At 43.8% G+C, this 1,153,433-nt stretch overlaps 9 protein-coding genes and 1 long non-coding RNA gene across 15 annotated transcripts; 2 read left to right on the top strand and 8 right to left on the bottom strand.

Annotated features, from left to right (window-relative positions):
- Nucleotides 1–48,384: 48,384 nt before the first annotated feature.
- On the bottom strand, nt 48,385–175,543 carry PTN (pleiotrophin). The gene is made up of 5 exons (XM_090043317.1): nt 175,252–175,543; nt 91,112–91,221; nt 86,066–86,239; nt 84,252–84,413; nt 48,385–55,680 (listed from the first exon to the last, which is right to left on the bottom strand). Exons 1-5 carry the CDS (start codon nt 175,482–175,484, stop codon nt 55,628–55,630), a joined length of 732 nt encoding a protein of 243 aa, XP_089899443.1. The 5' UTR covers nt 175,485–175,543; the 3' UTR covers nt 48,385–55,627.
- A 19,266-nt stretch (nt 175,544–194,809) lies between these two features.
- DGKI (diacylglycerol kinase iota) lies at nt 194,810–521,437 on the bottom strand. Its single transcript, XM_090043316.1, is given in 35 exon segments — nt 194,810–207,568; nt 207,571–207,589; nt 212,311–212,410; nt 215,556–215,592; nt 222,658–222,778; nt 225,070–225,107; nt 249,485–249,510; nt 275,896–276,021; nt 276,408–276,535; nt 278,557–278,597; nt 280,129–280,198; nt 288,373–288,417; nt 290,837–290,916; nt 306,378–306,478; nt 324,847–325,046; nt 331,035–331,146; nt 332,389–332,462; nt 332,808–332,870; nt 333,844–333,899; nt 339,982–340,060; nt 341,297–341,434; nt 343,090–343,203; nt 348,126–348,186; nt 356,939–357,021; nt 358,695–358,790; nt 362,139–362,213; nt 362,515–362,610; nt 366,534–366,650; nt 367,283–367,354; nt 375,551–375,616; nt 380,799–380,855; nt 387,044–387,118; nt 390,479–390,574; nt 401,922–402,030; nt 521,079–521,437. Coding segments are annotated over 35 exon segments (3,225 nt in total). The 3' UTR covers nt 194,810–207,473.
- Nucleotides 521,438–532,674: 11,237 nt separating this feature from the next.
- Nucleotides 532,675–650,311, bottom strand: CREB3L2 (cAMP responsive element binding protein 3 like 2). Its single transcript, XM_090043315.1, has 12 exons — nt 649,900–650,311; nt 587,370–587,586; nt 567,668–567,828; nt 565,650–565,737; nt 563,696–563,874; nt 562,932–563,078; nt 562,016–562,074; nt 560,584–560,652; nt 544,045–544,144; nt 543,137–543,263; nt 541,688–541,922; nt 532,675–540,495 (listed from the first exon to the last, which is right to left on the bottom strand). Exons 1-12 carry the CDS (start codon nt 649,999–650,001, stop codon nt 540,420–540,422), a joined length of 1,560 nt encoding a protein of 519 aa, XP_089899441.1. The 5' UTR covers nt 650,002–650,311; the 3' UTR covers nt 532,675–540,419.
- Nucleotides 650,312–653,446: 3,135 nt separating this feature from the next.
- Nucleotides 653,447–678,428, bottom strand: SSBP1 (single stranded DNA binding protein 1). Of its 2 annotated transcripts, XM_090043313.1 has the most exons (7): nt 678,207–678,428; nt 672,286–672,349; nt 669,243–669,383; nt 668,081–668,168; nt 667,761–667,849; nt 656,782–656,817; nt 653,447–654,989 (listed from the first exon to the last, which is right to left on the bottom strand). In XM_090043313.1, the coding sequence occupies exons 1-7, from the start codon at nt 678,228–678,230 to the stop codon at nt 654,820–654,822; spliced, it is 612 nt and encodes a 203-aa protein (XP_089899439.1). In that variant the 5' UTR covers nt 678,231–678,428; the 3' UTR covers nt 653,447–654,819. The 2 variants fall into 2 exon arrangements, with proteins under 2 accessions (XP_089899439.1, XP_089899440.1); XM_090043314.1 differs by lacking the exons at nt 653,447–654,989; nt 656,782–656,817 and adding an exon at nt 665,675–665,853 and having other exon boundaries at nt 678,207–678,421.
- Nucleotides 678,429–680,859: 2,431 nt separating this feature from the next.
- LOC149866310 (uncharacterized) lies at nt 680,860–694,334 on the top strand. Its single transcript, XR_016441848.1, has 4 exons — nt 680,860–681,033; nt 681,515–681,632; nt 686,798–686,878; nt 693,756–694,334. It is a non-coding gene; the product is annotated as an uncharacterized LOC149866310 (long non-coding RNA).
- Nucleotides 683,608–707,174, bottom strand: WEE2 (WEE2 oocyte meiosis inhibiting kinase). The gene is made up of 11 exons (XM_090043312.1): nt 703,149–707,174; nt 699,229–699,428; nt 698,290–698,341; nt 694,330–694,502; nt 693,163–693,284; nt 691,709–691,855; nt 689,686–689,790; nt 689,206–689,291; nt 685,035–685,205; nt 684,793–684,935; nt 683,608–683,767 (listed from the first exon to the last, which is right to left on the bottom strand). The coding sequence occupies exons 1-11, from the start codon at nt 703,503–703,505 to the stop codon at nt 683,608–683,610; spliced, it is 1,716 nt and encodes a 571-aa protein (XP_089899438.1). The 5' UTR covers nt 703,506–707,174.
- Nucleotides 707,175–711,356: 4,182 nt separating this feature from the next.
- DENND11 (DENN domain containing 11) lies at nt 711,357–731,507 on the top strand. Of its 2 annotated transcripts, XR_016441847.1 has the most exons (10): nt 711,357–711,598; nt 720,186–720,285; nt 720,846–721,004; nt 721,770–721,923; nt 722,258–722,396; nt 723,004–723,135; nt 723,396–723,546; nt 724,044–724,112; nt 725,327–725,578; nt 729,575–731,507. XR_016441847.1 is itself a non-coding variant. In XM_090043309.1 (9 exons), the coding sequence occupies exons 1-9, from the start codon at nt 711,397–711,399 to the stop codon at nt 725,520–725,522; spliced, it is 1,302 nt and encodes a 433-aa protein (XP_089899435.1). In that variant the 5' UTR covers nt 711,357–711,396; the 3' UTR covers nt 725,523–731,507. The 2 variants fall into 2 exon arrangements, 1 of the variants encoding a protein (XP_089899435.1); XM_090043309.1 differs by having other exon boundaries at nt 725,327–731,507.
- Nucleotides 731,508–733,637: 2,130 nt separating this feature from the next.
- Nucleotides 733,638–773,838, bottom strand: AGK (acylglycerol kinase). Of its 4 annotated transcripts, XM_090043305.1 has the most exons (17): nt 773,752–773,838; nt 773,461–773,637; nt 761,820–761,859; nt 756,915–756,994; nt 755,652–755,727; nt 754,218–754,310; nt 752,058–752,090; nt 750,008–750,102; nt 747,090–747,152; nt 746,752–746,821; nt 745,842–745,918; nt 744,814–744,871; nt 742,836–742,983; nt 741,992–742,089; nt 739,964–740,034; nt 735,580–735,664; nt 733,638–733,946 (listed from the first exon to the last, which is right to left on the bottom strand). In XM_090043305.1, exons 2-17 carry the CDS (start codon nt 773,568–773,570, stop codon nt 733,809–733,811), a joined length of 1,335 nt encoding a protein of 444 aa, XP_089899431.1. In that variant the 5' UTR covers nt 773,571–773,637; nt 773,752–773,838; the 3' UTR covers nt 733,638–733,808. The 4 variants fall into 4 exon arrangements, with proteins under 4 accessions (XP_089899431.1, XP_089899432.1, XP_089899433.1 ...); XM_090043306.1 differs by lacking the exon at nt 747,090–747,152; XM_090043307.1 differs by lacking the exons at nt 761,820–761,859; nt 773,752–773,838 and having other exon boundaries at nt 773,461–773,597.
- Nucleotides 773,839–797,606: 23,768 nt separating this feature from the next.
- Nucleotides 797,607–1,151,053, bottom strand: TMEM178B (transmembrane protein 178B). The gene is made up of 5 exons (XM_090043310.1): nt 1,150,898–1,151,053; nt 1,149,037–1,150,606; nt 1,027,628–1,027,741; nt 834,662–834,799; nt 797,607–807,025 (listed from the first exon to the last, which is right to left on the bottom strand). The coding sequence occupies exons 2-5, from the start codon at nt 1,149,416–1,149,418 to the stop codon at nt 806,775–806,777; spliced, it is 885 nt and encodes a 294-aa protein (XP_089899436.1). The 5' UTR covers nt 1,149,419–1,150,606; nt 1,150,898–1,151,053; the 3' UTR covers nt 797,607–806,774.
- LOC149866306 (uncharacterized) lies at nt 1,120,245–1,120,997 on the bottom strand. The gene has a single exon (XM_090046285.1). It carries the CDS (start codon nt 1,120,995–1,120,997, stop codon nt 1,120,245–1,120,247), a length of 753 nt encoding a protein of 250 aa, XP_089902411.1.
- Nucleotides 1,151,054–1,153,433: the final 2,380 nt, after the last annotated feature.

Genomic DNA, 1,153,433 nt, shown 5'->3' with positions numbered 1-1,153,433 from the left:
AGGCACCCTAAGGGGCAGAATGGAGCATGGTCATTAAGCCTGCGGAGGTCTCATGGACATCCCCTGGGACTCTGACATGCTACACTAGTCCACATAGTGTACTGTACTGAAAACACATCAAAGTTTGAAATATTTAATTTAATATTTAGTAGATGGCAACCCAAAGTGTCTGACCCCAGATACAATCTCCAAATCTGTATTTTGTCAATATTGTAATGGAGAAGGGGGAAAACAATATCTTCCTGCAGTTCAGGTCATCTTCATTACATCTAGGTGATCTCTGGATATACCAATCACTATGAGTTCTCAGCCCTCTAATGCAAAAAGTTATCACCTCTGATGGGCCATCTACCTACTAATGTACCAATGTCTATCTACCTCCTACTTCATGAGGTTAATGTATGGTGACATTGTTTATCCATTGTATCAGTACTCAGAGGCAAAAAAAATATTATTCAATCCAGGCATCAGTAGAATAATCCAGTCCTGTGTAATGTTATGCCTATGTGATGTTAAAACCAATTTGGGTCCATTAGTTTCCATGAGCAGACAAATAAAACAAGTCCACTGACTTGATGAGAGAAAAGTTCAGTCTGGACTACTGCAGAAGGTGGTAGCCAGACCAGGTTTCCCTGCTCTGCTGCTATCAAATTCACCTTAATACATGAACAAGTCTAACATGTACGCTTGAATGTGCATTAATTCTAAAATCACCCTGACTTGTCCATAAAATCTATTATACATAGACGAGTTTCAGTGCCTTCAGTGACCCCTCACTGAGGCTTTAATAATCATACAATTAAATTCAACATAAAACTTTGAGTAAAAATTGAAAATCATCCTTACTTTCAGGCTTACTATAAAGCTTGGGGTCACAAAAAATGTTGTGTTCATTGTCTATGCCTGAAGCAAGTGACATTACGTACTGTCTGGAGCTTGAGACCACGATTTTCAATTAACCTTAAGTGGGAAACTGTTTAATATCAATTGTTATTAAATGGTTACATTTACCACTGAATAAATGCTAAATGGCACAGATAAACTTTTCCATTAAGGAGGTTGATATTAAGTGTGGAATCAATGGTAGTATGCATTATTAAGTCTCAGGACTCTCTTACTGAAGGATACTTGATAAAACAGTGGTTACCCTCCAGTTCACAATTCTATCCAATATCCATTATAATATTCACTGTAAAATGCAGTCCCATGAATTTTCCTGTGTATTAGCCTTATACTTCATACTAGCACTGAAAGGAACATCAAATCTTCTAGTCTTGGGTACACAGTTTCTTTCTTTGAATCTAAACATGGGTCTGAACTGTATCTTTAGCTGTTTGTCATTGTTAATACAACAAGGGCTGAAATTAATGAACTTTTGTCACCTTTGTGGTAGCTCCTGGTTTGAACTGGAAAAAAACAAAGGAGTTAATTCAGTTATGTTGCCCAGCTAAGAACAAAACAATGCCAAAAGGTTTCTACTGGTTTTATGGATAAAGAATCAACTTCATTAGAAATTGCCCATTTTAAACACAAGGGTTCTCTCTCTCAAACCAATGGAAGCTTTTAAAATTAAAGAAACTTTTTAAGAGTGACCACTGCATTCATCCAAATTTGGTCATGTCAGGATGTATCTATCTGTTGGAAATTCATCATCAATACTCAGTCTGGGGTAGTTCTTAAGACCTGAGTCTCAAGTCCTCAAATGAAGACCATCCAAAAGAATGGTTTCTCAAGTGAAGCTGGAATTCAAGAGTGTGTATAAAAGAGAAGCGGGTTCCTAGTACTCCGATGGAAATCTAAAGCCACTCCGATAGGCTGTGGCTTGAAATCTCAAATATCACTTGTAGGAGGATGCATGTTTTTTTAGGATTAGTGTTACTCAGCAAAGTCAGCTGTGCCCCTCATCCTGGCTTTGAAATTCATATATCTCCACAACAGGGAAGCAAGTCCTCATAGACTTTGGATCATTTAAATCAGGGTGCAAATATACAGATGTGAAGATGAAGTTTTCCATTTTCCCTATCACTGAAATATATCTGATTGCTTAAAATGTATTTTTCAGTGACAGTTCAGTAGCCTTGATTTTTGTGTTCTTATATACACAAGTTGCTTGGGTGCAACATTGAGCCTTTACTGAATTGCCTTTGGAGGAACAAAAAATGTCATTATAAGAATTTTTTGTACAAAACAGCCTGTCCTGTGTTTGTGAAGTGGCAGAATGCTAGAAAACTAGTGCGACAGTTTGATAGGTTTCCATGGAAACTGCTAGACTTGAATGCATGGGTGCACAAGCAAGCTTGCCAGGTGCCTGATATTGGTTTGGAGGAGGGAAAAATTACATTTCCATGACAGTTACAGATTAGCTGAGCAAGTAGCTTTCCAAAGGGCTGTACTTGCAAAAATAGATAAGCACAGTCCAGAATAAAAATGTTTGTTCTTTCTATGGCAAGCTGGGTAATTTGATCTCCCCTTGAAAATGACCAGGTTGTGGTTTCTGCCTACTGACTGTTTCACCCAAGATACCAGGGTCTTCTGCCGAGATGTCATTTTCTGAAAAAACCTCATAACACAGAAGGTACGATGAATAAACCAAAATGGAAATAGGAGAGTTATTGCCCAAAAGAGAATGGCACAAGCATCTTGGACATGAGTAAGATGTTTAATAGAAGGAATTACAAGTAGGGCTCGTTGTCAGGTCCTTTACTTTCAGGCTCACTGAACTGGTTCCGTGGATTATTTTTAAGGCTCCAAACATAGTCAAATTTTCAGGTGGCATATATCAGCCTTACTTCATTGAAGACAACACAGTTATGCCAATATCTGACTGCCAGGTCAGACACAGTTTTGAAACAAGGCACAGAAGGGTGGGAAGGGGAGGGAATGGGATTACAATATATTCCCCCCAGTGGCCACATCCACACATGGTTTGGACGTTTGGTTCCCCAGGGACATCTAGCATCGCTGCACCTTGCACCATCGCTAGGGCTAGGGACAGAAGTTCCACATAAACTGATTTAAGTGATCAGAAACTGATTTAAACCTGTAACAGAACAGAAGCTCAGTGCACATAAACCAGTTTCAAAATAACTAAAACTGGTATAAGATAAACCTGGTTGAATGTAGTATCAGACTTAACTAATTTGGGTGAAACTGGTTTATGAAAATTCTGTCCCAGACCCCTTCCTGGTGGAAGTTAAAGCACAGTCCCCCAGCATCGTAGCATGCTTTTCAGCCCTGGGATAAGCTATGCTGTCTGCTCCAGAGAGCAGGGCTAGCCCCATCCCTCCGCTCCTGAGCTGGAGCAGTGAGAGTTGGCTGACAAGGGGGTGGGGGAGCAAGCCTGGCTAGGGATGCAGCCTAGTCTATGATGGGGTGGGGGGAACTGTCCCCCCAGGCAAGCCCTGGCTGGAGGAGTTAAACACCACTTCCCCCACTCAAACTTCCTGCTGGCTGCAACTGTGGACTACAAATACCAGATGCACCCAGAAGCAGGAAGAGGAAGTGATGAGCAACCCTGCAGAGTCCAGCTGCAGTAATTCTGAATTGCAAATTCCAGAGACCTTAGGGGCAGCAGGAAGAGGAAGGAAACACACAGCTAGAGAGCCATGCTCTAGCACCCCCCAGCTTCTAGTGCCCCCCAGCCAGGAGCAAATTGAGCCTGGGTGGAGCAGTTTAGGCCATGGACACTCCTGACCTGCTCTGGATCACTGCTGCAGTCAGAGGGAGTGCCAGACTCCAGCCACAGCTGCTGCAGCCAGGCACAACCACCTGGCCACCAGCCCTGAGCTGTAAAAGGATGCCCTGTGCTGTGTTCTGTGGCCACATGCTTCTCTGGCTCCAAGCAGTTTGCAGCCTACTAGCATGGCCTCCAGGATGCCGTCCTGACAGCCTGTGCCCAGTATGTCATGGATGCTTTATGCCCTCCCCCTGACAGCATCAACAAGGGCACTGTGCCCACAAGGCACTTACTCCTCCACCCCTTGCAGTAGGGCACCTGGGTGGCTGCCCAGAGACCCCAGACCCCCAGTGTAACCCCAAGAACACACACACTGCAAGAAGCCCCATCCTTTATTTCCCTCCTTCCCCAACAAAAGACCCTCTTCTTCCCTCCTGCTCCAACACGCACACTCCTTCCTTTCCTCCCAACAACAGAAACCCCACAAACCCGGCACAAAGCACCAATAAAACATCCTCTTTCCTGTGAAATGATTTACCAAAGATTCCTGTGGAATCTTTTTCCAAGTGTCAAGGGGTAACAGTAGGGAGAAGGCACCTATGGTGTGGAGCCTAGAAGAAAGCACCCAGCACCCTGGCTTCTGCCAAGACCACCTCAGGTCCAGATACCATAGCAAATACAGTGGGTTGGGGGCTGGCCCAGGGGACAGGGTGGGCACTTTCAGCCTGCTTAACCCACTTCCCCTCCTCCACAGGGCCATGACCAGCAGAGCCTACATGGGGAGCTGGCCTCATGGAGGAGGGGTGAGTGGTAGATGGTGGGCAAGCAGTGGGGCCCAGCCACCAAGAGGGCAGGATCTGGAGGGGAGCTGGGGGCCCTGACTGCTGCAGGTAGTGTTGAATCTTCTCCCATGCCCACTGAGAAGCCTGAGGCAGGCCTGTGGGTGGCTTCCCAGGGCCACCTGGAGCTGGGACTGTGGCAGGGCCTGGACACTGGGCAGCACAAAAGAGACCACCAGAGCCAGGACCATGTTGAGGACATGCCAGTCATCCTCAGTGGCCTCCACTGCCTGGTACACCATGGCATGCTGCTCCTCCTAGGTTTCCACCTGACTCTGCAGGAGGGCAAGGTATGCCCAGTCCATCTGACAGATCTCTCAATGCTATGCCTGAGTCTCCTTCAGCCACTCTTCAGAGATGGCAAACAGCCATTCTACTATACTGCAGTTGCTCGGGGATGTAGGGGGGCAGTCAGGAAGGCCAAGGCAGAGATGGAACTGGGACTAGCTTCCCAGATTAAGGACAATAAGAAGTACTTCTTTAAATACGTAGGGGGTAAAAAGAAGGTTCCGGGTAATGTGGGGCCCCTGCAGGACATGTTAGGAAATCTGGTCATCACACCAGACAACAAAGCCAACATATTTAATGATTTCTTTGCCTCCATCTTCCTAAGCAGGGACCAGAACAGCTGCCACCCCCCACGCTGGGCCCCCCTCAGGCCCCAGGGGAGACACACCTAGGCCAAGGGCTAGTGAGGAACTAGTTAGGGAGCTTCTGGAGGGACTGGACATATTCAAGTCAGCCAGTCCAGATGATCTCCACCCTAGAGTACTAAAGGAATTGGCTGAGGTCATTGAAGGACCCCTGGCACGGCTTTACGAGCACTCATGGTGCTCTGGCATGGTGCCAGAGGACTAGAAAAGGGCAAACGTGGTTCCCATCTTCAAAAAGGGGAGGAAGGAGGACCCAGGAAACTATAGGCCAGTTAGTCTTATTTCGATCCTAGGCAAGCTGTTCGAGAAAATTATGCTGGCACACATCCATGAGGGGCCAGCAGGGGATTTCATGCTTAGGGGCAACCAACACAGGTTCGTCAGTGGCAGGTCCTGTCAGACCAACCTGGTGGCCTTCTATGACCAGATCACCAAATCATTAGATGCAGGGGTAGCAGTGGACATAGTCTTCCTGGACTTCCGGAAGGCCTTCAACACTGTCTCTCACCCTGTTCTCATTAAGAAACTGGGGGGCTGTGGTGTCAGCACCCACACAGTCAATTGGGTCACCAACTGGCTGGTGGGCCACATCCAGAGTGGTAGTGGATGGGTCATTTTCAGCCTGGAGGGATGTGGGCAGTGGGGTTCTGCAGGGCTCGGTCCTCGGGCCCGCACTGTTCAATATCTTCACCAGTGACTTGGACGAGGGGGTAAAAAGCATCCTGCTCAAATTTGCTGATGACACTAAGATGTTGGGGGATGTGGGCATGCTAGTAGGGAGCAATAGGCTACAATCAGACCTAGACAGGTTACAAGGGTGGGTGGATGAGAATTGGACAGGATTCAACACTGACAAGTGCAAAGTGATGCACCTTGAGAGGAACAACCAGCACCATACCTACAGGCTGGGGAACTCTCTTCTTGTCAGTAGAGACGCAGAAAAGGATCTTGGAGTCATCATTGACTCCAAGATGAACATGGGCCGGCAGTGTGGGGTTGCAGTCAAGAAGGCCAACTGTACCTTGTCATGCATCCACAGATGCATCTCAAGCAGGTCCAAGGAGGTGATCTTCCCCCTCTATGTGGCACTGATCAGGCCGCAGCTGGAGTACTGCATCCAGTTCTGGGCGCCGCACTTCAGGAGGGATGTGGACAACATGGAGAGGGTCCAGAGGAGGGCCACTTATACGATCAGGGGGCAACAGGGCAGGCCTTATGAGGAGAGGCTACAGGACCTGAACCTGTTCAGCCTCCACGAGAGAAGGCTGAGGGGGGGATGTAGTGGCCTGTTACAAACTAGTCAGGGGGGATCAGCAGGCACTGGGGAAGTTCCTGTTCCCCCAAGCACTGCCAGGAGTGACCAGGAATAACGGTCACAAGCTAGTAGAGAGTAGATTTAAGCTAGATATCAGGAGGCGCTACTTCACCGCCAGGGCAGCTAGGTTCTGGAACCAACTTCCAAGAGAAGTGGTGCAGGCTCCTACCCTGGGGGTGTTTAAGAGGAGGTTAGATGAACACCTTGCTGGGGTCATTTGACCCCAGTAATCTTTCCTGCCATGGCAGGGGGTCGAACTAGATGATCTACTCAGGTCCCTTCCGACCCTAGACACTATGAAACTATGAGAGGTGTCTGGTTCTGGCTCTAGTACTAACAGAAACGGGACATGCAAAGCATGCCTGCAGAGGGTGGCAGTGTCCTTTGGGCCCCATCTCTGCTGGTGGCAGGTGAGTCTCCCCTGCATCCAGGAGCTGATTCTACGGAGCAAGGACAAAGTTTCTTTGTGAGGGTTTACAACATTTCAGAGATAGCATGCACTATACAAAGAGGCTGTGCACTGCCCACCCTTACTTCGGGGACTGTGTGCGCGCAGGTGCCCAGGGACCACGTTAAGTTGTCCAGGTAGGCCTGTCCACAGGCGGCTGCTGGCTGAGCCTTCCATCCCTGCTTCCACAGTGGAGACAGGCAGGCTGCTTGTTGCTTGCTACAGGCAGCCTGCCTTCCATGTGCCCAATCCAGAGTGGGCCATTACTGGGCCCTGCTGGCAGCTCTTGTGGCAGCTCAGTAGCAACTCCCTCCCTTCTCCTCCCTACATCCCTGTGTGGAACCCTTGACTCAAGGTGTGTAGCCTGGGAGTGGACAAGTGAGCTGGTGTGGGGGGAAGGTAGCCACAACACCCTCTTCCCCCCCAGCACTCTACCCTGTGTGGGGCTTACCAAATGACTGTGGCAGGCATTCCTGATGGACCAACAATGCCCCTGGCCACAGAGATGAGGTCCAGCATGGCATGTGGCTGCCAAGACACTGGCGCCTTCCAATGATGAGCTGGAGCTGATGTGTGCAGGGGCCATTCTCACTCTGTCCTCAATATCAGTGACCCATTGCTGGAGTCAGGTGGTGGCTTGGGCTGCCTGAGCTGCTGGGTGAGGCTGAGGGTAGGGATCATGCTGGGACCTTGTGTGGGAGCCCTGAGAGGCCCTCTCCCAGAGAGTCCTCCTGGTCAGCAGCCCATGGCTCAGGCTCCAGCAGCCCACCCATGCTGCAAAACACGTCAGGGTCTGTGAGGACCAGGATGTGGTCCAGCCTATGAAGGAAGGGCATGGATCTGTGGGAAGCCCTGGACTGCCTGTTGTGGTCCTAGACAAGGACTCACCACACCCTCAGGGCCTTGGTCTTGACCTGGCACTGCTGGCTAGACCACTGGTGTCTATACTTCTTTATCTGCCAGGCCATGTCCTCATTGACATATGCATTGGCCCTCATTGCCTAGCTAACTGCCACTGGATCTTGATGTGCCCCCCCCCCCACCCCACCCCCTCTCCACCATCTCTTCATGGCTCCAGTTGGGCCCCCATCCCTGTGTGTTAGTGGGTGTGGGGCCTGACATACTTTCAGCTGGCAGGGGCTTCAGTGGCATAGTCCTGGGGTTCATGTGGTGGTGTTGGGCAACAGGTGCCCACAATAGTGGGGCACAGTACCTGGGCTGGCAAGGGCCTCAGTGGCACAGCCCTGGGTTCTTGGGGCAGCTCTGGATTGGCAGGGAGCATCCAGTTTAGCCCTGGGCTCTGAAGGGTCAGGGACAAGCTGGCCTAGGCTCTCTGGAAGCAGCTCCAGGCTGGCAGGGAGCATGGGGAGTTAGGCCTGGGATCTGGATGCCTCCACCAGGCATCTGGTTCTGCCACTAAGCTTCTGCAGCTAGCTGCCACATCATGTGGCTCATCAGCAGGCAGGAGTCTGGCCCCCTGCTGGCTTAGCTGACCAAGTGCAAATTGTGCCCATGTCACTATCCCTATGTGCATTTAATTGTAGTTATTTACTATAACATAGGATAGTACTTGTATCTGACAGGACTATCCTATGCCAGAGTAAATTAGTTTACCGTGCCCTAATAGTGCCATATGTGTAGATGGTGATGCTTTACTGTGAAACAAATTACTCTACTAAACAATAAAGCATATGTGTAGACATGCCTAGTGGACATGTCTACACAGGCGTTAATGTGCAGTAGTTACTGCACATTTAGTTTAGTACTTTTAATAACAAATAGTAATTAAATGCAGAGTAACTGGCACTACTGTGCAGTAGCACCAGTGCATGCATTTTGGGTACCACTAATGCACAGTAGTAGACTAGACATAAAAAAAAAGTTCTTTACAGTGCTAGTGTCCAGGGTCTGGAACAGATTCCTCCCCAAAAGTGGTACAAGCACTTACTCTGGACTCTTTCAAAAAACATGTGGATGCTTTTCTTGCTGGGGTCACTTGATCCCAGCTGACTTCCTGTCTATGGCAGGGAGGCTGAACTTGATGATCTCACAAGGTCCCTTCCAACCCTTAATGTCTATGAAATCTTTGAAATTCCACTGCACATTAGTGCATTAGTATGAGTTTTGCCCACTGCACTAATTTGCAGTAGAAGTAGCCGACTGCACTCAAAGCATCTTGTGTAGACACACACAGTGTGTGATAATCACTGTTATCTATATTAACATAGTGAGAAAAGTAGATATTTAAGCAAGCCGTGTCACAGTCAAATCAATAAGAAAAGGTATGAATGACTCAGGGGACTGGTAATTGAATACTGAGACTTTTTTTCCTAGATTACCAATATAAACCTATTAAGGGTCAATGTTATCAAAAGTGTTTGCAATCTGGTTAATTGCATAGGGATTACCCCTACTTGTAGGTTAATTAATTACTTTTTCTCTTCTGTAGAATGCTGCAGATTATAGGGTGGGCCCATTTAGATTTGCCATGTAAACTATAGAAACATAGCATCATAGAGAAGTAGGGCTGGGAGGGACCTCCATAGGTCTTGTAATCCAACCTCCTGCCTTAGACAGGATCACCCTATTCAAACCATCCTATGCAAATCCATAACCTATGCTCTTAGTAAAACTAAAGTCAACCCTGACACAAGCACAAGGCATAATACCCTAGCCTGCCACAGCTAAGTCATGGGTACCACAGGTCCTTGGGAAAATGTGATGGACCTGAAGTCCAATGAAGCAAATCTATTGGGTTTTGGATTAGGATTTATACTACTCAAATGAGGAAGAATTAGGCATACTTGCAGGAAATAAAAACTATAGAAGGGGCCCCAGAGCACTGGTAATGTATGTGAGGTTCTTTTTCTGGACTTTTCATTCCAGGAGAAAGATAGTTAAGACACCAAATCCTGAAAGATTACTCATGCAGGATATGATGGATTTGTGTTTGTCTGTGTTTGTGTTTGTATTTCTATTGCACACCAGAACCTCTATTTTGTTTTTTGATGTCATTTTGGTTGCAAAACGGATCTGTATACTCCGTATTGTTCTTGGGCATCCAGAAAGTGTCAGGAGAAATTCTGACACTTGTCAGAAGGCTAATAATAGTTTATTAAACATCCATGCTCTTCTTTCATAAGCATATTTGCAAAAGACAGGAAACTGGGAAGGATTGTGAACACACTGGAGGATGGGAACTCATTTCAAAAGGATCTCAACAGATTGGAAAGATGGGCTGGAGATAACAGGGTGAAGTTCAATGCTAACAAATGCAAGGTGCTACACCTTGGAAAGAAGAATAAAAAATACAAATACAAAATGCGTGACAGCTGGCTGAATGGCAGCACTACAGAGAAGGATCAGGGAGGCTTAGTAAATCACAGACTCAGTATGTATCTGCAGCATAATGCACCCACATAAAAAGTGAATACAATTTAGGTGTGCAACAATAAAAGCATTGGGTACAACACACAGGATCAGATAGTGCCTCTCTGCTCATCATTGCTTAGGCCTCATCTACACCATTGTGTTCAGTTTTGGACTCCACAATTTTAAAAGGATGTGGAGAAGTTATAGAGAGTCCAGAGGTGGGCAACAAAGATGGGGTTCTAGAAAAGGTGGAAAGTACTGGGGGTTTTGAACTTGAGCCTTGGGGCCTAAGAGCAGTTTGACCATGAGGTCTTACTTCTGTGAAGGGATGGCATATAGGAAGTATGTGACCAGGTATGTTCAGGAAGGCCCAAATGACAAGATGATAGCCAGACTAAGACAAGTTTATAAGCACATAGGCCTATGCTGGTGACATTCAAACATGGCATCCTGAGGAGTTTCCAGTAGGGAAAGCTGTACCAGGAGCATGATGGAGAAAATCACTGAGCAAAATGTATGCTAGTTTCATTTGGGCAGACTTATCATGAGTGACTAAGGAAGTGGAAGATCTGTGGCCCCTGACCCAATCCAGCCAGATCTACCTTCCCTATCCACTTCACAAGCATGAATTTCCAGATTTGTGTAGGAACTACAAGTATTCCTCACTTAACATCATCCCAGTTAACGTTGTTTCATTATGTCACTGATCTATTAGAAAACATACTTGTTTAAAGTGGCACAGTGTTCAGTTACAATGTTGCTTGGCCACCGCCTGCTAGTAGGTAACTACTTCGACATAACTGGATTCACTTGACATTGTTTTGCTTCAAGTCTCATTTTTCAAGAATGTAACTAAGATATTAAGGAAGGAGTAGCTGTACCATGGAGCCTGAAACAAAGAGAAACATGCGTTAAAGGTTTCTCATTCCCAAGGGAAGTTGGAGATCCATGTCCACTAATAACTTTTTCCCATTATCCCTTGCCACTATCAATCTATTCAAATAGTTAAGTTTCAGGACACAAAGATAATTTAACGTGTTGTCTGCTTTATTGCATGAAGACAGACAAGAGTCTAAATATATTGATTACTGAATGGTCATCATACAAGTACAATTTTTGACCAGTCAAATTATTCAATGAAGAGAAACAGCAGATCAGGTGAGCAACCACATTTTATGGTTATTTATGCACAAAATTAAGATTCCACCCCGAAAAGTTGAAAGAAGGGAGCTAATGTGGATTATTCATTCCACATAAATCCAAAGACTAACACTAGTCAATAAAAAGAAACATTTAGATATATCCCATAAGAACATCTATAAGTATGCACATCCATCAGTATATATCATCACATATTAAACCACGTCTCTACCTGCAAATGTGTATCTGAATAATAAAAAGTTGCTATTTAAATAACTATTGCATTTCATATGCATATACATAATCATGAATGCATATGCATTCCAGAGTAATGTAACAAGACTCTCAGAAGTGATCCAACTCCCCACTCCACCCCAGAATTAATGAAAATACTTCCATACACATCAGCAGGGATCCTGGTTTTCTCTATTTAAAAATCACAAATTCTCCAATTAAAAATAAAAACATAAATTCCCTGATTACAAAACTCCAAATCCATATGTTTCCACAATTACAATGAAACACCACTATATATATGGATATGTTCTCGTATCCCCCATGAATAACAAAATCCACGAAGAAGGCACTGTGTTCATGAATGCAGTGCCCCCAGCAGCTGGAGGGTGGGGCACGGCTACGGCAGCGACAGTGGGAGCACGGTGGTGGAAGCACAGCGGTGTCACTGGGAGCCCGGCAGCAGCAAGCGCAGAGCTCCTGAGGAGCTCCTGTAAGTGTATAAAGCATATTTAAAATGCAGGTTCAGCATTCGCGAATATTTGAAACTGCGAATGCTGAACCCGTGAATAGCGAGGGTTTCCTGTATCGGTACTGGTTAAACACAATGTTTTATTGACATATTTACCATTTTAAAGCAATTTGGAAGCCTACCAGTGCCTCAATCACTATAATAAAAATAAATTCTAAATACCAATTGATCTTGGGTTTTTTATCATGGAAAATCAAAGCTCTTCCTGCCCCTTTTGCTCACCAGGATGCAGGTCCAGCTGCAGCTGTTCTCCCTCCCCACCCCAACCCATTACTTTGTGGTGCTGAGCAGCCCTTCATATGCTGGTGCCCTACCCATACTATTGCCCCTCAGTCATGACTCACAGACCCCTGGCCTTGCTAACGCTCCTCACTCCCCACCCACAGACCCCTAAGCCCTGCTGTTGCCCCTCAATCCCCACCCACAGCTCCCCCCCCATCTCTGCCCCCGCTCCCCACCCATAGCCAGAGGAGGCCCCCAGCTGCCAGGGCTATGTAGCCAGGGACCTGAGTCTGCAGTTCCTTGCCCCCACCCCCACTCCAGCAGTGCTTGAGCCCCAGCTGTTGCCCATGGTGGCTGCTGTGGCTGGAGCAGAGCATAGAGCCCAGCTCCTCCTCCCCCACAGACAGCATGGTAGGAACAGAGCCCATGGGGAGGGCAGATGCAAGCTGCCCACTGTGGGCTTAGGGCCTTCTGCCCCTGCTGCTCTCCCCTCTGGGGCCTCCATGGCCCAGTGGGCAAGACCCACTGCAGGGAAGGGAAGCTTGGTGCTGCTGCTGGGAGCCCAACACCACCTTGGCATGGTGCTCCCTGCTCACCAAGCAGCAGCAGGGGCACAACTCCATGCTACCATCCCTGCTGCTGCCCCGCTGGCAGGGGGCACCCTGCCATAATGGCATGGGGCTCCTGGTGGCAGCACTGAGCTTCCCTTCCTCTCTCTGCCCTGTTACACCACATCTGACCCACCAGGCTGTGGACACCCCTGGGGTGAGGGCAGTAGGACAGGGAGCCCCAAGCCTGCAGCCACAAGCCCACATCTGCCTCTACCCCATGCACAAATCTGGGGGGCACATGCCCCCTATTCCCTGCTGGAAGTGTGTGCAGTGGTGAGGAGCCAGCCCCCTGGATGAACTCCCTGCAGCTCCTTCCCACTCCCCAGCCAGGCCCTGCAGCCACACATTCCCACCTTGGTCCTAGACCCTAGGCCCCATGCACCACCCCAACTGGGCATTGCCCCCAGGGCCAGCCCTGCCCAACTCCCTCCCTCCCTCACTATGGGGGCCTCAATCCCAGCCCCCCAGGCTTACCTGTGGGGAGCTGTCCTCATGCTGCCTGCCTGTCATATGCATGTGGGCACGTGCACATGCATATGGCATCCTCTGCCTGATTGCCCTCTTCCCACTCCCCCCAGCCCCTTGCAAGCTGTAATTCTGCTAGCCTGCAAGGGGAAACCTGCCGTTCCTTGCATTTTTTTCTTTAGAGAAGAAAATCTGCATTTTTCTCCTTAAAAAAAGAAAATCCACATTTTTCTCCTTAAAATGAGAAATCCATCTTTTTCATGTTTTTCTATGACAAACTGAAAACCCATATCCCTGCACATCAGGCTCATGGGTCATGCATTTTCAGCATTTTGCTCATGGTTAAATGTGTGAGTCCTAGTCAGAATAGATTTTGGAAATGTATCTCTTAAAGAAGAGGGTTGCCTTTTTGGTTTAGACTTTAATTTAGGGAGCAGCCTTGAGTTTTACTAAGGAGCGACTGGTGAGCTGCACAATGTTGTTATTGCAGGTGGTACCTTCTCCAGCAGGCTGAGAATGGAACAATTTGTGGCAAACTTACCATTTCAGCCCAGCTTGAACGGGCTTGGAAAATCTTCATTTTGACTGGTGGAGCCCATCCACCAATCAGGAAAGGGCTGGGCAGGGCTGACCCTTGAGGAGGGGGTTGCAAAGAGCCTCCCAGACCTGATTGAAGCCAGCGTTCTGCAGGTCCAGCAAGCCTTCAGAGGCGGAGACTCCAGAGTGAATAAAAGGCACTGTGTGCCTAGCACACGGCAGATGTGTTGAGGGACAGAGAAGCTGGCAGGGCTAAGAAAAGCTGGGGAGAGCTACCCAGTGGGTGGAAGCAGTAGCCCAGAAAAGCCCCAGAAGACTCCCTTGGTAGGACTAGAGCAATGAACAGCTTTGGTTACTGCCTCAGTCAGTGCACAGCATGGTACACAGGGCAGATCCTGGGAACTGTGGGAGGCAGTTCAGGTCCCTGGACACTTGATGCACATAGCGGTGCATGGGGCTACCAAACCCTGGGGAGCTGCACATGGTGGCTTGGGTCTGTTACCCTTGGTGTGCAGCTGAGGACCTCAGTGCACACAACAGTAAACAGCCACCAGACCCTGCTACCCTCAGTGTGTGGCTGAGGACTCAGTGCACGTGGCAGTGCATGGCATCGCAAACCCTGGGAGCAGTGCCAGGCAGCTTGGTTTTACAACTCCTCCCCAGCATGAGTCTGGGCACCCAGGAGGTGCCAGTGCAGTATAACATAGGTCCAGTGGGGCCTGGGTTTCAGGACCTACAAGAGGTGGCCTGAGCCCCAACAGAGGACAGAAGGCAGGGCCCTGGGTGGCCCTGATGACGCACCCACGGCTCCAGGAGCCCCTCCCCATCTGCTCCCTGGATTCGTGAGTAACCAGGAAACAGGTCCCGACAGGGGAGGAACCCTGAGAGGACAGTCAGAGGGATCAGGGGCTGAGGAGGTACTCGCACCCTCCCTTTGCTGCACCTAGGAGTGGTGCAAGGGTTTGGCACCCTAGGGGGGCACCCTAGGGGATCACCCAGTGGTTTCGGCCACATGAGTACCTGGAAATGGGGACTGGCACCTCATATTTTGTAAACAGTCATTTATATATTGTTATCCTTTAACGTGACCTGGGTTATGTCATCTATTTGAGGTTTACCTATATCTACTTGTTGTTATTGTTCTTGCCTGAACTTGGCTGTCAATAGTTCATCTGCCTCCATTGTACTTACCTGTTGCAGATAGCTGCTTACCTGCAGGGGGACACATGCCCTTTGAGGAGGTGGACTTTTGGGGCCTCTGATTGTAAAGCATAACGGGATTTGGTGATTTAGATATTGTATATATTTACCATTACTCTCTTATAAGTCTGTAAATATTGTTACCTGTATACTAATAAACCTATAAATAGTTAAACTGGTGGGTCCTGGGCTGACTCTATAGAGAATAGAGGACATTGGTCTGCAAAACAGACCCCTCTCGCAGCACTCCTGCCTGGCCACCTATCCCCTCCATTGAAGGGGTAGAGCATATACTAGGGTGCACCTGGGTTGCAAATTTAACCATTTCAGAAAAGGCAAAAATGCTTGTTTTGTACACAGGTCCATTGCACTATGTGGTACTTTGCCACTCTTTCCTTTTACTGATTCACAGCATCAGGATAAAATGATGAGACAAAAAGAACCTCATATAAATGTATTGAATAGAACGGCAGAATGAGTTGGCTCTGGAGAATCCTGCATGTTCAAGCAATTTTGTCTTTCTCTTTTTCCTGATGCTAATTCTGTCTGGTTTCCAATTTATAATATATCATTGATATGGAGATTAAAGAATGTTTGGAGATCAAACAAAAAGTCAAAGTACTTGAACTCTTTTATTCTTCCTTGCCTGCACCAAGTCTTTACTTGTAAAGTAAAGCTAGTTACCTTTACACTACACAAATAAAACTAGTGCCTGAAACCAAAGATGAAAATAGGTTTGACTATTATTATTGTAGCCATAAGAAACTAATGGATCCCTCAACCTGTGTCTGGATTCATAATATGCATACGTTTGCACAGTTAAAACTGTGGTTCAAAATATGATCCTTCTCACCTGCAAAAAGCAGTTCTTTCAAATGGGCAAAATAAGGGAACAAGCAGTGATGCCCTGAAAACACTTAGCAGCACCTGCATGCAATGTTTGTGAAAGAGTTAGCAAATGACGGGTGCAAGATCCTACTGACATAGAGATAAGCTAATTCACATATATTGAGCTGGTCAGTGACATCTTGTACTTCTTTCCAGTCAAAGCCTATTAGGTATTAAAAACATACTAGTATGTCATATTTCATAATTTGGGTAAACCAAAGGGGGGTTTTTTGTCTATAAGTGGGTAAAGACACCACAGCTGTAATGCAAAAATGTGTCAGAAAAATGCGTGAGAGACAATCACAAAAACAAGAAGAGCAAAACAAAACGTTATGGGGAAAATGCATGGAACTATCTATGGGGTATTTCCAAATAACAAAGCCATATAATGACATGCTTTGATAGATATGTGTCATTCAAACATCAATTACAGGACAGTATTGTGACCCATAGCTCTTCAGTGGACTTTATAAGAGGGTTCTTATAATAAAAGCTTGTCTTTGGCACAACAAGCTAAGAGCATGAAGAAGCATTAAAGATTTTAGTGTGTCTGAAAACTTTTCTTGACTTTTAGTTCTTCCTGGCCTAATTGTGCAAGAGACTGTGGATGCATTCCCTGGAGTATTTATTGCTTCTACAGATATTTTGTGGATTCTTGCTGGAAAGCACTATACCCACTAGGACAGTGAAGCAGCATGCCTTCAATGGACCTTTCACCTGGAAGATGGAGACACCACTTGGCTAAATTAAAAGCTGGAGATAGTATACAGATAAGGAATAAAAGTACATTTAATTTACTGGATATTATTTTTCAGAGCAAGGCGGTGTCTGAGATGGAGCACCTAGTAAGAGCCAGCTTAGTCTTATGCTAAGACCAAGGTTCAAAAAACATTCAGTACATTCTGAAATTCTTTTTAAAACAGGGATGGAGTTATGCAAATGTTTAATATTAAGAACATGCTTAAAGTCTGGCACATACTTCAGTGCTTTTGAACTGGGGCCAAGGGCAGTAGGAGAAGCTAGAGGTTTTCCCAAAAACTTGACACCATACAAAACAAGATTCTGGAAAACGGTTTCTCCTGGTGTGACTGAGAACCACAGTAAAGGCTCCAGTGCAGATTTCAAGAACACCTTAAAACTATGGGCTGATAAATGCATGCAGGAATGCAACAAGCTTCTTTGAGAGTTGCATTCTGCTTCCCTTACGCTAACCTCCAAGTGGAGTAATTGATATTAATTAGTGCTGACGAATTAGTATTGACTGGAGTGTTATTCTACAGCGTTTCTGAAGCTCTTACAAGAAAAATGCAAGAGCCCAGCCAAGATTCCACATTGTTTAACAACTAGCCATAGGATGCCACAGTCTGTCAACCACAAACGTCTGCTGAATAGCTTTGGCCACTGGAGCATAGAGTACTTAAGACTGGCATAAGATAAAGGGAGAAAAGGAAATATTCAGAAAGACATTATGAGAGGACAGCCAAAATAAATGGATGTAAACCACAGGCAAACACACAAAGCCTGTTGTTCTGTGCCATTTTGGTTTGTTATATCACTTAGATCCTACTAAGGTAGGTCCCATCAGCAGGGTTTCTGACTACCTCACAATCAGTGAACTTTTTCTTCTTAGTTAACAATGCCTCTTTGATCTGATCCAGAGCTGGAGACTGGAACCAGGAATCTCAGATCTCAGCCTCATGCTTTTAATTACAACATCAGGCTTCACAAAATGAATCACAGTTTTTCCACTTATAAAATATTTCCACTGGATGATGCTGAGTTGGTAAAGAAGTCATGTGATATAGTATGTAATGGCATGACAGACATCCTGAGTTTGCACACAGAGGGAGGAGAAAGTAAAATCTCTGTGGTGCTTATGCATTCATTAATGCTTCACTGAGTTCAGGGAAGGAGATGTAGCATGCCTTGATGCTTTTTTGTTTTACCATTCAGCTAAAATAGAAAGCTACCTTCATATTGTTTAGTCCAGGGATTGACAACCTTTTGCTGGCATGGGTCACACTTTGTGACCCTCTGTAGACCTGAAATCTCTGCTCCAGTCCCCCAGAAAGGTCAGCTGCTCACCTTTACCCTCATCTTTGATCCCCAACCCCCCTGCAGTGAGGGTAAACACATACATGGCAGAGCAGAAGGCTCTGCAGTGGGGGAAAGTGTTGTGAAGCTCCATGCCACTAGTTCCCCATGTCAGATCACATCATAGCAGGCCAGATTGGACTTCTTGATGGGCTGGATCTGGCCCACGGTTATAAGTTGCTGACCCCTTGTTTCCTGCACTGTCCTGAAAACCCAGCAGGGAAAAAAGTTTGTCACACCAACCTTATGTTGCATTGGACAAAGAAAGAGTTTCGATTTGAAGGAGGAAAGTAGGAAGAGCTATTTTTCCTCCATTTTACTTGAACACACCCTCATCACATCAGGGTAGCACTCCAGAAGGCAAGTTTGATGTTCAATACCACTCCAGAAGCTGCCCGGAGAATAGACACAGCAAGCGAAAGGAGCATTCAAGAACCATAAGAGGAATCACGGCCATTAAATTTATCCTGAGACTGGGGGGGAAAGCGGGAATAGAAACCAAACTCCTTCATTATTTCACTAGGAGAAAGGAAAAAATTATGGGCCAGGTCCACAAGAGCTGCCAATCCAGAGAAACACAGAAAAGACTAGCCCTATGTGTATATAGGATTTGCGTTCCATGATAGCTCTGTGCTAATTCAGCAACTACCCACTCTCAGCCGCTGCCAGGGTGGCCGCCTTTAGAATAATAATAGCAAAGTTTTACCAGGAAGAGACACTTATTGATCCTGCTTTGAGCAAGCAGTACCGCCTGGGGATGCATAACTTTTGTAGCCTTATCTCTCTGGGGCTATTGAGGTAATGATGTCCACTTCTCTGGCCTCACCACTTCCCACTTACTCCCTTTCTGCTCCATCCTCTGCTTTGCTCTTTTGTGGAATTAAACCAGGGCCTCCTTTACCACAGGTGAGTGCCCTAACCACTAGCCAATTGAGTTGCCCTTGTTCTGTGGTTCAGTTAAAATGGATTTGTGCAGAGCTGAACACCTCCAACAGAAGATGCTTAAAGGCTGAATTTGTAGCCAAATGATCAGGAAACTCAACTGGGATGCAGAAGATGCATATTCAAATCCCAGCTTTGAATCAAACACAGCAAAAAATCTGAACCAGGAGTTCCTGAGTATGACGTGACCGGGCCATGTGGCTATGGTATACTATGGGAGCAATGACTTCCTTTTCTTTCAGAGTTGCTCATAAAACAGAATTGTTGTTTTCAAAAGCCTGAACTTCAGATGCATTTCACCGTTTAGGGTGGCTCCAGCAACAAGCACCTTTCATCTGCACTACCAGGGACCATTCCTTTGAATGGGTCCATTTTTGTCCCAGAGATCCTCTGAAAAGCAATCAGTGGAGACTACTTGTGTAACTAAGTCTTCACCATTATGACTAAGCACTATAGACCATTGTTTGCATCTGGATCCACATTTCAGGACTGAAAGAACAAGGCATCTTGTAAATCATGACTGAAGTGCATTAACAAAGCATTTGCTTGAACTGTGCACATCTCCAGCTAATGCTATCAGGAATGGCTCTTCCTTCTCTTTATTTGTGTTTTGTTTTCAGTCAGCAATTTGTGTTAAGTATTTCTGAGCTCACTCCATGCCATCCTGTGGGACATATTACCTTACATGTAAAGGTTTACCGGTATGTCCTCGCGGGTAAGCACGCTGCAGAGGTCACTCTAAAAAAGATTGCTATGAGATACTGACAGAGCAGAAAGGAATTGAAATGGTAATAGGGACAGCCATGATCCCTTATCCTCTGGCCATGAAGCAGTGTACTGCAGCTTGTTTATTGAGTTACAGATTATCAGCAAAGTGCTGCCATTATGTCCAAGGAATGCTTTTTTACAATAAAAAAGCCAAGCAACCATAATTGCTATCATTATAACAGTATAGCCTGGCTTCCTCTGGATTACACATCCTGTACAGCAGAGCAATGTCTCTTATTATGATCCAGAGCTCACTGAAGTTAATGGGAGTCTTCCTACTGACATCAATGGGTTTTAGATTAGAACCTAGACAAATAGGAGTAAAGACTCAAAACGGTTCACAGTGAGTAAGATGTGCAAAAATACCATTCTTCATTGCACATACACTACATTTTTCAGAGCTAGAAGCCTAAAATTAAGCTTCTAAACAAAAAATGGCTTTAATATCGGGTTGGTTAACCACAGGGCTTGGAGTGTTTATCCGTAATGACAACACTCAATGATACACCGTAAACATTAGCTCTGTACTGCCAAAGGAATAGGCTAGATTAGCATTTCTAGCTTCTGTGAATCAATGTTGAGGGGTTCAGGTGGAAAGAGAAGGAGTTTTACAAAACAAATAGCCTGCTTGGAAATTGCTGTAGTTCCAGCATGCTCAACTATGGGAAAGAGATAGGAGCAAGGCTACTAAAGAAAGCACTCAGCACATCTGAGCTGCCTCAAAACTCGGATTAGCTAGGAAATGGACAGGCTGTTGACTTCTTTCCCCCCATAGTTTCCTGGTTCTTCTCCAGTTCTCATTCTTTTGGTGAAAGCAAACACCATTTGAAAACGGACTGTGTAGGTTTCAGGAAAGGTAGTCTGGCCTCAAAGACAAATCCAGTCCAAGCAGAGCCCAAGCTTATGGCCAGAGGACATAAGTGCCTAGTGTATGTGATTTCTATGAGACGGTACTGCATGCAAATGAAGAGCTGCCCAATAGGCAGGAGTTGCCTTATTCAGGAACTAAGGAGATAAGGTTGGAGGAGTGGTGGAGACTGTACCTGATGGAAGTAGAGTTCCTTTGCAGGATATGAAATGATCCTGGATTTCTCTACATGCTTGGAAAGTGCTAGGATGCATCTGTTCATTGAAATGGGTCGTGGGTTTTCCAAAAGACATTAAGATCTTGGCACAACCTAGGAGAGGAAGGGGGACTCTCACCACTGGATCCACCTGGACAGGCCCACATTTTTTGGAGACCCCCTGATCCATCAGAAAATCGAAATTGTGGTTAATTGCGGTATAAACTCACTGAACTTAGTCGGAGCTGGGCTGCACGCACGTGGGCTGCGCTGTGGGGGGTGCAGGGTGGGGGCAGCACATGCTGGGGATTCCTGGGTTCCCTCCCCGGGGCCAGGGCAGGAGCAGAGCTGGGAAGTCCTCCCCCGCTCAGGTAGGAACAGGCTCCCTGCCTGCATCGAGCCCTTTAAACATGGCGCAGGTGGCAGGGGGTAAGCAGGGCACGGCCCCTTGGCTGCGGGGCCCCCTGAGGCCACAGGTTCCACAGTATAGGACAGGCTGGCCCTGCAGCTGGAATTGACAGACCCAGATGCAAGTCCCATCCCCAGTACCTCGCCTGGAAAGGTGGCCACTATGAATGAGAGCTTTTTTCAGTTTCAAAATCAATTGCTGCTCACAGTAATGGAAAGGAGAGGATACAATGGGGCTGCAGAGTGAGTGTGAATCTCTTCGCATTATATCTTGTGTACATGTCATTTAGAACAAGCTTCCCCTTATAACAAGAGAAAGTATTTCAGTTTAAGGGGAAATAAGCTGAAAATGTGATGGCATAAAAGGTTGTTTTATAAATGCCTCGCTTACTATCAGGCATCTGCCACACCCTCTGGTAGAGAATGGAGTGAAATACTCCTTTTCTCTCTTAGTAAACCACCACTTTACACTGCCCAGCAACAAGTAGAAGCAGCACAACTTTCCAGCCCAGGGTAGGGGGTCAGACTCGATGGTCTAATAGGTCCCTTCTGACCCTAAAATCTATGAAATCTATTAAACTTGCAGGAAGAAAATATCCTTAAACCAACTATTCATGTTATTCTGTAGTAGCTGAATCCTGCAACTGATTGGGAGCTGTAGCCCCAAGTAGAAAGCACTGCCTTAGTTCAGCCTTGAGGTGACACAAGCATTAATCACTGTGACAAGATCCAGATCTGCCACTGCAAGAAGACTTACGATTTATTAAGCTGTCCACCACCAGGACCAGGTCTACTTAGACAGGCTTTGTTTCCCGCACAGCCATAACAAAAGCCTTCATAAACTCCTTGCTTCAACAGGCCAGATTGCCCTCATCTCAGCTTTGTACACCCCAATTTCCTTGGTACACAGATAACAGGAAGAAGGAATATAGTGGCAATGTGAAGAGAAGAGCATTACCATGTCTAACAAGGCCACTGACCAAGTAACCTACTTACTTCAGCCTACTCTATTTTCAAAGGTAGACCTCTAACTTTGCCTCAATGTGAAAGATGCACTTTGGATGACAAATCACAACAGGCTACAGTGTGAGTACAGTCCAAACAATGCCTTGGCAATACCTAGTGTCATTGTGAAAACAAGGACTTCGGTTTCACAGGATGTAAACCCGGCAACTTTCTTTAAAATGACACAAACTCATTTTTATTTCTGTTTTTCTAAGCCTTTGTCCTGATTTTATACCCTTTTGAAGTGGGCTGCCACTTACCCCACTTTCTGCTGTCCCTCCCTTTCCTCCACATTTCACAGAGGTCCCAAGATACCACAGATTAAAGAAGAGACCCTAACGTTGCATTCACCCAGCTCCCTCACACTGGCCCATTCTTGAAGCATCTGTTAAATCTCAGTAGTTAAACCCTGTCATGCCACAACAGAGCTTTGCGTAGCTCCGTTTGAAAGAAACCAGATGGGGTGAGAGAGAAAGGAATTCTTTCCAACTCTTCTCTTGTGACAGGTTGATGGTTTTATATGGAAAAAAGATGAGAACACAATGATTTGTTTAAGAAACCAAAGTAATAATTGCACAGAATCAAAGAAAAACAGATTACACCAACCAAACTTAATGACACCATAACTGAGAGAAAGTCAGTCGCCCTTGGCAAGTCTCAGTACAGCATCTTGGGACTGTGCTAAAGACTCTTAAGTTAGAAATTGTATACCTCTTTCAGTTAGGTGGTAGCATGCCAGGCATACCACGGGGTCCTGAAGCAGAATCATGGATGTCTTAGATGTTAGGACCTTTAGGATCTAACGATTGTCAGCTTCACGGAGAGTGTAAATGTCCTGTAATGAAGCTTCACATCTAACCCAAGATAAAATCTTAAGACGCATTTTGTGACAATCGTGTGCCTGTTGAGGCATCTTCTAGTGAGGGCTCTTTTATCCTGTGGTTTCTGTCATGTGGCCTCATGTAGAGCTTCCTGAGGACACTTATGGCCCTTCTGCCTCCCCACAACCTCCCTTGTCATCAACTCTTAGTCATAGGAAATGTTTGTCAGCAGCTCGCCAGAGGCTGTCATAGGTCCGATTGTGGGTGCTAAGCTGCTTCTCTTTTAGCACACCCACTCAAGGAGGTGAGATAAGATCGGCTGGAGGACACTTCCACAGCTACCCCCAGGCTGGTCCACAACTTTCTGTCTCTCAAGGGGCTTATCTGTAGCTCACTGCTGCCTAGTCTGTGCCCTGCATCTGATTCTCTTCGTGTCCTAGATCCCCAAATTCTAATTTTGCAACATTTTTATTGGGCATGAGAGACAATATTTTTTGGAATATGTCCTTTTTCCGATCAGATCTTTTTCTGTTTTTTCTCCTTGATTCTCTGCACCTTGGTTTCTGCCCACTCTACTTAAACTGCAGTCACAGAAGTCCACTAAGATGTCCCCCATGCCATGCCCAAAGGCATCTTTCCCTTCTTCAACATCACCTACTTGTCTCTTGTGTTTAATACCTTCCAGATGAGTTCCCTCTCCTCCCTTAAGTTTTGCAGCTCTGTACTTAAATTATCGTTTTCCTGCTCTCAGACCTCTGGCAGTAGCTCCCTTGATGCTTTCTCCTGTCCCACTCTCCCTATTTCTTTTACCCCTTTCCTAATAGTTATCACTATATAGAGACATAGTCGAGAGTGATCTGTCTCCACAGTTGTATTAGCACAGCATGCTGCCAGGACTAACACACCTACTCAGGGTCTCAGGAAGGCCAACTTGAGCCTCACATTAAGAATTGGAGGAAAGGCTTCCTGAAACAACTTTGTCTGTAGTATTGGTGCATATTAAAGTATTGTTTTTATGGTGAAAACAAAATACTACAACCTGAGCCAAATTCTCTACTGGGGAAGTAGCACTGAAGTGAGCCCATAACTAACATTTTCGGCTGACTTCATTTCGCTTTGGGAACATAAATCTCTGTTTCATGAATGTTGTTTAAATCCCTAGCTTTAGAGTTGCATTTGAAGAGAGACAGAGAGAGAGACAGAAGGTAGAAAAGTACTAAAGTGGTATCTGCAGTTTTTGCTGCCCCTACACACTGCCAATCACAGTAGCAAAACAGTCAGAATGACAGTCCCTTTAATAGAAAGGGATAGCAAAACAATAAGAAACAGTCTAGCTCTGTCAAACTGCCATGTTTAGGAAGTCTGCTGTTAACAGGTCTCTGAAAGGGGCTAGTTAAAACAGTGACTGCAGGGCAGGTCTGTCTCCTGATAAAAGAAACAGGTGAATAGAGTTTTCTTGTAATCTGAGATACTGGATATTCCATTTTTCACTATTCAATCGCTTCGTTTTCTTACGGAAAACAGGGGATGGACGATAAGGAGGTAGAGATCAAGGTAGAGATTGGATGAGAAACTCTTTCATCCATTTCTTTTTCCTTTGGCCAGTTTTCTATGGCTTATTTTATCTTGTGAGATACAATAAGATGACTGACATCTCCTGTAGACTAAAGGGAATGGAAGCAGCAAGTTATCATCGTCAACGTCAACTTTGACATCACACAGCTTAGCTTCTCTGGTCAGCTCAAGGTTGGAGGCCTTGTTTCTGACCAATGGGCAAACAGTACTAAGCAAAAAATTTTAACCTGGCTCTATTTCCACCTAGCACAGTTATTGCTTTTTCTTCTTGGGGCAGCAATAGTCTCTTCATACACACTTTGGAAAGGAGAGCTTCCACAATCTAAATAAATGGATAGGTACATAGTACTTATATTATACATTTATCATTTTAAATGCTTTTAAGGCCTAATCAAAAGCTTCCATCCTTTGCCTCCCCAGGTGCAGTACTACTGAAGCTTTCCTCACAGCTTTACCATTTATATGGTTGTGTTGTTACAATTTTATGCCTGTCTGCTTCAATTCAGAGATGCTCCATTCTAGCACTTTCCTGCCTGCATTCCTTAAGCTAAAACGTTGTCATACCTCTCAAACCCAACCCTCATTCCTGACCACTTCTGGTTCCCTAGTTGCTGGGTTTTTGGTTGTAGCCATGTTGGTCTAAAGCCATAGGTAGGTGAGGTTCTTTGAGTAAACGTGATGTCTTTTATTAGGCCAACTGAGCAGTTGGGAAAAAGTTCTTATCGAACTTTCGGGCACAGTCACCCTTCTTCAGCTGAGACTTCCTGTGTCTGAAGAAGGGTGACTGTGCCTGAAAGCCTGCTAAGAACCTTCTTCCAACCGCTCAGTTGGTTTAATAAAAGATATCACATCTACCCAAAGAACCTCACCTGCTCTGGTTCCCTAGCACTTTTATAGAAATTGCCTTCTTGGGAGTGGTTCCCCAAACAATTCCCTAACATATAACAACAGATATGATCCTATAAAAGCATCGGTTTATATCTTAAGCTTCATTTTTATCTCTTCTAGCTTCATCTCTCAGCTTCACCTTTATATCTTATAGCTTGAACTCCCTGTACCTTTTAAGCACTCCCACTGTCCCTGTAGGTCAGTGCCAGAATACTGCCCAATTGCATTTGCCTGCACATTCATTCTGCTTTTGTCTCAAAATAGGGTTGCTCTGGCCCCTGCTGATTCTCCTTGGCTGAGTGTGAAAGGACTGAAAAAATAATCCAAATATCCTTCCATCCCTCAGCCAACCCTCTGTCCCGTCTAGACGATGTTCGGTAATGCCCCACCAAAAACTCAGTAAAGCTCTTTCCTAAGCTGCTAAAAGAGCAAACTTCCAAAGCACCAACAAGAGAAGCATACTAGAAAACTGCTCAGCTGCATATGTATTCTGTACACTATTCTCAAAGATTCTTCACTGAACAACAGATTCAATCCTTCTCCTAACCTCCTCCTCCTAATGTCAGCTCCTTCCAGCTATTATCGATTGATGGTGTCGGATTGACCTTTCATGTATTTATTTATCTATTTGTTATTTTTGGTTCCTCTGAAAATGCATTGACCACAAATGAAACAACTGGCACCTGGCTTGTATCAGTGGGTTTCTGACTCTGGCACTGAACACAGATAAAGGACGAGTCAGAGCGCCTCAGGAGATTTGACAGTCCTTCCCCAAGGCATTTTTAGCCTCTGTCTAGGCACAGTTTTCAAACTGTGTTAACACTTCAGAGAACCATGTTAAGTACAGTTCTTGCTGGGAAGATGCTGCTGACACAGTCTGAAAACTGCATTTGATGAAGAGTAACCATGTTACAACATGTATAAACCAGTCTCTAAAGCTTCAAGAGCTAGCCAACATCTGGTTTTCCAAATGGGTAAAGCAAAAGCTGCAAGGAAAATCTGTGTGAAAGCACTGTGGTGATAGGATCCCAGTATCTATAACAAAAGCAAACAATTGCAATAGACTCAAGGAATCAGACCTAGTGCCTCAAATATCACTAACAAAGCTCCTATGTGTAACAACCATATACACACTTGGGTTGCATATGAGGGGGTGTTGGGTTGCATAATGTGTGTGCGTGCGTGCGTGTGTGTGTGTGTGTGTGTGTGTGTGTAGGCACCAGCAAGGTGTCCCCTGTTGTTCTAGCCATGTGCTCAGCACATGGCAAGCTGAGGCCTGTATCTGGGCAAAATATGTAAAACCCTCCAGCCTCATTAGCCAAAGGAAGCAGAGGATTCTTCAGACAGATTGGTTTGGGTGAAAGACGGGAGTGTGGCACTCCCTGACTGGACCAGACCAGGGTGATGTCATGCAGGGGACTATAAAGTGAGCTAGGCTGGTTTGTGGGGGAGGAGAACTTGCTAGGAGCTGCTAAAGAGTGAAGTCTTCTCCAAGGGAGAAGGAATTTGCAGATAACAAAAAGGGAAGCTAAAGTAGAGGAGAGAGAGGAAGAATTGTCCCAGTGTCTGGGAATTCCTCTCTCCTCCTTTTCTCCCCCACCCCCTTTTTTTTTTTTGAGGTTTTTAAGGGATTAATACTGAGGAACAGAGTACTGGTTCCTTGGGTTGGCTGGCCAGGAATTAGGCCTGCCAGTTTTAAAACAGGGTTAAAGCCTGCGAGTTTCTGATCCTGCCAGCTTTGGGCCAATGTTGAGGTTTGCAACTTTCTGTTCCCAGTGGAGCTGTGGACCCAAACATCATGCAGCCCAGGTCTAAAGGGTAAGCCTGGCTTTTCCCCTTTGTTTCTTTTGATAGTCCTTTGCTCCAGTCAGGCCAAGTGGTTGGGCCATCTGTAGCCATTAATCAACCTGGCTGCTTTTGGAGTTTGTCCTGCAGTTTTGTTTCAGCAGGCCATATAGCTCAGAAGTTCGGGGTACGTGCATGCTAGCTGGAGCTGCAGTCACTCCCCTCACAGCCTCTCCATGGAAGCAGATTGGCACTCTACCACTTCTCCAGGAGCAACTGAGTCCCTTCCAACGCCAAAGGACCCACACTCTCAAGCAGCTCCCTGCAGCACACTGAACCCAAGAAGTGCTTCATAGGGAGAGTCCAGTGTGGATCCCTCTCTCCAGCCCATTGCTGAAGGGCAGGTATAGGGGTACAGGCCCCCAGAACTACCTGTTGGGGAGCCCCAAGTCCCAGACTGCCTGGGTATGGGTAAAGCCCCCACAAAAGGATGTCACCTGTAGACTTTGCTTTGTAGCTAATAGTATTTTAAAATGATATTTAATGTTTTCTTTTGTTTTGTTTTATTTTCTGTAATACATTTGGGTGTTTGTGTTTACATTGCTTGTGAGCAGGGGAGGGAGACTTGTTTATACAGGATGCCCCAGCAAATTTAGTGTTCCTGGATTTCTGGGTGGGAGCTTAAGCCACTGGTGTAATTTATGAGATACCCCAAAATGTGAGCCTGGCCTTTTTTTTTCCAACTGGTACCCAGCAGAAGGGTTACATATGTATCTTCGCTTTCAAAGCCTGTGGGAAACAAAAGCTAGGAGTACTGCAGAAGCCCTTGGTCTTTAGAGAGGGGTGTATGGGCATAGGGATAGTAACATGAAGAGGCAACTTGTGAGGGGTAGGGTGTGGAGGAGAGTCTGAATGGATAAGGTTGAAACCCATGGAGGGGTAAAACAGCCTTCAGTAACATCCAGAATAACAGCCTAGAGTTCTTTACTCTTAAATTAACAACCTCCCATCCCCAACTATCAGATTATCCCAGTTCCTCAACCCACTACAAAATTCAGAAAGGAAAGGAAAGGAAAGAAAACCCCAAACAAGTAAACAGAATTAGGATCTTTCTATAGATGAAAATAGCTGTTCTGAAATAGCTCCCCATGTGGACACAATAGTCTAGAATAAAAGTCACCTTTATTCCAGAATACTAATGGGTCATCAAAGTAATCTAAAGCAAAGTAATTTATTTCAGAGTTCAGTGTTTGCACAGGGATCTATTCTGGCCTCCTTTTGGAACAAGTTTATTCCCCAACAGCTACTGTAGTCAACACACTGTCCAATAGAATATGCTTCACATAATAGAAAGGACAGATCAGAAGTGGTATTTACTATACAAAACGTATTCTAATGAGAGCTGGATTTTCATAGAGGGGCTGATCCAGCCTATTGTCTCTTCTTTCCCTCCACTGGAACCTCTCAGATCAGAAAATGTTTCCTGGAAACCCTTTCTCAGCTTGGCTGCCAGCCTTGTAATTGATTCTACCACCTCATTAACTAATCCATTTCCAAATTAAATATGGACTGAATTCAGCGGGCACATAGCAAGAAAGGGTGAAGGGGCTAGTGTAATGGAAATGTAATTGTTTTTGATGTGATATATTTTCAGCAAAAGATCCATGTTAATTAGTATTCCAGGAGGGCTTGGCAGTGATGCTGGCTTATGGAGAGATTTTATTTTTAAGTCTGCAGTGTAAACTACAGGATTCACTGGGATCAGTGCAGGGGGAAAAAAGATGTCAGCATCCTGGTTTGATGAAGCATTTGTGACAGATGTGTTCTTCCTTCAGCAGAGTGAGCGAAGTTGGGCAAAGTTGTCCCAAGTTCTGAGGTTTTCCTAATAGAGTCAGATAGGTCTGGGTATTTTTTTCCCCTGACACTGCTTAGGATCTCATTTGATTTTCAATAAAGAATACAAATAATGCCAGAAGCAAAAAATAGTTCTGGGAGACACATTTCCACAAGAATTTGTATGATGTTAAAAGCCGATAGGTGACTGGACCATGAGGTTGGGCCTATGTATTGATGAAAGATGGAATGGAAGACACTGAGAATATGGGCAGTACAGCCAGCAATATCTCCAAAAATACTCAGGGAAAGCAGCCCAACTTCCTTGTCAGTGCATTTTTGGTGCCTGCCACTTTAAGGGCTGGAAGGAGGCAGCCAACAGGTGCTTGATTAAGGTGGCCATTTTCAAACTTAGGCAAGCCAGCCAAGCTACTGCTCTTGGAACATCTTGGAGGTAAGGGCAGGAGATATGTGGATGGCTGGAGGCTCGTGATCCTGATCCTGGGCATGACCTGAAACTGCATCCTGTCAAGGAAGGGTGGCCTGGCAGGGTTGTCTGTGGTAGGACAGCCCCCAAGCAATGCTAGGCCAGTTACCTCCATGGTGAAAGGTGGGTAGGGGGTGCCTTAACCCTAGCCCCCACTCTTCAGTGGTAATCATCAGTCTGTGAGAGAGTGGCCTTACTGAAAGGGCAAAGAGATGGGCCGGGCATTCCTAGAGAGAAGCACCTGAGTCCTGTAGGGGTGTAGGACCCTAGAGGCCTCACTGTGGGGGTAGTGTTGTGCTGGAGGCCCACACAGAGTAGGGTGCATGGTGACACTTGAAGGGCTGTGCATTTGGGGGTATAGAGTAGGGTCTGCATGAGTGTGCTTGAAGGACTACACCGGGGGTGTGTAGAGTAGGGTCGCTCAGGCAGCTTGAAGGACTGCACAAGGGCTAACCCTCACAAGATTGAGATAGGAAGGATTTTGCCCAGTGGGGGGCTAGGGGCAGAGTTGTCCCAGTGTTTGGCACAAGGACAGGGCCACAGAGAGTAGGGGAGCTTGAGTAAACTGAAGGTGCTGCATGTGCTGTGTCAGACAGTGAGTAGCAAAGCCTGAAGACCCAAGGGTGTCACTCAAAGGAGCAGGGCATAAAGAGTGGCTCAGTGATGGGCAGAGTACAAGAGGCCCCTGTGACTGGGGAGTGGAGTGAGTGTGAGTGTGTAAGAGGCCCAACAGTGGAATGAGTTTGGCATTGCTCCTTGGTTTCAGGCTGGGACAATCTGGATGCCATCTGTGAAGCATGGGCCGTAATGTAGGAGAAGTTCAGAGCCGTGGATAGCACCCCCTCGCGTTGGGGTAGTGAACGGGCAGCCTCCCACTTAATATATCATGGTAACATTCAAGTCGTGGCAGGTGAGGCAGGGCAGGCTGCCTGAGGCAGGTGGGCAGGCTAACTTGAGATCTAGCCCTAGGAAGGCCAACTGTCTCATTCCTCAAAATGGAAGAGCCCTTTAACATGAGTTTTGTGCTACTGGACAGTGCCAAGATGCCTGAAAACTGAAACTTCTTAATTATTTATACAGCATGAAAAGCAACAGTGCACTTCACTGGGCATGTCTAAACAAGATGTTTATTGCAGAGCAGACTAGCTCCACGGTAAACATTGTACATCTACATGTGAGCCCCTATTAGGCTGGAGTAAACTAATTAATTCCCGCAGCAGGACAGTACTTGTATTACAAGTTTTACTTGCATTTACTTACTTTTACTCCACAGCAGTGCGCATATAGCCTTAGCTGGCTGGGGTACAAGGGTGCTTCAGTGCGGGGGCTGCCTGTTGACTAGCCCCACACTGAAGTACCCTTGCACCCCAACCAGCCCCTTCACAGCATGCTGAGCTGGGTCGGAAGAGCCCCAGGCTGGTAGGCTCACCCCCCGAACCTCCTGCCAACTGGGTCTGCTCCAACCCGGCTCAACGTGCTGCGGTCCCAGATGCACATTGGAATTAATGTATTGCTTTAAATTAACTGCATATGTAGACACTCCCACTGATGATGTGTCTGCATCCTATTCTAGATGGAGCACCGTGGGCAGTATGACAAGGCAGTTTAATTACCAGGCTTCCCCAACTAAAAGTTTGGCAAATCCCAATCTCCGTACACAGTTGTGGAGCAGGAATTTGTGGGTGAGTACACATCCGTAAGCAGAGGTGGCTGAGTAGTGGAAATCGTATTCACAAGAAACTTACCCAACACTTGACAGAATAAATTAATTGAATACTTTATTCCTTGAACATTATCTGATAAAATCAAAAATATTGGCTAATTAATGAAAAAAATATGACATGTATAAATTATTTAGTAACAAGTGCCAAAAGTTGTGACTTCTTCCTAGAGTTTTAATTCAGAGCAAGTAGACTAAGGCCAGCTCATTTCACCATCAGCTGCCAAAATGGCTTTTTGCCAAAGTGTCATCAGCCTCAGCTTGATACAATATTTAAATCCTTATAGAAGAGAGAGCCTGCATCCCCTCCTGCCACTCAGTTTCTCCCTTCTACACTCCAGAGGACTATATTCTCCTCGGCAGAATGCAGAGGAAGCAGAAAAATTGTATTGTTTGCTCACAGTCTCAGTACATTCTCGACCTTGTCAGCAATAGTTGATTCATTTTCTGAACATACTCTTCTGCTTCCTAAAGCAGCAGGGCCTTAAAGTATAAACACACTCCAGAAATATAAAAGTAAATTCCAAAGGCAGAAACAACCTCACTGATTAGATTCAGGACTAGGCAGAACTGTTAACTGTACAAGGGTGCTCACCTTCCACTGATGTTTTCCAGTCCACTACAAGTAAAACAAAACATTTCACAACAGGTTTTCATCTGAGAGCATGCCACTTCAATCCTCCTGACTCAGGCAAAGCTCCTATTAACCTCAATAACAATTTAGACAGAATGAGTGAAGAATGAGTCCAAATAAATAATAAATCTTAGTTAATCTAGTACAAATTATGCTCCACATAACATTCATTCAGACTTTTAATGCATTCATCTTAACTGTGCCCACACGTGTTTTTTGTGTCCGCATTCCAAAAATATTCTAGCAAATGGGTTTTCTGGCAAAAATAAAAGTGGGAAAAATACATTTTAATTGCATCATCAACTGATAATATTTGCACCAGCAAACTATTCGAAGGGACTTATAGAACCAGTTGGGTAACAACTTATCACATGACCTTCAGGTTGTACACAATAAAAACTCATCAACACGGGTCAGGTTTCAAATAGCTACTTTTAGGGTGGTGTTCAAACTCAATCGCCAGACTAAAAATTCTTCAACCAGAATGTTTTTAACAGAAAACTGAATTGCAAATACATTTGAGAGAACTGAGAGTCACTGTATGAATAGAAAAATGCAAAAATTTGCCAAAAAAAGATCAACTGAGAAATACGTGCCCATGTTTTTATAAATAATACATACTGAAATCAAAGAGTCAACCCGTTAAGCTTTTTTTTCTAAGTGATATATAGAAACTACCAATTACAGGCTTGGAAAGTGTGGAAGGATCACTTGATTTAGCATATCAGCCTCAAGATCCCATTCTTTCCCCTGCTGGTAGGTTCTTTAGATGGTGATTTAAAGGCATTGTAGGCAAAATGCAGGTGAGTTGGAAAAGCTCTTAGTTGCATCAGATGAAGGAGCATCATGCAGCTGTTTATGAAAAGGAGCTGAAGGCTAGAAGGGAAACAGCTTTTGAAAGCATATGATTTCCTAATAAATGGACAGACAAAAGTATTCTGGGTGTCTCACCAAGAAATGCGGAGCTATGTTCCATATTCTCTTTGATATGACAGTCTGGCTTGTTTTCCTCTTATACAGAAGAACGTGGAATTGCAAAGTTTATTTTGTCTCTCTTTCCTATACTGGAGACATCTGCAACCCATTCTCTATTAAACACTTCTGTATTTGGGCAGGGGCACGCCTGATTTTACAGGCTCTGTTTTGTTAGGCCACCTGGCAGAACATGAAAACGAATCTTTCATCTGGCAAACATAATCTTCTTCCTTTCTGCCAAGAGTCCACGAAGTGGCACTTTACCCAGATGGCATAGAGTTAATATGTGTAGAGAAGGCATCCTGGCTAAATCTCTGCAAAAAGTCTTCCTAAAGACGGTGTCTAAGCCAGGGATTGGCAACTTACAGCCTGCTGGCCAGATCCAGCCAGCAGAGCTGGAGGGACTCCAGCAGCTTTCTGGCAGTGCTGTGGCTGGGCAGCAGTGAGCATCAGCTGTACCATAGCTGGGCTGCAGGGAGGAGAAGCTGTGACAGTAGCCATATTTTAGTGCTGGCCCACCTCAGACTTCATCTGGATCAATCCCGTTGCCAGCCAGGAAGCATTGCTGACACTTGCATTGTTGGTCTAAGCTGCTTTTGTAGTTCTTCTCTGACTACACTGCCATGTGGAACTCAGGCCGGGGGGTACTGCATGCCCTAGCCATAATACCCAGCAGTAAGAAAATAGCAGCTTCTTAAACATTAACTGTAAGATCCTGTCATGCTGGGTCATAGGTGGTCAGGTCTAGAGGGAGTGTACTGAGTCTGAGTGCATGGAAGCTAGGAAGCCAGAAACCAGGAGATCCATCTAAGGAATCTGAGCATGAGATCCACAGGGTCCTGCAGAGAGCGAAGTCAGGAGGCTAGCCAGGTCAGGCATCCAGAAAATCAGAATCCGGTCAGGTATCTAAAGGGTCAGGCAAAACTTGGGGTACATTGGAGAGCCAGGTTGGGTATCCAGAGATAGCGCACCCTGCTTTACAGGACACTGTCTCTCTCCTAGGATTGCCAGGAGTCTACTGGAATTGGCATCGATCTCCTGGTGACTATTGAAAGGTGTCCGGGAGATTGATATCATGATCAGGTTGAACACTACTATTAATGACATTACATCATATTGAGAAAAAAAATCTTGAGTCAGAGTTGGCAACCCTACTCTCTCCACTGTCAAATCTCCAAGAATAGTGCCATTACATTCAGTGCCATTAATTAAGATAAATAGCAGGGCATATGGTACATTTGACATTAAAGAGTCATTAGATAAAATGAATAAAGAAGAGCCAGGAACAGGGTGGAAAGTGTTCACAGACCTGTTTGCCTATCACTGGGTGGTTAGGGTGCTTTTCTGGGATAGAGTAGCTGGGGGTTGAAAACCCTGGGGGTTGAGCAGGGCTTAGAACCTGCTCTTTCATGTTCTGGGCAGGCAAATCATTAGCCCTTCCTTTTGAGAGTGAAAGTAGAGAGTGTGACTCAGTGAGATGACCTGCCACTTCACAATGCAGTAGGCCCTGGATTGTAAACTGGACCCTTGCTTTCAGCTGGACAGAAATTGATATATGGGGGGCGGTGCACGCACATGCATCCTCCTCCTTCCCTCTTTTGAGAAGTACGTGTCTGTCTGTCTGTCTGTCTGCATACTTATCTGGCTAGCAGGTGACATATTAAGCATGCTCAGTAGCTGTGTAGCCCCTTAGACATCCACACTTCATGCAAGCACTGAAAATGCCATTTATGCAGCTGGAAAACTGCCATTTGGGTGAGCGAAGGGTAATAGAATTCAGCCCTACATGCTGAGTGAGTGAAATGGAATTTAGCCCTATGCATTAAGCAGACACCTCACTGTATGTATAGCCAAGGCCATGCATTTATCATGCCCTCATATACCCTTTGCTTGCAATTAAATACAAAGTTTGTTTTCTTTCCTACTGCTGCCTCTGTTAACAAGTCTATCAATTCCTGCACATAGCAGCCCATAGAGTTAGAATGTGGCAAAGAGAAAGCATACAGGAGCTATGATAAAAACTGTTTTGTAAGTGGCTGGATTACAACTGGGTCTGTGTCTCATCACTGCTACTCACCCTCTTATCAGCAACACTTCCTAAATAAGCAGGTGTTCAGACTTACCAATATGGGAATATATAGAGTGGTATAATTTACTTCTCTGAAATGTGTACCCATGGCTTTAACTGCTCTGTAAAACTCAGGGTCATTATAAACCCTACTACATACCACAAGCTAGAACTTGGAAGTCCCAGTTCTAGCAGTAGTCGACATAGTCTGTCATTGTAGAAGATTGTGGACTTCTCTTCCTAACTTCTTCTGAAGATGATAGAGAGAATGAGAGTTTCTAAACCAAGCAACCCTATGCCACCCTAAAGAGGTGGGCAGTGAACTGGCCCTCACAGAGTGCAACCCAGGAGACATTCTTCTTCACAGAAGCTCTTCCAGCTTCCTTCCCCTTGGTTCAGCACAGCCATTGCTTCACATTCCTGGGAGAAAAGTTCAAGATGTCCTCAGAAGAGCTGAGGCCAGAATAGGAGGAGGGAAGAGATAAGACTCTTGAACTCCCTTCTGCATTTGTGTGAAACAGCAGCTGTGACAGGACATGCCTCTTTCCAGTGTTGTGGATATATGACACTAAAGCCCTGTCCTCTTTGCCAGGTTTATTCTTTGAGATCAGCCCTGAGAAGCTGTTGAGAAGACTGATGCAGCACTGCTCAGCACCAGGTGACTGAGTCCCAGAAAAAGCAAACCAAAGAGGATGCTACTGAGAGAGAACAGAGATAGCTTGGAAACATTTCCATAGCTGTAACAGTCAGTTCAGAGATTTGGGGCTTGATCCTGGAGATTTGAAATGGAGATCTTAACCACTTGGAACCAGGAGATTTTAGCACAAAATTTGTAGAGTGCTTCTGAATCCTTTGACTCAAAGTGAACTACATACACGTGAGATATTATCACAGTACCTACCAATCCTTCCACTGCACATCCTAGCCCCTCATTTGCTTTTATATTGGTGTAGGCTAGCTCTTGTCATGCCAATGTCTTTCCTCTATGTCCATATCTGATACTGAAATGACGGGAACCCTAAGCCAAACGCCTGGCATATGGGAGCTTCTACCAGGCAAAACCTTGTATTTAGAGTAATCCTCTGTGCTTTCAATGCCATGAAGGAGGAGTGAATGCTAGAAGAAGACCCGTGGCTGCAGCACCAGGAAAGATTAGGAAAATACAGCTAGGCCCACAAATTAGACCTGATGGGTAGGCTTGTGCCTTTTGGTGCTTCCTAAGTGTCACTGAATTTACATGTAATTCTGTCTTTTCTGGGTCTGGACACTTTCTGCCTTCAAAAAGTATCAGTCCCAAGTTCTGCTGTACCTGAAAGCAGTGGCTGTGCTTTCAGTTGCATTTATTTCAAGGGAGCTTTAAAGTGAAGGTAAAAAAATGCAGGCTTGGCAATCTAGGTGGCTGAAATCTTCATTTACATGATAGCTATCACCTAAATAGCTGCTGCGCAAGCATAACTTTTGTTTACTAGCAACTAAACCCAGCTAAATCAGGGTCTGCTAAACCCTCAGAAGCATTGGGTGTTGACTGCAACAGTCTGGGATCCCAGTTTTGCTGGGATTTAAACATGGCGATTCTTGGGTAGAGGGTCTGGCTTCTCTGCTAAGGTCAGACTGACTGCCCTATTTGGGGCCACTAAGGAATTTTACCCCATGGTCAGTTTAGTATGGACTGTGGGGAGTTTTCCTTCCTCTGTAAGGGGGCACATGAAAAAAGGGTGGGGGGTGTAGCCCTCTTGGATCTCTTGAACATATTTTAACCCTTGCAACAGCAGGATGTTGGCTGCTGTGGTCCCCCTGCTTTATTTGTGGTAGGTCAGGTTGTTAAATCTTATGGCTGTTTCTGGGTAGACTGTATAGTTTTACTAATAGGTTAGACGAGTGGTGCTCAACCACTGGCCTGGAGGCCAGATTGATCCCTTGGAGCCATAACATCTGGCCTGCGAATCTCCACATGGGTCAGGAAATTTAGCAGCAGGGGAGGGGTGGCAGGATTAATTGCCATGTGGCTGGATCAGGCCCAGCCTAAGCCATTGTCGTACAGCTGGACCAGAGCTAAGCTGGCCTCTGCCACCCCTGCTGCATGACCAAATCAGGTCTGGGACCCTCTCCCCACTCCAACCCACAGGCAGACCTGGGACCACCTATCTGGCCTGCAGGGCAAAAAGTTTAGGCACCACTGGGTGAGACCAGTAGGTTTAGATAAGGATGATCCTGCCTCAGGCAGGGAGTTGTACTTGTTGACCTCTGGAGGTCCCTTCCAGCCTTACTTTTCTGTGCGTTAAGGGCCTAAGGTCAAGAACCTTTAAAAACACAACATGGCAAACTCTTACCAAAATTAGAAACACCTTTGTGGGATTGTGCCTAAGTCTCCCAGGTAGAGCATCAGACCCATATTTTCCTATGAATCAGGCACAGCGCAGGTTTTTTAAGTACTGAGTAGTGAGCCATGCAAGCTAACTTTTCCAGCCCACCTTAGTAATGTATCTCAGCTCTGACCTAGAAGGAACACCTCCAAAAAAAGCTAGGCTGCTCTGTGAAGACTGCCTGAGAACTGGTCAATTAGTGACAATGGTGTGTGGAGTTCCTGAGATGTGACTGTTTAGGAACTGAACTGAGAATATCCTTCCAGTATTTGGTGCTTCAGAGGCACCAAAGTGAATTGATGGAACACAGTGGGATATGTGATTAAGGAACTCCAGCTGGTGTGGGGGTGGGGGACAGAAGGCATAGTGGGGACCAAAGGAATGGGAACAACTGGGCTCCATGCAGGTGTGATTTGCAAAAGGTGCTGAATAGCTGGGCAGGCTAGGGAACTCAGGAGTTTTGCACATTCAGAAAACCATCTGATAGCCATTACTTCATTTCTTACACCTAACTTCTTTTGTTCATATGAAAGAAACTAATTTTGAATGGATGGTTTCAATTCTCTGACGCAAATTACCACTCCTGCTATCACCAAATCTCATCTATTTCACAAATCTCTGCTGGTGAAGCTTTTTGTTGCCTGATACAAACTTCTAACCAGACAGAGCCCTTCTGAGCAGCCAGGAAAAATTACAGAGGGCTTTACAGATGCTAGAATTAGAGCATCCATAGGAAGTCTTGTAGAAATGCAAAACATGAAAGGGCAAAGCTTAAGGAACAGGAAATCATATAAGCAAACTGCAGCTTCATCCCATAACAGCAAAGGAAACCTGTGCTTGAGATGAGAGATCCTTTGCTGGTGTAAACAGACATAGCTCAGATTGACTTAGATACAGCAGAGGATTGTCACTGGCTGAGGAACCCATCTAAGATTTTGATAGAGCAGGGAAAGAATTATGGAAAACAAAAGTCCCTGGTATAAATTTCAGAAGCAATGAAAGAAGTGTTAAAGTTAGAAATCCCTTCATACACATATAAACAGATATGACATTTACCTGAAAAGTTAAAACCCAATTATTTTCATTAACTTTTGTGGCAATCAAGAGTGTGATCGACAGGCCATAGTACCTAATGGGAGAATGGCACAACCTCAAAGCACAGTTCTCATGTGTGATGAGGCTGAATCAATGATGTATTGCACATCTGATAACTCACAAATTAGTAAAGGTGCATTTCCAAGGTAACTGTACTCTGGGTAAGGAAATGACAAGTAAAAATCAATAATAATAATACAAAAATCAAAATTGCTAATAGGCTGCTTATGCACTACAGCTCACACAGCATTGCTTGGACAGACTGGCCTCTGTGCTAGTTTTCTTGCATAACAGAATGGAGATGACATGTTTTGATGCACAGATTGTTTCTCTCTTTTCTCTGAGGTGGTTGAAAGTGCAAAAGGCCTTGCAGAACTGGCATGTGGGATGTCCCCCAAGAAATCTCTGGAGCTGTGCAAAGTGTGTATATCTGGTGTCTTCATGACTCCATTTAGGTTCTTGGCTTCTGTGGTGCTCCCAGGCTTTGTTCAGGTCTCTACTGCTAAGAAGACAAATCATCCAGACATGGTGAAAAAATCAAATGGAAATGAAGAATGGGGTAGGACATGGAGATTCTGATTTCTATACACACCAGTATCCCAATGCACACTAACAACAGACACAGCAAGAGGCATTGTACCAATACAAATCAAGAAGATGAAGCCTGACCCACAACTGTCAGGCTGTGGCCTTAAATTCATGTGATGGCCTGCCCGGTATAGGTGCCCATTCCAGTTTGCCACTATGCAGCAGAAGACTTTGGGCAGGGGAGTGCCACAGATGCCAATTATTATTGTAAATCTACCCTTACACAATTTCTCTCTCCCCACCCCACCCCCGATGTCTTGTATACCACTGGTGAGTAGTTTGCTGTTCTGTAATGTAGGAAAGCAGGAGTTCAAATCCTCTCAAGGGAAGGTGGACCTGAAACCTGAGTTGCCCTCTGATGGGTAGGTGCCTTAACAGGCAAAAGATAGGCAGTGCCACGTTGGTTTCAGTTGGGTATCAAACAGCTGCTCATTGGTCAACTGCAGTTTTAGGTAGTTAGGCAGCATTTCTGTGTGTCAGCAGCAAAGCTGAATCAAAGGAGAGTGCAAATGGATTCAGACCCTCTTAGGAAGTAGTTAATTGTTGCCAAGGATGTGCAGCAGGAACACACTTAGGCTATGAACAGACATGGCATTTATAAAGCTTTAAGTGACTTTAAAGTGCTATAGAAATGCACAGACAAATGATGCAAATAATTCCCAGAGAACAATAAACTCAGACTATTAAAAGTGATGCTGGATAAAACTGAGTTAACTGTAGCTCTTTACAGTTAAATACCTCAAATCATGTTTTTCTTCCCCACCAAAGCGTAATAGAGAGCTGGACAGCCCCCCAGCATTCCACAATGCATTGCTTATCACCAATCCACCCCCTGCCACAACCTCCCCAAAGTGGCCTCTTTGTAAGATCCTCCCAGATCTACTGCTTTGGGGTCAAACATCCAGCAACACATGACCTATACTTCTAAAGTGAGGCTTGCTACCAGCGAACTTGGCCAGTCCACTTCTGACACCAGTATCCACATCATTGTTGTGGACACATTCAATACCAAGAAACCTAAGGTGGAGTACCTCCAATTCATTGATAAAGATGTTAAAGAGAACAGATCCAATGACGGAGCCTTGGGGGACCCCACTGGTCACAGAGCACCATGATGATTCACTTCCATTGACTACCACTCTCTGGGTCCAACCTCTGAGCCAGTTCCCCAGCTATCGGACTGTGATGTAGCCAAGGCCACAGTTGGCCAATTTTTCCATGAGAAGATCATGGGACACCAGTTTCATTGATTAATCTGGCTTTTTCAAAGTCCAGATATATGATGTCAATCTCTTCTCCTTTGTCCAGGTGATTTGTCATAGAAGGAGATGAGATTGGTCAGGCAAGACCTACCCGCAGCAAGCTCATGCTGGCTGTCCTTCATGATGTTGCCATCAGCCAGTTTGTCAAGTATGGTCTCTTTGATAATTTTTCCCAGAATCTTTCTGGGAACTGAGGCCAAGCTGATTGGTCTGTAGTTCCCCAGATCTACTTTCTTCTCTTTCTTGAAGATGGGCACCATGTTGGCCTTTTTCCAATCTCCAGGTACTTCACCTGACCAACAGGAGTTTTCACATATCTTTGCCAGTGGCTGAGCTATGACTCCTGCCATCTCCTTAAGTACTCTGGGGTGCAATCTGTCAGGACCAGCTAACTTGAAAGTGTCCAGCCTCTCAAGGTGTTCCTTTACAAGGTCTACACTGATGCTGGGTGATTCTGGTTATTATATTACATAATTCAGGTTATTATATGAGGTGAAGAAAAATGTTATTGGATGACCTGGATGCTTAAGCACTGCCCAAGTATCACTTGAGTGTCCTAGATGTTAAGTAGAATTTTAGCCACAATGCACAAACACATGTCAGTTCGTGCAGGACTGAAGCCTAGGTTCTTTGTATTACATCATGAATCAAAGGCACTCTATCTGTTAAGACAGTATGTTTCATATACTGAAGCTAGCCACACCCCTTCCCAGGTCAGAACAAACCCATGTAAGAATACCAGCCTCAGAGTACACTAGAGGGATTCCTTACCTACCTCCCCCATATCTGTCTCCTATCTGTTAGTGATACCCTGGTGAGGGTACCAGTTGTGACTGAGTTCAGGCCCTCTACACATAAAAGCATGAGCCTCTCTTATACTGAGCTAAGGTCAAGGTCCAATGGGAGTAGAGGACCCAAACTTCTATGGGTACTCCTACACTGAGCCCTCAGTGTGACTTAAAAAATAAAAGAAATAACATCACTGTATAACCCTCATGAATCCTCCATTCACCCAGGAAATCATATGGGGCACATCTACACGTGCAACGAATGCAACTGAATATACTCTGGTTCAATTTGAGTTAGAGTAAGCTAATCCCAGCATCACCATCTACATGTGTGTTTAAGCACAGTAATTTACTGCACTGCCAAATACCACTTGTATCTAACAGGACTATCTGGCAGTGCAGAAAATTAATCTACTGCACCCTAATTGCTGGATATGTATAGATGGTGATGCTTTACTGGGCATCAAATTAGTCTGCTGTGCAGTAAAGTGTCTCATGTAGATGCTCCCATGAACCCTTATGCATCAACCTGATGCATAAGATTATTGTGGCCACACTATCCATGAAGCGAAGCCAGACCAGGTTCCCCTGCACCTCATTTGCACATAATTTTTTGGAGTATACCAGGACTTGTGACAAGAACATATGGTTCCAGTAAAGAGTGGGGGCTATTTAGCACACAGTGTGGAGGCATATCTGGAATGCACACAAATGCTGAGCTGATGTGTACAAATGGTGGGTCCTGGTACAAAAAAAGGATAAGAACCATTGCTCTAGCTAAAGGGCTTTTCATCCTAGCTGGGTATCAATGACCAGTTTTACGGGACAGGCTTTTTACTTTATTCTCTCCTCATAGCAGGCACAGTTCCACACTGGGGGGGTTTCACCCAATCAGAGTGCCCAAAGAAACTTTGTCTCAGCATATGTACAAGACAGCTAAATTAACATATTGTTATGCCGCTAGTAGGATGGAACCTCATTGCAGCTAGTAGGCATAACCATTGCCCTTTATTTAGGATTAATGGACGAAAAAGGCAAGGTACTTCAAGGAATAAAGAGACTGTATTATGAGTGGTGACTCCTATTGCTTCAGAGGCTTGAAAGAATCTAAGGACAATCTCAACCATGTGACCCAAAGGTTTGCTCTAGGGACTGAAACAGCAAACATGAAGGGTGATACACTGATCAGTGGAGCTGTCATAGAAAGTTAGGGTTGAAAAGACCTCAGGAGATCATCAAGTCCAACCCCCTGTTCAAAGCAGGACCATCCACAGCTATATCATCCCAGCAAAGTCTTTGTCTAGCCAGGTCTCAAACACTTCCAAGGATGGAGATTCCACAACCTTTCAGAATAACCTGTGCCAGTGCTTTGCTACCCTCCTCATGAAAAAGTGTTTCCTAACATCTAACCTAAACTTCCCTTGCTGAAACTTGATACAATTGCTCTTTGTTCTGTCATCTGCCACCACTGAGAACAGTCCAGCTTCATGCTTTTTGGAAACCCCTTCAGGTAGTTGAGGGCTGCTATTGAATCTCCTCTCAGTCTTCTCTTCTCCAGCTTGCTCAGCCTCTCCTCAAAAGTCATGTGCCCCAGCCCCCAAATCATTGTGTTGCCCTCTACTGGCCTCTCTCCAGCTTCTCTACATCCTTTCTGTAATGTGGGGCTCAAAACTGAATACAGTGCTCCAGATGAGGCCTCACAAGTGGAGAATATAGGGGAATAATATCTTCCCTTGATCTTCTGGCAACCCTTCATTTTTGTTGCCTTCCACTGGACTCTTTCCAATTTGTCCATACCCTTTCTGTAGTGGAGGGCCCAAACTGGACACAGTACTGAAGAGAGGGGAATAATCACTTCCCTTCATCTGCTGGCAACACTCCTACCAATGCAGCCCAGTACGCTGTTAGCCTTCTTCATAACAAGGGAACAATTATGGCTCATATTCAGCTTATTGTCCACTGTGACCCCCAGGTACTTTTCTGCAGAGCTGTTGCTTAGCCAGTTAATCCCCAGCCGGTACTGGTACATGGGATTCTTTCATCCTAAGTGCAGGATTTTGCACTTGTCCTTGTTGAACATCATGAGATTTCTTTTGGTCCAATCCTCTAATTTGTCTAAGTCTCTCTGAATCCTAGCCCTATGCTCCAGTATATCTACTCTCCACAACTTGGTGTCATCTGCAAACTTGCTGAGGGTCCACTCCATCCCATCTTAGTTTCATCGTTGGTAGGGTCGGAAGGGACCTGAGCAGATCATCAAGTCCAATCCCCTGCTATGGGCAGAAAAGGATGCTGAGCTCAAACGACCCGAGACAGGTGATTATCTAGCCTCTTTTTGAAGACCCCTATGGTATGAGCCAGCACTACTTCACTTGGTAGTTGGTTCCAGCTCCTGACTGTGAAGTAGTGCCTCCTGATATCTAGCCTGAATCTACTCTTAGTCAACTTATGGTTGTTATTCCTTGTTACTCCCAGTAGTGCTTGGGAGAACGCTGGTCCTTCTTGGCCATTTTGTTGACAGCCACCAGGTCCCCTCTCAGCCTTCTCCTGTGGAGGCTGAACAGATTCAGGTTCCGTAGCCTCTGTTCATATGGCCTGCCTTGCTGGCCCCTGATCATGCAAGTGGCCCTCCTCTGGACCCTCTTGATCTTCCAAGTTGTTAATGAAGATATTGAACAAAACTGGCCTCAGGACCAACTCTTGGGGCACTCCACTTAAGGCCACCTGCCAACTAGACATGAAGCCATTGATTAATACCCATTGAGCCCAATGATCATTCTGATCATCCAGGGCCTTTCCCAACTGCCATGAGTTTTCAAAGATGATGATAGCCAGTGACTCTGCAATCATATCAGCCAACTCCCTCAGCACCATCAGGTGCATCCCATCCAGCCCCATGGACTTATACATATCCAATTTTCTGAAACAGTTCCCTAACCTGTTCTTTTGCCAGTGCTGGCTGTTCACCTCTTCCAAAAACTCTGCTGCCAGGTGCTGTAGTCTGGGAGCTGACCTTGCCTGTGAAGGCCAAGGTAAAAAAGGCACTATTTCAGGCTTTTCCAAATCTGTTCCTAGGTTGCTTCCCCCATTCAGTAAGGGACCCACACTTTACCTTTCTCTTGTTGCTGACATACTTTTACCTTTTATATGGTCACCTTTTACATCCCTTGCTAACTACAGCTACAACTGCGCTTTGGCCATCCTGATTTCCTCCCTGGATTCCCCAGCAATACTTTTGGACTCCTCCCTAGTTGTTTGTCCAAGTTTCCATTTCTTGTATGCTTCCTTTTTGTGTTTTAGCTCACTGAAGAGTTCCCTGCTAAGCCAAGCTGGGCTTCCTGCACATTGGAATGGTTCATTCCTCAGTAAGGTTTTTTTTAAAGTACGGCCAGCTCTCCTGGACTTCTCTCCTCCTCACACTGGCTTCCTCAGGGAATCCTTTCCATCAATTCCCTGAGGGAGTCTAAGTCTGCTTTTCTAAAATCCAGGGTCCTTACTCTGCTGCTCTCCTTCCTTCCTTTCCTCAGGATCCTGAATTCAGTCATCTCATGGTCACTGCTGCCCAAGTTTCCATCTACTTCTATATTCCCCACCAATTCTTCCCTGAGCAACAAGAAAAACACAGTGCCTAATTGGCCACTCCAGCACCTGCACCAGGATGTTGCCCCCAACACTCCAAAAACTTCCTAGATTGCCTGTGCACTGCTGTATTGCCCTCCCAGAAGATGTCAGGGTGACTGAAGTCCCCTATGAGAACCAGGGCCTGTTATCAGGAGATTTCTGCTAGCTGTTTGAAGAAAGCCTCATCCACCTCATCATCCTGGTCTGGTGGTTTTTAGTAGACCCCCCACCATGACATCACCCTTGTTGCTCTCCTCCCTGACCCGAACCCAGAGACTTTCCACAAGCCTATCTCCAGTTTCATATTGGAACTCTGAACAATTATAAAATAGGGCTGTACAAAATTTTGCCCGGCGTTTCATTTCGAAGCTGCTTTGATGCATTTCAAGCTTGAAACTCTGAAAGCGAAACGAAACAAAAGCCTTTGAAACAGCTTCAAAACAAAACAAGGACTTACTGGCTTCAGCACCAGTCCCAGCCGGCAGCAGCCAGCTTATCTTATCCAGCAGGCAGATCAGGGGGCACACACCCTCAGGAGGACTCCGGCACAACCCCCACAGCCCTCCCAGGGATGTGGGCAAGCCCCTGATCTGCCTGCCTGCTGCATTTTACGATTCCCTATTATATCCTATGGGCCAAACAGTGAAACAGTTTCGATGAAACAAAATGTAACAGTGATTTCAAAATTAAACAAAACTTGAAACGAAACACTGTTCCGTCAAAATGGAAGTCAAAGCGGGACGATGATGTTTCGCACAACCTTATTATACAGCACTTTACATAAAGTGCAATTCCTCCTCCTCTTGTCTCCTCCCTGTCCATCCTGTGTCTGTACCTCTCTGTGTGAGGAAGAAACAAAGTCTGTATTGAAAATATAATTGATCTAGAAATTGAGCATTTTTCATTTACTAATAGATGGTTCGATTTCAACTGCTTATACAAAAACTATCCAAAGTTCAGAATGTGCAAAGAATCTGCTCTTAATTTTTCAATCAGTTTTAGTTATGTATGTATCTGTGCTTTCCTCATAAACTTATGGCCGGTATCTGATCATTTTTTCATATATTCATATACTTCAGGAACATTGTGATTATTTAAGGTCTCTCTCTCTCTCTCTCTCTCTCTCTCTCTCTCTCTCTCTCTCTATATATATATATATATATATATATATATATCTTACTATTTTTGTGCTAGCTATATATTCAGTAATTTGGACTTTTCTATTAACTTTGCTAATAGCAGTTTTATTTGTTCTGTGTTTTGCAGATGTAGCATCTATTCTTTTATCCACAAATATTGTGGATATGGTCTTTAAATAGAGCACAGAATTTGGCACTGTCAGAATTCTGCTTCAGTTTGTCCATTATCCTGCCTCTGGCTCCTGGTTTCCAAAGGTCATCCTTTCCTTCCCTTAGAAACTGGTCCATTTTGCAATGTTACAATAGGGAAGGTCAGGGAGTGAGTTCATTTCTGCTCTCAGTAGCAATCAGTTGTTGCCCTGAAACATCAGCTTAGGTAACCCCTTGTAGAGTGAATGTATGTGTGAGAATATGTGAAAGAGTGAAAAAGATTTCATTCTGTTCCACACAACGGGGAAGATGAATTGCTCTAGTCTCCCAGTTAGAAAAAAATGACTTAATCTCAAACTTGAGCACTTTACCATACTTCAGTCCTCCATTTGTTGGCCAAGTGACATAAATGGAACTTTTCAAGCACATAAATGGAACTGGGACCATGTTTGGTTTGAGGATGCAGCTGAGATGCCTTTAGGCACATGAACCATATAACCAACTGGTGTGTGTATATTACAAGTCCTTCTCTGTGCCAATCTGCAGAACCCACAAGCTTTCTTATAGCCTTGGCTCTTTACCTCAAACTGTCCCAGTTCAGACTTTTAGCTCTGGACATACCCCAGTTCAGTTCTCCATGTTAGCCACAAGGTAGTCTTTACACACAGATTCTCTTTACCTTAGCCTGTATGAGACCAAATTTTATAACTGATCAGCAATAAAACCAATCACCTACCATCTTTGACTAAATTTATCATTGACTTCTGGTCTCAATTGCTACTGGATAGTATTAATATATTGATTTCGCTACGAGAGTAGAAAGCAGTATCTGGAGATGCATAGCAAAGCATTATAAAGCATGTAAAAGGTACAGTGCCCATTATATATATGTATCAAGACCTCCATATGCTAATCTAGCAACATAAAGAAGTCTCTAAGAGACAGAAAAGTGGTCCACAGACAATATCTTCTAGACAGAAGGGCACCCCACTACTGTGGAAGTGGCATAAACGTTCTTCCCCAGGCCAGTTCCTGGCTCAGTTGGCATGTTGAATACACAGAAGGCTTGTGACTGCAGTACCCTGCTAAGAGGGATATGGAAAGATAAGCATGAATTAGAGGAGTCTCAAGACTACTGGCACCTACACACAAGGTCAGATAGTTCCTAAACATTCCCAGAATACAACAAACACAAAAGTAGCTTAAGGCACTGAAAACACCTCACTGCTCCCCATCTTACAGTATAAATATTAACCAGGTGGATTATGGTAAAGAAATTCAGGCTGCATAAATAAATAAGGGTTGGTAGCTGGTTTTCTTTGCCAGTGGTCAGCTTTGGCTTGCCAACGCCATTAATAATTTGAGGAATGAACTGGCAGTTTTCATAGAAGTAATCTATTTTCTTCCAAACAATTCTAGAAGCTAATTTTCCTAGTGCTATAGCCAATATGGATTATCTCTGGTCCTGTCATGTAAGAGTTGTTCTGAAATATTCTGTTTATTAGTTATTTTTAGAGAAAATGGGAAAACAAAACACCAAGGAAAAGGGATCAGGTAAAGGGAAAGAGGATAGAGAGAAAAGGAAAAAGGGAGGAAGAGACAGGCAATCATCACATTCATACCTCTTCTTTGTTCTTCAATGGAAATAATAATCTCTGATCTGTTCTTTGATGCCCAGTTGTTTCCCCTTACTACTAGCACCACTGTATTTAAGGGATTGGACATAGCATAGCAAGGTCTGAGGGGACTTTATTCCTGGGATGAATAAATGCATGATAGTCTCATTTGAGAAAATGGAAAATATGATTCCAGAACTCCTCTCCAACAATGTACCTTTGTGATAGCATTATAGAGGATTATGTGAATGTACTAATGTAGCATGTCATCTTTATGGCAGTGGGGCAGGGTGGCATTTTTAAAAAGATGGACTTTATTCCAGAAGCCCATGACTACAAAGAAGCTGCCACTTTCTACTAGGGCTCTGGCTTAATGGTCCGTTTTGTTGGTGTAAATAAAAACTGCTTCTGAGTTGATACAAAACCAGGTCATTATGCATGCAACACCCATGTCTGACATAAAACTGATACCACAAACAACGACTCCTAAGAACCTTTGGAGTTCTTTCAGGAGATTTTTAAGAGTCCCCTATTGTTCCAAAAACCAGATGATGACAACACACCACTGTGTATTAGTTTATTTAACTTCTTTATCTCCACTAAGAGCAAGTAAATTATGTTGATACAATTGGTAACCATATACATTCTCTAGGACCTCCCAGAGTCCTGGATAGCTAAGGGAAACATTAAGGGCTGTTACAGGATTAATGCTTTCATTCTATAATGTGTATATATGGCTTTCATACAAACTTTAAAAAAAAACCAAAAAGGTAACACACAGCTAGCTTACAAAATCAATATACAAACCAAAAAATGAGGAAAGAAAATGAAAACAACCCATAATAACCCATGTAAAGACATCATATAGAGCTGTAAGTTTTAATAGATATATACAGAATTAGAAATTCAATGAGCACAATATTCAGCCTTTATTTGATATTTCAACTTTTATTCCTTACTGTGTTTTTAACACCAAAATTACACGTATAGAGAAGTTTTTCTATTATTTTATTTGCAGCAACTTAAATCCTTTTCTCCCCCAGGTGTGTGTGTTAAAACTCTAGTGAATCAATTCCTCTCCTATGATGTTTGCAGTAAAGACTAAGGAGGCCACTGTAGTTTCCCCTTTACTTGGTGGTGGTAGAACATTATTCTGATGCAGAGATTTTAGCCATTGCTTTGAAATATGTTTTGAATTCTCTCAACTGCCCACATCCCCCACCCCCCAAAAAGTGATGGGCATGATTCTTCACTGTCATGTATCCTGGGAAATCACTGCACCTACTTTGCATGGGTGTAATTAACAATACAAGAAAAAAAGACCTTTTATTTTTCCTAAAATGCTGCTACAATATTTTTTTTGGAGAGGCACATTGAGCCATGCATCCATTTTTTGCTGTTATGTGCTTACTTAGTCATATTGTCAATAGCCGATTTCTAGCTCTAAGCAGCAACACTAGGTTGCTTGTTCTGCTTAAGACCTCTCAATGTCCAAGACAATCTCTGGAGGCCAAAGCCATTCCTTTCAAACAATAAAAGTCTAAATGAACCACATAATTGCAATATTGGAAGTGCAATGACCCACTGGGGGAAGCTAGATGGTATCCAGTTACTAGGCAGATTATGATGAGGGATTTTAGGACAAGTAATTAATTAGGAAGATAGCTATGGGTATGAAGCCTGGCACAGGCTGTAAATTCTCCAGCTTTCCTCATGGAATTGGATGCAGGAGCCTTCTCTACGCAAGTCTGAACCTTGAAGAACCTTTTGAAGCGTCTTCAGAAAATTTTATCTTGGGTCATCATCAAAGATGGAAAATAAGCAATTGCATTTGAAAACGGGGACTTCTTTACCAACTGTTTAATGAGAGAATCGTGAGCATACTCATACCATAGGCAGCTCGTTCAGCCTTCAAGGAGCCGTGGGCTGGAAGAATTGTGTATGCAGATCTGTTCTTCACTTGATGGAGCTCCACAGTCAAATGTAGAACAGAAAGCCAGTGCTAAAGAGCCAGTTCAACCCTCCAAAGAGGGGAAATAGTGAAGAATATACTAGGGCATTTCAGCTTTTCTCTGGAACAAATAGATTGTCAAATGTGTTTGGGGTTAGAATGAAAGAGACAGAGGACAAAGCTGAAGGTTTTGGAATATGCATGGAAGGAAGGTAGTAGTAGAAGGATGAGAGCTTTGGGATTACTCACAGTCACCCTGGCATTACAAACAGGATCCCAAGCTTTCAGCTAGTAGAAGCAAGAGGTCCAGATCATTTCCAAATCCAAATTTAAAAGTACATGAATGACTAATGATTTATTTTGCTCTCCCCTGATTGGCTCAGTTCTCTGTCTGGGTCTAAAGGTCTACCCTTCCCCCCACACCACCCACTCACACTTTAACTTGACTGCTTGCGATGCAGTCTTCTCTACTGATTTCCCAGCTTAATCTGTTTTTGAGGATGTTTTTGATCACACTGTAAGCTCTAATTTTTCTTTGTATTGAATATGTTTTCAGTCCACTAGGAAGCCACCAATTAGAGAAACCCTTTGATTAGAAAGACTAACAGAAGCCCATCTTCCCACAGAATTTGGAAACCCACCTTCTCTTTTTTTAGTGTCATTATTTTTCAACTTAATGTTGTACATATCTTATTAAATGGATATGAAAATCAACCTGATCACAAGATCCCACAATTCTTTGTCTCTCAGGAAGAAACAGGGAGCAAGGTTTAGTTGTGGGCATCCGTTCCTGGTACTGGGAGGAGTAGGTTGCTCACGCAGGTCACACATGAATCTCTCTTACCACCAGCATCTTGCATGTTCAGCATGAGAACCCCCATCCTGACCTTCAGAACATTCTCCCAACTTTGGGAGAAAAAGCCTCAGTAATGCATTCAAAACCCTGGGAGGAATTTCTTGGCCAGATCAAAGAGTAAGTCTGAAACACTGATGGAACTTGGAGAGAAATATCCTCCTTTAGACAGGACTACTCCAGATTTATAGGAGACCACCCCTTGGTGGGCTCTGGAAGGACTGAGAGATTTCTGATACCCCTAGCCCCGACCCTCCTTCTCCTCCCTGTATGGTTCTGGGACGTTTGGAACATTTCTGTTTTCTGTTGAAACCTTATCAATATTCACTAAAACCAAACCTTGGCAGGTTTACATAACTGATGTAGTTGCAGAGCGATTCCAGCAGCACCTCAGAAAATACAAACCATGTTATATCATACTCACACATGCCATGCTAAGAACAAAGGAGCATGCTGTTTCCTCCTCAGAGCTTGTAGCCTAATAGAAACCACAGAGGAATCTAAGAGATTGTCAAAGAATTCTCCTAAGCAATAGGAGGATAGATAGATCCACTATGTTCGCCCCCAGTAACTCCCAGATAAACAGCCTGGTTTTCACCACTGCATTACTTGGCTTTTAGAGGGCTGTTTTCACATGGAAAATATTTGTTCTCCCCTGGGTTCATTACCAATTAATGCACCATTGTTTTATTCAAATTGTCCATGACCTGAGGCTAAATGATGAAGGAAAAAATTTCCATCAAGTTGAAAAAAAAAATAGATTAGCATTTCTCTTATTAGTCTTAACCACTTGAATTCTTAAAGCTGAGGAAATGATCATACTACAGCTCCCATCTTTTTATATTCCCTATTAATGTCCAGATCACGGTGAGGAGGAGTGAGGGAGGCTTCCATGTTGTCTGCAGTCCAAATTTGCTTAGTTTCCATATTGGCACCATTGAAACAAAGCATGGAAGCAAAAGTTTCACCCAATTGCCACCTTCCCTGCTCTCTGGAAAGAAAGATATGTGATGGGAGAAATGAACAGAAGGAGCTTGAATAAGGTGCTTCTGAGTTAGCACCCAGCAATTCTTGACCAGGGCCCTCTGAAGCTGTTCCCTGATTAATGATTTATATTGTTCTCAAAATGAAAATAGTGTCCTCCCCTGAAAAAGAAACAGCACCAACAGGAGTGGCACTATAAAAGCAGAAGATGCTGATTGGTGGTGAGACAATGCAAAGTTCAAACAGGAACTCCCTTTCAGCACAGGGTACTTCTATCAAGAGAAATGTCAAACTTGACAGTGGCCTAACCTATTTGAGTCCCTACCATAATATGGGCTTCCCTGAAGTTTTGGGGAGGTGATTCAACACATTAGAGACATAGAGCACAGCTGCCAAAAACCAAAAGGTTTCAGAGTCTAAATTGAAGAATATAAATCCTGGTGTGGGACTCTCACCTAGTAACAGATAATTCTAGCTTATTTCATTAAACTGATTAAAATATGGCTTAATCCCTAAGTGGGATACATTGATTGTTTCAGTAAATTCGGTGCTAGTATGCCAATTTATTCTTGATTTAAACATATTGTGTGTGTGTGTGTGTGTGTGTGTGTGTGTGTGTGTGTGTGTGTGTGTGTGTGTGTGTGTGTGTGTGTGTGTGTAGGAAAGAATCTTTCCTTCTCCTAAAATTATATATATATATATATATATATATACACACACATATATATAATTTTAGGAGAAGGAAAGACATACTTTCCCTCCTTAGCTGGAAGGTAACCATTGTGGAAGCCTCTGTAAGACAATGGGAGATTATAGGATAAAGAAATGAATGGGTAGGATCTGCCAAATGACTCCAGGCAGATGGAGAGAGGATGGATGGAGAGTGAACATGTATTCAGAAACTTTTCTCTGGTTTTGCAATTTAACTTCACTAGAAAAACAGCTGGACCAGTTTTCTAGGTCAGCTCACACCCAGGTGCCTTTTTTTACAGATGACCTGGCTGTTCTGTTTCTTTTGAAAGGTGAGTTGTAACTGTCTTCTCTGGTTTGGCATAATTAGTATGTCTCTTCTCTAACATCATCCAGGCCTCCCTGTGGAATTCTTCTGGCTGATTTGCTAGATATTTTCTTCCCTTTTGTGAAGTACAAAATATTTACTTTGGTTATTGATACCAGTACCGGTATGTATCTGATCTTCTATGGCTGGTGGCACACTGGAAACATTTTCATCGCCCCACATCTTTATTTCCTCCACACCAAGGGATTTTCTGCACTGTTGTCCTGGAGCCGTAAGGATATTTTCATTTTTCCTCTTTAAACTCTGTTGAGGCCCTGCATCACTGCCATCATCCTCTTGATAATGAGGACTCAGTGGGTTTCCTGTAGACCCTGTTAAGATTCTTTTAATCAGCCTGATGGGTTGCTGATCATGTCATGAGGTGACAAGTGAGCACTCCCCAAGGGGCTAAACACATGGTTCTCTTTTCAGTTCTACCTGGTAGAAACAAGGAGCTATGACTATAAAAATCAGCGTACCTGCAGGAACAATCAGGCTGGCTGTCTTTGCTGCATTCTTGACTCTTGAAGCTACCTTGACCACTGGAAACCAAATTTAAAAGCTGTACCAGCTAAATTAGTTCAGTATGTAGACATGACTTTGGCGAGTGAAAAGCTCCTATTCTCCTGTAACCATGTTCTCTCTCAGCAACTGAATCCCCCACTGCTTGTATATCAAACAGTTTCTAACTGTAGGACATGAGGAAGAGCTCCAGAGACATACCGAAGCAGTTCTCAAATTCTGCTCTAAGGCATAGCCAAAAACATCCTCTCTCAGGATATGCCTACAATGCAGTCAATGCACGACTACAGCTCAGATAGCTGCAGCTATTTAGTTGACGCCAGAGGCGTAGCCAAAGGTGGGCCAATTTGCATCTAGGCCCACCAGTCACAGCCTCAGGGTGTGTCAAGTTTAATTAAATATATTAATAGGCTTTTATTTTTGCTCATCTGCTCTAAAGTTGGCCAACCTAAATATCCATTTCAAGCTCAGGTAACAATAACAGTGTAGGCAGAGCACATGGAACTCAGCATGAATTACAGGCAAAATGTCCCCAACGCCAGGCATATACCTGGTTGATAGTCCAGGCAAATATTGGGCTGTTATGGCATTACTGCTCTCAGTACCCAACCTAGTTGATATAAAATGAATTCAAATATGTCCATGTGAATTATACTTGCATATTGACTGCAATGTAGACATAACTTTAGTATAAGCATGAGGAAGGTCTGTCCCGGAGTTTGTTTGGGGTAGGGAGGCATGTGGGTGGTTAGCAAAGGAAAAAATCCTCACTATTTCTGCAAGCTTTGTGAATATAATTCATGTTGTTTGCTTATGCTATGTCTGATGCAGCACCACGGAAATGAGTGGACTTTGGCAGGTTCCCCAACTCTTATGAGATTAGCAGCCTGTTGACCATAGAAATTACGTAGTCCCTCCCTTCTTCTTTTAGTCTGTGATTTTCAAAGCAGAATTCAATGGGATTTGGCCACTGAACTTCCTTTAGCTCCTTTGAAAATGTCAGTCTAAAAGCTGCCGTGTGCGAAAACCAATCCTCTTCCCAATCCACCACATGGTGAGATCTTCAAGGAGCCAGCTGGAGAGCAAATTGGCTCATAAAAAATGGGTCTTTCCCCTGATCTCACAATCATTTTGAATAATGGTCAAAAAGTAAGAAAGAGGACTCCCCTCCCTTCAGAAGCACCTGTTGAAATTGCAGGCAATCAAATTGTTTCCATATAATTTTTCCCCACAACATATTTTTTTGGCTGAACTATTCCAATTTATGGATGAAAACAGAAAACTGTCTTGGTTTTCATTCCCACCTTCCTCTCTCTGTAATGGGAAATGAAAGAGAATAAAAAATTGATTTTGTTTTTATATCTAGCACCTCTCAAATGTTGTTTAATTTTGTGTCAAAACATCAAATAGTCCATGACATTTTTTTACTTTCATTTCTTTAGCTATTTTCTGCTGTAAATACTTTTTTTTTTTTTACCAGTTCTAAGTAAAATCAATAGGAGGTCTTCCATTGACATCAGTGGGAGCTGAGTCAGGCAAAAACAATAATGGAGGTTAAATGTGTAAGGAAAAAAAAGGCTGTTTTCACTGCTGGAAAAAAAACCCAGAATTTCGGGGGGGGGGGGTTGTTAGGATATTTAGATAGAGAAGAAAACATTTTTCTCCATCACCTTGAATTTAATATGAAAACAAAAAGAGAGTTCTGCTGTCATTCTTCTATGAAAAATACTTTCTCATCTTCGGGGTAGGGGAGGAAAATTCAGGACTTTGCTAACCCCACCTTTTTTCTATCAGAGAAAGGAAAATTGCCAGCAGCAGAGACAATGAGATTTTAACCTAGAAATGGTGGCCTTTCACCTGAAGATTGACCAGAAAAAAAAATTCTTACCTGCAAATATCCAAAAATCCCTACCCAGCTGATTATTCACAGAGTTCTCTAGCCATAACAAGAATTTAAAAGATAGAAGGAAAAAGAAAGAAAAATTTGTTTGTTTCTGATCCAAGGCCACAATCCTAAAACATTGCAGCTTTCAGGCAAACACCATTACAACAAAGTTCCATTGACTACAGTTAGGCTCTGTATGCTCAAGCCTTAGCCCATGTGGACTAATTCATAGGATCAAGACCTAATATAAAACTTGAGAAAAAAAATTATTTAAAACCCTCTACATTGTTCAATATAAAATAGAAATACTTTTCTAAAGGAAGTTACAGTTCTTTATTTCAGGCCTCTAAAAACATTGTTAGGGTTATATGTTAAAAATACTAAAGTAAAATAAAAGGAAAAAAAGATTTCTTTGTGTGTGTATTTGTTTGTTTCCTTCTATTGTACCATTAAGCTATAAATAATTTTAGGATAAAATGCCTAGGTGTAAATGAAACTGTTAACTGATCGTGGCTGCTGATGTCCCTTTCTCATGCTGACCAGCTTGGCTTCTATTAATCCAGCATCTTCTCCTGTTTCTTGCCTTCCTTTTTCTTCTTCTTGGGTTCTGTCAAGATGACAACAACAAAATTAGCATCTAAATTCAGCTCAGTAAAACAGTTAGTGCAGAAGCATTTCCCCCTGTGTTCTTGTACACATAAGAGTTATTTTTCTGTCCAGGTTTTTAGGTGGGGGAGAAAGGAGAAATGTATCAAGGGCTAAAGAGGATGTAAAGGGGAGTATCCCTCCAGTTCAGAACTTTTCTAATCTGATCCCCCAGTTCTGTTTGGCATGCGAGGCATTGTCTCAGGGACTTGCTTAGAAAATAAGAAAACAGGAGGCAGCTCCTGGAGTAACCAGGTCATGGCTCAGTGGAGAGCAGGAGGCAAGCTTTGCTCATGGTCACATACACATCCCTCATTTCCTTTCTATTTTACATTATCATTGGTCAGAAAGCTGAATGTGAAAATGACTCTTAAGGAATTATTTCCCTTTTCCAGAAGGTGGAAAGAAAGCCCTCTAGCTTTTCTGACTCTTACTCTGCCAGTATTCCCCCTTTTGGTTCAGGACCAGCATTTAAAATCCAATCAAACCTCAGTAACAGATTCCATGCATCCATTTTTGGTTCAAATCATTATTTTCCAAGGTTTTGTGGGCAAAATCCATGGAGTGTGGGCTGGATATGGCTTATGTTGGGTGAGTAAGGAAATAAGCAGGGCACTGCGAAACAGCACCGTTTCGTTCCAACTTGCATTTTGACGTTTTGATAGAGCAGTGTTTTGTTTTGCATTTTGTTTCAATTTGAAACTGTTGTTCCATTTCGTTTCATCAAAACATTTTCACTGTTTCAATGTTTCGCCCATAAGCTATAATGGGGAAGCTCGAAACAGCCTATAACTTTGTCATTTCTGGCCTGATTTGGATGAAACTTGCAGGAATGGTAGCCCCTTCTGTGGGCATGAAACCGGCCAGATTCAAGAAGATAGGTGGAGGGGATTCGGGGAAACTGCACCCCAAGGTCTTGAAAGCAAAACTTGTGTCACTTGTATGTGTTAAGCCACAGCGGGGTCAAAACAGCAGATGTGTTAACCCCTGCTGAGGCCACAAAGACTGACAGCTTTCAAGGAGACAGGTACAGGGGCTTCTGGGTTTTGGAGCTCTGCACCTCTGGCTGCTGACAGGCAAAGCTCGTGACATGAGTGAGTGACACTGTGCATGTGTTAAGGTGCACCCTCACTCAACTGACACCAAGGCAGAAACCAGGGCAGTTCAAACAATGCTGCCCTTTATGCAGTTTTTCCATCCCATCCACCGGGGCACTGGGATTAGAAGGGACCTCAGGAAAGGATGACAGTCACTGGTCAGCTACACAGTCAATAATGAGAGCACTCCTTCCCCCTCCCTCTCCTTACTTTAGTTTCTATTTCCCTGCAGGCAAGCCCAGCTTGAGCTTTGAAACTCAGAGAATAATCGAGCTGCATCCTCTTTGGAACCCGCCTTTAGGTAGTTGAAGGCTGCTATCAAATCCCCTCTCAGTCTTCTCTTCTCTAGACTAAATAAGCCCATCTCACTCAGCCTCTCCTCAGAAGTCATGTGCCCCAGGCCTCAAACCATTTTGGTAGCCCTCTGCTGGACTCTCTCCAGTTTGTCCACATCCTTTCTGTAATGGGGGGCTCAAAACTGAACACAGTACTCCAGATGTGGCCTCACCAGTGCAGAATAGAGGGGAATACTCACTTCCCTAAGGGAATAAACTATATTCACATAAGGCATGTATACACCAGCATAGCAACATCCACACTAGGGGCTATACTGAAGTGATGGGAATCACACATGTAACAGAAGATTAACCCATTATTCTAAGCTGTGTGTGCAGAGCGGGCCTTAGGCTAATTTGAAAACCTAATCTCCATGTGCATAATACTAATACTTAGGAATCTAACTTTAAGGCATGGAGGTTTAGAAAATGTTGATCTGTGCATTCTCAAACTCCCATGGTTACCACTATGCCTGTTCATAGCCACTGTGCACCTCTTCATATTGGAGGTATACCATAGACAGAAGCATCTCTACTATTACTGAGTTAGGAAGTTGCTTTGAATTTTATTTTTATTCCTGTCTTCCCACTATTCAATCTGCAGCTATGCATCTGTGTAACTCATATTTTCAACCTCCCTCTCCCTACTGGTTCCACATAAGAAAGCAGAATGTATTATGCAATACCAAGTGTGTTTGTACAGCCACAGACATCCACATCATCCCATCTTCCTCTGTCTTGCCATTGTTCCCTAGCTATGACACTGATACAATGCAAGGGTTACAAGCCAAGACCCTTTATCAGAAAGCCCTGCCTCATTTAGAATATAATGGCCAGTTATCTGAAATCTCTGCAGTCTCTTTTCCCTGCATCTGTTGAGTAAATAGCCAAAGGAAAGTGTAGGAAAGATCCATTAGGCACACTATATTTGATAATCCACTTTTTCATGTTCTTATCCTCTATATCAGGGGTTGATAACATTTTTGAGCCATAGCCTGGACTTTGAAGATGTTGGCATGCTAGGGGACAGACAGCAGGGGAGCCCAAGGAGCCCAATTCTTGTTGTGGCAGCAAAGTCCCAACCCCTTCCACACTGTGCGCTTTGAGGTACGCATTCAGCAGCTGCTGCCATGGAGCCTGGGCTGCTAGCAGCAGGAAATGGGCAGGCTTCAAAGAGCTGCACTGGGGTCTGGAGCCTGATCTTGGATCTGTGGCCAGTGGCAGCTGCACACACACCTCAGGACACATGGCAAGGAAGGGGCCTGGGTCTCTGCAATCCCAGCCCTTTTCCCCGAGGCACATGAGTGGCCCCCACTGGCCACAGAGCCAAGGCTGGGCTCTGGACCCTGAAGCACCAGTTGTAGCCTCCCAGCTTCCTGCCACATCCGGCCTAGGGTCTGGGCAGCTGATGCCTGCCATGGAGCCCAGGCTGCTTGCAGCAGGGTTAGCAGCCTCCCTGCCACCTGCTCTGAGCAGCCCAGACTCTGACCAGCGGCAGCTGCCCAGAGCATGAGCCAGTTGTGGCATGCCAAGCACAATGGACTCACATTCCATGCTTTGGCATACATGCCAGGGGCTCCTGACCCCTGCTATACATGGACATCTATCTGGGATTCACTAACATTGGCAAAGATTGTATGCAAGACCTGCACTTCAGCACATTATGTCGGGCAGTTATTTCCTAGCCAACCTTTTCAAAAATGGCCTCAGCCTGCCTTCAGTATTTACAGTAGTTTGTCAAGCAGTATCCAGTGCCAGTGGACCTGTGGGATGGAAGAGTCACCATGCTGCCGATTCTGATGCAGCCAGATCTTTCTCTTGGTAGGCACTGGCTCAGAAGACCAGGAAGGCAGTACTGCAAATGCCAGCTGCCCTGGCCAGAATACCTCCAGCTCTTCAAGCACCCTGTGCAAACAGCTCTTTTGTCGTCTTTGTTTTAAATTAATGCAGTGTTTGCAAAAAGTAAGTCACAGACCCCTGCATCAGCCATGCTCTGGCTATAGGCAATGTGTCTGTATCTGATGTGTCAGTTATAGTATCAGGAGCTCTTATGAAGAAATGCTATGAACAAATGAAATCCAGGTGGCTACTAAATCACATTATTCTAAGAAGAACTTCTTAATGGCACCATTCACTTCATGTATCAAAAGTATTTATCATTAAAAGTACCAGTATAAGAGTCACCATTGCTGTTAAGGTGTGTGTGATCCTCTAGTGGTGGGGGAAGGACAGGGGTAGATCCTTGCCAGACAATGTTCTCTATTTCTCAAGGAACTACTATTCTGGCTAGGACACAAATGCCCCAGATTCACATTCTTCCCCTATACCCCACCACACACCACTACACTGGAGGTCCAGAGGAAGGTGGTATACACAATTAGTTTATGCCACTTTTGTACCAAGTGGGGATGTCATCTTATCCAGAAAATCCTTAGCTGCCCAGTTAAGGGTGCTTTTCACTCCCTTTGCATCACTGAGGGTGCATCTACACATGCAGTTAAGGCAAAGCAATAAACTTTGGGCAGTTTGCACCAGAGTGAACTGCTCCCAGGCACAGCACCCTGAGCCAGGGTGGAGCAGGCCCAGGCTGGCACGGAGCCCAGGGGTTCGGCCCCAGGCTCCGGATGGCAGTGTCAGGCAGTGGAGGGGCTGGCTGGGGCATATGAGTGCAGAACATGCGTTGAGAACTATGTGGCTAGGTGGCAGGCAAGGATCTAGCCTCCTGCTGCCTGGGTTAATCAGGTGCAATTTTCACCCAAGGTCCCCATCTACACAAGTGGTTGATTGTAGTTATTTCACAGTCCCCATCTACAGAAGTGTTTAATTGTAGTTATTTACTTTACTGTAGGGCAGTACTATCCTAGAGTGGAGTTAATTAGTTTACTGTGCCCTAATATTGGTGCATGTGTAGACTGATGCTTTACCGTGGAGCTGACCAGTCAACTCCATAATAAAGCGCATGTGTGGATGCATTCTGTAGGAGCAATATGTAACCATTTTGGATATAGAGTAGGTTGGATATAGCCTCCAAATATTTTAAGAAATCCAGCCGAATTGTCACCAACCATTCTACTGTGTGTATATTTGAAACACACACACCCCAGCACCCGCTATTATGAGAATATGTGGTAATACCCTCATCCAGCTGGAAGCCACAAAACTATGCCATGACACCTGTCCATCTGCAGTACATATGCAGAGGCACATCACAGAATACCTGGTAATACACACCAGTAATCAAGTGCTTCACAACAAAATAGCCACCTGCTGGTATTCAAAGCATTTTCACTAGAACAAGACAGGTTAAAAAACATCAAAGTCTATTCCCTTTCATGCTTATATGGATTTGATTCTGCAACTGTTAACCAGATGAATAAAACCCTACTAATATGAGCAGCCCTAGGCAGGAGAAATATTTGCTTGAGTATGGGTTTCAAGATCAGGGAACATCTCTGAAGAAAAAAAAAAAGAAACCAGTTGGTCCTGAACCTGTTAAAAAATAGCCAGAAAGTTCCCATTGATTTCAAACAAAATTCCCATTGATTTCAATGCCTCTAAAGTCAGGACTTTATCTAGAAACTGCCATCATTTAGTGGCGGCATACTTTTATGCAATTTTGCATAATGGCACTCTTTAACTAGCCACCTTTATTCTATAACCCCTCTTTTACTGTGCAAGCAGGGAAGGAAAGTAATTATGTCACATAGAGGCTGCATACTATTTGAAGCCACCCTCAATTTAAAGGCACAAAAGGAGAATAATTACATTTTAATAGAAGCCAAGCTTTGTAAGCCAAGATACACAGGTATTTATTTTCACTCACTGGGGAGGAGCTGATAGTTCACCCATGGCTTTACAAAACTCTGGCACTTAAGTCGAGCAGCATCCCAAAAAGCAATAAAAAATAATTTGAAATAGAAAAAGCTGTACTGGTGGAGTATTACAGCAGATAATATCAATGCTTGCATCAGGAGCTTGGAATGATTGTTCTCAGAGCAACTAAGGAACTCAGCCCCATTTTGTACAGAGAAGCCCAGTTTTTCAAATGAGTTCTGGACCCACAATTGGGGTAGATTTTCTTAAGCTCTTTGCTGCCACCAACATATGTAGTTGAATTTTCAAAAGAGATCATATGCTGGGTTTAGAAATTTTTTTGCAAATGTGACCAGAAGTATCATTACTGGAAGCCACAGAGTGCTGGGCATGTTTGAGTGCTCAAGTGACCTCCTAGAGTCATTAAAGGGAATGGCTAAACTGTCATTGACTTGAGTTAGGCCAGAATTTCCCCCTTGGCCTTTAGGCATCAAACAGAAGGTAAGCTCTTTTAAAAATCTGACTCCAAAGGGACCGCTGCCAGTTTCCTATGAAATCAAAGACTGAACATCCCATTTTTCCAATTAATTTCCATGAGAAGCTAGTCCAATGCACTCTTTATATATGGCACTAGAAAATTGCCCATCAAGAATGATGGCCGGCGGGGCAGGGATGATGAAGCGCTGCCACCACTCTGCATCCAGCCACATGCCACCCCTCCACCCCACTCCACGTCCAGCCCCATGCCAGCCCTCCCCCCCGGGAGGCGGCAGTGGCAGTGCAGGATGGTGGGTGGTGATGCTCCATCCCTGCCCACCTCTCCCATCATTCTTGACAGGTATTTTTGATGCAGCATTGGTTGGAGCCACACCCTCCAAGAGCATTATGGACAGACAGACAAACACACAAATAGATGGACTAAACCCTGTGTGTGTGTATATACACACACACATACACACATATATATACACACACACACACACACATATTTTTTATATATATATATATATATACACATATACATATACACACACACACACACACACACACACACATATATTCCTTCTTACTTCTTGAGTAATGGGATCTTTTCATGGTCAACCATTTTCACAACCCCTAAACTTCAAAGCTTCCCCAAGACAAGTAGTACAGCTTAGAAAGAAAAATTATAATTGGACAGTGATTATGGACAAGCTGAAAGTAAACTCTAATTGGAGGAGAATTCCTCCTTACGTAAGGCCCCATTGCTGCGCTGGTCATCAACAGAGTAGACTCCTCAGCATTACAGCACAGAGCTCTACTGCTAGAATAAAAGGAACAACTGTAGCAATAGAAAGCCATTTTCCAGTAGATCTGTGAGAGGGATGTGACATGCCCTTTGCCAGTATTTTACATTTGATTACATCTCCTGTGTTATAACTGTGCTGTTTAACACCCTCCTCTATATATAGAGATGTTCATCATTCCCCTTATCCCACTTTACTGTACTCTCTTAGGAGCTTGGCACCCTTCCAGTTCCCATAAAGCCGGAAGCGTACAGCTCCTGTAACTAGGCAACTAAGGATTGCCCAGATAAGCTGACACCCCATCTGTAACAAAGGTCACATACCTGTTTGTGTATGCCACCTTCCTGTGGACCTCCAGTGTAGTGGTGTTTAAAACAGCTTTATCCAGTAAAAGAACTTTACCCAGCTGTTAAACTGTGATCAGGGTTTGCCAAACACTAAAGCAGTATCTGACAAAGGCATGAAGCCGCAGCTGATGGTATAGGGAAGGCATCATTTAAGCCACTAAAGAGTTCATGAATCTTTTAATAGAATTTTACAGAGCTACAACCAGCAGACACCCCCTGAAAGTTCACTGAGGGAGGAGGGAAGGCTGCAATATGGGAACCTTTGGCAAAGATTTCCTTAACTAAGGCTGAACAAGAAACTTTTGTTTGAAAATGCAGATTTATTCAAACCAAACCTTCTCATGGGAAATGGTCAGTTTGGACAGATTCCTTCCTTGAAAACATTTTTGAAAAAAAAATTTTAAAGCATTGGGGGGGAAAATAGTTTTCCATCTCAAAATGGTTTATTGTTTAGACATTTATGTTATTTTTGTTTTACTTCTAAAAATGTAATTAAAATGTTCAAAACCAAAACAAAATTGTTCAAAAATTATAAACAGGAAAGGCTTTGAAGGACTCCAAGCTAAACTGTTTCTCAGATTTTAAATTCCCAAACTGCTTCTGAGATTAAGTTTTTGCCCCAGTTCAGCACAAGAAAGCAACTGCTCTTGCAAGATGAGAAAACCATTCCCTGTTCATCTCTAGTCTTAGCATGTCTTCAACTTGTGGTCCATTTACACTATATATCCATTTGTCTTAAGTTTTTATACTGCCACCAATCACCATAGTTTTTGATTGCTTTCTGTATAAAAGCAATAACAACTGTGAAATCACTCCCATAATCATTACATAGATTGCCCTGACTTTTCAGAATTTAAATACTGAACTGTATGATGCAGTACTGCACAGTTAATTCATGACATTTCTGATTTCAAAATGCGATAGCAAGGGAAAGAAAAAGATATATTCAATGTTATTCGCACATCCAAGTACATGTAGTAGTGTGTTTTTTTACCTAGGCATTTGTTCATTTTCAAATCAAACTGCATTCAACCTCAGAGGGTACAGGCTCTGAGGACAGTATACCTTATGCAAAAGGGAACTTTTTAATCTGTAGCCTGGGAGACGGGGAGGCAATGCAAAGGCCAGGAGATCTGCTAGTCCCTTGTCATACTGCCTTATATACAGTGCAGGAATTAGCATTTAGGAGGGGAGATTCTACTGAGACCTATCATCAGAAAGGATCCAAGTAATCAGATGACAGTCTAGCTGGGCATCTTTGCTTACAGTTGTGATAGATGGAATTCCAGCAACCTACTCTATCACAGATGCATAGACGGCTGGTTCTCCACCTGCATATGTGATTTAAGAACTCTGTGAAAATCAAGTATCATGCCTAAGTAGTGTGCCATTTTCAAAGTATAACTTGCCATATTTCTAAACCAGTGCCTTTCAAACTGATGTACGCACACTCTGTAAGCACTTAGCAAACTTGTAAAGGTAAGCAATAGAAAAGAATGGGAAAGCTGAACAACAATAATGTAAATACAGAAAAAAAGGAGGAGGGAGGGAATGAAGAACCTTATGCCTTAGGCTATTGGAGGTGGTTCGGTGTGATTGTTTTAACAAAATGTAACATTTTAACTACCTATAACATACAGTCATTGGATTACATACCAGTACAATGCACATAAGGGTATGCAAACCAAAAACGTTTGAGAACTATTGGCTAGTCTGAACCAAATGTCATAATGGTACCTCTGTTCATTAAAGTGTTTAACCACCAGGGTCCTGATTCAGCAAAGTATTTAAGTATGTACCAGACTTCAACCATATCCAAGTCCCATTGAAGTCACTCGGAGCCTACCCACTTAACCCAAACTCACTAATGTCAATGGAAGTCCTTCCACTGATTTCTTTTGGTCATGTACTACATACCCAGCCAGAATGCAATAAATTAAATAAATATTTTGAACTGTTGAAAATGATCTTTTCAAACTTGGAAACTATTTGATAAACAAGGCTTACTGGCAGTAACTCTTCAAAATGGATATGTTTTAAGCTGAAATTGTCCTTTTTGGCATCTTCCCTGCCTATTTAGTTTGTAGTTCATTGGGGCACAGGTTTTCTACTATTCTGTGTAGTGCCTACCAAAACAGGGACCCAGCTGTGGCTGGGCCTCAGGCACTACTGAAATAAATATGCTTAGTGATGATTTAAATCTAAGGATTTTTCCCCACAAAAACTGTTCACCCAGTACCACCAAAATTGAGTGATAGCCTAGGGTTCTGATTAAAGAAACCTAAGTTATATGATTTGGAACAATTTGTTTCTGATTTTGAAAAAATAACCTGAATGTTTCTCTCTTTAAAGCTGGAATCAAGCTTGAATTGAAACTTGGAGGAACTCAAAAGTACAATTTTTTTTTTCTAAATGTGTGTGCATTTCCATGTGTCCAACATTCAAAAAGCTGAGTTAAAATCTGGGAAATCATGAGATTCATGATAATGAATTTGGAGCTCCATTTTTTGTTGTTGTAAAGCTTTTAGGATCATACTTGGATCATGTTGGGCACATCTACACGTTCATTAATATGCCTTTGCTACTGTGCATTGTTTGGTAGCACTAATGCACAGTAGCAAAGGCAAACTTTTTTTTGTGATGCTTAATGCACAGTACACTAATTCTACTGTACAGTAGCACAGTTTTTGCCATGACACACTAATGCACAATAGAACAGTCCACTGTGCATTAAGACATATTGTGTAGACACACCCACTGTCAGGATTTTCCTGCAAACACAAAGGCTAAAAACTTCTGTTTCTTTCAAAACAAAAGCTGAGATTCTCATATCACTTGACTCCAAGAGGTGTGGCTTTTAAGAAAATACCAAGTACTGTGACACTAATAATGTAATCCTTAGTCCTCCCAACGGGGCATGCAAGAAAACACTCTGTGGCTGGTGAGCAGGAAAAGTGGGGAGAATAGTGATTAGAATAATGCTAAATTCCCACCCAAAAATGATCTGGCTATAGAAGGTACTACATGCAGAACTAGTTAACATTAATAGAACCGGTGCATGCATGGACCAAGGGAGACATATGCTGGTGTCAGGTTTTTAGTCTGCACTCACACATTCAAGGAATACTGGTCAACAAAAGAAGAGCATTGGTCTAAAATAGCATAAAGCAGGATAGATTTTCCCCTTATAACATATACCTGTGTGTTTACATACATAGTAAGATAGCCAAATCATTTGATATGTAAACTGCTTCCATATATTACTCAAGATTAGTGAGCAGTTATGTAATAGGAAATTATTTGTTAACTGGAACCAGAAGAGAGGAGACAGAGTGTGTGTGTGTGTGTTGGGGGGGGGGTGCATGTGGGTGTGTGTCTAGGCACACATGCACGTGTACAGAACTGGCCTTAGGGATAGGCAATGTGGGTGACCGCCCAGCGTGTTGTTGTCAGGGGCATGCCACATGCACACACACACACACAGACACACACATGCACACAAACATACACATATACACACATACATGCACACACACAGCAACACCCAGACCCACAAAATCAGCAACACTGCTGCAGACAGAAGCAGGCAGGTAGGGGCACGGGGTGCAGTCCAGCATGGAGGTGGAACCACCCACACTGCCCAGCCCGACCCCCGTCTCCAGGAGGAGCCAGGCTGGGTACTGCAGGTAGCTCCTCCCTGCCAGACTACACCCCAAACCCCTGCCTTCAGCAAATCTGCTGACTTGGGGTTCTGACTTGCAGGGGTGCCAAAATACAAGTTTGTCCAGGGTGCTATTTTCGCTAAGGCGGGCCTTGCATGTCTATTTGTGTGTGCATATGTTTGTGCATGCATGATGTGCCTGCCTACAGATTTTATCTATGTTGTGAGCTAATGACACAGGTTCAGCTATTTTTTACTAGAGCTCCATACTCTGTTGAGCTGCCTGGAAGACTTACGTGACAAGCTTACAGAGAAGAAAAGACAGCAAGGAGAATGGAAAGGGAAAGGAAAGGAAAGAAGAAAGACAGAAAGGAAAGATCAAGGAAGTAAGTAAAGAAGAGAAAAAGGAGAGAAGATGGGGAAGAGAGCTCACTGTCTCTGCTTGGAATGGTAATGAGTGTAAACATTTGCTGATGGCAAATCTTTTGTCACAATAAGTCCCACAGCTTCAGGCATTTTCACTGCTGAAGGGTACTGATGAATGCCAAGCAGGCTGGATATGCTGCTAAAACAAAAGGCCTATGCAGTTTTGGGCTGCATCAATAGAAGTATTAGGTGCAGGACACAGAAGGTGAAAGTGTCTCTCTACTGGGCACTGGTTAGGCCTCATCTGAAGTACTGTGTGCAGTTCTGAGCTCCTCATTTAATAAAGGACATGGAGGAGTTAGATACGGTTTAGAGGTGAGCAACAAGGATGATCAAGGGCTTGGAAGGCAAGTCATATGAGGAGAGGCTAAAGGAGCTATGCATGTTCAGCTTGCAGAAAAGACACTTAAGAGCGGACATGATAGCATTTGTCAAATACTTGAAGGGCTGCCATAAAGAAGAGGGAAAGTACCTTTTCTCTCTTGCTGCACAAAAGAGAATGCGGACCAATGGTCTGAAGTTGCAGCAAAGTAAATTCAGATTGGATATCCAGAAAAAAATGTTCACTGTTAGAATAATGAGGCAGAGGAACAGATTGCATAGGGAAGTTGTGGACTCTCCATTACTGATGGCGCTCAACAAGAGGTTGGACAGACAATGGTTGGGGATGATCTAGGCGTATGTTTTACCATGGGTATTTTCCAAGCTTCTGGACTTTGCTAGCTGCTACCACCCCCATAAACTCTCCCTTTTTTCTGCTATATGTGTCAGGGTGTTTTTAAGCCTGATACTACCAGAGGCATCAGTTGTTGACTACAGCTAAAGCTGGAGACTTCAACTAGGGTGTACCAATTCCCCTGCTAGGAGCAAAGTCAGAGATTCCTAGCCAGAGGGTCTTGCCCTCTGCTCAGGGTCAAACTGATCACCATATTAGGGGTCAGGAAGGAATTTTACCCCATGGTCACACTGGTATGGATTGGGGGGGGGGGGGTTTGCCTTCCTTTCTGGCAGAGGGCATGGCCCTCTAGCCAGGACCTCTTGAGTGTATATTGTCAACATTTTATAGAAGAGGGGCTGTGACAGGGGACAACTCTTGGGGCCAGATCTCATGCCAGCCCACCCACCTGTCTCTAGGGCAATCTGCCCAGTCTTTTCTGCCACGACTTTGCTGCTCCATAAACTGTTGGTATAACATAGGAGACTGCCCATTAATGCCCCGATGCCAGGGGGCTCTGTCTGCAGCTCTGACCTTCCCTACACCATAGCCCACGCCTTGCAGATGGCATCATAGTTCTTAATGTCTCCAGCCCCCACTGGGCCCCATAATCCTCCATTCTGGACCCCAACTGGAACCCTCCAATCAGACAGCCTACTCCACCCTCATTCTAGGCTACCTAGCTCCCTGTACTCTTCCCCCTCTCGGGTGTGGCCTCCCAGGTTCTTTGGCCACATGGACCCTGGTCTCACCTCCAAGGCCAGTCACAACCCCAGGCCCTCAGCTCTGGGTGTCCCTTGTGGTGGGCCCCTGGTCCCTTTGACCCTTCTGGTCCTGGCCCCAGGATTGACCAGTCAAGGGTACCTCAAGTCAGGCTTCTTGAGCATCTAGCCCACTCTCTCGCAAGGTCCACCTTCTCAGCCCTACTATGGGGTTACCCACCCAGTTGTGGGAGCTAGGGTTATTAAAGTGACCCAACCCACCTTTCAGCAGGGTGGTAATTGGCCTGGCATGTCATGGGGGCTCCAGTGCCAGTAGGAGCCCCACTGAGCCACCCATCCCCAGCAGGGTACAGTTTTAGGTCATACCCAGGACCAAGAGCCTCCTAGCCATCCCCAAAAGCTCTTGCACTCACCTCCTAGTTATTCCCACTGCAGCTCAGCTAGACAATGTTTCTCCCTCCCCTGGCAACAGCAGACTGCAGCCTTTATATATAAGGGTCTCAAAATGGCCACTGCAATCAGGCACATGCCTGACCCACCCCTTAAAGTGGCAGGCACCAACAGTGCCCTGCCACAGGGACATAGGCTGCCATGGTTGCCCTGCTTTACCCATGGCAAGTTAGGGTGTTAGAACTATTTTGTGTCAGGGTTGAGTGTAATCTTACGTAGAATTTAGATTATGGTTGTAACGGATGGTCTGGATAGGGATGCAAACACAAAGGTTTAAAATGGTCTTGGAGAACCTAACCAGAATTTAGGCCTCTGTTCCAGAAAAAGTTCTAATATGGCACTACTCTGCAAGCCACAAACTTCAATAGGTGCCAAAGTTACATAGCATATCCATTTTAGACTGCAAAGGTACCTAACTTTGAGAGACCTGAGAGACACAAGAGAAGGCCAAAAGCTGATCTTATGGCTACCTATAAATTCATCAGGGGAGGGCAGCATAGAATAGGAGATGCTCTATTTACTAGGGCACCCCCTGGAGTAACTAGGAACAATGGCCACAAATTGACAGAGAGCAGATATAGGTTGGAAATTAAAAAGAACTTCTTCACAGTATGGGTTGCCAGAATCTGGAATGGGCTTCCACGGGAGGTGGTGTTCTCTCCTATCTTAAGAGTCTTCAAGAGGAGACTGGACCAGCACCTGGCTGGGGTCAACTGACCCCAGTGATCTTTCCTGCCCAGGGCAGGGGGTTGGACTCGATGACTTACTGAAGTCCCTTCTGACCCTAACATCTATGAATCTATAAACTTTTGCACATGCACAGAAACATTCCAGTTGCAACTAAACTTTACCTAGATGCCTAAATTTTGCCATCTGGGTGACTATAATGATATTTCAGTTATTTGCCCCAACATGGGGATTTCTCAAAAGGGACCACTATAGACATAAGTGATGCCCCCCCTGAGAGCGAGCACTCAGCATAGGTGAGGGGGAGAGGGGGCAGGCGGAGCGCTAGTGCCACCCCCCCAACCCCAAGAAGTGCCACTGGCACTTCTTGGCATGCTGCTGGAACTTCTGGGCTTGGCGTCCCCCATTCTGCTCCCTCCCACTGCGGCCAGCTGCAGACGGTCCCTGCTTGGCCCGCCCTCGCTACCAACACCCGCATCACTACCCGCAGGCGGTTGCAGTGCCCCCCAGCCTCAAGAGGAATGTGTTGCTTATGCCTACAGAGGAGATAACAGTCAGAGATCCCAGATGCATAAGCCACCAACAAATGCCCCAAAACTTTACCAGCTGAGGGATGCACTGGATATTTGCCAGCAGCTCAAGAAAAGCCTAGACTGAAGCTGATTTCACAGGGAGGACAGGGGAAAGCAGGACTCACAGGGAGGACAGGAGAAACAGAGGGAAACTGGAGAGCTGATGTTAGGGTGTGCTGCGATGTTATGGTCTGCAGTGTTGTTTGAGAAGTCAGTGCTCTGACCACCCCTTCCCTCCCTCCTGCCCCCTTCCTGGAATGGAGCAAAGAAAGAGCTCTCAGGGGGAAGAGTTGTACAGATTGCTAGGGAAGCCAGAGACAAAGCAGACCCAGAGTCTCAAAGCCTCAGGCTTGCCCCTCTAGAAGCTAAGCCCAGGACTGACTGAAGCAGGCACCTACAAGAAAGAAACCAGGCAAGGTTTTATGGGGAGTCCCAAGGCAGAACTTCCCCTGAGAGGTGGGATGGGGAGCTGTGACCTACAGTGTGTAGCACAATGAGGGTGTTTTTCAAGTTGAGGCCACTAGGCACTGCTGTAATAATAATACTATTGCTGCTACTGCTAAATAACAGGTCCTGCAGTTAACCTGGACCCATACACTGATGTGGGCTCTGAGGGTGCATCCACATCTCTTCCCTGGTACTCTCTGCCTACCCACTCTTGCTCACATACCCCAAACCTAGAAATGAGGCATTTTAACCATGCTGAGGCTGCTCCCTCACTGTGGTTCTCAAGATTTCTTGCTTCCAGTGTGCCTAAGGGTCCCTTGCAAGCCAGTAGCAGGTGGCAGGGCATGCCTGAGATTGGCATTCCCTGGAAACACCAGAGAAGTGGTTTAGACAGATCTTAAATGCTGCCGTTTCTAATGTTAGCACAATACCTACATGGTTGCAATGAAAAGAGATGGGCTATGAGGACTGGAACAGTTTTTTTGAGGAGAGGTTTGGAAGAGAATACCCACAATTTTGCTTTCCCTTTTTTACTTTCACAGCTGCTTGCTTAATGTGAAAAAATACTTCATTTTTATATCTATCTAATTAGTTTGAACAGCATCCTATTATTTTGCTTTCTATAATACTAATTATTATGCTAGCCACATGTGTGCACAACTAATGAGTTACATTAAAGACTGGAAACCCTGGAATTTACAGAAGAAGATTCAGCCAGCACTGTGGGGCCAAATCATGTGACTTTCACATCTTCAAATTGAAAAAAAAAACCCAAACTCGAAGTTCTTAATACTCATAGGTTGCTTTTACCCTTTGGAAGCAGGGACAAAATATTTCTTCTTCTTTTTTTAAATGGGAGGGATGGAGGAGAGCACAATACAAAGCAGAAGGCCCCTACTTAACATAGCAAATCACCCATTCTGCCAGCAGGGTCAGTCAAGTTATCTACTGTATCAATATAGCAGTCAGTCCATTTGAACAGTAAGTAGCCGTATATAACTAGGGACCTACTTAATTTACGGTTTTCATAGAAACTGTGAAAACCAGCAATATCCATGATCACTGGGAAATATTCCATTGGCCACGATTTCCCACAAAATTAACCCCATCCCCAAAACCTGCCCCCCACCCAGAATATAATTTATATAATACATTGTTTTAGAATTTCCCAACCCTTACCATGATATTTAGAAAACATGGCAATCCCTGCAGCCACTCTCACATGCTTGAGACTTACTGTCTGCGAAAATGGTGGGGCCGCTCCATCAATGCACAGCAATGGCAGAGCCTCTCCACCAATCAGCAACAATAGCAGGGCCTCCCCATCAATCAGCAATGAGGGGCAGGGCCACTGGGAAATGCCTGAAAAATTGGCCCTTAATACCATGACCAAGCTGGAAAATTGGCTTTGTATAGGGACCTACTTAACTACGAGTTAAGTAGGTCCCTATATATAAGACTAGTGAGCCATTCAAACAACATCCTAGGTAGCTTCTTCCATCAACCAGCAGCCAACAGGTTCTTATGGCAACACATGATTATTAATACATCCTGTCTGTAGGCAAGTATCTAGTCCAATAGGTAACAAGCACCTGGTATATTCTACTGCTCTCAGTTTGATAGCAAAGCAGGGAAGCAGGGAACTCCTCTGACTACAAGTATATTTGCTAAACAACAAGCATCCAGATATGTATTTTGGCATCTTCTGAAAGCAGATATAAAACCAAACAATCTTTTTAAGTCAACTTAGATAACCCACCCCAAAATGAAAGATTGCAGCACAAGCAGAGAAGCACCATATTCAATCTGAAAAACCACTGGGTTGTTCTGACAAGGGACTGGAAAAGAAAGGATACAACAGCTAGCTGTATACAGCATAGATCTAAAAGTCAGCTGTTCTTCACTCTCTTCCTGGATCAGCCACTGATTGTGTTTGTGACGTTGTAAAAGTCATTTAGTCTTTCCCTAGCTTTGTTAGCACTGATCTTGAATGTAGGGACAACAACACTTCTCTATCATACAGGCATACTATAGGGATTAGTTAACTGTTGTCTGTAAAGAATCTTAGATAAAAGACACTATATCATGTACAGTATTATTATTAATACTATACTAACCTCCATGTAAAATGTTCCAATTACATTATGTTAGTAATTATACAAAGTAGGATAACTGTATTTCCTCTAGGATAGGAGTACACAAATTTTGGCAGAAACAGATAATTGCATTGATAACGTGCCAGCCACCCAATGGCTGCATCTAAGCTGCTTTACTGGAGCAGTTGACAGCCACTTTCCCCTGCAGTATGGCAGGACCAAAGGCCCCAGCATCCAATTGTGTATCTTGATCTGAGCAACTGTTTTGAATATTGGATGCTGGGATTTTTAATCTTCATAAGGCCACGCTCCTGAATCAAAGCCAAGAACTGCAGGCTCCATATACACATTGCTGCATATGGACCAGGAGCTACAATTGTTCACCCATGCTGTTAGGATTGACATGAATAAGACTGAGCTAATTCAGATCAGATACACAAAATATTAATATAGAAGGCAGACAGGAAATAACTTTTGCACTCTCTCTTATCAAAGAAAAATAATAGTCAGGTTAGAAAGACAGATGAATAGATTGCAGAAGGAGCAGATAACAGATACACTGAAGATTCAATTCCAAGTTATTTTAATCAGAAGAACACACTGTTAAACATCTGAGAAACAGAGAGAGACAGATGGGAAGACAACGAGAGTGAGAAAGGCAGGAAGACAAGAGGGGAGAGAGAGAGAGACCCACTGAGGCAACCAATCTCAGTAAAAATAAATTCTTCCCCTCTGAGCAATAAAGCAAAATGTTTCCTGAATCCTGACAATACCCCGTTCTTTTACTTTCTGGATGGCTGAAACCTGAACAATCATCAATCAAGTTTGGGCGGCCGTGAAGTAGGGCAGATGGAGTTTGTCAGCAGTGTTTTCTGCTCATTGGTGCAAGTTGGCCATTAGAGCAGCTGCTCAGCAGAGGTGCCTGATTCTTTTACATCTGTCACCATGGTTTAGGAAGACCTTGAACATCACTGACATGTCAGATACTGATTAGAATATGTGACTGTGCATGCTTGAGGAGCTTCAGTTGTTTCAACTGGGATTCCATAAAAAAAAGTGGCTTTTATCGCTCCCCGGTTATGGAGATATGTTTTCTCATAACCTTATTTGTGTAGGAGATACACAAACCATGGTATCTCTCTGTCGCATTTCCAGAGCTAACAATCTTCCATTCAAAAGGCACCATCTTCTGGGATACACTGAGATCATCATACTTTGACATGCCAGTCCAAGGCATTATTAACAGGTGTGGTAGACCCCAAACAAATTTCCAGAGAAAAGTATCTGTCAGAAAGTAAGATGGTTTCTGCTCCAGTGTTGGGTTTCCCTCTCTCCAAAAGTCACCACAAAAGAGTTTCTCTGAGAACCCTTTATTTCCAAGCAGTGAATACTGGGGTGGCTGAATGCCCCAGAATATGGCTAATACTTATACCTGGCTGATAAGTAAAACCAGCCAAAGAAAGTGGATCAACTACCAGCAAGGAGGAAATATAGATCTAAATTGTCCATGCTCTAAATTTTTATCTGAACTAGGAGATCCCATCATCAGACAGTGATAGTGTTTGAAGACTATTTCAAGGTCTTTCCAGAGCTACTGATTAGGGATAAATAAAAAAAGTACAAGGAAAGTAAATCCCAGGGCATCAGCTTCCCAAGCAGGCTTTGATTCCTGAAATTAATGAGTAGCTCTATCAGTTTTACTTAGCAGATATTTTGTTGGCATTCATATGGGTTCCTAGAAAACCTAAATTTATCTCCCCTAGGAAAGCAGCAAAAGGAAAACTTGCAACATTTTTTTCTCCATCTCTTTAAGTGACCTATTCCTCCTTGCAAGACACACAGAGTGATCTTGCAGAATAATCATCTTCTAAAAGGGTCAAACTTAAGTTACCAGTGGGGAGGCACAAGTTTTTATCCTAGAATCAGCATTGTTTTAAAAAAATGAGCTGGAAAAGGGATGAACAGTAAGGTGGCAACATTTGCAGATGACACATCATTACTTATGGTAGCCAAGACCAGAGAAGATAATGAGGGGTAATTTCAGTGTTGACAAATGCAAAGTATTGCATATTTGGGGTGCATCCAAATTAGCGTGGTCACACAGCATGTGGCTCTGCAAACATGTTTGCAGCACCACATACCACACAGTCTGGTGTTCTCCATGCTGCAAGGGCATGCTGCCCAAGCATGCACTGCGCTGGGTATTTTTTCTGTGGGTTTTTTTACCCCTGAATATCCAGGGATCAAAAAAAACCATGGAAAAAAAATCCAGAGCAACACATGCTCAGCCAGCAGGCACTGCTGAAAAGTGGTGCCAGGCTGCCTGGAGCCGCGCTCTGCTGCCAGCCAGGTGTCACGCAGCAGAATCGGGAGGCAGCACCAGGAGGCCCCCAGGACTCCAGGTAAGGAGCACCTGAGGCAACTTGCCGCACGCCAAAGTACACATGGCATGGGTGTTCCCCGGAGACAAGTGGCAGGGCGCAAGGTGCACCACCACTACTTGTCCCAGGGAACCAAACATCCACACACGTCTGGATGTGACCTAGAAGGAATAATTTAGTTTCTGTATACCTTATTAAATGCCAAATTAACAGCACTTACTCAGAAAAAAACAGGGCATCCTCACAGATAGCTCAGTGAAGATCTATGCAGTGTGCAGCAGTGTCCAAAAAAAGCAAAAGGGGGAATAGATATTATTCTAGGGGGTGCGCAAAATACATCCAGTGTGCCGGATCCAGCCTGCCAAGTTATTCCATCTGGCCCATAGAATATGGTGGGTCCCTGGGCCCTGCCCAGCCTGGCATGAGGAGCAGCCCAAAGTATTTGGTGCCAGCCCCACTGCCCCAGGTGCAGAGGTAACACCCGGCACAGAGCACAGCCTGTCCTATCTCCACGCGCAGTTAGGAATGCCAAAAGCTGTTGTCCGTGAGACTGAGCAGTGTGGCACCAAGGTGGGGGCAGTGTGGTAGACAAACTCAGCTTCACAGCAGCCCCTGTGGCAACAGTTTGCTCTGCCCTCACTTCCAGCTGCTGCCACCAGTGTCTTTGCCACAGTTGGACTCAGCCCTGCTGCCCTGCACCCACCACTGGAGGCACTGGACAGAGCAGGGCATGCTTGGCCAGGAGAATGGGCTGGGACCACGGGCAGACAGAAAGCAGCATCCAGGAGCAGGACAGGCAGGTGAGTCCAGGGCTGAGGCTAGGCCCAGGATTGCAGGGTGGTGAGAGCACAGGGCTGGTGCTTGGGGCAGAGTCATGATCCACTCATAGTTTCATAGTTTCTAGGGTCAGAAGGGACCTGAACAGATCATCTAGTCCGACCCCCTGCCATGGCAGGAAGGAGTACTGGGGTCAAATGACCCCAGCAAGGTGTACATCTAGCCTCCTCTTAATGACCCCCAGCGTAGCAGCCAGCACCACTTCTCTTGGAAGTTGGTTCCAGATCCTAGATGCCCTGACCATGAAGTAGCACCTCCTGATATCCAGCCTAAATCTACCCTCTGCCAGCTTGTGACCATTATTCCTGGTCATTCCCGCTCAGGGGAACGGTGACTCCCCCAATGCCCGCTCATCCCCCCTGACTAATTTATAACAGGTCACTATATCCCCCCTCAGCCTTGTCTTGTGGAGGCTGAACAGGTTCAGGTCCCGTAGCCTCTCCTCATAGGGCCTGCCCTGCTGCCCCCGATCATGCGAGTGGCCCTTCTCTGGATCCTCTCCATGTTGTCCACATCCCTCTTGAAGTGCAGCACCCAGAACTGGACACAGTACTCCAGCTGTGGCCTGACCAGTGCCGCATAGAAGGGGAGTATCACCTCCTTGGACCTGCTTGAGATGCATCTGTGGATGACAAGGTACGGCTGGGCTTCCTGACTGCATCCCCACACTGCCGGCCCATGTTCATCTTGGAGTCAGTGATGACACCAAGGTCCTTTTCTGCCTCTGCACTGACAAGAAGGGAGTTCCCCAGCCTGTAGGTATGGTGCTGGTTGTTCCACCCCATGTGCATCACTTTGCACTTCTTGTCGGTGTTGAATCCCATCCTATTTTCATCCACCCACCCTTGTAACCTGTCTAGGTCCAATTGCAGCCTAATCCTCCCTTCTAGCATGCCCACATCCCCGCACATCTTAGTGTCATCAGCAAATTTGAACAGGGTGCTTTTTACCCCCTCGTCCAAGTCACTGATGAACATGTTGAACAGTGAGGGTCTGAGGACTGAGCCCTGGGGGGCCCTAATGCCCACATCCCTTCAGGTAGAAAGTGACCCATCCACCACCACTCTCTGGGTGCAGCCCTCCAGGCAGTTGGTGACCCAACTGACTGTGTGGGTGTCGACACCACAGTCCCCCAGTTTCTTAATGAGAAAGGCATGAGAGACAGTGTCAAAGGCCTTCCGAAAGTCCAGGAAGACTATGTCCACTGCTACCCCTGCATCTAAGGATTTGGTGACCTGGTCATAGAAGGCCACCAGGTTGGTCTGACAGGACCTGCCACTAATGAATCCGTGTTGGTTGCCCCTAAGCATAATCTCCCCTGCTGGCCTCTCGTGGACATGTGCCAGGATACTTTTCTCAAAAAGCTTGCCCAGGATTGAGGTAAGACTAACTGGCCTATAGTTTCCCGGGTCCTCCTTCTTCCTCTTTTTGAAGATGGGAACCACATTGGCCCTCTTCCAGTCCTCTGGCACCACTCCAGAGCACCACAAGTGCTTGTAAAGCCGTGCCAGGGGTCCTGCAATGACCTCAGCCAATTCCCTCAGTACTCTAGGGTGGAGATCATCCAGACCAGCTGATTTGAATACATCCAGTCCCTCCAGAAGTTCCCTGGCTAGTTTCTCACTAATCCTTGGCCTAGGTGCGCCTCCCTTGGGATCCAAGTGGGGTCCAGAGAGGGGGTAAACTCCATGCAAGTCCCTACGACAGTCACTGGTTCCCATTGCAGTGATGTGTGGGGAAAGGATCATCCACCTGTCTGTGGTGGACACAGGGCAGACAGGATCAACTGGCATCTCCCCGCACTTCTTCCCCCTCTCTCCTCTCTCCCTGCTGCTGTGCCAGCCAGTGTAAACAGCCATGGTAGGCAGCTGAGGCCAGGTCAACACCCCAACCCCCTTCCTCCCCTCCACAGCTCACCACATCTCCTTAAGTGGCCCTCCTGTCCAAATACTTGCCCATTGCTGCATTATTCCCTGTGCCACTGATTATTATAATGTTAATTTTACGTATGATATGGCACTCAACCTAAAATACTCTGTTCAGTTCAGGTCAATACACATCAATTATAGCAAAAAATTTAGGCAAGTGTAACAAGTTATATTAGTCATGATAAAATCTCATATGAAGAAAGGCTGATAAGACAGTGACTGTTTAGTTTAGGGAAGAGATAAAATGGGACAACTAAACTTACACAAAATGAGTGATTGTATAAAGTAGAATGGGGACTTCTATTCACCTTGTCTTGTGACAGTAAAATGAAAGGAAATCCAGTGTAATGGAGAAGCTACAAATCCAAGTTAAATGAAGAGAAAAGGGCTTTTTTCCAGTGAAAACTGAATTGAATTGGGAAATCCATGGAAAGAGACATGAAACCAGTTTTGGCTGCAACACAATTGCATATTTTAGTGAAATACTTTTTGTTGTAAAGTTCCTAACCAAGCTATAACCAGTAAATATTAAAAATGCAAAAAGTACACAAGCGTTTGGGATGAATTATAAATCCTCAAGCTTTAAAGCCAAGTTTTCGGAATGGATAAGAGAAGAATCTTCTGATGGGGCAGTTTATCCTAGATGCTCTGTATTTGTGTTGTGCAGATTTTCGTGCACTTTTCTCTGACACATTTGGCATTGGCCACTGTCAGAGACAAGTATTGGAAAAAGACTACCTGCTCCAAGATAGAACCGATATTACTGTCTCTATTGATATGGTTGCTTGATATTGGCTTAATTTGAAATTGAGCCCAAATTATTATCTGCCTACTTGTCTGTCTGCTTTTAAAAGGCATAGTATTCTGCACTCAATTTCCAGCAATCAATTATCATTTGCTTAGTTTGTTTCCTTCCTCCAGCAGTTGGAAATGTAATCAGAGCTTTCTCTCCTGCTGCTAGACAACAGTGATGCTGCTCTTGAAATATATACCAATCAGAAGCATAACAATAGGTGAAAAGATTAATCTGATCCTCATGATGAGAACATCTCAGATACCAGATTGCCACTACATTAGCTGCTGTCGTTGATCACTGGAAAAGCCACATCCAACCTATGATTCTGCTGTTCACCAGCACTTAGGTCTACATGTTAGTGCAAAGTTTCCCCAGGCACCATACTGCCCCAGAACCAATTTGTTATTTACAGACAACACATCTGTGGTCTCTTCTCCAAAAGCCTTAGGTCACTCCTATGAGCTCTGGGTGAGAAAAGTAAACAATCCTTGAAAGCTGAATCTGTCCACAATCTATTCAAAGCAGGGTGTATCTACACAAGACCTTTTACTGTGCAGGAACATAGTTAAGTATGCAGTAAGCATGTGAACCTACACATGCACATGCTTACTGTGCAATACACTTCGCTACAAATGAGTAAATTTGCAAGGTATTGCATTGTAAATCTGTGAGGTACTGCACAGTAACACATGTGTAGATGCCAACCAACCAGGAGCAAATTTACTCCCAGTCAGCCCTGCCAATAGGGGGCCAGTCTCACAAGAGCCCCAGGGCCCTGCAGCTGGGAACCTCTCCTGCCCCAGGGCTGGGCTGGCTCTATGCCAGCCAGAACCCCAGGCCCTTAATAGCCTGCAGGCATTTAGAGCTCTGGGGTACATGTACAGGAAGCCTGGGGCAACTGCTGGCAGTTTCTGCTCCCCCCTGCACAGGGCACAGGCCACCTGTGGCAGCCTGCATGTACCCCAGCACCACTGCTTGGCACTGCAGTGCTGCATGGCTGCACCATCCAGGCTTGCTAGCACCCAGGCCCAACTGCAGGCAACTCCTGGAAACTGGGGCCAGCTCCAGCTGCCTGCAGCCAACCCACAGCCTGCACGTGCTGTGGGGCATCACCTCACCATGCAGCTGTTAGTCCTGTGCTGTGCCCCTGAGCTAGGTGCTACAGGCAACTGCCCATGCCCAGCAGCACAGGGACAGCCATACGGAGGCCCAGAGAGCCGGTGTGGGAGGCCCAATGGCATCATCACCCAAGCCACACACCGCCACCTGGTTGCAAAACTGGTTCCAGGGGAGACTGGAGACCTCATGGTGCTGTGGGGCAAGGCAGAGGCAGAGTGGCAGTTCGGGCGGTGTGGGTGCTCCAATGTGCACATGTATGAGGGACCATCAGGTTGGATGTGGGAGCACGGGTACAGCCAGCCAGCACAGCAGTGCCGCATGAAGGTCAAGGCCTTGGAGGCACAGTGGGTGACGATCACCAACTACTACTGTCATTTGGGGGGTGCCCACAAGTCTATGCCTTTTATGCAGCAGCTGACTGACATCCTCATGCCCCAGGACCCAAGCCACAGACATGCTGTGTACTCCAGCATGGGTTTCCTGCCCAAGCCCCTGCTCTGGCTTGGCACCCATGGAGATGTGTCACTGGGTGAAGGGCCCGCAGGCCACCCACAGCCTGTGCCACTGAGCTCCCTGTCCCCAGCCTCCACCAGCAGCTCGGGGAGCCCAGGTCAGCATTTACCCCAACAGCTACACAACTTCAGCACTAGCCACAAGAAGCAGCCAGCCGTGTCACCACCAGCTGCCAGCAGCACCAGCTCCTCCCCGAGGTGGTAAGCCCTGCCCAGGCACCCACAAGCCATGCCACACTGCCCAACAAGTCTGCCAGGAGCTGCATGCTGTCACTAACCAGGACTAATCAATGCCACTGGGCACACTAGTCCCACCCACATGGCTAAGCCCTGCAGTGCAGGGAGGGCCCTTCTCACCCCAGCCCCAGCTCTCAGCCCCAGCCCCTGCCTGCGCTTCCCACCTGGCTGCGCTCCTCTGGTCCCCAGGCTTCCTCCCACAGCATGCAGGGAGGCAGAAGACAGTGCAAAACTACTGAGCAGCCCATGCCTCCACAGCTGGTTGGGTACGGGTCTTTCACATGCCAAAGAATGCATTAATGCCAGTGGTGATGTCCCCCTCAGCTGCAGAGGGCAGGGATGTGTAGCATAACCACAGGTAGCCCTACAGGTGGCAGCGGAGGTTGTGGGGCCACACGGGCTTGCCCACCACAATCAAAGCTCAGAGTCCTTTGCCAGGTGTGCTTGGGGCACCATAGCCATCAGCAGCAGGGCATAGTGGGTTGGGCACCCCTCAGTCCACACAAACAGTAATTTGCGATGCACCCAGGACACACACAGCAGGGGCATGCTTGGGGTGCAGAGCAGCCACGGGAGGGAGGGGGTGCTGGATCCGGGATGCCTCTCTGGAGAGGCCCCCTGTGGGAAGGGCAGGGGTGAAGGCAACTCCACATCCCAGTCATTCCATAGCCCCACTGCCCCGAAGCTCAGGTGCTTGGCAGCAGGGCAGCAGCTTTGGCACCACGCCCACAAGGAGCCAGGGTGAGTGGAGGGACTAGGTCCAGGTGGAGGGTCTGGTGAAGGCAGTGCTGGATCGCCATCCAAGCCTAGATGGGGGCCTGCTGCTAGGCGTGCCTGCGAGGGGGCAGATGGGGCTATGGTCAGAGCAGTGGGCAGCACAAAAGCATGCTGTCCCAGTCCACTGGCTGCTGAAGAGGGAGTTGCCCACGCTGGAGGGCAGCTATCATCACCCCTGGGCAAGCTATAGCATGCACACTGGCAGGGAGGGACAGCCAGAGGCAAGGGTGCTGGCCACCTGTCCCCAGGCTCCATCCCTATGCGCCCCCACCCCATGGCTGCCCACCCCAGGAGGGAACACACACAGGCCATGTTGTATACAGTTTGCACAGAGAAGAGTGTGTTATATTGTTGGTGGGTGGTGGAGGGGCTCTGTTGTTGGGGAGGGAAAGAGGATGGCTCTGGTGTTGGGGAAGGAGGTGGGAGGAGGGTCTGTTTGTTGTGAGGACAATAAAGTGTTTTCGTGAGAGCTGACTGTGGTGAACATAGAGCTGGGGGTGGATGGTAGGACAGGGTGGTAGGACAGAGGTCCATGGGCAGCTGTCCAGGCAGGCTACAGCAGGGAGTGCAGGAGGAGGTGGTCATCCAGTGCCCCTCACACCTGGTGCCCTGGCCCCCGCTGGCAGGTATGTGACTTGCCCAAGGCCTTGGTGGTGGGGGCCCACTGGGGCCAGCAGAAACCTAGGGTGCTGGTCATCGCTGCCAGGGGCAGGGACTGGAGCAGCCATAGCTCAGGGAGGCAGAAGCTGCAACGAGAGAGCTGCGGTATGCTTGTCCCGGCCTCTGCATGCTGCTCCTGGCCAGGCGCTGCTGGCAGGCGTGGCCGGAGCCTCGAGCTCCCTCTGGTGGTGACAGGGGCCCACTGCAGGGCCACAGGCAGCAGAATCAGTTTGCTACTAGGAACAGCAAATCTTCTCCCACATCCCTGCACATATAGACGCCTCCCCAGGAACGTTTACTTTCAAGTAAACTGCTCCTGGATCAAATGCATATGTAGACTCACCTGCAATTAAGCAAAAGGCCTATGCTGTCCTCCCCCCCATGAGGAATTAAGTAAGTCTCCACTGTAGCTGAAGACAAGGCTGCATCTGGACTTAATTAGGCACTGACATATGACTGAAAATCTCATTATGAAGAATGCATTGACTCTAGTATCCAGCATGTCATCAGCTCAGACTTCTGACTTGGTAAGTTGAAGGAGGTTCTGTCTAGATTCTGTGCACCCCTGTAATGCATTCTAATTTCTCACCCAAACTCCTGGGGAGTGGGGTGGTGTGACCACTAAGGATCATGGTTGACAGCCCAGAGACTGCAAGTCTGAGACCACAGCAGCAGCACTCACAATGTCGCCTGTCAGATTCCAATGAATCTTCAAATTCTGCTAAATACCTTGTCATGAGGACATGAAAAAAGAAAGCCCCTAACTCTTCCCTTCTCTTGCAATTCATTTTACAGGCATGCACACAAGAGAGTTCTCCTCACAAATCTACTACTAGCAAGATTTCTGGAGAATGGTCAACTATAGATTATAAAATGGAGAAGTTCCCTGTTGAAAAGAAATCACACAGATCACACACATGGGAGCACAGAAGTGCTGCACAAGAAGATGCCATAAAGATCTCCAATGCAAATTTACTAGTTACTAAGCATTTACTGGTCACAAGCTTAAAAACTGTTTTTTCCCCTCTTCTAGCTGTATCCTTCCCACAAACTTCCTACACCACTCTGCTCATCTCACTGCCCCTTCTGAGAGTCACTAGTAGGAAATAGTGACAAAGTACAGGAACAACAGGGCAGCAGCCAAGTGGAGGCAGGCGTGGCAGAGGCCTCCTGGTGATGCACAGTGTAACTGAATACAATAAAAGTTTCTCAAATACCATTATGGTCTGAAAGAAAAAGAAACAAAACAAAGCAAAAATAACACCAGCTTGATGGGTTGGCATCCTATATGTATTCCTTTACCATAATGACTTTTTGGCTTCACCTAACCTCAGTACAAATTCCAGAATCAGAACTCACGTACTAATTCTGTGGATGCTGTACAAGGGAGACTAGTTCCAACTATACTTACTGGAAAGCTGCAGGTCCCCAGCTAGGGATGTATATGCAGGTGCATACACACATGCTCACACACGCACACTGCCTAAAAACCAAGCAGGCATGTTTCATCTTATACATAAGGAGAAAACCAACTGCAAGTATTCCATGGACTATAAGTGAACCATTGACCACACTCCATGGGAAACTTGTCACTTTAATTGTATATAATATTTTTTACATTTATTCAAGGAAAAGAAACAATGACAACCCTGGTATGTACTTAGCCTCAGCTGGTTTTCGGGATCTGATCCAGGAGCTATACTGCTTATGGTCTTTATGAAGGACAGAAAGCATGTTGTCTAAGATGCTGTGGTACATCAAGAGCCATACAGCCTACATTCTATACAAAGGACACAAAACGTATTGTCTGAGATGCAGTGGTACATCAAAGAGTACTATAAATTACCCTGTGTTCACAGCACCTGCTGCTACTGCTGAGAAGTTCATTAAAAAGCCTGACTGGTTAGAAAGAAAAGAAGTTTGTCCAGTATTGACCAGTCTGTGACATTTTGAAACTGAGATGCATTGGTTAGGTATATGGTTGTCTGTGTACTGGGAATTGCATTGTCGATTGCGGTTAAAAATGACACACAGAGTCCCTTCCTCCTCCCAACCATCCTTTCCCCAAATGGTTCTCTTAAATTTTTGACTAGGTGATCCAAAGGATCCACAATATTAATGAACTCTACAGTGTCGTTCTAGACATAGGATATCAGGAAAAGTCATCTCTTCCTAAAGCTTTACTTGAGAGCATAGTCCTACTTAAGGGAAACAAGATTCTTTTTAACAAGTAATTATTAAGAAGTAAATAAAAATGAAGATATAAATATTTGTATTGTTACAATCATTGCTTACTGCTACTGGTTTGCTCCTATCAGCAGGGGGTTTTTTTTCCCTTGGTTGCTTTCTCTTGATGTGATGTGGTTGGCTGCAGCTCTCTGGGCATGGGAACTGTAGCTAACTTTTTAAATTTTTGTGACACCATGAAACCATTAACAACCATTAGCAGTACCTGTTGAAAGGGACTCGGCCTGAGGCCCTTTAATTTTTATCCTACTTCCTGTCTAGCAGGTCTCTAGCCTGCATGGTTCAGAGACATTGACTCCACAAGTAAGTTTCTATTAAACCTCTTAGGACATAAGTAATAACTGAATATAAATAGGCAGTGCCATTGGCAGCAAATGGGTTTTACCTTGAGGCTTGGGTTTGGTAAGTTTCCCACAGGGCTTTGAGATTGTAACAGTCTTCTGGCATTCAGCATTGTGAAGGGCTCTCTTTAGGTTCCCAGTTCGAGTCTTCAAAGCAGTATTCAAGTCGCATTCACCCCAGGCCTGGAACTGGTACTTACACTCTGCTGCAAAGAGTGAATGAGGACACAGCATCAAAGAATGACTGAACATGAGGAAAAAAGTGTTACCTATGTCTAGCCTCTGATAGGTATGACCAATACCTACAGCAGTTTAATCAAACAACCAAAAAAAAGAGAGATCAGGAAATATTAAAGGGATGTATTTTACGGAATAATTGTGTAATGACCTAAGTTACAAAAGAGGTGACCAGACAGCCAAGGGACTTCAAGCTAATTTAGAAAAGGACTTTGGACCCCCCATATGAGTAGTGAGAACTACTGATGATTTATAATTAATCTGACCAGTCCCCAGGGTTAAGTACAGACATTTGGGGCATTAGGGGGAAGTTGCCTGATAGCAGGTAAATCAGGACGGGGAGGCTAGCCGGGGGGTTGGGGATCCAGCAGGCTGGACAGGATGAGAGGTCCACTGGGGGATGGGTGGGGAGGCATGGTCTGCAGGTGGGGTAGGGGGAGCAGGTACGATTCACAGGTAGGGTTGGAGGGGAAATGCAACCCATAAGGCGTGGAGGGACAGGTGCAACCCACAGGTGGGGTGGGGGAGCAGGCATGACCTGACCCATGAGTGGGGTGGTATGAGAAAGAGGGGCCCTGTGGGTGGGGAAGGGGATCAGGATATGTATATCCAGGTTTATCTTAACCTGGATTCTGCATTTTTTGACCAGTTTATGTGCATGTCAATTCTGTATAGTTACAGGTTTAGGCTGATTGTTGGTCACTGAGGCCGGGTCTGTAAGTGTAAGGTGGGCACCAGGACAAGCTAAATTTAAATTGGGTGGCCATTTTGAACCCAATTTAATGTCCCCAAATGTCTGTACTTAGCCCATATGTTCATATGTCTATCTGAAATGGAATGACAAATACCTCTTGAGTTTGTAAAACAAGGCCCAAAAAAACTATATGTACCAAGTATAGCACTATAGACCTGAAACATCCAGAACCTCTGCACTTATGGCACTGCAGAATTTACTGTAATGCCATGGTCAAGTCACATCACATAAATTGCATAATAAAGAATAGTTGAGTCCACAGGGACAGTCTTGGTTAGCTTAGCTTATCTTCAGCCTTAGTCCTATAGTCTCTATTCATTCCTAGCTGAAGAAGCTGCACATTTTAGACCCTGCCCCAGTGAAGAAGCTGCAACATTATGTAAGCAGATTATGGATACAGGCTCTAGACTGTTATAGTTGTTAGGCTGACATGAATGAGGCTGCCTGGTGAACTTTTTGCCACTAGATTCCCTTTGCCCTGATTATGCTGCTTTATGATATCATAAATCAGGATTGAAAGAAATCCCCCCTTATGAAATCTGCCTTCTCCTGCAGAGCACAGCTTGATGCAGCACTTCCTGCCTTTATGGTAATTAGAACTGCTCAGGAACACCCCCTCCCCCCCAAAAAGTCTGTAAGATCTCCAGGTTGTAAGAGAGCCATTTATCTTTACAAAGGAAAAGAAAGTTTTCATTCTTTTTTTTTCAATCAGCTTTCATTGTAATGAATGTGAAGCACTCCAGGCAAAAAAAAAGCATTTGCACAGGCCCCCTGCCAAAGCTGAATTCACATGAGAGGGTCCTTTCACCCTACTCAAGTTAGAAATGAAGTGAGCTGCTCAGGACATCAGGACATGGTAAAACTTACCTCCAAACTGCTTCTTCCAATTGCAGGGGATCTTACACTTTTGGGTCTTCGTAGTCTGTTTGCATTCAGCTCCAGTACGAGTGCCCTCACGGGTCCCCAGGCCACAGTCTCCACTGGTGGGCACACATGCGCTCCACTGCCACTCTCCACAGTCAGACTTCTTAGCTTTCCTCTCTGGATGGAGCCAAAGACACAAACCAAAATAGGTGGATGAACCAGTGCCCAACCAAAATTTAAAAAGAACCTTTCCATGTGTAGCAGCACACAACAGTCACAACTGTTAAATCAGACTTGCCTTAAAGAGATTAAACATGAAGCTCTCCTCACAAAGCTCTGAAGAGTCCTGGGGGACGAACCTTCTATGAGGCTGACATAGTTCTGACCACAAATCAAGGGGGAATCAAAGGGTGTCCCCCAGACCTAGACAACCAGCAGGTGTGATACTATGAAGGACCTGTCTAAACTGCCTCTGTGCCGCTGAGATGCACACCCCAATCACTCATTCCCAGTCAGCACATGCCAAACCCTAAAAATGAAGCAACGTAATCATATTAAAGCTGTCCAGAGCATGTACCAAAAACACATACCTGATACAGAGCATGGCACTAAGACACATGCTCAGGTGTGCTCCAAGCTGGACACACTGCCTCAGTTTTAGGATCTGGCACATGGGCAGAAGAATGGAATACAAGAGGTGTGTCTTTAGGCAGCATTCCTGGACCTGGCACAGAGGCAATGCACACAACCCTTTGTCAATCTGAAGCTGCCTTTTTCTTCAGAAAAGAGAACAGTCTGGGAGCCATCTGGGACTGGCGGATGTACTTTGTGCCTAAGTACACCCACAAAGGATGGCCTTCTGTTCCTTGTCGGCAACTGATGGAGTATCAATGTTGTTATTAGACATTATACACCACATGGTCAGAAGCTTGTGCTTTAATGGAATTTTTCAAGAAGGATTTGAGTGACTCAGGGAGATTGGTAGTGGGATACAACCATTATACCTCATGTCTGAAGACACCCTGGCCCCAAACTTCGGAGGCAAAAAAATCTAACAAGGTAGCCATGGAAAGTCATTCATATTCTGAATTTAAATCTGAGTTTGGTCAATCACTGATGACTGCACTGCTTCTAAAATGCCCTGAACCCAATCCAAACATCTCTAAAAACATTGGTTTTCTATAGTGTACACAGAAACACACAAAGAAGCTGGACTTCATTTCAAGTCATGTGATTCAGATAAGGGAAATTAACACTACTGACCATCTCAAGGCATTCAAATAAAAATTATGAAGCAGGTTCCTGAAATATCATGAACTGTTTTAAATACTATATACAGGGCATGTCTACGCTAACTGTGCAACAGCCTGATACTGTGCAGTAGCATCACGTGGCAAGAAGCATGTTGCGACGCTACTACACAGCAGTATTAGGCTACTGTGCAGCAGCGTCACTTAAAAGATGTGCACCAGCGCTACTGCACCGTAAGTCTCGTTACTGTGCATTTATTTAGTATTTGCTTATAAAAGTACTAAATAAATGTGCAGTAACCACTGAGTAGTAGCACCTCATGTAGATATACCAAGAGAGTCCTTTTTTATTGCCTTTTGGTTTTTCAGGTTGGCAGGCACAAGGGATTTACAAGAAAAATTACAAATATTGTGAAACTCATGATAAAAATCAGAGGAGTTATCAACATTGAGCTTGACATCCATGTCTAAGTTTTCCAGTTCACGCTTGCTTCAATTTAAAGTAATGTCTAGATTCATCACCACTAGCTGTCTGTTTGTAAGCACGCTATATGAATTAAAGACTTAGTCCAATACCTTATGGAATTCCACAACACATAAAAGGGATCTTTGTTGGTAGCACTTCAAAGAGGGAAGGTGACTAGTAGGCCTGTGTGAAGCAGCTAGTATTCGCTTCAGATTCGGATTTGGCCAGTTCGGGGGACAGTGATTTGATTTGGTGATTCAAATCACTGTCCTGAATCAATTTGGCCATCACAAATCTGTTTTGGAGATTTGGCCACCGCCGAATCAGCCAAATCTCTGAATCAAATAGTCCCTATCCCCCACCTGCTCTCCCAGTCCCGTCAATGGCTGCCCTGCCCAGCCCCAGCATCCCAGCGCTTTAAAAAAATAAAATAAAAAAAGCCCCGCACTCACCGGCTGTTGCCAGGCAAGGGGTGCAATCCCCACTGCCCTGTGCTGTGGGGGGGGGGCTCTACCACAATTCCCCAGAAGCCCTGAAGGCTGCTGCAGTGGGGTGGGGATGGGGGTTGTTGGGTTTTTTTAAAGCGCTGGGATGCTGGGGCCAGGAGAGCAGGCAGGGGTCAGCGGGCACTCAGGGGTGTTGGAGGAGCAGGCAGGGGATGGCCTGGTGGGGGGTCCCCCCATGGTCCTCCCCCTCCTCCTCCAGCCCCCCACTTACTGGCATGGAGCTTGGGTCCAGCTCCCTTACTGGCATGGAGCGGAAACTACCTGAATCACCGAATCTTTCTCCAAATCTTTTCCAAATCTTGAGGCTTCGAATCAATATGTACCCTTATACTGGTCTCCCAATTCGATTTGGATTCAGAGATTTGGCCAGCGAATTGGGCCAAATCTCCTCCAAATCGAATCACCACCAGAAGCTTCACACAGCCCTAGTGACTAAGTCCCGTTCTCCCATTGGAAGGAATGAGGAGTGCAAGTCAAGCAAGTTCATTGCCAAGGTTCTTCGAGGAAAGTTGCATTCTTCTTGCCATGCTCTACCCATTTTGTGATAAACAGTGAACTCAGGCTCCAGGGCTGTCAAGCTGGCAGCTTTCACAGAAACTAATTTCTGTGTATCTATTTTATATAAACTAGCATGTCAGTGCAATAAATCCCCATTTTCCACGTCAAAAAGTTAATGACTGCCCTTAATTTCACAACAAATCAAAAAGGTCTTGATATTATATACTAGGAAATAGTATGTTGTACACAGCCTTCAAAGTACCTTCATTCTAAAGCAGGGGCACAAAAAATACAGTCCAGGGGCAGAGTGTGTGTGCGCAAGCAGAGGCTCTGTGTGTGTGTGTGTGTGTGTGTGTGTGTGTGTGTGTGTAGGCAGGGGCAGTGTGTGTGGGTGTGTTCATAGGGTGAGTCCCACATGAACACCCCACCATACACATGCACCCACACCCCTCTCACACTGCCATACAAACAGACCCCCACACTCACACCCCCTCTAACACCCTATTCACACTCCCCCCACACACAGTTCCCCCACAATCCCCACACCTACCCTCCCCCACATACCCACACACCCACAGACCCCCACAAACCTATACACACTCTCCACAATATACAAGAGCAAGACTTAATTTTAAGCTATTTTGCAATCACCTCTGTGTACACTACACAAACACATGTAAATCAGGATAAAAATATTTTCTGAAATCAAATTAATGAGTTCTGTAGATGTTTGCTTATTAGAATATAATTTGGTATTTTTCTAGTTCCAAGATGGCAAAACCCCTTGCTGAAAGGAGTACTTCTGGGGGAAGGGGAGGGACTTCTGTTGGCAAAAGTCAGGGGTTGGGGGTAGGACTTCCAATCACAAGATGGCTACCAGGGGGCGAGGCACCTGTCAAAGGGTGGGGCTACCCATGCAGCCCTCAACAGTTTGCCAAAACTCAGTAAGTACCCCCCCCAAATAATTACCCACCACTGTTCTAAAGCCATTGGGTGTTTATAGACATGCTCCAGGCAGTTGGGGGGGAGGCGCTTTAATTAGCAAACCACGCTAATTAAAAGTGCCCAAGTGTCATGTGTATCAGCATCCCCATGCTGAAAAATGGTGGTAGGCTGCTTTGAACTAAAGCTCATTGAAGGAGCTTTAGTTTAAAGTGCCCCATCACCATTTTGCAGCATGTGGACGCTGATACATGTGATGCTGGAGGCTGCTGGAGCGTGTTAATTTCTGCGCTCCAGTAGATTAATCAAGTCTGCTCCAACATGTTGGATTTACAGCATGTTAGAGCAGCCTCACTGCATAGCTATAGGAGCCCACTATGTTTGGCTTTCCTATCCTGGGAGCCACACGCAACTTGCACATTGTATCTGACCAACAACATCCCAACAATTCCAGTCCTATTTCAAGGTCCAGACCACTTACAGTTCTGCTATTTCTCCTGAGTCTTTTCCTGCAGTAATGTCTGCTGCTAATTTTAGCCCTTGGCCCTTACATAGTTCTGCATCTGCAATACTACTATCACTCCAGTGTGTTTCCTTCTCATAGAGCACTAATCATCTCACTATCTCAGATTCAACCTGAATACCTGCTTTCCAAATACTGTATTTTCACATATGCACCTGAAATACACCTTAAGTCTTGATCTGCAGAATTCCTTGCCATGCTTTTCTTAGCCACCCATATGCTTCTACCAATGTAACCGTGATGTCTATTACCCCCTTGTATTAATGTCTTATGACTCCTTCCTAAGCACAAGCTGTCAGTTGTGTCATTGTACAGGTTTGCACACTGGATGTCCTTAGGGGCTAAATGGTGAAAGTTTTGAAGCAGGGAAAATGTCAAGATAAAGCAGGTGGCATATTCAAAAATCATTTCCAAGTGAATCCATTTTAGATTCTCCTTCTCCCTTCTCTATCTTTATATGTAAGAAATTAATAACGCAGGAAATTTTCCTAGTAATAACCAGCACAAATATTTTTTCTGCCCTTCACTGTCATAGATGTACCTCTCACATGGGTTTTGCGTCAGCCTGAGTTGGACTTACAAGACCCAGAGGAATGTCACATCTGTCCAATGGACAGAAAAAGCAGCTGGTGTTCATGGTGACTCCCTCTTCATTTCATGCATTAGTTTTCTTCCAATTAATTGAGGGCAGCAGGGAGGAAACCCAACCATCCCATGGGTAAATTACAATGCAAAATGCTGATGAATACAATATCAAACACACCTAAGGCCAGATCTACAAAAGTATTTAAATACTAAGCTCCTTCTAGGGTGCTTAAACACCCACTGATAGTAAAAGAGACTCCTAAAGATTTCAGATCTTACCTGGTTTCTCTTTTTTGCCAGCCTCAGTAGTACTCACGGCTACTAGAACAAAAATGAATGCCAAGAGGGCAGCTGTGACCATTCGACGTTGTTGTTGTTGCTGCTGCATTCTGGAAAATAGAGAAAAAGAAGTATGATCAGGCTTTCAGGATTAGACTGCTTGGGAAAAGAACCCTAATTAAACAAAGTAAAAGCACAGGGCACGATCTAATGGGACTGTTATGGAAATGCAGTGAGATCAGACAATAGGAACAAAAACAGAGAGAACATAAGATTTGACTTGGCAGAGCAATTATAGAAGATCGGGGTTTAAAAACTTCTTTCCCAATGAAGTAACTCATTGATCATTTTCATCCTAATCCACTGCAATCCTGATGTTGCACTTTTGTTCTGCCATAGATAGGATAGTTATTGTACCATTACTGCACACTCGGCAGAAACTTGGGAGAGACTGCAGTCTACTGATTAAAGTATGGCACTCGAAGTCAAAATGCCTGCCTTCTGTTTTCAGGTCTGTCTGTGACTCATCATGCAAGACTGAGCAAATCACATACCACGTCTTGGTTTACTCATTGGTAGAAAGTGGGCAATGTTACTTATCTATATAACCAGGATTAAAGCTGGTGTTAAGTTTAATAGATAGTTGCAAGTGCTCCTTTAGAAACATGTTATATAGACAAAAAATAAAATCAACTAGGTCATCACTGACCTTACATCATTAAAGCGCCCTCTTCAGACACTTTCCCTTCCTCTCAAATTTGCTAAGATTCTTGGTGAACATACAACATTTTAAACACAGCACAATCAAAGAAGATCTACACCCTCAGGTAGTGACTATCACTAGGCATGCTCAGTGATGCATATAACTGATGAACCCATGATCTGAGTGTAGGCCCCATAATTCAAATACAGGAGAAGTAAAAACACATTTGCTCAGCGATTAAATGACAGTTGCTGGCCTGGAAAATGAAGCACCATAGAGCCTGTTTGTAGGTCTGATCTTCCAAATGCAAAATTTCCATGAAACTTTCCTGGGTAAGAGATATTTTATCTGGCCTGCCTCTACTTTGTGCTGCTGCAATTTAGGCATTTGCTACCTGTGAATTTGAAAAGTTCCAGCCACAAAGACAGAAATAAAATGCAACTGAGTTTATAATACAAAGATGCTAAAGAAAATCTGAGCTAATTTTTGCTAAACCAACCCAGCAATCTAGAGAAAAAGTAATTCTTACCATGAACAAAGACTGAAAAGTATCTGCAATTTTATTTGGCACTTAAGAGTGTCCCCTGCTGATACTTTCTTGGGAAAAAAACTCCATAACTGCTACTGACATGGACAACAGGAGGGAAATCCCAACATCAGAAACTATAAAACATCAAGGTTTAATATTGCCAGTGAAGCTAGACAAAACATTTGAATTGTTACCTGTTTAAATAATGTTAACTTGGAGACTATAAGTAGGGACCTATCTAAATCATTGTTGTGTGGATTTCACAGAAACTGGATGGGGCTGCCCACAAAATCCATGAAAAATAAAATAAAAATAGGTTTTTATTAAGTCTTCTCCTCCCTAGTGGGCCTCACATCCCACCCAAAGGAGGAAGACACCAGCTGGCTGGGCAGCACAAAGGGGGAAACAGACAAGGGTGGGGCCACCATAAAATGCCCATGAAATGGGCTCTTTTTGCGGAGAGAAAGCCAAGAAAATGACTTTGTCTCATCGCAAGTTAAGTAGGTCCCTAACTGTAAGATCTGGGATTGACATGTGCTTAGTTTACCTCAATAGAAAATTCAAGTTCCTATCATCAGAAGTACCTTCAGGGTTGTCAGGGGGCCTCTGGACTCATGGGACACATCTCCGCAAGCTGGAACATGCATTTCCCCAGGCACAAATAGCAGCAGCACTGCTACTGCACTGCTACTATGTGCTGCTGCTACTCGTCCCACGGGAATGCCCATACATGTGTGCTCTGGCACATAGCACGTTACCCCAGGTGGGATAAGGGAGGCTGGCCCCAGCAGCCTTACCTGGGGTCCTGGGGGCCTTTGGGGGCTGCAGCTGAGGCTACCTGGCAGCAGGGAGCCTGGCCAGCAGCCTGAGATGTTTTGAGCGACTCATGCTGCTATCACATGTGCCGCCCCACTTTTTTTAGGTGCGGGCTTTTTTGACACCGGGATTTCCTGGTGTCAAAAAAAAAAAAATGCCACACTGCTGAACACCTGCATGTGCAGCCTGCACCATTGCAGACAGGTCTGCAGCACCACATACTGCACATTCCTGCTCATCTGCACATGCACATGAAGAAGAAAACTCCCACCCAGGATGAGGGTGTTTTCTAAAATGTCTCCGTTCTGCATGTCACACAGTTTCTGGAGGCAAAACACCTGCCTTTCTAGCCAGGTTGTATTCTGATCTTGTTCATCATAACTAGACACCATCCTATCCTCTATCCCCTTGCACACCATCCTACCTGACAGTCTCACCACTGTTTTTGTGGTAGCCTTCTCTTTTGTACTTCCTGTCCTCTGGAACAGGCTCCCTCTCATGTATCACCTCACCTCAGTGAATTTTCATCCCATCTCAAAATATCACTTCAAAGCTGTTTTCGGTCTTGCAAATCAACTTATTTCCTCTCTCTACTATTAACTATATCTGGCAGAAAAGACCGAACTGCTCTAATAGGTGATCATGGGAATCATCTCAGCACTGGTGCATCCTTAAGTAGCACAGAGATGAATATGCCACTTAGGATGACCAATCAGGTACACCTGAATCCAATTCAGTGATCACTGGTTGCCACAATGGCTCTGTCGGATATTAACAACTGGTGCAAGCTTATACCTCGGGGCTTAATTGGGACAAAGTAAAACCAGAATATGGAAGCTTCGAAATGACTTAAAGCTACTTTCTGAATAGCTTTTAACTCCCTGTCAAAGTGGGGCCAAGTGTTCCTCAGCTGCAGCTGAGGATTGGGGCAAGTGTCTCTGAAAAGTTTGGAATACAATGTGCACAAAAATGCTATAAAACAGTTCTATCATATTGAGTACAAAGCAGGTCCAAATGCAAATCTTATTTTCCCAAGTACCAGGTCAGGGTAAAATGCATATGTCTGGAGTATGAAATGCTTCCAAACTTCTGTGAGCTGAAATCCTATGGACACTTGATCCAGAATTTACAGCTGGCACCGACTGCCAACACAAAACTGTAGCAGCACTGTAGGTTTACCAAGCTGTCTAAAGCAATGCCTAAGCCATAGTGTATGCCTCTCTCTATAGCAAAATCAGGTCATCTAGTAACTGCAGGGGTGGATCCACATGCAAGGGAAGGGAGGTTGCATTGGTACAGTTGTATGCCCCCTCCCTCCATTGATTCCTGTTCTACCCAAAATTTAAAACCAACTTCAGCAGTATTTCTATTCAGGCAGCAGTGAGGGAGTCCATTGATTTCATGATTCATTAAAACCTGCCTGATTCTTCCTAAACCCTTAATTCCACAGGTGTTAATGATTCTTTTTTTTTAATGGTCTTGATGTTCCACTGCTCAAGCAAACCTTTCTTGTGTAATTCTGCTGTCTGTTAGCTAGCTATCCCACCCTGATAACGTAGCTCCTATTCCACAGCCTCACAGACTATTGTTAACTCACTCCAATAAAGTTATATTTATTTTTGCATTAATCTTAAACTGACTAATACAGCCTTAGGCCCCCAGCATATTAGTAAAGTTTCTACTTTCTTTTCACCTGGAGAATAAGTGTGTTGTGTTATATGTGATGATGTAGCTCACCATCTGCACCCCATTTTCCAAATCCTAAATCTACTCATGCATACCTGAGGTGTTTTTTTACTGAAATGCAACAAACAAAGCTATGTCCTACAATCCAAAATGCTTTTCATTGCCTCTCACAAATATCAACTTCAGCTACAATTTACAGAAATGCCTTTGTATTCCATAGACTGGCAAGGGCAGGGGCTACCAGCAGACTGCAGACATTGTGCTACACTCTGGCACAGAAGTTTCTCAAGAAGGTAGGAAAATACAGAACAGACAGCAGTCATTGAAGTCAAAAGCACATGGCCTAATTCCTGCAGTTTTCCTTGTAAATATTTAATTTTTTTACCAAAAATAATAAACAAGCAAATAAAGGGACATAGAGGGGGGTTTTTGAAAATGGCACAATTCATTTATAATTCCTTCATTTTTCAAAAACTTCCCGTTTTGCAAATCTTTTGCCTTTTTCACTTCACACCATTCTAAAAACGTTTCCAATAAAGTCTTGGATTAAAATTATTGTCAAAAATGGTATTAATTCAAAATGAAATGAAATTTAAAAATTAGTCTGCTTCAAGTCTTGCAATAGGGAACAACTTCAATATTTTGGATTTTTTCCACAAGTCTTTTATTATCTTTTAATTTCTACGAACTTGAGGAAATAGGGTTAAGTGGCCAAACACTAAAGCTCTTACAAAGTTGATGCAAGGGTTGATACAAGGGCAGTTTCAGCACCACCTAAATGACTGGCAATGTCATGCACAATCCATGGGCAAAAAGGGAAAGCTGAAGATAAAAGGGAAGGAACTGAAAGACTTTGGAAAAGGGCAGTTTTAAGAAGGAAAAAAGCAGCAGTGAACGCACGAAAGAAACAGATAAAAGAGAATAGATAGAATAGTTTAAAGTGTGAGTTAGACTGAGATTGATAAAGACATAAAAGGAAAAAAGTCACAGCACTGCTAAAATGAAGAAGAAATTAAATAAAAATGAGAAGAGAGAGAAACAGTAAATGAAAGTAAAACAGAGAGAGAACACAGGGAAAATATGAAATGGACAGCAAGATTAAATGCAGCTATGGTGAAGTGCACTAGAGCAAGTGGCTTCTCCCAAAGAAGATGAGGTACAGGAATTATTGCAATCTAACGGGTCATTTCATTATCGATTTTCTCTCTGGTGGGGAGAGAAAAATAAAAGGAAAATAAAAAAGTGGGAGGCAATGAGACAATAGATCTAATCTCATGAGTTCATTTCTATGACAGATACTAGGAAGAGAACCTCCCAGGCAGAAACTGTACCATGTCAGTAGTTCCTAAAGGACCTTCTGGGTGCAGCTCAGTCTAACTCACCTCCTTTATCATCTTGCAATAGTCCCCAGCCCAGTCTTCCACTTTCTTCACCATATCACTCTTTCCCCCTGTGTGGGGCACAGCCTAGAGCACTGCAGGGAAGAGCACTTCAGAGGAATCTAAAATTCCCTGCAGTGCTCCATGTCAAAGAATCAGGTTACTTGGAGGGAAGATTTGCAGCTTTGTGTCAGACAAAGTCAGCTTGGGCTAAGTAAAAGTAAGGATATCTTGTGGAGGGATGGTTTACTCTGAAAAGACAAAGCCAAATAGATGGACACAAGAGCTTTTAAAGTCCATACGAGATATGAAAGGACTGAAGGAGAAACCTTGGGAAGCATGGAGGTATGTTGCTTGGCCCAAAATGGAACAAAGGGACCCCATTATTTCTGCCAGAAGATGCTCTTCTCATTTACAGGGCCAGACACAGTTTCTCTTCCCTCTCCTGTGATGTGGCAGGCAGCCATTGGTTGTCAAGGGGAGGTGCTGAGCAACAGCATCTAGCACGGATCTACTTCTGCTCAGAGCTGGCAGCAGAGATGTCTCTGCAGCTTCAGGGAAGGTGGTGTGAGGCAGATGCCTTAACACCTGGGCTGAGTCAAATACTTTGGCTTAAAAGTCACAGGGTGCAGCTAAAACAGCACACATACAATCAAAAATCACATTTCATAATGTGGTCATCAACAAAGACCACAAAGCAGAGCCTTGAGGCCAGCAAGTTGGATATAAAATTGAGCAAGGAAGTGGAGAGCTATGTGAAAAGGGGAGCATATTAAAAATGATTCAAATGAAAAAAAAATAAAGAGAACATTTCCTTAAACAATTCCCAATTAACATGCCCAATCTGGCTTCAATCATGTAAATAAACCAGAGTAATTAGTTTAGTTGTGGATAACAGTTCTTCTCGCCTATGATATTTGCATAACTGATTGCATGTTTGTCTTCAGCATCAAGCTGAGGCAGGCATACATGCAGTAGATATTTTCATACTTCTAGTTCCCTGGACATAATTAATAGTTTGAGTTGATAAGAGAGACCCAAGGGTGCTGATATTCTGCCATTAAATGCACAGCATAATTTAGGTTGACATAAAACTCAGAACTACAGCTGGTCAAAATATTTGACAGAAAAGTTTTCCATTGGAACACACTGGATTTTGATTTTTTGCTGTGTTTTTTTTAAGGAGCAAAGTGTTTTGTGTCAGCTTCAACAACATTCAACAACAACAAAAAGAAAAGAAAAAACCCCTTTCAATATAGTTCGTTTTGATAAGATCTAACTGATGCAAAACAAAACATTTCAACAAAACATTGACCAGTATCTCCCTATCAGGAGTGGTAATACATTATGCATGTTGTCATACGCCCCTTTTTATTTTATATTAGCCAGACTCCCTTAAAGATATATTCCATGATGCAATGCCACCTGACCAAGCTGCATGTGGGCCCACTTTCTGGGGCCTCCTTTTTGACTGGATATATATTCCAGTTTACCGCTAGGGCAAATCTTAGTTAAAATGTTTTATTTTGAACAGTGTGAGGGCTTGAGCACATCTTGAGAAATGTAGTCTTTGCCCATACCCCTCTACCAGAAAGAGACCTTAATCTCTGCAGTGATATATTTTTATTCTAAGCATTTACCTAACCACCCTGCACTTCTCCCTTATATATACATGTCCTCACTGTCTCTCTCTCACCCACACTTCTCTTTCCAAAGTGCAGAACAGGATGCTATGGACTCAATGATAGTTAAGAAACCATTTAACTGTACATCTAAATAGACAGATGCAGGTTAAAGCTTCTAAAAACAAGGAAAGGTTTTGGGTTTCTCAGTATCCAACTTGAGAGATTGTAAAAGAGCTTCATGTTCATGAAGTTTTGAACCTATGTCACTGGCAAATCAGGCCTCCTTAGTGAAAGAGGTTCAGTGGGAAGGCAGGATCTGCACTTACAGAAGTACTCTAGTACTGCACTGGCCCACCAGCATACAAAAGAAAGTTTTCTGCAATACTTACCTACACAGTGCTTGATTCCAGCCAAAGCTATCACTTACTCATTTGTCCACCCAACTGTTCTTCTCAATCTTATCACAAAAATACACCCCTCAATAAACAAACCTGAGCTTAAAAAATACTTTACTAAGAAAACACATGCCTTTGTCAAAATTAAAATGTCATTTGTTAATTTTCCAGACTAGAAGTATTTGGGGGAAAATTCCAAAAAACCTTAGCCAGAAGATTAAAGACTTTGTTCTGTCACTTTAAGAGTAGCATACTTTTCCTCCAGTCTGTAGTAAGCACAGAATAGGACCAGAGGCAAATATTGTTCTGTACAATGTCATTGTATAGATAGCCAGATTTCTATCACTGGCTTTCAAAATCCCTTCGAGGATATATTGTGTGATCCCCTTTGATCAATTCTCTTCTCTTGCACAGATGTGCTCACGCACTCACACACACTCCCATCTCTATCTACTTGGTTGGTGATGGTTGGAGTGACTCTTCGTGGTGGCTATCAAGTGATGATTAATGCTGACCTCTGCACCTGTCACCTTATATTAGCCTTCTCCTCCTACAAGCCCAGCTGGGGCTCTCCAAAACCAAAGCTGCATTTCAGTTCAATCTATTGTGTTTCTGGCTTCTTGGTTTAATAGCCTCTTTAATCCTTTTAGAGGAAGTTTGCTCCTGTTTCTTACCCTGACCAAATTGCTCACAGTTGCTGTAAATATAAATATTTAATAATCCATGTTGGGGTAGGGAGGAGTTTTATTTGTAAAGGGTGTCAAAGCAAGCAAGTAGTAATAGTTCTGACTTCTCTGTTTCCACAAAACCAGGAAATTCAATGGCAAAAACACAGAAGACCTGCTCTTTAATTCTCCATATATGACTGACGAAGTCAGAACCACTGTGTCAAATTCACTTCCCTTGTACCTCAGCTATTATCACTACCACCCTCCCTGTTAGCCCATTTGCCACAAAAGCACTTTCCTTCAACTTCTTAGGAATGAGACAGGTTCCCTACTCCAGAACTGCTAAATTTCCCATATCTCTTTCAAATCCCTACTTTATACTCCCTTTTGCTGAGACACCAACAGAACTCAGCCTGGTGGTAATGGCTAGGCAGATAACAAGCTATATGTACACAACTATTCTCCAAGAGAATATATTCACATTATGTTTATTTTCTATTCCTCCTCTTCAAGGTTGATCCATTGGTTTGTTTCACCTGCCTGCTCTTTCTCAAGATTAGCTGAGATTGTTAGGGCATGGATGCTTTTTTTCACTTCATGCTCATACAAGCCTTATCACAACAGTACCCAGATCCCAAAGCCAGACCCAGAATAATAAAAATCATTAATAAGCACCGTAATAACTGGGAGATAAATTAAGTCTTGGCATTGGCTTCAGCTGGAATTGTGCTTTATTCTTCCAGAGTTGAATTCAACCATCAAATGCAGGTACTAATGTAGGGGGGACCACAGTTCCCTTGCTCTACTGAAAGAAGAGAAACAGAGATCCCTTTCTTCCTTGCTGATGCAGAGACGACTCCCCTTTTTGTTCCAATTCACTTTAACTAGCCCTGCTAGTTAAATGATCATCAGTTAGATGATCTTAGAGTGGTTGTTATAACTTCCAACTGCTGATACTGTCAAAAAATAGCGTATTTCTATATTATATAAACAGTCCCAAGAACAATTGCTTCATTATGATGCACTGACACTGATTTAAGCAGCCCTCTCAGACAGAACATTTTTTGTAGCATAAACTGTTGCCCTGTAGGACCAGATGCCTCCTCATTCTCATTCAGCATTCATTTCTGCTCGCTTTCCGCACCAAAGGGAATCTCTCTTAACGGGGTGACATTGGGCAACTCACTGCACCATTTCATGCTTCAGTTCTTCCATTTCTGAAATGGGGGGGGAAGGGGGGATAATGATACTTGTCTCCTTGGTAAAGTGCTGTGAGATCTAGTGATGAAAAGCAATATTTAAGTGGTAAGTATGACTGTTAGTTATAGCAGTATTCCACACTAACCACTGAGCAGTTACCCACTGGTAGTCATTTTTAAGAGATGCTCTCCTGAGCTGAATTTAAATGATTAACATTGAAGTAAATGGGACCCCAATCCTGCCGTTTACTTTATTCACAAGGGGCGTCTTTACATGTGCTCGGGGGGGCACTTTAATTGGATCAGCTCTCAGGAGCCACTTTAATTAAAGCACCCACAGCATCTTGTGTATTCAGCACCCTGTGCTTCAAAATGGCACTGCAGGTGCCTTAACTAAAGCTCGTTTAACAAGCTTTAATTAAAGTACCCCCACTGCCATTTTGAAGCACAGAGATGCTGAATAGGGGTGACACAGAGACTGCAGGAGTGTGCTAATGTATATGTGTCCATGAATGTCTGTACCTATCAGGGACCCACAGTTAGGGCACGGGTGTCTGATTGCCCACAGACAACTGCAGGATCAAGGTAATACTCTGCCGTACAATACTAGTCCCACAACGCTGTCAGGTCATCTCAGCGAAGTTATACATATATATAAAAAAAAATAACAGGTTCCTGCTGTTTTGTTAGCCTGTCTCCCCTTTTATACTTCAATATCTATTAACTACTTGAATTTGCTATATATGAACTGCCTGTCAGTTCCAGATATTCTTTCCCTTAGAGTCTGAGAAATACTTCATGGTGCTAAAAAATATGGCCCTTTTCTTTTCTTGTCTTACTCATTAAATCTCCCAAGCTCCTTCCTTCCCACCCCCTCACTTGGCTCTCCAGGATATTCAATGTAGTCAGAAAGCTATTTAAGCTGAAAGAATGTGAACTTTCACCTATGCCCTCTATTAATCTTTGTGAAGGCATGTCAGCCCTGCCTATTTTTTTCCTGGAAATTGCCTCCATGCTTCAAATAAAATATCTCAGGGCACTGGCATGACCTATGTAGAAATGAAACAGAAAAAAAATTTAATTCAACCACAAATAAAAGTAGTGTGCAAATGAGCCTTCTTTCTATGGGACTGTAATGTCTTGCTCAGGTTTGTTTTTAAATCACTTTTCTGTAAGAGGAATTAGTGAACAAGGGACAGAACTTGTGTAGGAGGCTCTGTCCCCACTTGCCAATCAGACAACAAAGTCACACTACAATACATGTTCTGTCTGCCATGATGCTAACTGGACCATAGGTACCACGTGACGGCAAAAAAATGTGATGAACAACTAAGGACTTCCCACACATGTGGTCCATTAAGAGATCCTTGAGAAGTAGCAGCAACAAGGAACTGAGAGACTTTCTACCATTTACCTGTAGCTAATTGATGGATCTCTTACATTACATCAGAAGTTGTTCCACAAGAGGGTCCAACAGACTTCTATTTGATCTCCTGTAGCAGGGGGCTTGGTGCTCCTGCTACTTTAAGAGAAGGCAGACTGTATGAGAAGCAGCCTTCTGATGTAGCAGGGGACAGTTAGGAACCACATGACATAAAGGGGCTGGGCTAGGAGGATAGAAGCTGAGCAAGCAGTCTTAGCCCTGACAGCTGTGGAGAGAAGAGCACCTGAGCAGCGGGGCTGCAGCAAGACTCCTGCTTAATACAATTAACACCTGAGCAGGAGTAAGCAAGACCCTGTGAGGGGGCAAGAACCCAGGCCAGGGACCCGTAGCTTCCGAGGGGTGAGAACAAGCAGGGCCGGGAAGCCCATAGCCAAGGAGATCTCAACTGGCCTAGAAGTAGGGCTAGGGCCCAGGAATAGTGGGCCAAAGGTTAAGGAAGGGTCATAGCCAGCAACTGCTGGGGCCAAGGAGCCCAAGGATCTCAAATGACCTAGGAGCAGGCCCACAGCCCAGAGAGAGGGGTTAAAGGCTGAGAAGAGCCACAGCTGGAGACTGAGAGGGGCAGGGACACACAGCCCAGAGAAGGGTTGAGACAGGGCCAGGAGCCCAGTTCCACCAAGAGGTGGAAACAGGGTCAGGGATTCAGCGTTACATGCAAGAATAGCTGAGATGGGCAAAGGGCTTGGGAGTGGATGGAAGGAGACAGAGACCTGGGCCCAGGAGAGGCAGAGGATGCAAGCCTGACCTAGTGAGTGATCAGGCTTGGGTGATAAGGTGATATAAGGGGAGATGAAGAGGCCACATAATTAGTCCTTAACGCAATAAGCGGTGACATCTGGATTCATGAGTGGGAAATCTTGCCTGGGGAGACCTGGGTCAGCCTCCCTTCTTATAAAGACATAATTACAGCAAAGCATGGTAGGAAAGTTGAAGGGGAGAAGGGGAGATGGCCCCCAAAAAAACAGAGGTGACAGGAGCTAAGAGGGTTCCAGGGGCTTCATGGCCACCCCTGAGAAGGACTTGATTACATTTCCATTTGTTTTATCTTTGCTCATGCTGACCAGGCATTGAGGTTAGACCTCACTATGCATGCATGGTACAGCTAATTTGGGAGAGAGGGAAATCTGGTGGTCACACCAGACAACAAAGCTAACCTCTTTAACAATTTCTTTGCCTCCATCTTTTTGAGCAGGGACCAGGGCATCTCCCCCACTGGGATCCCTGACGGACCCAGGGTCTGCACTGGCCCAGGGTCAGTGAGGACCTAATCAGGGAACTTCTGGTGGGACTAGATATGTTCAAATCATCAGGTCATGACGATCTCCACCCCAGAGTGCTGAGGGAATTAGCAGAGATTGCAGGACCCCTGGCACCTCATGTCCTGGCCAGATGTAACTTGACTCTGATTACAGCCATAGTGTTGGTAGCTACAGAATTGCTTGTATTATTCTTTTCTGTCATCACTGTGTATCAATAAATTTGCCTATTATCAAATGGAAAGGTAGTGGTCGATCTGAGGGTTTTGGGTCCCCGCCGAAACAAGGCATCCAGTGCCAACAATCCCCTGTGGCAGGTTTTCAATGTGAAGAGTCCCATATGAGATCACTGTAACCCAGTCAGCAGCCTGAGGCTTCCCTCTGCTCATCTCTGTCTAGTATAATTAAGAGGAATGGGCTCTAGCTTCCATCCATGGTCCCCAGACTAACCTGGGGCTGTAACTTGGGCATTGCTCATCATCAGGTTTGTCAAATCTACACTCGCTAGTACTCAGCTAAATTCAGCTCTGGATATAGTACCCTGCCAGGTAAAGGAAGAGGTCCCTCATCAGTTAGTTTTATTAAGTTTCACCCACCGCTTTAACCATACTCTGGCATGTGTGTCTCATTGCTTCTAAGTCCACACCAATACCCTTTGCTGCCAGAGCTCAAAACCACGCTGCCAGCTCTAAGGCAGAATGCAGGGGACTCCAGAACATTTCTGGACCATCTATAGATCTAGCTGGAAAGATATCTGTGTTGTAATTACCCAAGATTGCTTCTTGTTTTATTATATGTAACTATTCATATTAAAGTAGTACTTACAGACTCTAAGTAAGATCACAGCCTCCCTGTGTGAAACAGCACAGAGAAGAGAACAGATGGTCCTTATCCTAAAGAGCTTATATTCTGAAGTGAAGAGTTAGAAGTATTATTTTCCCTGGTTTACAGCTGGGAAACTGAGGCACAACATAATAAGCGAATTGCCCAAGATCACACTGGAAGTACATAGCAGTCAAGAACTAAAACCAGACCTCTTCACTACTAGTCCTTCACTAGTCCAGAGACTATCCTATACAGGAAGTTCCATTTTTAAATAATGATCTACCAGGAGGAAAGCCATCTTAACAATTAGCTTCAGATCTATCATTTCTATTCCTAGTATTCATCTCACTTTTCCTGAACTTTGCACCTGCCTACAGGGAGGAAAATGTCAAAGCATGTAACAGTCACGTGGGCTTTCTGCAAGCATTGGTGTCATAGTTCCCAAACTGTTTGTAGTGGTGGCACCACCTCCAATTGGAAAACACTTTTGGCAGGCTTGTGACCCCAGATACCAGTATAAATTGAAGTGCTGTCCAGCTTTTGATCCCATTTATGACTGTTGTGACACCAGTTGACCTCAAGACCCCTAATTTCAGAACTGTTGCATCATTAAGTGAAAAATCTATGGCACATTTTATTCTGGAAGTCACATTCGATGACCATGTTAGCCCTTTTGACTTAAATCTATTGTTCTATATTGTTGAACTCCATAAAATCATACTGACTCTCTCAGTTCCAGAAGTAATATCACTGATCACTAGACATCCTGCTGGAGAATGTCACTGAAATTGCTGTAGCTAGAGCAATAAATGCAAGTGTCCATAACCAAGAGACATGTGTGTGTCTGGTATAGAAGTGCCACACTACAAGAAACTGCATAATGGCTTCCCTTCAGCCACACCACTGTTTAACAAATCTGCCATTTCCTTGTATCAGTTTCATTTATCCACAAACTCTAAGAATAAGTGTTTGTATTTTCATCATCCACTATTTTTTCTCTTATTGTCCCATCTGCTGAAACACTGTTGGAAGAAACTGAAAGAAAGAAAGAGAAGAAAATCCACATCCCTCACTAACTCAAATAACCTCTGGACTTTAATGTTCACCATCTCTTCCTGCTCTAATTATCTTTCCAAGTGTAATAAAAAACTCATCTTCCCTAACCCCAGAAGATTTCTCCCCACCCTTTTGGGTTCCTTGATCCTTGTATAAATAGACATTATTTTTAGATGGAATCTCTTAATGAGTCAATCTGCACCTTATGACTACCTGAGGTCAGAGTTCTCCCTTGATGCGTAAACAGCTTAATAATTAAACACGCATTCACTCATTCATTCTCTGTCTCCTATAGCACAATGAAGACTCACTAGAACATCCAAAGAAAAGTGAATACCCTTTGTGAGCCAGGCATATTCAACAAAGGACACATCTCAAGCTATCTCATTTTAAAAGTAGGGAGGGAAATAAACATCAACAGCTAACAAAGAGCAATGCAAATTCTGTAATGTAAAAACTGACATATTTGTTAAATTTAGGGCAGACCAAAACTTTGTAACAATTGTTAGAATGCTGTGGAATTTGTTTATATATTGTAATTTCCAGGGGGTTTGTGAAATTTTTATAAGTTTAATAAATTTTAAAAGGTTTTTATATTTTAATATTTATAAAATTTTTATATTTATGAAAAGATTTTTATATGCAGCAGGGCTAGATCCTGAATCCATCCTGAATCCAATAGCAAAAATCCCATTGACCTTAACAAAGCCAAGATTTTAACTGATGCTTCATGTTGATTTTTCAACAGTGAATGCAGCTTCCTATATTTGCCAAAAGTAAATGAGAAATATTAACCAACACAGGCCAGTTTGCATTTGCTGAAAGACACTTCCATGTAAAATGCCAAGCTAACAAGTTGAGGCAAAACAATGCAAGTGTTGTTCTTCTGGAGGCCCAATTTGAAACCCCTTTTAAAAAGCATGAATTTCCATACAAGTACCTAGCACTTCCTCAAAATCAGACTGTTCAAAAGCTTGGCACACAATTATTAAGATGTCTAATAAATTGCTTTAACATCTTGGAAGACAAAGCTGAAGAAATCATCACCAAGAGCGGTGGCTGGAAGTGTTCAGCTGGAATGGCAGTAGGTGTAAAGAATCCTTAGAAGTCCGGTATGGACAATTAAAAACTAACATTCATTAGATTTTTTTTTTTTAATTGTGAAGTTAGAATATTTTTCAAGTAAGTTATTTGGACTATTCCACTTAGACACCTTTGTCCTCAGGCTTAGAAAAAAAAAATCCTACTTCCACAGCACTTTCAGTTCCTGCCTTTCCAAGAGACTGAAACAGTCCCAAATGTTCTTGCTCTCCACAGGGCACTTAAACTTTTTGAGCTAGTCTTTCCACAGTGTAACAGAACCACAACCATTTCTGTAAATTGCACCATATCCACCTGTTGTTAGAATCAGGCATGCCCTGGATGGAGGGCATGCCTATGAGTATCCTCTATCTAAAGATACTCCATTGACAAAAAGCAGCTTTAGAGAAAGCTGTACATTCTAGTGAGAACAATTTAGAGGTACAGAAGCTTTAGACCTACAAGCTCTTAACATTCTCCGGTGTTTTGGGTTGCATTCCCAAATTAAAACATTTAAGGGCCAAAGCCTCAGCTGATGAAGTTCTACTGACAATGGAGATACACAGATTTCTACCTGCTGGAAACCTGGCCTATAGTCCTCAATCTGTAATTCTTTCACTGCTCTGGAGCTGTCACATCCTCCCGCTCTTCCACTATTACGTGTAGAAATTCAGTACTGTACTCCCTATTTGAAGAAAAAAAACTGGCAAAGAAAGAATGTGTGCTCTTGGCAGAGGTCTACCCTGGGATTATGCCAGCAAGCAATCATTTTCTGGTTGCCACAAGCATTCCATTATTTCAGCTGGGCCATTCAAGCCACTTCAGTTCAGGCTCTGTCAGTGTTTCCTTAATAAACCCCTATTATTTGGGGCTTAGACCTCAGCCATTAGAATTCCTGCTCAGCTGACTTGATATTCAAAAGCCAGCCCAAATGTTCTAAAAAAATTCACACATGTATGTTGTTGCAGAGTAACAATGGTAGCTTGTTGGCTCTGAGTTATATTTGCACTTTTAAAGAACTAAAAAAGAAAAGTTCAATATTTTAGGTTTGTTTTATAAACAACACACAGAAACTTTGGTTATTGTGGAAAAGAATTATAAGGGCGGTGTTTGGAGTGCGTGTTTCTACATGAGCCTCTGTGTGTGTACAGCGCAGACAGCTTTCATCTCGTCATGCTTTAAAAAAAAATTGCAGGCTTTTGGGGGCAGGTTCACACACACACACACACACACACACATTCACACTTTCTGCACAGACAGAACCAAGATGGCTGGCATGAATCATTATAATTCCATTGACTTCATACCTGTAACGTATTATCTGGATCCAATATCTAAGTACAAAACCTTCCATAATACTGAAGTATCATGATGAGCAGACCTGGCTTTAGAATATGTGGTGTCCTACACACAAGTCTGTTACTATAAAGCATGGCTTAGCCAGTCTATCAAAAATAAGAGTAGGCCCATACTACAGTATTACATTTTGGTTTAAAAAAAAAGCCCCCAACTACAAACACTGAAGATTTATCCCCCTTCCACTCAGCAGCTTTTCACTACCTATGCAGATAAAGTTTAAGTTCCAACAGTTCTGGCTGCCTCTGTTGTCCCTAGACTTGATTCTCCCCTCCAATATATTGCATACAGACAGCTGTGCAATGCAAAGTTGGCATAAATAGGTTAGTAATCCTTAGAACCAGCGAACTGCTTCCACTCTGCTCCTCTACAGCAATTCTTCCCTGGTGCAAATTTAAATTCGATTGACTTTATACTGCTGACAGAGGCCACCAGTGTAAACTCCAAACAGAACTTTGCTAACCTGAGAAGGGCAGCAGTGAAAAAATGAGCTGTTCTCTACTTATTGTCTATCCCCTTATTAACTTTCCTGAGGTAAACATGACGTAAATGGCTCGTTTAAACTAAAGTACTGGGGAAACCATAAGGCCCCCATTCCATAACCACATCCAGTAATTTCATGCTCTACCCTTGCCCATTTGGTGATGCCCAGTGGTGCGACTTGTCCTTTTCCATGCTTTCTTTCCTTTTACTGTCTTGGTTTAGGATTACTGCCTGGAATGAAGACCATGAAAAATGTTTGCCGTCCATAATAAAGAGGACTGACTTCATAGAGCATGTTAGCTGGGTGAAACATGAGTTCTACCAAGGACTTGTGAAAAAAGAGATAGTGGAGTTGCAGAGCGAAAGTGGCTAGAGCAAAGCAGATTATTTCCCATTTGCCACTGGATGTCAGATGGTCCCACTGCAGGCAGTATTACAGTATTCTAGCACTACACTGATATAGTTTAAAGGAAACTATAGAGACAAAATTTGCTCTGTAAGAAATATTTAGTATTCACCTAAGGACTGGTGCATATTTTTCTTCGCAAAAAGCCAGCTGAAACCCTTTTACTCTTGAGCTATTCTCCAAATTCCCTAACCAGCAATGACAAGAGCAGCAGGCCAGGGACTTCATTACCACCCTTGAACTGCAGCTAAAATTACAAGGGAATGAGCAAAAGAAAGATGAGATGTGGCTGCAAGGCCTCTTCCACTGACTCCTTTCATTACCCAAAAAGAACCTTTGTCTGTTTTAAAAATTACTGGCAAAATCAGGAGAGTGTAATTTAATTCATTATATCAGAATTACCCATGAAACTGAGGCTGAGATGCCAGAAGATAAAACCTGTCAGATATGCCCCTGGGTTTTTAGTTGCTTAAACAAAATCGGGCCATCAGATTTTGAAGTCTCCACACTGGGCAAGATGCCATTCACGAGAGTAGATGTTAGGGCATGAATTGCTTGCATCTGTAAATGGTTGCTTCCCCTTACTGTACACACAAATCTTCCACTGCAGGTATTAGCATACAATTTTATAGGCAAAAACCTTGAGAAACATCACAGACATTCCTGCAATGCACAATTTGTGTAGAATGTGAATCGAATTAAAAGATTTACCGTGAGTTTATGTATTTCTCCTACTTAATCTGATGATTTTGCTGTCTGTTTTGTAAATATTACAAGCAAAAAATATTTAAAAATCCTTTCTAAAACTACACTAACTAAAACGCCCATCTGACAATGATAAAAAGAAAAAAGAAAAGAGAGACAGCTGAGAGATTTATGACTTCTGATAAATTCACTGGAAAGCTACAACTCTGCTCTGCGCTACATACAAAATTTTACATGTGGTTCAAAGAGACAGTAGACAGGTCAGCTGATCATTGTCAGCCGCATGTCTACCACCAATTTCTGAGGTTTCCCCGTACGAATCACAACTGTATAGTGAAATTCCAAACACAGGGCCAATGTAACCCACCACGAATTAAATATGCAGTTACTCCTTAGGACAGTAGATTGCTTAAAGATTGATGTGATATTCTAATTAGTGGTATCTGTAAAGGTGCAGTACTGCATTGCCCCCTGCTGGAATGTGAGCAGCCTACCATGCAAGAGTTCCCTCTGGCCATGCTGTAAGGCATGAATTTTAAAAATCACTGTACTGATCTTATAAATGGCATGTGTTAGCGCAATATAGAAAGAAAATAAAGGGGGATAAAAACAAGTAAATTAACACACACAACTTAACCCTTATATGTTCATAGGACTAGCATTTGTCTGCACAGAACTCCGAGTATTTAACCATTGGAAAGATAACAAACAAAGGCTACTTAGTCTAAAATGTTTTTCACCTTCAGCAGATTGAATTTTATTAGTAGATATTAAGAATCATGAACCAAAAAGACGACAAAGCCAGAAGGGAAATACCGAGTGTCCAAACGAGGGGCTAACATAAGAGGGATGGGGGTGAGGAGGGGAACGCAACTAGGTTACCGGAAATACAATGTTAGCCAGCTAAGCCCAGGATCTAAACACTGTATAAAACCAGCCCAAGTTCAGATTCAATAAACACCACTGGAGAGAAAGACTTGAGTTTCTCAAGCCAAAGTCTTACATCTGAATACCATTTCAGTCAAAGCAGAAGAGTGGTTTCAGTTCCTGGGACTTCATCAGTTCATCAGTAGATGCATGTATATTGTTAAATAACTCTTTATCAGCTTGTGCCATTGGAAGAGACTATCCATGGGAAGCAGTTTTCCTTTGGCTCCGGCAGTAAAGAACTCCTCCTAATGATACTTCCAACCTCTAGAAAGGGAATATAGAAACTACTGTATGACATACTTGAGGAGGGATGTGTCACTAATGATAGATCCAAAGGAAAAGGGAAAGAACAAGTTGCTTTTACTGCTCTTGCTGACACTGAGGCATAGGAAATCAAAATATTTTCCCTCAAACTGCCACCCCCTTGGTTGCCCGGGATTAGTTGATTCTAAGCACATCAGCATGTAAAATAACACACATTTAATTTTCATACTTCGGCTGTTTGTGTGTTGCTAGTTATGTAAAATAAATGACAGTGGGGCACTTTGTATCTTGCACAAAGTGGGACAACAGCCTGAGAATCAGGATGTCTGATAATTCAGTCTAATACAGAAAACTTGGCAAGCTTAGAGAATCCCGCTTGAGAAAGAAAATCCTTGTTTTTTCTATTAATCTTTGATTCACATTACGGCCCAGTCCATTATCTATAACCCCAAATTACATGATCTTTTTTTGCCTTTTTATATTACTAATCCCACCGTTTTCCTTTCCATCAGTACATCCTACTCCCATAATTCACCCTCACATTAACACACATACCAAGTTACACTGCCCTTTCCCATTCACATGCATGCATTCTCTCTTCACATGAAGTAGTCCGTAAGAGTACATACCTTTTCATTAATTTTAGACTTCAATTTTTTCTACGTATATATCCATCCCATACTCACCACTGTGGAAGCACAATCTTCTCAATGTTATTAATTCAAATTTCAACTTCTCTGCTTTCCCCCTTTCTCCCTGGATGGGAATTTCTGTACTGTTCTCTCTAAAGCTCTCACCCTCTATTCTGCTTCTTACTGCAAGATATTCTGTGATTCTTGGAGGAGGCTGTGTTCTAAAAATAAATGCCATGATTTGTTTTCACTTATGTTTGATCTAATTAAATTTTGTCATCGTGCCAAACAACAGTGTAATTTCCAAAATGTCAAAGTAGGGTTTCTTCTTTTCCTTTTCCTTCCTTTTCTTCAAATAAACAAACCAAGAGCAATAGCTTGGTATTAATAAGAAAATGATTAGTATAACCCAAGTGCCATTAAAATAACTACAAATTAAAGAGGTCTGAAACACAGAATTGCTTAATCTCAGGTTAAAAAAAAACTGAAGAAGTGAGATGACAAAAAACAGGCAGTTTTCAAACCTTGTTGCGCAGGCAGATGTCTTATTACAACATACTTTGTTTCAACACTCTGCAAAACATTTTGCTTTCAGCAACAAGGAACTTTTTTTTTGGCAGAATTGTTTCCATCAAACTCTTATAGCCTCTCCTGAGTAAAAACTGTTTTATCCCACAATGCAAGGATGCCCTAGTCCAGGGGTAGCCAGTCTGTGGCACAGGCAGCTTGTGTGTGGCACACAGCAGACTGGAGAGAGAGTAGACAGCACTGTGCCAATTAAGGCCAGGAGCAGAAAGCAGAGCAGCAGATCAGACCAGAAACACCAGATATAATGTTTACTCAATGCCACTGGGTCCCAGGGATGGGGTGCTCACTCAGACCTCCATACCTTTGGGGTTCTGTCCTCGAATCAGCAGTCAGCAAAAACCGGAGGGGTGGTAACCAGCTTTATCTTTATTAGGAACAGGATTCACCAACTCACATGCTCACAGCTTGCAGGGACAGCAACAACCTACCACCACAAACCACACTCACAGGGCATCAGGGGGGCAGACTGGGCCGTCCCACTGTTGGCCCCTTAAAGGTACATTCCATATACCACATCCCCCTTCTTTACTCTGGGAGCTCCCTCTTAAATAGTTGGATGTTCATCAGGTGCTACTTTAACTCAGAACAGTTCAGGATCGTGGAGCCAGAGGTTGCTAGCACTTGCCTCACCAGTGGAGTCTAGCCTTTACTGTTATCCCATTATATAGTCCTTGTACTCCACAGACAATCTCACCACACGTCCACCTTAGTTTGCATGGTGTCATCAGGTTCCTCTGGGGGTACTGGTGGATTCTCTGCAATGTGATGAAACTCTTGTTCATGGTGGTCTGCTTCTTCTTCTGTAGTTTGTTTTGCTGCCATCTCTTGAGGTACATCAACATGTTCTGCTGGTACTGACGAATAATCCTTCCTTTTAAGTGTTCCTCCTGTAGACATTACTGCTGGGACGGGTTTACCACACAGGAGTGCATTTCGTCCCTTTTTTGCCATGAGAGACACTGGTGTCCAACCTGTACTTATTTGCATCCTTACTTTCTCCCCCTCTCATAGAGGTGGCAAGAACGCAGCCGTGCAGTCACAGTGCTTCTTTTGGCACTTTTGAAGGTTCTGCAACTTGTGGGAGGCATTCGATGGTAGTCTAGGAGTTAGCACCACCACTGTAGCAGGGGGGGTACTGCGCAAAAGTCTCCCCATCAGAAGCTGCACTGGAGCATACTCAAGACTGGTAATGGGCGTGTTCCTCAGATCAAGTAAAGCCAGATATAGATCAGAGCCATCCTGCAAAGTCTTCTTAAGCATTGATTTGATGTTCTGAACTGTGCATTCAGCCTGACCACTGGATTGTGGGTAACCTGGGCTAGAATAGGTGATGGTTATGCTCCAGTCAGTCGCAAATTATTTCCTCATGTGACTTGCAAATGGCACATGATTGCAGACAATTTCTTTAGGTATGCCATGGTGAGCAAACACAGACATCATTTTGGCGATTACCATGACACTTGTCTTATCTGGCAGGTGAAAAACTTCAGGGTACATGGAGTAATAGTCAACTATAATCAAATAAGATTGTTCCCATAGGTCAAAAATGTCCACTGCCAGTTTTAGCCAACGCAAGTCTGGGACCTCATGTGAAATCATGGGCTCTTTTTTAATTACTGGGTAGGAGCTCTTGACAAGGTGCACAATTCGCAATCCATTGCTCAATGTGGGCATTCATTTTAGACAGATACATGATTTGTCAAGCTCGTGCTTTTGACCTTTGTATGCCTTGATGAGGCAAGTGAAACAATGTCAACATCTTGGTCCTCGCGCCACTTGGAATGATTATTTTCAGCCCAATCATAAGCAAATCATCCTGAATCTGGATTTGGTCTCTGAGAAACCAGTAGGGCTTAAGTTCAGGTTTAACTTGTTTTTGCCTTCTCGGCCTACCATTACGATGCTGCACTCTAAGGGCTTGTAGGTCCTTGTCAGACTTCGTGTACTCCTGTAACTGCTGAAGTAACCAGTTACTCAGTGGCTTTGTTTCCATCAGACTGTGAATCACCTTTTCTAAGTGGAAAAACTCATGTTCAGGAGGAGGAGTAAGCATTGTGGCTCTAGAAAGTGTCAGCCACTAACATATCTTTGCCTTTGGTATAGTGAATCTGGATGTCATAATTTTGGAGTTATAACAGCATCCTCTGTAGCCATGCCTGAGCCTTTCCTATGGGCTTTGCAAAAATCGCTTCCAGGGGTTTGTGGTCTGACTGGACCCATACTTGGGTGGCATACACATATTGGTGGAACTTCGTCGTGACAAAGACAATTGCCAGAAGTTTTTTTTCTATCTGCACATAATTTCTCTCGGATTGTGTTATAGCCCTCAAAGTATATGCAATTGGTTGATTCTGCTGAAACAGACACGATCCAAAGCTGTCTTTGGATGTGTTGGCTTGGATTTCCAGCTGCTCTGCTGGGTTGAAGTATCTGAACACAAGTATCATGTGATGGTTTGCTTGAGCTTATCCAGGGCTGGCTGATGCTCAGGTCCCCATTGTCAGATAACATCATTCCTGAGAAGCACTCTCAGCAGGGCCATCAGCCTTGACTCATGTGGAATGAACTGAGCCAAGTACTGAATGGTTCTGAGGAGTCTCTGGAGGTCTTTTTTGTCTGTTGGAGGGGAAATCCTGTTAATGGCTTCTACTTTGTTATCATCTGGTTTGACACCATCTTTTGAGAAGATATGGCCCATATACTGTCAACTAAAAACTGTATTTTGCCCTCATTAAACTTTACTCCTTTCAGGCGTGTTCTCTCCAGGATTTGTTTCAGGATAGTGTCATGCTCCTTTTTGGTAGCCGTTGCAATAAGCATGTCACCCATGATTATGTGGATTCCTGGAATGTCACCAAAGTAATCATAATTCTTGTTGGAATACTTCACTAGCCAACTTACCACCAAAGGGAAGGTGATTGAAGTGGTACCATCCCCATGGGGTGTTAAAGGTATACAGCTCTACCAATTTCTTGTCCAATTTGACTTGCCAGTAGCCGTCCTTTTCATCAAGAATGGTGAACAGCTTTTCACCTGGCAAGCTCTTCTGCACATCTTCTACAGTGGGAATCTAAATGCTGCCTCAGCACTGCCTTTTTGAGGTCTCATGGGTCTAGACAAAGTCGTAGCAAACCGTTCTTCTTTTGTGTGATCACAAGGGCTTAGCCACCTTCGTAATGACTCCCATAGCTTCCAGGGTTTCGAGGGCAGGCTTCAACTTGCCTAAGGTTGCATAGGGAATCTTTCTACACCCATGCACAACTGGTGGTACTGCTAGGTCAACAAAAATGTGGAAGGTACCAGGAAATTGGCCCAAACCTTCAAAAACATCCAGGTAGTTTGAGAAGGTCCGTTTTGCCTGCAAGTGCTGTCAGAGCCATTCCATGGACTCATCTGATAAGGTCTAAGGTGATGCACACCACCCTACCAACTATCGGTGGGTCACAATTGTCTATTGTATAAAAAGTTAAATCACATTCATTAGCACCAGATTTGCAGTGTGTAATGATTGCACCTTGTGGTTTGATGCATGCACCACCAAATGCAACCAATGTAACATGAGCTGGATGGAGTCTTGCGTACTTTGCCTTGCAAAGCCTTTGCTACATCTGCTGAAATAGCCTTGCTTCTGCTCCAGTATCTAACTAAAATCAACTGGCAAGTCAGCAATCATGATTATGCTAGACCAGGCATTCTGGCTGTCAAAGGTCTGTGAATACTGTCTTGCAGACACTGTGCCAATATATAGGCTACTGACTCCTTTTGCAGACTTTGGAGCTTCTCCCTTTGAGATGCACATTTTTCCAAAGTGGTTCATTTCAGAGCATTTGTAACAAGTTTTTCCAAAAGCTGGGCAGGACAGAGGCTTGTGTGTGTTTCCACACCTTTTGTAGGCTCTGCCTTTGTTAGCTTGATTGCAGTCCTGTGGAACAAACTTCATTGATGCCTTGCTTTGCTTTTGCAAAGTGCTGTGGCAGTTTTACTGTTACTCAGTTGCATGCAAGCTTGCTTTTGCAGAAATAACTCAGGCCCAAGCACTTGTGAGTGCCTTTGCTCTGCAGATATCCACAGCCTGTGCTAGGGTGAGGGAGAGATTTTCCAGAAGCTTTTCTTTGAGTCTGCAGTCAGCTATGCTGAAGCATGGGCAACCGGTGCCTCCTGAGTCTGGCAGGGCACAAGATGGCTGATGGGGCTGGGGGGTGTCCCCCAGCAGCCAATCACCGAGCCAGCAGCGAAACTGGAAGTACACTTCCTGGAACCAGAGCTTCCAGGGGGGTAAATGGCCAACCTCAGGGGGTGCACGAGCACCCATATGCCCCTCCTACGCATCGCCAATATGCTGAAGACAATTTTGTCCCTCAACATAACATCCTCAGCACGTCCAAATTCACAACTCTGTGCTCTGCTTCTGAGTTCTGTAACAAAATCATATGCCTCCAACCTCATTTTATCTAAGTTGCCAGAACTGATACCTTTCAAAGACAGGGTTTTTTCTGGGTGAGCAGTAGCTCTTGAATGCTGCAACCACCTCTGTAAGGGTTTTGTTACTAGGGTCTGCAAACACCGCTTGCATGTTATTGTAAATTTCTCGGGCTTTATCCTGAATGCAATGAAGCATGACTGCAATTTTATAATTGCCTCTTCCTCAGCCTTTTTGACTGCAAGGTATAATCAAAGCTTTTGTTCCCATCTCCTCCAGTTCTCCCCAAGATTTCCAATAAAGGACAATGATAGTGGAGGTTGGGAATGGTCTATTTTTTTTTCTCTTGTGACTGGTGACTCCTCCAAGAGACAGGTCACTTCTGACACCATATAACGTTTACTCGATGCCATTGGGTCCCAGGGATGGGGTGCTCATTCAGACCTCCATACCTTTGGGGTTCTGTCCAAATCAGCAGTCAGCAAAGACCAGAGGGGTGGTAACCAGCTTTATCTTTATTAGGAACAGGATTCACCAACTCACATGCTCAGAGCTTGCAGGGACAACAACAACCCACCACCACAAACCACACTCACAGAGCATCAGCGGGGCAGACTGGGCCATCCCACGATTGGCCCCTTAAAGGTACATTTCATATACTGCACCAGACAGGAAGGAGGAAGCAGAGGAGCAAATCAGGCTCAGAGGAGCAAATCAGAAAGCTGAGCAGAAAAAAGGGATCAGAGTGGCATTCAGGGATGGTATGGAGCCAATTTTTGGTACACCTGTCAAATAAGTTGGCTCCCACTGCTCTAATCCAAACCCCTGCAGTAATAATTTGTAGCTCCCTATCACCACGTTTTCAAACATGTTTCCTAAAATTAGGCTCCTAAAGCCATATTTAGGCACCTGAACACACTTATTTAGGATTCTTACTAGTTTTGGAAAATGTTGAAATCTTGAGTACGTTGTTAACTAATCCTCTTTATCCCCAATCGAGTACATAGCTTTTGACAGCATAACAGTCAATGGTTCCATCTTTGAGCCATTTCACATCCAATGTTTTCAATCAGTCATTGCATTTCAACACCTTGTTGAATGCCATGTTTTACGAATCAATGCTCCTGTTTTGTTCTCTCATCTTATTGGATATTGCTGTTATCTATGTTCTCTGGAGTCTGAATCTGCTTAGGATCCCACACCTTCCAGGGTCCATGGCTACAGCATAGCTAACCAGGCTGCCTACCCTGGAACCAGGACTACATTCCCATTCTGAGACAATTCTGAATTGAAATAAGATGAAGGTTTGAAGGACTCAATTAAATGGAATTGCCTTTCTTTACACAGCTGTCTTTACAACCTGAAATCAGAGTACACCTTTATGCCATCCCACCCAATTGATACAGAAACCCAGAGCTCTTCAACAATGCCTCAGTACTGAGATTTTACACCAATCCAAACGCAGGCTAGGGTCTGAGAGGCACAGCCACCCCCTTGAGTTTGATTATCTACTGCATTATACACATCCATGTAGCAGATCTGCACCCAGAAACCTGTCTATAACATCACTCCCAACTATATAACTGGTCCAGTAAAATATATTCCAAAAAAAAATCCTCGTCACCCAGGCATTTTACATAGATATGTTTGAGTACACATAATATAGAGTAGTGGGAACAGAGATCCTTAAAGTACTATCACCCTGTTGTGATGATGGTAAAACAATGGAAAAGTTTGAGATTTCTTCAGAATTTGGTAAGGGTTAGTGTCTTCAGCAGTCACTATGGCCAATGATCTTTAAGATGATCTTCCAAACTTGAGATTTATGAAGCTATTTAGATGTTCACATTTCCCCTTAGCCTTCACCACAGCCGCACTTGAATGTCTGAGACACAAGGGGCAGAAATGCACCTCAGGTGGACTGCACTGGTTTGAAGAAACAATAATCTATTAAAACACTGATGTAATAAAGAAACAGAGCAATGAAAGGACTTCTTTCTTACCACATTCTTCTTTAACCCTTGATTTCATGTATAAGTTCATAAATTATGCTGCAATTTATTTTAGATTATAGATTCTTTGTTCATGATTTAAACTGGAAAGTATCTTCTAACAGATGTTTTCATCTTAACTGGAAAGATAAATCATATGTGGCCACTTAAATTTCTGCATCTCCTAGCTTTTCATTTGAAATTGCACTTCCGAGATTTCATGTCACTTAGTTGATGTGAAAACTATAGGAGAAACTAAGAACTTAGACATCGAAGTGGCCACAAACGAAACGGTGACTAATGTCATATAATGCCAGGTGGCAGCATCAGAAGCTAATGCAGAAAGAAGAACAGCTGCCAAACTGCTGGCTTAAAATTTTCCTTTCTTCTCCCAGGGAATAAGTACCCAAATGGATACATACAGTATTTGTGTCATATACAGATGTGCACAAGATCAGTTTTCAGTAGGGACCAGACAGCAGAAACTGTCAGAGGCCAGTGTAAGGGCAGAAGAATTCTGGCAACTGCCTTCCACCTTCTCCTACATCAAATGTCACAAACTGGGAACAAAAATGCCTTTATTCTCTTGATAGAGATGCCATATAACTGGATTTGGAAATTATTGCCAGCAAGCAGGTAGGAAACAGCTAATCTGGATTTCATATGTCTCCGTGGTAAGCATAGGTATTTAAGCCCTTCCTTGAAGCCTTTTTCTTCCTGAGCCAGCCTTTTCACACCTGTCACCGATACTGCCTATAGCCTTGAGGGTCCCAATTTGAATTTCAGCTACAGTTATGTGCAAAATATATCGCAATGCAAGTACAAAGTAGTAAAATTCCCTAATATGTCACACCCACCCAACTGTTATTTATCACCAGTGGGCCAATACACTATTTTTAAAGTAAACTAATTTCTGAGCTGATACACATTGGACACCTTTTAAGACACTTACATGCTTCGAGATATTTGGAGTCCGTTCTACTGAAAGGGCAAGGCTAACGGATCTCTCACCATCTTAAAAATATTTTCTCCTCACTGAATACCATCTTATATCAGCTGCTCCTTAGGACTGATTAAACTGAAACAAACTCCATCCAAAGCTTTGCGGGGTGATAGTCCCTGTCAACCTCAGTAGAAGTCAGAATTACTCAGCATCTCAATAGAATTGGAAGCAAATCTTTTACTTCTGTGCACTATATTGTACATTTACGTATTTATTTTTGTATGGCTTCACATGGAATCTGGGCTCTACAAGCCAGTTAGAAAATAGTGTAATGTACTGTGATGTTGAAATGTCATGTACTGTAATGCTGTAACATAAATTACAATGCCCAGAAGCCTCCAGGGGAATGGAGGAACAAACTGCAAAATGCACTACAACTCCCAGAAGGTGGCAGAAGGAGCAATATCAGAACACAGGTCACCACAGAAGAGAGAGACAGGTGCATGGCCAGAGAGTTGGAAGGAGCAGCAGAGCTAGGACTGCGAGCTGCAGCACCGGAGTTCAGATGTAGAGGCTGGGAAGATGGTGATTAAGCATTTTATGGGACCAGAGACTGGTTTGGAACTGTATGGAGTTGTGAGAAGGTTTAAGGTTCTCAGGTATAAATATATCACAGTGTTAGTGTTTTCTACCAGTTACCTGTTCTTTACAATGTCACTGTTTACTTCCTGTTAGCCAGATCCAAAGTGTTTCTACCTTAATGTTAATATTTATTTACCTGTGTCTGTCCCCCTCACCTTAGCCCATTGGCTTGTGACTCTAATCCCCAGCATCCCCTATATAAAGTGGGAACTTTCCTTGCCAGCTCCATGTGCCAGTACTTGGGGTTGTAGGGTTTAGTACAAGTGGTGGGAGACATGGGATAAGTGGTCACAGGCCATAAGGCACAGAGCCAACTGCTGCAGCTCACAGTCCTAGCTCTGCTGCTCCTTCTGACTCTCTGGTCATGCATCTCTGTCTCTGCTTCACAACTGGTGCAGACACTGGTCCTTTCACTTCCTCCTGCCCCCTACCACCTTCTTGGAGTTGCAGTGCACACTGCAGTTCCTTCCTCCAGTCCCCTAGAGGCCTCCAGGCATTGTAGTTCACGTTACACCGTTACAGTACATGACATCAAACATCACAATAATTTACCTCAGGTAGAGTTTTTCTTTTAATCAGGGAAGAGAGAGGAACCACAGACTCAATTAAGTTTGCTAGGAACTTCACTGTACGGATTTAACTACAACGTACAAAGCAGGGCTCGATATACAAAGAGACTTATGTGCTTGCTTGTCACATTAGGTTCGTAAGACTGAAATATAAATCCTCAAAACATCTGCTCAGCTGCTTCCCAATCCTTGAGACAGCTCAGTTTTCAACATTAAGGTTCTGTAACTGCCCAAGGACGGTTAATGGGCTAGCATGGAAGTGCTTCAGTCTCAATAGTGCTGAACTCATATACTGTATCAGTGCCTCTTAGGATTCACAAACTAGTCATTTCTCCACCTTTCAGCCCATGGGGCTAAAATAGATATTCCCATACCGTTTTAGTTCCTGTTCCTTGGTTAAGGTACCTGCATCCATAAATATTTAACACCATATAATGAAACATTTACTGGAATATGGACTACAATTGCACCCTAGTGAATGTCCTAATCACTAAACTATAGACACATATGCACTCTTTCTCTGGCTTAATGCCTACTTTATTAGCCCATGTACAACAGAACAGCCTCTGTTGAAGGGAATAATGATGCCCCTTCTGCACAACACCACTTAGTCTTATGGTAAGGCACTCTCTAGTAAGACAAAAGATGGGGTTATGATCTCTTGTAGGCAGAGAAGGGAATTAAACCCAGATCTCTTATAGCCTGGGTAAGTCTTCTGGGTGAATATCCACTGTGCTATAGGGTAAAAATGTATTGATGGCACAGTATCATTTCTCCACCATGTTTTAAAAGAAAGGATGTATCCCTGCAAATCCAAAGTAGAAGGAGCCCAGAGTAAGATGCCCAAGTCCCAGAGAAGCACAACATTTAACACACATCCCTATTCTCACTGTTTTCTATAGTCTAGTTTAGGCAACTTTCCACTAATTGTGCTGGCTTTTCTGGTTCCCTGTCTTACATAGCTAACATTCCTTATGCATTTTAGAGGGAGCCTAATCCAGGGTTACGGATTCTGTGATGGTGAGCAGAAACCTAAAAATTTGGCTCTGCCGTGCTGAGGATTGCAGCAGATGAGAGCCTTTGTAAAGATGTCCCTGGATACTACAGTGAGGCATGCTTGGACCTCAGATAGAGGACCCCATCCAAAGGCAATTGACATTAATGTGGTTTGGAAAGACCCAAATAAATCAGTTTCCTCTTGTTTAGTTGTTCACAGTTGTCTGGTTTTTCATGACAGGTGGACTGTTGGTTTGTTTTCTATGTCATTTTGAGAAAAAAATTATAGCATGTGTTTGTGGGTGGGAATCTCACCCAGAAAGAATGACATGCATTATAAAAAGATACAACACAAGAAAAACAAAGAGTGATGAACATATCTAGTTAAAAGACACAGCAAGGAAATTCAATATTACATGTCTGAAGGAATTTACTGACACAAATAACCTGTACTACAGCCTTGCTCAGAAGAGCTGGGCTTCATATCATAGACAGGCAAACTGATGCACTGAAAAAGGTGAAGGATTTCCTAAAGGGCAAAGGAAATCCCAATGGTAGAGTCAAAATTTGTGCTCAGGAGTGAACCTTCCAGTTCACTGGCCTGGATACTGCAGTCTCTGAGAAGATAACCACCCTGCACTCTACTCAGAGCCTGAACCCAACCTACTTGAAGTTCTCAATTATTTCGGTTCACTTTTTTCCTGAACCCGTTAGATTGTATTTTTGTGGTTTTATGCAGTTCTTCATTCCAAAGACAGGAATTTGTCAAATACACAAAGTGGTACAAGGAGAGGGAGGGGAAAACAAATTTTATTTTATCTAAGCCATTCATCTATCTGTCCTTTATAGTTCACCTCCTCTTCTCCTATATTAAAAAGGAGAGAGTTATATCTCCAAGACCAATAAAGCTGGATGTCTCATTCTTAGGTTAGGAAATGAGAGGAGGAGAGTGCACATGCTTTCCTGCAACTAATTAGCCCTGACTGCTAATCATACCAACCAAAGCTGATGAGCAAATTAAAACGTCGGTGGAGCAGTTAGCCGGCTGCCTTCCCCCAAGTTCCAGGGCAGCAGAACGGGTTAGTATTATGCTCTCATCTGTGAATCAATATGATGGAGGGAGATCCCTGCTATAATCCTGCTAGTATCCAGGGTCCAACCTGAGTGCCAAATGATAAGTTTACTGTTGGGACAGGCAGGAATCAAAGAAGGTTCCTGCTCCATCTGCTTGCTACTTTGTTCCAACAGCCTTGCATTTTAAAGGTCATGGCAACATTTTGAACTCTGAGTCATCCCTCTAATCCTTCCTCAGGGGAGCAAAATGAATGAGTAGGTGTTTTCTGAGTCAGCACTTTTTAAAAAAGAGTCCACATTTAGACAAGTTTTAAAAGAGTCTACAGCCAGCTCACAAATGAACGAACTAGACTACTAGAGAATAGACTGGGGCTTTAGATTCAGAGCTGTTAGACTCCCCCATCAACTAATCCTTTTATAAATACTGTACACATTTTTTTTAAATACCACCTTAAAAGATACACTCCAGAAACCAAGATCCCAAGATCTACAGGCATTAACTGAGCCTCTAAAGCCTATGACAAAGTAAGTTCTATACTCTGCATGTTACAGACAGGAAGCTCAGAGAAGCCATGGGCCAGTCTGTGCCCAATGGCACTGCACTATAAGGAAGGTTCACGGAGCCTTCTTTCCCTTGCACTTTGAGTTCAGTGGGTTGATGTGGTACAGTCATGATCCCTGTGTAGCAGCACATGAATCCACTCATGTTCCCCATCTGTGAGGATGAGGGCCAGGCCAAAGTGTGCAGAGATTTCCTCATCTGTGTCTATTTGTATTATTGGAGTACCAATATAACCCAAGCAACATAACAATACTATCTTAGGTACTGAGGAATCATGGCAGAGGTGATATCTTTTATTAGACTAACTAGATATTTGCAAAAAAATTTCACACATACATTGAGAGAGACAGTCCCTGACCCCAAAGAACTTACAAAACTAAACAGACAGGAATGGCAAAAATAGGAAGAAGGAAGTACTAAGCCCATTTAATGATGAGGAAGTAAAATACAGGTGCTCTTATTCTGCCTGAGTGCACATGGAACAAAACCTCACCATAATATGTAAAAATAGAGAAGTAGTCAGCCATGTTAGTGTGAAGTCAGACAGAAGGTAAGTTAGAGGAACATATTATATAGCAACTGAACCAGAGATGCTTAAGCTTTCTGATGAAGACAGCTGTTGCTCACAAAAGCTTATGCATCTCTGATTCAGTTATTCTATAAAGGTGCACCTCTACCTTGTCTTCAGTGTGTAAAAAAGTTGAATGAAGATTGGGAGAGGGTATCACCTCATCATAAGCTCCGATATTTTTCTATTCTACAGTTTAAATTTGGTTTTATCTAGTTATTCACCATTTATGAGGCACAGCAAGATCTAGACTACTATACAGAAACAGGACAAGTGTAAAGACAAGCTGGTTTCTATACCAAGAAGGACCATGACACAAAAATTAGAGATGCACTGATATATTGGTCCATATTGGATCAGCACCAATAAAAGGAAAATTGACATTATCAGCAATTGGCATTTTTAGGCCAGTGTACCCAATAATGTCACCAATAAATGCCACATGCATGTGTGTAGCTGCAGCATGCATGTGGTCAGGAATGGAGCCCGGCAGCTTGAAGAGCAGTGTCTGGCCAGTAAGTCTGTGTGTGGGAAAGGGGCATGGGGAGGGAAGGGGTATGGGGGAGGCAAATCAAGGCCACCACCGTGAGGGAGGGAGTGGAGCAGCGCAGGTACTGCCCAGCCAGGGTAGGGCAGAGCCCCAGGCAGCTCATCCAGGAGCTAAGGGGGGCAGTTCCCCACCACTGTGTGCACCCCTGAGGCAGGTATGTGCCCCCCAGATTTGTGTGGGGTGAGGGAGGGCTGCCCACTGTGGGCTCAGGACCAGGGGCTGCGCTAGTCTCTTCCCGGCAGGGAGGTTGAGCCAGGGCTCTGCTTAGGGAAGCTGGGGGAAGGGTGGGCACATGGTTAATTTTGGAGTGGCCTCCCTCCCAGCGCTGCTGACACCTGCCCCTGCCTGCTCTGAGCACAACCCCAGCCCAACCCCCCCCATCAGGAAGAGGCCAGCATGACCGCTGGCCCCAAGCCCACAGTGGGCAGCCTGCCCTCACCCCATGCACAAATCCGGGGGGCACATGCCCCCTATGCCTCCCCTGGAGATGCACGCAGCAGCAGGGAGCCACCCCCTTCCTTCCTTCCCCTAGGATGAGCTGCCCATGGCTCTGTCCTGCACCCTGCCCTGGCTGGGCAGGACCTGTCCCTTCACCAGCCCCAGCCCCCTCCCTCCCTCACCATGGGGGCCTCAGTCTTCCCCCCACATACTCCTTCTCTCCCCACACCCCTTCTTCCCCACAGACTTACCATCTGGACGCTGCTCTCCCAGCTGCCAGACTGCGTATTCCTATCAGATCGGTATTGGCCAATATGGCTGGTTAATAATTGAACATTGGTATTGGCCAAAAAAATCATTATCAGTGCATCTCTAACAAAAATAGTAGTCAAAGAAGAAAAGTTTTCTCCAAGGAAAGAGCTGGTGCATAAAGTGGTACAGCCAGTAGTCCAGCTATCTCTACCTGCCTTGGAAAAACACCAGGATAAGGGTGGATGTTCAAGAACCTCAGAACTTGATTATTAGGTATTGTGTCATGACAAGTTAGAATTTAGCACTTTGAGGAAGGAAAGGAAGAAAAACAATAAACTGGCCTTCCCCTTCACATTCTTGTCCCAGCACTAGATGACTATAGACTCAGCAGGTTGAAACTTATTAAGGAGCACAGCAGGGGTGGGCAATTACTTTGGGCAGAGGGCCCCTTACTGAGTTTTAGCAAGCTGTCAAGGGCCACATAGGTAGCCCCGTCCCTTGACAGGTGCCCCAACCCTGGTTGCCATCCTGAGACTGGAAGTCCCACTCCCTAACCCCCGACCTTTGCCACCTGAAGTCCCTCTGCTTGCCCCAAGAAGTACGCCTTTCAGCAAGGGGTTTGCCCTCTCAGAACCAGAAGAATACCAAATTATATTCTAAAAATCAAATATCTACAACATTCATTAATTTGATTTCAAAAAATATTTTTATCCTGACTTACATGCATTTGTGTAGTGAACACAGACGTGACCACACAATAGCTTAAAATAAATTCTTATTCCTCATACTATGGGGGTGGTGGGGAAAAGGTTTGTGGGGGCTGTGGGTATGTGGGGTATGGGGGGATGTGAGTGTGTGTGGAGGGACTTGTGGGGGTGGATAGGTGTGGAGTGTGCATATGGGGTGAGGGAGCATGTGGGTGGGTGGCTGTGGTTATGTGGGGTGTGGGTGGGCATGGGGTTGGTGGGGAGTGGTGCATGGGGGGAAGGCACCCCCCATGGGGTGTGTGAAGAGTATGGGTGTGGGGGTCTGTGTGGAAGCCCATTGTGGGGGGGGGGGTACATGTGTACGGATTGGCTGTGTGTGTGGAACTCATCCTATGAACATGCACACACACACACTCACTCTCTCTCTCTCTCTCCCCCCCCCTTCCCTCATTGCTCTCTGTGTCTCTCTCCTCCTGTCCCTCATTGCACAGAAACACACATACACATGCACACACCCACCCGCTCCCACTCCTGGCCCCAGGTTACCAGAGCATCCCTGCACTCCTGAAGTCCAGCGATGCAGCCCGGAGCCATGTGGTGCTGAAGCAGGCATACAGAAAAGCAGTTACAGTGGGGAGAAGCAAAGGCTTTCAGTTGGGGAGGCAGGACTGAGAGGGGGTTTGGGGGCTGGGGCCGGGCTGGCCTTGCTCCTGAGTCCTGTTGGCTTCCCCTTGGTCCTACTGCCCCTGGCTCCTGTCATCTTTGACAAGCAGCCAGGAGCAGATTAATATTAATTTTCTAAACTTTTTAGGTGGCCTGCAGGCCAGACAGAATGGCCAGGCAGGCCGGATCTTGCCCACAGGCCATATTTTGCCTGCCCCTACTGTGCAGAGAAAGTCCTGTAAGATTTCATAGTAATGAAACAAGTAAGATTCAGCAGGGGATGGTCTTTAAAACTCTATGGAATTTAATAAAAATGATTGTATTTATGTTTGTTTTTTTAAATGGCTTCTAAAATTCTAGAGCACATATTTAATTTTCTGTTTAAAATAGTCTCAAAATAAATGAGGACGGTGATTATATTTCATTAAATTATACACATTTTCATTGAAGAAACTATCAGTGAACTCCTCCTGCTGAGAAGACATGCTTCTAGAACTGAAGGACTTGAAATTAACATAAAAACATATGAAGTGCCATATTGGGTCAGACCACTGGCCCACCTAGCCCCATATCCTGTCTCTGCACATGGCAGGAATGGATGCTTTAGAGGGAGAGCATTGAACTGGGTATATCTGTTCATTATCCTCCCTGACATCCATCATCATTAGTTTAGAGATGGCAAAGGATACATATGGTGGTTGTGTTGAATAGTTATTAATAGATCTATCATCCATGAATGTGTCTAGTCCCTTTTTAAACCTGACTATGATATCAGTCTCTTGTGGCAAGGAGTTCCATAAGTTAACTATGTACTGTATAAATGTACTTTCTCTTGTTAGCTTTAGACCCATCTCCTATTAATTTCAATGGGTGCCCCCTAGTTGTAGTATTCTGGAACTTGGCAAATAACAGTTCTCTGTTAACTTTGTCTACACCCTTCATTATTTTAGAGACCTCTATAATATCCCTCCTTAGCCTTCTCCTTTCCAAACTAAACAGTTCTAGCTTTACTTAGTATCTCCTGGTCTGGCACCTGGTCCTACTCCACACTCCCCATCATTTTGGTTGCCCTTCTCTGAAGCTTTTCTACTTCTCCTATATCCTTTTGGAAATCCAGAGACCAGAACTGCACATAAAATTTGTATAGTGGCACTCTTAATCATGCCCAACATTTTATTGGCTTTTTTGTTGTTGTTGCACACTGAGTTGATGTCTTTAGAGGTCTACAATGACTCCAATGTCTATTTCCTGAGTCATAAAAGCTAGTGCAGAACCCAGCGTTGTGTATGTCTAATTGAGGTTATTTCCCTTTGTGCACTACCTTACACTTGTCAACAATGAAGTTCATCTGACATTTCTTGCCCATTCACTTAGCTTGGTGAGATCTTTTTGCAGTTCCTCTCCATCATCTTGGGATTTGACTACCTAGAAAAATGTAGTATCATCTGCAAACTTGGAGATTTCACTGTGTACCCACATAGTTCACCATTGTATTGGAGTAGTGCTTTGAGTAGGACTCTGAGCACAGGAAGGAGACAAGTGTCATCTACCTCCATTCTGTACCTTCTCTATCCTGGGCCACACCGGGGCCACTTCTGTTCCCTTCTCAACTTACAGCAGCCTCAGGGCTGCCTTAAGTTTATGCCCAGTTGGCTATGGCCTCAATGTTTTGTTTCAGTAGCTAAGCGTAGCTAGAGTATGGCTATGCTCCATTCAAACCTCTATGCTTCAAGGTCAGCCCTCAGCATTCCTTTTGTATCCTTCCAGATCTGGGACTTAGTGAGCACATCTACACATACAAATAATGCAGGATCAGTTTACTCTAGACTTGGGAACAGATTTGCTGCTCATGGAGGAAATCTGCTCCTACCCCCACCAGCCCTGCACCAGCCCCCTGCAGCAGTCAGGGGGAGCTCTAGCCTCCTCCTGACTTCTGGGGGCTGGGACAATGTCCCCCTTGCCCTGGCAGCAGGGAGCTCCAAGCCCCCACTCTATGATTCTGGGGCTGGGGCTGGGGCTGGGGCTGGGGCTGGGAGATGAGGTTCTCCTTATCTCCCAGCCAAGGCCCCACAACCATAGGGCTCAGGCTGGGAGACAAGAATCTCCCAGCTCCTGCTCTCCGACTGGGAAGCAGGGGCTGGGAGCTCCCTGGTGCTGGGGCAGGAGGGCGCAGTCCCCTCCCGGGATCCGGTGGTGGAGCCCACCCCAGCAGCAGGCAGCTTCCAGAAGCAGGGAGCAACCTCCTGTCCCCTGCTGCCTGCCTGACTGGGAGCATATTTTCTCCTAGTCAGCTGTCTACACATGCGCTACTGTGCAGTAAGTACTTGAGAGTAAGTTTGCTACTCGTATTTACAGATAGCAAATTTATTTGCGATCAGAGCAAATTACTGCACAGTAAATATCTGCACATGTAGATAGTGACACTTACTGTGCAGTAATTTGCTCTAATCTCAAGTAAAGTATTTTGTGTAGACATGCCCAGTTATGTAAAGAACAACTGTCTCTCTTTGGAATGGCACTCTGGGCAGCAGGTGAATCTACTGCTGTGGTTCTCAGTGCACCAATGGGAGGATATGTGAAAATCTTCCCTCCCACACATCTTCTCATGGGAGCATCCTCCTGATTAGTCATTTCTGTTTAAGGCATACATTCCCAGAAAATATCCAGGGGGCAACAGATCAGTGTTTTGTTCCTGTCTCAGGGAAGCATTCATGTAGGTTCAGAGGCTGCTGAATGATTTAACAAAGGAAGTTTTACGTCAAAGGAGTGGGATTTCCAGCACCTACTTCTAGATCTGTGACGCAAATTGTCCTGTCCCATTCCCTCCTTTATCTATTAAAGGATTTCCCTTCCAGACACAAGCCCGGTTTTTAAACAGCTTTCTGCTAAAACAAGCTCTGATGATTAAGCTAACTACCTCACAAGGCTCAGGGATTATATCTCCTTATTTCCCGACCTAGAAATAACCTAGAGAAAAAACCAGGCCTGCCCCCAACAAAAACAACATCAACAGGAGATTAGAAAAACCATGTTTAAAAAGATTAGCAAAAATTCAGGCACTTGCCTAATATCAGTCCTTGCCTGGAACACTGTCACTAATTGCGCTGGCAACATCTGGGTGACTGATTTAGGCACTGACAAAATATTCCATGTGCTTAGTAACTCTGGAAGTCAGTGTGATTCTACAGAGCATGAGACCATCTCTTGGGCTTCCAGTGGCTTTGCTAACCATTCTCTACACCTATCCAATGTGCTAGACCTATATCCTTACACGTAGAAGCTTCAAAAAGACAATTCCAGCTGGACGGTTTTCCATTGTTGTTTTAAAGACTGTCCCAAATGCAGTAAGCCACTGGAAGTCAGTCAGATTAGCAATAGTAGTTTATTTACAGCTTTTGCTAAAATGATACAGTAAAATTCACAAAAAAATTACAGAATGTATAATAATAAAACAACACGATATGTACTTATTGGTAAAAGCATACAATAAAATTACTCATTCTGCTATGTAATACATAATATAATTTTATTATTAACTCCACTGTATCATTTTAGTGAACGCTGCAAATAAATTACTACTACCACTGAATTATCATTTGGCTTTTAACCATTTTCCATTACCTTAAAACTGTGAAACGTGGCAATTGATTTGAGATCCCACCTGAAAGCAGTTGAATGGTTTCACTATACTGACCCAAAAAATTCTGGAAGGAAGGGAAATTACCACTGTCACAGGTTAAATGTATTAAACAATTTATTTGAATCAGCACAAGTATCTGTAAAATGGGAGGCACCCTCAAAGACACCCTGATTGTAGAATACTGTATTATAGGTAACTCCACCTTTCTAGTAATGTACAGTTAGGGAGCCTGCACTTTCTAATTGCCATTACCCTTGTTCACCAAAGTAGCATATACTTAATGTCTGTCTGTGTGACCAAGATTTTGAAGGATTTTTTTCTAGTTATCTCAGGTGGGGATTTGATCTAATTTGAATTAATCCCTCGGACTGGCATTTGCATCATCACTGTCATATTTGTGCCTTACAGGGACCAGTGATCCACAGACAGTCATACCCCTCATTTGTCTCCTAGAATCCTGTTTTGTTGCATGTGTTTCTGGACTGCTATAACTAGTATTAGTACAACATGATTTGTTTCATAGATGTGAAATCATGAGATGGTTATTACGGATGCACCTACTGCCACTAAAATAATTTATCTCACTTTGTTTTCAACTTCCAGCACTATTACTTATTTCATATGCACCTCAGTGTGGACCTTAGTGCCTCACTTTGTTCCACGTTTGTTTCTAAGGAAGTTATAAGAAATACAAGCTAGTCAGCCTCCCTGAAATGGGATCAAGGGCACAAGCAGATGGGATTGTGCAGCCTACCTAGCATTGTTAGGTCTGGACAAGCAGAGGGATGAGCTGTCACAGATTTTCAGCAAAACCATATGGACATGTGGAAAATCCTATTTGCTCATTGCTTATCCCCCAGGTCTTACCCTCAGTCTCCAATGTCAGAAAATGAATTAAAGATAGAGAAAAAGAAGATCAGATGGCAGAACAGGAAAGGAAGAGGTTGGAGGGGAAGGGTTTAGATATCAAGGAGGAGAAGGCATTCCCTGGACACATAAAATTGAGTAGTCTACATGACCCGTGGAACATATTCTGAAACTGGACGTTTGGTTTTCACAGGTAATCTGTGTCACTCAAGGCTTTAAGAAATTACTGTACAGAGGGTGAGAAGGAGTGGATCCCTGTTTCATTGGGAACCCTATACCTTCCATATTAATCACCCACTGGCCTATTCCTATACAGCCTTCTCCTTCAACAGACTCTGTCTTCTAAAATATATATAGGTAGTGTTGTAGAAGTCTTAAGACTTCTAGCTAAAGTAAGTCACACATTTTCCAGTGGAAGAATTTTCCATTGGAAAATGTTGATCCAACAGAATCTAAGAGTGACACTGGAACATGCTGATCCCATCTAGATTTTTATAGAAACCAGGAAGGCCACTGTAACAAGAAGCCCCTTCTTGCCAGCACCCCCCCATTTTGTGCATTTTTTTTTTCTTCTGAGTATTGGCAGAGACCTAGCACACTCATTGCATGAGTGTGGCAAGGCTCAGAGCAAGCCAGAAAGCTGATGGGGCTTTCTGCAGGGGAAACCTAGAAACTACATCAATTAAGCTCAGTGTCACTAAAGAAAACAAAGGAACTAATATAGCCACTTCAAAAATTGTATATATATCCTAGTGCTAACCTAACTCACTTACTGTCCCCAGCCTTTGATCCTCACTACCTTACAGTGCATTTTTATATTTCATCTGTCTCATCTTTACCATGGCATTTTGTATAGGAATGTACTCCCTGTAGAATGAAGTTATACCCTGGACCATTGTTAAAAACTGCATCGAAATTATCATTGTAAAGTGATAAGATCAGCTATATTGGGCTGGTCCCTTGTGTGAATGTGAGTGTATGATGATCAGTAGGTAATTAAGTGACAATAGCCTAGCCAGAGGAATGTACCATTACAAAACTCTATAAGCCATTTTAGGCTAATCAAGCCAAGGAACTCATTCCTGGGACTGAGCATCCACCCTATTGACTATTCCTGCAACCCTTAACAATACCATTGTTAATTAATCAAAATCACAAACTGACCCCCAAAACTGCATTACTGACAGGCAAGACCTCTGTGACTAACAGCCGTCAGGCACTACTCAAGACCCACATAGGACAGCAACCTCCAGATTGGGCAGCCAAAATGATGCTGGGGGATCACACAACTCTGCCAGAAAGATATAAAAAAGGCAGTGAAGCGTGACCCTCAGGGGCGCCCTCCCATCCAGCACCTGACCTACTGCGACAGAATGACAAGAAGGCGACCCCCTTCTGGAGAATACATTGTCTTGAAAGAAGCTGACCATTGGCAGCAGACTCCAGGGCCTCAGACAGGTAAATATACTGACACCAATGCTCCCACAATCATTACAGCAGTTACTATACACTATACTACATGGGTTTGAATGACATGGGTTTGAATGAGTGAGTGTATGTGTGTATGTGTTAAGGTGACCAGTACCACTCATAACCCAAGTTTGCATTTATGATTTTACTGGTAACTTCACATCCCGTACAATAAATTAAAATTTATTATGATCTACGAGTTGGTCCTTTGTAGCCAACATCATTACACCTGTTGGATAACCAGCCAGCTAGCTTAAATGTCTTAATGGGCTCCTAGACTCCTTGACAACCCAGCTTTACCGTTGGAAAACTCCCCAGTAACTGGTTTCCTTAAGGCTGGCTCTCTAAGAGCTGCCTAATCTGGTAGAGGGACTGCCCAGGCCTCTGGCTCCCATGCCCAGGAAAACCAAACCATTCCCATAACAAAAACATTTCAGTATTTTTCAAACAAAGTATTGTGGAAATTTAGTTTGGGTACTGGCAGGGCAGAGGTAGTTGGGGGAGCAGATTTTCAATCTGGAATGAAAATATTGCTGAAAACATTTTTTCCCCGGGAACTGAAATTCCTTTCCCAAACAGCTTTCATAGCAGGACATCAGTAGCTTTGATACGGGCATCATTTATTTTGTGCCAGACAGTGTAATGAAATCAGGATATTCAAACAGTTCTAGGCTTTGAACTTTTGGAGACTTAAAATGCTCACAAACATTATGGCATCTGCCCAAGAAGCTTAACCAACGACACAGCAAGGACTACTAGAAACAGGAAACTTCTTGGTCAGGAGGAGTATCAAAATAAACCACAACACAACCCACTGATACCACTGAAGCACCAGCTCTGCCCTGACTCATACCACAAAGACAATATTATTCATTTCTGCTGGGTACCTGCACTACTGAAGATGAATATCAACAATATTGCATTGTGCTGTCTTCCAACAAACTTGGCCCCACAGAACTCTACAGCAAAATTTTCAGATGTTAGGCTCTCACTGTTAACAAACAATAAGGCAAGGTAAAAAAGAAAGATAAATTTAAAAAAGAGGGTCACCCCCCAAATCTCAACCCCCAACCTCCTGCAACATCCTGTATCCTAATAACTAGTGTTTTGCTGGGGTGTGGCAGAAATTGCAGTTTGGTTCCTATTCCTGTCCTCATAAAGGCAAATCCAAATAACTATAACTATAAGAAGAACCAGTAGACAGACTTTACTGACCTCAGTGGGCTTTGGATATGAGCTTTATTCTCTACTTGCTAAGAAAACAAAAGTCTTCTCCACAAAATGCAGTCACAGGTGCTGGTAGCGGGGATGTTCAAGAAGAGATTTTGACCAGACATATGTTATCTAGCCACCTTTGCTGGACTCACAGGGCTGATAATGAGGATGGGGAGAATGGAGAGTTTCAGGGAACCAAGAGAGGCATAGAAAAAGGCTCCCACAAATCCCTATCCATTCAAGAAAAATATAAAGCCCTCAGAAGGTCCTACATGTCCCATACCAATAACATTTCATTCTCTTCTTCAAAATGTAATGGACATTCCCAGAAATGGGATAAAATCCAGAAACATTTATGTGAAAAAATACTCCCACCTAACAAATGTTAGTGGTTTCAGGTAAAACACAACCCACATCTGCATCTTCCCTAGTTTGGCCAGTACAGACTCAGACCTTCTATTTCACAAGTTCTCCTCTACCCCAAGTTTGTTCACAGCTGCTTTTTCATGGGAGCCGCTAGAGTGATAAGTGTGATTATTATCACTGCTAGATTTCAGAATTCTGAATCTTGAGAGAGAAAGTAAAGGAAGAAATTGCATTACTAATACTTTACCCAAGCAACCCTACTATAGGCTCCAAATGGGAGGATGGCAGTGGCTATCAGATAACAAACAGATTAATGCAGAAGGCAACTTTATGATTGCCACTGGTAGTAATCTATATTGTTTGTTACAGAGAGTCAGCATTCAAAGTGGGGGAATAGTAAAGAAAAGAAAAAATTCACTAAGGGCAATTCTGAATAGAGAGAAGGGAAAAATGGGAAAGCAGAACTACACCTGAAAAAGAAACACACAGACAGAAAAACAGAAGAAATCATTGTAGCCCAGAATGTATCAAACCTTCACATTACCTTTTTCCCCTGTCCTTTTATCTTTATTATTCTGCATTTCTTCTATTTCAAGTAAAAAGGAAAGCATAGAACAGTGGCTAAACTATGAAATTCTGCCCTAAGAAGATTTCAAACTCCATAGGGGAAGCATGTCACCAAATGAAAACAAAGAGCAGGAACCAAATCTCCTTCATAAGAAAGGAGTGGGCCTAGTCAGACCAGAAAAAAAATTAAAAGTACTGCTATGGATATAGTTTATGGCCCTCACACATACTGCTATGAACCTTATGGAGCTGATTTTCAGAGCTGTTGAACCTTCACAATTCCATCTGAAATCAACTGTTCAGCACCAACAAATATCTAAGTTTCTAATGAGCCCTAAGGCAAAATTATACACCCCCAGCACAGCCAATCCCACACTAATTCCAATGTGTTGGCTATTTTAGATTTGGTTGTTGAGCTCACACTTAACAAGAGGACTGTTATTCCACTCCTCAGACTGGAGATAAAGAAAAGCACTGCAACCAATGATAACAGCAAGGGACCACGTGCTGTTTCATGTGCCATGTACTAGTCAACAACATGAAATAGCTTCATGCTTCTAGAATAGGGGTGGGTAAAATACAGCCCACAGGCTACATTTGCCATGCCAGGCCATTCTATCCAGCCCATGGGATCCCTAAAAAATTTAGAAAATTAATATTTATTTGCTCTTGGCTGCCTATCAGAGATGACAGGAAACAGGTGCAGTAGGACCCAAGGAAAGCCAGCAGGACTCACCAGCAAGGCCAGCCTAGCCACGCCCCACCCCTGGCCCCCAGTCCCCTTCCACTCCCACACCAGAAGTCACTGCCTGTCTCGGCTTTCACTGCCTTCCTGCATGACAGCTGGCCACTCCAGCACCGCGTGGCCACCGCATGCATCAGCGGACCACAGGAGCACAAGGACCACGTGGGTACCTCTGGGCCAGGAGCAGAAGGAGGTGTGTGTGTGTGTGTGTGTGTGTGTGTGTGTGTATGTGTCTCCATGTGTACATGTGTGCACATGCTTGTTTCTGCAATGAGGGAGGGAGAGAGAGAGACAGAGAGAGCAATGAGGGAGAGAGACTGTATGTGTGTGTGTGTATGCGCACACACGTGCACACAGTGAAGGAGGGAAAGAGAGTGTGAGCATGTATATGTGTTCATAGGGCAAGTCCCACATGTACACCCCACCATACACATGCACCCATACTGCCTTTCACTGCCATACATGCAGCCCCCCACACCCCCTCACACACCCCAGCCACCCTCCCCATCACACACATCTCCCACAAACTCCATACCACCCACACCCCACATACACACACCCACATGCTCCCTCACCCCACACCCACCCCACACACACATACCCACCCCCCACAGACACACCAACACCCTCCCCCACACTCCACATACACACACAAACCTATACCCATGCCCCCCCAATATACAAGAATGAGAATTTTAAACTGTTATGCAGTCACCTATATGCACACTACACAAACACATGTAAATCAGGACAAAAATATTTTTTGAAAGCAAATTAATGAATGTTGTAGATGTTCAATTTTTAGAATATAATATGATATATTTCTGGTTCCGAGTTGCCCAAACCCCTTGTTGAAAGGAGTACTTCTGGGGGCAAGGGGAGGGACTTCTGGTGGCAAAGATCAGGGATTAGGGGGTAGGACCCCTGGCCACAAGATGGCAACCAGGGGGCAGGGCACCTATCAAGGGACAGGGCTACCAATGCAGCCCTCAACAACTTACCAAAACATGGTAAGTGGTCATCCACCCGAAAAAATTGCCTGCTCCTGTTCTGGAACAAAGTCACCTAGTAGACTTGGCTTTTTCTAACAGTCCCTTGCATCCTATCAAGCATCAAATTCCATTCATTGTATCAGTCCAGTACAACAAAATTCATACAATTCAAAACCAAATGGGAATTTGTGCACAGTGTGCTTTGACCTGGGTACCCACAAAGCAAGAGGATTCCTTTCCAAAGCAAGTAAAGATTGCCATTGGTTTCAAGACTAAGATAAAACACTGTGGCCATGTCTACGTGTGCCTCCACAGAGCTGTCGTTACTGCGCCATCATTTCATACTTCCTTTGGGAAGTACAAAATGACAGCACAGTAACAGCCTGTACTGCACCTTGCTGGCCGTGCACAGTTATTTTTAGCCCCTACATTGCCGTACCAACATCCTATACCAAGGGAACATATTGCTACAGTGATCTAATGGTGGCGTCGCAGTTTTTGTCCACAGATGCTACATCGTCAAAGTGTGTTCCTACGGTGACGTAGTGTCATGTGTAGATGCACCCAGAGTTGCCACAACATGTTCTCCCAGACATTAGACAGGAACTCAGCACAAGTGCTGATGGGTCAGACCAAGCTTCTGCCACCCATGAAGGCTAGCCATCTGCAACCCAGTGGAGGAACAACTTGTGAAACAGAAAAAGAGGAAAGGGCACCCCAAGCTAAGCAGGCAGCCTTCCATAACAAAAAAGCCACAAGCTGGTGAGACTACTGTACATAGGTGAACTGGTCCAAGTCACATAACAGTCACATAAGGCAACAGCAAAAGGGTGAAGCCCAAGGTCCTGTGCAACATGGATTATGAAGGCAGCTATAGATGCTGGACAGCAGTTGAGACAAAAGTCAAAGGCACCTGTGGAATAGTGGCATCTAAACATACCAGACAAAAGCCAGGCATGGGAAGAACCTCAGCCCTCAACTGAACTAATACTGAAAGTGTGAAGTGAGCAAGAAAAGAGGAAGTAAATATCCTCACCAAGAGCAACAACACACAAAAAAAGTGTAGACCAGTTTTAAGACTGACACACTTAAAAGAATGTGAATGTGTTGGAGTGTGATCAAATCTATGGTTTGCTCAGCCTTGCTATCCAGAATTGAGCGATTCTCTTATGGTGTCAATCACTGTAAACTCCAGGTGATTATACCTTCAGTTTTGCAGTTTTCTTATCAACAGTACATATTTGCCCATAGATCTCCTAATGGTTTTATTGTATATTGCTAGCATATGGTCACATAAGCAATAGCATGGCTTTATACAGGGCAGATGAAAAGCTGACAGCCTTCTTCTGCAGCGTGTGTACAAAAAGAAGCTTTGGATTTGCTATAGTCACATTGCAGATAACCACCTTCTTAACCGGAGAATCTACAATCTCAAAGCACTGTTGATTTTTCCCCTTTCTGCCTTCCATGCTGCTTTCTACTGCATAGAAACATCAGCCATGTTCCTGCATATACACTGGACCATGACATTTGTGTTCTCTGTCAGTCTGCCTCTATCCTGCTTCCAGGGTTGCCTTAAGCTTGAGCACCGGGTATACCACTAATTTTCCAGTGGAACAGTTTTCAGTGATTATTGCTTTTATCCTTTTCTTAGCCCATTCAGCTATCTGTGTATGCACCAGAGGCACTTCTCAAAGAGCAGATCTGTTTCTCTCAATGTTCTCTTCTATAATCTAGAATCACAGTCACATATACCACAAAGGATTTTTTCCCTGATTAGGAAATCTTTAAGGACTCTGCAATTACTTATCAATGCTGAAACTGTCCCATCTGTAAACTAGGTATCTAGTTCCTCTCCTGTTTTTTGGTTTCAGGTGTTCCTGACAATTATATCTCATTCACTTTTCATTTCTTGCTCTAGTCAGTAAAAAAAGTTTGACATCCACTTTCTCATCTTTATTTCCCACGACCAATCCCATATACAAACTAAGTTCTTCCTGCCACTGGTTCTATCTTTGTGCAAGGGCTTCTGTCTGGAAAGTCAACACTTCTGAACTGTTGGGATTTTTTTAATCAAACTGAACTAGTTTTTTATCAAAAGAATTCTACAGAAGGTGCTGCCATGTATCTACCATTCTAGCTGTGTGCATGTAGCTTCAGCTCCAGGTCCCTCCTCCAGGCTTTCCCTTCCTTCCCTCCAGGCTTTCCCTCCCTCCAAGTTCCATGAAATTTTTTATATGAACAAGGACCACTAAATATTTGATCACCTTTCAAAGAAGGAGCAGCTGCAGGAGATGGATTCTCATATATTATAAAGCAGTGGCTGTTGAATCTCCAATGAATGGTGTGATTTTTCAACAGGCACCTAAAGTCTTTGAAAATGTGAAACGCCTTCATTTTTTTTAGTGTTTTGCAAAATCACCCTGAAACTCTTGGCTTCTCTCTTTATATCTAAAACATGTTTTGTTCCTAATCAGGCTATAAGTAGCATGAGAAAGTGGTTTTCCTCTGTTCTTTCAACATTTCTAGACCCAGCCCAATCTGGAGGCAGACCCAAATATGAAGAAAGAAAGACGGTCATCAAATGTTATAGAATCTCAACTAAAAGTTTGGTTTAATCTCTCTGGACCAGAGTATGTTTATATAATGCCAAGATCTACAAGGTGCCAATCTCACTTGGTCCCCCCAGGCATTACCATGAAACAAAACAGACTGGGATTTCTGTTCCCTTCTACATTGCCTCCAGTTCCTTGGGAAGAGGGGGAGAGGGAGCCGGTTCTGTTTGTTAATAAAGAAGATAAAAAATTGTTCAGTGAAGGCAAAGGGGAATCCTCTCTCCCCTACACGCTCCATCCAAATGCAGACACAAAGCAGAGCTTCACCAAAGCACAGTCTATGGTCACACAAATGAATTACTCCTATATTAAGTCACCAAATGTAATCCTGACAGAGACTCCAAGCACTCAGATTCCTCTTTCTCTGTGATCTTTCTCTCCTTCTCCTCCTCCTTCTCTCTTTGCTTTGATTACTGTGACAGCCAAGTTCTTGGAGAGTTACTCCAGGTTACAATGTGTCACCTTTAATGGAATTCAAAGCTTTAATTCAGAAAGTGGCCACTCTTGACCTCTGACCTCACTGCCACCCACTCTGCCACCCCCCTTCTTTCTCCATCTCCATGGAAATGAATAGCAGAGTGAAAAAATGGGAGCAGGAGAAGTCTAAAGCTTTTCACAGAGCCCCCGAGAGAAAGATGAATGAAACTCATTCATCACAGAGCGAGAGACCCAGAGAGCAATGCTGACTGAAAAGCAAGCCAGAGGAGAGAGCAAGAGAGAAAGAGAGATAGAAAAGGTTACTTCATGCAGGAAGTTATGTGATTTGAAAAAGAAAAGCACAGGAGGTATGAAGGAACATAGCCCATTTCAAAAACTTGGGGTTTCTACAAAGAAGATGCTATTCAGGGGGCAAGTTATTTCCTCAGCCCCTTCCCCTATTAAGAACTTTATTTTTGGTAAGCAGGAAATAAAGAAAGTTTGCATTAAGCATCTCTCTTGCCCCCCTCATAAACAAACACATACACATACTTATTAGGCACCAAGGACGTACAACTCATTTAAAAGAAGAAATAGAATAAATGTTTAAAAAAGAGGGCATGGATCACAGTTCTGAAACTCTTCTGGTTATAACCTAAGAGTTTATAGTTATTTTTCCATTCACCCACATCCCCTTTATCTGTGTCACCTGCTTAATTTGTCTGACCTTCTGGTAAAAGGGCAGTTGTGTCGCGGACTCACTATACATCAAGCATATTAAGAGGTCTCCCTCCCCACTTTCAGAAGTAGTGGTGATATTATAATGTACATCTCCAGTCTCCCTATTCTTCTCACCCTCATTGCAGGGGGTTGGCACAATGGGCATGGTATCCTCACTTGAGCTAATCCTCAACATTAAAAGAAGTGAAAAAAATTCTTATTGAGATGAATGTGAAAGTGGCATGTTGGCAGCCTGGACTATTGTGAATGCAAATATATACTTGATTTGCATTAAAAATGTTTAGGTGGGATTCATCTTCACAGAAGACACTGACCCTTTAAACAGAGGCAAGTGGCAATGAGAGAGACTGGTTACTCAACAGTGGCAAAAGAGTTTGCTTGTTGGCATCACCCAACATGCAGATAATCAAATGTAGAGGAGTTGGGAGAAAGGAGGAGAAAGCAGGCTGAAGTGGGAAGTGGTTCCCAAATGCTAACTTCCTCAAAGGCCACAGCTAGTTAAGGTATCACATAAAGGAAAAAAAATTACAGTAGGAAATTTTTGAGGGGAACACATTTCCCAAAATGGACTTTGCAGTCCTAAACTTCACTTTAAAAGTTCACCAAGAGTTGGGTAAAAACCAACAGTAGTGGCAATGTACCTACAGAAGCTTACAGAGATCAGGTTGTAAAGACTTAGTTAAGAACCATGCTGACCACAAAAATCCTTCTTGAGACTAGTCTTCCTGACCAAAAATTGACGGTGAATTTCTCTTCTTAGCAGAGGACCAGCACAAGGTCAGTGTGTCACTTAGAACAGGGCTCAGGTAGGCGTTAAGTAGGGCTTAAAGCTAGGAATGGCCCTCTGCACAGAGTGCACTCCAACATCCCTCATGAGCTGTTCTTCATTCCCAAACACAGTCAAGGAAGAATTCTCTCCGATTTGCCTAGTTCTCAGCTTGATTGCAAGTAGAACACATGCACACGCAGGGCGAAGTAGCATCACTCAAGAGACAAAGCTTAGTAACAGCTAACTCTGTGAACAAGCCAGCGACTCAGTTCTGGGAGTTAGAAGTTGTCACAAAAAATGAGAACCTGTCATTAAAGTCTTTGGAGAAGAAGAAAAGAATTGGGAAAACCCAAGCTTCTCCAATGAAAAAAGACACCCAAAAATCAAGCTCACTGGAAAAAAAAAAAGACAAGAATATTCTATACAATATTTTGACCCCCCCCAAACATCTTTTGTGCTCAGATTCTAAGTAGAGATTATTTGTATTTTTAACCTATATTCTCTTAGTTCTTCTCTCCTCATGAATGCTTGCCATTAAGCTGCCCTGGAAACACCTGTGCCCTTTTGGAGAAATTAGGCAGAACACCTCTTCAAAATACCAAATGGCAACTGCAAAATATTGTAGGGATGGCAGGTGTCATCTTCTAAATGAAGCCTTATTACATAGCATTCAATAGAGACTCATTAAATAAAGATGGTTTGTCAAGGATATTTAGCTTTAAACACTTGCAAAGTTTGTAATAAATTGTTTAGAGTAGAATAATTTAGAGTAGAATATGTGTGGAATATTTTAACCATAGTGACCTTAACAATGTCATATGTAATATATATGGTATCTATATAATCATAATATATAATTATATATGACATTGTTAAGGTCACTATGGTTTAATTATTCCACACATAAAAAGCAACCCTGTACTTCAAGCCTGAATTATTTATTTTAGATTAAAAACAAAATCATTAAGAGAGATTATCCTCTGAGTATTTCTCCTTTCTGAATTATCCTGAGTATTTTTCCTCTTTCAGTCTTGGATGCTCAGACCTGACCTGACTGCATACTTCCATAAAGATTTTCCCTTTTTGGTCCTCATTTAATCCAAACTATGACCCCATCTTGAAAAGTCCAGATCAGGTCCACACTCTAGTTCTGCTCCTCCTAAATGAGAATGTTATTTTCTCCATTTCACTCCGAAGCTTGGGAACTATTCAGCGTCCCAGTAGGCATGCAGTCTGTCTATTAGGCTAGGGACAGACATTCAAAAAGCCTGAGCCTGAATTGATTCTTTGCAGGTTAATCTAACCTGACTAGGCTGGATTGGTTTGTAACTGGACAGAGCCTGAATTGATTCAATCTTTGCAGGTTAATCTAACCTGGCTAGGCTGGATCGGTTTGTAACTGGACAGACATTCTCTCTGGACTGAAGAAATTCAGGCACATGCCTCCAGTGGCTCAGACTAGAAGTCAGGAAGCGCTAGAAGAGATCTCCCTTCCCTTCTTCAGTGCTGAGCTGAGGGGGGCATGGCCAGACCATGGCAAGATGCTCTGATTAGGGAGGGGTGTAAACCTCCACCCTGCCTGCACCATTCCAGGCTTTTCCATGCTGTCTGCCCAGGAGCAAGGAGCAAGGAGTGTTACCAGACCCCAGCCCTCTGCTAGCACTCTGAGGCAAGGGGTGGTGTGCAGTGTGTGCATCTGTTGATGATACAGAGCATTTCAGTCTCCCTCTCCCTGCTTCTTTATACTGTCTGCAGCAAACTGACAGACAAGCAAGCCAGCAAGGGGCTGATAACAGTGCTTATCACCTCATCACCTCTCCATTTAGTCAAACTCTTCTTAAACAGTTTAACAGCTGACCTGTTGATTAGCTCCAAAAAGCCCTAAGTGGTCATTGTTCTGCCTGCCTGTCCCAGTGAAATTGGAGACATTCACACACAGACACCTCTTCACATTAGGTAGCATACCACATACCTAGGGTCCATGTGGCTAGGGTCTGTGCTGTGGAAGGAGGGAGTGGGGGATTTCTGCTTAAGCAGTGAGCAGTGAGGGTAGGGCAGGGGGAAGCCAGACAGGCCCTGCCATACCTGCAGTCTCTGCCACAGCTCCAGCCAGGGAGTAGAGGGGAGGAGCCAGCCCTGATGTGGAACAGAAAGCCCCACTCAGCCCAGAGAACATGCTGGGATGCTGAGGGAGTCTGGTTTATCTTAAACCAGGCAGGGGTCTGGGACAGACATTGAATAAACTGCTTTGATGCAAATCAGTTAAGTCTGATGCTACATTCAACCAGATCTATCTCAAACTGGTTTCAGCCATTTTCAAACTGGTTTATGTGCATTGAACATCTGTTCTGTTCAGGTTTAAACCAGTTTCTGATCACTTAAACCAGTTTATGTGTGACGTCTGTCCCTAGCTTTAGACATTAAAATATTGGCCGTGACCCACATTATCCAATCATAAGGTTGCTACTGTGGTTTCCTTTCTGATTTTCTGATGCCTAATAAGGAAGAGGGAAGAATATTAAGAAAAAAATATTGTGCCCCCAGTCAGATATAATCTATATGAAAGAGGCCCCAGATTTATACAAGTGCTGCTGCAAGTCAAGTATCTATAAACTAGACACGTGGCACATGGCTTTCTTACCCACCATCTGTTGAACAAAAGCACAAGAACCTAGCCACTAATCCTCTATGCCCTTGGGTTTGAGGTTCTAGCCCAATTCTGGCAATTTGAAATTCAGCTGGCACCTTTAATGCTGCTTTCCTTGCCCACCCCAAGACCTTGTCTATAGATTTTAGTCATTCAGCGATCTGGAGATTAATACCTGCTGTTATTTATGCAATAACCTCCCTTTGCATTAGATTTTTAGGAGCCATGCAATGCAATGTTGGCTTCTCAACTAAAAAGATACTTCAGACTAACAATATTTCCTTGTCTTACTCACAGAACCTGTCTAGAGTAGGTCTTAATTCTTTGTACCACCTAATAGGAGTTTCTTAGTTAATAGCAATATAATGATATATGGCCTAATCAGAAATCAGAACACTCCTTTTCTTAACTTAGAAGACTTATTTTGGCATTCTACAGCTAGGTCTCCAGACTAAATATTCAGCACTTCTCAGTTTCTAGGAATAACTACAGTACATGGCATACCTACACAACTATATATCCTTTGGTGTAAATGATGGTATTGATACAATTATTACAAAAATCGAAGAGATTGCAATGAATCTCTGATGGTCATTGAGAAGACAGAAAATACAGCTGCAGAACATACAGTTGGTTAAAATTGAGTTTCGAATCTGTTCTCAACTACAGAGAACTAGCCAGAGGTGCCAAGTACATGGGGAACTGAGAGCCCAGGTCCCCCTCAGGAGGAGGACTGTCACCCAAAATGTGTAAAACTTTCCATATGTCCATCAACTTAGCAAAAATAAAAGTCAACACTTATGGAACTAGCCCACTTTAAAACAAGCCATACAGGGTCATAAAGACTACAACTTCTCCTTTTTACCCCTATTATGCCTTACCCCAAAACATGCAGAAGAAAATCTGGGAAGTGTACTTTGTGAACAACTCTGCATGCTCAGCAAAACCCAAGAAAGAAGAGCAAAGCCGATGTTTTCCCTGATTGTACAATGCACACTGTCAAACTACCCATATTGTATCTGTAACTACCAGGCACAGTGAAAGAATAGAATTTTTCATTACACTTCTTACTTATTGTACAAGGGACTTAAATATACATATGTTTTCAACAACATAAAGATTTATAATTATTAGCCCGCACTACTATTAACGCTTACTATTCTTCATCTTCACTGGTCTCATTTAGATTTTACCCAAGCAAGCTCCTACTGAGTAGTGAATTATACCAAGTACCACTAAAAAATTCCAGCTCTGTTAGATAATGAAGTAATTCTTCACTGAGTTTTGCATTCTTTTAGAATTACCTCTGACAAGTCAGTGTTAACATTTAATGTCCCTCACTGCCTCATGACTCTACATATAAAACTTCCTGACTGTGCAAGGAGCATACCTGCAGTTCTCAAGTAGATCGCTGTATGCTTCTTCTAACTGTCATTGTGCCCAGTTCAAACAACCATCCGTGCTTAGTAGGTGGACACCATTACATACTATTATTGGTACAACTATTACACTAGCATGGTCCCAACCAAGATCAAGGTGCTGACAGCACACATAATACAATCCCTCCCCTTAAGAGGCTAGAGCTAGTCTGCATAGGGTTACTTGGGAAAGATCATCCTAATTAATGAATATAAAGTGAACTAATTAAACTGTATTAAATCCCCAAGTGGACATTCTTCTTCAGAACCAAGAAGGCCTGAATTTGGTTCAGTTCAACTCACTGCCATAACTCAGGGAAAACATCATAATGGAAAGGCAAATCTTTCCTAATGATTTCATGATTTCAATGAATTAGTGTAGGTTCATAGAGAGGCATCTTCACTGTGAGCCCAGAGGATGATGGATATGGGGGCATTAGCAGAGCCACTGGAGGTGGAGCTCCTGACAAGGAGATTGGAAAAGGGGGACAAGGGCCAGAGTCACAGAAAGAAAGGAAGGAGTGAGTCCAGCATGAGAAGAGAGAGAAGATGGGGAAGAAAAGGTCAGAGAAGGTGAGGCAAAGGTTGAAGGCTCAATATAGAAGTGGTAGCCAAAGTCAGAGTGTATGAAGTTAAAACAGAAGTGAAAATAAAAAAAGGAGGCAAAGTAAGAGTGAACAATTCATAGACAGTAGGGTTTACATGATGTATAAACGTAAGATTGACACAACAATGAGGGGATACACAGGACATAACTGTGTTGCTCTGTGTTCTTTTTCAAGACAGTTGAAGTAAAATGGTTATGCTAAAAAGTTAGTTCATAAGTCTGATTTTAAAATGTGGTTAACCATTTTCACTTAAAAATGGGTGCCTAATTTCTAATCTGAATTGGTCTGATTTGAGCTTTCAACCACTGGTTCTTATCAGATTAAAGGGGGCTTCAGTAGTGTTTTCTCCTTGTGGACGTATTACAGGCCAATCCAGTCACCTCTTAGTCTTAGTTTTGGTATTCTAAACAGTTTGGAGGCTCTTTAAGATCATCACAATAAGGCTTTGAATCATTCTTGTGGCTCTTTTGTATCCTCTTTCAAACTCCTGACCATTCTTAAATTGCGGACACCCAGTCCACACATAGTAATCTAGTATTGGTCTCACCAGTGCTATATATTCACCTTTCTACTCTTAGACATACATTTTAAACACCCACGGATCCCATTAACCCTTTTGACTACACTGTCCCACTGGGAGCAGATAGGTGTTTGATCACTATGACCCCTAGCTTTTTTTCAGCGTACCTATTTTTTAGAACACATTCCCCTACTCTAAGTACAGTCTGGAGCCTTGTTCCTCTGTATTTCCCTTTGCAAATGGTTAAACAGGTTCAGTGAGCAGCTCACAAGGAGGATGTAAATTACTTCAGGAGAAGGATAGCCTTGGGCTTAAACCACCAGCCTAGGGCATTGTTAATCTTGGTTCATTCAAGACTTCCTGTAACCTTGGGTAAATCTCTTTGTGCTTCACTTCCCATTTCCCAGACAGGGAAAGTAGTGTTCAGAGCACTGTGTAGATAAATACATTAAAGACTGTGAGGCTCTTGCATACTACATTGATGCGGGTCATTGAAACAGATAGATCAAACAATCTATTCATTCTGTTAAACAGTAATAAGCATTTATTTGGAACCAATTTCTTTTGAGGGCAGAGTAAATGCAACACATTTTTAAAGTAAATTAAACAACCCTAAAGTCATCAGTGATTGCAGACCTGCAGCTTTACATAATAGGTGAGAGAGATCATCCAAGTCTCTTCAAAGACTTACTTAGACACTCACTTTCTCTTCATCTCTCTGCACTCTCCCCAGGTTTCATTTCTGGCATTATGATGAAAAAGATGCATGCTACAACTTTATAACTGACTTGAAAACTTTTGAATTATTAATACTAATGGGCAATCCCATTCACGCATATTTCATAGGCTCCATTATTTTCTCATTAAAATAAGTTCAAGATTTCTCTCCTGATGTTTTTCAGCTTTCCTGTCATCATCTATGAAACCATTCAGGGTTGTACTACAATTTTTAAAACCATGTCTGTGCCACAGGTGAGAATGGGAGGAAGCAGAAGTGCACTCTATGCGCTCTATCAGGTGTTACTGCTGAAAACATCCTGCCCCCCAGAGAAAATAAGTGAAATACATGTAAATAGGGGCACTAAAAGGACGGAGCTGGGAAAGTGAGGCAAACATTACACTTTTGAATGTGAAGCATATATGTTGATCCTGTTCCAAGTTTGCCCATGGAGATAACCTGAAACCACTGAACTCACAGGCTTTAGTTCCCTGGGAGGACCAGAATGTGCTGCACCTGGCATTCCAGTATTGTTTTGTCTCAAGGCTTTGGCATACATTACAGATGTTTATGTCTGTACAGATGCATGCACAAGTGACAATTTCCTGCATATACTGAAAGAGTAATGACCATACCTCTCATCATGCTTTCTCCTACACATCTAACATCACTGGCTTCACTAAAAACTCGCCTCCATTTTATCTTAAACAACAAAAACACCACAGTACGGTCTAGCCCTGGCACATAAATAAAGGCATGAGTATGCGGGGGCTTCCTGCACCTTCCTTCCCCCTTCTGCAACCTCTCCTGTATTGAGAGGCAGAACCTGGTTCTTAAAAATCAAATGCTCTTAACTCCGAAGCTGTTCCCAAGCTGGCAATATTTGGTGTTTTCCTTAAAGCCGCAGCTTTTGGAAAGATTTTCTCATGAGAATCTCTGCTTTTATCTTTTTGAAACAAGATCACTTTCCAGCCCTCGGGCTTGTAGAAAAAAACTTGAAATGTGACCAAAGTGCACCGAAGTTCTGTAAAATAAAGCCCAGTAAAAAGACCCCATAATTATTTTTTTTAAGCCAGTGATTTTAAGCCAGTATCCTGATTGGGATGGGGACTGACTCACAATTTTTCAATGATCTGGGGTTGGCAGCACTGTATTAAATGGGTATAATTGCACTGAATTAGTGCTAAAAGGTTTAGTACGGGAAAAATCCTTTTCCACAACAGTGATCTAAAGTGGGCTTTTATGTATATACAAACCCACAAGGGCCAAGCTGCTGCCTGCTGAGACTGGCTTTAGAGCCAAGGGGTTGATCTCACTTCACCAGCCCCTGCTTAAAGAAAAAAGACTGCAGTTGTGAATTGCTGTAAAGCAGCATTCACATGATTGATGGATTTTTTCTCCTCAGTTGTTTCAAAGATCCATTTTGCTTTCTGTTGTTATGGTGTGAATTAACCCCCCTATAGCCTTTGGCTCAATCCTGTAGTATCCATCCAAAGGCAAAGAGCTGATACATCACTTATCTCATGCAGCTCCGTGTCTGGGAACATTAAGAGAAAAGATGGGCCTTTTAATGCACAGGCTTCTGGGGAACACTAAGTGCTAACTCCTTCAGATGGATTGCTACTTTTTTCCTGCCATCTGATCTGCTACCCTGCTCTCATCTGTGTCTTGTCTTTTTGATTTCCATAGAGGCACAATGCTACTCCACCACCCCATCCTTGCATACCAGCAAAGTACCAAAAGAATGTGCAGGATACATTTATTGTATCCAACACCTTTACACCGTTTTGCTGCCAGCAAAAGATTTTCATTTTTTTCTTTCTTTTTTTGACAAACAAAGGTAGAAAGAAGGTTTTTGTGTAGAACTGACAGACTTATAAAGAATCCAGACACTCAAGATAAGAAAAAGTGCATCACAAACCTAAGAGTTAGGTATTGCAATCAGTCCAGACAGGCTGGTTAAGAGCATACAGAGAAAAGGTCTGGGAGTGGACCCATCACAGTGACTTTTTAAAGGCTACATGTGCCATTCAAATCTTGTATGCTGAAAAGGCATGCAGGGTCAGGCTCTGGTGGAACCACACAGTTATACCCAGTGGCACAGCTGGGCAGCTCTGCACCCAAGGCAGTGCCAGCCACCACCATAACAATCACAACAGTACGATTAGATGCCTCTGCAGTTGTGACTATTTTTGTACTCTTCCACTACTCTCCCAGTCACTTCCCCTCACTTCTGCTACTGTTTATACCTATTGACAAAGTGGTCCTGAACATTTAAGAACCTGATTATTCTTGAGAACACCAGATTAAATGCCTGTCTGCTAGCACAGCAGGAGTAAATCAAGCCTTAGCATTTTAAACCAAGGTTCGTGTTGCCCCACTTTCTGTTCTGATTAAGACATTTCCTCACAAGGACTGAATCGTTTTCCCTTTAAAGTGTGAATATGTTGCTTATTTTATAAATAAATAAATAAATAAGCTAAGCAAAGTTTACTGTGGGCAAATGAAGTGTAATCTTCCCACACACAGTTCTGCCAATGCATCCCAAACCTCCCCTGCAACATCCTTTATGGTCCAGCCCTGGCCTTCCACACAGCTCAGCCAATAAAACCACTTACAAATTACAATGCTGCTGTGTGCCATCCCTGTCCAACACTTCAGATCACCAGTGCACTACTACCACCCGGTTCATTGCTGAGCTCCCTCATACAGCACTGCCAATGTTTCTTAACTATGACTTGCAACACCCGCAAGTCTATCCCCTCACAGCACCTCACTCCTAACTTGTAGCACCACCAAATCTGGCCTTGAACTAACAAAATAAGGTACTCAGAGGCACAGGTGATTTTGCAGCAGTCTTTAGTTGGGGAACACATCATCTCTGTCCTGTAGTTCAACTGGGTGGGCATTCTACAAAACCAGCATATACTCAGAACAAGATGTAATTTTTTTTCTCCCCATAGTCCTTCCCTGGACACTAATCTCTTCCACATACATGCAGACATCAGGGCCACCAGTTATAACAAACATGTAAACTCTAGGACTTTGCATCAGAATTCTACATCAGATATACTGGGGGCACATCTACACAGGCAAAAGCTCCATGGTGGGTTTACTCTAGAGTAATCCCACCCCGGGCAGGCATCTACACATGCAGTGAAGCAGGAGCAGATTTGCTGCTGCTTCTGCCCCCAACGGTCCCGCATTGGTCCCCTGCAGCCCCAGAGGGAGCACTATGCTTCCCGTGGGTGCTAGCCCAGAGGCTGGCAGGGAGCACAGGGCTAGCACCCAGCTGCCTGCTGCTGGGGCAGGCTCTGCCATCAGAGCCCAGGCAGGGACAATGTCCCTCTTCCAGCAGCATAGAGGTCCCGGCCCTGGCTCCACAATCAGCTTCGTAATCGGGGAAAAGGAGCTGAGAGATCCAGGTCTTCCTAAATTGCTCATGGGCAATAGAAGTAAAGCTTTTGTCTTTTCCATGGGCTGGCCATTAGCAGCCAATGCAACTATATATATTTTAGCTACTACATTACACTCTTCCTTGAAGGTACAACTAGTCAAACTAGGATGTCCCATGGGAGTCCACTAGACAAGTTAGGCTATTTACCAAGCTCATTAGATTCCCATCTAAAACTAGTTCCAACGGAAATGCATTAGTGTATTAACACTCCACATGGGAGTCTAAGGACTTAAAATCAAAATTTCAGGGAATCTTTCTTTTATGCCAGGGGTGTCCAACTCACCTGGTCCCCCAGCCATATTTGGACTGCAAGGTTCCTCATAGGCTGGATACAGCCCAGGGTATGGATGCAACTACTGTGATCACTGCAGCAGCAGCAGTAGAAGAGTGGGCCTGGTGGCTATGACAATGAGTCTAGAGGCAACAGCAGTAGGTCCAGAAGTGGAAAGGAGTTCAAGAGAGGCAAGAGATCTGCAGGTGGCTGGAAGGGTGTTGCAAGGGTGATTTTTGAAGTAGGTCTGGGTCAGGGGTCTTGGACTGGCGGCTCAGCGCCAATGGCCAGCGAGGTAAAAGGGCCACATATTCTGCAACAGGCCACACCCCACAACTTTCAGTGGCCCATGGGTAGCCCAGTGGGGTGGACGGAGCGGCAATGTTGGCCAGATCCAGCACACAGGCTGCATTTTGGACACCCTGTCCTAAGCCATCATGTTTACTTTGTCACTATAACATGATTATCTAAACCAACCCACAAATATCGGAAAATCTGGATCTGAAATGTAAACCAAACTGTGCTCAAGCTCTTCTCTTAATTGGTATGTGTGATCATTGCAGAGCACTTAAGTGCCCTGCTCCTTTTAAAGAGGGGAAACTGCTAGGGAAGAGCCTTACCAGTGAGTGAGGAGCCCCAGCTGCTGGTTGCCAGAGTTAGCTGGTGACCCACACCTGCCAGCGGTCAGCTGACCGGAAGGGGCAGGGCCTGGCTCACATTTAAACCCCAGGGCTGAGGCCAGGCTGGTAGTTCCCTGCTGGCAGCCAAGGGAGAAGTAGCTCTGCTGGAGCAAGCAAAGGGGAGAAGCCTGACTGCACGAGCAGCTCCTGATTGCTATTGTGGGATGGAGAATTCCCTGGTAGGAACTGAATGATGTTTTACCCAGGCGGCTTAGTTTTTTTGTTATAGCCCAGGGGCTGGTGTTTGCTGTTTAGAACCAGAGGTTTGGGTGAGGCTATCAGGGGTTGGAGGAGGCCTCAAAGGGGACACACAGCTCCAGAGAGGGGGGCGGTGAGAAGCTCCAAAGGCAGGGCAGCATTGAAGAGCACCCAGGGAGGCGCTGTGTGATACAGGGCTACGGAGGGCCCGAGCGCCCAGGGAGGACAAGGGGGCTAGAGTAGAATACGGCCCAGACCAAACGATGTGAGTACCATCTGCGAGGCTTGGGCTGCAGTGTAGTGGAGGAAAAGGAGCCACAGATAGTGCCCCCTTTGCATTGGGGCAGAAAAAATGGGCAGCCTCCTGCTTAATTAACATCTTCTAATTAATTACTCAATTAACAATAAGGCATGGCAGGAAAAGGTGGGCGGTTGGCCCATAACCAGTAGGCAGGGTCACCAGTAAATGGACCCCGAAGAGACGCACCTGTCATGGTGATGCTCAATGTTCTTAGCATGAGGCAGCTAATTTGAAGACATGGCAGCCAGCAGTTGGTACTGTGACTGTTACACCTCTTTTAGCTACAACACCTGTGAGGAGTCTTGTGCCTGTCCTGTCAGTGTCCTGGGCAAAGCACCACTCAGAACTTGAAATCCCAGAATCACAGAAATGTAGGGCTGAAAGAGATCACCTAATCCAACTCCCTGCACTGAGGCAGATTCTAATATACCGAGATGAATATCTGATGAGAATCAGGTAACCCAGTGATTCTCAACCCGGGTGCCATGGCATTCTTTTCAAAAGTCCTGCACAGTATTAGCAGTTAGATGTGCAAATGCCTACACATGATTCACAAGAAAACTCAAAGATTTCAAAACATTCCTGACCCGTTGTGGTCTTTCTGGGGGCATCAACACAAGACACTAGAGCACAGTAGCAACGTGCTACAGCCCCCTAGCATTCATAGGCAAAAACTGCGATGCTGTTGCCATAACATCCCACGCCCTCATTATAGTGCACTGCTATGGTGATGGAGCAGCCAAAAAAAAAAAACGTGCACAGCCAGCAAGGCACAGTGCAAGATGTTACTGTACCGTCTTTTAATGATGGCACAGTAACAAAGGCTCCATACGGCCATGTGTAGACACATCCTCTAAGTGGTAACAGAAGAACTGCTCTATTATTTTTCCATAGTCAAAAAACAAGTGAAAGCTAAGACCTGGCATTTTCTGAGGGTTCCCTTGAGTCTATCCAGGACTGAAATGCTGATTTCTTCTTGTTCCTTCCCGAGTGAATATATGTGGCCACCATCCACTTGATAAACAATCTTCTATATAAGCAAGGACTGTTACTATGTCTCCCCTCGGTCTTCTCTTTTCAAGACTAAAAGAAAATTCGTTTTGTATGCTTTCTAAACATCTTATTCTGGAACCTGTCCAATTTGTCTACACCTTCAAGTGCAGTGTCAAAAATGGAATGCCATATTCCAGCCAAAACCTCACCACCGGAATGAAATAATTACCTGTCCTGTCTTATATGACACTCCTGTTAATACTTTCCAAGTGAGATTCTGGGGTTTTACAACCATTTCACATTAGTAATGCATGTAGTTTGTGGTCCACTGTAGCCCCTGGTGAGTTTTCTGTCATACTGGCCAATTATAACACAATTTGTACTTGTGCATTTGGTATCGCCTTTCTAAATGTGACACTCTGCACTTGTGTTTATTGAATTTTGAACACTGTCTCAAATTGTCAGGATCAATTTAAATTCTGATCCGGTTCTCCAAAGTTCTTGCAACCTTCCCAACTCTGTCATCCACAAATTGTGTAAGGGTGCTCTTTATTCCATCATCCGAATCATAAAATGAAATACTGAACAGGATCCTACAGGGTCTGACACACAATTATATTCAGCTTTCAAGTCAAAATCTGAGACCCACAGCATAAATGAAAACATAATGAATTCCATATGAGCTGGGGGAGAGGAGGGTAGTAGTACATTGGAACAGGCTGACATTCTTAGTGTTCTACAATATTAGAGCCTGATCACTGATTAATTTTCTTTGACATAGCTTTGGCATTAGATCAGTAGCCTTTCATAGCCACATTGTATAAAGTATAAGCTTGAAGCTAAACCTAGTCCTCACCCAAGTCAGCGGAAAGATGCCAATAGACTTTGCTAGGCATTGGATCTGACTCTTGGTTTCCAACAGTCTCATAGTAAAAAGAGTTAGTTTATGGAGACTACAGGAAAAGCAAGTTGACTCCTGCTTCTCTTGCAGTTTAATCCAACCACTGAAGCCAGAAAAGGACAGCAATTGAGACAGTGTCATGGTATCACATGGAGGACCAGGCCAATTTGGAAAATCAAATGATTTAAATATCCAGTGATTTTGCTGAGTTGAATAAAAATGTCTGTGTATGATAGTTTTTCCTTCTGGTCAAACTTTGAGCACAATTTATTTACTTACAGCATTTCTTTAACCATATATGCTTTCTTCATCTGCCACCTTTAGAGATGTGTGTAGACAGGGTTATACACCTGCATTTCCTAATGATCATGCACTAACTGCATCAAAAATACTTCTACTACTGCTACTACTTTATTAGCTGTAGTACAGAAAGAGCTGTAATACACTTAGAGTCACATCATGAAAAGTAGCACTAAATCCATGTGACCATTCATTGCATCCTACCTAACACCACTTTAGCTGGTCAAGAATAGCAACAAGGTCCTTCTTAAGTCCAGGACAATCCAGTTAAATGGCTTATATGGAAAATGCTGATAGACTTAAAGGAACAGAGCACACTAACCTGTGTGCGCTGCTTTGTTGGAAAGTAAAGAAAGGGAAGTTGTCTGCAACCAGCTCAGCACCAATTTATTTTGTTTCTTCTCCTCTGCTTTTAAATGTAAGTGTATTTGTTCTCAAATTTCTGTCCTTTAAAAGTCATTGAATGTAAGAGATGGCTCAAGTGACCTTTGAGATTAGTAAAACATAGCAATACATTTTTTTTCTCCCACAAGCACAAATACTTCCTGGTGACTTAAGCACCATGATTCTCTTTTCCTGATCAATCAGGCTTCTCTTCCTTCTCCTGGTACTCATTTGTATGAGTTGATTTGATTGTGCTAAGTCACATGAGAAAAACATATGTGCAGAACTGTGTTGACCCTCAGATGGATTCTGAGAACTAAGAAAGGTTTGAAGAACTAGTCCCACCAAAATGAAATATTCACAGTATAGGATTATCTGAATTTTGAATATCAAATTCAGTAACAAAATACAGAAACTATATAAATGTCTAAACAGTACAGATAAGACATATCAAGCAAATGATTAAAATGTGTAAAATGCACCTTTATCTAAAGGCATAACAATCTTATCACTACCTGAGAGCATTTTAATCTAAAATTGCTAAATCCTGAAGTCTTTAAAAGCCTCTAACAGGTGGACAGCACATTAAGGAAAGGACATTCTTACCTAGGTTTAAAAAACTGAAGTTACAAAATAGCACTAACCAGGTACACTTGCAAATGGGCAATTCAGCAAGAATCGTAATTCAAGACTGAGGAGCAAAAATTCCAAAGTGGACCCAGTTTTTACATTCTGCTACTTGGCTAAAATATTTAAAAGCTTACTAAATAAGGTTAAAAATATTTAAAAGTGTTCCTAATAGGCACTACTCCAGTTAAATATTAATTTGGCTAGTCTTATTCCCTATACATAAGCATTACCTTGTCTAAAATTAGCCTTGTCTTTCAAACCACTAAACGTACATGCAACCTTTACCCTAGCTTTTTTTTCAATCCATCTTTCCTGAGTTTTCTAAAACTGTTCACACCTTGTGACATTTTCTCACCTGAGCATTTATTTTGCCTGTTCTATTGGTCACACTACAGTCAAACAAATACAAGCACTTCTGTACTATCCTACCTTTAAACAGCTTAAGGCCTATTATAGTCTACAACTGGGAGTCCCTTCAGAGCTGCCAGGTATAGGTCAAGGACTGTGTTTTTTCTATTGTATGTGAGAACATGAGGTAAGAGGCTGCCAATCAACTCCTACAGTACAGCACAAAACTAAGTGAATGTATTCTCCACCACCTGCTAAGAACCAAATGTGGAAATTAGGGTGAGAACTGGAATTCCAAAATGAAGGCAGGAACATTTTGTTTATGCAGAAAACTGAGAATGCCCTGGAATTCAGTGATTCTGAAGTTTCTGTGTTTCTGAAGTAAAGGAGCATTGATTTTGCATTTAATGTGGGTAACTGGGACTGAAATCTGAAACATTTCGCAAGTAGGCATGTGATTAACAGAAGTTTGCATTAAAAAAAAATTAGGAGAGTTCTCACTGAGGTGCTGAGAAAGTAACCAAACACAAATTCGGTTTGGGTGCAGTTTGAGCTTGGACAGGCAAACAGAGGTTTGGCCAGAGTCAGAGTACCCAGTCAGCTGCACATTCCAGGCCATTCATCTAATTACAGGGTAGCAATTTCCCTACATATATATTAGGGGTGTGCAAAATCGAGGACAGTGATTCAATTTGTTGATTCGGATCGCTGTTCCCAATTTGATTCGGCCAAATGTGAATCTGAATTCGGCTATAGACACAGCTTTAAATGTTTTTTCTACATACCTTGAGGCACCAGCATGACTCGGGAACAGTGAGATGCTGGGGCATATGAAGCATACCACAGGAGCATGGGGTGCCCCCCGCGTGCTCAGTGGTGAACCCAGAAGTGGACCAGAAGTACTTCTGGTCCACTTTCAAGTCCGCCGAGGCGCGCATTGGCGGACCCTCCCCCCACATCCCCCTGGCTCAGCAATCAGATTCACATTTGGACCCCGGGTGCCCCCCCAGACCCAGGAGGCACTAGTCACCATGCTGCGGGGGGCACAGGGGGCCCCCCAGCGCGTTCCCTGGTGGACACGGAAGTGAACTGGAAGTACTTCTGGTTTATTTCTGGGTCTGCTGCTGAGCATGCTGGTACACCCCCCGCCACCTCCCTACACACTCCTGTGGGACGCTCCATCCACCCCACCATCACAGCATTCACGAGCCACCTGGTACCCTGAGGTATGTAGAAAAAATATTTAAAGCTGTGTCTATGTCTGAATCTCCGAATCTTTCCAAATCACTTCAAGGGTTCTGATTCAGTTCAGAGAGATTAAAGGGTCTCCTGATTTGATTTGGATTTGGAGATTCAGCCACCGAATTGGGCCGAATCTCTGCCAAATCGAATCTAGGACCAAAGCTTCGCACAGCCCTAAAATGTATATATGTGCACTTAATTGCAAATAACATAAGGCCCTTAGAGACCATGAGTAGCCTCTTGGGGCACAATTTTCTAAAACTTTAAAGAGAGGGAGAGAGAAGGACAGCTACAGTTACAGCCTGATCCAAAGCCCGTTGAAAATCTTTGAGTCAATGAGGGTCAAACTTTTTGGCCAGCATACACACAGGTTAGCCCTGCTCCCTCCCCCAAGTGCCCCTCTGATCCCCTTCCTCTGCCCAATCTGCTGCTCTGCTTTCTGCTCCCTACTCTGCACTCCCTGCTCTATCTGCTGCCGTGCTGCCTGTCCCCTCCCTGACCTGCTGCATGCCACATACAGGCTGCAATCAGACATTCCCCTTCAGCCATCATGAATATTTTTATAGCAGCACAAAACTGAAGCAAACAGCTGTCCCTGCCCCATGTTGCACCCCAAAAGCCCCAAAATGGTGGCACTATGATGGGAAGTCAGAGCTGTGCAGGCAAGAAATGTTATTAACCCTTCACATGCAACTGCTCACAGCATGTTCTAATTTTAATGCCACTTAACATTCCACAGATTTAGTATGGTCACATGTAACCTCACCCTAACAATACCAGAGTTAAGTCTTTCTAACCAAAAGTCCTGAGCTGTCAGACCTATTCTGAGGATGGGTAGAATCTATGGGTGCATCCAGATGAGCCTGCACATGCTTCTTGCAGCATCTCAAACCCCTTTGAGACACTGCAAGAGGCACATGCAGTAATGAGAAAATGTTTCCCACACTGTAAGTTTGCAATGCTGGGGCAAAATTAGACCCCTGGATATCCAGGGATCAAAAAAACCCGCACAGAAAAAAAGCAGGGCAGGCAACCAGAGACTAGGTCCCCCATAGAGACATTCTGGCTGCCAGAGCATGTCTATGGTTAGCCCTTACCCTGGTGCTGAAGGACGCTGCCTGCCCTGATGGGGGGAGCTGCAGAAGCCAGCAGGGGATGGGGCCAGGCGGCGCAGCAATCCAAGGGTCTGGGAGAGCAAGCAGGGGTGGGACAAGGCATGTGGGCCCTACGGGGGGGGGGAGCCCCTGTGGGGGGGGTGTAGCAGGGCACTGTTTGTGCCTGCCACTTTAAGGGCCTGGAGCTAGAAGCTGCCCAGTGCCTGATAAGGGCAGCCATTTTGAACCTAGGACTGCCCATATAAACGGGGCAATTTTGCTGTTGGAGGCCAGACAACAACATCACCTGCTTGCAGGGCTGCTGCTATCATCTGGTGGTAAGGGAAGAGATGTAGGGGATGGCCAGGAGGCTCCTGGTCCTGGGCATGACCTAAAACTGCACCCTGCCGGGAGTGGGTGGCCTGGTGGGGCTCCCAGTGGTGCGGGAGCCCCCAGGAAATATCAGGCCAGTTACCACCCTGGTGAAAGGTGGTCAGGGTGCCTTAACCCCTAGCCCTCACAACTGGGTGTGTTCTCCACTTTGTAGGGTCTGGAAGGTGGACCCCCAGAGAGAGAGAGTGGGGCCACAGACTTGCACCTATCTGGACTTCCCCTGATGTCAATGCTGAGGCCAGGGCCTGGCCCTCAGCACTATGAGGAACGCTGTAAGGTCCGTCTTGTGAAGGGTGCTTGCCCAGGCGGTCTTGTCTACTATTACATTGAGGGGGTCCTTGTCCAACCGATCATAAATGGCTGCTTGAATGAACGTGTCCCCACTCAATTGGCATATAACTCCTCCCAGTCTACCCATTTTGGTTCTCTTGCATGTTGGACTTGGGATAATTCCCAATGATCCAATGCCTTTATTGCAAAGCCTATCAACTGATAGGCATGATGCGGGCATGCAAGACCCCTCCTCGGGACAGCCTGGCCAGCTGTGTCCAAGGAGCGGGAACCATGTTCCATGCCACAGGAAAATCACAAGTCTCTCTGAACTTAGTAAGAAAGTACATCCATAGTCCCCCTCCGGAGTAAGGGACCTCAGGGCCCTTGCTCCGGTGGAGGAAGTTTTTGCCCAGTGGCAGACAGGTAGAAAACCAGGGAAGACCGCATTACTGGAAGGCGCCATCTCTTTGTTGTGGGATTTGGGGGATGTCTTTTTGCCCGTAGAGTCAGAAGAGGGGCAAGAGGTGAAGCAATTCAGGGAGCTATGCTGCCCAGGATGAAGGTGGATTAGGCCGCCGGAATGAAGGGATCTTAGAGGGGTCCTGATCAGAGAAGTCTGGGGCCCAGCATGGGACTGGTGACTGTTGAGGACATCTGGATGCCATCTATGCAGCTCAGGCTGTGGTGTAGGGGGGGAAACGGAGCTGCAGATAGTCCCCCCTGGCATCAGGGCAAGAAATGGGCAGCCTCCCACTTATTAAGATCAATTAAACTATTAACAACAAGGCATGGTGGATGAGAAGGCAGGCGGTTAGCTCAGAAACAGGTGGCCAGGCCACTGGGAAGTTGGCCACGAGAAGCCCCCATTACAGAGGGCCATGGCCTCTGTGGGGGCCGTGGCCCCTGGGAGGAGGGGAGGGCATAGCCCCTGTGGTGGGGCCATAACCCCTGCGGGGGGCAGCAAAATATGTATTCATGAAACATGTATTTAGAGTTCACTTTATTATTATGGCAGAGACACTGGTAGTCTTTTCCAAATTGCTTTAACACTGTAGATATATCAATAAAACATTGTCCAACTGATTGCTGTCTCTGTCTTACTCTCTTTCTCTTTATAGTGGTCTTTTGTAGAGGAACATGGATTTGCAGATATTTTATAGAGTGACTTTGGGATTTTTCAGTTTTCCAATAGGGAACACCAGAATACCTGCTAGGGAGGCCAGTGGCAGGACCCTGCCTACTCAGAGCTGGCACCTTGGACCCAGCTGGCTGTGGCTGACCTCCTGGCCAGTTGGGGCCAGGTGGACATGCTTTAACAGTTCAGAGCAGGCCACCACACCAGAACACCTTCCAGGCAATAGCTGCCCAGATGGCCGGGCAGGGGGCACACATAGCAGTAATGCCACACAGAGGCCAAGTCTGCAGCCACAGCCCACTGGCAGCTGGCCCAGAGGGTCTGGCAGGTACACAGCACCCACTGCCTGACTGCTGCAGTGGTAAAGGGTGCAGGGAACTCTCAGGGTTGCTTCAGCAGTCCAGCTGGCACAAGCAGTAGTGTCCCCAGGTACCAATTGTCTGGGCCCCAGAAGCTCCTGAGAGTGAATAGCCCTGAATCTACTTGCCAGGGCAGCTTTTTATACTGCTGGGGACAGCGCAGATGCTGGCCCCAGGCTCTAGCTCCCCCTGGCTGCAGACCCGGGAGGAGCCAGGCAGGGTTATTTTGCCCCAAGAGTCACAATTTGCTCCACAACAAAGTGCACATCTGAGCTCTGAAGCTTGTACTGCTTTCTATCATGTGTTTGCATGTGTGGACATGCCCTATGACTCTAAACCAAGCCAAAAACGACACATGCAAAAGTCTTAGAGATACAAGGGACAGTTATGTCTTGTTAGAACACCGAAGTGGGACATGTTTTTACTAAATAATTCCTTAACACCATAACCAATTTTAGAGGCTGCTGGTTGGGAAGCTCACAGTAGGAAAGACTACTGTTTAGCTAGTCCTGAGTGATAGAAAATGAAGCAACTCAGTTCTTAAGTGAAGCTGAACTGAGTGTGATTTTTCAAAGGATTCTAAAGTTAAGTGTTTCCCTCTCAAAGAATAACAACAGCATTTAGGCAGACAAGGTTTATTTAACTTTATTTTATTTTACTTAACACCACTGGGCTCCTTTGAAATTCCCACTCCTAAGTAATAGGTGGTGTTCTGTTTACAGGTCATTGAGGCTGGGCTCCACTGTTGCTTTAATCTTGGCATGAGAGAAGGAAGAGTTATTATCAGCACCATACTCCAGCCTTCTTTACCCCTCTCAGGTAGCTGCTGCTAACCACTGGATAGGAGTTGGGTGGGCTTCCGGGCTATGCAAGCAATTGGAAACAATGGGTGCATCTACACATGCAATAGGTGCATCTACCCCAACTCAATAAACTCCAATGCAATTTGCACCAGAGTCATCTGCTCCCAGGCATAGCAATTATATGTGTTCCCCAGATGGCAGCAATTTGAGCCAGGGTGGAGCAGCCCCAGGCTGGCAGGAGGCCCAGGGAGTCAGCCCCAGGCTCCAGATGGTGGCGCTGAGCAGTGGAGAGGCTGGCTGGGGCACAGGAGTGCTATAGTGCAGAGCTAGCCGGCAGGCAGCCCTCATACAGTAGCACCCTTGTCACCATTTACACCATTTACCAGCCAACCCCAGTCACCATTTACACATGTGTTGTGGCGGCATAAATTACTCCACTATGGGATACTAGTCCTGGATAATGCTATCCTATGGTAGAGTTGATTTACTGTGCCCTAATATGGGCACATGTGTAGATGGTGACACTTTACTGCAGAACTAATAAGACAACATACGTGTAGATGCACCCAATGAACGCATCCCAACAAGCATACACATACAATTTGTGGCACCTCAAAATAGTCTGAGATGCTGCAAACCATATGTGGTGCATGTGCACTCATTCACCATGCTGCTAAATAGCAGTGTGGTAAGTTTTCTTGACACCAGGAGATCCCGATGTTAAAAAAAACAAAAAACAAAAAAACAAACACCACTGAAAAATATAGTTCAGATCACATGACAGCAGCATGTGCTACCAGAAAGGGAGCTTGGCCAGCCAGGGCCACACTCTGAGTGACTGACTTGGCACCACTGCTGTCCCAGGAGGCCCCCAAGCCCCTCAGTATGGTTGCTGGAGCCAGCACAGGTGCTGGCTCCAGCCTCCCCTAGCTGACCCAGGTCACTTTGCTACATGCTGGAGCATGTATGCATGGGCATACCCAGGGACAAATAACAATGGTGCAAATATGTACCGCTGCTATTTATTGCATGGGAAACGCACTGTTCCCCTGCACATGTGCATTCATTGGGATGTGCCTAATGAGTGGAAACCCACCACCTTACCTGGGATCAAAACTGGGTCCTTTCAGGGTATAGCCAAGCACCCTACTGACTGAACTATGCAGCTCTCCCAAGTAATTAAGGTAAACTTAGTTATATAGTATTAATGAAGTAATTACTAAGTCTTGTACCACAAAATATGAAAAGGTATTTGGTTTGGGGGTGATTTTTCAAGAGATTATGTGAAAGAAGCCTGAAAAGTTCACTAGGAAATAAAAATCCCCAGAATTAACAATAGAGATTTTTAAGAATGTTCTTTGTACAGTCACTGACTCTACATATCCCAAACCAAGGAAAGGAGGGTGTTAAAACAGAGAATAAGAATGTATTCAGACCAAAAAAAATCCTAAAAAATAAAATGGAAATCTAGCCCTAGTGATACTAATAGAAAGGAACAACTTTGGCAGGTGAGAAGTAAAATGGAGATTAAGAGTGCTGGGAGCAAATTTGAAAAATGAAGAGGCAAATATGGAGTGACAAGTAATAAGGAATTCTTTAAGTACATCAGAAATAGGAAGCCCTGAAAGAGAGTTGGTGGGTCTAGCAGACTACTGTGATACAAAGGGAGCAAATCAGAAAAGATAAAGAGATTGCACAGAAGTTAAATGATTTCTTTACTTCAGTCTTCAGTTCAGAGCACAAGGAGAAATACATACCCTACAGTTATACAGGTAGAGGAGGTGAGGCTGCCCTGTCAGACAAAGTTATCCAAAAAGAGGCGAGGGAAAAACTTGAGAAATTAAACTGCGATACAACAGCGAACTGCATTCCAATACTGCAGGGAAATACTGAGAAGTTATTAAAAGGCAGTTACAAAGTATCTAGATTGGCAAAGAAGCCACACAAACTAGAACAGCATAAAACATCATGGTTTCTACAGAGATAAATCATGCCTCTCCAACACAAAAGAATCCTTTAGAAGAGTTATCCTAAAGAAAAACAGATTGGTGAGTTTTGATTTTCAAAAGGTTTTGGAAAACTTATCTGATTAGAGACTACAAAGGAAATTTGGGAGCCATAAAATAACAGGTAGAGTCCTGTCATGGTTTTCAAATCAGTTAAAAATTAAAAGGTACAAAAAGAAACCACTTCTTAGCACAGAAAAAGATTACAATATAAAATGGGAACCCAAAGATCAGTACTAGGTCCAGCATTGCTCAATAGTTTTATTAAGAATCTAAAATAGGAAATGAAGAGTAAGATGCCCAAAAATGTGTAATACTGGAGCAACTATGGAACTCCCCCCAAAAAACTAAAATAACTAGGTAACTGAATGCCCACAACAGACCATTATGAAATAATCTACCTATATGGAAGTGCCTTTCTAATCCTAATAAAAATACAGCTGCTACAATATTAAGGTGTAATAAAGAAAACAAAATATGGAAGTTATAATAAGTATAGCTCTCTAACTTACATATGTGTAAGGAACCTACTAAATAGGCATGATCTTGAGCACAAGCTTAAAATTAAACATATGCTGAAGTGTCAGGCTGAACTGGAACTTAAAGAAAGCTTGTAGAAAACACTAAAAATGAGAGGCATTGGGGGGCTGCAAATTTAGGAGGAGAGATCCAACTGAAAGTTAGATCTGGAAGTAATATATGTATGCACACATCATATCAGAGAGGATAGAAGGAAGCTAGCCTGCAAATTACAGGAGCTCAAACTCATTTTTGAGGTCACCTGCTCATTCTTCCTCTTTTGCTTCTCCATTAGTGCTCTAAACATTCATATGACTCAGTATGAAATTTAGATGGACAGCAGGAAACATGAACTTCATATGGCTACTGTTAACACCCATGAGAATGGTGAGTCTGACAAAATGTTTTTCTAATTAATTAGACTACTCAATTATTGACAAGCTCTAATTCCTTTATACTGCGCTCCCATTCTCCTATATAGGCCAGGGTCTCTGGCTGGACTGGCAGCATGAAGTCACTCAGATAAAATGCTTAAGCGTATTGCTATATAACTGCATCCAGGTAGAGACGTGAGCCAATAAAGGAGGCAATAGAAGCATGAAGCATCCAAACTACAATTCCAATTAGAAGAAATACTGGGTTTAGCAAACCAAAGTATTTCAGGCTGGTTGAGCTGCTTTTGTAACATTATGCTCTGGCAGGGATGGAAGCAGAGTCGTTCCATTATTTTGCTCTAATTTTTTTAAATTTAATGTTGCTTGTTGGGGAAGGGAAAAATTTATGAATTTTAAGGGATAGCCAAAGACCCTCTGTACGTGATGGGGGTATGGGCTTTGGAGGGTCATTAGGGAATCTTCTCTGGACATAAGACAGGAGAGTGGGAGGTAACTTTGAGCACCAAGATGTGAATGGGGCTTTGGAAGCATAGTTGGGGCTGCTTTCCTGGGTAACAGGCAGGGTAGCAGAGTGGCACGGGTGGGATAGTGTTTTAAAGTGCTATGGTGTGCTGGGGAGTCTATTGTTTCTAGCGAGTTGTTTGTCTATTACTGTAAGATGCTGTGAGCCTTTCTGGATAGGGAGCAATGTAAATCTATACAATAAAAAACTGACAAAATAATTCAGCTTCATTTTTCCTGATGGAAAACCAAATCTTTTGGCAAGTGTTTTTTGGAAAACCTGAATAGTCAATCAAAAATATAAATAGAAACTGTCTGACCACTCCCAACAGAAAATACTGCTTGCTTAATAAAATCCAACATAGGATTAGACCTGTTTATGTAGAAACTATCAGTGTGAAGAAGAGATTGGCTTGCCATTTTCAAGTTACTCTTTGCAACTGAGAATTATACAGGAAAATGGGACATTGTGTTACAAATCATGTTTCTCCAGTTTATTGATAATTTAAACAATCTCTGAGCAAAATAGAAGATAGACATGTAATGTATGTACACCTAAAACACACACACACACACGCACACTTTTCCCTCAAAAAACTCTTCACTAACCCTACACCCTACAATTAACATACAAAAATCAGTTGTTTCCAATTATAGGAATACTTTCCACAGTGTGTAATCATAAATAATTTAAACTAAATTATAGTACATGTCAATTAACTGAACAAAGTACATTCTGTAGTGTATTATATTTATATTTTTATTCTTTTACTTGTATGCTAATTTTCTAATTCCAGTAATTCTCAATAGCTCTCTCTGTCAGTGCAAATGACTGTAAATCTGCTTACCTATGTATGGCAAGAGAGTTTAAAAAAAAAATCATCAGAACCATTTTTCATGCAATTCTACCATAAAACAAACAGGCATATCAGTAATTACTATCAGTCCAAATGGACAAAGATCAAAGGGAATAATAAAACTTCAAAAATACCTAAAATAACTTTTCTATACTGTGGTAGGTGATCTCATCAAAAGAGGAAAGGTATTCACACTTTTCCTCCAGATTCACCCCCATTTTTTTCTCATGTCAAAATGTTCACCACCTCTGCAGTCAGTTTAAAAATGAAAAAAAAAAACCATTTACAGGATGTTTCCATTTCAACCAGATGTACAAAATATGTTTAAATTTAAACTCCAATACTCTGGCCCCTTTCAGAGGTAAAAGCAAAGTTTGGAACACTAGAAGGCTGAGAATCCTCACCTCTGCCTATTTCTGGAACAAGAGATTCTGGTTTTACACCTGTAAGACTATAGGCCTTGTTACATATTAATTTTAGGTGACCCCTGGAGCTCTTAACCCCTGGATTGTCCACACACTAGCACGTGGACCTAGTTTTAAGCACTGTTTAGGTGGCTTAAGAATAATTCATATCATCTATGTTATCCAACCTGTGTTACACCAACATGTAGCCATTCTAGGCTACACGTTAGTATAAATGCCCCACCCACCCTGCCTCTCCCGCTGCCCCAGATCAGGCCCACTTCCCACCGCCTCCCTCCCCCACCTTCAACAGCCCTAATCAGACCTGCTGCCTCCTGCCCCCACAGTTCAGGCTTGCTCTCCCCACCCCCCAGACCTCTGCTCATGCTCCCGCACCATCCCCCAGCTTACTTTTGGCTGCCAACACTGTACGTGGGTGGAGAAGGGAGGGGAGGAAAAGGGAACTCACTGACCCCTGCCACCCCTTCTCTCTGGGCTGGGCTCAACCCAGAGAAGAGAAGCACCCCAGCAGCAGCCAAAAGTAAGCCCAGGGGTATCAGAGAGCCCTGGGGCCAGGAAGATCCCCAAAAAACAGGAGGGGGGCCCTGGGGGCAGGGGAAGAACAGGGGAAGCCCCATGGGGCAGGAAGCAGGGGGGAAGTCTGAATAGGATCGGGGGGCAGGGGATTCTTACCGTTCAGTCCTCAAGGCCCCTGTTGGTTTGACTGTGTGACTGCTCCAAACTCAAGCTAACACTAACATCAGTCAACATTTGATCAGCTCAAAGTGCAACATGTAACAAGGCCCTGTGAAATATCAGTCTTGACCATGACATTTAAGGAATAGAAAAGCTGCAACTGACTCATGCTGAGCCCTCAACAGGTATAATCCCAGAATGGAAGGTGACACAAGGTTTATATTCAGAGGCAGAGAAAACCATTTCTCTTGCTATCTGATTTTGTTTTTAAATAAATGGGCAGCTGTTTGAAGCTGCCTGGGGAGTTGAAATGCTTGAATGCATCCTAGGGAAGATGGTAAGTGAAGCCAAGATCCACAATGAATTCACTGCTCCAAAACCTCAAGCCTTATCACGGGGATTTCTCCTACACAACTTTATTTGGAGAAGGAAAGTGGAAATGGATATAGAAACTTGCTACACTCACACAGATTTTGAATCAGATCAGTTGTGCTTAGAAAATCTTACCATGTAAACTGCCAATCCAGCAAAGACTTTAGACACAGGCTAAAGGTTTATACATGATGGACATGTCTACATGTGCATTTACACCAGCTTAAATTTATTGTGAAGTAATTTACTGTGCAGTAAACAGGAATAAGCTGGCATTTACACATGCAGACAACCTGGAACTAAATTTAGTCCCAGGACAGAGCAGCCTGTCATGTGCCCCTACAGCCACCAGGGGGAGCTCCATCCTCTGGCCACATAACTGCCAGCACTTGGGACTAACTTTAGTCCCAAACTGAAGCCAGGAGAGATGACCAGCCAGGAGCCCTGGGATTGGGCTCAGGCTGGCCCCCTAGTGGCTGGGCAGGAGACCCCTTGGGTTACTAGGGAGTAGCATGGCTACACATGCATTACTGCACAGTAACTAATTAGGCATAAATCAATGCCTAATTGGTATCAAATTTACACTCAAGTCGGCATAAGTCACCATATTTCCTGTGCAGTACAGGCATGCACACGTAGATGCATGCCCATACTGTGCAGTAATTTCAATTACTGTGCAGTAAATGTGCATGTGTAGACACACCCTCTGATTAGTCCCATTTATTTCAAAGTTATGGCAATGCATAGGAAATGCATAGACTTGGGCCTATGTTTGTGAAGGAGAAGTCTTTCCTAAATACCCTCTATCCACACACCCCTACAACCATACAAACACATATCCAAGATATACTAGTCCAAAATTCAGATGAATGCCAGAAGGTACACAGAAAGGGAGTAGAATCCCCCTACCACCTATTCCCTCCCTGCCCCTATGTGCATGTATGCACACACACACACGCATGCACTTCCCCAGCTGGATATTCTTTGGGCACAGGGAAACTCTTCATCAAGTATAGATGGAGAACAACTACCTCCCTTGCCACTCCCTTCTCTGAGCTTCACTCTCTTTCAGGTGCTCAATAAATCCCCAGCTGGCCCCTTTTGTTACATATTAAATATTGTAAATATTTAATTGTTAAATATTGTTACCAATGGAAATGTTAAAGACAACCCCCTGGCTCCTCTGGATTCTGTGGAGCTCTGGCCAATGTAAAATTGGCCACAGAACCATGGATTATAACTAGGTCCATAGTCAGGCTTTCCTTCTCTGCTGCCTAAAGGGCCTAAAATAGAGACTGCAGTGTAAAAGGTATGCTGTCCCAGACAGAAAGGGATACCTTACAAACCATGTGGGGGGGGAAATCACTGATCTGCCAAATTATCATTTTACTTAAACATCTGTTATAAAGATTAGCAAAAGCAAATCTGACAATATGCAAGGCAGGCAAGAAATCTGGGGCAAAGGACCAAGTCTTCAAAAATAGCATTGAACAAGTGTGATACAGATGGATCTAGGATTTGGGATGCCTGTAAGGTTACTGAAAATCTTTCTGTTGGCAGGGAAAGGAAAAATCAGTAGAATTTTTTTCACCCGTTGCTCCCCATTGTATGCTCAGCTGCACCAGGCCAGGCTGCTAATAGAAGCAAAAGACTCTCACACAAACAAAAACATCATTGTGACCTCTGGGAACAGAGCAATCCAAATAAACAAGCCAGTCAGGTGGCACAAGCCAGTGGGAGGCAATCAGAACATCTCAGGGGGCTTTCACACAGCACCAAAAGGGAAGCTGAGTCACTAAGGTGGCAAATGGAGCTTTTTACCTCAAAAAAGCAAAGGCTAACCCTTGCTGGGTAGCCAAAGCAAGGGGATCACATTATTTGTATTTATTCTTGGTGGAAGACAGTTTCTGGATAAGTATTGTTTATGGTTTTAACTGAAGAGACAGAGAAATTCCATTCTGCTAGCAAGATGGATGTCAATAAGAATGGAAGCTCGTTCTCCGATTTGAACCAGGTTCTAGTATCCTTAATCTTACTAAATAGCACAACAATCCACTAGTAATCCCACTGACTTTAAAGGAGTGATGGAAAAAGAGTAAGGCAAGGCTGCTAAAATGATAGCTACAATTTGTTACGAACCTATGTAACTTAATTTTGAATAATTTATCAACCAATGTCAATAAAACAAAGAATATATTCTGTCAAAATTATAGGCTGAATCCTACAGTGTTTACTCACTAAACACTGTAGTATAAGCTTTGCCCCGAAGTAAGGACTTGAATATTCAGTTCCAACCCAGTGAAAAGAGGGAAATAATTCTAATAGAGTTGGTAGCAATCTTGACACATGAGCAGAAACCATCGCCCCTGGCAAGACATGGGGCTCATACCCAGCACAGACTGTGCAGTGCCATAATACTGTAAGGAAAGTATCATGTTGTTAAGAAGTCCCATTCTTCTGATGAGATATTATTCCCAAATTTCTTCATATGTCACTCTCTGAAAGAGACTGAAGGATAATCCCAATGTGTGTTTAATGAACACTGTGTAATGGACATAATTCCTCCTTTCAAAAGACCAGAAAGACTGTCTAGGGAGGATAGCATGGGGCAGTTCATACACCTGGCCTGTATCCAAGTATTTTGTATGTTGTGAAACTAAAAAATGTCACTTATCACTCTGCCTGCTTTATTTACACACTGGAACGTTTTCCTCATCCTTCAGCTACTTTTTGTTAACTATAAGCTATAGCTTTCAGGGACAAGGACTGCATCCTCGTGTATATGTAGACAGCACCTAGCATATTTTGGGTGCTTCAGTAATGGAAACACTCATGTCCTATGATGTGAGACAACTAATGCTGAGTACAGGCAGTCCTTGGAGGACTTAGGACACAATTGGTTCCTGAAAAACATGTCTTAAGTCAAAATGTGGCAACTCGGAACCGATTTTCTCATAAGAAACAATGTTATAAATGGGGGATTGATTCCTGAACCAAGGTCCGATACCCTATTTTCACCCAAAATACCCCAGAATGGTGTACTTGATCAATTATAGAGGAGCAATATAGATACATTCACGTATTTATATTGTAAATACCAATCATATTGATTTGGAAGGACTTCTTTGAGGTGACTTTGCTGGACTTTTTGAAGGGTTCTTGGCTGGAGTCTTCTCAGGAGTCTTGGCTGCAGGTTTTTCTGGAGTCTTGTCTGCTTTCTTAAAGAAAGTGTCCAAGGTAGTTTAGACATAAAGTTGAAACAGGGTGTCAATTTATAAATGTTGTAAGGGCGAAACATTGTAACTCGAAACATTGTAAGTTGAGGACAGCCTGTATACAGTCATTCCTATATTTTCACTGCAGTACCTACATATGTTGTATAGCATTTTTGGATGCCTGAAGTACGATAGGTATAAAACCAAAACTGTTGTCATAACTGTATAATCAAAGCTGAGTATCATTTAAACATCCGTCAAAAGACCATCTCAAACAGTCATGTGAATTAATGCCAGTGTGCATGTAACACCAAAATAAAACCAAAGCATAAGACAAGATGGTTCAGTATAAACAGTATAATAGTTGTTCCCTGATTGAAACTGAAGCTCTGGTATAGGGCTTTGCTAAATAGGAATGGATTGCTTAATTAGGGCTCCAACCCCTACAATTCTCCAGACATGATTTCTGAAGCCCCTGTAATCCTGAAGCAAATAATATTACTGTAACTCTACACTTTTCCCAGACTATCACTGGTGTTGCTGATAACAGCAAAACTTAAACTGTTTTCTCACAGGACATCAACACACCAGTCTCTTCTTTGCTGAGCAAATGGATTTCCCCGCAAACTGAATCACTCAGAATTATTACATTATCCATCAACCAAAATGAAATAGCAGCTCTACTCACCTCCTAGAGCTATATGATTCAAAACTAGATTCCACTAGAACAGGGTAACAAAGAAGGGATGAGGCCAAAGAGACATCCTGTATCCAGAATCACTTTTACACAGAACTTTGGTATCACCAGCGAAGTACAAATGTGTTGCCTCCCTCCTCCCACAATAGCACATGGCATATCATGATTTGTGTAGAGTCACTTAATTCTGGTTAAGAAAAATTACCCTTGCCATATAACAGCATGTCACATCAATGTACTGAACAACTTTTACTTTGGGACATAAGTCTCCTCAACATTGCAGGTAACAAAATAGGGGAATCTTTTACAGTACTGAAAAGGCTGCTGAAACCTACTAATGAACTTGACAATACAGAAAGACCTTTGCTGGCAATTTGAAGTAAGCAGTACATGGTAAGCAAGATTGACACCAATTGCTAGCTCTTAACTTCATTAAATAGGTCATTCTCATAAAGATATTGTGATTGAAGACATTTTTTCCCCAGGAGATGTCAATCTCAGCTAATAGAAGGTCAAATCCTTGCAGATCACATCAAAAGATATGTAGTTTCCTTAATCTTAAAATCTCCTTTACCCTAATCATGCTACTGACCTCAAGATACTAATTACAAGAGATCCAACCCCAACAGTAACTTAACACATTGAATTCTGTAAATACTATTATACAGGCCAGCCATTATACAGCAGCTTGGAAACTGTTTAGATGTAATTTTCCTAGATATCTGAATTTCTCTTCCTTCATTATTTATTACTAGTAAACCCATTAATACTTGGATGCCTATATAAAATCTGAATCTCATTTGCTAAAAGTTTATCTGTTTCTGTTACAGTACTTGCTTATCATCATCTAAAGTCACCCTTTCTAATTTCATAAATTCACAAACTCCACTAAAGGTATGAAACTGCAAAGAATCAAACTGAGACAAGTGACGATCAGCAACTGAAACCTTGTTGCTGACAGACACAGGAGCCGGACACTGGTTATAATGGAAAATACTTTCTCAGTCTTGATGTTCTAGAATGTCGTGTTATTTACTGCATTTGAAAAGAAATGAAACATTTCTTGGAGTAGACTAGCCTCAATTTAATATTACCACTACATTGAATAAAATGCAAGCAACTTATTCTGTGTACATAAAGTTGATTCAAAGTACCAGTTCCACTATCCTATGGCTAGCAAATTTCACCACCAAGGAGTAAATGTCCTTAGTTGAATATCCCAGGGTACCTTCCACCTTCAAGTCAATATGACTAAGGATATGAGCGCAAACATTGCAATGCTAGCAGTACTCCTTGCTTAGGAGCTCCCCCCCAATAATTAATGGCACTGTGAAAAGTGTTCCTTGTATCAGAAGATTTCACCACCACCACACTTCTAAAAGTTTGTTGTACTACTTCCAGAGTTGCAACAAAATTATTGTTAAAGTAGGTTATTTTACTAAAAGACAAGCATCTGCATTCTAATGGCCATAGCTTATCTTAATTTTTTCCCTATTTTTATTAGAGAGCTTCTTCTGAACAAAGCTTTTTATAGAAAGACTCCAACTGATGTCAGACTTCCACACTTTAACTCTGCTCACACCTATTTTGTAATGCACACTCAGCTACTTCAACCAAACCAGCTCTAAGAATTCTATGCATTTAGACAGACACAATGGATAACCTTTTAAACACACTTAAGTGACAAGGGAGCCACTACAGCTTAGGTGTTTTCAAAAACTCCATTATGGCCAGCTGGTTCTAAACCACTCAGGCTAACTAAAACTTGGCTATTTTGCTCATTTCAAAAACATAAATTCCATGAGCCATGCCTGAAGTTTATTATTGCTGTTGATTCCTTATGTAGCCAATTCTATCAGCCAAAGTTTAACAACTACTAATAATATCAGGATATGGATATAAATTAGTAATACAGATCCTAAATGGCTTTGACAGTTTTACTAAGTATATATAGCAACACAGAATGATATTCCTGTCAGACATCAATATGTAGACACAAGACTGAGGGCACCATGGAAACTCAGGGATATTGACTGGGTAGAAAATGAAGCTGAAATTTATGCTTAAGGCTGCTACAGATGCCAAGAATGGAGAATGACCTCCAGCAGTAAATTTGCTGCATAGGCTCCCTATGAACAAGGCAGTCCAAGAAGGATAAATCAGGGACAAGCATACCAGAAATATAGTTAGACTGAATGCAAGACACCCCAAACATATGAGGAACACTCTGTGTGTGCATTACACTGACCTAGTTTGTTCAAAGACAGCATTTTGAATGGTTTGTTATGGAGAAGCTTGAAATAAACAGATTTCCTCAGTTAAAGTCCTAAAATGTTTTTGATGCACTAATCCGCAGATGGTCATACATGCCGAAGTGAGACTTACAGTGTTATTCATGGACCTATTCCCATGGAAAACACCACATCTTATTAGGAAGAGAGGCAAGGGAGGTGGCTTGAGAAGAAAAGCCACCTCCTTGAGCAAAGCCAGCTTAATCCACAGTGCCCAAATTGTAAATTGTGCTTCTTTTTGTAAATCATATCCCCATTAAGGCATGGAAGAAATTCTCTAAAATTTAATAGCACATGTCAGATTAGGACACTCTGAGAGCTCTTGTATGAAAGCAGTTCTTCCACCTACCTGTGTAAAGTCTCCATCATACCATGGTAGAAAGCAGGCTGCTAGAAGTCATGCAATGCATCTCATGTCAACCAAGGAACAATATCCAAACTAGTAATAGGCACTCCCCTGTTGGCACCATTTGCCACAGTGGAAAAATGTCCATAAGGACACATCGACATAGCTAGACCATGGCCAGCACAGCTATCAGAGGTGTGGTGAGCCACGATCAATAAATGACACAGCTGTGCAGGCAGATGCCCCTAGAAAAGGGGCAGTTTCCATACTTGCAAAACTTTACTGAGTAGAGCTTATATCATTTTACTGCTGCAGGAATACTGCTATATTGTACTGTTGTGAATGGAGGTATAACACCAGCAGCGGTGTGCTTTGTAGCACTAGAGTAAAGCCATCCATGAGAAAAACAAGGGTCTCTGCCAGCACAGTTACAAGAGTTACAAATCGCACCCCTGACATACAGAACTATGCTTGCAGAAGTCTGTAGCATTTATTTCTTTTAGCCAGACCAGGTTTACAAACAAAAGCAGCATCTGTATGTGTATGTATGTGCTTTCATATGCACTTAAGTAAAATACCTAAAAAAACAAAAACAAGTCTCTAACTACTATGAACTATGAAATTCTCTGGCTCACGTGTGTACACACCCATGCTAAAGAAAGCAGCAAATTTCCTTCCCACCTTTCTATCCAAAAGCCCACTCCAAAGCCCACTAAAGTCCATAGACATTCTTCTGAGTAAAAGCTGCCTCAGTCCCCGGATACAATGTTTAGTTCAGATTCACTCCAGAGAGACATAATTTTTCTACTCTTCCCTCTCACACATAGAGATACACATAGACATAGGGATAGTGACTAAATTCCACAGTGCCGCCTTCTTTCACTTCCACCAAACTTCTCTCTATTGCAACAGCAAACAACTTCTTATGCCATAAACATACATGATCTCTTTCATGTGGGGGGACTTCTTTTGGACAATTTCTCTTGATGGGTATTTCAATTTTACACTGTTCACTTTTGCCACTTTTTTTGGCCTGTTTAAAATAAACCCCAAGTAAAATTCCCACTGCACATGTGCTCTAATGCACCATTCAAGAGATCCATTAAATATTGAGTCCCCTTACAGTAATCCCCACATTTGAATAAATTTGCAAAGCTTGACTTTTGGGGGAGGGCACATGTCTGGTGTGTAACAGGCCTGTAACAATGCCAAACCAAAGCTCTAGTGGAATAAAAGGAAAGGCAGCATGTGTCAGAGCTGATGACCTCTGGATAATATGTTCTTCCACCTGGACCATTTGATTCAGACTAATGGAGTCTAGTTAGAATAGCCTCATCTGCCCAGCACTGCCAGATACTCACTCAGGAAAAGGTATTATATACAGTGCAACAGTTCTACAGAGTTTATAAACAAGGCCCAACAGACATGGTGGCAGGCTTAATCCCTGATGGGATTCCAGCTTTAAGATGTTCCATTAATGATGTGTTTATTAGCAACGCATTCATTCATCTTTGAAACACAACCCTTTGTGATGTCCAAAACAGAAGAGGGTGACATCAGGTAGACAGTAAGCAACAGGCGCAGGAGGACTCTCCAAAAAATAAAAAGTTCCCCATTGCATGTAAGTAGCCCAATTTTGAAAGGAAAAAAGGGGGGATGGGGGCAAGAGGGAATCCAGCTATGAAATCGTGAACTAGCTGCAAGATGATCTCTAAATCAATGGAAGAAGTTATACTCTCACTCGGGCAACAATACTGTTACCCTGTTTTCGCAGCAAGAAAATTAAGAGCAGAATTTAGCAGTGTCTTCCCAGCCTTTCTTCAAGACATAACAAAGATTCTAATAAAAGGAATGACAACAGCTCAAAAAAGCAATAAAGCAACCATTGTTAGAGTTAGTTTTTTGAGCAGCAGCAAAGCAAGGGCCAAATGCGACTCTAGGCGGAGGATGTTCCATGCCACGAAAATCAGAGTGAAAGGGCTTATCCAAGGGTACGGTTTGCCCCTGTTTCTCTGGGGATCAAAGTTATGGTATTTCTGGCACAGTACAAGTCTCTAGCTAGCTACCCACTGTGAAAGGGGGGGAAGGGGGGGTTATAACTGCTGCCCTTCTGTCCTCTGGAGCACCCCTTATGCGCAGAATAGATGAGGCCAAAATCCCACCTGTGTTTCCCCAGCCCGTGAAGTCACCGCTTCTCCCCCTGGAGCTTTTTAAGATTTCCACGTAAGGATCTGTCCTTGTTCCAAGCAAGGCTGTAGCCAGTGGCTGTTTCAGTAAATCCACCCTGAGCTGAGACCATGGATCTCTTCCATTATCCTATGAGTCCTCAAACTACTCCTCAGGACCCCTTTCTGGAGCAGGGCCAGGGAGGGAGGAGGAGGCATGGGGATGTCCCAGCACCCCTTCTCCCTTACAGGCGAAGGGGGGCCAGACTCCCACTGGAGCCAGCTCTGCTTCCCTTTGGCCTCTGGGGGCTTCTTCAGGGTGCCCCCTCCAGGGGAGGGGGGGAGGGAGGGGCAGGACATTTATTCAGGAAGCTCCCTCCAAAGGGAGGGCTGGGTGTGCAATGTGCATGTGTGTGTGTGTGCATGTGTGTATATGTGTTTCTCTGTGGAGCTCCTTCCCAGAGGAGAGCTGTGTGTGCATGTGTGTGTGTACGCGTGTGTCTGTTTCTTCATGGAGCTCCCTCCCGGGGCGGGGTGGGGATCTGTGTGTGCACATGTGTGGATGTGGATGTGTGTGCATATGTGCATCCATGTGTGTTTCTCCATGGAGCTCTCTCCCAAGGGGGGGAGTGGGGCTCTGTGTGTGTGTATGCATATGTGTGTTTCTTAAGGGAGCTCCCTCCAAAGTGAGGGCTGTGTGTGTGTGTGCGTGTTCCTCTATGGAGCTCCTTCCCAAATGTGTGTGTGTTTCTTCACAGAGCTCCCTCCCAAGGGGGGGGTCTGCTTGTGCATGTGTGTGTGTATGCATATGTGTGCGTGCGTGTGTTTCTTCAGGGAGCGCCCTCCAAAGTGAGGGCTGTGTGTATGTGTGTTCCTCTATGGAGCTCCTTCCCAAATGTGCGTGTGTTTCTTCACGGAGCTCCCTCCCAAGGGGGGCTGTGTGTGCATGTGTGTGCGTGTTTCTTCAGGGGGCTCTCTCCCAAGGCGTGGGGCGGGGGGGACATGGAGCAGGAGAAGCAAAGTTTGCGCGGGGAAGCGACCCTCGCGCTGCCATGGGGAGGGCGTCGAAGCAAGGCAGCGCCTTCCCTGCCTGCTGTTCAGTGCCCTGAGGAGAGCCCTGCCCCTGCCCCTGCCCCTGCCCCTGCCCGTGCCCGGCGGGGAGCCCCGCGCTGTGCCCGGGCCGGGGCGCTCGGACTTACTTGGAGAGGCGGGTGCCCCCGTGCGCCTCGAGCCGCGGCGGGTGAGGGAGGCGAGCGCCGGGTGCCGGGGCCGGGGCCGCTCCCGCTCGGCGCGCCGGGTCCTGCCGGGCTCCGCAGCGCAGCGCAGCGCAGCGCTCTGCTCGGGGCGGGGGAGCCGGATCCGCGCCGCCACTCGCCCGAGCGCAGACTGCGGGAGGAGGCAGGCGGGGAGAGCCGCGGCACTTCTCACTCATGTGATCCGACGGGGGAGCTTATGAAAAGCGGGTCACTCAAGGGGCAGGCTCTCCCACCAGGGCTGAAGGAAGGGGAAGGGGAGAGGGGCTGGAGGAGGGCTTCGGGCGCTGCTGGTATCCCGCCCCTGCCACTTCAGCTGCGGGCTCTGGGGACGGAGCAGGCTCTGTCCAAAACCAAAAAAAAATCCTCCCCGGAGGGTGTTTTGTGTCTAAGGACACAGGCACGGTTCTTTGGGCAGATGTGATCTCTGTTATTAGACCAGCTGAATAGCTGGAAAGATTGTTCTCTGCAAGCTTTGGGAGACAAACACCATTCTTCAGTCACGGGGAGACCCTGCTGGTGTTTTCGTGCTCTCTGTTTAGTTGGGCTAAGAGAAGAGATCCCATTGACCCAAAGAGCCTTGTCCCCTCTCTCAGGGTGACATTTCTCCCCTCTCTCAGGGTAACATTTCTCCCCTCAGCCTTGCTAGGCAGAGCTCCAGGGTCAGCACTGCAAAGTGCCTAGGGTGGCCATCATAGAGGATGCTCTGGTTGTCCTCTGTCCTCTATTGATACGGAACCGGAGGCCTTTATGTTCTCGATTTTTCTCTTGAAGAGAAGAATAGAGGACATAAAGGCGTGGGGTTTCATGTAGGTAGAGGACAGAGTAGCGGAAAACCAGATTGTCCTCTGTGATGGCCACTCTAAAAGTGCACCGTTGGCCCCCATGTTAGGAAGTCCCTGGGAGCAAAGTGAACATTTGAAGCCCCATTCAGTTCCCACCCCCTTGCAATATACACACAGAGATGAACTTAAAAGGCTAACATCTGTCCTCTGATACCAGCACAGAGATGAACTTAAAATTAAGACTTGACATCTCTCCTCTCATACCAGCACAGCGTGTAGGGGGTTTGCACCATGGCCAAAGTGGACACCCACTCCTTTCAGATGTTTCAAAGGCAAATACTTACCAGCCCTGTTTGGCATCAGGGGCTTGATTCAAAGCCCTTGCATGTAGAAGGGAACGTTTACATTAATTTCCCTGGCTTTGAGTCCAGCTCTATCTGAATCTCCTGACTATGCAAAAGAGAGCTGGAAGTGTGTGTGTGGCGGGGAGAAAAAGATGTCAGATGCTTTTAATTTCCAGTTAGGCTGACAATAATATTAAACCAACTTTTATCATGCAATTTCAACACATCTAATTCCATTTCTTGCTGGAATTACATCAAGGCTTGCATTTTAGAGGCTAGCTCTTCCAACTTTTAGTTTCATTACATCTGCTGAATAAGAATGTTCCACAGTCCACAATTTAATTGAAAATGTAGTGGACTCTTTCCAAAACCTGGGCATATTCTATCATTCCTAAATTCTCGTGTGAGTCTATTTTCTTGCTTTTAAAGGCACATACCATTTGGATTGCAGCTTGTCTTTTTGGGGCCCAAACTAATCGTCCCTATTCCAAGTTAGTGCAGAAATCCAGTTCAGGTTCTCCTCCTGTTTCCAGAGGAATGAGCTAAGAAGTCCTTTGTCTGGCAAAAGTGTATATTGCATCATCTAACACCTTCCACCTGTGACAATGAAAGGCACTGTACAGTAAATCCCAGATTGGATAATTGCACCCACCTGGATTCTTTCTGAGTTAGGAAAATCACTCCCTTCCACCCACACCTTGGTTTCTTCCTTTCATCATACAGATGTATATTTATTTCTGTCACAAATCATTACTGTCTTGAAGGGTTTGCACCATGGGGATATTTAATGAAAATGATGTCATTTAAGACAACAACTTTGACTTTTCAATACCAAACAGACGACTGGTTCAGACAGAACATTTCTCTTTTGCCACTGAGCTAAGGGAGGATGGCGAGAGAGGCCAGAACGGCAAAGAAAAATCCACTTCTTTACGGTGTCACAACAATTCTCAGCGCTGTACAACAAGACAGATACCCGCTGGTTTGCACCACCATGGAACGTGCAAATGAGAGCCAGGCCTCATAGCAGAAGGGCACTGTCCAGACACACTCCCTGGACCAAATCGCCAACGCCAAAGTGAACTGTCACCAAAACCATGAGCTTGGGATGGAAATTGAGGTTTGAGCAGTATGGAAAGGCAAGGAAAGAACGTAACTGACTGACTTCATAACTACCTGGGGGCAGAAAGCAAAAATGACTCTTAAAGCCACTCTAAAATCCTCTTCTCTGTTAAAAATCTTGACATTTTGTAGAAATAAGGAAAAAAAACCTTGTTTTTTTAACCAAAAAAAGGAAAACCACTGAAACTTCCCGCCAAAAGCAAAAACTTTGCAAAATAAATCATTTTCTCAGAAAAGCAATTTTCCATCAAAGTATGGTTTCAGTGGAAATTTTTTGACTGGCCCTGTTGATACTTTCTTCAGCAGTCTCTGGTTCCTGTTCCTTCATAGCTCAGAGATTAATTGCTAGAGACAAAATATATTCATTGAACCAAATCCTAGTCCTGCGTAATGTGATTTAATTTACAATTTGTTGGGCTGACATCTCAACTCTTCAGCAGACAAATCGGCTAGGTGCAGACATTCAAAAAGCCTGATGTGGCATCCATCTCAGTAACACGATTTTCTGTAAGCGGCGTAGTTTAGATCAGTAGCGAACAAAACACACAGTCGCCTTTTAGTGTGAGGGAAGCGGGGCAAATGACCAATGTATGTGTGCCAAACTTCTATTCTGTTACATCTATAGACCAGTTGCCAATCACTGGTAATGATCAGAAAAATGCAATGTCTGTATCTGGCCATTAGGATGTAAATGAACTCTGATGAAAATTGAATAAATGTACTGAATTACATTTTTATTGCTAGGGTTAATAATTATCATGATTATTGTCATTGTTATATTGATGATGATACAACAATTTTGGGGTTGCATTAATCATATTATTTCCTACACAGTTCAGCCTCAAACTCCACCTGAGCTCAGAGCTGCAGTACACTAGTATCATACAAATATCAAAGACATGCCCTTCCCCAAATTGCTAAGGTGTCTGGTACCTTTGGGCACTTTTGCATGTACTCCAGGGGTGGGTCAGGGAGGTCACTTTAATTAGAGCAGCTTGGAGAGCCGTTTTAATTAAAGCACCTGTAGCACCTCATGTATCAGCATCCCTGTGCTTCAAAATGGCAGAGGGAGCGCTTTAACTAAAGCTCATCCAACAAGCTTTTGTTAAAGTGCCCCCACCACCGTTTTGACGCATGGGGACACTGATACATGAGATATGGAGGCTGGCTGGAGCACGCTAATTAGCATGCCCCAGCAACTCGATTAATCCAGTCTGCTCCAACTGCTGTAATTACAGTGCATCAGAGTAGCCTCTTTGCACATCTACAGGCACCCTCTGACATTAACAGAGATACAACAAGTGACTCTCCAGGCTGAGTCAAAGGGGTCATTCTCTCTTAAGGGAAAACCAGTGCTGCTCCTTCTGCCAGAGAGACCATGGCCAATGTGCTAAACAGCATTAAAGGTGCCCATCCATGAAGATTTGCTTCTTGTTATCTCACTCATCCCACCTTAGACTTGAACCCAGATCTCCCATGTGGTAGGCAGGAACACTGCCACACAGCCACCACTGAAGAAAAGGTAAAGATATTGCCACACCACCATCCATGAAGAAAAAGCTGCACAGCATGGGGAAAATGGTGATATGGAAGCTACAGTGTAGCCAGATGACATTAGATGCTGCTTGTCGATTTTGTCACATTCCACTCCACCCATTTTGTCCTTTGTTTTTCTCTGAACGTCACTGAAATATTTCCCATATCTGGATAGTCTTATTGGAGGACAGAGAGGTGAAACGAAGTAAAATTGTTAAATCTCTGGAATACGTGAAAGATGGCAAAATCCAAGCTGAAAGATAAACCTAAGTTGTTGACTAAGGTCCTGGGTATAACCATAACTGCATCGTACTGGAGGGCTTCGTGTCAACATAGCATGGCAGGGCACCCCCTGACTGGCCATGCTTGCCACTTAAGTGATGGGCAGGGGGCCGGCGGGAGCACCAGTGTCCCCCCTGCAAGTGCTGGCCAGGGAGTGGAGCACTGTTGCACTCCCAGAAGCGACCGCAGTCACTCCCAGAAGCGGCCACAGCTAGATTTACCTAAAAATCTTGTTTGTAGGCTCTGGGGGGAAAAAAAGAAATGTCTCCTCACTAGATTTAAAACCCTTGCCCTGAGGGTTGTTTGTAGCTGCATAATTTAGGCTGGTCAAGAAACAGACTGGAAAAAAATGAGTTGGCAATTACAGGGGATGAACTCTCTAACTATAAATTAATTCTTCACTGCTTGACATAGTCCACAAGGGGAGAAAAGGGCTGATGAAGCTTGCTCCCTTTAGAAAGGAAAAGAGGTAAGATCAAGGGCACAAGTTCCTAAGATCTAGATGGTTGATGCAAAATGCTAACATGCTAACCATACACTCTAATTGAATCTTCAGTATTTCCAACAGCTATTGCTCAAACAGTTTCTTTGGAAGGGCAAGATTTTCTAGAAGTATTCAGCACCAGGAATCTTGATTGTGGCTAAAAAAACCAGAAGCACTTTTTATAAAAAACAGAAGCACCAGCCCCTAACAACTATGAAACTAAGAAACTTCCTGTGAAAAATAAGAAGCACTTTCCTATTGCACTTCATCTCAATGATAATTATGCTCTGAAAGGTGTTGAGCACTTTTAAAATCCCTTTAACTTCTGATGGAGTTATAGGTACTCAGGACCTCTGGGCTGGGATTTTCAAATGAACCTGAGAAGTTAATCACTCACATCTGGTTTACTTCCAGTGGGAGCTGGTCACCTCCTTAGACTCCTTTGTAAGGTTTAGCCTTAAAACAGAACAGTCTGAAATTGAGACAATATCTTGTGCATTTTCTCCCCGTAAGTGTTTCAGTGTTTTGTTCCCGTCACTTAGGAGAAAGATGCTGCGCTTTCCAAAACGCAAACAAAAGTGCACACACCAGTTAATAGGTCAGCTTGGGTTGAACTTACTTTGCTTGTTTCAGATATACTGTAAATATCAATTTCATTCTCTCACCCTTGCCAGCTCTTAGCTGCAGCAACTGCCAGGAAGATGTAACATGATTCCGGGAAAGCAGAACAAGAACACGAGAACAATTTAAAGATTTTTTTCACCTTTTGCTCCATTGTTGTTCCCTGAGCTATTGAGCTGCCAAAGCCTAACACTGAGTGCCCACAGATGCCTGCCCCTCCACTAAGATCAGATTTCCATTAGTGATACTGAATTATTTAGTAAATGTATTGAACACTGAGATCAGCTGCTTCTGAGCTGTGTTCCTTCTCACACCACCTTCCCCATCAAGCCTGCACAGTCGCTGGCATATCATCACAGAAAATTATCAGCCCCATAATTATAGTAGAAAAAAATCTATGGTGTTTAAAAATAATAATTCACATCTTGCACTGTAGCTTTAAAGTGAACTACTCATTAAAAGGTTTTGCAGGCATATTGGGGAAGAATGCAAACCTGGAAACTGTAACTCATAACATTTTTTTTAACACACCCAAAATTGAATTAGGAGCATCATGGAATATTAAAAAACACACAGACACACACAAAGTTCATGTTCACAAAGGCTTTATACGTAGGTGTGCGTGTATGTAACTTTACACGTTACAGTTATACTGATTCTATTTTCTTCAGCAGGACTAAGCACATGCGATAAGTTGCTTACACACATACATGTTCAGAGACCCGAATCCGTAAAAGCTACACATAATTACAGGGCTTTCTTAAACCGCAGGCATTTTAAAGTGTGTTTCTGTTGTTATTTGTGCCTGTATATATTCTTTTTCTGGTGATGAAAGGGTGACTGATGGTAGTGATTGATAATGGAAATGGAAATTTGAGTTACCCGCTCTTCGAAATTTTTTCATGAAGATCATTTTACTACTGAAAAAGAGTTACTGCAGAACAATTTTTGCTAGGGAAAAATGTCAGCTGTTGCGAAAAGTTTTGGTTTCTCCCACAGGACATGTCAAAACAAAACATTTCTTTTCAAATCCACATTTAAAAATTAAATTAAAGTTTTCTTTTCATTTTTACTTTCAAAATGGGGTTCTGCTCAGCTTTTTGTTTAGGGAAGAAAAATAAAAACAAAGTAGAATTATTATGTGGAAAGTTTGACTCAAAACCACAGATATTGTTCCATTTTGACCTAAAATATCAGTTTTAAAAAACAAAAAAAAGACACATTAAGTCAACACAGAATAAACATTGTCAGTTAGATTTGCTTTGAAATGTACGGCAGGAGAAATGGTGTGGGGGAGTTTAAATGATGATTTCTCAGTCAAAATTTCTGCAGGAAAAAAATTAAATTTCACACCTGGCTCTGCAATCCACTTAAGAGATGCGACATTAGCAGCAGGAGTATCAGCTTTTTTATGCCTCCATGATATTGCACCCCCTTGAGTATGACAAGGAGGACCCCACTTAAAAGGTAGGAAGGGTAGTTGATATGGTCCTGTGCTGAGATTCTCAACCAGTGTCAACTATGGTAATGGATATTTCTCTACTGGAAAACACCCAATTTAACACTTTGTTAAATTATAACAAAGTTTGGTCACTGTCAGTATGAACTGGATTTGAAATATTGATCTAGGGATGTAACACTCTCTATGTCTTCACTAATCACATAAACCACAAATTAGTGTGCAATACTAAAAAGAAATGTCATTAATAATACAACAACCATAACCAAGTTGTGATATAGAGGTTGCATCATGACTATGTTTAGTGTTAATGAAGATTAAATCACGGAGAAAGAATATTCACATTTCTTAAAGAGACTACTATTTTAATATTCTCCCAATACAAAGTAGGACACAAATAATGTAGCTTTTCATTGAATACATTATAAAATAACTATTTTTCTAGTTGTCACCTAAATTCTCTTATTTTAAAAAAATCTGGTTTTATTGAAATTTGTGATGGCCCCAATTAAATCACTGCTAAATTGAAAAACAAATTTCAAGAGCTTTGAGAGTTTCTGCTGTTGTGCAGACAAACTGAGATGTTTTCCTTCAGTCCTAGTGCAGAATATGAAGCTGAACCTCCCATTGTGAAGTACTAGTAAAATCACAAGAATAGAGCTACAGAAAGAGCGAAGCACTGGCAAGCAATTCTACAAAGTATTCGTAAGTGTCATTGCCACAAGAAAGAGTGTAGTGGTGTGCTTTGACCCCACTCCTACCTGTATTTACTCAGTTACAGTACTTCAACTATTCTTCAAGTCTCAATGGCCCAGACTGGAAACAATGAATAAATCATTCAGCATGACAGCTTAGCATTTCAATAAGCCTGCAAGCACATATATACACTCTTAACCATCATGAGTAGTTCATTAGGACTACTCATGGTAACATGTGCATTAGTGTTTCCTGGAGTGAGGCCAAAAGTTGCAGAGGTAACAAAAAACCATTCATAAAGTAGAATGTGAAGAATGCTTGAGAGTTGGAGTGGAAGATAGAAACGGTTGTCCAGTGTATGTATGGGTGCACAAAGAGAAAGAGGAATAAAATCTGGGGTTGCACTGAAGCTAAGTAACATATCTATGCCATTAGCCATTGCAAAAACAGCTGGTGCAAAATGGGGGGATTCTGGAGATACTATGAGACATAAACTGACAGTTCAAAATTGACAGCAGAAAGTCAGAAATGAAAAAATATAATGTCATATCAGCTACAAGCATAATAGTACCTCTTTGAGATAAGCTTCTGTGAAAGGAAGTTGACTTCAACATCAGCTTTTCCATACTCAGCTAGTATAGCAAAATAGGGCATCAGCACACCCACACTCAGTCTGTGCATCATAAAAGTGTATGCACATATTCACATAAAGCCCTTTATCATCCATAGAACATTTACTGCCATATAGGTAGCAGGAATATCATAGGAAGACAGGAAAGATACCACTTCATGCTAAATGAAGGACTGCCAACTTTCATAATTTTTTCATGGCTATTCTAATAGGAGCTTGTTTCTAAAGCCCCAGGTTTTTGAGTCTCACGATTCCATACCAATCTCAGGTTTCCTTTAAAATAATGTTTCCAGCCCTCCTGATTTCAGCTAAAAGCTTGAAAATGTGAAGTCTAAAAAGGTCAAAACCCTGAAATTAAAAAGGACCCAATATGCATGTGTGTAAGATTTTAAAGATATTTTCATGATATTTTAGCTCATGTTTCTGAATACTTGTGGTTGTTAATATAGTAAATACAGATCTAAAATAGTGACCATGATTTCTTACTTCCTTGCATTTCCTTCCCTCCCTCTTTTTCTTCCTTCCTTTCACCATAGTCTTCCCTTTGGTTCATCCTCCTCCACATTTACTTATCTGGTCTGATTTCCTCTCCCTTTACACTAGTGTAAGTGAAGAGAAACTCCACTGAACTCAACTGAATTCTATCAATGGACAAATGAAGGTAAGAGGAGAGTCAGACCTACCATCTTCCCAACCAGTAGGAATATAGGTTCTGATCCTCTATCTGGGTCAGCATAGTTGGGTCTCCCTCTCAGCATGGAGCACAGTGACCAGTGGAGATCAGCAAATATTAATCTCATGCTGAAGAAACTCTCTCTTGTGGCACTGATGCACCTGATGACTAGTGCTTTGTCCTTTGTTTAAGTAAGATTATTGAGATGGGGCAAAGAGGTGATCTGATCAAATTACCTGGGCCATTTTGTTCTTGAGTTGGACTGGCATATGGCACAAAGCAGCTCTGATCTTGTTGACCGATTATTCTCATCTGGTGAAGAATTTGAATCAGGTTTCCATGTTGAGACATTTGATCTATTAGCAACTTTCGACTCTTTTTTGAGCAGGGATTGTTTCCAATGTGTATGCAATGCTAACAGAAACGGAAGCCAGTTTTAACCAGCTGCTAGGCCCTAGCATAATGTTATTGTTAATAATTAATTCCCTTATTGATGAGTTAGTATTGATGGGTTTGCAGATATTGAGAGGAATAAGTAAAATTGTACTTTTGGAGCAATGTTCCTATTGTTGCAAGTTACTTTTAAACAGCCTTCAATTGTACAATAATTTATCCATATTTCTATTTAAAACTATAGAATTATTTTCACCCCTTCAGGCTATTCCCTTTCCAGTTATTCTGGATAAACAGTAAGATATTGCACAGCAGACCCTAACAAATAGGCAGATTGAGCCACCTTTCTCCCCACACCCTAACATGCACAGCAGACTACTTCTCTCTAGCTGAATGATGTACATACAGGTCCTATTAGAACAGCATAAATAATAAATACATTTAAATTACACCATTGTTGAGCAAAAGTTGACAGCAAAAGCAACACAAGATTTGTGCTGGAGATGGCTGTAAGCTGGCTGGAGGCAATGTGATATTTAATAAAATGTTCATACTATTAATACAATGTGCGTATTTATTTTTCCTCCATGGTTCTTTTTCAGGATGTAGGAAATAGGAGGCTTGCTGATCTTGTTAACAAGGCATTTGGGTGGGACAATGACACAGCTTTGCTGTATTGGTTATCTAAAGCATATGCATAAACAAAAGTTATCGATGAACTGTCTTGGCATTTGTTATTCCTTCAGCTGCTTTGAATGCGGTATGATGAGCACTTTTGATAAATGGATAGGGTGTCTTATTTCACTCTAGTGTCTGCTGGGTGTCTTATAAAATTCTCTCTTAAAATATCTTAAAATGAAACTCCTAGAGAAGCACAAAGTGTTGGTGGAATAGAAAAATACTCATGGGTCCAAACCCCAACATATTCTTAAGAGATATTCTAAACACCAAGGATGTGCTGGAAATGTATAAACATTTGTGAAGTTCATTTTTTTAATCTTTTAAATCATTATAGATCTCACTGAGATGGGACAAGTCTATCCATTATACACCTGCAACATTTGGGATCAGGATTTTTGGGGAAGAATTTATTGTTTAACGCTCTGAGAGCCTCAAGGAGCCTAAGTAAACAAATAAAAAGAAACTTTGTGCTGCCTGTTTTCACAGTATAATTTTTCAGAGAAAGAAAGGAAACAAATAGGGATATAGCGAACACCATTTAGGAAAGAAGAAAAACAAATAAAACAGAGGAGACAGAGCAACCCATAAGGAGAAAATGAGAAAAGGAATGAAAAGATATTCATAAAGAGAAAACGAGAAAGGCTATGACAGTCTTCTCTTCAATATTACGAACATCAAGTACGTATCTGGCCTCTGATTTCCAAAAGTGACTAATGATTTTGGGTGTCCATCCAACTCAAGACACTTTGAAGAGAGCACCCAGCCTCTCAATATTAGACCTGCTTTTATAGGGCCTCGGGTTAGGTACCCCAAAACTGATGCCACCTCGTTACTAGTCACTTTTGAAAACTTTGGTCATTATGTCCTATATATTTCACTGTATATTTCTGGGACCCATCCTTTAACTCAGTTTAGCTGCTGTGCTGCCAGTGAAAGATAATGATTGACGAGTGCTGTTGCTGAGACTCATGTCACATTGCTAAACTGACTGGTGGCATGTATTGCTGGAGTCACCAGCAATAGGTTAGGGAGAAGAAGGATTGCTGGTCTGCCTGAGAACTGTGCCTCGCTCTTTCAGAACAAACACTCTCCCTCCTCTCCAATGAAGTATCACTTTCATGATGAACATAACATTGCTCTGGAGCAGATCTTTTTTTTAAATGTCGTGCACATTTCACATGGAGAATAAATGTTGTTGTTGTTTTTGGCCTTTATCTTCTGTTGTTTGAACCCATGGGGTAAGCAACTTGGCAGTGTCCTGCGCACTAATACAGTACTCCAGTCCCTGGAGCAGTCTCTAACACTTCCAGCGCTCTGTGCACTTTACAGGGGCCATGAGAAGAAAAGAAAAGGAAACATTTGTAGCTATTTTGTGTTAGGGACCAGATTCGCCTTTTGCCTGATGTAGATGTGGATCAGTAGAAAGAATGTTACAGTGCTCCAGGCAGTGTCCTCCTCCTCCTGGTTCCCATCTAAAAGCAAAAGCCCAATAACTTAGAGAAGGGCAAATCTGTTTCCCATTTTCTTTGAGATAGCAGAGCTGAGACTTTTCACTTGGATACAGATAGTACAACTCACAAAGTCATGAAACAACCCCCAGTGCAGCAGGGACTGAGGAAAAAAGTAAGAGGCTGGGCAAGAACCTCGGTGCAGTAAAATTTATCAGGTGAGGTATCCAAAAGGCAGAGAAAGGGTTTGGGACTGAGCATCCAGTATTATGCAGCTTTGAGCAACTGAGGCAAACTCCTGGCCAGCTGCCTGTAATGTGAGTATGCTAACTCAGCTACTGCACAGGACAGGGAAGTGAGGTCTCATCAGTTAATGTTTGTACACCTTAACATCCTCTACCAAAACGGGTATAGATTTGTAGTTGCTTTATTATATTTTCATGCCCAAGAGCATCCTTTACACAACTCATAATGAGAAAAGATTTTGATTAAAGCAAAATACTAGAATATATGAACTCTCTGCTCAGTTCTTCCTTCTGACACAGACTTTCCTATCTGACTTTGGGCAAGTCATGTAAACCTCACTGTTTTTCAGTTTCCCACCAGTTAATGGGGAAGATACTTTATCTATTTAACTGTCAAGTCTGTAGTAAGTCTTTCCTACTCCTTTTTCATGTTGTACCTAGTTCAGTTGGGCCTCAGTCTCAGCTGGGACTTGTAGTGCTAATGTAATACAAACAGTCATCAATAATATTTAATTGTCTGTTTTAGTAGGAACACGCCTTTGTGGCAAAAGTTCAAAATGATATATACCCAACTGGGCTCCAAAGCTCCTAATACAGCTCTAACATAGAACTGGTATGCTGCAAGTTATTAATGACTACCATCGGGTAAATCTTTGATTCAAACACACCAACAGACCTGGTTAATTTGATGCATCTACTGACCACCTTTCTTCTAGAATAAATAGAAAGCAATTAAGTTCCCTCCCATGCAGAGCAGCAGGGAACAATAAAAACTACTGCTCAAGTCAGCTGGATACATGGTGATATTTTAACAAAACCTAACTCTGTTAGGTTAACAGAGGTTTTCTTACTGCAAGTGCTGAGACTAAGGGCCAGATCCTATTCTGCGTGTTAAGAATCTAATTACCCAAGTATGTGATAGCATTCTAGCCTGCTTGAGACACTTGGGGGAAAAAACCCAGTACATTAATAGTACGCTTTTATCTTACCCTTAACGTCACAGAAAATAGTGCAGGGGAAGAGGATCAAACCACGTTTTGAGGTAACATTTTTAAGGACTCAAAAAAAAATTGGAATAGGAGCATAATTTGATACCCAAGTATCACTTACATGCCTAAGAAGTGCAATAGGATTTGGCCCTAGGTTTTTGTGTTTTCTCTGAAATGTCAGATTTCAAAATTGTGAGCAAGAAAACTGCTTTCTGTTGCTGAGGTCTATTGCATTCAGGAACTTCGCATATGTATTATCTATAAGAAAATGGGATTTCACCAAAGAATACACCTGACTTTCATCATCAGTTTGTCCTTTTAATGAAACAATCTTCCAATGTTTCAAACACTGGATGACTGACAGAGCAAGAAGGGAATAGCACTCTTCAGTGCAGGAGAAAAAACAGCTGTTCCCCACTCAAGCAGCCAAGCCAGCAATCAGCTGCCCATGTTTGCTTGTACTGTTGCTTTCAGTTAATTAAGAAAAACAAAAAAAAGTTGGAACAGTGGAATATTTCATACCAATTAGGGAAGTTGAGAAGCAGGAAGGGATCTGTACAATGAGTCCTAAGGTTACTCAGTGTGCCTGTTTAAGGCAGAAAAGCAGCCCTGAGACAATTACAGCTAAACTCCTGAGCCTTAAGCAGCAAGTGATCTATCACATGTAAAAGTCTGATCAACCCAACAGACAGGTAGCAGGAAAGCAGTTGGTGGTGGCCAATAGCTCAGACATCTCTCCCACATCATTTAAAAACACCAACTAAAACCAAGATTTTCAAGTGTGACTTCTGATTTTTAGGTACCCTGGGGAGGAGATGTAACACCTGAAAGAGGACTGATTTTCAGAGCGTTCTAAATACTGACATTTGGTAAAGACTAAAGTCATTGTCTACCAATTGTTAAACACTGTTATTAGGCTAGTGCGGTTATTTTAAAAACTAAAAGACTGACAAACAGAAAATTACAATAGTACATGTCAAAAACATCCTAAATAGCTGAAGAAATGAGTTTACCAGCTTAAATTCTGATGCATACATTTCAGAAATGTGACTGAATTTCAAAACACAAATGCACACACTCAGACAATACAAAGGCAAAAGCTTCCTATTTACATTGTTTCAAAATAATGGCTATTTCCCTTTACAAGTTTAACCATAAGCTTTCCCTTAGCATAGCTAGGGGGTGGAAAACTGGGGCTACCAAGCTCAGGTACCTATTTTGAATCACAGTTCCCACCACCATCACTCCAGTAGTCACCACCATATGTTTTGTTAAACCTCTGAAGCTCACTATTACTCTATGATTAAATCATGATTTCATGTGGGAATAAATCTTAATGTGCAGTTCTTTGCTACATCACTGGCAAGAGTGCAACTGGGAGTGATGGAAGGAACTAAATTGAGCTGGGCAACCTCTATCATCTGGAAAGGCCACTGAGAACTCTAGTAACTGTGCCAAGGAAAAAAACATGTTAGAGTTACTCAATGGCCACACTGTCTTTATTCTGGTACTATCTCATTCACTCAGACACCACTGATTGTGTCTGCCCTTCCAACTTATACTTAGTATGATAAGGCAGAACAGTGAGGCAATGAAAGAGAGTGAATGTCCAGAATAATAATGATCTCTACACATCCGTATAATGTCTTTCATCCAAAAAGATCCCCAAATGCCTTACAGACTATCTGAGACCATTTCATCCCTCAGTGAAATGCAGACCCTTCTGAGTGTAATTATATATAAATGAAGTGGATCAAATTGAAATTCTCTGTTTTCACCAACAAAGAAATTGACCTAGTATGTATATATATGAAGAGACGTATGTACACGCATTACATATTGTATGCCCATCTGTCCAGAGAATACGGGTATATGAAAAATCCTAGGATTAGATCTAGTCCCATGAGAAAAAATATAGCACCTCTTCTCTCATTGCCTATTTTTATCAGCAAATACATCATCAAATGCTGGGTAACCCCCATAGTCTGTGCCACACAGTGAACAATTTGACTCAAAATAAACTAAAGCGGGGACACCAGATGGAAGAGCCAAAGCACTGCCTTAGAAGTATATTTTTGGTTTCATTTTTGTCATTGGATAGCTTTTTTTTCATCCTCCTGTCACCCTCAAAAACCAAATTCTACTTGGCTGTGTACTGCCATCTATGCTTAGCAGGCCAGAAACCTCAACCTGAACTGATTATTCCCTCCACTTTGTGAAAGGCCATCTTGCAGCACTCCAGAAATTGCTTCTAGCTTCTACATTTAGGGTTTACAAAAATAAATATCCTTCCCTCTCCTGGGATTAGACAGAACTGCTCAGCAGCCTACTGCCTGTTTGAATTTCATGTAATATGCCTGCCCAAGTGATGAATACACAATGGGTTGAGTTGTCATCACAAACTCCCATTTCTCCCATGACTGATCTCTACTGGCTCTATGATTAAACAGCAGGCTGAGTGTGAACATCAATCATTAGGGATTTTTGTTTTGGTTTTTTTTTGGTTTTCTACCTGGTTCCCACAGAGCCCACTTAATGTCAGTGGATGGATCCTATATGTTCAGTTTCAGCAGAAGTGTTTCATGTCCCTTGCATGTGACCTTTAGTCTCTTACCTGCCCAGGCTTTGATTGTCACTGTGCAAAGTTTGAGATTCCTCATTCTTGAGGTTAGAAATGTATCCTTTGATCTTTGGTTTCCTGTAAGCATTATCCAGTAGAAGCCACTCAGATGACACACCTGCTTAACAAGACCATTTATCAGTGAACAGATTCTCTGCATTGACTTGCATCTGTTAAATAACAGTTAACTAGGATGGTTTTAGGCAGCTTGGCATGCCTTGCCTAGATTCTGTTTCCACGTGCTAAATGCTTCCTGGATGACATTTGTGATCTGTCACATACAGACTCTGAATGGAATTTCTCATGTGGTGTAATATGAATAACTACCATTTAAGACACAATGGTACTTTAAATGTGCTATACACTTTTCCACTATAGTCCTTTCTCCATTGAGTTTACAATCTAAACTGATAGACAGATGAAGCAGGTAAAGAGATTGTTTGTTGAGCAGGGAGTGTTACCAATGCTTATTATTTTATCATGATTGTCACAATATATGGAGTTCTTAATTACTGTATTCACACGGGCACACACAAATCTCCACTTTCTTTTTGCAGACCTGAATTAGGATCATAATCAAAATCTTGAACATTTTAAAACACCAATATTCATCCAAGAAATTCCAGATGTGGTCCCTTGAAACATTTTATTTCAAGAATTTTGTTTCAATAAAAAATTACCTTTTAGTATAGATTATCCAAAGTTCAATGGGAATTTTTTTTTGAGAATTTCAAAATGAGACACTTGAAAAATTTGAAACTATTTATTTTTCAAGCATGTTTTGAATTATGAGATTCTCTGCACAACAGGTCATATGAAGTCCTAAAAATTCAGCTTGTACTTGTCTTCATTTAATATTTCAGTTAATCAGCTCTGAAGAGACCAATTGCAGAACTGTCAGCAATAGTTTCCTTAACAATAGAGCTCTTTCAATCAAGATTAAATGTTATGGTTAGCTATAGGCTTGATGTTTCATTCCATATGTAATTATACTAGTGTAAAGTTGTCGTATATCCTTATCATTCTGACTTGATAGTGTTCTACACCCATTACACACTGAGGTAAGGAACTACACCTGTCTTTTAAGACAGAATGTACTTTAAAAGTGACAATTTACAAGGATATCAGTATGTAAGAGAGAGATAGACTCAGTCAAAAACCTGCTGTGTCTCCAGTCTCTACCAGAGCTCCAGCCAGGCAGCAGAGGGGAGGGGCCAATCCTGCTGTGGAGCAGAAAGCCCTGCCCAGCCCAGAGAGAATGCTGGGATGCTGGGGGTGTCTGGTTTATCTTAAACCAACAAGGGGTCTGGGACAGATATTGCATAAACTGGTTTGAGCCAAATCAGTTAAGTCTGCTACTACATTCAACCAGGTTCATCTCAAAGCAGTTTCAGCCATTTTCAAACTGGTTTATTTGCAGTGAACATCTGTTCTGTTACAGGTTTAAACCAGTTTCTGATCATTTAAACTGGTTTATGTGTAATGTCTGTCCCTAGCCAAGATCAACTGTTGGTTTGAACAAACAGATGCATAACTAGACCCTGCAGGTATAGGATTACTTCCAATATTGGTCTATTTTTAGACATAACCTTCACCGTGTCCCTGCTAAGCATCACTAGTTAGTTTAAAAGATCCTGCGTGAAAAGGAACCAGAGTTTAACTACAGGGAAATGCTAAAGTCACTCTGCTGCAGGGATAGTGCAAACTGCTTTTTACAAAGTAAATGACCCTTGACAGGACTGATTTTCTCTACTTAAGGTGGATTTCCCCAGCTTCAGTTATGTTAGGAAAGACTTTCTTTATTGAATAAACAGCTTGGACATGTTGCATTTCAGGTGTGTGAGAGGAATGACTGAAATAGAATCTAAGATAGTTATTCCCAACTAGAGTGCCATGGCACCTTGCAGTGCTTAGGGATCCTTTAAAGGGGGGCATGGGATGCCTCACAGTGGGCACATCTACATGTGAAAATAATCTACTCAAAACTACTCAAAAGTAAACTTTCTTGGGCACGTGTCTACACGTGCAGGGTTACAGGAGCAGATTTACTGCTCCTAGCAGCAGACTGGTTCCACTCCCTGCAGTCCTCCACTGGGCCCCAGCAGCAGCCAGGGGGAGCTCTAGGTTCCCCCTGGGTGGTAGCCCAGGGGATGGTAGAGAGCACAGGGCCAGAAGACAGCTGTCTCCTGGTGGGGGCTAGGACATTGCTCCCTGGAGCTGCCTGCTGTCAGGGCTGTCTGCTGCCCTAGGAGCTGCCTGCTACTCAGGTGGGCTCCACTCAATGTTCCCCTGTCCTGCCAGCAAGGAACTCCTAGCTCCCACTCCATAATCTCCCAGCCTGAGCTCCACAGCCACGGGGCCATCACTGGGAGATGCTTACCTCTCAGCGCCAGCTCCGCGATCACAGGGTCAGGATTCTTATCTCCCAGCACCATCTTCATAGTCACAGGGGCAGACTGGGAGATTCTTATTGCACAGTCCACTCTGTAGTCACAGGGCCCAGGCTGCGAAATATTTATCTCCCAGCCTGAGATCTGCAGTCACAGGGCTGGTGCTGGGAGATTCTTCCCAAGAAGTGGGATATAGATGTCCCAAGAATCTCCCAGCACCAGCCCTGTGACCATGAGAGATTCTTCTCTCCCAGCACTAGCCCCATAAGTGTGGAGCAGCCACTGGGAGAGAAAAATCTCCCAGGCCAGGCCCTGTGACTGCAAAGCTGGTGCTGGGAGATAAGAATCTTCCAGTCTGATACCGTGATTGCTTGGACTGGGAGACATTGTCCCCACCTGGGTTCCGGTGGCAGAGCCCGCCCTAGCAGCAAGCAGCTCCCAGGGGCAAGGAGCAATCTCCCACATCCTGCTACCCAGCTGACCAGGAGTATATGTGCTCCTGGTCAGGTGTCTACATGTACACTACAGCACAGTAAGTAATCGCAAGTAAATTTGCTACTTGCATTTGCAGATAGCAAATTTACTTGCAATTAGAGCCAATTACTGTGCAGGAAGCATCTGCACGTGCAAACAGTGATACTGCACAGTAATTATCTCTAATCTCTAGTAAAGCATCTCATGTAGATCACCATCCAGTGTCATAGAATCATAGAGAAGTACATCTGGAAGGGACCTCCATAGTCATCTAGCCCAACTCCCTGCCTGAGGCACAATCATCTCTATCCATTCTTAGGTGTATACACATGATGCAAAAGATAAATTCAACAAATTTAAAAGAAGAAACCAGTGTTAGAACCATTCTAACCCATTGTAGGCTTTTTGAGCTTTTTGCAACAGGAAAATCATGTTATTTTTCTGTAACCAAAAATTAGTAAAAGCTAAGACCCAGTATTTTCCAAGGTTCTAACGAGTCTAATGAGGGGTGCCTTGAGTCTCACAAGGGGTGCTTTGAGTCTAAAAAGTTTGAGAACCAATGATCTAAGAAGTGATTTCCTCATTTGGAAAGTCACATTTACAGCCCCTGTGAGGGGAGCAAAAATAACTTTGCACTTTCCCACTTTGTGGAGAACAGAACAGTGCTCTCATGAGATGTTTACACTGCAGGCCCTGCCCTTAGCAAAATGGGCAACTAAGGAACAGGATGCACCTCAACATGGTTCCTAATGGCAGTTCCATTAAGAGAGAAGAGACTGGTGAGATCTGATAGAGCTTAGAATGAAACAGAGTGGGTAGGCATGGGGGAGAACAAGAGAAACTTAATGCCTGTGGCTTAACAGATATAGAGATTTCTGACAAAACCATGAAGGAGAGCTGCCCAGCATAGGAAAGGAAACAGCAACCGCATCTACAAAAGATGCTTACTGTGCAGTAGCTCATTACTACTGTGCAGTAGCATCACCGGGCATGAACCGTGACACGACACTACTGCACAGTAGCAACAAGCTATTGTGCAGTAGGAACGAATTACTGTGCAGTAGGGATGAGCTACTGCACAGTAAGCATCACTAAGCAGCTGTGCCGGGACACTACTGTGTAGTAATGCCAGTTACTGCACAGTCATTTAGTATTTGGTTATGCAAGTACGAAATGACTGCACAGTAACAACTGCATAGTGGGCGGCTCGCGTAGATGCACCCAGTGGCTATGACATGAAATGCTTTAATGTGAACTCTTGGTTGGAAACAAAGAAAATAATTGTGCCCCTGCTCCCCTTTGGTCACAAACCAAAAAAGGATTGCATTGGGAAACTAAGCTAAATTTGGAAAATGGGGATGAATCACAGCCATAAGGCATTTTAGCAACTGTTCTCTGAAAGGACGGACGAGATATGGAGTGATCATTTATGCCATTGTTTCAGAAGCTCCTCAACCCTCTTAGACCTCTCTCCAATGGTCTGGGAGTCAAGCTGAATGCTGTGATGCTTTGTGATATGTGCTAATAAAGGGCTAAGATGATATCAAGGCTGAGCACCAACCTCTTACACCACCATGGTCTCCCCTGATGAGGAACAGAAAAAAAACTGGGCCCAACTGAGACATGAGCTTCTTCACTTTTATTCTGTACATTTCCACACAAGTCACAATACAGAAAAAGTGTCCAAAAGTAACAATAACCGGTTAGTCCAGTGTTTACAGGTTTTTCCAATTCCCCAGTTAACTCCAATTTTAAAATCTCTGTTTAGCAACACAGTGATCAAGAGACCTTGTATAAATAGGAAATGCAAGAAAATTAGGGAAGAAAATACTTTCTCACTTTGTTACAAAAAAACCTCCCCTCCCTATTCCCCACCCCCCTTCAAATTCCACTGTGGATTACCTGGACACTGATTCTCTATTAAGTACAGCTTCATCTCATTGTGGCTGCCGCTTTCCTTGGATTCTGTCTGCCAGCTGGCAGCCTCATGATACACACTTTTGGGGCATTATACAGCAGGGTCAGAAAGCATAAAAGAGCCCTTTGTGGTGTTATTTCAACTCCTGGAATAGATGTGGATTTGGATAACAGGATAACTACAGATACTGGAACTCTGGATGCCCATGAAATGTTGGCTAAAGATGGATATTTATGACTTGGTTTTATTGTTTTATACAGAACATTAAAATATTAGAACATAATGTTCCAGATTCTGACCTCCATCACACTAGCATTAGTCTGGAGAACATCACTGATTTCTATGGAGTTACAAAGATCAAAATTTTGTCTACTCCCTTTAATTTATCACAGTTCCCAGAGAAGGTGCTAAAAAAATGCCCACTATCTTGCTTACTGGAAATCTCAGCCCTTTCACTGTGACTGCCACCTGACAATCGCCTGGTCTTCTGATAAAACCCAAATGTATTCTCACAATACTCAGTCTTCTTGTCTCTCTCTCAAAGACAGATAATAATCTACTTTTCCTTAATTGCTTTCCTCATTCTTGCTCACATTTGATCATTTGCTAGGTAGCAAGAGTGAAGCTATTGAAAAGGCAGAAGAATCAGTCGCTCTCCCCATCTGAGTAGGTGGTTGAGAAGGAATCCCTTTCTTCCTTTTCCACAAATGCTCTCAGGTAGGTTGCAGATAAATGGTACAATTACTATGAAGTACCTTATCTTGGATTTTAATCCATACCAGCTTTATTCCATAGTAAGGAACATACACACAAGCAGCTCTACCAAGTAGCTACCCATAATAGATACCATTACAAAAATGGACCAGTAGGTGGCAGGGGAGCCAATCTGCATTGAGTAAATGGCTTCCTGGGGATGACATGGACTTGGAGAGCAGGCAAAACACTTACCTACTAGCTTACCCACGTGGTAAAGTTACTGCATGTTGTGGAAGGAGTAACCTTACCTTTTATCCAAGTGACTCACTATATAGTGGCCCTGTGCATCATATGTCCACTCCCTTACTATGCACAAGGGTCAATTTATCATGTAATAAAGGTGTTGTGTATTTGCACCTTGCTTAACAAAAAGGCATATCTACACTGCAGATTGCAGGGCAGCTCATAGATACCCAACCTTCTTTTAAACAAGCTGTCTTAAGTATTAAAGTCCAACCATGCATGGAGCTCTGTATAGGTTACAGTAGCAGCCTAGGCATAGCAGAATTGAATTCAGCCTCAAGGCACAGGGTAAAATTAGTCTTCATAACTAGACTACTTCCAATATGTGAGTTAGTTCAGGTATCTCTACCCAGCCATGCAGACACGTAAAAATTGTATCAATAGGCTCTGGACGGTGCAACATACAGTACTTCCTGGCTGTTGGAAGGGATGATGTCTCCTTTGCTGATGGGAAACTGTCTGTGTCCAATAAACTCTTAACACTAAGGAACACTAGTGTCCTAAATTTGGGCCAAGCATATGGTATCAATCCAGCCTGTGCGGGGAAGGGGAGCCCCTGAATGCCTTACTTCATTGGGAGCTTGACCTGAGTTCACAGTTTTCGTAAGAGCTTAAACACTGAAATCAAAATGCAAATCTGCTGCTTAGGAACTTGTCATCTTCCATCACTATTCTCTACATCCATTTGACCAAAAGAAAAGGAAAACAAAGAAGCAGGATGCTAAATGGGCCCATCTGTACAAGGCACAAGGAAGACCTATAATAATGACTAATACATAGCACTTAAAAAGTGCTTCTCATCCAGAGATCTCAAAGCACTTACCTAAGGTGGGTAAGCACTATTAACTCCTTTTTACAGCTGGAGAAACTGAGGCACAGAGAGGCAGCCAAATGACTTGCCCAACAATGAACTGCAAGTAATGACATGGATGGGAATAAAAACTAGCTCCTCTGAGTTCCAGTTCATTGGACCACAGTGCCTCTCTATACAGGCATGTTGGCTGTGTCTACATGAGTGGCAGACTGTGCAGTTGTTACTGCATACTTCTTATGCAAGTATTAAATGACTGTGCAGTTACCAGTGTTACTGCGCACTTGTGCAGTACCGTCACTGCAGGTTTTTTCCAACACTACTGCAGAGCAGCATCGAGCTTGTGTAGTGTCTTGTGTAGATGCACCTGCTGATTACTGTGTCCTGTAAGTAAATCCTTAAAACTGTGGAAAAACTGTTGTAAAAAGATGGATATTTAGACCTATAAATTTCTATGAGACACAGAAACACAATTAACATGATGATCAATTCCTATATAAATTCTATGATTTTTCTAATAAAATAATGGCCAAATCCAGAAGTCCTTGTTCAGTCACACTCCCATTAAGCTATTTAGGACAGTCTCAGAAAATGCCATGAGTTCTACTGTATTCTTATTGGTATATAATAGCAGTTTGATAACTATTTAGATAGGTATTATGCCCATACAAAATAATAAGTGGTTATAATGTAATATTTTAAATTTGATGCAAAGCAGCAAATTCACAGCAGCTCCAAAGCTGTGCAGCAGCAAAGCATCAAAACACCCTCCACAAAAAAAAATACTGTGTAGTTTGCAGCACAAATTTTTAGACATTGATTAAAAGCGGGTAAAGAAATGCCACAGATGGCTAGAAACTTTACACGGGAGGCCAGACCCCAGTCCCCAACACTCATCTGCTGCTAAGCTGCATGGAGATTTCCCGTTGTTCAGTCAGGAAAAGTATTACAACCAAGTCCCTCAGATGACCAATCTTTCATGTAGTCTTCCAAAAGCAACCTGCTTCAGGAATGACTGAAATGTTGTTCACAGTAATTGATGTAGGCTGGAGAATCTCATGACAACACTCCAACTCAGGGCAAGATACCAAATGTGGGTCCCTCTATGTGGCTGAGTTTCAGCTTCCTAACCATTTTGAGCCATACTACACAGACAAAGATGCTGAAACACTGTATTTCAGGGACCAATATTTCCAAGCTACAACCTCCTTTTGGAAGATATTTTATTCCCTGGCCCTTTGATTTGTAAGAGCAGGTAGAGGAATGCAACATGCTCAGTTTGGCAAAAGATGCCAATTGGGCATCAGTCCCTGCAAGGAACAATCTATTGCTGACAAATTAACAAGTTATGTACAAGCCTTCTCAGCCAGAAGATGTTCCCCTGTCACTAGGCAAACTAGAGGGAAAATGCAAGGATTTTGGAAGATCTGAACAAGGAGGACAAGATCTAAAGGTTTATTTGTAGCCATAGCTGGTACATCAGGCCCTGAAGAATATGTCACATTTCTCTACAGCCTGCATACACAACATGGATATATCTGCAGTCCTGTGAGGTACTGATGTAACTCAGACTGATAAAAATAAGTAAAACAAACTTTAATCCAAGGCGAGAGCATACAGCACCTTGCAGAAAATAATTAGCATCTGGCTCAGACTCTTACTCCTTTATCCTGCAAAATGTGGAATGAGCTAAATGTCAGATGAATGATCAGGAAACCTTCTAAGGTGGCAAACAGATTGACAAAAGACTGTTAGCCCAGCCCAGAGCTGCTGCCACAGAAATCTGTCATGTCATATACATACATCTTGTCCATTTCTCTGTGATAGTAGAAGTGCCTTCATGTCGATAAGCTAGGAAAGAAGTGACAACAGAAGAAGACACTTGGCCTGACCAACTGCTTCTCACCAGAAACCTCTCTGGCTGCTAACTTTGTAGATGTAGATGGTGCCTCCTGCAAACACTTTGAAGAGCAAAGTGATGATTTTGTCTGATAAAAAAATCATTTAGTGCAATAAGGCTGAATCAGTGGAAAGTGTCAGTCAAGGGAAAAGCAGTATTTAATTGTTAATGTTTTCATGCAAATCCCCAGTTAAATGCTGGAAATGTTGTATCTGAAACTACGAGTGCAAAACACCCTCTGAGATTATGCTTGTCTTCATCAAATACCATAGTCTGGACAGACAGTGGAAAGCCCTTCTGATTCATTGTACTCTACTATATGCTGCCCCATAAGACTGTTAGCCCAGCCCAGAGCTGCTACCACAGAAATCTGTTGCGTCATATACATACACGCTGGTTGGACCATTTCTAATACTGGCTAGAGGGGTAACAGTGGCCATGTCTGAGTGTGACTACACACAGTCAGGAGAGGTCTTTTCGGAAAAAAAAGGAAGTGAAAAGTAGCCAGAGGAAGGAAAAACAGCCAATGTGGGAAGGGCTGGATGAGAAGGCATCAGATGCAGTTAATATAAGAGAGAGAGGGAGAGGAAATGGAGACAGGATGGTGAGCAAAGGAAGGAAATATAAGGAGCAACCTTAAAGATTTTAAATTAAGGTCATGGGAAAAAAATTCTGTTCCCTGCCTGTCCTTACTGCTAGCCTGAGAGTTTTGATGTGTAGTCCCGGACTGCTTTGCACTTAATAAATTCTTCCATGAGATGAGGAAGGCTGAAAGGAAGGACTACAACATGACTAAACAAATGAAAGTTGCACATATCAATCTTTCCTATTATTAAAAAATACAACTCTGATCACAAAAACATATTCTTAGTGGCCTACGACTAAAGCAGCACTTTGTTTCAGGGTGGCACAACACTGTTTTTCATTTGGAGAAAATCCTTGTTAGTGGGTGTGAGAGGAATTGCCAGCATTCACCATTGCCCCATCATCAGCCTGTCTTTATTACCTCCAAGGCTCTCACGCATTTAAAGCAGAGGATCTCATGCAGATTGGACTGGAGGGGCATAGACAGCTACAGGTTTGCACAAGGAGTCTAAAATTTAGGCTTCATTTATAAAGAAAACAAGCACTGAGCATTTTATAAAAAGTGAACAAATATAGTCATGGTATATGAATCTATTCATTAAAGTGATATTCAATAGCTGATTGTTATTTTAAAACTGCCTTCCTCAAGGGAAAAAAACGGTTTTCTGTGCCCCAGACTTGAATCCATCTGTAGAGTATCCTTATATATTCTGCATGTTAGCTTTTTCTCTGCTCTTCTAGCCTTTTATCCTTCCACACTACCTAATATCCCAGAGCTCCATGAGGAAAAAAAATCTAGAAAAATGAAACTGTCAATTAGTGTCTAATTAGTTAGGTAAGAGCTCATTGCAAAAGCATCCTGTTTTTCTCATTCCCCGTAACTCACCTATTTCCTATACATTAGACAGGAATAAGAACTGCATTAACTCTGCCCAACAGCACTTCCCAGTTGAAGGCTCTAGAAAAAAAAAAAAATCATTAAGGTTATTAAGGCTGGGGAAACCAGGAGGCCATTTTGCTCATTAAAGTAACACATATGGTAAGGAATTACTTGTTACACATTTTCATGTATTAACAATGAAATAACTGCTGTAGACTTGTCATAGGAGAATACTGGAATTTGGTTGCACATGCACTGAACAATATCCCCAAGTAGCTTCATGGATTGGGATTAATTGGTGAATAATGTATTCTCAATGTAACAGTCAAGGAATCTACATAATTACATACTTTGTGCCATATTACTAATAGGAAAGGTGCTAGTATCTTGTGTTTTTTAACTTGTAATTTCTACATACTGTACATACGAAAGCTGTAGATCTTGAAACCTGGTAACCTGTACTTTCAGAATTGTTACAGAGCTCCCAGTTCAGTTTCCATTTTTAAAGCATGTTAATAAAAAAAATTGAGACTGAATGCTATAAAAATACTTTGGTATGGTACTTTCTAGTTTTCAGTTATTTTGTCTTCACTACATCTGTTTTTATTAAAGAATCCCTAGCCTTCAGATCTTCAAACTCTTCTGCATTTGGGAGATGCCTGAACATTATTCAATAAAGTGCTAAGTGTTGAAACTTTGATGATTTATTGATGTGCATACATTCAAACTAAGAACACTTTTGTTAAAAAAGATTACCTCCAAATGTGTATCTGAATGGGCACCTTCTAAACTAGCTCCTTATCTCACACTCAGTAATTGGACATACATGCCCTTTAGCAGAAAGAAACTTCTTTATGTTCAGTTAGAAAATAAGAAACGGCATTGAAGGCAGGAACATGTCACCTTATTTTAAAAAAAAAAGGCGGGGAACAAGATGCAACCTGATCACTTAGTACAGTAAGGCTATTCAGCACTGAGCCTGCCTAATCAAAAAAGTGCTGGATCACGGAAATCAAAGGCAGTGGACTTTTGTGGCATAATCAGTATTGAGGGATCATTCTTCTTTCTTCCATCCTATATAGGGTTCATTGAATCCCTTATCCATCAGGAAGAGAATTGGTCTGTTGCCCGCGCTGCACAGGGCAGATGACTGTTCTTAGCAGGTCCTATCGCAAGCACCTGGTATAGAGAGCAGTCCAAAGAAGAGAAGGGAGTCCTTTTAGCTCAAGCACCTAGAAAGATTCCCACAATGACAAGGTACTGGGAGAAGACTAGGGGCAACCTGTTACATAAGCCATGTTGTATAAATGGTAAACTAAGCTTGCCAGGCATCGGTGCCTTCACATATATAACACGGTCCTGCACTGGCAGACTTGTAAACCAACAGCAGTGTAGCTGCACCCACATGCACTGCAAGTAGGCTAATTAGCACGGAGGCAGGCTTCATAGCACTGTCATTCAGCAGTGCTAATTAGCTACCCAAAGCATCATACAGATGTGGTTGTAATGTATCTGGTTATGTGGCAGCTCTGCAGGGAGTAGTGTGGTGCACTTGAAGGTGCTGCTACTGGGCACAGCAACCATAGTGTGGAAACATGCCCTATGCTGCTGTTCTTCTCATGTGACTGCGGTAGTATAGCCCAACACAAGCTAGCTTGTAAATGGAGTGCAACATGGGCTACCTGCCCAAATATCAGACCTGCCTGTCAGGTGGATTTTGCAGAGCATGCTGAGCTCAAGGACTTCTGTGGTTAGATTGTTACAGGTAGCCATGCTGGCCTGGTTATGTCTACAGTAGTGGCTCCAGTATCAACTGATACCAGAGCAGAGCGACGGATGGGCAACCAGGGCATGAGTCTCAGGTGCCAATTTAAAGGGGTGCAATAATGGGACTGTCACAACTGCTTGCCTGGCCACTGCCGGTGCTGTTTCCTGGGGCGCAGAACCTTCTTATGCCTCTGGTATCAATTTATGCTTACCAAACAATCTAGCTGTTATAAAATGCCCCAGGAACAATGGGAGGGCACAAAAATAGCTTAAAGTTACCTTTGAGGCCCTTCTCCCCACCCAGCTGTGTGTTCTATGTGGCACTCCCAGAGATAAATCCCAGAATCTCACAAATCTTTTCCATTTAAAAATTGTTTTAATTGAAACTAGCATATAACTTTCAGCACGAGTGGCCCTCCATTCATATCAGCATAGGCTGGTGAGGAGCACCTCCAGATTTTAAACATTTACTGAAGAAATAATTGCCTAATTTGTTGCTCTGAAATCAAAACATAAAGACACGTAGCATTTGGAACCCTGTAAAACTGTTTGCTCTGCTGCTTTGGCGGCAGCCAGCAAGGCACAAGTTTACTAACAAGCTGTTCCCAGAACTGCTGCAGTGTCAAAGACACTCATGGATGATGCTTTTGACAAGCAAGGAAGGCAGTAAACAACCTATTGCCATTTTGGCTTGTGTTCCACGAGAAAAAGAGGGTAAACACATCGCTTGACTAACAGAAAAGGTCAAGCACAATGGAGAAAGAAATGGGTTGTTTTTTTCTGAGTGCTAGGGGAACTCTTACAGTAGTAAGCAAAATCTTAAACACCCTATTTATAAATTATTCATTATCTTACTTTATTCTGAAATGTGGGTGATGGGGAAGAAGACACAAAATGGGGAAAGCAAAAATTATAAATCAGCACAAGGAACTATTTTATCAGTGCGGTATATAGATGTATGAACAGGACAGCTAGATAGAATTCCTCAGAGCATGTTCAAGGCATCCAAATATCCAGCCTGCCTACACATCTGTTGAGTGTCATTACATGTGCAAAGCCCCCAGGAGCTTAAGGCTACCAATTTACCTTGTCCATTTAATACTCTTTCCCTGGAGCCAGATCTTCTCAATGTGAATTGGATGCAATGAACAAATCAACACACAAGTGCACCTCAAATGAAGCATCTGGGGCTGGCTGGAAGGAAAACAGCAGCTGGCAACACACCATATAGGTGATACCCATTTTGTTAATGATGCTCATTACAATGCACATCGCTGTCATAACAAAGGTGGAGAGAGAAGAAAGCAAAAGGGGCAGTTAGAAAACGCAGAACAAGCCTGCCAGGGCTATATAAACACACTGCCACAAAACTGTGTGCCCACTTGTTCATCCAGCACAGCACCAGTCACATAAACACAACTGAAGATCAATGGCAACAAAAGATTTTGTTCTATTTTCTTTAGGTATGTATTGCTCTAGAGACATCCCCTGTGTAATACAGGACACCACACAAACAGTTTAAAACCCAAGTTATAAGGCTTCCCATGAATACTGAATGATTCCCAATTGCTGTACTTTTCACACTGAAGATAGTAGGGTGATGGGTGCCAATGTAGGTAGACAGATCTCAAACTGTAGCATGGCCTAAAACAAAGACTAGCCTTCACAAAGTTGTTACGAGGGGCTTGTAGTGCTATTTTGACTGGGTATCAGTGATGCCATACTCACAGCTAATATGCCTAGTAATGGAGAGGCTCAAGGGGTCATTTAATTTTCATTTCATAACCCACTCCAATAATTGCCTTGAAATCTTCTCCCTGTCATGGCCTAATACATGACATGGTCAATCATTTGGCTTCATGTCTCATCATGCTGCCTCAGGTGTGCTATAATTATCTAGGAATATACAGCCTTGTCACGCTTTATCAAACAGTGTGCACAAATATAAATAAATTTAACAATGACATATGAAATAACAGGTGTTGCTAATGTTGTTAAATAACAAAATGAAGTTTAATAATATATTAACATTACAAATATTTCCTTCCCTCAGATTAACTTTAAAATTGGACAGTCCAGGTATCACAATGGGGCAATCCAGGACCTGCTAGAGTTTACTTAGAGAGATGTCCTGTGAAGACAAATTTGAAGGGCTAACAATATTCTAGCAGTCCAGCAACTCCAGTGACTGAGTGTTCCTAAGTGCTTCATCATTCAAACCTAACAGCTTTGTTAAACACACACACACACACACACACACACTTGCAGTACAGATATTTTAATAAATTCAAGTGGTTTAAATTGAATTAAATTTAAGTGAGGTCCCAGCCCCACACTAGAATCTGGACACTGCCCAATGTAGTCACTACAATGCCATGCTAAAACAGGCACCAGGTACTTAGATGTTCTATACAAAGGATGTAGTAAACTTATGTCCAGCCTTCCTGCTCCTGATAGCTACCTAGCCTCAGGAAACCCATGGCACTTTGAAAGGAGTAAGGAATAATCCCTTATGTCCACATCCAATGCTCATTCTTTCACTAAGCCAAGTTCTCCTATTGCAGGCTGTGCCTCAGCCTTGCCAGAATAATGTGCACAGTTAATACATTGCCAGTATCTAACACAGTGCTTGTAAAGCGCTTCAGGACACCTTGAATATTAAGAGGCACTATGTTCAGCCAATTTCTGTTCCATCTCCAGTCTGGGGTTTTGTTTTCATCATACTGTAACTGCCTCCGACTGAGCACTTATTGTGAAAAACTTTCCAGAGGCACAATAGTCTTATTCTAGTTACAGCATCATTTTCCAGCTGCAGGAGGAAAAGGGAAGGCTGTATTCTCATTGGTGATGCAATTCCTTTAAGCTGCATGAATGGCGCAAAGACGATGTATTCTACCCACTCCTGCCAAGGCAAGAATACCCCCAGCAGAGGGAAATTCGTAGCTGAGGTAAACCTGGCAAAGCCTGCTGCTATGCCAGCCGGTTCCTCAGGTATAAAAGGAATATGATGGGAGGAAAGGAAAGACAGGGACAGAGAGGAATGAAGCTCCACTCTGCTAGGGCAATTCACAGATGGCACATGGTTCCCTATAGACTGCAGACACCTGTCATAAATTAGAGCTGGCCTTAGGTTGCTCCAATTGATGTCAGGGCTCGAGATTCAGGCAGCTTACTGACTCACTTACTGACTGCTCCCGACTAGCTGCATCTAGGCACAGGACAGAAGCTCCCCGAGGATATACATCCAACTTCATCACTTTGTTGCCTACTGAACACAAAAAAAGATATAACTGATACTAGCACTTTCTGAATGTGACTGTATGAAGCATTAGTGTCTCCTTTCCCCAAGGCTGGGAAGCAATGCCAACACTACACATATACTTTATTCTTCTTTCTGCTTTCAATGCTAAACTCTGTTCTGGAAGGCACACACCAGCCCTCCCTGGAAACTTGTGCCCAATTACCAAGGGAACAATTTGGCCTTAACCACATATTTTTAAATTAAAAGATAAAATGAAGAGAAAATAAAACAAAATGCATTTCATGTTACCATTGGTCTGTAGATTACTTATATGGTATCAATAGTTTTCTTTCAGAGGAAGAAATGCTGAAAAATACCTTGCAAGCATTGAATAAAGATTTGAAAACCAGAACAATGAAAGAGCTTATTCTTTAATTCCCCCTCCTCTGCCATAAGAATCACTTGTGTTTAAAAATAAATAAATAAAAGGATGGAAAGGAAGAGTTAGGGAAATTGCATCAACTTCATCTCCACAATTGCTACTAAAGGAAGAACAACTTATTTGAAAAAGGACCCAAGTTGTTTTCCTGGGTTCTGAACTGCACATAAATCCTGCTTAGCACCAACCATCAGGCCCCTACAGCATATGAAGAGACACAGAAACAATTTTCCAAAAATAACAGTGCTGAAATTATGACAGCATTGGGCCTTGACACTTCTCATGAGAGACAATCTGTTTAAGTGGAAGTGGAAGCCCTAATGGTTCTGATACCAACACTGCATTGGTGATGAAAAACTTAATGCAAACATCTTGTGTATAAAGGTGTCAGCGGGTAGAGGAGGGTCTCCTTTTCAGTGGTGCTGGTCTCTCGGGCAGGAAAGAAAGTGGCAAAGTAAGAATACCAAGAATGGCCTCAGAGCAGCTAAGCAGTGTCTGTTTCTAACCCTACAGTGAGCAGTGAGAGGCTTATGATTGCCAATTGTCTTATTTTGAACAGAATAAGCTCTCTTCCTCTTCTCTTCTCTTTTCTTTTCTGTATTATTTTAAAGCTTTTTTTCCAAGTCCTTCTAAGCATTTACTAGTCTTCACTTCCAGACAGATGTTTTTCTCATAGTGTTGTGTTATTTGTAAAATGTCTAATGTGGTGTCCATCTTCTTGTTAACATCAGCAACCCTTGATTGGGTACCTGAATGCTTCAGATTTGGTTTCCATGACTGGCAGTAAATCAAAGGGGAATGACTAGTAAGTCAATCAACCTTTACTCCATCATACCACCTGGCACTCTCCCGACTTTAAAGCTCATCTGGATAGAAGCCAAAAATGGCTAGTCGTAGGCAGGCTTCTGACTGGGGCAAAATCAATCGTTCATTAACTTCAAAATGGCAATATAGGACCTCTTACTGGTCTGTCCCAAGGGAACACAGTTTGTCGTACAAGCAACCCCCTTCCACTCACCTGGAATTACAAGAAAACACCTTAAATGAGGAAGTGAGCTTTTGCCAGTGCAGTAAATCTGCCTGACCCCAGCACCCCACAGAACAAGGCAGTAGAGAGAGGTCTTTCCAAAAGAGAGGAAATGCCCTAGCAATTAAGTGTTCAGACTGCAATTTCTGAGGGGACAGTACGGAAAGCACTCAGCAGGTTTGACGGTCATTTCCCCTCCCCCAGCCTACAGGCATCCAGAGCTCCTCAAACTCTTTGCTATTAACCTGACCGTTTAGGAAGAATTTATACAGAGATAAGAGATACTATTTAACTGACGAAAAATGAAGAGGTAGGGTGAAAGGAACGTAAGGTACTGGAGGGATGGAAGAGGGGGTTGGCTGAGTATTTTCAGGTCCAAGTTAGTTTTTCCTCCCTTTTTTTTTCTTCCTTTTTTTAAAATAAAGTGTACAGATGAACAAGGGAGAAGTTCATGCTACTTGCTGGAAGCAGTAAAGGTAAATTTCCGTGGCCTATGGATTCCACAGACCTTTGAGTGTCTTGCCTCATCCTTCATGGGCTATCATACGGGAACATAACAATTCCATGGCAAGACTCAGTAGCCCTTAGAAACTGGTGGCATGTCCTCAGACATTTTGCATGAGAGTGAGACACGGTGATCCCATCAGCTTCTTTCCTCATATGATGCCCGAGCGCCTAAGGTGCGGCCTTGTTATTTCCTTGGTTTGTCTCCTTCCTGTTCACAGGCATCAGACAGCTGTCTCCAGGTCCTCATGGGAAACCATCTGGTAGTTCTGACGACTCTCCAGGTAGGCAGCCAAATCTGGGTCCCCAGCTTGCTGAGCCTGTCTCGAGGCGTCTTACCCTACGTTGAAGGGACAGAGAGAGAAAACAGTAAACATGTTTTTAGAAGACAAGATAAATTTGTGACCCAAAGCAAGTACCACTGGAAGTACAAAAAGATAATCACAAAAGCAGACAAGTCAAGAACCAACTCAGCCGGAGTCAGGCTGAGATTCTCCATGAGAACCAACTCGCTCTATTTCATGCATTTGGTTCACAGAACTGGCCAACTACAGTTAATACCTTCCTGCCTATCTTCTGTGGAACCATCACAGTTATAAATAAATATTTCAGCTTTATAAAGAAATGCCATTCACTGCTTGACAAATGGTATCCACACACTAAAACAGATTTAACACAATTCCCATCCACTCACTGAAGTCTCTACTGGGGAACACTGTACCATACTGTAGCTGAGACATGAAGTGAGACCCTCAAAGACCACTTCTACAAAGGATGTGAAGGGAGAGACAGAGACCTGTTGGGCTGCCGCAGCTGTTAATCAAACTTTCACGCATCTTACTGCTGCCAAGGAATTTAATACACAGAATTTAACTTATTTTAAGAGTGCTATAACAGGAATCAAGAATTTGGATCCTGAGCCACTGAAAATGCTTTAATACTACACAAATAAACATGGGTATTTCTTGTATCTCTTGAGTGATAAAGATCAGATATGTGTCAGTAACCCCTTGTTTGCATTCAACCCCTTGTTTGCAGTCTAGTGAACCAAAGACTGCAGCGCTGGTGTCATCAGAAAGGCTTTGGCTTCCATGACCACAGCCCGCTCTTTGGCAAGAGAGGCAGCGAGCTGCTGGGAAGAGATGGCCTCCACCTCTCTCCCCTGGGGAGGAGGCTCTTCTCAGCCAGACTGGCTGACCTGCTCCACTGGGCTTTAGACTAAGCCCACCGGGGGACGGGGGGACTACTGCCACTGCTGGCCCACTGAGCAACCCTTGCAAAGCCAGCAGGCCAAGGCACTTAAGGGAGCCCACCCCTGCCCCAGTCCTGGTACAATCTGTGGGCAAGACAAGAGCCCCCAAGGGGACACTTGCCTGCCTGTATGCAAATGCCAGGAGCTTGGGGAATAAGCAAATAATTATGATGTCATAGGGATAACGGAGACCTGGTGGGACTCTACCCATGACTAGACCACTGTACAGGAGAGATCAAGTGGATAAAAAGGGTGGGGGTGTAGCTCTCTATGTTAAGGAAAGCAATGCGTCCCTGCAAGCTAATGTTGGTGACCAGGGTGGGCAACTGGAGACCCTCTGGGTTAAAATCAATGGGGAACACAGCACAGGGGACACAACAGTTGGAGTGTACTACAGACCTCCCACCCAAAGTCAAGAGCTTGACCAGGAGTTCACCAGGGAATTGGCTGAGGCCACATGCTTCAGGTCCATGGTTGTCAGTGGGGTCCCCCAAGGCTGTGTCCTTGGACCCATATTGTTTAACATCTTCATTAATGATGTGGACATTGAAGTCAGAAGCAGACTGGCCAAGTTCACCGATGACACCAAACTTGGGGGCAAAGCATCCACACCTGAAGACAGGAGGGCTATCCAGGCTGACCTAGACAGGCTCAGCAGATGGGCAGACGAGAACCCAATGGCATTTAACACTGAAAAATGCAAGGTTCTCCACCTTGGGAGGAAAAACCTGCAGCATCCTTATAGGCTTAGCAGTGCTACACCAGCTAGCACTACAGAAGAAAGAGGCTTGGGGGTCATCATTGACCACAAGATGAACATAAGCCTGCAATGCAATGCTGACGCTAGTAAAGCAACCAAAACACTGCCTCGCATCCATAGATGCTTCTCAAGCAAATCCCAGGACGTCCTTCTCCCCCTTGTACTCGGCCTTGGTGAAACCGCAGCTGGAGTACCGCATCTAGTTTTGAGCTCCACAATTCAAAAAGGATGTGGAGAAGCTTGAGAGAGTCCAGGGAAGAGCCACGCACATGATCAGAGATCAGGAAAACAGACCTTAAGATGACAGGCTGAGAGCCATGGGGCTCTTTAGCCTGGAAAAGCGCAGGCTCAAGGGTGATCTGATGGTCACCTATAAGTTTATCAGGGGTGACCACCAGTTTCTGGGGGAATGCTTGTTCACCAGAGCGCCTCAAGGGATAACGAGGTCGAACGGTCATAAACTCCTGCAAGACCGTTTCAGGCTGGACATCAGGAAGAATTTCTTTACTGTCCGAGCCCCCAAGGTCTGGAACAGCCTGCCATCGGAGGTGGTTCAAGCACCTACATTGAACACTTTCAAGAGTAAATTGGATGCTTATCTTGCTGGGATCCTATGACCCCAGCTGACTTCCTGCCCTTCAGGCAGGGGGCTGGACTCAATGATCTTCTGAGGTCCCTTCCAGCCCTAACGTCTATGAAATCTAGTTTTTCCTGAAAGTTATAGTCTGCCTCCTGATGTCAACAGTGGTGCCACCCAAAAGGATGTGATCCTTCATTGGAAAACAGGATAATTCTGCATTGCATTGTCACAGAGGCACTCAGGTGCCTTGTTCCTAAGAAGGGAGAAGGGCAGCTGCCAATCTCCAGGGCAGCTCAGGTGCCAGTTGCTGGGGCAACCATGCTGGTCATGTGACCAGAAGGGGGCAGGGCCGGGCCTTTATAAACAGCCAGTCTGAAGCCTAGCTAGCAGTTCCCTTCTGGCAGCCTGAGGTGCAGGAGCTCTGCAGCAGAGCAGAGCAGAGCAGAGCAGAGCAGAGCAGAGCAGAGCAGAGCAGAGCAGAGCAGAACTGATTGTTGCAGCCTGACCACCCAAGCAGCTACAGCATGGTGAGGGTGGAGAGGACCCTGACTGGGAGGCCTTTGTGAGACAGCCAGGTGGGCTTAGGTCTTATGTTTTATAGCCAGGAGGCTTATTGTTGTGTTTCAGCCATTTGGCTTATGGTTCTGTTTAGCTGCTGTTACACCGGAAGACTGGGTGAGGCTGTAGGGGTGCGAGGAAGCCTCACGGGAGCTCCCCAGTAATCTGGGGGTTCCTGGTGCCCAGTGGGGCACAGTGAGTGGTGCCAGGTGGGCACAGCTGTTCGCGCCGGTGGTGCGTGGTGTTGAGGGGTATTGACCCCAGCCCTGTGGGGCGGGTGTACTGAGAGAAGCCCCAGGAGGGGGAGAGTGCACAGAGAGGAGCTCCACGAGCGGGTGAGGGTACTAAGAGAGGCCCCAGGAGTGGGCAGGGCACATTATTGATAGAAGCCCCAGTTGGGTATTGACTGAAAAGGGTCCCAGAGGGGCTCCACAGTGGTGGGACTCTGAAGGGCCAAAGGAGCCAGGTAAGGCTTAGGCCACCTGAGCCCCATTGGGAATTGATAGAAACCCCAGCAGGAGTGTGGACTGGAAAGGGTCCCAGAGGGGCTCCACAGTAGTGGGGACCCCGAAGGGTCAAAGCGGCCAGGTAGGGCTCAAGCTGCCTGAGCCCAACTGGCAAGAGTACGGACAGTAAGCCCGAGATGGCTAATAGATATAGGGGTGCGGGTTGCGTGACGAGCCCGGGGGGTGCTAGGCAGGGTGCGGAAAAAGAAAAGGACCTGGTAACGTCCGGAAAAGCAGCGAGGCTTGGGGCATGCTAAAGGGGAGGTAGGAGGCACGCATAGCCTATAGGGCTGGGGGTGCACCAGGTCACCCCATACGGAACAGGGAATAGTACAAGCATAGGACAGTGTCCAGGGCGATAAGTGGCAGCCTCCCTTATAGAACCATATACCAACAAGATGTGGTGGGCGAGAAAAGAGGGTACTGGATTGCCCTAACTGGACACGGCAGGGGGTGCTAGTGGGATCACAGCCGCTCCTACGCCCCACTCTGTGACATGCATAACATAATAATAATAATAATAATAGTTTAGAAAAAAAAAACCAACAACTGTGTGTAGCTATCGAGTACAAAAGCTCAATTTCCAGCTTGATTCTTCATGCCTTTTGATCATATTTCTCAGCCACGGCCCATAGATTATCCAGCTTCTTTCCAAGAGTGCAGCTCATATAGCATCATTGTCCACATTACCTCTACAGCTAGCCAACTAAGGTTGCAAAAACACTTGATAATCAATGTAATGTGACAGTGGCATCTTCCTAACCAACTCTCTTTCCATGTTCCTGTTTATGCCTGTTTTTAGAAACCTGAAGATCTTCCGTCAGTCAGTCTGCTCTACCTATTAAATATTCTTAGTATCTAATTTTTGCTGGAAAGTTTTCCTCAAGCTCAGATTGTTCTGTTAGCTTCATCCAATTTTTAATTTACACTAAGTGGGCACTTGGGGAGGCTGAGGTCAGCTTTGCATTAATAAGCAGGGGAAAGCAGGGACAAAGAAAAGTTTTGCTACCCCACAAAACAAGTCAGCCACAACCACCAAACTTCATATAGTCACCATCAAATCAGAAATCAAGAATCCCAACAGGTGGTCTCTACATCCAGGTCTTTCTTTCAACAACAAAGATTGTTGATGCTGTTTTGCCATGGAGATGCCTCACTGATATTCAGCTGCTGAATAGCTTCAGGCTAGGCTATCACTATGGTGAAGATGACCCAGGTTGGGGATTTAACTGGAGGCTCTTGCAGTTATTTATATCAATACATTTTTCTAAATAAAATGCCTTTTTCTAAAAAGAAATGCTCCCAGCACACACAGAGAGCCTCAATCATACACGCAGCAGGGACGGATGCTGATTGGTCTCGCTTGTCTGAAGTGCTTTATAATTGGTTCACTTGATTGCATTACCTTGGAATCTGTCTTTCTCAGAGACGCTCCCGCATCCACCAAGAGTTGGCAGATGGCACGATGGCGCTGGCAGGCCGCTTTGTGCAATGCTGTCTCACCCCTACACCAAAGCAGAGGAAAGCAGCAGTAAGGAACCTTTCACCAATTATAATTTAAGAAACACGGTAGGAGGACAACACTTTTTTTGTGGGATTCTCTTCTTTTATCTTTGTTGCTGACATGTGCACATGCTCTCAGTCAGTGTGCATGCCTTCTGGCTCAGCCAGTTCTCACATGATGAATAAATGGGGAACTGAGGTCTTCTGGATGGTACGGAAGAGAAAAAGAGTCGCTACCTTCTGTGGTCTTAACAAAGGCTGAATGTCACATTCTCATCCAGCCTCCTCCAGCTCTACTGCTTACTGCAAAAGCAAGATATCTGCCTTTTTTAGTTTTACTGCACAGTATATAGTGAGGGCTTTTTTTCCTATTGTTTCTACCGAAACTAAACAATATGCTATTTTGTCTTTTGGAAGCAGGATGGGCGATGGACACATGTAAGGTCAGAAAAATCCTGCAAACCCAAAACAGCTCTTTCACTGTACTGTTACCCAAAAACTCTGGCTCCAGCCCTACTCTATCTGACCTATAGCAGGGATGAAGTATTCTAGGTCTCTGCTGCTGGAGATCTGGGTTCAGGTTTAAAGCTTTACTCATGTAAGTTTTTACTGGAGAGTCCTGATTTTGTTATGGCTACCTGGTATGCTAAAACAGGGCCTCACAGGATGCTGAGGAAGTTTCACTATACCCCTGAGGATGAAGCACTTTTATTGGGATCTGCCTAGGAAGAGAAGTGCTTTGGATAGGTGAAGGGAGCCCTTTATGCAGTAATATAATGATGGGTGGGTGAACAGAGGATAGTCTTGTGCACTGCCTAAAGCTGAGGCCACTAGAATGAAGCTGGGGGCGGGGCAGGAACTTCACCCTCCTGGTACCCCATCTCCCTATACCCTACACTGTCCCTGCAGAAGCTCTGGCTCTGGCAGCTGGGAGGTGTGCGGTGGAGGAACAGCAGCTGGTGGTTTGCTGCTGCTGCTGGGAGAGATGACACCCCCTTTTTCACTGGTGAGAACTGGTGCATTTTTAACATCAGTAGAAAAAACCCAGGGGTGACATTTCCCCTGGCCACTGCTCCTGCATTGCCACCACTGCTCTTGCCCTCCCTGCTGTCAGAACCAGAGCCAGAAAGGTGCGAGATGTGGGATGGGAGTCTGGGGGTGTGAGATTCACATTACCACCCAGAGCAGAATACTTGCCAGCTACACCTCTGCCTTAACATCAGCATCAAACTGGGGATGCCATTATGCATCTCTTATAAACACAGACAGCAAGAGCTAAGCTGCAGTAGCACAGCACTGGCTTTGCAGGCATGCAAAGGAACTTCAGGCTTGGCATAGGTGGAAGGGCAAGCTGAAATATTAATGGGCATCAGGGTGACAAAATCTCCTCTGGCTCTGATTCAGCTTTGGATACCAACTAATTTCCAAATGAGGAGCACAGGACAAAATCATGCCTTTGCTGGTCATGTGGCCTGGGCAATGACATGGGGAAAACTACGTGTACAGCTTTTTCAGGAGCAGCTGGTAGATGATTCAAACCTTGTCACAGGGAAGTCCTGAGAAATCGCTGAACTTGTGTTTTTCTTGTAATGGAATTGTTGAGCCATTTCATGAAAGAACCATGAAAGGTGCATCAACCCTTCTAACCCCTGCCTTTCTCTAGCCCTTCTGAAGATGCTCCCTGCAACATATGTAGATCCTTTGGAAATGGGGAAAGAGTTAGTAGCATTGGTCTTTGCCTGGTAGAGGGGCCCCTTTTAATTGGGATACTTCTCAGGAAGAAATATGTGTACCCAAACCCTCTTTGTGGCAGTTTAGTATAGCTGGCACAAAAGGGTTGTACAACAGCTATAAACTGAGTTGGCTTTACCCTGTTCTAGAGAGAGTCTTCTCTAATTTGTGTCATATTCTGCCAGCTGCAATCATCTGGGGCAGCCAAAGTAGCAGCCCTTGGATGAATCTGGACGGCACTGATGACCAAGTTTTAACAGCAAGAAGTTCACTCTTGGCCTTAGAATTTATGGCTCAATGATCTCCTAGGCTAGGGACAGACATTACACATAAACCAGTTTACATGATCAGAAACTGATTTAAGCTTGTAACAGAACAGATGTTTAGTGCACATAAACCAGTTTAAAAATGGCCGAAACCAACTGAGGTAAACTGTGTTGAATGTAGTATCAGACTCAACTGATTTGGGTCAAACCAGTTTGTTCAATGTCTGCCTCAGACCCCTTTCTGGTTTAAGTTAGACCAGACACCCCCAGCATCCTCTCTTGGCTGGGTGGGGCTCTCTGCTCAGCAAAGGTCTCTCAGCATAAGCATGCTCTCTCAGCAAAGCTGGCTCCACCCCCCTGCTTCCTGGCTGCAGCTTCAGCAGAGACTTGCAGGCTGCTCCCCCACTCCTCAGCACTCCCTGCTAAGCAGGAATTCCCCCTCCCCTCTGCCTTTCTGAGAGGTATCTGTATATTAGCTAGCAGACCACATGCTGGCTACAGTCTATGCTGTGACAAAGGCAGAATCAACAGATAGCTGGTAATGTCCCTCTGATTTCTTAATCGGGTGATAAATACTGAGTTAGGGGGCAAGAAACACTGTTATCAATTCCCTGCTGTGCTAATCAGAGTCCTGTAGTATTGTGGAAGGCTCAGTACTGTGGAAGGGAAGGGAGGGCTGCTCTAGTGCCCCCCAGCTTCTAGCCTGAGCCACTACAGACATGTGCCTGCATTCCTGGAATGAAAAGGGAATGTCTATCCACCTCCAAATTGGTTCAAGCTTTGCAGGGTAGACTAACTTGCAAAGATTGAATCAATTCAGGCTTGGGCTTTTTGAATGTCTATCCCTAGCCCTAGAGCCCAGAGTCAGTAAATATCAGGATAAAGTGAAAAATTCACCTGTTTTCTACAAGAAAACTTAGGTGGATTAGGAGAAGATACAGTAGGGTTATACTGAGTGTTCAGAGGAGGCCTGGTGTTCATGTGGTTGTTTTTTGTTTTGTTTTTTTTAAATACCTGACATTTTTGTGCATTTATTATTTGAACTTTTGTATTGCATCAAGAGAAATCTCCTAGGCATAAACTAGAATAAATCACTGGATTAAAATAAACAAACAGGAACAAAAGGAAGTAATCACTGGGCAGTACTTACGTTTCACTATCTGTCATATCCAGCAATTCAGAGGGACCTGAGAAAGAGAGTCAAGCAAGTCAAATGGCATTGTTTATGTTCTGTGACTGAAGATGGTTGACTCTCAGAATCACAGTTCTGCTGTAAAGGCTCAAGGGAGGCTAATTAAATACTGTATGGGGAAGTCAAGATCATATTTGTTTGCCCTAAAGTATCTGTAGTAATAAAACTCAACTGCACAACCATGGTTGACTTGTAAGCACATGGAAGCAGTAATTTCCCCAAAGTATATTTGGATTGAAAATGCATTAAATTATTTTCCTGCTCTTTACCTTGGTCAATAAAGTGGTTCATGAGTATAGCACATGGAAAATGTAGTACTTAGAGTTTATCAAGTTGCAAGTATTGTTAGTACAATTATGTGAGAGGCAAGAATTTCTTAGGGTGGTATCTTTTCTTGGATCAGCTATGTAGCTGGGATAGAATTTACCCTTCATGCCCACTCCTGGGATAGAGTTAGACCCTATCCTAACTACACAGTTGATCCAGTAAAAGATATCACTTTAAGAAATCCCTGTCTCTTGCATAATTTCTGGACCATCACAGCTACAACATTGGTTGTACATTACCATAACATATTAGTACAATAAGGAAGTTGAAATTAGGCAAATTCTGCCCTGACTGACAGGCTTGCACCATTTCATTAAACTGTATCACAAGTGGTATAAATCAAAGCAAATGTTTTTTTACAGAACGTTTATATACTGATGTGCAAATCTTGTATCCTAGCAGTTAATAACTATTGGAACAAGATAAGAACAACAACAAAAAAGAGGGGGGTGGAGGAAAAAGATAGCCTGCTTAACTGAATGTTCTTTTGTCCTTGATTTCCACAGTCAAATATTTACTGCAGCAAGTGCCATTATTTGAATTACAGTTCAGGCCATTTCAGAGAGAAAAAAATGGGAGGTAGATGGAAGAGTTCTATACCAGGAAAAAAAATTCTCTCTAGTGCAACTGTACCACCAAACACTGTGAGTTTGGTCAGCAGTGGATATGGTGAACTTTTCTTTGAGGTTTCACATCCTGTATGTACTCTCTAAACTTTACTTTGACTTTCATATTGGACAGCCTTAAAACATTTAGAGAAATCCACACCTCAAACCACCAAGTTTCACACTCTATACAGAACCTTTCTTTTCCTTCTTTTGCTCTTTTCCCATGGGTGTGATTAGAGGGATGAGGACACTGCTCAGGTGATTGCATACTCAAGCAAGCAACTGACATGCTTACAGAGGTCTACCTAGCCCTGCCCTTGAACTGCAGGTAGCTCACTAAACTCCATTCTTACTTTTATGAGAGGAATGTGGTCAGAAAATTAACCCTTCCACCCTTCTATACTAAAAATCTTTAAGGAACCCTGCTGCCTGCCTATTCTTCTCAAATCCAAACAGGCCCTCTGGGTGCCAGTGGGGATGAGGTATCATCAATCTACCAGCAATACTAACTCTTTGTACATATATGGAACTTTACATTTTCCTGGTTCCATGCAAATGCTAATCATGTTGTCAAACAATGCCATTACAGTTGACTCGGGACCAACATCAAGATATTTTGCATTCTGTCCTCCTCACTTAGAAGGATATAACCAAGGGCCTATGAGCATGGAGGAAGTTAGGAAATGTGAAAATTTTTGAGGCCCTGCAAGGGAAGGAGAGCAAGAAACATAAATGTTGGTATTCCATTAGCAACACACAACCAAGGAAAATGAAACCCTGGAGTCTGTCAGCTGAAGAATTCTCCTTTGAGGCAAATACATTCTTCCAGAGCAGGTGCTTTTCCATTCCTTGCTATTCCCTTCAGTCTGCTTCATTGCCAGGGCCCACAGAATAACTTGCAATGTGCTAGGAAACAGAAACCTCCGTTCTTCTAAATGCATACTTATTTTGGCCATGGAGAGGACCTTGACTGGATGGAGAGTACAAGGGAAACAGAGTGACTGGACTTAGGGTGAAAAGTGCCCAGCTGAGTATAGTAGGTGTAAGATGGAAAACTGGGCTAGGGCAGTGGGAAAGGAGAGGAGAATGGACAGAAGAATGGTTTGGAATAGCAAGGGAATCAAGTTGGAGACATCAAGGATTGGGCCTCGTTAACAGGGAAACCAAGGAGAAAAGAAACAGAGATGAAACCAGGGTGGAGAGGGAAGGCCTAACTTGCAAGGAGCTGAGAAGGCATTATCAAAATGAGGTCCAAAAAGAGGGAAAGGGGAATTAGAAGGAGGGCCTGAGAGCTCTGGGCACAAGGGTGGGGGGGGCTCTGTGGAGTATTACACTGAACTAAGACTTTTATCCAAATACCCCAACTGCATCCCAGACAAGTTTGAGGGGTCAGAAACTGGAGGGCATGCCATTAGCAGAATAACATAGTGCTGGGGCTTGTTGCATTCTTTTGTATTTATAGCTGACATTGGAAGCACCAAGGCATGCATATTCCTAAGCTGCAGTCTTTTTCACTTTCAGTTGTGCTTCTCTCAAACCATCTCACGCCCGCCTTCTAATTCCCCTTTCCCTCTTTTTGGACCTCATTTTTACATCAGTCTCCCTGGCGCTGCCAGCCGACCATTCCAAATCCCCTTCTGGCGCAGGACAAAAGCTGCACAGATGTGGGAAAGGCTGGCACTGGGAAAGCTAACAGCACTGTCATCCTGCCCCAGTGGGGAGCCGGCTGTTTTACTCCGGGACAAGAGACGAAGAAAGAAAAGGGGGCCAAGGCGCAGAGAGAGAGAGAGGACAAAATAACCCAATAGAAATCCGGAAGGGAAATGCATGAGTGAGATTTCTATCAAGAAAAACAGCAGGGGGCAAAATAAAAACAAAAGTAGAAATGTGTGGGGAGGTGAAAGAATAAGAAAAAAAAAAGTCTCAGGAAAAGAAAGAGGAGTAGGACGGGGGGGAAGCTCGCTTGAAAGGAGCTGAAAAGCACGAACCACTGGGGGGAAGCCCAGCTGGGATCACGCTCTGTCCTTAATGTCTCTGAGAGTCACTCTGTGTGGAATTGTTAACTTTTTTCTCCTACTCCTCTTTCAGCTCACCAAGCCTACTTTCTGATTCTCAGGAGGCAAAGCAGCCTGAGCCTTGGGGAAGGGAGGGAGAAAGGGAAGGAGAGAGATGTTTAAAAGCAGACAGCTGCCTTTTAACTGAGCTGAGCTCATTGCAACATAAAAGAGAAACTAAATGACAGCATTTCAGAGGCATTTCCAAAATATACGGCACCATTCAGGCTGAAAGTCCTCAATGTGTGCTGCATACTCTACCCCCTCCAACCCAGACTGTTACACTTACTCAATTACCCAGGAGGCCCATAAACCTCAGTCAAATATACTCTTTGACCCTGCTTCATTAAACTGGGGAAGAGAAAGCCGATTTTCTTTAAAAAGTAATATTTGAAGCTGTCAGCCTCCATGGCTGTTTAGTTCACCTTGCCTGGGCAAAACCTTGGCATTATCACCAATATTTGGAAGACAAAATATAATGTTTGGAGGATTTATTTCCTAGCCTTAAAATAAGGAGTATATTTGAAAGATGCATGTATGCAACATTAGAGAACTCCTCAGACCCCCTCACACATGCATATACTGTACACTTAAATGTCATTCCCTGTAGAGATCATATAACAAGGACTTGCCCAAGGTCTCCATCATGATTTAAGGGAGGGATCCCCTCTGAGAACAGGCCCTGTGTATTTCCATGTTTATAGCATCTTAATAATTTCGTATTGGATTTGCTCAATGAACACAAAAAAAGGGGGAAATTCTTCTCAGGCAGCTTCACACTGGGATAAGAAAGCCAAACCGTTATCTGCTTGGCTTATGTCTTTTCAGCATCCCTGGCTATAAAAACCGCAGACCAAATGCTTTGTTTAGACTTCTGCAACCTCACCATCCTTCAGTTTTGCCTTTACAAGATGCATACAACCCCTGGGCCTTTGGTAACTGAGGACAATATTTAGCCCTAGAGCTGGAACTTGACTAAAGTCAGTATGCTGAACCAGAATCCAGCTCACACCGCCAGACCCGAGTTCCTTTTTTCAGTGCTACCAATAGCAAAATTGTGTCTTGATTAGCAGCATAATCTGGTCTGACTCTGCATTCACACAAGGAGCAGATCTACTGAATAGGAAGGATCCAGTCTGTGTCATTTTTCAGTGTAGAACTTTGCCTTAATCATGCTGAGGCAAAAAAGCTGCTGAGACTTGGGATCAGAGAAATGCTGAAGACTGGGGTACTGCTCAGCATACATAGTCTGGCAATCTGTTAGCTCAGCCTGATGGCAAAAGGAAGTTAGCAGATATCTAGAAGTGACTTCCCACTGTTCTGCCAAAAGAGTTATTGGGTCCTTTACCTCCTGGATTTGTACTGAAGAAGAGAGAAAATATCCTACTCTGCTTTATGAAAAGGGGAAGAAAAAGGCAATGCATACTTTCACCTCTCTCTAGGGGCAAAAAATTCAGAACTGCCACATAAGGACTCATAGTCAAGTTTGATTCCAAGTACCAATGATGATGCAGGAGGTTACTTTTCCATCCAAACTGGTTAAGCCTTCCCAGCTTGCATAAACCTTGATTATCTACACAAGGACTTCTTCATTCTCTTAAGGTGGATTTATTAGTGTATTATAACAAACTAACTATGCTGATGGGGTGTCTTTTGGCATAACTACACATAGCTCCTAAAGGATGTGGGTCTTCCTGCCTGGGAATTCTGGGAACAAATTAAAGGAGGGCACTTGTGGGAAAGAGGGAAACTTATTTGTTACAGCAACCTTAGCAGCCATCCCAGAGCTGATCTCATAACAATAAAGAGCAGTGATTCTGATATTGAGTTTATTTCTGCATTGGCATTCAAGTTTAATACTAGCCCCCTAATAGGTACACTGCGTGCAAAATCTTTGCATGACTAACCACTGCTTTTTCTAATCCAAGAGGGCCTCTTTATCTTTAAAACCTGAAGTATTTCAAATCAAGCTCAGGACCCTTGGGTGCCTTAAGCTCTGTGAAGGATAGTTACTACATTAGTGCATCATCTTCCTTCCTCCCCAGACCTTTGTAAATCTGAGATGGGACTTCCCATTTCAGTACCACATTTTATTCCACCTACTAGTTCAGCATTACAGAGCTGAAAGATGTACTTAAGTTATTTTTACATTCAAAACATTTTCCTACATGTGTTAAGGATAGATTTTCAACACAGTGCCCTGGAAAGTATTTTGCCATGTGACTCCCATGAATGCCGACTACATCCAAACACTCACAGGCAGGTGGGCAGACCAAAGGGGCGTATGACTGGGCAGGGTGTGAGGCAGTAGCAAGGATGAAAGTCACTCTTATTAATTCCCCACATGATCAAGAAAGAGTGGTAGCTTGATTTGAGAAGCTTGATTTATAAGTGAAATCTGAAAGTGTCAGATAAGGCCACACTGGTGCTTTAGGGGTGGGCAACGTGGGCAATTGCCCAGGGTGCCATGATTGGGGAGATGCCACACACACACACACACACACACACACACACACACACACACACACGCAGCCTACGCTCACAATGGAGCTCTCCCCCCACCCCACGACACCCCACTCCTGGCCGATCCCCACCCCAGGCAGGAGGAGTGGTGCTCAGCCCCACCTGCCTCCAGCTGCTGCTCAGGAGGAACTGGACAGGGCAGTGCAGATGGCAGCAGTGGTGCCCAACCAACTTCCTGCCTGGCAAACCATGCCATTCTGCACCCCCACCAGACTGTACCCCACACCCCTGCCTGCCAGCCTGTGCCTGCAGCAGCAGTACTGACTTGGGGGTGCAGTACTAGAGAGGTGCCAGGGGAGGGGAGCGCCAAGATACAAGTTCACCAAGGGCACCATTTTCCCTAAAACCAGTTCTGGATCCAAAGCCCTAATTAATATGCTTGGTGCTCTGAATGTTGATAAAGTGCCAGAGCCAGATAACATTTGAAAGTACTATAGAAAAGGAAGGAACACTGATAAAACTTCAGCAACTTGACTTGCAGAGAGTGTAGAATTTCTTCTTATTAATGTTTGGTGGCAATTGAAAAGCAGAGAGAAGACCTCTACTTGTGCATTCTTAAAATCCCATTCAGCTGTCCAGAGAATTAACGGCCTAGAAAAGTGGCAAAGTGTTCTTGCCATGTGGTGAAAAACTGGATTGTTATTCACATAACTTTATGTTTCGTCTTTGTTTAACCTGGCCATACCTTCTCATGTGCTCTCTACTTGCTGAAGAAGGTTTCATGGGTTTCCTGTTCATGTCCCTACTATGTTGAATTATTTTATTTCTGGAGTCTAACTATGCTGTAATTCCAGTATCTACATGTATTCTGAGGGTGTCTGAGGGAAATACGGGGGAAGGTAGACAGGAGTAGTAAAAGACAGGCCACACTGGAAAAACCTAGCCAGGGTCATGGTGGATTCCCCATCTCTGTAAACCTTTTCATTGAAGTTGGATGTTTTCTGATAGAGCAGGTCATGTTTAAACAGGAATTAATTCAGGGTACTCCTGTGACTTGTTTTGCAAGAGGTCAGCCTATCCCACCATGATGGTCCTGGCTTTATAATATTCAAATCTATTAAAATAATTGGTCTAATCTAAAGCTGTCCTCTTATACTCTTCATTCTTTGGGCTTGTCTATTCTACCTCCACAGCTATCCTGAGATCACCACTGAGACACAAGCCCTGTACAGCTCGCTCGCTCACTCGCTCACTCACTGAAATAACATTGTGTGGCTGATAGTAATGAGGTATGCCCAAGGACGCTCTCAGGATCTCAGTCTCAGGTACACTACCAAAAGAAGACCTGAGCATGCCTGGCATTGTTCTAACAGTACCCACAAGATAATTTTTCAGCATGTATGTAGATCAGGTGGGGTCATTTCTCAGCAGTGATTTTGGGGTTGCCACCAAGACAGTAGAGGTAACTCTTAACTCCAGGTTTGACACTTCTTTCATACATCTAATCTCTACTTATACATTGCAGGAGGCCATAGTGATGAAGAATAAGCTTGCTTCTTAGTGCTCAGTATGCCAAGTGACTGCCCATTATTTGCAAAAATTGCTCACCGTGCTCCAAGATGTATTTCACAATCTCACTGTTCCCAGTTTTGGCAGCATGGTGAAGCAAGGAACAGTGGTCAGGTCCCTGGATTAACAGGTTAGCTCCTTTTTTACAGCATTCAATGAACTGTAATATAAATTCATGGGAAAAGGACAAGGTAATTGTATGACAGCATGCACAGGTAAAGAAATATCACGTAAATTAACCATTAAATTTGCTAGCGGGTGATTAAAAAAGCAGCAGGAGTTGTTAACTAAAAGTTGTAGGAATTTATACTGCAGAGCAAAGTCTTCTGACCTAAAACAAAAGCAATGAGTGAACAAGGGCAAATGACATTTTTGAAGTGCTGGCTCACTGCTGAGATCTGTCAATGAATTCTTGCTTTTAGGTGGGAATTACGGAAAAATAATTCTTTTGAAACAGTTCCACTTAATATAAAAATCAGGTTTTCAATTAAATTTTCCTCACAAGTATTATCTTCCAGCAGTGAATTCTGACTTTTAAAAAATTCTGAATTTACAAACCCCCAAAGTTTCCAGACCAAATCAAAACATTTTTATACAAAAAATCCAGAGTGTTCCAAGGGAATTGTAGTCCGAGTACCTAGTAACTCCATTAACCTACAACAGGCAGACTCCCAGTCAGATGACATCTAACATGACGTACTGTGGTCATGGGACCCCTGTGATCCACCAAAGCAACTTGGCAAGAACAATGTATGCCATGGGCACTGCATGTTAGCCAGGGGGACTGGGAGTTCATTGCACGATCCACATGAGTGTGTTTCTGGTTAAAGTATGTGGGATGGATCACTGTGTTTTCATAACTACATACATATTACAGTGCTGATGCTAGGGTCTGTTCATGGATTTTGTGAATAGCCTGTGTACGGATTTTGTGTTGTCCGAGTTGCTACAAAAATAATAGATCCTTTTATCTTCATGAATATTTTCAAAAACAGGGACAATCTGAGCATCAACGAGGCCATTAATAAATACACACTGTATACACTTGCAGCTGACATCACAGGAAGAATGTTTTAAAATCCAGTTCTCTCCTCCACCCAACTCAGTCTCTAATTCCTGCCCTTTGGGTAACCGGAGTAGCTGAGATCAGATAGGATATCTCCTCCTTTTTTATTCATATACTTGCTGGTACCTCCCACTATCTTGGACCTCCTAAGGAAATGATCCAGTTTGGGAGGGCAGTAAAAGAGAGCGGCTTATTTTAAAATGTGCTGGAGGTCCTGGCAGCTTGCAATGCACAGTGTGTGACAGTGCCAGAACTGAAATAGGACAACAGGGCATGATTATGTCATGACACAAAGTCATAATGCATCTGAGAAGAGAAAATAAGTTCTCCACTCAAAATAAAGTCAAAGGTGGTCTGAACACTGTGAGAGTGCCGTAAGGAATGGGGAAAAACTATGCTTCAAAATTCAGAACAGGATGCAATACCAAGGAGGGAGATATTTTCTGCATGGTGGTTACCATGAATCCTAACTGCTGCTCCTGCCATGGGGTAATGGAGGCAGAGGTGTTGAAGTATATGTCTGAAGGCAAAGGACTGGAGTAATAGAGCTGTCACTTTTACAAATGGCTTCACAAAAGCTTTTTCTTAGTTAACAGGGCAATCATTAATCACAATCACAATACTCACCCCAAATCAGGGGTACATTTGTGAGCACCTAGTGAAAAACAGGGACTACAATTGTCAGAAGAGGCACTGTATACTTATATAGGAGTGAGACACTTTTCTTCTGCTCCTGCTTCTGGTCTGCCCTCCAGAGAGAATTAGCAGTAGTTGGCACTGAAAGCTAAGCCAGGATTTCTTGGGTTTCAAGCTGTACTAAATGGACTAGAGCTTGGCTCATAATCAATACTCAGATTGAAGTGCAGTGCAAAGAGGAGCAGAAACTAATGAACTGTTGGAACTGCCATCCATCATAACATGAGATGCAAAACCAAATTCCTTTCTGCCTGCATTTAGGGTTCTCTAGGTAGAAGTTAAAAATCTCTGTATATTCTTTGTAAAGAAACAGAGACAACTTTAGTGTCCTGGCCAATGTTCTCATATCAGTAAAACAGGATTTGTTGTGCACGTCTGTGTTGAAACGGCTGTCTTGCTTAGTTGCTACATTTGCCAACATACTCACTTCACCATTAGTAACTACCCAAATGGTATGAAAGGCTTATGAAAGATATGGTATAACACTAGATCTTATTCACTTGAATGTCACACCTCACCTGGCTGATGTTCCTTTAATGTGCAAGGTTTCCGGGAAGGACTGTATAATGGCATTTGGCTATTTATCCTTACAGCACTTAACTGTGCTCTGAGGGGGAGTAAAGTATAAATTAACAGTGAAGACTTGCAAATTGCTGTGAAGAAACAGACATTCAGCCTGCTGTACTTACCTTCAGAAGATCACCGGCTATTACTGCCTGTAAAAGTGCTGCCCAAGACAAAACAGAAAGCCAGCATCAGAACTAAGGCCATCAGTACAATTGGTAGTTACAGGAGCTTCACAGGTAGGTAGTCAGCATGGCAGTATTAAGTACATGTGACACAATACCCCTGCCCATGAAACTAGAATTAAAGAATGAGAGTTGTGCTCCAGTAAACATTAGAGAGTGAGGGAAAGAGGGGGAAGCGGTATAACAGCACATTTGTACACATTGGGCAGCAGTGGTACACCGGGTAGTGGTGGCTGGTGGAGGTGGTAGCATGGCTAGATGAGAACTGCAATGGCTGCTTTTTTGCACTCCCTTCCTCCACTCCAGCTGGGGACCTGGGGCTGGTGTCCTTCCCCCTCCCCAAGACTGTGATATCACAACCCCTATAAAAAGTTTAGACCAAATCATTTGCAAAATGTCCAAGTTTGTTTGCCTCCATTTTTGACCGCTCACCTTGACATATACATTTCAACATTGGCTGAACCTTGTTCAAACAAGGCTCAATGGTAAAAGCTTTCATGGGCTTCAGTACATACAGAGACAGGTCCATACTGAGCCTTTTTGGAAATCTCAGGCTAATATGAGAGGTCAATATATATAGATTCCAAACAGAGCTGTGGATACCTTTGACCGTTGAGGAGAGCATTACCAAACACACAGGCTACTTGACAGCAAAACCTTTACTGGGGTCCTCTCAGTCTTTATACTGATAGGCAATCAGTAGGGATAAGCCCCAAATTCTACAGTAGTGGGTAGCAGAAGATTCAGAAATAAAGGGCAAAATAACAATTAATATTATTACTGATATTGCAGAAGCACCTGGATATCTCACTTGGGATCAGGGTCCCCATTCTGGCAGACACGATGAACACATAATAAGAAAGCCCTTGCCCTTTTCATATTTGCAATCTAAATAGACGACAGAGACCAGAAACAGAAGCAGACATCCAAAATGCCTAAAACCACACGCTGTAGGAAGTGGAAACGTTGGAAATTGAACCCAATCTTTTGACTCTTAGCCCACTGACCCCTCTACTAAACCACATTGCTTCCATTCCCAATTCTATTACAAAAACACCTACAGGGGAACAGTCCAAGATGAATCACTGGATATCGACTGCAGCCAAAGCTGAGGATTGTGACTAGAGTATCCAAATGTCCTGTAGCTCAAAGGCTCCTGACTAGAGGATCTTGCTTCTCCATTCAAAGTGAGATCAAATGTTATATTTGGGGTCAGGAAGGAATTTTACCCCATAATTAGATTGGTAGAAACTGTGGGGGGTTTCAACCTCCTCTGTAGTGGCAGGCATGGCCCCCTCTTCCTTGGGTCTCTCAAGTGTGTTTTTACAACCTTGCAGCAGCAGGACATTGGCTGCTGCATTCCCCCTGCTTTTCCTGTGGCAGGTTAGGGTGTTATGTGTTGTGGTGTAGGTTAGACCAGCAATTCTCAACTGGGGGTCCGCAGCCCCCTGTGGGCCCACGAGCAGGTCAGGAGGTCTGCTCAGTTGTTGTGGCACAGGTGAACCATGGAGTTTTTGTTGCATGCTGCGGAGGCTTCAGGAAGAAAAACGTTGAGACACCCTGGGTTACGCAAAGGATTTGTATAGGATGGTTTGGATAGGGATGATCCTGCCCCAGGCAGGAGTTAGACTACATGACTTCTGAAGGTCCCTTCCAGTCCTGCTTTTCTATGATTCTATGATCCTAGACAGGTCTTGCATAAATATTCTTTCCTTGGCATCTACTTTGTGCCACTGAGAGACAAGATATCAGACTAAAGCAAGGGTGTCAGACATACGGACGCTGGGCCACATCTAGCCTATGCAGCTAATCCCTTGAACCTGCTGGGATGCTGGTGGGCCAGGGAATTTAGGGTCAGGGCTAGCAGAGCCCCTGTGGAAATGGCCACTGGTGGCAGGGGTGAAATTGAAGGCTATGCTGACACAGCCCCACTCGTCCCCTGACTACTTGACCCACTGCTGTCTCTGCTGCATGCCTCACTACCACCATAAGGGTTACCTGCCCCATCCCTAGCACTGCCCCCATCACTACCAACTGGTCCCACAGATCCATCCCACAAGAAATGGTGTGATCCAGATTCTGCCCAGGGCACAGGGTGAATTAAACCTGTGATCTCTCTCAGTATGGCATTTCTTAAGCTGTTATGCTTTTTGAGCCTCCAAAACTCTACATGTTTTCCTCAACACTGGATAATTCACAGCACAGTTTCAGCATACTCTCTGGACAATGAAAAAAAACACAAGTAATCGTCTGAGAAATAATGAGTTACGGCTCTGTGGCAGGGCGGCCCCTAGGGGTGCCGTGACCTCCCCTAGTGCCCTTCCCTACCGTGCCAACCTAGGCCTTGAATGCACCCTCTATCTCGCCCGCCACATCTTTGATCTTAGTATAGGTTCAATTAGGGAGGCTGCCTTCCTGCCCTTCTTGGCACAGGGCCGGTCTTACTATACCAGGACTTTGGTTCTAGTCCCTGTGCTGGTCCTCTCCCGGGGCCAACTCAATACATGCGCCCCCTCCTGGGGCGGCTCTCTGACTGCCCCTTCTCGCCCAGCTCAGACTTCTCTATGGGCTTACGCCCCACTCAGGGCTTTGTAACTTCCAGGCAGCGCCCCGCTCAGGCCTGCCTCCCCTATGTTCCGCGGCCGCTCGCGTACTGGCCTATTCCGCACTCCCCGCGGTTTCTATGCCCGCACTCGGGCCTGTGGTCACGCCACTTGCGCTCCCCGCCCACACTCGGGCCTGTCTATGCCCGACTCGGGCCTACGCCCCACTGGGGCTCTTCCCAATTGGGACTTCCAATTGGGGCCTGTCCCGGTAATGCCCACACTGGGCTGGGGTCGGGACACCCCCACTGCTTAGACCCACCTTCCTGGGCCCACGCCTCTACTGGACTCTCCTGAAGTCGCCCCAATGGGCTGGGGTCGGGACAACCCCACAACGCAGCACCCTCCATGGTGCCAGGAACTCCCCCTCCTTACTGGGGAGCTCCTGCTGAGGCCTCCTCCACCCCTACAGCCTCCCCCGGTCCTCTGGTGTAATAATCACAACTCCACAAAACTATAAGCCAGCCGGCTATAATGCATCACAAGCCCCCCGAGCTTATAATACCAACTCTGCTCTATGCTGGCTGTCTCTCATACCTCCGTCAGGGTTCTCTCTACCCCTGCATCATTGCAGCCGGTCAGAGTGGTCAGGCAGCAACCATTGACTCAGGCTGCTCAGCTCACCCGCCGAGCCCCTGCCCCTGCCCCTGCCCCTGCCCCTGCCCCTGCCCCTGCCCCTGCCCCTGCCCCTGCCCCTGCCCCTGCCCCTGCCCCTGCCCCTGCCCCTGCCCCTGCCCCTGCCCCTGCCCGAGGGAACTGTGTCTGGCCTCAGCCTTCCCTTCCTTATGAAAGCCAAGCCCCGCCCCCTGGCAGTCAGCTGATCTAATCAGCTCCCATAACCACTGGCACCTGCTGCCTTAATAAATGGCAGCTAAGCCATTTTCTATCTTCAGTAGCAGGCACCCTAGTGCCCTGCTACAGGCTCCTAACTCAAGACAACACTTCAGCACACCCTTAAGTCCATCCCTTTTTAGGACAACTGTTGAACATGGGTTTCATTTCAGGTTTATGTGTAAAGTTCAGTGTGGGCATAAAGAAAGAACAAGACAAAACAATACTGTAGCATTTTTTTTGGCAAACACAGTACTGGAAACTCCATGGTGAGAATTCCATAAGGAGCTCATTACTTCTCCAGGATAACATCACAAATGAGTTAATCGCTGCAGGAGAGGAAGGGGAGGGAGGGGGAAAAACCAACAAATGTTTCTTTCTTTTAAAGCACCTGGAAAGTTATGTGGTATGCTAGATGTGGATTTCTACAGTCTAACTAATGTCATTCCTGTGTAGGCAGTTTGGGAACCTTTGTCCTCTTCATCCCCTGGTTGTGTAGCAATGGGAAACGCAAGACTTTGCCCATTCAAGTTCTGAATCAGGAAACCAGTACTAATATTAACTGCAGTACATAAGTCAGCTTCAGAGTACTGTAAATCAACTGGCAGCTAAACTGATAGAGATACAGTTTTCCTAAGTAAGGAAGGAGAAAAAAAATTAACGGTGAAGCCATAACTAGAAAAATTTGGGGATCACGGTTCAATTTTCATGAATACTGATTTAAGTCTACAGTTTCTCTGCAGCCTTCAGTGGATTCATTTTATTTGAACAGAACAGAATTTGGTCCTCAGTGGGCATGTCTACATGTTCATTAATGCACTTTTGCTAATGCACATTAGTATCTCCATTGTGAGGTACTAGAACAGGATGCATTAGCTTATTTTAATAAGCACTAGTGAAAGTGCAGTTTTTTGTGATGTTTTAATGTATATTAAAATAGGCTACTTCCCATTAAAGCACACATGTAAATATGCCCTGCTTATCATTTATTTAACATACATGTTTTGCCTTTGTGTGCAAAGCTGTCCTTTAGGTTAGTGGAATCTTCTGCTAGACTTACATAAGAATAATCTGCCCTCCCTAACAAATTAGACATCAAATGAGTGGTGATAGCAATTCTAAACTAACTTACCCTTATTATTGCAACATGCTGTTGCCCTGAAGTGACTTTGTAGAGCAAGACATTTTTTCCATTCAAACCAAGGTGACTACCTGTGGTTATGGCTCAGAAAACATGAGGGGCAGAGCTGAAAAACTCTGATTTTTTTTAGAAAAGTGACAAGTCATTCTCCTATTTCTCTCAATAACTAGATGCTGGGCTACCGGCTATTCCTTTATTGTGATGGGCAGTTAAGTATAAATTGGCTTTAAGTCACATTTCTTTTCTATGAGAGGCCTTGAACCAGCAAAGTATTTAGACAGGTGCTTAACTTTAACTGAAATCAAAGTATGCAAGACAACTTGCATACTTAAAGATAAGCAGTTGCTTAAGTGCTTTGCTAGATTGAAGTGTTCCTGTTGAATATTTTAATTTTTAAAAAAACAAAACACAACACAACAACAGCAACAATGACTGCCATAGCAAGCAGGATGAACTAAGAGAATTCAGCACTGTGAATCACAGTGCCGGGAAGTTTAGAAGATATTGAAATATGTAAAGGTAGTCAGCCCCTTGGGAAAGGGCACATGTCTACATACTACTTAGTACATCAGTGAAGAGGAAGAGTAGCAGGAGGCAGACAAATTCAAGCACTTTTACAGTAAATGTTAAAAACAAACGAATGAATTATATCAGTGAGAGCAAGTAGAAGGAGAAATTCACATGCACTGATAGGTTAACGGAGTTAAAAACTTAAAAGTTAAAACAACTGTACTTGTTCTGAGCAAAACATGCCTCACTACTGTAATATAGAACATGAATTATACAACTGTTTTATTATACTATACATTAACTTTGGACCTTAAAGATGTCCCCAAAATTTACTTGATTTAATAAACATTAAAATCAAGTCATCATGTTACCTTTTTTCCTAAGATGAGTGTTTGAGATGAGTAACAGAAATGTATTACTTTTGTATTTGATCATTTTACTGCCCTTGAAATGTGCCATCTTAAAAGCATTGGAGACTGAAGTCCTCTGTCCAGATAACCAGAAAGCACATAGTCTGCAACAGTAATAGGTTCCCTAGGTTGCCTTCTCAATGGACCCCAACTCTCTTCATTATTAGTATCTGGTAGTTCTATACCTCTGTTGAAACTGTCAGGAAATGTATCAGTTAGCTCTAGGGACACTTACTATTAAATGGGTAGCCACCAGTTCTCGTCCTATGTTAGATCATCAGTAACAGAAGCTAACAGGTATTAGTCACTGCTGAGTTGGGCAAAATTTAACCACGGCCTTAGGTAATCTGCAGTGACTCTTTATTTCATTCTACATACAGAGAATAAAACAACACATAGAATCATAGAAAATTAGGCTTGAAAGGGACCTCAGGAGGTCATTGAGTCCAACCCCTTGTTCAAAGCAGGACCATCCCCAATTAGACAATTCTAGCCAAGGCCAGGACCTAAAAACCTCTAAGGATAGAGATTCCACAACCTCTCTGGGTAACCTGTTCCAGTGCTCTACTACTCTCCTAGTGAAAATTTTTTTTCCTAGTATCTAACCTAAACTTCCCTTGCTGCAACTTGAGACTGCTGCTCCTTGTTCTGTCATCTGCCAGCACTGAGTCCAGTTCCATCCTCTTTGGAACCCCTCTTCAGGTAGATGAAGGCTGCTATTAAATCCCCTCTGTCTTCTCTTCACCAGACTACATAAGCCCAGCTCCATCAGCCTCTCCTCAGAAGTCATGAGCCCCAACCCCTAACTATTTTTGCTGCCCTCTGCAATTTGTCTACATCCGTTCTGTAGTGGGGGGCACAAAACTGAACACAGTATTCCAGATGTGGCCTCACCAGTGCCAAATAGAAGAGAATAATCACTTCCCATGATCTGCTGGCAATGGTGCCATTAGCCTTCTTCACAACAAGGGCATGCTGTTGGCTCATATTCAGCTTACTGTCCTCTGTAACCCCCAGGTCCTTTTCTGCAGAGCTGCTTTTTAGCCCATCAGTCCCCAACCTGTACCAATGCATGGGACTGTTCTATCCCAAGTGCAGGACTTTGCACTTGTCTTTACTGAATTTCATGATATTTCTTTTGGTCCACTCCTCCAATTTGTCTAGGTCTCTCGGAATCCTAGCCCTCCCCTCCAGCATATCTACTACTCCCCCCAGGTGCTATCACCTGCAAACCTCCTGAGGGTCCACTTGCTGCCAGCTGGACATTGAGCCATTGATTACTATGTTTTGAAGCTGATGCCCCAGCCCAGTTTTCTATCAAAGTTGCAGTCCATTCATCCAACCCTTACTTCCTTAGCTTGCTTGCACACCAGTCATGAAATATATACGTCACCAATGGATAATCTTGTGAGAATAAATAAGCAGCTAAACAACACAAGGCTGTAAATTTGATTGAATTCTAGCAACTTCAAAAACCTCCACAGCTTGCCTAACTGGAAATGCTCACCCACACACATACTGCCTAAGACATCTCCTCTGTTACACTGTGACGTGTGTTTGGATTTTATTATTATTACAACTACATTAGCTTCCAATGTTTCTAGCCAAATAACTGGTTCTATTTCAAATCCTAGAATGGCCATTTTAGTATTAATATTATATTGTAGCTACAACAATCACATTACCCAACTGCAAAATGAGGTCATTTTCTCTCAGTCTCATATGCTGCTCTGCAATCAAGTTGGTAACACCAGAATGTTACACTGGTGATTGGCCATAACACTTTATAAAAATAACTAACTTCTTTTACTTTGATATATTTTAAGGCTGACTAGATGTCAGGAGAGAGACAAGCCTGCTCAAGTAAGAGACATATAGTCTCCAAGGAGGAAAAATCCAGAATAGAGATTTCCACTTCTCTCCTCTAGTCTAAAGGGATTGTTAGTTAAGATGCTCATAGAACCATATTAACATTCACTGATCAGAAAGACAGCTGACAAATATATCAAATACATTTGTAGCACTATAATTTGGTCACTAAAACATTTTTCAAAAACTCCCTATAGCCAAGGTTATTTTTCCTTTTTAACAGACATCTACCTAATATAAAATTTAAAAATAGTTCTGACAAGAGACCCATTTTGTAGTGGAGTAGCCACCACATAGTGCTACTGAGTCTCATGTCTCCTTGCTTGCTCTCCTTCCAGCCCCATCTATTCTCCAATGGGTCATTTCAACAGAAAAAGTGGAGAGTGCCCCTCACCACCCTAACCTATAGCCTGGTGGTGTGGGCACTCTTCTAGCCTGTGGGAGATCTGGATTCCAATTCTCTTTGGAGCACTACCACCACCACCAGGTATGTCGCACACTAACTGGATACATCTGTAGCCAAGCTGACTCACTTCTGAACATTCACAGTAGTCTAAATGTAGTTGCCATGGGATTTTTTCTGGTCAACACGTAGGTGGCCAATTACTTGAAGTGTCCATATGGTTTTAGAGTTGCTGGAATGAAGTCACTTTGGACCCCTTTTTGTGTTTAGACCCTTAAATTCCACCTACATTCTGTTTAAGCGGCTACAAGACCTATTTGGATATGATCTTCAGTGACTACAATTGGTTAGGACAACTAGTGTAAATGAAGCGGGGTGACTAGGGCACCAGTCACAGCAAAATAACATCAGCTGCACTGATGACCTGGCTGCTGCCTCTCTGCCAACAGTACAATCACTGATGTTGCCACATACACCACTGCTGCTCTGGACACTCAAACACCCAGTTACACCTCTGGTTATGACTTTCTTTCAGCCTTTCAGTCTAAGGCTATGTAACAACATTCAGTTTCTCCTAGAAGAGTCACTGATTTCCCAAGAGAAATCATGAGTGTATAGATGTCCAGTATTTTTCTCCCAGAGCATAAAATGGCTGTTTCAGGAGAAAAATAACCTGGGAACTACCAGGGTTAAATCACTCCTGGGAGAGTTTCTCCTGGGAGCTTGAAATGTCTGCAAAACGTACCCTTCTGAGAGAAGCCATAGTATAGTTCTCCAGAATCCTAAGGCACTTTACTCCCACCCCCACTTCTACTCCCAGGAAGACACTTTATCACTCACTAGACTCTACTCCTCCAGCTAAGCAGGGTGCAAAACATGCCCCTTCACAATCCCCACATTGTGCAGCGGGGAGATACAGGCTGACTCTGAGCCATCTGGGTAAGCCAGTCAGGGCTGCCTTGTGCACTGCTGCCATCTCTTGCCAGGAAGACTGTGGGAGCCTTCAGAGCATGCTGGGAGGTGTGCACAGTGGCCCTATGTGTGTGCAGCCTCTGTACTGGAAGTGTCTGCTCTTCAGGGTTTCAGCATTCAAATGTGTGTTCAGGCATCTCCAGGTAAATTTTTCTATCAGGAAAACAAACCTAGGTGAGTATTCCAGATCATATGATTGTCTGCATACAGCCTAAAAAACAGTAATCTCCAACAGCACAGTGGCTTCTATCACTCTGCTGTAGCACCAAGGGCCAGATCTACAACACTACTTAGATGTTAAAATGCAGTTCAGGTATAATTTAGAACCTACTCTGGTTCCTGCAGATCCCACCATAAGTGTTCTTGCAAGTTTCACAGTCAAACAGCTACTTGCCCCAACCTTGCTTCGCTTATAAGATGTGACAGGACTATAGCAAAGGCTGACATACTTGAATTTCTTGGTAGTTATTAAACCTGGCTGATCATTAACTTTCCAAAAAATTCCAACCTTGAGCTCATTATGACTGTTGTAGACAGTGTGAAATTCATAAAACTGGATATTTAAAGTAATTACTGTTTTATATTTTACAAAGTTAAAAGCTGAACTGAATGGTAGTAGGGATGTGATGGTGGTTTTCTTTTTTTACAGAGCTAAAGTCTACCTAGTCATTAAGGAGCAATGTGACAATAAAAATAAAAAAGAAAAGTAGTCCTCATTCTTAACTTCCCATTACTTTTATATTACAGCAAATAATAATGATTCTTCTTTTGACTAGTCAGAATGTGAAACTTGCATATGTATGTGGAATCTGCACAGGGCTATCATTTGGAAATATATGGTTTGCTCTGAAAGTACAGTCATTTAAAATGTAACAGCATTGTACATTCAGTAGCCAAAAGGATCCAGATAAGATCAAAGGTGAATATAAAAAAGTGACACAATACAATGTGACAATACTTTTCAGCAATATGTAGAATTGTCTTTTTTATAATTGGGGTATTTTACAAAAAAATCTATGATAAATTATAGAAAAAATGAAAACAAATGCAGATTTTGAATTGTGACAGAACTTAAAAAGTAACTGTCTTTATTTTTATCAGTAATAATTGTTAATTATGGGAACCACAGATTACAATAAAAAGCAAAAGGAAGATACAAGTTGATTTTTTCAGAACTCTAAATAGGACTTTGCAGTAGAAGCCACATCAAATGAATCATGTCCATCTTTTTCACACTCATGTATGGAAGTAAATTTAAACTCAGAACATATCAGCTTCCTCAAGAACTGTTAAATGTAATTAAGTGCCTTCCAACAGTGGCCCACACTTCTGAAAGACAGAACATGGAAACATAAGCCACAATACTCAGAAATTCATGCCCTAATATGTTAATGGTTGCCCTTAATCAGGCATTTGATCTACAGAAAATCAAAAACCTTGTCATTAAAGTTGATGAGTATGCTAATCACCTTTGTTGGGCTAAAAGAAGGAGCAATTAAATGACCTAAAGAAAGGTATTTTGTGACTAAAAGCTTGTCCAACATCTCCTCCAACTATACAGTTGCTCCAATAAAAGGTACCACAAAAAAGCCCTTACTCTCCCAAACCATCAGAATAATTCTTTAACCATCACAGCTATATCAATATTCCTATCCTGTGGGTGTGTATACACATTCATTAATTAAGTTTAGTACTTGCTTAATGAAGTACTAACTAAATGTGTAGTAACTACAGTTAATGAGTTTATCACAGTCTAACCTAATGCTTTAAGAATTGACATAACACTCAGTTAATTAATAGCAGAAAAGCTTGCTTTCATAACTACCAACAAGCTATAAAACTAAACGACAGGAAAACAAACAACTTTTTCCTTATATTCAATAAACAAGCTATTACTGTCCTTGTATTATTTTAGCTGCAAGAGATTTTTACCCAAGCAGGCAGAAAGCAGTTCTTATCTTTACAGCTTTCACAGAGCATGGGTCCTTCACTCTGGGCTGAGTACAGGATGACTTTAGATCTACCACGGACTGCACACTTTGCTGGCTTTTGTCTTGCTTTTTATACTGTTTTAATTGTATAGCTTCAAAGCATTCCTTCTTGATAGTTGGTTAATCAAAGTCGGAACAAAGCAGGCAAGGATGGAATTAACATACAGTGAAAGCCGCCTTAACTGGCACCTTACAAGCCGGCACGCACTATTAACCGGCATGCTGGCTTCTAAGGTAAAAGTGAAACCACCACCATGGCACTTTCAGTTTCTCCAAGCCCCCATGGCCCAGGGCAAAGCAGCCTGCACTGCCAAGCCCTCACGGTCAGGGGCATAGCAAGCCACACAGGGCCCGCCTCCGTACCCCTTGGGGACCGCACATTGCCAATGATGAACATTTAGAGATTGACTACCTATTTTGAGAAATATGCCTTAATTAATTAATGCAAATATGAGGTACTGAAGATCAAATGCCACTGGGGGCAACAGGTATGAGGTAGGTTAGATGTAGTCAGGTAGACTGATTTAGCATAATAAATATTTAGACATTTGTAAAACTTTAGACAGATATTGGATATTTGCTTTGTGAAATATGCCTTAATAAAAGGGGGAAAGTGTTAACCGGGATATATTTACAATCGTGTTTTCATGGCTCCTGGTCTCTTACAGGCTTCAATTTGAAGTGGATATTTTAGTTCATTTCCTTTAGTGATATTTAGCTCAATTCAGATGTATATGTAGTCTTCTCCCTAGGCCACTTGGCTTTCTGGCTTGATCTCCAAGTCTTGTTACATATGTGTTATGAGTATGTCAGGTCTCTGCCAATAATTTTAACCATTACTTTTATTTTTTAGGCTTGGGTGTGATAGAAGGTTAAGGACTTAAAATCTTATGGCATGGGTCTGGTATTGGCTACCACAAGCTCTACTTTCTTGATGCTTAACGGGCTGCAGCCATTAGTACAGTTTTTCTTCGTGGCAGACTTGTTACCACAACCCAGTCTTGCGCCATCCACTGTCTTGCATTTTTATGCAACAGGCACTGTCCAAGCTTTCACAGCCATCAATTGCCCATGAATAAAGATGTGCACACACAAAAACAGCCCTTTTCATGGGTAAGTCCTGTAAAACACAATGTAAGGGATTTGGGGAATCTGTCTATGCAGACCTTAATATATGTTTGATACCGGAGAGACTCTGAATACAACTGCGTCCAAATACAAACACCATTTTGAAAAGGCTTGTTTGTATTTTCAGCTGAGCTCTCTGTTGCCTCTGTATTGAGGTAACACTCACAGAAAAGTGACAGGAGGAACCCTTGGTCCTGGAAGAGGGCTACTAAAAGATGATCATCATTAAACTTTTTCAAAAGTTTAAACTTAGATGATCATCCATTCAAATCAAGCACTTTGAACCAAGAGATGGTTATCTCCCGAGTCAAACCAATTTTTCAGTCTAAACTCCAAGACGGCAGTGGCAGAGTATCTGGTGGGGACATCAATTACCCAATTAAGCTTACGAGAGGGTCATCCAACAAGGATGTCTGGATTTTATACAACAGTAGGCAACCACCTTCTTACCAAAAAGTAAAAGAGGCCACAGAGACTCCATGTGTAACTGCAATAGAAAAGAAAATAGAACGATCTTTTGTAGCAATTGGCTCTCTTTAACTACCTGCCTAACTAAGGAAGTAAGAAATAGGGGTGTGCAAAGTGGGCCTTAGTCGAGTCGGATTCAGATTTGGCCCAAATCAGGGACAGTGATTTGAGTTCTTGATTCAGATCACTAACCCTATTTGATTCTGCTGAATCCAAAAATTCGATGCTGGTTCGGAAAAATCAGCAATTCAGACATAGACATAACTTTAAGTGTTCTTTCTACATACCTCAAGGTACCAGGCACAGCTCATGAACACTGTGATGCTGGGCAGATGGAGCATCCCACAGGAGTGCATGGGGGCCCTCCACATGCTCAGCTGCGAACCTGGAAGTGCACCGGAAGTACTTCCCATCCACTTACAGGTGTGCCAGGGATCACACCGGGGGGAGGGGGGCCCTGCACCCCACAGCTTGGCAATTGGCCATGGGGGGGATCCCAGGTGTTCCCCCAGACCCAGGAGACATGAGTTGCTGACCGGGGGGGTGCAGGGGGTCCCCCCATGTGCTCCCTGGTGGACCTGGAAGTGGACCAGAAGTGCTTCTGGTTCACTTCCAGGTCTGCTGCCGAGTGTGCTGGGGACCCCCTCTTGCTCCTATGGACACTCCATGCGCCCCAGTATCACAGCATTCACGAGCCGCCTGCTACCTAGAGGTATGTAGAAAAAACATTTAAAGCTGTCTGTGTCTGAATCGCCAAATCTTTTCAAATCTCTCCAATTTGATTCAGAGAAATTAAAGGGTCCTCTGATTCAATTCGGATTTGGAGATCCAGTCACCAAATCGGGCCGAATGTTTGCCAAATCGAATCAGTGACTGAAGCTTTGTACAGCTCTAGTAGGACACTGGCTACAGAGGAGAAAGATTCTATGATCTGGAGGAAAAGCCGTGTGCAAGAGGGTGGATCCTGCACTCTCTGAAGCATTCAAACCTGAGGCTAAATAAGCTAGTTGTCAAGGACACAGAGAGGGACGCACCCTACTCAGATCAGAAGAAGCTTTAAAGGCACACTGGCAGGACCCAGATACAACTTCTCAGTGAGAGTCCAGCAAAGGGAATTATACCAGGTCTGTAAAGCAGCATTTCTAATTAATGGCACAAGCAAAGGGACACCTGTGTACAAGGGTATTTCAAAAAGTAATGGCAATTTTGAAATAAAACCACTGTGTGTGCAACAATCATTTTACTCAGCCACATCACGTCTCCACATAGTCTTAAATGATGGGTCCATTTGACAATACCATCACTGTTCCCCACCGCTGTGTTGATTCCCATTCATTGCACACAAAATGTTTTCCTTTTTTTCCCCCCCACATTGCCATTACTTTCTGAAACACCCTTGTACATTCTGCTTGCGCAATTTATGGAACCACTTTTGAAAAATGTTTGCTGTATGACTAAGAACTTTCTTAATATTACTTCCTATTTGCGTTGCACAGACTAGCGGAAAGTTCACATCAGCATTCACAGTCTCCCTTTACATTCTCAATCACCATTTTCTCAAGCAATTTGAGGCAGAGACCCAATGCAGGTTTGTATGGAATGTCTACCTAATTAGAAACAGAACTTCTAAACTATGAAAAGCATTGGTATTGCAATGTTATTGCATTGGTATTGCATTGGTAATGTTAAAGCATTGGTATTGCAGTTATATATCTGTATCAGAAAACCTTTTACAAAAGAAAGTAAAAAGTTACTCCATGGAGCAGAGAGGTACATCACCAGACATTTGCTAAAAAACAAGAATCCAAATCCTATTTACACTAAAATTCCTTCACTCTTCTCTGGCCATGTAAAGAAAGCTTTAAGTTAGTATAGATTACTGTGCTCATTTGAACCCCATTTACGTGATCATAGTAGTTGAACGGTGCTATGGTCTAAATAAGAATCTGCCCAGGAACATTCCTACAAAGTATGGTTTGGGCTGAGATAAAAGAATAGGGATGATTAAGGCATGGAAACTTTGACTGGCTAATAGTGCAAAGATGCTTTCCTTTCCTGCGTGAGACAATGCCAACCAGCTTGGCAAAGGAATGGATATTAAGAGGAAAGGACAGTCTATATACATGGTCTGAGGAACAAAGAACAGTTGCAGATCAACAAAGTACCATCTTTCTGACATCTTCAGTCTTCTAGAAGGATATATTTTTAAAAAAAGCCAAGACAGAAACAATTAATGTCACTTTCAAGAGTGATGAAGTGGAGGAAAGTGTCGCTGATCAAGCAAAAAACATAGACAAAATTTTGGCTGGCTAATCCAGGCACTTTATCAGCATGGCATTATTTTGGCAGGGGGGAAACTACTTGAAGAATAATTAAATACAAATGTATTTTTTATTTAAAAAAGTTCGAAAGCAGAGAAAAATCAAGGCTGAGACTGCCCCTCCCCTCCTTCCCCCCCGCTTTACTCATATCAGTGGAGAGTTATTCACATAAGCAGTCAAATAAACTCAGATGCCGCTCTCCTCTCCAACAGTGATCTGTTACTGTATGTGTGACCCTGGTGTGCTTTGGGTCTGCCTGTCAATACTCATCTAAGTAACTGCTTGTCAACAAAGTCAGGGGTTCACAGGGAGACTAAATAATCTAAAAGCCAATTCAAGCATTTATTTGTAGCAAGACTGAAGATTTTTTTTTTGCACTGCCACTGTTAGCTGAAAGTGTTACAAAAAGATAAACCCTTTTTGGGTGTTAGCAACTTTGAATCACTACTGATTTGTTATAATAAACTTTTTCTTATTTTAGCAATGCATACGATTTTCTGCTTTGTACCTGAGTGGATGAGGGAGATATAGAAAGAACACAATTTAGAGTAATCACCCTTATTTTTCACTCAGAGGGCCCCAAATTCAACCAATCTGTTTGGGTCGTTGGTCATTCTACACTGCAAAATACAATGCTGAATAGTGAGCTGCTCCAGTACTAGAAGCAGTATAGCCATTGCACTTCACTGGGAGCAGCAGAATATATTAGCCTTGTTTGAGAGCTGTGCTGCTCTTGATATTCAAGCTAGCTCATTCAGGCAGCAAACTCAGGTATCACTACGTGACACTGTACAGGCATACTGTTAGATACTGCGGTGATAGACACTTTGGAAATACAGAACAGTTCGATTCCTGAGCCAACTGCAGGAGATCCCAATGAGAGGCACTCCTTGCACTACAGGTAGTGTTCTCTGCGCCAACCCCAGACTTGCTGAGCTGAGACAAAAGAAAAAAAAAATCTCAAAACTGAACTCTGATACCTAGGAAGCAGGTGATTCAGCTGACTGCGGACGTACTTTCAAAACAGTATCTGAGTGCTTTCTTCCTTAAGTGGTTAATTAATCAAAATAAATACCTGCAGTCAGGAGCCTCTCCTGCTGTGCTGTCTTTGATTTGTTGAGAGAAAGCATTCCGAGACATCTCAATTTGTTGCCATGTGAATGGTTGTGACGTCACCCTGAAGTATACAGCCTCTCAGCTGGAGCTGTGCGAAACCATCGATCGCTCTTTTCAGAGTATTTGGCATACAAATCAGGACTTTTCTTCCTTTTTTTTTTCCTTTCCCTTTCTGCCAGTTCTACCAGTACCAAGAGGCGTGGATTAGTTGTTTAATTCTCTACTCAGATCTCAGTTCAGTATGACCAGATATTTAAGGGTGAAGAATAATGTCTGTTGGCACACTAGGGTCTATTGGCACATAGACTTGGGGGTCCCCAGGACTACAGGGAAAAGAGAGGACTCTGGCAGCCTGTGGCCTGCAGGAATGAAGCCTAGGTTTGGGCTGGCATATTTAGGACATGAGGATGGACCTTACACTTTCTGTCCTAAATTCCTGCAAACTGCCTCTCACGGGCTGAGTCCTTTTTCCTTTGATACTGGTGTCACTGAAGAATGCACAGTGAATGCCAAGCTCAAGGGAGGAAACCATCATCCTTGTCCTCAGCAGAGCGTATTATCTCGATAATCCCTCACACAACCTGGGGAAGGAGACAAAGAAACTCTCAGGACCTGCTCTATCCTGAGTGAAGCCAGAGGAGGGCATTGAGGAACTTGTAGGTAGTAGGCCCTTTCCATGACAGCATGTCCACAAGGGTCATGGAATTTTTTGTAGATCCCCCTGACATATAGTGCAATAGGATGCAAAACCAGTTGACAGGACACTCTTTCTCCAACCCAATCCCAAGGCTTGAGGGGAAGTCCCCTACCCTAGGCTGAATCAATTTGTTGCTATGAAATGCAGTTATTTTGACAGGGGCAATTCAAATTCTTTCCCCCACCATACACATGCACCAAAGCAACAAATATACTAAGAGCTACAAATTAATCCAGATCCCCAGAAAAGTAAGCTCTCAATTCAAAGAGACGCTATGTGCAATTCAATTCTACTTCAGCCCTTTGCCTTTTTTAGTGCTATATCTATCACTTCCCTCCTCCAGTTTCTATTTGCAGACTCCTTTCATTATTGCATGGCTTCCTACTTTTCAGCTCCCCTGCTCTTTAAGCACCACCTCCTCCAGGCCTGAGGGAACCTTACCCCTACTCACCATGTAGGCACTACCGAGAACACGCTGAGCCCAGCCACTTCCCAGGTCCCCATGAGAGGGGAGAACTGCAGGGATATTTAGCGTATGTTTAGCATGCCATAAGGTTCTTCAGTACCCCTGAGGACTCCCACAGAGTCCTGTGGCCCTGTTGTCTTCCTCCACATGGTATTGTTTATAGCCTACAATACATCCTTGGTCACTCTTCAGTAGTACTACCATCTGCTGGAGTACCTCCTGTTGTCTTCCACAGGCATTTGGGAAAGCCTGGGTAAGAAGGTAGGTCTTGCAGCTCTTTTGAAATGTATTCAGGAATTCAACTAGATATTTTAATTGCAAGGCTGTTTCTTAAAACACCCTCTGCTCCTAACATGAAGCAGTACTCAGTAAGTCTGTATAAAGCAGCCTGAAAATACTGCAGAAGTCGCCAGACTGAGAAATGCTTGCAATTATCACAAAACAGGTATGAAAGATTTTTGTACGACTCTAGGCATGTCTACACATTGCCCCCCCCATGATGTAGCAATGTGCTATGTCACAGTACAGCATCCCATGGCTACATAGCAGTCATGCAGGTCTACACGTGACTGCCAGCTACGTTGCCATTGACGCAAAATCTAATTGTGCGCTGTGTGCATAGTGCAGTAAACACCCATATAGCGCATCATAGCAACTTCACTGTACGGCGATGTGCAGACATACCCTCCATGTACTTCTCAGAGGAGAAAATCAGTCTCTACCTTTACCCTTTGTAATTTATTATTAGACTGTATTAAAAAGACAGGCTCCCAGCTTCCACTTTTTAATCTGTTCTTCTTTTCTTAATGAATTTACCATTTATGTCTTATTCCCTCATGGACACAGAACCTATTCCCAGTGAGAGAGGTTGAGTTTAATTGTAGCAGAGTTCTCTGGTAATGACATCAGTGCATCAGAGAATGTGTTGCCATGTGTAGTAAAACAAAACAATGCAAAACAAATTTTCAAGGGCTTGTCAAACAACAACAGAGACAACTGAATAAAGTGATAATTACTGGCAACTTGTCAGCTCTAGGTCAGACCTTGACCCAGGTGAATAGTGACCGAACACTGTAATTAATTCATAGGTACCTACATAGGATTAAATGGAGTGTAGGTACTTAAGTCCCTCAAAGTGATCCAGGTGAACTCTACTCCACCAGTCACTAAGCCATTTGTGCACCAGCTGCATCCTAGACACAGAGATTTGGGCTTCTGAGGATAGTCAGAAGTGATCCACATCAAGCACCAAGATAAATGACAACTGCCAAAGTTCTCCTGCACTCTGGACTGGAACTAGGAAGTGTCTAAAGTCCCTCACAGTCCCCAGTCTATTGGGCATCGACAGACTGAAGTAAACAACATTGAAACTCAGTACAAAACATGGCACCAAAGTTCACTCTTGCAGTACTGATGGACACGTTTTGCCCAGTAGCCTAGTGGGCTTGTCCAGCAAGTGGGACACCTGCTCAAAGTCAGGATTGAGACTTTTGACAAAGATTTCCCAGGAGAGTGCCCTAACCATCAGGCAGGCTACATGCTCCATCCCTTCTGTTGAAGTTTGGTCAATGGACAGCCGAGATTACAGGAGTCCAGAGCCAGAAGAACTGCATGCAAGAGGGAGCCTAAATCTGTAGCTTAGTGGTAGGGGCACTCCCTGGAGAGGGTGGAATCTTAGGTTCTGGTCTTTTCAGCCAGGTTTATTTCTGTTTAAACTGATGATTGTGTGAGGTAAACAGTCCTTGGAGCAGGGTCCGGAGCATAGGATGCTTCCTTCCTACGAGAATGCACTCTAGACCGTTGTACTCTTGCTGCCCAAAAGGTAATGTTTCAACAGGAAAGGTGGCGGGCAGCCCAGCCCAGTCAAGCCCATAGCCTGGCTGTAAGGGCATTCTGCCAGGTTGGAAAAGATTTGAATCCTCTTGGATTAAGGGCCTACAAGCCAGGTCTTCTATTTCTTGGACAACTATCCTAGTCAGCTGGCGATTGTGCTATAAGTGGGCCTTTCCGATGTTTCTAAGTGAGAATAAGTATGGATGTTGTGCTTTGTATTGAATTCAATGGATCTGGTGTGCTTTGGGTATCCTAGTTAGGTAGGCCCTGGATCTCTGCATTGCAAGATGATGAAGGTGCTAAATGTGCAATCCTGTGTCAGGCCCCCTAGTAGTAGCCAAGTTTCAGATACGCTCATGAGCCTAGTATTTTCCACTGGTTACCTCTAGGCACCCTTTTCACAGCACCTTGGCACTGGAACAGCCTTTGGAAACAGCCAGTTTTCCACTGACTATTAACCTGTCAATTTGGATCACCCTTATAGGCCATCATTTCTATGTATTTTAAGCCTAAATGGAGGCACTTATGAAAATTATATGAATCTGGCCTCATAGCCCTAATGCAGCAAGGCACTTAAGTGTGTTCCTAACCTTAAGTTCTAGAGTAGTGCTACTGAAGTTAATGACACTATTCATGTGTTTTAATATAAGTACCCTGATTCAGGGCATGCAGACTGTTAAATAAATGCAGTACGCTTCTATTTCTTTTGCCTGTGCTGCACCTGTTCTATGGTTGAAGGGTAACATTTATTCTCTGGTCTCTTTCATTCAGCCTAATATTCACTTAACAGTTTAAGTATCAGATTCTAACAGACTTAGTATTAGATATAAATTCAGAGTAGAAATGTCACAGGAAATTCCATGCCCAAATGGCAGTGTCATTTGGGAGTTCCCCAGTTCCTTCTTTGCGATATATACAAGGTCCTTTTGCTGTCCTGTTATTTTTGAGTAGCTGGCACTGACCAGGCTCTGAGGATCACAAGAATTTTGTTTTTACTGGCTTTTAAAATTACAGTCTCTTTGTCATTTTTTAACCCAGAAGACAAAGTCACTGTTAAAACCTGCACTTCTTAAAATTCTATAGTGGTGATACAGCCCCTTGCAAGATCTTAAGAAAGTTTTTTTCCTGTGAACCACTGTTCCCTTTCTGAGGCAATCTAAAGGGGCCTTTGTTATAGCTGATGAAGGTGCCTTTAACACGTGTCCACAACAAGAAGCATTATGTACTCTAACAATTGTTCATTGGATATACAGTCCTAGACAGATCGAGCTTTATCCCCATCTCACCCGTTCTGAAGACAGCATGATGCATTGTCATGGCAGGGATTAATAAAAGTACTGCTCTCATTAAATGCTAGATAGTGGGAGCACTTCTATTAATATTGTAGACACAAAAACTGCTGCTGCAACAAATGCTAGAAGTGTTTTTTTGGGTAATGAGGATCAAGGAAGAGGAGGAGGATACTCATGTATTATAGGCTTGAGTATGATTATGCAAGAGAATAGAATAGAAAGTATGACGAAGCGAAAGGAAGAGTAAAGGTGAGATGGTCTGGCAATAGAAAGAAAACTGACAGACAAGGTCTGAGATAGAAAAGGGAGATAATGAAGAGAGAAAGGAGGAGTATGAATTAGAAAGTGGAGAGAAAAGAAATCAGACACAAGATGGGAAGTAAAAAGAAAGATGCATCCCACAACAGACAGCTTCTTTCAGGTACCACCAATCAATAGTGCTATTTGAAAGTTACTCCAGAGGCACTAGAAAGTGGCCATGTGTTAGGGAAGGGCATATTCACCTAAAATGGAGGAATTGACACATGGCCCTTACTTCTTCATGTGGACCCACATTCCATGTCATTGGTGGGACATGATTCCACACAGGCCACTGACAGATGTTCATTTAAAGGCACAGTGAGTTCTGATCCCAAATCCCACCAGTCATGCCTCCTTCCATGCCACACATGCATGGCAAGATGCACAATAACTGTGCCCACCCTGCCAGTGCAGGAGTGCTCAGAATCATGATCCCAGGCTCCCCTTGCACCAGCAAACTGAAAACCAGGTGCCTAAAAATTAGCTGATTGTTGGCCGGCTCTGTGACCACATGAGACTCAAAACAGACCCAGTGTGGTCCCCAGAGCCAGTCAAAGATTAACTGATAGTTAGCTAGATCAGGACAACACTGGGCCTCCAACTAGCCAGGGTGTGGTCCCCACCTGGCCAACACTTAGTTGGCTCCAGGACCACACAGGGGTTTGAACATGCCCTAGTGCAGTCACTGCCAGCTGACAATCAGCTGACCATTGGCTGGATCAGATTGGAGCCCCAGGGCTGTCCAGGATCTAGATGACAATCAGCTGACTGTCAACCAACGGGGACTGCTCCGAGGCCTGTTGGAGACCCTGGTGTGGTCCTAATCCTGCCACATGTTCAAATTAAAGCATGATTGAAACCAGTCACAAAAATACCACACTCTTCTGTGTAATATTTTTGTAGATGATTTCCCTTTTAGTAGCACCATAAACTGCCTGAACATGTGGTTGGGTTACTATTTAAGACACGATAAACAGACTAATCAAGTCATAGGTGTAACATCTGCTAGAGGCCATAGACACATTTCTGAAATTGGTCCTGCTCCAGCATGTACATCAAAACAGTGCTGGCTTATTATATAATGAAACATTAAAGCATAGCTGAGACACATTTAAACCCACTGAGTGGACACATGGCTATAGCTGGTGCTAATTATTATTAAGAAAAAAGAACATAAGAACTAAGGACTGGAAGGAAGAGTCACATAGTCAAATCCTGGAATCCCCACACTAGTGAAAATATACCACTAGGTATCTTAGTTAAGATCATAAATGCTATCAAGTGCAGAGTTCAGGACTAAACTTTTTCCTTGGTCCCTCCATAGTCAGTATATTTGGATAAGGCATCTGAGAGCAGCGAGTAATTTCAGATATTGCTGTACAGTAATATATATGCACAGAGAATGGACTAACAGCACTCGTTCTAAATGTTATAACTTTCATGATGCTCCATCACTTCTGTTATGCTACTTGAAATCTTCCAGTATTGGACCCATTTTTCATGGACTCTGGAATAGATATGGAGGTCTCTCTAGAATATGGAACCTCTCCTCTGGAGATGCATCAAAACAATTCTGTTGCCCTTCATAGAGGACTGTAATAGTTAGATATACTTCATCATTTTGAGATGACAAATACAAATAAATATTCCATTACCATTAAAAAGAACCTTGTAACATTCATGGTATGATAGGCAATTGCTAACTGGTTAGGAGTGTCTGGACCTATACTCCATATCGAATGCAATTTTTTTATTTTTGGAGTGTTTACGGATATTAATCAATATGAAGAGTTGGTCCCTGATGGCAGGCACAAATGGAACATGAGAAGATTTTTTGAGAAAAAAACAATAAAAGCAATGAAGGAGATAGGAATGAGATATGGCACCAGAAAATACTGGAGATTAAAGTTCAAAAGCTCCATAAAGAGATAGACTATGCACTGATGGACTAGTAAAATAAATGCAAGGAAAACCTATAAAAAGGTGCAATCAATCACTGATGAGCATATTCACTGACAAGGAGCTTGAGATCTGGTCCCAGATCGCCATATTAAAATGTAATGTTTTTTAAGGGTAGGAAATAGGAAAGAATGATGTTAGATTTTCAAAAGGCTCCAGTGATGCTTATCAACCACCTGGGACTGGGGGGGAAAGAAAAGGATGTACTTTCTCCAGTTGGAAATATCTAGTCACATCAATGACTATTTAATGTTTTTACACTAAACTTTAAATTTGAAAGTCACTTTATTGGTCATTCTACGGACAAAAATGCTCAGCTTGGAGCAAGGGCAAAGCTACTGGAGAATGTTCTGTCTGGACTGACAGCTTTCTGGCAATCCACTTCCATCTTATCTTCCAATACCTCTTGTTATCCCACAGACCTCTTGTTATCCCACAGGGTACTTAATGTCTCTTATTTCTAATCTGTATAATTCCATACCATAAACATCTTGGACCTTCCTACAGTTTTCTTCTATGCACTGCAGTATTGACTTGTAACATTTTTAAATATCCCAGCCCTGGACCTTTCCTCAGTAGTGATTTAAACTTGGACTGCCCTCTGGCAAACGTGTAGTTGTCTTGAAAATCACGCATACTGGAAGACAGCTTCATCTGTGACTTAGGATAACCTTCTGAACTCCAAAAGTAATCAAGCAGTATTTACAGAAAACATATAGCCAGCATAGTAAAAAGAACCAGAAAAAATGTCCTTTGCTTGAATATGGTATTTAACACATGGAATTATATGATGATTTGGGGACAGACAGATGTAATGCCATGCATGTAGCACAGAAAACGTCAACTCCACTAGGACGCCATAAAAATATGTATAAAGAATGATTGCTGGTGGCTCTTTAAACAGAGGAATCTATCTCCATGTTGGTTTAATAGAACTATAAATGCAGACACAGAGGGCCCAATTTTATTTATATCATGGACCCTTTAAAAGATTTTTCACTGGTAATTTATTTCCGCTCCAAGGCCCTTTTACACTGTCAGTGATATTCAAAGGAGCATGGATGTACTGAAGAATTAGTCCTTGGTCAGTTAAACATTGTAGTTCTTAAAACAGCATAAGCTCAAACCCAGTAGTTTTTGCTGACTAAAATTATATCTCCACAAACTATCAATAAATTTCATTCCTGATGCATAACACCTCTTTCTGCTCTGTTCTGAGTCTCTACACTGGTTTTTCTCCATACATTTCACTCTTGATATTCATCATACCTTGATTTCCACTCCTAAGTTCACACTCTCTATATACCTTGGTTCTAACCTCCCTTTTCTTCCACTCCTTGGGCATTTTTATATAGGCTCTGGAAAACGTCACCAGGTGCTTTAATTGGCAAGCTGCACTAATTAAAAGCACTCATGCCACGTGCATCAGTGTCCCCGCATGCCCCTGCACTGAAAAAATGATGGCGGGGTGCTTTAAACTAAAGCTCATCGAATACTCATCTCCTGCTATTTAAACTCTGTAGTTTTAGTATAAGGAAGCCACCCACTGTACTACATTACACTGGCATTTTAAGAGTACAGATGTACAAAACAGATTTCAGGCTAACCTGAGTTCAAGCTTTGGAAGCAAACAGCAAATGCATTAAAATTCACTTCACCTTCTCGTCCAAACTTCCTGTGTCCTAATGGTCACAACAGCTTAGCATCTCCTCTCCCAACTAACACAAACTCTTTGGAGCTTGTGCATTCCTTCCCAGTGGTTATAAAGTTCATGAATCATGTTGCAAACACTCATCCTCCTTCAAGTTTAGTTGAGTATGAATCATTTTAGAAAACCATCCAAACACAGATAGAGCTTTGGCTACATTGAACAAAACTCAACAGGCATGTGCTTGAAGTCAAAGAAGAACAATATATGACTAATATCAAAGTGATATCTTTGCAAGGTTGTTTTTCTCTGCCATGGGGATTTTCAAGCACAGCTTCTTAGCTTATCCTCTGTTTCATTTTTAATCCTTCATTAATATCAATAAAACAGAGCTTACCTTGATCTTCTGAAGACACTGGCGACCTGGAATAGAACAACAAATTTCAATCATTTTTTGTCTGTGATGAAAAGGCAGGGTTCAATGTCACCACAGGGAGGAACACTACGGAGAAGCAGAGACTCAGCTCTCTCAGCAGGAATGACTGTAAGGTAGTTGACATGAAGGGAGCTCATAGCTAGTCCAGGACCAGGTCTTCTCAGTCACAACAGCTTTTATGGAACAGCTTCAAAGTGCTGACTACAAGGCAGCTTTTAACCTCTCCAGACCCTACTAAGAGTTTCTGTAGGAACTGGAGCAGTGGTACTTGATGTGGAGAAAGCGTGCATACACTACATTCTCAGTTGTCCTTTCTGGGAATATTTGGCCATTTGAGAGAAAGTGTTTATCCTCTTCCCCCAGAAAATACTGTAGGAAATCCTCAAGGAATCTTTGCTGTGCGGAGAGTTCCCAAATAGAGTTGTTAAAGAACCCGATAAAAGAGAAATGGTTTTGAAGACTTTGCAGACATTATAGCCCCATACAGAATGGAAAATCACTAGCCATAAATCATAGAAACTGTTTGAATTTCCACTTAAGCATTGTATAATGCTGTTAAATAGCATCAATGTATAGTTCTGGGGAATTATAGGAAAGACAGCACCAGCCAATTAGATGTTTGGTAATAGTCTAAGAATGAGGGGCTACAAAGAGGGATCAACCAGTCAGGTCTTCAGCTGATGTACTACAGGATGCCCCACCTGAGTCCAAGGCTATACCTGCTAATGACTGAACCCTGTATAACCAGGACCAAACCTCATAAAAAATAAACATTCATTAATTCACATTGCTACAGTTCTTCTTCTCCTTCTGGTATACTAACATGAGCTAGGTTGCCTAGAGTTACCCACTAGGGTTGGTCATTTAGCCTACACTAGGTCATGCACTAGTGTGATTCACACTGTGGCCTGAGCATTTTTCATGAGATGATTTTAAAGTAAATGTAAAGTCTTCCTACCATGGCAACAGCAGAGATAGCTGCTACCACAGCAAGACTCATGTTTTCCTTCCAACATAATTTAATTTTACATGGGTGTACAAATATGTCAGATCAGAAAAGATTAAACAAATGGTAGTATGGAAAGCAAGAAGATCAACATTGGAATCATATCAGTAGGACAGGGAAACAGAAAACATGAGAGGAGCAAAGGGAGAGAGCCTGGGAGTGCATTTGGGAGAGTTATAAGAGAGGAGAAAGGGGTTAAAATTCTGCATATAAGGGAATAAAGTTGCTGAGGGAGGAGTCATGATCTCATTCCACAACAGAGGTCTGAGGATGAAGGCTTAGGACTATAGACCATTAGAAGCAGATATGCAAATACTTTTGATGCAGACAGGAAACAGGGAGAGGAAAGAAGGAAAACTCCCTAACGAGGCATGAAAATGTTTTTTACTTAAAAGGGAAATAGAGATTGACAAGGAAAAAAGGAAGGAGTTTGAGAAAATGAACCTCGTGAAAAGAAAAAAAATGTGACTGCCTAATTAAGATTCTGACCATGCCACTAGCCAAAAGGTCTGTACTATCAGAATTAATTAGCCTGCCACTACTGTTAGCCCCTTTGATTGTTTCTAACCATTTTAGGCATGACCCTTGCTGTGCTGCCAAAATAGACCAGGTATGTCCTAGTATTCCAATGTTATCCTGGATCATGGCAGGGTGCTAGGATAATTCAGAGGGTTAGCATCTGAAGGGTTCCATCTCACAGCACTACCTAGTAATATTTCTTTTCACAGGGTGTTGCCTTCCACCCTGTGAAAACATGCAGAAAGGAGCAAAACTCAGCAAATAGTATTTTATACAAGGTTAAGTGGTGTGAGATGACAGAGATCATGAGGTGCGATTCCACTGTCCCTTTCAAAGGATCTAGCCAAACAAAATATTTAAACATAGGACCATCCCAGAATTCTCAGCTCTCACATTTTAATACTGTCCCCAATCACTAAAGAAGTGGTTTTGCCCACTCCAGGAAATTTATTCCTTTGCCTCTTACTCGGGCAATTTTGTCACCTTCCACATCCTTATGCAGAGCAGTTATACAAATAGCATACTCTGTCCTAGCATTCAACTTTGTTACACCTGGAAAAATCAATGCTGTTCTCTTTGAAAACATCTTCAAAGTAAAAATAAACAAGGGAGAGAGGATGCATTTGTACATATGCACTTTGGATTTATTGTTTTTTCTAAAGTAACAGTTATGTGTGACTTTAGAAAGTGCTTTGAGATCTGTGGATGAAAATAAAATCAATATATCTAAGGTACAGGTATTATAATTACTACCTGTAGTAGTAATAGCAGTATATATTTTCATTTTATTAGATGTCGAGGGCTCGTGCTATGTGTGCATGAAAGTAAATGGGGGACTTTTGGCAGTCTTCACAGTTTAAGAGAGGGTTTTCAAAAACTCAGCAGTGACCTAACTGTGTTGCCACTGAAAGTAATGGAAAACTTTCCAGGGACTTTAATGAAAGCAGAGTTAGGCCCAAACCAAACTGTTGAAATCTCTGCCAGAAATTGATTTGACCAAGCTGTGCTCATTGCAGGGCTGGGGCATCAGGGTTGGGGAAGATGGCCACAAGCTTGAAAGCTGCTCTAAATTATTATGCCCTGCAGCCACAAAAGGCTATTCTGGAAACAGGGAATCAATTGAATGCAGCCATTTTGAACCTCTTACATTGACAAGTTTTAATATAAGAAATATTATAGCAGTGCTTTGTCACCAAACATTTTTTCCATTTCGGGAGAATTCTTAACTGCCTAGATCCCCTGAGTAAATACAGTATCTACTCAAATATAAGATGTGGGATTTTTCCCCAGTCAGCATGCGGGGGAAAGCTCCTTGTCTTACATTTGTATACAAGGACATTTCGTTAAATAATACACTCTCTATCATTAAAGTACTGCCAAAAGCAGCATGTACTCAGTGAATGAAAACCAACTATGAAGTTGACTAAATGCAGCCATCACTGAGCATGACTATAAAACACATGGCCCCATATTAGGCAAAAATACTGATGGGAAACTTTTTTTTTTTGGCCCTTAAAAAAATGGGCAGATGCTTCCTCCACAGGGAACTAGCCCTAGGCCCAGAAGTACTGCAATACCAGGCACTGACACCCTCCCTGTGGTGCCCAAAATGCCAAAAGGCTAAGATGTTTACAAAAACCTTGCCCCTCCGCTTAGTGTGGCTCTTAAAAATGGGTAGGCATTCCCTCCACAGGGAACTGGCACCAGGCTTAGAGGTACTGCAATACCAGGCTGGCACTAAGAGGGCAAGAACTAGCCCTAACACCCCGCCCCGACTGTTAGCATCCAAAATACTTGGTCCTAGTCAAAAGGCTGAGATGCTGATGGCAACCGACCAGAAGGATAGGTTAGTATAGTCCATCCGAATAAGATGGCCCAAGTAGTGCCCATTGTGCTCAGCCCCCATCAGCTCCAACACTTTTTAAAGTCATAGAGAGCCACTACGTTCAATACCTTTTTAATTCCTCTTCATTCCCATTGCTGAGCTGTGTCTTTTTTCCCAGTTCCAATGATTCCTGTTTTTTCACCTTCCTTAAATGTCTAGCAAACATCACCAAATGGGGCCTTAAACAGTGCACCCAGAATCCTTCCATCACCCCCTCTCTGCCTATCACATATGATTAGTGTAGCCCCACCATCCATGAGGTGGAGCTGGATCAGGCTGCCCTGTGCCTCATCTACATATAAATCTTTGGAGAATCCCAGGACTTTTGACAAAAAAACAGCCCCAGTCTAGAGTAGGTGGCTAATTAGCACATGGATCCTTTGTGGGGGGGCGGTATCTGGAGAACACAGGCATACTGAGCAGTGCTGAGCTGTACGGTCACCATGGCGTGAAATGCTGTTGACTCTGCTGGAACCCAGCCCAATGAACTATATAGTAAATCATTAGCCTTTTGTCTTTGGAACAATATGCATAGTTTGTACCATATATAAGTAGGTACAAAGTGGTGCTTAAAAGTGTGTTTATGGAGTACCTGTGCTGAAATTTGAAGCAGTTTCAAAAAAAAAAGTACAGTGCATCAATTATGGATAAAATAAGTCAATGGGTACCCATAGTCATTTGCCTAAATACAAATTACTACAGGCATGTCTATTGCAAAGTCAATGTTTCCAAATTTGTCCTTCACTTCCATGTGTTCAGAGAGGGTAAGGTCATACAATAATAAGTTGGGGGGGAGGAAAGAGGCTGCAGGAGGAGTAAGTGGGGGGGGGGTGCAGAGGACAACAGGGCCACCTGACCCACCCAGACTTATTTTGCCTGCTGTAACAGTGGGAAGGGGACAAATTCAAGGCAAACCTCCAATAATTAGATGCTATACCTGGAAAATTATAACAAATGTTTAAAATTTCCCTATGTATAATCTAATTACTGGGAGGTCATCTTATATTCAAGTAAATAAGGTAGTCAATTCTCACCACCCAACTCATGCTAACTGCTGCAGGTAGTATTCTTTGTTGGGTTAACTTTCATAAAGAATCAAACTACAATTCACAGAGCCTGAGTACTTTAAAAAGAAGGAAAACAGAGGAATAGAACTGAGCACAAAATTTTGACAGTATTATATTTTGCCAGAATATGGGCTTCTGAAATCAGGTGAAACAAGGTCAATTTCATCAGAACTTCATTCTGAGAGTACAAAAAGCAGGACAAATGTTTAAGACAATGTTAAAATCTCCCATTCTGATAAACCCAGAATAAAATGTTGCTCATCTGGATTTTTTTAAAACATTGTAAAATAGGTCAAATAAAAAGGTCAGGCTGATCCCTAGAAACATCCTGAACCCCTTCTGAAACCTAGGTGCTGGGTTTTTTAGTCCTGCATATCTTTCTTGGCCACAAGCACGTTCGGTCTTGTCTTCACTCTGCTGCTGCAGATCCCATTCCAGCAAGCTGAGCCCTACTGTAATACAAGCGCATTTTGCATACATGTTTAATTCTGCATTCCCTAGTAGGATCAGTTTCACAGCAGCATACTGGACGATAATAAAAAGAGATCCAAATAATAATTATAAGTCCCGTGAGTCACCATAACACTTGCCTACAAGACATTAAACAGTATATATGCCATGGCAAGAGCTATGTATGCCTGCTTAAAGTACAGCATCACACTGCAGAGTTAGGCTATGATCCAATGTTCACTGGAGTCTTCCCAGCTGACTCCTGTGGGATTTGGATCAGGCCCTAATAGAAAACTAATCTCCATTCAAACCAGGGCACCTTCAACATCCTACAGACCTTCTACAATCAACCGAATACTTACAGCTATTTCCAAATGTGCTTTTCAATCTGCAGGCTCTAGGTTTATTCAGGGGAGAGGAGGGGAGAGTTATTTGTAAGGAGGGAATGCGTGGGGGTGTTGCCATTTAGAGTTTAGTCTGCTGAGGCTTGAGAATCAAGAGAAATCCAACCAGGCTCCTGAAGGCAAACTCTAACAAAATGGGTACATTATTCATGAAGACAAAGCCCCTAGAGAAACAAACACCAAGCTGATGTAAAGCAGCTATTTTAATCAATAAACCTGTAACTGAAACCGTCTGCACCAGGACTATTTAAAACAAGCCATTTACAATTTAAGGGCTGAATAACAATCTGTGTGCAGTGATTCTACTAGGATTTTTTTTTAATCATTTTCTCCTTTTTCCCTGCTGAAGCAATGTAATGCTGTAACTTTCCTCATTCAGTCTAACAATTCTACCAGCAACTGGAGAGAAAGAAAAAACATTAGATTAAAACTGTTCCCTTATATTTTATTTTTCTGTATCTTCAGAAGAGCATATGGCTTTCCTTCTTTTAATTAATTCACTTATACCCCTGCTGAAATCAAACAGAAATTTTAACATATTCCAAATTTTAAAAATGTAAGCTCCCTTCATCCACAACCAGCACAGAATCACCTCTGAGTTGATGGAGGCCAGGACTGAAGTCTATGCGAGTCCCCTGCAGTGAGCACTCCAGTAGTATACCAAATGGCACCTCCTGCTAGAAGAAAGTTGGACGAGGGAAACTGCATGCTCCCTATGTCTTGCAGCATCTCCTCCTGGGAGAAGCTGGATGTGAACTAGACATAATGCTGCGTGTCTGTCATCATTTCTCTAATAGCACCTGATAAGAAATAGAAATTGTAAACTTCATTACAAACAGCACCCTTGAACTTCATCCAGTCTCTACAACACCCCCTGCTGGGAGAACGTGACAGTCTTTTGGAGCTCTTTCCACCTCCCAGAAACCACTCAGCCCTGCTTTCTTTCCTTCTTTCCTTTAATATATTTACTGGTGCCTACAATAACAGCAACACTGCCTAACACACAGCAAATAATGAAAAACACTGACCACCAAAGCTCCACAAATCAAACAAAATCCCATTCAAATTATTAATCACATGGCAGACACACATTCAGGGATTTCCTCTCCACCTGTACAAACAATTCAGCTCCATTTTACTTTTTATTAAAGGTAGGGGTCTGAACTTTTCTGGCATTTGTCTTCCTCCCTTTTGTCTCAGTTTGCATCGGCACCTACAGCCATTGTAAGAAACTGTATAGAGACAAAGCAACATGCAAGAGTCCAGCCTAGTTAAAATGTGTCATGAAAATAAGGGCAGCCTCCAGAATACTTCTTCCTATATTTCTTGTGCCCCTCATATAATTTCCTGTCTTTTCTGCTGCTCTCTCATTTTTTTTTCAAAAACAACCTCTTTCACTTTGTTTTATTTTTGTGCCCACCATAAAATGTACTGAATGCTTAGCAGGGTGGGAGAGAAGCGGGCAGAACAAATTACCTATACTTGAAGCTTGACTGCCACCTAGACATATTTTGAAAGAACTGTAATCAAACACGCTAGAAAAAAATTGTCACAGAGCAAGGGAGAAGATGAAAAGTCAAGAGATTTTTGACATGGCTTTAAAAAAAATGCTAAAAAAGATACCATATTTCAAAAGAAATATTTCCCCTGCCTTGAAAATTATTTCTAAAGCCCCCATATGTTCCACTGTGACCAGGAGGGGAAGGATACCTCTGATTCCTTTATGACCCCGTTCATTCCTTTGCAATACTTAAGAACTTTCAAAATGACTAGAATGATCAATACAGATCGAATGTGAAGAGGATGCTTCGCATCCTCCTCCCTCTTACCCTCCTCCCTATCCCAATCAAGACCAGTGTACCTAAAGGTGTGAAACAAGAGAAGTAATTAGTAGTGTCTTAATCTGCCTGTCTTAATCTGAAGACAGGCAGAAAATGGCAGGGTAGCACCTTGGAGACTAATCCATTCAGAAAAGTTTAAGATCTCATGGAGAACAGACTACTTCATCAGATGCTACGATGAAGTAGCATATTCATAGCATCTGATGAAACAGGCTGTCACCTGTGAAAGTTTATGCCTCTCTAAAACCAGGACTAGAATCCTGCTGGCTATAATGTGGTGGAGTATTCATTCTCTCTCTCTCTCTCTCTCTCTCTCTCTCACACACACACACACACACACACACACACACACACACACACACACACACACACACACACACACACACACACACACACACACACACACACACACACACTCTTGTATTATTTGGTGAAAAACTACCGCCAAAAAGTTGAGCCAGCATTAATGTAGGGCCAATATTTGCCCCGGTTCAGAGGTACAATGAACACCCAAAAGACAAGTCTCTCAACTTTACATAAACTACCTGAACCTCTTGGGACTAGAAAATGAGACTGAAAAACTCATATAACACCTTTCCTTCAAAAAATAGATGCCTTCCTTGATTTTCCACCTTCCACTCAGGAAATGAAAGTGTCAAAGTGCCAGGACAGAGGCTGTTTCTGTATTTTCAACCTGTCTCAGCTAAAATTAGAAAGCACAGAACTCTAAAGCATGAAAAAGATAGGGAAAGTTAACTAAATGTTTTCTTTTGTGGGGGTTACATGCATTCCACTCAAGAGAAGTAACCACTTTGCATAGTGGCATAGTAGCTAGGACAGTTATCTGTTCACCCAACCTCGCGCCACTATGAGCTAACAATAATATTGTTGAATGCCATCTATCATTTTTTGAATGGACCCTTTAAAAGATTTTTTACTGGTAATCTGTTTCCACTCCAAGGGCCTTTTATGCTGTCAGTGATATTCAAAGGAGCATGGATGTACTGACAAATTAGTCCACAGTCAGTTACACATCGCGGTTCTTAAAACAGCATAAGCCAGAACCCAGTAGTTTTTGCCAACTAAAATGCAGTCAGAACAGTCTATAGGTGTGTGTATGCTGCTGTAGATTTATAGTTTATTAGGTTCCTAAGTTTCTTTATTAGGTTCCTTTGATTTAAGAAAAAAGGCTTTGCCAGGCAGCTTGTTATTTAATGAGAGCTCATTAGTGGTCTCATCTCCAGATAGAAGGTAGGTTCTTATGGTAAAGACACTGCATGGATCAGTGATTCTCAACCGGGAGCCATGGCTCCCTGGGGTTCCCTGAGATTCTTTCAAGAGTCCTGTCGAGTGCTACACAATGTTAGTCCTGTTAGGTATGCAAACATGATTCACAAAATGAACCAAGAGATTTCAAATAGGAATCCATAGGGTTAAAAGCAGTCTATCTTATTGCGGTCTTTCTGAGTTTTTTGCAACAGAACTGCTCCACTGTTTTGCTGTAGGGACAAACTTAATGAAAACTATGAGCGGCATTTTCCAAGGGATGCCTTGAGTCTAACCAGAGGATACCCTGAATCTAACCAGGGGTGCCCCGAGTCTAAAATGGTTGAAAAACCCTGATATAGCCAAAAGCCTGTAATCAGTCTTGCCCATTCCTGTATATGGTGTTAAGCGAAGACCTCAGACCTTGTTCAGCTTGGTTAAACTCTTTTTTTTTTTTTTTTAGCTAGCTGAAACTGCAAGGCTCATTTCCTTCACAGCTTTTAAAAATGTGCATTGTTATGTTTAAGTGGATTGGAAGCTCTGGGCATTGGAAGATAAGAGTCTCATTCACCTTATATTTCTACTGGAGCTTGAAGAGAAAAGGACTAATGACAGCCTGCACCAAGCCCAAGAAGACTGAGCATTTCTATTTATCTTGTCATCCTATACCCCCTAACTAAATCCAGCTAGCTTTCTCCTTGCTAGCTGCAATGTCATCAGGAGGGGCTGGAGTGCTATCTCCACCCCAGGAAGAAAAAGAAAACCATGTTCAGCAGTAGCATTGCCACCCCCAGAATCTCCCTGCCTTTCCCCAGCCTTGTGCAGTTTGCCACCTGCCGGAGGCCTGCAGGGAAGTAATAACCCCTGAAAGACAAATGATCAAAGATCATTTTCTCTTAGCCAACCAAAGAGAAAGATATTACACTAAAAACTAACTTCCCCCATTTGTTCTCTTGTTTTCACAGCTATAGAGACATTTTATTCTCTGCCACAAACTCACCTCCTTCACTCTTAGGGAAACAGCCTGGAAGGCAGACAGGCAAAAAGTGGAGGGGAGAGAAAGAGAATCTGTTTTAGCTTGGCCTTGGCAATTAGCCAAAGATAAGGAGGAACGTTTATGGCTGTTGTGGCATGTAGCTTGAGATGAATCTATGCAAATACCTTAGATCTGTTGATACCTGTTCTATTTTTAACACAAATTTCAACTAAAACTTACTCACCACTTAAAAAAAGCCTAATTTTCTCTCCCTTATCTGCAGGCAATATTTGGAGGGTGCTTTATAACAAGACTACAGCATACTGTTTCATCCCTAGACCAGTCCCTAGTCAAACCATGTATTTGTTGGATTCTTTGAAATCAGCCTCAAGAAAAACTTGGGATTTGGGATTTGGAAATTTAAAATTTCCTTTTGGAGAGAAGGATGCCAGTCAACAGCAAGACCTCTCTAAAGAAGCCCATCTGTAGTTACAGGGTGTGTTCTTGTGTGTCACCCTCTGCTAAAACTATTTTCCAGCAAGATGCATTTTCTGAACCACATATCAAGTATTTAGATGCTAGAAAAGTATTAAGAACCTTAATTTCCAGGATCTGAAGGGGCAAGGGGATGAGCTGAGGGAGGAGTGGGGAAGCTGCGTAAACTAAATCTCCTTCCCCATCCACTCTCAGGAGCACCAGTTTGGCTGATTATTCACTTTCAAGGTAGGATAGGAGGAGATATTACATTTCACATCATGCAGAATTTAGTGTATTTTCATCAGATACTGAAGACAGGAACACAAACAGTCTTATCAGATCCTGCTGCTTTCACTCCAAACCCGTCCCGAAATGACAGAGGACATTGTTCTTGGGGGGGGGGGGGGGGGTGGCGGTAAAACATTACTGACAGAGTATTCATTTATGCAGATTGACTGTGCCCATGTGAATCAAACACATATTTTAATTACTTTTTAAACTGCATTTAACAGCAGGCATCCTTGGTGGCACAAAACTATTTTAAAGCTTGGTGACACATGAAAAGGGCCCATCAAAATGATGTCATCAGGTTCCATAGGCATTGTCTCCAAATGATTTAAGTGGACATTTTACTCTGTTGATAAGCCAAAAAATAATTTCAGTCCCAATTAGATAACTCAAAATTCTAGTATTGTACTTATAGATGGGATCAAAGTCTCAGTGAATAATTTAGGTGATCCTTACTGCTCGTTTTCATTGGTATAGTCACTTGTAGAGGGAAAGGGTCAGTGAAAGCTGCTGCAAAAAAAGTTTTCATAACCTCTTGCCTTAAAGTTCTTAGAAGGCCTTGTTCATACTCAGTAACAAGCCGCCCTATATATATATCAACTTTATTGTTCCCACAGTCTCTGCCTGAATTAATTGCCATAATTGGATTTCCTCTTTTCTCAGTTCTATATCACAAGTGACCTGAAGGTTAACACCAAGCTTTTTGTGAATCTAGGGCCTGCTCCAAAACAGTAGCAGGATGTCTGGCTTAACTCTGAGCCTTCTGAACTCCAACTGACTATTCATCAACCGTTTTCCTCAAGGAAATGAGGGTAGGATGATGGAAATAGACCAGAATCACACCCTGTAGATACCCACACAGTCAAAATCATTATGTTTCCAGCCAATGCTAGTAGGGGTTTCACAGCTGGAAGAGCCAAATCACCAAGTTTCTATACTGATTTTGAGAAAAGCAAAAACACATTTAAAATAAAGCTGTAGAGCTAACTTTAATTCAACATGTGCTTGGCTTCTACTCCTTCCCAACAGCCTGCCCAGTCCCTGTTGACTATAGTTTTTCCCTTCAAAATGGCATTTCTTTTTCGTCTCAGTTAGTCACACGAGGTGTTGTTACTATGCTCTGGACTCCCTTTGAATGGTCACAGCAGGAAGTAAAGGCAATGGTGTACTGTACAATTTAAAGGCATCTGCTGTGAATTTGACATGCAGAGGAACGGACAGAAACAGACACACCCTTTTGGAGAAAACCATTTATTTTAGCAAGGTTTTTGATATGGTCTCCCACAACATTTTCACAGGCAAGCTAAGGAAGTATGGGCTGGATGAATGGATAGTAAGGTAGATAAAAAACTGTCTGGAGCATCAGGCTCAAGGAATAGTAATCAATGGCTTCATGTCTAGTTGGCAGCTGGAATCAAGTGGAGTGCCCCAGGGGTTGATCCTGGGGCTGGTTTTGTTCAACGTCTTCATCAACGACTTGGAAGATGGCATAGAGTGCAGGGCTAGGATTCAGAGTGACCTAGATAAATTGGAGAATTGGGCCAAAAGAAATCTGAAGAGGTTCAACAAGGACAAATGCAAAGCCTATACTTAGGACAGAACAATCCCATGCACCAGTACAAGCTGGGAGCCAACTGGCTGGGCACCAGCTCTGCAGAAAAGAACCTGGGGGTTACAGTGGACAATAAACTGAATATGAGCAAGCAGTGTGCCCTTGTTGCCAAGAAGCCTAACACTATACGGAGCTACATTGGTAGGTGTGTGGCTAGTAGGTCAAGGGAAGTGATTCTTCCCCTCTATTTAGCACTGGTGAGACCACATCTGGAGTACTGTGTTCAGTTTTGGGCACCATGCTACAGAAAGGATGTGGACAAATTGCAGAGCCCAGTGCAGAGCAACAAAAATGGCAAGGGGACTGGGAGACATGACTTATAAGGAAAGACTGAGGGAAATGGGTTGATTTAGTCTACAGGAGTCTGAGAGGGGACTTCATAGCATCCTTCAACTGCCTGAAGGGGGGTTCCAAAGAGGATGAAGCTAGACTGTTCTCAGTGGTGGCAGATGACAGAACAAGGAGCAACAGTCAAGTTCCAGCAAGGGCAGTTTAGGTTAGCTATTAGGAAGAATTTTCTCACTAGGATGGTAGTAAAACACTGGAACAGGTTACCCAGAGAGGCGGTGAAAGCTCCAACCTTAGAGATTTTCAAAACCCAGCTAGACAAAGCTTTGTCTGGGATGATGCAGTTGGGGGTGGTCCTGCTTTGAGCAGGGTGGTGAACTAGATAACCTCCTGATGTCCCTTCCAACCCTAACTTTCTATGATTCTATGAAAGTGGAAAGGAACAAAGGAGACAGAAATGTCAAGGCAGTATAATGATGACTGAAGACTGGCCTTTGATGGAAGAGACCACCAGTCTAAGCATATTTCTTATTTTGGCTCTTTTAATATAGCATATTGAGACAGAGATACACCCTTTATCTGAAGCCTAAAACTGACCTTCCAGTTGCTTCTAGTTGTACCAGAAGCAAAAGAAATTTTTTCTAAGGAAAATTTTACAAAAAATGGACTGGCCTCTCTCTTGTCTCGCTGTTGTTATTAGAGACTTCTCTGTCTCTGGGAAGCTACTCTAGCAGCAGCCATTTTCTCTATGAAATTCCTGTAGACCTACAGGCTGCAGCTTTCTGAAATAACAACAGCAAGACAAGAGAGAGCCCAGTAACCTTTTTCTTTTTTTCTGGAATCAAACTGGGAATAAAATGAATTTCCCTGGGAAGCAGATCTTTTCCACAAGGACATATTTTTCCAGTGCTACAGTCTGAAGATAGCCCTTATGTTCAATACTCTTCTGCAAAACAAAACTAAAACAAATCTTCCCTCTTCTTATCAAAGAGATTCTGGCTACTATGAGCTGGTTTTGATGTTAGAAATGGAGGTATCTTTATAAAAAGTTATTTTATACCATTTTATCTAGCCAAGGATTCAAGTTTCCTTTAAAGCTTTGCTATTATTTGTCAGTCTATAAAGCAATTCTTCTTTAATCAAATTCAGTGAAACTTTTGAAAATCCCTGATGTAGCTCCAAGATCTTCTCTAATTTCTGTTGCTGCATCAATCATAAAATTGTACAAGAAAAATAAGGGTGATCAGAAATTCCTTTTTCAGAGAAGTAGGAGACCCAACTCCAAGATGGAGACCTAAGAGAACCAAATCTAGGGACAGGCTTTCAAAAAGCCTGAATTGATTCAATCTTTGCAGGTTAGTTTAACCTGGCTAAGCTAAATCAGTTTTGTAACTAGACAGACATCCCAAAAATGCAGGCACATGCCTGCAGTGGCTCAAATGACAAGCTGGGGGGAGGGGGGAGGCTAGAGAGGCCCTCCCTTCCTTCTACAGCATGGACCTGAAGGGGGCATGGCCAGGCTCAAGCAGGACACTGTGATTAGCCCAGCCAGGAATTGATAACAGTGTTTATCTATCTCAATTAAGAAAAAAACAGAGGGACATTACCAGCTATTTGTTGATTCTGCCTGTTGATTCAGCACAGACCGTAGACAGCATGTGGTCTGCTAGCTAATATACAGACACCTCCTCAGCAAGCAGAGGGGAGTGGGGAATTCCTGCTTAGCAGGGAGTGGTGAGGGGAGGGGGGGAAGTAGCCCACAGTCTTTGGAGCTCCAGCCAGGGAGCAGACAGGAGGGGCCAGCCCTGCTGTGGAGCAGAGAGCCTCACCTAGCCCAGAGAGCATGCTAGGATGCTGGGGGAGTCTGATTTAGCTTAAACCAGCAAGGAGTCTGGGACAGACATTGCATAAACCAGCTTGACCCAGATCAGTTAAGTCTGATACTACATTGAGCCAGGTCTATCATCTCAAATAGTTTCAGCCATTTTCAAACTGGTTTATGCACAATGAACATCTGTTCTGTTACAAGTTCAAACCAGTTTCTGATCACTTAAACTGATTTATGTGTAATGTCGTCTTTGTGTCCAGTGGAGAATAGGTGTCTGTTTCAAAACATTCAAATTTCAGTAAACTGGATGTAGTAGTGATCTTCAAGCACATGCAGAGGAAAACCTTCCACAGAACTTAAGCATGGAATATTTTAGTGAAGGAGAATAGTATGATTTTTACTGCTGTCTGAAGAGTATGTCATGTTAGGGACTTTAAACAATGACATTTAAGACTCCAAAACACCAGTTTTCCCTTGTCACATAAAAGAAAATCTCTGTTACTGTAATTTATTTGTACTGCAATTGCACTTGGAGTCTCCAGCCCAATTGTGATAAGCACTGAACCAGCACTCACAATAAAAATAAATTGCCTAGTAGGTGTCACTTGCAGTTAATAACTGGAAGCTTTTCCAGGGTTCTGGCCACTAGTGAGTAAAACTATTACAGGGGCCTCCATCATCTAGAAAGTCTCACAAAAAGGGAGTGAGAGAAGATGTGCAGCAACAATTTAAAGGACAGATTTCCCAGTAGTGGATAAATTTTAATTTCTATCTATAATTAAGATATTGCCACACCAGCCTCCTGTCAGCCTTCTGCTCCTGCTGAAATTAATGGGAGTTCTGCCAATGACGGTAAGGCTAAACGCAGACATCTGTGGAGTGGGTTAGGAGGGCATTACATTGCATTAGAAATGGCCACTTGATCTAAGGTATTTCGGGATGAGGAGAATTGGGGGGGGCAGGCAGGATCTGCAGGAGTGACTGGGGAGATGGCAGGGCAGGCAGCATCTGTGATAGGATGGGGGGAAGGCAGGATCTGCAGGAGCGATGATGTAGGGGCAGGCAGGATCTGTGGGGAGATGAGGCAGCAGATGTGATTCATGGGAGTGATGGCGGGGCAGATGTCATCTCTGGGGGGATCAGAGATGATCCACAGGAGGGATCAGAGGAATTGAGGGGGCAGGCACAATCTACAGGGGGTTGCTGGGCTTCAGGAGGATTTGGTGGGATCAGGGGTGCTCACAGAGTCCATAGGGGGGCTTTGGGAGATCCAAGGGCTGTTTTTAGCCCCCCAACTTCTCACCCAACAAAACCTATACCCCCCAATCTCTTACTCCACCTATACCCCCCAATCTCTTACCCCCTTGGCTCCTGGCAGCGGTGAACGCTGATAAAACCAGCAGCACTTGTAGTTGCTTACCGGATGGAGGTTGAGGAGGGGATTAGCAAGGGGCAGGATAGCTAAAAATAGCTCAATGCCAGGAAAGGAGTAGGAAAAGCACAGCCCTGGGGCTAGAGCCAATGGCAGGGCTTTCCCAGCCCTGGGGCTGTGCAGGTAACTATACAGAATTTTGAGGGACTGGTCTAACCTAGATCAATTCAGTTTGAGTGTACATCGATCCAGTTTTGTCTTAGACTAGGTTCCACCATTTTTCATGGTCTGTGTGTGCAGAACTTCTGTACAGTTCCAACTTTAGATTGATTTCCAATCACTGAGACCAGGTCTAAGTGTAAAGTCCACACTGGAGCAAACTAAATTAGATTAGATGGCCATTTTTAACACAATTTAACCTCCCCCTAAACCCCCTGAATCTCTGCACTTAGCCTTTGAGAGGCAGAATTAGACTCTTCCCTCATTCTCAGGGATCTTGTTGTCTAGCCAAGTAATTTTTTATCCATTTGAAATCTTTCAGTTAATATTTTTTCCGATATTTTCCTTGATTCTTTCTCTTTTCCTCTCTCTCTCTCTGAATTTCTCTCTGCCATTATCCATTCCTTCGGTGTCCCCTCTTCCCATCTTTGAGCCCCCAACTTTCTGTTCACTTTCAGTTTTCTGTCCCTTTCCCTGCTCATCTTGGAAAAGGTGCTAGAATGCAGGTGAGCCCTGTTGATGCTCTACAGCAAGCTAATGACAGTAGCTCCTTAGAAGCTTATTTTAAAACAGTAAAAAATGATATGGTGGAAAGAAATGAAAGGCCAATAGATGTAAAAGAGAAAAAGAAGTGGAAAGAAAGAGAAATTCCATCTCATCATGCTCATGTGTGTAATGTGTCTAATGACATCAGACAAGACAGAGTATAAGTAGGTGACATGCTAAATTTGATGCATCACCCTCTAAGTAAGATTTCATTGAAAACCATGACTGTAGTCTAATGCATATCTATGACCTAAAGCAAGCCTGGAAATTCTGTTTCTAAGCATGTGTAAATGGCTTAGATAAAATAAGAATACTCCACTCTATCTCTCAAATTTGCAGCCAAAGCTTTAATTGAATGGGCACCAGATTTTTCAATAGGTAATAATGAAATTTTTACAATAGACTGAGCATATTTGAAAACTAGCTTTGTCAGGTTTCCAGCTCTGCTTTTAGAATGTAAAACATCTAGTGAAACATTTGAATTTTTAAATGCTCAGCTGAAGCAACCCTCAAAGGCTCACTCATCACTAAAAACTCCCCCATGGAATTTTCAAATTGCACATCACCTTTTCATATTTTCAGAAACATATAACTCTAAGAGCTTTTCTCTTTCATTCCATACTCGAGCTCATATCCTTGATACGACTTTCTCTCACCTTGTACTACACACAATTTTCTTTTAAAAACCCTTGTAACATCTGTACTATCACACTGATTTCCTCAGCAACTATCCAATTCCTTCGGCTGCAATAAAGCACTTGACCTTCAGCCTCACTTTTCTTCCCACTCAGGAATTGAGTTATAATTGCTTCAAAGTAGTGGCTGGATGGTATTACTAGCTAATTAATGTCCACTTAGTATAAAGTGTTGTTGCTGTCTTAGAGCCCCTGTAGGCATTTTTCTTCTTCTCAGTAACAGGACCAGATGGTGTTCTGGCCCACCTTCCCCACCCTTCACAAGCCAAACGCTGTAGTTAGATAACACATCTCACAGCTCTGGACACATTCTGACATAACAGCTGGACAGATGCTATAGAAATTACTACGTCTCTCTCCACGTGAATGGAGATGAAGGAGTTTGCTGAGGACATTCTTTCATTTAGTGTATAACCAACCTCTCTCATGTATTCATTACAGCTTGCCTCCTTTTGGTGCTGTCTCTTCTTTCCTTTCTACATCAGCTAACCCTCTAGCCAGAAGGCTTAAGTGCTCTGTCAGTATTATTCCCAGACAATGGACTTCCTAGGAAGCACTGATCGTCACTATGGTTCACTGCCAGAGACCGAATGTATGCCTTCTGCATTCCACGTATTATCTTAGAATCACAGGATCATAGAAAATTAGGGTTGGAAGGGACCTCAGGAGGTCATCTAGTCCAACCCCATGCTCAAAGCAGGGCCATCCCCAACAAGATCATTACAGCCAGAGCTTAGTTAAGTTGGGCCTTAAAGAGCTCCAAGGATGGAGATTCCACGAACTCTCTAGGTAACCTGTTCCAGCGCTTCACCACCCTCCTAGTGAGAAAGTTTTTCCCAATATCTAACCTAAACTTCCCTTGCTGCAACTTGAGACCATTGCTCCTTGTTCTGACACCACAGAGACAGCCTAGCTCCATCCTCTTTCGAACCACCCTTTAGGTAGTTAAAGGCTGCTTTCAAATCCCCTCTTAGTCTTCTCTTCTCCAAACTAAAAGAACCCAGTTCCCCCAGCCTCTCCTCATAACACATGTGCCCCAGCTCCTGAACCATTTTCACTGCTCTCTGCTATACTCCCTCCAACTTGTCCATAGTACTCTCTCCAACTTTTTATAGGGGGGCCCCAAAACTGGACACAGTACTCCAGATGTGGCCTTACCAGTGCTGAATAGAAAAGAATAATTACTTCCCTTGATCCGCTGGCAACACTCCTACCAATGCAGCCCAGTATGCTTTTAGCCTTTGTAGCTAAAACTGATGACTCATCTAGTTTACTGTAACCCCCAGGTCCTTTTCTGCAGAGCTGCTGCTTAGCCAGTCACTCCACAGGCTGTAGCAGTGCATGGGATTCTTCCATCCTAAGTGCAGGACTTTGCACTTGTACTTGTTGAATCTTATGAAATTTCTTTTGGCCCAATCCTCCAATTTGTCTAGGTCACTCTGAATCTTATCCCTACCCTCCAGTGCATCCAGTATACCCCCCAGCTTGGTGTCATCTGCAAACTTGCTGAGGGTTACAATCCATCCCATCTTCCATTGAACAAAACTTGCCCCAGGACCAACACCGGGGGCACTCCACTTGATACCAGCTGCCGGCTAGACATTGAGCCTTTGATTACTACTGAGCCCAACAATCCATCCACCTTACAGTCCATTCATCCGGCCCATACTTCCTCAGCTTGCTAGCAAGAATGTGGGAGATGGTATCAAAAGCCTAGCTAAAGTCAAAGTATAATATGAACACTGCTTTCCCTGCATCCACAGAGCCAGTCATCTCATCATAGAAGGCAATTAGGCTGGTCAAGCATGACTTGCCCTTGGTGAATCATGTTAACTATTCCTAATCATCTTCTTATCCTCCAAGTGCTTAGAAATAGATTCCTTGAGGCCCTGCTCCCTGATTTTTTTGCAGACTTAGGTAAGGCTGATTGGTCTGTAGTTCCCTGGATCCTTTTTCTTCCCTTTTTAAATTGCCTTTTTCCAATCATCCAGGACCTCTCTGTCACAAGTTTTCAAAGATAATCCTCAGTGCCCCTGCAATCACATCAGCCAACGCCCTCAGCAGCCTTGGATGCATTGTATCTGGCCCCCACGGACTTGTACATGTTCAGCTTTTCTAAACAGTTATTGACTTGTTCTTTCACCACTGAGGGCTGCTGACCACCTCCCCAAACTGTACTGCCCAGTGCAGCAGTCTGGGAGCTTACTTTGCCTGTGAAGACCAAGGTAAAAAAAGGCATTGAGTACTTCAGACTTTTCCCCATCATCTGTCACTAGATTGCCTCTCCCATTCAGTAATGGATCCACATTTTCCTTGACCTTCCTCTTGTTGCTAACACTTGTAGAAAGTCTTCTTGTTACCCTTCACATCTCTTGCTCGCTGCAACTGCAATTGCACTTTGGCCTTTCTGACTTCATCCCTGAATGCCCAAGCAATATTCTTATACTCCTCCCTAGTTATCTGTCCAACCTCCAACTTCTTGTAAGCTACCTTTTTGTGTTTAAGTTCACTGAAGGGTTCTCTGCTAAGCCAGGCTGGTTACTTGCCACATTTGCTGTTCTTCCTGCACATCAGAATGGTTTGTTCCTGTGCCCTTAATAAGGTTTCTTTAAAATTCAACTATCATTTCTGGACTCCTTTCCCCCCCAAGACTGGCCTCTAAGGAGATTCTGCCCATCAGTTCCCTGAGGAAGTCAAAGTCTGCTTTTCTGAAGTCCAGTGTCTATACTCTGCTGCTCTCCATCCTTCTTTTGTCAGGATCCTGAACTCAGTCATCTCATGGTCACTGCTGCCCAACTTGCCATCCACTTCTACATCCCCCACCAATTCTTCCCTGTTTGTTAGCAGCAAGTCAAAAAGAACATGGCCCCTAGTTGGTCTCTCCAACACTTGCACCAGGAAGTCCTCATCCACCACATCCTCCTGGTCTGGTGGTCTATAGCAGCAACCCATCATGACATCACCCTTGGTGCCCTCCCCTCTAATCTTAATGCAAATACCCTCAACAGGTCTATCTCCAGTTTCATACTGGAGCTTTGAGCAGTCACATGGCTCTTTTACATACAGCACAATTCCTCTGCCTCTTCTCCCCTGCCTGTCCTTCCTGAACAGTTTATACCCATCCATGTCAGTGCTGCAATCATGGGACCTCCCACCAAGTGTCTGTTATTCTAATCACATCACAGTTCTGTGACTGTGCAAGGACTCATGGGCAACTGGCGTGTCCCAACTCTAGGGGGTTACCAGCGACCGATCACTGGCTGGGATTGGGGGGGTGAGGGTTTGGTCCCCCAGCGGCACTCCCCAGCTGGCGAGGGCCAATCTCAGGAGGGGCACCTGCCCACCCCCTGTGTTCCCCCCTATGTGTCACCTATGCAAAGACTTCCAGTTCTTCCTGCTTGTTTCCCAGGCTCCATGCATTCATGTACAGACACCTGAGGTAACTAGCTGACTGCCCTACTTTGTCAGAAAGAATGAGCCCCTTCCTGCTTCTGCTTCTTCCAGGTCCCCTGCTTTCCCATTTACCTCAGGGCTTTGTTCTCCATCCCCCAGCAAACCTAATTTAAAGCCCTCCTCCCTAGGTTAGCAAGCCAGTCTGCAAAGATGTTCTTCCCTCTCTTCATCAGGTGGATCTAGACTCTTCTCAGCAATCTTTTTTCTTGGAACAGCATCCCACGGTCAAAGAAGCTGAATCCCTGCAGCCAACACCACCCATGCAGCCATGCATTGACCTTCAGGTTGCATCTGCTCCTGCCAGGGCCCTTCCCCTTCACTGGAAGGATTGAGAAGAATGACCTGTGCCCCTGTCCCCTTTACCATTGGACACAGAGCCCTATATTTACTCTTGATCTGGTCAGTGTCACCCCTGACAGTATCACTGATGCCCATATGGATGAGCAACATGGGTTAGTAGTCAGAGGGCTGGATGAGTCTCAGTAGTCCTTCTGTGACATCTCAGATCCAGGTTCCAGGCAAGCAGCAGACTTCCCAGGACAACAAGTCAGGCTAGCAGATGGATCCCTCCATCCACTACAGAAGGGAGTCTCCAACTACCACCACCTGTCGCTTCTTCTTTGTGGCAGTGATCTTGATTCTCCCCACCTTGGAGATTCCTGGCCTGGCCTCTTCCACCAGTGGAATACACTCCTCCTCCTCTGTTGCTAGTGCTCCATATCTGTTCTTCAGGCAAACCACTGTACACTGGGATGGTGACTTCTTCTTGCTGCCAGAAAATACACACTTTCAGCTTTCATCTTCCACCTTTGTGGGAGTCCATGCCCTCTTCCTTTTCTAGCACCACCTTCGGCAGTTCTTCCTCCATGGTCCTAGAGGTTTCCTCCAGCATGGAATCAATGAAGTCCTCATTGTGGAGGATGCTTCAGGGCCTTGCTACCACCTCCTATAGCAATCTTGCCTTCTCCCACGGGACACCACCAGAAGGCACCACTCACATTGCAGGCTGACGTGGGAAGGAATTTGCAAGCTGCAGTCTGCACATCACCAAACCAGGACATGGGTGGAATCCTCAGCAGTGTGGGGTCCTGCCTGGACAGACACCTCACAGGTGGAAGCAGAGGAAGACCTGGAAGTGGCAGTAGCTCTGGTATTGCAACATCCTCCAGCCATGCCTCTGGGTCTTCTAATCTCCTGCCTCTCACTTCATGCTCCTCTGTCCAAGCAGACCTTCCCTAGCAAACTCCTGTGTAGCTGGCCCATTTGCTGTTCCTTCATCTGAAGGGTTCCCTTTTCCCTGCAACGTCTTTCCTCTCAGCAAGCTTACAGTAAAGGAACATAAAAGAGTTTCCAAGTGAACTCCCCCTCATTCTGGACTCTCCTTAAACAAGGGACTTAAGTCTTGGTCTAGCTGCTGAGTTTCACTGCTAAAATAAAACTATGTAGTTCATCAGTTCTAATTACATATCAGAGAATCTTGCTTAGCTTCTCCCTTTTCACTGCTTCCCTGGTCGCCTGGACTGCCTCCTTATATACCTCGCCTGGGCCTGGACTGGGTAGGCCACTTTGTTAGGGCCCTCTGTCACACCCAGTGAGCAATGAATCAGCAAGCAGCAAGCAGCTGCTCAGAACACACACCCAAGCACACAAACCTGTCAAACAGCCTTCAGCAAGCCAAGCACACAGGCAACCCTGGTTCAGTTACCTTCCCAGAACAGGATTTGGTGCATGGTGCCTCTTCCCTTTCCTCCTCTTGCTCCCAGCAAACTACCAAAGTATCTTCATGAATGAGGAAAAGCAGAACCCTTAAACAAATGTCCTGAGAACCAGCTGTTTGAATGAATTAATCCTAAGGATATTGGAGTTAAGAGGATAGGGAGAAAGTGACACAGTTTTGGTGCATGCTCTTCCACATCTGTCCAACAAGTTGCATTTGACCAGAAGAGAAGGGCTTGCATTAGTCAGACTACCTGTATGTTTTTAGTGAAGCACCTAATTACATGTTTTGCTGGACTGGACTAGCATGTATAAGTAGAGCTAGTACAAGCACTTCTCTCCTAACCAAATCTCTTCACAGGTGCTGTGGATGCATTTCACACATCAGTCCTATGTTCCTATTAAACTAAAACATGGTTCAGTTCCTGGTCACTGCACTAAGATTAGATAACCAGCCTTTCCAATCTCTCCCTGTGTGGGACACACAGCTCTTCCATCTCAAGGGACAAGCAGAAAGGGTGGGGGGGGAAGGCAAGGAACTTGAAATATCATTAATCAGATGCCACCTGAAAATTAACCAAAAGAAAGCTCACTTAATTAAAAACAAAAGGGTAATTAATTTTCTCCCACAAAAGACCGCTACTATTGAAATCAAATTTCCTGTTACCTCAAGGGCTTAAAAGTAGGATCAGTGCCAAACAACCTAATTATTTTCAAATTGTTCTCCCTGTATCAACTTCTTTTACTTTTATCCTGACTGGAGTAATTTAAAGCATATCCTTTTTTACATGTATGGCTGGTCTTTTCAACTATCCCCCTCTTTTCAAATAGTAAGACTCCACTTTCAAGAGAAGCATAGACTTATGCCACAGATGCTCTGAGGTGCCTGCAGCCATACTCCTTCCAGCTGTGATCTAACCCCCTGTCATGATCTAAGATAGGTCAGGCCAAGTCAGTACTTGAAAAAGGTATGACCTCCAAGGAAAATCCAGAGTATTGCAGAAATAGTGATTCAGCTGATGGCTCTCCTCCCTCAGAGTGAGGACCAAAGTCATGCCCTTGTGTGATATTAAGGGATATTAGGCTTATAGCTGGAGGTGTCATGCTGTATTTCAGATGAGGTCTAAACCATGGCCCTGATCACTCATATCTACTGAAATCTCTGCTGGAACACTGAAATAAATAGGTATCCCCTGTATCTAGTCAGTTTTCTTCTTTGTGTTATTGTATTCTGACTTACTAAAATCCTCCACATAAGTTATATTTGGAAAAAAGTTATCTGAATGAGTGAACCCTGTGTAAGAGTTTGTATGCTGCCTTCAGAGCCCACAGTAGAAAAGGTGTTTTAGAACTACCTTTTCTATAATATTCATATAAAAGGTGTTTTGTAAATATATTATAAAAATAAAACTAGATTGAAATAACATTAGGGATGAAAAGTCAAGAACATAAAAGCTAAGAAACACCGGAATTAAGATGGTCTGTAAAAGCCTGATTTGGCTCCCTCATGTGTATGCATTATAATTTGGTTTTTAATTACATGGCCACTCCTATTTTTTTCCACAGGACCCCTGCATCAATGAATACATGGGTAGTTTTCATTATTACTTTTTATCATTCACATTTAGTGTATGCCCCCAGGTCTTATTTCTTGTATACCATTACAACCCTGAACTGAATATAAAATTGATTTCCTCCTAGGCACTTGTGCAATGTTCTTTTGGCAGTACCTGAGTGCTTCTCTAACATTTATGAATTTATCATCACAAGCTCCTGTGAAGTGAGGTGGTATTTATTATCATCTCCACTTTATAAACAGGGCTAAAACACGGGGAGATTAAGACCAAATTTGTCAAAAATGAATCCTTTAATTTTATGTGCATAACTTGAGATACTTAAGGCCAGATTTTGCAAAGTGTTTAATACTTTTACCGCATTTAATATGTTGAAAACAGAACACTATGTTGCAACTGGGGGTGCTCAGTCCTTCTGGAAATCAGGCTGCACATGTCTTTTTGGGCATCCAGAAAAAAAAGATATGCCACGGACAGCCATTTGCAAGGCTTGCTTTCAATGTCTTGCCCACCCTCCCACAGGAACTAATGCCAGAGCATGCCTATCTGAATGAAAGAGTGGCATGCTGAAAAAAGTCGCATAAGATGATGTAACTCCAGGTTCTAGAGTCGAGCGCACTCTTGGGGTTAAAGACCCTTCTCGTCCTGCTCCTATCCATGCCCCCAGTTCCTTCTTCCCCTTTCATTCTGTTCCATTTCCTTCTTCCTGTCCCGGCTTCTTCTCCACTTTTTAGATGCTTGGCATCTCTCGTTTCTGCATCTGTTGCTTGCTTCCTGCTCCCTTTCTATCTGCATGCATATACTCCAGAATTCCCTGTGTTTGTACACATCACACCCATTATCTCCTGTCCCCCAGTTCCTCTGCTGCCTGCCCACCTCCATGTTCCTTACCACACCCACTTCAACCCCTCCCCACACACTGGCTTTTCATTCTACTGTGGTTGTTTCCCTCCTCTTTGCTACCCATAAGTGCCAATAACAGGAAATCCTACTAAATTAGTCTCCCTTCTCTTAGTCCCCATGCTTGGCACAGTAAGATCCCCAGTGCCACAAGAAGCAATAACTATAGAAAAGTCCTGCTCAGCCCCTGCAGCCCTGTATTGCAACATGCTCCATATAGACAGAACTTTGGAGATATCTGTTGCCAGAATAAGAAGTCTTAACTAAGTACATATTTACTGATATTTGTCAAAAAGTTATTATTTGGTCAAATTCAGGATGATATTGACAGAGACAACAAGAAGCACATCTCTGGGACCCAGGTGAGACCTCTAGCAAATTTCAAACCTCCAAAGACTTCTTCCAAAACACTGTGAGGTCTAGAGTTTCTTAATGAAACAAACGTATCAATGCAATAACATGCACAAAATGACAATTTTCTCCTAATTTCACTCTCAGAAACAACTACAGTTTTAGCTGAAACTTTCCAAATACATAAGTACACAAAATGGAAGCAAGAGGCAGATGCCTGGCATGGAAAAATATGAATCCAAATAACTGAAGTTATAAGCAACTGAAAATGCAGCTGTACAATGGAACAGATCAGGTAACCTTATCTATAGGGACTAATGCTTGATAAACGCCATGATTCCACCCATGTAAATATTTCCAATCACATTTAATTAATATAATTCATCACAGCAACCAAAACTTTTTCCACATCTAGCCATCCTTACTCCACTCCCGTGGGATTACTACCCATCATTTTTATTTCTTCCTGTTCACATGTTCTGATTTCAAAGCCCTCCATCCTTGTCACAGGAAAGCTACACACACTCTTAAGCTGATCAGGCTTCCTCTTCAATATTCACAGTCACAGTGGTGGATGTAGAGGAGCAAAATATCAAGACCCTGAACTTAACCAAAATCTTCCTATGACATATGGCAAAGTACTAACCAACAGGCACCCAGCCATCCCTTTCCATATTTATACTTATAGTTATGAGTGATTTAAGGGACTTAAATCCCATGCTGTGACTTTTATATCTAGTTGTTCCCTTCCTAGGCATAACTGACTTTTGGGCTTCATAAAAGCCCTGGCCCTGGGAGCACTGATTCAGGGGAAATATAAAAGAGGACTGACACACATCAATATAAGCCACTTGCTAGAGCAAAAAAGATGACATTTTTAATTGAATTCAGAATTCAGCCATACACTACACATTTCTGTTTTAGTGGCTGATAAGTGGCTAAATTCTTTTGTTGGCTTTGAAAAGCTCATCAGAAAGAAACAGGTAGTTGAGCACCACTTGTGTACCAAGAAGTGAGGAATCAAAATTCCCCACATGTAGCCACATGATGTATTTATATAAAATGAGTCAATGAAGTGTGGGTTTTAACTTGAAGGATGATTTCACTAATTCTCCCCCAAATTATTAAGTTGTCCCTGAGCATAGTGGCATGATGTTGGTAGAGAGGAATGTGTTGCATTGTGGGAGCAAAAAATTATTTAACAAGGCCTGCCTGAAGATACTTTGGGACAGCTAAGGAGCTACCTGTCAAATGTATTTTGCCAATGCTAGAAAAAACAAGGTTCTTGATATGTAGCTGGTTCTGAAAACCAGCCCACTCCAAATTTCCTCCAGCTGGGCATCCAGAATTTGAGGTACACAAAAAAATAAGTTGCTTTAGGAATCTGAGTCTATCATTTTAATAGTAAAGAGGAAAGAAATCTGGGGAAGAAAGGAAAATAACAGATGGAGGAGGATGAAGCAGAAGGGAGCAGAAGGAGGGAGGGGGAGAGAGAGGGAGAGAGAAAGAGAGAGAGAGATTGAGGGAATCCATTTATTTTATCGTATCAATGTAACCTATCACATTTTAGAGTTGCTAAAAATGCCAGTGGTGGCAGTGACAGTGCAGCATCAAGCAGAGAAACGCAGAGGGCTCTTACTGCAGCATGTGTGTCTGGCTGGCGTCCTTTTGTTTTTCAGGTACCTCGTAGTGCGGAGAAATCTTGCCCAGGCCACTGTCACTCAGCATCCGCTTTCGAACTGCTGGGTTCCACCGATCTGATATTCTAAGAAAACAAGGAGAAAGAAAAAACAAATTCTCTCCTCAGAGATCACCTTTCACAGTCAAGTACATCCATTCATTCTCAGCACTTCTCTTGCTTACGCAGTGAGCGGGATTAGCCCAGGAGTTTTTGATCCAGCCATTGGAAAAAAGGAAACAGACACCCTTTACAATTTCTGGGGTCTGCAGGCCACTTCAGGATTGCAGGAAACAATATGTGAACCTATGCATTAGAGAAAGAGTTCTTTTTTTGAGCATTATATCTGTTTACCCAGGTCTTTACTTTAATAGCTGCTTTTCTCCAACCTATCTGCAGAGCGTAAGAATGGAGACGCCACTCTGGAAAAGCTGAAAAAAACCAAAACCCCGCCTGGGAAAGGAAGTGCTCACCCAGAGGCCTGTTCCACTACCAGATCGGGCATTCCTGGCGGTGTCCCCACCTGCTGCGATACCACCAGCTCAGGGTCCAGGATAAAAATCTCGTCCTGCGAAATTTCCGTCACAAAGTGCAAATGTTCCTGTTAGAATGGAATAAACCATGAATAATAAGTCATCACTGTCATCCCCCTGTCAAGAAGCCAGGCTGGCAGAAAGCTAAGCAAAAGTTGCCCTGTCCTGCAGGTTACCCACTTGAGTCCCCTGGGGTATGCATGTGTGGGTGAGTGGATGAGGGTGTGTGGATATAAACTTCACCTCACATTCGAAGTGAGTGAAATCCTAACAGTCAATGGCAAATATCAGATTCACTTCCCTGGGGCCAGGATTTTGTCCTAAGTGAGCTGCAAGTATCAAGTCTATAACAAAACTCAAAAGGCCAGTTACACCTCTCTCTAGTGCCTCAATTGGTCTTTATTTAATGTTTTGCCAGCAGCTGAGTGACATCTCCCAGAGAATAACTGAAATATCCACAAAGACAGCTAAGGCTTGCATATGTGGCTGAATCACTGCTGTCAAGGATCAGGTCTGCAGCCCACACCTGCAGGCTAGAAATGACCTTAGTACAGGGGAGTATTTCAGAGCCTGGTGCTGTTGTTGCTGCTGCTGTTTTACATTTCCATGATCTCTCCTCTTCTTCTCCATGCCCTACTTTTACCTCATGCCCTCCTTCTGCCTTTTCCTGCAATTCCCCTGAGACACAGAGGAAGGCTCAGATATTTTGTTACCCTTTCCCTTTCTAGAATTACCAAGGTAAGGGGTGAGGGAGTCCACCTACAGTCCTGTCTTGGTGAACCATCATGAATCCTGACCTTCCATCCCATGGAGACAGGGACATAGGGGGATCAAGGACATGGGGGGGAAATCATCAGCTTTACAGATAATAATCACGGCTGTGCATAAAACTCAGCAGTACCATATTCCTAGGGGGGCGAGCCAACAGTTTATTTGCTTTGATATGTTTGGGCTCATTTTCCTCACCTTGCCTATGAGGATGAATTTTAAATTCTCCAAAGACTAAAGTAGCACCTCATCAGTGCTAACACCTGCTTTTGTGTCAAAACAGTGTCTTGTGTACAGACATCCCTTTCAGGAAATATGTAGGGAATTAAACCAAGATCTCAGCATCTGGAAGCAAGAGTTTTAACTGCCTAGACTTGACAACAACTCCCCTGGATTGGGGAGACAGGAAGAGGCTGATAGGTCTATTTTAGGTGTCCATGGTCCCCCAGGAAGCCACTCCTCCCCACCACAGCACTGCACATGCAAGCAGCCCTCATTTCAGTGACCTAGCTGTGGGCTGCACCACCCCGATCCTTGGGGCACAGGTAAACAGCAAAAGCTGGAGGGAGAGAAGTGGAGCCTGGAGCCCTATGTGCCTTTGCAACAAGAACTGCAAGGAAAGTGGCAGTTGCATGGGAGCATGGGAGCTCCACTTTAACCCCTCTTGGATCACATGTGGCCCACAAGCTACCAGTTGGACAGCCCTGGTTTATTTTAAATGGTCCAGAAAGGGACAAAGATGAAGACGGCTGGCATATTACAGTTACATTTTGCATGTTGGTACAAAACCATCAAGTAGCCCATTGTGATTAAAAACTAAATCCAAAAACAACCGCATGAGGTACAATTCTAAATAAGCCTTTCAATAAATATTATATGATTATCTGTCCCAAAGCCTTAGACTAGTGGAATATTAGTTTTCTTGTGAGCATTTTATACAGCTGTAACCACAATCTGCAATTTGTAACTTCATATAATTTCCACAAACATCCAATGTCATAGGCAGAGGATTTCAGGTGAGTTACGAACAGCAGGAGAGATAGACTCTTAAAGATTCTGCTTTCATGCATATGTCCTTAGTAATAGAGGATAAGAAAAAGGAATATGGAAAACTGTGATTTATATATCAGCTTATTTGTAGACAGAAGTATAGAACATCAGCTGGAATAAATTTTCAGTGGAGCTGTCTCAGTCTAAGAAGGTGGCCCAGAATATTTTTCAGTTTTCTGCAAGGTATTGGTAAAACTTTAGGACACACAGGAACAATGTGGCATAACTTTAAAAAAAGATCTACAGAAACAATAACTGGATGGAGACTTACCTGAGATCTGTCAATGCGGTAAAAACGATCAGCAGAAGTTGCTGCAAGAAAAGAAAAATTACTGAGATGGGTTAAAAAAAGGACTGAGCAGAACAGAATGCACAAAGGTAAACTAAGGTTTGGCCACCCCTAGCGTTAAACAACCGTGGCTTCACTGGAGCCAGGTCAGCTTGTACAAGGACTGAATTTGGTTCATCATGTACGTGCTCCTGTCTTCATAGAAAGGCATTGCAAAGGCAGAGCTTAACCAACCATGGCATTAAAATTCAAACACAAATATACATCATAATTACAGAGGAATAAATCTGAGGGCCATTGTCAAGTTTATTAATAGTGTCCAAGTCTTATACAGCAATTTTCATCAGTATACCTCAAAGCATTTTACAAAGGAGGTAGGTAACCCTTACCTCTGTAGTTAGTAGTGCCTGACAAATCCTGCTAAACACATGTTCATTTTGACAAAACCCATATTCCCCCGTCCTTCACCCTGCCATAACCGTTTTCCACTAATGGTCTAGAAATTATATTATTGCCAGGAATGTTCATAGAAACAGTAAATTACAAGTATATAACGTAAAAGCATGGTAGGAAAAGTTCAGATTAAGTGGCAGCCACACCACAAACCCGATACATAGAGTTCCATTCTTCTAACCAGACTAAAGAGATACCATATGGTTTACACGCCCATTCAAATCAGCTCAAAATCTGAGTATCTAATACTCGTGACAAAATGCCTGTGAAGCAACTGTAGTTCAAATCGCTGACTAATTATTAATACTTCCTAAATTAATAATAAATTCAAGAAAATTACAATCTATTCACAACCCGAGGAGAACAAGAAGGTAAAATCACCATGTAAATAGTCTAATCACTTGCCTAGTTGTTTAGCAACTTAAATCATTATAACTGGAAGCATTTTACAGTTGTTTTTCACTGAATGTGATGTCTGTTTAACCCCTATACACAGTTTGGACCATTATATTACTGAGTGGGCGTGTCTACACGTTCATTAATGCACCTTAGTTACTGTGCATTTAGTTTAGTACCTCTAATAAGAAGTACTAACTGAATGCGCAGTAACTAGAGTTACTGAACAGCAGAATGAGCAGTTTTTTTAGTGTCATTTACTGCGTTTTAGCCTAATAATACTGTGCAGTAGGCTATTAGCATGATTAATAACCACTATACTACCGCGCAGTGTTATTGGTCTAATGTACAGTAAACATCTCGTGTAGAGGCGCCCAGTAACTAGCTTCATAATTGGATTTTTTTTGCAGTAGCACAGTCGAAAAAGATGAAAACCAAATCAAAACAAACAAATCCAAAAACCCAGACCCACCTTTGGTTGCACTTTCATTTAGGAAAGAAAACAAAAGAGGAATTATCATTAAGGAGAGAACTTATTCATGTAAGACAAAAAGCATACTGCCATAATCTGGCACTTCTTTCTAAAATGGGACTGTCCAGTTTAGCTGCTAATCCTAGTCTCTGGAAGATGTGGCAGACCTAAGGTAAAATGGTAACAAGAGGCTCTTGTATGTGAATGAAATAGATACGCATAGCAAACCTTACCATCTAGGAAGCACCATCTAGGAGAGAGCTTCTGAACAGAAATTACTCTTGTGAAGGAACTTTCCTGATCCTGGGTAAGGAAGGGAAATAATGTTTTTAAAAACTTTCCTTGGTCTAAAACTGGATTATTTACAATCCTGACTTTGCTTGAAAAGTAAAATTTAAATGAACTTATCCAACCGGATCTATTCTCTGGGATCATGACCCATCACCATAAGCTGCAGTAGTGAATGTGATATTATCAATCCCCATCACATTCTCTGCTTTTGGCTCAGCAGTCTCCAAAGCCCCAGATAGCTGACTCAGTTACTCATTATTTCACACAAGAATTCCTCATTTATGGAGATGTAGCATGGTGAATATTGTAATGGAAGGAAGATGTCTAAAGACACATACTCAGAACAAATATGTAAATAGTAAGTAATGTATCCTGATCACCGAGCTGGCATGTTGTTTTCGTGTCACCTTCCCTTCACGAATCTTAATTTTCTTAGATTGTATGCTCATTAGAGTAGAGACAGTTTCTGCCACTTTGGAAAACATCAACACATTGCAGGAGCCACTAGCATACGAACAAAAAATAGCCTTGCATTCACTGATATGATCAACTCCCTGTCTGAAAGGGACACTCTTTAGGAGCCGGCCAATGTACTGTAACAGTGGTCTTGGTTTTCCAGCTGTGCTCTACTGAACCCTGGGGTTCCTCAATAGATCATCAGGGGCTCTGCAAAGACACTGGAAGGTAATGGCTGTATGGGCTGGGAGGTGCTGTGCCACCACTGCTGGGCCAGGTTGTCTGGCTACTTATCAGCTCACATGGCCCGTGGTGCCAGAGGTAGCAGTTCCTTGGCAGAAGTTATATGAAATTGTTTGTTCTTTGGCTTTAGCAAGTTTGAAAACCACTGCATTTTTTACAATAGGTCAAAGGAAAACTACGACAGAGAAATATCAGCCTCCCAATCCCTGCCTGAGAAAAGTCTCCCTGCAGGGCTGTCATTCTTGCTTGCTCTATACCAGGGATAAGGAATGTCCAGCACACGGGTCGGATCCAGCTGGCAGTGGATTCCATTTCCCAGCCGCCCCTGCCTCCATGGCTTGTGCTGGACTCCATGGACACCCGAGCCTCAGCCACGCCAGCAGCACACACAGCAGAGCAGAGCAGGGGGCTGTCCTGGAGCTGCTGGGATCTTGTGGCAGGGCAACTTGCTCTGGAGCCAGGGCAGAGCTGCAATCTGTAGCCTGCACACTCTGGGCAGGGGCACGGATGCGGGAGATCGTGGCTCTGCCCCAGCTCCAGACAGGCTGTCACTGCTGCAAGGAGCCAGCTGGGAAATGGAGTCCCCAGCTGACCAGCAGTCCGAAGGTTCCCCATCCCTGCTCTATACAGTGCAGAAAGGATGTCCAAATTTAAACTCTAATCCACTCTATGGCAGTATGTTGCCCTGCCATTAGATCATTAGCCATCTTCCTGCTCCTGCTGATGGGACAGCTGGATTGAACAATTTACCAACAAAGAAGAGAACACAGTGGGATCGCCCACAAGTAAATACCCAGAATTCTGTAGATTCATGGCCAAAGTTTACTTCCTGAGCAGCAAAGGACAGGATATGAGCACATTTGCAGTGCAAATGGATAACAGACTACGGTGGAGATGTGATAGGTTGTAGGGGTTAAAGATGATTACAACAATAATGGGAAAGGAAGTTGTTTTGAGAGACTATTGCTTTGTATGTAACTAGTATTTTTGTTTACTTGGGTTTGGGGGGGTGTTCAGGTTCTTCTTTGTGAGGCAAGGGCAGAAAGGTTGTGGTGTCTCTATCTCTGGAAGTTTTTAAATGCATAGTAAGCAATTATTTGCTTGGGAAGTTCCTGTCTTTAAGGCTAGGGACAGACATTACACATAAACCGGTTTAAGTGATCAAAAACTGGTTTAAACCTGTAACAGAACAGATGTTCAGTGCACACTAACCAGTTTGAAAATGGCTGAAACCAGTTTGAGATAAACCTCATTGAATGTAGTATCAAACTTAACTCATTTGGGTCAAACCAGCTTATGCAATGTCTGTCCCAGACCCCTAGCTGGTTTAAGCTAAACCACACACTCCCAGCATCCTGGCAGGCTCTGTGGACTGGACAGGGCTCTCTGCTCCACAGAAGGACTGGCCCCTCCCCTCTGCTCCCTGGCTGCAGCTCTGGCAAAGACTGAAGGCTGCTCCCCACACACCCCCTCACCACTCCCTGCTAAGCAGGAATTCCCCCCTCCCCTCTGCTTGTGGAGAGGTGTCTGTATATTAGCTAGCAGACCACATGCTAGTATCCTGCCAGAGCCGAGCCATGCCCCCTCAGCTCAGCCCAGTGAAAGGGAAGGGAGGGCTGCTTTAGTGCCCAATGGCTTCTACCCTGAGCCACTGCAGGCAAGCGCCTACATTTCTGGGATGTCTGTGTGTCACGGAGTGGGAACCTACGGGCAGCCATGTACTCGCTAGCACCCCCCTGCCGTGTCAATTAGGCAATCCAGCACCCTCAACTCGCCCGCCACGTCTTTGATCTTAGGTTCAGTGTTGGAGGCTGCCTACTTGCACCTATGACACCGCGCTGGTATTACCTCCATTCCAAATGGGGTGCTCTCACCCCAGCCTTATGGGCAGCGCGTGCCTCCGACCTCCCCTTATAGCACGCCCCAAGCCTTGCCGCTCCTCCTGGACGTTGTCTGGTCCTGCGCCCTACTGGCGCCCCCTGGGCTGGCCTACAACCAGCGCGCTTTCTCTGGCGTCTCTGGGCTTTACCCGTAACCAGCACCCCTTCTCTGGCGCCCCTGGGCCTAACCCACAATCTGCATCCCTTCTCTGGCGCCCCCCCCCCCCCCGGGCTTGGCCCCCTTACCTGGATTAACTCTCTATATCAACTGGGCTCAGGCAGCCTAAGCCCTACCTGGCCCCTTCTGAGTCCTGTCAATGGTGACCGCCTGATTGGGCTCAGGTGGCCTAAGCCTTACCTGGCCCCTGCTGACTCCTGCCAATGATGGTTGTCCAACTAAGTGTGTTTCAGTAGGCTCAGGCGGCCGGAGCCCCTTCAGAGTTCTGTCAATGATGACCCTGACATCAAGTGTGTCCTGTAAGGCTCAGGGGGCCAGAGTCTTACCTGGCCCCTCTGGTCCCTAGGTCTCCCCTTCTGGTACGGGGACCCTCCAGACCACTCTTTAGCCTGCACCTGACTCGGGTGCCTGTCAATGAAACCTGCCGCCCGCCTTGGGGTGGATTGATCTAATACGTGGCCCACCTAGGGCCTCTGCCGCGCCTCCCGCGCCCGTTGCCCCCCTGTGGGGCCTTTGCCACACCTCCCACACCCGTTGCCTTCCTGCGGGGCCTTTGCCGTGCCTCTCGCGCCCGTTGCCCCCTGTGGGGCCTTTGCCGTGCCTCTCGCGCCCGTTGCCCCCTGTGGGGCCTTTGCCATGCCTCCGGCGCCCGTTGCCCTCTCTGGGGCCCTTTGCCACGCTCCCCGCGGCTGGGGCTACAATTCCCCACACACCGAGTGCCCCTCCGGCACTCGTCTCAATGTGCCCACTGTGGCACTGCCCTCCGCGCCCCTGCTGGGCACCAGGAACTCCCCAAACCCCTGGGGGGCTCCTGTGAGGCCTCCTCACACCCCTACAGCCTCACCCGGTCCTCCGGTGTAACCATAAGTAAACCAAAGGGTCAGCCAGCCGGCCCAGCCCTGCCCCCTTCCGGTCACCTGACCGGCTGGTTGCCACAGCAACCTGTAGCTGCGCTGCTCTGCTGATTGACAACTCTCCTCTTATCCTTTAAGTCACAGGGCACCTCAGTGCCCCTGTGACACTGTGCAATTACAAACTGGTTTAGCCTAACTAGGTTAGACTAACCTGCAAAGATTGAATCAATTCAGGCTCAGGCTTTTTGAACGTCTGTCCCTAGCCTAACAGGGAGTTAGATGAGATAATGACACCAAGTCACTTCCAGACCTGTTTTTCTATTATTTTTTTCCTCTTAAAGAGCCATCACCAGGGTGAACTGAAAAAAGGCGGATCTCCAGAGGGATTTTATAGGATTACACTTTTTAAATTCAGAAGACACATTACAAATATCTAATCCAGGCATAGGCAAGATACAGAAAATTATGGAGAAAGAAGAGAATCCAGGGCACAAATTACATTTCAGCTCTTTGTTGCACTGGGTTGCAGAGGTAGGAGATTTGGCATTCTCAAGAATTTTTTGGTTGGTTTATTTATCCCTAAATGAAGTTGTAATTTTAGCCAGGTACCAAGTAAATGAAAATTTCAATTGATCAGAAACTGTGTTCTGGATCCGATGTTAATATGTATTGTGTTGCTCATCCACTTATCTAATGATATCAGATATCTTCACAATTATTTGAGACCAAATGAGATTATACCAGTATACACGCATGCCTATTCTTGGCTTCTCTGGTATTCCTAGTCAGCAGAATACCTGCACCGTCTAGTTTTGCAATCATCTGTTACTATTTATTATTATTATTTAGTGTTTTGATGGACTGCATAGTTCATTTCCCAGCCAGGTGGATATGTATCAGCCTAGCATGAGGCTGCTCCAAGTTGTTAGCAACTTCCTTGGTATCGTGCCAGGTTTTGCAGGATTCATCTTATTAACTCTGCCTCTGGGCTTGTTTCTAGCCATCTATCATTGGTTTCCCTTCCTGACCATACAGGATGGAAAAGCAAAGGCTGCTCCAGATACCTTACACAATGCCTCAGCATACCTGGAGACTTGCCAGTTTGCTAGGGTCCCTTATCTGAGTTGGCTGTGCAGTTTTAGCTAGTTTTCTGACATAAAGTCACTACCAATCCTCCACCCCCCAAAATAAAATTACCTCTCCATTTCGAAACTTACACATATTTTGGTTGAGCTATAAAGCCTACATTCATTTATTGCTAAGGTTTACCTGTCCTTTCCTTGATTTGTCTCTGGGTACTACAGAGTTGCTTCCTTGCATCCACTGCCCTGTGTCTGCATGCAACATTATGCCTAAGTCCTTGAAGAGACATAAGGAATAGGACAGTGGAAAATCCCACAGTACTGTCTGCTTATGTTATGGTTAATGGGCTCACTTAGTGGTCAGAGAATCAGGTTTGAAATTGCAGAACTAGGCAAATTCAATAGAATGTGAGATCCCCTCCCCTCCCTGCATCAGCCCTCATCTTTTTAAGTTCCTCCCAAATGTTTAAAACTGGAAATGAGAGTCGAAATGTATTTCCATTTCCACAGACAGGATCAAGACCTTGCTTAGTTGATAGGTCTTATCTATATGTAAGTCTGTGTGCTGTGGGTGAGTCAAGAACTGGTTGAGGGAAAACTATAGCCTACAGAAGCGTGTGTGTGTGTGTGTGTGTGTGTGTGTGCGCGCGCGCGCGCATGTGAATGACTGTGCACATGTGTGTGCTTATGCAAACATACAATTATTTACATTATATACCCTGCAATTTGAGGATGGGGTGGGGGTAAAGGATGTGATAAAAGAAGCAGAAGAGGAAAAAAAGAAAGTTTCCTAGGCTATGGTTATATCAGAGGAAGAAGGAATGACAGCAGACATGGGGAAAGGACCTGCCAGAAGATGCAGTGGAAGAAACAACATTGCTAAGCACAAACTCAAAGTATAAATTATATGGGCTTCCTCCGTGACTTCACTGGACACAGACCAAGTCAGTAACTAAAGCAGACTGGACAGGTATCATTCACATAAGAATGAATTGATGTGCATTAGTCATGTTTGAGGAGAAAACACTACAAAAAAGAAGAAGAAATATAGCATCATTTTTTAAATTTGAAGCTGGCCTCATTGATATCATTCCTGCTGACTCTCCCCGTTTCAGACAGTACAGAAAACCCAGGAGAGGAATACAACTGTTTATAGGATCCAAAAGTACCTCCGACATCTTATTAGTGTGATCTGAAGATGATTCTATCAAATGAAGCACTTCACTCTTGCTACTATTCTGGTTTCTCTCCCTTTCCATAATTTATACTGGGTTGTCAACAAAATATGTAACACCCTCCAACCTCCACAAATTAACCAAGCAAGAGAATTTGTAACAAGAACCCATAGAGAGTATATAATCATTTGAAGATATTGTGAGTAAACAAATAGAGAAAACAAAACACAGAGGTAGTGCATTCAAAATAAAATATCATAAAGTATTGATAGAGTGTTAGAAGTGTCATGCTGACTCGTACTCACCGAGACAGTTAAGCAATTCATTTATAAACTGCAAACTACATGGGAAAGAAATGGGGGTGGGAATAGTTGCTGATACTTCACATTTGAGTCCTCTATTTTGCCTTTCCACATCCATATCCACAAAGTACAGCATTTTCTCTCCATCAGTTACCTTTGTGTGAAGAAGCCATTTTGGTTTATTCTGGTTAAGTACTTTTTTTTTTTTTAAATAGGGGTGCAGGAGCAGAGCAGTTAGCACTATTCTATAGGTGTGGTGTACCATGACTCTAATGTTACAACAGAGACTGCCCCATGTCAATTAATTCAGTTGTAAATGGCACCTGGTCAGTTGGTAACAGTCAAAGCCAAATTAATATGATGCTCGCAGTGTGTTGTATGTTGCTTAAGCATATTTTTTCTTTCCTGTTTTATAATAAAGCTGAATTAAAACTCCCTATTTTACTGGCCAATTCACTAAGCACTAATATTGCCACAAAGCCTGGAAGACAACTGATAGAAATGTCAACAGTCAGTTGTTCAAAGTGGAAAGGGAAAAGGAAAACCAACATACATATTGCTTAAATATTGTCAAAAGTGTGTGTGTGTGTGTGTGTGTGCGCGCACGCGATTGCAACTATACCAGTCTCCATTGCCAATGACTAATTTAGGAGTCAATAAACTTAATGGCAAGTGAGTAATCTAGAGGCATTTTCTATAAAGAACCCTGCATCAAATTTAAAAGTAATACAATGGATACCAATATAAACATTTCCTAATTTCCTAATGAAAAAACAAATCAAATATCCTGAGCCATGAACAAGGTAATATAGTTAAGAAATGCATACTGCAGACCTAATTTTCAAACGGACATCGAAACTGTGAATGCAGTTGAGAAGTAGGTCTCCTGGTGTTTGGTTGTATATGCAAAAGACATTTGTTCACCCAGTATAAACAACCCACCTAAAAAAACCTGCATCCCCAGATGTTAATTTAAAGATGGTTTACGTACTTATTCTAATCTGCATTCCATAGTTGCTGGAGGCTTTCTTTGTAACTAATAGATTGCATTGTTTCAATTCCCAATTACAAGATATGTTGTATTATTCCATTTCTCAGAAAAAAGTGAAAGTATCTATTCAGTTTTTTGCCATGTATCCCACAGAACAAACTCTTCAAACTACTTTGGGTTCAGCCAGAAGTGACAATTTTTGCCCAATCTGACCACAGGAAGTGGTCTATAGCCATAACCAAACACAAGTGCACAGCTGCTTCAAAAATGGCCAGTCAGATGCAAATCCGAACCCTGAGATGAGGGGTCAGATGAAGACTTTTCAAAACAGAGCATCTTCTATAGCTTGCATCTGCCTGTCTCCCAGCCTGTTGCTGTTTTCACAATGGGAGGGGGGAAAGGGAAGCAGAGGGAGTTCAGTCTGGGTTTTTTCAGTCCCAGCCAGATGGGTGTATTGGAGCGCCCTGAGGTGAGGGGAGGCTCCAATTCACCCACCCTACCCTCCAGTACTGGCTGGGAAACCTCTTGAATGAGCTCCTTATGCTCCCGTTCCCCCCATCCCGTTCTGAAACAGGAACTGGCTGGGAAAGAGGAGGGAGCGTTGCTAGAAGAAACTGACTGCAGGCTCCCAGCCTACTGCTAGATTCCCCTCCTCCTTGGAACCAAGAGTGAATACTTCCTACAAAGCATTCTCATTCACAGCATGGAGCTGTACTTCTGTCTGCACCCATTGAGAAAAAGTGCAGTGATGCTATAAATACTATTTACATCATGCTGCCATGCGATATCAAAATAATTTGAAGAAGGTTCCATAGGCAATCCTATGGGTCTGCCCTAATGAGAGAAGAAGGAACACTCAATGTTTAGAACGATCAGTAAAGCTAATATAAGATCTACCCTTTGTCTACTGTTTAGTTTCAAATGCAGAAAACGTATACAAATATGATTCAACCTCCTGCTGAGTCTCCTCCTATACAAATGAAAAGTGGGACGTAGATGAGATGGAGGTCTTATCCATATTTTACCTGGTAATGAACTCTCTGCGTAGTAGAAGATACTGACTGTAGGTCCTAATAAGAGAATAAAAGAAATGGAAATGACAATTAGGCCATAAAAGAAACTTATACTAATTAAGAACTGAGTAGATACCACAAACAATTTTAAAAATACTAATTTGCATTTTAAGTATAAGTTGTGATTATGTTTGCATTCCTTCTGCGCTCACTTCTGACCAGTATTCTATTAAAAAAAAAAGTATTGGCACCAGCACTCATTTTATTCATAGAATATTAATTGAGTACTGAAGAACACTGGAAAGCACATTTTAATTTAGAAACACCTAGCCCAGAAATCTGATTGTAAGAAATTATATGAACTATCATATATTTACCCCAAAAGGGGACCATGACACACATGACCCAAACCAGTCTGAATTGAGAATAATCAAGAACTACATGGAAACAAATTAAAGCCTAAAAATTATTAGCAGATAGTCTTTTGCAAATGCTTTTCAATACTGAGGAAAGGAAGTTACAAATTATTCACAGTGAATTCTCCCAGGTTTAAAACAACACAATCTCAAAAAAGATGCAGAGCCTAACGCATTTTTGGAGGCTCTTTCATTTTAATAGGAATCTGTCAAATGGCCTAGGCCGAAAGTGTGACCTACCAAAAAGCAGAAGATGTCACTTGCCCTAATACCATCATGGACAAGAATAAGAGGACCCAAGGCCACCTACATCTCCTTGTGAGGCTTGCCCAGACAGCAATACTACTGTGTTAATATGGCTCCCCTGCCCTGCGCTGCATGGGGGGCTCTTCCATGAGCCCCCAAAAACCCCAAGGCTGATTCAGGAGCCTGTGAGTCAAGCAGAAGGGGTGGGGGAGTTGTTTTTTTTCTTAAAGGGCCAGAGCTAAGGTAGGCAGAGCAGCCATGCAGGGGCTGGAATAGCAGGCGGGGGTTGGAAGGCTTGTGCCAGAGCCCGTCATTCAGCATGGGGCAGTGGAGGTCAGCAGGGATTGCCCCCCCTGCCTGGCAACACCCAGTGAATGGGGGCTTATTTTTTTTAAAGGACCGGGAGCTGGGGTGGACAGGGCAGCCTCGTGGGCTGGGGGCAGGCAGGAGATGGGGCCTGGCAGGGGTCCCCCTGTGGTCCCCTCCCCCCCTCCAGCCCCTCTTCCCCCCACCCCGTACTTCTCAGCTCACAGTCTGGGTCCAGCTCCCTGCTGTAGTTGGCGGGCACCGCCCAAATCACTGAAGTCCCCACATATTTTCCGAATCGATTCAGACCTTTTAATTGGTCCTCTGATTCAATTCAGATTCAGAGATTCGGCTGGCGAATCGGGCCGAATCTCCTCCAAATTGAATCAGCACCCGACGCTTTGCACAACCATAGTATGCAGAAGCTTTACATTTAAATTGCCCTAAATGTAACCTAAATGCCTGAATGTGCAAGTTTTGACAGTGTTTGTACCCGAAAGCTTGCATAAAAGATTTGTTTTCCAACTATTTGAGTTGGTCTGATAAGAGATATCAGATTTACCCGAAGAACCTTGTCTGCCAAGTTTTCACAGGGCTTAAGTTGTCCGAAAAATGACACACCTGACATAAAGGTAGCTCTTGTCAGATGAGAACTAACTTTACACTGGCAATGGGGTTAACCCAGCATAATCAACACTTGTAGCCATTCCCAGCACATCCCCCGGGTTGGGAAAACCCAGCCACTCTCCACAGACCTAGGGCTGTGCTGCTTTTACTTCCCACCTGACCAGGCTTCTCTTTACCCATACCTTTCTTCCCCATACCCTTCTGCCAACTAGCTCCACAGCGTTCGGGCAGTTTATATTATTGTAAGTGTTGCTCACTGGAACTTTGGATACTCTATCCTCCAGACCGTCATGCCTCCTAAATTCTTAGGAGACAATTTGTCAAGAGAGGAAATAAAGCACTTCTTTAACTGCCCAAATAGTCACTCAGAATCAGCTCAACCTTCTGGAAGCACCTAGTTCATATTTGGAATTGTCACCAGTTTATCACAGATGCTGTTGACAGAGCAACTTGCATGTTAATATTATTATCATCTCTGCTGCATAACCAATTCTGTTCTAACATCGTGATATTTATCCTTACATGAACAACCTAGGTTTTCCTAATCATTTATTTGAATTAGAAACCAACACTATTTTGAAACAATTCCTGTGAAGTCCTGCTCTCCTAAGCAAATTTCAGTATTGATAAACACAGTTCACATATACCAGTTTTTTTATATTGCTTTTGATCCAGCACTCCTTTTCATTTTCTACCCTAAAAATGTTGGATAGTGCTGGATACCCTTACTTAAAGGCCTTAAAATGATTAAGGGCCTTAAGATTATTTTGCTTCAGCAGTAGGCACTCCTTATATGCTGTGGTTGTAGCTAGTAATCATCTAAGCTTCAAAAAGGTATGATGCAAGTCAATGAATAAAAATCAAAATAAGCCACAACTCACCTCTTGCAGACGGTCAATATACATACGACAAGTCTCCAAGTCACAATCTCCTCGTACAACTACAATTCCCAGAGGAATGGCTGCAGGGTCAAAAAAATTAAACTTTAAAGAAATCTACAACTCTCTGTCATTCTTTTCTCGTTTTGTTTTTTTATAGGTGTTTTGCTGTCAATTTTGCACTTTTGTATTTTTCAACTTGTCTGTGCTTAGCATGCTGCTAATACTTAAGAAGCTAATATGGCTCTTCTACTTTATACTCTTCTTTGTCTTTCATCACCATCAATTACATTAACACAACCAAAGAATAGTACCTCAACAAAAAAATCTTGATGGTATTTTTCTAATGCATTTCAATAAAGAAGTGATGTTTCTTTTTTAAAGTACTGTTATGGCAGTTTTTAAACAATTTCAAGTTAATGAAAAATAAAAGATCTGAGAATCTTAAGGACCATCTACTTTATAACCTAATTTTTCTTCCATTAGTTGTGTTTGTTGTTGTTGCTTGTTTGCTTATTTTTTAATGGTAGATCTGTTTTGGAGTTAGGTACATCAATAACAAGTCATAGGTGATCACTAGCCTGAACATACTTGTTTATTAACGGAAGGCTACCACTGATATGGATTTTATAGTTCTATATTAAGCTAATTTAGGACAATTACAACTGAAACAATATTGGAGGAAACAGTCACATAAACACAAGCAACCGGGCTTGACTACATTCTTCCAAAATTGATATTAAGCATTCACAGGCCACCTTCCACCAAATTATAACCAGAGCTGGAATAAAATACTCTGTCAAAACTTTTCTTACAAAGAAATCTTTTCCATAAACAGAAGTTTCCACCAAAATAATCAATTCTCACTTTTTCTTGAATAAGCAAAAAAGAGAAAGAACCTAAAAAATGTTTTCCCTGAACTGCTTTTCAGGAGGCACTACTTTTAACAGCAGAAGAACATTTCAGACTCTACAACCTTTTGTTCCTAGACCCTTACAATGGAAGGATACTGTGAAGGGTGGTTGATCTTACTTTAATAAGATCTCATTAAACAGGCAGAAGCAGCAAGACCTGTGTAGCCTGAATTCTGGAAAACAGAGCCATTTCAAAGTCTTCTCCCTTCTTGGAAAGACCTTAACCTAATAGCATAAAAGTAACTAAAGACCCAGCTAGGAAGCAGCAGGAAAGAGATTAATATAGTCACAAGAAATATTCCAGGAAAGGATAAGACCCATTATCTCCAGAAACAAGCTAGTTAACTGGACAATGAGGAGCTGTGTAAAATTACTGACAGTGCCAAGATAAATAGAAAGACTAACTGTGCTGCAACTGCTCTTGTAATTCAAAATGATTTGGTTAAAAGGGCCCCTGGGATGTTTGCCTATTGAGAAGTTCTTCATTCTGATAAGTGAAGGGACAGGTAATGACAAGAGAACAAGAAGGAAGGGGGTGGGGGAGAGAAGGAATGTCTTTATGGTTCCCCTGACCCACAGAGGCTAGAAGAATGAAGAAGTTTAGAGAAATGTAATGGTTTCAGATAAGGCAGGAGGACTTCTTCAGTAATCAAGCCCTGCAGTGGCCCTAGCAGCCAACCCAGTAAGCAACAGTGGTATTAACACCATATTCATAATAACATTTTATTATGTTTAGAAGCCTAGGAAGAAAGGTTGGATGGTCTCTCGAAGCCAGGAAGAGAGAGGGTGACTGAGAAAAGAAAAAAAGGAGAGATGGGAGAAAAACAGACAAGACCAACAGAGAAGACAGAGAAAATTATTTATCCTTTCTAGAATAATGCCATAAAGCATGTTTTCAAATTCTGATGCCTGAGACCTTTCATTACAAAGAAGAGCTGAAGGCAGGCGAGGGTAGCACCTTAGGGCCCTGCCATAAGTTCAAACTAAAGCTGAATGGAAACCAGTGATAAAGCTGTCACACACTTTCAAGCACTAACTACGTAGCTGGTTGGCTCTTCTTATAGCTGGATGGACATTTTATGGCATGGTAATTACTTTGCATGTGTGGCCAGTCTGAATATATTGCGCAATTAACCAGTTAATTGTGCAATATATGTAAGGCATGGCAGCAGCCTTAGAAACTAATTTGTTCAAAAATGCACAATTGTATGTAGATAACAATCTACTTCATTAGACACTATAAAGAAGAGCTGGTGAGGACAGCCTATAACTGTGCTGAAGGTTAGGTGCATTTTATTTGTTCAAGTGCTCTAGATACAGACTAATTTAGTTTAATCCACAATTATTGGAGACCTGCAAGCACTTAAATGTATTTAATGGCAACCCAGTTTCAGGTCTGTAGATCCCACTATGCAGACCTGCTAAAATGATAGCCTGTAACCTTTTACAGCATAACCAGCAAACCACAAAAGACAATGCTGAGTCCAACAGCAGCTGGGCAGTTGTGTATATCAGTGATCCATACAATTTTACCATATTTTTTATTTTTTGTCTATGCAACTATTCTCTTGACTAAGAAAACTATGTGTCTAAAGGGGACTGTAACAGGGTGGTCTGTTTCTTTAAGAGGAAGCAGTCAGCCTTATTGAGAGAACCCAGCAGAGCATTTGGAGAGACAGGGAGTATCTTGCTAGGAACTTTAAAAAGCTCCTAAAAGGGTAAGCAAGAGAGGAAGGAGGAAGCTGTGGCCATAACTTCCCTTGCTATAAGAAAGGAGCCACGCTAGGACCAGAGCCAAAGGGCTCCTTGTCAAATGTGTAGGAGACGGGAAAAGGGCTTTTTGTTTTGCTTGTTCATTTGTTGGATTGTTTGTTGCCTAAAGATGGAACTACTTGACAGGACTGTCTGAGCAGCTCTGCATGAAGCAAAAGCCCACCTGCAGAAGCCAGAAGGCTAGGTAACCCGCTCACAGGGACCAATAGCTTGACTTACTGAAGCAATGCAGGTAACAAAAGATTGACGTCATTATCTATCACAGCTCCTGATAACTGTGCAGGGAGGAACTTGCAAACATATGGAATTTTACGTAAGTCCACAGATCCATCAGAGATGAAAAAGTTAGTAGGCAACAGATAATTTAACTATGACATTCCCAAAAAAGGAGCATTTGCATTAAGGAAGAGCATACTGTGCTTTTCAAACTGCAGAAAGAACACACATTATGTCCCGTATATCCATTTTCACAGAATATTAATAAAAGAATTTTACAAAAATTCTAGTTTACCTAGTTGCAAGGATGAGAGCAATACTTATACCAGACTGGTGTATGGATCCTATGCTAAAGTAACCAATCATCAGAATTGTAATTGCTTTAAATACAGGTAGGAATAAGTGTATACAGCAACTTGCATGCAAGAATGTCAAAATGTTTTGCCACTGGTTGGTGCAGCAGATGCCATTAATGAAAATGTTTACTAGCCAGTTCTGAGAAGTAGTGCTGTAGTTATTACCTGTTCTAAATATTGCCTGCGATATCTGAGCCCACATCTACATGATGACTCAGGAAGTTTAAAGTGAATCAACTGAAGGTATTAACTCAATATATATACAACCCATTGGGTGTATAATCTTATTCAAGAGTAAAAAAGGCCTCAAACTTTCCAGGAAGAACCTGCATAGACCATCTCTGAAAACATTAATTTGTACCATTTGGTAATTAATGGCCACTCTGTACCAATTTTACAGATGGATGAACTGGAGCAAAGGAGGAAAAAACACTGTAGTTTAGAATTTTGCTAAAAGCAATGGATAAAATTAGTAATAGAAGACTGGCAGAAAGATCCTTTGAAGGGAAATTAAAACAAGCACAGATATCCTAAATATTATAAAGTGAAAAGACCATTAGAACAGCTCACATGAGTGACAACTGATGTCATAACTAGGGCAGCTTAGAACTGTTCACCAACCATGACAAATTAAAACTTTTCTAAACTTCACCTTCCCCCCAGCCCAGTCATTTTCTATCAACTTCCCTCACAGGAAATATACAGGTCCAATGTCTGTCAGTACTGAATGACCCCATCAAGACACCTTTTGGTGAAGCAAACTGGATATAGAGAAGGGGAGACTGACATTCAGGCATATTAGAGTAGAGCTGTAAGCCAGGCAGCATGCTCTGGATGGTCTCCACCCTGCATTTGATTGCTGTAACAGGTTTGTATTATCCCTTGTAGTAAGGTAGCTTGGCTCTGGACTAGTTCTTCCAAGTCTTTGATCCTCCCTAACTGTATTTAGCTTAGGTTTGATCTGGTAATCTGGTTCTCTGTGGTCTATCATTTGGGCATCTGGCCCTTCTCCATTCTTTGCTGATTACAGCTACTGTACAGTTACGAGTCATGCTCAGTACAGGACAGAGGTCACTTAGGAAAGGTGTCAGCCACAGACACCACAAAAACTATCCAGCTGTACCCATGTGCCTAGTGCACAGTTTGATTAGTCTAAACTGCATCACCCCACAGGTGGTTCTTTTTTTTTTGATGCCACCAAAATTATATAGGTGGCATCTATGCCTAAATTCCACTCAGTGCAGAAGAGAGAATGAGGTGGAGGGGGGAAGGGGAAGAATTAAGAAACTGGCTTCCAGATCCCTGATCCTCATGGCCCTTGTGCCAATCAGAATTAGATTTGCTGGCCTATCTAGCTTGGGCAATGATATAGGCCAGTGTAGGCATGGCAGAACAGAGCTTCTATACCAACTCACTGACAATCCTATACTGGGAATGCACTGTGGCCGCAGAAAAAACAAGAATATTACAAAAACATAGGAAAAGTACATAGATTAAGTAAATAAGACAGGCAGACTAAGGATCGCCAATATTCTATATCCCAGACTATTTCTGATAAATCTCTTTGCTCATAATCATACAAATTTAAATCAAGTTTTAGCACGAGGGTGGATGGAGGCCACATCAGTCTGGCTGCTGCCATGCACAAGACTGTATAATGCAAATATACCTTGAAAGCTAGCTGCTACAGTTATCAGTGATTTCCAAAGTCTGCATACAATTAGATATGGGATTTACAAATAAATGAGGACACTCCCACCTACCAACCATCCATTATGTTGAATCCCTAAAGCTAGTGAAATGTTTAATATTGCCAAGGATACAAATGGAAAGGACTAAAACCCTTGCACATTACCACCAAGAAAAGATAAAATTAAATTAACTTTCCCATTTGTTGTTGCTAAGGGATTCAATTTGTGATCCAAACAACCCAATTAGCCCACTAAAATCCTGAACAAAACAGCTTCAAGATAGACTATTAAGGTAGGTGTGAAGTCCTCAAAAGTATTCCACTTCCTACCTACCTCAAGGAATTACAGAGATTATGTTATGTGTTTGGCTGTAAATGTTTAATGCAGTGAATAAAGGATCTTATGTGCTGAGGATGTTCAAAAGATGTAATTTTCCTGAGGGGTTTCCACAGACATTAGAAACCTGAAGGGCCAAGTCATCACAGTAAATTCCCTTGAATCCTGAGCCGGGATTGTAAAATACAAAACATTTTTATTAAAGGGATCAGCTGTTAAAGTGTGGTTGTGGTCCACACACTGAGTACATATAAATGACACATCCATACCTGACTGCCTCCACAGATCATTTCTGCTTATTTTACTAACAAGAATAACATTTTTTCCCTTACTGCTATCAGCATCAGCATTTCCCATATTAGCTCAATATGGGAAAGAGCTTAGTCTTCCTGACTTAGATATCATTGACAAACTGACATCACTGAGGAATTTCTACCTATAAAAACCTTATTATTGGTTAGGAAGCAAGACACAGAAAGGACAATTTTTCACATACCAGACTGAGTTTTCAGGGCACATGGTTAAAACTGAGTGCATCTGAAAAAGAAATCACCTACAGCCTGTGAGCTGAATCTGGCCCCAACAAGTGATTTTATCTGGCATGCAAAAGCAAAACATCAATTGCAAATGCAGCAGGGGCAATCAGCAGTGGGGAAAGCCACCCCATTAATTCATTTATGAATATGGTTTGCTGCCCCTAAAAGGTTGCTGGCCTCTGATCTGCAGAATAAAAATGGAAACATTTATAAATACAAATATGGAATCTACTTGCACGAGGCCAGCTAAAAAAACCACTACAAAGTAGTTTTTGACTGGCCTTCTACAGGTAGATAAAAAGATAGGTACTAAAAGAGCCCCAACTATGCCCTTATGGGTTAAGCACAAATATTCTGTAAGGTTTCATAGTTTCTAGGGTCGGAAGGGACCTGAATAGATCATCTAGTCCGACCCCCTGCCATGGCAGGAAAGAGTACTGGGGTCAAACAACCCCAGCAAGGCGTTCATCCAACCTCCTCTTAAAGACCCCCAGGGTAGGGGCCAGCACCACTTTGCTTGGAAGTTGGTTCCAGATCCTAGCCGCCCTGACCATGAAGTAGCGCCTCCTGATATCTAGCCTAAATCCAACCTCTGCCAGCTTGTTACTGTTATTCATATTTACTCCTGGTAGTACTTGGGGGAACAGGGACTACTCCAGTGCCTGCTGATCCCCTCTGACTAGTTTGTAACAGGCCACTAGATCCCCCCTCAGCCTTCTCTTGTGGAGGCTAGACAGGTTTAGGTCCCGTAGCCTCTCCCCGTAGGGCCTGCCCTGCTGCCCCCTGATCATGCAAGTGGCCCTCCTCTGGACCCTCTCGATGTTGTCCACATCCCTCGTGAAGTGTGGCACCCAGAGCTGGATGCAGTACTCCAGCTGCGGCCTGACCGTGCTGCATAGAGGGGGAGGATCGCCTCCTTGGACCTGCTTGAGATGCATCTATGGATGCATGACAAGGTACAGTTGGCCTAACTGACTGCATCCCCACACGGCCAGCCCATGTTCATCTTGGAGTCAATGATGACTCCAAGATCCTTTTCCACCTCTGTACTGACAAGAAGGGAGTTCCCCAGCCTATAGGTATGTTGTTCCTCCCCAGGTGCACCACTTTGCACTTGTCGGTGTTGAATCCCATCCTATTCTCATCCGCCCACCCCTGTAACCTGTCTAGGTCTGATTGCAGCCTATTGCTCCCTTCTAGCGTGCCCACATCCCCCACATCTTAGTGTCATCAGCAAATTTGAGCAGGGTGCTTTTTACCCCCTTGTCCAAGTCACTGATGAAGATGTTGAACAGTGCGGGCCCGAGGACCGGGCCCTGGGGGACCCCACTGTCCACATCCCTCCAGGTCAAAAATGACCCATCCACCACCACTCTCCGGGTGCAGCCCTCCAGCCAGTTGGCGACCCAATTGACTGTGTGGGTGTCAATACCACAGCCCCCCAGTTTCTTAATGAGAACAGGGTGAGAGACAGTGTCAAAGGTTAAATCACTGCCAGGAGCTCTAGCCACCTCAAAAGGGGCAGACAGGTGGCAATGGGTCACAACCTTCCTCTGTTCTTCCCTCCAACCTATCCTGTACTAGCTTGATGCAGAGAGGTGCCTCCTTCTATTTTCTCCCAGGTGACCAGAGCTCCCAGCTGGAATCTTGGCTGCCATATCTTTGGGATCATGTAGCATAAGAGCCTCCTTCCAGACAATGTTTCAAGCTTTAAACATGAAAATAGCTGTAAGAGTAACTATATTAAAGGGAGAGGGGCAGGGGAAGACTTACTGTCTATCCATATTTTGGAAGAAAGGTGGAACTGGATGGCTGAGTATATTAGACATAGGGTACAGAGCCTTTTGCCTTTAGCTCACAGGCTCAATGTTTATTTGCTGCTCAGAGGTCTATGTGAAATAAGTCAGCAGCTTTAGTCAATTCCAGCCACAACACAGAGTAAAAAACCCATCATAATGTTTCTTTGTTGACAGCCTCAGACTGAAGTCACTCTTGAGGGCAGATACTTGAGAACTTTGTTTTCACTATCCCGACATTTGCTTGCACTAAAAATGGAAAATCCATCCTGCTTACTTCTTGCACTTTATAAATGTAAAGTTGCTAAGCATTCTTCCCCATCCATGGGAATTTACAGTCTATTCCAACCTTCCCTTTGCTAAAATGGTACCAAGTTCCCTTTCTCTTACTCTGCAAAGAATCCCCCTAATCTAGTTATTATACATAGTGGCAGTGGCTTCCAGTTAGGGCTGCTTGACCCTTCCTGTTATAAGACCCTGTTTTCAGCTGCTTACATAGCTTTGTCAAATTTTAAATGCCCAGGTTGACATTGTCTATCAGGCTAGAGAAAAATGAGAGCCAAAGCATTTTAGCTATTTCTAGGAACATGACTAGTGAAAAAGCCATCATTTAGCAGATGCCAAAAAATACTTGCACCTATGTCTTTAAGAAGTTGCCACTCTCCCATGCTTCTTGAAATTAAGTAAACATAATTTAGTGTCAAGGATCTGCCTTTTGCCATCTCTATGAAAATCAGCTTAAATATACTGAAGCTATAAACCTGAGAACAATCACAGTTCATATTTGTTCTGTAATGACCTGATAGAGCTTTCTGATCTAGGCGTAAGATTACAATGCCTAAAACAAGAGAACAGTCAGCTAGGGCATTACACATGACAGATTCTATAACAATCACTGAACAGTTCCTACCCCTAGTGACCTTACCCACGTCTGTGCTTCCATGGTGGCAAATCTAAGATGGTGATACTGTGGGGAACCAGAAAAGGCTGTAGATTGCCTAGTGACCGATTGTTTCTTTAAATTTTCCTTGTATATGCCCACAGTGACAAGATTTTCCTATCCACAACAGAAGGGAAAAGAAAGATTATGATGGTCTTAAACCTAAAATGGCTTTAGTAGTTAAAAAATATTTATGCCATAAGCAATTAGGTGGCAAAAATTCACTTTATGACTAATTCAGCCACTTCCACCACACCACTCTGGATCAGATTCTGATGCAACTGCAGGCAAGTTAAACAGTATGCAGAAGATATTCAAGAATATAGAGAGAATTCAACTGTCCCCATCATGCTAACCTACTGAGTTTGATCTTGTCCAACAAGGTATAATCATCACATCGCTCAAAAATATCAGAAGCAGGTTACTGGAATGTCAACTAGTAGGTGTAAAAAGGGGGTTAATGGGAGAGACGGCACTAAAGCTATGGAAAGACCTTATAAACACATGGATATAAGCAGACACCATTCTCAAGAGAACAGAACCCTCATATGCTGGGAAGTATGGATTCTTCCTTACTGAAGGAATAAAGAGCTTTCCCCATATTATCAATTATCATCACAGTGACAATACCAGAGAAGAGGTGGAAGAAAGTCTGAAAGAGAAAAAAAGAAGGTAGAGGAAAAAAGGAAAAAATTTTCAGACAAAAAGTAGAGCATAACAGAAAAAGAATCAGGTGAAAATGGTTGTGCCTTTCAGAGGACAAAATGACATCCTTTAATTGTTCAGAAGGCTTTCAAAATGAGGTGTCTACCTCCAACAGAGTGAAGATTAATCTTCACTGAACAGTTTGTATGACGAGTTGTTAGAGGAGGAAAAAAAATTCAATTTTAGATGAAGCAGCTGATAGAATCAAATCAGTATTTCAAGCAAACAAGAAGAATGAAATTTATTTACTCTGAGTCAGGGTGATCCAGATTATTACTCTGATGTCAGAGCTTTCAAATCTCTATTATGGAGATATGTCACAGGCAAAAATCTTAATAGCTTCCCTGCAGGAACACTGCAGTGATAATAAAATGGGTTATTATTAACCGAAAGCCTTTTTTTTTGCTTCTAGTTTGGATAACTTTTGGGGGAGGGGAAAAGGAAGGAGAAGAGACAATAAGGGAAAGGTAGGAGTTTTAAGCCATTGGAGGGAACAGGAGTTAAGGACAGTAAGGGAGGCATTTTGGACCCAAAACATGCATATTTAATCTGCTAAACACTGGACAAATATATAGACTAAGAATCATGAGAATAAAGCATTAGATATCCGTGCTGTTGAAAGTCATAGGGCTACTTTGGAGGTCTGACATGATATGGAGAATTGGGTCTTTCAAAAAATTAGTCTCTCCAGCTTAGCTTTAATATAACAACAGTCTCTGTATCTGGCAGCAAAGAGAAAGTATTGTACTTTTCTGGAAGATAGGTATTATCTATATTTATATTTTAAAAGCAGCCTTGGAAAGTTTTACCCATCCACTTGCATAGAATGAGTGATATTTTTCTTTTGACAGGTGAGAAATACACCACGCATTTTTTCATGTTGGTAAAAGGAGGTGAGCACATTTTCTTTTTCTTTGGACTAGTAACTTTTAATGACAATGTAGTGTAATGTGTTCAGTGATGAAGACTGTGTGAAAAGATGAAACAATTATACCAATTTAAGGAGGAGGAGGTAAGAACTTGCCCTTTTGCAACAGAATCCAGTGTAGTTATTTTATGTGTCCATTCTTAGCCCATAGTGAGTGTAGCTGCACCACAATAATTTACCTATTAATTACTGCAGTTTCATTTCAGTTGCTGGAGGACTGGAGCAGACAGCAAAAACTACCATACCACAACTACTTTCATGCACTTCTGAAGAACAAGTTGCCTTTCCTCCACCTTCAAAGCAGTCTAATCATTAATCTGCCCATGTCATAGTACCAGCTAGGATCCAACATTTACCAAAAACCATGTAAGGTATATCCAATAACCCACATCAGGAATTAAGTAATACTAGTTTTAGCAGCTGTGTTTCAGTTTCATTCCTTACAACACCCTGTGTTGTGCACACTTCTGGTATAACTATGCAGTTTGTTGTTCTTCTGATTGCAAACCTCCATAAGCAATGTGTGCTGAGCTAAGATGTCACACAATAACCAGAAAAATATTTCACAACATTGATAACTCTGCATTGACTATCAGCTTATCTTCAGTCCCATTCAAGCTGTGTACTATAAAACTACAGGTAAAATACAGCAGGGGTGTTTTGTACAAAGGTACAAAATGGCTGCCCACACTGCACATCTGTAAAAAAAACATATACATGCATGTGCTCAGATGAACCTACAACACTACAACTTAAAAGATCATGTAAGATATTCCTTTGGAATAGAACTTTTGTAAGAGAAACATCGTCGGGAACTAAGGGAAATTGTTGTTGGTTCCGGAAACACCCTCATAGTTTGGTTTCTAGTCACTTTAAAAAGCCCTTTCCTTCCCATGCACCATCCTGGCAGTTGAGATCAGTTAGATGCCTTCTCACCAACTGTAGCAGGCTGGCTGGAAGAAGATTACAGCAGACCGTACATCTCAGGCTGTAGCACTCTGCAGGCTGGCATGGGCTACAGCCCAGCTGCAGGCTGCAGGCCCTGATTGCAGGCTGCCTAGGAGGTCTGAACCAGTTGTAGAGGATAATTAGCTGACCCACAGGAAGCTAAAAGGCTCCTAGAGAGGAAGCTGGGGAAGAAAGAACCAAAGACAGACAGACAGTGTCAGAGGGAGGAGGCAGGCTAGTGGCAGCAGAATTGAGCCAGGCTATTTCCCAGGGTCTGGTAAGAGACCCAGGGCTGCAAGGCTGGAGTCAGCATCCCTGAGAAACCATGCAAGGCAACTCACTCAGGAGAGAAGGAGGACTGGACTGCAGTGTTGAGGGAGCAGCAAAATCTTAGGGGCCTGAAAAGAGATCTCAGGACTGTGAGGTATCCTCTATGGAGTACTGTGTGTGACTGAGCACTGATTGATGTAGACTTCCTGGGGGACAAGTGTTCTCAGAAAATAGACTATTTGAGTGAAGCAAATCCCTAGATCCACTACACCAACACTCAAGCTTCTATAAGCTAAATGTAAAAAATGCCAATAGGATGCAATTAACTTTTGGTCCAATAAGATACAAGTTTTATAACCTTCAAGGCAGGCTATGATTGTCTTTTATAGTCCATTAGATATTAATACTGTCATTTTTTCATGTTTTTTCTGATTATTTTTATATTATCAAACTATTTATGAGACAGAATAGTTTTCCCATTTCAGATTTGAAATTTTAGATGTAAAAAATTTTGCCATTTTGAATTAAACTGAAACTGCGACATTTCAAATACTTCACAAGAAACTAAAACAGAAAGAGGGAAACGGAGAGAAACCCCAGCCCAAAATAACCAATGTTCTATGGTTGCAAATATGGGCAAACCCAGGTTCAAATTTCAGTGGGAACCCAGCAAGAGCCAATACTTAAACCTACAGGTTGGGGACCAACTGGCTAAGCAGCAGCTCTGCAGAAAAAGACCTGAGGGTTACAGTGGACAAGAAGCTGAATATGAGCCAACAGTGTGCCCCTGTTGCAAAGAAGGGCAATGGCATACTGGGCTGCATTAGTTGGAGCATTGCCAGCAGATCAAAAGAAGTAATTCTTCCCCTCTATTAGGCACTGGTGAGGCCAAATCTGGACTACTGTGTCCAGTTTTGGGTCACCCACTACAGAAAGGATATAAACAAATTGGAGGGAGTCCAGAGAAGGGCAATAAAAATGGTTAATGGGCTAGGTCACGTGACTTCTAAGGAACAGTTGAAGGAACTGGGTTTATTTAGTCTGGAAAAGAGAAGACTGAAGGGGGATTTAATAGCAACCTTCAATTAACTAAAAGGTGGTTCCAAAGAAGATGGAGCTAAACTTTTCTTAGTGGTGGCTGGCTGATAACAGAACAAGGAACTGTTGCAGCAAGGGAAGTTTAGGTTAGATATCAGGAAACAGTCTCTCAAAAGGAGGGTAGTAAAGCACTAGAGCAGGTTACCTAGAGAGATCGTGGAATCTCTGGAGATTTTTAAAGACCCAGCTAGACAAAGCCTTAGCTGGGATGATATAGATGGACATGGTCCTGCTTTGAGCAGGTGGTTGTATTAAATGACCTTCTGAGGTTCTTTCCAACCCAAATTTTCTATATCTCAGGTGAGTGCTCTGACCAGTGAACTCATCTGAGGTGGCTGGGTCTCTTTTTCTCTCTCTCATTTTGAGCAAGGTTTACATACTTGTTCCAATAAATCATACGGATGAGAAAAAAATTGTCAACCTTTTCCCAACTTCTCAATTCTGTTAGGAGGTTAAAATTTTATTCTGTTAAAACTCCTTCATAGTCATGGTGTCCAGACTGTGGAATAAGCTCCTTCCAGTGGTGGCACAGTCACCTACCCTAGAAATCTTCAAAAGAAGACTGGCCAGTCACCTCGCTGGGGTCACCTGACCCCAGTTGTCTTTTCATGCCTAGTGCAGGGGGACTGGACCCGACGATCTACAAGGTCCCTTTCCAGCCCCTAACAGTCTATGAATCTATGAGGTTGGCCATGTAAAAGATTGGAGTAAGGGAGGTCTCCTGATCAGCTAGCAGCAACCATTTTAACTATTCAAATCACAACATATTATTTTTAGGATGGGAACCATATGAAGACAAATCCAGCCAATGGCCAGATTCATACAGAAATTGGGTGTGTCTACATGAGATTCTAACTGTGCAATATCCAGATAAAACTGCACAATAGTGGTAAGAGTGCTAATACACTACTGTACAGTATTATTAGGCTACTACACAGTAGTGTCACTAAAAAGGTGTTCGCCAGCGCTACTGCACAGTAAGTAACTCCAGTTACTGCACATTTATTTAGTACTTGATTATACAAGTACTAAATAAATGCACTATAACCACTGTGCAGTAGCTTCTCATGTAGATACACCCACTGAGTAGGTATCCACCATCAGGCATCCACCATATTGATCATTATACCATTACTTTATTCATTAGGTATGTAATCTGCCATTTCCTACAGGGACATAAATACATACTTGAAGTAGTAGTTACAATATTGCATTTTGTAAGTAGTTGTATCTATTAGTTTAGTCTATTAGTTGTCTCTAATAGTTTAAAAAGTCTCTTTTAGAAGCTTTTAAGGGTTTTTAAAAAGTATTGACAACTGTTATGTTTCTCAGGTGATACAAAGTTGCTAGTTTCTCTGGCATAGGTGAATACATACATGCAATCTGAATTTTAAGTATATGGTACATCAAGCTTACACCTGAAATTTAAGAGAAACTTCTCTTCCATAAACTACAGTACTCAGCTTGCTATAATTTTCATAAATCCATCAAATGAAGGCTCTAATTATTTTTATTACGGATGAAATCTAGTAGTAGGAACTTACAAGAGGTTGTCAGACCTTATATTAAAATTCAGACTATCTCAACTCTATTGTTGGGAGGTGCAACAGTGAACAGGGGAAATAGAGAGGAATGAGGGTCGGGGAAGAAACTGAAACAGTATTACCATCTTTCAACAATAAGATAAGCAAACCAATTAAATGGATTGCCATCCGGTAATTACCAGGGAGTCCTGTATTATAGAATAAGCTGCTGCTTTGTTACACAACAAACAGTCGTGCTTGTAATGTAATATGAATAATGAGCCAGATGTATGAACAAGACTCTATTAAACTGTTATAGCAAGCAGCCGTGTTCCACATTGATTAATGGCTCCATGTGTCATCAAAGAAAGGGACTTCATTTTTAAACATGTGGATCATTGTTGTCATTGTTGCCAATGCAAGGGGCTCACCTGCTTTTGACTTAAACCCTATATGTGGCAATTAAATCATTACATGAAAAAACAAAACATTGATTAGTCTTCTGTATGGTGCACTGAGGCTTGTTAAAGAATAAGGGATTGGTGTAGGGATATATGCCTGCTAAGACCAATATTCCTGTTCTATGGACATTTTGTATGCCAGCCAATGCAACCCTTCAGAGTGACAGGATGAACTTAAGTGCCAATGCCTGATCTGAAATCTCATGTCAGTTATAGAAACTTAGCATAGATAAATGACTATAGTCCAAAATAGCCATCAGAAAGACACTGATAAAAAACTATAAGTTATGTAAGCATCATTACTCTAAGGTTAATGTATGAGAGAGAACATTTTTTGTGGTATTTTTTATTGGACCAACTGTGTAGTTGGGGGAGTTTTTGGACAAGCTTTAGGCATCAAGTGCCCTTCCTCAAGTCTACAAGCAAGGCAGAGGCAGGCTGAGCTAAATAATAGAATAAAGACTCCATGTAAATGCAAACAGTTTGATTTAGAGGGATGGAGAAGGGCTGTGAATTAGAAGTGAAGTAGTATTATCAGGAGCCATTATAAGATAAAAGAATTGCAGTGGAATAGGCAATCTAGTTAGTGAAAGGATAAAACTATTAAAAAAGAGAGAGGATAGTTATTACCTAAGAAGTGCAGGGAGATTAGTATTTGTTAGATTGTAATGAGCCATACAGTCACTACCTGTATTAAGTCCAGATTTTTTAAAAGAAGTCTTTTCTTAGCTCAGTATCCATGCATGCTTCTTAGACTTAGGGAACAGCATTTGATGTCTGAAGCTCAACCAACAGCTCTCCCAACTACACTGGTGATCCAATAAAAAAACTCCACAAAAAATCCTTGCTTCTTATACATTTCCTGGACCATCAGAAATACAACACTCCAACCATACTCTGAGGTTATGGTAATTTACAAAGTTTATGCCTAATCAAGGACATGTGTGTATATTCCAGGCATGATAAAAGCTTGATCCTGGCACTTTTGTCAATATGAGATCTATAAAAATTTATCTGGAAAAAGCAAAGCCCATTCAGCCACTTCTGACTTACATGCTTCCCGGAGTTTTTCCTTGTCATAATGCAGCCCCTCATAATCTTGTAAACTAATTCTGTTCACTCTGATCCGCAGGCGATCTGGGATGGAATGGGGACTGCAAGAAAAGAAGAGAGACTGGTCAGAGAAGAGTTCAGCACCAGAGTGAAAAAGGAAAAGGGTGTGGAAAGGTTTGTCTTTTCTGCAGATGGAGACAGAAAAAACAGAAACCTCAGTGAAAGCTCCACTAGCTCTCATGCACATCCCTGCCATCCCATTGAAGGCAGCAAAGGTACAAATAAGGGCAGAACTCCATCTTGAAATTCTTTCTGATTATGTATAATACACATAGGCCCAAAGACCAGAAGCACTCATGTAGCACCTGTTGCAGCTCAGGGTTATAGATTGCAAAGAACCAGACTTGCAAAGTTCTTTGGTGCCTAGATATACTGACAGGTGCCTAGTGAGATTTTAATTGGTTTTAGGTGGCTACTGTGTCCTGGCACTTTGAAAATGTGAGTAAGTGCCTAGCTTAATGTCTAGACACCCATCCTTAAGAACCTTGAGGCATTTCTACATGTGCTCCGGAGGGAGGGGAGAAAGCATTTGAATTAGAGTGGCTCCAAGAGCATCTCTAATTAAAATGCCAGAATGTCTCATGTATCAACACACTTAAAAATGGCAACGAGGGTTCTTGCACTAAAGTTTGTTTGCCAAGCTTTATTTCAAGCCTCTGCCACCATTTTTAAGCACAGGGACACTGATACACGAGACACGGGAGACTGCTGGAGCGCAGTAATTGCCATGCTCCAGCAGACTCAATTCATCGAGTCTGCGCTGACTTGCTGTAATTATAGCATGTCAGAGCAGCCTCCATGCTAGTGTACAGGCACCCTTATTTTGGACTCATGCTTGCCTTCATTTGACACCGACCTGGTTTTTTACCTTATAATTGAAACGACAATTTTAGTAATAACTAATAGCATCCCGCCTTACTTATGTTTTCCAAAGATTTTTTTGCTATCATATCTAGGAGAGTCTCAGAGTATCTGTACCGGAAGAAGAGAATTTAAGTGTCTTGCCCAAGGGGAGATCATTAAATGCACAGTAAAGAATAGGTTCCCACTTTCATGCTTTAACACCCTCTCTACACTTCACCCAAGCCAGTAACAGTAGTCTGTCAATGCCACTAGCAGCATCTAGGCACGTTGATTTTAAACATTAAAATGAAATCTGCTGATAGAATCATGTCTCTTTCTACAATTGTATCTGGCTCATTAAGTTGCTGGTCGGTTCTTTTACTTTTTACTGCATCTGATCTACAGGAGTTGTGCTGTCGGTTTGAAAACTGCTCAACACAAGCTAAGCTTCGGATATATAAACTTTTTCCAGGCATGCTATTACTCTTTTGCTTGCAAATGCTGATGACCTAATAAAACACATCAACTCTGACCAGTAAATCCATTGAGATTCGCTACAATTTGCAAGCACTTCTGACTGAGTTTGTCACACACTTTTGGTCTGTTGGTACAAACAGTTCTGTTACCTCTGGACAGATGAAAAGAGGGAGATTGAAAATAAAGTCCCTGTTAAAGCAGCACCTCAGGCATAAGTTGTCTTTGCTTGAGAAGCGTAAAAGAATAATGAATTCAGGGTGCCTCTGTAACTGGAGAATAAGACAACACACTGGAAAGAGCTTTATTGAAGGAACTCCTGTTCTACACAAGAGCTTCTTTAGCAATAATAAAAACAACCCTAAAATACATGAAGTATAACTTATAAGGAATCATAAATGGTTAACAGCAGGAGCTGGAGTGATGCTTTTTAACATCCAAGCTACTGTTGTTTCTTCTCCGGTGCTGACTGACAGGCGCTATGGTGTCCAGGTGCCCTAAGATGTTAAGAAGTTGTCCATGTGCAAGGTAAGCTGTCATGGTTTCTTTGACAGACAGCTGTGCTAGTAACTTCCAGCACAGCTTCAGGGTAAATCCTCCTAGCTTAACTGGCATTATGACATCCCATATAACCAGTTCTCTCCACCTGCAATTCTTACATCTAGGCAGAGCAACTTGGAGAAAGATCTAGAGATGGAGAGAATGTGGGAAGGGGGAGAAGGGTACAGATGAAACAAATATGTCATTAGATTTAGTCCTTTTATTTCCAGAGAAATTCTGTCAGAAAGATGGCTGGCTGAGAAACGAAGAGGGCAGTTTGAGGAGCTGTGTTCCCTTCCAAGTCATATAAAATGCAGGTTTCCAAATCGAAAAATTGCTGGGGATTTTATTTTTAGCAAGCATAAGATAAGAAAATATTTAAGGCGGAGAATATAAGAATTTAATTGCATGCTCTTTGTCTGAGGGAAGGAAAAAACTATTGCAGTGAATTTATTAGAGTTTGTAAAAAAAAAAAAAATGACAGATTGACAGCACTGAAAAGTGAAGTCTTTTATGAACAGGTTCAGTATGAGAAGAGGAAGTGCTGCCTTCCCCATAGTGTTCAGCCAACATGCTTTAGCACTAAACTAAGAGACACTGCTATGATTATAAAGGTCATTTGGTCTCCTAGCCTACAGGTTTTCAATCTGGTGATTGTGTATGCAGGATTTCAGTTGTTCTTTCTTTCCTTACAGCAAATAATGGGGAGATTAGTAGTCTCGCAGAACTTCTTCCTACTCTAACCCTGGACCACACTTTGGAAACAGTTGAGTACCATCACTCTCCTTATGACATCCTCCTTATAACATGCCATCCTCTTTATATTCACAACGACTCCAGGTATGAAAGCAGTACGTGTGATATGGACACATGTTCACCAGACACTGGATTGAAACAACAGATTCACCTGAAAAAGCTTGGTATTGGTCTTCATTATGTGACAATCTGGCAACTGGGGTCATATGGCTACTTCTCTTGGCATGTACACAATCCATGTAACTGAGTCCTCACAAACGTTCTTGTGATACTTTGAAGATAGCCTTTTGATTTAAATAAGAACTGAGGCCCAGAGGGATTGTAAGCACGTTTTCCATGTGCAAGACTATACAGAGATACCCAAGCTAGCCCTGCGTGAGCTAGCTCCTGAACCAGAAGAAGCACAGCTGTGTTGACAGAGGCCTGTGCCTAGGCTAATTAGGGCTCTCCAAGATTATCATCAGCATCTCCAGAAATTATTTAAAAACTTCATTTGAGAAAGGCATCAGTTCAATAGTAGAGGCAGTTTTCTGTTTAATTCACAAATGGCTTAAAAACATTAACGAAATACTATCAATTCCTACTAAATAAACAGCATAAAGACTTTTTCAGAAGGAAAACTGTAACAAGAACAACACAGGTGTAGACCAACTAACCTGAATGAAATCATCATTAGGAAAGTAAAATATTGTTGGATTCTCGTTAAAATTGTGATTTCCAAGTATACAATTTACAACTGTAAAATTGTAATTCCCACTACAAATTTTTAATCAGTCAGAAAACAAACAGCTTCTTAAAACTTACAACAACAACAAAATAGCACTTTCCATCTCTTCCCACCAATACATGCATCACATCACCAATATCAACTAGCTGTATAGAGGGTATCAGAATTCATAGCACACTAGAGAAACTCTATTTATAAAGTACAGTCATTTCAATTCCCAACACCTCCTTAAGGAAGCTTGCTTATTAGAGAAAAGTCCCACCGTTTTTAGCATATCCATGCTAAAATCTAAAGTATTACATTCCTGGAATTCTAGATATGTGAACTAACATGTCTGCTAAAGAGCCTAGATTTACAAAATGGAGGGATACTGTATTTTCAATGTTTATCTTCTTTTATTCAGTCACTTTCTGCCCATTCTCTCTATTTTAGTTCATGAAGCCAAAACACATGTGCATATTTTGGGTCATGATAAGAACCTGGCATATTTCTATCCAGCAGTAAGTCACATTCAGCATTTGATAAAGCTGTGACCTAAGCACTGTCCTTTAGTCATCCAGTGGTTGGCGAGATGATGCCAGTTGCTCTGCATGAAGCACAGCTGTTTTACCTCTGCTTTATGTTTCTGCCTCCAGTCACCCAGCAAGGAGAGAATGGGAGAGGTCAGTCCAGCTCCTGATCTTAGAGTCCCCACATGGCAATCAACACACTTCTGCTATGACACCAGGTTGATTCAACTGGAAAAAAACTTTTAATTAGACATGCCCTAATTCCCATTCCAATTATTTATATATCCTGTGAACCGTTTCTTATTCTTCATGTCTGCATAAAGACAGTGGAAGAAAGGGGGACAAAAAAAAACCCTACAGAATTCAGTGACATTTTTGACAGATCTTTCAGAATACAGCCCACATCAAGCCATGCAAATATAGAATATTTTTAACATGATTCAGCTAAAAAATATCCCCTTCCTGCCACCCTCCCAAATATTAAACTTAAGAAAGCACAAAACTCCTCTGGGGCATGTTTGCAGTGACAGATTAATGAATTACCTATCTCCTAAAGAAGAAATAAACATGCAAAACTAATTAAATGTCCCTGCGTTTAGAACAATTGAGAGGGAAAACAGCAACCAAAGGAGAAAAGGAAATTAACCTGGCTGCTGAGATCTCATTGGCAGAGCCTAGAAATGATGTATTAAAAGTATGTTTGTTTCTGACAGCTTTTATCTATTTAAATTACAGGAACTACAGTAAAGAGAACAGAACTTTCAAGCTGGAGCCTCATCTTTGACAGTGGACAATGCTAGATGCTCCAGAAATTTGTTAAAAAAAATATAGCTAATGATCTTGCTAAGCTACTTACATAAATTGTATCCTGCAGAAGTGAGTTGCTCTGCATAAACATTTCTCTCATTTTGTGGACATTAGTCAATACATGGAGCCAATCAACCTATCCTTCGTGCACAACTGGGGAATTTGTATTATCTTTTCCAGATCTCTCATCCTGCAGCTGATTCAGCGCCCCCCACAACAAAACATTTTAACCTATCGACATGACGTAGAGTAACTTCAGAGCTGCCCTAAGTTGTACTTATTGTCTTCAAGGGAACTTTCCAGAAGCTAAGGAGGAAAGCGCAGCAGTTGTCTGTCTGGCCATAACAGTGCCACATGTTTTATATTCTACACTAGTATTCATAGCCTTTTGCATTTCAACAATGGCACAAAGAAGCTGAGAATCTCACACATTCTTTTAATCCCTTTCAAGCACCAGTATTATAAAAACCTCAGCTAGGACCGGACATCCGAATTGTGCCTATGCCCTTGTTAATCCAAGAAGAGTAATACTGTAGACCAACATCCTCTAAAAAGTGAGTAGTGACCATTTTTCATACAACTGTACTTTCGTCTGAAGAGCAGAGGCTCATTCAGGTACAACCAAAGAAAACAAACAAAGAAAATAGACAGGTTTTGTGCATCTCAGTAAGCAGCTGGAGCAAGGACCTATTTGGACTAAAGAGTGTATTATGTCAGACATGACATTTGCACGATATGGGATCTTACTTCTTTCAGTAAAGCAAAGTAGCATTAAGTACTAGGGCTATGCAAAGCTTTGGGTGCTAATTCAATTTGGAGGAGTTTTGGCCTGATTCAACAGCCAAATCTCCAAATCCAAATCGAATCAGGGGACCAATATCAAAGTCTGAATTGATTCAGAAAGGATTTAGAGAGCTTTGGTGATTCAGGCAGTCCCCACTGACTGCCGCAGGGAGCTGGACCCAGGCTTCATGCTGGTAAGTAGGGGGCGGGGGGCTGGAGGAGAAGGGAGGGGACCATGGGGGGACAATTGCCAGGCCCCATCCCCTGCCTGCTCCCCCAGCACCCTGAGTGCCCCCCGACCCCCACCCACTCTCCCAGCCCCCCCATGGCTGCCCTGAATTACTGAATCGAATCACTGTCCCCTGAATCAGCCGAATCCAAAGAGAATACTACCCGCTTCGCGCAGGCCTATTAAGGACACATGTAAAGCACAATCTCATCTGTATTAAGCCCGTTAGACTTCCTTTCATTCCACTTCCTTCAACATGTGCTTAACTATTTACTAAATAAGGGATGGACTACATTCATTTAAAAACATTCATAAGTATTTGACTGAGTCCAGGCCTTAGTTCTTGTTCCTCCCTCATAACTGCACACCTCATGAAAGTTGTCCATTAACCCACTGCAAAACTCACTTCAGCAGTAGCCCACCTAAATATCTACAGACTGACTGAACAGAGAAAAATGAATCCATATCTCAAATTCTTATAATTCATTATAGGAGGAAAAAAACCCAACCTCTTTAATCCTTAATTTTACTTTGGGCTACTGAACTATTTTCTCAAACCCACCCTTCTACTACTGCCTTATTTTAAACTTGACCCTCCTGCTTTTGGGCTGTTTTCTTCTTGAGTTAGGGTATATATGCAACAGTGTGAAATGGTTTGTTCTGTCTGTGCAAACCATACAAATTGATACAAATCAATTAATTTGGATATTCAGATTTCTGATTCTCTTCCACACCTTTGCTGCCCAAAAAGACAAAACTGCTGCAGTCATTACTCAACACTAGTGGACTCCTCATCTTTTAGTAATAAGACACTATCTGTTACATTTTTTCTATACAAAACTTTGTAGTAAATACTCATAGCATGTCCACAGTGCTCTCTTCATGTAAGGAAAGGTTGTAGATCTTTTAATAATATTTGCATCTCTAAACCCAGTCACAAGCAAGTCAATACTTGTTTTTCAAGTTTATTTTTCAGATGAATTGCTTTGCACCAACTGCACAGATTAGATATAATATCAGGTATGCATACTGATCATTAGGACTGCGCTTCCCACTCAAAGATCTAAGCATTCACCCCATTTTAAAAAAAGACTTCACTACAAATGCAAAGGTTCAACTCTATCCATGAATCGTTAATAAAAATTCCAGGAAGACTGCATCCAAATTAAAGATTCAAAACACCCTACTGCCCATAAATCAAAAGCCAGAACCACAGGCTTTGCTCTCCAAAATTCCTGCCCACAAACTCTACTGCAGGAAACCTGAAGGCTTTCTAATGCAGCCTCTATCACTGAGGCTCCACAGATCTCTTCCATTTTATTGTACTAAATAGAACACAGACACTTTAAACGTTACCCAACAGAAGAGGAACATCTGAATCTCAGTGCAATCACAGCCCAAATTTTCCTAACACCTCTTGGGGTTCTTTCTTCAGTTTATCAGGCAGATTAATTGACAGTCACAGTGAAGCTGCATGTTTAATCTATTTTTACAGATTTTAAGATACAGTATAGCTTTGACTTACAAATTAGTTTGGCTCCCATGTGTCTTAGAGACTGTCATTCTCTTTCTGCTTTATCTTAACTGTAGAGATTAGTGGGGATGTTCACAGTATAATAGTTCCCAGATCCAGATGTCATTCTCAATAGGTAGGTTTCAACTCTGAAAAACACTCCCCTTTCCTTCATTCCCAGGTTTATTAATGTTTGGGGTATGCAGCAATGCTTCACCCAAGCTTCTTCCAGATGCTGGCTTTAAGAGCAGCATGCGATTCTGAGAAGCAGGAGAGATATTTCATTTCTGTTAGCTAACATTCTTTAATAAAGCTTAGGGAATAACATACAGCACTAAGGCTGTACTGAGAATCTTTTATGTAGCTGTGAAATAGCAATGAACAGCTTGCAATTTTCTGAAAGGTATTTGTGCTTTTCAAAATGATTCAGTTAAAACCTTTCCCATATAATTCTTCATTTGCTGACCATTTTCAGTTTCTTACACATCCTCAATATTCAGTTAGTTTTTATTCAGTATACAGGTCACACAGCATTGCTTGTGTCTCAAAATCAGATAGCATAATCCACAGAATCAAGTTTGTTATGCAGACTAAGACCAAGGACACACGTTACATATAAATCAGTACAAGTGATCGGAAACTGGTCTATACCCATAATCGAACAGAAGTCCAGTGCACATAGACTCGTGTAAAAAAGGTGGAACCCAGTCTAAGATAGACTTGGATTGATGTGATATCAGACTTAATCTATTTAGGTTAGACTGGTCTATCAAACTTCTGTACCAGATCCCCTACTGAGTCAGGTCGCTGTCCATCAGCATCCCAGGCTGCTTTGCAGCCCCCAGCTAACTTGCCCTCGCAGGGAGATGCACTGGGACTCAGCTCATGCTTGGCTTCTCTGGCTGAGAGTCTAGCCAGCCCCACCCTTGGGCTGTCACAGAGCTCGGTCAGCACAGAGTCTCGCCCCAGCCCCACATCCTGCTTCCAGCCAGATGCAGGCCACAAGCAGACAGGGGACAGGAGGCAGGGGAGACTGGGGACTTCTTTTGCATGGACCCAGCTCACATTCTCCCAGACCTGAGCCAGCATAATCTCTCCCCAGCCCCTCCTCCTGCCCTTAGCCCACACTCAACTGCAGCTAGACAGAGAGGGTGGGGGAGAAGGACATTTCTGCTACATGAAGCAGAAGCCAATCAGAGGCGGCAGGGCCTCTGGGCTGCTCTCGGCAGTGGTGAGCCTGCTGGGAGGCATCCAGAAGTGCCCCCAACCGGCTGGTCTCAGCCAGTGCAGGCAACCCGCGTGCCCCACTCCTTGCTCCAAAGGGCAAAAGTGTGTTTTGTTCACTTCCAAAGTGACCTAGGGTGCTTAGCATAAAGCACATAACTTAGATCACCTCCACCTTGGGCTTTTTGAATGTCTGGACCTGGCCTAAGATTTGCAACTGAACTTCTGAAATTCCTTATTCCTTAACATTTACTTCAGGTTCACTTTTTCTACAGTGCTTCCTATTTGTAAGGTTGTCCAGCAGAACATTCACAAAACAGGAGGACAAAAGCAGTACCACCATGAAGCACACCGCATTTCTTATTTGACTGAATATTCACAAAAACATTTTTAAAGCCAACACATATGATAGGTTGGCTGTTTGTATTGTAAATGTGCATTAAGGTTAGCAACAAGGCCCATCCTCATAAAGGAAATTAATAATAACTACATAACATTATATGTGTATGTGTTCTTATCACACAATTCTCTGCATTTTCAAACAGAGGATAGTTTCTTGAATAATTTAATTACAGTACAGCCATTTACAACACTAGAGTTATTGACAATCAAAATATTGGCAGGAAGGGTCTTTTTCTTTCCTGATGCAGCAGTGGCCAGCAAAGTAGTTTTCATTTTGGGGAGCAATTTTCCTGTTTGTACAAGTCAAAACAAAAAATGCTTTACAGAAAGGTTGATGGACTATATTTATTTATTTATTGGTAAAACCTAGTTATGAGTCTAATTTTATGAAAGAGACACCAATACCTCATCTCCAAAGCTCCTGGCAATGTTACTTAACCATCAGAAGATAAACTACTATAATACCTTTTCTAGACAGAAATATTTTCCAAGGCTAAGGCACAGGTGCAGCAGTATTTTTCTAGCTCCCTAACAATTATTTGGAAGCTGTGCTAGGAACTAATTAGCGAACAGACAGTGAAATGAACAGAAACATTCTGGATACATATTTGAATATGTGGTGGACTTACCAAATTGGCCTGGCTCAAACAGGTTTGGAAAATCTTCATTTTGATTGGTGCAGCCCATCCACCAATCAGGTAAGGGCTGGGTGGGGCTGGCCCCTCCACTTACCCAGACGGGGTGCGCAAAGAGGCTCCTGGACCTGATTGAAGCCTGCATGCTGCAGGTCCGGCAAGCCTTCAGAGGTGGAGCCTCCAGAGTGAATAAAAGGACCAGTGTGCCCAGCACATAGCAGATGCATCAGGGAACAAAGAAGCAGGCAGGACTAAGAAAAGCAAGGGAGAGCTGCCTAGTGGGCGGAAGCATAGCCCAGAAGAGCCCTGGAAGACCCCCTTGGTGGGACCGGAGCAGCAAGCGGCTTTGACTACAGCCCCAGCAGTGCACAGAGCAATGCACGGGGCAGACCCTGGGAGCTGTGGGAGGCAGCTTGGGTTCCCAGACACCCGACACATGTGGCAGTGCACGGAGCCACCAGACCCTGGGAGCTGCACATGGTGGCTCAGGTCTGCTACCCTTGGCGTATGGCCATGGACTCAGTGCACACGGCAGCGCACAGCATGCCAAACCCTGGGAGCAGCACCAGGCTGCTTGGGTTTGCAACCCCTCCACTGGTGTGCAGCCAGATACCCAGGAGGCACAAGCGGGGTATGGTAGAAGTCCAGCAGTCCAGGATTTGGGGCCTGCACAAGGTGGCCCGAGTTCCAACAGAAAGCAGAAGGCAAGGCCTGGATGTCAAGACCCGCACAAGGCAGCCCAAGCCCCAAGAGAGGACAGAAGGCAGGGCCCTGGGTGGCCCCGACAAGGCGCCCACAGCTCCAGGAGCTCCTCCTGGCCTGCTCCCCAGATCCATGAGTACCCGGGGAATGGGTCCCCACAGGGAAAGCAGCCCTGAAAGGGGGTCCTGACGGATCAGTGACCAGGTGGACACTCCTCCCCCTAGAAGGGTGCCAGGGTTTGGCACCCAAGGGGAACGCCCAGTAGTCTTGGCCATGTGGGTACCTGGAGGGGTAAAGACTTGTGCCTATTTTGTAAATAGTTATATATATAAAGATAGATAGATAGATAGATAGATAGATACATATATTGTTATCCTCCAATGTGACCTGGGTTATGTCAGTAAGTTGAGGTTTATCTGTATCTAATTGTTGTTATTGTTCTTGCCTGAACTTACCTGTTGATATCTGTGTTTATCTGCCTAGCTATACTTTGTTGTTGTTGTTGTAAATATTTACCAATACTTTTTTATAAAGCTGTGAATATCCATATCAGTTGTATATTAACAGCTATCTTTTTAAGGTTCCCTGTAATCATTAATAAATTTGTATATAGTTAAGCTATTCCTGGTCCTGACTCTATAGGGAACAGAGGGAACTGGCCAGTATTTTACACATCCCTCTCACAGCACTTCTGCCTAGCTACCTATCTCTTCGATTTGCAAAGGGGAGCATACAGTTGGGTGCACCCGAGTTACAAATACAAAAAAATAGCTACATTTGGGACTTGCTTTCTTAAGAAGTTCCAAAGGTCATGGCCATTTTCCCTCTACTTATGGAGGAATGAATATGGCTCTTTCCAGGATCCAGTCAATGCTCCAAGCATTACTTGAAAAGGAAGGAGGCATGTGAGAGATGCTTTCTCCCTTCCTCAGGGGAGAGATGAGGAAAACATACTAGCTCCCAAACACTCCAAGCTTCTGCTAACCTGGAGGTAGTAATTAAATCCAGGAGCCAAAGACTGTATTTGTGTTTAAGATTTTACATCCATCTTGTATAACAAAAAAGAGAGGCTGTATATATAAAAGTGACTCCTGTTCTAGGTATTTGTCATTGCTGAACCTTCTAAGCCAAAAACTGGATGATCTTGTTACATTCATTCCAGGTCAATGAGTATAGTAGAAGACAGGGATGGGGAAAAAATAAGGAAAGCAAACAAAAGAGGGGAGGGGAAAAAATAAAAAGGAAAAGGGAACGGGAAAGGGAACCAAAAAGCTGAGTACTCACATAGTGAAGGAGTCAGGGGGAGCTGAGACCCTTCTCAGATCAGCAGAGTGCACTTTATGGATACTATACGCAGCAGGAAATGAGTAGCCAGGACAGAGCCAGCACAACAGCGTGGACAGACAAGGAAGAAGAAGTCAGGAGAGAGACAGAGAAAGAGACAGAGAGAAAGACATACAACATTTAAACAGAAACAAAAGGAATGCATCACACAAAAATTGAATGAAAAGAAAACATGTAGTGCTCCAAAGCCACACTAAAAAAAGACAACAGCAACAGAAAATATGCACATATGACAAATGACAATATTCACTGCTAAGTGGCAGAAAGGGAGCTAATGATAGGCAAGATATATAGCTATTATAAGTCCTTGCTCTGCATCCTCCCCAGTGCCCCTCGGATCCTTTCCCTTCCCAATTTGCTGCTCTGCTTTCAGCTCCCTGCCCTATCTGTGCCTTTGCTTTCTGCTGCTTGCCCTGTGCTCCATTCCCAATCTGTTGCTCTGCTTTTGATTCCTGCCCCATTTGCTGCTGCACTGCCTGCCCCTGCACAATCTGCCATATGCCACACACACAGGCTACCCATGCCACTTGTGGCACATATGCAACAAAGGTTGGCCACCCCTCCTTATAGAAACTAGCACTTTATGTATGGTAAGTCCCAAAGTTGGCTTCTTTAGTTGTACTCAAAAGGGTCTCTGCATGTCTCAAGTATCCTCATGGAATGCTGCTATATTTAAGCTCTGGAGTTTATCTTCCCCTCCAGAATAACAGGACATTCTTCTTTAACCCTAAAAGAAAGTTAAACTCAAGTCTCCTTTAGGGTACATATAGCACATTAACTAAAAAAAATACTAAGCAGCATTTTAAATTATGGATTTTGGTTACCAAGTGACTCTGTGCAAATTGAGTCTTGGTCTTCTTATTCCTTCTCAGTGACTTCCACATAGATTTTGCTTATAAATCAAACCAGATTGCATGTGAAGCTTGATCGCTGAAAACCAAGCTATGTTCTTTTTCTTTCTTACATTACCAGCATCAATAATAGCAATTCTAGCACTATAGCTGGTAAAATCTCTTTAAAAAGGGAAGCAGAAGGTAGACTATAGCTCACTTGTCCACAGCAAACGAGCCTGATAAGCTGCTACAATAAAATCTTGCTTTTGCCATTGAACTTAACATCATGACTCAAAAGACAAATGGAAAACAGATGCAAAGAGTAAACTAATTTACTACTTCTCTGCCCTTTGACTGTCTTTTTTCAGCCTCAAAGTGGTGCGTAAGCTATGTCAAGTGACACTGGAGAATCACTGCACTTAGAGGTTGCATCTACTTTGCATGTCTGTACCAATTCCTTGTTATACCTCTCCATTTGAGATAGGCATGGTGCCTCCTTTTACGTTTGGAAAGCACTTCCCAGAAACAAACTGGAAAAAAACAGTCAAGCACAGACATTTGGTTCCCTGGGGACAACTAGCAGCAGGACACCTTGTGCCTCTGCTAGTTGTCCGCAGAGAACACCTGTGCTGTGCACCCTCTGGCGCATGGCAGGTTACCTCAGGTGGGGTAAGGGAGGCTGGAGCCAGCAATTGTGCTGACCCCAGCAGCCTTACCTGCAGTCCTGGGGGCCAGGGAAGCTCCAGCCAGCCAGGCTCCGGTTCTGGGCAATACATGCTGCCTCCATATGCACCACCCCGCTGATTTTCTGCATGGGTTTTTTGGACCCCAGGATCTCCAGGGTTCAAAAAAAACCAAAAAAACAACCCACGTTGCAAGGTAGCAGCATGGGAAACACCTGAATGCAGACAGGTCTGCGGCACCACATACTGCACAGCCACACTTGTTTGGACAACCTTGAGTGCAACCGCTGAATATTGAATTTACAGACTAAGCTCAAATTGAGAATGTATTTGTAAAACCCACTGAGGAGAAAAAATGTTGTACTAACAGTCTTTCAACTTCTAAATGAATTTGGTTTGATAGTGTTCATAATATTTTCTCCTTTTTGCTTTGCCATGTTTATAACAAAGAGATTAATTGACAGGAATCTTTTCAGAAGCAGCAATTTTTAAGAACTACTGTAGAATATTTAAAAAAAGAATACTTCAAATAACCAAAAGCATTCAAACTATAAACCTGATTCTCAGAGAACTGAAACATAACATACGTGCCTAATCAAAACAGCTCAGATATCAGTGGGAAGTATTCATCAACTAACTACTGATAAACAATGAACAGCCCAAGGATTATTTACAGAAATTATACCAGGAATAATCTCATAAAAAGAATGCATTTGAGAAAAATCACAATCTGTCCTCTAATAATTCACAGACTGAGGGGGTTGGAAGTCACCGAATACATGATTTTACCCAGCTCAGGTAAAATGCAACATATGTGACCCTGTCTTATCGTCTAACAGCTACAGGCCTGGATGCAGCTGTTTGTGCCATCAAGGAGGAAAGTGTTCTCCTTTAAGTGTTGCCGTAGTATGGGTAGGTTTGAATCCCAGATTTAGATTTCCCTCAAGTCATATTCCTCCTTTACCCTCCTCTTAAGGATTTAATACAATTTACTCTCAAAAAAGTCCAAAACTATTCAACATTGTCTACTTTCCCTGTCTTGGGATGAGATGGATGAAACAACAGAGGAAAGAAGGATGCCCTTAGGCCATGTCTACATTGCCTCCCTGCTGAGCCCAGGACTACCACCACTGAGGTTATAAGCTGTACTCTTTCCATGCCCAAGGCTGGCAATTAGGCTTAGAGTGGTTCTGAGAATGCACCATAGTGCTAGTCTCAAGCTCTGCCAAGACAAGAGAGCCTGAGAGCAGCCCTAGCATGTGCATACAGGATTTCTCTGAGCTGTCTGCACTCCTGAATTGTCAAGCTTGAATATGGGCACAGCAGAAACAAGGGGGCAGTATTTATTTCCTTGGATATTATGACAATGAACACAGTTTAGAAGCATCATACATTTACCTAATTTAATGGTAATATTTTTAAAAAGCAACTGAATGACTCGGGATCCTGAGTCTCACTGGCAGTCACTGGATAGGCTCCTAAATTGCTTTGGTGATTCTGAAATTGTAGTTAACATGAGCTATAAAACAGAGAAAGGTGTATGCAGGGACTGAGAGCTATTCCATTTTTTAAAATCTGCAGAGAAGCTCAGCTTGGAAGCCTAAGACTCATCATTTGCTCAACATGAAAAAATTGAGAAAAGCAACAACAGAGTTATAGGACTCTTAACATCCACTGTCATCTAGGGCAACTCCAATCCTATGCCAGGAGATAAGTGGGCTTGGTAAGCTAGACCAAATGAGCCAGCCCATGCTGCACTGCAATACAGTCAACCAGGGAGCCCAGTTCAGATGAAAAAATGGAGCCCAAACTACGGATCAAAGAATACAAAGGCCTAGAAAAATTCAATTACATTTTTTTATAAACTGATTGCATCAACATGCAAGGTTTCTTTTTCGATAAAATGAAATATTCCAATGTGGACAGAAAAATTAACTTTTAATTACAGTTTATTTTTAATATGCAAGTGCAATGTTTGCAAACTATGAATGTTAAATTCATTTTCAAATACAATTTTTATATTATTTTAATTTTTAAAAATAAAATAAAAACTTATTTTCTGTCCAAAACTCATCTTGAGGCAAAATTCCTGACCAGTTCTAATATTTACCACATGTGGCATCCATATACATACAGCAGACATCCACTAAGCTAAAGTCTGCACTACATCCCCCATGTGACAGGCTCTGAAAACAGACTTCCTCTTTCTAGCTTCTAAGATACTCTGAGTAAATGAAAAAAAATATTTTAAAACAATAGGTTCAACATGTATTAGCATACTTTTGTCTCTCATCCAATCCTTCTTAACCTTGAGGAACTGAAATGTAGTCAACTCCAGGGATTTAGGAGGGGAAAAAGAGTCCCTCTCCCCATATTAAAGTAATTTAGGAGAACTGTTTAGAGCAGAGGTGGGCCATTATTTGGACTGAGGGCCACTTAAGGAGTTCTAGTGAGCAGTTGCAGACCAGGGGGCACTGGGAAGATGCTATTTCATCTAGCCGACACACTGGCAACTGCAAGGAGGAGGGAGGGCTGTGCCCCGAGCCACTCTGCTCCGCTGCAGGTGGGACCAGGGCAGGCTGGGCCACACAGCGTGCAGACTCCTCCGCCCTGCCTCCCCCCAACCCCTGCTGCATCTTTCCCCACAACCCAGCTTCCTGTGCTGTAGCAGTGCAGTCCTGGCACTGTGGACATGGGCCACTAGGATCACATGGGACATGATGCAATGCAGCGCGCTGAGCAGCAATCCTACCTGCCAACCTGCCTGCTATGATGAGCTGCTGCCGCCACCATGCCACACCAGGAAAGTCAGAAGTGACTTCCCCAGGCCAAGAACCGATCCCTCCACTCCCCTGCCCCACCATAGCCAGCAAGGACTACCAGTGTTACAGTGGCAGAGGTTCATCATTGAGAGAAGGACAATGGACTAGCAGGACAGCTACTTGGCGCATTGCACTGCACCCTGTCCTGTGCAGGCCTGGCTGCTGGCAGCCACAATGCCAGGATGGCACAGCTGCAGCACCAAAAGGAAGTTGGGCAGGAAGGGGTGGATAAGGGGGTGAAGGAGTCTGTGCACTGTGTGGCCTGGCCTGGCCCCAGCTGCAGCAGAGTGGAGTGGGATGCAGCTCTCTCCACTCAGACTCCCAACGGTGATCAACTGGCAGGCCACATATGACCTGCACACCATTTTTTGCCCACCCCTGGTTTAGAGGTTTTAAAGGGAAATGGTTTCATTCAGGAAGATGGGCAGCTCTGAAAATTAGACCAGAAGCTTGAGAAATTTTAGTAGTCCTCACTCCCACCAGTGTGCACAGCTAAAAAAAAATAGAAACACAGACTCCACTCCTTTAGAACATACTGCATATTTTACTTTAGTGCACAGAGGAGGTTGATGTACAACTGATCTGTAATAGCCAGTGTCCATTCCAGTTTAGTGTTTTAGAATAATTTAGAAGAATAATTAGATAATTTCTCTAGCAAATTTACTTCGCAATAAAGTATATACCTGAAAGGGCCTCCCATTTGGGGCTAATCAAAAGTTTTCCATCTAAACTATTTTTCAAAGAAAAATTGGGTTTTCAACAAAGCAAAAATATTTTTAAAACTATCCTCTGTCCTGGCAATTTTTTTACTTTTTGTTTAAAACATCATGAAAGACCCAAAACATCAGCTTCCAGAACTTTTTATTTCTAAAAAGAAATTAAAATGTTCCATAAAAAATACATATTTTCACCAGCTCTAGTGGCTGTTTTTTCTGGGTTCTGCCTTCATCAGGGTACGTGTTCTATCATAACAGATATATTTCCTTAGAACTGCACAGATATGTTCCTCTCCACTGCTTTAAAAGGTCAGCAGCCAGGGAGATGATATACTTACTATACCAGGAAACCCCTGAAATACTGCAAAAACTAGAACTCCAAAATTACACACCATGAGAAGACAGAAACACATTAAAAAGACTTCTTTTTTTTTAATTAAATTAAATCTTTTTACTTATGCCACCAGCTCAGGGGCTTTCTCCTCATCACCCAGTAACAAAATAAAATTACTATGAAGCAATTCAGAAATAATCTATGTGAGATTATTTTTTCACTACATCTGCAGAAAACTTAAGACCATATCTCCAATAATTGCAGGATGACAGTACCAGATTCATACAGTAATCCCACAGGGTGGATGTCTTATAGTTCTAAGGGAGAAAAAGCCATCTCAATTTATCAGTTGTGGAGCATCCTAAGAAATTCTGGTGAGATGTCTTTATATAGCACAGATATCAGGTTAAGAAATTTATGTAAGGATATAGAAAAAAACTTGGTGTCAGTGATAGTATGTTGCAAAAAAATCTCAGAATAGACAAGCCTTAAATGCAGTCGTGCCTCTTCATACTAGTTTAGTTCATACAGCTATTATACCCAGAAACCCAAGTGGCATTCCATCTTTCCCTTCACTTTTAAACACACACACACACACACACACTTGCAGCGATTCAGGACTGGGATTAAAGTCCTTAACAGACCACCAGTATAAAAGAATCAAGACTTCACAGATGAATCTCTCAGCCAAGCCAAAGGCACCTGAAGAATTCAAGCTCTGAGCCAAGTGCTATTTGACACCATAGACTCCAATTCAATTAAATTCTCCAGCCTTCAGAGGGTCTTAATACTGTATACCATTACTATGACAAAAGCCACTCTGTTCCCTGAAACCACAGTTTAAATTCAGATCTTGTGGCCAGGTTTGATCAGGCTAATCACTACATTAAATACCTGGGGTGATTTCTTCTCACTGCAACAACTTCCCTTCTGGTTGGAAACAATGGCTCATGATTGAACTTTTTTAGTTGTCTGCCTGCATTTTAATTGACACAGCAGTTGGACCAAAATGGAAGTCACTGCTCACAGGGCGACAGCTCTGTCAGCATCTGGAGCATAGCTGGGCTCTCTATCTTTCAGTATGTCTAGGTCTAAGTCTGTATCCTCAGCAAACCTGTAACTTATTTATCAGATAATGGACTGGCAAATCAGTGAAGGGTCTCAATGGGGAATCGAAAAGTTATGTTATATTAAAAAAATCAGATAATGGAGAAGTAGAAGGTGCCGGTTGCAAATATAGCAGTACTTCTATGAGCATTAGTATGAGTCACACCGCTGAGTGCACTCAGACCTCACTAAATAGAAAAACAAAAAGCACAACACATCTGTCCAAAAGCAAAACAAAGGAAATTCTGCAACTTAAAGCACAAGAGATATCTGGTAAATACTTATAAGGGTGGAGAAGTGGAACAGTCTCGGGTTTCTGGACCTTTCTCCAAAACCTCTGCTAATGCTGTCCATGCAGACTTTCTATTTGTATTTTCTGCCCTGTCAGAGCCTCTTTATGTTAGGACATGCACATGCCCAACTCACTCATTGAGTAAAGGCATGGATGTCCTCCTCTTGCTCTTCTGCACCATGTTGGCCTGGTTCCGCAGGGAGATCCGAATGAGAGAGGGAGCCAATCGACATGGCTCCCCATCCACTTGCATGGGGATAGACTTGTATGTTAGCAGTGTCACCTCCCGGCACTGATGCAACCTTTCTCCATGACCACCCACCTGAAGAGCAGCCTACAGAACAAAAGCAAGGGAAAAAAGAAAGAAAATTTTAGCATGTTGATTTAGGGCAGCCAGTTGAGATGGCTAGCAATTCCCAAATCCATAATTTTACCCAACACTCTATATTCTGTACCCCAGAGATCAGCAATGTTTGCCAGCACAGAGCTGGAATGACTAATTTTGGGTCTGAGTTGGGTGGGCACTAGAACCAGGCCACCTCACCTGCTTCTTTCTACCCAGCTCTGGCATGGAGCAGAGAACCCCATGTGCCAGACTGCAGTACAGTGCATAGAAAGTTCCCCCTCTGCCAAAGCCCTGGAAGACTAAGTGCAACATGGCACAGGCAGAGTCCCCTGCTGCTGAATGCCACTGAAGCCACAGCGCTGAAGGCACAGCCACAGTCTCTGTGGGACATAGGCTGCCAACCCCTGCACTACCCTATTTGCATCTGAGAACCATTGTGATACAGCCTGTTCTGTTGTATGGAGACTTACATTCACCTGACTACAGTCTGAAAGAAATAACCTCCATTAATTTGGAAGATAGAATGCAACCCCCACCACACACAAACTAATTAGGGCCATAGCCATTACAAAGTTATATTTCAGTTATATTTCAGGCCTGCTTGAAATATAACACCTGATTCAGCAGAGTGGGATTACAAGTAAGAGACATGGGTATACACGATGTGTGAAGGTATTATCCAAAGAAGCTCTAGAGGGTGGTCCGGTAGTTACATTCAATGAAAATGGACAAAATGGGGCTTGACATGCTACAATTAAGTCACAGAAAGTCAGTCAGTGGGCAGAGGGCAGATGAAGCAATTAAAGGTACGTGATAAATTTGTGAATCAAATGGTTAAATGGGTCTGAAATTTATCATGACCTCCACACAGCTTATATGCATTATAGAAACACCCGCGTAACTGCAGACAGAAGGAGACTATCTATATGCATTTTTGTATTTTTCTACATATTTTTTAAATGATTATTCCCACTTATATTGCAGAAATGCCTAGACGTACCAGATAAGCACCACAGCTCCATTTGATTTTTAGAAGAACCACTAATTGTAGGGGAGTAATCCTCTCTTTAATCAAAGCACTATTGTCTTTAATATGAATTACCCAAATCTGAAATACCTATCCTGACAGTTTACACAACAACTCTGGAACTGGACTAGACATGTTGAAAAGAGCAAACAGAACAACCCTGTTCAGTAATTGATGCTGGAAAGCAATTAATACCAGGTTCAAGAACTGTTCTGAAAAAATGAAACAAGGGAAGAGGACATGACAGCAAAAGAATTACACTGTTCTGTATTAACTGTGCCCCTCGGAGGTACTCATTGAACCAAAAATCTGCCCATAAGTCAACTGAAACAACAGAAACACTACATGTTATTTAAAGCACTTGGTTTTCATCTAGATCAAATTCGAGACTAAGGGTGGACAATTATTTGGGCCTAAGGGCCACATAGGGTGTTTTGATGAGTTGTCACAGTCTGGGTCAGCACTCTGCGCCTCCCCCCCTCCCCCCCTCCCCCCCAATCTTCTGGCAACAACTCACCAAAACTCACTATGGGCTTTGGGTGGGTGGGGAGCAGTGTTCAGGAGCAGGACTGGCATGATCTGCATCCTTCATGCCTTGCCTGGGGGAAGGGGGCTGCCTGGAAGCCAGCTGGGAGGGAGGCGGAGGTGGGGGGCACATGCAGCAGAGCTTGCCTGGTTGGCAGCTGTCCCTGCCCAGGGTAGCCAGTGCCATGCTGCCACCCACACCCACTGACCTCAGCCAAGCACACGGTTTCTGGCACGGCTGTTCCTAGTGTGGCTGCAGCCAGCCGGGCTCACGTTCTCACGAGGCAAGGGCAGGACAGCAACACAGCACCTGCAGCCACACTGGGAACAGGCCCACCAAAAGCTGCACCCACTCTGCCCACACGGCACAACGAGCAGCCACCTCTGGGTGAGCAGAGTGGGTGGAAGGCAGCTGGGAGCTAGAGCCAGAGCTCCACACGCTGGGCAGGAGCCACCTGGCTGCCCACCCAGAGTGGCTCGGCAGTAGCAGGAGCAGCAGCCACAGCTAGAGGCAAGGCAAGCAGAACAGCCCTGCCAGCCCCAGCGCTGACCAGCACACAGCTTCTGGTGGAGCTCTTCCCAACGCAGCTGCAGCTGGCCAGGTACTGTTGGGCTCCCCTTGCCTCCAGTGGCTGCTCCTCCTCCCACTCCTGCCCCTGCTGTGCCACTCTGGGAAGGCAGTGGGGAAAGCTTCAGCCCAGCTGTTCCCACTGCAGGTGAGGGGAGAAGAGCATCCAGCCGGCAGCAACCACACTGGGAACACCCCCCCAGAAGCTGCGTACTGGCCAGGGCTGGGGCCGGTGGAAGTGCAGTGCAGGCTGCCCTGCTGGGAGCAGGTGGGGCTTAACCCCAGGTAGAGCACCGCAGGGGCAGCTGTGGGCCAGATCCAGCCAGTTGGCAGGCCACATTTGGCCTGCGGGCTGTATTTTGCCCACCCCTGTTCTAGACTAAGTTGTCCCAATTTAGCATTTTTCTTACTTTAAGAAACAAATAAAGCCAGATTCCCAAACCCATCTTCTTACTCCTACCCTCATGCACAAACCAACTATTACACCTCACACTGGAAGTAAAGAACCAGTGAAGACGAAAGGGATATCTGTACACACGAGACAGAAAGTGTCACTGAGAATTTATTCATGATTTCTGCAGGCCCCTCAAAGCTTGTTTTTTTTAATAAAGATATAATGATTTTAAATAAAAACATGTTAATAAAAATGTGACCACTTTCTTGTAAAAATATCTTGTACCTCTTAAAGATGCAAATATCCATATCGATGTAACGATAACTATAAGAGTTACATAAACAGATGTCAGGAAGGCCATTCACAATTGTTTTTTTCTGGGAAGCTTAATTCTGCCCCATTAAGTACAGTGTATTTATGCCATGGATTTTAAAATGATAAACAACACCATATTTCTTAACATTCATATACTTTTATGAAGATTTTTCTTTCAAAGCACTTTAAAAATAGGGCACGCAGACAAAAAAGTATATCATGGCTCATCAAGCTGGCTCCTAGTAAAAGTCTGTGGCTAAGCTGGCTCTTCAAAATCACAATTAAAGGTACAACCTTAACTCTGCCTTCAGTTGCCTTTAGGATGTAATAATGGACCATATTTTCTTGAATAAGTTACACATTTTTTTTTCTGGAAAGGCAGGCTGAAGGAAAAAAGATCTTTCCTTGAAAATACTGCTAAGTAGCAGTAAGCAACTAAATAGCAGCTTCTACAGTGGGGAAAAGAGAAAGTATGCAAGCCAGAAGCTAGGAAGCCCCAGTTCAGCACTACAGTGTTATTTTCACTTTCCCTGGCAGAGGCAGACATTTTTATTACTATATTTCCTCACTTACATAGCATACCTCAATTTCTAGCAACTAACTTTTGGGAAAAGGTGCATGTTGTATGTGAGAAAATATGGTACTTAGGGCCCTCATTCTGAAGAGTGACTTGAGCTGAAATGCCTCAAGAGAGGATGGCAAAGGCAGCTAGGCAGCACCACTGCAATCCTTTGGACAGCAAAGATAATCTCTGGGGTAGTTCATTTTATAGCTGCCTGTAGTACCTCTATATGGTATATTACCAATGGTGTAACTAGGGCAGGGTGAATGGGACACCTTTCCCCACTACTGACTTGGGATTGGGGGGAGGGCGGGGGCGAGAAAGTGGCTGCTACCTGCAACATCATGATTGTAATTGTGATCATGACTGTGCAGCAACCAGAAGTCACTTTTGTCCCTATATCTCAGGAGCCCAGATGCATCCTTATGCTGCGGTATGTTACATTTTAAATAGTATAGCTCTGTGCATTCGAACCCCACTTCCTCCTTCCTCCTCACGGCCAGCACACATTTCACCAAGAGCCCCGAGGAAGGAGTGCTGAAGGCCTATTCCATCAGACCCATTGCACTAGAGAAATTCATGTCAGACCTATTCTCCAAAACATCATTTCCCACTAGCCTTACAGCCTTCATATGATGATTCCACCAATATACAAAGGCTGTACAAGGATCCCCAATCAGGACCATCACGTATGTCTATCAGCACCCTGCCAAACATTCAAATTAAAGCTGGATATAAAAAAACAGCTATATACTTGTTACATATTTTCAAGCACTAACTTTGTAGCTGATTGGCTCTTTTGACAGTTGGACAGACATTTTTATGGCATGATAATTACTTTGCACATGTGGCTGGTCTAAATTTACTGCATGATTAACCAGTTAATTGCATGATAATTACTTTGTACATGTGGCTGGGCTTACTTTGTACATGTGGCCAGTCCAAATTTATTGCACAATTCACCAGTTAATTATGTAATATATGCAATGTGTGACAGAGACCTCAGTAAAATCAGCTGTTCTTATTTTAGAATTAAGATTTATTTGAGTATAATTTTGAAGAACTAGTTGTCTGATTATGTGTTATCACTGAAAGGCACTTTGTCATGGAACTGGGGTGTATCTACACAAGAAATGAATGTGTAACTGGAGTGGGGATAGCCATTCCCTCATGTTATTCATGCAAGCTAGATTAAAACTAATAGTACTGGTGAAAACTATGACATGGACTGCAAGTACAGACTGTACAAACCCATCAGAAACTCTGGATGCATCCCATACTGCTAGCCCATGCTACTGCATCTGCGCAACTAGCTAGATTAAAACTAGGTTGGTGGGATTAAATAGGTTGGTGGGAATACCATCCTATGCTACAAATCAGTTTCATTTCCTCTGTAAATATACCCTATGGAGCTGGAGAACATGCTTGTGCACAATGATATTTGGATGTTAAACCATTTGGACTAAGATTGTCGTAGAAAATAACACTGCTTTAACAAATGAATTTCCTGTTTCTAGAGAGAACAAAAGAAAAGCAATGATTACAGCAGTACTTTTTTCTCAAAATTTAAAAAATTCTGGTTCTCACACCATCTTGAATTGGGTAGATAAAAAAGTATTATTCGTATTTATTTCTCATGCTACCTGGAAATAATTGTCAGGGAGGAATTGGAATTGGAATATGCCCCTATCTTAGACCTAGCAGTCAGAATCGTGGGCAATGACTTTCCATTACATCACATTCTTTGGTATTATTTCTCTAACACTACCTTATAGTGTTCAGAGTTTTAAACGGTAGTGCATATACACAAATAATCACACAGAATTAAGGTTGCTGCTCTGCAGTTCACAACCCTTGTGTCTTTATAAGTTGGATACTTAATGATTATGTTATAATGTATGCATTAATGTACTGCACTTACATGGATTTTTATACATAAATGCAACACAAAATAATCCAGCTTCACTGGCTTTATGCATGGCTTCTGAAAGCACAACAGACTTGCAGAGCAAAGAATGAGTCATGAGAATACAAGGTAAAACATATCTAAATCATACTTTTTATCATTTATAATATACAATATGTCAGAAAAGTGTATATACTCATGTGTTTCGTTTTATTGTTTGCCACTATAATGAGTGGCTGGGTGTCAGTAGTGAGCATTTTGAACACTTAGAGTAGTACACATTGCAAGTTATGCTTCTTGCCTTCTAAGGAAACAAGAATCAGCACTATCAATCAATATGTCTCTGTATTCCTGACAATTAAAATGTTTATACATTTTTTTGAAGCACCCTGTATGGGCACTGACTAAACAACGCAACCCCTCTACAGTAACAAAATGCTTTGATCATTCTGATTTGGGAGGATTTTGAAATGCCATTACATACATTCAAAATAACTAGTTTTTATTCTGTAGGTACCTGTTTGTAAAACAAAAGGAAATTTTTTTCCATGAGTAAATCACACTCTGGGGAAACATGGATCTCTTACTAATAGCAAGGACATTTGTATATGCGGCTTTGCACATCCTGATCTTGTTCACAGAGTTATCTAAGTCCCCTAAATTGTGCAGAAATACTCACCAGAGAGGCCATTGTAAATCCAATGACCTCAATGTAACCATCATCATGGCGCTGAGGTTCAAAGTCTCTGTGATCACTGGGGTTTCCCCAAGGCATCGTGCCTGCACAATACCTGCAGAAAGGGGTTTATAAAATAAGTCCTGTGAATATATTGAGCATCTGCCTGCATCTCAGAAAGCATAAGTGTTGACCTATTCTTTATCTTCCAATGGAAACACCCAGATACCCACTTATATGCTTTTAATCTCCAGTTTGGACCATCCAGGAATGAGGACTGTAATTACAGGAAGGACTGGATAGGGGACATCTCCCCCAACTTTCTGGTAGTGGAAGCACCATTGAATTTATCCATCAGAATTTCTATCAGGTTGCTGAGGGAGTATGCGGAGACAAAACATGAGGGATAGTAACTTTGTGCAACAGTATGTTGTACTGACTGCTCTTTCCCTGCTTCCTCTGCTTTCTGCAGATCAGCTGTCGAGATGAATTTTTAGCTTGAGCCTTCTGACCGTATAAGGCCTTCTGTGCCTCTCCTTAGCAGGCCAGGGGCTTCAACTAAGACTCTTGCCTGCAGGACTTTGTTTCCTATCTAATTCCTGACCCAGAAAATCTGAGAACAGAAAGGATGCAAAATCTATTAAGTATGGGAGAAGAAGGAAGATGAGCCAAATGTGAGGAAACCTAAAAAACAGCTGCTGCATTTTCTTCCATCTTCCTATCCTTAGGGGGTAGCTATATATGGGACCTTGAATAAACAAGGGCAGGAAGAACTTCAGAGAAGAAGTTGCAAAGAGGGCACCAGTGAAGAAAAAGAACATGAGGACTCTGCAGCAAAAGAATGCTTGGAAGTGAACAGGGAGAAAAAGGACTGTTGTACTGGATTTTAACAATACAACAATATATCTTACTAACTGTGACAACTTCCAGAATGACAAGAAACACTTTTTTTTTTAACGAGTTTGGAGCTGTCTGTCTGGAAAACACTGATTTTCTTCCTCTGCCCTGTGATGTTTCAAATAAAACATCAGAAAAGACAATTCCATGTCTTTGTTTCCTTGTTTTTGTTTCCAGTGAACAACTCCGGAAAGTGTGCCAGTTACTTAATTGCTTCTATCACCCCTAAAATGTGAGGCACTCAGAATATATGAATTTCTTATACAGTGGTCTTAACATGGGCCTGAGACTTGGTGCCCACTGCTTCTGGCGGTTCAGGATTTAACAGTGTCATAAATACGTAGGTCTTCCACTTCTCAGGTAGATAACACAGTGGCATCCCATTTCATACCATTTCACATCTATCCAAACCAGGCACACATTGTTCCTTTTCACCTCCAAAAAGAAAGATGGAGCTTACCTGGGTATGTTTAAAAACACTATACATTGGAACTTCAGCTCCTGAATCTTTGGGGTCAGGTCTGTTCCATCACACTGCAAAAACCAAAGCAAGAGAACAGAGAAGAGCTTTTGACCAGCACCTCAGACATAATATAAACTGCCTTTAAAACATTTATTAATAGCCTGTACAAGTGACACGTATACAGTGACCCATCTGTGTATAATATAGAGATCACCATGCATTGTCCTTGAGCTAGGAAAGGGTGCGTTTTACATGGCAATTTTCTTGCATGTAACTATGAAAATGGATTGCAGGTACCATGACTGAAACAGAAAAAAGCATAATCAGCGGTCCAGTGTGGTAAGGTATATGTTTGCACAGAAAGCACCATACCTGTCTCACAGTACAGAAGGGATATCTTAATTATCTCTACTTACCACAACTTTAACATGTTTGGATAAATCTCTGGAGCTTCTCTGCAGAAAGTCTGAAAAGGCTGCCTGCAACATATAGGAAGAGGGGGAAAATCATATCAGACTTCTGTATTTAAACAATCTGGGACGTCTTTCCTATACTATCCTCACTTTTCAGCCTTCTCAATACTTTGCTACCACATACCAAGCTGATGTAAATTCTATTCTTGTCTGCTTTAGCAGTGTTTTAGACAACTCTCTTCTGCTAACATGCAGTCAGCACTATTTCAAATTCTGAAGTCCTTTGAAACACTAGGCAGGACTGATTATTTTGTTTTGCAGCTTCCAAAGTGCTGCACTGTGAAAAACCAGCCTCTACATGGAAGGGTTTAACCATGACACATCAATGTGCTTCTAAAATTAAATGCAAATTCTTGCTTTTTTGTTTGTTTTGATGTTAAAGCAGCTGATCATGCAAGGACTTTTGTGATGCACTATCCAGCCAACATCTTCCTTTCTTAACTCCACTTCAAAATAAATCTGAACACTTGTCCATTTTCCTTCTGGATAAAAATGGTTGGCATTTTCAATATGAAAATGAGGTGCTCCAAATAGCAGCGCTCTGTCATTCTTTCCCTCCAGCTTCAAATCCAGGCCTGCTCATCAAGGGATAAAGGTACAGGCAATGATTTTTTTCTCTATGCATTACTAATTCCACCAGTAAATTCAGCAGCAAAGTACTGCTCACAGATCTGAGTGTTTTGTTGAGATGTCTGCCAGTCTGCAACAGTGGGTGCAGGAGATTATCAGTCTTGTATCCAAGGCCTGCAGCACTCATCTGAAATGTTAGGCATTATGGGGCAATACTGCTTCACACACTTCCAGATGTGTGTGTTATTGCCAGGAGCAGTAACTGCTTACTTCTAATGGTTACAGGAAGAATGGCCATTACCCTCAAGGGTGAAAGACAGAGACAGAGACAGAGAAAGGAATCTGAATAGTAAATAATTTAAACAAACATCATCCTGTAAAATGTTGACACTGTTAAATCCCAACTCACCCCAGCATAAAACATTTTATTTCGAAAGCGACTGTTGAATTTCTCTGGATTTGCTTCTGTACAAAGAGAAAAAGGCAAGCTTAATGTCGTCAACTGAGAGAGCAAATTGCATTGCATCAACAGACTGCCCTAGAAGCATCACCCTAAAAGAAATTTACCACATCTCTTGGAAGGTCACATCATCTGTCTAGTGATACTACAAGGAAGCTCTTGAAAGATTCCTGTATATGTACCCTGAATAGATCAGTTTGCATTCTTAGAAATCTTGTGAAATATAGTTCAGCATATACAACAATACTGAACGGTCTGTAGATTTTAAGGTCAGGAGGACCGTTATAGATTCATGGATTCATAGATTTGTAGTTGCTAGGGTCAGAAGGGACCTCAATGGATCATTGAGTTGGACCCCTGGCCTGGGCAAGAAAGAGTCCTGGGGTCAGATGACCCCAGCCAGATGTCTATCCAGCCTTGTCTTAAAGAACTCCCAAGGTAGGGGAGAGCACCACCTCCCTTGGAAGCCTATTCCAAATTTTGGCCACCCTTACCATGAAGAAGTTTTTCCTGATATCTAGCCTAAATCTGCTCTCTGTCACTTTGTGACCATTGTTCCTTGTTACCCCAAGGGGCGCCCTGGTGAACAGAGCATCTCCAATCCCTTGCTGCATCCTCCTAATGAATTTGCAGGTGGCCACAAGATCACCTCTCAGCCTTCTCTTGCAGAGGCTAAGGAGATCCAGGTCCCTCAGTCTCTCCTCATAGAGCTTGTCCTGTAAGCCCCTAACCATATGAGTGGCCCTCCTCTGGACCCTCTCAAGTCTATCAACATCCTTCTTGAAGTGCAGCACCCAAAACTGGACGCAGTATTTCAACTGTGGTCTGATCAATGCCGCATAGACGGGAAGTATCACCTCCTTGGGTCTATCTTTCGTGCATCTGCTGCTACATGATAAAGTGCAGTTAGCTTTGCTGATGATTTGGTCACACTGACGACTCACGTTCATCTTGGAGTCCACTATGACTCCAAGATCCCTCTCCGCTTCTGTGCTGCTGAGAGGGTCACTTCCCACCGGTAGATGTGCTGGATATTTTTGCGCCCTAGGTAGAGCACTCCGCACTTGTCCTTGTTGTACTGCATCCTATCGTGTATTGCCCACCTTTCTAACCTGTCCAGGTCTGCCCGCAATCATTCCCTACCCTCTGGAATGAGCACTTCACCCCACAATTTAGTATTGTCTGCAAACTTGACAAAGTACACTTCACACCCACATCCAAATCACTGATGAAAATACTGAAAAGTATTGAAGAGTACAGGTCCACGGACTGAACCCTGAGGGACCCCAATAGGCACATCCTTCCAGGTCAATATTAACCTGTCTACTACCACTCTCTGGGTGCAACCGCTAAGCTGATTTGCCACCCACTGGACCGTGTAAACATTTATGTCACATTCTCTTAATTGATTTATGAGAATGGGATGAGGTACTATATCGAAGGCCTTGCTGAAATCCAAGAAAATGACATTCACCTCTACTCCTGCATCTAAGCATTTTGTGACCCTGTCATAAAACAAAACCAGATTGGTCAGGCATGATCTACCTGCTATGAATCCATGCTGGTTTCCCTGCTGCATTATTTTTCCCGCTGGACTCCCACAAACATGATCCTTCAAAATCTTTTCAAAGACCTTTCCAAGGATGGAGGTGAGACTGACTGGCCTATAATTACTCAGATCCTCCTTCTTGCCCTTCTTGAAAATAAGGACCACATTGGCCCTTTTCCACACCTTTGGGACCTGACCCAAGTGCCACGAGCGCTCAAACCACCGTGCCAGTGGTTCTGCTATGACACCAGCCAATTCCTTCAGTACTCTCGGATGCAGCTCATCCAGGCCTGCTGACTTGAACACATTAGGTCCATCCAAGTGATAATTAGGGACCTACTTAAACAATGATGAAGCAAAGGGTTTTTCCACAGCCTGCTCACAGCATGCAGAGCTGATTTCACAGGCATTTTGCAGCAGCCCTGCCCCTCAGCACTGATTGGCAAAGATAGACTGGGAGGCAGGAGGGACAAGGGGGCAGCTGCCATCTTGATGGCTGCCTCTCCATCCGGCACCTTCCCCTCCCAGCAGTGAGGACCACTGGCTCCCACTGGGGAGCCTGCATTTATTTATTTTTTGTTCTTATTGATTTTGCAGATAATCACAGATTTCATGGTTTCTTCAAAATCTGAGAAACTGCATAATAAGTAGGTCCCTAATTATGATCATCTACTCTGAATTCCTGTAACTTGTCCTAGAATCAAGTCTGGCTTCCTTTGGACCACGCATCACAGAATTTCACTCACTGATACCTGCATTGGCCTTAGTCACTTGTGGTTAAGCTAAAGTATATGTGTAAAGAGATACATTTTGATTTAAGAATCAAAAACATGGAGAAAACATCATGTTTTGTGTCTATCTCTTACCAGTAGTTAATTGCTCTTACAGCAAAAAATGTTAGTTTTTTTTCCGGTTTGAAATTTGACTTCATCTGCCAACTGCTAAAACTCATTTTGCTTTTGTCTACTAGATTAAAGGGCCCTCGACTATCGGATATCTTCTCCCTGAGTAGGTACTTATAAACTGTGATTAAATCTCCTCTTAACCTTCTATCTGATAAGCTAAATGAATCTCCTTTAATCTCCCACTGAAAGTCATGCTATGCAAGTCATATATCATTCCTCCTCTCAAAACCGTCTCTAATTTTTCAGCATCCAGAACTAGTCACAAGATGAAAGCAGTGGTTTCACCAAGGCCATGTACAGAACTGGTATGATCTCTGTACTCTGCATGATGATTTCCTGTCAATACATTCAAGGATCATACTAGCATCATACTGGGACCTCCTATTCAGTCCGTCAACTATAATAAGTCTGAATCACTGCTTTCCAGAATACAATTCTGTCTTGTAAGCACAACCTATATTCTTTGTCCTATTCTATGACCTGTATTTGGCTGTATTAAAATGTATAATGTTTGAATATCCCCATCTTACTAAATCATCTTGCACATGTTCATTTAGTGGCACAATGGGATCTAATCCCTGATCCCAACAGTCACACTTCCTGCCATGCCATACATGAATAGCAGAAAGTGTGGTTCTGGGATCAGATCCCAAACACACAATTACTACTTGTCGGTGCAGGGGAGCCCGAGATTATGATTATAATCCTGCATCAGCAAGTTAGGCCTGGGCCAACAAACCAGCCCTGGTGCAGTCTGGGACTAGGGCTATCAACCAGCTGACTGTCAGGGCCAAAGCTAACAATCAGCTGCTTGTTGGCCCCAGTCCTAGCTGAAGCTGACTTTCAGCTGATTATTAGCCCCAGCCCAGACAGCCCTGGATCTAGTTTGAGGCCTATGGCTGGCCATCTCTGGGCTGACAGTCAGCTAACTGTCAAAACCCTACACCTGGCAGCCAAAGGGCTCCCCCTGCTTGGGGCTTTAAACCCCACCAAAAGCCTTTGATCCCCCCATACCTGGCAGCCCAGCCAAAGCTGCTAGGCATGGGGTTTGAAGTCTCCAGCAAAGGAAGCCTTTCAGCTTCCCCTACAGCCTCAGGCTGAGGCCAATAATCAGCCTGAACAGGGCTAGGATGTCATTAGGGCCAGTTCCAAAGCAGTCCCAGGCCCTGAACCAACAATCAGCTAATTGTCAACTCCAGTCACATGCTAAATTTAAGGTGCCATTCAAGGCAGCCATAAAAACCTTCTACAATATATGTGGAACATTTTTATGGCTGGTTTGCCATTTTATGGAGCCTTAAATCAGGTGCACATGAAGCACCCTTGCCTTCTGTGTTGTGATTTAACAAATTTATTGCAGCATATTTGTAACATACAGAGGGGGTCTAAGTTTTTGTTTGCTCTGTTATAAATGAACATTGAATGCTGTGCTCAACCATACCAGTTAACTTAGGGCAGCATCCTTGCAAATTGCTGGGGGGAGTTGTATGTACAAATGTCATCTTTATTTGCCTACACAAATGACAGTTCTCCCTGCAAAAGACCACAGTGTCCCTAGCTCTGAGACAGTGGCTGAAAGAATAGGGATAAGGGGCTCCATCCTGCCATAGCTCTATTAGAATTGCCTGGACTGAAATCCTAGGTATAAGGGGGAAGGCAGGGACTGCAGAACCTAGGCACCCCATTTCTCAAGTAACTAAGTGGACAGAGATGAGACCGTATCTCACTGTAGCCCAGGACAGAGCTAGCCAGACACAAGGACAAAGAGTGAGGCAGTATCCCTGGAGGAATCACTCCAAATAGAAATGAGTTGAGGTATTTCTTCCTAGAGCTAAATGGGAATAAGGGAGGAATTGTGACCTTGAGGCAGAGCTCCTCCCCAGCACTCTTCCTAGAGCAGCACAGCTACATTTCACCCTATATTCAGGGCTGAACCTAATGGTTCATTCTAGCCTTATATGAATGCCTGGCCACATAAGTGGAGAAGTTGCCATTGAAAAGCCAACATTCAACAAGAGTAACATTTGAGACAACTCACTACCTATTCCAACAAAATGGAAACACTAAGCTAACTTAGGAAGGAATCTAAACCCTTGTAATATGACATCCTAAATAGGTTAGGAGAGTTCAAGTAAATCTGTTTGACCAAGTTATTTGCTTTTTGATATTTTTTATACTATTACAATAGCTCCACGTGTAGAGCACCATGTGCATATTCAACTTATTGGACCACATTCTGCTTTGGTAAAACCAGTGAACTTCAGCACAATTACTTTGGATTGATACATACAGCAAATGTGACCAGTATTGAAGCCATTTTCTTATTTCTAAAACTAACATAATAAAGACATACATACACTCAGAAAGATGCATACACACTGATGGTACCAAAACCAAAAGTTGAAGCCCTTCTCCCTTTTAAGAAACAAGATTCATCTTGTATATTTTAGCATTCAGGGAAATAAGGAAGTAACCATACAAAGTCTGAAATTGCAGAGTCTGGTGCTAGGCAAGCTTCTGCAGCCATACATAGCCACCCACACACACACAGCTTGCTCTGCCAAAATATTCTCTCTCCCATGTAAATTTTTAAAGCAATGGCATATCTGAAATAATGTTCATTCTTTATAGGGCTCTACAATTTCGTTGAGTAATGCCTCCACTAAGCGAGAAAGCAGCCATGAAACTTGTCTATGCTCCATATTCATGGTCACATTAGGAATGTATGCTAGTGCACATTCATAAAAAAAAATGCACACTGCTGTCATCATTTCATTCCTGTGCCCTTCTGTAACCCTTCATTATCATTCCTAAAGCTAGCAGCAGTCTTAAGCATTATAAAATATGCATTAACTCATTTCATCATGCATCCAGCTCTTTATTTAGCACAGTATTAGGGTCCCACCTATCTTTTCTATTTTTAAGTGGTGTTGTGATAATGTAAAAAATGAGGACAAGTGATAATGCCATTCAAAAAAATCATACAGCTAAATCACCCAAATGCTGAATAAGGAAACGTGAACAACAGGTCCGATGATATAAACATGCTCACCTCAGTCATTCCCACAGGCTACTGAACATCAGACCAATGCTTGATTGTTTAACCAAATTAGGAATTTCATGAAAATCTATGGTATGATACGATCTTCAGCAGTATCAAAGACAAATAAAATGCTATAACAGACCAAAAGCTAAAAATCCGGGTGTGTGGGTTATTATAAAGACTCATTCATATTCTTAGGATCAGAGTATACCTATGTTTAAATCAACCGAATTATATTACATCATCATCTTTCATAAGTATCTGTCCAGTTCTTTTGCGGACATGACTATATTGCTCCCTACCTCCCCACACAGTGTATATTCTTTTTTTTCCTCTTTTGTGCTGTTTCCTTATTTTCATCCAAATGCCCTAGTTCTGGATCAACGTAAGCTTCTCCTAACATTTACATTTTTCCTCAATGTTTCATTCATGGCCTGAAGACTCCCAAGATCTCTCCTTTTAACCCCTTTTTTCTGCAATGAATATCAATCTTTCTAGCTATTATGACAATCACTGAAACCATTCCTACTACTTCACCATTTATCTGTCCCCATGCTCCCAGGGTTAAGTGTATTAAAAGTTCCTCTCACCTCGAGATTCATGGAACTCCAGCGTGACATGTGCATCAAATCCAAGGCTGAAGTAATTATTGAATACACTGAGTGGAAGCTGCAATCAAAGACCAAAAATAAGACAAATGAAACATCTGAATGCAGTATAAAAGGAAGACCAAGTATTCCACACATGGAATTCTATATCTAGCAAGAATTGAAAAACTATAGAAGGAGAGAAGAGAAGGGAGAAAGGAGGGGAAGTTTATACATGGATTTGTTGTGAGGGCTGGAGTGGAAACAGCTTCCTGAAAATGATCAAATGCAAAAATGAAAGCACCCAAATATATCTACTTTGCTTTATGGTTACATAAAAAAAGACATCACAGGGTTCCTTATTTATTCTTTCAGAGATTTCCCATAAAGCTGCTCCACTTAACATTTCAAAACAAAGGTTTTCCTAACTGCCGGCACTACAAGCTCAGCAGGGCACACAAAAACCAAGCTGTACTCTTTCTGCCTTATACATCACCAGCAACAATAAAGATTCTGGACTCAAAACTCTGCTGTAACTCTGTTGATGATAGATAAAGCAAAATAGAGCACATCTGCTCTTTTCACAAATATACTGCTTCTGCTCAGCTGACAAGAGGAAAACACTGAAACTCAGTAAGAAAACCAGAACGTACAACTCAGAAGAGGCTGAAGGGATGTGTATAGTCAGGACCAAGGGGGCATTTTTACTTTTCTGATGATCACTCCACTTCAATGTAACTGCAGATTAAAACATATCAAAATGGGAGAAAACAACTGTGGCAAGGATTTGTCTCATCTTCTGACTCAACAAACTAAACGTGGGAGGGCCAATGATATAAATTGAGCCCACAGAAGAAAAGGGAACACAGCCCTAAAACACAAAGACCAACAACTGAAACATAACAGCTTGCTGAGATGAGATGCACAGGTGGTATTCACAAGCAGCAGGCCAAGGAACACAGTCATACTGTATAGCTTTACATTTAATTTTGGACTGAATCTCAGGGCTAGTCCTCTTCTTGTTGTGATTAAAAGACAAGGAGAAGCAATGGCCTTGCAAATGAAACACCAGAGATTTTTGCTGGCTCTGTTCCTGGCAATAATCCTCAAAAACTGAGAATTATGAAGGACTGTTAATGGGCAGCATGCTGCAAGTTTCATGAACTTCAATATCCTTAAAGTAGCTGGAAATGAGAGTAGAAAGGGAAAAGGTATTTATTGACATACACTTTCCTGACGCTAACAGATCCCAGTTTGCATGCTTATGATTCTCTCTCTCTCTCTTTCTCTCTCTCTCTGCTGAAGGGGCAGCTCTAACCTTTCGTGCCCCATCCTCAAGTTCATCCTGGGGCAAATCAGGATTTCGTTCCACCTGGAGGTTCCAGCGGTCCAGTTGGACAATGGTGCCATCTTCCACATGACAGAGAATCTTTGAGACTGGCTCATCCGTGTAACCCTAGAAGCAGAACAAGGGTCACCAAGGGACTAGGAATGGGCATCCAGAATAAATCATGGTAATTACCTTTCCCAGACACCAGTGACGTTGGCAGGCCAGACTTGTGTGAAGGGAGAGAATCTACATGAAAGTTAATCCAAGCCGGCCTGAAATTTTCATAAACATGGTCTGCTGTTTATGAAGCCAGTGGCAAAGCCAGCAAACTACTGTTATGAGTTCCAGTCTAACAGGTACAGCAAGGCCAAAGGAGCATAAGAGAGAAACAGTGGATATCCCTAACATTGTATGTCCTGCTTTCTTCTGCAGTTCCCCAGTCCTACTGACCCCATCTGGCAAGGTTTAAATCTTTCTGCACAACTACAAAATACATGAAGATCTGGAGACTTCATAAGTCTTTTATCCTGACTAAAGCAGCTCTACATGCCTTAAGAGAGAAGTATTTTTACTGTATGAAAACAGAAGGTAAATGTCCCATGTCAATGTTAATTTTAAAAGATCTGTTCTATTACAGTGTTAATTGTAATAGAACTGTTCTACGTTGTGCTGTATAAAGGAAGCTTCAAGAGAGCTTCCATTTCCTTAATTATATGTGCAAGTCACTTTGTGATTGACCAGGTAAAAAGGATTCAAATCTTGGTCCTATTAATCCCCTCTTTTTACAAGAAATTCTACATCTTAAAAAAAAGACATTAAGGCACTATAGAAATTTAAAACATGAACAGTAACACAACTGATCTGCATATTTACAATGAAATAACACAGCAATTTCAATGGAAGCAGTTGTAATGAAGTGGTAACAAGCATTACCTCCAAGGCCACTCTCCTGGTACCTATGCAGTTTAATTTATGCTACAAATACTTTTTGCAATCCAGTAGACTCATTGCAATTTGACTTCAAAGTTAGACAAAACTGTCTTAAAACAAATGTATTTAGCATTTGTGTTCTACTAGTGCCTGGAAGTCCAAGCCACAGGGATCAGGTTTACATTGCACTAGACACTGTACACTGTAAAAATATATTAATGGCTCCACAGAGTTTCTGAGAATCATGCCAGGTTTCATCACTTATTTTAAATATAGTCCTCATTTTGGGACAGAACCTTCAGGGCACAGTTCAAGTTTTATATAAACCCTCTCTCTCTGCAGAGATGTAGGGACAATTTGATGATCGCAGGTCCAAACTGGATCACAACTCATTGTTTCACCAGAGCCAACTATTCAGTTTTCAGGCTTGACTGAGGCCAAGCAAGACTCTAAGTCCAAAACAACATCCAGCAAAGGTAAGGTTGAGCAAAATCCATGCAACTTCTGAAATGGTACACAGCTTTTTTGCAGGATAAGTGCTCAGGTATGCAATAATTATCTGAGTAGATGTACTTTGAATCTCATTTCATCACATACTATAGACAAAACCAGAAGTGCTAGAATTGAGCTCCCACATTAATCTGAACTTGAAGTGTCTTTGCTTGAACCTGGAAAAATTCTATGCATGGCATGAGTGTAAACGCAATTCGATGTTTATGCTTATCTGAAATGCACCTTAGATGCATCTCTTCCTCCACACTCCCATTGCAGCCACAAGAAAGGCCACCTTAATAAAGAACTAATACAGATAGCTATCAAGTTTGGATAAGAGTGTCAGGGTCAGTGCTTACCCCACCCCAACTGAGGGTGCGAGCAAGGTCATTCCCTGTACCAAGCGGAAGGACAGCAACAGGAGGCTGAGGGTTGAGCTGCAACTCATCTAGGATGGAGAGAATCCAGCCTACCTGCAAAACAGAGAAAAAGAAAGACAAATAAGTGAAATGAGCAGGAATTAAATAGTAAGAGAGAAAGAAATAGAGAAATGGAATTTATACCCATTGTGTGGATGTGAGATCAACAGAAGATGCAAAAAATGAGCATATCTGAGCTCATTTCACCTTATACTTGTATAACTTTTATTTCACATTGTAGAGCCTTATGGGAGGCAGAGTAATCTAAGACCAGGTTTTTAAAGGTACTTAGGTCCTAAGAACGCAAATAGGTTCCTAGCAGGATTTTCAAAAGTGCCTAAGGGCTAAGCTCACATTGGGTTCTAGGTGGAATTTAGCTACCTAACTCCCAAAAACCTATTCAAATTGGTCCTATGCCAGTAGTGACAAAATAGATTCAGTGCGTTAAATCACAAGGCAAGTTCTCTAACTGGTTACACTAAGGCTTCTGCATAGAATCAGAAGTGAGCCAACTGGAGTGCGTGGGTGCCATCTATGCTCCACTGTGATATATAGTGATGCTTAAGAGGCACCAAAACTCTGTACAAAACCCCACCAGAGAGGCCTCATTTATTAGGTCTACTCAGAGGGTATTCCTAACAGGCAGTGAATTTAGCTAAAAATGCCAGTGACAGAGGTGCCCACCTCTTGTTTAGCAGGTAGGTCACTCACCCAGGAAATGGCAGGTATAGGCCTGTGTTACATAGGACCTCCTTATTTTGAGGGGACCTGAGCTCACAATTCCCTTTTCTTAAGAGTTCTTATATAATAATCTGGATGGGGGTGTTCTTACCCCTCCTGATGTGTCCCTGGGCAACCACGAGTACCAGTGTCATAACACCAAAATAACAAGCAAGAAAGATCATGGTTTTGTGGCCTCGTGGTTACAGTGTCAGCCTAAAAAGGTGCAGTCTTGCTTTCTTGGTCTATCCTGCCAGGGCTGTTTCAATTTTTTAAACAATGACTGCCTAATATAAAATACATAGAGTTCATCACCACCTCCACATGCCTTCAGGCTTCCTAGACAACTAAGCTTTATCAAGCTGAATTGCCCTCTTGGGACAAGATATTTGAGTTTTAGGTGTTCCAGAACTTAAGCGTAGGTGGCTACAGAACCAGTTTGCATCTGGCCCTAGATGTTAAGAGATTGAGACCTTGTGGATAAATCACAGCCCCACTGAAATCATTAGTGGGAAATCATTCCCCTCTCTGGTTCTAGCCACTACTTTGCCCTAGACTTACTATAAGCAACCAGAAAGGTCACCATCCTGGATGTCAGTTTCCCCATTTCTAAAAAGCAGATTCTAATATTAACTAAATTTGGAAATTGCTTTGAAATGTTACATAAACAAATGCAAATGGTAAACCTTGTTATTTAATTTGACCCTGTTTCTATATATCAACAACAGTGTGTGGGTCAAAGAGGGAAGAGTCCATCATTTTTTTGTGAACTGAATACTGGTGACAGCCCTGGAAATCAGAACCTTCCATTTATCCTCAGTAATAGCAGAACAGTTACTGTGTTCTGTTTCATTTCAATAATGTAAAGTAATATTTGGTCTCACTGAATATTCACTAAGTCCATCTGAGCAAGATTCTTCATTTCTAAATATAATGGCTTTGGGAACTAGATATTAATGTGGTCAGTCTTAATAGCAGCTAAAATAATTGTCTAGTGTTCTTCATACTAATGAGAAGATGCTGCCCCCTATTGCATGCACGGTGAAACAAAAGGGAAAATAAGGTTTGATGAAAGCCAATGGACCTTCACTAATTTTGATATTAAAATTCATTGGATCTCAATGATCTCCTATTAGCTTCAGCTCCCTTGGATGATTGAGTGCATCTGCTTTCTTCAACAGATTGGAAGGTTATCTATTTTCACTGCTGCAGCTATATCCTCTGCTGAAAGGGTGTCCTGTTGGTTCTTGAAGGAATGCTCCCCGCTGAATGCCCTTTTGCATCATATAACAACAGAACCCTAATCGATTCTTTATTTTCTTCTCTATTAATATTGATATTCACCAAGGCTGGGATCCCAAAAAGGCCAGACATCCAACTCTTTAGAAATGGAAGGAGAGTTGGGTACTGTAGCAGGGGACTGGGTACTGTAGCAGGGAACACCTACCCCTGCTACTGAGAGGAAACAGGAGCAGGATTACAGTAAGCAAACTGTATAGGGGCATAGGGAAGTATATGAAACTGCAACTGTATAGGGTAGTGCAGCTTATAGGGGAAAAGGCTACAAAGTGCAGCCACTCCAGTGCTGCAAGACAGAGCTAGCAGAGCAAGTATAGCTAGCAGGGAGCCTAGCTGAAAGGGCAGCAGGGCTAAATTTGGAAAGAGCCACAGGGCTCAGCCTGCAGGAAAGGAGCAGGTGAGGCTGCTGATTGGACATAATTAGCAGCACCTTACCAGAAGGGCTAGTGACCAGAAGTGGAGGAGAAAGATGCCATATAGGCCTGAACATGGGGCTAGAGGCTTAGACTGGCCCTGACCCTGCAAGAGGAAGGAGTTCTGTTGGCCTCAGAGAGTTAAATGGGTCTTGTGTTATGTAGCTGTCTTTAGAGTTGTGTTAACTAGAGGGCCCAGTCGTGGCTATGGGAGAGGTTTGAAGGCCACACAGCAGGGTGCTAAGGGGCACTCTGTGTTAAGCAGACTGTATAGGGCAGGGACACAGTGAGACTGGGGCCAGGGAGCCAAAGCCTGAGACAGTGGGTCAGGGCTGAGGGCTCCAGCAAAAGAAAAGGGATCAAGGCCAGAAGAAAGCTGAGGCTTGGACAAAGTGATTAGTGACAGAGGGGCAGAGAGTGTGGACCGGGCTGGGAAGTCCCATGAAAAATAATGACAGTGACATCTGCAAGGCATGGGTATGGCTATGAGGGCAGCTGGAGGCCATGTTTAACACCCCTAAGGTGAGAGTGTGCCTGAGGACACATGTGGATCCAGGAGGAACACACTCAGGGACTTTGGGGAACAGCCTCCCAATGTGAAATACAAATTCCATCAAAGTATGGCAGGCCAGGACAGTGATGAAGATACCCTGAAGGGTCAAGGAAAACAGGTAATTTGGCCACTAAGGGGGCATTATGGTCACCTTTGGGGACTGCTCTAGTCATAAGTACGGAATTCCCATAGGTACCTTAGAAAATCCTTTCCTAAACCCCTGCAGGCATCTCAGGCTAGAATTAAAACCCGGTGATAGGATGTCTCAAATGGGGAGCTGAGTTTTCAGAATGGGACCTACACCTATATGAAATCTTAGTGGGATTGTACCTGATCCCAGGTAACTGTCTCTAAAGGGGAGGTACGATGTCAAACACTGGTGTTAGGAAGGACCAGAACATGGGCAGTGAGTCCAAAAGGAGTTTGCCAGAATAGGAGTTACTCTAGAGTGCTGAGATCAAGCCAGGCATCAATCCAAGGTATCAAGCCAGGGGTCGTGACAAAATCAAAGTCAAGGCAAGCTGATGGTTGTACCGAAAAGTCCAGGCCAGAGACAGGACCACTCAGCGACAGGCATGACAGGAACTGGGAAATCCAGGACAGAAACAGGCAAACAGGGTTGTTGGAGCAGAGAAGGCTGCAGGTACTAAGCAAGGATCCAAGGAAGGAGTGAGTGTGAGCTCAGGATAGGCAAGGATCAAGGCAAAGGTTAGGCTAGACAAGGTTCAGGTGAGAGCTAGGGTGGAACAAGTAGGCAAGCAGGTTAGCAGGGACCCAGGAAGGTCAGGAGATGTTGTCTAGCCTCAGCTTATAAGGACTGTGTGGGCAAGGCCCTCTTCCTGAAGACCTTGAGATGACCCAGCCAGTGCCCTGATTCCATCCAGCTGGGGGTTCTGGATCAGTCCCAGTTGGATCTAGATTCGTTCCATCTGTCTTGGGGACAAAGCATATGCAATAATGTTGGAAAAAGCCAGTTCTGAAGAAGAAAGAACCTGTGTGCTCTCACAAATAAAGACCACTGCTTAGCTTCCAAATACCTGTTTGTTTCAGGTTGTTATAAGGCTGCCTCAGTACAACAACTGGGCACCTCAGAAACTGAATGAATTTAATTCCACCATACCTGTGAGTGGTACAAAAGCACTAATATCAATATGTTTCAGCTGGGCCATGCAGTGACTAAGCAACATTTATTTTTTTAAGTAACTAGGCACTGAAAGATGCAAGTAGGTACCTTTCAGGATTTTCAACTGCTCCTAGGCACTTCACTCCTATTGGTTCTGAGTAAGGTGCATGGACACTTTGTGAAAATTCAAGCAGCTGTCATCTGCAACTTAAAATACTTTAGCCCACTAAACACTGGATCCTAGATGACTTCCAAGGATGCACAGGAAGTCAGTAGCAGAGCAGGAAATTATGCCTGGGTTTTCCAAGTCCCAGGGTAATACTCTTACCACTGGATCATATTTCCTTTTATTGTAAACATCTCAAAACATTTTACACATGAACCAGGGGAAAGCAAGGGGCAGAGGAGCCCATAACACCTGACTATGGTAACAGAGGACAACAATAGCAGAGGTGGAATAGAGACCAGGTCTCCGGTCTCCCAGTAACACACCTGACCTACTGCATCTTCAGCACTTGAATACAAATAATAATCAAAAAGGTGATCTAACACTGAGAAGAGCCTGTAAAGCTGAATACGTTTTAACTGTAAACAGATTTTAAAGAAGAGTGTTCTCTTATGCTCTGTATCACATGCTCGTGCATAAAAAGTCCAAAATTTGACTTATTTTATGAAGTTGAAACACTTTAACTGCTAGTTTTTTCTTCAAATAGACACTGAACAGAGATCTTCCTGGAAGGGGTTTTTTGTCCATCTTTGCTGAATTTGTGGAGAAAATTGCTGAGTTTGACATGACATGCACCCCTTTCTAAAACTGTCATAAAAGAAGCATAAAAATACAAGCCCCATTTCGGTGCAGAAGACCTACCGTTCCATCTCCACCACAGGCCAGGATTCGCAGGTTTGGCACTTTTCTGTACAGTTCAAGCCTGGCAGAGGAAAATGGAGGGAAGACCAAGAAAGGATGTGAGCAATTGACAGTATCTTGATTGACAATAAAGTGACTGACAACAAGCAAAATAATGGAAGGATTTTTTATAGAACATAAAAAAATTACAGAATAAAAATATAGTCACTTCACCGTGGCTACAAACAGACATCACATTTGTTTCCAAGATAAAACTTTTTATCCTGGGACAAAGTGTGATTGTTCAGGTGTCCATCTGTTTTCTTGGGACAAATCCTAAAAAAGTTCTCAGGTTCACAGAAAAGCACTAACAGTTTATCCTAAGACATTGAAAAGTGCATCTGAATGTCTGTCCTAGGACTTCATCATTGAATCAATGACAGAAAAGTGGCAGTGCATTCAGACTCTCACTAAACCCACACCAACCCCAAGACATTTCTGTTCTGTGACAAGCCAGCACAGCTTGTCCAGAAACAAATAAAATGCCTGTCCCTAGCCTATGCAATAGTCAGTATCAAAATTAGGTGGTGTCTGAGAAGAAAAACCTGTGCATGTCACAAAGTGCTCTACATTTGGAATGACCATTAGTCTCTGTAAGGAGTAGTTTAGGCCTGGAACAGAAAGGAAGTTGTAAAAATCGAGCAAGTTGCACTAGCAGAAAAGTTCAGATGATGCTTGTACTCTGCCTGCCTGCAATAGTTTTGATTCATCCAGTGCCCTTAGTCATTTGCTTACACTGGGGGTGTCAAACATACAACCTACTGGGCTATTGGAGGATACCAGAAGTTGGACCCTTTGGCTCTGTTGAGCATGGCCATCAGCAGCGAGATTGTCTCTCTCCACCAAACCCCACACTCCTGCTGTCTCCACCCCTGCCGTACCCTGAGACTCTGCCGCTGTCATGGTGGCCACAGCAGCAGCCCTCGTGCCCCAGGGTTGGATCCAGCCCACAAGAAGCTCTGTGGGTCCAGATTGGGCCCACAGCCCTAGGTGAGTTTGACACCCCTGACTTACATACATACTCAAACTCACTAGTAAAATCACTCCCACACCTGATCTTCTAGCAAGGCAGATCACAGAAAAGACAATGGCAAGAGGTTCAGTTAGCTGTCCTAGAGCACCCTCTGGTGGTATTGAAAAATGCTAGAGAGTGAATGAGAGCCTTGTGCTGCTTGCATGGAAGCTTTCCCATCAGGTAGTCCTTCACCTCTTAAGAACGTCACGCTCCATAATTCATTTCTCACAAAATTCACATTTGTTCCACTTGCTTTGAGAGGAAGCAGCTTATTTTCCCTAAAGCAATAATGGCTTTCAACTGGGTGACCACAGTAAATAGTATACTACCAGTGACTAAGCAATACAGTTAGGCCTCTTTTCCTGACCAATTGCTTGATTCAACAGTAATTTTCCATACATAGTCATGAAACTTTGTTCTCTGAGGGGAAAAATAAGCTTACCGCTGTTGGCAGTGACTGTGAAAAATCAAAAATCTTTCAGGAAGCAAACAAGCCCTCCCTCCCCTCCCGCCAGTTGCCAGGCTTCATTCACTAGTATTGACTTACTGTTTTAAAGCTACCATAATTCTGAAAGGAATCGCTCTTCAGCTCTAAAGACAGGAAAGTCTTGATCTCTTTTCTATTGTAAAACAAGCAAACTTGGAATTTTAAAACACATCCACAAGTTGAGAACATAAACACTCATTTCTGGGCCAAAAGGAACTCCAGGGTTATAGCAGAAGCATTTCTGCCTTTAGGCATTTCTCCCACCTGTTTTCCTAACACTCCTAATATACTTCCTCAAGATAATTTCTCCCCCTCTCGCTTTTGAAATGCACCGATGGTTTGTGTGTGGAGCTGGGCACCACCCAGAACTACATTCTGTCCTGTGTTTAACATGTGAGTCTCCCTGATTGGACTTGAGGTCAGTCACAGGACTGCTGATCTTTGGGTCACCAGCAGGACTAGAGGGAGTTGCTGAGGAAGTGGGGGAGAAGTATGGGTTTCCTGGAAACAAGGAAAAACAGAGATGGAAAGAAAAACCAAGATAAACAAATATAATATTTTTTCTCATTTCATATAATCTCCCTTGCTGGAACTAGGCCACTATCCATTTTGAAGCATTTAAATTGTCATGATGGTGTTGTCTACACTAGCAATTTGCTTTGCCAAGTATCATTTGCTCCTCCTTAAAGGCACCATACATACAAACAAAAGAGCACTCTGAGGAGTTTACAGAGGAATTAAATACCAGGCAGATCATATTTTATCAGGAAATATGATTTCAGCATGAACTGTTTTACTGACAGTGCAGGTACAGACATCTTGAAACAGTTCAGCTAGTCCTGCAACTGTCTGTAGGGTACTGAAGGCCTTACATAATCTCTCATAATGCAATGTTTCCAGAAGCATTACAACTGACATGGCTTAAGACACTGCTAAAGTTGGCAGGAGACTCATCTGCAGGGTTTCTAAATTCATTTAGCATATCTAATAGGGTGTACTAAACCAAGGAAAGCCAAGGCATGCCACAAGGAAAACCCTGCCCCCTCCCTGAGTGCCACTCTGATCCCACTCCCCTGCTGAACAGGCTGCTCTGCTTTCTTCTCCCTGCTTTATGCTTCCTGCCAATCTGCTGCTCTGTTTTCAGCTTACTGTTTTATCTGCTGCTGAGTTCTCTCCTCAATCTGCCTCATGCCACTCTCAGAGGCTGCCCATGCCACAGGTTGGCCAGCCCTGCACTAAACCATTTGTGCTTAAACCTTGTCCAACATTTTACTTGTTGTAGGGTAAAAAGGCCTGTCAACGTTCATCATATTTCTTCATTCTTGGCTATTCCGTTTTCATGAATCCACCCTGTATGAGAACCAAGCTATATATACTTCCAATTGCCCAAGATTTGGAAGCATAACAACAAATACTTTTTCATCCTCTCTCTTACACTGCACAAGTCTCTTGAACTCAGAAAAGGAGAATTTTACAAATAGACAAGTAACAAAAATTCCCACCTGGCAGCAGACAGAGGGAAATCAGACTTTTTTCGTAACAGTGAAAAGGAAAAATATATCCTCTTGTAATCCTATGCTCATGCAAAAAAGGAAGGAGTTGCTTACATGACTGTGTTCCATGGAATTAAATCAATTACTAGATGCAGAGATGTGGCTACAAGCAATTGCCACTTATGAAGTGAGAGAGGCACCATCATTCTGTTGGAGTTTTTAAGTATTAGAAAGGTCAATCAGCATGTGATATGTGACTTGGGAAGTCAATAAACACTTGGGCAAAGTGTACTGCTCTGTTAGGTTCCTCAAATGGCTATAAGAATTCAAATGCCCTTTCTACATGTTAGGAAATCATTGTTTGACTTTTTTACTCTGAGCTGGATTATTTCCAAACTGTCTACATCCTTCTTGAAGCTCAGGGCCCAAAACTGGACACGATACTCCAGGTGAGGCTTTAACGGTGTTGAATAGAGCAGAAGAATCACTTCCCTTGATTTGCAAGTGATACTCCTGGTGATACAACCCAGTATTCTGTTTGCTTTGCTTTGCTTTGCTTTGCAGCAAAAACATACTGTTGGCTCGTATTCAGCTTATGGCCCACTGTAACCCCAGCTCCTTTTCTGCAGTACTACAGCCTAACTACTCATTCCCCAGTCTGTATATATGTAGACAATTATTCTGTCCCAAGTGCAGGAACTTTCACTTGTCCTTGGTGAATTTCATCTGACTTATTATGGACCATTTTTCCAGTCAATTGGGGTCATTCTGGAACCTAGCTCTACTCTCCAGAGTATCTGGAACTCCACCCAACTTGGTCATCTGCAAATTGGCAGGTGTTCTCTTTGAGGCTGGTGGATCTCCTCCAGCAGGCTTTAAATTCGGCTCATTGCGGGAAGGGGAAGACAAGGGCAGAGGAGGCCTTGGACTGCTAAACCAAGCAGCACCCACAAGTACAGCCCAGCCTAGACCAAAGAGCAGAACATATACCCAAGTAAGCAACAAGAGCCAGGGCAATGCTGGGATTAGGAGGCCAGTGCATACATCCTCAGGAGGCCTCAAATGCCTCTACACAAATGCTCATAGTATGGGAAACAAGCAGGAGGAACTGCTAGCTGACTCCTGCTAGCTGACACCAACCCAGACATAGCGGGGCTCACAGAAACGTGGTGGGACCCAACACACAACTGGGCAGTGAATATCAAGGGCTACAGGCTGTACAGGAGGGACAGGACAGGGAAGAAAGGCGGGGATGTGGCACTCTACATTAAGGAGGAATACACATCCTCATCAGGTAACACAGAGCCAGAAGAGGGGGCACACTGAAGTGCTCTGGGTTAGAATACAAGGCAGTGGAGGGGAAAGAGACTTAACAGTGGGGGTCTACTACAGACCACCCAACCAAGGGGAAGAGCTAGACTGGGAATTCTTAAGTCAGCTCATGAAGGTAGTTAGGGCAAAGTACGTGGTCATCATGGGTGACCTGAACTTTCCAGACATCAGCTGGGAAGAGCAGTCACCCAGGTCTGATCGCTCACATAGGTTCCCAGCCAATATGCAGGACATCCATCTAACCCAGGAGGGGCACAGCCCCAACAGGGGAAATGACTTGTTGGACCTGGTGCTGGCCACGGGTGACAACCTGGTGAGGGGGCTGCAGGTGCTCAACCACCTGGGTGACAGCGATCATCACCTGCTGGAATTCACCATCCAGCACAGCGCAGCATCCCTATATTTCAGGAGGGCGGACTTCAATGAGCTAAGAAGAACAGTTGGGGAGGCACTGAGGTCCCGGAGGGGAGGGGAGTCAGGTGTCCAAGAAGAGTGGTCGCTCCTTAAGGAGACGATCCTCCAAGCCCAAAGGGAGGTAATCCCAACACGGATCAAGGGGGAAGGAGGGTGCAAAAGCCCCCATGGCTCACCAAAAACATGCAAAAATGTCTCCTAGCTAAAAGGGAGGCGTACACCCAAGGGAAGGGAGGGGCCATCACCAGGGAGGACTATAATGCAGTTGCTCGGGGATGCAGGGGGGCGGTCAGGAAGCCCAAGGCAGAGATGGAACGGGGACTAGCTTCCCAGATCAAGGACAACAAGAAGTCCTTTTTTAAATACATAGGGGGCAAAAAGAAGGTATCGGGTAACATGGGGCCCCTGCAAGACACACTAGGAAATCTGGTTGTCACACCAGATGACAAAGCTAACCTATTTAATGACTTCTTTGCCTCCATTTTCCTGAGCAGAGACCGAATCAGCCCTCCCACTGGGACACCCTCAGGCCCCAGGGGAGGTGCACCTAGGCCAAGGGTCAGTGAGGATCTAATCAGGGAACTTCTGGAGGGACTGAATGTATTTAAATCAGCTGGTCTGGACGATCTCCACCCCAGAGTGCTGAGGGAATTAGCTGAGGTCATTGCAGGACCCCTGGCACGGCTTTACGAGCACTCGTGGTGCTCTGGTGTGGTGACAGAGGACTGAAAGGGAGCCAAAGTGCTTCCCATCTCCAAAAAGGGGAGGAAGGAGGACCCGGGAAACTATAGGCCAGTTAGTCTTACCTCGATCCTGGGTAAGCTTTTTTGAGAGAATTATCCTGGCACATGTCCGCGAGGGGCCAGCAGGGGAGATTATGCTTAGGGGAAACCAACACGGATTCATCAGAGGCAGGTCCTGTCAGACCAACCTGGTGGCCTTCTATGACCAGGTCATCAAATCCTTAGATGCAGGGGTAGCAGAGGACATATTCTTTCTGGACTTTTGGAAGGCCTTCGACACTGTCTGTCACCCCATTCTCATAAAGAAACTGGGGGACTGTGATGTCGACACCTACACAGTCAATTGGGTCGCCAACTGGCTGGAGAGCCACAATCACAGAGTGGTGGTGGATGGGTCTTATTTGACCTGGAGGGATGTGGGCAGTGGGGTCCCCCAGGGCTCGCTCCTCGGGCCCGCACTGTTCAACATCTTCATCAGTGACTTGGACAAGGGGGTAAAAAGCAACCTGTTCAAATTTGCTGATGACACTAAGATGTGGGGGGATGTGGGCACACTAGAAGGCTGCAATCAGACCTAGACAGGTTACAGGGGTGGGCGGATGAGAATAGGATGGGATTCAACGCCGACAAGTACAAGGTGATGCACCTGAGGAGGAAGAAACAGAAGCATACCTACAGGCTGGCGAACTCCCTTCTCATCAGTGTAGAGGCAGAAAAGGAACTTGGAGTCATCACTGATGCCAAGATGAACATGGGCCGGCAGTGTGGGGATGCAGTCAGGAAGGCCAACCTCACCTTGTCATGCATCCACAGATGCATCTCAAGCAGGTCCAAGGAGGTGATCTTCCCCCTCTATGCGGCCCTGGTCAGGCCGCAGCTGGAGTACTGCATCCAGTTCTGGGTGCCGCAGTTCAGGAGGGATGTGGACAACATGGAGAGGGTCCAGAGAAGGGCCACTCGCATGATCAGGGGGCAGCAGGGCAGGCCCTACGAGGAGAGGCTATGGGACCTGAACCTGTTCAGCCTCCAGAAGAGAAGGCTGAGGGGGGATCTAGCAGCCGGTTACAAACTAGTCAGAGGGGACCAGCAGGCACTGGGGGAGTCCCTGTTCCCCCGAGCACCACCAGGAGTGACTAGAAATAATGGTCACAAGCTGGCAGAGGGTAGATTCAAATTAGATATCAGGAGGTGCTACTTCACAGTCAGGACGGCTAGGATCTGGAACCAACTTCCAAGCGAAGTGGTGCTGGCTCCTACTCTGGGGGTCTTTAAGACAAGGCTAGACAAACACCTTGCTGGGGTCATTTGACCCCAATACTCTTTCCTCCCATGGCAGGGGGTCGGACTTGATGATCTGCTCAGGTCCCTTCCGACCCTACAAACTACGAAACTATGAGTCTCCCAGAAAATAATAGTCACTTTCCAACAACAGAATCCACAGTTTGTTTAGTGATGTGTCCATACTGTCAGGATCCAAAGGCACAACCTTTAGTGAATACAAGTCCCAACATGCCATTGATTCAGCTGAACTCCACTCAGCTGTACAGAGGTTATTCAGTAGCAAGATGAAACAGTACAAGTTATAATCTCTGCATGTCCTTATCACAGATGAAGAAGGCTGTAGAGCATATGGTACAACTCAGATGCATTTAACCCTCAATTTAAAGTCAATAAGGCTTAAAATCAAACATGAACTTAGCTTCTTCACTGAATAAAATCATAGAAAAATGATGCAATCTATTCTAGTATTTAACAACCCTCATAGATAGAATGTTCTTCCTAATATCTAACCTAAAAACACTGTGTTGCAATCTCAGCCCTTTTTTTTGTCCTGTCTACTATGAACTCAGAGAACAATTTGTAACCATTGTCTCTTTAACAGTCATTTGTGTACTTGAAGGCTGTTATCAATCCCCCTTAGTTTTCTCATCTCCAGAGTAAATAACCCCAGTTCTTCCAACCCTTTCTCATATATCATGTTTTCTAGGGCTTTGAACACCTTTGTTGCTCTATGCTGTGCTCTTTCCAATTTGTCCACATCTTTCTTGAAGTGTGGTGCCCAAAACTGAACACAGAACTCCAGATAAGGCCCTGCTAATGCTGAATAGAGTAGAAGAATCACTTACTGTGACATGAATGGGACGTTCCTGTTAATATGTCCCAAGATACTATTATGGTTTTTGTTTCGTTAATACTACGCACAAAACTGTTGGCTCAGATCCAGCTTTCTGGTCACTATAACCCCCTGTTCTTTTTGCAGTACTGAAGCCAACCTAGTGGGCATGTCTACATGTGCATTTATGCTGGCTTAAGTTTACTGCACAGTAAATGGGAATAGGCCAGTGTCTACCTGTGCAGATGACCTGGGAGTAAATTTAGTCAGAGCAGCCTGCCATGTTCCCCTGTGGCTACCGGGGAGAGCTCCCACCACATGCTGGCCAGTCCTTGGGACTAACTTTAGTCCCAAGTTGAAGCCAGAGCTGGCTGCCAGCATTTGGGACTAACTTTAGTCCCATATTGAAGTCAGGAGAGGCAGCCAGCCAGTAGCCCTGGGAGGCCCACTAGGTTATTATGCAGGTATCAGATTTAGGCTCAAGTTGGAGTAAGTCACCATATTTACTGCGCAGTGCGGGCATACTGAATTTGACTCCTGTGCAGTAAATGTACATGTATAGATAAGCCCAGTGATTTGCCAGGTTGTATTATTTGGGAGCACTTTGCACTTGTTTTTACTGAATTTCATCCAATTTTTTTCAGATCATTTCTTCAATTTATAAAGGTCATTTTCAATCCTAATCATATCCTCCAAAGTGCCTGTCACATCACCTAGCTAGGTGTCATATGCAACTTTATTAAGTGTACACTAAACTCCACCCTCCATATCATTAATGAAAATGTTGAACAGTACTAGCCCCTGGACAGTCCCCCGAGCAATCCCACTGGATACTTCCTTCCAACTTGACATCAAGCCATCAATGACTGTTCTTTGAGTATAAATACTCAACAAGTTATGTGCCTACCTTGCAAGAGTGTCATCCAGACTGCATTTTCATAGCTTCCTCTGACAAGGTTGTGGAGGACAGTGTACAAAGCCTGCTAAAGTCAAGGTATATCACATCCACCACTCATAAGCACAAATCAGGACCTTGGACAGCGGAGAGCTCTTTCCAAATCTTGACCTATCTATCCTCTCCATTACTGTCAGAGAACCCCATCCAACCTATCAATTTGCCCATATACTTCATATAAGCAAAGACAATGTTGAAAATGTTAAATACATCAGCACTTACGCATCCCTTGGCCCTTCCTGAGAGAGATCAAAGACCTGGCGTGGATTCAAGTACCACATAAACATTTGGAGAACTTTGGTGCCCTGTGAAGAGAGGAAATGGAGGGAAAACATAAGAAAGAATGACCTGGCTACAGTATTATAAGTAAGTGTACTTACTAAAATTAAGTAAATTCTTAGAGTGCCTTTCATTCATTTGTAGCTTAGTAAACATAAACAAACTAAAAGATGCCTGTTTTGGGAAGACTAAACACAAAGCAAGTGTTATGATTGATATTTGCTATATGAAACAGTCCTGGAAGCTATCACCTCACTTGTGTATGTATAAATGAAGACCTACTGAATTTGAAACACATGTGTTATATAAAATCCATAAAACACATGCTATGCATCAGGGGTATCAAATCTGTTTGGCTCTCCAGGCTCCTTGTGGGCTGGATCTGTACCCATCCGTAGTGGCAAGGTGAGCATCTGTAGTGGTGGTTGCCTGAACTGCTCCATTGGCTCAGGCAGCCACAGGGGTTAAAACCACCATCACTCGCCAGCCCTCCACCACGAAAATAAGTCCCCAGGGGATTACAAGTGGGTTGGTGTTCCTGCTGCCGTGCTGGTAGAATTTATTCCTTTTGGAGCCCCTCATCCAGTTCTCATAACACAAAACAATACCCCTTTGTCCAAACAAACTAGTAAACCAGACTTTACCCTTTCTTCCGGTGGTAGAAGAGGACCCTTTAGCTCTGGCCCTTCTTAGACACAAGCTTCATTGGGTTTCAATCTAATCCATGCCCACAAACTGCTCCTTTCTCCAGCTTGAGCTCCTTGCTGTTCCTTCTCTTGGGCTTTCATCTGCCAGCTAATCACCTACAGCTGGGCTTCAACCCCAGTGCTGTCTTCCTCCCACAAAGGGCCAGATGCCCTGTTACAGGGATCCATACTAAAGATTTTGGCAACAGATTGAATAAGGGCACTGGTTAAATGAACCCCCACTGGGGATCCATACTCATGATTTCACTGGGGTTGACCCACATTAGTGTTATCTCAGGGAGTCACGGTGGTTGCCACTACTGCCCCATGCCCAGCTGCTGGAACCCAGCTATTCTGACAGAAAACCCATAGGCCAGATAACACAGGTCCACATGCAGAGCCTTTATGCTGTATTTTTGACAACCCTGCTGTTGATGAGAAGGCATTCAATGGACTTCAGATAGACACAGAGGTGACCAATCTAATATGGATTGGATCTGAAAATCTTACCCATAGGAATTCTAAGAAAGAAGCAGGCTAGAGTCCATATAAACCTGCTTCTTGCTTTAGCTAAACTTGCATTCAGTATACAACTTGATAATGAAGTAAAATGCTTAAACAGCAACATTATACTCTGCAACAACTGCTGAAAGCGAAGTTTCTTACATACTGAAAATACAAAACCAGCTGGATGTGGTTAGGGTGGTAAAGAAACTAACCATTTCTCAGGATAGAAAGGATGACTGAAGATTTCTTTGGAGGCCCCCTTTGCTATAGAAAGGTGGAGGTCTCCTAAAATACTCCTATCATTCTAGTTTCCTTACAAAAAATAAAAAACTAGAAGGAAGATTATCTTGAAAAATCAAAGTTTCCTTTTATGTGGAAAGGTTCCAGTTATCTGCTGCAGGAGTCCGTGGTCCAGGTCATATGCAACTCTTCCTTTCTCTGACCCCACTGAAATCCATTGATAGATTGTTCTTTAACGGTCATTAGGATTCAATTGATGTCCTTACCTGATTCCCTCCACTTTTTGGATTCACAAACACCAACAGCGGTTTCATGAGCGGGGAAGAGATAGGTTTTATCACAAAAGGTCGGCCTTTGTTTTCCTACAAAAACAGCAGTGAAAAAGTGCATTAACTAGAGCTATACAGAAGAATGCTAAAATCTCTACCAAAAAGTCCCACAAAGGATTTTAAATGTGAATTTAGTGGTTATGAAAGCTGCAAAGTTAATAACCTTGAAAAGTGTAGTCCTCTATATAGATCTGTGAACAGCTACATTCCATCATTGTGCCTCAATCCCAGAGGCAACCCCCTGGGCCAGATAACACAGGTCCACATGCCAATTCTGGTCCATGTGCTGTATTTTTGACAATCCTGCTGTAGATAACAAGGCATTGAATAAACTTTAGATAGGCACAGAGGTGACCAATCTAATATGGATTGGATCTGAAAAATCCATGTTTAGATTTTTCTACCAAATGCAGATACTTAATATATCTTATGTAAAGACAGTTCACCCCTCCAGCTGAAGCAGTGTTTGGAATTTATACTGACATCACTAACAGGAGAGAGAAACTGTTGAGCTGGGCACAATTTTGGGGGCAAAACTGAATTTTTAATTATAAATTGCCATTTGGGTCGACCAAAATAATTCATGAAATTACATTAGTTTTTGTTTTGTTTTTTTAACTGGTATGGCCAAAAAATTCAAAAAAAAATTAAAAGTTGAATGTTTTGACTTTTCTAAAATGAAACATTTTGCTTTTTCACTTCAAGGTGACATTTCATTTGGAAACTTACCTCAGTTTGACAATTTTTTAGTAAAAAACCATATAAAGTGTTTGTAACAAGTGGACATTCCAGAGCCAATCTCAAATGTAGGCCAGCCCACTTGTCTTAGGGCTAACCACTTTCCCACCTCTCCTGCCATGCCTTGATGTTAATAATTACAAGGATGTTACTCAGGCGGGAGGCTGCCAATTTTTCTGCCCTGATGATAAGGGCATATATATCTATGACTCCGGCCTCCCCTTATTTTATCCCATGCCTGGCAGATGTTTCATGGCCTAACTCCCAGCCCAAGCTTGCTCGGCCTAGCACCCGGCCTCCAGCTTGTGTAGCCTGACACCCAGCCTTCAGTCTAGCGGCACACACCTGGCCTTCACATACTTGCCCTCACACCTGGCCTATCTGTTTCTACTACACACTCAAGGGCCCCAGTCCCCGCTCCAGGCTCCAAACCCCATCTCTGGACCTACAAGCCCCATCCCCAGGCTCCAAGCCCCGTCCTTGGCCTTCAAGCCCCTCTCTGAGCCCCAGGCCCCCTCACATTGGGCTCCAAGCCCCTCTCTACAGGACTAGGGCTTCAAGCCCCATCCCCCTGGAGCCTACCTCCTGGCTTCCTAATGTGGACTCAGACTCCACTGTAAGCCTGGGCACTGCCACAGGTCCCCGCTCCTGGCCTGGGCCCTGCCTCAGTACTCACAGTAAACCTGGTTTCCCCCTGAGATGACCAACTATCCACCAGAGATGTGGGGCTGGGGTTAGAAGGTGCCCTATACTTGCCTTTCACCATGGAGGTAACTGGCCTGGCATTTCTGGGGGACTGTCCCACCACAGACAGTCCCACCAAGATACTCATCCCCAGCAAGGTGAAGTTTCTGGTCATGCCCAGGACCATAGGGTCTCCTCCTTCCCTATAGGCCCCAGCCCTTACCTCTGAGTTGTACCGAGCAGCAGCTCAGCTTGTGGTGTCTGTCTGGCTGCTCGCAGCAAACTGCTGCTCTGTTGTTCAGGGCCCAGTCCTTATATAACAGCATTGCCTGATTGGGATAACAGCCAGCTACAGGCTGTTATCCTAAAATTAATTTTCAGATTCTTTTTATTTTACTTAAAACATTTTCATTTTTGGTCAATCAAAAACACTTTTTTTTAAGTTTTCAGTTAGGCCAGTGAACCAACAAAATCAATTATTTATTCAGCTCTAGTAATAAGTGTCAGTTGTAATAGTACTTTTTAAAAAGATACAGACAGCTGTTCATTAGGACCTAGACTAAGACAAACTACTTGTTTCACAAAGGCCAAGAGACAACCAGACAATGTCAGCTTTAGCCCCCATTTGGTGGCCTTTGAGGAAAAAATGTGTCTCAATTAATTAGTGAATAATAAAAACAAGTAATTTCCTGAAGTTTAGATTGGAATTTAGGAAATGTTTTCAAGATAGTTTATCTATACTATGCTCTTAGCTCACATGGTTTCTTTGCCAATTTTAATTTTTCAGTAAATGTAGAATGGTGAGGACTGCCATACTGATAGTCATCTAGAATAAGGTGTTTACCTAAAAAATGCTGGCAGAGGCAAAAACAATACAAGCTTCATCTCAGACAGTACATGCATGCACATTAGGGGTGTGCAAAGCGGACCCTATTCAATTTGGATTCGGCCCAAATCAGGGACAGTAATTCAAGTCGTTGATTGGGATCACTGTCCCTGATTTGATTCAGCTGGATCCAAATCAAAAGATTCAAAGCTGATTCAAAGAATCAGCAATTCAGACATAGACTCAGCTTGAAATTTTTTTTCTACATACCTCGAGGTACTAGCGTAGTTTGTGAACGCTGCAATGCTGGGGCGGATGGAATGTCCCACAGGAGTGTGGGGGGCCCTCCACGTGCTCCCCGGCAAACCCGGAAATGGACCAGAAGTACTTCCAGTCCACTTCCAGGTCTGCCAGGGAGTGCGCTAGGGGGCTCCCCTGTATGCCCGGCTCAGTGATCAGCCACGGGGGGACCCTGGCTGCCTCCCCCAAACCCAAGAAGTACCAATCACCAAGCCAGGAGGGCATGGGGGGGGCCCCCGCATGCTCCCTGATGGACCCAAAGAGGACCGGAAGCGCGCTGAGGAGCCTCCAGTTCAGTGGGACGCTCCATGTGCCCCAGCATCTCAGCCACCTGCTACCTAGAGGTATGTAGAAAAAACATGTAAAGCTGTGTCTATGTCCAAATCGCCGAATCTTTCCAAATCTCTCCAAATTGATTTTGAGGGTTCTGATTTGATTCAGAGAGATTAAAGGGTCCTCTGGTTCTATTCGGATTCAAAAATTCAGCCACTGAATAGGGTCAAATCTTCGCCAAATCGAGTCAGGGACCAAAGCTTCGCACAGCCCTTATGCACATATGTATGCACACACATTCACACACACACAGAGAAAAATAATGTTCATTAATTCTGAATGAGACAGTTGTTCAGCCTCCATCACCAGGAAGTCTTTGTCCTTCCAGTGAAGCATCCAAGGGTGCCTAATTGCAGAAATGGCAACTTCTATGGCAACTTGCTCTCTCTCAACTGGAGGCCATGCTAGGATCTACAGAAAGCCACTGGATTTTTACAGACAATCTAGAGATTAAAGTATCAATTTATTCTACCTTTCAAGTGTTCCTTATTAAAGCTCACCTCATTGCCTCTTTTGCTAGCTTTTCTTTTAAAAGATGTTCTCTTCTTCCGTCGGGTCGAAGTCTTTAATGAATTCTACATAAACAGAAAAAAACCCAAGAATACATCACAAATAAAACAAAAATTTAAAAATCCACAGAAGCAGCCTCCTTTTAGAAGCTCTTCCATGCATCATCCATTTGGAGAATGATACAGTATCTGGCACATGCTTGAAGTTTAGATCACATGCGTTTCATGCTTTACACTTCCACACCACCGTTTATGGAGAAAGCCACACACGGAGACCAGACTGGTGCTTTGGAACTGGAAACTTTCCCACGCCGTGGGGAGAAAAATCAGATGCTCCCACAGACTCACATAACACCACATGTTGTACCTGCCAACCCTCCCAATAGGGGTAGGAGACGCCCGTTTTCCCTCCGGGGCTCCAGTCTCCCGCCCAATCAGGCTCGTCTCCTGGTATGGAGACCACCTGCATAAAAATGTAATAAAAATATGATAACATGAGCTATTTTCCATTGAAAAAAAACAAGTTTTAGCTCTGGTGACCATTGACTTAGTATAGCACATGCCACCATTGCATAAAACTAGTATAATAATCTAACAGGGAACCTCCTCTGGATTCTTAATATTTAAGAGCCACCTTAGTTCAGGAAAAAAATTACACACAATATTTTGGTACTTTATGTAGGACCTAAAAAAAAATACCCTACATCATCAATGGCAGTGAGCTGAAAAGGAAAAAAATGCTATTCTCCAGAAGGGTGCTAACTTTACTGATACTATTTTATCACAAAGGCATGCTGATATGAAAAGGACTGGTCAAACTGAAGGGTTTTTTTGTTTTGTTTTTTTTTACTGCTGCAGTTGCTGAAATAAAATCCTCCCCTTCTCCCCCCTGCCCATAACCCCTCTCCATTTACATATTACCAAGTTCAGGTGGGTCAGAAATGTTATGAAAATCAACACACTCACTGTATTTCAACTCTTAATTTAGCCAAAGCCAGGCAATAAAGGGTGCAGAAAACTCACAGAATATTCATTAATCTTTTCTAAACTCAAAAAGGAAACAAAATGCATTCAGTGTTGTCCTCAGTCTTTATTTTATCCAAAAAGGTCTCTAGATTCCTACCAAGCAAAGGTTCATAGACTCAGAGACCTGCAAGTCTGTACAGTTCAGCTAATAAACAGTACCTGCTGTTTTTTATTCAACCTTGATCTTCAACCAACAGCATCATTGCTTTAAACAGGACATCTATTGGATTTGGCTAGGAACAGTGTTTGACACATCAGTGTCAATATGTGAAACAGAAAAGTTAGGAATTCTAGTGAATCTCAGTAATGTGGAAAACTCATAATCTCGGAGAAAGTTATCTAACTCAAACTGTCTAAAGCTCAGATTAAGTAGCCCATTTTCTGTTCCTTTTGCCATAAGAAGGAGTCTTGCTCCATATGTCCTTGCTTTGGTACATAAGAAATGCTCCAGAAGGCATGCTACACTACAAGAACTGCACTGACTTGGATGGATCGATGGATTATACAAAGTGCATGGTCTTTTTCATCTCTGCCTATGTAATTAGACTGAAAGAGAATATGAACATTAAATTAATGTAATGGAGCAAGCCAATGCTCTCGTGCCCTAACTACAGTAATTCCTGTAGAGGTTCTTAGACTTGTTCTTCAGATACTGTCTGTTGTTAAAGGGTGCTGGAACAGAGCATTTGTCTGAGCAGAGCATTTCAGGGCATCTGAGTTCTTTTCCATGATCCATCACTGGGCTGCTGGGTGTCCTTGGGCAAGACACTAAACTTCTCTGTGCCTCAGTTACCCCTCTATAAAATGGAGATACTTACACACAGAAATGTAATAAGAAATGTCAGCGCCCTGAGCAGACATACTGGTGACTGCTGCAAAGTAAGGCAGTCGATTGGGGGATAGTTAAAATATAATGGAATTTTTTGTCACTGCCCACACAGGCAAGACTATTTGGGACAATGATGCTACACTTCAGTGTTTAAGTATGCCAATTCTTGTCATGTTGATAGAGCCAATAAGTTTGCAGAAACAGTAGCAATACAACAGGTGAGAGGCAGAGAAGCTGACTATACACATCCAGACCTTCATTTCAAATATATTCAAGAAAAGCAGCTGTGGGTGGACCACCAACATCCATTAAGAAGTTATGCATACTGTCTTGTCCATGAAAGGCTTCCTTCCCAACAGGAAGTGTGTGGGGATTTTTGAGGAAATAATGCTAGATAGTGAAACTGTCTTTACAACAAATAATTACTTTAAGGAAAGAGGACTATGTAAATCCTGGATCACTTCTAGAAGAGGAAAAATCTTCTTTATGGATGTCATTTTTCCCTTCTTCAAAAAGGAGAAACACAGAACAGAAAAATAAAGTCAATTTTAGAGGTGTTCCAAATAAACTTAGATAGATCTATTGAAAAGTCATTTGTGCATGATGTGGGGGAGATGCGTGTTTGATTTTCTGAGGCAGATCCAGTAAAATCCCTTTCAATCCTTTCATCTACGCTATCCAGGTTTAATATTCAGAGGCTCTTTCTTAGTAGCCATAGCTTCAATAGTTTCAATGAAAGCTACAAGTGCACAGCATCAATGAAAGTCAAACTCTGTGATCTTCATGCCTTTCAAAAACCATAATCAGATACAAATAGTAGTCTAACTCCACTTGCCACCATCAGCAATGAAGTGAAAGTAGAGAAGAGAAAGTAGCCCAAGGATATACAGCAGTCTTCGTTTGAATGTTTCCAAAGAAAGGAAAAACAGATTTACTCACCTGTATCATAAGCCCTCCCCCAGCACCAAAGTCTAGTCACAACAGTTACAATTACATTGTCTCCTGATCCTCAGAGGAGGCTGGCTCAAAGAGCATCACCCAGACCCCACTCACTGCCAGCTCTTCTCCAGCACAAACACCAAGACTCAATTAGTAGTTTTTAACAATTTTCAATGCATCAAATATTAGAAAAGGACACTAGTATCTGTGCAACTGGGACAGGAATACATTTGAACTCCAGGAAGCCAGACACAGTATTATATAGTTTCCAGCATTGTGCAGTGGCACTGAATGTTGGTTGAGAGGCTACAAAAGACATTTACATGATGAACACCACACAACAGATGTTTTGACAATTTTCTAATTACGTAAGTGGGTCATTACATGTAGGTCTATCACCTGTCTCACAACTATCCAAACCATTCTGAATTTCCTTCATCCTGAAAAAAAAGACACTTGTCAACAGTAAAAATTCACTGCAGAACATTTATCAGGTCATCTGGGTCAAACTGTCCTTAACTGCATCACTAAGACGGTGCAGGAGTGAAAGGGGGAGTTTATACTGTATTCAAGTTTAGTACTTCAACAGTAGTGACCCACTATGCATGGAAACAGCATTGAAAAAACACTTTAGTAGCAGTAAAAACAAAGAAAAAGGAGACATCAAGGTAAAGGTGGCTACAGAAACTCATTTAACTTGCTTGGGGAAAAACAACAAAAGGAATAATAGCATCACTAGAATCCCGTTAAAATGGGTAAGAAATCCAGTTCAGGACTTGCCTATGGCCATTAGTAAGCAGGGATGGGCAAATCATTTATAACTAAAATGTTGCTATCAAATTTATTCTGCCAAGTCTGGGAAACACTGAAACATTTTTCTCTTATTTTTCAGATCATAGGAAATAAAAAAAATGTTTCAGTCAAATCTGGACTGAAACCAAATTTTAAGAAATATGAAATTTCCTAGAAACCAGAAATTCTCCTTTTTGGACAGCTCCACTTCGGAAATCTTTTCCCTCTGGTGCACCAAGCACTGTCTCATCTTGTCAAAACTATACTCAATTCTGGTTAAACCTTAAAATCTACTGCCTGCAAGCAGCAGGACAAGTAAAGATAACAGTGGCATTCAGCAAGCATTCGGGTGAATAAAATGTGATGATTCAAACACCCATGGAAATCAAATCCAAGAAACATGAAGACAGCAAAGGCTAATTATTTGTTTCAATGCAAAATTGAATGCTTGTGAAAGTACTGTTCAGTGTTTGCACAGCTTTATTTAATGAAATATGCTTCAGTGCCTAAAACACAGAAGATTCTTCCATTCTACTGAACTTATGTAGGAAGAATAACCTTGAACTGGATTGCTTAGTGCCAAAATAACATTAATCACTAATTGTCTCAAAGAGGAAAATGAAGGACCCCCACTAGGGGAGTCCATGGAAGAGCAGGATGTAAGTTGATAAGATGTAGCTGGGTAGGAAGGCCAAGGTCAGGTCAGACAAACATGCTTTGGTGGAGGACAATCAGGAGCTAAGCCAGGCTTGCCCCAGGTTGCCATACAGCATCAGAAACAGACTTCCGCATGCAGTTACCTGAGGTTTCTTCACCTTAATGATCCAAGTGGGAGGCACAATGACAGCAGCATGAGCCCCGAGGGAACACGGCTCCTCAATGTGGTGTAACATGAAACAGGTGACTTTGTTGTGAAACTATAGTAAGGGAGAGCAGAGCCATTAATGAGATGGATGCAATGCAAGAAAAGGAGGACAGACAGAAAAGTAAAGGGGACAGGAGAAAAGAGGGAGATGCATGAGACAGTGAGGAACATACCCACCATCAGCTCCATCTCCACCATCAGTTTTCTACACCAAGGGCTTTTTAGGAATATTTAACAAATGGCCACCTTTGTTTTTCAACCTTCCCCAAACATGCTCCATACCCCAAACATGCCCCTAATGATAACATTAAGACAAAATCCCAAATGGGCAAAATCATATAGCATGGAAACTCCTGTGTCAAGAGCAGCAGTGGTTTGCCTCTCATATTACTTTTGCAGAAATCTCTCTCTTGTCAACCCACAAACAACTTTTTGTTCTATTCCAAAGAAGGAAACCACACTTAGCTCCCCTTGGCCAGAAGAATAGGCTATCCAGGTGGAATGTCCTTGAGGAAAAGGAACAGAAAGGGTTAAAACGAGCCCCTCCAGGGCTCTCCCCCATAATAAATTGGAATCCCAAGCAAAGGATACTAATGAGACAAATGAAGTCCAACAAAATGAGCCCAAATGGCTAAAATCCACCACAGCTATTTACACTTCTCCCACTAAGTATTGACCACTTACCGCCTGCTTGCACCAGGAACAGCTGATGGCCACAATCTCTTTACTATGAAAGGAGAATTTTTGCTGAAACCCCTGGAAGAGCAGGAAAAGACAGGACAAGAAAGCTGTCATTGCTTTCCACAATGTTTGCATGCTTATGATCATGCAAGAAAATTCAACAACTTTGGTTTTTGCCATATGTCTGAGTTGTGCCAGCGCAGTCAAATACAATGAATAGACCATGGATTCTGTAAGCCCCAGGAATAGACAACAGTGCACTGAATGTCCAGATGCATGTTACTCCTATTAATACAACAGTAAGGTTAACAGCAAGGTTAAATCACACTCTTATTATAAAGTTCCCTATTAGCAAGGAATGAGACGTGTCAGTCCAGAGTTTCAGATTTTTGTTTTATACCAATATTGGCCTCCCCTTTAAATTTCCCAAAACTATCAAATCAACCATAAAATCAGTATATTCTTGGTGGGCCAAGGCAAAATCACTGCAAAATAGTAGAAGTTAGATTGAAAAAAAGATTCTTAAATTGGGACACCATTATAACAAAGGTTTTGAATATACAGTATGGCCAAAATATATTCTTAGAGCTATATTTAACTTTGTAGTCAAAAGGGAGGAAAAAGGAAGAAACATTTATGAAATACAAATCCATCTGACAGACTCTAATGGACCTAAGTGAAATTAGAACATTCCATGCCACAGGAAATTTGGACATTTGAACATTTGGGCTTGAATGAAAACTTAAATTAAACCATATTTCACAGGATTTTTTTTTTAAAAATGGAGAGAAAAAAAATCTATCAAAATATTTAGACATTCCCAAAATCAAAATGTTTACTACAAGTTTGTTGAAAATGACCAAAAACACTGTTTTCAAGGCATTTCAACATTAAAATGCATTTTTCTATTTTGACATATTGCCTCATGGAGTTGTAATTCAAGAACCAGATGCTCCCATTTGCAATTCCCCTAACTTCGTAATCAGCCTACATCTCCCATAATGCACCTTACAGAGCATGGTCAATGGGAATCCACACTGCATTGGAGAGAACTAAAGGGGCAAGAGAGCAAACTATAGCTCCCATAAGGAAAAGTACTGATAGTGAAATGCAGTTTAAACAGAATCTTTTAGATCAATCCAATATTAATATTCAAATCAAACAGACCCAAAACAAATTTTTCATACATTTTCAGGAAAAAAAAATTTCTCCATGGAAATGTTCCAAGTTATGGGAACTGCATTTTCCACTGGAAGATCATTCTGACAGAAAACTCCCACCCAACTCTAGATTTTAACCTCTAAAGTGACCGCTAAATCATCTAGTGTCACTTCATATAAAACAAAGGTCATAGAGCCCCATCTAGTTACCTGTTTATTTAACCCAATAACTGGTGAGTTTTTTAAAGTACTTTCCTTTCCAGGAAAGTATCCACTTATGATTTGAAAGTTTCAATAAGTAGAGAATCTACCATATCCTTTGGTCATTTGTTTGAATGGTTATTCACACTCACTATTAAGCATTTGTACCTTATTTTTCATTTGAATGTGCCTGGCTTCAATTTTCAGGCATAGTATGCCTCATACCTAAATGCCACATGAATATGCCATATTTGACTGATTAAATTCAGTCCCCTCAGACTCTGTGACCTGAATCCCCTGTCCCTGTCCCTCCCCTTCAATATTCTGCCCTTTCTAATTTGCTGATGTCCAGGATCAATGGCCTCCCTTCTCCTTTAGAGACAAGCCTTCATCGTCATGATGAGCTCAGCCCACTAACCTCAGCAGTGAAACAGACCCATTAATTCCAAAAGCTCAGGTAGTCCACCTGTCTCTTGTCTAAGTCAAACCATTGAAAGTGGGCACAAAAAACCTCACCAAACCCAGGCTCAGATTTATAATACATAAAACAAGTGTTGGGGAGTACAATGTTTGCAACTGAGGTCTGATTAGTAAAGGGTTTCTTCTTCTCTTTAATGAGCCTCTTAAACAAAGAACACACATTGCACCTGTCTCCAAGCCAGACTTAGCCCTGAAAAGAAATGTCTTAAAATTGGGGCATACACATATCACCCTTCCAGTCAAGGCTTAGTGAGTTGCCGAATACACTGCCACTTTTCATGCATTCATTCAAGTGGTGTAACCCCTCAACGACTGTTCAGACATACTTCACATGTCCTGACGCAAACTATTAGCACTTTTTAATCCCAAGATCCTTTTTACAGTTTGTCCCAGGACAACAGATGTGGACATCTAAACACTGTACCTTATTCCAGAAAAAATGTTCTCTCTCAGGATAAACTTGACATATGCTTGTAGCCTTAAAGAGTGCTGACAGACGTGGGGGAAACAAAGCAATACAAAACAGGGCTTTACCAGAAGAAAAATTGCATAAGTTTACCCGGCTCCCCAGCATTTGTATAGCTCACATGCTTCCATGGGCTTTTTGACCCTTTTATCCAAAAATCCCCACTGAAGCATGAGAGCTATACAGACACTGGGGAGCCAGGTCAAAATGACACGATCCCTCTTCTGGGCATGCATGGTGCTTGGTGCGGGGGCATGCCAAGCTGAAAGTAAAATGCTGTTTTATTTTTTATTCCACATCTGTAAGCAGCCAAGATATCTTATAAATTTCATCCAGAAACTATATATATAAAAAAATTTCGGGTGGAGGGGGACAGAGTGAGGGAGACCAGCCTACTTTGACTTCTCAGGGTGATTTGAGAAATCCCCATCTCCCAAAACTGCAGCTAGCAAAAAAACAAGACCTGGTACATATGTTCTGCAATACATCAGCAGTATATTTTAAACATATGGACTGAGCAGCTTGCCTGTTTCTGGAAGGACCATTTTTCATGTCTTAAGTTATTTGGCTTTTAGAGAGTCATCAGTGAGAATGATAGAGCAATAAAAAATAAAATAATGATAAAAAGCAGTAAAATAGCTTTTTCTTTCTCAAACTACTTTAAAATGTGAGTTAATCTCTCCTCACAATTCAGCTCTGAGGTATGCTGGTACCAGGTAGAAACTTAAGTTAAGGAAACTGATACTAGTAAGATAACTTGCTCAAAAACAGAGTGGGCGTCAACGTAAACACTGGGATTAAAATACCTGTGCTCTGATTCCTGTGCTCAACCAGCAGGAAACCACCCACTCTCTTCATCCTCTTTCCACCCCTCACAATAGGAAAGAACATTCAAATTCAGCTTCCCTTTGTTTTTCCTGTGTTGGGTTGGACCTCTCTCTCTGGCAGAAGAGGAAGAGTTTTCCACCCCTAGAATGCCTGTTACACCATTTGAGGAATAATGAAATGCAACATTAACTTCATATTTGAAAGGATGTTGTTCCATTAGTGTTTGATTTACTGTCCGCCCCCCCAGCCATTAGTGTCTAATTCCAGTGCAGTACATAAAACTGTATGTTCCACATTGCTCTTGTGAAAGTAAACATCTGTGTGTGCTGGAGGAAATATATTTGGAAGTAGAGAGCACCTGGATCCTCAGACAGCATAGGGGAAGACGTTCTGGCCAAATCATCTGATTCAGTCAGTTTAAGATCATAAAATTATAGAAAATTAGGATTGGAAGGGACCTCAGGAGGTCATGTAGTCCAACCCCTTGTTCAAAGCAAAACCATCCCCCACCTAGATCATCCCAGCCAAGGCTTTGTCTAGCTGGGTCTTAAAAGCCTCCAAGGATAGGATAGAGATTCTATAATCGCTCTGGGTAACCTGTTCCAGTGTTTTATTACCCATCTTGTGGGAACATTTTTCTGAATATCTAACCTAAACTTCCATGGCTACAACTTGAGACCTTTGCTCCTTGTTCTGTCATCTCCCACCACTGACAACAGTCTAGCTCCATCCTCTTTGGAACCCCCCTTCAGGTGCACTTAAAGATTGCAATTAAATCCTCCCCTCCAGTCTTCTCTTCTGCAGACTAAAAGTAAGCCCAGTTCCCTCACCCTCCCCTCATAAGTCATGTGCCCCAACTCCCTAACCATTTTTGTTGCTCTCCACTGGATTCTCTCCAAGTTGTCCATATCCTTTCTGTAGTGAGGGGCCAAAATCTGGCAACAGTACTCCAGATGTGGCCTCACCAGTGCTGAACAGAGAAGAGTAATCACTTCCCTCAATCTACGGGCAACCTTCCTACTAATGCAGGCCACTACGCCATTAATCTTCTTTGCAACAAGTGCACACTGTTGGCTCATATTCATCTTATTGTCCACTGCAACCCCAGGTCCTTTTCTGCAGAGCTTCTGCTTAGCCAGTTGTTCCCAGTCTAGACCAGTCTAGGATTTTTCTGTCCTAAGTGCAGGATTTTGCACTTGTCCTCATTAAATCTCATGAGATTTCTTTTTTGGAGGAATCCTCCAATTTTTGAGGTCTCTCTAAACCCTAGCCATACTACATGTCTACTACTCCCCACAGTTTGGTGTCATCCACAAACTTGCTGAGGGTGCACTCCATCCTATCTTCCAGATTGCTGATGAAGATATTGAACAAAACCAGCCCCAGGACCAACACCTGGGGCACACCACTTGATACCAGCTGCCAACTAGACATCAAGCCATTGACACTACCCTCTGAGCCCAATGATCCAGCCAGATTTCTATCCACCTTACAGACCATTCATTCAGACCGTACTTCCTTAGCTTGCTTGGAGGAATGTTGTGGGAGACCAAATCAAAAGCCTTGCCAAAGTCAAGATATATCATGTCCACTGCTCTCCCCACATACACAGATCCAGTCATCTCATAAAAGGCTGTCAGGCTGATGACTTGCCCTTGGTGAATCCATGCCGACTGTTCTTAATCACCTTCTCCTCCAAGTGCTTAGAAATAGATTCCTTGAGGACATGCTCCATGATTTTTCCAGGGCCTGAGGTGATGCTGACCAGTCTGTAATTCCCCAGATCCTCCTCCTTCCCTTTCTTAAAGATGGGTACTATACATATCTTTTTCCAATCATCCAGGACCTCTCCCAATCACCATGAGTTTTCAAAGACAATGGCCAGCAGCTCTACAGTAATATCAGCCAACTCCCTCAGCACGCTCAGGTGCATGGCTTCAAGCTCCGTGGACTTGTATACATCCAGTTTTTCTAAATGGTCCCTAACCTGTTCCTTCACCACTGTCAGCTGCTCACCTCCTCCCCACACTGTGCTGTCAAGTGCAGTAGTCTGGGAGCTGACCTTGCCTGTGAAGACTGAGGTAAAAAAAGCCATCAAGTATTTCAGCCTTTTCTGCATCACCTGTCACTAGGTGACACCCTCATGCTTTCCTGATCTTCTTCTTGTTGATGATACAGACATATGCACACATGCACATACACATACACATATGCAGTATACAGTGCACAGCACTCAAAGTCATACTGAGTAGGCTCATGTTGTCTCCATGAGCCTATTTATCTTCATGAAAATGTAATTATTTTACTTCAGTTAGGGAAGTAATTCACAATCTATCACTATATAAGTTGTCTTTGTAAAGCTCTTTGGGCTCTACCAATGAAAACCCAGTATGAGAACAAGGTAATATTTATTATTATATTATTAAGCCCTGGATGTAGTTTTGTTTTAAATCCAGTATGACTTGCACCAAATTCTCCAAAGCTGTCTTTCTTTTTGGCCAAGCATATGATAGGTAGAGCTTTCTAATTCTTGATCACTGTTGGAATACAGCAGGGGAGGTGTGCACCAAACACTGATGATTGATAGACCACTTAAACATCTGATAGTTATGGTTAATGTGGTCACAACCCAATTCCTGACAATCAAACTTCTCACAACAACAAAGTACTACAAAACTGGCATCAACTAAGACCTTAGAATAGTAATACTATTAAAGAGACCTATAAAACTGAATGACAAATATTGCTAAAAATTTGAGGCACAATAGCAGAGCAATAAGGGGGGAAATGATACTGCACTCTTCTTTATTTGTTAAAAAATGTCAGCAACTGCCTCGTTTTAAGACAATAACAAATTCAATTAATTCTCTTACATGGAAAAAAAAAAGTACTGCCCCTCATTTATCCCATCTTCTGGACAAATGGGATCTACCACAGAAGATGGACAGAGAAATCTATTTGTTTCACTGATGCCATTCACCTTCCATCTACTGAGGAGGCTTTGGCAAACTTCTCAGCTTCCTGTACAGCCAGTACACAAAGGAACTGTAGGCCATTGGTTAATCACCTCCAAATTCTGCTCCTACACAAACCTATAGTGTGGGATTTTTCACGTAAAACCGCAGAGAAAAGCTCATGTTTTGCTATCCTGCATCAAACCGCCCATCTATCTACTCCAATAATCCACACCTCAGCCACGGCCAATATTGTTTAGAAGGAGGAAAACAAAAAAAAAAGCTAACATGCCAAGCTAAGGATATAAAGGAAAATGAATTGCTGTCTACAGGCTTATGACTGAAAATATGACATATGATGATTATCCTTAATCTTTGCTTGCATTACTGTGAGTGTTATTAATGTTCATTAAAATATTTAGCTATCCAATTTGAGCCCAAGATTTGACTGATGACCTCCTATTACAAATGAGACCCACAGAATGATTAGATACTCCGTGAAAAATACGTATTTTATTGCTCTAAATTTACTACCATTTCATTTCAATGATAGCCTCCTTTTTCTTACATGACAGGGGAATTAATTTAAGGCAGAAGCTCAAAAAGAAGGAAAATGGACCACAAGGTAGAATATATCTGGCTGGAGAGGAGTTTACTTTGGCATTGAAATAAAGTATTACAAAGGAAAATCCCTTTTTATTTTCTTCTTTCTAGTTTCTGGGTAGAGAGGTCTGCTAGAATATACCCATAGAAGTGCTGACTATTTATTGTCCACAAGGAGAGTAGCTACCTCCTTTGACTTTCACCCCAGGGAGTCATCTCCAGCGTGTTTCAGAGCAAACTGGTCAGGTTAGTAATAAGAGTATATCATGTGCTGGTTCTACTACATGTATTACCACAATATGCAGTGACTGTTCAACTTGCCTAATGAACTCCTTTGACACCAGTAGTAAAGATACAGCACAGCTCCCAGAAAGGCAGAGGCACAAGAAAACATGGCTCCAATGTCATCATGTGTCATGCCAGCTTAAGAATCCTGCACACACATGCCTCACTGCTCGTGATCACACACCGTGAATGAAATACTGCATCCTGTTGTCACTAGTGCTTTAGAATGATATGGAGTCAAACTGATACAGGTCTCTTCTTCTAATGCAATAGAGAATGTGTCAAGACATGGGTTCTGTCCTGGCCGTGTACAATGACTGAAGCTGCAGAAGCTGAGGGTAAGAGGGAACTAGAAGTACAACTTAGTGCGGAAGGAAAAAAAGTTTACTAGGGTGTAAATTGGGCCATATAGACCACTCATGGGTCCACAGAGATGCAGCTCTGCCATAAGCAAATTGGATGCTTATCTTGCTGGGATCCTGACCCCAGCTGACTTCTTGCCCTTTGGGCAGGGGACTGGCCTCAGTGATTTTCCGAGGTCCCTTCCAGCCCTAATGTCTATGAAATCTTGCAATCCCCCTACAGCAGCACAGCATGCTTTGATGGTACCTGTGCCATGACCTTAATTTCAATACCACTAATAAGCTTGGAATGACTGCAGTACAAGAAGAATAACTCCAACCCTCAGTTCAGACTCAGGCTAAAGGCTGTCCCAAGTCACCCCAAATAAACAGTTGGTCATTCAGGCTGGAGAGGCAAAGGTGACCGGGTGCGAGGATAGCTACATCATTTCCTTGTGTGCCACTGTCTATAGAAACTGGTGTGCCTTAACCACAGTAGCTTTGAATTTTTTATCATTATTATTGTTGTTGCTATTATTTTAACAGGCTTGGAGATTTGAACTTATGGGTAGAAAAGTTCTGTGTAATTAAAGTTTTCTTTGACCTTTTCTATTACCAGTGGAAATGGGCTTTCACTGTCTTGTGCAGTAGAGGATACACTGAACAGCCCAAAGCAGCCAACACAGCGAGAATCTGGAAACAGCACAATAGCCTTTTACTTTCAGAGACCTGGGTTTAGGTCGCCAGTGCAACAGATTTACTGTCACCATTCTGTTTCCCGTTTGTACGCACCGAAAAAGTATTGCACTATTCCACGTGATTCCCTTTCTCTGCCCAAGAGAGACCCAGAACTAGAACAGAACAGAATAATTAAATGGCTGGGTGGAGCTCTATTAATCTGAAAGTGCCTAGAAATCTCGTCACAAGTTTTATGATCTGTATATACTTCTTACCTTTCCACATTGTTTACATTTTCCCTCCTGCCTTCGCCTGTGCACCCAGTGATGTCGGACAAAGTTCTTCAGGAGGAGGACAGAGAAAATACATTAATAAATGATAGTGTCTAACAGTTACCCAGCACTTCCCGTACAAAGTCATTTACAGAACTGTGCATAAGAATCACTTCAGTCACAACTGAAATGTGGTTGCTCATGAAGCAAAATTTGGCAGTTGTTTAGCACTGATATGAGAAACAAAGAGAAATACAAAACCCCATATATAACTGAAATTTCAGGAAAAATGTAGGTACAGTGCATATATTCATTACCCATTTTGGAATATGGCCAAAAGAACCCTTCTGCTACTTTTCTACAAAAGGAATAGAGCAGATCACAGCACAGACAATTAAAAAACAAGAAGAGAGAGAAATGAGTTTACAACAATCTGTTTACCCATGACACAAGGCCTGATTCTCGTCTCCAGTAAAGTCAAGAAGAGATTCACCACTGAGTTCAGTAGGAGCAGGTTTAGTCTCATGAGGCAAAAACATGAGTTGAGAGGAAGCAAGAAACTCCTTACTCCTCTGCACAGGCTACCCACATCATGGGCTTCAGTAAAGAGAAAAAAGGAGCAGTATCTGGTATTCCACTGCAGATATGAGAAGAAGTCAGAGCTCTCACTTTGTCCCCTCAAAACACCAGCCAGCACAGCTGAACAGATATAGAAAGGAAGTGGCCTGCATCTTCTGACGACTGGTCATATATTATTTTCCCCTGGAGAAAAGGGAGAGACTAGAACAGGTTGGTAGCCAAGTCACCAGGTCCACTCACGGGGCTTCAAAACTATGTGTGGTACACTGCTGTGAACTGAGAGTGAAGCTTCAGTCAAGTCCACGCTTTATATCCTTACCTTGCAACCATGAAGAAATCCACCTCCTAAATCTGATCCCACCCTCTGCAGACTCATTATCCAAAGGGTTTATCAATAAGGCTAGGAAATTATGATCAAAGTAAGTAGGGCTGGAAGGAACATCACAAGGTCCCCTCCTCAAGGCAAAATTCACTAAACCATTCCAGCCAAGGTCTGTTCAAAGTGCTCTTGAAAATTTCCAAGGATGGAGATTCCACAACTTTTCTAGGTAGCCTGATCCGAGCTTGACCACACTCTCATAGTAAGAACGCATCTCCTAGTCTCCAAACTCAATTTCTCTGCCTAAAGCTTAGAACCACTACTCCCAGTCCTGTCCCCTACTACCACAGAGAAGCTTATCTCCATCCTCTCTGTAAATACCTACCCTTCAGGTATTTGAAGACAGTTAAGAAATCACACACACACACACCCCTCAGTCTTCTCTTCTCCAGATTCAATACCCCTAGTTCTTTCAGCCTCTCCTCATAAAACTTGCTTCCCAGGCTTCTACTTATTTTGTTACTCTCCGCTGGACTTTTTCCAAACTGTCCACATTCCTCTTGAAGCGTGAGGCCCAAAACTGGACACACTACTCACTAGTGCTGAATAGAGCAGAAGAATTACTTTCCTTGATTTGTAAGTGACACTCCTGCTGATACAACCCACCACATTGTTGGACTCATTTGCAACAAGCACAGACAATCAGGTAACCCTCAGGTCTTTCTCTGCAGTACTGCACCCTACTCACTCATTCCCCAACCTGTATTTGTACATGCTATTTTTGTGGCCCAAGTGCAGGACTTTGCACTTGTCCTTTTTTAATTTCGTCTTGTTGACCACAGATCATTTGTCCAGTCAATCCAAGTCATTCTGAATCCTAGCCCTAGCCTCCAGAGTGTCTGTAACTCCATCCAACTTAGTATCATCCACAAATCCACAGAGTGTTCCCTCTAGAAACAGGAAATTCATTTGTCAAAGCAGTGTTATCTTCTAGGCCAATCTCAATTTAAATGCCTTAACATCTAAACATCACTGTGCCTAAGCATGTTCACCAACCCCTTAGGGTGCATCTACAGAGCAAATGAGACTGATTGTAGCATGAGTCGGCATTCCTCACCTTATGTTTACGCCAACTAGTAGTCCAAATGCAATAGCATGGACTGGCAAACATACGATACATCCAGAGTTTCTGATGGGTTTGTACAGTTTGCACTGAAGTCCATGTCATAGTTTTCACCAGTACTGTTGACTTTAATCTAGTTAACACAAGTAACTTGTGAGAATCATAGAATCTTAAGAAATTAGGGCTGGAAGAGACCTCAGGAGGTCATCTAGTCCACCCCCTGATCAAAGCAGGACCAGCCCCGACTAGATCATCCCAGCCAAAGCTTTTTCTAGCCAGGTCTTAAAAACTTCCAACAATGGAGATTCCATAGTCTATTCCAATGCTTTACTACCTTCCCCATGAGAAAGTATTTCCTAATATCTAATCGAAACTTTCCTTGCTGCAGTATAGCTCTTTGTTCTGTTATCAGCCACCACTGAGAACAGTCTAGCTCCATCTTCTTCAGAACCACCCTTCAGGTAACTGAAGTTTGGTATTAAATCACCCTTCAGTCTTCTCTTCTCTAAACTAAGCCCAATTCCCTCAGCCTCTCCTCAGAAGTCATATGCTCCAGTCCTCTCACCATTTCCATTGCCCTCTGGTGGATTCTCTCTCCATCTGTCCTTTCTCTAGTGGGGGGGCCCAAAACTGGACACACTGCTCCAGCTGTGGCCTCACCAGTGCCAGATGCAGGGAAATAATCACTTCCCTTGATCTGCAGGCACACTGTTTGCTCATATTCAAGGGTGACCACCAAGATCTGGGGGAACGTTTGTTCACCAGAGTGCCCCAAGGGATGACGAGGTCGAACGGTCACAAACTCCTGCAAGACCATTTCAGGCTGGACATCAGGAAGAATTTCTTTACTGTCCGAGCCCCCAAGGTCTGGAACAGTCTGCCAGTGGAGGTGGTTCAAGCACCTACATTGAACATCTTCAAGAGCAAATTGGATGCTTATCTTGCTGGGATCCTATGACCCCAGCTGACTTCCTGCCCTTTGGGCAGGGGGCTGGACTCGATGATCTCCCGAGGTCCCTTCCAGCCCTAATGTCTATGAAATCTATGAAATCAACTTATTGTCCATTGTAACCTCCATGTTCATTTTCTACAGAGCTGCTGCTTAGCCAGTCAGTCCACATAATCCAAATCATTAATGAAGACATTAAAGAATATGAGGCCCCTGAAAAATGCTACCTGAAACTACCTTTTTCTAGCCAGACAGTGAGCCATTGATGACTTGTTGAGCACAATTATCCTACCAATTATGAATCCACCTCACAGTACTTTTGTCTAGGCTGTATTTCTTTATCTTTTTAATGAGAATGTCATGGAAGACAGTGTTAAAAGTCTTGATAAAGTGAAGGTATATGACATCCACTGTTCTCTCCCATCCACAGAACCTGTCACCTTAACATAGAAAGAAATCAGATTGGTCAAGCATGCTCTTGATAAATCCATGCTGGCTCTCCTGAACACCTTCTTCTCCTCTACGTGCTTCACAACAGATTCCCTGAGGACCTGCTTTATGATTTTTCCAGAAACTGAGATCTGGCAGATTAATTGATAATTCCCCAGATATGCCTTCCTCCCTTTCTTAAAGATGGTACTATATTTGCCCTTTTCTAATCATCCAGGACATCACTGACCTCCAAGAATTTTTAAAGGGAATAGCCAGTGGCTCTGAAATTACTTCAGCCAATTTCCACAGTACCCCAGAGTGACTCCCATACAGCCCTGCTGAGCTGAAAGCATCCAGCTTCTCTAATGGTAAAAACAGACACTGGTTGTCCAGGGTTTTGACCTACATCAAAACAGGCAGGGAGGGAGTCTTTTATACATGCAGGGCCCGTTCTCCCTCTCCCCCACCGTTTCCAGCCCAGGCCCGTTCCCCCCCACCACTGTGCTCCAGGTCTAGTGCCGCTCCCCACCACTCCTGCGATCTGGGTACACCGCCACTCCCCCCACCCCCATGCTCCAGGTCCACCCAGCCCACGTTCACCTGCCTCCCCTCCCCACTCCCGTCCTTCCCTCCCACCTGTTGGCAGGGCCCAGTGGCAGCAGGGCGCTGTCATCATGCCCCACCCCCCGCCAACTTTTGTGGGGGGGGCTAGTGGTGGCAGTGGCGCATTCCCCGCCATCATCGTGGGCACGGATGGAGTCCTACATTCGGCCCCACCTCCACGTCTTGTCTGGTCAGTAGAGAATGGGCCCGCTCCCCACACCCTTGCCCCCACCACTTTGGGGCTGAGCCCAATCCCCCCCCACTTTGGGGCTGTTGTCGGGGCACTACCACTGTGCCCCTCCTTCCCCTTCCATGCTCCTCCGTGCCTCCCCATCCCTGCCAGCTCTTCTCCAGGCCCAGCAGCTCCACGTCCCCCCGCATCCAGCCCCACCCCCACTTCTCGTCCTCGGTATCACTTGAAAGGAGCGGGGCAGAGTGGCAAGGCCAGCAGTGCTGGTCTCACCTCCCCCATGCTCCAAACAGTCCTTGCTGCCCCTTCACTGTCACAACGGCACTCCATCGCACCATCTCCTGTCGAACGCTTGTAGAGCACTCTGGCTGTTTCAGTCAGCCACTCAGACTGCGAACAAAGCATTGTGGGCAGACAGACAGACTAAAGCTTTTATAATATTAGAATGTCAACAACTCTATTTGCTTTACTGCATTGGCTTATTTTCCTTGTAAAATGCATTCTTTACTTCTTATGTCATTAATATTTATGTAAGAGCATACAGTATACATAATGTGCCATATTAACATCACACCTGGCATTTTCACTTTCATTTCTTGCTGGCTTATAGTTTTCAACTCTGAAGAGTAGTGAAAGTCTTAAATACTGAGAATGCATTTGAAAAATGAGACCCAAAAGAATATGTTAAAGGAAAGAAGTAATGGAGGGAAATAGAGAAAATAGAAAACAGAAGGATTCGTTTAAAGGTAAGACATAAGGAAGGATAAAAGAATATTTAAAAAGAAAAGTAAAGGAATGGGAATTTAAAAAAAAAATATGGATGAATGCATGAGGAAAGAGGAACAAAAGGAGAAATGGATCCTGTTGATATAACTAATGCAGATGTTTGCCTAGGATTCATTTTAAATTCATTGTGAAGAACAGAATGTGTCCCAAAGGGGACTTGCCCTCTTCCAAAGGCTCCATTGAATCTAAAAGCACCATTTCATCTCCAGACATAGATGCATTAGGTGCACAAATCATTAGGAAAGCAATCATTTGTCACAATCTACTTACTTCTCTTGGAGATCTGGAGCCCCCCTCACGGAAAGTTGGTTTGCAGTGGAAATTTATCTGCCATTTAAATGAAAAACAAATGGTCACAGAGAATCCTTTTAATTGTGTGGAGGCACAAGTAGGACTCAGAACCAGCTGTAAATGTTGACAACAAACACAATGATAAAAGGAAAGAGAATGATTTCATTACAAGTAATTAGGTTCAGGCTTCTAAAATTCCTATTAAAACCAAAGAAAAAAACATCTTTGAGCCCAGCAAAATTACTTTGCCTCTGCCAACACAGCCTGTAGTCTGCCTCCCCGCATTACTAAAGTCTCCTCTTCCCTATGTTGTGGCTCTCTGTTCAGTAACTCCTCTTAACCTGTCTTCCCTTCCCTAAAGAAGACAGTGTTGCATCAGTTTAACCTTGCTTTTAGCGCTGACAAATGATTAAAAAAATTAATCTCAATTAATTGTGAGATTTAAAAAAAGTCGCAATTAATCGCCAATATAACTGCACAGTTAAAAAATAGCACTCCCGTCCACCCAACAACCCAGAGCTTCTGTGCCCTGTGGCTCCTCCCCACCACCACCAACAGCACACAGCCCCAGCCCCAGCCCCAGCCCCAACCTCAGCCCACCCCACACCCGCTCCAGACTCCCACCAGCCAGAGCAGACGAGCCGCTCGGAACCCACGCACACAGCCCTAACCCTAGCTCACCCCATGCCGGCTCCAGACTCACCTACCCATGTGGAGCTCACCCACCCCATGCTCCTCAGTGCAGGGGAAAAGTGGCCCGTCCCCCTCACCTCTGCCAAGCCCTTCTTGCTGCAGCCTCCCAGAGCCCACACCTGGGCTGCCCTGTGGTACCTCTGCACTGCCACCACAGCCCTGCTGGGCAGTGACAGTGCCAAAGAGAAGCCTCAAGGCAGCATGAGACAAGCTCCAGGTGGCTGCAGCAAGAAGAACCCAGCAGCAGCGACAGCTTTTTCCCCGCACTGAGCAACAGCTTCTGCCCAGCCACCACTGACCCTATTTTGCCCACCCCTGGTCAAAATGTGTGTGATTAACGCTCATTAAAAAAATTAATACATTAATTTGTTTTTGCGTCAATCGCACCCATTAACTGCAATTAATTGGCAGTCCTACTTGCTTTGTATTAGGGAGAAAGTAGGGCAGAGCAGCACCATAGAGACTAGCTAGTTTAGAGAGACAAGATGTTTTGGCTAACTACCTGTATCTACTCATAGGCTGCACTAAGAGGGATACCTTGGCCATCAGAGAGGTCTTAAGCTGGTGTTTTTAAAATCAGTGGGAGCTGGGCATCGATGCCTTTTGAAAGGTCCTCCATGCCTTTTGAAAATCTAGTCTTTCCTCCTCCTTAAATGAAATCTTGGATTCCACAGAAGGTATTCTCATTTCTATGAGAAGTGCTGTATCTCATCCTGAATGAGTAGGTAAGTAGTGTTTTCCACCCCTGAATTAGACCACTCTACTTTTCCTGCCTGCCTTCATCTCCTAGCCAGCAGAGCAGAACCTATAATGGGATGAGTTCTGCTCCTTGTCTCTGAGAACAGGTAAGGGTAGAAGCTGGCCAATAAGAGCCTTCAGAAAACTTAAAATGTTATTAGAAAACTAAGAAGAAAGACAGAGATAGGCAAGGAGGGAAGCAACTAGAGGCAGGGGTGCCACGGAAAGAGAAGAAACGAAAGGTTGTGAGAAAAATAGGAGGATATGGGGTGCAGAAACGGTAAAGGGATAGGAGAATGAGGAGACAGAACAAAAGGGAAAGGGTAATGCAGGAGTAAAAGAATAAAAGTATTTTCTACTTTTATTGGCCTTTAGTGTAGAATACTGAAATATACTGTTCAGCTGTCCCTCATTATGAAGGCAGCGAGGCTGCATCTAAAAATAAAGGCATCACAGTCCATCTCCATCACAAATAAACTAGCTGTGCCTTTCCTTTTTAGTGTTGTAAAATAACAGCATTAGAAACAACAGATCAGGAAACAGAGTTACTGGAAATAACTCTTATGTAAAAATAAATTAAACCCACAGTCCTATTGGCTTTCCTTTAATGCAGTTCAGCTGCAGCTTTTATTCTTTGTTTCACTATGGAATCTTGGTAGGCTGCAAAAGCCACCCAAGCCCTATTTATTTCAGCTACAATACACCCTAGGAACAGGGTCAAACACAAAGTCAATGCACCACTCATGTGCCAGGAAACAGGACTGAAGTCAAGATTAAGAGATATGTGGACCTTGTGATAGCCCTCTGCTGAGATGTGAATGTCACACGCTATCACCCAGCATTAACAATCCAAAATTTGATGCGGTCAGCTTCTAAGTGCAGTCGCCACTTGTTTGGACACCACCAGTAGGTGGAAAACTGGGGAGTCATTGTTGCTGTTGGTAAAATTACTCAGTCATCATTTTTCTTGCTTTAACTTTGGCTATAGCAACCTGAATGTGGTAAAGCTAATTTCACTGGGGCAGAGGCAGAGAGAAGGGTGGGTAGAAGAAAGGAGCCTCAAACAATTTGTAAGTGATGATTACTGGGACATTTGGCAAAACAAATCCAAATTGTGGAGGGTAAATGAAAAGTTCTTCCTAAATGACTGCCTCTGCCTTCCTTTAATGAACTAACTACTTCTGGGCAGACAGCCAGTGTAATGGGGATCATAGTCCACAGACCCATTCTTTTCCCATTCATTATAGTCAGTCCATGATTTTCCCACATGCATTCCACTGCACAAAATTATTCCTAAATTAACATATAGTCCTAAGATTGTAAGTTATCTTATAGTCAAATAAATATATATTCAGCAGATGAAGATGCATTGATAAAGGACTTCATTATAGGATCAATATTTTTATGGGATATATTGGGAGTTGTAGACAGATCTCTGGGGAACTGTAAGCAGGCTGAACGCCAACAAGTTTAAACTATTTACCAGGGCAAGAGATCTTTATATTGCCACTTGTACCTCAAAGGACTACATTCCTAAAGTTTTGAAAAAGAAAGGACAGGCTATTTGTAGCAGTAGTTCTTGTGCTCTTTTTACTAGTTACTTGTTATCAGTTGAGTTCTGTTGTTTTACTTGTGGGCTTCTGTGAGTGGCAAATACGTGGTGGGGTAGGTAACAGGGCATGTTCTGTCTCCCACTGGGAAGGGAAGCAGACAGGATAACCATGATATAGGTACAAGCCTAGAACCTGGGAAACTCAAGTTAAATTCTCTGCCACTGACATGCTACGTGACCTTAATTAAGTCACTTATGGTTTTATTACATATTACCTTTAAGATGCGTTACAGGCTCTTAAAACAGGAGTGCCCACACATTAGGGCAGGAAAATATGAGTTAGGTGCCCTCTGAGTATCTTAGATATAGTCCTCTTCCAGCAAGGGCAGAGAACTAGCTCATCTAATGCAGTTTGTTTGCAGACATGTTACACAGCTCCACAGGCCCAATACAAGTTGGAAGTAATCCTTCAACATCCCAGGAGTAACCACTCCCAGCTATTCCCAAATGAACACTTTCTTCCCCCCATGTGACAGCAAGGGCAGCTAGGGGGGACCTAAAATTAAGAATTCCACCCCCCTGCTCCCATTCCCCACCCTGCCCTCAGGGCCCTCTGTCCTCCCCTGAACCTTGCAACTCACCTTCACCCCCTTTGTTCCCTAGCTCCCCACTCAGCTGTGGCTGCTGGCAGTATCCTGGGGCAGCAGGCAAAGGAAAAGACCCCTACCTACCCACCCACCCACCAATGCCACTGCTGATCTCCAGGTGGAGCCCAACACAGAGAGCAGGAACAGCAGTGGGCAGGCAAGTGGGTTCCCCTTCCTCACCTATTCCACCAGGACAGTGCTGGCAGCCAAATGTCAATGGGGAGCTGTGGGAGAGGGTAGGCAGGGTCTGACCTGGGGAGGCAGAGAACAGTTGATGAGATCCTGGCCAGCAGGGGGTGGTGGGCCCAATCTGGACCAGTGGCAGGCCTGAACCAACGTAGAAGATAGGTAATGCAGACCTGATCCAGGCCAGCAGGGGGCAACAGGGATCCAGTCTGGGGAGGCAGGGGGCTGGCAGGCCTGATGTAGGCCCAGTGCAAACTACTGGGGGCTGATGGGGTCCCAATCGGAGCTGCAAGCTCATTCCTGTGACTACGCTGCCCCAGAGATCAGGTGACCCATGCAGGCAGAGTCAACTTGGCAGTTCTCCCCCCTGCTTCTGTTTGCCAGACCTCTAAGGGCAGGTCAGATCAGTGCACATTACAGTGGGTATTAACCCTTATGCTAAGTACAGATAATCCAAAAGCCTGAGGCTGAAATGATTCAATCTTCACAGGTTAATCTAAACTGTGTAGACTGAACCAAGAAGCAAGTGAACAGACATTCACTTTTGATTCCAAAAATGCAGCCACATGCTTGTGGTGGCTCAGGCCAGAAGCTGGGGAGTGCTAGAGCTCACCTCCAGCCTTTCAACCACTGCAGATGGGAAGGGAGGGAAGCTGGGACAGCAGCCCTCTGAGGGTTTTCTGCCATCCCTATACGAGGTGAGGTGGGGGGAGGGGGCATGGCCAGGCCCTGGCCAGCCAGCTGAGTATGGAGGGTGGGGGGGAGCAGCCCCTTGCAGGCTTTTCCCTTACTCCCTGCTCAAGCAGAGGTGGGGGATGTGGGCAGGCCCCTGTCCCGGCCAGCACTCAGAGGGGGGAGGTGGGTTTAAACCCCTCCCTTGCCCGCACAGTTCCCCAACTGGGGTCTGCCTGGCAGAGGCAGAGTAGCCCCTGACAGGCTTTTCCCTACTCTATGCTTGAGCAGAGAGAGGCATGCATGGCCAGACCTCAGGTGGGAGAAAGATGTTTAAACCCCCTCCCCTGCCCACATGAGACCCCAGCAGGGTCTTTCTGGGATCCCATGTGGGCAGAGAAATAGGTTTAAAACCCCCTTATCTCCCTTCCCCCTCAGCATGCCAGCCTGGCCCAGGGTCTGGCCATGCCCCCGGCTCTCTACATGAACAGAGAAAAGCCTGTCAAGGGTTGCTTCACCCCCACCAGACAGACCCTGACTGGGGTCCAGTGTGGGTGGGGAGGGAGGTTTAAACCTCCCTCCCCACCTCTGCCTCAGTGAGCTGACCAGGGCCAGTGCCTGGCTACACCCCCACCCTCTGCTTGATCAGGGAGCAGGGAAAAGCCTGCAAGGGGCTGCTTCCCCCCCCCCCCCCACCAGGCAGATCCCTCCTGGGGTCCAGAGCCAGGTTCTCTCCACCCCTGCCCCAACCTGCTTCCCAGCCAGCCAGAGCAGTGATAGTACTCCAGCTTGGGAGCAGAGGGGTAGGGCCAACCCTGCTCCACTGGAGCAGACAGCACAACCCAGGGCTGCAAAGCATCATGGGATGCTGGGGGACTGTGAGTTAACTTGAACCGGTAAGGGATTTGGAACAGAAGTTCCATAAACCAGTTTGGCCTAAATCAGTTCAGTCTGACACTACATCCAACCAGGTTTACCTTAAACCAGTTTCAGCCATTTTGAAAGTAGTTTAAGCGCATGGAACTTCTGTTGTATTACAGATTTGAACCAGTTTCTGATCACTTAAACCTGTTTATGTGTAACGTCTATCCCTAGCCTTAATGTGCAACTGCTCACAGCACATACTAACTCTAATGCCAACTAACATTCCTTAAAGTTAACACATGCTAATTGTAATGTATAACTACCCCTTAGTGTTTCTCTTTGGTGCCCATGCCTGTCATATGATCTATCAAATGACTTGCAAGCTGCATTTCCTCTAACACTTTGCAGTGTTGGGGTTTTGGGGGGTTTTTAAAGGCTTCTGAAGAAAGTATTCAGAACTCGTGGTAGAGGTGATATCTTTTATTAAACCAACTAAATAGTTGCAAAAAACATCTTTATTTGCAAGCCTTCGGGCTCATGCACCCTTCCTCAGGCCATGGAGAATGCACAGATTGTAATATTTCTCCCAGGTAGAAATGAAACTTCATGTTGCACAGGAGACTAGAAAGATGTTATAGGTTTCCCTGGGTGGAAATGTTCATGTTGTGCAAATTAGGCTCAAATAAAAGTTGGAGCAGTCTGAAGAAAAGCATTTTAAAAATTCCAATCAATTCCATCTATCGTCTGAGGAAATCATACTAATATATTCAAAACACCAGGAATTTGGGTTCAAAGGGTTTTCAGGCAAAAGCTTGGTAATGGATTAATTTTGGAGTCTGTGCTCAATATACCAGTAGGTGGCACTTTCTTACCTTTTCTAACTGTTCCATGCATGCATTGTGGACCACAATCTTACAGGCAGCACACTTCCTTCGGAGAGCCGATTTCTGCAACAGGAAAGAAAAGCATGAGTGTGTACAGGTAGGTGTTATTCACAGGAGGTACAATATTAATCACAGGCTGGGCAAATTACTCTTTCCTCTTTCATATACAATGGGTTTTCTGGTATTTCCTGATAATCTGATTGATCTGTATATTGAAAAATGACTTGATGTTGAATGGTAAACAGGAAATGGTAGTAATACAGAGGGGGACACATTGCTCTGGCCTGTGGACTAGAAAAAGAGAACTAAGGCTATTTCTAGGCAGTAAATCAAATTATTGGTGACATTTTGATCATAGGCCTTTCTCAACAGGGACACCCTGTAAAGTGCAACCATAGTGAAGGAAGAGGGAAGCAGACAGAAAAAACCAAATGATTCAAGTCAAACAAGGAAGAGAACTTCCCACCTTCTCATCACACACAATGCTGAATTTGATAAGCTTGACCAATGCCCTGGGGTATGGAAAAAAATCTTATGAAATTTTCAAGAAAATAACCTTTTTACCAAATGTTTTTAAATCAACCAAACAGGACTTTATAGTGGGGGGCAAAATTTTCTATTAAATTCTATAGCCTGGTTTTCTTGTATAAAGCCTTTCAGAATAATTTGTCATGTATCCTATATATCATAGTGCAATAAAAGTCAACAGAATGTGCCCTTTTACCACAACATGTTTTTTTCTTCTTCTCACCCATATTTTATCTAACAAGTTGCACACGCGTCATTTTAACAAAAGCTTTGCTTACAGACTGACTCAATATGTAAAATTATTGCAAACATACAGTAAGTTAAGGCTGAATTGGCTCAGATTTTCACATTAATTTTAATTAAAGTTGTTCAGGTCTCTAATTAAAGTTTCCTCTATACTTTTCCCCAGGTCCAGATGGTAAAGAGACCACTGCTATATGCTAGCACAATGCTGATAAACTTAACACTTTGGTCAACTCCCACAGTTCTATTGAAAAATCTTTCTATTTCTGGTGTTGTTCTTAAATCCCTTGTTGACAGATTCATAATATTGTATAAGCACTTCAGCTTTCACTTTTTTAATAAAAAAATAAATGTCCAGCCTTCCTGTTTGCTATAAAAAGTTTGGGCATATAAAGCAAATATACCCAAAAGACAAACTAAAACAAACTCCCCCAAAAATAAATCTCCACACACTTGCTTTTGCTGTTGTTTTTTAATCTCACAAGCCAGGATTTTGACTTCATGACTGGAGGAGGTTGGAATACCAATTCCAATCAATAGTATTGAAGGACTATTGGCTACATCATTCTTCCAGTCTTTCCCATCTCTTCCAACTTATACAAAGTATCAGCTCCCTATTTCAAAAAGGGTGACTTCATATCTAGCTATGACCTAACTTCTATGAAAATTTCTATACTGCTTTTCCAAGAATGCAAGTATAACTTAATTATTTCTTGCCACTTTTCCATTAAAAATACCTGATTGAAGAACATTTAATATGTATAAGGAGACTAGTTCCACCACAGAAAGAAAAGCAGTCTGTGTTTAATTGATCAATTTAATCCAAGAGAGTCAAAAAGGTGGCCCATAGGCTAGAACCAGCTTGCAGAGCACCATCATCTAGCACTTGGTGCTGCCTATGGGTCTCAAGTTGACCTACATGCCACCTGAGGCACACACCAGACCAGCCCTGAGTGCAGGACCCAGCACACAAGCCGCACACAGCACCCTGGTTTGACACCCTTGATTTATGCAAAACATGATTAGAAGTAACAGATTCTAAACTCCATTTACAATTCTTTTTGCCTATACCTGAAACTTGCACACATTACCCTATGTTATACTAGCAGATACTCCTCCCCTTCTCTTCCAGAGGGAGCTAATACACTAAACCTTAAAACAGAAAAGAATCTCAGCCAGGTCGAGAAAAGGCCAGGCAATTAAGAACTGAGAAGTATTTTAAATACAAATCCACATCTCTGGGCCTGTTGGCTGCATCCAGATATAACATCCACAAAGATTTCATAAAAGAAACTGAAGTCAGTGGATCAATATCACTCCTTTGAGTCCAGCTGTATGTCAGGTCAATCCCTTTGATTTCAGTGGAGATACCCAGGGATGGATCCAGATGGGGTGCAGTCACATCCCACTTTCCACAATGTAGTTTGGCAGCTACAATTTCCCATAGACCCAGAAGCCTGGATTCCCTGTGTACTCTGGATCATGGGAGCAGCAACCAGGGACTTTAAGTCCTAGGAACAGCAAGGAATCCCACTATCTCAGCACCCCCTCCCTTTCCATCTCTGTTCAGTAGCACTTTCCCTCTCTCCTCTCTACTTAGGCCTCTGGTTGCAGGAAGGAGAGATCTGCCTGCTGCTGTCTCTGTCCCAGACTGACCAGAGAGCAGGGGAATCCCAGAGACACTCCTGCTCTGCTCCAGCCAGGGCTTCAGAGAGCAGCTGTGTAGGAAGCCCCACCTAAAGAGCCAGGGCTGCAGGGAACAGCTACATGGACAGCCGGGCTCTACTAGGGACAGCAGCAGCAGGGGCAGCAGGTGGGTTCCCTCTCCCTGATGGTCCCCCCAGGTGTTCCCTGACAGTTTGGAAGCAGCCAAGAGAATCAACTTGCCACCACCACTGTCCCTGGATCCCTGGCTGAAGCAGGACAGGCAAGGCTGGGACAGGTGCCTCTGAGTGGTCCTCCCCTTCCTGCGCCCAGAGGGATAAGTAGAGAGGAAGAGGGGGGAATGGGAGGGCAGGGGAGGAGGTGTTACTAAGTAGGCTGGAAAGGGAAGGGTTACCAACAGCAGTGGGGATTCTTTCCAGCTTCAGGGACTTAAATAAAGATGCAGGCTGCTGCTCCTATGGTGGGGTCTCCATGCCCTAGTGCAGAGGGAGAAGAAGCTGGGAATTGGGGTGCAGCCTACCCTGCACTGCTGGTTACTGCTTCTGCACTGCCCTTTCAAAATCTTGGATCTGCCTATGGAGATACCCCATTGTAAAAGTGGGGTCACACAACTGACTTACAACATGCAGCAGATTTATAAAGCCCTATGCTATCTCTGACAGCTAAAACTTTAAAGAGCTTTTACTGACTCTTTGTGAAGGCCACTTCTATTGTAATTAGTGGGAGTTTGTTTGAATAAAGACCCAGTAAATAATCACAGGTCTGGCCTAAGTTTTGTATACTATTAGTGAATTTATTTGACCAAAAAAGAAAAAAAACAGGGAGAAGGGATAAATTAGGGCTGTATAAACAGCTGATTTTCTATTTTATTTTGGTTCAGCCCACAACTCAGATCTGAGCCTTATTTTGGGAGGGATGGAGGAAGGTGGAAAAAGAGACGTGCGTAGGGGGGTCTGCCATATAGAAATCTGATACTGTATCACTCACCGCGAATTTGACTTGGCAGCTGTCCTCCCCCAGGTAACACAGGTCCCCAGAAACATTGGTCTCCAGCCACAGATGTTCTCCATTCACTGCGTTTTCCTAAGAAGAAACGTTAAATTGGTCTGTGGAGCAGTTTATGCACCTGTCAGATTGTTCCACTGCAGAAAACTATCACGCAACAGTGTGTCATGACTGGCTTCCTGTTAATAAGAAAACCAAGATCAGGACTGTTTTGACTGAGCAGTACAGAAGACTCCACATCGAACATCTTCCCACAGTAGTTTAGATCATACAATCAATTCCTCTCTTTCATGAGTATGAAATTTACAAACAATATTTAAAATAAAATAATCAAAAGACAAGATCACTAAACTCTTAGCTGATGTAAGTGTAGGGAGATGAGACTCTGAGGGACAGAAAGGCCTAGATAGGTAGAAATAATTAAACAAGCTTGCCCAAAAATGCTTTTGACATAAGCCGCAAAAGCAACAAATGGGCAAAAGGAATCAGGACCTTCATTGCCCCTAAAAACTAAGCTGGTATATTCATGGTTAACTGGGTGATTCAGAGAGAACACATCTGAATCATCCAAAACACTTTGGGAAGCATGTGGGCTCCCCTTGAAAATCCGTATGTACTGATAAAGCTTGACCCTTGTTACTGACAAAATCTCAGCCCCAGAAGATGTGGTTTCAGATTGATTACAGTTTCCATCCTACTGTAAGGTTGGCTTAATAGCAAGAATCATAAAATTACCATACCATATTTAAGCAAAGCGAATAAATAGAAATCTTGCTCAGCCCAAATTAGAGCATGATGGAAAATGCATCGACAGTCTCTGACATTCGGTTCCCACATTGCAAAGTCACAAATGATGATGATTTCCAACCAGATGGCTTTTGACAGCAGGATGCTTAGAAATAGCCATTTTGGTTAAAATCATTTATTTTAAATACCCTTGACAGTTTTAATGTGATGAAATACGGGGTTTTTTCTCTCACCGTGAAGATTTTTCAGGTACAGCTTTTTTAAAAGAGAAATGTAGCAGACAGGGTTTTTTTTATTTCTCCAATACAAATGCATTCACAATAACTAGATCAATATTAATTTGCATTTAAAGAATGTAAGCATCTATCAGTAGTGTGGGGTTGATTTACAGTAAGACAGTAGGTCAAAATCCTGAAAGGAAAGTGCAAGAAAAGGGTAGTATTTTATGGTGATAGGTCCACATGTCCATATTTAGCTGCATAACTATAAACTAAACAGCTTACAAAAGTCAGAAAACTTTTGGATAACATTACATCCAATATCATCCCTAACAGAGCACTGAAATGCGAGTCAAGAAATTTAGATTCTATTTCACTGTCACAACATGCTTTATGACTTTGGATAAGTAATTTCACTTTTCTAAGCCTCTCTTTCCTTTTCTACCTTTTTTCTACTTTATCCATGTAAAATATGAACTTATTAGAGCAGGAACTGTCTTGATCTATATCAAGGGTTGTCAAACCCTGGCACGTGTGCCAGAGCATAGTAAGCAAAGGCATTTTCCTTGGTACATGCAACTCAGGGTGGATGGCAGGGAAGGGGTTGGGGTTACACTGCTACAACATGGATCAAGCCCCTCGCAGCTTCCCCACCATCTGCCGGGAGGAACACGTGCACCCATGGCCAGCAACAAGCTGGGCTAGAGCTCTGCAGACATCAGTGTAGTAACTTATGGCCTCCTCACCACCTCCTAGAATCAGCCGGGCTTCTGGTATTCTAATGAAGGTGATTATCTCTCCATCCTGCAATGCCTGAAATTCAATTCCCTGCCCAGTTTATGGGGAACTAAATGAAACAATGAGACAACAGAACAAGTGATATTTCCACACTGGATAAGTAGAAATTTGTCAAAAACAGTATTCTAATAAGACACTTTCTTTGCTAAAGTAACTAATGGCAAACAACAAATCATGGTTCATATGATGACCTAGATTATAAATCTAAATCATGTAGATTATAAAAGCATGTGCTTTGGGAGAATAAGTTTAGCAAGCCAGGCAAGAAAGCACACAGCTCCTGGGACATCATTTTTAATCAGGAATCAGAAGTCCATAAAAAGAAGCAAAATAGATTAAAACCTTTTTTCATTCGCATTGTTTCCCCATGACTTTCTATTCAAGGTTTCTAAAGAGAAAGTGGCCTATTTCCATAACCCAGTTAAGACCAATTGAGATTTTGTTCTTTGTTGTTCCTGAATGGGTCAGAGATTCATACGGCCTGAATTTATAATAGAAGTATAAATTTAAAAACTGGACTTTTTTGCATTTTATAGATCATATTATACCAAAATACAAATTGGGTGGTCATAATGACACTTTCTGACATTAAAATTTGGTTCCCTTGTGTCTTGTGGGGTCATTTAAATCTTAGCAAAATAGATATATCATGTTACCATTCTGACCTGGAAGCATTTATACCCACTCTGGTACTCACTTTCCACTGGGGTAACTGACTTCACAACAGAGTTGGTCAAAGCTCTTGAAGTTCTACCAAATATTTCAACATTCCACATTTTCCTTTAATCCTGAATCAGAACAAAATGTTGAAATTTCCTGTGAAACAAAATTTCCAAAAATAACTGAAACTTGATTGAAACTGTCTTATTGAACCATTGTCTTTCAATAAAGTCAAAAAGTATCATGTTGACTTTTATACTATACAACACAACATAAACTGTAGTAAAATATAATACAAAAGTCGGCAGGGTAAAGTGAACAAAAGTGCTTTGACTTTATTCAAACAAAATGTTTCAATCCCATCTTTTCATAAATTTGGACAAGAACTGTTCCTGGAACACGTTCTGATTTCAACAGATCAGCATCCCTGCCTAAAAATTTGCAGCTGGGCCTTTTCCATAAGATTCAGGACAATGAAAACAAAATCAGACCCATAGATTTTAAAATTAAAACGTACAAATATGTTTATCTATCCCAACCTTCTGCATAACATAGACCACAAAGGACAGCAGAGTCCAAATTACTATATTTCTACACACAGATATTTTTATCCTGAAGATTGATTCAAGCAGACTCTTAATTAATAATTTGTCTTGTTTGAGTTGTTTTGTATTCACTGATTTTGGCTGGCTTGGTTCACATAAGAACAAAATAAATGCCATAGTGGGTCAGACCACATGTAACCCAGTATCTGGTCTCTCACAGTGGTACAGAGTGCATGCTAATGGAAAGAGTTTGTAAGCTGGCCATATCCATGTCAATCTGTCCTGTCCCTCTTCCCCAACAACGTCCAACATTCAAAGTTTAGCATACATATCTTCACTCTGAATGGATAACACATGGGAATAAGGCAGGAATAAATTCTATTTACAATTTGGGAAAAGGCAAAAACCTCCTGCTTAACATTTTGTTGCTTGGTGTTTACGCGTCATTGTGCAAAGAAAGCTGGAGCTCTGCTTTGTCCATAGTAGGTATATGGAATTTGTATCTGTATGGATCTTTTTTACTTATCCTGTAAATGGAGAGAAAATCCCCGCCCTTCCCCACAGTGTAGCAGAGGTAGCTACTATTGTTGTAACAGATACCTGCTGCTCCAGTTCCTCAGGTGAGGAGGACCTTCCACTTGTTTGTTCTTGTTTTGTACTACCTTCATAGAAAGCAAGGTTCTTTTTAGCATGCAGATTGTTTTTTGCATATGGGAAAACACATATGCATGCTGTGCTCCAAGCTGAAGGCAAACAGATTCATAGAGCAGAGTTTATGGGCAATATCATAATTATATGCATTTGGCCATAACCACTGTTCACATTTTTCAGCTTGCTAAATTTGGTTTGTGCCTTAAGAAGTACCCCAAAATGCTGAAGGAAACAAAGCAGGCTTACTGTTTTCCTAAAGTCCTTTGGCTACTTCCACAAGCTGCAGCCAGAATGGTTTCAAAGGCAATGCAAACTAGCCTGTGTTATTTAATCTGTGGCATCAAGGAGCCGTGGATATTCAGCCAATCAGATCATCCACCTGGCTGAACATTCAGTTCAAAGTGAGATATAACATGGCCTGTAACCATGAGAATGAAACTTTCCCATCGGGGTGTGAACTTTCATAGTATTATAAAAGGATTTCTAAATAAGTCATTTAAAGGGGGGGGGGAATGTTCAAATATATGAGGTAGATAAATTAAGCCAATTATCAAATCAGCCCTATCATGACATCATGAAATAAACATACAGAAATTATTTGTGCACATCTCAATTTATAATTCTAGATTAAATTAAATCCATTTTTTAAAATCTATTTTTTTTTCCATTTTTCCTTTTTTATAGTGTCAATACCTGGCAGAGATAAAGTTGTTTGGGTGCACTGGCTGCTCCTTTTCATCTTGCCATAGTTAACTCTTACCTTTGGCTTCTTCTAGTTGAGGGGCAGTTACAAAGCCCCTGCAATACTGTTACCCTTAAACTGCTGATATGTATTCTCAGCCTTATCTCCATTTCCGCAGTTTTTGTTTGGGAATTTACATTAGAAAACAAACAAAAACCATTTACAAACGTCACATGTGATTAAAAAAGAAACCCAAAGCTGCGTTACCATATTAAATATTTAATAATTTGAAGATACGTTGTATCCACCTTAAACAATTATTTTAATTTTAACTTTCAGGGCCAGATCCATCAAGATGCTGTGGCTGCTTCCCTTCACTACAGAGCTATTCAACACAGCCACAGCTGGGAAGGTTGAATTTCCCTGTCCTTTGTCACACATATCAGTCTGCATACACATATACAATCATAAAATAATAGAAAATGAGGGCTGCAAGGGACCTCAGGAGGTCATGTAGTCCAACCCCCTGCTCAAAGCAGGACCAGCCCCAACTAAATCATCCCAGTCAAGTCTTTGTCTAGCCGGGTCTTAAAAGCCTCCAAGGATGGAGATTCCACCACCTGTCCAAGTAACCTGTTCCAGTGCTTTTATTACCCTCCTCATGGGAAAGTTTTTCCTAATATCTAAACTAAACTTCCCTCACTGTAACTTCCTTGTTTTGTCATTTGCCACCACTGAGAACAGTCTAGCTCCATCCTCTTTGGAACCCCCTTCAGATAGATGAAGACGGCTATTAACCGCCCCCACCCTCCAGCCTTCTCTTCTTCACACTAAAGTCCAGTTCCATCAGCTTCTCCTAGTAAGTCATGTGCCCCAACCCCCTAACCATTTTCAATGCTCTCTCTCAGACTCTCTCCAATTTGTCTACCTCCTTTCTGTAGTGAGGAGCCCAAAACTGGACACACTATTCCAGAGGTGGGCTCACCAGTGCCTAATACAGGGAAATATCTCTTCCTTCGATAGGTTGGCAACCCTCCTACTAATGCAGACCAGTACGCCATAGGTTTTCTTTGCAACAATGGCACACTGTTGGCTTATATCCAGTTTAAACTGGAACCCCCATGTCCTTTTCTGCACAGCTGCTGCTTTACCAGTCAGTCCCCAGCCTATTCTGGTGCACGGGATTATTTCATCTTTAAGTGCAGGACTTTGCACTTGTCCTTACTGGATCTCATGAAATTACTTTTGATCCAACCCTCCAATTTGTTGAGGTCTCTCTGAATCCTAGCTATATCTTCCTGCATACCTGCTAATTCCTCCAGCCTGGTGTAATCTGCAAACGTGCTGAGGGTGCACTCTATGCCATCTTCCCGGTTGTTGAAGATATTAAACACAACTGGCCCCAGGACTGACCCCTGGGGCACTCCACTTGATGTCTAGTGGGCATCCAGTATCAAGTCATTGATTAAAACCCTTTGAGTCCTATGATCCAGCCTGTTTTCTATCCATTTTACAGTCCATTCATCTAACCTGTACTTCCTTAGCCTGCTTGAAGAATGTTGTGGGACAGCATGTCAAAAGCCTTGCTAAAGTCAAGGTATATCACATCCACTGCTCTCCCCACATCCACAGAGCCAGTTACGTTAAAGAAGACGATCAGTTTGATCAGACATGATTTGCCATTGGTGACTCCATGCTGACTATTCCTAATCACCTTCTCCGCTTTCCTTTCTTGTGTCCTTGTGCGATACAGTATTTAAAATTTGTAGATTCATTAGAATCTGACAGGGCTGTGCCATTAGCACTTCCATTATGGCCTTGAACTTGCAACCTCTGGGCAGTTAACAAAATGCCTTAGCGCCCATGCCACCCCAGGCATCCTCCATGTGCTCACTAATGGATTCCTGGGGGACCTACTCCATAACTTTTCCAAGGACTGAGGTGAGGCTGACTGGTCTCTAGTTCCCCAGATCCTCCTTCTTCCTGCTATGAGTTTTCAAACATAACAGCCAGTGGCTCTGCAATCACATCAGCCATCTCCCTTAGCACCCTCAGGTGCATCATGTCTGGTCCCATGGACTTGTCCACATCCAGCCTTTCTAAATAGTCCCTAACCTGTTCTTTCACCATTGTTGGCTGCTCACCTCCTCCCCAAACTGTGCTGCCAGTGCTATAGTCTGGAAGCTGACCTAGCCTGTGAAGACTGAGATAAAAACAGCATTGGGTACTTAAAAGTTTAAAAGTATATCTTTAAGTGGAAGCTGCATAATAACATTCTTCAACATGGATGAGTGAAGCCAAGATGGTAACTTCCCTATACTGCCAAAGGCTATTGTCTTAACCTAAGGCATTTTAGTTTCACTCCATTTGGAAGCAACAGAGGGTAACAGCCATTTAAAAGGGGGAAGGGGAGTATGTTTGTTAAGCTACAGTAGCCTCATTCCCTTTGAGAATGAGAGATCACAACCATCTTGAAAAAAATCTCTCTTCAAGGAATTCTCTCAGAAAAAAAAACATTGCTGAAGGAGAAGCAACAAATATGATCATTAATCATAAAAATATTCCTTCAGACCGTTTCTGTGTAAAATGTCAGTGATTTTTAACTGTATGGAAAATTTAGGGAGTCACTACTATTTGTTGCAATAACTACTAAAGAGTAGGCTGGTTTAAATGGGCAATGGAACATACATACCCAAGGGCTCTCCTTCCTTATGTGAACATCTGATGATGTATGCCTTCGCATACTTAGTTCCCAATTACAAGACTTAGTCTTGCAGAAAGTTTAATGGGAAGAGACATAATTTGGTGTACAAATTAGGATATGAAATGATAATTTAGAAGGCAGGGCATTCATATGGAAAAGAAATGCATTCATCAGGACCAGTGTTGCAATTAGCGAATGCCAGTGGGATTCGAGTTTATATATGACATTTTAAATCTGTCTTGTATATATCGCATACCACATACCTCTGATCCCAGAAATTAGCCATCCAAAACTGAGGAACATGTTTTAAGAGAGGAACCTGATATCTATGTTGGAATGGAGGTATAGGAGCACTGGAATGGCTGCCACATCTTCCTCCATCCCAGACACATGGAGGAGGGCAGTCCCATGTTCAGCATCAATCACCCTATCTTTACTGCTTAGCCAAAAACTAGAGGTTTAACCTCATCACAGCCACTGCCAAATTGGCAGCAACTGTGACAGGGTTAAACATCTAGCTTTTGACTGAGTAGGAAGGGAAGAGCGAGCAATGCCGATAAGCAGACCCTGCCCCTGCTCCATGCAGTCAGAATTTAGCCATGACTCTAGAGAAATCTTTTTTTCTTCATTCTGCCTTCCCAAAAGAAGGTACATGTCTTACTTGGGAGGCATCTTGTATATAAGAAAATACAATAATCCTGCCAAACCATATTATAATGAGGGCATGGGGTGAAAACAAAATCATAGGAGTATTTTATCATCCTCTGTTAAATTTGATGTTTTTTAGAGTAATATCGGTATAAATCTATTATTTGTCCAGTAGTTCCTATAGGGTTAATTGCTGTTCAGCTATACAGGACTTTTCCATAAATATGTACATCATGCAGCAGAGGATTAAAACAACAACTGTCCATTCACCTAAGAGTCCAAACCTGAATTTTGATACTTATTTCAAAGGATGCAAGCTTCAGCCTGCATGTTCATAGGTTCCTCAAAGGCCCTTTTAAAGCTGTGTTTTTCAACCCATGGGTTGTAACCCAAAAGTGGGTCACAAGAAGGTTTGAAAGGGTTGTGAGCAAGTCCCAGAAAAATTCAGGAAAACATGAGTTTCCCTCTTCCAGAGCCTGTAAACAGTTGCTTGGAGCGATTGGAAGCAGCAGGTGCACATGCATGTGCACACACACGGCTGGTATGCAGCCAGGAAGGGTCATGGGAGCAGCCCCAGCAGCTAGATGCAAGTGAATGTATGGGGAGTGGAGGCTGGAGGTCCAGGGCTTGGGTGTCTAGGGGTGTGTGAGTGTGGAGGGGATGGGTATGCGAGGTGGGGACATGTGCCTGCCAGCACTGGGGGAAGATGGCTGGGTGCCAAGGCTGCATCAAGGCTGGGGGGCAGGAGGGAAGGGAGTGGGAGAGAGCTAGGTGGCTGAGCCAGTGGCACCAAGACAGATGCCCATACTCGCAGGGGCAGGGCAATCCGGAGACACTGCTTGGGGGGGCAGGAGGGGCTGTGACCAGGTTGCCTAGCGTAGCATGGGAACCCCAGCCCAGGGCAGGGGATGGTACCACAGGCCTCTCCTCCTCCTCCCTCTAGCCAATGCCAGGGCTGGACTCACTCCACTGCCGTCCACATGAGCTGGAGCCACTGCAACCACTGTACTCCAACCTCAGCGGGATAGGGGGTCTCCTCCAGCAGTGCTGGGGGGAGGCAGGGGACTGCGGGTTGGGAGTGATGGGCACCAGCATGGCATGGAGGGGCAAAGGACTGTGAGTCGGGAGTGAGGGGCACCAGCAGGGCCAGGTGTCTGTGGCTTGGGACTAAGGGTCAATAGCAGAGACAGGGAGCTATGGGTCAGGAGTGAGTGGTACCAGCAGGGCTGGGGGCTGAGCGTTGGAACTGCCATCAACGTTTACAAATGGATCCTGGTACAAAAACGGTTGAGAACCACTGTTTTAAAGGATGTGCGTCATACAGCTATAGAGCTATGTGAATATCCCTTCAAACAATATATATTTCAGAGACATGCGCTGTATACTATTATGTGCAATTTGTATTACTGTAGTACTTAGGAGCCCTAGTTATAGACCACACAAGCACCAAATAGAAAGATGACCCCTGCTTCTAAAATAAAAGTGAGACAACAAATGGATGCAGACAGAGAGCAGCATGAAACCATAAGACAATGTTGGCCAGCGTGATCAATAGAGGTATCAGTGCACCAGGAGCTACTGACTAGTTTTTTGGAAGCATCAAAAAAGGGAGAGTTTTAAGAAAGGATCAAGGAAGAATAATGAAGTGGGTTTACAGTTTATGGGTAGTTTCTCCCATGTCTTAGGGGCAGCATGATAAGAAGCACAAAGGCACTTATTGAAACATTTAATAACTGGACAATGGTAGCTGGTATCATAGGTGGTAATGATGCATAAGCTTTTGGGAGAATGCACACAGGACATCTTTGGGGTTGCTTTTATAACACAGGATGCCTTTCCCATGGGGGTGCAAAATGACACAGCTCAAGTTGGAGGGAGCAAGGCAGGCAATAGGACCTGATTACCACCACTGCTTTCCCCCACCACACAGCTGTGGTGCAGTGAAAGCCCCCTTCCACCAGAGTCCATGCCATTCAACTGCGGCACAGCATGGACAGAGCTCCCTCTCCACCAGAGCCCCTGGTGGTAGACTGCAGTGCAGTGCAGGGAGAATCCCCACCACCACCAAAAGCCACCAAAGCCATAGCTCCAGGCTGCATCCAAAGCCTCCACAAGTTGGATCTGGCCCACAGGCCATAAGTTGCCAACCCCTATCCTATAGTACAAAATCTCTTGCCTCAGAAAATTAGAGACAAGCCAAAGGGTGACAAAAGGCATAAAAGTTTAAAAAATGTGACTGTGTGAGACCAATGAAGCTAAGAATTTTTACACACGTGAGGAAAGAAAGGAAACCTCTACCACCACCTGGCACTTTATCAGTGTATCTGACAGGGAGTAAGTAAAATTTTCCCCATTTTTCAAAATAGGAAAACGGAGGGACATTCAGGTGAAGCAACTCACCTGACCTCATCCAGGAAGCCGATGGCAGAGCTTAAAATAGAACTCAGGATTCCTGAGTCCCAAGTAGTACTACTTCTAATATGACAACCGCAAATATCCCGCGTGGCGTTAATAATAATGAAGAACATGGACAGGGGATTATTTTCAGGTATCACCATGGACACATAAGGAAAGAAACATTTATTCTACCAGTTTAAGCAATACTTTTTGGCCACGATATCAGTTAGATACTGCAATATGTGACACAGAAGGTCTCTGAATTACCCTCAAGAGAAATACTAAAGGAAAGTTTGGCCAAAACTGATGGGGCTGCTGTAGACATTGTTAATACTGTCTTGTGGTAATGAAGGCAGAGAGACTAGTTGCAAAAATGTCCTTTCCAAGCATGACACAAATTAATCCAAATAACCTTTCAAAAATATTCTGCATGTAACACCTGCCTACAGCTATGAGTTCCACTGGCATACTTTCACAGGGGGTTATATGAGCAGTCATCTGAGCAGGTGTGTGTTGTACAATGCTATGTTTCAAGAGTGAAGCTATGATTTAAACTACAATTCAGGAAGACACTGACGTTTGTCCGTGTCTAATAAATTATCTGAGCAGTCCCACTGACATCAACAGGACAGGATTTGGGATTAAAGAAAAGTGGGTGTTTAAGCCCCTTCCTGATTAGGTTCTAAAGGTTTCCTGAAGAACAAGATCTAAGTGTTTGTAAATCCAATACCTTTGGATTTTCCTTTGGCTCTCTAAAACTCTGGGGCAATTCAACTTTCTAACACTCTTCTCTATGCTCACCTACAGATTTTAAGGTCAGAGGGGACCGGTGAGATCATCTAATTTAATCATTAGCCTCAGCAGTTGTGGCTGGGACAGAGAACACCATTGAGAAAGCCATCCAGTCTTGATATATAGATTATCTCTACCTAAAGCAAAAAAACAGGTTCCAAAGGAAAGAAAAATCTCTCACACACACAACACACACCTTGTTGTCTGTGTGAGGGCTTGATCCTATCAGATGCTGAGCACTTGAGCAAGCAGCCCATAAAGGATATAGCTACATGCTTAACTTTAAACACATGCAGTCCTGCTGATTAAAGGGACTATTCACATGCTTATGCACTCTGCTGGAACAAGGTTTGACTTCTCAGCACATCATAATGACCAGACCTAACGTAGCCAACATCAGCCCTCTTACTGCACCTAATTTATCCACATTCTGAAGACACCTCAAGACCCATCAATGAGCCATAGTAGAGATCACCCTTGAATTGAGAGATTGCTGATGACGATCCACACACAAATAAATGAAGGGTGAGAGCACTGGCAGAAGATACTGTTCAAATAAATTGCCATATAAACAAACACCTACAGTCCATTCTAGTGCTGTTCGTGGCTCCTTCACGGGCCCATTGGAGACTGCGATGTTGAGGGAATGCACAGGGGCCAAGTGCTGGAGGCCTGACCTGGAGATTGCTTTCCTGCAAGGTGAAAAGAAAAAACAACAAACAAAGATAGATTTTTTTTTCTAGAAATCTGAAGAAGCATCACGTCTACATTTCAGTTTGGCTGAACTAGTGGTAGAAGTTATTTCGTACTGCTGAGAACAGGGAGAGCCCATGAGGAGTCAGAAAGCGCATAAAGAGGATGCAAAAGCAGCTTAGTAAAGGAACAAGACAAAACCGATAGCCAAAAATGTTCTTATGCAAAGCAGTTACCCCTGCCGCCCCACACCCCAAACCCCCAAACTAGCCGGCAAAAATCCACTGGGCCAAGCTTAGCATAGATTTTAAACAGAAATCCCTCTTCTTTGGTATCAGGACTACTTGGCTCACTGAATATAAAATTACTTTTCTGAAAGGGATGAAGAGAGATCTTCAGAAAAGGAACACAATACCCTGTGGTTTTTATTCAGACAACTGAGAGTGGAAAGCGTCTTCCACCTCACCAGCAAAATACCCAACATAGAAAACTGACACTGTTATGGTTAGGAAAATATCATACACTGCCTTTTTGATGAATTACTCCAAGGAGACATTCCTGTCTCTTTCCCCATTACTTCATCTCCACCTCTTTGGGCTCTGTGTTGCAGAAATCCTCAAACTTAGAAGGATGTGACTCCCTGCAAATGCCATAGATGCCAGCTAAAGCATTAGTCAGAAGTACTCCCAGGCCCCAAGTTCTGTGTACCCTTACACCAGATGCTCCCCACATCCTCTCAGCTCACCATGCAAGGTCAGCCTTAAATTCTGCCCCCTCCATTGACAGTTCACAAGCCGCTGCTATAACACTAGGCAGCCCTTGGACTGTAGGCTTATCAAAATTATTGCACTGCACACATCAGGACAGCATGGTCTCCTAGCAATAACTTAAAACATTTGATAGGCTCTTTCTTCAGCTAGACTGGTCAGAGCAGCAGGTGTAAGTATGTTGAGAAGAGTTCTCCGTTTGTAAGCCCACCACACACATCCTCCACAAAATGCGAAGACAAACTGTTTGTGTAATATTCATTTTTGTAATAACATTCCCACAGTATAATGGATATTTATAGGGTCATCTAATCAGACAACTATCCCACGGCAACTTACAATAAAGGTCAACAGAGCCAACAAAGACAATCCCGATCAGCCATCTGTTAAACAAATCTCGTCACTCTACTATAAACATACGCTGCAGTGTGGGACTGATCCCATTCCACCTAGTTGGCATTTAAATGGCACGTAGGCATCTAAGCATCTAAGTGCAACGCTTTTCCCCCCCTGTTTGAGTCCCTAAAAAGCCATTAATGCCTCTCCCCTTTGTTAGCCTTATGAAACAAGTCACAAAAAGCTTCAAAGACCCATCCACCTTTTGCAATAATGGTTTTTAAAGCAGCATAGGATAGGACTGCACCTAGAAGTCTTATATGTGGCATAGGATCAGGTCGATATGCCCATAGCAGATGAGCTCAGATGTCTTAGGACTCTGCATGCATGTCCTAGGAGTCAGATGGGGTGTATAAAAATACGATAAACGTTCCCTCCTCCACCCTCAATACGATGCCCTGCTCTTGTAGTAATATGTTATTTAACAAACACTCTGTCCATTCATAATACCCTTTTATGATCCAGGCCCCCTTTCTCCACCAAAGCATGCATTACTAATAGATTGGGAGTAAGGGAATTTTTACAAACAATTTACTTTTGACTAAATCCCTTTCGGAATTGGTGGGAACCTGAGCTAGTACAATCTATCCATGTAGCTGGGCTTTTGGTTGTAGCCATGTTGTAGGCATTTATAATACACATAATATTCATGTCATGGTCAACAGACCTTAGTCTTCATAGTCTTCACCAAGATTACACAAAGGCCTTCAAAGAGGTATAATTTACACAAATGCCAAACTGCAGAAAGGCAGAATTAAAAATGCAAGAATTGTTATACAGAAAGCAGTTTCCAGTATATGGCCAGTGTTTTTCTGCACCTCTTTTTGCTTATTAGTGCTTGGGCATTTGCTTAAGAATACTGGCCCAGTCTTAGCTCTTTGTGCTGCACAGCCACTGGTCTAGCTTTCCGATACCACAATCTCTTTTAGTGAAATGGATTCAGTGCAATAATTTCTGCCCTCTCTCCCTAAGGGCAACAGCTACAAGTCAGTGGCTGTTGGATTCTGCAGATATAGTGACAGAAGAGCATTTCTACTCCGGATATAAATCCAGTTGGAAAAAGAATGAAAAAATTGTTCGCAGTTAATTGTTTGAGAAAAAATGCTGAAATCTGCAGCCATCCTAATTCACAGAATATAACTGCTTAAACTAGGGGCATAAAACTCTGCTGAGCTCCCTGGGCTAGATGTGAAACATGGGTCTCCTCATGGATCAGACTTGCACCCACCTCTGACAGTGGGGCAAGCAGCATCAGAGAATCATGGGAGTTAATTCAGTCATTGTTCATCTGTCACCATGAAAACATGTCACCAATGAGGTTCCATACCCTTATTTTGGTGGCAGGTGCCATCCCCACTGAATTAGGAGTTTGCTATCCCATGGGTTTGATGACAGTTTTGCAGGCTGTTTCTCTGATGCATCTGGTTTAAACCATAGAACTGGGTTGAATAATGAAAACAAATTACATAACCCTACTTGCTGAATTTAAACATATTAGGCATTTACACATGTGCAGGGAGGCTGCTCCAACACATTGTAAATCCAGATCAGATTAAACTGAGTCTGCTGGAGCATGGAAATTAACACACTCCAAAAGCCTCCAGCATCACGTATATCAGTGTTCCTGCCTTGAAAATGGAAGCATGGTGCTTTGAACTAAAGCTTGTCAAATAAGGTTTAGTCCACAGTGCCCCACTGCCATTTTTTCAGCACAGGGACGCTGATACATGTGATGCTCGAGTGCTTTTAATTATCATGGCTCAGTGATTAAATCACCCCCCTCCCCCCCGGAGCACGTCTACAAACGTTCATCAATACTCACTATTAATACCATTGGCAATGATATATTTGACCAGCTCTGGGGATAAGGTCTCCAGCTGGACACCAAATTCAGTAGAGACTTAAAAGGTAAACGTCTTTAATGAATAGCTATAGACTTCCCAATGTCCGCCCCGACCACAAATTCAAGCCAGAATTAGACATATGCAAGCCTTCTGTAGTGAAATCTGAGACTTGGCCTGTCATGTGGGGACAGTCATGTGCAAACATCTTCCTTTTTCCTACACCTACAGCATACAGGTTTATAGTTTGACTGCAAAGCATACAAAACACAGATGATGATGTTCGGATTTGTTTGAAAACAAAACCTTAAAATGATCTCAGGTGTTGCAAGCCAGCAGGTACTATAACAAACAGAACTGTCTGACAAATCCCAGGACAAGCGAAAATACTGAGTCTTGTACAGCCTCTTGCCAAGATTGTTCAGATGAGGAAAGCAACAGAGTACCAGAAAACACTGCTCTTCACAGAGAAGATCTATGTTACATAGCCCCAAGCCAAAAAGGGAGAAAAACAAAGTCTACATGAGAGATAATCAATTGGCCTTCTAATTTAAGTAAAAATAAGGGCCATCCTGGAAAAAAAAGGATCTGTGAAAACGTGCAAGACTGATGAAGTAAGAGGTGCCCTGTAAGCAGGTAAATTACTCTGAACAACAGATTAAGGTAACTATGACTTTTCTGATAGAAAGGTAAGATGAATTACTTTCTATTATTGTTCCCAACAATCTACAATATTTCCTTCTTTCCTGAGAATGACAGCCACAGACTCTCCATCGAGTTGTACCCACAAAGCAAAAGTAATAAGTAATCATGTTATGAAAAAAATAATAGGATAATTTATCTGTGTTTAGCTGAAAATGTCTTTTTTTGAATAATGGAGCAACAGATCCATTACAATGACTAATTCAGCCTGCTTGCAGCATGGGGGCAGAACCAGACCTGTCAATCACATGGAGTAGAGGAATGTCCCCCCCCTGAAGTTTTGGTCTGTGATTTGTAGCATGATAAATCATGAGCAATATTTCGCTAATTACTTTTCAGTTTTAGTCACTAGTAAGTTGTATTAGACTGTATTCTGATGCACCTTTAAAACAACCTGTGAGAATGTACGTACATAAAGAACTACATATACCACCTGGAAAAGCAGTTTGATACTAATTCCATGGTTTATGTCATTAAGGAAATCCTGTAACAGAACAGTTAACCAATATGTGAAACTAAGAGAATTCTGATATCCAAGTTTAATAACTGCATTTTTTTAAACAGCATTACATTTTCTTCTTCATTTCACTGAGAAGTCAGGCGAGACTCAACCTACTTATTAGATCAAAGGATACATATTTGATAAGGGGGGATTTGAATTTATATCCCAGTCCTTGGTTTCACTGAGCCTCTTCCCTCCACCCCAGGCATATAAAAAATCCTCAGATGAGCTGTTTAAAGTGCAGATATGTGCCTGAATCCCCAAGAACCACAAAAAAGCAATTAGGCAATGGTATTCACCTCATTAACTTGTTCCCTTGGTGTTAAAAAACACCTATTTGGAAAAGAAAGGCTATTTTAGTAGTGCACATATTTAACAGACTGTACTAGTATTTTGCTTGTCACTTGCATTTAACTTACAATCAATCAATCTGGACCAGTATGCAAATTTGTATTACCTTAACAAGCAAAATATACCCATATGGCAATGGGCTTAATGATTAAAAAATGCAGACATTGACTCTCAGTTCTATCCTAGTTATCCTAGGAAAACCATAAGCGCCTGCAGTATGAGGCTACATATCAGCAAAGATGAGGCCACATATCAACAAAACCCAGCAGAACAGTGATTTTCAACCATTGTGTCCAGCACCTTAGGGTGCCACAAGATGCCTTTTAGGGCACCACAGTGCCCAATACCTGTGCAAGGAGGTACATGCAGTAGCTCCTCCTCTCCCCCAGCATCCCGCAAACAAGTGGCACCCACAGTTGCTCCCTGTCCCCCAATACTCCAAGCAGTACACTCTGCCATAGGCAGGAAAGCAGATGTGGGACATCAAGGCATGCTTTCAACCCAGCTTGCCCTTGCCCCTCCCCCCCCAACACCTCCCACACTCCCGGAGCCAACAGGAGGGAGCATGGGAGGCACGTATCTCTGGTTGCCACTGTGTGGGTCACAGAAAAAATAGCTGCAGTGATGGTGCCCACACTTGCCCCCTAAGCCTAAGCCACACTGGGGAGGAAGGAAATACAGTACCTGTGTCCTAGTGTTCTCGGGGTTCGGAGATTCTCCTATGAATAGTTCTAGGTCCCAGAGCAGTGAGCCTGAACCAGAGTGGGGTGAAAGGAGATAAGCACTGTAATAAATAGTTTCTGAAATGGGGTGCTGCTAAATTCAGAGAAGTTACAGAGAGGTTCCTGGATTCTGAAAAGGTTGAAAACCATGGTTATAAAACCACTGTGTATCCACTTCGGGGTTTATTCATGCAATTTGATGCTTCTGAAAGTCGTGGATAAATAACACTGGCTAAACTCTAGCATCATTAAGCTTTCCCCACAGAGCACTGCCGAATGATGCGCAGTTCTGCTCCCTGCAGTTCTAACTTTGGATTCTGCACATGTACTCTTTGCTTTGTGCCTGACTAGACAATGACAATTCCATTTTGTGGCACCTTGGAAGGTTTAAAATTTTGCACAAAAGTAAACACAAACCTTCCAATCGTTTTCACAAATGCTTCTAATCGTGTACTGTTGCCAGCTTTGGCTGTTTTCAAGGAGCCTAGGACAAGCTACAGAAGTGTAGCTAAGCAGAAGGCCCCAAAGCCTGGTTCTGAGTGATGGTAGCATGAACGTTTTCAGATGCAACAACTAACTTGGTCAGCAAAGTAAAGGAAGTCATCCATACGTCTAACTAACCAAGGAATGAGATACAATTAAACAAAACACAAGGCCTGAAAGAAGGCCATACATTAAATAATTCAAATGCACTGTATCATAGCTTTATCTTAAAATATTAGTAATAATAATTGATGTAACCAAATGTATTAGTTATTTTGCTATAATAGATATAAGTTTGTTAAGATGTTTGTAAAAACAAAGCAACCTTTTCAGAGAAGACCATCAACTATGGTAAAGAAGAAACAGTCCAGTGTTGAAAAGCATTCCACAATGGGGAAGGAAAGGAGATATGAAACCCTCTCTTTTATTTTTCCAAGAATACAAATCCCAACTAACTGACATCTTTCAAGTCCACCAGAGATGTGGTTCAGTCCAGTTCTAAAAGTTGCAGTGAAACAAAAAATTTAAATTAAACCAATGAGAGATGAGATCATTTGTTAGAATATTAGAACCAGCCATCTATAAATATTGGGTGTAGCCTGGAGGGAAATTTGGAGAACTCAGCAAATTCAAGAAGATCTGCTGCCAACCTTAGTGCCACCCTCCTCCCACCTCTAGAGTCTCCCCAGCTGGTGTAGGTAAGAATCTATGTTGGGCTGTCACAGGGAGCCAGACAGGTGTTTGTTTTTGTATTCTGAAGTGCCACCAAACAAAAGATTGGGCTGTAGACCTGTTTCTGCCTCTTATCAGCAGCCCACCCACAAGGTTACCTGTAATCCACTGTGTCACTGTTTGCATATCAGTGTTTTGGGCATGGGCCTGAGATGTTCATATCCCTGCTTGGGCTGATTCAGAGCAGAGACCTTTATTTCATCGCTTGCCAAATCAAGCAGGGCAGGGTCTTTAAGCCTGGGTCTTCTCTCCTACCCAGGACCCTATCCAGCTATAATTTGTCTTCTGCCCTTCTTCCAAATGCCCCCCACCCCCAATACAAAGACCTTCCAATAAAAGTTACGTGGAAATTAATGCATCTCAGTAAAACATTTCAGCTCTGTTCTCATTTTGAGAATCTCTGTTACAACCCTGTCTTTCTCTTGGGGAGACAATGATAATCAGGCAGTTAGTGTCCACTAGAGACTAACCTGGAGACATTGAAGCAAAATTTCCACTTCTGATCTAATTAAGGATTGAAAGCAGGAACTCCAAAGGGGAAAGGGTTACTGTAGTACACCAGGTACCTGAATACCTGGGTTCTGCTAACAGTCTCCAAATCTTTGGGTACATACAGGCATTCAGGGAGGTTAGATTGCATCAAAATAACCACCAGATCTCACATTGTTTGCTCAGTTGCAGAGTTTACGCTTAGATCCCTAGCTCAGTCGATATAAGTATGAACTGTACAAACTGTACAGAAGTTAAGGACAATTAGACTGGTGCAAAAACGGCTGACCCAATCTAAGTTCAGCGTACCTCCAAGGTAGTCTAATTTAGATTGGGTCCAGCAAAACCAATCTAACTGAACTTCTATACAATTCCCAGCCCAGCCCCGAGACTGGAAAAGCCTAGCCACTGGCCCCGGCCCTGGGGCTACAATTTCCCAACCTACCCCCGGCACCAGGCTATTTTTAACCCCCACCTCCAGTCCCTCACCACCACCAAACACTAAGAAAATACCTAGATTTTTACTGTTATCTCTGTGAACAAAATAATAAATTTGTTGTGATGAAAGTGACATAGAGATACTCAGAGGCAAAATGTAAGGCAATGATAGGAATGTGAAAGGCACATGCACAGAATTAGATCCAACATCCAGGTTTACAGAGTGTCAAAAAACAGTGTGCTGTGCCCTGTAATGGGGCAGAACAGAGAGTCTAACAGACAGCAGAGACCTTTATAATATGAAGAAACCCGCTGAACAATATGGAGATGCCATTTTTCTTCTTCCTGCAGATGAATGGATGCCTTTGAAAAGGTCTGCAAATCTCTCCCAAGAAAGGTTTTTGGTTTTTTTACTCCTTACTACCCAAAGAGCAGAGATAATAAGCTGCAGACCATCCTTACCAGCCCTTTCATACCAAGATGCTATTTTATACAAAACAGATAAACAAAAGAGGTAGCCTCTTGTAGGATCATAAGGAGCACTCATTCCCTTTTCCTATCATCCTTGCATCATGAATGCACATGATACCTCAGTCTGTTTGATTAAGGAAAAGGTTAGGTGGGTTAGGTGCTACACAATTTAAATCCCGATACTTACACAGTACAGGTTAATTCTACAAATGAAAATACTAGTCAGGGATATTTCAAACATACTCTTGACTTCAAGCTTTATGTTCATAGAACAGCACTCTGGGTCTCTTCCAGTCAATCTGAAGCAACTGATTGCATCTCATACCACGCACACTTAAAGTTCCAATCCTTCTAGTATTTATTACCTAAAAAGTGATTTATGGACTCGATGACATCCTAATTTCTTGGTACCTGTGTTCCCTCTTCTATAAAAAGTTCATCCTCTCTAAAATCAGTAAAGACACCTGCCTTCTTTCACTCAAGTCCTCATGAGGGTGCTCTGACACTAAGTATCCAGAAAAATTCTCTTGGTTTGATCATTACTCTTGTCTATCTGGAAACTGAAAGCAGTTTATGTAGGGAGAAAGAATTTCCCAAATGGAATCAAAGAAACTCTGCGTTGGCAAAGAACGATTAGATCTAAAGAATCAGATAGTTAATCAAAAACTAAACTATAAGGTAAGGTTGGAGGAAGTTAAATCTCAGGACACTGGAATTGCGAGCTCTGTTTGCTAAACTCAAGGTTTGTAAATACAATTTAAAAACTGAATTGTTCCACCCCACCCAATTAGCTAACCATTCTTTTTCTCTTGATTTATTTATCCTGGTTTTATTATGAATGGGTTTATATGATGTGATAGCAGAGGACTGGATTCTGGGTCCTACCATCCCTAATTATGTTGCTGTTCCTGGGGAAATATGCATTAATTTGCTTTCCCTTCTCTGCACAGTAAAGACAATTCTTTGAAAGATCCCAGCATGACAGATATCACAACATTATTATTGTTATATTTTCAGATCTGGGCCAGATGCCATTATTCAGTGGGGCTGCAGATATCAGGTCACCCCAAACTAACTGTAGAGTTACCTCTGTGTTTTCAATTCCAGGGGCATAACTAGTGATTTTCATGCCCTTGGCAGAAATGCCAAAAAGGTAGAGAGGGTCCTAAGCTCCAGGAGGTCTTACCCAACCTTGACTGCTGCTACTGTAGCTTGGGCACCCTGCCCCAATTCCCAACTAATGCCTGTGGTTGGTGCTCTGTTTGCCCACTCCCTCATTACAGTATTGTTGAATTCGTATTAAAGAGGTTAACAAAAAGAGCCTAATAAGATGAAAAAAAAGTTAAGCTATTTTGACATACTATTACTGCTGCAGAGAATTAGGCAAAAGCAAAAAAATAGACATTTTCTAGCTTTCAGATTTCAAGGTCATAAACAGAAGACTGCAAGAGATAACCTCAGTCACTGAGTCATTATCTCAGGCAACTACATTGCATATTCACCTTTATCGAGACACATTTTAATACTAATTTAGTTACTTGTCCACACTCCTCCTGCCAGAAGGCTGTTCCAGAACTTAATTTCCTCTGATGTCTAGAAACTTTCAACTTTTCAATCTAAATGTATTAATTAATTAATTATGCTTTCTTCATTAACTTATCACACCAAGGTTGTGTACAGACATTCAAATGACATGGAAGAATTCTTCTGAGTTTCTTCTTCTGATAGAAAAACATACCCAGAGACCCCTGAACAGATATTTGAATGTTGAGCCCCTGAGGGATAGATAGCATACAGTACCGGTACTGCCAAGGGGCCCTGCACACACATCTTAGCATTTTCTGTAGGCTCCCTCAGTCTGCCCAGTAACAGATGGCAGCAGTGAACAGGGCATCCTTGGTTGACTGACCCAGACTGCTCAGAGCCAGCCTCTGTCCCCTAGCAGCACAATGAGGGATTGATAAGGAAGCGTGTTCTGCTTCCTGCTATGCTGGATTAGTCCTGAGTGAGTCCAGCTGCAGCTGCTTTGTGTCTCTGAGCAGTGCCAGCCCTTGCTGTTCTCCTCCTTGTGCCTGTACCCAGGCCCCAGTGATCCCCATGCCCTTCCTAGGAAGCCCTGGACTGGTCATCAGGAACTAGACTGGGCTGGATAAGCAGAGGAAGGCATAAGGATACTCTGGCAGGGTGCCAGAGCATCTCCTTGGAGGACCCAGCCTCCAGTTGCTTCACTGGTTTTCAGCAGGTTGTTTTTTATATACCAGGATTTCCCAGTATCAAATTTAGAGTCCACACTACAAATATGCCACAACAGGCATGTGCTCACTCATCTGGACGGACCCCAATGTTTTTCATTTGATCTTATCAAGGCTACTAGCTAGCTGCAAGCCTTGAACTGGGTCAAAACAAAAAACTTTCATGTGAGTGGAGTTAAGGAGAGACTGAAGAGATGGTTGCTGAGTTTCTAAAGTGTCTAGAATCTATATAGTGATTGTGATCATGAAATATAGTCATTGCTGGCCAGAGTAAACAATGACAAACATGGGAATTCTGCATATAGGCCAACTGAAACATGTTCTGCAACTTGTTCAAACTAGTCTGGAAAGAGAAGCAGGTCAGAGTGCTAAAGTATTTTCCCAACACCATATCTGACCCAAGAATTCAGGCACAGAATATTTTCAGGATCCTGTATCTGAAACTCCTGCCATTTCAGATGTAGATAGAAAACTGTTTACAGCAAATTGTAAATGAAGATAGTAAGCATATGATTATTTGATTTATTTGTATCATCTGCTAAAGAGAAGATATTGCAAGTATGGCAGAAGACCAGCTTGTCTTAGCAGGGAACTCTTTAGTAAATTAAATCACAAAAAGGAAGCTTATAAGAAGGGGAAACTTTGACAACTAACTAGGAAAGACTATAAGAGCATTGCTTGGGCTTGCAGGGATGAAATCAGGAAGGCCAAGAGGTAATTGGAGTTGCACCTAGCAAGGGATGTGAACGGTAACAAGAAGGGTTTCTACAAGTATGCTGGTAGCTTTGAGGAGAATCAGGGAAAATGTGGGTCCTTTACTGAATGCAGGAGGCAACATTGTGACAGAGGATACAGAAAAAGCTGAAGTGCTCAATTCCTTTTTTGCCTCAAGCTTCACAGGCAAGGTCAGCTCCAAGACTACCGCACCAAGCAGCACAGTTTCAGGGGGAGGTGAGCAGCCCTCAGTGGTGAAAGAACAGAAAAGCTGGACGTGTACAAGTCCAAAGAGCCAGATGGGATGTACCTGAGGGTGCTGAGGAAGTTGGCTGAAGTGATTGCAGAGCCATTGGCCATCATCTTTGAAAGCTCATGGCACTCAGGAGAGGTCCCAGATGATTGGAAAACAGTAAACATAGTGCCCATATTTAAGAAAGGGGAAACGGAGGATCCAGGGAACTACAGACCAGTCAGCCTCACCTTAGTCCCTGAAAAAATCATGGAGCAGATCCTCAAGGAATCCATTTCTAAGCCTTTGGAAAGAAGGTCATTAGGAACAGTCAGCATGGAATCATGTCTGACCAACCTGATTACCTTCTATGGTGAGATGACTGGCTCTGTGGATTCAGGGAGACTGATGTGGTGTACCTTGATTTTTAGCAAGCTTTTTGATACTACATTCTCCCAGGTAAGCTAAGGAAGTATAAGCTGGATGAAAGGACTGTAAGGCGGACAGAAAACTGCCTGGAACATCAGGTTCAAAGAGTAGCAATCAATGGCTTGATGTCCAGTTGGCAGCCAGTATCAAGTAGAGTGCCCCAGGGGTCAATCCCGGGGCCAGTTTTGTTCAATGTCTTCATCAATGACTTGGAAGATGGCATAGAGTGCACCATCAAGTTTGCAGATGACATCAAGCTGCAGGGAGTAGTAGATATGCTGTAGGGTACGGCTAGGATTCAGAGTGACCTAGACAAATTGGAGGATTGAGCCAACAAGAATCTCATGAGGTTCAACAAGGACAAGTGCAAAGTCCTGGATTGAGGACAGAACAATCCCATACACCAGTACGGGCTAGGGGGTGACTGACTGGGCAGCAGCTCTGCAGAAAAGGACCTGGGGCTTCCAGTGGACAATAAGCTGAGTATGAACCAGCAATATGCCCTTATTGCCAAGAATGCTAACAGCCAGTGGCGATGCATAAAGGGTACATGGGGGTGCCCGTGCACCCCCTGAAAGTGCTGATGCACCTCCTCACAGTGCCTGCTTAGGCAGCAGGCAGGTTGGGCAGGAGGGAGCACTGGTGCCCCCCTCTGAGAGCACTGGCTGGGAAGTGCGGGCACCAGGAGAAGTGCCACTGGCACTTCTGGGTGAGTCCCTGGCCCTTCCGGGCACACCACTGGCACTTCCGGGCAGTGTTCCCTCTTAGATCCAGCTGACTGGTCGCCGTGGGGGCAAGTGCCCTTCCTGACTCAGGAGGCACCAGTCACGCATACTAACAGCATACTGGGCTGCACTGGTATGTTACCAGTAGGCCAAGGGAAGTGAGGGAACTTAATAGAAGCCTTCGACTACCTAAAGTGGGGTTCCAAAGAGGATGGAGCTACGCTGTTTTCAGTGGTGGCAGATGATAGAACAAGGAGCAATGGTCTCAAGTTGTGGCAAGGGAAGTTTAGGTTAGATATTAAGAAGAATTTTCTCACTTGGAGGGTAATAAAACACTGGAACAGGTTACCCAGAGAGGTGGTGGAATCTCCATCCTTAGAGGTTTTCAAAACTCAGCCAGACAAAGCTTTGGCTGGGATGATCTAGTTGGGGATGGTCCTGCTTTGAGCAGGGGTTTGGACAAGATGACCTCCTGAGGTTCCTTCTAACCCTAACTTCCTATGTTTCTATGATTTAAATGATACAAATGAAATGACATCCTTTCTTGCATGGATGCATACTACTCAGCCTACATGAAGAACATAGAAAAAGTATTTTTTCAGGAGAATATTTTTTAAATGGAAGAGACTGCTTTTTTCCCAGAAGCTGCTTGGTAGCATAAAATGTACTTTTGATTTTGAGACCTAACATCCAGAGAAATGAAATAGTCAGCAATTTAGGAACCAAAAAAATAGAAATGAAATAAATGACAAGAGATTTTTTTTGTCTTGACACTATAACTGGAGATGTTTTCCTGCCTGTCTTTAAAATGTCAGCATTCTGATATTGCTTTTTTATTTTATTCTAACTTTAAACAGCGAGACTAGCAGGCCAGATCTTCAGTTGGCATCTGTCATTTTATACCAGCTGAAATATTGTTATGATTTAAGAATGATACGACTACATACAAACTGTGCAATGGAGTAATTTGGATTTTCTTCTTTTCTGCTAATCCAAAGTGTTTTGTTTTTTTTTTATACTGGGCACAATTTAGACTACAAATGTGGAAATTTCATTACAGTTTTCACATGCATCTCTAATTGCTTCTCTATATTCTCTAATTTCTCTCTTCCTTTAAAGAAAATTGGGCATTTGTTCTAGCCTATTCATTTATACGTTTTCAGTTTACTAAAAATAGAAGGCCAACAGAAACTAACTACAAGTAAAACAGACCCCTTCTCTTTTTGAACACAGAAACAAGAATAGAAAAAGGTAACAATTAGTTTCCCTATGCAGCACAGAAATACTTTAAGATATTTTTCTTAAACAAAGTCATGAGAAAGTCTTAACTGCTATTCTGGTATAAGCATAACCATAAAACAGATGGTAACAAAATAACTGTACAAGACACAAGCTCTTTTCTTGGTTGCTCAAGATGCTTTTAAATAGGGGTGTCAAAGATAAGGCTTGTGGGCTGGATCTGGCCCACAGAACCACATCATCCAGCCTCCAATGATAGCCCCCAGGGCACCAGTCTAGGACCACCCCCACTGGCATGCTGGATGCAGACCCCTGGTGCCTGATCCAACCTGTCTGGGACTGTGCCGTACATAATACCTCCTCTGGCCAGTTCAGGACACAAGCAGAACACAGCACGCACTCCAGCTGGCCTAGGGTGGGCCCAGCATACAGTATGGGTCCTGGAGTAGGCAGTGCATAAGGCACAGTCCCAGACCAGCCAGAACAGGTGCTAAATCTGACATGTGGGGGGTACATTTTCTGTATCTCCTGCATGCCAGATTTGCATGCCTCATGTCGTGATTCAGCCAGATCAGAGCACATGGTGGTGCAGGCCTGGACCAGCTGAAGCAAGTGCCATGGATGCTGCACCTGTCATGCAGAGGTGGAAGAAGTCCACGGATCCAACCCATAAGGCCAGTCCTGTACCATTTATCCAGCCTGTGGATGCATCTGTAAAAGGAAACTCTAGCCCTGGTACTAGGAAACAGAGCAGCCCCTTTAAGAGTCTTTAGAGCACAGCCTGCCAGCACAGCAGTGGTTAAAGGATAGCCCTACAGACCAGTCAGCTGACTGGGGCTGTCACATGACTGGGTGAGAGCTCAGGCCAGAGCTATATAAACTCTGGACTGAGCTAGCCACATGGCCCAGCCCAGGCTGTGGCAGAGGGTGGACTCCTGAAGGTTCCGGGAAGCTGTGAAGCAGCACTGCAAGTGACAGCACCAAACAGAGGGACCCAGAGACATGAAGCCAAGGATAAGAAGGCTAAATACTCCTATTATTTTTTTTCTTTGTTATAACCCAGAGGCTTAGTATTTATGTTGCAGTTTAAACCAGCAGTTTGCAGCTGAGGCTGTAGGGGAGGTGGAGGCCTCATTAGCACCCACAGGGGTACAGCTATAGGGGCCAGAGAGCCTGGTGCCACAGGAGTGCAGCTATGGACCAGGGGCCCATATTGATTGAAGCTAGTGCCTCAAAGCCAGGCCCAGTGCAGTTGGTCTGATTCTGAACAGCTTGGCTATATAAAAGAGGCAAAAGCTGCGTTGACTGAGAGCCCAGAGTGAGCAGATGATGCAAATAACACCTGTGAGGCACGGGGCATGATAAGGGAAGGCTGGAGTCATGCAAATAGCCCTTCAGACAGAAGCTCATCACCTCCAGGTATTGGAGAGTAAAGACCAGATCTGAGAAGCCCTGGGGCAGCCTCTCTTTGAAGAATCCAAAGCAACAACAAGTCATGGCAGGTGAGCTAAGGGAAATCTGTTCCCAGAAGAAAGTTCAAAGTAAAGTAGGACTTAGGGGTGTCTCCAGGTGTTCTCAAATGCTCTGGCAATGGCACCCTGTTACAGGGTCACAGACAACATGAGCCAGATGAGCTGGATATTCTAAAACAGGAGTGGTCAAACTCAAGGCATGTCTCAGAATCACAAAATCTTAACAATATTCCAGGACAAGATTTCAAACAAGGGGTCGTAACAGGACACAAACCTTATTAAAAAGAAAATATACTTTACTGAGGCAAACATTCTCTTTCTTTGTGTCTTCGCTGCTAGTACAGACATGTAAATTCTAAACAATCATTATTAAGGAAGAAAGAAAGCATAGATAAATTAACAAACTGATAGCCTATATTGTTCCTGACCAGTTTGTATACAAAAGACCTAATGAAGAATGCTTTGCATTTGGAAGCTTATCTACGTAGTTGGTCCAATAAAAGATATCACCCTAAGAAATCCTTGCCTATCACATAATTTCTGGACCACCACAGGTACAGCATCACTCTTAAACTATATAAAAGCCAACATTTACTTCACAACACGATAATACTTGAAAAAAGGCCAAGAGGTACAGAGTCCTGGCTACCAATCATGATTCCTAAACAGGCCTCACTGAGTTCAAACCCTGCAAGTCTTCCCTCCTGAAGCTGAAACTAGTACAAACACAGGCAGAAAATAGTCTATTTAAACATCTGGTATCAGGCATAACAAGAACGAAGGGGGGTTAACATAAATTACCACGACATATATATGTTTTTGGTTAAAATTTAGGTTGTCCTAGTTTATCCAGGACTACAATACTAGATTGGGGTCAGTTGGCAGCCTCTAAATCTCTCCAAGTCTACCTTGCCCTTTCTGGCCTGCATCCCCTACCACGGAACCGGGCCATTCTGCTGGGTGGTGGTCGGAGGCTGGTGTCCTATTTTACCTCTGGTTAGCTTCATGCAGCCACATTAATTCATCAGCTTTGATTCTTTCATTGTTTTAAGTTCAGCTTCATTCCTTTGTACATTTCTATTACCTCATCTTTTTGAACTGTTCATAACTCATTTTTCTAGCCTGTCTTTCCAAACAATTTGAGAGATCTGCTTTTATTCTAAAGCAAAGCAGTTTAGCTCCTTGCAAAATTTTTCACTCCTCTCTACTCTTCTCTTCTCACTCACTACCACAAATGCATTACAATCCCAAGTAGAGAGTCACAGGGTTGCATTAATCCAAAGGCACTTAAGATATAAGACTCTGCAGTCCAACTATCCTACACCTCAATACCAGTACTGAGATTTTCCAACCTTTGCCCATCATTTATGCATGCTCCCCTAGAGTCACTCCCCACCCCATCATTACTCAATTTATCATTTAATTCTTCAAAGACATGTAACAGGTAAAGTAAGGAATATAGGCTTTGCCCAGGATCCTTGTAAACATAAATTTAACTCTTATCTTAACCACCAGAGAGTCACAAATCCATGCACACACATCTAAATGTAATCCAACCTTCCATATCATCAAGAGTCCTTGAATTTAGCCAGTGTCTTTAAGGGAAATGCAAAGCCTTTCCAACCCCAAGGTCCTCTGATGGAATCTTTCTGGTGAACAGACAGGATTCTGTGCCTAGAGGGTCTGTCACTTCTAAAAGTAGTCTCTGACACTTCCTGCTTCTCTTCACCCAGGCATTTCCATACCCATATAAAATTATTACAGAGTCACTGAAAGCCAAGGGGTAGCAACCCCATTGTTGGAGAAAGCTAGCTAATGTGCCAATGTTGATGAATTGCCAGATATGGGGTGTGGGTACCCCACTTGGTAACACCCATATCATTTATGTCTGTTTTGTTCACTACTGATGTAATTTACACCACAATTCAGAGCAGACAGATAATCAGGTACACAGTTATCCAGGGTAGTTCCTACAGTAAGCACTCTTACCTTGCCAACAGGTCTTGACGATGGATTGAGTAAATGGTTACCCCAAAATAACTGTGGACTCAGAACATCTACAGCTGTTTAACCTACAACAGTATATTTTTACAGCTGTATTTTTCATGGGGTAACTCTATACTAGCTTCTGGTCAATTACATCAGTCTAAAGTTCCACATGATCTATCTGCTCCTTTTTTACGTGAGCATATACATGTTAGCATCCAGGTGCACAGTGTGTTTCAGATGCAAAATGTAAGTTTTATTCCAAGTGGAAGGTTACAAACAAATATTATTCATAAAAGGAAAAAAAGTGAATTAGCTGTATTCCCCAAACTCTCATAATAAAGCTCCTGTGCTTAAAGCAAATTAAAAAGTATACTTGAGGAGGGAGGAAAGAGGACATACTGCAGGAAGTATAAAACAAGCAAACAAATTGGAAACCATGTGAATGATCCTTCCGTAAAGCTTTATGCTCTTTTAGTGCCTCATTCAAAACTTAAATTCAACTAAAAGTTTCCCATTTATCTTAACAGGACTTGCATAAGGCCACAGAGAATTAGGGCCAAATCCTAAGCCCCTTATGGAAGGAAACCCTCTTTGAAGTTCATAGGAGTTTCCCAGGCTGAGAATTGAAGGATTTGGTCATCAAAGAATCATTCAGAATAGACCCCTTCACCCTACTCTGATAGCTCAGAAATAACCAAAGTAATTACGCCTGATGTGAATTTTCTCCATGGATTCATGTACAGTTAAAGAAACAGTTTAAACTAAATGTATTACTTCTTTCTTCCATTATTTGCACTCCAGTCACGAGCAACAAGATCTCTTGAGTGCCTTTTCCTTTGCTGTTTTTTTCCTCTGTTGATCTTGAGGGGAAAAAAACACGGCTAACTCCCAAAACTTACAATATATCTCAAGGAGAAATACAGAAAGGCACACAGGCAGTGAGGAATTAACACTAAAATAAACTGTATGTTTACAAAATGTAAATGCTTGTTCCTTTTGCCCCGAATACAAATGAGTCCTCTAACAAAAATACTTGTGTTCTAAATCCACATCTCCTTGAGAACTTAAATTTTCTGTTTAGCCAGCTAAAACCCAATGTTCTATCCCACCCTAACACATTGCCCCAAGGAAGTACTTTTCATGTCAGATTAAAAAGAAAACAGGATGTAATATAATGTTACAAGTCTTGTTGGCATTGTATAGCGAACCCGCCGCCTTCAGCTACCAGCTGCCACTAATATGGTACAGTGCTGAAGGTCTAAGGTGCTATCAATCAAAAGACAGTGTACTTTACTCTCTTCTAACCCTGAAAGACAGTTGTCATGGAGATGTGAATAGGTCTATTCTGAGTCGTTGATTAAGAGAGCTTCCAGGACAACACCAAGACCAAAAAGTGCCAACATAACATGGATTAGAACAGTGATCATCCTGGCACAAAAGCAAGCTTGGGTCTTCAGAGCTCATTACCAGCCCTTCCAGATACGGTTAAGAGACACTGTCAACTCTATTTTTTTAATAATTGACTATTTTCTAATATGTCCATTTTTTATAACATGCTCTAAAAGTACCACATATTAATTTGTTTTCTTGCTTAAAATTGCATTCATTCATGTCTATAAATATTTCATTTCTTCCTCTTTGTTGACCAACAGATTATATACACACAAAGTACTGTCAAAGTGTCAACAAATGGGTGAAGGGAAATATTTTTTCCCTCTAACCTTTTCTTGGTTACAAAAACCTCGCTGTATGTATATTAGATACAACATTTTCAGAAAAACATGGCTTTCATACTGAGCAAGTCTCTTTAGAACCAAAAAACCTCCCATTGCTGTACACTGGTATAACTCTCTTGTCTTCAGTGTTGCTTTACCTCTTGTAGATCTAGATCTGATTCTCTAAGGTGCAAGAACTTTCAGCCTTAAAGGGAACCATCTTTGCATTGGAGAAAACCATATGTATTTATTCATTATTATTATTAAAGAATATTTTCCAGTTTGTTTGGTTTCTTCTCATTTAAATTCAACGACCAACAAAAAGTGAAAATTGACAACAATTGAGATTGAAGCCTTCCATTTACAGAACAGGCACAACTCAGACAAATTAAAGATGTATTAATGTTAATATGTGAAACATATTTAGAACCAGGTCTCTCCTCCAGACTCAGAACCAGTAGCACCTTTCTCCTCAACTGGCCTTATTACAAGTTGCCCTGCTAAAAAGAAGAATAAGGTATTATTCAACAGAACTAAGACTATCAGAATCTTTCCCTTGGTTATTTTTACACAGATGCATTTAAAACAGGGCTGTGTAACTGGTGGCTCATGAGTGGTAAAGTTGCAGCCCCTAGGCTGCTGCCCAACCACTGCTCCTCCCCATCATTCCTGCTACAACTGCAGCTGGAGACTTCAGGCTCTGATTTTGGCTGTGTTACCTATACCACCCCAGGGGACAGAGTAGTGTAGCATGGTGTAACTAAGGGAGCTGAGGGCCATGGAGGCACACAGTGGAGCAGTACTGGTGGAAGCACATGGTGTAGCAAGTTGGAAGGGTGGGTGCAATGGGTGGAAGGCATGGTGGCACAGTGCAGTGGCAGAAGAACCCATGGCACACCCTGACACAGCCTGAGGGCCTCTGGCCCCTGGTAGTGCAGCCCCCAACCCCTTCGAAGTTGGACAACCCTGATTTAAAAGACAAACCCCAACACTTACTCAAATAGAAACTATATGGAATGATGCATATGTCCTGCATGCACAAAATAACAGCAAAATTAGTACTGCTATAGCAACAATAAAAAAGTTGTATCAAATGGCTACTGCAGATTTGAGAGTTGGAAGGTACCCTGCAAGGCTGTCCTAAGAGAGACCACTTCACAGATGTAACACAAAAGTTGTGAAATCTGATACTCCTTAGCATGGAAATCTAAACCGCTCAAGAACATTAAAAGCAGTACCACTGCAATCAGTTGTGAAACACTTGCATCAGAGCTCTACAAAGGTCAATAAAATTAAGCCAGATTACACTAGTTGAAAAAGTGACACACAACATATGAAGTACAATATACAAAACTGTCAACAAAGCAATATGCAGGCACTCTAGGGTTCTGACGCCTCAAAACCTGCTGTCATTCTTATGATTACCGAGATCCGAGAGAGAGAGTGAGCAAGCAAGTAAAATATGGCAAGAAAGAGACTATGCACTAGGCCTGTGCAAAGCAGCTAGTATTCGCTTCAGAATCGGCTGATTCAGGGCACAGTGATTCGATTCAGTGACTAGAATCAACATCCCAAATCAATTTGGCCCAATCCAATTTGGAGATTCAGCAGCTGCCAAATCAGTCCCATCCACTCTCCCAGCCCCATCAATGGCTGCCCAGCCCGGCCCCAGCTCCCAGCTCTTTAAAAAAAAACAAAAAACCTAGAACTCACCGGCTGCTGCCAGGCAGGGGGCGATCCCCACTGCCCCCCTCTGTGTAGGGGACGCTGCCATAAGACTCCTGACCTCACTCACCGGCTCCTGCCAGGCAGGGGGCAATCCCCACTACCCCATGCTGCAGGAAGGACTCTGCCATGAGCCCCATAAGCCCCAAGCCTGTTGCAGCAGCCGGTGAGTTCAGAGCTTTCTTTTCTTCCACAGATTTCATAGACATTAGGGCTGGAAGGGACCTCAGAAGATCATATAGTCCTCTTTTTTTTTTTTTTAACAGCTGGGAGCTGGGGAGGGTGCAGCAGCCGTGGGGGGGACTGAGAGAGTGGCTCATGGCAGAGCCTCCCATGAAGCATGGGGTAGTGGGGGGCAGTGGGGATCACCCCCCCACACACCTGGAAGCAGCAGGTGAGGCGGGGCTTTTTTTTAAAGAGCCAGGACCTGGGGTCGGGTGGGACAGCCATGGGGGGTGGGCCGGGAGAGTGGGCACTCAGGAGGACTGGGGGAGCAGGCAGGGGTCCCCCCCATGGTTGCCTCCCCTCTCCTTCACCCCCTAATTACCAGCACAGAGTCTGGGTCCAGTTCCCTGCTGCACCAAGTGGGGGCTGCCCGAATCTCCAAAGCTCTCCAAAGCTTTTCCGGATGGATTTGGAGAGCTTTGAATCAATTTGGACCTTTTAATTGGTGTCCTGATTCAATTCAGATTCAGAGATTCGGCCATCGAATCAGGCTAAATCTCCCCTAAATTAAATCAGCACCCAAAGCTTCGCACAGCCCTACTATGCACAATAAAGACTGTAGGAACGTCTACACATTCATTAATGCACTTTTGCTAGTGCACCTTAAATTTAGTATCTCCAGGCATTTATATGCATATTTTTTTGTCCCGCAACACACTGGAGATCTGCCGCTTTGGTGCAAACTTGATTAATCTAGTCTGCTTCGCACTCAAGCTAATGCAAAGTGCACTGTGCAGCATGCAATTGTATAAGCAGGAAAATGTGTGTTAGTGCACAGAAAATGGCGGCAGTGTGCTTTTAAACTAATGCACCTTCTACGTGTTTTAGTTCAAAAGTGCACCACCGCCATCTTCTCAGCACTGACGTGCATATCACTGCTTATACAACTGCAAGCGTCACAGAGGTACTTACATATGTAAAAATGCCTTTATTGTGAGGTACTAGAAAAAGTGCAATGGCCTATTTTAATCCACATTAGCAAAAGCTCACTTTTTTGTGATGCTTTAATGCACATTAAAATAGGCTAATAAGCATTAAAGCACACATATAGATGCACCCAGTATGTATCAAAAAACTCTTACAGAAAAATCATTTCTGCTTTTTCTTGTATTGAAATATACTTATTAGTATAACACTTCCCCTTTAATTTGCACACAGAGTCTATCAGTCAACTATTAGCTATATAACAAGAAGGTTTATGGCATGAAGACTTTTACAATAGTTTGATGAACCACAGATTGCAATTTTTGGTACTAAAAAAAGAAAATGACCAAGTGTGGTGCTGCACGTCTGGCTCTTTCCAAACAGAAAGGAAGTGTATGCAAGCATCTATGTGATGATTGAGTAAGAGGCATCATCAATTCTTCCAAATTTTGCAACACATTACCTATTAAAAGCTAATACAACCACAAGAATCATCTTTATTAGGATCCCTATCAGAGCAGTTGCCATGACAATTCTGCAGCCACTGCCACTTCACAACAGTAGTGTTAATACTTACAAGCCATAAAGAGATATTAAAAGGTTAAGGAAAGTTTCTACTGAGAAAAAGCCACTGGGGAGGTAATTATAACTCCTTGTTAATACCTTTGCCATTACCAGCAGGTAACATCTGTAAACTGAATACGACAGTAAAGCTCTTAAATGCATGCAATACACAAGAATGAGGACGACACAGTACCCTTTTATCTAGTAGAGCACAAGAATGAGAATCATGTTAGAAATAATTTGATTAAAATGCCACTTGCACCACAAAGGTTTCATGAGTGATTTGTGTCCTCCTGTAGGACTGTCTACAAGAGGTTTTAATGTGCCTATGCCTTTATAATGTGAACAGGCCTGAAACAGCCCTATGAAAAAAAAGATCAGATCTTCAGATGGTATAACTGGCAAAAATACCTTCACTTTATTAAAGTACCATCAATCTATAACAATTTTATAAAGGTTGGTGGCCCCCCTCCGTCCCCCAACACACACACACACACACACACACACACACACAAACAAATAAAAGCTTGCATCTTAACTGGTGACTAATAATCTCAACTTTTTGAAAAATCACATCTGTCAAGTACCAAATTAATTTTAAGCACTTGTTGAGAATCGTAACTTACCAAAAAAATCAAGCTGTCATTAAAATCAGGGCAGAGGTTAAAATCTATTCTCCATGAAAGGCAAGGAGGTCGTGACATACTATAAAGCAAGCAGCAGAAAGGGCAGAACAGCAGAAGAGACACACACATACATTCTTGCACCCTATTATCTTTATCTACAGCAGTATACAAACTCATTTAGAGAAACTTCCATTGTGTGGATATTCTTATTTCAGTTTAATGGCGTCTGATTGTGATATGGGTTCAATTTGTTCCTGATTACGGTGAGGAAAATGCCTATTCAAACTGCTAGAAGCGCAACATTAAATAAATTCAATTTAAATTTACAGCTCTGGTTAAACAGGTACATACTTTCCTGGGTGACAATCTTTTTTCCTTTTGGGCTGTCTCAGACAGCTTTACCACCCTGGACTCCAGTAGCTGACAAGTAGCTGAAATAGGTGGAGCATTTTTTTCTACTTTTCCACAATGTTTGGGGATTACTTTAATGTACAGACAAGTCCCATGAAAAAGGAAGTGTTTATGTACAGTAAAATATTAAATAATCTACTCTGAAATGGACACTAAAAGCCCAAAGACTGTCCAATCTGTAATGGGGACATGAGCCAGTGAGGCAGGAAAACCTCCACTCAAGACATGGGGGGCTGTTCTCACAAAGGTCACCCAGCATCTTATCTTTCAGGTTTGGTGCTGGTGGTCGCTGTAATGGAACATTTCCCTCCTGCCCATCCCAATCCTTCCATGCTTTTGTAATCTGTCTGAACATTTCCTTTTCTGGGGTACCTCTCTTGCTTTTAAATCATTAGCAAGATGTGGTGATCCATCTTTCACACCACTCACCACCCACACTCTCGCATACCTCTCTTCCCTTAAATGATGACTGTTCTGTTTTAGGATGTTTTACTAACAAATACAATACTAAGCACCTTGAGGGCTGATCCAAAGACCGTCAAAGGCAGCAGACATCTTACCAATTCCTCTATCTCCACAGAATCCAGAGTCAAGTTACAGATCCTTGCTTTACAGAAGATATTCCCAAGGTCACATGGCAAGTGGATGATGAGCCGACAACACCACCCAGAATATCCTAACTTCCAGTTTCACACAATAGCCCCCTGAACTACCATTTATAGATGAAATATCACATGTGTGTCATCATGCACTTCAAGTTTTATTATCCGGAGAGCTCCTCAGTCAATTTATCAGGGGGCCCAGTTAGTCGTATCATCATGATTATTATAAAGAACTGAGTAGTTGTAGTGGAGAATTGTATGACAGTTCTTATTGATATAAGACAAGGTCAGACTTGAAACAAGCAGGTGCGACATCCATTAAGGTCAATGATAGAGACATCCATTAGACTGGGGTAGGGATTTGACTCTGTCTGGTAATGATTTTGTTGGTGCTGGCAACATTTTAATATGGATAGTGACACATGGACATGAAATCTTGACCTTACAGAAGTCAATAGGAGCTTTTTCATCGACTTCAATAGGGTCAGAATTTCAGCTCTATTTAATAAGCCAGTGGGAGCCAGCCTTTTTGCTAGGCCTCAAGGTAAATCCCATACCTTTCCCACGTGCCACTTCAGTCCTCTTCCCTTGCCCAACTTGCTGCTCTGCTTTTTGCTGCCTGTGCTTCTGCTCCCTGCCTTATCTGCCACTGTTTTCTCCTCTCTCCCGAATTTGTTGTGTGCCATACATAGAGGCTGCCCATGCCATTTGTTAAAAACCCTAGGTATTTTGCTTATCTTTCTAATCTATGTTGCAACTATTCCAAATCAAAAATGTTAAACAGCCATAGCATTCTACAGTGGCAGTCCAAAACAGAACAGTTTACACAATCCCATTAGTAGAAAGTTTTGAGCAACTGCGATAAAATACTGGAGGATTTAAGCAGTGCATTTCCCATAAAAAACAACTTATCATATCTCAGCATTTCACTATCACTGCATTTAATTTTTAACTAAGAAATTGTAGAAGTGGGGCCTTATCCATGCTCAGTAAGGCTTCCTCATCACCGCTTCAAAAATCTACTAAAGAAAATATTATTTTTAACTCATTATGCCAGTGGCTGGCTCCAGCATGGGAAAAATAGCCAACTATTGTGTTCCTGTTGCCTCATGTACTCTACTGCATTGTTACTGATAAAATAAGGGTGTTATTAGCAGATTTACTGCTCTTGTAATTTTTACTTAGCACAAGTGGAACTATTGTTTGTAAAGAAAGGATCCTCATAAAGGAAGGCCTTGCAGCTGAGTTAAATGGATTGCCTCTGCATTATACAGAGTACCCAGTGAATGAGGCAGTGAATTTGTACACAGAAAACGCACTCGAGTGTCCATAGGGTTATTACTCTGTTTTTAAACATTTATTCTCTCATGCAGCCCTCATCTTTTTCACTGAAAAATGTCATTTTGTGCCACATTTGCTGGTACATCACAATTAGTTTTCTTTGACTTTGAATACTGAAAATATTACGGAAAAAATGCAAAGAATGCAGGAGTAATAAGGGACAGAAAAGACCATTTAAATCATGTAGTCCAGTGGTTCTTGACCTTATTAGACTCAAGGCAGCCCTTGAAAAATGCCAGCTTTTAGCTTTCACTCATTTCTTGAGTATGAAAAAATAATAGATCAATTCTTTGTTACAAAGATTTCAGAAAGAACACCAGACCAGAATGTTTTTGACATTATGAGTTCCTATTTGAAATCTCTATGTCTATCTTGTCAATCAAGTTTGCATACCTAACGGTGTTAATCTTGCATGACAGCCTTAAAAGGTTCTCACAGCATCCTTGTTGGGAATCTCTGATCTTGTACATCTACCCAGCCACCAAATGAAGGACTGATACCGACAATAGACATTTCAATGTTTTATTCTATTTAATTCTTTCTCAAACAATGAGATTTCCTTCATTTCCCTTGGGAGACTACTCTACCAATACCTCAAGGACAGATTCTTAATTGCTCTAAACTTGCATAATGCATTGATTTCAAGGTATCTATGCTGATTTTCACTAGCTGGTATTTTTATTGCAGGAGTAATGAAAGAAAAAGCTAAATGTCATCCACTTTTATACCTGTTGACCTCATTTAATGCAGGATCTCTTATTACATTTCAGAACTTTTTGTTCCTTTGTTTTAAATGCTTAAATGGGAGACAAAAATGCTACCAGATAAATAAAGGACCTTTAAGCTTCCAAAGCCATTTCATTGGGTTTCCATGGAAATGGGGACCTAGCTCCTTAACCAAGATGACATTAATGATCAGGTGCCTGAAGTCACACAAAAGAGACAAAAAGGACAGAAATTATAAGCTATTCAACAGTGCATCAACCTGGAACACACCCTCGGCAGTTCTGGGTAAGATATGATACACGATGTGGCCATGACTTTCAGCACAAGCAGGTCCTGCTGTGTCAAAACAGAGGAGGGTCATTACTTTATTTTTAATCCTGTCAAACTAAGTTTGGTAACTTTAGAAATAAAATAAATAAAACAATAATGCTGTCATCATGTGGGGGAGGAGGAGGAGGGGCAGCAAGAGAAAGGGCATTTTTATTAAAAGCTATTCCCTAAACATGCAATTATGCTCCAAGCCCCAGGCATTGCGTATCTCTACCTCAGATTCACCCAGCTCTACCATATTTGGTTCAATAATGGGCATCAGCATGGAATGGCCCTGTTTAGCAATATTTAGGGCTTTTGTTGTTCAAGAAGCTTCTAAACACTGAAACCCAGATCAGGGCTTTGTTGCGCTAATCAAGCATAGAGCAAACAACGACCTGCCCTGAAGAGTTTACCTTCTAAAGAGACAGGGCAAACAAATGGCAGGAAGCTGGTAAAGCGGGGAGGAGGGGTGCTGCTCAAATTCATGCAGCTCCTCAGAGGTGTAACAGAGAATATAAACCAGATTTCCTAAATCCTCGGGGAGTGGCCTATCCACCAGATAACACCGGCTCCCTAATAGTACCACTCATTTTTTTCACGCATACACCTCCGGATTGTAAGGCTGACTGAGGTCATCATTTTGTTGGTTTGTTCATTACTTTAGAAAAGCTGTCAGCAGTACCATGGCAAGGAAGTTTGGTGCCCGGGGCAAAGCCCACAGATCCAAGGGGCACCCCCCCACCATGCTTGCCCAGAAGTGCATGCAGCGGCAGGAGCCACACACACACGCACGCCAGCCCCGTCCCCATGTCCCCACAAACGAGCCACCTGCAGCTCCATCCTGTCCCCTGCCCTGACTGAGCAGCGGCAGTGGTGCAGGGTGGTGGATGGCAGTGGCATGGGGGTGTTGCACGCAGCTTGCATGCAGCAGCAACACGGGGTGGTGGATGGCACAATAGCAGCACAAGGTGGTTGCACGCAGCGGGGCAAAGTGGTGAATGGCAGCAGCATGGCGCTGGCACGCTGCTGGTTAATAGAGAATGCCGGCTAGCAGAATGCCAGAAAACAAGTTTTTTACTGTAGAAAAATAGATTTTTTTAAACCAAATTTTGGTTATATCTATAGATATCTATATCTCAAACAACTTTTGTGAAATTATCTTGATTTTAAAAAATTGTTTCAAATCAGTCTTTTCCCAGCCAGCTCTCCCTTGTGGGTAAATTTGGGTGAAGTGTCAGATCTACATGGACAACACATCATGCAAACAATGCAAAATGCATCATATAGTCTGGACCCTAAATTCAGGAAAATGTTCTCAATTTCTGGCTTCATTTGACCTGCAGCTCGAACTAAATATCACAATGGTGGATATATGTAAACCACACCTAGAAAAGATATTTGGATGAATACCAATCACAGACAAAAAGAACTAATTCCACACAGGCTCTAAGTCACAACCTGGATCCAGTGACTACCTGCCCAAACACTCATAGACCTACCCCCATTTAGTGTAAAGGTCTAAGTGTCCAAAGAACCAGTACAGTATTATATCTTTTAGAATTGGATGTATACTTTCAATATACATACATGCCTGGTGGTCTGCCAGAACAGCAGTACAAAAAGACTTTAGAAAGAAAGTAAATTTGATCACTGATTGTACAAAGCAATTTTTTGGTGCCTCAATTTGTGATAACAAACATTCAACCCAGAAACACTTGTCTTCAGAGAAGCCCAGGAGCAATACTTTGTCACTCAAGATGTCTAAGGTGATGGATCTTGGGCCCCAGTTCAATACAGTAGTGAAGAATGTACCACATTTTAAACCCAGGACTAGTCCTATTGAAGTAACAGGGCTATTAACATGCTCTAATGTTAAACATGTGCTTAAGTGCCTTGATAAGATGAGGCCTTAGTGTAGTACTAAGCAAATGCAGCTTCCAGGCTTTGTCTACTCATGCTCCAAAGCCCAGTTTTACTAAAAGACCAGAACAATAGATAATTACATGATTTGATTATGGTGAGACTCAGTGAAAATTAAAAATATAACTAACAAAGGATTTCTAGACTTGGCTCATGGTCCTATAACCAAGGCTCCCAATGTTTCTGTAGTTGTGCAGAGCGGGAGCGGTGACTAAGGAAGGGTTTGGTGGGGGGAGGCTACAGCAACCCCAAAATTCACCTTAGTCCCTCCCCCCCTTCCACATAGTCACCCCTCCCACCACCACCCACCCTGCTCAGCTGAGTCTGCCATGCTCCCGCCTGCAGCCAGCAGAGGCACAGTGCTCCTGGCCCAGCCTGCAGGGCCCATGTCTTGCCTCTGTATAGTGCAGCTCCCCTAATTTTCTGTCTAGCTCACCTCAGCTCCCCACCGAAAAGAGGCTGGCACTGTCTATGGCTACCCCTTGCGGTTACTTTTCAGTCTCTTTGTACATACAGATTATGAATGGAAAGGGGTAAATAATAAAGATCAGTAAGGGTTGCTGACCCTATTTTTGATAGGTTAATGTTTACACTACAGGACCATGAGCCAAGTCTAGAAAGCATCCTGAATTGTTCATTACAATATGTTTATGAATACTGCACGTACACTTATAACTACGCATTTCATGTTCAGTATATGTTGAGTAACTTTAGGAGTGCAGACATATGACACGCTAACTTCAGTGTAGCTTACATTGGTTTTGTACATTTGTACAGTGGACAGATTATCAATAAATCACCACTAGGTGGCACTTATGAAAGCCAATAATAGCTTGTTTGCACAGAGCAAACAGTTCCTGCAGGATGAAGCTAACTAGAGAGGTAGGCACGCAACCTGTACATCTGTGTAACTTACACTAGGGTATAGTTACTCCCGATTTTATGTGGGATTGACTGACACTGATGTAGAGCTGGCATTGTCTGCTCCACATTTACACTGGTATAAATGTGTTGCACATCTGCACCTCAACATAGGCATAGGTTCTGAGCCATACGCATCTGTTCAATTTACTGCCTACAGCTCACCACAAAAAATGTTCTTAAAGTTGTTCCTGAAGTGGTCTTTTTGCTTTGTTCTTTTTTAATTTTTTTTTTTTTTAATACGTTTATTGGGTGTACTTTTTCTGCCATTGTGAGTAATGCAACACTTGAACTGACTGCCCCAATTACAGTCTAAGTAATGTAGTTTTCTTTTCTCCAACCAAAACTTTTTGCCACAATTCACCAAAAAGGTGTGTATGTTGTTGGAGTAATTTGGATAACACTGACTGTTCATGAGGCCATTAGCACTGAGTGTCACTGATCTAACAAGGCTGTAAATCAACTGAAATGTGACTTTCTATGGACTTTGTCACATAGGACATTTACCAGGTATTTTATTTAGATTGTAGTAAGCATTACCATGCCATATTAAAAAGACCGTGTTCTAAGCAACATTATAATCTCAGCCTGCTCTGGACAGGGCTGGAGCTAGCAATGACCTGTCCTTCCCTGACCCTAACCCCAGCACCAGGCACTGCAACTCACATATCTGCCTGTGCAACCCCCCAGCACCCTTCCTATCATGTGCCCAGCACTGCACAGGCCAGGACCACCTGCTTCAGGTTCTCCTGTGGCTCCTTCGACTGCGCCTGCCTCTCCGCAGGCAGGGGGAGCCACGGGAGAAGCCTCCATGGCTGCCCTGCCCAGCCCCAGCCCCAGCCCCAGCCCCAGCCCCTCACTCCAGCCTCCTGGCACTTAAAAAAAAAAAAAAAACCAACCCCTCACACTCACTGCCAGTAGCAGTGGCTGTGGGGGCTCTGGGGCGATGTGGCAGAGCCCCCGCTGCTCAGCACCTGCTCCCTGATCTCTTTCCCCACCCATCCCCCTCCATGGCTGCCCCACCTGGTCCCAGCATCCCAGCATTAAAAAAAAAAGCCCTGCAAACACCAGCTGCAGCAGCAGCAATTGGAGTTTCTGGGCACTCATGGCTAAGCCCCCCCGCGCAGTGTGGGGCAGTGGTGGGCGCCCCGCTCTCCCCCACCTGGCACACATGCAGCAGCTGCCCCATGGTGTGGGTGCAGTGCAGCTCGGCAGGGTGCTGCACGCTGTCTGGGACCTGGGGCTGCTGGGGCTGAGTGGTGCTGGGCTCCGGCTGACAGGTGGAGCTGCCCCAGCTCTCAGACAGCCTGCAGCTGTCTGCCCAACTGTGCTGCACCTGCGCCATGGGGCAGCTGCTGCACAGGTTCCGGGGGGGGGGGAAGGGCAATCCCCACTGCTCCGCACTGCATGAGGGGCCCTGCCATGAGCCCTCAGAGCCTCAGAGGCCCCCAATCACCACTGCCAGAGCCGGTGAGTGTGGGGCTTTAAGTGCCAGGAGGCTGGATTGGGTGGGGGATGGGGCTGGGCAGGGCAACCATGGGGGCTTCTCCTGCAGCTGCTCTGGCCGTGCCTGCCTCGGTCCCGGCAGGGGAAGCCGCGGGGGCTATGCCCTGCCGCCACTTGCCCAGCCAGTGCAGGGAAGAGTGGGCATGATGCAGGCGTGGCTCACTCCAGGCAGCAGCAGGGCATAGCCCCCACTCCCAGTGCTTCCGTGCCCACATCAGCACTGGGACCAGAGGATCTGCCCTGCCACTGCTTGCCAGCTGGCACAGAGAGAGGCAGGATGCGGGTGAGGCAGTGCTGGGAGCAGGGGCTCTGCCCTGCTGCCGCTTGTCCAGCTGGGGCAGGGGGAGCAGGATGTGGGTGCAGATCTCTCCAGGTGGAAGGAGGCAAGCAGAAGCAGGGCATATTCCCCACTCCCAGCACTGCCTCACCTGCATCCTGCCTCTCTCTGTGCCAGCTGGCAAGCAGTGGCAGGGCAGATCCTCTGGTCCCAGTGCTGATGTGGGCACGGAAGCACTGGGAGTGGGGGCTATGCCCTGCTGCTGCCTGGAGTGAGCCATGCCTGCATCATGCCCGCTCTTCCCTGCACTGGCTGGGCAAGTGGCGGCAGGGCATAGCCCCCACGGCTTCCCCTGCCGGGACCGCTGCTGCACCTGCATCCTGCACCACCCATCCCTGAGTAATGCACCCTTCCCCGTCCCCCCGCAACTGTGCAGCTTGTCCCAATTCCTCCTTCGGCCATGCCCCTTCCCTTCCCCTTCCCCCAACCCCTACAGACTCACCAGCTGGAGGCAGCTGTCAGCTGCCTGTTTAGTCTTTGGCCAAATCTCCGAATCGGTTGGATCTTTTCTGAATCAATTTGGATGCTTTGAATCAATCTGGAGCTTTTACTTGGTCTCCTGATTTGATTCGGATTCAGATTTGGAGCTTCAGTCCTCAAATCGGGCCGAATCTCCTCTGAATCGAGTCAGCTACCGAAGCTTTGCACAACCCTACTATTTAGCGCTTATTCTTACATCAACAGCATCACATGGGATTAACTTGATTTTTAGAAGAGAAAAATAGATCATTTCAGTACCTTGTCCAAGTTTTCACAGCAAGTTTATAGCTTATATGAAAACTTAAACTAGAACCTCAAATCACTGGCTTAAACTGCAATGCCAACATTTCTCATTCTTTTTTAACATTGATTAAATGAAAGTTGACCTAAGCCAAAAGCTGAAAGAAATAAAGAAAACAAATCTATAATGGGTTAACACTGGAAGAGATTACTTAGAGAAGCTGTGGTATCTAGCAAGGGAAGTTTCAGTGCAGGTTAGACAAACATTTGGTCTTGTCTTGAGCAAAGACTAGACTAAATGGCTTCCAAAGGTCTGTTCTAGCCCTGTTTTTATTATGATTCTGTGATTGTGCATGAATTCTACTTCTTAAAGCCTGAAACAACTCTGGATATTGTATTTACAGTTTCACAGAAGGGAGTGTGACCAAGAATAATAAGAAAAGATGTAGACAGTTCAGCTTTGTCCCTCCTGTGGTTCTTCCTGAATTAACTATGGAAGAAATTTGGGACTTTATTCTGGTAATTAAAGATGCCACTCTGGATATTTTAAAATGCAAATAACATGAAACAAAAGAGTTACTTTGATATTTTGATATTTTTCTAAAACTAAAAAGGGGGCCTCCATCTTAGGTGGGGCTACCCCCAGGGGTGGCACTGGGCAGGGGCTTGAGGAGCTATAGCCACCCCAAAGTTCACTTTAGCCCCCCCTCCCCTTCTCAGTGCTGGCCCTGTCCAAGCCTCTCACCTCTCACCTCTCCCCTGGGCCACCGCCGCCTGCCCCACACAGCTGAGCCCACCCTGCGCCCACCCACAGCCTGCAGAAGCACAGCTCTCCTGGCCCACAGGTCCTATGTCCCACCTTTGCACAGTGCAGCTCCCCCAATTTTCTGTCTATCCCACCTCAGCTCTCCCACCAGAAAGACTCCAGTGCTACCCCTGGCTACTCCTTGTGCTTGCTCTAGAGTGTCCTTGTATACGCAGATTATGAGTGGAAAGGGGTAAATAATAAAAATCAATGAGCGTTGCTGATCCTATTTTTGATAGGTTCATGTTTAAGCTACAGGGCCATGAGCCAAGTCCAAAAAGCATCCTGTAAACAATTTGTAAAATAACCACTTTTCTGTGCCTTAAAAAAGTAGTTTAGTCTAATGCTTTAGAAAGACCATAAGCCAACATCCCATTACATTCAGGGTTAACCTATATGACATAATCCAAGACCTGGCAGAGATACCCAAGTTAGGTAAGGCACTGGAAGCAGCATGACCATGTTACTACCACACTCCACCCAGGCTAATTCCATCAGATACTACTGGATGATAGTCACCATAAATAAGTCCCTGAGGAAACTAATGATTTTGTCTACAGAACAGCAACTGAACAAGGTGCAGTAGATAAGGACTGGGGAACAATGAGGAGAAAACAGAACACTGAACAGCTGCCCACTGAGTGAGCACTGTCTATCCTGTGCCCAGAATGATGCAGAATCCTGTGGGGAGGGAAAAAGTGTGTGGTTGTGTAACTGAAGTATGAATCACATTGCATGCACACAAGAGGACCAAATTAAGGTTCTCAAATGTCTTAATTTTTGAGTGTTTGACTTGGCAATGTTCTTTCAACAATGCATGCTTAGTTTCTTTGACATATAAATACTCCTTTAAGCCCTCATTCCACATTGTGCTTAATGCAGTCAGACTGGTGCACCCATGCTGATCCCAGCTGTCTAGAGTTAGGCTTCATGCAGGTTCAGCAGTCAGTCCATCTGGATCACAATTCAGGATCATGGCCATTTATATCATCCTTGTACATTCTGCACAGTATCCTTCATCAAAGGGCCAGGATTTTTGGAGAACAGAATCAAAAAATTCAAACTAATAAAACCACAGTGAAATGTTCTTCTCTTAAAACACAAATACATTGAAACAAATTATAAGTAAAAAAAAAAGAAGAGAGAGAGATGGAAGAGAAAGGCAATAAAAATAGAGATGAAATAGAGATGACAATGGCCAGGGCAAAAGCATCTCTTAAAAGGGATTTTAGCCAGCCCAAAGAGCCTGGCACTTATAAGCAACCACATAGTAAATCAGTATAAGTGAACCCAAAGAAACAGAAATCAGTCACTAAGGAAACAAATTTAAATTGCAAGTTTCCAAGGGGTGATTGTAAACATCAGTGAGTGAAAAAAAAGGAGGAATATCTTAACGCTATAGTTCCTTAACTGAGATGAAAGACTATATTCTGTTTCAGGAAATTCTCCCTTTCTTTCCCTAACTCCTGATTATCAAAAAAACATGCAATAATGAACAATTGGTCTCCAATAGTCTATTTTTTGCCACTTGAAGCACGATGTGGGCAGTTCAGAGGCTGTTGATATGCATTGTTTCCTCCACCCTTAGGGATATGCTCTTGGTTTAAATTATTCCACCTCAAAGCCAACGCAATGGCTCAAGTGCTCCAGGGGGCTGACTGTACCACATTCACTTCCAAAAGAAATAAAGGACAGAGAGGGAGAAAGCAAGATTTTACACCTGTATTAATATATTTTAAAATGTGTAATTCCTCCAATCATACAATTTGATACTAGCTGAGCAACAGTTATATTATACAGCAAGTTTTAAAAATTGCTTGAGATACTTTGAATCGTCTGTTTGTGAAGAGAGGGAGCAGTGGGGGAAAGAAGCCAAAAAAATTATTCCTGTCATGGTCACAAGAATAACAACACTGACTCACTCCAGGGGCAGATCTAAGTGAGTGTAGTGACACAGTCATAACACCCTTTGGCTATGCATCACAAGTACAGTGAGCTCTCTTAATTCACCCACGTGTCACCAGTAGGTCCTACTGGAGCTCCACATATGCTGTGAGCTCTGAGCTCACTGGCTGCTCAATCTACCTGGAACCCCTGCTTTCAAGCAGCTCTAGAACCCAGGGGATGAGCACCACTGCTTTTCTCCCTTCCCCTTCCTCATTTCTCCCTGACCAACCCAGCAGCAGTGGAAAAGAGGAAAGGGATGAGCCTGCTTTCATGCAGCTCTGAGCCCAGGGGCTCAGTGTCACTACTGCCATTCATCCCCTCTCCTCTTTTCCCCCGCTGTGAATTCTGCACAGGGGTGGGAAGAAGGGGGGACGGGGTGAAAAATAGTGCTCACCTCCTGGGCTAGGGACAGACATTACACATAAACAGGTTTAAGTGTTTCGAAACTGGTTTAAACCCATAACAGAACAGATGTTCAGTGCACACAAACCACTTTGAAAATGGCTGAAACCGGTTTGAGATAAACCTGGTTGAATGTAGTATATCAGACTTAACTGATTTGGCTCAAACTGGTTTATGCAATGTCTGTCTCGGACCCCTTACTGATTAAAGTTAAACCAGACACCCCCAACATCCCAGCAAGCTCTCTGGGCTAGGCAGGGTTCTCTGTTCCACATCAGGGGTGGCCCCTCCCCTCTGCATCTGCCTAGCTTCTCCATGCTAAACAGGGATTATTCTCCACTGTCCCTCTGCTTTAGCAGACACCTCCGGATTAGCTAGTAGATCACATGCTGGCTACAGTCCCTGCTGTGGGAGAGACAAAAGGGAAACAGGTTTTTTGGAGCTAATCAACAGGTAACTAATTGTCCTTCCTTGGAAACTTTGAGAAGAGGTGTTTGCTCCCTTCTCTCCCCCTCACCACTGTCTGCTGAGCACAAATTCCCCCTCCCCTCTGCCTTTGCTGAAGGGTCTGTGTATTAGCCAGCAGACCACATGCTGGGTCTGTGCTGAAGCAACAGATAGCTGGTAATGTCTCTCTGCTATTTTCTTAATGGGGCAATGACACTGAGATAAGGGTGATAAACTCTGTTATCAGCTCCCCCCTCTCCTCCCTCAGCTTGCTTGACTGTCAGTTTCCTGGAGACAGTATAGAGAAACAGGAAGAGAGAGTAAAAAGCTCAGTATCATCAACAGCTGCATGCACTGCACACCCACCCCTGCTAGCCAGAGTAAGCCTCTAGCCAGTGTAAGTTGCATCAAATCAGCCTCTCTTAAAAAAAAAAGTATTGTTTAACTTTGGCATGGGGGCAAAGGGGAGGAACCAAGAGAAAAAGGTTTTTAAAACAACATAAGGTCTACAAGAATGGTTACCTCGCCTAGACTCCTAAGTGGAATTGCTGTACCCCAGACCATCAAATGATCTATGTTTCCCTTAACCCCCTCTCCCTGTCTTTGTTCCCCTTAACTCCCTCTCCCCATTCCTGAAATCGTATCTTAAATCCAGTTCATTTTATGTGATTCCCTGGGCTGCCCATAACCAATTTAACAAGCCCTGCTAGGTATGAAGCCAGGACATCAAATTGAATAGCTCTTGCTTTTCCTTTTACAGGGTTGTTGTGCAGTGGGTACTTAAATCTATTTCCCCCCTCTCCTGAAAATGCACTCTTATTAGGTTAACTTGGTAACATGAATGACATGAATTCACAAGAAAATGCTACAATAGCCTGCCCAACATATAAACACTGCAATAATCCACCCAAGATACAATTTCCATAAATAAGGGACTGTCCAACTAGATGGATCTCCATGTGCTTCCTAAGGGATTAAAGTTGCTGTCCCTGGGCTTCTGCCCAGCAGCCACTTCCCCCATTGTTCTGGCTGGACTCCCTCTTCCTCTTCCAGCTACTACGTCCTGCCTCTGTCCCAGAGTCAGGGTAGTTTAGTGAACAGCACTGAGAGCTCAGGGGCTCACTCCAGGCGGCAGCCAAATATGTCTGGGGCTGCACATGAGTGATTGCACCTATGTGGTGCAACAGTGAGAGGAAGCACCGTAGAGAAGAGGAGCGCCCATAAGGGCGCATGTTGCAGTAGGAGGAATTGTGCTCATGTGTCTGCATGTTGCAGTGGGGAGAATGGGGGGAACTGCACTCATGCCTGGTGCACTGGGGTACATGGTACAGGATGCGGGTCAGCAAGAGAGTGTATACACAGCACAGCGGCCTGTGGTTCAACTGGTGCATCCTGTACCTCGTGCGGCCCCCAGGCTGTGTGGCTCGCAGAGGCTTAGAATTTGGAAATCCCTATCATAAATTGTTATAGGCAGCTCCAATTCACTCATGTGTCCTTCACTAAGAACATTCCCAAATAACTTTATTCCATATCACATAGTACTGCAGTTGCATGGCTGAAAATACTTCAAATTAATACAGCCCTATTTCTAACACTGATGTTCAAACAAAGTCTGTTATCAAATACAATGGAGGAGGAGGAGGAGAAGGAGAAGGAAGCAAAAAACAGCAAAATGCAGTTAGTACTAAAGAGATGCCTATTCACTGCAAGCCAAATTTATCCTAGGGTAAATTGGCACGTTAGCCCCAGGAGCACTGAATTCACATAGGAGCAGCTGTACTGACAGACACCATGAGATTTGCTCCTTCTGGAACCCTTCTTCTAGAGATGGGTTTACTTCAGATGACAATTAGGAGGAAGAAGAGAATGAAAGCAATAATTAATTTTGTTCTTTGGGGCAAGCTTTATCATGGATAGAAACATTCCCACCTCCACCCCAACAAGCTATTTATGTTCTGAATCCCAAGGCTTGCTCTCCTATACCAGCAACTTAACCTATCTTAGTTCACTATCTTAAAGCTAAATGTGTCATGCTTTTTTACATACACATGTAATGTAGATGAAAATTTGGAAGATTATAAATTGAATAAATTATTTCCTAATGATACTAACCCAGGGTCTTTGGTTCTAGCACAGCAAAGTACTGGTGAATAAAAGTGAAATGATTCACTCTGGAATACAGTACCTATTTTGAATATGTTTCTACTTGGGTGTCAAATAAAATTTTCAAAAATGATTCATTAGTTAAGGAGCCTAATGACTTTTTAGAAAACTGAGGGTATGTTTGTACTGCCTCTCGGTAATAAATTCTGCTCACACACTAAGGATTGCGGTGAGAGAACAGAACAGGGTAAAAGAAGGATAGAAAAAGGAAATTAATTAAATAAACTTATAAAGTAGCAGTTCGTAATTGTCACTACTGTCACAACTTTGATTGCATTTCATGTCCCGGCTACCTCCTGTTCTTTCTGGACCATCAAAAAATGCCTAGCACATTACTACCACAATACAGATATAGATAATAATAATAATCCTCCCAACAGCCCTGGAAAGTAGGTGAGCAGATAAATAAACTTACCTATACAATAAAATGCAACACAGGGCATATACTGGTCAGGTAATTTACTCAAATTCATATAGGAGGTAACAGTTCAACTCACCAGTGATTAAGCCTAGAACGACTTTAGAACTATGACTATACCTTGGCATGCTTCTTTTAAATTGATTTCCATTCACTTTCTAATAGAGAGGTGAGCTGTTTAAACCAATCCAACTTTTTGCAGATTTGGGCTTACTAGATCAAAACTGTTAGATTTGTTCAGAGTATTAGAATGAATATAATTTCTTCCTTTTTCTCCTAAGGTGGCCTGTAGAGTTCCCTTTACCAATACTGCCAGCTCTTCCTTCACTACGAGGAAATCTGGAGTTTGACTTGCTATTAACATTTTTCTTCTGTTTGATTGCCTCTGGGAAAGAAAGCCCAGAGTAGTCATACTCCCTTGCACAACGATGTGCCAGCCTACGGAGCTGTGGTGATGGTGTGTACTCACTTAGCATAAACTTGGGAACTTAATTGCTTTTGTGGTAAAATACATTAAATGAACTACTGAGAAAAAGGATTGGTGGGGGGGTTAGATTTTTTTTAATAAAAGCCTTACTTCAAAGTGCCTATCTTCACTCACTTTGACTCATCAGCGTATGGTACACAATGTACTAGGACATCACTTTAAGTAGTGGTGGGTAAACCTCAAAAAGGTTCTCTTAGGATAAGCATCCAGAAAGTCAGGTCTTTATCTAAACTTACTTGTTGTAATTAGCCAGGTAGAAAACTTGTGTGATAAAGCTCTCAGGTAAGAAGATTTCCTCAGAATCAGGATTTCAGCCAAAACTACTACTATTATTATAGATGCAGACCGAAGCTATACTAATTTGGCATCACGCTGTACAAGCTGCAAGGGGAACAGCTCATGTGCAACTTGGGTCTGATATAAACTTCAGTTTTCTTTATTTTAAACAGGAATTATATTAACAGGCAGATCTAAAGGAGTTCTGGACAGGGGGCAGTGACGGTTTGTTAGGCCATTGTGCCCACGAGGCCTTTTTAACAAACTTGGTGCTGCCTGGAACAGCTAAGCCAGCTGTAGGAACTTTCTTTTTTTTTGGAACACATGATCTTTGCAATTGTAAAGGCACTTAGTCTAAGACAGGGGTTGTCATCCAGGGGTACGCATACCCCTGCAGATACTTTGAAAGGTCCCAGGAGGTACGTGGGAGTGGGCAGGGACAGAGCACCACGACCCCCACACTGCCACCTCACAGGAGCCGGGCCAGGATGGGGCAAGAGCAGGGCCACACAGATGCTGCGCTGCCACCGCTCCAACGTTCGCCATACCCCTGCTCGGCAACTGGCTACAACCCACCAACCCCCTCCCTCCGCTTGCTCGGCATCCGACTGCTCACCACCACCCCCCCACCCAGCCACTCACCACTGCCCCCCACCCTGAGGTACACTTACTAAAAAGGGGATACACTTATTAAAATAGGTTGAAAACCCCTGGTCTAAGAGGACTGCCTGTTTAGGGTCGAAGAGGGATTTTCCAGAAGGACCAAGTTCAAGTTGGGATTTCAGATGTGATTCCCGTGATTTGCTCAGACGATCAGTCAGGAGTTACCAGAGGATGCAGCAAGCCAGATGTTTCAATCTTAAAGGTTAGGGTAAATGGAGAAGACTGTGCTCTTCTTAGGCTACCACAACACCAAGAAAGGTGGATACCACTATTTCTTAAGATCACTCCCACGGCAAAAGGACACAGAGATCACCAAACACTACTGCATCCTGAACTAAGAGTCCAGAAGAACACACTGGGATAAGATGGTGACCAGATGTTACATCACCCGCTTTCCTAGAAAGTAGTACAGGCTTAAATAGTATGCCAAAGACCATGCAAGCAGAAGAATTAATCTTCTCCCACACGTAATTTAAATAACGCTTCATTGTTTGTATGTGCATGAGAGCTTATATTAAGAAGGTGCCATTAAATATTTCCTAACAAACTCTAAGCAGCCCTCCTGTAACCTCACAAGGTATCACCCTCAGGAAAGTGTCAGAAAAAACACACAATTCTCTAATAAGAAACAAGAACTGTTGACTGCTGTTGTAACAAAAATAAGGTAATAAGACTGGGGAGAAGTCCTTTAAGTACACAGGAACTCTGGAGGAGTCTACTTCGAGAGCTAAGAGGCAAGCAAATTTGGTTCCTACTCTCAAACATTCACCCAGTGAAGTGGATTACACTGCCATGAGTCATTAACATTTAAAACACACCAGACAACTGCCTCCTTAAGTTCCTGGGGTTAGCGTTTGTAAGAATTAACTGTGCAGTATTAGCCTCAGAATTTGATTAGTTGTTGTATCAAATTGATAATATGATAAATTAGGATTAAATACAATATCTTTTTTAATTCCATGATTCATTAACCCTATCCCAATTGGAAAATGTCTAATACTTACCTTAGGCAAGTTTAGACATTAGCCTTAGTGGTAAGTTTGATTGGTTTTAAATTTGCTTGCTTTTTAAGTTGCAATAAAACCCATAAAAAGTGGATAGAGACGTCTTTCGTTAAATCTTTAACAGGGTCAGAGACCTTGAGAATGCATGTAACTTCGCTAAGGTATTGAGAGCCATTTGGGCCGCTCTCCAAATAAGCGTCCCTTTGTTCCCCTTAGAGTAGCCGTACAATCATTCTGTAAGATTTCAAGGATAACATGAATACAATATTTCTTCTTTCTTCCCCTTCCATAAGCAGTCAGTGAAAAAGCTCAGAAATCTGTTGGAGGGATTAAAAAAAAAAACCACACATCTCTCTCTCTCTCTCTCTCTTTCTCTCTCTCTCACATACACACACACTCCTGAACACTGGAAAATCTCAAGAAAGGAGGAGAGAATAAAATAAAGCTAGTACATTCTTGCATCAAACCACATTACTCTTCCCTAATGTGATGGGCAAATCTCAGAAGCCTGATGGAGGGCACTGCACACATTTAAACTAGAAGCCTTTTTTAAAATTTTTTTTTGGAAACAGAATGCCTGTTTTTTGGAGACTTATTGGGGAGGGGCGCATTTTTTAAATAAATCAGGTGCCACGTACTGAGGGGAAAATTGATTTTAATCTGACAGATTCATACCCTGCAACTGACTCCAGGGACATTGCCTCACTAAACTTTTCACTTCACAGTTGACAGAAACAACCATTTAAACATTAAGAATCAGATTCTCATCTGGTGTAAATTGAAGCAATCCCATCAATTTCAACCAGCTGAGGATTTGGCCCCAAATCAGCTTACACAGCTTGGTAATGAAGGCAACCACCCCCTTAAAAATATTCATTTCTATTCCTTTGCCCAGCAAATACAATAGAATACCAGTGGCTGCTTCTGCTGTGATTGCCCCACCTGACAAGCTCAGAAGGAATCTATGCAATTTGGAAGCCTACCAATGCCTCAATCACTATAATAAAGTTAATTTTAAATACCTATATATTTTGGCTTTTGATTTTTCGTTTTTCATCATGGAAAATCAGAGTTCCTCCTGAGACCACTCGGTACACGCCAGGGAATTATGCACAAAAAAATTCAAAATTATGTGCAGGAAAACTCAGTGTCATGCAAAATTAACTACTTTTATATTTTTACAAATTAAACTAAATATAACACTATTTGAACCTTTCTTAGAAATATATGCAGGTACTTTGTATGGTTACGGGGGTGGGTGTGGGGAAGATTTATGAAGCTGTGGGGGGTAGTTGGGTTTGTGGACAGGTAGGAGTGGGTATGGGAGTACGTGGGGTTTGTGGAGGGGTCGTGAAGGGTTGTGGGGGGGTGATGAAGTGTGGGGCCCCCCTCCACATACTCCCTCCCTCATGGTGCACAGCACCTGCCACTGGCAGCTCAGCAGCAGCAGGCCCTCAGGGTGCTCATGGCCGTGGCAGACAGAGCCCCTGGCAGCATGCACCTCTGCTGACTCCCAGGGCCTGCATATGCTGGCACAGAGCTATCCCATCCCACTGGTGCATGCTTTCACACCAGATCAGGCTGGCTCCATGCCAGCATGTAGGGCTCACAGGACTGCAGGTAAGGGCCACTCACTATTGGGCCAGACAAGCTCCGTGCCTCCACGTGGGGCTTCTAGCACTCTAGCAGGAAGCCACACATGGAGACACGGAGTCATGTACTATCAGGCCAGGCAGGCTCCTACTGGCCTCCACATGCAGCTTCCCACTAGAGTGCTAAAAGCCCCACGTGGAGGGCCAGCCTGGCCCAGCATGATGGCGCGTGGATGGTAGAAGCAGCTCAACACCCACCATGGCCTCTGGAACACCACAGTGTCCCCTAAGCTGCAGTGCTGTGCCATGGCTACTGCCCCCTCCTTGTGGGAGTGGGCATCAGGGCAAGTGCCCCAGCTGTTCAACACTGCTAGGCATGCACATAAAAGACCTTGCCTGCCCACCAATTCCTATCCCCAGCCGGGTTCAAGGATGCTGCCCAGGTTCTCCCGTACTGGACTGAGAGCACCCATGGACACCTTTCTGCTCCTTCAGCCCTCACCCACACACCCCAGCTCTGCCCCACACCTGCCTTGCTGGCTCTTCCCACAACCCGCCCTCCCACAGCCCTGGCTGTGATCCGCACCCACACCCTACCCACAGAGCCCCCTGCCCCAGCCCTGCCAGTGCCCCGCATTCCCACCTGCAGCCCCCTACTTCCCCAGTCCCACCAGATGGGGCCCCCAGCTGGCCCCCAGCCCTCTGCAAGCTATATTTACCCTAAAGTCTCCAAGCGGGAAAGTGAGCCTGAGCCAAGCCCTGGCTGACCAAGAGTCTCTCCCTTCTCCTCAGGACAGGGCTTGCATTTGCCACCCTTTTTGCAAGAAGTTCTTGCAGGCTGAAACTCTGCCTGTGTGAAGAAAGCTCTCTGCAGAAGTGGAAAATCCACACGTCTCTCCCTTAAAATGAAAAATCCTCTTTTTTTCTTGGTTAAGAGGGAAAATCCACATTTTTTTCTGCTTTTCTCTGGGAAATAGAAAACCTGGATCCCTGGCCCTTACTAAGGGCAAGAGGGTTTTATGGCTAGATTACACACCTTCAATAACAAAATAAGAGTTGCACGTGTTGTGTGGATCATATGAGGACTGTTACCTCAGTATTTATACTTTTCTTTTTTTAATAAAGAAAAAGGGGGTTTCTGACACAAGCTGGAAGGCACTTCTTTGTCATCATGTCTCCAGTTCAACCTTTCTATATGGTCTGCTCCCAATATTGTGTACAGGCCACTGCTTATCATTTTGGTGTTGCCAAATCTTGTGGGGTGTGCTGTGGTGCTACAGGGCATCTCAGGAGATGATGTATGGTTTGCTTCTCCTGACAAACAAATTGGTTGGTTGCGCAGAGGCCCCATGATTTCATGAGAAAGTTTCATCTGCCAAGACCTACTCTCAATCTGTTCAGGCTCTGCCATGTGTGCCATTTGTAATTGGAGGCGGATGCTAACTCCTCACTGGAGGAAATTCTAGTAGAGTGGGTGCACCCCCCTTTCAGACAGGTACATGCTGCAGGAGCCTTTGGGGACTTTAAATAAAGTACCCAAAGCAGATGAGAACCTCCTCTTCCTTCTCCACCATGCTCAGAGGCATGTTAGCTTCCCTCTGCTCTCCCCATCCTCTACCTGCCACTGCTGCTTTCTCTACTGTTCTTAGGGGTAGGGGAAGCTTCAGAGCCACACTTGTCTGCTCCAGCTGAGCTACATAGGGGTTGGACTTAGCTGCAGTGGTTATGGGCAGAGGCGGTCCTGCTGCTTGTTGGGGGACTGGGCAGGTCAGAAGAGGAAGGTGGGGTGGGGGGATTATTAGCTGTTCTGAGGACTTTAAAAAGCCCCAGAGGCTCCTGCAGTGCACTCTGCCCACACTGATGGGGAAGAGGAGAAGCAAGTTGGGGGGGGGAGGCTGGGAGCAGGGGTGTTGAAGCATGGGTTGCTGCTCACTCACTCTTCTTTGCCAAATCCTAGATCCACCCCTACATATCAACAAAGGGATTTAGGTACTACAATGCTGAGCAGCATGGAGGCCACAGGGACTTCTGCCAGTCACCCTGAATAGAGCCCTGAAGGGGTCAGGGACCATAAAGGAGGCTGAGTAGCACTAGAATGGCCTGGCATGGATTGGGGATCCAGGAGGCTGAGGAATGCATAAGCAGCCTGGCCTCAGGCACAGATCCCAAGGGGCTGAGAGGTAAAAAGAGCAGACTTGCCTAGGTCTGGGACCTCAGGGGACCCAGAGCCCAAGAAGGGTGAGACAGGGGCCAGGGGACTCAGAGACCAGAGCCATGAGAGAGGCTGGCACATGGAAAGGGCTGATGCTGAGAAAGCCAGGCTGGAAAAAGTGGGCCAAAGCTGGAGGCCAGCAGCCAGAATAACAGTGGGCTAAAGCCAAGATGGCTAAGGCCTTCAGGATGTTATCCAAATAATTCCTGTGAGGAATGGGTGTAGCTACAAGGGAGGAGAGAGGCCATGATTATTGCCCCTAAGGGGTAGGAAGCACTGGGTCACTAGGGGGCATCACAACCAGCCCTGAGGCCTTGGTCCTGCTAGACAGGGATCCTGGTTAAGTGTGTTTGAGTAACGTCCAAAAGAGGCCTAGGGCATCAGAATGTTTTAGAAACGTGATCCATAAACAACTAGGTTGTTTCAAAAATGCACTCTAGCTACTCCAGAGTTCCCAGTTATAACTGAGTCCCTGACATACATGTATTTGTTTTGTATTCATCTGGGGACTCCACAGTAGTTTTGTAGCATGGTTCTCAGAAAACGTACTAGTTTATGTAGACCAGGGAAGTGAAATGATGCCAGCACTCACTGCCTTTGACTTTGCCTTTGACAGTTATTGCTAACATAGGTCAACTCTCCTGTAACTGCAACCGAATTCTTCGTCCATCCAACAACTTTGACTTGAATGTCCATCTATATTAGATTCATGGCTAAGTCCTGCCCACAATATAGATTGTAATATGGTGTACCCAGGCAAGGTAATAAGCATGCACTTATAGCAGGGGTGAGCAAAATATGCCCCACAGGCCGGATCCAGATGCCAGACCATTCTATCCAGCCTGTGGGACCCCTAAAAAATTTAGTAAATATTTATCTGCTCCTGGCTGCCTATCAAAGATGACAGGAGCCAGGGGCAGTAGGACCTGGGGGGAGTTGGCAGCAGGAAGCAGAAGCCCAGCCCTGCCCCACCCCCAGTCATTTCCCTGCCTTTCTACCTCCACACTGCTCCACCACCACGTAGCTCTTGGCTGCATTGCTGGACCAGAAGCGTACAAGGAGGTGTGTGTGTAGGGAGGGACGCTGTGTGTGTGTTCATAGGATGAACAACCCACCACACACATGCACTCACAGCCCCCCCCCCCTTGCATTGCCATGCACACAGACCCCCTCACCCACACCCCTTCACATACCCCAGCCACCCTCCCCTACACACAGCCCCTCACAAACCCCATACCCACCCACAGCCCATATATCCACACACACCCACACGCTCCCTCACCCCACAACCCCCACACCTATCCATCCCCCACAGACACACCAACACCTTCCCCCACACTCCACATACCCACACACCAACAGCCCCCCAGAAACCTATATCTACCCCCACACAATATACAAAAGTAAATCTTCATTTTAAGTTATTATATACAATCACCTATATGTACACTACACAAACACATGTAAACCAAGAAAAAATATTTTTTAAAATCAAATTAATGAATTTTTTAGATGTTCACTTTTTAGAATATAATTTGGTATTTTTCTGGTTCCACGATGGCAAAACCCCTTTCTAAAAAGAGTACTTGCAGGGGCAAGGGGAGGGATTTATAATGGCAAAGGTCAGGGGTTAGGGGGAGGACCTTCCAGTCCCAAGATGGTGACCAGTGGACAGGACACCTGTCAAGGGGCCGAGCTACCCATGCAGCCCTCAACAGTTTCCCAAAACTCAGTAAGAGGCCCTCCTCCTGAAAGAATTGCCTACCCCTGACTTACATGGTCCACTATAGTGTGGTGGAACCCTTAATGTCAGTAGGTCCTTCAACAGTGAAAAGACACATTGTCCTAAGTTCCCGAACAAAGAAAGAGGTACCTTTCTTACTGCAACCAAATCCGTGCATATCCTACTCTTACGGGATACCACTGTATACAGGTTGGGCTGGCACACAGGGACTTGCATTAAGGCACAGAAAAAATTCTTCAGTAACAAACACTATGTGAACAATCCAGCAGTGTTAATTTTTATGGGCACCTAATGCATCCTGCACAACGCACAGACCATATTAGGTAAAGCAGCTATACAGAAAGGTCATATGTCTAAACTGTTATGAGGTTGATGAAATGCACCTGGAAGTGAACATGAGTGTGTATAGGAAAGTGAACCAACATGTGTCAGACAATACATAAATACTACATTGAGAAGGGTTACTTATTTGTCAAACTGAGAGAAACTCTCCAGAGACAGCAATTTTATGCTGAGACCCAGTAGCTTTCCTTGGTTAAGACTAGCAACTTACCAGGGTACCAAACTCCTACTGCCTTTCAGGAGTCATCCTAGCAAACACCAGAAATTCAAGCAACAAAAGCGCGTGCATAATAGAAAAACAAACTGAATGCTTTCACCCTATTTACTAGGCCTGTGCGAAGTGGCTAGTACTCACTTTGGATTTGGATTCAGCTAATTCAGGAGGCAGTGATTCAATTTGGTGATTCAAATCACTGTCCCAATTCAATTCGGCTGAATCCAATTCAGAGATTCAGTCGCCGCCAAATCATCCAAATCTCCTAATCTAACAGGCACCATCCCCCACCTGTTCTCCCAGCCCTCAATGGCTGCCCCACCAAGACCCAGCTCCTGGCTCTTTAAAAAAAAAAAAAAAAAAGCCCCTATTCACCAGCTGCTGCCAGGCAGGAGAGTGATCCCTGCTGCTCCCCACTGCCCCATGCTGCGTGGGGGGCTCTGCCATGAGCCCCCAGCAGCCCCAACAGCCACTGCAGCAGCCAGTGAGTGTGGGGCTTTTATTCATTTATTTATTTTAAAGAGCTGGGACGCTGGGGCCAGGCAGGGCAGCCATTAACGGGGCTGGGAGAGAGGGTGGAGGATGGGGCCTCATGGCAATGGGAGAGCTTCGAATCAATTCAGACCCTTTTACTGGTCTCCAAATTCGATTCAGATTTGGAGATTCAGCCAACAAATTGGGCCGAATCTCCTCCAAATTGAATCAGCACCTGAAGCTTCACACAGCCCTACTGTATACCTCTCACCCTAACCTCCTGCAGCTCACAGAGCACTTAAAAGACTGTAATCCCTACCCTCATTTGCTGAAGGGTGACATAGTATTATTCTCATACGGTTTTCTTCCCTTTGGGCTAGGACTGGCTTTTGTTGCTTGAATGTTATGAACTTGCACTGCTAAATATTTTTTGACAAATGCCGCCCAGAAATTACAAGATGATAAAGAATTTTGTTTCACCTGTGTTCTAAACAACACGTAAACCTCTTTACTCAATTATTGCCCTCCTACTTAAGGTACAAGAGGACTGGCTCTAGCGCATGTTTTCCAAGACATTTCATCTCTGAAGACAGAAATAAATGGTAAAGCGTTCATACCCCAGCCTTCTCCACCTCGCACAACTCATTTCTTACAGTTTTAAAAGAGCCTTTCAAACCCCAATTTAAAACAGCAGTCTCCCACCAAGGTACAATGTCACATAACTATTCTCATTTTCTGTCACTCCCAAATGAAGTCACCAGGAAACAACTAGTTTTGGTGCTATTTAAGTAAAAATAAAAAAATTAAAGAACCCTGACAGCTCATCACTGGAACCCCAATATAACCTTTCCTTTTGCCAGAGGACTCCAGTCATTCATTCACAGTTAAGAAGGATTGTGTCATTATTTTCTATCCCTGAAATTGAAGATGCCTTCACTTTGTGGGAATTTCAACAAGGTGCACTTGATGGAAACTGAATAGGTTCATTCAAGACAGGCACAGGCTGGGAATCTATTAGAAAGCAGGCAAGGGTCTTTGACCTGTTCATTGCTTTTGGTCCATCACTAACAATATTTTTCTTTGAAAGATGATCCTTTATCCACTATTTTAAAGTAAAATACATTGAAAATACATTACAGGAATGATGGATTTCCAGCTAATCATTGAGGATATGAAGGAATACAAATGTCAAGTCAAAGATGTCACACAAATGTTCTTCTCTTTTTTTCTACATTATTGTTTCCTCTGCCCCATTTGTACTGTACTGAAGTACCCATCTTTCAACTGCTACACCACAATGTGCAGACATCTTCACTGAGTTATCCACAATGAGTCTTATTCCTTAGAGAATCCCACAACTTCACAATATATTATTGTATGTGAAAATGTTAGACCATTTTTGCCAGTGTGAATTAATCTGCATTTAGACAAGTTACATTTCAAGTGCCATCATGTTACATAGTGCCTGATGCACTGAAATCTATCTGGAGATTTTCAAAATCCACAAAGCTTTTAATGAAAAAGTTTCTTTTTCTCAAATAAGAATTTAACATATCTGAAAACTACTAGGCTGACAATCCTAGTCAAGACCTCTTTCTCTGCATAGATTAGAGGGTGGCATGGGCAGCAGCAATGCAACTTCTCCAGAGTCCTACCAAAACATCTTTACCCTAACATGAAAGGACCGCCTCTCAAAACTAAAGTGCATCTGTTGTCCATTGTCTACTGAGCTCTTGAACCCTCTGGTTAGACTGACAATTAAGATACCAACTAAATGCCACTAATGCATGCAAATCTTAGAAGAAAGTGTATTCATTTGGATTATTTAAAAGGATGTGTTCTGGCAGTATCTGTTTTTTTCAGAATATTCTGGTGTTCCTGTTTCCTGTTTGCTTATATTCAAACAGGAATGTAAGAAATGAAAGAATAAAGGAGAAAGAAGATTGTATTCTAAACAAATATGAAGAAATACAAAGTGGCTTTGATAACAACAGCAGCAAGAAAACATTTAAGAGCCTGAAGAAGATAACCAAAAACACACCAAGCAAAATCAATGGCAGTAGAAGACAAGAATGGAAAATTGCTTACTGAAAATAATGCAATACATAGGAGATGGGCAGAGTATGCAAAGGACCTCTACAACATCCTAGGCATCTCAAGAGAAGCAGAAGCAGTCATTAGAAGCCTGAAGAATGGGAAAGTACCTGGAGCAAACAACATACCCACAAAACTCTTGAAGACAGGTGACAACATAACAAGCATGCTTCACAAAATTTGCAATATGATATGGAGGGAGAAAACCTGGCCAACACAGTGGACAAAGTCAGTCATCATTCCTCTTCCTCAAATGGGGAATTTCTACCAATGCACAAACTACTGCACCATCATTTTGATCAACCATCCAAGTAAAGCACTTCTAAAAATAATACTGAACAGACTCAAGCTTCAAGTAGAGACCATGCTGGTGGAAGAACAAGCTGGATTCAGAAAGGGGAGAAGTACCACAGAGCAAACCAACATCCAAGTACTGTGTGAAAAGTACTGTGATCACCAAAAAGAACTTCCCCATAACTTCACAGACTTCAGCAAAGCTTTTGATAGGATCTGGCACATCAACAGAAGAACTTTACAGCACTGCAAGTGGTGGAGTGTGGATCGACAACAACATTGTCAAATAGTCTCGCCATACCTTTTCAACCTCTTCCTCGAACAAATCATGTCAGACACCTTACAGCAAATGTTCTCAAACTGTGGGTTGCAACCCCCCCGTGGGGTCGTGAGCAACTTAAAAGAGGGCTGCAAATTTGCTAGGGGGTATGCACAGTGGTGTGGGGAAGTGGCGTGCAGCAGTGGCGCAGAATGGTGGATGACAGCAGCAGTTGCCGTGTGTGAGCTTCCCATCCCCCCACCACTGCCATCCAGTACTCAAGGGTGCAGTATCACAAAGTTTGAGAATTTCACAGGAACTGTATCAGTTGGAGGGCAGAAGATCAACAACCTGCACTTTGCTGATGACATTAATTTGATAGTAGGGACACCTGAAGAACTTCAGGAATTTATAGAAATGCTAGACAAAACTGCAAAGAACTACAGAATGGAAAGAAGTGCTGAGAAAAACAAAGTGATGGCAACCTCCAAGATCACCAGCAGCAATGTTGATATGAAGATCAGTAATGACAAACTAGAAAGAATAACAAGTTTTAAATATCTGAGAGCCACCATCACAGAAGACTTAACACCTGAGAAGGAAATCAAGATGAGAATAAGCCAACTAACAAAGCTAGAAGGAAAATCTGGACAAGCAGCAATATTATACTAAAGGTAAAGTTACATTTGCTGCATGCCGTGGTCATCTCTATCATGCTTTTTGGCTGTGAGGCAATGACACTTAATAAGTTAGAGAACAGAACTGAGACATTTGAAAAGTGCTGCTTTAGGAGACTGTGTCTCATACATTGAGCACCAAACCAATTAATCTGTTGAACAGCAACTCAATCAAGAAATTGTAACCTAGGAAACAATATTGGAGGTTTTGCGTGGAAGGAAGCTGCAGTGGTTTGAGTACATCATGGGAAGACCAGACACCCTTCCCAACACCATAATGCAGGGTGCCATAGAGGGAAAGAGAAAAAGAGGTAGATCTAAGAAGAGATAGGGAACCAATATTAAAAACTGGATGGGGCTTCAAATGACAGAGTGCACAAAACTAACCAAACAAAGGGCAAAGTGGAGGGTTGTTACAGCATCTAAGCTAAGTACAGACATTCCAAAAGTCTGAGCCTGAATTGATTCAATCTTTGCAGGTTAGTCTAACCCAAGTAGACTGAACTGGCAAGCAAGTGAATAGACATTCACTTTTGATTCTGGAAACACAGGCACATGCTAGCAGTGGCTCAGGCCAGAAGCCGGAGGGCACTAGAGCATGGCTCCCTTTCCTTCTGCAGTGGCTGAGGGAACCTGAGCTAAGGTAGGGTGCATGACCAGGCCCTGTTAGGCCTGAATATGATTGGGGAAGGGCTCAAATCCCCACCCTGGCCTACAGGGACCCCAGCTGGGGTGTGCCTGGAAGAGGGGGGAGAAGCATCCCTTGTCAGGTTTTTGGGAGGAGGGATGGGAAGGAGCGTGGCCAGACCCTGGCCCCCAGTCAGACACAAGCCCGGCATGGCCCCCTCAGAAGAAGGGGGTAGGGAGGGGGTTTATCCCATTTGCTGAAAGGGTTTGCTCACCTGTCCTTCTCACCTCAGAGGACATGCTGGGCCGGCATCTGGCCATGCCCCCCCGCCCGCTCTGGCTAGACAGCAGAGGGGCAGGGCCAGCCCCTCTCTCTGAAGACAGCACAGCCCAGCCCAGGGCTGCAGAGCATGTTGGGGGACTATGATTTAACTTAAGCCAGGAAGGGTCTGGGACATTAGTTCTAGAAACCAGTTTGATCTCAGTCAGTTAAGGCTGATACCACATTCAACCAGGTTTATCTTAAACCAGTTTCAGCCATTATGAAACTGGTTGATGTGCACTGAACTTAGCTGTGTTACATGTTAAAGCCTGTTTCTGATCACTCACGCAAATTATGTGTAACTTCTGTCCCTAGCCCTAAGGTGCCCCAACAGTCACAGCAACCTTGGAACAGAATTGACTTGACTTGATTCGTGTGTTGCAAATGTTTGTTGAAATTGCAGATTTCAAATGTATCTTGCAGTATTGAAGAAAAGAAACAAGGAAAATTCAATACAAACAGTTATCTCTAGGGACCTACTGATTTGCGATTTTGCAATTTTTAAGGAAGCCATAAACTTGGTTGGCCTCCATGAAAAAGCCTGTGGACCACAAAAAGGTGCAAAGTCAGCAATAAACAGGGTAAAAAACCCCAAAAAGAGCACTGCAAAAACGGAAAAGGGCAGGAGGACCTGGTGTCCTGAAACACAGGGGAGGGGGAATTTTCATGGCAGAGTATGGCAGCCCGCCCCCCACACACACACCTCTGATTGGTTGAGAGGCCCTCCAAGTCCTGCCCCTCCCTGGAGATTGACAGATAACCATCTATCAATCTCCAGGATTTCCAGGGCCCGTCGGCTAATCAGAGGTGTGGGGGCCCACTGCACTTCACCACAAAAATGGTACCCGGTGCCATGCTCAGATGGCACCCAGTGCCATGCCATGCTCCCCACAAAATCAGGGGGCAGCCACCCCGAATTCAGTAGTTCAGAGCAGAAAAAAAAGATCTGTGTGCCCAAACCAAAATGGATTGTAATGTAAATGTCTTACACTCAAAAAGAACAACTCACAAACAGGAAAAAGATGATGGCATGTAAAAACTACTGATATTAATAAACATCTATGGAAAAAAAATTGGAAAAATTGAAAAGAAAATTGTGGCTTCCTTCCTATCCAACTTTTTTAATCCAGCTATGCTAGATATTAAGAATTATTCAAAGAAATATTGAAGAAATACATTCAAACAAACTCATGAAAATCATGAGCTGCCTTTGGAAATTAAACAAAGACAAGAAATAAAATGATTCCCCCCAGCACTAAGCTCACCATTTTTCCAAGTTGGATTTGAACCAAAATCCCAATACCAACCACGAGCCATCCCTTGATCAGGACGATTTAATTTCTGATTTCACTGTTTCTGTGTCCAATTTCATCTCTCGTTGCTTCTGAGTAGTCATACCAGTCACTGCTCACAGGACAAATACTTTCTCTCTGAAGCAGAAGACACTGATTATAATTCTTTCCTTTTGCTTAATCAATTCTAGTCTATCTCAAGATTTTGCATACATATTCCAGTATTATTCATTTTCTGTAACCAATTTACAAAAAGTTTTTGAAAGCTAAGTAAATTCAATCTACTAAGTGATGATCATGTTTGTGTGTGCATGGACGCAAAAGAGAGAGAGAACAAATAAGTACATACACACACATACACACACACACTTTTCCTTATTATGATGTCTAACAGGTAATAGATTATCTTTCAGAAACTGTGCCAATCTGACTCTCAGTTTACATCTAGCCAAATGTTTGTATCCTGAGACTCTTGCTCAACCCTCCAGCTAAAGGGAACTTTGCCTGTCTTACGATTCCTGGGATCTTGTAATTCTCGTTTGGAAACAGACACCACATTAGTGACTTTCCAATTGTCAGGAACAGCTGCTGGTTTTTCAGGATGTATCACATGTCCTCAATAGTACCTCAGCTATTTCACACTTTATTCTCCACAGTAACCTTAGATGTGTATCATCCGGTCTAGGTGATTTACTGCTCTTGAGGTTCTCAAGTTGCTTTATATAAGACACATACAAGTCTAAAATAGTATTTTGTCCAAATACAACAAGTGAGTAAATAACACAGAATAAGGAACTATTCTTGGTTTTGTTTGCAAATAATTCCACATCAGCCTTACACTTAAAATTTATACCTAAATGTTAGTAACCTGCACTATCATTCCCAGTCAAAAAGGCATTTAGATCTGTGGTTACATTTTTGAGCCTGGCTCAACTACTGCTGTCAGAAATGATAAACTGTGAAAGCAAAATTTTACAAAACTTTTTTACGTATTAAAGAAACAATGCCATAACAGTTCCAACTTCCTCCTCCACAGTTTGCCAGTGTGTCTCTCATTACAAATAACAGTTTCATGCATTTGTGTTTCAAGGGATTAAAAGCTAAACACAACTGTATCTCATCAAAAGGAAATTATACAATCATCATCATCATCATCATCATCAAACTTGCAACAGATAGGAGCTCCACTTGTAGGTCATATACGTGTTATGCTAGTAATTACTTCTAAAGTACACTTAATAATAATTTGCTCTTCTATCATGCCCTTGATCACTGAGCTCCAATTATTTTACAAGCATTAAGCCTAACAGCTACTATATGAATTGTTGATCACAATTCTATTATATGCATTTTACAGATGAGGAAACTGAGGCAGGTATTTCCTAAATCCCAAAATTTTAAACATGGATTACTAAACATGCATCCCTATACTGGATACCCCAAATTACTACTTATATATGAAAAGTATGCACTTACATAAGTAACTCGATGTTCAGCTATTAAGTCAAACAAAGCTATGAATATTAATTTCCCTCAAAACTAAAGTCAGGTGGATTTAAACAATTCACAAATTTGTAAATCTTGGCTAAGTACAGACGTTCAAAAAGCTCCTGGCAGAAGCGTTCTATTGCGCTTTACTAAAAGCGCTATAAGTTACAGCATGAGCAAACTGAACGGACATTCAGGCAGTGGCTGCTGGGGGCATTCCCACATGCCTCCCAGGAGGCTGCTGAAGTGGCCCCTCTCCCCAGATCCACCCTCTCCCACTCACTGGGACTGTCAGCATCAGCTGGAGGGAGGAAATACACCAGATCCCTTTCCCTGCAGGCCCCCAGCCAAGTAACAGCACACTGTGGGGTCGTGGCTGCTGTGGGGATACAGACCCCAGTCTCCCAGAGCCCCACCAGCTAGGCAGTGGTGTGCCCCAGGGCCAGGGCTGCTGTGGGGAGACAGACCCCTTCCGCCCCTCAAACCAGGCTGCAGCTCACAGCTGGCCAGAGGAAGGAGGCAGTGCTAGGATCAGAGGCAGCGGAGCTGTCCCAGCACTTGGGCAGAGCAAATGAGCTCTGCCCAAATCTAGAGCGTAGCCCTGTGCTATGCCACCTGGGATGGCAGCAGAATGCAACCTAGCTTAAACTCGCGATTGGTGTAGCACGGGTGTTTAAAAAAAGCATTCTAACAAAAGGTGCTTTATAGTCTAGTATCACATATCCATCAAGGGTTAACTTAGAGTCTGATCACCCTTTTTTGAAGTGCTCTAAGAGCCATGAACATGTGTTCAGTTACAGTTTTAGAGCGCTTTCTGTGTGCTTAAAGTGCAATAGGTGTAATGCCTGTACCTAGCCTTTGACATGGGCATGTTACTCAGAATTAACCTGAAAACAAGTGGCAGGCCACAGTAAAAATAGACACCTAACACCAACTCTTTTCTTGAACAATTTCACCTAATACAGCTATACAATTAGTCCAGCATGTTTCTCTGCTTTTTGCAGGGGTTTTGTTTTTTGATGGAGATAAAGAGCTAATTGCAGCAACTTCTTGGAGAATGTATTTGAACAGTATTGCTCCGTCATGCACATAAAAACACACTCCTAATTACTGAAGCTAGAGAAATTTGGATTTGGTTCAGATAAACACATCTATGCTTTTTAGAAGCTTATCTGAATTGCCCAAACCTCTAGAGTCTGCAAGAGGCGTCTGGAACTCTCATGAGTACAAGCAGTCTTGCAAGATTTCCATTAATTTCTCTTTGGTCAGGAGTTCAATGGAAATAGCCAGTGTTGTGGTACTTTTGTTCTTCCCCTGCCTGTCTCTGCCAAAACCCCAAGAAAAGGCTGCAAAGGACTCCAGTGACAAACAAAGTACAAATGCTAAGAAACAGAGCAGTAAAGAGACAGGAGGAGAGACAGAAAAATGAACAATAAAAAACATTCATGAACAAGCTCACCCCCCAAAGGTTTGTTCCGAGTCCTAGAAGAACTCTTGGAAGTGAAAGAAGGGTTATATAACTCTTCACATATCAGCACTATTTACTAATAGCATAAAAGATAGTCACAACAGATAGTGAAAATTATTCAAAATCTAAGATATTTCTGATTGTTGTGCACTAACAGGAGATCCAAATGACATTCAATTGAAAATGAATCTGTTCCTGAACAGAAGCTGGCTTCAAAAGTCAAACTTCTCTACTTTTTGTGTCAGAAAAATAGCCATGTGCACAAGTGCATAATTTGAAGGACAAAATTCTCAAAATGAAACAGCCAATTTTTTGCATTTAAGATTGCATGCAAACCTAAGAGTGTCTCTCAGTTCTGCTAATTCATCTTCTTCTGGAGATCTGGTTCCGATAAGTAACCTTTAGTTTGGAAGTTTCTTTTGAAAAGCTATTTGAGTTAGGAAGCAGTTAGAAACTTAAGCCAGGTACAGAGATTATACTTTTACCAGTGTAAATGATTGGAAACAAATCTGTGCCCATAACAGAACAGAAGTTCAGCACCCACAAGAGTGGTTTAAAAATACTAGAACCCAATCTAAGATATGTGCCTCACACACACACACACACACCCACTACCCCAAAGGACAAATGTGTGTTTTGTTGACTACCAAACTAAACTACACGACTTACAGAAAACCACATAATTTAGATCGATTCCACCTCAGGCTTTTTGAATGTCTGAACCAACCTCAGAGCTGTAAGTAAAATCCTTTAATTGATTATTGTCTGAAATATTATATCTTCATGGATATAATACGGGAATCAATCTTTACTCCCTAGCGCAGGCTGAAGTATAATGCCCCTCCCCCTTTTGAGGTAACAAAGGAAAGCCATCTTCAATGGCAGAAAGGGGAAGGACTGTCAGATCTCATTTGTACAGGTCACTATAATATGAATATAAACCCTTGTTTGAACACCCCTGTGAGAACCAAGAACAACTATTTTCTCCTAAAGGTGAAAGAAAAATGCACTGATTGTTGATTAACTAGCTAGGTCTACAAGAACCCTTTCACAAAGGGTTAAAATTTCAGCAAACCCTTTCAGCAAATGGGATAAAATTTCTCTGCCAATCTAATTAATAAATATTGTGCAAGATAAGACCTTAACAATTTTTGTTAACAGTACAGTTGATGAACCAAAGTGCTACTGAATTATCTGGTCTTTTCTGGCTTTCCTTCAGCAAAACAGTGAAATTGTAGTGGCTGTGATGAGCAAATAATTTAATGGTATTTGTGTGATCTTAAAGGATTAGAGTGAAGCTCTGCAAATGTTGATGAAGCAAAAAATCCATACCCAAAGCAATACAGCACTTCACAGAGACTGATAAAAACTGCACCAAGGGCCTGATCCAAAGCCTGCTGAAGTCAAAGAAATTCTTCCTTTTAACTTCAGTGATCTTTGTATCATGCCCTTAATTGGGGTGATAGAAACCCCATTGCCTTTAATACCTAGCAATGACAAGCAGGCGGTTCAGATACTTTGCCACTCAGCTGGCAAGCACAGGGGCACCGCAAAATCAGGATCTTCAAATGAGAGTGTTTTGCTCTGAAGGGAGTACCACTCGTTTCTCACCTGTAAGACTAGAGACCAGAACCGGGCATCAAAAACCAATGTTAGCAGGGACAAAAACAGAATTTAAGCTAGGAAAGGGAGTGGAAGGAATCCCCTAAATCTGATGGAAACTTTGGGGGTTGTGGGGAAGGGAAAGGAAGAATTTAATTTTCTCAGAAAAGGAGTTCATTAGCACACACCAGAAACCTTTCATAATTACCAGTGTCTAGAAGTAATAAACCAAACAACTAATATTCCAAAGTGTGCAGTCCCCACATCCTTCTGCCCCAGAGTTTCCAAGTCAGTTTCTACAGTATTTTGTATACACACAGTATGCTGTAAGCTAATGTGGCCCTGCACAAATCAAGAAAACATGCCTAAAGTCTTCAGCAGGTACGAAACAGTACTGTATACGATCATTAGACCTGAAGGTATTAATGGAACCAGCAGGTTATTACAAGGAGGGGAAGGAAAGAGTTTGGTATACCTTAAATCAGCGGACAGCAGGCAAGCAAGACCAGCCACATGTCACTAACAAACCCAAGAGACAGCAGGTCCTGCAAATGCACACTTACCAGCTATCCAAGGAGTCTGCCATGGACAATGTATACCTGCTCTGCTTCTTGCTGCTTTTCCAAAAGAAATCCATCCACCCCACATTCATAGCTTCCAGGAAAAGCCCAAACCTGAAAATCCAGTGCCTACAGACTCTAGGGAAAGCAGGTAAGAATACAGTCTCCAGGGAAATCCTCTCCAATTTTCCTTATCAACTCCTTCTCTCACTTCCCATCGACATAAAGCAAACTGAACTGGAGAGAGCTAAACAAGGTTGCAAAGAAAAAGCCAGTCTTTTAAAAAAATGGTGCTTGCAAGCTGATCAGCATGAAGCAAGCCCGTTGAAATGATGTATGGTTATATGGCAAGCGTGTATGTATACACATGCGTACACGTCAGGCTCTTCCTTGGAAGTGGATTAACTAGCAGATGGTGTCAGAACCTGAGCTGCTGTCAAGAGCAGAGTTCACACTGCCCCCCACTTGCCACCATTTAAACAGGAGGAAGCAACAAACAAATGAAACAAAAGGCTGATGTGTCCATCTGACCACCAGTTTTGTCCTTGACAAGGATGAGAATTTCTGATGCCCCTTTTATTTTCTTCATTTTCCTAAAATCCTTTATACACAAGCTCTTGCCTCTTGAAGAGAATAGGAGAGGGGAGAAGCAAAAGCAAATTTGCCACTTAATTCTCAAGAAAAACTGTGCTTTTCTTTAATGGTATAGAGGAGTCCGAGTCCTGAGAGGAAATTCACAACTTACTTTTACCGACAAAAACAACAGAATGGGGATGGAAAAAAAAAGAAACAGAGAAGCCCCAGGGTGAAACTTTGTTTTAAAGCCCAAAGCGGGAAAAAACAGAGACTTGGATTGTCTAAACAACAAAAACAAATCCAGGAGGTAAGAAGCAGTTGGAAGGGAGGTACTGCAGAAGACAGTCACAGTGACATTGTGCAGGAGACTCTGTTGTTAATAATTATCATCAGCAGTAAGTGATCGTGAGTTGTCCATGCTGTGTGGCAGTCTTTTTTTTTTCCAAAGCTCTAAACCTCATCCCTCTCTCTGTCCCCCATTTCCATTGCCCCCTCTCTCCTCAGAGCACCTGCCTTACATAGCTTCCCTTGAATTATCATTAGCTTCATGGATAATTGATAGCTGTGCTCCTCCAGCTGATGCTAAGAAAAGAACTACAAGGTGGTTAGACACGCGCCTACTATAAATAGACACACAACATGACCAGCATTTGCCAACATCTGATAAAGTCTTCCCCCACTGGGTCCTAAAGTTAGCTAGTTCCTGTGAGCCAGAAAATCAAATGAGAGAATAGTAAAAAAACTCTCTCGGTTAATGCTGCAGGAACTGTTGTGTGTGTGTGCGCGGGGGGTGCTTTAATGTCATCCTAAAACTATCCACACCATAAATCTTCAAGGATAGTTTGCTAAGCATACCAAAAAGCTTTATATTTTTAGCAGTCACAGCAAAGCACAAGATATTCAGTGATTCTAGCAGTTTTTGCCTTCAAATTTCCAAGACTGAACTGGACACACATACCTCTGGTAAGGGCTTTGAGCTCTGAGTGATAACTAAACACCACAAGCACATACACCCTAAAGCTCATAAGCCAACCTGAGAGGGGATGTTTAAGGTGAAGAGAGCAGTCTGTCAGTAAGTGGGTCTGATGAAATTCAAGCTGGCTTCACGGCCCCACTGGCATTAGACTGGCTAAGGGTACTGACTGTGTGAGCCCTGCCTCCACCATGAACCAGTATGGATACAGCCCAAGTCTCTTCAATGGTGCCCTCTCCTGCAACAGCAGCAGCAAGCAAGAACTGACAAAAAAGCCAGAGGATGCCTATAGAAAGCAGGGATATCAAGCTCAGGCCTTGTTCAACCCATATGCCAAAGAGCCATACAAAGCCCAGACGATGTATGCTATCTTTCCTGTCACTTTTCCTCCACTTACAGCCTGCACCATGTAAATTACATCTACTTAACATGCCTACTCTCTCCAGGGCCCGATACTCACGTCACACTTCTACTGATATAAATGATCAGAAACCGGTCCATACCTGTAATGGAACAGAAATTCAGCACAAGCAGACTGATTTAAAAATAGCAGAACCCAATTTAAGATTTGTACCCCTCATCAAAGGGCAAATGTGTGTTCTGTTTGCTACCAATCTGACCTATGTCGCTTACAGAAAACAGTGTAACTTAGATCAATTCCATCTTGGGCTTTCTGAGGGCACAGACAGAAGTGACAATTTTTACCTGATCTGGCCCCAGAAAATGTTCTACATCTGTGCACAAACAGAAGTGCATGGCTGCAGACTGTTTTAAAAGGGCCCAATCCCATAAAAATCTATACCTTTATTGAATGAGGGTTCAGATGAACACGCTCCAAAATAGACCACTTTCTGTGACTCGTGTCTGCAGAGCTCCCAGCCTGTTGCCATTTTCAGAACGGGAAGGGGAAAAGGGAGGGGAGTTTGTTCGGGTTTTTTCCACTGGAGGGTAGGGCAGGTAGATTGCAGCCTTCCCAAGTGGTTGGGGGAGGGGGGGCCCACACTCCAGCACCAGCTGGCTAACTCCAAGAATGAGCTCCCTCTGCTTCCTATCCCCTCTCCCATTCTGAAAGCAGCATCTGGGCCGGGAGTTGAAAGCAGCGTAGCTACAGAGACCAGGCTGCAGACTGGCAGCAAGCAGCTGGAATCCCCAACTCCTGGACCCAGCAGCAAACTTCTGTTGGGTCCGGTGCATCGCTGCATCTCATAACACTTCCTGCAAAGTGCTATGACTTGCAACAGAGACCTGCTCTTCTGTCTGCACCCTGAATGTCTGTACCTAGCCCAGGGCATTTCATGCTGACCCCAGCTCCACCCTTCCCCCCCAAGACCTTCTGCCTCTTGACTTCACCTTAAATAAACACTTTTGTCCGCAGAGTCAGTTTGGAAATATCATAAAAACTCCTTTGTCAGCTTTCTGGCATTTCTTGCTCTTGGTCATACTTAAGGTACCAAGAGAATGATTCTCTTTGTGGCAGCTGAGTACTTCCACCTCTGCTCTCAGACAGAATCCATAAGCATACGTTCATTTTTCTGCACTTTGAATATATAATTAAGCCTAAATTTACAAAGTTCCAAAAATTCTTTGCTCCTAGATTTGGTTAGTGATTAGAATGAATGCTTATCTCAGCTGCTTCATCCACCCTTCATTTGTGGATCCTAGAATAGTGAAAATGTAGACTACCGTCTATTTCTCCACATTTCTGGAATTTTGCCTATTCTCTCCTTCCAGCATCTCTTCTCCAAACACTTGGAGAAATATGGTCTCGTCTATATAGGGATTTGCCCAATTTCAGCCATCACCAGCCAACTACCAACAAAGCCACACTAATACAAAATGCTAGTGGTCACCATGTAAGCCACAATTTGTACCAGTACAGTTTAATCTATTTCCAAACCAATTTAGATCCATTAAAGTAAACTGTGACCCAGCACATCTCCTGAAGAGATGGTGCTAGTACAGGGAGCCTGCTGGCTGAAAACCAATGGCTATAATTGGGACAAATCCCTCTGGTAGAAAAAAACATTCCTTTATATCAGGAGGATTATGCTATAAGATGAATATCCAGAATGACAATACTCTGAAGAAGGAGAAAGTAGGTAGAAATGGACAATGCTGCTGACTCCAGAGCCCAGAGTATATGGTCCGTCCATTTCATCCGAAATCCAAATGCTAAAACAAAAACCTGAAGCAAAACAAAAATGTATGTCTGGCAGATATTTTCTGCTGTTTCCTTCATCGATGCTCTGAGACCCTCCTTCTGGAAAGCATGGCTGTCCCTTCAAGTCAATAGGACGTTTCAGCAAATGCAGACTGATTTATTCCCAGACAAAAAAAATCTTAAGATTTATTTTAGCTCAAAGGCTCATATCACTAACTTAATACTTTTAAAAAGTTAAGAGATGTTTTACTTCTCTTAAAACCAAGGCTATTCTTAAATGAAAAGTAAATTAATTAAGGTTTTAAAGTACACAATTAAGATACCAAATAACCTTAGCTCTGCCCTTAAGTGATATTACACAACAACTACACACATGATTATGGTGGTTTGAGTATTTATGATCACAAATTAGTTAGAACTGTAACCTATATGAGTTTTAACAATCAGCTACAACAGTCACTATAATATAGTTTCATTCCAAGCTAATTTCTACAGATAAACCCTATGCACAAAATAAAAAAATAATTTTAGCTATGTAGAATGTTTGAGTCCATGCTATTCTGTTAGTAAGATAATCTAGGACAAAGAAGAGAAGCTAAATTTCTTTAAAGGCCCACTCATAAATTCTCAGAAAAATTAATTGTGCTCTGAAAGTAAGGACTGTAATTTCATGAATTATATGACGTATTCTTTGTACATCAGATAGGCTGAAACTCTGCATTATGGACAAAATGAGACTCAGCCTTCACTATGTAGTTACAACTGATATCTCTGTAAGAGCAAATGCTTTCCTTTGGTTTATCTGAGACTCTGTCATGGATGTGCTGGGACATGAACAGGTTTGTTCTCACAGTTGCTAAATTCCATTACAAAGCAGACAGACAGCCTGACAAAGATCCACATCATGGTCTCATTTTCTTTCTTGATGATGGTTTCCTTGATTTAAAATAAAAGCCATTCTAGACTGCAAGTATACAGCTGTATAGAAATAAACATTTTGTCTTAATTCCCAACGGGATGTGCAGACAGCCTGGTACAGTACTTCTATTCACCTCTTTGGAGAGGCCATTATTCCTAGCAATGCAGTCTTGTGGCACCAGAACAGCTACCCAAACCATGTGGTGAGGAAAGGCAAAAATGAATCTAAAACAAATCTCACTATTGTCATATGATAGACAGCCACTCATGACGGGTGGGGGCCGGTGGGGAGGAGACTAGCTACAAAGCCATACAACTTAGTTGTTGTTTTTGTTAATCTAACTCCAAAGATCTGCATAAGATGAAACTCGTGTGCTGAAAAATTCTTATCCCAAAGCCACCAAAAAGCCATGTCCTGAGCAGAAAAAAAAGAATTCCCTTTAGAAAAATCACCGAACCAGTCAGTGCTGGAGGGCAAGCAGGAAACTAGAGGAAAGGAGAGAAAGAAAAAAGACAAATTGTTCGACCAGCTTGTTCTCTCATCATCTGAAACGATGAGGCACAAAAATGGAAGCTGTAAATATTTAATGCCTAAAACAAACAGGAGAATTTCCCAAAACAAGAGTGCTGGTTCCACACATACTGGCAACACGAGCAATTAATGAGATAAAGGTTTTACATGTAGCCACATTAATACCAGTCAGGGATAAGTAAAATCCATTAGAGATGAGAAGAAGCAGGTTCATTTTACAGGAATAAGGAAGCCAAAGATCAGGCAGAGAATTGCAGATCCCTTCTTTGTCTTTATTGGTCTTGCACTAAGTGGTTAAAAAAAGCCAGAAAGAGGAGGCAGTTAGCAAAGATCAATGCTAAAAGTCTCAATATATTATGTTATTCTGAGTTTTTACAAGAGAACAAATGAATTCTCTTTATACTCTTGTTTTAGTTGAATAGATTTAATATGTTTTTTATCCTTTTGACTTAAATACCAACTCTCCTGATTGAGATTTAGCTATCCTTTTTAGCAAAGACTCTGCTATTTTTAACAAACATTTACTGTTTTCCCACCATCCATCCAAAAAGCTCTCTGCTCCAGCGTTTTCCAACTGAGCTAAAGAGTATCTGACTCTTTCATCTTTATCCCCTGCTGGCCCTAGATTTCAAACCACTGGCAGGCATACACTAGGATGATTGCAAATGTGGAGAGAGCCTTATATAGGAAGCATGCAAGGGTGTTCTCATAGGCAGGACTTTGGAAGTTTTTGGCTGCATTGTTTGACTAAGTAAAAGGAAAGTCCACTTCATGTTGGATTTTCCATACTGTATGTGTGCCAACCTGTGGCTGCATCCTATGCATATTGGCTGGGTACAGACATTACACTTTTACCAGGGTAAGTGATAGGAAACCAGTTTATACCTGTAACAGAACAGAAGTTCAGCACGCATAGACTGGTTTTAAAATGGCAGAACCTGGTCTAAATTTTGTCACCCCACTAAAGGGCAAATGTGTGTTGTGTTCATTGCCAATCTAAACTACGCTGCTTACTGAAAACTGCTCAACTAGATTCATTCCACCTCAAGCGTTTTGGATGTCTGTACCTAGCTATAAAGACTTCCTAGTTGTCAACCTTTTTCTTTCTGAGCGCCCACCTCCACGGTCCACCTGTGCCACAACAATTGCCCAGCTCCCAAGTGCTGCCCACATGGCACTGGGTGCAACAGGTGGGGCTCGGTGGTGGGGAGCCCTGGGGCCCCACTCACCCGAGCAGCAGCAGTGCGAAGCCTCACCTGACCAGCTGCAGCGCTGCCTGCAAGATGGAGGCTGTGAGGCCAGGCAGGGCAGACCCACCCTTTCCTCGGGACTCACCTCAGCCCTGAAGGGCAGAAGCGGCTCCTCCCTGCATGGGGCCAGGCCAGGCAGACCCCCTGAAACCTGCTTGCATACCCCCAATTCAGAACCACTGAGCTAAAGGACACACAGGCAGCACTGGGAATAAATCACTCCCCTCTGATCCAAAATATAAAGCACAAGCCCAGTGAGCTAAAAGAACAGCTCTCCAAATCCAGCCACCACAGGGGAATCAAGAGAAAGTCAGACTTCTTCTATCCAATTAAAGGAAAGTGCTAGGACAGGTGTACAAGCCTGTACAAGTCATGCCTTTTTGGAAGAAAGCCTATTTATAGCCAAGCCGGGGAGGTAATGAAATAATTTTCAACTGTTTCAAAGTAGCCAGTGCACCACTGAGATGCTGCACTGGAAATCAGATGCAGCTCTAAAACAATACCATCTCATCTTTATTTTATTACAAGCTATCTCCCAGGCAGCTTGTAACAACCCAACTCCTGGCCCCTATTACAAGCGGGACCCCAGATGCAACTGGGCTCTCTGCTCCCTAACCCCTGAGCCACACCAAAACCCTGCCCTACCAGCACACTCACCTGGACACAGTGGGGAATCAGTCACTTCACCAGGGGCAAGCAGGTCTTCGAGAGCAGCCAGATCCCTGCCCGATCCAGCTTGGGGTCTGTGCCCAGTTTTAGCAGCCATGACCAGCATGGCTGGGAGTGAACCTGCAAGTGCCAGCAAGCCCCAGCTTCTGGCAACCTCCATCTGCTGGCAGATGTGATGGGGGAGCCAGAGAGAATTGGACCTCAGGAGATCCAGCATATTTAAAAGCAAGAGGGTTGAGGCCCATCGATTCCCAGAGTGGGATGCATAAACACTGTCTTCAGGGAGGGAGTAGAGCTTGTCTGTGCAGAAGCACAGAGGTAAGCATTTGGTGGCTGTATGAACCGGGGTCCAAGTCTGGGTGGCTTGAAGGTTGAAGTAAGCTGGTGAAGTACAAGTGGCAGAAGAAACACAAACTTTAAGACTGATGCCAGCCAGTGGAGGATAACTGGTGCAAGGGACATGGCCAAGTAACACCCAGTTCTGAATGCAAGACACAGGAAAGGATTGTGCGTAGGTACTGGTCTCAGAAGTGCCTCTAAGAGACTTGGCCTGTGGTTGGCCAGGCTGGTAATGGTGGTACCAGCCAGGAAGATTTTACTTAAACAACCATATGAGAGTTGTGACTGAGAGAGATACAGAGAGGGGACTTGAGGGTGCCAAAGAAGAGGGGTTACAGGGAAAACTCAGGACATAAGTAAAGAGTAAGGGTGCCCTGAAAACCTTATGTTGAGGAAGTATGGAAGAAGAGTTATCTGAACTGCTGAGATGATTGGTCAGTGGCTAGGACATTGTGGGAGGCCCTGGATCCTCTGGCTAGTATGGTAAGGGCACAGTGTAGGGAAGACGGAGCCCTGCAAAGAGGACGTATCTTTTGTGCTGAGAAGCTGTGGTTCTCCTACTTTGTTTCAATAGTTAGCTTCTCTTTATCTTTTTTCATCAAGGCATGGTGAGGTGAATACAAGGAAGTGGGCTGTGGCTTAGCCAAGAGATATGGAGACATTGCACCCACTGATGCAGCTTTACTACTAGTATAACATTTCAGGGCAGAAAATATAATATGAGAAACGGGAAAGAAAAATTTACAGGTGATAAGGAAAAAGCTTTCAGAAAAATTGGGAGAGAGGAACAATAATACACGAAAGGCTTTTCCAAATAATGAGATCTGCAGGAGTTGTGGCTCTTGCACCAGTAGTTGTTGAGGAACAGAGAAGCCAATGGTATAGCACAAGAAGCAGAAATAAGTACAGAGAGATTCAAAGGCTGTGAGGAAGCCTATAGCAGGGATCAGGGCAGGCAGGACTTGCTTCAGAAAACAGCAGCATCACAATTAGACTTCATAGTCAACACTGTTCAGGGTAATTAACAGAAATAATTCATACCTTCTGTTTGTCTGAAGACTCCGTTACACATCAGCTTCACAACTACTGGCTTTATCTGCAATAAACACTGAAATTCAAAGGGCCTAACTTTCAGAATAGTTGGACAGAGATCTCTCTAGCTTAAGCTGAAGTTGTGTCTCTGCATTTCTAAAAATTAAACCCAACCTTTTGCCCCTCTCTCACATTGGGTTTCATATAAAGTATAAATTCTATTGTTAAGTGCTGATACTACTACATATTGACATATTCCAACCGTGGCAAGCCCTTTTAAAAATTAAAATTAATATTAGAACTAGAAACAGGGAAACAAGTGGAGTTGTCCAGAAACAGAAGTGGTGTGTAATGTGCTTCTGGTCAAAACTGTGTAATAACACTTAGACCTAACTGTAATGCTACAATATGTATCTTGGGTGTTCTCCACATGTTGCCTTCATGAGCAAAACAGAGCAAGGAACAAGAAAATGAACACTGGTAGCCACAAAATAATCAGAGTCAGGTTTCTAGGTATAATCATAAGCCTACTAAGTGTGTAATGCTGTGAGATTTGCCCTAGCAATGGTAGCACATCTAGGTATGTAACTTTCTCACCATGGTTTTTTACTGGCTTGAAGGCCTCCCTAGACTTATTCCCCTCCTCCCCACTAACTATCATATCACCTTATCTTCCAGGTGGCTCCAGAGAAGAAGCATTATTGTGGTTACCTGTACAGCCTCATATACTACTATGCCGTGTAAAACACAAACTTATGATATAGCAATACCAGCCACCCCATCAAAGTGAACCCTATAGATTACATGGTCTTAAGCTGTGGCACCTATTCAGTATAACATTCAAGACATATAGACGATATCTAGTCCTGGGTATTGCACTGTACTATCATTTGCCCAATTAGCTGGAGACAATGCTCTTTATAGATTCTGGAAAAGGAAAATATGCTTTACGTATGAGCATACTACGAGCTCACATGAACATATGCAGGTGTAAAGCTTCAAAAAGCAATTGCCTTGTAAAATAACATACTGCATTTCCTGTGGCTTCTGTTCCTTTGTTCTCTCTTCCTATTTTGATCTTACTTTTCATCTTCTACAGCAGGGGTGGGCAAAATGTGGCCTGCCAGGCCTTTCTATCTAAAAAGTTTAGAAAATTAGTATTTATCTGCCTCTGGCTACCTGTCATGAGGCCCTCAATGGCTTGCCAAAACTCAGTAAGCAGCCCTCCACCCAAAATAATTGCCCGCCCCGTCCTTCAACCAGGGTCATAGCATTGCATGGTTGTAACGGTCCAGGCCTTGCTCATATGAGTCCTTGACCCTTGGTACTTTTTCCTACTTTTCAAAAGCATTTTACCCATCTAGAAACTTTTCAAAAAAATTTTTTCTTTTCTGATTTTTTTTCCCACCTAATCATTTTTCCTTTGGCTTTCTCCCCCTGCTCCCTCCTATGCCCCAATCATGGATTATTTCTTTTGTACTTCCTTGTTCTTCTCTCTTATCAGTCACTTTCTTCCTCAAAATTTGCCTCCAGTCTCTCCCACTTGCCTCCAACTCCTTTTTCCCATCAATCTTCTGCTCCCTCCCCCTTCTCCATTTACTCAGCTGTTTTCTTTCCTTAAGAAAAACACATTTTCCACCAAGCACACTCCCTTCATTTTTCCTGCTCTCTTCCTTTCCCAATTTCCCATCTGCTCATGATACTTTTCTCTCTTTTATTCTGTTCCAGTTCTTATACCTCACCCTTTACAGTTTCTGCTAGTCTGTCTATATTCAAACTCTCTCCCTGCCCAATTGCCAGGCATTTCCCAAACCTTGTATTATTCCTGCTCCAATATTTTCTTCATCCCATCATTTTCATTCCCCATAGGCACTAGTATCTCTCTCTGTGCATCTGGGCATTCCCAGCTACTGCATTAGCATTAACAGCCACTGCCTGTTTGAGGTCTGAATGCCACGGCTTTTCTGATCAGAGATAAGCTTCTGTATAATAGGGTTTCTCCCTGAAACAAACAGCCATATAGAGTTACACACGCCACATGTGCCTCAGGCCAGCTCTGTATGCAGTCTTCTCCTGTGGTCCTCCATCTTCAGTTTGTAAACCAGTTAGGCACAGGTTTTAACTTTGTTTGACCAGTGTAAATGAGGCCAATACACATTATAATGTGTTAAAAGATAACCTCACTCATTCTGTGAGACAGTCACTCACTTGGAGGATCACAGAGTACCACAAATGGCAAGATCACAAGTCACACTTCATTTGATGCAGCAGGTGATAAGTGCTTTTAGCTACTCCCTTTGAAACTGGTGGACATACACTACAGCTGCTAGGAAATGCTCCCCACATTCACTGCTCTATTATCACTATGATGAAGCTATATCCAGTAGCCTGGTGTTCAAGTGGAAAGTATTCTTTATAGATGGATTGTTTTTTCCCTACACAGGAGGAGATGATCGTAATGAGTTTATTAAAAAAAAGTATACGGTGTTATAAAAAGTGTGATCAACAAACAAAATCCAATTAAGGTAATCACTCAATCAACCTCCCCAGGGCCAGGGCTGGCAATGGAGTCATTCAATAGGACCTCCAAAACAGTACCTCTAGGCTGTCGGAACCTAGTTATTTTCCATGCTGTGCTGATCTCAACAAGAGCTATACTTAAACCTCTTTCATCCTTCTCTCATTCCCAGAATCAAATGACTAAGTACTTAGGCTTTTATAATTCCATGTTTAAATATTAGTTTGGAGATAAGAGTCTGACTGAATGAGCCCTCAAAGCAAAAGCTGGATTTGGGGACAGATCAACAACAGTAGGACTGATCAACATTATTTTACTATACTACTTTTCTCATGATAAACCACAGGCAAGCACTTGCACAGTGCACCACCTCTAAGAGGAGAGACCACAGTGCCTTCAGGGCATGTGCGCGCACACACACACACACACACACACACACACACACACACACACACTTCAGACAGGTCTAGTTTTAAGATACATCCTCAGTACCAAAGAAACAAGATGAAAGACATTTTCCTGGAACTTGGCTGTTTACAGAGATTTGCGTGGCCTGCCATATGGGAGGGTCTGACAGGAGTATCACTATTGGAGCCTCTCCAGGAGTGGCTCCGCCCTCCTGTAATGGGCCAACCACCTGCTTACTCACTTGCCACGCCTTGATCTTACTTGATTAATAGATTGTTGTAATTAGCGGGAGGCTGCCCATTTTTACGCACCCTGGTGACAGGGGGCGCTACCTGCGGCTCCTTTTCCTCCCCTACACCACAGCCCAAGCCTCGCAGAGGGTGCTGATGTGATTTGACCTGGGCCCTCATATGTCTTGGCCCTCCTCTTTACTCCTGGGGGCTTCTCGCTGCCCCCCTCTCGCTCTGGAGCTGGGGCCAATGCACCCTGCAAATGCTGTGCCCTCTCCAGTGCCAGGAACCCCCCCACGCTACTGGGGAGTCCCTGTGAGGCCTCCTCCAGCCCCTAATAGCCTCACCCAGTCCTCCAGTTAAAACAGTGAACATAAGAACTCAAAGCCCCTGGGCTACAACATAAAAACTAGACCGTCCAGTCAAACCAGATTCACTCCCTACTAGAGAGAGAGAGAGAGAGAGGGAGGGAGGGAGAGCTCCCCAACCCCAGCAGCAATCGGGGGATGTTCACACTGCCAGAGTTCTCCCCTCTGTCTGTCCTAGCCGAGCTCCTACTCCCACAGCCACCGGAGAGGAACTGCCCTCCTGGCCTCCTGCCCAGGCTTAAGAAAGGCTAAGCCCTGCCCCTTCCTGTCAGCTGGTTTTACTGATTGCCCCCAGCAACCAGCACCTGAGCAGCCCTGGTGACTGGCAGCTGAGCCTCCCCCTTCCCGCCAATTGTGGTCTCTCCCAAGCCATCTCTGCTTTCAGGCACAGGGCACTTGAATGCACTGCGACAGAGGGTTGTTGCTGCTGTTTTCTATTTGTGTGATAGGACCACCTGAGAGCCGAGATCAGGATTCAGGGCCCCATTATGATACATACAGTACAGACGAGAAACAAGAAAGTAAGTCCTCCTCTTCTGGAAAGTTCACAATCTATGAGGCAGATAGAACAAAACAGAAACACTGAGTGAAAATGGACTGGGAAGATGAGGTAACCACAAAACAAATTAGTTCAGCAGAAACTAATGTGACCTGGTCTTCTTCTATGACCAGGTAACATATGCCCTGGACAAAGGAGATGATGTGGACATCATTTACCTGGACTTCAAGAAGGGCTTTGACCTAGTTCCCCATGATGTCCTCATGGTTAGGCTGGGGAACTGTGGCCTAGATCATCATATGGTCTGACGACTAGACAACTGGCTACGGGGTTGTACCCAAAGAGTACTAGTTGAAGGGAGCAAATCAACACGGCACAGTGAAGTCCCTCAGGGCTCGGTACTCGGGCCAGCACTCTTTAACATTTTCATCAATGATCTAGATTCGGGAGTCAGATGCGAACTGGCCAAGTTCACAGACGATACCAAATTATGGGGGAGGGCCATCATACTGCAAGACAGGCTGGGGATACAGGCCGACTTGGACACACTCTTAAGGTGGGCCAACCAAAACTGGATGGCCTTTAATACAGAGAAGTTCAAGGTGCTGCACCCAGTAGGAAGAACCCTCAGCATACTTACAGGCTCGGCAGTGCTACCCTTGCTATCACCACAACTGAAAGGAACTTGGGGGTCTTGACTGACCACAAGATGAATATGAGCCACCGATGTGATGCAGTAGCGGGCAAAGCTAACCAAACTCTGGTGTGCATTCACCAATACCTCTCAAGCAAAACCAGGGAAGTCATCCTCTCACTTTACTTGGCCCTGGTGAGACCACAGCTGGAGTACCATGTCCAGTATTGGGCCCCCCACTTCAGGAAGGATGTGGAGAAGCTTGAGAGAGTCCAAAGGAGAGCCACTCATATGACCCAAGGCCTGGAAGGAAGACCGTACAAGGAGAGGCCGAGGGACTTAGGACTCTTCAGTCTGGAGAAGAGAAGGCTCAGGGGGGACTTGATGGCAGCCTACAACTTCATAAAAGGGATACATCAGGACCTGGGAGAACATTTGTTCACCAGATCTCCCCAAGGGATAACAAGGTCTAATGGCCATAAAGTCCAGGAAGGCCGATTTAGACTGGATATTAGAAAAAAGTTCTTTACAGTGCGTGTGTCCACGGTCTGAAACAAACTCCCCCCAGAAGTGGTGCAAGCACCTACCCTGGAGTCCTTCAAAAAACAGCTGGACTTATTTCTTGCTGGGGTCACTTGATCACAGCTGACTTGCTGCCTACGGTGGGAGGGGCTGGACCTGATGATCTCTTGAGGTCCCTTCCAGCCCCTAATGTCTATGAAATCTATGAAATGTATGAAAAGCAGATACACACACTCGTCTAACTAAAATCATATCAAAGTAATTTTGTAGGCAATGTACCCAAGGAAGGTTTGAGAAGTGATTTGCTCAGGCTAAGTTTTGTGAATCTTGATAGTGCGCTTTTGTTCTGCAGGCAAGAACCACAGACATGCCTGAAGGAATATCTACAAGTAGGCAATCAATGTCGCCACCACTGACAGAGCGAAGGTGGAGGTTCACTGGCTCAGTCAGCAAGTAGAATGGGTAGGTTGGGCGGGAGTAATGGTGAAAGGCTTTAAAGGCAAAGGAGCAAGGAACCCCACGGAAGGAAGGCAAAGAGGCGGGGGATGTGTTTGGATAGTACATTTTTGTCCAGTAGCCAGACTGGGAGTCATGATTCCCGAGTCCTGTTCCCAGCTCTGTATCTGACTTCTGTAACCTTGTACAGGTTACATAAATCAGGCTTTTCAAACTTAAGTAACTAAAGCCTCATACAAATATAAAAATCCTATGATTATGAAAGATGCTGAGCCCTTCACAGCTCTCACTGCCTTGGCAGTGGGAGAGGCAGAGGTTCAGTACCTCTGAAAAATCAAACCACTGCAGTCTTTCTATTTAAGCACCCAAAAAGCCCAGGTTGCTCTCTCTCAATGCCCGCTCCTCTCTCCTTTCTTCTGAAAGAGAACAATATTCCACTCCCTTCGTGCACATGCCGTTTTAGTGATAGGTCTCACTACCAGTTAGACTTCTATGATCTCTGGAAAGGTAAGGGGGTCAGACTTTGACCAGGACACAATTCGATTGTCTGTAACCACCTCTGCATTAAAAAAATACAGAACTGAGACCTCTCACCCCAGTAAAAACCCACAGAATGCTATGGAATTGAATCTGTCCTGAGAAGCCCTTAACTCTTGGGTCAAATGAAGATAAAACTCAGAAAAGAACAAATAAGCCGAACTCTCCTGTGTGTGGAAGGGGTCGGTGAGAAATGAGAGGGGATGGGAGCAAGAAGGAGAAACCAAATGTGCCTCATCTTGTCTGGGTAGATACAGAAATGACAAAGAGAATAAGATATCAACCTTTGCAGAGGCCTTAAGACCTAGAGACTCACTTAAAGTATATATGCAAGAAGACTTATTTCAACTGTAACCAAAACTCACGGAAACAATTCTATTGGCTTTATACTACATTTGTTCTAACCCTAACCTAGACTGACTGGGATGACCCACTGCATAGGTTGGATAAGCCTAACGACTACTGTAACTTACTTACTATATGCAACCCAACATCTTTATTGAAATTAGGATAGGAATGCTCAAAAGCATTTCAGACATATTTCTAGGGGCCTCGGTACTGAAGCTTACGTAGAGCAAAACTGTGCCAGTCAAGGAAGTCTCCAATGCCAGGGAACTCCTCTGGGACCAGATCCCCTTTGCTTTTCAGTTCTCTCCACTTCTCCCATTTTGCAGCCTATTCTTCTAGATTGCACAGCACAGGAGCATAAATCTTCCAGCCAGGCAGGGATTTTGCCCTAAGTGTTACAGCTGATATCGGAGTATGTGCCCTACATTCTTCCCACCATGGCAGGAGAACAGCAGGGATTGTGCAAAGGCAGCGAAGAGCCACTGCTTCATCCTTATTTTCCGCCTTTGAAATAGAATATGCAACATTTATCTTCAGTTACAGATAGGAAGCAGTCCTCCCCACCCCACACTGCCCAAGGCACTAAACCAAGCTGCTTCTCCCCTCCCGCCATCCCAGATCCTCAGGTGCTTCTGCTAACATTCAGTTGCCATTAGACCCCTAAATCTTTATCTGTGTTGCCTATTAAATGAGCTGGCAACTGTGCCACCCTTCCAGGGCCTCTCATTCCTCATCCTCTGCTCCCCCCTGCCCCAAACAGTGGATCAAAGGGAGGGAAACCTATCTGACTCTCTCTCCTCCTCCTCCTTGACAGCATACAAACTCTTTAGTCCTGAAGCACTACGCTTGACAGAAGCAGCCAACATTGTGCAATGAAGTGTGTTAAGTTTGTATGCTGCCAGGGCTCTGCAGATGCTGAAGGGGGAAAAAGGTGACAGGTCAGACAAGAATAGATAGGGCAAGTGTTTGAAAACCCAACACCAGAGCAAAGGACTTTCTGGCTTCTGAGCACCAGATGCTGATTATCTAAGGGGAGACTTTCCATTACTTTACACCCCAGCTTCCTCCCCCACACAGTCTCTACCAGCTGCACCATCCCAAATCATTACACTGAATGAGAGGAATTCAAATATTATCAGAGAGGGAATAGCAGTGAAAGTGTTTCAGAAAAGCAAGTCTCAAAGGGGAAGCAAAAAAAACAAAAACCAGACAAATGAAAAGCCAGAGAAATATTCAACAGCAAGAGGTTTGCAGTCGCCCAAAGGTTTGTTTGTGTGAAGCAAACCTTTCCTTTTTGGGGAGCCAGAGATCAAGTCCAGAATTTTTTAGATCACAAATGAAACATGTTCTGGGTTGGTCTTAAGTTAATCCTTAGCAGATGATAGCTCCCACTCCATGACTGCATTATGTATTCTGCTTTGAAAAGAGACAGAAAACTAAAATAACAACGGATGCTGCTGCAGGTCAGAAACATGGTGATTCAGTAAAGCTGTCTGGTTGGATGTGCTAGTGAATGGGTATAACGGTGTCGCCGGCCATCCCTCAACACGCTGCACATGTGCTCAGACAAATGGATGGGCTGGGTTTTTTTTGTTTTTTTCTCTTTTCCCTTAAAATACATTTTTGGTTTTGCAAACTGAATCAAGACAAAGAGGAGATTAGTAACCTACTTACCCTCTGGAAACAAGAGACAGAAAAGTATGATCCCAGGATGGGACATAAAGCTATGGTGTGGAAATCCTAAAAGGCTCAATTTATACCATATCTAGAATCAATTTTTTTAAGTACTTCAGTTCAGAATTTTAGTTGCTCCAGGAAAACCCTGATTTGCCCAATACATATATTTCTCCACAGAAACCCAGAGTTACCAGGATCACACACATACACATACTTTCCACTCTAAAAGTATCAATTTTTGGATTGTTTGGATGCCTTTGATGATTATACATCTCCACCAGCTGTGAAGAGGCACTTCTGAGTCATGACTCTCATGGAACACTTCACAAAATAAAACTATAAGGACATGACTCTGAATGCTGAGAAACTGCTAATTTCTAATGCAAAGATTTGGGATGGTCTGCGATTCAGAAAAAAGGTCCAGAGGCCTAAATGAGCCCACTGTAAACATAAGTTAGCTATCCCAATACCCTTTTGAAATACTTTGTTATAGCTGTAACCACCGGTGCCCTCTGTTGGAATAAACTCCAAAGATTAACTCTTCCTTCTGAAGAAATTCTACTTAAATGTAATATTTGCCCTTGAGAATGCTGGCAACCAGGGGGGGTTCTCTCCCAGGCTATTTCTCCATTTAGCAGGAGGTCTTTATTTTTTATTGAAAATGAATGGCCTTCAATTCAGTAGCCTCTTATTCTGGGATAAACAGACCTTCAAAAGGTTCATTGCTCAGGTTTGGTTCAGATAAGCGCACAAATGGCCCAAACTATATCCAAACACTAAACTGTATCCACGTAACTCAAAACTCTTGGGTCTTCCACACTTGGTTAATCATCTCTTGAAATGGTCTCTCAGCATTCCTGGTATTTTTTGCTTCCAGATTGCACAGAAGAACTACAGAAGCAGCCTTCCTCATGCAACATTTGCACATCTATGGTCAGGTCCCCAACCAAGAATAGAAAAAACAAGGGAAATTAAAACATTTTCCTGAATTTTTTCCAAATATTAAAAATGGTTTTCTTACTGTTCATTAGTATTCTGGTTAATGGTGCACAACAGCTCCTATTTTAACTGTTTGAACTGAACCTGTCCCCAAATCCTAAGCATCTCTTTCCAAATAAAGGCAGTCCACTGCATAATACTCCAGATCTACCCGTCTACTTTCTCCTTTTGCCTTTTGTTTTTTTTGCATCTTTCCATTTAAGGCAGGCCTACATAAAAGGGGGAATATAGTATTCCTAGCCTGGTCTCACTGCCCCTTTATATAACAGATATTCCATACCAAAAGCAGCACAAAAAAACAGCAGTTGCACAGTTAGGGGTTTATTTTCTTCTGCTTCAATCCCCTTGAGCTCCCATCTCCAGAATTTTGCATAGAGTTTCATGGCTGAACAACCTCAAAAAGAAATTCATTTAAAGCAATCAAGTTTCCACTGATTTCATATCAGGACAATGAAAAAGATGTAGTTGCAATTTACAAGATCTAGCCATGAAGCCTGAACAAGAGCCTAGGATGGGAAGGAGCCTCCCAGGCTATTAATACCAACCCCCTACAATCACAGGCAGGCATTTGTCCAAAGAGCTCACAAGAATATCCACTCCCACGCATCTTGCACACCACAGCCACAAAGCACTCAAAGGCAATAAAGAGCAAGAGAGATAAGGGCACCACAAGGACAGGGAATTTGTTAGGCTAACATGCTCAAATGATCCTGGGAAGAAGGGTATGTCCTGTACTACTGATGAAGGCAAAAGTCCCTGTGGCACTTGTCAATTTGACCTGTAGGTAAAAAATTCTTCTTGATGCCAAATCTGGCAATCTATTTGGCAGTAGCATAACTAAGGCAGGGCAACCGGGGAAGCAGCACCATGCACCAACTTGCAGGATGAGTGGAGGGGGAGTGCAGAAAAATAACAGCTGCTGCCCTAGTGGCACCAGCAGTCAGATGCTGCCCCCGAGCGTCACAACTGCCCTAGGTGTCCAGCTACCGTTATGCCTCTGCCATTTGGCAAGTGAGCACAAGCCAGACCTCCAGTCATAAGAACCGCCATTTATCAGGTCAGACCATAGGTCCATCTAGTATCCATCTAGTCAGTGTCATGCAGTAGCCGGGAAAAGATGCTGAGGAGCACAGTGAACAAGGCATGTACAGAATTTTCCAAACCCTGCTCCTCTCAGGTTTCAGCATTCAGAGGTTTAGGCAGTTCCGATTCAGAGGTCACACCCCTATCTACCATGTTTAATACATACTTATTGGGTGCATGTACACATGCGCTTTACTGCAGAGTTGACCAATTAACTCCACAGTAAAGTGTCAATGTCCACACATGCACCAGCATTATGGCACAATAAATTAATTAACTCCACTATAAAATTGCAGCGTCAGGGACAGCACTATCTTATGGCGGAGTAACTAACTGTGATCAAACACATGTGTGGATAGGGACCACTGGGTGCAAATTGCACCCAGTGAGTCCAGCCAGCCAGACCCCTGGCTCATGCCAGTCCCTCTGACACCCAACACCGCTACCCAGAGCCCGAGGATAACCCCCCATACTCCCTGACAGCCTGGGGCTGCTCTGCCTCAGCTCTAATTGCTGCAGTCCCACACATACATTGTGCCTAAGAGCAGTTAACTCTGGCACAAACTGCTCTGGAGTTTATTCCATCACCTTACTAACATGTGGAGATGCACCCACTGACTTTGCGAATTTATCCAACCTCCTTTTAAAGCAGGTTAAGTTACCAGCCTTTGCAATATCTTGTGGCAATGAGCTCCAGAAGTTAATTATATGGTGTGAAAAAAAAAATTCTTTTAGTTAGCCAAGTTGAAAGCATTAGCAAATATTTGTGGGGGGGTTTTAATCAAAACAAAAACTTGCATTCACTTGAGGGGTTCATACGTCTTCGTGAATCTTTCAGCAAATCTGATCTGAGATCAGAGGCTGTACTGAAATCCAAAACTAGATAGGTTTCACATGGAACTTGAAGGGTCAGGGGAAAAGTTTTGCTCATTGGTGTTCACTCCCTCATTGCAATTTACACTCTCCCCCCTCAGCCTAGAACAGCTTGCTTTTCTTGTGCATTAGGGCTGAAAAAAAACTTTTCCCATTCCAAGTCCACATTTTTCATTTTCTGCCTCAGTGACTCAGATTTATTTGGATATCTTCTCTTTTGTGGTTACTTATCTCCACTACAGTTACCTTATATCTCAGTACATTAAACTCCATAGCCTGCATGCATGAAAACCATCTTCTTAACACTGCCCCTCCACCCCTGCCATTCAGTGGAAGGAGAAATACAGGCTGCCTCTGTGGAAGGTACAGATGGGGAATTAAGCCAAATTAGTGCTTCACTGGCCAGACATACTAACTACTACTTTTGTTCCTGCTTTTCCAGGACCAACAATAGAGGAAAATGGGCAAGGTAGGGGACATGAAGAGATGAAAATTTCCTGAGCTGAACAGGAATTTTGTGGGAGGTTTTTAGTTAAAAGCTTTCTCAGCCTTGCTAAAGATGGTTGCAGAGGGAGGATTTTCTGAGCCTGAGGTTCAGAGATACGTACTAGGGAGAACTGTATACTTGGATGATTGAACTGGATTTTACTGGTGAGAAGGAAAAGTCTTCTCAGCTGCGGAGCATTTGGGTAGAAAAGGGAATAGATTTCTAGTGGTGTCAGATCAGAGGCGGTGATTAGTGAAGGAGGAAGAGGATTTCTGAATAGAAGGGGTTGGACCAGAGGGAGTAAACAGAGGAGACTTAAAGAAGGTTAAATTCCTCCTACCTATTAAACTCATTGCTTGTTACCCATTCCTTCAGATTAAGAGATGAAGTTCTATATACGTCTGGAGCATGCTTCCCTGCACCACAGATTCATGACCTACTTTTCTCTCTGTCCAAGAGTACATACAATACTCATCAAAGCGAGGGACAGATAGCACTGTCTAGGGTAAGGCAGGCTGTAGACAAGCCTTCCTGGTTTCTTTGCATGTAGCTTTGGGCTCTCCTCAGGAAGCACAAATCTATTCTAACTTGTGCTCAACTTGGAATACAGTATTCCAGTCCTGTAGGCCTCTCTTGAACAGTGGAAATGATGCCTATCTGAGTTGCAATACTTGGGATAGCATTTGAACTGTGGTCTCTCAAGATAAAAGATCCATACATTAGCTGCATTGCAACTCTTTAAGCTATCTGCTCCAGTTGAAGTGTTCTTTCCAATTTGCACCACACTGTTCTGTTTTATAGAAAAAATGAGTTAGATCCACTTTGCTCCTCACTCAGGTCGAACACATGTACTGCAAATATCTTCTGCTTTTATGTCCTAAAATGTGCAGTGTAAGCCTTGCATACAAGACATATCATCTGAGAGAAAGAGTGCTGAAGAGACTGGACATGGAAGAGAGAAGAAGGTTATCCATTTATTTGCTTATGCTTACATTTTACAGTCTGGAAAGGTTGCTGGATCATTAGACCTGAAAATATTGTTAGAGATTTTGATGGTTGGGCCACAAAATGAGACAAAACTGTAGGCCTGCATTTGCAGTAGAAGTGAGACACAAATGATGGCAGTGCAGTGTCTCTCACACTACCACGGGCAGTCCATCTTGTCCCCGAACTGAAGCACCATTCATTAGAAGTAAATGGGTGTCAGATCGTGGACTCATTTAAACCTAGGTCTCCCTGATAGGCATGCCAATAAGAGTGCCAGTTACTATTAATTGAGCAGGTGGCTTTCTACTGATGAAAATACTTTGCTATGAAGAACAGCTCTCATATCAAAAGAATTGGATTTACTCCAATTTATATATTTTTTAATTCCTAAATTAACATCCTCCTTAATGCTGCTCCTTTATTTCAGGAAATATGTGATTGATCTAGTCCTGAATAGAATCTGAGATCTGTTTGGGAGGTTGGGGTGGGGGGGCGGTTCTGTGCAAAGAGCAGCATTAAATCAATCAAGTGCACCTGTCTCCAATGGCAAAATGATTTCCATCTTTTCTCCTAGTCCATGCTCCTATTCTGCTCCCTCCAAATAAGCCTCTATCATTACCGCCTGCACCAGAATCAGGGCTACTCAAAGTCAGCACCATGACACATCCAGTCCCTCACCTCAGTCCTTTTACCAGTTTCAATTACAAGGAGGGATCTCAGCTTGCAGAGAACTGAGAAGAGCAAGACAACAGTTTAGTCCCAGAAGCTTTTGAATACATTGCCCACTGGAGCAATCTTAGCTTGTCAATTTACTTTTAAATTTAAAATATCTTTCCTGTCTCCTGTTATGGATAATATGGATGGCCAAGCTGGAGCCATCTCCCATCAGTAAGCTTCATCGTAGTATAGGGAGTAGAGTGTGGATCTGTGCAAGAGGGTATGTCACACGGACATCTCCCTCAAGCTGTCATCCTCCATTCTAAGCTTCCACTTCTAATGTAAACCCCCTATCCTTTGGAGACAGAAAAAATAACCTTCAAAACCTGAATTGAACATAAGTGATGCCCAAACCTGCAGAAAGTCCAGAAACAACACTGAAATGTGTGAACAGTCTTGTTCATCTCAGTGAGATAGCAGCAGCAGCCAGAATGGCAATATTATTAACTGTTTCACAGATCAGAGCATACAAGAAAGGAAAGAGACCCATCAGCCAGAATACATGCACCTCACAACAACCAGAGCAGACAGAAAGCACCCTTGGTTTGTACCAAAGAACATACTTACCCCACTGTGTATTTCTGAGAAAAAAACAGGACTAATGAAAAAAAGAGGAGATGGAGACATTTTCCTCTACCTGATAAACAGGGAGACCTGAAGAAAGCATCTTTTCTCCCCTCTTCTTGTAATCTTGGGGCTACTGCTGACAGAAGCCACGACCATAAGGTCACTCTACCCATATGGGACTTTTACATGAAAACAGAAAAAGAAAAGGAATGGTGAGAGTCAGAGGTACTCAATTATTGTTACTGTACTTGAATTTCAAATTCAGCATTTCCTCCCTTTAAAAAAAAAATGAGTAACCAAATTTTAAAAAAAGCACAGCCACATTTTCTGGGTCCCATTTCCTGAATTTTATTTCTCCTTGTTTTGCTCCAGATTATGCTGCACTTTGCATGGGACTCTATAAGGTATTCTGAAATTGCAAAATTCAAGGCACCAGTCATGAAACCAAAGAGATAAAAGTTCTTGGTACAAATCTGTTGTCATTCTAAAGCAGAAGTTTTATTGCAAAATTGCGCATGTACCTTCCCCCACTTGCTCTGGATTATGTTCTGAAGCCTTTTAGTATCTCCTATAGTGGCCAGAAGTAACCTGTCACATGACTTGCAGGAACAGCTCCACATTTCTATCTTCCAAATTATACATTTTCCTGATTTTACGGGAAACAGCATCTTTGTCTCAGATGCACTTTCTGAGAGAAGCTTGCAGTCCTCTTGAGCAAAAATTTCTCTTCTCATATCACCACAACAAATCAGACCAGTTTATGTGCTTCCATTATGCCACTATTGACATCTGGGAAAATTGCACACAGAATAGAACCAATCTAGCACAAAATGCACTGCCAGCTACCCAAAAAAAAATAATAATAATTTCACAGCTAAAGTCATCAGAGAGCTATATTTCATGGCTCCTAGGTCACAACCATGAAATCAGATATTTTTATAATATGAGAAAGACCCAAAACAATTTTTGCAGTATTATATCCATTTATATAGAACTTTCCTGCTAGATGCCTGGCATCTGGGACTTTCCTAGCTTTAAAGCCAAATAAATACTAAGAATGTTTAGTCAAGTAGCTCAGCAAACCAATTTTAGCAAATAGGATTGTGACATGAAAATTTCACTACTTCCCATTCCTGCATGCCTAGCTACCTAAAAATGGGTAGAAATCGGATTGCAAGAATGCCCCTTCCACCCTCCTACTCTCTCCCCCATCCCTCTTTTTTTACCTGTTTATTAAGGCTTAGGTAATATGTGAAGTGACAGTCTTCACACTTGAGCTCTGTTCTTTTCTTGTACAGGCATTTAGATCAGTGTAAAGTGAGCAAAAAAAATGCTACCAAATGAAAAGGGTAAAACTTAGCACCCACTTTTCACGGTGTCAGTCCAATGATGATTGAAGTAATAAGCCGCCATCCCAGTTATTTCAATGGGTGCTAAATCAGATGCTAAATGGCTACACAAGGTCCAGAGCAATGGTGAAGAATCCCTAGGTCTTTTTAGTCCTCATTAAAAAAAAAAAAATGATTTGCTGTACAGCATGAGAGATGACATCTGAGCTTTTTGTGCTCTAGTTCTCTCCTCTCCAAAATCGGTGTAACCAAGCAGTCTGTGTCTTCTAACACCACTGAGCAAGTTATGGGTGACCATCTCTTTCAAATTAGAAGGTGGGACACATGCCTGCCACCCGCTTCCCCTGCCAGTGGCACAGCTGGACCACAGCAGGGTGGGGTGGAGTGGGGTGGGGCAGATGCAGGCTGCCTGCTGCAGACTCGGGGCTGCCCTTCCCTCAGGAGCCCCACACTGGCTGCACACCCCCTGCCCACCCAGCAGCAGGGAGCAATACAACTCCATATCACTGCCACCCCAGCTGCTGCCAGGCAGGGCAGGCGGCACAGGGCTCCCAAAGGAAAAGCAGGAGGGTGGGGAGCCCAGAGCCCGCAGCAGGCAGCCCGCATCTTCCCCTGCCCCATGCACAATTCGGTGGAGGCAAGTGCCCCCCATTCCTCCCTTGGAATTCCTCCCCTTCTGGGGAGGCCATCCCCCCACATGCCCCATGTCCCCTGGATCAGCTGACCATGGCTGTGCCACTCTCCACCCCAACCCTGGGGCCCCATGCACCATCCTGGTTGGGCAGCACCCCAACCCCTGCCCCACTCCCTCTCTTACTGTGGGGGGGGCCTCAATCTACCCCCGCCATAGACTTACCAGCAGGGAGCTGCTCTCTAGGCTGTCCAGTTCTTTCCCGCCACAAGACTGTGTATGGGCATGTGCATGCACCTGGCTCCCCATACATCCCACTCCCAGCAGCCCCTTGCAGGCTGGATTGTTGCCCACCTGCAAAGGGAAACCTGGATCCCTGCAGGATGCTGCAAATCTAGGACAAATGCTGTCCTGGAGTCATGCAACCCAAGACCAGGACTTGATTATCCTATTCTGGGGCTGTCCTACCCAATTAGGGATGGGTGATCACCCTACTAAGACTGGACCGGGTGCAAGGTGGGCCGGGGTCAGGGCTATGCACACAGGTCCCCACTAGTACCACAAGACTGGGGCCAGCGGTGGCAGCAGCTGGAAGGAGCTGCCCTGGCCAGGGCTGCCTAGAAAGGCAGACCAGCTGCAGAGCTGCCCCAGCCCCGTTGCATGCTCAGGAAGTGGCAGGAAGTACCAGAAGCCAGGTGGCACCTGGGCAAGGCAGGACCGAGGGACCCGCTGTGGGCTGGACAAAGTTCCTCCATGGGCCAGATCCGGTAACAGATTGCCCACGGTGATCTACACAGATTAAAGAAACCAGCAAAGATTGAACTGATTCAGGCTCAGGCTTTTGACTATCTACACTTAGCCTTTAAGAACAGAAAGTTTCAAGGAGGATCAGCAGGCAAAAGTGGGAATAAGGCCTAGGTGTCCAAGGCAGGCAACTACTTGCTGATCAATATAGGATTTTAGCTCATTTGAGAATGAGCCTAGGGTCAGAGAGACCTATAGGGAGGGTACAGGATTCAAGGCCCAGCAAGGAAGGGAAAGTCCACGTCTGAGAGAGACCAGCAAGAACTGCCCTGCTCGGGGAAAACCAGGCAGCTGAGACCATAGGACAGCAGTTCCTAAATGGGGTCGCAATGGCTGTGGGTTGGGAGTGAGGGGACATGCTAAGGAAAAGAGGTCAATGCTGAAGAAATGGGGCCATAAATGGGGTCATGCTGAGGAAAAGTTTGGGAAGCACTGCCATAGGGAATTGGAAGCCCCGGACTAAAAGGGGGACATAATTTATGAATCTGAGAGGATTTAATAAATGAAACCCCAAGAGAAGAAATATCTTAGTTTCATAGTTTCATAGTATCTAGGGTCGGAAGGGACCTGAGCAGATCATCTAATCCGACCCTCTGCCATGGCAGGAAAGAATACTGGGGTCAAATGACCCCAGCAAGATGTGCATCTAACCTCCTCTTAAACACCCCTAGGGTAGGAGCCTGCACCATTTCTCTTGGAAGCTGGTTCCAGACCCCAGCCGCCCTGACTGTGAAGTAGCGCCTCCTGATATCTAACCGAAACCTACCCTCTGCCAGCTTGTGACCGTTATTCCTGGTCACTCCTGGCGGTGCTCGGGGAAACAGGGACTCCCCCAATGCCTGCTGATCCCCCCTGACTAGTTTATAACAGGCCACAAGATCCCCCCTCAGCCTTCTCTTTTGGAGGCTGAACAGGTTCAGGTCCCGTAGCGTCTCCTCATAGGGCCTGCCCTGTTGTCCCCTGATCATACGAGTGGCCCTCCTCTGGACCCTCTCCATGCTGTCAACATCCCTCTTGAAGTGTGGCACCCAGAACTGGACGCAGTACTCCAGCTGCGGCCTGACCAGTGTCGCATAGAGGGAGGATCACCTCTTTGGACCTGCTCGAGATGCATCTGTGGATGCATGACAGGTGCGGTTGGCCTTCCTGACTGCCTCTTCACACTGCCGGCCCATGTTCATCTTGGAGTCAATGATGACCCCCAGATCCCTTTCCGCCTCCGTGCTAACAAGAGGGGAGATCCCTAACCTGTAGGTATGGTGCCGGTTGTTCCTCCCGAGGTGCATCACCTTGCACTTGTCTGTGTTGAATCCCATCCTATTCTCGTCCGCCCACCCTTGTAACCTGTCTAGGTCTGATTGTAGCCTGTTGCATCCTTCCAGTGTGCCCACGTCCCCCCACATCTTAGTGTCATCAGCAAATTTGAACAGGGTGCTTTTTACCCCCTCATCCAAATCGCTGATGAAGATGTTGAACAGTGCAGGCCCGAGGACCGAGCCCTGCGGAGCCCCACTGCCCACGTCCTTCCAGGTTGAGAAGGACCCATCCACCACCACCCTCTGGGTGCGACCCACCAGCCAGTTGGTGACCCATTTGACTGTGTGGGTGTCTACACCACAGCCCCCCAGTTTCTTAATGAGAACGGGGTGAGAGACAGTGTTGAAAACCTTCCGGAAGTCCAGGAAGACTATATCCACTGCTACCCCTGCATCTAATGATGTGGTGATCTAATCGTAAAAGGCCACCAGGTTGGTCTGACAGGGCCTGCCACTGATGAACCCATGTTGGTTGCCCCTAAGCATGCAGTCCCCTGCTGGCCCCTCCTGGATGTGTGCCAGCATAATTTTCTCGAACAGCTTGCCTAGGATCGAGGTGAGACTAACCGGCCTATAGTTTCCCGGGTCCTCTTTCCTCCCTTTTTTGAAGATGAGGACCACGTTGGCCCTCTTCCAGTCCTCCGGTACCTCACCAGAGCACCATGAGCGCTCGTAAAGTTGTGCCAGGGGACTTGCAATGACCTCGGCCAGTTCCTTTAGAACTCTAGGGTGGAGATCTTCCGGGCCAGCTGACTTGAATATGTCCAACCCCTCCAGAAGCTCCCTAACTAAATCCTCGCTAACCCGTGGCCCAGGTGTGCCTGCCCCGGGGCCCGAGGGGGGCCCAGCAGGGAGGTGGCTGTTCTGGTCCCTACTTAGGAAGACGGAGGCAAAGAAATCGTTAAACATGTTAGCTTTGCCGTCTGGTGTGACAACTAATTTTCCCATGGCATCCTGCAAGGGCCCCATATTACCCAGGACCTTCTTTTTACCCCCTACATATTTAAAAAAGGACTTCTTATTGTCCTTAATCTGGGAAGCTAGCCCCAGTTCCATCTCGGCCTTCCTAACTACCCCCCTACATCCCCGAGCAACTACAGAATAGTCCTTCCTGGTGATGACCCCTTCTTTCCATTGGGTGTAAGCCTCCTTTTTAGCAAGGAGACATTCCCGGATGCTTTTGGTGAGCCACAGAGGCTTGTGTGCTCTCCTGTTCCCTTTGATCCTCGTTGGGATTACCTTCCTTTGGGCTTGGAGAATCCTTAAGGAGCGACCACTCTCCTTGTACACCTGGCTCCCCTCCCCTTACTGCAGGCCTTTGCCACCTTGCGCTGGATGATGAATTCCAGCAGGCGATGATTGCTGTCACCCAGGTGGTCAAGCACCCGCACCCCCTCATCAGGTCATCAACCGTGGCCAGCACCAGGTCCAACAAGGCGTCCTCCCTGGTGGGGCTGGGCACCTCCTGGGTTAGATGGAGGTTCTACACTCTGGCCAAGAACCTACGTGAGCGTTCAGACCTGGCTGACTGTTCTTCCCAGCAGATATCCGGGAAACTCATGCCTCTGAGCAAAGAACAAAGACAGGCACTGAGAAACTATGATTATGGTGCTGGAGGGTATGCTTAGGGACATATGCAAGGGGAGTAATGATCTTGCCTTTTAAGTAACATTTTTAAAGTGCTACATAAGCTCTTTTGAAAGCCATCCATGGAATAAACTTGGGATTTCCCTGCTCCCAGAATAACTTTTGTTCATTCCAATAGATAACAGGACTTTCAGGAGTGCCTCTTCCACCATCTCCTCTGCCTGTTTTTCAAATCACCATGACTGAATTCCTCAAAATGACTTTTTTCCCTCCCCATAACATCTTGATTTGAAACTTTTTTAAAAATCCCTTGAAAAATTTGCAACTAGATCTAAACTGTGAAAACTTTGCAAATTTAAAATCTGTTATACTTTAACCAAAAATTTAAATGTGTTCTGGTCTTGAACACATTGACAATTCTACAATTTTGGGGGATTGGGAATATATTTTCCAGACCCATCTACTACAAACAGCATAAGAAACAGGCACCGAGAAAGAATTGCTTCAATGTACCAACAACAACAAACACACACTATGCCCTTTGTTTGTTGCCTCTGGGTCACCAAGCAGAGTAACTGCCTTTGGCTTTTTGACAATATGGCACCCCTTATATATAACACAGACATCTGAATCATAAAAAAGCCCTTCATTTGTAAGGACCTCCTCCTTAGCAGTCCCCTGTAACTTTTTTCCCCACTTGGTAAAATCCTCATAATTAGAAGTGTAATATTATTCAGAGTCTGCAACATCACTTGTCACATCCCAGTCCTTCCACTATTCCACAATATCCATGTAAAGTAGTTTTAGTCCCTAGTGCCAGAGAAAAAAAAGAAGTCTTACCTCTTCACTCAGATGTCGTATCAGAGAACAAAAGCATGAAATTCTTTATACCAGTAATGACATATTGGTTTGCAGATTAGATGTACTCTGTTAAAATATATACATGAACTATGTTTCTTACAGACACCACAGTATATATTTTAAAAACTGTCAAACCTTCTGGCATCCCAAGGATGTTTGTCTTTCCACCGGACCCACATTCCTATACAGCTCAGCAGTACTCTCGCCTGGGGACCCGCACTTCCTACCCCCTTGCTTTAAGATCCTTCACCCCTGCTGGGCTGTCAAGCATGCTGGGAAGAAAGAAATCTACTCTGGAACGCTACAGAACTTCCTCTTGTGTACGAGTAGGTGGCAGAGCAGAACAGGGGAGGAGATGTCTCCTATGATATCACTGGAACTACCGTCATCACAAGAGACTCTACTTCCCTTTCTAGTTTTTAAATTTAGGTAAAAAAAAAACATGAGTAGTAATAACTTTTAAAAGGGAACAAACCTTCCTGGAAATGTTTTTTTTTCCATGGAGGACCAGACAATGCATGGATACCAAGGCAATGACCATCAATGGATTCATTTACAACCCTTTACTTGACCCATGCAAGTAATCACTCTTGACCGTGAGGGGTCACCAACGACCATGACCAGGACAATGGATAGGAACAGCGCTATCAACTACAGTCATCAGACAGCTCCTCTGACTGGAAATATTATCCAAAACAAAAAAAAGAAAGGCAGCCACCTAAAAAGGTTAAGTGGAAAGGACTTGAAGATCTGTAACATCTCCCACTGTTCCAACAGGCCACTAGCAGAGTGTCCCTGAATTTACAGATTCATGAGACAGCTCTTAGGTATAAATGATATATCTCTTTATAAGAAGTACCAGGCAAAGCCAAAATGTTTAGCATTTACTGGATGTAGTGCCATCTTCCTGGTATATAGTTACATAGCAGGCGAGTATCCTAAGCCTCTGTTTACAGAGAGATTAAGAGGTACGCTTAAGGTCAACCACAAGAGTGAAGCCTCTCCAGGAACAGATCGGCTTCATTCACAGCACACAACAATGCTTTGTCTCATGATAACAATGACTCTCCTGCTTTCGTGAGTATGACCCAGTAATGGAAATTACTTCCTTTGCAAGTTTTCCAGTTGGGAATTTGGATGGCGGTATGATCAGTTATTTTTCTTTTTTGCTTCATACAACGCCACTCAGGGGTTCTCCAGCTCTGCGCACTTCACTATCTCTGTGGTACAACCATCTCACTTCCAGAAAAGGAAGCTTATGTTATGAACTATCTGGGAAGGAAAAGAGTCTTCATAAAGGTCTGCCTTTCAGCAACCCCTTTTACATTTTCACTCCCTGGATATGCAATGACTGCTGGGCACTAGCCAAAGGGACTGAACTAGATTCGAAGAGCTTAGAAGAGCTAGCAATCCAATCCTCACCAGGAGCAAAAAGCACCCTTTTCACAATTCACTCAGACCTTAGAAGCTCATAGTATTAACAACCTTCCACTCTCATGTGCTATAATATTTAGCACTGTTTTGAAGGCCACTGAGCCAGCTCAGCTGGTCAGCAGTTAATTCTTTTTTCTCCTCGTGCAATGCCATCAACCACCATTATTCATGGATCTGTACCAAGTGAATCAAGGGAACCACAGACCTCTGCTTTCAATGCTGACCTTAATCTGCTCCTTCACCTTGACCAAATATTGCTCCTGCTACAAAACGACCCTCCAGTACTCTGGGCATAACAACAGTCCCAAGAAGCACCTGCAGTATAGCGCAATCTCATCACCACTTCTCCTTTTAACGCTTTCTATCATTATTGTATATGGATAAATACGTCCCCATCTTATTTCAGAGACTGAGGACTATTTGGAAATACTTCCATTCAGCATTTTTTCCAAATAGCTTCTTAAAAATGTCTTTTTTTAAAACTAAAGCTGACTCACCGTCTAATGCAGAATATGCTCTGACTCACTGTTTAACACTTTGGTCTCCATGGCATATTTTGGTCAGTGACTGGTTTATCTGCACTTATCTTGCACTTAGCAGGAAAGAGAAGGGAAGGGACTATGTAATTTAAACATTCGTTCAGTTCCAAGCCATTGAGAAACACATTCAGAGAGACACATCTGTACAGGAAGGATAATCGTTATAGCAGCCACAGACCCACTGGAAATGAGAACAGAAATGAAAATGTGTTAGAAGAAAAAGACAGCTTTGCACTTTCATACTCCCAAATTCAGATGAAAAGAAAAACTCAGCATGGGAGTCATTTTGCTAGAGGGGGTTCTTTTTCATGTTCAACTTCATCAAAATGTTCAAGATAAAACTAAACAGGACCATTTCAGAAGCAAAATGACAATCAAAGATAGAAACAGTTTTCTATTTGCCAATATCTCAGGGCTGAATTTAATCCTTAGTGCTAATAAAAACCCACAGACCTGAAAACTGAGGACCACATTCAGGCCTGACATGAACTGCAAACACTTTCTCCAAGCATGGGTTTGATCAAGTCCTCTGCTTCCCTACAAAACACAGGGAGCAGTCATACAATTTTCCCTACCAAGCTAGGGACAGACATTGCACACAAATTGGTTTAAGTAATCAGAAACTGGTTTAAACCTGTAACAAAACAAATGTTCTGTTCAGCGCACACAAACCAGTTTGAAAGTGGCTGAAACTAGTTTGAGATAAACCTGGTTGAATGTAGTATCAGACTTAACTAATTTGGGTCAAACCAGTTTATGCAATGTCTGTCCCAGACCCCTTGCTGGTTTAAACTAAACCAGACACTCCCAACATCCCCGCATGCTCTCTGGGCTGGGCAGGGCTTTCTGCTCCACAGCAGGGCTGGCCCCTCCCCTCTGCTCCCTGGCTGGAGCTCCGGTAGAGACTTGCAGGCACAGCAGGGTATGCCTAGCTTCCCCCTCCCCCACCCCCCCAACTGCTTAAGCAGAGATCCCTTCCTCCTCTCTCCCACAGCACAGACTATAGCCAGCATGAGGTATGCTAGCTAATGCTGTGTAAGGCAGATAGGACAGTGTTCACTTAGGGCTTTTTGGAGGCAATCAGCAGCTCAGATGGTAATGTCCCTGCATTCCTTCCTTTGGAAAAAAGCTGTTAAGAAAAGCTTGTAAGGGGTGAAGCTTTGTTTTCTGATGAGGTGTTAAATGCTGATAACAGAGCTGATAAATGCTTAGTTGAGGGGGGGGGGATGACCCCTCCCTAATCACAGCTTCCTGCTAGGTTCTGGCTATGTCCCCCTCAGCTCAGCCCTGGTGAGATGGAACCAGTAATTCTGACTTTCAGAGGTTTCCAGAGAAGCCTAAGGGAATTAGGGTCCCAGATACCATTTATATTCAGTGGAAGCTGAATGCCTGTCTCCCTTTATTTCTCTTCGAAAGTTTCCAGCCTTAGTCACCATGAATCCCCCATTGCTGGCCTAGCTATTAATTAAGCCTGCCAACAGTACCAAACAAATGTAGCAACGGTTTATTTGTTGGGTACCTGTCCACTAGAAACTAAATGAAAGCCTCTCACATAGACCACTATACTGCTTTCAAGAGGCAACAGCTCCCAGTTACTACTAACTTCAGGCAGAGTCAAAATTTGTGAACTTGGAAATAAAAAGTTCCATAGCCTCCATGCTAAACAAGCAAGTTTATGCCACAGGATTCCCCCCCTCCTCCATCCTGTTCTTAGTGTAAAATGATAGTAAAAAGGGGGAATGGAAAGCAAGTTATAAGAGCAGGCAGGTGCTGATTTTAAATAGTAGCCAGAGGCAGCATCAGGTTTTCTTTTTTATTGTTCTGGGAAGAGAAGGTCTGAGGAATCTGAAATTCATGAAGTTCTTTGATTGGATGGATTTTCACTCACTTATTCACAGACAGATATAACACATTGCTAATGTACTTTCTTTCTGCTTTGGACGAAAAGTGATATAACCCATACCTGATGTCCCCACATTTCGGCTAAGTGCAGGCAGTCAAAAAGCCCAAGGCTGAATCAATTCAATCTTCACAGGTTAGTCTAGGTTGTATAGAATAGACCTACAAGCAAGTGAACAGACATTCACTTTTTGATTTTGGAAATGCAGTCACATGCCAGACCAGAAGCTGGGGGGCGCTAGAGCACACTTCCCTGCTTGGCTGGAGCAGACAGCTTGAGCCAAGACTAGCCTGCCCACCCTGGGAGGAAGTATTTTGTGGGGGAGGTGCAAAGCATCCTGGGATTCTGGGGGGCTGTGAGTTAATTTGAATCTGGAGGGGATCTGGGACAGAAGTTCAATAAACTCATTTAACCTAAATCAGTTCAGTCCGATACTACATTCATCCATCCGAGTTTAAGATAAACTGGTTTTGGCCATTTTGAAAGCTGTTTATGTGCATTGAACTTCTGGGCTAAGTACAGACAGTCAAAAAGCCAGAGGCTGAATCAATTCAATATTTGCAGGTTAGCCTAAACTGCATAGATTGAACCAAGAAGAAAGTGAGCAGAAATTCCAGAAATGCAGCCACATGCCTGCAGTGGCTCAAGCTAGAAGCTAGAGGGGCTTAGAGCAAGCTTTCCTTTCCCTTTGACAGTGGCCAGAAGGCTGGAAGGAAGCTGGGAGAAATGCCCTCCAGGTTTTTCCCATTCCCTGCATGAGCAGGGGTGGGGGGGAGAGCAGGCCCCAGCCCAGGCCAGCATGCTGAGACAGAGGAGAGGCAAAGGGAAGGGAAGGGAAGGGCGGTTTAAACCCCCTTGCCCACACAGGACCCCAGCAGCAGCCTGCTTGGCCGGGGCACAGCAGCCCCTGCCAGGCTTTTCCCTGCTCCTCGCTCAAGAAGAGAGGGCAGGGGTGTGGCCAGGTGCCAGCCCCAGGCTGGCAAGCTGAGGCAGAGGGGAGGGAGAGGGAGAGAGGTTTAAACCCCTCTCTTCCCCCTCTGCCTTACCCTGCTGACCTGGGCTGGCATCTGGCCAGGCCCCTGCCCCCTCCACTTGAGCGGGAAGCAGGGAAAAGCCTGGCAGAGGCTCCTGTGCCTTTGCCAGGCAGACCTCAGCTGAAATCCCAGACAGGGGGAGAGGACTTAAAGCCTCTCTTCCCCTCTGCCTCATTCTGCCCACCTGGTCCCAGGGTCTGGCCACCTCCCTTCCTCCACTCCAATGGTGAGTGGGAGAAAAGCCTGGCAGGGGCTGCTCCATCCCTGGAAGGCAGACGCACCTGCTGTTTGGAGTCAGATTTCCTACCCCAACCCCTTTCTCAGCCAGCAGAGATAGTGATAGTGCTCCAACTAAAGAGAAGAGGAGTGGGGCCAACCCTGCTCTCTGGAGCAGACAGCACAGCCCAGCCCAGGGCAGCAAAGCATCCTGGGATGCTGTTGGACTGTGAGTTAACTTCACCTCTCTGGTCTGGGACAGAAGTTCCATAAACCATTTTCACCTAAATCAGTTAAGTCTGGTACTACATTCACCCAAATTTATCTTCAACCAGTTTTGGCCATTTTAAAAGACGTTTACGTGCACTGACCTTCTGGTCTGTTTAAACCAATTTCTGATCACTTAAACCAGTCCATGTGTAACTTCTGTTGTGTTACAGATTTGAACTGGTTTCTTATCAGTTTATGTGTAATTTCTGTTCCTAGCCTTTGAGTTGTGCTAGTTTAAATTACTCTCTTCTGCCTGGTGCATCAAGACCTGTTCTTCAAATGAACACTTTTGTCAGAATAGGCAACCTGTTCTGTATGACTACAGGACACACAAGGCATTGAAACTTTCATATGAAAATTCCTGAGATATTGAGGAATTTCAGTTCCAGTTGGCCTATGAGAGAAAGTTGTTCTAACATGGAAATGTTGGCAACACGTAGGGGGTGCACATGCACCCCATGAGATTGGTCATGCACCCCCTGAGGTTGGCCATTGCTGATGCTGCCAGCAGCGTCTGCAGGCAGTTGCTGCCTGCCAACCCTCCATTCCCCCCCGCCCCCGCTGCCACCAACACTGCCAGCAGCATCTGCGGGCAGGTGCCAGTTGGAGCTCACCACCACCACCCCCTCACTGCCAACACTGCTGAGACTGCCTGTGGGCAGTCCTGCTCAGCCCGCCCTCACCACTGACATCACCGCAGCTGCCTGCAGGCGGTCCCCACTTGCCATTGCCATGCCCTCGCTGCCGCCACCACTGCCACCATGCCCCCCCAGTCTCAGGAGGCACAAGGCATTCATGCTTGGAAATGTGTTGGGTAGACTTTGTGTAAATAATTCTGGTTTCTTGGACAAGCAAGCCATATCCCAAATTCTTCTGTCACAAATGGCCATCTTTGTTGGAAGTCCCATTATAACTCCAAGGAGCTCCAAGGACAGTGAGCCTCAATTTCTCTTTGCAGATGAGGCACTCAACGGTGCTATTTGTCACATGTCTGTACAGTTAATGAGAAGTATGTAGTCACTCATGAGTAATGCTGTCCTTCCAAACGCAACCATTGATACATACTCTGTCTTACAGATTCTGTTATACAGAAGCATACATATGGTTCACTTAGCATTCAGATGAAATTATCCAATACCCTATGTACATGGTACATACAATGAATGCCTATTCAAAAGATCTGTATTATATCCATAAAAAACTCTTTCCATTGCAACATGAATGTGATGCTCCATGCTCTTAATCTACAACTTCAGATAAAGCCTGGGGAAGTAATTTATTGAGGATTAAAAAAATCTGGCTCTGTCAACTGAAGCAAGAACAAAGCCAAGGACCTGCCTTCAGAACAACATGCTACCAACTCAATTCTGTTCAATCCAAGGCACTGTTAGCTCAAGTGCCTCAGCTAATCTCACCATCAAGAGGATACAGGTCCAGGGAAAATCCCGACCCCATAAAAATCAATAGTAAAACTCCCATTGACTTCAGACTGGCAACAGGACAAAACAAACATAGCAATGTTTTGTTTTCTGGGGATTTGTGCATTAGGAACTAGACAGAAGCTTCTCACATAGGCCCCTGTACTGCTTTCAAGCAGTAGTAGCTCTCAATCACTACTAACCTTGGACAGAATCTAAGATTTCACCCATGGTTTCTAAGCCATTTAGAGTTTAAGTGAAAATACAGCACTTTGAACTGCACCTGGAAGAAATCAGAAGCTAGTACAGAACTACCTGTAAGATGCCCCACTGAGTTAAGTATGACGCTCCACTGACTAGATTTCCTGAGTAGCCTTCATACAGCCCCAACATGAGCATATTGTGGTAATCAAGTCTCCGGCACACAAAGACACGAATTACTATGGCCAAATTTCCCTCTAGAGAAAAAGCTAGTGGTTTCCTAGCCAAATACAAGTGAAAATACTTGCTATTTTCCAGACATTCAGAAGTCACTGAAGATTCAGCAAAGCTTCTAACTTGTAAAATTATGTACTAAACAGCATGCAAGTCTCCCTAACTATGAGATCTGATGTAGTCTCCGGCATTCCCTCTCCCTCCACCCTGCTATCGCCCCAGGTTATTCCCAGTAAAATTACCACTGGTCCAGGATAAGCCTCAAAGGCTAGGGACAGAAGTTGCACATAAACTGGTTTAAGTGATTGGAAACTGGTTTAAACCTGCAACAGAACATAAATTCGGAGCACATAGACCAGTTTCAAAATAGCCAAAACTGGTTTGAGATAAACCTGGCTGAATGTAGTATCAGACTTAACTGATTGAGCTCAAACTGATTTATGCAACTTCTTTCTCAGACTGCTTCCTGGTCTAAGTTAAACCAGAGTCCCCCAGCATCCCACCATGCTCTCTGGGCTGGGCTCTCTGCTCCAACCGAGCAGGGCTGGCCCTGTCCCTCTGCTCCCCAACCCTGAGCAGGGGCAGACAGGGGCAGGGGGCAGCGAAAAGGTTTTGCCCTCACCTGTCCCACCAGTACAGAACTGCATTTCTCCACTGGCTGCTTCAGCTGCAGGGGCATGGCCAGCCCAGGCAGTAGCCTGAAGTGAACTGGCCAGAGAAGGTGTTTCATCCCTCCTCCCTGTCCCACCGGCATGGACCCAAGCCAGGGTCTGCTGGGCGCTCCTGCCTTGCTACTGCAGCAGAGGGATTGGGGGTGCAGCCAGAGGCAAGCCGGAATGGCCCCCGGAGGCAGAGGGGGAAGGAAGTGGAGTTATTCTCCCCTCCCTCTGGTATCTGGAAGAGGGGGCAGGAGGGGGCTTATCCCAGCTCCTGGCCTAAGTGGCTGCAGGCATAAAGGAATGCCTGTTCACTTTCAAATTGGTTCAAGCTAGGCAGGTTAGACTAACCTGCAAAGACTGAATCAATTCAGGCTCCACCTTTTTGAATGTCTGTCCTTAGCCAAAAAGGTTATAAACTTCTCTAAAGAACACCACTGTCCGTTTGTCAGAGGATTATTAGGGTGGTGTCACACATGCCACTTAACACTTACTAAGTGCACTTAAGATACACCATGTATTAAGCACTCCTGAGGTGTTGCAAAAATGTTCCCTTTCAGGCAAGGGTTATCTCCTAACATGTGCTAACTTTAATGGGTCACTACATTCCAATGATTTTCAACTGTTGCAAATGAAAGTGTGACAAGGCCCTTAGTCTTTGCCTTGCTAACAGTCTAGCTGGCACCACTCACTGTTGTGGCACCAACATCCCAATCTGACCTGGAAGTTTAACATTCTCCTTCCCTTTTATGTCATGCTTACACCTTCAGTGTACACAGCTCCCTCCTGGGGCTAGGTACAGACTGCAAAAAGCCCCACGCAGAATGGCTATAAGTTGTGGTCTTTTGTAAGCAGCGTAGTTTAGATTGGTACCAAACAGAACTCACATTTGCCCTTTGGTGGGGGTACAAATCATAGGCACCGATTTTTATTTTTCCTGGGAGGGGCCTAAGATGATAGACACGTGGGAAATTTTAAGCATTTCAGGTGACAGACCTCTTCCAAAAGGGGGCCAGGGCCATTGGGCCCCCATGTACTTGGCACCTCTGGTGCAAATCATAGACCAGGTTCCACCATTTTTAAACAAATCTACGTATGCTGAACTTCTGTTCTGTTACAGGTATAGACCAGTTTCCGATCACTTATACCTGTAAGAGAGTAATGTCTGTACCTGGCCTATATGGACATATTACAAAGCTGCAATGCAAAACTGCACAAGGTAAAAAGTTCAAAACCAAAAAAACTCCACCACCCAAACCAACCATTCTTCACATCACAGAGGTATTTTGGCAGTTGAACTAGGATGTGGGATGTTCCTCCATTCTGCCACTTCAGGAAAATAAATGCCCCCCATAAAAGAAAAAGAAACAACAAACTGGGAGGCCACCTGGTTACTGAGTCCTCCCGTTCAATTATTTTTTTTATTAAATATTTCAAAACTGGAAAAACAAGAGTTTAGGTAGGTTTAGAAACATTAGGTGGCGGTTAGAGCTGGAGAATGAGATGCAACTTTGCTTGGAAGTGCCTGCTGGTAGCTGGCATGCCCCCCTGGCATAGAAACCAACCAGCTAATAACTAAGAGTTGAACTCAAGCAGCTAAAGCAGCCTCTAATTTTTCCCTGAGCAGCTGCATCTTCATTTATGAACAAGAAAAAAAGATTGTCTAGAACACATGCTTCCATCCAGCAAGGGTCTGGAGATAAACAGCACACAGCAACATCATGTATGTGAGGAAGGAGATTTTCTTTTAATGCCAGTGTGGGGAACAGAGGAGGAGGAAAGAAGATCTCTCCCACACTGGAGGGGATTAGTAATGACATTTCTCATGGTATTTGTATACTGCTCATCTCATAGCACTACTGGACCACCATCCTTAAGACTGCACCCAGCAAATCCTGCCCCCACCTCTACCCTTTGGGCCTGGCAGAAACAGCTTTGACAATCCCCCAGGCATACAACACATACTTGAGCGGCCAAATGGGCACCCAGAATTGCTCTTTATGCCCCAGGCTTTTGAAAAATTCAGACTTTAACTTCTATTCTTCGGTTTCCTCTTCTTTAAAAGGTGAGCAATACCTTTGGCTCTTTACCTCATAGGAATGCAGTTGGAATTGATTTGTTTCTGTACAGCGTTTTGAAAGTACGAAGTGCAAGTCCTAAGCGTTATGTACTAAACGGTGGGAGTGGGAGGTGGAGTGCACTCCCACCGGTTGGCAGGGCTATTCTATGTTGTGTTGGTCTCCTGCTGCTGCCTGCTGTTATGCTTGAACAGCATTCAATTAACCCTTTTGTACAATAACACCGATTGCCCTGTTGCTCCCTGACTAATCTCACTGGAACAGAGAAACCCCTGCAATACACAAAACCAAGAATTTTTCAGTTCTTTCCAGAAAATGCTTGGGCTGGCAGTTGCAGAAGTTAACATTGTATGTGCTGCGAAGAAGCTGGGGTTTTGAATGCTACAAGGGTGCTAGTCTTGGGAGTATTATTACAGCGGTAGTTCAGGCCACCCTTTGTATTATATCATACAGATTACGGCTGGCAAACCAAACCAGTGCACCAGGGGTAATCATTTTCAGACTTTCTTAGAGAAAATGTAAAACAATGCTTTCCACTTAACACTTAAAGACAAACAATGGGTGGGCATCACCCCCACTCCCTCTGAACACACCCCGTGAGTAGTGACCGCATGGAGGCAACAGCTGAGGCAATCAGGCCCCCTGGGAAACAAAATCCTCTTCTCTGCCTTTCATTTCCCATACAATGTAAACACATGCTTTTCTCTGCCCCCAGAAGAGGCTCTAAAAAAAAACGGAGCTAACCAAATGGCACTAGAAAAAAGCAAAACACAAGCACAAACTGACACCCACGCATAAACCTACAGGCAATTCTTTGCCAGCAATTCCATTCCCGGTGTCACCCTCAGCTACTTTCTCACACCACTTCCAGTCCCCCTGCTATATATTAATAACTGCTTTCAAGAGCCCTTCTGCTGAAAACATTGCTGCCTGAGCAGTTCGGGTCACAACAATAAGAACAGGGAATGAGTCAAAGCTAAGCAGTTTTTGTCTCTTTGACGGAGAATGTAAGACATCCTGATGGGAACGGCGGAATCTGCAAGTGCAAGTATTGATACTATTAAAGCAAGTCTGATTTTCCCAGTTTTTACAAAACTTACATGAACACAAGAGTGGTAACATACCCCTAGCCACCCCACTAACAGAAATGGAATGGTCTGTTGGCCATTCCAATAAAAGACAGAGGAGAAGGGGCCGGGGGGTTGGGAAAAGCAGATTATTTGTCTGGCTGAACATTTCATATTGTGCTTCAATTCCTAGCAGCTTGCGGCACAAAATCTGCACATGCCTGATTCAATTTTCTCTCTAGTAACTAGTCTCCCAAATAGCAAGGAAGACAAAAGGTAAATTAGAAGATACCCATTCTGTCAAACTCAACTCTATGGACCATCATTTTCCGGATGCAAACAAGTCCAAAGAAGAAAGTCATTAAAAGCTTAGGTGGCCATTCACATCCATCTCAGCAATTAAATGGTTAAATTACTTTGATTACATGTCTTTTTAAGGTGTTGTTGCTTTCAGTCCCCTGTGTTTATTTCTCACATAAATTGCAGTGCAATATTAACCCCGATGGCATATAATTTTCCTCACCTAAAGGAAAAAAAAAATCTGTCGGAGAAATGAATGTGGACTCATGCCCGGAAAAATCTATTCCAGAAAGGAAAGTCTCTCTATATAGAAAAGCCTCCTTCTAGCCTCTCCCTATATAAATGAGATCTTGCTTTATAAAAAAAAAAAGTCACACAACACATCTCAGAAACTTAAAGCAATATTCTTATTAGAAATAGTTCTGTCTCTGTATTGTGTATCCACTGCATTTCTCTGAACCTTGTTCTTTATTTGGAACAGTGTTTTGTATGAAAGCAAGAGCTGTGTTTTGTTTTGCTTTAAAAAGAAACTATTGCTCATCTGTTCCTGCTGCTTACTTCTCACTTAAATTCATAATTAATCCTCCATTTATGACACCATAATTGTTTCTATGGCAACCAAATGTGATGTCACAAACAGGATTATGCTTTCAGGTGTACGCATGAGTAGAATCAGTTGTTTACGGTCTAACGTTTGTCATAAATGATCAGACCAATGGCCCATGCCTCCAGATGTGACCACTACCTAATATTTCAGTAAAAACAAATAACATTGTACGTAGTCAAGCGTGGAAAGCAATGTCACAGAGGCTTTTCTTCTCTGACCCTTGCAGACAATCCCTTTTCAACCTGGAGCACGTGGGTCACTAACTCTTGTACCATTTTTAATGTACACAGTAGCAAGCTTGGCTGAAAATGCGATTCATATTGGCAAGGTCTAATCCCTTTCTGAATCCTGCTAAACATTTTGTTTCAACCATTTCTTGCAGCAACTGATTCCCTAATAAATGCACATGAAACGTAAACAATCATGTAGAGCAAAGAAAGTAGAAGCCCCTGAGCTCACTTATTTTATTTCCTTTTATTCCACTCTTAAAATAAATAACCTTAGTCTATCATCTGTCTGTCTGTGGAATAACCACAAATACTCAGACACCTTAAGTAATTTACATTACCCTTCTCTCAGCCTCTTCCATTTAGGCTGATTTTTTTTTTTTTAATTTTCCACCAAGTGAGTTAGAGATGAAGGGAGGGCATAAAAAGACCAGATATTCCCCTAGACAAACCAACAGTTTTACACACATACTGTATTGCCCTATTAGTATTTGTTTTTTGGGTTTTCTTTGTTTGCTTGTTACATTTACTTGAATTAGAGTAACAGTAAGAATTACACTAATATTTTTCGGTATGACCACACATTGAGACTGGCCTGTACAGTGGATACCTGGAACAGCAAAAATGGGTGAATAACCCCTTCTAGAACACATCTTTTGCTCCGAGTTATATATATACATAGAGCAGAGGTGGGCAAAATGCGGCCCGTGGGCTGGATGCAACCCACCAGGCCATTCTATCTGGCCTACGGGGCCTCTAAAAAAATTAGATAATTAATATATATCTGCCCCTGGCTGCCTGGCATGTGGCCCTCGATGACTTGCCTAAACTCAGTAAACTGTCCTCCACCCAAAATAATTGTCTGGCCCTGACATAGAGCTAGTCTTGAAAATCTAAAAAGCAGGCACTCCCACCAGGCAAATTAGGCTCTACCCTTGTGTGAATGACAGACATTCAATTCATGCTGCCATGCTTTCTCATACACCAAAGCAGTTGCTTGGTTTGCCTGCATAGGTAATGTATTTCAAATTAAGGAAAAGAAAAAAAATGAGCACACAGTGACGTACTCTAACACTCTGCGTGTGCAATGAAACAAAATGCATGCATCTCCCAGATGCCCTTGCAGCTAACAAAACTTCCATTTCAAGATTCAGCCCACAGCAGACAAAATGACAACATTTTTTTTCCAATTATAACACCGGTATTTGCCAATATAAACTAAAAACAGCCACTACCCTGCCTCCAAATTCAATTTTCCCTCTCGCCAAAACCTCTACACCCTGGAAAACCAGGCTTTTTATATGCATTTCTGGTTCTTTGGATTTTTCCCACATAGATGCATATGAAGCACAGACAAGTCCTCATATAGTCAACCTCTTTGCATTACTTCCTTCAAATGCATCAGAACTCAGGTCTTTTTCAAGAGCTAATAAGAAATGACACATCCACCAGCAAACTTTTGCCATGAATTGGGATTTTTCTGAAATTTTAATGCAAATTATTGAAAGGAAATGTATTAAGCTGACTAGCAAGAACCACACACAAACTTGGTGTCCTCTCAAGGATGTTGTCAGAAGCAATGAAACTACTACACACAGGCAAATCAGAAGTTCACAACTCAGATGTATTTTTAAAAATATAGAACATCTTGCCATCCTGCAGATCAGAAACATTCCTCTTTTGCATTGAGAATCAGTGCATTTGATCATTGAGCAGCAAGATGTCCAGCAACTATCCACATGCTACTGGAGCAGATTTCTTCCCCAGTGTTTCCCACCCCGACTAGGTAGACAGGAACCATTCAACCCCAGTGCATATCAGGGCCTAATCCAAAGTTTATAAAAGTGCATGGGGGTTTTCCCCTTGACTTGAACTGTGGAACAGGTCTCATATTTGTAAAACTGAAAATTTTGAGCAGGAAGGATTGAGTTCAGCCAATGACCATCACCTCCTCCAGCCCACAGGGTAAACTGACCTGATCATCATCCACTCCTCTGAAGAATGGCAGCAAGAAAAAGAGGAAGAAGAGAAAAAGTATGTACAGATATTTTCCAAGAGGAAATACCTTCCCAGTCCTAAAAATCAGAGATTACACTACACAACACTACATAACCCACAGTGGTAACTGAGCCTCCAATCCCATTTAGATTTAAAAGGCTGTTCTGACAGCCCTGCAGAATGAGCCCACTTTATCTGTAGGTCAGGTACAGTGTGGACAGCCTCAGTCAGGCTCCCCCAGTTTGCACTACTATTATTATGCCTCAGCCCTGCTAAGGGTGAGGCTGTTTTTACTGATCAGAGGGTAATTCAATGCCCATTCAACCCCTGGCTTTTCCAGAGCTGTCAGTGATGGTGTCCATTATTGCTAATTGCGGTAGTGGTTCCTGTAACACACGCTCTTTTCCAAAGGAAAATAAATTATAGCCAAACTCATTTCAGTAAGCCAAACAAGCCTGCAGACTTTTGTTCACCAATAGAGCTAGTTGAAACTCAAAATTTTCATTGCCCAAAAAGTACAAATTCAGAACAAAAACAAAGCTTCAGAACTCCAAAACAAAAAAATTGTTTAAAAATATGTTTTCAGCCCATTTTCTTATTTTGAGTTTTCACTTAGTATCCTAATTTAGAAAATAAAATCTATAGCAAAATGCTTTTTCTTGTCCCTTGAAGAAAGCTACCAAAATTAGCATGTTCTCATGGAAAGTTTCCATTAGAAATGTTTTGTCAAAATCAAAAATATTCCATTAGAAATTTTTCAGTCAGCTCTACTTCTTTTCTTTTTTTAGTCTGGTAGAGTAGCCTTGTGTTTCCCCGTCTCTGAAATACCTATTAAGATTCCTGCATATACCTCTGCTTCAGCCTCTACTAGAACGAATTCTTTATGCACACCTGCTTGTTTGTATTATCTACGTATTTGTATACTTGTGTCATTAAAGAGCTTGGCTGACATTTCCTATTGTGCCTGAAAATGTTTAATGCAACCTTGCAGAGATACTTTGAGATGATCTCACCATTTTTCATTTATCCTCCTTATTATTTGTTTTTATACATAATACAAAAAGGTTTGTGTGCATGTGCAGCAAATTTCCCTCATTGTCTTACAGCCTTGCTGTGAAAAGCTATTAGAACTGATTCACAATGGGCCCAATATTTCCATCAAGCAAGTATCACTCTCAGCACCTGACAAATTGTGACACCATCTCCAGAATGACTGAATCAGAACAATGCTCCAGCTGCAACAACTGGGATTGGGGAGGGTGAAAGAGGATACCCCATCAGACAGCAGGATAAACAGACAGAATTGCCAACTCATTAGGTCTCTCTGAACAACAGCCAGAAGAATCTTTAGCTTTTCAGGTCTTTGCTATCTGCAGCAAAATTAGTGTAAAAGGAAGGCAAGAAAAATGACATGGTGGTGGTACATGGCCTTCTGAAACAACAGTGAGCTTCTGCTGCTGAAGAAAGAGGAATTAACACAGTTCTATTTCTCTTCCACTTTACCTTAAGTTTGAATTGGAAGAAAATGAGGACACGTTTCCCACCCCTCCCCTCGTAGCACTAAGGCAATTTCTAAGTTCAAAAGCCATATTAATATAACACTCCACCTCTTCACAGACAGTTCCAGTTCTCTTGCCTTCCCCCAGTACTTTCCAGTTTCCTGCTGCCCGCCCCCCGCCCCCCATTAATGCTCATGAGGGTAGTTCTCCAAGAGGGTAAAGATTTCCATCTTTAGTTGGCTTAAAATGCCTGAAACTCTAATTAAGGACACAACTAACCCTCTCTAGTTGAGGCTCCTCTTTACTGTGAAACTTGCAGACCAGTGATTTTCAACCAGGGGGTCATGACAACCTGAAGTGCCTTCAGATCCTTTCAAAGATGCCACACTTTGCAACCAATGTAAGCACTGGTAGGCATGCTAACATGATTTGCAAGATAAACCCAGAGATTTCAAATAGGAATCCAGAGTGTTAAAAACATCCTGACCTGTTGCAGATTGAGTTCTTTACAACAGAATTGCTCTATTGTTTCTCTGTTGTCAAAAACTGAGTGAAAACTTAAAAGGTGGCGTTTTTGGAGGGGTGCCATCACCCTAAAGAGGAGTGCCTCGAAGATTGAAAACCAAAGCTTTAGGTCTACATTCGAGTTTTCTGAACGTGTCCTCATGCCCCAACCCTGCATCCTATAGAAGGCACCACAAGAGGGGTTTTATTTGATGAAATGCAGAGCTGTGAATAGTGGCAAAATATGGTCACTGTTCACAGAAAGGCAATGCCATCCTTTCATGTCAAATCTAAGCAGCTTCTGGAAGTAGTCTTAGCACAGTCCTAGCCAAAAAACCCAGCAAAAAGCTGGCACCTTAACTGCCTGGCTCAGGAAGGGCACCACTGAAGAGGACTGAAACCCCCCCCCCAAAACCTACCCTCTTATTCAGTTAACTTAGGGCTGAGGTATCCTCAGCACCTGACAGAAGCTTCCAGTGTTGCCTGTGATGTACCTTTCTCATGAATAAAACAAGCCTTCAGCATCTAATAGCCTAGGAGGTACCAACCCAGCCCTTCAGTAAGTTTGAGATTGACGTTTTCCTAAAGATGTTGTTAGTTACCATTTCAATAGGGGAGAATGATGTACAGAATCTGAGAAACATCAGTGAACTAGAGAGATGACAAAGGCATTCAGATAGGAACAACTGTTCTCCAACCTCCTTTAAAACACCCCTGTCCAGAATCCAAATTGGGTAAGAAATAAAGGAGAGGAGTCTGCATTCGCAACCTTAGTAGCTATGGGCCTCATTTTTTTCTGTATCCAGTTTTTATACACATTTCAGTTTAATTCAGTACAAGATCAGATACTACTGAAAAAAAAACTGAGCTCAAACCTCCCTTGTAAAGAATTGAATAGGAAAGCTAAGCAGCCATTGTCTGACCAGGCTGATATTTTCACAGTTCCAACAGAGGGAATGACAGAACCACATTTGGCTACCTTCTTCTTCCAATCAAGAGAGAGAAGAGAGGGAAAGGACATTGTGAGGGAGAGATCTTAATAGAGGCTTTTCCTTATACTTCATTGTTACCTGATCTCTGGCACTTTCCCTAGATTTGAGATGAGAGGTGGCAGTAAACAGCTTTGGAGACCAGTGTGCCATTCAGAATTGAACTGACTGAATCCCAGGTGTCTGTGTGAGCGTATTTCACATGTGAAAATAAAAGCTGTACACTGCACTAGAGTTCTTTCCTGGCTATTAGAAACAGGCAGAAAACATGTCCTTGGTTTGTGATTAAAAATGCATCAGACGCAGGCTAAGTACAAGGGAACAGGTAGTGACTCTAAAAAATAAAAATAAAAAAGCCACGCAGGTGAAATGCACCTATTATAGCATGTGCTCCTGCACTAGAGACCAAAGATGCATGACAAAGATGACAAGAGATCCAAAGAGTTTCACTGAAGATGTAACTATACAGGTAGCCCCAAAGGTGTGTGAGGGAAGTAAAGGTGCAGTATTTGGTTAGTGTCACTGGTGGTGCTAGCCTTCCCAAAAGCAATAAAGCAAGGTCAGGGGCATGGACTTCATCCTGAGTAGCAGAGCTGAGGCCATACATCTACTAGAAGGGTGGGCAAAATGCGACCCGTGGGCTGCAGGCAGCCCACAAGGCCATTCTATCTGGCCCGCGGGGCTCCTAAAAATTTAGAAAATGAATATTTATCTGCCCCTGGCTGCCTGCCATGCAGCCCTCAATGGCTTGTCAAAACTCAGTAAGTGGCCCTCCGCCCGAAATAATTTCCTGCCCCTGATCCACTACTTCTTTTCCAAAGAGGGAATTCCCCCACTACAGTACAGCTCCTCCTAACTCTCCTGTGACATGGGCCTACTCCTCAGCGTGCAGCTGTTTCCCCATGTCTGAAGATCACCACTAGGGAGACTGGAAATCTCAGAGGACTTGGAATGAGACTAGAAGTCTTTTGCCAGAAGGTCACTTGTTTGAAATCAGCCAAATCAAGTGTTTCTGAGTATAGAATGATAGAAAAATTACAGCGGGAAGGGATCTCAGGAGGTCATCTAGCCCTGCTCAAGGCAGAATCATCCCCATCTAAATCACCCCAGACAAATGTTTGTTGAACCTGCTCTTAAAAGCTTCCTGAGGGAGATTCCACTACCTCTCTCAGTAATCTGTTCCATAGTTAAGAGTTCTTCTGAATCTCTAACCTAAATCTCCCTTGTTGCAATTTAAGTGTATTAGCTCTTTCCCATGCCCTACAAGCACAGAGAACAACTGATCATCATCTTGTTTATAACAACCTTTTTGTATTTGAAGATTTATCAACCCCCACCCCCACCTCAGTCTTCCCTTCTCCAGGATAAATCACCCCCGTACCTCCAGCCTTTCCTCTTACACCATGTTTTCTAGCTCTCTAATCATTTTGGCTGCTTTCCCCTGGACTTTTTTCCCATTTCTCCACATCTTTCTTGAAGCACATTGCCCATAACTGAACTCAGTACTCCAAGAGAAGCCTCCCCAGTGCTGAAAAGAGTTTAAAATCACCCTGTTGACTTGCAGAAAACTCTCCTATGCAAGTTACTACACTCTAGTGTGTTATTAGCCTTTTTTCTTCCCCAAACAATAACACACAGTGTAGACTCATTCAGTTTGCAGATCACTGCCACCCTAAGCCCTTTCTGTTATATCTTGTGGCTCCACACTGCTGGGGAGATTAACTTAGCGCAGCAGAGAGTGAGCACCACACAGCTTCCATTCTGATATATTTTTTGTTCTGAACAGGGGCCCAAAACTGAAAGCAAACATGGTGTCCAGTGAACAAATAGTATCATATATAATGGCTAATGAATAACATATCACACTTTTCTCCAGTACTGCAGTTCAGCCAGTTGCTCCCCAGTGTGTATTTGTGCACTGGACTGTTACTTTACTTTACTGGCACACTTGTCCTTGTCCATACAGATTTTATTTCTTTCAGACCATTTTTCCAATTATTTTGAATCTTAATCATATCCTCTGAAATACCTGCTACCCCTGCCCAGCTTGGTATCACCCACAAATTTACAGTGTACTCCCAATTCTATCTATCCAGTCTTTAAATAAAGATATTGGACAGGCCCCGGCAGAACTCCATTTGATAACCTCTCCCAGTGTAACACCAAGCCACTGAAGACTACTCTTTGAGTATGAAAATCTACCCAGGAATGCACACCCATTGCAAAAGACTTTTTCTTTACAGACTGTATCTCTTTAGCTTAGTGTGACAGAGCATCTTTAGTGCCTGTCACTTTAAGGGCTTTCAGTGGTAGCAGGGCAGCCAGCAGGTGCCGGCCAGCCCTGATGAAGTGGTCACATGACCCATGACATGTGATTGGAGGAGAGAGCTGAGCGGACTCCATTTTAGCTCAGGCTCTCATCTTCCTGTTATTTCTAATGCAATTGTATAAACACTTTTATTGCCTGTATCTCAAATGTGTGCCTTGACCTTCCTGATTTTGTGCTTACAAACCATTACTATGCTCCCCTAGTCCTTCATAGTAATATTGCCACATCTCCACTTTTAGTAAGATTCCTTTTTAAATTTCAAGTCACTGAAACATTCTTGGTTTAGCCAAGCAGGTCTCTTGCACCAGCTCCTATTCTTCCTTCACATTTGAATAACCTGCTTTTGTGCCACTGAAAGGAAAATAATTAAAACAATAGTACACTCCACAGAAAACCAAAGAGAAACCGAATACAGAACTACAGCTAAGTCCCTATCAGTTCATGGAGGGTGTATAATATCCTCCAGGTGGAGAAGACACTAAGGCTGTCATTAAAAGCTTCAGTCAAAGAGAAATAAAAATGAGAGTTTAAAGGAGCTGAAGCAGTTGCAGCAGCCAAATGAAAGTTTTGGAAGGAGCTGTACACTGTCCTCTACCACATACCTACTGGAGTGTTCCAAGTAGTTTTCAAGTAGAAGAGTAAAGGAAAATGTTTGCATGTGCCCAGAAGAAAGGAAACAATGTATGAAAGTTTTCATCAACCTAAGAAGTAAAATCGGAGGACAAGAAAGAGAGATTGGACACCTCAGTCTACTCTAGGAAAAAAGCAGTTTCTGCTGAAGGCCTCTTTTGTCTTTCAAAGAAAGATAGAAACTGAACAGTTTTCAAGAGATCGTCCAATCCAACCCCCCGCTGTAGGCAGGATCATCTCCAGCTCGCCCCAGACAAATGTTTATCCTACCTGCACGTAAGAAACACCAACAAAAGAGGTTTAAATAAGAACACTGAAGTTTTTCAAATGGTCATTGATCAGAATAGCAAAGGAAATATCTAATTTCAACAAGGTGGTATAGCTTCTATGTAATAGATCATACTGCCCAGCAGAGAAGCAGGAACATTGTAAAAATTATTGTTAAGGGTTGTTTCTTCCCATATGGCAATTTCTTTACCAACGAGCTGAAGTTGAGGAAAGAAAATGTAAAAGGTGAGTGATCAGAAAAGCCAGAAGCTTGATCTGGGAAAAATGTTTCTAGAGCATGGACAAAGAGCAGTCTTCAAATATATTACAATAATATATTCACAACTTTGCTTAACCAAGAGAAGGAGGGAGATATGAACAGTTAATTGCTTTGTAAGGAAAACAAAGCTTTATATGATGCCACTAGTAAAGGGCAAGCCACTTTAAGATAGTTGATAGACTTGAAGAGGAAAAAAATCCAGACGTCCAAACAAGAGCTTCCCAAGAGCTGCCTATCAGGGCAGCACTGAACTGTCAGGCTCGTGCAGGCTGTGGGAAGCTGATCTCCTGCTGCTTGAAAAAATTTATATGAAGGCTTACAGAATCTGAGGTGCAGTATCTGTATATAAACAGGTCCTTCATCCACTGCACCACAATCCACAGCCGTGCAACTCCAGTTGTACAGTACTGTATGCATAGCAGCAGGGCATAAAATGAGTTGATAAGCATTGAAAAAGAAAGTGTAAAGCCACAAACCAGAAAGACAAAAAAGGGAGTACGATGAAGTGTGACACGGAGAAGCTGGGGAAAATGGAGATGGAGAAAAAGAAATTAAACAATGCTAAGAAAACAGATATTCTATTGTAACAAAATAAATGAAACACAAAACAATTCAATCCAAAGTGAAATATACTGGCCTGGAAAAAGCAGTGACAGCTGAACCTACTGGCTATCTACAGATGCAAAATGTAAAAGAAAGCGTTGCTAAAGTACCTCTAAGAGGACAGAAGACCAGCTGCTACCAAGAAAAGAGGGTGCTTGAGCATAGCTTCTGATTCTTTCTTTTTTTCCATGCAATTTTTAAATCAGATTACAGCCTTGGAGTGACTTCCAACACCTGTGAGATCCTGTGAGCTTAAGCTGCTGGCATCACATAGGTACTATGGGAAAGCTCCCTCAAGCTAATCACATCAAATGGTACTTTTGCTTTGCTTCCAGTCTCCATGGGCTTGTAACTCTTGATTTTTCAGAGTGTTTCAGATTCCAGCAAATCTCAAAATTCATAATGAAACTATGGCATTTCTTCCAGTTTCCTGGGGAATCCATGCCTCATGCAGGGTGTCATCTCAAAATCACCAGGCAGCCTGAAACTTGCAAAAGATGTGAGATTTGCCTTCCTGGCTCCCTGCGTACGACCCCTCAGACTTCAATGGGAGATGCACACATACAGCTTACAAGATTGATTGTCATAAAATCCTCTGAGTATTCACAACAAAAAGTTTTCCACAGATGGGCTCACAGGATCATTCTGTAATTACATAAAAGCATAAGAACTGCCCCGTTCTCACCCCCAGAGAAAACTCATTAGCAGGCTAACAAAATAATGTGGTGATACAATTTTATGATGGGAGGTATTCTCTCCTCATCTTTTTATGCTAATAGTCTTGAAAGCTCTTTCACCACCTCCCTCTTTTCCAGCCCCCAGAGTCCACATGGCACCTTTGAGACTGCTATCAACAGGCCCTCCTGCACATTAAACCACATAAAGGAGCGGTTTCAGTGCAGAGTGGGATTCTAAAGCTGCCCAAATCTCATCAGCTCTGATTGGATTTGTGCACTTCATTCATCCCTTGCCCTATACGTAACTTTAAAAATGTACCCCGATGGGTCCAATTTCCTTCAGAATCATGCAGTTTGGCAAGCACTCGATCAACCTGTCAGAGTATATTATTTCATTGCAATTTTAAGAAATGCAACCACAGAAGCACTTGAATGGGGAGCAAAGGGATCTCTCACAAAAAGCATGATGGCTTCCATAGGCAAAAAGATTTTTGGGAAAAAAAAAAAATACACTGTGTTCCCCTTTTCCTTCCTGTGAAGTCTGAACATGTCTCAGCCTGACTTTTTTCCCTGTCTCCTTTTACCTCCCAGATTAGGCTTCAGACCCACATATTACACTCTGTTCTTCTGGCAGGGAAGGGATGGGTGATTTTAAGCACCTGTTAGCCAGTCCTTACAAACAGCGGAAGGGGGTGATATAGGGGTATTCGCCTATCATACCCTCAGACACAAACCAAAGGTCTTTAGTCCCAGCTCCTGCCACTCAAGTCTCCCAGGAACCTGGTAATAAGCTCCTGTCCCCCACATGAGAGCTAATACAACTAGTCATGTGGCCCATTCCAACAATACCATCTTTGCAAGGTATTCACACTGTGTAACCCAGCCCAAGTTCTAGGGACATCTATTAGCGTGCAGTTACAAAAATGTTTTTAAGCAGACCATGTGCCAATGAAATATGCCTCATTGATCTCCTTTCTACCTGGAATCCCATACTGTGTTTATCCTCACCTCTACAGGATGAGTGAGGATAAAGAAAGTTAGCCTACCTTGCCTCTAACCATCTCTGTTCCCATTCAGTTCTGGATTTTTCATGTAAAATCATCAACAAGGGTGACAAGTAACATCAATAAAGAGGTGATTTTTTTCTGGCAGTGGGAAACCCAAGCAGTAGAGATCATATTGAGACTGCCAACTCAGAGAGGTCCTTTTTATGGAGACAGGCTGGATGATCTAATAGTTCTTTTTCACCTCTGTCTTGTGTGATTTATGAACTTGTGTCATTTAAGCCACTGTGTAGCCAATGGATGGAAGCGGCCTCTGCCAATACCAATTTCCTATGGAAGCCAGGGGGTGAAAGGTTCTGTATCTCATTTCTAATTCCACCAGCCCGTTCCTAATTCAAAATTCAAAGAAGTAACATGCCTTCTCAGAACTGGCACGCAGAACCCACTGCACCAGTTGCTCCATCGTGGTTCCAAAGACATGTCCTCTTTGTCCACACAGTTTGTCAAGAAAACAAAGGAGCTGTGCTTAATAATTATGAATTCCTTCTAGCAAGTTAATAGTTCTTTTTCTTTACACCAAGTTATCTTTGTAAGTTGGAATCTTTCAGGAATCTGGGATGCTATACATCACCCGTGGCAGCCCCAGCCTATGCAGCTCTATCGAGATGAAATGCAACACTTGCTCAACACACAAATAATTTGGAGCCGTAAAGAAATCAAGTGATAATGTTCATACCTCAGCCTGCCCTCCATCTCTCTCCACCTAGAAGTCACTATCTTGGTTTTTTTTTAAATACTTTTGCTAAGACGTTTTGTGGTTCAAGGCAGCAATGAAGAATTGGCACTCCAGGTTCCATTCCAAGCTTCATCACATGGATTTCACGCGTCATCTTCAGCTAGTTGCCTTATCTTTCCGCATCTCAGTTTTTCCCCATCTGTGAAATGGGACTAAATTCTTACATACAGAGGTGCAACAATTTAATTCTTCGTATGGGATTTTGAGAACTTAAAGTGAAATGTGATATGAAATGATGGACCAATTCAAGGCAGAAAGATAACAAATGTTCCAGAAGATTCCCTCCCAAATGCAGCCCTGTAAACTCGTCAACACAAACCTGTAGTCAGACTCCTACAATCTCTGAGCATATGCATGTGCATACACACACACGCACACCATTTTCTCACCAACTGTTGTTTTGTCATGGTTATAAACCCCCACTCATGTTCCAGGCAATTTCTTTGCAAGGGTGACAATGGGTCAAACATCTCAAAACCATCACAGCAGAGGACAAAAGCCCATTAGGGCATTCAGCTGAGTAATGCAATTGAGCTAATATCTCTCTCCAGCTAAAACAGTGAACAAAACCTCATAACACAACATCTTCAAAAAGGAGTTGTTGTTCTCAATGTCCTTCTTTAGTCCAAGACAAAGTTCTTCTTACCAACACTGCAACTAAAAGAGGCTGCCAAAGCTACAAGCTTCTCTTGCCCACCTTTTTTTTTTTAATATCTGGGAAAGCTTTTGACTTATTGTCAGTGTCTCATGCCTGGACTATGCAAGATTTCCAGTAAAATTAGCCAGCAAATTAGTGAATTGGAAAGATCACAGAAAGCAGTGTTGCATGTGTGTGTCAGCTACCCCTGCAGCTCTGCCAAAGAGCCAAGTTCAACCAAATAAAAAGCTGGCAAGGCCTTATGGGGCTGCATGCAAGTCATTCTGTCAGCACTGTGACAGTCCCAGGTGAGAACCGTTTATTATTAATTCCAGGGGAATAAACAGGATGTGGGTGTCCTTTCCCTGTGTGATGCTGATTCAGCTTTAATTACCTGATGGTTTTTACCTGGAACAGTCCCAGGGCAATCCTGGGCTAGAGTTGTGTGCTTCTGCTAAATAACGCTTTTTAAACACTTTAATAAAAATCCCTATTCAACCGAATTAAGCATTCATTTAAAGCTAAGCAAATGGTCAGTTGCTTTAAGGAATTATTCACTACATGACTACTTGTAGTGACCTCAATCAGAAATATAAAAGTTTTAAAAAAATGAATAATGATCATCATCTCCATAAACCATAAGGGGAAAGTAAGACAGACATGTGGTCTAAATTTTCAAAGGTGGCCACTATTTTGGGGTCACCATTTTGTGAAATCCAGTGCCCAATGCACAGGATTACGTATCCACAGTTCCAACTGAAGTCAGGAGGCGCTGTGAGCACTCAGCATTACTCAAAAAATGTAAGAGTTCAGTGTATTAAATGACAGGCCTAAAACTGATGGACCTCATTGGAAGTTGAGTGAAATATACAGCTAGTAAGTGACAGAGCTGCGAACAGAACATAGGTCTCCTCCGCCCAGCCCTAAATTCTATCTACTAGAACATGCTGCCTCCCACTAAATTATCCAATCTAGGCTTATACTAAAACCCCATTCAGGAACATGTTTTGGCTTCATTTTTCTTTAAGCAGTAAAGAAATCACATTTATAAAAGGAAATTATCATTCCCTGAGCATCTCAAGAAAGCCATCAAAATTAATGGCCACCTTTGAAAAATTACACCGTGTCTCCCATTCCCCACTACAAAAACTTGGTGGGCTTGATGGTTAAAGTCCCTGCTTCCAGAGGCAACCCATTTATCCATGGTATTAGCTATGTTTCTGAACTGCCTTAACTCTCTCTTCATGTACTATGCAGAAGATAGATCCCTCAATCACTTCTTAAAGCACTATAAATACTTTAGAGGGGAGCTCCTTTGAGGCTTCCCTGTACACCCTGAAGCAAGAAGTTGTGTATTATGGAAGTATGTTTTGAAACCAAATTATTTTTTTTAAAAAGCTGGGGGGGGGGTAAGTGATGCTACAGGTGGGAAAAGAAAATATACTGCAACATCTTTATTACAGCATGGGGTACCAGTTCTGCTTAACGGCGTAATGTGAAACTCTAATGAAGAAAGCTTTAAACATCTCTTGTGAGGCTGAACCTGTACCTGGAAGTTACTTTTTGACATGCATTAGAATGAATGAATTGAATTTTTTACCGTCGCATTCTGATACATGATAACCACTGTAATTTAATGCTGCCAACTAAGACAGCCATTAAAGACTAGGAAAATTTGAGAGTAAGCAAACAACACAAGCAGAAGATCAAAGATTTTCCATCACAAAAGACTGTTTTTTATTTTGACAAATGCAGTTTAGTTTTTAATTATTTATGACATTTCATAGTACAGTAGTAAATGTGCTGTCATATTTTGTAAAAGTAATAAAGTCTTTGTAATATGAGACATCACCACAGCATTCTCCCTGCTATTTAATTTTTCCTGAAAAGTGAAGTACATTTGTGATCATTACTGTATCTCCAAATAAGTAAAAAAAAATACTGGAATACTCTCTGTTCTTTTCAATTCTTTTATGGTCCATGAAGTCACCTTTAGTCCTAGACTTACGTATGTAAAATTTATGTCAGTCTGTTCAAAACATTTTGGGGTTCTGGCTATGCATCACTCAGTGACTAGTTCTATTTGACCTGGGTTTTTGCTATCACTAATTTTTCCTTTCCTTTCTTTCTTTCAAGCCATAATTATGACTTTTGCTATTTTTTTCCCATGACAAAACACCGACCACCACTGATGATGCAAGAGATAAAAAACAGTAACATACACCCAGCATTACTATGAGTTCCCATTTGTAGGATGGGCTATTAACATCCTAATTAATCTTTATTTTTTTACATTAAGAATTGATTTGGAAATCACTGCGAAACAAGTAAGCATGGAAACTCAAATGCCATTTTAGAGTCGTTTTTCTGACTGGGACTAAACTCCGTAAATGGACTCAATGAGAGAACCACCACCCCCATCCACTTCCATTAGTAAAAATGAAACAAACTTGTTTCCTATACAGGAGGCTACCTTAATCAAATGTAATGGATGATGAGCCAAATGGTCACACTGGTACATATTAGCAGTGCAGAGATCAGTGACTCACTTTTACCCCAAAAACCTTTGAAAAATCCTGAGAAAAGACCATATTCTGATAAGAATCATGTCTGGCTCTTACTCCATCAAACAGAGGTTCTGTCTGCTGGGTCTAGATGAAGACAGAATTAAATTTATGGAGACTTAAATTAGATAATTTTTTCCCTAGCAACAAATCTTTAGCGAATTTCAACTCTTTAAAAATCATCATTGCTCTTTTTAACATACAATTTTTTGGTCTATTTTTTCTAAGACCATTACATATTTCTAATATCATAAAGAAAAAAAAACTTTTAGAAGCCCATGTGGAGTCACTAAATATGTTTCAGGGGGAGAGGCAGGGGGGTCAGAGGTTCTTAATAGTCTCTTAGTGTGGAAACAAAAATGAACAGAGTGTTATTGCATTTTGAGCTTTTTACAGCTGCCAAGATTGTGGGTTTCAAACACTACAAGAAAACATTATAGTATAAGAGTTTTCATTAACTTTTTTTTTAAGTGTAGAAACATCACTATTGTTCTTCATCATGATAAAATTAACAAAATTTTTGCACAAAGTTAAATAGATAAAGGGATGTACATAGAGAAACTCAGATTTTACAGTGGCAAAATCCTAATGAAATTAAGAAGAAAAGCTTTCCCAGCACCTACGTGTGGTAACATCCAAATAGCAAAAACAGCTAAATAAATGTTGGAATAAGTCTTCTTTATCTTAATGAGAAGTGCTCCTTCCAGGAAAACTTCTCTCTGGAAAGGGCAAACACATTGACTACACTTTTGCCCATTTCTCGATGGAGGAGCTGAATTTTTAATTAAATCAGTTAATACACTGGATCAGTTTCATTTTGTGAGCCCAGTGTCCAGAATGGTAAACTCCAATAACAAAAATGTTTAAGAAACTGAGTACTATATTTGGACAGTAAAAATATCAGCACCCAAATGGCGGTTTGAGAATAAGCCCTCACGTATGGAATAAGATATGCAAAGGTAGGTGACCAAACTGAGTTCATAACACCATTTTCAATCTTCGAGTTGACAACATATCCCTTATTTCAAAAAAATTACACCTTTCTATACCCAAGATTTGCCCCACTACACCCATCCAACACCCAGGAATTCAGAGTTGCTGAAGAGACTGAAGGAAATATAGTAGTTGATAGTTAAAGTCTAGGAGCACCACCCAGTACTTACATTTCACTGCTATCTATTAGAACTTATCCAAGCTTGAGGATGGCTAATCAAAGTAAAAAAGGTAAGGAACCCATCTGCAAATTACAGTATGTTCTATTTAAATAATAGGCACACAAACAAAACATGCATCCCTTAAAAACATTATCTTGTGCAAGCACAGGTAAGTGACATACCCCTGCTGTGCATGTATAGATAATTATATCACATTACGAAGAAGAAAACAGCATGTAAACATCTGTCCCAACAGAGCAAACAGCTTTTGGTGCAAATATGATAAGCTCTACAAACAATCTCTCGGTATAAACTTAACATGGTATATGCTGGTTGGCAACATAATACACTCAGTTAATTTTGGAGCACTGGATGCAACAAATAAATTCAGAGCAAGTTTGTTATGTGGTATTTTCTAAAGCAAGAAATTAAATACATTACACTACATATAGGGACTAATATGACTGGCTATGTATATAATGCAAATGAGATGTACAGTAAAAACATCTGGCCATAGTTCCAGAAGCATGACTGCAAACTTTGCTTCAGCCCATACTGAAGGCTGACCCAGCTTAAACAGAACCTGGCCATTTATGTCCAAAGCTGACTGGACATGATAGTGGCCCCAGTTGCTTCCTTCATGGCAACAGAAACTGGCATACCTTAATTATGGTAGCCTGACAGGACATTGGGCTCAAATCTTTGGAGTTTTTGATGCCATTACTGAACAAACTTACTACAGATTTCACAAACCTCTTCCTTCTTGACAATACCCTAGCTATATAACTGCAAATATTTCCATTTAACCTATATTTATGATGGTCATGGCATAACTGGTGACACTAGCAAGTCATATTTTCCCAGTAACTGGGTACATCTACATGTGCACTTTACTGCAAAGTAGACTAATTAGCTGTGCAGTAAAGCATCACTGTCTACACATGTGCCAGTGTTAGGGTGCAGTAAATTAACTGCACTGTAGGATAGTACTGTTGGGGACAATGCTATCTTATGGTGGAGTCACTAAGTGTGTTTAAATGCATATGTAGATGGTGACCTCCAGGTGCAAATTGCACCTGGTCAGCCTAGCTAACCAGAGGCCAGACCCCCAGCTCCTCTGCTGCCCAACATCATCACCCGGAGCCCAGGGCTGACCCTCCATTCCCCCTGCCAGCTCAAAGCTGCTTTGCCCTGGCTCAAATTGCTGCAGTCCTGGACACATGTGTAAATACTGCACCCAGGAGCAGTTGACAATGGTGTGAACTGTGCTGGAGTTTATCACATCACAGTAATTCCATGTGTAGATGCACCCACTATGTAATTACTCAAACTGGATCTCTTCAATAAATTAGTTGTTCCTTAGCAACTAACTAGGTGGAGTAAAGGGCTGAAACTAAAATAGATAAATAAATAAAAACCAAGTTCATTTACAGCCTGGGCTGTATATGATAAAGAAGGGGGAAGATTTTCTTTAGTCTCACTTGTATTTGGACATTATCACTGACCTCTCTGTCATTCACGTTCCAATTGACTGCTTATCATCAGTGTAGTTTTTAAATATATCCACCTGAGCCCAGACTATTTTAAGCAAGTTCCCACTATGTTCTTTTTTAAGTACATATAAATACAGAAGTATGGGTCTATGTCAATACAATACCCACATAAAGAGAACTATAAATGAACCACCTGAAAGCTGGTGCAGTGCGCTAAATAACTTCCATTGTACTAGCGTACAAGGGTGTCCAAGTGCCAATGTAAATAGAGTTTCCAGCACATTATACAGTCATTTACATGTATAAATGTATTGTGGCACCATAATTTGCTGAGAAAAAAAGGTAGTAATTTTAAGAGGAAAAAAAATGAGCTCACTTGCAGTGCTTTATAAAAAGTCTTCCATTCTTATGTCTACTGAGACTGTTCATACTCTGGGTAAACAAAAGAAAGGAACATTCCTTGTGGGAAATGAATTCTGAAAGGGGAAAGCATGTGGAAAATCTGGGATGTACTGAGAATGTGTTTTCTTTTCCAAGCTCTAAGTCAAGCAGGATGAATAATATACCTCAAGTAGTAGCTATTTAAAGACTGTTGAACAGACCTCCTGTTCCTAAAGGTTTGGGATTTAGCTGCACACCTACAAGTACTAATACTAATGAAAACAAGTCTTGCCATTCTTTCCTTTCTACATCTTATTATTAGCTCCTCATGTACATACAGAAATGCAAGACTGGATGAAAAGCCCTTTATGTTCAACACATTCAAGACAAAATAGCATATTATAATACATTGCAACATTTTTACCGAATGTAAGATAACAAGCTTAAATGAAATAAAACTATACAAATTGGGTAGAAAAACTTAAAATCTACTGAAAACCAAGAGTCCCAAACTGAGAGCAAACACATATTAGAAGACAGATATCAACCTTGTATCCGGGTTGTTAGCCCACCTATGGAATTTCCAGTCTTCATCTCTAACAGGCAAAAAACACTGCCGTAACACACGCACTCAATAAAAGTGTCAAAATAAAGATACAGAAGTACAGAAAGATGAGATATAAACAAAAATGTTCAATAGATGAACGCTGAATTTACTTTTTCATGTCACTAAGGTCAGCCTAGCCTGAATCATTCAGAGCTTTAAAGTCATCAGTGAAGCAATCAGCTTTTACGAATCAAAAGAAATATCCCTATCCATTCTTAGAGTCTAGTATCATATAAAATTCAACTTCAGCAATGAAAAGGAAACATTTCCCTACAAGTATCTGATTATGTCATTTTAAACCACCACTTTCTTTCTTACTCTCTTTTGTGCACGTGTTTGCACTTGCTCACTCACTCACACACACGCAAGCAGGCACACAGAGCAGTTTCAATAACCTAACATGACTGTAAGGTGAAAGTACAAAAGTATTTAAGCATTTTTACTGGTAGTGAAAATTCCTGCAGTGACAGAACACACAGAAGTCCTATATCATTCCAAAGTCAGAATAGGCAGCAGCTATACATATAAAAAAATTCCACACACTTAATATGGCTCATCTATGTGGCAATTCATGCTATAACTAACAGGATTTGAGGGTTATGTGGTCATAAAATCATCTAAAACTAGACTACTATGTACACCTCTTGAATAGTAACAGTGTGCAGTAGCTTCCAACCTGGGACACATTCTAAAGGATGACTGGAAGCGAAAGGACCCCATTCATCCCTGAATTTGCAAGTCACAAATGCATTTTTAGGAAAAAGAAGGGGAAAAAAGCAAACTTAAGCTCTTTGACTGCTGATCTAAATGTACACAAAGGAAAAAATGACAAAAATATCACAAAGAAAGAAAGAAACACCACCATTCAGTTGTATCAGATACCCACACCTCCCAGGTGGTTCAGCACCCTTGTCCTCTGGTCTTACTCCTCCCAAATTGTGTGTGGGCATTCAGTATAACCACCCACATATCTTGTCAACTGCTAATGCTTACCTAATGACTCACTGGGGGGTTGAGGGGGCTGAGAAAGGAGTACTTACACTTCATGAGACTTTCCACAGCGGAACCCTAATCAGAAGCAGTAATACCATCAGAAATGTTTTTCCAGTCTATTTCAGAGCTGTTTCAAATCCCCAGAAATTATTTTTTATTCACACAGCAAAGCTCGAGAATCACTCCGCTCCCCAGGCAGCACTTCTGACCCTCTCTGGATAATCCTCAAGTCAGCACGCACACACATACGCGCACGCAGAAACGTTCCCCCCACCCCCGTGCCATCTCTCCTAATGCTCTCTATGTATCTGGAGGGATATTGTAAACAAGATCATGGTTTCTTTTGTAGTATAATCAGATTGGTGGAGGGTGGGGGAGAGCTGCAGACAACAGAATTACGGTGCTGCCCTCACCCTAATCCCTGGCATCGCAACATCATACTGACACTGTAACTCGTTCAGCCTGTTGTCTGAGCACTGTGCACAGACACACGCGCGTACAACCCCACAACTATAAAGCGGCTACCACCAAAACAGCAGGTCTCTCAGGCAAAGGTACTAATAGACATGCACCACATGTCCGCTATGTAGGCACTATTTTCCTTGCCAGCAGTTTCATAGAGGTTAGGAGCTGGAAGGAGCACGTACAAATCATCGGGTCCAGCCCCCCTGCACTTGGGCAGGAAAGACTGCTGGGATCGGATGACCCCAGCAAGACGGATCGCAGATTTCATAGACATCACGGCTGGAAGGGACCCTGCAAGATCACTGGGACCAGCCCCCTGCGCCAGGGGCAGGAAGCATGGACTTTCCGTGTCGTTTCTTTAGGAGCGACGTAGCGTGCCACGATATTCCCACTACATTGTGTCGTGCTACCTTTTACACCCAATCATCTCCCGGGGCACAGCTTCCCTCCACGCCATCGAGCGCTTGATGCCAGGGCGCGAGCCTCTCGCCTCCCCAAACCCTCAAGGCTGGCAAGCAGGGGAGCCAGCTCTCGGCCCAGCCCTGCTTGCTGGAGCGATCCAACTCCCAACTTGGTGCCGGCCAGCGGGGCTCGGCCCGGGGGGCCTCAGGACCGGGCAACTCCCCGAGAAACTTGCAGGGCTGGCGCCTGCTGGCTGCCGCCGTCCCTCCTCTGCCCCGCGCCCCTCGCCCACCTGTAGGACACCTGCTTCCGGAAGGTTAAGTTCCTCAGCTTGTCTTCCAGGGACTCGTCCTTCTGGCTGCCCACCCCCGGCTCCTCCAGGGCTGCGGCGGCGGCTGCCGCGCTCCGCGTGTCCCCGCCGCCCTCGGCTCCCCGGCAGCAGCTGCTGCTGCCCGCAGCCCCCTTGTCCTCGCCCGCGGCCGACGGGGGGTTCATGGCGGGGCCGGGCGCGCGGGCGAGCCCCGGGGCCGGCGGCCGGGCGGGGGGCACGGGGGCAGGGCGGCTGCCGCTCCTCGAGGCGCTCGCCGAGGCGGCTGCAAATGGCAGCACCTTCCCGCAGCATCCATCGGCGGCCGCACCGCACCGGGGCATTGTGGGAAACTCCCTGCCGGCCCCCCCCCAGCCCAGCCAATCAGCTCCGGCCCCCGCCCGCTGCTGCTGCTGCTGCTGGTCCCTCCTAGGACGCGAGCAACAGCATCCCCTGAAACTTGCCCGAGGGACCGAGGCGGGGGGCGGCCCTCGGAGCAGCGAGGAGGGCCTTCAGGGCGGAGAGCGGTGGGCATGGGGCGGCTCCAGCACACGGGGAGGTATTTTTAGGGAGGTAAGGTTGGCACTGAAGGGCTTGGGCAGGAATAGGAGCCTGCAGGACCGCAGAGGAGAGAAGCGGGGGGTGCCCCCACTCCACCTGGAAGGGCCTCCTGGACCTTGCAGGAGCATGGGCAGCGGGGCCCTCTTTCAAACAAGGACCCAGAGCTGCCTGGGGCAAGCACAGCCCTGCCTTCTATAGGCGCTGCTGGAAAAAGGGGCAGTGGGATGGGCCTGCTGGGCTGCAGGCATGGGGAAGGGGTGAAAGCAGCCTGGGGAGCAGTGAGGAAGAGGGCATGCAGGTTGAAAGCCTCGCTAGGAGATCCTGTCCTGTCTGTTTCTTTCCGGGGTTTGGAGCCTCTGTTTTTGATTTGTGCTTTCGGCATATAAAAGCGAAAAAAAAAAGGACTGCTGCACCAGAGGAACTGACTCCCCCAACCCATCAAAAACCAACAAGCAGAAAAATGCCCAGGTAGTGATACAGAGATGTGAAAGGACAGACAGGTTTGAATCTTCTTTCTCAGGTCTCCAACCCAACCTTTCTCCGTGGTCTGTTCCTAGTATTCTGCACAGGCCACTGCTTCTAGTACTGCCAGATCTTGTGAGGTGCACTGTAGTGCTACGGGGCATCTTAGGAGATGATCCATGGTTTGCTTCTCAGTACAAAAGACACTGGTTGCTTGCATAGAGGCCCCACATTTTTATGAGGAAATTGCATCTCATGAGGAGGTTTGAATGGACCAGACCTAAGGATGCAGCCAATAAAATTCTAGCAAGATAAGGGATGGGAAAAAAGGTAACAGAGACATGGAAGTTAAAGCAGTAAATAGGCACTTCCAGGACCAAAGAGAAGCAATGTGGGGGAAAACTCTCATCTATAGAGTGTTCCTAAATACGCAAGGCACATACAATTTACACACTTGTATGTAAGCTGAGAGGCAAAGAACAGGTCATTCCACAGAAACCAATATCTTCAAAAAGACAAACTAAAGAAGATATAAGAATGGTGGCAGCTTCGTAGCCAAGCCACAGCAAAAGGACTTACAAAGCCAACTTATCATTCTGGTTAAAATAAATACAGAATTACATGCACCTCCTTGGCAACTCCAAATGCTTATTGTTGCTCTTCATCCCTTTACCACCTCATTCTTTAACCTACCATTTTCTATCATGCTCCCCATATACAAATAGGTTCCACTTTTGCAGGTCTTTATGCACATGAGTAACTTTATGCATCAGATATCAGATTCATCCAAAGAACCTTGTCTAACTTTATGTATGTATCCCAAGGGGTTAATTAAATAAGTAAACCTATGTACATGAGCACATTAGCAGGATCAACCCTTCCACATGTAAACCCCCAGCAGGTAGATACCCTATTTTCCTAGTTGCATAGTGAAGGGTATTTTTTGGGCTTGGGTGTTATGTAAAGAAATCCACCTGTATTGTTTCTTTGCAGTGTCAAACCCTATACCTACCTCACAATCTGCTCATTCACTGCACCCCTTTTTCTTGCATATAAATACTAAAGTATTCTTCACTGATGTTCCAGAAACACTTACCTACACTTGGATAACTGCTATACAAACTAAGCAGTGCCTAGTTTTGAAATCAAAACAAGAATGAAAGATGGTTTTGCCTCTTCCATCAGATCAAGGATTGTTGGATGCTTTTCCTCCTAGCAGAAACCAACACTGTTAGCCACTGAGATGCTCATAGAGTTTCTTCCTCCCAGAAGGAGCTCTGAGTACCACTGTTCTGTACAGTGCTCATGGCACTAGTCTGAAAAATAAGGGGGTAAGCCTGGACTTTGAAGTCAGATCCCTGCATAACACAGCATTGTGTTAACCCTGCAGTAAAAGGCACATAAACAGTGCTCATGAAAAAAGTAATCAGGCATGCTTCTAATAAGTCCTCTTGATATATGTGCACAAAATAATGGAAGGTGGAGCTTGTGACACTTACTTTGACAGGGCCTCATTTATACCTACAGTCATATAAAAATGCCTTATTAACAGATAGGACAAGTGGCCAAGAGCATCAAATCGTGCTTTAATCATCATATACAGTGTGTTTATGCATTAATCTCTTCTAGTTTTTCCTCAGGCAGTCTCCTTGGCACACTACAGAGACACCTGACTCTGAAGAGTTTGCTTCTTCTTTTTTTTTTTTTTTTATTGCAAACTTCATAAAGCCTACTAATAAAGTACACAGCCTTCCCCAACCACTTTACCCTGGAATACCTCCTAATGCTGTCATCAGAAATCAAAAGGGAGATATAGAGAAAGTCAGTAGGGGAACGTTTGACTTATCAGCAACAATAGAATTAAGTATGAAAATGCTCAGGCTTGAAGCTGTGCAGAAGCCCCGGAAGAAACCCAACGTTTACTTAGTTTTCGGTATCCAAAGCTACACCAAGACAATTAGATCAACAAAAGCCACAAGAGGAAAAAGTGTGACCAACACCATTACCCAACAAGGAATGTTTTAACAGATTTAGGAATACTTGCTGTACGGAAAATCAGTGTGGTAGAGACTACTCAATGAACTCTAGCTGGGGCCATCTTAAAAGGCCATTTGGAAGCTTTACTTTGTGCAAAATGTGGCTGCCCACCTCCTAAGTAGGGCAAACCAGAGAAATCATATTTCAGCTCTACAGCAAGCATGCATACAGGCTACATTGCCTTACTTCTCATTTCTGGGTATATTTCGCTGTGCTCATTATGTTGAACAAAGCTTTAAAGAGTAAAGATCCCAGTTGTCCCAAGGATCATTCTTCCTGCAATACTCCACATTACTTGGAATCAGATGGAATAGAATAGCTATTTATTGGTCCCAGGGGTAGAAATTAAGAGGGCAGGGGCAAGATATTGTAGGGAATTAATGCTGGCATGAGGACTTAGATCAGCCTGTGGACAAAAAGGAACACATTTGGCACCTGCCCTCCACTGGGACTGCTATGAGATAAATTACCTCCACCTAGCCTGTCTCCCACCTAGAAATATCAGCTGCATTTCTGCTGCAGAGAATGAGTGAGGAGGCAGCTTAGCACCAGACAAACCAGTCTCTTGCAATGATGAGTTTCACAGAGAACTTTATACTTTCTGTGAGATCCTTTTGCACCAGCATCACGGGCACGGAAGGAACTGGGGCAACAATAACGAGACCCAACACAATCCAAAGGTCCTTGCCACTGGACCACAGAAACACATTCAAAGTCACAGCCTATCCACATTTAGGACACAGTGCAAACTTTTCTTTCATCTAGGCCTAGTAATAATGACCACTGGGTGTGTTGCTTGTCAGTCAAGTTTTCCTTAGGTGTAGAGGAATAAGGCAGGGAAATTAAAAGTGCACCCGTATATTAGATACTCAAGACTTTAATTTTCTTTGCTCCATGTAAGTTACAATGATGCATGTACCAACTATTCACACATGTACCCCACTAGCATTCAGGTCCCAATCCTACACCAAATTCCATGCAGATGTATGTGTACCAGCATGAGGACCTGCTGAACCAACTGGGTCTGCCCATGCAGAACTCATAGCGGGACTGGAGGCTGAGTCTACAGATTTCAGACAATCTTTCAGGGAAATGAGCCAACATTGCAGGTGGCTGGATCCAATTTATAATGAGTTTGAAAGTGATTTGTGTAGAAAGGCATTAAATAATTTTTAGATGGAGTCATTGGATCAGTGCTGACAATAACAAAACTCCTTTTCCAGGGTCTGAAGGGTACAGTATATTCCTCTTTATTAAATCAAAGATGTTTTAAAGAGGAGGGTGTTTCATTGCTTGAAACACCCCCCAAAAAATAACCCCACTGTTCTCTGTCTCTACAAGAAAATGCTGAAATTGAATGTGCAAAAACAGCCCACTGGCAAATTATACCCAGAACATTATTATATGTTGTCTTGCACTTTTGTGTCACTTTAATCTAATATTAAACACACTTAATTTGACCAGAAAGATCAATCCAGGTACTTTAAATGGCCCCATTGCCAAAGTATTCAATAAACCCACAATCTCTAATGCACCTTTTTAGAAATGCTAAAATCCCCATTTTATAGGAGAAGATGAGGCACAGAGACAAATGACCAGATCCACAAATAAATAAATAAATAAATTTACAACTATTTAAGTTGGTCTAATAAAAGATATGAGTCACCCAAAGAACCTTATTTGCCAGATCCACAAAGGTATTCATTGGTATGAACCAAGCAGCAGACCAAGATAATCTTGTGGGTCACATTCCTTGATGCCAGTTTTGTCACTGTGAATGTTTCTACTACACTAGGGCACCACCTATTTTGCTATTACTGCTCAAATTTGATGACTAATCTGCAGCATGCAGTGCTAAAATCAGCTTCCAACACATCCTGCTTGAAGTTGGCAATGAGGTTGGCAACAGAAACCTGAAGGTTAGAGAAGATGGACCTTGCCAAGTTACATCTGTAGAGTAGCTGTCAGTTTTTTTATATATACACACACTAATAAATTCTATATATAATTTTAAACATAGTAGAAACTTCCTTGAAACATCAGGTATACTCAGACTTCTATACAGAGTACACCACTTGCTGCAGTTGGACTAGTCTGGAATGGATCAGTATGGAAGAACGGAGCCTTATCAGGCTTCAGCAATATCTGGGAATCCTGTGCTAGCAAAAGATGCCAGATTCCTCCCACTACCACCATTTCTCTTCAAAAGTTGGCAGCCATATACAGCCCCTATTCTCAGGCTAGCAGGAATACCAGGCATCACTCTGCAGTGACTCCGCTGGTTGATTTGGGATAGCAATGATCTCCAGCAGGTGTTAGATTAAGACCCTTTTCAGCCAGTAGGCTTACTGCAGCAATGCCTGGCTTGAATAGCAGGACAAATAGTGTGAATGAAACAGGAAATTCACCCAGTGCAGAGCAAAGAATAAGCAATTATTCACTACTTACTCTTCCTTTAAGCCCTATTTTAAAGTCTTACATATACATAGGCCTTATATCTGAAAGTAAATTGTAACTAGAGAGCCACACAAAATCCTTTCTATTCTCTATGAAAAGAAAAAATGTTTTGAAAGAGGTCCAACTGCAGTCTACTTGCTCAGAATGGACATAGCTTTTAAAAAAAAACCTGGCCCAGGCCTCCACTCTGCCTTCCTGATTTAGTCACATAAAACAGAAGACACAGCAGTTGGTCACAGGGCAAAAAATGAGGCTTCATGGTAAGAGCACACACGTTAATGGTTGTGTGTAATAACTGGAAGCTGAACTGCAACAGTTTAGCCCTCGCTGAAAGAGGGGTAAGCTACTGCAGGTACCTTTCAGCTAGTGCTGAGTAAGGTCTTGCATACAGGCAGTTATCAAAAAGCAAATGATAAGAGGAGATGGAGCTTTACTATATAAGTCACGATAGCTAGTTGGTCTGCATATACCCTCTGCTCAGACCAGAACTTCTGCACTGAAGGCTATTACTTCATGTTCAGTGACTTGTTCCAACATCAGTTAATATCACACCGAGACTAGCAGATCTGCCACAGTACTTATGATGGCACTGACAATGGTGAAGTGAGTTATGGATTTCTGTTCCACTAAACTATTCATTTTCTAGGTATCTTATCTCCTGCTGAACCACCCTCATTTCTCTTTCACCCATCTTCTGCATCCTGACCCCTAAACTGTGAGCTCTGATTCTTGTTTGTGTAATGCCCAACACAGTGAGGTACTGCTTCTTGCTTGGAATACATACGCCTCAATGATACCATAACATAAATAATGTAATGAACAATAAATTCCTTGGGGAGGAGTTCTAGGTAATAAAAACAGAGGGAAATATATATAAAAAAGATTTCTTGGGGAAAAAGTCATATCTGCAAGATTAAAACATGAATATTTTTGCCTTGTATGAAACACACGCTTTTAAAAACTAACTTTACATAATAATTTGCTACATACTGAAATATAAAATGAATACTAATAAAAACCATTTTGCAACTTAAATTAATAAAACTTTAAAAAAAAGATTGATATCCTCTGCAGTATTTGAAACCCACAGACAACAGCACTAAGAAGCTTAACATTAAAAAGTTTAATTAACCTGACTTTTCAAAATTCAGGATAAGAGGAATGCAGTATATAAACAAAGAACATAATCAATAGCTTTGCAAATGTTTTCATTTCTAATCATGCCTAGCTCTTTTATAGCACTTTTCCCCAGGAGGCAGGTATCATTATCCCCATTTTACATGGAAGCAAAGTGATTGCACCAAAGTCAACAAACAGATCAGTAGCAGAGCTGGAAATGGAAGCCAGTCTCCTGAGTCCCAGTTCAGCAGTGTTCAGTTCACCAGGCCATACCACCATCCAAACAGCCTGGTTCATGACAAAAGATGGATGCATGCATTCCCAATGCATGAACTTTAAGTTGACACTCCATAATTTTCAAAAAGGATCAGACTACAGTGCACCACTGTAAACTCTAAGCAACTGAGGAAGGATCTCTGCTTCACAATATTTGTGGCAAGACATAACAGCAAAGGATAAGCCTCATAAACCAAACAACTATGTCATTAGTGTTCAAAGCCAAATTCAAACATCTGCCCTCATCAACTTCAGTGGGAGTAATCAGGGAGAAAAGTGCCATTCAGTATGAATACGGCAAGCAGAGACAACAACATGTTTTACAAAGGACAGCTTGTACTGGAAAGTGACAAGGTGTGAACTTAACCTCACTTGCCAGTCAACCTGTGTGGGTATCTGATATAACCACAGACATTTCATATATTTCATAGACGTTTGGACTGGAAGGGATTTCAAAGATCATCAAGTCCAGCCCCCTGCCCCAGGGGCAGGAAGTCAGCTAGGGTCAAAAGATCCCAGCAAGATAAGCATCCAAACATTTCTTAAGTGAGTCCAGAGTAGGTGCCTGCAGCACTTCTGGAAGGAATCCGGGCCTTGGCGGGGTCGGACAGTAAAGAAGTTTTTCCTTATGTCCAGCTTAAAACAGGTCTTGGAGGAATTTATGACCATTGGTCCTTGTTTTTCCTTGGGGTGCTCTGGTGAACAGATGTTCTACCAGATCCTGATGCACACCCCTTATGTACTTATAAGCAGCCACCAGGTCCCCCCTGAGCCTGCGCTTTTCCAGGCTGAAGAGTCCCATGGCTCTCAGCCTTTCTTCATAAGGCCTATTCTCTTGTCCTCTGATCATGTGCGTGGCTCTCCTCTGGACTCTCTCAAGCTTCAACATCCTTCTTGAATTGCAGAGCCCAGAATTGGATGCAGTACTCCAGCTGCAGCCTCAAAAAGGCGGAGTACAGTGGGAGGATGACATCCTGAGATTTACTTTAGAAGCATCTATGGATGCAAGCCAGAGTTTTGTTTGCTTTACCAGCTGTGACATCGCATTGGTGGCTCAGGTTCATCTTGTGGTCAATCATGATCCCCAAGTCTCTTTCAGCCATGGTGCTAGCAAGCGTAGCACTGCCAAACCTATAAGCATGCTGAGAGTGTCCCCCCCACCCCGAGGTGGAGTACCTTACATTTATCAGTATTGAACATCATCGGTTTTGTATCCGCCCACTTACTAAGTTTATCCAAGTCAGCCTGGATCACTAGCCTGTCCTCAGGTGTGGATGCTATGCCCCAAAGTTTAGTGTCATCGGTAAACTTAGCCAGTGTGCTTCTGACACCAACGTCCACATCGTTGATAAAGATGTTAAAGAGAACTGATCCAAGGACAGAGCCTTGGGGGACGCCACTGGTCATGAAGCACCATGATGATTCACTTTCATCGACTACTACTCTCTGGGACTGACCTCGGAGCCAATTACCCAGCCATTGGACTGTGACAAAGCCAAGGCCACAGTTGGCCAATTTTTCCTGTGAGGAGGTCATGGGACACCAGATCAAAAACTTTTTTAAAGTCCAGATATATGATGTCAATCTCTTCGCCCTTGTCTAGGTGATAGAGGTATCATGCAATCTTTTACTTCATGCTGTATTAAGTTTAACAATGCCTAACCCATTGCTTAACTCCATATCATTCATCCTCAACTCCTATTTTTATTCTTAATTTTCAGTAGACTTCATAGACATTAGGGGCTGGAAGGGACCTCGTGAAATTGAGACCAGCCTCCCTGCCATAAGCAGGAAGTCTGCTGGGGCCAAATGATTGCAGCAAGATAAGCATCCACATTTTTTTTTGAAAGAGTCCAGAAGTTTGTGGCCGTTAGACCTTGTTATCCCTGGGGGGGCCCTGATGAACTGTTCTCCCAGATCCTGGTGCACCCCCGCTTATGTACTTGAAGGTTGCCACCAAGTCCCCCTTGAGCCTTCTCTTCTCCAGCATGAAGAGTCCCATGTCCCTCAGCCTGTCTTTATAAGGCTTGCTCTCTTGTCCTTTATCATGCGGGTGGCTCTCCTCTAGACTCTTTCAGGCTTGTCCACATCCTTCCTGAAGTGGGGGAACAAAAACTGGACACAGTACTCCAGTTGCAGCCTCACCAAGGCTGAGTAAAGCGAGAGGAAATTCAAGTAGATCAGATCGCAGATTAGATGGGATCATGACACAGAAGATCTTCCTAAGACTTTTGTCTGTGACTTTATGCATGTTACACATGTCTGGGACAAATAGCTTTGGCACCTAAAATGCTCTGTTCAAAGAACAGGTACAGGTGCGACATAGTGAAAAGACAGTGACAGCAACATGCTCTCAGAGAAAAAGAAAGCAAAAGAAAATGGATAAGTCATAGAATCATAGAAAGGATAGGAAGGGACTTCAGGAGGTCATCTAGTCCAACCCCCTGCTCAAAGCAGGACCATCCCCAACTAGATCACCCCAGCCAAATCTTGGTTTAGCCAGGTTTTGAAAACCTCCAAGGATAGAGCTTCCACCACCTCCCTGGGTAACCTGTTCTGTTTTACTACCCTCCTAGTGAGAAAATTCTTCCTAATATCTAACCTGAACTTCCCTTGCTGCAACTTGAGACTGTTGTTACTTATTCTGTCATCTGCCACCACTGAGAAGAGTCCAGCTCCATCCTCTTTCAAACCCCGCTTCAGGTCGCTGAAGGCTGCTATTAAGTCCCCTCTCAGTCTCCTCTTCTTTAAATTAAATTAGCCCAGTTTCCTCGGTCTTTCCTCGGAAGTCACATACCCCAACCCCCTCACCATTGTTGTTGCTCTCCACTGGGCTCTCTCCAATTTGTCCACATCCTTTCTGTAGTGAAGGCCCCCCATCTTAACTGAATTAATTCTAAGAACTCCGACAAGGACACGCTACAACCCGTTCCTTCCTTCCCAGGGAAGACTAACCAAACTACCATTCAGGTCCACGAGCCAATTAGGCAGACCTACATCCAACTTTTAATTGGGATCTTATAACTCATCTGCTGTCCTGGCAATTGACTGAAAGTTACTTTAGTAAGAGCTCCTTAATCCTCTGCTGCAGCTGCCAGGCTATTCAATGAAGTGCTTCTGGGCAGCAACAACATCCCTGTGCTTCACAATCTGGAGCAATGGAGCAGTTGCTGTCGCAGATCCTTCATCAAGAAATTATTCTGCTACACAATTACATACAAATGGAACATAACTGTAGGGGGAAGGAAAACGTATCAATCAGATTTTGTGCTCCCATTTCATCAGCTAGGGTACCCAATACAAATTGGGACTCAGGAGACCTAGGCTCTATTCCCACTTCTGCCACAGCCTTTTTGCATGACCTTGGGCAGGTCACTTAACCTCGCTAGCCTGGAGAATATTTTCAGAAAGATCTGGTTATTGTAGTTATCCAGCATGACACAGTTTAAGATGTTCTCATTTTCAGGATGTGAAGCTCCTATCATTTAAAAACCAGGTCCCTTTACAGTGTATCATGTTGGGTGTCCATAGGTGACACAATTACCTGTCATGTCAGCTTCTCATCTCTAAAATGGGAATAAATAGTACCTCTAATCTTCTAGCCTCTCTCTTGGCTGTTTAGATTGCACAACGTATGCCGGTATGTACAGCACACTCAGCCCAGTGGGATCCTGACCTTATTTGGCATTAATAAAAACTGCACTAGTGACAAAACAACCTCTGCAAAGATAGCTTCATAACTGAATGATGTTCTTCAGTTTCTAAATACCCTAGACTGCCAACATCATCACAGGGAGGCGAGTGGGACAGAGGACATGGACTTGGCCATGTGCAATGAATGTTCTTGCCCTTCCATCACACTAGAACAACTTACATATCCTGCAAAACAAAAACAAGACAGCTGTAACTTGAAAATGATAGTGAAAATTTTCAAGTGGAGAACCAAAAGGCAGTTCTTCCTGTAAATATCATCTGTCAGGAGAGGTTGAATTTGAACTGGGTAGGACTACGGGAAGCAGAATAAAGGTCAAAAGATAGTACCCATGTACACTGACTTACCAGGAATTTCATTCAGTTCTTTTGGAAAAGGACGATGTGGTACATGCCCTGGCCTACAATGGCCCTGTTAAATCAAGAAGTGGAGCATCTTCATCCATCTACTCACTTAATGCAGTATATGTCAAGACAGTGCATAAGCACCAATTGGGAGCCTTCACCCAAAGCACTGAACAAACAAGACAGACCAACAGCAAGTGTGAACTGAATGCATGCCAGTTAAGTTGTGGTCAACTTACACCACCTGAGGATTTGACCCTCAAAGTTGAGGTACCTTAAACATTAGTGGAACCTCCTTTCTATAAATGAACATAGTTTTTATGTAGCTGTATTGCACAACAAAAAGTTATTAATATTATGAAATGCTACTAACCCCTTCTCTACCCCCACCGTGATCAACAAATGATTCTCCAGTTTCAGTGATCTTAGTAGAAAAAGAGGTAGACAGCTACTGTAACACACATACACATATCATTGCTTTTAATCTCTTCTCTCAGTTGAGTGACATATTAGATAATCAGGTTTTTAAAAAGTCAGATGTATAGAACATGGTCCTGTACTTTCAACATACAAGAGACCAGATTAAAATAAATAGGGAGGCAGAAAGAGGAGATTTAATTTTTTCTAAGGAAAATATTTATTTGCAAGAAATGAGAAGCATAACATACTTCAGTTTTACATAACTACATACATATAATATCTATGAAAGCACAGAATCTATTTTTCATTGTAATAATTGTTTGCTTGATTCTAAAGGTAAACAGGTTCTTTACACGGAGACACATCTGCAATGTAAATGCCTGGAGGTTGGGGGGAAGAGGGGTAAGGGAGGGAAACTTTCTGATGAACAGTGCATGTAGAGAAATTATTTGGGGGTGGGGAGGCGGAGGAGGAATATTCAACACATGGAGTTACACACACATTTAGCAAAGGAACATAGATGGCTCTAAAGCCAAAAAGAGACTGATACAGTTTAGAGAAAGACACTGTAGGTTCTGTTCTTGCCTCATACAGAATAACTGCCACATTTTAATATCCCGTTACTTTATTTAAAACATGTCTGCGAACCATTTATTTGGTCACTATTTGCACATATATATGCATACCCACGTGGGATATTTCACCAAATGCTGAAGGCACAGGTCCTAGAGTGTGATGCTAGGCATTAGTTTGGATAACATTTTCTGGCTCTAGCCAGGTACGCGTTCCATTTCAGAGAAAGGATTCCAGTAATTCACCAAATCCCAATGAGCCTAGGACACACCTACAACTTGAAACATCACTGCCTGGCGCTATTAGGATCAAATACAATTCTATTAACTTATTTCTTATTGAGCCTGACAAGTGATTTAAGTGGGTGACTCTTCCTGAGAAAAGAGGATTCTAATTCGTGGACTAGACTATCTAGACAAAATGTGTTTCTTGAATTGTCATTCCCAGACTTCACTGCTTAAAACCATCCAATTTACAGCCTTAAAAAAATGTGTTCGTGGCTACAATTCTATGGAACGAAAGGGACACCCACAGGCTAGCTAGGGTAAAGCCAAGCAGATCTTCCTGCACCTTTCCAGTGCTGTCTATACACAGGGCCAGGCATTTTACTGACAAAGGCTAGAGAAAGACATTACACATAAACCGGTTTAAGCGATCAGAAACTAGTTTAAACCTGTAACAGAACAGATGTTCAGTGCACATAACCCACTTTGAAAATGGCCAAAACCAGTTTGGTTGAATGTAGTATCAAACTTAACTGATTTGGCTCAAAGCAGTTTATGCAAGGTCTGTCCCAGACCCCTTGCTGGTTTCAGATAAACCAGATAGCCCTGAGCAGCCTAGGGAGCATGCCAGGATGCTGGGGGTCTCTGCTCCACAGCAGGGCTGGCCCCTCCCCTCTGATCCCTGGCTGAAGCTCCGGTAGAGACTGCAGGTACAGCAGGGTCTGCCTGGCTTCCCCCTGCCCTACCTCCCCCCTTACTGCTCACTGCTTAATCAGGAATCCCCTCCCTTCCATGTCCCACAATACAGCATTATGCTTCCTAATGCTGAGAGGTGTCTGTATGCTTGTCTGTCTCCAATTTCACTGGGACAGGCAGACAGAACAGTGACTGCTTAGGGCTTTTTGGAGCTAATCAATGTGTCAGCTGGTAAGATGTTTAAGAAGAGTTTGAACTAATGGAGAGAAGTATTGTGTTTTGATGATGAAGTGCTAATCACTTATCAGCCCCTTGCTGGCTTGCTCACCTGTCAGTTTGCTGCAGACAGAATTAAGAGGCAGGGAGAGGGAGATTGAAAAGCTCTGTATCATCAACAGATTCATGCACTGCACACACCCCTCCTTGCCTCAGAGTGCCAGCCAGAGGCTGGAGTCTGACAACACTCCCACCCCTTGAACAGCCAGGTGGGGAAAGCCTGGGATGATGCAGGCAGACCTCCCTAATCAGAGGTGCTGCCTGGCCCTGGCCATGCCCCCCTCAACTCAGCAATGTGTAAGGGAAGGGAGACCTGCTCTAGCACCCCCCCCCCCCCCCGCAGCTTCTAGCCTGAGCCACTCCCAGCATATGCCTGGATTTCCTCAGTCCAGAGAGAATGTCTGTCCAGTTACAAACCAGTTCAGCCTAGCCAGGTTAGACTAACCTGCAAAGACTGAATCAATTCCGGCTCAGGCTTTTTTAATGTCTGTCCTTGGCCAAACTCTACAGGTGTTGACAAGACATGTTTCAGATATATGATAGGCATTGCTATGACAATGAGAACAATGCTGATATAAACTGTAATGTTGAACCTGAATGGGTCTCAGACAGAAATTTAGGAATTTTCTGTTGAACTCAATGGAATGTGCACCAGCTAGCCCTTTATTCAGCCCTGCTTTAATATATAAAGAAAACCACCCCCTAAAAGAGAGTCTTTACATCACTTACCATATGCACAGAATTGGGAAGTATATAGCCTAAGGAAACAAGAGAGTCTGCGACTTCAGCATCACTAACAGAATCCAATATGGTCCAAGTCAGAGGCCAACTGACATTTTTAAGAAGAATTTTTAATTGCAACTCCCTCATCTTTGCTTCCTTTCCCCACCTTATTTCCCCCACTGCACTTTACCCTGCAGATCTGAGCTATTAAAGATTAAAAGAACTGTTATACTCATGTAGTATGGGGGAAAATGGAGCAAGATGAAACAGTCATATCTACTGCTCTCCATAAACAGGATGGGGAAGGCAAAAAAGGTAAGATTAGGAGGCAAAGGAGGTGATGACCTACACAAAATTTTTTCATTGCTTGGACAACAGAGGAATGAAAATTTATCTATGATGCTGGAGTCACTCCAGCTGTCCACCCTTCCACCCCAATCCAAGGTGATTTTGACAATCCAATATCCCCTTGGTGCCATCCCTGTATGCAACAAGGGACAGGTTTCAAGAAGGGTACTGAAGGCCAGAGAAGAGACTGGTGGCAGTAATTTAAGACAAAGCCCAAGCATTATTTTAATCTCAGATAAGCATTTCTTGCAAGAACCAAGGCACTCTTTTAGAATACAGAAAGAAAAACCAGGTCTATACCTTAGTAAGGCTATGCAGGTTCCAGGTGATAACCATACAGAGAGAAAAAATGCTCTTACTTCTGGAATTTTCACTAAATCAAGGTAATGTTAACCTGGATCTCATCCACAATCTCAGTCTGAATGGCCATTGTGTATCTGTTGGATTTTAGTTTTTATCAATAGTTAGAAAACTGTGTCATTTTGGTCTACGGACTGAATCCTTATGTAGTATTGATCAATATACAGACATACAACTGTGTGTGGCCAGTGTATCCCTACAATCCTAATAGTCATTTTTCCTCAACATCTGGATAGTAAATTGACTTCAACGCAAAGCTAAAATTCTATGGAAGTGACATTCTAATTAAACAAATATAAAGTAGCACCTCTGAAATATATAGTCTTCTTCCAGTCAAAGCACTGACCTACCACTTCACCTTCAAAACATTCCCTTTCCAATTAATGGCTTCAGAATGAAACATTTAAGTCACAAAGTGTAAAAATACTAAATATACTTCTGTGCATAAATGCACGGATTATATATTATGGCCTCTTGGCACTAGCTAAAATCTGGAGCCCAAATACTCTGTGGAGATCCCTCTTGATGTAGCAAAATTAATATTACTCATTTTCTTGACCTACATTCTAAATGTGTCTAGACAACGTCCATGGCTAAAAGTCAGTTTTCATGAGTTATCATAAAAAGGAAGGGCTGAGGAGGAAGGAGTAAATTTTAATCTTAAATGAATTCCGGCTTTATAATAGAAAAATTAAGAAAAGGCTAGTAGTATGCTAATAATTTGTGCAGATAAAAGATATAGGCCCAGATACCCAGCATCAGCAAATCAGAGCCATATGTCAATGATGTATACAAAAAGCTATGCTATGCTATCTGTTACCATGTAAAATCTTAGCATAGCCCGTATGATAAAAAAAAATGGGTGAAAGTAAGTTTTATAGCAAAGAATTATAAATAGCAAAAAACCTCCTACTATCTACATATTAGTAATAGGATTGGAACAGTCACATGCTTTGTGCTTATTTCCATTATTGTGCTTATTTCCATTTTATATATATATATATAGTAATGCCCTACATTCCTTCATAGCTTGACTACCTAGATTTAAAGATGTGACAGCTCTGGAAATTTTTGAAAGCAATAAGAGAAAAGCTAAGTTTATTGGTGTATAAAAATCTGGTTCAATACAGAGGTTCCATGTAGCCAGCTCTAAGTCAACACAAGGGCTATATAAAATAGCATAAGCCAGTGGGGACCACTTAGGTCCTCTGGGTTGAAGCAAAACTTAAGCAGTCCATAGAGACTTAAACAGTCTGTAGAGATTTACGTGCTGTATAAGACTTCAGCTCAACTTGTGCAGGGGTGGGGAGGGGGGAGGGGAGAGTAATTTCACCCAAAAGACTATCAATTGCTATAATGTATAAATCGGCAGAGAGATCAGATAGCATGCAACACAGCCAAGTTCTTAAAGCTACCTACATCCTGGATCTTCCTGCTTACTGCATACCAAACCCAGCGTGTAAAGAATTCCTATTAATGAGCTGTTACACTGAACCAGAATTCAGAGAGGTCACTCATGAATCATTGAGCCAACAACAAAGCTGTGGAATGCGTTTTCTCACTTTTGTCCCCATACTGGATACAGGGTATGGGTTCAACTGTCTCTGGGGAAGAGGGGTATGTTTGGGGCATGGGACTTTACAGTAGGCAAGGTTGAGATGCAGAGGGTATGGAAAGAGAACTGCTACTTCATAATCATAGGAATGCAAGCACTTCCCTGACAGATTGGGCAATCTAATCCTGTAGCCCAACTCAGACAGAGGCCAATATCAAATAAAGATGTCACACCCCTCAAAATTAGATTAGTATGCCCAATCTGAAAGAATTGCAAAGAGGAAACAAACAGCTTTAATGATGATTAGAACACAAGGTTTTGTGAAATTGTCTTAATAGTCATAAGTGTTTTTAAAAACAAGAATGAATTCAGACAGATAGATAGATAAACTGTTAGCAGCATCCCTTTAATGGCAGCTAACCCACTTGTTCATTAAGTAGAGGAATGGGCACAAGAGAGATTAGACAAATCAGCCTCCACCTGCTGTCCCACATTTCATAAGAGAAACTGATTTGTAAAATAATCCCAAAGAATCAAGAATTTAGGGCCTGATTTGCCAAAATACTAAGCAGTCATATTTTCACTCAAAGCCAAGCAGAGCTGGGGCAGGAACAGGGCTCCGGAAACCAGATCCTCTGTGAATTCTCAAATGACTGACTCATGCCTTCCCAGTTGTCCTTGGGTGTCCTACATCCAGTGCAGTCAGTCTCTGACAAAGGTTTTTTTCCTTCACTTTGCTGACCTCAGGTGGTCAAAATTCAGCCACCATTTGGGTCTCATTCATGCCCCCATTTACACTACTATTTCTTCTCTCCTTTTAATGCTGGTACCTTAAACCACAGTTCCAGCTGTGCATTGATTACTTGTGGATACTAGAGCTACCTAGAAAGCCCAACTGAATGATCATGGCTTAGCCCTTAATAAAGAGTAGATATGCCTCAGAAGCAACACTGACCAACAATGATCAGACAGAACCTACTTAGTAGTTGATTACAACAGTATTTGTGTCTTGTTAACACCAAAGTGAAGAAAGGCACCTGTACAGATAAAACTGGGGTTTAACTGAGAAAGCTTTATGCATCAACTGCATATACAAATCCCAATATCTAGCAACAGAGCTAGGATGTATGGTCCATCCTCACCCATTTGAAACATGGCCCAGTGGGGACTGAGATGGAGCCCAAGTCAACAGGATTCTTTCCTTTAACTTTAATGGGCTTTGGATCAGGCCCATGGGGAAAAGATAGAATAGCAAAGAGAGGACAAAAATCCTAAGAAATGCAAAGAAGGCAGCATTGCAGCTATAATACAAAAACAAGGTGGTTTTTTTTCTGGAAAAAATGTTACATATTAGAAATGTTTACCATACACCATTAAAAAAAAAAAAAAGCTAGTCTAGGTTTCCCTTATTCATACTGGAAAAGGGTAGGGGGGAGGTTGTTTTGTTTTTAATGTTTTTAGTTATATCTTGTTGGTCAACTGCAAAGTAGCCAAAATAACCTGTTCCATTTGGAGCTCTAGACCAAATCCACACACTTGGCATGTCTACATAAAGTAAACCCCAGCAGCAATCACTGGGAGAGCTGGCTGTTTCTGAAAGGATGAATGAGGGTGAAAAGGAAACCCCAAACAAAAGCAAAACCAGTGTTGAGGGTTGACCAGTCTAGGCACTGCACGTTAAAGGGAACAATATCGTTGCTTTAGAATCAAGATAGTCGAGTGAAAAGGCACAAGACTGGGAGTCAGATTTGACTGCTATTGCTGCAGCTGCCACTGACTTTGGGCCAGTCACTTCCCCTCCATTTCTGCCCCCTCCTTTTTCTGTCTTGTCTACATAGACTAAACTCTTCAGGACAAGGTCTGTCACACATTATGGGTTGTATTGTGCCTATCACAATAGGCCTGTTCTGACCCAAATTCTGTTGCATTGGGATGACATAATAACCCTGATCTTTGCTTTACCTGGCTGCCGTATGTCCATGCACCCCCACAGAAGGGAAGGAGGAAAAATGGAGTCTCAGTACTTTCTAATCAATATTTCAAGAAAACAACAACAGCAGTAATTTTGCATTCTTATGTTCAAAGGCATTTATAGAGGTTGTGGAGCTTGGCTCTCTTCAGCCTGGCTGCCAGAGAAATGTTGGAAAGCTAATAAATACTATTTACAACAGTACTGGGAAGATAGGGGAAAAGGAAGAACATGGAGCAATTTGAGGCTTTGCCTACATGAGAAAATGTAATTGGTGCATCTTAATGCATTTAAAAAACAATTTACTTAAATCTTTGCAACTCCATCATGTCTCATTTTAAGAGAGCCTCACAGCAATTCAGCTTCCATCAAGCGAGGCAAACTGATAAAAATATGCTAGTCTTAAACAGACTTCAAAGCATCCACATGAAGGGGTTGCACAGATCACTCTCTCAAACAACTGTGTTAAAGTGGTGCAATTCTTTCATGTAGTCAGGGGCAGAAAAGGTACAGGAACTAACTGATCTTTACTTGGATCCTTCAAAAGGATGGCACCAGTAGAGAAACTCTATCTACCAAGTGATACAGGGGAGAGGGAGAACAGGAAAAAGGCAGGGAAATCCACATGACCAACATAAAAGCACAGACAGGAAAAGCTGGTAAGTCAAAAGCATCAATATTTCCTGCCTTCAGATGAGGACTGTGGCATCTCTCTGCTCCTTCTTCCCCATAAAGCTCAAGTGCTACTGACTGGTGGGCACACAGCTGCAGCCAAATTCAGAGCAGTGTCATCTTATGCCCACTTATTTCTCTCATCTTCCTTCTCCCAAGTGACCTACCACCCACACGTGCCTGTAGGTTACACCTGTTCTACTCCCCTATTCAATATCTCCACCCTCTTCACTAGCGCACACACAAACCAAACACCTGTACATTGTTAACACCAGCTGCCCTTATAATCCAGTCCTTCCCCTTGTGTTCTTAGTCAGGGAGAGGAATAAAAGCAAAAACAGATGTGTGCGTTGTGTTGGGGAGGGGAAGGGAGGGGAGAAGCGGAGGAATAAGGACAATGGTTGCTGACTGAAGTTGCAGTGTCTCCAGCCAGTTCATAAGTCAGCAGACTGCCTCTCTTTTGCCCTTTGGTTCACTGAGGGTGACAAGTCGGGGTACTTTGGTTGGAAAGATGGGGCAGGAAGCAGGGAAAAAGGCCTCTTTTAAGAGGTGGCATTGACTCTTCTGTCAATTTCAATTATTTTCAGTGTTTCATTTGCCTCAAGTTCTGAACTGACCCTGCAGGAAGAAAAAGAAAAATGCATCAGTAAGCAAGCACAAAAAAGCAGCAAACATCCTGCTAAAACTGGTCAATGCTAATAAGCTGCCTGCTATTTACCAGGCACTTTTTGCTTGAAGCTCAGTAACACTGAATTAGTCACCTCTTCAATCACTGATTTAAATTTTGGCTTAAGCCAGAGTGATGTTGGGTAGGGGTAGTGTCTCTAACTAGTCCTTGAGAGGGCATACAACCAAATAAAAAGCAGCATGTTTCCATCTCATTTGACAGAATAGGAAAGTGCCGTAGCATTGGACCTGGTCTCAAAGAGCAGGATCGTGGCAGGAAATTCAGAGATACAGTACAGAAAAGGACATTATACCTCAGTTATTCACACCTGTAACAAATTCTCTACCCCCACCCCAGAAATGGACTTGACCTCAGACTTCTCCAGCAGCTAAAGTGCAAACTAAAGGGGACTCTAAAGCATATGCTGGCTGTCTGGGAGAATAAGCAAAAAACTCCCACCCTTCAATAAAAATAGTTTTTGATGATGCACATTTGCTTCAGGTTTCAACAATCAGGCAATGCATGCATCCCACCTAGGTACTGTTTTGCAGTTTTTATTCCTGAAAAACCAGCAGCATATGTATGCTTCCACTTGTGTGTGAATATACATGTGCACCCACACAGAGATGCAAACAGGTGGGCCATACAAAGTTCTGTGAGATGCTACACCATTTTGACACCAGCATCACTGCTAAAACATCCAGTGGGGAGCTCTTAGCAACAATACAGACAGAACAGCAGTCAGAGCAGCATTATGCTACCTCCACTGTCTTGAGAAAGTGAGCAACCTTTAGTGGGTATACAGCAAATGAGCCAACAACAAGCTTCACAGGAATCCCACAACTAATTGCTTCTTTAGCATGTGGCCCACATAACAGTACACAGAATCAGCAGTCAAGAGAGCAGGGAATACCCTAGGCTGTATTCCTTGCTCTGTCACTGAAGCACTGGGCAACCTTGCGCAAAGTGCTTCAACTCTCCAGGTCTTTTCCCCTCCTTCTTTTGTCTTAATGTCTTCAGTACAGAGACATGTCGTGAACAGAGCCCAACAGAAGGGGGGCCAAATTGTGACAGGAGACTCAATGCTCTGCTGTATTAGAAATAATAATGGTCCAGAAATCTATGGCCTGTCTCTGTACTCACCTGTGCTGCTGAAGCCCCAGCAGCACTGATTTCTCTAATCTCGTTTCGTTGGCTATCGTGAACTGCATGATTTCATCTTGCTGTGTCCCTGGCACCGATTCCAGTGACACCGCCGTGTACTTGGAAGCATCTGTGTGCCTGTCCCAGACACTGCTGTGATCTGCTGCAGGGACTGGATTGGAATGCTCCTCCAACTGGTGGGGCTCTTCATAAATTAGCAGACTCCTTGATCGTACTGCAAATACATGGAGGGAGACAGAAGTAGAATGAGACGCAGGTCAACCTGGACACAAGGGCACTGGACACTTCAGGAATTAAAAGACAACCTAAATAGAAAGCGTGGAACTAGCTCAACTGAACGTCATTCCCCCTGGCAACCCAGAGTATTTGCCACCCTAGAGAAGAGATATCCTTGAGGTATCCCCAGGGCAAGGGGTTTTTTCCACAAGTCCAGTCAATGCTCTTGAACTAGAGGGACCACTTCTAGGAGTGAAGGCTTGGATATCATCCTGCTTAGAGCAACAGGCTATTTTTAAAATATGCATCAAACAGCTAAACGCATAATAGTACTTGCTCCTAGGCCTCTCTGTTGACACTTCCAGAGATGCCAACTTGTACCAGTAATGCTGGCAGAGAGGCATTTTTTTCTTTTTACAGTGTAAATACTTGCTCCCTTGCAACTAAACTGAGACTGTTCTTCTCTGTAAAAAAATTAATAAATAAAAAGTGTAAATGTTGAAAAAGAACACCCACAAATAGAACTGTTAAGTAGGCTGGGGACCTATGGCATATCCTAGCCTTTCTCTTCACAATATACTTGACCATTAGCATACCTATCCAAGGTATGTTACTACAGTCTGCAAGGTAGTATGAGGATACCCAGCTTAATTTTACAATAAACTAGCATGGATACCAGAAGCTATCTAGCTGCAGTAGGAAGGAAAGCCACTCTGGCTGATTTATTTGCTACCTGACAGGATAAATCAGTACACACAGAGCACTGTGCTGCTGTGACTTTGCCAAACAGACGTATCCCCAACTATGGTAATTTTCCAGCCTCCTCTATTGCTTGTGTTTCTACAAATGAAAAGCCATGAACTCTTCACAAAAACTACAGGCCAAATGTTAGCATTTTATGCACTCTCAAGTGAAAGAAAAACACTTAATGTAGGAGCCCCTGTTTGCTATCCTCAAAAGGAGTGGGACAGGGAGTGAGAGACAGCAAAATTTCTTGATCGCCAATGATGACCTTTTTGCAGATAATGGATGAAGGTAGACCAAAAGGCTTGGATAAGATAACTATGCAACAAACTTACCAGTGTTACTGAATGACTACTGGCTGGGGAGCAGAAGGGTAACAGGGACTGGCAGTGGCAGAGGAGCTGCTGAAGGCACGGTGGGGGTAAGCGATAAAAGAAAATTACAGTCTTGACTGGGTCTGGCACTTACCAATGGAGGCTGTGTACGACTCTGGAGTGGAATGCTGGCTTGGCAGCACCATCTTTGTGGCAGAGGGATAAGGTCCATAACTCTGAGAGAAGCTGCCAAAAATGACTGCAAAACACAGCACCACCACCTGGCAAAAGGAAGGGAACAGGAAATGAAAGCACGCTCGCTCTTGGCACACTGATAAGTGCAAATTAATGGCAAGTCACACAACGGCTGTATTTAAGTGCTCATTTCCAGGCTATTTTTAGCAATATATGTTGTGCCTTACTAGAGATACACAAATAACAACAATTCAACTTCCAACAAGACAGACTTCATGATAGAGTCTGTTTTGAAGGTCTACAGCGCTGCCATTTTGCTCCATCCGACTACAGTCTGGAAGCTGGCAAGCTAGGAAACATGACTCAGCTACACTACAAACTGTGATATTCATATATAAAAATCATGCTTTCTAAATTGTATCTGGCACTTCCAAACCCACCCATGCTGTAGGACACAATCTTGCTTCAGAAGTGACACAGGGAGAAGCAACAGCTCCCAGGATCAGAGTGACACTTGTTACCATTTTCCATTCCAGCTACAGCACTAGCATAAAAGTAAAGCCTTTCATTCTGACACACTTTATTATTGTTAAAAAACAAGCTGGAAACAGATTTACAGGCACAGACTTTTTTTTTTTTAAATAAATGTAATTGGTTTTAGACCCAGAAGAAATGAGAAGCAGAGGACATCCATTTCACACCTACATGAGCATCCTTTGACACTGCTACCAAAAGAGCCCCATTGCTACTTCCCCAATCCTGCAGCATTATTATTTAACGGAGTCAGGATGCAGATATGACCTGGACTTGGTAAAGGCTAAAAATCGACCATTACTGTCTCGTGGTCACCAATTTCGGGTCACTCACCATGAGACAGGTCCCTGTCTGTGTGCTGGCTACTTTACAAGATCGAGACACTTTGCCAGCAACCATAGCTTGAAGTCTCTGCAACTGCTGCAGGAGTGTCCTAGAAAGGCAAGAACGTGGGTACAAAACATTAACCAGTACGCACATACATCAAGACCATTTTCTGATCTCGCAGCTTTCCTCCTGGATTTGTGCATGTTACCAAGAGTAAGCATTTATGAACATGTACACCTAGTTAAAAGTCTCTCCTTGAAAGTTAGAGGGAAGGCAGGATGGTATTAATTGTCCAAGATACATTAGCTCCTTGAAAGTTGTGATTTGCTTTTCCACAACCATGTCATTTCCCTTCCCCACCCCCCAAACACTTCTACCAACAATTTTGCTACCTACAGAAAAGTGGGAGCAGAAATTATTGGAGTTGTGCAAACAACTGAGATTTGCAGACAGTCATTTGCACCCACTGCATGTCCAACCATTGTCACTGCTTTCAAAGGGAGGCGAATCAGGTCTCATTATTTTAGCTGATTGTGTAGCTGTGTGGATACATTTCTAAAAAATCTTAAGGTGAACTGGAGACCATCTGTAAATCAAATGAATGGAAATATCTATCAAATGTATGGACTTCCTCTCCTTAAAACATCGATGCAGAGGAAAATATTTGAATGCTGCTTGCTAAGTCCTTCAAAAACTGATGAAATCACAAACACTGAAGCTGCTATTTATTATTACAGTTCTCAGAGATCCAAAGTGTAACAGAGGTTGTATGGTGCTGGCTTTTGGACAAACACATCCCACTTGGCTCTGTTTAGTTGTACTGCTGCAGAAAGAACAGTCCATTAATTTGAGCGCTGAAAGTTTAAAAGCAAAGGAGGAAATCACTTTCAAAAAAGTATGGTGATGTTCAATTTGAAGCCTGCTCACCCCTGCTCTATTACGCATCCGGAAGCCTTCAAAAAGCCAATTTTGTTTTGATACAGATTTTCCAAGACAGACAGATGGAAATGATTGCCCTGCCTCAAGCACCCAAGCTTTGGAGAAGTCTGTATCTGGAGACTTTGCAGCCTGATCCTATTTCTCCATTTCACTCCTCCTTGAGGAACACTTGAAGTTTCAATGCATACAGGGGCAGCCTGTATAGAATGATCACACCACTGCTCTGAGAGCTGTGATGTCTGGACACATTCAAGTTGCATGTGGATGCTTACCTTGCTGGGGTCATCTGACCCCAGCTGACCTCCTGCCCCTTGGGCGGGGGGCTGGACCCGATCTCATTAGGTCCCCCCCCCAGCCCTAAAGTCTATGAAATCTATTCATCTAAAGTCTATGTCAAAATACTGGAGCAAGAGATAAGGCAGCAGAGTGAACATGTAGGATCACACACACACACGATTACTTTAAAACTGAGTTCCTAAAAGCTGATTGTAGGACAACCCCAGAGGTGCTTTTACAGCTTGGTATACACTCACCCATCTATTATAGCTTTTTTTTTCCCTTTCTTTTTTTCTTTTTTTAAAATCAATGAACATTGCTAATTAGGGTTTAATGAATTCAAGGACTTCAGGAGTAGAGTCTAAAGTGCATGCAAGGAATGCTCGCAGCACAGATTTATCTGGGCCAGCAGAGCCTGCCCAACTTATTAAACAAGGACAGTTAATGTGCTCTTAAATATGGTTTATTCCACAGAAGAGTAAAATAAAACAAGAGCTTTCTTTGCTTCAGTTCCTTATTTACCAGAGGCAGTTAAGTGGCAGAAACACTTCAACACAGCTGAAAGAGGCCACTGCGATTACTCAACAGCACTATTACACAGCACAGGACAATACAAGCAGCAGGTAATGTCACACAAGCAACTTTATGTCTATAATAAACATTATGTAGTTGGCGCATAACACTGCACGTGGCTATTCCCATCTTCTAAACTGAATATGCCTGTTTGAAGGTAATGATTTTGGAACCTTGCAATCAATGTATATAAATCACCAGGGGACAAGGGATGTTATTGTCATAGGTGACCTGTACTACCCAGACATTTGCTGAGAGAAGCAGACAGCCAGGTCTGACTGTTTGCATAGGTTCCTGGCTGTATTACAGGACCTTCACCTTATCCAGGAGGTGCACAGCCCCACTAGGGGAGATGCCTTGCTGGACCTGGTCCTGGCCACTGGGGATGATCTGGTGAGGGGACTGCAGGTCTTTGACCACCTGGGCAATAGTGATCATCACCTGCTGGAATTCACCATCCAGCTCAGGGTGTCAAAGGCTTACAGCAAGACTAAAGCCCTTGACTTCAGAAGGGCCAACTTCAATGAGCTTTGGAGATTAGCGGGGGAGGCACTGAGGGCCCAGAAGATAGACGAGATGGGAGTCCATGAGGGATGGTCGTACCTTAAGGGGATGATCCTCCAGGCCCAAAGGGTAACAGTCCCTGAGAGAAGCGAGTGCTCAGAAACACCCTTGGACATTCAGGAAGGAAGGAGCTAACACCAAGGAGGAGTACTCCTCCTCTGCCCGTGAGTGTAGGAGGGCTATTAGGAAGGCCAAGGTGGGGATGGAGCTCAGGCTAGCATCCAGGATTAAGGACAACAAAAAGTCCTTTTTCAAGTATATTGGGAACAAGAAGCGGGTACCAGGCAACGTAGGGCACCTGCAAGACTCAAATGGAAATCTTGTGGCTACGCCAGACAAGAAAGCAGATATTTTTAACAGTTTCTTTGCCTCTGTTTTCTTGAGCAGGGACCAGGACATCCCTCCTAGCAGAGGTAGAGACAATCTTGGGGATAGCTCTGTCAGGACTTTGATCAGTGCAGATGTAGTTAGGGATCTTCTGGAAGGGTTGGACATTTTTAAATCTGCAGGTCCAGATGCCCTCCACCCAAGGATGTTGAGGGAGCTGGCAGGGGTCATCGCGGAGCCCTTGGCTTGGCTGTATGAGCATTCATGGTCATCTGGCTAGGTGCCAAAGGATTGGAACTGGCTAATGTGGTCCCAATTTTCAAGAAAGGGAGGAAGGAAGACCCAAGTAACTATAGGCCCATAAGCCTCACCTCGGTGCTTGGGAAGGTCTTGGAGAGAATCAAGGAGCACATCTGTGGGGGGCCTGCAGGGGAGATCATGCTCAAGGGCAATCAGCATGGGTTCACCAAAAGCAGGTCCTGTCTGATCAACCTGATTGCCTTTTATGACCAAGCAACTAAATCTTTGGATGATGGTGTTGCTGTGGACAAAGTCTTTCTAGACTTTAAGGCCTTTGACACTGTCTCTCACCCCATTCTCATCAATAAATTAAGGGATTGTGGCATTGATGCCGGTACAGTTGGATGGGTAAAAAATTGGCTCATGGGGCACACCCAGAGAGTGTCTCAACTTGGCGAGACGTGAGCACTGGGGTCCCCCAAAGCTCAGTCCTCGGGCCTGCACTGTTTAACATCATCAGTGACTTGGACTAGGGGATGGAAAGCACATTGTCTAAGTTTGCTGATGACACTAAGATGTGGAGCGAGGTGGACACTCTTGAAGGGACAGAGAGGCTGCAACTAGATTTAGACAGATTACAAAAGTGGGCAGATGAGAATAGGATGGGGTTCAAAATAGACAAACGCAGGGTGCTGCACCTTGGGAACAAGAATCCACAGCACACATACAGGCTGGGGAGTTCCCTTCTTGAAAGCACAGAGGCAGGAAGAGATTTTGGAGTCATTATTGACTCCAAGATGAACATGAGCCGCCGCTGCCAGAGCACAGCCAGCAAGGCCAGCCATACCTTGTCATGCATCCAAAGATGCACCTCAAGCCAGTCCAGAGAGGTGATACTCCCCCTCTATGCGACTCTGGTCAGGCCACAATTGGAGTACTGCATCCAGTACTGGGCTCCGCACTTTAAAAAGGATGTGGCCAGCCTGGAGAGGGTTCAGAGGAGGGCCACCCGCTTGGTGAGAAGGCAGCAGGACACGCCCTATGAGGAGAGACTGAGGGACCTGAACCTATTCAGCATCGGCAAGAGGAGGCTGAGAGGGGACCTGGTGGTTGCCTCATCAGGGAAGATCAGCAGCAAATAGGAGGAGTCCTTTTTTCCCCAGCACCACCTGGGGTGATGAGGAACAATGGTAATAAGCTGATGAAGAATAGGTTTAGGTTAGAGATCAGAAGGCAATATTTTACAGCTAGGGTGGCCAGAATCTGGAACCAACTTCCCAGGGAAGTGGTCCTCGCCCCTACCTTGGGCAAATTCAAAAAGAGGTTAGATAATCACCTGTCTGGGGTCTTGTGAACCCAGCATTCATTCCCACCTGTGGCAGGGGGTCAGGCTAGGTGATCTGTTCAGGTCCCTCCTGACCCTAGCTACTATGAAACTAATGACAGAAGGAATCCACAAGCAGTTGAGGTAAGAAAAAAGGAGCAGAAGCAGCCTTGAGATAGCTAGAGCTTGCTGCTCTTTAGAGGGATGGGATGCTGGGGAGGCAAATCCACTAGTTTTGCTTAGCTTTGCTTTACCCTGTCCAGTACTGAAATCCAGCTTTGCAAGCTGGAATCCCCCAAATACCTGGAATCCAAGAAGCTGAGATTCCTCAGTTTGTCTTCTCTCACACATACCATGCAGGGGAATCACAGTAGTTCCACTTCCCATCTTGAAATGGATTTAAGCTCATTGGCACCAATGAAAGCAATGGGCAACCTCCCTGATGGTAATGAAATTTCTGCCAGAGTTACCTTCACATGCACAGGGCCTCTCAGAGGTAAAATAACTTGGTGTCAGGGGTCAAAATGCTTCCATTGCCCTTCAAATCAACAGCCAGGAACTAAGGCAAGAGAAGGCCAGTTTGTCTGGGGGGGACCATATGACAATGGACTCATCATTTCCCACCCAATGGAAGAGTCTTTTTTATTATTATTCTATGGTTTGATCCAACAGGCTGAGACAGAGTTCAAGTCTCAAAAAAGTTATTCTCCCCCAGAAAGATTACTTTCTTGTTATTAGGCCATAGCTGAGATGAGATTACTTTAAGAAAGGAGGGAAAAGGAGTCTTGTCCCCTTCAAAAACAAAGACACATTAGTCCAAGAGACAAACCACTGAATATCTGGAGGAAGGTCAAGGCTACTTTCAATGAAAAATATTGCCTACAGCTGAATTTTAACAGGAAAAAACCGAAATCCTGAGGCAGTGCAGATAAGGGGGTTGCACCTTAGGGGATTATTCTCGTTATGTCTGACACATTTCCCAGTGATATTCAATTAGAGGGTCACCTCCTAGTAGGAGGTGCGAATGTGCTTTCACGCTTCTACTGCCAATGGAAGCTCCTCACAGTCAAGCTGTAAAGCAGCTGAGGACTCCCTCTCCTTCCAAGTCTTGCCAGAAAATCCAATCCAGTCTGTGATGTCTTATTTTTGGGCATGTCTACATATATTTGGAAGGACTCCTTTGACTGCTGAGGTTGGTTGCAATCCAAGGCTCCCCCCCTCTGTCCCTCTTCTCTGGAATGAAAATTGTAGTAGGGTGCAAGCACAAAATGTGTGACATTACAGGGAAGCTTTCAGCAACAAAGTATTACATTTAAAAGCTAGTAATAGCCAAAACAGGTTGCACTTTTTATAGGGGGCAGAAAGGAAAACAGGCTGTTTGCTTTGTTCAAGATTCTCCGTGGAATTTCTGCCTGTTGACAGAACAAAAAAAAAAGTTTATCTTTTCAAAACTCAAAAAACGGTTTCTCCATTTTCATCCATTCCCTCATTCTCCTTTCCTTTATTCCTTAGGGATAAAGAAAATCCTCAAGCAACATTTAGTTTCCCAGCTTTTAATTGCAACCCAGAAAAGCTCCACCCAAAGAAAGAGAGATTTCCTACAAAGTTTTCATGACAAAGCTTTTTTTAAATACAAAAATGTTGACCAGCTCCCAAAAACAAGCAGTTGCTCCAGGGCTGACAAACTTAATTCTAATGAAGGCAGTTTTAAAATAAAGGAATGCAATTTTAAAATGTTTCCTTGCAACATGCTGTCAAATTCCCAGATCACCCAGGAAAGCTTAGTAAAATTGCCTCATCAACGTCAAATGAAGGAATAGCCTCGTTCTTCAACAAGACTTAACAACTCTGTTGCTGTTTCACCTAGTGCAATACCATTGTCTCTTATGATGGCTTGTTTGCAAGCTTGTGCTTCCCACTTACAGCAAGTGGGAACAGGAACAGGGCCTCAGTGGAGCATTCTTAGACTTCAGTGGAAGAACATCCAGATTTTACCTTATAAAACCATTACTTTTAGAACTGATCTTTGGCAAGTTGGAAAGCAATACAGCTGGCTTTCTGCTGTCATCATCTCTGGTGCTCTTATTCCTGATCTCAGATACTACAGTGACCAGCTTGTGTACTTTCACAGTTTGCACACACAGCATAAGGGTATTCACACCACAGGTGATGTATATGCAAGGCAGGATCCAATTTCTATTACCTCTCTGGGGAAATAGGTAGCAACAAACAACATCAGTTCCATCTAATGCTTGGATATCCCAATTTTCTAATATACTCTTTAATCCCTGATCTTCATGACTGCTATCCATCAACCAGGCTGTTGTGCAAGAGGCACACATGGCCTAGCTGAAAGGGGATTGGTTGGCACGCAGTAAACCTGCACTCTCTTCCTGGGTCCACCAGTGAATACCTGGGTGACTGAACAAAATCTCTTCCTCTCCCACTTCTCCTAATTTTCTATTTAAGATTTAAGTCATGGGAGACTTTAACTACCCAGATATCTCATGGGAGGAGTGCTCGCCCAAATCCAAGCGGTCACAAAACTCTCTCTCATGTGTGGACGACCTCTATCTGATGCAGGAAGTGTACGGGCCGACAAAAAGTAAAGCGCTACTTGACCTCGTACTGGCAACTAAGGGTGACCCAACTGGCAACCTAACAATCAAAGGGAAGCTGGGTGACAGTGACTGTGAACTGATCACCTGCACCATCTGCCGTAAAGCTGGCAAGTCAGTCAGTTGTACAGAAGTCCTCGACTTCAGGACTTTGACAAGCTAAGGAGGCTTGTCGGAGAGGCTCTAAAAAGGTGACAACCCAATGGAGAGGGGAGTTCAGGACACGTGGATGCTCCCTCAAGGGAGCAATCTTGGATGCGCAAGCAAAGTCCATCCCGTCTCGAAGGAAAGGCAGCAGGAGAGCACAGCAGCCCCCTTGGCTCTCCAGGGAACTGGTGGACCTCCTGCATCTTAAAAGGAGGACTGGAACTGCCACCAAGGAGGAATACTCTGCATTAGTCTGGACTTGCAGAGAGCAAATCAGGAAAGCCAAGGCTGTGACTGAACTCTAGCTAGCTACAAATATCAAGGAAAATAAAAAGTCCTTGTTTAGATATGTGGGGAGCTGGAGGAGAAGCAAGGGCAACATTGTACCCCTGCTAAACCAGATGGGACAACTGACAACTGATGCCCAGGAAAAAGCTAACTTGCTAAATGGATACTTTGCATCAGTTTTCCATCAGCCCCATGGGGAGGCCCGGGTGAGGGAGATTCCTTGCCCTCCATCAAAGCTGACCTCATGAAGGAACACCTCCACAGGCTGGATACCCTCAAGTCAGCCAACTCTGATGGGTTACACCCAAGGGTACTCAGGGAGCTGGCGAGCATCATAGCTTAGACCCTAGCATGGATCTTTGAGAGCTCTTGGCGCTCTGGTGAAGTGCCCGATAACTGGAAGAGGGACATTGTCATGCCTATCTTCACAAAAGGGAGGAAAGTAGATCCGGCAAACTACAGGCCCATCAGCCTGACCTCTATCCTGGGGGAGGTCTTGGAAAAGATTATTAAGGAGGCCAACCTTAACAGGGTAGCTGAAGGCAATATCCTGAGGGATACCCGGCATGGGTTTGTTGCAGGTAGGTTTTGCATGACCAATCTCATTTCCTTTTAGGACCAGGTGACACATCACCTGGAGAAAGGGGAAGAGATGGATGTCATATACCTCGACTTTAAAAAAAGCTTTCGATCTGGTATCCCACGATCACCTTTTGGTTAAACTAGCTAACTGCTGCCTTGACATCACCATGATCTGCTGGCTGGGGAACTGGCTCTGCGGTAGGACCCAGAGGGTGGTGGTCGATGGGAGCCAATTGTCTTGGTGGGCTGTGACCAGTGGGGTCCCACAAGGCTCTGTCCTGGGCCCTATACTGTTTAACATCTTCAACAATGATGTGGACATTGGTGTCAGAAAAGGACTGGCCAGTTTGCTGCCACCAGACTCTGGGGTAAAGCATCCACACCTGAGGACAGGAGGGTGATCCAGGCAGATCTGGACAGACTCATGAAATCGGTGGACGAGAACCTGATGGTGTTCAACACCGAAAAATGCAAGGTGCTCCACCTTGGGAGGAAAAACCTGCACCATGCATATAGGCTCGGAAATGCTACACTGGTTAGCACTACAAATGAAAGGGATTGGGGGTCATGGTTGACCACAAGATGAACATGAGCCTTCAGTGTGATGCTGCAGCTAGTAAAGCGAGCAAAACGCTGGCTTGCATCCATAGATGCTTCTCAAGCAGATCCGGGACATCGTTCTCCCACTGTACTTGGCCTTGGTGAGGCCACAGGTGGAGTACTGCGTCCATTTTTGGGCTCTGCAATTCAAAAAGGATGTGGAGAAGCTTGAGAGGGTGCAGAACAGAGCCACGTGCATGATCAGAGGTCACGAAAACAGACCTTATGATGGAGAAGCTGAGAGCAATGGGGCTATTCAGGCTGGAACAGCACAGGCTCAGGGGTGATCTGGTGGCCACCTATAAGCTCATCAGGATCTGGGGCAATATCTGTTCACCAGATCCCCCCAAGGGATGACAAGATCAAACGGTCACAAACTCCACTGTGACCGGTTCAGGCTGGACATAAGAAAGAACTTCTTCACTGTCCAAGCCCCCAAGGTTTGGAACAGACTGCCACTGGAGGCAGTTCAAGCACCTACTTCAAATGCCTTCAAGACACATTTGGATGCTTATCTTGCTGGGATCCTATGATCCCTGCTGACTTCCTGCCCCTGGGACAGGGGGCTGGATTCAATGATCCCCTGGGGTCCCTTCCAGCCCAAATGTCTATGAACTCTATGAAGACTTATGAAGCAGGGACTTTCTCCTATTATGAGTCTGGAGAGTAGACAGCACCATGGGGTCCTGGTCTCAGTTGGTACTGCTGGGCACTAGTTACACAAATAATACACTTCCTTAATTTTAAGAAAGCTGCCTAGAAAGGGCCTTGGATGGGTTTTACTGACAAGGTTGAGTCATAAATTATGAAGGGAAGCATATGCTGCTGTTCTAGCAGTAAGAGTGCCAAAAAAATTCACAGCAGTCACCCACTCATATCAGTGAAAATGTAGGAGATGAGAGAACAGCTCGCCAGCATCTCAATCCCCAGCTTCTTTCTTTGCCTGCTGAGATGTGTGGATGTTCACGGGCCTGGTTTCAGCTGTGTGCATCTTGGCCACACTTAAAACATTTTGGCTGAAATATTCCAAGTTAAATGTTGACCACAGATTAGCATTTGGGGGATGGAGGGAGTTGCTCCAAGGATTCCGACATATCGCAGGATAAGGGAAAAAAAGGTGATTTCATCTATGTTGTATAGTTCTTACAACCAATTCATTGAGAAGCCCAAGTGCCCTTGTGCTTTGCAGCTGGGACCTGAAATTTGGCAAGGGAATAACATCAGAAATGGACAAATTTTCATGGGGATGAAAAAGATGCAACATCTCCAAAAACGTAGGCTCTGAAAGTCTCTGTTAATACACACTTAGTGGAGGTTACGTAGAGTTTGGCAACTAAATTCTCTGAAGAGCTCAACTGAGCATGCTCCATCAGATCACTGCCCCTCCCTGTCATCCACCACACTTGGCAAGTGACATCCCAAAGAACAACAGAGTAGGACTTTCTCCTGTAATTACCTCACCTAACATTAAAGGCTACTGCTGTATTGGACTCTAGAAATCTGAGTGGAAGCCAGTACTCCCAGGCTCTCAGATCTAGCCCACCTGGCATCCAGTGACACAAGGCCCCTGCCCTGAATCTTGGGACTACGGTGGAAGCCCCTGCCTTGGAAAGTGGGAAGGGGCAAGAAATGGGATGATGGTAAAGAAGAGCTGAGGGGCAGGCATGGGATGGAGGATACAGTACCTAAGGATGGGACTGATAGGAGAGGGTGAAAGAGAGGTTAACATTACAGGAGTAAAAAATTTTATTATATGTAGACATATGTAGGTGTGGGTATGTAATGATTGCTTTATTTGTGGATCTGAAGATGACTGACTAGGCAAACCCAGGACCGAAAGATTTTGTTGCAACTCGGGCACATGTTTCTGTGCAGGGTGGGTTGGCTCTGGATTCTCGATTCAGTCTGCAGCACACCATTTCGTCTACTCTCACTTTTCCATCTCCTGTTGTCATTGTAAGGTTTCAAAGTACTGAGATTATTGCAGCATACTCTTCTTTCATTTGAGGGGACCCTGGGAGATAGTCTTCCATGAGCTGATGTTGAGGTTGCATTTTTTGTTTCAAGCTAGCCTCGAGGAAGTCCTTGAAGCGCTTTCTCTGCCCTCCCCTTGAGAGTACACCTTGACTGAGCTGGGAGAATACAACTTGCTTTCAGTCTGGAGTCAGACATCCAGATGATATAGCTGGCTCAGCAAAGTTGATGTTGGATGATCATCACCTCGATGCTCACAGCATTTGCTTGTGAGAGGATGTTAATATTAGTGGATCCATCTTCCCATTGGATTCAAAGGCTCTTGTGCAGGCAGTGTTGACGATATTTCTCCATTGACTTGAAGCATCTCCTGTGTACTGTCCACATCTCAGCTGTCTCAGCTCCATACAGTAAGGCGAGGATCTCAACTGCCTAATAAACCATGAGCCTGGTTTTGGATCTGATATTGTGAGTTTTGAACACCCACACATTCCTCACCCATCTGAAGTCTGCACTTGCACTTTTAAAGTGATGTTGGATTTCTTCATTGATATCAGCCTTCTGCAAGAGATGGTTTCTGAGGTATGAGAACATTCAAGGTTCCCCAGAGTCTCACCATAAGTCTGAATTACCAGACAGGCTAAGGTTACAGAAGCAGAAAAGTTTGTAACTACTAAAGGACACTCCCCCCACAACCTGTAACTATATTCAGTAGTATCAAATCTCTGCTTCCCTCTGGCATTAGCAAATAGCCATGATACTGTTGGCAAAGCATAAGTCTCATTCTCCTCTACTGACCGGTCCACACAGAAGAAATGCCCTGCTACTACTGCTACTTCCAGTTATTCAGATGGCAGAATTCTGTTCTATAAATCTAAAAGTCCAAATCTCACTGATGACCCAACTTGGGGGTGGAGAAAAGAGCATCAGCATGGTTCGAGATCATGGAATTTTAGTCTTTTAGTTTAATTTTGCTAAAACAACAAACATACAACACTTTAAAAGTCATTAAAAATGCAATGTCACGCCCTCAAAAATTAGGAAACAACAGGATTAAAGGCACCCTCATAACCATGATTTGACCTCCCTGGTGCGCGTGCCTTGACATGAAGGCCTTAATTACATGATCACATACTTTTTTCTCCCTAGGACTTCTGCCTCGTTCAGAGACCTGGACTTGCTGTGGGAGTAAATCAAGGATGTTTACTGAAGTAGGCTGCATCAAGTGAGCCAGGGAGCCTACTCATGATAGAGGGAAGAATATACAGAATAAACAAGAGAAAGAAACATCCTATGGTCGATCGTCACACCAGAGAACAAATACTGCTATACTTGCTCTGCCACCGAACTCTTAAGTGATGAAAAACAAGTAATTGGAACAGTCATTTTTCACAGTTGGCTACCAAACAGTATACGTTCCTCATATGCTACTATCGTGAGATGCCTGGGGTCAAATCTAAAGAAGTGCTTAACACTCCCACGTAGTTGCAGAGGTCTGGAGCTCTGCTTGGAAAAAATAAAAAAGGCAAAACAAGTGCTAAATACTTTGAGCACCCAAGTTTAAGGCCAAAATCATCACCAGTCTCTACTACTTTCTCTATGCCTCTGATCTACCAACTTGCCTCATAAGGTTTGCGAAGCATGTTCATAAATTTTAGAGAAGCACTTGGGTACTGCAGTGAGACACCATAAATGTCAATGAAGAACTTGATAATTTTGCCTTCATGGTGGAGTCTGGATAGCATGCATTAAATAAGTCCTTCTCAACCAGGGGACCATGGCACTCTGTGCAGTCATGATTCACAAGATGAAGCCAGAGGTCTCAAATAGGAATCTATAGTTAGGGACCTACCGAACTCATGATTTCACAGTTTTCACAGAAAACGTGAGATCAGGTGTTTTCTGCAAAAAACAGCAGGCTCCATGGTTTTGGTGGGCTTGCTGCAGGGTTGGGGGAGGGGCAACATACTCGCAAGCAGAGAAAAGGCTGGGAAGCCCTGTAGTCTTGAAACAATGGGGGTGAAGGGGGTGGAGAAAATGAAAGGCTGAGCCTGTGACAGACTCAGTACAGACACCTGTCTGGGGTCAGTCAGGGAAGCGGCAGAGTTTTAGCACCATCTTTAAAGCAGCTGGAGGCATGTTGGTGCAGCATGCTTCATCCCAAGGAGGACTGAGCAGGGATGAGCAGCGATAAGAAATCCTCCAAGAACACCAAATACGTTTCAGCTCTGGACCATATTAGGCAGTATGCTGCAGGGACTTTAAACAGATGGAGGCAAATGGTTCTGCACCACCTGCAACACAACTCTGGACGTGTTGAGGAAAACTAGTATAGATCAACACTTACGAGTCCAAGGTGCACACGAAGCGAAAGGCAGAGGCTGAAGGTCAGAGCAAGAAACAAGCGACCACATCCTGTCTTACAAAAACCCTGGAAAGCAGCTTGACAAGGTGAGTGATGGCATTTTCCCTCATGAAGGCTTTTGCAGTGGCGAACATCCCGTTGGAGAAACCTGATCACCCTAAGGAACTAGCTGAACCAAAGTGTGCCAAATGCTGCCAAGTGTCTGTGGGTGAACAAGTTTTGCCAAGACTATCTCCCTACAGTAACTGCTTCACACGTACAGTCCATAACGTCTGCATTGGAAGAGTATGAATCCTTCTCCATTGTGGCCAAGGAAGCTACTGACCCTCAAGATAACAGTGTTACACAACTTATTTGTATCTGGGAGCTGGACAAACCAGGACCTGACTGTTTTTCAAACAGAGCTAGTCCACACCTCACGTCTGTCAATTTTTCTACTGTGACTCAGGCTGCAGTGAAGGCAATGGTCAACTATGGCTTAGACTTTAACAAGATCTCAGCATTTCTGTCCGACAATGCCATCCATGTACATGCACTCAAAGGAATGCTGCCCAATGCAGTTCACATCACCTACAATAAACACATTCTGTCTTTAGTAAGTGACATCTGGTGTACACAGTTCCCCAATACTGATAGCCTGGTGTTCACCTTCAAGAAAGCCTTCAAGCACTGTCCAGGCCGCAAGCTCCAGTACAGTGAATCCCTCACTAGTCAAAGGAAGGCCTCACAGGAAGCTGTGTTGCTGCTACCAGAGCCTGTGCTCACAAGGTAGAATTCATGGTTTGGTGTGATTCATTACCACTACCAGCGTATGCAGTACTACCAGACACACGGTGCATGCTTAAGCTTTTCAGTCTCCTGGAACAGAGAGATGCTCAAGATCAAGTGAAGTTAGTGGCAGAAAATGCCAAGAGGTTCATGGAGCTTCTAATGTTATTTGAAAGCTAGCAGGCTGTGATCCACCACATACACAAACTGATGGATTTGGTAAGTTGAGTCAAAGACATGGCATTATAAAAACTGTCAAGCTTTCATCATGAAAACCAGTGGACAAGGGACCTGTTCCAGGCAATAGCTGTAAAGCTGAACCAATACTACAGGTACTGTCACCAGGGTTTAGATAATCTCCTTCCTTGCTGCTGTTTGCATTTTGGATCCCAACCAGGTGCCTGTTCCAAGCTGTAAACCTCAGCTACTGAGATCAGTCCCCAGATGCCAGAAAGAGCATGACAAGGAAAGTGCTGTTTACATGAACTTTGTCAAAGAGTGCCAAGTGCCTGTACCTGTGTTTTGGGACTCTATTTGTGACTGGTTTCCACATCTGGACACCCTTGCAAAATGTGGCCTCACCGTTCCAACCAACTCAGTGGATGCTTAGTGTGCCATCTCAGTAGACAGACAAGTGTTCACCCCAGAGACAGAGATTGTCAGTAGCAACTGCTATTGAATGCTGCATGCTAGAGTTTAACAGCTAGCATGAACTGCCTGTCTCAAAGCTGGCATCAATTAAACTGCTTTTTACAATGTGATTTAATAAAAGTATAGTGATGGTATTAGTTACAATTCATATTGTGCATAGCTTTAATTTCATAAGACATTTCAGTTTACAGTTTAATTCAATGCTTGGATTTGCTTAATGTTTCCATTAATGGCTTCTGTGGGTTTAATCATGGTAATTAAGCCATGGTTTGGGGCCATCTACCAATCTGTGGTGAGGGGTGAGACTGCCAGGGCCCCTTGGCCAATCAGAGGTGTGGGGGAGGGCAGGGCAGGGACAAGAGCCGCTGCCATATGCCCATGAACATGGTGGCCAGCCCCGCGATCTGGCAAAAGCAGCCACCTGCATCCTTGATTTGGGTATGTCCCTATCTATAGTTCCCAGAACGTTTTGCATTGTTCTGGTCTTTGAGGTTTTGCAACGGAAGAGTTACTCGGTTTTTCTATAGTCAAGAAAATGAGTGAAAACAAAGAGCTGGTATTTTCCAAGGACTGCCCTGAGTCTAACAAGGGGTGGCTTAAGGCTAAGAAGGTTGAGGACTGTTGCATTAAAAGTCTGGGCCATACTGAAGGAGGAAGATGATGTATATCTTGTATTGCTACCTATTCATTAAATATATATATTCATACATCTCTCTCATATTGCTAACTATTCATTGAATGAGGCAGTGATCATTGAAGACCAATTTAGTACTGGGACGTAAAACTTACTTTGCAAAAGGAAGTGGAACAAATGAGAAAAAACATTAAGACCAACACCCAAAGGCAAGCCTGATGAAAGAAAACTACAAAACTAATTCTACGTATATGACATGTAAAATATTTAGAGATAACACCTCATAGTAGGCTAGTATAGAAGAGCATCAGAGAAGGAAGACATTAAAATTTCCTCCTTACAGGTTTATTCAACATAATGTCACTTTTCATTACTACACAAAACACCAGGAGTGGGAGAAAGATTACAAGTCTTTTTTGCGTGGGGTGGGAGGTAAGGCGCGAGTAAGAGTAAATTCATGTAAACCACGGTTGTCAGTGCAGACGAGGGCTATGAAGCAAGATTATTTTCAGTGTGTTGCTATTGGTAGGTTAGTCCAGAACTGCTCACTTGATTGTTTTTACCATAGCTGGACCTAGCCTGATCCTATGCAGCAATTCCTACTGACATACAAGGCAGAGCAGGGCGACAGGCAAAGGAGTGGGAGAAATGGCCTGGTTCTCTTCATACAAGCAGCAGATGTCTGTATGCACAAGTGGTGTGTGGGAGATGTTCTCCAGCAAATTACAGTAATACAGGGACTGTTTCCATGAAATTAGAGATTGGATCCAGAGATTAGAAACAGCACGTGCCACTCAACTAGCAATACTCTGGCTGCCAGACAAATCCGACGCCTGTGTCAAGTTCTTGGTCCTTATCTTTAAACCCCAGCTACTGCAGCAAAAGCCACTTTTCATGCTTCATTGACATGGCTGCATTCCACAGCAACACCACAGGGACATAGCTACGTAGGTATTTGTATCAGGCTCATCTAGGACAAGTTCAAAAGGGACATGCAAGTTCAGTGGAATTTGCCACCATCAAAAAAAAAAACAAACAAACCGTGAGAAGCTCAAGTCTGTAACCCTTGGATCATGAAGGAACAGTCATCTCTTTCACCTGGCCTCCCACTCAGAGCTCAACTGTGAAATGGTTGCCCTTTGAGAAAGCTGCATTTGATTCACCTACTTTAAAATCAAGTACTTAGTGGGGGGGAAGAGGTAAAAAACTGTTTCTCTCTGAAAGAAAACTGCATGTCTAAACTGATGCAAGTTCTCTGATGATGCAGGGCACCAGTTCTAATGATAAACAGTAATCCCAGAAGAATGAGGAAGGGCTCCTGACCTGGGGCCTCAGAGCTCCTCTGCAGGTTTATGTTCCAGAGTAGGACCTCTCCTCTCCTAAGAGCAGAAAGGGCCTTGAGACTTCTTCTGTCACTGACGGAGTTACTGAAAACTGACACAAAGCAATCCCAACTCACAACAGCCTGGAAGGAGAACCTGGCCTGAAGCATCACATCCAGACATATTTAATACTGAACAGGAAGTCACCGCATGGAGTTTTGCTTCCTCTTTTTTTTTTTGTCAATAACCAAATCACCCAGCTGTCATCCAAAGCTCTGTTTGGTCCCTTATTTTCCAGATTTCCCACCTTTCCTTTGGAAAATACTCCAGTGGTTTTTCTTTCTTCCCCTTACCTGTTTGTGTTCTCTAGGACTTCCACTTTCTTACGCAGCTCACTGTTTTCATTGGAACAGGACTCAACCCTGGGGAAGACACAAGGAGAGGGAAAAAAAACAAAACTTAGACAGTTCGATGAAGGGCTGAACATGTTCCAACTTGATTTTCCTGGACAACTCTATGGACCTGTCTATATTAGGGGAAAAAGCACTGTTACAAACTTCCGTTTCGATGTTTTGACTTCACACCAGATGTAAAACACCTTGTAATAGGTTACACCTGACATTTAGCAACTAAAGGCTGCACCAGCCTGGACTAAGCTTTTGAGGTCAGCACAGTTCAATCCACGTCAGTTGCACTAATTCTTTCTTGGCAGAGACAGAACATCAGACAATCTGTTCAGATGAACTTCCTAGGTCCATCCCACCATGTAGTCTCATGACTAAAAGTTACCCAGAAAAATCTCTTTTTGCAATGAAAAATTGGATAATGGGTACTAAAATAAGCTACGGATCATACTAAAAAATATACCTCTCAAGTGTAGGGTGTAGTCTTCTTTGGCACAGGGTGCAAGGAAGAAATAAGAAAAGAGTTTTGGCACTTCAGCACAGTAATTTTGTGGGCCAAATTCACTAGAAGAATGTGTATCATCCTTTTTTGAAGAAGACTGACTATTCCCATGCTCTTTCTCCACCTCCTCCTCACTCCCCCAAGCAGTCCTCAACTCCTTTTACCTCTCATCTGCTCATCATACCACTTGAAGACAAGGAAGTTGCTCATGAGGAGGCCAGCTTCCCCAGTCTGCTTACTGAACAAGAAAATCCTGCAATGTAGCCATGTAGAATACAAATGCTGGAAAATACCAGTGCTAAAGTGGCAAGACACTGGGAGTGCCCTTGTCTCCCCTGCTTTAAGCTATGGCACATTAGAGGGTGTCCTTGGTGTTTTGGGTAAGTGCCTTGTAGTTATGCATGAGGGTTTCAAGTGATGCTTTTGAGGATTCTTTGGGTTAATGACTGTCTGCAAATCCAGGGCAGTGGACTTGATCCCCCAGGAAAGCTTTTCCAGTGCTATGTTCAAGATACTCCATAGGGCACAAGGATACTATCCCCAGTGAAACCAAGAACAGCCAATCAACCTCAGGTCTGTGGAACAAGCTACACTCAGGAATTGCCACCACCTTATATTCTGCTTCAATGCTACTGTAAACTGAGAAGAGTCGGCGCAATGCGCCGAGTCTTGACATATAAATATTTGTCTCACAAATATGTTTTTATCTGAAGAACTAAAAAAACCCACCTGTTTCCTTTCCTGGACAAGAGCTTTCTTTTTAAACTACCACTAGGTGGCATATGAAACACATTCTACACAAACTCAACAGCTGGCTAGGATACCCTGCCATTTCAGCAACTGGTATCATTGGTTAGTTTGAAAGGGAAGCTGGCTTACTTTTTTTCCAGACTGTCCATGTATTCTTTCTTCTTTCTTCTACTTTCCTGGGCAGAAATCTAAGAGGGAAGGAAAAGCACCATACAAACATTTTTATAGTGAAAGGACCAACCTTCCAGCTTTACTTGGTTCCAGGGCAGGCATCAGAAGGACACTTATCAAGGGATGATCCTGCCTCAGGCTGGGGGTTGGACCAGATGACCTTGAGAGTTCCCTTCCAGGCTTACTTCTTTATGATTCTAATATGTGCCAAGCCACATGTGTACACTGCAACGACAACTCCCATTTTTACTTGCGCACTCAGGCGCCCTATCTGCCACAGAGGCGACTGTGTACCTCAGTGCCCAAGGATGTGCAAGATTATGCACAGATAACCAGCATGGTCAGTTTTAAAGACCATCCCTTCCCTAGGCTGAAAGAATAGCTAGGCACTTGGGACATTCCAGCTTTCTAGCTTCAGAATCTCAGGGAATAAAAGAGCAGGGCACTGTGATACACAGGAGCATTTAGAAGCACAAAACAAGTGGAAGTTTCATCACTGAGTAAAAAGGACACAGAAGCTTTTTCTAGACAAGGAAGAGAAATAAGTTTTCTTCTAAAAAGCTGGCCAATGTGATTTGATGTACTAGTTAGCATCCAGCCTAGACACAGACTAGCACCTTTATGGCCCCATTACCTTAAATGGTGCCCAGACAGGAAGACACAGTGATCTGTGCCAAGTATGTACCTGGGTGCAGAGAGGTGCTGTCTCTGATGGGTAATTTTAGGAGTGTATTGAAGGAAAGCTATCTTCATGTAACAAAACAATACAGTATCTGAGATACTGTACATCATTACAGACCACTATTGTAGAACTACTGTAGCATTTCTGCATGAGGGAATCATTTAGCAAAGCCACAGGGTTAAAAAAAGTTACCTTGTTTTTTATTTTCCTGCGAATTTTCTTCAGTGCTTTTTCCTCTGCTTTTGTCAAGGGTAGCTTTGTAGGAATAGGATACCCCTCTGCTATCAGAGTCCTCTTCTCCTCCTCTGTCAAGATCAATGGACCTGTCCCCTGAAGTTTCTGCATGCACCAGTGATGAAGGGTAAGGAAAGGCAGAGAAATAGTAAGATCATCCAAGAATCAGTAGATCTTGGAGAATGGGATCAGGGTTTGGGGGGGGGGGGCGGGGGGCTGCAGGTTAGGGCTCCCTGGCTTCACAGATCTCCTTTTGCCTATTCTCAGTTTCATCCACCCACAAATGGGGGGTGGGGAGGAGAAAAATGCCCAAAGAAATTCAACTTCTAAAAACACTCAGCATTCTGAGTCCACTGAAGTCATTGGTAAAACTCGCACCGACCTGAATGGGATACAAGTTAAATTAGTGAGGAGGACAGGACTGACAACAGTGATAGAATTAATTACCTAACCCCCAAGAGAGTGTCAGGCAATCCACTGACACATGGGCTGCCTGGATCTTTATCAATTGGAGCACCTTTAATGACAAATAAACAGTATGTGCCATGTGAGAAATGGCATCACCATTTTACTTCAAGCTCACATGACACTGGTGGGAACACCAAAGCCTGACAACTAGATTTGGAGACTCACTCAAAAGAAATTTTGTTTGTCTCTGAAAAAGGGGTAACAAATTGGCACATACAAGGTAACAAAACAAGAGGAGGTGCCCCCCAACTTACATGTGGTGCTGTCAGGAGGGGGGAATTGGAGAGGGATGAAGCTGCACGTGAGGTCGCTTTAGCTGTGGCTTGTAGTTGGATTGGGCTTGATGGAGGAAGGGATCTGGTTGGACTCTGCCCACCCTCAGAGTCACTGCCATGGCTGCTGGGAGGGGTTGGAGGCAAGTGCAAATTCACTGCTGAATGGGAAAGAAGAAACAAAAACAAAGACTTTCATCATAAAAGGCCAAGTCAGGTGTTCTCAGTAAACTACCACCAGCTTTAAAAAACTAGGGGCAAGTCAAGACTGAGGGCCATTTGTTAAAAAGCTGACAGCAGAGAAGTGGAACCTTTGAATGTGCAGGGTCCCCAAGCAGAGACTTGTCAATGCAGAGGCACCCCCGGCCTTTCAGAGAGGCTGTAAATAGTCATGGTCCTGAAACATTTAGTCTAGCAGCAGACGGTTATTTGGAGGGTTAAGCAGTTTTGTTCTGTTGGGGTGTATCAAATGGATAACCCTTGTTACTGCAGAAAGAACTTTCCCCATTCCCTGCCAGCTAGTTCTGTGTGGGAGCCCAGTTTGAGCCCATGGCACCTCTGCTGATATTGCTAACCTGGGTATTACTTAGTGTCAAATTCATAGGAAGATCTCTTATGTGGATACCTGTCCAGAAAAAAGCAGGGCAAACTCACTCATTTCTTTTTCATAGGCCACCTAGCAGATGCCCATAGTGGCACTGACTTAGAGTTGCTGTTGACCTGGGCCAAATTTTAAATGACCGCAAGTGAGAAGGAAAGCTGAGGGTTCAACTTACCATTCCATTCATACTATGTAAATTGAAGCTTAAAATGTAAAGCAGGTAGTGTGGGAGAGAAGAATGAAATCAGGAAAGCTGATTGTCTAGACTGGTCCTTTAATCATCTACTGTCACTACCATCAAGTGGCCAGTACCTGACACACACGAGATAGAAATCCCCTTAATGCAACCAGCCACTGGTGTAATGCTATATATTTAGGGTGACAATATGTCCTGTTTTAGCCAGGACAGTTCCGGATTTCAGAGGCTGGTTTTGGCCAGCTGTTGGGAATTAATAGGCATCCTGCAAAAACAGGGGCACAGGGCACAGTCTGCAGTATGTGACAGAGTGCCTTGAAGCGGGGCAGGCAGGCTGGCATGCAGCCCCACCCCCCCAAACTTGTGAGAGCATGGAGGGGTAGAGGTAGGGGCAGTGTCTGCTTTTTCCCCAGTTATGTCCCAGATTTCTATATGGTCAGCCTACTTATATTAGGCTAAGTACTGGCTGACCCCTACCTACCACCAAGCCAATTACTGCACTCCCTGCAGCAGTTTTGCTCGGCCTTATCTGACACAACAGTCAGAAAATTATCTACTCACAAATACAGCCAGATCCCTTGACATTTTGTGGCAAATGATTCCACAAGCTACCTGACTTCCTGTTGCACAAAGTTGTATGTTATCTTTGGGTACAGGTCTTTTTGGTCTATGTTTGTACAGCACAGAGTACAATGAGATCCTGACTTAGTGAGGACATCCAAGACACTACAATCATTTGTGCACCTGAACTGACTTCCTGCTTACTTTGTCACCTCATCCCTTTATCTCTGTGCCATCTGACAAAGTAAAAAAAGGACACTCAGGTTCCACTTTTCTGAACGTCTCAGTCACATCTAGTCAAAATACATCTGTTTTCTATGCTAAATAAATTCTATACCTTCAGGATTTGAGTTCTCTGAAAACTGTCGAATCAGTTACATGATAAAGATAGAGTAGATTCATATTCTTTAGACCCTTATGTTTTTTTTGGAAGCCGGAATCTGTTCCCTAGAAGGTGTCCCAACTTTGTCTGGAGACAAAACAGCTGGCTTTCCAGTTCTCGTGGCTAAACAGGTTCAGCTTTATTCATACCACATTCTGGCCATCAGTACAGTAGCTTGGGCTAGTAATTAACAAACCTTCCTTAGAAGAGAGGTTCAGGAATTGATCCACTTCATGTGGCTCCAGTTTAATCTCTGGAAGAACTTTCTGGCTCAATGGTTTACTCTAAAGGAGAAAGCATGGGGTAGGGGGCACAAAGTTAAAATGCAAGAAGGACAGAGTCAGTTTTTCCATAAACAGACAGGCTTCACTCGCCTCCCCATCTGCATCAGAGAGCTTTTTATTGCTTCCCTGTAACTTATTAACCCAGGTAAGTGAGACTATTGCCCTGCAACTATTTGCTGGGCCCTCCATTACTACTATATTTACTTAAATAAAAGATCACTTCTCAGGATGACATTTCAGACTGAAAGGCACACTCCAATTACTTTACTTGATAACAGCGCTGCCACTAGGATTTGCCTGACAACTACAGAAGATTCTGAAGATAGAAAGCACTTTTCTTTTGTGGGAAAAGTCTGACAGCCTGGATAGGTCAGGGCACTCGGCAGTACCAGGGCAGTATCAGGGGAGCTATCATCCGGGAGAGAGATCAGGGTGTTTATCAGTAAGAGTCAGGATATTGGACCCAAGTTCGTTTTGCAAGTGAAGGAGCAGGGGGGAAAGAGAGTAGGTAAAGGCAGACCAACCAACAAAAGTTACAGGCCTATGCTGGAAGGGGATGCAGTCAGGCCAAGGACATAGTGTTGCTGCACACGATTGTACCCGGCAGTTCTTTGTAATCCAGTAATTCCCAACCCAAGCAAATCAGCCCTGCTTATCATGGCACCCAGTATAATCAGAAGCGTCACTGGGTAATTTGTAGGACCACAACAAAAGGATGCCTATATACATGCCTTGAGGCTGTACACACATATAAACACCCTTTAATCATCTATATATGATTTATTGGGTCTGCTGGAGCATGCTGCAGCACCATGTGCATCAGCGTCTCAGTGCTTTAAACTGGTGGCAGGGGCACTTTAACTATAGCTTGAACCATAACCCCCCACCACCTTTTATTAGCATGGGGACCCTGATGCATGTGATGCTCCAGGCACTTTAATAAAAGCGCCCCTTGCCCCCGAGCACATGTATAAAACACCCAAAGAGTAAAAGTTAATCAAGTAACCCATCAGTACAGGCAAGCAGACAGGACCAAAGATTATGATAACATGACATCTCAACTATAACAGGACCGTATACTGCAGATGGCGCATTCAGATTTACAAAAATTTCAGATTACAAAGTGAGGCCTGCCACTCCTTCCTGCCTGGGAAGTGAATTAATTTGTATGCAATATTTTTGATACACAACCAAGAATGTTCATTTTTAACAGGGCCTGTTGCCTAATCTCTCCGCAGTGCAAATGCTGGATATGACCAGCCCCTTCACCATTGCAGCCGGGCTAGGGGGAGAGCAAAAGGTAGGAATTCAATCAACTTAGCTGGTTGGAGCATTCAAAGCTAAACCTTGGTCATTGCTTGAAGGCTGTTGAATCTGTGGTCACAAATGCATCTGGAACACTCCTTATTAGGCCAACTGGACTGGGAGCAACAGCAGCTTGACAGGATCGCTGAACACTGAATACAAAAACTAAGGGACCTAGCAAACCTGCACTGATGTAGCTCTAGAGACTGCAAAGTGTGGTACAGAAGTTCTCACTACAGTTTTTGGCTACTCAATCTTAAAGCGAGTTTTAACAGCTTTGGAGGCAAGTCATTATGGGTGATGGGGGGTGTGTAGCTTGCCACAAATTCAACAACAGGACTAACGGATTAGCAATTCTAGGAAGAACTGGTTCACCAGAGATTGAGTGAGCATCTGTAAAAAGGCATGAACTGCAGGCTATTATCCTGCCAAGGCACAGCCAACAGCAGTAGAAAACACCAGTTAATAAACAAATACCTGCAGTATTTGGTTGGCAACACCAAACCATAATGTATAGCATGGCTGAGTTCACAAACCTGGATATCAAAAATGCTATGCTGATATACGAAGCATTGTGGGAACCTGCACTAAAACTAGAGATGCAGGAAAATATAAAACCAAGTACCGTGTCATCTGTCTGGTCATCTTCACCTTCCAGTGACGCGGGTATGACATTGAGGCTGACTGAAGGCGTAAGGCCTGAGGCCTCACCCAATATTGGTTCGGTCTTTATGGATGATGAAGTCAACTCTGCACTCAGACACCATTCCTCATTTTCCAGATCAGCTGCCAAGGAGAAAGAGTTTATGGGAGAGTTAAAACAAACACAAAACCAGAGTGCCTCTGCTGTGATGAAGAGCAACCAAGAAACTTTCACCACTAATCAGTGGAACCCCACTAGGGTTACCATATTTCCAGTTTCAAAAAAGAGGACACCTGTTGAGGTTGGGGATTGGAGGCAATACGATTGTGGGGGGACAGTGATATGCCAGTGTCCTGCCCCTGCCCCTCAATCCCAAGCCACAGCTCCCCCCCAGCCCTGCTGCCGCCCCTCATTCCTGACCCACAGTACCCCACCCCCAGACCATGCTGGTGCCCCTCAATCCCAACCCACAGCATCCTGGCACCACGCTACTGACCCATGATTCCCCATCCCCTAGTGCCCCTCACTCCCAACCAACAGCTCCCTGCAGGGTCTCCTGAATGCCCTGCCCCCGTGAGCACATGTACCGGCCCTGCTGGCTGGGCCACACAGCTCCGCTGCTCCCAGAAGGATCCCTATGCCCTCTTTCCCTACTGGTGGGGCAGGTGCCTCCCCCACCTCCCCTGCCCTGCTGCAGTCCTAGCATCCAGACAGCTTCCCCCAGGTACCCACCCTCCGCTCACACACCCACACAGCCTCCCCAGACAGTCCCCAAGCCCTGGCCCTTCAACCACTTCCCCCCCATAGACTTACCTGCATGCAGCTGCTCCCACCACCCTGCCTGGCTGCATGCTGGCCATGTGCATGTGCACGCAGATGCACATGGCGTCCCCTGCCTCCAATTGCCTTCCCTCGCTCCCCCCAGCCCCAAGCAACTCCTTGCTAGGACAAGGCAGAAAGCACTGGGGGGGGGGGGAAAAAAAAAAAAAAAAAAAGCTTTGATCCCGAGCAGAGCACAATCCCAAACATTTGCTGATATTTTAAAAAACTGCCTAGATGGAGATGGGAGGACCCAAAAAGAGGACATATCCAGGAAAACCCGGACGTATGGTAACCCCACACGTAACTACCAAACTACTTCACACCTAGTCAACCACACCATTTCATAATTGTAAATCTCATTTTAGCCCCAGGACACAGGGAGGAGAGGGAGACAGAACTAATTCCTTTCAACTGCCAACAGCTGCTAACAGACAACAGAGCAGGATTAAACATGCCATTGGAGAAAGCAGCCAGGGAGTCATCTTCGTCACAGGCCAATACCTGCTGAGCCAGTTTTGTTCCTACCAGCATCTGGACAGCCTTTTGCTCTTTCCACAGCCTGCAGTAGTTTCATAGTTGCTGAGATTGCATTATGCTTTTCAAGAAGCAAGAGGTTTTCACTTGTGCAAAAAATCAGGATTTTCTCCCCAGGGTTTCATTTAATAAGTGTAAAAGAGGGTAATGGCTTTCATGATTACACAGGAGCTTTGGTGCCATAGTGATTATGTTAATTTTCTCCCCGGAGCAGCCGGGAGTCACAACAGAAGATGTGTATTTTGACTAGAAGCAATGAAATGTGCATCGTGTACTGGCAAAACCCATTAACAGAAAGCTCAGAGATCAAGTGCAGCATTTTGCCGGACAAAACTAGATTCCTCACATTCTGGGCCAGGATTGGGCATGACTGAAAAGTTATGGGGGAAAAGGCGGACGACAAATATAATTGCAGAGCTTCCAGTGACACCTGTGGTCAATTAAATTTGTGAATGACAGACAGCCTGTGGAGGGAGCCATAGTTGCTTGCCTTGTCCCAAAAAAAGAAAGTTACCATGGTTAGGCCCATGGGAATAGAAAGGTAACAACTCAAGCTTTAAACACAGAAAATCCCTGCCATTACACACACAAATGAATTCTAACCACTACGTTCTGCTTAAACACTTTACTGCTGTAGTTCAGTTCTAAAAACTATTCATCCCTCTTGCTTCAGAGTGGCTGCATTTCAGCAGCGGGTAAAGCTGCCTTAACGGTGTTTGGAAGAAACATGCTATAGCAATCAGTTAAAAATTGAGTCACGTAGCATAAATGTATAGGGAGGCGAGAGTTTTTATTCTTTCTGCTGCTTCTCCATTCTGCCTCCACACACAGTACTTACTGCATATATAGATTCGAAACAAAGCAGAAACCTTTGCATGCGTGTACATATTATGTCAAACATATACTCCACATATGTGTATGTGTGTAAATGCTAAAATCCTAAACTCTTCTGTGTATCATGAATATCTATATAAAATATAGATAATATAATAATAATATAATATAATATAATATAAATATATAAAAGCAGAACCTAGTAGTTAAGAGTGTGCGCGTGCATTTGAATGGCAGGGATTTTCTGTTTTTAAAAGTCCGAGTTGTTACCTTTCTATTCATACATACACATATATACATATATACACATATACATACATATATACACACACACACACGCGCGCGCGCGCGCATGTGTGTGTATTCATAATACACAAACAAGTATAATTGATTTATCAACAGCATGCCACTCAAATATGCTCAGAGCTGCACACTACACTTCATCCAACACTGAAACGCAACCACCTTGAGCCAAAAACACCGCATACAATAGTGAAATTCCTTACACACTTGGGCAGAATGAAATTCCTGAGAGTTCAACTGCAAACAGGCAACGAAATCAGAACAAATGAGCAGTCTCTAATGTTTCTGCAGCCCACTGATACAAGCACTGCATGCTGTGTTGCTGGCAGCTGAGTGCCCGGAAAGAGAGAGACACAACATGCAGCTCTGATGCTAGCAATTACTTTGTGGTGTAACGCAACCTATATTGCTGGCAAGGGAAGGTGTAATTTGAATAAAGACACACCAAGGAATTAAAAATGAAAATATATATCCTGTAATCAGAAACTTGAAACAGTAATCCCAATTCTGCCAGGAAAAGTAACTGATGGCTCTTAGCCTTTGCTATACATATTTAAAATGCCTATGCCTGAATTTTTCAAGGCAGCTTAAAAAGAAAATATTTAAATATTTACAGGAAAAGGCAATCTTATCCAAATATCAACTCATACAAAGGATACCACATGCTCGCAATTTTACCGTTACGATAGAAATCGTAGAGAAGTAGGGCTGGAAGGGACGTGTAGTCCAACCCCCTTATCCCTATCCAAACCATCCTATACAAACCATAATCGAAACTCTACATTAACTACCAATCAACCCTGACAATGCAGACCTAGCATCCTAACCTGCCACACATAAAAGAGGGGAACCATGGCAGGCAACATCCTCCATACACCTCCTTCCCCCACTACAGGGGCTATACCTATTCTACCAAACAGCTTTCCCTTCAGTTTACTGCATGGACCATTCATATGAGACCTCCAAAATCCTTGTCCAGACCCAAAAAATCCTGTAGTACACTTGATTTAAAAAGTGTTAATTTTGGTGGACTCAGCCTAAGTATCCCCTCCCTTTAATTGTACTGTGGTGTCCTATGCATCAGTTTGTTTTCTTCTCTCCTCACCAAAAGATGCTGCTTCTTGGAAGTCATTCATTAATTGTCATTTGTAAGCAACTTTTGGGAAAACAGGCATGGTATTCTGCACAAGCAGGCCTCAGTGCCTTCCAAGATATGCATGGCAGGACAGAAATGCAGCCCTGAGCTCCTGGGGGAAAGAGGCCATTCCCTCTGGTCTCTGCTGTGTGACTTTCTAATCTGATTTCACTTTCAGAAAGGCTTGGCTGCCACAATAGAGGCAATATGTGCTCATTCTTAAATCACTTTGCTCCCCTGGAATCTGATCCTGCTCATAACTCTGAGGCCCTTAGGAAAAGCCACTTATTCTGCAGAAACAGTTTGAGAGAGATTCTAGACACGAAAAGCCAGTTTAACCAGTAAGATACTCATCAGGGCATGAAAAGTTTAGCAGTAAGTGACATGCTATATTTAACATGGACATCACTATGGAGGAACCTTATCTAGTTCTTTTCTTGACATCAGCTCAAAGAGTGACACTGAGAACTAGACCCACCTAACCATCCTCTGCCTCCCTCCCCCACATCACTGTTACACTAACCACCATGCTGGTGTTGAGCCAGCCTTACCTTTTCTTTATCTCCAGATCTTTAAAGGCACCTGGGAGCTCTCATCATATCAAAGAAAGCTCCAGATATTTCCCTCCACTCCCCTCCTCACCCATTCCACAGACCTGGAACAGAGTGGATCAATATAGCTGATGATCTTTTTACAAGAACCATATTATAATAAAATTCCCATGGGACTGGGAGAAAGTCTACTAGGAGGTGTTCGCTATAATAAGGTTAGTCAATCTGCTGCACCCCAAAACTGGTTCCTTCTGTTAGGACTGTAAAAAAGCTGGATTTTGTTATAATAAAGTTTCATCATAGTATTGAGGAGTCGTAGTCACATATTACAACCCAGAACTGCTATACTTCACTTATAAGTTTTTGGGTCTAAGACAACAACAAGAGACAGAGGATAGATGGATCTGGGCAGATGGGGAAAATGCAACGAAATAACATGACAAGGTTGATCAGCACAGTAGAGAGTGGTCTTGGCAGCACATTCCTCATTGCATTTCTTTGTCGACATCATGGTTGAGGCGGGGCTTACAAAGACATTTGAAGAACAATGAAATGACTTTGCGGGTGCCTACAGCAAGGCATGTCCAATTGTGAGGAGCAAGACAAGGGAAAGTCGTAAGCAATGGAGACAGTATAGCCCAACTGGAGGTGGGAATCAACTTTTCAAAACGGAGTTAGAAGTGATCAGTAGGGAGGGAACAAGCCCATGGAGGGCTCTGAAAGCAAACAGAAGCAGCTGCTGCTGGATAGCATAAAGTAAGGAGGGGGTGGCCAATAGAATGACGCAAATGGCAACAAAATATTGTAGTCAAAGCAACACTGAGGAAGACAAACTGCAGCAGCAGCAGTCTGAATAGACATGACCAAGGCAAGATTGCATCTGTCAAGGCCAGAGAGAAGAACGTTGTGGCAAATAAGATGCGAGATGACAAGCTCTTGGGCAAAGAGTTGTAGCAATATGGATGGACAGGAAAAGCCATAACCAAGTCTTCTGAAATCTGACTCCAAACACCAGAGTTTCTATAGGAGGTAACTCCTTCTCCAATGATTTCGAGAGTTCCCATGAGCTCACAGTGTTCTTTGACATGCCAGAGTTCTACTACATATCTACATTTCAGATGATACTTACCTACCTAGGAGCAGATCCAAATTGCTCCCACAGGATTTAAGCAGAATCAAGTACCCCACACACACACATCCTAGCCCCACCTCCAATGTCATTACAGTGGCTGCAAATCCAATTTTGCACGTCAATTCATTATGCACCGCTACTTTTGCAGATTCCTAGACACCTAGGCTTGGACTTACGATCATACTCAGAAGCAACTAGGTGTCTAACTCCCATCTAAAACTTAGCTACAAACCAGATTAGGCACCTCCCCTAAATCCAGTGTTAGGTTACTATTGGGTCCACCTAAGGCCAGGGCTACAGACTCCAGTGGCAGTCATAGTAGTAGTAGTACGATGAGGGTGCCCTCATCTTGCACAAAAACCTCGCAGTTGGAACACTAGCCCAGGAAATGGGTGACCCAGCTTCTAGGCCCTCTTCCCCATTGCTACTTCCCAGGAAAGTGCCTTAACTAGCATGCTATAGATAGGCTGAATAGGGGCACTCTCCATCCTTCTTTTTGATGCTGGGCTACCAAAACCATGAATGCAAAAATCATGGGGCCATAAAGAAAACAAGCGAGAACCTGCCTCTGCATTCCCAGTGCTAAAAAAGTGTTTCACTAGGAGAGGGGGAGCCCCATGTTTCTGTCTCAATTGCCAGGGATTTTTCTGTTTCTTAGCCAATGACAAAGTGGTCCCACATACAGAGACTAGAGCTCAGGACTCCTCCTTCCTAGAGCTGTAGCTCAACCATGGAAGTGAGGGTACTAATCTGTAAGGAACTATGTGGAGATAAAACTGGAGTTACCAGGTAAATACAAGATATAAAAGTGCCCTAGGTATTTACAGCATGCTTTATCACCAGGCTATTTGAGGACTGCACAAGGTTTAGAAGTACAGCAAGAGCTATCCTGGTGACACTAAGTCTGCTTCTCTGTCCTCAGTGTAATCCAGGCCTCTGGGTCAGATCACAGTTTGTTTTCCATCCCACACCAGGTTCAATCATTTAGTGTTATGATGGAGCATGTAGACGGGTTTCATGCAGGACAGCACAGCTGAACAGTCCTTATTTGAACTCCTCGTAATTACTATGCCCAACAGAGGGGGGGAAGGGGAGAAGACGTGTCTGGAGGAGGAAAAAATAATAGCAATTTTGTGCACATCTAAAATCCAGGGCTGAAATTTCCAAGTGACTAAGGATTCAGTCACACAATTCTCGTTTCCTCTTGACTGTATGTGCCCAATGGAAGACTAAATTCCCCTGTGGGCTTTACATGTCTCAACCCAACTCTCTCTCCACAAAACACAAATCAAATGATGATGTTACATTAGAATTCGCCATAAAATAGGATGTGGGTACCTAACTGCCATACACTCCTTTAAAAATCCCAGCTATAGCAACCTTGCCTACATGAGGTTTCTTGAAAGCCTGCATTCAACTGACAGCTGTAACTGACAGGCACTAAAAAGTCCTCACTGTGGATTATTTGCTAAGAATCCTTGTAAAAGAAATGAAGTTGGAGGGGAAAAAAAAATGGCAGTTGGGATTTGAAGGCTTTGCTTACAAATTTCTTTTTGTTCATCCACCCTCCATATCTGCGGAAACCGGAGAGAAAAGTCTCCCTTGTAGCTAGCAGCCAAGTGTGGAAGTAAAAACCTCTCCACTTCCTTTTTCCCCTTGAAGCAACTCCAGAGCTTTGAAAGTAATGGGGAGAAATGGACTTTAAGAGTATTATTAAAAATACAGACTTAAAAAAAAAAATGCCTCTGTGGCATTAAGTTACAATGTATGCATATTTGTCTCAACGAACATGCATTTCTGCATTTTAGAAAAGCAACCTCCACACAACACGATGCGTGGATTTATTTGATAAAGATAACCCACACTTCTCAGGATGATGACAACGTTTTTCCTCCTACCTTGTTCTGTACAGAGCACGTATGGTATGGGGGTGTCTAGCAATGCTTACCTAACCTCTAACAAAATCTGAGGTTTATTTAGTAACAGAGCTCCAAATGCATTTAAAAAAAAAAGTCAAAGCTAATCCTTCAATCCTTCCCACCCTGCGCACCACATACTGTCTCTGCTTCACATAACTTAGAAAGTTTGGAGCATCACTTTGCTTTCTTTGTTTCCTCTATTACTGATACACAGAGAAGATAAGGAATACTCACGACTGTCAACCCCCTTACCCCAGGCAAGCACTGTTCAATAGTGGAATTTAGCCAACTCCAACAGTCCATTTACAGCACTAGCATGCCCAATGACACGAGCATGCCTACAATCCCTTTTTGCTGGATAAGTCCCAAGTAAAAGGTATGCAGGCTCCCACATGGACAAGTTGATCTATTCATTTATTTCCTTGTCACAAAGGATGTGGATAGATAGCTACTGCTGGAAAAATAAAGCTTTACTAGACGAACTTGCCCAGAAGTGCTAAAAACTGAAAAAAATATCCCAAAGTAGAAGGCGAGTTAGTCTGCCTGAAGTGAGACAGAAGGGCAGGGCGTCACCTTAGGATAAAAGCCAGACATTATTTTAGCCTTGATGTGGCCTTGGTTAGGCTGGGATATGACCTGCATCAAAACAGAGCAGCCCAGCCATCTACATACTAGGCTTAAATGCCAATTAATTCAAATTAGCCTGGATTGTTCTGAAGCAAACTGTTAATTTGAATAATTCACAGGTACTTAATGTGGGACAACAGGGCTTGTCAGCTTGTAAGGTCTGGAGTTTGCTGCAAGACAAGCCACTCAAAGCTGAACACTTTTATCTGTTTTTAACCTTAGACAGTAATTGGTTCAGAGAGGCAGGAGCTTCCTTAAGCAACAACCTACTTCATCTGATGCCATGAGAGGATGGATAGAAAATAAAAGCTTTTCTGTAGGAGAGGAAGGGAAGCTGTTAATGGAGGTAATAAGTGGGTCAATTAGATCAGCTGAGATAAACATAGTTAACACCTAATGGAGGAAACAGAATAAGAAACCATGATCCCTGTTGAGAGCATCCTCTCAACAGTCAGGTTAACAGTCAAGTTAGTTTTTTAAAGGGTTTTTTTTTTGTGGGGGGTTTAAAAACAGTTACTCTGAGGTCACCTGGTGCATGACACTAAATGCTGAAAGCTGCAAGGGAAGGGGGACAAGGGATAGATCAGTTTGGATAGGCCCTGCATTAATACTCTCTCTCTTAGCATCTTCTCTCTGCCACTGTCAAATACAGAATACTGAGCTAGATGGACCTGCGATCTGACCCAATATAGCATCTCTATGGAAAAAAGCATCAGGAAAAACTTCTTACCTATTAAAACAGTGAGAATACTGCCTAGAAAAGTTGTGGATTCTCTGTTGCTAGACATGTTCAAGAAGAGGTTGGACAGTCACTGGTTGGGGATGATCTAGGAATAACTATGCCCATGTTCTACTTGGGTCTTTTCCATGCTTCCAGGCTTTGCTGGTTCCCACATGGGGCTGGGAAGGAAATCTTTCCTCCTGACTTCCCCCTCCCGCTACACAGGTCAGAGTTTTTATATGCTTTCCTCAGAGACACTGGGTATTGACTGCAGCCAAAGCTGGGGATTGTGACTGGGATGTGTCAATATTCCTACCAGGACTCAAAACCAGAGTGTGTAGATCAGTGGTCTCCAACCTTTTGAAGAAGGTCACCTTTGGCATTTAAAAGCAACTCAAGATCTACTGTGCACCACTGCCACCCTCCCTCAGCAGGTAAGTCTGTGAGGAGGGAAGTGGGGGACAGATCAAGGCAGAGGGAGAAAAAATTTGGGGGTGCACCTGCCCAGCAAGTAAGTCCCACCCAGCCAGGGCCCCACTCAATTTACCACTGCTCCTGCCTCTGCGGCACTGTCCCTTACCGCAGAGGCCTCCCTCTAGTCCCGCCCCTTGCCTCCCCCATGAACTGACCTGCTGTGCTAGGATGTGCGTGCATGCACACGGGCACTTAGCCCCCCATCCCAGCCTTGGATCAACTCCAAGATCTACCACAAGATGCTCCAAGATCTACCGGTAGATCGAGATCCACTGGTTGGTGACCACTGGTCTAGATGGAGGGTCTTGCCCCTCTACTCAGATCAGACCAATCACTGTATTTGGGGTCAGGAAGTAATTTTACTCCATGATCAGATTGGTATAGACTGCGTGGGTTTTCCCTCTCTGCAGCAGAGGCCATGGCCCTCTTCCTGGGATCTCCTGAGCATACATTAACAACCTTTACAGCAACAGGATGTTGGCCACTATGCTCCCCTGCTTTACCTGTGCCAGGTTAGGGTGTTGTGTTGTGTCACAGTTGACTGTGTAGTTCTGCTAAGAGGTTAGACGCTGAATTTGCACAGATGGTTTGGACAGGGATGATCCTGCCTCAGGCAGGGGACTGGGTTAGATGACCTATGGAGGTCCGTTCCAGCTTCACTTCTCTAGGATTCCATGATTCTATGAATAACAGAGACAGCACTACAAAGATTATTAACACATTTGAAGAGCTATATGAAGAAAGATTGTTCATTATTTTCCTGACTTTCTCCACCCCTTACAGTAAAAGGCACAGCCCCTTAAAAAAAAAAAAAAAAAAAGTAATAGTGGAAGTTGGTGACATTTGACAGCAGGTACACAACACTGCCAAGAAAAGCTGCAGACCAAAGGTCTACATTACAAAAGGGATATAACTTGTCCCATTGTAGATTCAAAAGTCTATGGGCAAAATGCCTATCCTTGATCTTAAAGAGAATCCACCCAGCTGTAAACCAATAAATTCCCTGCAGAGATCCTGCCCATTTAAAAAGCCCTGTGCATGCTGCTGGAGGTATCACTCATTGCAGAGTACAACATTCCCACTCAGAGCCTGACTTGCACTCTATCCCAGCCTCCAGAAAGTTAGTGCATCCCTTCTGTAGGAATAACTGTTTCCTTGTCCTCTCTGTCCCTCCCCCACCTTACAATCCAGTCTCTCATCAATCCCCCCTGCTGCTCCCTGCTCCCCCCACGGCAAGTCCCCATCCAGACAGTAGCCTCATTTGTGACTGTAACATTAGACGCCCATGCCACCACCCTATCCCACCCCCACCAGGTGAGAGGCTGCATTCATCTACAAATAGTTTCTTTGACAGATTTCCAGATGGCATTTTTCTCCCCTCTCACACACTCCCACTGCTACCACCACAGATAATGAAACTGAAGTCGTTCAAGCAGGCCTGACAAAGAAGGCCCTGTTTGACTACCAAGCACCGGAGGCTTTTTTCAAACTGGCAGAAAAGGGAAATCAAATAGAAAAGGAGAGAGAAGGCAAGAGGAATGAGTGACAGGGATAGAGAATGAGCCCATATGACAGAACTGTCTTCTCTTTTGAGAGTTATTACCAGTTGTGCTGGTATTTCCTATTCTAAAAATAGGGAATCCCTTTCCACCCTAGTGTAGGCAGGGCAGGCAGGGTAGCACCTTAGGAGACTAAATTGACTAGAGAGGAGCAGCTTTCATAGTTGACAGCTTACTTTGTCAGATGCCATGAATGGACTTGCAGAGAGCAAGGGTACCTAACAGAAAAGAATCCATTCGTTTAAATGAATGGTGCCCTCCTCCATTTTTCCCATTCTCTTTTTTTTTCCATGAGAAGAAAACAAAAAGAAAGAGAAGAAAGGATACAGAGGTCCCATGTTTGGAAACGCAAGCTACAAAAATCAGCTTTTTACAGTGAGTGTAATTAGTCACTGGACCAGCTTGCAATGGCCTCTAGTATAATATCTCTTACTTGAAGTCTTAAATCCAGATTGGATTACTTCCTCAAAAAGGAAGCTCAAAACAGGAGTTACAGGTTTGATGCAGAGATAACTAAGGCTATAAATGGATTTTGTCCTTGGAGAGGAATCAACAAGGTCAGGATGGGTCCTAACACAGCAGATCTATTTTACTCGGCAATGTCTTTGTCACCCGATGTTTTGCAGTCAAGCCTCTACCCTTCCTAGGGCTTCAGGGACCTGCCCCTGCTGGACAACTTACAAACAAGGAAAAATGGGGTACTCCCTTTTGTGAGGCACATCTAGAGAAACCCCTGGCAGGAGACTCCCTAGGCCCACAAATATTGTGCTGCCACCCTTCCCTTCAGGGGAATTCCTGGGGCCTCCAAGCTCTTGGCTGCTTTGTTATTCAGATGGTCCCTTTAGATATTAAGGGCTATGAATTGTGAACTAACACAACTGTATATTGTAGCATAGACAAGGAATCCATATTTATTGCAGTCAGGGCCTCTCATATATAAATCTCTCGCCACACTCATAATAAAAGGTCTCTGCACAGGGCAGAGGAGGTCTCCTGCACAGGGAGCATCCAGGATGAGGGCCTTGGTTTCCTGTTCTAGGACTCCATGTGCTGGAAAGGCAAGCAATAGGAATGCCAATTTGGGAGAGGAGATGGTAACTGAAAGGAAATAATGAGCTAAAGAGAGGAAGCCTGTTAGAAATACTGTAACCTTGACAAAAGTGGGTTAGATCAGTGGTCCCCAACTGGTCGATTGTGGAGCCTCTTTTGGTCGATCTTGGGCTGAGCGTACATGTATACACACGCACCTCTCCCCAGCCGAGCAGGCCAGTCTCTGGGGGAGGGAAGGAATAGGGGCCAGATCAAGGCCCCTGCAGTGAGGGATGGAGGGTTCAAACCAGTCAGAAGCAGGGGAAGGTGACTGGGGCCCCAGCCTGGCCAGGTGGAAGGAGCCCAGGGGACTCATCCAAGGATGCTGGGGAGCTCCCGCTGCTGGGCACACCACAGCAGAGGTCCTGGGGGGTATGTGCCCCCCCCCTGCTTGGGGTGGAGGCAGCTGCTTCTGCCCACTGTACCTCAAGCCCTGTTGCAGCTGACCACGTGCAGGCACAGCTCAGCGTAGCAGCAGGACTCATGCTGGGTTGGGCCCAGGCCCGGCCAGGTCTGGGACTATCCGCTGGTCCAGGGGAATGGGGGTGGTTCTTGCTGCTGGATGCACCTTGGCGGAGGCCTGGGAGGCCTGTGCCCCCCCGCCCCCCCCCCCCACTACTTGGGGCAGAGGCAGCTGCTGCTGTGGGCTGTCCACTATGTCCTGAGCACAGGTGGAGAGGCATGGGTCCCCCAGGGCCTCCACCAGGATGCATCCAGCAACAGAAGCCCCTCCCCCCCCCATGCGCCCCTGAACCAGCAGATAGCCCTAGACCCAGCTGGGCCAGGGCCCGACCCCATGGTCCCCCAGGGCCTGTGCTGGGGTGCACCTAGCAGTGGGCATCTCCCTGCATACTTGGATAAGCCACTTGGGCTCCGATCCTCCCACTCACCCCTGCCTCTGCCCCACTCCCTCCCTCACCGTGGATGCTTGACCTGTTCAGGTTGGAGACAATTAGGTTAGATTTTGGGGCTGAACTGACCCCTGCATACTGTTCCCCTGAATACTGGTTTTCCAGCAAATGCCTAGTTTATTCAGCCAAGGCAAGTTCAAAGGCAGGGCAACCAAGGCAAAATTCAAGCCTCAAAATATCCCTGGGAGGAAGGCAGATCAGGCTAAGGACAGTGTCAGGAAAAGAGGCCTCTGAGGTTCAGAGGAAATAATGTTCTCAGCCACCTGGATCATAAGGTGAAAGGTACCAATTTAAATTGATCGCTTTATGGAATATTCAATTTAAGAAGGCAAGAGGTGAAGCAGCAAAAAGACCCCACAAGTGAAGCAGTTTCCTGCAAAAAAGAAAATCAGAAGGCAAATAATAATAATAAATCACATAGCAAGTCAGTAACAGTCAGGAATAGAACAACTCTCTCCTGATCTATGCTACCTATCTACTATAGAGGAGCAAGGGAGAAGGCTCCCCTGTCCTCCTGTTACACTGGTAAGCAACATTTTTAGGCCAGAGTGCCAAAAGCACCCGCAACCTTGACTTGGAAGATTTTGCGGTGCCAGGGGCAGATGGCAGTGGAACCACAAGAGACCTAATCTTTTTTGTGGCAGTGCAGCCCCGGCCCCTTCCCCACCATCCACCTGGAGGTGTGCATACCAAGCAAAATGCCTTCATGCGTCACACTCTGGCACCCAGGCTGGGTGTCGCCTACCCCGGTCCTATTATAATAGTAAATAAGGTTTTTTTCCTTGTAGTTTAAAACTCTCCAAAGAGAATCTAGGTTCCTTAAGTGACAAGGGCTCTTGTTCCCATCTCTCACAGAAATGTCTTCTGCTTAATAAATTATTCAGAATACTACCCTCACAGGAACTCTCTACACCTGCATCCCAGATCTGGGGCTCAAGACTCGGGGGTTAAACAAACTGCAGTGTAAGACAACACTACTGTGATGTGGATGCAGATCAAATGCTAAATTCATCCTATTATCTTAAAATCCCTGTCCCCTTTCCCTTCCCCCACACCTCACACAGAAGTATGGACTAGGTGGAATACAGCCACAGTTTAGATAAGCAACAGAATATGGTCAGCAAAGCGCAAACAGATAGTTTACAGATCTATATCTATATATATCTAGATATCTAGATATATTGTTTTGTTTTGTTTTTTACAAGTTCTTCCTGAAGATGCCTAATTTAGCAATGCAAGAACAGACTGAACATGCAACCAGATACCAAGCATCTCTTATCTGTAGGGTTCAAAATACCCAAGCTTTGCAATGCACCCATATGCTAGATCTTTTTTGGGCTGATGCTTTCAGAAAATAAGGAACATTGTAGTCAACTTGCAAAACACACAGAAAAGTTGCTGTTCAAGAAATGAACAGAATTCTTTGTAAGCCGGAAACATTTAAAGAATTAAGAAATATAAAAAGCCAGTATGAAGGTCCAGGTCCTTTAACATGCATTTGTGTGGGACTGGATATGATAGCCCAGGAAGTTCCTCCAGTCTTATGCACTCTGTTCTACTCACATCTAAGTAATAGGATTATTTCTATGAGCAAGGTTAAATATTTGCCTAAATAGTGACCAGCTTGGAGTATAAACCTGTCAGCTCTTCAGAGCCTTATAAAAAAATCCTTTCATTTTTAGGGCTGAGGAAATACTTTTTGAAATAGCTCTGATAACAAACTGTTTCATCTCAGGTGTGCATCGCCTACTTTCTGCTGTGAGACTTACCAAGTAATTGCCCCAATACAGTAATATTTTACTTGGATAAATAAGCATTAAAATCCTTCTTAGTAGTAGAATAATTAAAAAGAAAGTTTGATGCAATTGTTCCAAATCAAAGATTCTTTAAGGCTTGGCTCAAAGCAAAATAGAAGGAAGCACCTCAATATTTTCTGAAGGTAAATTTGGAACACTTTCAACCAAATAAAAATATTCCAACTTTCCTCAGCTTCCCTTCATCTTCATTGTGGCCTAACAGGCACCATATCGAACCAGAACTCCAGCAACGTGGGTTCTATGTTGCTGATCTGCCTGGGCAACTCAATTTATCTGTTCCTTCAATTTTCCCCATCCACAAAATAAGGGCGGTGCCACAGAACTCCTTTGTAATGCAATGAGATACCTTTGCAACACAGCAAGATTGTATACAATGGTTAAAATTTGTTACGCAGAAGAGGTGAATATTCCATCATTACTACTCCCCATGATGAAGGGTTTTTAAACCTGAAAGCTTACTATGGAAATTTTTTCCAACTATTTAAGTTGGTCTAATAAAAGAGATCAGATTCACCCAAAGAACCTTGTCTGCCTATGTCCTTAGACCAACACAGCTATAACCTACACCCCTACTCCCCGTGAGACATTTTTTCATAGACATTAGGGCTGGAAGGGACCTCGGGAGATCGAGTCCAGCCCCCTGCCCAAAGGGAAGGAAGTCAGCTGGGGTCATGTGTCCTTTTTTTCTGATTAATTTGTACCTCAAATAAACATTTGTGAATTCAGGATGGGGAAATTAGTTCTATAAAGCAACACAAATTACAGTCAAGTTTGACTCTATCACCACATGATCAGAGGCAAACCCAATGGTTCTGAACAAATATGGAGAACGAAGAAATCACTCTCTCAGCTCCCTTCCTATTTGCTTGGGCAGGCAGCCTGCCTCAAACTGGAAAAGGGGGAGGAAGGTCAACATAGTCCACAGTGCTAGCCACAGCTAGCACTCTAGATAGGATGACTAAAAGATTCCCTCCCACAGAAATGCACCAAGAACTCCACGGCCTCCTGACCAGAATCCCACTAGATACTGTGGGTGGAGAGAGCCACCTCCATCCTCCTCGCATGATCTTGGGTCACTTGCAGCTACGACAACACAATTTTCTGGGAAACTGAATTAGAATAGGTTACTACGGAAACAAGCTCCAATTCCTAAGGATATTAAAATGGACAATGTTATCCTTTAGAAAATTGGATCCGTGGGGGTTGGAGGGGGTGCTCTACATTACTGCTTAGCCTCTCCAGCTCCACCGCCCCCACCTTGCCTTTTATGCAGGTGTCCTCCTTTGGAGCAGATGTATTATGTTTCGTGATTCATCACAACCATGATTCACCATAAGGCCGGGGGCCTCCAGCTACAGTTTCAGCAGTCAGCTGCCCACTCCCAGTACATAAGTGGCAACAGAATGCTAAGTAGCACGTTAGGTAGTGTTACATAACAAAAATACACCACATTAGAAGCAATGAGATAAAAGTAACACAGGAAGTTAGTCCACTACTAAATATACACTAGAGTATTTCATTTAATAAACACTGTTGGCAATATAACTGTTCCAGGGCAGATGTTAATAAAATTACTACATGCATGAGAATTCTGGCAAAGACTGTAAGATGATCATTACTACTGCCCTATGTATGTAGGTTATCCTCACTCTGCTACTGGGAATAAGGGTCCCGTCAAAGAAAATTCCTAATACCTTGCTACCTCCCAGAGACTTCTGGAGGAGTGAAGGGATCCTTCACCTCGCAGACCCTACAAGTTCATTGCTAGGTCAGAAAATTAAAAGCAAAACACACCCATGTTAAATTATTGGCTTCTACTGCAAAATAAAACACTTAATTCAGTGCAAGGCAAATTAAGGGCCCAGTTCCACAGGAAGAGACCTTCCAATTCTATTTAAATCTATTCCTCACCACTTCTGCATATGCATGCACATTGGGAATCAGCTAGCCTACTAAACATCTCATTTTCCTCCTGTGGGATCACAAATCATTGCCAGAGAATGCCAAGCAAATATGTAGCGGAAAGTGAGCTGTTTAGAAGATCAGTTTCTTGACGCTAAGAAACCCATCCCACCTTATCACTTGATTTTTCTCTTCACATTACCAACGTCTAATCCTATCTTCCTACAAAACCAGAGTTATTGATGCTAGTTTTGTTATTTTCCAAGGGTTTAGGGAGTATGGTAGTAAGCTTTCCTCAAGTGTTCTCTCATCTGTATCGTGTACTCCACAGTTGAGATTTTAAAAGAGCTCTTATGGGAATCTCCTTTAGAACGGAACAGAAGATTGAAAGCTGTCTACATGAATTTCTGTTTTTAAAACCAACCTACTGAATTCAATTACCTTTAGAGCCCTATTTCATTCCTACTGGTTCCTTCTCTATTAAATATCATACAACTTTTCTTTAAGCTTTCAACTTGAAGTCTAAAATTAGCCTCTTCTCCTGCCAAACAAAACAAGAAACCACCCCCTCCCTTCCCAAATCCATAAGTTGTATGCATGTTCTCCATTCCCTCCTTGACATACAGATTTTAAAGAGAATTAAGTAAAAATAGCCTAGGGATACGAGTAAAATACTGAAGGGTTTGTTTGGGGTGAATTAGGCTTTTAAATCTCCCCCTCAAAAAAACAAAAAAAATTTCATCTTCAAACTGTTCTTTAATTTCATGCATTTGTCCTCCAAGAGAACTGGTGCCTTCAGTGGCCATGTGTAGGGGTGTATGTGCACCCCCCCCCCCCCGAGAGCGCTGGTGCACCCCCTGACTGGCTGCACTCCCCACTTAGGCATTGGGGGGGCAGGCAGAAGTGCCAGTGCACCCCTTGCAAGTGCTGGCTGGGGACTGCGAGCACCGGACATAGGCCGTGGACACTTCTGGAAGTGCCATGGCCACTTCCAGGAGCAGCACGGCCACTCACTCTTCAGACCCCCGCCCCCCCCCAAAGTCAGTGAAATTGGCTGCAGGGAGGAGGGGGAGGCACTGCCCCCCTGGTGACCAAGATTTGCCACAGGGGACCCCCCCCCCCCCCACCAGCTGCTGACTGCTTGCTGGGGGGGTTCCAGTCGCCCATGGGTGACTTTGAGCAGTTCTGGAGATTCAGCTGGGTTATTTTCAAGTTAATGACTACAAAACATGCAACCTCTGGAAACTCAGCTGGGTTTTGGTGGATCCTTATAAACTGCTTAGCCTGTTAATACTACTTATGCACCAACCACATTTTGTTTAAAAAAAAAGGCTTACAATTCAGGTGCTTTTCATTGCAAAGGTAACTAAGAAAAAGTAAACTGATTATTAGGAGTCAATGTCAAATGTCAGTCATGACAATTGTTCCTAGTAATCAACAGTTATTCTTGGTCCTATACTCTGCCCGACCCCTGGGTGCCAGAGTTTTTATCTGGAACTCAAGTTCCTGCTTGCTGGTATCTTTACACCAGAACAGGAAGGATGAAGCTGAAATTTCCTTCATCCCTTCACACCCTTATGCTTTCTTCACACTCCCTCCCAGCTCTTTATTTGAATGGCTGCACCACCTAATACTCAAGAAAAGTTGCTGCCATTCATCATTTCTTACTCATAAATGCTGTAGAGTTCTACTTAGTGCAACCAAAACCATCTAGATACCTTCAGTTGTCTATAACTCTTGCCTACATTTTGCTCTGTAAAAAACCAATTTCTTGTAGACATTCAGTTGCTCCACAACTACAGAATTGTCAGGCCTGACCCTCAGCTGGCAGAAATATGACTAAAGAGGTTAATTTGTTTATTAAAAGACTTGCATCTTCTCCAGTATTTTACCCGCTCCCCAGTAAAAGTCCTCCTTACTAGGGGTGTGCAAATCGGGCCCTATTAAATTCAGATTTGACCCCAATCAGGGACAGCGATTCAATTGATTGATTCTGATCACTGTCCCCAATTCGATTTGGCCAAATCCAAATCTGAAGATTCGATGCCAATTTGGAGAATGAGCAATTCGGACATAGGCATAGCTTTAAAAGATTTTTCTACATACGCTGAGGTTGCAGATGCGGCTCATGATCTCTGCAATGCTGGGGTACATGGAGCATGCTACAGGAATGCAGGGGGAGCCCTCCACATGCTTGGCAGTTAACCTGGAAGTAGACCAGAAGTACTTCAGGTCCACTTATGGGTCTGCCAGGGAGCATGCTGGGTGCCCCACCCCGTTCCCGTGTCTACCCAGCTTGGCAATCAGTCGTGCCGGGGGACCCCGGGTGCCCCACCCGGCAGACCTGGAAGTGGACCAGAAGTGCTTCTGGTCCACTTCCGGGTCTGCTGCTGAGCGCGCTGGGAGCCCCCCACACTTGTGGGACACTCTCTGCGCCCCAGCATCGCAGCACTCATGAGCCCCTGCTACCTAGAGGTATGTAGAAAAAACATTTAAAAGCTGTCTCCATGTCCAAATCTCCAAATCTTTCCAAATCAATTCAGAGGGTTCTGATTTGATTTGGAGAGATTAAAGGGTCTTCTGATTTTATCTGGATTTGGAACAGAAGCTTCCCACAGCCCTACTCCTTACTCATCTCAGCTTCCTTCCAGCATTAACCCATTTTGCTTTAACACTGCCATCATCAATGCACATCCAGCTAAAGCCTTGTTTATTTCCTAAATTCCCGGAGAAGTTTTTTTTATTCTCACATCTCTCAGTAGCCCACCAAGAACCTACTCTGCATACTTCATTAGCCTCTATGTATTTTTTATATTTCCTCTTTTCCAATGTATGTTAAATTTTAAATTAGTGACCCAGTTTTTCCAGACTTCAGCATATTTAGGTTCCTAAATAAGTGGCCAGGTTCAGTGCTACCAAGCATCTGAAAGTTTGCAGTGCTCAGTATTGGATAAGAGTCTTGCTTTGGACACCTCTGGAAATTTTGACTTGATGAGATTTAAAATCTACACTCAGAAATGTGAAGACTCCCTCCCAATGGGACACGTTCACCTATTATTCTACTTCCAAACTCTTTTCATAAACCTGCTGCATAAAACTGAATTCTAGTAACCACAGGCAACAAGAACTCCCCCACTTGGTAAAAATTTCCGAGTTTTTCTGCAGAGTTCTAACTCCAAAGATTTATCCTTCTTTCCAAGTTATCGGTAGCCAGTCTCATTTCCTGCAAACAACACATGAACATGTGTTCATAAAGTATTTCCATATTTTGCTTCAAGCTATGTTATTGCAACTCAGGACAACCGTAGTTGTTTTTCACAAGGGCCAACATCAATTCGTGCACATCAAAATTACCTTCATTGAAGTTGTCATCAGTTGATATGTGGGTCAGGGGTGACTGGGGGCGAGAGTCTCCACACAAGGAGTAACTGTGTTCTGCCTGGATGAGAGGAGCTGGGGAAGCCGGGGAGAGCTCCACCTCCATCATCTCATTTTTCTCAGACAAGAAGGGGTCATTCAAAAGGTGGCCTAGGACATCCTGTGAAAACTCATCCAGGAACTCTGTGAAGTGCTGTGGAGACAAAAAGAAAAAGAGCTTTTATCTAACAAGGTCTCATACATTCATGCTGACACTGGAAACGCAGAGCAAAATCATTACAATATTTGAACTATGGGTCTGTGCCAATCAGTAAGAAAATGAAGCACTCCCACCTCCCTACCACTAATAGGTCTCATCACTATCTTCTCAAGTCCATTTACTTTACCACATTGAAAAGCTATAGCTAGAACAAAAAAGAGTTCTCCTAGACACAAACAGTAAAATAGACTTGTATCAAAGGTCACTTCCCTATTTATGGATTGCTTGAGGAGAGAGATGATCATATCCACAGGAGCTGATCCCCAGCTGTAAAATAGTACACATCTGTCTCAAGGTACACAGGTTAAGCACATGGCCCTTTGAAAGTGCTTAGATACTGTGGCGATTGACTCCCTTTAAAAGCCTAAGACAAACAGAGAAAAGTCCACAGTCAACTCATGCTGCGTGCATTCTCCTTTGTTCCCAGGATATTTTTTGGAGTGTAGCAGTGTTAATGAGAATGCATCTCGCATTCAGCCATGCAGTGAAAAATCTTGAAGGATTTACAAGTCAAAACTTATCCTTTGTATGAGGAATGAAACACAAAAAAGACTTGCATGCTCCTTGAGGCATGGAGAAAAGATGGTAAGGAAGAAGGATGATCAAATATTACAGTCAGACATGCTAGTTCCTGTAGTGTGACACTTTCATCACCCTATGCTCTTGGCAAAGGGTCAGGAACCAGAGGAGTCAAACTCTGGTACAGACAGTTTGGTTTAGAAGTGGCATGTGGGCTGAATGGCTGGTTTTTGACCTGAGGCTAACGTTCGTGTCACAGATTCACAGAAGTTTAGGGCTGGAAGGGACCTTGTGAGATCATCAGGTCCAGCCCCGTTGCTCTGGGCAGGAAAGACTGCTGGGGTCAAATAACCCCAGCAAGGTGTGCCCCAGTCTCCTTCTGAAGATCTTCAAGGTAGATGCATGCACCACCCCTGCTGGGAGTCTATTCCTGAGTCTGGTCACACAAACCATGAAGAAGTTTTTCCTTGTATCCAGTCTGAAACTTTCTTCTAGGAGCTTATGACCGTTGGTCCTGGTTGTGTCCATGTTCTCAACCCTGCAGTCAGAGGGATCCTAATAAATCAACACCAATGAAGATTTCCCTAGCACTTTGGAAGAGTTGTTTTTACTGTTCACACCTGTTCTTGAGGGCTTTATTTGTTTCTTTTTAGATCTGACCTGAAACAATTTGTCCAATCCAATTATCTACAAACACTGCATCGCTTCTGGATGCTACCTGAACTTTGAAGCTCTTGTTCTATTTCCATCGAACATTAGGAGGCCTTGTCTCTTCTTATTTAGTAATAAACTGTATTTCTTGAAACCATTCCAGACATAATGGCATGGCACACAGGCAGGGCACAATGCAGTTTCTCCAAGTCACACCCACACAGGGGTTTCTCTTCTTACACGCTTCAAGAAGCAAGCTTAACATACAGAGTGATAACCTCTTCCACATACTCTAACATCCTGCCAGGGATAGAGATGGTGACAGGGCAAAGTGACACATTATAAACTAATTACCGTATTTTCTGACATGCATTGTTCACATTTTTTCCCAAAAAAACCCAAAAACAACAACAAAAAAACCCCCAGAAGACATAAATTGGAGGAGGGGTGCATTATAAGCAAGGAAACATGGTAAGAGTGGTTTCTGCTGTGGGAAAACAAAAGTAACTGCACACAATCCAAGATCTACAGGGAGAAAAAACCATGAACGGGCTCAACTCCTTACCAGCTGCTACTTAGTTTCCTACAACAAGGAAAAAGTTATTCTCTCTCCTTCATTCTGCCTTTCAAAAACAAGGTGCATCCTGCAGCACTCAACGTGCAAAAAAATATGGTAATTCAGAAAGGTAAAACTTCTATAAGCAACAGCTGACCTCATCAGCAGGGATCCAGGTTTTGCGTTTCCACAGCAAAACAGAGTAAACTGTGGATTTTACCCTTTGGTAGAGGCAAACGTAGATTTCTCATTTTACCAGAAAAACCCACGGATTTTGTAACAAGCCATCTGCAGGCTGGCACACTTCCAGCCTGCAGGGGGCTGGGGGAATGGAAGGAGGGCGGCCAGGCAGGGGGTGCCACGTGCATGTACATGCACACGGCCCCAGGCAGCTGGAGAGCAGCTGCTGCAGGTAAGTGGGGGGGGGGAGTTGAGGCCCCCATAGGGAGGAAGGGAAGGAGGGAGTTGAGCGGGGCTGCTGCCCAGCTGGGCAGTGCCTGGGGCTTGGGGTGGGCAGGCACGGGACACCTTGTCAGGGCAGCATGGAGCCTGCAGTGGCAAGCAGCTTTCCAGTGTGGCACCACTGTTCTTTACAGTGCCAGGTTGCACACACCAGGCTGCAAAGGCCCAGGGACAGGACCACAGGGCGGGAGCCCAACCCTGAAACAGGCAGTGTGCAGCCCCTGCCCTGCACACAGACGTGGAGGGGACGGATCCCCTGCCCCTTGGGAGCACGCGCCACAGTGAGGAGCAGCCTCCCCCGCCAGCCCAAGCCCACAGCCTTTTTTTTTTTTTTTTTTTAAATCAGAGAATGCCAGGATCCCTGCTCATCAGATACTATGAGAAAGCATGTAACAAAATAAATGGATTCTTAAGAAAGCTTATGCCTGTCTGAATTAGTTTAAAGGTGCAAATCTATGCTGTCCTTCTGCCTGACTGGAGGCTAACACAGTTAAACTACTAGTCAGGTACAGAGAAGTCATTGTTAATTAGCATCTTGCAAGTAGAAAGCAAATTCCTGGTTCATTTGCTTTGTTTTTGGCAGGCAGTGTGGACTTTGGCTCTCATATTTGCCCTCTCCCACACAAGCAGACACAGATTCTAGATTAGGTTCCCTGTAGCCTAAATAAAGTGTTGAACTAGTCAGCATAGTGCAATCGATAATGGAAACAGCATGGCTACATCCTCATTTTACAGCTCTGCGACAAAACTTGCAACCTAAACTACAAAATACCATGTACTTTGCTGCCATAGGAAGTAATTGGAAGTGTGAGGCATATAAGACCTTTAGGGGACACTTAGCAACTTGTAGGCCAGAGCCTTATACCATTACCAACAGACTCTGGCCACCTCTACCAGCCACTGAGAACAAAAAAGATTTTTTTAGGCTAAAAGGAAGAGAAAACAAAATTAGATCATTATGTTAAAAGACAGCAAGCTAGCTGCTGGCCATTTTTATAAGCCTTGACAATCATATGCCAACCATGATAATCTTACCACTCTTGGCACATGACTATTAAACAAAACACCATCCTGGCTGACCTAGCAAAGAGGGTCATGACCACCTTAGACCAATTGCCTAAATTTGCAAGTCTGAGGGCTCCCTAACCATGCCAGGTTGTTTCTCAGTATGTTGAATAAGAGGTAATGCATAACAACTCTATTGTGGAAAAGGGATCAGGAAAGGTTGACCTGATTACTGCCCTAACTTATTTTGGTCAAAAGCAGTGCATCTTTTATGATGTGACAAAGCATTCATGGAAATGCGTGATAGAAGACAGAAAAGTGACTCTCAACCGAGCTTGTAGCATAAGCACAGGTATTCCATGAAAAACAGCACTATTTTTTGGAGAAAGATTTTCCCCACAGTCTACATGCTCTGTTCCCTCCATGCTTATGGTCAGCATCAACCATGCTTGTTAGCCTTTTTCTAGGTCAGGCTAGGAACATCTCTCTCTAAAATACTTGTGCACACAGACTCACCACTGACCAACTGCTGAGAAACACCGCTTTGGCCTTCAGTCAAAATGCCAAACCAACATCTTTGCCAGAGCATCCTGGAGACCGACCCTCGCCCGTTTCTGACCCCCATGCAGGAAACTCATTTAATCACATTATCAAGCAATGATATGATCTGCTACTTTAACCTGGCATCCAACCTACATCTAAGGATCATTTAACCAGCCTCTGAAACGCAGTCACCATGCACACAAACGTCTAAGGTAACACTTCATACCAAAAGGCAGAAAAAGGTTATTGTATCCTACAGCACAAGAAGAATTTAAGCAGAACAATTTGTCAGAATGGAATCAAAAGCAAAGAACCAAATTTTTTGCAAAGAGCTATGACAGCAAATCAGCCAGAATTTCTGGTTCACATCTCATCTGAGAGACCAGCCTGGTGACACCTTCTATACAATGCTGGCATGAGAGAAGAGGGAAGCACCTGCTGAATGAACCCACCACCTGCTCATATTAAGTCATTCTTGAAGGGAACCCATCCAAATATTGATTTCATCCAAAGCCCAAAGCAACACGTCTGCAAACTCTTACGTTCTTGGCAGACAACCAAGGCTAGGGACAGAGGTTCCACATAAACTGGTTTAAGTGAGCAGAAACTGGTTTAAACCTGTAACTGAACATGAAGTTCAGTGCACATAAACCAGTTTCAAAATGGCTGAAACTGGTTTAAGGTAAACCTGGCTGAATGTAGTATCAGACTTAACTGACTGAGCACAAACCGGTTTACGGAACTTCTGTCCCAGAGCCCTTCCTGGTTTAAGTTAAACCAGAGTCCCCCAGCATCTCAGCATGCTCAGCAGCCCTGGCTAGGGCTGTGCTCTCTGCTCCAAGCAGGGCTGGCCCTACCCCTCTGCTCCCTATCCAGAGCACAGGCAGGCAGGCATAGGTGAGGACATGGCCAAATGCTGACCCCTCCCCACCAAGGCAAAGGCAGCAGGGGAGAAGTTTATTCCCCCACCCCCACCCCTCCCTCCACTGTCCCACCAGCAGGGACCTGCCAGGCATTTTGGAAGTGAACCAGCCAGGGAGGGAGTTTAATTCCCCACTCCCTGTCCCACCCACATGGACCTGAGCCAGGATCTGCCTGGCAGCAAGAGCGGCATGGGTGCAGCCAGTGGCCGGCCAGCATGGGCTCCTGAGGCAGAGGGGGCTGGAAGTGGGTTTATTCCCTCTGTGCCCCCCCGACCACCGCCACTCACTTCTTGCACAGGGTGAGCAGCAGGATAAGACCTCTCCCTGTCCCCTCTGCCAGATGCTGGGGGAAAGGGGAAATAACTCCCTTCCCTGCCCCCTTGACTAAGGAGGCCATGCTGGAGCGGCGGGGGGGGGGGGGGGGGGGGGGGGAGCGACTTTGATGGGGACTGCAGCCCCATCTCATGGTTTGCAGAAGCATGAGCTTCTTCCTGGTGGGGAGGCTGCACTGCAAGTGGAGCACAGCAGGCAGAGTTGTTGCAGACTGTGCAGGACAAGCAGTGGCAGTGCTAAGAGGGGCTTGGGGGGCTTCAGCCACCCTTCCGAGCAGGTGCAGCAATGCAGTCAGAGGCCAGCCAGCATAGCCATCTTAGACAAAGGGGCCGGGGGGGGGGCGTTATTTTCCTGCCTCCTTCCAGCATCTGGCGGATGGGGAAGGAGGGGGCTTATCCCACTGCTCGCCCTACGCAGGGAACAAGCGGCAGCTGCAGCTGGCAGACCTCAGCTATGGTCCCCCAAGGGCAAAGAGGGCAAAAGGGGGAAATAAACCCCCTTCCTGACCCCTTTGCCTCAGGGGACCGTGGCCCCACCTGTGCTGCTACAACACTGGGGGGCACCAGGCAGACCCTGGTTGGGGTACATGGGATGGGGAGGAGGGAATTAAACCCCCTCCCTGGCCAATTCACTTGGAGCTACTGCTGGGGCTAGCAACACCCCCCAGCACAGCTTCCCTGCAGCCAAGGGCTGCTCTAGCGCCCCCCAGTGCCTTGCCTGAGCAGCTGCAGGCATGTGCCTGCATTTTCTCAGTCCAGAGCGAAATGTTTGTTCACTTGCAAATTGGTTCAATCTGGGCAGGTTAAACTAACCTGCAAAGATTGAATCAATTCAGGCTCCTGCTTTTGGAATGTCTGTCCCTAGCCTAAATGATTACCCAGCTCCCAAAATCGGAACAAGCCTATTGGTCTTCTTCAGCGAGAGACTTTGTTAGCATCATAGCAGTTACAAAGATTGGTATTTGGCTTCCTCTATTTGCTTTGTTTGACGTTTTTTGTTTCCGTTATTTTGAATAGGGAATTTTCCTAAACCGCTTAGAAGAAATGGAAACAGCAAGAACCATATTTCACTTCCAAAACCCGAGAGAAAGAGGACCTCACAATGGAAGGGTATTGAGCTTTCATTAAAAAAAAAAAAAAAGAAGAACTGGGGGGGATGGGGATGGGATGGTCCACTTTCACTAGTAGCTGGAGTATAAATAAATCAGCAACACTAAAACTAAAAAAGAAGCAATTCTGGTTTTTTTAGTCTTGTTGAAACATTAACCATAAAAATATATTTATTGACTTACTATTTTAAAAGTAGTCCTGCAAGTTTTCTTGCTATTTTATTACTTTTGTAATCTTGTTCTTGTACAATATAAACTAAGAACTCTGGTCAGCTGTGAAGCCTCAGTCAGGCAGCTGCAACAGGTTTAGTCACATATCAGACTTCAGACAAAGACAATTTTAGGATTCAGGGTCTCTCCTCCTTTGGGCTGAGCCATTGCAGAAGTGTTCCAGCTCAAATTACAGGGCTCAGATACCTCTGGTGCATTTAAAAAATGCATCACTGCAACAGCGAACATCTGCTCCAGGCAATTCTCTTAAGACAGACAAGAATCTCTTCAATACCTGATGCATTCTTACAGAATTAAAGCTAAAGATACTTGAAAAACAGATATAGGAGAGACTTTCAAAAGGCAGAAAGCACAGTTGAGTGTCCAGTTTCCAATGACTCCCCCTACAACAGAGGCAGGGTAATAGGACAGGTACAGGTATGCCAAACTTCTGTTATGATTATAGGTACCCATTTCCAATCACCTATACCAGTAAAAGTAAAATGTTTGTACCTGGCCATAGATTAACTAAATCAGAGATACACAAGCCTTCATAAGCACTAGATTATTTCATCAGAAGCAATCCCCCTGTAATGCCTCTCAGAAAAATAGAGCTGGAAAAGACCTCAAGAGGCCTTTAGCTAACCTCCTGTTCAAGACAGTTTCTTCCATGACCCAAGTCAGTGATCTCAGTTCAGTTCCAAATAAAAAAGGTTATTGCATCACAAAAGACAAGTCCATACTGGGCACATCTACATGTGCGATGAAGGCAAAGGAATAAACTCCACTGCTTATTGCTCCAGAGTTTATTGCTCCCAGGCCCAACATTTACAGTGTGCCTAGGATCCCAGTCCCAGCCGCTGGGGAGCCTGGGGGGGGACAGTCTGCCAGCCCAGGGCTGCTCCAACCCAGCTCAACATGCTGCGGAAGGGCTGGCTGGGGCATGAAGGTGCTCCAATGTGGGGCTAGCCAGCAGGCAGCCCCTACACTGAAGCATCCTCATGCCCCAGCCAGCCATGTCAGCACCTACATATTCAGTGCTGTGTATTTAAAAACTTTGCAACAGGATGGTACTTGTATTTACAAGTACTACCCTGCTGCAGAGTTTTAGTTTCTTGCAGCCTAATAGGGGCACATGTGTAGATGCAAGACATTTGCTGTGGAGCTAATTAGCCTACTCCGCAGTAAACCTCTCATGTAGACATGCCCACTATTGATACCACAGTAAGAGTCCAAGTGGGGTGGTCAAGGACAGAAAATACTCACCCCTGGGCTGAGGACCCAAGAGAAGCAGCACAGAATCCCACACTGCTAAAACCCTGATTTATATATGTTCTTTTAGCCTGGTGTACATCTTTCACCAGTACAACACTCTTTAAAAAAAAGAAAACACTGAATTACCACTGAATTTTTTGGACACCTCTGCAACCAAGCTCTCTTGCTATTCCCAATTTCCTGCCACACACTTGAGCCCATGATAACTGCACTGGCAAAACCAATCCCAGCTCCAGACAGGCACTAGAACAGTGAGTCCACTTGCACGACTAACATTTCCAAAATGATGGAGAGGAAAAAGTTCTGATCCTGCTGGCTTTGTCCTCATTCTGTTTAAGAACATTTATTTTGACCTGCATTTGCTTATACCCCAGTGCTTTTGGGGAACACAGAACTCCTACAGATTTCACACTGCAGAAAGCAAACAGAAAAAGGAATCCCCAGTCCAAGAATGCACATAGCTTCAGGTAACAACTAGAAAGTAGAATTTGGCAGTGGACTAGCAGGAGCTCCAGGCAGCAGCTCTCTCTCCCATCTGACTGCCTTTGCCAGACAAAGCTCCTTTTCTCTAGATCTGTCCCAGTGATAGGATTTTTCTCTTCTATTCAAATTAATCTCTCCAAACTAAAACAGACCTGATTTTTGTTAACATTGTGGGAGTAGTGACTTCTCCGTGTAAAATTTCAAAGCTAAGTCAGAACAGCACAACTTAGGTTAAGATGACACAGCACCAATAGCAGCAACAATTGTAAAAAGTGGGCTCAACATTTTAAAAGAAAGGAGAAGAAAACAAGTATATAAAATACTGGTAACGTAACCCTGACCTACTTTATCCAGCCCAGCCAACTGTTATAAGACTAAGGCTCTCACATAGCCAAGATCTCCAGCTCCACAGGTTAGGAGTGCACTGTAAAGAACAATGAAGTTTTTGACAAGGGAATCTCTCCAAGAACAAATTAATAGGCTGGATTCACTCCTGCTACCAGACACCAGTCGGGGGGGAGGTGTGCCAACCAGGGGAAATCAACCAAAAGAAACATTCCTGAAGCACAAGCAACTTACAACTCTTGCTTTCCAAGAGGTCCAAAGCAACTCAAAAAACACACAGTTTGAGGAGAGAACCATACCAGAACATCTAAGATGTACTTGTTGAACACATCAAGAGTAAATTGGATGCTTATCTTGCTGGGATCCTGCCCTTTGGGCAGGGGGCTGGACTCGATGATCTCCCGAGGTCCCTTCCAGCCCTAATGTCTATGAAATCTTCCAGCTGGAATGTAATGGTTTCCTCCGGACTAGATCTCTGACCAAAGATGGCATTGCAGAATACCTGCCATCACAAGGGTAAATTCCCCCACAGAAGCAATTAGCCACATAAGAACAGGAGCACCATTGGTTCTCACCCTGCATTTGAGGAGTGGGGTAAAGAAAGCTCATTTTACCTCTAGAAAATAAATGGTAAACTTGCTGGAAGGGATGCAATAGAACAGGGGCACGCAAGATCCAGCCCATTATATCTGGCCCGCTTAGCACCCTAAAAAATTTAGAAAATTAATATTTATCTGTTCCTGGCTGCCTGTCAAAGATGACAGGAGCCAGAGGCAGTAGGACCCAGGGGAAGCCAGCAGGTCTCAGCAGCCCAGAAGCAAGGCCTGTCTGGCCCTGCCCTACCCCCAGCCCCCTCCCACCCCTGCCCCCTACCTGGAAGCCCCGTGCTTAGCAGAGCCCTCTGACCTGGGCCCCTGGGGTTGTTCCTGCCTCCCTGTGCCCAAGAGGGAAATTCAGATAAGAAGTAGGGAGGGGAAGGCTGCAGGCGATTGCTTCAATCCTTGGGGCCAGGCAGGACCGGGCCAGCTCCTGCTGAGTCCCACAGTACAGCCATGCAGCTGGGAACCACATGGTGCTGGAGCAGCCGCAGCAGGAAAGTAGGGAAATGGCAGTTGCAGGTGTGGGGGAGTGGGAACTGGGCAGGAGCATGTGGCCTGCAGCAGCGTGGCCTAGAGCAGGGCAGCAGTAGCACAGGATCTGGCACCAGCTGTGCTGGAGGGGGTTACAGCTCTTGCCACCCCAATCTGGGCCCCACCAGCGCTGGCCCTGGGACACTGGCACAAGCCCCCTGCTCCCACCCGGCTGTTGCTGTGCTCCCATGCACCGCTCCCTTTGCCCCTTCCCCAGCTTGTAGGGGGGTGTGCGCGCACATGTGTGCACACGTGTGCTCATAGGGTGAGTCCCACACACCTCCACCATACACTCACACTACCATACACACAGACACCTACAACCCATCACTCACCCAGCCACCCTCACCCCTCACATAGCCTCCCACAAACCCCATACACCCACATGCTCCCTCACCCCACACCCACACACCTAGCCTGCCCACAAACCCCCCCATACACACCCACACCCTCCCCCACAAACCTATACCTCCCCCCACAATATACAAGAATAAGACTTCATTGTAAGCTATTATATACAATCACCTCCATGTGCACTACACAAATGCATGTAAATCAGGACACAAAATATTTTTTGAAATCAAATTAACGAATGTTGTAGATGTTCACTTTTTAGAATATAATTTGGTATTTTTCTGGTTCCAAGATGGCAAAACCCCCTGAAAAGAGTACTTGCAAGGGCAAGGGGAGGGGCTTATAGTGGCAAAGGTCAGGGGGCAGGACTTCTGGTCAAAAGGTGGTGACCAGGGAGCAGGGTACCTGTCAAGAGGCGGGGCTACCCATGTGGCTCTCAACAGCTTGCCAAAACTCCACCCAAAATAAATGCCCACACCTGAAAAAGAAGGAATCACACCCCCTTACAAAAAGGTCCAAATTTGGTCCCCAAGTTATAATGTGAAAGTCCTTTCTGAATAATCAAAGCAGAAAGAAAAGAAAAAAAGGAAGAATTCCTGGGGGACTGCTATATGCATCACAAAAGTGATCAGCACCTCTGGCGAGTAGTATTAAGAGAGGCACAGAAGTAAATGACTGTGGAGACTCAGCTCTCTTCTCACTCTTAGGCAAGACAGTGCTATACTATCCCACCTAGGCAGGAGAGCACCATTACCTCAGATGACCTGTAAGACTTTTCCTAACACTCAAAAAAGGAGACGGAGTAGATTCGCACCTTTTAGATCTACCCTACCTGACTTCATACTAACATGGCTAGCTACCTCTCAGAAACTAGAGAGGTAGGCCCCTACAGAAGCATCCCATCGCCCCCATCTCCCAGGTCAGGTTTAAAGTACTATGGAGGGACAGAGGGAAGCTTGTATTGCCATTGATTATATACCTGTTCTGGAGATTTTCAGTCTGAGTCTAGCAATACCAACTGCACCCAGTCTATGCAACAGTAAAAAGCAAAATAATCATCCAAGATTACAATTTACTTCATCATAAAATCATTTACCTGCTGATTTTTTAGGTTAACTTGAAATGTCCTTCTTTGCAGACCTGACAAAGAACACCTTGCAGTTGAAAGCTTGTCTAACTGTATCCCAACTACATAGGTTGATTTTTGTTGGATCACCTAAGACAGGGATGGGCAATTATTTTGGGCAGAAAGCCACTTACTGAGTTTTGACAAGCCTTTGAGGGCCACATGACAGGCAGCCAGAGGCAGATGAATATTAATTTTCTAAATTTTTTTTTAGGGGTCCCGCAGACTGGATAGAATGGCCAGGTGGGCCGCATGCGGCCCATGGGCCGCATTTTGCCTACCCCGACCCAAGAAATCCTTGCCTCTCTTCTTTGCAGGCGTTTATCAAGTATAACAATGTGGTATTTGCAACTGTAAGTAACACATGGTCTCACGTATTCTTTAACCAGGCCTGATAATCCTAGGCTTCAATAGCAGCAGGTTCAACATCACACCATGCAATCAGAAAGAAGAGAAAAAAACCACTAAGTGAACAACATTTGGATGGTGTCATCACCAATAAATCAGTGCCAGGAAATTCAGACCTAATGTATTCACGCAGTAATTAAATCTACACATTTTCCCAACTCTCTCAGGTTACATGGGTAGAAATGTCAAAGTTCATGCTGGGTAAATCTCATAATCCACCCCTTTGACGCACACGCACTCTTCCATGGACAATACTAAAAAAGCGTTCCTAAACCCCCATTTACCATCTACCCCTAGAAATGAAGTAAAAATAAATAAATGAATACAGGGAATTAAGTTAGCATATTGATCCATAATGCAAAAAAGGGAAGGACCTGGACTTGCACTTTTCCCAGTCTCAGACCTTGATGGTCATTTCTAAGATTCAGGCTTTTTTTTAAACCCATAACCATTCAAGGTTTAGAAAGGATGACCAGCGAGAGCCCTTGAAAGCATTTAATCCAACTCATGTACAGCACCTCCTGGGACTCTCCAATATAGTGGAAGAATGGATCCCTTAACAGAAGGCAGCCACAACTCTGGAGGCCACTTTGTGGGGCAGCAGAGAGAAAGGGATTCCCAGCTTATCCTCACACACTCTGGGAAAGGTAATGTTGCTGTCTGCACTAAGTTCACTGAGTCTCTAGAACAAGCAAAGGAGAGACGTGATGCAGCGAGTGGCCATATTCAGCAGGGACCCAGGGCCCAGATTCTGTGGAAGGCCAGGCCCCCAAATTCCCTGACATACCAGTAGCCCAGCAAGCCAAGAGTGACTCTGTGGGCCAGATGTGGTCCATGAGCTGTATGTCTGACACCCCTGCCCATAAAGTGTTACACCCACAGGTCCTGGGGAAGAAACTTAAGAGTTGACCTTTATTCAACCAAATGCTTTCCAAAGAGCTGCTTCTGGCTAAAGCTTGACGAACAGTTTAATGGAGTTTTTACAAGCTGAAATCCCTATAAAGACACTTTGTGGCTTGCTAGAGTTCCTTTAATAGCTTATCTCCTGTCCCTCAAAGCTGGTAGAAACAAGTATTTGGTAGCTGTACCACTGGTTTCAGTCATTGCACCTGAAAGAACTGGATTATTTTGGTTTCCTCCTCTACCTATGCATGCAAATTTTAGTGCTACGGAAATGGAACAAGATGTGCACATTCATCATTTGCTCTTCCGAATCACCCCCAAGGTACAGATAGTGTTGCCTTTAATATAACATGGCATGTCATTGGTATGAAGGCACAAAAAAATGCTTTGCAAACAGTGACTGAGCCTCCACCATTTTTGTGTAGAAAGTATTATACTCATTTTAAAACATAAGGGTTGAGTCCTCTAACCTTCCTCCAACTTCACAGAAATAAAGACAGCCTTGGGAACCTAGGAATCACCCTCCTAGTCCAGCATTCTATTGCCACCAATGGCCAGCACAGCATGCTTCAGAGGATGTTGGGAGAAATCCAAAATAGACCACCCTGGGGCAAACTTTGCCTACATGGAAAGTTTTGTCCAAATCCCTAAAGGCCATCTTAAGTCTCCTCTCCCATACCACATGTTCTGCCTGGACATGAAGGCATGCAAAAGGGAATATCTTGCTCCAGGATGAGCTAAGAATCCCGCTTTCTGTTCCTAGCACTGATACTTCTGCAATGGGCAACCTCAGGTAAGTCACATCTTTTCCTACTCAGCTTCCCCACTTGTGAAAGAGGTTTACTATAAACACTTTCCCCAACGAAGGGACCAGATTAAGACTCTCCCGATTCTTTAAGATGCTGAATTATGTAGCTAGAAAGCCCCATTTAATCTTAAACCATCAGCACAGAGTATACAGTGCTGCTTGCTGGTCTGATGTGATATTTAAAGGTCATTAATAATGTAATTATTTTTCTTAAGAATTAAACCTTTACATGGTTGATGTGTCAACACTGAAATAAGAAAGCTGTAAATTTTTCTAAGAGCCATAGTTTCATCTGTCTTTTTGGCAATTTTAGCTGCAACTAGAGACCCTCCATGGAAGAGCAGCCCCATAATTTAGATGGTTGGGTATTCTAAAAAGTAAGCAATATATTTTTGAGCTAAACCATTAAAGGAGAGCAATTTAATTTCACAGTGCCAAGTATTTGCTTTGCAGATATATTTCTTTTCTGGTTTTAAAAGTGAAAATATTACAGATGAGATTTTGAAAAATGTGGATGTCCAGAATTAGACTCCTAAACCTTTACTTCAGGTGCCTTGCATTTTTGCAAGAGTCAGGCCATTAAATTGAATTCACATAGACCAAACTAAATCTTTAGGAGCTCATCAATTAAAAACTGCCTTGCAATGTGAAATGCTTATCCCTGTGCACATTAGCTAAGTCAACTGAAGTGAAACAAGACAACCTTCCCTCCTCCCCCAAAATTAACAAATCACACACACTCTGAACAATCCCCCCGGCACAACCTTCAAATTCATTTAAAATCACCTAATCAAAGGTGACAGGGTTGAGGAGAAAGAAAGACAGAAAAGAGGTTCAGAGGAAAAAAAAAAAAAGTGAAATAATCCATAGGTCAGAACACGTTTTGTAAATCAGTCTACATCATAGCTCAAGGATCAGATAGTATCTGAATGATCTCTTCAGACACATGTTTTACACCCTGCCCTGTGCAAGATGCTGTCCTTTGTCAGGCACATATCCATTATCTAAGTGCAAAGGAGAAAGAAAGTTGACAGGACCTCCGCCTGTGCGTTCAATGTTCCAAATACCAAGATGGGCATTGCACATTAAATGATGTTGCGCTCAAGGGCAGAGGTGATTTTTGGATCACCCTGTCACATGTTTTAAAGATAGTGACAAGAAACCACATCCAAGAACGCTCTGTTCATAAACGACTTGTTTATGCTGCCTGCCTACTTTGCTCCCAACACAAAGGTTGATATTATTTGTAATATGACAGAAGTTGTCCATCTTGCATTCATCATAGCTACCTAATCCAGCATTTGCGTAGCTATTGGCCCAATCTATACATAACAAAAGGCATTACCAAACTTTCCCTCAAACTTTGAAATACTTCGAGATTGCAATTTTGCTTGAGGCTTTGGGCACAACCTGCAGCTGGCCCAAGAACCATGCTCACAAATACCTGCCACTGTACTAGTTGGTGGCAGGACCTACACAAATATCTGATTCACCCACCCTCTCTCCAGCACAGGCAGAAAGTCACACTGCTCTGCATGTGTAGAACCACAGAGTTGGAAGTGACCTCCAGTGTTAATGCAGTCCATTTACCCTTCCCAGAGATCAGGAGTGGGGAATTATTTTGGGCGAAGGGCTGCCTAACCCAGTTGTGGCAGGCTTTTGAGAGCTGCATGGGTAGCCCCCTTGACAGATGCCCCGCCCCCTGATCACCATCTTTGGACCAAATGTCCCAGGGCCAGCACCAGTGGGGCGCAGGCTGGCAGGGATCTGCAAAGCCAGGCTGGGCTGCACCAGTAAGGAGATATGGGAACTGGCCTGGCTCCATAGAGCCCTTGCCAGCCAGGACCCTGTACCTCTGCCGCCCTGCTCTGGGCCCTGCCAGCACTGGCCCCGGGACACCGGTGCGGGCCCTGTGCGCATTCCCTGGGCCCCCCCAGCCCTGTGGTACAGGTGGCAGGTAGTGCAGAGCTCTGACCCCCTGCTTGCTGGCAGGGAAGAAGCTGGTGCTGGGAAAAGTGGCCTCATGCCCACCACTCCCTGCTGCAGCCGCTCGTAACCCGCACGGGGCTGTCTGGAGCAGGCACAGGCAGCCCCACACGGGCTACAAGCTGCTGCAGCGCAGGGCACTGAGCATCGGGTAGGTGAGGGGCGTTTTCCCCCACCCCCCCACCCCGCGCTCAGCACCAGCTTGTAACCCGGCCCCACTGTCAGCATAGACCCCATACTGGCTCTGGGCTTGCCCATCTGGGCTGTGTGCAGTGACAGCAGCTGCAGCCCCCCCCGCTTGCCACACCAGGCAGTGGTGGCTGCTGCTGCCCACCCAGAGCTCGCTTGTGCGCTGGGCAGAATAGAGGCAGTGGTGGCAAACACTGCTCGGCACTGCAGCCACTTGCAGCCTGTGTGGGGCTGCCTGTGCCTGCGCCAGACAGCCCCATGCAGGATGCGAGGGGCTGCAGCAGGGAGCGCTGGCCACGGGGCAGGGAAGGGCTGTTTTCCTGCGCACTGGGAAGGAGCAGGGAAGGAGCCTAGGGAAAAACTGAGCAAGGCGGGGGGGAAGGGGGGAAGGAAAGCAGCCCTCCCCATGGCTGGTGCTCCCTGCTGCAGCCACTCACAGCCCATAGAGCTGTCCAGAGCAAGCACAGGCAGTCCCACACAGGCTGCAAGCAGCTGCAGCACAGGGTGCTGGCCATGGGGCAGGCAAGGGGCCACTTCCCCCCCCGTGCTCAGCTTTTCCCCAGGCCACATTTTCCTGGACTCCTTCTTTGCCCTCCCCCCACCCCCACTTTCCTGTGGTTCTGACAGGGTGCAGCCATGTGGTCCCAGGCCAGAAGCCTCCGCTGGGAGCCCACTGGGCTTCCACTGGGTCCTACTGCCCTTGTTTCTTGTCATTTTTGACTGGAACCAAGGGCAGAGAAATATTAATTTTCTAAATTTTTTTTAGGGGCCCCACAGGCCAAATAAAATGGCCTCATGGGCCAGATCTGCCCCACAGGCCATATTTTGCCCACACCTGCCATAGATGCACTCCTAAAACTACCCCTGAAGAACATCTATCCAACATCTTCTTAAAAACCTCCAGTGAAGGAGAGTGCACAGTTTCCCTAAACAACTTGTTCCATTCTCCCACTCACAGTTAGGAAGCTTTTTCCTCAAGATTTAATCTAAATATGCTATACTACAGTTTAAACCCCTTGCCTAGTGCCCTATCCTCTATGACAAGGGGAAAAAAAAACCTGTTCTCCCACTTAAGTTATTTTCAAGTTTTTAAAAACTGTCATGTCCTACTTCAACTCTCCTTTTCTCCACATTAAACATACCCAGTTTTCTTGACCTTTACATTTCAAGCCATTTATCGTCTCTGTTGCTTGCCCTGGATCCTCTCTCTTTTCTTCTTAAAGCACTGTGCACAGACCTACACACGGTGCTCCAGTTAATACAGCCCATATTGGCTTTCCATGCAAAAGCATCCCACTGCTGACTTCTCTTCAGTTTGTGAACCAGCATAGCCCCCCAGATCAGGGGTGGGCAAAATACGGCCCATGGGCTGGATCTAGCCCACCAACTGATTTCATCTGGCCTGCAAGGCTGGGCTAGGGAGTGTGTGCATGTGCAGTCCCCATCTAGGGTAGTCACTAATGCATCCCCAGAATACAGAACATCCCACTGGTGGGGGGCAAAGAGGGAGGGAACCATAGCCCCCCTTGGCCAATTAGCAGTAAAGAACAGGGCCACTACAAAAAGGCCACCTCCCCCCTTCCATGGCTGGCTCAGAACCCTGCTCCTCCTGGCTGTGAACCACCCTACCTTTAGGCACAGCCAACAGAATCATGAGGACAAATGATTGACATGTATTTCCACCACTTAAATGAAAAATAGGACTTTTTGCAGTCTGCTCCTCATTTATGTAACAGCTGCAAAGGCTTGCTTGGCTGCGAGCTGAGTGGGTGAGCCGTGCCTAAGTACTTCTCAAGAATTGTGGCAAAAAGTTTGCAGAGGGTGCAATAGCTTTTCCCAATGGAGGGCATGCTGTGGACAATGTATGCTTTTAAGCCGATTCCCCACCCAGGGTCAGAGCTGTGCAACTAGGAACACAGGTACCCAGAGAAAGAGAGTGGGAAGGGTTGGTAAGCAAGCTGGGAGCTGCTCCCTGGTCAGGGACCTCCAGAGAGAAGTCCTCTGTTTGAAATGAAAAGGCTTATATTGCAGGGACAGAGGCCTGCACAGGGAATCCCCTACCTGCATGTGGAGGTGCTGGGGGAGAGACAGCCCAGAGAGGGAGGGGGATGTAAGAATCCAAAACGGCATGGGTATGTGAGGGGACACTTGACCCCTAGTATTTGCAGGTGGTGTATTTTTCAGAAGGAAACTAAAGGAAAGAAGCCTATTACCTGCACTGGCTGATTGAAGACTTTTTTTTTTTTCCGCTTTCTCCTTTAGCAAAGGTACATTTTACATTTCCCTTGAGGGGAAAGAATAAGTTACTGAATGGAAGTGGTATTCATTTTATCTAGAAGTACCTTGTTTCCGAACTTACACTAAAATTACAAATTCAAAGAAGGTAGAAACCAGCTTTATAGTTACTGAAGTGTGGTAAAACAGGTATTATATAAGGCAGATGCACAAAGAAAAGCATGTGTAACATTTGCCCAAGTTCACTATACTGCAGAGACTGTATTCCAGTTTTCAGGAACTAAGGGGAAACTACAATGCCAGGAACAACTTGTTTAGTCAAATTCAACATAAAGGAGAGGTTAATAAGCCAAAAGGCCCAGGCTTCAGAATAACAGCCATTCATTTCAAGGGAGGAAAGGGCAGATAGGACTCTCTATATCACCAATTTGAGGCAGTAGCACACATCTTTGGAAAGCCCTCCTCACTTCCAAAGATGATACAGCCTGACCTGCTTGCAGAGCAGATGCAAGAGAAGCCCAAGTTACTCATCTGAATTCAGGACTCAAGGGACACTAAGAGAGAGACGCTGTAGGACATTTAGTTTCATGTTCGGTTCAGTTCCCAGTTCTTTGGAAAAGTATGTGGGAGCAGACCTGGCACTGTGAGAGGAGTCCAGAAGGCAAGGGTGAGCAGCAAGAGCACCCCTGACAGTGACCACTGCTTGGAGGGGGAAAAAAAAATAAAGATGCACAGCATACAGACTGTGCACAGTACCCATTATATATTTTTGCTACATATAAAAGTGACTTGCGCCTTCTAATTAAAACCACTTATTGTGGAGTCATAGTTTACTGCAACTTTAACCATGCTGTTGCTACAGACTTTTCATAGGAACACAGGACTGAAAGGAACATCCAAGTCATCAGGTCCAGTTCTCTGAGATCACAGGAAACCAGGCAATACACACTCATGCAAAAGGATCCACAGAAATAGCTGCCTCAGCCCCACCTCCCCTGCACTTACACACTATAGCAAGAAAGCCCTGGATAAGATAAATAAGAAGTTCACCTAACACCTATCATGGGGACATTCTTTCTAGCTCATTTTTAAACCCATCTTACTGTCCAGAAAGGAGTTTGTGGGAAGAAATGAATTAAAGTTTGTCTGTACCAATAAACACTTCCCAATTAGCTCTTTATTGCTGACCAAATGACTCAGCTTACATTCTTCCAGCTACATTTTCTTCATTGGGACAGGAAAGGGTGGACGAGACCGGAGGAAAAGGAAAAGGCTTTGTTTGTTTATTTATAAAACAGTTTCTCTTCTCCTCTTCCTTTATTTCCACCCCATCTCCAACTAAAGACCACAGACTGGAGCAATGAACAAACAGTTGGCAACTCCAGTGACTTTTGAACATTAATATACTAAAGAACTGAGTTTAAACACAAACACAAAAACATCCTCTCAGGTCTGGTAGCAGTCAAAGAAATAATTTTGTGAGGAACCTTCTTAGAACCACATTATCTTGACAAAAATCTCAAGAAAGAAGAAGATCACACTGGTTTAAAGAAAGGGGGAAAAATGAAGGCATCTATAAAAAGTAATATCAAGAGATAGAAGAAAAGGAAGGAAAATGATGATAATATTAGTTGAAAAGAACCAGAGACTAGGACATGGAGAAAATTGGTAAGGGAACAAGGCATAAGAGTTTGTAATAATCCAGCAGACTTCTAGACAAGGAAGGGCATTTTGAAATTCAGTCCAGTCCTAAAAATAGCATGGGTCCATTATTAGATGGAGTGGTAAAATTGTCAACAGTAATTAAAAAAAGCAGGAATATTCAGTAAAATAGTTTTGTTCTGCCTGGGGAAGAAATGCATTTAGTTCTCTCAAAAGATTATAAAATAATTGCCATTCCACCAATAACTCAGGAAGATGCTAACCAGTGGCTACTGAAGTTAGATATTAAAAAAAAAAAAAAAAAAAAAAAAATCCAATAGGTCCCGTTAACTTGCATCCAAAGTTTGAAAATAATTTTTGAAAAGGCCTCTTGGCAGTCAAATTTTAATAGGTTTTGCAACACCTCGAAAGTACCAGAAGACAACTAACATGACAATATTTAAAATAGGACAGCCCAAACATCTCTAGGACAAAGACGGCAGAATGGTGGATACAGAACTCAAAGAAATAAAGACGGGGAGAGTGTCAGTGAAGTGAATCATGAAAAAATTCTCTAACTTGACTTCTTTGCAAGTTTGGCAGATAAATACTTCCGATTTGATCTGCTTAGGCTTTTATCCACCTTAGTATTGTGCAGTGTTTTGAATAAGAAGGTAGAGTGATACAAAGTTAGCCCGATACACAGAATGGATTGAAAAACTGGCAAGCCTCAAATTGTGAAGGTAAGCAGGAAAATGCTGAGCAGGTGAGTTGCTAGGGGATTCCATAGGGATTTGTGGTTCTTGGCTGTAGGCAATGTAGCATTTTAAAAATCAATAACCTGGAAAAAAACAGAATCATTACTACTAAAATTTGCAGATGACAACGCTTGCTGGAGTAGTAAACAACAAAGAGGTCAGGTTACTGATGCAGCATGACCTCGCTTACTTGATAAGCACAATTAAGGTGTTTCAAGACAGCCAAGCGTAAGATCAGCTATCTAGGAATAAAAAAATGCCATGCTGACAGAACAGGAGGCTTGGTAGCAGGGGACAAGAATGAGTCTGAAAAGGAACTGAGAATAGATAATCATGAAAGATAACCAGCTGAACATGAGTTCCCAGTAACAATGCACAAAAGGGCTAATGCAATCACTGGATGTGTTAACAATGGAACCAGTAGCAATAGGGAGATGACCAGTTGCTACTGGTGAGACTTACTACAACCTGGTGCCCAGTGCTGATATCCAGAGCTTGAAATAATAGATTGATAATGGATTTGTCAAGCTAGCAGACAAAGCATAACAAGACCTAGGGGGCTGGCAGTTTCAGGGAGATAAATCACAGTAGGGGAATCTAAGGTTAGAAGGGGCAGCTTTCTTTTCTTTAAAAAAGAAAGAAAAGAAAGAAAAGAGGCTAGTTAACTGCTGGAGCAACTTAAACTATGGTGGATTCTCCACCAGTACCTATTTAAAAGAAAAAAAAAATTAAAAAAGTTTGGAGTTATTTTCCTACAGACACACGATCAAATACAGTAAGGAATTTCCACTAGAGAAGCTCTATAGCCTGTAATGCGCAAGAGGCTAGAAAGCACCCAAGTAGCCTCCTCTTACACATTATATAATATGTAAGAGGAGGCTACTTGTGGGGGGGGGGGTGCGTGTGTGTAAATAAATAAAATCTCTCTCTCTAAAATATATATATTTGAGAGGAGAGAGCGAGTGAGAGAGAGAGAGCGCGAGCTCATGCAACAGAGTGGCTGCCTATATCATCAGCAATATATTTTGGAAATTCCTATAGAAACCAGAAATGGGGAATCTGCTCATGCTATTTTTCATTCCTAGGCTTCAGATTATTTCATATCCTTATCAGAAATCCCAAGTACAGAATGTTGTTCAAGAATCAAGGTTTAAGACCAAGGATTACTCATAGTACACTTATCACCCCTCTAGACTCTGAATAGCAGACCTGATAACTAAGCAAGCACGCCAGCAAATTCTGTGGCAGGAGTGAGCACGTCCTACAGGAATCAATCTTTATAAATGCTCTCAATTTTGTTTAAATGACTGGGCTACTATTAGCCTGTTTATTAGAGCTATGTACTTTCATTTCCACTCTCTTTACCCAGCCTGGCAAAGGCCAACAATGCCATGGAAATACAGCCTCAGGAGAGATAAGCTCTCGCAAGTGCCAGGTGGGAGTGTTCACAGACGGTAAGAGAACAGTGCAGCACAGACTCCTCTCCCCCAGGATCCATTTGGCTGGTGGTGACTCAAACAGCTGGAAGAGGTTGGAGGAGAAAGTCCTGTGCAAGTCCCTATAAGCCATGTCTGAAATTCACAGGGACTCTTACCAAGAAATAAAAAGGAACCATGAACCCGAAACTCTCTTCCTTTTTTGATATTCTTCATTTCCTTGCTAGGCAACAAAGAGGAATTGCAGCTATGCAAAAGCCCCAAATATGCATGTATGACAGGGAGCTCAGTCAGAACACAGAGAAGGTGTTTGTGCCCATCTTCAGATTCTGTATTTAGTTTCTAAATAAAACACATTATGGATGCTAATTTCGATTGAAAAGAGACTCCCCACTTGTTCAGGGGTCTAAGAGAGGACAGAGGGGGGAAAAAAAAAGAAAAAAAAAGAAAGAAAAATCAAGAGACTTTAATAAAAAGGGACTGCTTCTAAATAAAGGGCCTATTTACCAGTCATATGTTTCAGACTCTTTCTTGCTGGGTTTGCCAGTTACCAAAGATTCCCCCACAGCTCACTGTCCCCTCTACCAGTGAAGTCATGGCGCTGAATTTGCATCAGCAAAAAGAGCAAAGATCATAAGATAAAACTACTTCATTCCTGGTTTAAGTGCAAGAAAAAGAGCAGATATTTATGTGCCCTTATTAAGGCAGGTACATGCTCAGAACAGTGACTACCAAAAGTTTATTTTATTAAAGTCCCTTCTCTCTGCAGAGCCACAGCTCCTCTTATTTTCATCCAGTGGAGTGAAGTTGTCAAAGCAAGCAATGGTATTCAAGGAGTTCAATAACGAAAGACAGGAAGTGTAAGGAAAAGACAATGAAGTCTGGCCTAGAACTAATTTTGCAATGAACCTGCATCACTGAAATAGCAGACCTGCACTCCAGAATCTCTCCCTCAGCCCCAACATACACATGCGCAGGGTGAAATATAGATCTTACTACCTTAGCAAATTAGATTATTTTAACAAAGTTGTAAGTGTTAAGTGGGGGCCAAGGGGTTCTGGATGGCTTAGTGGTGAGAGAAGGGGCAGGGGAGAACTCCTAGATGCTGCATAAGCACATTCACACAACTCATTTGCATCCCCTCAGCCAAAGAAAACCCCAAATGAGAAAGCCACAGTCCAAGTCTGCTGATGCTCTTATATTATTTAGAAGCAATTCAGTACCTAATAGATGATGCTTTGGGGGGGACATGCAACCTTCCTCACTAATACCCTCAGAGAGGAATTGCTGCAAACTGAGTCCAAGTCTGCTGCTGCCATAATCAGACATGCCTTAATCAGAAGTAAGAAATTATTCTAACTTGTATCATCAACCTGCCAGAACTCTTTCTTTAAGCCATGCTTTTCCCCCCAATTCCGTGAAATAGGCCCCAAATTGTTAAGCATAAGTATGCTGTAGTAGTTAACATGCCAGCCTGAAATGCAGGACACTCAGATTCAATTCAGTGCATCGGCTACTTGAGTTATCCCGGACAAGCCACTTGAGATGAGATTTGCAGAAAAAGTGTCTAAGTCAGGGGTAGGCAACCCCTGGCATGCCTCAGAGCAGATGGTGGGGAAAGGGCCAGGGCTGCATTGCTACAACAAGGATCAGGGCCCCTCGTGGCTTCCACCCTCATCTCTCAAGTCAAGGTTGCAGTTGTTTTTGGCACCGCGCTCAAAAATGTTGCTGACCCCAGTCTAAATTAAGATGCAGGTGTCTAAATTCTTCTCGCATCCAAGGATGATTCACAGAAACCCTGCATAGCCCACTTCGGCACACAAGACCTGTTAGGCACCTTATTTTTCTGGTGAAGAGTTGGGCACTTGCATTTCAGCAACTGGGCATGTCCAGCGATTCCACCAGCTGACCATGTAGGTCATGATGTCCCACCTAAAGTCCACTCAAGCTAGGTCCTCTTACCCAAGTCTTCCAATGGCTCCAGCTTAGCAAAAATGCTCTGAACGTTAGTTAACAACACTTCATTCACCAAGTTCACGAAAGCTGGTACTTTATATATAGTTAGTCTACAGGGTGCTTATCTATTTTGCCTTCTGCCTGACAACACTGCACCATCCATAGCCACCCTCACATAATATATTTCATGATATCCAGTGGTTAGAGCACTTGCCCAGGTCAGTGGGTCCTCCTCAGACCGACTAGATTCAAACTGACAGTTCCCACTTCTCCCAGGGAAAGTAAAAGCTGGTCTAGATGCTAGGCTGAAAATACTGTCCACCCATCTTGCTAAAATTGGGCCACTATGTAGGAAGGAATGTAAGAATCATGGGGCTGAGAGAAAGCAAGCAAGACAGACTGACTCTGTAGCCTAATGAGAAGGGCACTCCTTTGAGAAGAAGAGTCACAGATCCTAGTCCCTGCTCCTGAAGTTATAAATAAAAATGCATTAAGAAAACTGGGAGCAGAAAAGCTAGAACAGCCCACCAGTTTTACAGACTGTTACAAGCAAATATCAGAGGAAGTCGGAGGAACATCTAATAAAGAAAAGATAACAAGCTTACCTATCTGGCCAGACAGAAGTGCCTAGCGCAAGGGGAAAAAAATGTTTCTAGAACTTGAATATTGAAGACTGAATGAGATTAAGTAGTTAATAGCCACCTTATCCCCAAGTGTGCAGGAAAGGGTTACAGTACATTGCCAGGAGAACACAGGGAAATCTTATAGTACCATTATATCTGTACTGTATAAATTTGTCCAGTCACTTGGAAACTAGATCAGTTTATTTTTTTACGGAATCACTGGTGGCAGAAGTGTTAGTGGGCATCTGCTACAGACCATCTGGACCAAAAAAGAACAACAGTGAAATATTACAGGACTCTTAATATACTTGAAACTCACAAAAGACTTTTCATAGAAAACAGTTGCATAAGGTACAAAAGACAACCGTGTGCTATCAAAATGATTCTTTCAAACAAACAAACCAACAAAAATATCATCATTCAAAATTTTTTTAAAAATCCAAGCAGAAAGCAATGGATTTTAAAACTGCTACTTAGTGATGGATCTGAAACTAGCTGAAATCAGAAAAGATTTTCTAAAACCAGAAAAGATTGGTACCACTAACCACAAACCACTGCAAGTCAGCACAGCAAAAAAAAGTATATGAAGAGTGCCGCACTATGTATAATATTAGAAAAATATAACTTTGGACTAGGATTTTCCATAGGATCTTAACAGAGTTTTGTGTCCATCTGCTATTGAAACTCAATGGGGTTGGACACCTAACTTTAAGCTTATTTTTTAATTTAATAGAAAAAGCAGGCTAACAAAACCAAAAGGCACTAGTTGACACGAGTCCTACAATTAAATGGGATCCCACTGGCTGAAAGGCCTCTTATATACATGAGGGGTTATCATTAGTTTGCTCATTTCAAATGCATCCTTTGTAGAGAAATGACACGATTTTGTAAGCTATGACGTGCCTTATCTTCCATCAACAACATACAGATAACTCTCTTGGATGCCTTCAGCCTGATTTTCAAAGGTGTTCAGCATTTGTTATTCCCACTGACAAGATGAAGTTGTAAGAAGCTCTGAAAAAGTCAAGTCAGTCCCAAACTAAAGCAGAACATTTCTTGGAGTTTTGGGACCCCAGCTCTGCCTGTGCAACTCACTGACAGACTGGGAATGCAAGTGCCTGAGGTTTGGAGAGTAAAGAACATTTTCTTCTTTGGAAACATTTGCAGTGGGCTTCCCTACATCACTGATTACATTTAAGTATCCCACTTTTGTTACAAAAAAATCTAAATTACATCAATGCAATTTGCAATTCAGTTTTACGGAGGGATTTTACACAATCCTCCTCCATTCCAAGCTTTACAGGACATCTAGCGCATCTTTTAATTGCTCAACAGATATTAACAACAAAGATTTAAACAGATCTCATAATATATTAACTTTACACAGTATTTTCTAGCTGCCACTGAGGTGGAATGGGGAGGGAAGAGATCTCAGGTAACTCCCTCCCTAGACTGTTTCAGTCTCTGGTTTGTGATGCATATATGTAAAGCATTAAAGTTATGCCTGCATCTCATTATGACTTCCCCTTTGTAGGAGACCGTAAGCAAAATCTGAAGAGGCCTGGATGGTACCCGGAACATCAGTTCAGATGGCAAGTCCCTTCCCTATTACTGTCATTCAAATTGGTTTCCCTATTTTAAAAGAAAAATTAAAAGAAAAAAGGGACAGTAACCAAATATGGCTTTAAAGCTCCATTGTTCCAGACTATTTGTAAGTAGATTACTGGTCCAGCCTGAAAGTAATTATTTTCCTCTCATAAAAGCATCTTAAGAAAGAGAAATACGAGAAAAGTAACATTTTTGCCTGTGGAGGAACCTATATTTGAGACTTTTTTTTTTCTTTTTTTTTTTTTTTTTTTTTTAAATAAAAGCGGACACTGAGGACGTCACATGGAGTTTTTGCTGTGGGAACGCAACCCAACGGGACTTTTAATATAGTCTACTCAATGGCTCCATTGTAGATAAAATGTCCTATTTTTAGTCGGCACTGACATCATACACCCTAATGATTTTCACCACAGAAATAAATAAGCAATAAGATTGCAGACAAAGCCTCTGCGCTTCAAGCCTCTTTCCCAGTGATTCTCAGCTAGGGTGCCATGGCACCCTAGGATGCCTTGAGATATTTTCAAGGGTGCCATGCAATGGTTGCTTTGTTAGATGTATAAACATAATTCACAAGACAAAGCCATAAAGTTCAAAGAAAGTCAGTGTTAAAAATATTCTGACCTGTTGTGGTCCGAGTTCTTTGCTACAGAATAATTGCTCACATTTTTCAGTCATCAAGAAACAAATGAAAACTAACAGCTGGCATTTTCCGAGAGGTGTCCCGAGTCTGAAAATGTTGAGAAGCGGTGCTTTATCCTGTGAGACGTGGCCCCGGCTGAAATAACTGCACAGTGGCTTCAAAAGACCCTAAACATTTATTTTGTCGCTAAACAAAATGCAGCTGTTGAAAGGAAACACACAGAGGCTCCCAATCAGCATTCAAGGGAGCTATACCCTCTGAGCTGCTTGAAGAACTTAAGTGAAAAACATGACCCAAAAGCCAGAGTGGTCAAGGCAGCAGTGCAAAGAGATGAAGGTAACAGCCACCCCCAAATATTTACTTTCCATAAAAGTAACTGCATTCATATCCCTGTGTCCACAAAGCAGTACCATGGGCAACAAGGCATGTCCACTACTAATGGACATGCTCTAGGTGGTGGTGGGGGGGGGTGTTAATTAGAGCGGCTTCTGGAAGCCGCATCAATTAAAATGCCCGCAGCGTCTTGTGTATTCAGCGTCCTGCGTTTCAAAATGGGGAGGGGGGGCTTCAACTAAAGCTTGTTCAACAAGCTTTAGTTAAAGCGCCCCTACCACCATTTTGAAACATGGAGGTGCTGAATGCCCGAGATGCTGCAGCACCATCGGGCGTTCTGATTAAACGATCCAGCAGACCCGAGTCTGCTCCAATGTGTTTTAATCAGAACGCACCAGCACATGTGTAAAAATGCCCAATATGTCTAAGGCCCCAGCATGCTCATCTATAGCAGTAGCAAGGGTGCCCTGCCCAGCTGCTCTTGGCTGAGGCCCCAGTCATAATAGTAATGAGTACAATGAAGGGGATGTCTATTTAACAAGAACTGGATAGGCAACCTCAAACTGATTTATGCAGTGGTTGGTGATGGCCTGCATAAGTTATGACTTCCAGTCATTAACCAAGTGGGACTGCTTCTGAAAAAAGTGTCTTAACATAGGCAAACAATTCTGGTCAACTCCAGTGACAACACTAGGAGGAACAGCCTTTGGCAGGCATGAAGAACAACAAAACAATAGAGACCCTTCAGATGCATACCCCAAATGACAGTGAAGAGGCTGCATTCCAGACCGGGGGTAGCAAACCTGCAGCAGGGGGGTCTTAAGTGGCAAGGGCAACTTCTGTGGATGGCATATGACAGACTGGGGATGGGACAGGCAGCACGGTGACAGATAGAGCAGGAAGTAGAAAGCAGAGTATCAGATTAGGCAGGAAGACCACAGGGCAAGAAGCGGAAGGCAGAGCAGCAGCTTGCTCAGGGAACAGAAAAAGTAAAGTTGCAGATTGGGTAGGAGAAAGGGATCAGAGTGGCACTTGGAGAGGATATGGGGCTACTTTGTGGCACGTGTCAAAAAGGTTGGCCCTCGCTGATCTTGACCACAGAAGCTGTTTCTGGCATTTTGAAAAAAAGAGTAGTCTCCTGTATTTTCCACAATTTGTTGCAGAGGAAGACATAGCCCTAATACACTAATGATACCAGCCCCAACCACACTCCTTTCAGATTTAAAACATTAACCCAATGGCAATAAAATCATTAAAAGTGCCTAGATTTCTAAATATTCCCTTAACAGGGTGAAGCCAGAATCCATTTCTGACCGTTCCTGATTCGACATTATGCCCACACACTGGGTTTGTTTTTAATAAAGATTTCATGCACTGGATGTCTGGCATCAAGTTGGCTCCCTCCTCCATCCCAATGGGAGAAACACTGAGGGATTTGGGTTTTTTTGTTTGTTGGTTTTAAAAACAACTTCTCTCTTGCACACACACACTGGACCGTACAAACATAAGACAAAAAGGGTTGCAAAGCAAGTCTTGGGCCTAACAAGCTCCCATTTAAGATGAGGTGCAGTTAATTTTTTATATATATCTAGAGAGAGAGAGAGACAACAGTTCTGAAATCCTTTTAATTAATTCAGCCTTTCCAAGGTAAGCAAACGATATGACAATAAAAGTGAGGAACTGATGTGCCAAAAGAAAAAAAAGAACAAGCCAGAAGTCTCCTGATAACTTAGTAAGGGTTTACTTGTGCCAGGTTTATATGGGAAAGAATTTGGGTCAGCAAGGAGAGACAGAAAAGAGTAAGAGTGTAGGAATTTGAAAACTAAATTTCATTCCCTTTCTAAGAAAGAAAAGCTCTGGATGGAAAGCACTGAAATGCCTGCCTGACTCCACCTTCCCCAGCTGCTGAGACACCAGACAGAGCACATTCCAGGGGGCGGGAGGGCTGGCCAGGTTCCAGGTGGTGTTTAAACACCGCTCTTGTATCCTCCAGCAAACAGGAATGTCTAGGGCTGAGCATACACTTCTTGTTCTAATTGCATGCTTTTTCTTCCTCTGTCTCAGCCTGTCTGTATCCTCCTTCTCTCTCCCTCTCTTTTTTCTTTTTTAAACTGGAAGGTGTGTTCTGTTGAGGTACAGACAGGACTACTATGAAGGCAAGCAATTATGACGGTGCACTCCCAGACAACTGGGACTATCATCAGTCTAGAGCAGGGATAGGTAACCCCTGGCACAGGTGCCAGAGTGTGGCATGTGAAGGCTTTGTGCTTGGCACGCGTGCCTTGAGGTGGACAGTAAGGAAGGGGCTGGGGTGCGCTGCCACGACAAGGATAGGGCTTCTTGCAGCTCCCCTGCTGTCTGCCCCAGGCATGCCAATGTCTTGTAAGTCAAGTTTGGGGGTGTTTTAGGCACTCTGCCCAAAAAGGTTGCCAACCCGTGGTCTAGAGCTCAAGTCTAACTTCAATGCCCTTTTTCCATCGCCCCCCCCCAAAAAAATACAACCCCCACCTTGCCATCTTTAATTTAAAATTATTGCCAAAATCCACAGAACACTTCTACAATTGGTTTAAGGTGATGCATTACAGCTACAAAAACTAGGAATGCAATGCTCACAAGCCAGCCAAGAAAAAGGCCTGGAGGAACAACAAGCACAGGGAAATAAACAGCTTTCCAATTTAAAATTCCAAGGGGCTATAATAAACACCAAGCCACTGCCAAGTTATGAAAAATACTTTGGCAATTTCTCTTTGGGAGCTCGAGAAGGCAAATACTGCCCAACTGCAATGGGTGAGAGCACATCCTGGTGACTGCCAAGCCCTGGGCAGAATCAAAGCAAAGCAAATGAATCAGGCTCCATAATTAATAACCCCCGCCCCCCCAGTAAATAGAACTAAAAAACACATATCAAAACAAAACTGAGTTTAGAGCCATTACACTAAACTCTAGCTATGAAATAGGGTTATAACACAACACTTTTCATACCTAGACTAGTGCTCTCATTCCAAAGACCTTTCCTTAGCTGTTTTAAACAGTCTACTTCCCCTAAGGGCATACCCAGCTATCTATGGTTCTGGGTCTTCCCTACAAAGTTGGGCCAAAAAATTCCATAATTATGCTATTTGATGGCCTACGCTGTTGCACTGGTGGGAATTTCTGGGTAAGATTCCCTAGTATAGATACAGCCTTTGTTAAAATGTCTTGCCTTCCCTCAGAGGGATAGCCCCTGGACTGGATCAGATCGCAACCAACTTAAGAAACCAAGTGATGTAGCTGTAACAGTTTCATCACTTCCTTCAACTGTTCTTCTGCAGCTTTGGGTTTACTTACCCCCCCACTCCCTGCCAAAACAAACAAACAAACAAAAAAACCCAAAAAACCAAACAAACAAATTCCAGCTTCATAATGGAAATTGAAACTTCCCTTCCTCCCACACACCTCCAAAAATGCCTTTTTGCTGGTTTTAACTGAAACCAAAACTGGATCATTTATGAATAGCCTCCTTCAGAAACCCTGCTTCAGGATTAACAGCCCTCCAGGCTTTTTCATGAGATACATTTCCTGTGAAATATACAGGGAAAGTCTGTTTCACGGAGAGCGCTGCAAACAGACGCATGCCAGCTGAGATGGGCAAAGCACGTTTCAAGTGCTGGATGGGAAGGATCAAAGATCAAAGCTTCATTCCTACACCTCAGATGAATGCACTGGTGCTACCTGTGCAAGGTCATTCTGCACTGGATGTCTGAACAAAAGAGATCCTCTCTAGGAGCAGAGGGAGTTTAGTCCCTTTGTCCATGCAGCCTTCAGCTTCTACCAAGTTTGCCATCTAGTAGGTAACAACACTGTCTGCTAAATTACTGGAAGCCAATCATTTTGGCAGGCACGCCACTCCTATCTCCTTCCCCTACCCAAATCAGCTGCTCTGCTTTCTGTTGACTGCTTTGACTCCTTCTCAGGTCTCCTGCTCTGCTTTCTGCTCCCTGCCCATTGCTCCCTACCTGTTTTGCAGCACTGTTTTCTGCTCCCTGCCCTATCTGCCTCTGTTGTCTGGACACTCCCCAACCCAGCCTGCCACACATACAGGCTACCCATGTCATGTGGCACATGTGCCACAGGTTGGCCACCCATGTGCTAAATGAACAAATGAAGAAAAGTAGTCTTCCACCTAAAAATGGTGCCAGGAATTATCAGAGGGAAATAATCCCACTGGGGCACCTCCTCTAATTGCAGTTACTATAGCTCGGTATCTACGGCAGCAAGTGCTATTGTAGGAAACACATGGTATATATAATCCTGCTTCCTTTGCTTGCCCTATTAATTATGCATAGTTACAACAATTAATACATCCTGGCATGTGCAAGGCCGTAGGTCTCTGTTAAATTTAATTTGCATTGTTTTTTATTCATTCAAGAAAAACAAAAGCTTTAGCACCCACCATAGTACCAGCTCTAGTCTACCAGTACTATCCTCTTTCCATCTTCAATAATTAAATTCTCTACACACCTATGAAGCATATCAGGTATTATTCTGATTTTCCAGATTTGGAAAATGAGAAGTTAAATGGTTCACTCAGAACTATAGTGAGAGGTAAAACTAGAACTAAAAAATTCCCAGATCCCAGGACCAGACTCCTTCCTCCCCAACTGAAAAGAGTAGTAAGAGTGAAATAGCTAGAGTGGAAGTACAAAGATACCACTTCCTGCATTCCCAGAAAAGACTGGTTTGAGTTTAACTCATTTGCAGCCACTTCCACTAGGCAGTTTACTTGTTAAAGATAATTAGAGGAAGATTTTTACTATCAGAACAGTGGGATTCTAAAATAGCCTCCTAAGTGGAGTACCGGGAACAGAAGACCATGCTATTTTTAAGATGGAGTTTAATCAGTTCATAAAATATGTTTCTGCTCCTGAAGCAAAGACATCTGTCTCAAGCTAAAAAAAAGTCTATGAGCAACACAGAGCCTGAGAAACACTGATGAACAATGCAGATCTGAACTGACATAGAACACTTCTCCACTTCAGTAAATTCACCATAATTTTGCTACTGGCTTGAGATTCCTATTAAGATGGAGGCTATACAGCTCAGAAAAAGGTTAGGTTTTATTTCATTAAATAACCCTTTTTAAAAACAAAACAAAATAAAAAACATGCTGCACGTAAGGAAATATTCCAGAACGTTATACACTGCCGCTTCCGTCTTTGTTCACATGAATTTTCATTTAATGGGACCAACAAAATGTTAAAAGTTAGCTCTTTTTCTGCCTCAGGCTGGAGGGTTCCACCCCTTTTCTGGGTTAAATTAAAAACTTCCATGTCTCAGCTTTTCCCCAGGGGTCCAAAACTGGACAGAGCAAGTTTACAAATGATGGTCAGATGCATTCCATCCTTCATCCTAGGAAAATAGACTATTTTGGATGTCCTCTTGTACACTTTTAAACAAGGATAGAGAAAACCATTTACTTTGCTTTGTATTACCTAATCCTTTCTCTTTCCCTCTCCACCAGACAGATTCTTAAACTAGTATAGCTGGCTGAGCCAACTTGAACTAAATGTTATCAACTAATTTCTGACCAAACAAAACCACGTATAGTGGCCTCCTAGCAGTCAGACTGGTTACTTGTGTTTTCCAGAGTGACACCAATACATATTTTATTTTTCCTTGGCAAGCCTCATGCAGTTGCAAGGGACTTTACCAAAAATATGAAACAGACATCTGTATAGTGTAACAAGCTTTAATTTTTACTATGGAATCACAGTTGTGACTCCAAATGTCTAACTACCAAAGAGTACCTGAGATGCGTCTCTGGACTTACTTTTTGGTTCCAACAACCCCTGCAGAAAACGAGATTCTAGTCATTTCACCCTGTCATTACCATTCCCTCCTAAATAGCCATGTTAGCCTTCCCCATAATCTTTGTTTAATCGGTTATCCATGCTAATCTTCTCTCCTATAAGCTAATAGCTTATGGATGGCTTTATTTTATTCCTCCAGAAAGTTTTCCTATAACCAAAGGATAGAAAAATGCGCGGTGTGTCTCTAATTAAATCTCTCTGCTATTAGTTGGTATACATTTTTGTGGGTACCGATGGATCAGGTTACACATGCACTTTAAAAATAGGAACAGAAATTTCATATTACATTAAAAAAGTTGACCCTGTGCCATTAGAAAAATCACAGTGTCCCCAAAAGCCAGGGGCCCTAGATGAGGTGGACTGATGCTATAAGATGTTGAACAAAAAATGCGCACTGTTATTTATCAGGAATCACAGAAACCTGTGGATAAATTCAACTGTTTTTTCAAGGTCCGTATGAGAAACTCAGGCCTGAATTTTCTGGGCCATCATTTTTTCCTTCTGATGTATTTATTGCCTTGGCCACTTAACTCACACCAGCTATGTAAGAGTCTCCTCCCCAGTTCTGGGCAACAAACACACATACACACACATTTAAACAGCATCCCTGGTCCGTTACTGGCAGTCCTCTCTGGCTGTGAGGACTTTCTCTTTGGGCCAATAAAGTTTCACAGTAATATTCTGTCTCAAGAGACCAAGTCTTGCTCACCTTACTCATACAACTAGTTCCACTGACTTCATTGGAACAGGCCACATAAATGAGACAATTCAGCACGGAGCCAGGAGGTATATCAACATATTTTTTATACCATCCCCGAGCCTGCTAGGGATGGCCAGCAAGACATCTTATCAGAGTCCGCAGTCCCCACTTTTCCCTTTCCCTCCTCCCAGCTTTTAAAATGTAATAGCTTCATTCACTCACTGGAGCGGTTACACTTGGACACTTCTGAACAAATCTGGTCACCAATTTCAAACACTGCATTTTAGCAGCAGCAAGGAAAGGGAATGGAAGGGGGCCCAGCTTCATTTCACACGGTAGTTTATCTCTGTGTTCCCTTACAAGCACAGATGGGTAAATTTTTTTTCCTACATGCACACCACCAAAAGAAAAAGGCTATACGTTTTCAGAATATAACAAATAAAAGTGATTAATAATGGCTCTAAGGAGTTACATTTAGATGGCAAATATAAATTTTATGCTTCTACTTGGCTTGTAAGATTATTGTGCAGAGGGGCCCCCTTAGTCACCCCAAGGCAAGAGAACACTACTGTTTGGCTTGGCTCTGGCTCCCCAAACAACTGCATCACTAACTGGAACCAGAGTGTTTTGCAGCCAGTTTCCAAGAATATACTTGGGCAAGTGATGCAATTACATGCCCCCTCCCTCAAGAAGAGACAGTAAAAAGTGATTCCAGCTTGCAGAGCACTCAGAGAATCAAATGGCCATGTCCAGTGGTAAAAATGGGGCAATGTGGTCCTTATGTTTACAGAGGGCTGAAAGCAGGGTGTTTCTCTGGATAGCAGCAACACCTAGTACAATTGCTTAGTGCGATGACTGGGGGTTGACAGGTTCTCCCTTTAAAACAAAACAAAAAAAAAAGAGACTGGAGAGATAACAAATCAGTGCCATCAACCAGTCTGAAAAAGTCTAGTTTTGGAGTCAACCTCTAGCTATAACTAAACCCAAGGTATGTCACTACACCAGCCAAGAAACACATGCATGGGCTTACAAAATGCTAACTGTAACTGTGCCAGATACAAAGTGAGCAAGAACTGTGCCTTTCTCCAGACTTCTTGTATGATTATGTAATGGGGACCCTACACCATCACTGAAGGAGAGAGGGAACCAGGGAGCAGCTGGCCAGCTCCATGCCCCCTGAAGAAACTGATAGGGGCAGGGGGCCCTTCCCCATTGATGTGACTCATGGAAACAACACAGTATGGCCTGTGACCAACAGGGCTGGGGCAGAAGTAGTATGTCAGAGGAATACAATCAATGGTCTGAAGCAAGGCAGGGGCTGGCCCAGTAGGCTGCAAGGAGTGGAGACCTGACTGGCCAAAAAGGGAAGGACAAAGAAGCCCCTGCACCACTGGACAGCAGAAGATAACTATTTGGGGGGGCTTGTATTATAGCTCAGTGCTATGGTGTGGTATTGACCCAGCGTTGGGGGGAAACTTTTGTTTGAGAGTAGATGCTCATGTTTGTTCATTTGTGCTGAAATCTAACCAAAAGACCAGATTGTGGCTGTAGAGGAGGAGACAGCCACCAAGAAGGATGCTATGGACACCCGAGGTCCTAAACCCTTCAGGTGAATGCTGGGGGGAGCTATGCTGTCAGCTGAAGGACTGTAGTGTCAGACAGACAAGACCTGGTGCAGGGGGACCTCAGGCCAGACCTGAAGCAAAGGCCACCTGCCCTCTAGCAACAACCTCTTTGTCCAATTGTAACACCAAACAGTAGCAGGTGACATGACAGGGTGGGACCCTGAGAGGCCAGAGGGGGTGAGCAAGGCAGGATCCAGGCGTCCTCTAAGGGTCAACTTTGCTGCTCCAGCACCAGACCAGCTACAGATTATTGAACATCTTCAAATATCTTCCCCTTCAGAGTCTGCTGATCTCTTGAAACCACTCCCAGATTTCATATTTTTGAGCCTCCTTTTGTACAGCTTTCATGTCCATATATCCCACAGGCAGCTTCTCTAAGTATAGCTCCCCGACTTCTGTACCCTTTTTTCTACCTCGGATGATTCATAGCTATTTGGTCTCACATCCTATTGGACATCTGTTTCACTCCTCTCTGTTTATCTCCCTGAGCTTTGACACACATTGTGCTACCAGTGCTAGACTAAGCCAGTTTAGTCTATGAAGTCAAAATTTGCAAGACTGGTTATGAGACATTCAGCTCATAAGTTCTTAATTAGGTATGTAATTTTGTCCTGATTCTTGAAAGAGTAATGGTGTTGGGGAACTTCATTTGTGGGGCATCCTTATGGAAGTGCCTTAAAAAGGTACAATACTTTCAATTATCGGAACACCAATTGTCCAAATCATTCAGTTGCCTGAATGCAGGAGATGCTGCCAACCTGCATGATAGCAATGGCAAATAAAACAGAATGGTCTGAATGACTGAGGGGAAAAAATAAAAGAAGTCAACAAGCTGAAAAGGTTTGTATCTATGTTATATACATATGTATGAAATGACTATTTCATACAAGTTTCATTAATTGAACAATTTAAATACATAAACAGGGGCTGGTCCTACTTAATTCAGATAACTGACCCTCTTCTATATGCAGTTTGAGAACTGGGACCCTTTTTAAGAGATTCCATTTGGACATCCAAAAATTCAGGCATTCAAATAAATAAATAAATAAATAAAAATAAAAAAATAAAAAAAAATCACTAGTCCAAAATATTTCTCCTTCTATTTGTTTACACCAGTTCCCCATTTCTACAATTTTAGTAGCCACAGTAGAAGCCTTGAGAGGAAGGGCAGTCTGTCAGTTAAGGGACTAGCCTAAAACCCCCAAGTGTCCTGGGTCCAAACTCCCTACTCCATCACAGACTTTTTAGGCGACTAGAAGCAAGCTGCTCCATGCCTCAATCCCCAGTCTGCAAGCTGGAAACAGCAGTAGTAGCGTACTTATAACCACAACAGTAAATTTGTTCAAGGTTTTGAATTTCTTAGATGCTTGTGTGTGACAAACGAAATTATGGATGAGGATGCTTTTCAGATGCCTGCTGCATACCGCCCATAATTGTGCTGCAGTGTGCCACAAATTAAAAGCAACCTGAGCCCCAACCCATTCATTAAAGCCTGTCTCTATTTCCATTATTTCCACAGCAATTCACAAACTTGGGGTCACTATACTTATAGGGTAGGTTCTCAGGTAACTGTAAGTGGGTTTACCAAAAAAGGAAAAATTGGAAATCAGCGGTCTATAGTAACCTATTCGTTTTCCAAGTGGTGTGGGATGGTAGGCAAAGGTGAGGAGACAGGAGCTCCTATACCTCCATCTTCAAGGTGCTGGCAAGTTGTGCGTAGCCAAACTGTAGCCCACTCAGCAAAAGGGGAGCTATGCTTACGAGAGGCTGGATATACTTTCTGAAAATAGCATTTTCAAGATGCTCAAAAGGGGTCTGAAAGTGATCTTTCTTATCTATCCTGGATTAAGTGCAATGCTTAGAAAAAGAGCCCTCTTTGTCACGAACAAGTTTCCCCAAAGGTGTGGGGAAAGAGGGAAAGATTTCCTTCCATCATGCTCATCTGTTCTTGTACAGCTGGTGGAACTTTAGGACTCCTCAAAGACAAAATTAAATCCTTCTTTTTTTATTACAGGACCCACAGATAAAGGAGATGTTTTAATTGGCCACTTGGTTATTTGCTGAAGTTGTTTAGTGGGGAGAGGTGAAATCTAGGCAAGCAGAAAGGGAATATTTGGGGGCCAGATTCAGAAAATGCTTTGCACAGAATAGTGGAAAAAATTATTCTCCATCTCCTTTAAACCCAAGTGGTAATGAGCCCTGAGACGTAAAATGGCATCAGCCACTTACAGGCTCCTTCAACAAAGCTGACACTGGCATCTCAGATAGCACCCTCTTCATATGAAAACTATAAAGTGTTAAAGCAAAATTCAAAAAGGGCTCTGGCAGAGCTGATTCAGCCCCTCCCCATCCCAACTCCTCCCCTATAGTGATGCAAGGGATCTTAAGCCTTAAAGTAGTCTTCATGCTCTCAGACAGACAAGCGCAGGCCTGAAAGAGCTACCATGGAATATGAACAACCCATCCTCTCTGAATGTCATTGTTCAATTGCTCCCACCTCCAGAGTTTACTTCTCTTTTCCCCCTTTCATGCCAGTCAGACTTTGGCACAAAGATCAGGTGCCACATGAACCACAGAGTTTGAATCCAAGAATTTAAAAAGAGAGAGGGGGAAAAAAAAGGAACAGCAGGACTCTGCAGGATGTGCAGCTTCTTACAGAATAAGAGGCAAAACAGCAGTAGCTACAAACAGCAGCTGTCTGAACAACCTGCCTTAAGGTATGGACACAGTGACCAGTTCCAGAGTTAAAATGGCACAGGGATCCAACTTGTGGTAACTTGCCATGTACCCACTATTCCCCACAAGCTGAACTGGGAAGTGTATCCCTCAGTGAAATGGGGCTAAACTATCACAGTTTAATTTACATTTACTACAGGATAAGTGTGTGCACGCAGTGAATGAATAGTATGGCTAAGATTCCTCATAAGTCACTGTAATTCATCTGTCTAGAGTGTTAAAAAGCGGCAGAACGAAATCTCAAGGTTTCAGTATTGCTTGGGAGGTGAGCAAAGAGAAGAATCTCCCACTGTAAACTCAGAGGCATGGAAGATAACTCCATTTCATTGTTGTTGTGTGTTTTGCTCTGGTTCTTAATCCAGTCAACTGTTTCCCCTCCATTCTAAAAGTGAAGTTTGTCACTTGTCTCTCCTTTTGCACTCCTCCTTACTACCATATTTTGTCTCTGATTTTTAATTGCTCTGATTTCCAAGTTTGCCTGCCTTCCTCTTCTGCTCCTCCTTGACATATCCATGAACACCTCTGGCTGCTGCGTTCTCTGGAAAGTATAGATGATGCTTTCACCTGCTAGCAAGTACCTATCCCCTTGGCACTGAGCAGGTTGTTTTGACATTTCTCCCAGATTGCAGAGTAAATGCTGTACTAAGGAGGGCCCTGGACTCTGATCCTAGGGCAACTCCTTTTCTGCTGGCAATCTTACCTCTGTGGAAGTTCTTTTCTGCTTGCATCTCCTCCCGCTCTTATCACCACATTCTGCCGTGCATATGGCCAGAGGTGCCAAGAACAGGGATGCTGGATTTAAGTATAGGCAGTGCTCGGACTCATGACACAACTGGTTCCTGAAAACTAAGTCTTAAATCGAAACATTGTAACTCAGGACCAATTTTCACCTAAGAAACAATGTTATAAATGGGGGACTGGTTCCTGAACCAATACCCTATTTTCACCAAAAATACCCCAGAATTTTGTATTCAATCAATTATAGATGAGTGATAAAGCTACATTAATGTATTTATATTGTAAATAGCAATCATTGATTCGGAAGGACTTCTTTGAGGTGACTGTGCTGGCCTTTTTGAAAGGCTCTTGGTTGGACTTTTTGAAGGGTTCTTGGCTGGAGTCTTCTCAGGCTGCAGGTTTTTCTGGAGGCTTGTCTGCTTTCTTAAAGACAGTGTCCAAGGAAGTTTGGACAGATGTTCTCTAGGGAGATGAGTGACACAGCAAACTTGTTCACTGGCGTGGCATCGCATCGGATCAAGCATTGTAAAATAGAAACTGACAAAGTTGAAACACGGTGTCAATTTATAAATGCTGCAACTCAAAACACTGTAAGTCAAGGACTGCCTGTAGTAGATATCCTAGGTTTCAGTTCAGTAAAGCAGCTAAACACCTGCTTCAGTCCCCTTGAGATCACTGTAGTCAAAGAAACATGTTAAATCCTTCCCTGACTATGCAAGAGGCAAGGATTTTTTAGCATGATATCTTTTATAGGCTCAACTATGTTCTTGGGATAAAGTTAGACAAGCTTTAGAGAGTAAGACGTGCTTCCTCAGGTCTCTGGTTATAGGAAGCTAGGCACAACATAAGGGAGGGCCTGAGAGAAATTCTCAGATGCAGCACACATTTAGCAAAAGTCAAATACTGGGAGATCAAAGACTATCAAAAGGGAGAATGGTCAGTCTCACCTTCCTTGTGTAGAAAGTATTCCAGAGTTGGATAAGTTATAAAATGGGCCACAAATCCAATATCAGTGTTTAGTCCTTGGTTCTTGGTTTCCAGCCAGCTTATGAATTTTTGTTCCCAAGTTCGCCTTTTAAAGGTGTCAGATAGATTTCCTGTAAACACAAGGATAGTGGAGGTCAGAGACAAGAGTGGTTGTTCTGTAAGAAATGTGCTCCTAATGGTGAGTATTTATCTCCATCCTTTATATTTTTGTAAGAGTTCATTGTCTTGCATAGTTGCAGTTTAGTTTCACCCCTGTAGTTGCCATGAGACATTTGGTGAATTGGATCAGGTATACCACAGTTTGGGAGGGGCATGTGTAGGAACCATGGATTCTGATGGGGTTTTTTGTTGGTTTGGTTTGGTTTTTTTTGGGTGGGGGGCTGGTGATAGTAGTGACATTGGAGATGTGTTGACAGCTTAAGCATTCATTGCCAAAACAAAGCTGTATTCCACTTGATGTCTTTCAGGAAGTGGAGAGTTTGCTTCTGATGAGTTGAGCAAGGCTGGGGGGCTGTTTGAAAGTCAAGAGTGGAGAGGCTGGGAATAGTCTTCTCAAGGTCTGATCTTTGGCCATTGTGGGTTTTAGTCTGGCGATTCTTCTGATTGGTTCCAGTGTGGAGGTGGTAGGTGATCACCAGGGGGGTGCAGTCACAGGGGTTTTCTTTTTGTATTGTAGCAGATCATTTGTGTACTTAGCGGACATCTCTTTCAAAGGTGTAGTCTTTTTCCACTGGAGTGTCCTTGTTGTATAAAGGCAGATTTTGGGCTGGTTGGGTGGGTATCATGGGTGGCCTCTTACAAGCAGATGCAGTAATAATAGATGACAGCCTGGCTGTAGATAACTTTTTTTTTTGGTGTGCTTGGGATGATTGGTGGTCTTGTGGATATAGGTATGGGAGTCTGTGGGTTTTCCCATATACAGAGCGATTTGTAGAGTGCCATCCTGGATGTGGATAGTGGTGTCTAGAAAATTGATGCTAGTGTAGGAGTATTCCAGAGAAAATTTAATTGAGGGATTATTGGTGTTAAACTTGTAGTGGGAATAGATAAGAGAGTTCAGGTGTTCAGTCTAGATAATGAAAATATCATCTGTGTGCTATACCTGCATCACAGGTTTGATGATGAATTTTCTAGATTATTTTCTTTTAAATAACTCATGAAGTGGCTGACATGGGGTGGGGGCAGAGAGAAGCCTATAACTGTGCCAATGGTTTGGAAGAAGTGACAGTTGTTGAAAAAGAAGTTGTGGGTGAGGAGGAAGTGGATCATTTGTGCAACGTGTTGCAAATTTAAGTCTATTTAATATTCTTGAAGGTATTTCAGGCAGGCAGCTATGCCTTTATAGTGTGGGATGTTAGTATATAGGCTATGTGATTTCCATGAGAATAAGTATGGCCTTTTCAGGGATATGTTCTGTATTCTGCTGAGGTTCTGTATTCTGGTGAGGAAATCTGTAGTGTCTTGTAAGAAAACTTGCTCTGTGTGAAACATGATCTCAGGATATTTTCTATGAATCCTGATAGATGTTCAGTGAAGGTACCACAGTTGGACATTATGGGTCATAGAATCATAGAAGTAGGGTTGGAAGGGACCTTGTAGATCTTCAAGTCCGACCCCCCACCTGGGCAGGAGAAAAACTGGACTCAAATGAGTCCAGCCAGGTAGGCATCAAGCCTCCCCTTAAAGACCCCCAGGGTAGGAGCCAGCACCACTTCCCTTGGAAGTTGGTTCCAGCTCCTAGCCGCCCCAACTGTGAAGTAGTTCTTGCAGATGTCTAATCTAAACCTACTCTCCAATAACTTGTGTCCATTATTCCTTGTTATGCCAGGGGGCGCTAGGGGAAACAAGGTCTCTCCCAAACCCTTCTGGTCCCCTTTAGTGAGTTTATAGACAGTCACCAGGTCCCCCCTCAGCCTTCTCTTGTGAAGGCTAAACAGGTTTAGGTCTCGCCGTCTTTTGTTGTAGGGTCTGCCAGGCTTGGCTTGTTTGTAGATCTTTAGGAGAATATAGAAAGTTCCTGGGGTGGGAGAGTTGTAGATCAGTGGAAGTAGTTTTTCCTGAAGTTGGTGCAGAAGGGATTCGATTATATGTTCCAGTTCCAGAATGAATCCTGGTGCGGGGTCCTCCCCAAGTTCTTTATAAGTATTTTGTGTCAGAGTTGTCCGTCAGCTTCACTGATATAGCCCTGACTGTTGAGGATGACTATAGCTCCATCTTTTTCTGTTGGTTTGATTATAATTTCGTTGTTGAATCTTAGGGACTGTATGGCTTTTCTCTCTGAGGGAGAGAGATTATTGTGGTCCTGGCTTTACTGAGAATTTCATTTGTTTCAAGAGGAAAGTCACCATCAATGGAAGTAGTCCAATGTGTGGTTATGTTCACTAGGGAGGTGTCCAGTCCCATGTTTTATTATTGTTAGTTTTTCTCAGTTGTGGCAGGATGGCTCTTAGGGGTAGTGGTGTCCAGGTTGTGGAAGTGTTCTTTCAGACAAAAAGTCTGTGAAATAATTCCTCTAATTCTCCACATATTAGTATCTTGTCAGGTTTTTTTCTCTGGGCACAAATTTAAGCCTTTGAAGAGCACAGATATTTCATATTAGGATAGCATGTGTTGCAACAAGTTGAAGATGTTTGTGTTTCAAGCGCTGCTGTTTTGATTCCCTCCAGTGCTGCTTGTAAGGTGGCTCTTGTGATAGCCGATTCCACTTTTTCTTATGTTGGATGGCTGTCATCAGGTATTTTTAGTAGCACATTTGGGTCTGCTGCATACTAGCCAGATATGTCTCCAAGTTAATGTCTCTTAGTTTAGTAGCCTAAAAAATGAGCATCTCTTGTCTCAGTTGATCTTGTTTGGAGTAGGTTAGGTGAACAAAATGGTTTCTTAATTTCTTGGAAGTTCTCTTGTGTATCGGTCTTGCATATATGGAGTTGTGTGCGTTAGCTAAAGGACTGCAGATGGGTCCTTTTGGGATGATGTTACTTTTCTTACACTGGCTTAAGACAATTTCACTCGGTAGTCTGGCTTTTCTTTTTTTTCTTTTTTTTTTTTAGATTGTGGATTTTCCATCGTAAGCAGCAGATTTTAGTATCTTCCATGTTACAGTAGTATGAGAGCAATGTTGTAGCCATGACAGCCCATGAATTATGCAATAAGCAAAGATTTCTTAGGGTGATTTTTTTTTTTAAATGGACCATGTAGTTGGAATGAAGTTAGATAAGTTTTCAAATAAGACATTCTTTCTGATTATGGATAGGGTAGAGGAGCTTTGTTGCAGCAGGGCCCTGGTTATTTTCACATTGTGACTTCAATGGATCAGCTAAGGAATCACCAGGTACAGAAGTAGGTGCAGAGCTTGAGGCCAGAAGGAACCACGAAATCAGAGTCTGACTTCCTGTATATCACAGAAGTCAGTCATCACACAGCTAACCTGCACTGGGCCCAGTCCAGTGACCATCTTCCAGGAAGTCCACCTGTCTTCATGTGCAAACATCAAGGGATGAAAAATCCACTACTTCCTTGGGCATTTTGCTCCAGTCATTCTAAAACACTCCCACCACTAAGAAATCATACCTAATTTCTCATTTGATCTGGCTTAACTTTCTAGGTCCTTGTCCTTACTATGCCTTTCTTCTGCTAGATCATTGGCTCTCAACCTTTTTTAGGCTAAGGATGCCCTTCAGAAAATGCCAGATTTTGGTTTTCATTCATTTTTTGACTACAGAAAGAGTCATTTTTCTGTTGCAAAGAACTCAGAAAGATCAGAACAGGTCAGAATGGGTTTTTTTGACATTATAGAATCCTATTTGAAATTTCCAGTTCTATTTAAAATAATCTTGTGAATCTTGTGCATGTGTTTGCACACCTAAATATGCCAAGATTGCATTTCACCCTTGAAAGGATTTCATGGCACCCCAGAGTGCCATGATACTCTGGTTGAGAATCATTGTGTTATTTGAACTGGCTTTCCATAGCAAGCATTATATCCTCATAACTGTACTTTTGCTTTAGCCCAGGTGTTTTTCACCTTTTTTGGTTGGTGTAGCCTCAACAGCTGGTTGAGAAGCACTGAGTCCCCTTGCAGATGATCAACAAGGGGCAGAAGGGGGAGGGGGTGTCTCCCATGGTGAAGCCAGAAGCACCAGCAGCAAAACCAGAAGTGCCACCGCTTATCCGCACCACTGCTGCATACCCCCTGGGGCCTTCCCAAATAGCCCCAGGGGTATGCATACCCTTGGTTGATAACCCCTGCTTTACCTTATCAAAAAGACTGAGAGGCAGCTTAATTAAACAGATTGATCTTTAACAAAACAGTTTTCTCCAAAATGGTTTTGTGGCCCTTTCTACAGTCCCCCTTTGTCAACATCCCTTTTTAAAATACAAATACCAAAACTGCAGATAATTCTAGAATCAGTTTCACCAATGAATATATAGACATTAAAAAAATAATAATAATAATAATAATATCACTTCAACTCCTATTCATGGCTTTCCATTTGTATAGCCAAAAAACAGATTAGCTCTTTCTCCTACAGTACTACATCGGGGTATACAATTAGTTTCTTGTCCCGTCTAACCCACAGATCCTTTTCAGAGACGCTGCTTTCCAGGACCCAATCCCCCATTTTGTAAGCACACCTTGCATTCTTGGCCTTTATGCACATAATTCTGCATAAGGCTGAATTATGATATTTACATAAACCTAGTTTATCAAGTAATCCAGGTTGTTCTGGTATGACTGCCCAGTTCTCTTCAATGTTAACCACTCCGCTAGTCCTTGCATCAGCTGCAAGTTCTACCAGCAGCAGTTTTACATTACGTACAGATCCTGGATGAAAATGCGGGTGGAACGCTGGGTTTCGTAGCAAGTCATATGGAAACTGGGGGACTGTGGTGTCAACACCTACACAGTCAGGTGGGTCACTAACTGGCTGGAGGGCCGCACCCAGAGAGTGGTGGTGGACGGGTCCTATTCGACCTGGAGGGATGTGGGCAGTGGGGTTCCACAGGGCTCAGTCCTTGGGCCTGCACTGTTCAACATCTTCATCAGCAACTTGGACGAGGGGGTAAGAAGCACCCTGTTCAAATTCGCAGATGACACTAAGATGTGGGAAGAAGTGGGCAAGCTAGAAGGTAGGAATAGGCTGCAATTGGACCTGGACAGGTTACAGGGTGGGGAGGATGAGAACAGGATGGGTTTCAACACTGACAAGTACAAGGTGCTACACCTGAGGAGGAAGAAACAGAAGCATACCTACAGGCTGGCGAACTCCCTTCTCGTCAGTGCAGAGGCAGAAAAGGATCTTGGAGTCATCACTGATGCCAGGATGAACATGGGCCGGCAGTGTGGGGATGCAGTCAGGAAGGCCAACCGTACCTTGTCATGCATCCACAGATGCATCTCAAGCAGGTCCAAGGAGGTGATCCTCCCCCTCTATGTGGCACTGGCCAGGCTACATTTGGAGTACTGTGTCCAGTTCTGGGCGCCGCACTTCAGGAGGGATGTGGACAACATGGAGAGGGTCCAGAGGAGGGTCACCCACATGATCTGGGGACAGCAGGGCAGGCCCTACGAAGAGAGGCTACAGGACCTGAACCTGTTCAGCCTCCACAAGAGAAGGCTGAGGGGGGATCTAGTGGCCGTTTACAAACTAGTCAGGGGGGACCAGCAGGCATTGGGAGAGTCCCTGTTCTCCTGAGCACTACCAGGAGTGAGAAGAAATAACAGTCACAAGCTAGCAGAGGGTAGATTCAGACTAGACGTCAGGGAGGCGCTACTTCATAGTCAGGGCGGCTAGGATCTGGAACCAACTTCCAAGAAAAGTGGTGCTGGCTCCTACCCTGGGGGTCTTTAAAAAGGAGGCTAGATGAACACCTTGCTGGGGTCATTTGACCCCAGTACTCTTTCCTGTCATGGTGGGGGTCGGACTTGATGGCAGGGTCAGAAGAGACCTGAGCAGATCAACTATGAAACCCACCAGATACACCCTCTTTTCCTCATAGGTAGTAAAACCCTGGAATAGGTTACCCAGAGAGGTTGTGGAATCGCCATCTGTGGTAGCGGGGAGTACCCCAATGATGACCCATATAGGGGTAACGGGGCCCCAAAAGAACCCTCACTGGTTCCCAAGAGTGGGACATTGAGGTGGCCGATTTCCCTGGGAGCAGGGACTTGACAGGGAAGACACTGGCAGCATGGTCTGGAGAGCTCCAGGCACTGTGGCCACCCCACTTTACAAGCTCGTGCCAGATCTGGGTTGGCCAGCGTGCATAAAGACATGCCCTGCACCAGCTGAACAGAGAGAGCAGAGGCCCGGAATCACAGCTGTGAGAGCACTGACCCAGAGCAAGGACTGACCCGGCAGGGGTGAGGGGAGCAGAGCAGAGCCTGCTCACCTGATTTGAGGCTCAGAGGAGCCTCAGGACATCGGGACCAGCACTACGCCATGGAGAAACTGACAATGACACAGAGGCACCAAGAGATGTCATTTGCTTTTCTGGAGCACCGAGTGCGATGGACCGTGAGTCCATTCTGGAAACGGGTACTGGGCCCCATAGTCACACTGAGGGTTAGCAGAACCAGATGAGGAAAAATTAAGGACTTGGCTGATTAGCCCTGCTGGACATACTCATAAGAACCCAGAGAGCCAGGATTAAGGGGCTATCAGATATTTAGTGAGGAACAGACGTCAGTTTGACATACCAAACCCCTAGAGACTGCCATGACAGGGCAGGGGAAGACTATTATTAGCCTATTGAGACTATTTACCTGGGCAGGAGCCCAACTTATTGACCATTTGCAAAGATGGTGGCATTCCATCATCCGATGGCACATAGCCTGGCAAGACCATAAGATCTGGTTGGTGCAAGGATGGGGTGCAAGGGGAGGCGAAGCCCCCAAGTTACAACAAGCTGAGGCACTCGTGAGGGCAAGAGTAGACCATCAAGGATCCTCCCCTTTTACTATAAAGATCAAGATGTGGCGGGTGAGACTGAGGGTGTGCCCCACTAATACGAGCCAGCAAGGCCAAGCTGTCAGGCTCCAAGGACTGGCACTCAACAGATCAGAGCACTAAATCTCGATGGCAGAGCCAAGTGTGACACAGCCGTCTACACCGTCCTTGGAAGTTTATAAAACTAGACAAAGCCTTGGCAGGGATTATATAGTTGGGACTAGTCCTTCTTTGAGCAAAGGGCTGGACTAAGTGACCTCCTGAGGTCCCTTCCAACCCCAATTTTCTACAATTCTATTATTTTATACAAATTCTTCATTGACTGCTACTCTTTGAGATGTGTTCATAGATTCATAGATGCTAGGGTCGGAAGGGACCTCAATAGATCATCGAGTCCGACCCCCTGCATAAGCAGGAAAGAGTGCTAGGCCTACATTACCCCAGCTAGATACACATCTAGCCTTCACTTGAAGACCCCCAGGGTAGGGGAGAGCACCACCTCCCTTGGGAGCCCGTTCCAGACCTTGGCCACTCGAACTGTGAAGAAGTTCCTCCTAATATCCAATCTAAATCTGCTCTCTTCTAGCTTATTTCTTGTAACCCCCGGGGGGGCCTTGGTGAATAAATACTCACCAATTCCCTTCTGCGCCCCCCTGATGAACTTATAGGCAGCCATCAGGTCACCTCTCAACCTTCTCTTGCGGAGGCTGAAAAGGTCCAGTTTCTCTAGTCTCTCCTCATAGGGCTTGGCCTGCAGGCCCTTAACCATACGAGTGGCAAGATCTCGTTTTCATTTAACGTGTGTCTTATGGTCATTACATAATGCAGATATTTGTGGTACAGCATGATGCTGTACCAAGTCAAATGCCATATAAAATTATCTCCCTATGGTTAACAAAAACTTGCAATCTCAAATAATTAAGTCATTTTTGATTGACAAGACTTATTTTCCATAAAACCATGTTGACTGGGACTAACTGTGTTCTTCATCTACTGAACCCTATATCTACTTTTCAGTAAGTTTCTCCACTTTATCATTTCTAGTTTATATTTATTGCTTTTTATTTCCCCATTTCCCTTCCTCCAGGTGCTGCTTCTAGTGTTACAGTATGAAAGAGGAAAAAAAATCGTTCCCCTTTCCCCCACAAAAGACCACCAAAAATAAGGTAAGTAGTCATGAGTGTTCAAAAACTTCTTTATGAACAATGACAAAACATTGTGTGTGGGACATGGGTACTAGTATTCTAACTCAAAAGACTAAAAGTAGAAGACATCTTTGTCCTGTTACAAAAGTTACAGCAAAAACCAGAGTTTCAGCAAACTATCCATTCTCGTACCAGTACTGAAAATGATATAATTAGCCAGAATATGAAACTGAGAGAAAATCCTCATGCTCAGTGTTATTTAAACAAACTGTTCTGATCGGTCCCTTTCCGCAAACACCTGCCAAACAAATGCAGTGTGTGTGTGTGTGTGTGTGTGTACACAGAGACACATCCACCAGCAACCTCTTGTTTCTTGTGGCTCCTCTTCAGATTGCCCCAGATTAGTCATTTACTTTTAGGTATTACAGATGCAAAGGTCTAAAGGCATTGTTCAAATACAATAATACTAACATCATCAAGACTATCGAGCCTGAGGCCTATCATAACACATCCATGTATGGTTCCCAAATCTGCAGTTTTTGCTATCTTATCACTACTCCAGTGTCATGTTTAATTTGCCATCCACACTCATCCCCTAGCTCTTTTGACACGGCTGCTTTCCAGACTCCCCTTCTTCCCCCTCATTTTCCCTCCACCTACCCTGATTAAACAACTATTTCAATCATTTTTCCTCCTGCTGCCTTAGGAACCACAACTTTTCCACCAGCAGTCTCTTGTCTTTATTTTCTAACCTACTTTTCGTCAAAGTATCTGCAGATGTAATTAGGAGCACAGAACTGGAAAGGACCTTGAGGGTCACTGAATCCAGATTCCTCCTATTGCAGGCAACCACAACGCAGAATGCCTTCATAAAATGACTGAACATAATCTCAAAACTCGTTAAGCTTTTCACCCTCACTATGCTTATCAGGAGGCAGGTCCAAAGACCCTATGCACTTTATTTTTAAAAATAAATTGAGACACTTCCCACACTGGTCCTGAGTCACACTGGCAGTTTTTGTGGTTTTAGTCACACTTTCCGATTAAAAGGTCCATCTCTCCCCCTACAACTTTGTGAAAGGCTACCTAAACAAAGGAACCTCAATACAGACATAATCTTGGGTAGTAAAGCAGGAGTTCTATCGAGCTCTTTCATCTGTAACCACTCTGATAGCTATTAATTCAACTGTAGTCACAAACACAGTTGACTTGCTTGAATTAATGGTCTAGAATCACATGGATAATGGGAAAGAAGGTAAGTTTACTTTTCTGAGCGGAACGAGCATCCTAGCTGTCCCAGCACTCACTCTGAAATGTAATGGTGAGAAACAAAAGGCCGAAGCCCGAAAGACATTGCAAAAGACTAAATTTGAGGGAAGAAAAATATTTCACATTTACTAAGGCTGAAGTGTCTTCTAACGAAGTACCAGAGTTACTTTCTGCAGTGTTTTTTCCTTTAAATGAGTTATGCATGAGCAAAGCTTTCCAGCTGTCAGCAGAGTAAGCTGGCTAGGCATCCCAAGGGCAGAGTTAATGCACAATGAAATCTCACATCTGGAGGCCTGCGGCAGGCGCCAGCTTGCTCCCTTCCTAGCTCAATTAAAGGGTCTTTGTCATTTGTTAACTGTGCTCATGAACCCTTCACATGCGTACCTAGTAGGTTTCCCTTCTTTGCTTCACCTCAAGGGAGACTGGCACTGGAATGAGAAGGGACAGAGGAAACACAAGCTTTGTTTAAGAGTCCAAGAGAGCAGTTTGTTTCTATGAGTCACGTCGATGAGGAAGGGCAAGTGGAACGCAACCACTGAACACGCACATCCTCAGCTTGGTTCTTATTCACTTCCATGTTCCACAAAGTAGCAGAGGAGAAAGATTAGGCACTAACTACATCGTTTTAATTAAAAACATAAAAACAAACAAACAAACAAAAACCTGACCCTACCTCCACTTCTCTTCCTATTCACAACCCTCTCCTCCCCCCCCTCAAAAACTTAGCCAAAAAATGTGAGAGCAGAATCAATCTACACAGCTGTGCAAGCAGAGTGGTGAGAGGAAGGGGGAGGGAGCTGGGGAAGGAAACTCTAGCTGTAAAAAACTGAAGGAACGAGACGTACAATCAACACTGGCAACTAGCCCAGTTAGATAGAATTACTCCGAGATGAGAGGGACAGATGTTCTGCAGGAAGCCGGCAGCCCTCTTGTATTAGAGACTGACTCGTCACTGAAAACATACTATTTAAAAAGCCATATTTTCCTCTCCCTTTAGTCTTTATTAGCAAATTGTTGTTTGAGAGCGTCTCCTTCTTACTGCTAATTCCTCCTATGCCAGCCTGATTCTATTTGTAGTGTTACAACCCTTTCCAGAGCAACTGTCATATTACTACTTCTGCTGTCAATTAGGAGTTAATCAGTTCCTTCTGCTTACTCGGCAGGCATTGTTGCCTTGCCTTTTCTTAAGTTTTTGGTCTGAATAATTTTTTTTCAGTGTTAGTTTTACTAACAAGACAGTTTTTTCACTAGTTGCTAGATGCTCTAGCAAAAACTCTGAAGAACTGGATAGGCATGGAAAGGCACCTAAGGCCATACTCCTTCCCATCCCCTTTTTCTGCTATCCAAGGCACTGCTGTTTCCACCCTGTGGAGGGGGGTGACTGAAAGGAGTCCCATGCCTTTTACATCGCACTGGGTGCAATAGTCCAGATCAACTTGCAAAATAGAAAAAAAATTGAAAAAAAGTGTCTCAGCCTCAGCAGCAAGGTAAATTTGAAGCACCTTGTTAAAGCCTGGCTTCTGCTCTTGTTTAAGTTAACAGTAACACCCTGACATGAGAAACTGGGTCTCCTATCCCTAAAGGGACATATACCCACATCACACCTCTTATTTCAAGTGGCAATATCTACTTAAGGAAAAGAGTTAGATCAAAGGATTATAGGGCATTAGAAAACAGATCCAATTCATTCTGGCACCACTGTAGCAACAGAGAGCTTGCCCAGTACCTGAGGTTCCCAATCGTCCAAGAACCACATATGTGGGTAATACTTCTCTTGAGCCTTTTCTTTTGGAAAGGGATCTCTGTAGCATCCTTTTTCTTCACTTCCCTACCATCTTACTGGCTTTACTTTCCCTCAGGCTTCTGGACATATCAAATGCACTGGATGAAGAGTGATGCCTGAAAACCTTGAGTACCTCTGGCAATATTAATCAATTAAGAAATTAATCGAAACAAGCAGGCTGGTCTCTTCTTTCCTTACTGTCACATGTGTGAAATGATGACATGAACCCCACTGCAATCACCATGGGGACACACTTTCTTGGCAGAGAAAAGAAAAAGGATGAAGGCGTCGCATTTTTCATCAGATTTCTGCTCCTCACCACAAAGGAGCAGCACCACACAGAGAGGAAGATTTAAAGCTGGTTGGTGGCATGTGGCAAGAACATTAGTGCCCTCCCCAAGTCTCAGCAGTCAAAAAAGGTCACTGGCAGCCTTCAGTAACACACGTGTAGAGAGGGCAACTATGCAAATAGCTTTATTAATACAAGTCTTGACCAGCTATCTAGCATCTTCACAGTTCCTCAACTTGGCCCTGTTACACAATTAAATACATTCCCCTCCACTGTCCACACTCTTAGTAGTTCTACTTTAAAATGTGAACCAAAAGTGTCTTTGTGCTTGGGCCTCGCATCTGTTAAGCACTCAACAGACAAACGGTAAATACAGTCTCTACCTAAAATACTTTGTAGTTTAAGATAACAAACAGTGGAAAAATGCTGAATCCAAGATTATAACACATTTGCTGTTTAAAAATAAATAAATAAATAAGGTTCCCCAAGATTAAGATTTTTTTGCCTCATTTTGGGTTGACTCAATGCCCCATTTACTCTTGCAACCTAAAACATGTATATACCTCACTCGCACAGGATGTGTTAACCATCTAATTTTCCCAGTGCCCATTTCTCATGACCTAGAAGCAGCACTCCAGTTTTTACTCTTCCACTGTAATTTTTGCCTTTTCCTCCTTCCTCCTGGGTCATCCAAAGACTCGCAATTCCAAGCCAGAAGCATTTGTTTTAAAGCCTCATCCAGCTGCTTGAGCAACTGTTTGGTTTGGTTTTTTGGGGGGTGGGGAGAGAAAGAGTTGCATACAGTCAGTAGCAACATAGGGACATTTGCATGTGGCGCAGGACCCAATTAAAAAACTATTTTGGAAGACTTGGGAAGTTCTGAGTTAGATCCACAACTTGGAGAAGACAAATGTCACCTCACCATAAGTCCAATTCTCAGCCCGTGCTATCCAGAGAACCACAGTTGCTGCAGCCAGTTAAAAGGGCCTTCAGAAACCACTGACAGCCTTTTCACTCTTCTGTGTGTATCTGAATGAAAGAGGAACTAGAGGGATGGCAAAAATAAGGTTTTCCCTCCTGAACTGGGAAAACTTGCAATGCACTATGTTGCAACAGGGACCCTAGAGACCTGAGCATAATTCTTGTCTTCTGGCAAAGACAAACTGGGCCTGAGCGTAGGAGTAGGGTTGACAAACTAGACAAAGGCAAGCAAAGGGGCCTATAAAAGGCAGTATTGATGCTAGGTCAGGAGGCCTTTAAAAAGGGCTATTAAGGTTAAAAAGGTCTTCGTATCCTCAAGAGTCTATTACCTAGACTAGAGAAAAGAGGAAGCCCAAATTCCATTGCATGTTCAGGTAACAGAAGAAATGGATTTGAAATGTAGAGAAATAGTTGCCCTGGGGTGATGGCAGGGTGGAGGTTCCAAGGGAAACTAAACAGCAGAGCTTGACAGATCAATGGACAAAGCAGGAACAGATGCTATCTAACCAGAAAGAACATATTAAGGCTGATAAGCCAACTACAGTGGTCAGAGAAAGGATGTCTACATCATAGTCCTAAAGTCTACAGACATACCTGAGCTAATGCAGCAGCTATTAGCAATGTAGACCAGAGCAGCATATATTGCAGAACCTGCTCAGGAAACTGGATAAACACCTGGGCTATGCACGGAGTAGTTGCACGGGTTCGTACTTCAAAGTCCTGTTAAGAGCTATGCTGCTACTTGCACCCAAGTTGAACTAACTTCAAACTAACTAGGTTAAGTGTACGCAATCTGAAGGCACACTTTTGGACTGCAACTTAGAAGCACCCCTTCTTGTGCTGCAACTAAGCTGAAAATGCTTCATCTAGTTTCGTACCTTTTTATGTGCTGATCTGTCTATACAGAGAAGTTTTCCAGAATAACTACAGGTATACCCAAATAATTATCCCACTACATACAGGCAGTCCTCAGACTTACAACACAATTGGTTCCTGAAAACTGTGTCTTAAGTCGAAACATTGCAACTTGGAACCAGTTTTGCCATACAAAACAACGCATTTATATTGTAAAGATACCAGATCGGGGGGGGGGGTGTCACACATCCCTCCCTCATCCCACCCCATGCCCTCCTGGACAAGCAGCAGGAGCTGCTGGACAGGCTGTGGCTTTTCCTGCGGCCACCTGCCTCACCCCAGTACGAGTTGCCAGGGGATCGGCCAGATGAGCTGTGGCTTCTCCTGCAGCCACCCAGCACAGCCCCAGAACTGCCTACCTCGTCCCGGTGGGGGCAGCCAGGGGAGCAGCTGGACGAGCTGCTGCTTGAGCCACAGCTTCTCCCGTGGTTGTCCAGCGCAGCCCTGGCACTGCCTGCCTTGCCCCCACGGGGGCAGCTGGGGGAGCAGCTGGACAAGCTGCAGCTTCTCCCACCACCCACAACCCCTGCTCCTAGAGCCCAGTGCAGCCCCAGCTGGGCAGTGTTTGTCCCACCCCGTTCCAGACCCAGTCCCCGACTCCAGCAGGGGCCCTGACCTGCCCTCCCACAGCCCTTTCTTTCCCCCTCCCCTTCCACTGACAGACCTGTATCCAGCATCATAAAGTTGAAATGCATGTCTGAATTTCAAAACTCAGGTGTCAATTTACAAACATCGTAACTCAAACCGTTGTAAGTCAAGGACTGCCTGTATAGCTGCATCATTATAACTACCTATGTGGACACTATTCTAGCATAGCTGCTCTATTCCAGATCTCACAGTCAAAGACTTTGGACATATCATTTAAACCAAGGACATTTTCTGCCATCAGGAGACCAGGAGATTGTAGATGAGAGCATCCACAGTTTGGAGATGGAGTTGTGGAGGCTTTAGTTAGAAAGAAGAAAACATACATGAAACTTAATAAACCACTGCAGGTGTAGTGTATGACTGAGGAAACTACCCGAGGAAGTGAGAAACCTAGAATGAAACAGCAGGGCCAGGTCAAACTCTCCCAATTGCATTTGCCTACCACCCCAGCTGTGGAAAATGGAGATGCTCACAAAAAGAAAGCAACAGAAGAGATTGAGAGGAGTCAGTAGTCAGTCTTATTGCAAAGCTTTCTGAAGGAACTCAAGGGGACTTGGAGCCGATTAAGTCAATGTGAAAGGTCCTTTTTAAGGGTGTGAGACACAAGGTCTGCAGACCTCCAAGGATAAACTCCCTTCATTCTCTTCCATTAGTCAAATGAAGTGCCCTCGCTCAACTTTACAATGTTCCCAGCTGCAGGACAATGCCAAAGTTAACAATAAATGTACTTATCCAAACTATTGTGCTCTATCCACTCCATGATTAACCATATATTTTTACTTATCCACAAGGGGATCCTTCAAAATATAAAGAGAAACATTTAGCTGTGTGGGATATTGTTTACCAGACCAGCTGCCAGGCATATAAATAGTGTTTTCTGTAGAACATGTGAAGACTTGCTCGCCCATACCATTCCCAAAACAGATGTGCACAGGTTCACCTCCCACCTCATCATGGATCCAGTCCCTTAAGTGCACAGTTACCAAACAAAGCTCAGCTGGAGAAACCCCAATACACTTCGTTCTTCTACATTTAACTGGTAGGAAATACAGTGGCAGAGTGAAATTTCAAACCACCATGTGCATGTCTCTCGGCTCTTACTAAAAGAAGAAATAGTTGCAGATTTAGACATCATAAGTACTCAGCAGATCTCCTGGTAAATAAGTATGTTCCTCTTACTTAAGCTGGAAAAAAAGAGGACAGAGAAATAACTAGTTTTAAGTACGTAGTAGAGAGCAAAAATAGTCGACTCCTACCATTCCTCCATATGGTTTCTTCATGAGACAGAAGGACTGTCTCAAGTTTTGTTTAAAACTTCTGCTTTTTAATTTTTATACGTTTACAGCTGAAATAACAGTTCTCCACTTCCCCCTCTTTGCTACAGGACTATAGCCCATTCTTTGGAAAGCCCTGCTTAATGGCTTCAGGCAAGGCTGCAAGCCCAGTTGTAGCATTGCCTTCCATGCTCAACTACTGAAGGAAAGGGATGCAAAGTTCAATCCGTTCCCTAAGCACAGACAGTTAAAACCACACATGTAACAGGCCAGCTCTGCACCACTGGCAGAGGTCAGCTGCAGAAGCAGCTATATTTGTACTACCCCCAAAAAGACTGTGCCCAGGGCTACTGTCCCTGCCACCTCCACCTCAATTATGCTACTAGTCATAACCAAAAGGTAAGATGGGGTGACCTGCCTGTTTAAGTAAATGCATCAGTGCTAACAGAATCAAAATTAAATTAAATAAGAAATGATATTCTTGCAGTACTTTCAGTCACACAGGCATTTAAGTCAAGGAATACAAAATTTGTGCTTTTCACTGGAACAACAACAACATGGCCACTCAGAGAAAAAAGTTAATTCCATGGGAGCCATAAAAGTGAATTTGAGCGTATGTAAAGTTTAACATCGTATCACATTTAAATGATATGGCCCACGTGCCACAAGTGGAGAAATACAGGCAATCCAACAAAGTGCGTTCAGTGTACTCTTTCTGTACAAGTCATCAGAATACTAAGCAGCAGACAGCGATCAGAGTGTGTGTGTGAGAGAGGAAATGAGTCACTGCAAAGTCCTCAGGGGATTCGCTGCCTTGTAATAGACATTTTTTATCTGAGAGATAAGAATGGGTCAAAGTTTTCCCCAGCATTTCCTACAGGACTATCACAACTCTGAACTCTGACTTTTCTAAACCCTGTACTTTATACATTTGCATTTAAGGAGCACACAATCAGCCTGCAGAAACCCAAACTAGGAAACAATGCATCCCTTTATACATGCACACAGATTGCACATGCCCACAGACTCAAACCATGCATGTGTTCTGAAGCTAAAGTATTTATGACAATCAACAACAGCATCTTCACAAAACTGAATCTCTTACAAATACCATACCAGCACCTAGATACAGGCTAACATTTTCCAAAGCAACTCAAGATGCCCAAAGTAAAATCACTTTGAAAGACTTGGATGTCAAAGGATGGGCACACAGCACCTTCTGATAAATCAGGCTGCTGCAAACTGCCTTGAGGTGAAGCACCCATGATCACTAGCTTCACTGTTGCCCAACATACTTACACAGCCAAACACAGCTTCAATTCAGCTCCACAACTGTATCACCTTTGGAACATGGATGTCCTCAGTGAGCATCCCTGCTTACATCTACCTGCACTGTGCTGCTGCACAGAAGCTGCAACAAGCAACCAGAGGGTTAAATACCACAAACTAGGAAACATCGTCTCATCAGTATCAGATAAGCCTCTGACATTTAAAAGTCCTTTATAAAAGGACCATCTGCCTTTTGATTGCCTTTGAGCAATGGAACAGGTAGCTGGCATTTCACAGACTGTTTGTCAACAGACACATCCATCTGCATCAGGTTCTGGCATTTATCACTGTAAAGCACAGCCCAGCTGGAGGGGCATCATGGCACATCAATCCTAATGGAGACCCAAAAATGTAGAACTCTTCATTTGCCTGCCTACATCTAACAGATGCTAGAAGAAGTGACAAGAAGGTGGGAACTTACAAACCAGAACGAGTTTAGCCATCTTCAGGGATGCACAAGTTTTGTGTTTGCGTTGCTGGACTTGAATTAGGAGCCTACAGGACAACTTGCTGGCAAAACATGAAAGTGAGACTGGGCAGGCCAAGTTGGCATTGATGCAATCAGACAAATTTATGAGAGAAAAAGAGAAGACACAAACATATGTACAGTAAAATATAAAACACCTTTGGGAAATCTTAAATCTTCTCTTTCCTTAAAAGGTAAGCTAAAATGCCTGGAAAAGTAAGTCTTATAGAACCATTTGGGATCTCAGGATGCTTAGCAGAAGATGCAAGACTTTGGTAACTTGTTAAAAAAAAAAAAAAAAGTCTAAAGGCCCACTGCCTGCCAAAACCTGTATTCAGCTCTTCAGGGCTCTCCTTTTCTCCAGCAACTGCCAGTGACCTCACCAACACCTACAGCTGAGCACAGAGCTGAATTCCTTAAGGTGCTCTAAGTATCGCTGAGATCATCAGCGGGTGCAAGCAAAATGCAAGGCCCCCAGGGGCTGAATTTTGGCACTGATAGTTAAGGTAGTGTGGAACCTTCATATTAAAGTCACATCTGTTGAAATGTATTTGTGCATTACACTCTGCAAGATTCAATTTATTAACCAGGCCTGTGAACAGCTTTTGTGGGGGTTTCTAAACAACATTTTTAACTTCTTTTACATAAATGTAAAAGGCAGCTGCCTTTCAGAATTCTCATCTTCCTCTACACCTCCTCACTACCCCCCAGTCAGAGATCTGGTTGCAGGAGGAAATAGATCCTCCCTCTTCTTCATGAGCTTTTCCATCATTTCCACGACTCCCTTGTCTTTGCCTATTCTAAATCAATACCAGTTACTGGCTATACAGGACAGCTTTTCTGGGTTGTTTAGGTCTCTCTTGGCTATGTCCCTATATACTCAGCTGCTTGCAGAGCATATTACTTATTCACAAGTTGAGACTGGCACAGGGACGTTCACAGAAGATTGGGTTTCCTGAGCAGCCTTCTAAAAGGGGCAAATACATCTTCTGAGGTAGAACTTGGGGGACAGTGTCATGTTTAAACCACAGCTACACACCCAGGTAAGAATACGCACCCCTTGGACTGTCAAGTGAGATAGCACTATTCATCAGCCATTCTTTAAAGACTATGGGAAGGTTAGCATATCATTTACAAGAGCAAGAAAGTGAGAAAAAACACAAGCCAGCAGACATGATCTGTACAGCATTTAATCACACCACGTGGACAAACGTAAATGGGACAGGAGCAAAGAGGTAACACCAACTGCCCACTCTGCACACCAAAGTACAGACACAGTCATAGGCCTGAGGCTGAATCAATTAATTCTTTCCAGGTTAGTCTACAGTTTAGTTTAAGCTGTGCAGATTGAACCGATAAGCAAATGAACAGACATTCACTTTTGATTCTGGAAACGCAACCACATGCCTGCAGTGACCTGGCCAGAAGCTGGGAGGCGCTAGAGCAGGTTTCCATGCTCAGCTGGAGCAGACAGACTGGGCCATGACTAGCCCGCCCACCCTGTGAGAAGATGGAGGGTTGCAGGGGAAATGCAAAGCATCCTGGGATGCTGACAGACTGCAAGTTAATTTGAATCTGGAAGGGATCTGGGACAGAAGTTCAATAAACAGATTTACCCTAAATTGGTTAAGTCTGCTACTACATCCATCCAGGGTTGTTTTAAACTGGTTTTGGCCATTTTGAAAGTGGTTTATGTGCACCGAAATTCTGTTGTGTTATGGATTTGAATTGGTTTCCAATCACTTATCAGTTTGTGTATAATTTCTGTCCCTAGCCCAACAGAAACACCAAGCAAGAAACTTGTACACCTGGTAAGAGCATCCAAGCCAATGAATCTTACAAAATCTGAAGCCTATACCAGAACAATGCTAATTTTCTGCACTCAGTTGAGAAACTTTTATTTATGTATATCCCACCCTATCCAAAAGTCTCAGAGTGGCTATTAAAAAGGTAGTTATGGACTCCGTATTTCATTACAGCCAGCATAATAATTTCCTCCACAGAAAAATGCACTTGCAAAATAAATAAGTCAGTAAGAGATTATTAAAAATGAATTTTAAAAAAGAGAAAGAATCAAGTTGCTGTTTTCACATCTTTTCTTGATCAGATACTGGTACTCAAGTACACCCACTTCACTCCGAGTTGCTGTCGTCTCTTCTTTTATTAGTGGCTTTCCTCAGAGTTCTTGCAACAACAGAAATACATTTTTCACTCCCATGTCTGGGTTTGGGAAGATCTCTTCATAAGGGACTTCCTGCATATACCTAAGATTTAATGCCTATGTAGGACTCGTCTCCACAAGAGAAGCAGAGTGGACTCCATTTATACAATTAAAGCAGCTTGGCTCCATGCTTGCAGAGATCAGCAATGTCTCCTCTTGAGATGTGCATAACTCTTTGTTACCTGCAATGTTTTAAGCTCCTGTAACAGCTTTACTATGAAAGAGGAAAAAGCACTGCATTCCTGAACACTGGACAGCCAGAATGCCATTGGTTTTGTAGGCTATGCCCTTCAAGTAGCGCATGGCTTGCAGCACTTTTTGTCACTTTCCAAGAACCAAACTGGAGCTGAAAGGAAGCGTTCTAGACAAAAATAAAAACTGACACGATCTTCTGAGAAGGGCCCATGATTAAGATCACTTCTTTTAATCTTGCTAAAAAAAAAACCCCACACTGGCCATTTTATAGAAGAGCTTTCTATCACTGAAGATCCTGATAGCACATTAAAAAAACAAACAAACAAACAAAAACACATAACATTGGACTGCCTTCTCCTAGGTCTACCAAGCAGATAGAAATTGTACAAAACTATGCATGGTTAAACAAGATATTTAAGAAGAGTCAAGGATTTTTGTGGGTAATACCTGTTATTGGACCAACTGTATAACTATACATACAGCTAACTTTCAGGTACCACTATACCTTTCCTCTATGTCCTTCCAAACTATATAGCCGATCCAATAAAATGTCATGTACAGAAACCCTTGCCCCTCGCATTTTTTCTGGATCATCACAGCTACAACATCACCCCAATACTAATGTATATAAAAGGAGGACAGCTATACTGTGGAACAGCTGGCTTGCTCTCTACTCTCATTACCTGGAGACAAGTGTGCTTCCCAAGCCGCTAAGGCCCAGCATACAGTAAATGAGCTTCCATCTTTATTAGTGTTTCTGTATCTAAATACCAAGATCTTTGTAAAGCAACATCATTCCACATCACAGCAGAGTGGCAGAATGATACAGCCAAGTTCACAGAAGTACCTTATATTCCCTCCCTTTTCAACCAGATAGCTGATACTTATGAAATTAAGGCACAGACAGGGCTCCCTAAAACCAACACGATATAGTTTCCAAAACACCTTAGACCAAACAAATAGCATTCTTATGCTATTTCAGTCTTGGACTTCTCTTAAAAAAGAGATTTGATGAGTGTGCATGGCATTAAGTAACAGAACTTAGCACAGAGTTTCTCCACCCCCTTACCTCTTGAGACCTGGAGCAGGTGAGTGATTTATCGGTGGTCTGAGACCACAAAACACCTCTATATTAAAGGCAAACAAACATGCTAGGAGTTGATAATACATAGACATGAGACTTTCTGAGGTGGGAAATCATCTCATTTCTATGGCAGGAGGAGAGGGGCGGGAAAGGGGTTTAACATTGGAAGCCAGCATGCTAAGCCATCTCTAACTAATTGGCTGATTCTGCATTTTGTTAGAAAAGAAAGAGTTCAGCTACTGTTCTCTGTCTTATATGGCCAACCCTGCAGCAAGTGACACAATATACTTGGTTGCAGAAGGCAGTAAGAAAGGAGAGAAAGACCCTGTCACTTGACAGTAACATCAGCAGGAAATTAAGAAGCACTGGTAGGCTGCAAGGGAAGGAGAGCACTAGCCAAAAGACAGGTTACCATGACATGTACGTTACAGGTCCAGGAAGTGGCAGAGAACAGGATTCAGGTCTCCACAGATTGCAAAACAGTTTCTGGGGAAAGAATTGAGACAACGGTGCCAACAGCATCACCAGCAACTGCAGCCCAAGGCAAGTAAGTTGGAATTGGAAGATTTCCTTGCAACCAAGCACCATGTATGCACTGTGTGCGCGCTGGGGGAGGGGGCTCTTAAGTAACATGCGTCATAATCTATATGAGAATTTTAAACACAAAAGTTAACAAGTCTCATTTTTCCACGTGCAAGAAGGCCTACATGGATGAACCCACCATAGGAATTGTTCCAGGTTGGCATTGTAAAGTTATTGCAAAGAGTTTCTATGCCAAGGTCAGTTGCAAGTTTACTCTGAAGGTCTTCATGACCAGAAGCAATGAACTGTTGCAGAGAGAGCCTTAATTTACCCAACTCCCTAATCTCTGTCCAAACAGACTGAAAACCTTCTGGTAGTAGAGCAACTTGAGATTTTCAGTTTTGTTCCATCTAGTAAAATGAAGTACAGGCATACCTCAGAGATATTGCGAGTTCGGTTCCAGACCACCGCAATAAAGCGAATATCGCAATAAAGCAAGTCACACGAATTTTTTGGTTTCCCAGTGCATATAAAAGTTATATTTACACTATGCTGTAGTCTATTAAGTGTGCAATAGCATTATGTCTAAAAAAACAATGTACACACCTTAATTAAAAAATACTTTATTGCTAAAAAATGCTAACCAATGGAAAAATGGTGCCGATAGACTTGCTCGATGCAGGGTTGCCACAAACCTTCAATTTGTAAAAAACGCAATATCTGTGAAGCGCAATAAAGTGAAGCACTATAAAATGAGGTATGCCTGTAATCTGGCAATACACTGAATCCAGTACTTGGTACAATGTTGCACAGACCATTTTACTGAATTCAGTCAAAATCTGGACCACAGCCACCCAAGTAAAAGGAGTGTTTCAGCCATTGTAAAAACCAGATTAAAAGACAGAAAATATTTTTGCCTATGACATGGTTGTGGAAGAGGGTAGTACTGTGGGCTGGGAGGAATTGTTTTTCCCCTTTCCGATAGCAATCTGGGAAAATAGCTTAAAAGAAAAACGTTTGGCCTGCTTCAGCAACTCAAGTTGAACATCTGGCTACAGCTGTTTTCCTAGCATGCAATGCTGCTCCTCAATAAGAATTAAGAGAGCAGTTCTCAAATTAAGAGAATCGCAATAAAAGGCTGATTTTCCTCCCTTTATTCACCACAAAATCTTCTGGGAAGTAGAGCTTAACATCTCTTTGAAGCAGAACCCCTAATGATGGTAGTGGGTAGCAGAATGCCAGCACCCCAGTCAGCAAAATTTCAAAGTTGTGGAATTCACCCAATCAAAGAATAAGGCCTTTATGGGAAAAGCTTCCGTGTCTGTTATTTTCGTACTGACGGTTTAAGTTAAACCTTACCAAACCTCTTAATTTGCACGAAGACGGGGAATAAAATCCAAACCACAAGTTATACAATCGCGTCTGCCTTTGCAGTTTAAACGAAGTCTGAAAACGGTTCATGAAATTACTTGCATGCCAACACCACCAGGATGCATTAGGGGGACCAAGGTCCCCCTAAGTGTTATTAAAGTCATTAACAGTCTTAAAAGGGGCTCTGAAAACAAAATGCAAGCGCATTTTAGCCATTCCCTGGTTGCATCAGTTGTTCCCTTTACCTCTTCTATTATAAAGATTACAGCCCGTCCTCCCCCATTATAACTGGAAAGCAGTTTTGGCTCATGAATGTGGGAGAGTCCAAAACAGCTCTAGCAGGGCTAAAGCAGCCCAAGTTATGCCTAAGAGGGAAGGAGGATGGCATTCCTCCATGGGCACAAATCCAGGAAGGGGATTTTAATGCTTAGGTTTTCAGGGCACTGAATACGCTGCCCCATGTCTGCTTCTCTTCCCACCCCCCCCCGCCCCAAGGGCTGATGCTGTTCCCCCCGCGTTACACTACCTCCTTCTGGCAACGTGGGTATAAGATGATGTCCTTCTGCCCCAAATACAAGCCAGACCCCCATCCCCTCCCACGGCCCAGGGCTGCTGCTCCTCACCGTGTTGTACAGCAGGACTTCGGAGTCCGCAGGCTCTGACAGCTCGCTCAGCTTGCGGTCCAAGCGGAACAGGCTCTGATCCCCACTTTCCAGCACCTCCATGGTGACCTAGGGCCACAGCCGAGCCTGGGGACGTGTATTGGGGGCACACTTCACTGGGGGCTGGAGGCTCGCAGGGAGCAGCCCTGGTCCATAAGACCAGAGGTCTCCTCCTCCCCTCCGCACCGGAGAAAGACTAGCGGACAGGATCTCAAGCCAGAGCAGAGCCCCTCTCCCCCACTGTCCAGCACTCAGGGCTGCGCCCCCCTGACTGTGTGCACGCAGCTGACCCGCAACGGGGGGGCAGGGGCTTTACCAGCTCCCTCTATCAGCTGGGACCCTGCCCACAGCTGCTTCAGGCTTAGCCGGGCTCCAGCCAAGCCCCACCCCCTACACGAAGTCTGCCAATCGCGGACGGGACTCCAGCTCCCTCTGCAGGCTCTGCCCAATCAGACCTTAGGAGACCGGGCGCTGTTTCCCAGCTGTGGAATGCGGGCGGGGGCTCCACATGCGTGGCGTCATAGAAGGGTGCAGGGCCCCCGATATGGGCGGGAGCTCCATGATGTGTAGCGTCATAGAGGAGGGGGTGGCCCAATAAGAACGCTCGGAGCGCGATGAGCGGAAGCTGGGGCCAATGGGATAACGCCAAGACTGCAGGGACGGCCGGAGCCCCGCCCCCCCGACGCTGGAATGTGGAGGGCGCGGCGCTGTGCGGGCTGGGAGGGGGCTCCTCTCACGCTGCCCGGCGAGCACAGGGCAACCGGCTTGGGGTCCGGCCGTCTGCGTCTGCCTTTCCCTCCCCTGTGGGAACCCCCCCAGGCTAAGCACAGGGTTTAGTTCGCGCCTCACGCTCTGGGCTTTGCCCAAAACAGCCATTCCCGGGCACTTCATGCGGGAGCCGGGGCTTGGCCCTGTGTAGGATGTCAGAAGAAAAGCACGACTTCTGAGGGCATGACTTAGAGGGAAGGCTGAAAGAGCAGGCTTATTTAGTTTGGAGAAGAGGCGTTGCTAACAGTCTTCGGTAGCCAAAGGAGGATTATAGAGAGGACACAGATGTACTTTCCTCTGCAGCCATCAGGCATAGGACTAGAAGCAATGTACTCAAGCTGCAGCAGAAGCAATTTAGGTTGGAGAGATTCTAAGGTTGCTTTTAGCCTAAGCACAATCTTTTTGTTATGAACCCGTGTTTGCACGTCCCCGAATAAACAGGTTTGATTCAGATTTGAGGCTTTTGTCTGGCAACAAAACCCAGCCCTAACAGATGGACCAGCCAGTTGTCCCATGTGAAGTGCCTGCAAAGTATCAGAATAAAAAAATTGCAGCAGAACAAAAGCAGTTAATTTATTTCCCACTTAAGCCTTGCGTGTAAACAACTGTCCCATGCCTGTTTTGATCCAAATTTTGATCAAATGGCCTCAAGCGTGGCTTCCTTCCCCTCCCCAGATCACACAGATCCGCGTGGGCAATTCTCCTCCAGGATCCTTCTTACTCCACCCAGCCAACAGCTGCATGAGCAGCAGCAAGAAAACAAGTAAGGGCAATCTGAGAATGAGCAGGCCCCAATAAATGACCAGCTTGTGTTGAATCGGGTATGTTGCCAAGGCAGCTATTTTAGCTATCTACGTCAGAACACGCTTGAACGCTTTCTGCATCGGTGCCAGAAAGCAAATAAGAATCCATCTGAGAGAGAAGGAGTGTTTCTAGGGGACTCACAGGACCCTAAGGTGTAAAGGGAAGAGATCCTGTTCACCTTAATGAAATTTTGTGCTATCCAAGGCTAAAAATAAACAGGTTTGATTCAGATTTGAGCCTGTTGTATGGCAACAAGCTTCAAGCCTTACAGACGGGCAAGCCTGTTGTCCCACATGAAGTGCCTGCAAAGTATCCAAATGAAAACTTTGCTGCAGAACAATCACAGCTCATTTGAGTTATTTGCTACTTACGCCTTGTGTGTAAACAACTGTCCCATGTCTGTTTTGATCCAAGTCAAATCTCAGACTAATCAACCTTGAATTAAACTGGTTGTCTGTTTTTAATTTAAGAAGTCACACCAATAGACACAAGTCAGGTTGTGGAATTTATGGCAATATTGCCCATCACAGATGGATCCAATATTAAATTGACTCTGTTCTGATCTCTATATAGAGCACCAGTAAAATGAATGTGAAATCTTTTCCTTACAAGGGCGTGATTCAAATTGTACACAAGCTGGTAGTAACAGTCAGGTACAGACAACAGACAGGTACAGACAACTGTTTTATGGTTTGTTTGAAGTTCTTTAGTTATTTCAGTCTAAAGTATGCTAGGTAATAGCCCCAGAACTAAATTAATTTCCAGATCCAAAAGGTAATCCCTTCCAGGACAAGACTGAAGTACAGCAGAGGGACATTACTAGTAGATACACATTACCACTTCCTGGACCGTACCAGTCCTAGAGAGACTGTTATTCTATAGGGAATAATTCAGCATTTGCAAAACAATCTCCTGGTCAATCTCCTGGCCAAATTCAGTCTCCAAAACATTCAAATTTACCTCAAATTATTTACCTTAAAAAAAAAAAGAAAAGGCAGGACAATGCATAAGATGCTGTTTAGCAGCTGGACACTATCAAGAGATTACACCAGTGGTTCTCAACTTTTTAGACTTAAGGCATCCCTTGGAAAATGCCAGCCCTTAGCTTTCATTCACATTTTGACTACAGAAAAATAATAGGGCAATTCTTCTGTTACAAAGAACTCAGAAAGACTACAACAGGTGAGCATGTTTTTGACATGATGGATACTACAGAGGCCTCACCTGGTTTACTGTGTGCAGGTTGGGCTTCAGAGTTCAAGAAGGATGTGGATAGACTGGAAAGAGTCCAGCAGAGAGCAGCAAAAATTAGAAGCTTAAGAAGTATGACAAATTATGAGGGCATGACTTATGACGAAAAGCTGAAAGAGCTAGGCTTATTTAGTTTGGAGAAGAGAAGGTTGAGGGGTGATTTGATAACAGGGTGCAAGATTTTGAGAGCCAAAACCAACAGCCAATTTTTAAGGGGGCGTATCGACTGATACCAATCCAATTTCCTATACAGCTGCATGCAGCTGGTCAGTTGTGGTGAAAGGAGAGGAGAGGGAAGTGGGGGGCAGATCAAGGGCCCTGTGGTGAGGGAAGAAGGGAGTGGGGCTGAACTAGGTGCTGCCCAGCCACGACAGGGCAGGTCTGGGATGAAGCCATGGCTCATCCAGGGGCAGCTCCCACTGCTGCTCTCGCTGCTTGCCTGGGAGGGGGAGAGGGGGCACGTGCCCCCAGATTTGCATTGGGTGGGCAAGCTGTAGCACTGCCCTCGGGGTAGGCGGTCGTGCCCCTGGGAGGGGGGGGCAATGGGGGGGCCGCAGCCATCCCAAATTTCACTGTACACCCCCCCCAGCACCAGCACCCACTGCCCCAAGTGCAGCCCCCAGCCCCAAATGCAGCCCACCCAGCCTGTCCTGTGCAGATCTGGGGGCATTCCCCACCCCCATACCCTCCCGGACAAGCAGTAGGAGCTGCCAGGCAAGCAGTGTGCAGCAGTGGGAGTCACCCCTGCGCCGCCCTGGATGAGCCACAGCTCTGTCCCATGCCCGCTCCACCTCAGCTGGGCAGCATCTAACCAAGTCCCAGCCCCACTGCCTCCCTCACCATGGGGGGGGCGTTGATCTGCCTCTCCGCACCCCTTTCCTCCCTGTTCACCACAACAGACTTACCAGCTGCACGCTGCCAGGCTCTGCTCCTTGAGTCTTGCCCTGCAGCTGCACGTACATTTATCGGCCAAATTATTGACTACATCAGGCCAATACCTGATATAGTCAATTTTCTTTATATCGGTGCCAATCTTAAAAGGATCTTGTGGTACCCTGGTTGAGAATCACTGGATGACACACATGAATAGTAACACAATAGTGTCACTTCAAATACTTGTTGCCTGCTATAAAAGTGTTGCTTACTTTCTGACATCTACTAGTACACTCTTAGCTGCTCACAAAATGTACACATTGCTTATTGCGTGTACAGAAATTAAGAATTTATATCAGAAAACAAAAAGGATCATTTTAAAAGTGTAAAATGCCTGTATCTGTGGCCTTGTCTATACCTCCAAAGTCTTGCCAATAGAAGTCCAGTTCTGGCAGCCAAACTATGAAAGCTTCCACAACCAGAGCTCCTCAACAGCAGCTGAACCCTCCTCCCTGCCAGCAGAGCTACTCCATCTCCACTAAGTGGAATAGGGTTTCAGCTGCAGCCTGGCAGCTAGAAGGTACATGTAGAAATTCCCACACTTTCTGATGGCTGCTGTGGTCCCTTCAAAAGCTGCTACCTTCCTAAGATACACTTCAAAAACTAGCAGCACAGCTGTGGACTGAAACCACCAGAAGTGGCCTGCGTGGTCATGGAAGTTCTAGCACCAGAGCAAGGTCAGTATAGACCATGCCTGTCTCTTATTATATTACAAGCTTTTTTAGGGCAGAGGCAGTCCTCCTGTTTTTGTGCTTGAATAGTTCCTTGTTGTTCCTAGGCAGTACAATTTAACTTTAACTTTAAAATCACATATAGTTTAATTGCTGAACAAAATCTGAGATGCTAGATGGAACTGTGAGTTAGTGCACTAGCTTTTTAACTCTGTATGTACTCATTTAAAACTTTGCTTAGATTACAGTTGATCAAATAAAAGATATCACCAAAAAATCCTTGCCTCATTTATATTTCAAGAAAAAGAAAAATCACACTAGAAAAAACAAAGCATACATAACAGGGAGTTTTTGCATTTCAGAATTGAAATATGAGGTGTTTGGATGTGAAGGTGATAGATGATGGAGATAATATGAGTACATAGGAACTGGTTATGTGGCCACTGAGGTTCAACTAGGGATTAGAGCTGCCACAGGGACAGGATTGAGACAAACTGGCATATTGATATGAGGGAAACTTCCACAAGTCCTCACACTGTTTTGCTATTTGCCAGGGAGTTAGCTGTGTCAGTCTGAAGTCAAGTAGAAGGAAAGGTAGATTTGCACCTCTGATGTGCTGAGCTTCTGCAAACAAAAGCTTATATTACATATATGTCCAAATCTACTATGCCCTCTGTCTGCCCAGGAAGCCAATCTGTGCTTTTACAGACAATTAATTCAACCATATGAGAAACTTGAAGGAAAAAAAAAACACTTCACACACAAAAAAAAAAAAAAAAAAAAAAAGCAAACAGGAAGAACATTCAGTTGTTGTATGCACTTAGACAAATCAAAGGTTTTCTGACACCCTGAGCAAACAAGTTACCCATATAGCATGCACCATGCCAATCTTTTTTCAAACACAATGGAAGTATTCAAGCAAAATCGTGAAGCCTTATGGGATTGCTTAGCGCATAATTATAATCTTGTGTTTAACACCCATCCCAGTTCAACTTAAAAAAAACCTTGCAGATTTATGTTTTCATAGTCACGAGGAGATTTTGTCTTAGATTTGATTAAAGCAAAACACTAGAATTAAACAACAGTCTCAGGATAACAGGATATTTTATGCTACTGAGTACACCAGAAGATTCATTAAGAAGGGGAAAATGTGATATTTTAGAAAATGAATTGTAAGCTATCAAGAACTGGATCTCTCAGGAGTAAATAGAGGGATCCCTTCTGGGGGTGAGGCAGTGCAGTGGACAGGGAGAGGTTTCTTGTCTCTTGATGTGAATGCTGGTTGGGAGGTATGGTTTGGATTGGCAGGAGGATTTATTTGTTTGTGGTGGGATTTGGGAATGGAAGTGGTGATTGGTGGGGAAGTTGGAGTTCTCAAGTTTTGGGGTGATGTTTGGTGAATCCTCCCTGTGAGTTGTTTATTGTAGACTGCTCTGAGCCTCCTGGATAGAGCAGGGTATAAATCGAATAGATACATAAACGCTATTTCAACACAATCTCATTATTATACATAAAAAACACCACAGACTATTGTTGTTGATATTCTTTCATGAGCTAGGTCCCAGCAACACAAAGGAATAGAGCTAGTAGAAAATTGGCATTTCCATTCATTGAGCAATTCTGATGTGCAGACATTTGTTTTCATCCTAAAACTGAGGTAGTAGAGTTGAAATAGCAACAATTTTCATGGAATAAAATGTGTCAAAGCTCTTTGATTTAAAATATTTGACCATCTTGAACCAAAAATGCTTCATTTGTTGGCAGGGGCAGCAGAGCAGTTCATTCAACTGAATAAGAACAGTTTCATTTCGGGTTAGTTCAACATTAGTTTTCCTTTCCACAAGTTGCTGTAATGCCTGAGAGTTTAATTCAGTTTCTTTACATCCCTAATCTCCTCTGTGCTTGGACTTCCTGTTTAGACATCCTCTTCCACGATGCACTATTTTGATCAAAAAGAAAAATCTGGTGCATCCTGGGATACATTGTCCAGCTACAGAGCTCGCTCATAGAGAATGGGGCCATAGGTGTGCCTGAAGCTCCACGCCCCAATTCACACACAGATTAATGCTGAACAGGCCAATGTTAAACATTTCACTTCCGTTCAACAAACCAAAATGTTTCCCATGTGGGCTGATGCCAAACAAAACTATTTTATTTCCCACAGCAGCGGGGGCAGGGGGGAGGGAGGACGACGACACACGACATTTTAGGAAAATCTGATGCGAGGTGTGCAAGGGAAGGGTGGGAGGAAGGAGTCCTCTGTCGAAGCTGCATTTTAAATCAAAATGTATTGATAGTAAATGTGTGATCTATAAACATTCCTGTTAAGATGGGCAATTCTAAATTATTAGAGATCACATACCTCAGTGGAGTAACAAGTATGAGGCAGCATGGAAAATGTCATAAACCAATTTACCTGCACCGAAAGAGGTCCCACGGTCAAGAATCTGACCTGGTGGAGGGAAAGGGGAGACTCATTAAATCCCAGCATTGTAATGTATTGCTGTTGAAGGTAATGACTTTGGACCAGCCCTGAAAAGTGTAGGCTTGCAACCTTTAAGATCACTTCCTCATCCACAAGCCACCATGACTTCATCAGAAATACTTGTTTTAAAAACCTCTGTGCATATGTTCAATGGCTGATAAGGTTCTTCTCCTCCATGCTGGCAGCTGGCTGACATTACATCTCTCTAAAGTTACTATTTGAGAGAGAAGTTCTTTGAACGAAGGCACTACAGGCTTTGCCCAAGAAAAGTCTAAAGGACAACAGCACTCCCTTTGTAAGGCAAAGAAATAAGATGACCAAACTAAAACACAAAAGCAGGTACTCTACCCTATGACTATGATTTTGAACAGAGGGTCAGGCCAGATCTTTTATCTGATCAGGGGGCAAGGACTGAACTTTACCCTCCTCACATGTCTTTTGGGAAGAACTATTTATGTGGTAAACAAATTGTCCAATAGGTTATTACTGTCTTTTCTTTTCCGTTAACTGGGGACTGCCAAGAAATTAGGAACAAGTAAATGTTGCCTTTCCCTGATTTCTCCCTTTTTCTATCCAACTGATTGCATCCCCCTTCCTAGATCTTACCCCTTTGCTAAACCAGGCTTTCCTCTTTTAAAATTATTGCTCTCTTACAAATTCATTATTTTAATGGTGATAAAAAGATCAAAAATTGCCAGAATATTCAAAATAACTATTCACCAGGCACTGATAGCAGGCGACAGAATAACTCAAAGGAATTATCAGTGGCTATGGTGCCTTTCATTTCCAGAATGGCAGTAATTCTAGTTAGCAACAGTACTTCATCACAGTATGCCCTATCTGATGAGTGTTCAGCCTGTGTGAACTGGGTTGGGATCTAAAGTCCAATTAACAGGTGGCCACATTAAAAAAAAATGGCAGTCTTCACAGAAGGGAATAAGGGTTGAATTCTGCTTTTCCTAGGTGTCGGACAAGGGAAGAGTTGAGGTACACTGGTGCTATGGGGAAGATTCTCTGATCCCTGTCAATATTGTACCACCATACTGATAAGATCACTAACCAAAGGATCTCTCCCAGGCTGCCCGTCCAGCACAGCTTTAAGTGTGTTCAATTTCTGGAAACCAGTCTAACAGGATGTATTTTTCTGACTGTACATTAGTAAGAAGTAATGTTTGGTATTGAGGGACTGCTATTTTGAACTCTAATGCTTGTAAAGGAACTCCCCCTTTTCAGTGACAAAATACAACTAAAAGGTCATGCGTAGTCATTGGCTTGATATTAAAGCAGCTATCAAACGTATGTGTAATGCTAAAGTTTTAGTGCTGGAAGCAAAGTCATTCCTAGAAAAGAAAGTCAGTATTAGTTAGAAACTGGTGGGTTGTGCTAAATACCAGAAGAGGAAAAATAATCAGGAAAAACAAAGGAAACCGATTCTTCCTGGATAATATTAATTGCTCAGTATCCAGATACAAGAAAAAATGGAATAAGTTATATCTAGATCTGAACACCTGAGCAGCAATGACACTGAAGGTACAAAAGATTGTACAAAGGCAAACATCTTTACAGAGCTGAACAAGAACATAATTCACAGATTTCTCTTCTTGAGTCTTCCTTTCATACTGCCATTTTCTCCAATCTTGCCTACTTTGTGACCAAGTTTCTACTATGCTGTAAATCCAGACTCTCTTCCAGCAGCTTGGTGCTCTAACTTAAAAAAAGGCTAGTAATTTTCTGTGCTATTTATCTAAGCACATATGTATCTTTTTGACTCACCACACTCTTTCAGAACACAATTTGAACAGAGTGTGCATTGTATGTGTGGTAGTTATTGATTGACATAACTAGGCAAAATCCCCAATCTAGAGGGAGACTAAAGAAAGAACACCTATACACGTGGTCTGGGGAGGGTGTGTGTGGGGGGGGGGACTTTAATTAGAGTGGCTCTGAGAGCTGCTCTAATTAAAGCGCCCGGAGTGTCTCATGCATCAGCATCCCCACACTTCAAAATGGCAGCAGGGAACTTTATCTAAAGCTCATTCGATGAGCTTTAAAGCACCCCTGCCACCATTTTTAAGCATGGGGATGCTAATACATGAGACAGAGAGGCTGGCTTCAGTAATTACCACGCTGCAACAGACTCGACTAAATTGAGTCTGCTCTGATGTGCTGTAATTATAGTGTGGCAGAGCAGCCTCTGTGCTTGTGTATAGACACCCAAAGAGATTACTGTCTGTATTCCAGGAGAGGGGTATATAAACACCTGCAATTTTTCTTTGTGATAGTACCTGACAGCTAGTGAGAAGCACAAAAAGGACAGAACAGCAAGGTGAAGAAGTAAACCTCAGACAACATGGAAAAAGCTCACTGAGAATAAGACGAATGAAAACAGGTGAACTAGCTATGGAGACAAGCTAAAGTTTAGGAGGAATCAGAGAAAAATAACCACAAGTTGGGGGTTTTTTTGCAGTTGAAGGCAGATGGACTAGTTAAGACAGTATCTTCTTGTACCCGTACCATTACTTGAGTTTTGATCTAGTCAACTACACAAAGGCTCAATAAAGCAATTTGCATGCTATAGTGGTTCTAGTTTGTGACCAAGATAATTCACCATTTATAAAATCCATCTCCAAGCAATGAAGAACCTTAAAGAAAAAAAAATAAAACCTAGTAAGGGAAGAATGATCTGGAATGAAGGCTTTGAGTCTCTGTACAATTGCTAGCGTTTGAAATGACACTTTTGAGCTCCTGGTGCAAAAATAAATAAATAAGGTCATAGCCTAAGATAGTAATAAGGAATAGAAAATCTGGAATTGAGTTTTTGTCCAGCAAATTAATACTCCCCACCTCTTCCTTATTGAAGACACACAAAAAATGAGACAATGTACAATGAAACTTCAGAACTAGAGGCAATGACACTTCCAAGAAGTATGCACCTATCAAGTTTGATTGATAACTCTTAGATTGCTTTGTTGTTAGAAAGCACCAGGATAAAGATGAGTGCTTTCCTATAACATAAAATAAGTCGAAAGCAGAGCAAAAAAATCTTATGCCCCTTCATATGCATTTCTTGCAGCCCGGCATGCTGTCTTTGGAGACTACCTGAAAATGGATGGTGTCCCTTTCCAAATGTTCTGCGGCAGCAAAGGTACCGATGTTGCACAATAACAGACTTTACAATAAGAAAGCATATTTTTGTGTGTAAATGAGATCAGAGCTGAACTACTCTGACAGAAAAGCACTCAACTTCCACTGGAGGCAAACGGTATGAAATATGGTTGACAAGATTGAGCCTTGGCTGGTATCTGCAAATATTCTCAACTTCTAAGCAAAAGGGTTTTCACTATTATGAGCCTAAGAAATTTCAAACTTACAATATTTTTAGGCATGCTTTTTATTTTAAGATATTCTTCTCTCAGACTTGGCATTATGCCCCCTCTTCTGAAGTGAAATCAATACTCATGAAAGCTATGGGACTGACCATACTGTGAAGACAGTTTTCTATTAAAACCACATGAGGCACACTGATGGAAAGACAAGCTCCTTTTACTAAAGTGTATAACTTCTTACCTCTAGAGACTTCTGAGGCCCAGTTCAGTTTCTCAGCCCATGCAGATAATGGCCCCATCTATGAAGACTTATACAGTAGAACTCATTCGTCACAGGGTTGTTCCTTATTCCTTTGTAAAGATGGAATTTTGTACACCAGCCAGGAGTATATACAACCACAACAAACAACTGTATGGAGCCATTGATGAGGTCTAGTTGAGTGGAATAAGCTTTGAAATAAAAGATGCAGTGGCCCATTCTCAATTCAACACCCCACTGTGAACTAGGTGGGTTATGAGCTACCCGGATATGAATGATCCAGGTTCCTCTGTACCCAAGTGCCAACTGTAATCCTTATTATGACTGGTAATATCTAGACCAAGATTCCAGTTAACTTCACACAGACCACCATACCCATCATCAGAATGCAATGTCATTCTGTCACTAGTATTCTGGGTTAAATTCAAACTAGAGCAGGGGCTCTAGTGGGCTGCATCTGGCCCGCAACGCCATTCCATCCGGCCCGCAGGGTCCCTAAAAAAAATTATAAAATAAATACTTATCTGCCCTTGGTTCCTGTCAAAAATGGCAGGAACCAAGGGCAGTAGGACCCAGGGGAAGCCTGGTGGGCTCCCACAACAGCAAGGCCTGCCTGGCCCCATCCTCCCCAGCCAGGAGCCCCAGCTGGGGCTTCTGGCTCAGGGAAAAGTGGCCCGGGGAAAAGCTGAGCACAGGTGGTGGGGGAGGAAACAGCCCCTCACCTGCCCCGTGGCTGGCACCCCATGCTACAGCCGCTCACAGCCCGCATGCGGCTGCCTGTGCTTACTCTGGACAGCCCTGCAGGCTGCAAGTAGCTCCAGCAGGGAGTGCCAGCCACAGAGCAGGGGCGGGGCCACTCCTCCCTGCCCCCCCATGTTCAGCTTTTCTCTGGGCTCCTTCCCACTGTAGAGAAAAGTGGCCCCTTGCCTGCCCCATGGCCAGTGCCCCGCACCGCAGCTGCTCGCAGCCCACACAGGGCTGTCCTGAGCAGGCACAGGCAGCCCTAGGCACGCTCTGAGCAGCTGCAGTGCCAGGCATGGGATGGGTGTGGAGCCACTTTTCCCCCCACTCCGTGCTCAGCACCATCTTGTAACGTGGCCCCACTGCCAGCCTAGGCCCTGTGCCAGTTCCGGCCTTGCCTGTGGGGGCTGCGCGTGGCAACAGCACCTGTGGCCTCCCCACTCACTGCGTCAGTGTTTGCCACTGTCACCTCTGGGCTGCTCAACACACGAGCTCCGGGCAGACAGCAGCAGCCAACACTGCCTGGCGTGGCAAGTGGCAGGGGGTTGCAGCTGCTGCTGCCAACAGGTGAACCCGGAGTTGGCTTGGAGCCCAGGTTGGCAGCAGGACCAGGTTACAAGCTGGTGCTGAGTGCGGGGAAAAGCGGCCCCTCCCACTGTAGCCACTTGCAGCCTGTGTGGGGCTGCCTGTGCCTGCTCCAGACAGCCCCGCGTGGGCTGCGAATGCCTGCAGCAGGAGCCAGCTCCCCCCTCTCCCTGCTGGTGAAGCCCAGCCCAGCTCCACAGACCCCTGCGAGCCTGTGCCCTGCTTTGGGCCCCATCAGTGCTGGCCCTGGGACATTGGTCCCAAGATAGTGACCAGGGGGCAGGGCACCTGTCAAGGGGGCTACCCATGTGGCCCTCGACAGCCTGTCAAAACTGGGTAAGCGGCCCTTCGCCCAAAATAACTGCCCACTCCTGAACTAGCAACTTTGGACTAAGAGGTTTGAATATCCCTTTACTAGTCCCAAGCCCTCCACAGTTCCCCTTTGTCAGCTTGCACTCCAATTACCATCATAATGAATCATGAAACAGAAGTTAGAGAAGATGTTTCTGCCAAAAAAAAAAAAGTCCCACCTCATTACTTGCTTTTTTTTTTTTGAGCACCCCTCATGTTTTGCCACATGTGGAGCTGGGCAAAATCAGAGCTCTGCTCTCAAATGCAAGTCACACTTTTGTAAAGACCGAAAGTATTTTTTGCCATGAGCTTTCAAAACATATCAAGCACCACATTCACAGCTTCCCTTTAACTCAGGTGTAACAGCCGAAAATAAATACAGGAGGTGGAACGTTTCCCCCCACACCAGAAACACCAAGATTGACCGATCAAGTGTCAATAAGTTGGCTTGCAGTCCTCCAGCTCTGTCTATGCCATTATGAAATCCTCCACACTTTTGCAATGTCCAAAGTTTATTACAGCACACCTCATTCTTTGGAACGCTCCCTTACCTATTATAAATACAGTAATTCCTCTTCAAGGAAAATGCTTCAGGAAGGAGAACAGATGCCAATCAGTGTTTGCCCAATACTGGTTGCTCAAAAAGTTACTTGGGTCACATGAAAGCAAAAAACCATCCACTGAAAAATGCTGGAAGATACACAGTACCTTCCTACAAGCAATTGTCTTTATGTTAAAACTTGCTAGATCCACCTACCCTCCTTTAATCTCTGTCGAGTAGGTTTTCATAAGGAATAAACTGGTGGGGGGGGTGCGTGCGCTGATTTTACATACTCTTCACCGATTAAAATTTTATGGTGTTAATTATAACTTGTCTTCAAGGAAGTGGTGGGTACTTTGCTGATTTTAGATTTTAAGTCTGCATGTGTGGTCATCGTTGCTACAGAATCCAATTCCAGACTCTGGTGAATGGCCAAGCTATTAAGTACTTCTTCTGTGGCAAATTGTACACACATAGAACACTTACACCATAACCTCTTTACAAGCAGATTAGTAACTTTAACCAGTGTGAACAGAAAAAAATTAAAATAATTTGAACACGTTTTATGTTTGGTCACATACGCCTGCACCTTGGGCTAGTTGAGTCCTGACCCCAAGCTGTAGGTAGACATCAGCACGTAGGCCATTCTCCAGTCAGTGTTATTGAGGAAAACAGAGAGGCAAGTCTCACGTTTAGCCCAAGCCAAGCAAGTCTTTTGCTTATTCCTGGTTAGAGTTCAACATCACAGGGATTTCTTCTTAGAAGGTTTCATTCCCAACTCTCAAGTTTCACAGTAAGCTCTGTCAGCTATACCATCCCAACAGATCTCAACCATCACGGGAGAGGTGAAAGAGACAAGCAATTGTTAAGAGAACTAGGGTCTGGCCTGTTCAGGGCCTCAGACAACAGAAAATGCACTTTAAAAACAAATCCAGAACTAGGTCAATTCAGAGACAATTACTTATGTAAGCTGTTTTGGACCACTCTGCTTTAAGTACTCTTCCATACAGTGAAGTGACCAGAGCCTTTACATCCCTCTCACCTTTCATCCCACTTTCAAGGAAGCAAAGCAGTGGCCTTCCCCATTTTAACATCCATAATTGAAAGACATGCTTTAAGTCATCATTTTTCAAATGCATTTTGCTTTAGCATCAACTTATCCAATCTGAAGAAGCCAGTTTCTGGCCCTTCTGGGGATTAACAAGAGGACTCTGCTTATTGTTTGGTATCTATTTTAGGCAGCAAGATCATAGGTATGGATGATCACTTTCTGATAAGTATGCCAATGCTTTACAAAAACTGAACTCCACACATAAAACACAAGCTGAGCTAGCATGCGATTGTCTCTTTTAGAAGGCAAGAACTCTCCTCCCACACCCACCCTACCACCTGCGTTGCTTTTCTGCACTATCAGCTGAACATGAAGTCAGTGTCATCTGCCAGCGTGACTATACTTCTGTTGGCATGATCTAGAGACAGCACAGACCACGCACAGTTAATGGAGTATATCTTATGCAAATGAATGCTTGATAAAAACTAAGTAACCAGGAAAGAATAAGGTAACTGAAGTAATACAGCCTACTACTACCATTGAAAAAACAGCATTGGTTCCACTGTGGTTCAGAACTTCCTAACCACAAGATACATGCTCTATTCTCAGCTTCAGGAAAAAGGAACAGTGTGCACAACTGTGTAAAGGGTAAGGAAAGTTGTCTGTGCAGCTCTGGCCCCATGGATAATACTTAATTACCATGACCTTCAGTGTGAATACCAGCCCATGTAACCAGGTATGCTTTTACACTGCGCCGGTCACTGTAGCATTCAGGTCCAAAAACTATAACAGTAGTAAATTTCTCCAGGAATGAACACATTTTTTTCACCTCTGTTTCAACACGTTGCTAGGATCATTAGGGGGAACATAAGCAAAGGGATAGTTTCACTAGCCTACTCGTAGCAGGAAAGATCGACAAAACATGTCAGAGGGCACATCTAGATGAGTGTGCATGTGCAGTACGAGGTGCCACAAACTGCATACCGCGCACATGGGAGCATTTGCCATGCTGCTAATTTGTAGCACCAAAATGAGACACTGGGAGACCCCAGTGTTAAAAAAGTTGCAGGGGAAAAAAAAAAAGCAGCATGCGCCACCAGAAATGGAGCCTGGCTGGCCAGAACCACTTTCTGGTTGCCAGTCAGGCTCCGAATGGCTGGATCAGCACTGCTGCTGCCCCACAAGGTCCCCAAGTAAGGCTGCTGTGGTCAGCACAGGTACTGGCCTCAGCCTTTTCTACCCCACCTGGGACAATTTGCCCCACATCAAACCCGATGTGCAGGGGTGCGTGCAGCAGCAAACGCACACCTCTGCATATGGGAATGTGCCCAGAAAAACAAACAGAGCCCTCACCATGATTTCCAACTCCTTTAAGGCAGGGAGTTCCACTATTCAGGCTCTCTTTCCCCCCAACCTCTTCCCCTAGTTGATACTGTAGGAAAGAAATTGTCCCTGTAGACATAATGATACTATCACAGAACCAATATACTTTTGTTTGGCGTTACTTGACCTGTCTGGCAATAAAAACTCAAGATTCGTTCTGACAGTTAAAACTAAGATGCGAGTGCAAGAGCCCTCCATTTAACCTATCCCATCTCACCCTCATATTGAACTGAGGCTTTTAGACTCTTCCCTCCAATACTGATAAGAGACTCGGAGTATTTCCCATGCCAACACTGCTACACTATGGGAAACGGAGGAAATCACTGGTGCCCTTTTAGTGCCTCCTGGTGCACAAAAATAACCAAAGCACACACAAGTACAGTTCCATGGACAAAAATTTAAATGAAAGAGGATGACAGCCAACAGAGAGAAGCTGAACATCCCGGAGAACTTGAAAAGGCAACATTTTATTTATTGACTCACTAACTCAGGAACTAAGAACTCCCTCAAGGGTTTATCCTTTTTTCCTTAGGATAGAACAGAAAAGAGAAAGAGAACATTCTGAAAATACTGATAACATCCAAATATATTTTCCCTTATTCAGATAAAAGGGGCGTTTTATTTTTTTTTAAAGAAACTATAGCAATATACATGATTTCAAAAGGATTAAACATGGTAAAACAAAAGGAATGGCATAGGTTGGTGTCCAAGCACTAACCACGTCATATTTTCTCTTTCAGAGGATCACTCAAAAAAATAATGTTATCTGAAAGAAAGCAGAGAAGTTCATTTTCAGGATCAGGCATGTCATTTTGTCCTGCCACACACATGAATACACACAGTAGCTAGCTTGCAGGCAAGTTAGCAGCAAGTTGCAAGGACTTTGCTGTCCAGAACAGTGTCCCCCATGAAACAAAACACTGATTGACACTTTCCCTCCAACAGACTGCTTCAAGGTGAACATATTTTCAGGCAAGCGCGTTACCTGTGGTAAACGCTGCTGAATGACCTAACACAGCAGAGGATTTTTTTACAAGGATTTTAATTCCCTTCTGCTAATTCTCTCTCATTTTGGTCAGGCTGCATGCACCGAACCAAACAAGATCACCCCCCATCCTCTATCTGTGGGGTTGCAGGAAGTCCATACTGGATCAAGTGGTTTCTGAAGTAGTCCATATTTCTGTAAAAATGGTATTATTGAAAAGAAAACCACTGAAAGAGAGACTGCTATCTTATCCAACTGATAGGCTCTCTGCTTATGTCAGTAAGGGCCAATATCACAGATGTAGTGCATGTTGAGCCATCTAAACAAGTGGGACTGACTGCAAAAGGACTGCAAAAGGGGAACACCCACAACTGAAATAAACACTCCTGCCTGTGTTCCTGTTCAACTCTCACCCAACTTTCCATTTACAACTGTGAAACAGTAACATTTAAATTGATCAGTTATTTTGGCCCCAATGCCAAAACAAACTCCCTAACAGCTCAGGACACTGATCTTTAGAGGTACAGGACAAATATACTGTTATTCACAGAACCCAAAAAAGGATTTTCCATCTTTCTTAACTACTATTTATAGCCAAAGAAATCAGTACAACCTCTTCACTTTTCCTCTGATATTCTTGGCCATCCATTTCCTGCTTGAGGCCTTTTCAAATTCTCCCTCTGGTTTTACCCACACAACATGCCTTGCACAGAAAAGGAATGTTAAAAGTTGGTGGAAAGCCACCAATCTGAGGCTTAAAACAAAAAAAGCTCTCTGAAAACACTGAGACAGAACTATGAAAAAAGTCTAACGTATTTAGGAAGAGAACTTGTCTGACTCTGTGCGCCAAGTGATTCCAAAGTTAGGTTCACAGGCCACTTGAAACTTGCGAAGCATTTGAATGAAGCCCTCAAAAGGACTTTTTAAGTGATCATTATCCTTGACAAAAGCCCAGCTGATCAGTGAGGCTGTATCCATTGACTAACAAACCTTAGTAAACACTCCTGTGATCCTTGTTAAGGTAACTGATATCCTTTGTAATACGTTTAGTAAGCCAGCAGAGAATGTGAACCCTCCACCACATGATACGGTCACGCCAACTGTTTTAGGAGGTACTTGATGACAAGAGATGGCCCAACACATTTTATCAGGGGAAAAAAATTAAATAAATAATAATTTAAAAAACCAAAATAGATGCCTAAGTCTCTCAGAGGTTTGAATTAAGCAATCAATCATGTGGGATTCTTCTTATGGTAACTTTGTATGTGCAAGGCATATTCTATTATAACTACTAAACCTAAAGGTATTGGATCATAGTTTCATTTTGTTATGCAGCTCCCAGAGTGCTCTCACCCAGAAAGTGGCCCTCCATGAAAAAAAATCTTCAGGGAACCCGGCTATACGCAAGACTTAAACACAAAATCACTGGCAGCAATTTACTGTTTTCTGTCAAACTTTCCAGCAATCAACAAATATTTTCTATCCCCTTTCCTACCTAACTTAATTCATAAACAGTGTCAAGTGACACCTACTGGCACATATCAGGTATTGAAAATGCAGCTACAGATGCATCATCTCAAAATTTCAAAGGATAAGAGTTTGGTGATGAGATAGACAGATTTTATATCCATGTTCCCTGATCCCTTCTGAAAGAAGGAAAGGAGGGCTTGATGTATGATGCTCCTTACCTGCTACAATTGTTGTGGCCTGCCGCTTCACATTGTTTTTATCTGTATATTCACCATAGTCTACCTTCCCTTCCACAAAGAGTCGAGCACTAACATAACAAGAAAATTCATTACTTAAACCAGAAGAGTTGCATCACTATTTTTATATGTTAGATGTTCAGATTACACAGAAATTGTCTCTCTCATCTGTAGGAAGCGTGTATTAATGTTTCAAGTACAAGATACGCTTCTATTTTAACATCTGTATTAATCCACCCCAGTGCATATCAATTAGCTGACTGTTAAGGCATTCTGTTCCCAAGGTCTCTGTGTCTACTTACCCCTTCTTCACATACTGATATGCCAAATCTCTCAGGCCTGGTCTGAAAACAGAGATCCTATGCCATGTGGTCTTTTGGCTGATATCACCTAAGTTAGATGAGAAGAATTTGTTACATGCAGATGCTGAGTCCTCTCCCTAATTTGGGGCATTTGTTTCAACAGGTAAGAGCTCTTCAGCTAAGAAATCAAGGTGATTGATCTGAGAAATGAAAATCTTCCAGGATTCAAATTTCCACTCTTCTTTTCAGCATCAGAAACACCATGCAAACTGAAAGTAGCAGAATTTATAGCAAGTCTGCAAACTGCAGACATGCTAGAGGAAAAAAAAAGTGGGCGGTTTTCAGACTGATGAGAGCATTTAAACAAAGATAGAGCATTTTTTCCATCTCCCATGGAAAGAACACCGAGATCAGAGCGGGCCCAACTTCTGACATAGCAAAATGGAATGGAGAAGCAACGGTAACTGAACACTCTGCCCTTCTACCCTTCTTAGGAAGGTATGTCTAACAAATCACTATTCAATAACGACCTCACAGGATTGGTAAATGGCTTCCTCTATACAAAGTAAGTCAGTTTCTTGGTAGTAAAAATCGGTATAACTCCATTCTATCCATGTGTTTATACCACCCAAGAATTTGCCTAGATATTATTTAATGTTAATTCAGGGGTGCTTGACCTCCAGCCTGCAGGCCAAATTCAGCCCATGGAGCCATCACACCCGGCCCACAGGGGTCGATATGGATCCAGACATTTGGCAGGAGGAGAGCAGTGACCATTACTCCCATAACTCCCCCTGCCAAATTCCCAACCCCCCACAGTCGGTTGGGCCCAGGCCAGGCCCAGGCAAGCTGCAACCCCTTCCCCTGCGAGTTCTGACTCCAACCTCCTACTTCTGGATTGAAGCCAGGTCATGCTTCCTTCCCTCCCACTGGAGCTGGGTTGGGGCCTGGGGCCGGCCCTCCCCCTTCCACATGGCCAGATGGTGCCTGCTGTGCCCACTGGGGCACCAGATTGGGAACAAGGGTTGTATCCAGTCTATGGACACACTGGACACTGCCAATTCGGCCTCCCAGGCGAAAAGGTTGAGAACCACCATGTTAAATATATCATCCAAGCAAGTTCTAAGCATATGATTTCACTACAGTAAATATACATGCTCACCTGCCACGGATGTTGCATTTTCCCCTGATCGCCACATCTCATTGGTTGCAAGAGAAAATATTGTAACGGGATTTTTTCCTTCTACTTGCCTCATAACGGGATCCTGTCCTACTCGACCAAGTAACTGGATACGATTCAAGGCTGAAACGTGAGAGAAAACATTGGGCTCAGTTGTACCAAGAGCACAAAGATGTTTCCTTGAAAAAGTTAAAGAGCACTGGTTCAGGTTCATTAGTGGGAGAAAGTTACTCATCCCAAACACATTAATGCCAAACAATTTAGTTTTTCTAACTCAGCAGTTCTCAGCCTTGTTACTTTCAAGGCACCTATGGGAAAATGCCAGCTCTTAGCTTTCACTCATTTTTGACTATGGAAAAATAACAGAGCAATTCTCTTGCAAAGAATTCAGAAAGACCAAAGCAGGTGAGAAAGGAATCCAAAGTATCAGAACCAATTTGAAATCCTGACTTTATCTTCTGAATCATGCACAGGTGTTTTCACACCTAACAGTGCTAATATTACATGGCACCTTAGAAGGCTCTCACAGATACTGACAGGGGGGGCGGTAGGGGGCCATGGCCCCCAGGCACTGGCTGGGAAAGGCCGCACCAGCTGGAGAGGCTGGGGCACCTCCCGCGTTTCCTGTGTGGCCCACCTGCCTGTCCGGTGAGTTGTGGGCTTCTTTTGCTGTTTCGGCCAGAAATTCCGGCTGCCGTCCCTCCCCCCACGGCCAGTGTGCCGTACTGCTAATTCTCCTGAAGAAGTGCCACGGGGAGGAAGAAGGGGCCCTGTACCCTCCTCAGTGAGCCGAGGCAGAGGCTGGAACAAATCATTTATACACTTTTATACACACGCCCCCTGAGTAAACTAAGTGACTCTCATCTTCCTTTGCAAGACAATACAGAGACAAATTCCAAAGGTAATGTGGTGCTTATCCTGCTTAATCATTTTCAAAAATCCTATTAGGTACCCATCTGCATCTATAAGTGCCATTGCACTTAAAACGTGGCCCTTAAAGATTTATGGATGGAGGCCATGATCCTACTAACATTTACACGTATGGTCAGCTTTAACTTCAAGGGGATTTCATAGACTTCATAGATATTAGGGCTGGAAGGGACATCGGAAGATTGAGTCCAGCCCCCTCGGGGTAGGAAGTCAGCAGGGGTCATAGGATCCAAACAAGATAAACATCCAAATGTCTCTTGAAGGTGTTCAAAGTAGGTGCTTGAACCACCTCTGGCAGCAGTCCATTCCAAACCTTGGGGGCTCGGACAGTAAAGAAATTCTTCCTTATGTCCAGCCTGAAATGGTCAGGGAGGAGTTTGTGACAGTTCAACCTTGTCATCCCTTGGGGCGCTCTGGTGAATAGATGTTCCCCCAGATCCTGATGAGCACCCTTGATAAACTGATAGGTGGCCACCAGATCACCCGAGCCTGCGCTTTTCCAGGCTGAAGAGTGCCATGGCTCTCAGCCTCTCATCATAAGGTCCGCTTTCCTGACCTCTGATCATGTGCATGGCTCCCTTCTGCACCCTCTCGAGCTTCTGCACATCCTTTTTGAATTGTGGAGCCCGAAACTGGATGCAGTACTCCAGCTGCAGCCTCACCAAAGCCGAGCACAGGGGGAGAACGAAGTCCTGGGATTTGCTTGAGAAGCATCTATGGATGCAAGCCAGCGTTTTGCTTGCTTTACTAGCTGCAGCATCACAATGAAGACTCATGTTCATCTTGTGGTTAATGATGACCCCCAAGTCCCTTCCACCCATAGTGCTAGCCAGCATAGCACTGCCAAGCCTATAATCATGCTGCAGGTTTTTCCTCCCAAGGTGGAGAACCTTGCATTTTTCCATGTTAAACACCATCAGGTTCTCATCCGCCCATTTCCTGAGCCTGTCCAGGTCAGCTTGGATTACCCTCCTGTCCTCAGGTGTGGACGCTTTACCCCAGAGTTTGGTGTCATTGGCGAACTTAGCCAGTCGGCTTCTGATACCAACATCCGCATCATGAAGATGTTGAATAGTGTAGGCCCAAGGACACAGCCTTGAGGGACCTCACTGGTCCACACCACGACAAAGTGATTATTCTCACGAATAAAGTTATGCTTATGCTTAGCCAGTTGCAGGTAAGGATCCTAATTAGAGATCAAATTTATTTCTACCTTCTCATAATGTTTCCTAAATTACTACACAGCTATTCCTAAAACCTTACCGACCTTTGGCAAGTATTATTCTCTCCACTTTTAAATCCCACCTTAAGATTAATCTCTTCTGTAACACTCAAAAGAGCTTACAATGTTTCTGATATATATGCATATTTATGAATAGCCACATGATTACTACCGAAATCTTGATCCTTCTTCAGTCGAAACTACTGTTTTGTTCTTTCTACTCATAATATTAAAGTAAGCTAGAAGCTGTGCCCTATAAAAGTAGCATGCTAGTGGGCTAGCTTTAGACTTTGCTTGCCCTCCGTTTCACTGGTGTATCAGATAACAGAGTATCACCTAAAGAGATCAGATAAGATCAAGCAGTAACAATACTTACCAAAAATCTAGCGGTCAGTAGTGTGACTATAAGAACCTTACACAATGAAAAAAAACAAACAAAAAAATTGCAACCTCCTTTCACAGGCTAAAAGCAAAAATTATTAATGGTTTTTAAAAGAAATGTAGTATTTTCTTGATCTTGTACAAAAGTAAAAAGAATCTCTTATACTACATATTTATGTACCACACATTCAATATCAGTGTTTACAAACTTAATAGAGGAGCCAAGAACTGAATGGACAGTGGGGCAGGGGGGAGGAGAGAAATGCTAACATATTTTCTCTCCTACAAAAAGGGTCACTTAAGGAGCAAATATCTACCTAGCCTTTTATAATGCATCTATGCAGGTTTCTATGCATCAGTATATATTTAGGGTCTTCTTTTGTGAAGAGAGGCTGATATGTCAAGCATATTTCACTGTTCGCTTCATTTATAAATACAGTAAACTTACAGATGTGTTGTGGTCTCAAAACGCATGACAAAAGAGTTACTTACATCTTTCAAGTATCAAAGAGGCGATGGCCAAATCAGATTCATGTCTTACAGACTGCCAAAACACCTAGAGTAAGAGAGATGCTTTAGTTTCCAGGCCAATCAACTCAATACCAGAGGCACACATTAAATCTCATATTCTGAAAGCTTACAGAAATGTTGTTAACAAGCAAGCAATAATGCTCAAGTGTCAGGATATTTTCTGGGGAAGTAAGCCCAAATTCAGCAAAAAGTAGCCAAAAGGATGATTACTTCAGCACTAAGGTCAAGCATTTAGTTTAGTGTTTTAACAGAGCTGGGACTTTAATAGGCAGCTGGGGAAAAAAACAAAGGACTGAAGATGTTTCTTCAATGTACGCAACTTTTGAGAAATGCATAGCAACACAATCACCACAGTTTCTCCATGATGCACAACAAAAATAATTTTTACAGACACCTGACTTCAATAAATTCATTATTTTTCTGCTTCACTTCAAATACTGAAAAGACATGAGAGCCTCAGCAGCACTGCATATAAATAAACTTCAATGACATAAGTGAGTGCCTCAGCTTCCCCACCAACACTGAAAACAACTTAGTGCCACAAAACAAAATCTAATTTTCATGGTTAAACTTAAGCAGACAAACGGGAAGAAGAAACTTGATGCCTGCAATTTTCATGTCACAGAAGGAAGAAAAGAGCAATTAGGGGTGGAAGGCTTAAGAGCTGATGAGCTGCTCTGAAAGACCTAAAGATTAGGTAAATTGTCCTTGGCAAGAATTGAAGGTTAAGTAAATTTCTTGCATCAAAAGGTGGTAGCAGAAAGAGAGGGAAGGATGACTAATAACTTTTCTTGAATCAAAGACACTAAACTAGGGGATAATCCATACTGTGAAACAAGTGTGTTTTTATGCTACCTGAAGATATAACTTCACCTTTCCTGTACAAAAATTAAATTTTCTACATATGCTGGTCTGATATAAAAAACCCCATATAATTTGGTTTATAGTGGCTGTTAAACTAAGGCCAAAACACAAAGGCTTTAAATATAAAAACTAAGATTCCAACAAACTAAAGGTTCACAGTTGGTGGCTACGCCTTTTTGTTTTCCACATAATTTCTGAAGAGAATAAGGCTCTGTATACCTGATGAATGGAAGAAACTACACACAAGACCTAGTAAGACACATAGGGAACTTTTACTTTTCTCAATAGTGGATTCAATTTTGTGAAATGTGCATTAGTAGGGTGAGGGTGGGTTTGTGTAGGAAGAGCCATTTATAAACATCACAACTAAGCTTAATAAAATGTCATACATGTTTCAAACTATATAATAATTATCCCCTGTGACTCTTTCTACCTACATTAGAAAGTTGTGCAAGTTTTTTGCCAGAAGGTATGACTTGATTGTTTTGAATCATTCTCGTTAACTAGAAGCCCTAGCACTACAATTAGGGATGGCAGTGGTAAAGAGAATTAAAATTATGGAGTCAAGGTTCCTTTCTGATAGACAAATTATTACAAACATTACGGTGGAGGATTTAAATCTCACTATTTCAAGGTTGTATTACAACCAGTAGGTGCAGCTGCAGTAGACACAAAACCAAAGCTGGAGCTGCTATTAGGATGAGAGTTCTTTGAAAGAATTACTGTGCTATGGTTTCTACAGTCAATTGTTCTCCAGATCCCATTACATAAGTCTGTAGTAATGGGTTTAACAAATACTTCCTCAGACCATGCGTCTGTGAAAGAAACTTTGATTTACGGAAACTCTTGCTAAGGGAGTTCAGGTAGAACCAGTGGTCAAACTATTAAGGAATCATGAAGGAACACAACACAAATATTGTCACTTGGGTGTGTCAAAAATACACCTGTGGAGCCCTATCATCCAGCCTGTGGTGCTGCCTATGGGTCCTGGACTGGCCCACAGCCCAAAGACCTGCCCACCATGCCACTCATCTGGACCATGGGGGCCAGATGAGTCTGACACCCCCGTCATAACTTGACTAATCTCCAAAGAAAATTCCATCAGCCAGTTAGGCTCTGCCATCCTGTTCTTTTTGAATCACTGCAGCATGCCAAAAGAAAAAAATTAATTGTGGGGACCAAATCCATTTTATCAGCCCCTCACCACAGGCCAAGGACCCACAGAAGAGAGAATCCATTAAGAATCTCTCATCTCAAATAACTTGCCACTGGGCAAGCAGAGTCGAATTCAAGTGGACAGGACAACTGAAGCATTTCACTTGAAACAGAAGGTAAAGAAATGCTGTCAATCTATTTTTCTCCTGCCCCACCCCACCTTTACCACTCTTAGAGCTTGAGGGGAAAAAACTCCACCAAACTTCGACTTTTGAGTGAACAGCACCCAATGTAAGCTGGAGAATGTGACAATAAATGCAGACAGCCCTGCACAAACTCAGGTCCTTGTGAGGTGGTGCTGGTCTCCTGACTGAGACTTTCTACAGTGGTAAGTGTCCTACTGAATCAAAGAATCATATAAAATGAGGGTTGGAAGGGACCTCAGGAGATCATCTAGTCCAGCATTTCTCAACCTGTGCATTGACACCCAAAAGTGGGTTGCAAGAATATATGAAAGGGTTGAGAGTAAATTTTAAAATGGATCCTCCTTTCAAGGAGAAAAACATGGGAAACTGCAGGTTTCCCCTTGCAGGCTGGCAGAGTCCCAGCCTGCAAGAGGTTACTAGGGGCTGCCATATGTGTACACACAAGCACATGGTAGCTAGGTAGTGTGGAGAGCAGCTCCCCACAAGTAAGTCTAATGGGTGGAGGGGGGGCAGACAGTGTGTCAGTGGGGCTGGAGGGGGGCTCAGGTGATGCTACTCACCACCCCACCTCTTCTCCAGGGTAAAACTGTGGTCAGAGGGGAGCAGTGGTGGCCAGGACATGGCAGCAAGGTAGAGCTGCAGCCCAGTGCACAAGCAACTGGCAACAGAAGAAGGTGAGGGCAGCTGTCTGTCCCATCTGTTACTCCTGTAGGTGTTCCAGCAGCAACATGTTTCACCATCCTACTTTGCCCTCCCATGCTTAGTCCTGCCCATCAGGCCTCAGAGGCAAGTGCTAATCCAGCTAGGCTGCAGACCCATGCCTGCTGTGGATGCATAAAACTGGGAAGGGGGTCACATGCCCCTCCATACCCACTCCCCATGAAACTCATGGACTCAATATAGATCAGACAGTGGAATTCTGACACACTGTGACCTGCAAGACATCCAACCCCCCAGGTACCTCTGCACTTTTACCTTTGCTGCTACATCCCCCTTTGCCCCCAACTTTCCACCCCAGCCTGTCCCTTACCCCCTGATGCCTCCATTTCCATTTTCACTGACTGGCTTTCTTGCCTGCACTGTGTGTCAGGCCAGCCTCTGGCTTCCATCCAGGACCAGGAGACACACCAACTGCAGGTACTTCCTCAACCTGATAAAGGGTTTTTCGACCTGAAAGCTTCCTAAGAGATATTTCTCTATGTATGTTTATTATGAAAAAACCCAAAAATATAAAAACACAAGATAAGCTATCACACACACCACGAGTAACATATATCCAACACAACATCTTTACTTCTTGCTGCCAATTCCTTTATAAAAAGAAAGGCTCTAGGACAGTTCTGTTTGGCTACCTTAGATACTGCTGGTGCTATTGCTGTTGAGCCAGCTACATTATTTTCACCTACCATTGTTTACAGTGGTGGACTGGGATGAGGCTGGGGGAGGAGGCGGCCTCACTGGGGCACGCTGCTGTGTTGTGCAGAGGCCCCAGCGCCAGCAAGGGCGCACTTGAACATAGACAGTGTCACAAGCACCCATGTCACAAGTTTTGCCTGTCAACAGCCAGAAGTGCAGGGCTCCAGAACCCGGAGCCCTGCAGCACGTATCTCATTGAGAGTTGGCAGGCTTCATGGCTGCAGCAGGGGCTAGCAAGCCTGCAGTTTTGACCTTGCTGTGGCTTCACACATACAAGTGGCATGAGTTTCCTTCTCAAGAATTTGGGGTGCAGTGTCTCCGAACCCCTTACACCTATCTTCTTGAAGCTTGACACATGTCATGCCCTCAGAAGAGGCTACCATTCCTGCAAATTTCACCCAATTCTGGCCAGAAATGACAAAGTTATAGCCTGTTCCGACCTTCCCCATTATGTCCTATGGGCGAAACATTGAGACAGGGTCAAAACGGCAAAATGTTTCAATTAAATGAACCAGAACAGCTGTTTCGACTCGAAACAAAAGTCTAAATGAAACTGTTCTGTCGAAACGTCAAAATGCTGGTCAAAACAAAATGCTTACGTTTCGTGCAGCCCTAGTTGCTATGAGGTCTCCCCTTAGACGTCTAGTGAAGGCCAAATAGATCCAGATCCCTCAGCCTCCCCTCATAGGGTCTTGCACAGAGGCCACTACTCATACGAGTGACCCTCCTCTGGACCCTCTCCAGATTCTCTGCATCCCTCTTGAAGTGTGGCGCCCAGAACTGGACGCAGTACTCCAGCTGCAGCCTGACCAGTGTTGCATAGAGGGGGAACATCACCTCCCCCAATCTGTTGGTCACGCATCTGCAAATGCACAATAAGGTGCGATTGACTTTGTTGATGGCTTCATTACACTGCCAGCTCATGTTCATTTGGACTCAACTATGACTCCAAGATCCCTCTCAGCCGCTGAGCTGCTGAGGAGGTCATCCCACAACCTACAGGTGTGCTGGGGATTCCTCCTACCTAGGTGGAATACCTTGCATTTATCTTTGTTGAATTGCATCCTATTTCGTTCTGCCCATTGGTCCAACCTGTCCAGGTCAGCCTGTATCTGCTCCCTGCCCTCCGGTGTGTTAACTCTGCCCCATAACTTGGTGTCATCTGCGAACCTGGACAGGGTGCTCTCCACACCCTCATCCAAATCACTGATGAAGATATTAAACACCACCGGTCCAAGGACTGAACCCTGCAGGACACCACTGCCCACCTCCTTCCAGGCAGAGAACGACCCATCCACCACCATTCTCTGCATGTGGTCCCCAAGCCACCTGGCTACCCACCTAACTGCGTAACCATCCACTCCACAGCCTGCTGGCTTTCTTATGAGAATAAGATGCAAAACTATCTCAAAGGCCTTCTTAAAGTCCAGGTAGATGACACCTGCCTCAGCTCCAGTGTCAAGGCAGTGTGTTCCTGGCCATAAGGTTTGTCAGGCAGGATCTACCTATGACAAACCCATGCTGGTTTTCTTTCAGCATCATTTTCCCTGCTGGGCCTTCACAAATGCACTCTCTAATGATTTTTTCCAGTATTTTCCCAAGGATAGAGGTAAGACTGACTGGCCTAAAGTTGCCCAGCTCATCCCTTCTCCCCTTCTTAACAATGAGCACCACGTTGGCCCTTTGCCAGTCCTCAGGGACCTGGCCGGAGCTCTGTGAGTGCTCAAACAGCCATGACAGCGGCTCAGCTATGACACTGGCCAATTCCTTCAGCACCTGTGGATGGAGGTCATCGGAGCCAGCTGACTTGTACCCATCCAGCCCTCCAAAGTGCTCCTTAACTAAGTCAGCACTAACCATTGACGGTCTAGTGCCTCCCAGACATCTATCTATGTTCAAATTGGGAGAACTGCCTTGGGCAGTACTTAGGAATACTTTCCTAGGGAGGAAGTTCTTCCTAATATCTAACCTAAACTCCCCTTGCTGCAACCTGACACCATTGCTCCTAGCTCCGCCCGCTGGTTTTTTAACCTGCGTTACAAGAGCGCACCTCCCTGCGATGCCCAAAGGCCTGGTCCCGCTGCATTCCCTGTTCAGAACAGAGGCAGGGTTCTCTGCAGCCACGCAGCCGGCGCAAGCGCCCCCGTAGGACACCGCACCGCCACGAGGTCCAAGCCTGGAGCTCCGCGCCCCAGGGCGGACACGCGGCCCGCAGCTCCGCCGCGAGAGGAGCCCGCTTACCTGCGCCACCCGCCTGCGCAACATGCCGCAGCTCTCAGCACCTGCAGCGGCTAGAGGAAAAGGGTAAGAGTCGAGGCTCCCTGTGACCGCCCGCACCTGGCGCCTGACTCCCCGCGGCGGCGAAAAGACGTGGGGGAAGGAAGAAAAGAAGAGCCGCGGGCCGGCAGCAAGAGGCGTCCGGCGGGAAACGCAGCCTCCCCTCCCCTCGTTCCGGCCGCAGGCAGGGAAGGGAGCGGATTGGCTGCATGGGGCTGCTGCCCGTGACGCCACGAAGCGGAGGCTGCTGGGGGTCCGGCGCCGCGTTCCCCTCCCCCCGCACTGAGGGGAAGCAGCAGCAGCTTTCCCGCTCAGCCGGACCCCTAGTCTCTGCTCGTAGTTGGTCAGTTGTATCTTTAGTGCATGCTCCCCCACCTGGTCCAGGCAGGATCGTTTCCCATTCGGACTAAGGATCTGTTCTGAAAGCTGCCCCTGAGGCACAGCTCTCCGAGGCATGCTGCCCCCAAGCACCACAGGCACCCAGTGTAAACCCGCCCCTTATCCAGGGCGAGTCTGCAGGGACGCAATGTGAATCTCCAGGAGACTGCTGAGAGTCACCCAGGAGATAAATGATATTCATTAAAAGAGATATTGCATGTTAAATCCAAGTGTATACAATAATCCAGTGGGTTTTTAACATGTGGTGTTCATTTGCCTTCCTAGTGTAAAGTCTACTCAGTACAGTATATCACACAATGTGATGAAACCTCCCAGAATAGATTCAAATAGAGCTGGCAACCCTACCCTTTCCCCCTATAGAGGGATACGGGCTGTGGGTGTCCCAATGCAGTATGCATGGTTAAAATGTACTTGAGAGACCAGCCTGTGCACCTGACCACAGTGGAAGGCAAAACTCCCCACAGTCCATATGAATCTAACCATGGGGTAAAACTTGTTCCTTATCTCAAAACTGGTGATCAGGCTGACTTTTGAGTGGAGGAGCAAGGCCCTCTAACTAGGAACCCTGGCACAACCCCACTCAACCACCCTGGCCAACACCAAGTACTTTTGAGGAAGGCAAAAAAAAAAAAACCTCAACAAAAAACAAACTTGGCACCTGTAGCAAAAGGCAAGAGAAAAATACCTCCCATTCCATGCCTGGGTGGGGAATAAAAAATGTTCAGAAGGAAACTGAATAGAAACCAGTGATCACTGAAACTGTTACACCTTGTCAAGCACAAACTTTGTAGCTGGGTTGACTCTTTTGAGAGCCGGTCCTTTTTCTCCTGTGATAATTGCTTTGCCCATGTGGGCAGTCTACATCTATGGCGCAGTTCACTTGTCAGTTGCATCATGTGCATAACGTGTGGTAGGGGCCTTTGTCGTTAAGGGCAGACAGGCACCTAGGACTGCAATTCTTAACCAGGGGCTGTGGCCTGCTGGGGCACCCCAGGGTTGCCATGCCGCCTCAGCACTGCAGGGTTTTCAAGCATGATACACAAGACCAACTCAGCAGTTTCACACAGGAATTCAGAGACTTCCACCCATTCTGCCATACCCTGGGCTTCTGTGGAGTTCTTGAAGAACATAAGGCCTGCCACTTCCTGGGTCAGACTATAGATCCATCTGGCCCAGTCTTTTGTCTCAGGATGCTGAAAGGGAGAGTGAAATGGGTATGACCAGGGTTTTTTCCCCCACTATTCCTCTCACTTGCAGCCTCCAGCATTTAAGGTCTAGAAAGTTCCAATTTAGAGGCTGCATCTCCAACTTGTGCACTCAATAGCTACTGATGCCCCTTTCCTCCCAGAATTTGTCCAATCCCTTTCTGAATCTTGACTAAGATGTTGGCTTCCGCAACATCTGGTGGCAACAAGTTCCACACCTCAATTACACGCTGTGTGAAAAAAAAAACCAAACTTCCTTTTGTTAGGGGTTATAAAATGAAAATAGTAGGTAGCAAGTTTAAACCTAGTTCTTACACTGAGAGTAAATAATAAAAATCTCAATTTCCTTCCTCTTCACCATTTACCGTTTTGTAAACCTTTATCATGTTCCCCCTTAAGCATCTCCTTTCTAAACTGAACAGGCCTAGCCTCTAGTTTCTTCTCATATGGAAACCCCTTCATGCCACTAACCATTTTTGTTGCCCTTCCCTGGACTTTCTACTTCCAAAAAAAAGCAAGCAAAAGCTCAGAGCTAGCCTTTCCTGAGGGGGAAAAGTCTATCAATGTTAAGTACCACTGATCTAGGATGAAATAGCAGAGCAAGGAGACACCCTAAGTAAACCTCAAGTGCTGCCCAGAAATGGGTAACCTTTCTTCCATCAGAGCACATGTGGAGCTGCCAGTTGTCAGTCTTTGTCAGTGTGTGCTACAAAGCAGACCGGAAGGAATGGGTGGGACATGAATGTTGAGGCATATTCATTTTAACAAGGCAACGCTACAACTCATCTACAATCATAGTCCATCTCTAGCAGGTATAATTCTCAGGCCAAAAAGAGGCTACACTTAATGTCAGCCATTTTATTAGTTCTTTTCAATTTGGTTATTAGTAGAACAAATATATCCAGTAACTTAATTTCCCCTCAATTTTTATAATGGTTCAATTTTCTGTATTTTTTTTTTTCAGCCAATAAAGGACAAAGTACTCACAAAATTTGTTCTTCTTTTCAGGTGTAAAAGAAAAGAGACAGACCTTAGCACATCAGTTCTCAACGTTTTTTAGACTTGAGGCACTCTGGCACTCGGGATCCTCCTCAGCAAATGCCAACTCCTAGTTTCCCTTTGTCGTTTGACAATGGAAGAATAATATTGCAATTCTTCTATTGCAAAAAACTCCAAGATCACAACAGGTCTGAATACTTTTCACACTATAGATTTTTATTTTAATTCTGTGGGATTACCTGGTTAATCATATTTGCACACCAAATAGTGCCAACATTGCACACATAGTACCCTGTTGCACCGTCCCTACTTGAGAATCACTGCCCTAGCATAGCAGTTGCCAATGAAAATTAACTTTGAAGAGTATGGCATTTTTCTTTTGATAACAGCCTTTATTTTTTCCATTAAGTGGTGAAAGGCTTGATCATTTTCATTAGATTCTATTTTGAAAAGAAGTCAGGCTTGGTTATCAAGTTTCTAAGCCACTGTACTATTGTAAGTAACTACAGGGTAACAACTTTAGAACCTTCCTCTCTCAGTAGTTTACTGAACTTCGCTTTCTTTTGTATGGATTCCTTGTTGAACTGCACAGGGTTGTAGCAGCACAACTCTCAAGTACATGTAAAACAATACAGGTTGTTCGTTTGTTTTTTTTTCCTTCTGGGGCAGGGAGAGGAAAGAGAGAAGTGGAACTCTGCTACATCAACTTTAAGTCATTTTATTCAAGGCCCTCCTCTTGATCGTGCTTCTTGGAAACCAATAAATATGGGCAGCTTTAACAGATCTGGTAAGAGAGTGAACTCAAATCCCCTCCTTCATTACAAAGTCTTTTTTACCTATTTGTTTCATTTTTAAAGAGAGTAGGCACTTCAGGCTAGGCTTTGATTTTAGTGTGCTCCACCAATACGGAGCACTGTAAATCAAAAACAATTTTAACTTTAAAGGAGATGCCAGCTTTCTGAACAAGCTAGTAAAAATATGCCCAATTCTTATAGTTTCTAGAGTTGGAAGGAACGAGTGCTGGGATCATAAAACTTCAGACAGATATCCATCCAACCCCCTCTTGAAGACCCCCAAAGTAGGGGAGAGCACCACCTCCCTTGGGAGCCCATTCCAGAGTCTGAGAGCCCTAACAGGCCCCCCTATATCAAGCCTGAACCTGCTCTTGAGTACTTCCCTTGGGAAACTATTCACTAAAATTGCTTATAATCTTGGAGTTAATTGATTAGCTCTGATTTCATTCAGTTCTATACTCTGCAGCCTCAGTATTGAGGGAGAAAAATCACAGATGCCAGGTGTCAGTGAGCAACTGAAAGGGGTCTTTTTTTGGCCTGGAACATAGAAGAAGATCAAGTCTTCTCTTCATGTACGCAATCTAATGAATGAGAAGTAAATAACTAGAGAGGAATTGAGCTAAGAAATACTGCCATCTCATGCTCAACACACTTTTAAGCTTTTAGTACTTTGCCTGACCAATTTTTCTTAAGTTGCCCCACAAAAAAAATCCAAACACCATTGTCTTCAATAAAAGGAAAGATTAAAAGAAGTCTTTATTTGCATGTTCCACTTCCACAATGAAGGAGCAAGGACTCAACAGCTTATATTCACTTCTAGCTGCCAGACAGCATTAGGTTTTAAAATTCCATAAGATCCAAAAGTAGTTAAAATTGTTGAGGGCTAAGAATTTTCTTCTCTATATTCTACTGCCCTAGTCAGTGCTCAAACTCCCTGGGATTTGGACAGGAAGATATTTAGTAAGAAATATGAGGAAGTTACACTTAAAGGGGGATGAGATTAAATTTTATTTTTAATATTTAGACACTGTACATGCACAGTTCCCAAAACTGAAGATTCTAAAAGTTATTTGCATTTTCCTCTCCTCTTAGTCAAAAATCCAAGCCTTGCAATTAGGCAGTTGTTCTAACTCAGCAGAAGGGAAAGTGGCTAGAGACATCCACCCATTGCAACATTAAAAATGTATATCAGCTGTTCCATATTGGTCTAGAAACCCTCACAAATAAGAACAAAGATGAGATTCCTAGGGCTGGCAACCAAACTGTGCAGTACTTAAACTTTGTGCAAAGAAAAAAAAAAGTTTCTTTACATTCTGCAAGAAAAAGTAGCCCAAGTTCAGCTGAAACTAAAATATGTTGTGTTGCCTTGCCTCCTCCTCCCCTCAGTGGAATGCCACTTATTTCATTCCAAACAGATCTCTAGTCCCTCTGAACTTTTTAGGGACAAGTTTGTCTCCAAGCTAAAAACATACTTTGACTGGGTAGTATGCTGAACCCCCTCAGCTCCAACAGGCCATGTTTGTTGTTCACCCAGAGCTCAAGATGCTCTCTCCTACTTACACAACCAATACCCATTTACATTGATATTTTGGCCCTCCAAGTACTAGGCCACAAGAAAGGTCTTTCGAGATAGTTTTGCTGGACATAGGAGGCTATGGAAAGTAAGTACCAGGGAATTTCTATTGTTTGCTCTGGAATCTCAGAGCCTTACAGGTCTAGAATACAAATCAAGATACTCACTTGTACCAGAAGCAACTAGTTCAAGAGGGACAAGACTGCAGGCATTGCAATTAAGTTGCACACAGAAGGGAACAAACTGGTCACTTCTCCAACCATGACAGCATAAATCTCCCGTGAGCAATGGGGTCAGCAGAAATACTACAGGAGTGTTAGCAGGGTGCGTTTGTTCATGTGGACCTTCTGCTTTCATAGCAATGTTCAGTAACCTAAGCAGTCACACTGAGGTTTTTAGTAACCTCCCCATGTAAAACTGAGCGAGCGACAATTCTTCCCTCCCACCAAGCGCTTGTTTTTCTCTCTGGAGGCAGTTTCGCACTCTTTTAGTCTGGCACATCCTAAAGATTGCTCCTTCCTGAAGGTCTGAGCAAGACGTGCTGCTCTCAGTTCCCTAAGAAAAAGGAGGGAGAGAAATCCCATCATGTCACAGCTACAAAGCCACATATAAACTAACCTTAACTTGCCTATCATAGGAAACAAATGACAAAACCCCCCCAAAAAAACAATACCCTGGCAGAATCCTGATCTTTGTCCCGAGCATTAACTTACAGCACAACTTAAAGCTTCTACCCCTATTAAAGAAGTTAGGTTGTTGCCACCTGTTTTCATGTTCCATATTAAACTGGATTTCTCAGTCTGTCGTCATTAATACCAAGTATCTCCCATTTCATTTCTTTTTCTATTCAGCTACTTGTAGGTTAGCAGGTTGGAATAATCCTGTGACATAATAAGCATGTTTCCCTATCCTGTATTAAATTTAGTCAGAACTCCAAGCACTAGATTCCATTTGTGGAAGCTACTTGTTGTCCGTATATCCAGAATGTGCACGCCTTCTTGCCTGTAGTAAAGAGGAGGAGGAGCTTAGCTTGGGAGTGGGGAAGGGGAAAATATAGTGGTATTATTTTTAAGATGAATGGCGCATGAGTCAGAGCTGACCCAATTCTACAACTACAGCCTTAGCAGAATGCTGCTGGGATCCGTAGCAACTGAAAGGGGACAAGAGAAATGGGATCTGCACTTGCAGTTAGGACTTTCCCCTGGGCTGGGCCATGCTACCAGTTCAGCATTGATTTCTCACCCTGTCACCGATTCATTACTGTAGACAACAACTTCTTCCCAAGTAGACAGGGTATAGGTCAACAAGTCGCTTGACTTTAGGCGAATAATCACTTGCAGCTTCATTACTGTGCTGAATTGCTGCTTCCTTAATGCTACTGGTAAATTACAGCCATATCCTACAAACCTCCTCCCTGAACTTGTGCACCCAGTAATCAGACTCATTAGATTTACAAATGGTTGGTCTTGGATATCACCACCTCAGACTTAAACAGAGGCAGTAACTGTTATGATATCAAGACAAGAGGTTCCTTGTACTGTTTAGGGGTGGCTCTCCCCCTTTAGGCCAAAGGCCCATACCTTTCCAGCATGGCAGTTTTAAACTTCTCCACATTTAGCTGCTTCTGGAGCTGCGCAGCTTTTCCAAGAGAGGGACGGAGAATTGGATGCTTAGTAAGAGCCGTGGCAGATGGCCTTGTAACTGGGTCAGGGTGAATCATGAGCTAGGACAGGAAGTGAAGGAGTTCAAGTTTAGGGTTTTTCATTACCAGCTGCTACTTGCCAGCATTTCCCTCCTTCATATTGCATCTGGAAGCACTCACCTTGAGCAGTTCAAGAAAGACACGCGAGAGCTTCTGAGGGATTAATGGAAGGTTGCCTTTCCGGATGTGGTGCCACATGGTATCGTTGCAAGGTAGGGGTTCAGCCCCTGCTGCCAGAGCTATTGTTAAGGCAAGGGCAAAGATGTCTGCTTTTGGCAGATAGCAATATTGCTGTGGACAGAAAATAGCAGATCACCCATACAATCCAGGATTCGGCACAATCATATAATACTTCGGTAAGCTAAAATTAAGGGTAGTAGTTCCTAAAATATACGTACATGGAGCTACTTTCACTATCCCACCCATTACTGCTTTTGAATAAAGCATTGAGTGGGGGGAATGGCAATATGAGAAGCTTCCGTTTTACCATATTAATTAGTATTGATAAGTTGTACACAGACATGTCTTCCAAACCTTAAAAGAACGTCCAGGCTTTATCTGCGGAAGTGATATCAAGATGGCTAGAGGACTCCCTAGTGAATCTACGCCTCTAGCCCTCAATGTAGTAGTGACTACTGCTGGATAGCTTGGCCTATTTGTTCACTTGAATTAAAACAAATCAACCTGTCATGCTTTGGTTGGATTCAGGAATAAAAGATGTAAATAACCATAATGGGGCAGGTCCAAAACTGCATCAAAGCCACTGAAAGAGTCAGCAGATTGTTTATCTACCAACATTTTGTCGTGGGATGAATCCCATGACTGGGCAGTTAGCATTAGGGGCTATTGGCTTTTCAGGCGGAATAGAGAAGGAAGGAAAGGCAGGGGTGTGGCGCTCTATGTCAAGGAGCAATACATATCCTCTGCCAGCAAAATGGGGTCAGAGGAGGGGCAAGCTGGGTGCTCTGGGTCAAGATACCAGGGGGCCGTGGGGAGAGGGATTTAACGGGTGGGGTCTACTACAGACCCCCCAACCAAGGGGAGGAGCTGGGCCGGGAATTTTCAGGCCAGCTTGCAGAGGCACTTAAGGCAAGGGATGTAGTTGTCATGGGTGACTTCAAATTACCCAGACATCTGCTGGGAGGAACAGTCAGCCAGGTCGGACCGTTCCAGGAGGTTTCTGGCTGAGATACAGGACCTCCACTTAATTCAGGAGGTGCACAGTCCAGCCAGAGGAAGTGCCTTGTTGGACCTGGTCCTCGCCACAAGCGATGACCTGGTAAAGGGGTCTCCAGGTCCTTGACCACCTGGGTGATAGCGATCATTGCTTGCTGGAGTTTACCATCCAGCGCAGGGTGTCAAGGGCCAGCAGCGAGTCAGTAGCCCTAGACTTCAAGAGGGCCAACTTCAACAAGTTGAGATTAGTGGGAGAGGCACTGGGGTTCTCAAGGGCAGGGGAACTCAGTGCCCAAGATGAGTGGTCGTTCCTTAAGGAGACGATAGGGCCCAAGGGGTGACCATCCCAACAAAAAACAAGGCGGGCAGGAGTGCCCGAAAGCCCCCGACTCGCTAAGGGCATCCGGGAATGCCCGATTGCCAAAAAGGCGGTGTACACCCGGTGGAAGGGGGGTGCTATCTCCAAAGAGGAGTATACCTCCTCTGCTCGGGCCTGTAGGGGGGCTGTCAGGAAAGCTAAGGCAGACATAGAGCTAGGACTTGCATCCAACATCAAAGATAACTAAAAGTCCTTTTTCAAATATATAGGGAGGATGAAGAAAGCACCAGGAAATGTGGGGCCCCTGCAAGATCCTCTGGACAATCTGGTGGTTGCACCAGAGGAGAAAACAGACCTCTTTAACCAATTCTTCACCTCTGTTTTCTAGGGCAGGAACCAGGACTTCCCCACCATGATGCAAGACGGACTCGAGGGGAATGCCTCCAGACCTCAGGCTGGGGAGAACCAGGTTAGAGAGCTTCTGGAGGGGCTGGATGTGTTCAAATCAGTGGGTCCAGATGCTCTCCACCCCAGGATGTTGAGGGAGCTAGCTGGGGTTATTGCAGGTCCCTTGGCATGGCTTTACAAGTGCTCATGGTGCTCAGGCCAGGTGCCAAATGATTGGAAGGTAGCCAACGTGGTCCCCATCTTTAAAAAAGGGAGGAGGGAGGACCCAGGCAACTATAGGCCCGTCAGGGAAACTGTTTGAGAAGATCATCATGGAGCACATCTGTGATGGGCCGGCTTCAGGGATGATGCTCAAGGGCAACCAGCATGGTTTCATTAGGGGCAGGTCATGTCAGACCAACCTGACTGCCTTTTATGATCAGGTCACAAAAGCCTTGGATGCAGGTGTTGCTGTGGATGTAGTCTTTCTGGACTTCAGCAAGGCCTTTGACACTGTCTCCCACCCCATCCTCATTAAAAAAATTGGGCGACTGTGGCATTGATGCCTACACAGTCAGATGGATTGCAGATTGGCTGAAGGGTGGCACTCAGAGGGTGGCGGTGGATGGGTCATATTCGACCTGGGGAGAAGAGCAGTGGAGTTCCCCAGGGCTTGGTCCTTAGGCCCACGCCGTTCAATCTCTTTATCAGCAATTTGGATGACAGGGTGAAAAACACCCTGTTTAAATTTGCTGATGATACCAAAATTTGGGGTGAGGTGAGCACACTAGTAGGGAGGGAAAGACTGCAGCAAGACTTGGATAGGTTACGGGGTGGGCTAGCAAAAACAGGATGAGCTTCAACACTGACAAGTGCAGGGTGCTGCACTTGGGCAGTAGAAACCAGCAGCACACTTATAAGATGGGAAACTCCCATCTTGAGAGCACAGAGGCAGAAAGGGATCTTGGAGTCATTATTCACTCCAAGATGAACATGGGCCGACAATGTGAGGTCACAGTTCCCAGGGCTAACTGGACCTTGTCGTGCATCCACAGGTGCATCTCAAGTAGAGCCAGGGAGGTGATCCTCTCCCTCTATGCAACACCGATCAGGCCGCATCTGGAGTACCCTGTCCAGTTCTGTGCGCCCCACTTCAGGAGGGATGTGGACAACATTGAGAGGGTCCAGAGGAGGGCCACCCGCATGATCCGGGGACAACAGGGCAGACCCTACAGTGAGAGACCGCAGGACCTGAACTTGTTCAGCCTTCACAAGAGAAGGCTGAGGGGGGACCTGGTAACCATCTATAAACTCACTAGGGAGGACCAGAAGGGTTTGGGAGAGACCTTGTTTCCCCTAGCGCCCCTAGCATAACAAGGAATAACGGCCCCAAGTTGTTGGAGAGTAGGTTTAGCTTAGACATCCGTAAGAACTACTTCACAGTTGGGGCGGCTAGGAGCTGGAACCAACTTCCAAGGGAAGTGGTGCTGGCTCCTACCCTGGGGGTCTTTAAGAAGAGGCTTGATGCCTACCTGGCTGGGACCATTTGAGCCCAGTTTTTTCTCCTGCTCTAGCAGGGGGTCGGACTTGAAGATCTATAAGGTCCCTTCCAACCCGACTTCTATGATTCTATGATTTTTAGTTAAAGGAGTTTTGATACAGGTGCAAGTTGACAGTGATCTGTTGGCTCAGAAAATTTGGAGACAACTCTACAGGCTGGTTCTCTTTTCAGTTTTGTAAAAAGATGGTGCCCTTTGGTTTGTCTGACAGATCAGCCTCAGTTTGGCCACTAAAAATTAGAGCAGACCCTCCAGAGACATGGAGGTGTGGGTAGTGGTATGCACTGAGCAGGGCAGTGGTTTTCAACTTTTTTAGGCTCAAGGCACCCTTCAATAGGCTCTAGGCATGCCTTGGGAAAGACTAGCTCCTAGTTTTCACTCTTTTTTGAGTGCAGAAAAATAAATAGGAACAATTCTTTTGTTGCAAAGAACTCAGAGCAAAATATGTCAGAATGTTTATGAAATGTATTGGGAATCCCCATCCTGTGGCACCCCTGAAAGGATTTCAAGACACCCTAGGATGCTGCAGCCCTGTGGTTGAAAACATCACTGGTACAGAGAATTTGTTAGAGTATTAGTGACTCTAGTACAAGGACACTTTAGATGCAATTCTAGTTCCATCTACAAGGAGCTTTAGATTACTTTTTCCATGTCTCATCCTACACAGTTATGAGTAGTTGCTTTACTGGAAACTACCTAGAGGCACCCAGGAGTATTGCAACATTTACAAAGCATCATATAGCTTCATGTTATTCTTTACAGCAAGAGAGTCAATAGTCCAATGCAACCATCTCATTTCATATGGCTCCCATTCCCCCCATCCACTGCCACTTTCACGTGGCAGTTGTACCTCTTGCAAAATCTCACTGGCCAGAAACCGGCTGTCTCCTTCTTCCACTTGAGGATTAGTAATTGATGTTACATGGCCAAGGTCACCTAATAGAAAAGACAAACATAACTAGAAAGCCAGTTGACAGCCCACAGATTCATTTTCCTTGGAAAAGTCTGTTATTTAAGGAGCTGCAAGGTGCCAACAGAACAACTAGAAGACTGAAGAGGTATGTCCGCCTCTTCGCTGTACCCCAGATAGTTGGGTTTGGGATCTGATTTTAAAACCCAAGCAAAGAAAGTTTTCTGGATTCATCACAGCCCCCATTTAATAAACAAGAAGCACCAGTCTCCACTTCTATGCCACAGCCATCAGCTTTGCAGGTCTAGACTAAGCAACATTCCTATGGCCATTTAGTATCTATTAATCATCATCTTAAGGGCCATGTTTAGAATTAGCCTACTTTCAGTTTCAACAGTCCACAAGTCAGATTAAACCCACCAATTTTATATACCACATTAGAAGAGAAACCATCATCTTCACCATCACTGTCTTCCTGATTGGCAGTTGATGATTCGGTCAGCTTGTGACAGATGAAAATGTTACCTGCAAGATCAAGGTTTACAGATTCTAGAGCACAGCGCATGAACTTGACTAGTCTTATTGACATGCTCTGGAAGGCATCTAAAATTCTACTCTGTCTACTATTAACACTAGCAGCATGTCAAAGATGAAGTTGCTCAGCCACATATAGTGGAAGTGATCTGCTGCCACAGGGTAGCCTGCTTTTGGACTAAACTATGCACCCAAAGGAGTTTTTTGTTAAAAAAGCCAAGAAAAGTGTGTCAACCACAGTAGTGTCTCAACTAAGAAATCCCAAAACAATAAAAGTGTTCCTGCATACGTCTAACCTTTGAACAGTTTAGTCATTCCAGAAAACAATTCTCAGTTAGCTACCGCATCAATGCTGGGGAGTCCTGAGCACCCCTCACCCTTCTTTGATGTGCTAGGTACATCTGTGTTTCTCCTACTAGATCCTCTAATCCCAGAAGCCATTCAGTCCAAAGCACAATAGGTGCAGAGAAGTGACAAGTTCTGTCCAATCTAGCCCTTGAAAGGTCTCTACAGCCATCACCAAACACAAGCGCATGGCTGCAGAGCGCTTTAAAAAGGGCCCAATCTCACAACAATCTGAACCTTCATTGCATGAGGGTTCAGATGAAGACACTCCAAAGTGGAGCACCTTCATCAACATCTGTCTGTGGTGCCAGAAGCAGGGCTGGGGCAACACAGCTCAGTCCTGCTCAAAGCACTGTCTTCAGAATGGGAGAGAGGAGGGAGGCGAAGTCAGCGTAGGGAATTTGGTCTGGGCTTTTTCTGCTGGGGTGGGTGGATTGAGCCTCCTGAAACTCTGCTGTGGTGCCAGGCTTGGGACCAAGGCAGGGGAGGGAAAAAAGAAAAAAAAAAAAACCAAAAAAACAAAAACCCAAACGATTGCCAGCTCCAGCCCCAGGACTACATTGGAGCCGATTCCAAACTCTGGTTAGTGTCAGGGCTGGGCCCAGGAACTAGCAAACTGTGCTGGTATTTCTGTGAAGCAGTCAAACAATAAACTGAACGCCTGTTACTTGGTACAATCTGGAGATGCTCCTCCCCACAAAAAAACTCCTAACTTTGTTTTGATACCTTAGCAATTAGCACAATACCAAACATGTGCTTTACTGCTGGAATGCAAGGATGCTCACAATAAGTGAAGTTAACACATCCTAAGTGTAACAAAGCTTTGGCAATTCAGAAATTTTATACCATCCCATATAATCCAAAACCCATCAACTCAACTTCATTCTCTCTCATGAGCTCTTATTTTGTTCTTTCTTCCTTTGCTCAGAAAGATTTGGCAGGGATTTTCAATGATACTTATTGGTGAGGGTAACTTCACACACCTGTACAACGATGCAGCTTTCATGCCAGGGACTCTGTCCTTGGCAGAGAATACAACCATTGTCAAACATTTTTGCCCAGGTGAGCATTGTAGAATCACCTCTCCAAGCTGTCTAGTGACCAAATCATACTTTTGAAGCCTTCATATTAGGAGCTGACTGGCAAAACCTCATCAAGTTATAATCCACACTGTTGAAACACATTTCACAAATGCTCACTTCAGTGGATACAAGCAGCACTGGCCAGAGCCCATTAGTTTTGCTACTGAGTAGCAAATTGTTCCTGCATCTCCTTGCTGTTTAAGAACAGCACATTGAAACTCAGTTCTGAGTTATAACTGTACAGTTTTAGGCATAATTAAGCTTGGGTTTTGTGCACTTGGTATTTAGATTTAAATTGCATATACTTGAGACTAGAATATCTTGCATAGAAATTTAAATTGCGATAATTAAAGTTGTCTATCTGAACATATCTGGCCTGTCTAAAGGCTAGGAAGACACCTTACATCCCACCTCAGCTGCACTACACAGATCAATGGATACAGGCATGAGAAGTCTGAGGAGAGGACAAGAGCTGTACTTACTAGGTTTGATGTCCAAGTGTACCAGGCCAGAGCTATGTATGTACTTTAGCCCCATGGACACTTGCAACAGAATTTCTTTTAGCTCTGCTTCTTGGAAATATTGTCCAGTTTTTGCTTTTTCCAGCAGCACATCTTGAAGACTTCCACCTAATGGAAATATTCAAGCTTTGATCCAAGTGCTTTTTCCAGTGAAGCAAGATATTTGATCCATCTAATCTGGACCTCTTGAGTTTGTTATGCCCAATGCCAAGTGACTTTGAAGATAGAGACTAACCAGCCTTAGCCAAAATAGCCACTTTAGCAGTAAGAGTCAGGTTTCCAAAACTGATCCGACACTTTCCATTGCCCAAGGGGATGGGGCAAGAGAAGATGGTTTCTCCATCTCTTCTATCCTACTCCCCATTTGCAAGGATATTAAAAAGGTAGGCTGGAGTCCTAGTGCAAGAATGTAAACAGGGCAGTCTTCACTGCTCACTTGCAACATGATTTATGATCCTGCCAGTCTGTCACTGCTATAAGATCTGCCTATGAGAGCAGTAGATGATGGAGCAAGGAAACTGAAGCTACATCCGGCAATAGAAGGGATGATGAAATACTACCTCATGAACATAGCTGCAGAACTGCTTTACTGATCTGCACTAGCATATGTAAAATATTTTAAATGAAGATCACTGCCAGGCAGGGTTCGGCCTGTGCGTTAATATTCTGCTGCTGCCTCCCCTCCCACAGTGTAGAGGTCTTATTAGTGAGTTGTCACTCACTGATCACTACAGACCCAGGCCTCAGGAACTATTAGGCTTAGCCAAGCTGTAGGGTTGCAATAGTGCTTTTCAAAGTGGCTAGTCATAGGCTCTCCCATGCTTTGCCAACTACTCCTTAAACTCCTACTAACAGGACTGTTTACTAGTCTTACCTTCCCTTGTAGTTTTGTCTGTAATGCACTGAACTATTCATTGGGGGAGGGGAGAGGAGAAGGAATGTACTTGCTAGCAATGCATGTCCCACTAATGCAGCAGATTAGCAGTTCTTTAAAAAAGCCAAACACTACTGCTTTTCAGAATATCCAACTTTAACATAAACCTCAAAAGAGCAGTTGCCTCAGGACTGCATTCCCAGACCAGTTACAGCTCAAAACAAGGGGTATTTTTAAGAATCCTGGAGTTAGTAAGCATTTAAAAACACTTGAGAGGGCAAACCTGCTTTAATGTACCATGATCATATATGCTAGTTTTTACCATTCCCACCAAAAGCAACAATATGGAACAAAGCTTTTTAGATTCACCTTAATCATTAAGGCTTAATGCTACATATGGTCTATAGAATTATAGATCAACCAAAACCTGACTCAAGTGTTCTTCTCTTACAAGAAAGAAAAAAGGTGTTTAACCCCTTTAAACATGAAAAAGGGTGACTTGTCATTCTGGCATCTACCTCAGTAGAAGTTAAATTCTTACCATTGCAGTGTTCATTTTGGATGATCATGTGATCATCTTCTGCCCAAGCAGAGTAGTAACGTACCACATGGGGGTGGTGTCCAAGCACAGCATGGGCATAGACTTCCCGCAATGCCATTTGCCTAGAGGAACGTAGAAACAGTGGGTCTTTAGTGCTTTAGACATGACTCCTCAGGGCCTCACCAAATGATCATGCAAAACTTGGTCTCTCCCCCACAAGGTAGAAGGTACTTTTAGCTCTCAAACACTACAATGGTCAGGAAGTACCAGCTTTTTTTCAGCTTATAAAGTGGCATCAACTCTGAAGCCAGTCCTTTGGAAAAGACCACCAAAAGAAAAAAAATTATTGAGACTTGATTAGAGATTATACTTGCATGATAGTCTGAAGTCAGGCAAAAAGCAAGGTTGAGATGTGCCTTACACGCTGAATCAGAAATGCATAAGCTTTCATGAGCTCCTGCTCACTTCATCTGATGAAGCACTCACCTTCTGCTAGTAATTAAATGGTTCTGTTTAAGGAGGCTCTACATAACAGTGCAAAGTGTTCGACAGATGGCCATGTCTAATACTTGTTACTTTGACTTATTCCACAGGGTGCAGAAAGGATCAAGTCTTCTACCAGCCACTACTCACCACCCATAAGTTAGGGTGCATTGCTGTGAAGTGGAAGTTTTGTCACTGAATGGGAAGGTGGAGGAGAGGGGGAGGTAGTTATCTATAGTAGAGGTCTCTCCACTACCCCTACTGACTAATGAAAAAACTCAAAAAACACACCAAAAAAAACCCACTGCAGAACTGCCAAGAACTCCTTTTAGACAAAACTTGCACAAGCCAGAGACCCCCAAGCTTTTGAATGTGTCAAAATTTCACCTCTCAGGTGTTAGGAGTAGGGGGTAGTATTCTTGCCAAATGACTGCATGGGACTGGTGAGCCAGCGTGCAATGTGATGAGAGAAGTCAATTCATATGGCTTCTTTCCTTTTCTAGAAGCTTTGCAATTGTGAACTTATATTCCATATCTTTCTACCTCTCAAATGTTAGAAATAGATTCAACTTACATAACTTAGACATGTTCACTCTCTCAAACATTCAGAAGCAAGGCTTGCATTCAATTGGAATACCCTGAGGAACATAGGATCTCCTTTTCCCATCATTATAGTATACTCACTCATCTGAGGATCCTGCCAGAGGCTTCTTTGAGCGCTTGATAGCATAGACACAACCATCAAGCCGTTTGATGCACTTGTAGACAGAGCCAAATTCTCCTACCCCAATTTTTTCCAGCTCCAGAAATTCCTTCTTGTAACGGGAAACCATGTTGCTTGCTTTCAAGGGTAATCTCTAGGAAAGAAGACAAAAAAACCCAAAAAACAAATCTACAAGAGAAAGGAGGAATCGGACATACGCTGAGGTTAGTTCAAAGTCTATCATGAGTTCAGACAGCATCAAGTTAAAAACCTCTTCATTTCTGTGTATTCTCAGCCAAACATGCTGATCATTACCCATTTTGTTGTAATGCCGTCCTTCCACCTTTATAAATTGCCATCTCTCCTCTGATTACAGCCTTATATAGAGCAAGGACAAAGGAACCAGGATTTTCTTTTTACCTGGACTCTGGTAATGAGTTATATAGCACTGACAAGAAGTTGGAAATAGTACTCTAGCTGGCTGTGTGCCTTTGGGTCCTGCATCATACACTTAAACAACACCAGTTCTGTATTTTTTATCTGGGCAGTTGTCAGTTTCTAAGACTGCAGCCAAGGGACACTTTTCTGAAGAAGCAATGGAAGGGGTTGAAGTTATTCAGCTTCATCAATTATTTGTAACAATGAGGAATCCCTGAATATCTGATAGGATTAAAAACCATTAGCTTTTGTTCTTCCAAAACTGGGGGGGGGGGGACAGACACCCCCCCCCCCGGAGAGTGGGTCAAGACATACCAGTCTAGACTGGACAAAGGTAGGAGTATGTGCAGGAGAGTTTATCTACCTGTACTGTTGTAACAGTTTTGATTGTATTGATTACAGAAGTATTTCTTGTCCAGCTCTGGATTGACAGACAGCATTAATTCATGGATTAGATTTAGGAAATAATCCTAGTCTCTTGCATAGTAAGTATGCCCTTAAACTGCATAAGCCGCCTTTCATCAGGTTTACTGTACTCCAGGAGCAGTTCACACTTCAGTCTACATAGCCCTTCAGTATTCTTCTGAGCATTTGCTCTTTATCTTTGGAAGGCTAAAACATTCACAGTACTGCTTGTCCACATTTCTAGAGTTTGAGGTTTGTTTTAAATCACGATAGTCCATGGAGTGCAAAAAGCAAGGGAGTTTTTTTTCCAGTGATATCTTTTATTGGACCAATACATAGTTAGGAGAGATGTTACAAGTGCCCTTCTTCAGGCTAGCAATACACAAAATGAGAGAAAAACAGGAAGTGCCCACCAGTCACAAGAGAATGATTTAAGGATGCAAGGTGAAAAGCAGCAGCAAAACAGCCAAGTAGTGGGAAAAGGAGATAAACATGAGGCAAAGAACATGGAAAGCAAGTGTTCCTCCCTCCTCCTTTCCCCTTCCAGATGGAACCAAATGTGACAGTAAAACAAGCAATTCTTCTGGTTACCACAAAGAATATTATACAAATTTCAGTGGAAGAAGAGGTGGTCCACAAGACAATTAAGATGTAGCAGACTATTAAACCTAAAGGCCCATCACTACAAGGCTATAGATTGCAAGGCTATATCTATAATGAGCCCACAAAGCCCTACATGCCCATGGTTAGGGCTTTTTACACATCTGCTTAATAAAAATATGTATGTATACATATGCAGAATATATATTTACTCCTGGCATGGAGAACTGCTTGACTTGATAATATGACACCAACTTGATACCAGACTGATAAATTATCCAGCTTTCCAAAATGAAGCTTTGAATAATACATAGAAGTCCTTGATGCCACCATGTAGGAGCAGGACATATAGTGTCATTACACCCCTTTATTTGTCAACAGGACCAACTGTCAGTGTGTTTGCAGTACTGGCCTTCACAGGTAGAGAGCACCACTTCTCCATTCCTCATGGCAATTAAGGAAACAGTTTTCCTTGGACTATACTTGTGACTGTTCACCAGCAGGCTGTAGTGAATAATTACTTTAATCCTAAACTGCACTAAGAGGAGCTAACATTTTTGCCCAGTCTGAATGGAGGTATTTCCCCTTAAGCACTCCATTAAACATTCTGGCTTTAAAAGCAAGACGAGAGGGAAAGACTAAGCAATTAAGTGACAATCAAAAAAATCTGTTGTAAAAAAAAAAGGAGTATAGCAAAAAGTCTTATCTACATATAGTTCAAACTGTAGAACTATTCTAGTACATCTCCTTCCCTGACCCAGAGAAGACCCATCTTTCACTGAAAGAAAGAATGGTCAAAGCTAGAACCAGTTCCCAGAACCAAAAAAGTTATACTGACACCATCCTCTCATCAATATTAGCAAGTCCACATTAAGGATCTTGTAGTCTTGTAGCCATATTGCTTGGGGAATGTTCCTCCTCTACCCCCAAGCCAACATAGTTATGTTAGTTAAGTGTATGTACAGAACAAGCCCAAGGTTATTAAAGCTGAAGTGAAACAATCTCTAAGACAGATTCTGAGCTGGTGGAAGCTGAAGTTCTAGACACCCTGCTCATTATGTCAGTTAGTATACTTGGCCTCTAAATTCATGTGTAGTAATAATAATAGGAAAAGAAAGTGTCACTTAGTAAGAAGGGGTTCAGGTTCTTCTCTCATCTACTAGAGACTCAGTGTTCACCGAGTTACTTAACCTGCCACTACAGGTGAACAAGTTGAGGCAATTCAAGGTGTCCATGTGCAAGACCAGATTCAGTGAAGTATTATTCAAAGCATCTTCAACCTATTAGGAACATCCTTTGTACTTACTTGCCAAGACCCAGGACAGAAAGCCATTTTTCCCCCCTCCCACAGAGAAGAGGCTAAGCTCAAATCTTAGTAATACGAAGTATTTGCTCTCCTGTTTCAAATGGTACTGGTAACATTTAGAAAAAATGCTGCAGCAGACAACAATTTGTATTTGCTTTCATATAGAGCACCTACACACATGCCAGGTGTCACTCCGATGTCTGCTAATTAGCAGCTTCGTGTATTCAGTGTCAATGTCCCCGTGCTTCAAAATGGCACCCAGGACACTGAATAGTTACAAAGCTTTAGTTAAAGCACCCAGGATGCTGAATACATGAGATACTGCAGGTGCTTTAATTGGAGCAGCTCCTGAGAGCTGCTCTAATTAACTCCCCCTCCTGAGCATGTGTAAAGATGCCCAGAAAAGTGTTAATATCACAGCAAAAGAAAATCTAAGTTCATGTACTAATAGTTAGCAATTTGGAGCCTTATGGTTCCATTCACATTGGTCAGCATATTGACCAGTGATCCAAAGCAGCATAACTATAATTTATTTTTTCCAGGGACATAGGATAGGAAGACTAACTTTAAATACTGCTTTTGCTACTTTGAGTGAGTGACATGAGCCAAGGCCATTGCATTATGTTCTTTTGTATGAAATGCTAACTAACCTACAGTATTCTAGATACGTGAAAATTCCAGATCTGTGCAAATATAAAAAGTTTCCTTTGGGCTTAGGAATCAATCAATTTTCCACAGTATAAATGCTTTCTACCTACCTTAATGAGTTGAATTACACCTGGATTCTCCACTGTTCCATATGCGTGTATAGTGTTCTGATGCAATGATTTAAGTAATACAAACCATAATACCAGAGATGTCAAACATACTGAGCCCTCAGGCCAGATCTGGACTGTGGGACTCCTCATGGGCCAGGTCTGGACCCACCTCCAGCACTGGGGCAAGTAGCAGAAAGCCATGCCCCACTGCCACTAAAATGCATGCAACAGGGCTCTTCATCCCAGAATTCAGCAGCAGACCCTACCCCGTGGGTCCTTCCAGGAGCCCCAGTGGCTGGATGAAACTGCTCTACAGGCTGAATCCAGTCCATGGGCGGTATGTTTGACACTCCTAGCACATCAGGTTTCTACAAGTATTAACCCTTTAAAAGGCAATTTTTGTCTGTATAGCTGCTGGTACAAGAGAGACTCACCTTGGCAGACAGCCCTTGCTCTACCTTGGCACCTCTTAAGCTAGGATCTCCCCTAAAATGATAAAAGTTTATCCACAAGTGAGTGTGAATGCACTTCCCAATAGTCACAAGCTTAGATTTCACATCTTCAAACTAGAATCATTTTGAAAAAGCACAGGAGATGCTTTGTAAACCAAAAACCCTCCTGCTTAGGAAACCGTATGAAATCTGGAGCTAAGAAATCTGTTTATGATCTGATAAACTCCACCCTCCAGCTTCTGTATTCTTACCCATCATAGAAAGAGCATCTGCCACCATTGCAGCTCTAACAGGGGCAGAAAGGATGAAGTACCGGCACAGAAGTACAGACATGCAATTTGCTGCTGTGTTTGTGATTGGGGTGGGGGAGGAGATTACCACACACTGTTTACTGAAAGAAGTCCCAAAATTCATCTGGGTCTACAAGTGGGCAGAATTTCACTGCAATCAAGTTGTACTGTGTATTTGTTTGCACCTGAATCAGCTGTTCTGGAAAAAGACTTTCTGTAGGGACAGGCAGGATTCAGCTCACAGCCCTTACATAGGGTATTGCCAGTTGTGCTGTACTGTACCTATATTTCATCTTTGTTTGTTGTAAAGTGAAAAGGCAAGGTGGTTATTTCCACCCCAAATTGAGTTTTGTTCTCATTGCGCCAGTCTTAATAGTATAGTTATAGGTTCTGTCATTCATTACATTTATGCTCCCTGCTAAGAAGTCACTATGTTCCCACCCCCTCCAAATTTACCAGCACTTGCCCATGAAGTTTGTTCTGCATTTGTGAATCCCTTGCATTGAATTGGGTTATTCCATAAGAGAAAAAACAAATCTACCATTTCTTCTGCCATCAGTGCTTAGATCTGCAGATCCACTCCCTTCCATCCCCTTAGTTGAATAGCTTGGGGTAGCAAGAGCACACTTACAGCTCTCCTTTGGCCTTCCTCTTGCCATTAGGAAGCAAGAGCATCTGTCGATAGGACTCTGGTGTAAAAGGATTAATGTTGACTAGTGAAGTCTGGGCAGTCTCATCTGGATCCGCACCAGGAGTAAATCTCAAGTGCCGGGGTCCTTTGGAAGGGAACCTTCCCCCAGGTGAAGGAAAAGCAGTCTTCGTTAATAGACTCTAAGGTGAAAACAGACACAGGTAAATTACCAAATGTTTGGGCATAGCACCTTTGCTTTGGTAGGGACAGACAACAATAGAATTATTTTCTAACCCTAACACTAACCCCCCATCCTTCAAGAATTCCTTCGCTTTCCCACCCCCCACTATCATATTCATTACATTCTCTTTAATTTTCTGCAATTCTGTCTTCATGCAAGGACTGTAGAGCTGTTATACAGTAGAAGTTGTCAAAAGGAACCGGTGCCTCGTTCCCCAGGATTACCATGTCATAGACACTGGACTGTCAGTTCCATCAACATATAAAACCTAATTCTGTCAAGCCCCGAAATTGTTACATCACAATTTGGTCAGAACAAATTAGTCAGGAAAGCCAGGATGATTAGAAAGGACACCACTTTGACATTTCTGATATCTTTGCTGTAAGCATTGCCGACAGAGGGGGGACAATTACTTGAGAGAAATTTTCTATATTGCCATCAGCACATAATTTTGACAGTAACCAGAATACCAAGCTACAGACACGAAATTACCAGATAGCCAGCTTGAGGCAACTGTGGAAAAAGGGGACTGTCTAGCTTGAATGACCACTAGATCATCTTGCTAACTGGTCATTAGATTTTGCCATTACCCCTGTACAGAGCTGAAACGTCTTCCTGAAAAGCTTCCAGTCTTGCTGTGACTGCATCAAGAGGTGCAGAGCCCGTCACTTCCATACACTTTAAACAAATGACCAAAGGAATTGCTGGGACAGCAAAGTGACCAGTTTCTAATTTAAATTAGTCTGACTTCAGCTTCCAGCCAAGGGTTCATATTATGTCTCTCTCAGATTGGGAGCTTTACGTGAGTCCTTAAGTTTATCTCCGCAGCTGTTTTATGCCCCTCTCTGCTAACACCTTTTGCAAAATGTTGATACCAGTATTGTATATCATCTCCAGCATGCGTCTTGATAATATATTTAGTGGTGGAGTCTGCTCTTCTGTTATATTAGCGATTTAAACCATAACAATGTGATGGGAATTCATGGTCATTAGCTTGATCACTGTAACCTTTAGATCTTTTTTCTAGAGTCACTACTTTCAGGTCATTGCGCAAGTATGATATGCATTCCTTGTTCCTACATATACAGCTTCACATGTGGCTGCATTAAAAAAAATGCTGTCTGAAAAGGTCTGGCTTACCAAGTGACAACTGCTGTGCATAACTGCTCCCTCATCATCATTTACCATTTCACTAACCTGTGTGTTATCATCAATTTTACATTTTCTCCTGGATCTTGGAAAAGAACACCAATTAGCACCAGGCAGGCCTAGTACCAATCCCCGTGAAGCCCCGCCAGACCACTTCCATTGCACAAGTATTTCCTACGACAGCTACTTTGAGATCTGTTGTGCACCAGCTCTTAGTTCATTTAATGCGCGTTTCAATATTTTATGGTGACATTTTATATCATCATGGCTAAGTACTGATATGTGGGAAGTTCAGTCTGGTTCAGAAAGGCCCCCCGATTTAAACTTAGGTATTCCCAGTGTCGACCTTATGCTTACAGACCTAGTCTTAGTGACCAGCAATTAATCTAAACCTGCAACTGTACAGAAGTTCCATGCACATAAACCGGTCTAAAAATTACAGAGCCCAGTTTAAAATAAACGTGGATGTAGTAGTATCATCAGAATCATTTAATTTAGGTCAAACTGTTGCATGAAACTGGTCTGCTTCCTCTGTACAGCCCTGGGGCTGGGAAAACCCAGCCACTGGCCCCAGTACAGGAACTGCTCTTTTTACTCCCCTCTTCCCCTGCAATGGTCTATTTTTTGCCCCCTGCTAGCCTCCCCAGCCACCGCTCTCAACCCCCATCCCACAAGACACTCCTTGTGCAGCCACTTATCAACATTCGCCACAGGTGGAGCCAAGCAAGTCCCAATCGGAGGAAGCACAGAAGGGATGGGGTTGTAGGCTCCCTGGGATCCCACTCCACCTGTGCACCGCACCTGCCCCCCCCCCCCCCCCCCCCCGCACCCTCCAGCCTGCTGGACCACCAACCTCCCCACTCCCAGCTAGCCCCCCTCATCCTGACTTATCCGATATCAGCTAGCCATTTTGAATCGATTTAACCTCTCCCTTGATGCCCCACAAGTGTCTGTACTTAGCCCATGAGCCTCACAACAGACTAAATGCGTTAGATCTATGCAGTTACCCATGTCAACCTTGTAATCTCAAAGGAGGAGATGAGGTTTATTTGACAAGACCATTTCTCCATTTTCTGTAAAACCACATTGACCCTACCCTTTCATTCCTAATCACTTGATTCCTGTTCCATTTTTCCTTTGTTTGCCTGGGACTGATGTGACATTAACCGGTTTACAGTCCCCAGGTCATCCTGCTTGCCCTTTCGGGAAACTTGGGGCTTGGGGAGAGGAAGACCAGATATGCAGAAAGTACCATCCCCCAACATTTCAGGATGAACTTCAGTGAAACGTAGATTTGCCCTGTTGAACTAGTTCTTTTGGGATGCAAGTTATCCAGGGCTGCTGAATTCAGAACCTTTAGCTCTCTGAACAAATGCAATTATAAAAGCCTCACTAAGTAAAGATGAAGGACTTTGAACTAGATCAACCTCCATTTAATCAGTGAGGGACAAGAGCAAAGGAGAAGATTTGTCCTCTTCCATCTTATGAAGGGCCAGAAGTTTCACAGCTAATGTGCATTTGCAAACACAGAGTTTCAGGAAAGGCACAGAGGGCTCATTGGCAGCCCTTTCAAGGAAGCCCACACACAAGAGAAGGACTCCCCAATTCTTCTGGGGGCTTGAATTCTGGATTTTCAGAGCTGGAGCATTATCAGTCCATTCCCAGTCACCCCAGCCCCCTACCCCCATAGAAAATTAAGTGACCTGTCTCTGACCAAGACAAAATCATGGGGGAGTCCTGCAGTGAAATCTGCCCCATGTGTGACCCCCAACGCTAGTCCGGCTTGTGAGACTTCTGCAATTCCACTACATTATATTACTTGGAAAAAGCTGCAGCTCTATGATACCCCCCATACACCCAAGGTAAGGCAATGTTTCTACTCTCTGCCTGCTTGCAAACATGTCATTACTAGAATTACACTAGACAGGAGACAAGCAGGGACTACTGCTAGCTATGAAACATTTATCTGAAATGTCTGTCTGGTGGTTATCTCATTGTTTTTTCTTACCCCACCCCACTGTTTGTCTGTTTCATCCATTTCTCTTGGAAATCTAGATCAGAAACCCTCTAGACTTGTTCCTTGGAACAGATGCTACCCAAATCACCATTGATAAGCATGTTACCTCATCTAAAATAAATAAATAAATAACATAACATAAGATAAAAAAAAAAAAGAGGTCAACTGACAATAGAACAGCTAGATTTAAAAACAAGCAAGATTTCTAGGGCTTTGTGCACATTTGTGCGTTTCCACGGAGGGTCTGCTTAAAACCTAACCTAGGCTGTCTGCCTAGTGATGCTGCTCACTGAGTGTTCAATAAATATAACTCTCTTCCCCCAGAGGTAAATGAACCATTCTTAGAAAAAAAATCAAGTACTCAAAAAGTACTTGAAAGCAAAAGACTGAAGTCTATTAGTCATTCCTAGTTCATAGGTTGTTCTTTGGCTGTAAACGGTACTCTTTGTTTGCAAGAGCTAGAAACGTTGCTTGTTTTTAAATCTAGCAGGCAGAGTAGAAACTTTGCCTTACCTTGGGTGTACAAGGGGTATCATAGAGCTGCAGTTTTTTCCAGGTGATATAATGTAGTGGAGTTGCAGAAGTCTCCCAAGGCAGACTAGCATTGGGCGTCTCACATGGGGCAGATTTCACTGCAGGACTCCCCCACAATTTTGTCGCAGTCAGAGACAGGTCAGTTAATTTTCTATGGGGGGTGACTGGAAATGGACTGGTAACACTCCAGCTCTGAAAGTCCCAATTCTTCTGGGGGCTTGAGTTCTGGGAGTCCTCCTCCTGTATACTGCTGTCTTCTCCCACCACATTCTCTTCTCCACAACTGGAAAAATCCAATTTCTGAATAATTTCATCACTGTTGTCCCAGTCACCCATTGTAACTAGAAAGAAACAGTAGGGATATGATGAATATTAGCCTATTTGATTTGCAAGAAATACAGACTCTTTAGAGTAGTGCAAGTCATTACCCTCTCCTCCCATTTTGGGGTCATTCTTTCAGTTCTCTCATTTTAATCCCACAAGTGTGAGAATTTGCATTGATTATAAAAAAGTCACCACTTGGCTCTAAACTAGTTAAAGGAAAAGTAGCTTGGAATTATGAAATATAAATCCATTTGAACCCGATTTGTAAAAGAAGGGGAAGAACAGGCAAACAAAAAAAACCCACCCATACCCTGGCACTTATTCTGCTGCTCTAAGATCAGAAATAACTCAATTGAAATCAGTTACTTTGATATTCAACCTGTGTAAAGATCAGGCTAAAAGGCTATTCTCCCTTCCACCAAAAAGAGGCTGTTTACACACATCCCAGCCATAACCTGCACTACTTATGGAGCAAGCTAATGACCACCCCAGCACATTCTCGCTACATTTCTCAGAGGGAGAGAACCTACTGTGTTGCATACAGCTGTAAATGCAGGAGCTCAGACAGTTACCAAATACTTTACAGTAAGACCCATTCTTAGTGAAAAACTACCACTCACTCTTTTCCCTATACCATTTATAACCATCCAGGTGCACCTGCATCATTGTTAATAGGTGAAAATTGGAGCTCAACATCACCTGTTTACAACTGCTGGTACTATCCTATTCCCTTTGGAGTCAGTGGCAGAAACTTAGATGAGAGTATGGCAAGGCACAGGTTTTGTAAAAAGCCCTACATGACAGACAGCTACCATTCCTTACATATCATCTCTTCACCTCTACATTCTTTTTCCCATATACAAGCTGCTTTCCCCCAGGCTGTGGGATTCAACAAAACTGGAAGTCCCACTTCCAGTTTCCCTGTTGCCACGTTGACCAGCATCAACTGGCATGCCAGTTAATAGAGCATGCTGGTTAATGAAGTGCTCGTTAACACAGCTTTTTCTGTAACCTTTACATACCCTTACCTATATACATTCCAGGCCTTTGGCCACAGGACTAACCACTTCGTTCATTCAGGCAAACATTGTCTTCTCAGACATACGTTGTTTTGGACAAGTGCTATAACCCATGCAGAGAAATTCAGCAGCTTCATTTAGAATGTGTTAGAGCCTAGGAACATAGGAAGGGAGCTGAGGGAGACTGAGTTTATATATTTGTCTCTACAAGGTCAGTAAAAAGATTCACAGCTCCAACTTGCAAATGCCTGCACTGTTCAAGATGAAAAACCTTGTTAAATCTGTGAAAATATAGTGTCAGACTTCCCACAGAAAGGAAGAACATGTTAACTCTTCCCAAGGAGCAGGACAATGGCTTTTTTCTCCGTAGCTGTCCTGAGAAACCTAGGATTTTTGTGAAATGTGAGTTTTTAAAGGGGGATATAGAAATTTAATAAACTGGGAACTAGTCTACAGTAGCCCTTTTTCTTAGTCCAGGGAAAGCTGCTAGAATGACAGGCAAAGAAGTCCCCTAGCCACAGAACAAGTGTAGCACTGTCAGAAACAGTAAGTGCAGTAGTTTCCAATACTGATACACACACCTCAAGGGGGGCATGTCTAGAAGTGAAGACACAGCAATCTAAAGCTATGTCTAAAGTCCTTGTAAACTGATCTGACTACAAATAATAAAAAACAAACAAACAGCAATTTATGTTTTTGGTACTGTCCCTAACAACTGCACTGAAACTAGTATTGTAGATAAGACACTAAAGAGATGTCCAAGGGTCAGAGAAGTAACCCAGGCTAATACATAGGGAACAATTTTGATTCACAGTTGAGTATTCTGTATCCCAGCAAACCCCAGACCTTACAAACTGACAAACTCATTGTCTGACATTAAGGACCCATGAATTATTCAAATTAAACACTTTACCTCAGAATAATCCTGGCTAATTTGACTTAACTGGCAATTAACTCTAGGCTGTGCCTAGTCTATTTTGCTGGGTGTCATACATCCCATATAAACTGGCCTAATCAGAACTGTATTAAGTCAGTTGTTTGTTTGCAGTCCCAGTCAGCCTTTTATCATTTTTACCTGGTTGGGGGGTTGTGAAATTCCTTTTTGGATTAAATCCTTACCACTAATCCATGCATTAGTTATCCCAAGATTAGACCATTTTAGATAACTGCAATGCACCCTCTATAGAAGCATCTCTGGGATCAGATGACAAGCAAGGCACTGGGATTTGCACTGGCTTCCAATAGGTCTTGAAGAAGGAGCCTAAACTGCATATATGACTTATATTACCCTAAATGGCCTAGGATTGGCTTGTTTCTCTCCATGTGCAACATCCTTACACCTCATTGAGGGTGCTGGAGGCCCCTCATTTTAAAGAAAAAGTGGCAGTGAAGCTCCTGATGATGTTTGGGAGCCTTGCTCCCCAGATTACTTGGAAACAGCCCAAACCTGGTGATCTGGGAATGCCAGAAAACACATCCACAACAATGAAAAGGGGGAGGTGTGGTATCTAGCAGGCTGTGAAATGGCCAGGTAGGGGCTGCTAGGCGTTGATTGTGTTGTTAGTAATCCGTTAAGAGTGCTTAGCCATGGATGGACTTCTGGTAGAAGTGGTATCTTTTATCAGATCAACTAGATTTTTGCAAAAAGAATTATTTGCCCAAAAGCTTGCAAATAAAGATTTTTTTTTTTATTTTTATTTTTTGGAAAAATCTAGTTGGTCTAATAAAAAATATCATCTTTACCATGAGTCCTGATTGCTTTTGCCACGAGACTGATATGGCTATAACCTGGATACCTAGCCTTGGATTTTTTTTTAAACTTGTTTATTCAAATTAATTTATTCTCATAGGATTTGAACTATAGTGACCTGAACACACACAAGCTTTCAAACCTCACTGTTAAGTAGTTTTGAATACTACCTATCCACCAGAGGGATCTCTGTTGTCAGTGACCTTACAGCAGAAAACCTTATGAAAGGGATACCATGAATGTGATCAAGAAAAGAAATAACGGGCTTGTGTCTGTGCTTTTCTTGTTTTTACTGTGAGAAAAAGACTTCAAATGATCTTTCTCACTTCTAGTTGTGTTATTCAGAATACCTAGGCTCAGGTTCCTGTTTCTTCAGGTTCAGTTATATGCTCAAACTGTTCCCCGACACAGCAAATGCTTAAGCATGTGCTCATCTCTAAGCATTTACTCAGTCCCACTGAAGTCAATGAAACTACTCGTGCTTGAAGTTAAACATGTGTTTAAACATTTGCAGGCTCAGGCTTTACATTTTTCGCTTTTTTACCTTCAGTGGAAACCTCCATATGCTGTAATGTATTATTTTACTCAGTAAACCTCTGTATGGAGTTTGTGAAACAAGCAAAACGCCTACATGGCATTAAATGCAGATGATATAGAATTCATAGCAGATGGTCACCACCTGACCATTTTGAAAAACAATCAAAGCCACTTTAAAAAACTAAGGATTGGGGGCTTTTGAGTGGTTTATGGCACAATCAGATCAGCTCAATAGGGAGAAAAAAAAGACAAATGGTTTATGACAATACCTTCCTTTTAATTGAGACTGGTGTAATTGTGTAATCCAGTTAATCAGAAAGTCCTAGAGAAGTAATTTAATCCTAATGAGATTTAATGGCATTGATAACTGCTTAATAAGGACGGTAATTACATTAAACTTGGCTGCCTTTGGATGCATTTGTCGTTCTTTGTTTCTGTCTTATGCTGATTCTGTTCTTTGGAAATATTTTCTCTCTCCGTAGCAGCATTCAGATCATCAGCTCTGGTTCACCCCAATTGCTGGCTTGCAGCTTCCATGCCACCTATTCATGATGGGTATCACTGAGCACTTTAGGGCACTGACCCTGAGCAGGTACTAGGCTCATTTCCTACCCGTGTGCAGTTATTGCCTCTGCTCAGTTTCCTTGGGCTGTTCCAGCACAACATGCTTAATTAGCACAACTCTGCAGGTTGCTAGACAGTAGCATTTCTTCTGAAAAGATTTTTTTTCAATTGGGAACTCTAATTTGGATTCAAGGGCAGCCACCAGGCCCTCCAGGTTCTTCTATGGAAAGATACAAGGATACATATATTGCTGCACAAGCTGACTCATTCACTATTCCAAATTTCTAAAAGGAATCATTAGCAGTGGGACAGAAAAAATGCAGAAACTGCAGATCCCTGTCTACTACTCCAGCTAAAAATATCAAATTGCATCTAATCTGGTTACCTTTTTTTATTAGTTACCACCGTCAACATGTATGGAGTAGCAGCAGCATTTGCTGCTGGGGAAAGTAACAGAGACAAACGTAAGTGGCAACACCCTGGGAATTACAGATTTAGGCCCTAGTTCTGCCACTGAATTCACAAAGGCCTGACTTATAGGAGGCTCTTTGTCAGTGGCTACTTTTAGATTAGGGCCTAAATTCACTCTGGCAATACAGTGGCAAGCTCAGGGCTGTGTTACATTGTCATTTTGGGCAGCTCCTGGAGCTCTTAATGATTTAATCCCTGGATAGTCTGCATACCAGCACCTGAAACTGGTTTTAAGCCATTATTGTGCAGCTCAAAATTATAGTAGTTTCATAGTTTCTAGGGTCGGAAGGGACCTGAGCAGATCATCTAGTCCGACCCCCTGCCATGGCAGCAAAGAATACTGGGGTCAAATGACCCCAGCAAGATGTTCATCTAACCTCCTCTTAAACACACCCAGGGTAGGGGCCTGCACCACTTCTCTTGGAAGCTGGTTCCAGACCCTAGCCGCCCTGACCGTGAAGTAGCGCCTCCTGATACCTAAATTAAACCTACCCTCTGCCAGCTTGTGACCGTTATTCCTGGTCACTCCTGGAGGTGCTCGGGGAAACAGTGACTTCCCCAATGCCTGCTGATCCCCCCTGACTAGTTTATAACAGGCCACAAGATCCCCGCTCAGCCTTCTCTTTTGGAGGCTGAACAGGTTCAGGTCCCGCAGCCTCCGCTTATAGGGCCTGTCCTGCTGTCGCCTGATCATACGAGTGGCTCTCCTCTGGACCCTCTCCATGCTGTCGACATCCCTCTTGAAGTGTGGCGCCCAGAACTGGACGCAGTACTCCAGCTGCGGCCTGACCAGTGCCGCACAGAGGGGGAGGATCACCTCCTTGGACCTGCTCGAGATGCATTTGTGGATGCATGCCAAGGTGCGGTTGGCCTTCCTGACTGCCTCTCCACACTGCCGGCCCATGTTCATCTTGGAGTCAGTGATGACCCCCAGATCCCCTTCCGCCTCTGTGCTGACAAGAGGGGAGTTCCCCAACCTGTAGGTATGGTGCCGGTTGTTCCTCCCGAGGTGCATCACCTTGCACTTGTCTGTGTTGAAGCCCATCCTATTCTTGTCCACCCATCCTTGTAACCTGTCTAGGTCTGATTGTAGCCTGTTGCATCCTTCCAATGTGCCCACATCCCCCCACATCTTAGTGTCATCAGCAAATTTGAACGGGGTGCTTTTTAACCCCTCATCCAAATCACTGATGAAGATGTTGAACAGTGCGGGCCCGAGGACTGAGCCCTGCGGAGCCCCACTGCCCACGTCCTTCCAGGTTGAGAAGGACCCATCCACCACCACCCTCTGGGTGCGGCCCTCCAGCCAGTTGGCGACCCATTTGACTGTGTGGGTGTCTACACCACAGCCCCCCAGTTTCTTAATGAGAACGGGGTGAGAGAGTATCAAAAGCCTTCCGGAAGTCCAGGAAGATTATATCCACTGCTACCCCTGTGTCTAACGATCTGGTGATCTGATCGTAAAAGGCCACCAGGTCGGTCTGACAGGACCTGCCACTGATGAACCCGTGTTGGTTGCCCCTAAGCATGCAGTCCCCTGCTGGCCCCTCCTGGATGTGTGCCAGCATAATTTTCTCGAACAGCTTGCCTAGGATCGAGGTAAGACTAACCGGCCTATAGTTTCCCGGGTCCTCCTTCCTGCCCTTTTTGAAGATGGGGACCACGTTGGCCCTCTTCCAGTCCTCCGGTACCTCACCAGAGCACCACGAGTGCTCATAAAGTTGTGCCGGGGACTTGCAATGACCTCGGCCAGTTCCTTTAGAACTCTAGGGTGGAGATCGTCCGGACCGGCTGACTTGAATATGTCCAACCCCTCCAGAAGCTCCCTAACTAAATCCTCGCTAACCCCTGGCCCAGGTGTGCCTCCCCCGGGGCCCGAGGGGGGCCCAGCAGGGAGGTGGCTGTTCTGGTCCCTACTTAGGAAGACGGAGGCAAAGAAATCGTTAAACATGTTAGCTTTGCCGTCTGGTGTGACGACCAAGTTTCCCATGGTGTACTGCAAGGGCCCCACATTACCCAGCACTAGGTCCAACAAGGCATCCCCCCTGGTGGGGCTGTGCACCTCCTGGGTTAGATGGAGGTCCTGCACTCTGGCCAAGAACCTATGTGAGCGGTCAGACCTGGCTGATTGCTCTTCCCAGCAGATGTCCGGGAAGTTCAGGTCCCCCATGACTACCACATCCTTAGACTTCACTACCTCTGTGAGCTGACCCAAGAATTCCCGGTCAAGCTCTTCTCCCTGGTTGGGAGGTCTGTAGCAGACTCCCACCGTTAAGTCCCTTTCCCCTCCACTGCCTTGTACTCTAACCCAAAGCACTTCAGAGTGCCCCTCCCCTGACTCCTTGCTAATTGATGAGGATGTGTATTCCTCCTTAATATAGAGCGCCACGCCCCCACCTCTCTTTCCTATCCTGTCCCTCCTGTACAGCCTATAGCCCTTGGCATTCACCACCCAATCATGCGTTTCGTCCCACCACGTTTCTGTAATCCCCACTATGTCGGGGCTGGTGTCAGCCAGCAGGAGGGTGAGTTCTCTATGCCACTCGAGCTCTCTATGATCTGTGTTACTTGTGTTACACTAACACGTGGTCACTCTTAACAACACAGTGTAAACACCACCCACCCCTCCCCCTCCCCCCATCCCCATCTGGCCTGGATCAGGCCCACTGTAGCCCCTGCCGCCCTCCCCACCACCCCAGATCCCCACTCACTGCCCCCCCCCCCCCGCTTATTTATGGCTGCCTGTCCCAGGGAGCAGACTTGGAAGAGTTAACCTGCCTGCCCCACTGTCACTGCTGCTCTTGGCAGGACTCAGTTCCAAAAACAGCAGCAGCCCAGCAGTGGCAGCAGGGCAGGCAGGTTAACTCTTCCCTGTCTGCAATGCTGGGACAGAGAGCTGGAGAGCTACAAGTAAGCGAGGGCACGGAGGGGCAAGTGGGGAGCCCTGGAGCAGGAACACACCAGGATGAGGGTGTCTCTTAGCTTTCAGCCCTCCAGGCCTCTGCTGACCTGAAGCGCCACTGCTGCAAACTTGAGCCATCCCTAACGCCCGGCCGGCCGTGGCTCACAGCCCGAGGCGTAACGAGGCCCGCAGGGTGGCATGTGGCGACTTTAGATTGGGGGCCTGGGTTTCTGTTGCTGGCGCATGTCTTTATCCACCTTGGCCGCCGACTACTGAGAACACCTCGCTTGAGCCGCCTGACACCTCGCGCCCCCGCACTCCGGCAGCTCCGCGCAGCTGGCAGGACACGCAGGTGCGGGATTGCCAGGGGGTGCGCGCCTCCGCAGGGCCCCTGGGGCTGTCACCCCCCGCCCTGAGGGGCAGGCGGCCGCGGGACAGGGGTGGGCGGCACCTGCACGGGCCCCAAGTGAATCCCCACCCCTCGGTGACACCCTCACCCCGTCCCGCCCCTGCCGTGTAGCCCCGCCCTCATAGAACTGCCGTCCCCTCGCCCAGCCGCCCTCTGGCGTAGCCACGCCCCCTTCCGCGTCGACCGCCCCCACGCGAGCAGGGCCCCGCCCCCCGGGCGGCGGGCGGGCGGTGCAGTGGGCTGCCGGGGACATGGTGGAGCCGGACGCGGCGCCGTTGCTGTTCTGGGCCGAGGGCCCCAGCGTGTCCCTGCCCGAACCCGGCCCGGAGGCGCAGGGTGGTGGCGGCGGCGGCGGCTGGAGCCCGGCCCCGTGGGGCGGCCCGGCGGCGGCGCGGGAGGCGGAGGAGGACCAGATTGTGGCGGTCTTCGTGGTCACCTTCGACCCCCGCAGCGGTGAGAGGCTGCCAGGGGCAGGGGGAGCCCGGGGCTGAGCTGCGTGCGGGGTCGGGCCGGCCCTGCTTGGAGCGGGCTTGGGGCCAGGAGACCCCATCCCGCCCTCCTGGGCACGGCGGGATGGGGATGGGCCCGTGCGCGCGGGGCCGGGCCGGGCCGGGGTGTGAGGGGCCGCGGCGCTACCTGGGAGGCCAAAGGTGCTGCCACGCTTGGCGTGGAGTCGGAGGGGGAGGTGTGCGCCGTGCAGGGGCGAAGTAGACAGCAAGGAGCTGGAGAAGCGGGCAAGGGGCACCCATGGCAGGCGGTGCCCGCAGGGAGTGGTGTGGCCGCCCCGCCCCGGCGCTGCAGACACCTGGCCCGCCTCTCTACCCAGACAGGTTTGCCGTGAGCCTGTCAGGTGCAGGTCTCCCCTTGCCTTCTGTATAGCCACCCACTTTGAGTCTCCCCGTTTCCTACAGCAGCAGTTCCCAGTCTGTGGTACAGGTACCACCCGTGGTATGCAGACAGCGTATCAGTGGTACATGTTAACAGACTTATAACTACTTTACATGCTAAAAATTGGCTGGCGGTAAGTAAGGTTGTATCATTTGAAATTGGTGGTGAGCATCTGTCAGAGTTTGGGAGCTGCTGGTCTACAAGGTAGAAGTCTCCGCCTGTTTTCTTCGTAGTTACTCAGTTTGAGTCTATAAGCTGCAAATCTCTCTCTGTTTTTTATATACCTACCCACTTTGAGTCAATCCGGTGCAAGTCTACAGTGCCTGCTACGTGACTTCAGACTAACCTGGCTAACTACATCTCTTGCCTCAGGAATCTCAGAGGCCTGTTGTTTACACTCATTGAAAAATTAAGCCTCTTCACCTTCCTGTGAAGTAGGGAAGGAATGACAGGTGAGAGAGGAGAGGTTAAAAGGTTTGTCCAATGGGCACATGGCAAGTCAGTGGCAAAACTCAGATGAGAGCTCAAGAGCTGTGGTTCCTCCCTCGTCTCGGACTCTGCCAGCCTGGGGGGAGGTGCACGTATGTAAGAGGTGTTGGCACATAGGAATAAGCAACCAGGAGAAAAGAGCATGTTAAGAAAAGGTGACACAGAAAACAGGGTTTGGCACCAGGAGGTAATCTGTCAGAGAAGTAGGAGCTGGCTTTCTCATACGAGTGACCTAAGCAGTGTTTCCTTTGTGCACAGGGCCCCTGTTGTAGTTTATAATAGGGGCTTTTTCAGTTCCTCAAACAAGAGTGTTGTGTAAAATTGATTCTGTCTAGGGCACGCTCAGTTCTTCCCAGACTCTTATTGCCTTCTTGGCAGTTCAAACACTTAAAAAAAAAAAAAAAAAAAAAAGGCGGGGGGAGTGTTTTTCTGGAAGCTGAACTACTTTTAGGTTGTACAGAAATATTCAGTAATGGGAAATAGCACACCAGAAATGTTTGCCTTTGCTGCTGGCTTTATCTACAAGTGAGTGCTGTACTTAAGTATTTCAACTTAAACAGTATTCACAAGGACTTATTTAAGTAGAGGGAGAGGGTCAGGTTTGACCGTTAATACCTACGTAAAGCTTTTGAAGGGGAAAATCATTTTCATACATGTCTGCAAAAAAAAAATAACAAGAAAACTAAATCTGTTGGTGAAAGTGTCACTGTGGAAAAAGGTAAATAGCCTCGCTTATGGAGCACATAGAGCATTAACTTGTGCCATCTATTCCCAACAGCTGTAGCCTTGGAAAATATGGTTTGGTTTTGCACCTGTTTCGAGTTCTGTCTGCAAAGGGGACTTTGTGATCCATGTGTGCAGTGCTCTAGAGATGGATGAACTGCTCCCAAGGGTGGTGAAAATGTTATTTCTCAGCTGCCTCTCACCACACACTTGGGTCTTTCTGAGCCACCTAGTCTTGTTGTTATTTTGGTTCTATCAACCAAAGTTAAAAAAAAAATAGTGATGTATGTAACACATTAGAAAACCTTATTTTCCTAGCTTTCCATTGTAGTTCTAGTTCTGCTTTTGTCTGATACTAGCTTCTTGCTGGGTTGGTGAAATGTCAGATAGCTTACTCTGTACATTTATGCATGCAGAACTACTTCTATATCTACCCCCTTTTAGGTGTATGGACTACAAAGAGGTGCTTATCTTTTCTCTCTACTTGGCAGTGAATTTGTATGTGTGGGCAAAGGTGGGCTATGGCAGAGGGGCAAAAAATGAGTAATCTTTGCACTTTGCTCTGAAGATACTGAAACCTGAAGAGCATCCTGACCTTCTGGGAGTAGGTTATTCTATCTCCTGCACATGAGTTTTACTCTTGAGGCTGGTACCTGAGGGCAAAACTTCCATGGAAGGTCCAGATCATTTAAGGGCTCTGCGTTCCCTTGAGTGACTGGGACCAAACCAGTTAAGGTCTGCGAAGGTGAAGACTGCATCCTTCAGTCTGACCTGGAATTAACTCTACAGGGAGTGAAAGAGAAAAAGTGGAGCACTAGGTTGTGATTCTGTCAGTCATGCAGTTACTGAACATAGAGACTGCTTCATACTTGGGTAGGCAGACTTACAGTAATTAAGCTTGGAGGTCATGGATGTTTGAATTGCCAGAAGGATAATGTGCTCTGGGTCATCTTCCCTGAGAAAGGGATGAAAAATGTGTTTTCACTGGAATTGAAAACCAGTGTGGAGGTTGGTGAATTTAATTCAGATCCACCTGGAATTTGAAAACCAGGTGGCCCAACAGCAGCAGACTATCCTGGTGATTTGGGATTAGACAACTGTAGAGGAGGTGATGCTATAGAAATGAAGATCTAAGTACAGGCATCAGCTGAGGTTTTGGAGGATCTAGTTCGAACCAGTTCCTGGATTCTGGCAGGTCCTGGGAAAGCAGGAGGATGGCAGTTCCTGAACGTGGTGCACAGCTGGAGCTGGATGTTCATTGTAGGGTGCTGTAGTCTGCATGACATATCTGGGCTCCCATAGTCATTTACTGCTAACGTTGAACAGAACAAGGAAGAGGATATGTACCTAAAAGACTGACTCCTCCATGTCGTGTCATGGCATGGCTGTATGTTGAGTAGAGCAATATGATCTCTAGCTATAAAGTGCCATACCTGACCATACCAAAGAGTGTGGACCAGTAACATTAGTATAGTGGTTTGGCCTCAGGCTATGGCCAAGAGGTGATTATTCACTTGTGTGATGAGCACTGCCTCTGCTCTGTGTCCTAACATGAGACATGATCCAGGTTGCTGATGGTATATAAGGAGAACTGTAGTTTCACTTCTCAGTTGTCTTGTTCAGAAGTAAATGGTAGTATTTCTGGTAGTGGGCAGAGAGTGATTGTGTCAACTAATGGTTTCTTAAATTCTTCTTTCATCTGTCATCCAAGTCTTTCATACCATCAAGTAGGATGTGTCTAGCAAAGTGTTTGTTCTCTGGCACTTCATCTCAGCATCTTGAATGTGCTTGCTCTCCAAAAGGACTGTGCCTGGATAGATGAGCTAACACCAGGTTGCCCTAACTTGTGCTCTGAGTTTTGGGAGTCAAGCTTACGTGCCTGAAGTTGAGCCATCAAGTAGCTTTTAAAGTGCATATAAAGTCTGTCATGGTTTTATTGCCAAGACCCAGCACTCCATGCAGAAGTTTCTTTGGTAAATGTTTTCTTTTTTTTTTGGTACTATGCGAATAATGGCAGGTTTTGAGGTGAGGGCTAGGTTTTGTTCTTCAAAGGTCGTAATGAGGGCAGTTCTGCTAGAGGGCACAGATGAGCTGGATTCACTGCTTACCCAAGAAGAGACCCAGGTAACAACAGTACTTTTCTTTTCTCTGTTGTTTATAGAATTTCTTATTGTGTATGTAAAGCTGCCACACAACTGGACTAGTATGATTCTTAGTGACCCCACAGGTCTGCTTGGATCTCAGTGACTGATCTTTGAGTTGGGAGCAGCCGGAGGAATAAACTGAGCTTGTGTCATCAAAAGCTTTTTGTAGCATTTTTTGTCTTGACCTTTGTTCCATGTGCTCCTGCAGATGAGTCCTGACAGGCTAACAAGGAATGTAAGGAGTAGCGAAGTCCTGCAGTTTTGAAGACAGGTTCTTACTGGACCTATCTGGTCCTGAAGTGATGGGTACAAAGCTGGTTGCTCTGTTGCAGTGGTGATGAGGTGGTTGGTCCCTGGTAGCTGTTTGTTTGCTGGCAGTATTTGGAAAAACAGATGGGGAGAGTTAGCAATTCACATGGTCTGATTATCTGTCTGACCATACTGAGGGTCTTTTTGATTAGATCCATGGGACTTGAGAGTTAAATCACGACTCTGTCATAGCTGTCAAAAAAAAAAGTCACCTCCCACGCTCATGCATAAGATGACTGACAGTTCAGGTGAGAGAGAATAGGATGCTAATAACATTGCCCACTCTGCTGTCTTCATATCTTTTTATGGTCTCTTCCTTACTGCCATAATCAGCCAGAAACATTAGACCAGTGTTACAAATGCCTGTGCTGCCTGTGTGAGAGCTCACCCTTTGGTAGCACTGGTGCAGCTGCAGGGCAGCTTAAAAAGCCTGCAGAATTGCCTCACATAGGTGCATCCTTACACAGACAACACTGGATAATCCTGGAGTGTTGTGGCCCTGCTGAGAGAAAGAAATGCTCCTTGGCAGCTGTGGGAACACCAAGTGTGTGACGTAGCTGTCAGCAGACTGGGATGTATTCGTCTTGAAATTTTATTTATTTTGCAGAAAGCAAACAAAAAGAAACAGGAGGCGGCATGGTCTGGTTGGGGAGGTGAAAATGTAGAATAATAAAGCCTATTTAAAGGTGATCAGGAAATTGAAATGAGAGCAAGACCCATGCTACCTTCTCATTACTCATAGGGCTGTAGTGTGCTAAGGCCCTGATTCTTTTGCTGCCTCTCTGTTAACACACCATGGGCCTATCTGGAGCCTATTACAGGAATATGCCTATAAATGAAATGACACCAGTGCAAAATCAAACTCTCTTTAACCATTAGGATGCAGCATGCATTATGCTGATGGAGATGAAGCAGTTTTTCTGTTCTGTGTGACTTTGAATTTTCCCATTCCAGTGAAACTTTGCTCAGTTTTGCCGCCTTGCGCCATAGCGCAGCATCACACTCTTGTGCCGTCAATGCTGTGGGAGGACACAAAGCTCGAAGTTGTACTGTCTGAATATTCAGATGTCAGTGTGACATAGACCCCATGACCACTTTGATTCAGTTACTAGATGATGGCTCCACTGTAACATATAAAGGGGGAGAAATATTCTTGACTGCTATCTACTCAGAAGTTGCTGATGCTGGGGAATGACTTACAGGAGCTCTCTGAGGCCCCAGCAAACTTGCCCATCTCATAGCCTCTCTTGTGCTTTGAAGATGTCTGGGTGCCTCTTGGGGTATCCCCCCTTGTATGAGGGCTGCTTCATGCCCGTCTCCTTAGAAGCTTTTCCCTTCCCCCTTTCTCCCAGTAGGCCAGCAGCTGCACTCGGGCCTGTGTGAAGTCACTCCTTTGTTTGCTCTAGCATCTCCTCTTACTGATTTTTATCTCCATGCTTGCTCCATAACTGCCACGTTGCCAGGATGCTTGCAGGGTAAAAGTGGTGTGACAGACTTGCACTCTTTGGCTGTCTGAATTGTTACGATTGGCTTTTAATGCAACATCCCACAAGATGAGGTAAGTACTTTGTATAATCATGTGCATGCATGGTAGCTGGCTGTGGTGAAAGAACAGAAAAGGTTTTTGTTTCTAGTTAATCTGCCACCAACAGGTGGTGTGGACCTGGGCATATCATTTAGCCTGTGCTTATTCCCACATAGACTCATAGAAAATTAAGGGTGGAAGGGACCTCAGGAGGTCATCTATTCCAGCCCCCTGCTCAAAGCAGGACCATTCCCAACTAGATCATCCCAGGCATGGCTTTGTAATACACATTTGAAATACAAGACTACTTCTATACCCTGCTATAGCTTTTAAGCTTAACTAATTGATGCTTCTGCTGAATGGATGCATGGAATGGCAGCATATTTCTATTAATTCTAGATGGTGATTAATAGCAGGTTCATCACAGTACAAATTTAAAAGAGGAACTTGTGGTGGAGGGAGGGAATACAGGAAGCTTTAGTTTACTTTCTCATACTCTCTCAAGGAAAGATCTTGTGCTTTACTTTAAAAAAAAAAAATCATGAATAGCTGTATGTGACTAACTGTAAACACAGCCCACGGGAAAAAAAACATAGGCTAGCAGGATGTCATGAGCTTCACCAGGCTTGCCACTTACGGGCAGAGACAATTCAGAGGAAGGCCCTGTGGTTTCATGTGCATGTCTGTTTCTAGGCACTACTCCTATGTATTCAAGTTCACCAAAGTCTGCAGGAAGGTCCTTTTTAGTGAGTTAGCTCTTCCTCTTCCTTGTGTAGACTTGCAGTGACACTGGACTACTTGTGCAACAACACTGTTGACAAGATTGGCTAGCTCTAGTACTCCACTGTGAAATCAGTTTGCTGTATGTGCTTCTCTTACCAAACACAAAACCCTGATAAATATATATAACTCAAGGAGAAAACTAGGCTACTGAGGTGGGTACCTAAATATAATGATTACATAGACCCACATTCATGGGCTCCCCTAACAACTGTGTAAAATACAAACAAGAGCCAAGATTTTTAAGAAACGGAAGTTGGGTACAGAAAGAAGTGTTTGGGGGTGTGTGCAGAGTGGTCTCTGCTTCTCCTGACCTTCATGCCAGCTGCTGGGCTCTCAGCAAGTTTTGAGAATTGGCCCACTTAATGTAGGGGCCTACATTAAAGTACCGATTTCTAAAAACAAACAACTGAAAAACCAAACTGTGGCCAAGTTGGCCTCGGCTCAGTGTACAAATCCTGCTGCTGGAACTAGACTGCTCCTGTTGTGTGGACACTGTTATGCCTGAATACTTTACTCCTGAATAGGAAGGTGAATAAGCTGTGCTATTATTTCAGTAATGAATTGCTTCCCTAACCAACACAGTTATAGTGTATAGGTGAGGCCTAAAACAATGTGTGATTGATCTGCTCCCCTTTGAAAGAGTTTAGGATAGATTTGCCTGGTTATAATTTGTTCTTTATGCACAGACCATAATTTACCATGAAATGATGATTCTTTAGTCTTGCGTGTTCCAGAATCAGGCTTCCCAGGCATCTTTTCCTTGAGCAGTAGTTAACCTCCTTTTGGTTGGGGTTGGATAGGTTACAGGCAGCCAGTCATTTATTTAATCTTTCAATAAATGTACCCCTCTTGTACTTGTTGAAGTGATTATGGCACTGTTGCTATAATCCAGGCTCTATTCCACTGTGGTATTCTGTGGAAGTTGTGTTGATTTGGATGTTGGCTTAAAGACTTCTGTCTGACGAGTCCTTCCACATGTAACTTGAGGAAGATGATGGGCTTCCAAAAACTTAGGAGTATAATGGAGTCTCCACACCCATACCTTGTATGTGAGTGGGAAACTTAGCGTTCTTGTGAAGGGTGGCAAATATTTGCAGCCTAATAGTTGGGAGACTGAAGACTACATGTTCTAGGCCTTGGATAAGGGAAAAAGATGGAAAGCTGTAGTTAAAATAAATATATAAAATACCACCAGTCAGTTTGTTCAGAGGCTTTGCCAAAGAGGAATTAATGGATTTAAGCACAGGTGAAACACTCAAAGGGATGAAGGTTGCTAGCCATTGTCCTGCAGGATTGCTGTGTGTGTAATGCGCGTGTATTGTATATATGGGGTTTGGGTTTTTTGGTAACCAGTTGTGCTCTTCCCCAATAAGCATGACTAGAGTTTTAGTTCATCCTTTGAATGTGCATGTAGGCTCCATATTAGATATAATACTTTCATTTCTGCTACAAATATGCATATCGAGTTCTGGTTTGCCCCCTTTCAAATCTTTGTGGGCTGGTAAAAGGAGGGAGGATCTTCTTATTCTCCTTAGAAATTTGCCTCCTTGTAGGATTCTGATCCTTCTGAAAACTGAGGCTTACTCACGGTGGCAAGTTGGACTTATTATCAGATACTGACTGTTTTGTTTTTCCATCTTTTGTACTCGTGCTACTGGGGCTGGGGAAGAAGCACATCTCTTTTAAAAGGGACAATATATTGAATTGCAGATCAGATTTGAGCAGAATGTCTTGGTGCTGAAGAGAGATGTAACCTTTTTTCCCCTTCAGTATTGTTGGGGAAGCATAGACATGAGCATGGCGTTACCTAAATACCTGCAGAGAATGTTTCTTGATAATATGTGAAGTGGCAGTGTTACCCAAGGTGTTGTATAGGTTCTGAAATAACTCTGAAGCCCACACAAGATCTGGATGTTGCAGCATAGTAGATGTCTTTTGTAGGTGTTACATGGAGTATCGTTGTGTTTAGGTCTGTTTAAGGATTTGGAGAGAACCATCTTGCTGTGCCAAAAACTTGCCTTTCAGAATGTACTGTTTAATATACTGTTTCCTGTGCACCAGTGATTCGCACCCAAGTGGTAAAAACTGACTGCAGTTTAAAAGCTGCTGCTTCATCTCCAGTAAGGTATGGGGCTCCATTCCCACTGAGACTAAGGTTTTTGCCCTTCTTGCTCCACAGGTAACATGGTGGAATGGTGTTTGCCCCAGGATGTTGACCTGGAAGGTGTAGAGTTCAAATCCATGGCAAGTGGGTCCCACAGAATCCAGTCAGATTTTATGTGAGTACATGTGGGTTACACTACTCCCTCCCATCCCCTTTAGTACTCACACTCTCCTTCCTTAGTCCAAAGCATTAAAAATGAACGGTGCCCATAAACATAAACTCCAGATTACCTTGTTATCAAATTAAGGTTCTTGGAGTTGAAGCAGTTTGTATTCATAACATCAGAAGCCTGCATCTGTTCTCCTGTGCATGCTAATCTCTCTTCTGAAAAATTCTGAAATGTTACAATCGCTGAGCTGGCTGTCCTTGGTGCTCAGTGTGAGCAAAGGTTGCTGGGGCTGCCAGCACATCATGGAGACCTTGCTCCCAGTCCATTTTGAGGCCATAATTAAAATGCCAAATGCCTGTGTACATCAGTACCTTCCACTTCTGCTATTACCTGGAGCATCTGATGAGGCTGAGGGGGTGGAGAACAGCATCTTCTATGCCCCCCTCCCCATTTTAAAGTTTCTTTGGCCCTTCTGAGATTCTGCTTGTGTATCCCTTGCCATATCTGTGCTTCTCTTCTCTTCCACTCCATTTCCATTGATTTTTTTGTTAAATGTTTGTCCCCAGTTATTTCCGGAAGGGGCTTTGCTTTGGCCTGGCCTGCTTTGCAAACATGCCTGTGGAGAGCGAGCTAGAGCGTGGTGCCCGCATGAAGTCTGTGGGGATTCTTTCTCCATCATATACCCTGCTTTATAGATACATGCACTTTCTGGAGAATCAGGTCCGGTAAGTAAGTACTGTGTGGGATTTGGGATTGGCAGATGGGGTTGGCTGTCTTGGCACCTGCATGGATGGATACTGCCAGGTGTCATTCAGAAGGTAATTGCCTCTTAAAGTGTAATAAGGATATTGATATTTGCTATATTGCCAGATTATCATCTCTTCATGGGAAAGGTAAAGATTGGGTGTTGTAGTATGGGATAGTGATGGAGGAAGGAAACTGAGCTGGTAATACAGAATGATTCATGGTCTAACACTTTATATTTTTCCTGTTTGCTACAGCATTGTTAGCCTTGAACAACTATGGGAACAAAATAATTGATTCCCCTCCCCTCCCAACACACACACACTACCACCTTTAAAACAACACTACTAAAAGTTCTTGAAAGATCCTTACAGCCAAGAGTAGGATTTTGATCTCGCCCTTGACAACTGACTCTGTTGTTTCTACACTGCAGTACTGTGTGATGGATCTAATCAAGGAGGACCTGCAGGAAAACACTGCCTCCTTTGAACTGGTTTTAAACCAGGATCAGTCCTACCATATCTAATATCTAGAGTCAGTGAGTAATTTACTTCACCCTGTCCTCAGTCTTTGGCTGCACTGACAGGCAGAGTTCTTGAGGGATAGCAGTGCCAAGATCTGTGACACCCAAGCTTGTGCAGCAATGGCACTTGGGGATGATTCATTGCTTAGAAGGCAAAGCTGGGAACAGGGGTGCTGGATGTGGAATCTATGGATATCATAAACCTTTTTCACTCTGTTTCCAGACACCAGTTAGAGATGCCAGGACACTACTCCCACCTAGAAGCGTTTTATGATGACAAGAAGGGGATTCTCTCTGCTGGCAAGGGCAACCTCACTTCTCAGCAACCTGTCCACTGGCTGCCATCCATCCACAGATACATGTACCCAGAGATGAAGGTGAGGAGAGTGCCAACTGTCTTGCACAAACATGCTCCTGACTGGTGTGCATGTGGCTAATTGGAGGTTAACAGCACTCTCTCCTGGGCAGCCTAATGGAGGTCTGCCTTCCACCATGGGCTGAGCCCTGAGTTGCATCAGGCCAGATATGACAGACAGCAGCTCTGCACTGTTTGCGATGTGCTGATTTTCTCCCAGAAGTTTTGTGCATCTGGTGTGGTGGGTGGTGACAGGCTACATGTATCTGCCTGTAGCCACCATGTTTTCCATCAGTGTTTAGCATCTTGCTGACCACTCCTGTTGTCTCTGAGCTGTTCTCTCTCCCTACTCTCAGATCACGCACCCAGCTGGCTGTATGTCTCAGTTCATTAAGTTCTTTGGCGAGCAGATCCTCATCCTCTGGAAGTTTGCCCTGCTTCGCAAGCGCATTTTGATATTCTCACCACCACCAGTGGGAGTTGTCTGCTATCGAGGTATAGTTCTGTGGCCAGAAATCCCCTGCCTCTGCCCCCATGGGTCTCAAGAATGGTAACTCTTACATCTCTAAACATGATGTAAAAAGCCTCCCTGCTGGAGGGGGCAGGGGACTGATACTATGCAGTTCCCCCAAACCATCAAAGCTACTCATAGACCAGCACCAGCTGAATCTTCTTTATTTCTGGGGTAGCTGAGAATGCTTTTTTCCAACCTTTATAGCCCAAAGTTGTGAACCCAAACCGTTTCCAGGTGGCAGCACCAAACTCTGTTGCCAGACCTTCATTTCATTATCAAAGTCAGTTACAGAGAGAGGTGAGGCCTAAACAGTCCTGTAGGACTTTGTCAGAGTGGGTTTGAGCATGAGAACCTGTTATTCAGTGGGAGCATCAGTGACCATCCACCCTGGAGGAGGATGTTATGTTTGGTTCTGCCTGGATGGGAGAGTTCCATGACTCTGGAGATACTTCAGTGTCCATCAGATACCGTTAGGGTAATAATTCTTGCCAAAAGAGAAATCTTTAGGGATCAGTGAGAAAAATGGGCATGGTGAACCATAGCAAGAGGGGACACTGACATCTCATTATCCCTTTTTCTTGCCTGCAGTGTACTGCTGTTGTTGTCTTGCCAACGTCTCCCTGCCTGGTATTGGGGGAACTGTTCCAGAGTCCAAACCTTTCTTCTACGTGAATGTGGCGGACATAGAAATGTTGGAGACAGAAATGTCATACGTGGCCTGTAAGTATATGAAATCTTTCATTCCCCAAGACAAGCGGCAATTTCTGGCACGTCAAGAGAGGACTTTCTTAAATTTTTAAGCTGAAGGAACTTGCACATAGCGAAGTGAAACTGTGTGCAATACGAAGGGAAGGGTTCTTAATGTTCAAGGAAGTGGTCATCTTGTGTTCTGGTCTCATCAGACAATTAAACAAGGACACCCTCCTGCAGGGAAAATGATACACTGGCACAAGAATCTTCTCTTCCTTCGGTCTTGGCAGGTACAACAGAAAAGATCTTTGAAGAGAAGCGCGATCTCTATGATGTCTATGTGGATAACCAAAATGTGAAGACGCACCGCGAGCACCTGCAACCACTGCTGAAGATTAACAGTGCTGATAAGGAGAAATACCGACGGCTCAACGACCAGAGGTAATGGGAGGACCTGCTCACAGGTTGCGAGGGAGGAGCAGTGTGCTGTAGGGAGGGGATCAACACAGTACTCTTCATGTTGCCTTGTCCATTTGCCAAACTTCTTGCTTTCTTATTTTGGTTCACCTCTAAGTCCCCCTCTCACCAACATGGTGAGGGTTGTTGATCGTGCAACACTGGGCTTAGAGCCTCCAACCCATTGCATTGGGCACTGTACAAGTAAGCAGTAAGAGTCGCTCCCTGTCAGTCTGCACAGGCACCAAGAAGGGGAAGTGACTTGCCCAGAGCTGTGCAACACAATAGTGGCAGTATTGGGAACAGAACTTGCATGTCCTTCCTCCCAGTCCAGTGCTGTCTCACCAGTAGACAATGCTGCCTTCTCACTACTGGGGACAAAGGCACTGGGTTTCGCAGTGTTACCTCTAGTAAGTGGACAAGGGATTTTCTATCATAATCACTCCTGCTGTTGCTGTATGTGTAACCTTCCCTTCTCCCAGGCAGATGTTGCTATATTCTCAGGAGGTGGATGAGGACTGCAGCTCCTGTGAAGAGGACCTCTTCATCTTGTGAGTTGCTGTGACTTTGTGGATTCTTTTAAAGTATGGTTTCACACTGACCATGCAGAAATAGTAGTGAGGTAAAAGTAGATGTCAGTTTAATTATTGCCCTGGCTAGTAAGAAGTGCCTGGGCATTTCACTGTAACTGCCCTGTATACCCCTCCTTGGACCTGAAAACCAAATTGGTCACTCTCCTTCTCATCACTTCTATTTCTGGAGGCTGAGTGCAACACCCTTAGTTTGGCTTAAGCTTCTGTAGGTGCTTGGAGGGGATGAAGTTCTTAAAACACAGGCTGGAAATGGAAAATGGTACCTTTTCTTAAAATTTCTTGGGTGCTTTTCAGCGTAGAGTACCTGGCCACTGCTTGGAGGCTGTCTGCATGGTCAGGATGACAGCATGCTGTCTGCAGGGAGTAGCACTCTGATCCCTGGTTGGGGCATAATATTGTTTGTGGTTCAGTGAAGCTGAAGCAAATTAAGTAATGCTTATGTGGTCTAGGAGATGGAGGAACTGTATCTGGGTGGAAGTGTGTGAGGAAACTGCAGAACTACTGAGGCAAGCCCCTGGCTCCTGGAGTCCTTTACCACATGATGTTCTTGCTTCCACTCTGTGATGTGAAAAGATCAATTGTGTAAGGGAAAATTGTGGTTTCCTGAGCGAGGTGCATTGCCCGGCAAGCAGCCCCGTGCAGAATAGCGGGAACCTTACCACTGGAATCTCTGAAAATTAGACCAAGGCATGAAGAGGATACATGGCAGGGATATGGCAGATGCACTGTCTCTGCATGGAGGTGCTTGCCAGGTCATTCATCTCCTGCTCTGTTCAGTGGTTGGTATGGAAGATAAGTAATAGCTAGAAACTGGAGGCTTAGGAACAGAAAATGGAGGACTCACTGGGGTCAGTGTAGTGGCTCAGTTCTTCAGCCAGTTTCCCTGGCTGTTCCCTCTGGGTCACCCTAAAGGGGTGTTAACAGATACTGCTGCTTTTATTCAGGGAGGAAATGCCTAGAATAAGTCAATGCTCTTGACTAAAACGTTCAGTGCTGTTTCCCATTGTGGTAGGTACATCTCCAGCCCTGCAATGTTTTGTTGTTACACAGGAAGTTGGGGATTGAGTTTTGTGAGTTAAATACAGTTCTCCAAGCCCTGGGGGCTACAGAAAGCCTTACTCTTGTGATTTCTTCAATCCTGTGCTGTTTTCTCCATTGACTGTATCCTGCAGATTTTTCATGGAGCAGAACAATCGGATATTTCAGACACTGATGGAGGTGTCAGCCAGCCAGGACAAGACCTTGACTGCTGACCATGCCCGGGGCATGGGTCTAGACCCCCAGGGGGACCGGAGCTTCCTGATGGACCTGCTAGAAGTGTATGGCATTGATGTGATGCTAGTCATCGATAACCCCTGCTGTACTTAGACTGAGGGTGGCAGAGACGGAGCAGAGATGGCTTTTTAAAGACTACAGGACATTGTGTAAGAGCATCACTGGAACTCACCACAGAGCCACTGGAAGGATCTTCTTTTATTTAATAACTTTATACAAGGAAGTATTTATAATTTTAAACAAAATGTGATTTTATTTTCCTTTTGCCAGAAGTGACTGCTCAAGGTTTGGTTTGGTTTTTCCTGGTATCTAGAGGACCAGTGGCCTCTTCACCAACCCTCACAGTTGCCAGTGTGGACATCTGAGGGCTGGACATTTCAGGAAAGCACTTTCTCTTGTGGGGACCAATGTGAAATGATGCATATTTGAGCCTTCAGGATTTGTCTGTGGAGAATACCCCCTCCAGGGGAGTATCCCACAGTCATAGCACAGGATCTGGTGGCCCAGTGTCTTCAATCTTCTGTCCCACTGTGCTTCTCATTGGGGACGGATCAATTAATCATGCAGAATTACGCTTCTTACCCCCTATCACCTGGCTGTTTCAGCAGCTGAGTTAGGCTAAAACGAGCCTCGCCAGCTGTGGCAAATGTAAGTGGTTAAGAGTATAGCTATGCTACAGGATCAGGTGATCATCTCAGAACCTGGGCTGGCAAAAGGGGGCAGGGATTCAAGTGCTGGACATAAAGAGGTGGAGTAATCTGGAGCTGACCCTTCCCATATGGCTGCAGGGAAGGGACAGTGTCTTTGCCTAAAGATTTACTTTAACTCCTTTGTGTTAGTTGCATGGATCCTGTTTTGGTTAAAAGTTTCAAACTGGACAGTCTCCTGCCAGCCCTGAATAGTGACCAATATTCACAAAGGCACCTGGCACTTATGCTCTGCAGGGCAGGGCTGGCTTGTTTGAGGGAAGCTTGCCTCTGACTAGGGTAGTCAGTCCTTCACCCTAACAGATGAATGCAGAATCTCTTGGGGGGGCGGGGAGGGTGTTCTGCTGCTTAGACCAGCTCCCTCTCCTTGTGCCATGGTTTGCTTCAGCTTGTGCTTGCCCTGTCTTGTCACTCATCCCTCTGCTTGAACATTCAGTAAGTGGGTTCTTTGTAGGGCAGCTGTCCACATATAGCAAGAAGGTGTACTTGTCTGTCAATATGCTGTGTACTGGGTTTCAGCTGTGGTGCGAGGCTGATTCTGTTGTTCTCTGGCAGCTTTGAGTCCTCTTCTGGTTCACATGCCTGAGGGAGAGATGTATATGTGGGAGACTAGGAACCAAATCTTCCTGCCCTCTACCTCCTGTGCACAAGGATTGCAGCTCTTAGATTACAGAAAAGGGCTGGATAGTTTGTGTGGGACCATATGGCCCCTCATGAAAGGCTGGCTCCTGAGCAGGATAGGATGACTGCCCTCCATTTGCCAGACTTGAATGTGTTTCACTCTGAGCTAAAGGTGTAACTTGCTGCTTTGCAGCACACATTCTTGTAGGTCCTAAACCTGCTGGCATGCAAGCTGAGCCACTGACTTAAGTCAGTTTACCTGTGTACGTGAAGCCAGGTATGCAATGCACTCATCTACCTTGCTTAAACTAGGGCCATGGCAGTCATGGGGCTGGGGCCTTTTTTTTTTCCTATGACAGACATCAGCAGCTGGACTATCTTGCAAGCTGTAGTCAGGTGGGCTGGCTGCACAACTACTGTGGAAAAGTTACCTAATGGGTGGCGAATGGAGTAGACACTTCATTCCATTCCTCCTAACTGTGGGCCAAAGTTGGGCCTGAACTCCCTACATTTTGTCCCACCTTTTTTCTTCTTTTTGACTGATTTCTGCACTCCCTTTACCAGTTTCAGCATTGGTTTGACCCTTGGGACTTTTGGAAGTGAGAGATGGGCACATCCCACCTTCCTGTCAGGGCTGTCTCAAGCAGATGTCTGCTTCTGTTTGGGACTCAGAAGTTGCTTTCCCTTTTTTCTTCATGCCAGATAGATTAGGAATTAGGTTTGAGGAAAAGGAGAAATGACCCAGCATATGTAAGACAAGTCCTCGCGGTACTAACTGGGTTGCGTTTCACAAGTATAAATAGCACTTTATATCCTCTGTGCAGTGTGCTCCCCCTTGGTAGAGTCTTTTGTCTGCTTTTCCCAAGGCTTTGCAAGGCTTTGAATATTCTCTTATAGGAGAACACTTGTACTATCCCTGTTCCCTGCATCTGTATAGCATTAATCTTTACAAGGCTAGATTTGAGAAAAAAAGACTGAAAAGAGAAACTGGAACTGAGCTGGATGTAATTAAAGAGTTCTTTTTTCTTTTCTCTTTTTTTTTTTTTTTTTTTTTAGAGGGTGGTTCTGTCCTGAGTTGACCTTTGATGTAGAACTGACCCATGCATTTCATAATTTTATGTCTATCCAGACTGTATGCCTCGTGGAGGCACTTCTGCTAGGAGATATCACAGAAACAAGTTGGACTTGTAACTCATTTCTGGATAACACAATTGAAATCTCATTTCTTTCTCCTGCTATTTCACTTGAGTCTCTTGCTCTGGCCAGCTGTTAAGGGCTCTCTGCTCCTGTCCCCAGTTTGGTTCTACTGTTAACTTGAGCAGGAGCAGGTCTTTAATTTGTATCTTAGGGATTTTTACTGCCCTCCGCAATCTGAGTCTTTCTAACAAGTTGCTGGGCAGTAGCAGGGCAGTGTGTGTTCATGAGCTGTCTGGATGTTGGTTCTATCAGACAGCACTGCTAAAACAGCCTGAGAAGAGCCTGCTGAAATGATGATTTCATATCTATTTACTTGCCTCCCATAACCTCCACTTTTCAGCAGCTATTAGTGGGGCCATTAGACTTCCAAGATACCGAGAGAAGTGTGGGTGTTGGAACAAGTGGATGATAAATGTAAGTCTGCTGCTGTTCCATCCCAGCTGGACAAGTACAGCCACTGCTGCCTTTGTAATTTGACTTTCTTCTCTTAAAAGGCGGCCACTGCAGCATGTAAGAAGAGAGGCTCTTTGTTGTGCCCTACTGTCTCTATTAACTGTGGGGGCAAGGGGGTAGGAGGAGATTGCTACCCACTGTCAAGCTGTGCTGTGACTTGCCTACTTTTGCCTCCCTGTGAAGCATACGTATAGCTTCTTTGTAGAGCTGTTGTTGCTTTTACCAACACTAGGGCATGTGATAGCTTGATCTGCTTAGCAGGCTTGTTCTGGCTTCTGACCTTAGATACATCGCACTGTAGCATATGTTCCTTTTGTATGTAAAAGGCAACAGGACTAACTTCTCTCCTGAGCATAAAGTCTACCCTGGAGAATGCAGCTAATACCTCCTCTTCCTGTTCTGTCAATTTGTCAAATCACTGCAGCTAAAGGAACACTGCTGGAGGGAAAGGAAGGGGGAACAGTAAGCTGATCAGTTTGACTGTTTTGATTGATAAAACAGGATATCGTGAAGAATCTTCTCCCTCTTTCATCTGAAATACTTTGCCTTTAAAGCAGTGCCTTTTAAGTTTTAATGTGATGATGGCTATGATGCAATTGTACAGTAGATGTAATATTACTCCCTCACTGCAGAGAGGTTGCAATACCTGGAGCCATTTAATGCAGTGCCCTCTCCCTCAGTGTTGTAATGTCTCTAAACAATCACACTCTCTGATCCCCCGGCTTTAGCAGCATCTATTCATGGCTGAGCTCAGAGGAGAGAGCAATGGCTTTTACTGCTAAATAACAGCAGCTTCCTAAATTTATTGTTGGCTCTGAACGTGTACGTGAGAACTGGTTTCTCATTATTTTCCCTCCCACTCACAGCTACAATGCAGGCTTCACCCTTGCAGCGAGGGAGTGGAACATAATTAAATTTTTCAAGACTTACATGAAGAATAGGACTTTCTTAGTATTAAACCAACTCTGGTAGATTACGATCTACTCCAAACTTGCTTAAACCAGTAAACATTTTCCACTGACTTATTGGCAATTGTAGGTAAGCCTAGGAAAACTGCCCTAGCTAATCGGTGTCACCTGTCTGTGTCTACCTGTCATGAGCTTTAGCACAAATATCAGGTAAAGAAGCATTTTTACTGAACTACTGGTCTCTGCCTTTGTCTCCAAGACCAGCTGAGAGTACCACTCCCTCTTCTGGACCATGGTGAAGGAGCTGCTTTCTGAGCCTACTGGAATGGAGTGGTTATTACTGGAAGAAACACCTCTTTTCCTTTTGCCAATGTTTGGAAGGGGCAGAGCAGTATTCACAAGAGTGTAAGAGCAGAAGACTTTTACTTCCTTTAAAAAGGAAACAACGTTCTACAGTCTACTTCAAACAGATCAGTCCAGTGTGTTCTGCAAAGCCCTTACACTCCGCCAGTAAAGAGCTGGGAAAGGGAACAGACTCCTGGTTGTTGCATTGCTCTTGTTGTACACCGCTCTATTGTTTCTTGCATTTCAAGTAGCCCTCTTTACAGGGCTAGATGGTGCTTCCTCTATTTTTTTGGATCAAGAATAATTCATATGGCCAAGACTGGACTGAGATGACACTGGAATAGAGGCCCTCTTCATCTCTTACAGTTTGCTGCTATTTGCTCTACCAGGGCAGATGTGGTTTGTAAAACAGCAGGTCAATAGTACTCCACCAGTTGCAGCTGTCTGATTCAAACTGTGCACACTAACCCCACCTCTCCCACACTTGCTGTTGCTTTAGAGATTCTGGTAGCTCATTGTCCTTTTGCAGCCAATGGTCTCGTGACAGCAGGAAGGGATAATGCAGCTGTGTTTTGTGAGATGGACTGGAATGTACTGATGCGTCGTTTTAGGGTGATGCCCTGGCTCTACAACAGTAGAATCTGGATTGCGGGCTCTGTTGACCAGAACCTGCCATCCAGCTGGAAACATTAAAATACACTGTGTATTATGTTGGTCCCTCTGAGGACATGCGATGCTTTCCTATATTATAGGTCCCATCTTATAATAAGCCATGTACATTTTAATAATAGCAGGTGAAATCCTTATTGCACTGAAGGCAATGGGATGCTTCAGTGGAGCCAAAATATCATTCCACAGAGCTGTCTTAAAGAGTTTACACTCTGAAAACAACATGCACACTTCTCTCCTACCAGAAACAAACAAAAGAACGGTGCTGCTTATCTATCATAGGTAGATGGGTCCTGTCACTGCAGTAACTAAGCACCTTCCTAGCTTGAATGTATGTGTCCTCAAAACACTCCTGTGAGGTAGAGCAGTGCTGTTATCACAGTTCACATGGAGTGAGAGGGAAGAGCAGAGGCCTGGACTCACTTGGGTTTGCCTGCATTCAGTTTTTCCCAGCATAATGACATGTTCTTAGGAGCATGAAAAAATTGCCCCCTAGCTGGAAGAACTGTACCCCCATGTTGAAAAATCCTTTGGCACAGCTTAATCCATTTAGGAAGCTTCATGTGTACCAGCATACATGCGCTCAGCTCTACAGATGTGTCAGCAACTCCTTTTAAGTGCAGACAAGCTCAGAAGTCTAAGGTCATACAGGAATGGTGGCAGAACTTGGGAGTTGAACTTGACACTTCAGAATTAGTACCCTAAAGACCAGAGGGCCATCTTGACATGCTGCCTCATGTATTCTCACCAACTGGGTAGCTGCTACCTTACCAAGGTTGAAAAAGGCTTTATTATTTTTGGCTTTTTTTTCCATACTCACTGGAGCATTGACCTGCAGCCATCCATTGTGTGCGCCTGTTGCTGCAGCGGGAGAGGCTGTGCTGCTGACCCTAGGAAGGCAGGTGCTCTTTACCCTAGCATAATTGAACTGGAAGCTAGTTCCCATGGCAGCCAGGTCTTCTCACTCACAGAGCTGCAAAGGAGCACTCTGCATTTATGCCTTGACTACTTAAAGCGACAGTTTTCTCTCAGTGGGAAGAACAGCACTAGCTTCACACCCCAGAGTTGTTCCCATAGGACTGACTATCTGATGATGGAGCCAAGAGAAGCTTGCTTACTAAAACTTGGTTTGGTTTTGTTCTGTTTGTTTTTACTATTAAAGCTCACATTTTAACAGCCCTGTTGTCTCTGCCCCTCAGTCTAATTCTTCTGCATTAGTTCCCAATACAAATAACAATGCAAGCTCTAGCACATCTCAATAGGTTGACTGAGCAAAGCCTCCCTAAAAGCTGGCTCTACCCTGCCTTCCTCAACCTAGCTTGGGGCAAGTTGGTGGTTTCAGTGTAGGTCTGAAGTAGCCCTGTTTAAATAAGCTGAGTGGGACTAAAGCCTGCATATTCCTTTCTACTCTTGGGGTGTCTACATGTGCTATTAATGCACAAGAAACTCTGGCACATAGTGCACTGCAGTTTATTATTCCTGGGCACCATGTTTGACTGTTCTTGGGACCATAGCACGCTGAGCTGGGTTGGAGCAGCCCTGGCTGGCAGGGAGCCCCAGGGCAGCTCAGTGTGCTGCAGAGGGGTTGGCTGGGGCACAAGTGCGCTCCAAGGTGGAGCTAGGTGGCAGGCAGCCCCTGTGCTAAAGCACCCTCATACCCTAGCCATCCCCATCAGCATCTACACATGCACTGCTGCAGATTAAGAAAACTCCACAGAAGGATAGTACTTGTATTTACAAGTGCTATTTTGCAGTGGAGTTAGTTTACTCCATCCTAATAGCACTGCACGTAGAGACATTTACAGTGGAGCTAATTAGGCAACTCCGCAATAAATGTCTCATGTAGATGTGCCCATGGAGGTGGCAGTGCTAAACTGGATAATTATATGCTCACTACTGCCCCCATTCTTTTGACCAATGGAAAATAATACAAATCAGCCCCTTCCACCAATACAAAAAGCACAAGCCCTCTTGCCTGAGGGCCTGCAGGTTGGTGGTTATGCAGTGTTGTCCTGCTATTGGGGGGTGGGGGAGTACAGCACCCACTGTTCTGTTAACTTAAGGTCTCTTTTAGGAAAAAGTTTCTTTTTCCTCGCATGCTCTTCACCTGAGACCAGAAATTCCCCCTTTTTCCCCCTCCTGTGACCCATCTTAGATTGAGCACATGGGCTGCTGCAGAGATATTGGAGATGGCTCAGTACAGCCAAAGTTAGAAGGAAGCAACTGGGCCAATGCACCTGCAAAGGACATGTGATCTAATACAACAAAGGCCAATGGATTCATTGTAGACCACTGCAAACTTAACACAGCTTAAGAGGAATGCTTTAGCCTGAGTAGAAACAGCAACCACATCCAAAATACAAGAGGACAGATTTTGCTCAGTGCATGGTGCAAAGCAAACCAGAATCAAGCAAGTTAATGACTGAATTAAGAAAAGTACACAGACAGTTGTTGCAAGTCAAAGCCATCTCTCTACAGTGAAAAAAGGCTCTGAGAAACAAAAGCATTAGGGGCTAGAGCTCTCATGGAGGTGACAGCTATCTATGGAAAGATTAAGGTAAGGACACGTACAAAATAAGGAATGCAATAAAACTATCTGTTTGATGCCTCTCATGCTACTGTAAGAACAAGAGCATGACTTAGTGAAAAACAATGCATCTGAAACCAGATCAAAGGAATTATTTATACAACACTGTGCTGAATATTTTTTTGAAGTAAACAGTTTGGCAAGACAAAAATATAAGTATTTCCACAATTAAAAATGCGCCTTTACCAATCGCTCAAGGATCCAATATATGGTTGGCTTAGCAGCTGAATAAGAATGAAGCAGTCATCCCATGGATGAAAAGGACCCTTGAAGCAAGAGGTTCCCACATATGGGTTTTACTGTGCATCTTAAAACAACATTAGCTAGCATAAAACTGCAGGGAATATTAGTGCTTACACTTAAGACCATAAGCTGAACCATCTCCCTCCCTCCTGATGCAGGAAGGCTCAAGTACAGGCACACTGCTGACAAAAAGATGGGAATTTAGACTAAAGTGAACCACCTATCCGCTATGGCAATACCCGCACTTTGTAAACTCCCCTCCTACTATCCCAGCAGTAGTGTCACATTCATAGTGTTTCCCTGAGCCCAGGTTTTTTGGATCTAAACAAGGTAAGATAGCTTATCACTCTCAAACAGGGACAACTACATTTTCCATTTCACTTTAATGGAGACTGGCAGCATAACTAGCATCTGCCGGCAGTGCTGTTAAATGAAACAATGTTGTCATTAGACAAAAAAAGATGCCACTGAGTTGATGTGCGTTTCTCAGTCTAACATGCAGTTTTATCTTCCTCCGTTACTTGTCAGTTAGCAGCTCTCACCAAAGCTGCTGATACCCGACATGTAAACGTGCCATGTAACTCAGGCTGAGTTATTTGGGGGAGGGTACTCAGGAGACTCCAGACTTGATGACTTGGGTAAAAGTCCCTCACTTGACTGCTGCCTGCAGCACCTGCTCCCTCCTTTGGGGGTCGCAGAAGAATCGGAGTTTCCGAGGTAACAACTTCACCTCCACAGGCATGGCTTCATACTCCTCGCTGTCTATGCCGAAGAAGCCTTCTGTGCCCTGCCAAGAATCGCAAGGAAGCTTGGAGTTAGAGGTGACTCAGCAATCAATGCTCTAACTAGTACCTGAGCCCGGTGATGTTTCTTAACAGGCTACAATTGAAGGAACCGCTGGAGCTTCAGCTGCCGGTCTCCTGTCTTTCAGCCTAGCTGGTCTCCCCAGCACAAACAGAACTGTACTGGCTGCACCTAAATAGATTAGCAGACTGCTGCAGATTACCTCACTTAGTAACTAATTGGTGGTAATTAAATGCTAGGCAGCTTTAAAGACCTGCAGTGCTTGTATTTAAGGGTTCTAATTTCCATGGAATTGCAGAGAACAGCAAGGTGGTGTTTCCTTGGCCTGGCCTGGTGGTAACAAGCTAGAATAGTTACATAATAGCTATGCTATGCCACAGGCACCTCTTTATACTGGTTTTGTTGTATCCGTCCCCACTGCTATGGCACAGCCCAGCAAAACTCTTGCCTAGGAAGGCGTCAATCAGGCCTAGAGGTGGGAAGTGGCTCCTCAACCTACAGGCCAGAATAAACTGATGCAGCCAAGTGAATAATCCCACTGTTGTTATATAGTCACACATATAAAATCACCCAGGATTAAGGCCTAGGCATCTGAACAGTGCACATGTTCCTTCTGTAACCTAATCAGGGGCCTGCCTTGGTTACCCAAGTCCTCTGCACCAGGTGAGTTTCAAAGAGTATTTTGTTAATAGACTCCACATTTATGGTTCAACTATATCCAGCCCAGAGCCCTAGTGCTTTCGCATATTTTTGAGTCACAGACTTCATTGACACTGGAGCCACATGAGAACCGGGATGCTGCCTAATGAAAACATTCAGCATTCAATCTAGCAGTTTAGGGGAGGACTTCATCAGAACAGGGGCGACTGCCCAAAAGTTTCTCTACTCCGAAAGCCCCATGGATCCATAAGAAATATTAAGAGTCCTAAAAAAAGATTACAAATATCTGAAGACAACAATGACCTATTACACACAGACATCATCTCCATGCGAACAAAGGGCTCAGTTCTTTTGATGGGATGTCTCAGGATGTTAAAGCCACACATATATACCCAACCTGCCAGATTTCTAGGAGGCAACTAAAAACTAATCCTGCTCAAGCAGGACTGATTTTTCTCCTTTTCCCCCTTAGCATCCTTTTTCCACTGGGAATGCCACACACTTTTCCAGAGTCTTGGAATTCACGTTCATCACAGATACTTCACCTCTTAGGTAAGCCTCTATCACAGCCTGCACAAGTCTCCATAATCCTACACTTCTGTTCTCCATTGTCTAACTCCCAGCAGTGCTCTTCTCAGTGATCTAAAAACAGACTTCAGTATCCAGAGTCCAGTTAAGAGGGCATGGGTATGCACCAAGCTCTGTGCCTGGGCAGGAAACCATATTTTCCTTTCCCACTGCTGTTTCAAGTGGACTGTGACTTTCCACTGGGAGAAGGGACAGGAGGGGATTTCACCCTCCCCTGGGTCCTTGATCAACCACAAGAAATGCTGAACTCAGGATTCCATCCACACTCTCCTGGCTGACTCACTCTGCTGGACATGGCCAATTTCCTACACAGTGAGGATGGCAAGATCACCTATCTATGATGGAAATCAAGGTTTCTCTGGTCTTACCTCCGGAAGCTTTAAGATGCATTTGCTGGCTTGGAGACACTGACTTCCTTCAGGACACATCTGGGGGTCACGCACCTTTTGACTTCTGTTTGAACCCCCCAAAAAAGAGAAAGATTAGCTTTCCTAGCGGATGCACTCATGGGTAAAGACATAAGTGCCTGGTAGGCTTACTGCCTCCCTAAAAAGAACAAGTGAGGGAACATCTGTCATACTTAGTGTGAGGGAGAGTTCATACTCAGAGTTAGACGTTGCTTTGCCACATGACTGCCAATATGCCTTGAGCAGGCCCAGTTTGTTGTTGCTTTCTTTAGGTCTTGCTGAGAAGTCTGCCCACCCTGCCATCCAAGCAGATGGTTTTGTCCATTGACAAGCAGAGCTGGGTCACTCCTACAATGTATAAGTACTGTCTTCTCACTTAACGCCAGACCCCCAACAATTAATCGGTGGCCTTGCCAGCTCTGTTGCCCCACAAAACTCAGTAAATATTTGATCTGAAAAATTAAGCTAGTTCACTTGTACTGTATTTTTAAGTCAGGGTTTGACAGAAGCTCCTTCAGTTTCAGCACGAGTCCAATGAAAATTAAAGGTTGCCTTATTAGCACCGTATGTGTGGAAGGCCAAAGCCCATGGTTTTATGTCTGAAAGAAAATGGTCACCTTTATAAACTATATCAGTTTCTCTCTCTGTAGGGGACAGTGAGAGTCCCATTACCTGTGCACTTCAATATTATATATATTTACTTTGGTCCTGTTCCAGATGTAGGAAAGGACCCTGATGCCTATTCTTTTCCAGCAAGAGAAAAACAAGGCCAGTTGACTAGTTTAGGAAGTCTGGGGCACAGTGGGGACTTGGACCTACGTCACCCAAGTAGTGTCCTTTCCACTGGATCATCTCTTAACTTAAAAAACAATGCTCTAATATGGTCAGGCTCTTTGCAGTGTTAATTCACCAAGGCTGATAGTCATCCTGATGCAGAAAGGCAACTTGAGTTCTTCACTTACAGCCTTGCTACAAGACTTAAATGGCACACTGGCCTTTTGCTAGCCCTTTACAGAAGAACACATGGGCCTTGTTCCACATGACATGGTCATTATGCTTCTTTCTGTTCCCACATGCAACAGTCAGGTAGGTAAGCAGAACAGTACACAAGCCCAGGATTATCAAGAAGCAGGGCAGAACACTCAATTATTCCACCAGAAAACCATGGATCTACAGAACCAGCAGAGATGACACATCATCATCTGCCCATAAACATTCATGGAGCTCAGAAAGCTATAACAGGCTGATAAGAAGGGAATGTTCAAACACCTTCCTTACTGCTCAACATGGCATCAGCAAAGCCCCAAACATAACGGCTGTGCACCTATGGGAATAACGCTGTTAAGAATGGGCACCATCAAACCATAGAGCCCTGGGAATAAGAGAAGGTGACCAGAAATCAGGGGTGACCATAAACAGTGCAGGGAGAAATGCTAACAAAAAAGGGGCAGCTAAGGCTACAAGGACCGCAGATTTGGGAGGGGGGGGTCATATTGTATATACACACACACACACACACAATCTATATCTAGATATAAATAGATATAAAGATTAATGAGCAATTGCATGGGAAGTAGTGTCCTCCCTGCAGTATAATTATATATTATTGGCAGCATGCAATGCTGGACAGTGCTTTACAAGCAGTAAGGTATGCTGCCTTCTAGAAAATGTCTACCAACTAAGGCTCCGGCCCTTGCTAACATACCCATACAGGCAGACTCCTCTGTCCACTAAGGGCCCCAAGGAAGTCCCTACAGGGAGCAAGGACAGCTGCCAACCTCAGGATCAAGGAAGACAAGACAGAAACAGGACAGAGCAAAAAGGTTGGAAAGGGAGGAGGTCAGAGAAGCAGACAGACATACAAGAGGACAAATACATCCCTAGAAGTCCAACCCAAGGGCCAGAAATGGGCTCAGTTTCACTCAGCTCCTTACTCTCACGTAAAGAGAGGAAAAAGAGAAAGACCAGAAAAAAAAAAGTAAAACAAGAATAAAAATACCTAACAACAGCACAAGTTGCCAAGTATGCCCCACCATATATTCTAACTCTGAACATACAAGCAACTATAACCCACAGCACCACCTGCTGTAATACACAGCATTATACAACAGGGGATGTGCCTTTCTTACCCCAGGTGGTGACCATGCACATGCCATGAAGTGACAGCCCACACCGTTCAATCCAGTACTCAAGCTGGAGTGTGGGGTAGGAAGTTACTGATGGCTACAAGGCAATCCCTCACCTCTCCTTTCTCCCTACCCAGCAGCAATATGAAGGTTTGGTGCACTTTAAAACTCATGGCATGACTCTCTTGAACTCTACTGGCTCTTGCCCTCTACCCCTTCCTTCTGGTTCCCAAGTGGCCACTCCAAATTGGCCCCATATCCCCGTCTCCCACAAAGATTGCACAGAAGGGCTGCACTATCAATCACCTTCACACCTGCCTGTACACAATATTGCTGAAAATACCCTCCTCAATGCAGAGCTGCTGGCTATGTAAAGCACGACAGAACCCTGTCACCCCATCCCACACAGATGTTCTTGAAGACAAGCTCCTCTGCTTGGGATGCTGTGACATCAGGGATTCTGCGATGGAGACTGCTTTGGAGAATTTCCTTCAGGTGACATATAATGGCAGCTCTCCCATCCAAGCAGTTTGCTTAGTTCATTTCTACCTTGTAGGAGCAGCCTTTTCAAACGTCTTCTCTTTCAAGGGCTGGGCAGTTTCCTTCTTTCATTTTCTGAGACTAAGCTAAAAAGACATGATTCTTTGAAGCTGCTGGAGCTGCAGCTTTCTGTTGCTGCTGTTAATTAGCTCCAGCCAGTAGCACAAGCACTGCGTATTATTATATTGGTGACTGAATGTGAATGAGAGAGGCCTCTCCTTTTGGTATCCAGCTAATTCTCTCTGATACCTTGGACATCTTAACCAACACAGTCTGCTTAGAAAGACAGGGTCCTCTTGCTGCTGATGGTAACAGTAGCAACATGCTTTCCTTCTACCAGTCTTTCAAGCACAGATCCAAACCCAGCGACCTACAGTCAACACAGCAACACCTGATCAGTTATGTGCTTGCAAGTTGGCAGATTTTGTTCCCATTGAGGTAACGTGGCATACTCAAATAAGGTGCCTGCTGCTATTAATACTGTAAACAAGATGCAGATGTGCAGTTACCAAGGGGGATCTAAAAGCTACTTATAACATTTCCAAACTTTCCATTCGGCTTCACTAGAGGGGGCCCTAGGGCTGGAGAACAGCAGCAGAAACTGAACCACCAGCTGTTAGAAATGGGAAAAAAAAAATAAAAAAAAAATTAGAAAAATCAGACATTTCAAGTCCCTTTACTTCAATGAAAATGCAGTATTACTTGGTAATGGGGCCACTTGCAGGAAACGAGCTCTGACCAGCACCTAACATGTCTTAATGGCTTATTTGCAGATCAGGAGAAATGAGTACAATCTCTGGAGTGCCCCACATGATGCAGGTGGTAGGTAATGGGTGAGAAGGCTGTGAGCCTGGGACCACCCTCCCTCCCCTAGAACTCCCTTCTCTGCCCTGGTCAGTCCCCACCACACTATCCCCCTTAAAAATGTACTTCTATCCAAAGGTCTTTCCAGCTCAGTCTTCCCTGTCACTGAGGAGTTAACCAGTAAAAAGACTGAAGATCTTAACTCCTTCTCTTAAAAAACCTGAATGTGGAACGAACAAGACACTGTCTAAACATCAATGGATTGGTCACATTGATTCTACTCCAGCCTGTCTCCGTAATCCCACCATACAAGATTTCTGGGGCAGGGGTATTATTTTCATGCCCATTTTTAAAGCACCAGTCCCCTGAGGACACTGTACTAAACATCAGTCACAGTACCGAGGAAGAACTTGGAGCCACATTGTGTAGAAACAAGGACTAGTAACATTAAAAGTAATGTGGGTTAGTAAGACAAAACCCATGATTCTCACAAGGCATTCTCCATTTCAGCCAGGCAGCTTGATGTTGACATAGGGTGACCATAAGGACATCTGGGACACTGCTGCTCCCCATCCCTGGTCAGTGGCACTGCTGCAGGCAGCAGGCAGGGGTTGGGTACACTCCACCAGGGTGCACCATGCTGCTCCGTCTCCCCACCAGACTACACCCTGCACCCCTGTGATTCTGGGACTCTCATTTTAATTTTGACCAACTGGCCAGGACTGGACTTCGAAATGCAGGACTGCACTAGCCAGACGGGGACCTATGGTCACCCTATGCTTACAGCATATACCACAGGGAAACCAAGAACATAGAATTAGTTTTGTGACCAATTTAAAATATCTTACATCTTAAAGTGGCCTTCTAATACTCACCCTCTGTTTATGAAGTTTCCCTGGCTAACTGTATCTGGTTCAATGCAAATATTCATGAAGTCTTCTGTGCGCTACGGAAAAGATTTAGAATCCAAATGCTTACTGTGGGTCATACATGCCACGCAGCAGTACATTCAAGAAACCCCTGCACAGAAAGAGCATGTTCCCCCATCCCAAACTGTCCCTCACAGAAGAGGTGGCTGATTGGTTGGTTGGCTGGGGTATTTCTGGAGAGAGAGAAAAGACTTTTTTTTAATTTACAGAGACAGTGCCAAGTTAAAACCAGTATCTTATATTCTCCCATACCAAATAGCACTATCGAGCAAGAAAGTTAAGTATTATTATTCTAATATTTACACAGTTGGTCTTTTTTTTGTATTTTTCCCAACTGCTACGGAGAACAAAAATAGACCATTCATTTTTACTTTTGTTCACACCATCAGTTTTTAGTCAATATGTACTGGATTCAGTATGTGTTAGAATTAAAAACAACATATTTCATTTAGTCCTTGGCTTTGTAAAAACAGAGATTTAAGTTCAAACTTTACCACGCTCTCTCTCTAAACTCCTCGCTCTGTTACACACCTTTAAGACAGGTCTACACAAAAGGTTTTGTAAATAGAGCAAAACTAAAGCTTTTCAAAACTGGTTGAAATGTAATCATTTTACACCGGAAGACATTCTAAGGTAGATGCAGTCCTACTAACAAAAAAAATATTTACTAGTATAGCATATTTTAGTATTTTACCTCTCCAAGGTGCATCTATATTAGGAGGATTTCTAGCATATGTATATGTGACAAATCTTTCTGAATATGGGTCAGATCTATGTCAAGTGAGGAAGGGAGAGAGGAATAACACTTGTTACTCATGGGTCACATCTACAGATTGTGGAGCTACACGGTGGATTCCAAAGGATCACTGCGGTCATAAGACTTGATACATGAAGATGCTCAGGGCTCCTGGGATGAGACTGAGGTTATGTGAGCTGTTCTAGTCTAACTGTGCTAGTGACCAGAGGTGGCTATATGCCCCCCACTTCCCACTTAATAAAATGCCGTTACTTATTGCTGCTGCTTTGAAATGAAGTGAAGGAGTAAAGAGGTGACCCCAAGCACTGGATTGTGCTAGTGGAACACTAAAGTTCCCATTACAATACTTAAGATCAGTGGTCTCAAACCAGTCCAGTTCAGCAGTGACTAAAGCTGTTGCTAACTGTGCAGTTCTCAGCATACAGATGTCCTCATCACAAGAGCACCATGACAGCTGGCATAGACTAATCTCTGTCCTGTGGAAGGTCAGCGCAGGGATGAAAGGTTATACCATGTTGCATTGTTTGTCTCTAGTCCTACAGAGCTAGAACTTTGGCCCAGCACTTACCATCAGAAGTAATGACCGAAATCTACCCAGAAAGCTTTCACAGTAATGAAATCACACCAGCCATGGACTCCAGCCAGGGAAGGTTTTAGGAACATGAACAGCTGTGTAAGCATGCCAAGGAGACTAACAGGGACAGCTTGCTTGATTTGTCCCTCCAAAAAAAGATCACCAGTTCCTACCCTCTTTAAATTAAAATGGCTGCTGTCCTTGTTTTACTGCCAACACTTTTTGGTCCTTCACTTTGCAATCAGTAAAGAGAAAAAGACAACAACATTTCAGGCAGACACCCAGGCTCACTGCCTCACTTCAGCAACAGTAAAAAAATACCTCCACTCTCCCACCACAGGGCAAGGAGAGGAAGCTCTTCTCAGGGGGACTTTTTCCTGCTCTGAAATCCTAAAGCTTGAATCTGGTTTGTGAAAGCTCCCTGTAACACCTGATTTTCCCTATCTGCCCAACTTGGGTCTTGCAATCCAGTCTCACGTGTCCCCCAGAATCTGTACAATAACCCATAAAACCAGCCCACCCCGAGCTCCTCTGTGGGCTGATGCTCCTGCAGGCACTGCATGCAGCACAAAGATGGGAGCTCAATGAGAAAGGAATGACTTGGCCTGGAAGGGAATGCTCAGAATTTAAACTGTGCTCTCACCATCAGATCAAGCTGCCTGTTCTGAGTTGTGATGGAGAGTTCAATGGCAGACAGCTTCACTTCTTCCCAGGCCTCATGAGCTGCCTCTTGGGGGATTTCTGAGAATCCAGAAGGGAAGAGATCATTAAGCAGAAAGTAAACTACACAGACCAGTGTTCTACTGCTGTGAAGCATAAAAGACCTGTGTCAGCTAAAACCACTTCAACTTACTATTTCCACAAGCTCCATTTCTTTCATATTTCTGAATCTACAGTGGGAGAGGGGGACATTGTGAGGGCCAAGTAAAGTTTGTGCAGTAATCAATCAATTTATCACCCACACTGCACTGAAGTCCTAAAAACAGTCCCACAGACTGACAGATCTCCTGAACTTTTATTATAGAAGCATTTAGCAACCTATAGAAGGAATGCTGCTAAAGCTGTGACATTCAGGTGCAGTACAGTTGTCCTACGGGAACTCAATACCCCAGCCAGAATCCCCAAGGTTCACAACCAAACCATCTGGTCTTCCTTCTAAGTTGTCTCGTCTAGTCAAGATCTGAATGGGCTGTATCACTATGGAGCAAACAGGATACACAGAAATGTTCTGTTCCTTTATGCACACACGATTAAGTAGGAATAACCAAGAGAGTAGCATCATGTGACAGGGCCTTTGGGATGGCAACCACAGGGAAAGAGCAACAACCATGAACAAAGCCTTGGACAAAAAGTTTATATACTGCAGCCAATATTCAAGTATAAAAATGTGCACACAGGATCTCATCCATTAGCCTCTCCACAAAATCGCCTCATCAGTACACACTGCACTTCTGAACAGGTCTGTCTCAATATCTATACCCACATACCTTTTGCAGGATGTGACCAGTATTGCAGAAGTCTTCTGTAAATCCTCACGTATAAAGGGGCTCTGGGCAGTTTCTCTTCTGACTCTTCTGGAGGTCTCTCAGTTGGACCCAAATACATGAGAGAGGCTTGATGCTTCTGAGGCCATTTCTGGGATTTACAAAAAGAAAAAAAGAAGGAAAAAAAAACAACCCCCCAGCTTTCTGTAAAGTAACCATCTGTTTATTCTGGCTGAGGGACTGGGAGGGGTCATCTACAACCCTCTAAGAGTAAAAATCCCACCACCCGCTCATCCCACTTTTAAGGCTCCCCAGCCTTTAGATTCCCTTGTGGGAGAAGATGTTCTACCAGCTGGCAGGGACTATGAAGGCTCCACAGCCAATTAAGCTGATATTTAAATTAAACACACTCTAGAAACTCATCCAATAGCCTACATGCACACAGTATTCATCTATTCTTCTAGGCATAAGACTATATTAGGGCTTGTAAGTCATAAGCTTGGTTTGAATCTTAGACTATACATTATTGAGCCAGATTCCTCCACACCGTTGAACACAAGGAAATGATTTCAGTACAACTTGCTTATATTAATGAGACAGAAATCAGGCTTGCACAGGAAGAGTAGCACATGCACAACAACTGTAAACACAGGACAAACAGGGCCCTGAGTTTAGACTCTCTTTCAAATTATCACAATGTCTCCAACACTACTGGTACTCTTGCATGCTTCCTAGTTCTCAGCCATCTTTTTAGAAGGAAGTGTAATGCTCTTTTACACATCAAATGGTAAGCTCTTTGCCCTTCCCACTGCACTTAATTATGGCCAGCCCATTTCAAAAGGGCAGAGAAAATGGCAAAAGGCAAAGACAGACTTTAAAAAGTGGAGAGATTTCAGATGAATATAAAACAACTCACAACATTGAAAAGGTCAGACTCTTTTAGCTATATTAAAAGAAGGAAAAAAGGGGCCTTCCGGATATTATATGATGAAGGGATGTTAAGCATAAGGGATAACCAGCCAATGGATCCCCAATGACTACTATTGCGGCAAAAAATGGAGCAATAACGGTGTTTTCAGGTTAGTTATTTATATGAATGAGATGAAAATCCTTAGTTACATGGGGTAGGACACAGATGTATACAGTTACCAATACTCATTTTCAGGAAAGAAAAGCCAACCACTATGTTAAGAAGACATTTCCCATGTGCCATGCTGTGACCTGTCAGTCAGTGATCAGGGCATTAACACCCCCCTGAATTATCCTATGCTGGCCACTGCCATAGATTAGGAGGGGAGGGGCAGTAGCAGGGGGGCACTATAAGACTTAACCACTGTGGTGGTTCCTGTGTGTTCTGACACCATTCACACAAAGGTTGGTCGGTGTGCCAGCAGTAAAAGGGATTAGATAAGGAGTGACAGTGGAAGTGCAGGACCTTTAATGCAGGTCAAATTTTAAATTTCATAAAGTTCCCTTAAGCATCAGACAACTTTAAAGGTGAGACATAAACAATTAACCTTCATGTTTATTTTATTACACATGGACGCCTGCAACTGTCTGATTATCAGCATTCACATGCAGTCTAATTATAGGCACATCTTCCATCAGATGAATAAATCAGAGGAAAATATTATCGTCAGAAAACCTGGAGCAAGACCGCATTGGAGAAAGGAGGCTGAGCACCCTCTCATGGCAATCGTCTGCACCACAGTCTCTCCATAGCTTCACAAATGGTTATTAGTCCCCCTAACAATTCTGAATATTTTTCAGCAGCTCCCCAGACAAGGTCTTATAATAATGAGAAGACACACACACACACACCTCTCAAATGTGTGTGTTCTGAGGCAGCTCAGTAAGCTGCTACATATGCAAACAGTTTACTGCACTTCATAAAATATATACACTGCCTTTCTCCACCCTTCCCAGATGCATAAAGTTCTTTTTTCTTCTTTAGTTACCTACGGAGGCAGTAATATTTTACCTTGAGTGTACTGAAAAGGTGAGCTGCTTTGGTTTTCAGAGGCCCAAGGTACCAGTATCTAAAGGGAAAAATACAGGACTTATGAGAAACTTATGGGTGTTAGGACTGTGCAAAATCTTTCCTGGTGCAATGTATACCAGCATGCATAGACCTGATATCCACTGAGGTTCATTCTTTCCTGTATTCTTGAACTTCAGAATACAAGAAGAATAATTTTATACATTGAAACTGTTCTCAGCTCATTCACACACAGCAATGAGAACTACCAGCTGCTCCCCTTCTCCAAGCCTTAAGGTAGTTCTTCTATGAGGCAGTTCTTCTGAGGTAGTAGACCTGTGTCTACCCCCTAAGGTAGTTATTTTATGTTCTGTATTCCTTTACTTCCCCTGCACCCAACATCTGAAGGACTGATCAGCACTATTTCCCTTCAACGGCCTGGGAAATAAATGGTTTCTGCTCTGGAGCTACGTCACCAGACATGCGGCACCGTTCGATGCAAACAATTACACATAAAATGTTCATCTGGAGCCAACCCAGCATTTATTAGTTCAGTGATCAGAAGACAGTCATCAAAAAGTATATTCCGTGACACTTTTGGCAGGAATTGAAGGACAACACTATTGAGTCTGAAGTTCTTTTCTGGAGTTGGGCTACATAGGCTGTGCGTGTCTGTTTTTTGGTGACTGAATCCCATTGTGCAATTTCACTGAACAGGGAAAGTTTCTTCCTACTGGCTCAGCTGCGGATAAAAACATCCAGAACTGAGCACCATAAGGAAAGTGAAAAGTTAATATCTGCAAAAACATCAGAACTGAAAATAAAATGCTAATTTCATACGACAGGAAACACCATAACATTTTACATTCTAACCTATTTACTGCTGTGGGCAAGGTCTGGGTTTAATGCCAAAAGTGAACAGATAGGAAAGTGCCAGAGCTCAAGAAGGACTACAGTGATAGAGCTGGTATGTGAAGAATATAAAGAGATATTTAAAAAGGTACAACTATAAGAAACACTCTATTCTTTACTTGCTAACTTTAACTCCTGTGTCTCGATAAGATCCCCATCTTAGCCCAGTCACTGCAAACACAGGTTCCTTTTCTCCCTGTAAAGAAAAACAAAGTGTAGAATTTACATCTTCTTGTCTTTCTCTGCAAACACAAGTCAGTCATTCCTGCAAAGGCAGCTGATTTATGGTCAGTCTCAGAAATGAAATTTCCCATCAAGGGTGTATGCCATGACAGCAGGCAATAGGGGTTGAGCAAAACACAAAGAGTATATTTCCTTGATTACTCCCAACAGAGAGGAAAGAGCTGAAGGTTTCTAGCAGATTGAATATCCCTGCAGACCCAGCAAGGGCCACTACATTTTGTGGATACAGTTAGGCTAAAACAAAGAGTGCTGCACACCACTGCTAAGCACCAACCATTCAGGCAGCCATTTGCTTGCAGAACAGAAATCAGAAAAGAAAAGGTGCTCTAAAAGGGGAACTGACATGGTCAGTAAGTGTCTAATCTCAGATTTTCCAGGATGGCAGGCTGTAAATTTCAATATATATGCAAGATAGAATTTAAATCATCTCAGCAGTGCTGTTATTACTCTATTACTCCCAGCATGACACTATTTGCAGGTTTTGCATTCATCTAGTACTTTCAGCCTCACAAGATTTCTAGACATTCAAACATTTCTTCCAGCTTACAACATCCAAATTCATTGCATGGAACCCATTTAGAGGACAAATGGCATGATTGCCTCTAAAACTACAGATGTCAAAAGCAGAGTCGTGATTTCACTTCCCAGAAAGGAATTGTTCTTGTTACCTTACAGGATGCCTGGTAACTAATGAGAGTGGAATGGACAGAAATACACAAGGAATGAGCAGAAAAGTGTTGGGGATACTGTACCCATCAAAAAGCATGAGTGGTACGTGCTCTTTACCTTGATCTGCAGTATGTCAAGTGGAACTGTCTCGCCCTTCAGAATGGCAAGTGTAGCATTTGTGATGTGCCTAAAAAAACAAAACAAAAAGCCAGGTGGGCCTGCTTTGTGCTAGACTCTGCACTAACAGAGTGGAAAACAGATGCCACACCAAAGCTCTTACAATCTAAATTATGTCTCATTTACTTATAGGTTCGAAGCAAATGGAGGCAGCGGCAGTAAGTGACAAAGCCCATGTCTTAACAGATGGAGCAAGAGACAGATACCAGAGAATGGAAAGATGTTTCCAGCTTGTCTGAGAAAGATCTCTGTCCCAATTAGTTTTGAAGATCATATACCTTGTGCATTCCCATCTGCTTTTGAAGCAGACTTCTGAAGATTCCAACTCCAAATTTCTTTTCCTGTTGGCAAGCAGAAAATAAGCACCGGGGGGGGAAACGACAGGAATGATCCAAGCCTAAGCACAGGTGTACATTAGTGATGCTTCTACACTGCATCAGTGCATTCATCTGCCTAAGAAAGCAAGCACTACGCAGATTTTCAGACACCAGGCAAAGTGGAACCCAACCAGCTAAGGTTTCCTGGTACAGAAAGCAAGACAGCGACTTTTGAGAAACTAAGGGAGAGATCTAAAGAAATGTCGCTCACAAACAGTATCAAATGACTAAGATTCAATGTACTTTATTACATTAAATGAATCTATTCTATGCTGTTTTATCCTTGCACATATGCCTGTTGCCGCAGGTCATCTTAACTCAGCTTTCATGCTGATGCTGTTACTAGCTACTTGTTTCCCCATGGTTCATTTTAAGGTGACACATGCACTTAAAAATGTGGCAGCTAAACTGTTCCATTTCCTAAATAAGTCTGTATTAGCTAGTCAGAGATGTTTAAGATGAATTTCCTCCATAAATTACCAATTAAGAATTGCATTGAAGATTGTGCGCATCTGCTGTGTTATTATAGAATCAAAACCCACTTGGAGTCTAGTCCAATACCCAAGGAATTCAGCAGGGGTCTTCGCACAAGCTTCAGTGACCACAAATCAGGAAGCAGGAATCTGTCCCCTTCTCACTCTTCATTATGGCTTGTGCAAGAGAAAGTCATGTTCAATTCTGCATGCATGCCTTAGGAGTGAAGAACCAATGCCCGCATATTTCTATTTAAAATGTTACTATTGTGATTCTTAAGTCAGTTTTTGTTATGGATGTGGGCTGTTGAATATGTTCACTGACGGTCATTTCAACTTCCCAAGTATGTTGCATTCCCTACTTGTACAATTCATTACCCACAAACAATAAAAATACTTCAGTCCTCAAAGCCCAAATATGAACTGTTATTTTAATCCTAATTGTTGTTTACAGCCTTGTCAATCTTGTTGAGTTTCAAAGCACTCTGGGAATTTTCACAAAGGACAGTATACCAGTTGCCTTGTGGGCTTTATGATGGATACTAGCTTGGAAGGCAAATGAATCACCATGCGTGACAGGTGCCTCCTGAGTCTGGGGAGCAGCAGTGGGGCATGACCAAGGGGGGGGTCCCCCAGTGTGCCACCAGCAGAGCCAATTTTGGGGGAGGCATGAGTGTTTTCTGTACCCCACTACCAGCCGGACTGCCGATGTCAGGGGGGCACCAGCTCTCTCGGAGGAGGGGGGGCACATGCACGTCCCCCTTACACATTACCTATGCAAGTCACCAGGAACACTAGAGTGAAAGGATCTGAGTGAGGGAAATACATAATGGGAGGGTGCAGTGAGGATTGAGAACTAGAAGAATATGGGGAGAAAAGGATAGGTTCATTGACTGAATTAAAAAAAAAAATGAAGAAAATAATCTTATATAACAAAATGAAGGAAACACAAATTCGTATACTGGATAAGACCCATGCTCCAAGTAATCCTCTCCCATCTCCAACAGCTGTCAGTATCTGAATCCTCAGATAAAAGGGCAAGAAGCCATACAGTAGCAGTAATAGGATAAACTGCCCTTTTCATACTCCATTCAAGGAACAATTCCTCCTTATCTCTTTTATGCATGTATTAGGTTATGATCCAGGTACAGGCAAGTATTTCGGGCGGAGGGCCACGTACCGAGTTTTGGCAAGCTGTTGAGAGCTGCGTGGGTATCCCCACCCCTTGACAAGTGCCCTGCCCCCTGGTTGTCATCCTGTGACCAGAAGTCCCAACCCCTAACCCTGGCCTTTGCCATCAGAAGCCCCTCTCCTCTCCCAGAAGAACTCCTTTCAGCAAGAGGTTTTGCCATCTCAGAACCAGAAAAAACACCAAATTATATTCTAAAAAGCAAGCATCTACAACATTCATTAACTGATTTCAAAAAATATTTTTTCCTGGTTTACATGCGTTTCTATAGTGTATATAGAGATAATTGTATATAATAGCTTAAAATGAAGTCTCACTCTTGTATATTGTAGGGGGTGGGGGCATGGGATATATGGGGTGTGGGCTGCTATGGGGTTTGTGGGGAACTGCGAGTGGGTGGGAGGGTGGCTGGGGTATGGGGATCTGTGTGTATGGTGGTGTGGGTGCATGTGTATGGTGTGGGTGCATGTGTGGGACTTGCCCTATGAACACACACCCCCCTCCCCCCAGGGTACTGGTGCAGCCCCACGCTCCTGGTCCGGCAATGCAGCCAGGAGCAGGAAGGCAAGCAAATGGCTGAGGGCAGCATTGGGTTGCAGCGTCCTGCTGCTGGCTTCCCTTAGGTCCTACTGCTCCTGGCTCCTGTCATCTATGACAGGCAGTCAGGAGCAAATAAACATTAAATTTACTAAATTTTTTAGGGGCGCCGGATAGAATGGCCTGGTGGGCTGCATCTGGCCCATGGGCCATATTTTGCCTGCCCCTGTTATAACTCCAAAGAATTAGTATTTATGTCCTTTCCAGAATTCATGGGTCATACAGGTTGTTCACTAGTCTTAATTCATTTAACTGTGGCTGCTGACACTATACACAGGAAGGCCTTTTTTAAAATCTAACCAAACATCTGGTTTCACTGGCATCATAGAGTTTCACAAGATGATTGTGCCTTCTATTTAAAACAACAACAACAAAAAGTTTCCCTCAGTTTAAAATTTTCCACCTTTCAGCATCATGTCCCACTCTCAGGCCCAACTCTAAAGAGCTGCAATTACCATAGAAGACAGGGTGAAAGGCAGGAGAGAAAGTACTAACTTTCCAAGCAGTGCTCTCCTTAACAATAAACCAAAGCATCCCTCCCTCTCACACACAACACTTACTGGACTTGATTTGTGCTTTCAGGGTAGAGAGTGTGGCTCAGGGTACTGGTCTTCCCAAGGGGTATGAATCCAATTGGAATCTTACTGAAGGCAGCCTGGAAACATGAGAAGAGTAAATTAACATTTGCATCAGCTGAAGTAAGCTTCCTGTGTGGAGAACACAGCTGTGCCTGGTATCAACCCATTGGCATTAAGCAATCAGGCACTTCCTGAAATGAGACAGTAATACACAATGACTCAGAACATGGCATCCGAGTCTCTGAATCCACCAGTGCCAACTGGTTACAGAGGAGCTCTCTCTAATCATCGGGGTGTTTTTACATACAGGTTGGCAGATATCTGCTAACTAATGTATGGATTCTGTCAGTATTCTGCTTTCTTCCCCTATCCTGAAGCACTAAATCTCTTTTAACTTCATGGAAGCTCCCCTGATAGAGAAACCTTGCATTGCAAAGAGATTTTCTCACTTAAGCAAAAAAAGGATATTAATGGATTCCTCTGACAGCCAACACATGAAGTGGCTTTGATTTTGGAGCTTGTCACCTGTGTTGGTACCTGTATCACCCTACTGTACAGGCCTCATAGCTGGAGTGAGTTAGCGCAACACACACCATCCTAAACTGCGCTCCCTCAAGTGCGTCAGCAAATCAACGTAAACTATTGTATACCACAAGGCACCATCTCCCTGATAGGTACAGCTACCTGCGACACTGTGTCAACTGCAGATCCACATTAGCTCAATGATAACCCTTTGCTATCACTTTGAACCACTTTCCCTTCATTTGTAAGAACATGCACCCCCTACCAAGCCCCTCCTGCTCATTCTCCCCAGAGTCATCTTATAGCTTACTCCTGCTCTGCCTTCTCCATCTATTAAAAAGAACATCTTTTCAGCAGCCTTAATAAGCTTGCCTATAAAAAGGGGTTAGTAAGATGCCTCCCACATACAAAGGGACAGAAAAGGCAGTCCTGCAGGAACCACCACATGTAGATCAACCCCTTGGACAGAACTGCTTGGTGCAGGAAAATTCTGGGGCCCTAAAAACCACACAATGACTGGCTAGGACTGCTATGCAGCACTGCAAAATAATGCTGGGCCCAGGGATATTCTGCATTACAAATCAGTACAGCTGCATCACAAGGCACTAACTTCCGAAGCACTGCTAAATGCAAAATGTGAGGAAAGACCCAAATACTGTTATTTTGTAATGATAATATCTTTAAATAAGGGTCTTAGGGATCATCTGTAACTCTAACAATATTGCAGTAAACATGAACCTCTGTGAAGGTTTTTAAGTTGACAATTAAAAAGTAGTGATTCAGTTGCACTGTTCAACTCCAATTTTTGTCTTGTCACTTTCAGATGGAGCCAGTGCATGAACAGACACAATTTCAGTTGCCAAGAATATCATCAGATTCTTGTCTCGATGATTTTATTGCATTTTGCTGGGTTTTGCCAGGAGATTTTGACAGCAAACTTCCCCCACTTCATTCATTAGCACTGTCCCATCCATTACAAAATATACCACTCCCAATGCAAATATTCTAGCAGGGAGTGCTTCACACTGCCTTCTGCAACACTTACCCAAGTAGAAATTCACTGCTCAAATACTGATATAAAATGATCATAAAGGGGTAGAAGCATGGGCCACACTAAATTTTAAATCCATACAAATATAGGAAACAGTACGTTGTTTTGGTCCAGCTCTCCTGCCAAACAAACAAGCAAGCAAAAAAAGCTATGCACAACTGGTCATTGGTCCTTTGAAAGTTTTGCGGTTGGCTTCTCAATATTCCCTGCTCTGCAACCGGAGACTTCCCCACTGTCTTGACTGGGAGCCATTCCACCCATTGAGAAAAGGAATGAAGAGCAGTAAGCAAGACAGCAAGACTCTTGCATAGCCAGTTCATCATCACCCAGCAAGTCATCCTTGGACTATGGAGCTATAATACCTGCAGCAGCCAGCTGACACCCAGAGACTCCTCTGAGCACCCAAGATGTTTTCCTCAAAAACATATTAAACACGAAATACAAAAACACTCCTCATACCTCATCTGCTCTGCGGAGGAGCCCAGTTATGACCTGAAAAATAATGGAAACATTTAACTACAGGATTTTTTTGTGCAATTACAGTGATAGCCTACGAAGCACATGCTTTTGCTCTTCAGAACAGACGCACACTTAGGAGACATTTACTGTTTTATGGAATGGACTGTTGCTGCTGCAGAGAAAAGGTGCACTTTCTGCACAAGCCGTGGAGAATATGGCAGAGTTCTAGACGTACAATCATTGAAACTGATGGCAGCATAGATAGTTGAAGATATGCAGACTCAGATGCTTGTGAATATGTGGTGATGGCCCTGAATATGCACTCCTTTCAAAGATCCATCAAACTGAAGGCCAGTAGGAACTGTTAAATTATCTAGTTTGACTTTGCATCCAATACAGGGCACAGAATTTCATCCTATTGCTCCTGTGTAATCCCAATAATTTCATGTTTAACAAAAGTGTAACTTTTAAAAATGTTGCCTATCTTGATTTGAAAATCACGCAGAGGGTACCATGTGCAGAGGGGCATGGGGAGGGAGAACTGACACCCCCATAGCGAGGGAGGGAGGGAGGAAGTGGGGCAGCGCTGGGGCTGCTGCCCAGCCGGGGCTGCACATCGGGCTTGGGGCTGGAATGGGGGGCTACAGGCAGCTAGTCCGGAGGGCAGTTGGTGGAGGGCTGGCTCCCTGCCACTGTGTATACTCCTGGGAGAGGGCACATGCCTCCAAGATTTGTGCACAGTGTAGGCTGCCCACTGCAGGCTTGGGTTGTCCTTCCCCTGGGGCCCCCATGCCCCAGGAAGCGGGACCCAGCATGGCAGGTCAGACTGGGGTGCAGAAGCTCAGTGCTGCCACTGCTAGGAGCCCCATGCTGCCATGGCAAAGTGCTCCCTGCCCATCAAGTACCTGCTGTGAGGCGCAGGGGGCTGCAGACCCAGGTGTCTGGCACCATAGCCCTGGCAGCCGTGGGCCCCCCTCCAGCAGGGAAAGGGTGTGGGGGGGAAGGGAGGCACACTGTGGTTGGGGAGTGAGGGATGCTAGCATGGCCTAGGGGACTGTGGGTAGGGAGTGAGGAGTCATGGCATAGGCAAAGCATTGGCATATCAAGGCTTCTCAGCACCACAGAACAGAATATGTTGGGGTGGGGGGAACAGCCACAGCTAGACCCACATTGTGGTGAGTGCAGGGGGCAGCGAGAGCCCTGATTTTCCATGATAAAAAACCCAAAATCAAAACACTAAAATTTATAGCTATTTAGAATTTTATTATAGTGATTGAGGCACTGGTAGGCTTCCAAACTGCTTTAAAATTGTAAATATATCAATAAACCATTTTGTTTAATTGATACCTACACACATCTATACATATTAGTGGCATTTCATTTTAATCACAGAAAAACATGGATTGTGGCATTTTAAATCAGAGAATTTGAGATTTTTAAACAGAGAAAGCCAGGATCCCTGCTAATAACCTAAATTTGTTCAAAAGGAGACTGGACAAATTCATGGAGGTTAGGTCCATCAGTGGGTATTAAATATGATCATGTTGAGATTGCACTTTTGACTAAGACAAGCTAGGCCTCTGACAGTTTGACACTGTAAGGGGAGAGCTGCAGGGAATGCATTATTCTGGATATGCCCTGCTTAAATATTGTTCCCCTTAGCAGCCACACTGCTGGTGAGAAAGAGGATACCGGGCTGGATGGACTATGGTCTGACCCAGTACAGCATCTCTTATGTTCTAAGAGAAGGAAGAACAAAGAAAACCTTCTGTTTTCCATCTGTTCCATCTGTTAGGTCTGTTAGGTTGCTGGAGAGGTTGCAGTGTAGTTATAGTGACAGGTTACTTTTTGTTGTTTGTAACATGGAATCATAGAGGTACACAACTGCAAATAATTTGAGAACTGGTACTTGGGAATACTCAAACTCTGTAAAAGGAAACCACCTAAAACAGAATCACCCACACATACCAGCATTTTTGGACTGAGAATAGCTTGAAGAAATTTTCCCCCTATACACTGTAGCAATTTACAGCTGGGGGTTTGTATAAGTCTCCAATCAGAACCAAAGCAATGCTGCCATTATGTCACCCATCCTCCAGCATCCTACCCCTAACATACCGCTGTGGCTCTTAAACCCAAAGACAGCTGCTACAAGAGTACCTCCTGGACAGTTCCATCCCCTCCTGCAATAATAATCAAGTCTGTGTTCTCCATCAGTTCCAGCAGCTTCTTTGCTTGTCCTTCATAATCTGTCTGAGATAGAAAGAGAAACCAAGCACCAGAAACTCAGCTTATCGTGCCTAGGATTGCAGGCATGTCTACAGAAAAGTGACATTTGCTCCATAAGCTCTCTAAAGACGTAACACCATAAACCTAGAAAATTACATGAGCAGAAATCACTTCACTGGCTTGTGAAACAAGTCCACTGTTTAACAGTATGTAACATCACCATACAAAAGACAGAGGCTTTGTAAACCTCCGTAGCTAGTTTCAGAGTAGTGCAAAACCATAAGGAGCATTAAGGTCAAGTACATTTTATCTAAACTGAAAAGTACTTGAATACTAAGGAATCAGTGCATCTTTAGTCAAAGACCGTGGTCTTGTCTCCTCCAAGATGGAGAATCTCTAACACCAGCATCTCCCAACACTATGTAGTTTATTTGGTTCACTGATGTCATCTGGCTTAATACTAAGTGGGTAAAGTGCATTCACTGGACCAGCAACACTATTTCCTGTAGCACATAAGCTATTCGCAATGGTCTCTCATCCAACTACTGACCCAGCCGCATTTTGCTTAATTCCTGAAATGTACAGTTGAAAAAAAATTGCAGCTTGACAAAAGCCTAGTAAAATAAATAACATTTTCTCCTGGGCTGACACTGTGTCTTTTTAACAGAATAGAGACAGGCACTGACAAAACCAGAGGGTCATGAAAGAAACACTAACACAATCTTATCACTAAGGCTACAAGATAGAAAGATACACCTGTCTGAGTACAATCATTTTCTAAAAGACCAGCATATATTGTCAGCGTATAATGCATATGAACCTAGCTGAATTTTCCCAATCCCAAGGAGCTTTCAGAAACAGCAAGATCCCTACGTGTTTATTTTCCTTTTCTTTTACTTTGTGTTTTAGCATTCCCAAAACGTTCCATTACTTGGGGATCCATTAAAGTATGCAAGGTTATTTTTAATCAATATATACTGTTCTACTGCAATACAAACTTCTTGAATTTTATACATTCAGGCAGAGCAGACAACTCCAATGACTGAGTGCCTAAACTACCAGATGACTCTAAGATTTAGATTCTTCTCTCAAATATTAATTATAGGAGGGTAGCCTTACACAAACATAAATTCATCCCATCACCCCCACTGAAAAGTAAAGTAAAAGTAATTCAAGAAGTTTGTAAACCGAATAGAAATGTAAATATATATATTAAACACTAGGCTAAGGTTTCACCATTTATACTCTCTGATTCCCCCAATAATCCCCAGCAACAGACCAACAATAAATGCCTCCCTTCAGATGCCTACACCAGAGATATACCAATGGTGAAGACACAGCAAGTCTAAACAGATTATTCCTTACCTTAACTATTGTTATATCCAAGCCAGATAAGTGCAAAATTGGAGCAGCATTCTTTTCAAAGAGGTTCCTAGCTTTGCTAAGGAAAGTAAAGGAGGAAATTATTTAGTTGTGCAGGGGCTTAAATGTTCAAAAAACAAGAAGGAATGCCTGATCTACACAACAAGCCATTCTGTTTCTTAGACTGAATCTTTAAGTATTGAATCTTTTTGATACAGTCTTAATAAATGCAGAAGCATGTTCCAAAATAATAATAATAATAAAAAAAATAAAAATAAAAAACAGCAAGACTTCCAGAAAATAATACATTATTTATTATAAAATTAGCAAGCCATGGAGCAGCAGGCCTTAAAACTATGAAGAAATTCTGTTAAATTTTAAGAAAATAGTTTTAAACAGTTACTACTTTCATACATTATTTAGTAAGTTTATGAAACAAAAATTTTACCTGACCTTGTTTTAGTAAAGCTCTCATGCATTTTATGCCTGTTAATGCATAATAAAATAACTGTGCCATTAATTATAAATTGTGTACAATGAGCAGAACCCAGAGAACATAAAATTGAGACTATAAATTTATGGATACTGTACATTTTTCAAAGATGAGTGGTTTGTTGCAATTCCACCTTGTTACCACAAAACAAAAATGCAAGTCTAAGTGCTTACAGGTCAGGTAACTTAACTCTTTTAATTGTTCACTGAAACCCACCAGAGACGTGAATGACAGACAGTCCAGCCAAACTAAAGGGTCCCTAGCATGCATCCCTAGCACTAGTCAATACTATGCTGACCATTCCCCCGAAACATTCCCAAACAACTGCTGACTGTCTCCAGAAGCCTAGCTCTGTGCCCAGTTTTACAAGGCTCATGCCCATGGTACTGGGCACATCCCTCCTCAAGGTTAACTCTCATGTGACAGGAGCACTGGCTATCTACTACTGCTTCTGTATTTACTGAGGAGGAAACCAAGACCTGCTTCAAGAAACAAATGCTGAAGAACCTAAGAAAGGATATAAGAAAACTAAGAATGGAGGAGGCTTAAATGATTTAGGATTCATTCACTGAATGTGAACTTTTCATTTTCTTTAAGTTACCATTTCTGATCCAATGTTTTAGGTACATGAGCCCATACAAGTTGGATAACCTCAGACTGGTGTGAAATGAAGGCAAAAAAAATCAAGCCCAAAAGTTTTGCGAGACCTTAAAGCAAAGGGCGACATATAGGGTATCTGAGATATGAAGAATGGAGGGGGAGGAAGTCTTTACCCTTTGCAAGCTGCTGGGTTGAGAAAAACTGTTGCTTTCTTCACTTCCATGTTGGAAGGAATCGACTCATTGCCAAACACCTACATAAGAGAAAAGGGGATCGGGAATCAGTTTCTCTTCTCAATCAGTTTTTAGGTACAGTATTAAATAGTGCATCCAAACAAACAGCATTATACTCCTACCCCACCCTACAAACAAATGGCTTCCCATTAGCAGAGCTTTGTCCTTAACAACAGTTTGTTTCAAAATCACCCACAATTTCACAGACTGACATGCTCTATCCCATTTCTTCGACACCACTACCATTCTCTTTAAATTCCAAACTTATTTTTCCAGCCAAGGACAATCATCTTGAGTCTTGTCTAAGCTTGAGTCTAAAATTACTTTTTTCTTCCCTCCCACATCATTCTTGTATGTTTGTCTACCACTTCCATCATAACACTGCCAGAACCCACTGGGGCACTGTTTTGGCACCCCCTAATGAAATCCTTTATCTACAAGGTTATTGGTATTCTCTCTTTGTTGTTCTCCTTGAATCCATATTTTCCAAACTTTAATATGAAGGGGAAAGCTGTAACCAGACTACTCACTTTTACCAGTAAACAGAACCCCATTAGATTTCTCTCCACCTCTAAATACAATAAAAAAATAACCTCTTGATATGAAGAGTTTATTCCCATCCTGGCCATTTTATCATCCCTCTCCCACATTCACCGCTACAGCAGTGGGCAAGGTAGGGTTGTGTTTTTACTTGTGGTTCTTCATCTTTTAGCTCTACCTACTAGTTAACCTGAAACCAACACTTGCTACTTTTGGGCACCTACACACATGATGGACCTCTGCACGTGACCTAATCAGCACGTCAGAACAAACTCGATCAACTGAGTCTGCTGGAGCGTGCTAATTAGTGCACTCCAGCAGCCTTCACATCACATGTATTCAGTGTCCTCGTTTCAAAATGGTGGCAGGGACACTTTAATTAAAGCTCGTTGAACAAATTTAGTTAAAGCACCCCCACTGCCATTTTGAAGCACGGGACACTGAACACACATGATGCTGTGGGTGCTTTAATTAGAGTGGCTCTCTGAAAGCCCTTCATTATGTTGTTGGAGCATCTCACAACAATGATGAGGGAGCAAGACCCATTGTGCTAGCTGCTTACATTCAAAGAACAAAAAGGAGACTCTCCCTGCCACTGTTCCTTTCTAATTTACAAGGAAGTATCTTTAAAGCATTTTGATGCCACACAACACATTATGCATGCAGAACACTCCATATTTCAGTGATCAGTAGCTATTCAAAGCTGTAATTAACTCCAATTATCAACTTTATCAAGGGAACATGAGTTAAGGGAAAAATATATATGATTAAAGGCAGGGCATTAAATTCAATTTTCTTTTTAAAGAAACAGGAAAAGAAGGGAAAGGAAAAGAGTGCATGAGAGAGGTTACTGAGGGAAAAGGAAACGGGGAGGGGGGTGAAAAAAAAAATTAAACCAGTGGCTCTTAAGCTTTATTGGAAAACAACTGGAGAAAAAAAAACTCCTGATTAATTGTATTACAATTTTTTCTTTAGGGAAATCATGGGAAATGAGGGCCCTCATCAATAATCCTCTGGTACATTACAGCTGTTAGAAACAACTGATTGTTCACTAGGGGCTGAGGGGAAATGCAATATATTTACTTGCTCTAAACAAACAGTCTCTTACTCCTACACAATCACTTCTTTTCTGATATACTTAGGATATATTTGTGTCACAAACTCCAGCTCAAAGATGGGAAATTAAAAAAAAAAATAGGGAAGTTTTTATAAGTTGCTTAGGAGTTTATCTCCATGAAAAATACATTGAAGACAAAAACGTAGGAAGGTCAATGCCTTTTTCATTTGTCTGCTGGCAGCAGAACTCCAGATACTGTTTCCCCCCCAGTGAGTGCACCACCCAAAAACCACTTCTAATACTTTACACATACCTATTCATTTTCATACCAAGATCTCAACATGTTTCACAAACACTGATTGATTACTCCCACGTACCACTTTAAGATGTAGGCTGTAGAGAAGTTGGTTGGAGAAGCTCCAGAGGTGTGGAACAAAAATGATAAAGAGCTTGAAAGGAAAGAGGCTGAAATAAATAGGCATGTCCAACTTGTGGAAAGAGCAATTAAGAGGGGCATGATAGAGATCTTTAAAGATCTGGAGGTCTGCCATGAAGAGGCGGAAGAAGATCTTTCCTCTGTTGCTGCAGAATAGGACAGGTAGCAATGGCTTGAAATTACAGCAAAGCAGTTAAGACTGGATACCAGGAAAGCTTCTTCACTGTTATAAGTCAGCCAGTGGAACAGACCACCTAGGAAAGTTAAGAAATTTGCATCATGGGAGGTTTTCAAGAGTAGGTTGGATAAGCATTGCTTAGGGATGATGCAGGAGTGGCTACGTCTGGAATATGCTATAAACGGCAGCAGTTGAAGTCCAACAGCTCCCTATGAATGGATCACTGGGAGATCATTTCAGGGCGCTCACCAGCCCTGAGCAGGTGGATATGAGAGAGGACAGTGCTCAGCAGCCTGATGAATGGATGCTTTGGATAGGGATGATCCCATCTTGACCAGAGGGTTGAACTACTAAGGTCCCTTTCTAGGATGCTAGGTTTCTATGACCAAACAAAAAACCCCCCCAAAAACTCCTTAATACATCCTCAGAGGTGAGGAATGGCAAAGTTCCAAACAGGAGCAGTCACTCAGATCACACTTGCTAAGTGCATGGAGGTAAACTGCAGTCAGCTTATTCCTGAGAAGGGGCTGCAGGAAGTGTTAAACTAATATAGTGGGTCCTTAGTGAGAACTGTTAGTAAGGAGATAATGCTTCAAGTTTTCACAGTAAATGAAGATCTCAACCACCATAACCTGCTGACATCTTTACTTGAAATGGAGATGGACTAGTCTCTTTAGGATAAAGAATGCTTTCTCCTGAAAACTACATGTAAAGGACTTGGAATATGCTTAAGAACTCAATGAAGAACTGACATTTTAAAAATTAGCCTCTCTTTTAGTATCCTGACTGGTGAGGGGTTTTTTGTCAGCATTTTTCTCAGTGTGTGCATATAGCACCATAAATGCAAACATAATTTTGCAAGAATTAAACATTGCTCCTATCCCAACAAGGTCAGAAGCTACAGACCCAATCCTACCAGCTTTTACTGATACTTCAGTTTGAGTTTTTAAATGCAACTTGGCACTATAACTACTGAAACTAACTTTAGAAGAAGCTAGGATGCTACCTAGTCTATCCAACACAAGACAGCTCCCTGAAAGACATTCTCCAATCTTTCCTCCACTGCCCTTTGTAAAAGTCTCAGGTGATGATGCTTCCATGTTTTCATTTACAAAAATCATCCATAACCTACCAGATCCTGTCTTTGTGACAGCTACACTAAATTTGCTTATTCTTAATTTCGTTCCATTCCTTTTTTATCCCTTTGCACCAGTTAAAACACTCTCTCCTTTGCCTGTTGCACACTTCTGATGCAGTTAGTTCTTTTTTATCTTTCCCTGCAAATCCATTCTTCTTTGCTTTTCCTTGAATTCCCTGCAATCTGGCAGCATCTTTCAGATTCTGAAGTATTAACAGTTTTTTGTTGAAGGTGTATTTAAGACACTGATCACCTGAACATTCAAGCACTGAACAAGACAACAAAAAAAAGTATAGAAGTCTGGAGCAAAGTATGCTCTCTATCAGTGCTGCAGGATAAAGGGTAAAGTTTCTGCTATTTACTGAGTGGTGATTATGGGGATTTTTTTTTCTTCTGCTCCTATAAAGTTTGAGGTTCTTGTAATCTATTCGGGCAAAAATCTCCATATGCTGGGTCATGTTGCTCTGAATATCTTCTCCTCAGCATCTGACAGTCTAAATTTGGATTTCTCCAGGTGCATCACTGTTGTGAAACATAGTGACAGGAATACTCACCTTGAGAAGGTGACGTTCTGATGAAAAAAAATAATTGTCACCCTTCCTTCTTGGTACTCAGAAACAACACTCATGGGTACTCATACAAAAGCTGATGAAATCCATTTCTCAAGGTGCTGGCAATGATGAACACATGTAGAACAAGATTTAAATCACAAGCGGGAAAGAGGTAGTGAGACTCCTGAAATGTGTGTAGTCCCTGGGCAGCAGCACTCATGTCAATCAAAGTGCGCTTGTTAAGTGCAGGATTTCCACAAAAAAAAATATAAGAGTGACCTGGCTCCACAGACTCTGGATAACATAAGTACATGGGGAAAGAAAACAGCAAGTCCACAATCCCCAAAGGGTAAATGGACACGAGAACTGATTTTACCCTTGCTGACCTAAGAGTGGATGCTCTACATTCAGTTCCTCGCACACAAACTCAGATGCTACATTTGCCATCTTCAGTAGAGTTACACTAGACTGAACAGGCAAGGACAATGACTAGCTTATGAACCCCAAAGATGGTCTCTCTAGTTCAAGATCAGCATAAAGAAGCTTGTGCTGCTTCCCTCATGATGTACCTGCTCCATAGCAGAGGTGAGATTTCAATCTCTTCGCCTGTTGATCCCTGCCTTTTCACCTCACCAGAATTGGGGAAAGATGGAATAATGAAACTTCCACAACTGGAAGGCTGTGCAAAACTGACCAATGCCAAGGAGATAACCCTTGTGATGTATTTCACTGTTCACAAACTGAATCCAAGCTACAGCAAGGGGCCAGACCCCCAACTGAAAGTAGGGGGCCTTGTTCATCCTTTGGAGTCTCTGGAAAAACACAGATGGTATTGTTGTCAGGCTTGTCACGTAGAAGAGACCCGCTGGGAGAATCTCAGGAGTCCTGCACAACTGAGATAAGAAGGGGATTTTAATCTAATTTTATCACATTAAATGGTATTACCTGGGCTTCTTGGCATGCAGCTCTCCTTAGCAGGTTATCGCTATCAGGGAAGAGAAAGGAGAATGGGCATTAGATAATGTACATTTAAGGGGCTAGAGCAGGAATGGTTTGTTTTTCTTAAAACATACGCATGTGTCTTTTCCACTGGCACACACAAAGCATCAAGCTATGACTTAATATCATACTGAAAACATTCTAATTAAGGGCACTCTTAGTTCTCTATACACGTGTGTGCATGCACACACACACACTTTTTGCATGTTTTCCACTTCTTCTTATGAAAGGCCAGGGTTTAAGGTATAATGGGATTATATGGTTTTACAGGGTACTGTGTAATTGTAGATCATTTTTAAACTCCTATGCAACTGTGTTCCAGAACCTAACCTTTCCTTCCCCACAACTTTAGGGCTGAATTATCATTTATACCAAGGTCATTTACCATTCTTATTGCATAAAAAGGACTTAAGAGGGGACAGTCATGAGATTTGCAAGGCTTTAATTTTCTTTTTATTATAGCTGGGAGGAAAACCTTCAGTTTGTCAACTGAACAAACTACTACAGCAATGATGCCTGCCTGAATCTATAGTTGGCCCGAAACAGTAACTCAGAGAGATGTGTACTGCCTCACATGACAATGCAGTGCAATACTCAATAACAGCATTAACTACTTCGCTGCTGAGTATTTCAGCAGAAAAAACCAGACATACATTTATTAGCCATTGATGGATGTAGGGCTCCGTAACAGAACAGGTTGTATATCAGCAACAAGATTTTGCTGGGCAAAGGAACAAAATTCAATGCTCTTCCCACCTACAGACAATCACTCTGCATCTGCCCAAAAGAGGGTGAGATGATGCATCCTTTCCTACAGCCTCCCCACTAGGTACTTAAGCATCTTTTCACTCCTCTACTACAAAAAGCCCCACACATGTTCTCCTGGCAATTCTGAAGGGTACTTCATCATCAAAATCCAAAATCCTCCAGCTTAATGAAAAAATTTGTAATCAACATAAAATATTTTGGAATATACTGAACCAACTGGAACTGAGGGCAGCGAGATAAAAAGCAGTGGTGAGGACTGTGGCAAGGAAGCATGTTTCTGAGCCCCAGGCACACCATTTTGGCCTCTGATGAATAATTTGGCCTCCTGTGCTGAAAGGAACAAGGAACACAGGGCCTTGTTAAGGGAATCTGGATTCAAACATCCATCACGTGAAGTTATAGCAGCTGTTCTCTGGGACATCATTGTTAGCTGCTATGATGTCCTATAAAAGGAGAGAGATTGAGTTCAAGGCAAGGAACATGGGAACTCTTCAGCACAGCAGACATGAAAATAGACTTAGTTTAAAAAAAATGAAAACAAGAGAAAACATATCAAAATGTATCACCTGAATAGAGTGCTACCAGTCTATTTATCAGTTTCTCAGAGGCATCAATGATGTTTGTTCTTTAAAACCAAAGTGATAAATCATTTCTATTAAGAAACAGAAACATTCCTTACAGGAGTGACAGATGTGACTAACTGCAGTTTAAGGAATACGAGTTAATAACTCTAGGACTAACATGGTTTGCATGTCAGATGTTCCTGTACCTTTGCTATACTGAATGCCTGACTAGACAGAATCCTTATGGATAAATCCAAATATTTCATTGTGAAATTCTTACAGGCCAGGAAATCTACCCTGTACAGCCAAGTAGATATCCTGGTTCATATGCAAAATATGCTATAGACTTGACTATTTTAAATAATGATAACCCTAACAGATGACTATGTAGTTATCATGGATAAAAGACAAAAAACTGAAAATCACATTAGGACGATATGCAGTCTACCAGGAAAGCCATCTCGTTTTGGCATATTGCATAGATATTTGTGGATAAAACCTGGTTTGTGCTTGGAACCCAGATACAAAGATTTTGAAGCCAGAAGGGACTACTATGAACATTTAATCTAACCTGATGCATTCCCCCCCTCAAATTTCACATTATTGCATCAAGCTTTTGGCTGATTCCGCTACCGAATCTCTTTAAAAGACGTCTAAACTTGATTTAAAGACTTTGAGCAATAAGGACTCTCTCTCATGCCTTGGTAACTTGTTCTCCCGGTTAATATGCTTCCAACCAAAAAGCCCGGGGAGGACACAACCTGCTCTGTCCCCAAACTTCAATCCACCCTTATTCATTCCAAATGGATGATCCAAAAACCCATAAGATATATTTTGGAGGGTTTATACAGGTCAAGACAGATTAAACTTGTCATTGTTCAAATCATATTTATCAAAACCTGAAAAGAAATGAGTAATATTTCAGCCTTCCATTTCTAATACTGAATTCAATCTCAGTATGTATTGGGTTATTAAAAAAATGTTGATCATCCCAACTAATAAAAACATAACTAGTTAAGTATGTATTTTGTCTGCTTTATTTATTGTATTTACTAGTTTTACATTGTAACAAAGTATCCAATATAAGAATACTCTTTAGAGGAAGAGAAGGCAGCAGAAAGAAGTTACATATTTACCACAAGACTCAGCTATCACATGTTGCCTGAATGAGTGCATAGCCATTTCCTCTAACTAGGGCGATATCCACAGGTAAACCGTAAAGCAATTACTACCCTAGATTTCCCCTCAAGGCTTAGAGACACAGCTTATAGCAAAACAAATTTAAAGTACAGCATCTGCTGGCTTATCCAATGATGCTTTCCTGCTGTCAAAATTAACCATTATATTGCTTGCAACTGGGCTAGCTTGGTTACCCAAGGGAGGGAGAAGAAAAAGACAAGGAAAAGTATGTCAAAGGCTGGGTCCATTGACAGAGCGCAGAGTGAAGTCAGCTCCATCCCATCCAGCAGTAAGAAAGCTCACCATGAAGTCAAGGCTTGGAAGGGTGGAACACAACAAAAAGGGTCCTTTATCTGAAATAATCATGTAGGAAACATGGTTTATTGCTTCTGTAAATTTGTTTGGTCCCTTCTGTTTGTGTAGTGAATGCAAAGACTCCAGGTTCTGCCCTTAACCATCCAGGACCTGCTGTCCTCAGTGGCAGACCCCCGGGCTACAGCTCTGCATGATCCTTAGAAACAGGCCCCTGCACAGGGGAGGAAAAGAGTGCATTAGGGAAGGAAGGGAAAAGGGCCAGAACCTATAACACAATGGCTCATCTAATCTGCCATACTGTACCACGGCCAGCTGTTGCACTGTAGCATACATTACAATAGCTCTTGGGTCTGCTCTAATTTATCCCTCTGCAATCCTGGGGTACAGAGACTGTGTAAGAACTGAGGAGCTAGGTCCCCTCTGCCAGAGCTGAGAACTGGGACTAATGTTTTGCATAAAAGACACCTACTTTGTGTATATGTGTTTCTCAAAGTGAGAACTACACCTCCGAGGCAGAGTTCAGGGAGCCAGGGCTACAGAGATGCTGCCCACAGAGGAGGCAGCCAGTGAAGCAAGACAAGCAGGAGTTAACAAGTAGAGGTGCACCAATATAATCGGTTGCATATTGGATCAGCATAACAGGAAAATTAACATTATTGGCAATCACCTTTTTTTGGCCAGTAATGTTACTGGTAAATGTTGCACACAGCCACAGGGCATGCATGTGACCAATAATGCAGCCCGGCAGCTTGGAGAGCAGTGTTCTGCTGGTATGTCGGGTGGCGGGGGGGCAGGGCAGATTGAGGCTTCCCCATGGTGAGGTAAGGAGTGGGGCAGGGGAGGGCGCTGCCCAGCCAGGGGAGTGAATGCAACCCCATTGGGAGCACAACAAAGCTGTGGGCAGCTCGCTTGGCGAGTGCAAAGGAGTGGTGGCTCCCTGCCACTGCACGCACCCCTGGAAGAGGCATGTGACCTGCTAGATTTGTAGGTAGGGCCAGAGGCTGTGCTGGTCTCTTCACGGCACGGGGGGCAAGCAAGCAGGGGCAGGGCAGGTAGCTGTGGCATAGGCAAGGAGGAGATACTACAGCAAATTCTGGGGTGGCTATAGCCCACCCCGTAGCCACCCCTCCCCTGCCCACCCCGAACACAGCCCTGGCCCAGTCCCACCACCAGGAAGACACTGGCACAGCCCCTGGTCCTGAGTTCACAATGGGCAGCCCATCCTTGCCCCACACACAAATCCAGGAGGACACATGCTCCCTATGCTTCCCCCAGGGGTGCACACAGCTGAGCTAAAGGATGTCCGTCCTATCAAATACATCTTTGGCTTCTTTCAGTAGACCACAGCTTCAGCGCACATCATACTGGCATTACCAGAACATTAGCGTTTCCACTCTATGCTTGGCTTTAGGAGGACACAAGAGTCAGACAGTCTGTCTGAATCTGCTTCCCCCAAAGACAGTATTTATCCTTAACACTTTTAATAACATTAGGAACAAAAAGCTGCAGCAGCCACCCCAGATGGACCCACAGAGAAGCAGCAACTAAGTTATCATTTGGCAGGTACAAAGTGCAGCAATCAAATTATCACTAACAATGACACGCAACTCAGTGGCAATGAGAGCCAAAACCCCATAAGCCTTGCCAGTATTTTCTGGTGAAAGTCAACTACTTGCTTAATACAAACAGAAGGGGAAACGTATCCCTTACTCAGTAACAGTATTTCTACGCAGTGCCTACCAACTCAATGCAATAAACTCAAAAGCCCACAGCTTGACATAAAGATGAGCAGTTAGTGTAAAGCACCATTATAACCAGGTGCCAAGCCTGCCTGCACCACCCACTCTGGTAAATCAGATTGTTGTGAAATGGTTAAATCAGTTCTGCTAGCAAAACTGGCTGGGGCAGGACTGCAGGTGTGAGCTGAGTCATCTAGAGAGAAGAACTCTAGAAGCAGCCAGAACTGGGTAGAAAATCAGAACCATCTTTTAATGTTCTTTTCTAGCCATTTTCCTTGTTAATCAAACCAAACCCCAGGAAAGGATGGTTCACACTTTATGTACTGTATGTAGTGTCTTTGTCAACTGGGCTGGGAAAAGCACCTCACCACACTCAAAAAGATGGGTCTTGAATTGTCTCCGGAAGATAAGACTGTGGTGGGCTTTTGGTGGGCAGGCAATGATGTTAAGCATGCTTCTCTTGCCACTTTTGGAGATTCACCTGACGTGAACTTGTCCATGATTCCCCAAAAAAGTATGGTGATTGTTCCACAGGTGCATGCATACAAATGCACGTACCTCAGGCTTTGGCTTCATCTGTTGACCATAATCCTACTCATCTCTCTAAAAAGAAATACCAGAGTACAAATATGGGATCAAATGAAGCACACGTGTCAACTTGGCACAATTCTAGGGAAGGTCATGGAGACAATACTGAATTCTGCCTTTAATTTTCCTATGATATTGGGCTTCCTCTATCTTAAAATGGAAGAACACAGATTTTTAAGCAGATTTTTATTTCTTACACACGTACATATGAGAAAATTGGAAGAATTTATAAAACTTGGTAAGAACAGCAACAGGGCTTTAGATAGGCACAGCCCAGCCAGGCACAATACAAATTATGTCTTTTGTGTTCATATAAGAAAGCAAATAAGTCACCTGCAAAACCTCTGCTATTCCAGTTCTGGGTCTCTCTTGAAGGGATACCATGCATCACACCAAAATATATAGATATTATTATATTCACAAATGGGGGGGAAGCTCATTTGATTTGCAACATCAATCAAACAGGATTTAAACAAAAACCTTCTGAAAGTGAAAGATCCACAGTGGCTCTCTCCCTAGGACACATATTCGGCTGATAAACTTTTATCAGAACAAGACAGATAACAGCCCTTATACCATTATAGCTACCACAGTTCACAATTCTCCAAGCAACCACAAAAAGGAGGGGGGGGTTGTTGCTGTTACTATGTGTCCATTCTTCCTTTCCTGTTACCTACTTGTAGGGCAGAGGGGGCATTTTCGTTATTCCCAAAGGTAGGCTAGGGTCCAGATTCAGTGAGGCAGAGAGCCAACTGCCTAGTGGAAAAGGGGTGCAATTCTGGAGAAGCTATGAAGACAAAGGAGTCCAGTCCTCACTTTCTCTACACATGCAGGGAAACCTCTCCCAGGAAGAGTCAATGACAGCCACCTACATGTAATGCAGCAAAGGACTAACCATAAACAGGTAATTCCAGCACTCTTCTGTCCCTTTACAGACCAGAGGTAGAATATTGCCATTTATTTGCTTGAAAGGCTATTACTTCAAACTCTAATGAATGCCAGAATCAGAGCAACTGCACCCAAAAAGTTATGGGCCTTGAAATGGCAAAAAAGCTAAATAAGCTTCACCCAGAAAAGTCTTTTGAAAAATCCACAAAGATGTAGGGGAAAGAAAAACCTTCCTTCAGCTGCAAATGAACGAACAACTCCTCAGACAGCTAATTCCAGAAAGTCAGAGGCTAATCTGAACTGATGTCAAACTAAAGCAAGCCCCTTCATCAGAAACTCCAGCAATGCCAGAAACTGAAGCACAAGACTTCACTAAACCTTTAATCTGTTCTAAAAGGGCAAATGTAAGTTTAGTCAAGTACACTTCATGCATAGTAATTCAGCCTCAGATGTTGACAACGGCAAAAGCTCACAGGCAATATAATCTCTGTACATGTCCTTTCTTAACTACTTCAATAGCTGCCTAGCACACCAGGTACCTGGAGTCAGACGTACCCCTAACGCAGGCGAGTGCAAGTGGCACGTTAGCAATGGAAGAGGAATACATGACCTAATGCTACCATATGCTCCGACACAGCCAAGAGGCTGCTGCAGAATCCACCAATGAAGGGATTAACTACAATCCTGACCTGTCAGTCCTGGTCTTCTTCCCATTACAAATAACCCCTCAGGATACTGAAACTTCACAGGATTAGAGAATATTTTATTGCTTTCCATTTTTTCCCTGCTCGCTTACTTTATGCTTTTGACAACACTTTACAGTGAGCTTCGCTGTTTCCTGGATCATGCAAACCCCATTCCCAGGTCCTACAGGAAAGCATCTGCTGGGGAAAGAGAAACACGGAAGAGACAAAACTCAAGTGATCACACGGGGACACCTGGAGAGAAATGTGAAGTGGGGGAAGCCTCATGTCCAAAAACATTTGCCCTTGCTCATGGGCCTGCCCAAGAGATCCTTCTACAGAGAAGGAAGGAAAAAATTAAAAACGTTTTCCTTTAAAGTTATTTTGATATTCCGCTTATTCTGCAGTACAGAGAGCCCCAACCTTTTGCAGCAGCAGCCAGGAGGATCTATGATAGCAGGGAAGGCCTATAAAATATGTGGCTGAAGTGAACAGGGTCTAAAACAAGGCCCTATAAGGGCTCCTAACAGCTGACAGAATAACGTGTTCCTGAATAGGAGCCCCTGTCTCACACCAGTCCCCTCTTTATTCATGTCAGTCTGGGGCTAGCAAGTTTAATTTGCTAAACACTGGCAGAGTTTCATGCTTTTTGTGACTTTGAGATGATGATTTGATATACATGAGAGTGGCCAGGAAGAGAGACTGACGGAAGAAAATGGGGGAGAGAAAGATTTTCAAGTAAGGAGGGAAAAAAAAGAGAAAATGTAGAGGTGGAGATAATGAACATAATGTAGGGAAAGCGAGAGAAAGAGGACTGAAGCTATAAGAAATGAAAAGGAAAACAGGTACTTAAAACAACAGAGGCACAGATTCCACATGATCAATTGCAGGGGGACAAAAAACAGTGTTATTTTTGCCAAATCTCACAATTTTATTGCAGGTCTCATAATACTTGCTGTTGTTCTTAAGGCCCCAGCTCGCAGAGACATGATTATGTAAAAAAATCTCAGCTTTCATTTTAAAAAAACAAGAAGAAAAAAAATAACTTTATATTTCTGGCTCTTATGGATGTGGAAAAGTTGTAATACCTTAAATCACCCAAATCTCAAAAAGCCAAAAGACAGGCAAATTGAGAAGATTTTTTTTCCTTTTTAAATCTCATGATCTGTAAACAAATCACATAGTTTTAATGCAGTACTGTGGACTGATGCACAGAAAGGAACAAAGACATAAAAGAGCAAAGCAAGTTACAATTTTAAAATAGATTAAGTACAAAGGGGAATGACAATTTGTCCTGATTAAATATGGTACACACAGTAAAGAGCATACAATTGTTATATTCATTAAAATTTCCAGGGGGTGGCAGTGCAGATATTTTTCACTTCAGCTAGTAGGTTGGTTACATTTCACCAGATCTAATTAAAGTCACTTTTCCAGCAGCAGTGGCAAAGCATTCGTTCTGATTAACGACACTTGGGCACTACAAATCTCAGCAGCCTCTCAAGGAGAGATGGAAGGGGGAGCAGCATGGGGGAAGGGAAGAGTAGCTGAAACTTTAGAAACTACCAATCTCAAAAGAATCCTTTTAAACTTAAAACACTTAATTACATAAATGTTACAGATGGAAAGGCTTAATAAGTGTTTTCCAGGCCATTCTCTCTTGCCTGCACAACATTGTTCCCTACAGTATATTTTCCTGCGCTTTGTCCAACATAATCACTTCTCCATACGTCGTACAATAGAACTTGACAGAAGAATTCATTTACCTTTTGCAGTTTTATCAGAATTCAAAAACAACTTCAAATTAATTCTGACTAGTTATTACCTTGAAAGTAATTATATGGGACTACCTGCATCAAAGATATTAATTGTTCAAGTGTGAACTATACCATATGCAAAATGTCCATGTTTTACAGTAAGCAGAAAGCATTACTCCAGAATATGAAATGATTCAGAGAAACAGGGTTTGAGTGATTGCCCCTCTGTCTGCTTTAGTTTCCCTTCCCATTCTTTGTCCAGCTTACATATTTTAGATATCTTAGATCGGACACTCTTTGGGGCAAGAACGACTCTTGCTATGTGCATCTTACATGCCTAAAACAATGGGGTTATAATCTCATGGACTCTGCTTGTCTTTGGACAGGGCTGGGGAGGTTATAATGCTGAACAGTATTCTCTTCTCCAAGAAGGCAGCTGCATATGTAGGTAGCTACATCCCTTTTGTATGACAGACAAGGATGGATTACTCAAGATGACCCATAATTCCTCTTAAGATCAGTGGATCAAGGAATATGCCATCCAATGGCACATATCCCTATCCTGTCCATAATCTTTTTTGCATATTACAGTACTTTGGTACTCTGCTCTACAACATGCAGGAAAAAGGTCCAGAATGCCGCAGAAACCGCTTGCAATAGTTTTGCTCAGGCATCAGAGGTCAGGGGAACCTCATATTTGTGGAGAGAAAAGGAGAAAATAACCTCAAAGACGCCTTCATGTCTCATGGAAAGCCTTGAAAAGCAAAGCGTTTAGAAGAGATACTTCTACTTACACTTTTGTATGTTGTATATTTCTCTTGCATGAAAGAGAAAAGATGAAATCAGAACCCTAGTTCATCAACAGTCCTTACTCATCCAGGAGAAAAGTGACTTTTGATGAAGTATGTCACAACTAGTACCACATCCACTATCATGAAAAAAAATATTCTTAACCAAGTTTTTTCTGGTGCAACTCACCTGAAGTCAACTATGCTTTAAGGTTTCAGGTAGAAAGTACACAGCTACAGCATATGTACTTTGTAAAACATAATGTGATTTAATACAAAGGCTCCCAGGTAGGAAAAAAAGAAAAAAAAAAGAAAATGCATGGCATAAGCAAATTTGTTTTCCAAAATTTTCCACTAAGGCACTGGCAGCATTTTAACATGAGGGGAAAAAGAAACAGCCATGCCACTATATCACCTATTTAAAAGACCAGACAACAACAAGAGAGAAAAATCCAGCTCCAAAAGTAACAGTGCTTAAAAGTCATTTGGTTATGTTTGCATCTTACTGAGAGCACATTAAGCTTAAAACCAGGGATTAAAATATAAGCCAGCTTAAAATTCTTTTTAAAAACAGTCCAGGATTTAGACCACTATAGGGAATATTTGTTCCAGAGATAACAGAAGTGGGAGCCACAATACAGCTTATACTATACTATACTTCAGTTATGGCAAATACTGGCATATCCAGCAGGGAATTACACAAACTAATGTAGCGGTGAAACTGAAGTCAACATACATTCACTGATGGGCATTTGGAAACAGTACTCGAACACTTAAAAGAAGGCACATATGGTAGGCAGGATGACCATGACAGAACTATTCACACTCTTGCTGGCAGCGACTACCAAAAACTGAAGCCTGAACTACCAAATGCTTCAAGAAAGTAGCCCCTCTACTTTTGTTGCTGGCATAATGGCAAAGCCATGCAAGAAAACTGGCACAGCATCTTCCAAAGCAATGTATATGATAGGACTGAAGTCTTCATGGGTTGCGAATCTGGCACTTCTGCAACAATTACATTCACATAGAAATGAACAGGAAAACCTATGGATACAATTCACTTGTGTACACTGTTGGCCTCACACAGAATACTACTGCCTTCCACAACTACACAAGTCTCTGTGCTAATGATATCATTTGTAGGTGGAGGCATACATTTTTACTCCCTGCTACAAAGCCAGTGCTGATTAACCTATCTGGCCCTGTGGGCTGAACAAGTGGTACAGGGCTGGTTTGTGGGTCAGATCCTGGGTGGGGTCAATGCACAGGGTTGCTCTGCGGGTGTGATCAGTTGCACCATCCCAGTCCCGCACTCCCAGATCTTCTTGCAGAGTGACCGCGTGCACAGGACACAATTTAGTGCAGGCCCATGTCATCTAACCCACAGGGCTCCTCCATGGATCTGGAAGTCTGCTGTTAGCACTGTCACTGCTTCTCTGCCATCCAATTTCCACACCTAGGGGGAGATGCATAGGCTGGATGGCACCACTCTGCAGGCTGGAGATTGAGGACCGACTGCTGTAATGCTGTTTGAAATCCCCACCAAATGTCTGCAGACTGGATTTCACTAGCTGGAGCAGAAAATAGGTCTAATCTTCCCACTCTCACTCAAATGTGATCCAAGCTACTCTGAGGGCCTATGCATCTTTTAAGAGGACCCTCCATGACCTACCCCAAACACACAACAAAGCAGCTACAGGATGACTAGCTCTCTGAAAGTCAGCAGTTACATTCACCTGCCCTCTTTCGAGCACAGTTTAGTGGAACAAGAACAGCGATAATCCCAGAGAGATTCCTGAGCTTTGAAAAAGCATTTTACAACAGAAAAGCATTGGGAACGAGAAATGCTCCAACAAGGCGAAGCCTGCTTGAACCACGTTAGAAGAAAAGGAAGACTTGAGAGAAATAACAGCAACAAGAACAAGCAGTTCACACAGAGCCAAGCCCATGAAAAGGGCAAGGTCTTAACAGAGAATGGGACCTGCTGTCTGGAAATACGAGAAGAATAACTCCCTGATCTCTTTGGTTTATTTTTTGTTGTTGATTTGTTTTTTAAACAGGCCTGATGTTTTAAAAAGAAAGCCAAAAATTAATCCCCTCTGGCAGTGCCCACCCACACTCCCTGTGGCCCAGCTGCTGCAGCTCCTCTCTGAGCACCAGGCCACCTCTTAGCAAACCACAGTTTGCCACTGCCCAGCGGGCTGCCCCCAGCCCCTTTCTATTTAAAGCCTCCCAAACCACCAGCATTTCCCACCACCCGCTTGCCAGATATATCTGCCCAACGCCTCCTGTCTCAAGCCTGGGGGAGGGCATAGTTACCAGTGCTTGCCGTACACCCAGCTTCCTCCCCACGCGCACAGGCAAACCCCCACCGTGCTTTTCTTCCAGTGAGTCCTGAGGGTCTTAAACATCCCGACCACGCGGGCCATGCTCTGGCCGGGCCGCGCCACTTCCGCAGGGCACAGCAGGAATCAGGAGACGGGCTGCTCCTAATCCCTGCGAGGAAGAGAGCAAACACACGTGACGCACTCCCACACCCACTTCACCCTCCCCAGACAGACCGACACCCCCTTCCCCACACCACCAGATACCCACCCACGCCCCCCTCACCCTGCGGCCGGGCCGGGCCCCGCGCCCCACGTGGCAGCCCCGGGCCGGCGCAGTGCGTCGCGCTCCGCGGCCCGGCTGGAAACCGCCGCCGCCGCCCTCGGGTTCCGGCGGGGGGAGCGGAGCCGCTGCCCGGCGGGAGACCCAGGGCAGGGCTGGCTCAGCCCCGAGACGCTCAGTGAGTGCCTGAGGCCCCGTGTTTCAAGCCGCTGCTGCTTTGACAGGAAAAGCTGTCCTGGGGTTTGTTTTTCTGCACCCTGGCACACCCTGGGCACAGACTCCCAGGGCCGCTAGTCTAAGCCGCGCTGCAGGTTGGGCCTGCCCTGTGCAACCGGCCTTTACAAATCTACTGTCCAGCCTCAGAGTCAGCACAAGGGCCTGGCCCACTATGGGGAAAGCAGGGCGGCCACTGCCAGGATTTAAAAAATACAATGGAGAGGTCCAAGGAAGATGGCCTCCCCTTCCAGCCTGTGCCAGCGTGAGCTAGGGGGCCATCATAGAGGACAGTCCAGTTGTCCTCTGTTGATACAAAACCCGATGCCTTTATGTCCTCTATTTTTCTCTTGAATGGAGAGCTGATTTAACGAAGATTTTTTTCCATCAGGTTTCTTGAAGAGAAGAAGAGAGGACATAAAGGTGTTGGGTTTCATATCAATAGGAGACAGTAGGAGAAAACTGGACTGTCCTCTCCGATGGCCACCCTGTCATGAGGGGGGGGGGACACATCCATTCCCGAGCCCACCTCTGCTTTTCTACGATTCTGTGAACAAGGGATCAGGAGACCCGAGATGTGGTCTCAGCCCCAGGGCTGACTCCCTGTGGGACTTTGAGTTACGGGCTGCATCCTGCACTTACGGAGTTGCCACACCCCAGTCTTGTTACATACGTGTTTCCCAATCTGCTCCAGACTCCTTGGCTTGCCAAAATCTCTTTCCAAGTTTTTCCTAACCCATTGTTCATGCCTTGCCAACTCCTTCAAGCCACGGTCTGATCTTTGCCCTTGCCACCGGTGTTCATACCCACAAATTCACATGGCTTCCAAGAGCGCGTCATCCTACAAACCCAACGTGCTGCCCACGATAAATCAGCTCCATGGCTTAGTCATCCAACAGAATGACAAACAGGAATGTTTTGGAGGGAGTGTGAAGGGCTGTCTTTCTAGGTCCATTTCTGTGCTTCATGCCATTATGGCCAGCAGTGAAACGGTTGTGACCCGCAACAGGCATGTCTGAAACCCTAAGAGAATTTCCTATAACACTGCTGCAGGCCAAGTGCATCCTGTTAAATGGATACACAGGAAGTTGCTCAATGTTTTAGGTACGAGCACTTGGTGTGTCGTGTCCAGCTATATCCAGGTAGACAAGGATGATTCAGTGTCCTCCTTTGTGTATTGTCTTACTTTTTGTCTTTCTTAAGGTAGTATGGCCAATGGTCCTCCACCTCCCGACCAACAATGCCATCCCGTGCTTTTTACTTGGTGAAAGGCATGTAGTTGTGCGTTTTTCAAATGCAGGGACACTTCCTGATGCACCAGAAATAATGTTCACATGCTTGCATTTTACCATGTAATATTTTCAAACACATCAAATGCATTTGTGCTTATACAATACTCCTTCCAAGGCAAGTGTGCATTTTTTAAATAAAACTATTTTAAGCTATGCAAATACACACTCAACTCAGGGTAAAAGTTTTAGATGAGTAAAGGGTTGGTTGGTGTGTTTGTTTGTTTATCTCTGTGCTTGGATGTCTTGAAAATGGCCCAGTGGAAATTTACCAAAGTTCATATGCATGAAAACACATCTGGGCTAAGTGTAAGCATGAGACATTTTAGCCCAAAGCACAATTGTCTGTCAGCACCTTAAAGGAGACTTTGGAATAAAATTGGGAAATACAACCTGACCATAAGACTCAGAGAATAACAGAATATCAACCTAATTTTTTTAAATGCTCAAAGTTGTATTTTACCTAAATATTCTCTGTTTAAGACATACGTAAGAGGCTTGATGCTAAAGTGGTATAAATCAGTGGCTTTCAAATTATGCTGTTCTGACTTGCACTGCCTGAAAATGCAGCTGGGAATATCTAAATAGTGCTTTCAAGTGAGCTGTGCCTACTAGAAATAGTGAAGATAACAACAGATTTTATGCTTGCCTTGTTATTTTATTTTACTTTTAAACTGATGCAGTGCCCATTCTGAAATCCCTTCTGGCAAAAATGTGTGTCCTATTTTCTGGCAGGGGCCACCCAATCTCCCAGATCAGAACTGCTGTTGCTGTACTACTGCAAATACTAGATGCCTTGTTCTTAGCATTTTTCACATAACATCAATAGATGTTGGTAGTAAAACAAGTGCAATAATAGAGGACAAGGAGCTCAAGGGTCAATCTGAAACAGCTCTCTGGATTATATAGACTTTAAGTCTTTTTTTTTTTGGTGTAGGCAAAACAATTCTTCATTTGCTGCCCTGTTCAGAAGACTGCTCAGGAGTCTGAAATACACGTTTTGTTCTCTGTTGACTGCTGGAGAGTCTCTGTAGGAGAGGGTCAGCATTCAAAAGTCTGGCCTGAAATGCAAAATACTTGACTTGGTAGCCTGAGATGTGTCACCTGAAATTATGCTTATGACTATAGGCTGACACTTCATCTCCGTTAATCAGATCTGACCCAGTTTGAAGAGTATGTTTTTTTCTTATCCTACCATCCAACTTGTTCAACTGGCTTCAGGTTTGTCAGCAGAAGGAGCCTGAGAAATATAAACCTGCTCTCTGAGACATCCTTGTTTTTCACTAAAGCAAATTCACTTGTTTCACTGACACCTTTACGATTTGAATTTTCATTGTGGCAAGAGAGCAGAGGCAGAAGCAGTGGAAAGATTTCCCCCATTGTCCAATGTCATTCAGTTGCTCACCAATGCAGAGATCTGCTGGAGCAGAGAATCATTTAATTTCCATCCCTACCAAAACCTAAATCTGTCCTAAAGCCACCAGTCAGAACCATTACCACAGCTGAGTTAGTGCCCACTGATGTTGACCCATCTACTAGGAATGGGGCTAAGCCTGCTCGTTCTTTTCACAGAGGTTACTAAATTAATCAACTGAAAGCATCTTTGGATTAGATTTTCAAAAGTACCTAAGTGAGTTAGAAACACAAGTCCTTTTAACAATTACTGCTCACCGCTGGCCCACGCCCTGTTTACATTCAAGATGTAAAAATATATGATCAATTCTGGGCTGCAAGTATGCTCTCTAGGTGCAGATTTGTGGGTAATTCCTGCGTAACAAGCTACATTACACCACCCAGAATCTTCAGCACTACTTACATCAAAAATACACAAGTGCAGGCAGCTGCTTCTTTGGGTGATTGGCAAAGTCATAAGGTACAGGGGCCTTGCCCTACCACCCTTGTTCATCTGTTTGTTTTTTCATTTTTGCAGCAACAAAGCATGGAGACCCCTGGTATCACTGAACCAGACTGTTCAGTGGATAGTCCGAGACCCCAAACCCTAACATTCACCATTTAGTTAAGGATGGGGAAAGGGAACATATACCAGGGCCAGAATCTAGGGCTCCCGCCCCAACCCAGTGGTGACTGGACTTCAGAACATCCTTACATGAATCTCACCAGCTGCAATGGCAGCAGCCACATGCACTGCTGGTGGGTTAGATTCAGCCCTTAGCAGGATTTTACTTTCACAGGCTACATTTTCAACTACACAGGGGCAGCAGAGGTCCTGGCACCCGTCTTCTTTGTTGGGCCCATTAATAATGTCACGCTGGCCAGTTTGACAAGGAGATTGACAGGGAATCCTCAAACCTTCATGCTACTGATGAAGAACCCCCTACTTTCAGCTGTCCTGCTGCCTCTGCCTCAGCAAAGGCCCCTATAACGTAGTCTCCTCTCAGCCACCAAAATCTCGAACACCCGGTCTGGCTTACAAACAAGCCCTTTTTCTCTGATGGTTTGGAAGAGAGCCCACTAGGTGGCCCTCCAGATCAGGCTGTTAGAAAGAATTTTTGGCCTTGTAAGCACACATTTCTCCTGCTATGGTGTACTAGGCTAGCACCTTTCTATCCCTGCCTAGCCAGGGAAATAGGCTGGACTGCAGAAGACAGCTGTTTCTTCTCTGTTTGAAGTGTGGTGACTGGATTGATTCTTTAGTAGGCTTCTTGTTTAGTCTTCCCCTTGTTATGTCCCCCAAGTTTATGCATCTCTAACGTTCTCAACTAGGCCTGCTGTTACCCCTTCATTTCTGCCCCTTCTCCTGCCTCCCATTCCAACCCAAGCCACAACCTGGGATGGGAGAGGAGAAAACTTCCAGCTACTGAATCTAGAGGGGCTTTCTTAATGGCAAAGATGGGGTTCATGATGGACTCTTGCTCTCATTTTTGACAGCCTGAAGATACCCCCAAGCTAGTAGTCAATGTGTGCTCCACTAGTTTGGATTACATGGCAGGGTTCTGGTCAGGTAACTCTGCCTGGGAATATCATATCTTTCTTTGTCTGCTTGTCTTTGGAGTCGTGCTAGTAAAACAAGTTCTGACAATGTTCAGTCACCCCTGATATAGCATGTGCCTTGTACCCTCTTCCCTGCTAATACTGGACCATAGCTCAGTAATATCCTGTGGTTCATGGAGCTTATTAGATTCCCTTGGGGGAAATAAATAAAAGTATTTATTGGTTCTGAATTATAACCCATTAAACAGCTGTGTTGTAGCACCCAAATAGTAAACATGTAGGATGGCTTCTCCTTAGGCAGGGATTCATGTAGGAAGACTGTGCACTCATATGAGGTTTATTCTGTTGTACAGGGGAGTCACTAATTTATTAGACCAGAGTCCTGGATCCTCAGTTCAGCTGCAGTACAGTTAAAGTAGACAGGGGGGCAAATGTGGCTCTAAGCTGTTTCAGAGCTGTCTGGAGACCTGAATTGGTTGGAGTTGCCAGAGGGCTGCTCTACCTTACACTAGTTGGAACAATCCCTCAGGGATCATTCTGCTCATCCAGGATTGTTGGAGAGCAGACTTACCCCATACTATCCCCAATGTTGGGGACTCTCCAGCTCCCTCTTTAACAACAGCTATTTATTTTAGCACTTCCAATCTGAAAGTGCCTTAAAAAGGAGGTTAGTTTTATTACCAGATAGTGATTCCTGTCCTTAGGAACATCCTGCTGCCCGGGGACAAGATCACCCATTCATAGCTGTTGGTACCAAGTTCATTACTGTGGTGCTGCTTGTGTAACAAGGACCCCTTCACAGACACTAATTTAATCCAGAGACAGCACATTGCACAGTGCTTGAGGTATCTCAGTACTTTCCTAATCAATGTTCATTTGGGAGGGAGATAACTCAGCCAACAACTTGGGTAACATTTGATTTCTTCAGGGCTTAAACAAGCAAGGGAATATTTTTACTTCTTTATATAGAACCTCAGAGTGGATGATCCAGGAGAGATGGATGAAACATGGTGTCATCTGACTCAAGTCAGGCATACTGCCTCTGGCAGGGAGTACTGCCTACTGTTTAACAGAAAAATGAGCTGCTCCTCTTCCTCTTTAATACAGTTCACCAATGCTGTACAAGTGAAGGGGTGCCTTTCCCCTTAGTCTTGATCTCTAAAGAGACTGGTTTATGCTTAGAAACATGAAGTCTGATTAACTTTCTCTCTGTTAGTCATTAAAACTGTTATTAATCGTTAAAATATTACCTAGCTGCAAAATCCAACCTCAGTATGTAACTCCTGGTTGCCATTAAATGAATACATGATTACATCCCACATCCATATGACACTTTCTTACTTATAACCCCTGAAAACTACTAGCACACCAGTAACAGTCAGCTCATTTTCTATTGAGGCAGGGATCTATGGGCCAGATGGAATAAGGCCTGGGGCAATGGTAATCAAAGAGCAACATCTTACAATTGCAAAGAAAGTGAGATTCCCAATTGATATTCTATTAAACGTTTCTGTTTGTATTTTGTTTTGGCTCAATCATGTATATCGCTATGATCTCCCTGGATAAGTCTCTCAGACAACTGGGGTCTTGCGTACAATGCATTTGTACATCTGGTTGAACAGAGACATAGCTAGATATTTTGGTGCCCTGGCAGAGGAGGGGGTGGTATTGTATGAGTGCCAGAGAGTGGGCACTAGGGAGCAAGCAGTCTTACCTGGCACAGCAGGGACTCAGCAGTGGGCTCTCTACATACTGGCTACAGGAGCCCCTATAGTGTGGGCTCCTTGGGGGACTGCCATTTTGGCATCCCCTCTCAATTGGCACCCTGGGCTGGTGCCCCACTTTGCCACCTCTAGTTACACTGCTGTACTTAAGGATTCATCTCTTCCACACCTGGTGCCAATATCCTATCAAAATGGGGTTTTTTTATATCTTTTCCTTAGGTAGAGTTGGAGGAAAACCTTATTAGCCCTAGTCCAAAGCAAGAGGAGTAAATCTCCCTTTGTGGTGAAGAACCAATAATCCTTTTTCATAGACAAAAATCTATGCAACCATAAGGGTCAGAAATTACTTTGACTTAGATTCTGAAATGCAAGATACAGCCATCTGGGAAAACAAGCATCTTGTTGAGTCACTACACATTGACTCAGTCCTATCCCAGCCCAAATGTATATCCTGCATCTAATATGAGGAATATTTTTAGTGAGGAATTCTTACTTGCCAATTCAACACTTTTATTAGATAATTTTTTTCTGTCCTTTTAAACAGCATTGATGAATGATGCATATTGTCATGCTATTTGATGTTTCAGTTAAACTAGAATGAACCTGGTTTATAGATTATTCTTCCTTCTCAACACTCCTGTTTTTCCCTCGTTACATAATTCAGTTTTTACTTTGTCTATTAGAACAAATGGGAATTTTTCGTACCAGTGGATTGCTGGAATTCCTGATCTTTCCATTTCATTGCTCATCTAATTTCCAGATGTTTAAGCCTTTGAAGACATGTGAGAATTCTTCCAAATGTGCTCTATGTATAGGTTCCTTGGCAAACTTATTTGTAACTATTTTCATGGCTACTGATGGTACATACGCATTTATTTTCTGACAGGTTATGAATGGGTACTGATTCTTTACACATGCAATAGTAGTTACTCTTCTGTCAGTAGGGTAGGTCAATAGAATAGACCGGAAGCTGTGAAATTGTTTTCATCAGAGCTTTTCAATCAGGGGTTGGGTAGACATTTGTCTAGGTTGCTTTAGGAACAGCACATCCTGCATTTGTACAAAGAGTTGGACTAGATGACCCTTGAGGTCCCTTGCATCCCTATGTTTCTATGGTATTTCATGTCCTTAATGTGAAACAATCATTGCTTTAGAATGATGTATAGTCTCAGATTAACACAAGTCACAGTAGGCTGAGACAACGGAGTCCCACCAAAACCAATGGATTTACTGCCTCCTGACAGCTGTAATACTAACATTTCAGCAAAGCCCTACAGCTCCAAGCAACAGTACAGAGCACTTCAAGAACTAATTGAGCATTGTTAGGATGTGTGAAGACTTGGTTGGTTAGAAATATTTGTATTGTATGTTACATTAAAGTCTGTCCTTTAACTGTTCTGAAGTTTTGGCTTGGGAGGGAAGTTATGGTATTGAGCACTGCGAGTTCAAGGGCTGAGCCTACACGTACAGAATTTGGCCACTTGTCATTTGAATCTGGACACAGAATAAGGCAGATCTCTTGCAAGCCGTCATGAGTGATCACTGAACACCGAAGTACAGCTTCGCAGACACTGGAAAACATCACAGTGAACGTGTGCTAGCCCAGTCACCCCAGGACTTACATTCCATCATCTTGTTAGTACAGAAACTCCAAGGCTAGTCACTTGATACCCATCTCTAACACCTACAGTCCCCAGTGTGGTGCCATCACTATTTGTCTGTACAGAGTAGTGCACCCCCTCTGGGGCATAAAAGACTGTCAGCGGCAAAAGACTGAATGGAAATGCCAAGGTACTTTTTGCAAGTTTTCTCGTTTGGTCTCTTCTTGGACAGAGCTATGGAATACTAGGTAATTTATGAATAAAAGTTTGGAAAAATCAAACTAGCACAGCTCAATTAGTTTATTGATTAGGACTATAAGAAATCGTAAATCAATCAACGACATAAAGTGCACATTCCTGCATCTCTGTCTCTTGCAGGCTGCAACCTATTCTCACAGAGCAAGCTCAGCATATAACTTTACACAACCTCCTTTATAGCTAACTGTTCAAAACCTATCATCTTATAGAATCAGCTCATTCACACATGCTTATCTCAAAAAGCAGGGTATCCAAAATATATTGCTAGGCACACAAATCTTTTTTACCAGTAACTGGCTGGCATTCTTTAGAGAAGCACAAAAGTGCTAAATTCACATTTCCTGTGATTCAATATAAATGAGTAAGTACCTTAACTAGACAATTTTCAACAAAGGGGAATAGGGTAAAGGTCATACAAGGTTTATATGGTCCACTGAGCAATGAACATAGTCAAATTCACTTAATGCATTGGTGGTTAACTGCCACAATAAACTCATTCTGATAAACATCAAAGAGAGATATCCAAATAATACGGTGTACCACCGAAGCAACGCATCTGCTGGCTCTGGGGACACACATCTACCAGCAAAGGCCGAAGAGACCACATGAAGGAGTCTGGTAGATTTGTCTGACGCACTAGAGCCGACCAGTAGCCTCTTCCTCTTGCAGGTCTCAGCACTTTGCAGCCAGATATAATCTGCTTGTTCCATCTTTCCCACTAGCAAGCAAGACAAGCCATAATTTGTCCCATTGATTTACAAGTGGACAACACTGTTTGGACCAAGCCCTTAATTATTAGATATGTCAACATAATGGAGGCTGTATCCATCTTGCTTGGTAATAATTGTATCCCAGGCTAACAACCATCTCAGATTTTATTTACTCCAGGACACAGTTATCGCCTTTTAAACAGAAAGTACCATTAAGATATCATCTAATTATGTAATCATTGTTTAGTAAATTTGTTTCCTATTACCAATAATTTTATTACTACACAACTGCAGCACTCATTAAGTGTACTGAGAACAATATATACAATAATAGTACGCAGATTAAATTCAGATTTTATAATAAGTGATGGATAATTCTAGAGCAGTGATTTTCAATCTTTTATCAGTTGCTAAAAAATGTCAAATGGAGGTATGGACTTTGGAAATTTTGAATGGAGATGCAAATGCCTTTGAATTGCAAGTGTGGGTAGTCACATTACATTTGATTGACCATAGTAATCTTTTGTGGACACTTTAGATATAGTCTGTGGACCCCCAGGTGTCCATGGACCACAGGTTGAAAACCACTAGTCTAGAGCAAATTGTCCTCCCACTGGTTCTATTCTTTATTTTCTGAGAATGCTTACATCTTTGAAGATCTTACATTCTGATCTCTGGCTGTGCTGGCCACTTGGAACAACAATGTGGGCAGCCAGATTATGGTCCAGAAATACTCAGCAGAGAACTCCTCTGGTGAAGAAGAACACTTAACAGGTGCAACATATGAAGGTAGTTAATGCACCAGGCACAGTCTCTTTTCCCAGCATACAGGCAGGACTGAAGCTGGACAGAGGTGTGGCAGAGCAGAGTTCTGCTATTGTGAGTCAAAGGTCCAAGTACATAAGCCACAGTAAGGGACACGTGGCCTAGAGAACCATAACTAACTTCTCAACATGCGCCCTCATCCCTAAGTTCGCACTGAGCAAAGCTCAGAATGCCCTCACTAGTCAAGTGACTTCCAGCCTGACCCAAGGCTCATTGAAGGCAATGGAAGTACTTCCATGGCTGTCAGTTAGCCAAATTTTCAGGCCATTTTGCTCATTTACATTTGTGCATACAGATGGATTCATGTGTCAAAGTAGGAGCAACTAATTTGTACTGCAAATAGCCACAGGCATATGCAGATGGAGCAGCCAGTTGTGCATACTAAATTGGAAATCCAACCCAATCAGATCTAACATGTAGTTTTTGCACATTTGTATTGACACTGACCCTGTAGCATGTGATAATCTACATTGAATATACTACAACCTTTATCTCTCTGCTACAAGAAACATTAGCAAATCAGTTTTTCTTCCATACAAAAACTGCTTGATATTCATTCTGTATATTTGGAGTGGTGGAGTGGTTTTCTTGAGATGCGTGAAGTAACATTTATATCTCTATTAGTCTGGCATATAAAAAAAATGTCTGCATCTAATACACGCATTTTCATCAGAGTCAGTTTATTATTGCACTTCATTTATGTTACCCTGGATGATTTTTGATTTATCAAAGATTAATTTGTAAACACTTCACTATGGTTTGGTTTGGCTCAATATGTGTTATAAAGGAGGCAGTACTATGTGAGTGGGGGATTGGTGTGCTCTGTGTGTGGGTGTGCATGTGTGTAAAATACTTCTTGAGAAAGCAAAGGCAGAAAGATGAGTTTTACATTTAGTTGTGAATGGAGAGAGATTACTCTTCACTACATTTTTCTTAAACCCTATTAACGTGTACTTCATATTTAGTCTTCATGACTGACCCTTGGAGCAATTCTTTTTATTTATTTATTTCTGAAGTGTGCAGAAAGGGGGTTTATTGTTACAAATACATTCCAAATTAATCTTTCAGATAGTATAAAATATTTCTCAATGAGGTTGGCAATGGAGGGGTCACCACAGGGGGTCCATAAAACAGGGTCATGGAAAGGAGATAATGAAATACTGAAGAAATTTCTTGAGCTAGGAAAGGAAGTCTGCTGAAGCCAGGCACAGAGTTCAGAAGAAAGGAGGAAATCAGCAACTGAAGAACTATGTAATGTTGGTGCTGCTACTATTTCTCTTGTATTCTTCCTCCCTATTCTGTTCCCTGCAGCCACAAATCTGGGACCAACTTCTGCAGAATTGGTTTCATGGGTTTGGATAAATAAAGCACAAATGACACATTACCCATTGTTATTTCTATTGGTCCTCCTCTACTGGTGTACTTTATTAAATGAGTTGAGGGGTGCAAAAAACAAAAGTGCACAGAGTCCCCCCGTCCAGTGTTTGCTATATACATTCAACTCTGTGACCATGAATGTTCCACTGGCCAAATGCTCTGATAGACTGAAGATCCTATTCAGCATCTGAATTTATTATTATCTTACAGTTTGTCTCTTCCTTCAGGACTCCTTCACCTCAGCTTTGCATCAGTGATGAACCTTTTTCTGAGCTAAACGTGGTCTCCAGCATGGAGGGTTTCCAATCATGGACCAAGACATGACAATTTGTGACCTTCTTCAGGCAGTTCTCCTCAGGGCTTCAGGCTTTTCACTGAACAGGGACATGAGGGACTGACATGGTGGGGTTTAGTATGGACTCAGGGTCCAAAATTAAATGGTAGGAGTCCCATCCTCCTCCTGGACCATCTCACAGTAGGATGGAAACTCTTCAGTGAGCTGAAGAAGGATAGGTTTGTCCCTGTACCTGCAGCATCCTTATGAGCTAAAGAGTACTTTCAAAACTGGCATAAGAGAACCTATCATCAAAAGGAATAATATGGGCTAGGGGAATGAAGGGCTGCACACAGAGGAGGCATTTCTCAGGGCACAGCTAGCAAACAGAGACCATAACCTTTTTGCAACAGCATTTGCTATTTGTGACTGGATGCAGGCAGCAAGGAGGAGATAAAAAGGCTTTTTTATTTAAGGTGCTGACACTTCAGGGAAAAATGAGAGAAGAGTTGATAAAAGAAAAATACTTCACTTTTCATTTTCCCTCCTTTCTCATCTTCCTTGTATTTTATGGGATGAACTTTCTCAGTTTAAGTACTTTCAGTAAGGGCCTGGCATTACAATCTAGAGCTGACCACAGTGAAGCCTTCAACTGGAAAAGCTTCCCTCTATGCCTAGCTCTGCCAGAGCATTTCAGTCCTAAACAGCAACATCCTCTTAGACTAGGGACAGAAATTACATATAAACTGGTGTAAGTGATTGGAAACTGGCTCAAATCTGTAACACAACAGAAGTTCAGTGCACACAAACTGCTTTAAAAAATAGCCAAAATCAGTTTAAGATAAACTGGATGGATGTAGTATCAGACTTAACTGATTTAGGTTAAGTCAGTTTATTGAACTTCTGTTCCAGATCCTCTCCAGATTCAAGTTAACTCACAGTTCCCCAACATCCCAGGATGCTTTGGACCTTCCATGTAACCCCCCCTCCCCACCATCCCTTGTAGGATGGGTGGGCTAGCCTTGGCCCAAGCTGTCTGTACCAGCTGAGCATGGAAGCCTGCTCTAGTGCCCTTTGGCTTCTGCAGACATGTGGCTGCATTTCCAGAATCAAAAGTGAATGTCTGTTCACTTGCTTATCAATTCAATCTACGCAGTTTAGATTAACCTGTGCAGATTAAATCTATTCAGCCTCAGGCTTTTTGACTCTCTGTACTTAATCCTAGAGTATTTCTTTGCCAAGCCACTTCTATTAATGCCCCTAATGCAATGAGCTGTCACACTCCTCTTAATCCAGTTCTGTGCCTTTCTCAAACAGATAAGGGCCCACTAGCTGCAAGAATAGGTGGATATCACTAACTGTATTTATTGCAGAACTGGCTACCACTTGAACCAGGTCTCTGGCAAAGGTGAAAAACTAGGCCTTAATTCACTGAGCCTCATAACCACTAAATACAGCTTTTTAAAAGCTCGACAATGAGCTTTTAAAGGGAGAGTCCTATAGCGGAGAATGATTTTGCAACTATAACAGTAATAATACCACCCAAGAGCAGGAGGCAGGGGGGTGGGAAAATTTTTTTGGCAGACCTGCCACGAATTAACTCTGAACCCTCCCTGGGTTCTACTATGATCCCTTTCCTCTTTGTGATCACCTGCTCTGTCTTCTGCTCCACACAGAGGCTGCCTATGGCACTTGTGCCATGGATTGGCCACCCCTGCCCTAGAGCAGGGGTAAGTAACCCCCGGCACATGTGCCAGAGTGTGGCACACAAAGGCATTTTGCTTCAGGGCAGCCTGTAGGGGAGATGCGAGGGGCCCGATCCTTGTTGTGGCAGTGCAGCCCCAGCCCCTTTCCCACCATCCGCTTTGGGGTGCACGTACACCCATGGGTAGCAACAAGTCAGGCTGAGGCTCCCCACCACCTGCTGCAAGCAGCTCAGGCTCCATGGCAGGCAGGTCTTGCTGCCTATCACAGAGCTGGTACCAGCTGTGGTAGGAGGCTGCAAGCGGCTGCATGGGGGTCCACTTTGTTGCTGGTGGTAGGTGCACACATGCCTCGAGGTGGACAGTGGGGAAGGGGCATGGGCTGCATTGCCACAACAAGGATTAGGCTTTCACGGCTCCCCTCCATCCACCCCAGCATGCCAACATCTTACAAGTTGAGGTTGTGGGTGTTTTTGGCACCCTGCCTCAAAATGATGCCAACCCCTGCCCTACAGCATTCTTATTTACATTGCCTCTTCAGGGGGGGATATTGCATGGGTTGCTGAGTTAAGCACAACTGTCACCCTTTTACAGATAAACAAACTGAGCCAGACAGGTTGTATAACTTGCCCAAGGCAAAGGTGAGTGTCAGCATCACAGCTAGAACTAGAGTTCAGGAAGGGCTGCTTCCCAGGCCTGTGCCCCATCTCCAGAGAGCTCTTGCCCATGTCTAGAAAGAAGCTTCTGTTTGTGAACGTTCAAGCTCTGTACCTAGAAAATGGATGTCGCCAAATCTCTGCCTTGCTTCTGTACAGGAACAGTCACAGAGTCTCCTAGTTAGAGAGAAAGAGAAGCCCCACTTCACCTTTATCCAGAAAGATACCAGCAGCTGGGATTGGCAATGTTTTCTGTGAGGACATTGAGCTGTTACTACTAATGACCAGTGATTTCACTGGGTATCCAAGGAGCACTTGTGCTGTCCCTACCCAAGAAGAATTGTAGGCTGATTTTTTTGGCATCTGTTCTCTTCCTCTTTCCCCCCACAGTGAGATACTAGGATGTCAGTGAGGAAGGAAAGAGAGACTTATTTCACTATGGAGAGAGAGATGTTTTGTATTGCTTTCCATTTTAACCAACTTAAACGAGGGGGAGAAAAAGAGGTGTGCATGCACGCCCACACATACTCTTTCCAAGGCTTGATTAGTCATCACAAGGGACTGGAGTTCTTCCTTCCCTTTTGTGCCCAGAGATGTCAACACATACACATATAGCTAACCCCATGTGCCTGCTATCACCCTTTTTGTGTTGTCCATGGATGTTTTCTTGTCCTCCCTTCCCCGGCTCCCCTCTACCCCTCCTTTGGCTGTCTTTACCTTTTTAAATTGAACATGCCTCTGTGTCTGGAAAGATCCTGGCACATTTCTCCTGACACTAAATTGTCAACAGAAACCAAAGCAACAACTGTAGTGCCTCTAGCTCTGCCTTTCTCTCCCTAATATGCATAGGGGATAGTTTCAGCACCTCCCACCCCACATCCTTAGCTCTTATACTTGACCTGGAGGGATCATATTTAGTGGTGAGAAGACAGCTCAGAGTTTGTAGTCATTCTTTCATCTCTCTCCTGAATTAATCTACCAGCAAGATCATTCCCAGGCTGCAGCATGCGATGGCCCTGCACCACCAACTCATTTCATATTAGGAGACAAATTGTCATCAGAAGGCAGCAGGTTGTTGGTTACTACTAACCTGAGCTAGATTCAAGCTAACAGCCTACTGATGAAAGTCTCCATGTGGCCACTACCAGACTTCTGAGCTATGCAGTCTCGCAAATGATCAATGTTAGTGCTGAAATCAGAGCCAATTGAAAGAGGGGGTTTGAGTGTCAGGGATTCCTGCAAAGCTTTCAGGCTGGCTTCTCTTTACGGGGGCTGAACTCCATGATTTTGCTATGTTATGGGTGTGAACACAAGCTCACACTTGTAGAGGTTCAGAAGAGAAAGGAGTACACCAAATTGAACACAGAGAATGTACTAGTCAAGCTGTGAGGGAGGAAAGAGTTTGTCTAGCTCCTTTCAACACTGTATAGCCTCCCCCCCAGTGCACACACACACCTCCCCCCTCCATCTGGCATATTACTTGATGACTAATAATGAATTAATGCCATTAAAGACAAACTTGTGGGGAGAGAGATGCTTTAAAATTTTAGCCCTGAGTTTTCAGAGGGAGATGAGGGATAAGCAGCAGCCATGAACTGAACAGCTTGTTTTATTACAGTAGAAGGCTGAGTCTTACTGGGCTCTGTATGGCAGAAAGTGAGGTTTCACACTAGGTGCACACTAGGCCTACATGGAAAACATAGTGCAAGTTAACTAAGTCCAGTATAGTAAACTATGCTGTATTTATCATGGCCTGCACAGCATGTGGGTGATGCATCTAATTATTGTGACAGCCAGTTTCTTCCAGAACAGGTGTCTGACCAGGGTCCTGATCCCAGTGCAGAAGTGTCCTAGTGCTCTGGTGCATGTCTGGCAGCTGATCTCTAAAACTGACCAGCTTCTCTTTATACCAAGATCCTGTCCCTCTGGCATGTGGCTTAGCATTAAATCACTGTCATAACGTTGCCAAGCATCAGTGGGTGTCACTGCAAACGGTGAATGTACAGGACATGTCTGAGCTGCACCAAGAGCCTGGTTGTTCTTCCTTAAGCCTTTCCAGTTAGCAAGTAAGAGCTCTTCAGCCTGGTTAACATCCTGTGCTATTCACTTATCCTTCTGAACCAAAGAGATAGGATTCAGTCTTGACTACCCTTGAAAAACACTGGGCCATATTCTGAGCTCTGTTACTCTAGCGTAGCCTCACTGAAGCAGTGGAATGGGTTAGTGTTTGCAGAGAGCTGGCATTCACCCATCAGTCCTGTTTTGTATGAGTGATAGGCTGATGCTAATACAATACCATCACATTTCTTCAGCTTGATTTTAAAGCAAGAGTTTAATGTAGTGTGGGGAAGAAAAGAGAGCTTTAGTAAAGGTAGCTTTTTTCTTTTGATTTTGGCTCTGCAGGGAAGGCTCAGCCCTGATTCTTGAAGCAGTCCCTGGGGAGGAGCCCAATAGGGAAATGGATTACTGAAAGTCCAGCTGCAAAACCATTTCATTGTCAGGGTCTGCACCCCATGCAGCCCCATCTCTCACCAGTTCCAGCTATCACCCGCTTCTGACAAGAAAGGTCAGGGAGAGATTATTATGCTTTTAAAGCAAAACAGCTGCATTTTAGCAAACAAGGGAGATGCCAGGTCTTCCCATTTACATGGGAGTAAGGGACAGAATGCACTTCATGTCACTGATTAGAGGCAGAGGGAGTAATTTAGAAACAGAGGAACTCAAGCTATAGCCCTGCTTTGAAATGGTCAATATGAAGTACCAGTAGCACTGATGGCCTGAAATAATCCAGACTAGACTGGGAAGCAGAGCCCTCTCCTCGCTATCCCCAGAACATTTCTTATGCTTTGTATCCTTCGTTAACAGCTCAGTGCTATTATCAACTCATCCCTCTCTGCTGAAACAATACAAGGATGCCAGTCTGGGATCGGTTCGCTGTACTGCCAAAGGCTTCTTTTGCAACTTCTGGCAAATCAATGAATCTTTGTGCCTCAGTTCCCCAATTATAAAACAGAACTGGTAACTTTCCTGTCTCTCATCCTTTGTCTCAGCCACTTAAAGCATAGGTTCCTTGTTCCAAGTCTCTTGCTATGTGTGTGCACAGAGCTGCAGTATTTGATACTTTTGGTGCCATCACTCTTTCCTAGGGAGAATAGTTGCTAGAAAATATTAGTATCTTTGAAGTCAGCATAGAAAGCATCAGCCAGCCTTCTGAGCCAGTGGCAGGATTTGTATTGTCCATACCCTTTTGTTATCTGCTGTTGGCAAAATAATACAGTGTAGCCAAAATTCAGCACAAGACAAGTGACTTCCCTACACCTAGAACTTTTTTTCCATGGAGCTTTCTTGAACGCAAACCCTTTGCCTTAAAGTATCTGCAATCAAAGGTTTTAGGCCCTGAGCTAGAATGCCTCTCTCCAGCCATGCTCCCACTGACCTTCTATGCTCGGAAGAAACAGCTCCTACACCAATCTCACATAAACACACACCCAGAGAAACATAGCCCCCTTCTCTCTCTTTTTATAACCTCCTTTTCCCTGATAAGAACCATCAACAGCTGAGCCAAGTCTTCTTCCCTCAGTCACCCCTCACTACCCAGGGCTTCTCAGTATTCAGTGCAATAAGAGACACCTGCTAATCCCCTGTTCAGAGACTAATTGTTCTCCTGCCAAATGATGTACTTCAGTCTTCTTTTCATCTTATTTACCTTAGTCATTTTGGGGCCTTTCAACACACTTGATGAGACCTTCCTCTTTTGTCTCCTCTGTTTAAGCCACTTGGAAATGGAAATACCTGACTTGCAGATACAAGTGGGTTACAAAACTGCGGCCCCACAAGTTATTTTTGCTTTGTGTCAGTCAGGATGGACAAGCTTCCTTTTGCCACAGGCTCTTAACTTGGAGTTGAACATTTCACCAAACCCAGCACCCTGAATTCACACTTCCCTGTGGTTAGTGAGAGAGAGAAGAGAACAGGATGTATGTTAATTTAGATAATGCATCTGACCACTGTTATGTGCTCTTACACTCTTCCATTCATGGTTCTTCCATTTCGCTCTTGATTTCAGTAAACATCAGTAATTCAGACAATACCTTTGCCACAGTCAGGGCTCCATTTCAGTAAAACTCACAGGATGTTGTTGATTTTTATCTTCATACCCCAAAGTCATTATACAGTTGTGAGCAAACATTGGAAGAATGCTCAGGAAGAAGGCACCAGGTAGAGCACACCTGCTGTGCTGTGAAAAGTGTGAGGTACAGCCTGTAATTGCCTTGTCTTTCATGCAACCACAACAGACAGTGACTGAGGATGGCTGGCAAAAGAAGAATTTTGATATTAGAACAGGTACCTGTCAAGATAATTGTATTTCTAAAATCTTATTACCTGTACTTTCAGTGACAGTTTAGAACATTTTTTAACCTCTATCACTTTTTTCTTTATTTTCTTTTTTTGTCTTTCACTCTACTTAGACAATAGAAACCAGTTAACTGGCTTAAACCAGTTAACATTTCTTTTGTTAATATGGATAGGCTTTAAGACTTACATTTTCTAAGGAATCCACTGTAATTTTGGGCACCTGACTTGAGACGCACAAAATCTGTCCCAAGTTAAGCACTCAGAATCGGTGGATGCTTTGAAATATGTAGACCTAAGCTATTAGTGTTAGAGCAGACATGCAACTATCATAATGCAACAGTAATAAGTCACTACACTAATGCCTCTGAGCATGCCCAAAGTGAACAAGATATTTCCAGAAGCCTGAAATAACTCAAACTGAGCTGAATGCCCACAGATGACAGTGAGTGCTCTGGATTCAGTCCAGTCTACCTGCTTCCTGTGTGAGTCCTACAATTTGCAAGTCATACTTCTGGGCTCTTGTGGAGACCTATTGCAAGATTATACAGTTTGGGTTCAGATCCTGGAGCAGAAGGTTTCTAACCTAAAAAAAGAAAAAAGGAAGAAAAATACTGACTTTCCCTTGTGTGTGTATGTATGTATATGTGTGTGTGTGTGTGTATATATATATATACACACACACATGCACGCACGCATGCACACACATATATATGTGTGTGTGTATATATATGTGTGTATATATGTATATGTATAAATGTATTTTCATATTAGATTCCATAAGCTTTTCTTCTGTTCTCTAACCAAGTTGAAACGTCCTTTACATTTTAACAGAACCTCTTACCAGCCAAATATCTCCACCAGGGGATGATGGAAAGTGACCCGCTCCAAGGGTACCCACATCCACGAGAGACAGAAGAACCTTCCCCGACATAAGCACATTCACATCGGTGTTGGGAAGATTAACTGAGTAGAAGATGCTTGCTCCCTTAATACATGATTTTAAAAGCCAAATAGCTTCTTTCTCGGTCCTTGTTGTTAACCCTGCTCCCTCCCTTCCAATTCTGCTGCATGTAGCTTCTCCCCCGTTTGCTGGGGGAAAATGTTGGAGAAGCCATCTCCCTCCCACCTCCATCCTGACAGAAGCAGACACATCCGCTTAAAACACACAACATGATTTCATTTATTTAATTGTTTAATCAGTTTACATTCCACAATTGACAGTTTACTTATTTATTTTTAATTTTCCATGAACAAGTTGTTTAGTTAATAACCAGACAAGATTTTCATTGATGGAAATACAGTATTTTGTGCCAATTGAAACAAAAAAAAATCCCAAGATGCAGCCAGTTTGTTTGTTTTCTGGCAAAGTCCTGCAATGCTCTCTTCATCCTTTGTCATCCCAAAGTGACAGGAACTTGGCCCTTTCTCTTTTTGTTTCCTCACGCCAACCCTACCATTACAATGAGGGTTTCTGGCTCCTATCCGGCAAACGCTGATGTGTGGGCATAAGCACCCCGCCTGTGAACGTTTACAAGATCGGGGCCTTGGAATAGGAGGAGTTTGGTTGGTTGTTTTCAAACTGGCTCTGCTCACCTTTTGTGCAATTGTTTATGAGAAGGAATAGACATTATGACAGGTTTGGTGAGATGCCGCAGTATTTGTAAAATAAACCCACGCATTCACATCATCAGAATGGCCTAACAGAAGAGTTGAGTACTTGTTTGTCTTTATTTGTGTTTTAGCACCAGTGAGCCACAGGAGCCATTTCACCTCTGCCTAGAGTGCAGAGGTAAGAACCATGCAGTATGCACCACCCTTGTTCACTTCTGAGCACCGGGGTTTCACAGTGCAAACAAAACGAACCTGTATGCTCCTTGGCTAAAAAAAAAAAAAGGTCCCACAGGGTTAAGTTGCTCCATACATAGTTAACTGCACACAAAATCCAAATGTACTTGACAATGCCTGAAACATAATCAGAAATTAACAGAGTTCTTGACATTTAAAATGTGCTACAGTTTTGTATATTCTAGTTCGGTCAGGGCCTAATTTGAAGCACATGAGTAGTGCCATCGGTGGGACTCACATGTTTCAAGTTAGGCGTGTGCTGAAGTGCTTTTCCAGATCAGAGACTTAGAGCAGGATTTAATGATGACAGCCCAGGCCTGGCAATGAAGAACTCCTGAGTTTGAAACTCAGTGTTCAAACTGACACCTACTAGAGATTTCCACAAGACATTTAAAGACTGGATTTTCCAAAGTGCTGAGAACGTAACACCCCAGTTTCATTTAACAGAAATGGTGAGGCAGGAGAGAGAGGACAGTATCATTAAAAAACAGGCCTTCACCCTCTCTTCTTCAATTTGCTAACTTTAAAATCGGATAATATTTACCTGCCTCACACAGGTATGGTAGGGACTAATTATTTGGAGAGGAAAAGTGACATATAAATGCTAAAAACTAATGCATTTACTATATTTGAATATTGTGTCATCCTATAAATTTTATGCCCCATTTAGCAAGCTTTATTTGTGCATTGGATGTTATGGTTGTGGGCATCAAACTCAGAGCTATCACTTTAAATATTTGGCCAGCCCATGGCATCCGCATGGCAAATGTCTTGTCCTAGCCTCTTGGATCATTTTATTTGGGAATGTCATAGCAAAGGTGCCAACACATACCAGTTCACAGGAATGGCAATGACTTTTTATGGCTAGTATTTCAAGCTGTTAGTCAGTGAAAATGGCACCTGGAGCAAATTTCAAGGATGGAGAGACTGCTGAAATCATTCTCCTTCTCAGCAAAATGGTGTTGTTCCTTTAAACAAGAGAAAACCCAAAAATGGCACAAGAGAAGGGGAACATTTGGCCAATGGTGCAGCATGTAACTAGAGAAAGTATTACCCCTTTGACAGGAAAACGCCGAAGCCACATCCAGACAAGCATGGCCGTGTGGTATATGGCGCACACACCACACATTCAGGCATTCCCTGTGCTGCTACTCTGCAGCATGGGAGGTTTTTTGGATCATGGGAGGTTTTTTGGATCATGAGAGATCCCAGGGTCAAAAAACTCACATAGAAAAATATAGGGTGGTGCATCTGGTAGCAGGGCACACTGCCCAAAACCGGAGCCTGGCTGGCCAGAGCCACACTCTGGCTGCTGGCCCCAGCCTCCACTACCACACCTGGGATAACCTGCCACATGCCAAAGTGTGCGAGACACAGGCATTCCCTGGGGACAACTAGTAGTGGCACAAGGTGTACCACTTCTACTTGTCCCCGGGGAACCAAATGTCCGCACTCATCTGGATGTGGCCCTGCAGGGCAAAAGCCTGGGGCAGCACACATACTGTGAATGGTAAGATAAGCATTGTGGACCTGATTCCCCACTGTGCTGTCTGCAAAATGCTCCCAGCTCTGAATGGCAATAGTTTACAACTCCTGTGTGCATTTTAGGCAGAGGTTAAGTAACCACAGGAGGTGTGCGGGAGTGGGGAATCATGCCCAGAGGAAGCAGAACTGGCCTACTGGTTCAGTGAATAATGTGGTGGGAGCCTGTACACTTGAGCTCTTCACTTCTTGAGGCTACGGAGAGACAAGGTGATGCTTTCGCCTTCAGACAGAAGATCCTGCCTCCCCAAGGTCCAGACTTGCACCTGGCACAAAAGTAATATCATAGGTTCATGGGAGGCTGTGAATTCATACTCTGCTACAGGGGCAGAGGAGTGACTATGGCTTCTATTAGAAGAAGAGTGTCTTTTGAAGGGAAAGTGGAAAATCATCCCAGAATAAGAGCTTTAGGGTTTGTTGCTTAGTTTGGCAATATCCTGAGTTAACTGCTGGGGGGAGGTGAGAGAAAAGCAAAACTTCTTAGTGACCTTAGTAACACAGACCTTCATCAAGGTCAGGGCAGCCATGAGGGCTACCATGTATGGTCAGCTGCCTGGGGCTAATGCAAGAAACAGAGGCCTAAAATAAACTAAAGGAAAGAACCACCCTTTCTTAATACTCCCCACCCCGATTCCCCTCCCCACAAAGTATAAGGTCACATGCACACTGACTTCACAGCCTTTTAACATGAGTTTTCTTTGACAGCGAAACTGTATAAAGCATGCAAACACCTCTGTGAAACCAATGAGTCCCACCAAAGAACAGCCACATGGATTTGTTAACTTTCTAGATCTTTTCTGTCCCTGCTACAAAAAGGAGAGAGAAGAGCAAAGCAATTTAAGGAGTGATATCAAAAGTTCACTAGAAAACTGATGCTGCATCTTTAAATCCAATTTATTCTCAAGCTGTTTCCCCCCACCACCTCCCCCCAAGTTCACTTCTTAAATTCTTTTTTTTTTTTTTTTTTTAACATTTTTACAGACATCTTGGATAGCAAAACAGTCATACACTGCAGGTGTCTGAATAAAAATGGGCTTTGTGGAGAGAAACTCTTTTCTTCTCATGAAACACTTCCACACTCGCATACAGAGAGACGAGAGAGAGAGAGAGAGAGAAAGAGAAAAAAACTCCCCACATCTGACTCCAAAAAGGAGCATGAAAAGCTGAGCAGGAAGATCAGAAAAGGTATGGGTTTCTGGAGGGGTAGCATGACTACAGACTGATATTTGATCTCTGGACCTCATAGCTTTAGCTGCCACTTACCAACATCAGTCTCTCCCCAAGGAATGCTATAGCATCTTTGAGCTATTATGATACAGACAGATTACAACCAAGCTAAGTTCCTCCATCCCTGTTTTAACAAGTACCTTCAAATGCTTCAATGATTATGTTGGGAGGAGGTGTAAATATTGCCATGTCACTGAATGAACAGTAGATGTATAAAAAGCAGTGACCATGCAGTGCTTCTTCAGCTGATGTTAACCTTGTCCAGGAGTTTCCAGGAGCTGGTTTAGTTCTCCCATCCTGCCTCATAACCTGGCTGTATTCAGATATAGTTACTGAAACATGCAAGATTGCACAAGCTGATGCACTGAAGTGAACTGTTGGCCTGCTTGTCTGTCAGTGGTCAATGCCTTTCTTTGACTGGCTTTATTACCGTGTGGTGCTGTCAAAAATTTGAGTTGGAGCCCATCCTCAGTGGGACTGCAGAGCTGTCGAAATAATTGCCTGAATAATGTGTGGTCTGTTGTCCTGTTAAGTCTTAGGTTTCATTTTTATGTGGCTAACTCATCCAGCACACATCAAAGAGAGGTCTTGAACAACTGGCTACCCACAGTAGCCTGTCTGAGCTGTTTCTCTCCCAACCGTATAGTTGGTCCAATAATAGGTATTCCCAAACAAATCCTGATTCTCTTTGCAATTATCATATAATAGGAATTAAAAAGAAGTATTTAGCTACCAGAAATATGCCTTTTAGTAGGAGGTTTAAAATTTTTTTGCTTAATGCTTTCTTGAATTTGTGGATGGAGCAAGAGGTAGCAATCAAGTGGCTTAGCTAATAAGAGGCACATGCTTGTTCCCTAGTACAGGTTCTGCAGTGTTTCTGGGTGGGAATAGAAATCTGGTGGCAGTACCCATTAAGAATGGACTAAATGAAACCTCAAGATCTTAACTCCTTCAAACTTAGAAATGGCAGGGTGAGCACACTCACTCCTAAATAAATAGCTTGCAGTTTAGGGTGGTGAGTTTTACATGTCCAAGAATTTGGGTTTGTCTAGACCAGAGAGCTGCTATATAATAAGGGAGGGTTTGTATTTGAAGGGTAATTCCATGCTAGCTTCCCTGTGGACACTCTTATTTTGCACTCAGCATGCCTTTCAACATTTCAGGCTAATCCATGGAGAGTAGATTAAGCTGAACCACAAAAGGCACTCATAGTGTGAAATAAGTGTGTCCATACAAATTGCTTCTTAGCTCAAAGTAAATGTATCCACAACAAGATATTTTGTAGGTTGGTTTTTTTGGGGGGGGGGGGGGGGCGGGGGGGCAGGCAGTATTTTCCCATATAGACAAGCTCTCAGAACCCAGCCCTGTGACTAGACCTGTGTTGGCCCTGTGACTAGACCTGTATTGGCAGACCCACATGCAATGTACTGATTTCACTGTGGTTTTCTGTCCAAGGAGAGGCAACTGAGGAATGAGGACCCCAACATGTAACCCATTTTCTAATGTGCTTTGCTTTAAATCTGAGATGTGTAAGGATTGCCAGATAGGTGCAGGCCTCTGCCGGAAATTCTGTACATTATCAATCAAAGGGTATTCCAGGCAACCATAAATCTATGGACATTGTTCTTAAATTTACATTTATATACATATATGTACATATGTACACGTGTATCTGTTTTAGGGCCTGATTTACTACTGTGTTTTTCCAATTATGACCTGACTGATCTCCAGGTATAACTTGATTGATTTCTATGGAGTTACATTGGCATAAAGCTGGTGTAACCCAGTGGTGGACTGGTCTCTATATCTGGGCACTTACTATATAAAGTGGCCCAGGCACAAATCCTCTTTCCCTCATCTGCCCATCACATACTCACATAAATAGGCCCTGATCCTACAGTCCTGAATGAGACAAAAGTCCCATCAATTTAAAATAAGTGGGATTTTTACCTGAGAAAGGACTGAATGTTTAAGTGCATTTTAGGCAGGTTTTACAGCTTTGAATTTTACAATGTATGTCCCACTCAGACCTCAAAGTCTCAGAAAATAATTCAAGTTACTGCAGCAAAATGTCTTCAAAAGTCCCCAAATCTGATATTCTATATCAGAACCAGAGAAAAAATGGAGAAGATCAAACAACAAACATATGAAGAAAGACACTTAAGTAATGGAAATTGCTGAGTAAAAATAGGAACAGTTTAAATTAGATGTCTGATTGTTGTTGGTGCCCAAAAGTTATAAATAATTCAGTTCACCAACCTAAAGAGTCTAAGGCTGCACTTCTATTCTGTGGTTCTGATTACTTGAACTTTTCCTTTATATTGTACATTGTTAATAAAAATCCCTTGATAAAACCAAAGCCATATATCTGTATGACAAAAATAGACTTCTTGGGTAAAAATTTCAAAAGTGGGTAAGTGCTTTAGGAGTCCAAGTGATATTTTCAAAAATAATTTAGGTACTCAGAAGCCTAAAACTCATTGTGACTCAGGTTCCAAAGTGCCTAAGTTTCTTTTGAAAATAGAACTAAGTTGCTAACATGCTTTTGAAGTTTTTGCCCTTTCTTGACATACTGTAGACTCATCATCTTTGGCTGAGAATTTCTGAGTTGGTGGAAATATAACACAGTCATCTTAAAGGAAATACCTCATCACCAAGTTTATATTAAAAGGTTTTTCAATGCTAGATGAAATTTGCTATCATATCTTGTTGCTGCTCAGTGCCCTCAACATGTGAAACTCCTTCCTGTGTTGAAAGACATATGGTCTAGGCCTAGCTGTCACTGAAGGCATCCTTCGAGGCTTGAAGTTAGACTTGGGTGATGTACAGGCCTGCTTCCCTTCGACACAGGTGTGATTTTCACATCAGGCAATCAAAAACTTTTCAGATTTGGAGCTGACATGGAGAGAATTTTCCTTCTAAATCAAACTGGCCTCCTGCCTTTAAGTTCTAGCAAACCCTCTCATGTCAGGAACAGCTGACATGGGAGTTCTGTGAGAGTCTGTGAATACCAAGACTATCATTCTGATAGGCCTTTAATCTTCTTTATAATACCTTCTTCCTACTCACCTCATTGAGCACGCCCACTTTCATTTAAAGTCACCATGGGATCTGATCCTTGATCCCATCAATCACTCTCCTGCCATGCCACATGTAGATGGCAGAAGCCATCTCATCCCAATCATGCATTTCTACTTGCTGGCTCTCCCTGCCTGGCAAGCTTAAACTCAGGTGCCTGCATGGGTCTGGTTCAAGCATTGGCCCCCAGATATGCCATACATTCAATTTAAGGCACCATAAAAACCAGCCATAAGCATGGTCTACATTATATGTGGAACATCTTTATGGCTGATTTGCCATTGTATGGTGCCTTAAAGCGGGCGCATTTATGCCATGATTAACACATTAATCATGGCATAAATGTAATGTGTAGAGGGGCCCTAAGTAACTTCCTTCATTGCCATAAACAGTACACATTGGTGTCTGTGGTTCTGGGTGGTAAACAGGATTTGTAAGCAAGTCAGAATTTTTTTTAGGTATAGTATCCACAGTTCAGGACTGACTGGACACAGAAGAAAGACATGGAGGCATCCTGTCTCTGAGTTTAGGTTACAAGGGATAAAGACAACACTGGTGACCATTTAGTAGCCAAATACCCTAGAGTGCAAATTCACAAATCATCCCAGTTCCACTGTGCTTCCCCACTATTCTTCAGCACTGCATATCAATAGCAAGTGTGAATGTGGTACGCAACACAGAAATATGGAATTTAATTGCTTTGCAACTCCTGAGTTAAGTATAAAAAAATAGAAAAACAATATTATGCTTTATCCTGCCATGTATTTTCCCTATATACAGTACATATGCCAGGTACATATCTACAACATATGGGCATAAATATTGTGTATGTGTGTCTGCACATAAACTCCACATGGAAACAAAGTTATTTCCTACCACTCTGCAGTGCTGTCTTACTAGAAAACAAAATATTGCTGCTCCTGAGAGAAAGAGACTAATAGCACAAGCTACTGGCAGATATAATAGAACAGTTTTCCAAACAACTCTGTCAATGCACATCAGTTCTGATCTGCAACAACTGTGTCTGACCTGAGGAGAGAATCTACAGCTTCCCCACCTGTTTCCACCCAGGGTTCCTCCTGAACAAGGCAGGCACCTGTGCTCAATTTTGCAGTGACTTAGGGGTGGTTTAATGTATGGTAAATTTTAAATGAACTTGAACAAGAACTTGTGGAACAAGAAATCATCCACAGACTAGATTGTGTTAGGTATGGTCTAAATCAAGAATACAGATTTGTGTCTCATTACCCGGCTTAGTTTTTATAACCCCTCAGTGGGTTGACTCCTTTTTCTCTTACCTTGCCTCTCACAGCAGTGCCTTTTTCCTCCCTGCTTCCCTAATGTTCTAATCACTGCTTTCTATTTAGCAGCTTTGCATACTGCAGTCCCTTCACAGCCTCTGGAGTAAGCCTGCTTAGGAAAGCCTGCTTCCAAAAGCTTATGCTGTACATCTCTGATTTAGTTAGTCAATTAGGGTGCAAATCAACCCTGCTTTCCACTAGATTTTACCCAAGCTGTCACCTAACCTTTTTCTTGAAATTAATTCTAGGTGCCTGAGTGGATATTTGAATTATGATTATAAAATACTATATTAGGTTGCATCTTGTATCCTATTTATGTCAAGAAGAATTCTGCTGTTGACCAGTGTCAGTGGAAGAGGATTCTTTGTTCTATTATTGTTGTGCCAGTCAAGTTATGACTAAGAAGGGAATTATATTATGATTCCTTTGTGTTTATTGGGGATGAACACACTGAATTAAAAAAAAAGAATAAAAAACCCGATCAGAACCACTACCTCTTTCTGGAACCAAATGTATACATAGAAAAGTGTGGACATGCATTTTTACTTTCAATACTGTCTAGGAATATACTGAAATAATCTCTGAAAAAAATCGATTTCACGGGACCTGATGCAAACCTTGCTGAAGTCAATGAGAAACTTTCCACTGCTGTCAGTGAAATTTGGATCAGGCTCTTGGATCTTTCTGGCTGGGACTGAAAGCAGCAGCACTGTAAATTTTGACCCAAGGCTTGTTCTCATCAGCTTTCCTGCTCAGTTCAACAAAGCCAAAAGGTCCGATAGTTCAGAGTTTGCAATCAAACTTTAATTTCCTTGTTTCAGATTAAACTCTTCACCTTGGAGATGAATCCATCTCTAGCTTTTATAGGCTGTTTGTGCTTCACACACATTTTCGACTCCCTGGCTTCCAGTGCTACCTGGCAACCTTCCAGAGCTGTCTCAGTTTTTCACCTCAAGACTTCCTCTGCTGCTTGGATGAGCCCTTTTCTGTCTGCAAGCTGCTTGGGACATGAAGGAGTTTTAAATTTGGGGAGCACAAGATCTAACATTGGGACACTGGGCTAGTTTCTGTGCATGTGTCTTTGCCTCTTGAGGCCTTCTGTGAACGAACATGGAAGAAAGAGCTCAAATAATATATGTCTTTGTTTAGACTCTACAGTTGTTATTTCCTCTCCAATTCACTCTTGGCACTTAGTTTGGCACTCAATTAAGGACAGATTATAGCAATTTTCTTCTAAGCTACTTTACTGGTAGAGCTCCAGGGACAAGCCAGGATCAGAGGTGCTGCAGCAGGGACAATGGGACAGTGATATAGAGTCATTCAGTGATGCTTGGGGCATATAGGATTTCCCCTGTCCACGAACACTCTTTTTCAGCAAGTGGTACATCACTTGATGTACAAATCAGCTAACAAGTCCTGACTACATTGTACCCACAGCGAGGCAGGAAAACATTTACACTTTTTAATGACTCTCTGCTGAAAGGGTAAGGAACATTCAGTCAGAGGATTTTGTTTTTGTTCTTACAGACTAGATGGAATCATTTTGTCTATTCAAAGCAGCTTGTCAAAAGCTAGCTCTTTTCACTTGGGGGGACTGTGAACAGCAACTGAGAACTGGGACATCAAAAACTGTGCCTTGAAGAAATGCTTAAAAATATTCATTGAGCAACAGGACTAATTTGATCAGGGTGGATCCATTCTGTGGTTGTAGAGAGGGGATAGATGGTATATACAGGTGGGCTGGTATGAGTTAGGTATTTTGACACTCAAACAGCTTTAGCTTTAAGAAAGTGGCATATACAGTACATAGGATATAGAGTACATGGAATTTTGCCATGTAGTACAGTCACATATACACTGCCCCTGGTACACATGGACAGGAGAACCATCTCTTAGTTAACTCACTGAATTCACAGAACAACTTCACTATACAGTAACTGGAGATTCACTATAGCTAAACTGCAGTTTGCACATTGCAGTGCAACAAAACAATTCATTTGAATTGACACAATTCATTCTACTTCACTATGATTGGAGTATCATGATATTTGCATTCGCTGTGAGCAGGTTCTTTTGCAACTCCCTGGAACATAGGTTTGCTGTCTTAGAAATGATCCATGAAAGGCAATGTGTGAGAGTCTGGCAAACACTGGACCTCATTATTATCAAGCTTCCAGAAAGGGAATCCAAACACCCATTGATACATCAGCCTAAGACAAGTTTATCACATGAGCTATGTGGGAAGAGGAGCAAGAGGAACAGGGGCTCAATCCAGCAAGGTGCTGAATACTATCCAGCAAAGAACTTGAACACACGCTTACTTAAAGCTCTGAGTAGTTCTATTGAAGTAAATATAATTACTCACATGCTTCAGGACATGCACATGCTTAAGGGCTTTGCTAGATAAGGTCCAAGAGCTCAGCATTAGCTAGAATCAAGCCCCAGTTCCTTAACACTAGGATCACTGTCAAGTCAACCCATTCAGAATTACCTCTCAAGCTAGATACTAATTATGCCTGAGTCACAAAATCTAGATGTAAATTCAGGATTAGATTTCAAAGTCTTCCTAAACTTCAGATCTGGGGGTTTTCTTTGGCTCACAGCAGAACTGGAGACTAATCATAACATTTAGATCTGGCTTCAGGTTTGGATCTTAACCAAAGACCACATGAGTTGGAATTCAGAGCTCTAGTTTGAGCAAACAGAGAGTGTAGCAAAGGTTTTGATCCCTAGTTATGCATATTAGATTCCTTCCACCCTACGCTGGGCTCTCAGTGGAACTCTGAGTACTCCCTAAGGATCCTGTCCTGACTTTGGGAAGGTGGGTGAAGAACTGGCTTTTAGGCAAATGCCTCCCTTGGTGAGCCAGACTTTGACATTCCATAGAAATTAAGCAATGAGGAATAACTATTCACCTGTCCCTTCAGTGGCTCCCTGCCATACTGGCTGGCAACCTGGGTTACCCACTGAGAACAGGGCTTGGAGGGTCCTGGCTAGTTAGCCAGAGAAGTGAACCAAAGATCCAGAGTTATCATTTCTCCTCTTATGTAAAGAAATCTGGGTGTCCTACTCACACACACAGATACACACAGGTTCATATACACTTTGTAAAATGAAAGCTGCAAAGTAAACCATGTTAGGGCAGGACTATTTCTGTCCCTACAGCAGAAAAAAAGAAGAGTCTGGAGTATACAGAACAGCAGAATCAACTTTTGCCTCTTTAAATCTCGCCAATATCTCTATTTTGAAAATACATCGGCCCATGCGAGCTGCCACGGATCACACTATGGGTTACCTTTGCCATGCTTTCATGTCGTTTTCTGGGCCATGAGAACTGGTAGTGAACTACACTAGGCCCATCTGTTCCTCCCTATGCCTACTCAATGTAAATACTTGTATCCAAGACCTTTGCTACCATGGTCCCACTAATACAGGTGAATTAAAGTTTTCTTCAAGCTTGCATTAATGAACATGACCTGTTTTTGAAAAATGGAAAATTTCCCAAAAAAGCTTCAAATTCCTTAAAATTCCCCATTTTTTAATAATTGTATTTTTATTTTTAATGATGAATTTTGGTTTTCATGCATTGGTTTGGGACTTTCAATTATTGTTTGTTTCCCATTTCTTGCCTTATTTTTATTTCCCCACCCCCAGAAACAATTTTAATTAGCCAGCTGAGCCATACGATAGAACCTGATGGTAAAAACTGATCAACTGTTTTCAAAAATGGTTTAGTTGAAAAAGCTACTGGGAATTAAAAAGAAAGAGAGCAACTGGGCTGCTTAAAACAAAGCCCTCTTCAAAATGTTTGCAGGTTTTTTTAAATATATGTTTCCCCCAGTCCAGTGGAGAGTGAAATTAACAAAAGCTCACCTACGCAAAGTGGCATTTGAGTGTGAACACACTCATGTGGCAGCTGGCATTAGCTTGCTTGTATAATATGTCAAAACCAAACCAACCCACCTCCCCGCAAAAAAACAAACCAAAAAATAAACCCAAACCAAGCCACTGAGCAAGAATCAAAGATAAACAAAGCAATCCTACTTTCAGATGCCCCCAATAGTCTTCATTTCTTTGGGCCAGATTAATATTCAACAACAACATGAAATTGCCTAGCAGAGAGGGCTTGGGGAAATGATTGACAGTCCCCCTCATTGCACTGTAGAAGAAGGATTTTTTTTTAACTGGATAAAATACTGTTTCTTCTCAACATTGTAGGATCTGGATGTCAATGCTTTCCAGTTGACTCCTTCTCCCAGTTGTTTCTGTTTAGATGCCATGGATGTTTTCTATTGACTAGGGAGGAATGGCGGTGTGTGAACTACTATATGAAAGAGAAGAAGCAAAAACTATCCTTTAATTAGCAACAGGGTTATTTCCCCACCCCCCCATTTTCTCTTCTTCCTACACAATTGTCAGTTGCTGCTTCATGAGAAAAAATATCTACACTTCTTCATGTGCTCATTCAGTAAGAACCTCTTGAGACCCCCCTCAGTTACTCCATTGCTATTTCTGCCAATGCCTTCCTCTGAGCCACGCTTCCCATGTTAAGACCTGCTGTAGTGAGAGGTGGTATCTTAGCTTCTCTAGCTGACATGCCTTCACTGACTGGTTTTATCTGTTAAATTAACTGTTCTGGGATCTATGACCTGCACAATGGGAAAGGCAGAGCAGAAAGAGGTGTGGTGAGGAAAGGAGGATCAGGAGAAAGACAAAAGAGAGAGAGAGAGAGAGTTCCAATTGTGGATTCACAACTATATCGTATAAGACTTGAGCTCATGGGAAATGGATTTTCACTCACTGCATCTGACCCATTCTCTTCCATCTGTACAGATCATTCTCCCAAATGGAAATAGGAGATGTTCGGTGAAACAGGGCAGTTTCCAATGACAAGATGTGGGAAGGTCTTACTTGGCATACATGGACACAACAGGAAGTGCCTTCCCCCTTACAGAGACTTGTTCCCCTTTTCTCCTCCACAATGGCTTTTGCCCAGTTGTCTTTAATATCCAAAATGGAAACTAAAACAAATCACGGTCAAATAAATACCCAGGAAAAGCAACCACAAGAACTCCCCACCTCCCTTCCCCCAACAGGCCATCCCTTTGATCCAGAATCCCAAATTTTCCGACGATCCATTAAAATAAAAACACTGCACAAATCCAACAAAGGAGACTTGCTGTCTCAGAACCGGTGCCTTCCCTTGCACTTCTGTAGCTGCAGTGCCTCAGTCTTGGGCCACAAACACAGTATGGATGGTTTATAGGACAATCACATTGTAATGTTTTAAATTTTTCTTTAAAAAAAAGGGGAAAAAGAGATATACACACATGTATCACAGCATTTTCAAAAGGCCTCCTACTGCTTCTACCTTAGCAGTTCAGCCTCTGTGTTAAGCCTGGATGTAAGGCAGCTGGAAGATTAAAACAGCACTGTTGGAGCATCTGCTGAAGTGTCCTCATATTTGTTGTCGTTGTTGTTTTGATTTTTGTTTCGTTAATTTTTTTTGTTTTCTTCTAAGTTTGGCAGGCAAAAAGAAAACGCTATTTTTTCCCCACGCATTCTGTCCATTTTGTCCTCTGTGTTTTAGGCAGAAAGAAAAACAATGATGGGGAAGGGTTTTTCTCTTTAAAAAAAAGGCGGGGGGGAGTTGACAATGGCCCCGAGGAGGTTACATTCTAGAGGTGACTCAGATGTTTGATTTGTCGCTTTGCTCGTTGTTTGCATTTTCCTTTCTGTTTGAGATTGACAGTTTTTGGTTGTTCCCCATGTCCAGAACAGTTTCAAGCTTCGGATCTCCCATACAACCCTCTTTTCCCCTCCCCCAGTAGCAGTAGATAGATGCAACAGTATGTTCACTTGACTGCTAAATTATGATGCTGAAGTTAAGAACTGGATGGAAGAGCCATGTTACAGAAAAGCTTTCCCATCTCTGTGAGAAAGAATGAAGCAACACACAGTCCTGTGGAGATGCAGGTGCCATGTTGGACTCAGCTCTACCTTGGCACTGGCATCAGTTTGAGATATATATAATTTTATATATATATGTATGTATATGTATACATATATATATATAGTTGTATGTTATTTATGTTTTAGCACACTGTCCCATTCTCCGGTCTGGATTTGGGGCAGTTGGTCCTGGGGACAGGTTGGACAGAAGGGGCCAGGGTGCAGAAGAAGCCAGAGATAAGAGTGAGGCCCAGGCCTCCCCAAGCACAGAACATTGACCAGCCATAGCCATGGCTGATGTCGTCAGGAAGTCCATACAGGTAGCGGGGGTAGCGGGACAGCTCAAAGTTGATTCCAGCCACACACGTGCACAGTGAAATAATGCAGAAGGTTCCTGGAGAAGGAAAAGAAAGGGGGAAGAAGGGAGGAAAGAACAAAGAAAGGTTAGAAATATAAAAGTATTGCTCTCCAGTTGTGTGATAAAGAAACAGGACAATGAGGTAATGACTACAAATCTGACAGTGAAAGGAACTGACACATAAAGAGATGTGACCTAGCATTTTGGAGAGGATTGGGTCGCAGTAATCTCTGGATTTTAGTTTTGGTCCTGACTGATGCTGGTTGGGAGAAACTTTAATAGAACCATTTTCTGTCAGAATATGCCAGGGGTGGGCAAAATATGGCCCGTGGGCTGCATCCAGCCTGCCAGGCCATTCTATCTGGCCTGTAGGGTCCCTAAAAAATTTAGAAAATTAATATTTATCTGCTCCTGGCTGCCTGTCAATGACAACAGGAGACAGGGGGAGTAGGACCCAGGGGGAGCCAGCAGCAGGATGCAGCAGCCCAGCCCCATCCCACCCCCAGCCATTTCCTTGTCTTCCTGGCCCTGCACTGCTCCAGCACCATGTGGCTCCAAGCTGCATCATCGGACCACAGGAGCACAGGCCTGTGCTGGTACCCCAGGGTGTGTGTGTGTGCGTGTTTGTAGGGTGAGTGCACACCCTACCACACACATGCAGTCACACCCCACCTCACACTGCCATACGTGCAGACTCCCACACTCCACATATCCACACACATACCCACATGCTCCCTCACCCCACAAAGCCACACATCCACAGCCCCACAAACCTATACCCACTCCTCCCACAATATATGAGGACGAGAAACTTCATTTTAAATTTTTACATGCAATCACCTCTATGTACACTATACAAACACATGTAAACCAGGACAAAAATATTTTTTGAAATCAAATTAATTAATGTATTAGATGTTTGCTTTTTAGAATATAATTTGGTATTTTTCTGGTTCTGAGATGGCAAACCCCTTCCTGAAAGGAGTATTTCCGGGGGCAAGGAGGGAGACTTCTGGTGGCAAAGGTCAGAAGTTAGGGGGCGGGACTTCCAGTCACAAGATGGCAGCCAGGGGGTGAGGCACCTGTCAAGGAGTGGGGCTACTCATGTGGCCCTCAACAACTTGCCAAAACTTGTTAAGTGGCCCTCCATCTGAAATAATTGCCTGCCCCTGAAATATGCAGCTCTGTCAAAATGAAAAGACTTAAAAAAATTAGGTCAGTTTCACTGGAATCTTGTTTAGGAAGAGAAAATTAAGAGAAAAAGTTCTGATCATGTGAAAACTTTGTGTTTTGACATTTTAAAATGTTTGGATTTTTCATTTTTAAGTGACTTCATATTTCATTTTTTAACTTCACATTATATTGGGTAGTATAAAATAAAACATAATAAAAAGGAGAGCTTGAAATCATTTAGTTTTGTCTGACTGAAATATTTCAAATCAATTGAAATGACCTGCCCTTTAGAATTTTGTGTCAAAGAAATTTCAAAATGTTAACATTCCACTTCTGAACCAGACCACACTTTGAAATCCTTGTTGTACCAGAACTCCCATCCTCTGCCAGGCTCCAGCCCTGAACCTGATCTGTTTGCAATATCAGGGTAACCACTGACATTTACAACCTCAGGTTTCCATCTGCATAAAGGGAATAATAATACTTACTTGCTTCTGCATGACGCTGTGAAGATTGTGTGTGCATCCCTGGTGGGTGCTAAGTGTTATAGAAAGACACTAATCTCATTTCAGTTGAGCTTGATGCTTAGCCTACCTTGAACCTAATTTTGATATCTGACCGCAACTTTGCCAAAACTCTCTTGAAACTTCACAGGTACTGTGTAATCTATCTGTTTACAATATGTTCTTATAATAGATCACTACAGAATCTTAGCACCTCTCCCAAGAGATAATTACCAAAATCAGAGTAGAGCCAGTGATCTGTATTTCCTCCCTACTTCCTCCAAGGCACTGTCAGGGCTATGCTATTTTCATTACTGTGTTCCATTCTCTCTTCTCCTTACCCTTTTAATTATCTTCTCTTACTACTCCTTCTCTTCTCCACCTTCTACTTCTGTACCTCCTTTTCCTCCTCCCCTCGTCCTCATTGTCAGTTTTAACTGTCATTAAATGGAAGTGAATTTTGAACATTTGCAAGGCGTATGCAAAATTATGCTAGGGCACAATTCTTTTGGGATGTCACAGGTCAGCTAGACGTTTGGGAACAAAGGTACCAAAAAGCACTGCCGGCACAGAGGTGTAGGACTGTATTCCACCTTCCAATTTTAGGAATATGATAATACCAACCTCCATAAAAATCCCATCAACATTACTGACCTTCGGCAAGTCACTGTCTCTCTCTACCTATTTCTCCTTCACTACGTCATTTGCCTTGTTAGACATCCCTAGGTGTGTCTATATACATGCTCTGGGGTGGGGAGCAGCTCCCAGAGAAATGCTCCAATTAAAACACAGCAGCATCGCATGTATTCAGCGTCCTATGTTTCAAAAGGGCCATGGGGGCACTTTAATTAAAGCTCATTCAACAAATTTTAGTTAAAGCACCCCTGCTGCTATTTTGAAATGCAAGGTGTCGAATACATGTGACACTGCAGCATACTGGAGCTTTCTAATTGGAACACACCAGAAGACTCAATTAACTGAGTCTAAGTAAAGTGTGTCAGAGCACGTGTATAGGCACCCTAAGTTGTTGTTTGAGGAATAGATCCTCTTACCATGTGTTTGTACTGTGCCTAGTCCAGTGTGGCCCCAGTCTCAGCTGGGGCTTCTAGTTACAGCAGCAGCAGCAGCTGCAGCAACATCTGGTTGTTTCAAAATTCTGGAAGTTTTCTCTCATCTTTGCATTTACTACAGGTACGTCCTTTATCTGTGTGACAGCAGTAAAGATATGCCGCATTCATCAGAGGTGGAAAAAACCCTTTTATTCAGAGGTTGAGGTAATAGGGGACCCCTTTTATAAGGAATAATCTTTCCTCTCTTTGCTTTCTACCCACATCTGAGTACTTACTGCCTTGCATTTCTAAACACTGTCCAAGTACTGCATATCAGTGTGTGCTCTGGGCTGTGTCAAACAAATGAAGTGGAGTGCTGTGAGCACAACACTGGATGCTTTCCTTTATCAGGAAGTACACAGAAGAAATTAAAATGAAAGGTGATCAATTGTTTCCTTTCCAGGTCCTTTGAGACTGCTTTTCATTTGCACCTTGACCCTTTACACCTCTTTGCATATTTAAAAGAGGCAAACATGGCCGGAGACCTTGGTGTAAGAAAGCATTGGTCTCTTTTGAGTTTGGACCCATAAAATTTAACCATGGGCATTTACATAAGTTACATTTTTCATGTGCTGTGTCCCCTGAAAGCTCTCTATAGCTATAACATAACAAATGCTCACAGCTGCAGAGCACTTTTAAAATGGCTTATTGCACAAAAACTTAGCTCTCATCTACTGAAGTATCAGACAGGGGTGCTCTAAGGCAGAATGCCTTAGGGAACCCATGCACAGGTTCCTTGCGAGGGTTAATTTTGGGTGTTTCCTAAGACCCCAGCGGGGGTAGCTGAGAGGACCATGTGCTGCAGGAGGGGCTCTGTCCCTCCTCCCTCCCCCTCCCATCCACTGCTGACAGCTGCCAGGTGAGGGGATGGGGTATGGACAGGGCTGGGGGAGGCTGCTGAAGCAGCCCTGCCTACCAGCCTGGGCCAGTGCAGACAGGCTCCAAGCCTCCCCCTGCCACCTGACAGGTGAATGCCCATTGAATCTGTGTAAAGTGCCATGAGTTAGAGTGCCTCCTCAACAGGCTGCCTGCACTTGTGTAAGCACCCCCTGATGCCAGGAACCAGCAACCTTTCAGAGCTGTGGGCTGGAACAACGCAGGTCAGGCCTGAGGTGGGCCATGTTCCAACTCGGCTACAGCTGCCACTTCTCTCCACTCTCTAGCTGTGGTCTGGGTGCAGCTCCTAGCCATCTGACCCTGGTGCAGCTCCTCGCTGCTCAGCCTTGGTACAGGTGCAAGCTAAAAATCTCACCATCGACATGTTGCTGAAGCCCCTTTCCTGCAGGCCAATTCAGTGGCTTTGCAGGCCATATGTTGCCAACTCCTGCACTAAGATAAAGCTAGCTGCTGGAGGATTCACAGGCCTCTTGGAAGGAAGAAATGTTCAGAAACTGTAGCTGCTCTGACACTAAAAGAAAACCAACAAAGATCAAAGATCTTCAATATGCTTCTGCAGCAAAATACATTATTGTGTGGGTTCCTGCACATAATCCTGATCCCATGTATTTCTTCTGCAGAATAATGAAGCACCTTCTATGCACACATCAAACACTATATATCATCATGATATATATGGCTTCTCTCTAGAAAAGGCCCATGGCCACCTGCCAGCATACCAGAGCCAACTGCATACCAGAGCCACCTGCCAGCAAACATCTTTAGACGCTTGGTCGTTCAATATGCACTTCAGTCCGTGATAGAAGATGGTCCAGGCTTATTTGTGTCTGTATTGTGTAACGCCAACCTTGCTGTTGCCTGCAGGCCTATCAGATTCACTCCTGGTGTCGTTTTGACCTCTAGAAACACCTTACAAATGGTCAGGCGAATGGCTGGGGATTGATTTTTCATATCAGTAGGTGCATATACATGTGTGCTTTGCTGTGGGGTGGACTAATTAGCTCCTCACTAAAGCATAACAGTCTACATGTCCCCTGGTAGTAGGGCGCAGTAAACTTATTATCTCCACCATAAGATAGTACTGTTGGGGACAGTAGTATCCTACAGAGGAGTAAATAACTGCACTGAAATGCATGTGTAGATGCTGACTACATATAGATGGCCCTGCCAGTTTCTTCATTGGCCTAAGCCACCACCCAGAGCCCAGGGCTGACCCTGGTGCTCCCTGCCAGCCTGGACCTGCTCCACCTCAGCTCAAAGTGCTGCTGTCCTGGGCACACATGTAGATGCTGCACCCAAGAGCAGTTAACTCTCGTGCAAACTGCCCCAGAGTTTATTGCTTCACCCTAATTGCACATGTAGATGCACCCAGAGAAAGCAAGAGAGAGATTCATACATGCTAGGGTTGGAAGGGACCTCAACAGACCATCAGGTCTGACCCCTGGCCTAGGCAGGTAAGAGTGCAGGGGTCAGATGACTCCAGCCAGATGCCTATCCAGCCTTCTCTTAAAGACCCCCAAGGTAGGGGAGAGCACCACCTCCCTTGGAAACCCTTTCAGTTTGTGACCACTACCCCAAGAGGCACCCTGGTAAACAGAGCATCTCTGATCCCTTGCTGCATCCCCCCAATGAATTTGTAGGTGGCCACAAGATCACCTCTCAGCCTTCTCTTGCGGAGGCTGAAGCGGTCCAGGTCCCTCAGTTGCTGGCCAGCTACCAATGTCAATCTTTTCCCCCCCTGCTCCCCCTCCCTCCTCTCAGTTTCTGCTCCCCTGAAAGACTGCCTTCCGAATCTCTGAATCTTTTTCTGAATCTTTTCTGAATTGATTCGAAGGTTTTCGTTTGGTCTCCCGATTTGAATTTGGTGATTCAGCCTCTGAATAGAGCCTAATCTTCTCCAAACTGAATCAGTGACCGAAGCTTCACACACCCCTACTGGCAACCTCTCAGTTTCAGTGACTTTGGAAACACTTTATAGTGAGGCCCCACAATGTGGCATCCTCTTTAGAGTAATTTCATGTCATTGCAAAATCAACAGCAGAAGATGTTTTAGGAGTAGAAGGCTTCCCTCTCAGAAGTCAGCAGGATGACTCCCTGCCTCTTGTCTCTGAAATCAAAGCACTTGTCTGATTTGAAATCTCAGCCCTCCTCCCAGTGGTGCTCTGCCAAATGGATTATCCTGGTAACATGAGATTGTGTGGGAAAGAATCCAATAGTCCCTGTGTGATGGGCCACTATAGCTTTTATATCATGAGATGAGAGAGAAGTCTAGCAGTGCTGCTGTGCTGTAAGTCAAGCTCAACGGGCTGTGGTTAGAAAATGGCTTGAGTGTCCTTTGCTAAAAAGAATGTGATCGTTTCAGCTCCATTAGAAACATAAGATTGTGAGGGGAGGTAGGAAGGGAACCTGTTGGCTAAATTGAAGCTGTGTTTGCTCAATACCAAAGGGAAGGAAGTAACTTCAGGCTTCATGTACTCCCTTTCTCCTATACTTTGTCTTGTGCACCATGAGTAAAAGCTGCTCCAGAGAAGGCCAGCTGCTTACTCTGTCTTGATAGGGTGCCCAGGCTGAATCTATGACTCTGATTTTGGCTGAGGCTGTCTACCACAAATAGTAATGAGATGAAAGTTACAAAGACGGAGAAGAGTGCCAATCTCAAATGTAGAACTACTTTAAGAAATGCTGATCCCATCCCCCAGCCTTGAGTCTGTATTTTAACCAAGCTGATAAATGAGGAGTAACACGCACAGCGATTTGCTCATGTTGTGTTCCCAGCCCTAGCTCTTCTCTACCTTTTTGGGGTGGTATCTCCTATAAATATTTATCTACCAGCATCCCCAGTATGATCTCACTATTTATGACTGTCAATTACACACATGACAAAATTCACCTCATACAAGCTAGGGAAACCTTCCTGTATGTTATGCAAATCCCACATATTGTTTGCATTCAGCTGGAAGAAGTAGGAAGCACCCCACGTCCTGTTAATCTGGCCTCTCCCCGTGAGAAGGACCGGGGCTGCTGATGCTGAGTGAAGGCTGTTAGCCTCTCACAGCTACATGGTGGGCTGAACATAATGAGCTGGGGATTGCAATCCTAGACAGAGTGACATGATGGCCCTAGCACAAAATACCATCCTCCCAACTGGCACAATCGGTGGCAGTCAGCAGGAGGCTCAAGGTCTGAATGGGCACAGAGACTGAAGTGATCTTTCTAAGCTGAGGTTAGACATATCTGTGGGATGGTGTGAGAAAGCTTATCTACTCTTGCCCATACTACAGTCCTGCTGAACAGAAATTGCACTTCAGGGTCTCTGTAGTGGTTACATTTCATGAGCAGCTCACTGAAACCCATGCTGCCCCATAAAAAATGAAATCCTAAAGAATTTCACCAATGGGTCCTTGCAATCAGTCATGTACTTCCCTTCCACATTTGCTAATGAGCCAGTGTCCCAGGACAGCAGTGGCAATATAGACTTTTTATTTGTTTGTCAAAAACATTTTCTGCAGCTCTGGGATAATCAGAACTGAATACAGATGGGCTGAGGTTTAGCTTTCCTCCCCATGGAATTGGCAGGCAGAATATGAATGACAGGCAGTAATAACAATCCACGAGGGATGTGCTGGTATCTGAGCAGGGTTGGGGAGAGAAACACTGACTCCTCCAGTAGGGGATGGCAGAGCAACATACTAAATTCAATTTGTTGAGGACAGAGAAATCCAAACTGGGATATACTTTTTGTACATGAAACATCAATAAAGCCATAGCAATGGTTTATAATAAAGGAGATTCACATTCTGCTGCAAAACGCTTCAGTTAGGTGAGAGAACTAGTTTCAGGTAAGGTCATGTATACACCACAGAAACTGCTGTGTTGGAAATCTAATCACTACTCCTGATTAAATAGCTTCACTTCCTCTGATTTGATCTTGGAAATGGCTGTCCTGCTGATTTGAAGAGGTTAAACCCCTGTGACAAGTTAACTGTAACAACCTGACCATTATCTGGTGTACCTCCTGCTTGTTTCTTTTTATCCACTTATGGTCTCTTCTACTTAGATTATATGCTATTTAAGGCAGTGGCCCTCTTTTTGTTATAGACAATGACTAGCACAATGGGACTCTTCGTCTTAGTCATGGTCACTAGAAGCTTGTGTCTTGTAGCTAGTGACAGCACCTGGGATGCCCACCTTGGTATGTCTTCAGGCTGTTTAACCTGGCCAGAGCTGCAGAGAAGATCCTCAGGTGAGCTGTGAACATGGTAGTTGTGAAACCACCTTAGGAGTAGGCTGAGTTAGGTACCACCATTTTTAAGCATGATAGTATTAAACAGGGTGGTAGGGCTATGTCTTTATGTATTAAGCAGGATTGTAAGGCTATGTAGGTAGGAAGTGGGGGTTTTTTTAATTATCATTCTACAGTGCAGTTTCATAATCCAGACCCTGCACCAAAAAACCCCTATTCTTCTTCTTGGTGGCCAAGGAGGCTATGAATACTGATGGCATGAATCAGCAAGCTCAGAAACAGAAAGCTTTTAAGGCTTTGTTTACACTAGAGAACTGTTTGCAAGGCAGTTGGTCATACTTGGCTGAACTAAGCACAAGAAATTTTCTTATGCTGATGAGGCTCAAGGGATTTTATGAAAGACTTGTAAGGTTGAAAGGGGCCTTAAAGATCATCTAGTCCAGTGGCCCAAACTCTGACAGATTGCACACCACCCATTTAAAATGTACAACCTTAAGTACCACCAGCAAATTTTTGACATGTAATTATAATAAATTTGTGAACACTGACAGTTGTCAGCGTACCACGGGTGGTACCCGCACCACAGATTGGGAACCAGTGATCTAGTCCAATTCACTGCATGGGGATAGGATTTGCTTTTCCTAAGCCATCTCAGATAGATGCCTGTTCAGCCTCTTCTTGAAAACCACCAAGGAAGAAAGTTTCACAGCCTCCTAAGGCAGCTTGTTTCATTGTGCTACTGCACAGATAGTTAGAAAGTTGTCCTGGGATTTACTCTACATCTGCTCTCTTGCATTTTAAACTCAGTAGTGTTTGCTCTGCTGCCTATAGTGAAGGAGATCTATGTTTCTAAATCTTCTTTCAGCCAGCCTAAAAACTACTATCATGTTCCCTCCTCAATCTCCTTTTTCTCCAAATGAAACATACCTAGTTTCTTTAATGGCTTGCACTTCAATCCCTTTATCGTCTTTGGAATCCTCTCCAGTTTCTCAACAGTCTCAAAATGGTGCCCAAAACGGGAGGGAGCCTTCCAGCTAAGGTCTACCTACCACTGAGTAGAGTGTTACTATCACTACCTATATCTTATATACATTGGTAAACTAAGCAACCCAAATTGCATTTGCTTTTTTTAGTGATGGGATCATACTGCTAACTGCTGCTATTGAGTTTGTGACTGCCATAACCACTTTTCTGCAGCACTACTGCCATCCGTGTTACCCCCTGTTCTACATTTGTACATTTGGATTTTCTTTCCTATGTACACTACCTTACCTTTGACTACGTAGAATTTCATTTGGTGGTTTCTAGCCCAGTTCTCAGATTAATAAAGGTCCTTTTGAATTTCAGTCCTATTTTCCAAAGGAATCACAATCCCTCCCAAAGAATCACAATCCCTTCCTGTTTTAGTTTGCCTGCAAATATGTTTCTTATAGTCTCTATCTCTGCATCCAAATCATTAATCTAAATGTTAAACAGCAATGAACCCAGTACAGGCCCATGAAACCCAACTTGAGACCTCCTGCCAATCTGACATTGATCCACTAATAGGTATTCTCTGCTTGTGGTTATTTCACCAATTACATATCCACTTAATGGGAATTGCATCTAGCCCGCACTTCTCCAGCTTGCTTATGGCGTGTGGGACTATGTCAAAAGTCCAGGTGTACTATGTTGACCACACTCCCCTCATCCACCACACTAGTTATCCTGTCAAAGAAGGAAATGAAGTTGGTTTGGCATGGTTTCCCTCACACCAGTTCTGTCCTAAGTCATCTTGTTGCAATGCTATTTTAGTAGCTATGTATCCCATAATTGCTATCTTAGCTCCCAGTATTAGTAAACCTGGAAAAATGTTACAAGGGCACTAATGAGCAAGAACCACCAGCCTTTAAAAAAAACACTGCAAGTGAAGGTTTGCTTTCTTAAGTGCTTGCCTGCATTCTCATTACCAAGACGCTGGTTTTATAGTCTCAGGTGTTTCTCTGAGAGCCAGTTTGGTTTTGTGGCCCCAGTCACGCCTCATTACTATGTACTGCACCCACTGTGTAAGGCCTAAGCAGGCTATTCCTTTTCCACTCACTGGAAAATTATTACTTGTAAGCTGAGACCATCGGTAAAAATGAAAAGCCAAAATATTATTTAGCTTGGTTCTGTCACCTTAAAGGGAGAGCATCCATTAGACCAGTCTAGTTAATGTTAAAAAAAATTATTTAAAAACGGGTTCCAGTACTATACTTGCCTCTGAGACCCTCTCCCAATTTCTGTGGCTCTACAATCAGAATATTCTCCTGTTTTAAAAAACATCTCTTTTATGCCTGATTGAGAGATACACACAGCACCTAACAGTGAAAACAACTCACTGACAGTAATATAAAAGGTACAAAATATACAAACTGAAAAAGCAGAGGGGATTTTTTTTTCTGTGATCTCTTGCATTTAGAGAAATGTTAGGTGTTACTTGGAAAGTAAGAACTGAAACACAGAGGGACAAAATTTAAGATGATAGTGTCCCTTTAGCAACAGCTATTTTCAGTGAAATATGAGTTCTATTTTTAAGTGTTTTTTGTGGGTTTGCACCCAGTTGTTCTTAGTTGTAGTTATTTGTGGCTACTAATTCCTTTGGATGGCATGCTATTTGTTTACTTGTCATCATATGTTTTTTATTACAGAGCCGTATTTAAAAGTCCATATCACAAGAGACTCTCCATCATTTTCAGCATTTCTTTATCCTACTTGCTTTTATTGTTTTCAAGGGACAGGAAGCAAACAAACAAATTAAATGAGCCCAGCTTCTGGAACAGAGAATGTTCCATTAACTAGTTAAATTATATCACAATCATATGAAATTATTAAAGAATAAAAATAAATTCTCTCCTAGCTCAATGATGACAAACTCCTTTCTGAGGGAGCAGCTTTGCAGTAAACTCCTTCTGTGCATGGATTAAACGCCTCAGCAGCACACGGCTCTCAAGAGCATTTTATTGCTCTGTGCATACTTCCACAGAATATAAATTATTGTTTAATTATACACCGTCGCATCATCATCAGCTAACAGGCAGGTTGCAGAATAGCAAAAGGTTTACTTTAAATTTGCTTTTATAAAAAGACTCGGATGGAAGAAGCAGTCTGATTGGCTAGCGAAGACACCATGCCGTGTCATTATGAGACCATAAACCCACCTGGGTTGGAATTGAATACACTTTTTCACTTTTTTTAAAACTAAGAACCAAAGTAAACAGCAGGGAGCATAGTAATATTGTTATGGTGTCATATATCCACAGCCTGGGTGCTGCCTTCATTTGGCCTTTGGCCTCATGTTTAACAATGCACCAGAGGCATCCACAGCAAAACCCCATAACTGTGCATCCTTGTGTGTATTATTCCAGCAGCAGGGCCTGTGTGCTGATGTCTAACTGTACAAGCTGTAGTGGAGTATTGCACCAGAGAAGTGTGTATCCTGCATGATAACTGCATACCCTGCTGGGCCAGGGCCTCAGTCTCAGGAAAACAGGGTATTACATGGAGCTAGTGGTCACATTACACCAGGATGGGGGCTGGCCCTATATGTGTATTACTTGCTCCTGTGGCACAAACACAAAGAAGAGAGGAGGGGAGGTACTTCTGACCACAGAAGAGTAATTAGGGGTGCCAAGGGTTGTGGAGAGAGGTTCTTACTTGATTTGGGAATTACAAAAGTCCCCATGGTGTGGTCTGCCCACTCCAGCGGGGGTTGGGAGGCTGGCAGAGGGGTTGCAGGCACCCTGGTGGTACCAGTCACAACTCCCATATACCCTTTTTAAATATCCTGGACCCGCCCATGCATATGTACAATACCATAAATGTGTATTCTTCACAATCTTGTATTTTTGTGCACAAAGCAGGGACAACACTTTTGATAAGCTATGGCCCTACTGTATTCAAGAGATGGCAACTGAAAACACTAGGAGCTGCTCAAAGCCTGAGAGCAATTCATGGATTAAACAGCACTTTGATAACAGTGAGGAAGGTAATCACCTCACTCCAAGACAGTCCAACAGTAACACAACGACCTTTAGGCTAAAATGACATCCCACAGCCTTGCAACCACCTACTCACATGTGGCCAAAATATGGTTGCAGTAGGGAGCTAATTAGTATTCTACTGGTGTGCTGGCAATATATGTTGTGGTGGTTAGGGTCAGAATTAAACAACTCCTTGGTGGAATGACTGTGAATTAATTCCATCCCTGCTTGCCTGACTGCCCAGACTATTCAGAAAGGAAGATGGGAAGGAATTGTAGGCGGGTTTTATTTTGTTCTATGTAGTACTGAACCCAGTGACCAGTGACATATCTACTGGGAGGGGCAGTAGCCCCAGCTGTAGATTTAGAGGGAGATACCAGACTGGTGATGCCAGGGGCTGCTGCACCTGGACCACCCTCCAGCTGCAGCAGCCAGAGCCCATCCCAACACTGCAGCAGCAGCAGCAGCGCTGAGTGAGGGAGGGGAGCCCTAGCCATAGCAGGTAATACCTCACTGCTGCTGCTCTCCAGCAACCATCCCTGCCACCCCATCCGCTCTGCCCAGTGTGCTGAAGTACTTCATTGTGCCTCTGCCAGTGACTACTTGAAACTATCCCATCATTGTTGCCTGATGCTATTTATTGCTTTTTTCCCCCCCAGTATCAGTCACGAGGCTGCCATTCCATTATATCTCAGAACTGCAATCTAACCAGGCTGCGTGATTGGTGCCACACTACATTCTTGGCAGGCACCTCCATTACAGACCTTGGTTTAATTTGATCGTTATCACAGAAAGGATTTGACTTGTCACAGAGCTGCATCCACAGCAGTAAAGGAACTTGCAGCACCTTTTCCATTTGATCTTAGCAGCCCCATTAATTCTTTCCTGTGCCATGATGGATTTAACAGGACCATTCTAATCTGAAAAAGAGAGTCCTATCTGGAAGTCTAACTAGGTTTTCTTTTAAAGTGAATACCGAAATAGTGAAAGTGGTCATGCTGACAGCCTCAGAGGTGGAAGGCCTCTCTATATTTAAAGAAGAGAAGCAGCATGAACAGCTGCAGCGCAGGCTTCATCCATTCTGTCCTGCCAATGCACCTTTAACATACTCTAAGGAGACCACTTCTAGGGATGAGAAGGTAGAGTTATCCCCATGTCCATTCAATCTGTATTCTCTCTACTGTAGATGCCATCAAAGAAGCCATCTGATACCATGCGGGGTGGTGTTTGTTGTATGATTTGGACATCTGTCCATTAGGAACTGGACTGAGACCCACTGTCTCATTTCACACAGGCAACCAAACAGATGTCTGGTTATAATGACTTTCAGTCACTTCCTGATTTGGATTGAAGGAGAACTGGGAGCCCTTGATGCAAAAGGTTTGAATCCCTTTACCATTCTCCCAAGCCATCCAGTTAGAAATGTAATCGTTTTTGTGTCTATCCTGAGAGAGAACATTTAATTGTCTTGTACATAAAGCCTAAAAAAGGCAAGGCAAACCCACAAAAATGGTATATTTCACACGAACAGAGCAGCAAACAGCAACACTCTGGCCTCTGCTGCCTATTAAAGGGCTGAGGGTGCTGAGCAGGGTTAGAAGAAATTCTTTCTTCATGGCATAGGGACTACATCTTTCACCTTTTCACGATATCTTTCTAGCCCCATACAAGTACCTTATACAGGACTAACTTCCACGTGTCCACAGAGAAGAGCCAAGTCAAACTTTGTAAGGGAGTTGGGGGAGATAGGTCTGAGCCTTGTTTCAATCTCTGTATATCACAACAAGCCCTGTTACCCATACACATTCTGTACTCTTTCTCTCACCATATAGACTTGTTTTTACCTTGTCAGTTTTGCCAGCCATATACTGACTTCCATTACCCATGCACTGCCTTACCCCAGTTTGATAACAAGCATTTGAAAGGACTGGATAAATAATTCAGATAAATGCAAGTTCTGTTTGACCATCTTTCTCTGGCCTTGAAGTATGATGCCCTTGAAATTCAGATGCCAGCAGCAGATCAAAAAGTTGGTGACATTATCAAGGGGAAGGAACAACTATGGAATTTTAAAATATGATGTAGCTTGTTTCACAGTGTTGTGGATGGGAGAGTTCTTTGTGTTCCTATCTGAGTCTTTCCCGTTCCTTTGGTTTATGCCTCAATTCACTTCTTGTCAAATCCCCAGCAAAACTACTGTCCTCTCAACAGAAGGTAGCTACACAGGACTCTTTCCAGAACCAAAAGCTAGGCTCAAATTTTGAGCAGCTCGAAACATTATCTATTTTCTCATTCTCATTATCTATTTTCAGCATGGGTATGTTGGTTCCGCATCTTTCCCAGTGCCTGCAGTATTTGAGATTGGAAAATTAGAAACCAATATTTTTTTTGGCCTCCTTTGAAAGCAAACAAACAAGCAAGGGTAGAATGAATAGAATCACAGTACCAGAAGGAACCTGTAGGATCATCAAGTCTGGTCCCTTGCCATGGGCAGGAAGTTATTCAGCTCAGATGAGCTCAACGAGGTGCCTGTCCAGCCTCATCTTGAACACCTCCAAGGAGTGTGTTTGCAACATCTCTGCCGGGAGTGTGTTCCTGATTCTGGTGACCCTTACAGAGAGAAAGTTCTTTCTTAGGTCCATCCTGAATTTACCCTCTATTACCTTATGCCCATTGGTCCTTGTCCTCCCCTGAGGTGCCTTCCTGAAGACTTGCTCCCCTAGATCCTGGTGTTCACCTCTGATGTACTTGTAGGTGGCTATCAAATCACCCCTCAGCCTTCCCTTACTCAGACTGAACAGGCCCAGTTCCCGGAGTCTCTCCTCATAGGGCCAACCCTCCATGCCCGTGACCATACAGGTGGCCCTTCCTTGTATCCTCTCACGCTTATCCATGTCCTTCTTGAAGTGCAGTGCCCAGAACTGGGCACAGATCTATAAGCCACACAGCAGCCAATGCACACTAGAGTTTTATTTGCTTTCCTGGCAACCTCATCACACTAATGGCTCATATTAATCTTCCAGTTGCTTGTGACCCCCAGGTCTCGTTCAGGTGCTGTGCCAGCCAGTGGACCACCACCCATTGTGTATTTGTGGTGAGGGTTCTTCCTACCCAGGTGAAGGACCTTGTACTTCTCCCTGTTAAACCTCATCCAATCATGTTTCACCCATGATCCAGTCTATCAAGGTCACCCTGGATCCTGACCCTATCCTCCAGTATGTCCACATTTCCCCACAGCTTAGTATTGTCCGCATACTTAATCACTGAGCTCTCCGCTCCCTCATCCAAGTCATTAATGAATATATTAAAGAGCACGGATCCAAGCACCGATCCCTGGGAGACACCACTGGAGACAGCCCTCCAGGATGAGGCCATCCCATCAATTACCACCTTCTGGGAGCGGTCTGTAAGCCAATTGTCCACCCATCTCACTGTAGACTGGTCCAGGCCAGCACCCTCCAGTTTGTTTGAGAGAATCCCATGGGAAACAGAACCAAAGGCTTTACTGAAGTCTAAGTAAATCACGTCAACCTTGTGTCCCTTGTCCTGATGGTATGAAAATGACTTTTGGTGCAGAATTAGGATGAACTGACTTCTCCATGGAAAGTAGGGCAGGCTCAAACAAATACATCTATAGCCAACTGCAAAATGAAAAACAGTGCATTATCTAGCTAGACATACACGCTACTTAGTTATTGTGTCTTGTGCTCCAGTCTGTCAAATCTCTGTACCACAGAAAAGGCTTCATGCTTCTCCCAAGTGCCAGTGTTCTTTTGTGATCCAGTACAAAGTTGCCAGAACTGTTTGCATTGGTCTTTTTTCTCCAGGGTGTGAGTGCATGTCTGGGAGTGGCAGAGATGAGCCACAGGAAGAAAATATTTGAAGTCTGGCTTTTGAGTCAGCTGACAATGTTTCCATGGAGTTCAAATGCTAATAAATGGACACTGGATTCTGCTGCTACTGATCCATCTCTTCTGGTATAAAACATTAAGTCCCCCCACTGGCATTGGCCTAAAAAAACTGCTTTATTTCCTCTCTTCTCTCCCACCAGTTTCCAGGCAGACATAAACTCTTAGGTCCCCACTTTAAAGTGCTGGGTCTGTTATTGGCATAAAGGGTAGGCTACATTTCTGATATACTGTAGAAAAGCATTTAATGGAAACAGCATGTTTCTGTGAGAAAGAGAACACAGGCCCCCGCATGAGAACTGATCCTGCAGGAAGTGGAAAGAAATGTGTTATAATCCCTCTTGAGCAGCATGACTGGGAGGCTACCACACAGCATTTCAGTGGAGGATGCCCAGCAGCTTATAGAAAATACTGCAGTAAGATCAGGCAGTCATCGTTCACATTCTGTTTTCAAAGAGGTTGCTGCTTCCCTTTTTAAAATGGGAGCCAATATTAATTAAAAGATGCAAGAAAAGTTTTAAATACAACAGTGAAGCTGGGTAGTGAAGCACTCAGAACTTAAGACTGAGCCACTGTTCTTGCATTGACACTAGAAACCTGAGGAAGGGTCTTAATGGAGGAGCATGGTACCTATGTAATCTTTTTGTTAGGGTGAAAAAGATAAAATAGGTTCCCACTCAATAGCTACAAAGGACCAACTGGCCAACAAGCACTTCAAGGCCAGAAGCTGACTGAATATACTTTTCCATTCTTGTACACAGATGCATTTTAAACTAAAGTACGGATTAAAACAATCTTATAGTAAAATGTTAAAGGGGTACTGATCTTTTAAAACCATGGGAGGTAATTTTTGAGGCCAGCTACGCATTCCATGTGCTCAGGGAAGGCTGATGAAGGCTGGGAACCCCCCCATCCCCAAAGTAGTTTCATAGTTTCATAGTAGTTAGGGGTCAGAAGGGACCTAAATAGATAATTTAGTCTGACCCCCCCCCCCCACTGGCCAGAGTACACGCTGGGATCACACAACCCCAGACAGGTGTTCATCCAACCTCTTTTTTAATTTACCCAAGGTAGGAGTGAGGACCACTTCCCTAGGAAGTTGGTTCCAGATCCTAGCCACCCTAGTCACTTAGAGAAGAATGTAATGTACTGTGATGTTGAATGTCTGTAAAGTTGTAACATGAACTACAATGCCCAGAAGACTTGAGGGGACTGGGAGAAGAAACTGTAGTATAAACTGCAACTCTCAGAAGCCTCCAGGGGACCGAAGGAATGAACAGCAACATGCACTACAACTCTTGAAAGGTGGCAGGAGGGAGGATGAAGCGGAAGGAGCAGCATCAGAGCACAGGTCATGCAGCAGAGACGGAGATGTGTGGCCAGAGAGTCAAAAGGAGCAGCAGAGCTAGGACTGTGAGCTGCAGCAGTATGCTCAAATGTGGAGCCAGGGAAGATGGCGATTAAGCATTTTATGGGACCAGCGACTGGTTTGGAGCCCTCTGGAGTTGTGGGAGAGTTTCATGTTCTCAGCTGTTAGTGTTTTCTACTGGTTACCTGTTCCTGGATGATTTCACCACACTGTCACTTTACTTACTGTTATCCACATCCAAAGTATAAGTACCTTAATGTTAATATTTATTTGCCTATGTTTGACTCCCTCCTTAGCCCATTGACTTGTGACCCTAATTCCCAGCACCCCCTATATAAAGTGGGAACTTTCCATGCCAGCTCTCTGTGCTAGTCCCTGGGGCTGCAGGGTTTGATACAGGAACATTGCATGTCTGAAAAGAAGAAGGTAGGGGGAAACCCAAGCCATTGTTCCTTTAAGAGCTCAGGACTATGATCCTTGTGGAGTGGGTAGGACAAGACCTCCTCTTTCCCTGGTGGCCCAGACATGCATTTGGGGTTAGGAGACTAACCTGGTAAGGATTACGGGAGTGTTTAGATAACTGGAGCATGACTCAGAAGAGGGTCCCAGGCCACTCTGAGAGAACAGCTGCTCAAGAGGAAGAACCCGGCCAGAACACAACCCATGAAAGAAAGTTGTCAAAGCTGTGAATTGGATGAATGGTTTATAGGCTTGGAGAGGCCAGGACAGGAGACACAGCAGGGCTGTGAAGGACTCCAAATAAAAGCATTTACAAGCTAAGAGGGATATAACCAGAAGGACAGCCCAGAGAAGGCTGGGAAAACTTCAGGCTTGAGGGTATAGCTTACAAGCTGGAAATGCCAAGATCTGAGGTGCACAGCCTAAGAAGGAGGGTTGTAAAACCCTGAATCTAAAAGTGGAAGTCTTTTGAGGAGCAGCTAGTTACTTTGAAGGAATTAAACCTCCAGAGAAGGGAGAACATTGGATTAAAGGCTTGAGGGGCATGTAACTATTCCTGGAGCTCAAAGAGCTGTCCCAAGATATGAGGGTAACCTGCCACAAGTATCCCAGTCAGGTCACCAGGAACTTTTTTGTCTTTTCTAACTATAGTTTAAACTGCAGGACACTTTCTAAGGAAAGCATGACTTTTGGTAATCTTAAACAGCTTCAGCCAGTCCAGGAACTTAAATCAATTCAAGCTGCCTGTGTCCTTTTACGGTCTTAGATTATTTTTAAAATTTAAAATATGAACTAAGAAAAAAAAATCAAAATTAATGGGGCCAAATAAAAGGGCAGGAGGAGGTTATAGGTAAGATCAAACTGATGCCTGTTACACAGGCCTTTCAAAATGGTTATGACCCATGCAAATACGAAGTGATGTTCCACCTCCCTCTTGTAGCCTATAGAAGTTAGGGATGTGACCTTCCAAGGATGTCATTACACAAACACTTTTTAAGCTCTAAATATATGCAAGCCATCTCATAGCATGCTGAACACTTGGAATAAGCCTGCCTAGTCTGCAGTTTTCTGATACTCCCATCTTTCTCAAACTAAGCTAAGGAAAGGCACCCTTCTCAGTGAAGATTGTAGTTATGCCAGACTTCAATTTTCTGATTCCAGATGTATTTCTGTTTTAAACGATACAGCTCTGTATGCATTATCTGTCATTCCTCAGCAATGGATTAAAAGATTTTGTATAAACTTTCCTAAATTTTATATATATATATATATATATATATTTCAATATGTCCACAACTTTGTCCTTTGGCCATCCAATGTCCTAATGAAAAGCAATTTAACCTTATAGCAATTACTGATTTGTCCACTATAAAAATGTAAAGAGAATTAATATGGGTCAAGACCACAACAAACACAAAAAATTGCTGAAGAATAGAAATCCCTACCAGCCTATTAGCCCTTATACTCTACAGGTGAACTTTACCAAGTTTTATCTCATCTCTTTTTTTCTCTTTCCTTCTTCTTGGCAACTGTTATCAAGGTACTTTATATCTTTCTAGGAGATTTCAATCAGAGAGCTTTGCCACAGGCTGCTACACTAAATCATTACATTTTTGTTTGTTAAATTATTCAGCAGTAAAATGATTATTTTTGTTGAGATGGGAGCCCCACAGTCAAGTGGAATAAAGGCTCTATCATATGCACCATCATATGCTACTTTCAAAGTAAGTTAAATTCCAAACACAAATGACTTGACAGCTGGTAACAGTCCAGGCTGCATACATACAGACACTGTGGCTGGCATCTAATTGCATGTATGCACAGCACAGAGAAAATATAATCCATAACCTTTGTCGCTTTAAAGGCAAGCCTCTATCTGTGAGTTAAAGGAGGATACACATGTGCAAGGTGAAAAAATAGAACAGATATACACAAGACAGTGCTGATATATAACCCACCAAAACTGACAAGCAGTGGTGCACTCTCCCTCCTGTATATGATCCAGTTTATTCTGAAGGTCCTATTTTCAATGTGATTTACTTCCCTCAGGGTCATCCTGATCAGTGAGCTCTCAAAAGCAACGGTGAATTTTTAGAAGTTGGTTGGCACTGATATACATATACTGAAAAAGAGTATTACATAAATCAGTACTGTATGTTCGCCCCGAAGCCTTGCAAAGGAAAACCAAATATGCACATGTTTTGGACAAGAGCAAGCTATTCTGTTTTGAAGTGGTTGGTCACTTAATCCCTTTATCTGACTGGGATTCTAATCAAACAATTTGTTGAAGGGATTTACTAACCCCCAAATTTAGGGAAGTCATAAAACCTGTAAAACAAATTATTTTGAAGAGCATAAGGAACAAGAGAAGCTTCTGAAGAGTTGTTTTTCCCCCAGATCAGAATATAGAAGCAGATGTGAGCAGCATCTCATACATTATAAGTGGTTGTTTTTTTCTTTAATAAACATCCCTGCTTTGCATATCTAGAATAAAACACAGAATTGTGGTGGCAACCTGCATACTGGTCTTTAACTTTCTTTTCCTTCACACATCCTCCTTCTCTGCTTATCTCCACTGTAACAGCAACCATTGCAGAGAGTGGTTATTGACCTCTGGTACGTGAAAAGGATATAAAGCTTTTGTAGCCCTGACCCATGTCATGTGAATAGGCCAGGCAGGAAAAAAAAATCAGTCTCATAACAGCTCTCTGATGTAGTATCAGAAGGAAACTAAATTTATGGCGAAAATGGAAGCAGTGAAACCAGACTCCTTCTAACTAACAGATCACTGGAAGAAGCGGTCCAATCATTCCTAAGTTTTTCTGGAAGCAAGTGCTAGTATAGAAAAATCAAACTGAAAGCAATCCATTACAGAGCTACATGTGGCAGACAAACAACCACAGAAGGACTATAGTACCTTCTAAAACACGGAAGAAGTGGCTTCAAACTCCTAGTTAAGGTCACTTAAGCATATCCAGAACCCTATATTTCAGACAGGACTGTCATTTGGCAAAGACAAGAAATTTGCTGCCAGGTGAGACTGCAGATCATCTTATTGACACTTATAATAAAACTGAATCACGTGACTATGGAACCTTTGAGTAGTTGGGATAATTTGCCAATAGATTAATTAGAAACTCAGTTATTGGTGGTAAAATGTATACCTGGTTCAAAGCAAGCTTATGAAAAGAAGTAGATTTTGCAAAGAATATGGAATAATTGCAAGGCTAGTGGCATCTCTGTTTCTCCATTGAAAGTGTTAGCAAGCAGTAGAAAAACAGAACTGCATCTAATTTTAAGGGCAAGGTATAGGACAGAATAAAAGGATAAACACATGGTAGAGACCAGATGTGTTTGGATAAAACGTGGAGATAACAGGCCTACTACAAGAGATACTGTGTTACGGATGCAATAAAAAAGACTTTTGTAGAAGTGTGGTATTCTCCATCCAAATTATACAGGTAGAAAAGCAAAAAGCATTAATCTGCATCTGAAGGACAAAGCCACAATGATGACGATATAAGATGTTTTGTTGGATCTCTTAATTCATTTAAAGAAAAGCTCTGCAGCCTATGGCTTTTGACCCTGGAAACAGATGAACAAAAAGCGCCTTTCAAAATAGAGTGCAATGAAATCAGAACCTGCATAAAAATGAGCAAGTTGTCTTGTGTGAAAATAATAAACCAAGCTTATTTTATATTGTAAGCACAAAGTTAGCTGTATTTGCATATCTATGTAAGGGCTGCCACCCAGTTGAGTCTGAAACACTGAAAGAGGAAAGCTCTTGAATGACTGGGTAAGCTGTACATGCTGATGATCAAATGAATTTCTAAGTTGTCTGCTGGCCAGAATACAAGGTATTCTAACATATCTTAATGAGATGCTGAAGGTAATGGGATAAAAGTAAGAGTTCAACCTGCTATAGATCTCAGGACTCCAACAAACTGTATAGCATCACATTAGTGCTGAAACATAAAAGTGGAACTTGACCTGATGGTTACATGCGATGACATTGAGTGAACAGATGACAACTAAGTGAATTATCAGGATGGCCAGTCTAATAAAACCAAACAACTTAAGAACACAGATAGATCTGAGTACAGCCACTTGACATGAGCACTACCTCCTGAGAACTCTGAAGATGTCATGTCAAAGTCAACATATTAAGTGTAAAACACTACACCTCCAAAGCACTCCAACTTATCATGGCAGATATATGGTAAACAACTTCCTTGTAGGGTAGTCTCAGTATCTGATGGGTATGAAAACACCAAGTTTGCCATTGACTTTGATAGACCATGATTTCACCCACCACCCACCCAGATCTTTGAGGTCTGCATGGAATGGAAGTAACTATTGCCAACCTTTGAACAAGGGTAAAAATAACGAGTGCCAGAACAAGACACGACAAAATGTTCTTCAGAATAACAAGAAAAGATTCTCAAGTTGAGCAGGAGGAGATGCCCGAATGGACTGAGTTAATTCAGTTATAAAAGACACATACTGAGTAACCAAAGATTTCAATTATAGGCAAGGAAGGTGGAGGTAATTCTGCAATATTAAAATTTAGAGAACAAGGAGTATCACATAGATTCATGAGGATATTAAAATATTGATGCAAATTCATGCTTAATATTACAAGTATGTAATCTCAGAATCTTGGCTGAGGATGTTGTGGAATGGCATAGAATGATGAATGGGAGAAAAAACTTTGAAAATGTTTAAAAAGTCATCAGAGAAGCAGCAGAACTGATATGCTTATTAACAAAGAGCCAAAGATCTCAGTCAATGAAAATTCATGTGGCTTGAGCTATCTGCAAAGTTATCACCTTATGTCATGTACTTTCATAACACTGAAAACACAACAGGATTGCACTCAGATTGGAAAGGAAATGCTGGCAAGGTGTGTGTGTGTGTTTTGAGGAAAATATTTTAGTAATATGATCATGGGCAGATATCAGATGAAGCAGATACAATTGGAAGCCACATGACACAAACCGTCTCCATCTAAGCTTCAGAAAATGTTAATGCAATTGCAAAAGTATTGAACTTGAGGACAAGTCTGGAGCTTCTAATGGCATGCAGGCTTTGAAGAATACTTATACAAAGATAAAGCAAGAAACCGCAAGAAGAGGAGCTTGAAGTAAATATAATTTACGTGCTACCCATTTCCAGAATGGTGAGATTTTATTTCAGATGAGAAGCACAAAATGACCACCTTTTGCAAAACTTGAGGGTTGGATTCTAGTAAATGGAAAACCCTTGCAGCTCCCATATTATAAAGTTAATGACACTACGAGGATGACATTTCTGTGTGTGATGCAATTCTGTCCAAAGGACACTATCTCATAGTACCACCAACTAAGATGTGGTCATATCCATTTGGGAATTTTGAAGTGCAAGAAAAGAGGTTAAATATCCTTCTATGGTTAGACAAATGCTATCATCAAATATAGGGTATCCAAGTAAGAACCAAAATAAATACAAAAAGCCAAATGTAAAATAATCCCAGCAACCACAAGTTATTCATTATTCCTGTTCTGACAGATATATTTGAACTAAGCAGGAAAAATGAATTATTAAAGGATTTTTTAAACTTGTAGCAAAACACATTGAATAACAATGTAATAACACATTGTAGATCATGGCTGCTTGCCATGGGAATCCAGATGAGCTAATAACAGATAATGGCCCACAATTCACAAATGACTTATTTTGGTGATTTTCCTAATTTGTTAGATCAAGGACACTCTCATGGACTGGCAAAAAGAAATCAGTAAAAAACAGAGAATTTGCTAGATTCATGGGATCCAGATGTAGCATTGTCTGTTTAGCACACACATGCATTATGCTTCATGAAGATCATAAGTTTAGAGAGAAATATGGTCAAAAGGAAAACATCCCTAGACATTGAACAATCATCTTCACCAAAAATATTTAACCCAGAAGCAGTTAAAGGGCTATTTCCTTACAAATTAAAACAACACATGCCCTTAGGATGCCCAAAGTAAAACCCCATTATGGGCAGAAAATTTTCAATTTCTAATAGATCGGGGCGGGCTATTATTTCAGGCGGAGGGCCGATTACTGAGTTTTGGCAAGCCATTGAGGGCCACATGACAGGCAGCCAGGGCAGATAAATATTAATTTTCTACATTTTTTAGGGGTCCCATGGGCCAGATAGAATGGTCTGGCAGGCCACATCCAGCCCCTGGGCCACATTTTGCCCACCCCTGTAATAGATAATAGATGCTAGACTACCAAAGAATCCTTTCTTTGGCTTCAAGGGTCGTAGGTTATAATCACCCCCAAGGGTCACTTCTGAAGTAGGAATGGAAGATAGCCAAACAGAACTGCAGTGAACACTGGTGCTCTGATTTTTGAGCACAATCAAAATATTCGTAGAACTAATAGCTTCCTGTCTGTCAATGGAAAACTACCAGGAATAGACTCAAAGGAAACAATTCACTTCAGTGGTTAACATGGGCAGATCTAGGATTTGAAAAAGGGGGTGCAGATAATGTGATGCCTTATCACAACACATATTTTTCTCCAGTTATAAAGGAACTAGAAGCTTTACTAATAAATTAAGAGCCCAGGGCTAAATACTTCTGTTTAAGACTGAAGCAAAAACAAATATAACCTTCTTTATTGGAATGTGCATTAATTTGCTGTATCATATATTATGTATAAAACCCCAACAAAATAGGCAAAAATAATCAAAAGGTGTTGTTCCACTAGTCCTGTAGTTATCAGAATTAAATTTACATCTCTTTTTTTCAGATTCATAAAGCAAAGTCGAGCCTTCTTGAGCATCTTGACAGTGCATCACTGAAAGTTATTTCCACATCTGAGTTAATGTTTTTAGCTAGATTTTATTACAAGTCTTTGGGGCTATGAAACAGAAGCTACATTACCAGGAGCAGCTAACAGACAGCAGAAACACAGAAGAAAAGATAGCTTGATTAGTGGAACATCAAAACCATTAAAAAGGAGAAAGGGTCATTAACACCTGTAGATTGCAGAGTTTAGAAGGAATTGGGTCGATCAGGGGTTCTCAAATTGTGGTAAGAGGACCCCTGGGGGTATGCAACACATCTCTGGGGGGGTATGCAGGAGAAATTGTGTAATGGAGGATTTAATTTTCATTCTAATACTAATAATTGGCATTTAAGAGGTTAAAATATAAAACGTATACTGGTAAGGGTACGTGGGCAGCTGGTAAATCTGGAAGGGAGTACACAATAAGAAAAAGTTTGGGAATCTCTGAGATAGATTATAATGAGCCATGAAGTCAACTGACTTCTTGCTATGAAAGCAACGGACTCCCTCAACACTGCCTGATTAGAGATGCAACTGCACCACTGCACCCTCCTGGCTTCATGCCTTGTGGTTAAAAGGCCTCCACCAAATGAGTTAGTATGAGAACATAAAGTGACCCCAAGGTTAGGAAATCATTCAGGTGGTAGTTATTTACACATGTCTAATCCCCTGACTTCCCACCTAGACGTCTCTCTTCATGTCTTTTACTAATTTGGCAGTTTGCCTGAGGTAGGAGCTTTAAGCTGCTGTTTCGTGTGTTTCTGTCATTAAAAAAAATCAGGGAAGATGTGATAGTAGCTGGTAGAGTGTGTGGTACAGAGCATACCACATGAAAGGCGTACAACCTTTTGTAAGTATGACCCATGTCATGACTAAGCTGGAAAGAAGTTTCTTACAGATGTATCTCTGTTAATAACAAATATCACATATCCTGACAGAATATGGGCAGTAAAATAAAAATAGTTAGCATGTCTTATTTCAGATCTGTCTACCTTCATTTTCCAGCCACTGGATCTTGCATATTGTTTTGTCTGTTCAATTAAAGATCTCCATAGTATCAGATATCTTCTCCATGGCCACGTCTAGATGAGACACGGGCTGTGCAGTCGTTACTGCACAGTCATTTAGTACTTGTATAAACAGTGACCAGAGTTACTGTGCAGTAGTGCTGACAAACAGCTTTTTCATAATACTGACAGTGCAGTGGCTTGAGACTACTGCGTAGTAGCGCCACGTCACGCTTCCTGCCACGTGACACTACTATCAGTGTCTTGTGTAGATGTGGCCCTTGTGTAGATATTTCTAGACAAATCAATATAGCCATTAACCTTCTCTTCAACTAGTGAAATCAAATGAGAATCTTAAATCTTTCATTTTCGAGGCACATATTCCAGCCCTCCACTCATTCTTGTGGCTCTTCTCTGAATCTTCTTCACTCGTACAACTTCCTCTTAAAAATGAAGATACCAGAACTAGAAGCACTATTTTAGTCATGGTCTGCATGCAGAGATAACATCACCTGCTTCCTCCTACTCAATACTCCCATTTATATAGCTAAGGATAGTGTTAGCACTTTTAAACAGAGCAGTGCACTAGAAGACCACGGTGAGTCAGTTACTCACCATGACCCTTCAGCCCTTTTCAGTCACTGCTTCCCAAAATACAGCCCCTAATCCTGTGAACATGACTTGCAGTCTTTGCTTCTGGAGGCATGACCTTGCATTTAGCTATATAAAATCCATTTTGTTTGCCAAGAGATTCAGATCACTCTGCTCTGTATAACTGACCTGTCCCCATCATTATTCACCTGTCCACCAATCTTTGTGACACTTGCAAACTTCATTAGCATTCTTTCAGGTCAGTGATAAAATTAAGTAGCATTGAATTAAGGGTTAATCCATATTCAGACCCACCAGAAATGCCCCCATACTATAGTGATTCTCCATGAACAACTCTTGTGTTGAATTCTATGTGTTAGCCAGCATTTAAATCGATGCAGCTTTGTCCGGTACTGACTTTAAGTAGTGCTTTTAAACATCAGGATGTCAGGTGGCACTAAGTCAAACATCTTCCAGACATCTAAACATCCTACATCAACACAGTTATTGAGAAAGCTTGTAATTGCATAAAAGTATCACATTAATTTGACAGACCTATTATCCGTACATCTGTAAGTACTGAATATGTGTAGTAAGCACTCCACACAAAGGTTAACATGTGTTTGCATATGGTGTTAGCTGAATGCAGGATGTGTTGATGGGCTCTGACAGAGGTAATGTTGTTGGTCTCACTACACCAGAGAAAAGTATCAGTTATATGAGTTATTCCTAGCTTACCATTGCTAAAGCATTTACCGATGGTAGAACTGCACATATCTCTCTATACTCCGTAGTCCTGCCTGCATCACAATATGATGTACATGAACAAGCATGCAAATTGTCATGTTTGTGAAACTGAAATTGTTACCTGGTTTTGGGGGGGGGGGGTTGGGGGGGGACCCACTAGGAGAAAAAAGGGCTACATTTGGCAAATTGAACTGTTCAATGTGAATCATTCACCTTACTCTTCATATAAGGCTAAACTGTAATCTAATTTAAAGTAGGAGTGTACTGATGAAACTTTTTGATGACACAAAGTTAGGATTCATCTGCAGTACAGAACAGTACTGGAATATTGCACAGGAAGACCTAGATGAGCTGGAGAACTGAGATAACAGCCATGGGTGACAATGCAATAGTACAAAGTGCAAGGTCATGTACTTAGGAACTAATCACAAGAATTTCCACTGTAAACTAGGGACACATTGGCAGGAAACAACAGAGGAAAAGAAGGAAAAGAAAGACATGGGTATATTAAAAATGATCACAGGACCAGGGTGATGTGGCCATGAAAAAGGCAAAAGCAATTCTAGGACATACTATACTAGATAAAATATTTCCAATAGAAATATTCATACCACTGAATAAATGCAGAGGAGTATGGTTCCAGTACAGTCCCTCACTAGAAGGAGTGAGAGGAAATAACTTGACTGGTTTTAAAAGAGAACATACTAAGGTTGTGGAATGGATTATGGTAGCTGGTTGCCTGGGACTGGCCTTGACCCCAGAGATCCCCAAAAATCAAACCATGAAACCAAACACAAGGTTTTGAGAGACAAAATATTTTTCTGTACAAGCCAGCATTCTTACCTCCCATGAGGAAGAGAAGCCCCGCCACATACTGCATAAGGCCTCGATCCCAGCAGCATCCCAGCACCCCTATAATCCATCCGAAGAGGATGATGGCCACAGCCATGCCCATGAAGCCAGCTGTCATCCTGCGCAGGTCTGCAAAAGGAAAGAGAGTATAACAGCATACTCATGAACTGTGGCAAATTGTTATCATCAGAGCTTCATTAGAACCTGAAAAGCAAAATAACCTCCTCTTGTGCAGAGCTGTCAGTGGTCAGCACAGGAGGGTTTATGTCAAGATGGTAAAGGAAGGATGATCCATTACTTAGGATGCTAAGCTGGGGCTTCAGAGACCAGTGTTCATTTCTCTGATCTGCAACAGACTGCCTTGGGCATTCACATAATCTCTCCAGGCCTCAGTTCTCCATCTATAAATTGGGCCGATCAAACTCCCCTACTTCCTAGGGGCAGAGTGATTGTTCAGCCTTCAAACACTGTGTGTTGGGGTCATATAAATAGACTGGATCAGAGCACAGAGAAGAGTCTTTTTCTTCCTTGCCTCAGGCTGGGGGTGTGAATATTTCAAATGAGTTGTTTTGTTTTGGTTTGGTTTTTTGGGGGGGGGGCTGGTGCTTTCATCAGATCTGACAAGCAGCAGCAGAGCTGAGGGCTGGTAGAGGGCTGGGAATAAAACAGCTAGGTGTACTGTAGGTCAGGCATGCGGGGCACCAGCACAATGGTGTGTAATGCCTTGTGTCTGGCTTGTTTGCGCCAGAAAATGACACATTTATGAGCATGTTTTCAAAACACAAAAAAACCTCTATATCAAATTTTCCTGTGTCCCATGTCAGGGGGCGCATCCACATGTGATGCTATGTCGCTGTAGCAACATGCTATGGCAATGTAGCATCGGCGGGCACGAACCGTGATGCCACGGCTACGTCACGGTAGCAACATACCCCCTCAGTATAGCACGTTGCTACGGTGATGTAGTGACTAAAAAACCCGTGCGCCACCAGCATGGCGCAGTATAGTATAGTATACATATAGTAAATGATGACACAGTAACAACGGCACTGTAGGGGCATGTGCAGACGTGCCCAGTGTTCCCCTAACGGGGAGGGACTGTGGCACTAACATTGCCCACCTGTACACAGGAGAAAATAAAACATTTTTACAGGGATTTCCTGCATGAAATGTGAAGCTGGAGAGTCTACACGGTGACTAAAAAAGCACAGGATGCTACCACTAAGCAGGACCTTGACACCCTCCCGATGAGGTAGCAGAGTGCAGGGCACTCAAAGGAACAAGCAGCTCATTCAGCTACATCCAAGCACGCACGCAAAGTGTAAGCACCACCAAGCAAAACTACGCAGATAGGAAAAATGCCAGTTGAGCCAGCTCCTCAAACATGCTCCCACCCACTGGAAGCAAATTTTATTTGCATTGGATATTTTCCCCTTCTTTTAAATAACAGAATGCGCATGGGGGAAGATGAGGAGAAGAGGGGGATTTGTACACAATGAATCAGCCATTGGTCTCTATGGCAGCATTTTTCCTTGGCTTAAGTAATGGAAAATGTGGCCCAACAGCAGTGCGAACAAACTTTTTTTCTTTTTGCCCTTTTGCACTGATGGATTAAAAAGATATCCAATGCCCTGAGCCTGTGCTTGAAGGCCCTCCTGAGATTTGACAGTTTTGGTTTTCACATGCCTGCCTAGCCTGTAACACTTGTGCAAGGTAGAGAATGCAAACCTTCCTGTACCTATAGTATTATCCCCATCCAACATGTCCCCATCCAACATGTCCTTGTCCCTTTTTCTGTTTTGCTTTGTAAACAGGACAATAGTCCCTTAGCTCTGGGGCAGAAGGATTATTGGTAAGCCCCGCTCTTACAGAAAGCAGGTCTTAAACTCCCTCTTTGTATATTACTCAGAGGAAGTGTTTCCTGGTTGCCCAACCGAAAAACAAAAGTGAAGAGAGAATCCAAAGGATTTAAATATATCCACAGCATGTCTGGTGCAGAAAAAAAATTGGTACTTCCTAAAAGCCCTGTCATGGTACCTTCTTTTCTGGGATTTTTCAGAGCAACTGTATTTTAACTCAAGAAGTAAATCTGTGTAGGCAACATAGCTTGGAATAATAAGCAAAGAGGTGATTCAAATCACAAGGAAGTGAGAAACGTACAGAGTCTGCAGGCCACTGCCTTATCTTCAATGACAGCAAAGCTTACATCACAAAACTACAGCAAAATTGTCTGTGTCACCTTGCAAGAGGCCCCTGATTTTAACTAGGCATTGCTAATTCAAGGTAGGAACATGCTTGTTTTCCCAGTGAAGAGTTTTGAGCTTTAAATAGTCTAAATCAGCTCCAAGATGGTGCTAAATATGATCTGAGAGTTAACCCTCAAGCATCCATCCTGATGATTTGCTTGATGGAGCCACTTTGAAAAGGGGTATGGCAGGGGTTCAGAAGCCCTTTCATTTCACCTACCAAGAGAAGAGCCAGTTTCTGCTACAATTAAATCAATGGGACTCTGAAATTAAATTTGTAGGGGGGTGTCTAGTGCTGAGGTCCATTTACAGCTGAACTCCCTTCTTGAGAGGGATCAGTACTTGTCAAAACACCAAGGTGAAGTCCATTAACATCATGACAACACTAGTCTATGTCCTTTCCTGCAAACACTAAGGTTAAAATGTGGCTGAAATTTCATAACAAGCAGAAAAGTTTTATGTTCTTTGAAAAACTCCAACTCCCCCGAGTTGTCCACTTGGCTCCGTTAAAAATTCCCACCGCTCTCCTTGTTCAACTCTGCTCCACACAAGCTGTTCCATTAGGCTTATATGAAAGAGATCAAATATAAAGTTTCTTTTCTGTTCAAAACCATCTTGGTTTCTGTCCTGTCGTAACACTCCCTGAGGGCACCACTTGCAAATAGCAATGGTGGGAAAGGGGAATTGTAAGCTAATTTCATAAATAGCCCTCATTTGTCCAACAGTATCACTCTGGCATTATTTACCTGTCAGAGCTTGCACAAAGGAGATGTCAGTGCTAAGGACAAGCCTATTCAAAGTGATTCTTCCCTGGAAAAGGACTTAATATACATAATGTAGTGCACCACTGAATCAGCACCCTTAAGCTATTTAGGGAGGAGGAGGCCACAGAGGAGAAGCCTGCCTCTTCTAGGCAGGAACCTCTATTAGTAGTAGCATTACTATTACTGTTTTGTTTGGATGACATCTGACCAGGAAAACAGGGTGGAAAGTCAAAGGTTTGCTCTGCATTTCTAAAGCATTGATTAGCTCTCTTTGGCTGTTGGCTTGGGGAAGGGAGGATGCTACATGAATGAATGAGGAACAGGAGGAAGGTAATGAGCAGTGTTTGGTTTTGAGTTTGGTTATCTCTGAGGATACTTCTTGTTTAAAGATGTCCTGCAATAGTCAATCAGATTATAGTGTTTGCTCTCTGACTGTATGTGTGGTATGGGAAGACATCCTGGAAGTTTAAAATCTAGGGGTTTTTTGGAAGACTCTCCGGATGACTGGAAAACCCACAGGTTTAGGACAGCACAAGGAAGTGAAAGTGAAGGTTCATCCATGCTAAAGAAATGCCATGCTCCAAATTATGTTGATTAAAATGAAGCACTGCAAGTTAAAAAATGGGTTTACTGCTTCCCCACTTCCGCACTTGGGACTTTCTGCATTGAATCCCACCATCCTGCAACAGGTGCAGATGCTACAGCTGTAATACAAATCCATATCTACAGTATAATCTGTGTTAGGATATATAGCGCTGTTTGAAATGAATCACATCTTTTGGAAGTATAGCTAAATGTCATCATAAAGCAGGCTATTACAATGTTTATTGTGTAAGAACTAAAGTTTGAGTACAAATTCTGTGGCTGGTTGATTGCTAGTCTCAGTGGTTTCCCAACCAGGTTTTCAATATGAGTATTAAAACCACAGGGGGACACAAGCACTCTTCATTTCTTTATGGCTAGATGGACTAGTTGTCTTGGTTTTTTTCCCCCCACTGTAATATGGGGCTAAGATATGGGAAAGGGTGTGAAATACTTGTTTTCTCCAAAGATTGTTTCCTGTTAGTTCTGCCTGTGCCAAGGCCCTGTGAAGGCAGCTCTGGAGATTATCATGCTGTGCAGAGATATCTGGCAGAGATTACTCAAGCTATTTCTCCTCATTTCCTGACCAACTGTGGGCCTCGTGCCTGGGAATCAATCGTGACCACTCCCTGTGGATGCTGCTGCTCCAGAAACTAAGTACAGTTCCCTTTCCTTTTGTGTAGCTCTGTGGATAGCAGCTATTGTGGAGTTTTTTGATGTTTACCCCTTCTCATTTCTAAATGCAATGTGGTTTCTTTCTCGCTGGGGTTTGGCCCCTGGGATACAGAACTGTTTCTCTCCTCACTCCAAAAGGCGACTCAGTTCTCCATTTCATCTGTCTGGCTCTTAACCTCTCCTCAGAGATATTACTCCCTCCCTTCTTCTTGTGGTAGGGTTGCCATGCAGCATTACTCCAAAGATACCATCAGGTTCCCCAGTGAGAACCAGCATCTGACTCTGGAGCCCTGCCGAGCGTGTCCTTATCCCCACACACGGCACTGCTAACTCTCACAATTTTCTAGAAACTCTTCCTTGGGATTTTTCTTTCCGTCATTTGACTACATGAAATCCTCAGCAGTCGTTTTAAAGAAGTAATCTCTGCCCTTAAAGCTGGCTGTGAAGAACAAACTATACTTCAGATGGGTAGCAGAAGACAAATAGAAAAGAAACCAACGTTTGTTGTTTTTTTAAGCCTGGTGAATTTTAAAGTAACTGCATAATTTGGGGGAAAGGAGGTTGATCCATGATTTTTTTTAACACCTGAGGTTGGCAACACCACAAAAATGAAAAGAACTATAAAACTGAACATGACAATTTAGCAGAGATTATGAATGTGCAGGCTATGTTGCTCTAAAACCTTTTAATGATAAGTCTACCTGGCTTCAGATGAGAGATTTCACTGAACTAAAATACCATGTTGGCTTTTTTTACACCTTTGATTCAGTGACATTTTCATTCTGTACCAGAGTTTTATTCAGTACAAGTAGAGTGTCAACACCCCCAGTCATTTGGGGATGCCAGAGCATGGCTTGCCTGATTTTGGATTAACATCTCTTCACTTCTGCAAATTAGTGATCTTATGTTTCAAAGATTCCTCCCCACTTTCTGCTTCTTCTTTACTTCAGTGTGCTAAATTTTGCATTTGAATCACATGCCTCGTTGACTTTGGGAATGAGACCCATGCACACTGTTGCTGCTTTACATGACAGAAGAGCCCTCCAAATGTCATTTTTGACATATGGAAAATGAAGTGGGACTGCCCAGGAATTCGTGCATGATGTTGACATAGTCTGTAAAAGAAAGCCTTACACCTCATCTCTAGTAGCATAGAAGAGGGAGGATGTAACAGTCCTGAGCTATTAGCCCAGGCTAAAAGTCACAAACTTCATACAGCATGTTGGAAATAGAGATCAACACATTTAAGGAGAACTCTTTAAAGAGCGTTTCACAGACACAGTGCATTTTCTAACAGCATTTCAGTTCTTGGCTAGAAAATATTCACTATAAAGGTCTCCTGGGGATAATCTGAGTAGAAGAAAAGTTGATGAAGAAGCTGATGAAGATTTATCTTTTTCCTAGCAGCATGTGGTAGAATCTTGTTGCTGTCAATCTGTAGGTGCCCCTGCCTCTGCTTTCAGTTTAACATCTGTCCATCTGTGGTGGTTACAGAAGATACGAAGATACCCTGTTCTGGTTTGATCATTACAATGCGGAGGAAGTTTCACACCCCAGTACTCATAAATGAGACATGCTTTGAGTCAGTATTAATGCCTGAAAAAATCACGATGCCTTTTGACCACAAGATCTCTGTGTAAAAGAAGGGCTCGGTCCTTCTCCTATTGATATCTACTTGTCTACACCTGCATCATACTAGTTGAATACCTCAAAAACAACAAAATACCTCAAGAACTCCATAACAACACCTACAAGAAGGGAAAATGTGAGCCTCCCTTTAGAGATGGGTAATTAAGAAAGTATAGTCAAGGCCATACACAGTATATCTGTGCAAGAGTCAGGAAATGAGCCTAAACTACCTAAACTACAAGCCAGTACTTTACCCGTGAGACCTTACCCACACTTCTGACTGCAGGCATGTGAAGCTGCACCAAGTGTTTGCTATCAAATCAATACAAAGGAAGAGCAGTTGTAAAGTATATTTCTGATATTCTGTGCCATCCTTACTTCCTACTTCCTCTCTCCACCCAGTCTGGCATGGCTGTTGAAAGGAGATCCTACAATGAACTTCTGTGTCCACTTAGAACAGACTCTGACTCTCGTGCCACTTTGTCCTGACATCCTGCCAACCATGATGGGAGAAGAATTTTAATTGTAATTCTTTACCCACCTTGTCAAGGACTTAGGATTTGTTTCATAAATGGCCAGAAATAGATTGGGGCAGTGTAACCTCTTGTACTAGGTTACACTAATCCATCACTAATCCAGGGGCAGGCAAGTATTTTGGGTGAAGGGCTGTTTACTGAGTTGTGGCAAGCTGTGGAGGGCCGCTCGGGTAGCCCCGCCCTCTTACAGGTGCCCTGCCCCCTGGTCGCCATCTTGTGACCAGAAGTCCCGCCCCCTAAGCCCTGACTTTTGCCACTGAGCATTCCTCCCCTTGCCCCCAGAAATACTCTTTCAGCAAGGGGTTTTGCCATCTCAGAACCAGAAAAATACTAAACTATATTCTAAAAAGCAAAAATCTAAAACATTAATTGGATTTAAAAAAATATTTTTGTCCTGGTTTACATGTGTTTGTGTAGTGTACATAGAGGTGATTGTATGTAATAGCTTCATATGAAGAAGTCTTACTCATATATACTGGGGGGAATGGGAGATGGGTATAGGTTTGTGGGGGGCTGCAGGTGTGTGGGTATATGGGATGTGGAGGAGGGTGTGGGTGTATCTGTGGGGGGATGGATAGGTGTGGGGAGTGTGGGGTGAGGGAGCATGTGGGTGTGTATGTGGATATGTGGTTGTGGTTGGGTGTGGGGTTTGTGGGGGATGTGTGTGGGGGGAAGGTGGCTGGGATGTGTGAGGGGGTATGAGGGTGGGGGTCTGCATGTATGGCAGTGCAAGGGGTGATGCATGTGTATGGTGGGGTGTGGATGTGGGAGTCACCCTATGAACACACACACACACTGGGGTACCAGTATGGCTCCATGCTCCCACAGTGGGGCCATGCAGCTAGAAGCCACATGATGCTGGAGCAGTGTTGGGGCAAGAAGGCAGGGAAATGGCTGGGGTTGGGGTGGGGGTGGGGCTGGGCAGCTGCATTCTTGCTGATGTTCCTCCTGGGTCCTACTGCCCCTGGCTCCTGTCATCTTTGACAGGCAGCCAGGAGCAGATAAATATTTTCTAAAATTTTTAGGGACCCTGTGGGCCAGATAAAATGGCCTGGCAGACTGGATGTGGCCCATGGACTGTATTTTGCCCACCCCTGCTCTAATCCATATCCCAGATTAGACCTACTCCAAGTTGTCTTTAGCTAAGTTGATTCATGTTTGTCTGTGCCGGAAAAATCATCTATAGCAGAATTTCCCCACCCTTTCTTCACAGCCATTTGTCTAATGTACAATTATTAAAATTTCTATGCATGTTCTCTTACAATTTAGCAGTCTCGTGTGATCTGAGAGCTAGTTTCACCAACTTCTGTTGAGATCATTCACAATGACTGATGGTCTGGCCATTTGTATTCTTCTAAATGCTAACCTTCTCCTAGAAGAATCAGTCACAGGTGGGCACTCTTTTCTTCCACTCTCACTCAGAACATAATAGAAGAAACAAAGCTGGAAGAGACCTGTGGCAAAAGCGGTCTCTACACTGACCTCAAATTCAGCACCATCACTAGCAGAAACCAATCACACTAAGTGGATGCTACTAGAGGTAGGTTTAACTCCATATCTTGTCCCTTTTGTGACCCCCTCTCTTCACACCTCAAAATTATGGTCTCTCTCTCCACCCCATGTTGTGAACAGTAACATAATGATAGAAATGCTTCCAGTTCACCTTGAAACACAGCCAAAATGAGTGCCTTTTGCAGAATTATTGTTTGTGGATCATATTCTGCAATGTTAAGTTTCCTATAAAGCAATAGCAACAAGAACAACCCATTTCGATATAAATAACAATAGTTTAACATTCAGCTCTTTCCATCATGAAATGATTCACAAATGTATATTAAAAAGCACTGAAATACAGCTATCTCTGGAAGGGGAGGAAGCAGCCAGCAAAGGGAAAATTAGTACACAAAGGGTAACAACACCTATATTACAAAATGCAGTAGAGACTTTATAATATAAATTCACAACAGAGAAAATCACATTCTTTAAAGATTTAGTTGAGAAACACAAATGACTTGCCTAGACTGGAGTTTCTGGTCACGTTTTAACATGGTAAGGCTTTATTTATTAACCCTACACCATTAATACTAATGTACACTTTATCAATTAACCCTATACTGTTTAACACTACAGCATTTATTTCTGAATCTTGTTCATGCTTGTCAAGCCCAACCTGGTCAGATGCAGTGGGATTGAGGTTCAAATAAAAATTCTGACCAGCTTTTCATTCTTGCCTGTATGTCTGTTTAGAGCTTGTGTAGTCATCGCCCTTCACCAGAGTGTCTCAACCCACAATTATTTAAAAATAGAAACAGTGATAAAAAAAATGATTCCCTCTCTTTTTTCCTTTCCATCTTGCTGGAAGAATACCTCAATTAATGTATAACAGGGATGTTAAACATATGGTCCATGGTGCTGCCTCTCGATCTCAGAGTTGATCCACATGCTGCAAACAGTGCATACTGGACCAGCCCTGTATACTGGAACTGGGACACACACTGCATAAGCCTCCAGGAGTGGTGCTGCACATGGCATCTACCCTGGCCATTCCAGGACTACACTGCATCTGCTACAGGTGCAGGGCCAGCCTGGGATGCACACCACATGTGGTGCCTACTCTGGCCAGCCTGGGATCCGCACTGCGTGTGGCACCCACCCCACACCAGCTGGGGGATGCAGTGGGGGTCCCAGCCGAGAAATAGCAGGTAACACATGCAGTGCACTCCCAGACCAGCCAAGACAGTTGCTGCGCATGCTTGATCTGGCATGTGGGAGAGGGGGCCCACAGACCAGACCTGTGCCACTCATTTGCTCTACGGGACCAGATGAGTGCATAAGGAACTTTTGTTTTGGACTTTGTTTGCATGTCTTTGCCTTACCAATTTATTCTACACTTTTGTTCTTTATTTAAAATAGACAAATCAGAGAGATAAGTTTTGCAATTAGCTCTCAATACAGTGAGAGCCCCTGGCTATTATCTTTGTGGCAGTGAGTTCCATATTCTTAAGTGCAACTCCAGTGACGGTTCTGTTTTCCATGGTCTTTACAGTCTGATTTTGTTCAAGGGCTTCATCTTTCTTGTGGAATGAAGCTATTGTGTGAGGATGTGGTTGTGGAGGAAGAGAATCTCTTGGGTAGTAAAATCTGGTTCCAAGAAATGATGTGAACTTCAGATGACTGGCCTTTAGGTCCGGTGGGGAGCCTGTGTAAAATGGAGAGCAGCAGGAAGCTGAATTCCTGGTAATTTGTGCTGGCCACCTTTCCTTTCAGCTAGTGTTTCTTTTTAAAGCTATTCATTCCTAGACAAAACAGGTTGCAGCAATGGATGTCACCAATGCACAGATCACTGTTCCAGATCTATATCTGATAGCATAGGGTGTTAGCTCTTGGATAGGTGTAGATGTAGTTCCCATTTCTTCCCATCATGTCCAAGCAAACCAAGGAGTCCAAAAGGACGCAAATGTTGCAGACTGGCTAAACTACCTGAGAGCTACTGCTGCTGCTAGGTACAGAAAGTTAAGGAAGAGGCAAGTTGTTTGAATTCTTCCTTTTTCTGACTGACAGTGTCTGTTTTGCTGGGATTCAGCTTCAACCAGCTGTGCTTCATCCAGGTGCTAATTTTAACTAAGTACTTAGAGGACTGGAAGATGGGGCCATGGTTGCTATAAAAAAAATGTGAAGCTTGACGTTAGTCATGTACTGCTGACACTTCAGCCTGTTTTATCTCAACAGAAATCCCAATAGTATGGATGTTGAATAATACGGTGTACAGAAAGGTACCTTGTCCACAACTAGGCTTGGAATAATTAGAGATTTGTGCTTCAGGGCAAAAGAAATCTGTATAGCCATGTACTCTTAGAGTCACACAGCCCCTGAGATGTAGGAGATCCTTAAGCAGCCTACATTTGGGATTCACCACTGTTCTGCACACTGGTGCACATCTATACTAGATGCGCGACATACATGTCAAAAGCAACAGAGTCCTGAGAAATCTGGGATGACTGTCAGCCCCTGTCTGTGGCCTGAATTCAGATCTTGCTTTCACTCTTGGCTTTCTTCTCCACCGCAGGGTATGACCATGTGAGAGAAGGTAAAGGAGGCGTGGTGGAAAATGAAAGCGCTGTCTGACACAACAAGAAAGAAAGGAGGTGAGAAAAGGCATCTAGCTTGGTAAGTAAGGGGCAAGAAGGAAATGGCCAAAAGTGTCTCATCATCAGATACTGAAGAGAAGGATTTGTCTTCAACAGGCCTTCTTATATGGACATTAGAGGGGTTGATGCACAAAAGTTGCATTTGACATTAGAGAGGTTGATGCACAAAAGTTGCATTTGACAGCTGAAGTTTAACATAGATAAGACATAACTCTGACCTGATGCAAAAGAGTCTAACCATTGAAGACAGAAGCCTTATATTAAGTCTTAGGGGGGTAGGGAAAGCATGTGAGTATTATCAAGTAGAATGGCTCTTTCTTTTGTTGCAGCTCTCAGCCATCCCCTTATCCTCCCATGACAAAGTAAAATGTTTTGGTTGATTCAGACCCAAAACACCAAAAGGGACTCCAGTTCTAGAGGGAGAGGAAAGTCAGGAGATTTATCTTCCACTTGGAAAACACATTCAGTTGGTCAGTTCTGTTTACCCAGTGAAGTTAAACAGCTGACATTTTTCTTTCTCTCCAGTTCTACTCTCTAGGCATTTATCACTGTGGTATATGATCACCTGGGAAAGTTTCCAGGCTTCAGTCCCAGTACAGTATGTTTGTAATTTGCCCAAATAATACTTCCTCTCCCAAAGAAATACCTAAGAGGGTTTGAGTCATCCCTCTTCACAGTTATAGCTTCAATCCCTTCCTATTCCTGCCAGCTAAGGCCACACAAACCAAATACCTCACAGCCCTAGAGGTGCCAAGAGACTCATCTTTTTATAGCTTTTATAGATCCTGGAGATGTTGAAAAATGTCCTGAATTGTGGAACTGTCTTGTCTCAAAGCTGTCCTCATTCCTTTGTTTTTATTTTATTTCATTTTCCTCTTGGAGGATCCTTTGAAGAATACTGAAGAGTCACTCTTCTTTGTGCCCCCTTTCCTTTCACTTTAAACCATTTCACCTTTGAGGCCCTTCATCACAGGTGCTATTCTCCTGCTTGGGAAGGAATAGATTGTGGGTCGGCAGCAGTGCATTAAAATGGTCAGAGGAATCATTGTTAGCAGATGCTGTGCACTCCCAGAATTTCTAGCTCCAGCAGCAATGGGAGAGGCCAGAGAGAAAGCCTGTATTTTTTTTAAAATGGAAATTCTGCATTCTCTAAAGGTAGAAACAGATGTGGCCAAATTGAAGCAGATCAGCTATGGCGGGACATATCCCACCACAGCTTATCTGTTTTATTGGATGAAATGCATGTAAGGAGCCATATCCAGGAGACCCTGACTTTCCTCACTTACTGAGACATACCTTGAGACTCCCCAGGGCTCATCTCTGTACGGGCAGAAACCTAGGCATGTGCACCATTGGCTGAGGAGGGGCCCAATCCTGCCTGGGTATTCTCAGGATGTGCAGCATTAGGCCCCTAAGGCCTCTGGAGCACCTGCTGCCCACACTTTCTTGCCACCAAGCAAACAGATGCCTACCACATTCAAGTGGCATAATCTATTACCATCTTTGTCACAGCTGCAAATTTGGGGTATTTGTGGGGCAACAAAGCAGCATCTATCTGCTTCATCTCTGCGCCACCATACAAATTTTTATTGCAGTGCAAAGTCAAGGAAAGGCAGCACCTGTTTTTACTTTAATGGTCTGAAAGAAAACTAGAATAGTCAATGCCTCAAAACAAAGAACATATTCCTTGTTGTAAAGCAACCTTAGAGCTGGTAAAAGGTGTTGGATTGACAGCCTTGCAGACTGAACTCCTCCAAGTAAAGCTCAGGCAGCACCAATGCAAGTTCCACCACACTTCTCTGCCTATGTACCCCAGCCATGAGCCACAGGAACCAATTTCTGGGGCATGTGAAAGATATTCCAGGACCATTCAGTATTCAGACTTTCTCATCGAACTGTTAACGGTCATGCCAGTGAGGGCCAAATCCTGTGAGGTACCATGAAGTTACAGGGAGGTACTGAGCTGCCTCTGCTTCCACTAGAGTTAATAGGAGGTAAGGGCGGTTCCACTTCTAAAACCCAGACTGTTTTCTACCATCCAAGGGTTCTGTAGAAATGGAATGGCTATTTCTGGTGAGGCATTCAGATAATGCTTTGGCTTGGGGCATATAAGCAGATTTGAACAAGTGACCTGGATGCTAAAAATTCTACATCCTATTACTAATCCCTGATTTTTAAATCAATTCTGTAGCCCATTGAAAAGAATGTGTAATTTCTTTCATTCTGATGAATCTGTAATAGTTGGTTTAATGTTAGGGAAATTTGTGTCTCAACACATAAGTCAGATACAAGGAAAATACTGAGACCCTCAAAAATGGGAACTGGGTGGTTAGTTTATAAGGAGCAAATCTACCTTGCTTTCTGTCTATAGAACAAGACACTCTTAAGACTGAGGGGAAACTATAGTTAACCTGAGGGGAAAATGTGAATCAACTCATTTTTTTCCAGTTGCCTTACCCAACTCCTTCAAGACCAGCTTCTGAAAGTGCCTTAGAAGGTGAAGGTCAACTCCTTTCAATTTGGCAGGTCAAAAAAGGTCATTGGCCTTTTATGTATATCCATCCACAAGTGCCTAGGGAGGGAGTGCACTGTCTATTATAGGAAAGAGACCCCTATTCCACTCTGTTCTAGTCCAGTTCTCATCTTGTGCCCGTCACTGTCATGCCTTTGCATCCTTTCTGGACACAAGGAGTGGCATGGATAGTCTCCTCTCACGTAGGATTCCTTCACTAAGGGCATACCTAATCACTGTATTGGTTACCATTAGCATGGGGCTTGGATCCTGAAAGCACTCTCCTCTCTGAATATAAGGAAGTTCATTAAAATTTAATCTCAGACCACTGAGATCTGTCTGAATCTGTCTGAACCACTGCCTGCAAAAGCACACAGGGGATAATGAGGTCTGGAATGAGGGGGAAGAAGAAATGGAAAGGAGGCCTTTCTTCTTTCCTCTTTGAGTAAGGAGAAGGGAAAAAAGACAAAAAAAAGAGAGGAGGGGAACAGAAGAAAGGAATGGGAAAGAGGATGCTTTCATGAAAGAAGAGAGATGAGGAGACAAAAAATGGAGAGGAGGGTTTGATCCTATGAGGTGCTAACAGTCTTCTGCAATATGCAGATTCATCTTCTGCTCCCACAGAAACTTAATGAGAAGTTGGAGGCACTCAGCATGTTGCAAGATTGGACCCTAGGAGAGAGAGAGAGAGGCCTGGTAGCATCATCCCTGTAATTTCACTTCCCACTGTCACTCTCAGTCCAAGAGACTCCTTCTTGTAGCTACTTTTCCTGCTTCTCCCCCTCACTAGAATCCTCTTGCTCACTTTACAAAGAGAATAAAAATATCCAAAGATTTTCTCCCCTGTGTCCCTATGCCCCGGCCACTGGTGGAATATTCTGTAGTGCTAGTGTGAGAATAATCCCATCACAAAACATTCAGAGCAGCGGGTTTGATAAATGGTTGGGCTGGAAGAAGCAGGAGGTGGAGGGGGGCTATCTCTGTTTTATCAGCACCTCAGGGCTCTGCTCAAACATCCTCATTCCACAGACCCTAGCATTGAACATTTTAATTTCGCATTTCTGAAAGGTAGATTCTTTTTTTTTTTAAAAGACCATTTAAGATGAGAGTGGATGGAGGTAGGAGGATGCAGGAGATGGAGAGAGGAAGTACACAGAAAGATATTAAATACAGAGGAAAAAAATGTTCTCCCTCATGGAGAAATTTTGATTTTGAAGTTTACTCTTCTATTAACATTTAAATCGAAAGGCATTGCTTCCAAGCTTCATGCAGGAAACCAGAAAATCTGCATTTAAATAGACAGCATTTAAAAGGGGGAAAAATCTATAGCGATGCTGAATGCTTCTCCACTTGTTTGAAAAGAACTTCCTCTCTACATGATTATTATTTTCCTTTTCTTTGCCAATTACTCTTTTTAAACAACAACACAAAAAAAATAGAAGTATATTAGAAATCCTTCTTGGGATAAGGAGGAAACAGCCCTATAGCTAATTAAACCAGGGATCCAGTTTGTGGTCCTTGATGCACCATACACTGGGATTTCACCTCCTGTAGGAGGCAGTATGATCCAATACTTTAAGCAGGACCTGGAAGTCAAAGACTTTCTCATACAAGTAATTCCCCGACTTCATTAAGGCTACTTGATTTGGACTGCAGCATTGGACCCTCTGCAAATTCACTTAACCTTTCTGTTTCCCCATTTAGAAAATGGGAGTAATAGTTATCCACCTCATCACTGCACTTTGATCTCCTTAGAAGATATTAATTGGGATATCAGAGGAAATGATACGGCAATGGACAAGTCAGGGCAGTTTGGGATGGCTGTGTTGGAATATTCTTGAAACAAATCACACAGCAACTAGAGGAAACCTAGAGCCACTACACTTGCGTATACAAGTTTTGAATACACCAGTGTTCAGGTTTATTAGGATCTGGGACTTTGGTCAGCCCATGACAGAGATAGGAACCTGGAGCAAGAGCTAGGATTTGACTAAATTCTCTATTACATTGCTTGGGAATGGATGAAAGAGAATAGAAGCAACTCTGTAAGTCTGTGAAGGTACAAAAAACCACGTTACAGTGTCTAAGCAAGCTGGGGGAAAACACAAGGAATCTGACTCCCACACCACATACCTCTTCCCCTGGCTTGTCATACTTTGACTTCTCCCTGCCAGAAGTGGCTGACTGCTTGACTGAACATCAGACCTATATGCCATTTCCTCACCACTGACGCACAGCCCTTGGCTCCTTTGTCTTAGAGGTTTCTGACCTGTGTCTAATAAAAGTGGAAAGAGCACAGAGGGGGAAAGGTGAGTTCCTGACTCTTGCGAGAGGGGCATGTCTCACCTGCCATCTCTGAAATCTCCTGCTGAACCTCCTTTTGTTTTTTCTCCTGAGTGATGAAATTAAATTGCACATACCAACACCGCTCAATGAGTAACAAAAAGCCACCCGCGTGTGGCGTTTGCTCCAGTTGCACTATACAATGGGCTTCGTCTTCCCCAAGACAATCCAATTATTAATATTCACTTCCTTTTTTTCCACCTCATTTTCAAAATCATTCCTACAGAGAAGGGCAGACATGCATTCTTTCCCTTAGCTGTGCGTGATCAGTGACCTAAAGGGCCTTTGCTGCCATGTCAGAAAGGGGATAACCAGGAACGAGCTATGATTGGATGCCCTAGAGGCTTGGTAATAGACTCTGGTGTCTTTCACTGCTAGGTCGCTGGTTTGAATTTAGGTCAGCTTGGTAGTAACTGCAAGCTACCATCTGAGGGCTTTGCAGTGACTTGTGTGAAATAAGCTGTGAAAGCTCCATAAAAATCCTGATAGACAAGTCCCTATGCCACACTCCGGCAGGCTCAGCAGGGTGGCCTAGATGTGGAAACTGAGCTACCCTGTGGGAAGGTGGTAGTCTGAGGTATGTTGCAGAGGTGCTGGACCTTAATCTGATCTGTGGACAGAGCCCTTCATTTTCCCTGACTGCCAATCAGACACTGAGCTCACCTCAAAAAATTAAAACAATACAAAAAAATCAAAGAAGAAAAACAAGGGATGACAACGGATGGTTCAGTGATTAGGACACTAGCCTGGCGCTTATGAAACCCACATTCAATTTTTCACTTCCCCATAGATTTCCCGATGGATCTTTAGCATGTCACTGTCTCTCTGTGCCTCAGTTCCCATACAGTGGGGATCATCTCTGTCTCCCAGGACTGTGGCAAAGATAAATACATGAAAGATTATGAGGTGCTGGGACACCCTGCTAACAAGGACTATAGACAGTACCTTAGATAGACAAAGTTTTTCTAAGCTGCAGCAGGATCTGAGAGGTTTTCACTGCTGAAACTGGTGAGTTCTTGCATAGTATTGTTCAGTCTAATTAAATCTGAAGAAGCATATGAATGAAAACAAACAGAAAGACAATGTTGTCTCCATACACATACTCCCAAGCTTGGAGGGCAGTCAACATCTTAACCTTGGTGGAATGCTGTAACTCTTCATGCTGCATTGAACCATTCATCATCATTAAATGTTATGTGATGAGAAACTGGACACTGTAATTGTAAGTGTTGACAGTGGGGAGGGGCACAACTCTGCGCCGTCGCTACCCTCACCGCTTCTGGGCACTGGCACCAGACAGGCTGCAGCTCCATGCCTGCACCCTACTGCTGGCACAGAAACCTGGGGCCACATGTGTCTTCTTATGCCCCACAGCATGTTGCCACTGGTCCTAGGCCTGAATTTTGCAGCAAGAGCCTATCTCTAATTTCCATACATGAATATCTCATGTAATTGCAGCCTCTGAGCTGATTCTGCATCCTCACTTCATCTGTGTCTCTGACTTCTAATGCTTAGGCTCAACAGATCTGACTAGCATGAGGCTTTGTTTTTCCTGCAGCCTCTAGCCCAGAGTTTTGTAATGCAGATAGCAAATGCTTTCTGAAATATATAGGTGACAAGAAAAGCATGTTTAGCAGGAGAAGCAGATGCCTGGGAAATGGATTCCCCTCTGTCCTTCCCTCCCCTTCTTCCAAACCCAATCATTTCCCTGTTAATAAACTCGCTGACTACAGCGTGGTGCTAACCTTTTGCAATTGACGCTGGTGACATTTTGACAATTCCACATATGGGCCTGCTGAAAGTGGAAGGAATATAAATTTGCAATTTGGTAAAAGCTAGGTCAGCAGCCAAAGCAGCCAGAAGGAAAAAGGTGGGGAACAGCAGAGCATCCAAACAAAAACACCCTGCACAGATGTTAGAGTGAAAATTAAGAGTACCACAGTGCACACAGCTGGATGTGCCCTGGCAAATACATGCTTGGGAAGAAAGCCTTGGGCTCCCATTAAGCCCAACCTAGCCCAAGATGCCCTCTAATTGACTCTTATCATAGGAGGCTAGCAAGTCTAGGGGGAGAGTTTCCTATTGGGAAGAAATAGATGTTCAGAGGGTAAAAGCTACCCTACTGATGCTGGCTATCAAAATGTTGTGTGACACAGGATTCTGCCCTTACTGTTGTGTTATCAACAGCAGAGACACACCAACTTTGTCACATCATACTATAGTGGTGTCCTGGAAGGCTGCACATGGCTAACGTTTCATCAGTTCAGAGAGTTTAAGAGCACAAGGGATCATTAGGTCACCTAAACTGACTTCCAATATATCACAGGCATGCTATATCTCATTCAGTTAACATTTCAGCCCAATAACTTGTTTGTGTAAAGCGTAACTTAAAAAAAGGCAGCCAGTGTCCAGCCTTGAGGCAGACATCAGGGGACAAACACTTCTCCACTTCCCTTGCCATTTGGTTCCAGTGGTTCATCACCATCATTATTAAAACTTTATCTCATTTGAATTTGTCTGGCTTCAGTTCCCAGACCCTGCTTCTTGTTGTGCCTTTCCCTGCTAGATTAAAGAGCCCTTAAGTACCTGCATTTTCTCCCTGTGGAGGTACTCAGGTGCTGTGATCAAGTCACCTTTACATCTTCTTTTTCCTGCGCTAAAACTCTTTAAATCCCTCAGAATAAGGCATTTTCCCCATCCTTCAAATCATTTTCTTAGCTCTCTACTGAGCTGTCTCCAGTTTTTCAACATCCTGTAAAAATGTAGACACCAGAAATGGACGTTGCACTGCAGTATTGCTTTCACCAATATCATATACAAAGGAGAAAGGTAGTTAGTGGTGTTAGTTTGAAGTCGGGCAGAAAGTAGGGCAGAGTGGCAACTTAGGGGAGTGTCCAGATGAGCATGCACGTGCGGCATGCAGCACCACAGACCTGTCTGCGGCACCACATACCTCACAGGTGGCATATGCAAGTCACGGTGTTCCCTGTGCTGCTAATTTGCAACGCAGTGGAGAGCCTGGTGTCAAAAAAACCCACAGCAGAAAAAAGTAGTGAGGCACATGGCGGCAGCATGTGCCACCTGGAACCAGAGCCTGGCTGGTCAGAGCCATACTTCAGCTGCTGGCCAGACTCTCTTTTGTTGGATCACTGCTGCTGGAGCCATGGGAGGCCCCCAGGACCCCATGTAAGGTTTCTGGAGACAGCCCAGCCTCCCCTACCCCACCTGAAACAACTTGCTGTGTGCCAGAGTATTCCCTGGGGACAAGTAGTAGCAGCACATATTGTGCAGCTGCTATTTGTCCCCAGGGAAAAAAAACAGGTGTGCTCGTCTGGACACACCATCAAAGACCAACCAGGTCAGAGGCACAAGCTTTCATGGGCAACAGCCTGCTTCATCAGATGCTATACAAAGAGGTAAAATCATCTTTCTGCTCCTACTTGCTACCCAGCTCTACACACATCCAGGAAAACCGAGGGTTACTTTTAGCCCTCTCTGTTAGCACCCCCCATTTGGGGGCTCATTGTTCATTTGCCTGTCTAATGGGAACCTTAAATCCTTCTGAGAACCACTGCGTTTTGGACAGTCTCCCATTCTGGGTGCATGCCCTGCATTCTATGCTCCTAGGTACATAAAATAACTTTACTTTTGATGGGATTCAAGCATGGGCCCAGCTTATTACCAAAAAATGTAGAGCCTTCTGTCTGAGTGCCCTCATCTTTTTCACTACTAAATTTTATCCACAGTGATTCTATATTTATTTCAATATCATTGATGAAACTATTGAATAATGCTTGACTAACTATAGTTGAATGTAGAATATGATCAACAATACCCCCTCTTTGATGCTGATTTCCCTATTCACAGGTACTATTTGATGCTCATTTTTTCAGAGGAGAGGAAGTGTATACTCTGATCACCCTTCCCTCTCTTTCTTTCATGCTACCATATCCATTGATATTTGCAAAACCATGACCTTCTTCTGAAAAAGGCTGAGCATGGTTTTCCCCAGTTTGTAATATCTCTGCAAATGTGACAGAGATGGAACGGCTGTGTATAAATCTCTGAGTGCTGATATTCAATAATTGTATGAATACTGTTAGTGGCCTGGTCAGTAATGTAGCTCTACAGTGTATCTAAGATGGTTTACTGGGATTTCCTGTTTGACTGTATCGATCTAACTTAATAGAGGTCTGTGGGGAGAGCAAAAAGGAAAGCATCACCATAGATCTAGGATGAGGATACCCTACTAGAAGGAAAATGGGACAAGTTTTTTTTCAAGTATCCTGCTTCCTGTCTCCTACAGCCCTGTACTGTCTGAGTTACAAAATGCTACTTAAGGAAGAAAGGTGGGAGGCAGGTATTGCTCATCACCAGCTATCTTAGGAAGTTGAGCTGAGAGAGAGAGAGACAAACAGACAGATAGACAGACAGACAGACTCTACTGGAAAAGTCAAATGAAGTTGGGCTTTCCCAGATGAAGGGCATGGTAAGTCTTAGGGAAAAGCAGGTTCATAGAATCATAGCAAATGAGGGTTGGAAGGCACCTGAGGAGGTGATCTAGTCCAACCCCCTGCTCAAAGCAGGACCAGCCCCAGTTATATAATCCCAGCCAGGGCTTTGTCTAGCCATGTCTTAAAAACCTCTAAGGATGAAGATTCCACAACCTCTCTGGGTAGCCTGTTCCACTGCTTTACTACCCTCCTAGTGAGAAAGTTTTCCCTAAAGTCTAACTTAACTTTACTGTGGCAGTGCACCTTTGAATGCCTGCCACTTTAAGGGCAGCCTCCTCTTAGGGCAGCCTCCTCTTAATATATTTTGAAAACATTCAAGTCGTGGCAGGAGAGTCAGGGTGGGCTGCCCTAGGCAAATGGGTGGGCTAGGGAAGGTTCCCTGTCATATTTACCTTGAACATAATCTGTTTTATTACTTTTAAGATGCATGTGTTCTAAAACACTTTTGTTCTAAATAAATAATAGAGAAGTCTGCTTGGTCATTGTATTAACCACTGTCATTGGAGGATGTGAGCCTGAATGAAACATGCAAGGGTACTTACAATTAATACATGGGGTCTGCAGCCTTCGTGTGGCCTGAGAGTAGAAGAATCATGTGATTCAACCCTAAGATAGAGCTAATAGCTAAAGGTCTGGGGCCTGAGGGGACTTTACTCAGTGAGACTTGGGGATGTCAGAGATACAGTTTCCCTTGTACTAGGTTTCTTTATATAGTGCTTGATCTGATGCTGCTCACCTGCCAGACTTTAGAGAATGTCAGGAGGATGTTCTAGGAGCCAGAATACTGTGTTTAGCACTGACTGCATGCCTTTTGCTTCTGGCAATGCAGTATTTCAGCTGAAAATGATTAATGGATTCCATTTTGGCACGTGATCTTATTTGGTCTCACAAGCTAAACAGAGTGGGACATGGTCAGTAGCTGGATATGGGTCTCTGAACAGACCTCCAAATAAAATCTACACAAGGTCAAACACAACCCCTTCCAAATTAAAGTATTTGGTAACTTAAATGATAATAAAACATAAACCTCAGTCTAAGCTTTCTCTCTGGGCCCTGCAGCTGTTCTTAGAGTTTCCGGCAACACCTCAGGTCTCTGCCTCTATTTCCCTCTTTCCAGAGGTCACATGCTCTTCTCTGACTTCCTACGCGGTTAACAGGTTGCACTATTGCTTACATTTTCCAGGAAATCCCCTATATCATTGCACATGCTCCCATGAAAGCTACAACAGGGCAGTGCTATGGGTATTTCTCTGACTGTGTGGTCAGTAGTGTTAGAAAACAGTGGTAACGCTCAGTGCCCCCTGCCTGCCCTAGCACCTTCAACATCACTGCCACTGGCAAAGTGAAAGTGGAGCTTGTACAAGAGTGGGAAATCTCCTGGAAAAAAAATCAGGGTGAATTAGAAAAACGTATTCAGCTGCTTTAAACAGGATTCTAACTCCTGCTGTCAGGATGAGTCAGGCAACAAACCCTGCATCTTTATCCAGGCTCACAGATCCTGCCATCCTGTTACACAGTCTTCTATTCTAAGACCTCCCTGGGTGCTACAAGAAGAGTTACTGGCAGAAGCAGATCCAGGATTTTGCAAAGTGGGGTGTGGGAGCAGTGAGTGGTGCTGCAAAAGTGACTTCATCCCCCGGTCCCAGTTTTCCTCCCCCGCACTGCACTGCAGGAGCAGCAATCAGGGACTTCAAGTCCCCAAAGCAGGTAATATCCCCCACCTTCCCCTCACTGCACAGAGGCATGCTCCCTCTCCTCCCCATGTCTCCCCTCCCCTCCCCTGCTACTGCCAGTTTCCCCACTGTTACAGGGGTAAGGAGAGCATCAGAGCCACTTTTGCCCAGCTCCAGTTGGACTGTGCAGGGGCCAGACTCATCCTGGGACAGCAGCAGTGGCAGACGCAGTCCCCCTCCCTGGGCTGAGCAAGGTCCCTGCTCAGTCCAACTCGAGTGAGCAGGAGCAGCTGTGGACTTTCCCTTGCCTCTGGGTCAGTAGGAATAGTGGCAGTGGCAGGCAGAGGAGTGGGAGAACAGGAGGAGACACAAAGGGAAAGGGAGGGGGGAATTCTTAAAAAAAGGTGCCCAGCTGCTACTACTGCAGTGTGGTCTGAAAAGGGATGTGGCTGTGCCACTGCCCCCACCCTCTGGATCTGCCCCTGGTTACTGGTAATTTGGTGGGAAATGCTAAACCCTCTGCCATTAAGCCAGTACTAATCCAATGGGCCAGAGGCATAAAGACACAGCCAGGCACCCAGGGCAGCTGCCACACACAGGGGAGTGGCGATTTCCATTGCTGCTGTGCCACTGGTGTCATCATGTTGCTATGGTGGTAGCTGGTTATTTTTCCCACTCCGCAGTCACACCACAGCAGTGTGTTATGGGAATGTTATGGGGCTCAATGCTGACACTTGAAGAGACACTAAACGGATGTCTTAACTTCTTGGCACTAGTTCACCCTTTCTACAAGCTCACAGCCTTGCTGTCCTGGCTAGTCTCCAGTTAAGGTAAGCATTCTCTCTCCCTAAAAAAAATCCCCAAGTTACCTCCATTTGCACATTTTGTTCCTCACTATTTGTCTTGAAATGTTATGTGTCGTTGTTGCTGTCTGTCTGTCGCAGAGACTGAACTTTAAATAGTCTTTGAAGTTTGTTGAATATACTGTAATCTTAGGACAAAAGGTACTATGTATAAAGTCAGCATGCTGCATTCGCTGTCTCATCCATTAATCAGATTTCAGGATTTGCCAGTGTTCCAAAGCTTGCAAAAAGAGGTGGGAAAAGGGTTGGCAGATATAAATGTTTTGGAACCTGAAAGTGACATTAATATATGCACATATGATGTTTGTGCCATTTGGTATTTGTGCACAACTCAAGTAGACAACACGTGCCACACAAATGCTTCACAATTCTATTCAATGACTTTAGAAGACCTCGTTGTATGTGACAGGCCCTTTTATTCTGCCAAAATGAAAGAACTAATCCTGTAATTGCACGCACTTTGAGTCTTTTCTACCAGTATAAAACTGGAGTGACTCTACTAATGTCCCATTCAATATATAATGACTCTCAGCTACAGAGGAAGGACCAGATAGGTACATGGCCAACAGCTACTATATATCTATGAAGCACAAGACTGGTTTTTGTGCTCTGGAACACAGTACAAGTAAAATGGTCAGGATATACAATGACTACTGTGGAACATAACATAGGCCAGTGACACCTAAGATAACTGTTCATTGTGGACAGAGGCAGGCATCCAGTTTAGACTGATGGCACATTGCTGAACTCAGAAAGTTCACCGTATCCTGTTTCTTGCTAACTTATTTAATAGGACTGTGCAAAGCTTTGGTCCCTGATTCAATTCAGCAGAGATTCGGCCGAATTCAGGGGCCGAGTCTCTGAATCCAAATCAAATCAGAAGACCCTTTAATCTTTCTGAATCGAATTAGAACCCTCCGAATTGATTTGGAGAGATTTGGAAGGATTCAATGATTGGGACATAGACACAGCTTTAAATGTTTTTTCTACATGCCTCTAGGTAGCAAGCAGCTGATGAATGCTCTGATGCTGGGGTACAAGGAGCGTCCCACAGGAGTGCAGGGGGCTTCACAGCACATTCGACAGCAGCCACGGAAGTGGATCAGAAGCACTTTCAATCCACTTCTGGGTCCACCGGGGAGTGCGCAGGGGGCCTCCCTGCACCTCCCATCCCCACAGCTTGGCGATCAGCCACGGGGGGGATCCCAGGTGCCATCCCCAGACCTAGGAGGCACTAGTCACCAAGCCGGGGGGGAAATGGGGGAACCCCCTGCACACTCTCTGGCAGGACTGGAAGTACTTCTGCTCCATTTCTGGGTTCGCCGCTGAGCATGTGGAGGGTTCCCTCTGCATACCTGTGGGACTCTCCATCTGCTACAGCATTGCAGTGTTCACAAGCCGTGCTGGTACCTCAAGGTATGTAGAAAAAACATTTAAAGCTGTGTCTATGTCCAAATTGCTAATTCTCCGAATCAACATCGAATCTTCAGATTCGGCCAAATTGAATCAGGGACAGTGATCCGAATCAACGAATCGAATCAATATCCCCAATTCAGGCCAAATCCGAATCAAATAGGGCCTGCTTTGCACACCCCTATTATTTACTTCAAAGACTTGAGCCCAATGGTTTGAGCCACTCCACTGGATATGGCCAGTCCATGCAGTACCAGCAAGTGGTATGTCAAAATAGCTTAAAGTTGAACTTCAGGGTCTTCTGGATTTTAATGGTGCTGTGTGCAGGCCATTCTCCTTGTACTGTATTCAAGCAGCCTTGGGGATGCTCTCACTTTCATTATGCTGCAATGGCTACAAGCAACTGAAACTCATACTAGGACTTGGGGCTGTAGAGGGGCGGTCAGGAAGGCAAAGGCGGAGATGGAACTGGGATTAGCTACCCAGATCAAGGACAACAAGAAGTCCTTTTTTAAAAACATAGGGGGTAAAAAGAAGGTACCAGGTAATGTGGGGCCTCTGCAAGACATGCTAGGAAATCTGGTCATCACACCAGATGACAAAGCTAACCTATTTAACAATTTATTTGCCTCCATTTTTGTGAGCAGGGACAGGGTCACTCCCCCCACCAGGACCCCCATATGCCCCTGGGAAGGCGCACCCAGGCCTAGGGCAGTGGGGTTCCCCAGGGCTCGGTCCTACACTGTTCAACATCTTCATCAGTGACTTGGATGAGGGGGTAAAAAGCACCCTATTCAAATTGGCAGACAACACTAAGATGTGGGGGGAAATGGGCACGCTGGCAGGGAGGAATAGGCTGCAATTGGACCTGGACAGGTTACAGGGGTGGGCAGATGAGAACAGGATGGGTTTCAACAGTGACAAGTGCAAGGTGATGCACCTGGGGAGGAAGAACCAGCAGCAGACCTACAGGCTGGGGAACTCCCTTCTCGTCAGTGCAGAGGCAGAAAAGGATCTTAGAGTCATCATTGATGCCAAGATGAACATGGGCCGGCAGTGTGGGGATGCAGTCAGGAAGGCCAACCACACCTTGTCACGCATCCACAGATGCATCTCAAACAGGTCCAAGGAGGTGATCCTCCCCCTTTATGAGGCACTGGTCAGGCCGCAGCTGGAGTACTGCATCCAGTTCTGGGCGCCGCACTTCAGGAGGGATGTGGACAACATGGAGAGGGTCCAGAGGAGGGCCACCCACATGATCTGGGGTCAGCAGGGCAGGCCCTATGGGGAGAGGCTACGGGGCCTGAACCTGTTCAGCCTCCACAAGAGAAGGCTGAGGGGGGATCTAGTGGCCTCTTACAAACTAGTCAGAGGGGACAAGCAGGCACTGGGGGAGTCCCTGTTCCCCCAAACACTACCTGGAGTGACTAGAAATAATGGTCACAAGCTGGCAGAGGGTAGATTTAGGCTAGATATCAGGAGGCGCTACTTCACAGTCAGGGCGGCTAGGATCTGGAACCAACTTCCAAGAGAAGTGGTGCTGGCTCCTACCCTGGGGGTCTTTAAGACAAGGCTTGACAATCACTTTGCTGGGGTCGTTTGACCCCAGTACTCTTTCCTGCCATGGCAGGGGGTCGGACTGGATGATGTGCTCAGGTCCCTTCTGACCCTACCAACTATGGAACTATGAAACCCTGGCTCATTTTCTTCAGTCATACTTTTTCCCCTGCTATGAAGAGAGCAAGGAAGATGCAAGGAATTTTAGCTCTCAAGTTGGCTCCATGTTATCAGTGGATCACCCTTACAGTGGTTGAATCAGCTCTATGGCCAGACAAAATATGAATAGTGGCACAAAATGGCTACAGTACACAAGGGGATCTTGCAACTGCCTTGTAACTAGGACAGCAAAAACAGCAGTACAACAAAATGCTTTTTTGTTTCTGTTTGTGGTATTATGTATCTATCCCCCTTCCCATATGTTTTTATTGTTATTTATATTGCACCAGACACTAGCGCTAGATGATTTTTTCCCAGTGAATAACAACTCACTGAAAATGGAACTGGAGAGGAAATGAACAAAACTAATTTGAGTTGAATTCAGCAGTTTTGGTCAATAAAAACAACAATAAAAGCTTCAAAAATATTGAAACATTTTCATTTGAACAATTTTTAAATTAAATGCTTCATTTTGTACAGGTTGAAATATTTCATTTTGACATATTCAAAGCAAAGTTCCTTCCCCCTGCCCCCCAAATCCTTTTTGCTTTGAAACATATGTATTTTCACTTAAAAATTGACTTAACTAAAAAGGGTTAAATGACACAAACCCCAAACAAAACAAACCCAAATAAAAGCAAACAAACAATAAACAAACACACAAAAAATCCCGGGACGTCATTCTCCCTTTGTACTCGGCCTTGGTGAGGCTGCAGCTGGAGTACTGCAACCAGTTTTGGGCTCCACAATTCAAAAAGGATGTGGAGAAGCTTGAGAGAGTCCAGAGAAGAGCCATGCGCATGAGCAGAGGTCAGGAAAACAGATCTTACAACGACAGGCTGAGAGCCATGGGGCTCTTTAGCCTGGAAAAGCGCAGGCTCAGGGGTGATCTGATGGCCACCTATAAGTTTATCAGGGGTGACCACCAGTATCTGGGGAAACGTTTGTTCACCAGAGCGCCCCAAGGGATGAAAAGGTTGAATGGTTATAAACTCCTGCAAGATCGTTTCAGGCTGGGCATAAGGAAGAATTTCTTTACTGTCCGAGCCCCCAGGGTCTGGAATAGCCTGCCATCAGAGGTGGTTCAAGCACCTACATTGAACATCTTCAAGAAAAAATTGGATGCTTATCTTGCTGGGATCCTATGACCCCAGCTGACTTCCTGCCCTTTGGGCTGGGGGCTGGACTCAATGATCTTCCGAGGTCCCTTCCAGCGCTAATGTCTATGAATCTATAAATATTTGCTGCAGGGTGACTTTTTGTGAATGTTCTGTGTGGGGATGGAGGAACTGCAAAAAAAGTAAAAAAATTCTTTTTTGATTTGACCTGAATCAAATCTTTCCCCTATTTTCTTGATTCAGACAATGAACTATAAAATGCACCCAGCTTTACTCATCACTGCCATATCTGTGTGGACACAGATAGTTAGCAATGACTGGAAGGCAAACCAGTAACTCTGAAACCAGGGCTGGATAGGTAAATGAAGGAAATATAAATACTTTCTTTTCCAAACAACACCTGATTTCTTTTTTTTTGTCTATCCACGAGTTAATCGAGGGGTGCTCAACCTCTGGCCTGCAGGCCAAATGTGGACCAGGGAGCTGTTGCATCTGGCCCGTGGAGCTCCCTGGGAGCCAGGAAATTTAGTGGCAGGGGAATGGTGGTCATTAATATGCTCACCCTCCCTCTGCCAAATCCCCACACCACCAGCCCTGCACTGTCAGTGGCAGCCAGGCCATGCCCCCTTCCCCTGTGGAGTTGGCTTGCAGCTGGACTGCCCCCTTCCCCCAAGTCCACTCCACATGGCTGGATGGTGCCCACCACACCTGCCCTGATGCCAGATCAGGATCACCATCAGAATCCAGCCCATAAACAGATGGGGCACTGCCCATCCAGCCTGCTGGGGAAAAAGGTTGAGCACCACTGAGTTAATCCATAGATTTGGGATCAAATATCCTTGTAACATTTTTTTTTCTTTTCAAGAAGCTTTCTGTTTTCCTATATCTGTTTCCCCTTATTCTATTCATCCCTGTCTCCCTTTATTCTTTGTATTCCCTTTATTAGGTTTCTTGTTCATTTCCCAATGTTTTTTAATGGGCCCCTTCAAATTTGCTGTACTGTTTGAAGCTGTGAAGTGTATGTTTTGAAGGCAGAGGACAGGTAGAGGGAAGTACCCAGCATTCATTGCTAACACTGTCACACATTTCTTTAAAGCTGCCATTAGGGGATACGCAACTTGGTGAACCTATCTGATTTCATTCTGCAGTATGAAATGCTGAGAGGCAATAAAAAGATGGCAGTCAGACCTGCTCTCTCTCCCTATCAAAATAGCTGTTTAAGCCCAGTGTGGAGAAGGACGGGTATGGTAAATGCACGTGGTAACTGCAGAAAAGCATCTTGGGTTGCAAAGGGCTGCTTTCCCCTTGGATGGGATATATGAGGCGAGAAAAACCTCCAGAATATGTAGAGAATTGGAGAAAAAATACACTTAAGGTGCTGGAATCCCTCACTGCTGCACTCTTTTGGGCCACAGTGAAGATTTATTTTATTTGGATCTCTACTAACAGTGAAAAGAATGGAAGATGATAGTGATATGTCTTTTAAAATAGTCTGTCACACCAAATGTTCAAACACCTCAAGAATGGATCCTCTATAGTAGGCTCCAGTAGGCTCATTTCCCTTCTTCCATTTGTCTTCTCAGAAAGAGAGCTGACAACATATCTTGTATGTGAAAATGTATACTCCACTACATCCAAAATATCCAAACCTTCTCCCTACACCTATCTTCCTTCTCTACCTTCCTTCTCTCTCCCAGCCCTTCCTTTGCTCTCTCTTCTCTTCATTCTAAAACCGTCTACAACTTTGCTGACTTTCCATCCCCTCTTCTTGTCCCTATCCATCTCTCTTCCCCCAACACACTATTATTTCCATCACCCTACAATCCCCTATATTCTTACTCCCTTACCTCTCTGCCCTTCTTCCTGTTCCCCGTAACTTCCCTTCTTCCCTAAGTCTTTCAGGACAGAATGTGCATATTTGCACTCTCCTTATCACTTGTAAGATCTCCTCCCCCTAAAGCAGGGGTAGGCAATGATCTTGGCTGGAAGGCCACTTAATGAGTTTTGGTGACCTGCTGAAGCCCACATCCATCTGTCTCTGTCTCTTCTCTTCTCTCTTTACTCTTCTCTCTTTTCTCTCTCCCTCTCTTCTTTTTTCTTTCTCTCTTCTCTTCTCTCTGTTTCTCTCCCCCTCTAATGAAGCTGTAGTTAGCCAGGAGCTTCTGCCATGCTGAGTGGGCACTGGCATCAACTGTGGGTGCAGCCAGCAGGTTCCAGAGCCCCAGCATGGAAGCTGCCAGCAGCATCACAGATGATGCTGCTGCTTGCCCAGTGTGGCAGAAGCTCCTGCCTGGGTCCACAGCTGAGCATCAGGGCAGGGCTCCTGGTGAACTACAGCTTTGGCTGGGTATGGAATAAGGGGAAAGGAGGGAGAGAAGGGGAGAGAAGAGATGAGACAAGACAAGATGAGACAAGATGAGATGAGACGAGAGATGCTGCCCAGCGTGGCAGAAACTCCTGCCTGGGTCCACGGCTGACGCTACCAGCAGGTTCCAGGTCAGGACGAGAGCTTCCACTGCATCGGGTGGGCAGTGGTATCAGCATCCACAGCTGACACTACCACCCACCCACTGCAGTGGAAGCCCTGCCCAAGTCCACAACTGATACCATGGTAATGGTGCTGAGTACGTGGAGGCTCGAGGGTCCTGGCCCCCCTCAGGAAGAGGGCTGTCACCTGAAATGCATAGAACTCCCCACATGTTCATCATCTTAGGCCCTTCCAAGCAAAAATAAAAGCCAGTGCCAATGTGCCACAACGTCAAGGGAAGATGCTGCTGGGCAGAAGCAGTCCCATCCACCTGCCTGGCACCATGCAGTGAACGAAGCTGCCCACAGGCCAGATCCAATGAGTTAGCAGCCATCCACCCACAAGCTAGACTGAATCTGTTGGCAGGCCATATCTGGCACATGGACTGCATTTTGCCCACCCCTGCTCTAAAGAGATGCAATTAGTATCAGTACTCAGACTTGGCCAAGAGAAGAAATCAAGAGACCTAATGTGCTAATGATAAGACCTAACTACTGCTGTTGATATTCGACAATAAACATACCAGTGTTTGGATCCTACATTAGATTAAAATGGTTTTCAAAATACTTTCTCCATTTTTTCCTTTTAATTATTCCCCACATGGCATTGTTGCAGAGTTTATTTCATAGATTTCATAGACATTTGGGCTGGAAGGGACCCCAGAGGATCATCGAGTCCAGCCTCCTGCCCCAAGGGCAGGAAGTCAGCAGGGATCACAGGATCCCAGCAATATAAGTATCCAAATGTGTTTTGAAGGCATTCAAAGTGGGTGCTTGAACTGCCTCAGGTGGCAGTCTATTCCAAACCTTGGGGGCTTGGACAATGAAGAAGTTCTTTCTTATGTCCAGCCTAAACTGGTCACAGTGGAATTTGTGACTGTTCGATCTTGTCATCCCTTGGGGGCTCTGGTGAACAGATATTGCCCCAGATCCTGATGAGCACCCTTGATAAACTTATAGGTGGCCACCAGATCACCCTGAGCCTGCGCTTTTCCAGGCTGAATAGCCCCATTGCTCTCAGCCTCTCATCATAAGGTCTGTTTTCCTGACCTCTGATCATGCGCGTGGCTCTCCTCTGCACCCTCTCAAGCTTCTCCACATCCTTTTTGAATTGCAGAGCCCAAAACTGGACACAGTACTCCAGCTGCGGCCTCACCAAGGCCGAGTACAAGGGGAGAATGACGTCCCGGGATGCTCGAGAAGCATCTATGGATGCAAGCCAGCATTTTGCTCGCTTTACTAGCCACAGCATCACACTGAAGGCTCATGTTCATCTTGTGGTCAACCATGACCCCCAAGTCCCTTTCATTTGTAGTGCTAACCAGTGTAGCACTACCAAGCCTATAAGCATGGTGCAGGTTTTTCCTCCCAAGGTGGAGCACCTTGCATTTTTCGGTGTTGAACACCATCAGGTTCTCATCCGCTCATTTCATGATTTGGGTACCTAAAGAAGCTACCTTTCCATCAAGGTCTCCAGTGCAGGATAAGAAAGAGGGAAGAGATAATGTGAGTGGTTTTGAAAGAACAGCTTCTCCAGCATACCAAGAAACCAAAACCAAAGGTAACCCCCTCGGCAGTTTAGGAACTGGATCCCTCAATGGGAACTCCCTGAGAATATATTTTGTCTCTCTAAAGTTACCAATCATTCCCCTCTACCAAACACTGGGAAGAAACACAGCCAATCCTATTTGTCTGGACAAGAGTGCAATGAGTCTGGTGGGAGGAACAATTCCTAGCTCCCTCCCCTTGTTGAGATGCCAGTGGGAGATCAGTAACAGCAGGACTGGACGGAGAGGCGACAAGAATGACTGTCTTCAATTGCTTCCTTTTTGAGGGGCTTGCAGTAGGGCAAGAATCTACCACCTAGGTAAATCTGGATGTAAAGAGTGGGGACCTAATTTGAATCAGTTTAGTGATATAAAGACACATTGTGTTAATTAAGGGAATTGTGATTTGCCAATGAAATCCCAGCAGGGCGTCTGTCTGCCTGATCAAAGACTCAACTTTCTGATGGAATCTTAAGTGCATGAGCCATGAAATTACTTTTCAAAAAGGGAACATGCAGCACGAAGAGGGAGAGGAGGAGGGGAAGGACAAGGAGTGTGTCTTGAAGTGATTCTGTTGAGAGCTTTCATTTTCTGCATAAAGCTGCAGTGGGGTAAATTGTAGAAAACATTCTCAAGGATGCCAGACAGAGCAGTCATCATCCACAATTATCACCCCCTAACCAAATAGATACCTATTTTTCTTTCAAAACGGTATTTCAAGGGAAGCTGCTTAACAGAGTGTGGGGCGATGTCATCAATTTATTTCTCAGTGATTCCTTTTTGTTAACTCCCATTTTGCATACAGAGAGCTCACAGCCTGTGATTTGTGCTTTGAATTCAGGTTTCAAGCAATCCTAAAAAAATAATGATGTTTTCTTTTTTTCCTCTGAGGAAAGCATGTAGAACAATTCATTCTCAATGTCAGTGCAAAAGGTTGAGTAACCCAGATTTGCTCCAAACTGGGCCCGTATGTACTCCAAGAGTCAGCAACCATTTCAGCACACTTGCGATGAGTTTTGAGCCCAAAATAAAACCTCAGAGCAGGTGAATTCTGTGTGATTTTGGCTTACCTTACTTTTAGGTCCCAGGATACTGACTGTTCTGTAATACAAGACACTGAAACTTGATAATGAGGCACATACCTACGAGCTCAATTAATCATATCTTCATATCTGCACTGTTGAATCATTTTCACAATAAGCTTCATAGTCCTGTCCCACTGTGCAAGTAGGTTTATCATAAACCAAGAATGAAGTCTTCAGGGGCAACCACAGCTCCAGGGATTCCAAAGTGTTGGGGAGGAATTTTGAGGTCCTGCCTTCTGGACACTGCGGTTCCAAACATCTCACACAGGTGTCCCTCAAATAGCTTGCTGTTAACAGCCTGGTGGGTGTGGACGCCTTTGCCATTTTAAACAGAGGCTCTATTTATGACTATATTAACTCTGATATTAGAAAAGGCCATATTGGTCTCTTTCAATCTGGTAACCAGGCTTCCAAATGTGGGTAAATCTGGACGCTTCAGACCACAAGAAAAACTCCCATATATACGGACTGTGCATTGCAATACTCCATTTAATGCAGGACTAACACAAAACCAATATGTTGTGCTACTTCTTCTGATCTGGCAACAGCACGGACCTAATAAATCACCATCAGCCTTACTGACATCATCACTGGGACTGGTGCAACAATGGAAATAAAACATTTTGAGTTCCATTCAAAATACCCAGAGGAAAGTAATGCACTAAATAAAAAAGAACACAATCAGTAAGGGAAAACATTTGGTTTTCAAGCATTTCTAATAGTTTGTTTAGCATAAGATCCTAAGGGATTTTGAGAAGTATAGTGTGATATAGGCTCTGGCTCTAGCTAGTGGCACAAGGAACTATCTCAAATACGTATGGCATGGGTTTTTTTAATGTGCCTATGCACATTAAACTAATGTAAGTGTAGCATCCTCTTAGTTGTTTTAAAGCTTCACTGTGTGTTAGACCCAGGAGAAGCTGCAGGTTGTGGGAAATAATGCAAAGTGGGTCACGGAATCCAAACATTTAACTTGATTCAGCCTCATTCCCGCACAGTAGGTTCTTCCCTTCATCTTCCCTCTCCCAAGTTTTAGACACCCAGTTTATCAAACTAGCTCCTGCAAGAGCAACGGCCATCTGACTTTCAGTTCTTAGATCTAGCAAGGGCTTCTCTAGTTCATATTGATCTTTTTTGGTCCAAGTTCTCTGCTCAGTTAAATAGTGAAGCAAATATCACCCTCCCTCTTTCAATTCTCTGTTCTCTTCCACACATTATCTTCTGCTGCTGCTCTCTTCTCCACAATCTGATCGCTACAATGGATGCAAGACTTTTCTTCACAGCTTCAGCTGCAGTCTTTCCCTATTCCACCTCTTTCTCATCTCTCCAACTTCTTTAAAATCCCAGCTGAAAACACAGCTCACCCTCTCACCCTTTGCTCTCCAATTCTAATTACTGAACACAGACTCTATTAACTCTGTCAAATAAAGAAAATACACAAAATAAAAGGGGACATGTTTACTGAGGAAGAACCAAAGAAAAGTGCCTGGGGTTTCTAACAGAATTAGGTTTTGGGGAGCAACCATTTCACATTTCTAGTTTCTTCAAAACACTTTTCCTTCTCACTGTCAGAGTGTTCCTCCTCACTCTGAGGAAACCTATGAAGGCAACTTTTTACTTGCCTTACGACAGGTTTTATGGTAATCTGAGGAGCCAATTATAAATAGCAACAGATGCTATTAGGACTTATATACTGACTCATATACATTAGAGTGGGTCCAGCTGAATACCCTTGAATTCTTTAGTGGCCAAACTTTTTGGCAAGCATGCCAAAAGTTAAGCATAGCACCCTCTGCAAGTGCCACTCCGTTCCCCTTTCTCTACCAGATCTGCTGCTCTGCTTTCTGAGCAGATGGCTATTGATGGCTAGAAAATGATATTTAGAGGTTTGCTTTTGGGAACTGGCTTTTAGGTAAAGTAGATAAGTATTAGAATAATGGTCCAGGGCAATGGCAAGGGTAAATTGATTTCTAAAAGCCTATTTGTGACAAAGTTTCCTTCAAGGCTCACTGTGACTAAAGCCAGCAGACACACAGGCTGGGAAATTGAAGACATGTACCACACTGTTCCATAATGGAGACAAGGGACTCTGCAGCATTTGCACCAGGTCACTGTGTCCAACTGCACAGCCCTTGTGATATTTGATTTGGTAAACAGACCAAATTAGGAGGCCCGGTAAATAACCAAATTCAGACGTGTGCATGTGATGGGTTTGTTGAAACAAAGGAATATGCTGACAGGACAGAACGTGGACGGTAGGGAAACCAAACAACGATGCCTGGATATGAAATCATCAGAAGACAGAAAGAATACAGAAGGAGGGATTTCAGAGCAGCAAAGGGTTCCCAAGAGGGGAACCCAAGGCCACCATTGACAGAGGGCATACCACCAGACCGTCTCACCCACCGCGCTGGGGAAGATGGGCCTCAGCCTTTGATCTCCAGGCTGCTAACATCTGACATTCAAGAAAGAACCTCAGGGTGAAGCTTGCATGCTGCCCAGATATACCTTCCCTCAGGATGAAGCTCACATACAGGCCAGACATACCTTTCCTCTAGGACTGGTAGATATAAAATTGTTTCCATTATTCTTATCTGCTATCACTGTGCATCAATAAAATTTGCCTATTATTGAATAAAAAGGTTGTGGTTGGTCTGAGGGTTTGGGGTATTGGGGGTCTCAAATCCAGCGCTAACACTATCTGCCACTGTGTTCTCTGCTCCCTCCCCGATTTGCCATGTCACGCACAGAAGCTGCCTGAGCCACTTGGGGCATGTGTGCTGCAGGTTGGCCAACCCTGCTACAGAAGAATGTCCTCATTTGAACAAGATCTCATACCCTCAGCTCCTCAGCTGTGTCACTGCTGCTCATAGTGGGCAACACGAAGAAATCTTTCCCAGAGAAGCTGAGTAAAGTTTACTTCTGCAGCATCTCTAGAGGCTGCAAATGTGATGAAAGATACTGTCAGGGAGTGCCTAGCAGTATCCCATAAGGAGTTGTGCAGGCTATAATGCTTTATGTCTTCTGGTTATTAACAAGAAGGCACAAGACTGAGCACAGTGGTACAAATTCCCCCACTTTGATTTCTGCTCCACTCAGCAGCTGCACTGAGGAAGTCCAAAAAGCCCAGTGTACTGTCAGACTGGGTTGGGAGTCTGGTTTGCAGAACACAGCTGAAGGCAGAGAAGTGAGCCAGTAAAAGGGAGACCTGGGGAGAAGGGCTGGTGGAGAGATTTAAAGGGGAAGGGGTAAGCAGTGCCCTAAAGCAGGCTCCAGGGAGCCAGGGCCAGTTCTGCTTCTGGGTAAAGTCCCATCCTCTCCTTCCCCCTCTGCTCCATGTGGCCAAGGTGGCTGCTGCTATAAGGGATCGAAGTACTGGCCAGCAAGGAATGGGGTAAGCAGGGCAAGCCCTAAGCCAGGCTTCCTGGGCTCCAGGGCCAATGCTGCTCTTGGGGAAAGTCCCATCCCCTCTTAAATAGCATGGAGTTCTGAGCCATGCTTCCATGTGCATAGCCCGCTGGCTTCCACACCCCAACCCCTGAGGCTGCACAAAGAACAGCACCAGCGAAAGCCCTGGCTTGCCTTCAAACACAGCACTTTAAGGTTTCCCAATGCCATGTCTCTGCAGCCCTCTTCACTATGCTCCCGCAGTTCTTGCTGCAGTCCCACACTTAACAAACCTCAGTCATGTTGCTATTTACTTTTCCAGTGGCAAGGATTTATTGTGACATTGTTAATGGACCAGCTGTATAGTTGGAAGAACTCTTGGACAAACTTTGGCATCAAATGCCCTTCCTCAAGTCCCCTTGCCCAACAGTTCTCCCAGCTATGCAGCTGGTCCAATAATCCAGGTATATTTGAGATGCACATTTAATTCTAATGACTATTTGTCTAGTTTGTTGTGTTTTTTTATACTTAATGTACAATATAACAACATAACAAACATTCCAGTAAAGTTATATTTGTTTTTCCTATGATCTTGACCTGACGAATATGGATATACCACACCATTTGCCCCACAACCCTGCCTCTTTTCAGAATCCTAGATCCACCATGTATGTGCATGAAGTGGCTATACATGCATGGTGTGCATGTGTATATTTGTTTACAGAGGGCTGCATGTACTGGTGTGCATAAGTACAGGATAGTCACTGAATTACAGAAAATTAGGGTTGGAAGGGACCTCAGGAGGTCATGCAGTCCAACCACCTGCTCAAGGCAGGACCATCCCAAACTGGATCATCCCAAACAAAGCTTTGTCTAGCCAGCTCTTCAAAACCTCCAAGGATGGAGATTCTACCACCGCACTGGGTAACCTGTTCCAGTGTTTTACTACCCTCCTAGTAAGAAACTTCTTCCTAATATCTAACCTAAACTACCCTTGCTGTAACTTGAAACTGTTGCTCCTTGTTCTGTCATCTGCTACCACTGTGAACAGTTTAGCTCCATCCTCTTTGGAACCCTGCTTCAGGTAGTTGAAAGTTGCTATTAAGTCCCCTCTTCTCTAGACTAAATAAGCCCAGTTCCCTCAGCCTTTCCTCATAAGTCATGTCGCGCAGCCCCCTTACCATTTTTGTTGCTCTCTGCTGGACCCTCTCCAATGTGTCCACATGCTTTCTGTAGTGAGAAGCCCAAAACTGACAACAGTACTCCAAATGTGGCCTCACCAGTGCAGAATAGAGGGGAGCAATCACTTCCCTTGACCTGCTGGCAACACTCATACCAGTGCAGCCCAATATGCCATTAGCCTTCTTGGCAACAAAGGCACATTATTGGTGCATAGTCAGCTTATTGTCCACTGTAACCACCAGGTCCTTTTCTGCAGAGCTGCTGCCCAGCCAGCCAGCCCCCAGCCTGTACTGGTGTATGGGATTGTTCTGTCCTAAGTGCAGGACTTTGCACTTGTCCATGTCGAGCCTCGTGAGATTTCTTTTGGCACAATCCTCCAATTTGTCTAGGCCACTCTGAATCTTAGCCCTACCCTCCAGCATATCTACTACTCCCCCCAGCTTGGTGTCATCTGCAGACTTGCTGAGGGTGCACTCTATGCCTTCTTCCAGGTTGTTGATGAAGATACTGAACAAAAATTGCCCCTGGGGCACTCCATTTGATAGCAGCTGCTAACTAGACATCAAGCCATTGATTATTACCCTCTGAGCCCGACACTCCAGCCAGTTTTCTATCCACTTCACAATCCATTCATTCAGCTCATATTTCCTTAGGTTGCCTGAGAGGATGTTGTAGGAGACCACATCAAAAGCTTTGCTAAAATCAAGGTATATCATATCCACTGGTCTCCCCACCTCCACAGAGCCAGTCACCTCATCAAAGAAGGCAATCAGGCTGGTCAGGCATGACTTGCCCTTGGTGAATCGATGATGACTGCTCCTAATCATCTTCTTCTCCAAATGCTTAGAAATGGATTCTTTGAGGATCTGCTCCCCTATTTTTCCAGGGACTGAGGTGAGGCTGACCAGTCTATAATTCCCTGGATTTTCGTTTTTCCCTTTCTTCAATATGGGCACTATGTTTGCCCTTTTCCAATCATCTAGGACCCCTCCTGATCACCATGAATTTTCAAAGATGATGGCCAATGACTCTGCAGTCTCATCAGCCAACTCCCTCAGCACCCTTGGGTGGATCCCATCTGGTCCCATGGACTTGTATATGTCCAGCTTTTCTAAACAGTTCCTAACCTGTTCTTTTGACACTGTTGGCTGCTCACCTCCTCCCCAAATTGTGTTGCTTGGTGCAGTAGTCTGGGACCTAACCTTGCCTGTGAAGACTGAGGTGAAGAAGGCATTGAGCACTTCAGTCTTTTCTGCATCTTCTGTCACAAGGTTGCCTCTCCCATTCAGTAAGGGACCCACACTTTCCTTGATCCTCCTCTTGCTACCAACATACTTGCAGAAACCCTTCTTGTTACCCTTCATGTCCCTTGTTAGCTGCAACTCCAGTTGTGCTTTGGCCTTCCTGACTTCATCCCTTCATGCCCAAGCAATAATCTTATACTCCTCCCTACTTATTTGTCTAGGCAGCATGATAAAGCAAAACCATCAGGTTTTCTTTTCTTTGCCTTCTAAGGATCCCTTTGGGATGTTCATTCATAGAATATAAGGTTGGAAGGGACATCAAGGATCATTTAATCCAGCTACCTATACAGATGCATGATTTGCTATTTCTGAACCAAGGGTGCCCAACTCATTTGGCCCGACAAGCCTGAACTGGACTGCCCAACCTTTGGTGGCAGGGCAGTGGCTGTTGTCACACCTGCCACAGCTTCTGTGTTGACCTGGCTCTGGAAGCCAGGGGATGAACAGCACCACAACCCATCCCCCATTTTCCCCTGCCACTAATGCCATATTCAGTGTCAGGCAAACAATGGAGCGATAAAAAGCAGCACTGTTCACCCTGGAGTCTGGAACCACACCAATGCAGCAGCTCTGGCAGCTGTACCCACAAGTCCTACAGGCTGTGATTTGACTACTCAAAGGCTGCTTAGACAACCCTGTTTTAAACAATCCCAGACAGATGGCTAGGCATCCAGCCTCTTTCTGAAAACTTCCAGTGACTTCAGTGGAACTACAGAGATTTGCAGCAGCTGAGAATTTGGCTCATGAAACACAGTTAGATGCATGTGTATGGGCTTTACTTCCCAAAAGTCCCTCAACTTCTCTGTCCTTGTAAGCAGCTTTCTCATGCTATTGCAAATGCCCAGGCAGTGGATTAAATCAGCATGGAGGATGGTCTTGTAGTTACAACCCTGGATGTGAGTTCAAGAGCTCATGTCCAGTTCCTGTGTACCCTCTTTTATTCTCTCTGTACCTAAATTTCCATGTAAGAAATTAAAATAATGACACCCCTGATTTTACAGGGGTCTGGTCAGGAGAAGCTAGAAGTACTGGAAAGGTGGTCTGATACTATTGTTATGTTCTGTAAGTGTCCTTCATAGCCAAGAATAAGGAGCAAACTCTCTTTGAGGCACCCATTCCTCTCAGAACCCTTCTGGGAGCTTAGATCTTAGTATTTTTTAATTCTGAAGTGGGGAACACTATCCAAAGAGACAGTGATCCCTTCATTGAGGAAAAGGGGCTTGCAAGCTGACAAGACATCATCAGTAGTTACTCCCAGAGTCTCCTCCTGCTGCAGTCCACAGCTGCTTTGCTCACTCACAGGGGCTTCCCATAAAACACAGCCCTCCCCTACTCTTTATTTAATGAAAAAAACCCCTAAGACACAAGCACAAAATACCTCAAAATCACTGCTATTGTATTTGTTCCCACTTCTTAAAGGGCATTAATCGCTTTGGGCTTCACCTCAGAGTCGTTAAGTATGGATAATAGCCAGGTTGCTTGGGCCTGCTGCCTAAATAGCTGATAATTACAGCCTGAGAACAGCAAGACGCATGCTGTCTTTCTGCCACTGCCGTCTGTCTATCTGGTTTGTGAGGCATCTGTCCACCTGTCTCCAGGTAATTGTTCCCATTTCTACTTGAGTTTCTTCCACCCCTCCCTCACGTTTTTTTTGCTTCTCTTTCTCTTTCCCATCTTTCATTTTAATCTTTCCTTCAGACTCCTGACATATTTGATCTCTTGTAGACAGGGAACACAGCGTGCTAGCTCCACGTTCAGGAATCCAAACATTTTATCACCCCCTGGAAGAAGCTTACGATGTGACAGGTGAAACGTCAAAAACAATTACAGCAAAAGTGAGGTTTGCAAACCCCAAAGGGAAACTATCCGGTCTGCAGTCTGTTCTTGGTCTTGCCACCATGCAAGAGTCACTATGAGCGAAGACACACAGACACCCATACAGACAGACAGGCACTGAGACGCAAACATGCAGACAGGGTTCTGGAGAAGCTCATGCAATAGTAATGCATTTGGGGCCACAGCTAGGCCAAAATGAATGTGCCCTTGACAACTTCTGCCTGCATGAAACCCATTTGTACTGTTGTGCCCATCTGCTCCTTTTGTGAGGCTCTGTGGACTGTAGTGATCACTCTGGATCGCTTAGGGAGCAAGGCAGTTGAACTGAAGTACCACTTTCCAAGCCAGGAAGGCAAGCAGGAATATTTGCTGATATGCCCCTCTGTACTGGAGTCTCCTCTAATGAGAGAAACACAGGAAGACCTGGGCTGGGCATACCGCCTAGCAGACTGTGGTGTGGGGTCCAGAAAAGAGCAGTCATCTGTGGGACTGTACTTCACATCTACTCCAGTGGACACCAGCAAATCAAACCTCAACATAGGGTACCCACAAAGGGTCCCATTCTCTGTGCTTCCAGGTCCTACTGGGTACAGGAGTAAGAAAGGGGGCTGTCATAGTATTGTTAATGGCTCCCTACTTCTCTCTGAAACCCTGCACAGATTACAGCAGACTCGAGTAGCGGATTACAGTTCTTCATGGGTATATTCCAGGTTAGGATTACAAAGCATAATGTTCTCTGGCCTGCTTCTCAACACGCCCCCAGTCCCTGATACGAACCCTGCACTGGGGGGCTGTGAGGACTGCTACATACTGAGGGTACTGCTAACAGAGGACTTGAGGGAGATTTCTCCCCACCAGGCACAAGGGATGGAGCAGAATCCTAGCTAGAGGTGCATTCACAAGGAAGTCCACATATTTGGTGGGATACATACACCCGCCGCCAGGGCATCTGTGTCTTGCACTGGAAGTCAGGAAGCTGAGTGGTTTGCAAAAATGGAAAAATAATGAGTGGAAAAGCTGAGCAAATAACCTCAAAAAAAAACCCCAATCAAAAGTATCTGATATCATTGCAAAGGACCAGGCCAATTCTTGCTAATACTAATACTGTGACTGGCTTTCCCCTCCCCTTCTCCTGCTCTTGTTGTTTGGAAGCACCGCTTACAACCAGCCAGCCACCTGAACCTGCAAACAGCAGCTCACCTTTCCCATAATAAATGCTCTTATTCAGCAGATTTCCTGCTGTATATGGAAAATGGCTTCCTCCCACTGCTTGCGTTTCTCTATCTCTTTTCATAAAACCGTTCCGGCAGATTATCTTTTTGCTTCCTGTTAAATAGTATCATTTGCCTCCCATGCGCTCGTGCCAGATGGCAGGGTGAAATGACTGTGTCTGTACAAGAGAGCGCTCCAGCTCTCCACATGAGGGAAGCGAGCCAAAATAGAAAGGAAAATACTTCCAGATGAAGTCTCCTGACAAAAATTGATGAAAAGCCAGGACAGTTGGAGCTTGGCTTTAACCCACTTTGTCCTTTGGTATTTCAGGAGTTGGGAAGACAGAGGAGAGGCCAAGGAGGATATATTGGGAGTTCCTTACCTTTTGCCTGAAATTCTGCCCCTCTATCATTTCTCCTTCCTATCCAAGGCCTTTTTTTTTAAACAAATTTTTGAGGCAAGAGGCTATCCCTAAGGCTCGGGCTCAACATCTCCTCACAATAAACTGGATCCTAATGTCCATATACAGGCAGTCCTCAACTTACAACATTTCAAGTTACAACATTTCACACTTACAAGGTTTCTAAATTGACACTGTTTCAGCTTTCTGACACCAGTTTCCACTTTACAACGCTTGATCCAATGTGATGCCACGCCGGCAAACAAGTTCACTGCATCTCCCATCTCCCTGGAGAACATCTGTCCAAACTTCCTTGGACACTTTCTTTAAGAAAGCAGACAAGACTCCAGAAAAACCTGCAGCCAAAACTCCTGAGAAGACTCCAGCCAAGAACCCTTCAAAAAGTCCAGCAAAGTCACCTCAAAGAAATCCTTCCAAATCAATATGATTGCTATTTACAATATAAATACATTCATATAGTTTTATTACTCATCTATAATTGATCAAGTACAAAATTATGGGTTATTTTTGGTGAAAATGGGGTATCGGGCCTTGGTTCAGGAACCAATCCCCCATTTATAACATTGTTTCTTATGAGAAAATTGGTTCTGAGTTACAATGTTTTGACTTACAATTGGTTCCTGAAAACCGTGTCTTGTCGTAAGTCTGAGGACTGCCTGTACCGCATGAAAGCTGTTTTACAGTGCATAACAGTAGGCTACTCAGTTTGTCTGAACAACTGCTACAATGCCATGTGACAGTAAGTCATTGCTTCATAAAGGGCTTTGGGATACCTGGGGCATGAAAGGTGTTAAATCATATTCTCATCACAACACCGCTATCCTTCACTGCTCCAGTTAATTATAATGGCCTAGGTCGCTCCTGTTAGATTCATAGCTGATATTTTGGAACCACTATAGAAGCGTCTGTTCCAACTTCCCTATCCCTAAAACAACCCACTGTAGATTGGGCTGGGCCTCTTATTTGCCAAGACAGGCCTTTGGGGGTTATATAGATGCCCAGATAGTAGAGTTATCACTAAAGACTGTAAGTATACACCTTACTGAGCCTCAGGGCCTTGATTAAAGAAGATCCTAGTCTGCCTGTATACAACTGAGACCCAACCTCAAATGCATTCCTTGGTTGCCTGTGTTCAAATCTGGCCTTTCCTTAATGCTACTGGGAGCAGCTGCACCTGCAAGTCTCAGTAGGTTAACAGCGTGGCTGGGAGGATGGCCAGGCTGGGAAGGGGAAGGGCATGGCTTCATTCCTAGATCATCTTGAGGAGAAAAGAAAGTTCAGTGTGCTTAAGCATTTCAAATGATTCAACCTTTAACAGCAGCAAATGCAAAACAAAAAGAGCCTAACGCCATTTTCTCCAGTGATGTGCCACGGCTTATTAGGAAGGGGTTATAAGCTGCTTTCTAGTGTACTTGTTCTGGGAGAGATAAGCTGACTAGTGGGAAATCAATCACTATGAATTTTGATAGCAGCGCCTGCTGAAGTAATTACTTCAAACATCAATAATTCTGCTCACCTGCCTGTGGAATTTTCAGTCATGCTGAAGGTTAGATTAATGCTACGGTGCTCCTGGGAGCTTTTCTTGTTTTGTTTTCACTCTCCCTTTTTCTCTACTTCTTAATTTTTTTTAAATGCTGATGCAATTGAAATGTCACTTTGTCGTCTTCTCCCTTTCTCTGTCTTCTCACCCCAGACATCAGCATGAGTTTGCGCATATCAGTGAAGTTGTCTCTGAAATAAAGTGACTTCTGCGCACAAAGAAACTGTGGATAATTCTTGCTGTCAGAATCACCAAGTGTTCAACCATCATGTCACATCTCTCCTCAGGTGTTTAAGTGCATGTTTAATGTTACATATATTTTAGAGATAAGTTCAGACCAAAAGCCTGGAGCCAAACACTACTGAATTTTGGAGAACTTTATTTCAGACTCTTAATGGTATAGCTCTGGCCCATTTTTATGTGTGGGTGGCCCCCTCTACATGTGCAAGGAAAGGTGCAATGGGAACTAATGCACAATTTACACAATTGCACCTCCTGCCATGCCACATGTGCATGGAAAGAGGCATGACTGTGGGATCCTGCATTAAATCCTATTGCGCCTTATTGCTGGTGCAGGGGGAGTTTGGGATTAGGCTGCCACAATCCCTAGGGTTTAGGGGTTTTATGCTGGGCATGGTGCACTGCTGTGGTTGGGAGCCTTGCCAGCTGACAGGGCTCCCAGCTGCAGGGGAAACCCTTGTACACGTGCAAATCAAAACTTGATAGCAACCAGCTATAAGGTTAGTACATATTTTCCAAGTCTAACTTTATAGCTGGTTGGAGCTTTTTATTGTGCAATAGCTAGCTACTTTGCACATGTAGCTGGACTACAGGTAATGGCACAATTAACCAGTTAATTGTGCAATATCTGTAACGTGTAGAGGAGGGCTGTGTGTGTGCATGCATCTATATTGTTATACGATGTGCTTATTGGGTACCTTCAGTATTCATAATAGCAACACATTTTACAAAAACTCTAGGGTGACCTAATGTCGCCTAAAATCTTCCTGTCTCCAGGTAAGTGCCCCTCTACCGAAGCCAGAGTGAATAGAAAGGCTTTGTAGCATGTCTGTAAGTGTATGCATACACACACAGAGGCAACTGTTAATTAAGGGGGCTATAATTCCATGAAGCTGAGTGCCTCATCTCGTTACTAAAACTCCATGATGAAATTATAACCCCAATAACCAAATCAGGACTGCCTGTTTTTTATTCCCTATGATGGACCCGATGATCTGTAAGGTCCTAAAAACTAAGAAACTGTGTGAGCTGACTCTTGGACCCATAATCTTCACATTCCCATTTCCTCTGTTCTCATTCACAAAACACTGGACATCTGTTGTTGCCTTCTCTTATATACTCTCCAGGTCTCCTGCTGTTGCCTCCTCCCCTTTCCCCCATATTTTGCCAGGTTTCCCACTGCTGCTCCCTCCTGCCCCCAAATTCCTCACAGTCCTGGCAGCTCTGTTCTCACTGCTGGAGCAGCAGTGTATTTATTACTGTATTATTATTGTACTTCGGCTCCCAGTTACAGCAACGTCCACCCTGCTGTAGCTCCACCACCCTTTGCCATTAGACAGCTTGGGAGTCCAACAGGCCTGGTAAATTTGATAGATTTGTTTATCGGCTCATCAAGACTGACGCAAATGTGGCTTTACCAGCTGACTGCAGTTGAAAGCAGAGGAGGATACTCCAGGGGGTATTTTTCTCTCATTTCTTTTCACATCTCCCTCCAAACTCTGTGGAGGAAAGGAGGTTGCCATGATATTCCACAGAGTCTTTAAAATTATTTATATGAAGGCTGAACTTCCATAAACAAAGAGTTTCATATTAACACTAAACATTTTAAGCTTCTTTTTTATGTCAGATATTGAGCTTTAAGGCCTAGCCATATAGATTCCTTTATTTATCTCTATGATTGATTGAATACATCCCATGGAAAACAGAAAGCCCTCTGCAGGCCCAATTTCAGATCCAAAAAGCATCCTGACAATTGCTCACATAAATTCAAGCAAAGAAAGAATGAAAACTAAAAGCCAGTGCTTTCCTGTCTGAACGAGAATTCACTCCCTCAAGAAAGGATGACATCCATAACTCTTCTACCACTCAGCACATAGCTGCATCCACAGCTTCCTGAAAGCCAGGCAAACAAACCACCGTGGCAGAGAGGTAAGGGTGCTTTTGTACCTCTGAAAATCAGGCCATTTTCATTTAGGCTCCATAATCCATATTTAGGCATCCAGCTAGAGCAGCCAGGTTGGAAAACTGTGAGCTTTAATTCTGCATCCAGCTGCATTAACATGGTTTCACTGTAGGGGAGTAAGTGAGAGCAGAATTCGGCCCATTTTCTTGTTAATGTGTAGATCAATACTCAGTGGCATGCTGTGAGGATGTCTATTTTGTTTATTAGCAGGAAAGTGCACTTGCTTGATCTGACACTGTGTTTACCTCATTTTTATTGAACCCCCTCTTAAGTTAACTGCTAAGGAAAGGGAGGGGAGAACTCCAGTGAGAAAATGAAGTGAGAACGAGCTTATGCAGTTAAGGCATTGTTTTTGGCTGCAGCAGTTTGCGTACAACATAGCAACAAAAAGAGAAGCAAATATCTTCCTAAAGAAAGCCCTTCATTTTAATTTTCAGAAATTCCAAAGCAACTTAGGACCCTGAGCCCCACTGATTTCTAACACCAAAACCTGCTGGGAGTCATCTAAACTAGTTTCAGTACCACAAACCTTTGGCTGAAGATCAACATGTTATTTCTTTTTTTCACTGTCTCAGAACTGGCAGGAATATTCCAAAGCTGAAAAACCAGAACTTGGAGACACTGCTGTGGTTTAAAATGCACAAAAATGATCACAAGTGATATCCAAAGCAGGGTGGTAAAATTTACAGATGATACAATTTATTTAGTTTACTCAAGAAGGTAGAAAACACTGAAGAATTTCAGAAACTCTCACAAGGATAGGTGAATGGGCCCAAGGATGGCAAATAACAGTCACTGCTGACAAAAATCCAGGTATTACATGTTGGATAGAATAATTTGATGAGTCATGACATTACTGGTTTCTACATTTTCTGTAAACACTGTGAACAGCTTGGTGTGCAACAAGAGCAGTCAGAAGAGCAAACCAAATGTTGGGGTGTGTAAGGAAATGGATGAAGAATAACACTGAGAATATAATGCTATTACAGAAATACAGTAGGATACAGCAGAAAGAGGGGGTTCAGATAAGAAAAATGATCCAAGGCACAGAAAATCTTCCACATGAAAAAATATTAAAAAGATAGTGCTTAGTTTAAAAAAGAGAAAAATAAGTGGAGACATAATAACAGTATACAGACTGGTGAATGATAGAGGGGACATAAGAGCAAGTAAATTAATCACTGGACTGAAAGGTTGTAGTTGCCTAGGGACTGGTGATCACGACCTGATTATATTCAGTAAGGGCAAACAGAGGACAGCCCAACCCAGAAGATATATATATGCTTATAGGTGGTGCTGCTAAAGGGCTAATTTTCCAAAAGTGGAAAGAATAATAAGTGAAATGGATTTGGAGGAAAATGTAAATAGAAAAACATGAATAAAGATTGGGATTTCTTTAAAAAAAAAATCTCATTAGATAGCCAAAAAACCCCCAGGATTTCAGTGTCAAGAAAGAGGGCAGGCTTGGCTAAAAGACCACTGTGGTGAAAGTGGGATTCAGGAATAAAAAGCAATAAATAACAAATGGAAAAATGGCAAATAGATACCAAACAGTATAGATTAGAAGTTAAGAAGTGGAGAAACTGGCAAGGGAAGCTGAAAACATCAAAGAAAAATTCACGGTTGACAGGAATAAAGACAATAAAAAGAAAGCATTTTATCAAGAACAAAAGGAATCCTAGAGAGTGCTGTTAGAGATGGTAAATTGCTAATGATACAGAAAGGCAGAATTATGCAAAGATACTAATAGTAATAAGAGTTATGTTTTGGAAAGGAGGAGGATGTAGCACATTTACTATACGAGGAGGATAAAATATATTCCCATGCACTGGTAAGCAAGAAGAACGCTACACAGTTTCACTGAATCTGTAAACCCAGGTTGTTTGCTTCCAAGAGTCCTTAAAGAGCTGGCTGAGGAGATCTCTGCCATACTGCAGTTAATTTTCTATATGTTTTGGCATACAGAGGCCAAGACCAAATAAGGGTAAATGTGTAAATTCTAAAAGACCAAATAAGGGTAAATGTTATGTACATGTTCAAAGAAAGCACACAGGATGAGAGCTGGGTAATTATACGTCAGTTAGGTTGATAGCAATCCCAGGCAAAATAATGGAAAAGCTGACAGACGATTCAATTGCTAAAGAATTAAAAGATAGGAATCTAACTGCATGCCAGTCCAAGAATATAAGTCTTGTCAAACAAATCTGATTTTATTTTTCAATGAGATTATAAATCTGGTTGAGAAAAGGTAATTATGGAGATGTAAGAGAAATTTGAAAGTATTTGACTTAATACTTCATGCAATTCTAAAGAAAAAAATTAATGTTATACAATATCAGTGAAGCAAATGTTACACAGAGTAAGAACTAGTAAACTAAGGGTGTGTCTACACATCGCCCTATAGCAACGTTGTTACTGCACCATGCTTTAGTACTTCTTTTTGGAAATACTAAAGCATGGCGAAATAACTACCCGTAATGCACTGTGCAAATGGCCCACAGTTAGTTTTAGCCGCTACTTCGTTGCAGTGGTGCACTAAAGCAGGGGGGCACACCACTACAGTAAAGTAGCTGCCGGTCATGTGTAGACCCACATGGTCGCTACGGCAATGAAGGGCGACATGTAGACATGCCCTAACATATCTAAAAAAGTAGTTGCAAATGAGGAATCATCATCAAAGTGGGGTCTTCTGGTTCTTCTCTAGGGATCAATACTAAGGACAAGTGACCATCAAAAGGGTTCATACTGAACAAACAAATGAACATGAGCTCCAAATGTGAGGCAGTGGCAAAAAGGGGCTAATGTGATCCTTAGATGACTAAGCAGGGATATAGTGAATAGTCAGAAGGAGGCAATTTTACAGCTGTATGAAAGATTGGTGAAATTGATACTAGGACTAGGAGGCTGTGTCCAGTTCTAGTGTACACATTTAAAAATGCTGTTGAAAATCTAGAAGGGACCCAGTAGAGAGGCTACAAAAGTGATTTGATGGCTGGGGAAAAATGCATTACCATGAGGGACTTAAAGAGGTCAGCCTGTTCAGTGTATCAGAAAGAAGATGGAGAGGAGACTTGATCACAGTGCCTAAGTACCTCCACAGGGAGAAAATGCTGGGTACTAAAGGCCTCTTTAATCTACCAGAGAAAGTCTTAACAAGAAACAGAATCTGGAAGCTGAAGTCAGACAAATTCAAATGAGAAACTAGGCACAAAGTTTCAACAGTGAAGGTGATGAACCACTGAAACCAACTGCCAAGGGAAGTATGGGGTTGTTTGTCCTTGATGTCTTTGCCTCAAGGCCAAATGCCTTTCTCAAAGTTATCCTTTAAGCGAACACAATTTACAGGGCTCAGTCAGAGCAAAGCTGGATGGGATTTAACAATTTTTGATATACAAGAGAGCAGATCAAATGATATAATGGTCCCTTGCGACCTTAAACCTTACAAATCTATGAAAAAGGACTTTTCAATTAAATGAAAGAGGTAGCAAATTTGAAAATGATAACAGGAATTGTCTTTCGTATGCAGCTCTAAGTATTATTAACCAGTATAATGCATTTCCAAAAAATATTGCTGAGACTGAGGACTTAATAGGATTCAAAAAAGAATTTGATGATACTTATGGACCACATTCTTATCTCCACTGAACCCTACTTACTTCACTGTACAATGTAAAACAGCTATATTCTGGTATACATGTAATTTAATTTTACTTTAAACGTCTAGCAAAAATTTGTATTTACATTCAGTAAATCCAGGGTCATCTCAAACACAAGTCAGATCATGTACATGCAGCCTTGGCAAGTATATTTCAGGATCTTTACACCAAGATTCACAGGTCTCAGCCATATGTCTTAAGGGAGAAAATCCAGTTGTAAGGCTGACTGATGTGTCTGCCAAGGCTCTGAGAGGCCAGGGGAGGGCTGTCTGTGCAGGTGTCTTCACTGCATTACTGACATCTGAGGCTGAGCAAGCTCATATTATGCATGGTCATACAGTGCTCAGCTCTGCTCATCTGTGTCCATTCTGGTGGTGTAGTTATCCATGTGAAGTGCTAGACTCCTGGGCTCTTTCCCAAGGACCTGTGGAAGAACTTGGTTTTCCTCTGGGGCATACGGGAGAAATTGGGAATACACTGAGGATTCATATGGTTTAGCCTGTACCCTTGGTGCAAAGTGGGCCTGATGTCATCCAAGTCAAAGTAGCACCTGGGCTATAAATGCGTCTCAAGAAGGGTCAGGTACCCTGAGTTGAAAGCACCTCCACACTCCAGTTAGAGGGTTTTGTGTGTGCATGGGAACTGGATTATGGGAAACATCTGAGTGAGACCCTGGGTCAACTCCGAAATGAAAACAAGCCCAGAGGGAGAGAGCAGGCAGAAAAGAGAGAAATTGAGAAGAAGCATCTGAGAGGGAAGGTGAAAAGGTCACGTGTTGAGATCATGTGCAAGGTCAAAAGTGATAAGTGTTGGGTGCATGTGAGCTGGGAAGGAGGGAATGTAAGGAAGAAGATGTGGCTAGGGCAGAGGACAAGACAGCAAATGATCATAGATAAAAGAAGAGGCAAATATAGGGACAGAAGTTAATGAAAAAAGAAGAAATGTCTGGAAAGTCAGAGGAGGAGAAGAGAACATAAGAGAAAGGTGAAAATAATGAAAAGAGAGGGCAGGAAGAGGGCAGCCTTTCCTCTCTGTTCACCTTTACCTCCTTCTCCATTACCTCTCTTCTCTTTCACCTTCTCAGTCCATCCTCCTCCACCCCTTTCTCTTTTTACCCTGTCCCTGTCAGATATTTCTTTTCAGAAAAAATGAATCCATACACCCTCTCCAGTACACAAGCAAGATAATGAAACAGACCTGTCACCCCCACCCGAGTCTGCCTCTGTCAGCTGATGAATCGCTGCCAGGTATATGACACTAAGACAGAACAATTTTACCTTCAAAGAGAAAGCCTTATTCTGACAAAGCCAAAGTTTGTTTCCACTAGAAGATGTCCCCTAGGGGATGGAATTTAACAAATCATACGCAGTGTAATATTAATTTGTATGTGTTATTTCAAGCTGACACGCTGTCTATTAAATGACTGATTTTTCCTAACAGGGTTATTCCACTGGGAAGAAAATTAACTCTTAATAAGCATTTCTCCTCTCTTCTTCCTTCTCTCAGGTTCCTGTCCCCCCTCCTCATCCTCTCCCTTCTAATTCCCTTCCTAATGTCTGTCCACTTTTCCCTGCACCCTTCCTATCTCTAATACCTTGTTTTCTTTTCCCTTTCTTTCCTCTTTCCCTCTTTCTTAGCTTTCTTTTCACTTCCGATTTTTTCTGCCGTATTACTCCCTTTTGTCACTTCTGTTCACTCTTGTCCACCCTCACAATTCTCAGTGTGTACTAGACCTTTAGTGTGTATTCTGCCTATGTTATACATATGTACGTTTATACTATAGTCTGAGTAGATGCACAAGGGCCAACCCAGCGGTGTCTGGAAACCTCATCAGTCAGGCAAGCACAGCCACCCCCCCCCCCCGAGTACACCAGTCTGCAGTACAGCAGGTCCAGGGTCAGGAGTCATTAAGGGGTTGGACCAGGGGCCATACTCTTAGCTCCCAGAAATGAAAAACTAACATCTTATGATTCTCCATATTTTGGGGTAGATAAAGTAAGGGGAATACAATGTGACAGAGAAAGGAGGGGAAAGAGATAGATAGAGAGACTTACAGAAGAGAATCCAAAAGGGGAGAGGGGAGGAAGAGAGGGAAAGGTAGAAAACCTCTGTTTAACAGAGGATGGAACAAAAACATACCCTAACTCAGCAATGTCAAATTCAGGGCCTGATTTTTCAAAGCTGATGAGTTATGGGTTTTCATTAATGGTGACTGGAGTTATGAGTGCTCAACACTCTTGAAAATTGGGCCTATAGAGACACTTCTGAATTGAAGGCTAATCCAAGTGGTTTACTTTCCACTGCTAATGCTCTGGGCATTTCACTCCCAAAATGCTGACTTCATTGCATTTTGCACCTAACTGCTACTGGGGAAAAAAATGGAGTGAGAGAGCAGAGAATTAACACAAACATCTCTCCCAGGAAACCAGTCAATATCTGAGAAATCTGTCTCAGGCTATTTCCCTCACACCATTCTTCACTAGTATAAATTAATCTCCTGACAGCATGGACTGCCAAAACCTGGAAGGGTATGCATGCGCGCTCACACGTGCTTGCATGTATGTCTCTTTAGGTGACAGCAATTTAGCTGTATATAGATGTACACAGCAATTTTTATGTCACAGAAACTGGAAGGCTGGTACTGTCTTCCAGGGGGATCAGTCTGGCATCTGCAGCTGGCTGGGTTTAGCCTGTCCATATGTATAGTTGCAGCATATGAAGTTCTGGGATTTAAACTGTCAAACATGGAACAGGGCTGCTAAGTCTAGGGATATAACTTTTTCAGGTTCACGTTCAGGGTTTCCTGAACATGTATGCAGGGTACAAGACAAGCAAGTAGGAAAAAGGACAAATAGCAGAAAATGGAAGTCTGTTAACCAAATCAAGGAAGAATGGTAGAGGGAATAACACGTCTCTAAAAATGGTACCAGAAGCCCAAGAATAAGCAAGGTTCTCTGAATGCAGGTTTTAACCCCCTCCCTCACCCACAGCTATTAAGAAGGTACCTATGTTTATACTATGAGCATAGTACCATATTTTTAAAGGATGTCAAGCAGTATCTGTATTTTAAAAGGGGCCAAAAATGATCCAGGCAAGTGCAGGCCAGTTCGTCTGGACTCCTTAATGTGCACGTCTTTGGAAAAATTCTGCAGGAAATAATAATTAAACATATGGAGGTAAATGGAAAACGGGATGAAATGCAATGTGGGTTTACCAAAGATAGATCATGCCAAACTAACCCAATGTCTATCTTTGATAAGATAAGCAACACTGTAAACAAAGGACACGCAGTACAGCTCATCTCTCTGGACTTCAGTAAAGCATTTTATACATGAAAAATTATTGGTGAACCTGGAGAAGACAGAGAGTAACAGCAGAACTCATCAGGTAGGTAAGGAACTGACTCAAGGGGAGAAGACAAGAAGGCAATGTTGAAAGCATCATATTGGAGGGAGCTTATTAGTGGAGTTCTTCAGTTTTAGGGCAGAACTTAACATTTTGTTTAAAACCTTAACAAAAAAAGAGAGGCAGGATTGATGAAATCTGATCAAGACACACAATTGAGAAGCATCATCAATACAGAGGAGGATCAGAATAGTGCACAGAAAGAACTGAATGGCTTGAGGACTGGAGTACCAAAAATGGGGCGAAATGCAAAAATACAAACTGCAAGGTCATTTACGTAGGGACAAATAATAAAAAACTTCTGCTACAATCCAGGAGTTTGTCCATTAGAAATGACTGAGAAAGAAAAGGATTTTGGTATACTGGTTGATCATAGGATAACTATGATCTACCAATGTGGTACAGCTGTGTGGAAGACAAAGGTAATCATAGAATCAAGTAGAAGAGGTATTTTCAGCAGAGGTAGGGAAGTATTAACATCATTATACACAGCACTAGTGAGATTTCATCTGGACTTCTGTGTATGCAGTTCCAGTCACTCATGTTCAAGAAAGATGAATTCAAACTGGAACGCATTTCCAGAAAGGCAAATGGGGCGATCAGGGGAATGGACAGTTTATGATACAACAGAAAACTAGAAGAACTTAACTTGTTTAGTCTGGCAGAACAAAGGCTGAGAAAAGATATGACTACTGTCTATAAATACATCAAGGGGAAAGCACCACAGAGGGAGAAGAGCTTTTTAAGCTAGTAGGACAATGTTGGCACAAGAACAAAAGAGTATAAAACTGGCCATGAATAAATTTAGGATGGAAATTAGAAGAATCTTCCTAACCATTCGAGCAGTGAGATTCTGTAACAGCCCAGCCTTCCCATCACAGCAGCTGGAGCAAAGAAACCAAGTAACTTCTAAAATTGAGCTCAGTCAAGTTATATGTCAGGTTATAGGACTTAGGCTGCTGACAGATGTGACCCGCCCGTGCTTTACCAGAAGAGGAAGAGTGTTAGTTCGACCCAGCCCTCCAGCATCTGTATAGATTGTGCGCTTTAGCGGGGTTTTTTGGCGCTTGTATCTAATAGTTGCTTCAATCTATTGAATCTATCTATTCAAGCTATTAGATAAAAGCACCAAAAAACCCTGCTGAAGTACGCAAGCTGCTATATAGACGGTGGGCGAGCCGGGTCAAACTAACACGATGACTCTTCTGGTAAAGCAAATGGTGGGGTTCACATCTGTCAGAAGCCTAAGTCATAAAACTGCTGCACTTGGTGTAGGGGCACACTGAGCTTAAAGCAAAGCACTATTTTGTTTTGTTATTTTCAAGTCTATAAGCAGCTTCAATCTATGGAATCTATCTATTCAAGCTATTAGATAAAAGCACCAAAAAACCAGTGACTGCAGGAGCAGAAGACTGGACACAATGGCCCAGGAGGCCCCTTCCAGTCTCAAGTTCCTAACTTGCTCAGAGGAGTGGGAGGCAGCCACTCTACCAGCTTACCCAAAAGCTTGCTAAGAAGCATTTGAGTTGGTCTAATAAAAGAGATCAGATTTACCCAAAGAACCTTGTCTGCCTATGTCCTTAGACCAACACAGCTACAACCTATACCCCTGACACCTGAAAGCCTTCAAACTCTTGAGCTGGCCATCTACAGAATTTCATAGTTGGATGGTGAGAGAAAGGCATGTGCAGGAGAGGTCTCTTGGCCCTAGAATTCGCCACTCAGATTTCTGCAGAGCCTGAGTTTGTTTGGCACTTGCTAAGTCTGTTTCTGTGCAGACTGCGGTAAGGATTCTGGTGGAGGTGGTTTTAGCAAGGCAAGGGGCATTTTTTCTGTCTGCTGACACTAGTTGATGATTATGTACTGTTGTGTTATTTCAATGGACACTGGGATGGTAGTAAGTGATTGTATATACTGCAGGCACATTTATTAAAAAGCAATGATCCCTCTATAAAGCATAAGTACATATTAATTACTCTCCAACCCTGTCATGCTTTTCTGCCTTCTAATAAACAATCCAGATTACATTAGAGCCATTTGAAGAACTGACATAGTAAATGCAATTTTGGTGAAATGTATGTGCCTGTAAATACTTTTCAGTCACAAGTACTCTTACTATTAAGTTACCATGCAATTCATTAGAACATTAACATGATATGTCTTTTCCTTTAATGTGTTACTGACTTTTGTACAGGAAATGTTCATGTCCCAGATAAGAAAAACTGAGATGGGAGTGAAATGCAGTGCCTGGAAGATACCTTGAGGGTTCAGAATAAAGGGGAAGTATAAATATTTGCTTTCATTACCACACACAGACACATGCGCACACACACACTTTTATTCCAGAGGAAATAATGCATACAAACAAAATCTGTGATTTCTCTATAGATGCTTCTTCCTGGGAAATTTGGCAAAGCATCAAAAAGAAAGATGGGGGCAAGCCAGAGAATTTGCTAAGAGTTCTGTTAAGCAAAAACAGCCAAACTGCTGCATGTGTTTGAACAATCCACATCCTTTCATTCCATTCACTCCCCCCATTCACATGGCAAATTCCTCCCTGCTCTGAATTCTCTCTCTAGCTCAAGAGAGGGGTAATGAACACTCTTCTAGTAGCCATGGTGACAGCAACAATGGATGTCTGCAGCCAGAGAGATGAAAGCACCTACTCAACCAGCTAAAGCCTCAGTGCCTTCACCATCACCATGTCCTTTGCTAGCAAACTTACCTCTACTACATCGAGTCATATTAGAGCAATTAAACAGCAATGTGAATTTATACTGATCTGTTAATTAAAAAGCTACTTCTCACCGTATATGGCAGTATGATTCAGTACAAAAGACCTTGCCAAATCTTGTCCTCCAGCTATTTCAGTCACTCTCCTATATAAGGGAAATACTGATACATCACTCCTAGTAATGGGACTTTTGTCACATACATGGTTTCAGAGCTGGGTTTCAGTGACAAGAGAAGGATTTAAACAGATGATCTTATTCTCCTTTCTTAAATATGCTATTTATAGGTATGTACAGCCCAACTTTAAATACAATATGTATCAGGGGTGTCAAACATATGACTCATGGGCTGGATCCAGCCTGTGGAAGCCCATCATCTGGCCCTCAGTGTTGCCCTGGGGTCTGAGTGGACCCACACACCACACACGGTGTTCATTGGACTGGCCCCACATGCAGGATCTGGAATGCACGCTGCTTGTGGCAGGAGAAGGAGAGGTTCATGGGCCCAATCCAGCCTGTGGACTAACCCTGAGCCAGGCATCCAGTCTGAGGGCCCATATGAGTTTGACACCCCTGGCATATATATATATATATATATATATATATATATATATATATATGGTCTGGATCCAAATGAATCTTCAGGTGCCTAACATGCAGCACAGGTGGAATTCTGTGTCTTAACTATGATGTAGGGAAGGGATGGGACACTCCCCTCTGCTTGCTAAAGCTTTGCCCCCATCCAGCTAAGAATTCCTGATTCATAGTGTCAGAGAGACAGAGACAGGAAGCGAGAGAGAGCAAAAGGCAACCTCACTCTGGGCTAGGTTCTGGCCCCTGCTCCCCAAACTATTTATGCATTTTATTCCACGATTTTTTAATACAAAAAAGCATATGCAGTCCCATGGATCAGAACCCAGGCTTTCCCTGACCTTCTAGGTAACTGAGCCAGGTTTACTCTCTGCCTGAGAATTTTGAGTCTTGCTCTGGTGAAGTCTTGCACACAGGCACAGCTTCCACAGGATATGTGAATGCTCCAGACCAGCCAAGCTCTCACTTGGTGCTTAGGCAATCTCCTGAGTTTGAGCCCTGGGCTCCTACTTTCTGGACAACTGTTCTTACCATAGGCAGTAATGTAAAAGGTGGTCAATATTGTCACCACCTGCCATGTTTTAAAGGAGAAGAGTGAACAAACTCTGCAGCCAAATAAACAATTTTTGTTCTGTGTTGTGGACTCCCCCTGCATATCATCTCTTGTTATATTTTATTTGTGTTAATAGAAAATGAAGTTGCTGAACAACAAAGACCCCAGAAGCTCCAGTGCATGTTTAAGCTTCAAGGAAAGTAAAAAAGATGAAACAATGTAGGGATTGCTAGGACAGACAAGCTGAATGGGGCGGCAGGCAGAAGAACAACAGGAATAGGAACGGGATAAAAGGAAGGAGGGGGGGCAAAACTAGTGGTCCTGAATAAGAAACAGATGGGCAGTGGAGTGGCAGTGGGTATAACATGTAAAAGTACAACATTAGCCATTGGGATTCAGGGAAGAAGAAGGAGTGGAAGGGACACACAGAAACAGAACAAGTGGGTACAGAGGTGGGAAAGAAAAAGGACAGAAAAAGGAGGGATTATAAAACACTGGTGAGCCTACAACCAGGATATCATGGACAGATTTTGGCACTTATGCCCCTTTCCCCCATCCCCAATATCAAATCTGGGAGAAGCATAAAGAAACTCAGCAGAAGGATAAAGGGAGAAAGACAGCTACCTGCTTGGCTCAATGTACTTACTAGGGAAAGCTCAAAAAGATGAATAGGTTGGCTAGATGAGAATAAATAAGCATTTGTCCTTATTTGTTTATTATTAGTATTGTAGTAGCAGTTATGTTCCCCAGTCAAAGGCAAGGTCCCCACTGTGCTTGACACTGCACAAACACAGAATCAAAGGTTGGCTCCTACACAGGATAACCACTCAAGGAGTACAAACCAATGAGGTATGCAAGCACCAAAGAGGGAAATAAATTTGTTAGACTGCCACTGGTGGTGCATATGCATGGTAGAGGAATAAGTAGTAATGGTGGGATACAACTCAGCAAAATAAAGTGTAGGCTGATTGTCAGGAGCACTGAAGACTCCCCATGATACAGATGGAAGCTTCATAGCTTTGGACATTTAAATTAGAATAAGCAAAGACAATCTACTGTAGGAAGCAATCTTGTGTTGCACCACATCTAAAGGATGGAACAAATCACCAAACAGGCTGTTCCTGTTCTCTGTCTGACATGGGGAGGCAGAAAAGTCGTGGGTGTTTAGGACACAAGGGAATATAACAGATGCTGGCAGAACCCAAGGAGATAGGCCAGAAGTGAGTGGGACATAGGGAAATGGATCAGGAGCAAGGAGAACATTCAGAGACGGAGCAGGATCAAATGTGACAGACATTGGAATATTTCATGTTTTTAACTAAGAAAATTCCCAAACATTTAATGATAAATGTGCTCAGCCTTCAGCACCATCACTAACCAGGACCACATATCACCGGATTCAAGACTGGTATAGATTAAATGGTGTGATGAATCCACTGATAATCCATCTGAGGCAGGTACCAATCCCAAATCCAGGATTTATCAGTGAATATCAGGGACAAGAGAAAAGCTAGGTGCTAATAATTAGGTGCTGAATATCTGTATGGTTCTCTGACATATGAAAGTCATGATTCCTTTTTCCTCAGGCAGAATACCACAGGGGAAAGGGACTGTGAATCTTCGTTGGTTTGCCTAATGATATCTATCATAAAAACCTTTTCTGAACTTCTAGCCCCCTGTCTGCACTTATCATGGTCTCTAACTTTGTTTCTAATGGTGAAAGATTAGCTTTCCTTGATGCCCTTTCCTCACTATTTGGCAAGTCTTGATTGCATTTGTTCTATTAATGTACCAAACTCACCTCCAATCCTAACTCCTGCAGCACTCAAACTGCAGTTAAGAAGCCTGAGATATCAGGAAAGAACAATTCAACTGTTTGTTCCTTAAAAAACACATGAAAGCTCCAGGGCATGTGTACACATGTGCTATAATGTGCATTAACCTATTTTAATGTGCATTAAAGCATTACTTAAAGACTGTTCACTTTTGCTAATGCAGATTAAAATAGGCTAAAGCACATTAAGCATCACTTAAAACCCATTTTTGGTTAATGCGCATTAAGGTAAGCTAATGCACACTTTCCTAGTACCTGACAATGGAGGTACTAGATTTAATGTGCATTAAATAAAGCATGTTAATGCACATGTAGATGCACCCCATGTGACTAATCTCCGAGGGGGAAATTCACATTAGGCGAATGCCACTTTTGCTCTGATCATTTGGAAACAATACACACCTCTTGAGAAGTACCCCTTACACCTCATTTGTTAACCTCTGATTGGCACAGGCTTCTTTGTCTTCATATTATTTGTTACACAGCCCAGGGATACTGATGTTGGGTGTATTAATTAGCCCTGGATCCTTGGAGTGCTGTTGTACTGGAATGCCACTGATGAATAGATGGGATGTTTGGTAAGATGTGACGTGGCCTAGAGAAAAGCAAAGAGGAGGAGAGGGCTGGAGGGTAAGGAAAAGGAAACTGCCTCAAGGTCTGCATTTGAAAGGACGGAGGAAAAAGGACATTCCTTCTCTCCTGATTCCAGTATGGCTTTGACTGTCAGTTTACTCAAAGAATACTGCTACAATTCTTGTCCATAGCAGCCATGACAACTTCTTTTCTACAGAATCTAAGGATGTGTCTACATGTGTATTGACATTTCTCAGCTAACTTTACACTAGCTAGCTCTGTGCTGCCAGCAGCATAGTGTGGGCTAAGCACCTGAACACGTAATCTCTTCCTGAGCAGGTGTCTCAGCCCACACCAAGCCATAATGCCACAGTTATACTGCTAGGTTAAAGCTAACCCAGATATGTCTATGTGAGCTGCAGTGACTGCCATATAGGTATGCTTTAAGGGCCTAATCCAAAACCCTAACTAGAGCAAAAACCATAATGGGCATGCTTCCACCTACCCTCCTCAGATAAGAAAACAGATATGTCTCAGCAGAATTTGTGCTTAATGAAGTGGTTCAAAACCCTTAGAGTTAATTCAGCCTTGGCAATGGAAGAAATCTCTCCACTGGGTCACTCATTGTGGTTATAACTTGACAAAGAGCAATGGTGGGCAGTGAAATCTCTGAATCATTTTTTTAACACGTTGAAAAAAGATGGGAGTCTTAGCGGTAAATGTCCAGTGTGACAAGTTTTAACCATGTAAATCCCAGTGAGGCTGGGTGGCTGCATCCAAGCCCAGAACAGCTATCCTGTTAGTAGAAGGCTCTTAAAAAGCCTAAGGAGCATGGTTACACTATTGTGGTTCAAACGCAAGCACGGGTGACATCCCATTGGAGACTGCTTGTTTGTTTTCTTCAGCTAAACTTCTCTTCCCTTTTTCAAAAAACACTTTCATCCCATCACAGAGCTATTTAATTAAAAACACAATGGCAGAATGTTAGTCTAACAATAAATAAAGCAGTGTGCACAGAGCTTACAATGCAAGCACCTGCTCAGGGATCATTAGCGGCTATGGATGGAAGTACTTTGCTGCCCCTTGTCCTGACTTCAGATAAGTCTTTAAAAGACAGAGGCTCATCACTTGGTGATGCCCATGATGCAATAATACTCTGACTATCTATAGCTTTTGACACACAAGGCTCTCAAAACACTGAAGCCGCATCATCCATAACATTTGTGTTACCAACTCCTGCAGTTTTATCACGTTGTCACTGTTTGGTGTTTTTCTGCAAGCCCTGGTTCATGGAGTTTGCCCAATATATTAGACTCTTGGGGGTTTTTTTGTTTGTCTGTTTGGTTGGGTTTTTTTTTACAAGTGAACCCTAATGATTAGGGTGGAAAAAACAACAGAAGGTAAATTCTAAAGGAATCTTCATTTTAATAATTGTCAGGGTGTTATGAGCCATTTCACATACTGAGAAGTTTGCACAGCTTTTCCAATATGTATCTGGGCACAGCTTTTGCATTTACCATGAACTACAGGATATCATCAATCTCAGTAATGTGGGGCCTGATTCATTGTTTTGGAAAGTTTGGGACTAGCAATCTTGTAACAGCTGTCTGAGAAAAAGAAGTATTATTACCTGCAATTAGCAAATGAGGAAATTAAAGGATGACACATAAGTCAGTCCCACTCTCAGCGAGCTTTGAGGTCAGGGGACTGGTTCTCCTACAGGGTTGAATTTGGTCCATAAAAATGGGAAGTGACTTCCTTGTAATTCTAGAGAGCATGTGATAAAGTCTGGAATACAAACTAACTTTCCTTGATTCCCAACCCTGTTCTTTAAACCTAAGACCATGCTCCCTTCCATAATAAAGGAGTCAGTAAAAATGTCAGCCCCTCTTAAACAGCAGAACTGAAACCACATGGGAGCTGCAAAAGGCAAAAAGAAACAGTAAGAATGGTTGGCATTTCCCATAAACACTTGGAAACAACAGAGCAGCATAGGGGGAAAGAAAGAGTCCCTTTGGGATTTTAAACTTTGCTTAGATAGAATGTATAGATCCTACAAATGCCTTCCCCAAAACATGATATATCTGATCCAATGCGCCAAGTGCTCTCATGGTAACACAGAGGTGAAACTAAACACCAACTATGCACCAGAATAAACTCTCATAGAAAAAAAAGGAGAGAAACACACAAAGCTTAGTTAGAGCACATTTCCAACAACCACCACTCCCTTTCTGATCTTACAGTCCTTGCACTCAAAGGAAATCTATTAAACACCTTTACAATGTGAATTTGGGAACTAAAATTCATAAGGTGGAGGACGCTAGGAGCCAAAGACTGAACACTGATATTGATTTTGTAGTACACTCATGGGCAGGTCTAGAAATTCGAAAAGGGGGCTGCAGATAGCGAGGTGCATCACCACATATAAAACAACAAATTTTTATCCAGTTAAAAACAAATTAGAAGCTTTACTAATGAGGTAGGGGCCTAGGGCTGTACTATTTAGTTTAAGATGGAAGCAAAAACAAATATAAATTAATTGCAATGAGTTAAAAACAATCTGCAGGGCTGTGAAATAGGAGCTTCATTACCAGGAGCCTTTAACAGACAGAAGAATTGCAGAACAAAAGATAGCTTGACTGGTGGAATATCAAGACCATTAAAAAGAAGAGAGGCTCATTAACACCTGTGGAATGAAGAATTTAGATGGGATCAGGTAGATTATGATTCATGTAGTCAATTGACTCCATCACTGCTGCCTGACTAGAAATGCTGGGCATTTGTAGATGACACATTAAAGCTGATTAAATGCCCTTTTATACCACTGTAGCAAATTCAGAAGCGTGATGCACCTTAAATGACTTTGGGGCGCAGCAAATGACTTTGGAGTGCAGCAAACTAAAACACCTCTGCGGAGTTTTAGGTTGCTACCTTACAGCCACAGAGGAAATCACCAGGCTCCTTGTGGCTCAGGAACTTTGCAGACAGCCCCAACAGGCAGCCCAGCAGCAGCCCAGGAAGGTTGTACTAAAGGAAAAAAAAAAGCGGCGTGCCTGATTTTTTTTTTTCTTCCCTAGAGCCTGCCTGCCTACCTGAACTGCAAGGGGGGGTCGGTGCTTCCCTCCGCAGCTGTGGTGCCCCCCAGGACTACCTGAGACAGGTGCCAGCGGGCAGGCACTGCCTGGGGGGGGCCCACCGAGGGAAGCACCAGTCCCCTGTCCCTCCCCCGCCAGCCCAGGGACTGCTTGGCCCGCTGGGAGCTTGCTCTCCCCTCCCTGCCGCCGGAGAGGCAGGTAAGGACCCAGGTGTACATGACACAGGGGTTTACTTCACCCTAAATTGAAGCCGTGTTTTTAAAAAAACATGGCTTCAATTTAAACCCTCGTGTTGTCTACAAATGCCCGTTCTTCTCACTTCCAGGCAGGTGGTTTTAAACTTTGGGTGGACCAGGAATCAAACGAGAGGTTCACTAGTGCACCTCCCTGGGACCAACTCTGAACACACTATAATCCATCAATTTTTTAAATTCTTCCTTCATACTACAAAATGTTTCACGCAAAAAAATTACCATGAGAGCACTTGGTAGGGGTTAGCGAGGAGTTAGTTAGGGTACTTCTGGAGAGGCTGGACGTGTTCAAGTCCACTGGTCCGGACGATCTTCACCCTAGGGTTCTACAGGAACTGGCCGAGGTCATTGCGGGACCCCTGGCGCGGCTCTATGAGCACTCGTGGTGCTCTGGCGAGGTGCCGGAGGACTGGAAGAGGGCCAATGTGGTCCCTATCTTCAAAAAGGGAAAAAAAGAGGACCCGGGAAATTATAGGCCAGTTAGTCTTACCTCAATCCCGGGTAAGCTCTTTGAAAAAATTATCCTGGCACACATCCAGGAGGGCCTTGCGGGGGAATGCATGCTCAGGGGCAACCAACATGGGTTCATCAGTGGCAGGTCTTGTCAGACCAACCTGGTGGCCTTTTACGATCAGGTCACCAAATCATTAGACGCAGGGGTTGCTGTGGATGTAGTCTTTCTGGACTTCCGGAAGGCTTTCGACACTGTCTCTCACCCTGTCCTCATCAAAAAGCTGGGAGACTGTGGTGTCGATGCCCACACAGTCAAATGGGTCGCCAACTGGTTGGAGGGCCGCACCCAGAGGGTGGTAGTGGATGGGTTCTTCTCGACCTGGAAGGACGTGGGCAGTGGGGTTCCGCAGGGCTCGGTCCTCGGGCCCGCACTGTTCAACATCTTCATCAGTGACTTGGATGACGGGGTAGAAAGCACCCTGTTCAAGTTTGCTGATGACACTAAGATGTGGGGGGATGTGGGTGCACTAGAAGGGTGCAATAGGCTACAAGCTGACCTTGACAGGTTGCAACGGTGGGCGGATGAGAATAGGATGGGGTTTAACACTGATAAGTGCAAGGTGTTGCACATGGGGAGGAAGAACCGGCACCACACTTACAGGTTGGGGAACTCCCCTCTTGCCAGCACGGAGACGGAAAAGGATCTTGGAGTCGTCATTGACTCCACGATGAACATGGGCCGGCAGTGTGGGGAGGCAGTCAAGAAGGCCAACCGTACCCTGTCATGCACCCACAGATGCATCTCGAGCAGGTCCAGGGAGGTGATCCTCCCCCTCTATGCGGCACTGGTCAGGCCACAGCTGGAGTACTGCATCCAGTTCTGGGCGCCACACTTCAAGAGGGACGTGGACGATATGGAAAGAGTTCAGAGGAGGGCCACTAGTATGATCAAGGGTCAGCAGGGCAGGCCTTATGAGGAGAGGCTACGGGACCTGAACCTGTTTAGCCTCCACAAGAGAAGGTTAAGGGGGGACCTTGTGGCCTGCTACAAACTGGTCAGGGGGGATCAGCAGGTATTGGGGGAGTCCCTGTTCCCCCGTGCGCTGCCAGGAGTGACCAGGAATAACGGTCACAAGCTGGCGGAGGGTAAGTTTAGATTAGATATTAGGAGGCGCTACTTCACAGTCAGGGCCGCTAGGGCCTGGAACCAGCTTCCAGGGGAAGTGGTGCAGGCTCCTAGCCTGGGGATTTTTAAAAGGAAGTTAGATGAGCACCTTGCTGGGGTCATCTGACCCCGGTGCTCTTTCCTGCCAAGGCAGGGGGTCGGACTAGATGATCTACCTAGGTCCCTTCCGACTCTAGCTACTATGAAACTATGAAACTATGAAACTATGGTGCCTTGGATCAAACTTTCCTCATTTTGATAGGTCTTGATCTCCCAGTAAGCTTCTTTTTTCTGCTGTTTGCTACCCCAGGGAATTTCTCCACTCTCCAGTTTCACAGTTCTATCCACTATTCTAAATCTCTGCTGTGTATGTTTCCTTCAGACCTGCTGAAGAATGCCTTGCATTCAAAAACTTCTCTAACTTTATCCCAACCATACAGGTGGTCTAATAAAATCATCAACAACAAAATCCTTGCCTCTTGCTTAGACTGTAATTCATGACAGTTTCCCATTATTCCTACTGGCCCAGAAAGTATCTTGTCCATTAGTAGGGTTGTTGGTTGTAGCCATGTCAGTCTAAGGATATAGACAGGCAAGGTTCTTTGGGTAGAGGTGCTAGCTTTTATTAGACCAACTGAGGAGCTGGCACAAAGTTCTTTGCAAGCTTTGGGGAACAAGTGCTCTTCTTCATGCCCAAAAAAGGGTACTTGTGCCCCAAAGTTTACAAAGAACTTTGTTCCAACTCTTCAGTTGGTCTAATAAAAGATAGCGCACCTACCCAAAGAACCTTGTCCACTAGTACTATGTTAATTCTTACTAACAACATCTGTGTTTCGAGCCACTTCAAAGGACAGTAGCAGATAACAGAACGAGTGCTGTGCTGATACTAAGGAGTTAAATGAGTTGTATTTCCATTCATTTCATTTCCTTAAAAACTCATTATGGATACAAGTCTAGCATAGCTAGGACCCTGAGGCCTCTTGTTTAGCCTGCAGCATATGACAAGGGGTGGAGCCATGCTGTTTAAAGCCATGTTGTTTAAAGCCCAGTGACCTGGATGATATAAGCTGTTTCTTGCACTGAGAAGGCTGCACAGGTTTTTTCTTTTTTTTCGTTATGGAGGGTGTCTTGCACTGCACAGCAAGCAAGAGTGATGGCCTTGGCTGCACTTCCCCACCCCTGTCCTGCCATGTGTCTCAGTCCAGCGGCCTCATGCGTGGCACTGAAACTTGAAACTTTGGTAGAGGGTAGGATGGCCAGTTTATGATCATTCTGGCAAAAAGAACACAAACAAAACTTAAAAAAGGAAGAAGCAGTGAAAAGAAAAAAAAAGTTTTTGAACACTATTTAATTTCACTGCCCGTCGTTGTGGAGTAAGGGGACTGAATATTGGAAGGTCCATAAAACAGATTATAAACAGTCACACAAGAAAAACACTAGCTATTGTGAGATGCAGTTTTATAGAGATCTTCAAAATGAAAATAAGATACTAGGCAGTTGGCAATGCCTGTGAAATGTGATGCAGAGATGGATCAGTAATACAAGGAATTCAGGGGAGAGGAAACAGAAAAGCAGGGAAGTAAGAAAGAAAGAGTTAAGGAAACATTTAAAAATATATATTTTATTCCTTTTAAAAATAATTTGGAATTTATTTCAAATTTTTTCCCAGTTTGAACAGATGAGTGGGTCTTCTTGATGCCCTCTTGAATGAACAGCTGTTAAAGACAAGAAAATAGACCCTTGGGTAATATGTAATCAAGATAGGAAATAGGTGAGAATTTTAAAAGCAAAATACTCTGACACAAATTAGCATTGTGGGGGGGAGTGTTGGTTTGTTTTTTTTTCTTTTTACCTTGAGAAGGAAGAGAGAGACAAAAAAAAGGCAAAACAGAAACAAATCAAAGTCTAAAATGGCTTTCCTCCCTCGCAACTGTCAGGCTGAAATAATAAGTTTCTCTAAGTGTAAGGGGGGCCCACAGAGAAGACGGGGACACAGGGAACCAAGGAGGGTGCCAAGGAACACAAAGGATTTCAGGATACCCTGGGACAGACCAGCTTGCCCCAAATGACTGTGTCTTCTTAGTTTTCCAACATGTATGAGAAGTAGATTGAAGTTAACTAAGTTGTGTCTGAGTTTCTGCTTCCCTTCCTTTCCCATTTGTTTCCATGTGTTCAAAAAGGTGAGCACATTGGCAATACTAGAAACCATAGCCTTATTTAGTAGCCATGACAAGATTTGCTGTACATATAATATCCATTTGTTGAAGCTGTATGCTGTCGACTGGGGAGCCTTGGCAGTTGTACATAGCTATTTTACCACTAGGGCTAAATACAGAGAGTCAAAAAGCCCGAGGCTGAATTCATTCAGTCTTTGCAGGTTAGTCTGCTGCAAAGATTGAACCAATAAGCAAATGAACAGACATTCGCTATTGATTTAGAAAATGCAGCCACATACCTGCAGTGGCTCAAACCAGAAGCCAGGAGGTGCTACAACATGGCTCTCTGGCATGTAGCCAGCATGGGCTGTGTGTTCACGTCCTCTTCCTGCTGCCCCTGAAATCTCTGGGATTTGCTGTCCAGACTCACAGCAGCAGGATTCTTCAGGGTTGCTCATCATTTCCTTTCCTGCTTCCAAGTGCCTCTGTGATTTGTAGTCCACAGTCACAGCCAGCACTAAGTAAGCAGGGCAAGGCAGGGTAGCTCTGTACTCAGGGGAAGGGAAGTTTAACCTCCCCTCCCTGGCCCCAGACTCCAACAGGGGTTTGCTGAGCGGGGAGCAGTGAACTAGCCCTACTCTCTGGAGCAGACAGCCCAGCCCAGCTCAGGGCTGCAAAATGCTGGGATACTGGGGGACTCTGGTTTAACTTGAACCAGGAAAGGGTCTGGGACAGAAGTTTCATGAACTGGTTTGCCTTAAATCAGTTAAGTATGATATTACATTCAACCAGGTTTACCTTAAACCAGTTTCATTGAACTTCTGTTCATTGAACTTCCATTCTGATACAGGTTTAAACCAGTTTCTGACCACTTAAACTAGTTTATGTGTAACTTCTATCCCTAGCTTAAGAGAGCCAAAGGCACAGCCTGCTCTCTAAGGCTGAGCCAGTAGGAACGACCCCAAGCTTGCTCCAGAGAAACACTGTTATAGATCAGCAGGGGTGGAAAAAGGCAGCCACCTGGAATGCGACACTCACCATTTGTGCTACACATTGGTCACACAAAACTACAGAAAGCCACTGAGAATAGAATTAGATCCTTTTGACTGCAAAAAGCACAGGCCCTATCCAAAGGAGTTCTAGCTGTACAAGACTTTTGAGATGCAAATAACCAGTTCTGATTGTATTCAGTAATTAGTTACACCTACTGGAACTTTATTACAATGCTGTACAGACTGTAAAAAGGTAGGAGACTGAGATAAACTTACCAGTTCTATTCCTGTGGGTGTATAACTGGCCTGCCTTCTAGAAGCATTTTACACAATTGTGATGGGAGTCCTAACTGCTACTGAATCAACAAGGGAGATCTTTGCTTTGTCTCTCTCCCTTTAAACAAATGACCAATGCTGCAAAGGACACTGGAACAAGTCCTGGTGTCAGTAAGAAAGACCCATTTTCTACAGAACATGGGAACCCTGAATAACCTCAGACAATTACTCCATTTACACCTAAGTTGCAGCTGGACAAATGACTGGAAAACTCACTTAGATTGTAATGTCCTCCGGGCAGGGACCTTTTCTTATATGTTTGTAACAGCCAAGCACATCTTTGGTGCAATATTAACAAGAACAACAATAATGTCTGTGATGGCAAATGGTTGGGGAAAGAACACAGCCATCACTGTACTCCACCGAGTTTTCTTTTTTTATAACTGTACGGGACCTGTATATTCCTTATGGCAGCAAACATCTTAAGAGAGATGAGGGGTAGACATGGGGAAGGTCATTTTCTTCCTGAGTAAGAGCCAATCCCATTTGCCGGCACCAGTGTGAACATAATTTACGAGGAAGCAATTACAAATATGGGAGATAGAATCTGACACAGTAGAACCCTGACACTTTGCGGGGCTAGGATCCTTACCCCTCCCGCAAAGGTGAGGTTTTGTGAAGTATCTGAAAGTACACAGCACTGCAGGAAGCAGATACATGGGGCCCTGGAGGTGTTCCAGCTGCTTGCTATGGCTTTTATTTCAAAGGGTGCCACGCTGGCTACTGTTGAGCTCCAGCTGAGTGTAGAAGCTGCACACATTTGAAGTTAAATCTGCAGAAAATGGGTGGACAACTAGTTCTTAATTCAGTAACTTGCTGTGACTGCAGAAAGATGCAAAAGACCTGGAAATGAGGGATCTAGGTTCTACTCTAGCACAGGACACATGGACTGAGCTGTTTATAGCTGGGATGCTCAACCTTTTGGCCATGTGAGTCAAATGAGTAGCACAGAGCTGGTCCATGGGCTGAATCAGGCATCACGCAATGAGATTAGACTCTGGTGAACTGTGTTGCCTCTACCTGCTAGGATTGGATCCTGAGATGCCCTAATACCTGATCTATCATGCAGAGCCATGCCACCCAGCCTGTGGGGCCAGCAGCATAGCTACATGGCCAGGAACCCATGGCCAAGCAAAAATGGTGACTTCTGGTTGCCGCTGTTACCGTAATTGTGAACACTCAGCTGGCAGCAGCAGCCACTCCTCCCCCTCCCCTGCCAAGTTGGTGCCAAGGCAGTTGCCCCTATGGCTCCCTGCCCCCAGTTATACTACTTGGGGTGTGGGACTTCCCAAGGCTGCAGACATTTAGCAGCAAGTGAGTGGCAATGAATGCTGCCAGCACTCCCCACCCTGCCACCAAGTTTCCAGCCAGTGGGGAGCCTCACAGGCAGGGTAACAGGGTTTAAGGGCTGGATGTGGCCTGCGGGCCAGGGGTTAAACGCCTCAGATTTACAGAAAAGGAACCATCCATGCACGTAAATGAGTGGGATTGCTGTAACATAGCAATCCCACCAAAGACAACAGTTTCTGAAACTTAAGTTTGCCTTCCCTTTCCCCATAATGAGAAACAAATAGTTCTTTTCTCCTTTTTTCCAACCAACTTCTGTGTTTCTCTCATAGTATTTTGTCTTTCTGTGAACTGCCAGTCATCCCTACTCTAAAATCCCTTGGCTTCAACATGAGTGCCGCATCAGAGGTGAATCAGCCCTGTATCTGTTTCACAGTTTATTTCTCTCACACTCTTTCTCTCCCTGAAATTAATCTGCTTGCTGTCCATCTCTGTGTGCGCATGCCCACTGGCACATGCATACACATGAATTGAAGACTTTTTTGCCTGATGGCAAGCTATAATTTACTAATGTGGCCAAGACTCTATATAAATCTCCCCACTTCCTCTCATACCTCCACACATTTCTGTCTTTCCAAAACTGTACACATGTTTCCATATACAATCTTTTCTGTAGGTAATCTGACAATAAGGATGCCACCGAATGGTTATTGCATGGCTGGCCCAGAGAAAGCCAAAGCACTGGTTGTGCTTTGAAAAATTCCAGCAAGTCCCTTGTCTTTTTGAAAAAAAACCCAACCATTGGGTTCTCTTCATTAATGCAGCTATTGCAGAAGGTGCCAGAAATTTAACTAAGGGCTTCTATAGTTCATTTCAATCAAGGCAAGGCATCTGTCAAGGACAGAGACAGAAAAGTCAACAATCCAGTTCAGTTCAGTTAGCCAAGATTATCTTCATTCCTGTTTTATTCTGGGTTACAGACTATGCCTTTATAGAGTTACTGTACCCTAGTTCTATAAACTGAACAGTCACCCATGATGAACTCTCATCATCTTTTTAAGAAGCAAATGCTAGAAACCCATTACCCCTAATGCAAGTAAAATTTGTCTTTTGTTGTCACATCATTTCATCTCTCTCAGACTCCAGCCTGGGTTATCAGATGGCAAATTCATCATTGTATCCCGGGGGGGGGGGGCGCGAAGAAGAATATGCACAGGAAGCTTATTCATTGGAGACCTTATTTGTTTCTAATTCCAATGATTAAGGCAGTGAGAAATGCATCGCAAAGAAGGGCTGATGCTATCTGGGTTAAAACCAATATCCATTAGATAACAGTAATGACCCTTACTCCCTCTGCAGCAGCATACAGATGCTGTAGGTCAGAATCTTGCTTTTTACATGTATTTCATTTTTAATGAGATAATGCTGCTGAAAAGTACAACCCTGACAGCCCAAGAGACAGAAGTCTTCTATCAGTGGATTACATAAAGCACAGATATTAGCAGTACTAGCTTTCTCACACTGCCCTGCAAGTGTGATTCAACCCTGAACCAGAGGGACAGTCACTAAAGGTCAGGAGATAGTGCCATCACTATGCCAGTCAATCCTTGATCTTTGCTCTGGCTGCCAGCTAGGGTGCCAGCTAATGCTAACAGACAGGAACCCACACCACTTAAAACACAATTAGGAAATGAAATGAGATGAACAAACTACTTACACACAAGGGGCCACTGAAAAGATGCCATATAGCAATGACTTTGACTATCAAGCTGAGCAGAAAACCAATGTCTCCACAGCAGACACTTCTGTTAAAGGACACCCAGACCTTACTGCCACAATGGGCTCAATGCAGCTCTTTAGCTGAATTCAGCTGACAGGGGGAACTGTCAAAATGCTGGCCACATGGGAGAAGTACAGTAGCAGGACAGTATCATATTGGCAATGCCATGTTCCTCCTGGCTACCTCCTCTATGCCTGAGGCAGTAGGAGACTGATATAATGGCCCTATGCCACCCAAATAGGTGGAGACTCCAGGTATTCAGTTACTGAGACTTCATAGCAACTTTTCATTATCAGGATGCTAGCTACTAAAGGGCTGGAATGGGGTAGAGCATTCCTAAAATGTTAAAGCAGAGTGCTGGACATGCTCAGAGATCTCCAGAAACGGTGGGGGCCTGCAATCTTCTGGTTAATGCCTGGAGCACATTCTTTGCTATTCTTCAGACTGAGCATGGAGAGAACTGGGAGAGAAGCAGAATGCCATTCGGCACTGCGATGGGTGATGATCATAGTGGCCTCGATGTTGGTGAAAATATAGATGATGATTCTGCGGCTGGTGCTGATGTGATGGCTATGATGACAGAGAAGTGAATAAATCACTCTTCTATGTGGCTGATGAGACTGACAAGGATACTCTGAAAAGCAGTGCCTACCTTTTCCGTTGGTGCCTTCCTATTTCCCATTTTAATTGCTACCATTTATGAAGTAACTGTAAGTACTGCTGCAAGGTTGACTACGGGTGTAGGAGAGAAGCTTATGTGGCACTCTTGACTTGGCTATGAGCTGGCAAAGTTAATTTCTTTTGGTTGTTGCTCCCAAAGTCCTGTTTCTCCCATAGGGGCACAAAATGCTATTGCTAAGCCACTGGTCCAGCTAAAACATTATTAAAGAAACACCATCTCTAATGGCCTGGTGCAGTTTAACATAATGGCATCACCCTCTGTGGGGGCATTAGAAACAACTGTTTTTATCTTTACAGTTTTGGTCTTCTGAGACGGGACTCTGTGAAACAGCTCTCAAAAGTCTCATTGAAGTTCTCCTGCTGTGTCCTATTAAAACAAACTGAACACCAAACCATATAAAACTGAAAAGCTCCAACATGTTCTGGATCTCTCAAAACTTCAATGTTTAATTCATTCAAAATTCTCTAGGTTTCTCAGTTCTGTATCTATGGTCTATCACAAATTAATAATCCAGTTCAATATAAGTAAATATATTCACTAGTTTGCATTTTGCTGGTTTTGATGCTCACGTAGGAATAAAAAATAAATTAACACCTCTTTTTATAAATACTTTGGTAGTTCTTCTTAGCTGAGATATTTGGCTGATGGTACTTTTTATCATAGCACTAAAGGAAGACTACTCCAATCTACTGTTGAAATGTTTTGCTGAGATCAGTTTTTGCACGGGCTGGGCATTCCCGCCTTGGAAATGAGATGTGCATGGAGAAACCTACATACATTAAAATTTTAAGTTCCTCTCCTCACATGAACACTGGTGTAAAGAAAACCTACTATACTGTATGGCACAAGTCTACAATCCAGTCCCAGTATTAGAGAACTAGTTTGTTGATCAGTTGCTATGTGTGCATGATTTGTGATGACAATCTGATGAGTGCATTAGAAATGCATCCATACAGTTTGGATTCTTGCAGTGTTGCAGGTAAGTGTAGCATGCTTGCTATATGAATTGTCCTGTTCTCCCCTGACTTATCCCATGATACTTCCATCAACTTCAGAAGTCTTAGCCTTTATTTACACCAAAATAATTCAAAGAAAAATCAGGCCCTTCACTAGTGATGTGGGCATGCTGCTGAAGTGAAAGGTTGAGAACTCCACCTCCAACATTACTACCATGAAGTGTAGAGCACCACACTTCTCAACTCTTCCAGGTGCAAATGAAAATCTTGACACACCTGAGAACCACAGGGTCTCCAGAGTCGATTATTAGCAGCACACACCACCCCAGCTCAAGTTATAACTTGTAGTTAACTGATTTATTAGAATAAATCATAAGTGAGACCTAAAGAAACACAAACGTAGAGAACAATGAATGAATGGATAAAGAGGTGGGGAAAAAGGGTGGTTTTATTTAACCAGTCCTCTTTCTTCAGGAGCTACATTTAAATTGCTTAGTAGCTGCATCCAGTTCAAGAGCTCTGGTATGAGGACCTCTGTTCAATATTGCAAGGTCCAAATCGCAATATTAGTACAGCTATGGTTATTATTCTTAGCTTCTAAGGCACATGCTAGGACACCAAAGACCCTAAATTCTAAGCACAACATTAGTAGTTGGGTAATTCTAGCACAGAGGTTCTCCAAAGATGGCCTAAAGACAATTGGCAGTCCATTGAGTGCTTTCTGATTGTGTCTGTGGCATCTAGGAACATATAGGTACTGTACTATTTACCCAAAAACGAAGAAGCAGGCAGAATACTTGGAAATGGAGCAGAAATGGGGAGCACAGGTAAAGAGAGAATTAAGTAAATGGGACAGGAACAGGAGTAGCCTGGAGGCACAGACAGTGAGCCTGATTCACATTTAGGTTACTCTTGTTTTTGCACCAGTAGAAATCCATTGAAATGAACAGTTATACCTCATAAAACTGGAGTAAAGGAGTGGTGAAGCAGTCCCTTTAAGTCCTGATATTACAGTATTCTTAGAGAGGTAAAGCAGGAAGAGGCAGGAGGCAGAATTCTGTCTTGTTTACAGTGGCATACATTCCCCAGACTTGTTTGTCAGTCAATGAATTTTGCAGAATTATGTCCAAAAGGTGTAAAAAGGCCTAACATTGGTCAAAATGCTATTCAAAACATTTTGAAACCCTCCAAACTTGCCATTCTCCCTTTACAATGGGATGATTTTCAGATCTTTGGGATGTAGCTCAATTCTTTTTTGCAACAATTTTACTAGTATTGTGTGAGAAATCACACCTAGAAAAGAAATTATTTTGCATGGCATGGTATAATCACAAAACAACAACATGAAGCAATTTTCCATTCAATACAACCTATTTACTTGACAAGTTAAATGTTTCTGTACAGGTTGAGAAGTGTTTTTCTTTAGAGAGAGACAGATTTAGTGGGGAAATTTCAACACCACATATTTTATGGAAGAGAGATGGCTCTGTGCATTAAAGCACTGGCCTTCGGGAACCTGAATTCACATCTTAACTGAGCGAAATGAGTTTGGGAGTTTCATTCTAGGCCCTAGTGACCATTAGTCCACCTAATTTTAGCACATCATAACCCAGTGTGAGTGAGAGACTCTCTGAAGTGGACGATAGCAGAGGCTGTTCCAAGTTGGAATTGAAGTGCACTGGCAGAGTATGTCCCATGGCAGGTGGGAGGCTTGTACCTGCCTCCGTTATACTGGCTCATCAGCATTATTTCTTCTACTCTCTTGAAGCTTTAATATTCGTAAATTCACTCATAATGTGCAGATTAAAGAAAAGCACCTTTTATCCCTGATTGATGACCTTGTTTATTTTACAGAAATGTTTCCTGGACACTGAACTATAAGGATGAGAGAATCCAGCCAATCCTTTATCATGTGTTCTTGTGGAAACCAATGGAAACCCAGCACCTTGGGAAACTGGTACTTTGCCCAAAGGTCACATACAGAGTTAGTAGCAGAGCCAAGAGCAGTGGCCACCAATACAGGCCTCCAAAGCCCTAGTCTAACACCTGAACCTCACTTCCTCCCATTATCTCTTTAAGGACGCTGGTATGACTAACTCCAGCAGTAGCACATTCTGAACCTTTCAAGTCACACAAAGTGAAATTAAACAGGCTGGAGATGTGGACTGGAGACTTGCCTTCTGTAGGAGAAAACTCCATTCACCTAAGGGTCAGGAAAGCCAAGTAGGCACTTTCTCCATAAGCTGTTCTCAATGGATTTGGGAGATGAAGGAGCATGTTATGGGTGAGCTCACTGCCCAACAGAAGTATAAGAAGGCCTGGTGGACACTAACTCTACTAGGGATGGTGCACACAACATGATTCCGCAATCAGAATGTAAATGTCAGTGTGGCCCCTGTCAATCCTGCAGGAGTGTGGGCACATGGGAATATGTTTACACTGCACTTTCTCTGTTATCCAAGGATACCTGGCCTCCTGCCCATCTGAGCTCAGTCTTTCAAAGGGGGAAAGAAGCTGAATGGGGCTTTGGAAAAGACAGTTTATCTCTTGGGAAGTAGAAAAAAACTCAGTAGTTCTTCTTTGCTGTCAAACTAATCAGTGCCGCTAAAGGTATCTGTTCCAGGTATGCTACTCAAGGGCATTTGAGCACTGTTCTGAGCACAAGTTGATGGCCCATGGCTGACAATGCCTTACATAAAACACCTCCACTCCCTCAAGAACAGGGGCAAGCAATTATTTCAGCTGGAGGGCTGCTTAATGAGTTTTGGTGAGCTGTCAAGGACCACAAGGGTAGACCCGTCCCTTGACAGGTGCCCTGCCCCCTGGTTACCATCTTGGGATAAGAAGCCCCACCCCTAACCCCTGATCTTTGCCACCAGAAATCCCTTCCCTTTCCCCCATAAGTACTCCTTTTGGGAAGAGGGGTGTACCATCTTGGAACCAGAAAAAAATTAAATCATATACCTAAAATGAAACATTATGATATATTTTATTTTGAAAATATTTTTGTCTTTATTTACATGTGTTGGTGTGGTGTATATAGAGACAATTGCAAAATAGCTCAAATTAAAGTTTTGCTCTTGTATATTGTGTATGGGGTGTGGCTGGGGGGCTGGATGTGCATGAGGTGGGGTGTGGGGGGGATGTGCCATGTGAGGGAAGTGTGCGGCGAGTGTGTGTGGAGAGGGGTTTTGGGTTTGTGGGGAGGTGTGGGTGTGTGGGAAGGGTGTGGGTGGGTGTGGTGTTTGTGGGGAGTGTGACTGTGTATGAGGAGGGTGTAGCTGTGGGGTTTGTGGGGGAGGACGTGTGGGTATGGTGGGGTGTGTATATGACAGACACACAGATAGACACACGCAGACAGACACACACACACACACACACGTGCATCCCAGGGTGACAGCCCTCCCTGCATGCAGGACAGGGTAGGGCAGACAGGCCTACTGAGCCCTAGGGCTGTAGCTGCTGCTGATTGTGGCTTGCAGCCAGAGCTGATCTAAGTAGAGTGCGGGGCCTGGGGTAAACCAGCCCATGTGGGGCCCTGCCCCCACTCTGATCTGGGCCCTGGACCCGAAGAAGCTGCTGCAACCATTGGCAGTGGTGGCATTGGCTGCAGGGGGGACTAGCGAGTAGCTGGACATGGAGCTGCTCTGGATTTGCCCTGGCTGAGCAGAGCAGCCAGAACTCATGTGCACAGCCCCAACCCTGGCCTGCCCTGCACCACCCGCCCATGCCGAGCAGTGGCCAGGCAAAAGCTGCTGCTGCTGGCATAAGGGAAACGTGGGCCCTCCCCCTCACCGCTGCCAGGCAATTCTTGCTGCAGCTGCCCAGAGCCCACTCCCAGGCTGCACTGTAGCTCCTCTCTGACACCATCACCACCACCTGCAGGCTGCTCCACAGGGCAGCTATGGCAGTGCAGAGAAGCCGCAGGGCAGCCTGGATGTGGGCTCTGGGTGGGTGCAGCAAGAACTGCCTGGCAGTGGTGAGGGAGAGGGGCTGCTTTTCCTCCATGCTGAGCAGCAGCCTCTGCCCAGCTGCCGCCACCACTACTGCCACTATTCAGTGTGGGCAGGTGGTGTGGAGCAGGCACAGGGCAGACCAGGGTTGGGGCTGTGCCCAAAAGTTCCTGCTGGAGCCACAGGGCTGGGGCCAGCAGCATCGGCAGCTGCTGCCACCTGGGCTGCCTAGAAAGATAGTCCAGCTGTGGAGCTGTCCCAGCCCCACTGCATGCCCAGAGGGCTGCAGGACATGCTACAGGCAGGATGGTGCTTGGGCCAGGAGGGGCCTATGGACCTGCTGTGGGCTGGACAAAGACCCTCCATGGGCCAGACCTGTATTTTGCCCACCCCTGCTCAAGAAGGTCAGTACAGGAGTGGGTGGGGAGGAATGAGAATTGGGACAGGGAATCATTAATAAGCATTTCTCAGTGTTTCTTGCCCCCTTTGAAGGGAAGGGCATCACAAGCTTTAACTTGTTTTGTTTAAACATTTTGATCCAGTGAAATCCTTTCTGCTGCAAAACCCCAGAAGTCGAAGGTCAAAATGGGCTGAAATGGCACAGGCTGCCTGCTGAGCCAGAGAACGTCATGCCACACTGACCTCCAAATGTATGGGTTATTTACAGACTAATGGAGGCAGCAAGCAATTCCAATGCTGCAAGGGCTCTTTCCAGCTAAAGGCAGATCAGAAGACATCACAGGGTGATTTAATAGATCATCAAATGCCGGGGATTGAATTATCACGTCAGTCATCAATCTCACTCCTCAGCCATTATTTGTTTTATTACAAACAGAGAAACGGCTATTGAAGGACCTCTGTGAAGCCAGTGAAAGACTTTTATTTCAAAGAAGCGGGTGAGTCAAGATGGGGAAATTACAGCTGTGATTCACCAGAGAAGAAAACTGTTTATTTCATTAGAGAGGTTTATTGACCACACTAAACACAAAGGGTGGTGGGAAGAGGAAGGGGGAGGACTACAAAGGTTAACTGCTCTTTTGATTTTTTGTGGTGTGTAAATGGTCTCTTTGTGTTATTAAAGACCCAGTAGCACCTCATGGAAGACTTAGAAGATTCTATTTAGGAGAAACTCCATTTCTACATAAATTATTTCATCATCCCTTCTGCACCCCCTATTTTTTTCACTGCTTAAACAGATTTCTATGAATCCTGAGTCTTTGTCTCTTAAAATACATATTCCCATCGGGTACATGGTCTTCTAAGGTTTTAAATACTCCCATCTGGCATTAAAGGCAAAGCACTCAGCCCATCACAGGAGCTGTCCCACACCGTGCAGGACTGAGCCCACACTGTTATCAACCTTAGTTTATGACCCCACATTTGGTTCCTGTGGAGATGTCACATAGTTTTGTGATTTCAGGAGGTGGTGAGTAAGATGAAGGAGGTTTTATGAACTCTGAAGGAAAAGTCACATGTTTGTGCAAATGTCCTTTGTCACAAGAGATTAAGGAATCCGATTGTCCCCCAACTAGAATATGATATACTAACAGAATTTTTTCTAAATAAACTGATCCTTAAACTAGGGGAAAGCAAGAAAATAGACTGTCTTTTAGATAAGGCAGAGGAATGGGAGTAAGGTTGGCAGACTTCTATTCTTGGGTCTGCTACAGGTTCCTGGAGTGATCGTGAACTTTAACATTGACCTTTCTCTGCTACAACAGTGGCTCTCGACTCTTTTAGACTCAAGCCTCAAATGCTAGCTCTTACCTTTCACTTATTTTTTGATTACAGAAAAATACTAGAGCAATTCTTCTCTTGCAAAGAACCCAGAAAGATCACAACAGGTCAGAATGTTTCTGACACTGTAGATTCCTATTTGAAATTCCTGGGTTATTTTGTGAATCATGCGCAGGTGTTTATTCACCAAACAGTGCAAATATTGTGTGGTGCCCTTAAGAGGATCTCCCTGGTGGAGAATCATTGTGCTACAGCTTCCCCACCTGCAAACTAGGCACAATCTTTCCATTGCTGTCAGAAGCTGTGGTGTAGCTAAACTGATGTTTGAGATCCCTGGCTGGTGAATTACAGATCAGAATAGCGATACACTGGCAGAACCATGCAGTGGGCATAGGGGACGAGAAACAGAGCAGCAGCTGTTGTGCAGGAGTATCCTTCTGTGGAATCAGGGGGGTGGGAAGTACTGGGGGGTGGGGGAGGGAAGTGGAGGAGGGATTGACCAGACCGTGCAACATGGGGGCCTGGCAAAAGCACAGCTTCTAGAAGCCTGGAGGCCCTGATTGTGATTTTTTTCTATATGAAGTTCATGCTAATGGAATAATTACTAACCATGGTATTTAGGATGTGCCTAATTACAACTCAGTGACTCAGTATTCCCCCAACCTGGTATTCAAGAATTTAGGAGCAATCAGGGGGGTTTTGTGATAAAAGAGGAAATATATTCAGACTGAAAAAGCTCAATGGTTTAATGATTTAAAGGGGGAGGGGCAGTTAACACGATCCTTGGTGTTACAAGAATACCCAAAGGCTACTCTCACAGATTCATAGACTGTAAAGGGCTGGAAGGGACCTCACAAGGTCATTGGGTCCAGCCCTCTTGCACTAGACAGGAAAGACAACTGGGGTCAGGTGACCCAAATCTCTTTGCTTGTTAGTGCAACCCAACTGCCCCTAACCTTCACAGTTGTGGGCAGAATAAGTATACATATATATTTTTAAAAAATATATCAAGAACATCTCTAAAATAGATGAAAATCCAAGGGACAGGCTGAGAGGAGAGACATGAAGAAGAGGGAACAAGGAGTAGGCAGGGGGTGGAGACACTCTGGAAGTTAGCTCAGTTTGGATGGAAGGTAGATAAAATCAATCCATATCCTTCCAGCCCCCATGCTCACCCACAAAGGCCGAAAGCATTAAAATAGCTATAAAAATTAAAATAACTATTCTTCGTCCCTGCTGAAAAGGGCTGGGGAGTTCAGGGGCAGAGAGAAAAATTTCACATTGCAGTCCATTTTTTTCCCCCCTGGAACAAACACGAGACAAAATCCCAATTTTGGTGAGATGCAAAGGATGTGGGGCAATGGAGCATCGTGCAGGATGAATGAAGACCGGCCTCTACCTTCGCTACCATTGCCAACGTGCCCCACATCCCTAGAAAAGGCTGAGGCCAATGGGAACCAAGTTACAGAGGTGGAAAGGGAGGGGAGACTTCTGTTGTTTATTCAGAAGTTGTCCTCGCCCTGAGTCTTTTTGCTTCACTTGTCTCTCCTCTGGTTTCCATAGCAACAGCAGGCAGTAAGCAGCCTCTCTCTCTCTCTATCTGGCATGAATATATATGATCAACAAAGGGTCAAAAGTAGCTGCTGGGTTCAGGGAAGCAAGAAAATGCACAATGTCTTCTCTTCCCCGCCCTTTTTCTCCCCCACCTCCCACCCTGTTTGGTTTTGTTGGTGCCGGTGGGGTCATCCACTCCCGCTCCTTTCCCTCAATCACTGGCACAAAACAAGTGGTTTTATTTTCAGACATCTCTCCAGACACCACTCAGCCATATTATAACTATGTCCAGGTGTTTATAACAGAGGCACTATGAAAGGATCAAAGTCCCTAGAGAGAACTCCATCTACCATTTCACAGGTGACCTAGGCAGCCTTCTTTGGTGGAGATGGTCAAAAAGTACTGAAGAAGATTTGCAAAAGTAGGGGGTGCACACTGCTGCTCCCTTAGTAACACGATCATACTGCTTTATTTGCTACTGAGCCTTTTCAACAGGACGCATTCTTTAACGGTCTTGTTTGCAAGTCCCTAAATAATTGTAACTGTTGTCCAAAAACTGGTTTAGGGATTTTGTGATTCTCTAGTTGGAATTTACTAATTTCCCATTTGAAAAGTTTCAGTCATTGAGGCAAAGAAACAACACCGTGTGACACTCAGAAGTGAAGTGACTTAGCACTCAGTCACAGCCTAAGAGTGCTAGAATACTTGCAACTACCAAGTGGGCTCATCATAATTGGTCTCAGTTCGCACAGAGAAGAGGGCTACATTTGTTGACTTGTTTGAATTATTTGCGGCTCATAATTCTACCAGCTCTATTCTGATTTCTCTAAGTTGCTGACATCCCTCACAGAAGGTTTGAGAGACACAAATATAATGAAAAAGTTTCAGTTCCATGTCATATCATGCTAAATGGCTCAGTGTTTCCCAGACACCTTTGCCAGCGAAGGGTTCTCATGAATACAGATGTATAGAAAATAGCATTTGTCCTAAGTCCAAAACACATTATCCTGGGTGACTGGATATAGAGACCAATGTGAAATATTTTCTGCAAGAGGCAAGGGGAGCTAAATTGTACCATTGTTCCTCATCTCTTTTCTCTTCTCCCTTCTCTCTTTTTCATTGTCTATTTTAAAAACCATCTAAGACCCCTTGCCAAAAGTTACTAATCCTCTTGCCACCCCTCAACTCCCAATTTGGAGAAGGTCAGACACAGAAAGCATGCATGGGCTTGTCAGAGCTGCAGTATGGAGCTGGGGATTTGCCACAAATTCCCCAGCCCTGCTTTTCTCTTGTGCAGACCGGCACGAGGAGTCAGTAGTGCTACGCAGAACATAGCTTCAGCCTCTGGGGGAAGGGAGAGCCTTGTGTCAATTAACTGTCACCCTTCCAGATGATGAGGGAGCCACCCCCAGGCAAAAGGAGAGTAAAAATTGTGAAACAAACATGTTTAACACTGTCACTGCACATGATGCTGCTGCACATCGCTGCCAAGCAATGTGAGAGCCAATGACATCTTCATTTCTGGTTCTGTGCTTGAAAGCAGCCTACTGTAAGAGCTTTTAAAAGTCGCCATCCTCATTCCTACCTGAGCTGTAAGATACCTATCATGCTTTTACTAACTCTGGATTAGTACTGTCCATTGGGTGTGCCAAAGAGGACAGACACCAAGACCAAATGGAAGAGACAGAAATGCATGAATTAGTCAGAAATACAAATCTGCTTTTTAACAGCCTGGGTGTCTTACCCACTCTTACTCTGTTTCTGCTTGTTCCACCCACTCCTGATTTGTTTTCACATGTCAAATCCACTCCCACTGCATTTCCACGTCCCACACATTCTTCCTCAATTTCCACCTGTCCCCTGGCTTCCTTTCCATTTCCACTTGCCCCACCCACTCTTATTCTATTTCCAGGCATTTTCTTTCTGACAGTGTGGGTAAAGGTTGGCAGCCTTAACTCTGAATTAATGTAGACTCTCCCCATTCCCCCTCCCATCACTGTTTCCACCCTAGCACATAGCTATTTATAAAATCTATGTTACGTTCACGTCACCCATTAAGAGGCCTGTTTCTGTCAAGGGGCACAAGAGAGTACTAATATTCACAATCTGGTCTCTGGTTCTACAGGCCAATGGTACTGAAGTCTGTAAGGTCACTAAAGGGAGGCTGTAGTTATCTTAGGAAGCTAGGGCAAAGAAGTCCTAGCTAGTATCCTTAAGACAGAATAGTATGGCATAGGATCCAGAGGATACAGGGTAGGATGGTCATGAGAAAATGTGTCTCCAGGGCTCTGATAGGAACAAGGTGGCCCCAAAGAGAGTGAAAATGTACTGGTATTTGTTTCAGAAAATGGAAGCAAAGAAGGAAAAGGGCTATGGAAGATTACTAGTCTCTCACCTCCCTCTGTGTACAGCTAATTTATGCATACTGCATAGAAACACACCTTTTTATGATAGATTTTGACTGACGTCTTTGATACCACTTAATATGCTTAGGAAAAGGGAGACTTGTACTTTTGGTCCATAAAGCTTTCATTTACAGGCCTCCTCAAACTGCAGTGGAAATGAAGATTTCAATTTATCTTGCAAAGTTTATTATGAGAGACTCTCAAGATGACTTGAGAGGTTGTACAGAAAGTAAGGTAGGGAAGAACATACATAACTACACACATACCTTTACCCTTTGCTTCTGAATAATCACAATAGTGCACTCTAGGTTTCAAATTTTCCTGTTGTTTTGGGGAGAAGTAAGATGGCTAGAATGAAGCTAATTCACAAGAGCTGTGTTTAGAATCAACATCCAAGGGAGATGGTGATTTCTCCTACCTTAGAGGTGTTCAAGAAAAGATTAGACAGACACCTAGCTGAGCTTATTTAACCCCAGCGCTCTTTCCTACCTAGAGCAGGGGGTCGGACTCGATGATCTACAAGGTCCCTTCTGACCTTAGAAATCTATGAAATCTATAATAATATGTCTGTTTTCGAGCACAGAAACAAGGTGGGGAGTGAAGAAAGAGGGAGGATGAAAGGGAACTGAAGTATATAATTGCCTAATTTACAGGATTTTCTCCACTGATTATAATCACTTTTAAATTAAACAGGTTTTAACTGCATCATAACCAATGGCTTTCTCAAAGTTGCTGCCTTCAGAAAGTGCCTACAGAGTATGACTTAAGCCCACTAAAAAGTTAAAAGATCCTATGCCTGATCTCTCATTAATAAACTGCAGCCAAATTCAACGCTGGTCCAAACTGATACATTTCCACTGAAGTAAAAAAGTTAAATGTGACACCTGGATTTGATCTCCATTGGCCTAGTAAGTTGTGCAAGAGGAAAAGTAGAAATAAAAACTTGTCTCAGATTTTGCAACTCTCTCATCTAGGTTAACAAAAAAAAAGCATTAGCTGTTTTTACAGTGCCCAAGACAGTTCAGCCAATACTTGATTTTTGAAGTGATCCAACAACTATCTTTAGAAATAAAATGAAATGCAATGAAACAATTGAACCAGTTATCATCATCCTATCAGGTAGAATGGGGAGCACAATTTTTAAATTAAAAGTTAAAACTACATTCGCTCAAAAGTTACATTATACTTTAAACTGCTGTTTTGTATGCACATTTGGAAAGCAGGCATTTGTTCATGCAAACTTTGGGTTAATTGCACATACCATCTGCTTAGGTAAGTAAAAACATGCACAACATTTGCATGCATTGTTAAAGGGTGGTTTGAATATTGGTTATCTTCTAACCCAAGTGGAAGTAGGTAATACTCAAAAATTCATGCAATCATGTTTCCTTGAGAGGTTTTCAGCTCTTCCAGATACAAGAGATCCTGAAAGTTCATATAAATGTTCAGAATTGTTGGATGCTTTTCTCTATCTTTTCATGGTTCACCTGTCACTACCTGCGAGTGAGTAGAGATGGACCAGTGTGGGGTCATGCACCATCCATGGAAATGGGTATCATGAGAGGAAACCTGCTGGCTTTGGCTTCTTGTCAGCTGTGATAACCACAACAAGAACTGATGATGGCTCTTTCCCAGCAGAAGAGAGGCACTGGGCACTTTAAATTAAAATCTTTATGGGTGAGATGGTGTTTCATCATTTAGACATGAAATGACCTTACACTGCAAAATGAAGAGCCATCTTTAAATAACAAAGTGATGGCTCCCTGCAGAGAACATAATGCCATACACTGCAATACACCGGATCTTTCTTTTCCCTTGGGAAGCTACCAGGAAAATTATTAACTTCCCCAGAAGAAGAGATAAAGAAAATGACCTTAGGAAAATACAGTCACATATCTCTGTATCTACCAGCATAAATACACATGTGTGCATAACATTTCTCCATCTCTGCAACATAAAAAGATATATGCAACATATATCTCAGAAAATTAAAATTAAATATACATATGGACATGCTCTTTCTACTTTAGTAACACATAGCATCAATATATACTATAAATATACAGAATATTTACACTTTAACATACAAGCAAATACAACCTAATGCACCAACCTACATCTTAGGAACAAAATATATGTATAATTAGCTACTCATCTCTGAAACATACACCATAAACAAACGCATGCACTATGTGTTAAGAAATCTCAGTAACACATAGAAAACATTATATAAATTCCATTGTCACATACTAACACTTGCATGTATAACCTCGTATGCATATATGTAATATAAATGCATAGTCCCTACAACATACTGCATGACACCATCTAAGTAAGCAAATTTCTGCAAAACACATTATATATAGATGCTACATAGTTATACCTATTAAGTCACTCACATCTCAGACAGACTCAGATACTAGGGTACATCACAGGCAGCAAATCTCTTTCAGGTTATTTTAACTTATCCCTTTGCTGGTGTGGGGGGTTTCTCTACAGAGTACTTCCCAGGCTTTGTTTAGTACTGTATGAAATGATGCAGCTCACAGGATCATTCACATATACATATACACATCTGCATAACATACCTACATACTTCTACCTGCAAGCCCTATCCATTTCTTGAACGATAGCTATGTGTAACATTCTGACACTTCCAGAACAGTGTACACAAACACATCCCTATCTCCTTCTCACCTATTAGGATCTTCTCTAGGTAAAGAAATACTGTGAATAACCCCTGTCCCCAACCGCACCCCCTTCTTCCCCTGGAGCTGCAATGACGTCTCTTGCTGCCTGCTTATAGGCTCTAGTCCTTGACAGCATTGGCATTGCCATCCATATTATCAACATCCTTTTCCACCCTCCCCCCACTGCCATTCTTGCCTGTTATGGCTGGGTACTCCTGCTAATGTTGCCATTTAAAAGAAGAGCCAAGACAGCAGTGCTGACCAAGCATTTCTGCAATGCCCATTATTGATTCAACAGGCATGTGGAAAGCCGAGAGGTTCTACGAGTTTTTTCTCTGTGACTTGCTCAATTGCAACAGGAAGCAGGGCTGCAGTCTGGTGGGTACTCCAGAATTCCCTTGCCCTGATCAATCCAACCCCCGCCCCAACCCCAAAGCATCATTCCCAGCCTTACCTTTCATTCTGAACACATCTCCCAACATCTACCAGAAGCTTGGCAGTTTGCCATAAATCAATCAGTTCTCTTTAGAATTCTACCTTCCAAAAATATTTACTGTACATAATTTAATATAATACTCTCCTGGATAAAGAGCTGACATGTTTAATTACTTGGCTCAAGGGCTCTCCCCCTCCAGAATACATAGTACATACAGCTACAAATATGGGCAACCTGCTGGAGAGTTTTGCTCCATTTGGAAACAGGGTATAAGAGCAATTCCTCCCATACAAACCCTCATCCAACACTGTCCTCTCTTTTCCAGAATGAGTTGTATGCTGCCCAGAACAGAATGGAGTACTCTTGCCCTCGTCACTAGATAAGGCACAGGGATCACTACTTGGCTAAGGGATCAAAGTAAAGGAAAGAGAGCTACAAAGACAGCCGAAATGGTTATTTGCTCAGCAGATAATTGTTCCCAAAGAGGCACAGACAGAAGACCTGACCACCCACTACCCTCTCTGTTCTGTTAAGGTTGGAGCTTCTGGTACCTCTCTTCGTGAAGAAGCCTAGTAACACAAAGCCAATTTCTCTGCAATCTCTCAGTTTCTTTAAGGGCTGGAGTTCAGACACTTTGACCATATAGATTTGGCACCTGAACTTTTATCTGTGGTAATGCACTTTGACCTTTATGTATCTCTTGATCCTGTACCCACATCTCTCATGAACCTGCACTTACCTACCCATCTACCCGTGTACTCCCACCGCGTGCTATATGAAGCTTACCATGTTCACCAATGGGAAATGTATACACCTGTGTTTACAACGTCCTTCTACAGGCTACTACTGATAATTTTACAAGTTGTGAGACACTTTCCAGTTTGATTCAATAGAGGATGTTCTACAATAGGGCAGTTTTCACTGACCAGTTTCACCTGCTCTGGCTGTCCAACCCATTGTGCCTTCCATTGATTACAAAGAGATCAGGAGTTCTACTGATCATAGCTGAAGGCAGGTGTGTTAAGTGAGGGTATCTTGTGTTCTGACTAGATCTGTGTGAATTTCAAAAAGTTCCCATCACAAGTGCTTAGTTTTCAGTTTCAGATCATGAGCTAATTTCCATTCTTTGGGGACTACTTTGAATTCTGGATTTCTACAAGCCTAAATACACACACACACGCACATGCACACATGCACAAACAAAACAGAGATTCATACAGAAACCATAAATCAAAGAAAGATCGCTCAAAACTTGGGTTGTATTTAGCTAAACACTGGGACAATTTAACTCAAAACTCTAATATAGGTTCCCTACAAAGATTATCAATGTCAGCAAATTTTTTATTAAGACAATCCGGTTTTATTCATATGATATCCTATGGAACAATGAACTTCCTCAAGGTCTCCTGGAATTTTCTAGTTTTTCAGCTACAAAAATTCTTGGAGGCATTTCACTCTCATGAGTAGAATTTGCTCCATGTTTACCAGGAATAAACCATCCAGGGGCATAATTTTTTTAAATGAAAAAGTCAAATGAGCATAGATGTTGTCAGTTCTTTTGTATGCTAATAATACTTGTTTTATACTTCAGGACCGCAAAAGTATCCTTCTTTGCTTTTTGTTGGGTTTTTTTTCCTTAAAAACATGGTCACTTTATTTTTTCAGAATATTTAAGATAATTCTATGTCTGTAACTATGCCTTCACCATAGGGAACCTTTTGCCCAGCCTTAAGTATAACAGCCTTTGTAGCAACTGACTCCACTCAGTTGCAGCTGGCTGATCTCTCCCAAATGCAAGTCAAAACCTGCTCTCCATTGAGACAGCAGTGTTCTCTGAATAAAAAATGAACAAGTTGGGATTCAATCACCAGGAATATAAGACTGCTAAACTATCCTCTTACTCAGCAACTCAGGTAGGAATCCTACCATTTTTTAGGGTTTTTGTGCAAGGACCTTTGTCTTGTTTGGTCAGGCTGGTTCCCAATTTGAGACCATTTGTGCCAAAATGTCAATGAAGCATCCCAGCCTCTCTCGGGCCAGTGGAAATGGTACTGTAGTTCAGCAGGTTTTAACTAAATTTGTATTTTTATTAGGGGTGTGCGAAGCAGACCTTATTCAATTCGGATTCAGATTTGGCCTGAATCAGGGACAGTGATTTAATTCATTTTTTCGGATCACTGTTCCTGATTTGATTCGACTGAATCCAAATTTGAAGATTCAATGCTGATTCAGAATATCAGTGATTTGGACATCGACACAGCTTTAAATGTTTTTTCTACATACCTTGAGGTACCAGCACAGCTTGTGAATGCTGCGATGCTGGGGCAAGTGAAGTGTCCCACCGGAGGGAAGGGGGGCCCTCCACATACTCAGTGGCGAACCTGGAAGTGGACTGGAAGTAGTACAATCGGCCATGGGGGGACCCCGGGGACCCCCCCAGACCCAGGAGGCACCAGTCACCAAGCTGGGGGAGTGCAGGGGCCCCCCAGCACGCTCCCCGGTAGACCTGGAAGTGGACTGGACATGATTCTGGCCCACTTCCGGGTCTGTTGCCAAGTGCTCTGGGGAGTGCCCTGCGCTTTTGTGAGATGCTCCATCTGCCTCAGCATCCATCGCAGCATTCACGAGCCACCTGTTACCTAGAGGTATGTAGAAAAAACATTTAAAGCTGTGTCTATGTCTGAATTGCTGAATCTTTCTGATTCAGAGGGCTCAAATTCAATTCAGAGAGATTAAAGGGTCCTCTGATTAGGTCTGGATTTGGAGATTCAGCCACTGAATTGGACTGAATCTGCGCCAAATTGAATGAGGGACCAAAGATTTGTGCAGTGCTAATTATTATGCATAGTATTGCTAAGAAGCACTGCTGGGTATGGTGTCATCATGTATGATGTTCTTTAGTGTTGACAACATATCATGCCATGACTGAGTAGATAGTTAAGTCATAAGGAGAAAGATTTACCTCATTTTCAGAACTTGAGAAAACGTCTTCTGCCAAAACAGGAAGTCTGAAATCTTCTAGAGAAAACTCATCTCCATGACTGAAATAAAAGCCTGTGCTATACACTTTATCCCAGTCAGGTACAGTGCAATTTTCCTTCATGTAATACCAGACCTCTGTCAATAAATCTAAGTCCTAATCTGCAGCATCCTCTGCTATTCTAGTCCTCAGCCTTCCTAAAGAAGAGGCTGCCAATCATGCCAAATTGTTTGCTGCAGACAACTGCCTTGCACGGAGGACTGTAGCCTTGAATCAAAAACCCAGGCTCTAAGCAGGTCTGTAAGTCTGGAGGAACACAGCGTTGTCATTTTGTACTGAGACACTATCTCTAGAATGAAGTGAACCAAAACTCCAGAGCTGAGCACCATCAACATTCTGAAATCTGGATTTAGATGTAATGATTCAGGCTCATCTGTACCGTAAGGTCTATGATGAGATCAGAAAATTCATTTTCCTTGTGACCTAGGGGCATGATCCAAAGCCCTTTAAAGTCAAGGGGAGTTTTTCTGTTAACTTCAAAAGGATCCATATCATACACCAAATCAGGATATGAAAAAGCTGTCCTAAGATGAAAAACCAGTATACTTGCCCCTCAGCACCAGGGCACACTTCAACTCAAGCATTTCTAACAGGAAAGAGCTCTTGCCCCTTTGTGACAAGCCACATGCCAGCCTGCCTTGCTCACAGAAACCAGCCACATGCCAGCCTGCCTTGCTCACAGAAACCAACTCCTACTGTCCCCAAGAATAGCTTATCAGAGCCTCCTGCATTGTCTAGCTGGCTATGAACCAGCTAGCAACTTCTGTCTCCATGGTGACTGACTCTTTGTCATCTTTTCCTCAAAGCTTCCTAATTAGACATCCTGTAATTTGCAGCTTTTCTATAAAATATTTGGAAGGGGAGGGGGGAGAACAGAATAAAAATTAAAATGTGGCAGTGAATCAGCAAGCCAGAAATAACCCAAATAAGCAAACATAAAAAGTAATATTTTAAAAATGAAACATGACCTTGCTCCTCCTGCTAAACAAGCAGCTGGACATTTTGTTGTTTTACCCTTAAATCCTCAGTCCGAATCTCCTTTAACAAAAAAGGATGTAGTTTTAACATTTCCATCCATTCTCAGTGCCGTGGAACAGGCCAGATGTTGATTTTCTCTCCCACATGCCATATAGCTAGCACAGGTAACTCAGCACCTATAGGTTATCATCTCCGGTACAGGCCTGACTGATAGTATTGAAAAGCTGTTAGCATTTGCTGGCTGTTTGGTGGTCACTGTGAAACAAATTGTTGATCCCAGGCCAGTTCCTGGTGGACAGGTATGCACTGTGCAGCTCACTAAAGCTACCATCACAACAGACATTATTTAGCAGGTTAAATAGACAAAAAAAGAGGAGGAAAAAAGAGGCAGATGAGGAAAGAAAAATCGATATTAGGATAGATGGACGCAAAAGAAAGAGGAACAGTAGAACATATGACCCAGAACCCTATTGTTTCTATCAAAGATCCAAATTTCTAGGTAAACCCTCTGAATTTGATGTTTTGTTATGACATTATTATGCTACGCACTGAGCTCGATTCGCATCAGGTATTAGAAATGCTGGGCTTTCACAACCCTGGTGGCACAAAATTCTCTTCTCCGCCAGGGAACCTGGATCTTACAAGGTAGCCAGCACATATGGAGCCTCTAACAGTGAATCTTCTGGAAAGCCTGGACTGTATCTTAAAGCTGCATACCGCTGAGCAAAATATTGCCTCTTTCCCTCAAGGGTGAATCTACTCAGCATTGCTCCCTCTGGTGCTGGGTTGAGCAGCCGTGGATTAAGACCACTTTATTTAAATGTGTCTACTCTACACAGTTTCTGAGCCCAATGTGAATAAGGTCTAAAATTAATAGCCTCCTTGCTTATTTATTTAAAGATGTGCTGCAGTCTGATGGAAAACCTGATAATATATTCTCCTCAGAAACAACTTTTGTGTATATATCACATTCTTTTCTTCATTTTTCTCTCACTTGTTTATCATCACTAGGGATATTTACAGAAAAAGAGAATCTTTGTTTCTGAAAATTCATTTGTCTCTGCTGCTCATTCCCCAGTTGAAGTCATAATCTTCTGCTTGTGACATCATAATCATTTCTGTGGTGAGTTATTGTGTTGTCACAAAGACAAAGGCTTATGATTTCCAATGGGGAATAATCAGCAGGAACAGATGAACTCAGAAGAAGCAATGATCCAGTTTTCGTGGAAATGTCTGCAGCAAGAAATAATGAGAGAATAGGATGTATTGAAAATATAATCAATATACAATATAATCAGCTTTACTTCTAAAAAGAACATTTCCTATGAGGCATCAGCAGCACCTTCATAAACCTCTTTATTGGGTAAGTCTGTAGGCTTGTGAGCAATTTGAATGAGAAAACCACAAAGCAAAATGATTTGTATGGAGTTGATTCCTCACCCAGGATTTAAATGAGAATTTGGTCAGAAACACCAACAGCTCAAAGCACAAAAGGATTACAGAGTCTCTCTTCTAGGCAGAGGCAGGAGTTCTGTAGTTGCCTTTAACACCCACACTAAAAACACCCTTAACCAAGGTGTAAGCATAATAGCCTCACTTGGCCAAAATGCCTTCATTATCTGTTTTTTATTCTGTATTGGCACTTCAGAAGGCCTGTGTCTACAACCCTCCTGAATGCACTGTGGGGTGCCACATTAAAGTATGGTGTTCCTGCTCTGCATGCATCATGCTATGGAATGTGCCATCTTTAGTGGAGCACTGAGAGTGCACCAATAAGCACACGCAGGACAGAGCACTTATTGCAGATACCTAGCACCTTAGGACAGCTATGTTACATTTTTGGGGTGTTGCACTCATCCAATATCTTGTATTGTTAGGAGGCAGTGCAGACATGCCCAGGGAGACACTGCTACTGGAAATGTTGAAATGGCTCAGAAAACACTGGTCTTCTGTAGCCAGTAGCTGCCTTGTCAGAAACAACACCTTCTTAAAGGTGCTACGTCAGATAGGAACAGGATGGCTAGACATATATACACGCACCAAAATATAAAATCATTAGAAGTGCAGAGTACCTTAAAATATCCAGTGAAATACATTTCACAGGCCACCAAAAGGAGGCAACCCTTTCTCTCAAGACACCACTTTAAGGTATCCTCCAAGATAGTCATTTTGGGTGTTAAGTCTGTCTACATGCAAGAGTTGCACCTGTTTAACTTAGATCAATCCATCTGTAAGCCAATTCAGTTAAACCAATGCAAAACGCATGCCCAAATGCTTTTCTTTTGGTTTGGGGGTGGCTTATTTCAAATTAGCTTAAACGTGTTTCCAAAGCATCTTAAATTAAATCAAAATAAGCCACTTGCAAATAGAAATGAGATTGTTCACATACAGATTTATGCTCAAATCACTCAATCAGTTTAAATTCCTGCCTTAGTTTAAAGTGGTGCAAGCTGTTTGTGTAGACAAGCCACTGGTTAAAAAACAACAGACCAAATCTACAGAATAGCTGGTGTAATTACAGTGATTTCAACGCAGCTCTAGTGGTTTACACTGGCTGGAGCTCTGGCCTTGTTTCTTATAGGCAACTTGTCTTTGCTCTCTCCCTAAATGGTCATTTGAGGCCAGTAACGCCATATTAAAAATTGTTCCATTGGGATACAAATGTCAGCAATGTCCATTCCTGCATATACTCTAGTAAAGCATTAGAAAGAAACCAAATGGTTTATGAGGTTCTGGCCTCATCCACAGCTAATGGCTCCCAGTTAATAGAACCAGCCCAAGGGCAAAGAGATGGGAGGGGGGTTTCATGAATATGTATGAAGCAAAACAAGTGGCAGAGCTATTCCTTTTTAACATTTTTCATTATCTTCTCCTCGATTCTCCTAATAAAGCAACTGTATGAAAAAATAGGCATCTTGTTAGTGTTTCTCAGCTGCCACACATAATCAGACTCACAAAATATTTTAAACACATATACACCTACAAATGAAAACAGGGAAATGCATGCATGCACTCATGTACAACACACATACACACCCATATGCATGCATGCTTGTTTAACAGTTTCGCTGCTTGGTGTCATGACTGGATTGACAGTCATCTTCTGTGCCTAAGTCCACACTGTGGAGTGCCTCAGGAGAGCACCCTGAAAGACCCTATCGACAAAATGAAGAGCGCTCAGCCTCTCTACATGGGTGTTCAGCAGTTTGTAAAAGTTCAGTCTTTTCTACAGAATAAAAAAGCCTGGACAACAGCTTTCTCATTGCTGTCTCACCCTGGAGCACAATGGTCTACTTCACTGGGAGAAGAGTTGGCTCGTTCTCCAGCCTCAGGCAATCCTTAGATTTTCTGCCAACAAGAGGGAAAATTAATGCTTATTGTGATGAAGAAACTTGTTGTCCTGGGACCTAAACTGAGACCACTAACTTATGTCACATTAGTCCATTGATACCCATGACCTAATAACAACTTTCAACCATCATCAGCCCTGGCTGAAGTTTTGCTAGCACCATCTAGCGCCCAAAGAAGTAGGTATAACACTAGAGTTTTCAGCATCACCATGGCCCCTGTATGCTATCGGCTGGAAGAGAATTTCCTCCAGTCATAGGTATTCTGGGGCAGGCAGTGGTTTTCCTACTGTAGGAGTAGGCAAGTCCATAGCAGTATGGGCGGGGGAAGGAGGGTTAGTGAGTACAGACACAGCTCAAGACAGGTAGCTATAACCTAAGGAACTTCCCTGGGATGACTGGAGTTGGGAGGACACAAAGGTACCTTCAAACTATCCTTGATTTCTTCCCCTCATCTGCAACTGTGTGATGCCTCTCCCAGAAGCTCAGTACAAAATATTGCCCTGAATTCTTACCCAAAGGCAAGAGACATAAGGAAACAACAGGTGTATTGAGACACAAAGAAATGCACATCCCCATCTTCACTAGTACAAAACCAACTACAAACACATAAGAAACATCCAGTTTACACTTAGATGTGGATAGACACAACACACATACACAGCAGCTCACTTATATTTCTTATATATGCATGTGCACGCACATGCAGATTCAAAGGGTTGCTGCCTGTTCGAGACTATTACATCGCTGGTGGAACGACTCAGGAGAGAGGACATACAGATGCCGTTAACATGTTTTTTCTCAAGAGCTGACAATCAGAGCCAGTCATTAAAGCAATCTAACAGATAGAAAGGGCCACAGAACACCTCCCCAACCTGAAGTTTGGTCCCCTGAAGCCCTGTCCTCTTCCAGCTTTGCCTCCCAAGCTGTCCTGAATGTCCATGAAAGGTAAAGAGGAAGCTAAGCTGGAAATCCCGAAACCTGCTTAGGCAGACTGTGAGAGATGAACCCAGGATCTTTAGTGCTCATAAGCACACACCTTGATCTTTTAAGCTTAAGGAACAAATCTAGTAGGTGGGTGGTGGAGCAGACTTATAAAAATAGGGACCTATCAAAATCAAGGAGGTAGGCAGGTGATTTCATGGGCTGATGGCAGTGCCCACCACCGTTTTTGCGGTTTTTCACAGTAACCCCCGCCCCCCCCAACACTGCTTATTGGCAAAGGGGCCCTGTCAGTGTCCTCACCCTTCACCACTGATTGGCCAAGAGGGCTGCCATTCATGTGGCTCCACCTCTTACCACTAATTGGCCGAGGGCCGCCGTTCCTGCGGTTCCACCCCTCATTGCCAATTGGCATGGGGGGGGGCACATAATGGGCAGCCCGCTTGGCTAATCAGTGGCAGAGGGAGAAGGAGGTGGCTGCCATCTTGGCTCCCTCTCTGTGTGCTGATGGCTGTGAACCCTACTGGTTCCTACTGGGGAGCCAGCATTTTATATTCAGTAAGTGGGGGGGGGGGGTCAGGCAATCCTGCTGAAAATCACGGGGAACACTACTTTTTACGGAAAGCACCTCAAATCATGATTTCCACGAAAAATGCAAAATCATGATTTGAGTAGGTACGTACTCATAAACCTTTGTTGATGACCCAACAGAAGGAGAAAGGGAACATCCACTAGACAATGCATTGTTCACAGGGGCCAGGCATTCCCTCTTCATCCCTACATGATAGTGTTCAGTTATATCATGCTACCCCATGAGAACAAGCAAGTTATCCCTTTCGAAAATTTAATTGTAGGTAGGTATGCAGGTAAAAAGAAAGAAGCTAGTAACTGCTCCCCCTGGGTATTTCACTGCTGAACACATTGGTCTTGTTTACCATGCAGAAATCCTGGTGGGAACTGGGACCCAGCTCTATTGGCACATATATATTCATTTCCCTAGAGAGCTCTATCTAGGATGTATGGAGTCAGTGATGCAGAAGGCATCTTGTCTCACTGAAAAGTTGCTGACTTTTTTATAGTTCAGCAATATACAGAAGCAAGCTTGTCTTAAGGATTTGGGAAGCCTTGGGCATTCAGAGCCTCTAACCATGTAATCACATAAATGTTATTGCAGTGACTGTGCTTGAGTGTGCATATGGATACTTCTGGCATTTTTCTTAACTGCATATTTGCAAATCTGAATGTTTGGGTGTTTACACTGTGGTTCTCTCTTTATTTTACTCCCCTAAACATTTGCTCCATGCCTGGAGGTACATATTACATATGCCTAGGAATGTAAATATTATTAAAAAAAATATTCGTTTAACCTCCTCTAATTATATTGGTTAAACAGTTAACTGATAACACAGCAGCTCGGACACAGCTGTTGCTGGAAGCTGCTCCCATTTCTAGGGGCCCTTTGACTGGCTTGCTTCTTGCAAATTGGTCTCTTCTCCCACACCACTGCCAAGCACCACTGACTGACTGACTGTTGCATTTCCTTTCATCTGTTGAGATGTTGGACAGCCATTTCACTTCCATTTCAACCCCAGCCAGACAACACAGCCCACATGAAGCCCTGTGCAGGGAGGAGGGGAACAGTGTCAATGAGCAGCTAATTGCTTAACTATTGAGTCTTTGGCTGCTGGCTGTTTTCCTCTTAGACTATGGATACTAGTCCCCATCTTCCCTCCCTGTTCCTTTCTTGCTCCTCCCACCTTCCTGGCTGCCCTGCTGCCTTCTGAGTCCTGCTGGGGCACCACTCAGCTTCCCTTCCCTACCTGACTGCACCCAACCGGAGCGAAAAGATAACCAGTAAACTAACTGGTTATCAGTTAAAGGATTAATCATCTGACCTTTCAGATCCCTAGTTTCAACAACACTGATGAGTACTAGAGCCCTTTCAAACTGAAGGCCCTGTGTCTGGGGCTAATTGGCCTATGCCTTGAAACAACACTGCAGAACATACATGTATGGAATACCACTCCAACTCTGGACCCCACATATACACACTACACAGCCTACTGACAAGCTTCCTAAAGCAAGGGTGTCAAACATACTGCCTGCATACTGGTGCAGGCCTATGATTCGGCCCATAGGTCTTGGCATAGGCACCAACTTTTTTTTTTTTTGTGGTGGTTTTTTGCAGACTTAAAAAAAACAAACAAACAACCCAAAAACCCAGTACTTTACTTTTAACTCAGTGTGTTCCTGTGCTGAACCGTGCACATGCCCAGAAGAGGCAGTGTGTTACTTCTACTTGGCTCTGCAGCATCTGTAAACATTGGGTGCTTTAGAGAGACTTTTTTGGTACTTTTATCTAACAGCTGATTCAATCAGCTTTAGCTAAAAGTGCCAAAAGCCCTGCTAAAGCACCCGAATTTTACAGATACTGCAGAACCAGGTTCAAGTCACACACCGCTTTTCCTAGTAAAGTACGGGGGGGATTTTTAATTTTTTTTTTAACATCTGCAAGTGGCCCCATGAGTACTGAACACCCACTAATTTTTTTTGGTGGGTGCTTAAGCTCCGGAGCATCCACAGAGTCAGTGCCAATGGGTCTTAAACTGACCCTGCAGTCCAAATGTGGCCTATTGAGTTATTCTGGCATGCAGGCTGGACCCAGTGCTGCAGGTACTGCATTCAGCACAGGGGGTCAGTTCAGGGTACTTTCTGCATGCAACCTGCCAGGACAGCCCTACACACCGGCTCCAATGTGTGGTCCCGATCTATCCCAAAAAATGGCCTAGTGACCCTCATCTGGTTCGCAGGGTTAGATGAGTTTGACATCCCAGCCCTAAAGAATCTCAGTGGACAGATCATTTGGTTCAAGGTGGAGCATTAAGCAGTAGAGCTTATGATTCCCAAAGTGAGGGGAATTACTGCTCATGGGTATATGACAGCTGATCTAATTTAATTGTATTGTGGGTCCTCCCCTGTCCTGCAGCAGGTGAAGTTAACCAGGGCAACTTAAACCAGAATGAAACAGCTGCTAAACTACAATGATTTATCTTCTAATTACAGCAAGACACAAAAATGCCACAACAGATCAGCTTCACACATGGGGCACTGACATACATGCAAGTCCCCTCTCTAATTCATGGTGCATTACATAAAATGCCATGAGTTAGAATGGTCCCCTGGCCCAATAGATATCCACCTGTTGGGGCTGGGGGATTGAGCCTGGCTGTAGGAGCTTGAGATGCCTGCCTGCAGCTGAGGAACTGCCTCTCTCCCCTAGTCCTGACCCCCGCCACTCCCCCCACTCCTAGCTCTGTGGCTGCCTGTAGGAAGAAAGTGGGGAGGGGAAGTGAGCTGCCCCCTGGGGTTTGTCTGGTCTGAGCAGGGAGGGAGTGAAGGGTGGGAGGGGGCTCCAATCCACCGCCCCCCCCCCACTCAAGCTCAGGCCAGGCAAACCCCAGCAACCGGCTCACTCCCCCTCCATACCCCTCCTTCCCTTCCTGCAGACTACCTTGAGGGTGAGTCTAGGTTGAATCAGCCCAGCCCCGTTTGCACCACAAATTAATCCTAGGGAACACATGTTCCCTAAATTGCTCTAAAGTGGAGTACCTTCATCTGACTCCTCATTTGATGAGGGTTAATTTTTTATGCCACTTTAAAAGCACTCTGAAGCCAGGCACATCTGTTATGGCACAACTATAAGGTGCTTTCAGGGGCCCAATTGCATAGCAAATATAACTTCTGTCTGCCCTCATGCTGAGTGTCTCTCTCACTGACCTCCACTGGTATTACTTTTTTTTGTCCATACTCATAAATAGTTTTAACCAAAATTTTCAATTAGAAGTGAACTTAACATGGAAAAACAAAACCACAAAAACATTTTCAAGTTTTTGCTGGCTGAAACTTTCCATATGCCAGTTTTTTCTGTTTGTTTTCATAGACTTCATAGACATTAGGGCTGGAAGGGACCTCAGAAGATCATTGAGTCCAGCCCCCTGCCCAAAGCGCAGGAAGTCAGCTGGGGTCATAGGATCCCAGCAAGATAAGCATCCAATTTACTCTTGAAGGTGTTCAATGTAGGTGCTTGAACCACCTCCGATGGCAGGCTATTCCAGACCTTGGGGGCTCTGACAGTAAAGAAATTCTTCCTTAAGTCCAGCCTGAAACGGTTTTGCAGTAGTTTATAACTGTTCAACCTCATCATCCCTTGGGGTGCTCTGGTGAACAAACGTTTCCCCCAGAAACTGGTGGTCACCCCTGATAAACATATAAGTGGCCATCAGCTCACCCCGAGCCTGAGCTTTTCCAGGCTAAAGAGCCCCATGGCTCTCAACCTGTCGTCGTAAGGTCTGTTTTCCTGACCTCTGATCATGCACGTGGCTCTTCTCTGGACTCTCTCAAGCTTCTCCATATCCTTTTTGAATTGTGGAGCCCAAAACTGGACGCAGTACTCCAACTGCGGCCTCACCAAGGCCGAGTACAAGGGGAGAATGACATCCTGGGATTTGCTTGAAAAGCATCTATGGATACAAGCTAGCATTTTGGTCACTTTAGTAGCAGCAGCATCGCATTGCAGGCTCATGTTCATCTCGTGGTCATTTATGATCCCCAAGTCTCTTTCTTCCATAGTGCTAGCCAGTGTAGCACTGCTGAACCTATAAGGATGCTTCAGGTTTTTCCTCCCAAGAAAACCTTGCATTTTTCAGTGTTAAACACCATCAGATTCTCATCTACTCATTTGCTGAGCCTGTCCAGGTCAGCCTGGATCACCCGCCTGTCTTCAGGTGTGGATGCTTTGCTCCAAAGTTTGGTGCCATCGGCAAACTTGGCCAGTCCGCTTCTGACTCCAATGGCCACATCATTAATGAAGTTGTTGAACAATATGGGTCCAAGGACAAAGCTATGGGGGACCCCACTGGTCACAGGGCACCATGATGATTGACTTCCATCAATTACTACCCTCTGGGTCCAACCATGGAGCCAATTTCCCAGCCAGCAGATCATGGTGGACCCCAGGCCACAATTGGCCAGTTTTGCCAAGAGATGATCATGGGATACCAGATCAAAAACTTTTTTAAAGTCAAGATATATGACATCAATCTCTTCTCCCTTGTCCAGGTAATAGGTCACCTGGTCGTAGAAGGAAATGAGATTGGTCAAGCAAGACCTACCCAAAACAAACCCGTGCTGGCATCTTCCTTGCTCTCTTCATAGCAGGGGAAAAAGTATGACTGAAGAAAATGGGCCTGGGTTTCATAGTTTCATAGTTTGTAGGGTTGGAAGGGACCTGAACAGATCATCAAGTCCGACCCCCTGCCACAGCAGGAAAGAGTACTGGGGTCAAACGACCCCAGCAAGGTGATATCTAGCTTTGCCTTAAAGACTCCCAAGGTAGGAGCCAGCACCACTTCCCTTGGAAGTTGGTTCCAGATCCTAGCCACCCTGACAGTGAAGTAGTGCCTCCTAATGTCTAATCTGAATTTACCCTCTGCCAGCTTGTGACTGTTATTTCTAGTCACTCCCGGTGGTACTTGGGGGAACAGGGACTGCCCCAATGCCTGCTGGTCCCCTCTGACTAGTTTGTAACAGGCCATTAGATCCCCCCTCAGCCTTCTCTTGTGGAGGCTGAACAGGTTCAGGTCCCATAGCCCCTCCTTGTAGGGCCTGCCCTGCTGACCCCTGATCACGAGAGTGGCCCTCCTCTGGACCCTCTCCATGTTGTCCACATCCCTCCTGAAGTACGGCGCCCAGAACTGGATCCAGTACTCTAGCTGCGGCCTGACCAATGCCTCATACAGGGGGAGGATCACCTCCTTGGACCTGCTTGAGATGCATCTGTGGATGCATGACAAGGTGCAGTTGGCCTTCCTGACTGCATCCTCACACTGCCGGCCCATGTTCATCTTGGCATCAATAATGACTCCAAGATCCTTTTCTGCCTCTGCACTGATGAGAAGGGAGCTCCCCAGTCTGTAGGTCTGCTGCTGGTTCTTCCTCCCCAGGTGCAACACCTTGCACTTGTCAGTGTTGAATCCCATCCTGTTCTCATCCGCTCACCCCTGTAACCTGTTTAGGTCCGATTACAGCCTACTCCTACCATCTAATGTGCCCATATCCTGCCACATCTTAGTGTCATCAGCAAATTTGAACAGGGTGCTTTTTATCCCTTCGTCCAAGTCACTGATGAAGATGTTGAATAGTGCGGGCCCAAGGACTGAGCCCTGGGGGACCCCACTGCCCACATCCCTCCAGGTCAATAATGACCCATCCACTACCACTCTCTGGGTGCAGCCCTCCAGCCAGTTGGCAACCCATTTGACTGTGTAGGTGTCAACACCACAGTCCCCCAGTTTTTTAATGAGAATGGGGTGAGAGACATGTTGGCATTGGCTTCTGTATGAACATGGGCATTTTCTGCAGAAAATTTTGTTTAATAAAACAGTTTGACCAGTCATAACCACATGTCTGTAGTAAAAATAAGTCTTCTTGCCACAATTTTCACTTTTGGCCAATTTGTTGGGCGTATCCGGCACTCGGCTAATGCAGCTTCCTAAGCAGATCACAGCTTGGTTGCCCTTGATGTACACATCTGACTATCCACACTCTTCTAGATTTTATTCCTCTTGCTTTAGCAAATGCTTTTTGACAAGCATGTACAGTCCTTCCACCAAGTTTTGAACCTCAGGACTCTACTAATCAGTTTGCAAGGACTAATGCTATAGATTTGTAGCAATCAATTGACAGATTCTGATATTACAGGTATCAGAAGTAATGACAGGAAGTCTTCCTCTACATCCTTATTTAAAATAACGTCTGCAGTGCCCTGTGGCACTCATCTTTGTCAAAAACTTCACAAGACCATAGATGTGGAGCCAGAAAAAAGGCCTTCTAGTTTTCTTCTCATGTCTCAACACCACATTTGACCATTTTGTTACACATGCTTGTGCCAACGCTGCCAGCGGCGCCTGTGGGTGCCCCCCCAGACTTGGGAGGCACCAGTTGCCCATGGTTCCTTGGAACTTGCAACTCCAGTACATAGGCAATCAAGACATCACCACCTTTGCCGTGTTTCATCAGCCCATGATGGTAAGGACTCGGCTGCTAGAATGTCTTTTTTTTTTTTTTTTTGCTGTCAGATACTTTCTTCAGCCTCTCATTCCACAACTGTATTTGTGTTTCCTTGGATGTGACATCAAGAGATTGGGTGCTGGTGAGGAAGCTCCTTCATTACTTCAAACATTTGTGTGCTCTGGGATGGTCATACAGTGGGTGTCTCACATCTTTAGTTTATCTTGATTGTTCTATCCTGCTGGCCACTGTTCTTCTAATGTCAGGAGAAGCAATGCCAACCAGCAAATACACACTGTTTAGACTGGTAGGCTTCAGACATCCTGTGATGCATTGATAGCTATCATTCATAATGGGGTCAAGACACTTAGCATGTACAGATCTCTCCCATACAGGGCATACATAATTGGCAGAAGAGAGGCTGAGAGCCAGAGGAGTGGCTTGGATGGTTGAGGGGCTAGCTCCCCATTTCGAGTTGGTGAGCTTATATAAAATCTTGTTACAAGTGCTCACTTTTGCTTTTGTCTTCATGGTGTGTTCATTGTATGAGAGAGTTCTACTAAGGGTGACTCCAAGGTAAACTGGATTTGGACAGCAGGATAATGGGGTCTCGCACTGTGTACTATTGGGCGGGTGGTTGGCTTCATGGTTTTCAGATGGAAGGCACACACTTGTGTTTTTTCTGGGTTGGTACATAATTATTTTTCAATGTAGGATGAGGTTAAACCAATTAGTGACTTGCTTAGGGATTTTTTGGCATGGTCAAAAGCCAGTATTTTGACTTTCTCGTCATCTGCTCTGAATTTTTCCTTAAATCATTCCCTCTGGTATCTAATATTTTCTTTGTTTTTAAAGATAGTGTTTCAATTCTCCTCTCACACTTTATGCTCATGTAACTCCAGTGACTTCTGCACAGGCATTCTTGATTTACATCAGGACAAGCTGGACAAGAATCCATCATACTTTTTAGAGTGTTTTAGAGTGCACTTAGTTATTTATTAGAGTTTGCTCTCATTGCCTAGATTTAGCATGAAATGTAGGTTCTGTGGCACTTTTACAAGCCAACAACTAACAGAAATGTTTCCACAGTTGTATTTTAATTTAAAAAGATATATACCAGTGGACACACATTAAATATAAACTAACAATATGTGTCAGTGATTGTATCTGTAACTTATTGCATATAAACATAAAATTGAAATGAGAAAATAACTATTTAGTAGGCCTGTGCATAGCGGCTAGTATTCACTTCAGATCTGGATTCGGCCGAATCTGATTTGGAGATCTGGCTGCTGCTGAATCTCCAAATCACACAGGTCCATCCCCCGCCCACTCTCTCAGGCCCGGCAATGGCTGCCCCACCTGCCCCAGCTCCTGGCACTTTGGAAAAAAAGGCCCCTACTCACTGGGTGCTGCCAGGCAGAAGGGCTTATCCTTGTTGTCCCCCTGTGCTGCGTGGGGGGTTCTGTCATGAACCTCCAAACCCCCCCTGCTGTCCCTGCTCTCCCCCCCTGCTCCCCCATGGCTGCCCCACTTGCCCCAGCTCTGGCCCTTTAAGAAAACCAAAAACAAAAAAAGCCCCCAACCTCACAGGTTCCTGCCTGGTGGGGGGGGTGATCCCTGCTGCCCCCCACTGACCTGCACTGTGTGGAGGGCTCTGCATGAGCCCCCCCAAAGCCCCAAGGCCCTTGCAGAAGCCAGCAAGTCAGGGAGGGTTGCGTTTTTTTTTTCTTAAAGGGCTGGAGCTGAGGCAGCTGGACAGCCATGGGGTAGGGCTGGGGAAGCGGGGGGCAGGGGTCCTGTCACCATGTGGCATGAGGCAGTGGGGATGGCCCCCCCACCAGGCAACACCTGGTGAGTAGGGGCTTTTTATAAAGGGCTGGGAGCTGGAGCCAGGCGGGGCAGGCATGGGGGAGTTGGGGGAGCAGAGAGGGGTCAGGGGGGCTGGGGGAGCAGGCAGGGGATGGAGCCTGGCAGGGGTCCCCCCCATGGTCCCCTCCCTGTTCTTCCAGCCCCACCTCCCCTGCCCCTACTTACCAGCTCCAAGTTCAGCTCCAGCTCCCTGCTACAGCAGGCAGAGAGCACCCAACTCATCGAAGCTCTCTGAATCTTTTCCAAAGATTCAGAGAGCTTCAAATCGATTTGGATCTTTTTTTGGTCCCCTGATTCAATTCAGATTCAGAGATTTGGCCACTGAATCGGGCCAAATCTCCTCCAAATCAAATCAGCACCCAAAGCTTCACACAACCCTACCATTTAGGCAAAAAGTGAAACTGACTAGCATATTGTCATTATCTTAACTGAGAAAAAAGGAACAAAGTCATCAAATGACATTAATAGTGAAAAAATAATCTCAGGGTATTGTTAGTAATATAGATGAGGACAGTTAAGTGTGTCTGTGTATTATAGACCCAAATGCACTGCTGGCACAGCTCCATAAAATTAGACCAGCAGAGAATATAACCCCCAGTTTTTCACCTGCATCTGTCCTTTAAAGTTTCTGTACATAAATTTTTTCATACATTTCTTCAGTCTCCAGCCTCTCCCTACTATGAAATTACATGTTCCGACTCCTGGTTTTAACAGGAACTCAGCAAGAGAGGTGGGATCTGTTTGCCTCCCTCATAGTAGTGACATTCTGTCATTGTATCTGAGGTTGCTGGTGACAGATTGTGTTTTCTGCCACAGTTTTGCTCAAGTTTGGGTTTGTTTCTTTGTTTTTTCCTCCTTCCTGTATTTTCTGTTGAAAGGAACTAAGAGTAGCTAGTGTGGATGAAAGGCTGGAATGATTTTTTGGGGTGTCACAGTGTTTAGAGTTGTTGACAGCATGTTGTTATATTGTTTCATTAATTATATTGTTTAATTAATTCTCCTATTCTTTGAATTCTTGAATAATAGATTTTCCATAAGGAAATTCAGGAATTTGGTAGGATCCAAGAATTTCTGGGGATAAACCATTTTGGCCATTTCTCTCTGTCTTGCAAGGGGAAATAGTCTTATATCCATGCAAATTAGGATGTGGTCTGATCCCATTAGGAAGATTTTTGCAGACTTCCACCCATATTTGGGTGACTCCATGTGTGCAGGTCAAGAAATTAATTCTGCGAAGCCCGAAGTAGGCATTTGTATCAGAGGTTTTAGGCCATTGTATCAAATGCACTCTTCATATTGATTCTAAAGTTTCCCTGGTGAACTTCCTTGCCACGATGGAGGACATCTTCTATCAGCTCCTCCAGGGAGCTTTGGTATCTGGCCACGAACAGAGGCTGCCAAACTTTTCCAGTTCATAAACCCAGACTGCCAAGACTCATCTCCAGATACTAGCACCTCTCATTACAATGAGTTACCATCTTACGTCACAAAGAGAATCACCTTGAGATAACCTTGTGGGCTACTCCAAGGACAGCAGCAATCAAGGCCATTACCTGTTACTCTGACCCTTTCCCAGCCTAAATGGAAAAAAAGGAGAGAAAACAAATGGGAATCCTACTAACAGAGAGCACGAGCACCCCACTTGATGAGAGGAAATTTACTGATAGTCCCAAAGCACCAGTAGACCAATCAATGTGGAAGAAATTATTGCTCGATGTCAGTGACCTTGTAAGCCCTCATAAACCTGCCATGTTAATTTGTATTTTCTAAGCAAGCTAATCAAGAAGCTGGCAAAAGAATAAAACTCTTTCCAGCCCCTCCACATCATGTGTCCCTTTTGGTCGGTCAGGGACATAATACAGACAGATGAAGCATATCCATCTTCATTCTGCTGGACCTTGCTGTGGCATATGATCCTATAAGAAACTGCAACAATGAATGATAATTGCATGACATGACTTGGATCTTTCCCCTCATACCAAATCTAGAAGATTGCTATGGGCAATTTTTCTTCCATCTCCAGAGCATTATTGCAAGATACTATTCCACATCAATCTGAAGCTGTCAGCTTCAGAAGCTGATGGCAGAACATGGCTTGCAGTGTTAGCATGGATGACACCCAACTCTCAATATCTTTTGTATACAATATAAACAGCAGCATCCTCCAGCTTCCTCAGCATAGGCAAGATCAATGTACATTTGTAGGACGAGGGAAGCACTCTAAAGAACTGGTCCTTGCTAAGTTGCTTTCCCCCTTGAGGGCAACTGCCTTCACATTTCTAAGGTGGTCTGGACATCACTGCTACTCCAGGCCCAAATAACCATAGGAAAAGAAATACAGACAGCAGCAAAAATATGCTTGCTGCTGTCTATATGACAGCACTCCATCCTATCAGACATAGGCCTGACTATAGTGATTTAGGCATTCATGACTCCAGGCCTGTTTACTGCAACTAATTATATCTAGGCATAAAACCATGCAACCCAAGAAAGCTCCTGTGAGTATAAAATTCAGCATCCCATCCACTTATCTGCAAAGGTCATTAAGGACACATCAACTTGTGCAGTCTCTGCACTGGCTCCTCATTCAACACAGAGGTAAATTTTTTGTACTAGCAGAAATATTTCTGTACTGGCATTGAAAGTCCTTCATGGGACTGTGTGACAGGTGTGTCTCTTCAGGGTCTGTCCACTAGTGGCCCTGCCCACCTGCTATGGGCCAACCGCCTGCCTTCTCTTCTGCCACGCCTTGTTGTTACTTGCTTAATTAGAGGATGTTAGTTAAGCAGGAGGCTGCCCATTTTCTGCCCCGATCCCACAGGGCGCTATCTGCGGTTCCTTTCCTCCCCTTACACCGCAGCCCAAGCTTTGCTGATGTACCGGATGTTGTTCGGTCAGTCTCACTCTCTGCACCCTCTGGCGCTCAGGCTTTCTGTAACCTTGTCTCACAACTGTGCCCCCTCTGGGGCTCATCAATCATCACTCCCTCTGCTCTGGGGCTTCTCTCAGCCTCAGGGGGCTGTAGCCGTGCCTGGCCCCTTCCTTGGCACCGGGGTCCATGTACCCAAATGCTGCGTCCTCCCTGGCGCTGGGGTCAGTACACCCCAAAATGCTGTGCCCTCTCTGGAGTCGGGGTCAGCGCACTCAAAACGCTGCGCCCTCTCTGGCGCTGGGGTCAGTGCACCCAAAATGTTCAGCCCTCTCTGGTACTGGGGCCAGTGCACCCAAAATGCGATGCCCTCTCTGGTGCCGGGGTCAGTGCACCCAAAATGTGATGCCCTCGCTGGCACTGGGATCCCCACGCTACTGTGGAGCTCCTATGAGGCTTCCTCCAACCCCTAATAACCTCACCCGGTCCTTCGGTCTAAACAGCGAACACAAAAACACAAGCCCCTGGGCTATAACATAAAATCTATGCCGTCTGGCTAAACAACATTCAATCCCTACCAGGGAATTCTCCACCCCATTACAGCAATCAGGAGCTGCTCATGCAGTCAGGTTTCTCCTCACTGTTAGCTCTGGCAGAGCTCCTTCTCCCTTGACTGCTGGCGGGGAACTCCCTGCCTGGCCTGGCCTGGGGTTATATGGGAGCCAGGCCCTGCTCCTTCCGGTCAGCTGGCTCCCACTGGTTACCCTGGCAACCTGCAGTTGGATTCCTTACTGATGGCTCCACAAGTAGCAGGCACCTCAGTTCCCTGCTACAGACTGGTATTAGCTACCTGACACAGTGCTTCTTGCTCCTTAAGACCCAATGTGCCAGCTACCCTCCACTCAAACTGTTGCCCAGGAATAGGAGGTTCACGGGAGGAAGAACTGTTATAAACTACAAAACCCAGTTCTGTATGAATTCAGAATGACAGTGGGCCTCACTGCATGCAGAATTAAATGTAAAACACACCTCTGACTTAGCTGTCTCTATGCTTTGCAAGCCACATACATTACTCCCTCTACTCTCTCTCTCTCTCTCTCTCTCTCTCTCTCTCTCTCTCACACACACACACACACACACAAAAACTAATCTAGCTATTTCTTCTTCAAACTGGGAAAGAAAAAGAAGACAGGTTACTAATGTTGTTTCTATTTGTAATTCCTTAGGAGGTGCTCAGATAGTAGGGTGATGGAAGTCCTGCAAGCACCTATGTGATAGATACAGCATCCATCCCCTTTTATTGTTTCAGGACTGCATGTCCTTCAAAACACAAGAAAGACACCTACTTGTCTTTAATAAATATTCTGCCAAACAACACAGATGTACTAGTAGTTTCTCCCTGGCTTATCTGTAATGAAGAACGAGGAACGCAGAGTTCTTATGACCTCCTGCTTACCCACTGCATCTTCTGTATTTCTAGATCATTCTCATAACACCCCTCTCCCCCTCCCAACAAATGGCTAAGGATCTGAATGAAAATATTAGAAGCCCGGTTCTCAGAGTGAAACTTCTCAATTCACGTATAGCTGAATTTTACTGAAGTTCAGTATGCTAATTTTCTTTGCTACGTTGTGTTGGGGTCCAGAATTTTGTCTCTGTTGGTTTGAATATACTCTTATAGTGCTCCTGAGAACAGGAATTGTTTCTTGTTACAATGTGGACCACATCTTAATATCAGCCTTGCAGCTGATTCTCTACTGTGTTTTCTTACATGAAAGTAAAACTGGTGTAGTAGGGGGGTGAGACAGGCCTGTTGTAATATACCACTAGGAAGAGTTAGACTAGGATACCTTGTCACCAGAAAAGTTGAATAATTAATAACGGAAGAGGTGGCTGCAGCAAGGGGCAGATCTGTGAGGTATAAGCTCCACATCCCTGCTCCAAGGAGCTTAGTGCTAAAATATGTTCGTTTCAGTTTTTAACTTGAATAACAAATTAAAAACAAGTCTATGGGTTAGAACAGAGGTCCGGATCATTTGTGGTGATTTAAGATCTCAGACTCCTATTCACAAAAGTAAGTCTCTGAGTTCTGCTCAAAGTCCAATACAAGTATATTATCTTCTTCCTGTTTATGTTTTCCCCCCTCTCCTCTATCATTTCAGTTGGACGTGATATCTGTCTCTGCTTACTCTAAATAGTTGTTGTGTTTTGCTGTGTATTGTTAAACAATGGGTGTGTTTCACCACCCAAGTGGTTTAATTCTGGTCAAAGTATTAATTCTACCTCTCTCTCTCTCTCATACACACACAGCATGTACAGTCAGTTTGTAAAATGCCGTATGATCCAGTTGGTTGAAAGGTGGTATATGACTATCATAAATCATTTCTTATCTAACTTGGCTCTTTTTATAAATAGCACGTCTTGGCTTTGTACATCCTAAATGCTTTGGATCATTTCTTTTGTTTAGGGGGAAAAAAACAGTGATAAGGATTTATTCATTCACAGGGAGAGAAAGACAGGTATTAATACTTTTGTGTTCTTCTTGTTTCTGAAAACATAGTCCCAACAGGAGTTGAATTTCCAGGCTTTTACATAAAAGGCATCGACAACCTTATTCACAAGGCAACCCAGGATGTTGTTTAAAGCTTAATGCACATGAGAAAGTTCATGTAAATTAGCCACCTGAGGGTAACAACATGGACCCATGATTGTAATAGAAACATATTGACATTGGCATTAAAAAAAGACTAATTAACTGCTTCCCTTCTGCCAATTGTGTACCAGACCCATCCAGCAGCTGAGCACTTTCTGGGCTGCTGAACATACACCGGCAAACCTCCTCGTTCCATCAATGAAAAGCCTATTTAAAATGGCTGCACCGAATGGGAGGGGAATGGGACCGGCGGAGAAGACAGCTCTGGAAACAGAGGGCTAGAAAGCCCTCTACTTCATACGGCGCAGAGCTCTCATCACACGTGCAACATTTCTAGCAAATCAGACTTCCCATGTTTTTCTTCCTCAGTACAAAGAGCTATTGAAATATTTTAGTCCTCTGCAGCATGCTTTGGGCTGATAAGGATAACTACGTGCAGGGAATTTAGTCCTTCATTTCCAACTGAGGGAAAGAGAAAGTATTTTTATTGAATGACAACTCCAAACAGGATCTGAACTCACCACCTCCAAAGTTCAGAAGCAAACATATTATCCAACAAGCTACACAATCCGATTAGGAATGAAGAGAAGTTGCAGACATTGGTAAGAGTCGGTATGGTTTCATAACTGTAATAAAAGCAGACTGAGAATTTTTTGAAGTTATACTCTGTGAAAGAGCTACATGGCTTGGTTCTCCATTGCCTTGTCCCTCGGGTAGTGATCTACACCCTTGCAAAGTCAGTAGAAAGAAGGTGTAAAATAAAATTCTCTCAGAGTAGAAGGGGGGAATATTGATTTGGCAGCATTTTATACACAAATTTCTTTCACTACGCAAGGGTACAAATGGCTCTAAAAAATGCAAGGCAGGGCAACATCCAGTCACAGAATTCAAAGTACATCTTCCCTTTGCCTACCCAGATCTTTATATTTGCAAATTATGTGATGTTAGGGTGTATTTTACTGTGCATTAGCAATAAGCCTGAACCAATACACTGACCAAATACTACCAATATATGGGCTGTTTGCTATCCACGTTGATATTGTGCAGCTCTACCCCATCAGTTTAGAATCCCTTTATTCTTCTTAATCACTTATTTCCTCCACTACATGCAGCAGAAGGTGAGATCACGCTTAACATTTCCCATGTAACTATTCTGTATCCACATCATCACCTCACCTAATGAAAAGCTCTATCTATGAATTATATCCATGAAAATGACATAATAATGGGTGACTGCATAGATCAGGCAAGTGGTAATGGGATACAAAGCCTTTCATCTTTAGGTCAGTGGTATGAATCCAAATCACCTCAACAGTAAATGAAAGCCAAATGAAAGTTGTTACAGTCCAATGGCTTTGCAGTAGTCTATATGAAATGAGCTAGTATTCTCACTCCATTTCTTAGTGAATCTATGTCCACGTCACAAGACAGTATCAACTAAATTTGGCATCATTGTCATCACTCAGTAATAAAAGCCAAGGACTTGGCTTAGGATGGAGCAATGCACATTTCCACTGCCTGTGCTGTACCTGTTTTACAGATTAACAGAGGACGTTGTCTGTTCAGGTGTCAAAGCAATGTTTTTTACCCATACTAAATTCATTACAAACATAGGGGAGGATATAGATTCATAGATTCATAGATGCTAGGGTCGGAAGGGACCTCAATAGATCATCGAGTCCGACCCCCTGCATAAGCAGGAAAGAGTGCTGGGCCTACATTACCCCAGCTAGATACACATCCAACCTTCTCTTGAATACCCCCAGGGTAGGGGAGAGCACCACCTCCCTTGGGAGCCCGTTCCAGACCTTGGCCACTCGAACTGTGAAGAAGTTCCTCCTAATATCCAATCTAAATCTGCTCTCCTCTAGCTTGTGGCCATTATTTCTTGTAACCCCCAGGGGCGCCTTGGTGAATAAATACTCACCAATTCCCTTCTGTGCCCCCCTGACGAACTTATAGGCAGCCACCAGGTCGCCTCTCAACCTTCTCTTGCGGAGGCTGAAAAGGTCCAGTTTCTCTAATCTCTCCTCGTAGGGCTTGGCCTGCAGGCCCTTAACCATACGAGTGGCCCTTCTCTGGACCCTCTCCAGGTTATCCGCATCCTTCTTGAAGTGCGGCGCCCAGAATTGCATGCAGTACTCCAGCTGCGGTCTGACCAGCGCCCGATAGAGGGGAAGTATCACCTCCTTGGACCTATTTGTCATGCATCTGCTGATGCACGATAAAGTGCCATTGGCTTTTCTGATGGTTTCGTCACACTGCCGACTCATGTTCATCTTGGAGTCAACTAGGACTCCAAGATCCCTTTCCACTTCCGTGCCACCCAGCAGGTCATTTCCTAGGCTGTAGGTGTGCTGGACATTTTTCCTCCCTAGATGCAGCACTTTGCATTTCTCCTTGTTGAACTGCATTCTGTTGTTTTCTGCCCATTTGTCTAACCTGTCCAGGTCTGCTTGCAGCTGCTCCCTGCCCTCCGGCGTGTCCACTTCGCCCCATAGCTTAGTGTCATCTGCAAACTTGGACAGAGTACATTTCACCCCCTCGTCCAAGTCGCTGATGAAGACATTAAAGAGTATCGGTCCAAGCACCGAGCCCTGCGGGACCCCACTGCCCACACTCTTCCAGGTCGAAACCGACCCATCCACCACAACTCTCTGGGTGCGACCCTCCAGCCAATTCTCCACCCACCGGACTGTGCAGTAATCCAAGTCACAGCCCCTTAACTTGTTCACCAGTATGGGGTGGGATACCGTATCAAAGGCCTTCCTGAAGTCCAAGTATACGACATCCACCCCTCCTCCTGCGTCGAGGCGTTTTGTGACCTGGTCATAAAAAGAGACTAGATTGGTCAGGCACGATCTACCTGCCACGAACCCGTGCTGGTTTCCCCTCAGCATAATTTGTCCTGCCGGGCTCTCACAAATGTGAGCCTTGATGATTTTCTCAAAGATTTTGCCAAGGATGGAGGTGAGACTGACTGGCCTATAGAAAGTAAATTCAGCACACTGGAGACGGAGATTGTCTATTAATTCACAGAATAGATGCAGTACAGCCAGCAGCAATCCAAACTTTGCTGTGTCACAGCACCTAAGTCCCTCAATATGCTTTCAATAATAGATGCATGTGCAATTCTAAGGTAAAGCTCTCCATGTGTCAGAGAGCAAAATCAGCAAGGGTAACTTTGAAGAAACCAGTACACCTGAAAGACTACCTTTTAGCAGATGGCAGAATCATTACACTCCCTCTTCTTCCAGACCTATCTGGGAAATAATATTATTCCTTCTGGCTACAAGGTAAAACATCTTGTCCCCTTTCCAGCCTTTTATTTCACTGGGTTTGGAAAAAGAGAATTAAGGAAGATAAATGCTGTACCAATTGGAATCTAAAAATGTTAAGGGTTAACAAAACCACTTGACAGAAATAGAAGATAAGGTTAAGGGCAATGACCTTCTTCTTGCCTATGAAAATATAGAACAAAGGTTAAATGTTCTGCTAACCTTGCTCTGTTATTTTTCCTTTACATGGCTTGAAGAAGGCCTTGAAGAAAAATATTGCCTCAAATATCATTGCATGTTTGAGATGTATACACTCTGAGAAACTCTTCTTTTTATCAGATATAAAGCAGCTGATGAGGGAAACTAACCACCACAGCAGAAATGAGGGATGTACGTATCTAAGTGCATACTGCTTTGAGCTCTCTGGCAGCCACCAGCAACAATCAGATGGCTTATTCATTCTGTTATATCCCTTCACATTAACCTGCAAGTGCCCAGGCAGACTGTTTCAAAGAGAACGGCCAGGACTCAATCTATTAGTCATCAGTGACTGAAATGCCAAAGGGTTTATAAAACAACAGGAAAAAGCGCTGCTGAGCAGCCTACTGGCATACGTTACAATCCTGCAAGAAAATAACTCAACAGTAGAACAAAGAACAGAATGAGGCTGACAAGCCTCCTGTCTTACTTCGACTCCCTGCTTTGCTGTTCTTAACAGCATGGCTTCCCTGGTCTTCAGTAAATGAAGTCAGTAATAATAATTCTTTGTACTAATAATACCTGTGATGTTTGTAGCAATCTATGTTCTGTTTATGACTTTTCTTTGAAACTGGGGACTCTGTGGATGCATATTTTCAGATGGCAAATTCTGTTTTGAAGGCAGGACTTGTTTGCTTTTTCTATTGTTCTTTTACCTTCATCTTGGGATGCCAGTACAAGGTATCACAATGCACACTGAAAAAGGGAACGTCATTACGATAATCTTCTATTCAAATAGAAATGTGCTTGGCCAAGAAGGCAGCCAGACTAAGAAATCCTGTCTCCTTCGATAGGCTGGTAACCAAACAATTGATTACCTGATGTGGGGAATTTGATCACCAGACAAAGCTGAACAGGGGTCACTTGACAAAGGGCACTGGTGGTAATATAAGAAAACTTGCTGACCAATTTAGGCTAAAAAAAAAAGACCACTGATTTCTCAAGACAAAGCCTTTTACTCTGAGATCCCATAGATGTACAATCCTAACTACCTGTGAAGTTCCTGTGAAATACCAAGACTAGAAATAGACATTGCCAAATGAAGCGGATCAGCTGTGCTGCAACGTGTTATGGCACAGCTGATCCACTTTACTGGGTGAAACACATGGCTCCTTGTCCTGCCTGCTGATGGTGTGGAACAAGGGGGCATGTGTTCTCTTGGGGCTTGAAGGGCCTGGTCCTGTGCACTCTGGGAATTCCTGGGCAGGATGGGGTCCCGTGAGCCCCAAGAGCACCTGCTTGGCTCTCCCCACTTATTCAGATGAGTCTCTAGAGATTCTGGGGGTAGGTCTTGATAAGTGGGAAAAGTCTGAGTTTCCCAGCTCACCCAGACCTGCTCCAGGGTCTCTTGGAATGTGTATGGATAAGCAGGGGAAGTAGGTCCTTCCCCTTATCCAGACCCACCCCTGAGATCTCTGGAGGCAGGTCTGGGTAAGTGGGGAAAGCCCAACTTCCCCTGCTTACTCTGATGGGCCTCAAAAGATTCCACAGGCAGGTCTCAGTAGGCGGGTCTCCACACGGAGGCATGGGGCCCTCAAGCCCCCAGAGTGCCTGTCTGTCTGGCTAGGGAACAGAGACAGCTCAGCCACCTACATTCTCCCACCACAGAGCTAGTAGATGTTTGCCTCAGTAAAGTGGCAGAGTGTATTACTACCTTTTGTTGTGCTACTCTAACGTGCACAACAAAAGGTAGGGACAGCTATTTGCTCACCATGTATGCCACCATGGAAAAAATGATGGCAGCACAAATGAGAGGTAAGGTGACATCTGTTTCTACCCCAAGATAACATTTTTCTTGGGACATCTGGGACTAATTCAAGGTCATGCCATTCAAAATGAATGTGTAAATGACTGTTGGTGCTTGTCTTAATACGAATCAAAGCCCATGGCAATGTGCCCCAGATAAACCGGTTGTCTCTTTTTAGCCTGGGAGAGAATGAGAGAGAGAGAGAAATCATGTACAAGATGGCTGGAAGGAAGAAGGATCTTGAAAACATTACAGAACACTGACCAAGGCACAAAGAATGCTCCAGAGTGGTGAAGAAACTGAGGCAGGGGAATTTATATAGGTGCTTTACTGTTTTTCCTAGATCTCTCAGGGTCTCTGAAGTAAAGAGGAATTGATTTAGATTTTCATTTTCAAAGTCTATGTGTTATTGCTACAACTATCATGTGTCCTTGGGAAGGTAGCCTATAAACTAGGGTCCCCAAAAAGTTGGTGTTCTGGGAATGGTTTTCCAAGTGGTGCATCTCAGGGAAAGGTCAATAAAGGACCTAGTTATATCTGGAAATGTTCCCAAGAGGAGTTATAGAAAGATATAGTGCTGGGGTCTAGCCAGGCTACAGGAGACTTAAAATACATGGGTCCAGTACATGGGAATTATGCAGCAGCTTCATGTGTGTCCATCAGGGGGACTATTACCAGTGCTGTAACAATAACTAATGGCTTTAACTTAGAGATGTCCATGAGCTTACCTATTAAACCTGACCCACTCCTCCTGTACTACCATTGGTTGGATGGGATGCATCTGCATAGGTTTCACAGCTGTCACCTATCCTTCACACCATGGCCATTGGCCACCAAGCCTGAACTGATTATCAAAATAAGAATCAGGATCTTTGTGCAAAAAACATGACTGTCAATGGCTTAAGTTATAAAAGCACTTCTATTCATTGTAATCATAGTAGAGTTTACATGCTCTGTGCATTACATACTAGTGAGCAACTGGGTTTCACTTCACCAAGCATACTGTTTGCTTAACCCAGTGCAGTGAGATTATCAAAACAGCCTAACTGGATTAGGAGCACAAGTCCCCTTGAAATCACTAGAGACCCAAAACAATGACTGCTAACATCAATGGGAGTCTTCCCATTAACTTCAGTGCCATTGAGTCAGACTGTAGTACAGGCTGGGATGAGGAACTATGTACAGGATTTTAAGTGGCAAGTAGTCTGAGAGGTGGTGGAAGGGACTAATTGGAGCATCAACTGACCATCAGAGGGCCAGGCTGGAGCTATATAAGCCCAGAATCTCAGCTGGTCAGGCAGATTAGCCCCGGGTGCCATGAGACCATGTGGTCAAAGGCAGGCTCATGGCATACTCAGCTGAGTTAGTAACTCAGAGGGCCCACCAGCCCAGCTAGGGGCTGAGGGTGGGAACAGGAAGCTCAACAGCCCATGTGGGGGCTGAGGGTGGGATCAGAGGATCCACAAGACCTGAGAGGGACTGAGTGAGGACCAGGGCTTCCAGAGCCCAGAGAGTGGGTGACCTAGGGGAGTCTAAGAGCCCAGCGAGAAAGGGCTGGGTGACCAGCGGGTCTGAGAGTCCAGAGAGGGGCTAAGAAGAAGGAACATTGGAAGTGATAACACACACAAGGCATGGGGCATGGTGTAGGGAAGGACAGAGCTATGCAATGAGCCCTGAAGGCTACAGGGGTGCTGGAGAGGCACAGACAGGTTGAGAGGACCTATTTAGCCTGAGGGCTGAACCGAGACTAAGGGGGTCCAGGAGGGGCCCAGTGGTGAATTGTGCGGACTCAGGCTCACTTTAAAGCCCACAGGCAGCCTCCATGGCAAGCAAGTGATCAAGGGAGCTCTACATTAGAGCTTGAGCTGGGCAGGGACCACATGGCCACCAGAGGCGTGTCATGTCCACCGTTGTGGCCATGAACCTGCTACAGGGGGAAAGAATTATTCAGTGAATTTTAACATTTTTTTTCTGTTTGTAAATTTGCTGATTTTTTTAAATGTGTTTGTTATCCAGTAATGATGAACATTTAGACCACATATTTTAACCTGTGGATTGCTTGCCAAATGTTTTAACTGCATGTTATTTGTAGGGATTTACTTAAAGCTTGTGAAGGCAAAGTAAAAAACATGGGCCAGTCACAGTGCCTGGCACCATTTTCACAGTCTTTTCACAGCAAGGCCCCCCCCCACTGATTGGTGGAGAGGGGCAGGGTGTACAAAAGGCAGCCCTCACTGCCAATCAGCGGCAGAGGGAAGAAGAGGCAGTTGCCATCTTGGCTGCTTCTGTCTGTGCTGGTGACTCCTCCATGTCCTGCCGCCATGGGCTGTGAGGTTGGGATGCAGAAGCTGCCAGCTCCCACTGGGAAGCCAGAATTTTATTTTTAGTAAGTTGGGTTTTTTTTCCTTGCAATTCTGAGCAAACCTGCAGGGAATGCCAGTTTTTGTGGTGATGATGGAAACTACTTTTTTTCACAGTTTCTGCAAAAATTGTGAATTGAGTTGACCCTTAGTTATTTGTTACTACTCTTGTGTGACTGGTCACATACTATCACTTCTGCTCCCTGTATTGGATGAGTGTAACTGTAAATAAGAAGTAGGAGAGGTTTGGGACAAAATGCTAAAAAAACACGAAGTCTGTTACTGGTGTTTCTTCTCAAACTAAATTGTGTTTCAGCACAAAGCAAATTTTGCCTACAGGCTCAAAATTCATACCCACAAACAAAAGCAACAAACAATGAGAGCCTGCTTTTATGTATATTTTCAAGAAATGAGTACGGAAAGTGACTGACATGGTAAACCAGAATTTAGCTTACCAAAATATGGGTGAGTATTTCTTATCATTCATCTACCTCTGCACATTCATTCATTACATTATTGTACCCCAGAAGATAATACCAACTGCTGAATAACTCAACAGAGACCCCAACTTTAAAAGATGCCACAGATATAAGTAGGTTATATGTGATCAGTGGTTCCTCATGTTTGATTTCCGCTGTGGGAATCAAACAGAGGCCAGCCAACACATCATCCTTCAGAGGAAGACTAATAGTATATGGACTAGTTGTGCATTATTTCACAGGATGGGATGAGGATTCATCTTGGATTTTCTAACACACTTAGACCTTATTCATGTATTCAAAGGTATCTCAGTGAAGAATAAGGAGGAGCCCATAGACTTTTTTTCCCCATTACCGATGTTGGTGCTCATGTATACTGTTTGCTACAATACTTTATCAGGAGCTTTAATAATAACAACTCTGACAAGGCTTTTAAGCTAACCAGCAAAAATCTATAAGGCCTTCAGCTTGAGGTTTTGTAGCTATGTTGCTGGGCACAGCCTTATAAGCTTCCTCTTGATTTACTGCTAAAAAAGCCAAAGTTTTTCCAAAAGTCTCTGTGCTTCAGTGTTACTCCAGGAGTTATCCAGAATTGCACCGAGTAAGCTAAGTGGCTTTTGCTTTAGTGAAAGGGAGGCTGCCAAAGAACCAAGAGTAGGGAGCACAGTAGGACAGGGGACAGCAGCCTCTTAGAATCTTTGGATCCACCCTGCAGATGTGGGGCTTTGGCAGTATTTGGCAGCATTTGGTGGCAGTGGGCTTCAGCTGCAGACACTTTCCCTGTGATGCTACAGACATAGCCATAGCAGCAGTGATGTAGTGGCCACCCATCCACCTACCTCGGGTGGGTCATTCTGGTCTGCAGCTGGAAAAAGTTGCCTAACCCTAGACAGGAAGTGGAACTACCAGTGTGTGACAGAAGGGAAAAGGGAAGGAACTTTAAAAAGGTTTAGGTGAAAGGCAATATTCAGCCACAGATTTCAAACTCTGAAATGCACAAGTATCTGAGCCTGGTGTTTTGTTTAGACCCAATGTGGAAATTCAGGACCAATTACAAAATTAGGTGCAGGTCCAGATCCCAACCCATCCCTCCGCCCCCAGGGTTTGTCAGATCTACAGTTCAGATTCAGGAGCATAATCTCACAAAGCATTTGCACCCCCTCGCCCCGAATAACTTACTGTGTTAACAACTATGACTGTTTTCCCATATTAATACTTACCCTCACACACGTAAGAGGGAAAATTCCCACTTTAGCATTATTCTTCCATTCCTTCAGGTGACTCACATTATATTGAACTGATCTCTAAAGCTGTAGACCTGCTGCTGTGTTTAGCATTTTACATTGTATCAACAAATCACATATCACACAGATGGCTGTGAGTGGGGTAGTACAAAGGGGAGCAGGGGTGGTAGGAGATCCCTGGGCCTACACAGCTTACTGCACTATTGAGCTTAAGGAAGATGGAGAAATGAAGCAGCACCACCCAGGTCCTAGAAGGAAGACTGGGTTTCTTGAAAAATGGTTGCAGAGCATCTGATTACTATTCTGTGGATCAGGTCTTTGCACCATGCCTGCCTGCTGAACATACCTATTTTGCACTTCGTGTATCTGTGCAAAAGCTGGTCAGTGTGCAGGTCTTATCCTGTAGAGCCTCACATGCTCTTCCCCGTACTGTTCAGCAAGTGCCCATTCACATCTCTGATAAGTACACCTCCCCCACTCCACATCACTCTGGACAGCATCCTATAGTTTTGGCTTTAGCATTACTTCCACAGAATGTCAGCATGAAGCTAAACAGCTCTGAGGATAGGGTTCATTAGCTGCCCAGTGAAGAGCCAACAGGGGCAGCTCATGCATTGATTTTATAAGCAAAGAAATTCAGCAGCTGGAGGACATTCATCTTCTGATTTGAGGTGAGATGCATATTGGCCTTAAAATACTTACTAGAAACTTGATTCATAAAATATGTAACATGACATGTTTGCCTGTTGCTCTATATGCAACCAGCTCTGGCTCAACTTACATTCAGCTTTGCGTTTGGGCTCACAAAAACATGTTTCAGCAGTCAAAACAGCCATTTTAGGGAGTCAAGTAGGTACCCTCCAACATGACTCTAAGAGCCTGAATTAGGTGCCTCAGTTGGACAATCAGGAAGTGCTATCGCTGTATAGCTTGCAAAGCTACTATACAACATAATGCTACTTCCGTATCACAACACATAAAAGGGAGTTTTCTCCCACTTAAATTAAATTTGGGGACTATATATGCCCTGCGCAGTGGATATGCAGGATATTAAATTGAGCAGCCAAGATCAGGACGGTTCTAGTACATTTGGGTTGGTTACACTGTTAAGCCTTCCCAGGATTTGCCCATAGAATGGATTTAGAACTGAAACACTTTTTTGTAGCATAAATGCTGTTGTTCAATCATGAGGCTACCAAACCAAATCCCCATTACTCTTTTAGGCTAAGTACAGACAGTCATAAAGCCTGAGGCTGAATTGATTCAGTCTTCACATGTTAGTCTAAGCTGTGAAGACTGAACTGATAAGCAAGTGAACAGACATTCACTTTTCATTCTGGAAATGCAGCCACATGCCTGCAGTGGCCCCGGCCAGAAGACAGAAGTTAAAAAAGCCAATTTTACTTAAATCAGGTAGGTCTGATATTACATCCACTGAAGTTTATCTTTAACCAGTTTCAGCTCCCCTTGTGTGCACTGAACTTCTGTTGTGTTACAGATTTGAATTGGTTCCCAATACTTATATCAGTTTATGTGTAATTTCTGTCCCTAGTTGTCAGTATGACTACTCACCACTGCTGGTGCCAAACACAGGATGTGGTGCTGGGAAGTCTTGTATTGCAAAAACAGTCCATTGGACTGAACCAGTCTCATCCAACCTAATGATGTATGAGCCAGCAGGAGGTAAGGTAGGGAAAGCATCCATGTGAAGAGATGCACAGAGGAAGGAAATGGGATCTCCAGCTGCACTATAGGTGACACTGGAATTCAAGGAATCTATCTGCAGAATGAGACATATCAAAATGGAATAGGAGCAGAGAGCCAGAGTTTGACAGGGGAAGATAAATAACAGCTCAGAGGCTGTCTGAACGAAGCACTGAGAGGGAGGGAGAACCTGTCAGTGTCAGGTCAAGAAATGAAATCCGTAAGGAGACAAACTGTGAAGTGCCAGAAACTGTGGTGCCAAATGCTGTGTCATCAGTGCCTTTCAACACAGCCCAGCAGAGCTGGGACTGCAGGTGCCCAGCAGCACCAGTGCCTAAATCCAGGAGGAGGGGAGCTGTTACTGGCCATTGCACCACCACTGCTGTGTTTGCCAGAGTCAATCACCAATGCCTTGTTAAGAGCGTACCCCTCAGCCTCTGGCTTAGCCCTGGATTCCCACTGGAGTCCTCAGCATAGCACTGCCAGCGGGAAGAGAAGACAGCATGTCACATTTCCTGATACAGCGCACCGCTTCCCTTACTGACATTGCCTATGTTTGGGTTTTGTTGTTTGAGATGCCAATGTTAGCCCTCAGCAGAGAAGGGATTTGGACTTGGAAAAGCCCTGCTGCTCATGGCTTCAATGTTTCCAAGATTTATTAAGCATGTTTAAATATTAAATGGCCAATAAATGTCAAATAAAGACAAATATTCATTTAAAATGTAAAAAATATAAAAAAGAAAAGGCTGTGAGGCAGCAAAAGCCAATGATGATATATGGTCTCCCTGCACTGGGTCTGAAAGAGCCAGAATAAATGTCCTATCCCACAGGCACTGTTTCAGCTCCTCTTGGTGCTTTTGAATTTATTTATTTATATTTTTGGTTGAAGCCCTGGACTTATTTTCATATTAGAAACAATAATGGTAATAGACCCTCTACGCATGCAAAAGGCATTTTATTTCAAAGAGATATACAGCCATCCCCAACCAAAACCTTTGGATAAAGAATGTTTCAGGACTGTGCAGGATGGGGCTGGGCAGTGCTACAAAGCTTAAGTTTCAGCTCCCCTCTACCAGAGTACAGCAGTGTTTTCCTAGCCTGGCTTGGAAGTGGCTGAAGAGACTTCATGTGAACCACGCATCTGTTTTGAAAGAGGCTTCACTGAAGATCCCTCACCTTGAAAGTCACATAACAGATGCCAAACAGCTTTGAAAATCTGGGGGGGGGGGGGGGGTTGTTCCAAAGGGTTGCTGTGTCCTTTGCTTGCTTTTTAAGAAATCAACATGTAGCAACAAGTATCACACCACTGCTTTCACATTGCCACATTCTGCGTGCTTTACTGTTGTATGCTATTGATGTGCCAAAGCAGCAAGATGCTTTAAACTGCCATCACTGGTATGCATAGCATAGCTGGCATATTTGGTTGGGGTTAAGTTTGTTTTGTAATGCATGGGACGCAGAGAGAGACTAATAATAAAGGCATTTTGAAAACCATGTAATATTAGAGGAAATGCCTTATGTTAAGGCAGCCTACATGGTCCATCATTCATCAGTGGGAAGTGTGATGTCACTAGCAAAGTGCTTGCTGAGCCGGTCGCCTGGAGACCCATGACAAGTCTGTATTTCACACACTGGCTGTAGATGGAGGTTTAAAAAACATTTTCAATCTCTGAACAGCCTCCTTAGTCAGTTAATAGATGCATTCAGCATGTAATACAGGGGGTGGGGGAGGCCAGTGGTTTTTCACAAGGTTGCTCCCAAATTGATTTCCACCCCAACAATGTCTACAAAACTTCACTAACTAGTTCAGAGGCATGAGTTTTCAAAGGCAACGACCTACTCTATCAGACGCTTAGCATACGAGGTTGCCTAGTAAGGCTCATGCTTCTCTGAACCAGTTACTCTCTGAGGTGCCACACTGCCTTACCTTCTGCTTGGTGTAAAGACTAACATGGCTAACTACTTTGCCTAGCATTAATAGGTATCCAAATGCACTTGGAAGCTTCTTGGGGAAGGACCCTGTCTCATTGGTGTTTATAAAGCACTGCACCCAGATACTACACTTCATAAATCCTAAACAAATTGATAAATACAGTTGCTTGATTTTGTTTTCTTAAAATGAGGTCACCTTGAATGCTGCAGTGTAAAGTGCTAACTCCCTTTGTTTCCAGTACCACAACTCTGCATGTTGCTGCTGCAATGACCAGAAGACCTTCTCAGTGGGAAAAAAAATGCATCATAATTGTACAAAGAGCCTCCAGCTGACCTACCAAAGGTACCAGGAATGAGCAGCAGTGATCTAGGAACTCATGCCTGGCCATCTCCTGGGACCAGCATCATGGTACTTTTTACAGGGTCAGAAGTAACCCAGGAGATGCTTTGTTTTAGTGGATTTGGTGGAGGGCAGGGCACTGGACTAGGGGTCAGGAGTCCTGAGCTCTATTTCTTGTTCTTCTACTTCCCTGCTTGATGACTTCACATAAATGACTGTATTTCTCCTCCTACTTTTCATTTGCCATGTCTCTGTAGCTTACTGGCTGTTTAGGTCTAGGACTGTCCTCATTCAGTACTTGTACAGGGACTGATCTAGTGGCCTGTTATAAACTAGTCAGGGGGGATCAGCAGGCATTGGGGGAGTCACTGTTCCCCCGTGCACTGCCAGGAGTGACCAGGAATAATGGTCACAAGCTGGCAGAGGGAAGCTTTAGGCTAGATATCAGGAAGCACTACTTCATGGTCAGGGCGGCTAGGATCTGGAACCAACTTCCAAGAAAGGTGGTCCTGGCTCCTACCATGGGGGTTTTTAAGAAGAGGTTAAATGAACATCTTGCTGTGGTTGTTTGACCCCAGTATTGTTTCCTGCCATGGCGGGGGGTCAGACTAGATGAACTACTCAGGTCCCTTCCTACCCTAGAATCTATGAAACTATGAAGCTATAAAACAATGGATCTCCAAAAAAACAGGGCTGTCCCTGGGGGTGCAAATCAGGGTGACTGCCCTGGGCCCCGCACTTTGGGGGCCCCTGCGGAGCTGGGCCGGCTTCACATCTGGCCGCTCACCATCTCTACCCCCTTGCCACCACCGCCACGTCCAGGCTCTACACAAGCTGATTTGCCCTGGGCCCCACATCCTGCTACAGTCATCTCTGCAAAAAATACTCTTCTTGGCTAATATTCCCTCTCTTCACAAAAATGACATTTGAACCAGTGTTTATTACTGCTAAGCATATCATTGTTGATTTCAATTCCCAGCTCAGCTACTGACTTGCTACGTATGTGACTTCAGGAAAGTTACTTCACCTCTTTGTGCCTTAATCGCCTCAAAATAGGAATAAGTATATTTACAATGCAGGAGAGATTTGTCATCTATGGCTGAAAAGTACTATATGTGCCAAATATACAGTGTTATTGTAAACACTATTAAATGTTATGATTATTTTACCAGTTATCTCTGCTGAGGAAACCATGGCACTATGAACAGGTGTTTCAAGAGGATCCTCTGACTGACCTCATATCAGCCTCCTCTGTCAACCTGGATCGCCTGTAGCATCCTGATTCTTGTTTATCTTTCACAATAGAGAGGTGGAACTCTAATGCTTCAATGTCTTGATTTTCCCACAAAAAGGTGCTATGAAAAAAAAAACCCAGCTATCTGCCTTTGCTATTTAAATGAGGCCTCCATGCATAAATTCATTAATGTTGCTCGGTATTTGATATCACTTTAAATTAGCTGAATTGTTGCGTGGAAGGAAGAACTTTCCATTTGGGATGAAGCCTGTGGTAGACAGAATGGTGTCCAGCCTATCAAAATTAATTCTAACCACAGCCCGGATGATTTTAATAATTAGTTATGTCTCTGGCTCTTTAAAGATACTGTTCTCTGTTTCTGAGTTATTTTGCATGTAAAGGGTCTGTTCTCCATCTGCATACTAAGGGAAGGAATGATTAAGGGTGTTGTATCAAGTTTTTAGCACGACAAATGCAAAACCAGTAGACATGCATAACGAATTTGAGAAAGAAAACACCAGCACTTCTCTGGAAGAAATCTGAAAAGGTCTCTTATATATATACCCACAGCAGTATTTGCTCAGTATTATTGTCCATGGGACCCTTTATTTAGATCTTATTACTCATATATGTTGGGACCTTAAGAGGCTATATATATATATATATATATCTCCTGTTAAAGTCCCAGCATATATGAGTAATAAGATCTAAATAAAGGGTCCCATGGACAATAATACTAAGCAAATACTGCTGTGGGTAACCATAATTTGCTTGCTGCCTGTTGTCACAAGCCATGAGTTAAGGATCGCTGGTCTTCAAGATGAGCAAAAAGTGGGACAAAGGAAATATTATTAATGCCATTTACATAGGGGAAACTGAGGCTCAGAGAACTTAAACCCAATGACACACCAGAAGCTGGTGACTGAGGTAGAAATCCAAGTCAAAATCTAGCACCTCTGTTGCATTCCTTCTCATGAGAATGGAAAGCTGCCATGTGGGGGGGTGCAAATTGGGGATACTGCCCCTGGCCCCGCAGAGCTGGGTCAGCTTCACGTCTGGCCACTCACCACCCCAGTCCTTGCCCCCCCCGTCCAGGCACCGCACAGGCTGATTTGCCCCAGGCCCCGCACCCTGCTACAATCATCTCTGGCTGTCACTATAGGTCGAATAGCAGAGAGATGGGGTATTAAGACAGGCTGAAGGAAGTGAGACCTATTTTCTACTGTGTATCTGAACCAGGGAGACAAAGAGCTTGAGGGAACAAGAGAACAAAGACACTCCCTTCCTCTTAATATGGGGACCTGACCTCAAGCAAGGACAAATGTTGTATAAAGGGAATCATCTGCACAGAAACAGGGCAAGAATTCTGTAAGCAAAAGGTGGGGACTATCAACACACACACTCTTCCTTTTTTTTAATTATTATTAAAATACACACACACACACACACCCCCTCTATCATAGACTTTCATTGTACCTTTTCCTTTCCAAACCACCTTAATAAACTCTCAGAACCCTGTCACTGCATTTGTTCTTCTGAGATGTGAGCTTCCACCTTGCCCTGCTCTCAAAGAATCCTTCCATGTTTCTGGTGACTTCCCCACCCTCTTCCATGTCGTCGTCCACCGATGGTGTTGAGTGAGAACTGTCCCTTTCTCAGGAATTTGCCTTCATTCACAGAAAAATTAACAATGATATTAAGGATTTTACAGGGAGAGCCCTCCTCCTTAAATCTATGTGCTCTCAGAGTTCTTCCTAGAGTACTGATCAGCCAAGACCCTCTTGGACTACATACCAGCCCCAAGCTTATCCAGCATGGAGTTAATTAGTTTCATGGCCTGCAAACAGTGAGTCAGCAAGAATCCACCAGCAGTTCCCGGCAGGGTACCAACATCTACTAACAGAGTGGGTCAACACACAAATCCTGCCATCTCCCTAGTCTAATCATTCTTATTTTATTGCCAGTCTAATGATACTCTCCACAGTGTTCATTTAAGCATGTTCGGTATGTGCTTAACTACCTTTTATTTTACAGTTTTCTCTCTATTTCTGTAAAACTGCCAATAAAACTTCTTTCGTTTAAATCACTTTAAATGGTCTTTCAGACTTATCTGGGGCAGCTTTTGGCTGACTCATTCAAAGAAATCCAAACTCTGACCTTGGAAAAGCAGAGAAAGATGAAGTTAACTCTGCCTCCGGGTTGCTAACACAGTAGAAGGGGGAGTCTTCTGGAGTACTGCCATCAAGTAGTTAGAGCGGTCCAGTAAGACTGGGTGACTAAGATATAAGAAACAGCGAAGTGTGGCACCCTATGGAAGAGATAAGAAGGTACAAGACAGTGCTACTGACTAGTTTAAAACTCAAGTCTCATAGCCTCTCCAAATGGCCCAGTGATTAGTACCATCTCTAAGCTTTTACATGTGAGATGTGAGTTTGAGCTCCAGGCCTCTGTAAAAGCTAAAAATACTGTATCCCTCTTCCACACAACACTCCGGTGTTATCCCAGTTAAACAGCCACCAGAAACTCCTATCCTTCTCTCCAAAGTTGGTGGCTAAGATATAAACCCTAGAGATGTATAAGAGGGAGGACTGGAAGATCTTCTGGCTCCACCCAGGCTATGGACGGCTCCATCCACTTTAAATGAACAATTCACAATTTAAGGGGAAAAAAGAGCTCTGTGGACAGGGTCTTACTGGCAGCCCCTTTGCTGCTGGCTATTGATTTTGCAGTATTTGTAAGATTTATTCCCTTTTATTTTCACCAGGGGAAATCAGGTTGTCAAGATCTATTAACCCAAAAAAGCCATTATTTCCCCTCATTACTACTGCCTCCCAGAGTTAGCTACAGAGAACTCCCTGAGCCACTGGGCAGTGATGAATGACTGCCTGTTATTGTGAGCACATCAAGGATTTACTGCAGGATCCATTCAAGGCTGAGAATGGAACCTGCAGTCTAACGTACAGACTAAGAAGCCCACAACATTTTCCCTGGAGGTATTTACTGCACTCCACCTCTCCATTGCCTACGGTTGGCCACTCTGAACAGTTTGTGTGCAGTCACATCACAAAACATCATTGTGGCAGGGCAGTAGGTGTGCCTGCCACTTTAAGGCCCTGGAGCTGGCAGCCTCCAGGTGCCTAATGAGGGCAGCCATTTTAGGCTCTGGGCTGCCTATATAAACAAGGCAGGAGGAGCTGTAGGGGATGGCAGGAGGCTCCTGGTCCTGGGTACAACTGGAAACTACACCCTGCCGGGAGTGGGTGGCCTGGTGGGGCTCCCGGTGTCACGGGAGCCTCCAGGAAATGCTAGGCCAGTACTCACCCCAGTGAAAGATGGGTCAGGGTGCCTTAACCCCTAGCCCTCACCTTAGGATAGGTTGTGTACACTGGAGGTAGTTGTGGGGGTGCAAGCCCCAAGGAGGAGAGCTGGAGGCCAGGTGTGGCCAAGGCTGCCCGAGCCCTGTGAGGGTTTGAGACCCCAAGGAGGAGAGTTGGGGCCAGGCACGGTTATGGCCACCTGAGCCCACCTGTGGAGGGAAGCCCTGAGACCCCAAGTAAAGGGGGTGTTATGAGCAGTGTGGCGCCCCCAGTGTGAGGGGCGGTGTGTGGCACCCCCAGTGTGAGGGGCAGTGTGTGGCAGCCCCAGTGTGAGGGAGCTGAGTCCTGACCCCAATAAGTCCTCCAATGTGGGGAGGTAGAGTGTGGGTCAGTGATAACACCAGTTGTAGCACCATGACCTGCTGCCCGGGGGGGGGAGTGAGAGTCCCCTGTGACACCCTGAGGCACCAGTTGTGGTGTGAGGTAACCCCAGCTCCCCACATCTGTAAAGGAGGACCCAGAGAGGGGAACCCCAGGATAAGAGTATGGTTCAAACATTGGGGCCTGCCAGAGCTTCCCCTGACTGGCCCAGGTGGGGGTCAGGACCAGGAGGGTCAGAAGGGCAAGGAGGCCCACCGAAAGGGATGCCCAAGAGCCAGTGGCCTGGGGTCCCAACTGGCCGGGGCTAGTGTGAGCCGAAGGTCCCAGTGAGGGAATCACACCCAAAGGGGAACCAATGGCAGGGTGATATGTGGCCTGGTATGATGGTGGCAGAGTCTGCCTGAAGGCAGGAACTTGGGTGGGGTCCTACAGTAGGATTCTGGGCCCCATCATGGGGGACTGGCATGTATGAGAACATCAGGATGTTATCTGCTAGGCTTGGGCTGCGGTGTAGGGGAGGAGTGGAGCTGCAGATAGCGCCCCCTAGCAGCAGGGCAGAAAATGGGCAGCCTCCTGCCTAATTACATCTATTAATTAATCAATTAAGACCAAAGAGTGGTGGGTGAGAAGGTGGGCGGTTAGCCCAAGAACAGGTGGGTGGGCCTCGTGGAGATTGGCCCTGGTAGCCCCCCTGTTGCAATCATCATCACATCCTTACATCCAGTCATCACATGACAATGCTACATAACCTTGTGTTGCACTGCAATCCCATTGTAATGGATCCACACGAGAAGCAGGGGTTAAACCTATTATACTGGACTCCAGAAACCTGAACAATACAACATGATTGCAACATGAATCTTCTGAACTGAATTTTCTATAGTATTTTTGTTCATTTGCTTGCTTTTAAAGAAATGGAGGAAACTAAAAGAAGAATCTTGTATTTCCAGGAATGTGAAGCACTGCCTGCTCACAAAATAACATAGTACAGTGCTCTATTTCGTTAAACAACCCCGGAACACTATTGTCCTTGACCAACAAATTCAGAGCCACCTATCCTATTTGCAAAGTGCATCCAGGCTAGTTAGGAGTGCCTCAGGGGAGATGAAGGAGTTTACTATGCATTGTAGTTCAAGAGAGGGGCACTTTTGCACTGTACATCCTCTTGTAGATGCCCAGTTAATGAGCCCAGTATAATCTCTACTGTACAGGTTCAGTATATGATTATCAAAAAACCCTCTTAAATTGGTCAAATAAAGAACAGTTGCTTCTGAAACAGACCCATGCACTGTTCCTGAGTGGAGGCTATTTCCATACCAAACTACAGCTTTGCACTTCCAACCTGTTCAGCAAAACCAGTCTCACTAAATAAAGGTTGTGAAGTGCAGAAAATTATGAAGCACTAAAGAACTGGAAAGCAGATTTGTGCTGTCTTGATTTCCAGAGCTCAGCCTTTTTCCATCCGTAAAAGAGGCATTTTGTTTGGTAAATGGCAGGAATGGAAGAAGGGTCCATCCTCTACCCTGAGTTTTTCAAGCTGTTTGAAAAGCTGTCCATACTGCTGTGAAGCCATTCTGAGGCTTAGTCAATTGACTGCAGAGCTAAGTTATTCACTCATGTACAGTGCCTCATTCCTGAGGTCTGCACTTAAACTTAGCAAAAACACTCTCCTATGTAGGCTCAGTATGCAATTTTCAAATGCTAATAACCTGGTCAAATCAAATCCAATTTCCTCTGGAAAAAGGTTATGCAGTACTCCTCAGTGAGAACTATTTTAACTCAAATTGCAACATTCAAGTATCAGCTATTTCTGCTGAAGAACAGAAAAAAGAAAAAGGCCATGAGAAGTTTTTTCTTTAACTCTACTCAAATATATCTGAAGTCATTTGCTTAGAACTGAAAGAAGCAAAACCAAATGAAATGAAACAGAATTCACTGCAGGGCAGAGACAATGCCTGAAAAAATACCAGTCCAAACAAAAAATGCTTCCCAAAATGATGTCTGCCTGAACATAGAATTTTGTAATTGATCCTGATTTGAACACCTAACTACAGCAGGTACTGCTACTCCTGCTAAAATGTTCATTTTGTTTTAACCTAATTCATGCCCATTTTCTATTACTGGTACTGGAAACTACTGCTGGTGGCAGGTGGGGGGGGAAGAAGCAAGTCTGTGGATATGTATGTGTGGATGTGAAACACTGTTGGGTAAAAAACAAAAAGCGTGGGCATAAAAAAAGTGACATTATGCTAATGCACAGTAAAATAGCTTACCGCACATTACACGTCACTAAAAAAGCATGCACATGCACTACTGTGCATTAGCACAACCTAATGCACATTAATTTAGTACCTCACATTGGGGGTACTAAATTTAATGCCTATTAGAAAAGGTGTATGGATGCACATGTAGAGGTGGGGTTTGTGTGTGTCATTTTAACTGCACATTTGTGAACATAGGGTGACTGGTCCCTGTGGGAGGGTAACTGAAGGAGGGAGATGGGGAAGCTGGAGGGTTGCGGGGAGCCTGGAGAATGCAAGGGCCATTCACAAAGTAGTCCCTTTTACTGAGTGAGGACTGCAGGAGCTGATTCCTCCAGGGGCCTCTAGGGTGGCATACTGCTTTAATCTTCTTTGTACTGTGGCTATTGTGGGAGAACCTAATGGATGGTGCAAGTGCAGCCTGTGCAACCAGAGAGAAATGCTCTCTGACATGCAATCCCTCCTTAAATTCCCTCTAGGGTAGCAGTGCACTGGCATAGGCCTGTGTAATCAAGCACACCATCTGGGCCTCAGCGCCTCATCCACCCTAAGGAGATGCCGCTGCCTTGTTAACCCTTCTCCGTCTGCAGTCATTTATTGAAACAACTATCTGACTTGTGGGTGTGACAGTATGTTGGGGTGGACATCCCAGCTGCACATGTAGACCATAGCAGAGGAGCAGCTGGCATAGCTTTTACAGGAACATATTTCACCAGAGTCAGATGGTGAGAAAAGATAATAGCAAGTGAGTCTTGGATCTAACAATGTGCTCACAGATGCAACAGTGGGTGTCCCAAGCACTCTTCCTTGATGTGGGGGGGTAAGTGCGTCGCTGCGCGTCTCTGACACCCCCCCCCACTCGGGGACCGCCTCCCGCCTGCAGCGGGTCGTTCCTGGACTCTTGCGCGCCTCTGACTCGCCTGCCACGACTTTGATGACTCCAGTTCAGTTTGGATTGTCTGGCGCGTGTCAGTCCAGGACCGAGACTCACTGTGGGCGTGGGGTCCCATGTCGCTGAGGGCTCCTCCTCCCCTGCACCCTCACCCATTCCACCGGGTACGTGACTGCCTATCTGGGCAGGTCACACAATCAGGATGTCAGTCCCATCCATTTATAGAAGGAAACAAAGGATCAACACAAAAGATTACGGCCAGGAGCTCCACGGGTTCGGTGGGCTGCTTCAATCTTCAGCAGCCGTTCCCCTCTCTTCTCCTGTATGCCTCAGGGTTGGGACCCTCTTCCCACTTCCCCACAAGTGCTTCAGCCCTCTCTCGGGCTCCCCGAGTTCGTTCAGCCCCTCCCTGCCAGGATAGCAGTTCCCCAGTTGGGCTTGCTCCTTTACTCGGGAATATACGGTACCTGGCCCGGCCACTCCCAGCAGCTTCAAGCCGTCCTCGGCCTCCCCGTACCGGATGCTCGAGTTCCCAAGCTCCGCCGGGGTTGATCCTTACCCCAGAAAGTCCTGCAGCCCCCGCGGGCGGCTCGCATCCACATTCGGGAGCTTTCCCCGGTGGCAGCTCCTCCACCCGCTCCTTCCAGTCCCGCCGCTCCTTCGTCCGGCTCCGGTGCTTCCTTTATGTCGCCACCATTCGTTCCGGGCCTTCTCTCTTCTGGGGACCTGAAAGAGGTGAGTTTCCGCCCGGCGTGTTGGGCCTGCGCCAGACAGGCTCGCCTGACGGTGCCAGGACAGGGTAGCTCAGAGCCCACTGGCTCCTTTCCTCCCTCACACTTGATTACCCCCTCCTCAACAGAAGCAGTAATCAAGCCCCTTTTGGGACTAAAAGTGAAAACAATGGAGAGAAGAGACCACCCACAGCAATACGACCATGACAGGTCAGAGGGTGATACTTTATATAAGTGCAACAGCTAAGGAGTCTTCTTGTAGCCTGCTACTGGACACCAAACTAAGAGAAGGTGTCATAAGAGGAAGCAGACCTAGTCAGCGGAGTAGACGTGTGGTTTTTTTGACAAGAAACCTTTGCCTAAATAGTAGGTTTCCCAGTTATGTTCTTTGTACAGAAATAAGATTACACCAAGAACACACCCAATATATTTCACTAATTTCTCTCCCTATGGGAAACAAACACTGCATGGTCCCAACTCCAATGAATCATTCAAGGCAAAATGTTAATGTCATATGGTGGTTTCAGGAAAAAACCCAGGAATTGGATTAAACAAAATGGAAATGCTAGTCTGAAAGTTCTTATTAGAAATGTTTAAATTAAATTATACAGAAAGGTTAGAGAGATTAGATTAAATGATTAGTCAGATTAAACAGGAGACTATCTATAAAGTTTGTTTGGGTATTAGACAGACTATACTGACAGATTACAGATTAAAGATATTTCACAGATTATGCAGAGAGATTATAGAGAGTGCAGAGTTTGGAGAGATTTCCTGCTTTATTTGCCATTTAAGGGAAGGAGATTATATTCTAGGGGGAAGACAAAATGATAATTTCCATGACATTTTATTCATATGAGCAGTACTCGCTCACACAAGTATTCCCATTACTTTCACTGGGGTTAAACATGATGACAAAGTGTTTAACATAAAACATTAGGCATAAAACATGAAGCTCTTTCTTGAGCAGAATTCCTGTTGACTTCAGTGAGGTTTCTGCCTCTGTAGAGAGTGAATGACGGCTTAAGGAAAAGACACATAATATTTACTTTTCTTGAAAAGCTGAGTTAAGTGCCTTAACTCAGGCAAAGAAACCAAGTATCCCTGGAAAAATACACAAGACATGAAAATATCCAGAATACTCAACCAGCTGAGAAAATATGATGGCCTTTTTTCTATGTGCAGTCAGATATGCACGAGACAGACAAGCAGGCAGAAGGCACCCAAGTGTATTTAGAGTGTACTTGCGGAGCTTCCAGTCATGTAATACAAGATGCTGGAAAGGGGAAATAAAATAATAAAGTACCAGTCCTGTGCCCCTCTGCCTTACCTGACAGCTGTGCTAGACTCTGGCAAATCCAGTCTCAAGGGAGCAAGAGGCACACACATGCTAGGAAGGGAGCACCCTTTCTTTTCTGTCTTCTGTTCATAGTGTGCATGATAAATTATTTCTTTTATTTTAAAAAACAGGACATTTGTATTTCATCCCCTGACAGACGTATTCCTCAATACATGCTCTACAACCTCTGACAGGCTTGGCATGAATCCTGGGTGCCTTGTGCTAAGGAAACAGTTAAAGGGAAATGCAAAAGCTCAGAGCTCAAGAACAGATATCTGACAGCTAAAGTTGCAGCTCCTACTTACATTTCCAGGAGAATGTGAAATCTAATAGAAAAAGCTAAGGAACTAAGTCTTCACAGCTTTGTCACTGACTCACTGTGCAGCTACAGGCACAAAACTCCTGTGTCTCCACTTCTCCATCTGCAAAAGGGGCATAATAATGCTTGCTTGGTCCACAGAGATGTTGGGATGTTCAATCAGTGTTTGGATAGGGCTCTGTGATCTTGAAGTGAAAGCTGCTCTGGGCATGTGAAAGATTATATTTCATGGAAGGTCTTGTGGATAGCACTTAATGGGACACAGATTTTTACACAGATTTCAAAATAGCTCAAGCCAGCAGGCCAGAAAACATGTGAATCCATACATACTTCATTCCATGAAGATAAGAAGGGAGATTTAATAGTGGCAGCACAATAAGTCCAAATTAAATCCCAACCCCCATCCTCATCACTGAGCCTGCCTCTAAAATTCCTATTTATTGCATTTACCCTGAAGCAACAAAACCACAGCAGCAGTAGCTATTACTATTCCCATATACAAACCAAATTAGACATCATTTACAATATTAGCTGTCAAATAACGTCCTTCCCACTCTATAATATACAACCACTGCTGTGAGAAAACTGAGGTTTGGGTGTCCTAGGGGTAGAGGGGGCTTTCTCTCAGTAGGTGTGGCTGTGGAGCACAGTAGCACACAGAGATACTGTCTGCAGGGCACATTGAAAAGAAACTCTGAATTGAAAAGCAAAGATAAAAGGCTAAGAGCTGAAGTATTTGCTGTGTAGATGACTATAGTTGAATTTTCTAGGATACTTTTTTCATGCTGACTGATTCTTTCAGATGATGTGAAAAGCTGTAATCTTTTTGCCTCTGTGAAAGCAATTACTCAAATGGCACACTTTTCCCTCTAAAATATAATAACAATAATAATATTTGCACTTACATAATCTTTCAACACTGAATCTTGAAGTCATTTACAAATTTGATCATAAGAATTTAGCACTGTTGTACTTCTAAGATGCAACAGAAAAGTACTGTCCCCATTTAATAGACAGGAAAACTGAGGCAAACACAGATTCAATTATTTTCTCATGGGCTGCATCTATATGAGAGGCTGACTGCACAGAACCCGTGGTAGAAATCGTGATACAACACTACTGTGAAGTAGTCTTGGGCTACTGTTGTGCTACTGTGCAGTAATGCAGGTTAGTGCACAGTCATTTAGTTCTTGTTTATATAAGTACTAAATGACTGCACAGTAACAAATACACGGACAGCGTCTTGTGTAGACACAGCCAAAGTCACATAAAACATTAATGGCACTGTGCAATAAGCCAAATGACATCCTTCACCCTATGGGAGAGCAGGTAAAACATAGAAAAATGGAAAAGTAGGGCTGGAACAACTCTCAGGAGGCCATCTAGTCCAGCTCCCTACTCAAACAGGATCATCCCTAACTAAACCATCCCAGCAAACTGTCTAACTGCTCTTAAAAACTTCCAAGATTGGAGATTCCACAACCTCTCTTGGTTATTTCTGTTCCATTGCTTAACTGCCCTCACAGTTAGAAAACTCTTCCTAATATCCAACCCAAATTTTCCTTGCTGCAATTCAAGACTATTGCTCCCTGTCCCATTCCCTGAAGCCACAAAGAATAGTCTATCACCATCCTCTTTATAACCACCCTTCAGGTATTTGAAGACTGTAATCAAATCCCTCCTCAGTAGTCTCTTCTGCAGACTAAATAATCCCAGTTCTTTCAGTCTTTCCTAGTAAGTCATATTTCCTAAACCTCTAACCATTTTTGCTGCTCTCTGCTGGACTCCTCCTTGTTTTTGTCCACGTCTTTCTTCAAGGACAAGGCACAAAAATGGACACAATGCTCCAGAAAGGCCTCAGCAGTGCTGAATAGAGCAGAAGAATCACTTAATTTCTGTCAAAATACAAGCAACACCCTTATATGCTATTGGCATTTTCTGTAACAATAGCACACTATTGGCTCATATTCATCTTACAGCCCACTATAACCCCCCAACCCTTTTCTGCAGTGCTGTAACCTGGCCAGTCATTCCCCTGTTAATATTTGTGCATGCAACTGTTCCATCTCAAGTGCAGAACTTTGCACTTCTCCTAGTGAATTTTATTTAATTAGTCTTGGACCATTTCTCCATTTGTCCAAGGTCATTCTGAATCCTAACCTCCCCTACCCCTAGTCCAGAGCATATTCAATTCCAATCATCTTGGTGTCACCTGAAAAATTGCTAAACATGCACTCAACGCCATCCTCCAGACCATTAATGAAGATGGGAGTGTGCAGTAAGCAACTAAGGGGCTAGGAAATGCTCCCCAGGTGCACTCTAAATATGCTTGGGGTACTGCAGGTGGAAAGTGAGCATTACAAAATGGACAGATGTAGGAGATGCTAAGAAGATGGATAATGTGCAGCATGGGCACTTCCAGGTGGGAAAGGCTTTAGGTAGGGTGAGCTGGAAAGTGAAGGGTGTAGATCCTGTGGGTACAGTGAGCATATTTGGACTGTAGAGTGGCAAGTGTGGACTTTGGGGACTTTCAGGGTTACTGGGCATAGGTAGTAGGTAGAGGGGTTTATTGATTTGTTAACTAAACACAAAAGTGCAGAGATGGCACTATGTATAAATTTGTAGTGAGCAGGATCTCTGTGATCCAGAGGCTTTCTCTAGCTCTGGATTTATATGCCTTGTTATATTTGAACTCTGTTTGTTGTCTGTTTTCTTATGGGGTCTTGTTGAGTACTTTGTTTGTTAAAAAAAACACCCCCTGTCTCATCAAGTGCCCTAATTCTAATACTTCTGGGCCTGATTCTCTTTTGGCTGGTACCTTGGATAGCGCTATGCACCAGTATGCAGGGAGTACAAGATGCTACCAGATAATACTGGTGACAGTTCAGCTCCTCTTTGCACTAGAATAAATGACTGTACAAGGAGAAGAAACAGAGACTCAGAACCAGTAACAAAGAATCATTGCAATTAACCTTTTCTCCCTCCCACCCCCAGGCTACACCCCACCTACGCAGGGCAGTCTCATTTCTGGGTCTGCAATGAAACAATCTGGTTAGCAACTTCCCAGACATTCCTGTGGCCCTGCATGTAGTCACTCCTTCAGATGAATAAAACTGTGTGTACCTCCATGAAGAGAAGGAGGCAGGCACCTCCAAAGCAATGCCTCTTCGTAAGCATACCCATGTAGATACATGTGTGCACACACGCGCACGCGCAAACACACACACACGCCTCTCATGCTGACAGCTTTTACGGTCTTTCAAATTGCTTTTGTAAATGCAATTGTTCATCTTCTGTCAAAACACAAGGAAATAATTTTGCTCTGTGGTGGCAGGTTCTTAATGGGAAAGAGGGATTAGCAGCAGCCTTTAATACAAACCAAGAGTCCACTTCATCATCACAGCCAGTGGCGTCCAGTAACCTGGAATCCAAGCAGCCTTCTGCCCTTGAGCCTATTGATCCGTTTCTAACAACTTAATGAGGGGCTTGGGGGGAGGGGAGTGAAGGTCAGGAAATGTGTTAAATGAATGCTTATTATATGGAACCCTTCATGTATGTGGTGTCTCTCATCCCTCACTCCCATACCACTGGTCTCTACCACCACATGGTGTGCTGTTGTTATTTTATTGTTGCTCCTCCAGAGTTAGTGAAATGTTAGGATGTATCTGCCATGTTTGGCTACCCAGCAGGTCTGTTCTAAGAGGGCATAACTGCCTTACCATGAGCACTGCAGTTAAGAGTTAATTGCCACAGAGTGGATATGACCTACTGGAGGTGATCACCCAGTGTCACAAATGTCCTATAAGTAGGGATCCTGGATTTCCCTGATAAAACAAAAAAAAATCACAAATTCTCTAATAAACCCTCCGAATCTGTGATTAAAATGAAAGACTCCTTACTTCTCCCCACAGTCTCCCCTGGCCCTGTTGGAGCCCCTCACTCCCTACCCCACAGCCCCCTGGCCCTGCTTGTGCCCCTTCACAGCCCCCCCAGCTCTGCTGATGCCCCTCACCCCCCACCCACAGCCCTCTGCCAACCCCAGCCCTGCTGAAGGGGGCCCCCAGCTGCCAGGTCCATAGTCCCCTGCCCACACCAGGAGGCAGCAGCTGCTGCAGCAGTGCAGAGCACAGAGCCGAGCTCCCCGCCTGCTGCAGGTTTGGGGATCAGGTCCCCCCCGCTGCACACATTCCCGGAGAGGGGCAGGGGAGACCTGCACCCCCCAGATCTATGCACAGGGAGGGGGTGGGGGCAGGTTGCCTACTGTGAGCCCTCCCCTGGGGCCTCCGCAGCCTGGTGGACCTGGCGCCGCAAGGCACTGCAGGGCCATGCAGGGACTTCCTTGCCGCTACAAGCTCTGCACTGCCCTGGCCATGTGTCCCCTGAATGTGCAGCAGCAGTGAGGGGCACAACCCCATGCCACCACCCCCACTGCTATCACTCATGCAAGGGACAACATCTCCAAGGCAGTGCAGAGCTCGCAATGGCAAGGAGATCCCCGTATGGCCCCCCTGTGCCCCACAGCACTGGATTGCACTTGTTGGGCTGCAGAGGCCCTGGGGGAGGGCAGCAGGGCAGGGAGCCTGAGACCACAATGGGCAGCCCGCACCCCCCCCATGGATCTGGGGCACACAGGTGTCCCCTGCCCCCCCCAAGTGTGCACAGTAGCGGGGAGCTAGTCCCTCCCCTGCAGCCCCTGGACATGCTGCCCACAGCTCTGTTCCGCTCCCTGCAGGGGTCCTGCGGCCATGCATTAAAGTCCCTGGCCCCAAACCCCATGCACTGCCTGGCTGGGCAGCAGCCTCAGCTCAAGCCCTGCTGAATTCTCTCTCTCCTTCACTATGGGGTCCTCAATCTCCCTCCACCCCCTTACCTGCAGGAGCTGCTCTCCAGGCTGCCTGGGGCCATGTGCATGTACATGCATGTGGCACCCCCTGCCTGACTACCCTCCTCCCACTCCCCCAGCCCCCTGTGCCCTGGAACTGTGCCAGCCTGCAGAGAAGAGCTCTTCACAAAACTGCAAAATCTACCAGTTTCTGTGGTAAAATGAGAAATTCACTTTTTCCTCCAGTAAAGGGGAAAATCCATAATTTTCTCTGTTTTTCCGTGGGGAATGAAAAGCCCAGATCCCTGTTTATAAGGCTGGTGACACAGCCTGAGGAATTCCATGTTCAGCAAATTGGTAAAATTCAACTGGTTTGGTTTCCTTTTGATTTGCTCCTTCTTGCTAATGCTTTATATATTGTTCTAGCAAAAGTATTTGGAGAACATTTGTCATTAGAATCTCAAAATGTCCAATAAAGTTTCAAAAACTTTCCAAAATGATTTTTTGGGTAAATTCTGGAACTATTTTTTGTGAGAATTACCATCTAAAGCAAGGTAATTCTGTGAAATCTTTCATTGCCTTACAGAAAACTGTTTCAATGGAAACATCAGGACCCACATTTGTCTTTAGCCCCCCAAATTTACTATCTAAACACAGACACAAATATAACAGGACAGGATTTTGAAGGCAGGAGAGGGTAGGCACATGCTTAAGCGAATCTACTAATTTACAAGAAACAGCCACTAGAGGGTGATGATGTTAGCTTAGATAGGGAAGCCTGTCTTGAAAGCAATAAAACATGGATAAAAGTCTTGACTTCGGTGTTCTTTCACTGAAAGGTGGTAGGCCTCTCCATAGGATCGGATTATAATGCTAATTTTGATCACCCTCATCAAAAAACACCAATGGCTTCAATTCTTTCCAGCTGAATCTTACCACCAACTAAATTAAAGCACTTGAAAGATCTTATAATCAGGTCAGCATTAAAACATAGGCACTAATACGTTTGTGCTGTGCTCCTTGTGGATATAATGGAATCCAAACTTTCATTCCAAAGCAGCAGCAAGTGTATAACTTTCAAGTGTATGGGTAAGACACTGAAAATATGTATTAAATAATGGGGTGTCTGCCTCAGTCTGCAGACAGCCTGACCACAATAACTCTGATGTGTGAACTGCAGCATTCCTCTCAAAAACCACTACTCCCATCAACAGCATCACAACAGTCATAGTGGAAAAGGAAAAGTTTACACCATTACCAGCTTACCCAGCCACATGACAACCCTCTGATTGCTGGGTAAATAGTGGGGTTACTGCCTCTCTATGGGAGAGCACACACTCCTTATGTCTCTCTTGCTAGTCCTGAAGGAATGGGTTTGTTTTGGAACTCCTACAAAGCAGAAAGGGGACCTCATGCTCTTTCACTTAGTTTTCTGAGTGGGGATCCCTGCCAATGCCAGAGAGGGGAGGGGTTTAGCAGCATGGTGGCATAGGTGGTCTTATGGGATGGGATAGGGGTGGGGATAGGGTCCTGGGCTTTGTCAGGCCCTGTTTAAAGCTGTTAATGTTTCCTTGTGTACTTTTCTCAGCCTAGTGAAACTGTACTACATCACAACATGTCAAGTGTAGTGAATGTTACTGATGTCTCCAAAACAGCTTTCCTACTGTTTTTTAAATCCATACACAGAATTTGAATACCACAGTGATAAGTCCTTCAAAAATGCCAATAGAACTGATAGATTTTTATACCACTTTGTACAACAGGCTGTTTTCAAGGGAAGGAACAGTAAAATGTCTAACAAATTACCATTAGTTGAAATCAACACAGTTCTCTACAACTAAAGTAGATATAAAAAGACCCAGAATATATTCACTGACAGCCCCTATATGGTCAACCAGTTCTTTTAATGGCCAAAACCTGGATACCGGGCTTGTGGGCTCCTTTGTAAACCATGCATTTTCACTAGCAGTTTTTACCCATGATGTTTCAAAGCTAAAAGAGGATCATGAATGTGGTAGGCAGAATAGCTCAGTTATTAAATTTTAAAAAATGGTGACACCATCTATTCCAGTTATTAAAACATATTTAACTGTGTCTTTTATTTATGCACACACAGAAATGCAAATAGTAGTAGTAGTAATGGTGTTAGTGGTTGTGATGGTGGTGGTAATACTGCTGTTGTTACTGTTATTGTTATCATTAATATAATATATAAATATATCAGCAATTATATAGTACATCCTTGTTGATACTTATAATATATATGTTCATAAATGTATCATTAAAGAAAGTAGTAGTAATAATAATTATAAAGGTGGTGGGAGCTTATTCTTTTAAAAAATTAAGATAAACAGGAAAATGACAAAAAACAACAAACCCCCATATTCAAGAAACAATGTTCCTAAGTGACAACAATGTATTTCTATGCCCTAAAAAACAAAAGGCACGATTCCTTAAGATGATATCTCTCATTGGACCATCCACATAGTTGGGATAAAGTTAGACAAGCTTTTGAATGTAAGACATTTTTCATCAGGTCTCACCAAGAATGTCTTGCATTCAAAAGCTCATTTAACTCTATCGAAACTATTGACCTAAGATATCCCTGCCTGTTGCATAATTCCTGGACCATCACAGCTACAACATCATTCTAACACTAACCTAAAAGGCAAAGCAATAATGGACTCAATAAGGAAAAGGTTGGGTTATTCCTTTGAGCTCCAATCAAAATGCAAGCTTTCCCAACTTGAAACAGTAAAATTTATTGCACTCAGAAATGCTTGAGAAATTCAGCATGTGATCACAGGTGTTTTGTTAGGCTCTTCTTAAATAGTTTTCAGATATCTGCCTTGGACAAGGCAGATTAAGGCACAGGCACAGAAGGTGCATGCTTACAGCACCTGCCCAAGAGTCAGTTGATAACATTGATATTTCAGCACTCACTGGGAAAAAAAGTTTTTAGTCTTCATGGTTGTAAAAGAAAGCCTGAAAATACAAGTGAAAGGGAAGCAGTGCAGTCATGTTAGCAGAAACCCACAGACAGCATCTAACAGAGGGACGAAAACACTCAGTAAAGCCAGGGTGGAAATCACCTGTTCCCACAGCCACTGTGGCTGACACTGCCTACGCTACTCAGAACCTAGAGATGCTCCCTTCAGCCCTGTTCTTACCCACCTTTATTGGATTCCCAGTAAAAAAGAAGTGGTGATTGTCGCCCATGAATTTATGGCACCAAAATAAGGTGTCCCTCACAGAAGATTATTCAGATCTTCATCATGCCAATGTTTTTTGGCCTGCAGTGAAATAGTTAACAATTGACATTTGACCAGGTGACAAGTTGAATTTGAATTAATACCCCATTGATATCACACCTCTTAGAGCAATTGTTTCAGGCTGCCTGTGGATTCAGGCATTCAGAACTGCATCACTTCCACTCCTTTCTCATTGTCATTTTCTCCACTACTATGAGGACTAGGGATTTACTTTGAGAGAGAGAGAAAAGTGAGAGAGAAAGAGAGAACAGGCTTTGAATTTGGATAATGAGATGTCAATCTCAAATAAATAAATAAATACAAACCTGCTATGACCCGGCCTGATTCCAGCCCCAAGAAAATGAATAAAGACTTCATAAACTGTACATTGCCAACATAATAAATATAAACATATTATTCTTATCAAATGCAAAGAAACACTTTTCATCACAACTCAGCAGCCCTGAAGGTGACCTGTAAAAGAAATAATAAAATTGGGTTTGTCCTGTTTACTTTATGAAATATAGGGAAGATCTTTTTGTTTCTATTTTCCAAAAATGTTTGTATTTTCCAAATGATTTTTCCTGCTTATTTTTATACCAGAGGTTTAAATCTTGCCTGGAAGACATCATGATGACTAATGCTAATGAAATGTCATCTTCACAAATGTGCAGTCTGGAGGTTGGGAAAGCCAAGCAATGGAGAGGGGGGTGGGCACTGGGAAGACCATTTAAAACTCTTGAGTTTTTTGTTTTTGTGATTTTTTGCATGAGATATTGGGCTTAGGATTGCGGGGGGGAAGGAAGATCATTTGTTTGCTACTGTTTCTTTAATACCAGTGCTTAAATAACATTCTGAAAAAGGAAGTTTTCATTAACAATTCAGCACCCTCTCCCTTCAGCTAAATGTGACAGCTAACATGCTCCAAGACTTCAGAAAGGTCTTCTAGCCAATTTAGGCCCCAGTCCTGCAAACATTTTCTACTCACAAAAGTAAAGTCATGTACATACATAACTGCTTGCACGATCAGGGTCTTAGACAAGACCAGATCTGACATTCCTGATATTTCTGAGAGTTGGTTCAGTGCTGTCACAGTCCCCTGGCATAAGTCTCAGCAGCATGCAATCTGTTCTAAATTATGCTGGCTGCCAGTGGTCCCAAGAGACTAGCATGACAGCCAAGGATCAGAAGGCAATGGGATGTTATAGCCATGCCCTCTTTACCCCTAGCATCACTGTATTCAGTGGCAGGAAATGACAGTAACATAGGAGCCATAAGGCCAGTTCTGTATCACTAGCAGATGTGAGTAGTGAGCTGATCCCTCCATGGTGTAGCCTGCCTGTGGTACAACAAAGAGCTGCTAAAGTGCAGCAGAGGACCTGGGATTTGTTTTAGGATCTAATACAAATGTGTTTGTTTATTAGGTGGGCCATGCAAAGTTTCTTTGGTCCTTCATTTGTTACCTGGCTTTTGAGTGCCTAACTTTTGTGTATGATGCAAAATATGTGAATGTCATTTAGCAATCTGAATGGGTTTCTGAAAGGAAGTTTGTTTGTTTTTTAAATTATATTGGGTACCCCTCACCACAGCAATATGCATCTGAAAAGCAAGCAGTGAAATAAGCCATCCTGTTCACAAAGAGTAGACAGCTAGCAGCTATCCTTGCTTTTCCCTAGTGGATGCCTTATCCTCAACTCAAATAGTGTAGGCTTTCACATGCCTGCAAAAGAAGCAATTTCCAGGGCCTCTAGTGAATACACCTCGCTGCTGGTTGTGGAGAGTTCCTTGCCAGGTGAAGTAGGAGAAGTGCTCCAGGGGACATCCTTCGCCATGACAGAGCTAAGAGACAGAAGTTGTTCCTCAGGGAACCAGGGTCTCTCAAAACTTCCAGGACTTTATATGCAGCTAGCACCATGAAACCCTCCTAGAAGCAAATGTTTTGCCCCCACACAGCACAGAACAGATGAATGGACAAATGGACCCAGGCACAAATTAAGGTGAATAAAACCTTTATAGAGCACTAAGAATGAAGTCTTGTTTTCCCATGTGTTACTGTACTGCTGGGGAGAGACTCATTCTGTCCACTGATTAGTACCACATCAACACAGACCACTGAGCTCAAGATGCAACAGACAGTAAAAAAAGGCCCTGTTAGGTTTTTAATAACAATGATGACTTCTGGGTTGGACATTTGCTAGCAGTTAATGATTGACTGGGCTGAAGGGCCTTAGCAACTCCTCTAAGGCAGTCATTAACTACACATAAGTGCCTTCCGTGTAGGTTGTTAATACTCAGGGACATGTTGTGTCTTGATTGCACAATACTGCAGGGAGCATGAGGAGCTTCCTCACGCTTCCATTTAGTTCTGTGTTCCAGGGAGAAAGAAAGCTCTACATGACCTGCTCTTTACATTCTCTTTTACCGCCCCACTCAGGTGGATGGAGAGAGAACGAAGGAGGGAAGACCCTTGCCTGTCTGCTCTCTTGCCATTTCCTACCACCCCTCCCCAACTGAGCTGGCCTGGAGGGGAAAATGCAATCAGCAATCAGGCAGGGCCCAGAAGCAGAGTACTTGCCTCCCCAGGGAAGGGGGAACCACAAAAAAGAATTGTGGAGCTTCTAGGAAATGGCAGCTATGCTTTAGCCCTAAGAAAAATTCAGATGCCTCCATATTGCCTTGCATAGGACTCTGGACTGGTAATTGCTGGGGGCTGCTGCAGTGGGATCAGAACAAAGAGAAAAAGAGCCCCTTACATGACTGAAGAGTGATCTCCACTAGCCAGGCTTGAAACTGCACCAACAGGCTGCAATGGCAGCCACATCTGGTTCTTTTTACCCAACCTCGGGGTCTCTACAGTCTGAAGCTGGAGGGTGAGGGAGAGAGAGATCCCTTCCCCTCCACCCCTTAAAAACAATAAAACTCCTGGCACAATATACCTGTGATATAGGCTAGGGACAGACATGACACATAAACCAGTTTAAGTGATCAGAAACTGATTTAAACCTGTAATAGAACAGATGTTCAGTGCAAATAAACCAGGCTGAAACTGGTTTGAGATAATCTTGGTTGAATGTAGCATCAGACTTAACTGATTCGAGTCAAACGAGTTTATGCAATGTCTGTCCCAGACCTCTTCCTGGTTTAAGATAAACCAGACTCCCCCAGCATCCCGACATGCTCTCTGGGGTGAGTGGGCTCTCTGTTTCACAGCAGGGCTGGCTCCTCCCCTCTGTTCCTTGGCTGCAGCTTTGGCAGAGACTGCAAGTACAGCAGGGTCTGCCTGGCTTCCCACTGCCCTCCCCCTCCCCCCCCAATCTCCCACAGCACAGACCCCAGCCCCACAGACCCTAGGCATGTGGTATGCTAGCTAATGCCGAGAGGTGACTGTGTGTGTCTCTCCAATTCCACTGAGACAGGCAGACAGAACAGTGACTGCTTAGGGCTATTTGGAGCTAATGAACAGGTCAGCTGGTAAGCTGTTTAAGAAGAGTTTGAACTAATGGACAGAGGCTATTGTTTTGCTGATGGGGTGATAAACACTCTTATCAGCCCTCTGCTGGCTTGCTCATCTGTCAGTTTGCTGCAGACAGTAAAAAGAAACAGGAAGGGAAATCGAAAAGCTCCGTATCATCAACAGATATATGCACTGCACACCATCCCTTGCCTCAGAGTGCTAGCAGAGGGCTGGCAACACTCCTGCCCTTTGAGCAGCCAGTGGGGAAAAGTCTGGGATGGTGTGGGCAAACCTCCCTAATCAAAAGGTCCAGCCACAGCCTGGCCATGTCCCCCTCAGCTCAGCCCTGTGCAAGGGAAGTGAGGGCTGCTCTAGTGCAGGCTGAGGGCTGCTCTTCTAGCCTGAGCCACTGCAGGCATGTGCCTGAATTTCCTCAGTCCAGAAAGAATGTCCATTCAGTTACAAATTGGTTCAGCCTAGCCAGGTTAGATGAACTTGCAGAGACTGAATCAATTCAGGCTCAGGCTATTTGAATGCTGGTCCTTAGCCACACAGTCAATCCCTGAAAACAAGGGAAATGTGTGTCAGGTGCTATCCCTGAGCTGGTCTGAGTAGGACTGGTTACAGTACTTTACCTGGAAAAAAAAAGGTTGTACCAGCTGCAGTAGAGGATGCACTAAGCAGTAGAAAGGTGACATGGTCCAGGAGAAACCTTGGCTTCTAGCAGGCAGAGAGAATGCCAAGCAGTATTCTATACAGGGCGCTAAAGATCCCCAGTCTTTTTGTCATGGTCACAAGATATAGTGACTGAGCCACCTCACAGAGACTCAAGCATGGGATGTGGAGTCAAACATCTGAGTTCTGAGTCTGCAGCTGACTCATTCTGTGACCTTCCACCAATCACCTAACCTCACAGTGCCTCAGTTTTGCCATCTGTAAAGTATTTTCTGTGGTGCCCTACCTCACAGGGAGATCATGAGGATTTTTTAATTAATGTTTGCAAAGCGCCTTGGGAACATCAAGTGCTAAGTATTATTACTCCCTACAAATGGACCCAAGGGAAAAGATCCTCACTGCTACTGATATTAGGTTGAACATGGAATCAGGCTAAAGAGAACATGGAATGTTAAACCTGTTCCCTTCCCGGAAGAAGCCACCATTTCATTTTGAGAAGGCTGAGTTATCTGTTTCCTAACACAATGAACTTACCTCAAGCCAGGAGTCTGTGCTGCCACAGTCTTTCTACTGAGGAACACAAATGCCTGACTGAGATGCAAAGAAAAAGTATTTGAAAAATCCAGCAAGATCAATGAAACAAAAGTGAGTGCGGTGCTGTACGAACCCCATTCACCCTGTCTTTTTTAAGGAAATGTCTGGCAAAGCAAAAAAACAGCCTAGCACCTTCCATTCTATATATGCATATAAACTGGGAGGGCAGCTTTCACCCTGCCTTTCTTCAAAGTGACAGGAAGGAAGTGCCATATGTATGAGACGCTCTCAAATTGTCTGGAAGGATCCATGGATGAGGTGCATGTTTTCTGGGGCATTCACCCCATTTCTAGGCAGGAAAAAACCAAACAAAACCTTTTCCCTGCACAGCTCATCTGTGTTTCTGTTCTCTGCAATTGACTTAATGTCTCCTATGGCCTTTAAAGCTTCACTGCCAAAAAGGAATGAGAGAAACACTCCGGCAGCAACCAATGGGAAGCAGAATGCAGCTGCTTAAAAATCACAATACAGAAAACAAAAGCACAGGCAAGGGAGAGACAGAGGATGTGGTGGCTCTCACAATAAACCGCCTCGTCTGTGCGGAACCCAGTCTGCACATGATAACGAATTAGCTTATCTGTAGACAGCAAAAAGAGCTGTATGAGCGCACCAAGGGGGCTTTAAGCCCTTCCTCCCCTCTCCCGCTTGAAGCATAAGACCAGAGGTAGAGAGTGACATCTGTATTTTCCCTTTTGTTGAAGCCTTGAAGCCCATTCCCCACTGGCACCCCTCCAGTGCATGGGTGCTGCAGCCTAATCCTAGATAATTACCTTCCGCTGAAGGTTCAGTCTTATGTCAGCTCTGCTGCTTCCAAAATGGGAAGGGGAGGAGGGCAAGACAGCGAGGGAAAGCAGCTGCTGGCGAAAGGAGCCAGCCTGGGAACTTCTCCCATTGCTCATGGCACAGAGCTGACCATCTGTAGGACAGAGAGAGGGAGACTGACATGGCAGGGGGCAGGGAGGGAGGGACAGTCAACAGATGTGTAAGGAGAGATATACAAAAAGGAGGCAGGAGGGTGAGTGACAGCACAAAGGGAGGAAAGGGGGAACAGAGGTGGGCGCTCTGTTGATTTCAAGGTATGTAGTCTAGCTCTTAGTCTGAGGGCAGCTCTAATTACTCTGTCCCAGCATGTTCATTTAAACTGTTGTGCCTCTGTTTCCATATCTGCACAATGGGGAGGATACAGCTGACCTCACAGAGGTGTTTCAGAAGCTAAGTCCAACTGATGTGTGTAGAGAAGTGTATACTGGCTACAGAAATGTGATTTACAGCCTCAGCTGCCAAGGAATCAATCCTGACCTGTCCTGCACCAAACTAATTCAAGTCATACTATCAAGTGGCTGGGGGATCTCATTCACTATGGGTTAGCCTGGGACAAGCAGTAATGCATGGCATGGCAGACAGAGAGCACTGTGGAAAGGATACAGGACCCCAGAAAGCTCTTTGCTTTGTTGCTATTCTAGGGATGCTGCAAAGGTACAGGAATGTTCTCCATGAAGCACATGTCCTTCACCTCCTGCTCCTCTGACATGACAGCTTTGCCAAGGAATAGGCCTAGCTGCTACTAAGGCTAAATATAGACATTCAAAAAGCCCAAGCCTGAATTGATTCAATCTTTGCAGGTTAGTCTAACCTACGTAGACTGAACCGCAAGCAAGTGAATAGCCATTCATTTCTGATTTCAGAAATGCAGCCACATGCCTGTAGTGACTCAGGGTATAAGCCAGAGGGGAAGCAGCCGGGGGCACGAGAGTGAACCCTCCCTTCCCTTCCACAGTGGCCCGAAGGCTGGAGGGAAGCTGAGGGGGAGAGTGCCCAGGCCCTGGCAGACCTGAGTATGATTGGGGAAGGTTTTAAACCCCCACCCTGGCCTGCAGGTACCCCAGCCGGGTTATGCCAGAAGGGGAAGTGGGGAAGCAGCCCTTGCCAGGCTTTTAGATGTCGGGGAGGGAGCGTGGCCAGGCCCCAGCCCCTAGCTGGCACTGAAGGGTTAAGCAATGAGAGCTGGGCATGGCTAGACCCTGACCCTGGACCTGAGGCAAAGGGAGGAAGAATCACAGAGAAGCAGGGCTGGCAGGGACCTCCAGAGGTCCTCTAGCATCTAATGCAGCCCTTGCCTGAGCCCTGGCCAGACCCTCCCATACAAGGTTTGCTCTCAGTGCCTACAACTGAGAACACCTGCCGGGGTGGGGCTGTGTACTCCTGGGGAAAAAAAAGTCACCAAAGTGGCCAGTTTTCATGCCCTGCCCCACAGCAGGACCCAGTGCTGTGCCCCTCCAGCCCCGAACCCTGAGGCAACACTGCACAAAGCCCACCCCCCTGGCAGGCCAGGAAGATGAGGAGAGGAGCCCTGCCCACCACAGTGGCTCCATAATAACCCAGCCCAGCCTGGGTGCAGGGAGCTGGGAGCAATCCAGGCGCACAGCTCCTGCGGCTCCAGCCCGAGCCACAGCAGGCTGGGAAGGGCCCTGCCCCTGCAGCCTGGCCTGGCCCCTCTGCGCCTGCCCTCGGCAGTGCCTGCAGGCTGGCCTGGCTCAGGTCTGCAGCCCCAGCCCCAGGCAAGGCTTGCTAAGAGCAAACCTTGTACGGGAGAGTCTGGCCAGAGCTCGGTTAGAGGCCAGCCTAGACACTAGAGGACCTCTGGAGGTCCCTGTCAGCCCCACTTCTCTGTGATTCCCCCTTCCCTTCCCACCTTCACATCAGGCCTGAGGTCAAGGTCTGGCCATGCCCCCACTCCTGCTGCTCATGCAGGGGGAAAGCCAGGCAGACCGCAGTTTGGGTCCCGCAGCAGTGGGAGATGGGAAGAAGAGGGAATTAAATCTCCCTCCCCCCCCGGCCCCTTTCGCTCAGGCTACCGGTGTCTGGCCATGTCCTCCACTTCTGTTGCTCAAGCAGCAAGCGGGGGGCAGTCCAGAGCAGGGTTTCCCATCCCCACCCCCACGCCCTTCTCAGCCAGCCAGAGCAGTGATAGTGCTCTGGCCAGGGAAGAGAGGAGCAGGAGACAGATAGCACAACCCAGGTCAGCTCAGCCCGGGGCTCCAAAGCATGCTGGGATGCTGGGGGACTGTGAGTTAACTTGAACCAGAAAGCGGTCTGGGACAGAAGTTCTGTAAACTGTTTTGACCTAAATCAGTTAAGTCTGATACTAGATTCAACAACATTCATCTTAAACCAGTTTTGGCCATTTTGAAAGCAGTTTATATGCACCTAACCTATGTGACAGGACTCAGCTCAGCAGTAGCACTGGGACTGCTTGTTATGATTTCTGCTAAGGGGACAGGTACAGTGAAATCAATTAATGCTAGAAGCAGCCTGGAAGCTGGAAGAGACAGCAGGCAGGTTGAGAACAATTAAAGATGTCAGTCTAAAAGAGGCAGGGCAAATGGAGCAAACCAAGTCATATTAAAGGGCCAGCAGCATAACAAGAGAGAGAAAAGAGTGCAATGGTCCTATGAAAATGGAAGTGCTGCTTAAGCCCTTGTGGTCTGTGACCAAGGACACTCAGCACTAGAAGAGAAGGGGCAACCCCTATGAGTCAAAGTTCTCCTTTTCTTCCCTCCTAAATGTAATACCACAGCCTGGCATATTCACAATTCAGTAATCATAAGATGAGGCTGCTACCTTTTGATTGCACCCATCCTAACACATACCCCGAAACCAGGTGGAAAATCATCTGAGAAACTCTGTGGGGAAATAAGTTTTTCACCAGATTCCAGAGAAATCAAGAGAACAGCTTGTTGTGTATTGCTGAGTGAGAGGCATTTGAGGGCAATCCACTATACACCATCACTTAGCTTTACTGATTTTGTCTTTGGAGTAGGTTCTTATTAGTTCCTGGCAGTCATAGAGCTAATACAGTGCCATCTAGTGGAACTTTTATATGGCTCTGACTGAAAAAATAGGTAAAAGGGGCTTATTAAACAAACATAACCATGGCGCTCTTCATCACGCCTCTGTAAGAATCAGCAATGCCATGGACTTTTACTATCACAAATAAAATGCCTGTGAGGGTGTATGCTGAGATGGAGCTCTCCTACTCTTTGCCAGCCGCAGCTTTTGGATACTACTGATACTAAAATGATGCAGTCATCACTTTGCTTATGGCTTATCAGACAGGGGCTAAATTATCTGACCAACACAATTGCTACCCTTCATCTCACATTAGAAGCCCTAAATGAGGGAACCCTGATGACAGAAAACTGAGGAGAAATGAATGTGCTCTGCATGTGTGTGTGTGTACATATAGACATTTACACACACATTAATTGTGATATATATTATACACACGCACACACCTATATATCACCCTGTTAGTAAGTGAGGATCAGAGAACACTTTTACTTCTCTCCAAGTACAGGACAACTTACCGTGTACCACAACATGGAAGTGTATTTAAACTTATGTTTCACCTACACATTTCTGAATCAAACCCACAAGCACTTCTACTACCCCCAGTAGAGCTCCTCAAATGCGGAAGAGAATTGCACTATTTCCCCAGCTATTCTACCAGTGAGCCCATACAGATGAAATAGAGCAAACATGGAACAAAGAGTTAGCAATAAATATTTCACCCTGAGAAGTGAGAAAGAGCAAAACAGGAGATTGAGGAAACAACCTTGGGTCTCTGATGATGTTTTATGCAGCAGAAGATCATTTTTAGGGCTCACAGGTTTTCCCAACACTTCGCAAAATTAAAGCCTTGCCCATATACCAATGTGGAAGGTTTAGGGACTCCAGCTTGGACACACATTTTGGTTAAGCCTTGTTTCAAGTTTCTAGGCTGTTACGACAACCAGAAATAACATAACTCTAGACTTCACTTTGACCTTAAATCAGATACTTGTATTCCAGTTCATCTACCCAGCACATGCAGGCTATCACCACATCAGCGAGGATGGCTTGATAGAGCTTAGGCTGGTTGTAGATGTCAGTTTTTGCTATGCTAGAAAAGTAAAATCCTCCCAAGGCATGAAGGTTGCTATGATGACTGGCAGAGCTTGCTGTGAAGAAAGGGATAACATGCAATAGAGGGCATAGCATGGAAAAAAATGAGTCCATCTGGGACACTTCTCTAGAACAAGTCAAATAATGATCCCTGCAGGAGACTTGGATGAAAGGCTGGAGATAATTCCAAACACCCCCTGTTCCTTCTCTTTCTCTCTTTACCCCCCACACCCACAAACACACACATTTCCCTCTTGATTTTACATTTTAATTTACTTTTGTTTGTTTCAAAGTGTCCTGTAAAAATCAGTGCGCTAGAAATACTGAAGTTTATACAAAGGTCTTTTCTTATTTCTGGTGCATGATATTTTGCTCTCTGTACGTTAGCACGTAAAAATTGCTTGGTTTGCCATAAGAGGAAAGATCAAAAATGTTTAATAAATAAATAACATTAAAAAACAAACAAACAGCATGGTAGCTCTAGCATCGCATGGCTGAGAGTCAAGTATCTCCTTCCTTTCTTTGTCACCTTTAAAGTTCTATTTAAAGCACATTTCAAAGAATCCATCTATCATGAGTTGGAGGTTTTCATGTAACCATGCCCACTAGAGAAAGCATCAAAAGCTGATGGAGAAAAAAGGATTGGTAGGATAACCATAATACACACATCTCACACACACACACGTGTGTGCACACAGGAAGGTTTGCCATACGTATTTGAAGTTGTATGGTCCGTCCCCCCATTATGTGATAATCCTAGGCTGGATCTCACACCTGTCCAAAATACAGTTATGTTTTGTAACAAGAATTTCCTCTTTTCTTTCCCAGTTGTGTGTAACTTATGTTGGAGGAAATGTTCCAGGCCCTGCTCTGACCCCAGGTACCTCAGGAGTTTCAGCGGCCCACAGAAGGCCGGAGGAGGATTCTTCTAGCCTGGGAGTTGTCAGGGGTACGTGCAAAATAGGAGAGGGCAGAGTTCTAATGTTCAGCACTATGGCAATGCAGGTTTCTGCTGAATGCCATAAATTAGTTTTTTGTTGTGTTTTTTGGGGGGGACGGGGGTTGGGTGCAGGCTAGCAGGGGAGTTGGGAGGGAGGAATATGCTATAACCTTGTCCCCTAACCTGGGTAAGTGAGACTCAAGCTCATTCACTCCCTGCAGCAGCTTAGAGTCCAGAGAGTGCCATGGTGAATTAAACCTTGCTTTGACCTGGGACAGAAAGTGCACATAAACTGATATAAGTAGGGACCTACTCAAATTGTGATTTTGCAGAAATCGCTAAATCGGGTGATCTCCAAGTAATCCATGGGGGAAAAAAATACTAAAAAAAAAATCCTGGCTCCCCAGTAGGATCCAGCTGTCTTCCCAGCTGTGCAGCCTGCCAGGAGATGGGGGAAGGAGGAGCTGCCACCACCATCCCTTGCTGCTGATTGGCTGTTGTACAGCCCAATCCCTCTCCACCAATCAGCTGTGAAGGGCAGGGCTGAAGGCTGTATAATGGACAGCCCTCTCTACCAATCAGCAGTGGAGGTGCAGCCACCAGAGCCCCTCAGCCACTCAGAGGCATGGGGGGGGTGAGGGTCTCCACCACAATAAGCCACTGCAAATGGCAGCCAGTCCCATGATCTGCCACCAAATCAGCTGCCTGCCTTCTTGAGTTCAGTAGACTCCTAGACATAAGTGATCGGAAACCAGTCTAAACTTGTAACAGAACAGAAGTTCAGTGCACATAGACTGGTTTCAAGTTCAGGGACCCTGGTTTAAAATACACCTGGATGGATGTAGTATCAGATTTAATCAGGGGGTTGGGGTCATATGCCAGGCAACCAATGAGGGATGGTCGCCACCTGGCTGTGCTTGGGTGGCCTCAGTAATGTTTGACACACTGGAAAGTGTGCAAGAGGGCCCCACACCTTCTGACCTTGGCCAGTACAGGCTTCTGCCTGTTTTCCCCAACCAAAGTGTGAATGTGAGTCCTATTCATTAACGGTCCAATCTGCACAGTTTAGAGAAACCTGGAAATATTGGATCAATTCTCCTTTGGGCTTTTTATGTGTCTTCTTTTCCTTTATGTGTTTTTATGTGTACCTAGCCTATGTGTCTCCTTTTCCTTAGTGCACAGCACAGAACTGGATCTTTTATTTATTTATATGCATCCAGCACTGATGTTCCAAAAAAGAGGCACAAAGAAAATATACTCTCAAAACTGTACAAGGTGGGGAAAAGATCCAGAGGTACCTTAGTTAGGCCAATCTTATTTTAGTCTCAGTTGGGGGAGGTTGATGTTTCAAATGATATCCCAAGAAAATAGTTAGACAGAATGGAACATCTAAGAATATCGCTCTTAGATGTTTGCGCTGTGCCTGGCATGAATCTCCAGATCAAGTCACCCTGTTTCTTCCTCAGGAGGCCAACATTAATCAATCATGTCTGTACCAATGCAAGGTCTCCACAGAGGTACGCCTCTTGCCTTACATTATCTACTGCGAGTCAATCACAAATTCAGCTGTAGTAAGGAGGATTGGGACCAAACCAAATTGCTGTGCTTTCCTTTAACAGGCTTTGTGGCTTTGCCCCCTGTGAAGGTTGAAACTTATGGACTGGAAAACACTTCAAGTAAATTCGTCCTTTCATATTTAATAGGTGCAAAGGAAAGTGCAGAACAGAGCCTCTAGAAAAGGATTAAATGAATTTATTGTCTGTGTCTGGTGGAGGGCAGGAAAAAGGCTGAACTGGATTTCTAGTGACCTATGGCCAGTGTGGATGAAAGGGGAGGATACTGGTTTACATCTTTTATTTAAACGGGACTACCAAGTAGTTTAGGCTCAGAATTAGATTTAACATTAAATTATTACAGCCTTCTGAGGAGTGTTTTAGTATTCCTTCTCCCTCACTCTTCCTGCTGAGGAGCCAAAAGGAAAGTGTGACAGGCATGATAGAAAGATTTTATCTGCATGAGTCTGTGTGTGTGTGTGGGGCAGCAGGGGGTGTTCAGGGATTCATATTTACTTGTGCTGGGCATCCTCAATTCATACCAATGACCTGTCTAAAGCTTTATACTGTCATGCATTTCCGATATGCTACATAATTGTAGAAAACCTATTTTAGGAATATTTCAAAGAGCTTTTAACATGTTATTGGGACTGCGTTATTCATATCCGTCTATCTGTAAAGCTAGATGCCTTCGTTATGATGAGCTCAACTGTACAGGGCTCAGAGGGATCCATTAAAACTGAAAAAAGACTGAAAATAGCTTTATCATATCTAAAAATATCACAATTTTAGAATCTGTTATTTCAGGACCTCCTGAGAGGTAGGAGCAAGTGTTTCTTCCACTGAGAAACTGGGGGATCTTCTCTTCCCAGTGGCATAAAGCTCCTGTCTCTAGATCTGCAGAGTTGTGGGGTATCAGATTTTAACTTTGTGACACAGTTATTTTTATGTTAAAAAAGCCAAAGATTGAACTTGTCCATTCTGGCCTTCAGACACTAATCATTTCAGAAGGAGAATACCATATATGTGGGGGAAAGAGGAAATATTCCTCAGGTGGCAATTTAGCAGCAGCTTCTTGAAAAGGTACAGGGCTTAGAAAATTAGAATGCATCTCAGAGAAACAAATATGTGAAGAGAAACCATGTAAGGTATTTGCTTAATTTATCACATGGCTTAACACTTTGATATCACGGCTATATGTGTGGGACATATGTTGTTACCAAAAAATATTGAAATAGTAACGCTCTGTTTACATAGGACTTGCAACGTGTTAATTCTTCCTGTTTCAGAACTAACAGGAAAAGCAATTATTACCTTAAAAATGCAATTCCCAGAGCTCTGCAAGCATTATCTAACATGCAGGTACCCAAATAAGGAAGTGAACTGAAAAAACAGGTTAAAGTAAAACCTACCTATTAAAACCTTTTGGAAACAAAACTGTGGGGAAAGACTCCACATTTGTCTAAAGGCAAAAGATGAGGATATTTAGGAGAGTAATTTTATTTACATCATTTTAAAAGGTTTTCAAAGATAGAAGAGCATCAAATACCAAACATTGAAAGCACTGGACAAGAATATAATCTCAATTATATCTGGCACTGACATATATCAGAGTAACTCTATTGCCTTCAGTTGGTCTCCTTCAGATATACATATGCAATCCCTCTTAAAATTTTAACTTGCCAATATTTCATCAGTGATCAGATCACAAAGCCAATATTCAGATTTTCCTTTCCCTAGTTGCACTGATGATGTCAAGCAACAGTAAATTTGGTAATTTTTAGACTTTTAGTACCGCTGCCAATTAAGTTAATATGAATGAGAAACCCTATTAAAGAAGATGGCAGCAAATTACCAATGGAATTAAATGGACGCTTTAGATTTTGTTTTTATAAAAGAATCCATTGTTCATAGATCCACTGAGATGCAAGAAAACAACATTTCTGCCTCCACTGGTTTTTGTCCTTTACCATTTAGGAAACAGTGATTTTTTTCCCCTGTACTATCCTGCCAATGTGACTCCATTTTATTTTGTCTTGTTTTGGTGCCTCGGTATCATTGATCTGTCTAGCTATTTCCTGTACTTTCTAAAGTGCCTATCATGGTATCTAGGCACAACTTATAGATTATACAAATCCTTTCAGAAGGGACGGCCTATGGTTAAGCACTGACTTGTTTCTTAAATCTTGCAGCTATTTTTTTCTACTGCTTCAATTCTTTGCACAAAGTTTTGACAAAGAGGTAACTCTTTAGGTGAGACATAAATATAGCAAGTCTGAGTACTTTTTTATGGCTTTCCACAGGAAGGTATTCTAGAGCTTTTATTGGGAAAAGCCGACCTATGACTCTACCAAAATCATACCTAGTTTCTTGTCAGCTTCAGTGTATACTGAACAAGTGCAGCTGTATTGGCAGGTCTGATTCAAGGAACAGTCTTTGAGATCTTGGCCCTACTCACTGAATATCAGACAAAGTCCGTCGGTTATCCTCCTCAGCCTATTGACAGATCTATAATACAACCTGGAAATATATTTAGCTCTGAGAATTATGGACTTTTTTAGTTCACTCCTGTTATACAGTGAAGGGGGGGAGGACTTGACAACCAGAGATCAGTGCTCCTCCCTCTCCCCATTTAGGGCAGCCTGTCCTGTACTCACCTGCCATGGCTTGATGTAAAATGGATTGATGTAAAAATGCAGGAGGCTGCCCATTTGCAGCCCTGGTATTGTGAGCCAATAACATGGCTCCGAACCATTCTTCCACCATGTCCCATGCCTTGCAGATGGCATCAAATTAGCTTTACTACTCCCCTGGCCCCTTTCTGGGCTGAACTCAGCCTCTGGCCCAACTCTGGCCTCAGGCACCACTCTGAGTGCCTTGGCCACCCTAGCCCCTCCTGGGCCTACACCCTAGCTTAGGTCCTACTCTGTGCAGTCCTTCAAGATAAGCAACTCTGCTCAGGCCCTACTCTACACAGCCCTTCAGACCATCTCTGCACACAGCTGACCGCAGGTTCTACACTGAGAACCTTGGCCTGGCCAAGGACCACTCTTACCTTGGCCCTGTCTCAGGCCCCACTCAATGGACCTAGGCCCTGTGCTTTTCTGTCAGGGTGTGCACCCCTAGTCTTTCCCCTCCATAGGGTACCCAAAAGGCAGTGGGGGCTGAGGCCTTTTGGCACCCCATCCTTGCCTTTCACTGGGGAGGTGCAGGTGTGACATTTCCTGAGGACTGACCCACCACACTATCCAGCCCTAGCAGGGTGCATTTCAGGTCTTACCCAGAACCAGAAGGAACCTCCTCCATCCCCATAGTTCCTACCCTAACCTTCAGGTGTTTCAGGAGGTGTGGTCTTTTGGCTGGGAGATGTTGCTCCTCCAGCTCCCCAGATGTAACTGCTGGCCCTGCTCCCAAGGTCTGGGCTTATATGGTCCCTGCCCAGTCTTCCTCCAATCAAGTGGCCCCCTGAGGTCAGGTGACCACTTAATTGGGTCTGAACCACCTACCGGCTGCTCCACAGCCTGGCTGATGTTCTTAAAGCAGCAGGCACAAACAGTGCACTGTCATATACAGCCAGCCAAGGAAGTTCAAAAGCACTGAACATTGTTTTGCTGTACGTCCAACAAAAAGAGTGGTTTTTTTCAACATTTTCATGGAAATTGAGTTTAAATATATATAAAAAATATATGAGGGGGCAAGCTTTGCTCTCCAGTATAAATCTGACCTTCTCAGTGACCTTCAGGGGAACAGCACTTGTATACCTGAAGGCCTAAATTTGGGCTTCAGAATTAGAAGTGGTTCTATGTTAGCACAAAATTATTTTAAAGCTGACCAGCATTTGAGCTGAAAACATATTTGAGCCTTTTTTAGATACACGGGGAACCGGAGGAAAAGCAAGGGCAACATTGGATCCCTGCTAAACCAGATGGCACAACTGACAACCTATGCCCAGGAAAAAGCAAACTTGCTAAATGGGTACTTTGCATCAGTTTTTCACCAGTCCCATGGGACAACCCTGCCCATTGCAGGACAGGGAGGCCCAGGTGAGGGAGATTCCTTACCATCCATCAAAGCTGACCTTGTAAAGGAACACTTTGGCAGGCTGGATACCTTCAAGTCAGCCAGCCCTGATGGTTTACACCCAAGGGTACTCAAAGAGCTGGCAGGCAGCATAGCTCAGCCCCTGGCACAGATCTTTGAGATCTTCTGGTGCTCTGGAGAAGTGCCCGACAATTGGAAGAAGGCCATTGTGGTGCCTATCTTCAAAAAAGGGAGGAAAATGGATCTGGCAAACTACAGACCCATCAGCCTGATCTCTATCCTGGGGAAGGTCTTGGAAAAGATTATCAAAGAGGCCATCCTGTACAGGCTAGCTGATGACAATATCCTGAGGAATACCCAGCACGGGTTTGTTGTGGGTAGGTCTTACTTGACCAATCTTATTTCCTTTTATGACCAAGTGACCTATCACCTGGACAAGGGGAAGAGATTGATGTCATATATACTGACTTCAAACCTTCGATCTGGCATCCCATGATCACCTCTTGGCAAAACTGGCTAACTGTGGCCTCGACCTCACTATGATCTGCTGGATGGGGAATTGGCTCCTCTACGACTGTTTCAGGCTGGACATAAGGAAGAACTTCTTTACTGTACGAGCCCCCAAGGTTTTGAATAGACTGCCACCGGAGGTGGTTCAAGCACCCACTTTGAACACCTTCAAGACACTTTTGGATGTTTATCTTGCTGGGATCTTATGATCCCTGCTGACTTCCTCCCCCTGGGCAGGGGGCTGGACTCAGTGATCCTCTGGGGTCCCTTCCAGCCCAAATGTCTATGAAATATCTGACACTGACCTTTTAAATATATTTAAAATAATTCTTTAAGATTTGGATATTAAGAGGAAATAATCTGTGATATATATTTTTGCAGTGATTTAACAACAGAGAAATTAGCCAAATGGAGACCTCTACTCAGAACAAGTATAATATAAGCAATAATACACTGGGGACCCAAAGGAGAGTGATGGAGGCAGAAACAGGAGCAGCTGCAGTCCTGAAGTGGATCAGACATCACTGGGTAATTACCATAAATTGGGGCAGTTCCCACAGCTGCTCTAACTTGGAGTGTCAATTTACCTATGGCCATTACCATAGGAAGGGCAGTGCTAGTAGTGCACCAGCACCTGGTGCCCTCACACAAATAAGTACCCTACTAAATTTATTTTCTTAATGTATGATTAAGTTGACAATTAGTAGACATGGAAACCTAGTGTCTTACCCACTGCTCATGACTGTATGTACTGTGCCAAGACACAGAACACTTAGCTGCTCCTAGTCCTGTCAATTGGGCAAAACACAGTGAAATTGCTAACCTACACTTCCCAAAATGACAGGTTTACTATGTTCAAGGTTAAAAAAAAATATTTAAACAAGATGTCCCAGGATTTCCTCAGAATCCTGGAAAAATTTGAAATGTTGTCTTTAATCTTAGGGTTTTTTCAAAAACTCTGGAACGTATATTCATTTGGGGTTATGTTTAATAAATGTTGTTTTTAATTTGAAAAGGTTCATTTTCATAAGTTAGATATTGTTTATGCATTTGAACCCAAAAGCACCATTTTAGTTGGGAATATTTTAATACCTTTTCTAACACTTTTTGTATATGCTGTTTTGTATTAATATGGGAGGGGGGAGACCAAATATGGGGGATGGAGACCAAGCACTGAGGTAAGCAGGGAAGAGGAAGAGAAAGCAGGAGGGGGAAACACGAGAGGTGCTCTCATACTTCCTGAGAAATCAGGGCAATCAATTAGTTACCTCAGGTGCCTGTACACGAATACACGGAGCCTGGGAAACAAGCAGGAAGAATGGGAAGTCCTTGCACAGGCACAGAATGATGATGTAATTGGAATAAGAGAGACTTGGTGGGAGGTCGCATGACTGAAGTACTGTCATGGATGGGTACAAACTGTTCAGAAAGGACAGGGAGGGAAGAAGAGTAAGAAGAGTTGTATTTTATGTAAAATAGCCATATGATTGTTCAGAGCTCCAGTAAGAAGCTGGAAATAGGCTTGTTGAGTCTCTGGGGTAGAGTCAGAGGGGAAAGCAACAAAGGTGATGTCATGGTGGGTGTCTGCTATAGACCACCAGACCAGGAGGATGAAGTTTCATAGTTGGTAGGGTCAGAAGGGACCTGAGCAGATCATCAAGTCCGACCCCCTGCCACGGCAGGAAAAAGTACTGGGGTCAAGTGACCCCACCAAGGTCATCATCTAGCCTCCTCTTAAGACCCCAGGGTGTGACAGCCAGAACCAAAAAAATTAATAAGCAATAAATATGTGTTTCTTGGAGGCATTTGGAACTTTTCTCTAATATGAAGCTTGTATTTTTGTAACCCTGTGACAGGAGTGCCACTATTGGAGCCTCTCCGGGTATGGCTCAGCCCTCCTGTAATGGGCCAACCGCCTGCTTACTCGCCTGCCACACCTTGATCTTATTTAATTAATAGATTGTTGTAATTAGTGGGAGGCTGCCCATTTCTACATGCCCCGATGACAGGGGGCACTATCTGCGGCTCCTTTTCCTCCCCTACACCGCAGCCCAAGCCTCGCAGATGGTGCTGGTGTGATCTGACCTTGGCCCTGTTATGTCTCAGCCCTCCTTTTGCCCTCGGGGCTCCTTGCCACCCCTCTGCTCGCACTCTTGGGGCTAGGCCAACGCACCCCGCAAAATACTGTGCCTTCTCCGGCACCGGGAACACCCCCCCCACACGCTACTGGGGAGTCCCTATGAGGCCTCCTCCACCCCTTATAGCCTCACCCTGTCCTCCGGTTAAACAGTAAACACAAAACACAAAGCCCCCAGGCTATAACATAAAGCTAAACCGTCCGGTCAGACAACAGTTAATCCCTACCAGGCAAAAATACTCCAGTTCATGGCAGCAACCCATGGATACTCATGCAGCCAAACCTTGGCCTTCTCTCTGCACTGGCTGAGCTCCTCACTCCTTGGCTGTCAGAGAAGGAACAGCCGCCCTAGCCTCCTGCCTGGGTTTAAGACGGGCTAAGCCCTGTCCCTTCTTGTCTGGGGGTTTCACCGGTTACCTCATGGATCTCTCTTACTCCCTGTGAGAGTAAGGACCAGATCCTGACTGAGGGGCTTCCACCGGTTCGCCTTCAGGCAGCCCAGTTCAGAGACGTCTGACTTCATTGATTCAACTTGACGTGCATCTTCTAACTGAGGGACTATCGATAAGTTACTAACCAAGTGGGAACTCTTGGTTAATTTCTTGATCTGTTTTATTATCACTGTCAATTTTAATCTCTACTGTTATATTGTCTGTTTATTAGCTTAACCTTTTTATTAACTATTATATATGCAAACTATATCTTTTGTTGTCATAAGTAAAATTCATTCCTTTTTGTAAGTAAAACTTGTCATTTCTTTCCTTTCCAACATCACCTCCTCAATCCTGAACCAAAAAGCCCAGTGGCTAATAAAGCTGCATTGCTCAGTCAGTCTGCAACTAAATTGATATACTCACAGTGCCCAGCTGGCCTGTGATACCAGGATAGGAGCCAGCACCGCTTCTCTTGGAAGTTGGTTCCAGATCCTAACCGCCCTGACAGTGAAGTAGCGCCTCCTGATGTCTAGTCTGAATCTACCCTCTGCCAGCTTGTGACCGTTATTCCTGGTCACTCCTGGTAGCACTCAGGGGAACAGGGATCCCCCAATGCCTGCTGGTCCCCTCTGACTAGCTTGTAGACGGCCACTAGATCCTCCCTCAGCCTTCTCTTGTGGAGGCTGAACAGGTTCAGGTCCCTTAGCCTCTCCTCATAGGGCCTGCCCTGCTGACCCCTGATCATGCAAGTGGCCCCCCTCTGGACCCTCTCCATGTTGTCCACATCCCTCTTGAAGTGTGGAGCCAAGAACTGGATGCAGTACTCCAGCTGTGGCCTGACCAGTGTTGCAAGGGGGGGGGAGGATCACCTCCTTGGACCTGTTTGAGATGCATCTGTGGATGCATGACAAGGTGTGGTTGGCCTTCCTGACTGCAACCCCACACTGCTGGCCCATGTTCATCTTGGCATCAATAATGACTCCAAGATCCTTTTCTGCCTCTGCACTGATGAGAAGGGAATTCCCCAGCCTGTAGGTCTGCTGCTGGTTCTTCCTCCCCAGGTGCATCACCTTGCACTTGTCAGTGTTGAATCCCATCCTGTTCTCATCCGCCCACCCCTGTAGCCTGTCTAGGACCGATTGCAGCCTATTTCTCCTGTCTGATGTGCCCACATCCCACCACATCTTAGTGTCGTCAGCAAATTTGAACAGGGTGCTTTTTATCCCTTCGTCCAAGTCACTGATGAAAATGTTGAACAGTGCGGGCCCAAGGACCAAGCCCTGGGGGACCCCACTGCCCACATCCTCCAGGTTGAAAATGACCCATCCACTACCACTGTCTGGGTGCAGCCCTCCAGCCAGTTAGTGACCCATTTGACTGTGTAGGTGTCCCCCTAGTTTTTTAATGAGAATGGGGTGAGAGACAGTGTCGAAGACCTTCCTAAAGTCGAGAAAGACTGTGACCTGGTTATAGAAGGCCACCAGATTGGTCTGACAGGACCTGCCTCTAATGAACCCGTGTTGGTTGCCCCTAAGTCTAACCTCCCCCACTGGCCCCTCGTGGACCAATAGGTCAAGAGAAGAGATAATTCCCTTCTATTCAGCACTGGTGAGGCCACACCTGGAGTACTATGTTCAGTTTTGGGTCCCTCACTACAGAAAGGATGTGAACAAACTGAAGAGTCCAGCAGAGGGCAAGAAAAATGGTGAGGGAGCTAGGAAACATGACTTCTGAGGAGAGGCTGAGGGAACTAGGCTTATTTAGTCTAGAGAAGAGGAGACTGAGAAGGGACTTACTAGCAGCCTTCAACTACCTGAAACAGGTTTTGAAAGAGGACAGAGCTAAATTGTTCTCAGTGTTGGCCAATGACAGAACAAGGAGCAATGGTCTCAAGTTGCAGCAAGGGAAGTTTAGGTTAGATATTAGGAAGAATTTTCTCACTAGGGGGTAATAAAGCACTGAAATAGTGCAATACTAACATGTTTGAGGGACTGTGCTCTTTTCGATTATTATAATTATATTTTTGTTAATGTAATGTATTGTGATTGTAACAGAGCTATATATTCAAATAAAATGCTAAGCATTTCATATTTCATATTTTGTTTCATTAAGTTACCATATGAAAGTAAAGCAATGCAGTTTTTGATGTAAACTTCTTGATGATAATCAAAATGTGAAACATAGTGTCAAACTTAGAATTTAATTTTTAATAAGGCTGTAAATCCCTGAAAATCCCATCTGTTTTCTAGAAGATACCATGTAGAGAGATTTTTATTATTTTATATTTAACTACTTCCTACTCACATACACAACAATGGATATATATCATGTTTCTTTATTTGCTGTTTAACTCCTGTAGACATCTTGAAATAGTACCTACAGTACACTGTCTAGTTTATACAGTATATGTTGCTTGTGTTTGGTATTGTGTAGCACGTAGGTGGGTGTTCTGTACATGACCTGTATCAGGTGCCAGAATTGGCTATGGCTCTGCCTATGGCATTTTCTTGTACAAGGCTGAGCATTGTGGCCAGGCACAGACACTTTTATTGGTGTAAGTGATCAGAAACTGGTTTATACCCATAGCAGAACAGAAGTTCAGCATGTGAAATCAGTCTATACCCAAAACAGAAGTTGGGCACACTTAGATTGGTTTAAAAATGTCAGAACCCAACCTAAGATTGGCTCACCCCACCAAAGGACGAATGTGTGCTCTGTTCACTACCGATCTAAACTATGCTTACAGACAGCCAGTTATTGGTTTATAACTTAAATCAATTCCACCTTAGGCTTTTTGAAAGTTTGTACCTAGGCTGCGTGTGCAGCTCTTTACAATTAACCATTGATTTCAGCAGGAGCTGGCCCTGCCCTGAAGCCTCGTACTGCCTAGTTACAGCAGCAGCAAATACCGTAGCTGCAGAACGCTGCAATACCTACACCAGAGAAGCGTATGTTACTGCCTGCAGAGAGTGTTAATGAGTGCAGTGGGGCGTGGGACTGCAGCAGAGCATGATAACAGAATGAAATGTTGTTTAGAAAGGTCCCCAAAGGTGCCAGTATTGAAGGAAACAGGTTGGAGGCATAAGCCTAGGCGTCAAACCTCTAAGATGCTGCACAGATATGAAAGGTGCGGTAGGCAGTGTGTAAGCCTTTGGGTTATGGAAGTAGATGCTTGCTTTCTGTTAGCCAGGTGACTGCTCACAAGCATTTCAGGAGCACGTCTAGACAGAATGGACTTCTTAGCTGGCCGCAATTCCACGTGCCCCCTTTGGTAAGGACGGGACTGTGTTTGAACCTCAGCTCCCAGAATGCAGTAGCACTGGTATCAGTGGAATGTTAAATCCGTGATGGCACTGCCAACTGCACAGCAGAGAGGCAAAATGAAGAAGGAGAGATACAGGCCCTCTTGGCATAGAACTCAGCTGCATATTCTAGTCAGATGTGGCATGACGAGCAGGACAGGGCCATTGCTGACTGGCTGTCCTTAACCACTTTCAGCACCAGTCAGATAAAAAGGAAAGAAAAAACTTCTTTCCTTTCTGCTCCCCAGCTTTCACTCTCCCTTGCTTTCTCTCAAACTTGGACTTATCATCCTTCTCTTTTTCCATTTTTCGCTGCCTTTTTTTTATTTCCAGTTTCTGCAACTGATATGCTGTCCTTCTCTCCCTCCCTGTTCTTTCTGTCTTGTCCCTTGCTGTTCTGTTCCTCCTCCCCTCCCTTTCTATCTCACTCCTTACACCTGTAGGCTTCTCCACTGTCCTTCACTGTCCTCCCTCCCACCCCTTATCTCTACTCTCCCCTCACTGACAGAAAGACAAGTCTATTCCTCTCTCACTCTTTCTATGGCTCTGCCAGGAGAGACTGTGTTAAAAATGAAGGATGTAAGTAATTATTCTGAGCAAAACCCTGACAGACTAAATTAAGAAAGCAACCTGGGCAGCTTTTGGCAGGTGCCTCTCCTGGGCAGGAGCCTTCTACTCCCAGGCAGTGATGTGCTGAGCTTTGCCAAGTGACCCAGCCCTGGGAGGACGCTTCAAACCCTGCCACGTTTTTATGCGATTTCATGTATTTCTTCAATGCTGCAAGACGTAAGCTAATCCATCTTGTTAGAAAGCAGAGTCTTTACGGCTGTTTGGGAAAATCTCCTTTGAAGCTAGAAGCAAGAATTTTGTTTCTGTTTCAGAACATTTCCTGCCTTGCATTATTAATAACATCTGACACTTCCCAACCCGTAACTAACTAATCCTTGCAAGCACTCCCTGCCCCCAGCCTGTGAGGTAAGTATGTATCATTATCTCCAACATAAGATGAAGAAATGCAGTAAGAAAAATTAAGCGATGCAGCAAAGACCGCAGAAATATTTGCTATTAGAACCAAGGTAAGAACACAGGAGTCCTTGGCTCCCAAGACCATTACACAGTCTAAATGGTAAATCATATCTCAACTGCATGTGCCTAAGTCACATTTATGTCCCTGCCCATGTGTGATTTTTGGCCCCGACACACAGTTTGGATTCTTATTGTACTTGTGCAGTTGTACTCACTGTACACGTGCAATGAGAATCCAAAGTGCAGCTAAAAAGGCTGCCCTATGGCCACCTAAGTTCCCAGGCATTATGGGATTACCTGGTTACACACAAAATGCAATGCAGGTCACTGAGACTTCAGTCACAGAAAAATCATGACTAAGAACAGTTTGACACCACAAGATGGGGGGTGGAAGCAACAGCATGGGTGGATTTTGAAAAGAGGGGTGCAGATGGTGAGGTTCATCATCATATATAAAACAGCACATATTTTTTCTCCAGTTAAAAATAAACAAGAAGATTTATTAATATACTAGGGGCCTAGGGCTGTATTATTCAGTTTAAGATTGAAGCAAAAACAAAAAACAAAAGGCACATTTACACAAGACACTTTACTGGAGATTAGAGCTAATTACTGTATAGTAAGCCTCACTGTCTACATGTGCAGATGCTTACTGCACAGTATTTGTTCTAATTGTGAGTAAATTTGCTACCTGTAAATACAACAAATTTACTCCTGATTACTTACCGCACAGTACGACATGCACAGACTGCTGACTGGGAGCAAATGTGCTCCCAGTCAGCCAACCACCAGGTAGTAGGAGACTGCTCCCTGCCCTTGGGAGCTTCCTGCTGCTGGGGCGGGCTCTGTCACAGGAGCCTAGACAGGGACAATGTCCCTCTACCCCAGCAGCAGGGAGCTCCCAACCCCTGCTTCACAATCATGAGCAGGGGGCTGGGAGATAAGGATCTCCCAGCCCCGACCCCACAGTTGCAGGACCAGGGGTGGGAGATGCTTAAATAATGGGAATTTTGTGGTTTTGAGCAAAATATAAACATTTTCCTCTGAAAATGTCATTGGGAATGTAATTTTTTTTATCAATGCTTTCCATGGGAAGAGCATTTTCTAATAATCTCTGTGTAACAGGGAACCCCTGCTCCTGTTACTAGGAAAGCCAGGACCAGGACAAGCAGTAGTGGCCCAGGTGGACTGAGTCAAGAACTAAAAAGGCCAGGCAGCTAGTGTGATAATTAGCTGTACCTGGTCTCTGGATGCAGATGATTTATTTGTTCATATGGCTGAAAGGAGGCTGGGCTTAGGGACAAACCCAGTCTCTGACCATGCAAAGGGCAGTCCCTGCCTGCAGCAGGGAAACAAGTTGCTAGAAATGGACAAGTAGGCACCCAAGCTACCCAGGGGAGGTGAGGATGACATGGCTCTAACTGAGGTAGGACCTGCAGGCAACATTTACCTTGAGGGAAGGAGGGAGGCTTAGGTTTGTTAAGTAGATGGCTTGTGGCTTTTTTTCCATTCTGAACTTGAGATTGGAGGATGTGGTTGTGGCTACAGAGACAGAGGAGGCTAAGAGCCTGGGTAGCACTCCTTTGCTATAGGTGCCAAAATCTAGCCCCAAGCCAGAGGGGCAGAGACTGGTGTGGTGAGACTGGTACCCCAAGAAAGGCTGCTGCCAAGGCAGGGCTGATGTCAGAGAGCTTACGTCTTAAACAGTGGACCAAGGCTGACTGTGTGGCTAGAGAAAGAGAGGGCCAAGCCTGTGACACCTGAAGCCTTGGCAGGTGATCGGAAGCCTGCAGGAGCCTCAGAAGGGAAGCACTCAATGGAGAGTAGATGCTGCAGGTGGGGAGTTGGCCTGCTATAGCTGGGCAGGCAAGACAACCAGTGTGGTTACTCCTGGTACAAGGGACTGCCTCCCCCAACAACAAGCAAAATGACATCAAAGTCCTGGCAGGTGAGAGACTGGAGGTAAGGTGAGGCTGGGAAAGAGCCAGCAGGCAGACTGGACCACAGGAGGGGACTAGGTGCCAGGGCGGAAGCCCCTGCCTATGATACCACAACCTGTTACACATATTTGAAGTATCCACAGCTTGTTACAGTCATTCAGAAAGATATAATCCCAACCTCTCCCTGTATGTCTTAAAATCATAGCCATTTGCTTTACTGATATAAACAAAGTTAATTGTCTGCTAAGAAGTAAAATTGAACAGCAAGATGAATTCTGTTTAGCAGTATGTATCACCAACAAGTGTTAGCTAAGCTCTATTTACAGACCCCTTCCCACCAGAGATGATGCATAAAACAGAAAAAAAAACCTTGTACCTTATCTTTTATAATACAGGTTTGTGTGTGAAGATCTTGCAATTAGATTATTTCTTGACTAAATACATTTGATTTAAAAAAAAAAGCCAGGACAAGCCTGAAACGACGTTCGTGTGTGTGTGTGTGTGTGTGTGTGTGTGTGTGTGTGTGTGTGTGTGTGTGTGTGTGTGTGTGTGTGTGTGTGTGTGTGTGTGTGTGTGTGTGTGTGTGTGTGTGTGTGTGTGTGTCTTCAACTTCTTTTAAGGTTCTTTCCTACCATATGTCATCATGAAATATCTGTGCAGAAAATCAAGAACAAGAACTTGGTATCTGGCTTCCATGAATATAAGGATTTTGTTTACAGAAAATATGAATCTCCATCAGTGGTGAAAGCACAGATTTACTGCAGTGCATTTCACACAAAATTAACTCAGATAGGGAATTCTGAAGCTGAGGCAGTACAGTCTTTCTCTCCTCATACATTAATTGATAATTGTTTTCTTCTTCCCTCTCCTTGTTAATGTAGTGCTAGTGAAAGTTGCCAGATTGAAAGCCCTGGAGGCAAAAGTCTTATTTATCCACAAAATAGGTACAGCACAGTCAGCAGCAGCAAACACTTTCTCACACATACACGCCTTTGCCTGACACTAGGACAGCTAGGAGAATACATTAGTCTCCATGCCTACTTAGTCATCTTGCTCTATTTGCTGGGACTGCTCATGGAGATATCTGTTGTCATTAATCATAATGTGGACATGTCTCTGTTATAAGATGGATTCACACCAACACATCATTTTCCAGAAGCCACCAAATAGGCATCATATTATCAAAAGAGCTTTCAATTATTACTGACTTGGTGTCTATTAAAAGCTGAGGAGATATGTTCAGTTTCCCATTGGCAAACTTAAGAGTTGTCTGGGAACTCACCAAACAGGCACTCCCTCATTGGGTCTAGTCTCCCACTTGCTCATTTAATTCCTACTCTAGCTTGGATTTATCTATCTTGGATTTATCACTGAACTATTTTCATCCTTTGCAATGTATGTGTATAGACAAAAAAGTCATAGTCCAACTATTCTGATGGACCCTTCTAGAGAAGCTGAATCCTTATCAACTACAAGTTGATTGGTTCCTTCAAATTAATTTTGCAGGTAATGAGCATTACCAAGCTTTCTTCCAAAAGCTGCAAGGTTGGTCTACAGTCTACAAAAAATTGGGGGGGGGGGGAGGGGGGTTATTAAAACCTATTTGCTTCTCAGATGTCTGCCAATTGTATCTGGTTCAAAGTGAAAATATCACCCTACTAAAACTTCCATGCTTGCTCACTTGCTTTCTCACTGACATTCAACAACAGTACATTAGCTTTGGCTGAGAAGTCACAGCAGGCAGTATTAAAGTCACAGTGGGAGGAATCCCAGCTTTGTACTAAAAAGAAATACATGCTTTGCAAAGAAAAAACACGCAGAATAAAGTGAAAGGAGGAGCAGCTGCACCCAAGGCATATGTCTTCCAGCCATTAGGGTGTGGGTCAGGAGTGAGGGTCTCTGCTCTATATAGCTCATGTTAGGAACACAGACAGCAATAGTTCCCATCCCTAAAATGTTAAAAATACAAACAAGTCCCCTCTGCCTGTGCTAGGCAACCTGACTGTAATACGTAAGCAAGTGTGCTGGTAAAGATCTAGCGAAACACTGGGCATGGGTCCATCTGATTCTAAGGCTTCTTGCTTTCTTCCCCACTGGTTCCAATACCATTTAAGGCCTCAGTGGCTGATGGAGGGAACTTGTCTTACATAATATTATAAATGTTCACAGATATTTTGTTAGATGGCCCTGAATTAGCCAATCTACCTTATCTACTCACATACCACATTCACCTCTTTCCCAAAAATTACCTCTCCAAAATTGGACTGAGTTTTTTAAGGGAGGAAGCTGATTTCCACACTGGGGGCAAGGTGTGGAGATGGTGGAATGGCTGTCGAACGCTGGGTCCATGTAGAGACCTCTCCTCAGCATTACTAACTCTCTCCTTGCACGCTCTGTAGCTAAAGCTTTAACCCTGTCACAACTACTAATAAACTGGCAGCAGCTTTTGACTGAGCAGCTTTAGCTGCAGAGCTTGCAAGGACAGAATGAGTGATGCTGAAGAGTAGACTCTGTCCCTGCTCCACACACCCTACATTCAGTCATAACTCAGGAAAAATCTTTTTTTTCCCTTCCCCCTCCTTTCCCAGAACAAAAGGGGTGAGTATTAATCCTTGTACATTCCTAAATCCTGTACTAGACAACTGATTCTTAATTAAAACCTTAGCTCACCTTGTGAAAACTGAAATCAACTTTTTTGGACCCTTCTACATTTTCAGTAAAATAACCATCCATGCTTTTATGCAAAACAAAGGATGGATACTATGGTTTTAGGTGCCCCAGTTCCAGCTGGGTAGGCACGCCTGGATCCACCAACCCAGTCCCATTCAAAGAGGGACTTAAAATGCTAGGATTTTGATATACCTCTCATTTGCATGAAGCTCACAGAAGAGAGCCATTATATAATGATACTACAGCCTACAGTTCAACTCAGATGGTGAGCTGTTGTGTAAGCAAGTATCTTTTTCAACCTGCTTGAAACAATGTCCACATACTGTACAAAGAAGCCCCATCTCCCTCCTGGAGTTTAGCTTTGTTAATAAAATAATAAAGTCAAATGAAATTCAGCTCAAGGCTCCTCCTCCAGCCTGGCCATTTCTAGGGTTTGACTTCAGGACAGGTTAGCCAGCACGTTAGGTCCTTTCTTCTTCAGAGAGTCGTTTCTCACCTCCCTTCCATCTGGATTGAAGAATAGATAGCAATGGGATCACCACCCTCTGTGAGTCAGCAGAACCCACTTAACCTTCTTCTACTAGATATCAACACCCAAAACCAAGATGTAGGGAAAGTGAGAGGAGTTTTTTGGCAAGATAGTATGTGCCCATATAGGCAGATGTTGGAGATAGGAAACGCCTCCCAATCCAAGCAAAAGTTACTGGACACAGATGAATCCTCTCGTGAATGGGAAGAGGAGACTGCCATACCCAAAAGGGTTTTGAATATTACAAAATTTCAATTCAGTCCATTATCTCAGAAATTCCTATACTGGCTTATAGTAAAAGACAAGTGAGAGTATCCCCTCCTCTTCCCATCCACCCCCTCCAAGCAAAGCTATGATGATTAAGGGCTAAAGACCAAAAAAAAGAACAAACAAGAGCTCAGTCTAGTGACAAAAGCTAGATATAATATGCATCTGCACAGCATAATGTTGGTGAGACTCAGTCCCTCAGACTGGTGGATATCAAATGCACTAAGAACAGGATGTGATTGGGATGCAGAAAGGTAGGTTAGTCACCAAGCACAGGCAGTCACAGTGGGGATCTCACTCCCCGATCTGCATGGGTGTAAGATGCCATAATGTCAGCTGCACTGTGTGGGGGCTGAAGAACAACAGTCTGTGTAATCTGAAAGCATCATGGGGATCTCCTTTCACAACAGCATGAGTGCTTGTATTCACATGCCTGGGGGACAGAGAGAGGAATCTCAACAAAAGAGAAAGATAGGAGCAAACCCTCTGCAGAAGTTTTTTGTGCCATCATATAACATACATGAAAGCTCTCAGGGGTTGCTAGGCAATAATGTCCTGCCCTCAAGATCACAAAACAGCCAATGACAGCTTGTTCTGATGGTGTAATGCCTCTGCCTGGTATTTTATTGGATGAGGAATGATATTACTCAGTAGCCAGCTGGAGGAACTTGGGAGAACAGAGTTCTGCATGAACTGATGGAAAATGGTCCCAGCTGCTTTTGAGAACACTCGAGCTCCCCCGTGCATGCAGCAGAGCTAAGTTCTGTGGATAACACAGTTATCTTTCTAAACTCATCTCCAGACACTTCACTGATTCCAAACACAATACTTTTGATATAGTATGCAAGAAGTCAGTCTTTAAACCAAGTATCCTAAAGAAGCCCCTAATGACAAATTAATCCCCAGGGACTTTCCAGGCCAATAGCTATTACCTCTCATTGCTCATGAATTCTTCATTAGTTGTCAGTGCCAAAAGAAATTCTGCCTCCTGGCACCAAAGGGTTAACAAAAACTCCAATAATTAAATTAACAGCAATCAGCTGAGGAGCTCCCTAGTGCCAAGTTTGGTAAATATCTATTCAGATTCTCCAGCCAAGAAAACTTCTGACTGTCCCCTGCAGGGCTACAGCTAACATTCTCAAATATGTACACACACTGCCCAATCCTTTGCCTCCCAAACACAGCATGATGATGTCTCCCTGCAGCAGACATGCCATTATTCAAAAGGGGCCAAAACAGTTTCTGTGAGAGAGACACCTGTTTCCTCCAGGGCTGAACACAGTCTAATGCCATCACAAATATAGTGTGTGGGGTTAGACAACGAGATCTAATAAGGTGCAAATAAAGGTCCAAAATAAATGTTTGCCCCAGAAAATTACAAATGTGCATGCCATGCCATTGGTGGAATACAGTGGCCCTCAAAATGCTCTTGACCCTTGACATTTTCCTCCCTCCCTTTCCTATCCCATGTGAGACATCACTCTGATCTGCAATCTCTCTGAATGTAAGGTTTAAGTTCTCTATGACCAGTGAAAGTGCATATAGTTCTTTTTACTGAAATAAGATAACCAGTTAAGATGGTAGAGATGGGAACTAATTATCATGGAAATTACATCAGCCACAGAAACCTCTCTCCTTCTGTATCCTTCAGACTAGATGCAATCAGATTCCCTCTGGTTCTCTGGAAGCGAGAAAGGGGACACAGAGACAAAGCAAAGCTTACTGACAGCTAGGTTTGCACCCTGAGGCTTCCACACAGGAATCCTAATGCCACTAAGATGACTCCCACGACCATAAGAAGGTGCTGCATGATAAACATCACTCCCCCAACTCCCACCAAGGCTTCTTGAATATTTAGATTGGAGTGTAGGAGTCATCTCTAGTAGAGGACAGGTTGCAGAACTGTGTCACCCCTTTCCCAAGAATTCTATGAAGGACGGGCAGCTTTAAATTCTGGCCAAGAATAATCACAAATCCTGCTGGCAACTACCCAGAGATGCACTAAAGTAGACGCTGGCCCTTCTGCAGCCAGGGACAGTCCCACAAATTTGCAGACAGGAGCAGTGACAGCTGGATCCAGAGGACATCCATGCGGCTTTTGCTATCATGCCCCCAACCCTGCAGCAAACAGGATCCACAGTGAACATGAAACAATATTGGTAATTATGCTGTCATAACTATGCTCTTAATTTACTGAGCACAGTATACATCCTTTATTTTACATTCAAGTATGTATGGTTATGTTACTGAAAATGAGAAAGAATCCAAAAAGTTGTTGATTTCAATTTTTACAAGCTGAGCTAAGGTTTTAGTTCAGAATTAATTGTCTAGTACGGGATTTAGAAGTTTACAAGGATTAATACCCGGCTCCAGCTGAGACCTTCCAATTTGTTACATGTGGAAACATTTTTAACTTTATCTATATGCTTTCAAAGTTTTTTTTCTGTAAAAGGAGGATGATTTGGTTATGGTATGTAACAGTAATATGCAAATTTCCTCCTTCTCATCAGTATTTTTATGCAACCCATAAAACACCAAATGCAGTATACCAAAACAAAGATGCCATCAACTGAAAGATGCATTCTCAATGCAGTATTTTGAGCAGTTCATAATGCTGACTTTATGCAATAACTGTATTTTATACCGTAAAATGTAATTGGAGTAAAGTTATTGTTTTGGCTTTTGTAAGTAAAATGTAACTAATGAATCCATACTGTAAAACTGATATAGAGGTAGGCAACTCCTGGCACACGTGACAGTGTGGCACGTGCACCTCAGGGCAGACGGCAGGGAAGTGGCTGGAGTTGTGCTGCTACAACAAGGATCGGGCCCCTCACAGCTCCCCTGCCTCCTGTTCCTGGCACACCAACAGCTTATAAGTAAGTCAAAGTTGTGGGTGTTTTTTGGCACTCTGCCCAAAAATGTTCTTGACCCCTGAACTAGCAGAACTATTAGGAACTGAAACCACTAGATAACGAAAAGTAACCCAGTCATGAAGATAACCTTCCTCTTATTGCAGTTTGAGGTAAGCTTATGTCAATAGTTGTATGTAGAGTTAATACAAAAAACTAGAACTCTTGGTTCCATAATGATAACTTTTATGAGACCAACTGGAAAATGGCAAGAAAACTGTCCTGTTCTGCAAGCTTTCGGGATCAAAGTCCCTTTGTCAGGCTCTGGGAAAAGTGTAGATGGTACAAGATGGTAAAAAGTCCCCATAGGTAGGAAATAAACTTCATTTTTGCACAGAGGGAGCTGAAGATGGAAAGCTGTCCCTCTGGGTCCAAGAGAGTGTCTTTGTGAGCTGTGTTGAGTAGTTCTTTGATGTGTAGATCGGTAGAATTCCTTCCCTGGAGGTGTCAGATGGCAGGCAGGGAGGTAAAAAAAACTTCCTTGTTGTTCTGCAATGAAGTTTAAAATCCTAAATCATCTAAAATTCAGCATCTTCCATGTTTCAGGGGTGTACTTGGTAGCCGTAATGCATCTTTATGCATAAAGTAAGACAAGTATTGCAAATCCACAAAATAATTTGAAAGGCAACCACAAGCCAACCTTTTATTTGGTTTGTTCTTCCTTTATTAGGATGTTGTGAGGCTACAATACTGAAGGCTTCTGGAATTCGATTGGATGATGGTGTATCTTAACACATAAGTGCTGCTCTTATAAAGCAGAAGGGGCCTGATCATACTAGGAGATTCATGCAGGGAGCTGGAGTCCAGGAATGGGAATGGGAATGCATGAGCATGTGAGAGAGGATGAGAGGAAAAAAAGAGAAAGACAGACAGACAGCTCCACTCGGGGAGCTGAAGTATGGAGATGCTTCAGTCATATAAAAGATTATAGCCTAAAAATCATCACACCTCCACAGCAAACTTCCAAATAGTCTGTCTTGGCAGTGCCTGGAGCAGAGACATTCAGTGGAAGAAAATTCATAGGCCCCTGAGGATTAAAAATCAGCCATCAGTGGACATAGTGCTGGAGCCTGGATGGTGGAGCAAGGGACCTGGGTGAGATTAACTTGCACAAAGGCTGAGATGGAGGAATGGATTTCTTCAGCACACCCACAGCAACTGTTTACAGAAATTACTGTGGTTTCTCATTATTGTGTCTTTTCTGGCAGCTTTCAGAATCTGTTTGGGGGGGTCTTTGTATTTTGTAAAGGATGTTTGTTTGTTTAATTACTATGGCCTAGCTGTTTGCTCTTCACAGAAATTATGGATTCACAGTACTAGCCTGAACTGCAGGGTAGGGAGAAGAGCAGTGGCTGAGCACAGTTTCCTTCCAAATACACAACCCTGCCAATTCATCTCACTTCCAAGCAGTGTCGTCCCCTGTTATTCTAGTCCTGCATACCCATGGAGGCCTGAATATAAGTTTCATTCCTCTCCCTTCCACAGCTCTTTGGTGTTCCATGCTCATCTGCAAAGGAACACCGGAAATCTTTCATCCTGTTCTTCAGTGTCCTATTCTGTTCCAGTCCTGGGATGCCAAACTGCTCTGGACCTCAATAAGACCCTCTGCCAGTCAAGACTGTGAAAAGAACCACCACTCAAGAACTATATTTTCATGTGTGAAAACAATGACACCTTGAGGCCCATATTTTCAAATGCCTAAGCTGATCCTGGAAAGCTTTCATGGATGTTCATTGTACTTGCAAATCCTGCAGATTCTTGCACAAATGAGCCTTTGCATTTATTCTCAATTAGTTCTGTTTGATATCTATCCTAAAACTCAAACATCCCTAATGGTCCCAAAAATCCTCGAATAGTTTTGTGCCTGCAAGTTTCATTACAATGGACAAAAACTGATCGTGTTTTAGAGGCTGAGAGGGTGGAAAGGAGGCAAAGAAAAATGTGCTAAGGTTAGCTCTCCTTGATAAATTTCCAGCCCTCTCTGGGGCTGAGTTTAAGTTGGTTGCTACTCGCTAAATCAGAGATGCATAAGCTTTCAAAAGCATCTGCTTACAAAAGTTTATGCAGCTCTGATGTACTTAGAATATAAGGTGCAAATCTATTCTGCCTTCTGCCTGATTTCAGACTAACAAAGCTAACTACTACCTCTCTCTAGTAGTTGCTAAGGCAGCCTCTGTCATACAGAGATACAGATACATCCTCCCATTCTGTGGTTGCTGCTGCCAATGGTAGTCTCCTCCTGTGTCTTCCACCAATTCCAATGAGAGCATGCCATCTCCCTGAAGCTGCTTCTGTAGTACATGAAGAGAAGAGAGATTTTGGCTACTGTGGGGTTGGAAGGAAGACTGCAGTCCTCTCTCCTTGCTGGTACCCGTCAGCCTGGTCCTAGCTTGAAGTTTGAAGAGCTGGTACTGGGAGGTAGGCTACAGGGATGTTTCTTCCCTTCTTAGTGCTCAGGAGAAACCAGTCTGCCACTTTACTCAAGTCAGGGGAGAACTTAGTTCCCTTATTCCCTAAGAACCCAGTCCTTAAATGGCTAATGAATGCATCCCCTGCTCCCACTCTGCAAAGGACCCCAAAGCCAGGGGCCTCAGGACAATCTGTCCTAGCTGTTCTCATATAAAGAACATCTGCAAAGAGCTGCAGACAGGGAATCACAGAGAGGCTGGGAGTAGGACTGCTGCATATTTCGTCATTCAGTTGGAAAGAGCATAGAGTTAATGAATTAAGGAAGGTGAAGAAAATGTAACAATTTTTTTTTGGCGGGGCAGTATTTTGTCCAGGTAATGCCCTTCTCTTCACAGTGCAGTTCAAGCTAATGCTGTGAGTTCATTATTTCACTGAGCACCAAATGAGATGAACCATTTTTGACAGATTCCCTTTTTTCAAAACACTGAGCTTTGAAGAGGTTTTGAAACTGTACCTTATATCCACCCTAGTGACAGGGCTCTCCAATACACATTACAAACACATCAACAGAGCAGATTACAGAGGTAGTTCTCAAGTTCTGCTATGCACTTTGTGGGGTAAGGGCAGGATTTTCTAAAATGCCTTGCCAACTTCCAATAGGACAGCATTCTCATAGTGAACGCATTCTATTTGGCTAAAGCAGTGGTGCACAACCTTTTTGGCCTGTGGTGAATGAGTGGTACCAGGTTTGTCCACAGGCCAGATCTGAGCCATGGGCCCAATCCAGCACATGGTGCTGGACATCTGGGGCCTGATAAGCCGTACAGCACCAGGGCCTGATACAGCTGCATAGGAATGGCCCAGCCAGGACCTGATTCAGCTGTGTGAAAATGACCTGGTCTGACTGGCCCCAACTGGCCCATTGCCAAGTGGCTGAATTGGGCCCTGGTTCAATTGCAGGGTCAGGACCTGACCCCTCCATCCAGGGTTGCCCCATCCAAAGCCAATCCAGCCATGTGGGGCTTGGAAATTTGGCAGCAGGGAATCAGTGGCACTGTCAATTGCCATCTACTGCCAAATTTTGGACCCATTGGGAGACCCATGGACTGGATGACATGGCACTGCCAGTCAGGAGTTAGCACCCCTGGGCTAAGGGTTTTTGCCCCAGTGAGAAGACACCTGTGTATCAACAGACTAGTGAGCAGTTGTCACTTAACTGTACCAACTTTTGTAAGACAAGCTGATATCTTCATTGTGGACTGCAAAGTCCTATGATAGAGAAAAAGCAGATATAAGGAAATTAATAAAAAAAAATCCATTCATCATGCAACTTCCTGTTACAGGGAACTACTGAAAAATACCTCTCCGACCAAAAGGCTAGACTCTGATAACCTTATGTACAACACGCACTGAGAAATGTTCAGCATTCTTTCCCTGGAAATCGGGCCCCTTTAGACATGTCTTAAATTGAGGATCCAGAGACTGGGGTACCCCAAATTACTGATCATTTAAAAAAATGTATATATTAAAAAAAATATTATTGGACAAAACTGTTTTCCTGATACAACATTCCTTCTTTTAGTACTAACATCTCAGGCTCTTTCAATATACTGCTGCTGCCTAAAGGTCATGGAGGCCAACTCTTTTCCAGGCAGTCACTGATTTTGCCCAGGCAACCAGAGATACAAAATACTGAGCCCCCTTTGAAACTTTAATTTGCACTATGTCAAATATCCACTTTGCTCTTGAAGCAGAAGAGTTCAAGGACACAGAAAGAGACCCTCCTTCTTCTCCTTCCAGTCAAAATCAATGGGACACCAAAACTGTGTGATTTGAACGAAGCCAGTAACTATGATGAACACCATGAACAAAAGAATTTACAAGAGAGCTGCCCAGGTGGTTGCCAATTTGTTCCCTGCCACTCAAATCTTCCTCTGTCCTCAAGACTTGGTTAGGCAAATGAGTATTCTTCAAAGGAGAGCCCTGGGATAAATATTAATGTTAGGAGTAATCAGATAGCTAAATCTCTGCAAACTGTTCTGAAAATCAATCAGAGGACACTATCTGTAGGGTGCCCACTTTGAACCTGGTGCATTTGCAAGAGGACAACCCTGCTTTGTCAGCCCCTTCTTTGCATAGCAGTAGGTGTGCTCTGTACCGAGTCTCTCTTTAACCTACCTGCATTGGAATGCTAGAGGGGACAAATAGAACACATTAAATGTTTCTAGCTTGTTATCTGGCCAGGAAAATCAGCCAGTTTTCTGGTGATGGGGAGGGAGGAACTGAAGGAAAAAGGGAAGAAAAGAAGAAGGGAAAATCATTAATGTTATAAATGTGCTATCCCAGTGGAGTTTTTTAATACAGGATGAAGGCTGGAACATTGGAAGATAATTTTCATGTACAGATTTGGAAACCTAAAAATAACTTTCCCCATTACCAAAAATAATAATAACAACTGACCATGTAACAGTCAGTACTGAATACACTCTGAATCTTATCTCTTATGTTCTCTCTTGCTCTCTTTCTCTTTCCTTCTGTGGTCTGCCACTTTCCCTCCAGCCTTCCCCCCACTGTTTCCCTGGAGGAAAGGGAGAGGTAATCATATTTAAACTGCCTTGAAGAATCTTTGCTGGAATGGGGCAGCTACGCCAGCTAATATTTCACAGGAGGGTGGTTCTGTCTGGTGCAGATTTGTTAAACCATGCCCCCAAGATGCTGGGATTTTGTCGAATTCAGTTACATAATCATAATTTTACACAATTTCCTACAGACTCTCTGTATCACTGCTCCACTTATGATACCCTTCTCCCTGTCTCACTGTTCTCACTCCTCATTCAGCCACAATCTCTCCCTCTCTTGCAGAACTTCCATGGAAGAGGCTGGAAGGTAGGATAGGCTGAAAACTGATGGACACGATGGGTTATAGCATTTGAGCCTTTCACTTCTAACAACCTGATGCCAAATGCATAGTGACAATAAAGCCCTCTGCATCACTAGCCAGGCAGCTGAGAAAATCCTGAGTTGCATAAATCTAGAACTGCTGATTCTAGGCTACCTCCTTCAAAAGTCTTAGTTAACTAATGGCAAGAGTCTATTGGTCTTACCAGTGAGCCCCAATTTATGTAAGAGCCTCCTGTGGGGGCTGAGATTTGTCAGAGTGTTTGCTCTTCAGGGTGACAGGCAGGGAAGTGGGTGTGGACAGTGTGATGTTTTCTAGTTTTGGGGTATCATTTGGGGTATTTGCTGTGGTTGTCATTTATTATAAGCTATTCTGAGCCTTTTTGGATGGAGTGGGATGTAAATCCAAATAATAACAATAATTACTGGTCAGTACAAGTTTTAGCACTCCTAGCTTGCTCCAGGGGACTATGGCTAGCACAACTGTTTGTACATTGTGATTAAATGCACTGGCATGGCTATATCTGAGAAGCCTGCCCAATATTTGCCTGCACTTTGTTATTTCTGCTCAGTGCTATCTGTCCTTTGCTGTCATGAAGCACTACATTAACTGTTTCACATTTCTTAAATGAAAAGAAAGCTCATTTCATTATGGGAGCGCTAGTGTCAATTTATTCACTTTAGAAGCCCCCAAAATGTTCTTACCCAACCATGCCTCATTTGGTTTTACTGAGGTAGCAGCAGAAGAAACAAAACAACTGACTTCAAGACAATAGAAAATCACCTTTCATTCCTTTGTAAAGTAAAAGAACTAATGGTAGTCATGACACTTTCTAGCAGTAATATCCCACTTTGGTTGCAAGCTTGTGTATGCCCCCTTTCATGTTTCTTCTGAGGCACTACTGTATGCGAGAGGTATAGACTACAGCTAGGAGGACTATCATTTCCCTAATATACATAGTATTGTATATTTTTATAGCTCAATGCTCTAAGTGATCAATGAACCACCAGTATAAGTACTTGCTTGCAAATACAGTGTTTGGAAGCATTTTTATAGGTCCATCTGGTTATGACTAACATATTGGTACACTCGTTCATGTGATCCTGGGTACACAAATCTCTCTTTGCTTGTACATGATTACTGGTGACACGCACAGGAAATATAACCACGTCCTCTTTGTCTATAAATAGTATGGCCATCTTGCCGTGAAACAGTACACTGAATGTGAGGTTCATTAGCATAGCACCCTATCTCCTATTGAATTGATCACATTGTGTACTAGCTGGCATCCCCATGCTCCAGTATCAATCAGTGCACTAAATGTGATATATTAGTGGCAAATGGCAACAGCTGTTTTGTGCCTTGGTACAAATTAGTGTACCGGATGTTGATCAGGACAAAAGTGCATTCCCATTACCCAAACAACTTTGTAACAGATGCATTGGTCTATCAAGGCACAAGTATACCAGCACCCTCATGTCCCTGTATGGTATTACCAAAGAGATGTTGCAATCCATAAGTTAATAACAAAATAATGAAACTATGCCTTGGTATAATATTCTAACGAGAACTCAGCACAACAGAAACACAACTGGGTATGAATAAGTTCTATGTGCTAGTGAAAAAAAAGAATACTCCATGCATATGGCACTGTACTGGTAGCTTCCCAAGGCTCTTGGGAATGGGCTTCCAGCAACAGTTCTCCAAGATGCCATGTGTCACCTGGTACCTTGGTTTGGGGAACTGGCCACTAGCTGACGGCATCAAATGTACTTTCACTGCTGTTATGTTTTGTTGTTCAGGCAAAATGAACAGATTGATCTCTATCGATCCAGAGAAAGGCCTGCTTTGTTTGCTCAACCTTTCCTGTCGCTTATCTGGGTTATGCCAAGAGGCTGACACGCACAGCCTGAAAAGTAAATTAAAGAAAAGTAACGGGTGAGTGATGCCAAATGCATGCCAGTCTCATCCCCCATCAAGCAGCAGTACAAAAGTAAAAATGACAGAAGTTCCTTGATGCCAAGGGATGTGTTTGGTATCAAGGTGAGTCTGGAGTGTCTGTGTCAGGGAACAACTGGAACAGCAGAAAGACTTTTCTTACACACAGAAGGACATCTTGGCTTCTTATTTGTATTCCTGTGGGCAGCTTCCCCTGGGATTCTCTATTATCCTCTGAACTTCTCCCTAGTGCCTATTTGGTCCTCAGCACTGAATCTTTTTTTGAAAGCTCCCATTGCACTTATCCTCACAGAGTTTGCCAACGCTACTCCACGCCTCCCCAGAAGGATAACATGGTAGCAATGCAAGGCACTTTTGCTGTCAGTGCATTGCCATTAGGCCAGTGATTCTCAGACTTCTGTATCTGGGAGCACATTTTTTCTGTTCATGTCTGTTGGTGTTAGGGAATGAAGAGATTACAGAGTATCAATACCCCCGTTTTTGCTGGAAGTACCGTCAGAAAACTGCTCAAGGCAACAGTTTTGTCTTTCTCATTTATCAACATCAGAAAGCTGGAGGGTGTGTGTCTTATTGCTGGTATATGACCTGTTCTCCCATCTTCATGCACCCTTTCTAGCAGGCCAGCTTCTGATCTTCTTCCTTCCAAGCTGCAGTGAAAATGCTGACCTCTTTGGCCTATAGATATTAATTCTTCCCATTGTTTGACGCAACACTGAGGTACATAACATGAAACAACTTGGCTGCTCTAAAAAGAAAAGAGTTGCCAGCCAAGAGGTCACCCTGAAGCAAATAAACTGATGACATGCAGTCGCTTTTTCCTTGCACCCTTTTCTGATGGACTGTTTCCCCAAAACAGTGATAAAAACAGAGACCTTTACATGAGCAATTTGAGACCTTTCAGCCCCTTACCCAGCAGAATGGAGAATGTGCTCTTGCTGAAACTCTGTCCTCTCCTTGCCTCTGGGGATGTTTTCTCATGCAGCTGTCAGATGGCTAAGGGAAGACTGTTAATCACAGTATCAGACAAATGAGAGGAGAGGAGATGGACTGGATGATCTAATCCACCCCTGCATCATGGGGATGCTTGCACTGCCATTGCCTGTGCTAAACCTGGTCTGTCAACAAAGAGCTTCAATTAGCAGAGCTGTCAATTCAGCTCCTTCCAGAGCCTCTGACACTTCCAGAGTTTTCCAGGAGGCATTCAACTGAGAAACCGTCCCCCTGCCATGTCAAATATCTTCTGTACTTCTCATCCCTTGTTCTTCATTAGGAAAGACTTTTAGATGACAATTTTGTTTTGTAAAAATGCACTAGCTCCTGCTGCTTGAAAACTTGCCTGTTCTTCCCTGAAACCACAATCCCCTAAATGCGATAACACCATAGCCATTTCCATGTCATCACATGGTGAAGTCACAAGCAGGGGATTGGGACTCCAGATGGGGTATAAATGATGGGAGTTCAAATATTTAGGAAACAAAGTTCCTACTGTCATTCAGAAGTCCTCAGGAATAAAGAACATAGGAGGAGAAATAAAGCAAATACATACAAATCCAGATATGCTGTGCTTAGTAGAAGAGACACCCTTGCTCCTGGAGCCAGCCAGGCATAAGGTTTTGGTTTTGGCCCAGGCACAAGGTAAAGTCAGTTAAAGAGAATAGTAGCATGCATTAGCTGTTAGCTGCCTCAAAGAGTGTGCTACCTAGCCAGAAGTACAAGAATGCAATAGCAGTTCTTTCACCCACACAGCTGTTTATGTCCCTGTTATGCCTCCTATGATATCTAGCAGTGGATGCTGAGCTGACTGCAATGACTTTATTAAATAGCCTAGGTCAGACAGCTGCCCAGTTAGGAAAGCTTTACATCCCTTTCATGCCAAAAGGACCAAAGTGCTGGTGCAAAGTAGTATAAATTATTCCAAAAGATTTTTTTCCCAGTTTTCCACACCTGTTTCAAGATAGACCCATTTTTTTAAGTAATTAGGAGTAGTAGATTTTAATGGTTGATTATTGATTTTGGGGACTCAAAGAAGATACTTTCATGGGCCTGTTTTTCAGAAGGTTCCAGGCACCCACTGTTTTGAGCACCTTAAATCACTACTCACTTTTGAAAACCTTGGCTATTACATCAAGGAGAAAAAAATCAATAATATATGTAGTCAATACGATTCTGTAGGCAGTAATCATTCATTTACAAATGACTGGTTTTCTTTTAAATATCTTTATGAACCTGATATTCCTAATAAAAGGTTATACAATGGTCCTTTTTAGGAAACATATGGTGTAGAATGTATGACACAAAGAGAAAGCACTGCATGATGTTCACAGCTTGAAAGATCTTAGTTCCATTTTTGGCTTTTCCTGGATATAGACACACCACTTACCATCTCTGTCTCTTTGTTTCTGTAAAATAGGTGTAGTAATACCTATGCCATATTAATAAGTCCCCTACCTACCTATTTGCCTCGTAAGGGTGTTTGGTGGAGAAATATTTATGAAGTGCTTTAAGATCTAAGGATGGAAAGGTTCTTTACATCTCAATTATACAAATTAACTACAGTACTAATATTAATTACTTTTATGAAAAGAAGGATATTGCAGAATACTGGAATATGTCCACTTTCACTTCCTTGGTGTCTAAAAATCAAACTTGCAAAACCTTAGGGAGCTGACTCTTTTTTATACTGAAAACTACATCATTACATTTTGAACCTGGATGTTGATTTCACATCATTTGTATACCCCCTGCCTACCTCTCACGGCTGATGTAAAAGCAGCTTCAGCTTCTTTCTTCCTCTTCCCAGCCCTGCAATTCCCCACAGATTCTTTATATGCTATTACTGACTCTCCTATACACTGGCTAAAAGATTGTACATTGTGCTGCTTTGGTGGCTAACATCTTTTCTCCATAGCAACACAATCTGACGAGCAATAATAGGAAAGGTATGGCTGAGTACAAACATGTGATCACAACACACAGCAGAACAGACCCCAAAGGAAAGACCCTGTTTTAATGCTTGAATATATGTGATGAGGGGGACAGAACTAACACAGAGCTAATACATTGCTATAGATATTATCAGATAAATGATAGTATCACTCAGCTGCCTCCATCTCCTACAATTTTAATTAGCCCAACCTTGCAGGAGGAAAAAGGAGATTGGGACCCTACTGAATTATTCACAGTTGTAGTTGTGTATGGCAGAGTCGAGACCCTCTTACAGTAAGTGATATTCTCCCATTGATTTCCCCTCCTCAGGATCCCTAGGTGAGAATTAAGTTTTTAAAAATATCAAAAGATAAGCTGAAAAGCAGAGGGCAAACTGGATGGACACAGAATTGAGAGAGATAGAAATGATAACAATTATATATATAAAAATATATATGACAAAGAGAATCGATCAACACTATATACCAATGATGGAAAGACTTATATTAGCTGTCAGAACTGTAGTGATGTGCAGGGACTCGCATGCTCAGTCTCCATTAAGAATGACCTATATCTATGTTGGCCAGATGAGATCTGAGTGACTGAACTGTAACGTCCCACTGGAGACACCTACAGCTGATTTATGTCCCCACTTCCCAATTCCCAAACCAGCTGTGACATCCGCTCCTGGAGGTGGGCAAGACTTAACTTGCATAGCTAAACTCTGATGCACACAGGTAATCAAGGGTCTTGTGATGAGCACTACAACAATTCCATCTAGTTCCTCCTGGCCCAGAGAGATGTGAACCTTTGGATGTGAACAAAAACTAAATTACAACAAGCACAGGAATAGGATAATTGTTTAGAAGTATCTGAAGCATGTAAACACCAAGAAAAGAAGAGAAATTATTGGGGATGCAACTGAGAGTAAAGCATGAAAGGAAAATTCAGGTTGGATGTAAGGAAAGATCTCTGGAGAGTGAGCACTTTTAGGCTGAGGAACAGTGTTCTCGGGGAAGCACTGGAAATTCCATCACCTGATCATTGAAAAATTGCCTGGACAAAGTACTGAAGAATGTAAGTGTAGGGAATAATTTACAATGACAGTGTCATGGACTAGATGACAAATAGATTCACATGATCCTATGTCTTTCCAATGCTAGATGGAATTCACTACCTGCAAGACCTTCCCTGCATGCCCAATAAATATTAATGCTTTGCCCAAGCTGTACCTTTCTAACACATGTTGAGAGGTAACAGCAGAAGCTTTTCTAGTGATGCTACCTGCAACAGTTTCACAGTGGTTACCAAACAACAGTACTTGGATAGCTATTATTTTAAACACTTTAAAGGGGCCAGATTTCAATTTTGGTTAAACTGGTGTCAACACTATTATATTTCATTGGCTGAGATGAAAGTTTGATCCAGCATTTCTACAGACCTTATTACTTCAAGTTCAACACAAGACCTGAGGCTAGCCTACACCAGAAGAGGTTTGCTGGTATAGTAAGACTGGAAGAGCTTTTGCAGCAAACCCCTTAGTAAAAATCCATCTTAAACTGTTAAAAAAAGAGAATGCATTTACTATTATATCTTATATTAGTTCCCCAAACAAAATAAACTATCCTGGCAAAAGCATTTTTTCTCCCCTCAGTATATCTACATCTGTACTAAGGCTTTTTTGCTGGCATAAACATGTAAAAAAACCTCTTTAGCCAAAGTTACTGTACTGGCAAGTTTTCAGTATAGACATGGCTTTACTAATTTAAGGAAAATGGATCAGAGAACTCCATACAAACTTTAAGGCAAATATAAGATTCATTGACACTTAGCAACCAGAGAGTGAAGAACAGCGCACAAGCCAATTTTCCCCACGCTAGAACTAACCAGTGAGGCCGTGATAAGAAAACAGTTTTTTTAATTGGCAGATTTTTTGAGAAGTAGTGGCATAATGATTAATTTATAAAATTTATTAGTTGGAATCTACAGACTACCTCATGTCTAACACTTGCTTTTGTTGTCCAGCCATCAAACATCAATGTGTTAATCTTTGTGCTGCTGAAGTTGAAAATGTTATCCTTACCATAGATCCAATGGTAACCACTGAAAATGCAACCTCGGGCGGGGGGAGATATTATAAAAGGATGAAAAACACAATGGTAAAAAACCTTAAGTCATTTGTACTCGGGTTTTGGCAATGTTAAGAAACCTTAACGTAGGCAAAACTGCATTCTGCATAAACCACCTCCAAAGTAGCAAAATGATGCAACACTGCATTGGTGTCAATGAGAATTTGCCCTTTAATATGGATTTAAAATTAAAGTTAGCTTAATCTAAGAACAGTAATTATAATGGCATCCACTGCATAATAACTATCACAGTCTAAAAATCACCTACATGTTTCAGCTTAAAGCCTTCATTGGGGTCAAAGTCACATTGGTTTGTATAACTTTGACTCCTGAAACATTCTATTTGGATTAAAGTATTTCTGTATAAGAGTAGATCATTATAGCCTCATCACCAACATATTCTACTTTAAAGTCTGTCCATCTGCACTGAAGCAAAGAAGTATTTATTTCTCATTAGTAACCTATGTGTGGTGTGTGGCACATAATCACCTTGAAGTATTTAACTGACCAGATTTCATCTCACAAACAGCATGTGGAGTTGCATCAGATAGGTATATAAATAGAAGGAACTATAAATCATTACAAAACAGGCATTAACTTGGTATATAAATAAAAAATTATAGAAGTGAGAGATGAAAAAGACCCATTAGACCACCCTGTTTGTTCTTTGCCATGTTCTCACCCTAAGAATGCACAAAGCATCACTCTTGATTAGTCAAGAGACATGGGAGAACATCTCAAGAGAGAGAAAGAGAGAAAGACACAGAGAAAGAGTGCACCACATGCATATTAATAAAGCTATATTTTGACTAAGTGAATTATTTGAAATTATTAGTGAAGGTATGTTTTACTTGTCAGCATCTCCATATTGCAACAGGAAAAAAATCCCTAATATTCCTTTCTAGAATATTGCAGATAAGGTTGGGGTGAAAAGTTGTTGTTTTCAGTCCTGCTTAAATGTTAGAGATCTCCCTAAATACCCTAAACCTCTTTTTAAGAATGAGAGTGAAAAGGTGATTCACTCTTCAATACTGCGAACCAGCCCAGTCAAATAGGAAGTTCAAAGAGTATCTACAAATACAGCTAAAAAAAATCCCATAAAAATCAACCCCCAAACCATAAAACAACTAAAAACAATTTCTTATGATGGGAAGTGTCAGGCCATCTCAGTAAACCAGCCCCACCCATAGTTCCTCAAAGATTTTGCATTTCCTGAGACACAGGGGGTGCATCTACACATGCAATTAGCACATAGCAATAAATTCCAGTGCAGTTCATGTCAGCGTTTACTGTTCCCAGGAGCAGCATTTACACATGCACCCAGGACTACAGTGCATTGAGGAGAGGTGGAGCAGTCCTACGGTGGCAAGGGAGTCCAGAAGTTCAGCTCCTGGGGTCAACATGCTGCAGAGGGGCTGACCGGGGCACAAGGATGCTAAAGTGCAGGGTAAAGTGACAGGCACCCCCACACTATAGCACCCTCTTGCCCAAGCCAGCCAGGCCCAGTCACTGTCTACACGTGCATTTCAGTGCACTAAGTGACTGCTGTAGGATAGTACTTGTCCCAGACAGTACTATCCTACAGCAAAGTTAATTAGCTTACTGTGCACTAATATAGATGCATGTGTAGACAGTGATGCTTTACTGCAGAACTAATTAGTCAACTCTGCAGTAAAATGCATGTGTACATGCACTCAGGGAGTTGCAGAAACTGTACAAGCGGGGACTAATTGTTCCTGAACATTAGTTCACAGACAAAAAGGCTATTCATCTGGGATGGGGATTACAGCCATGTAACTGCTCCTGAGAGAAAGAGCAGCAGGAGAGACAGGGGAATCCTGTGTGTATTTCAGAATAGACCTGGGTACCAAAATACGCTTTTATATCATATGTGGCAATAAGAAGAAAACCAAGAAAAGACCCTGCAAGCAGAAACTCATGTGGAGGGAAATTATAAGAAGAAAGATTTCCGCTATGTCCTGATGGCTAGAAATGGGGTGAATTTTATGAAATCAAGAACATCAGACCTCCAAAGTCTGTGAGCATCTGCTGACTAATATTTGTATTGGTTTGTCTCCCCCAATTTTAGCAAGTAATGCATTTGGATTGCCATTGCCACATCAGCTGCTTGGTATTAAGTGGTATGGTAATGTCACACTTTGGGACATATCTCAATATGGATATTCAGTTACAAATTTAAAAAGAACAGATCTCTTTTGGAAGTAGAAAGAGGGAATAACGGGATGTGGGAAAAGTAGGAAATGAGAGGACAAGACAAAGATGGAGGTTGACTATTTCAGCTACCCATGAACACTACTTTCAATTATATCCCAAAAATAAAGTAAGTCAAAAATTCTCTAGGGTCAGCACTTTCTACAGACACTACAATGAAATATTTATCATTGCTTTTAAAAATACCAGGAAGGGTCAGCCCACTGGCCTACTGGTGTTGCTAATGCATTTCCAAGCAGAAGATCAGAACCTGTCTACCAACCTCAGCATCTTGCTCCAGGGGCTGGGGAGGCCTGTCAAAGTGTTTAGCTCCTAAGGAGCAGGAAGGGGAGCTTCATGTCTTTTCCCTTGTGATGCTTGCTGGGTTGTGCATCGGCTTCACAGACAAGGCTTCCTTATTATTTCAGTGGCATTTAAGTATTTTATTATGTTTATTACAAAGCCTTAAATGGGAAAGTAATTATCAATAATAATATGCCAGCAATGTGAACTTCAAAACATGCTTCTTTGTAAAGCACTTTGAGATCCCAGCATGGAAGATGCTATATTAATAAAAATATTAGCATTATCACAATACTGTATTGATTCCTCATCTTCCCCGGACGCTTGTGCCTCTGTCCAACATCACAGGCTTCTGCTTTTCACATCACAATTTGTTTTCATGCCAATCACTTTGAAGATACTACAAATACAGGACAATTAAGAACTCAGCCAGTGTAGAAGCAGCTGTCATTCCAATTAACATGCCAAAGCATAATGGTTCCTTTGCTACTGTCAACAGAGTTGGGCACATCAAAACTCTACAATCACTTCTACCTCCTCAGTAATCATGATCAGGGAGGGGCAAGAAATATGCAAGGGAGATGCCATAGTGCCAGAACTGTTTCCAAAAAAACAGAATAAGCTGAACATTTTCCAGAAATCAGCAGCGACTTCTTTGTGAGTTGGTTCTCTCTCAGGCAGTCCGGTGACACCATTCCTACCCAAGCTGTGCAGGGAAGGGAGATCAGTTTCCATAGCAATCCCTTTTTCTGCCCAGATGTAGCATGTGCCACATGTTCCAGAACACAACACACAGCTTCTCATCCATCACTGTTAAAGGGAAAGGCCTAGGTGACAACGGCAAGCCTGATGGAGAAAAGGCAACAATTTCTTTCCCTTTACGGCCAAGTTTAATCCTAAAGACAAACTGTAGCTTATAACAGGAAAGCCAGAATAAAAGTCTTCAAGATACAGAGTTGTATCTAACATGGAAGACGGTGGAGCTCTGTGAAACAGAAGACCAGGGATCTTTGGAGAGAAGGAAGCATTTCTCATCTACTTCTGATCTCTATGCCTACGATGAGAGCCCTGGAAAGGGCCATTGGCCTGTGTTTTGTATTACAAACAGGCTGGGTATTGCATAGCTTTTTCCTATTGCTCCTGCTATCTCCATGTGGGAAGAGCAGGTGGGAGGGTTGTTTTTTGTTCCCACGAAGTAAAAATCATATTAACTAGGAACATGTGGAGGATTTTGTTTCCTTTCAAACTTGTTAGACAGCAATACCTTACTCTGCTTCCTGCAGGGAAGGGACCTTCTGAGGGTCCTATTTGTCTTCCCCTCCCCCTCTCAGAAGGCAGAAGACTTTCCTGTACTTCCTTACCAAAAAAAGTAGTCAGCTAGTGTAGCTGTGTAGTGTAGTGTAATTCTCCCCCTCCGCTGCCCTCCTCCCTTTCCTGCATGCTTTGGCTACCTGCTTTCCTCAAAGTGGATCTGGGTCACAAGTGACAGCTAGTGTTTCAAGTTCAGGGCTAAGAATCAGAAGATCTGGATTCTCTTCTTTTTTTTCTGTCAATTCCCTGCATGGCTTTGGGCAAGTCAGTTAACCTGTTGCATCTCACTTTTCCCATCTGTGAAATGGGGAGTGATCACATTCACAGGGTTGCCGTGAAGCTAAATTCATTAATATTTACAAACAGATTTTGGGACTCTCAGGTGGAAATGTTTTGTCAAAAGCAGTTGTTCTGGGTTCATTGTGGAACTGGATTAAGATATGGACATTCAGGAGTAGTCATAATCATACTTGACCAAACTGAGGGCCATGTTTTCAAAGGTACTTAGGCTCCTAAAGATTCAAGTAGGCCCTAAAGAGGATGGCAAAAAGGGTCTAATGCAGGTACCTAACTTCTATTGTAAACTAGATGAATTTAGTCATATTTGCAAGCATATTTGTAAATTCCAGTGGGCACCTGTTTGCATCATTAGGTGCCTAAATACCTGTGACAATCTCACCCTAATTCTCCATCTGATTGAGTATCCTGGCTTCAGCAATGACAAACATCCAAATACTGCAAAGGAACAAAATAGTTCCTAAGTTGTCTGTTGTTTATCACATTTTCAAAAGAGTGGGGGTGCCTTCCTACATTCTTTCTGATGCTTTCACTGTCACTCCAGTCAGCTGGCACTCGTTTCTTTTTCTGTGAAGCACAGAACTAGCTGCTGTGCCCCAAATCCAAACAAAATAAAGTATACTCATTGCCATTCTATTTTGCCAGTATAACTGCACGTAAACTATGGTATAGGTGTCAACAATCCAGCCCGCAGGCCAAATCTGGCCCAAGGAGCCCTATCAACCAGCACTTGGTATAGTCCTGAGCCCAGAGTTCACCCACATGCTCCACATGGTGGGTGTTGAACCAGCCCTGAGCACTGGGCCTGGATGTGAGCTGCACACAACGCTCACTCCGGCCAGCCAAAGACCCTCACTGCATATGGTGCCTGTGTGGGGTCAGTCTGGGACATGCGCGTGTGGTGCCTGCTCCAGCTGGTTGGGACCCAGGCCACACGCAATCCCCCACCTTGGCCTCTCTGGGGCGAGCTATGTGGGTCCCAAACTAGCTGAAGTGGGTCCCAAACTAGCTGGAGTGCCACTGCATGTGGCACACATCCCAGAATGGTTCTACGTGGGCACCACATGTGGCATAGTCCCAGACCAGCCAAAATGCTGGATCCAGCATGCAAGGGAAGCGGGGTGATCCAGCCTCAATGCATTTTTATGCTGTTCCCCATAGTTTTCTTTTTGATCCCTTCCCTCACAGGCTGGATCCAGCCTCATGCCATTTATCTGGTCCATGGACCAGCCCCACACCACTCATCCAGTCCTTGAGGCCAGATGAATTTGACACCCCTGCACTAGAAAGTTTTGCCAGTGCAGCTAGATGGAGCACATCAAAAAGAAAACTGGGGAAAAGCACAAAAATGCATTCACTCTGATATCCAAGCAAATAGCACAGGGCTTACTGCCTTGATTGGATTATCTATTTTCAGACTTAATTCAATAAAAACCTCATTTTTTAAAATTTAGATGAAATTGCCAAAGATCCTTAGAATCTTCTGACACAAAAATTCAAGACTGACTTATTATGCAGTAGACCAACAGGGGGGCATGCCAGAAATTCGCCCTGCACCCACACAAGTGCCACTGCAATCCCCTTCCCCTGCCTGCTCTGCTGCTCTGCTTTCTGCTTCCAGTCTTACGCTCCCTGCCTGATCTGCTGCTCTACTTTATGCTTCCTTCCCTGTGCTTCCTGCCTGGTTTGCTGTCCTGCTGTTTGCTTCCTGCCCTCTCTGCCACTGCTGCCTGCCCCCTCCCTGATCTGCCATGTGTCACACAGAGAGGCTGCCCATGCCACTTCTGGCACCCATGGTACAGATTGGACACCCATGCAGTAGACACTGCTTTGGTCATAGCGTAATATTTACGAAATGCACTGACAATATCTTGGCCTTATCAGCATATTTGCATTTCCCAGAAAGAGACAGCTGTGCATGCTAAATTTGTTGGACACAATGTTCTTTTCCTTCCCTCTTCCCTTCCTCTCCCAGCTCATACAGATATTAGTTTTGTCTAATTATATGAATATTTATTGCTTGATGAGAGAGAAATAGCATACCTACAGTCACCCTTCCCTCCATCCCTATTTAAACCAGAAACTATTGAGAGGAACTGACTGTAAAGAAGTAAATTCCTATTTCCCCAGCTCTTGCTGCCACAGGCGATCAATTTGGAGCAAAGGTTCCATCTTGAAAATGTCAAACAGAATGAGAAAAACCTAAAATCAAAACTGCTAAAGTCCATTCCAGCCATTCCTCTGGGCCCAGCCTCTCCCCTGGATTCTTCTGGTGCACTGCTGAAAGGACAGCTAGAGGACAGCTCCACTGTGCTGACTGGTGTCACTAAGGTCTTCTGCCTCATGTTAGTGATCATTCTCCCACTCACTCCCACACTTGAGAAGTAGCTTAGCAGAGCAGCAATTTTGACTGTTGGTCTGAGAAAGAACAAACCATGGGACACCAGCAGGGGTCTTACTGTCTCTCACTTCCCCACTTAACAGCCTGTTAGGAGGTCAAGCAGAACTGTAGCAAAGGCAACAGACTTACCTCCTAGCTTCCTTCCTAGCTCCAGCTAAGCAATCTGCTTCCTGTGCATGGGAAAAGGAAACCATTGCTACAGAGACACAGAGGTGACAAGGGGAAGCAGCAACTTCAGCTAGGGTCACCTCCGTTTTGGAGAAGGGGTAGTGGTGAATAGGAAGGGGTGAAGTGCTACTGAACTATATACCCTTTCCTAGTTCCCCTCTCCACCCCGTGTAGCCACAGAATGGGTAGCCCAAACAGAGAAATAGCTCAAATCTCTCCATGCAGCTGTCACTCTCCCTTCACTCTTGCCGGGAAGGATCAGCACTAAAAACAGGAAGGGAGTTCCATCTTCAAGTCTCATCTTCTGTAGGCTTTTCTACTCAGTATTAATTGTTGTGATGGTATCAAAGACATGAGACCAGATCAGCATCACCAGTTCATTTCTCCATAGTCATCTGATTACAACCACTTCTGGTCTCAACTACCCTGAGCTGGACTGAAGCCATGGACAGAGAAGCAATGGAATACTTGTTTTGTTCACCACAAAACATAATTTGGTTTCTGCTGCCTGTAGCTACTAAGCCCTCCTCCCCCCAAAAACAATTCCCCCCCAACACCCTACCTTGGATTCCTCTGTTCTAGATGTGGACAGCTACAACTAGCATACAAATACATGCTATTTCTTGAGTGATTCCAGCTGGGTTGAGAAAAGTGGATCTATTAAAATGAAAAATGTCCAGAAATATCCTCAGCAGCTGGAATAACTATAGCCTGGCCCACAACTGGAGGTGGTGATGTGGATGAAATAAGGTGTACAACCTACTGTCCATGGGCGAGGGGGATGGGTAGGAAGGTCTGTGGATGAAACCTTACCATGAAGTCCTCTGAAATTAAGACCATCTAGAACAGACAGAAGATTGCTAATGAAGCTAGCCTTATCCACTACTATCTTTTGAAACTGAAAATTGGCACACAAATCACATCTAACTTAAAATAGTAAATGTAAGTGTGGCATGACTTAATTTTTAAGCACACATGTCAGCCTACAGTGGCTAAACCCCACAAATCCAATACTTGGCAATCTAAAGACACAGCACAAGGCCAGCTGACATACAGAAAACACAGCATTGTCTGGGTGTTTCTCTCCAAACTTGCCTTTGCAAAGATGGACAGAATCACATCTCTGTCTTATACAACAACCTACCTACACTCATCTGACTCATGAAGAAGCAGGAAAATGTAGGTCAGAAATATGTGTGCACACCCACATACTCCCTGCACCTTCCACAGTGAGGAAATAAACAACAGCCTCACCCCAAAAGCACCGCGGACCAAATCGGATATGTAAATGTGTGAGCACACTGTGTCTAGACTGCCACTTCAGAGACTGCAGAATGTGCTACTAAAGATTGCAGTCAGCTGCTGACACTTTGTATTTCCCCCACAGAGCTCAGCACTAGGAGGAGGAGGGGGAGAAACATGCTAAGGGACCAACAAGGCCAAACATGGCAGCAATTACACTTAAATCAAAATAAAATCCATGTATGCTATTGCAACATCCAATAATGCAAAACACTGCTTATTTAAAGATACATGTTCTGTAAAGAAAAAAAGCCAGACAGGAATTCTTTCATTAATTAGTAAGATGAGCAGGGAGTGATGACATTAAACAGCCATTATTACTCAAAAGAGAGGGGAAGGGAACCTCCAAAGCTCAAAACACACAGCCCAACACACTTTTCTTATGATCACCTGAAACCCAGTTTTACAACTGTTTTTTTAACAGATGAACAAAGTTAGAGTAACAAAGACACTCTGCACCTTTTAAAGGTAAAAGTTGGAAACCTGTTCAGAATCCAAAACCTGAGAAGTGCTGAGCATCCTCGATTTAAGGGGCACTGAGAGCAACTCAGTACTTTGCAGGATTGACTCCTACTGCTTTATCTGGAGCAGAAGAGTTGCAAGGGAATGGGTTCATACTTTCTTTCATTTAGCAAACTGAATTTAATAAATTCATTCAGAGGCACACATTCCCACCAATATACATATTTGACAATACCGTTAGCAGCTTTTAAAGAGGAGGAGAAATTCAGTAAGGAAGGCCCTCAAGAATTTCCTTAATATTTGTCCAGACTTGACTGTCTGGACCCTGAAGCGTCACTAACCAAAATCTCAGACAAGGTCTGGCCTTAGGAACATGAGAAACAAACTGTTTCACTGAGCTGTGCCCTCCCTAAGGCTATGAAGAGCATTAAAAAATAACAGCGACATCTGTGCCACTGTGGAAGGGGCTTCCATTTGTAAGACTGCCAGGGGCCTCACTTGTTTCTCATCAGTTGACTCCAACATGAGTTGTGGGGACTCAGTCCCTTTCAGAATCTCACCCCAAAGTCATCATCTATCACTTCTGCTCCCTGTTAATTTCAAACAGCTGCTTGCTGCTTTCACAGAGGCAGAAGAGTGAAGGGCATCCAATCTCCTCTAGGGGTAGGTCAGTCCTTCCCAAAACCCTCTCTTGTGCCATCTTCCCTCTCATTTGAAATCCTAACACTTTCATTTTGTCAGAGAAAATCCTTTTCCACTGCCAAGGCCATAAGGAAGAAAATCTTTAAGGCCAGCTGTGCATGTCAAGACAACTCCATCCCTGTCATTTTTTATTGCTTTGGCAACTGCTACAAGTTGGTGGCCAGTGGCCACAATTATCAGGAGAAGCCAAAATCCATCCCTGAGCCTGTAAGGAGCAGCATTCTTATTACTCTCAGAAGTTGCAAAACCCAGAACTTTCTGCTATGGACATCTCCTAAATTCTGCTGGAAGCCTGAAATGCTGCTGCAGCATGAAATGCATGGAGAAATATTCAAATGCAGAAGATTTTATTGAATTAGAAATTACAGCATTGATTTTGTTATTCATCGTCATATTTAATTCAATATTAATCTCTGTGTATGAATGTTTAACCTCTCCCCCACACACATTTTCATGCTGATGCAGAATTTCTAGTCAGTGATAGAAATATACAGAGCCAGGGATATGTGCAGCAAATCAATCTACCTGCACATGAGCAAAGGCCTCTGTCACGGTAGTCTATAAAAACCCAGTTCATGTTTACTGCTTGCCACCCCCTTTTGTCTGAGCACAAGGAGAAAGGAAGAAGGCAGCTTGAAACACTTACGAAGGGCGTGCCACTCGTCCTGGCGGATCGTCTTGGTGATGTTGTAGGTGAGGTTCTTGGGAATTGTCGCTGAGGAGTAGTGGTACTTGATATATGTGCACTGATCAATTGCTCCTGGAAAAGGCAAAAAGGAAAAAGCAATGAAATATTGTTACCCAACAGCAACGTGACCTCCTAACCATACTCCAAACTGAGCTCTGCTGCCAGACAAACATTTAGATACAAATTTATTCCTCACATCACTCCACTGAATCCAACAGGGTTGCTAGGTCTGTCTTTGGCCCCTTTACAGCTGTCCCACTTAGCCTTATACAAAGCACATTTTTTATCTTTCCTTCATTAAGAAAAAATGTAGTGCAGCCAATGTAAAATAAGACTTTTTATGAAAACCAATCTTCACATGATTTTCTCCCCTGAAGAGAGAAAGGAAAAAAAGAGAAAACCACCTGTGACAGATACTTGCCATATCACTTAGCTCCCCTCTGGAAGGGACACAAACACCATTGTTATGGGAAGGGTAGAACCAGAATAGGACGCTATAGAAATTGACAAAGCAATGCATGCCAACCAAAAAAGGACAAACTTCAGATGTAAACATGGATGGAAGAACTAGTATAGTACTCCCTTTATTTTGTGGCTGAAATTTCCCATATTGGCTGCAGAAAATAGAGGTCTACGATGCCGCTTTGTTTGTTTTAATGGTGACATTATATACTCGTCTTCAGTCATTCCCCTCTCCCCACAATAATTTCCACTCTGTACTTCAATCTCCTAAGGTATCCCTCAATGAAAGGAATGCCCGTAGGAGTGTGGTTGCTTCCCATAAATGATGGCTTATGCTGGTTCAGGGATGTGAGGATGGTTGCAAAGCCAGAAGGGTTTCCTATAGCTCTTTCTCCAGCACCCTCCCTAACATTTGTTTCTTTAGAGCATCTTGCTAAGCAGTAAGGGTCTAAGTCACAGCCCACTGCAGTCAAGTTTCTATTTCTGTTGATGGGCTTTCAATCTGGTATTTAAGAAATAAGCAGATTATTTTCAGTTTGACTGGTCATGCACTGTCTTCTACAGGGAGCTAGCTCTTGATACATAGCAGATGATGGAAGTGTTTATGTATTAAAATACATAAAATGATACATTAAATATAATAAAAACAGCTATAAACTATATATACATAAAACAAATGAAAAAGTTGGCAGGTGATGTCAAGAGGCCTGCCTCCCAGTTCCAAAGGGTTAAATATGCTTTCATGCCTCTAGAAATGTAGGTTTTAAACTGCTTTAGGTCATAAAATATTACTTGGCACGAAATGAAACAACACACCATGAATTCACAGTGTGAGTATAGCATTATGCAACAAAATTATTAGTTACAACCCAGACTGTTAGCATCTTCCAAAGTTAGTGCAGCGCAAACATTGGAGGTCCTTATTGTTTGCTTTTCTTAAGTGTTCTTAGCATTCTGCCTTTGACAGCAATTAGATTAGACAAAGCCAAATATTATAGAGAAAAAGGCAAAATATTTACATATGTATCCGCCTGCCCTGACAGCGTGATGGGCTTCTGCGTGTGCCTGCACCATCTGGGCACCAAATGTACGCCCAGAATTAAAGTTTTGAATCAAGAATAGTATTTAAAAAAAGAAAGCTAGTGTAGAAAGAGCTAAAAAGAATTAAAATTGCAACCTTCTTGGTAATTAGCTTAACATCTCCTTGCTGCTTTAGAAAATTACTCTGCCTACTTTTGTTCAGCTACCTTCATGGATTGGAAGCTTTGGCACAAAGATGGAAAATCCTTATTTGTCAGGATTTAATCTTTAGGGTACTGGATACCTATTCAGAGACATGAATTTTCTCAAGGAACACAAATCCTGGAAAAATTAATTACTGGTACATTATTTAGTATTATTTTTAAGACAATACAACCATTACAAAAAGAGCAGGTACTGCAAAGCACTGACTTAAAGTGAGATGCAAAGCACTTTTAAGTCCTAATGCAATGAGAGGTGAGCATTCTCAGCATCTCATGAGGACTGCTCATCACCACGCAACAAGGGAGAAATTATGGCCTCAATTTAGGATGGAATTTAAACACATACTTAAATCCCAGTAGTTTTATGGAACTTCAGTACGGCTTTAAATGCTGTCCTGAATAGGGCATCGGGCTTTCCTGAACCAAGGCTTGTGCCAATTGTTTAATAATTGAAAGAGAGCATTTGTGGTAAAAACAAACACTCAAGAATGGTGAAGCAGGAAGGAACATGGTTCTCCTGGTGGGATCATCTGGGCATATTCTACCTAATCAATTCCCCACTATTACAGGTGTCTTAGGAATTGGCAGCTCCTTGGTCTTTTCTGTTTTCTGCCCATGGCACACAATAGTTTAGTCTTCTAGGGCATCTATACACATGCTCTGGGAGTGAGCACTTTAATCAGAGAGGCTTTGAGGGCCGCTCTACTTAAAGCGCCTGGAGCATCTCAAGTATCACCATCCCCACACTTCAAAATGGCAGTGGGGGCACTTTATCTAAAGTCTGTTTGGCAAGCATTAGAAAAAGTGCCCCTATCACCATTTTGAAGTGTGGGGACACTGATACATGAGATGCAGAGGCTAGCTGGAGCATGGTCATTATGCGATTGAGTAATTAATTAATTGATTAATGGATAATTAATTAATCAAGTAATCGAGTCTGTTTCAATGCACTGCAATTACAGCACTTCAGAGCAGCTGCTGCACTCATGTATAGGCACCCCTAAAGACTGAAATGCTTTGGTCTGACTCAAGGTATTAGGTTCAATCCAGGGGTACCTGGGTGAAATGTAATGCTTGAGATATACAGGAGGTCAGACAAGATGATCTGATGATCCCTTTGGTGTTTAAACCCCATGAAATTGTCCTTCTGTGGTCACTAAATTGAAGTCAGGCGATGTAGTTCAGTGTGTTTTAGAACAGCACTTGTTTAAGTTTGAAGCACTTGAATCATTTCAAGCAATAAGGAGTGGCCACTGGTGGAGCATGTTCCCTGCAGAAGAGATGTGACTGTCTTTGTCTTGTGGCTATTGCTGTCAGACCAGGATAGATGGGCTGTAATGGGAAATACTCCACTCTTCCATAAACTCCTCAATTTTAACCACATTGTACTATAGCCAGAGATGTAAACTCAGGCTCATGTTCTAAGATTGCCTACACATTGGAGTCACTACTGTAGTCAGTGGAAGAGTAATATTAAACAACTGGTGCCAGAAGAGAATCAGCACCTGAAAGTTTGGGAAAGGGCATCCCTTTGCCTAAGATCCTCCACAACCATAAACAAAAGGAGGACTAATTAATATTAAGTGTTTTATGGAAGAGACTGCTACTTCCCCTCCTTACAGAGAAGGGCTCACTCCTAGTAAAAAAGCAAAACAAAGCAAAACAAAAAAACCCTTACGTCTTCAGAGCCCTCCTACAGTGCCCTGGGAGAATGACATCAGTCACTACAGTCGGGGCCTAGAATTACTCCTGAAAAATCCCTGCACTCTTGAGGGTATGTACTTGTGGTCTCCCCTCTTTAGAGAAAACAAAAGAGAGAGTTAACCCCCTTTTTTTCCATTTGATCAGTGGGGTGTCTCTCCCCATGATTACACTGACACAAGAGATTAAATATTACTGAAACCATGGAGTTTTGCCTTTAGCACAGGTGACTGGGGCCTGGATTTGTGGAGAAGATCATAATGACATTATCTTGTTGATAGCCACTGTGAACAGCATGGCTGGCCACCATAAGGACTATGTGACTAAACAACTGTTACATCAGAGAAAAATACATTCATTTCTCCCCTTACAGAGAGGAATTTTCTGCTGGCATACATCCAAAGGAAGTCAGATGACCCTCTCATTCCTCAAGCAAAGGACAGTGCCAGGAAGGGGGCATGTGAAGGGCAAAGCCAGGCTGAAGGGATGGCAGGGCACAGCAAAGCTCTGTTCCTCTATGGCAGCACACATCATTTACAGCAGGTAGGCTGTTCTGATTGATGCCAGGGCTAGGTTGGTGTAGGCTCAGGCAGCTGTAACTCACTGCATCACAGTACTTCCTTCTGTAATAAGAAGAGCTGAGATACAGGATAAAATAGAACTCAAGGGCCTCAGAGGCATCAACACCCAATACAGTTATTACATTCAGTCTTATTCATGCCATGTTTCTCTTATCATTTCACTCACATGGTTCACTTCCACTCCCATCCTCCACAGAGCCTTGGTCCACCCTAACAGCTGATAGCTCCTTTTCGTCACCCAAGAGAACCACTATATGGCAGTGATACTCTTTGGCTTTCCTCACCCTCTCTTCCATTTCCAAAGTGCTTTTCCAATATTGTGGTCTTGGTTCAGGTGATCATTAGCCTGCATCCCCACCACATGGCCGGCATGCTGAGTGCTGCCCTTGCTGGCAGTCCTAGCAAGGATGGGCACAGGGAGTAACTAGTCTCTCACCCCATGAAGCAGGTAAATAAAAGGAGTGGGACCCATTAGTAAGGAAGCTGACAGCTTCTGCCCTTGTTATGCGGACCTATAGATTATTTTAGTTTCTAGGACTGCTAGGCTGGTACCCATTTTTTTTCTTTAAAAAAATGAAAATATTTTACATCATACACCTGTCCCAACATACAGTCTTCCCCTTTAGCCAGTCTGAGAAGTGTGAGAATGTTTGAAAACTTTATCAGACATTTGGTCACATTGGTTCTGATGATTTGGCCTCAAAAGTACTTAGGAGACTCTGATCTGCATAGTCAGGTTGACCGTTCTAGAGGCAGTTTCACAGATTCATGTGGTCTGACATCCTGCATAGCAGAGGCCATAACTAGCTGTCTGACAGTTGCATGACAGAAGGTTCTGCTTCAGAAAGCAACCTCCCAAGATGGCAAGAAAATGATGATGGTCGGTAGGAACAACAAAATGAATGTCAATTTGCAGTCACTGACCCAGATGTCATCTTTGTTATAGCTCAGATGAAGAAAGGTCAAGAGAGCCTTCAAGGGTGTTGTTTTATGGTGGTACTTACTGAATCCTCCTCATCCCAGCATAGCCTGGAGGATTGTCCAGTCTTCCCCACTGTCAGGACTGCATGTTATGGAAAGCATCTTTAAGAGTCAGGAAAGGGTTAATCTGGCACTCATCAATGGCTTCCTTGAATTATCAGAGGAACGCCTTGTTCCAACCTCCTTTCCCTGGGTTCTGATTTCAGACTGGGATCTGGCTTTCAGCCTCTGGTTCCTGATCCATTTGCTTTGCATGCTGCTATAGACCTTTGGTACCTGACTTTGGCTCAGTCAGTTTACTGAATTTGCCTCTTGGTCTCACTCATGGCATTGGAATCTCAGACTACTGGGCTCTGGTTTGTGTCCTCTGCCTGGCATTTGATGATATGCCAGGACCCTTAGCTCTAGCCACTCTGGTCAGCTTCCCTAACAGTACCCAACAGAAGCAGAAGTGAAGAAAAACAGGTTCAAAAGATAATAGCCCCCACTTCTGTATCTAAAGGAGAATTTAATTTTATTCATTGTAGGCTGCCAGCCACTTGGAGGCTGGGACCCCAAAAGGCATGAGTTTGGAGTCTTCCCACTTCCTCCCCTTCTTTGTTTTCCCTTTGTAGTTCTTTCCACTTTGCTTCCAAATAAACAGCATCACAGATCCACTAGTGTAGAGGAAATTTTTAAGATAGTGGTTGTCTGGGGACAGGAAGGAGACTCATAAACAACTAGTGAGGGGAACTAGGTATAGCCATACAGAGAGATTCAGAAGATAGATACAGTTCAAGGACATACAGAAAGTGTCAGAACTGCTTTTCACAGTCCTGTTTCTTAAGTACTGCACAAGCACAACTAGCAAAGAATGAATATTCCATCCATGATAGGAGAAGCAGCCAAGTATCAGACCAAGCTCTGAATTTGCATTGGAAAATGATGAGCTCACACTTTTTCTCAAGGGACCAGGAGAAGGGGCTGGCAGAGAAGCAGGAGCAAAGAGGACAGTTATGAAACACGTCTTTTATTTCAGCTATTAATAACTGTCCCCAGGCCACAGGGTGCTTGAGAGGGAAACATCCATTTACTTTTGTTAATCTTCATGTCCAGCTATTTACATGGTAGGGAGGTGGGGGAAACTGAAGAGGTTTAAAGGGCTGAAAATTATTTATGCCTACTTGTTTGGAGATGAAAATTAAATGATCAATAAAGAGTCACTGAGACAGCAATTGCTAGTAAAGATTCATTGATATTTCAACAGCTCAGTGAACCAAGCTAAATCTTAGCCTTTCCACCCAGAACAGGCTATGTATGCATGGTGGGGCCTTGTAAGCAGAATGAGGTGAGGCAGAGCCGGAGTTTGGCCTTGTTCTATCGCTTCTGACTATCAGATGGAAAGCCATGTTCACAGATTGATGGAGCCATCTCATTCCATGTAATTACAGGGTTGATTACAAGCTGTAGGCTTTTTACTGGCTCCTAAACATACAGACAGTCTCTGCTGATCTTGCAGAGCAGCCCTTCTGCATCTGCATACACCAAGTCCAATTCCTCTTGCATCTATGTTACTTCTATACCAGACTAAATCAACTGGTTCCGAAAAGAGTTACTCCAGATGCATTTCTCTAGTTTAAGGTACCACCAGGCAGACATGGGGTGGCTGGGAATGCTGGGCCAGGTCCTCATAACATAATACATATAGATCCACTGACATAACTGATTTACACTTAATGAGAATCTGGCCCACTGTGTGTAATGGAATTTCCCTGGAAATGTTTACTTTCTTCTGCTCCAAGATGTAAAACTGCCTTTCCCTGTAGTCTGTTCCTCCGTCTGCTGAGAAAGAGGGATTCACATTTCCCTCTTCATGTCTCCAGACTGCTAGTTTATGACAGCTCCACAAAGTACCATGCTGGCTATGTGCTTGGCAAATGTATCTGAGGTATTTCAGTCCAGTACTTTACCAGCAGGAGTCCCAACATGACAAAGGGATTAATTCAAATGCTCCACAGCCCACATTACAGAAGTACAATGTGCATTGTGTCTCAACTCATCTCCCAAAAGGTCACACTTACAGACTCAGCCTGATCTAGAGTCCCAGAGCAGTCTCTTTTATAAAGATCACTTTACTAAAAGAACATTCATGCAGACTGTGCCATATGTCTAGATAATGTTCACAAAGTTTACGTGTCGAATGAGTGTCCCTCACCCGACCTTTCTGAGGGTTTCAGAAATTCCACATGGGCTGATACCAGGAGGGAGGCAGCACCTGGAGTCATAAAAATGAAACTAAAGTGTTGTAGATAAATGTTTAGGCTAACTGCCTTCTTCAAAAATGGCCCATAGGCAAAATTCTTCTTCTCTTCTGAATTTTCTTTCACTCACATTCAGAATCATGCAGGAGGTGGGTTTGTTTGGATTAAATAATCAGGGAGTATAACAGCTTTAGTCTGAATCCCACAGTTTTTCACACATTTTAATAAAAGGTAACTGAGCCGCCACTGTACAAATGCATGCCATCCAAAAGAACGATTTTCCTGAAATAACCATAGCTAGTGACTAACACTAGGAAGAGGCAAAAGTAGAAAAATCCCAATTTGCAATTTTTTGGCCCAGTGTCAGCATTCAAGCCCGCTCAATTTTTTCCATACGTGGGAAGAGAATGGTGTTGACAAAGCAGGAAAATTTTGACTATTGGATGCTGCTTTGCCAATAAGCAATTCTTTCAAGTAACCTCCAAAATACATTTGAAACATTCTGGCTGCATCGACAAGACACTTACTATGCAGTAGCTTATTAGTACTGTACAATAGCATTGTGGGGCACAAACCATAATGTGATGCTACTGCCCAGAAGTAATGAGCTACTGCTCAGCAAGCATCACCAGGCAACCATGCAGGGATGCTACTGCGTAGTAACACCAGGTACTGCACAGCCATTTAGTACTTGGTTATGCAAGTACTAAATGACTTGTGTAGACACGGCCTCTTTGTAGGTAAGACAGACTGTTCCCATGCTGGACTCATTAGGTCTTTTAATGGTGCAGGCTTTGAAGAGTCTTTCTCTCTGAATTAAATTTGTTTTTTGGATGAACATGCTGTTGCCCAACACTCACCATGCTTTGCTTTGCCCCATCCTTCCCAGTTGTTTAACACAACTTTTGTGGCTGTGCTACTGTTAACAGGCATTCTCAGGACATCACTTTGTCAAGGAAGAGCCCAGACCTTCTGCTCACATGATAGAACCCTTCAGCTGTTAACTGTAACTGAGTGTGGGGCACTGGGCAGGATAATTTATAAATATGGAATAGAAAGTGCAAAATAACCTGATTGTACATCTCTTAGCCCATGAGCTGCCTGCTGGGCACCTCAGAGCTGTTGTGATGAACACTAGGAAAACAAATGTTGTCAGTGAGTAGAGATCATAAATAATAAAGGTGCCCCTTCTTCTTTTGTAAAGGGGCTAATTAGGAAGTAGGGGAAAGGCAAAGAATCTTAGCTTCATAGTTGACTGTGTCCTTTCCACACATTCACTTATCAGATTATTGCTATTTAGACTAGCACACAGTGGCCCAAATCAGAACTAAGGCCTCCCTATGCTAGGTGTTAAGCAAGCAAGTGGAAGGCTAGGCCCTTCCTTGAAGCATCTGTAACCAAAAGACAAACAAGATGCAAGATGATGGGTGAGGACAATGACGACTGGGAGAAAATCATGCGGTCACACCACAGATCCTAGGCTTCTTACAGTACAATTCGATAATTCTGAACCCCATGGACCATATAAAGAAAATCACCTGTCCCCAAGTACTTCTTGACTTAGAGCAGTGGCTCTCAACCTTTTTGGACTCGAGGCGCCCCTCACTGGACTCGAGGCAGCCCTCTATAACTTTCGTGAATTGAGTGGCATCCCATTTCAAAAACTGATTTATAGATTACAGTGCTCACTTTTTTGCAGAGGGACCTAGCAGTAAGGACCAGGGATAATCCAGGCAAGGAAGCGCCTGAGCCTGCATGTATCTATCATTTTATCTGCTTATCTCCTAACACCTTGCTTATCTCTTCACACCTCGAGGTAACCTTCAAAAGATCTGGCAACACCACAGGGTGCCATGTCACCCTGGTTGAGAATCATTTACCTAGAGACTGTGTTTGTTTGCTCATACACAGAAAGTGGGTCTTGAGGAGCAACTGGCAAGAGTAGAGGGTAGTGGATGTAGTTAAAAAAAAAAAGCAATTTTCCAACTACATCATTGGACTACCATGAGCCCTCATTTATTCTCTGAAGAATTTTGCAGTAGCATCATATGGCCTTGTGTCCAGACAATCTAGCTATGGATCATCCATCTTAGCAGGGCTGGGGTGGAGCAGGCACCAAGGTATATGGTTGATTGCCCAAAGGTCACAAGTTAGCAGAAGTACTCAGGGCATGGCCCTGTCAGATTCCAATGAACACTTTGTCACACAAGGACACAAAAAAGGGAAAGGCTCCCTCTTAGGTGGCTTTCAAGCACTTTGTTCTGGCTAAATTTGCACATGTATTATTCTTTCCGCACTCTAAGGCTGGACCCTCCATTCTGCCATGAGAACTTGGTATAGAGCAAGCAGTACAAAAAGGTGACAGTTGAAAATAATCAATGGAACATTCAGGGGAATAGAAACATGGAAGAGGCAGTTCCTCTACTTCTGCACAGCAGAAACAGAGGAAGAGGACATCTTCCAATCGTATAACATCAGCTTGGGATGAAAGTGAGAGCAACCTGCACCAGGGCAGGGCAACTGGGAATCAAGAGGTTGTAATCAGTTTCAGAGGACATGGCTCTCTACCATAGCTGACCATGCTCAGATGCAGGGGAGAATCCAAACATTTATTCTTTGTAGAATATATGCAGAAAAGTATTGTACAAATTTCAGCGTGCCAGTCTAAATGAACTGGTCAGCAGAAGGCAGCCCAGGTAACATGATTAGGTAGCAAAACTGAAAGCACAGGAAAAAAAACAAGCAGCTACAATAACATCTACAGCTTATTTAAGGCTGCCAAAATGGTGAAAAAAAAGTAGTCATATAATACTAAAAAAAGAAAAAAATTACTCTAGTCTAGACTAAAAGAGCCGATATACATTTAAATGGATTGAGTCCGTTATTAAGAGATAAGAACTTTCTCATACAGGAGGCACCTACTGAAGGGTTAGTGCAGTCTTGAGAGTGCTGTTGTGCAGTACAACATTCCCTCAGCTGTAGAACAGACTCATGTAATTTGTATGAGTAACCTACCTCTTGTCATATCCCCTTGTCTGCACTGTCAAATCCTATCAGAGGGTCGCTGTGCAAAAACCATCTCCCACTCACTCCGACATAAAAGACATTTTCTGGCCAGAGCAAGATAAACTGAGAGCATTTCTGCTGCCTGCCAGGCAGGGTTCATAAGTTGAAAGAGAATTTTGAAGATAGCCAGTAGCCATTAAGTGGGTTAGAATAAATTTATTTGTGGCAATAACAAGTGTTATCCAAAAGGCATGTATGTATCCAAACTATAGGAGCAGCTATAGTTCTGTTGCTCTTTCGCCACCACCCATGCACTTAAAGGGCTGACTGTACACTAACTCAGCTGTTTTATTATACCTCATAACACAGTCAGCCATAACTGTATTCAAGAACTGACTTGAACCTTGCCTTGCTGGGAGTCATCCTTAGTACCTGTACATGAATGTGGAGGCTGCTCTGCCAGCACGTTGGAGTAGACTTGATTAAGTGACCACCATAGCGTCTCATGTATCACCATTCCCGTGCTTCAAAATGGTGACTTGTTCAATGAAGGATGTGAGAGGTTGCTGTAGTGCAGCAATTACCATGCTGGAGCAGACTCAATTAATGATACGCGAGACATTGTGGCGCTTTAATTAGAGCCGCTCTCGGAGCACCCCACCACCACCATCCCCATCCCTGGAGCACGTGTAAAAGTGCCCCCTTTGTCTGAATGGCCTGAGATGAGAAGAGGAGGTTAGCAGCCAATCCTGCCTTTGTGGTAGTCAGCCACAGGGCATAGAAATGAACTCCCTTCACAATCCATATTTTTAATCAATGTTTTTACACTTGATAAGGACAGACTAGGGAGTTTGACTTTTACTTTATGGTCATTGTTAGCTCAATATTTATTACCTCCACCCTTAGCAGTAACCGTAGTAAATATTTACATTATGGTAATATCCAGGGCCAATTCTATACTACCTATTAGGCACCTCACTTAGATATCTAAGTGTCCAATCAGGCTTCTACTGCACCGTGCTCAAATCTATGAGAAACATTAATGCATCTATTTTTGTTATAGGTCTTCATGTTAGCCCTAAGATGAAGTCTCAAAAAGCAAGGTAGAGACGAACGCATCTACCTTTTCCAGTGAAGGCTTTTCAGGGACTTGAACAGGCTGGTATAGGACCATCCCTGGACACTTAGATGCATAAGTGCCATTCAGATGCCTAAAAGATGGAATAAGATCTTCCCCCCAAAGTCCCAAACAGGTACTGACTAGGAATGACGTTCCATTGCACAGGGTACTATATGAACAGAAAAGAGAGGATCCCCACCTTTGGGGCCTTCCATTATTCCTTTTTTGGGCTGTATTCCTCCCTAGACCATCTAATTTCATTTAAACTGTGAAAGGATACAGAGTTCTTTCATTGTAAGGGTTGGTTTTAGAAATGATCTAAATTGCATTGTACTTCAGCACCCCAGGAACTTGTGGAGTAGTATCCTATCACTACAATTAATTTTAAATCCTAAAATCATTGCATTATATTTTATCTCGGACTATTAATTTTATCCTGTTTAAAAACCTATTCTTGTTACTAATTCATAAACACAGGGTATTGTCATGGCATTTTTTGTGTGAAGAATCAAAGGCATCCTACAAAGGCAGATAGATGTCATTACCTTGTCTTGGGTAACGATGATGCCAGTGGCAAAAGTCTAGTCTTCTGATTCTTAGTCCCATTTACTACCCTATAAATAGCATAGCCCCCGCTACTAATGGCAGGATGTTTTCTGAGATGCAGACACTAACCCTTCATTTAAGTAACTGCAAGTACGGGTGAACAAATCTCTTTATAGTTTTTTTCTGTAACTACTTCACAACAGTTAAGGTCTTAGCTGCTTGAATAGTAGACAATCCCTGCTTAGCAATAGACTAAGCAAAGTACTGCAATTTTGTATGATAAGAATCTCTTACGCTGTCTATGAATGTCATAAATCTAAAGTTGGTTAGATAATGGACCTCACAGATAATAACCTATCCTTTAAATTTCTTCCCTCCCACTTTGACAATATCTATGTTTGGCTTCTTAGAGGCTCAAAAGAGATGGTGCTTCATCTCACTGAATACAAGGTCAGCTGAAGATCAGGAAGGATGCATAACACATCTGTAATGGGCCATGTCTGATGGAGGGTGTGGTGTGAGTGTCACAGGGTACTAAGGTGTGCCTGCTCCTTGAAAGCAGGCCGCCTAGAAAGAGGGCCCTAGGAGCCAGGCAGAATCCCCCAAAAGTGCAGGCTGCTATGATAGCAGACTAATGAGGGAATTAGCCTGTACCTGTACCTGGTCAGCTGACCAGAAGGTAGGGCCCTGGGCACATATAAGCCCCAGGGCTGAGACTGGAGGTAGTTAGTGCTCTGGCAGCAACCAGGGAGAAGGAGCTCTTACAGGAGCGCTATTCAGAGATGCTTGTTTGCCATTGCATTGCTGGTAAGACTGAGGGGCTCTAGGAGCTCCTAAAATATCTGGGGCTAGGGGACACATATTGTTGAGGGAGAAGCTTGCCCCATAAAGGGGCAGAGTGTAACCTCCAATGTTATTGTTGTTGTTATGTTATAGCCCAGGGGCTTGTATTTACCTTGTTAACTGTTTAATCTGGTGTACTGGGCTGAAGCTATTGGGGAGGAGGAGACCTCACTGGGGGCACACTACAGTGCGGAGAGCCCAGTGCCAGGGAGAGTGTGCAGACAGGGCTGTGGAGGGACAACATTTGACTATCACCTGTGAGGCATGGGGTGTGGTAAAGGGGTGGCTTTGGAGCCATGCGTCTAGCCCATAAGGCTTGGGGTGTCTCGGGAGGCACTTAGAGTGGGACCCAGCAAGGGGTCTAAGAATACACACAGTTTAGTAGAGTCCACCAGAACTGTGACTGCATAGCAACTTGATGGCAGCCTCCCTATCTGCTATCTATTATCTTAACCAACAAGATGTGGCAGGAAGATTAGAATGTGCCTGCAGGATGAAGCAGTCACAGGGCCCTAGGGGCATCACGACCATCTCTAGGGACCCCCACCCTGTGGGAGTGATCAAGATAAGTCAATTTAATAAAATAAGCCACTCCTTGAAAAAAATCACAAAAACCCCCCACACTGTTGGCCTAACTCCCCAATTCCCTAGGGTTTTGTATTACAAGGCTTCATGACAAGAACTGTGACAGGAATCATAGTACAGAAAGCCAGAGAGACAGCTGTTTGTTGATCTTGTCCAGATATTTCAGCCATCAGGGAAAGGACCAGCTGCAGAACTGGGAAGGGACTAATGCACTACAAGTCTAACAAACAAACTTTGTTCAAATCATCCAATAAAAAATATTTTTAAACATGGCAAACAGCACAGCCTAAAAGGATAAATTGGGCAACAGATTATTACAGCAATTACACAGCTGAGATGCAAATTTTTAGCCTCAGTCCAGAGCGTTTTCACACTGAAAGGGGCAGGGGAGGGAATATTCGTCCCACATCTCGAGGAAAAACCACAAGAGAAGTAGAGGATGACAAGGTGCCATGTCCTAGTGTTTAGTAGTCTGTGTGGCCATGCTAGAAACCAAGGTTTCATTTCTGGCACTGAGGTCAAGAGGGCAGTGATGACCTCACTAGACATTTATGATGAACATAGATATACTTAAAAATAGTATCATCCAACCTAGCAAAGGTACAAGGACAGGGTTCACAGTACTAACCCTTGAGGATGGAAAGGCATACAACGGGAGTATACAAAACAAAACAGATACCTACTTAAAGCTCTGTGGAAGAAGAAAAGTGGGGAGTGAAACAGAAGAAGGTGTTGGGTGGGGTAAGGCTCAGATTTCAAAGGTGTATATTTATTGATATATTATATTCTTGTAATATGACTACAGCTCACTGGTTAAATGCAGCTGGCTTCTGTTTCCTGGACTTATGGATGAGGCACTGTTTTCTTCCTGAAAAATGCCTTTCTCCCCCACCCATTAGCCAATAGCCATTTGATGCCAGCACTGTGGCTCCATGGTTCAGCCAGAATATTCTAACCTGGGGCTGACAAAAAGAAATTAAACTGAACATGCCTGAGTGTGACCAAATCCATGGTACAGAAAAATAAGAAACCCTCTCTGCCAAGAACATGCACAGAGTGCGAGTCTGCAGATCAGCCCTTTGTAATTTATTACATTAAAGAAAAGACTTATCAGCAATATAAAATCCCCCTGGTTTGATAATGACTTTTCCAATATTAATGAGTGAGCAAGTAGGGCAGGAAAGGAAAATCCCTTGGTACCTAGAAACCAAAGAGATTTCCAGGTAGGATTTTCTACCCTCCAGCAAGTGTCTCTTCTTTCCCGAAGACAAAAGATGGGAGATGGAGTCAGGGAGACATCAGCAAGCATTTGTCCCTACAGAGTCATCTAACATACTAGTCAGCTGCCTATGGAATTTCATGTTAATTAGCTACATGAAGACAAAGGACTGAAATATACCTGAAATAAGGGGACCCTGAAAGCTTTGTTTGTCATGTTGGCTTGCAAAGTTTGTATTATGCATCTTTTGCCACCATTTTTTATATCAAAACGTACAGCTGTCTAGTGGTTCAAACCAAGATAAAGATCTTTTGTTCTACCTTCAGATCTAGTGCATATTTGATGGGGTTTATATTATTATTATTATTATTTTTCTGAATTGTGTTGGTGTCTAATAGCTATAGGCAACAACCTGGACCCCACTGTGCTGTGTGCTATATAAACACAGTGCCTATTGGAAATAGCTTCAATTTAAGAGTAGGCCTATATGGTAATAGTGGTATGTCAGAGAAGCACCATCCCTGTGCATGCCCCACCCACTGGTTCCTGTAAGCATGCTCCAAGCCAGGAAGCATGCTGGTGCAGCCACCTCAGGTCACCCCCAGAAGCTGCCCACAGACAAGCTGCAGGAGACTGAGCTCTTGCTAAAAGTAACACAGCATACTCCAGTGAAGATGCTTCAGGGTATCTCTGGATTTGGAGCCTGCCTATGAAAGAGCTGTGCTCAGGAATGGCCAGGTTGGAACACATCACCACCATGATGTGGACATGACTTAAGAACGGGAAAAAAAATCTTTCTGTTTTGATTACCCCATCTATAAAATAATGTAAAATAATGATATCCGCTTTAGGGATTCTCTGAAATCTGTGGAAGAAAGTGTCTGAACCCGCAACTAGATATTAATATTCAAATTCGGAGGGACTTTGAACAGCTTCCCTGGGCTCAACCTTGTCTACAGTCTCTTACTAGTCCAAGGGAGAAGTTTGGGTTTATGAATGCTGGCACTCCCATGATTTCATCTCATTTTCAACCCAATTTTCTTTTATGGTAACATGAAAGGCTCTGTGGATGTGGGGTAAACAATAGGTGTGAGATATCTTGACTTTAGCCAGACTTTTGATACTGTCTGCCATGACATTCTCATCAACAACCTAAGCAAATACAGACTAGAAGAAAGTACTGTAAGGTGGATACTTGATTGTTTGGATCATTATGCTCAACAAGTAGTCAATGGCTTGATGCCTAAAAGGAAGGGGACATCAAGTGGGGTTCCCCAGGGGCCTATCATGGGTTTGGTATTCTCCAATATTTTAATTAATAAAATTATGAAAATGAGTGTGTACTTAGCAAATTTGAAGATGACATCAAGTTGGGTAGAGTTGCAAACACTCCACAGGGTACAGCTAGGATCCAAAATGACCTGAATAGACTGAAAAAATGGTCCATAATAAGCTAAATAAAATTCAACAAGGGTACATGCCAAGTCCTTCACATGGAATGGAGTTATTCCATGAACAAGTACAGAGTGGAGAGTGGCTAGGCTGTAGTACTTCAGAGACAGGCCTGGAGGTCATAGTGGATACAAAGCTGAATATGAGCTAATAGTGTGCTCTTGTTTTTAAAAAAGCCAACAACATACTGAGTTGTATTAACAGACTCGTTGTTTGTAAATCAAGGGAAGTGATTCTTCCACTTTTTGGCACTGGTAAGGCCTCACCTAAAATATACTGTGCCCAGTTTTGGGCACCACACTTCAAGAAGGATGTGGGCAGATTAAAAAGTTCCATCTCAAAGAATCAGATTAAAAAAGGTCCATCATCAAAAATGATTAGAGGCCTGGGAAGCATGTCTTCTGAGAAAAGGCTGAAAGAGCTAGGGTTACTTAGTCTGGGAGAAGAGAAGGTGGAGGGGGGATTTGATAACAGTCATCAAATACCTGATGGGTAATTACAGAGAAGATGAGATGGGTTTTTGTCTGTGGCTGTAGGGAACAAGACTAGAAACAACAGATTCAAGCAGCAGCAGAAATTTAGGTTGGAGATTGGGAGGAGCTTTCTGAGTATTAGGGTGGTCAAACATTGGAACAGAGTACCTAGAGAAATTGTGGAAGCTGCATCCCTGGATATTTCAAGAACAGGTTAGCAGACACTTGGCTGGAATGGTTTAGTCAGGGATGATCCTGCCTTGATCATGGGACTGGACTAGATGACCTCATGAGGTCCCTCCCTTACAACCCTACTTTCCTATGATACTAGATTTTTTATACTGGTATATTTTTATACTTCTGAAAGGAGACAAGGGAGAATGGTCTAGTTTCTGAAGCATAGTACTAGGGGGCTGTGGAAAAATAGTTATGTGCTTGTGTAATTAAGGCTTGTATCAAAAGTATACTGCACATGGGAGCTGAACAGGCAACCATAATTTTGGCATTTTTATTACATCTGAGTAATTGCCTCTGTTTTTTGATTATTAGAGAATATAACTGAACTTTTGACCTCTCCTTTACCCCTAATCCCATGCTAGAAGAAAGTCCAATAAAATCAGTAAAGGTGCTTTCTGTAAATTACTCATCATGTCTGATTGCAGTGGTACAGCATGTTAAGTGTTTCAGCACTAGACAGCTCCGAGGCAGATTATCACTGGAACTCCAAACACTTAATAGGCTTGCTATAAAGCTAGTCAGATTTTGTATGTTTCTCTCCTGACTGCTACTTTGCACTCCAGAAAGGGCTGAATTTGAGTGGTGCTGTGTGGTCCTTTTTCTGGACCAAAATGATGCCATTGTTGACTATGCAGAAAAAGGAGCAGATTGTTATCACTATGAATGATGACATTTTATAGGGAGATAATAATAAACTGGTGGCTTCTTTTCTGACTTCCACCACTTGGCCAGAGGCCTACTGAACAAAAAGGAGGTATTGAAAAGGGGAGGGAGGGGTGTACACTTTAAAACCCTGTCAGACTGAAGTAACTTAAAATAGGGAGGGATGGAGATGTTTCTGCTGGAAGATCAGCCAGAAGGATCCACAGAAAAGGACGAAGAAAATGAGGAAGAAAATCCATATAAAATGAGGACTTGCATCCTGGAGGGTCAATGGTGGGCCAGGATGGCCTGTCATGCATGAAGATCCTGAGAGCAAAAGAAGTATGAGCACTCTACCATATCCTGTCAGACAGTCCCAACTCCTCTTTGCCAAGGATTATATGATGTGAGAAAGCATGACTTGTTATGAAACTGTGAGGTTAAAGCCATAAACGTCACCCTCCTCCACTGCTTGCACCCTCCCTTTCTATTCCTAAAATAGACCCTCTCTGCACTACATACTGCTGTCACGAACCAGGCAGCAGGAGCAATGTATTCTTAGGACTCCAGGAGGCATGGAGGCAGAGAACATATCTTCCCCTCACCCTGAAAGAGATAACTTAGTCTGGATGGCACCTTTTAGCATGAACCCTCACAGGGCAGCTATAAAATAAATCAGCAATGAAAATCTTTATGTCTAAACTTTTAAAAACAAATAATCTAAGCTCTAAATTATCATTAAAATTAACTCCCATCCAAGTTCTGCCAGTGCTGCTGAACTAATGTTTTTTGCAGAAAGCTGAGCAGATTATTTTACGAGCGAGATGAATCTACCTTGACTATTGTGCTGTCTGCTTCATCTGGAGATCAGAGGGTGTTGTTTAAAGTAGACAGAAAGAAGCAACACTCTTAGGTTTCCTTTTCTCCTCTTTTCTTTGTTCCCTCCCTTTCTCTTTCCCCTCATTTTCAGTACTCAGGTACTATTATTACAAGTGTTCTTCTCAAGCAAAACAATTTCATTATTCCCAGACAACCATAAACCAAAAGATTCACCCTACAAAAATTAAAGCTCTGAGCAGGATAGTTCATAGGTTGTAGACAACTAAAGCATTGCATTACAAAGCCACCACACTAACCCTGGCCGAGTAATGTTCAGGGGAGTGGATACAGCTTGTCCTGGTTTCTTTCCCTATGGCGCTTTGGAAGGAAGTCAAATCTCAGTTCAAGGTGGCTGCCTGTCTGTTTCTTTCATAGATTTATGAACTGTGCTATCAGGTTACGAAAATTTTGTGTCCCCTTTTTTTTCTTAGCCCCTTCCCTTGCTTAAATATCAATTGTTGTGATATTTGTTAGATATCTAATCCTGCCTTGGCTTAAGAGCTACTTAGGGATTCTGATACATGCTAGTAAGCTGCAACTGGAAGCTATGAGGCAGTGAGCTGGTGGCAGCAAGAGTGAATAAGCAATAGGGGTAGAAATTATATATACTTTTTAATTATACAGGATACACAAGATGCGCACACAAATTCTCTCTCTCAGTGATCCAGAGAAAGTCACAAAGAAGTATCTTCTGCTTGGAGTTTGCAAAGACTCGGGTAGGTATTTGAGAAACAGGTTAGTGTTTTGCTGTATTATTTAGGAACTATTCTGACCTCCTAGCTTATGACCATATCTCTTATGCCTGTTTTTCTGTGTATCTTTTTTTTTATATGAATGTCCTGCAGGTTAAATTTAGCTCTCCATTGGCTGCTTAGGAGATCAGAGTTCACAACGATGGGCATAATGGATTAGAACCTAAATGGTTTAACACAGAATTTGATTCTCCTTTGTCTCTCATTTCATTACGTCTTTTACATGAGTGGACAGTGAATGCAAGATGGTTATGAAAATATAACCAGTCAGAATGCTAGTATTAAGCACCCAGTCTATACTTACTTTGCACTGTTGCAAATGCTGACACAAGGTGCAGATCAGTGTAGAACCAGGCCCTTAATCTTTTGAGAAGGATGGTGTCTGTTCACTCAGGGCTTGTCTACATAGGATTTCAAAATTAGATAAATTGTTCCAGTCTACATTCCACTTCCCTTAACTACAGAGCATATATATCAGGTCATCAAGCTGTTATAGCTGTGCGCAAAAAAAAAAAAAAAACCAGAGCAGCAAGGCCACAGAAGCAGAATGTGCATTGCTACCTAGGCTAGGTTTGAATTAACATTTTGTGTTTCAGAATGCAGATTTTTAATAGGGTATAAACAGATGCATCTCCTGCCACATACAGGGGAAACAAAAGTTCACGAGATTTTTTTTCCCACCACCATGAACATTTATGTAACACAAAGGAAATAAGCCTCTTTATGCAAAATGTACACTCTACAACAGTGGTTTTCAACCTGTGATCTGTGGACCCCTGAAGATCTATAGAGTATGTGTGTGGGATCTGCGAAAGATGACTACAATCAATCAAAAGTATGTGAATATCCATGCTTACAATTCAAAGGGGCCATTACCTCCATTTGAAATTTTTTAGGGGTCCACAAATTAATAAAGGTTGAAAACCACTTCTCTACATTTTTTGCTACAGAGAAATACCTACCCCCAGCAGCTGCAATGAAACAACTTTCCTCCAGCTATACGTATTCTACAAAATACTTGGTAGAGGTAAATCGTAAATAGCAGCAAACACACAAAGAAGCTGAGTGGGAGAAGGGTCTGTTCTCCGCTGGGCTTTGAAGTGAGATGAAATGTCAAAGAGACAAAAAGGCACAGGTAAAAGTAATTTCAGATGGCAAGAGTAGCAGGGGAGACTTTTAACACCAGTCATGGCTACAGCATGGAGAGTGAAAGGATACAGAGAAAGTCAGTGTTAAACGAAACACAGATCTGAAGAGTAGAGAAAGTAGGAAGTGCTTGGATTTCTTGGAAATTGGGGAAGAAGCATTGAGAAGCCATTCAAGGCTCGAGGCTCTTCCACAAGCTTTGTATTTCGGACTACATGATACTGGGAGATGAAACCAAGAATTCATTTCAGATCTTCTGATATTATCATTTTTAGCTTCTATTTCACTCCATTCAGCCTCTCTAACTCATTCCATGGAAGAGCCATCTGGGAAGAGTTACACACTTTCCTCTATGTGACAATGGAATTGTGCTGTTTCACTGAGACAGCACAAAGGGACTCTTTAATCAGTGTTTATTCCTGAAGGGTGAAAAATGCGTCTGAAATTACTTTGCCTGGTAATGAAGTGTATCTCCTTTCATTTGACTGTAGATGTGGAACACTGATTCCTGTTTCACATATTTGCATTAATTTAATACATTGATTTTTATAATGAATTTGTTATTCATCATGGTGAAAGCTAGATAAAATAATACCACAAGAGGGGCAGAAGCAAATGTCGACATTAAATGAGATTGAGATTTCCCTTCAAATGGGCACAATTAAATTAGCCAAGGTGGGGGATCAGAGAACAATAATAGAAACAGAAGACATGGAGGATCTGAACTCGCTGGTAGGATGATAAATCAAAAAAGGATTACTCAGCTGGACACAGTGTTGAATGGCTGAACATTTCTTTCCCTCTAATGTTTCAAGAGAATGCCTCTAGTGCTGGAACAATAAGAACTTCCGCTGTAGCTCCACAGCTAAACAAAAGTATAGCGGTTTTTTAATTTACAGTGATTTTACTTTATACTGAGCTTCACTTTCAGGTGCATGTTTATGTAATGTGCCATTTTTTGGTTCTGTCCAATTAGAATAAGCGAGCTCCTCATTCAGATATCATGCTAAAATCTTAGTATTATAGCAGGTAAAGATCTAGTATGTGTTCTAGGGTTGGGGCAGAAGCGTTCATCTTCGTTTCAGAGTCCAGTGTCTAGAACAGCCACAAGGCCACATCCTCTAATTCCAGTGACTGAAGAGCACTTCACAGTAGTTTAGTAACCAAAGTCTAGATCTTCACTGGGTGAAGCCTATTCAAATCTCTTAGGGAGCTAGGGAGAAGAGTGACTACGCCACTTTTCTGCACCCTGTTCATTACACCATCAGTAGCAGTCTAAAAGCTGCTCTAACGCACAAAGCCTGAAGCCATCCTATAATAACCACACTACCAGGCATAGACTGATTGCTTGAGCTCTGTCCCCATCTCGCCAAAGGTGGAGGCTGTGGCTAATGTAAGACTGGGAAGAGAAGCAGAAGACTTCCCGTGGTGAGAGGATTTTCTATTGCTCTAAGTGTCCTCTGCATATCAGGAGTGTTGCAAAAAGGACTTGAGGCCCTGATCCAGAAAACAAGACTTCTGCTTAACACTGCTTAGGTCAGAGAGCTCTGTAGCAACCTACTAAGCAACTGGTCAGTCAAGTTAAAGATGACTGGGGGCAGCATAGATTTACACATGCAATCTCTGCACAAGTTCATGAGATTTTAGGAGATCAGACTAATGTACCTTGAGCCAAGTGCTTTTCTTTGCCAAATTTTTTCTTTCCCTGGCTCACTGTTTCAACATTTCCATTTCTTTACCCACCAGGCAAAATGCCCAACACCAGCTTTAAGCTGAAAGCCAAGCAAAATCCCATTTCTCATTCAAACAAGGTACAGTCCTGGCATCTGCAGAGGAAAGCAAATGCATTTTCAAAGGTGGAACATTTCTTCATGGCTTGAGTTATGGACAGGCCATCTCTCTGTCAAGCCAGGCATATATTTCTCAACTTCTCCAGTGAAAATACGAAGAGCAGCCCATTCATTGCACTTTCATTGTAACTTTATTTTGAAATTGTGCCCTAAAGTTAAAGAAATACATTCCTCTGTTTTCCCCATGTGTGTGGAAACAGAGGGGAGCCTGAAGTAAAGAGGACTTCTCATTAACACTACTGCACACTTGCATAATGCATTTTAGAAGAGAATCTCCTGCACTTGACTAGCAATAATCAATCATAACAAAGAACATGCAAGATAAATGATTGTCAAGTTATTTCACTGATAGGTAAATTGAGACAGGGAGCTGGAATCTTCTCTCCATTAGTATAGTTTTATGCAACTGTTCTGGCACAAAGCTGACCTGTGGTCAGCCGATCCAGTCCCTGGAGCCTGACCATTGTGGTAAGAAATACACATTTCTTTATGCAGATTGCTCCTGTAGCAGTTCCTAGAAAACCCTTGGATCTGTGTCAGCCAAGAGGGAAGGGAAGAGTAGCCAGGTCATCCTTGAACTCCAGCAATCCCTGACTGAATAACAGCCATGGGAAGTCACTGTTCTAACCTTTGCTGGTTGCCAGTGCTCAGCCTGGTCTGAAGTGTACTGGTGACTTGGCACTTGGGAAACAAACAGAAGCATCAGACAAAACCTTTATGGAGAAGCACCTGCAGAGTATTACTGCCTCAGCGTGCTTCAACAAATGAGGGAGAAAGAATCCAATATGGCTATGACTCTCCTTCTCTCTCATACGCACCTCCACGTGTGGGTGCAAATGTCTACATATGAAAAGAAAGAAATTCAAAAGGCAAGACAACTCAAGGGATAGGCAATGCGACTTGGAATCTTACATTCAGCTCTCCAGTAGGAGCCCGTCTTAGGTCAGCAATCTAGGGCTGAGTGAATAATTCACGATACAACTTATTTGACAAGTTTTTTCCTTTTTTCTGTTCATTAATTGTCTGCTAACAGACTGCAACATTCTCAAATTTATATTCATTATTCAAAATAATTCAGAAATGTCTTCAGTGAATAATTCCTGGCCAGCAAATAGCTCAAACTATGAATATCACAGATGAATATACAATTTGCATTTTGTGGTATAAGTTATATAATGAACCTTTGTCTCTTACGTAACTGTAACTCATATAGTTTAAGTAACTAATAAATGTTATGTGCATTTTTAATTGCACACTTGACTCTAATATTTGCAACTCATAGCTAGTTGACTACATAATTCACCCAACCAGGGAACAGTAACTATGTCAGGTGACTCATAACTAACACAAATGCAAACTGCAAATACCAAATTTTATATTTGAATATATAATTGGAAATTCACTTTCTTCCCCAAACAGTCAAGCATTCAAGCTATAAATTAGCTTTCCATATGTATTTAGGCTTGCAATGCTTGAATCAGTCTTAAAGGTCATTGACTATAATCCAAAGAAACTATGCTTATTAACACTATTAGTGGACATGCTTTACTTTAGTTGATCAACTCTACAGTAGTCATAGAGTTCTGAGATGTACCTATATATTAGGCCATCCAAATGATCTGCATCCTAGTATGTAGTGATTTTCTATGGTATAGTTTCAAGTAGTTTTCCCAATTATACTTTCAGAGCCCCAAGCAGTGGGTTTCTCTGTTTATTATGGGAGACAATTCCACAGCCTTTCACTACTGTTAGGAATTCAGCTTAACATTCAGACTATTTTTTCTCTCTCTTAATGTCTTCCCCATACTAATTACTTCCTTAAGGTACTTCCCTAAATGATTCACCTCCACTTTGGCATTTACACCATTGAAAAATGTGGACATCATTAGTTCCTCCTCTTTTTTCACTTGCCAAGCTATGAGCCAAATTCAAATAGTGTTAGTCATAGCACTTAAATTCACAAGCAATGCTACCAGTTTTTCATATAATCAAAAGTCTGCCCATTGGCTGATTTCAGTAGGACTATTTGCAGAATAGGTATTAAATCAGCAAGAAGGAAAAATCTGTCCCTCTACATACATACCTACAGACATACATACATGTGTGTGAGTTTGTGTGTGTGTAGCTTTTCAGCTTTTTAAATCTTTCCTCCTAAACCAATCTTCCCAATTTCCTGATGATTTTTGTTGCTCTTTGACTTCCCTCCAGTTTCTCAGTACCTTTCTGGTACCAGAATGCTGAGAACTGAATGAAATGTTACTGCGCAACCAGAGAGCAGCTGTACAATAAAAAGATATTGCTCAACAACCTGATGTGTGGACATTTCTGAAAATGTATCACACTGCAAAATCATGATAATTTAGTGTTCACCATTGTTTAGCCCATGTAGCCCAGGCAACACAAAACAGAGCAGGTCAATGTTTTTCCACAAGGCATTTTTTTGGCAAGAGGCAGGGGAGAGAAGGGGGCTTGAAAATAAGGCCTTTTTTGAAAAAGCTATACTTTCAGCCATACACTGTTGACATTCTTTTTTATTTATTGGAAAATTTGCCATGACTTTTTGTAATACTTTCATAGAAATTTTGTCATTGCTTTTGAATTATCAAGAATGTCACTTTTTTAGTCAGAGAACATCTTTTAAAAAAATAAAAGGTAAAATTAAATATTTTGGTAATAATTTTAATTTAAAAACATGGATTAATTCTCTATTTTGTATGAAATTTCTATTTGGAAATTCAGTGAATATAGAAACAACTTTTTTTGCACAACCATCTACCCCAAAATACATTTCCTAGGCCTGTTTCTAATTTCTATGTTTTTTCCCCATCTTTTTCAGTCCTGATTAATTTTCCCTCAATATATAGCAAATTGATCATATTTTTCCCCACAGAATTTCATCATGTTTTTTCCCACCCGTGTTTTGGTCTCTCTACCTCCCCTTCTCTTTCTTGACAAATGTTTGCAGCTTTTTCCATTACTATATTCTATCAGTGAAATTCCCCTCCCATGCAGAGAAGCAGCACAATGTCTGGGCTCAATTAAAGACATACTTCACCTCCCAAAACTAAGTCTAAATGATGCATAGGCATCCTATTGACCTTCAGTACAGGGCTAAGTATTACACATTTATGAATGTCATTAATGTGCTATTTCTTCTGTGCCAGCCCTGCTGCACAGGAAGCAAAGGGAGTTCCCACTTCCATATAAAAAATCATAGGGGCTAGGGTGACAAACTAACAGGACAAGGGGAAGGAACAGTTAAAAGGTAAGGAAACATCACAGGGATCCGAGTTTTCTGTTTCATAAAAACACAGATTTTCCCCTTTACCTGAGGAAAATGAGGATTTCTCATTTAACAGAGAAACCTGCAGATTTTGCAGTTTTGTGAAGAGCTCTTCTCTGCAGGCTGGCACAGTTCCAGGCTGCAGGGGGGTGGGGGAGTGGGAGAAGGGCAGTCAGGCAGGGGGTGCCACATGCATGTACATGTACATGGCCCCAGGCTGCCTGGGGAGCAGCTCCTGGAGGTAAGTGGGGAGGGGGGGATTGAGGTCCCCATAGGGAGGGAGGGAGTTGGGCAAGGCTTGGGCTGCTGCCCAGCCAAGTGAGTGTGTGGGGCTTGGGGCCCAGGGCCACAATGCACAGCCACAGGGCCCTGGCAGGGAGCAGGATGGGCCCATGGGCGGCTTGTCCAGGGAGCTGGGGGTGGGGCCATCTCCCCGGCGCTGTGCACTTGACCAAGAGGGCTAGGGGACCTGTGCCTCCCAGATCTGTGCAAAGAGTAGGGGTGGGGGTGGGCTGCCCACTGCAAGCTTAGGCTCCCTGTCCTGCTGTCACCCCCCGGGGCCTCCACAGCCCAGTGGGTGTAACTTGGCGCTGCAGGGCACAGGAGGGCCATGCAGGGAAGCTGCCTGCTGCTACAAGATCTACACTGCCCTGGTGAGGTTTCCCCTGCCCATGCAGCAGCAGTGGGGGCAGTGGTGCAGAGTTGTGCCCTCACTGCTGCTGTGTGGGCAGGGGAAACCTCACCTGGACAGTGCAAGCGGCAAGGAGCTTCCCCGTGTTGTACTGTGTGCCCTGCAGCACAGAGAGGGCAGCAAGGCAGAAGTCCAAGCCCACAATGGGCAGCACACCCCTGCCCCACATACACATCTGGGGGACATGGATCTTCCTTTCCCCCTGGGAGTGCATGTAGCAGCAGAGAGCTGGCCCCCCAGCACAGGCCAGCAGTAGGCAGGCAGCAGGTACCAGTGGGGGGAGGTGGGGGCTGAGCTGGACTCTGCTCCATTGCAGCAGCCACCGCCTCCTGCAGGGGGCTGGGGGCTGCAGACCCAGGTCCCTGGACCCATAGCCCTGGCAGCTGGGAGCCCCTTCCAGCAAGGTGTGTGTGTGTGGGGGGCTAGGGGCACCAGCAGGGCTGGAGGGGCCGTGGGGATGGAGTGAGGGGCACCACTAAGTCTGGAAGGGCTGAGGGTGGCGGGGTAAGGAGCACAAGCAGGGCCAGGGGCTGTGATGGGGAGTGAGGGGCACTGGCAGGGCTGGAGGACTTGTGGGGATGGGGGAGTGATGGGCACCAGCAAGGCTGAGGGGCTGTGGCTTGGGAGTGGGGGGCCTGGACCTGTGTTTTGTGAGCTAAGAGGCAGGGAGAGCTCTGATTTTCCATGATAAAAAGCCTGAAATCAAATTCCAAAATTTACAAGTATTTGGAATTTATTTTATTATAGTGATTGAGGCATTGGTAGGCTTCCTAACTGCTTTAAAAATGTGAATATATCAAGAAAACATTGTGTTCAACTAATACCTATATATATATATATATATATATATATATATATATATATATATATATATATATATATAATGGCCTTTTGTTTCAATCACAATTTTGGGGGTTTTATCAGAGAAGCTGTATATTTTATCAGGGAACATGAACACTGTGGTACCATACATTCAGCATCTTAATTTCCCCCCCTACCCTCCCCCATACACACACAGACAATCACCTCCAGAGGTGTCCTGAAACAAGCCTTTAGTCCCTAGAGAGCTCAGACAGAAACCTGCAGCTGCCCTCAAGTCTGAGTCCAGCTCCTTCAGTCCACAGTCCTGGCTGACCAAGCCAGTGAGCTCTCTTGCTCCATGTGCTCTCCTCCGTGCAGGGCTATCCAGGTTTCCCTTACTCCAGACTCAGGCTTCTTCCTCCTTTTTATCTTCTACCTCCCCTCCCCTGCCCCCCAGGAAATTTCTGGGAGTTGTAGTCCAAATGAACAGTCAGCACAGCTCTGCAGACTATCCCCTGGTTCCTTCTGTTGTTACACACATTACATTCGCATTACACTTCCTTTTTTCCAAATCCTCTCTTACTATCCCCAACTCCAATCCAGTGAGCTTCCCCCACTGTAGACACACCTGCCAGTCACAATATGGTGGTGATACATCACATGCAACTGGTCTCTTTGGGCCAGATTTCAATAATCTACTCACATAATGTAGTATCTTATTCTGTATGAGATCCCATACATTTCAATAGGATAACCAGTCTTGTTTATTCTTGTGATTTTATCAGGTATCTTGCTACATTTGGAGATTTTTCATAAAGCCTCAGCCCCTGGAGTCTCATATTATCTGAGAATATCAACCATCAATTGCAACAAAATATATATCCACATCTAGCCACTATGCTTATGGGAAAAAACTTAAAAATATGGCCTGAGTGCATCTTAGAGCCTCAGAACCCAAAGAAAAATAAAACACAGCTTTTTTTTTTTTTGATCTCACGATTTTTTGAGGCCTGACTCATAATTTTGCATGCTCAGGGTCAACACTCCCAAATGACTCATAGACTAATGCACAAGTCAATGTAGGCTTGATGTGAGAATTTTGGCACTGTAAGCACTTGCCATACTAATAATATACCTCCCATCCACACAAGGCACATGAAGAATCAGGCCCAAGGAGTCTATAAAATATCTTGCAGCAGGTAACATACATTGTAGTAGTGTTTATTTAATATTTTCATTTATAATACCAGGAAAAGTCCATTCAATTAGGTAGGTTTAAATATGGCTTCATGGTGCTGTTTACAGAGAGGTGTGACTTCCTGCCTTTGCTCTTTGTTACTCTTTGGCAAAAGGTTCATTATATTACATTACACAAGAGACCATCAGAAGGTAAAGACACCTTTAGAGAGGCTAAGAGACATATGCTAAGACATGCAGAAGTGCTGTTTCTATAATAAACTAAGTTATTACAGCATTTATATTACAGTGACACAGATGCTTCACTTATTTTGCATTCTGTGGCCCCGCACAGGCACAGTTTCACACACATATTAGAGCATGCACGTATCAGTACAGATTTCCCTCATTTTATACTGTACATGCATTCTTGGAAAACAGTGCATAACTCAAATTTGCATAAAGGGAACCCACTTTACAACATAACAAATAGGGCTACGTTCCAAGACCACAACTGTACTGACCTCCAGACCCATTTCTACCACTTTTACAAGACAATTTTGGTTCTCACCAACAGCAGATAGTACACACAAGGACAGGGCACTATCATAATGAGGGTGGCAACTACAGAAACACATGTTGCAGACAATTAGCAAGGAGCACACATTCACACAAGAGACTATATTTTGGTGCGTGTCACTCCCACAATGCACTACACAAAGCAGCTGACTGTGGGCTTCCAAAACACCAATCACATAAGAATGAATTTATCTCACATATAACAAATTTTTGGTATAAAAAAAGTTATTGCACAAGAGCGAATTCACACATACAGAACCCGCATAAAGCGAGGGAAACCTATATTCCTATTGGAAATTAAGGGGGCTCTATTCATGCTTCAAGTTATTAGAACATCTGCTGAAGTGATTGCAGGACATTGACCTAAATAAGGATAAGGTGAGAGAAGAGATAACAGGAAAGACATAGATAGTAAGGGCACAAGATTGCATAGGTTAGCTCAATATATAAGCTGCAGATTGTTAAGTGTTCTTTACTCCTATCACCATCTCACTAAATAATTTCAGGCTTTAAAAAATATTCAAACATATGCTTAATTTCAGGCATGTAGTTAGTCCCATCAACTTCAATGGGAAATACATAGATGCTGAAGTGTCCTGCTGAACTGGGACCTAAGTAGACATTTTTTAAATGAATTTCTTGTTTATTTAATCTGCTTTATGTACTCATAAATGAAAACAAACAGGAAGCATAATGTACAGTTGTTGACTGCTCTCTTAACGGCCTTACAGAACTAGAGAGGCCTATAAAAGTAGAGCAGCTAACAACCCTAATGTAAAACCTTGAGAGTTACCTCAACAGTGCATGGGCAGAACAACTTCCTAAATGCATGGATGGATGACTGTCAGATGTGCTGGGTTGCTGATATAATTGGAACAGAAGAATGACATCACCGCTGACACTTTGAATTTGATGACAATGGGTTATGTTTAGGTTTCTGGTGTGTTTTGGACAAGGAAGCAAAAGCCTGATGAAGCACAGGAATACATTCTCAACAATGCTGTAGGCAGCATGAAGGTGAAAAGAAGTGTGTAAGGCTTCCCTCTTATTTTCTTGCTTTTAAACATTTGGGTGGTTGGGGTTCACTGCAATCTTAACTGTCACTATGTTTTTGTTAATGTACTTAAAAAAGAAGAGAAACCCATTTAACTCATCCTATTAATCTTGAAATTTCACAGAAGAAGAGACTTTTCTGCCTCATTATAGAACCAAAAAAAAAAAAAAAAGACAGTATTTGAAAAGAGGGAGTTTGTGTGGGCTGGCAATTAGGAGCCGGCAACAAGCTGTGTCAGCCATCTTGCCTAAAAAGTAATGAGAGACAAGGATTTCTTAGGGTGATATATTTTACTGATCTTTATTGGTCTCTCTATTGGTCACAGACCTGATGAAGAATGTCTTGCATTTGAAAGCTTGTCTAACTTTATCCCAACAACTCAGTTGTCCAATAAAAGATATCACCCTAAGAAATCCTTGCCTCTTGCACTTCTGGACCATCACAGCTAAAATATGACTCTTACACTACTTTTATGTAATGTCTTGTTGAGAGTGATAGCCTAACAAAGGAGTCAGTAAGCCACATTTCAAATTACCATACTGGCTGCATAAACTTAAGACAACTATTAACTTTCCCGAGGAAAATATTTACTTTAATATTAAGAATTAAGAATTTTTTCTTCTGATAGAAAACAAGTTTTTATAGAAGACCTGGTGCACCAATTAATTCATCTCCCTTCCACAGAATCATTATTCTGACTGTCCACTTACTAGCACAGTCCAGCCTAGTTTTATGGCCCAATCAATGACCTTCCCATCATCTCTCTTAGGAGATGACTCCACACCCTGGCTAGGATGCCTTCCTGGGCAGGGATAAGAGCCAGGATGGCAGAAGGAGAACACACTCTGTTGCCTGCAGGCTATTGCAGGTTTTTCTGTTCCCAGACTGTACAGCCGGGAGCTGCTGGAAGTACTATTGACTGGCAAGAAACCACAGCTGCAGTGCCAGATCGTGTGTTTCATGATAGATCTTTTACAAAACTTTACCTGTAGCAGAGATTTAAAAAAAATACTGCAGCAAGTACCTGCCATGCTTACAGTGTTCCTTGAGTCCATATGAGAGGCTGCTAGCAATACTGCCATTGCATTTACTCAGAGCAGGGCTCACCACTCTTGTATCCCATATCTGGAGCCTGAAGCACTAATGCAAGCCAAAAACTGTAGCATTTCACCAGCACTAGTCTAGTTGGCCTTCCCAGTACAGTACAATCTGCCACTGCCTCTGGCTCCCATCTTTTCAGCTCTCCAATACTAAGGTTAGCTAGACCAGAATTTAATTCCCAGGATAAATTAAAACAGCTCCAGGGAAACTATAGCTTCTCCCAGGCTCCCCTTGGTTCCAAGGTGCTATTTCCACACATAGGAATAGGCAGAGAATAAAAGAATTCCAGACAGATCCCCTTTCCCTTAGCAGTGCCACCTCAAATAGAGCAACTACATTAGGTGTATGCTCCCAGGAGCTTCCTCTATGCTAGGAAGAATCTCCAGGTCCTTTTCTGCATCAGAGTGGAAAATCTGGCTCTAAGTTTCTCTCTCACCTATTTATTCAGTCTGGTTGTAGAGAATTCCAAATAAGCAAAAAGTGGGTCCTTGAGCCATTTCTGTTCAGTGTCAATCAAGTCAGTACCAGCTCAAAACAGGTGCAAAAAACCCCCCTCACACCTGCACTGCCTTTGGGAAAGACACCATGCCTCTGCTGAGGAGAAGCCACTTGGATTAGATTAAGAGCACCCACCTGCTCTCCCATCATGCCAAATTAGATCACAAGGAAGTCACTGGTGCTGGCTGCACCTTGTTAACCCTGGTTGGGCACTTCTTACCTGCCTGCACCAGCTAGATGTAGTTGGTTTTGATTTGCAATATAGGGTCATCTCTGAGATTTTTCTAACCTGCACCTGGGCAGGGGCAAAAAAATCCAAACACTGTACCTAGCTGTAGGATGCATTTCACCTTGACCCTTACTTGGCTGCCATGGGCACTTGGTGCAAGAAAGCTGTCCTTACTGGTGTACCCTAGACTCAGGCAGTACCAGTCAGGCTCTTGTCCAACTCTCTTTGGAGCTCCCACAGCTTAGCAAGGAAACAGGCAGCGAGGAGCAGCTAAAAGTTACCCTCTGCCCTTCTCTTAGGATGCAGCAGGTGCCCTTAGGGGAATGCTTGAATAGAAGTATCAGTGGGGGGACAGCAGCTGCTGGGAGTTGCCCCAGAAGAGCTGCCACAGGAAGCCCCTACTGAACAGGTTGGTTTGCTTTGGTTTATAAAACACAAAGCACAGCTCAAGGAGCCCAGTTTCAAGTTGCAGCCAATACAAGGTTTCTTCTTTACACAGTTCTCTTGGAGTGGCAGCACGCTGGACAACACAGATGTCAGCTCAGGTTTTGGCCTCTATGCCACAGGGATGAAAGATTTTTTCCCCTCAAAAAGCAAACAAATAAAAGTTAAGCAAGTCTAACCACAGCCTTCCTCTGAAGTACCTGCAATACTCAGTAGCCTGGGGCCTTATTCTAACTTTCCTCAAAAGTAAGCACATATCAAGCAGTGAAAGTAAAGTGGGTCATCAGGTAAAGAGTGAGAGAAGAAGGTCGGAGAATAGAGGAAAAATAACATACCAATACAATGGCTTTGCTTCTGCCTTTTACTCATATTTTTGTTCCCTCTACAAACAGCAAGAAACAAACTCCCAATTCTAGGGGGTAGCTCTGCTCATTGCCCTGGCATTTTGTCTTCCCAGAAAGGCTTCACACACAATGAAACTGCAGTCCAAATCAGTTATGAGGGGATATGTAAAGGAATATCTTCATCTGCTCCAAACCTATTTTGTTCAGATGTCAAATGGCCTCCAGCACTGCATCAGATCAAATCCAGGAAAACTGTGTGTAACCTATTGAGAGGTAGGAACTAAAATAAAAGGGGATTATTCCAAAACTTCAGTGTGATGAGCTACTGAGCATCGGCACTCTACATAAACAATTCAAGACGCATCTGTCTAGAATTGCAAGCGCATGTAGTGGGTTGTTCAGACATCACTCAGACCTAGAGTACGTCAGAGAAATGTATCCTTCGGTATCTTAAGTTTTAATTGATCGGTTTGTATAATATGAGCCTCTGCACAATCCAGCAGCTGTCTCTACTTGGGAGCCTCTTAAAGGTACAGTTTGCTACATAACAAAACTACTGCCCTTTGATCAATCTATGATCCCTGAGAGAGAGATAATGGTTCACTTAGGCTATTTGTTTTTAGTTTAGTTTAAAGCTGCAGGAAAAAAACAGGAACTATAAAGGAAGGTGTGGGAATAAAAAAAGGCTTTGTAATTAACCACATAGAGCTTAGTTTAAAAGGCAAGAGACATATATCATAGACTGATTGGAATTACTGACAGAACCAGCTATTAGACTATTTCTTGTTCATTTTATCTTCTGGTGAAGGGCTGCTTCTTATAAGCAGCTATTCGAGGGTGTTGTCCAGTCTAATAATTCAAGTACCAAGTGTTGAGCCATCTCATGGGAGACTGCACCCCAGCCACAAAAGAACCGCGGGGATGTGTCCTGGACAACAAAAAAGAGAATATGATATACTCACAGCAGGGAGGTTTTTTTGGATATTCATCCTAAATTGCTACTTAATTTTGTGCCTAGTCTTTCAATCTAGTTTTTGCTCTAGTTATCCCTCTTTGAATCACACCATCTAATTCATCTCTCTTTAGTGTTAACACTCTCCAAATATTTGTAGTCTGTTAACACATCCCCACCTTAATCATCTCTTAGCCACTTTTAGCACTTCTAATCTTTCTACATAAATCAATCCTGCAGCCTCCTGATAATTTTTGTTGTTCTTCTTTGAACTCCTTTCAATTTGTCAACACGTTTCTGGTAACGTGGTACGCAGAACTCAGTGTGATATTTCAGGTATGAATGCATCAAAACTGTATAGAATAAATCTATTGCCACCCTCTTCTGTGAAATGACAACTCCATATATAGAGCTCAGAAATGCTCTGGCACTTCTTGTAGACATGCTGCTTTACTAATAATGTATATGACTAGGGGTCTGCATAACTCTAGGAGGTGGCCACCTGATTACATGGGCAGATGCCAGGACCAGCCACCATTTGCATGGGCTGAGTGCATCAGGTCCCCTCCTGATTGGCCAAAGGGCCCCAGTAGCCCGCCCCTTGCCATTGATTGGTGGTGAGGGCTGTCCATCATATGGCCTCACCCCTCCCTGCTGATTGGAGGAGACGGATGGGGACACAAGACAGGCAGCCCTCAGCCAATCAGCAGCAAGGGGTGGGGGCAGCACCCATCTTGCCAGCAGCTCCCTTCCCCTCTTTCTCCTGGTGGGCTGTGTGGCAGTGCCATGAAGAACATTTTATTTTGAATAAGGCTTTTGCAGGGGGGGGGTGTTGCAGCGAGCCCACCAGAATCGCAGAGCCAACCTATTTCTCAGAGTCCTCCCAAATTTGTGGTTTCCATGAAATCACGCAATCACCAACTTGGTAGGTCCCTAACTATGACCCCTAGGGAGTAACATAACTACTCTGGCACTAAGTAAGAAGCCAACTAAAAAGGGGTGCAAGACTGGTGGCTTCCACTGGCAGCAGCCCATACACTCATGAGCCTAAGGCATAAAAACTGCTTGTTACACTTCTGTCCCTAGGTTTCAACATTACTATTTGCAAGGTTTTCCCACCCTTTTGAGTAGTAAGTGCATTTAGGATTATTTTACCTCTCAGTTTTGTATTTTTCTGGCATGAAAATCCATTTATCACTAGACAGATAGATGAGAGAGAATGTATGCCTCAGCACAACAGTCCTCAACAAAGACTCTTCCATCAGAATAAACTACACAAATCAGAAATGGGTCTTGACCAGACCTCCTGAATTCTTCACAATATTTGGTCCCCAGAGAGAAAAGCTGAGGGCACGTCTCTACAACACAAGGCATTACTGTGCAAAACTGCCCACACTACCACACAAACCAGAAACAGTGTAATCATGTTTGCACGGTGTTGAGCCCAAGATAATTAGTTCTGCTTCTCACAGTACCCTAGATTACCTCCAATTTGAAAGCCTGGGCATGCAAAACAAGCTTAGGAATCTCTGCACAGCACTGCCTCGCACCATGCAGACATACCCTAACAGGACCAAATCCTAAACTAATTTCTGTGTGTGTGCCAAGTCCATCTGGAGCTCTAAAGAGCTGCCAGAGTCCACACCCACAGACTGCTCAGCAGTAGCCGGGGAGCTACTCCAAAATTCTCTATAACCTTCTGGTCCCCCAGAGAGGAAGTCCATGACTGTCCCCTCCATGATGAGTGGGGTCGCTAAGGAACAATATCACAGGATCACAGGAAAGCTGTGCACCCTAGCATGCTTATATTGAACCCGGGGTCTCACTGACTGACACACACAATGGACACAGTGAGGAACCAACAGTTGGCTAATATTTCTAAAACAGGGTCACCTCAGGTCACAATCTCATTCCTAAGGTGTGGGTATATGGGAGTAGTCCAGGAAGGAACCCAAGACCTGCCTATCTGCCTCATGGGCTGTTGGAGTCCCAGACCTGAGATTTCAGGCACTCAATTCCCACCTTCAGGATCTGCCAGGCTGGGAACTGTACCAGGCCAGGGCTGGCAGAAAGGGTAATGTCATTCTGAAGGTAGGAACCACTCCAAGCCACCCCCACCACTATATCCCAGCCATTTTAAGGATTAGTCAAGATGAGATAGAGCTTGTTCCCCAGGATTCAGAGATCTTCAGGACCCATAAGATTTGTGCATACAATTTTGCAATACAAAGTAAGAAAAATAAATCTTTGATGCCTCCCAATGGATTTGAGTGCCAGAGAGTGAATGTGCATATTACATACCACCTCCCAGTGAGGCAAGGAATGCTGGTAGTGAGTACTGTAACACCCTCCTCCTCCCTTCCCTGCATCCCTTCTATTTGATCTTTTGCTATCCTGTTCTGAGCTTGTTTTTGTCTGTAGCCACCATCATGACACTTGCAATGAGATCTCCGACACTGCAAAGATCAGGAGCCTTGTAAGTTACACCATTATTCACAGAGGAAGGTGCAAGGTCAGACTAGAAAGGGTAATACCATATATAAAAGAATCAAAGAATCACATAAAACAAGGGTAGGACCTCAGGAGGTCATCTAGTCCAACCCCCTGCTCAAGGCAGAACCGTCCCCATCTAGATCATCCCAGCCAAGGCTTTGTCAAACCAGGTCTTAAAAACCTCCAAGTATGAAGATTTCACAACCTCTCTGGGTAATCTGTTCCAGTGTTTTACTGCCTTCCTCATAGGAAAGTTTTTCCTAATATCCAACTTAAACTTCCCTTGGTGCAACTTAAGATCATTGCTTCTTGTTCTGTCATCTGTCACCACTAAAAAGAATCCTCGTTGGAACTACCCTTCAGGAAATTGAATGCTGCTATAAAATCCCCCCTCAGTCTTTTCTTCTTCAGACTAAATAAGCCCAGCACTCTCAGCCTCTCCTCAGAAGTCATGTGTCCCAGCCCCCTAAACATTTTTGTTGACCTCTGCTGGGCTCTCTCCAATTTGTCCACATCCTTTCTGTAGTGGGGGGCCCAAAACTTGACAAAAAACTTCAGATATGACTTCACCGGTGCCAAATAGAGGACATCAGTGCTGAATGGAACAGTAGGTCAAAGGGAGGGAGCGGAGAAGAGTGGGATTAAAGGCCTCGGAAGAATAGGAATAAAGAGAGACCAAAAAGAAAGGTGTCTCAATCCCAGTCTGCAGGCCAGAAGCCTGTATACCCAAACCCTAAAGCATGAACATTTCATGACAGACACAAATACACTCTAGAAAGGCTTTATCAGGTTCCAGAGGGAGTCACACATGCAGTCCTGCTTGACTGAGACAATGCTGACTATAACATAAGGCCTTTTCTGGGTGGACAGATTAATTTAAACAAAGAAACCATGGGCTCCTTAGATCTCAGGCACAGTCCCGGAAAAGACCTGCAGGAAAATGGTTGCCTCTTTCTGGAGACAAATGAAGTCTAACTGTTGACTGAATCAAAGGCTTTAGGTCAATGAAGACCATGTAAAGATCTCAGTGTTGCCACAACATGAGCAGTTTCCTCAGTGCAACCACAGCTATCTACAGGTCAAGTATGCAAGGAGACATTTGAGCTCCTAAGATGAACCTATGCTCTTTAAAGACAACTCTACTATCGATGCATGGTGGAAGAAGCACTTTCAAGAGCTCCCGAATAGAGTTTCTAATGTTGAAGACAATACCATCAAATACAACACACCATTGATGACCACCTTGCAGATCCACCAATTTATCAGGAGGCCTTGGAAACCATTAAGCAGATGAAGGACAACAAAGCATGTGAACCTGATGGAATATCAACTGAAATGTATATGCAAGGCAGAAAAAACATCTCTCACCAAATACATCGTTATTATGAAAATCTTGAAACATGGACAGATTTCCACTGGCTTGAGATGCCAGAATTGTTACCATATTCAAGAAAGGAAATAGAGTGGATTGCAGCAGTTATCGTGGCATTGCATTCCTGTCCCTGGCTAGGAAGATCCTTGCCCACATTCTGCTCAATAGACTCACGGTCCTCACTGAGGAGATTCTACTTGAGTCCCAATGTGGTTTTAGACCTCTGAGGTACAATGAATATGATAATTGCTGCTAGACAGCCTCAGGAGAAGTGCTGTGAAGAACATCCATAGATTTCAAAGAGCGTTACAATATTGTCCCCGTATTACAGATGAGTAAACTGCAACACAGTCACTTATCTGACATCACCTAGCAAAACAGAGACAGGACCCAGGAATCCTAGGTTCTAACCCACTGCTCTATTAGCAAAGTCAGTTGTCCAATAAGTAGGGTCTGATCTGCTCCCACATAACTGTGATAATTTTTCTTCTGGCTTGGAAAAGACTGCTTCTCCAGTTTCCTACTATGACCTTCATGACTACAGAAAAGTTATATACCCTGTGATATTTCCCCATATGTCTATCAGCAAAAGAGAACAAAATAGGTGTGGTCAACAGGGAATAATAGGAACATGCACAAAGCGAAAGATATCAATTTGGACTGTGCCACCACTTCTTCCTGATTGCTCAGTGCATTAAGTACATGAGAAGTGGATTAAAATAATGTTCAAGAAGGGACTTAACAGCCATTAAAAAGAAGCAAGATTTCCATGCAAGCTGAAACAGTGTCCTCACTTCACCCCAGAGAGCTGGAGCATGGCAGCTTGCAGCACAGAATGCTAATAGTTTCTGTCAGAGTGCGTAAGTCTGCAGCACACATACACTGGCTGTACACATGGACACTCTGGATATCTTGGAATGACACTCAGTAGCCTGTGCCATATTTGATGCAATACGAGTGCCTAGTAAAGAGGTAACTTGTACTGGGGATATTGACTTCATCCAAGATGGTTTAAGGAAGTGTAAAATTATACTCCCTGTGCCAAGGAAGTCCCCAGTACCTGAGGGTGATTCAGACAGGAATAGAACAAGAGGTAGGCCTCAAGGTTCACTCCAGGGGAGTACCATTTTTAGGCTGTGGTTGGGAGAATCAGAGGGGCTCTGCTGACTGAGAGTGCAGACACACAACATATTTAGTGCAAAGTTAGTTGCCTTTACTCCTTACTGAAAGTCTTTTGCTGGTGTAAAGCACTCTACTCTGGGATAAAGATATCCCTTAGAAACAAGCGAGTAACTGTACACAGACACAAGATACATCCGGGACCACTTGTGTGTTGTTTTTTTTAGTCAAATTGCAAACAGCCTTTTCCGGCTAGTAGCTAGGGAGCATACTTGTACCTATTGCAGGCAGCTTGTGTGGAGAGCTTGTCATGTGTCCAGTCCTTACCACAGAAGGAATTTAGCACAGAAGAAAATACAGAGTAAATTACTGAGTAGTAATTGTGTCATGCATCCACATTCTGAGACTGACAAATCAGTGAACTGCTCAACAATACAGTCAAGCCCTATTCCCTGGCCCGCACCAATTATTTGGGGACAGTGCTAGTCTTCTGCAAATTCCCTCAAGAAAGCTGTTTTCTATTCCCTCAAATCCCTTCTGGGGTTTTTTTCTGTTTTGGGTAGAAGTGCACAGATACATCGGTCTCATATCGGATCAGCACCTACATGAAGAAAATTGGGAGTATCGGCAATCAGCTTTTGTCTGATGTAGCTGATAAGATAGCTAGTAAATGTTGCATGCATGCATGCAGCCGCAGCACAGCATGCAGGCGGCCAGGAGCACAGTGGGGTCCAGCTGCTAGGTCTGTTGTGGGGGAAGAGGTGAGGGAAGGGGCATTGGGAGGGGTGCAGATCAAGGCCATCACGGTGAGAGAGGGAGTGTGGCTGGGGCTGGGACTGGGGTAGGGGCAGGGGCAGGGGCAGGTGCTGCCCAGGTAGGGCAGGGCACAGGATGGAGCCAGGGCTCATCCAGGGAATGTGGGGATGGGGAGGCAGCTCCCACTGCTGTGCGTACCCTGGGAGGGCATGGGGGGCATGCGCCCTCGGATCTCGCACAGGGCAGGGTAGGCTGCTGCTGCGGGCTGGAGTTATGCTGGGGTCTTCCTGGTGGGGGGGTTGGCTGAGCAGCATGCAGGGACAGCAGCAGTGACACTGGGAGCGGGGGTTGGGGGGCCTGCAGCCACGCCAAAATTTGCCATAGCCCCTGCTCTCAGTGCTGCCTCCCTGAGCACAGCCCCAGCCCAGCCCCCCACCAGGAAGAGCCCAGTGTAGCCCCAGCCTGCAGTGGGAGCCCGTCCTGCCTCATGCACAGATCCAGGGCCACACAGCCCATATGTCCTCTCAGGGTGCACGCAGTGGTGGGAGCCACCCCCCCACCCCACGCCCCCTGGACGAGCTGCGACTCCTTCCTGTGCCCTGCCCCACTCTGGCAGGGCAGCACCTGCCCCTGCCTTTGCCCCTGCCTCAGCCCAGCCCCACTCCCTCCCTCACTGCAGGGGCCTTAATTTGTCCCACACCCCTTTCCTCCCCTTCCCCCTTCCCCCACAACAGACTTCCCAGCCGCATGCCACTCTCCATGCTCTGGGGCTGCATGGAAACCAGATCGGGATTAGCTGATATGACTAGTTAAAAATTGGCCATCGGTGCACCCCTAGTTTTAAGGGGGAATTTCTATTAGAGCCAATAGTGGTGGAATCTGCTGCAGCTCATGAATGAACCAGGCTTAGAATTTTCTGAGGAAGATCAAAAGGATTAGATGACATGGGGCTATCCCACTTAGAGATATGCTTCTTGAATGTCTTCAGGACATTCTGGGTCTGCTTGCTTTACAGACGTAAGTACGTTTTTGCTAGTTAGCAATGCAGAGCTAATCCAGCTATGGATGACTGGTCTGGGTTCTTTTTTGTGTGTGTGTATCAACCACTAACTTGTCAGCTAAATTCTGTTTCCAGAATCTTTATTAAGGGTGGTTGTGCATGAGCCAGAAAGGACACAGCTTGACTTTCAGCTCCCAAGTTGAGTTTAAAGAGCTGGCTGGTTGAAAAATCACCTTGAAAATGGAGGAAATTTGATCTGGAAGCCACTGAAGAGAATAAATAAGGAACCCAGTGATGTCATTTTTTTCAAAGTCACTTTTCTGACTACAATAGCACTTTAACTTTTTGAATGAAGATTTTCTGGTTGAATTTATTTTTCCCTACATTTTTTAAATAATAGTAGAACAGAAAAATAAAGCTAAAATTGAAAGGCAAGAGTAATTGTCAATCTGTTGTCTGAAGGCATTGTTCACTATGACACAATGCACAGCTGCAGAGAATGAAAGCCAATGAAGTTTATTTATAGGGTTTTCGAGCTGAATAGATATAGATCAAGGAGTTTACATGGCCAATTGCTCAAGTCAGGGGCATAAACTGCACTAGATGAAAGGAAGTGGAGTTAGGTACTTTGGGTCTTATAGCAGAGCTTGTACATTTTGAAAAGTGAACATCATCCAGATTTTAAATTTATTTTATTCCTCCCCTCCCCACCTTTTTTTCCTTAAAAAATAAGCTAGACAAATTAATGCAAAAAATAAGAGCACTGATGTGGCTTTCAGGTTACAAGATCAAACTAAGAAAAATCAGGACACTCGTTGATAAGAATGATCTGACAATTAGAGGTGCACAAATAATGGTTCCCAAACTGAACAATCAGAAGTCGGTTTAGTTAAATAGACATTTTTTGGCAAATTGAGCCTTCCCAAAATATTTCATTCAAGCCCAAATGAAATGTTTTGGTTTTAGGAGGATAATAAAACCCTTTATCATTATTATTATTACTACTACTACTACAGCAAGGTAATTTTTTACTTTAAAAGTGTTGTTTCTGAGCAAGAAATCAATGTTTCATTTACAAAATGCTGAAATGGAACATTTCATGTTGCAAATAACAAAACAAAACCTTTCAGTAGTTTTTTTTAAACATTTTCCCCATTTTCTCAATTCAATCCAGATTTGCAAATAGTCTTGGTTTGTGCAAACTCCATTTTTAACCAATTTACTTTTTACTGAAAAAAATTTGCTCAACATTAACTCAAGCCTATTGAACAAATGATGTATTTTCTATTCCTTTTCCCTTGCTAATGGTAAAACCTGTAGTATTATTCATATTACTTCTTGCTAAGCACTGCAGTACTTTTATTAATTAGAGAGAAAGTATTGTTTAATGACAACAGATTAGAACTCAGTTTATTCTAGTTTAATTCCCAACTGTACCTCAGATTTCCTGTGTGACTTCAGACAAAGGTACTTAGGGCCAGATTATATTCCACTTATTTAGGTGGCTAAGTGGACTTTAAGGTGTGTGTATATAAAATGAGGGGCATGTGTGGACGACACTTTAAAGCAGGTTAAATGCTTTTACACCGCTTTAATACTGTTGGTTTTTTAACGCACTGATGGTGTATTGTACCGCATTAGCACATTCAGGGACATAATGTGCCTTAAATGACTTTGGGGCGCAGCAAACTAAAACACCTCCAAGGAGGCCTCTGCAAGCACACTAGGAAATCTGGTCATTGCACCAGACAACAAAGCTAACCTAGTTAACAATTTCTTTGCCTCCATTTTTCTGAGCAGGGACCGGGTCACCCCGCCCCCCCACCGGGACCCCCATAAGCCCCAGTGGAGGTGTACCCAAGCCTAAGGTCAGTGAGGACCTAGTCAGGGAACTTCTGGAGGGACTGGACGTATTTAAATCAGCTGGTCCTGACGATCTCCACCCCAGGGTGCTGAGGGAATTAGCAGAGGTCATTGCAGGACCCCTGGCATGGCTTTACGAGCACTCATGGTGCTCTGGCATGGTGCCAGAGGACTGGAAAAGGGCCAATGTGGTTTTCATTTTCAAAAAAGGGAGGAAGGAAGACCCAGGAAACTATAGGCCAGTTAGTCTTACCTTGATCCTGGGTAAGCTTTTTGAGAGAATTATCCTGGCACACGTCCACGAGGGGCCAGCGGGGGAGATTATGCTTAGGGGCAACCAACACGGATTCATTAGTGGCAGGTCCTGTCAGGCCAACCTGGTGGCCTTCTATGACCAGGTCACAAAATCCTTAGACGCAGGCGTAGCAATGGACGTAGTATTTCTGGACTTTAGGAAGGCCTTCGACACTGTCTCTCACCCTGTTCTCATTAAAAAACTAGGAGACTGTGGCATCAACACCTACACAGTCAATTGGGTCACTAACTGGCTGGAGGGCCACACCCAGGGAGTGGTAGTGGATGGGTCTTATTTGACCTGGAGGGATGTGGGCAGTGGGGTCCCCCAGGGCTAGGTCCTCGGGCCCGCACTGTTCAACATCTTCATCAGTGACTTGGATGAGGGGGTAAAAAGCACCCTGTGCAAATTCACAGATGACACTAAGATGTGGGGAGAAGTGGGCATGCTAGAGGGGAGAAATAGGCTGCAATCGGACCTGGACAGCTTACAGGGGTGGGCAGATGAGAACAGGATGGGTTTCAACACTGACAAGTGCAAACTGCTGCACCTGGTGAGGAAGAACCAGCAGCATACCGAGAGGCTGAGGAACTTCCTTCTTATCAGTGCAGAGGCAGAAAAGGATCTTGGAGTCATCATTGATGCCAAGATGAACATGGGCCGGCAGTGTGGGGATGCAGTCAGGAAGGCCAACCACACCTTGTCATGCAGCCACAGATGCATCTCAAGCAGGTCCAAGGAGGTGATCCTCCCCCTCTATGCAGCACTGGTCAGGCCGCAGCTGGAGTACTGCATCCAGTTCTGGGCGCTGCACTTCAAGAGGGATGTGGACAACATGGAGAGGGTCCAGAGGAGGGCCACTTGCATGGTCAGGGGGTAGCTGGGCAGGCCCTGCGAGGAGAGGCTGAGGGACCTGAACCTGTTCAGCCTCCACAAGAGAAGGCTGAGGGGGGATCTAGTGCCCTGTTACAAACTAGTCAGAGGGGACCAGCAGGCATTGGGGAAGTCCCTGTTCCCCTGAGTGCTACCAGGAGTGACTAGAAATAACGGTCACAAGCTGGCAGAAGGTAGATTCAGATTAGACATCAGGAGGCGCTACTTCACTGTCAGGGCGGCTAGGATCTGGAACCAACTTCCAAGAGAAGTGGTCCTGGCTCATACCCTGGGGGTCTTTAAGAGGAGGCTGGATGAACACCTCACTGGGGTCATTTGACCCCAGCACTCTTTCCTGCCATGGCAGGGGGTCACAGTTTCATAGCTGGCAAGGTTGGAAGGGACCTGAGCAGATCATCAAATCTGACCCCCCATGCCCAGCTGCCCCCTGATCATGCGGGTGGCCCTCCTCTGGACCCTCTCCATGTTGTCCACCTCCCTCCTAAAGTGTGGCACCCAGAACTGGATGCAGTACTCCAGCTGCGGCCTGACCAGTGCCACACAGAGGGGGAGGATCACCTCCTTAGACCTGCTTAAGATGCATCTGTGGATCGGACTTGATGATCTGCTCAGATCCCTTCCAATCCTACCAACTATGAAACTCTGAGTTTTAGTTTGCTGCCCAACAGCCATGGAGCAAAGCACTGGGCTCCATGTGGCTCAGGGAGGTGCAGGCAGCCTGACAGCAGCCTGGAAAGGCAGGCTCCACCAAAGAAAAAAAAAAAGCGGCAAGCCTGATCTTTTCTTTTTTCCCCCTGGCACCTGCTTTCATGAGCTGCGCGGGGACCGGGTCTTTCCCTCCATGGCTGTGGTGCCCCCTGGGACCGCCCGAGCTGGGTGCCTGCGGGTGAGTGATGCCTTGGGGGGGTGGGGGCTGCCACTGCCACCAGCCTCCATCCCCCACAGCCCAGGGACTGCTCTGCCCACCAGCAGCTCACTCTCCCCTCCCTCCTGCCAGAAAGGCAGGTGAGACATGAGTGTACACGACACAGGGGTTTACTTCACCCTAAATTGAAGCAGTGTTTTTAAAAACCCAGTGCTTCAATTTAGGGCCCCCCTTTCATTTACACACACCCCAATCAGATCCCAATCATGCCTTATTGCTGGTGTAGGGGGAGCCCAGAATCATGATGCCAGTTATCCCCTGCACCACCAAATAGCAAGCCAGGGATCAGCTGACCTGTGCGTACCAGAGTCAAAGGGCTTCAGCATGTGCCCAAGGCTGGAAACAGCCACATGTTCAATTTCAGATACAAGGGGAACCAGGCACAAAGCTATTGCACTTATTTTGTGTAATAACATTGTGTCTTAACCCCTGTTTTATAACATCATTAATTTCTTGAACATGTGTCTGGGTTACTACTAAAGACACAATTAATTGATCTGAAGTATAACATCTGCCAGAAGCCTATGGGTAGAAACAGATATCAACTTTGTGCTGCCATAACAAATTTGGCCTATAAGGCCAAACAAACAGACACCCATGCCCCTTGTCACACGACAAGCAGTGGTTGCAATAAAGGTGCTATCAATTTATGCCACTATTTAACAACAGACATCTGTTTACTTTATGGCACGAGAGCACAGGCAGCCCAGAACTGCCTATGCTCTTCAGCCACCCTGCACAGATGCTCCAGGGACCCATTCTGGGCAGATGCTCCAAGATGCATCCCCAGGATCTCCAGAGTGCATCTTGGTAAGTGGGGAAAACCAGGCAAACACTCCCAAAGCTTGAGGGGCCTGCTCCTGCGCAGGAATTCCCAAGGTGTAAAGGACTTGGGAATTGGAGGTTTTTAAGACCCAGCTAGACAAAGCCTTGGCTGAGATGATATAGTTGGAGATGGTCCTGCTTTGAGCAGGAGGTTGGACTAGATGACCTCCTGAGGTCCCTTCCAATACTCATTTTCTATGATTCTATGACTGGATCTCTCAAGGCCAGGGGGAACATATCACCTGTTGTTCTACAGCATCAACAGATGGGATAACAGGGGATGTGTGTTATGCTCAGTGAAGCAAATCAGTTGTGCTGGGATACCTACTGGCACAGCTGATCTGCTTTTTCTGGTGACATTATTTCTAGCCTTAGACTGCTTGTGCTTCAGGTCCCCCTGTGTAAAACATGCAATGGTATTCCATGTTTCCAACTCCATGTCCAACTCTTCTCAGAAATTCTTGTTGGTACAAAAATAGCCTGGGAGCAAAAGTAGGCATTTGTTCAGCCCCCTGGCTAGAGAGTTACACAGGTGAGCTCTCCAGCAAAGGGACACTAGACGGCTGTTCCCTGGGTCACCCCTGCCATTACAGGACACCATTAATTGACAGCCTGCCCTTTTCCCTGCCTGGGAAGGGGGCAGACTATCAAAAGGCAGCTCCTAGCTGAATGCTTGTTTGTCTTGTTTTGGCATTTTTTGGTTTGGAATATTTTTATTACTGCTTAAAAAAGACAACCACAAACAGTTCCTTTCTCACCAGGTAGTCAGTGTCCTGAAGCTTGCCTATTTTGTTAAAACATTCATTAGCTACAGCTCTCAGAGCCACACATAATGGATGTCCATTGTGCAAGTGGGAGAGGAAGACCCATCAGCTTGACCTCCCTAACACACATCCAGGTCCTGATCCTTTACTCATTTATGCTATTTTTACACCAAGTTAACGCAGTTACCCCTGACCTCCCCCACCGTTAGCAAGAGGAGAGCCATGTTCCCATTAGCTGCTGTGACTTTTGGAAAACACCTGCTCCTGTCTGTGAGCACTGCTGTCTCTCATACAGCTTCCCTTTACTCTTATTTTAAAGACAGTGATTTTCAGACTGTGATTCCTGAACCATGAGTGGCTCTTCAACTTATCACCTGCCTCTCTTCACAGAAAATGTCATCAAGGTCTTTTTTAGTGCATGCACTAGGGAGATCTTTCTTGAGATCATGAATAAAGTAACATGTGCAACTAGCCTAAAGCAAAATACGCTGTGACACACCATTGCATTTTTTTTCTTTTGCACTACAGCATGTTTGCCACAGTTTACTTAGGAGTAGATGTATTGTTGTAGCTCTATTTCTTACTGCCTGCTCACATGACTCCTGAGCCAGTCAGGACTGTGTCACCATTCCAAGCTAACAACAGCTGGACACAGCTGTCTCTGCAATCAGCGTTCAGACAGAATAGGGACAGTTATGCTATACAAACCTCAGTAAATAAAACAACTAAGCCCTGCTGTGCTTTGTTTAGTGTTTCAAATCAATGGGCATACAGGACATTCTGAAGAACACTTGATCCTGTTATTCAAAGGGGCCCCCATGGCCCAGTACAAAGGTTACCACACAAGAGGTAGGAAGAGAGCTTCCCAAGACAGTTATCTGTTCTTTGTAGTCTATACAACTGTAGAGGTAATAAGAGTGGAGGCTGAGACCAGATTTTTCCTTGCAAGAGATGGGTTCTACGGCTATGATCAGTAATGACTAAGGGTCAACCTCTAGGAAATTTAGAGTATTAACACTTGTCAGTGTTACGGTCCTATGGCTGTGAAATGTGTTGTTGTTGGAAAACCCTTAATCTGAGGATGATCAATACCATGGCTCATTGATGGGTGATTTACGGATCCAATTCTTGAGCCACAGAGCCCTCTGCAGAAGTTGCAGGTCTTTCCATAGGGGAGAGTAGGCTTCAGACTAGGATTCCTCTCCTTTCCTTCCTCCACTCTCTCTTCTCTGCTTTAAGGGCAAGATGCTTTACCTTGAAATGGGCTGCTACTTGGTTGAGGTTGCAGCACCGTTGGAATCTGTTGGCAGCCAGCTCCTCCCAACTGAGGGGATGATGACTGTATTGTAGACCTGGATCTTAGTGTCTTTCCAGAGACTATGATGAGTTAAGCCATGCTGAAAAAATTCCCCAAAGGAGAGAGACATTTGCTCACTGGATCATGGGCTAGATTTCCTCATCAATGTTCACTTTCTAAGAGAAGTGGCTGCCAAGGTAGGGGGAAAGTGCTCAACTACTTCCAGGGTCTTTCCCTCAACAGAAATTTGGTGAGGGAAGGATCACATTCATGGCCCAGGGCAGACTGATAGAGCACTTCAGTTTTCTCAATATTGAAAGAGATGCCCAAAGTTTAGTAGGCTTCTCCAAAAAGCTCCAGCACGGTCTTGACATTTTTCTCCGTGTGCACAAGGATGGTGTAGTCATCAGCATTTTGAGTACTTTGATCTGCAAGCGGAGATGTTCCATATTGAAGAGCCCTCCATCTGTTTGTTCTTCACTGTCAATTCCAGAAGGAAGGTAGTCCTTAATAAGAATCAAGATGACTGTCAAAAAATGGAGAACAGAAATGGGGTGGTGTGGCGCATCCTTGCTTGACCCCAGCTCAGATGACAAATGGTTCTGTCTTCAATCTGCCATATAGAACGGTACAGTCATCTGATTGTGGGCAAGCCTCAGGACCTTTATGTACTTTTCGGGACATCCAGATCTGGCCAGCACATTCCACAAGGTTCCACAATTGATGACTGAGGAATCAAAGGCCTAAGTAAGGTCAGTGAAGGCCATACACAGGTTATGCTTATGTTTCTAACACTTATTGTCCACTAGGTCTAAGAAAAATATCATGTCATGGGAAGGTCTGAAACCATTCTGAGATTCTAGCAGGACTTCCTCAGCAAGAGGAAGAAGACAGTTGAGGAGGAAGGAGGCAGGCAAGGATGTTTCCTGCTGTGGAAAGAAGGGTAATACCTCGATAGTTCCTACATACAGGCTTATCTCCTTTCTTGAAGACAGTCATAATATTGGCATTCCTCAGGTCTCCAGGGATCTCTTAATTTTGCCAAATTCAAAATATAAGTTTGTAGGGTCTCAGTACTAGTTCCTTGCCACCAGCCCTGTAGATTTCAGTAAGTATGCCATCCAGTCCAGTAGCCTTGTTCTTGGTTTTCTTGACAGCATACCAGACTTCTAGGATAGGAGGTTTGGCAAGGGATCCCCTTTCAGGGTGCTGAGGGATAGACTCAGTGGTGGTATCTGCCACAGTCGACTCACAGTTCAGGAGTGCTGCAAAGTACTCTATCTAGCTTGGATAGATTCTTTACCTTTGAGGAGCACTAAGCTATCATGTGATCACAGGAAAGTAGGACTGGAAGAAATTGGACCATAGATGGCTTTTGTTGCCTGGAAAAAAACTATACATGGCATGTTTGTCAAAATAGAGCTGGATTTCCTTGGCTTTATCTTATTGCTACCAATTTTTCATTTCCTGGATCCTCCTCTGAACTTTGGCTTTGAACTGATACACCTCCTCCTGATAAGATGAGGTGTCATCTTACCAAGCAGAACGAGGGGATGAGGAGGGCTCAGATCCCAGCATCACTCCCACTGAGCCAATTAAAAGGGATACTGGCAATCTACAGCCCATACACAAGATCCATCCCATCAAGCAATTTCATCCAGCCCACAAAGTGCAGACAGTGGTAGTATTTTGGCAATAGAGAGATTCTGCAGTGGGCAGCACCTGGATCACAGGTACATCAGCAGCAATTTGGTGGCAGGGAAAAGCAGTGGCAGTGGCAGCTGGGTCAAAAGCTCCAGCCCACCTTAAACTTAGCTATATTATTTCAACCCACAGCTCCAAAAAGGTTGCCAACCCTTGGGTTAGAGAAAGAAAAGTGCTGGGGAAGGAGTTCCCCTAGAGAGTCAGCAAGGTAAAGACAGAAGCATGTTCTCACAGAACTTATAGGAGTGTTACTGATGGACAGGATGACCATATTTTGTAGTTTGGCTGGGACAGTCTTGGATTTCATAGACCATCCTGGCTGGTTGGTGAAAATTGAATCAAAAGTCCCAGAACTGCATGGGCTACAGTCTGGCAGGGAGGCAGAGCAGCATGGTGCGCTAGGCAGGCTGCAGCTGCACGGGAGCAAGGCAGACTAGAGCAGTGCCAAGCCCAGCCCAGCCCCCACCTCCAGTCACTGCTCAGGAGAAGCTGAGTCAGGCACATGTGGGCAGGGTAGCACCTGTTCCAGTGATGCCTGCCCACCCGCCTACCTAGTGCACCATGCCACTTTTCCTTCCCACCAGACTGTACCCCACACCCCAGCCACCAGCCTCTGCCTCCAGCAGCGCCACTGACTTGGGGGTGGGGGGATGTCCTGGATTTCTGTAAACATAAAACAGCTGCTTGCAGATATTAAAAAACCCCAGAAAACACATTTTACCAGAAGCAGCAGCACATTACTTCAACCCACCTCTGCAGCATCTGTAAAGATTGGGCACTACAGCGGAGCTTTTTGGTGCTTTTAACTAAAGCTGATTCAATCAGCTATTAGATAAAAGCACCAAAAAAGCCCCACTAAAGCACCTGATCTTTACAGCTGAAGTAATGGACTGCCTCTTCTGGGCCTGCGCAGGGCTCAATGCAGGAATACGCCAAATTTAAAAGTAAGGCACCCTTTTGTTTTGTTTTTTACATTTGCACACACCCAAGTCACCCTTACTTATGGAGAATACCTATAAAATGCACAGTGTGGGTCTGCTCCAAAGACCATGTAAATCAACAAGCATCGTTCCAGTGATTTCAGTGAGGAGGCTGCATAATGATTGGAACAGTCCTTGGCATAAGACAGAGCAGCCCCCGCGACTGCTCTAATTGACGCTGTGCTTCAGTAACTTTCTGTGGCTACTATTATATTATTCTTGAGAAAAGGAAGCCTAGTAAACAAGCATGACATTTAAGGCATGTTTTTCCTTGTTTAACTTGGCACTTTTGCTAAGGCTTAATCCAGCTGCTGAGACCCTGGCTCTGCCCAAGCCTTCCAAAAAGAATGACATTAGTGTAGGTGGTTTAGTAATAGAGAAACCTGTCCACTAATATCTGGACAAGGGACTAATTCATTTCTTATAAGCATCTTATGGTAATGTGGGTAAGGTTCCAGCCTGTGAATAAAGGCTCCACATACTATGACTAGTCCCTTCAAACACCCATCCTGGGCACTAATAATTTGTATCTGGGTAGCTAGCAGAGAAAATTAAATGCGCTAGCAATGACATGCCAGTAAGCTTACACTACCCTGTCAGAAACGTGAATTTCTACTGATTTGCCAGCATTTTGACTGAGTGTGGGGTAACCTCCCCCTTTGCACAGAGGGCTGGAAGCAAGGCCTATGCACCCCTTAACTCTCAGAACCTATCTCAAGGGCTTAAGTGGGATTAAGTATTGTCCCAGGGTGAATTTCAAGTATTGTGCCAGGGTGAATTTCATTTTAATGGAGTGTCTTGTCTCCCTTAAACCAGGCAGTGAGCAAAAATGACTGCAGTCATCGTAGCGTCCTTTTACTGTCTGCATTGCCTTCATTTTCTTTAACTGTTTTTATGCATTGTTCCCCTCAAGCTGAAGTGTGAAAATTAAACAGCGTGACCCATAATATCAGAACAGTGAGGCAGAAATAAGGGCATAAGGTGACTGAGTGATCATCCACCTGAGAGTCACATTCTCCTGGAGAAAAAGGAGTACTAAAGCAAGGAAGTTTCAGCACATGAAATAAAGGCTCCCTTTCCGTCTTTCATAACTTGCAAACCAGAACCATGACCCCATTCTCTTCATACTACACCAGCCCTTATCCTGACACTTCAGAATGTGCTTTCTCGGGGCTGTTATAAGGCCACATGTTCAGATGCTCAGTGCCCATCCTGGTTCTGTAAATGTGGTCAGCAGAGTCACAATGGGAGGTCCTGGATGATGATGTCCAATGAGTACTTTGGAATGCCAGGCTGTGTTCAGGAGTGCTGCGCCTTTGAAATCTGACCCAGTGAAGCCTGCAGGCTAGCTAAGAGAGCTAGGTAAAGGTGTAAAGGAAGGTATACTTCAACTGAAATACTGCATTGGTTTCTATTTTTTCAGTATTCAGGCATAGCACGGGGTACAATATCTATTTAAAAATTCAACAACTATGTTATGTCTCTATTTAAAAAAGAAAAATACTCTTATGCGCATAAGGTATAGTGCAGTTCTGTATTAAATGACATATCCCCTGAGCCAAGTATGGCCTGTGGAATTTGACTAGAACGGGAAGGGGTGTGGGGAAAAGAAGGTGAATTTTCCCTCACTGGGAAGAGAGGGTGAAATTTTATGACCTACAAAAGGAAAAAATTAGATTTCCATTCCAAACAGGCGGAGCAGCCATTAGCCCCTGGTTATTAGAGGTACTCAACATTTAATTCCTAATCATTTAATGGCAGAGGGCAGAAGAGGTGCTTAGCTGCAGATCAGCATCAAATCCCTCAGTAACAACAGTAATAGCATGATGCTCTTCACTTGTACCATGCAACAAGATCATTTCCATGGAAATACCTTGAAATATAGGAAAAAAATACATCAATAACAGCAAAGAGAGTTTACTAACCTTAACAAGCATGCATCTTGTTCTTTTCTCTTTCCATATTCTTATTTGCTCATTCCTTTTTTTCAGTCTCACTCTCTTACTGTTTTCTTCCTTTTCTAATACTTTCCCTTCCTCTTTTTAATGGAAAACCAAGATCATACTTAATATTAGTATAATTATAATATATATTCATATAAAGATGAAAAACTTTGAAGTCTGAGCCAGTCAAAGGACTACTGTATCCAATATATTATATATACTATTGAATATATATATAGAGAGAGAGAGGGAGAGAACATGAGTGTACACTATATTGTCAATATTGCTGTATTATCAGAGGTGCAGAGAAAACAAGTGGTGGGAGAGTACAGAAGAAGAAGAAGACTGACAGAGTAATGCAAGGGTGACCTGGTGGGAGAAAGGAGGAATGGGATTGCTGTATTCAATCTATCTATCTCTCCTTTTTCCCCACCAGGTCACCCTTTCATTAGTCTATATCATTCTTTTTCTTCTTCTATTCTCTCTTCTCTGCATCTCTGACAATACAAGATAGATATAGATATATTTAATAGATTTCATAGACATTAGGGCTGGAAGGGACCTCGGGAGATCATCGAGTCCAGCCCCCTGCCCAAAGGGCAGGAAGTCAGCTGGGGTCATAGGATCCCAGCAAGATAAGCATCCAATTTGCTCTTAAAGGTGTTCAATGTAGGTGCTTGAACCACCTCCAATGGCAGGCTATTCCAGACCTTGGGGGCTCGGACAGTAAAGAAATTCTTCCTTATGTCCAGCCTGAAATGGTCTTGTAGTAGTTTATGACTGTTTGACCTCATCATCCCTTGGGGCACTCTGATGAACAAACGTTTCCCCAGATACTGGTGGTCACCCTTGATAAACTTGTAGGTGGCCATCAGATCACCCCTGAGCCTGCACTTTTCCAGGCTAAGGAGCCCCATGGCTCTCAGCCTGTCATTGTAAGGTCTGTTTTCCTGACCTCTGATCATGCGTGTGGCTCTTCTCTGGACTCTCTCACTTCCTTTTTGAATTGTGGAGCCCAAAACTGGACGCAATACTCCAGCTGCGGCCTCACCAAGGCCTAGTGCAAGGAGAGAAGGACATCCTGGGATTTGCTTGAGAAGCATCTATGGATGCAAGCCAACGTTTTGGTTGCTTTAGTAGCTGCAGCATCGCACTGCAGGCTCATGTTCATCTTGTGGTCGATAATGACCCCCAAGTCTCTTTCTTCCGTAGTGCTAGCCAGCATGGCACTGCCAAGCCTATAAGGATGCTGCAGGGTTTTTTTCCCAAGGTGGAGAACCTTGCATTTTTCGGTGTTAAACACGATCGGGTTCTCGTCCGCCATTTCCTGAGCCTGTCCAGGTCAGCCTGGATCACCCGCCTGTCTTCTGGTGTGGATGCTTTGCCCCAAAGTTTGGTGTCATCGGTGAACTTGGCCAGTCCGCTCCTGACTCCAATGTCCACATCATTAATGAAGATGTTGAACAGGATGGGTCCCAGGACAGAGCCTTGAGGGACCCCACTGGTCACAGGGCACCACGATGAGTGACTGCCATCAATTACAACCCTCTGGGTCCGACCACGGAGCCAATTTCCCAGCCAGTGGATCATGGTGGACCCAAGGCCACAGTTGGCTAGTTTCGTCAAGAGGTGATCATGGGATACCAGATCAAAGGCTTTTTTGAAGTCAAGATATATGACATCAGTTTCTTCTCCCTTGTCCAGGTGATAGGTCACCCGGTCGTACAAGGAAATGAGATTAGTCAAGCAAGACCTACCCACAACAAACCCATGCTGGCTATCCCTTAGGATGTTGGCGTTGGCCAGTCCATTAAGGATGGCCTCTTTAATAAACTTTTCTAACATCTTCCCCGGGATAGAAGTCAGGCTGATGGGCCTATAGTTTGCTGGATCCACTTTCCTCCCTTTCTTGAAGATGGGTACCACATTGGCCTTCTTCCAGTCTTCGGGCACTAACCAGAGTGCCAGGAGTTTTCAAAGATCCGTGCCAGGGGCTGGACTATAATGCTCACCAGCTCCTTGAGTACCCTGGGGTGTAGATTGTCAGGGCCGGCTGACTTGAAGGTATCCAGCTTCTCAAGATGTTCCTTCACAAGGTCAGCATTAATGGAAGGCAGGGGATCTCCCTCACCCAGACCTCCCTGTCCCGTGGTGGGCCTGGGCGTCCCATGGGACTGATGAAAGACCAACGCAAAGTACCCAATTAATAGGTTGGCTTTTTCCTGGGCATCAGTTGTCAGCTGCCCCATCTGGTTCAGCGGGGGTCCAATGTTGCCCTTGCTTTTCCCCTGGTTCCTCACATATCTGAAAAAGATCAAAGCTAGTTGGAATTCAGTTGTAGCCTTGGCTTTCCTGGTTTGCTCCATGCAAGACTGGACCAGTGCAGAATAGTCCTCCTTGGAGGCGAATCCCATCCTCCATCCTTTGTAGGCCTTTCTTTTTTGCCTCAGGAGGTCTGTTAGGTCCCTGGAGAGCCAGGGGTGCTGCTGTGCCCTCTTGCTGCCTTTCCTCCAAGATGGAATAGACTTAGCTTGTGCATTGAGGATTGCTCCCTTGAGGAGCAACCACTCTTCTTGAACTCCCCTTTCCCTGGGGTCACGGTCCCTAAGGGCCTGACTGACAAGCCTCCTAAGCTTGTCAAAGTTGGCTTTCCTGAAGTCAAGGACTTCCGTGTTGCTGACTGACTTGCCAGCTCTACGGCGGATGGTGAAAGTGATCAGCTCATGGTCGCTGTCTCCCAGCTTCCCATCAATCACTAGGTCACCGATTAGGTCATCCCCAGTAGCCAGTACCAGGTCAAGCAGCGCTTTGCCTCTTGTTGGCCCATAGACTTCTTGACTCAGGTAGAGGTCATCCACGCACGAGAGGAAGCTTTGCAACCGTTTGGATTTTGCTGAATGATCCTCCCACGAGATGTCCAGGTAATTGAAGTCACCCATGACCACCATGGCCCTGGAGCACGCGGCCTCAGCCAGTTCCCAGATGAACTCCTGGTCAAGCTCAGGACTTTGGGTGGGAGGTCTGCAGTAGACTCCCACCGTTGTGTCCCCTGTGCCACGTTCCCCACGGATTTCAACCCAGAGGGTCTCCAGTCGTCCACCCTGGTTTGCAATATCAGCTTGCAGGGACGCATCGCTTTCCTTAACATAGAGAGCTACACCCCCGCCCCTTTTATCTACTCGACCCCTCCTGTACAGGGTATAGCCATCTATACCCGAGGTCCAGTCATGAGTGGAGTCCCACCAGGTCTCCATTATCCCTATGACATCATAATTATTTGCATTAAGCAGGAGGACGATCTCCTCCTGCTTATTCCCCAAGCTCCTGGCATTTGTGTACAGGCAGGCAAGCGTCCCTTTGGGGCCCACACATTGTACCAGGGCTGGGGCAGGGGTGGGCTCCCTTCAGTGCCTTGTCCTGCTGGCTTTGCAAGGATTGCTCAGCGGGCCAGCAGTGGCGGTAGTCCCCCCGTCCCCCAATGGGCTTAGTTTAAAGCCCAGTGGAGCAGGTCAGCCCGTCTGGCTGAGAAGAGCCTCCTCCTCAGGGGAGAGAGGTGGAGGCCATCTCTTCCCAGCAGCTTGCCAAAGAGCGGGCTGTGGTCATAGAAGCCAAATATCTATAGGTATAGATATTTATTCAACTGGTGAATAGAGAAAGAAAATACAGCAATCCCATTCCTCCTATTTTTTCCCCCTCAGGGCACCCTTGCCTTCCAATATTACTCTTGTTCTTCTGCTATAATCTCCCCACCACTCCAGCTTTCTCTACACATGACACCACAGCAATATAATTCACACTTCCTAAACCACACTCTGCTCTTAGAGCCTATAGTGGAGACGTTTTCGATTTATGTGCAACAACAAAAGCTGGTCCACTGTTTCTAGGTGACCTAAATTATTATGCTGCTATGCCATTCAGTCAACCCAAATACCTAAAATGTGGTCAAAGTCGGTTCATCTGCATGAATTTATGTATGGGGGGGGTGTATACACGTGGACACAATATTACAGCAAAACCATGGACTGGCAATATACATGATCTGAACATAGAGCAGTTGCTCACTAATTTTGTCTGAGGCTAAGGCTGCTCCTTCATATTCACAGTCATACATGCTACAGGACCTCCCTGAAATACTTCCCATTTGGAACATCCTGTCTTGATTTAAAAATTGTCTGTTTGAAAATCTGCAACAAGCAACCCTGAGTAAGTTGCTCTGATGGTTAATTATGCTCACTGATGATATTTGCACCTTATTTCTCAGTTGAATTTCTCTACCTTGAACCTCCAGGCATTGTTTTTTGTTAGAAATGTGTAAGACGGAAGAACCCTCTTTTATGAATATCGTATTCCCCATGTAGCTACTAAGAGGCTATCAACAAATAAACCCTCAACTTTACCTTTGTTACAATAAAAAGACTGAGTTTCTTGATTCATTCATTTAAGTCACATTTTCTAATCCTTTAGTCATTCTCATTGCTCCTCTCTGAACTCTCGTTCAACTTCTCAGCGACCATGTCCACCAAAACAGGACACAGTATTCAAGAAGGAATCACACCAGCTCTAAATACACAGACAATATAACCTAACAATTCCTATTTTCACTTCCCTTCTTAGCCAGATTAAGTTTTCAGCTATTGCGGGCTTTTTTCTCAGTTGTAACCGTTGGCTTCTGGGCTGTTGTATAAAATGTTCTTCAATAGTTCAGACACTTGGCTGCTCACAGACATGAGAAAAAAACAACAACCAGTGTTTTTACTTTAAGCTTGGCATGCCCCTGCACCAAGCATAGCACATGCCCAGGAGAGGAATCAGGTTAGTTTTACCCAGTTGGTCCACCGTCTATATAGCTCACGCACTTCAGAGGGCTTTTTGGTGCTTTGGTGATTGAAGCAGCTTTAGATAAAAGCGCCAAAAAGCCCTGCTGAAGCACACAATCTATACAGAGGCTGGGAAGCTTGAACTAACGTGCTTCCTCTTCAGATAAAAGTGCTGTTTTATTTTGTTTTGTTCACATGTCAGCAGTCATTTTCTTTGCTTGTTTGTATAAAATTCTTCCTCCTGATTGATTTGGCTTATAATTGTTTTCAGCTTTGCAAAATGTGTGACGTTGTAACAGGGAGCCCTGACTCCTGTTACTTTAACAAGAGACTGCAGAAGGCTGAGCCGGCTCTGGGAGGGCTAGCAGTGAGAAAGCAGGCTCGCTGCTAGTAAGCCAGCTGCCAACAAACAGGCTGACACAGGTAGCATCTTCCCCTGGGTAAGTAACTCTCCCAGGAGACAGCTGCAGAGCAGGAAACTGCAACAGGGCAGGCATCTTGTCAGCTCAGCAGCACAGAGCTGCTGGCACCTGAGTTAAGCCATGCTGGGGAAAGTAGACTGGTCATCAAGGCCTGAATGGAAACCCCTGTGAGAGATGGGGAGCCATCTCACAGGAAGGGGCAGGGCTTAGGAGGCACATACAGTCAGCACCTGGGACCAGGCAGTCAGTCAGGCCATGCAGGCAGCAGGATGGCTGCAGGGGAACAACTGATTGATACCCAAGCTGTCCAGGGAACTGCAAGCAAACAGCTGAGAGCTTGCAGGGAGTCCAGACCTAGGATGTGGAGGGTCTGATATACCGCCAGTGGGCTTACAGTTTTGTTTTAGCCAGAGTGCTTTTATTTTGTGTTATAGTTCACACCACTGGTCTAGGTGTAGTTGTAGGGGCACGCAAGAAGGCCACAGTAGGGGCACTTAAATGGTGCACTGCAGTAAACCCACAGGGGGGTGCCAGGGACAGGCCGGTGTTTTGAGCCCTGCCAGGGGTTGGGGCTCAGAACATAGAGCAGGTTTAAGACAAAGCAGGGTTACAGCATTAGAGAGAGACCAAAGTCTAACCCAAGAAGGGGCAAATCCAGGGCCAGGGTTCCAGAAGCTAGATCCAGTTGTAGTGGGCCTAGGCTAAGGGGCCACCTAGAGGGAAGGGCAAGGGGGCAGGAAGGCTGAGGCCCCCAAAAAGGGCATAAAGGCCTAAGGAGGCCTGATATCGTTTTGGGGACAGGCTTACTGTTACGTGATAAAATGATAACATCTACAAAGCATAATTATGGCTAGAAGGGCCACAAAATTAGCCCTTAAGACAGTTAGGGTGCTGGAGCATGGATGGGCCAGGAGGGCCCCACCTAACACCCGAGGGTAGGATAGAGATCAGCAGGGTTTGGGAGGAAACCAATGACTGATACTGACAGACAATGGCTTATTCTGAGGCAGCCTCCCTTTCTTCCAGTAAAATAATCCCAGCAAGATGTGGTAGGCGAGAAAGGAAGGGTACCCAGAGAGCTGGAATGGGGCCAGAGTCATGAAGCCACCAGGAGGCATCTTGACATCCCTTGGGATTCAGTCCTGTCCCAGAAATGTTATCTAGTTAGCTCCTCCTCTGCCTTGGTTCACTCACATATTTCATCATGCACCACTTTTTGATAGACAAATGAATATAGTTACAAACAGTACAATGCAACACCTATCACAAATAGGTAGAAACCTACCAATTTTTACTGTATCAATATTATACCATCGAGTATAAGAATGCAGAGCATTGAACTTTAAATATGCTGTTGCTCTGCCATATGTTCTCTCAATACCATCATACTACTATCATCTGACTGACCCATACAATTGCCAACCTTCATAACTTAAATCATAGACTTATCAAAATCAAAAGTCTGCAGTGCTATTCATCTGTACTGAAATGAATGCTTTACATTTGTTAATCAGAATGGTTTTAAGTCAGTGGGTACCAATCTTTCCAGCATCTGTGCTACAAATTAGCCCCACACTCTCCTAGTGCAGTGGTCTCCAAATTTTTTTGTTCACGCAACCGTCAGTAAAAAATTTTTGAGCACGCACCCCCAATATATGTATATTTATATTTGTACACCCCTATCAGTAAAAAAATTTTGAGCATGTATCCCCAATATATATATATTTATATGAATATAAATATAAATAGAAGGTCTAATATTTTCTTCCCGCACCCCAATGAATAGTCTTGCGCACCCCACTTTGGAGACCACTGTCCTAGAGTACCACTCTGATCCCCTTTCCTTGTGCAGTCTGCTGCTCTACCTTCTGCTTCCTGGCCTATGTTCCCTCTCCAGTCTGCTGCTGTGCTTTGTGCTCCCTGCTTGACCTGCTGCTCTGCTTTCTGCTTCCTGCCCCATTTGCCACTGTGCTGCCTATCTCTTCCCCAATCTGCTGTGTGCCGTATACAGAGACTGCCTGTGCCTTTTGCGGCACATGGGCTGCAGGTTGGTCACCCCTGATTTAAGGCACTTCAAGCTATGCAGTGTTTGGTTTCTGCATGTAAAGCAAACAAATCTGGTAAATAAAGCCTTTTCATACACCTGGGTTTAGTCATCAGTGAAAACTACTGGCTCTCTCCCATCCAGGCCTGTGTAGTTCATTCTGCTGGTCTGAGGTCAGGTTCTGCAGGCAGTCGATAAATCTTCAATTAAGTGTTCCTCTTGCAGCACTCACTGATTTACATGCCTTGCTCTTGCATCAGCCATTTTGCTGACTAAGTCCACATAATGGAAAGGACTATACACACACGCGTCATCCCAGGTCATCCAATGTTAGCTACTTAAAATACTAAGCAAGCACCTCAAAGTAGTGCATTACCAAACAATTTAAAACAAACAGTGATATTAGGTATTACAAAGCAAGTGTTACAGTTACTGAGTGCACATTTTCTTATTAGCAATGCTCCAGTTAAGCAGCTAAGCACAGCATATTTATTTCATGAAATCTGTGTGCGCATGTATGTTTTACATGTGTGCACCAACTATTGCCATGATGTACACAGAGTATACAGAGATGGGTAGCAACAGGCACAGTCTTATGTTTAACCAGATTGTGTAACTGTGGAAAATCAGACCCCCGAAGAGTTTACAGTCTAAAGGACTGACCTTAACTGCTTATTAACAGATATAACACTTTGGAGTGAACAGGTTTGTTGTCAAAGCCCCAGACTTAGTAGTGTTCACAGGATCCGGCTTCATGTTAAGATGTAACTTGACTGGTAATGATTATAAATACGTTAGGGAAGGAGACACTGACAGAGGATAAAGGAACAAAAAGATCATGCAGACATGCTTGGTACTATACATGCATCACAGAGGTCCTTAGTTATCTGCAGGTGGTGTTTATTTGAAGAGAACATCAGCATATGTAGTTTGTCTATAGGGCTTATCTATATACTGAACCAGGGGTAGGTTCTGGGCAGCACTGGACCAAAGTTGTCATGCCCGGTCATGGGTGGCCCAATCTGGGGGTTATCTCAGTGTCAAAAGCAACCAAGATCTGAGGAAAACGTGCCAAACTGGAGTGTATGGAAAATGGGAAACCAGAAACCAACCTGATTGCCTTCTATGGTGAGATGGCCAGCTCTGTGGATGCAGGGAAACCTGTGGACCTGATATACCTTGACTTTAGCAAGGCTTTTGATACCGTCTCCCACAACAGTTTTTGCAAGCAAGCCAAGAAAGTATGAGTTGGATGCATGGACTGTAAGGTGGACAGACAACTGGTTGGATCATTGGGCTCAAAGGGTAGTAATCAATGGCTCAATGTCTAATTGGCAGCCAGTATCAAGTGGGGTGCCTCAAAGATCAGTCCTGGGGCTGGTTTTGTTCAATACAAATACGTTAGAGACCTGGGGGTTACAGTGGACAATAAGCTGAAAATGAGCCAGTGTGCCCTTGTTATGAAGAAGGTTAATGGCATACTGGGCTGCCAGCAGATTGAGGAAAGCAATTATTCCCCTCTGTTTGGCACTGGTGAGGCCACATCTGGAGTACTGTGCCCAGTTTTCGGGGCTCCACTACAGAAAGGATGTGGACAGAGAGTGGAAGGAGCCCAGCAGAAGGCAACAAAATGATTAGGGGGCTGGGGCACATGACTTTGGAGGAGAGGCTGAGGTAACTGGGCTTATTTAGCCTGGAGAAGAGAAGACTGAGAGGAGATTCAATAGCAGCCTTCAACTACCTGAAGTGGGGTTCAAAAGAGGATGAAGCTGGACTGTTCTCAGTGGTGGCAGATGACAGAACAAGGAGCAATGGTCTCAAATTGCAGCAAGGGAAGTTTCGGTTAGATATTTGTGATGGCCAGAACTAGAAAGGTCAAACGGGCAGCTTTAACCAGAAAGATCTGCTTTCTGAGATATCTGCAAAGTGGCTGATGAAGCAGTTTCCTGTCTGTCTGAAAAAAAATGTATAGCTTTTGTATTCATCTCCAAATAGCATGAACTTTAAAAAGCAGAACTGAAAATTATAATCACAAACATAGCTAATTTATAAATTTTGCTTAGAAACAGTAAAAAACTAACAAATGTAATCACAAGATATAATTAACATAGTGAATTAAACTTAGCTGGAAACATGTTAATCTCAGACCCCAAAGTAATATGGTGTAATTTGTTTATTGGGTAAACCCAAGCTTGGACAGTAACTTATTATAATAATTTCTAACACCTTTCAACCCTATAAAATAATAGTTATAAACTAACACTGTGAATGGCTATATAACTAAAAAATTAATATAAATAGAATATAAAAGAACACGCACGTCAAAATAACCCTTGGGGAGGATGAAACAAAAAAGTCATTGCTGTTCCATACCCTCACGAATCTCTATTACTCCCTGTGAAAGCAAAGACCAGATCCTGACTGAAGTGTTTCCCCCCGATCTTTCCTTCCAACTGCCTAGTTCAAGAACATCTGACTTCGCTGAATCAGCTTGACGTGCATCTTTTAACTGAAGGACTATCGATAAGTTACCAACCATGATTGGAAGGGGTCAGGGATCAGCTAACCCTGGCTGGCTTCTCCAGTGTCAGGAACTGGGCACGTGGCTAGGCCCAGATGAAAGTTTCTGGCTACTTGTGTCCACCCCAATGCTCTTCTGATGAGTGGCTTTGCCAGGCAGGCTGAAGCCCCAAGTTCACTTCCAGCAGAGTCTGTGAGCAGTTAGCTATCACCACTGGCCGCCAACCCTGCCACCCCTCTCTCCCCTTCCTCCAACAGCAGTGGCGGCATCAGCGGAGCTCCTTGCTTACCGCTGCTGTACTCCGGCCGCTGCCAGTACCACCGTGCCCCACCCTCCAGATGCCATCATTCATGCAAGGTGCTGCACCTCTGGAGAAAAAACCCACATCATACCTATAGGCTCATCAGTGCTACACCCACTAGCACCACAACCAAAAGAGACTTGGGAGTCATGACTGACCACAAAATGAACATGAGCCACCAATGCAATGCCACAGCCAGCAAAACAAATAAAACTCTGGCTTGCTTCTGCTGATGCATCTCAAGAAAGACCCAAGAAGTCATCCTTGTGCTTTCCTTGGCCTTGGTGTGGCCACAGCTGGAGTGCTGCATCCAGTTATGGGCTCCACCCTTTAGAAAGGATGTGGAAAAGCTTGAGAAAGTCCAGAGGAGAGCCACACACTATTAGAGGTCAAGAGAACAGGCCTTATGAGGAGAGGCTAAGAGGCATGGGACACTTCAGCCTGGAGAAGCAAAGGCTCAGGGGTGACTTAGTGGCCGTCTTTAAGTATATAAGGGGTGTGCATCAGGACCCGGAAGAACATCTGTTCACCAGGGCACCCCAAGGAAAGACAAGGTGTAATGGTCACAAACTGCTGGAAGACCATCTTAGATTGGACGTAAGGAAAAACTTCTTTACTGTCCAAGTCTCCAGAGTCTGGAATAGACTCCCCACAGAAGTAGTACAAGCACCTACTCTGGATACCTTTAAGAAACATTTAGATGCCTATCTTGCTGGGGTGATCTGACCCCAGCTGACTTCCTGCCCCTTGGGCAGGGCGCTGGACCCAATGATCTTACAAGGTTCCTTCCAGCCCTAATGTCTGTGAAATCTATGAAACCTGTGATCCAATTTATGCAAGGGCCACTCAGTGAGGAGCTGTTCTGTTGACAAGCATAACTTTTGTCCTACTGAGTATGCAGGCCCCTGTTGATGATGTTGGACCACATATAATTTGTAAGCTTCTTTCACCTCTTCTGGGAGGGGCCGGGGAGGAGATAGTTTTTTTGGACCTCCTGCACAAGTTATACCCAGTCTGTAGCTTCAGGGTTGGAGGTGGTGGGTAGGACATGGTGTAGCAGGGGGTGAAACCCATAACTGGCAAAGAATGGGGTCTGTCTAGTCCAGGCATGTGTGGAATTGTTGTAGGCAAACTCTTCGAGTGCTAGCACGGGAGCCCAGTTGTTCTGCTGGAAACTGAGGTAACACTGGAAGTATTACTCTAGGATCTGATTTGTCTTCTTGGCTTGACTATTTGTTTGTGGGTGGTATGTGAACAAGAGCTGTATCAGTATCAAGCTACTGCAAAATGTATCGGCCCAGGTGCATTTGCTTTTTTCCATGAAGAAAATGAAGAAAAGTAAATTAAAGATGATTTGACTCAAAAGGTGCTTACTCCAGCCAAACAGGAAAACAGAAGCTGGCAAGAATGAACTGTTGAGATGCTTTCTTTATACCAACAAGTATAATTTAAAATGGAAATGTTGCATGTCACTTGTGCCTCTTATATAGATGATTTCCTCTAGGCATACCACCTGCTCTAGCTCAGGGCAGATTCTCCTTGGGGCTCACAGGGGTAGTCTTGCACAGAAAGAAATAATTTACAAGCCCCAGTAAGGGAAATCCAAAGGCCTCACTATTTTCACTAAATGCTTGCACAGGAAAAAACAAGAGTGCAATAAAAACTTGGCTTCAGTGAATCAAAGTGAGATTTGCCATTGTCTTCACTGGGGGCAGGTTTTCTCCCTTGGACTTCAGTAAGAGTTTTGCCTGAGGAAGAAAAGAGTAAAAGTTGCATAAAAACATCAGTATTTGCTCTGGGCTGGCTCCAGTGAATATGGTTCTCAGAATGTCCAGTGGCACTCATGAGTATTTATCAAGGAAAACAGCTATCACCTATATTTTAAAATGCAGATTAAACTATCATTTGCAGGTTATTATAATGATATAGATACATAAACATGTTAGCCATATCAAGGATCTGATTAATATTTATAGAGCCAGGAAACAGTGTCAAGAGTGAAAACCCAGGATAAGACTTCATTCTGAATTTATGCAATGAAGAGCATCTTCTCAGCCTGGTTTTATTCTGATTTTCACTGCATTTCTGGGTTTAAGTTGGACCCCTTTGTTACACATAAACCAGTATACGTGATTGGAAACTGGTTCAGATCTGTAACACAACAGAAGTTTAGTGCACATAAACTACTTTCAAAATTGGCTGAAACCAGTTTAAGATAAACCTGGATGGATGTAGTATCAGACTTAACTGATTTAGGTTAAATCAGTTTTTGAATTTCTGTCCCAGATCCCCTCCACATCAAGTTAACTCAGTCCCCCACCATCCCAGGATGCTTCCTTTGCACCTCCCCTACAAGACCGCCACCCACCCCACCTCACCTCACCTCACCTCACCTCAGGGTGACCCAACCTGTCTGCTCCAGCCAAGCAGCAGGTGTGCTCTAGCACTCCCTGGCTTCTAGCCTGAGCCACTACAGGTATGTGGCTGCATTTCCAGAATCAAAATGAATTTCTGTTCCCTTGGTTATCAAGTTCAATCTATGTAGTTTAGACTAACCTGTGAAGATTGAATCGATTCAGCCTAAGGCTTTTTGACTATCTGTACTTAGCCCTAATGTTCTTTTCATAAGGATTTTCTAACAAGGCTCACCCACAGAATAACTGGTAGACCGGTATGAATTAAAAGGGCATATAATCCTTCAGAAGGGCTATCAGTACCAATGAATGTTTACTGTAACAAATTACTTCTCAGCATTGCATTTTTAAAATGTAATCTGATTACTGATTATTTTGGATTTAAGAAAAAGGCACCATGATTACTTGCACTTAATATTCCTGGCAATCCCATCATTCCTACCTAGTCCATGAATGAAGATGCCATCCACAGAGCTGTACCCACTATCTCCCTCCCTCCAGCTTGAATATACACTGCTAAAGTAATCAACAAAATAATCAGGAATATGTGTACAGATAACAATCACTGATTAATCCAAGGAACGGTAGGGAGGGTGACTACAACGTTTCATCTCCAAGACCAGCAGAGTTCATGGCAGATTTGCTATGTGTACACTTCTCTCAGACCAGGCTGACTAGTATTAGGACTTGAGATGGCCTCTACCATACCTTCTTGTCCTTCCTTACCCCTTTGTGCAGAATAGAGCCACTGTAAGCACTTACCTGACAGAACCTTTTCTGTGAAGATATTAGTTCCAAGCATTGTGAAGGTTACTGTGTCCTCTCCTCTTTATCCCTCTGCACATGCATAAGGCTAATCACAACTTATTCCAGGGCACTGAACACCAAAAGGATATCTTGGGTTATCAAACCATCCCCAACCCAGGCAAGAGTGCTCCCTGCAGTATTTTTCCCCAGTGCTTCACCTAGTTTAAGTGTCACTTGTAATAGATTTTATTTTTTTCACAATAACTTTCCCAGCCCTGCAGCTGAAGTAATGTCAAACCACAAGGCTGAAGTTTGAATGGACAGGTATATGATCAAAAATCCAAGCTGTTATGCTGTTTCTCAGCCAGTTTTTCCATTTTGTCCTTTGCTGAGATATTTGAGGTACAGTGCAAATCCAAGGGAACCTGCCAATCATGTATGTTTGAACTGACCCTCTCAGCAGCACACAAGTGGAAAGGGATCTTGGAGTCATAGTGGACTCCAAGATGAACATGAATCATCAGTGTGACAAAATCATCAGCAAAGCTAACCACACTTTATCATGTATCAGCAGATGCATGACAGATAGACCCAAGGAGGTGATACTTCCTGTCTATGCGGCTTTGATCAGACCACAGTTTGAATACTGCATCCAGTTTTGGGTGCTGCACTTCAAGAAGGATGTTGATAGACTCGAGAGGGTCCAGAGGAGGGCCACTCACATGGTTAGGGGTTTACAGGACAAGCCCAATGAGGAGAGACTGAGGGACCTGGACCTCCTTAGCCTCTGCAAGAGGAGGCTGAGAGGTGATCTTGTGGCCACCTGCAAAATCATTAGGGGGACGCAGCAAGGGATCGGAGATTCTCTATTCACCAGGGTGCCCCTTGGGGTAACAAGGAACAATGGTCACAAACTGACAGAGAGCAGACTTAAGCTAGATATCAAGAAAAACTTCTTCACAGTAAAGGTGGCCAAAATTTTAAATGGGCTTCCAAGGGAGGTGGTGCTCTCCCCTACCTTGGTGGTATTTAAGAGAAGGCTGGATGGGCATCTGGCTGGAGTCATCTGACCCCAGCACTCTTTCCTGCCTAGGCAGGGGGTCGAACTTGATGATCTGTTGAGGTCCCTTCCAACCTTAGCATCTATGAACTACCTGGCATTCATCAAACATACACACAGAAAGGGCCACATCCTGCCCATCCTGCTCAGTTGAGAAAGTCTCACTGAAGCCACTGAGACTAATTGGATATATACAGCAAGCAAGATATAGCCTAATTCTCCAGTGTGGATGACAAAATTCCCATGCAAGTCCAGGGGGATGGAATTAGACATTTAATTATAAAAATAGCCACGTAACCAAGGGGGAAATGTTGTTTTACTATAAGTTATTCTCCATATTATGGAACACTTGACTCTCCTTAGTCACTGGTGAACTAAAACACTCTTATTTCCTTGGAGAAATTTTTGGATTATCCAAAAGCTCAATTACTCGTACTTCTCTGGTACCCCCTATGATGTTCATACTCTATACCGTGAGCTGTATATTGATTTCTCTTCTCTCTCCTACCCCCTCAGGACCTCTTCTCCCATTTCATGTACGCATTCCTCCTAGATTTTAGTAGGAGTTATCTCAAGGGCATAAAAGATGCTTCAGTATGATCCTACCATTCAAGTTATGAAAAACACATGCCGGTCACAATAGTGTTTAAAAACAACAAACTGAAAGTATTTGCCTCCTTTCTGAAGGAGGTATGGTATATTTCAAATGCATGTGTATATATGCACACTTTAAAAAAATGTTTATGTTTAACAGTTAAAACAATGAGACTATAGGAGGCTGTGATCTGTCAAGTGATCCTTTGTCACTCCCGGTTCAGGGCGATAATCTCTCAGTTGTCATTATGCAGAAGAATATTACATTGATCCGGTAAAATATCTCTGATTGGATCAACGTTATTTTCTCTCGCATTGACAAGGTCTTACTAGAGAATGACTATAATTCCATTGCTAACAGTGTCTTACTGAAATCCCTTCATAAATCCTCAAAGCAGGGGTATTAGTAATACCTTTATTAGACTAACTAAACAAGATATTTATATGCAGTGCTTTCCCAACCACCCTGGCTCCTGCTTCAGTTGGTGGAGAAAAAAAAAATTTAGAGCTACCAAAGAGGGGGTACAGTATTCTGCAGAAAGATTCCTCCACAAAGAGGGGGCATCTACATCTGATATTAATGTACTTCAATAAACTGGCTTAGTTTGCACTGGAGTCAGCTGCTCCTGGGCACAACATCTTCACATGTGCCTAGGACCACAGCCATTCAAGCTGGGGTGGTCGGGGGGGGGGGGGAAAGCCCCATGCTCCAGGTGGCAGCATGGGATGGCAGAATGTCTGGATAAGGCACAAGGACTAGCCAGCAGGAAGACCCCACACTGCAGCAACCTCATGCCCAGCTACAGGCTACATATGTTTGAGCACACATAAGTACTCTGCTGTAGGACAGTACTTGTGTCAGGCAATACTTCCCTATGGTGGAGTTAATTAGTTTACTGAGCCCTAATACAGGTGCACATGTAGACTGTGACACTTTACTGTGGAGCTAATTAGTCAACTTAACGTGCATATAGATGTGCCCAGAATGACTGATTCACAGGAAAGTAGGGCTGGAAGGGACTTCAAGAGGTCATCTAGTCCAAACCCCTGTTTAAGGCAGAGTTCATGCCTCCCTAAGCCATCCATAGGGAGAAATATATGTCTAATCTATTCCTAAGTTTACATCAGCCACCCTCATCCACAACCAGGCACAATGCCTAAAAACATCAACACCGTAACTTGCCACAGGGAAAACAGGGGGCCGAATGCACTGTTACTGTCCTGCCACTGCAAAGACAGGAAGTAGTTTATTAAAATACAGTTGAGAGGACCATGCCCTCTACTACTACTAAAGAGGAAGGCAAAAAACCCTATAGTTCACAAGCCAAACTGACTGTGCAGTACAATTCCTTCCTGATCCCAAATGTGGCAATCAGTATGACCTTGAGCAGAGATGCACGACCCTTTAGCCAAGAATTTCCAGGTTTAATTGAATGCCAGCAGAAGCTCTGGCCCACCCCCATCACAATCCCTTGCTTTGTCTGCAGCCAACACTGAATTCTTCTTTCTGAGGAAGGTGAAAAAAAACCCCCAAAACTCGTGCCACCCATAGCAACAGGAAAAGAAAAAATTCCTTTCCTGCCCTGTTGTGACAACTGGCAAAACCTATAAGCATGGGAAAAACCAAAGACCCTCCACTCTGCTCTTCAACTTGGGGGCAGAAAGCTTCACATCCTCTAACTGACAAGCCAGAACACCCTTTTCTATCATCACCCCCTTCATATACTTGTTCCAGCTCTTTAACTGTCTTCTGTAACCAGCCAGCTGTGGAGCTCTGCTTCTTTCGCCTGCTGCTGAGCACGATCCTCTCCAATTTCCTGTGTATGTGTAGGTGTCTCCTGGGCTTCCAACTGTTGCTCTTCACAGACCACTCCAGGCAGTGCTACTCCTAAATCCTCCCTGCCCAATGCTTATCCAAGCTCTCCTTGAAAACCTCCAGTGAAGGAGACTCCACAACGTTCCTCAGCAGCCTGCTTCACAGCCTACTGTTCTAACAGTGACATTTTCCTGCTATCCGTTTTAAACCTACTTTGCTGCAATTTCAAGCTGCTGATATACATCCTGCTCTCTACAGCAAAGGACAAAAGTGCTCTCCCTCTTCTTTAGGGCAGCCCTTCAGATATCAATATCTCCCCTTAATTACGTTTTCTGCGAGATGAACCTGCTTATTTATTCCAACTTCTCTCCTCATATGGCTTACCTTCCAAGGCCCTTGTAATTTTTGTTGCCTGCCTTTGGACCCTTTCTAACTTCTCCATGTGCTTTGTAAGATGCAGAGCACAGAACTGCATGCGGTACTCTAAGGGCACAAACAGAAATGACATATTTTGCACGATCTGGCCCCTGAAAGCGTTCTACAGGCACAGCTGCAGAACGGTTTTAAAATGGCTGATCGCACAAAAAATTAACCCTTGTCAAATCAGGTAACAGATTAAGGCGTTCTGCTTCTGAATGCCTTAGGGAACTTGTGTTCCCTCAAGGTTTAATTTTTCAAAAAGGGGCAGAATTGTCAGTGGAGGGAGCGAAGGCAGCAGCAGCTGGTGTAAGGCTGCTATGCCAGGCCTGAGCTGGAAGTGGGGGGGAGTGTGGAACAGAGCCCCTCACCTCGCTGCTCCCAGCACCTACCTCAGTTGGGGTACTGGGGGGAGCTGGGTCGGGGCCAGCCCCTGAGACAAGGGAGCTCCAATCCACCCTGCCCCCAAACTCTGGCCAGGCTTCTTGAGAGTGGCAGCAGCAGCTGCCAGGCTCCTATACCAGGCCAGAGCTAGAGGGGGAGCAGAGGTGGAACGGAGCCCCCTTGCCTGGGGGCCTGGACCAGTTCCCCCTAGTACCCCAGCTGGGATAGCTGCTGGGAGCTGCTCCTTTCCACCCCCCACCCTATCCAGCTCAGGCCATGCACAGCAGCTGCTGCTGCTCCCTTCGTTCCCTTGCCACTGACAGCCCCAGAGCTGGGAAGGGGAAGCTGGGAGAGAGCCAGTCCTGGCCAGCACCCCTGCCTGCTTGGCAGGAGGGCTGGTGCAGGCAGGCTCTATATTCCTCCCCAAGCTCTGGCCGCGCCTCTTGAGAGCGGCAGCACCAGCTGCCGGGCTGCTATGCCCAGCCTGAGCCACAAGGGGAGGGGACGTGGAATGGAGCCCCCTTGCCTGGGGACCTGGCCCAGCTCCCCCAGGACCCAGCTGGGATAGCTGCTGGGGGCCGCTCTGTTCCATGCCCCCACTCCAGCTTAGGCCGGGCATAGCAGCCCAGCAGCTGCTGCTGCTCCCTTCACTCCCTCTCTGCTGACAGCCCTGGGGCTGGGAAGAGGGAAGCTCTTGGCCAGCACCCCTGCCTGCTGAGCAGGATGGCTGGTGCAGGCAGGCTCAACTCCACCCCCACCCCCAATAGGCAATCATCTGTTGGGGGGCGGGGGAGGCACTCATACCCACAGCACTTTATGTAAAGTGGGGCACTGGACATCTGGCAGCACCCTAAAAGAAGCCTAACCAGAGTTGAGTAGAGTGGCATTATTAACCTCTCGTGTCTTGCACCTAACACTCTTGCTCATGCAGCTCAAATCTACCTTCATCATTTTGGCAGCTCCATCACATTGCAGACTCACATTGTGTCTGCAATCCACCAAGACCCCAAGACTTTTTTTCCACAGTACTGCCATCCAGCCAATTATTAACCATTCTGTATTTGTGTTTTTGAATGTTCTTTCCTAAGTGCATTTGTCAGCATTGAACTTGAAGCTGTTGTCTCTAGCTTTTCAATCTATCAGGATCCTTCTTAATTCTATTTGTATCATCCAGTGTGTTTGTAGTCCTTCCAAGTTTGATGTCATCTGCAAATCTGCTCATGAAACTCTATTCCAGCATCCACATCATTAACAAACATGTTGAACAGCAAACAGACCCCAGGACAGACCTATGGAACACCACTTAAAATGTCTTCCTATTCCACTATGGATGCACTTATAAGTACCCTTAGTTATTAAGTACTTAGTTGGTTATCTACCCACCTTGTGGTAGTTTTGTCTAGTCCACCTTTCTCGTTTTTTTATGAGGTCATGTAGGCTATAGCAATAAAGTTTGTCCACTGTATTTCATTCATCCACCCAACTTTGTTGACATTACTTTGTTGAAGGAGGTCAGATCTGTTTGGCAGAATTTGTTCTTAGCAAGTCCATGTTTGCTTATGACCAGCAGGGATCCGGGTTTTCTGTTTGCAGCAAAAAATGTGGATTTTTGGGGCTGGAGGGAGAAGCATAGGCCATGCATTGGGGGGCAAGGGGGCACAGGCCATGTGTTAGGCACAGGGGGAGGGGACACAGGTCACATGGTAATGGGGCACAGGTAAGGGGGCCAGGTGAGGCATGTGACCCCAAGATTTCTGCACCCACAGCAGGGCATGGGGCTGCAGGTGGGCTGGGCCAGCTCCAGAGGAGCTGCGTCTGTGGCCCAGCATGCAGGACCCAGTGCATAGGGAGTACTGCACCACTATGGCCGCCAAGCTGAGGTGCCCCCTGTCCACCCGGAAACAGCAGGGACACAACTCCTCACTGCTTCTGCTGCCACTGCCGTGCCTCATGATGATGGAGCAGTGCTCCCTCCTATGCCAGATCCTGTACACTGGGCTACGGAGACAGTGGGTCAGGAGTTAGGAGCACCAGCAGGGCACTCAGAAAGAATACTGTGTGCAGTTCTGTGCTCTGCATCTTAAAAAGCACATGGAGAAGTTGGAAAGGGTCCAAAAGGCAGGCAACAAAAGTTGTAAGGGACTTGGAAGGCAAGCCATATGAGGAGAGGCTGCGGATTTGGAGTAAGGGGCACTGGCAAGGCTGGTAGGCTGCAGGTTGGGAGTGAGGGGCACCAGCAGGGCCAGGGTGCTGTGGATCAGGAGTGAGGGGCACTGACAAGGTCAGAGGCTGTGACTTGAAGTGAGGGGCAACAGCATATCAGGGCTCCACAGTGCCATAAAACAGAAAGTGGGGCGGGGGGAGGGAGGATTCAGCTGGAGCTGGACCTGCATCCTGGTGAGCGAAGAGGGCAGGATGAGTTCTGATTTTCCATGATAAACATCAACATTTACCGGTATCTAGAATTTATTTTATTGTAATGAGTGAGGCACTGGTAAGCTTCCAAATTGTTTTAAAATTGTAAATATATCAATAAAACAGTGTATTCAACTGATACCCATATATATAAATTTGTATATATAATGATGTTAAATGTATATATATGGGTATCAGTTGAATACACTGTTTTATTGATATATATATAATCACATTTTAATCACAGAAAAACATGGGTTTTGAGGGGTGGGGGTTGTTAAATCAGATAATTTGCTATTTTTAACCAGGGAAGACCAGGATCCCTGATGATCAGCCTTTCCTGCTCCAAATGCTTATAAATGGACTTCCAGGGAAATTTTATATAAACAAAACTGAAAGGTGAACTTATCCCCACAAAGTTCACAGGACACCTCAGAGATTTACCCAGGAAACCACACTGAAACTCATAGGCAACTGGTAGGGGGTGCACAGGGGTGCATGTGCCCCCCCCCCCAATGGGGCTGTTGCCTCCATGCCGGCCAACACTGATGCTGTTGGCAGAGCTGGTGCCCCCCACAACAGGGCCACCGCCATTGGCAGCTTCTGTGGGTACCCCCCCAGATTCAGGAGGCACCAGTCGCTCATGCTGCAACTGCATTGCAACCATCACTAAACCCTCCTGCAACTTAGTGACAGTAACTCTCTGGCTACATCCAAGCTCCAAGTAGACAAGTGGTACTAAACTAATTTGAAAGAGGTGGTGGCTGGCATCTTTGTTTTGGGGCTAGGTAGAGGCTATATCCTCCCCAACAATGCATAGTGAAATGTCCACTGATAGCAGGAGGAGGCTTGAGGAGCTTTATGAAGCAACCAAATATTCACTTATTTTTTGTTTAGTACCTGCTTTTCATGTTTATTGTGCAGAAGAAAAATATGCTCCCCTTTCAATCAGTAGTATTTCTATTCTTTGCTTTTCTGCCCTCTTGTTCTCTTCTCTTCCCCTGACTAGATCAGTGAAATTCAATTGCCACCTCTGGACTTTAATGGCAGAATGGCAGACAGTGGTGTTCACTCCTCTGAGTCATTCTTTTGGGCTGTCCTCCTACTCAGTCAGATATCACTCCATCAGTTATCCTTGGTTCATGTTTAGAAGGTCATTACAAAAACCATGAGGACTAAAAACTTACTTAAAAAAAATTAAAACTGATATTCAAGAGACTTTGAATACATTGGCAGAAAGGATATATAGCTCAATGGTGGAGTATGTAACTGCAGATCAGGAAGCGCCTTGGTTCAATCCAGGTGCTCCCTGAATGAAAATTTGTTCCATAATTTTGTGGATCAGTTAACCCTGGAAATCCTTTCCAACCCTATGATTCTACAATCTTGTGATTCTAGGTAGCTGGCCCATATGCCATATGTTCTTGAGATCCCTGAAATAGACATCTGTGCCACCAGGGCACCACATCTGCTTAAAATATTATGTTCTGAAAAAAACAGCAGGATTTGACTGAAAGATGCCTTTCTTGTCTCATGCACTGCACTCTTTTTTCCAAAATGCCATCCTAAATCTTCATAGTTTCATAGTTTGAAGGGTGGGAAAGGACCTGAGCAGATCAAGTCCAACCCCCTGCCATGGCAGGAAATAGTACTGGGATCAAATGATCCCAGCAAGGTGTTTGTCTTGCAAGGTGTTTATCTAGCAATGACCCCAGCAAGGTGTTTGTCTGACCAAAATAAGAACAGAAGAAGATAATACATTTCTGGGGATTATTAATTGATGTCCAGTATCCATCACAGAGGTAGAACCATACTTGAGCAGACTTGTACCTACCTCTACACACAGATTTGCTGATGGAAAGGTCACAAAGCAAACATTAGCAGTCAAGAAGATCAAGCAGACACTTGCTAGAGGATGCATCTTCCTAGATTCTTTGAAAATGGGTTAGGAAACTTTGACATGTACAACCTGGCTCTCATAGGTCTCATGAAAAGTGAATCTATATTCCTTACGCCAGTACACTAAAACATCAAGAGACTTCTCAGCAGGAAGTCCCTCAGAAATAGAGGAAAATGCAACTGACATCAACCCTTAGGTTAGGGACAGACATGTAAAAAGCCTGACCTTGAATTGATCTCAGTCTTTACAGGTTAGTCTAAGCTGGCTAGGCTAAATTAGTTTTGTAACTGCACAGACATGCCAAAAATGCAGGCACATGACTGCAGTGGCTCAGGCTAGAAGCTGGGGGGGGGGGGGGCACTAGCCCTCCCTTCCCTTGAGTAGGGCTGAGCTAAGTGGGGTGTGGCCAAGCCCTGGCAGGATACTGATTAGGGAGTCATCCCCACCCCCCACACCTTGATAACAGAATATTTATCAGCTCAGTTATCAGCATTTAACACCCCATCAGAAAAGAAAGCCTCCCTTGTTACAAGCTCGTCTTAAACAGCTTTTTCCAAAGGAAAATGCATACCAGCTTCTGACTTCTTTACTAGTCATTCCATACAGGTAGAACATACACCAACTTGCAGATGCTTCCTCAGCCTGACAAAGGGTTTTTAAACCTAAAAGCTTGCTAAGAAAATGTTTTCCAACTATTTAGTTGGTCTAATAAAAGATATCAGAACCTTGTCTGCCTTTTCCAAAGGAAGGAATGCAGGGACATTACCATCTGAGCTGCTGATTTACTCCAAAAAGCCCTAAGTGGTCAGTGTCCTATCTGCCTTACACTGTCTTAGCTAGCATACCACATGCTGGGTATAATCTGTGCTGTGGGAGAGAGGAGGAAGGGATCTCTGCTTATACAGCGAGTGGGGGGGTGGGGACAGGGGGAAGCTAGGCAGACCCTGCTGTGCCTGTCAGTCTCTGCTGGACTCCAGCCAGGGAGCAGAGGGGAGGGACCAGCCCTGCTGTGGAGCAGAAAGCCCTGCCCAGCCCAGAGAGCATGCGGGGATGTTGGGAGTGTCTGGTTTAGTTTAAACCAGCAAAGGGTCTGGGACAGACATTGCATAACCCAGTTTGACCCAAATCAGTTAAGTCTGATACTACATTCAACCACATTTATCTCAAACTGGTTTCAGCCATTTTCAAACTGGTTTATGTGCACTGAACATCTGTTCTGTTACAGGTTTAAACCAGTTTCTCATCACTTAAATTGGTTTGTGTGTAATGTCTGCCCCTAGCTTTAAGGCAGTACACACTGCTGTACCTTGGCAAAAGCTCTCTCTTATCCACTGCAGAACACTGCTGGAAAACTTGCCTCTACTTGCAGTTCTTTACATGCTCCTCCCACATTTGAGATCTGCCCACATGTAACAGCTGGAAAAGCTGTCAGGAGGACTAAAGTGTTAATGGCAAAAAAAAAAGAATCCCTTTCATAATATATTCAGCGCCTGTGCTATGAAAACTTTTGTAACTTTTTGGACCTAGAGATCCATGTTGTTATTTTATCATTTGGACTAAGGTGGCATACCAATTCCCCAACCAAAACCAAGGCCCAAGTGTGGTTGGTAGTGTTAAAATAAATCATAAGAAACAACCTCTGCCCAAAGCCCTGACAGTCTAAATCAGTGATTCTCAACCAGGATGATGTGGCACCCTGAGGTGCTTCAAGATCTTTTCAGGGGTGCTTCTGAATGCGATGCAATGTTAACAGTGTTAAGGGCTCAAACCATGATGATTCATAAGATAAACGACAGAGATTTCAAATAGGAATCCATAATGTTAAAAGCATTCTAACTTGTTTTGGTCTTTCTGAGTTCTTTGCAACAGAAAAACGGCTCTATTATTTTTCTGTACTCAAAAATCAACTAAAAGCTGACATTTCCCAAGGGGTGCCACAGTCTAGCAAGGGGTGTTGGGAGTCTAAAAAGGTTGAGAACCACTGGTTTAAACAGACAAGACAAAGGGGAAAGTAGGATGTAAAGTGTTAAAATAATCTGCCCCAACTGATACAGAAAATTAGTAACAGAACTATGCATACAATCTGTGTCTCTGGGCTCTGAGTCCTGGGATCTAACCATTAAACCACTTCAGCTTTAACAAAGCAGCGCTGTATATGTAGATGCAAATCATTATGTTATTGCAGCTTACATAGCTGGTATCTGAACTACATTAGGAACAAAAAGACATAAAGAACATAGAAATAGAAGGAACCTCTCAAAGCCATCAAGTCCAGTCCCCAGCACTCACAGGCAACAATTTTTCCAAAGTCCTGAAAACCATCCACTTCAACTCTCCACAGGCCACAGCCACAAAGGACATTAAGGACACCAGTACTCCAGCAGTTTTGGGCTCCACAATTCAAAAAGGATGTGGAGAGGTTTGAGAGAATCCAAAGAAGAGCCACACGCATGATCAGAGGTCAGGAAAACAGACCTTACGACAACAGGCTGAGAGCTATGGGACTCTTTAGCCTGGAAAAGCACGGGCTCAGGGGTAATCTGATGGCCACCTACAAGTTTATCAGGGGTGACCACCAGTATCTGGGGGAACGATTGTTCATCAGAGCGCCCCAAGTGATGACAAGGTTGAACAGTTATAAACTCCTGCAAGACCGTTTCAGGCTGGACATAAGGAAGAATTTCTTCACTGTCCGAGCCCCCAAGGTCTGGAATAGCCTGCCATTGGAGGTGGTTCAAGAACCTACATTGAACACCTTCAAGAGAAATTTGGATGTTTATCTTGCTGGGATCCTATGACCCCAGCTGACTTCCTGCCCTCAGGCGTGGGCTGGACTTGATGATCTTCTGAGGTCCCTTCCAGCCCTAATGTCTATGAAATCTATGAAGAAAACAAAACTAAAAACACTGTGCATTGTGCCACAAGGAAAACAGCAGAGGAGATGAACAGCATCGCCAGTGACCTAACACTGCAATGCCAAAGAAATATCTTGGTTAGACTGGGCCCACTGTAGCAGAGAGGCTCACTGCATCTTTCTCCCACTGACTGCCTATATATGTACTTGGGAGTGGTGGGTGGCTTTTAATTACAGCACTTCCCAGAGAGCTGCTTTAATTAAAACACCTCACTGCCAGGTGTATTAAGTCCCTGTGGGTTTAAAAATGGCTATACAATGCTTTATCTAAACCTCATTTGAAGAGGTTTAGATAAAATGCCCCTGCAGCCATTTTTAAACTTATGCTGGCTTATACACATGACAGTGAAACCATGCTGGAGCATATTAATTACATTAATCAAGTCTGCTCTGAGGTGTAGTAATTACAATGCAAACCAGCACATGGATGGGCAGCTTTTGTGTACACATCTTAAGGACTTCCAGAAAACTGGAAAGAATTCTACTGTGTGCTATCTGTCATATTTGTGTCCTTGACAGCAGACTGCTTTTGGTCCTCACTTGTTAGTGATGCACAACATGGCTTGATGGAGGATGCAACCCAGATTGAATGCAATAGCACAGCACTTGGGAAATGCATAATGGATTAAGTTAATGTTTCCTGGGAGGTTGTTGCCATGTCACAAATGGTCAGGCTGTCATATGGGACCTTCTGTTTTGGAGCGCCACAGGAATAGTCTTCCTATTGTCTTTTACTGCTTTTGAAACAGGCTGTGACACATGGGAAAGCATGGGGACATACAGTTGGCAGGGTCATTCTGGTGTTATCTGTTTTAAGAGAGAAGGCAGAAAAGCTCATATGCATCCAAGAAGTAATGAATATAAGGAGCCAGTTAATGTTATGCAGGATTTGTACTGGACCTTGAATCCAAAATATAGCTGAACATTCTCTGAATATGCAAGAGTATGGATCTCTGAAACCTCTCTCCCAGCTGGACTTACAATATTTAAATTCAACAAGCCAGAAGAGACAGTTTTGAAATGAGATTCATTGCTGTCCTGGTGTGCAGAGCCCCTCCTGTAATGAACCCTCCACACAAATATAGCTAAATCTCCATACAACCAAGACTTTACCTGTCAGGTCAAGGGTCAGGGAACACAACTTCTCCAGCTAACTCACAGAAAAGTACAGCTCACCTCTTCACACAGTGTACTAGGCAATCAGACATAAGAGGTCAGTTAGTTTATCAGACCAAGAGGGAATAGAATAGATAAAGAAGGAAAAGAGAAATGAAAGATCCCCTTCTAGCAGGTAACAACACTGAAATTCTTCCACGTTGTGGAAATTTTTCCATTTAGACTATCATTTTAACCAGTTGGGTTTTTCAGTTAAAAAAAACCTTCCCTCTGGTGCATTCATTAACTTAAGTGGGGTTCATATCCCAAAGTCTCACTGACCTTGTCAGTATAATACGGGACTTCTTTATACAAGTATCAACTTTATGACATGTTAAGGATAGTTTTGCTGAACATCAAAAGCTGGCCATCGAAGTGAACAAAGCTGCTTTAACCTTTGTGCCTTCAAACACGCATGGGTGAGCAAACTGAGAATCAGATACCACTGTAGATGGATTTCAACCACCACTGCTGAGCAATTCAGAGAAATCTAAACAAAACAATAACAGATACAGAAATATCAGTTCCTTTATTCCTGCTCACATGATACTTTAATTCCTCTGGAGGCCTCTCTACCTTCAGGATATGCTTAAAAGTCCATGGAAGCCAATGCCCAGTGAGTTAAGGCAGCACTTTTGTCAGCCTTATGAGGTGACGACTCCTTGACTAAATAAGAAATGTCCATTATACCTGTAGATATACTATAAAAGCAAGAGGAAAAAAAGTATCAAGAAAAACAGACATTACAGCCTCTGTAATTTATGTGTGCGTGTGCATGCACATTCACTGCCTTGAATGTAGTGCAGTGTAGATACTTGAGGGTTCTGAATGAAGCAGCATAGATCTGGGATCATGAAGCTGAGCGCAAACTAATTTACCTGATTTAAAGCTAGCTCAGATACTTCCACTCTACCCTGCGGTATGCAGTGTAGACGTACCCAAAAAACACTTGACGCTGAAGATTAAAGGTGTTCAAGGAACAGATCTTCTTTGCTTTAGATTATAATACAGTCTCAGGGCTTTATGACTTCCCCTGTCCCCAGCTGGCTTTTATAACCTCACTGATAGGCACAACAACAAATAGCTAAAAAAAACCACTGCATTTTGGTGAGCTTTGGATCAGACCCTAAAAACTCTTCCTTCTCTAGTCTGCCTTACAAGCAAGGCCCCCATGTACTCCATGACAAACTGAACCTAAACCCTGCAGAAAAAAAAACACTTGAGTTCTGTGGCACTCTGATGTGGTAAAGTGGAAATTACAGCAGTTGTATGTAAATTAAAAGACTGGCCATTATTATTAAATGAACTCTTAGCGTAAATAGCACAATCAGGGCCTTGTATTTTCAGTATGCCACAGAGTTTTATATTGACCACATATAACCAAATCATGAAAGCTGCTAGGAACAAATCTGGAGCCTTTGGTACCCGGACAGGAGGCAACCTGGGGCAGCAATCTGGGATCATAGGATAAGTCAGTTAGGCTAATTCTGCTCAAATGATCAGCAGTGAAATAAAAAGTTAACAGATATGTTGCAACCTTTTAGTTTCAGAAAGCATGACCCCCTCTGGTGCAGGAGGGGTACCTCATACTTATCCTGGAGCTCCAGTCCAGGTTGCCTGCAGGATCAAACACAAAACGCTGCACATGATTTACACCCAGTCAGTGTTTTCAAGGTCATCTCAATGTCATGGGTGGAAAAAAACATTTTTAAATTAAAGCTTCAGTTCAGGGGCACTGTCTTGCAATAAGGGTGGAGCAAAGGCCACAGCTGTGAAATTCCAGAAGTCAATGGCGTTATTACATTATAGGGTTAACAAGAGGGCAAGTGCATATACGGCCACCTCCTCAAAGTATCACCGGTTTACTTCTCATTTGCTACTTGGCCTATACCGTTCCCACTGAGTTGTTCTTGACTTGGTGCTCTCTGTTTGCATGGAAAGGAAGGGAAGCAAGTTAGATTGAACTGATACTTTAATACAGCCTAAACTCTCTGACACCCAACTGCCTCTTCCTGGTATTTCAAAGTGCGGCAAGAGATGAAATTTTACTTTAGAAATTAATGAAGGAAAAAAAATGTTCACAGCAGATAAGTAACTGGTGAAAGTCCATGTTGGATCTTTAAACTGGAATAAATTAGCACAGCTTTACTGATGTCAACAAAGATATAGCAATTTACTCAGAATGACGATCTAGCCAATTGGCTCAAGTTTTGAAAGATGGACATCTAAACTAGCCATTGGAAAGCCCTTTTTTTATTCCCCAGGTGATGAAAATAACTGCCTCGGCTGCATCCCTGAATACAACATGAGGTGTAACAGCTGTGTTTGCTAAGTGACAGACAATGCAGCATCCCAACACAGCAACAAAGCAGTGGCATTTTTTCACGTGAGTGTAAAGAGTGGGTGCAATATTACCCTAAATGCAATGCAAAAATTCAAAGGGACGGGAAAATGTAAAGCAATAAGATCTTCCAAAGGATCCCAATACCATCAACCTATAAACTGGTTTCAGTACAGTAACACTCAAGTGCAGCGCTGCACAAAAGGTTGGAATGTCACGAAATTTTAGAAGCAATGCTGACAGCAGTTGAAAATGAGATTGGTTTTGAAGACCTGCCAGTGTTTCAGAACTTTGGAAAACTTTCTGCTTATCTATCACTTCTCTGTACTTCCCCTCCCTGTCTTTTTCTTTTAAAAAAAAAAAATAAAAGATTACTCCTAGAGACATTCACAAGAAAACAAGATCTTTGTTTTTAAGCAGTTTGTCTGTTCCTCCGGCTGCTGCTTCATTTGAAGTAATTGACAATACAGTTAGTTATTGTGTCAAAGGCAGGCTTATATCTTTGAGTGATGAACAAGATGCACTTGGGGAAGTATGTGCCACCAGGTTTTATAGTAGCAAAGAGTATACAGAGAGATTAGTCATGGCAGAGCCTGGATTCCCATCTGGAATAAGTGAACTGGTGAGGGGGAATGATGCTATTGGACACCACAGAAGTTCCCCAGAGTGTGAAGCAACAGCCAGTACTGAAGTATGCTTTCCATTTGACACTGAAGCAGAATTTCATCTTCTTGCTCCTCCAGCTTAAGACTCATAAAGCTCAACACTAGCTGTACCAGATCCAGGTATTGAGATGTTTCAGGCAAAAGATTAAAATGATTTCCCCCCAAACAGAAGCTTCCAATCTCCCAGTTGAGACACAGTCCGACTCTCAGATCAGCTCACTTGAGACACTATCTACAAAGAGTCACTCACCCAAGACAGACACCTCTCCCCTCCCTGAAGTACAGGTCTCACCGATATGAGACCCTAAAGCCATCCCACAAAGATCAGTTCTCCCCAAATTTGACTTACTGATGTTGCCTGAAACAGGTAGTTCTTGAAAACGAGGACCCAAATCACAAAGAATAATTCCTCCCCACTTCTTAGTACCAAAACCTCTTCCCAGAAAAAAGTGACAAAGAGGCAATGTCTAAGTCCTCTACTCTTCCTCCGTTGGCTTCCTAATTCTACCAATATGCTCTCCAATTCTTCTAGGACAGACCCTGGAGGGCTGTTTTGTTAAACTATTGTGGTTCCCTAACGTAAGCAGTCCTCGACTCTCTTAGGATTAAAGAAGTCCCTTCCCCAATCAGCAGGAGTCCACAAATAATCCCCTCTCCCAGTTTCCTTCATCCAGGGTTACAGAGTTAGGTTGCACTTTTCTTTGTGCATTCACCCTCCTTGCCCCAAGCAGGTCTCTCACAGGTCTGTCTTCAAAGAGAATCACCTAAATCCTGACAACTTTTCCCAATCTGCCATCTTCCTGACTACTGTTGGAGACCCTTTCTCCTGCATGCAAATCCTTCTTGCAAAATGAACTGGCACCCAATCTTAGCGGTGACACCAGGTCCAGGCTGGAAATTTAGCTACTTGCTGCAAAAGCAAGCCAAACTTTTGTGTCTTAGCCATCACAGCCCCATTTCCCCCTGTATCAGAGCTCATTTCTGACGGATAAAGCCAACACAGTATTATCGATCTGTTGGTGGAATGTCTTCTGAACTGAAATACACATCTTAATTTAAAAGCATACAAAGATTTTAATTATATTTCCTGCCTGCAATACTTGAAGGCATAAATACAGTAAGAGACTACCATGGCTTTTATTTTATAGAAAATGAACTCATCATGGAAAGGTGGAAGAGCATCAAGATTGAAAGGCACAATTATTTACTGTCCCAGTGCATCCCTGAGAATTTAACAAATAGCTTGAGCCCTTGCTGTTGCACAGCAGAGACAATAAGAAGCAAAAACAGATTCGTTCACATTAAAAATAAAGATCTTGTTAACCTTATTAGCTGAAAAGAGCAGATGAGTGATACAGGAAAGATGTAATTGTAACAGTGGCCTTCCCCCTTAAGAGGGGGTAGCCAGCCCTATTGAGTAGTGGCAGCTGTGGGAAGGCTGCTGCTGAGGGAATAGCTCACAGAGTTTAATAGCTCCAGAGAGTGGAACCACAGGGCAGTAACTGCAAGGAAATAGTTCACGAGCCAGAAACAGATGGTGTATTGAACCATGGGCTGCGTGGAAAAGCCAGATGGCTGCACGAAAGTCCGAACTGCAGGGTTCCTAAGTGCCCACAACAAGACAATAAGGGTCTTTTTTGGTGTTTTTTGGGGTGTTGTTTTTGGTGGGGGGTTTTGCCCCCATTTCATTGATTTAAAAACTGTTTATCAGTACGTTCTGCCTGAGGAGTTCCTCAAGAAAGTAACAGCCTTATGGGCAGAGCCTACAAGCGAAGGAACATGCCTACAGTAACATATGCAACCACTCCTACTCCCAGCTCGTACATGAATAAGAGTCGAATACAACGGAAACAACTCACAACTCAGAACCTTGTAATCAAAATCTTGTACTGGGGTGGAATAATTGGTATGGTCTAAAATTCCCTCCTCGCCACCATGCAACAATAGCTAGCAGTAGACTGCTTGTCTGAATGCCACAGCTTTGCAAGACAAGTTGGGGTAAGAGTCCTTCCATCAGTTCCAGCTTACCACAAAACACTTCCAAGTAAGCAAAGCCTCTGCAACCAAATTCAGGCTTTGCTCACTTTTTCAGGAGAAGAATAATACCAATACAACAACCATAACCAATTCCAGCATGCCACACAGATACCAAGATAAAGAGGTCAGAACAGCACTACTCATTAAATCCAATGTCCAACTAGATTAAAATATACAACATGCCACTGGAGAAAAGCTATGAAGGTACCATGCCCTGGTGGCAGAAATGAAGATGTTTTAGCCCCTGAAAAAGGTGAGAGTGGTACCACCATATTTACTCAAATACAAAATGAGTTTCCCTCCCGTCACCCCACCCTCCCATTGGCATGGGGGGAAAAGCCCTTCATCTTATAATGGCATACAACAAAATCTCACTAAATACACTGTCTATCTATAAACTGTGGCCAAAAGCAGCATGTGCTCAGCAACAGAACTTTATTAAATGTAGCAAACGCTAAGCATGACTATAAAACACAGGGCTCACATTGGGTAAATATGCTGATAGGGAGAGAGACTGCAGGAGAGGCCAGTGTGTTCCAGAGCCACCAACCCAGACCCCACAAATGCCACACAACCCTCCAACATACCCTACACCCCCCACACACACAGCCACACCCCCACACTCCACCCTAAACACTCCCACACCCCACCATACACACCCCCACCACACCACACCCCCGATATAAAAGACTAAGTATTAATTTTTGAGTTATTATGCAATCACCTCTATGTACAGTACACAAATATAAATCATGGCAAAATATTGTTTACAATAACATTCAAATATCTTATAGTAGGTGTTTGGCTTTTAGTGTACAATTCATTTTTTTCTGGTTCTAACATGGCAACTTCCCCCTTCCAAAAGGAGCATTTTTGAGGGGCAAAGGGAAGGACTTCTGGTGGCAAAGGTCAGGGGTGGAACTTCTCATCCCAAGATGGCAGCCAGGGGGCAGGGCACCTGTCAAGGATGGTGCTACCCATGCAGTCCTTGACAGCTCACCAAACCTCGTTAAGAGGTCCTCCACCCAAAATAATTGCCTGTCCCTGCCCTACACTTACAAAATTTCACATACTGAGCAACTTTCTTTTACCAGAATTTCATATCACAAAAACAACTACATATCCAAAAACATACCACTACATATATTAAACCCTTAAACAAGATGCATCAACTTCCCACAAAAGAACCTCTTAACAAAACTCTTTTTTCTTCATACTGAAACCCACCAAATATGATTACCTCAGTAACCACCTAAAACTCTCCACTCCTTCCATCAGTCCTCTCTGTTGGTTTAGTGAAACAAGCCAAGGCAGGAGGTCGGACTCGATGACCTACTGAGGTCCCTTCTGACCCTAATATCTATAAATGTGTCCAGTCCTTTTTCCTCCACTTCTCCGCCTCTTCATTGCTGCGATCAATGTAGTATTTCAGTTCATGCAGACCAAGCTTCAGGTGCTCTCTTTCAATGAAAAACCACCCCTTAAACACCCAGAGGCTGCTTACTTTCCATAAACTAGTTTTATCACATGCTAAAAAAGTCCTTAATGCTACCTCCAATCTCTTTGGTATGAGGTCATATAGTACCATCTCCCACGCTAACAATAGGTTTATTTTGGTGACACTCAGAAAGTGGCGAACCTTTTCTCACACTCCCTTTGCATATGTACTCTTGCAAAATATGCCCCACCATTTCTTCTTCCCTGCACCTCTCCCTTGGGCACCTAAATGAGCTCAACAAGCCCCATGCGTGTTGCACTTCTCTCACCAGCAAGATATTTCTTACAACCATCCATGCTAGGTCAGCATGTTCCCCTTTTAGTTGTTGACCCATCACTGGTCCCCACACTTCCTTCACTTGTTCTTCTGTGAAGTTTCCCATTGGTGCCATTCTGTCTCTCTCTGTATCTCTCTTCTCCCTGCATGCATCCTTCCATCCTGAAATAATGAATTGGTGGTTGTCATTCCCATGGACTCTTCAAGGAGGTCTGATATATTGTCCATTTCCTCAAAATTGCAGCTGTGTGAAATCGGGTGACATGCACTGCTTTCCCCCACTCCATCCATTACTGCCTTGCATATCAAGCGTACATATTTTGCATAGATGAACAATCCCAAGTTCAGCGGCCCCATCCCCCCCATCTCTCTTGCTTTGTACAGTTCAAATCTAGCCAACCTTTCTCTTTTGGCATTCCAGAAGAACTTATTTCCTTCTGAACTCTTGCTATCTGCCACCACTTTGGTGGGAATACAATTCCTGTATATAAAATAATTGGCAGTAGCACAGTCTTAACTGCTGCCACTTTTCTGGCAAAGGGCAGTGTCCTTCCAGATCATAACCAAAGTATCTGCAGTATCCTTGGTGTCACCTTTTCTCATGCTGTATTACCTTTCCTCTCAGTGTCCATCAGAATCCCTAACACTCTAATATCACTCTCTCTTATCTGAAGGCCCAACTTCTTCAAGTCCCTCCAGTTCCCTGCTCCCATTATGGTGCTTTTCAATCTATTTAGCTTAGCCCCTGTTGTTTCTCCATACTCTGATGTATGCTTTAGCACCCTTTCCACCAAAAGCCTCTCCTCTACCACTTTTATATCATCCATGCATACTACACATTTTACCTCCCTCCCTCCCAGTATCATTACTCTGCTTATAACTTTGTCTTTTTTTATTCTTTGTGCTAATGGTTCCATGCTGCACACAAATAGTAGTGGCAACAGGGGGCACCCTTACCTCACCCCGTAGGGATTTTAAAGGCTCTGCTTTGATGCCTATTAATTTGGGCTTGACTCTCCGCTTCTCTATACAGTAGTTTTATCCAACATATAAATTTCTCTGGGGGCCCATTTTTCCTAGCACTTGGAATATGTAATCATATGATCTACTCTGTCATATGCTTTTTCTAAATCTAAGTTTGCCATAACTATGTTTGTTTTCCCTCTCTTGGATGTGGGAGTGTATCTCTGATCACTCTGATTGCTTTTGAGATCCTTGTACCTGGCACTGCACATTAGGGCTGTGCAAAGCTTCAGGTATTGATTCAATTTGGAGGAGACCTGGCCTGATTCAGTGGCTGAATTTCCAAATCCAAATTGAATCAGGGGACCAGTTAAAAGATCCAAATCGATTCGAAGCTCTCCAAATTGATTCAGAAAAGATTTGGAGAGCTTCGGCGATTCAAGCAGTCCCCATGGCTGCAGCAGGGAGCTGGACCCAGACTCTATGCTGGTAAATTGCGGGGGGGACAGAGAAGGGGACCATGGGGGGGCCCCTGCCAGGCCCCATCCCCTGCCTGCTCCCTCAGCACCCCTGAGTGGCCCCTGTCCCCCCTCATAGCCCCCAACCTCCGCCCGCTCTCCCAGCCCCACCATGGCTGCCCCACCTGGCCCAGCTACAGGCCTTTAAAAAAACCTGAAAAACCCAAACTGACCGGCTGCTGCAGCGACCTCGGGGGTGTTCATGGCAGAGCCCCCCCCCACAGTGCAGGGCAGTAGGGATCACACACCTCCCCCACCACACTGGGCAGGAGCCAGTCAGTGGGGGCTTCTTTTTTTTTCAAAGAGCCGGGAGCTGGGGCAGACAGGGCAGCCATCAAGAGCGGGTGAGGGATGGGGCTTGTGTGATTCGAAGATTCAGCCAATTCAGCAGCAGCTGAATCTCTGAATCAGATTTGGCTGAATCGATTCAGGACAGTGATTCTAATCACTGAATCAAATCACTGTCCCCCGAATTGGCCGAATCTGAACTAAATACTAGCCATTTCACACAGGCCTACTGCACATACTTGATCTTCATGTATTATCTTCTAGAGGTTTCTGCTATTTCCTCAAAAGCGTCCACTATATCCCTTCCTACCCATGCCCAAAACTTCTCATAAAATTCTATTGGTGGTCTGTCTGCTCCTGGTGATTTCCCTCTTTTAAAGACTTCTAAGCACTCCTCCACTTATCTTTTCTTCCATCTTCTTTGCTTCCTCCTCCTCTACTTTCTCTTCAATCTCTTCCAGCTAATTTTTCATCTTCTTCCTGTCTGCTTCCTTCTTCTGATGTAGCTCTTAATAAATATTTTTGTTGCCTCTAACACCTCCTCCTGCTTTTCCATCCAGGTATCACCTTCTTCCCACACCACTTTTAATTCTTTCACCATCTTCACTCTAGCTGAAAAGTATCAGGACCGCTCTTCATTTTCTCCCACCCAGTGCTTGTGATAAAGTATCAAGAACTACTTGACAGTTAGGGTGGCTAGGAGCTGGAATCAACTTCCAGGGGAAGTGGTGCTGGCTCCTACCCTGGGGATCTTTAAGAAAAGGCTTGATGCCTACCTGGCTGGACTCATTTGAGTCCAGTTTTTTTCTCCCGCCCAGGCGGGGCGTCGGACTTGAAGATCTACAAGGTCCCTTCCGACCCTACTTCCACGATTCTATGATAAAAACATTCTCTCTCTCATCTTTATTTTAAACCACCTCTCCCTCTCTCACCTTGTTTCTTCTAGTTCTTCTCATATCTGTCTTCCTTCTGCAGCTTCCTTTAGCAGCTCCTGCATCTTTGTAGCTCTCTCAGGTCTTTCATCGTTTTCCCTGTCCTCTTCACCATCATCCACCATCCGCTGGTACTCCTAAAATATTTTTCAGTGTTCTTCACCCGTCATACTGTCTCATATATGCTTCACATATCTCCTTACCTTGTCACAGTCACACATTTAACCTCCACTCCTTTACCTCCTTACAGGGCCCTTATCAAGATTCTGTTCTGCTTCTACCACCCAGTGATCACTAAATGGTACATATATCATCTCTTTCTTTTGATACAAACATGAAGTCAACTTTTGATTGTTTCTTTCCATTGGGGTCAGTTCTAGTGAAAAGTTTCTCCCTTTCCCACACATCTCTTAGTGACTCTTCTTTAATTATATTTGTTAATATTCTGAATGAATTGAAGTCCCAACTTCCCGTTTGCTCACCCATGTCAATTATGAAATTTCAGTCCCCCACAATTATCCACAGTCTCCTTCCGACCATGTGAAGTGCTAGCTTTCTATGCAGAGTCTCCTCCCACCCCACTCTGGTCATACATATACATTGAAAACTTCCAATTCTGCTATCCCAACTGATATTATCATTTGCTGCAGTCTGCCACTTATGATATCTTCCATCTGCTGTGTTTTCACTTCTGCATTCTTGAACAGTATCATCATTCCAGCCACTTTGTTCTCATTTGTCCCTGACAACCACAATGGTCCAATCTCCACTTCTTCTCAAAATGTTTATAATCCCTCCCCCCAGTATACCACATTCTGCCTTTACTTGCTTTAATATTTGTACAGCTGTTCCCATCTTTTCGTTGTTAAGACACTCCTGACATTAACTGAAACTATAGTCAGTGCAGTTGTGCTTGTGTTAAACTACTGTGCCTGGCAGAGTGGATAAAAACCAACAACTAAAAGAAAATAAAAAAATATTTTTATTGTATTTAAATCAGAATTTTTTATTTATTTTTTTGTTGTTAAGATGCTTCTTAAAAAATAAACTTATCCAAAGATAGCTTTAATTTAAGATATGTTAAAGCTCAAAGATATCATCATGGAAAAAGATTATAACTTCTAATTATATACTATTTGAGACAATATATTCATGTATCCTTTTTAGAAGTTTTATGAACAGGTCGCAACAGGCCATGGACTATATTAGGGGCTCAATCTTACAGGGTTCCCAGGAGCCCCTCTATAGTTTAGTAGAGATTAAAAAAAAAAACACTCTACCCAATGGCACTCAGTGCTCAGTCTAGAAGATCCCATTAAGCTTCTCTGTGCTGCTTAGCTTCGGTTCTCAAACTGTGGATTTGTGTCTCCAGAGATCATAGACAGACTTTTGGTAAATGTGATATCTTTTATTAGACCAACTAAATAGCTGGAAAACTTGTTCTTTGCAAGCTTTTAGGCACAAACACCTCTCATAGGGAGAGTTTGTTGTCTCTAGAGATAACATCCTTGTTAACAGCAGTATATGGAGATGAGAGATAACAGACCTGACCAGTCACCCACCCATCAGCCCTCTTGTCTCTCTACAAGTTTGTGTACACACAATCAAGCCCTTACCTTTCTCTAAGTGCAAAATTTCAAGTTAAATGAATAAAGGATATCAAACAAGAAGAATGCACTTTTTGTAGAAAACAGTTATTAAATTGAGGCTTCCTGACCAGTGATTTAAGTCGTAATTTAAATCAAAGTTACCCCAGTGCTTGTCCCTTTAAGGGACCAGTCTATGCTGGTCAACTCCACCCCCCACTCCCCTTTTACATGTCTGGTGCTCTTACAAGCCGTCTTATCACTTTTGTATTCAGGAAGGCTTCAGTTTTTCTGCCTCCCCAATGCTTCCCACCCCCTGCTCTCCACTGAAGGCTGGAGCCCAGAGGAGTTAATAGCTGCAGGAAGCTGTTCTCCAGCTCTAATTCACCTTCTTCTTATCAGGCTTCTTCTTCCTGACTTTGTCCCTGCACTTACTTCCTTTTCCCTGGTTGTCTCTCTGGCTCATTCCTTGCACCATTTCCACTTCTGTTGTCTGCTGGGTTTCTTCCTTCTTCTGTTTCCCAGTCCGTGTCTTTGGATCTTTTGTTTGCTGTCCCCTGCTCTCATTCCATTTTGCCTGCAGGTCTACCTTGTGCATTCTCTATTACAGAGATTCCCCTTCTTTCTGTCTCTGTTTTTCCTCCCTGCATAGTCTTCTCTACCATTTCTATCTCAGTCTCTTCCTCCTGCCTCTTCTTCCTAACTGTCCCTTTCTGATTCTTCTGGTTCCTTGGGGGTTTGGTTGCAAAAGCTGTTGGGCACCTGTGGTACAAGTGTCCCTACTCCCTGCAAACAAAAATTTTATGAACTCCTAGCACTCTGATGCTCTGTGCCCCCCCCTTCACACCTGTAACAGTATGAGCGAACAGTATGCAGACAGGTTCCCTTCCTTCCCACATCTGCTACATTGCTTTGGTTGCCCATGGTATATTATAAAACCCCAATCTGGCCCTATCTGCTTTCATCTGGTATTAACGCTGCTTGAGCCCCGCCAAGACCCCATCCAAATACCATATATGTCCCTCACTTTCTCACTCACAGAACTCCTTACAGATAGAAAAGTATCTGGAAATCTATGTCTTCTGCCTCTAATATATCCATATACATTTGAACAATAATCACTCTTTCCCTTGACTATTCTGCTGCTACAAACGTTAACCCTTTTAATTCCTCCCTCTCCCCTTCCTCTGCATGTCTCCCAAAATTGATCATAACCTTCTTTGTTACAATAAGTCAGTTGTCACATCTGTCAGCTGGAGAAAGCAATCATGCTGGTGAGGTGTTCCATCTGTACCCCCAATATCTTGAACAGTACCTTCTCCACAAAACTGTATTTGTTCGTCGTCAATCCCTTCTACACCCCATCCCTAGTTAACACTGCTTTTATCTGTAGTCTCTGCTCTAGACCAGGATCCCACAATGCCTCTTCTGCATCTCCCCACCATCCCACTCCCAGTGGGTTGACCTTTCATCATGCTCCCAAGGATCCTTCTCCATCTGTTACTGCTCTTCTCTGCTCTTGTCATTCCTCTGGCCTCATCTCTCTCACCACCCTCTTCTTTGCTGCTGCTTCTGTCTTTTGCTGTCTTTCCTCTCCACTTTTCGCCCTTTATCCACTCTCCCTCTGTCTCCAGACCTGTTTCCACTCTTAATTTCTCTTTCCACTTCCTAGTTATCAGCCACCTCTGCCATTGTTTTGGGCTTTGGGTTTCCCTCCTCCACCCCTGCCATCCTTATGCTCTGTTAATCTCTTTCTCTGCCCTTAAGGCAACAGTCAGGCTCTCAGCTGATCACTTATTTTGGCCAAAAAGCCAAGATGCTGATGTGAACCTTTTTATTATTATTATATTCAACATAGGGTTAGCATATTTCCAGGTCCAAAAAAGAGGACACCGGGGTAGAGGGGGCAGGGACATGCCAATGCCCTGCCCCTGCCCACTCTGACCCTCATTGACAAGACAGCCCCCATGCCCTGCAACCCTGCTGCTGCCCCTCACTCCTGACCCACTGACCTCAGCCCTGCCAGTGACCCTCACTCCCAAAAAAGCAATACCCTGGCCCTGCCAGTGCTGCTCATTCTGGCCCACAGCCCCTGCCCAGTGGCCTTCATTCCCCAGCCTCTGTGCTCCGCTCCCTGCTGCTTCCGATCACCCTCCTCCTGCTCCTACCAGTAGAGCAAAGCAAAACCACAAATTCAGTTCCCAATCCCGCAGGCACTGCACTGGGTATTCTGGGAACTGTAGTTCTACCTAGTGGTGGCCATAGTGAAAACAGACCGGGGGAAGGAAATCCCAAACATTTAGCTTGCATTTAAAAAACCCACCTAGAACGCAGCACATGGGGCCAAAAAAGAGGATACGTCTGGGAAAACCCAGATGTATGGTAACCCTACTCAACATTTTATCAAAAAAAACAAAACCTCTTATATATATTTACAAATATCAAACATTATATCATACAATAAGGCCTCATAATATACTAACTCCTCATCTCTTAGCAGTTTACATTAACATTATCTTGTCCCACAACTGTCACCCTTCCTACCCTGCCCTCTCTCTCACCCCGCTATTTCAGGCACTCAAGTGAATACGTATTTTCATTTAGCTTTTCTCCACATCTCCTCCCTCTTATTCTCATCTTCCTCCTTATCAGCCCTTTCCATGTAATATTTGAGCTCAAACAGGGCTAGCTGTAAACATTCCTTCGTAGTAAAATCCATTCCCTTCATGATCAACAAGTTCCTCACTTTGCATAGTGCTGCATTAACACAGATCACTCATGCCCATTAGTGGTGTGTGAAGTGGGCCCTATTCGATTTGGATTTGGCCCAAATCTGGGACAATGATTCAATTCATTGATTCAGATCACTGTCCCTGATTCAATTTGGCCGAATCTGAATATGAAGATTCGATGCTGATTCATAGAATCAGCGATTCATACACAGACAGCTTTAAATTTTTTATTTATTTATTTATTTTTTAAACATACCTTGAGGTACTGGTGCAGCTTGTGAATCCTGCAATGCTGGAGCACATGGAGTGTCCCACAGGAGTGCGGGGGAGGGTTGCACTCCATGATCAGCCGTGGGGGGACTTTGGGTGCGCCCTCCAGACCCACAAGCTAGAGAGGCACGGGGGGGGGTCCCCATGCAGTCCCCAATGGACCCCAAAGTGGACCGGAAGTGCTCCTAGTTCACTTCCAGGTCTGCTGCTGAACATGCTGAGGAGCCCCCCACGCTTCTGTGGGACACTATGCACCCCAGCATCGCACCGTTTACAAGCTGTGCTGGTACCTCAAGGTATGTAGAAAAAACATTTAAAGCTGTGTCTGTATCTGAATCACCGAGTCTTTCCGAATCGATTCGGAGGGTCCAATTGAATTCAGAGAGATTAAAGGGTCCTCTGATTCGATTTGGAGATCTGGCCACTGAATCAGGCTGAATCTCCACCGAATCGAGTCAGGGAAACTAGCCCTTTCAAACTTCTTACTTTAATAAATGTTTCTGTTCTCCCTAATATATAAGCAGTTTCCAAGTCCACTGCCCCTTCCACCCTGTCCCATATAGGCCTATCCTCCACAGTGATTTCTCCACCCAAAATCTACAAAATTTCCCACTTTTCTGCTTCCTTCCCATGCTTCCCTAGTCACCATTCTAACAGTGTGTGTAGATAAACATCTCTACGTCTGGTAGCTCCCACCTTGCACACTCTTGTCCCGTCTATAATTCCTAATTGACAATCCGTTCCGTTTAGAACCCCAGAAGAGCATTCAAATCAGGCTCTGAGTTTTGCTGCTTTGCATCCAGGATGGAGGACAGATTGACTTTTATTAGTAGATGTTTTGGATGGGGAATCCAGGAAAAAGATGACAAAGTTGAGATGGAAATACAAAGCGCCCAAGCGAAGGACTAACAATCGAGGGATGGGGGAGAGGAGGGGAACGCGACTAGGTTACATACCATACAATGTTAGCCAACTAAGCCCGGTGGTGGGGGAATGTGAAAGGGGGAAGGGGGGGGGTCGCGACGCTGAGAGGGAACGGAGATAGATACACACATACCTGTTACAGTGGTCCGCGATGTTGAAGGAAGTGGCTCGGAGTAAGCATCTCAGTCCATAGAGTCCGATCGCGGGGGTCCTCTTTGGGTGGGGCGGGGTCGTCCATGGCGGCGAAGTCCTCTCAACGCAAAGCGAAGCGGGGGGGCGCGGTTCAGGCGGCGGCATCCTCCGGGTCCGGTCCGGCAGCGGCTGGTCTGGAGGGGTCGATGTACTGGCGGTGGCCCGTGATGTGCTCCACGTAGATGTCGCGGGACCAGCGGATGGTGTCGGACACCATGAGGCAGCGCATCAGCTTGGCGTAGCAGCGGGAAATGCAGCAGGCGCGGAGGACGCTCTCGTTGCTGGGGTCCCAGGCTCCAAGCGTCCCCACGATGAGCGCGTCCACGATCACGTCGTAGCCGCGGCTCCTCAGGGTGTTGGCCAGCGGGGCGTACTTCTCCCGCTTGCGAGCCCGGGCCTCGGTGAAGGCTTGGCGCCGGTTCTCGAAGGGGATGGTGACGTCCACCATCACGATCTTCTTGGCCTCGTGGTCCGTGACGACGATGTCGGGGCACAGCTGGCTCTCGCAGCCCGGGACGGTGCGGTTCACGGAGATCTCCCCCACCCCGGCTGGGATGGCCCGCACCAGGCGGTCCTGGACAGCGTTGTGGCGCAGCTGCCAGGCTCTGGCGTGCGGCCTGCAGCTGCACAGCACATGGGGGAGGGTCTCCGCCACGTAGCCGCACCGTCGGCACCTCTTGTCCCGATGGCCGAAGCACACGGCCCCGTTCAGAGGCAGGCAGTTGAGGTGGGCGCGGTGGAGGAAGCGCCAGTCCGCGAAGCACGTGAAGCTCCCACTGGGCATGAAGTGGTTGCTAGCGTCCCACTTCGAGGTGATGTCGAAGACCCTGCCCTGGCTACACATGATCTGAGCCTTCAAGAGGCCGAGAAGCAGTAGCAACACCTGTTTCATCAGCATCACCTTTCCTACATATGACAAACCTCTTGTGCTCCAAAACCCTAATTTTTTTCTAATCCATGATCCTCTCTCTTTCCATACTTTTGTGCCTTTCCCTTCTATATCAAGAACCACCCCTAAGATTTTTATCTGAGTCTTAACTACCCTCATGCCAAACTTCCCTAGATCTCCCCAATTTCCAGTCACCAACATCTTGCTCTTATCCTTGTTTACTTTCACCCCTGAAGCTTCCCCTTAGTCTTCCCTATGTTTCAGGATTCTCTCTAATGAGACTGTATCTCACATCATCACATTAATGTCATCCATATACAGTGAATGTTTCACTCCCTTCTCCCCCTCCCTTATCCTCTGTGCCAGAGGTTCCAGGGGGCATATAAAGATCCCACTCTGGGTGACAAGGGCCACCCTTGCTGCACCCGTTTGTATCTGAAAGGCCCGACTCAAGTTTCCCTTCACCAGGATGACTCTGTGCTGTGCCATACAACACTTCCACCCAGCCTACCAACTTTTCCAGAAATCCCATTTTCAGCAGCACTTCAAACAAACTCATGTGTTACCCTGTCATATACCTTCTCAAGATCAAAATATGCTAGCACCATATTCCATGTTCTATCCTTCATGTACACCAGTGTGTTTCTCAACACAGTGTGCTTGCACGATTCTTCTCCTTTCCACTGCACACATTTGCTGTATGACCTGATCCAGAACACTTTTCATACATATCACTATGACTTTTGCTAGGATTTTATAATCTGTGTTCAATAATGTGATCAGCCTCCAGTTCTTCAGGCATTCTCAATCTCCCTTCTTATACAGTAGCACCACTACTCTGTCTGCAAAACCCTTCCCAATTTTTCTTTCTTTCGTTATCTCTCTGAAGACTTCCACCAAATCCTTTCCCACCCACCACCAGAATTTCATGTAAAATTAGGCTGGGAGTTCATCCTTTCCTGGTGACTTGTTTCCTTTAAAAGTTCTCAAACATTTTTCTACCTCCTTATTTCCACCCCCTAATTCATCCTTCCTTTCTTCCTCCACCTGCTCCTTGACGTCTGCCAAAAACTCCCTCTTCCACTCGCTATCAATTTTCCACTTTCTGTACAAATCCTCACAGAAGTCTGCCACAGTGTTCAGTATTTCCTCCTGGCCTTCCATACAGTCTCTGTTCTCCTTTTTCACTCTTTCCACCTCTCCCTTTGCTTTCCTGACTTTTGTGGTAAAGTATGAGTTCCACTCTTCCCCTTCTGCCACCTAAGGCACTTTTCCTAGGAATATCTTTTCAGCAGCTCTCTCTAAACTACTTCTCCATCTCCAACTTCACCTTCTCCAATTTATCTTTCACCTCTACCCTCTTTCTGCTTCCATAAACAAGTGCTGTACCCTCCCCTGTCTCCTTTTCAGCTCCCTCATCTTGTCCCTCACCCTTCTCTTCCCAAAATTCATGAAAACACTGTTCTGCTCTTAATCAGATACCACCATTCCCACCTGCTTTTATAACAATTTGTTAAGGTTCTCCATTCCTCATACTCCTCCGCAAACTCCTTACACACTTTTTCATGGTGAAGCAGCTTAATGTTCAATTTCCAGAGGCTTTTCCTTTTCCCCATTCTGTCCCCCCATTCCCATCGCCACTCATAGCATTCAATGATCACTAAAACCTTCTCTCTTTCTTGTGCACCACTACTCCGAGACTAAAACAAAATCAATCCTTGAAGTTTTCCTTCCTCCTAGCTTCACTCTCATATATACTCTCTCCCGCCCACACATACCTATTAAACAACTCTACCTCCATCTCTTTTGTCTCCAACAACACCCTCTGCATTTTTCCTTCTAGTAACACTTGCACTTGTTTGACTTTAACCCCTGGATTTTTAATTAGCACCCACCCACCACCACTACCTTGTTTGTGTTTGCCTCTCGCCCACTATGACCATCCCAAACCCCATCTCCTCTCCAGATACTTACATTAGTCTTCCCCCCGGTATTCCACACTATTATAGACCTATTACATCTGCATCAATAAACCTTAAAAAGTTGCCGCCATTTGGTCCCACCTCTTCCTTGTCAACACCTCCGGGGTTTCTTCCACCAACATTTTCTCCTTTGAATTCATCTCGATTTCCCCCACCTCTTCCTCCTCACTTATCTGATGAAAGTCATCCCCCTTTTTAGGTGGTGTTCTGTTAGCAAAAGAACCTAGGCATCTATTCTGCATGTGCTCTTCCTTCCAACATATCCCACATTTCAGCACTTCCTGGCATGCGTGGGCTCTATGCCCTCTCCCACCCCACCAGTAGCAAATGGTTAGGCTACAATATGCTGCCAAATCCCCTTCCTGCCCACATTTGCTACATTGATGGGGCTGCCCATGGCACATTATGTAGCCCCAGTGCCCTCCTACATGAATAACTGATAGCAGGTGCTGCAGCACTTCTCCTGGGCTCCCCTCCCCCACCCCGTTAGAATCACTTGCACAGGAAATGCCCCAGTCCACACATTATATTGTCTCACTTTTTCTGCAAACAGTACTCTCTGGACTCACCCCTCCAATCATCTCTCTGCATTCATTTCCTCAAGGATGTCCAAAACCAGTTTGACAACGATCACTCACTCCCTTGACTTTTGTTCAGCGGCAAAAATCAGTTCTTGCAGTTCTTCCTTCTCTATTTCCTTATAGTTTCTCCAGAACTACTCATAGGCCTATCTGTGCCATAAGGTTAAACCCCATGACTTCCCACTGGGGAAGACCATCATGTATTGCAAGTACTTGGGATTCACTTTCAAAATATCAATCAATTGTGTGGTTCCTGGGGTGTTGCGCCAGGTGCAGGTTGAAACATCACTTCGGTCTTCTTCATGTTCATGGTGAGTCCGAAGTTGCCACAAGCTGACAAGAATAGATCCATGGATTGCATGTGAGCCTGTGCATAACACACAGTTGTCAGCAAAGAGGAAGTCATGAAGTGCTGTCTGGACTTGGGAGCTCACTCGGAGCCTGCACAGGTTGAAGATGTCCCAATCAAAAATGTACTTGATCCCTATACCAAAGTCATCATCTTGGGAGGCATCCAACAGCATGGCAGAGAATACCATGCTGAAGAGGGTAGGTGCAAGTACACAGCCCTGCCTGACGCCACCTGTGATTGGAAAGGGGTCAGAGTATTCACCAATTGCAAGGACACATGCCATCATGCAACTGTCAAACCATATTGCTGAATTTTCCAGGGCATCTGTACTTCTGCATGATTTCTCAGAGGCTTTTGCAGTTCACCTTGTCAAAGGCTTTGGTTAGGTTGATGAACGTGAGGAGAAGGTCGATTTTCTGTTCCTGGCACTTTCCTTGAAGCTGCCAGGCCACAAGCATCATGTTGGTGGTGCCACATCCTTTTCTGAAGCTTCATTGGCTCTCAGGCAGTAGGTTGTTTAGATGCTCAGTCAGCTGGTTGAGGAGGACTCTCGTGAGAATCTTGCTGGCACGTGAGAGGAGGAAGATGCCCCTGTGGTTGTCACAGAGTTGGCGATTTCCCTTCCTCTTTTACAGGTGGATGCTGGAAGCATCCTTGAATTCTTGAGGGACTACCTCCTGCGTCCACATACTGTAAAAGATCTCGGTTAGTTTCTCCAAAAGGTCGTGACCACCTGCTTTGTAGAACTCCGCTGGAATTGCGTCGGCTCTGGGAGCTTTGCCACTGACATTTGTTATATGGCTTTTTGGACTTTGCAATTGTAGGCAAAGATTCAAGCAAGGTGTTGATGGCAATTTGAGGTAGCTTGCGTATGGCGCTCATGTTGACAAAGGAGGTCCAATTGAGGACAGCACTGAAGTGTTCAGCCCATCTCTGGAGGATCTGTGCCTTGTCAGTTAGCAGTGTGCTCCCATCAGCAGACAGCAGAGGAGAGGATCCGAGGACCTGCAGACCACAGACAACCTTTAGGGTACCAAAGAACTTCTTTGCATTGTTTCAGTCAGCATAAATGCTGGATCTCATCTGCTTTGTTCTTCAACCATGCTTCCTGCATCCCTCTCAGCTTGCACTGAATGGTCTTCTGTATCAAGCTATAGGCTTGTTGTGCTGACATGGACTTATCATAGAGGTAGGCTCTGTTAAGATGTTGTTTCTCTTCCAGCAGCCATTGTAGCTCCTCATCGTTTTCATTCAAGCTGTGTTGGTGTCCGCGGCTGCTTGGTCCCAGGGTCTCAAGAGCTGCAGAGTGTATAGCTTCACGAAGCCACTTTCAGTTGTCTTTGATGGAGCCAGAATAGAGTGGTACAGTGTGAAGCTGATCTTTCAGATGGTTCATAAAAGACAACTTGGTGCTGTCGTTTATTAGCCCAGCAGTGTTGAGGTGCTTTGGTCCACTTCGCCCTTGCGGACGCCATCTAGTTTGAATCGCGTTCTTTAGTGAGGAGATGAGTTGATGATCAGTCCTGTATTCAGCACTACACATTGTTTTGGTTCATGGACATCACGTCTGCCCTCCTTTGGATGATGACATAGTCAATAAGATGTCAGTGCTTAGAGAGAGGGTACATCCACGATGTCTTCTTCTGGTTGGGGAGATGGAACACAGTGTTAGTAACTAGGAGCTTGTGTTCAGCACATAGTCTGAGCATCGCCTGAGAGCACAGATGCACACCCTGACAGGCAGTGCTTCCCACTTAGGTGACGGAGGGGGGGCAGGAGCACCACTGCACCCCTGCAAGTGCTGGCCAGGGAGTGGGGGTGCCAAGTGAAGCAATTAGCCACAAGGGACCCCAGGGGACTTCCCCACCCACCCACGACTCAGGTGGCACCAGTTGCCCATGCTTGACAGTAAGAGCTAATCCTGGTGTTGAAGTCACCAAGGAAGATGAGACTGTTAGACTTCAGTACAGCAGTGATTATGGAGTGGAGGTCATCATAGAACTGGTTCTTCACTTCATCGGAGTTGGTCATGGTAGGGGCGTATGCACTGAAGAAAGTGGCGCACTATTTGCCAAGCAGGGGGAGATTGAGCGCCATCAGTCGGTCATTCATTCCCTTGGGCAGGTAGGTCAGCTTCTTGACAAGGCTGTTTTGTATAACAAAGCTGACACCTGCTTCCTATTTGGCTTCATTATGTAGCATGAACTGAACTAATGTAGCTGATGTTAACATAGAGTGTAATAATACTGAAATGTAATCATATTAGTCTGGTCCTGTAAGCAACTTGAAAACTCCATTCTGTATCCTTCTGCTTCACATAAGCGAATGAACTCTGCATAGCCTTTATGTATGAGTGTGTGTAAAAGGGTGAATGGTAAGAGAATGACATAGAGATGGGAAAAGAAGATTTAACTGTTTATGTAAGCAACAAGGCGCCACATGTAAGTTACCAGTCAGTAAACTAATTAATAAATGACTGAAGAATCCCTTTCAGGCCTAGGGCACAAAGGAGATAACGAGGAGGAAAAATGCACACATCTTGCCAGACAGGCAGCAAAAACACTCCAAGACTAAGGTAAACTGAAGACAAAAGAAAAACAACTGCAAAAATAGAAGCTGGGTATAGAAAAACCCCAAAACACGGAAACAAAGGATGCCAATCCCTATAAAAGAACACTTTGAAAATGCCAAGTTGGGTGAGTCTCTTTCTCTACTGCTGTTTCATCGAAGCACAGATGCATCTGTTCACAGCGCTTCAGCTGCTATCTTCAAATCTGCTATCTTCAAATCATCATCATCTATTCAATAAGCCCGGGCTGGCCACCCTGGGCTGATATTGAGCAATTATTGCTGGTAACTATATCTGGTGTATGTGTGGATGAAATGGTTGTTTTGTGTATGTGTATGCCTGTGTGTAATGATGTGTATGATGATTTGTTTGTGTGTTTGTATGAATGGTGTGCCCAAACCTCTGTGTCTAACTCATGTGATCAATAAACGTGACACGTTGCCTTATCCTCATTTATAAAGTCTCGCTTGATTTGAGCAATTGCAATTTGAGTAACAGTTGCCATGGCCACTCCAGAAGAATGTGTTACCAGCTTTTCCTTCTGTGAGCTGCTCTTCGTCAGGTAGGTGGGTCTCACTGAGGACAGCAATCTGGATGTTGTATCTGCCCAGGCCTCTCCCAATGAGGGCAGTTCTCCTTTCAGGTCTGTTGGTGTTTTAGTTGGTCAACGTATATACATTCCACGAATCCAGCTTGAGAAAGACTGAGTTCTTTCCTTTTCGACCTCTGTAGCCACAGTTTGCTTGCCAGGGTGAAGTAAAGCAGACAAAGTTTGGGACACCTTTTTTAGCCCCTTCCTCATTCTAGGAGGTGAGCAGTGCGGTTCTGAATAGGGCTGCTCAATCACTTGGTCTACCAAGTTCTACTGCTGCTTCTGTGCAGTAGAAAGTGACCCAAAGTCCTGCACCACCTGTGTTCAGGTTTGCAGCTACAGCTTCCAGTGCATCCACTGGCCCGTCACCACAGGGCTTGTGTTGTATGCGAGTTGTGTGGGATTTAGATTTAAGTAAGGAAGAGTTGCACAGCGTCAGCCTCGCTCTCTTGTCTGAGCCAACTGGCAACCAGCAGCAGGACGCTGTCAAGACAGCTGGAGATTGGCTCAGATGCAGCAGATGATCAGGACATCTTTTGTGCCTCGTCCTGCTCTGTGCAATCCACAGCATGGTGCTGCACCGCCATCAGGGCCACTGGACCTTACAAGAGTTTTGTCTGCCCAGTCAGCCGGAGTCAGACTTTGCATACAGGGACAGGCATGTCCCTATCCCCCCAGAGGTCTAAGACTGACCAGGTATCCTCACCTGGTTTAGCCCACCTGTTGAGGCAGTTTACCCCAGTGTGACCACTGTCACAGGCAGACAGCTACTTGGAGCCACAGGTGAGAGTTGAGTGCTGGTGAAGACCAACAGAGGAAGAGTCACTCAGGCAAGCGCAACGTACTCTTTCTCTGGAAGTGCTACCTTTCCCAGACAACCCATACACCTTATACACATAGGGTACTATTTGCAAATAGCTACAGCCATGTTTAATTTCAAGGTTTTCAAATTTTCTCCGTACTTCCATGTGCTTAGGGAGAACGTGGTCTGACAGTAAGAAGAGTGGGAACAGGCTGCCAGGGGAAAAGGTTGGGGCAGGGAAGCAGAGAAATAAGGGCTATCTGTCCTTCCCTTCCCCCCAGATTTATTTTCTCTGCTGTAGCAGTGGGAGGGGGACATACTCAAGGCAAACCTACAATAATTAGATTCTATACCTGGAAAATTGTAACTAATTCATACACTTTCCACGTATAGAATCTAATTATTGGAGGGTTGTCTTATAATCAGGGTCATCTTTTATTTGAGTAAACATTATATATTAAAGTCATCTGTGGAGGCCTTAAAAATTGGATAGGAAGAAAACCACCCCACTCATTCAAAAAGTTGTGCAGCTGTGAATGACCAAATTGCAAAAGAGAATAATCTGAATTTTATACCAAAAGAAGTCACCAATTCATCATCTCTTGAAGAAAGCTACAAATATCTCATCATTTTAGGAAACATCTCCATCAGCAACACACATATTAAAAAGAAAACTTTGTCAGAACATAAAAGACTTTATCAGCTCTTGAAATCCAACCATAACCTCTTCTGGGTAACTAATACCTTAACCATCTCAGGCACATCTTACACTGCTGGTATAGCAGATTGGACTCTGAAGGAACTCATACAGACAGTTTTACCAGAAAATAACTGACCACACATGGAGATTTATATCTTAAAGCACGTGATGGAAACTGTACCTAGGCAGAAAAGATGAGAAAGGGGACTGACAAGTACTTAAGAAAAATTGTACTCAAATGATATTATACTCTTTCCAACTATTGAAAAGAAGTAACGCACCAGGTTTTAAGGTTAAAAAGGGAAGACAGTACTGTGGGAAAAGACATGCAGGAAACCCAAGCAAAATCTGAAGGAAGTTTTAAGCAGTGGGAAGCCAAGCCCATGCATGGGAAAATATTGAAAAAAAATGAAGATTATTTTAAGTGGCTATAAACAGCCTACTTAAAAATGTCAATGGAAGCCCTCATTAGAACTGAATGAGACAAGGCTCTTCACACAAACTGCTAGGATTCCATGTTTGGAAAACCAGCGACACCACCAACAAATTCAGAAAAAAGCAGAGATTATAATGCATACTGTCAGTGAAAGATCAATGCTGGCAAAAAGTATGCACCAGGAAAGTTATAACAAAAGTCCTTCCTGGAGACCCGTGACCAACATTTTTTCCCTAGAGCAGCAGTTCCCAAATTGTGGGTCACGACCCCAAACGGGTTGCAACATCAATGGATAGGTCACAATAAACAGGGATCTGGGTAGGAGGGAGGGTCCTTCCCTGCTAGCTGTTGTTGCGCAGGAGCGGGACACCAATCCCTGGCTCCAAGGAGCAGATCGGGGGGGGCGGGTGTTGCAAGGCCAGCACCACTCTGTCCCTTCTATTATGGCAGTGCTCCAGTCCCCACCATCCCTCTCTCCCTACACTCCTCAGTCCCCACTGTCATGGCAGCGCTCCACCCTCTGTAGGGCACTCTGATTGTCTGCCAAGACAGCCAATCAGAGTGCAAATAAAGTGTTATGGATAGACAGACAGACTAAAGCTTTTATTGTATTAGAATTGTTTTTTTCATCCCTAAGTAGGATGCAACTGGATACATCTTGAGATACAATTTTCATCCCATTTCTATTACCCCAGTCCTATAGTTCATGGTTGTCCAACTGGTGTCCCGTGGGTTACATGCAGCCTGCAAGTGGTTAAGTTGCAGCCCCCAGGCTCCTGCTTGGCTACCACTTCCCCTATCACTGGCACCTACAGCAGCTGGGGGCTATGGACTCCACCGCCTTTTCTAGCTGCTGCTTCCTGCTCCTATCCAGAATTTCCTCTAAGGTGCACGTGTGCGTGGCCGCACACGAGTAAAAGTCTGGCCACGCACAAACCTTTTCAGGCCATGCACCTGCCGGGAATGGAGCTGGGCTGCAGTGTGGGACACTTAGTAAAGGTAAGCTCCTCTGCTAGGTGGAGGTGGGGGCTGGCGTGGCTTCCACCGGCTCTGGGGAACTGCTCCACTCCCCCACATCGCCTAGGGGAGTGAAGACACACATGGAGTCAGGGCCGGGGAGTGTAGCCTCCTCACTCCCCAAGGCAATGCAGGGGAGCAGAGCAGTTTCCAAGAGCCCGCAGAGCCCGTAGCAGCCTCCAGCCTGCAGCGGAGCCTCACTTGGGGCAGGCAGGCTCCAGCCCTCCAGCACCTGCCCCCCAGGCTCTAGCCCCCACCCCCAGCCCTGCAGCCTCCAGCCCCCAAGGCCCCACTGCCTGCTGCGGGTGAAGATTGAGGAGCTTACCTTTTGTAAGTGTCCCACGCCACACCAGAAGGGAGAGGCAGGACCAAAGCGGCGCACTCATGGACCACTACTCCTTAAAGGAAACACTGCTTCTGTCCCAGGGCGTAGAGAAGTGCAGTTCACAGCAAAGGGAACAGAGGGTAATCCAAGGCCAAGGGGATCCAGGGCAAGTACCCTACACCTGGCTTGAAAGTTGGACAGTCCTGCTATATACATCATCCAAATCATTCCATATGATAATCTGAGCCTTCTCTCTATTAACACTACCAATCAACTTTGTATTGTCAGCAAATGCCATTAGCATACTCTTCCTCTTTGAACCAAGATCATAAATATTAAATAGAATTGGTCCTGAGATGTTGAAAGACTCCTAGAAACTCCCTCTACCCTGATAATGCTTCTTTAGGCAAAAGCCATTGAGCTTCTATGTTAGCCACTTCCTGACCTCTTTCCCAACTTCACAACCCACTACACAAATTCCCAGCTCTCATTCAACTAATAATTTCCTACGTAGTCATGTATCAAATCCTTTACTGAAGTTCTGATTAATTAAATCTACCGTTTTTCCTTTGTCTAGAAACTAAATTATCTTATCAAAGAAAGATAGCAGATTAGTCTGGCACAAACTAGCTTTGGTAAAACTGTGCTGCATTTCATCCCATTTCCATTTACCTTCATGCCTTTAATTACCGTTGCCTTTAAAACATGTTATAAACCTTTGCCTACAGTTGTGGTCAGACCCATGGGCCTGTAGTTGCCTGACTCATCTTTTTGTCCCTTCATCTGCAATTCTGTCTCTATTCTGAGATGGAAATTATTCAAATCCCTGACTTAAGTACATTAACCTCTTCAAGTTTTACTTCCATTTTAGATGCGGTAATTTCAATTTCCATACTCTTGTTCTCATTAGTCATCCTGCCTATTGTCATCACCATTGAAAACTGAGGTAATGGAATCACTTAGGTTTTGAGCCATACCTATAATACATTTAATCTTGAACCCATCCTTTCTGTGTAGCCATCCCATTTCTTTTTATTTGTGTGGCTAAAAGAAACTTTTCATTGGTTTAACTCCTTTTCCAAGATCTAACTTCGCTTGACTTTTGACAATTCTCATGTTACCCCTACACTTTTTGGCCTCCATCATACAGCTTTGTTTGCACATCAATTTGTTTTTTCCATTGTATATAGGCTCTTTGCTTACTCCTAATATTCTTATTCATCCCAGGTAATATTCACCCATTTAGGTCTGGAGTGATTTCTTAAAAGTTCCCCCCCAACGTTTGCTTCAGATATAATTTTCAGGTACTTTCTGTACCTCTTTCCCAAGCCTTCTATACATTTAAGTCCTTCATACATTCAAAGTTTATCCCAAGGTAAAAGAGCTGAAAACCCATTTTCAAGAGTGACTTGGAATTTTAGACCACCCAACTAGATAATCTTTAAAGTTAAATGTTTCTTTGGAAGTGTAAGAAACCCTCTGAAAACTGCATCAAGTAGGGGGCACAAGCATGGGGTGCAGCATGCAACATAGCATGCAGTAGGGGGTACACGCTTTGCAGCAGTCAGAGATGAGAGTGAACCCAAAAAACAGAAGTAGCAAAAGCCAGCACAACCTTTGGAAAATTAGAAGCCTAAAACCCATTTGTATTCCAGAAGATTTAGACTCCTAAGTGCCTAAACAGTTCTGAAAATGTTGCTTATACTCATAGCTCATGTATGCATTTTGGATTATTTTTCTCAAAGTTATTTAAGTAATTAGTATCATAGGAAAGTAGGGCTGAAAGGAACTTCAGGGGTAGGGACAGAAGTTGCACAAACCAGTTGAAGTGATCAGAAACTGGTTTAAACCTGTAACAGAACAAAAGCTCAGTGCACATAAACCACTTTCAAAATGGCTGAAACCAGTTTAAGATAGACCTGGTTAAATGTACTATCAGACTTAACTGATTTGCGTCAAACTGGTTTATGGAACTTCTGTCTCAGACTCTTTCCTGGTTTAAGTTAAATTGAAGTCCACCAGCAGCCCTGGGCTGGGTTGTGCTCTGCTCTCTGCTCCAGAGAGCAGGGCTGGTCCTGCCCTTCTGCCTTCTAGTCTGAGCAGGGTTGGGGCGGAGGCGTGGCCAAACGCCCACCCAGAATGGCCCCCTGAGGTCAAGGGGGCAGGGAGGACATTTATTCCCCACTCTCTCCCCTCTTCCCCTCCAAGGGACCCCAGCCGGGGTCTGCCTGGCCAGGGTGTAGCAGCCCATCAGTTTCTCTCCCCACCCATCCCCCACTGCTGCTCGGGGGTGGGGGACATGGCCAGCCCTGTCTGCAGCCTCAAGTGAACAGGGACAGAGGGGGGTTTATTCCCCTCCCCTCCCCATCCCACCCAGATGGATCTAGCTCTGGGCAGAGCCAGCTGAGCATGCAGCTGGGGGAGCAGCTCCTGCCCAACAGCCCCTGCTACCTGCTGGAGAGCAGCACCAGCCCTGGCCCCCACAGTGGCGCACAGGGTGTGGGCTCTCCCCCTCAGCCCTGAGACCTATTACCTGCAGACACCGGGCACTGAGCTGGGAGCACCCCGTTCACTGTTCCCCTACCCAGCAGCGGCAGCTCAGTACAGCTCCGTGTACCAGGTACCAGGCGCAAGGCACGATCTGTGCGGCTTCCCTGCTACAGCCATCACTGTCAGGGAGCCCACCCTAGCTGTACTGGTAGGCACTGCCCATGCCACAGAACTGCAGTCGGCCATTGGGCAGGCAGACAGCATTGGCAGCAGCAAAGCTTTAGGGGTAGCACCCTGCGCCTGATACACAGGGCCATGCTGAACCCATGGCTTCCTCACCACCACTGTCTAGGGTGTGGCCAGACACCATCCCAGCCCAACCCCTTTAAGGCAAAGGGGGCTTATTCCTCCCTCCATCCCCTCTCCCACTGGGGGATCCACAGCTGCAGACCCCAGCTGGGGTTCCCAGGAGAAGAGGAGAGGGAGAGGGAATAAACCCCTTCCCTGCATTCGCTCCCCAGGACACCATGACAGAGGCTGGGAAGGCACAGCAGGATCGCCTACTGGCTGGAAGGGGAACTCTGGAGGTTCCAGGCCATGCTGACCCACGAGCAGGGGTAAAAAGCTGGGAAGACCCCAGGCTGTGGTCCCTGCAGGCCAGGGTAGAGGTTTAAACCCCTCCCCCAGTCATATTCAGCCTGCCAGGGCCTGGCCATGCCCCCCACAGTTCAGCTTCCCTCCAGCCTGAAGGGAAGGGAAGGCTTGCTCTAGTGCCCCCCAGCTTCTAGCCTCAGCCACTGCAGGCATATGCCTGCATTTCTGGAATCAAAAGTAAATGTCTATTCACTTGCAAATCAGTTCAATCTATGCAGGCTAGTCTAGCCTGCAAAAATTGAATCAATTCAGGCTCCAGTTTTTTGAATGTCTGTCCCTAGCCCATATGGTCATCTAGTCCAGCCCCTGCTCACAGCAGAATCATCCCAGACTAAACCATCCCAGCCAAGAGTCTGTCTAACCTGCTCTTGAAAATTTCCAAGGATAGAGATTCCACAAGTTCTCTGGGTAGCCTTTTCCAATGCTTGACCAACCTCATAGTCAGAAACTTCCTAATTTCCAACTTAAATTTCTCTTACTGAAGCTTCAAGTCATTGCTCCTGATCTTGTGCCCCAGTGCCACACAGAGAATAAAGCCCATCTCCATACTTTCTATAATCACCTTCCAAGTATTTGAAGGAAGCGAGAAGCCCTATCCAAGTCATGTTGCAGGCAGACTAATATGCTAGAGTGGACCACCTGGTTCAGTCTCTTAACAGTGCTAACTGGCTCACCCACAACACTGCATGAGCACAGCTACATTGTTTCCAGTACAGAGGTAGCCCACTCTGAGCACTGCAGTGTGTTTGGGGGCACCACTGCTAGCGGCAGTATATTTGCTGGTTGACACAACCCAAGGTATACAACACTTCACGAGGTAAGAAAATTTTCATACAGGGATTGTTATTTTCAGCACTAAAATTCAGCCACCCCTAGGGTGATACCAAATAATGGGAAGATCAGCACATAAACATCAGCATCTTTGCTAAAGCCAATGTTACCAGCACTGAGTCTTCAAACACTGACTTTGCTGGACCAGACGTTGCGGGCAGATGGCTGACTCTCAACTCCCAAAACAACTGGTCTACTACCAGCTTATCTGCAACCTGAGATCTCGAGGCAACCAGAGGAAATGTAACAAGGACACACTGAAGTGCATACCACATTGAAGGCATACCTCAGCATCCAGAGCTGAGAGAAGCTGCCTGCTACTGACTCCAAAGGCACCACAACCTCAGTCAAGTGGCAGCCAACTTCAAGTTAAAGCATCTTGCCCTTGAAGCAGAGAAGAGAGGGCATGGAAGGAAAAGGAGAGAAATCCCAGACAACAGCCTATTCTCTCCTGTGGAAAGTTCTGCAACTTCTGCAGGCTGGTCTATGGCTCAAGGATGGGACTCTTAAGTCCCCTCAAGACCCAGAGAGCTGTGGTAGAAGGATTACCAGCGATACCAAGAAATAATCTAATACTATAAGCTTGTGATAGGAAATCATATGGTTACACTTCTATGCCATCAGATCCTGTATGATAACCACTGTCCAGAGTCTTTGCTTTATCCATTAGATGGCACTTTCAGCAGTACCTTGTACAAGTGCACTGTTTCAGTGTTGAGCCAGTGGGACAAAGGGAATCACCCCCACTCATTACTGTGCATGCTGGCAGGTGCCCTTAAGAGGCCATATACATGTTAAACTGCCTCCAAATAGGGGTTCCCCTCTCCCAAAGTTTAGGCTTTAATGCCTAACCACATTGAGAAAATAAATGCGTCTGTTTAAAGGTACTGAAGCATGTCCAATACAAGTTGAGACTGGCACACATCATTTTTCATGATGCCACTACAAGGAAGGGGCATGATTAAAAGGTAACCTACCTCCGGTGCCCTCTCTTTAAACAACTTTATAGCTTGCACACAAAGGAAGACCTTTAAACACAATTGTAAAGCTATACCCTTCGTTTTTGTCATTACAAAGAAAAGAGGCATCACAGGTATGTATGAATACTCAATATATGAAAATAAAAAGGAAAGATACATCAACTGGAAAGGCCCTCATTTAACAGACATGAGTGTAAGTCCCGGTTCTGTGACAGGCTCAAAGTTGTCAAGTAACTGTATTTAACTGAACCAGACTAGTACAAACATCCTAAGCCAAATCCTAAAGGGTACTGGATCACTAAGCCCTGAGTCGTTCTATGCCTGAAGTCCTCTCCATAAAATGGGTTTAACCTCCACTCCCTGCCCAAGGCATTGAAAGAATAATTATATTAAAGGTTATTGGATATTATAATAATAGGGCAATAAGTACTTCATCATAAACAGATAAGTTTGCCTGAACCATCAGTTAGTGTAAACTGCATCAGATGAGAACCTGGCATTTAATATAATAATTAGCTTGCATTTAACAGTGCTGGCAGGGCTTTCATACCACCAAACTGGCAAAGGGACTGAAAGGAATACTGTTGAAGGAGAGTCTATGTTATTTCTTTGTTTAAAAAGAAATATTTTCATAATCAAGCATGTATTGATAATGAGAGAAAATAAGACAATCAATAGCCTTTATCTTAAGCAAAAGGATTTTTTCAAATCTCTCTGTTTATGATAAAACTGGAAGGAACTATCCCACCCCATTAGATACCAGAGAGAGACCTTCAGGCAGTTTAAAAACAAACCAGAAATCCCCAAATGTCTCATTAAAATCCTAATAAACTGAAAACATTCTTGGAATGATATAGAGGAAGCTGGCATTTTTTTATGGTTTGAGGATCTGAGTGGTGTGGTGTATGGGTGAAAATCCGAGGCACCTCAGGGTGAAGTGATCTCAAGAAAACTAGACATTAAAGTACCTATTGTTGGGCTTGCAAGTATCAAGGCATTCTTTTGAATGCTGGCTGTGAACGTATTGGTCTTTAATGTAGCCAAGAGTACCCTGCCACAATGAATAGAAATGATACTGTCAAGAATTTTAGGCCTTAACTGACACCAGTTACTGATGTTATTAGGGAAAATAATCCAGATGCTCACAACTCTGCTCTCTCCATTTTATCCAATCTAGAGTATGAGGTTACATTTCCTCCTTAATGTATGGTACTGACTGCATATCTATAAAGGACCTAAGAGAAACTCTGTCTAAGGCAGTGGTTCTAAACCTTTTTTAGACTCAGGGCACTCCTCAGAAAACATCACTTGTTACCTTTTGCTCCTTTCTTGATTATAGAAAAGTAGTAGAGCAATTTTTGTTGAAAAGAACTCTGAAAGACCATAACAGGTCAGAATGTTTCAGACACTATGGATTCCTATTTGAAATCTCTGGTTTATCTCAGGAATCTCATATAGGTGTTTGCATGTGCTGTGCTACCCTGATCAACAACTACTCATTTAGGAAAGCCTCAGTGATTCTGTTGAAGAAGCAGTCAGACAATGCTGCAATGATTCTCTCGGTCTCTCTAGCTGACGGGGTTTGGCTGACGGCTCTTAGTCATGTGTACAATTCATGCCTTTTGTTTAACACTCAGGTCCTTTTCTCCTTTATGCATATCTGCTCGAAATATTCATGCCTTTCTTGATCACTTATAGGCACATTAAACTATGGAAATATTCTCTCAATATGGGGCTGTACCTTAAATCAGTTGAGAAATTGAAGCTGGTAGAGAATACAATGCCACCCTTAAGCACAGAATCTCAGTGCAAGCCCATGACAACACCGTTCTAGCATCCACACTGACCACCTAGTGGTCTTGGGGTGAGATTTAGCATGATGGTTGTGATGGTAACATCCTAAGTGACTTGGCACCTCTCTGCCTCAGAGACTGTGATTAGCAGATGCGGGTTGAGACAGATCAGTATATGAAGAAGAGAGCTGATGAAGCATTTCCAACCTGCCTGTCCAAAACAGCCTGAATTTGATTTTTGAGACATGCTGAAAAGCTTTGTTGTTCTTATTTATTTGTATTAGGGCAGCACCTAGAGGCTCCAGCAGAGATTAAAGCCCAGTTTAGCTAGGCACAGTACAAACAGAGAGACTTCCTGCCCCAAAGTACGTATAAGTTAAGGGTGGAATCCTGGCTCTATTACAGTCAATTTGAAAACCCCCATCAACTTGTATGGGGAGAATGTAGGACAGAACTTCACCCTAAACAGACAAGATGATTACATATTTATTAAGGAGCTAATTGGCCTCTAAGCATCAAGTGTCCTTACCTTTACCTTTTTATTCAATGTACATTCCTAGTTCAACTCCCACATGCCCCAAAAGGGCCATTCACTTGACCTGGTGTTCACTGAGCAGGTCCTTCTCACTGGATAACCCTTCTCTGACTATCACCTGTCTTTCACCCCTCATACAAACCTGTTTATGCACTGCAGTCCATCAGTGTTAATTACTTTTTTCCTACTCATAGCCTTCTCCCCTCTGCCCTCTAACCCATTTTTTCTACTAATATAGTTATTGATTTTTACCTCAACTTTACCCTGTTCCACCTTTAACTCATTTGCCCATCTTTTCAATCAGAATGGCTTCCATACCAAACCTCAGCCCTAGCTCTACCCCGACTCCAGCCACCTGGCTCACTTCTGGCTTATGCCTCTCCCCACCCACTTCCTCTGCTCCTGCTGTTGCACTGCAGTTCCTTGGCCAGAAACAGTCACCCAGCTGACTTCCTCCACTACAAATTTCTTCTCTCACCTTCAGTTCTGCCATTCTCCCAGGTAAACAATCCAGCTGAACCCCATGCCTGAAAACCCAATTGCCTCTTTCCCATCAATTTAATCGCTTCTGAATCTTTTCTCTCATAGTATAAATATGCTTTAGTTTATTCCATCCTAAAAATAACCTTGGCCCCACCTGCACCCATTTGCTTCTCCAGTTACTATATTTTCTTTCTCCCCTTCATCTCCAAATACACTGAATATACTGTTTCCAATGCCTGTCTGGAGTTTGTCTCCTCCAATTCTGTGCTGGACCTTCTCCAACTTACTTCTATCCACTGAATTCCTCTCAGCAATCTCTAATGACTTGTTCCTAGACAAAGCTCAGAACCACCCATCCTCACTCTGCATGAAACATCAGATACCTTTAATGCAGTCGATCCTTCTCCTTTCTTTTCTTGCCATCTGTTGGCTTCCAAGATTCCACTGCCACTGTTTCTCCTATCTAATTGCACCTTCAGATGATCCTTCTCCACTGCTCCACCAACTTACTGTCCCTTCTACACCCAATCCCCAGGTACTCTTCTCCACCATACATACATATGCTGACAATCTACAGATCCACCCATCTAATTCAAAAATGTTTTCCTCTGTCTAAACTTTCATCTCAGTCGCTCCCTCTCTCACATCTAATGGATATCCACCTATACTCAAGCTCATCATAGCTTAAACAGAGGTGTTGCTGTCAATCACAAACCTAAAAGCTGTCCCCACTGCCTTCTTTCTTGATCAGTGCAGGCAACTACATCGTCCTACTTGCCTCAGGCCAGCAACTTGGTGATATTTTCATCTTGGACCTCACATGGAGGTTGTGTGTAAATCTTGCACAACTCTTCTATGTACCATCTCTAAAATATGGCCTCCACCCATACAAGCAAAATGCTCATCCAAGCTCTCATCATCTCATGTCTTGATTACTGCAGCCTCCTCTTCTCTGGCATAGATAAAGGTAAGCTTGCCTGGCTCACATCAATCCAAAATGCTTCTGCCTAGATCTCTTTACTAGCCTGGTGCTTTGACTAGTTCACCCTTTCTTGTATCCCTCCACTAGTTCCCCCGTCTCCTGCTCATCCAGCATAAACTGCTTGTCCCCACTATCAAGATGTCAGCTCTCACTTCTGGCTGGGTAGAATGCCAGTCTTCATCACCCACTTGGTAAATTTTCAGACAAGCACCTTCACGGCTTCTCCTAGGCTGGGCTTTATCCTGAGGAGGCGCTCTCTCAGGCACCTACAAAACTAACTCAGAATTCTTTTTCAAAAGCCTCTTAAGAACAGTTCTTTTCCACGACATCTACATGGGCTGCCGATGCATTAAGACTCGCACTGACCAACACTGTCTCCTTATGTTTCCCCAAAGTCTGCCTGCTTTCTTTTTGCATACTTGGTTCATAAGATCCTTGAGACAGGAGCAATCTTTTTTCTTGTGGGTTTTTACAGAGCCTAATACAGTGGACTCCTGGTCCAGGACTAGAGCCTATAGGCGCTACTGGCATACAAATACTTCCACCACTACTACTAATAGTAATACTTTTCTTTGTTGATATAGAGCCAAGGTACAGAAAAATAAAATCATTTGCCTAGGTCATACAAAATCCAGACTTCATAACTTATACCTTAATCATGTAAGTATCCTTTCTTTCCTCTATTTCACCAGCTATCTGGGAAGGATTAAGGTGTTGGCAGGCTCAGCTAGGTGAGTCTGGATATAATCTGTAGGTGTGATGGGGACAAGTTCCCAGGCCACATCTCAATCTTGGCTTGCCCCCTGTCTAGGGGCAAACTACCCACCTTGCTTGTCTGCCATGACTTGTAATTTAATTATAAAGTTAATTAGGCAGGAGGCTTCTCTTCATGCGCCCACTGTTAAAGGGCGACACGTACATGCTCTGACCCCCCCTTTATGTGTCCCATGCCTGGCAGATGACCTATCATTTGTTCTATCTCCAGCTTGAGGCCTGGACAAACTCAGTGCATAGTTCGCCCTGTTACACACTGCCCTGCTCTGGGCCACACTCACTATGTCCCACTCTCACTGAGGCCTCTTATACTCTGCCTGCTCTCATCAGGCCTGTCTCATACCACCTACTTTGGGCCTCAGTCACGCTGCCCTGCTCCCTTGAGCAATCCCATAGGGCTATCAGGCTTGACTCTCCATTCCTTGAGTGGTCCTGGCTCAGCCTTTTGGGTCTCTCCCATGACCTTCATCTGAGTGGTTGCCAATCAGTTCCCCAACTCTGGGCTGACTCTGCCCCTAGCCCCTCACCAGGCCACAGGGCCCCTTCCTTGGGCCAACACTCTGCCCCTACTCTGGGGCACCTCCCTCAGGCTCAGCATACCTGACTCTAACAACTCTGCCCTCTCGCTAGGGCTTAGGGTCCTTCACCCCTGCAGGCTCAGGTGCCTTCTCATGGCATGCCTGGGCCACCACACCAGGGTCCTCCACCCCTTTAGGACTCAGGTGTTTCTATAACCATACCTGGCCTCCCTTGCTCACACAATACCCACCGGGTGCTGTGGTTAAGATTCACTGCGGAGGTTTGCGATCCTGGTATTTAAATGACACTACCCCACCACAGGCAGTCCTACCAGGCCTCCCTACCCCAGCAGAGTGCAGTTTTAGGTCATGCCCAGGACCAGGAGCCTCCAGGCATCCCCATGGAGCCCCTTCCCTTACCTCCAAGGTGTTCCTGGAGTAGTAGCTCAGCAGGGTGATGTTCTTCCCTTGCTGGCTGGCAGCAGACTGCTGCCCCAGCCTTGAGAGCTGGCCCTTAGGGTGAGAGCCACCCTAATCACCCTAATCAGGCACCTGCTGGCTGCCTGCTCCATCACAGTAGGCATTAAGGCTTTGTGAGAACTGAGATGGGGAAATTTCAGATGGGTGTTCTGTCTAGTATTCTGCAGAGAAGAAATGTCAGTTTGCAACTGCTTTTCTGTTTTAAATTGGATTGTGTTTTGAATTTTGCATCACGGACACCAAGGTTCCGCAAGTTAGATTCTTTCTATATTTATTTGTTAAAAATTAAATAATTATACATCCTGTAGTCCTTCTGCATGAAAAACTCCTATTGGTTTAATGGGAATAGCATATACACCTAAGGATCAGGGGATCACATCACCAGGGATCTGGGTTTTCCGGTTACCACAGGAAAATGGATTTCCCCCTTTACCTGATGGAAATGCAGACTTCTCACTTCAACGGTGAAATCTACGGATTTTGCCTTTTTGCAAAGACCTCTCTGCAGGCAGGCAAAGTTCTACCCTGCAAGGGGCTGGGGGCGAGCAGGAAGGCAGTCACATACGGGGGCGCCATGTGGCAGGACAGGGGCTGATGCCCAGCTGCAGGGTGCATGGGGCTTGGGGCCCAGGGCTGCAACGCACAGCCACAGGGTCCAGGCAGGGAGTGGGATGTGGCTGCAGGTGGCTAAACCAGGGGGCAGGGTGTGGGGCCAGGTCCCTGCCACTATATGCGCTCCCCAGGGGAAAGGGGACCCGTGTCCCCTAGACCTGTGTACGGAGTGGGGGGTGAATGCAAGCTGCCCACTTCAGGCTTGGGCCCTTGCCCTGCTGCCCTCCCCCCAGGGTCTCTGCAGCCCAGTGGGTGCAACCCAGCACTGCAAGGAACAGCAGAGCTGCACGAGGAAGCTTCTTGCTGCTGCAAGCTCCGTGCTGGCCTGGCAAGGTATCCCCTGCATGCACAGAAGCAGCAGCACTGGGTTGTGCCCCTCGCTGTTGCTGTGTGGGCAGGCAAAGCTTCACCAGGGCAGTGCAGTGCTCACAGCTGCAAGGAGCTTCCTTGCATGGCTCTGCAGTACCAGGTTGTGCCCAGTGGGCTGCAGATGCCTCAGGGGAGGGAAGCAGGGCAGGTAGCCCAAGCCTGCAGCAGGCACCCTGCACCCACCCCCACCCCACACAGATCTGGGGGCCATGGGTCCCCCTGGGAGTACGCACAGCAGCAGGGTGCCAGCCCTACCCCCTGCCCGAGCCCATAGCAGGCAGGCAGCAGGGTGGGGAGCCTGAGGCACTGGTAAGCTCCCAAATTGCTTTACAATTGTAAAAATAATCAAGAAAACATGGTGTTCAACTGATACATACATATATACCTACATGTATATAGTGGCCTTTCATTTTAATCACGGATCTGGGGGCTCTTAATCGAACAATCTGTGATATTTTATCAAAGAATTTGTGATTTTTTTTAATCAGGGAACACTAGGATCCCTACATATCACTAACTTGTTTTCATTCTAGCAATGAATAATATGTTAATATACAAACACTGTTATTTTTGTAAGACCCACAAAATATGTTTTGTTCTGCATTTTCTGTCTCTGTAGCAATTAACCTAAAATCCTAGAGCTGCACTGTAATCAATGAGGTTGAGAGACAAAGAATGTGGGGTGCACAATCCTGCCGAGAGCTTTGAAAACCTCAGCTTCTTTTGAGACATGGCATAACCCTGTCATTTTTACTTCCATTTCTCTTCACATTGGGGGGGGAATCAACAGCTGGACTGAAATTAGTCTTTTAAAAGATCATGTTTAAAATACAGTTGCAATATTAAATCAGAAAGATTATATATATAGCATTTTCCTGTATAAATATTATAGAACTAATTATCTTAAATGCCTCAGAGGTGGTATTGTTTTTGTAATCAATTACAAGGATTTTTTTTAAAAAATGCATTTCTATTAGAGTCCAATGCACCTAAAATACTAATACTAAAATACTAAGGTGTTTTTGTTTTTTTCTATATGCACCAAGTCCTGCTCCAACTTATACTTATGGAATACCGCTGGTTTCATATGCATGTGCATTACACTATCCCAGAAACTGAAACTCTCTATAGTGAAGCCATCCTTAGATTCTTGTGGAAAAAGAACTGTTTTACTTGGTGGTCATTCAAAATATACATTGATAGAATCAGAAAAATCTCCTTAATGAGAACTGCTGTTGCACAAAATCTATGCTCTCTTAAGTCTGACACCTTCAAAACTGAGCTTAAGTGGGATGCAAATGGTGTACTGGCCTCGTCTAGCTCCCCACACAGGGACCTGGAAAAAGACCCTAAAGACCTCTGAATTCAATAAAAAGCCTTTGCCAGACTCCAATAAGAGCACTACTGAACCCCAAGTGAGGTCCTTTTTATAAATGGTACACGTGAAATAAAGGACAATTGTTTTAGTTGTTTATAAACAAAAAATACATGATTGCTTTAAAATTATGAAGGACATGTTAAAAACAAATGTCTTTATTAACCTAGCAAAATATTATGATAAAAAGTGGACTTCAGATAAATGAAGGATATTGCGGGAAGTAAATCTTTCCACTCCTACAGCTATTCTCAGTAGCCTTTCTTCAAACTTGTCCAATTTCACATAAATTATCCCTAGTGATGGTTAGAGTAGTCTTGTTATAGCTTTTTTGCTCAATTGTGATACACCTCTGACAAATCTATACAGAGTGCTTTCATTTCAGAATTCTTGCCCGTTATTTAGCGTGGAGTTAGACTGCATAGAAATTGGGTTCTCCATTTCTGTGGTGATACGGGTTAAATAAACTCATAATAAAATGTTTTTAAAAATACAAAGTAACATGATTTCCCTAGATTTTTGTGAGGGTGGATTTAAGATTACTGCAGTTATTTTTGAGTAACTAGATTCTAATGGCAGCAAACAGAGATGAGAGCCCAGAGTCCAGGCAGTTTTAATTGGCGGTCTTCCAAAAGCAAAACGATAGGTCTTCTGACTGGTAATTGTCTAAGTGGAATGGTCTCAGGATATTGTGAAACTTCTTCATAGGTTTTATTGTACCTATATTACAAAATGATTTAATTTTATTTTCCTCCTGTTTTCCCTAATGTTTAGTACAGGACAAATGTTTGGTCAAGGCAGCCATGTAATGTAGATACATCCCAATGAAGAGGGTCCCAATTTTCTTTTCAGGTACTTTCAATCAAACACAAGAGATTGTCAGCTGATGAATGCAGAGGCAGGAAGTAAACGCCTCCTTTTGCTTACCACTTACTGCACTGAACTGACAATTATCTACATTGTGGGTTTTTGCTTGCCTGCTTGTTTTTCTGTTTCCTCTAGAGAATCATTGCTGAAGGGTGGAACATTAGTGCTGTGCTCACTGTGAACCTAGAATTCACCAGTGATGTAAAATTAATTTGGAAGAGTACACAGCCACCATAGGGCTGGAAGAAGCCTAGCTTGTTAAGCTACTTTCCACAAAGGCTCCTGAAGGGCTTTCAAGATCAAAAAAAAGCCCTAACCACACTGAAGAGGATAAGTTTAATTACACCCAGAGACAAGAGGCCTGTCTTCAAGTTCTTACTCCAGTAAGTGATCTTTACTGAGAACCCTCAACCCATCATGTGAATAAAGATTACACAGGTGAGTTAAAGTTAACAAGACTTGGCCCCTGTTTGTTCACTTGCATGTAATAATGTTCTTCTTAGCCATATTTTCTGTTGTCTTCCTTATTTTTTTCATTGACATTAATGAGAAAGAGAATAAAGCGTGATGTAGCCATGATGCTCCACAAAATATGCAAGGCAAAGGTTTATCCCACCTACAGAGCTGGTCCACTAAAAGTTATCACCCTAAGAAATCCTTGCCTTAAAGAGAATATCTTAATTGCCCAGTTTTGTTTGGAGGCCTTTTGTCTGTCACATTTATTTGTCAGTTTCTTTTTGTGTAAATTTAATTGCGGAAATACTAGTATGTTTCGATTCACTGTATACCAATCTAGCGGTATTATTTCAAAATCTTCCAGATGGATCAATGGGAATATATAAAAATAAAGGGGAGGAAAAAAAGCATGGTATAACTTTTATGCATTAAAATCACTGCCTTTTGATAAGAAAATGGAGGGAGCATGTTTTCAGTCATGACAAAAAAACTATACACAAGATCTTGATATACTTGTAAAAAGCAAAAATAACAAATAAAGAGCAGAAACAGAGACCTGATCTAGAATGTTCCGAACAGCCTTGGCTTTTAAAACCATCAGTGTCTTAATGTTTCAGTCCTTCATAAAGACCAAACCCTGCAACTGACCTGCACTTCCACCTCTAATCAAGTTCAGCAGCAGTTCTACAATCAAAACAACTTCAAGATATTTTCAAAAGTGGGAGACATTCTTAATGCCCTGCTAATTACGGACTACACCCTACAGACTTCAAGTAAAACTACTATTTTCAGTACTGGAAGTTTTTTTTCTGGGAAATGATGCATGGTTTGTTAAAAAATAAGTAGATTATAAAAGATCCTCTCCACCTTTCAAAAGAACTCTTAATAGCATTTGCATATAGTACTGTAATAATCGCACAGTACTGTAATACTATACAGCAACCAATATTTGGGGCTAGGGCCTGCATTGATTTATGCAGTTCATCAATATGCACACTAGGTGAAATTCACATTTGACGGAGGGACAAAGCCTTATGCACTAAGGGAAGTGTTAAATCGTGCTAATTACATGCTTTCCCTCTGCACAGATGGGAATTTCATCTACAGTAACACTTGTACCCTACTTTTCTAGCTGAGGCTAAAAGCAAACATTTTATTGGTCCTGGAACCAGTTATGCATGTGTTTCTCCTGAAATAAAACAGGCCCAGGATTGGTGTGTATACACAATATCCTCTCAATTACGGTTTAGGGAACAGCTGAATGACCTGCCACTTTTCTGCCATCAATTCAATGATGCAACGCTGGGACAACCACTGAGACACGCTTCACAATGTCCTGGGACAAACTATTAGCACTTTTCATACCGTGAACTTTTTTAGGGTTTGTACCAGGACAAACGTGGGCATCTGGACTACCGCGCTTTGTCTTGAAAGAAGACAGTTTCTCCTGAGACGCGTGATAACTACTTGTATCCTCAATGGTACAGGCATGGCAAGGTCATTCATAACCCTTCATGTTTGCACATGGCATGCTTTGCCTAACCCCTGCTTAAGTTGTTGCTTCTAGATACACATCAGCAATGGAAGCAGAATCAAACAAGGAGTGTGAATATATCTGGACGGAGCTAAGAATACGTGCCTCACATCAGAACCAAACACTGTTCTCTCAACCTGACAGCAATGGAAAAAATACTCCTTTTTTCATAAACTGATAGTGGAACTTAGACAAATGCTGTAACATCTGTGCTTAGAATATGAAACAGGGACATTATTTATTTCAGTTCCCTTACAAGGGTATGGGGTGCTTCAACACATATACTGGTATATATACTAAATTCCTTTTTCACTGATTGCAGGATACAAAGATTTTTTTAATGGGTTTTTTACATTACTTTTTTCCTAAACAGGAGAAAAATCCTTTCATTCTCGTTGATATTTTAAGTATCTAACTGTTTAAATAAAATGACTGTCAATCCTATAATATGATGGTTCAGGATTTATTTTCGAGTAAGCTAAAGCTTTGGATTGTTGAATTCTTGTAATCTTCATTTTTCTGTTTTAATTTTCAAAAATACCAAGGTTTAAAGAAAATAGAATACTTTTCATAATGATTCAGAGATGTTATAAAGATATATAGTCATTCAAAGCAATCCCCATTTTCACTGTTATATTGACATTTGACTTAAAGTGGCCTCCTTCTTTTAAATTTCCCCTTTTACATGCAAAGAAAAAAGTTAAATGCATACTGCAAAGCTTTGAGACAAATAAAATATTGCTTAAACACTCAGTTTTAAACACCATATGGACCGGATTTAGAACCCTATCAGCAAACAGTCGCAGGGATACAATTGTTCAGGCTTCACCTATATGCATAAATACCCAAAATGCACGCATGCTTTTGATCACTGCACAAGTGCTAACAATTGCCTAACTGACCATGGGTATGCAATCCAATTTACAAGCATGTATTTTGTGCCTGAGTCCATAAATTAGACACCTGCCTTCATTTGAAAATCTGCCTCTGTATGCATAGACTCAAGTGAACATACACACATACAAAAGTGGAGCTTCTGAAAATCAATTCCCCCTGCATTTCTGTTCCTGAGTTCAAGATCTTTCTTTTTTCCTGCCTTCACTAACACCTAAAGCAGTAGTTCCCATATTGATTTAAGTGTTAAATGATTTCAAGAGCTCTAGCAGGGGAAGTACAGATTCCTTAACTCAGGCTGCAGGAAGCAAGTGAAGGAAGAACTGATTTTCACATATGTTGTTATAAAAATGAAATACGTGTCCAGTACTTTAGACTCTATTTTAAATAGTATTAGCACTAGAAAAACATGCTGGATTGTTATCCCAGAGACTGAAATTCTTTGTTTATCCATTTCCCAGGCACAATACAAGCCATGGTATGAGCAACCCCAGCACTGCCACACTAGTATTCTTGAACCTTAACTTGGAGGAATTACATTAATCTTTGGCCTGACTGCTATGACTGCCAATCAGGGTGTCAATGTGATGATAGGTCTTGGATGTGGTCACCTGTCCATTGCAAATTGGACTGAAGCCACCAATTCATTTTATATAAGCCATTAATCAGCAACCAGACACTAATGACTTTTGGTCCATAACAAACTAAACTGGATTTGAACTGATAATCCTAAAGTGGTAATCTCCAAATTCCATTACACATATGCTTACGCTTTAAAAATGCAAATGCTATTAGCCTTTGCAATTTACTTTTAAAATAAAACAAACTAAATATATTGATTAATGTAACATGTTACTGTACATGTAAATAGCTCCGTCGAACATTTCTGCATACAATGCCATAAAAGGGGAAGAGAACAGGCAACCCCCCCCCCCCCCCAAAAAAAAACCGGGGAGGGGGAGGGAGGGAGGATAATGAATATATTTTTAAAAACCAAGTATTTAAAAAATATATTTATAGTACAAGAAACAATCCATTTATTGTTGTGAAAATACATTCCTCAATGATTCTCTGAAAGCAGCATAACATCCCTGTGTGGAAGAAGGGAATGGTTGCTGTTTTATTCTGTGGGGATAACATAGTACAGGCAGTAAGGATGCTGTAATCCTGAACTAGAATCCTAATCATCTTTAAAAAATAAATATTTTTCACAGGACAGAGAGGATGCTTAACAAATAGTTGCTCATGCTGCACTTTGGATCAAAGAAATGTTTGAGGCAAACTGGCTGACCATAGTTAACTAGCTCCTGAAAGAAAAAATAGCACAATGATGCTACTGGCATCTCCTTCTACAAAGGAACAAGATTTTTTTTTAGATTATTTTTTAGCTCTTGGTTAAATCAATTTCAATTTTTTACAACTTGAAAATATTCTGAAATCTGAATAAATCACAAGCTGTGTTCTCTCTCTCTCTCTCTGGCTTTTCCCTTTGTTTACCCCCCTTCTATGGCTAGAAGAGGTCTGTGTGCTTACTGTAAGCTGTGTGATTTGGGACCAATATATCCTTTTGGAGCTGATTTGGTGATCAGGAATAATAAAATACCTACAGTCTAGGATAAAAGAAAAAGAACAAAAAGCTGAGCTGAGTCAACAGGGTCAGACTATGAATGTTCTAGTTTGGAAACTATCATTTAGTTTATGTGGAAGGCACTCAAATACAATGGTGGTGGACAGTCTTAAAGAAGTTTTAGCCAGATAGAAGGACCTTCCCTGTATCAATTTAACCAAGGCATTCTGAATTTTCCCCCTTTTCCAAAACTCAGCAGTGAAGAACTGGACAACCTACAATAACCAATTATCCCAAGGGTTTGTGAGATAAGATACCTGAAGCTCTGAAAACCTCATTGCCAGGAGAGGTCAACAGCTGGGAGTGTTTGCTGTGAGGCTGGACCATATGGCTTAGTAAGGTTCTGCAACTTAAAACAGCTTTATTTGGAAAAATGGCCCTTACCTTTAGCAATCAGCTCCTCCAGTTCTTGGTCAAATCCTTGTCGGTGGCATTTTCTCCAGAGCCCCATGTTCGTCGAGTTATACTGTCTGTTGCACTCATCAGCTGCACTCATAGCAAAGAGCTGCCTCCTGTTTCTTGCCAAGAGGAGTTTCCCTTCCCAGCGGTCCAACCTAGACCTGCTGGCCCTGAGAGGCAGGTTATTGTTGGAGTTATAAATGAAGCCAGGGTCGTTTCTCTTAGTAGTGATGGTTTTGCACCTCTCCCTGTGCTTCCTGGCATCAGTTTCATACCAGTGGTCAGAGCAGATTGCCACAGCCAGCATGCCCAGGGCACACAAAGCTAAAGAGAGGCCAGCATAGAGCAGCAACCTTCCAGCAGCCATACCTCAGCTTCACAGAAACACCATGGACATCTTCACAAAAGGGAAAGCCCTTCAATGGGAGACCACACAAATCCTCCAGGAGCAGCTGCAGGATGTCACTGGACAGAGTCCACCTTAAATGTCAACAACTGTGGTTCACATCCAAGTGGCTGAAGACACTAAAAGCTCAAAAAAGTTCTGCCCTGGAGAGAGTCCTGGGCCCTCATGTGTCTCTCTTGAGGTTCAAGTCTTTCAGTGCAGGGCATGCAAGGAGGATACCGGGCTACAGTAAAACAGCTGGGAGCCCAGTGAATCACCTACAGAGGTGTCTGCCCCTGTGCATGCACACAAAAGTTAACTGTGGTTGGGGAATAGTCACTTGAAGTGATTTGAAGGCTATGGCTGTGCATTCAGTCCATTAAGTTCATTCGATCTGGCTAGCTCAGAGAAGGATGGCTTTAATATCATCAGGTTAACTATCATATCACAGGAGCACAGGACAGAAGGGGAAAGTTCGGTGGCCAGAAATCTTCTGATTTCAAACAGCCAATTATCCTGATTTCAAAAATCCATGATTTGCTTTTTCTTTGTCAGTAGCTCAGAAAGAGCACCGTCTGGTCGGCTGGTTTGTCTGAAAGCAGGGTCGAAAGGAAAAATGGGTGGTGGATGCTTTAATTTCAATCCTGGGTTTAAAAAAAAAAAAAAATCTTTCCGGGTCTCATAAGAAATTCAGGCTTGCGGGGGCCTTTCCATTAAGCAGACTTGGTGGAGATTTGCAGCAAATGACATCTTTGTTTCAAGATCACTTCTTCTTCTCTCCCAGCTGTGCTGCTCGCAAGGTTTGTTTTGTTGTCTCTGCTGTCATCAAGGCAACCTAATGCTAACAATTTCTTTCCTTGACTTGCTAAAGCTCAAGTGTACCAAATTACTAACAGAACAGCGGTTCTGCTCTCTCATCTAAAGTAACGCAGCAACCTCTCTGGTCCTCAGTAGGAGTGTGAGGCAGCTGGAGTGTGGGGGTTGGAGGAGATGCAGGATTCACCACCATGGATTGAGCCTGTGCCAGTTAGGCAGCAAATAAAGCAGTCCTAGAGCCCAGCATCTTTGTGTGGCTTTTTTCCTCCCTTCTGTTATTGCAAAGCTTCCTTTTTCACCACAGCTTCAGTTTCTCAGGCGAGGCTCTCCTAGCCACACAGGCACATTTCCCATCTGCAAAATGAAGGCAAGCAGGCAGGGCTACAGCTGATTAAAAGGATGGTAAGGGGTGGAGGGAAAAACCCCCCCAACCAATCTAATAGGGGAGGGGGAACAGCCTCTAACAGTTGTCAACAGCTTTCAGTCTGCACCATTTCTTTGACATATGGCCTGATCTCCACATAGAAGCCGAGATCTCTAGCTCAGCAGCTTCACGCAATTCATATCCCCAGCATCAGCAGATATATATTCAGACATTTTTTTCTTAAATTTCCATGCCCTGTCTCTCTAACGGGAATAACTCACCCATCTTGCAGAGGTCAGGAGAAACAGAAAGGAAGCTGGAGTCCACAAGCTTTAGAAATCTCATTTCACCGTTTTTAACCCAAATAAGAATGAATCCAACCTTCTGTACACCAGGGAATCTTTCCTTGTTCAAACACTGAGCCCTGCAGCCTTGGCTAAAGCCTACAGACACAGAATACAGAGCACTGAGCCAAAAGCCAGTGATGTCACCCATGCAACGTGAGACTCATTTCTTATTTCTCTAGCCTCCTTAAAGATAAACTGCACCACTTCACAGACAGGAAATGTCTAAGTCTTACTTTCTTAAAAGGGGAAACAGGTAAAACCTGGATCTACCTGAATCCTTATGGATCGTGAAGATTGTTACTCCATGCCCCCAAATCTCATCACCAAAATACAAAACAAGTGTAGCTGTTTCCTAGTGCACTAAAAAGTCTGACCTCTGATATCTCTCAGGGCATAAGCTTCACAAAAAAAAAACCCCAAACAAAACAAAAGAACAAACAAACAAAAAAGAGCACCTGAATTCTGTGGGAGCATCAAATTTTGGCCTCTATGCATTCAAATTGTCATGTTCAAAAAGAAAAATAAAGTATGGTCACTTCTACTGCATCAAATCATTTTGGACCATGGGATATCTTAGAACATGAACATCACAAAATCCAGGATCTGGCATATGGATCCAGTAAGCTCCATCCAATTTTTGGCCCTGACCCAACAAATTTCATGACATGAATATAAAACAAGTATAGACACTCCTACTGCACCAAAAATCCAGACCCAGATACATCTAAGAGCACAAGCACTACTAAATTTTGGATCCACATGGATTCTTGCAACTCTTGGCCCCCACAACCCATAGTGTATAATCTAAAGAGAAAACAAGTGCAGCCACCCTTATCTAGAAGGACTGGGAATCCAATTGCCCAAGAGCACTGAAAACAAATAGATTGGGTGCCTATGACCCACCAGTGTTTAACACCAACCACTCAAACTCAAATTCAACCCTTGACATAAAGAGAGAAAAAGTCACAGCTCCTAGTGCACCAAAATAGCCAGATCCTCTTGCCAAACAGCTGCTTCATAAAAATACAGTGCTGGGTCCTAAACGTTTTTGGCCCCACACTAACCCACACTGTACTATTACTCAGGCAGCATTTGTGTTTCTCCTACTTTACCAGAGGTGGCTAACCATGTTAGTCTGATGTCAGGCAGACGGTAGGGCAGGATTTGTCTACTTAACCAGACAAATCCATGCTCCAATGCACTTAGAGTTTCAGAACAGTTCAGCAAATTTAAACACATAAACTTAAATATATGTTGGCTACCCTAAATTATCTTTGGTTATGTTTCAGTCAATTCATGCCATGGTTTAAACAAGGGCTATCCAACTTTTAAGTGACTTGGGGTCATTGGTGAACATGTAGGGGGTGCACGTGGGTGCACATGCACCCCCTGAGCATGGCGGTGCGCACCCTGAGAAAAGACAACGCCGGCAGTGGTTGCCACTCGCCACCCCCTGCTGGCAGCGTCTACAGGCACTCCGCAATTGCCGCTGGCTGCTGCCAACGCTGCTGGCAGCATCTGCAGGTGACCGCCTGCCACCATGTTCCCACTGCTGACAGCACTGCCACTGCCTGTGGGAGCTCACCGTGCTACCCCAACCTTTGGGGGCATGCGATACTCATGCTTGGTGTTGCACTAGTGGGGCTCATGGGTCACTGAGCCACATGCTGTATAGACAGCCCACCCATTGCCCTGCATGCCTGCACCCTGTTCTTCCCCCATTGCAATACTCTGCTGCACCACATGGCCCCGGCTTCACCCGGATGGCTTCACGCTGTGCCACACAAGCCACTGAGGCAGCACAATGAGAAGGAGGAAGGGGGAGTAGCAGCTGGCTCCGACCCATAACTTAACCACTTGCTGGCCACATGCAGTCTGCCAGTTGGACAGCCCTAGGTGAAACCTTGGTAGTAGAACCCATGCTTTTTTTGGATTCCAAAACACACTTGGAACCAGGTGGTTATAATGGATTAGGAGAACCTACCCCTGGCCTTACTCTGAGCAGGCTTTAGAGATTCATGGACAAAAGTTTTCTGGATCCAGTATAACTTGTGCATCAAATCTGCCTCAGATGTGAATGTGTCAGAGCCTGGGTTTCTCTGGGCAAACAGAAGTGGCTACATGTTACCTATTATGATAGTTAGGGACCGAATTCATGGCAAAAGTACAGTCTTTTAATCTTGCGTGTTCCCCCATGCACACCTTGCCCCTTCCGCCCCTGTCCCACCCCGGCTGATTAGTGGAGGACCCTGACACTGGAGGACCCTGACACTCCCTCCCAATCAGCAGCGAAGCTAAAACTGTGGTTTTAGACATGGCACCGTTTTTGCCTCCCCGACAGTCAGCAGCAAACAACAGAGCCACCAGGGGTCCCTTGGCCAATCAGTGGGGGGGAGCAAAACCAGCACCATATTTAAAACTGCAGTTTTTGCCTCCCCGCTAATCAGGACCAAGCTGCACACAGGGCCCC

The sequence above is a fragment of the Crocodylus siamensis genome, chromosome 4 (genome assembly GCF_052110815.1).
Source record: "Crocodylus siamensis isolate JL-2025a chromosome 4, ASM5211081v1, whole genome shotgun sequence".
Lineage (NCBI taxonomy): Eukaryota > Metazoa > Chordata > Crocodylia > Crocodylidae > Crocodylus > Crocodylus siamensis.
The sequence above is the reverse complement of the archived record's forward strand: the minus strand, read 5'-3'. Positions and strand labels throughout refer to the sequence as shown.

Bases quoted from the DNA above. Each gene is read 5' to 3' on its own strand.
- WEE2 (XM_090043312.1), bottom strand. From the start codon at position 703,505: ATGGGTGACTGGGACAACAGTGATGAAATTATTCAGAAATTGGATTTT. The intron at 689,791-691,708 runs GTAAGTACAGCT...TTGATCTTGCAG, and splicing joins ACACTTGGACATCAAACCTA to GTAACATTTTCATCTGTCAC. The intron at 689,292-689,685 runs GTGGGTTTAATC...CTTTTCTATTAG, and splicing joins TAATGTGGTATATAAAATTG to GTGACCTTGGCCATGTAACA.
- DENND11 (XM_090043309.1), top strand. From the start codon at position 711,397: ATGGTGGAGCCGGACGCGGCGCCGTTGCTGTTCTGGGCCGAGGGCCCC. The intron at 723,136-723,395 runs GTAAGTATATGA...CGGTCTTGGCAG, and splicing joins AGAAATGTCATACGTGGCCT to GTACAACAGAAAAGATCTTT. The intron at 724,113-725,326 runs GTGAGTTGCTGT...TGTATCCTGCAG, and splicing joins GAAGAGGACCTCTTCATCTT to ATTTTTCATGGAGCAGAACA.
- TMEM178B (XM_090043310.1), bottom strand. From the start codon at position 1,149,418: ATGGCTGCTGGAAGGTTGCTGCTCTATGCTGGCCTCTCTTTAGCTTTG. The intron at 1,027,742-1,149,036 runs GTAAGGGCCATT...TGCCTTTTCCAG, and splicing joins GGAGGAGCTGATTGCTAAAG to GAGCAATTGATCAGTGCACA. The intron at 834,800-1,027,627 runs GTAAGTGTTTCA...TTCCTTTTGCAG, and splicing joins GGACGAGTGGCACGCCCTTC to ACCTGCGCAGGATGACAGCT.
- PTN (XM_090043317.1), bottom strand. From the start codon at position 175,484: ATGAGTGAGAAGTGCCGCGGCTCTCCCCGCCTGCCTCCTCCCGCAGTC. The intron at 91,222-175,251 runs GTAAGTCCGAGC...TCTATTTTCCAG, and splicing joins GGGGGCACCCGCCTCTCCAA to AATGCAGCAGCAACAACAAC. The intron at 84,414-86,065 runs GTAAGTTTTACC...CACTCTTTGCAG, and splicing joins TTGGAAGAAGCAGTTTGGAG to CAGAGTGTAAGTACCAGTTC.
- LOC149866306 (XM_090046285.1), bottom strand. From the start codon at position 1,120,997: ATGTGTAGCCAGGGCAGGGTCTTCGACATCACCTCGAAGTGGGACGCT.
- CREB3L2 (XM_090043315.1), bottom strand. From the start codon at position 650,001: ATGGAGGTGCTGGAAAGTGGGGATCAGAGCCTGTTCCGCTTGGACCGC. The intron at 567,829-587,369 runs GTAATTTTGATG...TCTCCTTGGCAG, and splicing joins TGATGACAACTTCAATGAAG to CTGATCTGGAAAATGAGGAA. The intron at 563,875-565,649 runs GTTTGTTAATTA...TTTCCCATTCAG, and splicing joins GAACCTCTCTTCTAAGGAAG to CAGTGAATTTGCACTTGCCT.
- AGK (XM_090043305.1), bottom strand. From the start codon at position 773,570: ATGGCCCGCGTGGTCGGGATGTTTAAGACCCTCAGGACTCACTGGAAG. The intron at 761,860-773,460 runs GTAACTATGCCC...CTTCCCTGATAG, and splicing joins TGGGTGTACGGCAAGCACTG to CGATAACCTGCTAAGGAGAG. The intron at 750,103-752,057 runs GTATGAGGAGTG...TCATGTTTCCAG, and splicing joins TCCTCCGCAGAGCAGATGAG to GCTGCCTTCAGTAAGATTCC.
- SSBP1 (XM_090043313.1), bottom strand. From the start codon at position 678,230: ATGTTGCGCAGGCGGGTGGCGCAG. The intron at 669,384-672,285 runs GTAAGTAACTCT...CTCACGTTTCAG, and splicing joins CTCTTTGATACTTGAAAGAT to CCTTGAATCGTATCCAGTTA. The intron at 668,169-669,242 runs GTGAGCATGTAT...CATCTAACTTAG, and splicing joins AAATGCAACATCCGTGGCAG to GTGATATCAGCCAAAAGACC.